The sequence below is a fragment of the Mirounga angustirostris genome, unplaced genomic scaffold, assembly GCF_029215605.1.
Source record: "Mirounga angustirostris isolate CCGP_5_RB_7025 unplaced genomic scaffold, mMirAng1.0.hap1 SCAF_5, whole genome shotgun sequence".
In the NCBI taxonomy this organism is placed as follows: Eukaryota; Metazoa; Chordata; class Mammalia; order Carnivora; family Phocidae; genus Mirounga; species Mirounga angustirostris.
Genome location: NW_026991713.1, coordinates 165,327,634 through 166,318,353, shown reverse-complemented (window position 1 = coordinate 166,318,353; position 990,720 = coordinate 165,327,634). Strand labels below are relative to the sequence as shown.

Sequence of the window (990,720 nt, the reverse complement as noted above, 5' to 3'; positions counted from 1 at the left end):
TCAAACCAAAGTAAGCCGCAAGACCCGCTCAGTTCTCTGATGGCGTGGGAGCCCGCGCCCTCTAGTGCTCCAGCACGCTCACTGCATCTGGGGCTCCTTCGTGCTCCAAGCTGCACCTCTGAAATACGAATAGCAGCAAGTATCCCGGAACGTGCAAGAGAGAAGTACCCTTCTTCGGTGTCCTGCGCAGCAGGACGGGATGTTTGGGTTTGCTTGTTGATGTGTGTTGGCAGGGGGCACAGTGGTGGGGCTGGTTCAGGACCATGGGCGGCTCTCTGTGTTCATAGGGGCACCTGCTGTCAGCACTCACCTGGGCTACCTCCCAGAGGCTCAGCTACCTGGAGAGACAGGCCAGAGCCCGAGGCCAGCATCCCAGGACGGCACCCTCTTCACCCCACAGGGTCCCTGTGGGCCTGAAGGTGGTGGGGGTGGCGGGCCAAGAGGCCAAGGCAGAGAAGAGGAATGAACAAAGTCAAAGGGGGAGGAGAGAAAAGAGAAGCAGGGCCCTGGGGAGCCTTGCATCCCAGTCCTCGGGAGGAATTTGGAAGCTCCAGGGCCCCGTGTCTCCGCACAGTGGCAGCTAGCTCCAAGCGCCGGGCTCCAGGGGCATCTCACACTCCTTCAGCAAACAGTGGTAGTTGGCACCATCTGTAGATGGGGAGATCACTCCCCGCCCTCACGGGGGGGACGCCTCAGAGGGGGCTGAGGTCGGACAGCCACTGCTCCACACCCCCTCTGTCCCCCCAGCCCCTCCCCTGCGCCCCCACTGCCCTATCTGGTGACTATTTCTTTTCTCTCATTTCCCCTCTCCATTTATATGGCAGAAAACCTCACCGATGGTGTTCCTGACACATGTCCAAGCCTCACCGCCGATCTCTCTGATTCTGTATGTGTACTTTCTCAAATGCCTTCTTCATGCTTATTCTGGTGGCCAGAGAAGGAGAGATAGGGAAGACTGGGAAAGCACAATCGGGCCAGAAGCCACCATCTTAACCCACTCCGAGCCCTTTTGCTTGGTTTCCTGAAGCCATTTCTCTCCATCTGATACATCTTCCTACCATTCTTGAGAAGTATCCCAGTTTCCCAAAGGGCCGAAGTCAGGCTTGGGCATAGCAGGCGGCTCTCCCAGGCTGCCCCACGGGTTGTCCCCGATTTGCATGCTGTTTCTCTCCTTCCACTTTGCTTGGGACTGCTACTCTGAGTGATGGCCCCGCCAACCCCCCCCCAACCCCCGTGACAGCCCCCCAGGGAATGGGCTTGGGAGGGACCTGGAGCTGGTGCAGGAAACCAGGAGGCCCAGGCCAGCAGGAAGCTGACAGGTGCCTGGCCGAGGGTTCCCAGTCTCTGCTCACTGTCGCCATCTCCTCTTGTTTTTGCTTGTTTTTTATTAAGTTTTTAGTTTAATTCCCCTGTAGTTAACAAATAGTGTTATATTCATGTCAGGTGTACAATGTAGTGATTTAACACTTCCATACATCACCCTGTGCTCATCATGACAAGTGCGCTCCTTAAACCCCATCACCAGTTTCCCTGTCCCCCCTCCCACCTCCCCTCCGGTAACCATCTGTTTGTTCTCTATAGTTAAGAGTCTGTTGCTTGGTTTGCCTCTCTCTCTCTCTCTTTTCCCCTTTGCTCATTTGTTTCTTAACTTCCACAATGAGTGAAATCATATGGTATTTGTCTTTCTCTGACTTATTTCGCTCAGCATTATATTCTAGTTCCATCCGTGTCATTGCAAATGACAAGATTTCATCTTTTTGATGGCTCAGTAATATTCCACCATATATATCTACCACAGCTTCCTTATCCATGCATCTGTGGATGAACACTTGGCTGCTTCCATAGTTTGGCTATTATAAATGGTGCTGCTACTAAAAGGTAACCTCCCCTCGCTCCAGATCGCCTCCAGGTCATCAGCTCCTAATCCATTGCCTTTCCTCTTGCCCAAATCATGAATCTGAATCTCTTGGCCACTCTGCTTTCTCACTTATCAGGCAAGTTCCTGAAACCTGGGCATAGCGTTCTGCGGTGAGCCCCAAACTCCAGAGGCCCATTTCAGTTCAGTTCAACAATCACCTTTGGACACTTATCCTTTGGTTTGCTTTTTAAGACTCCTTGGAAGGGGAGGGGGGAAGGAGGAAGGAGCTAAACTTCATTGAGCAAGTGTGCGATCAGTATCTTAGTCTTTACCCTTTAAAGCTTATATTGGAAAGAACACACACACAACATATAGGGTCTCCCCACCCCTGGAGCCTGGGCAGTCCTGAAATAGGGTCTACTCCTGTCAGCATAAATGCGGGTCTTGGTGTATTTACAGATTTCAGTGTTCTTGCCCCCAGGAGGCTCCAGCTGAGGAGCAAGTGCGGCTCCCAGCTTGATTTTATCGGCTGCCTGTTGCCGTGGGCTTCCAACACCACCCAGGCACAAAGAGCCAAGTTGAAGAACTAAGCAAGCCAGGCAGGGATCATTGGTGCTGCAGATGGTGGCAGAACATGGAGACTGTCAGCCCTGGCCAGTTATCGTCATCATCCTTAATAAAGAGTCCGAGGCTTTCTAATACCCCAGGGTCAAAATATCATCTCATTCACTCTTTCATTGGATGCCCACCTACCTTAATCACTTGGCATCTGCTTCATATACTCTTCAGCTTGTCTTAGGGCAGAAAACGCTTTCTGCTGGTGAGCCAAGCAGAGGCCAAGTCTCAGTAACCTCTTCCCACCGCCCACCCTCTCAAGCTCTGAAAATAAGATTAACTGCACATTAAAACCCACAGTGTGCCTTAAAGTTGTAACACTGTGGGTTATAAGGGAGAGAAAAACAACCATTGGCAGCCTTTGATCAGGAGACAGAGTGTCCTCCGCCATCTGGAGAAATGGTTAACTTTCTTGGCTAGGGAAGCACGTCCGTTTGCCGCAGGATTGGTCACATATTGTGAAAAAATGTTTATCTCCTGTTTCTTAGAAAAACTAATAGACGGAATCCTTCTGAGGAAAAAAAAAAAAATCCTCACAGCCCCTCAGGGTTGACCTAATTTATCTTTTATTGTCGTGTTTCTCAAATATGTGTAAACATAAAACGGCTTTTGCTCATAGACCCGTTACCGCTATAAAATAAAAACAAATTTACAAGTCAATACAAACAAATCGACAAAGTCAGTAAAACGTAAGTGAACATTCTTCATTCAACCTGGTGACGGCCTCCCTTGCCTCCACCAAGTTCCTGCTGCTTTGAATGTGGCCCTAGCGGAGGTTCTTCTGTGTCCTGTGATAACTCGAATCTTCCTCCTCTTTTCTGTACTCTAGCTGCTTTTGAAATATTTACTCGCCGTGCATTCATTCAACGCAGAACATTCATTCATCCCAGCTCGCCCGGGATGCGGCTAAGGACAGAGCACTGAGCGAAGCAGACAGAGACCCTGCTTGCCAGGAATCTACATTCCCCTGGCTTTCCGGAGGGGCAAACACATTTATATTAAAATCTCCGTTCCTTTTTTTTCTCCTTCCCCTGGGACAATTACTGTAGAACTTTTTAGTGCTGGCGATGTCGCGACACCAACTCAAAGCCCTGCCCCAAATTCACAGTGGGCGTGCACCTGATCATCCAGCTAATCCAGACAGAATGTGCTTATGTTAGTTTTTAGATAATTAACAAAAGGAAGGTACAACGTTTGAAAATCTTATGGACGTCTTGCAACTGTAGGAGTCAGAGAACCTGCAGGTGCCTGTAAAGCGCCAGTTGGAGGGGATTCCTGGGTGGCTCAGTCGGTTAAGCGTCTGCCTTCGGCTCAGGTCATGATCCCGGGGTCCTGGGATCGAGCCCCGCATCGGGCTCCCTGCTCAGCGGGGAGCCTGCTTCTCTCTCTGCCTCTGCCTGCCATTCCCCTGCTTGTTCTGTTCTCTCTCTCTCTTAAATAAATAAAATCTAAAAAAAAAAAGAAAGAAAGAAAGAAAAGAAAAGCACCAGTTGGAAAAGCACAGCTTGTGTCTCTTTGCATTCCGCCAAGTTGGATAAGGACGTGGTACCAACAGACCTATGATGGGTCTCATCCCTTATGGGACTTGTTTTCAACTCCTGCTTTTCTTCCAAATTTTGCTCACCTTTGGGTCACTCCCAAACTTGGTGCAATATGTGGATGAGAGCAAAACCTCATAACTGAAATATCACAGGATTGTTTTTCTTCTGATTTTCAATGTGGAGCAAGAGCTTGTGGGACAGGACTTTGGAAAGCATTGGTCAGAGTGAGGTTTAGAGATTCAGTGAGCTTCATCAGTATGAACTGGACTACTCTTTTCACCAAATACATAGTACCTTGGTAGGTAACATTATAAAACAACCCTCCCCCAGTCCCAGGGGGTCTGGGTTCATACCCAGTATGCAGCTCAGAAAGGCCAGGAAAGCGGAGTTTCCAGTGGACACACTAACGTGGGCACTGGATAAACAGACATCAGCATGAACTTCAGACGTTGAGGTTTCTGCAAAAGCCTTTGGCACCATCAATGGTTAGTTACAAGGCTGGCGTTCATAATGAGCCATGCAGATAACAAAAAAGAATATGCAGGCGGCTCGGTTTTGTTGTGTTTTGAAGATTTTATTTATTAAAGAGAGAAACAGAGAGAGCGTGAGAGAGAGAGCACAAGCGGGGGCGGCGGGTAGAGGGAGAGGCAGGCTCCCCGCCGAGCAGGGGGCCTGATGCGGGGCTTGATCCCAGCACTCCGGGATCACGACGTGAGCCGAGGGCAGACGCTTAACCAACTGAGCCACCCAGGGGCCCCTAGGCTGCTCGGTTTTTAAATTTGCCCCCAGACATTTTGCCCTTGGAATCACACACACAACGGTGAAACCTCCCCATCCTGGCCCAAGGCACCAAGCCACGTTCCAGCGCCCAAGGTCACTTCTCCAAATTTCTCGGTGTCATGACAGGCCGCCTCTCTCGAATTCAGAATTCGTGATACTTGAGTTAACACTGCCTATACATTTGCTCATACGAAGAAGCCTTAGAAAATGAAGAACGTAAACAGAAAGCTATTTAACTGCACGGGTTTTAAGTGCCTCCAAAAACCCCCTTGGCACGCATTCCACCCCTCGGTTATTCATGCCTTCTTACATGTTCTTTGAAGAGCGCCCCCATCTGGTGTCAGCATGAACCAGAGGAATGTTCCAGTTCTGGTGTGCACAGAGACTACATTTCCCGATCACTGTTTCATACTGAGATTCCCTTTGCTCACAGAAGCCCAGCGCTAAGGTACCATGAATTTGCCCGAATTGATGAGGTTCTAAATGTGCCTTGGGGCTGTTTCTAGAATTCTTTGAGAGGGTAGAAGTGCTGCTCTGGCCCATGGAGTAAACCTATGTTTCTTTCTGGATTTTCCGTGAGGTTCTAATGAGTAACCAGCATGGTGCTAAGCTTGAAGCAGGTGACAGGTCAGAGGAAATGGCTTTCTGCTGGAGCCTGGGGAAAGAAAAGCTGGAAACACCCACCAAGACTGTGCTCAGGTCGTCCCCAGCCTGACTCTGACCTAACCCTGACCTTGACCCTGATGGACAGCCCCTGCTGTCTGAGGCTCTCCCAGTGCTTGTGACAATCTCCCCGAAGTGCCCATCAGTCAGGGCCCAGCTCTTGACAGCTGTGACATCAAAATGAGTGAGGACAGCTTAGCGGAGGAAAGCCACCACCTCTGAGGAAGAAAGAGTCTGTGCTCTGGGTTGTTGTGGTGGGAAGTCGGTTGCTGTTGTGTGTTTTCGCTTCGTGTTCTGAGTTTTTTATTTTAAGTTAGGCACTCTTTAAAGATCGTTTTTACCCACAAAGAATTGCCCAGAGGCGGGAGGAGGCTGGGCACGGGTGCCCAGAGGCTGACGAAGGTGAGTGCAAGCCAGTATTTCTCTCAAAGGCGGGGAAGGTTGGGTTTGGGTTTGGGTTCCAGTTTTGGTATTTTTTGTTTTTATTGCTTTCCTTGGATCGCTGTTGGTTTCTTCATCAGGCTGGTGTTAACTGCCGGCACTTGGTGAGATTTTTCTGGTAGGACTGGAGAGTGGGATACCGAAGTGTCATTACCACCATAACTACAACCACCACCGCGATCTGAGCACGTACTGTGTGTGGGCGCGCGCGTGTTCCCAGCGACCTCTTGGCAGCTGCTACCATTTTCCCTTTATGGATGAGACACCGAGGCCCAGAAAGATCAAGAACCGGTCCCGATCTCACGGAGTATGCAACTGGAAGGTGTGGGTTTCAGACCCCACCACGAAGCACGTGTTCATAACCACTAGGCTACACCGTCTATGTGGGTGACTTTGCTCTGCAGCCTCTGTCCTAACATAAAAACCCCAGATATGAGAGGAGGGGGAGGACTAGGCTGTTACCAGGACTGTGTCTAGGTTCCTGCACAGATCCTCAGATGACAGAGGAGCTGAGATTCATTGACTTCGTTTAGCATGTCCCCAAATCCCCAGAGCACCTTCGTCCCAACGAGGCAGCAGCTGGTTTAGAACAGCCAGTGCTGCCCTAGATTCTGGCCTCCTACCTCCAACTTCTCCGTGTTTATCAGCTTAAAGTTCCAACACATGCACACTTGAGGATTCACAGGGGAGGAGCCAATCTGCCTGAAACGGTTCAAAAAATCCTCCGCAGGCTAGGAAAATAATCTGATTCAAACAAGAACAACAACAACAACAAAAATTAATGTAATTTACAAATTAATTGATGGTGGATTAGAGAAATTAGATAATGCAAGTGAGTAATAACAAGAGGAAGATAACATTAATAATCCCACCACCCAGAGAGACCTTGAAACACCGTTCATTGCATTTATGAACATCCTTCCCTACTTCTTCCTTGCATATAGATACCCATAACTTCATATATATAATTCATAATGGGGTTGTAACATGATGAGCTTTAATGAGATAAATAGAAGTTCCTGCACTTTGGTCTGAAAAGCCAACTGCTGTAATAATGCATGCTCGGGGAGATAAGGCTTAGCAAGCATCTAGTATAAAAATGAAATGAGCTTTAGTTATTAGTTGCCTTAATATGGGTCAACAAGCTCCAAAAGAAGCCAGTGGGATCCTGGTGCAGAAAATCCAGTGACTGTCCTGCCACCTTGGAATCCACTCAATGAATGGGTGGTAATGAGCCTGGAACTCACATCTTACAAAGGAAGAAACCAAGTGTGTTGAACTTGGCAGAAATGGTCACTGCCTTGAAGACTCAGTGGACCACCAAGGGTTGGGGTGGGAGAACATCCATGGGAGATAGTTTGGATCTCTTCTTTATGACCCAGAGAGTCAGAAGGGGGCCAAATGGATGGACGCCAGGCTATGGCTTTGAGCTCAGTGTAAGAATATGCTTTCTAAACAGAGCCATCCACCCAAAGCTGGGATGGGGGTCTCAGGAAGGCATGAGTGTCACTTTCCTCTGCTGTCTTTCTCCAAAAAAAAAAAAAAAAACCCCAGAACCACAGGCAAATTATTAGAAAAACATCAGACATATCGCAGTAGAGGGGACATTCTACAAAATAGCTGACCACGTTACTCCTCAAAACCATCAAGGTATTAAAAACAAGAATGGTCTGCAAAAAGGTCACCATCAAGAGGGGCCTAAGGAGACATGAAAACTAAATGCAATGTAGTGTCCTGGATGGAATCCTGGGACAATAAAAAGGACATTGAGTTTAAAAAAAAAAAAAAGGAAATCTGAGTAAATTATCAACTGTAGTTCATAATGATATATCATGGAAACAAAGGCAAAAATAAACTATTGGAACTACATCAAAATAAAAAGCTTCTGCACAGCAAAGGAAACAACAAAACCGAAAGGCAACCTATGGAATGGGAGAAGATATTTGTAAATGACATATCTGATGAAGGGTTAGTACCCAAAATGTATAAGGGACTTATTCAACTCAACACTCAAAACCCAAATAATTCAATTAAAAAATGGACAGAAGACATGAACAGACATTTCTCCAAAGAAGACATCCAGACGGCCAACAGACACATGAAAAGATGTTCATCATCACTCATCATCAGGGAAATGCAAATCAAAACTACAATGAGCTATCACCTCACACCTGTCAGAATGGCTAAAATCAACAACACAAAAAACAACAGGTGTTGGAGAAGATGTAGAGAAAAAGGAACCCACGTGTGGTGTTGGTGGGAATTCAAACTGGTGTAGCCACTGTGGAAAACAGTATGGAGTTTCCTCAAAAATTTAAAAATAGAACTACCCTACAATCCAGCAATCACACAACTGGGTATTTACTCAAAGAATACAAAAACACTAATTCAAAGGGATACATGCACCCTGATGTTTATAGCAGAATTATTTACAATAGCCAAGATATGGAAGCAACCCAAGTGTCCATTGATTGACGAATGGATAAAGAATATGTGGTACACACACACACACACACACACACACACACAATGGAATATTATTTAGCCATAAAAAAGAATGAAATCTTGCCGTTTGAAACAACATGGGTGGAGCTAGAGCGTATAATGCTAAGTGGAAAAAGTCAGAGAAAGACAAATACCATATGTTTTCACTCATATGTGGAATTTAAGAAATAAAACAAGCAAAGGGGAAAAAAACAAGGGAGAAATAAATTAAGAAACAGACTCAACTATAGAGCACAAATTGATGGTTACCAGGGAGGAGGGGGGTGGGGCTTGGGCGAACTAGGTGACGGGGATTAAGGAGTATACTCGTCAGGAGCACTGGGTGTTGTATGGAAGTGCTGAATCACTATATTGTACACCTGAAACTAATATAACACCATATGTTCACTACACTGGAATTAAAACTTAAAATTAGAATTAAAATTAAAAATATCAATATTGATTCATTAATTATAACAAATGCATCATATTAAAGAAAGGTGTTGATAATGGAAACTGTGGGTCGGGGGATGTGTTATGAGAACTCTCTGTAGTATCTTCAACTTTTCTGTAATCTAAAACTGTTATAAAATAAGTCTACTACTACTAAAAAATAAAGTGCTTCATGGGCATTGTCTCTCCAAACATTTCAGGCACTGGATGCCACGGTCTGGCCAGTGGGTGTCCATCTGTCCCGGAAATAGCACTACCATTCTCTTGCACTTGGCCATGATTAGCTATAACAAAGGAGCCATGGCCTGGGGGCATTTTTCATCAGGAGCCATAAGAGGGCAACGATAAAGACAGTTTAGTCAATACCATTAATGGCTATTATGGAAAAGCCAGTTGGGAGTTGGATCAGCAGGAATCCATCTTTCTACTCCCTTAAGGAGTAAGAAGATATATCAGAAGCTGCTGGCTGTCTAGCCAATCTCCCGGAGCCTTTTTGGTAAGAGAACTTTGGTATTGCTGGGTGCAGCAAGGTGCCCAGCATGGAAACCACATTTCCCAGCCTCCCTTGCCACTGAGTGGTAAGTAGAAGTCATTCCTCTGGGGATGCTCTTTAAAGAGGCCCATTCAGGGGCACCCGGGTGGCTCAGTTGGTTAAACGGCAGACACTTGATTTCGGCTCAGGTCATGATCTCAGGGTCATGGGATCAAGCCCTGCATCAGGCTCCATGATCAGCACGGAGTCTGCTTGGGCTTCTCTCTCCCTCTCCCTCTGCCCTCCCCCCTGCTCTCTTATCTCTCTCACTCTCTAAAATAAATAAATCTTAAAAAAAATAGAGGCCCATTCAGCTTGGAGATAAACCCTTTGGCCCTGGACCCCTCCTTTTTTTTTTGTCGCCTGGCATATGGACAGGATGGCTTCAGCTGCAGCACCATATTGTAATTCTAAGGTGACCTTGAGAACAGTATGGCAGCAAATAAAGGCGCTTGTGCCCCTGATGGAGCTACAGTACTCACCCTGGGTTGCTACTTAACGATTTCTTTACATGGGAGAAAAATAAAGCAAAAAATAAACCTTTTGTTTATGCAACACTTATTTGAGATTCTTGCCCTATGGCATTGAACCACATCTTTACCGATTCAGAGACAAAATTTCTGATTCAGAGAACCTGATTCAGGGCGGTCTAAAATGTCAGGAGCAATGGTTCAACATTGAAGGTACAGACGTGGGGCGGTGTGGGAACCTCCTGGAGCTCATCCTTTTGCAGGTGAATTGAGAATCAATGAACCACTGCAGCACACAATGACCTCTCCCTGAAGCAGGCCAAACACTCTGGAGAACCCATCACCTGAACACTGGTGGGCCATTAAAGAGGAGAGACCCCAGGCCTTGGTTAGGCAGCATTAGGACACATGGACCTGGATGAGATGAGAAAGGCAAGAACTTCTCAGGAATACATTCCTGGAAACTTCAGTGTCAGGCAAGGTGACCTGGAGAAGAAGAGCCCAACACCAGGCTCTCTTTAGCCAGCAGATATTGAGGATTTAGGCTACGCCTCTACCTACCACCCACATCTATCTCCTCCAAGAAGATCCAAGAGGATCCAAGATATAGTTCCTAGTCTCGTTTGAAAATAGGTGAGATCACGTGACTACGTTTCCCCCAGAACACTGAGAGTGGATGTGATGGGTGTGTCCTTGGGGCTGAGCTTGAGAAGTGAGATTGCCTCCACCATGCTCCCTTTCCCCTTCTGGGCTAGATGCAGACAACAGTGGGATCTTAGGGGACAGTGGAGCCCTAAGGCAGAAGGGTTCTCAGCCCTTGGATGACTGCATGAAAGAGCTCCCTCTCATTGACCTGAACACCACAGAATGTTTTGTTGAGCCATTACATGTTTGGGTTTATTTGTTACTGCACATTAACCTACCCTAGCTAATACAAGATCTTTCATGCATTGTGTTAGCTATCCATTGATGCCTCACGAATGATCCCAAAGCTTAAAGACTTAAAACAACATTTATGATCTCACGGTTTCTCTGGGTCAGCTTCTGAAGGCAGCTTCCCAGGGTCCTCTACCTCAGGGCCTCTCTCAGTCTCCAACTCAGATGTTGGCTCTGGATGGAGTCATTTCAAAGCTGGTCTAGGGGGAGATCTCCTTCCAAGACCTATGGTTGTTCGGATGATTCAGTCGGACTGAGGATTTCCAGAGGCCAGCTCCTGACATGGCAGCTTCATCAGAACAAGCAAGAACACCCGAGAGAAAAAGAGCCGGCAAAACCGAAATCACAATCCCGTGTAGCCTAACCTCGGAAGTGAAATCCCACCACTGTTGCCATTTTCCACTTTCTAGAAGCAATCACTAGGTCTGGCCCACACTCAGGAAGGGGACACACGAGGGCCTGGATGATAGGCAGCCACTCAAAAGCTGCCTATCACACGTCCTGAGGCCCCACAAGAACCCTGCTAACACCCAGTATTTAACCTGATTTGGTGAGGCCCATCTGCAGGAGGAAACCGAGACCCAGAGAAGTCAGGGAGCTTGGCCACGCTCATTCATCAGTGCTAGATGGAGAACCATCTGTGGCACCAACAGCTGTGCGGATCTCACGGTCCCACCTTGCAGGCTGCAGGTGCACGGTGTCCCCCAGCGAGGCCGCCAGGGGGAGCACTCGATTGCATGGGAGCCGGAAAGAGACGCTCCCCACCCCCTGCGATCCCAGTGTAGGGTCCCTGCTTTCAGGAGCTGCACTCTGGTCCCCAGCCTCAAATAGCTGCCCGCAGCCTCAGGAGGGAGGGGGTGTGTGTGTGTGTGTGTGTGTGTGTGTGTGTGTGTGTGTGTGTGTGTGTGTGTGTGTGTGTGTGTGTGTGTGTGTGTGTGTGTGTGTGTGTGTGTGTGTGTGTGTGTGTGTGTGTGTGTGTGTGTGTGTGTGTGTGTGTGTGTGTGTGTGTGTGTGTGTGTGTGTGTGTGTGTGTGTGTGTGTGTGTGTGTGTGTGTGTGTGTGTGTGTGTGTGTGTGTGAAATAAGCAGAAGGGAGCGGGCTGGTCATCCCGGGTCTTTGCAAACCTTTTCGGGGAGAAATGCACCTGCGTACCCAGCGCCCCCTGCTGGAAATCTGACGCCACTTCCCGGCTCCCTGTTAGGAGGAGAGTGAATGGCGGGGTCTGCCGGCGGGGTCTGGCCGGGGTGTGCGGAGCGGTCGCCGGGGCCGCCGAGCAGGGCGACACGGTGCGCAGCGGGGCGGGACGCGTGAGCAGCCCGGGCTCCGAGCGTGTCCTGCCTCCCCTCCGCCGCTCGGCTCCGCGGTGCAGCCGCACCCCCTGCCGGCGCCCCCGGGGATTTCTCTAAAACAGAGTTGCAAGAAAACCAGGGGGTTGTGGCATTTGAGTGACTTTTCACGGCGTGGAGAGGAGGAGGAGCCCAGAACTCTCTGCTACCTTCCCCATGCGCTCTGGTCTGACAGTTGGTCCCAGCCCGGCGTTGACCTTGCACCTCCTGGCATTTGAAGGCCTGCCAGGCATTTTTAACCTTTTCCATGCTGTGGACCCTTTTGGCAGTCTGTGGAAGCCTGCAGACCCCTTCTTAGAATAACATTTTAGAAATGTGTAAAAGAAAGTAGCTAGGACTACAAGGAAACCCAGTTATATAGAAATACAGAAATTGTATGATATAGAAATATATGTACCTTTTTATATGTCTTTATATTTATATGTTAATTTGTTTTGTTTAAATATTTAATTGTATTGGGGCGTCTGGGTGGCTCAGTTGGTTAAGCGACTGCCTTCGGCTCAGGTCATGATCCTGGAGTCCCGGGATCGAGTCCCTCATCAGGCTCCCTGCTGAGCAGGGAGTCTGCTTCTCCCTCTGACCCTCCCCCTTCTCATGCTCTCTCTCTCTCATTCTCTCTCTCAATAAATAAATAAAAATTTAAAAAATATTTAATTGTATTTATTAATAATAAATTAATAAATATAATAAAATATTAATGTAATATTTCAATATTAAGATATTTATATGTTAAATAAAAGGTGTGATGGGTCTAATCACTATAATTTCAAAGTTGTAAGAGGGGGCGCCTGGGTGGCTCAGTGGGTTAAGCGTCTGACTCTTGATTTCCTCTCAGGTCCTGATCTCAGGGTCGTGAGATCAAGCCCCAAGTCGGACTCTGCGCTGGGCATGGAGCTTGCTTAGGATTCTCTCTCTGCCCCCACTAAAAAGTTAAAATTTAAATTAAAAAAAAAACAAAGCTGTGTGAATATACATTGCGAGATTTCTGCAACAACTAATTTGACACGAAACGATTTCTGTTGGTGACAAAGGTGTGGATACTTTTCACCTGCTGTGATTTGTTGTCGACTTTCATGATTGAAGGAAATGCCAAATTTCCTTTAGAGGCAAAAGAAACTGAAGGCATAATTATTTTCACCTAAAGGTGTAATTATTTTCCCTTCCGAGTTCACAGACTCCCTGAATTCTGCAGTGACGGGGGTCCCTGGCTGGCTCAGCTGGTAGAGCATTCGACCCTTGACCTCAGGGTCATGAGTTCAAGCCCCAAGTTGGGCATGGAGCCTCCTTAATACAAAGAAGAAGAAGGAAACAGCGGAGAGAGAGTTCTCGTGCAGGTGTTACCTTACCAAGGCACTGCCTGATGCCAGACAAGGTTCTTGGAGCCAAATCCCAAGTGAGTTCAAGGCAGGCAGCAATTCAATGGATGATCCCTGGCCACTGATAATAACAATAACAGCAATACACTTCAGTAAAAGAACGGTGGCCAAAATGTCTCATGTGCCAACACCATGCAAAGGGCTGTATTTCATCCGATCTGTCCACCCTGACTCCCGTAACCAGCAGTCTGGTTACGGGATAGCCCCACAATATCCCAGAATAGTGCTGACTTCCGGGGTCATCACAGCCCGCCCCCATACCAGGGTCCCTGGGAAGGGAGTCTGGGAACCTGCCTCTCAGCCCGCCCTCAGGAAGCCACTGCATGAGGCTGTCAGACTACAATATGTTCTGGTAACTAACTCTCCCTGTTACTCTATGCTCCCAGCTTTCTTGGTTCCAAGTTCCATTGGGCCACCCACTGGGCCAAAGATGCTTGCTTGTGCACCTGCTTGGATGACCTATTTTCAACACGTTCCGGGTTGAGCATTTGCCCCATGGTCTCTCTGTAACTACAGAGAGGAAACCCTTTGGTCCTCCTCTGGGCCCCATGGGGCCTGGGAGAGCCTTTCCCATCAGGCCCACTCGCTCACAGAGGAAGATTAGTTAACAGATGCTGCTGCTGGTGGCCTTCAGGCCTTCCACAGGGTTCTCTGGCTGACTTCCAGTGTCTTTTTGCCTGGGGGCCTCCAACAGCCACCAAGCGATGCCTGGCAGGAGTCATATATAATAATATCCAGCTTTCTCATTGCTCAAGTGGGAGAATTCTGAGCCAGCAAAATGTTGGGAAGGCATTCATGCCATTTCCCCGAATCTCCCCCCAGAATTAAGCTCAGCCCATCTGAGGAGTCGCTGGCTTTGTGGGGGGGGGGGGGGGGTGGCCTTCCTGTCCCTTCCCTACTGTTTTTCTGCTCATCCCAAATAAACTGCCCGCACTTGAATCTTTGTCTCAGCATCTGTTTCTGAAGGAAACTGAGCTAAGATAAAGGGCAACCTCCTCACCTGGAAGGCTTGTCTCTGGGGGAAGGAATTGTGGTCTGGGGGTGTAGAGCTGGTCTATAGCCCTTTCATGTGTGAGGAGAATCAGCTAAATGGATCCAGCCTTGGACCCCAGCCCAGGCCCTGAAAGCCCACTTCAGACACTTTGTGAGGGGTAAGGAGCCCTTTGGTGGGGTCTTTCTAAAAATTCCGTGTTTGTGCTCATCAGTCGAAGTTACTGGGGATGTATCTACTGGGTAGGAAGAGGGTTCCCAATACTTCAGCCTTCTCCAAGTCTGGGATAAAGAATCTCCCTCCTTCTCTGTGCTCTCAGAGATACTTCTCTTTCTAGATTCTTCCTGCAGGATAGCTAGTGAAGGCCCTTCCGTGAGCTCAGGATTTTATAAAGGATAAAAGACAGGGGTGGGGGTAGGAACCTGACTTAGATGGATACCACTTAGCAAACACAGATGGCCACATCACAGAGAAAACCACTTGTTAATGACCTGCCATAATTTTCCCCCAAGGCAAAGCTGTCCACTAACCCTCCAGAAAATATGAGGAAGGGGTGGGTTATCCAGCTGTGCAAACAATGTCCACATCTGGGATCCTATCCCTTGAATACAACAAACAGTTCAATATCTGGGCCACAGAGCAAGGACCAACCCTCGTGGCTACAACGACAGACTCAAGGTCACTAGGAATCCAGGGCTGGTTAATTCTGCCCATCGGGGCACCAGGGCAGAAGCCAGTTACTGTGCCCACATCTGACAAATGGGCATGGCCGGGAAAGCCCTGACCCTCATAAAGTTGCCCATAGGACTGGCGAATGTGCTCGAGACAAGCTCTAAGGCTAAATATGGAATTCAAGGCACCATGGACACCTTAGAGAGAACCGTACGGCGTATGCCACTGAGTAGAGAACTCTGGAAACTTCTGGCCCCTGCCGGTGTCTGAGCCTCCTTCACAAAGGTTTCAGGAACAAACACAGTGCCATCTAGTGAGCAAGAGACCAAGTGCCACAACTGAGATGATCCTTCCCCTGAGAGCAGAACCTCTTGCTTCATTGGCTGACCAAGCTCCCCTAAACTGGGAGGTTTCTTCCTGACTCTAGGCCCCCGACCTCCCTTTTCTAAGAGCATCTTCTTTACAAAGTGTGCCAATGAAAATTCTTTCTCTGCCCTTTGGAAATACGTATGCACCCTCTCCAGCCTCTTGCCAGTTTTCCGACACAGGGATGTCTTTCTCACGGACCTGGAAGCCATCCCTTTGAACTGTAGTCATCCAGGGAGACAGCATCCTTATCCCACAGTTTCTGGGGGTGGGGGTAGGAGACTTAGATGGGTGCCGCCTAGCAAACACAGATGGCCGAATCACAGAGAAAACCATTTGCAAACTTGGGAGTAACAGCCCATGCATTGGCCTCCCCCAGAGTGTCCTCCAAGGCTTCTGCACCAGCTCACCCCATTGCTTAAAAACTCTCCTGCCTCTTGCTTCAGCGGAACTGAGTTCAGTAGGGGAATCTCTCGCCCCTACTGCAACAGTCTTGACTGAAGTCTTCCTTGCCTGTTCCTCTTTGTCTGCTGTAATTTTTCTTTGACATTCTTAACGTCCTCTCCTGAGGCCCCTTCCCCAGGGCCTAAAGTCAGCCCCAGGAGGCTTCTCCCACCCCATCCATCAGGGTAGACATTGTCCCCCATAGTTCTCCCAGGGGCCTCTTGCCCATCCCTCTGCCCTGACTCAGGCAGCCCCTCCCCCCTGGGTACAGAAGTCTAGAACGGAGCTGGGAGAAGGTATCACTCATCTGGAATTTCCTCAAATATTCTAGAGCGTGTCTTTACCTTGGTGGTCAGTTTGTGGTACTGTGTCCACTTAGAAGCTAGAACAAGATGGACCATCTCAACCCCCTTTATAAACAAAGCAGGGAGAGATGCAATCCTGGCCAATGGTGGGACCTGAGGGGACTGGCTGGGCCAAGCCTGACTCAGGTGCACACGGGACCTGAGCTTTATTCATTTCAAATTTTAGGAGTGAAATTACAAGTGTGTTTCTGTGTGGGGTGACTTTGGCAGGGAAGAAGTTTGAGTCAGGGAAAATGTTTATCTCTCCACATTTCCCCGAAGTCTTCTTTTCAAGGCAAGGTATTCTGACTTAAAGGCTTCCTGTAGTTTGTATGTGTCTCCTGGGGTCCATAAATGAGCTGCAATTTTATAAAAATGGAGTAGAGTCGAAATTCAGGGTCTCAGAAGTGCAAAGATGCACATTATTTCATCTCTTTGACCTCCTCTCACTCCGGAGCTCCTCTGCCCAACATGATGGATGGGTGGGCTGGTGACAGTAAACTTAACAGCTCACGGTGACATAGTTCCTTTTATTCCAAAGCAATCTTTCTAGTTAAATAGGTAATTCAAAGTTCAAACTTCTTCTCATCTTTTTTTCTTCCAGTTTCACTGAACTATAATTGATATTGTATTAGTCCACCTTGTATAACATTATGATTCGATATCTGTATATATTGCAAAATGATTATCACAGTAAGTCTAGTTAATATCCATCACCACATATAGTTACTGAAGATGGGGGCAGGGGGGTTAAAAATAACATTAAATACAGATTTTAAAACACAGCTAATGAAAATTCTGTAAGGAATCTCTGCTCAAAACAAATCAATTCCTTGGCATTAAAAACTCTGTCTTATACTTGTCAGATAAAGGGCTAATATCCAAAATCTATAAAGAACTTATCAAACTCAACACCCAAAGAACAAATAACCCAATAAAGAAATGGGCAGAAGACATGAACAGACATCCTTCCAAAGAAGACATCCAAATGGCCAACAGACACATGAAAAAGTGCTCAACATCGCTCGGCATCAGGGAAATCCAAATTAAAACCTCAATGAGATACCACCTCACACCAGTCAGAATGGTTAAAATTAACAAGGCAGGAAATGACAGATGTTGGCGGGGATGCGGAGAAAGGGGAAACCTCCTTCACTCTTGGTGGGAATGCAAGCTGGTGCAGCCACTCTGGAAAACAGTATGGAGCTTCCTCAAAAAGTTGAAAATAGAACTACCAGATGACCCAGCAATTGCACTACTGGGTATTTACCCCAAAGATACAAAAGTAGGGATCCAAAGGGGCACGTGTACCCCAATGTTTATAGCAGCAATGTCCACAATAGCCAAACTATGGAAAGAGCCTAGATGTCCATTGACAGATGAATGGATAAAGAAGATGTGGTATATATACAATGGAATATTATGCAGCCATCAAAAGGAATGAAATCTTGCCATTTGCAACAACATGGATGGAACTAGAGGGTATTATGCTAAGCGAAATAAGTCAATCAGAGAAAGACAAGTGTCATATGATCTCACTGATATGAGGAATTTGAGAAACAAGGCAGAGGATCATAGGGGAAGGGAGGGAAAAATGAAACAAGATGAAGCCAGAGAGGGAGACAAACCATAAGAGACTCTTAATCTCAGGAAACAAACTGAGGGTTGCTGGAGTGGAGGGGGGGTGGGAAGGATGGGTGGCTGGGGGATGGACATTGGGGAGAGTATGTGCTATGGTAAGCACTGTGAATTGTGTAAGACTTTGAATCACAGACCCGTACCCATGGAACAAATAATACATTATATGTTAATTTAAAAAAAAAAAACAACTCTGTGTTGTAAATAATCCTTTTCCCAAATCACCATCTTTCATTGTTCAGTAATTGCCAGTAGCACCAGGATCTACTTGGGCAGCTTTTCCTACAAGTTTTGTGGAAGGCATAGCAAACTTCTTTTTTTCTCCTTTAGTGTTTGTGACAGTCCCTACTGGCTTGTTAACTGCCTTCTCTTATTTCTCCCTCCTCCCCCCTCCTTTCCTTTCTCCCTCCCTCCCTTCCCTCCTCCCCCTTTCCTTCCTTCCCACCTCCCTCCCTTCCCCCTTCCTTCTTTGCTCCCTCCCCCTTCCTTCCTTCCTTCCTTCTTTCCTCCCTCCCTTCCCCTTCCTTCTTTCCTCCCTTCCCCTTCTTTCCTCCCCCCTCCCTTCGCTCCTTCCCTCTTTCCTCTCTCTCTCTCCCTTCCCTCCTTCCCTCCTTCCTCTCTCTCTCTCCCTTCCCTTCTTCCCTCCTTTCTTCCTCCCTCCCTCCCTTCCCCCCTCCCTCCCCCTTCCTTTCTTCCTCCCTCCCTCCGTTCCTCCCTTCCTTCTTTCCTCCCTTCCCTCCTTCCTTCCTTCCTTCCTCTCTGTCTCTCCCTTCCCTCCTTCCCTCCTTCCCTCCTTTCTTCCTCCCTCCTTCCCTCCCTTCTCCCCTCCCTCCCCCTTCCTTCTTTCCTCCCTCCCTTCCCCCTTCTTTCCTCCCTCCCTCCCTCCCTTTGCTCCTTCCCTCCTTCCTCTCTCTCTCCCTTCCCTCCTTCCCTCCTTCCTCTCTCTCCCTCCCTTCCCTCCTTCCCTCCTTTCTTCCTCCCTCCCTCCCTTCCCCCTCCCTCCCCCTTCCTTTCTTCCTCCCTCCCTCCGTTCCTCCCTTCCTTCTTCCCTCCCTTCCCTCCTTCCCTCCTTCCTTCCTTCCTTCCTCTCTGTCTCTCCCTTCCCTCCTTCCCTCCTCCCTCCCTCCCTTCTCCCCTCCCTCCCCCTTCCTTCTTTCCTCCCTCCCTTCCCCCTTCCTTCTTTCCTCCCTTCCCCCTTCTTTCCTCCCTCCCTCCCTCCCTTCTCCCCTCCCTCCCCCTTCCTTCTTTCCTCCCTCCCTTCCCCCTTCCTTCTTTCCTCCCTTCCCCCTTCTTTCCTCCCTCCGTCCCTCCCTTCGCTCCTTCCCTCCTTCCTCTCTCTCTCTCCCTTCCCTCCTTCCCTCCTTCCTCTCTCTCCCTCCCTTCCCTCCTTCCCTCCTTCCTCTCTCTCTCTCCCTTCCCTCCTTCCCTCCTTCCTCTCTCTCTCTCCCTTCCCTCCTTCCCTCCTTCTTCTTTGTCTCTCCCTTCCCTCCTTCCCTCCTTTCTTCCTCCTTCCCTCCCTTCCTTCCTACCTTCCTTCCTTCTTTCTTGCCTTCTTCTCCTCTCCTTCTTTTTCTTCTTTGGATTTTTTCCCACTGGCCCCTGCTCAGTGTTGTGAACCCATATGTGACCTTTTCACAAATTCTTGCATCTCTGGGCTTGGCCTTGTCATCAGGATGCAGAGCTTGCCCAGAACACAGCATGCTTGGTGCTGATGCCCAGCGCTTCCAACAAGCACCACACAGTGGCGAGCACACCTGCCCTTGAGTGTTTTTGTTTATGGGGGCTAAACTGAGTTGTCTACAGGTTTTAGAAAAACCAAAGATTTTAAATATTTGGTTTAGGCATAAAGCTGAATTATTTCAAAAATTCGGTTGGAAAGAAGACAAACAGATGGCCAAGAGACCCATGAAAAGATGCTCAACATCATTCACCATCAGAAAAATAACAAATCAAAACCACGGTGAGATATCACCTCACATTGGTCAGAATGACTAAAGTCAAAAAGACAAGAAATAACAGGTGTTGGTGAGGCTGTGGAGAAGAAGGAACCCCCGTGCCCTGTTGGGGGAAATGTAAACTGGCGTGGCCACTCTGGAAAACAGTATGGAGCTTCCTCAAAAAATCAAAAATAGATGGGCGCCTGGGTGGCTCAGTCATTGGGCATCTGCCTTCAGCTCAGGTCATGGTCCCGGGGTCCTGGGATCGAGTCCCACATTGGGCTCCCTGCTCAGCTGGGAGCTTGCTTCTCCCTCTGCTTCTGCCATTCTCTCTCTCTGTGTCAAATAAATAAACAAAATCTTAAAAAAAAAATCAAAAATAGAACTACCACATGATTCAGTAATTCCACTATTGGGTATTTACCCAAACAAAATGAAAACACTAATTCAAAAAGATATATGCACCCGTATATTTATTAAAGTATTATTCACAGTAACCAAGATATGGAAGCAACCCAAGTGTCCATTGATAGACGAGTGGGTAAAGAAGATGTGAGATAGACGAAGATCTTGCCACTCGCAACAGCGTGGAAAGGCCTAGAGGGTATTTTGCTAATTGAAATAAACCAGAGAAAAACAAATACCATATGATTTCACTTATATGTAGACTCTAAAAAGACAAAACAATTGAATAAACAAACAAAAAGAAGGAAAACAAAAAGAAGAACCAGACTATACATACAGAGAACAGACTGATGGTTGTCAGAGGGGATGGGCCTGGCAGGATGGGCAAAATGGGTGTAGGGGGGTGGGAGGTACAGACTCCCGGTTATAGAATGACTAAGTCATGGGGACGGAAGGTACAGCACAGGGAGGACTGTCCAGGGTATTGTAATAGTGCTATATGGTGACAGGTGGGAGCTACACTTGTGGGGTGCATAGAATAATGTATAGAGTTGCCAAATCTCTACATTGTACACCTGAAACTAATGTTACATTGTGTATCATCTATACTTGAATAAACATATATATATATTTTTTAAAAATGGGGGCATTTTAGGGGCGCCTGGGTGGCTCAGTTGGTTAAGCGACTGCCTTCGGCTCAGGTCATGATCCTGGAGTCCTGGGATCGAGTTCCGCATCGGGCTCCCTGCTCGGCAGGGAGTCTGCTTCTCCCTCTCCCACTCCCCGTTTGTGTTCCCTCTCTCGCTGTGTCTTTCTCTGTCAAATAAATAAATAAAATCTTAAAAAAAAAAAACAAAAACGGGGGCATTTTAAACAATTTAAAAAAAAACAACAACCAAACCTTCAAGTGGCAGAAGGCTTGTGCCTCCAGCTCGGTGGTACAAAGTCATCAGTAGCTCCCATGGTTCCATCAGGGGAGGTATTAAAAATTCAGATTCCTGGGCCCCGCCCCAACCCTACTGGTTGAACCCGCTGGAGAGCATCCTGAGAAACTCTGATTCTATCCAATTCTCCAGTGATTCCTATGCAGAGAATCCAGCACTGGCTGGTAGGAGTTAGGGGTTGCCATGGTTCTGGTAGGCTGTGAGTGTGTGTGTATGAGTGTGGGGGTGAGGACACAGTGGGAGGGATGGGGGAATGGGGAGCAGGCATTTCCCTCCAGGCTCCAGCTCGACCCCTCTGGTAAACAAACTCCATTCTATGATTTGAGCATGGTTCTCTAAACTACCACTGGGTCTGACCACTCGGGTGGCCTAAGAGGGTGTGTCCTGGACACTCAGGGTCTTCATCTCTGATCTGTAGGAAGAATGGCGTCCTGACAGCAGGTATGAACTCCTCCACTTGGGGCTTATTGGAGGCCAGCCGTCTTCAGCACTTTCCTCACAACCTGCCCCATACTTACTCGGCGACCTCAAGACAGCTCTTCTCTCTTCAAGGGTTTGTAAAGCGATCAAGCATAATATGGATTAAGCATGATCATCAACATCATTGCCCTGTAAGGCGGTGTGTTGGGGATCCCCCCTATCACCCTTAGGTTCAATGATTCACAAGATAGACACTCAGGATCCAGAAAAACTCTTATACTCAAAATTATGGTTTATTTCAATGGAAAGATACTGCTGAAAATCAGCAACAGAAAAAAGCAAGAGTCCAGGAGAGACCAGGAGAAGCTTCCAGTTGACCACACCCAGCGGAGTCATGTGGACAGCACTGAATCCTCCCAGCAAGGATGTGGGGCAACATGTGTGAAGAACCGCCAGCCAGGGGAACCCACGTGAAATTTGTCCAAGGTTTTTGTTGGGGGTCATGTAGGCATGAAACACCTCACTGACCTTAGATGCTCAGTATCCAGCCCCTCGCCCCCACCCCCAGAGGTCAAAATGATAGATCCCAGGCCAACAAAAGCAAGGGTTCACCAGAAATCCCACTGTTAGCTTAAGCACACAAAGACGCTCTTAGCAGGCAGGATATTCCAAAGGCTCAGAGGTCATCTCTGGGGAGCTGGCAAGAGCCAGTCCTGAAGATCTTTGGAATGTCCAGGGTTTGGGACCACCTTACCAGGCAGGCCAGGCAAGAGTGACTGTCAACATCCAATACACACGGAGACTGAGATCGAAATATGACAATGTCACACAGAGGATAAGACGGGAAGTGGGGTGTCCTGCTGCCAGATCAGTGCTCTTGCATCCCAGAGGGGTACAATTCAGGAAAGGGAAACCGGATGAAAAAGGGACTGAGTGACAAGAGCAGTGCTAAGGCCCTGGGGCCCGGGGTTGCAAGAGGGTCTTGCTGGTGGAAAAACCCAGCAATGGGCAGCGGCTGTTAGAGATGCTGCTGGGTGGTGGGGAGCGAGGCTAGGGTGCTGAGAGTCTCAACCTGTGGCCGGGGAGGGGGTGGGGGGAGAACTGCTTAGATGTTCATTAGACACTGTTCTGCGAGCTCAGGAAACTTACAGCATTATTAGCTTCAGCATTTAAGTAAAAATGAGGGGAACATCGGGTCCTGATTTCTAAACTCAGGACAATCATAACTGTCAGTACCCGGAGGGCCAACCAAGGTAGCTGCTGAGTAAGGTTCAATGGGAGGGTTGAGTTGGGGCGCCTGGGTGGCTCAGTCTGTGAAGCGTCCCACTCTTGATCTCAGCCTCATGGAGAAGGTTGGGAATTATTCTATCTCCGGGGCATGAGCTCAAGGCCCAGCCTGGGGGTGGAGCCAACTTTAAAAAAGGACAAAAATGGGAGGGTGAGCTTTATAAACTAGAGCTGCCCAGAGGGCCAGTAGGATTGTCAGGCACAGAGGTTGGCAAAGATCGTGAATTCGCCTGCACCATTGGCTGAGGTCCCTTGTGCTTCTCTGAAGATGGGCATGGCCCTGGCCTTGAAGGAAGGAACCTCTCGATGGGCAGGGCAGAAGTCATCCGTACTTGAAGGTGCCCACACCTGCCACCTTCATCCATCATGTTCCATCCCTCAGCCTTGCTGTAGCCTCTGGGGCTGTGTCTTGGTGATGGTTTCTGTCCTGCAGCCGGATCCACACCCCTGCCTTAGGGACTAAGACCCAGAGATGCCCGTCAAGCTTCTGCCTTACGCAGTCAGCCTCCTGGGGCCCCTTGCTACTTGCATGCCTACCCCCTTACCTGCTTCGATGCCTTGTCCCATGTCCGTCGGGGATCCCGGTGAGGGTTTCACTAATGCTTTGCTGGAAGCTAAGAGAGGGTTTTGTGGAAAGCTCTAGAGGATGCTCAGTCCTCATAAGGGTTTTTGGAGCCTGGGGCTGGCGATTTCTATTGTTCTCATTTGATTACCTGTGTGTCTGGTTCAGGGGTGTTACGAAGGTTCAAGAAAGCTGTTCTGATGTTTCCCTCAATCAATTAGACAGTGCTTACCGGCGCCCAAAACCCCACAGCTAACTCAACAGTTCTCCAAGGGCGGCCCCAGGAGCAGCAGCCTCAGAAGCTTCTGGAAGCTTGTTAGAAATGTGAATTCTCAGGGTCCCTCCCAGGCCCACAGCTTCAGAGACTCTGGAGTGGGCCAGAGAGCTAGGGTCTAACAAGCCCCCCAGCATCTCCATTTCGAGAACCACTGAGCCAGCCACTCCGCGTCCTTCTTCGCGATGTGCAAATCCCCTTCAGTGGGGGTGGGAGGTGAGTCCTAGTGCTCACTGTGGACCCGTGCGGGGGAGGGCGGTGGGGGGGGCCCATCGAGGACAGTGACACGGGGAGTCCAGGAGCGGGCAACAACACAAGCCATACACGCTCTCTACTGAGGTAAGCCAGGCAGGAACTGTGAGCTCCATGTGACAGATGGGGAAACTAAGGCCAGAGAGCGAGAGAGTGAGAGAGATCCAGGCCAGGGTCTGGGTGCAGGAGGCTGGCTGGAAGCAGAACTAGGTGAGGTAGCATGTGTCGGGTGCTCACAGCAGGCTTGCAGGCCGGGTGGCGGGTCGCAGGGCCCAAGAGTGCACCCAGCCTGGTGCCGGCCCTGGGTGGGAAGGCGGGGGGCGGGGGGGGGGGGGGAAGCGGGGGGGGGGGCGCGGGGGCGGCTCCTGGCCTTGGCAGGCGCAGGTGTGAGGGCCCAGGGTCTCCCTCTGCTATGCTGGCGGCAGAGAGCCTAGCCAAATGTCACCTTTCTTTGTTCTCGGCTGCAAAATTGTCAGAGCAGATCCCTGGTGTCATACCTGCTGCCTCCCTCAGCTGATCTCACTCCACCTGGAATTCCGATCATTTTTAAAAGGAAAAATGCTAAGTGTTATTTAATAAAAGCATAATCTTTCCCAGCACAGGGCCCAAGGGGGTGCAACCCAGCCGCAGCAGCAGGAGCAATGACAACAGCCCTGCAGTGATGGGCTAGGCCTCGGGGTGGGGGGTGAAGACGCTGGGCTCGCTGCCCAGCCCCGACGGCGCGGGCTCCGGGCGGCCCGAGTCCCGCGGGGCGGCGGCCGCAGAGAGCAGTCATCGCCGCTAGAGGGCGCCCGGCGGCCGTCGCCGGAGGATCCAGGCAAGCGGCTGAGATCGCCGAGTCCTGCGCTCTGCCGAGGACCTCACTGCCCACTGCCCTGCCCTGCCCTGTCCCCCCATCCCCGTCGAAGACTTCCCTGCCCACTGCCCTGCCCTGTCCTCCCCCCCCATCGAGGATGTCACTGCCCACTGCCCTGCCCTGCCCTGTCCCCTCCGACCCCGTCGAAGACTTCACTGCCCACTGCCCTGCCCTGCCCTGTCCCCTCCGACCCCGTCGAAGACTTCACTGCCCTGCCCTGCCCTGTCCCCTCCGACCCCGTCGAAGACTTCACTGCCCTGCCCTGCCCTGTCCTCCCCCCGTCGAGGACCTCACTGCCCACTGCCCTGCCCTGCCCTGTCCCCCCATCCCCGTCGAAGACTTCACTGCCCACTGCCCTGCCCTGCCCTGTCCCCTCCGACCCCGTCGAAGACTTCACTGCCCTGCCCTGCCCTGTCCTCCCCCCGTCGAGGACCTCACTGCCCACTGCCCTGCCCTGCCCTGTCCCCTCCGACCCCGTCGAAGACTTCACTGCCCTGCCCTGCCCTGTCCCCTCCGACCCCGTCGAAGACTTCACTGCCCTGCCCTGCCCTGTCCTCCCCCCGTCGAGGACCTCACTGCCCACTGCCCTGCCCTGCCCTGTCCCCCCATCCCCGTCGAAGACTTCACTGCCCACTGCCCTGCCCTGCCCTGTCCCCTCCGACCCCGTCGAAGACTTCACTGCCCACTGCCCTGCCCTGCCCTGTCCCCTCCGACCCCGTCGAAGACTTCACTGCCCTGCCCTGCCCTGTCCCCTCCGACCCCGTCGAAGACTTCACTGCCCACTGCCCTGCCCTGCCCTGTCCCCTCCGACCCCGTCGAAGACTTCACTGCCCTGCCCTGCCCGGTCCCCCCACCCCATAGAAGACTTCACTGCCCTGCCCTGCCCTGTCCTCCCCCCGTCGAGGACCGAACTTCCCACTGCCCTGCCCTGCCCGGTCCCCCCACCCCATAGAAGACTTCACTGCCCTGCCCTGCCCCCCCATCGAGGACCTCACTGCCCACTACCCTGCCCTGCCCTGTCCCCCCACCCCGTCGAAGACTTCACTGCCCACTGCCCTGCCCTGCCCTGTCCCCCCATCCCCGTCGAAGACTTCACTGCCCACTGCCCTGCCCTGCCCTGTCCCCTCCGACCCCGTCGAAGACTTCACTGCCCTGCCCTGCCCTGTCCTCCCCCCGTCGAGGACCTCACTGCCCACTGCCCTGCCCTGCCCTGTCCCCTCCGACCCCGTCGAAGACTTCACTGCCCACTGCCCTGCCCTGCCCTGTCCCCTCCGACCCCGTCGAAGACTTCACTGCCCTGCCCTGCCCGGTCCCCCCACCCCATAGAAGACTTCACTGCCCTGCCCTGCCCTGTCCTCCCCCCGTCGAGGACCGAACTTCCCACTGCCCTGCCCTGCCCGGTCCCCCCACCCCATAGAAGACTTCACTGCCCTGCCCTGCCCCCCCATCGAGGACCTCACTGCCCACTACCCTGCCCTGCCCTGTCCCCCCACCCCGTCGAAGACTTCACTGCCCACTGCCCTGCCCTGCCCTGTCCTCCCCCCCATCGAGGATGTCACTGCCCACTGCCCTGCCCTGCCCTGTCCCCTCCGACCCCGTCGAAGACTTCACTGCCCTGCCCTGCCCTGTCCTCCCCCCGTCGAGGACCTCACTGCCCATTGCCCTGCCCTGCCCTGTCCCGCCCCCACCCCCTCCCCCGTTGGCCCTCGCTCTCTGGGCCACTCCAGCCAACCCAGCTCAGCCCCTTCCATGGTCCCCGGCACCCTCCGCTCAGACGCCTCCTCCATGCCGCCCTCCATGCCACACTCCCGGGCATTTCTTCCAGACTCGGCTTGGTCCCAGAGGCTCCATGCTGGGGTCTGGCCATCTGCCTGATTCTCTGCTCAGGGCGGGTTTCCACCTTTAGGGAGGACCTGGGAACACTGGGGACCCGCGACCGGCAGGGTGGCTCAGAGAAGCGTATTCCCCCGGGGTCCTGATGTGCCCAGGTTGCTGGTGTGGGCAGAAGTCCGTCCTCCAATAGAAGGAGCGCCGCCGCCAGCCTGAGCCTGCCCTCCACCCTGTGGCTAACCGGGAAAGCAAGTGTCACGCCAGGAGGAGCAACCCCTCCAGCCCAATGTCCTCCTTAACTCCTAGGCAGGAAGCCAAAGAGGGGAAGCTGGCAGAGGACCCCCGGGGGCAGGAGCCTGGAACACCACCAGCCCTGAGAAGGGCCTGCTCCGTAACCCCGGGCAGGTCCCTCTGTCCTTCTGCGCTGCACACCTCATCTGCAAAGTCCTCACTTTAGGACATGATTTGCTGGGTGGCTGGGGGAACAAAACTCTATGAAGGCAAGTTTCATTCGATAAAGGCCATCTAGGGAAAAGGGGAAGGTAGAAAAGAGGAAGCAAGGGAGAAAAGAAGCCTTGTGCCCCCAAATCGCAATGCTCGCCAGGACCCTGTGGACAAAACAGTGACGCTGGGGGCTGTTCTCCTTGGTGTCAGTCTGGCGCTTTGCTACCCGTCCCACCCCAGAACCTCACACCTGCCTCTCCCATCCACCCCATTCTTCTCGCTTCCCCTTCCTCAATACCATGTTCTCAGAGCTTCCAGAGACAGCTTTGATGGAGGAGGGAACAGAGTGACCCTGGGCACCCCTCCAGCCTTGGTCTCTGACACAGACTCCCCAAGCCTCAGTTTGCCATCTGCCAAAAAAGGCTCCCATGATTTTTAACATTCCTTTCTGCTGACTTGCAAGTAGTCAAGTAGTCCAGGTTCTCAATCCTCCCTAGTTCTGTCTACAACTGCCTGGGGAGCTTTAAAATATTATGGTCTGGGCACTCTTCCCCCTCCCCATTCTGATGTAATTGGTCTGCGGTAGAGCACTGCATCAGTATTTTTTCAAAGTTCCCCAGATAATTAGAATGTGCAGCAGAGTTGGGAACCTCTGGCATCTAATTCCTGCTAAGAAATATTTGCATTCTCATAGGAGACTTCTGGAAGCTGAAAAGTCCCCACTCAACTTATACCTAATAGTGGAATAACAATTGTGGTCGCAGGCATGGAGTGATACTTGGGGGCAGCCCCCCTCGAAGACTTATGAGCCTGTCGAGCCCCTCTTGGATAATAGGCATGGCAAGCAGAGGGGCTTCTTTCTCTCTCCGTCCCGGCTCTATCCCCCTTTCCCTCTGCTTCTCCTCTCCCCTCTTTGTCCACCGCCCCCCCAATCTGGTGGCAGTTGTTTTGACTGATTGACAGCAGCTTCTGCCACCTGGAATGGCTTTCCCTTCAGCCTCTCTCCCCAGTTTCCATGTTGTTTTGAGAACCTTCCTTCTCCAGGACAATGTCCCTCTTCACCCTCCACAGGAATGAACTCATTCCCTCCACAGGTCCACAGCCGGAGCTGGCTGGCAATCAGAACCCTACTGCTAAGGGTTAGGAGTTTGGGCTGGAGGGCCCAAGGGAGGGGGTGATCTCTAACTGACATTCCCTGAGCTACATTTTGAGCAAACTCATCAACATCCTCATTGCCTGGATTCAGACCATTCTGGGAAGTGAGATTCTGTACCTTTCAGATTGCTGGGAGAAGCAGTGAGGAAAAAGGTAGGGCTGGGACTTGGGGGACTTGGTTCATGTCCCAGTTCTGCCATTAACTACTTGGTACATGACCTTGAGCTTGGTACATGACCTTGAGCCTGTGAAATGGGATACTACTAATCTTTTCGATGATGCCTTTCTATGACTTCTGTGACTCTCTGCGGCACATCCTGGATCCGGAGAGAGCAAAATGGCCTTATGACAAAAAACAGGAGCCAGTTGAAATTTATTCCATAATTGCTTGAGCACCTCCTATGCTCAAGACACCTGTCATAAGTGCCAGGAATACAGCAATAAACTCAATAAATCCCTTCCCTCATGGAAGGAACCTTGGCATTGGGTTTGGGGGCCTCCAGTTGCACCTTTTAAGTCCTGGCAGGGGGAGACATGGTAGGAGCCCCAGCAGTAAGATTCTGTGGAGCCCACAGAAGAGGTAGCGGGGAGTTGCCCTGTCGTAGCTTGTGGTTGGGGCAACTGGACTACTGGCAGGAGCTCCAAGCTGTAGAGACATTGAGGAAAGGGCCTGCAAGCCCAGAAGCCCCACTGAACCAAGAAAACTGCTACCAAAGTTGTGATCCTCCAGTCTTGCTAAAGTCTAGTTGCTTTTTCCGTAGATTTTATTAGATTTTCCACGTAATCATGTCTTTTGCAAATAAAGACATCTTTCTTTTTTCCTTCCTAATCTGGATGTATTTTATTTCTTTTTCTTCCCAAATTGCACTGGCTAAAGCCTCTGATACAAGACTGAACAGAAATGGTGAGAATGAACATCTTTGTCTGGTTCCTGATCTTAGCAAAAAAGCATTCTGTGTGATACCATTATGTCTCAATATTAGCTGTAGGTTTTTGTAATTACTTTTTATCAGGTTGAAAAGGTTTCCATATATTTCTACTTTGCCAAAAGTCTATCAAGAATGGATTTGGGGAGGTGCCTGGGTGGCTCAGTCGTTAAGTGTCTGCCTTCAGCTCAGGTCATGATCCCAGGGTCCTGGGATCGAGCCCCGCATCGGGCACCCTACTCAGTGGGAATCCTGCTTCTCCCTCTCCCACTCCCCCTGCTTGTGTTCCTTCCTCGCTGTGTTTCCCTCTGTCAAATAAATAAATAAAACCTTAAAAAAAAAAAAAAAGAATGGGTTTGGGTTTTTGTCACATGATTTTTCTTTTTTTTCATTATTATGTTATGTTAATCACCATACATTACATCATTAGTTTTTGATGTAGTGTTCCATGACTCATTGTTTGTGTATAACACCCCGTGCTCCATGCAGAACGTGCCCTCTTTAATACCCATCACCAGGCTAACCCATCCCCCCACCCCCTCCCCTCTAGACCCAGTATGGAGGTTCCTCAAAAAGTTGGAATGTCACATGATTGTTCTGCATCTATTGAAATCATTATGTGCTTTTCTTTTTTAGTTTGCAATTATGATGATTTCACATGGATTGATTTTCAAATGATAAATCAAGCTTGCATTTCTGGGATAAACCCCTGCTGGTTATGATGTGTTATTTTTCATATGTTATTGGATTTTATTTCCTAATGTTTCATTAAATTTTTTTGCCTGTAAGTTAATGAGGGATATTGGTTTGTCATTTTGTTTTTTAATATCCTCTTCTGGTTTTAGTGTTGGGGTAATTCTGGCCTCATGGAAAAGGTTGGGAATTATTCTATCCTTTTCCATTTTCTAGAAAAGTTTGTGTAGGTTTGGTATTAACACTTCTTTAAATGTTTGGTAAAATTTACTACTGAAGCCATTTGAGGCTGGAGTTTCCTTGTTGGGAAGATTTTTAACTAAAAACTCACCCTTCTAATAACTATTAAAAATCTGTACTGATAATCACTTTTTCATTCCTGATATTGGCAATCTGTCTCTTCTTTCTTCTTTTCCTTCTTAGTCTGACTAGAAGTTTGTCAGTTTTATTAATCTTCTCCAAAAACCAGCTTTCTGTTTCATTTATTTCCTCTACCATTTTTCTGTTTTCTTTTTCATTCATTTTCCTGCTTGATCTTTATTATTTTCTTCTGCTTTAAGGACCACTTTATATTTCTTATAGAGTATGTCTGCTGGTGACAAATTCATTCAGCTTTTGTATGTCTGAAAACTCTTTATTTTGTCTTTGTCTTTGAAGGATATTTTCACTGCATAAAAAATTCCAGGTGAGCAGATCTTTCTATTCAGCATTTTAAATATATTTCTTCAAGCATTTCTACACTGCTTCCTGCTTCCCGATATCTGCAATTATTCTTATTTTGATTCTTTGTACATAATATCTTTTCCCCCCCTGGATGCTTAAATCTCTTTATCACTAGATTTAAGCAACATAGTATAATACTCTTTGTTTTGTGTGTCTGGAGTTCATTGAACTTCTTGGATCTATGGTTTATAGTTTTTGTCAAATTTGGGAAAGTATTACACATTATTTCTTCAAATACAATTTTCTATTGGATGACCAATATTGTGAATTTTACCTTGTTAGTTTTTGGATATTTTTGTATTACTAACAAAATTTTTGAACTTTGTTCTGGAATACACTTGAGTCAGCCTAAAAGAGTTAACATTTTGATATTGCTTTTAAGTTTTGTTAGGTGGGACAAAATCAGCATTTTAGTCTAGGGTTAACTTTTCCCCATTGGTGAGGCAAAACCCTGCTTAGTACTTTTTTGGGGTTGAATAATGTCCCCCTTCCCAAAATTCATGTCACCTGGAACTTCAGAATATGACGTTATTTGGAAATAGAGCCTTGGCAGATGGAATTCATTAAGATGAGGTCATACTGACTTAGGGTGGGCCCTGACTCCAATGACTGGTTTCTTTGTAAGAAGAGGAAGCAGACAGACACAGGAATGACAGCCATGTGAAGATAGAGGGAGAAACTGGAGTCATGCAACTGCAAGCCAAGGATTGCCAAGGAGTGCTGGTGAGACCAGAAGCTAGAAAGAGACAAAGAGCATTTTCCCCTCAGGCCTTCAGAGGAGCAAGGCCCCATCAACATCGTCACTTAAGACTTCCATCCTCCGGGGCTGTGAGGGAATAAATTTCTGCTGTATTAAGCCACCCAGTTTGTGATCATTTGTTACAGCAGTCCTAAAAAACTAATTCAGTACTTGAATTGATGTTCATAATTGGTGATTTATGAGGTTTCTACCCTGGATGTTGGGAACAGGCATTATTTGAGGATTTGACTCCCAGAATCTGATAGTGTCCTTAAAGACGTTTGATGATCAGCAACTGGATCCTGCAGGAAATGCTCTGCAGGCCCTCAGAGTCCTCTCTGTGTGGCTGTTTTCTCTTTGGTCCTCTGCCTGTGACCTGCAGCCACCCTGCCATCTGCAAGTGCCCTCCCTGCTCCAAATTTTCAAGTCAGGAAGCTCACGAGGCTCTGTCTGATGCCCAGTGTCTTAGGGCCAAGGTGTCCTTTTGTTTGATTTTGTGATGGTTTCATGGAGGATGATCAGTCCTAGTTACTCCATTTTGTCTCGTATATTTTTTGTTGATCTTAATGATGAGCGTTTCCTCTCTCTAGTAGGGAGCTCATTTGTCATGTGGCTTTAAGATTTAAGTATATTTGTTATCTGCTTTTTATTATATAAATTTTAAGTACTGTTGTCCTCTCTCCCATATCTTTAAAGTTTTTAGACATATAGAAATAGTGAAAGAAATAGTGAAATGAACGCACATATACGCTTGATCTAAATTCAATAATTAACATTTTCCCATCTTTGCTTTCTCTTTTCACCTCTCTCCTTCCCCCTCCCCAACTCTCTCTCCCAGTGTGACTACTAACTCATAATTTTTTATTCATGATGTTAAAAGCCATCATAGTCTCTCTTCTCTTTTTGATGTTCAGATTGTTCCAGATTTGGCCAGTGGCATCCCTTCCTGCTGAACTCTGGTGCATCTCCACTATTCTTTGAAATTTGCTTAATAAACCGGCACAACAATATGTCCCGGGTTCACTTTGTATTTTCCCAGCCCAGCCTCTAGAATCAACCTGGTTCCTTTTGGTGGCATTTAGAAACCAAACTCTGGTCACCAGGTGTCCTCATTTCTATAAGAACATCTTTTCTTCTATACCTTTTCATGGAAAAAGTCAGGGGATATGGTTTTTTTAAAAATTGATTTATTTATTAGAGGGGGAGGGAGAGGGAGAGAGAATCTTAAGCAGACTCTGCACTGAGCGTAAGCCCCACACAGGCTCAATCCTATGACCCGGAGATCATGACCTGAGCTGAAACCAAGAGTCAGATGCTTAACGGACTGTGACACCCAACTGCCCCAAAGCCAGGGGATATGTTAAAATGAAAAATCATGGGTTCATATTGACATGTCTGTTTCAAAATAATCATTACAGAGTTTCAGTCTACTATTACATTCTGCAATATTTTTAGATGTTTATATCTTTTTGAAGCAAGTATTACATTTTAAAAACACCTTCTTAAATTTTTATTTCTATAATTCCAAGTTAGGAAAAATCTGCAAGTGTTTTCTCCTTTTATATAAAATGAGGAGAGAAAGTGTCCTTTCTTAACATCTCCCCTTCCCATCTCTTCCTGGGTCTTCATTAATTTAATCTGAGAGTCACAGAGAATTAGATTTAAATCAAGGATCTGCTACTTGCATGATTTGTGTGACCTTGAGAATGATAGTTAAACTCTCTAAACCCCCATTGTTTTGACGACATACCGGGATTAATAATAAAATCTGTTTCATATGGTGATTCTTAGGGTCAAATGAGATTAAAAAATACTTAGCTAAGTGCTTATAGTAATCATTTTTAATGTTATTACATTTTTATTGCTCTCATTTTACTATACAGATCTCTTTCAGTTTGGGGGGTTGGGCCACAGTTATTTAGCACCAGCTCCACTAAGCTCTCCTGGGCTTCATCACTGGTCCTTTTATGTGACAAGGTCTTCATTTTTGAGGCAGATAAGTTTGAGTTCTCTCTCAGGTTGTTGATAAACAACCTGATTGTTTTTAAGTGTACATTATCTCTGGTACAGTAACCACTAGCTACATGTGGCTGTGTAAATTTCAATTTAGAAGAATTAATATTAAGGAAACTAAATCATCAGTTCTTCATTTGCACTAGCCACATTTCGAGTACTTGGTAGGCACGTGATAGCCTTGCGTGACTTGTGGTTTCTGTATTGGACAGCACAGATAGGAACATTCTCATCACAGAAAGGGCTGCCAGACAGCACTGATAGAGACAGCACTATATTGCTTTCTGATATCTAGAGGTTCTTAGAACAGCCCAATTTTATTTCGCTTTGGAGGTAAACCACCTCTTTTTTTATCATTTATTTGTAGACATATAAGACTTTTTACTTTATCCTTGAAATTCAAAAAAGAGAAGTCCTTTCACTAGGTAGACTCTTTAGCACAGCAATTTTTTTTCCCACTGCTTAATTTAATAAAAGTACACCAGTGATATATGAATGTAATCATGGTGTGCTTTTATAAAATCTTCAACAAAAGTCAATATTTTCTAATTGAAATAAAACATGAACTACAGAAGGGTATGGAGTTAAGAATTAAATCTTTTCCATTATCCCAACTCCTCTCCCCAGGGGGAATTACTGTTAATAATTTGGTATACATCCTTAGGCATGCTTTATATCAGTAGATATTCACAAATTAAAAGTGTACAATTGAGGTTTTTCCCATTAACTGGTTGATACAGCATTTACTGTTCTACAGCTTAACAATATTTATTAGAAATCCTTTTGTGTCTGTACATAAGTGATTGTTTCTAAAGCTTGAGAAAATTGCCACAGAATGGGTACACCATCAAGTATTTAATAATTACCCTACTGATGGACATTTGAATTTCAATTTTTTTTTGCTCTTCTGAAAAATGCCATGATGTGCATCTTCAACATGTACCTTTATGCCCACTGAGTAGGACAGATGTCTAAAAGCCAGAAGTGGAGGTGCTGGTTGAATAATACATATTATTTCAATTTTTCATAAGTACTGACAAACTGCCTTCCAAAAAACCTTCTCCAGTTGATAGCTCTACCAACAATATATGAAGCTATCAATCACTGTCATTAACACTGATAGCATGACTTAACATTTATTTTTGGTAAATTATATGGTAAAAATGAACTCCCACATTGTATTAATTGGGTGGGGCCAACTTACAAAGTCATTCTGTAAATAGTCCTTTACATTCTCTGCATATCGACCCAGCATGTACTCTGTACATGGAACTCAGGCTTAGGGTCTCTCCATGTCCATCCAGCAATGTACATTCTCTTCCCTGCAGCTTTCTCTCCAGCCTCTGGTGCTTGGACACCCCACCCCTGCCCTACCGAGTTCATTTACCCACTAATATAACCTCCCTTCCATCTTCTGGACATTTGTCAAAATCACAGGGTCTCTGATGGCCTTTCTCTACCTCTGATGACATTTGACTAGGATTCTGAAAGTGGGAGGGGAGGGAGACATGGGTCCTCCATTTTAGTGATTAGTCATCAAGGTTCCTGTCTATACAGGGAAAAAACATGGATATGAAAATAAAAATATATATATATTATACACACTTTGAACATGGTTTTTATACATTATTTTGTAAATATTTTTTATGCATTAAATATTCTATAACTTTAAGAGCTGCACTATAATCTATTGTATGGATATTTCATAGTTTATTTAATATGCTCACTACTGAGACATATAAACTGCTTTCCAAATTTTTATAGCAGAAATAACACTGTAATGAATATTCTTGTAACAAGAAGTGAAATAGTTGGGTTAAAGTGTATATATAAATTTTTTTAAGACTTTATTTTTAAGTAATCTCCACACCCAATGAGGGGCTCAAATTCATGACCCCAAGATCAAGAGTTATATGCCCTACTGACTGAGCCAGCCAGGCACCCCTAAAGAGTATATATAAATTTGGGCACCTGGGTGGCTCAGTTGGTTGAGCGACTGCCTTCGGCTCAGGTCATGATCCTGGAGTCCCTGGATCGAGTCCCGCATCGGGCTCCCTGCTCGGCGAGGAGCCTGCTTCTCCCTCTAACCCTCCCCCCTCTCATGTACTCTCCCTCTCTCTCATTCTCGCTCTCTCAAATAAATAAATAAATCTTTTAAAAAAAAAAAGAGCACATATAAATTTAAGGCCAAAGACAGCAAGCTTTCTCTGTATATACTCTACCAATTTATGATCTCCTCGATTATTTGTGAGGTCCTAAAGAATTTTGCTGTATTTTCTTACTGAAGATTTATTACTTAATCTTCCACAGAGAAGACTATGTATGATCCATTTCAAATTAATGTTTTTAATGGTGTGAGGTAAGATTTCTTATACTTTTTTCTTTTTAATTTTGTAAATAGTGAAATTGAATAAGCATGGAAATACAGGTTTTATATTACTGTCAAATGAACATTGTGTGGTCTCTCACCTATTTAGAGAAAAAGAATATAAGCAGCACCCTAGGCTTAGCCCAAACCAAGGGTCACAAAGATTTACTCTTATGTTCTCTTCTGAGAATTTTATAGTTTTAGGTCTTATACTAAGGTCTCTGATCCATTTTGAGTTAATTTTTCTGAATGATGTGAGGTAGAGGAGCAAATTTATTATTCTGCATGTGTATATCTAGTTGTCCCAGCACCATTATTGGAAAGACTATTCTTTTTCCCACTGAATCTTATTGGCATCCTTGCTGAAAATCAGTTGACCATAAACATAGTTTATTTATGGACTTTGAATTCTATTTCATTGATATATATGTCCATCATTGTGCCAGTATCAATGTATAGTTTATTACCATTTAATTGTTTTGAAATGTGAATCGGTGAATTCTCCAACGTTTTTCTCAAGATCGTTTTGACTCTCTGGAGGTAACTTGTATTTCCATATGAATTTTGGGATCAGCTGGTCAATTTCTGCATGAAAGCCAGATGGGGATTTTGGTAATTATTGTGTTGAATCTGTAGACAATTTGAGGAATTGTCATCTTTACAATATTAAGTCTTCTGATCATTAAACATGGAACGTCTAGAGATAGTTTTACTTCTTCCTTCCTAGGCTGGATACTTTTAATTTTTTTTCTTCCCTAATTGCCCTGACTAAAATTTCCCGTACAATATTTATAAGAAGTGGTAAGAATGTACATCTTTGTTTCATTCCTGATGTTAGAGGGAAAGTTTTTGGTCTTTCATCATTAAGTACCCTATTAGCTATGGTTTTTTTTGCAGGTTGAGAAAGCTCCCTTCTATTCCTAATTTGTTGGGTGTCTTTAACATAAAATAGGATGTTGAATTTTATCAAATGCCTTTTTTACAATTATTGGCATGATCACGAGGATTCTATATTTTATGCTATTGATATGGTGTTTTACACTGATTTCTTTGATGTTAAATCAACCTTGCATTCTTAAGATAAAACTCACTTGGTCATGGTGTATAATCCTTTTTATATGCTGTTAGGTGTGGTTTACCAATAGTTTGTTGAGTATATTTATAATGAATATTGGTTGGCAGTTCCCTTTTTATTGTGAACTCTGACTAGCTTTGGAGTCAGGTTAATGCTAGTCTCATACAATGAGATGTAAAGGCTGAGTAATATTCCATTAATTCATCCTTTCTGATGGCTGAGTAATATTCCATTAATTTCTGATGGCTGAGTTATTAATATTACTCAGCCATCAGGAAAGGATGAATACCCAACTTTTACATCAACATGGATGGGACTGGAGAAGATTATGCTAAGTGAAATAAGTCAAGCAGAGAAAGTCAATTATCATATGGTTTCACTTATTTGTGGAACATAAGGAATAGCCTGGAGGACATTAGGAGAAGGAAGGGAAAAATGGGGTGGGGGGAGTGACTTGGAGGGAGAGATGAACCATGAGAGACTATGGACTCTGAGAAACAAACAGGGTTTTAGCGGGGAGAGGGGAGGGGGATTGGTTAGCCTGGTGATGGATATTAAGGAGGGCACGTACTGCATGGAGCACTGGGTGTTATACAAAAACAATGGATTGTGGATCACCACATCAAAAACCAATGATGTAGTGTGTGGTGACTAACATAACAATAAAATTAAAAAAAAAAAAAGCAACAATGAAATGTGAAGTGCTTCTCCTCATCTACTGGAATATTTTGAAGATGACTGGTGTTAATACTTCTTTAAATGTATGATAGAACTGACCAGTGGGACCATCTGGTCCTGGATTTTCTTTATGAGAAGTTTTAAATTTTTTAATTCAATCTTTTTTTTTTTTTAAGATTTTATTTATTTATTTGACAGAAAGTGAGAGAGAGCCAGAGCACAAACACAAGCAGGGGGAGTGGGAGAGGGAGAAGCAGGCTTCCCGCTGAGCAGGGAGCCTGATGCGGGGCTCGATCCCAGGACCCTGGGATCATGACCTGAGCCAAAGGCAGATGCCCAATGACTGAGCCACCCAGGCGTCCCTAATTCAATCTTTTTATAAGTTTATTCTATCTTCAATTTCTTCTTGATTCTGTTTTGATACTTTGTGTTTGTCATACAGTTGTTCATAGTATTTCTTTACAATCCTTTTTATTTCTGTAAGGTCGGTAGTGATGTCTCTTTTTTCACTCCTGATTTTAGGACTTTGAGGGTTTTTTTTTCTCCCCCCTCTCTCAATTTAGTTAAAGATTTGTCAATTTTGGTTGATCTTTTCAAAGAACCAAATTTTAATTTTATTGATTCTTTCTACTGTTTGTTTTAATGTGGTTTTTTTGGTAATTTTTTAGGTAAGATAAAATCCACATAACATAAAACTTAGCATTTTAAAGTAATAATTCAGTGGTATTTTTGTATATTCACGATGCTGCATGACCATCACCACTATGTAGTTCCAGAATATTTTCATCACCTCACAAGGAAACCCTGTACCTATAACAAGTTATTCCCATTCCCTACTCCTGCCACTCCTGGCAATCACTAACCTGCTCTCTGTCTCTGTGGATTTGCCCTTTCTGGACATTTCATAAAAATAGAATATGATATGTGATCTTTTGTTACTTCATGACTTGTTTCATTTAGAATAATATTTACAAAGTTTATTCATGTGGGAGCTTGTATCAGTACCTCATTCCTTTTTATAGCTAGATAATATTTAATTGTGTTGATATGCCACATTTTGTTTATTCATTGATCAGTTGATGGACATATGTGTCATTTCTTTTTTTTTTTTTTTTGGTAATTATAAATAATGCTACTCTGAACATTTTTGTGCAAAGTTTTGTTTGAACATATGTTTTCAATTCTCTTGGATATATACCTAGAAGTAGAATTACTGGGTCATATGGTAACTCTATGTTTACTACTTTGCCAAACTGTTTTTCACAGCAGCTGTATCATTTTACATTCCCACCAGAATGTATAAAATTGTTGACAATTGAATTGTTGAAATTGTTCCAAATTTTCCATGTCCTCATCAAATCTTGTCATTTTCATAAAAAAATTATAGCCATTCTAGTGTGTATGAAATGATATCTCACTCAGGTTTCACTGTGCATTTCTCTAATGACTAATGATGTTGAGCATCTTTTCATGTGTTTATTGACCATATCTTCTTTGGAAAGTTAAACATTTAAGTCCTTAGCCTATTTTAAAAGTTTAATTATTCCTCTTTTTCTTGTGAAAGAACTATTACAATGGTGGTAGTTCTTCATATATTCTGAATTCCAAATCCTTATCAGATATATAATTTCTAAATATTTTCTACCATTCCTTGGGTTGTCTTTTCATTTTCTTGATAGTTTTCTTCAATGTATAAAAGTTTTTATTTTTTATGAAGTGCAATTTATCTGTTTTTTCCTTTGGATGCTTGTGCTTTTGGTGTCATATCTAAAACAATGTTGCTTAATCCAAGATCATGAAGATCTAAACCTATTTTTTTCTCCTAATAGTTTCATTGTTTTAGTTTAGATCTTTGATCCACTCAAAATGGATTTTTCTATATGATGTGAAAAGAGACCAACTTCATTCTTCTGCATGTGGCTATCCAGCTGTCCCCAAATCATTTATTGGAAAAACTGTTCTTTTTCCCATAGAATGGTCAACACCTTTGTCAAACTCATTTGGTTATAAATGTATAGATTTATTTATGGGCTCTCAGTTTATTTCATTGGTCTATATATTTATCCCTATGCCAGCATTACACCTTTTTGATTACTGTGATTTTGTGGTAACTTTTGAAATTGGGAAATGTGAGTCTTCTAACGTGATTCTTTTTTTGCAAGATTGTTTTTGTTGTTTATGGTCCCTTGCATTTCTATCTGAATTTCAGGACCAACTTATCAATTTCTGCAAAAAAGGCAGTGGAATTTTGTTAGCAATTTCATTGAAGCTGTATTTGGGAAGTTTTACCACCTTAATAATATTAAATCTTCTAATGCATGAATATAGAATAGTCTTTCCATTTAGATCACTTTTATTTTTTTTAAACAATATTTTGCAATTTTCAGACTATAAGCCTTGCACTTTTGTTTTCTAAATATGCTTTACACCCAACATGGGGCTTAAACTCACAACTCTGAGATCAAGAATCACATGTTCTACTGACTGAGCCAGTTGGGCACTCCCCATGCTTTGCACTTTTCTGGTTAAATTTATTTTGAAGTATTTTCTTCTTTTTGATATTATTGTAAACAGAATTGTTTTCTTGATTTCATATTTGGACTGTTAATTGTTAGTGTATATAAATACAATTTTTATATATTAATACTGTATCTTGCAATTTTGCTGAACTTATTTGTTAGTTCTAATACTTTTTGTGTGTATGGATTGTTTAAAGTTTTCTACATATAAGATTATTGCATCTGGAAACAGAGATAGGTTTACTTCTTCCTTTACAATCTGAGTGACTTTTTCTCCCTTTCCCAATTCTCTTGGCCCAAACCTCCAGTGCAATGTTACATAGAAGTATCAAGAGTGGATATCCTTATCTAGTTCCTGATATTAAAGAGAAAGCTTTCAGTTTTTCACCATTAAGTAAATTTTCAGATGTGCGTTTTCTCTAGATGCCCTTTATCAAGTTGAGAAAGCTCCCTTCTATTCTTAGGTTTTTGAGCTTTTTTTTTTTTTTTTAAATCATGAAAGGGTGTTAGATTTTATGAAGGCTTTTCCTTTTTTTTTTTTTTTTAAATATTTTATTTATTTATTTGACAGAGAGAGAGTACAAGCAGGGGGAGTGGCAGGGAGAGAGAGAAGCAGGCTCCCGCTGAGCAGAGAGTCCAATGTGGGGCTTGATTCCAGCACCCTGGATTCATTACCTGAGCCGAAGGCAGATGCTTAACCAACTGAGCCACCCAGGTGCCCCATCAATGCTTTTCCTGAGAGTATTGACAAGATCATGAGGTTTTTTTCCTTTGTTATGTTGACATGGAGTATTACATTAATTGATGTTTTTGGATCATAAAACAATCTTGCATTCCTAAGATACATTCACTTAATCACAGTGTATAATTTGTATTATATGCTACTGAATTTGATGTGCTAGAATTTTGCTGAGAGTTTGCATGTCATAATCAAAAGGAATACTGATCTGTAATTTTTTCATGTGATGTTTTTGTCTAGCCTTTGGAATCAAGATAATATTGGTCTTATAAAATGAGTTATGAAGTACTCTCTTATCTATTTCACAAAGATTTTGAGAGGGATTATGTTAATTCTTCTTTAAACATGTAGTGGAATTCACCAGTGAAACCATCTGGTCCTGGACTTTACTCTGTTGGGAGGTTTTTTATTACTGATGTGATGTTTTATCATAGAAAAGTTCAATTCAAAATCTCAAGTACAAGGGGACCTGGGTGACTCAGTCAGTTAAGTGTCTGCCTTCAGTTCAGGTCATGATCCTAGGGTCCTGGGATTGAGTTTTTGCATCAAGCTCCCTGCTCAGCAGGGAGTCTGCTTCTCCCTCCCCATGCTTGTCTGTGCGCGCGCGCGCTCTCTCTCTCTCAAATAAGTAGATACAATCTTTAAAACAAAACAAAATGCCAAGTTCAGAAAAGATTTCTGTTTTTTCTTGAGTCAGTTTTGGTAGTTTACGTAGTTCCAGGAATTTGTTCATTTCATCTAGGTCTTCTAAATAGTTAGAAGGCAATTGTTCATAGTGTTCTGCCATAATCCTTTCTGTTTCTTTTTTATCCCTGATTTAGTCATCTGAGACTTCCCTATTTTTCCTTGTGGTAACTCTAACTAACGGTTGTATATTTTGTTGATCTTTGCAAAGAACTAAACTGATTTTTCATGTGTTTTCCCGTTGTCTATTTACTTTATATATGCCCTCCATCTTTATGTTTCCTTCCTTCCTCTGATTTGGGTTTAATTTCCTCTTCTTTTTCTGACTTTTTAAAATGGAAGTGTAGGTAACTGATTAGAGGCCAATATTTTTTAATGTATGCATTCACAGCTATAAATTCCTTCCTAAACACCGCATTCACTGAATCTCATACATTTTGGTATGTTACATTTCCATTTTCATCATCTCAAAATATTTTCTAATGTCCCTTGTGATTTTTTCTTTGACCCATTCGTTATTTAAGAGTATGTTGTTAAATTTCCACAAACTTATAAATGTTCCAAATTTCTTTCCTTCTGACTTCTAATTTCATTCCACCGTGGTCAAAAAACATACATGGTATGATTAAAAATTTTTTTTTACATTTTATTTAAGCTTGTTTTTTAACCTAATAAATGGCTTTCCTGGAAAATGTTCCATATGCACTTGATAAGAAGGTGTAGTGTGATGTTGAGTAGAGTGTTCCATAGATGCCTAATAGGTCTACTTATAGTGTTTTCAAGTTTTCTATTTCCTTGTGATCTTCTATCTAGTTTTTGTTCCATTAATGAAAGTTGGTTATTGAAGTCTCCAAATATCATTGTAAAATTATATATTTTTCCTTCAATTCTGTTAGTTTTGCTTCTTCAAATACTTTGGAGCTCTGTTGTTAGATATGTGTATATTTATTTTTGTATCTTTTTGGGGAGTTGGTCCTTTTTTTCATTATATATCCTTTTTTGTCTGTAGTAACAATTATTGTACTCATACCTATTTTGTTTGGTAGCGGCAGGGTATGAGGGTTCCAATTACTCTACATTCTCAGCGACATATGTTATTTTCTGTTTAATTGATAATGGCCATCATACCGAATGTGAAGTGGTATCTCATTGTTTTGACTTGCATTTCCTTCATAACTAATGATGTTGAGCATCTTCCCATGTGTTTATTGGTTATTTGTATATCTTCTTTGGGGAAGTGTCTATTTATGCCTTTGCCCATTTTTAAATCGGGTTGTTTGGTATCTGGTCTTTAGTTGTGGGGTTTTTAAAATATATATATATATGTTCTGATTATTAATCTTTTATTGGAGATATGATTTACAAACACTGTCTCCCATTCTATGGGTTGTGTTTTTACTCTCTTGATAATATGCAGAAAATTTTTAAATTTTGATGAAATCCTGCTTATCTATTTTTTCTTCTGTTGTTTATGCAATTGGGGTCATATCTGAGAAATCATTGCCAAATCCAATAACATGAATATTTTCCCTATTTTCTCATCCAAGAGTTTTATGTTTGACTCATAATTTTATGTCTTTTATCCATTTTGAGCTAACTTTCATATATGGTGTACAGCAAGGATCCAACTTCGATCTTCTGCATGTGGATATCCACTTTTCTCTACACCATTTGTTGAAAAGACTGCTCTTTCTCCAAGAATGGTGTTGGCATGCTTATCAAAAAGTCAATTGACCATGTATGTAAAGATTTATTTTGAGGGTTAATTATTTTATTTCATTGGTTTATATGTCTGTTTATATGCCAGAACCATACTCTTTTAATTACTGTAGATTTGTAGTAAGTTTTGAAATTATTTGGGCTATTTGAGATTCCATAATTTAAGAATGCTTTTCTCATTTCTGAAGAAAGAAAAAGAAAAAAGAAAAAACACCATTGGTATTTTGATTAGGGATTGCATTAAATTATTTATGTCTTAATTTCTTTCACCAATTTTGTAGCTTTTAATGTACAAATATTTTACTGATTTCATTTCATTTATTCCTAAGTATTTTATTCTTCTTGATGTTATTGCAAATAGAATTGTTTTCTTTCTTTTCTTCTTGAATCATTCATTACTAGGGTATAAAAATACAACTGATGTTGCATGTTGGTTTTGTATCATTCAACTTCGCTGAATTAATTTATTAGCTCCTACAGTTGTGTGTGTGTGTGTGTGTGTGTAATCTTTAGGGTTTTTACATAAAAGATAATATCTTCTGTGAACAAAAATAATTTTACTTCGTTTCCAGTTTGGATTCATTTTGTTGTTGCTGTTGCCTAATTCCTCTGGCTAAAACTTCCAATACTATATTGAAAAGAAGTGATGAAAGCCAATATCCTTGTCATGTTCCTGATTTTAAAGGAAAAGCTTTAGTTTTCCACCATTGAGTGTAATGTTAGCTGTGAGTTTTTCATACAAGGCCTTTATCATGATTGAGGTAGTTCCCTTCTGTTCTTAGTTTTTTGTTCTTGTTGTTGTTTATTTTCTTTTTTTTTATCATGAAATGGTTTTGAATTTTGCCAAAAGCTTTTTCTGCATTGAGATGATCATGTGTTTTCTCCTTCATACTATTAATGTGGTGTATTACATTGATTGATTTTCATATATTGAGCCACCCATGCATTCAAGAATAAATTATACTTAGTCATGGTATATAATCACTTTAATATGCTGCTGAATTTGCTTTACTAGTATTTTCTTGTGGAGATTTTTGCATCAATGGTCATAAAAGATATTGGTCCTTAGTGTTTATGTGTGTGTGTTTTCTTTGTCTGGCTTTGGTATCAGAAAATGCTGGCTTCATAAAATGAGTTAGGAAGTATTTTGTCCTCTTCAATTTTTTAGAACATTATAAAAAGGGTTTAGGTTAATTCTTCTTTAACTGCCTGGTAGAATTCATAAAGCCATCCACTCTAGGCTTTTATTTGTTGGGATATTTTTGATTGCTTATTTAATCTCCTTCCTATAGCTTTAGGTCCATGCATATTTCTATTTCTTTATGAGTCAGTCTCATAAATTATGCATTTCTAGGAATTTTTCTACTTCTTTAAGTTATCAAAATTTGATATTAACAATTGTTCATAGTTTTATAATCTTTTCTCTTTATGTAAAATTGGTAATGATCCCACTTTAGTTTCTGATTTTAGAAATTTAAAACTTCACTCTCTTCTTTTTGTAGTTAATCTAGCTAAAAATTTGTCCATTATAAAAAATATTTTCACAGAACCAGCCTTTGGTTTCATTGTATTTCTATATTGTTTCTCTACTCTCCATTTCATTTGTCTATGTTCTAGTCATAATTATTTCCTTCCTTCTACTTTTGGGTGTATTTTACTTTCTCTTTTTAGTGCTTTGAGATATACAGTTAGGTTATTGATTGAGATTTTTCTTTCTTAATGTGTGTGTGTTTAGAGCTATAAACTTCCCTTTTAGCACTGCTTTTGCAGCATGCCATAAATTTTGGTATATTGTGTCTTCGCTTTCATTTGTCTCAGTATATTTTCTAATTTCCCTTGTGATTCATTTCTTGAAACTGGTTGTTTAGAAGTGTGACATTTAATTTCCACATTGCTGTGAATATTCAAGTTTTCCTTCCGTTATTGATTTAGTTTCATTCACTGTGATTACAAAATATACTTTTTATGATTTCAATTTTTAAAAATTTATGAAGACTTGTTTGTTTTGCATCCTAACATATGTTTAAACCTGAATAATGTTCTATGTGCACTTGGGGGAAAGTGTATTCTGCTGTTGTTGAGTGTAATGTTCTGTATGTGTCTTTAGGTCTACCTAGTGTATAGTATTGTTCAAAACCTCTATTTCCTTGTTGATCTGTGTGATTGTTCTGTGAATTATTGAAAGTGGGGTATTGAATTCTCCAACTAGTATTAAAGGTCTAGATCTTCCGTCAGTTCTTCTTTCTTTCTTTCTTAATATGTTTGGGGGCTCTGTTATTAGGTCTGTATATGTTTATACTTGTTATACCTTCTAGTATCAAACATTTTATCAAAATATAGTGATATTCATTGTCTTCGTAAACTTTAAAAAAAATTAAAGCCTATTTTTTAAATTTAAAGCCTATTTAAATCCTCATATTAGTATAACCAGCCAGCTCCCTTTAGGATACTATTTTCATAGAAGATCTTTTTTCATTCTTTTGCTTTCAATCTGTTTATGTCCTTATATCTAAAATGAGTCTCTTGTAGATAGCATTTGGATGGATCCTATTTTATTATCCATTCTGCTTATCTCTACACTTTAACAAGAGGGTTTAATTCATTTACATGTAATGTGATTACTAATAAAAGAGGATTTACTTCTGTCATTTATCTATTTATTTTACGTGTCACTTATATGTTTTCTGTTCTTCAATTCCTCCATTATTTCCTTTTTAGTTGCTTAGCTTTTTTTTATAGTGTACTATTTTGATTCCCTTGTTTCATTTTCTTTATTTTTTTTTTAGTTCTTTTCTTAAGAATTACTTTGGGATTATAATTAATACCTTAAGCTGATAACATCCTAGATTGAATAATAGAAAATTAGTTTCAATAGTATATACTCTTATTTTTCTACATTTTCTACATTTCCTTCCCTTTCTCTTTATATTTTTATTGTCACAAATTATGTCTTTATGCTCTGCATGTCCAATGACAAAGATTTATAATTTTTATTTTATGCCTATTACTTATTGCTTATTAAATCATATAGAAGAAATAGAAGTTGCAAACCATATCAAAAGTACAATAATACTGGATTTCATATTAACCTATGTAGCTAACATTACTAGTCTTTTTTTTTATAGTTCAAGTTAAGGTTTACTGTTCTTTCAATTCCTCATGAAGGACTCCCTTTAATATTTCATATATGGCAGTCCCACTAGTAATAAGCTTCTTCAGCTTTTGATTATCTGAAAATATCTGGGTTTCTTCATTCTTAACAGGTAGTTTTGCTACATATAGAATTCTTGATTGAAAAATATTTTCTCCTTGGGCTTTAAAGGAGAATCATCTGTTGGTCTCTATCTTCTAGGGTTTCTAAGGAGAAATCAGCTATTAATCTTACTGGAGATTCCTTGCACGTGATGAGTTGTTTCTTGCTGCTTTCAAAATTCTCTTCTTGTCTTTGAATTTTGACAGTTTGAGTATGATGTTTCTTGATGTGGATCTCCTTGATTTTATCCTCCTTGGAGATGGCTGAGGTTCCGAATGTGTATATTCATGTTTTTCCTCAGATTGGGGAAATTTTGGACCATTCTTTGTTCAAATGTTTTTCCTTCCCCTTTATCTCCCTCTCTTCTCCATCCGGGACTCTTGCAGTACATATGTTGGTATGTTTAATGGAGTCCTACAGGTCTCTTTGGCTCCGTTTGTTGTTGTTCCTTCTTTCTGTTCCTCAGACTGGATAATTTTAAAGTTTTTATCTCCAAGTTTGCCAGTTCTTTAATCTTCCAGTTCAGATCTGCTGTTGAACCCCACCGGTGAGGTTTTCATTTCAGTTATTGGACTATTCATCTCCAGAATTTGCTTGATTCCTTTTTATAATTTCTCTTTAATGATACTCTTCTTTGTTCATAACACTGTTTTGTTGATTTCCTTTAGTTTTTTGTCCATGGTTTTCTTTAGCTATTGAACCTAGTTAAGTCAATTGATTTAGCAATCTTGGACTAATATTTCCAATATTGGTGATTCCTCAGGAATTGTTTCTGTCAAATTCTTTTTTTCCCCCTGTGAATGAACTAAACTTTCCTGTTTTTTGGTATGTTTTGTAATTTTTGGTGGGAACTGGACATTTGCAGTATTATGTTGTTGAAACTCTGGAGATTTAATTCTTCCATTCCTCAGAGATCGCCAAGTCTTGCTTGTTTGAGGGTTGTAGACTTCCATTTGTGACTTTTCCAAAATTTATTTCCAAAGTGTGTATTCTTTGTTGTATGTGGTCATTGAAGTTTCTGTTCCATTATCTCTATGGTCAGCCAGTGACCTGATAAGAATGTCTTTCAATGTCTGGTTCCAAAAGGGGGAAATGATCTCACAAGTACTATCTCTTTAAATTCCCTGGGAACCATTTCCATCTGTGAGGTTTGAAACAACAGCCAGCCTCTGTGCTGGCCCCTCAGCAATCAAAAGCAACTATAAGAATTTAAAACACACAAGCCTGGTATTTGGAGGACAAGATTCTTATTGCCCATGTTGGTTCCAAGTAGCCACATCCAGAACGCTCTCCCCACAGCTGCCTACTGTGGGGCTGGGGGCTGGTAACCACTATGCAAAAGGCCATAATTCACTAGAATTTACTGAAGGTTACTACCTTCTTTATCAAGCTCTTCCATGGACACCACAAATGTTCAAGTAGATGTCGGAGTTCTAAACTAGTTATTTCAGACAGTTTCGGCCAGCTCAATAGTTGTTTAGGTGGAAGACAGATTTCTGGATCTCCTTACTCCACCATGTTCTGTGATATCTTACATGAGATAACTTTTTACATCCTTTTACTTATCATTTGTAACTTTGAATCTATAACAAGTTTCTTGCAGACAGCCTATGGTTGGATCATTTTTGTAAATCCATTCTGCCAAACTCTACCTTTTATAGAGTTTAATCCATTTATGTTTAATGTATTTACCAATGAGGAAGAATCTCTGTCATTTTAGTATTTATTCCTATATGTCTTTTTTGTTCCTAAATCCTCCATTACTACCTGCCTTCTTTTGTGTTAGAGATGATTTTCCAGTACACCATTTTAATTCCCTTATCATTTGTTTTACTTTATTTTGGGGGTTATTTTCTGAGAGGTTTCCCTAGGAATTGCAATTAATATCTTAATTTATAATAAACTAGTTCAGATTAATACCAACTTAGTTTCCCAATAGTATACAAAAACTTTGTTCCTATAATATCTTGGTTCCCTCATGCTATCATTTTTGCAAATTATACCTTTACACATTATGTGCCCATCAACATAGATTTACGATTATTTCCTTTATGCAGTTGTCTTTTAAATCAGATAAAAAAAGAGGACTTACAAAAATGCATTTATACTGTCTAGTTTCTGTAGATATAGAATTTGCAACTGAGGTTTTTTTTCTTTCAGCACTTTGAGTATATCATACCATTAGCTTTGGGCCTTCATGGTTTCTATTGAGAGATCAGCTGTTAGGCCTTAGTCTGTGTTCCCCAGATAAGTTCAAGGAGAATATAGCAAATATCCCTATGATGGAGAGTTTCCGGCTCCCCTAAACCACAGCTGTAGGGAGTAATGAAGAGAAGGGACCTTTATTAAATCAGAGAGATGGAGGTGCCTGGGTGGCTCAGTTGGTTAAGTATCTGCCCTCAGCTCAGGTCATGATCCCAGGGTCCTGGGACTGAGCCCTGCATTGCGCTCCCTGCTCAGCGGGGAGTCTCCTTCTCCCTCTGCCTCTCCCTCTGGACGTACTCACTCTCTTTCTCTCTCTCAAATAAATAAAATCTTAAAAAAATAAATCAGAGAGATGAGACATAGCTTGTTCTACTTTAAGCTGACTGTAGACTCCCTACCACTTGTAGTTTGTCAAAGTTATTATGGCTCAGAAGGTGGAATGTGAGTTGATAATCCATTACATTTCTTCATTTAGTCTCATGGGTTCTGCAGTTATTAGAAACTTCCCTCCAAACTCTAATCTTTGGTTTCCAGTATTGTATTTTCCCTTCTATTTTTACATCTTCATGATTATTTTAATGGTAACTCAGGAGAAGGACAATGAAGCATTATCTTTTAGTCATGTATATAACTTCTTGAGTGGCTTTTACACTAAGATTAAACAATGAAGTAAGGAAAAGCATGAGGAAAAAAAATACCATGATAAGACACTAGAAGTCCCTCATGAATAGCTGTCTTTCTTTGCTTTGTGGAATGGCAGACGGGTAACTTGCCAGACAGTTACTAGTAAGTAGTTAAGCTAAGATATATAGTAGTTTCCCCTTATCCATGGTTTCACTTTCTGTTGTTTCAGTTACCTGTATCAACTGTGGTCTGAAAGCAGATGATAGTACCCCAATGCTATGTCATGATGCCTACCTCATTCCCCTCACTTCATCTCATCACGTAGGCATTCTATCATCTCACACCACCACAAGAAGGGTGAGTGCAGAAAAATAAGATATTTTAAGCAAGAGAAAGAGAGACCACATGTATATATTTATTACATATATTGTCATAATTATTCTATTTTATCCTTATTATTGTTAATCTCTTACTGTACTTAATTTATAAATTAAATTTTATCATAGGTATGCATGTATAGAAAAATCCATAGTATATATAGGGTTTGTCACTAAATGTGGTTTCAGGCATTCACTGGGGAGTCTTGGAATGTGTCCTCCACATATAAGGGGGACTACTGTATTTGGAAACTAAGGAACATCCACATAAAGCCAGAAGTCATTCCAGTAATCAAATTGTGTTGTGAGGGTCTCATATTTCACATCAGTTTTCACACTGAAGGTTTCTATCCTGACAAGTGGGTGTAAACTGATTCCCAGGGCTTCAATATGTGACATGTGGTAATATGTGGTTGCAGTGAGGACACTTGAGAAACGGCTCAGTGCTCAAACACCCTCATAAAAATTCTGAAGTCTCCAAACTTGCTGAGAGAAGACAGGGGCAGTGGTCTTGCCAAAATGAGTCAACCAAAGAAATTTCACTTTTTTTTTTTTTTTAACCTCTGGGAAGGGAGTTCAAAGCATATTATTTCAGAAAGTCAAGCAAAGAAAATTCGCTCCAATGATATGGATACTTGATTTTATATTTCTTAGGCAAGATAAACTATTCTTTAGTGTGGGCTGATGCTGAGCCTCTTGCCAACATTCTATTTGGGTTTAATAGGATAGATTACCTCGGAGCTTCCCAGAGTCAAAACAAGCAACCAGTAGAGGTTGCTGAAGTCAGAGCAGCAAGATCTTCCAGAAATCACAGAGGAACCTCAAGTTAAAGAGCAAAACCACTGAGTTCAACTTGATTTCAACCCTCACATTTCCTGGAAATCATTTGTGAAAACCCAGGTTTGGCAAAGAATCTGTTAAATAATTGAGCTAAGGTCAAGATTAGCCATGTGTGTGGTGGGACGGTGGGCTCATGGTTGAGAGTTTGATTGACCGACTGCTTAGGTGTGCACATTGTAAAGGGGCTTATACGGGGCTGTGCTGGGCTGTTCAGAACAAGGCTCTGAGCTGAGCAGAACAATGCTCTTGGGATGGTGTTCTGATCCCACAGCAACCACCGCTGCCTATTTAGACCCTAGGAAGTCCCTACAGAGTTTCTCCCCAAATTTTCTGGTAAGTTGGTGGCTACAAAGGAAACAAGGACAAAGTCCAGCAGTAGCATTTCTTGTAATGTGGAAACTGAGGCACCATGCCCTGTCTCCATGACACCAGCCGGTTTCCTTCTCAGAAATGGCTTTGATTTTATTCTGACCTTCCAGCCTGCCATTGGCACGAAACCTCCTCATTTGCCCAGTTCCTGCAGGGGCAGGCTGGTGCTGGGTCTATATGACACCAAAGAACTGAAAGGGAAGTGAGCAGTTTACCGGAACTCTGGGTAGAGGGACGTCCCAGCGCTTGAATGGTGGTCACTAACCCAGGCAGGCTGCAGTTTTCTCTCTTGCCACAAGGTGGAGAAGGAAGGAAGACATGGATCGGAAAGGTATGAAAACAAACTTGTTTAGGTGACTGCCTTTTTCTCTAGCTTTTCCAGGGCAGACAGACCAAACTGCCACTTGTTTTTCTGCAGCAAAAGCTATTGAGCCCAAATCTCTCTGTCTGCTATCTGATGTCAGTTGGATACCTTAAAAGCTCCTCAAATTAATCATGACTTAAATTCAATGACTCCTGCACCCCTTCTCAAACCAGAAACCTAGGTGTGCTTTAGCCATTCTTCTCCATCAAGCCACATACGAAATCAACCACGGGGCACTGTGGACTCATTTCCCCAAATCTCTCCAGGTCCTGCCTCCTTTCTCCATCTCCACTCTCACCTTCCAGGGCCACCATCATATATCTCCCTTGGATTAATATGAAGTCTTCCAACTAGTCTCTCAGCCAAGTAACGCCATGCCTTGGGTTTTGCATATGCTGATCCCTCTGCCTGCAAGGCACTGCCCCCCTCTGCCTGGCTAACTTCTTTGTCTTGCCCCTCTAAGAATTCCCCTACAAAAAATATAAATAGGGGCGCCTGGGTGGCTCAGTCAGTTAAGCGTCTGCCTTTGGCTCAGGTCGTGATCCCAGGATCTTGGGATTGAGTTCTGCATTGGGCTCCCTGCTCAGTGGGGAGTCTGCTTCTCCCTCTGCCCCTGCCTGTGCTTGCTCTCTCTCTCAAATAGATAAATAAAATCTTTAAAAACATATATATAAATGGGAACAAGCAATTTCAAGTAGGTGGTCATATCAGAAAAGGGAGGGGAACAGTGAATGATAGAATTGAACTGCAGTATCCACAGCATCTTGAGGTTTGATTTCTTAAGAGAGGGAGGGGAGGTAGAAGAAGGGGAGGGAGATAAGGTTTGAGAGTGAGAGAGAGAAATCTCAATCAAAACATTGACGTCTATCAAATGTGGATGATAGGTATACTGTTGTCTGTTTTATGTATGTTTGAAATATTTCATAATTTAAAATAAAAACATGTTTTAACATGAGTGATGCCCCTTCTTTGTATTGCTGTAATCTTCTGTGGTGAATCCTTCCATAGGGCTCTTGACCCTGGGCTGTAATCACAGGCTCATTCATCTGTTCCTTCTACTAGACTATAGGCTCCCGGTGTCTGGTTAACATTTCTATCTGCATCCTATTAGTACCCGGTCAACACTTGCCAGTTACCCAAATGGGTCTCTATGTGGCCACTATGTGGCCAGTGCTACCCAGTGGGATTGGCGGTCAGCAGGTGTTGAGGGAGACCTTGCAGAGGTAAGAGGAGGGAGTCTTGTAGAGCAGGGGGCAGGCCCGCATCCACCCCAGCCCAGGAGGGCTGTGTGTTATGTCTATGAAGACCTTGATCCCAGCTGAGACCAAGCCAAGGGGACAGATGCTGTGGCTTTCAGGGAGGGTGATGGGAGAGCCAGAGGAGAGCCCAGTTCTTTGGCACCAGATGCCAGCTTCGAGAGGCTAAATGGGCTGAACCTAGCTTCTCAAAGAGGATGAAGAATTCCTAGACAGGCTGGAAAAACTAAGAAATCAACAAACATGGAAACCCAGGCTTACCTGATTTCGACAAAGGCATGGGAACCAGGGTGCAGGGATGGGGGATGAAGGAAGGTGTTGGTGGGAAGGGAGAGCACAGGAACCTTGTGCCAGCAACGAATTTGGATATCTGGGCAATTTGAGGCAATCCGGTTTATTCATTTAGCAGATATTTATTGAGGACTTACTATGTGCTGGGCACAATATTAGGTGCTAGAAATAAAATGACGAGCAAAGTAAGTTGTTGTGTGGCTAAGAAGCTTGTTTTAGTCACAGGGCTGAGGTCATCTGTTCATCCACGGTTACAGATGACCTGGAGTCTGCATAACCCGCCCCTGCCCCGCGCACACAACCACCCATTCCTCCCTTACATCATGGCCCTGCAGACACCTCCAGTGCTCCCCCCAACCCAAGTTCTCTTTGCTCGACTTGACACTTCACCCTTGGAAGAGAAGCCTGGTGGAAGGAACAGAGGGCTGGCGCTGGAGAGACACTGATCAAGAAGAAACCAGGCCACATGGTTCCTGGACCACGGAGGCTCAAACACGTGAAGATCAGGTCTGCTCCTCTTCGTGCCGAAAGGCTGGGGAGAGCCGAGCCTGTTCAAGGGGGTGTGCTCATGCCTGGTCTGCCATTGCTTCTGAGGTGCAGGGCTTTCTGCCCCAGGCAACTGGGAGAAGCCAGGTGCCCTGGATCACAACCCGAGGCTCACGCACATGTAAGAGGCTCGGAGCCATCCCCGTGCGACCACCTCTTGCTTCTTTTTCTTGTTCGAGGCTTCTTTTGTGCTCATTTTTCATAACAGCTTTATTGAGATATCATTCACACACTAGACAATTCATTCCCTTTTTCTGCTCAGTTTTACCCCGCTGCCATCCAGATGAATCTCAGGGAAAACAGGGGAAGGGGAAATGTCATCTACTCGGCATACACCACGCCCACCCCTCGGCTTCCTAGGGACAGCCTGGCGGCCATGGCTTTGGCATTGGAAAGGCAGGAGGGAAGCCCATCAAGAGTCTCCAGTTCCTAAGCCGGCGGCATCTCCCTGGGAGTGAGAGCAGAGGTCTCTGCAGCCCCACACACGTCTCTACTGCTGGGCACAGGGCCTCTGGGGCCTGGAGCCTGGAGACCACTGGGGCCCGGAGCCTGGAGACCACTGGGGCCCGGAGCCTGGAGACCACTCCCAGCAAATACCTCCCGAGATCAATTCTCAGGGGCCACTGGAGGAAATGGCTCCTGATCCCTGGCCAGCCACTTCAGGCAATGCACCCCAAAGGGTCTGAGCCAGCATCTTCCCACAGCCCTGAAGCTCTTCGGCACGGAGGCACCTGCCTCTTCCCTCTTCATCCTAGGAAACTTGAAAGTGAGAGCAGGGTTCTGGCTGACCCTGAGCACAGCTGCAGGGCTGATTGCGGAACATCTCCCAAGCCAGAAGAGCCTTCTGGCCACACAGTGGCTGATGCTTGGGGGCTGGAGCATGGCCCCAAGTGCGATGCTCCAGGACCTGGGGGCGCTTAGCAGTGTAGGCTGGAACACGTTGGCTTCCTCCTTCTGCCCATTGCTCAGTGATTGAAGCCTAGGTGCGCTGGGTTGAAATAAAACCAACGTGTGTAAGATACGCCTGGAAACGTGGCAGGTCCACACGTCAGCCCAGGCAGCCCAAGGCTAAGCTACTTACTACAGGTGGACCTTCCAGAATTGGCAGGAGAAGCTATGGGAACAGCTTTTTCATTGGGCACATGGTTGGATCACAGATGAACAAAGAAAAGCCTCTGAAATTCACTTATCACGAAAATTATGGAAAAATCCCAGTGGGATTCAAAGGTATGTTCATAACTTGAGGGAGCACTTTGTTTTACCTTGGATATGACCAGGGTTGGGCCAATGTTCAGGCTTCATTATCTCTGGTCAGGGGTTTGTCAGCCCCCTAGTGGGACTTTTATCCTACAGGACAGTCCCTGCTGGGGTAATTACCCCAGGAGAATAAATATTCATGACTAAATGCTCCTTTATAATAAAAAAAAAATCAGATCAGAGAGGATAAAATCCAAGTCATTATCACTGGGATTTGCCAGAGACCCCCTTCAGCAGAGAGAAAAACGTGTGTTTTATGTCTAGAACACTCTATTTTTAGAATTTTTAAACAATAACAAATGCTTAGTGATTTTACCTTGTAACTTTCCCCTGAGAAGGTATATAAAATGCAACACTTAACAAGAGGGTCTCCTGGGAGATTCTACCCAAATGGAAATTCAGCTTTTTGGCTTAAGTGCAAGACATGTGGGAAAATGTGGTATAACGTTTTTGAAAAGTAAAGAAAATGTAAGATGCCCTCATGGTGTCTGGGGTCAGGAGGCCAAGGTTCTGGTCCAAAATGAAGCAGGATCTCACTTAGTGTTCTTAGTCAAGCCAGTTAGCCTTTGGTGGCCTTTGTTTACTTCTTGATATAAGGGAATGGGTGTCTCTTTTTGTGCCAAATAACACTGCAAATCCCAAAAATTGAAGGAAAAGTGCTGCCATGCCCCAGCGCTAATCTAGGGAAGAATCTGGCAAATGGAATCCCGAGAGGATGATACCATTAGCTCGGGTGTCTGCAAAGTTTTCTTAATTATCATGTCTGCCCCCGGCCAGAAGATGTTTCCTATTTCTCACCACATGGCCCATAGTCAGCTTAGTTGCCCTGATGTCAATCGTTCTCTTCAAAGCCCCACCGTGAGACCGATCTCCTTGCCGGTGGCTTCTTGCAAGCGGGTGATGCCAGACTGGCGTCCAAAGAAATCTGGTTAACCCTTCAGGGTCACAGGAATGAATTTCGTGGCAGGTTTGCAAATCACACCACCGATAATGAACTGAATCTCTCCTCAAAAGAAAAAAAACTTTTATTTTTTTCTATTGCATAAATAATGGTAAATTAGACTCTTTTTTTTTATACAGATTATATATTTACAGACAAGTTTGGTTACAGAAAACATTTGGTAAATATGGCAGTCAGTTTTCCTTTATACACTAAGAGAACATATTAATAATATATATTTCATTGGGTTAGTAAGTTGCATGCCAAGTTAATTTATATTAATATTTACATTTTATATAAAGATTTTCTTTTGACTAGTCTGCTGACTCTCTCATCACTTAATAGCAGAAATCATCACCTAATACTGAATGGAAAAAAAAAAAAGGAACATGAATGAGGTAAATGGGAAGACTGTGACCCAGGATTTCAGTCTTAGTGGCCCATTCTGGATATGAGAGCTGCCAGGCTCCGGGCATACTGGTCCTAACAGTCCTCGGCTGTGCTCTCATCTGCATCCAGCCACTAACTATACTGTGCTTTGAGAAACAAGTCACGTCTCAAGTCTAATGACTCCGAGGCTCACTGAGGACCCCCGCCCCCCGCCCCCAATCCTCAACAGATGACAGTTCGCCAGCCCACTGCCTGACCAGACTTTCTGGATCTGATTTCCATCCAAGGGCATTGTCTTTGGTTAGTCCTTGGAGAAAGAGCTTCTTCCTGGATTCAGAATTGGGGGAAAAAAAAATCAAACTTCACTAAGAAACCTTTCAAGGACCCCTGAAACCAGATTTCCAGGTCAGAAAGGAAGAATATGAGTTGATTTTCCTTGAAGAGATCTGGGAGACACTGGCTTGCCAGGAGCAAATTTCTACCAGGAGCTGAGGACCCTTTCCTGACCAATCTGGGTCTTTCCAGGGAAGAACTGTAGGACTTGTATAAAAACAAGCTTGTATAAAAGCCTCAGTCCACTTTAGGAAGAGGAAAAGGGACAGAGACCTAGGATGTTATGTTGTCATGGGGCAGAAGGACTGGGGACTTTTATGGGTCCAGCAGCCACTCGTCCTGCCCTCCACCCCTCATCAGGGTTGGGGTGCATCCAAACCAGGCATCTGTGCTCAGCATCCCTCAGTCTTCAAAAGACTGCAGTGGCTGGTCTCCCCAGACTGCTAATGTTATTCCTGACAATCATGAGACAGTGACTCTCTTCCTTCTGCAGTGTTACGAATAATTATAAAGCACTATCACATATACAGGAATGGCCAGAAAAAAAGGAAGGAAGGAAGGAAGGAAGGAAGGTCAGTCGGTCTGGGATTTGTGCTCTTTATTCAGTAGCTTCCAGTTAGGCTTTCTCAGATGGAGAAACACACATCTTTTCCTGGGATCTGGCTTTGTTTCACCCTACTTATTCATGAATTCTGATGCACAAGATCTGCGATGAAGTGATCAAAGCCCCTTACTTTTCACACTGGCTAAGATGAGGGCACAAAGCCCATCTTTGATGTTCCCTTGAGTCAGCAAGACCTTAGGGAGTAAACAAAACCTCTTACTTGCAAGACATCACACATTTGACATAAACCAATTTGCATTGTTTCATCTACAGACATGGACACCCAAAGCGATACTTTATTACAACTGCCTCTTGGGAGCTGTCATGTAAAAAGAACCGCCAGTCCCTGACACCATTCATGGGGGAATAGGGACCCTCTCAAGTCTAGGCATCGTTTTGACTCGTTTCAGACAGAGTCACAGTGGGGCGGGGGGGGGGGGGGGGGCTCTTCTGGTTTACCTTTCCTCTCGCTTTAGAGATGAGAAACCCGCGGCCAGGAAGAGAACGTCGCTCAAAGTCATCAGGCTGGTGGGTGGCAGCAGCATGTGGGGTCCTGCACGTGATCGTGCTCCCATATCTCTGGTTCTAAGCTCTGCTCTCCTGGCCTAATTCAACGGGTCTGAGCCCAGACAGAAAACCCCGGGAGACGCATTTTGAGCTTGGCAGATGTCCGCATTCCCCAAGGAGAGGCGAGCTACCCACCAGCCTCCTCTTGACGTTTGCCCCACATGTCAGAGGGATTGGGTTGATGGGCAGCAACCCTGAGGCCCTCAGTCCCTTGTGTGGGCCAGACACACAGGGAAAACGTCCAGAGACCAGCCTCTGCAGCCCTTTACAATTTTTCTTTTGCTCTTACAGGTCCAGCGATGGAGAAACAGCACATTTGAATTTTTCATTCCCTGGAATATTCCTTCCTAATTAGCCTGCTCTTCTACTCCACTGGGAAATTCCAGCCCCTGCAACCCTTTCTCTTGGACAGTAACTTCGAACATTGTGAGAAGCACGGTTCTGACAGCCAACCCACCAAGCTCAAGGAAAAGAGGTGGGTGAGGGCTATGCTCAGCATGGGTGTTCAACCGATAAGCTACCAGAAGTAGGGGCAGGGGGCAGGGGCTGGGCAAGTATTTTCCAGTTTCAGAGGACGGCCTTTCGTGGGACTGGCGACACCTGATTCTTGGTGGCTATTATTTCAAGCCAATGGAATCAAATTAGTTTTGTTATGAAGACTTTCTGAGCTTTGTTATCATGTCCCTTGAGACCATATAAAGAGGGTCCCAAACCAATATAAAGTAGAAACCATAGCCATGTACCACGGTCATGCGTATGAGCAACGGAGCCCAGGCTACTAAGAGAAATGTTTGGCTGGTTTGTGCATTTGACCTTATTCCTCCCCAAACCAAGTCTATGGCAAGGCCACATGACCGAGGACAGTCCCCTGAGTGACTTAGTCGAAGGAAGTATGAAGTGAAGCTGAACAGTTCTGACATTTAAATTGTCGTGGAGACAGGGTCCACAAGGGGCAGCCCGAATCCTCCTCTACTTCGCCATCGCTTTAAATAATTCAAGTTGAAAACCCCAGCTGGTGAATAATGTTACTTTTCTATTTCTGATGGCTTCTTCCCCTGCCCCCCGCTTTGGGACAGTTGGGTAATGAGGTGGTGAGGGAAAATGGCTATGGCAAGGCCTTTAGGTTATGGACCCTTAGCCCTGTGGGGATCACTGAGGAGGCCAACGGGAAAGTTCTGATCTCAGCTCAAAGCAGACAGCTGTTCTCCAGACAGTCACCCTGGGAATACGACCAGTACGTGCCACAGTCTGGAAATCTAGGCTCAGCCCATCTGTATCGTCATGACACTATCAGAAAAGGGGCCCCTCCTCGCAATGGGGTTCCAGATCTCCCTACATCTCCATGGAGCAGGGTGAATAACACCATCGCTATGGGCTTTCGGAGAAATAGTGCAGTAGATTGACCCAGTATGGTTTGGGACCTCCAGCTGGGAGGAGCAGAGCTCAGCAGCTTCTGCAGGGATGGAGGGCAATGACATCACGGAACGGGGTTTCATGACATGCAGCCACACATGGCCAGGCCAGCCAACCCAAGGACCTGTGCTTGGCGGTCGCCCCCTTACTCTTCTGTCATGGTCCCGGGGAGGCTGCCAGCTACGAGTTAAGAGCAAAACTCTCTTTGATTTATAACCTGAGTCTGGGCTAAAGCCTAGAGAAGGCATGTGGAATAAAAGAGAAATTTCTCCCTCCCCTTCTTAGATATATCGCTTTATGATTCTGTAGAGGGGAGGATGGGAGGGGCATCACTGTCAAAAGGAGCTAGCCATCTTTCACTCGGTTCTTTTCGCTAACCACAAGATAGACCATTTGTCATGTGAAACTGGAGACAGGAACGGGTATCGGGAAAGAACACATCTCGTGGCGCACATCTTGTTCTCTGCAAATAAAACACCTAGAAAGTTCTGAAGCCTCTGGGCTTGCCTAAGACCACATGTAAACCTCAGTTCACTCCAGTTCACATTTCTGGCTTGTGGGAGAGCGTCTCAACAGGCAAGCAGACGCTTTTAAAGATTGAAGCTTAAAATACTTTTTTGCCTTCCAAACGACATTTCTGCCTTTTTGCCCAGATGAAGGGGTCTTTGCTCCGGGCCCTGGGAAGGGGGAGAGGAGGTGGGGTGGGGAGAATACCACCCGGCTCTCAGGTGGCTCCTGTTCTCCTGAGCAAATGGAAGAATGGTTTCAAAACACAAGAAAAGGCAGAGAAACCGCCAGATTTTTGGAGTGTAATTTACTCCGCTAGTGGGATGTGGATGCGGGGAGTCAGGTTGCAATCAGGCAGAGCCCAAGTGTTCTTTAAGAAAATGTTCCCTATTTTTGTGTGCCTTGGCAAACTCGGGGTGGAATGCAAGGGTTGCCATAGCAACATAATCCCCCCCCCCTTTCTTTTACAGATTGGTCACGTGGGACCCACGCACATTCTGGAAGCCACTTCTAATAGTTCCCATGCTGGGTCCTGTCTGGGGGCTCTGTCTGCGTCTGGAGTGATAGGAGACAGCTTGCTCTGGGGCCAAGGGGATCAGGGTCTACGTGCCTTGTCCCCCTAGCAAAATGCCTCCCCGATCGTCGCTTGTGTGGTCTGGGGGGGGGGGGGCACCTGTTCTTACAGCAAGAATGAGCCACGCTTTATCCGTGAGCATCATAAGTAACTGTGGCGAGGACCCGAAGTAGCTCTGGTATGGACGGTACCTGCCGAAAGTCAACCTCTTAAGCCTTACAAAGAATCCCAACACCTTTGACAGACGGTCCAGGCAAAGCAGCCAGGGGTCACGGCACAGGGACAAGCTCTTAGCTCCCAAAGTCTCAGGAATGCAACTAGCTTTGGGCTATCTCCCCACACTTCAGCCCCTGGGTGCCACGCGTGTGGAGGGCACCATGGCGGGAGGTCAACTCTAGCCCACCCAAGATAGTTCTAGAGCTTCCATGTTGTCCTCTCTCCTCACAAGGGATGCATGCTTCTCGAATCCCTTCTGGGTAGGATGGGCTTGCTTACTGGTCACTGAGAGGGGAAAAGTGTCCTCTTCAGGGAGAGGATGCTGAGGCCTTGAACAGGTTGTTGCTGCCTCTCTAGAGCTCCTTTTAATCCCTGCCCCTGCCTTGTGGCTAAAATCTCTTCTAAGTCTCACATCCTTCGGGGACCCCGTTCTCCGGTGAGAGGCAGAAGAATTTGCAGAGAGCCAGCCTTTGAAGAAGCATCGCAATCCCTTCTCATGGGGCAGGCTCCTTTAGAAGTCATCCCTTGGGGTCTTTATTCAATCTGCTTTGGCTCCCCAGGAGGACATGGTCTTGTGGTTCATGGGGTCCTTCCCATCCAAGTCCAGTTGGGGGGTCGGGGGACATAAGCTGCTTTGGGCAAAAACTAATGACGAAGTTGTCTTATGTGTTAGTGCTCTGTGTTCGGACCTGTCCTCATTCCGGAAGCCGATCCTGAGGACCATGGTGAGTCGGGCAGGGGGAGAGAGAGAAGAGGCAGATGTGCAGTGTGTTCCGTGGCAGGGCAGGGTGGGCGAGAGGGACAGGCAGGCTGCTGCCTTCCTTGGCCTGGATGTGCGGGACTCCAGGCATTTTCCCAGCGGGACCCTCAGCCCCCGGGCTCTTAGGAGCTTACACCTGCTCCATCCTCTGGACTATGGCTCAAACCCTAGTTTTACTTGTGCTCATCATGAATATTTGCAGTCTCCCACAGTGGGGAAGTTTCTACAGCTGCCCCCTGGCTGTTGCCTGAAGCGCTTGCAGAGGTGAACGGGAAGAAGACCCTAAAAGGACGAGTCAGAGAAGGCAGTAAGGGAGAAAACTGGGGGGGGGGGGGGGGATCTGGGGGAGGGGACTGGGGACACACACCACACCGCAAAACCTAGAGAGGAAAGATTCTGGCACCTCAATACTGGAAGAAAGGGGAAGAGGGAGCGGGAAAAGCATGTAGCCTGAGGATGTGATGGAGAGAAAGAGGAGCGAGACAATTCCATTACAGAACTGAAGACCCGAGCTCGGAAAAGTACAAAGGAAAGCATCACATGGAAAGATGATCGGCCAATCAGACTATGCAAGCTTGAATCAATAGTGGTGGCTGATGGGGCCTCTGGGAGAAGTCGGGGAATTACAGACTTGAAATGGTGTTGAACACGGACCACGGGATCCAGGTCTCTTCCCCAGCAGAAGTATTCTGCAGGCAGGAGCGAATCACCTGTCGTGCTGGCTAAGCTGATACACGTCTTTTTGTTTCCTCATGAAAATGAGTCAGTTGTAGAATCTGAGTGCTGGAAGGTGTTATGTAAAATAGTCGTTTGATCTTTCCATCTTTCCACTGGGGATTGTATTTCTCTTTTTATCTGGGGAAGACTAACAAAGCATATTTTAGGACGAGAAGAAGGAAAGATGCTCAAGGACCTGAACTTACAGGGGTCTTCTGGCATGGATGGGTGGGTTCAGGCTCCAGGACTCCTCTGACGGCTGGGGGTGGGCTGCAACACCACCTCCCCACTGGTCTCGGTCCCTCCCTGCACCCCCCTCGCCCCGAAACTACCTGGCCCACCCAAAGGAGGCAGGGACGTGTGTCGGAGGACAAGCTTATATCAGGAGTAAGCGAGTAGGAGAGAATGACGTCACACGTGAAGAAGCCCAATGCATACGTCTGTCTATGTGTCTAGGTTATAGAGATGCCCACGAGTATGCTTCTTTTTTCACTAATGGCAGCACAGGGGGCAAAGCTGGGAGAAAGGCTCTCTGCAGATTCCAAAATGCTGGTGCGCGATGGGCTCTAGGAACAGAAAGCCAAGTGCCGACGGAAACTGAGAGCTCCCCAACTCTGCCAACAGGAGTCCTGTAGAAAAGGCAGTAAGAACGGAAGCGAGGGGTGCCCCCTGCACACCGACAGGCACTGCACCCCATTCGATGGCTTTCCCCTCACGCCTTGGGAGGGGGGACGGGCTCCACTGGGTGGAGGAAGGAAGCCAGGGTGGGATGGAAGGCCCCCTCTTTGGGAGCGAGCCGGAAGTCAGCCTCTGGGGACTGAGGGTTCCCTCAGCCGGGAGTCTTCAGCTGACCCTGGGGGGTTGAGACAACGGGGCATGGAAATGACTGCACGTCCACGCCTCCCTCTTGCTCTCCTACACCACCAGCCTGGATGGCCACTGGAGAAGTCCGAGATGGGAATGAAGTCTCTCTTCCGAGTTCCTGGGGGTGATTGACGCAGTCATTGGGAACTCCTGGCTATTTTATTGCATTAGGAAACAAAACCATTAAAGCATTTAAGACAGCCCTTTTGTGTCCCTGCCAAGGAGATGAAGTGGATGGGCAACACCCGTTGCACCGCAGCCTTGGGTTCTTCACTCCACTGTGCCCTGTCTGCATGGTCCATGTCTGCTTTCGGGGGACAGCGTCGGCCCGCAGGGCATGCACATGCACGGTGAGCCGGGGACGCAGCGGCGGGGAAGGGCACTACTCCATGCCGCTGCGGAGGATCTGGTTGGCTGCGATCAGCATGACGCTTATGATGAAGGCCATGGCGAAGGCGCAGATGAGGCTCTTGCGGACGCAGGTCTGTCTGTTCTGCTTCTGGGAATGCACTGGGGTTGCAGGGGGAGCAGAGGGTAAGGAGACGGGGAGGGCGGGGAGGGGGAGAGAAGAGAGAAGTGACACAGTGAGACAGGCTGACCTCCTCCTCCGCAAGCCCAGTCCATAGGCTGAAGACTGGTCCCATCAACAAGCGTCTCGGGGACCGTTCTCGGAGCCTAAACATCACCTCTTCTGGCAGATGGTAGGAAACAGTAAAACTTCTATAACAAACACCATGAGAGATGTGATGTTCAGAGGGAGGTATAAACTTCCAGATCCAGTGGAGTTATAGGGACTTTCTGAGTGAGCAAATACGTAACATTTGAGGGTTTCACAAAAGGCATCATCCAGGCATGACAGTGTCCCCCTCTGCAGAGCACCGGGCTCCCGTTTCTGAGTCACCTGCTGCAGGCACAGCCAGGTTCAGATGCTTCCCTACCTGTTGGCACCGGGCTGGAAGCAACTTGCCCCCTCCCCAGAATTGTTCTTGGTGGCCACTGGTCGAAATGACTCTAAATGACTTCTGGTATGATTTCAGGTATGCACACCAGTGGTTCTAGAGAGGGGTTCCTAGGCACGCAGCATCCACGTCACTGGGAGCTTGTTAAAAATGCAGGTGCTCAGGCCAGACCCCATGCCCAATCTACTGAATCAGAAACTCCAGGGACGGGGCCAGCGATCTATGTTTAACTAAGTGATTCTGGTGAAATCTGAGAAGTGGAGACCACGTGCTCTGTGGACGGGACCAGTGTGAAGGAGGGAGGGAGGCACAAAACCCTCTCAGACGTTCCAGAGACACGGCGTCCCTGCCCCCATGTCCTGTTGCACCAGGGAGGTCTGACCTTGGGCCCTAGGGTTGTGTTCTCTTAATCCTTTTTGTTGGGCTTGGTCTTGTGCCCCCATTTTCATAAGGCCCTTGAGAAACCATTAATAGGTCTGAATCAGTGGGAAAGTAATTGGGACTAGACACAGGGAAATGGCAATCACCAGAAAGAAACGCTTTGATAAAGTGTGTTGAGGAAGAACAGGTCTCTTTTCCAAGAATTGCTTTCCCCTGCCGGAACTTCTTTTCCTTCTTTTTCTTCTGTTAGTCTACACCTCCTCCCTTTCCCATCTGTCTGTCCATCCGTGATCTTTGCACACAATTTACCACTTAGCATATGGCCAAAATCTGTGCCCTGGAGGCAGGTGGGAAGCTATGGACACCAGGGCTACTCACTGGACCAGCAGTATGGCACCATCTGGGAGTTTGACGTACATGTGAATTCTTGGGTCCCACTGCAGAATTACTGAATCAAAATCTCTGGGGCTGGAGGCCAGGAATTCATGAATTAATAAGTTCTCCAGGTGATTAGGGAATTGCTGGGCCCCAGCCCCAGGATTTTCGATTCAGCAGGACTAGGTGGTGCCAAAGAATCTGATGGAGTTTGAGTTGCTGGGGGACCTGACAGGTGTCTGTGTGTGTGTGTGTGTGTGTGTGTTAGGGACATAGTGGGTGGGGAGTTTTGGGAAAGATGGTTCTTTAGATTCAGATGTTAAGAAACCCAATGCCAGGACAGAAGAACATTTTTAAATCACCTTCCATTTTGAAAAGGGGTCCTTCAACCTTTGCAAACCTCCAGCGGAGGGAAAGTGGTTGTTCTTTAGGTCAGATTATGGTCCAGAGAAGGTTGGGGGTGGGGGTGGGGGTAGAAATGCAATTTCCTTCATATTACTCGCAGTCTCTCTCTGTAGGAAAGAAGACTGGCAAAAGAGCAAGGTCAAGTTAGGGTCCACATGTCTTTATTTATTTATTTTTTTAAAGATTTTGTTTATTTGACAGAGAGAGACACAGCGAGAGAGGGAACACAAGCAGGGGGAGTGGGAGAGGGAGAAGCAGGCTTCCCGCTGAGCAGGGAGCCCGATGTGGGGCTCGATCCCAGGGCCCTGGGATCATGACCTGAGCCGAAGGCAGACACTTAACGACTGAGCCATCCAGGCGCCCCGGGTCCACATGCCTTTAAGGAACCTAAAAATGGTTCAATTTCAAGTACGTCTTCCCTTTGACATTCAGTGGCTTCTCTGAGATCCCTGGAAATAACAGGGAAGTAGTAGGAAGCCCGTTGATGTTTCCAAGGACAAACAGAGCTTTCCCTGAGGGAAGGGGTCTCGGGGGGCTTGTGAAGGGGTTTCTAAAAATTGTATCAACCAGGAAGGTTTCTCCAGCAAGCCACATTTCACAGAGAGCCAGGGCCCCCTGGTGCAGCCTTGGGCTCCCTCTCCAATACTTGGTTATTTCTGCCACCGTCTCTTAGATGCTGTCTTGTTATCTTTAATCCTGGATCCACTGGGCTTCTGCTTCCCTTGGGTGATTGGGAGTATTTTCGGTTCAGTTCTCAACTTGCTGATCATGTCTGGGTCTTAGAATCTTACAAATTCTTACCTGGAGAAAGAAAATTTCCTTGGTGCAGAGATGTGCCTCCCCCGACCCCCTGCCTCCAGGAGTGGGCTAGATGTCAAAGGGTGCCAGTCCTCAGGAAGGGAAAAAGAGGTGGTGTTTAAGAACGAAAAGGACCAAAGCAGAAACTAAAATGAGGATACGGAAGTAGCGTATCTAACACTTTCTGAGGACTGGCTAATTTATTCTGGGCAGCTCCTCAGCATAAAAATGCTTCCGAAGGCAGTCATCTACCTTTCTGTCCTGAGGGCTGGTGAAGGCCAAGAAAAATTGTGTGATTACGCAGAGGGAGAAATTTTTGGCCGAAGCCCTTCTCTGTGAAGGACACTCGGAAAACAAGGTTACAGGCAACAGGATTACCCCCTGGAGAGCGGCTGCACCTTTGATCTGAAAATCCTTCAAGGCAGTGGGGAGGGGAGAGATAAGGAAGGAGGAAAGGCCTGGAGAACCTAACAGTTTGTACTTGGGGCCATGCAAGTCGGAATCCAGACCGAAGTCCGGTAAACAGAGTGGTGCTTGCAACTCCTTCCATAGCTCTGAAATACATCACCATCTGAGCCCATAATTCAGCCTCTGTGTCTCCACGAGTCCTTTGCTCTCCAGTTCTCACGTTGTCATCAGTGGTGTGGCAGAGTACAAAAGTAATGACCTCGGAGCCAGACCCAAGTCTGAAACATGGTTATCCCACATCTTGGCTGTGTGACCTTGGGCAAGCGAATTTCCTCCAGCCTCAATCAATTCCCTCATCTATAAAATGGGACCAGTAAAACCTACCTCGTTGTGAAGATTAAGGATATATTGTTTGCGCCCAGTGAATGCCAATTCTCGTTTGTGAACCTTTTAAAAACTCCCCTTTGCTTCTCGAATACCGCCTGAGTGGGCTAGGCATGCATTGTGTGCTTTATATACGTCATCGTAAAATTACATAGTGGCCGTCCTGGTGAGCTGGGTGTGTGACCGTCACTTGAGAGGTGAGCGGTCTGAAGCTCGGAGAAGTGGGGTCCAAGTTCATTTGGCAAATGGTGGAGGTGGGGCTGGAGCCGGGTCTCATTCGAAGACCCAGTTTCAAAACCTCTGCACAAACTCTGTCTTCTTGATCTTTTGCTTAGCAACAGAAAGCTCAGCAATAGAAAGATCCAAAGAGAAGGCATTTCAAACACTTGATGTGGCTGACGGAGTACAACCCACCACAAATTAATGTGTTTGTTGATAATCATTTAAGGCCTGTCTTTGGTTAGCATATATTTGCACTGCGCTATAGTTTGGGGGTTTTATTTATTCTCCGTGTCTACGCTTTGCTTCCTCAACAAGGCTTACAGGTCAGCCTAGGATGAACTGTGAGCCCAGGTTAGGGCTTCTCTTAACCACCACTTAGGAGCAGCCCCGGGCAAGGGACCGAACTTCTCTGAGCCTCAGTTTCTCTCTCTGTAGAAGGAGCTAGTGATAACGTTCTGCCGTGTCAAGAATTGTCTCAAAGATGAATGAGCTAATAAAAAAAAAAAGTGGAAGCTACGGCCAACTGTGAATTGCTAAAGAAATGCAAGACTTGCTCCTATCCCCTCAGGGCTGGAGAAAAGTTCTGCTCATTTTTCTCCTGTTCCCAGCAGCCTCCAGCTTGGGAATGCACATCCAAGCAGTGCTCCCAGACCTTTGCTGTGGTCCCTTCCCTCATTAACTCGTCCCGGGCAGCAGCGAGACTCACCCCCCTACAGCAGCACTTAGGATGTACCACCCATGCCTGCAACCTTTCTGCAAAGGCCTTCTTGCTGGGGATATGTGTTCCATCCAGCTCCGAAGCTCAGCAGGGAGATCAACAGACCACCTCCGATCCCTTTCCCACCTCTGCTCCTTGAGCCACTAAGCCTCCCTGTCCAGCAACCTCTGCTTCTGGTCATCTCCACACGAGACTCTGCTTGCTGGCCAAGACTCAAGGTGCCCGTTCTCGCTGCTAGGGGTGCCCGCTGACCTCCCCTCTCATTTCTTCTGGGCCTACCCCAAACTTTACTTTCCTAGGAGGCTTCTCCTGAACATCTTGCTCTCAAAGAGCCTGATCCTTTAACATTTTTGTAATGGTCTAACTCTCAATATTTATTTATTCCTCATTGAGATGGCATTCCCATACCAGCACATTCACCCTTCACGGGTGACCAATTCAGCGGCATTTAGTACATTCGCGAGGCTGTGAAAGCATCACCACTACCTGATTCCAGAATGTTCTCATCACCCTAAAAGGAGACCCCACGCGCATTAGAAGTCATGCTCCATTCCTGCCTGGCAGTCACCAATCTACTTCCTGTCTCTGTGCAAATACCTAGTCTGGGCATTGCAAATACATTATACAACATGTAGCCTTTTGTGTCTTCTTCTTCCACTTAGCCAGGCCCATGCATGCTGTAGGGAGCATTCCTACTTTCTTTCTTTCTGTGCCACATTTTGTTATCCATTCACCTGCTGATGGACGTTGGGGTTGTGTCCATTTTTTGGCTGTTAATGGGTAATGCTGCTAAAACACTTGTATCCACGTTTTGGCTCTCTTGGGGACAGATCTAGGAGTCAAATTTCCGGGTCAGATGGTAACTCTTTTTGAGGAACTTGCAACTGAACGTGAAAATGGCAAGAATGCATCATGCTGCTGGCAATCCTTTTCATGTCGGTCTTCCCGTCAGGCCTTGGGCTCCCTTTCTAGTCTCTCGGGTTGACAGAGTAGGAGCCCTGGAAGTACATGGGGATGAAATGTGAGTTGGGGGAGGCTGACACAGGAGGATATAGAAGTGAGGTCTCTAGTTTTCTTGAAAGCTTGTTAGCAAGTCTTCAGCACCTGCAGACTCCTGGCTGCTACGGCAGGACCTGGGTTTGTGAGCTCTAGCAACAGATTGTGCCTTTTGCTTTCTCATTTTCACAGAGATTCACACTGCTCCACTCGGCAAACAACAGGCAGTGACTCCTGGATTTTCTCCTGGAGGCGGGAGTCCATACGGATTTTGCCACTGACCAGCTGGGTGGACCTTGGATATATGGGGTTCATAATCCCTCTGGCTTCAGTCTCTTAGAAATGGGGCTGCACGTCTGGAGGCACTGGTTCCCAAATGAGGCAAACCAGAATCATAACAATTCTGATTAATTGCCCCAACACAGACCTATGTAAGTGATATTTCTGGCAGGGAGCTTGGGGCTCAGGAATGTTTAAAAACAAAACAATATAAAACCCATCTTAGGTGGTTCTCACAAGGAGCCAGAACTACTAGGTCTGGGAGCTATTATTGCTCTGTGATCCTTCCAGGTCCAACATTTTATGATTTTATGAAACTGAATATTTCCAAAGCCTAAGGCGGAACTAATTAAGAGCCTCTGAAAGAGAATTTTCTATACATCAGTGAAATCAGGAATGCTCACGTACCCCAGGTGAGACCTGAAGACAAGATGGATGAGGCTGGTATGCTTTATGATGCCCTTTAAGGGGAAGAGGGGCCACCTCTCCTTCTGGGGGTGGGAGCTGGTTCCTTCTCTACCACAAAATCATCTCGGGTTTCTAGCCATCAGACAGCTGTGTCTTGCTTGGTTCCACTGTGGACCAGGTGTTGTTTTAGCCTTTCCAATAGACCTTTCCTCTTCTCGGAACAAAATTCATCTTTTGGTTTGGGGATCTGTACCTCTCCACCTAGTGGAACTCTCAATCCAGCACTTCAGCTTTCCCACTGCAGCAAACCAGACCGGCCAAGTAGAGTGTGCCAAGCTCTTGGCTTGGTCCAGGGCAAGGCACATGGGCCAAGCACGATTGACGGGAGCCCCATCTTGGAATGGAAATGAGTCTTCAGGGAGACAATCCTGTCCCTTCGGGGAGAGAGAGACTGCCCAAGAATGAAGCTGACAGAGAGGAAAGAAGGACAGAGAGACTGGGAATAAGACAGTGTGAGACTGGGGGGGTGGGGAGGGGAGGCTGTCGCTTGAGCTCTTTGGATCCAGGTCAGTCAAAGTTCATCCCTTTGACTTCTTGTATTATCTGAGCCAGTGTTTTTTTTTAGTTTAAGGGGTTTCTGCTACTCGAAACCAAGAGTATTGACCAGTACCTTCAGTAAGTTCAATGTTGGCGATGATGACTCTAGGAATGAATGTGTCAAGAAGAATGTTCAAACCCTGCAAATTTGGTCCCTGTCCCATCCTTCAAAGATGTGGCATTCTAGCAGTGGGTGCTCATGACATCTCCAGGAAAAAAACAAAAGAAGAACAGACCTGGGGCTAGGGACCAGCTAATTTTGTTTTTGTTGTTGTTGTTTGTTTGTTTTGAGTGTTTACTACTGTGTTAAGCATTGTACAAAATATTCTCATGTGTTACCTCACTTAGTCCTCCTAACAACCACATGAGGTCATCATAGGATTCCCATTTCACGGATGAAGAACATTAGGCTCTGAATATTTATTTAAGTGTCTCGGGCAAATGACTGAATACATGGTGCAGCAGGATTTTAAGCCAGGCTTGTCCAGACTGCAGAGCTGGAGTTCTTAACCACCAGATGTATTTATCAAAAACAGCTCTCCAGCTCTCTGTCTGGTGTCTCAGATTCTCATCCCTCCTCACCGATGGCTCCAGAAAACTTTCCTCCAGGATTGCTGGGACGGATTCCCGAACAGAAGAAAAATCCCTTTCTTTCTGAAGCCCCAAATCTCTTCGCAAACTCTCTCCTGTCTCACTACCTGCCATGGACCTCAGCTACACCTTAACCTGATACCTTTACCCAAGGAGAACAGGGTTTATTTAAGGAAAGTCATAGCACCGGGAAAAATGGGAGCAGATGGTAGAGATGACATCGTATGCCCTTTTCATTTGGATGGGCCTGAAATACCCAATGTGCACGGCCAGGTGATGGGGCAAGGCTCCCCACCTGGGTGTGAACTTGACATCCTGAGAGGAATACTGCAACTTTCAGCAGGGATGGCTGAGCTGGAGACCTTGAATTTGGCTGCAAATTCTTTCTGACCTTCCAGTGAGTCCAGAAATTGTCGAATCTGGATGTGACTGTCATTGTCCAATCTTTGCATTGGACAAATGAAGAAAAGAAGACCCAGGGAGTTTTTAAATAACTTCCTCAGGGTTGGGGCGCCTGGGTGGCTCAGTTGGTTGAGCATCTGATGCTTGGTTTTGGCTCAGGTCATGATCTCGGGGTCATGAGATCGAGCCCCGCATTGGGCTTCGTACTCAGCAGTGAGTCTGCTTGAAAATTCCGTCCTTCTCCCTCTGCCCCTCCTCTCACTCTCTCTCTCTCTCAATCTATCTATTTTTCTCTCTCTCAAATAAGTAAATAAATCTTAAAAAAATTAATAACTTATCCAGGAGCACATATCTAGTCTACACAGGGCTGGAAACATGACCCGCACATCCATGCGGCGATGCTTTGGGGGCTACCTGGCCAGTGTCACCTCCTTGGACATTTATTTCTCTTGTCCATCATCCCATCACTGAATGGTGCAGGGCTGTTCTGCTGTGCCTTTCATAGAAACTATCCCCCCGTTGATGATTTTGCTTTACTTCCTTCTGTCGTGCGTGTTGTCAGAATGTCTAGAAAAATCTGACAGCTGGTATTCCATTTAGGGACAACATTTGGGGGATGTGTCTTGAAAGGGCTCGCACATAGTCTTCCTGCACTTCTACTCAACTTCCAAATATAATATGATTTCACTGGCGATGAAATGGAAAATGAGTAATGACGGAGTGCCATTCTGTAAGGAGTCTGAAATGCCTACATCTGGCTGAAGGACCCAGAAGAACAAATGAAGAGGCCAGGGCAGGGCTGTGTCAGAGAGCCCCGGGTTCAAATCCCTACCCGTGATTTGACTTTGGGCAAAGGACACCACTCTGCTGAGCCTCACTTTCCTCATCTGGACCAGTGGGGCCGCAGAACTAATCTTGCAGGTCAGTTGCACATGTTAACAAATGACCAGCACCTGGCCGGCATGCTGGGCAGTTTCCTCCTGTCCCTTTACCTCCTGGACTGTATCAATTTGAATTAAGCAGTAAACATATTGGAGGCAGTAAATCAAACTTAATATATAGTAGAATTTGTTACGCGAACCCTTAAATAAGGAGCCGGTGACAGGCAAATAGATGATTCAACCACAAGACCACTCAGTTTCACATATGTCAGCAACTGGAACCAAATAATGAAATACGAATGTGTCTCTCAGTGTCTGTGAGCTTATGTTCCCCAAAAGCTAAATGTCTGGTGATTATAAGGGGTGAAACAGAAGCAAAACGTCTTAAAACTCTTACGTAGTACAGATAGTGAATGCGCATTGTGGGGAGTCACATACTCTTGTATCTAACCCATTTGGGTAGATGCTGATGTATTTATTTTTCCAAATGGTTAGAACACAAATAGTGAAAACTGACACCTCAGGACACTGAGCATAATTTATCTGAATAAGGGAATTCAAAAAGATCAGGGGGGTTGGGAGGGCCTGAAAGTCATACTGAGTATTCTCATGGGATCCGGGCCCTATCGGATTCGGGCTCGTGGGTTATGCCAGAGAGGCCCTGACTTCAGTGCTGTTCAATGACCTCATGCCCAGAGCACCCAGCACGGTAGGTGACAGCTGGTCAGGTGCCTGACTCAATCCGAGTAACTTCTCATCCAGAAGCCAGGTGTGAATAAAGGTAAGGTCTCCTTCAGAGCCCTTGAATTAGATTCTTCTAGTCTCTTCCCTGCCTTAATAAGGGTTTCTGTAAATGACTTCTTTTGGTGCTCCAGGAAAATGGGTTCTACACGTGACATGAACCCCCATCTCAGAGTTTCCTGAAGAAGTCAGGAAACCTTTCCTTCTATGTAGCTTGGAGTCTCATCCTGTTGCCTCTTGTCCTTCACCTGGGAGAAGATGGAAACATTCCTGCTTCTTTATGCTCCAGAGCCCTGTCTTCCGTAAAGATAAGGCAGATTAGAATGTGTCAGGGGCTGGTGTGTGTGTGTGTGTGTGCGCGCACGAGTTCGTGCATATATCTGTGGTCTGTGTTGGCCTAAAACTTAAACGAATAAAGACAACAACATCAAGCCAAAAGGAAAACTAAAAGGAGAGAAAGAAATCCAGAAACCTCTCCCATCACGGGGGCCACAACCCCCTGGGCTCCTGGCCTATTTCTCCTTTACGCTTCCATTCATATGGAAAGAAGGATGTTTGTGTCCTCATTCAGCGGACAGAAACGGAACACCTCTGTACAAGTCTCAGACCCAACATCTATAAAAGTGAAGAGTATAATCACTGACGTAAAACGATGCTGGTGGCATGTGGAAGGTCTCCTGTTAATGTCTAACTGGCTCTGCGTCACACGGATTGTGCAAATCCACATTTCCAAAGCTGTGTCACACTCCAGAATCCCAGTCTTGACCCTAACCTTGCTGTGCTCTGAGCTATTCGATTAAATTCTCCCTCTGCCACACAATATCAGTTTCTTTCTTTTTCTTTTAAGATTTTATTTATTTATTTGACAGGGAGAGAGAGCATAAGCAGGGGGAGCAGCAGAGGGAGAGGGAGATGCAGACCCTCTGCTGAGCAGGGAGCCCGATGCGGGGCTCGATCCCAGCACCCTGGGATCATGACCTGAGCCGAAGGCAGAAGCTTAACCAACTGAGCCACCCAGGCGCCCCAACACAACATCAGTTTCATTGACCACCTCCTCCTTCCTTGCTCAGAGATAGATAGATGTGCCCTTTCATCTTTTAAGGCAAAGACCTACACTTCTAGGTTTTTTTCTTTCTCATTGATGCCTTCCTCTGACATAAGGGAGGCAAGATTCCCAATCCCCATGGATTTCCCGGCTTTGGGTACACACTTGCTGTAGCAGTTTTTTGTTTTGTTTGTTTGTTTCTCGCTGCAGCAAAGTTTTAACAAGAGAAGGAGGGAGGACCTCCCTGGGCGGGAAGGTCAAGGTCAGCCACTGAGTCTCAAACGCATTCTTCTAGGGCACAGGGGCCTCAATGCCTGTGTGGCATCTCTTCCTAGACAACCCTGCCCAAAAATACAATCAGGGAAGCCCCTTCTCGAACAAGGAGAGGGCTGTGGGCATTAAATATATCCACCAGTGACTCTGATCCTATCCGAGATTGGAAAAATCTTAAACCTGAACACAAAGCAATGAGCTTGCATCTGGGGCCAAACAGCGCTGACATAATATTTAAAATACAAAACACACCAAAAAAACCCCAACTCTCTGATGTGAAAACAAGCAAATGGATTATGTAATCAAGGTTGCAGAGGTCATTCAAAAAAGCAATCTACTAATTATAAAGCAATGTTTCTTTTCTTAAATAAGACCACAAAGTTTAAGGCATTTAGTACAGTGACTGGAACTTATCAATTACCTCCGTCCCCCAAATGGTAGCTGTTGCCAATGTTATAAGTCTGAATCAATGAAAGCAGACTCTGTAAGACTTCTATTTGGAAAAATCCCTTTCTCAGTCACTTACTTCATTAATGTATGAGCTCCTGAATAATAAAAAGACATTGCTTAGAGTTCAGATTACTTCCTCGTGCACAGTCTGACCTTTCCCAAATTATTAAGACTTGTGACATTTCTCTGAACAAAACAATGATCCACAGACGAAGGCTCCTGTGGAAAATAAAATGCCCAGAAATACTCTTCCCACCCATCTCAAGAGTGTTTGCTGACAGTGGGGGGCTGGAGCCCCCGGGTGCTTCCATTGTTTGAACAGGGAGGAACGAGAGGGATGGGGGAGACCAAGGAAAACTTATCCAAGATCCAAGTTTTCTCCCATCTCTGCCTCCCTCCCTCTACTGACCCTCTCAGTGTCCCCCCCCCCCGCCCCAACCCCGCCCCCACCCTGCTGCAAATGGCCTTGGCTGTGACCATCCCACTCTGGGTGTGCAACTCCAAATATGGCCACTGATGCTACAGCCCAGGGGTCACACTGAGGCTAAGCAAGGCAGCCTCTGTACAACCACTGGGTTACGTCTGCCATTCCAGCATTTTTGAAAAATTTAAATTTGAATGTGTTTAGAAGGGGCATTGCTCTCAGGTTTACGCCCGTTCCCACCCACTACTCCCTATTTCCCAGGCTTGAGTTAATTTCATTTATCGCCTCGGAGTATGAGCATCTCTTCCTGTTTCCTCTTGCCATGGCCTTTAATCCTGCACACGATGCAGCCCAGACAGGACCCGTGGGCGTGTAGGTCTGAATGAGCCAATGTGGCCACCTGGACTAACCCCGCCCCGAGTAGACTCCCTGCCACAGTGCTCTGTCGGCTTGAAAGAGGCAGCTCTAAGACCAGGCAGCCGAATCTATTCTGGTGGCCACATCACAGCTTACCCACGTGTACATTGATTTCTTTAAGTGTTCATAAAAAAAGAACGGAAAATAATAGTTTGACCTCTTTAAGAAATCTCAGCACTGAACAAGTGAAAAATTGCTGGTAGCCTGATATCCTGTTTTAATGTAATTAAAAAATTTTTTTTCCGATGCATCAGCGTTGTTATAGTAGTTCTGATTTTCAAAGTTGGAAAGAGGGATTCGATTATTTAGCTTACCTGGAACTTTCTACTAATTAGGGGATCAGGTAGGTGGGGTTTTTTTTTCTTAAGTTTTCTTTCATGAGCCCCCCAAAATGGCCTCTCATGGGTCTATATTTTGGCCCCAGGAAAACCTTATTTCTTCTGAAACTCCATGGTTATGTTCACGAGAGTCCTTTCATGAAGGGGGCTCTTTCTGAGCAGCGCCCTCAGGGAACAGAGCACAGAGGTAAACCATTCCTCAGGGTCCTGAGAGGTAGGTGTAATTATCCTAATGTTTCTAGGCAAGGATGCACCCTCAGGGAAGGCACACCTGGTGTCCAAGGTCACACAGTTAACCACTGGACTGGATCCAAGTTTGCCACCAGCCGAAACAGGCCGTGGGTACCACTCCACATGGCCCCCAGTAAGGAAAGGCAAACACCACAAAGCTGCACATCTAATCAGAGACCTCAGAGAATCACTGGAGGAAAGACAGGGTCACTAAAGGTCCTGCAAAAATGCAGAGTTTGGGGAAAAAAACAGAAAGGAAATAAATAACCTGCTGCATCTTTGCAGTGAGGATCTTGTAACCTGGGTCCTGGATTCTTGGCTTCAGTACAAGGCACTCCAGCCCCAACTGTAAACACATTTTCCATCGACAGAGGATGTGGAGGCATGCGCTGAGCCCAGAGCAGGAAAGCAGAAGCAGGGGTACCTACCTCCTTCAAACTCTGTTTGGCAGTTCTCCGACGTCTCCTGCAGGCTCTCCTCCTCGTTGATGATGATGTTCTCAATGTCCTTCATTGTTAAATGGTCCCGGAAGGCATGGTAGAGGATATGCTTCAACTCCTCCAGAGTTATCCTCTGCATGTCGAACTGTAAAGAGAAAGAGGAGTGAGATGGTCTCAGGCACACGGGGCTGAGAAGCCAGCTTGGGGCATGACCCATGGCCCTAACGCCCCAAAGCGCCTCTCTAGGAGCTTCTCCCAGCTTTGCTGGGTAGCAGCTGAGCAGTTTGTCTGTCACATTCAGCTCCAAGCATACTCGGGAACTTGCAGGGGACTTGGTGGGAATACAGCGAGTGCAACATATCCCCCTCAACTGAGAGTCCTGGAGAAAAAGATGCCAGCTGCTAGTTTGGCTTCCTACTCACCCAGCCATCTGCTGTCACCTCCTCACACCCTGCACACCTCACGGACTTTGGAGTTGTGTCGCACTTCAGACAATGCACATGTCTCTAAAGATGATACAGCTCCCAAGGAGCCAGCCATTCCCATCTTGCTTTAAATATGTACCTTGTTTGGGGCGCCTGGGTGGCTCAGTCGGTTGAGCGCGTGACTCTTGGTTTCGGCTCAGCTCATGATTTTGGGGTCGTGAGATCGAGCCCCGCATTGGGCTCAGTGCTCAGTACAGGGTCTGCTTCCCCTCTCCCTCTGCCCCTCCTCCCCCACTCTCTGTAAAATAAATAGATAAATCTTAAAAATAAAGATGTACCTTGTTCTAACAAGATAGAATACAAGTTCAAAGCCATGTTTATGAGGAAGAGAAGCTAAAGGACAAGTGTAGCTTCCCCAGGTATGTTCCTCCTGTCCTAGGGAAAGGATTATACTCTCCCACTCCCTTTCTATCAGGTTTGGTCCTATCACTTCCTTGGCCAATGAAATGTGAGTAGAAGTCACATATGCCACATCCAATGAAAAGCTTTAAGAGCCATTCTGTGGTTCGGTCATGTGCTCTTTCCCCTCCGCCATGAGAACAGCATGTCCCACGTGGGGGCTATTCCTTCTGTCTGGGCCCCAGAACAAGGATAAAGTGGAGAAGACCTGCAGATACCCCATAAAGGAAAAATAATGTGGGTAAGAAATGCCCTCTGTTGTGATCAGCCATAAAGATTCTGGGCTTGTTTGCTAAGTTGGTTTAAGTCAACAACACAAAAATTAATACACGGAAGTAAGAGGCTACCCTAACAAACTTTCTAAAATAGGATGTTCCAGGGCCAAATGGTGGGAAATGAGAAAAATGTTATTGGAGCCTGGAAAGATAAAGACTGATGTATGTTATGCAGAAGCACAACTTTTGGTAAGTCATTGCCTGTGAGGACTTGAAGAACATATATATGACGAATGAGTCTGTGGCTTTAGGTAAGAAGTTTGGGGAACAGCATGGTTGCAACTGGTTGTATCTACAGGGTCCCACAAGAAAGAGGTGACCTCAGAGTGAAAGAAATTATACAGAAAAAGACAAATACTGTATGATTTCACTTATATATGGAATCGAAAACCAACCAATGGAAAAAAAAAATTCCTGAACTCATAGATACAGAGAACAGACTGCTGGTTTCCAGATTAGGGGGTGGCCGGTGGGTGAAATGGGTGAAGGGGGTCAGAAGGTACACACTTTCAGTTATGAAATAAATAAGTCATGGGGATCGAGTATACAGCATGGTGACTATAGTTAATAACACTATTGCATATTTGAAACCAAAAGAGTAGGTTTCTCATTAAAAGTTCTCATTACAAGGAAAACAGTGTGTAATTATGAGTGGGGATGGATGTTAATTCAGTTTATTGTGATGATCATTTTGCAATATATATAAATATTGAATCATTATCTTATACATATGAAGCTAATGTAATGTTATATGTGAATTTTATCTTAATTTTTTTAAAAAGAGGGAAAAAAAGAGATATGTTCAGGAAAGAATTGGTTGGTTTGCAAGCCAGGAATAGAGACAACTCAGAAATTCCTGGTCTTACAGAAGGAAAGAAGCAATTGTTTTTCGTTTTCAACTAGGAAGAGATAAAATCGAGAAATGCTATAAATAACAAAACAAATCTAAGCATTCCTTATTAAAACCTCTGAATATGTTAAGTGACTCTCCGAGGAAGCTGGTTATTAAGTTTAGAGAGAGTTATGTCTGAAAATAACTGTGGATGTGGCTATTAGCAGAAAACAACTGAAATCAAATAGATTAAAAAAAAAATGACTATGGTTTTGAGAGAGCTGTACTGGGCAAGAGCCAACGGCCTGGAATAAAAGACTCTATGACTGCTCAAAACTTAAAATGATCTTTGGGCTCCCAACCTTTTATGGGCACAAGCCATTAGGAGAATAAGCTACAGAGGCCCCAAGCAAGGCATATTCTCTAATGCCCTCATCAGATGAGTACTAGTTGACTAGTGCAAAGGGATGGATCTCCCAGATGGCAAAGCTGGGAACCATGCTTGAAATCATGCAGTGAACTCAAGAGCAGTTTCCAGGAAGCAGAACTAGGGTCTAATCAAGGAATATTCCTCGCTCCAAGGTCTGTTCAAAAAGAGTTTAGAATTGCTCCAAGTACCCTTTGATTGCTATGTGTCTTCCTTTTTTTTTTTTTTTTCTTTCTGGATAGGATTGTTTGGGGTGGTTAGCCTGGGTCTTTTCTGCCTTTATATGTTGAGTGTGGTGGGGGGATGGGGGGATTTTTTTTTTCTTTTTAGTTATATAGTCTCCAATCAGGAGGAGCCATACCCAGATTCAATGTATATCATGAGATTCTAGATCTTGAGTCTTATATGTTATAATTGGATGGGACTTTTGGGTGTTTCCCTTGGGGAGGGAGGAGTATATTTTGTGGCTGAAGGGAAGAAAATGAATATTGTTTTGCAAAGGTATGGGCTGTAATAGGTTTTATTATGTCCAACTATTTCTTTCCCCAACATGTGAGAGGATTCTATTTCCCTGCCCACTGATGTCAGGCTTTGGCCAATTAAATGCCAGTGAAAGTCATATATGAAAGTGATGGATGTCCAAAGAGAAGTCTCAAAGCCATCTTGTGTTCTGCCATTTCTTTTTCCCTTCTATCACAAAAACACCTACACCAAATAGGGGCTGCTCCTTCATTCTGGTTCCTGGAATAAATACAACGTGGGGCTAACTCATAAAGGGCTTTGACTTAAGAGAAATAAACCCTTATGTTGGCCACGAAGACTTTGGGATTTCTGCAGTATAACTCAGCCAAGAACGAATACAGAATAATATTTTATGTTAGTCTGGATCGCAGTGAAAGAAAGTTCTAGACATTTTTCTTTCTCTGCTTTCTTTGTAAGCAAACCTTACCTTGCTTTAAATATGCCCTTATTCTAACAAATGAAACAAGGTCACTGAAATTTGCTGGAAATCTAAATGACTCAAGTTCAAAGCCATTTATATAAGAACAAGTGAAATGGGTGTGTAAAGTGGATTTGTTTTCTGCATCATAGTTTATTGACTAGAGAGTGAATTATGAGACACACTTAGGGTTGACCTGCAGTCTTACTGCCCCTTAGATTTGATAGGGGAACATGTGGTTGTTAGCCTGGGTTCTGGGAAAAGGCTGGCAAAATGCAGGGTGAGGGTGATGGATGTCACAGACGAGAAAATTCGGACACCCTCCCACCCAGTGTGCCACAAGCAGAGACAAAGATTAGCATGTAACCACACACATTAGTACCACAGTTTTAAATTTCTCTCAGTACTTCTGATATCCCATTTTGTATTTATAATCGTACTTGTTTTTCTTTCTTCTAGCTTTGGTTTTTTTGTTTTATTCTGTTTGTAGGGATCATGGTTAAAGAATGCAGCCTGTACATCTGTTAGTTTCTAGAAACAGAAGGAGTTTTCCATTATGATATCTCTGCAGAGTCAACTACACAAACATATTTATCTTCATTAATTATATTATGTAGCCTTACATTTATAATCTGCTGTTTCCTATAACCTTATTTTCTGGGGACTACTTGATTTGTCAAAGACCATGGGTAACATATTAAAATCTATGAAGAGAACTGTATCTTACAGTCCTAATATTTCTTAAATGAGGCTATTCCTTAGTGCAAAGTTTCTTAATTCAATGAAGAGTTACTGGGGCTGACTCCATGCCAGACACTGATGGAGATGCAAAGGTGAGCAAGACATGAATCTTGCTCTCCAAAGACAAGCCAATAAGTGATGTTAATTCAGTGTGTTACGAGCCATGATAGGGGAAGCAAAGGATGGCTTGAGAACCCCTGGGGAAGGCAGCAGGTTCTAGAGGGCTTCCTGGAGGACAGGCATGCAAGCTGAGACCTAGAGGAAAGAGGTTTGCCAGGTAAGTGGGACGGGAGGAGGGTGAGGGGAAGGGAGGGGAGAAGGACATGATGGCCGCAACTCATGGCTATACCAAGATCTAGGGTGTGAAAGCTGACATGTTCCATGAATGGCTATAGGTTGGGTTCTTCTGAGAACTGGGAGCAGTAGAACATGGTGGGGGGTGAGGGGAGGGCCATGGGGAGGGTGCTAATCAGTAAAAGCATACATTCTGTGACAAGAGGTACATTCACATTGTTGTGTAACCGTCACCACCATCCATCTCCAGAACTTTTTTGATCTTCCTAAACTGAAACTCCACACCCATTCAACACTCTTCTCCCCATCCCCCTCTCTGCTCCCCCAGCCCCTGGCAACCACCATTCTACTTCCTGTAGACAGTCTAACATGAATCTGATACACCATATAAGTGACATCATACAGTGTCTGTCCTTTTGTGACTGGCTAATTTCACTTAGGTTCATCTGTGTTGCCTCCACCTTGTGGCTACTGTGAATAATGCTGCTACAAACCTCGGGGTGCAAATACCTGACCGTGTCCCTGCTCTCAGCTTTCTTGGGTATATACCACCCAGAAGTGGAGTTGCTGAGTCATATGGTAATTCTAGATTTAATTTTTTGAGGAATGGAGCTTTGTTTTATCTTTTAGGTAGAATGGGGTGCCCCTAAAGGATTTTCATTGGAGAAATTGCTTCACTGAGTTTGAGCTTGAGAAAAATTATCCTTGGTGTATAAGGGGCAAGATAACCAGATAGGAGGCTATTGAAGCAATAGGTTTAGAAACCTTGGTGGTGTTGACCTACCGTTCTAGGTCCAGGAGGAAGCTACTCCAGCCTGAGATGCCGTATCAGCAAACCAGAACTTAGATAAATTTTGCGTCCTTGTAAATGTTCCTCTTGAGAAGTGCAGTGCATCTAGTCAGTCAGTTCCCCAACACCAAGCCAATGCTGGGCCTTCTCACCCCAAACAGGGCTAACTGTGTGTGTCCCCAGCCAATCAGATATTTCCAATTTTTCTCTTCCTTGTTCGTTATGCATTAACCTATAAAAGCTTCCTGTCTTCCGCCCCATTTTGCATTCTCCGAATGCAAACTGTCTGCTTCACGAAGTGTGAAAATTTGCTTTCATCACCTAAATTGTCTTCTTCAATCATTTTTTAACAGTGGGCTATGGTGACAGAGAGAATGAAGAACCATGTAAGAGAGCCACGTAAGAGCGTGATTGGCAAGACTTAATGATTCATTGTGTGCAGAGCTTGAAGGAGAATGAGCCAATCAGGATGACGCCCGTGCTTTCTGTTCAGCTGGATGGGAACAGAGAAAGAACAGGCCAGAGAGAAAGGTGACCAGGTGAATTCTGGATGTGTGCACTGGAGGTTCCTGAGGGATAGCCCAACAGAAAACCCAGGGGGATGTCTAGATATGGGCTAATGATATGGCTTTGGAAGTCATTTGCATACAGGTGATAATAAAAGTCATCAGAAAGGAAGAGGGTATGGAGTATGAGAAAGCCCAGGAAAGGCATTGGGAGGACATCAAGATAAACAGGTTACAACCTCCATTACAGAATGGGTGTATGTGATACTGTGATTTATAATAAATGCATATTTTGGTCTTCCATTTATTGTTCCTGGCTCACAGCTCCCAAAACTCCTGGAATTGGTAAGAGCAATGGGAGCATCTTTTGTTACGATATTTCGTCTCTTGTCCTCAGTTCCTGCAATCACTTCCGAGCCACAAATGGGTGTCTTGTTATTCACAAGCCCCTTTCAACCCCAACTGAGTTTATGTTACTGAGGCAACTTTTGGAAATCCCTGTAAGATGAAGAGCTGGTTGCCAGGGGAACCAATCATGTATAGAGGGTTGTAAATTTCAGTCCCACCCCCTGATTTCCAGGGAGGAGTGAGGGACTGGAGGTTGACTCAGTCAGCAATGGCCAAAGGACCAACTGTTCCTATGTTATGAAGCCTCCATAAAAACCCAAAGGGAGGGGATTTAGAGAGCTTCTAGGTTAGTGAGCCAGGACACTTCCATGTGCCCCAAACTCCATGAGGACAGAAGCTCCTTTGTTTGCCATCTCACCCTATGTATCTCTTTATCTGGCCATTCATTTGTATCCTTTAATAACCTTTGCAATAAACCAGTTATCTAGTGAGTAAACTGGTTTCCTGAGTTGTGTGAGCCACTGTAGCAAATTAATGGAACCCAAAGGAGGGTGTCCCAGGAACCTCTGACTTATAGGCAGCCAGTCAGAAGTACGGGTAACAATCTGGACTTGTAGTTGGCAAGTGAAGTGGAGGGCAGTCTTGTGGGTTGAGCCCTCAACTTCTGGAATCTGATGTCATTTCCACATAGATAAGGTCAGAATTGAGTTGAACTGTAGGACATCCAGCTGATGTTGGAGAATTGCTTGGTAATGTGGGGGAAAAAACCCACACATGGGAATTGGGTACAGGACTGTAGTATACCTTCTATCAATATACACTATCAGTCATTAAAAAAATATTCAAGTGCCACAGAGAAAGACATGTATCATATGATCTCACTGATATGAGGAATTCTTAACCGCAGGAAACAAACTGAGGGTTGCTGGAGTGGGGGGTGGGGTGGGAGGGATGGGGTGGCTGGGTGATAGACACTGGGGAGGGTATGTCCTCTGGTAAGTGCTGTGAATTGTGCAAGACTGTTGAATCTCAGATCTGTACCTCTGAAACAAATAATGCAATACATGTTAAGAAAAAAAAAAAAAAAGAAGAAGAAAGTAGCAGGAGGGGAAGAATGAAGGGGGGGAGATCGGAGGGGTAGACGAACCATGAGAGACGATGGACCCTGAAAAACAAACTGAGGGTTCTAGAAGGGAGGGGGGTGGGAGGATGGGTTAGCCTGGTGATGGGTATTGAGGAGGGCACATTCTGCATGGAGCACTGGGTGTTATGCACAAACAATGAATCATGGAACACTACATCTAAAACTAATGATGTAATGTAGGGGATTAACATAAGAATAAAAAAAAAAAGAAGGACAAAAAAAAAAATATTCAAGTGCCAAAAAGAGACCAATAAAAAAACCCAACTCTTAAATAGAGTGGTTACCAGAGGGGAGGGGATGGGCGAACTGGGTGAAGGGGATTAAAGGGTACACTTATCATGATGAGCACCAACTAATGTACAGAATTGTTGAATCACTATATTGTATACCTGGAACTATATATAACACCGTGTGTTATAATTACACTGGAATATATATATATAATTATATATATAATTATACTGGAATTAAAAATAAATAAAAATTTAAAAACAAAACAAAAACCTAGGAGCCTAAAGTTTTAAGATATATCAAATTATTTTTCAGATCATCTGTGCTGTCAAATGTACTGAATTTATCAGGCATATATAATCCAAAATAATTTAAAAAAAATTTAAGTGCCTTCTATTTGAAAAAAATCTGTTTTTACATCAACATGGCTCTGCTTGTTTTCTTTTTGAATGGGTTTTCTGCTAAATCTTTGTCTCCCGTTTGGTTCTTAAACTTTCTGGGTTATATTAAATACATGTCTCTTTATTTTTATTTTATTGTTAAATTTTTTTAGAGAGGGAGCGGAAGGGGCAGAGGGAGAGGGCAAGAGAGAATCTTAGGCAGGCTCCATGTCCAGCATGGAGCCCAGTGAGGGGCTTGATCCCAGGACCCTGATATCATGACCTGAGCAGAAATCAAGAGTCGGATACTTTAACCAACTGAGCCACCCAGGTGCCCCAAATACATGTCTCTTTAAAAAGGCATGTGTCGGGGCACCTGGGTGGCTCAGTCTGTTAAGCGTCTGCCTTCGGCTCAGGTCATGGTCCCAGGGTCCTGGGATCGAGCCCCACATCGGACTCCCTGCTTGGCGGGACCGGAAGCCTGCTTCTCCCTCCCCCACTCCCCCTGCTTGTGTTCCCTCTCTCGCTGTGTCTCTGTCAGATAAATAAATAAAATCTTTTAAAAAAAATTAAAAAGGCATGTGTCTTATAAAGAGAATGTCTCTTGTCTCTTATAAAGAGAAGAGAGTTGGATTTAAAAAAAAAAATCTAACTGGAGATTCTTTGCCTTCCAATGGTGGAGGCTAATTAGATTTTTATATTTTATAAACAAACATGTTTGGCTATACTTTTCTTATTTCATCCTCCGCTTTCTAGACTTCAGCTTTCCTTAAGGTTTCCTTGCCTTTTGTCTTTTGCAAAAAATAAAAAATAAAACCACAAACCTACAGTTGTCCTAGTTTTGATTATACTGGTGGATATCTTTCCATTTATCAAGTGCATTACTTAAGCCATAATTTCTTATGTTATTAAATTCAAAAAATTAAATTGCATTTTCTCATCTTTCCTTGCAAATGATAAGAAAGTTTATAATACCTTTATTTCCGACCTCTTATCCAACACTTTACAGTCTTGGTAAGTTTAATTGGAGATTTATTATGACACATTGCCTACCATGTGCATTTTTTCTAGAATAGTATTTGTCTTCTGCATTTAATTTTACAACAAAATTTCTAACAGCTACTGCCACTTCATTGTATTTAATTGATTTCAATGCTCATTTCCATTTTTCTGTGACTGTCCCATCCCTGATTTTCATCCAAATATCTGCTAAGAGAACTTTTAAAAATAGTTTGATAATGAAGCATTTGTGAACATTACATTTTCTGAGTTCTTACAATCTGATAATACTTTGGTCCCACCATCTCCTATGACAGAAGACTTAGCTTGGTATAAAATTCTAGAATCACACAAATCTTCCCCTCAAGCCTCTGTTGAAACTTCTCTGGATCTTCTATTGTTTAATGTGGGGGAGGAGCAAAGAGGTCAGGTGATGGTCTAAATTTGTAGTTGGCTGATCATTCCTTTTTTCTTCCTGGACCCCAGTAGGAATATTGCATTATCCATGAAATTTTAAAAATGTTTTCCATGCTGTGTTAAGTTATATGTTTTTACAGTGATCTCAGCTGGAGTTTTGTGAGGGGGCTTTTAATTGTTACACCAATGTCATCTTCTGTTTCCTGCTGTTTCTGGACAGCCGTTTGATTGTTTCTGAACAACCTGTTCCAGCGAATAGGTCCCTTCCTCTGGAACACACATGATTCTAAAATCTCTACCCATTGTTTCCATATTTCCCACCTTTTCTCTGATCACTTTCATCTCTTTGCTTTGTATTCCACAACACTAATTTTTCTTCCATTGTTAATTCCACTCCTACTCTCTCCAGTGAAGGTTTTAATTCTGCAGTGTTGTTTGATTCCTTCCACGCTCATCCTTTTAGTCCATTTCCTTTGTGCCCAGACTATTATGGTTGCTTTTTTTAAAAAAATTGACCCAAAATGTCTTGCATTGCTTTTAAAGATTAAAATATTAAAGAACATCAGGCAGGCATCTTCTATAATTTTTCCCTGATGCACTTTTCAGAGGCATGCTCCTCCTCTGTATCCTTTTCCTTAGGCATGCTCCATTGTAATTAATCCGATGTTACAGTTGCTGTTGGTTCTGGGTACCTGTAAGTGAATGAGAACATGCAGGACTTGCAGAAGGAGAGACCAGGTGGGATGTCTTGGCCACTCACTGCCTGGTGGGATCCGTGCTAAGCATCAGGAGCTGTGAGTATCCCCAAGCTCCATCTGCAATTCCTGGGGCCATTCTTCAGATGCCACTTTGCGGATGCTGATTCTCTCTTGCTCAGGAAGCATGGTTCTTTTTTTTTTTTTTTTTTTAAGATTTTATTTATTTATTTGAGAGAGAGAAAATGAGAGACAGAGAGCATGAGAGGGAGGAGGGTCAGAGGGAGAAGCAGACTCCCTGCCGAGCAGGGAGCCCGATGCGGGACTCGATCCTGGGACTCCAGGATCATGACCTGAGCCGAAGGCAGTCGCTTAACCAACTGAGCCACCCAGGCGCCCCAGGAAGCATGGTTCTTTCAAGGTGGGAAAATTGTTGCCCATCCTCCTTTAGCCTAACACGGAGGTTCTAAAGTGTGTTTCCTGGGCCAGCAGCACCAGCAGCACCTGGAAACTGGTCAGAAATGCAATTTCCCCAACCCCTCCCCTACCCCACCCCAAGCCTACTGAATCAGAGATTCTGGGGGGTGGGACCTAGCAATCTAGCAACAAGGCTCCAGGGGATTCCCATGCTCAGGCAAGTTTGTACAAAGATACATGAAGTTCTAGTACAGAAGGGAGACCCAGGGCATGCTGCCCCCATGTGGCTGTCTACCATGGTGATGGAACATGCCAGTCCTTCACGCTCGGCTCTCCACATCATTGAACCCTGGGAATCATAGTCTCTAAACAGCTGCGTAAACAGAGGAGTTGGGGGGACCCATCGGTGCCTCAGGCTTCCCAGAACTCCTTATCACTGCTCTTCCCACTGGGAGTTCTTTGTCTGTTCATGGGCGTCTGCCAATAGATGCCGAGCACTCTGAAGGCACTGTGCCTTACATGGTGTCTACAGTCAGTCCCGTCACAGAGCCTGGCTCCAGCCCGATGAAGGACAGATGTTTGTTGAATGAATAAATATGAATCCTCCGTTTGTTCCAAGCAGAGTCTTTCTCACGTGCCTTCCCTCCCCGCTCAAGGTCCCTAAACCCAAAATCCAACAGAAGAGCCCCTGTGCAATGGGACTTCCCATGTTCAGCTTCTCTCTCATTGCAAGGTGCACAAGCAGAGTAATTGAATGTATTTTCCTGCTGTGAGAGGAACCTCAGGGGTACCCGGGTCTTCAGTGAAGTCCTGAATTCTTGATAAGATGAAATACCCGGCTGCTGGAAGGACAGAGCTCTCTGCTCTCTGCTGGGCGCTCCGCTCTGTAGGGAGATGGCAAGGCCGGGGGCCCGGGGTTCCCTGACCAGATTTTACATGGATCCAAACTCACTCATCACAGAAGGTGTGAGATTAACTGGATGACATAGTTCCTTCTCCTCTGGAGAGAAGAATGGGCCAAGTAATCCCTGGAACATTGCCCACTACCATTCTTTTCTCTACCCATCTGCAAAAGGCATCATCTCACCAAGAGAGAGCTGCGCGAATCAGTGGGATAGAGCTGCTCCATTGTCTAAGCGTGGCCCGAGCACCAATGTGGCAAGGCCACACAAGGTCATTAGATCTGCAGAGTTTCCTGCCTGTGCCTTCCCTTTCATTCCCACACCATGGACAACACAGCTTCTCCGGTCTAATAAGCAGACCTCCCCCCAAAAGGGTGCATCTGGCCATCAGCCTGCGGTGTCCTGTAAGTACAGGAGACACCAGTGTAACCAAGGAGACTTCCCAAGTCCTTCTGGGCTCCAAGATTTTCCCACATGGAGAACTGAACAGGGAGACTGGAACGTAAGGCGTTGTGAGACCCCTCCCCACCGTGAGCAAAGGGGCGGACACATCTGGATCCTGGACAAGACGAGCAGGCTGGGCACAGGAATGGGTGGTGGCTGGAGGCCCTGAAGAGCAACAGCGGGGGTCAGGCTGTGATGGATCCATCTGACTCGTGCGGTTTCCCCACTCTTGATGTGGGGGGCATGAGGACAGAGAGAAGGAGTGTACCGTGTTCTGCAGTCCTACAAGCAATCAGTTCAGGTTAGCGTGGGGAATGGGTCGTAACCCATGGCTCAGCCCCTGCAGACACCCCCTGGAACACAGTGGTGATGCAGAAAAACATGAAGACCCGTCATCCCACCAGAACTGAGATGGAGTACCTATTTGCTGCCGCATTGCAGAAGAAAGTTTCTACTAGCTGCCAGACCTATGGGGCAGACATGTGGCTCAGAATCGATGGCTGACATGGAAAAAGCTTTGCCCTGGGGAAAAGACTCACCATTCCGAATGCAAGCAAGGAGTGCCGTGACCTGCCCCGGCTAGCACGATGGCAGGGGTCCCTCCCCCGTCCCTGCTCCTGGAGGAACTCGGACCCGGCTCCAGCTTCTCCCGGCGGGTGCTTCTCCTTCTGCTCCTCCTCAAAGGCCATCTCCTGCAGGGCAGCTTAGAGGGGACACTGAAGTGGCCCATTTCCCACTGCCCACCCAGCACTCAACGAAGCACGATGTGTATTGGTTGTCCCTGCCTTCGCCCTCATTTGTCCCGGGCTCCCATGTGTGGCGGCTCAGCCTGCCAAAGGAGGTAAGGTGCCGGGTCCTTATTGCCTATACAGCATGGCCCTGAACAGAGAACAGCCACAGCAGTGCTGGGAGCAAATGAGCTGGTCTCCCGGCCCTGGAGGAAACGCCGGCCCTGATGCACATCCTGACACGGTGTGGCCAGAGTCCACGGCCACTTTGACTCCATGTGGCTTCTGTCTCGTCACAGAACCCAGGCTCCACAGTAGATGTGTTTCACTGCTGTGTGGGTAAGAAGGGGTTGCATTTTAACTGGCTCTGCCCTTCTAGGTGAAGATCTATAAATAGGACTTGCTTGGGATCTGTGCCCATTGCTAGGTCCGCTGGCTGCAAATCTGAGACAAGACATCCAGTAGGACTGGACTGTTTGGATGTCCAGTGCCTAGTTTCCAGTTTGACTGTCCGGGAGCAGGTAGGAGAGGCTAGGTGGAGGGTAAGCTTCCCCTGTGACAGGTGCATGGCAGACCTGGCCTCACTGGAGCCTCAGGTGGGTTACTGCCCCGAGGAAGGGCAGGCTACCTCATGCCCATTTCACAGATGAAGCTGTTGGAGCTCAGAGGGGTTAAGTAATGTAGCCAAAGATAAGGAGCAAGGGAGTGAGATTTAGGATTTCAGATCTAGCACATGCCTTCTGTTCCCCTCTGCCAGGGCCTCACACTCTGCTCTTTTAATCTGAACTTGGATATGGGGTGTGCACCTCGCTCTCCCCAGTGTGGTTGTTAAAACGGTGCCGGCCAGGTTCCCCTGTGACAGGGGAGAGCCACAGGTCAACCTCAGACTCTGACTATGGCTGGGTTGCTTATTTTCTCTGTATGCTTTTTTTTTCCCACTTATTCAACAAATGTATATTGAGAACCTACTAAGTGGTAGGCATTGTTCTAGACCCTGGGGATACATCAGGGAATGGGACAGAGAAAATTCCCTGTCCTCATGGAGTATAGTTGAGACAGACCAACAGCATGGAAAGAAAGAAGTGACCAGAATGTCAGATGGTGAGATGTGTCATGGGTCCAGTGAAGCCAGAAGGAGGCTGGGGTGTTCTTGGCAGGGGGGAGGGTGGAGGTGGTGGTGGTTGTTCACTTCTAAATGAGGGCATCAGGGAGGTCCCCGTGAGATGGTGCCATTTGGGCAGAGACATAAAGGGGGTGAAGGTGGCTGGTGTGGCTGTTTGTAGGGAGCATACTCCAGGTATAGGGAATGGCCCTGAGGCAGGCACGTGCTTGGGGTTTGGGCTGCAGGGGCTGGAGGGCAGTGGGCGAGGGCACACTGTTCTGTAAGTAACACATCTCACGGTCAGAATCAGGAAAACCTTTCTCCTTTCAAAATGGACATCACTGCAGTGTTGCAGTGCCTTCCCTAGGGTAAGATTAAAGGTATGGTATCCGAGTGCAGCTCAGAGCAGAGGACATTAACAGCTCTCTGCTCCCACTCTCAACTGTCACGGTGATTGGAGCCTTAGACTGAGTAGCAATTCACTCATCTCAGTACCGTTCCACCGGCTTGATCTGTCCCACTGGAGTGAGAAGCTGTGAGGACTCCAGAGCACAGAGTTTCCAGCCCTCCTAGAAGTGGGTTCTGTGGAAGGCTGAATCACGGCCCCAAAGATATCCACATCCTGATCCCAGGACTTGCAGATCAGTTCCCTTATGTGGTCAAAGGGACTTTGCAGATGTGACCAAGTTAAGGAGCCTGAGATGGGGAGATTATCCTGGATTCTCTGGGGGGGCCCGAAATGTAATCACAAGGGTCCTTATAAGATGGAGGCCGAGGGAGGTTGGACACATGAGGACAAGGTAATATGATGAGGTAACAATGCCTTAGAGATATAGGAAGGGCCACATGCCGGGAAGACAGGCAGTCATCAGAAGCTAGAAAAGACAAACAATGTCCCCCCCCAGAGCCGCCAGGAAGAACACAGCCCTGCGGTCACCTTGATTTTAGCCCAGTGAAACTGATTCCAGACTTCTCATCTCCAGAACGCTAAGGGAATACATTTATGTTGCTTTAAGCCATAAAGTTTGTGGTAATTTGTTATCACAGCAGTAAAAAGGTTTATGTTTGGGTTTTGTTGAGAAAATAAAGGTATTTTGCTAAGAGCTCACCTCAGGTGTGGGAAGAACTCATCTTCGGGAGCTTGGACACAGGGGATGCTGTGGTTTGTCAAGCTGGGGTGGCCCAGTTACTGGACCATCCAGTTTGGGGGCTGAGGCTAAATTGTGAACACTTTCCTAAAGAGTGGGTTCCCGTGAGACCCAGGTGGAGGAGGGTCCCCAACTCTACGCAACCCCTGGGAGATGTTTGACATCTGCAGTATCTGTGGATGATGAAGTGGGACAATCAGAAACAAGCAGGAGGCCTAGGAAAAATGTCTGTGTCCTCATAGCAACTCTTAAGAATAAAAAACATACACAATTCCCTTTTGCACATCTAAAGGGATGTGGTGAGGTTCCAAGTGGTTCATGTTATTAATGTGAACTAGAGTGTTAAGGTGAGCATGTATGAAGCATCTGACTGAAGGTTAAGGCATAATGAAAAACCAGTATGTGTGTGTGTGTGTGTGTGAATCCTCAGTAGAAATACATTGAGAAAAGTCCCATGACCTTGGTTTCCCTGCAGACATTGTCATGTAGTGGCTGTGTGACCCAGTCAAAGTTTCTAAACTTCTCTGTTCCTTAGTTTTCCCCTATGAAATATATAGTGTTATTTATATCATAGGGTTTTTCTGTGGATAACACTCCTTTTATTCTAAAATGCACAGCTCCTTGTACTTTATACATTTTGCTTGCCTGTGCCTTGGTTTTGTTGTGACAGGAAAAGTTAAGTGTATCCAGTGTCACCTGGTCATATATCACACAGGTGAGACTCAACTGATTCCAAGTCAAGAGTCTGTTTACCACCCCTTAGTTGGCTACTATGGCAGTTCCGGAAAATGAGATTAATCAGCTGAGTTCTGCAAATAAATGCAGAAAGGGGTTGATAGAAATGTCCTCCATGCGGGGACTAACAGAATTATAATCGAGGATGGAGTCTGCCACTCACTAGCTGAGCGTCCTTAGGCAGGTCACTTAATAGCTTGGAATGTGTTTCTCTATCCATTTAATAGATAACAATAATATTAATAATAAAATGATCAGAATAGTAATAATGATGTAATAATAACAATAATTGTAAGCAGCCACCTCATAGAGATTTGGGGAGTATCAAATAAAATAAGAATGTTCAGTCTTTTTAATGAAAAATGCAAGGTAATACAAATATAAGACATCATTTTGATAGGCCTATTAATGATGTGCTATCCAATTCCATCTCTGTAGTTAGGCTCACAGAATCCATCTCTGATCTAGGCTGGAAGCTGAAGTCGGCCGACACATAATTCTGTCTGAGAGCAGGGAAATTTAAGCTCCTCGTGGCTATAGCATACTTGCTTTTTTTTCTCATTTAAAGACTGTCATTTAGGCTTTTAGGATTCTCTTGACAGCTTCCATCTGGCATTCAGCAAAGCAATAGGATGAGATGTCATTGCATTACTTATCTCATTCTGGAGCGTTCCTTTTACCACACCCATGACCCCAGACAAGTAATTCTTAGTGACCATCTTCAGATAGAGAGGAAAGCCATGTCTGATGGGCTGGGAGTTCGGGGGAGAAGAGTTAGGCAGCAACTACCTGTAAATGTAGATCTGCTCAGCTGGAACAATGGATGAGGTTTGGCTTCACTTTGATCCTGTCTGCAAGGACTGGAACCTTTCTGGATACAGGCACTCGTTGTGAAACAAGGTCCCAGAAGCCAAGGTGACCCGATGTAAACCCTCCGATGACTCCCTTGCTCTTTCATCATTGATCTAAGTTCTTCAACACAGCTTCTTATGTACTTCTGTGATCTGGCTTTGCCATCATATCCTGTCTCATCCCACCCCTACATCAGAATCTTCAACGTACTGACCCTCCTGAGCACCCAGAGGCTGCTGTATCTGGAACACCATGCTCTGGCCCGTGTCCTCCTCTAAACAAATTCCTCCTTCAGGTCTCACCTTCTCTGACATTCTTATGGTAAGCTTTCTTGAGTCCCCTGAGGTTGAATGTGCTTCCCCTCACATGTGATCCATGTTATTTCATACCCAACTTTGTTATCACACCTACGACGGTGTATGAAAATTGCCTGCTGGCATTTCTATTTTGTCCAATAGACCAGAAGATCCTTAAGGATAGAGATGTAGCCTGTTGGTGGTTTTATTTCTACAGCACCTAGCAAAAGTTAGCCCTAGCTTAGTATTGGTGGAATGGAAGAATGAGCACATGTTGTCTTAAGAAATGGGTGAGACAGGGGCGCCTGGGTGGCTCAGTCGTTAAGTGTCTGCCTTTGGCTCAGGTCATGATCTCAGGGTCTTGGGATCGAGCCCCGCATCGGGCTCCCTGCTCGGCAGGAGGCCTGCTTCTCCCTCTCCACTCCCCCTGCTTGTGTTCCCTCTCTCGCTGTATCTCTCTCTGTCAAATAAATAAAAATCTTAAAAAAAAAAAAAAAAAGAAATGGGTGAGACAACCAGTGTGTTGAGGAAAGTCCCCACGCACAAAGAGAAGCATGGCAAATGGAAATACTCAAAAAATGGGCCATAATGGAAGTTAAAGCAAGAGGATGAACTGAATAAAATCCAGGGATAATCATCATAGTTAAAGAACGGAAAATACAGGATGCCCAATGGATGAAGAAAACGTGACCAGATACAGGATAAAGAATCAAAAGACCTCCCTAAAACACACAGAGATCAATGGAACAGAATAGAAAACCCACAAATGGACCCACAACTATATGGTCTAATTAATTTTCAACAAAGCTGGACAGAATATCCAATGGAAAAAAGACAGTCTCTTCAACAAATGGTGTTGGGAAAACTGGACAGCCACATGCAGAAGTATGAACCTGGACCACTTTCTTACACCGTACACAAAAATAAATTCAAAATGGATGAAAGACCTAAATGTGAGACAGGAAACTGTCAAAATCCTAGAGGAGAACACAAGCAGTAACCTCTTTGACATTGGCCATAGTGACTTCTTATTAGATATGTCTCCTGAGGCAAGGGATATGAAAGCAAAAATAAGCTATTGGGACTTCATCAAGATACAAATCTTTTGCACAGCAAAGGAAACAAATAACAATACTAAAAGGTAACCTTCAGAGTGGGAGAGGATATTTGCAAATGACATATCTGAAAAGGGTTAGCATCTAAAATCTATAAAGAATTTATCAAACTCAACACCCAAAAAACAATCCTGTTAAAAAATGGGCAGAAGACATGGATAGACACTTTTCCAAAGAAGACATACCGATGGCCAACAGACACATGAAAAGATGCTCAACATCACACATCATCAGGGAAATACAAATCAAAACTACAATGAGATATCACCTCATACTGGTCAGAATGGGTAAAATTAGTAACTCAGGAAAAACAGGTGCTGGTGAGGATGTGGAGAAAGGGGAACCCTCTTATACTATTGGTGGGAATGCAAACTGGTGCAGCCATTCTGGAAAACAGTATGGAGCGTCCTCAAAAAGTTAAAAAAAAAAAAAGAACTACTCTACGATCCAGCAATTGTGCTACTGGGTATTTACTCAAAGAACACAAAAACATTGATTTGAAGGGGTATATGTACCCTGATGTTTATAGCAGCATTACCAACAATAGCCAAATTATGGAAAGACCCCAAATGTCCACCAACTGATGAATGGATAAGGCAGGTGTGGTATGTGTGTATATGCGTGTGTGTGTGTGTATAATGGAATATTAGCCATCAAAAAGAATGAAATCTTGCCATTTGCAACAACGTGGATGGAGCTAGAGTGTATTATGCTCAGTGAAATAAGTCAGTCAGAGAAGGGCAAATACCATATAATTTCACTCATGTGGAATTTAAGAAACAAAACCAATGAGCATAGGGGGGAAAAAGAGAGAGGCAAACCAGAAAACAGACTCTTAACTACATAGAACAAAACTGAGGGTTGCTGGAGGGGAGGTGCGGGAGGGATGGGCTAGATGGAGGATGGATTAATATCCAGGGCATTTGTTATGATGCGCACTGGGTGTTGCATGTTAAGTGATGAATCACTAAATCCTACACCTGAAACTAATATTACACTGTATGCTAACTAACTGGAATTTAGGTAAAAACTTGAAAAAAGGAACAACAACAACAAAAAGAAACAGAAGACCAAAATTTAATGGGTCCCGGCTGAATGGAGGGCAGAAAAGAAACAAGTATGCTGAAGTGAGAGAAAAGAACAGCAATGTAGGGCTGTGTGTCCCTTCCCGGCTACAGAACTATTAGCATCGGTGGTTGAAAATTAAAAGAACTAAGGTACTTTGTTCTGAGATTGAGAATGGAAATGAAGGTGGTGATTTTTCCCTTAGAATCCAAAATTAGTTAGAATACCGTTGACCCAATTTTAGTTCCCAGAGGAAACCCCATGCAGTTCAGAGACCTTCCTCCTCCAGGAAAACAGCCTGACAGGAGTCCAGAGTGAAGCCCATGGCTTTCTGTTCATGAACCAGATCACAAATGCAGACTGTGTTAAGCCATATGGCCCTTTGTTTTAGTAACCGGAACCCAATCATGGTGTGTGGGAATGTGGTGCAGCACTCTGTTTTAGTAACAGATCACAAATACAACATTCGGTTGGGCTGTATGGTCCCCTGTTTAGTAACCAGATCACTAATATGGCACTTGGGTAAGTTATGCATCCTTCTGTTCGTCTCACCAAGTCACAGCTAAGGCATGCGGTTAGGAATTACAACTCTGTTTTAGTAACCTGAGCACAGAGATGGCACATGGGTAAGTGGTATAACTCTCCAATTTAGGAACCAGATGACAAACTCAGACTGTGGTTAAGCTGTAGCCTCTCCCTTTTAATACCCAGGTCACACACATAGCAGGTGGCATGGCCTCTCAGATCACAAATTGAGCACACAGCTAAGCTGTGCAATGCTACATTTATCGGATTCAATTATACATCTTGACCTCATCTTTTAAAATTTTATTTGTTGCCTATGAAATTTTAATCAGCTAAAGATAAACAAACATTTTATAGAAACAAGATAGCTGAGGCCATAAAATCAGCAGCTCCATTGAAACACTTAAAAAGGCAGGCTGAGATCATGTCAGGACAGTTAGGGAGTCAAGAAGAAGGATTCTGGAGAAGCACACCAACCCTGCCATTGATTTAGGGATGTGAGGGTATCAGAACGGCAATGGGGTGACCAAGGCCATTTCCTTAGAAGCTCCTTGCCATTGTGGACTGTCACACTGGAGAAGAACTAGGTGTTATAATGTGAATAATTGCAAAGCAAATTCTTACTCCCCACACTTCGACTATGCCTGGAGTATATTTCAGTGGTGTAGGACTTGGCCAGGTGATTTGCTTTGGACAATAAGCTGTTAGAGGAGTTGGCATATGCAGAGGCAGTTGGGCACGCCTCCTTGTGCCAATGACATCTCAATGCAAAAACCTGTCCTTGAGTTTCTGCTGACTGGGCCCAGGATGGAAACAAGTGGGACATACCTGAAACCCAACTCGTGCTGGATTCAGAGCCTCCCAGCTGACCCTCAGCGTCGATCAGCTGACTTGGCAGACCCATGAACACCACTGTAAGTGTGTCTTATTATATGCCATTGAGTTTTGGGGTGATTTCTTGTGCAGCATCATTGGGCAGCATTAATTGATACACTTGGAAATTCCAAGAGCAAGAGTAACCACACCATGGGAGCAGGAAGCAGCACAAAGGAAAAGTCCATGCAGCTAGATGTGGTTCCAAGCGAAGGTCAGGTTGAACAGAAAACGAGAGAAGAAAAGCTGACCCAGATTCACTGGTTTACCCTTCATGGAGAAACAGCCCTACAGAGATATCTGAACCTCCCCGAATCCACCTGCCCATGTTCCTGGCTCTCTCCACACTCAAAAATGTTGCCAGCTCACTGAGGCTCACGCTAGTTTATTGCAAATTCTATTCCATTATTTATCTTTTTTTATGCAAAGATTGGGTGTCCTGGAGGAAATTAACACACAAAGTTTGAAATGTGTGAAAAAGAATTCAAGATATAAAAATTGCAGGAGAACCAAGCACTTTAGAAACTGAAGAATACATACTTTTGAAAAATATGGGAAATAAAAGTAAACTTTACACAGCAACTGCTTTGTGTGCCCCATGGTATTCTTATATACATATATGTTGATTAGATGGAAACTAGTTAATATATAAGAAGTAATGTTTTAAAAATCTAATAACACCATAGCAGAAATGACAACAGAAGCAATAAAGAGCAAGAATTAGAGGAGAGAAAATGGATTCAGTGAATCAGATGGCAAAATAAATATCATTAGCTCTGACATACAGACAGAAGGATTCAGGGACGAAAAGCATATGAGAGAAGATGATAAATACAAAGGACATAGAATAGAGATATACAGAAAACCATTATTTCTAAAGAACTAAGAAGATGTAGAATAGAAGCAATAACCAAAAAATATAATAACACAAAAATATTTCCTAAAAGTTTAGTTCTCTAGATCTTTAGGGCTTATCATGAATCAGGTAACATAATTTGAAAGATGCCAACACTTAGACATATCTCGATGACATGTCTGAAATGCAAAAATAAAGAAAAAATTCTGCAAGACATCTAGGCCTAAAGAATAGGTTAACTTCCAAGTAAGAAAACCAGGTCCTCTTGGACATGTCCTGTGCAACTCTAAACTCCAGGAGATACTAGAGAGGTATCACTGAGATTTTAAGATTTTTTTTTTAAATTTATTTATTAGAGAGAGAGAGTGAGAGAGAGAGCGCAAGACGGGAAAGGGTTAGAGGGAGAAGCAGACTCCCCGCCGAGCAGGGAGCCCGATATGGGACTCGATCCCGGGACTCCGGGATCATGACCTGAGCCGAAGGCAGTCGCTTAACCAACCGAGCCACCCAGGCGCCCTCACTGAGATTTTAAGGGAAAGTGCTTTTACTTAAGAATTTGACACCTGGAAGATTCATCCTCAAAGACAGCAGACCTCATAACAGCTCTGCAAGAGCTCAGAAAGCATAAAATCCACCACCCTTTCTAAACAAATGATTTAAAATTCACATCAGCCCACTGAGAGATGAATAAAATGAGGAGTTTGGGAATGGGGAAAGCAGGACATAAAGAAACAGCTTGTGAGAACTGAAATCATCCACTCTAAAATTTAATTTAAAATGTTATGAACATGAGTATAAAGCAAAATGCGAATAAGGTGGCTATTTCTTAAAAAGAAAGACATAATATGAAAAACCAATAATTTAAACATATTAAATTGGATCTAAATCCCATATTATATAAATAAAGATCAAAAGGTAAAAATGGGAGAGGTAAGAAAGGAGGCAAATAGTCTAATTTCTTTTTTTGTTTTCCATGAAATCTGGAATTGTGACGCCTCCAGCTTTATTCCTCTTTCTCAAGATTGCTTTGGCTATTTGGGGTCTTTTGTGCTTCCATACACATATTAGAATTATTTGTTCTAGCTCTGTGAAAAGTGTTGTTGGTATTTTGGTAAGGGCTGCATGAAATCTATAGATTGCTTTGGTAGTATGGACATTATGGACATTTAGAATATAGGCTCTTCCAATATTTAACAATATTAGCTATCCATGAGCATGGGATATCTTTCCATTTGTTTGTGTCTTCAATTTCTTTCACCAGTGCTTTATACTTTTTGGAGTCCAGGTCTCTCATCTCCTTGGGTGGGTTTATTCTAAAAAAAGTACTAATTTCTTTATTTAAATGGAGGCAGAGTTCTTATTTAGTTGCACTGGTTAATGTTAAATCATAGTTGTGTTAATAGGCATATGTATCATGTTTCTGATTTTAATGGAAATGCTGTATCTAATTGTATTTTTTTTTCCAAATTTTGTTCTGTAGAAGATAGTTTCAGGAAGCGAAGTGCTCTTTTAAAATAACTACATAAATAAATAGACTTTCATGGTAAATATGAATGAGAAATACGGCATATGATTCCCCCTACTGGAAATGACAAATATAATTGTATCAATGTTTCTGAGCAGTCTTGTAGATAAAAGTTCAGTTTAATTTTTTATAGTCTAGTGTTTGCCAATAATTAAACAGGGAAACCTTTTCTCGGGTAGTACTGTCATAGATATTGAGGTCCTCTCCATCCCATACTGTCCCAGGTGGGCATGTGGCTCACTTTTGACCAAAGAGACATGCTCTGATGCCTGCCAGGAGGCCTGGGAAGCATTTTGTCCTTGAAAGAGAGAGCACGCCCCAGAAAGAGATAGCCCCTCTTTAAGCTCTGGTCATTGTCAGGTCTAGATGTGATGTCTGGAGCAGCTCCATCATTTTGCTACTGGCATGAAAAGGACATCGTTTTAGTTATCATAATTTGCCTCTGCTCCACAATGTCTGGGGTCTATTTGGAAAGACTCAACTTGACAGCTGGAGCTGAATCATCTGAAGGCTTGTTCACTCACAAGTCTGGCAGATCCTAGGAGGATTCCAAGACTAGGATTGCCAAGGATGGAGCCTACCCATGGCCTCTTTGTGTGGCTTAGCTTCCTCATAGCATGACAGCCACCACATGGTGGATAGTTGAACTTCTTACATGGCAACTCAGGGCTCCAAGTATTAGTGTTCCAGCAAACAAGGTAGATGCTGCATGGCCTTTCTGACCTCAAAGCGGAGGGCACACAACATCACTTCCACTGCATTCTGTTGCTTAAAACAAGTCCCAAGCTCAACAGACTCAAGGAAGTGAGAAGGTGGACCACCTATTTATGGGGGGTCTGCCAAGGACACATTGCAGAACATGTGGTACTAGGGCCATATTTGGAGAACACCATCTGCACAGGTGTCAGCACAAAGGGGGAGGAAGGGGGTCAAAGCTACTGACTTCGACCAACCCCGAAGCTCATTCAATTCCAGATTTCTGTTCACAGAGATATTTCCTTACCCTTTAAGCCAGTTCAAATTGGTGTTTTTGCTACTTGCAACAAATGCATTCTAACAGAAACAAACATATATTAATATCCTGCAGAGCCAAGTGCACGAAGAAAACTGTCCGGAGAATACGTGTGTACTGGCAAGGAACACAGACATTGGAAGGGAGACCCGTGATTGAGCTGCTGGGTCTTCTTGGGCATTTACCGAACCTCTCAGAGCTGAGCTGCAGTGTCCTTTTCTGTAAGTGGGAATAATAATGCCAATAGAGTTGCAGGTAGGATGGAATGAACCTGCATCTCTAAAATGCCTTATCGTTGTGCCCGGTACGGAGGAAACAAAACTGACTGCCTTCACTAGCACTGTTTTGCTGTTAAGTATGTGGCAGTATTTTGGGGGGCGGGGTAGGGGGAGCTACAGTTAGGAGGGATTCTTTCTACATTTTACAGGGTGTATGTGTTTTGGGTATTTATTGAAGGAAACCTCCCCTCCCCCCGAAAGAATGCCCTTGTAAAAGGGAAAAAAAAAATCATGGAAACCTGTGTCACAAAATGACAGCCAAGGGATCTTCATGGTCTTAGCGCAGGAATTCTGCAAAAAGCAGAAATCCATCCAGACTGAGTTAAGCAACAAACAGGGGCTGTTTTAGAAGACACAAGGGTAGGGGATGACATCGAATCCTGGGAGAGGAAGTGAAGGATAGGGCAGTAGTTCTCAGGACCCAAGGGCGAAAAGGACTGCTCCCCTGGGCCACTAAAAGCAGAATATGGGGACCACCCCCCTTCCCCCGGAAGGCAGCTCCTGTGCCCTGCCCCTCCCTGGACTCTAAGACCCTCAATTCTTTGTTTTTCTGTGTACACAGGAAGGGGCCTGAACGACCCCTCAGTTCATGCCAACAAAGACTGAACATAATGGCGGCCAGCCAATTGCAACAAGACCAACATCTCCCAGCCCATCCTGGTCTAATGCTCACCCTGGGTTGTGGGTGTTACATGAGGGAGAGGTGTTTGGCTCACACCTCACGTAGAGAGACTGGGGATAGGCTGTGCATATCAGGCCATGTGTCTGCCTTGGAAGGGCAGGATTCACTGGGTGTGACATTTGGAGAATCACAGCTTGAGCATGGGAACTCGGATGATTCAAGAAAGAAATGCCAAGCTGCCCTGCTGGGCGGCTTGTGTTTCCCCCAAGGGAATACACAGGTGGGGGCTCTGTACTGTCCCACGAGCTGACGCCAATGCGCTGGGTGTCCCTTTCAAATTTCTCCTTGGATGTTGACAGCTCCCATTTTGTGTGGGTTCCCAGAGACACAGAATCCATCCTCGGGGGACTTGACACTTGTTTCAGAAAATCAGGGGGTGAGTCACACTCTTGGTATTTTGCCCCTGTGGCTTAGCTGATTTCTTCCTGGGATGCTTGCAGCATGGCTGGTGACACAAGAGCAAGACGTCCAAATTTGCAGTCAATTCTAAATTAAGAAAACCTCAGTGCATCCTGGAATCCAGCCAGAGAAATGCACGGGTACATTAGCTTCTCTGCTTCCATTTGCAGGTTTTACGAATGCCAGCAAGCTGTGCTTGTTATGGAGAGCTTTGATAACACGCTAATACACTTAGCAAGGTAAAAATAAATAATAGGGCCTCTTGGAGCTTTCCTGGCTTTGAACCCCATAACTATGAGTACTTCTGTAAGTAATGATCCACAACAGCCTACAGGTCCTTCCCTGCACCCCCAGCATTCCCTCACATCGGAGTTATATCTCCGTGGAATTACATTTAGATTATAACCTAACTACATTAGAATGTAACACTGCATTTTAGCCTACCTTAAGTCTATTTAGATTTTATCTGCTTTGCAATGTTTCTTGGAAAATCAGTGAGGGAAAATCCTGGACGCCCAGAATTCTAGGGTGGTGAGAGGGTGTTTAATTTGTTCTCGGCTAGGCACTAACTAATAAAAAGGCAGAGGTGTGTGGATGGGTATGCTCAAAGTAAGAAATGTGAGTAAAAAACATGATTTTATAGTAATCGGATACTTTGTGATCTCTGTATCTTATTCTTATTCTCCCCCACCCCTTGATTAGCAAGGAGACAGTTACCTTCCCCCTCTTTAAATATTTATTTATTTTATTTTTTTAAAAGATTTTATTTATTTATTTGACAGATAGATAGAGAGCACAAGTAGGCAGAGAGGCAGGCAGAGGGGAGGGAGAAGCAGACTCTCCACTGAGCAGGGACCCCGACGCGGGGCTCGATCCCAGGACCCTGGGATCATGACCTGAGCCGAAGGCAGCCGCTTAACCGACTGAGCCACCTGGGCGCCCCTCTTTAAATATTTCTTTTCTGTGGTTCCTGAAGATCTCTTAGAAGTTGGGGCAGCATGTAGGTGCACCAGACCACCAGCCTGACCCACCAATATAGAAAGTGGCAGACAACCACACCCATGCATCAATCCTGAGTAAGAGTAAAAATTTTTTCAATAATCAGTCCTTTCTCCATTTAAAAATAAATGTTTTAGAAATATAGATTGTCTTCATTTTGTTCTTTCAATTTGAATTGCGCTGGGCTCTGCGAGTCCTGGGAGGTTGGTCCAAGCAGCCAGGATGCTGAAGTAGCCCAGGTGCTCAGGGCTTCTCTAGCGGTGGCAGAGACTGGGAGTGCTGAGATGCTGGAAACAAGGACAACCTAGTCCTAAGCCAACAGGACTCTGCAGCAGAGACTGCTTGTTGCCTAACCACCATCTACTCTCCCCTTCATCCTATATTGTTGGGGTGCCTAGGTGCCCAGGCTTTCAGACATATGCAAACGCAGTAAGTAGAGTTTGGCGGGAGCTCTCGAACAGGAAGTTATGTAGTCGGGCATCCTTTTCTGTCCCTCCTTCCGCTTCCTTCCTGCCTAATCCTGATGGCTGGAGCTGAAGCAGCCATCTTGAGACAATGAGGAAAAGAACGAGCGAATTGCAGAGACCTCCAGCCCTGACAACCTTGAACTGCTGAACCAACAGCAAACATTGCCTCCTCTGACCACTTCCTTAGGTGAGAAAAATTGATCCTCATGTGTTTATGTCGTTGTAGTGAGCACTCTTCACAGGCAGTCAAATGCAATTTCCATCTCATGCCCGCTCTGTCTTCCTTCCATAAGAGGCCCAAAACTAGGGTTGGATGAGTCCAGCCCTGGCTGCCATTTACCTGAGCAGGATCAAGTGGGCTTTCTGGTGTCAGAGCCATGGTCTGGGAGCAAAACCTCGCAATCCCTATCTCTGTTTGTTGTTCATGATGTTGCCAGAGAGTGGTGACCACAGGTCTAGCTCCAGAAAAATTTGCAGGGGAAAGGAAACATCAAACTGATTCTGATAAGGCTTTTCTGGGTGGAGTGAGAATTAACTCACTGTTGGACTCACTAGGGGATCTGGCATTTCCAAGTCCTAAATCCAAAGAGTCTTTATTTATTTATTTTTTTAGATTTATTTATTTATTTTGAGAGAGAGAGAGAGAGAGAGAGACCATGGGTGGGAGGGGCAGAGGGAGAGGGAGAGAATCTCCAGCAGACTTACTACTAAGTGCGGAGCCCGATGTGGGGCTCGACCTCACAACCGTGAGATCATGACCTGAGCTGAAGAGTCAGACGCTTAACCAACTGAGCCACCGAGGCGCCCCCTCAAAGAGTCTTTATTAACTGACTCCTGCGAAGTTTTGGAGAGAATTGGGGAGGGGTACAGTCATCATTAACTAAAATCTGATGACAGGTCTGGTAATGGGGTCAGCCAAACCTAGTTACCTGTCTATATAAAGCCCACTTCTCGAGGGACCAGGCCTTCCTGAATTTTGACATTTTCTAGCTCTGAATTATCTGATGCAGTAGGAGGACACAAATTTCCGGCTCCTTCACATACTATTGTGTGAGCATTCATTCCAGGAAACAGTACAGCTTTGTCACTAGAAACCCTCTGGTGTTGTGAAGTGGTTAAGAGTGCAGACTCTTGGGCGCCTGGGTGGCTCAGTTGGTTAAGCGACTGCCTTCGGCTCAGGTCATGATCCTGGAGTCCCTGGATCGAGTCCCGCATCGGGCTCCCTGCTTGGCAGGGAGTCTGCTTCTCCCTCTGACCCTCCTCCCTCTCATGCTCTCTGTCTCTCATTCTCTCTCTCAAATATATAAATAAAATCTTAAAAAAAAAAAAAAAAAGAGTGCAGACTCTTAGCCAGAATTCCTGGATGCAAAGCTTAGCTCTACTTTTCCTAGCCCTATGGACTTAGGGCAAGTTCGTTAAGCTCCCTGCTCCTCAGTCTTGGCGGCTATAAAGTGGGGATCATGATAATGCTATAGGACAGTTATGGGGATTAAGTAAACAGTGCCTGACACCCCTGTGTCCTACATGACGTAAGTACAATATCATTTTCATTTATGAGAGAAAGCTCAGCCACGCTCTTCATGGTGAAGCTAAGCCCCGCTTTGCTCATTTGTAAAATGGGGACACGACGGGGCTAATCCATTCCGCTCGCCTCAGGGGCTGCTGGGACACGAGGTGTGTTTAATACCTGGTGCACTGCCTTGCACAAGCAGGCCCTCGATAAATGTTACCTTCTTCCCCTGCCTCCTCTTTCTTCTCGGGCTGTGACGAAAGCCTGCACGACAGATGGCCTGAGTGAGAGTGCACGGCGTGCTTCAGTTTGTGGACTGGTATTTATGGGGGTTAAATACCAGGAACCAGGGTAAGGGCAGCAGACGAGACCCTAGTACGGAGGTTACTCAGGCATTGGTCTCAGCAGCTATGTAGCTGGTGGCACGCTCGACATTCTGGTGTTGACAGAGATGGACCGTAAAGAGGGAGAGTTCTGTCACTTTTGCACAAGAAGCACATGGTGATATGTCTTTTCTTTCTTTGTCAGGCAGGTTAAAAGAGAGAGGATGCCTGATTTTCTTGGGGTGGAAAAGCTCTATTTCTGAAGCTCCAGGCTTGGGGTGGATTCCTCATAATGGAATCAACCTCCTCCCCTGTCCGATGTCCGTCCATCCCCCCCGCTGACATTTGCTCTTTGCAGGGAAAAGATTTGAAGTCATGCCCAATTTCTTCTCATTTAGTCTCACCCGACTCCTTTATAAAAGACTCAAAGATGTGTTGTTAACGGACACAGCTCAGGTTCCAAGTTTATGTTCTGCTCACCCTGGAAAAGCTGGCTCGTGGAGAGCCGGCTTCTCGAGTGTAAGTTTGGTATCAGGCATTAGAATGTCCACAGGCAGATAAATAACAAATGAAGAAATAATTTAGTCCTTTAAATTGGAACAAATTCCCAAAATATCTTCTTGTTATCATTTTGATGAATCAGACTCCGGAGTTCTTAGGGAATATATCAAAATAGCTAATTAAAGTTTTTAAGATGCTGGGGAGGGATCTCCCCAGATCTCTCTCTTGAGATCCAGGATAGAGCAACAGAGGGAACCACAGCATTCGACAAAGAGGGCAGAAGGCAAGAAAAGAAAGGGGACCTAAACTAAGAAATGGTGGTGAAATGGATTCACTGTCAATAAAGATGAAATAGCTTCGTATAGTAAATTCTGCCTTAACGTAAGGATCTATGACTTATCGGAAACATCACACATTTTGAACAGTAGGCAACACCCTCTCGCCCATCTGAGCTCTGTAATGTGCCTTATTAATTTAGTTTCACAATGCTCCTGTCTCCTGATAAAGCAAGCTAAGTCCAAAAATCTATGTCAATTGAACATTTGATTTTGGACATCCATACTGGCAAACTCTGTCACTCTTCCCACCTGCCAGAAAGAAATGACTGAGGCGGGGGCCTGGGCAGGGTTTCCTTCACACTTGTGTTTTACTCTAGGTATGTTATCTAGCCCACCCCATCTCCACTTTTAGAGGCTGGCGTCCAATGAAAACAAACCCTTGACATCTTGGCGCTGTCCATGCCTAAGTCCTGGTCTTTCTTCGACCTTTCCCTCTGCTTCCTGACCTTTGTGCAAGGCTCCTGATTGTTTCCTTAATGATATTTTGCCTCTAGCCCTTTCTCTCCAGTCCTGAACCGTATGCCGAGGTTCATCAGCACTGCTGGGGAACTGGTTAGGAATGGAGACTCTGGTGGTGGGACCCAGCACTGAGAATTTGGGTGATTCTGACTCATCACTTCTGGTGCTGCCCTGGGTTTTCCTGCTGGGTTTAGATGGCACTATCCTGGATCTCACCTGCTTCTGATCACTGTGAGTAACCACACAGGAGGAGAGCTGATCTCCAGCAATGACTGGGGCATTTAGGATATGCCAACAAAGAAGCACCCTGAGAAGACAAATACCTGTCTCCTTGGGTATCTATTTATGTCAAAGACTAGGGAAGTGGAAACCCCTCAAATGGTGTACTTTTTGCAATTCTGATTCTCTTATCTTACAGAGATTAGAGGACCCTAGGGAGATGCTAGGCTGAGGTTATAGCCAGAACAAGGCCCTGTCCCTGGTTATGAAAGTAACAAGGATGCTCAGTTGTTTGCTGAACAGGAAAGGCACCAGCACTGCTCCTTGGGAAGTTGTGTTAGTGAGGGTTCTCCAGACAAACAGAACCAACAGGAGATACATATATATCTCGTATTTATTATAAGGAATTGGTTATACAATTCAATGCAAGGAACTGGTTCATATAATCCTGGAGGTGGCTGACAAGACTCAAGATCTACAAGGTGATTTGGCAAACTGGAGATCCCGGGACAACTGATGATATAGCTCCAGTCTGAAGGCTCAAGATCTAGGAAGAGCTCGTATTTCAATTCACGTCTGAAGGCAGGCAAAAAATGATGTCCCAGTTAGAAAACAGTTAGGCAGGAGGAATTTTCTCTTACTTAGCTTTTATGTTCTATTCAGGCTTTTAACTGAAGGGGTGAGGTCCACCCACATTAGGGAGGACAGTCTGCTTGACTCAGTCTACTGATTCAAATGTTAATCTCATCCAAAAACACCCTCATAGACACACACAGAATTAATATTAGACCAAATATCTGAACACACTGTGGCTTAGTCAAGTTGACACATAAAATTAACCATCACAGAAGTGAAGTCAGTTTCAAGAATGACAGTAAGAATAGACACCCTAGGAGAGGGATACTTCAGAAATTCCACTTCCTCTATATTGTTTTTGTTAAGAAAGGATTTGAAACTGTGTCAGATTAGTCAGATATGAAGCATACTCCCATAATCAGAGGAAAGGGTGGTGGGTTCTCCTCCTCAGAACTGCACCAAATTTATGCTTTGCTAATCAAATTTGGTGTCGGCAGCCATCTTGAAACTGAGCGGTCTCTTCAGGTCAAGAACTGATTTTGGAATCCTGCTGACACCCAGAAGGCCAAAGAGGAAAAAAAAGAGGAATCCATCCATTCTGTGCCCTGAGATCACCAACCGAGGCTAGATCTTTCCTCTTTGAAGGATAAACAGGAAAAAAATAAAAACACCAAAGAATATTGCAAAGAAAATTCCTACATAGTAGAAAGAGAGGTATCCATAGAGGTAGAGAAAAGGTATAGCCCTGAGAAGGCTCCTTATAGAAAATAAGATGACAAAACATTTATTTTGTGTTCTCAGTGAAATACACACACACACACACACACACACACACCCCAAAATTTTATCTGTGAAGCAAAAGCTATGATTTAAGACTGGGATAAAAAAATTAAGTTAAGAACAAAAGGGAATTCACCAAGAGAAGTAAAAGAAACTCAAGGATTCTAAAAACATAATAGAAAAAACAGCAGGAGAGGTAATAAAGTGCAGGGCCAATGATGTGTAGACTCCAACTCAGGTTATAGAAAATGAACTTGGTGGGCGCCTGGGTGGCTCAGTTGGTTGAGCGACTGCCTTCGGCTCAGGTCATGATCCTGGAGTCCCAGGATTGAGTCCCACATCGGGCTTCTCCCTCTGACCCTCTCCCCTCTCATGTGCTCTCTCTTTCTCTCATTCTCTCTCTCAAATAAATAAATAAAATCTTTAAAAAAAATGGTTAAAAAAAAAAAGAAAGAAAGAAAATGAACTTGGAAAGCTTACCAGAAATGCAGACCTAAAGAACAGAGGTGAAAATTATGATAATCTGGCCCTGGATTGCTTGTCTTCAGCATAGCTGAAGAAGAAATCAGAAGACAAGCCACCATCAGGAGCATAACAGAACCTGTGTCAGCAGATTCATAGAAATTTTAATGAATAAGAAAGTACTCCAAGATGGCCAGATACAGTATCAGCACACAAAACTCAACACTTGCCCATCATCGATGATAACTCATTAGTAAACACAGTGGTAAAGCAGATGCCATTTATTACAGGAACAAATTTCAAGTACCTAGGAATGAATCTAAGGAAAAACTATTAAAATAGCTATAAAGGCCATAAAAATCTTTACTAAAGCGAGAGAAACAGTATATCCATGGATGAAAAGACTTGCTATTTTAAATATATCCATTATGAAATTAGTGAACCATTCAATTCAATCCCAATCAGAATGCGAACCAGATTTGTCAGGGAAATATTAAATTGATCCTAAAATGTAGTTGACAAAGAAAATAAGCAGGGAGCATCCAAGATGAAAAATAAAAGAGCAGGGATGCCTGGGTGGCTCAGTTGGTTAAGCGGCTGCCTTTGGCTCAGGTCATGGTCCCAGGGTCCTGGGATCGAGTCCTGCATCAGGCTCCCTGCTCAGCAGAGAGCCTGCTTCTCCCTCTGCCTACTGTTCTGCCTGCTTGTGCTCTCTCTTGCTGTTTCTCTCTGGCAAATAAGTAAAATATTAAAAAATAAATAAACAGAAGAGCAGAGATTTGCACTACCAGATGTCCAGATATACTACCTACATAGTACAGTACATAAATAGAAGAGAGTCCAGATCAGTGAAACAGATTATGGAGTTCAGAAATACACCAACTACATATAAGAATTCAGCATGAAGGTGGCACTTCAAATCACTTAGGTTAAGGATTCAGTAGAGTTGGGACAACTGCCTATCTCTTTGGGACATAAAAAAGTTACATGCTTATGATATTTATAAAAATAAGTTGCAAGTAGATGAAATACACAAATTCTAAAACAGAAGCAAACATACTATATAAAATTATCATATTAATATATTAACATATTAATATATAATATAATTATAAATATATGTTGAGATAAACACCTTAAACAAGACAAAAACAATAGCCAGAAGGAAAAGATAAAGAGCTTTACCTAAGTGAAAATTTAAAACCTCTGCATGGTGAAAGATGTTTGCAACATAATCAGCAAGGGATTAGCCTCCAGACTATGTGAAGGGAGTATAAATAGAAAAGGATGGGTAAATCAAGAGGAAAATGAATACCTAAGGAGGAAATATGAGTGACCACTGCATACATGAAAAGCTGTTTAACCTTATTAGAAATCAAAGCAATTAAAGTTAAAAGTATAAGACGTTATTTTTAATCCATCAAGTTGGTAAAAATTTTAACATTTGATGGTATTGCAGGTTGGAGAGAATGCGGTGAGCAAAGGTCTTTTATTTTGGGATAGCAACTGTTAAAGGTGATTTGACAATATCTATCAAAACTGAAAATGTGCAAAGCCTATAACATACCAGTTTGACTTCCCTGTATCTCCCCTAGAGAAACCCTCCCAAGTGTGTGCGCATGGAGGCAAGAACAGGCATGTTTCCTGCAGGATTTTTGTAAAAGGAAAATAAACACTGGAACCCAGTGTCCATCAACAGGAAAATGGCCAAGTAAAATACATGATATCCTTAATATGGAATCTGCACAATAGTTTAAAAGGTATGATTGCTCAATATATTGACAAATTGTTGAGTGAACTAAAACCAAGAATGCTATGGGGCACCAGGGTGGCTCAGTCGGTTAAGCATCCAACTCTTGATTTTGGCTCAGGTCATGATCTCAGGGTCCTGGAATCAAGCCCCGCTTTGGGCTCTGTACTGAGCATGAAGCCTGCTTGAGATTCTCTCTCTCGCTCGTTCCCTCTGCTCTTCCCCTCGTTTGTGTGCGTACGCTCTCTCTCTCTCTCATAAATAAATAGATAAATAAATAAATACATAAATAAAACTAAATTTTAGGAAAAAACGCTAAACAAGTATAGTATTTATGGAAAAAAAAAAAAACATTCAACAAAGAGTATTTTTTCCCTGGGATTAAGCACAGAAGAAATTCTAGAAGGATCCATACTGAAGTGATAATAGTGATTAGCTAGCCCCAGAGACTCCCAGGGTTGGCAGGTCTGTCGCAGTAGTGAGCTGGATGCACACACAGCAGCATGGCTAATTCTTCAAAGCACAGATTAAAGGAGGACAGAATGAAATCGATTTTGTCAGTTTTTACTACTGTTGTATCCCTGTGCCTAGAATAGCACCTGGCAAATACTGGGTATGTTCAGTAAGTATTTGATAAATGAATGAAAACACAATACCATTTATGTCCATGAGAAGTACATGCACTCAAAACAAAGATACAAACTTTGCCCTAACAGATGCACAATAAAATGGGATGGAGGCAAAACAGGAAGTGGGAAAAGGAAATAAATTAGAGGGAGGTTTTTCGTAAGGATCTGAGGTGATGTTGTGCCATGCACTGAGAAATATGATTAATTCAACTCTATACTGATGCACAAAAACCAACAAAAGTATATGAACTGGCAGGAAAGTCAGGGTTCTTCAAACTAAGTGCAGGCAAGCATCCAGAGAATTAAGGAAAGCTCTGAGTTGGCTTTCTTCCTAAGAGGTTCTGCCAATCCTCATGGCCATAAGCCATGGCTTTGATGAGCCTGCACAAATCAGGGACAGAAGGCAAAGCCTGTGGACCATATAAGACAAAAGGTCTATTAAGAGGTTCTATGAAATCCTGTAGAATCTTAAGGGGCAGACACAATCGTTGTAAGAGTCATTCATGTTGATAGTTCATGATTCATTCGTTGCATTTAATCACCGAACAGAACTTCATTGTATATATTTGCTACAATTTTATTTATTCAGTCTCCTGTTGATGGACATTAGGTTTTTCTAGTTTGCTGCTATGGTGATTAAGGCTGCTATGAACAATCTTGTACACAACACTTCACAGACCTATATTTTCATTTCTCTTGGGAAATTACCTGGGAGAGAAAAGCTTGGGTCACCGGGTAAGTGTATGTTTAACTCTATAAAAGACAGCAAATGGTTTTCCAAAGTGGTCATACCATTTTTCATTGTTAACAGCAATGTATGAGAATCATGTTTACTCTACATCCTTGCCAATATTTGGTATTGTCAGTCTTTTGAACTTTAGCCTCTTTTGTGGGAAGACGTAGGTAATTCGTGGGTGTTTTAACTTGTGGTTTTTCTGAGACAAACGATTTTGTACATCTTTACATTTATAGTGCTTACTGGCCCTTACACAATATTTTATTTTGTGAAGTGGCCAAATACTGTGCACATTCTTTATTGGGTTGTCTTTTTATTACTCAGTTTGAGCAATTTAAAAAAAATCTATTCTGCATACAAGTCTTTTCTCAGATAGATGAATTGAAAATATTTTTTTCCTAATCTGTGGCTTGCTATTTCATATCCTTAGTGGTTCCTGTTAGAGACCAGAAATTTTAAATTTTGTTAAGTTCAATGTATCAATTTTTTGTGGTTAGTGATTTTGTGTTCTGTCCAGAAATCCTTTGCCTATCTCTAGATTGTAAAGATATTCTCCTATTTTTCCTCTGGACTCTTAATAGTTCTGGCCTTTTGGGTATATAAATCACCCTAAATTGATTGTGTGTGTGTGTGTGTGTGCGTGTAGGGTATGGAGTAGGAGCCAAGCCGATGGTAGAATTTTAACTTTGGGTCCTTGATTTTTGCTTAAAAATGATCTCCAGAAAACACCCCAAACTCATGACAGTGATTCCCTCTGAAAACGTCAGCAGGGGAGAGGTGTTGAAATGGCATACAAAAGGGGTATCAACTAGATCACTACTTTGTTATTTATTTTAAGAGGAAAGAAAAGGTCAGAAGCAAATGCAGGAAGTTGGTGATGTTTGTTAGTTTTGCATAGTGCCTACATTGGTGTTTGTGAGAAAGGTCTTGTTCTTTTTCCTATTTAAAATTTTTTTCATAATTAAAAAAAGTACACAAACGTATAGCAATAAAAAAGTTACTTTGAGCAATAAGATTGGCAGTTTCACACAGACAATACAAATAAGTGCAGCAGACATGGCCACATCCGTCTCAAAAGATCACAGAAATTTTCAAACTTGGAGATACTATGTGGCTGGTTCATTTGTTGTGAATGTCTATCACTCAGGGGGTGATACCTGTCAGGATATCAAAAGAAACTATTCAATGTGCAGCTAAACAGAATTTAATTAAGAAAGAGAAAGAAACCATGGCTTCACTACATATGAATAGCACAAAATCTCAGAATTCTTTGATACATCTCAACATGATGCTGTAATTCAAAACAATGCTAAAGCTGTCATGACAAGGGGTATATATTGTAAAAAGCTGTGTGTTGTTAGGAGATTCTGTATAAAGAACTGCCAATGACTAAAAGTGATTTAGAACACTCTTCATACCAAATGTGAATATGGTTTAAACTCAAACTTCATACTAATGAGAAGAAAGTGATATATAATTGTATGTATCGATTTATGCCATGGGCAGTTAAAAATAAATATGTGCTTTAACATAGTGCTGAAGGGGCACCTGGGTGGCTCAGTCGGTTAAGTGTCTGCCTTCAGCTCAGGTCATGATCCCGGGGTCCTGGGAGCGAGCCCCGTGTCGGGCTCCCTGCTCAGCGGGAAGCCTGTATCCCTCTGCTTGTGCTCTCTCTCTCTGTCAAATAAATAAATAAAAATCTTTAACAAAATTAAAATAGTGCTGAAAGTGTGGCCTGTAAGAGCAGCATCGGCATCATCTGAGCACTTAGGACAAATGCAAGTGTGCAGGTCTCACACTAGAACCTCGCAATCTCAAGAGGTGCAGCTCTATGAAGAACCCATGCTTTATGAAGCTCTTCAGGGGATTCTTTGCTAAAGTTGGAGAATTACTCCTCTAGTAGAAATCTGATGATTTCTTTTAAGATGCACAGTATCTGCAATGATGAATTGTAGGTGTCAACTTGACTGGACTAAGGGATGCCCAGATAGCTGGTCCAACCTGACTTCTGGGTATGTCTGTATGGGTGCTTCTGGAAGACATTAGCTTTTCAAATGGTAGACTGAGTAAAGACAACCACCCTCACTGTTGTGGGTTGGTATCATCCAATTTGCTGAGTGGCAGAATAGAACAAAAAGGTGGAGAAAGAGCAAATTGCTCTCCGCTTGAGCTGGGACATCCATTTTCTCCTGTCCTTAGACATCGGTGGTCTTGGTTCTTGGGCCTTTGGACTCAGACTGAATTATGATTACATCAGTGGCTCTCCTGGGTCCCTAGTTTGCAGATGAAAGACTGTGGGGCTTCGTAGCCTCCATAACTGTATGAACCAATTCCTATAACAAGTCCCCTTTTATATGTGTATATGTGTGTACACAAATATACAAGATTTATTATAATTATTAATAATCATTATAATTATATTAATTTATGTACACACAATATGTATTATAGGAGTGTATATATATATATATATGTTCCGTATATAAAAATGTATATATGTATTATGTGTGTGTGTGTATGTGTATGTAGATACCACTTACTGGTTTTGTTTTTCTGGAAAATCCTAATACAACACCTAAAATTTCTTCCTGTGTTTGGAGAGCCCTCTATCTTATAAGCCTGGGGACCTAACATCCAGCTCACATAAAAAGCCCTAAGAACTACAGATGTCACCAACCTCCCATGCAACTGGGATTTGGGCATGTGACCCAGGCTTGGCCAATCAGACAGACCACCCCAGAGTTTCAGTCTGGAGCCAGGGCTGCAAAGAAGCGACCATGGAGGTTCCATGTGACTTCAGGCAGTAATGTCACAGTACCTGGTGGCACTAGGAATCCAGGCGTGCCAGCAGAAGTCCTTCTGGAGGAGTTCTGTGCTGGGGTTTGGGCTCTGGGGCTGGCTATACAGCCTCACGTACCTCCTATAACTTCCTCAAGCCTGGCTCACCAGCCTTCCCGTCAATTCTGTGAGCTACCCACATCTTAACATAAATTTCTTTTATTTGTAGTAGCTTACATTAGCCAGTGTTGAGTCCTGTGGCAAGCACTAAGCATCCTGACTACATATGCATTTAATGCAGTGCTTATAGGATTTGTTTCATACCCCCGCTCCCCAAAGGCTCTTTATACATGGATGGCATATTTTAGAGTTGAAGGCATTTTAGAATAAAAAAACAGTTACATATATGAACATACATGTATCTGTATGTGGAGGTAAAAAAAATCTAAAATGAAAAAATAGCTGTGCCTAGGTGGCTTAGTCGGTTAAGCGTCTGCCTTCAGCTCAGGTCATGATCCCAGGATCCTGGGATCAAGTCCCACATCGGGCTCCCTGCTCAGCGGGGAGCCTGCTTTGCCCTCTCCCTATGCCCCTCCCCAACTTGTGTGCACATGCTCTCTCTCAAATAAATAAAATCTTAAAAAAATAAAATGAAATGAAAAAGAATGGACCAGACCATTTACTCTGTTTTATTTTCCACTCTTCTGTATTTTTATATCTGTTTTCCCAAGAATATAGATTAATGTTCAAATAAAAAATTATTAACATGTTCTTGCTTTCGGACAGGATCATGGTGTGTGTGTGTGTGCGGTGTGAACTCTAAACTTCTCAAGGCTAAAGTGTAGAAACCTGTTATTTAAATGGAACAGCTTTCTTAAAAAAAAAAAAGTTCAAACAAAGATTTACGTAAAAGATATCTATATAGTTATTTGTAACTAGCACAAAGGAAATGAGTTCAATAATCTCACAAATGGGGCAACAGCTAAAGAAATTTTGGTGTATCCATATTCTGTAATCTTATAAGACAATTAAATATTCAAATTTCCAAGATGTGTTCATTATGTGTCTTCATGTTCCTGGCTCCATCAAAGCAATGCCATATTGCTCAGAGTTCAGAATTCAACATAAAGAACTGGTAAGAAATTTGTGAAGTGGGAATTCAGTCTGTGAATCAAAGAAAGTTAAATGCAAGGGCTGGGAGTGCTGCCTGGGACTGCTGCTCATCCAGGCTGGCGAGAGCATGCTACCTGGGGCATTTCAAAAGATTGATCCCCTTGAACATCATCAGGAGGAGGTTTGCACCCATCCATTCCTTCACTCCCGTCTCCAGCCAACTGGCTGCCTCACCAACCCCTTTTCCCTTGTCTGTCCTACTCTCTTGGCCGATGGGGTTGCCCACGCTCACTTCATCAGGCCAGCAGCTGAGGCTGGAGAGGCCAGTGAATGACCACACACACAGGCAAGGGCTCTGCACTTCCACTAGTTCTAATGGCAAATTGTTTAATTACTTCTCCCATTGGAGAAGGGCCAAGGACCAAGGCATTTGTAACCAAGATGTCTGATGAAAATATAAAACAATAATTAGAAAAGGAAATAATAAGTAATAAGCAGTGGTTGAGTTCCTAAGGGCTCAGAGGCTCCAAAGAGCACACAGTGTTCATAGGAACATTGCTCATTCTGTATTTGTGTTATCAAGAAAGCAGGCCAGAGAGTTGCAGAATCCTGGTGCATAAGAAATAAGGCAATGAATAAAATGTTGCAGAAGATTTAAACTGAATGAGACTCCCTGAGCTCCGAGTGGCAGGGCTCCTCTCTCCTTGGGAACAGTTTTCCTTTGCCTGTTTACTGAATGACACTCCATCAACCCTCAGCCCACTCTCCCTATCACTCAATACCATCTTTGAAAGTAAGGTTGTGGGTTGTTCCAGAGGCTCCTATGACCTTTGATTCCCACTTCAACCTCCGACTCCCAATTTACAACATGACCCTTGCCTATCTGAATTTAAGACTGAGTATTGATTCTTATACCTGGGAGTGCCCTAAATTCATCTAACCTGGTTCCTCCTCCCATTTAAAACTTGAAAGTTTCTGCACCAGGAGAGGTAGTCCAAAGTGAAAGAATATAGGCAGTGAGGAAGTCTTCAGAGCAACGGGTGCACATAAAAGGACGCTTCCAGGAAGCCCTCCGTCTAGGCCACTTAGTGCTTGAGCTGTCTGCAATGCTCTCCTCACTGAATACAGAGGGAGCATTTGCTGAGGGGACATTTACAGCAGGGGAAGACTTCACAGAGAACTCCAAGTGATTGGTATACCGACATGGATAATGGAAAACACCTAATTCAAAGTAGCCAAGATTATTAGATTAATACCTAGTCCTATGAGGATCTTCAGAGAGGAACGTTTGCATCAGATACACAGAGACAGAACAAGGAAATAACAGTCAGACGGAACAGACATTCTCTATCCATATCTCTACAAGGTCGTCTCTAATTCCTAATGCATGGAGACATTTGGTTAACCCTGGATCCCAGAATGTATGAAGCAAATTGGTGTGTGTGTGTATGTGTGTGTGTGATGCATTTGCAAGAATGAGTCAGTCACTCCATAAACATCTCTTGGGTTTCTACTTGCGGTGGGCACCAAATCTTCCCTGACTTCAAGGTGCCCATAATCGCTCTGTCCATGATTTGTTTGAAGCTCTGTTCACTTAATTTTCTTGTCCTTATAAAATCTCCTTTTCAATCCCTTCAGCTATTATTTAACAGAGTCAGGTGACAAATTTGAGCCCCACTCTCAGAAGGATTCTGTAAGCTTTCAAATCTGCATTCCAGGATAATGTCCCAAAATATTGATTGGGTTTCCTGCCTCAGGGATTTCACTTTAACCTGATATGGACCTTTGCAGGTCCCTAATGGCACTGAGGGCAGTTTCGTTAGAGGCTTCTGGGGCTGCTGGTCTACTGGGGGCAAATCCTTGGCCATCCAAGAGATCTGAACAGGCAGGCACTGGGGGAGCTTAACCTGGAAGCTCCTGGTGTGTGAAATATGCCTGGTTTCTCAGAGGGTAGCACTAACTTTTCTAACATGTGGTCATCTGATCTTTCCCTGACTTTTTTAGGCTGGACAGAGATCATTTGTCTAATTTTCTGGAGCAACTAGCCTCTTGTGATCAGCAAAGTTACCTGCTATGAGCAGCTCTAGATGTGAGGCTTATTCCTCCTTGAACAATCAAGGGTAGGGCTAGGTAAAGATTAGCTCATGCTGGAAGACTTTATTTTATGCTGTTAGGCCTGAGCACCTTGAGCTAGAATAGACAGATGAATCTATTCCAGATTCTAGATCTGTAATTGCCAGAAAGGTTCAAGCAATCTTAACAAGCTCACATGTTTGGATATGTTATCTTGACCAGTATCCAAATTCCCAAATTTTGCTCAGTGTCTTTTCTAAGTAAGGCACTCTGGTTACTTATAATTCCATTGGTTCAGCCTATCAAAGAACCCAGCCATGGCAAGCACATTAGAGCTGCCCACGATGAGAAACTATTAAAAACTAGAAATTCAGGTAGAAGGTTTGAGCAAATGGACAGAAAAGAAGCCCCATCCAATGATAAGAACTCAATGTGTACAGAACTTGCCTCAACAGAAGATCTATAAAGAAAAAAAAAACCTGCTAAGTTGATGCCATAGAAGATATACTGCAAAACAATGGGGTTACTTCTGGGAAGACTCCAGGCAGGAATCTGTCAATGTGCCTGATTGTAAGACCAAGAAATGTAATTTAAGAAATTGTGGCATCTGCAGTGATCTGCTGGCCTCTCTCAATCTTCCCTCCTGGTCTCTTGTCAAGTGTCTGGAGCTGACATTCTATTCCAGCTGATAATTTCTCAATCCCATTTCCAGCTCTGATCTCTCCCTCGAGCTCCATGTATGTCCATCAACTGTGAACTCTGTTGGATGCCTAACTAGAGAAGGAATCTAGAATGTAGGCTGTGCCAACTTGAGTGCTACATTTTCACCTCCCCGTCCTTCTTGACCTCAGAAAATGGTACCATTTTTTCCTAATTATTGAAGCCAAAAATCTGATTACACCTCCACATAGCACCCAGTTAGCTTTGTTCCTTATGGACCCTCTATTGATGTTAGTTTTATTTAACATCTAAATCAGATCTCCTAACCCATGATTAGGATCCTTCAAATAGCCCCTCATGGCAAACAAACAAACAAAAAAATTTCTCTTTGTTATGTGATAGGTAGAATTCAAAGATTATCCCCAGTGACCCACAGTCTTCTATGATCCCCTTCCCTTTGGTGTGGGATATCACTCTCATGATTACGTTCAGTTGACTTTGAGTTAATCAAAATGGAAATTACACTAGGAGGACCTGACTGAATCACAAGAAACTTTAAAAGAAGGTGAAACCAAGGGCACGTGGTTTGTGAGTTGTGAGTTCAAGCCCTGCATTGGGCTCCATGCTGGGCGTGGAGCCTACTTAAATAAATAAATAAATAAATAAATAAATAAATAAATAAATAAATAAATAAATAAATAAATAAAAATAAGGTAAAACCAGTGAGATATGCTTTTCTTGCTGGCCTGGGAAAAGCAAATATCCATGCTGTGACATGTGGTCCACATGACAAGGAACTGTGGGCAGCCTCTAGGTGCTGAGAGTGACCCCTGGCCCACAGCTAGTCACTAAACAGGGAGATCAGATCTGTAGCCCACAAGAAACTAAACTTTGACCACAAACCAGAATGAGCCTGGACAAGCCCAAACTCCAAATGAGCACCACAGTGCAGCTGACATCTGGTGAAGCCTGGAGCAGAGGATCCAGCTGAGCCATGCCCAGACTCCTGACCAATGGGAACTGGGAGAGAGCAAGTTTGTATTATTTACAACCACTTAGTTTGTGGCAATCTGTCATGTAGCAATAGAAAACTAATCCACTGTGGTTCTCAGAGCCCTACCTTATCTGACTTTTCCCTGCCTCACTGGCTTCATCTGCTATTACTCTTCCTTCTCACTCACTATGCAGCCATTAAAACATACTTTTGTCACATGGTTAACCTTGGCATTACATGACTAGGAGGGGCACTTCTAAGGCATCTGGAGTGCTGGTAATATTTCATTCTTTGATCTGGGTGCTGTTTGGTCAGGTGTGCAGTTTATGGAAATTCATTGAACTATATGTTAGAATTTGTGCACTTTTATTTTTATATGTTAGATTCAATATAAAGTTAACTTAAAATTGTTCTTGTAGAATAATATTTAATGATATGACACAATGCTCATTTTATTTAAGTGAAAAAAGTCCAAATAAAAATTACCAATTTTGGAAAGAGTAGCAAATAAAACTTAAAAGTATATTAATAGAAGTTTTCTGAGGAAGGCAAAAATTACTTAATATTGGGCAAGTTTTAAAATATTTATTGCATATATATGTCTTATGCAATAGACATGCTAGTTTGTATTATCTTTGTAATATGTACTACTGTATTATATATATTTAATAACATACTACAGATATTTCCCTCTTTTTGCTATTTATTTTAATTTATGTTTATTAATATAAAGTGGTATAGATTAAAAATGTGTTTAATTGATAGATGCTGGAAAGAGATTTGATCAAAAGCAATATTTGTCTCAAACTTTTTAAACCTTTTAGCAAGTTATTAATGGAATGAACAGAATCCTTAACATGATTGAGAATATCTACCTGAAACCACTTGTCAATATCCTACTGGACATCCAGTTAAAAATTAGGGGTAATAATGGATACCTTCCAACTTCAAAATAATTTAACATTACACTGGAATTTCAAACAAATATAGTAAAGGCATAAAATAGAAAAAAATCATTATGTTAAGAAAAGAAAAAATTACATTATTTGCAGATAATTTGTCTACTAGAAAAATCTAAGAGCACTTAGGGTAACACTGTGTGAACTAATAGAGTGTGATGTGAAATGAAAAAAAAACATACAAAATCGATAGTTATCCTATATATCAGAAGAAGTCTATCATAAAATATGAGGGAAAAAATCCCACTTACAACAACACGAAACCACAAAATGTATCAAAATGCCATTAGAAACATAAAAGACTCATTTCCAGAGTAATCAGAATAATCTGAATTATCATTTCAAAGGTCCAGTTTTCAACCACAAAAAAATAACAAGGCAAACAAAGAAACAGGAAAGTATGAAACATTCAAAGGAAAAATTAAAGCAAAAGAAACTGTTCCTGAAATAAGATGTGATGGTAGATATACTAGACAAAGATTTTTAAAAACCACCTTAAAGATGCTCAAAGAACTAAAGGAAGATGTGGAGAAAGTAGAGAGAAAAAAAAGTATGAACAAATAAAAATATCAATAAAGAGACTGAAAACCTAGAAAGAAACAAATAAGAAATTCTGGCTATGAAAAGTATAGTAACTGAGTTGAAAATTCACTAGAGGGATTCGAAGGCAGATTTGAGCAGGCAGAAGAATCAGTGAACTTGTGTAAATAGGGCAACATAAATTATTGAGACTGAGGAATGGAAAGAAAAAAGATTGAAGAAACAATGAGCAGAGCTGATAGGACCTGTAAGACACCACCAAAAAGACCAATATATGCATTGTGGGTGTCCCAGAAGGAAGGCAGAGAAAGGGGTAGAAAGAATATCTGGAGATATAATAGCTGAAAACGTCCCAAATTTGATGAAAGACATGAATATAAACAACCAAGAGCTCAGTAAATTCCAATAAGATGAACTCAAAGAGACCCACACCCAGACATATTATAATCAAACTTTCGAAAGCAAAAGAAAAGAGAGCCTTTAAAGCAGCAAAAGAAAAGTGAATCATTACATGCAAGGAATCCTCATAAGATTATCAGATTTCTCATCTGAAATGTTTGAGGCCAGAGGCAGTGGGCTGATATATTCAAGGTGCTAGAAGAAAAGAACCATCAACCAAAAATCCTATATCTGGTAACACTGTCCTTCAAAAGTAAGGGAGAAATTAAGACATTTTCAGGTGTAGAAAACCTGAGGAATTTGTTACCACTAGACCTGCCCTGGAAGAAATGCTCAGCAAAGTCCTGCAAGATGAGATGAAAAGACACTAGACAGTAATTAACTCAAAGCTGTATGGACAGATAAAGATTGAAATAAAGGTAAACACATGAGAATTTACAAAAGCTGGTGTTATTTTAACAATGGTCTGTAACTGTACTTTTTGTTTTCTACACAATTTAAAAATTTTTGTTAAAAATTATTAGTCTAAAAGCTAGTATTATTGTTTAATTTGTGATTCCAAATCTTGTTTTCTACATAATTTAAGACACTTATGAATTTGAAAGCATTATTAGTTGATGTTTTGAGGCACAAAATGTATAAAGATGTAATTTTTGTGACATCAACACCTAGAAGGAATGGGGATGGAGCTATAAAGGAAAAGAGTTTTTATTTATTATTGAGGTTAAGCTGCTATACATTCAAATTAGATTATTATAAATTTAGGATAGTAAATGTAATCCCCATGGTTACCACAGAGAAAATAGCTATAGAATATACAACCAAAAAAAGTGAAAAAGGAATTTAAACATTTCCCTGTTTAAAAAAGAAACAAACCACTAAACACAATGGAAGGCAGTAATGCAGGAAATGCAATAAAAAAAAAAAAGCTGTAACTCATATAGAAAAAAAACAGCAAAATGACAGAAGCCTCTCCTTATCAGTAATTACTTTAAATATAAATGGATTAAATTCTTCAATCAAAAGACAGAGATTGGCAGAATGGATTAAAACATATTATCAACTATGCACTGTCTCTAAGAGAATCACTTTAGATCCAAGGACACAAATAAATTAAAAGTGAAAAGCTGGAAAAAAATATTCCATGGAAATAATAACCAAAGGATAACAGAGGTGGCTATCCTAATATCAGATGAAATAGACTTTATAATAATATCTCTATAAGACTTTACATGAAATAGCTCTACAATAATAGCTGGAGACTTTAATACTCTACTTACAATAATGGATAAAACAAGAAAACAGAAATAAGTAAGGAAATAGAGGTACAATAGACCAACTAAATCCGATAGATATATAGAGAACATTCTACCTAACAATAGCAAATAAATAAATAAATAAGTGCATGAGACATTCTCTAGGATATACAATATGTTAGGCCACAAATTAAGTGTTTATAGATACTATACAAAGTATCTTTTCTGACCACAACAGGATGAAGTTAGAAATGAATAACAAAAGGAAAATTGGAAAATATAAAAAGCTGTGGCAAACACACTTTTAAACTACCAATGGGTAAAAGAAGAAATCACAAGAAAAGGGGGAAAAAAAAAACCTGGAGGTGAGTGAAAACAAAAACACAACATACCAAAACTTACAGGATACAGCAAAAATGGTGTTAATGGGGTGTTCATAGCTATAAACACTTAACATTAAAGAATAAGAAAGACTCCAAACCAACAGTCTTATCTTATGATAAGGAATTCAAAAAGAACAAGCTAAATCCAAAGTTAGCAGAAGGAAGGACATAATATAGATTAGAACAGAGATAAATGAAATAGAGAATAGAAAAGCAATAGAGAAAATTACTGAAGCCAAAAGTTAGTTCTGTGTAAGGATCAGCAAAATTGCCAAACCATTAGCTAGATAAAGTACAAAAAGAAAGAAGACTCAAGTTACTAAAATCAGAATGAAAGCAGGGACATTACTACCAATTCTATAAAATAAAAAAGTTTATAAGAGAGTATGATCAACAACTATATGCTGACAGATTGGATAACCTAGAAGAGATGGACAAAAATCTAGAAACACAAAATCTACCAAGACTAAATCACAAAGAAGTAGAAAATCTAGTAGATCTGTAACTAGAAAGAAGACTGAATCAGTAATCAAAAATCTGACAAACAGGGCACTTGGATGGCTCAGTTGGTTAAGCGTCTGCTTCTGGCTTAGGTCATGATCCCAGGGTCCTCGGATTGAGTCCCGCATTGGGCTCCCTGCTCACTGGGGAGTCTGCTTCTTCTCCTACCCCTCCCCCCTGCTCACAATCTCTCTCTCAAATAAATAAATAAGTAAATAAAACCTTTTTTAAAAATCTGACAAACAAAAGACCTGGACTTGATGGCTTCATTGGAGAATTCTACCAAACATTTAAAGAAGAACTAATACCAATTCTTGTTCGCATGTTTCAAAAAAACTGAAGAGGGAACACATCCTAACTCATTTTATGGGTCCAGCCTTACTCTGATAACAAACCAGACAAAGACAAAATGAGAAAACTACAGACCAATATCCCTTATGAACACTGATGCAAAGATCATCAAGAAAATACTAGCAAACTGAATTCAGCTGCATATTTAAAAGATTATGCAGCATGATCAAATGGGATGTATTCCCAGAATGCAAGAATAGTTCAATATATGAAAATGGATCAATGTAATACACCATTAAGAGAATGAAGAAAAAAAAATGTTCATCTCAGTAGATGCAGAGAAAAGATGCAGAAAAAGCATTTGACAAAATTCAACACATTTTCATGATAAAAACACTAAAAAAAACAAAACACTAGGAACAGAAGGAAATAATCTCAACATAATAAAACCATATATGAAAAACCCACAGCAAACTCAATGGTGAAAGACTGAAAGCTTTTCCTTTAAGATCAGGAACAAAGCAAGATGTCCACTCTCACCACTTCTATTTAATATAATACTAGAAGTTCCAGACAGAGCAATTAGGAAAAAAGAGCATCCAAGTGGAAAGGAGTAAATAAAATGCTTTGTTTGCAAATGATATGATCTTATACATAGAAAACCCTAGACTTCACACAAAAAATTTGCTAGAATAGGTGAATGAAGCAAAGTAGCAGGATACAAATTTAACATGCAAAAATCAGTTATATTTCTATACACAAACAATGAGCAATCTGAAAAGGAAATTGTAAAAATAATTCCATTTACAATAGCATCAAAAAGAACAAAATACTTAGAAAGTAAGTTAACTGAGGTGAAAGATTTGTATGATAAAAACTACAAAACATTGCCGAAATAAATTAAAGAAGACATGGGTAACTGTAAGTACATCCCATATTCATGGGTTAATATTGTTAAAATGTCAATACTACCCACTGATCTACAGATTCAGTGTAATCCCTATCAAAATCCCAATGACATTTTTTTTTCCAGAAAGAAAAACCCATCATAAAATTCATATGGAATCTCAAGAGACCCAGAATAGCCAAAACAAACTTGAAAATGAATAGAACTGGAAGATTCACACTTCTTGATTGCAAAACTTACTACAAAGCTACAGTAATCAGAACAGTGTGGTACTACAGTAAGACAGGTGTACAGACCAATGCAGTAGAATAGAGAGCCCCAAATAAACCCTATCATATATGGTCAAATGATTTTGACAAGGGTGCCCTGATCACTCCATGGGAAAAGGACAATCTTTTCAACAAATGGTGATGGGAAAACTGGATATCCGCATGCAAAAAAGTAAAGTTGTAACTGTACCTAGCACTATCTACAAAAATTAACCCAAACTGGATCAAAGACTTAGATGAAGACCTAAAACAATATAATTCTTAGAAGAAAACAGGACAAAATTTTCATAATTTTGGATTTGGCAATGATTTCTTGAATATGACACCAAAGGCCCAGGTAACAAAAGGAAAAAGTGGCAAATTGGGTTTCATAAAAGTTTTTAAATTCCATGCACTGAAAGCCACTATCAAGAGTGAAAAGGCAACCCACAGAATGGGTGAAAATGTTAGCAAATTATATATCTGATAAGGGATTAATATCTAGAATTTACAGAGAACTCCTAAGACTCAACAACAACAAAAAAACAAGCAACCAGATTCAAAAATGGGCAAAGGACTTGAATTGACATTTCTCCCAAGATACACAAATGGCCAATAAGCATATAAAAACATGCTTAACATCACTAATCATCAAGTAAATGCAAACCAGAACTACAGTGAGATAACACAGCAAACCTGATCAGATGGGTGTTATCAAAAAATACCACAAGGATGTGAAGAAATTGGAACCCTGGGGTACTGCTGGTGAAACTGTGAAGTGGTACACTTCATCAGTGTGGTGGTTCCTCAAAGAATTAAAAATGTAATTACCATATGGTCTAGCAATTCCACTTCTGAGCATATACCCCAGAGAACTGAAAGCAGATACTTGAAGAGATATGTGTACACCCATGTTCATAGCAGCATTATTCATAATAGCCAGAAATTGGAAGCTACCCAAAGTGTCCACTGAAAGATGACTGGATAAGCCAAAGGTGGTCTATTATACATGCAATGGGATATTATCCATCCTTAGGAAGGAAGGAAATCTGACACCTGCTACAACGTGGATAAACCTTGAGGACATTCTGCTAAGTGAAATAAGCTAGTCAGAAAAAGACAAATATGGTATGATTCCACTTTATGAGGCACTTAGTGTACTCAAAATCATAGAGAAAGGAAGTAGAATGGTGGTTGCCAGGGGCGGGGAGGTAGGGAGAATGGGGTGTTGGTGTTTCTTGAGCATAGGGTTTCAGTTTTACAAGGTGAGAAAGAGTTCTGCGGGGAGATGGTGGTGATGGTTGCAAAACAGTATGAATATATTTAATGGCACTTAACTGTGCACTTAAAAATGGTAAAATGGTAAATTTTATGTTTATGTGTATTTTACCACAATGAAAATATTGTAAAATTTTTTAAAAAATTACATTTACAAAGTCTATCCCCATCCTATAATCAAAATAATTGAGGGTGAGGGGAGAAAGAAGGATTTGCTGTATTAAAAGCAAAAGAAAGGTGGCTCAGTCCTTTAAGTGTCTGCCTTCAGCTTGGGTTATGATCCTGGAGTCCTGGGATCGAGTCCCGCATCGGGCTCCCTGCTCAGTGGGAAGTCTGCTTCTCCCTCTCCTTCTGCCCCTCCCTGCTGCTCATGCTCTCTTGCACGAAAACCTTTAAAAAATAGCAAAAGAAGATATAAAGTGATAATATTCTGAACACTGTGTTTATGGCCCAAGAATAGATTAACCTTTGAAATATAAACTGACTCTAGAAAATAAATGGCCAGAAAATACAAACAGAAAATTAAAGAAGCTATGCCCAGAATTTTTAAGGAAAAAACAAAACACCACATCCAAGCTAATAATGAAATAATAGAAATAACAAGCCACCTTTAAAAACCTCTAGCAAATAGAATTAGCAGTTTCTTTGTTTTAATTTGAGAGTACCTAAGGAATATATGCTTAAATGCACAGAAACAAATCTTTAAATAAAACGGAATTTTTTTTCTGGAAATATGCTACCAACTGTATGTTTTCTTCACTGAGCCCACTTCCTCCTGTTCTGCCAGTGGGGAGGGGGATGGTGGTGGTGTATCTTCTTTTTCTTTTAGAAGGATTGAGGCCCCACCCATAGAGCGAGGGAGTGTTCAATGGGACCAGGAGAAAGCCATTACTATGCCAGGGTCATGGTTAGTAGGAAGGGCAGTGGCTTTCAGAGCTCACTCCTCAGAGGTTCCCATTTTGGAAAATGGGAACTCAGTTCTGTAATGACCAGTTCTGCCATTATCCTGCCACCTTTGGCTTTGGTCATACTGCGTCACACATGAGACTGGTAGAGTGACAGTTTCTGAGGCCACCCTGAACTTCTCTCTCTCCCTTTCATCCAGTTCCATAGATGTTTTTTGTCCTAAAAGTCATAAACATCTTCCTTTTGCTTTTCCACACCTTGTCCCCAAAATCCTTCTATCAGTTAGACACAACAGTCTTGGCTAGTCTTGTGCATCCAGGCAATTGTTTGCTTATTCAATCATTTATTTAGTGTGTTTTTATCTAAAAGTGTCCCTCTGTGCTGTTTTGCCAAGTTTCCAAGAGCAGCCATGACCCCAATCCAGTTAGCACACCTATCTTCCTTCCTTCCTTCCTTCCTTCCTTCCTTCCTTCCTTCCTTCCTTCCTTCCTTCCTTCCTTCCTTCCTTCCTTCCTTTCCTTCTATCCCTCCCTTTTTCCCCTTTCCCATTTTTCTTTGTTTTATTTGTATTTGAGTCCATCTTTTTAAAAAATAGCTTTACTGAGGATAATCAACATATACTAAATAATATATATTTTAAATGCACAATTTGGTAAGTGTTAACATATGTATATACTCATGCAATCATGACTACATTCAATATAGTGAACATATGAGTCACCTCCCCAAAGTCTCTTTGTGTCCCTGATAATCTCTCCATACCTCCCCTCCCTGCCTTTTCTCCATCCCCAGGCAGTCCCTGACCTGCTTTCTATCACTATAAATTAGTTAGCATTTTCTAAAATTGTATATAAATGGAATCGTATATTATGTTTAGCTTCTTATGTCTGGCTTCTTTCACTGAGCATAATTATTTTGAGATTCATCCCTGTTGTTACATTATCAATGGTTCTTTTTGTCTATTGCTGTGTAGGACTCTATTGAATGGCTATGCCTCAATTTGCTTATCTATTCACCTGTCCGTGGACATTTGGGTGGTTTCCAGTCTTTGGCTATCACAAATACAGCTGCAACGAATATTCACATACATACATATATGCTTTCATTTCTCTTGGGAAAACACCTGGGAGCAGAATGGATGGGTGCTATGATAGGTGTATATTTCATATTCTAAGAAACTGTCAAACTATTTTCCAAAGTGGTCATACCATCTTATAATCCCCACCTGCAGTTCTGAGTTCAACCCCTCTACATCCTCACCCACACTTGTCATTATCATTTTATTGCTGCTATTCTAATAGGTGTGTGGTGGTATCTCATTGTGGTGTTAATCTGCATTTACACTGTTCATATATCCTTGATGGTGAAATGTCTGTTCTAATCTTTTGCCATTTTCAAAAAAGTTGTTTTCTTACTATTGAGTTTTGAGAGTTCTTTACACATTTTGCATATAAGTCCTTGTAGAATGTATCATAGGCAAGTATTTTTTTCCCAAGTCTGTAGCTGACATTTTCATTATCTTAACAGTGTCTTTGGCTGAGCAAAAATTACTAATTTTAATGAAATCTGACTTATCAGGTTTCTGTTTTTCTTTTTCGGATCAGGCTTTTGATGTCCTAAGAAATCGTTGCCTAACCCAAAATCACAGCGATTTTCTCCTATAATTTCTTCTAGGAGTTATATAGCTTTTGGTTTCACATTTAGGGGTAATCCATTTTGAGTTGATTTTTTTATACAGCATAAGGTACATATCCAAATTTTGTTCATGTGTGTGCATATCTAATTATTCCAGTACCGTTTATTAAAAAGACTAAACTTGCTCCATAGCATTGTCTTTTCACCTTTGTCAAGATCACCTATTTTGTCCCAGTCCCATCAGGCACAACATCACCACCTACTTCCCCCATGCTGGTAATGACCACGGCAAAGGCAGAGAGAGGGCTGACGGCCAGCCACATGAAGGACACTTCCCAGTTTAGCAGGAACTGCTTTCGGAAGTCCCATGAAAAACTTCCTTGACATTATTAGGTTGGGTTGCCCAGATCAATAAACCACAGGCCAGGCAAGGACCAGCATCTGGTCCCGCTCTTCCTGCATTTGCAGGGGGCTGTTCAGCACTGGAAGGGAAGGAGACAAGGAGAGGCCAGCTCAGCTGATCACATTGTCATTCTGAATCCTTTCCTCTTAGATTGGATGATCTCTTTTTCAAACACATGTGGGTGAGGTATCTCTTTCCATTTTCAGCAACCTCAGTGGGAGTGAGCCCCACAATGGCAGGAGGGGCAGAGTGCTTCTCCCAGGACCTAACCATTACCATTACTGGGGAGCGCTGTATACCAGTGAGTTCATTAGACTTTTTTGAGACCTGGAAAAAATATTCCTTAAATACTGATGTATGGTCAATCTCTGGCCTTCGGTTCTAAAGCTGTTGTATGCATCCTTGCTCTCTCTTCATATACTGGGCATATACTAGTCTTTCTCTGAGTGAGAATCTGAAGTCAAGAGAGCAAATGGGACTACTTTACCATTTGAATCTTGGAATAATTTTATTCTTATAACATGTTGTGTATATTTGAATATTTGTGTGAGGTAGTCCATTTTACACTCCACGCTTTGGGCTATTATACATTGTCAGAAGGAGAAAATGAGATCTTGTAATATAGCTGAAAAATGCCATCGAAAGGTAGGCAGGCAAAGCTCCTGGCTGATCCAATAATGTCTTAGCCGGGGGGCGGGTGGGAAGTGAATGGCCATCTCCATGGGCTGGGCTGAAGCTCTGCCCACCAAACCTCACATTGTCAAAACTGGGACCCCAAACCTAGAAGGCCACTGATTAGTGAGCTGTAGGCAATAGCCAAGGACAGCAGTTACCTCTGGGGAGAAAATGAGGGGTGAGAAACAGACATGGGCTTTACCTGGATCTATATTTTATTTCTTAAAAAACAAAGAGTGCTCTAAAGTGCATATAGCAAAATGTTAACATCTGTTAATCTGGATTGCCTGTTAATTATTTTCTGTGCTTATCTGAATGTTTGAAATGATTCATAATTAATTTTTAAGAAAAACAAGGCTAAAAAGAAAGACAAAATATTATTAGTGGCTGTCTTTGAATAGCAGGCTCTTTTCCCCTCCTTTCTACTTTTGTGTATTTTCTGAAATTTTTATATGGCATCTTTGTTACTTTTATAAATAGGAAAAGATAATCCCATCTTAAAGTCAAAGAACTATTTAAGTGAGATAAATAGGGATGGACTGAGAAAGAAAAATGGACCAAGGATGATGCTGATAAAAAGGCAAATGAAAACAAGCATAAAATGTGGTTAAATCTCATGAATTGGTACTTTACTTATTCTAATTAATTAGTGGACAATTTGGTTGAACCTTGCACAATTGGTCAAGAAAGACTCGCATATTACTACCAGGTAGTCCTCTATTCTTAATTCTTATATCCTGGAGCCCAACCCCGGGTGTTGCGCCGTTGGGGGACATGTTGCCTACATGGCTCTTGTTTTGCCTTCTGGGGAATCTCCATTCCAGGCCTTCAGGGCCCTGGCTGGCTGAAAACCCACCCTGTGGAAGCAATGATTCTGCATGGAGCACTGGGTGTTATGCAAACAATGAATCATGGAACACTACATCAAAAACTAATGATGTAATGTATGGTGATTAACATAACAATAACAAATTTTTTAAAAAGGTAAGCAAAATTGTAGGAAGATTTTCAATCTACTTAAGAGAACAAACTCTTTTAATAGCTGTTAGCTCATTAAGTGTTGAAATGTAAATATTGTAGCTAATTAAATACAGCTTTATTTATTCATTTTAGCAGATCCAGCTGAACATCAATTACAGAATAAATTTTTAATGAATAAAAGAGCTTTTTTAAAAAACACATCTGCTAACACAGACTGACCTCTTCTTTTTTTTTCAATTAATGTGAATTATCATAAAGCCTCATTTCCCTGGTCTCTGTAGCCTGCAGGACTTTCTCAAACAAATATTGGGCACATTGAGCTCTCTACTTCTCCAGGCCTGCACCCACACAGCTAAATGTGGCTGGAGAAAAACACCTGCCAGGTGGCTCTGGTCTCGGTGGAAATTCACCAGCCCCTTCCTCAAGAGGATGCTGCAGCCCGGCCACCACACCACATTTCCCTGTCCATGCTCTCCTGGCCCCCTAGACAAGGGGTCCGCACTTTCTCCCCTGTCCTCACTCTCCTCCCCCCACACCTACACCTCCATTCTTCCTCTCAACAGATGACCTGAGCTTTCTATCTTACTGAAAAGCATTAAATCAGGTATAAGGGAACATTTGCAAGATCCCGAACCACCCCCTCCCATTGCTCTATACCTGAGCCAGTACACCTGTCCTCTTCTGTGCCCCTGTGAGTCCCCCCCTTCTTGTGCACCGTAGCTCAGCCCCATTCATTTCTCTAGATGTCTTCTCTCTATCCTGCGTCATCAATTTTCCTCACTACTGGATCTTCCCCATCAGCATACAAATGAGCTGTTACTTTTCTTACATTATAAGAACAAAAGCTAAAACTAAAACATGTCTTGACCCCATTTCCCTTCCAGCCACCACTCTATTTCTTGTCATGGCAAAACTCCTCCAAAGAGCTGATGATGGGGACTGTCTCCCAAACCTCCTCCCCCTGTTCTCTCATGAACCCATTCCACCATGCCACCCCTATCCTCTTGTCAAGGTCACCATTGACCTTGTGGTTATTCCAATGTGGTTAAATCCAATGTTCATTTCTCACTTGACCGATTAGTAGGGTGACAGCCTATTATAATTTATTGTAATGTGGATGTTGACAATGAAAAGAGAAACCATTAATACTTGTGACAGGATAACAGGTGGGACTCCAGAACTGTATCTAGCAAATCAGGAAGCAGGTGCGATTATCTGACCTGTCAACATTTTTGACACCTTGAAATCCCTTCTTTTGTCTTCTGGGACACCACACCCCGGGATTCCCTCCTTCTTTGCCTCCTGTGTTGATTCCTCCTCATCACGGAGACCTTATAATGTTCAAGTGCATAGATGGTTGCTAGGAACTCTTCTCAACCTACCCTTAACATGCCACGTGGTCTCTTCCAGTCTCATGGCCAAGATACAGGTGATTATCAGAGATATATCTCTGGCCTGGACCTTTCCTCTAAACTCCAGACCATGTGTCCCATTGTCTCTTCCACTTCTCCAGTTTCATAGCCAAAAGGCATTCCAATCTTAACATGCCCTACCTTCAACTTCTGATTGTTGCCACCAAATTTGCTTATTTCACAGTCTTGTACATCTCAGTGAACACAAGTCAGTCATACCAACTGCTCAAGCCCAAATCCTTAACTCTGGCTGGCTCATCCTTGACTCTTCTCCCTTACACCTGATACCCAGAAAATCTTATCTCTACTTTCACAGAATATCCACAATCTGACCATTTCTTCCCACCCCATTGCTACCATGTTGGTCCAAGTCACCACGAATTCTTATTGAGACTACAGTTGACCTGTGGACAACACAGGCTGGAACTTCATGGGGCCACTTCCATGAGAAATTTTTTCAATAAACACTACAGTACTGTAAATGTGTTTTCTCTTATGATTTTCTTAATAATATTTTCTTCCCTCTACCTTACTTTGTTGTTAAGAATACAGTATATAATACATATGACATACAAAATAGATGTTAATCACTTGTTATATTATTGATAAGGCTTCCAGTCAAAAATAGGCTATTGGCAGTTAAACTTTTGGAGGAGTCAAGAGTTATACACGGATTTTTGACTGCGTGGGTGGCCACACCCTCAACCCCCTGCACTGTTCAAGGGTCAGCTCTCGTGTTAAAGTCTCCTAACTGGTACCTGTTTCAGCCCTTGTACTGTCTATGCACCACACAACAGTGGAGTGGCTCTCCAAACAAGAAGGGACATGCTCACTATGGCAGGTAAGGTGGTACTCCCCACCTTATGTCTTTAACTTCATCCCCTCCATCTGCCCCACACCACATGGATCTCTCTACTATTCTTGGCCTGCCCCAGACTTGGCTCCTCCTCAAGGCATTTGTGTCTTCTGTTCCCTCTCCTGGAATGCTTTTCCCTCTGATGTCTCATGGTTTGTTCTCCTCTCTTTTATGCCATTCTTCAAATGTCACCTTCTAAGAGATATTCTCAGATCTATTTAAACAACAACTCCCTTGTTCCTAGCATGATCTGTCATCCTGTCCTGCTTTATTTTCCACCATACTATATTTTGTCTTCTACCATATTCTAGATCAGCACTGTCCACTAGAACTTACTGTGATAATGGAAATATTGACTCTATACTGTCCCAATATGATAACCACTAGCTACATGAGGCTGTTGAATACTCAAATTTGCTGGTGCAACTGAAGAACTGATCTTTTAATAGTATTTAATTTTAATTAATTTAAATTTAAGTTTAGATAGCTACATGGAACTTTTGGTTACTGTCTTATACTTTACCAAGAGTATCTTGGTAAAGATCTTGGTAAAGTCAAGAGTTACTTCTTCTCCCACCTCATTTTTCCAAAGGTTTGTTGACTGTAAATATGATCTTCATGACAATACAATCCATAATATACTTATCCCCTCCACTAGAATATAAGCTCCATGAAGGCAGATTTCTTCTGTGCTCGGCACATAATAGATGTTCAGTAAATATTTGCTGAATGAAGGACCTTTACCTCAAGTTTATCATTTTAAGTGCCAAACTTTGCTTTTACTTTAAATATTTTTAGAAATTCTTCAAAGATCTATATATGTCATTTTCCTAATTTAGTACCAGAATACATTGTTTCCTTGCAATTTCAATGTCACCATTCTGTACATAAATTGTTATGTTACAATAAATTATATCCTCAAAGACCATTAATGTCATCCCTTCATTATCTACACCAAATTGCTAGGTTTTTATAGACTGTCTACTAACTATTTATCATTAAGTTCTTCTTACTGCTGCCTCTAATATGTGCCTTATTTTCTTTTCAACAGAGGTAACTGGATAAGGCTTAATGGCACTTCTATTTTCCCAGAGTTAAATTCATAGGATTTGTGATGACTTTTTTTTTTTTTAAGATTTTATTTATTTATTTGACAGAGAGAGACACAGCAAGAGAGGGAACACAAGCAGGGGGAGTGGGAGAGGGAGAAGCAGGTCTCCCGCGGAGCAGGGAGCCCAATGCGGGGCTTGATCTCAGGACCCTGGGATCATGACCTGAGTCAAAGGCAGACGCTTAACGACTGAGCCACCCAGGCGCCCCGGATTTGTGATGACTCTTATTGTGGATACATTCACAGTCTGTTCGAAGAGGTTAGTTGCCTGTCAATGCAATCTGCATGAAAATAAGATGATAATGAGGGGCCATTACTGCTAGTCCCCTCTTATAGATTGGAAATGAAAATCCAAGATTTGAAACCTAAGGTCATTAAGCTGGAATTAAACTTTTGGAGTCCAAAGTTCTCTCACCTAATCCGGGGCTTCTCAAAGATGTGGTTCAAAACCATTTACTAAAAATCACCTGCTCTGGGCTCCCCACTAAATCTACTGGCTCAGAATCTTGGAGGTTGGGGTTTGAGATTCCCTGTGCTAAGTCTATGGACTTTAAGCACTGATACATTTGTTCAGCTGATCTGACTGCAGTGTGCTCTAAGTAGAGATGTGATCAATAAAAAATGTGTTTCGGTAACAGATTATAGGTCAAGAAACACTTCCAGATTCTTTCACTGCCTCCTGGAGAGCAGAGAGATCCATTTGTCAAGTATGAAGACCTAAGAGGATATCGTTGCCATTAAGATTAATAACAGGAATCTGAAAGGTGATTATTCCTTGAGGTAAACGAGGTCACCCGCAGCAAAGGCAAATGTGTGTGCAGGGCGACTGCGAAGCTCACGTGCTCTGGCTTGCGGTCCAGAGCGTGCAGACCGGGTCGGCAGCCTCAGCTGATACGTGGACTGGGACAGCCTTGCGCTTTGGTCGTGTTTGTATACACCTGCCAGTCATTGTAGCAACCAGGTCTGGAGGAATAGAGAACCACTCTACTCCCCTGGGCCATTTCTAGCAAGAAGAGATCAGGGCAAAGCTTTTGGTTTTTAATGGGATTTCTGAGACTTGGAATGGTAAAAGGTGGGTCTAAAGGAGACCAGGGTCCAGTGGGAAGTGCAAGTAGATAAAGGCTCAGAGCGGCACGCGGGAGCCAAATCAAGAAAGGCGGAGCGCACAGTCAGGAGAGTTACGTGTATTTGGGGGTGGGGTGAGGGGATTGGTAACATGAGGTCCCCAGTGGCTGGCAGCACCAGCTGTGTTAACAGATGCGCAAATGCAAGGAGCAATGCATGAGTCTGGAGTTCTACCGGGGCTGGGACAAACCACCCCAAAGTGTGGGCCACATCAGACTCTGCCAATGGGTCTCCGGGATCAGTTTACAGGGAAGACTGGATTTCCAGGCAGGAACTGCAGTCAATGAAGGCTCTGGGTGCAGAGCAGTAAGTCATTCTACAGACTGGGAAATGCAGTGGACAGACAACTGAGGGAGTAAAACTGAGCTGTGGTCTAATGAAGCCAGTTAGTTAGGGTCTGGGTCGCAGGGGACAGCCCCCAGTTACAAGCCAGTGGTGGGAGGTAGTAGCCAGAAGCCAAACACTGGGACGCTGACACCAGGAAAAGAGGTAGGAAACATGTCCCGAATCCTCTGCTCCAGCCACTGAGTAAGTAGGGGTCATCAGGGACACACGGAGAATGGGTTAGTAAGGAGCCACCAGTCTCACCCGGGAAGGTGAGAAAGGGTTGGGGGAAGTGTTAGGGGAACCCAGGTAGGCTCTTACCCCACACACTGGTCAAGCTCGAATTCCAGGAACCCCAGGAATGTCGGTCCGTGGGAGAGTGCATGAGGAGACTGTGACTTTTGTTATTTCCTGCTTAGTCCACTGTGATGAGGAAAAGGTAGTGCCCACAGACCATGGTCAGTAGGAAAGTTGTGTCTGCTCATCAGTCCAGGCTAAAGGCCAGCAGTCAAAAGGAAACCTCCGGCCCCACTTCCATGGGAATCTATTTATCAAATGAGAGACTTGGGGCGTTTGGCCAAGAACACAAGGGACTTTCTGTGCTTCATGGTAGGTGAATTTTCGGCAGTTAAAAAGGAAAAAGAAAAGTCTTCTTAAAAAAAGAAGACTCTCTTAAGATCTCTTAACAGAGAGTATAGAGCTTTTTGGAATCCCTTACAATGCATATTACAACACTTTGAAGCAGGTACAACGCTCTGTTTGGCAAGGCGGAAGGATGTGATTTAGCCAAGTGAAGAAAGTAACCAAAATGGATCTACATAAAATGCTTAGAAAAACACGGTAAGAATGCAATACATGCTAGTCATTTTTATTACCTGAAGTTCAGTTCGCAAGGGGCAGAACCACGATCTGAACCCAGACCCGTCTGACATGGAAACTCGGGCTCTGACCTCCTACACAATTACTGTCCTGATTATTAATTTTTACTTGTAATTTTGTTTGGCTTCCTGGTCAAAGATGAAGTAGCTCCCAGAGGCAGGTGGCCTGCATTTGTGTTGTAGCTGATCAGTCTCACGTTGTCTCCCCGCCAGCTTCTTTGCTTCGGGTCACTTATCTAACTAAGCAATTAGAATCCTTGTTCTTCCGATGAATTGTTGAGCACTACGTCTGAAACTAATGATGTATGATGTGTTGGCTAATTGAATTTAAATAAAAAAAAAGAATCCTTTTTTTTCTTTTTTAAAATAAAACTAGTCAGACAGAAAAACTGATTGAAATAATAATTAGTGTTTCCTTCATGCGGCAGAAAGACGCTCCAAAAAATAACAATGTATTAAAGGAAACAAACAAGCATATGAACGTATCAATAGGTGCTGAAAAAACATCTGATAAAAATCAACAGCCATTCCTAACAAAAATCCTCATTAAAGAAAACTAGAAGGAAACCCCTTACATGTGTTAAAGATCACCAAAGTCCAAGAGTAAATATTATTCCAAATGTTGAAATAGTAAAGCCATTTCAAACCAAACAGGAACCAGACAGGTGTGTTTGCTTTCACTATGATTTTTTCAGCATTGCTTGTAAGTTCTAGGGAATGCAGCAAAGTGGAGAAGTGTATATATGCAGGAAAAAAATACATAGTTACGTTTGTGCTGGAAATGTCACTGTTGAAAATTACAAACTACTGGAATTAACAAGAGAATTTAGTAAAAGTGACTGCATGCAAGATATTTACTAATCTTATGGTTCTCTCTCAATTCTAGAAATGAGAATCTAGAAATAGAAGAAATGGAAGAACTGTTTAACCCAATATAGTGCTCACAAACTTTAATTAAATTATTTAGGAATAAATCTGACAAGAAAGAGAATTTTTATGAAAAGAAACCAATACACTCTAATTTATGGAAGAACTGTTTAACCCAATACAGTGATCATAAACTATAATTATTTAGGAATAAATGTGACAAGAAAGTCAGAATTTTCATGAAAAGAAACCAATACAATCTAATTTGTGACAAATGAGAAGACATTTTATATTCTAAAATACAAACAATGTCACAAAAATGCCAATTATCTCAACATGAATATATAATTATTGCAATTTCCCATTGGAAACACAAGCTTTTTTTTAAATTGGTTGAAATTATCTTAATGTTCATTTTAAAGAACAAATGCTCAAGAAGAGCCAAGAAAGTCTGGAATAAAGAAGCTAATTAGGGGTAGTTTGCTCAATGACAGAGAGTAACACATAAGCATGTCCTGGAAAACCATCTGAAAGCATCCTCAAACATTAGCATGCATCAGAATCTCCTGGGACTACTTGTTAAAACAGTTCAAACAGATTGCTGGACCCTGCCCGCAGCCCCCCTCCCCCGGCCGAGTTTCTGATCTACTAGGTCTGGGGTGGGGTTCAATAATTTGCATTTCTAACAAGTTCCCAGGTGAGGCTGATGCTGCTGGGTTACAGAATATTCTTTGAGAACTATTACTGTAACAAAGTAACATAATATTGGCCAAAAAAAAAAAGAGACAAACCAGTGGAATAGACAAGAAGCCAGTAACTAGCCTCATGCATATGAGTACTTAATAAATGACAAAGGATATCCATAAGGTGTGACTAAGAAAAATACGATGGGTAAAAGTTTGTATAATGTGGTCTCAAAGAAAATAGTGTGTGTGCGCGCATTGCGTGTGTGTAAATGTATATTTTGTATATATGTACACGATGAATAAGGGTTGAGGGAAATGAAAAATGGGAGATAAGGAATAGGAAGTTCAGTGAGAAGGAAAAGAATAAAGCAGCACTAAAAGATTGCCAATCTATACGATATTATCACAGATGCATTTACATAAAATTACACACGGCCATGATTAATGGTATGCTCAAATGGAGTTTGAGCTATGACTGAAAGATAATAGAAACTACATTCCAAAGTGAGATGCCAGACACTCCCATTTATCTTCTGCTGCACAACTAAATGGCTACTATGTATGAAGCTCCAATCTGGGTGGGGAAGGAAATAAAGCTCTCTGGCTCATGTAACTTACATTCTAGTGGATCTGCACTGTGAAGCCTTTATCAAAAGGAAGGTGAGAGAAGCTTCTTACTGGGCTGTCAATGTTCACCCACATCACGGGGGTTGGCACCATTTTGGGGAGAGGATATTCGGCGAGAGCCACCAGCAGGCTGTGAGCTCTCCTTCCTGCAAAACAGGGGTGGGGGACACCTGCCCCTCCTCTCAAGCTTTGAGAAGGGCCCCCAGCGGGATTTCTGCAGCTCAAGCACAGAGCGGACTGTGGTCTCAGGTCTCCCTGGGGAATCTAAAAGTCTTGCTAAGTGGTAGAAGACAGCATAGGAGAAGGAAGGAAGCTGATGGTCTTGGGTATTCTCCACTTCCAGAAGTTGTGGAAACAGGCAGAGGGACCACATCGCTTTTTCATCCTGAATGGGACACTTCTGAGCACGAAAGCATTATGCTGGGCAAACAGGCATACACAGGATGGTCCTGGGCAAACTGAATGTGTGGCAAACAAGATGAGTTTCTCACGGGTCAGATGGGCCAAAGAGACAGAGCTGGTATGGGGTTGTCAGGGGCCACTGTAAAATGACAGAAAACATTTATGTTGGTTCCTACTCCTGGTTCCTGGCACTGAGCTTCTAATCTTGTAACTAACAACAATAGGAGAGGTTTTTTTTGGTTCCAGTATTTGGTCTTTGAACCCGTTTGCTGACCTAGAGCTTATAAACCCTTGGAAATTTCCTGGGAGATAGGAGTGTCTTTTGTTCTAATGAGGTGACTCCTGGGATCTCCTGGGTGGCTTCAGAATGGGGGTTAGTCACCAGAAAGACCAAGCCATCAAAACCCCAATGAGATAGCACCTCACAGGTTAGGATGTCTATTCTGAAAAAGACAAGAGATAACAAGTCTTGGCTAGGTTGTGGAGAAAAAGGAACACTTGTACATCGCTGGTGGGAATGTAAACTGAAATAGCCTCTAAGGAAAACAGTATGGAGGCTTCTCAAGAAAATAAAAACAGGACTACTGTATGATCCAGCAATCCCATTTCTGGGCGTATATCCGAAGGAAATGAAATCCCTATCTTGAAGAGATACCTGCTTTCTCATGGTCAGTGCTGCATTATTCACAATAGCCAAATAGAGAAACAACCTAAGTGCCCCCAAATGTGGCATATACATATAAAATGGAATATTACTCAGCTTTTTAAAAAGAAGGATAGACTCAAAATTGTTGAAAGACCTAAATGTGAGACAGGAGTCCATCAAAATCCTAAAGGAGAACACAGGCAGCAACCTCTTCGACCTCAGCCGCAGCAACTTCTTCCTAGAAACATCGCCAAAGGCAAGGGAAGCAAGGGCAAAAATCAACTATTGGGACTTAATCAGGATAAAAAGCTTTTGCACAGCAAAAGAAACAGTCCACAAAACCAAAAGACAACCGACAGAGTGGGAGAAGATATTTGCAAATGACATATCAGATAAAGGGCTAGTACCCAAAATCTATAAAGAACTCATCAAACTCAACACCCAAAGAACAAATGATCCAATCAAGAAATGGGCAGAAGACATGAGCAGACATTTTTCCAAAGAAGACATCCAAATGGCCAACAGACACATGAAAAAGTGCTCACCATCGCTCAGCATCAGGGAAATCCAAATCAAAACCTCAATGAGATATCACCTCACACCAGTCAGAATGGCTAAAATTAACAAATCAGGAAACGACAGATGTTGGCGAGGATGCGGAGAAAGGGGAACCCTCCTACACTGTTGGTGGGAATGCAAGCTGGTGCAGCCACTGTGGAAAACAGTATGAGCTTCCTCAAAAAGTTGAAAATAGAGCTACCATATGATCCAGCAATTGCACTACTGGGTATTTACCCCAAAGATACAAATGTAGGGATCCGAAGGGGTACATGCACCCTGATGTTTATAGCAGCAATGTCCATAATAGCCAAACTATGGAAAGAGCCAAGATGTCCATAGACAGATGAATGGATAAAGAAGATGTGATATATATACAATGGAATATTATGCAGCCATCAAAAGGAATGAAATCTTGCCATTTGCAATGACATGGATAGAACTGGAGAGTGTTATGCTGAGCGAAATAAGTCAATCAGAGAAAGACATGTATCATATGATCTCACTGATATGAGGAATTCTTAATCTCAGGAAACAAACTGAGGGTTGCTGGAGTGGTGGGGGGTGGGAGGGATGGGGTGGCTGGGTGATAGACATTGGGGAGGGTATGTGCTCTGGTAAGTGCTGTGAATTGTGCAAGATTGTTGAATCACAGATCTGTACCTCTGAAACAAATAATGCAATATATGTTAAAAAATGAAGAAGAAGATAGCAGGAGGGGAAGAATGAGGGGGGGAAATCGGAGGGGGAGACGAACCATGAGAGACTATGGACTCTGAAAAACAAACTGAGGGTTCTAGAGGGGAGGGGGTGGGGGGGTGGGTTAGCCTGGTGATGGGTATTAAAGAGGGCACATACTGCATGGAGCACTGGGTGTTATACGCAAACAATGAATCATGGAACACTACATCAAAAACTAATGATGTAATGTATGGTGATTAACATAACAATTTTTAAAAAATTAAAAAATAAATAAATACAAAAAAAAATAAAATGAAAAGAAGGAAAGCCTGGGGGCACCTGGGTAGCTCAGTCAGTTGAGCAGCTGACTCTTGGTTTCAGTTCAGGTCCTGGGATCGAGCCCTGTGTCAGGCTCTATGCTCAGCGGGAAGCCTGCTTGAGACTCTCTCTCTCCCTCTACCCTCCTCCCCACTTCTGTGCTCCATCCCCTTCCTAAAAATAAATAAATAAATCTAAAAAAAAAAAAAAAAAAGGGAAGGAAATCCTGCCATTTGTGACAACACAGCTGAACTTGGAGGGCATTAAGCTGAGTGAATTAAGCCAGAGAAAGACAGGTAACTGTAGGATATCACTTATGTATGGAATCTAAAACAACAAAAAAGTCAAATTCATAGAAACAGAGAGCCAGATGGTGGTTGCCAGGGGCTGGGGGTGGGGGGTGGGGGGTGGAGGAAATAGGGAGAATCTGGTAAGAGGGTACAACTTTCAGTTATAAGGGTAAGGTCTGAGGATCAAATATATATCAAAGTGACTATGGTTGACAACACTGTATTGTATAACTGAAATTTTCTAAAGGGTAAACCTTAAGTGTTTACACACACACACAGGTACATATATATATATGAGGCAATGGATGTGTTAATTGACACCTGGTGAGAATCCTTCACCATGTATACATATACATTTATCAAATCATCATGTTAACGCACTTTAAATACATTATAACTTTATTTCTCAAATATATCTCAATAAAGCTGAAAAAAAGAGAAAGCAATGAAGAAAATGTTAATAACAAACAACCAAGCCATGATTAGGAGCTTGGAGCTTTCAGCCCCACATCCTCCAGGAAGGGAAGAGAGGTTGGAAATTGAGATCATGATCCATCATACCTACATGATGAAGCCTCCCTAAAAATCCCCGAAGTATGGGGTTTGGGGAGCTTCCAGGTTGGTGAACACATCTCTGTGCTGGGAAGGTGGCATATCCCAGCTCCATAATAACAGATACTCCTGCATTCGGGATGTTTCTGGACCTCACCCGAGGTATCTCTTCATCTGGCTGTTTATTTGTATCCTTTAAAGTATCCTTCCCAATAAATTGGCAATAGTCAGTAAACTGTTTTCCTGGATCCTGTGAGCCCTGCTAGCAAATTATAGAACCCGAGGAGAAGGTCATGGGAATCCCAACTTAGAGCTGCTCAGAAATACAGGTGACAGACAACCCGAGCTTACAATTGGCATCTGAATGGGGCGGGTGGGGGGAGGCAGTTGTGTGGGGCTGAACCCTTACCCTGTGAGATCTGATGCTATGCCCAGGCAGTCAGTAATAGAAATGCCTGTGTGGAAAACCCACACATCTCGTATCAGAAGTGCTGTGTGAGAGGAAAAGAGAAACAGGGAGATTTTCCTAGACAGCCACCCAGAGGGGACAAGGGACCTCAGTGCAGAGAAGGTAGAGGTACCACCCAAGTCCCCAGGGCTGGGGCAGAAGGAAGTGGCCGCTAGGATGGGGATGGATTTGCCTTGCCAAGGGACCTGGAGGGGAGAGGTCCTGAGCAATGGAGGGCAGTGGTTGTTCTGGAAAATATGAAAATGCCCACATGAGAAAGAGAAGGCTTTAAGCAGATGCCAAGTCTGGAGAGCTGCTAGGAATGACCCCCTCTTCTTCGCTGTACCCCAGCTCCAGTCCTTGCTGGCTTTGAAACCACAGGTATGGAGCTGGAGGAAGAGCAGAGGGAGAACCATGTGGGAGAAGGACACGTCCACAGAGCTCCTTTCCTAACTGCCGACTCCCCACCCCCACCCCCCAGCCCAAACCCGGGGCAGGGCGCTGGGAGAAACGGTGCCTTTAAATCCAATTTACAGTTCTGGTCAGACATGTTAACGACCAAATTGAGACTGTTATTCGACTTAAAGTAACCATAGCACAGAACATTTTTATTAAGAGTGACCAGAAAAATCCCACCATGTTTCCCCCACGATGATGGGAGAATAAAGTCCAGGGACATTGGGAGACAGAAACAGAGTTGCCTTATTTCAAGAGTGCATTTGTTCAGTTTAAGAGTTATATAAAATCATAAAATCTTGAAATGAATGGCTGTAGAAAAAGATAAGATGCATTTTTCTCTCCCCATCAGAAGAACGTTTTCTCTGTGCTCTGAGTCGGGGACACCATATCTTGGGGGCCGTCAATGGCTGTAGAGTTTCGGCACCAAAAATGGGAGTGGTCTGGCATCCAGAAGATAACCCCGCCCACGTTGCCCTGTGAAGACTGTGGGAGAGGAGAAGGCCCTTGTAGGGGAAGGGAGAGAAATTCTTGCTAGCAGTGGAAAGGCAGAAATGGTCTCCCCTGGGTACAAGCTTCTCTTCCAGAGGCTGAGAACAGCAGGACTTGTGGGGTCTCCACAGGTTGTAAAGATGTGGCCCCTCTTGTAGCTACTCTCCCAGATGGGATGATTATAGGATGGCTGTTGGGCTGGCCAGTCTTTTCTCAAGCTTAGAGAGTGACAGCCACATGCAAAGGACATTGGAGTCCAAGAGATGCAGAGAGGAAGCTCCCAAACATCATCCCACAGCCACGGGGAGGAAGGTGATTATGGTGACTTTACAGAAGGGCTCCAGGTACTACTGGGGTTCTCACGCTTCAAGAGATTAGAAGGCACTCCTGAAACATGACTGAGATCGAATTTCTTGCCACTCCCGTGAGAGAGGCTTAGAACCTGATTAGATTTGAAGGTGAAGGGAATTAACAGCCCCTTGGGAAGACACCATATTTGGGCTATACCCATCTCTGCTCTGAATACAGATGGTAAATGAAAGCCACACCAAGCAGAGGTGAGAGATTTTTCACATTTTCCACAATTGCTCAAGGCTGATTAATTTGATCCTTAAATTGAGCTCATCAACCAAAGGTAAGGCTGGGAAAAAAATTCACAGGGCGCTGTGCTAATTCCACATTCTATGGCACTCTGCTAGGGCTGATTTCTATTTCCTCTACCAGCTTCTATTCTGGCTCTGAAGGGATGTAATTGCTTCATCATTACTGATGAGTGCACTTCATTCTCCCTTTCTGTGGCCACATGGTTCCGGCCAGCCTCTAAATTCAGGAGTAGCTCAACGGTCAGCCCCCCTCCAGCACATGCTCCTTTCCACCCCTTTTCTTCCTTCCCTTTCCTGCCCATCTGGCTCTCTGTTAAGGACTCTTGCATATATCTCTCTGGTCCAACCCTGATGAGTTGGAAAGACCCACTCCTGTGTTTCTCCTTTACTCACCCCTACTACTACACTTACAACACTCTGACCCCAGGCGTGTGGGTTTTCTCTCACACCAAGTGATTCTCTACAACACCAGCTGGTTGTCCTATAATCCAATTCAATTCTGACACTAACCAGAGTTAGTGCACACCCCATAGCTTAAGGGCTCAACTCCACAAGACTGTCCCCCACTTCGGATGCCAAGTAGTAGATCCCTAGGTTACCCACAACTTTTATCCAACTTGGCCACAAATTGGAGGTTCCCATGAGCCCCCCATGTTGCACATAATTATTTGCTAGAACAGCTCACAGAACTCAGGGAAACACTTATGTTTACCAGGTTATTATATAATAAAGATATGATAAAGTATATGGAGAACCGCCAGATGAAGAGACATGCAGGGTGAAGTCTGGAAGGGTCCTGAGCATAGACGTCTCCTTGGCATGTGAATGCATTCACCAAACTGGAAGTTCTCTGAACCCTATACTTTTGGGATTTTTATAAAGGCTTCATCAGTCATTAACTGATCGATGACCATGATCAATCATTAACTCAATTTCCAGCCCCACTCCCTTCCCCAGAGGATGGCACTGGGGCTGAAAGTTTCAAGCTTCTATGCATGGGTTGGCCTTTCTAGTGACCAGCCGCCATCCGGAACCCCATCAAGAGTTGCTCAATAGAACAAAAGATGTTCCTACCACCGAGAAAATTCCAAGGGATTTAGGAGCTCCGAGTCAGGAAGCCAGGTCAAAGACTAAATATTAAAACAAAAGATGCTCCAAGTTCTCTCATCACTTAGGAAAATGACATGGGTTTTAGGAGTTCTGTGCCAGGAACCAGGGGCAGATATTATACAGATATTATATAATACAGATATTATATAGATATTCTATTATTTCACATCTGAGTTCTAGACTTGTATGTAAAGCTAATTACTAAACTTCTCATTTGGGCATCTAATGACCGTCTCAGAATTAAATTCCAAACAATTCTTAAGCTCTCACATCCTCTAAAAATAACAAAAAACACTTTTAATTAAATAATCAACAATAAAACACCTCCAAGCTCTTTCCCTCCCAGTCTTCTGCATTTCAGTATTGGTAATTCTATCCCACCAGCTGCTCTAGCCATTTACTAGGAATGATTCTCCCTACTTCTCCTCCTTGCACCCCTCCAATCCAGTTCATCAGCATGTCCTGCTGTCTCTGCCTTTAAAACATCCCCGATCTGGCTCCTTCTCACCCCCTCCCCCATGACCCCAACACCACTTCTCTCTCCCTGGTCCCCAGACTTCAACTTCTCCCTCTTGGAGTCTGTCTTCCACTCATGAGCCACAATGACTCTGTAAACACACAGGTTGGGTCATGGCACTCCTTTGTTTAGAACATTCCGTGGTTTTGATTCACATTCAGATTAAAGGTCAATATCCTTACCTATAAGAATACTAGGTCCTACATAACCTGACCCCTGATTTACTTTCCTGTTGCTGTTGTAACAAATTGCCCACATACGCAGTGCTTGAATAACACATACTTATTCTCTTATGACTTTGGAGGTTAGAAGTCTAAGATCAGGATGTCAGGAGGGCTGTGTTCCTGCTGGAGGACAAAGGGCAGAATCGGTTTTCTTGCCTTTTCCAGCTTTTCCAGGCTTCCCACATTCCTTGGCCCATGGCCCCTTCCTCCAACTTCAAAGACAAGAGCCCAGCATCTTCTTCTGACCTCTACTTCCTTCTCTCTTGTCTCTATCTATCTAACTCTCCTGCTTCCTTCCTATAAAGACCTTTGTCTTGACACTGGGCCCACCTGGAAAATCCAGGATAATCTCCCATCTAAAGGTCTTAACTTAATGACAGCTACAAAGCCCCTTTTATCATGTAAGGTAACACAGCAGCAGGTTCCAGGGATGAGGACACGGACATTTTTGATGGGCCATTATTCAGCCTAATGTCTGCTTAACTCCAACTGTGTCTCCTAATCCCCATCCCAACACTTTGGCCTTAGTCATATTGGCCATCTTGCCAATCTTGATATATTAAACTTGTTCTGGATTGCTACTAATCTCTCAGAGAGGTCTTCTTTTCCCATCCAGTTTGGAATAGGACCCCCTCCATATTTTATTCCCTCATTCGACTCATTCTTTATAGCACTCATCAATGATCTATTATATATTTATTTGATCATTTTTTCTTCCACCACACTAAGTTCTATGAAAATAGTGGTATGTGTATACACACACACACACACACGTACATACACTTTGTTCACTGTTGTATCTAGAAAAGTGTGTGGCACAATGTATGTACTCAGAAGTAATTGATGCTGTAGGAATAAATGAATGAACCCCTGTTTATCCAACATTATACAATGGCAGCAGGAATGAGAAGCTACCTTCCAATGTTTTAGAACTCAGGAGCATCTTAAGTCCCTAAATTGTAAATCTCTCTTTTTCCCTTCCCCCTATTTCTTCTTAGGGGTATGATGAACAGAGGCTATGTAAGTATTTTCTACATCTCTAAAGGTTTGACTCCCTGCTTGCTTTCCCTCCGTCAGGGCACTGGACGAGGCTGAAGCATTACCCTCCCGTGCCTCAGAATGCCACAAAAACCACCAGAATGAAAAAAAAAAAAAATTGGACACAGACATAGACCCCGGGGCTGGAGAAGGTGGGCACTGGGGCCACGAAGTCCACATGCTCCCAACTTGGGCTGGATCAGTCCCTTGGTGTTGGAGTGTACGGTGGGACTTTGAAAAAAATAACATTGTCCTTGTCTTAGAAAGTGAGTTGTCAGAGCAGAGTCAGCTAGTTCAGGAAGTGCTGAGCTTAGCACATAAACCATAAACAAAACAAATAAACAGGACTGAGCTGCACTGACCTGGAGCAAAGAGATTTGCCAAATGTTTTTGACTATTACAAATCCCTGGCTCTCTATCCCTATGATTCTATTTTCATCCTTTTCCTCTCTTTGGGGAGAAATTCACAGGAGCATTGCAAATGTTGCTGTACAGCCTGAAAATCAGAAAGGAGCCACAGAAGTAAAAAATTCATTTCCATAGTAACAGGCTCAGAACCATCCCGGCTGCCAGTAGAATGAGTCGATCTGATTCATTCTAGCAAACACAGCCACAATTTTAGAATGTGAATGGCACAAAGAAGTCAATCCAAGGGTCCAGAGAAATAGCCAGCTCAGACATTCAGGATGGGTTCCGAGTCCTAACAAATAACCCAACACAATTTTAACACATATCTCAAAGACAGTAGCAAGTTTTCTCTGCTTGAAGGCAGTGATTCATTATCTCACGGTGACCTACAAAGTCCTCACCCCCTGAGGCAAGCGTCCCCTTTGAAAGCTTCATTATTAAATCAGCTGGGTCCACATGACAACTCAAAGTCATGGCCGCCAAAGTAGAGTATGCTGGCCTCAGGTGCCCCAGAAGGGATTTGACAGAGTCGGCTTTTCCTTTCAACGTCCAGCATTTCAGCCACTCCTGTTTCCCCTGAGCAAGTCATGTCCTTGTGTTGAAAAGGTTCATTTGCTCATTCATTCATTCATTCATTCACTCATTCATTCATCCATCCATGCAATTAATCAGCAGACCGTTATTGCCTGCATTCTTCTCATCGGTGTAGTATCAGATACTGAGGGTCCCAGAGGACTGAGAAGTAGCCCAGGGGTACTTGTTCTTGAAGAATTCACAATCTGCCGGGGCACGGGACCATGTAACAAGATCACAAAAATGTGGAAATGTGAAAATAGGATTAGGGTACAAGGCGCTGTGGGAACTTAGGGGAGAGTATCTACCTCAACCTACATCTTAGAGGATGAGAGAGATCCTGCTAAGGGGAAATTTTTTTTTTTAAAGATTTTATTTATTTGACAGAGAGAGGCACAGTGAGAGAGGGAACACAAGCAGGGGGAGTGTGAGAGGGAGAAGCAGGCTTCCCGCGGAGCAGGGAGCCCGATGCGGGGCTCGATCCCAGGACCCTGGGACCATGACCTGAGTCGAAGGCAGATGCTTAATGACTGAGCCACCCAGGCACCCCGTAGCAGTTACGTTTTTAAAAAGGAGGAAGGAGTTTCAAAAAAAAAGACAGGGAGTATCTGTGTCAAATATAGCCAGAGGTCAAGAAAGAGAAGGGCTGTAAGGTAATCCTTGAGTTTCCCAGTTAGGATGCTAGTGATAGGATGAAGGCCGAGATGCCTTCAAAGTGGAGGAGATGGAAGCAATATGGTGATTGGTTGGAAGAGAAGGAAGTCATTGTCGAGTTTATGGGCCAAGAGTTGGGAGCCTGGAGACAAGAAGTTGCAGAGGAGTGTCAGAGAGAGAGGTGAACCGATGTGGCAGAGTTCTGGGGGGGAAGGAGGAGAGGGGGGGGATCCAGGGCCCCCCCGGGGTGGAGTGCCTGGGGCAGAAGTGGGTACAGTGATGCCACAGAGTTTGGCAAAATAGACAAAGGGAGTCGCGGATGTTCACCTCTGATGCCTCCCTGTTGTTCTTGAAGTAGGAGGGAGGCCCCTGCTGAGAAGGAGGGAGGAAGTAATATGGTTGGGGGATTGAGAATGGCAGCAGGAGCTTGGAGTCACAACGGCCAGGGCAGGGGAGGTGTAGGCAGGGGACAAAGGCAAAGGATGTGCCACGGAGCCAGGGACCCTGGGAGACTGAACACAGGGACCCCTGCTGCCTTGGAAAGAACCGGATCACTTTAGGGTCTACACTCTGGGAAAGGTACAACAGTGCCTGACTTAGAGGGAATTGGAAGTGACTTCTCCTGCCTTCCCCCTGGACAAGGGGAGGGAGTGAGAATGAGAACAGAACTTTTAGGAACAGAATCCAAGATGCGCACATTTCCTGTGAGCCAGGGCAGTCACTGTGCATTGTGGGTCTTTTCTGCCAGTGACACCTGGGCCCAGTACCTGCTCTGGCTCCCTGACCAGACTCATTTTCCTTTCTTCCTTTCCATGGGGCTTGGGCTGCTGACGCCCTCTGACCCCATGCTGTACTTCTCCTTGAGTCTATCAATATCTTGTTAAAAACTTTGTATTGTGATAGCAACACGTGCTTATTGTATAAAATAGGGAAAACTATCAAGAAGAAAACTAACCACCCATAATATTTTACCCAGACTTACCTACTAATAGCACTTGGCATATTTCTTTCCAACATCTTTCTATGCACCTGCATGTTTTAACATTGTTAACACCAAATGTGCAACTTTGCTTCCAGCCCTTAATGCAAATTTCTATTCTAAATGCCTTCCTCGAGTATTTCAATAAATCTTACTGCGAACATAATTTTAATGGCTGCTTAATACTCCACTGATTGGAGATACCATCACAGAGAAATGTTCTTCTACTCTTCGGTTGCTTCTATTTTTATTTTATTAAAAACGGGGCTAAAGCAAACAACTGTGTACTTTTTTTCTGTGGCTCTGGTCTCCTAGGAGTGCAATTACTGGTCGAGGACACCATGAATATTTTAAATACCCTTACCTGATACGTGCTGCCCAGTTGCTTTCCAGAAGGCTCATCCAACTTACCCTCCCACCCTCAATGTCTGAGACAACACCCTCTTCTGTTCGTTTACATGTTCTCAAACAAAATTCCAGTGAAACTTTTAATGAAATGACAGATGCGTTCTAATTCCATCTGGGAAAAGAAAAACTTGAGAATATGAAGAAGAAGAAAAAATTTGGTTGAGTGATGCTGAAGGAATAATTAAGACTTGTTCACTGGGTATTAAAACATATTTATAAAGCTGCCATATTTAAATCAGCAAAATCTGCAGAGTAACAGGTTTGTCCAGAAATAAACCCCTGTATAAATAAGAATGTAGGCTATGCTATGAAGATGCTTTAAGTCAGTAAGGGGAAATCCACACATAGGACCTGGGAATCTGGTTAGGATATCAGGTACCAGGACCCACTCTCAGTAGGTGTGGGATTTTAAATCCTGGGAAAACTTGACAGAATATACGAGACCAATTTTTCCAAGCTTGATAAATCCTGGGAGATTTTATCGACTTCATAATGTCTAGCTTGGGCAGCACTGGGAGGTAGCGCAAACCTCATTTGCAGGGGAAACATTCACAAATCCTTCAAAGATGACCTCTGGCCCAATAGTATTTCCTGAGCCTTTCCTCAAATCTGCCCTTCCTTTCCCACAAAGGGTCAAATCTGAAATGAGAAGAACAGAAGAGGCTCAGAGGGAACCCTAAGAGCTCCTATCATGGTATTTTCTTTTTGACATTCCAAACATAGCCTCAGATTTCCCAGAAACATCTTATTTTAGCTAGATTGCATTCTTCGGGTTAAAGCAGGGTTTCTCAACCTCGACATTATTGACATTTTGGGTCAGATAATTCTTTGTAGTGGGGGGAGGAGTGTCCTGGACTTTGGAGGATGTTTGGCAGAATCCCTGGCCTCTGCTCACTAAGTGCCAAGAGCACTCCTCCCACCCCTCCTGAGCTATGACCATCACAAATTGTCTCCAGACATTACCAAATGTCCTTTGGGTGGGGGTTGCATGTGTGTGTGTGTGCAAAATATCCCTGGCTGAAAACCACTGGGTTAAAATTGTTTATGGGGGAAAATGGACTGCAAGAGCAGTATTCCAAAGTAATTAACTGGACCAAAAAAAAAAAAAAGGAAATTATTAAATGGAGCGTGTTGGCTTTTTGGAGAGACAGTGTCAGAGTCCTTCAAGTTGAGATTCACCTTGACACATCATACCCCATGATCATTTTAAATTTCCTAAAAGCTAGGTATTTGGGAACAAAAAGGTCATTGTAATCCTCACCTTATATACCAAAAGAAGTACAGATGGATTGGAGAATTAAGTTTTAAAACCCAGACCACATAAAGAATAAAAGGAAATGGAAGTCAGTGTTTTTCAAAGCTCTGCACTTCTAAGTCTCTCCATGTCAACCCTCTGTGGTTAAAGACCAGCCTAGATGAAATTAAATGCCAAACAACAAACCAGGAAAAGTATCTGCAACACTTACGACAGAGTATGTTGGGTCTTTATTTTATGAGATAAACCCTAGGGCCTCAATAGTTAAATGAAGAAAAGGCAAAACCAGGGACCGAAACGAGTGAAAGCAGAAAAACTGGTGGCTAATGATCTTTTGGGGAAAAAAAAAAATCTATCCACTTCACTAATAATCAAAGAAATAGACATCGAAGCAAAATACAGTGTCTTATCAAGTCAGCAAAAATTAAAGAGCAATGAAAGAACCCAATGTAGACCAGTTTCTGTGCCTTTCGGGGAACACTGATTGATTGAGCCTCTCTGTGTCAGGCACCAAGTAGGGATCTCTGGACACCAGGGTCAGAAGGATGTAGTCTCTGCACAGGCCTTTAGTCTGCTTTAGTCAATTAAATTTAACAAACATGTATTATGTGTCAGAAAGGCACTTTACAAATATTGACGCTTTCACTCCTCCTAATAACCTTACATAATAGCTACTATTACTATCTTCCCATTTTCCTGATGGGGAAACTGAGGCACAGAGAGGCTAAGAAGTTTGCCTGGCCACCCGGATGTGGCGGAGGTGGGCATCCAGTGTGAGCGGTTTTGCTAGAGAGTCCCTGCTCTCGAGCACTGTGCTAAGCTGTTTCCAGAGACAGTGTGATGATCAGACTGCATTAATGCATGCATTAACCTGAAAAAGCAAACCCATGTCTTTACCCCATTTATTTTGCTTTCTGAGGGCATGTTAGGCTTCTTCATGCAATCATCTTTCATTTTAGTTCTTAGTAGTTTGGTGTAAGTCTGTATGTTTCTTATTCGGGTTATTCCTGTGGGCTTTATATTACTGTTGTTCTTAGGAATGAAATCTTTCCCCCTATTTCTGACTGGCTTTGCTATGTAAGAAGACTTGGCTTTGTAATATTTACACTGCACTTGGCTACCTTGCTGGTTCTCATTTTAATTCTAGTGTTACTTCTAGTGATTCTCTTGACCATTTTATCTCATTTTAATTGTTCCCCTTGTTTTTATTTCTTGGAATTGACTAGAACTTTCAGAAGAACGTCAAATAATTACGATGATCCTGATTTTTTATTCATTCGACTACTGACTTGTTTTGTTTCTGGGCTTCGCGGGAGCACTTCACATGCATCAAATTTGGCAGGGGGGTTTTCCCCACGCTGCGGTGAAAATCTGATTTTCTCTCACGGGGACTGAATTCTGATATAAATATTACGCTCATGCCATGTGGCCAACAGAACCGCCTCTTAAGAGCTGTGGTCGGGGCACTTGGGTGGCTCAGTCGTTAAGCAGCTGCCTTCGGCTCAGGTCATGATCCCAGAGTCCTGGGATCGAGTCCCACATCAGGAAGCCTGCTTCTCCCTCTCCCACTCCCCCTGCTTGTGTTCCTGCTCTCACTGTCTCGGTCAAATAAATAAATAAAATCTTAAAAAAAAAAAAAAAGAGCTGTGGTCGAACAACACAACTATACGAAGGGGAACAAAATTACCTTAATAGGAGACCTGAAAAGAAGGATTAGGCCTTCCAGAAGCTCACCCACTGAGGCCAGGGTTGGGTCCAGACAGACTACGATTCCACAACCATCCCAGCCAAGGACAAAGCTATGTGGGAATGGTTTCTGCAACATTGTTAATGGAGATTCTAAACTTCTGGATGGATGTTACAAATTTCAATTGTTAATAAGCTTGGAACCACGCTGGCCTGAGAAGTATCTTAAAATGTTTATTTCCTGAAAATAACGATCTCCGTAAGCTATCTGAAATAGGAGAATGCCTATACAATGCCTGCTATGTCTCAGAAGTCAATCTAATTCTACAAAGGGCACCAATTATTGTAAAAATAACACATACCATGTCTTTCCATTTCAATAATATATGCTTAGATTTTTTTTTTAACCATCCATTCACTTGGAATCATTGCCCAGATGCGAGAAAGGACGTGACTTGATTGGTAACGTCCTATTTCCTTGCAGGACACCGAACTTCATAGATAATATGGATATTGGAAAATCTGTGACTCTATAAACTTGGCAATTGAGGGCTGATTTGTCACCAACTATCATCTCTCTTTATTAATTCTGCATGTCCCCAGAGAATTTGTTTCTCTCTTGCAAGCTCAGCACTTCCTAATGTTTAATAAAAGATTAGGTTTCAAAAAAAAATAGCTGAGCTGGTTCAAATGGAATCAGCTTACCAGTCCTGATGCAACAGTTCCCAAATTCTCACTAACATACTTGTGAAAGAACCCAAAAAACAAACAAAAAACAAAAAACCCAATAAACTGAAATTAGACCAGGATCTTGAAGGAATTCACAACTGAAGGCCCATGGTGCTAGATTAACAAACATAACAAGATGCATAGTGTAGGTCCATTAAGCCTCCTCCTTTAAAGCATGAAAGGAAGGAGGCAAAGGCTTTGGAAAACCCTCAGCACGGCCCTCAAACCCTGAGAGCCACAGACTGAACCAACAGAACAGCTGGGCAAACAACTTTGTTTTGGGCTGCAGGTGGGTAGGGGGAGCTGTTAGCTCCTCCCCTCCTTTACTCCCACCTTAGCCTCTTCCTCTGTCCACGCAGAGCCTGCAACCCCCAGATAACACTCTGTTTCCAAGCAGAGGAACACTGGCCAGCTTCCTGAGAAAAGAGTTTTCATTAGCAGAGCACGTGTGCATGAGAGGAGAACAGAATGTGCTGGGGCTGGGTTCCTGTCTCGTACTTTTCCCATGTTTCAGGGAACCAGTAAATAAGGCCGTGAGTAGACCCGGTCCATCTCCGTCCTACAGAATCTTAGTAGATGAAGATTTGCTAAAACAAAACAAAACAAAACATAAATAAAACCCTGGAAATTTGCAAGCAGCTCCGGAATTAAATGCATCCTTCAGACGTGGATATATCAGGATGATGTCCTGGCGCCCAAAGATCCAAGGAGTGGAACCAGGAATTTGCCACATGAGCTGTCCGTTGGTAAACACCTGCTCTGCATACATTTCTTCCTGTACATGGGCAAAAAGCTGGGAAAGAAAAATCTTACAATGAACCTGTGGAAGATGATTCTAACACGAGGTAAAGGGAACATAACTGTGAGTATTCAGACTAAGTTTATACCCTTGAAATTTATTTCCTAAAGAAAACAGAGGGATGGAATTTGAGCATTTGTTCAATATCAACAGGATGCAAGAAGACCCTGCTCTGGAAAGATAATATCATTCCAGGGCTCAACACTGTATGTAGTATTTGAATCCAGTGTCCAGCAAACAATAGAAAATCATGTGGCATGTGGAAAGACAACACTCGGTGAGCCAGAACCAGCAGGAACAATCGAGAACAGAAACAGACCGGCAGGGACTTCAAGACTGAGGTTAGAGACACAGACTGTAAAACAATGGGGTTTGCAATGCTCGTGGTGAAGTAAACCACATGTGACAATTTTGGCAATGAATTGGAAACTATAAAAAATAACACAGATGCCGAAAATTAAAAAAAAAAAAAGGAGTAGAACTGAAAAAACAGAATAACCCAAAATGAAGAACTCAGAGCTCAGAGCAGATTAGACCCAGCTGATGAAAGGATCGATGAACAGAAATACAGTGAGAAGACATACTCTGGAATGAAGCAGGTAGAGGCAGGAGGGTCTATGAAACATACAGTGAGAAGATATGACAGAAGGTTAATTCCAGAGTTCCAGAAGGAGAGGAGAGAACGGGTCACAGGCAACACTTGAGCATTTAAGGGCTGAGATACGCGATCCATGGTTTGAAGAAGTCCAGCAAAGTCCAAGGAAGACACATGAAAAGAAATCCACAACTAGACTTGTCAATAGTAAAACTGCAAAATGCAAAGACAAAGCAAACTCCCCAAAGCAACCAGAGGAAAAAATGAGATTATCCTCAAAGAAGCAACAGACAGACTGACAGCTGACAAATTACCCTCAAAGAAATCATGTCCAGAAAGCAGTTGTCTCAGCAACATCAGAAGCAAGAAGATGATGGAATATGGCGGCACGATGGGGATGGGGAAGGGGCTATCTGCCTAGAATCTTATTCTAGAAATAAGGGGCATAACTATCAGAAATGAGGAGACCAAATTATAATTACTGAACTCTGTCTAATCATATATATCCATAAAATTAAGAGACTCCAATTCAATCAGATCAGTAAAAATCAGCAAAACCCAATGGCTTATCTGTAGCCAATACTAAAACATAAAGGAAAAAAAAAATTTCCACTCACAACACACACACACGCACACACACACCCCCCCCACACACACATTTCCTCTCTCGCTCTTCCTCCCAGGCCACCCCTCCCCCCTCCCCCCACTTTTCATAAAATGTCAAGGAATAATGCTAATAAGAAACGTATGGGACTTTGATGGAAAACAGTGAAAAATCTCTACTGAAATTTGTAAAGGGGGAACAAATATTTAAAGAACCATTCCACGTTTCCTATATCTTAAAGGTGTCAGTTCTTAAAGTAACGTAATAAGCACCCCAATGATATTTATTTTGGAATTAGAAAGAGCACTCAAAAGTTCATGTGCAAAATAAACATGGAAGAATAATGTTGGGAGGACGGTATCTCCATATATTAAAGCGTATAATATGGTCCGGAATAACTGACACAATACGGTAATGGTGAAATAATCAACATATGTATCCATGGCATAGAATCTGTCTAGACGTAGAAAGATGCATTAGGATATTTGGTTCTCCAGAGGAAAAAAATCAAGTGAAATCCTCATCATGTAAATGAAGCTAAGCCCTAGAAGGATTGCAGAATTCCAGGTTTCTTACCAAATCAAAGTATAAACAATAAAAAGGAGAAGGAGAGGTTAACTCTTTAAGCACTAGAGGGGAAAAGGCTTTTTTTAAAAATCAGAAAAGCAATGCAACAAAAGAAAACATTTCTAGACTTGTCAGCTTTAAATCTTTAAAACTTTACCATGTCAGAAACAAGAGAAACAAAACTAAAATACGAAAGGAAACTCACAAAATATTTCCCGTGACTGTGACAGACAAACATTTAACGTCCCGAGTACCGGAGTTTTCAAGATCAATAAGTAAAACAGGTTCTTTTTATAGATCAATAAGTAACACAGTTAAGGTCACAGAAAAGAAAATGCAAAGATCTGTGGTTATCTTTTAAAAATGGCAAACTTAAATGAGACACTTTTAACGATTTTACAGATGGGCAGAGCTTTAAAAAAAAAATCTACCGTATGACGCTGCGAGGGGGACACTCTCTGCCACTGCTGGGGGGTGGGGCAGCGTCCTTGGTGCAAACTCTCTGGCATGTTTTGTGGATTGTTAACATAAACACTTTACGCTGTGGAGTCTAAGCAAAACTTTCTGCTTTCCAGGCTTTGGAAAGTGCCGTTCAGATGTAGACGATGTATTTCCGGGGCCAGGAGCCAGGATGCAGTGAGGGGGAGAGCTCAGACACTGATCCAGAGACTTGGAATGTGTGGGGAGCTGTCTAAGGGATTCAGAATTCAGGGAGGAATCCAGGAGTGTCACTGGAGTTCCCAAGCCCAGGCCAGCGAGCACAGGTGAAGGTTAGGTGAAGCTCATCGGGCAGAAAGACTCAGTCAAGCAAGATGAATAAGCTCTAGAGATCTGCTGCCCAGCGCTGTACCCGATGTCAACAACACTGCTGTACAGTTAAAAACTTGTTAAGGGTGTAGATCTCGAGTTAAGTGTTCTTAGCACGATGAAAAAAGAAAAGAGCAGAAATCTTGGTCCAGAGCCAGGAGGACAGCACATGATGATGCCATGTTAAAGCAGAATGGAAGATTGATTCGTTGACTTGACAAATAACACAGAGCAGGAGTTACATAGATGGGGCACCGTGTAAATGCTGGGAGCACGATGGTGACGAGACAGGTGCATCTATCACCAAGGGGCCAGTAGGGCATCCTTGGCAACAAGATAAACACACACACACACACACGGGCAAACAGACAAAATAATGCAAGTTTTCATGAGCATGCATGACATAGGAAATAAGCAGGTGTCAAGACAGCGTTAGGGTGCAGGGTAAACCAGAAAGCAGGGAGGCGAGACTGGCCCAGCTGACGGCTGGGTCGCTCAGGTGGCAAACAGGTAACAGTGTCCCTTTCTGCAGAAAGCAATGGCTGTGTGTGGGTCGAGCCCTGCAGCTCTGCCCCACGGCTGGCCGTTGTGCATCCGGGATGGGGAGGGGTCCTGGCGTCGTGGGTCCGGGAACGGAGGTGGAGCGCCCGCCCGGTGCTGCCCCGGCTGGTTCGGCCCTGCCTGTCACAGAATGCTTTCACCCCGGGCCAGGCCCGGCTGCCAATTCAGAGGGAGCCGTGGCGTGGGTGTGGTTTGTGTGCAATGCTTTGTCTGGCCTTTTCCGCTTAGGATCATTGAATATTTCCACTTCATAAAGTATGGTCCAGGGAGGCACTGTGCAAATTGCTAAATCAATTTATTTTTAAACAGAAATGAGGTTAAAAACAAACAACGAAGACTCAATGTGTCTCGTAGCAAGGGTCGACAGAACAGGGCATCTCCCTCCCTGTGAAGCCATTATCAGGCATTCCTGTGTGGCAAACCCAAATGACCCATCGGGGGGGCAATGCGAATGGCAGCATTCTGTTTGCTCGCTTGCAAAAGTCAGTGATTCTCCATGCATAAACTAGAAAGAACACCACGCGGGGCCTCCACGGCAACAATGATGTGGTGAATAAGAGCAGGGTTGGGACTCAGGAAAAGACCCCGACTCCAATTTCAGTTCTACGGTGTGACTCTGGGGCAAACTGCCTCACTTCGAGGCCTCAGTTTCCTCGGGGTTAGTGATCATACCTACTTTGCCAGGTCTCTCGCTGAGCGCTAGCTAAATGGCTTTAGAATAACAATACTGGCTAATCTACTGTAGGCACTTACTATGGGCCCGGCGCAACGTTCAGCCCTCGATCTGTGACTTCTCAGACGCAGATCTCCCTAGCAGCTGAAAACAAGTCCATTTCCCTGCTCTTTTGAACCGGAAATGTTTCCTATACTAGATTATTGTGGGTCTTGGGTCTAGGCTTCGAAGTATTGTCCTAATCACTTTGTCTGGGTTCTTGATCCTTCAGACACATGGCTTTTCTTGGCTTCTCATGTCCCACCTGCAGTTAAGTCGGATTAAATCCTGTTTTCTCTCTCCCACCTACCGGCCCTTTTTGCCCGTCCCAACCTCCACCCAAAGCTACCCATTTTGGGCTCCAGTCTCCCACAAATTTGAGCTCCAGTGTTGCAAACCTGTACTCTTCTCCTAGACTCACATCATCTAATTTCTTTAAAAATCACATTGTTTTACTTTGGAGTTATCTCTCTTCCAATTTAGAACCAATCCACACAGCATAGAGTTTGGTCAAGAATAGCTACTTCCAGTGCCAAATGGGAGACAGAACATAAATCAAAAAGTTAACATCAAAAGGTTTCTGAGGATCCTGGAGAAAGACCAAACCTAAAGGTGACCTGGGAAGTTTGGCCCGGAATGGAAAACAAAAATCACTTTGCTGAATTTTCAAAGTTCTCAGTTTTAGGGGAAAAGCAGACATGTTTCAAGAACACTGGAAAACGCACTAAAAAATAAATATAAGGATGCATAAGTTGGCTGCATTTTATTCAAAACCCTCTCCGCTGTGCCTGACTTGCTATCTTTACCACATCCTCAAGAAATGGGGAAAGGCCAGCAGAGAAATGACCTTCTCATTCCACATTCTGAAAGGGAACGAGCCAGGGGCTCATCCCATAGTCAATCCAGCCTGCCTGAGCCGACGAGGCCAAGTCCCATGTGTCTGCCCCCAGCCCACCTCCCAGAGAATGAACTGAGTCTTCCGACTGAAGGTAAATCAGGAGGTTTTAACTAAGTATATAAAGTAAATGTAGTAACTGGGAGAGCCCCTGATGAACCAATTAGTTCTAATTCATTAATTCAATAATTCATTATTCATTGATTCAGTCAATCCAATAGTTCATTGTTCATTAACCCAATTAATTCATTTATATCTATATGTTAAAGCTTTATCTTTCTTCTTTAGGGAATCCAGCCACTTCCAGTTGTGTATTCTTATGCTCCTCCGTGTTTCATTTCTGCATACATAATCTTCTGACTTCTCTAGGATATTTCAGTTTCAGTTTCCCATTGCCTCAAACCAGCTTTTCTGGTCAGACAGAACTTCCTTGAGATAAAATCATGTGTGTAGGAATAGGCAGATGTCTCTTACACAAACCCACCATTGATTCCTCCTTTATACAAACACTCGCTGGTAAAACAAAACAAAACAAAACAACAAAACAAAAAAACAAGCTGGCTGCTAAAGGAGGCATTTTGTGCCTGACGTCCTAGACACATTGGCTTTCTAGCCAAGAATCATCCTGTAAATCTGTGTCAGATTGATGGGGTGGAATTAGGCAGATGCTCATCTGAACAGGATCAGAGTAAACTGAGAGGCTACCCCCAGGTTTTTGTCATAGTTATGGTGCTTTAAGTTGCAAGCCAGATTTCTCACCAAGTTATGCGGTGGGATGTTTCACATCCCTGCATGTCTTTTATATCAACACTCTGGAGGGCATTTTATAAGTGGGTGCACTGGTTTTGAGAGTCTAGGATATGCTGTTGTAACAACCCCTGAAGACTCTGTTGACGACCATCCCTCAGAGACCCAGGTGACAGAGGTTTCATTAGCTTCTGATGCCGCCATGTTGATATGAACCCAAGGCTTGGACATGGTGAGGGGAGAACAGGCAGAGTCACATACCAGCTGTTAAATGTTTCCTTTCTGGAAGCAGGTCAGGTAATCCAAGCTAGGCCAACCAGACCCTCTCTCCAGGATCTCTTTTTTGTTTTGTTTTTTTTTAAAGATTTTATTTATTTATTTGAGAGAGAGAGAACGAGAGACAGAGACCAAGAGAGGGAAGAGGGCAGAGGGAGAAGCAGACCCCCTGCCGAGCAGGGAGTCCGATGCGGGACTCGATCCCGGGGCTCCAGGATCATGACCTGAGCCGAAGGGAGTCGCTTAACCAACTGAGCCACCCAGGCGCCCCTCTCCAGGATCTTTTATCCACTGAATGCTTGAGCTGGACAACCCCGAACAACATTTATTTAGCCTGCAATACCAGTGAACTAGCCGGAGATCAAAGTCTCTCTTGAGTGGAGTTATGAGAGAGCAGAAAAAAGGACCCATTCATTCTAGCAGCCTCCCCCTGCTAATTATTTCCTGAAATCTAGTCCTCCTGATAGTATACTTAGTGTCTGCCCCTTTTTGTTCAGCCTGCTTCTTTAGCATTCCTATGAATGTTGAGGGTTACTGATACTCTCCCAATATACTCTTTTTCTGCTTCATAAGACTTGTTTTTTGTTACTCGCACCCCAAATTTTCCCAAACAAAAAACAAAATGCTGGGCGCCTGGGTGGCTCAGTCGTTAAGCGTCTGCCTTCGGCTCGGGTCATGATCCCAGGGTCCTGGGATCGAGCCCCGCATCAGGCTCCCTGCTCGGCGAGAAGCCTGCTTCTCCCTCTCCCACTCCCCCTGCTTGTGTTCCTGTTCTCGCTCTCTCTCTCTCTGTCAAATAAATAAATAAAATCTTTAAAACAACAACAACAACAACAACAACAAAATGCCCCGCTGATGTGATCTGCCAGGTGTTATAAGATTTATCTCCAGGAATGCACTTGCAGGGGGAGATGGGGAAGAGCCCCTGGCTTGAAGGCATGAAAATCAGGTTCCAGGCTCAGCTCTGTCACTTGTTTTGCTGTGTGAACTTGAGCAAACCCAGAAACTCGTCTGTAAAATGAAGGTCTGGGACAAGTTTATCTTCAAAGTCCTTTCTGGCTCCAGTGGACCATGACTGTGTCATTTTGGGATTGCTGAAACAAGCACAAACCCTGCATTTTGGTCCCTGATTGAAACCCAAACCAGGCCCCACACTTTGATAAATAACTTGTCAACTCTACACATTCACTAGGAATCGCATTAGCCTAGGAAATCACGGATTGCTTATATTTCACATTTCAAATGCACAGAGATCCTGGCATCCATCTGAGGACATGCCATCCACCCCGGGGGCTTCGCCTCAACAGCCAGGGTGGAATTCGGGTCTTGGTGATCAGGCTTGTTACTCATCTGATTGCTATTTATCAAGTACTACCTCCTTTAGTTTTTTGAGATGGGTTGGGTTCCTTCATTTTTGTCAGCTTAGTACCCAAGAGGCAGAAGAACCTGACATTTCCAGAACATTGTGATATATTAATATCAATAAAAGTAATGGCCGCCAACCCCTCAGCTCTCTGTCTCTGATTAGAAGAACCTCAGGAGCTGGGCAGAGAGAAAATCCTAAGCATTTCTCAGCAGGTGGGTGCACGGATGAAAAACGGGATGACTTTGCCTGTGAATAAGATTCACCTCTGATTAAAATTCTGCTTAGGATAAGAGGGTGATGTATTGAGGTATGAATGACTCACTAAATCAGAAGGGCCTCTCTGTATACATTATTCTCCCTGCCATTAGCCAAAGTAGACTCTCTTGCATTCTTACAATAGATAAAAATGGATTTTTCGGGGCGCCTGGGTGGCTCAGTCGGTTAAGCGTCTGCCTTCGGCTCAGGTCATGATCTCAGGGTCCTGGGATCAAGCCCCGCATCGGGCTCCCTGCTCGACAGAGAGTCTGCTTCTCCCTCTCCCTCTGCTCCCCCTGCTTGTGCCCGCTCTCTCTCTCTCTAATGAATAAATAAAATCTTAAAAAAAAAAGAAAGAAAGAAAGAAAAAAATGGATTTTTTAGGATACCCTGCCCTGGCAAAGTGAGGATGATCAGGAGACAATGGTGATATTCTGTCTTTCACACACAGGAAGGGGCTTCCATCGAATCACAAAAGACCATGGTCAAGGGAACCTCAGGGTGCCTTTAGTTCTACAAGCTGTGGTCAGAGGGCAACCTCTGGTTATTGGGATTTTTTTTCTTTTCTTCCCCTCTGCAAGCTACCTGAGTGCAACGGGTTTAATCTAAGATCTTGGCCTCTTTGCTCCAGGACTGAACAAGTAGACATTTTAAAGTAGATTTCAGTGCATGTTCTGGATGAAGTGAGAAGGGGGCGGGGGGGGTGGGGTGGGGAAGAGGGCGGAGAAAAAAAAAGGCTTGAGTAGCTGAGCAGAAGAGAGATTGGTTGCTCAGAGATTCCAGAAGGTCCTGACAAGCCAGGGCCCTTTCCTGTGAAACCCGAGGCTTTGTGGAATGTGCCCAGCAAAGGCTCCTCGGAACTAGTCTCGGCCAAGGACAGCAGACGGCGTGCCCTGTCGAACAAAAGCACCTGGCAATTTGAGGCAAAGCTCGCTCTCACTCCAGGCTCTCAAGTGTTTCCAATGCACTTTGCATTTTTCCTACAGCTGCAACTTTCCCACTTGCAGCAGCTTGAAAGCAGAGAGACCAGCCACACCAAAATAGGTGCCTGCTGGAGACTGACGTCGGAAATGCGGCTTGACACGGTTCCCTCTTGAATTCGAGGTAGGGAGTTATGTGAAATGAGTTACTTCTCCCCAGTTGTGGCTGTTTCTCAGCTAGGACTCACCCAGCAGATTAACTGAGTTCCTGCTGACCTTGGCAGGAGAGCGCGAACCCAAGAATTTGGCAGAACGGAAGCCCTGTCCGTGCAACCCGAGAAGCAGCATGTCCGACTTGGGGGGCGGGGGGGGCGCAGTGGGTTTGGGGTGGGGATTATCCTCTGGATCCGGGAATCCGGTGTCCAACGATTCCATAAGGCCTTAACTATGGATCTGGCAGCTCTGAGTTGGGTTATTCAGTGTTGGGTTTCAGGACATCACCTTGTAAAAACAATCGGCACACGGGATTCTCACAGACTCAGCAGTTTCGGCTCAGACTGGCCCGAGGAGCTGAGCCAAGAAGTCCTTGGGGCCAAGGCTTGGGGTGCTGAGCTGGGGGCGAGCCAGCACCTATAAAGTGGAGGCCGCACAAACACGAGCAGATGAACGAGGGACTACTTCCCATTACAAGCTGACGCAGAGACCAGATGTGCTCTCTCCCCCAGGGCTACCTCATCCCCTGAGCTGCTGCTGACAGCCGTCCACCTGGAAAAGGAAGAGGTGAGGGGTGAGGTGGGAAGTCGGCCAGGCCCCGCCTGGAGGCTGGCTTCTAAGCAAAGCCCTAAGGCAACCCTTCGGATTCTGCGGCCTAGCTTCTGGAAGCTCCTCTAGCAGGGAATTATTCAGAAGACTGGAGGGTCCACAGCCCTCTGGGGACAATGTGTGAGCTGAGGAGTCAACGGGGCCCACTGCCCAGGGGCTAGTTGCAGAAGTCAGGGGCTGGCTTCTCTCTTACAAGAGGGGAGGCTGACGGTGACAGAGTCACTCCTGTCCCTTCCGTACCACACGAGTTGCAAATGGTTTCAACACACACTGTCCATCAAGTCCTCATCACAAGCCTGTGAGGGGGCACGCCAAGAATGGCGGTCTCTGGTTCTGATGACAGCACGGGACAGCTGAGGAGAGGGGCCAAGGTAACAAGGTGGTAAGGGGCAAAACTGGAATTAATTTCCTACACTGTGTCTCTAAGATTAAAGTTTATAAAATGCCTCCAGCTCTTACCGAAGGCTATAGACTCGACCTACAGAGCATGGTGGCAACAGGACGTGGGTACATGATCACCTCTGTGTGTTGTTTAAGACAAAATCATAGAGGGATTAGGGCCTCCGCAGGCAAACTTTCAAGAAAGCCTGTTTCCTCCTCTTTATAGTCTTAAATCTCCATTATAGGCCTAAATCTCACCCTCTGATAGGTTCAAGCTCCTCAGAGCAAGAGATCGAACAAAGATGATCTTTGTTATACCTTATACAAACTTATACCTCCGTCCTTCAAAACGAGACAAGAAATGAGCCACTTCAACAGCCCTGCCTTTTGAAGAGAGGTGAGCCAATTAGGTTCGTGACAGTTTCTATCTCCCTGTTCACTTCTTCCTCTCAAAATAATCACACAAGGCTTTGAAACCAAATGTCTAGGAATAGGGACACAGCCTGGTGGATGTCAAGCAGCTATTTAAAAAAAAGTATAGATAAGAAACACCAATCTGACCAAGAGGAGGAGCAGGGCCCTGAGGCCAAGATATTAGAAGACGATGCTTGAGATTTCCAGGGACGCAGCCATTTCCAGACCCATCCTCCCAACCCCCCTCCCCCAATAGGGGGCATCATTGTCCCTGCACATCTGCACCAACACGTACCTAGTGGCTAAAAAGACACGACCCAAGTTGCACCAATTCTGGGGACGAATTAAAGCAGTAGGGCAACAGCATCTTTCCTCCTGGCCCTGGCCCTCCCTCCCCCCCAGCCACGCCCACCCCAGCCCAGCAGATCTCAAGGTTGTGGCCATAGTGAACTTCCCTGGAAATCAATGCTAAGGAAGGGTTCTTTTCTTAACATGGGGTGGATTTCAGGAGCGCAGAGGCTTGTGCTCATTAAGGTTGCCTAGGATGGCCATCTAAGAGAGAGCATCCTGAGTTGGTACTAGGGATGCAAATATAGCTGGTCAAGCATTCTCAGTCCGGGGAAGGAGAGATCGTGAATCACCTGTAGCCAAGCAGAGGATATGGTTGAAATACATGGATATTTTTTAAGCATCAAAGAGAGGGGTCAAATACAGAGCAGGCAGAGGAGGAAAGAAAGGGTGGGGTGAGGGGGAACAACAGTATGGTTGCTGACAAACCACTGAGGTTCTTTTCCTGGGCCGTGGGCAACATCCTGAAGTGGTAACATCCTGGTGTCTGAGAACAGCTGAGTTCCTTACCCAGGGAGTCGGGGACAAAAGGTCCTCTTTCCCACCTTCCACCCAGCAGAGAAAGCAAAAACCAACACATTCACTCTAAAGAAGATGGACATAACAAGGGCGCCTGGGTGGCTCAGTTGGTTAAGCGACTGCCTTCGGCTCAGGTCATGATCTTGGAGTCCCGGGATCGAGTCCCGCATCGGGCTCCCCGCTCAGCGGGGAGTCTGCTTCTCCCTCTGACCCTCCTCCCTCTCATGCTCTCTGTCTCTCATTCTCTGTCTCAAATAAATAAATAAAATCTCAAAAAAAAAAAAAAAGAAGATGGACATAACAGCCTGCAGGAGAGAACTGAGCTTGCTCAGAAAGTACTTCCCAGAGATTTGGAGGCCTAGAGCCCAGAGCAGCCGAAGCACTGGAGTGGTCTCAGGACCCAACAGTACAGTTGGGACTGGGATGGAGAGCTGGGGAACTTGAAGTACCCCAGGATCTGAAAATCCGTATGCATCTAGGGTTGATGGCACACATTTGCAAAATAATACTCTTTGGTTCCTCATCTTGCTCCAGGTTCCTCACCTATACAATGTGGATGATAATCTCTGACTTACCTAGAAGATAGGGATAGCATAAGGACCAAACCAAACAGTGCATAGACAAATGTTTTGTAACATATAGAAATATAGGCTCTCACCACCGTCCTCACCAATGTGAAAACACTGGAGATGCCCCATGTGCTGCCTGGGTGAATTATTTTTATGAAGACCTGAGAAAAAAGCATCTCTTGCCATCTTTGTCCAACTGAAGGCTCTCAAAGACTGTCCAACTGTAAGACAGGTTACTAATAAATGATGCATCAAAGGACTTGTCAAAATTGAGCTGATCCAAGACTGAAATTGAGCAAATATGTAACATCTCTGAGCCTCAAATTTCTTCATCTGTAAAATGGCAATAATAACTCAGGGCTTGTGGGGTTTCCAATGATTCAAGGAGATGGTAGAGATGGTGAATGTAGACTGCTTTCTCACCAGAACAACTCAGGCATGTCAGGGCTTTTGTTCCTTTGTTTTGCATTTAAGCACGGAAACGGAAAAGCCTGGAGGAATAGATGGTTGGCCCTATACCCGAAATTCTCAAAGAGGGTATGGGGGACAAAGGCCTCCTCACCTCTCCAGGCAGAAAATGCACATCCCCCAAAGGGAAAGGGCCAACCTGATCCAGCTTCAATCAAGGACACTGGCTGAGACTCATCACTCATCATTCTTGGTGTCCACTCGATTCTCAGTCCAGACCCCAGCCCCTTGGAATGCCATCCATCTCCTAAGGCCAAGTCCTCCCTCCTCTGTGAGACAGTCTTAGACCTCCTCAATTGGAATTTCTATGGTTTCTCTAGTTCTCTCACCTTTTTTTGTCCCACTATATAACATACTTAGAGTTTGCCATAGTTTATTTTTTGTGTGTGCAATTTGGATCGATCTTGATCAGTCTATGAGATTTTGGAGAACAAGGAATATGTATTTTCATCTTTGTATCCCTTATACTGCTCCATAATGATATCTGCTTTTTGAATAAAATATACTTCCAGCTCTTACCTCATCACCCATCTAAAGCCAATCCTATAAATAAGCAATGAGACCTGTCTTTGCCATCATCACCTAAGGCTTGGACGCTTCCACACTTAACAGACCTCTCCTCTTCAAACCGGCCTCCCCAGTTCATCTTCTTGAAATGCCATTTTAAAACATCGTATTCAAATTTCCCATTCAAAATCTTTTAAAGGCTTTGCACTGCTTACATGGTAAGGTAAAAACTTGAAAGCCTTGACAGTAAGGTTCTCCACCACCTGGCTCCAATTGAGCTATTTAAACTCATTTAACCCACCATTCCCAAAACAGTGAGGCTGACTCATTCATTCATTCATTCATTTTAAAATTCATTCATTCAAGCATGGGTTGAGTGCCTACTATGTGCTAGCCATCGTGTTAGGTGGTGGGATCTATATACAAAGACATCATCCCTGATCTCAATGCTGTTGCCATCCAGTGAGTTGACAGAAAGGAAAGGGCCTATTAGAATTCTAAGTGATAAGATATTCTAGGGGGAAAAGAGGAGTCAGTGCCCAGATTGGGAATCAGGGGAGCGCTGGCAGAAAAGGGACCAAAGCAGAGTGGTTTTCCAAAAAGACCCCACGCCCTGGGTAAAGAGAGGGCATTTGAGACAGAGAGAAAAGAATATGCAGAAAAATTAAGAACATCATGAGAATATGGTATAAACTCACAAGTGGCTCAGGAAGACCTAGCCAAAGCTAAACTCAAACAAAAAGGGATGTCCAAGGTGTGTGATGGGGTGATTATTACCTAGGTCAGTATTTCTCAACTTGTGTTCTTGAACCTGGTTCTGAGAAACATCAAGCAGATCACTACAGGACAGAAAAATTTTAGGCATTCCGTGGTTGAAAAAGCTTGCAGAGCAAATACACGCTTTCCCCCACCTTGGAAAGTTATCATGTTCATGAGCATATTGAAGGTTCTGCTAAACCTTGCAATGAAACAACCTCTTTAAAGTGTCCCAAATTTATTTATCCAAGGAAAATGACACCACCATGTGTTTCCTGCAGGATGGATTTCAAGGACGAGGAGCAGTTTTGGAAACACTGGTCTATACCTCTACCCCACTCATCAAGCACACCTGTACTGACCCCTAAATTGAAGGCACTGGCTTCAGCTATGGTCACACATGGTTTTGAATCTTGTTCCCATCACTGCCTTCCTGTTTGACCTTGGACAAGTTACTTAACACCTTTGAAGGACCGTTTCCTCATCTGCTTAATGGACATAAAATATACCTTCTCCACTGCGTGGTTTCATTGAGCACATCTGCCTGACACATAATAGGGGCTTAAAGAAATTTCCTTTCATTTACCATCGGCTGACAGTTATAAATCTAATCCATCAGCTGAAATAACTCTAAGAACCTTCTGAGGTATATAGCTTTGTTCTTTCCTCCGCATTCTGGCACAGCTTCTCTATAGAGTCTCTCAAAAGATTCTTTTTTTTTTTAAAGATTTTATTTATTTATTTGAGAGAGAGAGAGATCATGAGCAGGGCAGAGGGGTAGAGGGGGAAGCAGACTCCCCACTGATCAGGGAGCCCGATGCAAGACTCGATCCCAGGACCCTGAGATCATAACCTGAGCCTAAGGCAGACACTTAACCGACTGAGCCACCCAGGAGCCCTCAAAAGATTCTTATTTACTGATACTCAAAGCTCAGCACAAAAGGATTCGCTGAAATATTGCAGTGAGAAAAACTGCCCTAGAAAGAAGAAAAAACAACCAAATACACACATTATTAGGAACGGACTGGTTTTCTTAAGTGACGTACCATAATGTTCAGAGAAACTCAATACCCTGTATTGACTGAAAAATAAGCTATATAAAATACAGTCCTAAAAAAAAAGAAATATTTGCCATGTGAAGATTAAGATGATGGCATATTAGAGTTGGTAGGAATTTTAATACGCAGGCTTTTAAAAGCAGATGAAGAAAAGCTCTTGCATGTGTGGCCGGGGGCAGATGCTCCATCCTTGGCCTTAAAAACTCTACTTTGGCCCCTTGGGAACTCTCACACATCCTTGAAGATTCAACCCAAGCATCGCTTCCTTTGTAAAGTCATCATTCACTCCCCAACTCGGGTTAGGAAAGACTCCCTTGGATCCTAGAGCATCGCGTGAACACTCTCACTAGGCAGCATTTACTGCATTCTTACTGTTCTGACCATGGCGCTGCAGACGTAACTGATGGCCAGACAGAGGTGGTCCTGCCCTCATGGAGCTTCTGGTCTGATAGGACAGCAGACACCAAACAGGTAGATGGACAAGAAAGGGACTGCAAACTGAGCAAGTACTATGAGGCAACAGAAGACATACTAAGACATAACATAATAAACAAAAAATTAAAAAAAAAGAAGACATAATAAGAGCATCAAGGGGTTCTGTTTTAATGATTTACCTTGCTCTCTGCTCTGCTGGCTCTGAAGTGTTCGAGTGTAATATCTGGTTCACATGTGCACAACTTGGCATAGTCCTGTGATAGTACGTAGAACTTAGTGTGCATTACCTACTGAATGAGTGCATGACGAATGAATTCAAGGAGTTAAAACTGAGACACACAGGTTTGCCTAAGGTGACAACTAATTAGTTACAATTTTGAGTATTGCCTTTGTTTAAAGTGGGAGAACACTAGTAAACATATACATATATATGTTTGAGGGCTCCTGGGTGGCTCAGTTGGTTAAGTGTCTGCCTTAGGCTCAGGTTATGATCTCAGGGTCCTGGGATCGAGTCTTGCACCGAGCTCCCTGATCAGTGGGGAGTCTGCTTCCCCCTCTACCCCTCCGCCCTGCTCATATATATGTATTTTTGACAGTACATACTAACAACTTTTGCCGCTTGAATTCCAGGCCTAAGCAACAGGTAATTGTTGGGAGCCCTTTCTTGATTTCTGGCCCAAGCTCTGCCCACTGTTTTCTGTGGATAAATGAGCGAGCAGCTTCACAGTGGGCTTGATGTGCCTCCCAATGCAGAGACGACGTCTCTATGCACATCTGTTCTCGAGGGCGGAAAAAGCCCACAGCCAACCTCAGAACAATGACTTCTGTGTTCTGTCGAGACTTGGTTTTTTGCGGCTCTTTGGTTCTCCCAGGCCCTGTAAAATTGCAAACCTAATCAATAGCTTTAAACTAGAACTAGCTGGAAGGAAGAATGCATTTTATTTGGGAAATGGGGACTCCCCATGCACTTGTGATTAAAACAGGAAGGAAGCATATGCGATTCATCCAATTAACCTCAACAGTGTGTGTCATTCAAGCAAGGTCCGGACAGAAGACTCACTCCATTATTCCAAACCCTTCATTAAACTGATTCCATCTGCAGCCCACACTTGCCTGACTTCCTTATGATTCTGTGGGGCAGACAGTGTGATTACCTAATTTAAATAGAGAGCTAGCTCATTGCCTTTTTTTTTTCCGGGATGCCAAGTAGATTTAGAGCAATGACCTGGCTCAGGGATAATATTCTCATATAATTTTCAATGGAAAATTAGGAAGTGCTCATAAGGATGCTCACATCCCTCCTGGAGAGAGCCCGACAGAGATGCACACATTTTTTAGAGCATCACAAAAGACAACACCACTCCTGCCCCCAAGGGTACTTGATTTTTAAAAGTCACCAATGTTACCACTGCCTTTAATGAGTCTGTAACCAGAAGCTTGCTGCCTAACACGGGGAATTCAGGTTTTTGTGTTTTTTTTTTTTTTTCCCTGTAGCAGCAGATAGAATGCACCCCTCACCTCAGAAACTACTTTTCCAGATATAGGCTACATTTTCCTGGTGGAAGACATGACATTAAATAATTTCAAAACTTTTAATAGAATATTTAATACATGCAAAACAATGTATGCACGTTCCTTGCAAAGCTATGAAGCATAGTAGAACAAACACCTGTGTACCAACCCCTGTGAAGCTCTGATCCATCTCCAGAATCAGAATAAGACCAATATTGGTGAATTTTTCTGTAGGGTCTTTGTGGTCCCACCAATACAGATAAAACCATATATGAAGTTTATGTTTCTAATTCTTTGCTTTTAAATAGCTCTACCTTATTTTATTTCTCTCTATATACTGTTTCCTTTTTTCTCTGTCTGCCTTCATGACTTCTCTTTACCTTGGATTTTCAGCAATTTGCCTACGATGTATTTACCTTCAAATAATACCATGGTACATTACATGTAACAAGCTGAAGAGAGTATTCTCCCAACTGTTCTCTCATATCTTTTGTTCTATTGTTGTCATACATTTAACTTCACATGAGCTACAAACACAATACCTTAGAGCTATATTTGCCCTAAAAGGTCAGTTTTTTAAAAAAGTGATTCAATATTAAATTTATATTGCCATGCCCTTCAACTATTCCAGAGATCTTTGTTTCTTTATGTAAACCCAAATTTCTCTCACCATCTTATTTGTTCTGCTTCAAGACTGTCCTTGGCCATTTTTTATAGTACAGGTCTGCTGGTAATCAAACCTCAAGGCCCTTTTTGTCTGAAAAAGTCATTATTTTGCCTTTAATTTCAAAAACTATTTTCACAAGGCATAGAATTCTGGATTGACAAATTCTTTTCTGTAAGCATTTGAAAGATGTCACTTCTTGTTTTCTGATCTACATAGTTTCTGATAAGAGGTCTGTTGTGATTCTTATCTTTTTAAAAACTACTTTTTAAGTATTTATTTAATTCCAACGTAGGTGTTATATTAATTTCAGGTGTACAATACAGTGATTCAACACTTCCATACTACACCCAGTGCTCATGACAAGTGCACTCCTTCATCCCCATCACCTAGTTCACCCATCCCCCATCCACCTCCCCCCTGGTAGCCATCTGTTTTTCTCTACAGTTAAGAGTATGTTTTTTGGTTTCTCTCTCTCTTTTTTTCCTCTTATTTGTTTTGTTTTGTTGTTTGTTTCTTAAATTCCACATGAGTGAAATCAAATGATATTTGTCTTTCTCTGACTGGCCTATTTCGTTTAGCATTATACTTTCTAGATCCATCCATGTTGTTGCAGATGGCGAGATTTCATTCTTTTTTATGGCTGAGTAATATTCCATTGTATATATGTATACTGCATCTTCTTTATCCATTCATCTACTGATGGACACTTGGGTTGCTTCCATATCTTGACTGTTGTAAGTAATGCTGCAAAAAAAGTAGGGGTGCAGATATCTTTTTCAATTAGTGTTTTTATATTCTAATTTAGGTAAATACCCAGTAGTGATATTACTGGATCATATGGTAATCTATTTTTAATTTTGGGGGGAAATTCCAAACAGTTTGCCAAGTGACTGCACCAGTTTGCACCGCCCCCCAACATTGCATGAGGGTTCCTTTTTCTCTACATCCTTGCCAACACTTGTTGTTTCTTGTATTTTTGATTTTAGCCATTCTTACTGGTGTGAGGTGATCACTCATTGTGGTTTTGATTTGCATTTCCCTAATGATGAGTGATGTTGAGCATCTTTTCATGTGTCTGTTGGCCATCTGTATGTCTGCCATGGAGAAATGTCTGTTCATGTCTTCTGCCCACTTTTTAATTGGATTATTTGTGTTTTTTTGGAGTTGAGTTATGTAAGTTCTTTATATATTTTGGATCCTAGCCCTTTATTGAATGTCATTTGCAAATACTTTCTTCCATTCAGTAGTGTGATTCTTATCTTTAGGTGATATATTTAGGTGTGTGTGTATGTATGGGTGTTACTCTGTGTGTATTTTTCCTGCTTGGGGTTGGCACCCTCCAATGTGTTCTATGATAAACAATGGAACTCCTTTGAGCATTTCTGCTTTCATGTGAGCACAATGGAGGTCCATGGAGAAGGGCCTGGGAGTGCTTGCAAACCTATATTGTCACGCTAGCCCACCCTCAGAACTTAGAAATTCATTAGAAATTTTTGCTGAATTCTTCTTTCTCACTAATATGGCACCAGACCTTTCTTCCTCTGTGACCCTCCAGTGGTGATTCAGTGCTTGTGTCCATCTGTCCGTGGGGGTGCCTCTCTTTCCACACATTTCAGGCTATGTGGTTGCTCTGGAGCTTCAGCTCCCTGACGGGTTCAAGAAAAATTGTGATTTTTGTAGTTTTTCCAGATTTTTCTAGTTATTACAATGGGAGCAAAGCTCTTTCCTATTTCCCACATCCTAGACAGAGGAGGAAGTTCAACTATAATGCAAAATATTTCATTCTCTCCCTTTAATCTACCTCTTAGGTCTTAGGTAAATCCTCTGAATCTTTACTAATTTTTGTAAACTAGTAATCATTTAGAAAAGTGTGTTAAAATGTCCTCCTATAATTGGCCAATTCCTGCCCATATTTTTCAATATTTTGCTTTATATATTTTGAAGCTATGATAATACATGCATAGAATTTTTAAGAATGCTATCCTGCTGGTTAATTAAATACTTTATCATCAAATAATGTCTCTCTTTGTCCCAATAATGTTTTTTGGTTAGTCTTTGAATGTTATTTTTTTTCCAATCCTCTTGTTTTGTTATTCTATGTTCATATATTTTAGATATGTCACTTAAGTAGTATTTAACTGATCTATTTAAAAAAAAATTTGAGGGGCGCCTGGGTGGCTCAGTTGGTTGAGTGACTGCCTTCAGCTCAGGTCATGATCTCAGGGTCCTGGGATCGAGCCCCGCATCGGGCTCCCTGCTCGGTGGGAAGCCTGCTTCTCTCTTTCCTACTCCCCCTGCTTGTGTTCCCTCTCTCGCTGTGTCTCTCTCTGTCAAATAAATAAATAAAATCTTTAAAAAAAAAAAATAAAAAATAAAAAAATAAAAAAAAATTTGATATGTTCTTTTCCCACAACAATTACTGAAGGCTTTAGAACTGAATAGTTGTGAGGTCATTAATCTTTCTGCCACTGAATACAATTCAGAAATTCAAACCTATAAATCCACACTGACCTGTGTTATTACTTATAACTTCTCTGCCTCTGCAACTGTTAATTAAAATAGTTCTCTGACTTTATTTTCTAACAGCTAGAACTCTTATGTGCTACTCCCAATATATTGTCCTTTTGGTAACATCGAGACCTTGAGTCCCTTGTTTCTAGTCTCTTGATTCTAAGTTCCCTCTGGCTTGATCACTCCCAGACGAGATGGCTATGATATCCTCCCTCTTCTCTTTACCTCCACTCACTCCACCTGTAATGCATCCTCTACCCTGTTGCCAGAGTGACTTAAGATTCAAATATGATCAGGTCACTGCCTTGCTTACAGTGCATCAATAAAATTGAGAACACATTGATGAGTATACGGTGCCCTGTGTTATCTGGACACAACCTATGTCTCTATTCTGGCTGTTTTTCTGCTGCATTGTTGTTGTTGTTGTTGTTTTTCCCCATCAGAAAACTCCTAAAGTTCCATGAACTCATTTTATTTTTTAAAATAGCTTTATTGAGATATAATTCACACACTATACAACTCACATATTTAAAATACACAACTCAATGATTTCAGTATATTTACAAGGTTGTGCAATTATATAATTTATTCTACAACTTTAGAATATATTCACCACCACAAGAAGACACACTCCTTTTAGCCATCACCTCTCATTCCCACCTGTACCCTCCCTGCCCTAGGCAACCACTAGTCTCCTTTCTGATTCTATGGATCTGCCTATTCTTGATGTTTCACATTAAAGGGATCATGCAATATGTTACCTTTTTTTGGTCTGGCTTCTTTCACTCGGCATGATGTTGTCAAGGTTCATTCATATCGTAGCATGGATCGTATTTCATTTCTTTTAATTGCTCAATAATATCCATCGTATGGACATCCTACATACTACATTGTTTATCCATTCATCCATTGACGGATATCTGGGTTGCTTCCAATTTTTGGCTGTTATGAATAATGGTGCTATGGCCACCCTTATATATGTTTTTGTCTGGACATGTGTTGCTGTTGTTTTTTTTAAAGATTTTATTTATTTATTTGACAGAGAGAGACACAGCGAGAGAGGGAACACAGCAGGGGGAGTAGGAGAGAGAGAAGCAGGCTTCCCGCAGAGCAGGGAGCCCAATGTGGGACTCAATCCCAGGACCCTGGGATCATGACCTGAGCCGAAGGCAGACACTTAATGACTGAGCCACCCAGGCGCCCCTGGACATGTGTTTTGATTCCTATTGGATATTACCTAGGGGTGGAATTGCTGGATTATATAGTCCAACTATGTTTACCTGTTAGGGGAACTGCCAGACTGTTCTCCGAGCTGGCGGCACGATTTACATTCATGTGGCAGTGTCTGAGAGTTCCAATTTCTCCTGGTCCTTGCCAGTGCTCATTATTATCTATTTGTTTAAAATTGTTATCACAGCCATCCTAGGTAGCATTGAGCGGTCTCATTGCTGTTTTGATGTGCATTTCCCTAATGACACGATGTTGAGCATTTTTTCATGTGATCACTGGCCTTTTATAGGTCTTCTTTGGAAAACTGTCTTTTCAGTTACTTTGCCCCATTTTTTCATTGTGTTGTTTGTCTTCTTATTTTTGAGTTGAAAGAGTTCTTTACATATTCCAGATACACGTCCTTTATAAGCTGTATGACTTATATGATTTCATTGTGAGGGCTGTCTTTTCACTTTCTTGACAATTTCATCTTCTGACATTTTTTTAAATGAAATTTTTAATTTTAATGAAGTCCAATTTATCTATCTTTTGTCACTTGTGCTTTTGGTGGCATACTAAGAAGGCTTCACCTAACCCAAGATTATGAAGATTTCACTCCTTAATTTTCTTCTAAGGATTTTATATTTTCAGCTATTGTATTTAGGTCTATGACCCCTTTTGAAATCACTGCTGTGTTTGATATAATGAAGGAGTCCAACTGCATTTTTGGCATGAGTATAATCCTGTTGTCTCAGCTCCATACACCTCTGTGCTTCTCACATGCTGCTTCTTGTGCCCTAAACTCCTTCCCTTCCCTTCTCCATTTTTAAAATTCTTACTTGCATTCAAGGTTAAGCATAACCTAAGCCAGAGACATCTCTGACTTCCCAGTCTAATTTAGATGTCCCTTTTTGGTGCTTCTATAACATCATGCATTCTTCTTAGATCAGGGGTCTGCACACTTTTTTTGTAAGGGCCAGATAGTAAATATTTTAAGCTTTGTGTGCAAAGAGGCAAAAATCAAGGAAATTATGTAAGTACTTCCACAGCAATGGAGAAAACAAATTACCAAAAATAAAATAAAATAATGAAATTAAAAATGTAATAATAATAGAGTACTTTTTTGGTGATATGGATCTATGGATGAGAAAAATCAAACTCTTTTTTGAGAGGTGGTAACATCTTGCTTACTTGGGTTTCAAATGTAGTATTCCCTATCATTAAATTAATGGCACATGTTCATCTGTGAAAACCATTCTTAGCTTTGGGCCATACAAAAACAGGTGGTATGCTGGATCTGGCCAATAGACCATAATTTCCTGGCTTTGTTAGAGACCAAAAATTCCAGCGCCTTTTCAGATCTGACATATCTGATGGATGGAGTGCGATCCCAGCCATAATTGTGGATGGCTAGACAGGCATCCTCCTTGAGGAGAGTGATGAGGGGAGGTTTGCAGTGGCAGGTGGTATAGACCAGCTCAATCAGTAGTCTTGCCAATGCTCTTCTGTTATGTCCTCCCATATTGTAGATTATAGAGTCTGGAGAGCTAAAACTTATTTCTGAGCCTGTCTTGCAGCCAGGGGTCTACTAACCTAATGTACTTATATGACCTGTTGACTTAGAAGTGAGACAGATGTGTGGGCAGAGGAGCATGCAATCTGCTGGTGTGGATTATGAACCTGGTAGTATGATTCCAGAGTTGGGAGTTGTGGTGGGAGCTTGATTCAGCAAATGGCTTCTTGAATCACCAGCTTCCCTGTCATGCTAAAGGCAGTAGGTTCCTTGGAAGCCCTCATCTGTAGTGTGATACAGGAAGTGCTTCTTGGAAGCTGAACCTTTCTAACAATCCTGTGAGCTCTCTACATTCCCCGATAAGACTTTACAGCTACATAAAGTAGAATCTTTTGTCTACAATCTGACCACAACAGGTCAGAGGCACAGGAAGTTATTCTTACAAGTGTCGCCCCCTGCATAGTCCCTACTTTTCAATAATTCCAGCTAATGCACTTATGATATTATAAAGAAGTGGTTGGTTTTCTTATGTATTTTCTCCATTAGATTGCAAGAATTTTGTGGACAAGCACTTTGTCTTATTCAATTCTGAATCACTGGTGCCTGACAGTCAGTAAAAGCTCAGTGAAACACCTAAAACATAAGCAACAAAATAAAAAATAAACAAGTGGGACTACATCAAACTAAAAAGTTTTTTGCACAGAACAAGAAACAATCAACAAGATGAAAAGACAACTTATGGGAAAAATATTTTCAAACCATGTATTTGATAAGGGTTAATCTCCAAAATATATAAAGAACTCATAGCTTTCAAAGAATTCAATAGTACAAGCCCCACAAATAATCCAATAAAAAAAGAATAGTCAGGAAGACAAATATCATATGATTTCACTCATATGTGGAATTTAGGAAACAAAACAGATGAACATAGGGGAAGGGAAGGAAAAATAAAATAAGATGAAATCAGAGAGGGAGGCAAATCATAAGAGACTCTTAACTGTAGGAAACAAACTGAGGGTTGCTGGAGGGGTGTTGAGATGGATGGGGTAACTGAGTGATGGGCATTAAGGAGGGCACGTGATATGAGCACTGGGTGTTATATGCAACTGATGAATCACTGAACTACTGATAATACACTATACGTTAATTAAATTGAATATACATTTTTAAAAAAATGAACAAAGGATCTAAATAGACATTTTCCCAAAAAAGAAATACGGATGACCAACAGATACATGTAAAGGTGGTCCACATCACTAATCATTGGGGAAATGCAGAAAAACAAAAACAAAACAAAACAAAAGGTGCAGCTACAGTTGAAAATAGTATGGAGTTTCCTACTCTTTGATCCAGTAATTCCATTTCTAGAAATACATTTCCCCCCAAAATAAAACAGTATGTTAAAGAGGTACCTGCATCACCATGTTCACAACCGCATTACTTACAACAGCCAAGCTATGGAAACAACCTAAGTGTCCACCAGTGGATGAATGAGTGAAGAACTTGTGGTATGTCTATGCAATGGAAAATCACTCAGCCATTAAAAAAAGAAGGCAATCCTGCCATTTGTGACAACACTGATAGATCTTGCAGATATTACGCTAAGTGAGATAAGTCAGACAGAGAAAGGCAAATATTGTATGATCTTTTTTTCAAATTTTAAAAATGATTTTATTTATTTGTTTAGAGAGCATGTGAGCAGGGGAGGGGGAAGGGGAGAGGGAAAGAGAGAGCCTCAAGTGGACTCCCCACCGAGTGCAGAGCTCGACACAGGGCTCGATCTCATGACCCCGAGATCATGAGATGGCTCCACCAACTGAGCCACGCAGGCTCCCCGAATAGTGCATGCTCTTAAGTGAGATTTCCCACTTATATGTGGAATAAAACAAAATAAAACCAACCTTATAAAAAAAGAGATCAGATTTGTGGTTACCAGAAATAGGGGATAAGGACAGTGGGTTTTGGTGGAATGTGGTCAAAAGGTACAAAGTTCCAGTTACAAGATGAATAAGTACTAGGGATTTAATGTATAACACAATGGCTATAGTTAATATTGCTTTTGGCGTACTTGAAAGTTAAGAGAGTAAATACTAAGAATTGTCAACGCAAGGAAAAAAATTTTCTTTTTTTTGGTATCTATATAAGATGATGAATGATAAAAAAGAAAACTTATGTGGTCATCATTTCACAATATATGTAAGTGAAATCATTATGTTGTACACCTTAAACAGAGTTGCTGTAGGTCAATTACATCTCAATAAAACTGAAAAAAAAATGTCTTAAATTAATGCACAAGCTGGTTGTATAGGCATTTCCAAGTTTTCAATGTTCTCTAATTAATTCCTCTATCTAATATATTAACTTATTTCCCAGTAAGAATGTCAGCTCCTTTATGTTGAGAGACTTTTTAAAGTAAAATATTCTAAACGGTGCTGGGCTCACAGCAGTATTGATAGTTACTGGCCTTGGAGGAATCAAGGAGTGTCAACACCAGGGCCCGGCAGGTAACGTGCCTAGTGAGATGGGGCGGGTGTGGAGCGCTTGGGCTGGCAGGGACAGAGGAAATGTGTGCCCGCCTAAAGACAACAGCTATGCTCAGCTTCACCAGGGTTACCAGGGGGAAACACAGGCCTGCCCATTTCAGAACAGTTTTTATGAGTTTTTATATAGAATCAACCCCCTTTTAAAATGTTGCCAACCAATTCCAAAAATTTTAACTTGTATTTGCCAGACAAAATAGGGCTGCAGGCTGGATCTGGCTCATTGGGTCAGCAGCTTGTAACCTCTATCTTCAGTGGTTCTCATGACACCCCTCCCCCACAAAAAAACACTTGAATTATCAAAGAAAGATGATATTCAGTGAGAACTCTGCTTGCATCTAATGTCTGAGAAAGTTCTATTGACCAGAATAAATGGACACCTGGGGAGAGCTGCCAGTACTCATGGGATATGTCATGCTGAGGTCCCCAGTGTAGATGTTGCTGTCTCTGGGTGTGTAGATGCAAAGGCTTGTGTGGTCCCAGACAAGGCAATGGTGGGGAATTTTCTGGAGAACAACTGGACAGAGGGCTGCTGACATTTACATCCATCTAGCAAAAGAGTTGTTTTAGCTATTCCTAGATGGGAGAGGGCTGTAATGAAGGACAGAGAGCAGGGAGCCAACAGAAAACACTCATAAAAGTGAAAGAAAGACAAGGTAGTCATGGCCCTAGTGAGGAATGGGGAGGCCTGTCTGCGAGGAGCAAGGCTGCGTGGAGAATGAATCAGCAGCTGTCGAGGAATGAATGAAGATGTACTCCTCCCATCACAGCATAGGCCACCGCTTTCCCCTTCTCCCTCCTTTAGCTATGAGTGAAGTGAAGCTACCCATCTGCCCAGTGGTAATGGACGTTTGGGGACACTCAGCCACAAAATGCAGGCTATGAGTTACATGTGCTTTCTCTAGTTTCTGCTCTTCACGGAACCTGTTCCTATAACCTCAGTCTGACAATGCAGGCAAGTGGGGAGTGTTGACTTTTCAGTGTAGTAGAGACTCCCAGGTGCGCTGGGTAAAGTTGTGCAGAGGACTGGGATGTTCTTAAAATAATACCCTGGAAGTTCTTCTCTGCATGACTAGAAACCATGCCAGGCCTCTAATGGCAGAGCCTGCTGAGTTAGAAAAAGGCTTCCAGAAAGCACGGGTCTAATCTAACAATAAACAGTACCCAGGGCCGCTTAGGCATGGCTGCATAAATCTGACTGCTTAAAAATAGATGTGCATGAAGCTTTGCTTCACTCCCTGGCACTGAACGCCAAGCCAGAAGGGCCAGTGACACTACTTTTGAGTCCCTGGGTCTTTGGAAAGTTCCGGTAGGAGGTCAACATGGACCCTGGCCTCCAGGGCACCAAGACCATCTGTGTCAGATGCAGACTGTGACAAAGGCTCAGTGTGGATGGTCGCATCTTGTTTGCTAAGCTGCTCTTGTTCCCAAGGTATTCTGCCCCTGTCATCCACCTGAAAGCATTTCCCAATTTTGTTCCCCAATCCCAAAATCTACTGGGCTGCTCTTTAAATATTTGAAAGCTGCATCCATGTCTTCTTATCTGGTCTTCTTCAGGAAAAAAAAAATCCAGGTCCCATCAACCACTACTCAAGTGAGAGAGACTATGCTTCCATCAACCTGGTTGTCCTTTTCCAGAATAACACTTATTTTATCCATATCTGTATTTATTCAACATAGACTGATGTAGTCAGAGGAGGTTTGACATTTTAGGCAACATCTGAGTTGAGGCTTGCACAATAAGAAATAGCTAAGCAGACAAAAAATGGATAATGTTCCCAAGAGATAAAATTGGAGTGTATCATAGGGATCGGGGTTGCATTCTCTCCTCGTGCCACAAGCCAAGCAGGCTTCCTCCTTACCCTCCACTGGGAATGCTGGACCTTCATTCTATATCCACAGTTTCCAGAGAGAGAGATAAGTAGTTGTTCCTACCCTGCTGAGAAAGATGCAGAATAAAGACTGGAATATTTGTTGCTTGTTCAGGGCTATATCCTCAGTGCCTAGAGCAAAGAAGGTGCTCAATAAACACTTGGTAAATGAATGAAGTGAGGTCAGGGACAGAAAGAGCAGGAATCAGGGCAAGGTCTCATTTATTGGTGCTCCCAAGAGCTTCCCATTAGGGGGCATGACAGCCATCATGTGTGTGGATCTAGGGCAGGTGGACAGAGGAGAATGTGAGGGGGAGGAACACCATCAGGATGAACTGGCACACAGATCCATCAAGAATTGAGGGAGGATGGGGCGCCTGGGTGGCTCAGTTGGTTAAAGCAACTGCCTTCGGCTCAGGTCATGATCCTGGAGTCCCGGGATTGAGTCCCACATCGGGCTCCCTGCTCTACTCGGCAGGGAATCTGCTTCTCCCTCTGACCCTCCCCCCTCTCGTGTACTCTCTCTCATTCTCGCTCTCTCAAATAAATAAATAAATCTTTAAAAAAAAAAAAAAAGAATTGAGGGAGGCATGGTGGTATCCCATCAGGATGGAACAAGGCTTACAGGGGCAAGAGCCAGCCACATTTTGCAGTTAATCCACGCTTTTGGGATGAAAGAATAATTGAAGGATTAAACCTAAAGTGGAATGCTGGAAAGAAACAAAAAATACAAAAGAAAAAAAAAGATTTTCTGTAAAGTTACTTTTTTTAAATTTTATTTTATTATGTTATGTTAGTCACAATACATCATTAGTTTTTGATGTGGTGATCCACAATTCATTGTTTTCATATAACACCCAGTGCTCCATGCAACACGTGCCCTCCTTAATACCCATCACCAGGATAACCCATCCCCCCCTCCCCTCTAGAACCCTCAGTTTGTTTCTCAGAGTCCATAGTCTCTCATGGTTCATCTCTCCCTCCGATTTCCCCACTTCATTTTTCCCTTCCTTCTCCTAATGTCCTCCATGCTATTCCTATGTTCCACAAATAAGTGAAACCATATGATAATTGACTTTCTCTGCTTGACTTATTTCACTTAGCATAATCTCCTCCAGTCCCATCCAAATGACACTACAGATAAAGGGCTGGTATCCAAGATCTATAAAGAACTTCTCAAATTCAACACCCAAAAAACAAATAATCAAGTCAAAAAATGGGCAGAAGACATGAACGGACACTTCTCTGAAGAAGACATACAAATGGCTAACAGACACATGAAAAAATGGTCATCATCATTAGCCATCAGGGAAATTCAAATCAAAACCACACTGAGATACCACCTTACACAAGTTAGAATGGCAAAAATGGACAGGGAAAGAAACAACAAATGTTGGAGAGACTGTGGAGAAAGGGGAACCCTCTTACACTGTTGGTGGGAATGCAAGTTGGTACAGCCACTTTGGAAAACAGTGTGGAGGTGCCTCAAAAAATTAAATATAGAGCTACCCTATGACCCAGAAATTGCATTCCTGGGTATTTACCCCGAAGACACAGATGTAGTGAAAAGAAGGGCCATATGCACCCCAGCGTTCATAGTAGCAATGTCCACAATAGCCAAACTGTGGAAAGAGCTGAGATGCCCTTCAACAGATGAATGGATAAAGAAGATGTGGTCCATATATACAATGGAATATTACTCAGCCATCAGAAAGGATGAATACCCAACTTTTACATCAACATGGATGGGACTGTAAAGTTATTTTTTTAAGATGTATTTATTTATATGAGAAAGACAGAGAGAAGGGATAGGGAGAGAATCTCAAGCAGATCCCCACTGAGCATGGAGCCCGACACGGGGTTTGATCCCACAACCCTGAGATTATGACCTGAGCCAAAATCAAGAGTCGGACACTTAACCGACCAAGGCACCCAGGCGCCCCAGCAAAGTTCTAATAAAAGAATAAGAGGCTTGAGTAAAGGCAGGTGAAAATGTTAACCTTCTTGCTACATAAATGACAGACAAGGGCAAGTCATGTCAGGGATTACTAATATTAGGTAATATCTTTTGTGATACTAGATATTATTTATTCTGTGCTTGCCATATGCCAGATGTGGTGTGAGGTGCTAGTGATACAGTAATGACCACAGGTTTATAGATGGCAGTTACAACAGTCACGATAATTCCCCATTTCATACATAAGGAAGATGAGGCAGGAGAAGCAAAGAACTTGCCCAGGTCGTAGTGCTTAGAAGTGATGGAGCTGGGATTAGGGTTCACCTCCAGGCGTCTGGATCCCCAGTCCAGGATCTCACCCTGTGTGCTACATACCTCTAGAAAACAACACACTGAGATTGAAAGGTGGGGTTCTGATTGTTGCTAAGGTGGAAATCCAAATGGGCTGCTGGATTCCTTTCTGAACCCTATCCTGGAGATCTTCAAGGAGCAAGGATGGCATTGGCATTATACTACTATTACTACTATTACTATTATTACTACTACTACTACTACTACTTCTTCTTCTTCTTCTTCTTCTATTTCTGCTTCTTCTTTTTTTAAGTATAATTGACACACAATGTTACTTTAGGTTCAGGTGTACAACATAGTGATCCAACAAGTTTATACACTGTGCTGTGTTCATCACAAGTATAGCTACCATCTGTCCTGATACATCGCTTATGACAATATCATGGACACTATTCCTTATGCAGTGTGTTTTATTCCCGTGACTTATTCACTCCATAACTGGAAGCCTGTGTCTCGCACTGCATCATACTTCATGAGGGCAACACTGGATTGATTTATTTATTTTTAAGATTTTATTTATTTATTTGACAGAGACACAGCAAGAGAGGGAACACAAGCAGGGGGAGGGGGAGATGGAGAAGCAGGCTTCCCGCTGAGCAAGGAGCCCAATGTGGGGCTCGATCCCAGGACCCTGGGATCATGACCTGAGCCGAAGGCAGACGCTTAACGACGGAGCCACCCAGGTACCCCTACGTAAGAATTTTTAATAGAAACTTTTGCTATGTACTTAAAAAGACAAAGCCAACTGATATACCAAAAAACTGCAATTTAAATTACATAAAAAACACTAACTTATTGATTATATTAAAAGCTCTTATAAATTCATAAGACCAATGACCAATAGAAAGAGATATTTAATTTCTCTTTCAGCTGTTGTTTTCTAGCTTAATTCCATTGTGATCAAAGACCATACTTCATTATTTCACTTCTGGAATTTTTTGAGACTTGTTTTTAACTCCCCCACATGGTCTGTATTGGTGAATGTTCCATATGCACTTGAAAGCAATATACGACATGCAGATTTTGGGTGAAATTTTTTATTATCAATTAAGACACGTTTGTTATTCATGATGCTCAAAACTCCCACATCCTCACCGATGAACTGCCCGCTTGTTCTAGCAGTTACTAAAAAGTAAATTGAGGTTGAGAAATACAACTATGGATCTGTTTCTCCTTTTAGTTGAGTCAGTTTTTATTTTATAAATTTTGAAACAATGCTATTAGATGCATGAAATTTAGGCTTGCTACATATTCCTGTGGAATTGACCTTTTTATCTCTAGTTATGCTTCTTGTCTTAAAGTCCACTTTGATACTGATATCACTATTCCACTTTTGTTTTGGCTCCTGTTTGCTGGGTACATATTTTTTGCCTTTATATTTACAATGTTTCTGCAGCTTTATATTTATAGTCAGTGTGTGTCTCTTGTAAGCTACAGGGTCTTGGATTTTTCAGTTTGAAAAATCTGCCTTTTATTAGAATATTTAGTCCATTGAAAGCTAATGTCATTACTGATAGATTTGGGCTTAAATATACTGTGTTAATTGTATCCTTGAGCTATAAAGCATGATCTTGAATTAGCATACTCAGCACTTCTGAGAAAATGCAAGGACCCTACAACACTATAACCCAATCTACTTCCTTTCCTTTTTATGCTATTGTGACCATGCTTTTAATTATGCATATTTAAAACTCCACATATATTTTATCAATAGGTTAAAACACTCAACGTTCATTAGGTTTGCCCACATATGTACCACTTTTTTATCTTTTCTAGTTCTCTTTATTCCTTCTTGAATCATCACATTTCCATCTGGGATCATTCTTCTCCTACCTGAAGAATTTTCCTTAGCAGTTCTTTTAGTTCAGATCTGCTGCCAACACATTTTCTGCATTTTTGTGTGTCTGTAAATGTCTTTATTTCAGTTTCATTTCTGAAGGATATTTTTTATGGGTATAGATTTTTGCAATAGTGGTTTTTTTCTTTCAGCACTTCATAGATTCCATTTATTGGCTTCTGTCTTTTATCATTTCTATGGAAAAGTTGGCCGTCAGTGCGGTCACTCTTAGAAGAGAATGTCTTCTTCTCTGCTTTTAAGATTTGTTGTCTTGGGCGCCTGGGTGGCTCAGTTGGTTGAGCGACTGCCTTCGGCTCAGGTCCTGATCCTCGAGTCCCGGGATCGAGTCCCGCATCGGGTTCCCTGCTCAGCTGGGGGTCTGCTTCTCCCTCTGACCCTCCCCCCTCTCATGTGCTCTCTCTCATTCTCTCTGTCTCGAATAAATAACTAAAATCTTCAAAAAAAAAAAAAGATAAATACAAAGACTATCACATTTACATACATTACAGTAAAACTCACGAAAAATAAAGACAACAAATCTTTTTTTTTGTTTAAGATTTTATTTATTTATTCGAGACAGAGAGAATGAGAGAGAGCACATGAGAGGGGGGAGGGTCAGAGGGAGAAGCAGACCCCCAGCTGAGCAGGGAACCCGATGCGGGACTCGATCCCGGGACTCGAGGATCAGGACCTGAGCCGAAGGCAGTCGCTCAACCAACTGAGCCACCCAGGCGCCCGTCTTTGTATTTATCTTGATCAAGGTTCATAGAGCTTCTGAGAAAAAAGGTCTTGAATGGACATGAATTTTACCTCAAGGCATTGGCCAACTCCTAAGCTGTAAAATGCACAAGTGGCTTGATATTTTTTCATCAGTTTTGGAAAAATTTCAGTTGGTAGCTCCTCAGATACTGCTTCTTCCCAGTCCTCTCTCAATTCTCCTTTGGATACTCCAATTACACATACGTTACAGACTTTTTAATTACATCTTTCCATATTTATCATCATTTTTCTTTTGCTTTAATCTGGGTATTTTCTCTTGTTTGCCTTCCAGTTCATTTATCCCATTCTCTGCTGTGTCTCATTTGCTGTTAAATCTACCGAGTTATTAATTTCAGTGATTATGTTTCTCATTTCCAGAATTTTAATTTGGACATTTCTTTAAAACACAAACAAAAACAATGATTCCAGGCCTCTGGTAAGTTTTTGTATCTTTTTGTCTATTTCCTTGAATATATTAATCATAGTTATTTTGAAGCTGTGTCTGATAACTCAGACGTAGTTGACTTTTGGGTCTGTTTCCACTGTCTATATTTTCTACTGATTTTGGCCATATGGCCCCATCTCCTGGCATGTCTAGTTATCCTTGATTCATGGAGGATTCAATTTCATTCTTTCAGGTAGACAGAGCACAGACTGATGTCTTAAGCCAGTCAAGATGAGTTTCATGCTTTTCTCCAATTTTTCCTTACTTCTAGGGAGGTCCCTTTAAGGGTCTATCTGGAAGCCTGGGAAGTTCACTGAGTCTTCTTCTTTGCAGACTCTGAACTCTTATTTTTCTCTCCCCAGCTCTGTGAGACTGACAAAATCTCTGACTAACATTTATCCTCTTAGAACTTAAAAGATATCTTGAGCTGGCATATTTACAACTTGTAAGTTGGCAAATGCCCTGAAGTAAGATTTCATGCAGTTCTTTTTCCTGGGAGAGTGGCCCTTCAAGCTCAGGCTGACTTAGTGGCCCTCAGCTCCAATTTTGTATAATCATCCCTGTGGGAATTCTACAAGCTCAAAGCCATTGTTTTCCATTCTACCTTTATACTGTTATAGAAAATTCCCTAGAGATAAAATGCTATGGCAAATGTCAGTCTCATTTCAGTGTTCCACCCTCTTTTCTGAGTTTCTGGACCCTCAAGTTTTAAGTCGCCTTGGTTACTTTCCAATGTCTTCAAACATCTGATTTTTTGCTCTTTATCCTGCTTGTACAGTTCTTCATGATAGAAGTTTTATCCAAAATGGATGATTTTCTTTGTTTGTTTGTTTGTTTGTTTTGGTGCTGATTAGGTTTTAATAGGATGTTTCCTCTTCATTTGTTTTTCAAAGTATCAGTTATATCAGTATTAGAAGTGTAAACAGGTACAAAATACACTGTACACTGAAATAATTTTATTTCTTTTTTTTTTAAAGATTTTATTTATTTATTTGAGAGAGAGAGAATGAGAGACAGACAGCATGAGAGGGAGGAGGGTCAGAGGGAGAAGCAGACTCCCCGCCGAGCAGGGAGCCCGATGCGGGACTCGATCCTGGGACTCCAGGATCATGACCTGAGCCGAAGGCAGTCGCTTAACCAACTGAGCCACCCAGGCACCCTGAAATAATTTTCTTAACTAGTCTACTGCCTGATAAAAATACGCAAAAGGGGGCTGAATGAATGGAAGCCATGGTCTCTCCCCCCACAGGGGAAACAAGTTACTCATTTTGAATAAGAGATTCTTTTGATAAGGAATTTTATACAAAATCACTACATTATATCCAAAAGTAGATGTCTAGAGGGTTTTTTTTTCCATTTTATTTATTTATTTGTCAGAGAGAGAGAGCACAAGCAGGGGGAGCAGCAGAGGAAGAGGGAGAAGCAGGCTCCCCACTGAGCAAGGAGCCCGATGGGGGACTTGATCCCAGGGCCCTGGGACCATGACCTGAACCGAAGGCAGATGCTTAACTGACCGAACACCCAGGTCACCAGAGGAGATATTTTAAAAACAAAACTCCAAATTTAAATCATAGAAGCAAAAAAGTCAGCGGATATAATTATACCCATATTGGAAATGTATTCAACAAAGGACACCACAAAGCTAACTGAAGGGTGGAAGACAGAGAAGTGATACTTGCACTAAAGTGACCAACAGCTGGTATCTAAGACACAACGAGACAAGAGACCCAGAATAGAAAATGGGCAAAAGTTGTGAATAAGCAATTCACAGAAAGGTAAACCCAACCACAAGTTTAGGAAGAGATGCTCAATTTCATGAAATGAAAATGAAAACAACAATGTTATACTGCTTTATAATAATCCAATTGGTAGAACTTGGAAAGTCAGATAAGTTTATGAGAATTGGGGGAAGAAAGAATCTTTTATACTGTTAGTGGGAGAGTTGGAGTCACCATACCAGAAATTAATCTGCCAGGCTGTAGGTACTTTATAGCTCAGCAATCCTGTTCCAAATGATATATTCTAAGGAAATTCATACAGGTCTATCGAGGGACAAGTATGAGGATGTTTATGTCAACAATATTTGGGGATTAGGAAATGGGAGATTCTGTGTGTCCAACACTAAGAAAATCAGAGTTAACTGGGATGGATGTGTACGATGGAATGCTATATGGCAATCAATGATCTAGGGGTACATTTAGCAATTGTTTAAATCTTAATATAGGATAAAAAAATAAGGTATAGATGGAGATTTATAGTAGCATAAGTTTCAAATACATTTTTAAAACATAAATATACAAAACAACACACTAAATTTTCAGATATATGGTAAATACAGTACATACAGACCAGGTTTTCTACGTAGCTTGCCTGGGTGAGTCCTTTCCCTGCCATCAAATGTGGATCTTGGGAAAGTTATTGAATGTTGTCTGTGCCTCAGTTCCTCACATGTTAAGTGGGAACAACAAAAGAACTTATCTCATAGTATGGTTGGTAGGATTAAAAATGATAAAGTACGTAAAAGTGCTTACAACAACAGGGCCTTGGTAAATCCAGTTAGAGTGGGCAAAAATTTATTATTATTTTCAAAGGCACTGATCAAAACTCCCAGAGTAGGTATACACAGTTAGAATGAAAATGGGGGAGTGAGGATGCAGATGAAAACATAATCAAATAAGTAATGATGGTGTGGGGAACCCCTCATCCCCCAGCACACATACACATTATTTAATTAGGACCTTTTCATGAGCTGGTGGCTATGGTGTACCCTGAGCTGATTAAGAATAATTAACTCAACTTTCTGAGCTTGAGACTCCCAAACCTGAAAGAGTTAAACTCAAAATAAACAGACCAAAGCTCTAGGCATGAAGGTAGTCATTCCTGAGTAGTAAACTTTTACTGCCTTCCTCCTAGGAGGAGGCTCAGTGACCTAAACTAGTATCTTGCTTATACAACATGTCTGTGGTGTTGAACAACCCTGCTGAGTAAATTTGTGTAATAATTTGCCTATTGTGTCTGATTAAGTTATTCCTTTTTTTTTTTTTAAAGATTTTATTTATTTATTTTAGAGAGAGAGAGCATGGAGCATGGGGGGGGAGGGGCAGAGAGAGAATTTCAAGCAGACTCCATGCTGAGCACAAAGCCTGACACAGGGGCCCATCCCAAAACCCTGAGATCCCCTGAGCCGAAACCAAGAATCGGACGCTTAACTGACTGAACCACGCAGGTGCTCCTAAATCATTTTTAAAACAACTAATTTCTGTTTAGTTATTAATTAATTACGAATCAATTACTGAAAACATCCCAGGTTTACAATCTGTTATGTTTACAAATACTTGCTACCCTCCCTCTGATCGCTGACCTGTGTTGATGAAGAAATTGGGCGCCAAGCTTGTACCTGCCTCCCAGCATCTTTGGAAATGAGGGGAGGAAAAAAAAAAAACCCACATTAATGGCTTCTCTTCAAAGTGACCACCCTGAAATCTAGCGAAGTAAACAAGATACACAAATGACACACTTAAGTACCGAGACAAGACTGAATACAGGATGAAAACAAGGGCAGACCAGAGGTGCTCCAAGAGGTCAGACCAGGTAACACAGTGAAGCTTCTGGGGGGCACCTAAAGGCCTTCTCCACTCAGTGGGGTTCTGCTGAGGACAGGCACTGGGTAAAGGCCGCTCTGGGGATTGCCCCTGGCGGAAGCCTGAGTGCCGACTCTGTAGATAGTTAGGCAGTTCGGGTCCCAAGCATTTCTGGAAATAGCAGACCCTCGGGAAATGGCAGGCTCTGGGTTCATTTTCTTTTAAGATTTTATTTTTATTTATTTTTTGAGAGAGAGAGAATGAGAGACAGAGAGCATGAGAGAAAGGAGGAGAGAGCATGAGAGAAAGGAGGGTCAGAGGGAGAAGCAGACTCCCCGCCGAGCAGGGAGCCCGATGCGGGACTCGATCCCGGGACTCCAGGATCATGACCTGAGCCGAAGGCAGTCGCTTAACCAACTGAGCCACCCAGGTGCCCCCCTGGGTTCATTTTCTTTTAATTAGCTGAATAACATCATGCGGGAAAAGTTCCTCCAACGGGAGGGAAATCAGGGTATCTTCACACACTTCTCTTTTTGTCTGCTTCCAAAGACCTTGAGTAACAAGATCCAATTCATATGAAAATAGTGGTGATGAAAGAGGTAGTCTGAATTTACGTATTCTCTTACATCCAGAGCGCTCCAAGAACTTTTTAGATGACACATACTTTTTCCACACTTGTCTTAGCGAGGTGAGCACTGCAAGGCCTTTTTTGTTTTTCCCTGACATGGAAAACAGGCTTTAGGCATAGGGCGGTACCTGACACAGACCAGAACCAGGCCTCCTGCTTTTGATTCCAGGGCAGGTGTGTGATGGCAAGGAAGGAAGTTTGTAACACGAGGGAAGTGGCCGCCATTACAAGTGATAACCACTGAGTATCTCCCAGGTACCAGCTCTTGCTAGGAGTTTTCTGCTTATGATCTCAGGCAATGCGACCACACGGTGAGCTAAGGCAATTTTACAGACTAGACGATGAATCAGAAAGTTCGAGCAACTTGTTTAAGCTACAGTACTTATAATAAAAATTAGAGCAGGAATTTAAGCTCCCCACTCACCACGCAGTTTCCCTGTGCCATAGGCTGTTTTGGAATTTCTGAAAATATTATTGGACTTAAAAATGAAAAAAAAAAATTGTACTGAAGTGGTTTTTTCCCTAAGAAAAAATCCACATAAATCGGGCTGCCTTATAATACTGTTTCCATAATGCAGTTGTGATCAGAAAAATCAACAGGAGTAAATGGCCCTTAACTATTCAAATTCACCTCTTTTCTGGTATTACTAACCTCTTGCTGTTGACATGTGACTTGATCTAAGGACTACTATTTGAACAGATTAAGCCAGCTTTTCTCCATGATTCCTGGCAGTTTCTAAAACCCACTGCTGTAGCTTATGGACCATGTGTCCTCATTATCCCCCCGCCCCCCCACAATACCTTCTGAAACTATCCATCCTCGGGTTTGGGCTCAAGTCTTCCAGGGAAACTTCCAGGCCAGCCATAGGATTCTTGCCTTTCCCTCTAGTTATGACTAATTTAGAACAAAGACAGAAACGGGTAGGTGTGTGGACGAATTCGACATATCTAGTCCCAAAGCAAGACATCTAGACTGATAAGAGGAAGGTCAAAGGAGTCATGAGCAATGAAGACAGAAACTTCACGAAATAGGCATCTCCTAGAGAGGCTGTGGGTGTGCTTTCCTTTTCCCCTTTCCAGGGAGGTAGAGAGATAAGGGTAGATCCGTAATGGTTGGTATATTCACTGGGGGGACTGACTCCCAGATTTTGTTCAGGTGATCACATGTCTTCCAGCCTCGCAAAAGATAGGCCAGTGGAGCATGACAGGAGGGGTACGCCGAATAAGCACCCCTTAGGGAGATGGTAAGCAGTATGGTGACTCAGCAGAGGGTCTGGGCCAAGGTGTGACTGACTGTCTGCAGAGAAGGGGCTGTTCTCCTTCACAGACTTGGCTCTGGGTAGGTGGAAGGGGGGCAGTCTCTTCCCCTGGCCAGGTAGGCTCACTTGACAGGCCTTCGAAATGCTCAGTCTCACTCTCACTCCCGTGATACAAGGGAGGAAGGCTTCACTGATGCTACTCAGGGATCCATTAGGATTGGTTTTCTATGCAGTCTGGACTGAAGGGCTGACCATAAATATAACGGACATGCAGAGGAAAGACGCTGTTCCTTGACCATCTGGAAAAAAGCTCCTTATGGATAACTGCTCACACCGGTTTCATCCCATAGTTCAGGCCTGGGCAAGTGGAAAAGGATCCTGTGTGGGACCTGCTCCAACTCCATCATTTTACAGATGGGAAAGCTGAGGCACAGGGGCTAGTCCAAGGTCACACCTGGAAGGCTAGAAGGGTTGAGAATAGGATCTAGGTTTCTGACTCCCACTACCATGCTTTTTGAGATTCCAGATTATTTCTTGCTGAACGAATCTACTTCCCACTCTCTCTCTCTGTCCCTCACCCGTCTGATACGCACACGCACCGGAGTCAGCTTTTGAAACCATGATTCTAATCAGGACATGCCTGTTCAAACTCACAGTGGCGGGGCGCCTGGGTGGCTCCGTTGGTTGAGTGACTGCCTTCGGCTCGGGTCATGATCCTGGAGTCCCGGGATCGAGTCCCGCATCGGGCTCCCTGCTCGGCAGGGAGTCTGCTTCTCCCTCTGACCCTCCCCCCTCTCATGTGCTCTCTCTCATTCTCTCTCTCAAATAAATAAATAAAGTCTTTAAAAAACAAGAAAAACAACTCACGGTGGCTTCCCCACTCCTTAGGATGGGCTGCATGCTCCCACTAGTCTGCCCCAGCCCACCTTCCTGCCTCACTGTACTCCAGCCAGACCAGCTATCTTGCTGCTCTGGGCATACGCCAAGTTTTCCCACCTTAGGACTTTGAACTTGCTATTCCTTCTGCAAAGAACGCCATTCCCACAATTCTTGATAAAGCCAGCTCCACCTTCTCATTCCTTTCCAAGCCATGTCACCTTCTACAGGAAGCCTGCCCTCACCAGCCATGCCCAATTAGCCCCCAGTCTCTATTCTATCACTCTGCTTTATTTTCACCAGAGCACTTATCAGAAAATGACATCTCTTTGTTTACGGTCTATCTCTCTCTCTGTTCCATTCACTGCAAATGCCTAAAACCTGCATGGCACATAGTAGGCTCTTAACTAAGGGATGACTTCCATGGCTGCCCCTAGGGCACCACACAGCTTTTTTGGATCCATACTGGAATTCGATCAAAGCACTCTGGCACCAGGTAGCCTCAGGAAGATACTTCACTTCCAGTGAAGAAGTAAATATCAGAAACAAGGCTTTCCAGCTTCCATAGGAACTCAGGGAGCAGTTTGGTTTGTTACAGCATCTCAAAATATCCTCTTTGGACTTGCAGGTGTCACATTCCATACTAAGACCACACGGATAATAACGGGAAAAGCCAGAAGCTTTGGCTCGCCCTGAGCCAAGGCACTTGACTTTACAGTGCACTCAAGGACCCAAACAATTGTGGATCTTCTTCCTTCTCCAGCTTTTTCTGTGTTCCAGTTTCTCAAACCACTGCAGCCTCCCCTCCCCCAAAACTCCCCTACTGGGAGGCAGGCTCAACCCATCAATCACTTGCCCCAACTAACAGATGCAGCTGCTGATTGCAGAGGGAGAACCAGGGCAGGACCACCCCAGAACTGAGTCTGCTTTCTGGGGCATCTCGGAGGGAAACAATTGCTCGCTGAGGCATGAACAATGAACTAGCCTACCCATTCCGAGAGCTTCCTTCCTGCATCTCAATTCAAGTCAATGATCTGTTGAATTGGATATGCTGACTGCAATTGCTAAATTGAAGAAATCAGAAGCAACTTGGTGGCACTTTCCCGAGCCATGAAATAAATCCTCACGCTCAGTGCCCTCGCATTCTTGGCTCCATCCCTGGTGCCTCCACATCCTCCCAGGGGCCTCCCACAGAAATCCTTTCCTCCTCTACAATGTCTGTGCTTTTCATGCCTTTCCCTCCGTCTACATGAGACCCTTCAGCCCTTACCTGGATGACTGTAGGAGCATCCTTATTCTGCTCCAGGCTCTGGACTAGTCCACCTTGCCCAGGCAGCTAGTTTATCCTTTCTAAAACCCAGGTCCCACCATGCTTTTGTCAGCTCAGCACTGTGGGTTCTCTGCATCCTCCTCACCTTCACATGCAAAGTCCATCTGAAACTGCCCAACTTCTTCTCACCCCTCAAGTCATCTCCATAAAATCTTCTTTGATTCCTCTAGTGGTAGAAGTGCTTCCCCTTATAAATGCCCAGGTGCTTCTTTGTGTTTCAATCCTCTATACTTTCTTAAAAGATTTTATTTATTTATTTATTTATTTATTTATTTATTTATTTATTTATTTATTTGAGAGGGAGAGCGAGCGTGCGCACACTAGCAGGAGGGGCAGAGTGAGAGGGAGAGAGAATCTGAAGCAGATTCCACACCGAACGCAGAGCCCCCTTGTGGGACTCGATCCCACGACCATGAGATCATGATCGGAGCCAAAACCAAGAGTCAGATGCGAGGAAAGATGCCATTACCTTTTTTGTCTGCAGTATATCACCAAAGTCTTCCTGAAAGGTCGGTCTCATTTTTAACATATATTCTTTTCATAGTGCTTTTAGCTTTTTAAGGTGTTATGGCATTTTATTGGCATACTAAGTCTTCCAAAATGTGTGTAAAAGCACACTGAATAATTGTCAATAAAATTTCCCGAGGAAGAAATATATACTGAGTGCCGTTTATGTGCTAGGCATTCTGCTGGGTACCCAGGGGCCAAATGCTTAGCAGAGCCTGCAAGCTTATGACAGATAGCAATTTCCATTTCATGGGGTAAGTGCTTTGATGGCAGCAGGCATATGTTTCTGTAGGGGCACAGAGAAGGGATCCCTCTCCCAGAGGAAGTAAAAGCTAGGGACAGTCTTAAAATCTTGCAAGTTGGAGATTGAGGTTGGCAATGTAGAAAAAAGACACAGCTTAGGCTCAGAGGTGAGGGAGAATTTAGCTTACTGGAACAACTGCAATGAATTCATTATTGCTAGAGAACCCAGGGTGGGATGGGACTGGAGAGTGACTGCCATTATTTTTAGGGCAGTTATTAATACTCTCAAATTTACAATGTGGAAACTCAGACTCAAAGAAGGGAAGTCACTTAGAAAGATCTAATGCATACCCCAAATCCTTTTGGGAAGAGCCCTGTGGAATCTACAATTCTAATCACAGTCTGGGGGCAAACCAAACTCATGCTGATGCAACTTTCCTATTATCTCTTACTTTACATCAGAGAGTTCTTGAATCTTGCCACTTATTCTTCCCTAAGAGAGTTATCAAAGGACATCAAAAGAATTCTGAAGGACTGAGAGGGGAGTCTTTAAATATATATATTTCGGTTTGACTTTGGTCATTAGTTACACATCTCTTTAAAATGCTTTTAGTGGGTAGCTATGGTTCAACAGATGTGGGTCAATGAGATGCCCCTAATCTTTTCACCACTTCTCATTGGCCCCAGCTAAAAAGAACACATGATAATACAAAAAAATATTTTTGTGTGGTGCTTCATACTCTACAAATATTAACACAATAGTAATAAAGACAGGTAACATTTATTAGAACAGCCAGGAACTGTTCTACGTGCTTTGCAATTAACCACACTACAACCCCAAGAGATGGGTTCTGTTAGCACCCTCTTTTACCCTTGGAGGAAAAAGAGGCACAGAGGAGTAAAATAACGCACCCAAGGTTATAGGGTGTGCATCAGCAATCTGCACCTTGTCACTTCGCTAGGTTTCTCTGTAGACCAAGCATTTGCCTATTTTTTTCCTGATCTTATCAAATCTGAGAGCCTTGCAGAGGAAATATTATGAACACCTCAGTTTTGTTATGTTTTGGAAATTGAGGTTCTGACGCACACTGTGGCTTGCCCACAGCCACTCATCCCATTTCCTGGCCTCTGTGGCCCCTCAGCAGCCTCATCTATCCTGTCTGTTGGTATATGAGGAGACATTCCGGCTTTTTCTCCAGTTGGAAGAAGAGAAGCCTTCCTATAGGCAGGTACCCAAGGAGGGCAGAGGCTGGAACCCCCTGGAATCCTCTTTATTGATAATGGTGATGACAGAACTAATACCTTACATGCAGGTAGCACTTTTAGTGAATTCCAATGCATTTCTCTATGTATTATCATGTCTACTCCTCACAATGTCCTTGGGAGGTGACTAAAAATTGGGACTCTTTCAACCATTTGGTTAGACAAAGAAACTGCAACAGAGAATAAGTTGCTGAATGAGCTTATTTTTTAATGAGGGAAGACAGACAATAAACTGATAAAAAGTAATATCTTATGAAAGAATGTGAAAAGCGCCATGGAGAAAATTAAGGCAAAACAAGAGGGATAAGGAAAGCCAGGAGAGGGTAAGGAGGGAAGGAGTGGTTACTTAACACAGTGTGGCCAACAAAGACTTCTCTAACATGTGGGCAGAGATCTAAAAAGAACAAGGAAATGAGCCCTGAGGTGTCTGGGGGACAGGTTTCCAGCCAGAAGAAATTGCAGTGCAAAGGCCCTGAGGCAGGTACCTGCTTGATGTGTTTGAGGAGCAGCCAAGAAGCCAGTGCAGTCACAGCAGAGTGAGAGTGGAAGCAAAGGTAGCAGAGGCACACCATGGAGGATTTCAACTTTTAAAAAAGACAAAGGGGGAGCAGAAGAATGACATGAGCTATCTTACATTGTAACTTAAGTCTGATTGTGTTAGTAAATGGGGGCAGGAAAGGGCAGAAACAGGAAGATCAGTGAAGAGGCTACTGCAATAATCCAGGCAAAAGACAACAGTGGCTTGGACCAGAAGATGGGGAGATGTAGCCAGATGCTGGATATGTATCAATAGGACTTGCTGATATTCAGTACGTGACAAAGTGACGGTATCTAAGAGAGGATGTGACCAAGTGACGATATCCAAGACAGGATGTCATAGGAGCCTGGAATTCAGAGAAAATGTCTGAATATATGAATTTGGGAACCTTCAGCATATAGAGGTATTTAAATCCACAGACATGGGTGAGGTCTACAATGAAATGAGTCCAAGGACAATCAGGATCCTCTGGGGTTTAGTACCAAGGGATGAGGAGACTCAGTAAAGGAGCTGGAGAAGGAGATGAGAGGGAGAAAAGATGCATGTGCCATCCTGAAAACCAAGTGGAAGGAGTGTTTAAGGAAGGGAGCATAACCAACCATACCAGGGCTGCCGGGAGGCCAAGAAGAGATGGATTGAAAATGGACCATTCGATTTAGCAACATGGAGGTCATCAGTGACCTTGACTAGAGCTTTTTATGGGTAGCAGGGATGGAAATCTGGCCAATCAGAGTGGGTTCAGGAGTCAGTGTGAGGACAGAATCGACGGCAGTGAATGAGTGCAGACTACTCTTTGGAAGGGTTATCCACGGAGGGGAGAAGAGAAATGAGTTATAAGCTAGAGGGGGCAGGGGTGTGAACAGAGTTTCATTTGTTGTTTTTAGGGTGAGAGTTGTCTTAGAAGGTTTGTATCCTAATGATGCTACAGTGGAGAGAGAGAGAGGCTGATGACCTTTTGATATATGTTCTCTCCTTAAGTTCAAAATGGTCAATGAGGTGGCCACAGTTCCTACTTTATAGGTGAGGACCGTAAGTTAGTAAATTTAGAGATTACGTAGTAAATGGTACAGTTGGGGTTCAAACCCAGGTCTGTTGGAACTCAACATGAGTGCTTTTCCCACTGCTCTGTGTGGGATAGGGAACACGGTTTCTTTAGATTCAAAAACCAATTAATATTGGGCCAGTATAGGGGCACCTGGGTGGCTCAGTTGGGCGACTGCCTTCGGCTCAGGTCATGATCCTGGAGTCCCAGGATCGAGTCCCGAGTCGGGCTCCCTGCTCAGTGGGGAGTCTACTTCTCCCTCTGACCCTCCCCCTCTCATGTGCTCTCTCTCTCTCTAATAAATAAATAAAATCTTTAAAAAATTTTTAAAAAATATTGGGCCAGTATATAGGATGGACCTAAGGGCTTCAGGGTGCCCAGGCTCAATGGGCCCAGGACGCTTTGGGACTCCGAAGAGCCACCCAGGCTGGAGGCAGATTCTAGCATAACCTGACTATGATGTACGTAGTAATGGCAAATGGATGGACAGCCACACCTAGGAGGAGGGTTAGAAATATGACATACTTCAGGTGGGCCTGGGGCCTCAAGACTGAAAGCCATTGTGCAGTCTGGCAGCCAGGGGAGCCCAGAGCACATGGTTTCACTGAAAACCCCCAGCCTAGGGAGTGCAGACTGAGCAGTCCCCATCTCTGAATTCTAACAGCAGAAAATAACTCCTTTTGTGATGGATGGGATGACTGGAGCACATACGGATGCTGCAGGGGAGGAACTGCAACCAGAAAGACTGCAGATACGGGTGTCTGAAAATTTTATGCTTCTGTGTTATTCCAACGCAAAGTCTTGATTGAACTTAGCAATGCAGATACAGTGAGCCAGGAGCATCTTTATTTTATTTGTGATAGTTGGTCCCTTCATCTCCCTTCAGAGGGAGCTTTATGAATTGGTCGAGGGTGAGGAAAGCTAAATGAGACACCGGAAGATAATCTGCAATTAATCATCTTGTTTTTATCTTAGCGAAAGTCATGGTTAGGACACTGGAATAATCTAGCAGCCCCTCGGCTCTGATTGACAATCCTCTTTTATTTTCTGTGAAAGAATTTTGATTTACTCTTTTTGGTGAGGTTGATAGGAGGTAGGTGGGACTGTGACTCTTTGATTCATGGTTAAAGCTAAAATTTATCTTCACTGTAAGAAATTTATCATTATTGATCTGGAACGATGAAAACATGAGGCAATCTGATATGAAAGCATAAAAGTGAAAGCAAAAAGGGTTGAAAAAGAAAGCAGAGTCTTTTGCAGTAGGGAACTCAAGAATGAAATATTTCACCCTCCAAAAGCTCAGCCCCCCAAAGACACTACTCCCAGACCTCGACAGTCCCCCTCAGCTTACTGTCACCTGTACCGATCACAGAAAACCCCAGATGCTTTCCTCAGCTTACCAATCACAAGCCCCTGATTAAGTAACTTCAGTTTTCGGACATATGAATGTAGTTTCCAGGGGGTGACTTAGAAATGAGCTGGTTGATTCTTTGGATTTTTGTTGTTGCTACTATTGTTGACTATTTGAATGGGGGAGGAAACATAGAAGTGTTTTCATTTTCAGACTGGGAAATTTTGGGCATGCCTGGATGGCTCAGTCGATTAAGTGTCTGACTCTTGATTTTGGCTCAGGTCATGATCTCAGGGTCGTGAGACTGAGCCCTGCGTCGCGCTCCGTACTTAGCAGGGAGATCTGCTTGAAATTCTTTCCCTCTGCCCCTCCCTTCACTCATGTGCTCTCTCTCTCTCAAATAATAAATAAATAAATCTTAAAAAAAAAAAAAAGCCTGGGACACTTTTCTTTGCTCTCATATGCTACATTCGGTGTTTGGGAAGTTGGCGAGGTTGCTCGGACTGCTGTTCATGTCATGCACCTTCACTGCCTACAGTGTGTCTTCTTTCACTGCTATATAGTACTGCAGAGAATGAGTACCCCACGATTTATTCTTCACTCTTTTTGATGGCTGAGTTGTCGCCGGTTAGAGCTAGGATGGTACTGTTTTGAACATTGGCACTCATGGTCTTGGGGCTCCGTGTGCTCTCCTCCATAAGGTACACAATGAGAGGTATTCTCAGGCACAGGAATGCACAGCATTAGGACCAAGCACCACAGAGTTTTCCAAAAAATGCATACCCCCACTTGCAGGGAATGAGGCTGGCCACTCCTTGTCTTTGCCAACATCTGGTATTGCCATCCTTTTGCACGTTAACCATGCAGATAAGGGCGCAGTGGTATTTCATTATGATTTGTTTGATTTACCAATATTTGTATTCAACTTCTTTAAGGTATATTTGACATGCCACAAAAACCACCAATTTTAAGTGCTCAGTGAGTTTGGATGAATGCATATACCTGTGTGACAACCACCCTATCCTACACAGGCACATACCCATATATGGTTCCAGTGGGGATTTTTCTTGGTGTTATGTACAATTCTATAAACCTGACTGAGTCATGGTCTTTTTTTTAAGATTTTATTTATTTTTTTACCTGAGAGAGAGAGAGAGTATGAGCAGGGGGAAGGGCAGAGGGAGAGGGACAAGCAGGTTCCCCGCTGAGCAGGGAGCCTGATGCAGGGCTCGATCCCAGGACCCTGAGATCATGACCTGAACTGAAGTCAGACGCTAAACCGACTGAGCCACCCAGGCGCCCCAACTCATGGTCTTTTCTTAAGGCCTGATAGACTATTATAACCATCACCATAATCGGGATTCTGAAAAGTTTCCTCCTCCCGCAAATAGTTTTGTGGTCAAATGCATCCCTCACCCCCAAATCCTGACAACCACTCCTCTATCTGCTGTTCCTATAATCCTATCTTTTCCAGAGTGCCCTATAAATGGAATCATATATGTCTTTTTTTACGACAAGCTTTCTTCATTCAGTCTAAAGGCCTTGAGATTCACTTACATTCCTATATATATTAATAGTTTACTCAGTTTTTTTGGTTGCTGGGCAATATTCCATTACAAAAGCACTACAGTCGATCCGTTTACCAGCTGATAGATAATGTAGGTCATTTCCGGTTTGGGGCAATTGTGAAAAGAGCTGCTGTAAATGTTCATGCACAAGTCAATGCATGTGTGTGCATAGGTTTCTAACTCAATTAGGGTAAATACTTAGTGGGGTTGTTGGGTCATATGTTAAGTATATGTTCAACTGTGTAAGAAACTGCCAAATGTTTTTCTAGAGTGGTTGTACCATTTTGCATTCCATGAGCAATGTCTAAGAGTTCCAGTGGCTCCGTATCCTCACCCACATTTAGTGTTATCAGGGTTTTTATTGCTTTGTTTCATTTGTTTGCTTGTTTTAGTTTAGGCAATCTGGACAGGTGTATCTGCCTGTGGTTTTAATTGCATTCCCCTCTAATGACTACTGATGTTGAGTGTCTTTCATGTGCTTATTCTTCTCTGTGCTTTCAAATATCTTCTCTGGTCAAGTGTCTGTTCATATATTTTGCCCATTTCTGCACTGAGCTGTTTGTTTACTCACTGTTGATTTTTGAAAGTTTTTTGTATATTCTGAATATGAGTCCCTTTTTGATGTGTAATTTACAGATATTTTCTCCCACTCTGGTTCTCCTTTCATTCTCTTATTAGTGTTGGGTTTTTTTGGGTTTTTTTTTACAAAGCAAGAACTTTTGATTATTTTCATTATTTTTTTTCCTATTGAAGTATAATTGGCATACAATTTCCTATTAGTTTCAGGTGTCATACTGATTCAATATTTTTATATATTATGAAATGATCCCCACGAAAAGTCTAATTACCATCTGTTCCTTCTATACAAAGTAATTGCAATATTATTGACTATATTCCCCATGCTGTACTTTACATCCTGGAGACTTACTCATTTTATAATGAGAAGTTGGTACCTCTTAATCCCTTTTACCTATTTCATCCATATTCTGCCAACCCCCTCCCCTCTAGTAACCACCACTTTGTCCCCTGTACCTATGAGTCCATTTCTGTTTTGTTTTGTTCGTTCATTTGTTTTGTTTTTGAAATTCCACATATGAGTGAAATCATATGGTACTTGTCTTTCTGTGTCCGACTTATTTCACTTAGCATAATACCCTCTAGGTAGGTCCATGTTGTCGCAAGTGGCAGGATTTCATTCTTTTATGGCTGCATAATATTCCAGTGTGTGTGTGCGTGTGTGTGTACATATGTGTGTGTGTACATGTATGCACATGCACATACCACATCTTTCTCCATTCGCCTATTGATGGACACTTAGGCAGTTTCCATATCTTGGCTATTGTAAATAATATTGCAATGAACATAGGGGTGCATATATTTCTTTGAATTGTTGGTTTTTATTTTTCTCAGGTAAATACCCAGAAGTGGAACTGCTTTTTTTATGGTTCTATTTTTAATTTTTTGAGGAACCTCCATACTGTTTTCCACTTCATTCCCGTCAACAGTGCACATGGGTTCCTTTTCTCCACAGCTGCACCAACACTTGCTATTTTTGTCTTTTTGAAAATAGCCAATCCAACTGGTGTTGAGTTGATATCTCATTGATTTGCATTAAAAGTTTTATTTTTGTTGAGGTCCAATTCATTTTTTTCCCTTCACGGGTTGTGCTTTGGTGTCATATCTAAGAACTTTGCTCAACCCAAGGTCATGAAGGTCTTTGCCCTATACCAAGGCCACAAGTTCTGATTTACTCCCTGCGGTTCCAAAATCAGCTCAGTTTACAAAGCCTTTGCAGTGCTATTCAGATCTGTCCTGGGGGTGTGCAATCTACTGGCCGGTCTGCAACCTGGGAGGTTATCTATACTATGAATCAGTCCTCAAAGCCTTTACTATGCTGTTCAGAATCAGATCTGTGCATGTGCAATCTGGGAGTGAGCCCAGAAGTTCATATGACTTTATGTTGTTTTTTCAAGGCCCTCCTCTGGGTGTGCTCAGGGCCTCCCTCCCTAGCCTTCTGGCTAGAAAAGTGGAGCTTTAACTTCCTTGCTCTACCGTAAACTTTCCACAGCCTTTCTGATAAGTTTTAATATTATATGTGTAAAAGAGATTTGAAGTTTAGGGCATCTTGATATATTCTAGGCTTTTGACTTTTTACATTTCTGATTGTTTGTGGGGGAGGGGTATGTGCAGTGAATACTTACAGCAAAGATAAGAGACAAATGCCACTCCACCCCCATCTCTATCAGCATAAGAGGACCATGGTCAAACTTCATGGCTCATAGGACCAGAATCTATTTCTCATCCTGATTCTTTTCCATTCCTTGGCAAACTGAACATGATGTGTCTTAGTTATAACCCTCCACTTTACCATCAAGGTGCAGGCACCTACATGTCCGTCTGGTCCCAATATTAAGATCATTTGTTTTGTTTTTTTGGTTTTTTTATGATGTTCAATTAGCCAACATATATCATTAGTTTTTGATGTAGTGTTCAATGATTCATTAGTTGCATATAACACCCAGTGCTCATCACCACATGTGCCTTCCTTAATACCCATCACCCTGTAAGATCATTTGTTTTTAAAGAATTTTATATCATTGGCAAAGTCACTATCATATTTTTTTGAACTGGATATGGATCCAATGAATCCATACCTAGACTATTTAAAGTGTATGAAGATCACTTCCCGTTCATTCATTCATTCATTCATTCACAATGCCAGGAGGCACTGTGGGAGATACTGGTATACAATGGCAAAGAAGACAAAGAATTGGAAATGGAGCTTACATTCCCTGGGGACCTCTCTTCTAAAGGCAGATATTTAAATCTTAACAGAAATTTCCCTACCAAATGTATTTATAAATAGAACCTAGTTGTGCTCAATGATAGCATATGAGATATATGTGAGGAAAACATTACCTAAATTCTACCCTGGGAATCAGCCTCATAGACCAGTAATCTGCAATCTCTTTCCTGCCATAAAATACTTAGCAGATTCTGTTCACATTTGTCCCACACTCCCATGGGTACTGTTAAATAAAATCCCCAAACGCCTCTCTTTGTTAAAAAAGAAAAAAAGAAAGATAGAAATGTACGCTGACAACTCTCCATTTTCCATCCCCCCAATCTGTTCTCTGCCCCTCTCTGTTCTGGGCCCTGGGAAGCTGATACCACAGGGTTGCATCTCCTAGACAACCTTGCAACTGGCTTCTGGTTGGGTGAGGCCAATGGGCGACGATGGCAGGAAATCTGAGGGCATTTGAAAGGAGAGGTCAGGGTATTTCTCCCCTGTTCACTTTCTGAAAGGGCTCTGTTGCTCTAGCAGTGGAATTTGCCACTGGGTGTCTCCTCTTCTTGCTCCAATGGGGTTCTAGTAACCCTTTCCCTCCAGCGCTCAGTGAGTAGGAACATCCTCCATCTGTGTGAGTCGCGGGGAGCCTCACAATCTCGTTTGTTCCTTAACCTGCCTACACTATATAAACCGTCTCTTCGTTAACGCCTCCTCATTTGTACCTGGGGGCATTCTGTTTCTTCACGAAGTTCTGATACAAAATGCAAATGACAAAGAGGGAAGTTATTATAGGAATAACCTGAATCCACTCACACAGGCACAAAAAACTAATGTTAGTAGGAACAAGTTACTTGTAACAAACCTCACTACGAACACCACCTCCATGCTGGGGAGCTGTTGACCAAGACCAAGTCATATTTGGTCCCTCTGTGCTTGCGACCAACATTTGGATGGACGTTCTGGACTATATAAAGACTGAACATGTCCCTTCATTTTAACCCTGTACAATGGTGAGATTGGGCTCAAAACAATGAGACTGACTAGAAAGAGTTCAAATTCCACTAGTAACATTTCATTATCCAGTGACTTTCAAAATTCCATCTTGGCTGCCTTGAGGAAAAGACTTTTCTCCCATATCTTCCCTACAAATTGCTGAACACTTAAAACCAGTTGTATCTATAGCATGCAGATGTGGGTCTCTCCCTTCTTGTGCCTGACTGCCAAAGCAAAAATAAAGTGAGTAAAATAAACAAATAAAGCAAATCCTGATGAGACTAACAAAGTGATAAGGAAAAGTGAAATCAGAAGAGATCATCAGCGCTCTCATCAATGCAACACTTACTCAAAATGCTAGTAACCTCGAAAGATTCAGCTACAATCCATTCTTATACAAGGATCTAAGTTTGGCTTTCAAATACTGTAACGAGGACAGGTCTAGACATAGGTATCTAAGACTTGAAAGTGGTTTTGAAGTTTTGGAATCTCAGATACCAGGGAAACCTGGAAAGTTTACTCTCCCCAGTGTCACAAAATAAGGTCCCATGCCCCAACCGTAAGCTCTAAATAACTTTCTTTTCCCTTTTTTTCTCCCCTTCCCCTCTTCACCTCCAAATCCTACTCCTTTTCCTTTACCCCCTTGGTCACCCACTCTAATGTGTTTGATATATGTCTTTAGGCATATTCTTTTGTAATTATAGTTATGATAGAAATGGGGCACTTATTATATGTTCTAAATGCTTCACATACATTAACTCACCTAATCTGGATAACAATGCAATGAGGCGTCACCATTTTACAAATGAGAAAACTGAAGCACAAAGAAACTAAGTAGCTCACCTAAGATAAGCAGTAAGTAGTGGAACTGGGATTTGGACCCGTGAGTTCTGGCTCCAGAATCCACGTTCTTTTTTTTTTTTTTTTTTTTTAAGATTTTGTTTATTTTATTATTCGTTTGACAGAGAGAGACACAGTGAGAGAGGGAACACGAGCAGGGTCAGTGGGAGAAGGAGAAGCAGGCTTCCCGCAGAGCAGGGAGCCCGATGCGGGGCTCGATCCCAGGACCCTGGGATCATGACCTGAGCCAAAGGCAGACGCTTAATGACTGAGCCACCCAGGCGCCTCCAGAATCCATGTTCTTATCCCCTCTGATGCACTGTCTCAAAATATTTGCTGTTTCAAATGTCCATGTGCTTTGATACATAATGTATCAAATACATAAATACATATCATATGTATCAAATAAATACAAATACATAAATGTATCGTGCTATGAATCTCATTGCGTTTCTTACTTTTGTGACTAAAGAATCCATTTTTATGATTTATCCACATTGCTGTCCATGCACATCTGGATTGTTGCAAATTATTTCATATTATTCATACCCTAGGGATGGACACCTAGGCTACCTCCAACTCAGTCCCACAAACAGACCATACTCAGCATCCTCCTACATAGGCTCTTTTATAGTCCTCTGTGTGAATGTCTCTAGGAAGAATACCCAGCCTGGGATTTCTGGGCATATGCCTACTTAATATCATTAAATACTTACAGATTGCCCAAGCGGCTTTTGAACTGAGTCCAGGAAACACTCATTCATTCATTCATTCATTCTTTGCCTATTATGTGACAGGCTCTGAGCTAGAAACTAAGGATACAAGCATGAACAAGAAAGATATGGACCCTATTCACACCAAGCTTAGGGTCTAGCTCCTTGTGAACTTAAAAGTGTTTCCATCAGACAGAGAAAGACAAATACTGTCTGATTTCACTTACATGTGGAATCTCAAAAAAAACCCTGAACTCATAGATACACAGAACAAATTGGTGGTTGTCAGAGGTGGGCAGTGGGTGAGTGAAATGGGTAAGGGTTTAATAACGGGGGTTTCCATCAATTCCATGGGTATGACCCTATCTAGTTTTACCCTGTGACCATTAAATCACTTTCAAAAGGACAACTCTTCATTCCCTTCCAAAGTATAGATATATTTATTTTATGGAACATTTCACTGAAAGTGTATGTGTGTGGGGGGGGGGGTTGGAGGATGGGTTAGCCTGGTGATGGGTATTAAAGAGGGCACGCTCTGCATGGAGCACTGGGTGTTATACGCAAACAATGAATCATGGAACACTGCATCAAAAACTAATGATGTAATGTATGGTGATTAACATAACATAAAAAAAAAAGACATGGTTAGAGATAGGTCAGCCCAAACTACCTCCCCCAAACCTTGCTGTAATAAAAGAGAATCTAGTACCCCCCCCCAAAAAAGTGTATGCATGTTTTCCTCTATATAAATCACAAGTCTGAGCTTCTCAGACAATATTCTAAATGAGGTGGTCTTCAGATATGGCTCTTCCAATATTGGCCAATGCAGTATTCTATTACCTAGGGAGTAATCTGTATGGATAAGATAGTTTTATTGAGTTGGGTTGAACTCAAAATCAGCACCTTAAAAATACCACTGGGGTATAAGTTGGTAGAAATAGTTTTTAAGGATTCAGGGGAAAACAGAAATGTCTACTGACTCACATTTTTTTTTAAAGTGTGCCTTTAATTGCTTAATACTACTTTTGGAAAAGCTCGATCCTTTGTGTGTGCTCTTTCCTCCAACCTTCTATAAAACAATACTAAAAACTTCCTCCCGTTTGCAGACAACATGATTTTACTGTCATGAGTCAGGAGTATATTTACCAGACATCTAATTCATTCAAGAAAGAAGGGCTTCTGAGTTAATATTAAGAAACAATAAACTAACAAAGAAAAAAAAAGCGACAAACGAAAAACGGACTCTTAAATGCAGAGAACAAACTGGTGGTTGCCAGAGGGGAGGTGGGTGACGGGATGGGTGACACAGGTGAGGGGGATTAAGACCACAATTATCATGATAAGCACTGAGTGGTGAGTGGAGTTGCTGAATCGTTATATTGTACACCTGAAACTCGTGTGGCACTGCATGTTAAGTGTACTTGAATTTTAAAAATAAGTAAAAAATTTAAAAAGAAACAATAACAATTAACAAACACTAAATGCATATAATCTGCCACTGGATTATGTCAGAACAATGAGAGATACGTCCTTGGTTCAGCTTCCCTAATGGATGCTGTTTCTGGAATATTCTTTGACACAATGTCATCGACTTTTATTAAGAACTGTTTAAGAACAGGGACGCCTGGGTTGCTCAGTTGGTTGAGTGTCTGACTCTTGGTTTCGGCTCAGGTCATGATCTCAGGATCGAGAAAGCAAGCCCCACGTAGAGCTCTGTGCTCAGCACAGAATCTGCTTAAGATTCTCACCTCCTGAGTTGAGATGCCCTTCAACAGATGAATGGATAAAGAAGATGTGATTCATATATACAACGGAATATTACTCAGCCATCAAAAAGGACGAATACCAAACATTAGCATCAACATGGGTGGAACTGGAGGGGATTATGCTAAGTGAAATAAGCCAAGCAGAGAAAGACAATTATCATATGGTTTCACTCATATGTGGAACATAAGGAATAGTGTGGAGGACCACAGGGGAAGGGAGGGAAAACTGAACGGGAAGAAATCAGAGAGGGAGACAAACCATGAGAGACTCTGGACTCCGGGAATCAAAGTGAGGGTTACAGAAGGGAGGGGGTGGGGGTATGGGGTAACTGGGGGTATGGGGGGGTGATGGGTATTAAGGACGGCACGTGCAGTGATGAGCCCTGGGTGTTACAGGCAACTAATGAATCATTGAACACTACATCAGAAACTAATGATGTACTGTATGTTGGCTAATTGAACATAATAAAAAAAAAAAAGAAAAAAAAGATTCTCTCCTTCTCCCTCTGCCCTTCACCCTGCTTTGTGTGAGCACAGGTGCTCTCTCTCTCTCAAATGAATAAATAATCTTTAAGAAAGGTTTAAGAACAGTATCTTTGAAACTGATTCACATGTTACTCCAATAATGCAATGGACAAACTGTTCAAAACTGACACAACCCAAATATTAAACCTAAAATGATAAAATACATAGAAGAAAACACAGGAGGCCCTGCCTGAGTTAGGCAAAGATCTCTAGGTAGGACACATAAAACATGAATCATAAAAGAAAAATATGACAAACAGGACTTCACAAAAATTGAAGACTTCTGTTTTCAAAAAGTACTGTGAAGACAATGAAAAGCACAAGCCATCATCTGCCATAAATATTTGCAAAACAAATACCTGTTAAGAAAAATTGCGTGTAGAATACCTAAAACCCCTCAAACTCAATAAGGAAAAAGTCAATACAGTAAAAGATGGGCAACAGATATAAACATATATATCACTAAAGAACAGCAAGCAAATGTAAAGAAAGCTAATAAAAGTCATGAGGAGATACCACTATATATGTATTCGTGTCTGAAATTTACAAGGAAAGGGAAGTTGATCGTATCAAGTGCTGGCAAGGATGTAGAGTAACCAGAACGCTCATACATCGCTAGTGGGAATTATAAAGGGTACAGCCACTTTGGAAAACATTTTGGCAGTTTCTCATCAAGTTAAACATATACTTACCATACCATACAGCATTCCAGCTAGGTATCTTCTTAAGAGAAATGAAAACATACATCCACATAAAGACTTGTACATGAATATTAATAGCAACTGCATTCATAATCACTCTTGCACTGGACTGAATGTGTGTGTCCCCCCAAAATCCCTATGTTGAAATCCTATCCCTCAAAGTGGTGGTATTAGGAGGTGGGGCCTTTGGGAGGTGATTAGGTCATGAGGATGGAGTCCTTGTGAATGGGACTAGTGCCCTCATAAAAGAGACCCCAGGGAGCTCCCTTGTCCCTTCTGCCATGTGAGAAAACACTGAAAATATGGCTATGAACCAGGAGGCAGGCCCTACCAGAACCAAATCTGCTGGTGCCTGGTTTTGGACTTCCCAGCCTCCAGAACTGTAAGCAATAAATTCCTGTTGTTGTTAAGCCACCTGGGCTATGGTATTTCTGTTACAGCAGCCCAAATGGGCTATGACACACTCCAAACTGGGAAGAGTGCAAATGTCTGCTAACTGGTGAAAGGATAAACAAACTGGGTGCAAGCTAGAGTAAGGCACTGGGGTACTGCAAAGCAATAAAAAGGAATGGGCTACGGATAGACACAATACAGATGAACCTCAAAAGCATTATGCCAAATAAAAGAAGACGAAAAGGTGACATGCTATTTGACTATTTATATGACAGAAATGGGGAAACCATGGACAGAAAGATCAGATCAGTAGTTGCCAGGTGCTGAGGCTGGCGGAACCGAGTCCAAAGGGGCATGAGGAAATTTGGGGGGTGATGGAAGTATTTTATAGCTTTCTTGTGGTGGGGGTTACATGCATGTATAAGCTTATCAAAATTCATACAACTGTACATCTAAAAGGCATTTTGGAAATCATATCTCTAAATATTCCATCCAGTGTCCTTTCCACGTGCAGCCACAGAAATGTCTCAATACCAAAAATGGTTATATTTCTCTTGAGAACTGAGGTTGCCGTTATCTTTTGGAGACTGCGAATCATATAACTGATTAGAGTTACCTCCTCGCTTCAGCTGTGAAAGTGGGGAGCTGGGCGTCTGACATGCGTTGGCTATTAATCTTACCTTTGACATCATTTTATTTCTCCTACTGTCATTTGCCTTTTGACCCGATTTCTTTCTAACAAATTCTTTCATCTTAATATGATCTATGTACTTTTCTGAGACTAAATATTTTCTTTATCAAGGTACAGCATACACAACCAAATAAATAATTACATCATGGGATATGTAATAAATGATAGAAGTGTTTCCTCCTGACACATGCCGTAAAATCCTCACTCATGAAAGCATACTACTATGTAATACTTGACTTGTTTTATTCATTTTTAGATGCTTTCATTTACAAGGAATGAGGATCAAGCACAGCATTATCGGGACAAAGTCAACAGGATGGTATATAGGAAAGAGAGGACTAGGGAAGTTTATCTTGGAGAAAAGACAGGGCAAATGTAAAAACTGCCTTCAAATATTTTATAGCTTGTCAGGGAGAAGAGAGGTGAATTAATTCTGATTTGTTCTATTGGATTGGGAGTGGGATCAATGGCTGCAGGCTACACCAGGACCAACTGGGGCATAATACGAAGAACAGATTTCTAATGGAGCACAGCAAAGATATGATGTATTATCCAAGGAAAGCGTTTCTGGCAGTAGATAAAACCAAACATGGGTTAGATAGTCACTTGGTTGGGATCTCATACAAAGCTTCATTTAGATAAATGGTCGTTCCCTTCTGATCCCAAGATTGAATAGTTATTTAATTCTATCAGAAAACAGTATCCTTCTAATATGAAACAAATTTATTTTGACCATGCAAACACCATTATTTTTTTACTTGTCAATTTGCTTTATAATATTAAGTCGTATCATAATCCCAATACGTTAGAACAAGTAAAAAGTTTGTAGCAAGAAAACATTCTTACAGCTCTTCTGGCATCAGGCCCTTAAAAAATGAGACACAGAATCGTAACTAGAGTTTTAGGGACACTTATGTGCAAAATACACCCTTTTCTTGCACAGCCAGCTGCCCTTTTGTGCCCTCTGGAAACAGGCAGGCAATATAGCACTCTGAATGGAAATTAAAGTAATTTCCCACTTTGTCCTTGTGCTTTAACACTTAGGCAATAAAGCTCATGACATTTTCAATAAAAAGCAGAGAAGGATAAGTGCTCCTTAGTCACGGAAGAGCTCAAGCCAGCATCACCCGGGTATTCTCCCATTTGACAAAGCCCAGTTTTTGCTAAGCAGCCAGATCTACGATTTAAAACTCACTTCCGTCAGCATGAGGGACCTGAGGGTAATTGGTTCTGCAAAACTGAGAGCTAATTTCAAGCTGGCTTGAACGCCTAAGTTCCAAGGCTGTGTCAGTTCACCCAGAATTCCCAATAGACACAAGTAACTGGTGAGAAACACCCGGAAGGCATTTTAGGTCTCATAAGCAAACGGAACTGAGCAAAGGAAAGTAAAAGCAATACTGTAGCATGACTGGGAATTATAGACATGTAGCTACAGAAGAAGACTGGAAAGTGGGGGAATAATGAGTGTGTTTACTGGAAGGTACAGTATAAGAGAGATCAAAAACCAAGGACCTGAAGAGACATTTTTTTTTCCAAAGAAGACATACGAATGGCCAACGGGTACATACAAAGGTACTCAACATCACTTACCGTTGGGGAATGCAAGTCAAAACCACAATGAGATATCACCGCACACGTGTTGGAATGGCTATTACCAAAAAGACAAGAGATCACAAGAGTTGGAGAGGATGCAGAAAAAAGGGAACCCTGTTGGTGGGTCCAAACTGGTCCCACCACTATGGAAAACAGTATGGAGTTTCCTCAAAAAATTAAAAATAGAAGTACTATTAAAAATCCCACTTCTGAATATCTACCCAAAGGAAAGAAAATCACTATCTCAAAGAGATACCTGCATCCCCATGTTCACTGCAGCATTATCCACAATAGCCAAGACATGGAAACAACGTAAGCATCTCTCAATGGATGTATGGATGGAGAAAACATGACATATATTGGAGTATTTTTCAGTCATAGAAAAGGAAATCTTGCCATTTTCAACATGGATGAAACCGAAGGACATTATGCAAAAAGAAGTCAGACCAAAAAAGACAAATACTGTATGATCTCACTTATATGTGGAATCTAAGAAAGCTGAACTCATAGAGTAGACTGGTGGTTGCCAAGGGCTGGGGGGGACAGAGATGGGTGAAGGTGGTCAAAAGGTACAAACTTCCAGTTAGAAGATGAATAAGTCCTGGGGATCTAATGCACGCTAAGGTTCACAATATTGTATTGTATACTTGAAAGTTGCTAAGACAGTATTCCTTAAATGTTCTCAACAACAATAAAAAAATGTTAACTCTGAGGTGATGGAGTGTTAACTAACCTTACTGTGGCCATCATTTTGCAATATATACATATATCAAATCATCACACTGTACACCTAAAACTTAGACAGTGTTATGTGCCAATTATATCTCAATACCGGGGGAAAAGTCACCAACAAGAGGAGACAGATGATATCAGAATGACTAGCATCTTCCCCAAACCACAAAGACAATTCTCCACAGCAAAGATAGTTCATGCCAGTAATTTCATAGACCTTAAAAGGTTCCAAAGCAGGATTAGTATTTTAGAGCAAGTGGGAAGAAATCAAAACAGCAAATACTTATTGAGCACCTCCTACATGCTAAGTACCAAACTAGGTATTTTATGTACATTTTGCATGATCCCCATGACTGCAAGAAGTGGTGTCATATCATTATCCCCATAGGACAGGTGTAGAAACAGTTTCTGATGTTTAAGCTGTCTGTCCAAGTTCAATCTAATTAAAAAATTGGTGAATGGAGCTTTAATACCCACAAGGGAACCCAACAAATGGACACAGAATGGCCTCTGGACATCTGGACCCTGATATATTGGAATTTTCATCTCTCTCTGAAACCTTCAGCCTTCCATGGATACACAGGTCCAACCCTTAACACCGCATTCAGCTAGTTCTGAACTTCCCATAGGTAGTGGGTATTTGCATTTTGTTGCACGGCTGGATGAAAACCAATTTTGTGAGTATCTGACTTCAAAGTGGTTTGCCCAACAGACTTGGAGTTATGTGGCCTTTTGGGGGAATCATATGGAAGGTTTTTCTTTTTTTTTATTGTTTGAGTTGATATCTGAAAGGAGAACATTTTTACCTTCTCATCTGTTTATGTCTGCTGGGAGAAAGTTCAGGCACTTCTACACATGGAGAGAACAACAGCCAAAGTGTGATAATTTGGTCAAAGGTGTGTCCACTTCTCTGTTGGCATTGTGTCACAAATGACAAATGATGTCCGACAAAGCTGTCAGATGAGATTTAGAAGGTATGCAAGGAGGGAGCCATCAATTTTCAACTTAGGAATATAACAGATTTTAATCAGCTACTCTTCCTTGATTACCGGGCAGCTTTTGAGTTTGAGCACGTGTGCTTGGCAGTGATTGACAAGCATTTTCACTCCCCTAATTTGATTCCGGTAAAGCAATCAAGCATCATTGGCTGTCTCCCCTGCGGGCTGCAGTCAGGAGAGGCTCGTTTGCAGACCTGCAAAGAACATGGTCAGAGTGTGGTCCCTTGTGATCTTGTTTGTTCCCCAGATTTTGTGGCTCAGAACGGTCATCTGATGCTAGCTCACGAAAGGACCAACGATGATGCCGGCACTAAGCCCCAAGAGCTGCCCAGCAGGTCACACCCCAAACTGGGTGGTGGGCCCTTTGAGAGCCAATGCTTGATGGTCCCATAGCACCCAGCTCAATGCATTTTTGAAAAAAATTATCCTGCACTACCTAACAGGTGCATTTCCTAAAAACTGAATTCTGCTTCAAGTGTTTCCTGTTTCTGATGTTTGCACCGAAGGAAAAAAATGGATCAACTAGTAGATACGGGTCTGTGAGCCAGGACCCAGCAAACTCACGGTGTGGTTTGAGCAGAAATGTGTCCTTCCCTTGTCCAAGATGTAGGCTTTTGAAACCAAAGATGCATTTGTAAACTCTAAACCCTCATTAAGAATTTCGGACTTGGCAAGTTTTTAGAATTTATGATGATTTGATGTGAGTACGGCCTAAGTCGTCTCCTTCATTATTATTGAAGAACAGCTGCTGGAGCAAACAAATCGGGTAAATAAAATTACAGAGCTATATTTAAGTAACTTAAGAAGAAAGAAAAGTGCTAGGGACTTTGGCAGTTTAATTGAGGGTATAAAAGGATGCTAATTATCAATGTGTCTCAGAGCTTCCATTTAAAAACCCTTCTTAAAAGTAGCAGTTAATTCCAATTACCTAGATATACAAAAATATGGTGAAATACTGTGATAAAATCCCATTTCTTGAAAATGCCTATGTCATGAGAGCTTGCTAACTAATTCAGGCTGACCTTGCCTATGTAGTCTGAATAGATGCAGCTCAACCAAATATGCAGTAAACACAGTGATCGTCTTTATTGATTGGACCACCCTTGCAGGAAGGGCACAATGAGTGCTATGTTCTTGGCCCCTGGGAAGGAATGAATGGCCAGCTCTCCCAGGCTGGGGGGGCACCTGTTCCACTGATTTCTTAGGGTGTTTTCTTCTGCTACTATTCTAACTGATCATCCCATCCCTTAAGGCTTTAGGACTGGATCTGGTGGACAACAGTGATGTGGGATACCCTGTGACCTGGATGAGTTGGCAAGAATAAGTGGGCACATACCAGCAAGTTCTAAGGAATAAGCCATCAGCAGAGACAGCTGTGACTTGGAAAATGTAGGAGCAGATGTTCTTTCCCTGGCCCTGCTGCCAGTTGGAAGAAACTTGCCCAACACCGTGGGGAGAGGAGCGGGTCACAACCTGGTCCTGGCTCTGTTCGTGGCTCTGCAGCCCCGCAGCTCCTGCCTGGAAGGGGCTAGTTCTGCCTAGATAAGCAGTTAGGTTGGAAGCCAGCACAGTCTCCACTGGGGCAGCAGTTCTGGGAGCTGGGACCAAGGCTCCTGAGATATGCTGTTCTCGCTTCCCATTAACCTTCTGTCTGGGCAGATCTTCCCTCAGCCAGGAACCCACAGTGGGGCTTCATATCAGCTGGGCCTTCCACTGAATCCAATTAGTCTCTAGCTCAATTTCCTCTCATCAGAAAGAAGGATGCTGTGCACATGTACATGTGCATTTCTGGGCAGACCCACCCCAAACAAGCAGGCCCAGAGAGAGCACGACAGCAGAGGTTCACACTTCGTAGGGAATTTGAGCCATGTTTTAGACTCTTGCCACCCATCTCACATTGACTCCTCTGGTCGGTGGCATTCTGTGTTCTAGGTCATTAAAAAGGATGAAGTTTAAATGCTAACTGGAAGAGAAATCTGCATCTCCATGTATACTGTACACCATTATTTACAATAGCCAAGACATGCAAGCAACCTAAGGGTCTGTTGATGGATGAGGGGATAAAGAAAATGTGTGTCTGTGTGTGTGTGTGTGTGTGTATTTATTTATTTATTTATTTATTTATTTATTTATTTATTTATTTATTATTCAGCCACAAAAAAGAATGAAATCTTGCCATTTGCAACAACATGGATGGACCTTGAGGGCATTACACTAAGTGAATTAGAGAAAGACAAATACTGCATGATCTCACTTAAATGTGGAACCTAAAAACAAACAAACAAAAACCCAAACTCATAGATACAGAAAACAGACTGGTGGTTGCCAGAGTTGAGGAGTGGGGTGGGGGAACTAGGAGTCAAAAGGTACAAACTTCCAGTTGTAAGACAAACAAGTCATGGGGATGTAATGTGCAGTGTGGTGACTATAGTTAATGATACTGTATTGTATACTTGAAAGTTGTTAAGAGGATAGATCTTTAAAGTTCTCATTACAAGAAAATAAAATTGTAACTATGTGTGGCGATGGACGTTAACGAGACCTACTGTGGTGATCATTTTGCAATATAGACAAATATTGAATCATTATGTTGTACCCCTGAAACTAATAAAATGTCATATGTCAGTTATATCTCAATTTAAAAAATCAAAAAAAGTATGAAGTTTAAGTCCAATGTCAGAACCAATATTTATATTCTCTCTCCTGTCCATCATCCCTTGTTAATTTTCCTGACATGATCCAACACCCAACATCTACCATGTGCTTCATGAGAAACACCTGTGCTCTTGAAGGTTTTGTGCCTCTGTCCCTCTTCTATGCATGAACTTTCACACCCTCTTGCTCCTTCATCTTCTCTTTATGATAACAACTCCAGTATGAAACACAGGATTATTAGCTACATGAAGGTGTTTCTATTTGAAATCTTGAGTACACCCCAATTATGCCAGACTTAGTGTTCCAAGAGAGACAATTTCCAACTATGAATAACCAACCAATTTAGAGGATTCTCAACATAAACCTTTTTTTGAGGGGATGGTATTTGGGCCTAGGTCAAACCGGCGTCTTTGGACAGTGATTTCAGTCAAGAACAACAACAACAAAAACATCATAGGATAAAGTGCTGTGAAATGTATGAGGGTAAAGAATAAAGCTGCCCACCTGGTCATGGTGAGGACGAAAACGTCATGGACACCACAGTGTCTCTGAGCAGGGCTGACCAAGGAAGCAGAAGAAAAGGCAAATTTGGCAGCTGGACAGGTCATCCTAGGGAGCCCTTACTTCAGAGAGGTAAGTGAAGGGGATGGTCTGGGACCACACTCTCCCAGTGCTGAGCTCTGCTCTTTCTCCTAAAGCCGCTCCCTCCCCAAGTGCGGGAATATCAGAGGATTTTGTCTTTGAGCAATGTTTGCCTCTGCTGATTCCTACATGGAAACTGGCCCAGGTTGACATCAGCTGGGAAAAGAGGGCCAGCCAGGGGAAGGGCTGAGGTGTTCCCAGAAATGGGAGGTGAAGTAGGTCCTGACTTTGACACTTATCCTATTTGAAAATATGTGTGCTTGATGAGGGAGGACTCACAACCAGCTAAACCTGCTTCCTCCCACCAGATTTTATAGTCAGAGGGGCTGGTATATGGCACTCAGCCTGACAGGTCTGTCACATGGGTGACAGACACCTGCAGGGGTTTACTGGATAGATACACGTGACACCGTGCTTACAAAAAGTGATGCAAAGAAAACAAAATCATCTGTCTTCATGCCTATCTGCTCACGAATCACAGCAAAGCCAATGAATACATACATTAGCTGCTACCAAAGATGTGGTTAAAGCAAAGTACAGGCTCAGGATCTGAATTTCCTTCTTGTGTCTCGAAACTTCCCCAGCATAAGTGTCTCAGTGGGAATCTGAGCCCACTTCTCTGTCCAACCAGATGTATTCACCTAGGATCGTGAATCTTGAGCCAATGTTGCAAAAAATCAGGGACTCTAGAGAGTTCTTCATGGAGTTGGCAGAGGAGCAGCCGTGGCCCGAGTACTGAGGGTTGGAGGGAGCACCAGCTATGCCTCCAGGGATGAGCAGCAGAGTTTGTGGGGTCCTCTGGGATCCATTCTTGACAGGCCTTTGCCAACCAGCCTATCCTCCCAATGCACAAAAACGGAGACCCAATTCTCCATTCTCTGCATTTGTTGCTGTTGGCTCCTAAAGCCACAGGCAACACTAAAGACCCGCCCTCATTTCTATGACTGCTCTTCTTTCATCACGTCACCATTATCATAACACATCATGCACATAATGGCGTTGCAGAGAAGACTTTATTGGGCAGCCACCTGCTGGGAGACAATTTTCCCTGGGCCTTTCACATTTCTGCATGTCTTACAACACGGGAACTGACTGCCTTTGCTTGGGACTATCTTGTCAAGGACATTTGTAGAGAGAATAGCCTTTGAAGATATAATGTCTCCCTCCAAAGGGCAAGGTTGATCATGGTCCAGTATGATAAAGATGGCAGGTCTCTCCAGGATCAAGGCAGGTAGGCTTACTGCCTATTATAAAAGATTTGGGTTCCTTAAGCTCAGAGTCCTCTGCTGTAATTGTAAGTGGGTGACACCAGGCCCTCCTAGTGCCACCTTGTGGAAACTGGGGCTTGGAGAACCAGCTAAAGATGATGATACTCTGGCCATTGCTATTGCTGTTAGCAATAGTCCTTGTCTCCGACCAGGAGTCTTGTATCTTCTGCCAACATTCATGGAACTGTGTCAGGCTCACCACTGGCATGCCAGTCATATAAACTCTCAGACCTGTCACATCTACTTTATGAACCCAGCATAGGGTTCCTAATAGGGACATAGACATGAGGGGCACCTGGGTGGCACAGGTGGTCGAGCATACAACTCTTGGTTTCGGCTTAGGTCATGATCTCAGGGTCCTGGGTTGGAGCCCCATGTCAGGCTCTGTGCTCAGCATGGAGTCTGCTTGGGATTCTCTCTCTCCTTCTGCCCCTCCCACTCCTCTCTCTCTCTCTCTCTCTCAAATAAATAAATAAAATCTTAAAAAAAAAAAAAAGGAAATAGTTCTTACCCTCGGGAAGCTAAAAAGCTAAAAATCGGGCAGGAGTGCACCAGAAGGGTAGGCTTTGAGCACCATTCCCAACCCCAATACAACTTAAGTAAGGAAAAGGAAAGGCACAGTCCCGTTAAAGAACAAAGTCATCATTCCTCTTGCCAAAAACTGAACCAAAATTCAAGGCAGAAAACTGCACTGAATGTGAGAGCCTGCTGGCTTCAGATATAATGACAGACAGAGGTAGCAGGGAGCTCCTGCCCTGCTGGGAAAAGAAGACTGAACCTGCCCCACATGAAATGAGAAGCCTGAGTGGGGATCCCTGCTGAGACTGGGCACAGACACCAGCCCCCCTACTCAGAAAAGGCCATCACGTTCCCCCAACCCCTGGGCTCACACAGAGCTAATCGCAGGGAGACCAGAGGAAGCAAACAAAGCTCACACCAGGGCATGGGCCAGGATGCCCTGGGGGTCATACTGCATCTCTGAAAGCCTCAAATTCCAGAGAACAATCATCAAGGACATGGAAGTGGCAGTCACTGTCTTACTTATAAGGATCACAGAGACACTGAATAATTCTGAACTTTGTAAAAGAATGTTAAAACACATTTTATTTTTAGATTTCATTTATTTATTTGAGAGAAAGAGTGAGAGAGCACAAGCAAGGGGAGGGAGAGGGAGAAGCAGACTCCCCACTAAGCAGGGAGCCTGATGCGGAGCTCGATCCCACGACCCTGGGATCATGACCTGAGCCAAAGGCAGACACTTAACTGACTGAGCCACCCAGGCGCCCCAAAACACATATTTTAAAATGTAAAATAATGGAAATTTAGAGCTTCCAACTCGGGAAAGAAAAAAGGGGTGTTTGTGTGTGGGGGGGGGGCGGGTAATCTATTCAACAGGTAAGAGAATGCAATCTATCCAATGGTAAACAGACAACACAAAATAAGGATAGAACAAATGATTCCAAAGGTGTCTCTAATCTCCTCCCCAACCCCTACACATAAAGTGGATTAAATTTATCTATTTGAAGACAGACTACTGGTTGAATTTTTAAAAATCCAAGTCTCTGCTGCTTCTAAAGACAAACCCAAGAAAAAAATACACAGAAGGGGCACCTGGGTGGCTCAGTTGGTTAAGTGACTGCCTTCGGCTCAGGTCATGATCCTGGAGTCCCGGGATCGAGTCCCACATCAGGCTCCCTGCTCGGCGGGGGGGTTTGCTTCTCCCTCTGCCCTCTTCCCTCTCGTGCTCTCTGTCTCTCATTCTCTCTCTCTCAAATAAATAAATAAGATCTTTAAAAAAAAATACACAGAAATGTTGAAAAGAAGTAGAATAGAAGTATGTCAGAGAGCAGACATGAATAAATTATGATCTACAAGGTAGGGAAGATAATAAAACCAAACCAAAAAAATATTAGTTTGAAAAGACTAATGACATAAATGGATCTCTAGCTAATCTCAAAAGTTTTCTATAAATTATTAAGTATAAACAATGAATCAAAGGAACAATCTCTTGCAAGGAGGTCAAGATAAACGACCTGGTTACCTAACCAGCAAAGTTAGTAGATTCAAGTAGAACAGAATAGGTCAGTCAGGCCTTGCACAAAGAGTCGGATCTTACTGCAAAGTGCAGGAGAGAGCAAGAGAGAACAGGCAGAAGTGTGACCATATAAATGAGGAGGCTGAGAAAATAGTAGGAATCCTACCAAGTAGAGTTAAATGCTTGGTCAAGGCTGCAAGGTGCGTAATCCACTCTGGGTTCCCCTACCACTGAGACCCATTCACTCCATGAAATAAATGGTAATATGAAGAGAGAATTTAGTGAGCTCCCCTCAAGAGTCACCATGACCAAAACAGCAAGAATGATGCTATGAAGGGTAATAATTTGAGTTACGTATAGCAGGGTTCACTTGCCCCCAAGAACTCAGAAGAGTATCTGAGTGGTGCTAATGAGCCTCAGCATCCAGTGATACTGCAAATCCTGCAGTCACACAGTCACACTTTATTTTACTCATTCCATCTCGATTCTTCTCCCGGGGAAAGATGGAAGCGCTCTCTCTCCTGGGATTGTGGTGATTTGGCTGGAGTTTGCAGCAATATAGGCTTAAATTATTCTACCTTTGCTATTACCCAGAAGCACTGAGTCACCCAGAGGTAGGAGTAGAACAGTGAGTCAAACAGATCAAGAGAAAAAGATGCACCACCAAATTGAAAAATTGGCAAAGAATATGAACAAAGCAAATCACCAAAGAGAAAAACCAAATGGCCGTGCACATGGTGGGAATGGTCACCACCCCCCTCCAGTATTAAAGGCAGAACAAACTAAAATGACCACAAAATACCATTTTACATTCTGCATCTTGGCAAAGATTTAGTTCCCAAGGATGCAGTAAGTGGGTGCTCACATAAAGTATTGGTGGGGTTATAAATTGAAACTAGTTCTTTAGGAAACATTCTGGCAATTCTTAATGGAGCTGAAGATGTGCATCCCCACACCAGGGCAGTGCCATTTCCAAGCGTCTGCCCTAGAGATACTCATGCACAGGGGCTTAAAGCGACTGCAACAGCAGAACTACTTACAATAATAAAAACCTACAGACAATCTTAAATGACCAATGACATGACATCGAATCTATCAGTGATAGTTCAAATGGACTACTTTTCAGTATTTAAGATGATCTAAATCTACACACAGCAATATGGATAAATCATAAAAAGCTGCAGTATTACTCCATTTAGATGAAATTCTAAGACGAGATCTTGTTGTAGACACACAGTGTGTGAAAATTTGGTAATGTGGAAATGGAAGTCTTGATTTCAAGGCTACATCAGTTTAAGGGGGCTGCAGGTGTCACCTCCTGTTGATACCTTTTTTGGGGGGGTTTGTTGGTTTGTTTTTTGGAAGTCTCTATACCCATTGTGGGACTTGAACTCACGACCCTGAGATCAATAGTCATACGCTCCACCGGCTGAGCCAGCCAGGTGTCACCTCCCATTGGTACCTTTTATGTAAAGCTGTAAAACAAATTATTGCTTACAGAACATACACACATAGCAGAAGTACAAAAATATGAGAAGATAAAAAGCAACTTTAACATAATAAGAGAAGCCAAGTCTATAATATTTAATTTCTTAAATTCTGAAGCAAATATTGTTACTATTTGTTCAATATGGGTGACCTGTTATATAACCCGCCCCCCCCCCGGTATGTTTGCTCTGTACTTCCTGTATGAGTAAAATATTTAATTCTTAAAAGTCTTGTGGACCAAAAAAAAAAAAAAAAAAGGCACAGAACCACCAGGTTTTCATCTAGGAGCAGAATGGCATGCCTGTAACCAGATATGTTTTAAAGGGGCAAAAGGGGACAAAAATAAAGTTGTGCTTTGTTGATGTCATGAGTGATGCTTATTCAGCATGCTGTTACCACAAGAAACCACTGGTTTCAGGCAGGGTGGCCCGTGGGCTGTTACATAAGCTGACACAGGACACTGTAACGACATGGGGACAGAGCACTGGGGGCAGGGCAGACGGTGTGCTTCCTCAGTGAGGAATGACTGATAACAGAGACTGTGCCACAGGATAGGGGGCACAAAGGTTTTGTGGGGTCTAGGGAGGAGGGCGGGAAGGGAGGGGCTGTCCTAGCAAAGGGGTGTACCAGTGGGAAAGTGTGGAGGTGCGGGGAAGTGCGGTATGGTCAGGACCATGGGTAATTTTGGAGGCTTGCTGGGTAGGCTTGTGAGGGGATTGCTGGGGACTGGGCCGAAGAGGAAAGCAGGGCAGATGGAACAGCATTCTGGAATTCGGACTCTGTCCTGAGGGAGAAGTGGAGTCTTTGAAAGATTCTGAACAGAAGCATGACCTTGAAGGATCATCCAGTTCAGTTTCTTGCCTTTAGGCAGATAAACATCTAAATCTTCCTGGATGGTGGGCTTGTCTCTATTCAATGTCTCCAGAGACAGGCACTCTGAAGTCTCCATCCTTCATCTGCCACAGTGCTGGGTGACTGTAGCTGGGCGTGGAGAAGGTGACAGGCATAGGGAGGGACAGATGCGAGAGGGATTAGACCCAACCCCTGGGGTCCAACAGGCACAGGGGTGCAGGTGCAGGCAGTGGGGCAGGAGAGGGGTGGCAGTGGAAGGCTGCATCAGGCCGCAGAACACAGTGTGCCCAGATGTGGCAGTCTACACCACAAGAGTCTAATAACGATGGCTGCCATCATCCTGTCACAATCACCATCACCATCATCCTCACCAACATGATCACCATCACCATCATCCTCACCGTCATGATCACCATCACCATCATCCTCACCATCACGATCACCATCACCATCATCCTCACCAACATGATCACCATCACCATCATCCTCACCGTCATGATCACCATCACCATCATCCTCACTGTCATGATCACCATCACCATCATCCTCACCGTCATGATCACCATCACCATCATCCTCACCGTCATGATCACCATCACCATCATCCTCACCGTCATGATCACCATCACCATCATCCTCACCGTCATGATCACCATCACCATCATCCTCACTGTCAGCACTACCACAGCAAACACTGATACCGTGCTTTCCAGGTGTTGGGAACCATTCTAAGGGGTTTACACAGTTCAGTTAACCCTATGAGGAAGGTAAATCATTATCCCCATTTTAAAGAGGAGGCAAAGGAAGCAGAGAGGAGGAGAGAGAGTCAGACTGTGGTCCCACAGGTCATAAGGAGCAGATCTGGAAATTACAGACAGCCTGGGATCCTAACTTTACACTAGGCTGCCTCTCAAAAAGGAACATCGATTGGGAGTGTCCTGCCAGGCAGAGAAGAGGTGGCAGGAGAGGGGGGGTTACTGAGCATCCCAAGACCACAGTCCCTGTGGAAAGCATCTCTAAATATGAAGTATGCCCTGGCTGCGAGAACAGGGTCCAGGCACGGACAGAATCTGGGTCATGAGAGCAGAGCTGGTTGACCAGAAGTTCAACTCGATGCTTGCTATTTCTATGTAGAGCACTGGGAACAGGAGGAAGGGGGCTGAAACACAGTGTGTCATGCACTGCAGATGCAGTATCCCATTTTATCTTCTCAGAGACCTTGTCACGTGGCTCTTCCTATTAGCCAAGGAAGCCGATGCCCTGAGGGGTCCAGTGATGGGCTGACAGTCACACAGCATGCAGGAGGCAAAGCTGGGAGTAAGACTACTTGCTCGGAAGCCCTGTGCTTTTCCCTATTACTGCACACTGCCTCTCGGGGGATTTCCCAAGTACCCACCAACTGGGTAAGAGTGCTGGCCCAGAGTCAGACTAGATTTCCTTGCTAATTTCCCCAAAGAATACACTCAGAAATAGATAAAAAGGAAAGACGGTCAATAGCAACTGTGAAATGAAGATAAAAGAAGAACACAGGCCAAAATCTGGGAGGAACTTTCACTGAGGACCATGTTCCCGGGGATAGATATAGAAAGAAACCACCAACCATACCCTCTGAGCCACAAGAGGAAAAACACACACCCAGAGAGGTTGGAAAATCACACTAAATTACCTCCGTGCTCTGTGACGAATCCCAGGATGCTGGGGTAATGTGGATTAGGGAAAAAAAATGTTAGCATAGTACTTTCAAAAAGATAACAACGAACAAGGGAAAATAAACATTACCCTGATTAAGAGGGGAAAAATCACTGAAAAAAAAATCACTGTTCACAAAAAAATGATGGTAGAGTCTTTAAAACATCCAAGAGGACTTGGTCACAATGGAACAGAAGTAGGAAGCCACGGGAGGAGAAAAAAGTTGAAATAAAGAAACAGAAAAGGATTTCAATAAGAGAAAAGAGAATGTTAAGGAACTCAAAAGCCAAGAGCAAAATTAAAATTACATTGAAGCTCATACACAGCAGGATATACACTCCATAAATCAGGAGTCATATGAAGCAGAACAGTGTTAAAAGTTCTCAGAACTTGGATGGAAAAGAAATGAAACAGAAAAAGAGAAGTTGGGACGCCTGGGTGGCTCAGTCGGTTAAGCGTCTGCCTTCAGCTCAGATCATGATCCCGGGGTCCTGGGATCGAGTCCCGCATCGGGCTCCCTCTGCCTCTGCCTCTCTCTCTCTCTATCTCTCATGAATAAATAAATAAAGTCTTTAAAAAAAAAAAAAAAAAGAAAAAGAGAAGTTGACAAATAGCAAGGAAGACAAAAAAAAAAAAAAAAGTCCAACTTAAAGATTTTGTCTGTTGCACAGGAGAAAAACAAAACAACAAGAGCAAAAGTAATAATTAAAAAGAGAATGTTAGAGGGGCGCCTGGGTGGCTCAGTCGTTAAGCGTCTGCCTTCAGCTCAGGTCATGATCTCAGGGTCCTGGGATCGAGCCCCGCATCGGGCTCCCTGCTCTGCGGGGAGCCTGCTTCTCCCTCTCCCACTCCCCCTGCTTGCATTCCCTCTCTCGCTGTGTCTCTCTCTGTCAAATAAATAAATAAAATCTTTAAAAAAAAAAAAAAAAAGAGAGAGAGAGAATGGTAGAAAGCTGTGCCGGGTGGAAGGAAGACCTGAGTTGACATATCAGAAAAGCTTCCTGAGATCCAGGCAAAGTAAAAAAAAAAAAAAAAAAAAAAGACCCATTCTGCCCAATATATGATTTTTAAGTAAATAAAAATTATAAATATCAGGCAGAACAAAACAGGTTCTCTACAGGGAATATAGTCAAGCTGTCTTCCAACTTCTCTATAAACTACAAAAATCAATGAACACGCATCTGAAGAATTTCCGATGGTATATTCCACCTGCCATTTTCCTTAGAGGAAGATTGTGGCAATCACGACTTGTGACACACCCAGCAACCACTCCCCTCCCATTTTCCTTTCTTAAAGAAACCTGACTTGATTTGGGAGACCAATGAGTCAAGCCTCAAGGGTGGATCAGAACAGATCTCAGTGAGGCAAGCCATCACATCTCTCCTTGCCAGGTACCCATCTTCTCAAGTCCCCCTGCATCTGTGAGCAAACATGTGATTCTGTTTGAGCCAATGACATTTAAAAGAAACACCAGCCAGGAGCCTTCTGAGAAAGGTTGCCCTTATAAGAAAGAGAACAATTAGCACAAAGAAGGCCTTTTGCTGTGTGTCACCCCACTGCAAACACAGTTCTGGTGCCTAAAGTTATAGCAACCATTCTTCAGCCAGAGGGCAACAAGGATGAAGGGGAGCCTCCAACAGGCTGAAGATGGTGGCACAGAAGACCAAGCTTCAGGATGACATCACCAAACCTCTGTTCCAATGGCCCACTCCAGACACCTCACTAAGTTAGATCTCTGTCCTTTAATCCATGGTTAGGTTTTTTGTTTGTTTTTACTTCTGAGAGTACTGAGGAAATAAATATTAATAGGCAAAGCACAGAAAGAAATTCAATCAACATCACTGCGTCCTTCAAGAAACAATAGACCAAACAAAATTGAACAAGTTTGCCAAAAGAATTCTGTATCAGAGTTTTCATGAAGTTGCTGTATTTTCTGGAACTCCAAGAGATGAACTGCATGAAGTATGAAACATTTCTACAATTTATTTGACCATGGAACTTTAGTTTCCCCTCCAGGAAGCATCTGGAAGAGTAAGGTTCTATGTAAAATACTATGAGAAATGATTATAGGACACTGAGGTTAACATTTCAGGACCCAAGAACTATATATTCAACCATATTCTTATTTCATGAGCAAAGTTACAGAAGGATATTTTCAAATCTGCAAAGGGCTTGAAAAACATGTCTCTTGAGAAATCCCCTTATCCCCACTACGAAAAATTACAGAAACGTTCTTCAGACAATTGAGAGAACTATAATTAACAACTCAAATATAAGAAATTTAGAGTATAGGGGCGTGTGGGTGGCTCACCTGGTTAAGTGACCAACTCCTGGTTTCAGCTCAGGTCATGATCTCATGGTCATGAGAACACCGAGTCGCCCTGTGCTCAGGAAGAATTATGCTTGAGATTCTCTGTCTCTGCTCTTCCCCTTGCTTGCACACACTCTCTCTCTCTCCCCTGACCCTCAAATAAATAAATAAATAAAACCTTAAAGAAATTTAGAGTATGAAGAAATGATAATGTAACTAAAAGCTTTTCAGAGAGAAGTAAAATGAACTGTTGTACATATGGATGCAAACCCACCAAACACAAACACTAAAAATATTCTGGAAAAAGAATATTTAATGATTAAAAGGAACTGTTTAATAATAATAGACTTCTAGCTGGGACAACGTGATATAGACCCATTTGTCCCCGCTTGCCTGCCAATACCACTATAACCCATGGAAACAAGATAGGAGATAACCAAAGGAGAACTCTCAAATGTGCTAAGAGGAAGGTGAGTCACCAGTTTGGGACCCAGCACTGGAGAACAACATAGTGGCAGAACATCTGACGTTCTCCCACCCAATGGAAGGAGACCATCCAGATCTGATGTTTCCTGTCCCTCAAACATAGCAATGGAAGGCAGCATGGGTAGGCTCATTCTTCACCCATATTGCATGGGAGCTCCTCAAACAACACAGGGCAAACCCACAATGGGCAATAGAGATCTACTGGGAACCCCACTAATGATAAACAGCTAAGGGAAGTGCTCTCCTTCCCTGGCAGGCCTGAAATCCCCACAGGAATATAATAGGACAGCCCCAGCAAGAGGGAGCTCCACCCAAACACTGGCTTAGCCCAAGAAGCCTCTGTCCCTGTGGGCCTGAGACTCTCCACCTCTGCCCAGAGACTGAGGTCAACAGTGAAATGGATCTCATTGTGGATCCATTTGATTAAGTGGATCTCAATAAACATCTGACCTGGGAAGCATTCTTTGTCCCCCACAGTTAGGGAAGAACCCCATCACAAGATGCACTTGGCTTAGGAAGCCTCTTGCCTGAGGATCTCTGCCCCCACAGAGAGACACCCATCATCCCAGCCTAAGAAAACCCTTTCCACCCCTCAAGCAGCATGAGGAGGGATGAGTGGGAAGCCCCGCAGCACCAGATAAACCAAGCAGACTAAAATATCACCACAAAGACTGTGAAATGAAGCTGTCATTTGGAACCATGGCCCACAAAAGTAAGCCAGGACCTGCATGCTAATCCTAAACAGGATGGCTGCCCCTAAAAAAAAAAAAAGATTTAAATAGAACCCAGCATCCACTAATATATTAGGCAGAATGTCCAGGATACAATAGGAAACCACCTATCATCCGAAGAACTAAGAAAATCACAACCTGAATGAGAAAAGACACTTAATGGACACCCAATACATATGTGAATCAGACACTGGAATTATCTTACAAGGATTTTAAAGAAGGCATCATAAAAATCCTTCAACAATCGATCCCATGTTCTCTTGAAACAAATGAAAAATGAGAAAATCTTAATGAGGAAATAGAAGTTATTGAAGAGAACCAGATGGAAATTACAGAACTGAAAAATACAATTGCAGAAATAAAGTTGCTGGCTGGGATAGTAGAGATGACAGGTTAGGAAAAGGGAACTTGGGGACACATCATGAGTTCACTCATATGAAGAATACAGAGTTATATGTATTTATATAGACTTATATGTATATATATAACATATATTACATATGTCTATATAAAATATATTACATATGCCTATATATGTCTATATATATATACAAATTTACTCAATATAAATAATAGACTTAATATGTAAAATTTAACACTATGTAAATTTTAGGGGAAAAAAAACACAGAAAATCTTTGTGATCTAGGCCTAGGCCAAGAGTTCTTAGACTTGACACCAAAAGCATGATCCATAATGGGAAAAGTTGCAAGACTGGACTTTATCAAAATTAAAATCTTTTGTTCTGCCAAAGCCCATGCAAAGAGGATGAAAAGATAAGTTGTGTGCTGGGAGAACATACTTGCAAGCAACCTACCTCACAAAGGAGTAGCACCTAGAATATATAAAGAATTGTCAACTCTCAACAGTAAAAGCCAACCAAACAAAAGCAACTATCTAATGAGAATATGGGCAAAAGACATAAATAGACATGAACAGAAGGGGACATATAGATGATATGGAAAAGATTAGCCATCATGGGAATGCAAATTAAACAATGGGATATCACTACATACCTACCAGAATGGCTAAAATGAAAACAGCAACTGCACTAAAGTTGGTGGGGAATATGGAGAAATTGAACCAATCACACACTGCTGGTAAGATATAAAATATGGTGGTCACACTGGGAAGCCATTCATCAGTGTTGAATAAAACCAAACACACAATTACTTTATGACCCAGCAACTGTACTCGAGGGCATTTATTCTAGAGAAATGAGAACTTATGCTTATACTAAAACCTTCACACCAATGTTAATAGCAGTTTTATTCATAATAGCCAAGAACCTGAAACAGCTAGACGTCTCTCACAGGTAAACAGTTAAATAAACTGTGGTACATCCATACCGTGCTATAGTCTTCAGAGTAGAAAGGAGCAACCCACTGATACACACAACTTGAACGAATCTCAAGGATATTATGCTGAGTGAAAAAAAGCCAATCCTAAAAGGTTCCATACTGTATGATTCCATTTACAAAAAATATTTTACAGTGACAAAATGTTAGAAGTGAAAAAGAGATTAGTGGTTGGCAGCAGGTAGGGACAGCGCTGGGGGTATGGGTTGTGATGGAACTGTTCACTATCTTGATTGTGGAGGTAGATACACAAACCTACACATATGACCAAATTGTATAGCAGTAAACATGTACACACACAAACATGAGTACGAGTAAAACTGGGGAAATCTAAAGAATATTGGTGAGTTTTATCAGTACCAAAATCCCATTTATGATATTGTACTATGACTTTGCAAAATGTTACCACTTAAGGGGAAAATTGGGTAAGTGTACTTGCGATCTTTCTAAATTATTTCTGAAAACTGCATGTGAATCTATAAACATTTCAATAAAAATTTTAAACAGACAGAATATATAATGCCAGATTAACATAAGTGGAAAGTGAAAGCAGAGAATAAATATAAGCCAAATTTTGTGTTAGGAAAAGTCAGCAGTTATTTATTCTTTTGACTTTAATATTCAGACAAATATCATTTTAACTACATATTTCATAGAAGTAAAAATCAGTAAAAGGATTATAACATTATTTAATTTAAAAGATAAAGCATACAGAAGACAAAACAAAGGACACAGCTTAAAATCAAAAAGAATAATATAGGACCATTGAACCGTGAACAAACACCAGTTTTAAAAGGATTGCCAAGATTAAAGACAAATTCTATTAAATTTGTCTATTAAAAGACAAATTCTTTCCACTGGCTTATAAAAACCAATCTGACACCATGATTCTTTTAAAGAGAAGGGTACCTAAAAAGTAGAATTTTTAAAAGGAAACGGATGGATAAGGATATAGCCAGTAGCAATAATAAAATGAAAATGAGACGAAGTTAGTATTAATACCCGAAAAAGAGCGTTTAAGACAAAAATGATGGATGGGCCGAGAAGGCTATCTGTAGGTATAAATGGTAATAATGGATACATAATGAAAATGCCACAATTTGATTTAGTGAATAGCTCTACATACAAAACAACAGCTGTGCCTGTCCCCTTCTCATTACCTCAGCTGCTCCCACCCCCAGCATGTCTCTCCCAACTCCTGAAGTAACTTCCCGAGTTCCCATTTCCACTCTAGCTCCCTGCAGCAGAGATATCATTTGCGTGTAAATCAAATCATGCCACTACATTGCTTAAAACACTCCAATGAGTACTATTTCTACATAAAATTATATCCAAACTCCTTGTCTTGCTGGGACCTGAGACAAAGAGTTCTTCCCCAAGCGTCAATTCATGCTTTCTTAATAGCAACAAAGCCCTCCGTTTTAAAATCTGGGAACATAGCTGTCCAGAGGAAAGACTACATTTCCCGACGTCCCTTGCTGCTGGGTGTGGCAACAGGACCACCTCCTGGCCAACCATGTGGCTAACTTCTGGCCAATGGGACAGAAGTAGAAGTGATCGTGCAACTTCTTCAAAGACTTGTGCTTCCCTTTCTTTCTGATGAAGGGAACGCACATGTGGACATGAGCCACATGGATAGGGCGACACCCTGGGGCTCCAGAACAATGAACCAGCTGGAGCCTGAGGGGTACCGCACCAGACCCGAGCCCTTCGTGGAACAGAAGTACCTAGCAACAGAGACTCAGTGGGAGCGTTTGCATCCGCCACTTTCCGCTGCACCTATGTCCCAACCCAAGGTCTATGATGTCCCACAGCGCTGGTCTCCACTGACATCTTCAACTTCATCTCCTACCACGCCTCCCTTGCTTGCCAGCTCTACTCAAGCTTGTCCCATCTCGGGGCCCTAGAACTGGCCGTTGCCTCTCCCTGATGAGCACTGTCCCCAGAGCTTGCACAGCTAGAGCTTTCTCATGGTTTAGGACTGAGTCCAGATGTCACTTCCTCCTCATCTTCTCGTCTCTGTTTAAAGTTGTATAGTACCCACCCCGACTGCCTCTGTTGTAGTATCCTGTTCTATGTACGTCATAGAACTGAATATTATCTGAGATTAGTATCTGTGTATTTAATGTCTCTCTCTCCCCTCCCCCCTCTACACTAGAACATAAATTCCATGAGAGCAAGACACTTAACCTATTATTTACAGCTATATCTGTGCTGGCCCAACAAGAGCCTTTCAATAAGCATTTGCTGAATGAGTCGATCGATCGACCGAAGAATGAATGACAGTATAAACGACACACACGCACGCACCTCGCAGAGACAAAGCAAAGAAACAGAACTGAGACGCTCACCACCATCACCCTGAGAGGAGACATGAAATAAACCAGGACGTTCAAGATTTTAATCTAACGACCCATGAAAGGGGGCATATAGTTCTGCTTCCTACAAACTGAAGGTCCTTTATCCAATTACCAGATCGCATTTGCAGAAAGTGAACACATACTGAGACCCATTAGAGGGAAGCAATAAACTGTATGAAGACGAGATTACGTAAGTGGCATTCTATGACTACACTGTAATAATAAAATGAGAAATGAGAAACAAATGATTAAACAAAGCAGCCAGTAATATTCTCTGAAGCCACTTATGGAGTGAAAAAACATATTAACTATAATGACAGATCATGTAGTAAATGATAACACTACCCATCAAAATCTCAGCATGGTGATAAAGCTACACTAATAGGAAAGTCGTATCTAAATTCTTTCATTCATTAAAAACTAAATAAAAGAGGGGCGCCTGGGTGGCCCAGTTGGTTAAGCGACTGCCTTCGGCTCAGGTCATGATCCTGGAGTCCCGGGATCGAGTCCTGCATCAGGCTCCCTGCTCAGCAGGGAGTCTGCTTCTCCCTCTGACCCTCCCCCCTCTCATGCTCTCTGTCTCTCATTCTCTCTCTCGCAAATAAATAAAAAAAACTTTAAAAAAAAAAATTAAAAAAAATAAATAAAAGAATCCTTTAACACAGAAATTTATAAATAATAACATGAATGAAAGCAGAAAGGAAATGAAGATAGGTAATAGGAAAAACTATTAATCAAATATTTTCTCGGGGCACTGGGGTGGCTCAGTTGCTAAGCATCTGCCTTTGGCTCAGGTCATGATCCCAGGGTCCTGGGATTGAGCCCCACGCTGGGCTCCCTGCTCCGCGGGAAGCCTACTTCTCCCTCTCCCACTCCCTCTGCTTGTGTTTCCCTCTCTTGCTGTGTCTCTCTCTGTCAAATAAATAAAATAAATAAAATCTTTAAAAATTTTTTTCTCAAAAAAATCAATAAAATAAATAACTTTATGGCATATATTAAAAAATAAGAACAACAAAAATTACTATTAAGAGAAGCTGTAACCCTACACTTGGGGTGACCGCAGCATAACATAGAGCTGTGGACTACCTTGTACACCTGAAACTAATATAACATTGCATGTCAAATATACTCAGATGAAGTATTTTTTTTTAATTTTTAAAAATTTTTTTAAAAAGAGGTACATGTTTCCAGTTATAAGATAAATAAGTACAGGGATATAAGGTACAGCCTAATAACTATAGTTAACTGCTGTATGGGTATTTGAAAGTTGTTAAGAGAATAGATTCTGAGCATTCTCAACAGGGAAAAAATATTTTTCTTTTTTCGTATCTATATGAGATGACGGAAGTCAAACTTACTTTAGCAATCAATTCACAATACATGTAAGCCAAATCACTGTGACGTATGCCTTAAATTGATACAGTGCTGTATGTCAATTATTTCTCAATAAAACTGGAAAATAAGAAAAATAAGAGAGAAGATGTAGTAATGGTAAAAAGCTACTTCTAAGGAAATTTTTCAACAAGTCTGTGTACAATTACATGCTCATAAATTAAGTAACTTTGAAGAACTGGAAACTTCCTGAAGATAATATAAATTTTCAAAATAGACTAAAGAAGGGGCTCCTGGGTAGCTCAGTCGGTTAGGCATCTGCCTTCGGCTCAGGTCATGATCCCAGGGTCCTGGGATCGAGTCCCACATCGGGCTCTCCCTACTCAGCGGGAAGCCTGCTTCTCCCTCTCCTTCTGCCTGCCGCTCCCCCTGCTTGTGTACTCTCTCTCTCTGTCAAATAAATTTTAAAAATCTTTTTTTTTAAAGATTTTATTTATTTATTTGACAGAGAGATAGAAGAGCACAAGCAGAGGGAATGGCAGAGGGAGAAGAAGCAGGCTCTGCGCTGAGCAGGGAGTCCGATGCGGAACTCGATCCCAGGACCCCGGGATCATGACCTGAGCCAAAGGCAGATGCTTAACCATCTGAGCCACCCAGGAGCCCTAAAAAATCTTTTTAAAAAAATTTAAAAAAAAAATAGACTAAAGAACAATTAAAAGTTATCAAAGAAATGCCTCCCAAAAAGACCCCCAAAACCAAAACAAAAACTATACCACTAGATCCAGGCAGTTTTATGAACTAGCCCACTCAAATTTAAGGTCATAAATAAATCTATACAGTATAGAACTTATTGTAGATGACAAAAAATGATAGATACTTGACAAGTTAATTTTACCATGGCAGAACAATTATGTTTCAAAACCTAACAATGATACTTACAGTTCTGTATAAACCACAGGCTGCTTTTATTTATAAATATGGATGAAGAAATCAAAATTGGTGTCAAATCAAATTTTAAAATTGTATTGAAATTCATATTACACTAAGAAAATGACCTACCATGACAACTAACGTTAATCTTAGGAATGTAAAAATTGTTTAATATTATGATATTATATCATATCAGTAAGTTAAACATGAATAATCATGTGATCTTATGAGCGATTCAAAGGACATTTGCTAAAAGCTATCATATATTCATATTAAATAAACTGTTGGTAAGTAAGATGTTAATTTCCTAATATCAACACCAAATCTCACCCTTCTCATTTGTAACTAATAAGCAGGTTTCAGTCAATATACGTGGAACTCAGATATATAGTGTCAAAGGGGAGGAAACCAAGTCGCAGCAATTTGTAGCCAAAGTTATACAGAACTGAAGAAAATCAACTGAAAGGCATGTGAACACTAAGGAGAGAATTCAGTAAGGAAGCCAGATAAAAGTCAAAATTCCCAAACCCAATACTGGCAGAAAGTGGTTAGAAACATACAATGACAGAATCAAAATCTTATTCAGAATGGTCAAAATAGAAAAATATACAACCGGAGTCTGGCAGAGAGAGGGTCGGGAGCTCGGTGAGGGGGGCCCACGCACCATTGGGGAGGGTGGCTCTGGTCCCTTCCTTCCACCTCCCCGGCTGAATCTGTGAACATCAGAAACTCTGTCTTGGGGCAACAAGATCACTGGAGCTGTGGCCAGAAGGTGTCCCTAGCACATACTTGCGCGACCTCGCTTACATGAGAAATCTGAGTCAAACTCACAGCCGCAGAGCAGAATGCGGTTCCCAAGGGCCCGGAGCAAGGAAGTGGGTAGGTCATGGTCAAAGCCGTGCGAGATCAAGGAGGTCTGGATATCGACCATACAGTATAGTGCCCATAGCTAACAATATGGTGTACTTAAAATTTGCTAAGAGGGTAGATCTTATGTTATATGTTCTTATCACACACACAGAATAGCAACAGCAACAACAATAAGGAGTGGGGAGGAAATGTTGGAAGAGCATAGATTTGTTTATCTATCTTGATGGTGGTGACGGTTTCACGAAAGTATACTTACCTCCAAACTCTGAGTTCTGTATATTAAATAAGTACAGCTTTACATGTACATGTACATGTAATACAATCATAATTTGATAAAGTGTTTTATTTAAAAAAAAAAACTGTCTCCAGGACACGGCAGCACAGGGACCCCCATCCGCTACAGAAGCCTGCCTTTGGGTGCTGCTTGTTGCGGGTTTTTGAGGATCTGTCTGCCCGGCCCCAGGAGGTCTCCATCACCTTTCACGCCTGCCTTGCTCCTTTCTCTGCTTCCTGTGCACGTCTGTGCAAAAGTCTACCCTTGATAGAACCAGCCTACCATCTTTCCTTTTCTCCTGTCCTCTGCATTTAGGTAAATGTGGATGAGAATTCTATGTTGTCCTGAGAGTCTATAGGGTTCAAATTACATATAGACCCTGTGAGTTAGACCTCTGAGGGTAAGTAGATCAAATAAAAGAAAAGAACTTTGCCTGAATCATGGGAAGATTTGGGGCACCTGGGTGGCTCAGACGGTTAAGCATCTGCCTTCGGCTCAGGTCATGATCTCAGGGTCCTGGGATCAAACCACGTGTCGGGCTCCCTGCTCAGTGGGGAGCCTGCTTGCCCCTCTCCCCTCTGCTTGTGCTCTCTTTCTCATTATCTCTCTCTCAAAAAAATAAATAAAATCTTTAAAAAAAAATAGAACTTGAGAAGATTCAGGGCACCTGGTTGGCTCAGTCAATTGAGCATCTGACTCTTGATCTCAGCTCAGGTCTTGATCTCGGGGTCGTGAGTTCAAGCCCCGTGCTGGGTTCCAAATTACAACTGAGAGGAGCTCTAACGCTACAGTTGTGGTGAACACAGCATAACATACAGAGATGTGGACTCACCATGTTGTACACCTGTTAAACAGGTTTGTTTTAACACCTGTTAAAAACAAACCAACCTTGGGAAGATTCTATTTGGATATAAGAATGAAGCTACTGGAATCAGCACTTTCCTGAGAATGTGACCGTGACCTTCTCCTCTTCCTGGCTTGAGGTCACTTGTCAGCCCACCCCAGCCACGGACTCAAGAACCAGTCATGAATTTATTTAGAAAGGGTTTTAAAAATTATTTTCAATTTTTTTTCCTGATTATAAATTTGATTTAGACATTCTCCTAAAGTGTGAGTTTTCAGCATACTAACTGGATATAAGGTGACTGACGTGCTGGGGGGAGAGGGGGCCCTCAGCTAGCCTTGAGCTTCCAGTGCCTTCCACAGCAGAGGTCCACACAGGAGATATGGGTGGGCGGCCGCCATTCGGAGGCCTCCATGAGTTTTTCCTTCTGGCAGTTTTGATTATATGCTTTTTATACTCTCATACCGACTTTGTGCTTTGTTTACCACGACAATGGGCCTGTGTCTTAGAAACTCCACGTTTTTGTTTTTTACCACTGAAAACAGTTGTTTTATAATAGGATTTTGTTAACTTGAGGTTTTGTTAATTTCATTGACTAATAACAGATCAGTCTAATGTAGAAATTTCAGGAAATAGAAATGAGGATCAAGAAAAAATGACATTCACCTTTATTCCAACCCATAATAATTAACATTGTCAGAATTATTGTGTTTTCTCCAGTATTTGTCTATGAATATAAATGGATATATAACAGATGTAGAACAGCAATGTAATTAGACTGTGCATTCAATCTCTACCGACTGTAGAGTGAAAACATTATTTTAAACAATTATACAGATTCCATCTTTGTAAGTGCCTTTTCTACATCTCTAATTTCATATGACAGAGTCTTAGAATTATCTTTAATTATAGGGTTTAACATTTGAAAAGTTGAAGCCAAGTATCACCAGAGAGTTTTTAGGACAGTTGTACAATTTACATTTCTACCAGTAGTGTATGAGTTTGTCCATTTTATCCCACTCTTGGCAGCACTGAGTATTATCCTAGTTTTATTCTTTTCCAATCTGATAGGTGAAAACCGTTATCCAATTACTATTTTAATTTACATTTCTTAGATTTCTAGTGAGGTTGAATTGTTTTGATATGTTTACTGAAAGTACTAACCAACTGACTGTTTTTCCTTATTCCACGGTCTATTGTCATGTTAACAGGTATTCATATTGCTTTAGCAATGCTCTTCACATATGCTTTATTCCATCAATTGCCATATTTTTCCTGTTCATTTTTGAAATATTCTTTCAATTTAATAGTTTAATACTAGTTTTTTTAAGATTTTACTTGTTTATTTGAGAGAGAGAGAGAGAGAGAGAGAGAGAGAGTGTGTGTGTGTGTGTGTGTGAGCGGGGGAAGGGGCAGAGGGAAAGAGAATCTCAAGCAAACTCTGCGCTGGCCCCGATCTCACCCATGACCCTGTGATCATGACCTGAGCTGAAATCAAGAGCTGGACACTTAACCGACGGAGCCACCCAGGTGCCCCAGTTTAATACTTTTATGTATGATTCTTCCATTGCGTTAATGCTTAGAAAGGTATTTCCTACTTTGAAAACTAGTTACCTATTGACATGTGATTTTCCCACCTTTTAAAAACAGTTAAAACTTACAGACTAACAACCAATTACACCTATGAATATGGATAAATAAGAGAAAACCCCCACCTACCAAGGTCTGGCTCAGACCAGTAAGCGGGACCAGACGCCCTGCCAGGCTCCCGGAAATCTCAGTGGCTCGTGGGCTTTCAACCTGGAAGGAGCCTCAGAGTCACCTGAAGGGCTTACTGCAACCCAGGCTGCTGGACCCCCCACCCCCCCCACCCCAGGTTTCTGAGTCAGTGTTTCTGGGGTGGGGCACAGACATTTGCATTTCTAACAAGTTCCAGGTGATGCTGGTGCTGCCCTTTAAGGAACCACACTTCAAGACCCACAGCTTGGCTAATGTTTTCCAGACTCCATATTTCACAAGTAAAATCACTTTGGGGATTCAAGCACTTGCTGTCAATCTAACAGCCCTTGTGATGGGCACCGCTTCTGAAAGCTATTTAGGTTCTGTTCAATGATGAAGATCTGGGGAGCAGCAGTTTGGGATCCAAAACTCTGATAGAGTGGCACGTTGACAAAATATTGGGGGCGGGGAGAATGATCCTGTTGGTGCCAGATTTGATGTGAGGAGAGACAGCCTCCTGGAATGCGATTTATTCTTAAAATTCAAACAGTAAAGATCTTGGTGTTTTCTAGGTCTTGGCCCCATGTGACAAATGCCTCACAGGAATGACTATGATTCCTTCTGTTTTTTCGTTTGCTTGTCCTGCAAGCTTTACCAACAGTCAACTTCATGGGCCAGGTAATCTTCAGTTTTACAGATGAAAAACTTGTAGATATTTAAGATTCTTGACTAGCTAGGAGCTGCATTTCCTTTCCTTTAATTTTCTTTTTCTGATGATAGAATTAACGTATGCCCACTGTTGAGATTCCAGAAAATACAGAAAGATGGGATCACTTATCACCCTACCACACATGACAAATCACTGTTAGTGTTTTGCTACATTTCTTTCCCCTACTTTGATGCCTAACAAATCTGGATCATAATGTAGCTCTGCGTAGTGCTCTTTTCATATGTCATGAGTAGGGAACATCAAGGGCTCTCAATTGCCCATGAGTCAAGAATTTTAAGCACAGCTCCCTGCTCATCTCAGCCATGGCCCCGGGGCCAGCACATAAATGTCCCAAGCAAAAGCCAGGGACCTGGGCTGGGAAGGACTAGTCTTTGGATCAGAGCACAGGTCAGTGATCAGGAGTCTGGGACCATAACAGAAATGGAAAGCCAGGGAAGGCATGAGACCAGAGCAAGGATCTGGGATGGAGGGACAGAGGCCAAGCCTGGAGAGATTCCTGGGAAACAGCTGCAGGTACTTTACTACATCTGCTGTGTATTCTCCCACCAGATGGGGAGGAGTGGACAGCTGGAAGGGAAGCCGAGCAGGCCTGCGGTTGGAGAAGTCAGTGTGGCAGCCCTTGATCTGGACTACACCTGGGGATAGGTGTCCCACGCACATTTATGTGGGGATAACTTACAGTGTCCTGAACATTGCACACAGCTGTGAGATAAGCGAGCTATGACAATGACTAGCTAGCATACGCATAGGCAAGCAAGGCTCAGGACATTCAGGCAATACTCTGGAGCCTGCTCAGAACCCAGGGAGCCCCATGAGTTTCCCGTTTCTTGACCTCCAGCCATGGATGCGTTCCCATACACCCAGCGGCATCCAGTGAACAGATCCCTTTGCTTAAATATTTATGTGTTTTACTTCTTAAGACAGAAAGTCTAAACTAGTGAAGTCTTGATGCATCGGGTTTGGTTGTGATACATAAAAAACTGATAGTGAAGGAGCCTTAGGTGTTCTGCCTGTACTTCCAGTAAGACAAACAAATCTCAGCTCTCCCAGCCAAGGCGGGACTCCTCTCTCTTTCTTCAGAGGGAGAAGAGTTTAACAGAAGCGTTGGCTGGACCCCGGGGCTGGGAGAGCTGTTCCATAGGCCAGGATCCTTGCCACTATCCTCGCCCTTGCATGCTGTCTGCAAACTCCCTGCAGAACAGCTCTGCACAGTGCTGGAGGTCAAGGAGAAGAAAAGGTAAAGGGTTGCTCTAGAGACTCAGGTAAGCCTGTGATGCAGGAGCAGGGCTCTGTCCCCTGCCACCAGGGGGCATCTCCTGTATTAAGGACTCTCCTTCTTGGGTACAAGAGGAGTCATGGTGTGTAGCATGAATGAATGGCAGAACAACAATAACTTGGAGGACCCCACTTCCCTGCAGTTGCGATCCATCCAAAACACTGAGCGTTCAAACCATCCCGTCCCGAGTCCCAGCCCCTTTCAGCCCTTCCCTGCCCTCCATTCCACTGTTAACACACACCAAGTCCTAAGGCTGACTTCAAACACCATTTCACATTTCCTCCCCAAGTATATCCCTGCAGTAATGGCAAACACACAGAAACTTGATGAACGAAGGGTAAGAATACAATAAAAATTTCCAGCAGTTATTATTTGCTACATAAGAGAGAGGCTCTGCACTGGCTGCCAAGAAATCTGAGAGCCTCATACCCAGAGGGCTGCATACCCAGAGACCCTGGGGTATGGCCCTCAGACCATCCTCCTTGGGGAGGAGGCTACATTAGTAGCCAATTACATCCCACCTTCACTGATAACCAATTTCCTGCACAGAACCAGGGGCTCATAGCTTTTGGGATGAGTACCAACTGATAAGAAGCTGTTGTTGCAGAATCCCAGTTGATTTTATTTTCCTCTTGGCACTGTGGACTAGAATGCCAGTGAGGAGGGAGCACGGGAAAATGGACTTAATTAGCAAGATGAGCCTAGTGCCTGCTAGGATCACTTCTCAGAACACAGAGAACAGCCGTGGTCACAGTTTTCCTCTGAGGTAGGAAGAAACCAAAGGCTGGGGAAAACCAAAGGCTGTGGTGGCAATGTCAGACCAGAAGCTGAAGCCAATTATAGAGTCTTTACCCTTTGCGGCAGCCAGTCTCCAAGATGGCCCCTGATGACTGCTGCCTCCGGGTATTCTCCAGGAGGTGTTCCTCTCCCTCACTGAAGAGGGATGGGCTGTGTACCCAAGAGGATATTCCAGAAATGACGGAGTTTGACTTCCAAGAGGAGGCCACAAACAACACCACAGCTTCTGCCTTGTGCTCTCTTGCATCATTTGTTTTGAGAGAAGCCAGCTGCCATGTCATGAAGATACTCAGGCAGCACTATGGAGGGGTCCGTGTGGCAAGGACCAGAGGCCTCCTGCCAACAGTCCACGTCACTTTGTCAGCCACATGGGGGAGGCACCTTGAAGCACTTCCTCCAGCCCCAGTCGAGCCTTCAAATGATCACAGCCCCAGCCAGCATCTTGACTGGCACCTCATGACACTGAGCCAGAACCACTTGGCTAGCTGCTTTCAGATTCTTGACCCACAGAAACCATGATATTGTACATATTTATTGTTGTTTTATATCACAACCTATGGTGTAATATATTTTGCAGCAAATAGATCACTCATGTGCCCTGCCAAGTATACCATCCTATCTGTCTCTACAAGAAACTGACTTTATCCCTAGTGGGAAACCTTGCCAGAGTGTCTTAAGTAAACAATCTTCTCCTTGCTAGAGTATCCGTACCTCCTGATATCCATATCCCCTGCCTGGATATTCAGAGGCAGAAAGCCGCCATTCTGCTGCTCTTCTTCTCTATCATCTTCAAGCACTGTAGCAAAGTAAACACACACACATACACATGCATATACAAACATTCACACACACACAGAGCTTCCTCTTAAACCTGAAAAATCACTCAAGCACTGGGAAGATGCATTTTTTTTTTCCAGGAAGGACCGGATGCTCTGGATGTTTTAAGTACCATTTATGCATGCTGTCTCTGAATAGACAGATGGAGGGAGGTAGTGTGGGAGGGTACAGCTGACTACTGAGAATTGATAGATGTCTCTGTTCTCCTTTGCTAGTCATAAAATTCTGAGCTGTGTGAGGACCAGCAGGAGAAGAAAGCCACTGCCACAGCATCCAAGCATTCATTTAAATATTTCAGAATGGAATTTTCCCCCTTTATTCACTTTTCCCCCTCCTGTTTGTCTCCCCAGGTGAGGAAGAGGGTCTTTAATAAAGCAAAAACAGAGAATCTGTGAGCATAATAGCACGTCTAAACTATGCTAGAGGCAGTCAAGATAGAGAGAGAAATATTTCCTTGTGTAGGTGTTCAACGCTGAAGAACGTGGAAGATATCAGGTGTAGATTAAATACCTGGAGCTCCTTGTCCTCTAGGGTGGGGGTCAGGAAGAATGCTCTGAGCCTAGAAGGCATGTAGCATTCTTCCAGGCTACAGGGGGCCATGAAGGCAGAGGCAAAGGGTAGAGAGAGCACTCAGAGTGGGGAATAAAACACAGCAGAGAAAAAAGAAATCAGGCAGGGAAGGAATTCTGGAATGTTCATCCAGAGTGGATCTGTATGGGCTGAAACATGACCTGGTGAGAAACAGTGTCTCCCCATCTTCTTAACTATGTGTTCATTTTTTTATTTCTGCTAAGGGCCTCTACCTGTCTGTCCTTCCAAGTGTTGAGTCACACCTGAAGGGTTACATGAGCAGTGAAATATTCTTGTCTCATGACAAGTAGAACCACGGAGGTCCTTCTCTGGGAAGAGTCGAGGCTGATCATAACCACAATTTGGGGAGGCAGTTTGGGGACACATTCTTGTGTCTCACTCTCACCTGCCCCTGGATGCCCTCCAGAACCAGGTCCTGCTTCTCTGCTCATCTTCATTTATGCAACTTCTCTTGATGAGCTTATCCTCACCTATGATTTCACCCACCAGCTCTGATTGATAATAAATCTGGATTTCCAGCCCTGGCCTCTCATCCCTGATCTGCCCCTGCGTGCACCTGGGCAAGGACTTGCCTCCCTCTCTTAGTTGTCTGACCTTCACCTTACACTCAACATGCCCAACTTAGAATTCAACTCCACACAAAGACTTCTTTTCTCCATGACCTTATCCCTGTCATTTAGGGACCTTGGGATCACCTCGGTCTTCTATTTGCTCAAGTCCTAAAACCATTCTGCCAGCGAGGCTTGAGGTCTTTCCCTTCAAACTATACCTTCATCAATCAATGACTACCTTGTGCTCACTGCCTCCACTCTATTCAAACCCATCATGACAAGCCTGGAACACCCTTTTCATTCCTTTGTCACTTCCTGCCATATTTCAAAGTTGGAAGCAAGTGCCCCATTTCCCCAAGCCTTATCTGACCCCTCAAGATCACATTTGTCTCCTTTCTGGAACTGCTATTCGTTCTATTCAAAAAATAGTTATTGAGGATCTATTGTGTACAACGTGCGAGGTACTGAGGACGCTAACAAATAATTAGTCTAGTAACCATCACACCAAGAATCCCTTCTGTGTTTTTTCTCTCTTAAGAGTGTTTCTCCAACCAATTTCTTAAATAGCCAGGACTACGTCTTCAATGTCTTTTGTGAAACCCACAGTGACAGACTATAGGGCACATAACGTTTTCTTACCGAGTGCTTGTTGGTTATATGCAAGATGGGTAGCAGAATAAGACTAGAGATACATGTCAACTGCAATGTTTACCTAGACTGGAGAATTATCTTTGGTTAAGAAAAAAAAAAAAAAAAACACATCAAGAAATTAAAGAAACCTCACTGTTTTGGAGTGGTGTTTTACATGTATAACCAACAATTCAATTTAACTTGGCAAATGATTTCATTCAGATTTTAAATATAGTGGTTAATAACCCATTTCCCAAATTCCATAATCATGAACTGATAGGCACATATTAAGACTAAAGAACTAATATAAAAATGATTCATAGCACCTTAATAATTTGAACATAGATATTTGAAATGTCCTAAGAGATTTTACAAGACAGAAATAGGAGCAAATTGAGAAGCACTGAACACAAATTCTTAGATAAAACCATTCTGTCCTATTAAGGACAAGGATATTGATAGGATCTAAACACATGAGGTAACCCGGCCATCCTCTCAGCAAAAGGATGTCTTGGAACCAGGGATAGAATGGGGCTCAGGCAATACCAATGGTGTACTTTCTAATTGTTCCCAAGAAAGAAACTTTTGTGAATCAGAAGTGGAGGAATATCATTTCTCCCAAATGTAAAAGTTTCTGGTACAAGGAAAAAATAGGGAGATAGTTCGCTCATCCAAACCTCAAATGGTATAGTTTTGATACTTCGTTCAGAAGATCTAGTATGGACCTCTACTTAGACATCCGGTTCAAGGAACGTATGTCACCCTAGCCCAGAAGAGATCTTCACATGCTGAACAGAAGCTCAATTCAGAGTCAAAAGTTAGTCCCAGGCACACATCTACTGTCAAATTTAATCTTTTAAACAATTTTGTACTCACCTGCCAGAATATGCTATCTATTGTGTTTCCAAGAAAACCATCACGACCTTCTGAAGACACCAGTTTGGGGCCAAGAATTGTCATGAATTCATCAAAGTCCACTTGGCCGTCCCCTGGAAGGAGAAAATATAAATGTGAGTTGAAATGTTGTTGATAGAAAAAAAAAGGGGGGCGCCTGAGTGGCTCAGTCGGTTAAGTGTCTGCCTTTGGCTCAGGTCATGATCCCAGGGTCCTGGGATCGAGCCCCACATCGGGCTCCCTGCTCCACGGGAAGCATGCTTCTCCCTCTCGCACTCCCCCTGCTTGTGTTCCCTCTCTCGCTGTGTCTCTCTCTGTCAAATAAATAAATAAAATCTCAAAAAAAAAAAAAGAAAGAAATGTTGTTGAAATTGACCTACTGCGCCCAATGAAATAAACATCACCACGCTTTTCTTCTTGCCGTGACCTCAATCAATGAAGAGCTGGTAGCATCACTGAAAACTGTGCAACATTCTTAAAATACCAAGGGAAACACAAGAAACTGGCAATATTAATCCATCCAATACCATATATTCCTAATTGTTTGCCAGTATTTCCATATCTAAATGCCAAACCAGCACCCCCCACTTAAATGGCCACCCTCACACCTGCTGTACCTTCTGTACCTCAAATTGCCTAGCTGTACACATGATGGAAATTGCAGCTTCATCCCCATCTCTTCCTTCATCCTGTCACCCACACATATATTGAGACATCAAGTCTTTTACCTCTTCCATGTCTGTGCCTGCTCTATCTTCCTTGTCAATTCAATCACTAGTCCCTTTCCGAAGACTGTGGTGGGAAAATGTTTGCAAGAATTAATGTACCTAGTTATAATTACAACATTACTAGCGGAGTGGCTCTCTGCTCTCACACTCTCACCTCCACACTGTCTCCCATACAGTAGCTCACCGCCCCCCACAAAGCATAACTGATGATGCTTTATAAACGTCAGTGACATCTTTGACCAAAAATAAGGAAACCACTCCAGGATGGCATTCAAGTACTACTATCCCTTTCGCTGTCTTTTCCTCCCCACCTCTGCACAAAATGCCATGCTTTTTCTGAACTTCATCACTCGGTACATGCTGTTCCCTCCATCCAGGATGCCTTCCCTGACTTGTCTGCCTGACGAACATCATCTCGTTCTCTGAGATGGAACTTAAATATCATGTTCTCTTTTTGTTTTACTTTCTGACCCTCATCTCACTAGACAGAATTGTTTCCCCATCTACCTTCATATGCATCTGTCGTAGAACTTATCAGCCTGTATCTCAGTCACTGATCTGCATGCCTATTTCCCGCCTGCATTGTGAGCTCTGCAAGGTCAGGGACCCAGTCTGAAACTTCTTTGTATATTCTACACAATGGCAGGCACTCAGTATGTACTTACAGAATGAATGAATGATATCTCTTGCTTGTTTTTTCTTTGCTCAGCTCCACATCTTTCATGCTAGATCTGACCCTCACCAAAAGGTGAACTTGAGCCAACTCAGATAAAAACAGACCTTCCAGGTACTGTCCAAGCCTCAGTGACTCATCAGCGTGGCATTCTGCACCCTTAGAACTGCTCAAGAGGGCGTCTCCACCAAGAGCTCACCACATGTTAGCCCAGTTGGTGCAGACGGCCCAGGTGTCTACACACAAGGTTGCCAAAGTCACACACATCAACCCACTCTCAGAGTGCAACTGCCTTCAAAGAGCCCTCATTCAAAACCTATTTCAAAAAGCTGAGCAGATGTCATCATCAAGATGCCAATAATTCAGAAAAAGAAGTCCAGAAACACACTGCAGTGTAGATTAAAAAAAAAAAAAAAAAAAAACCCAAGGGGGGAGGGAGGAGTGACAAGTCAGTGAGAAAGGAAAGATTTAGCACCAAATGGGTGGGGCAATCACTGGGTTACTGGAAGACACTGGTTTACCCCTCCCCATTCAACAGGATAGAGGATCGAAAATTTCACCCTCAAAATAAATAAATTAATTAAATTCTACCTTCAGAATATTAATTAATCAATTAAATTCCATCCTCACTGGTCATCATGAGAAGGTTAATCAAGCAACAGCGAGGTACCATCTTGCCTCTCAAATTAGCAAATACTTCTAGAAAGAATATTGCTCAATGTTGGTAGAGATACAGAGAAGGGGTAGGCTCTCTTACGCCTTCCTGGTACACTCACCCCAGATTCTGGACTGACGGTATTTAAGATGCTATACCATGCTGATACCTTTTGCCCTAATAACTTCACTTTTTTCAGAAAAATACAAGGCAAGGAAACTATCTTAAATGCAGACTAATACATTTGCCCCAAAAGAGTCATCCAGTATTTGTGAAAGTGGGAAATTGGAAGCTGTAGGAAAAGGAAAAAGGCCCAGGCTTCCTGGCATTCACACTGAGCTAGTTCCCTGTGGCTCCTAGTCTCCTACAGATGTACGCTTGTTAAACACCTGCGCTGACCCTCGGCTCACCCCGAATCACCCCCGCTCATCTGGTGCTAGATGCCCAAAACATCTCAGACTAGAATATGCATTCTCTATAGAAACAGTAACACCCTCAATGAGGTGAAAATGGATTCCTGGGAGACAAACAATCTTAGATATTACAATGGTTTGTGGCTCTCCTTGGGCCACAGAACATAAACAGATGTACAGTATATCTGTGTTATGAAAATTTCATAGGGTAAGGCAACTAGGGAAACCAATGTCTTAAAAAGTTCCTGGTGGTGGGGTGGCTCTGAAAAAGGAGAAGGAGTTGGAGGAGGAGGAAGAGGAAGAGGAGGAGGAGGGAGGTCCAGAAACAGTGGACAAGAAGATGCCCTAAGTACTATGGATCCCCTTCTCCAGCCCTCCCTCTGTAATGTTGTTCTATAAGCAGTGGGCATCATCCCAAATGTCTGTCACCCATGACAACATCTAACAGTTCACAAAGGCTAGGAAGCTCAAGGGCATGGATCACTTTCTACGAAGCCCTAATGAGACCTTAACTAAAATCTATCCACCAAGCTGGGTCACTCAAGCTCCTGGCCACAGTGTAGTGAGTACTGCTTTCTCTCACTTGGGAATCTAAGAGGGGGTGGTCCATAGGATGTAGCAGAACCCCTGATTCTCAGAGCCGGGAGAACAGGGCTGTCTTTGAAGTGTCCACCTTCCAGGTAGCAGGGAAGAGACCACCCACCTCTCTGAACCCCCACCCACCCACCCAGGGAGCTGGGAGCGAATCGGTGTAGAACTGATGTATTTCAAGGGTCCAAACTGAGATGCTGTCAAAGTCATCAGGGAGTGTTCACAGATGGTGCCCTTGGCTGAGAACACCAAACCCAAAGCTGACAAGCAGAAATGATGGCCCCCGTGAGGGGAGCAGCCCGTTCACTGCTCAAATCCTTGGCCAGAGAGAAAGTTCTGGGCAGGAGGTGCTCAGGGCCCTATGGGCAGTGCCAACTGCAGTCAGTCCAAGAGGACAGGAGAGGTCCAGGTCGTGTGAGAATTCGCTTCTTACGATTTCATAGAGGACATCTGGAGCCTCAGATTTTTTGTGAGCAAAATATGATCCCCCTTTCCCCCCCCCTTTTTTTTCTGTTATGGAGCAAAGGGACATAGATTCCTGCAGGCCCACAACTGCAGAAATAGTCCAGGTGGGGCCCCCCCCCTTCTCTTGGGATTTTCTCAGCTTTGGCTCCTGAATATATGTGTACGTAGAACATTTTCTGCAGGCCCCCTGTAAATGAAGACTCATCCTAATTCATAGCTCAACCTCAGTCCAACCGGTAGTAAAAGGTTCTATTCAGATTTAGACTAGAAAACAGATCTCTTCAGGAGATCCTCATTTGACAGAAAAACAGAACTGGGAACACCCCATAAGCTATCTATGCTGCTCCCAGAAGTGTGGCCCCCAAGTCCCCACCCCCTCACTCCATCCATCCCAGGAGAAATGAGACAAATGGAATCTCAGAGGGAGGTTTTTCATCAAGTCCCTTATATGAAAACCATTCCCAGGCAGAAGCTTATGTCTAAAAAGGTCTAAAGAGTCTAATGATGATCAAAATATCTACCTTTGGACACGCACAATGTGGTGTGCATTGCTTACAAACATCCGTACACTAGTTCACTGAAGCCTTCCAGCAGCCCATTTTACAGATGGGGAAACTGAGGCACGGAGAGGTTCTGTAGCTTGCAGAAACTCACACAGGGAGCCGAGCTGGGATTCCACCCTGGGAGTGGATTGCTGTGTGTGCACTTGAACAAACTGTGGGCAGACACCCGGGCCTTCTCTGGGGAAACAGGGTCATAGCTGGGCTCTGTCTGGAACACTCTTTCCCCTGACCGCAGCATTGCCTGGCCTGGAGTGCTACGGCTGCCCGGGATATAGTGGCAAAGTGAAATCTAAATTGCTCCCTCTGGTCTAGCTGTTGGGTCTCAGGTCAACCATTAGAGGTCTTTCTTAATCATTAAGAAGAGTCACAATAAGTAATCAGAAGGATTATATTTAACACGTGCTGTATACCAGATTCTGAGCTCAGGGCTTTGCATTTATCATCTTGTCTGATTCTAAGCCAGCACTATGAACAGATTCTCCTCTTCCACACTTTACCTGTGAGAACACATAGGCGGGAAGGGGTTAAAAGTAACTAGATTGTGGCCACACAGCTAATATGTGCCAGCCAAGAGACTCAGCTTGGGACCTCTGATACTAGCCTCCACGTTGTCCCAGCTCCCCTGTGCATAAGAGATTCCGGCATAAATCCCAGCATAGGCTCGTATCTGTCTACAGACTCTGAGAGTACAATATGTCTTCCTATCTGGCTACTTAGGAAGGAATTTAGCGGGAAATTGGGTGAGATGGCCTTCAGGGGCTTTAATACAAATGACCATCGCCTAAAAGCCATTTCTTCCCCAAATTGCCATTCTGCCTGCAGTTGGGGTCTCGGTGATCCTCCTCGGATGGTCAATTCCCAGAGGACCCAGGCCTCTCACATACAGCCCTCCAGGCATCCAAAACCCCTTCCACTAAAAAGAATTGCTCTAATAAACAAGGCCTGTCCAGGCCAGCACGGTGACATCAGACTGCCCTTCTGGATTCTCATGCCCTCAGGGACAAAGGTGGGCAGCTTCCCAGACCCGCTGCGTTTCTCAGAATGTAGCAGACTCTGAATGCAAAACTCCCTTCGGTTAAGTTGTTTTACGAATCTCGAGCAAGCAAGCCGGTGCAGCATGGGAGGGTGGCATTCACTCCTACCCGGCCTCATCCTCCCTCCTCAAGCTTCCAAATATCATGATCCACCTAGCAAGAAGTGCAGGTAGCTAACCTGCTAAGGACTGTGTCTTGTTGCTTCCCATGGAAGTCAAACGAATGCACTTGAGCGAGGGTAGAAAGCTGTGGGAGGGCCAGGAGTACACAGCATGCATTAGGACCAACCAGCTGAAACACACACAATGAGGTGAAATAATAATAAAAATAATAAATAAAGACCCCTGGCTTTCTTTTTTCTTTTTTCTTTTTTTTTAAAGATTTTATTTATTTATTTATTTGAGACAGAGAGAATGAGAGAGACAGAGAGCACATGAGAGGAGGGAGGGTCAGAGGGAAAAGCAGACTCCCTGCCGAGCAGGGAGCCCGATGCGGGACTCGATCCCGGGACTCCAGGATCATGACCTGAGCCGAAGGCAGTCGCTTAACCAACTGAGCCACCCAGGCCGCCGACCCCTGGCTTTCTGATGGTCTCTCTCTCCACTGGGATGCTATCAGCCCTCATTGGTCCTCAAAGCAACCCCAAACCAACTGCTCCTTAGCCTCTGTGTTAGGCATTCTTGCCAGTGCAGCCCAGCTGTCTCTGCTTGGCTACCCTAATCAGGCAGCAGCTCCAGCTCCAGCCCAGGCCTTGTAGGTGTTTCGTATGTGGCCCAAACACCAGCCCCTATATTCTTTAAACTCAAGCAAACACAGGTCAACCTCTATAAATGGCTCTCTGGAAACATCTTTTGCTCAAACTGAATGAGAAACACCTCTGCCCCACTCCAGGAAGGTTAGTGAAAGCTCGGAGCCCACCACCAACTCTCTCTAGTGAAATTCTTTTGCCTAATACTTCAAACTCAACCTCTTATAAAGTGTTAGGGACTGAACGGTATCCCCTCCAAAACTTGTATGTTGTAGCCCTAACGCCCAATAGGACTGTATTTGGAGATAGGGCCTTTAAGGAGGTAACTAAGGTTAAATGAGGTCAAAAAGGTGGGCCCTGACCCAATGGGACCGGTATCCTTACAAGAAGTGGAAGAGGTACCAGAACAGACTGCACAGGGGAAAGGCCATGTGAAGACACAGCAGGAAGGCAGCCAGCTGTCTACAAGACAAGCACAGGGTTCCCACCAGAAACCCATCCTGCCAAGCACCTTGATCTCGATCACCCTAGAACTAAGAGAAATAAGCTTCTGTTCTTTAAGCCCCCTGGTCTGTGGTATTTTGTCCCAGCAGCCTGAGCTAACACATAAAGAACAGTGGGCTCTTGGGAAACTCGGCACTTACAGTATCGTTCCTGTTTGGGGCTTAAAATGGAAACATAAGAGCACCTTTTTGATGTCTTACCCTCTACATAAGAGGAAGGAGGAGAAGGGAACTGGAAAGGAAGTGACTGAGAGCAGAACCAAGAGAGAGGGGGACCTGGAAATCAAGGGAGACGTTCAATAAGGGGCAGGTAGTTAGTCTCCAGTGATGTGAAATGCCACAGAGGGTCAAGTAGGGTGACTGCTGAGAAAGGGACATTGTATGGCTCATTACTGGACCTGGGGTGGTGGTGGCAAAACCTGACAACAGCATTTGAATTTTTACATAGAAGGGGCTCAGAAGCAGCAACCTGCTTGGAAGGGGGGATATATACTGGAGATCTCAAGACCCACCCCCAAGTTCAATGGCTTGCTAAGAGGACTCCAAGGACAGCATACAGTTTTACTCTTGACTATGATTTATTACTGCAAAAGAATATAAAGCACAATCATCAGGAAGGAAAGATGCATGGGGTGAGGTCTGGAGGAAAGCAGGAAAAAACAAGCTTCCAGAATCCTCTCCCAGTGAAGTCAACAGGACATGCTCATTAACTCCCCTAGCATTTAGTAGTGGCAACACGTATGAAATCCTATCTACTGGGAAAGTTCCTTGGAGTCCCAGTGTTCAAGGATTTTACCAGGGGGCTGATCATGTAGGCACTCTATGCCTGCATGTATGAACATTCAAGACTCCCAGAAGGAAAGCAGGTGTTCAGCATAAACTATACTGTATATATAAACAGTTTGGGCACAGTGAGCCACTCTTGATCTATTCTAGGTATGATGGAATCCCTCCCCAGATCAAATTTCCCGGAGACTACCCAAGGGTTAACCTTGCAAGCAGGCCTTTCTAAGGATAGCCTGCTATGTTAGCCCTTTTCTGCACTCATAAGTTCTTGAGTCATTGAGCCAAAGCCACAGAAATTTATCGAAATCAACTTTTCCACCTTGAGTAGGAAAAGATGCTGGCTTCTCATGATTCAGAGGTCCTAACGTAGATATTGCATCTGCTGGTGACACAGGTAGGACCTTCCTAGATCTGAGATGCTTAACTGTGCTGCACCATGGCTTGGCCATTATTTTGACAGGACTAGCACTGTCTCTTCATTCCCTGCTTCTATTCATGGAATTTTATATCTATCAAGCTCTCCTTGTTCCTTTTTTTTTTTAAGATAGATAGATAGATAGATAGATAGATAGATAGATAGATAGATGATAGATAGATAGATGATAGATTTGTTTGTTTGTTTGTTTATGAGAGAGAAAGAGAGAGCCTGAGCAGGGGGAAGGAGCAGAGGGACAGAAGCAGACTCCCCACTGAGCAGGAAGCCCAATGTGGGGCTGGATCCCAGGACCCCAAGATCATGACCTGAGCCAAAAGCAGATGCTTAACTGATTGGGCCACCCAAGCACACCTCCTAGTTCCTGAACCATTCCATCCTCACCCCATTGGTAAAAGCAGAACTGAGGCCCAGACAACCCAGAGCAGTGTGCCTGCCTCCAGCAACTCAGCATCTGGAAAGCCAGTTTCCCATAGGACCTGAACCCCAAGCACAGGGTTTTTACAGATATTAGATAATATAGGGAAATGAAAATAGAAAAAGATGCTTTCATTTACACTTTACATTAGAATGGGAAATATCAATTGACCACAGCAGAATAAGAAAGTCGAGGGTGTGAACTTAGAGGACATCACCACTGTCCTCCTGGAAATCTGTGTTCAGGTGGCAAGAGAGGCAAGGAATCACAAGTGTGTGTCTGCTATGGAAAAGGAAGTTCTGCAGAAGTAAAAAGAAGAGAAATTTGATATGATCTAGGACAGTGGTCTCCATGGTGAGAGCAAAGCAAAGGATGTTCAAGAACATCTGTGGGGCCAGAAAAAATATCACATGCTCCATCCATATCTATGTGTATTCTTTCTAACTTCTGGTTTTCTGGGGGGCTGTGTTATAAAGTCTAAAATATATTAGTGGAGTAGTGCCTCCATACAGTATGATAAGCAAACAAGAAAGGGCAGGGTACACACACTGGAAAGGGCAGAAAAGAGAGGTCATTGTGTACTGGGAAAGCCAAAACCTGCACATTATAAACTTTCTACTTAATGCACTTCTACTTAGTACACTCCTCTGTGTGTTACTCAAAAGTAGCATATTAGTGTATTCATTTTATGTAGACAAACAGAAATGCTATTTGGAAATGTATTATGTGTGTGGAGGGGAGCAATTGCAGAGACAACTGTATGAATAATTTCTAGCCCTAACTTACTCTAAATAAAGACAGAGGGAAATAAGAGAGAAATGAAATGATGAAAGAGAAAATAATAGAGATGAAAAACAGAAATTGGAGACTTGAATTTCACAAGAAAGAAAAGAATCAACACTCAAAAGAATCATAACAAGACATTTTCCTGAGCTGAGAGAGATAAAACTATCTGATATTCCATCAGTTAAGAGTAGATCAAGTGTTGAAACTTAATAATAGTTGGCATTAATTGTGACCAACTACAGACCAGGTACATTGCTAAGGGATCTGACGTAAGGGGCCTCATTTATTTCTCTCAACAACACTGAAAGGTAAAAATAGGTGTCCCCATTCACGAAGGCATGAAGGAGGTCCAGATAATGCCACCCATACAAGATTGTTCCATTGACTGTAACAAAACCCAGGCTCGAACCCTGGTTGATTTGACTCCACACATTTGCTCTTTGCATTAGGCCATGTTGGCTTCCAAAATGGTAATTTAATCAATACAATTGCAATAACTAAGTCATCAGCTGTATACTGAACGCTGCAGCAAACAAACACTACACCTCTCAAAATATTCATGGAACATTTTAAATACAGGATTATATGAAAGATTACAGAGAGAACATCACATTTTCCTACTCAAACTCAAAGAAACAAGGACTTAATCATATTTAATATTTAAACAGAAATCCCTAAACCTCTCTGCGTTGAAAAACTCTCCTGATCAATAAAGAATACAAATTCAAAGAGAAAAGAATACAAATTCAAGATAAATTTTAAAGAAAATGACAAGAACATCACATATCTCAAATATGTAGGTATTAATCAAAGCTTTCCTCAGAGGTAAATTCAAAGCATTGAAAATAATTTCATTATTTTAAAAGATTGCAGAAAAATAGGAAAGAAAACATTCAAACAAAAATTTAGAAAAGAAGTTAGACATAAAGATAATGGACTAAGATATAGTAAAATTGGAGTGAGGGCAGAATTAATTAGTTGGAAAATACACATATACATACATATGGTAACCAGCGTATAAAAAAGAAAGGAGCAAATTCCTTGGGAAAAACTATAAAACACATAAATTACTGGCATATCAAATCTAGAAAAATTCAAATAAAATTACAACTGAGAAAAGATATGTAGCAACAAATACAGAAGAAATAAAAATTACGAAATACTTTGTATAAAGCTAATACATTTTTAAAAGAAACTTTTTTGTGAAATTAGTGCTTTTGTTGTTTTATTTGAATTCCAGTTAATTAACATACAGTGTAATATTAGCTTCAGATGTACAATGTAGTGATTCAACATTCCATACATCACCTGGTGCTCATCATGACAAGTGCACTCCTTAAGCCCTATTACCTATTTCACCCATCCCTCCACCCACCTCCCCCCTGATAACCATCAGTTTGTGCTCTATACTTAAGAGTCTGTTTCCTGGTTTCTCTCTCTCTCTTTTCTCCTTTGCTCATTTGTTTTGTTTCTTAAATTCCATATGAGTGAAATTATATGGTATTTGTCTTTCTCTGACTGACTTCTTTTGCTTAGCATAATAATCTCTAGCTCCATCCATGTCATTGCAAATGGCAAGATTTCATTCTTTTTTATGGCTGAGTAATATTCCAGTGTGTGTGTGTATTTATGTGTGTGTGTAAATATATAGCTCCCACATCTTCCTTATCTATCTATTAGTTGATGGACACTTGGGCTGTTTCCATAGTTTGGCTATTGTAGATAATGCTGCTATGAATGTTGCAGAGCATGTACCCACCTTTGAATTAGTATTTGTGTTCTTTGGGTAAGTATCTAGCACTGCAATTGCTGGATCACAAGGAAGTTCTATTTTTTTAATTTTTGAGGAACCTCTAAACTGTTTTCCAGAGTGGCTGCACCAGTTTGCATTCCCACTAACAGTGCAAGAGGGTTCTCCTTTCTCTGCATCCTCGCCAACACCTGTTGTTCCCTGTGTTGTTGACTTTAGCCATTCTGACAGGTGTGATGTGATATCTCACTGTAGTTTTGATTTGCATTTCCCTGAGCATCAATGATGTTGAGCATCTTTTCATGTGTCTGTTGGCCATCTGTATGCCTTCTTTAGAAAAATGTCTATTCATGTTTTCTGCCCATTTTTTAATCGGATTATTCATTTTTGGGGAGTGTTGAGTTGTATAGTTCTTTGTATATTTTGTATACCAACCCCTTATCAGATATGTCATTTGCAAATATCTTCTCCCATTCTGTAGGTTGCCTTTTACTTTTGTTGACTGTTTCCTTCACTGTGCAGAAGCTTTTTATTTTGATGTAGTCCCAATAGTTTATTTTTGCTTCTGTTTCCCTTCCCTCAGGAGGTTATCTAGAAAGAAGTTTCTAAGGCTGATGTCAAAGAAGTTACTACCTGTGTTCTCTTCTAGGATTTTGATGGTTTCCTGTCTCACATTTAGGTCTTTATCCATTTTGAATTTATTTTTATGTATGGTTTAAGAAAGTGGTCCAGTTTCATACTTCTGCACGTTGCTGTCCAGTTTTCCCAACAGCATTTTTAAAAAGATTTTATTTATTTGAGAGAGAGAAGCAGGGGGTAGGGAGAGGGAAAGAATCTCCAGCAGACTCTGAGCTGAGCACAGAGTCTGATGAGGGGCTCGATCTCACAACCCTGAGATCATGACCTGACCCAAAACCAAGAGTTGGAGGCTTAAGCAACTGAGCCATCTAGGCGACGCCCCGCCCCTGCCCCGAACACCATTTTTTGAAAAGACTCTTTTTCCCATTGGATATTCTTTCCTGCTTTGTGGAAGATTAATTGCCCATATAGTTGTGGGTTTATTTCTGGGTTTTCTATTCTGTTCTATTGATCTATGTGTCTATTTTTGAGCCAGTACCATCCTGATTTTACTGTTTTGATCACTACAGTTTTATAATATAACGTGGGAGTCTTGAATTGTGAGGCCTCCAGCTTTGCTTTGCTTTTTCAAGGTTCCTTTGGCTATTCGGGGTCTTTTGTGGTTCCATGCAAATTTTAGGATCTATGTTCTAGCTCTGTGAAAAATGCTGTTGGTGTTTTGATAGGGCTGGCATTAAATGTGTAGATTGCTTTGGGTAGCATAGACATTGTAACAATATTTGTTCTTCCACTCCATCAGCATGGGATGTCTTTCCATTTCTTGTGTCCTCTTCAATTTCTTTCATCAGTGCTTTACAGTTTTCAGAGTACAGGTCTTTCATCTCTTTGGTTAGGTTTATTCCTAGGTATCTTATTGTTTTTGGTGCAATTGTAAATGGAAATGATTCTTTAATTTCTCTTTCTGCTGCTTCATTATTGGTGTATAGAAATGCAATAGATTTCAGGTGCCTGGGTGGCTCAGTCGATTAAGTGTCTGATTTCGGATCAGGTCATGATCTCAGTGTCCTGGGATGGAGCCCCAAGTCAGGCTCCTCACTCAGTGGGGAGTCTGCTTGTGTCCCTCTCCCTTTGCCCCTCGTTCATGGGCATCTTCTCTCTCTCTCTTAAAAAAATAAAAAAATCTTAAAAAAAAAAAAAAAGAAATGCAACAGATTTCTGTACATTGATTTCAAATCCTACAACTTTACTGAATTCATTTATCAATTCTAGCAGTTTTTTGGCGGAGTCTTTCAGGTGTGAAGCTAGTGCTTTTATAAAAAAGGGGTAATTTCTCAGTACTGATTTAAGTAAAGATTGAAAAGAAATGGACTGAGATTTAAAGAATTATAAAGTAATCCTAATGAAATACCTGAAAAGCTTCTCAAATAGGAATAACTGCATTCGTTTTTTCATGTTGTTGAGAAATAATATTCCTCATGTCATATAAACTGTTCCAGGATAAAGCAGAAGAGGAAAAGTCAATGTAACTCTGATACCAAAATACACAAAAGGAAAACAACTGACAAACTTCCCTTATGGATACATATAAAAATCCTGAAGCCAGAACTAGAAAATCTAATTTAAAATATACCAAAAGCACAGCTTACCATAGCCAGGTATAGATTATTCCAGGACTTGAGTACAATTTAATATTAGGGAAATCAATTAATATGATAAATCAAATCAATAGATATAACTTTTAAAAGTGCTGATCTCTATGGATCTGAGTAAAATACAATATTCATTTAGGACTTTTTAAGCTGGGCAAAGAATAATTCTTCCTTAAAAAAGTAAAAGTGACCTATCTTAAGACAACAGCAGACAACCTCACACATGGAAAGAATTCCCATTCAGATAAGCAAGGGCCTGGGATGCTCTCTATCATTTTTATTCTAATTGTTCCCAATATGCTGGCCAACAATATGACATGCAATAGAAGTAAAAAATACGACCACGGGAATGGAGAAAACAAGATGATCACCACTCGGAGGGCAGTGTGATTGTCTAGAAAAAACACACAACTGTTATTCTGGGGAGTGTAGTAACAGCAGCGAAGTATAGACAAACACTTAGAAAATCAATAGTTTTCTTGTTGGCAGCAATCACCATTTAGGTCTTTTAACAGAACAGAAGAGCCAAGGGACTTCTGGAGAAGACAGCTTCAGTCATTGTCCCCCCAACCTCCTGGCAAGTCCCCTCTCCTGTGCGCACAGACGTGGGCAGGTGGGGGTGCCCAGAGGGAAGGTAGAAGGCAGGTGGAAGGAGGGTTGAGAGGGTCTGCCTGCTTCACCTGTGAAACCTCTGGGGAAAGGGCCACACCTGTTCATGGCACAGGTTGGTGGGTGGTTCCTGACCCCACTGACTCCCAAACACTTGGGGAAAATCTACTCTGTGGGCTGGGATCTCCCTGCTCTCCAGTGGGGGAGCTCCCCCCAGAGAGGGGCTTCCACTGGAACCTCAGTGGAAGACAGGCACCTGTTCTCTGCTCAGCCACAAGATGGAAATCGAGGGGGCCCCCCTCTACCTGTGCATTTCCCACTGCCCAAGAGGACATTCGTGGAGAAGGAGGGCAGAAACCTATAGGCAGACCAAGAAATTGCAGCTCATTTCAGAGAGGTGTGGTGACAAGAGGGAGGGGACCCAACAGCATCTGGGGCCCTTGGCTCCCCCTGAACTGCCATGGGAGGAGGAAGAATTTAACAGGAGAAAGAAAACAGAAAGGAAGGAAATCTGAGCTCTCAAAGAGTGAAATCAGAAGACACAAGGGCTCTCAGGGACTAAAAAGCTGAATTTCCACAGACACAGATGCACAGACACACTGGATTGTGGGTGGTAAGTGTGGAGTGCTGAGGAGCAGCCTGGGGCTGGAGGCACTTCACCTGAGGAGGACGGGGAATCCAAAGAAAGAACAGAACAGATGAGCGCCTGGGATTACATGAAGGACCTCGCTTAACCGTCAAGGCGCACTTACAAGATGGGTCATATTATTTCACGACTTCAATCAGCAAGCAGAAAGCAAGAAAGGTAGTGATGCCCTGTGTGCATTGGCCAGCCCTGAGCGGGCCAGGGTCTGAAGGCTGGCTGTCTGATTTTAATCACAAAGCCAGCCATGGTTAACCTGCGGTAATGAAGCAAATAATAGAGCAAATGACCGTTATCCAAAGAGGAAAATCTCTCTAATCACACAGAAAGGACAAAATGACCAGGAATAAACTTGGAAGTGATATTTAGGACTCATATGAAGAAACCTATACAACTTTAGAGAGATATTTAAAAAGCTTTTCCGGGTCAACTGGCAGGCTCAGTCGGAAGGGCTTTCGACTCTTGATCTTGGTGTTGTGGGTTCAAGCCCCATGTTGGGGGTAGAGGTAGCTTAAATAAATAAATATGAAAAACAAACTTTTTTAAAAAAGCGTTTACAGAAAAGGGCATAAAATACTATCCTTCTTGATGGAAAGATTACTGTAATGATGTTAAGTCATCCTAAATTAATTTAGAATTTTCATGCAATTTTAATAAAAATCCCTATGGAATTTTGGGGGGAAGTTTCCCAATGACTCATTAGGTCATCTGGAAGAATGAACAGGCCAAGAAAAGCTTTAAAAATAATTAAGAATGGTAATGCCATATCTAATAATAAAATGTATTGCTGAACTATAATAATGAAAAAAAGTACTGATGTAAGAATGGACAGGAGATAAAACAGGACTGTCCAGAATTAAGTTCTGGTACATACAAATAATAAATAGAAACAATTGAGTAGAAAAAAGGTTTCCTCATCAAATGGTGTTGGAAAGAGAAGCATTTGGAAAGAAAAACCAATTTTGCTCCTCATTTCATATTTTACTGTAAAGCACAAAAGACATACATTAGAATACTTAGGTAAATAGGAAAAAACTTTTCTAAGCTGAAAATCAATAAAAGAAAAGCAGAGAAGTAAAGATCCATAGAGTTGCTAACATATCCTGTATGTTAAAGACATCAGAGACTAAATTAAATATTTAGCAATAAACTAGGGAAACTGTACGCAATGAAGATGGGAACGGGCTAATACACTTCAAATACAAAGGAACTCATTAAGGCATAAATGCTAAAGGATGTGAACAGATAATTCACAAAGGAAAAATACAAATGTTAAACATGTGGAAAATGTTTGACTTCAATAGTATGAAAATAAATGCAAATTAAAGCAATAATGAGATAGCATTTCCCACACCCCCAGGATGCAAAGATTGTATTTTTAAGTGAGAAGACTGAGTGCACAGTTTGCTGGGACTTCACGTTCACATTGATGGGAACAGACGTTGGCACAGCCTTTCTGGATACTAATTTGGCAATACCATTGAGATAAAAGGTTCCTTTTTAATATTATTTTCCTTTGATTCAGTAATTCCTTTTCTGGACTCTGTCCTAAGGACTTCATCGGAAATTGGAGAGAAAACCCTGTACCATATTGTTTGCCATGGTTCACCGTTATTTATAATGGTGAAAAATGGAAAAGAACACAGAATATAAATATGCAATTAAAAATCAACCTACCACCCAGAGATAACATTGCAGTATTTTCTTCTAAGCAAATAAATAAAATCATTGAAGTAATATTTTCCTGTCCGTTCTATGGTGAACATTTCCCATGTTATTAAAAATCTTTAAAAAATAATTGGTCACCTAACACTCTACAGAGAGCTATAGTTTTCTCATCAGTCTCCTGTTTTTGGAAGATCTGATTGCTTCTATAACAGCATGTCATATGGTTGTAATAAAACAGTAAGTTATTTCTCTTTTTTAATGGGGTAAGTGTCCATATGAAATAGTTCTTCAGGGTTCATGGCTCTGCTGGACCAAGAGTATCACTGAATCTTGAGGACATCCTCTGTGGAACATGTACTCCAGCTTTCCAAATTGTACAGAAGTAAGAGGCTGCTTGGCACCTACCCATCTTATATAGAATGTTTTACAACCACCACCCATATCATTTCACACGAAATTAGAATTGTATAGAAAACTGCCCTTCTGAGGCCCTAACGCCATAACACATATTAAGAAAAAAATCACAACACATTGAATATCTATATATGCTACACATCTCACCCCAGTGAGTCCCTGGATGATGATAAGTTCAACGGTTCTACCTCCAGTAATTATTAGCTCAGTTGAGCGCAAAGTAGGAGTAAATACGTGTGCTAGCTGCTGGGGCTGATGAAGGCTGCGGCCGCCCGAAATCTTGAGAACACATCCACGGGTGTATCTGTAACACCATGTCCACACACTGGGCAGAAGGCCAAGGGGTTAGGGATTTGAAAGATGACTTCTGCACTGAAATTGTTGAAAATCACCAAATTCCCTAGGGGGAAAAATGCATTGTCCCGTGTAGATGACAGGTGCTGGGCATACTGAGAAACGCTGGAACGCAAGGGCCAGTGAGGTACAAAAGCTCCACCATTCTGCATGAAACCAACAGAAGTTGAAAACAAACCACCGCTGGAACTGTCTGGCTTTAAAACCTGGCTGTCAGGGGCACCTGGGTGGCTCAGTTGGTTAAGTGTCTGCCTTTGGCTCAGGTCATGATCCCAGGGTCCTGGGATCGAGTCCCGCATCGGGCTCCCTGCTCAGTGGGAAGCCTGCTTCTCCCTCTCCCACTCCCCCTGCTTGTGTTCTCTCTCTGGCTATCTCTCTGTCAAATAAATAAGGTCTTTAAAAAAAAAAAAAAAAACACCTGGCTGTCAACAGGGGCAAATATAATCACTTTTACATGTTTTCATTTCATTGAAGATTCAAGGTTTTCAATGTGGACTTAGACCTAAATGCTACGCTTCCTGGATTGTGAATGTCCAATTTCATTTATATTTTTAAATGGAGACTTTAGGAGTGTATGAAACAGCTAAAAAAAAAAGAAAGAAAGAAAGAAAAATTCGAGGATAGACAAGACATGCAGAATTTCTCTCTTTTAAATGGTCTCTTAAAAAAATCTTTATCAAAGAAAATGAAGGAACCACTAAGGAATGCCATCCAATCTATGGACTGCAGGGTCTTTCTCTGTTCCTTTCTTCCCAAGAACTAGACCTCCCACCCTAGGTCAAGAGGGACTACTTCCTTCTGACACTAACCCTGTCTCTTCCTTAGCAATGCTGTTGCAGGGATGATGTATAAGAGCAATGCCAAAGAAATATGTACAGACCGAACCAAAAATCCTGACATGACTAGTACTTAGGGAGCTCCCTAAGGATTCCGGCATTGTCGGAAGCTTCCTGAAAGGAAAAATCCAGTAAAATCAGGATGTTAAGTTAAATTTAAAGGAAACAGATTGGAAATTAGTCTACTTCGAAATCTGATTATAAGAAAACAAATTGAATTGTAATAAATTTCACAGCTTAGCTATCAAGATTGAGAAGGCTGTCAATCACAGACCCAGGTGTTCATAGGGTACAGACCCTGAAAGACTCATAACAGCTGATATCCCTATTTCTGGGGGGGGTCCTGTGGCATTTGCTCAGTATTTTAGAGACACCCGATTTCTCCATAGCTCATGTATAGTGACAGAATTTATGATATGACATTCAATTAACCACTTAGGCTGAAGAAAACTTCTGTGAAAATTTTCCAAGAGTTTCTGGTTATGGGTAGATGGAACAACATTCCACCCTATCTCTTGCACTGAATGTGGCTATGAAACCCAGACAGGAAGTGTGGAGCAGCTCTGTAAAGGTTCTGCGAAAACACATTAGGAGGGGAATTGGGGAAGACGACCTGAATCTGAAGTGCGACCATACCAGCAAAGAGTTTCCTACATTTTTCCTCTGGTGTTCCCAAGCTAGAAGCAATGCAGTGTGCAGCGTGGAAATGGGCATTGGTGTGGACAGCAGGAGCTCCAGGAAACCCTCTAATTCTGACTTCCGGGTGGGAAAGGGGTCTGCCAATGCTGAGAGAGAGTGAGGGAAATATTTAATGTGTTTTTCTTTTTTTTTTTCCTTTTCTTCAGTCCCTCAGGCCCAATACACAGTAAGCTCTGAGGGAGAAGAACCTCCCCTCTGATCAGAGGCGCCTTTGTCTCAGGAATGGGGGGAACCCCTGATGCTTTTTTCTTTCTTTTCTCCTGTCATTTGGACCAAGAATCTGGCATAGCCATGGAAACTGTGTAGCAGAATGGGACAAATAGAGCCCCATATTTCTGGCTGTAGGGATAAAAAAGACAAGAACTGGAAAGGATCAGGAAGATCTGGGAGAGTTAAGAGCTTGGCAAAGCTACCCCATAATATTGTTTATGAAATCCTGGGCTCGCCCACAAGCTGCTCATGCAGCTGACCTTAAAGAGCACCCCATAGACTTTGAACAGGAAGACAGGACTGACCGCCACTCAGGTCCCAGGATGGCCAGTGAGTGGTACACAAGCAGAATAGAGCTGAACTGCAAAGCAAAGGATTTGAAACCCGAACAGACATTGGCACCACAACCCAGAATTCGTGGCTTAAGCCCAACCAAACCAACTGCCTGCTTAAACAAGAATATCAACATTCTCCGCAGGATTTTTAAAAGGCTGGGAGTCTCATAACATAATATTCAAAATGTCCAGAGTATCATACAAAATTGTTCAGCATATGAAGAACCAGGAAAGTCTCAACCTACATTAGAAAACACAATCTACAGATGCCAATGACACATGTGTTAGAATTATCAGGGGGGTTCGGGAAGAGCTTTAACCAAACCACTAAAGAGATAGTGCAATGAGTGAGGGCAAATGCTCTTGAGAGCAATGTAAAGACAGAATGTTTCAACAAAGAAATAGATGACATAAATAAGAATCTAACTGATACAAATGTAGTGATCCGAAGGGGCACGTGCACCCCAATGTTTATAGCAGCAATGTCCACAATAGCCAAACTATGGAAAGAGCCTAGATGTCCATCGACAGATGAATGGATAAAGAAGATGTGGTATATATATACAATGGAATATTAGGCAGCCATCAAAAAAAAAGAATGAAATCTTGCCATTTCCAATGACGTGGATGGAACTAGAGGGTATTATGCTAAGCAAAATAAGTCAATCAGAGAAAGGCAATTATCATATGATCTCACTGATATGTGGAATTTGAGAAACAAGGCAGAGGATCATAGGGGAAGAGAGGAAAAAATGAAACAAGATGAAACCAGAGAGGGAGACAAACCATAAGAGACTCTTAAACTCAGGAAGAAAACAGGGTTCCTGGAGTGGAGGGGGTGGGAGTTTGGGGTGGCTGAGTGATGGACATAGGGGAGGGTATGTGCTATGGTGAGCGCTGTGAATTGTGTAAGACTGATGAATCACAGACCTGTACCCCTGAGAAAAATAATACATTATATGTTAACTAAAAAAAATTCTAGTCATTCATAAAATAAACACTGTATTCATTGAAAAAAATAGATAAAACTGTAAAAAAAAAAAAAGAGCCAATGACAACAAGATCTCGAGATAAGCTCAATTACAAAATGAGAATGAGAGATGAGTTAGTGAACTTGTACACAGATCAATAAAAACCATGACTCCTTCCCCTCTCCTCTACTGTGATTAATGTCCATTCTATCAGAGTCCCAAAAGGAGATGAGAAAAGCTACAGAGAGGGTGCCTGGGTGGCTCAGTCAGTTAAGTGTCCAGTTCTTGGTTTCGACTCAGGTCATGTTTGGAGCCCTGCAGCAGCTCCATGCTCAGTGCGGAGTCTGCTTGAGATTCTTTTCCCGTCCCTCTGCTCCTCCCCTCACCCACACTCTTCTCTCACGTGCTCTCTCTTTCTCTAAAATAAATAAATAGAATCTTTAAAAAAGAGGCTACAGAGAAGAAAAAATATGTAAGGGAATAATGACTGAGAATTTCCCGACTTTGTTGACAGAAACAACCAAGTTCAAGAAATTCAGTGAATCCCAAATAGAACAAATCTAAAAAAAAAAAAAAAAAGCCCAGATACACCATAATCAAATTTCTGATGAGTAAAGACAAAGAAAAAAGTCCAGAAAGCAGCCAAAGGAAAAGGAAGAATTATCAGTATGGAAGCAATGATTCAAAAGACTACAGATTTCTCATCATAAGACAGGGAGGCCGGGTGGAAATGGAAGAACAGACTTAATGTGCTAAGAAAAGAACAGTCAACCCAATTCTAGATCCAGTGAAAATATCCCACAGGAATGGAGGTATAACAAAGAAAATTTCAGATGAAGGAAAGCAGAGAAAGTCATTGTCAGAAGACCTACTCGAACATAATTTTTAAAGGAACTTCCTCAGAGAGAAAAGGATTCCAGGGGGAAACTCAGAACATCGGGAATGAAGGAATGGTAAGTATCTGGGTAAATACTTATCCCATTTTGTTCTTTAAAAATGCTTGATGGCTGAAAACAAAAATTATAACATGTCTGATGGGGTAGTCAATGTAGGTAGAGGTATACCAACTCTGAGCAAGAACGACAAAGGAAATGTACTGGTTCCTCAAACAACACAAAACTCACCAAAGATGAAAGACATAATGATATAAGCTAAATAGTCCTCTTGAAAAAAATTAAACTCATAATTTAAAACTTTCTGAAAAAGAAATCTTGAGGCCCAGATGGCTTCATTGGCAAATTCTACCAAACATTTGAAGAAGAAATAATACCAATTCTACACAATCTCTTCCAGAAAATAAAAGAGGAGGAACACTTCTTAACTTATTTTATGAGGCTGACATTACCCTGATACCAAAAATAGTCAAAGACATTACAAGAAAAAAAAAACAAAAAACAAAAAAACTAGAGCCCAATATCTGTCATGAATTTAGACACAAAGGGAAAACATGAGATATTTTAGCATGATCAAGCTATTCTGTATGTATTAGTAGTTACATGAATCTATACATGTGTTAGTTAAAAATCTGTACTTCATGTTAACAAAAAATCAAAATCAAAATTAAAAATAAAATAATATTAAAAAAATAAATCTAGAGCAATAGCTTTCAGACTGCATGAATTGGCAGGCTTGAACATTTGCAAAACCATGTAATAATCTTTCAAAATGGTGTGACATGAGATGCATTATAAAGGAAGAGAGTTGGGGGTCTCTTGGAAAAAGGTGTCCTTTCTCTTCAAAGGGGACACGCCTTGCTTTGGCTGTTGTGCTGTGAAGGTGGGATATGTGTCAGACGTCTTGCCTCCATGAGGAGAAGCCAAGAGAACTGCAGAGCTGTAACTTAAAATTCTGACATCCTTTCTTTTTAGAGATTTTATTTATTTATTTGAGAGAGAGAGAGACAGAGCCACAAGCAGGATGGAGGGGCAGAGGGAGAGGGAGAAGCAGGCTTCCCACTGAGCAGGGAGCCCAATGTGGGACTCGATCCCAGGACCCCTGGGATCATGACCTGAACCGAAGGCAGACACTCAACCGACTGAGCCACCCAGGCACCCCTAAAATTCTGACATCTTGAGAGGCTGAATTAACCAGCCGGGAATTCATCCTACCTCCAGACTTAACACGAGAGTCAATAAAGCTATGTCATTTTATATAGATACCGCTGAAAAAGTCTACCTTGGATAGTTTACCTGAATGTATATTTGAATTACTGTGCCCAGCTTTTATAGGACAATTGGATACATGCCTTCTTAATAGCAAATAAGAAAAAAAATGTTTTACTCTACAAAGATTCTATGAACCGTCAATGTACAACTGAACTTTTTACTGAGAAAACTATTCAGAACCAATTAGGCTAATATAAAACTAATCACTTTTGGCCGGCACTTTTGTTTGCCAGATGGGCAATTCTAAACAACTCTATTAGACTGGCTAATTCAGCCAGCCAGGTGGGGAAGGGTTTTGTGGCCAGCTCATCCTGACAAGGTATGGTGATGTAATCCCCTTGAAAACTTTGTATTTTGCAATAACTATATTATTTTAACAAGGAAGGGGTGGTTGCGAATCCTGGTATCAAATCTTCTAACACAAGATCATCTCCTTCATGCGCCATGATGCAGGACTCCTAGCTGTCTAGCGAGTACCTGCTTAGGCGTTTAGCTGATCCTAAATTCATTTTTGGAAAAAAAAAAAAAAAATCCTGGCCCTGATTTATGTGGTTCTGGGGCCACTACATTTAGGCACAAACAGACATCAGGCTGTTACATTTTAAAGATCTTTGTAACTCATACATTTGGATTAAAAAAAAAAAAAGCAAAACCATGAACCACCTCTAAATCAACAACACAACATACCCTTAAATCTTGACTATCCATCTCAGCTCTTAACTACTAGTTCTGAGGTGCCCTCCCACACAGTCCGGTCACTTGTGGATTGCTGGAAGCATTAGCAGTTATGGTAGTCCTTACTTCACATCAAACTCTGCCTCCATAGAAGTGGCTACCCCCCATTCGCCCTTGTTCTAGTCATGAGGTCACCCAGAACGTTTGATACTTCTTCAGCATGACAGCCCTTCAAATACTAAGGGACAACCTAAAATGTTGGAAGGCAACCATCATGTCTTCACAGAAGCTTCTCTCTGGAGCAAGGGTTCCCAATCAAATCTGTGATTCATTAGAGAACATGACACGGAGTCTGGCCGGGACCCTGGTTCTCTCCTCCATGTGTGTTCCATGGGATCTTAAGGTCAAGGGTCCAGAACTGATCCCCATACTCCATCCGTGGTCTATGCAGCAAGGATGGAGGGAAGAATGACTTCCCTTGTCATGATACCACATCTGTGGCAGCACAGTCTAGAAGTGAAACTCTGTTGTTGACAGCCCCGTCGTCCCATGGATCCATGTCAAGCCTCGTGCTGAGCAGCACTGGGAACTGTGCTGATGGTCGTCCACCTCCTTGTCATGCTTTTCATCTCCTATTCTTATAGAGTTGGTTGTTTAGATGCCAGGGCAAGACCTTACAATTGTTTCTGATAAATCTCAGCTTGTTGGATTCAGCCTAATTGTTCCGGCCTGTCAAGATCTTTTTGGATCCTAATTCCATCGTGCACTTGCTTCGGGAAATCACTGCTAAAATTGTAAAGTGAAAGAAAGCTGGAGACAAAGCCCTATGGCATATTACTGGGAGCCTGCCCTGGAGCATAGTTATTCACCTGGTTATAAATCTACCTAATTTAGTAGCATTCTGTCTCGACTTTTCCATCTTGTCCTTCAGTACTTTTTACATACTAAAAGTAAATTGGCCAAATGCCTTGGTGAAAACCAGGTAATCCCTCTCTAGGGTAGCCATTTTCCCCACTTTTCAGTACATATACCTTTTTTTTTTCCCCCCCGAGAAAAGCAAAGGTTTCCAGGGACCAACCGTCCTTTTCTGCTTACTGCTGTATAACCAGATATAACTATACATGAGTTGATCTGCCCTTGGTGACAATCACTCTGTGAATTTTAACAGGGGTTCAAATTTTCAACAGAAACCATACAATTATGATGGAATCCTGCAAAGGCCAGGGAGTGCCAGAAGTCAGGAAGGACCAACCTTTGGGAAGCCCCTTTCTAGGACACTGGTTTGTCCTGGGGAGCTGATGACACATAGAAACTTTTTAAGGAATCCTAAGGGTAATGATGGATGCCGTAGTAATGGAAAAGGGTGGGAGGTTTCAGTATCTGAGGAGCTCAGGTTCAGGGAACTCCAGGAGCCTATTTCCAAAGGGCCCCCAGAGGGAAAGAGTTAGACCTCTGTCAGCACTAGAAACACACATTTATTGGTCACTTGGATAACAACAATGATAATACAAGCTTACCCCTTCTGTCCACCTATGTGACAGGCACCTGTTCTAAAACATTTAAACACCCATTTTGCTTAATCCTCACGACAACCCTATGAAGTAGGTACTATGTTTATGCACTCATGTCACAGATAAGAAAATGAGACATAGAGAAGAGCCCCCAAAGAGGGAACTATTTAAATATTTACTCCCCCAAGGAAGACTAGCCTGAAATGGAACGACAGGGGCACCTGGGTGGCTCAGTCAGTTCAGCATCTGCCTGTGGCTCAGGTCATGATTCTGGGGTCCTGGGATCAAGCCCTGAGTCTGATTCCTTTCTCAGCGGGGAGTCTGCTTCTCCCTCTCCCTCTGCCCCTCCGCCTGCTCGTGCCCTCTCTCAAATAAAAAAATAAATAAATCTGAAATGGAAGGACAGGCTACTTCTACATTTTGGTCCAGTGATGGGGACAGGAAAATAGAGGCAGAAATTCAAGCTGAGTCTGACATCTACAGAGACAAATGGGTCCCCTCACTCCCTTTTCCATGGCTCTCCTGAGCCTCCAGAACACTCTGGAGAGCAATATTTTGTAGGGAAAAGTAAAAGCTGTATCGGGTCTCTCTGGCCCCCCCCTAAAAGTATAGGGGAATTGGTTAATGCTTTGCTAAGGTGGAGTCAGCATGGGACGCCCAGTGATATACTGAATGGCCTGCCTCTGCCATGTGTTCATGACAGCATGTTGTCTACACGGGCCCTGATCCAGCAAGGGTGACCTCAGGCCACCTTCTGCTACCTCCCTAATCTGCATAAAGTGGCAAATAAAAACCAGGGGTCAAGGACAAGGAAAAGCAGCTGATTCTATCCCATCTCACAAACTGTGGAATAATCTTAACTTTTCAAAATTCGAAATTTCAAAATTTTTCAAATTTTCCCATCTCTCTCTGTTTCTATGTGCACTGTATAGTAATCACTGTTTACATATCTGGTTCCCCTACTAGACAGTGAGTTAAACCAGACTAATTTAGTCATCTCTTCACCACCAGCCAATTTGTGTCCACATGTTCATGCAAAAATATCATTCTGAATCAAATCTCAAATCATCAGTTTTGGCTAAAAAGGAGAATGGTAAGGAAGAACAGCAATCTCTCTACTTTTTAAAAAGCATACACTTGGGGGCACCTGGCTGGCTCAGATGGTTAGGCGTCTGCCTTTGGCTCAGGTCATGATCCCAGGGTCCTGGGATCGAGCCCCACGTCGGGCTCCTAGCTCAGCAGGGAGCCTGCTTCTCCCTCTCCCCCTGTCTCTCCCCCAGCTCATGCTCTCTCTCTATCTCTATCTCTGTGTCTCAAATGAATAAAATCTTTAAAAAAAAAATAAAAAAATAAAAAGCATACACTTGTTCTGTATGTGTATCAGTAAAAGATTCTAAAATATACATGACATTCACTTATTCATAAATTATATGCCTATACTATTTACTTGCCAAATATTAGCAAAGCTCAGCTTTCTTCTTAATTTTACATTAAAAAAGATATGAGCTGGGCGCCTGGGTGGCTCAGTTGGTTAAGCAACTGCCTTCGGCTCGGGTCATGATCCCAGAGTCCTGGGATCGAGTCCCACATCGGGCTCCCGGCTCAGCGGGGAGCCTGCTTCTCCCTCTGACCCTCTCCCCTCTCATGCTGTTTCTCTGTCTCTCTCTCTTTCTCTCAAATAAATAAATAAAATCTTAAAAAAAAAAAAGATATGAGCAAATTCTAGTATTTTCTTCCCAAGCCTCAATGGATTTTTTTCCATAGCCCCTAGACTGCACCTCTTTGGATTCCTGTGGTATAGACCATGATAAAGTTGAAGGGATATTGAATTATAATCACGGGTTTAACATTAATCACTTACTGATCTGGGCCAAATCATTCTTCCTCTTTGTGTCTCTTTGTCCCTATTTTTCTATTGGACTAATAATACTGAGCTACCTTGCACAGATGGTAATAAAACCTCCAAAAAGGTTAAACCATATGTCGACACAAAACAGTGCTATTTTTATCATCATGGTTATTATATTGATGATTGTGGAGAAGCTGGGGATAGACACCCTGAAAACTCTCAGAAGTAGACCAATTCGAAGTTCTGGTAGCGTTCGGCACCATTTTCGAGTACAGTGAAAATCACATCCCTATCAGGGACAATTCGGCTAGTCAACCAGAGTAGCAGATGTCAAACACATGGGGAGGGCAGGGGACTCCAAGGAGGGGTTGAGGGCATATGTGTTGAATTACAGACTTCATATGAACCAGCCTGACCATCAGAACTCGTGGATCATGGAATGGGCTGCAAGGGAAAGTACTAGGTGCAGGAGGGGGTTGCTCAGGCAGACATTCATCAAGGGCCTCTCTCGAGGAACATTTCCTAGGTGAGTGGCTATGATAAGTGATACTCTGTATTAGCTTCTTGTGGCTGCTATAACAAATTACCACATACCTGGTGGCTTAAAACAATGAAAACTTACTGTCTCACAGTTCTGGAGGCCAGAAGTCTGAAATCAGTATCACTAGGTCAAAATCAAGAGCATTCCCTCCGTATGCTCTAGGGGAGAATTTATTCCTTGCCTCTTTCAGCTTCCGCTGTCTGCTGAGTTCCTTGGTTGGTAGCTACATCACTCCAATCTCTGCTTCCGTCTGCACATGGCCTTCTCTGTGTACACCAAATATCCCTCCACTTCCATGAGATCACATTTGGGGCCAACCCTGATAATACACGGTAATTTCCCCAGCTCAAGATCTTTAACTTAGTCACAGCTACAGAGACTCCTTTTTCCAAATAAGAGAACGTTAAGTTCCAATGGTTAGAACCTGATATCTTTGGGGGGCCCCTTTTCAGCCTACCATACTCCTCTCCGGTTTCCCTGTACCCTGAGACCCTATGAACCTATGGTTAATGCATATGCAGCAGCACAAACAAAGTAAGGTCTTATATAAATGGCATGAGTACAAAAGCAATCAGGGATGGAGGGAGAGCCCAACCATGGCCTCTTGGGGGACATACGGAGGCCCCTGGAGCATCCTTCCAGGCACACAGACCCCGAACCACATGGAGCACAGAGGAGAATCCCAGTGCCTGATGGTCTCCAGGCAACTCCCCTGGCCCTGGCCTGTCCTATTTTCTTCTCTCTTCCACCTGATATTTTCTAATTGCTTTAGGAAAAACTCTTTTGTCACTAAAAGCATGGCCTCTTGGGGGATATAGGGAGGCCCCTGGAGCATCCTTCCAGGCACACAGACCCCGAACCACATGGAGCACAGAGGAGAATCCCAGTGCCTGATGGTCTCCAGGCAACTCCCCTGGCCCTGGCCTGTCCTATTTTCTTCTCTCTTCCACCTGATATTTTCTAATTGCTTTAGGGAAAACTCTTTTGTCACTAAAAGCATGGCCTCTTGGGGGATATAGGGAGGCCCCTGGAGCATCCTTCCAGGCACACAGACCCCGAACCACATGGAGCACAGAGGAGAATCCCAGTGCCTGATGGTCTCCAGGCAACTCCCCTGGCCCTGGCCTGTCCTATTTTCTTCTCTCTTCCACCTGATATTTTCTAATTGCTTTAGGAAAAACTCTTTTGTCACTAAAAGCAAATGGCCTCTCTGTCAAGACCAGTTTGGTCAGCCAAGCACAACAACACATGTGAAGGGAGAGGGCAGAGGAAGGTGACGTGCTGTCAAGAACGCAAAACAGTTACTACAGCCTCATCTTTCCCTTCCCAAAAAGTTAGAAGAAGACTTGCATCATATTTACATGGCCTCCTGGAGAGGCCAGGCCAGAAAAGGGATGGTGTGTGCTGGGACAGAGACTGTCTGACTGCCAGTCCACTCCTGAGGTGTAGACCTCAGGACTCAGCCAGGTTCTCTTCCCCGATGGCACCCTCAAATTCTAAATATATCCCGCCTGCTCTGCACAGCTCTTTGTGATTCATGAGTCCGCCTGCACCCCTTTGGAATCCACTTATATCCCCTGCTTCTGTCTTCTTCAAAGGGGTAAGGGGCTCCCTGACTTTATCATGGGCCTATAAAGTAGGATTTCTTTTTCTGTATCCAAAACTTCTCATTCAAAATTTAAAAAAAAGATCTCAAAGTATTAATTTCAAAATTTCATGTATAATCCTGGGTTAACTATCTGTAATTACAATATTATAGATTTTAATCTTGTCCCCCTTAGTGTTTGCATCTTCATTCCGAGGGGACCAAACTTTGTCCTATGTTCCTGGGAGGCCTTCCCCAGCCACCATGCCTCAGTGCTTTAAGTCCTATTAAGAGTTCGGTTCATAAAGCTTTGCTGTGAAATAAAACAATCACTACCAGCCCCAGCACCTGACGGAGCTCACCCAGAAGGTTAAAACAGAACCAGGTCGAGAGCCTCCAATGAGTTCTGCCTTTTTTATAGTTCCCTGTGGCTTTAAGAACCTACAATTCCAGATGAGAAGTGTGGGTGTTGAACCTTAACCAGGGGAGACAGGGGTATCATAAGAGCGTTTCTCTAGGAACATAAGAGGTGGGATTCAGGTTGCATTTAGTCCCTCTTTCCACAGATATTTGTTGAACACCCACTAGGTGCAAGAAGTCAGTTAAGAACCAAGGGAATCCAATCCTAATACGACAGGTCCCTGCCCTTAAGAAGCTAGCCATTCTGAATGGATAAGCAAAATGTGTGTATATATATGTGGTATATACATACACACACAGAGTGAAATATTATTCAGCCATAAAAAATGAAATTTTGCCATTTGTGACAACATGGAGGGCATTATGCTAACTGAAATAAGTCAGACAGAGAAAGACAAATCCTGTATGATCTCACTTATATGTGGAATCCTATAAGTGAAAAATCTTAAAAAAAAAAAAAAAAAGACACAGGGAACAACTGAAGGCTACCAAAGGTGAGGGACACTGGGGAGTGGGGGAATGGATAAAGGTGGTCGAAAGTTACAAATTTACGTTACAAGATAAATTAAGTCCTGGGGATGTCATGTATAGTATGGTGACTATAGTCAAGAATACTGCATTGTATATTTGAAAGTTGCTAAGAGAATAGAACGTAAAAGTTCTCATTATAAGAAAAAAGAAAAATTAACTATGTGTCATGATGGATGTTAAATAAACTTGTAGTAATCATTTCACAATACATACATATATATTACTATGTTGCATACCTAAAACTAATACAGTGTTACATGTCATTTATATCTCAATTATAGATAGATAGAAAGATAGATGGATAGATAGATAGATAGATATAAAGAAGCTGACCATCCCACAGGGAACATAAAACATGAATACAACTACCAACCACATCAGTCTTTCTGGATGAGACAGTCAAAACCAGCCTTTGGTTGGTTAAGAAGATGAAGCAGAGAGGAGATATCAAAAATCCTATTACAGGCTCAGAAAAGAAAAAGATCACATTTGGAGGCCTAACCAAACCATTTCCAGAGAGAAGATGCAGTCTAAGCTGGATCTCACACAGTGCCCTAGTCATGGGGGCAGGACCCCTCAGGGCCCACATCACTGACTCTGTGTGGCCTGTTCCCCTACCATCCCCCAAAATGGATCAGCACAGCTGCCCATTTTATGGGAAACCTGGCATCAGATTCGGTTCCCTGACACCCTACTTGCCAAGTCCATGGACATTCCTCTGTTCCACTAATCAACAAATATTTACAGAGTATCTACCACCTGGAGGGCACTGTGCTGGGAGCTGGGGGGGCCAAATGTAAATTGGAGTAGATCATACCTGGAAGGTTATAATCTCATGAGATAAAATCTATAAATAAACAGATGCAGAAGAGTTATCAACTAAATACTATGAAAATTGAAGGAAGAAGACATTATTTCCAGCCAAGCAGGGAAGATGGACAGAGGAAGAGAGGCATCTGAAAATCAGAGATACATACTACCAAAAATGTCCTAACCTGCTCCCCAGAAGAAGAGGTAAGCCCTTGAATGGATGTTTACTCTTCTTGATAGCCAATAACTTAAATTTTACCATAGAACATTAACAATACTTAAATACTATGATATAAAATCAATAAACATGTTATATGATGAGGGAATAAGAAAGGAAAGAAAGATATTTTATATATATATATATATTTTATATACACACACACAAATATATTCATAACAAAATAAGGAGGGAATACACATGACAGTTACAGTTCTCATTTCTGTGACTGGTCACATGGTCATAGCTGGTAACCTTCTTCTCCTACCCACTCTGCACCCCCTTTGCCTTCAGCAAGCACCTCCATCAGCTGTGATTCTCTACATAGTGGGGTGACCCAAATCTTCATTCCTGAAGGCTTGGGGTCAGTAGTATTACTGCCTGGATTGTGCTGTTATGGTTTTCCATTGATTTTATTTATTTTTTATTTAAATTCAATTAGCCAACATATAGTAAGTACATCATTAGTTTTTGATGTAATGTTCAATGATTCATTAGCTGCAGGGCATGGTAATTCTGAGCCCTCAAGGATCTCCTGTATTCCAAACATACTCTTCCTTATCTCCACTATGGAATAGCAGTCCAATTATTTTCCCATGGTAGTCAGGATCAAACACCCCTGTTTGTCTGTTGATTAAGAGGCATGAGGAGCCCAGAGTGGCTGGTGGCAGGCTTAACTCCCAGGTCCATGGAATCATTGTCATGCCTCCTGGTAGAAGCACTCCTCCATTTGTAACTAAGGCCTCCAGGCCAGCAGAGCATAAGACAATGGGGATAGGAAGCAAAAATTTTGCCAGAGTCACTAGGAGTAATAGTGGACTGTACTACTTCCATTTTCACCCCTTGATTCCTGCACCCACGGATCCTGGCTATAGGAGAAACAGAGCCACATACTGTTCACCTACTGATTCAAGTATACACTGCCTTCTGGACAACCTTGCCTTAGCCCTGAAAGGTGCTGCCACCTGACCGGCACTGTAACGGACTCTTCAGAAGATTCTTCCACTGTTCCATTAAAGCAGCTGCTTCAGGATGGTGGGAAACATGGTAAGGGCAGTGAGCTCCTTGAGCATACGTCCATTGCCACACCACATTCTCTATGAAGTGAGTTCCCTGATGAGAAGCAATGCTGTGTGGAATACTGGGACAGTAGATAAGGCATCCCGTAAGTCCACAGATGGCAGTTTGGGCAGAAGCACTGCATCTAGGGGAGGGAAATATGTATCCAGTGTCTACGGAACAGTAAGGACAAAACACTGCCCCTTCCATGATGGGAGCAGTCAAGTATAATCAACCCGCCGCCAGGTAGCTGGCTGATCACCCAGGGAATGCGGCCATATCAAGGACTCAGCGCTGGTCTCTGCTACTGGAGATTGGGCACTCAGTAGTGGCTGTAGCCAGGTCAGCCTTGGTGAGTGGAGATTCATGTTGCTGAGCCCATGCACAACCTTCATCGCTGCCACTGTGACTTCTTTCAGGAACTCATGGGACGATGCCAAGGATGGCTGGGGAAAAGGCTGACTGGTATGCACAGAATGGGTCATCCTATCCACTTGATTATTAAAATCCTCCTCTGCCGAGGTCACTCTTTGGTGAGCATTCATATGAGACACAAATATTTTCATGCTTTTTACCATTCACAGAGGTCTGTACACATATCTCTTCCTAAAATTTCCCTGTCACCAATTTTCCAATCATGTTCCTTCCAAGTCCCTGACCATCTAGCCAAACCACTGGCTAAGGCCCGTGAATTGGTGTATATGTCTGGTCCTTTCTCTTTCCGAGCAAAGTCAACAACCAGGCCGCACTGCTTCATGTTCTGCCCACTGGGAGGTTTTCTTTTCACCACTATCCTTCAGGGATGACCCAGAGAGGGGTTACCGAGCTGCAGCTGTCCATTTTCAGGTGGTATGTGCCTAGCATGTGGAGCCATCTGCAAACCATGTCTTCTCTTCCTCTGTCAAGTGATCATAGGGAGCTCCCCATGAGGCCACAGGTGCAAGCAGAAAGAAAGAGGTCAGTGTGCATACATGTATCATATGACCTCACTGATATGAGGAATTCTTAATCTCAGGAAACAAACTGAGGGTTGCTGGAGTGGGGGGTGGGATGGGAGGGAGGGGGTGACTGGGTGATAGACACTGGGGAGGGTATGTGCTCTGGGAAGCGCTGTGAATTGTGCAAGACTGTTGAATCTCAGATCTGTACCTCTGAAACAAATAATGCAATATATCTTAAGAAAAAAAAAAAAAGAAGAAGAAGAAGAAGGTAGCGGGAGGGGAAGAATGAAGCAGGGGAAATCGGAGGGGTAGACGAACCATGAGAGACGATGGACTCTGAAAAACAAACTGAGGGTTCTAGAGGGGAGGGGGGTGGGAGGATGGGTTAGCCTGGTGATGGGTATTAAGGAGGGCACATTCTGCATGGAGCACTGGGTGTTATGCACAAACAACGAATCATGAAACACTACATCTAAAACTAATGATGTAATGTATGGTGATTAACATAACAATAAAAAATTTAAAAAAAAAAAGAAAGAGGTCAGTGTAGCAGAAGTGGGGGCCACTTCTTCATGTAACTTACTCGTGTCTTCAGGAATTGTTTGGGCCCAGACAAATACATACCACTTCCATTTGATGATGGAACGCTGCTGTGCACTCCCAACTTTATGGCTTGGTGGGTCAGATAACACCCAGTTCATGATGGACAGCTCTGGTTTCACGGTAATAAGGTGGCCCAGAGTCAAGGATTCAGTCTCTACTAAGGCCCAGTATCGGGCCAAGTGTTGTTTCTCAAAGGGAGAGTAGTTACCCGCAGAGGATGGCAGGGCTTTGCTCCAAAATCCTAAAGGCTCATGCCATGATTTACCTTTCAGGGCCTGACAAGGGCTCCAAACGGAATCTCTATCTGTCACAGACACTCCAAGAACCATTGGATCCGCTGGATCGTTTGGCCCATGAGCGCAGCCTGCATAGCAGCCTGGACCTTCTGTAGAGCCTTTTCTTGTTCTGGGTTTTACTCAAAACTATCAGCTTTCCAGGTCATTCAGCAAAGAGGCCGGAGTAGTAACACACTGAAATGAGGAAATGTTGCCTCAAAATCCAAAGTAGTGCACTAAACACTGACCAAACCCCTTTTTTGGTCATAGGAGGGGCCAGATGCGACAACATATCCTTCACCTTAGATTGGGTATCTCAGCATGTCCCACACCACCGGACCCCTAGAAATTTCACCGAGGTAGAAGACCCCTGAAATTTTCAGATTTATTTCCCATATTTCTACTCTAACATGCAAATGCCTAACCAATAAGTCTAGGCCAGTTGCTACTTCTTGCTCCCAAGGTCCAATCAGCACAGTGTCATCAATATAATGGACCAATGGGATATCTTGTGGAAGCAAAAGATGAGCAAGATTCCCACAAACTAAATTATGACACGGAGCTGAAGAGTTAGTATAGCCTGAGCTAGGACAGTGAAGGTGTATTGGTGACATTGCCAATTGAAAGCAAGGTGCTTCTGGTGGTCCTTCTGGACAGGGATGGAGAAAAAGGCGTTTTCCAGATCACTAGCTACATACCAGGTACCAGGGGATGTGTTAAGTTGCTCAAATAATGAAACCACATCTGGTACAGTGGCTGAAATTGTTGCCACCACTTGGTTAAGCTTACGAAAATCCACTGTCATGCTCCAAGATCATTTGTCTTCTTCATAAGCCAAATAGGTGAACTGAATGGACATGGGGTGGGTGGGAATCCTCATCCCTCCATTTTTCAAGACCTTGACGGTGGCGCTCTTCTCTGCAATCCTTCCAGGAATGTGGTACTGCTTTTGGTTCACTATTTTCCTAGGTAGAGGCAGTTCTAGAGGCTTCCACTTGTTTGTTGTTTTTTTTTTTTACCATAATAACCCTCACTCCGTAGTAAGGGGGAAAAGTGGGGATTTGGCCACCAGCTAAGTACATCTATTCTAATTATTCATTCCAAAACCAGGGAAATAATCACAGGATAGGTTCAGAGATCCACTGAGCCACTGTGAGACAGACGTGACACCCATCAATCCCTACTCTAACTGGTGGACCCCATGCCATTTTGGTTCTCCTGGAATCAGTGTCAGTTCAGAGCCAGTGCTCACCGTCTCTGAAAGGACTGATGATTTCCTTTTCCCCAGTGTGTGGTTGCCCTGGTAAAAAGCCTCGGGTCCCCTTGGAGAAGGCTGGGAGAAGTATTAACAGTACAAAGTTGGTCAGTGTACTGAGGTCTTTCCTCAAGAGGACCTGGCCTCCCCTTCATTTAAGGGCTCTGGGTCTGTAAACTGGCTCATGTCTGGGAATTGATAGAGGGACCATCACTCTGCCTTTATGATTCAGATTAGACTTACTTGAGCTAGAACTTTTCTGCTTATACAGATCAAGTAAGACTTTAGTAGACTTCCCATCTATTTCACTTTTATGATCGACTAGCTATGTGAGTCAGATTATTCTGTTTGCTTCTTTGACTTTACTGTCCATTACAGCAACCATGCCCACCTTGCCTTGGCAGTTGAATGCCACCACTGGGCCCTGCCATCCTGGGTTTCCCAATTCACTGACTACAGTTCCCACTGTAAGGTTTGGCCCTCAGAGAAGAGTGACCACAGAGATCTTCAGGGATGCCAGGGATCCCCTCACAGTATGGGTGAAAGGTATGTCTTCTGGACCCTCCCAGTGCTGGTGAGTAGGTCTTAAATGACAAGTCCCCCATAGCATTCCGGTCTCCCTAAGCCATGCAGTGCCTTCCTCCACATTAAATCAAGGGAGGTCCAGCGTTTCCATCTCACCCACTGTAGGCCACCTTCTGGTCCATATTCCATCCAAGAAACCAATTTGCTAGAGCCCTTTCTAACTCCCCAAGTGCAACATTAAATGCAGAATCTCTGCTTAGTGAGCCTAATCCAATTTTCTGTTCCTTCCACCATTTTCCATGCCCTTAATTTCCATTCCATTCCATGTTCCCCAGATTTCTGTCTATAAATTAGAAAACTCAAGAAGTTCTTTTGGATTGCAGCACATTTCCTCATGGGTCTAATTTTATACCTCGTCTTTAGGATGCTGTTAGGACTCAAGTCTAATTATAGGTCCAGAAGTAAAGATGGGGGGGGTCCCTGAGGAGACTCAATATCATCTTGCATGACAATTTCTTCAAGGGAAGGCATTACAGTTTCCTCAGACAATTCAGGATTAATCCTCTAGGTGGGAATACTGCTCCCACAGGGGATGGGGAGGCTTTTTCCACTGGCAAAGATGACTCATCAGAATTTTGGGGCTCCATGTCTCCAGCTTCATCAGGATCTTCCCATACATCCCCATTCCAACTTTGAGGATCCCATGCCTTCCCAGTCAATGCCCTTACTTCAATAGTAGGCATTCTATGAGGTTGGAAATGCAACTTGCATTGTAATTCAGCCAATTGCAGGATGAGATTCTGGGTTTCATTTTTCAGCAATCTCAGCCCTTCAGCTGTAAGAGATAAGGTTCTCCTTCAGGGCACACATGGATGCTTTCCGATCATTTATGTGGCACTTGAGCTGAGAATTTGAATCCCTGAGCTCATCCTTCGCTTTCCCTGCTTTGTCCAGCAACATTAGGAACAAACAGCCAATCTCATTATATTCATTAGTTTGCCAAAAAGGTTTGAAAGTTTCATATATACAATCAGCCAGATCCTTGCTTCTTATAAGTGGTTGATTAGGAGGATCCAATGATGATATTTTACATATCTCCATTGCCAGATCATACCAGGACCATCAGTGCTCTGTTATCACTGGAAATCATCATTAGCATCTTTACATCTAATCAGATTAGAGATCCAATTCAAACTCCAGAACTAATTCAGAAAGCTCATCCCTAAAATTCTGTTCCTCTAGGACCACCTTTGGTATCTGCATAGTCAGGGTTCTCCAGAGAAACAGAAGCAATAGGATGGTTATATAGAAAATACATGTATGATATGAGAGAGACTTATTATATTTATAAATCTAGCTATAGATACATCAAAGCTCAAGAATCAGAAAAACCAATGGCATAGTTCCTGACCAAAAGCCAGCAGTCTCAAGACCCAAAAGGAGCTGATATTTCAGTACAAGTCTGAAGGTAGGAACATACTGATGTTCCAGCTCCAGCAGCAAGCTGGAGGAGTTCCCCCTTAATGATGAGAGGATCAGCCTTTTGGTTCTCTTCAGGCCTTCAGCTGATTAGATAAGGCCCACCCACATTGGGAAGGGCAGTTTGCTTTACTCAGTCCACTGATTCAAATGAAAATCTCATCCGAAAACACCCTCACAGACACACCCCCAAATATCTGGTCATCCTATGGCCCAGACAAGTTGACCCATAAAATTAACCATGATAAGTAGGAATAAAGTCAATCAGGCTGGAAGGTAAAGCCATATACTGGAAACATTCCACACTTGAGTCCAGCTGAAGCTGTTTCCTTACCTTCAGAAAATCTTGGAGCTTTACTATTTTATTATAGTTTTTTGTCTACTTGTAGAACCCATGCCATAACCGCCGATAGCCCACCTTGCAGGGGAGTGGCCTCAGAGAAAGTGCTTTGTAAACACGGGGTGGGCAATGAGTGGTCCCTCCCCCTAAACAGCATCACCCCTGCCTCTCCCGGGTGGCCTTGCCCAGGTCCGTCCCCAGCCGCTGACCAGCTTTGTCTCTGCACTGATTCATTCAGACTCCCTGGGACCCTGGCAGAGGGTCACTGGGGAGGATACTCCTTCGTCAGATAGTTTGATCAAATAGTTCTCTTGGGTCTTCCTGCCCCACATCCCTGGCTCCCCTGCCATGTCCCTAAGGGCCCCTGAGCCAGCCCTGATGCTCCAAGCCATCAGAGATGAGAGTTCAACAGAGAAATATAAGAGCAGGAGAGGGGAAGCTAAGCTCAGCAGAGAGAACGAACGCAAGAATGTGGAAGGTAGACGAAGTTCTCAAGGATCAGAGCGCAGAGGTCTCTCCAGAGCACAGGGCAGAAGCACAGGAGATTAGCCTGCCTGGGTGCGGTGTCAGGAGGAAAGGAGAGAAATGCCCACTGTGGATGAGGCCAATTCATTCATTCCATATTTTCTGAGCACGTACGAACAGAGCCAGGCTCAGCGCCAGGCTAATATATAATCAAGCTCAGTGAAAGCCTTCAGGGGTGGAAACTTAAAGTGGCGGACGACCTCACTTCAAAGTGCAAACCTGCAGCAGCCTTGGTGTCCAGCTAAAGCAAAGACATTGGTTCTGAGCTGTCTCTCCAGCTCTCACTTCCTTCTCCAGGATGACTGGGAAGACAGCATCAGGCAGCTGCCCCTTGAAAGCTGTTTGCTATGCCTTGGAAAGTTCTTATTTCCCGAGCCAGAACCATTTCCAGATTGAGTGAAGGAGGCTCTGAGGCCACTGGATTGGGCCAGGACCCAAGGGCGCGGAGAAGTTTAGGACACACTTCCAAGTCTCCAGCCCTGTCCCCTCACTTTCTCCCTACTCCCAACCCTCTTTCCCCCCAAAGAAGTCCCAGATCTCACACAGAAAAACGACACCAGTGAAGTAAGAGTGGACCCGTTGTGTTTGCATTTGGCTATCCCGCACCAACGACAGGCAGGCAAGGAACCAAAGCCATGGTTTTGCACACCATTTTCCAGCAAGATGCCGTCCTTCCTGTGTCCACTTATACACTATTGGTAATTATCACTTACAGACCATTGGAAACCTCTAGGCTCTTGTCCCCTAAAATTCTCTCCACCCGTCAAGTGCTAGGAGAGTAGTAAGAGGCTTCCAGACTGTTTCCCAAAGGAAGTTGTGCAGGGCCCACAGGTCTGTGTCTGGAAGGCACAGTTGCCATGGCAATCCTAGCTAATGAATAGGTATGCAAATGAGGGAAGAATCTATTCATCATTTGCCAGTCGTGCTAAGTGCGTGCCCTTTCTGAGGCTTGGGGGAGTGAGGGCCAGGGTGTTAGAAAAGCATATGATCAGCCAAATTTTGGTGAAATGTTTGTTTTCAGAGCTCACCATAAGCAATGATTCTCTTTGGTGGTAGCCGCCTAAAGTGATTTTTATCTGCAGCCACCGGGAGAAGGGAACCGGGGTTAAACGAAAACTCATGAAAGAGGCCACCTGCGCTCACGTCCAGAAAAAACGGCAGTGAACATTTGTATCACAAGCAGCGAGCCCAGATTTTGGTCCACGTGGGTAGACTGTGTCCTAAGTAAGGCCTCAAAGACACCCAATCTGTCCTGGAGCAGACTAGCAGTGTCTGTCTACTTCACCCTCCGCCCTTGCCTCGTGCAAATGCCCCCAAAATCCATAAACAGACAAATGTTGGCAACAGTGACTTATGTGGAGGAGCCGAGAACACCGGAGCCCAGACCCAAGGACACCGAAGCCACCGCACTGCCTGGAGGTGGATCCTCTGGGTGAGAACCTTCCAGAGGCCACAAGGGCTGGGCAGGAAACAGCCCTTCCTGCAGTGCATTTGGGAGACCTTGGGCAATTTACTGAATTTCTCTGTGCTTCCATTTTCTCATCTGGAAAATGAGAACAATCCAAGAACCTACTTCATAAGGTGGTTGTGAGGATTAGATGAATTGAGGGGGGTCCAATGAGGATTTTCCCACTGGGAGGCAAGCTCGGCGCAGGCTGGGATTTTGTGTCATTCACAGACCCGCACCAAGTGCCCAGAACAGTACTAGGCCCACAGAGGGTGCCCAACAGCTGTCCGTGGAATGAATGAAGTGGCTATTAGCTCTGAAGGTGGAGGGCAGAGGGTGTGGTGAGGGTAATAGGAAGAGTCCCCGGGGCATTTGGCACAGGAGAGGTGTCAGCAGAGGGGTGAGGAAGTACCTGCCGGGGGTGCCCTACAGCAGGCAGGCATCATGCACGTGGTTGGCTCTGATTGGAACAGAAAGCAGGGCAGGGATACCTGGCACGGGAAAGATGCCCCCACTCAAAGCAGCACTGGATGAGTTCTGGTTAGTCTGGGGATGGGAGGAGAGCCTTGCTTAGCAGATCTGAGACACGATTAGTGTGGACTAAGAGCAATCCATGTACCCTCTCATTTGGCAAATGAACCTTCGTTTCTCATTGGAGGGCCAATTTATGGCAGTGGTTCTGTTTGTTATATCTGTAGGATGTAAGAGAGGATTTTTCACTGAAAAAACGATCTGTACGAACAGTATACTCTGGAAACAAATTTTACACTGGAAACCACAAGAAATGTTTAGAATGAATCCACTTCATATTCTCAGAAACTCCCAGAAAATATTGGCTCTGAAAGAGAAGTGAAAAGAAACTAGGAGATTACCCTTAGGGCTGGGATGCAGAAAGTCACAAGAGACCATCTTCCTCACCTAATCATGAGAACAGTGGGATAAGTCACAAACCAACCCTCCTTCCTTCCATCTTTCCTCCCTCCCTCCCTTCCTCTCATCCATCAGAGAGCTAAGGAATCAAACATGTAAATGAACTAAATTCCAGAAAGTGATGAGCCCTTCCTAAGAGAGAAGAGACTCCCAGCTACTTTCATTCATGGTAGATGGGGGATGAAGGAGGAATCAGCCTCACTTTTTTTTTTTTTAAGATTTTATTTATTTGACAGAGAGCGAGAGAGGGAACACAAGCAGGGGGAGTGGGAGAGGGAGAAGCGGGCTTCCTGTGGAGCGGGGAGCCTGACACGGGGCTCGATCCCAGGACCCTGGGATCATGACCTGAGCCGAAGGCAGACGCCCAACGGCTGAGCCACCCAGGCGCCCCAGGAATCAGCCTCACTTATAACACACTTATGACGTCTGCATGTGGGGCTGCTGTGACAGATTCACCTCCAGTTGCCAGGAGCCTGGCTGCAGAGCACTCTGTCCCCACCACAACTCCATCCCATGGACCTTTGCTGAGTGGAGGCTGTGAGCAGGGCAAAGGCTTGGGGTAGGGTGAGAGAGCTGAGAGAAACCCCTCTGAGGCCCGCCAGGCTTCATGGAGCGTCTGCACCTTCTCTCCAAGGACCAGGAAAAGGTGGCAGAATGGAGAGAGAGCTCCCAAAAACAAACAAAAAAAACTAACTCGGGGTGGAACTAGAGCGCAGAGACAACTCCCCTGTGTCCAAAAAGCTGGCAGCCTTCAGAAAGCTTGGCAGCCCAGCTATGAAGCATCAAGAGATCTTGTCAGAGCTCAGATCATAAGCCCTGGTGAACAGAAAGTCCTGACACCTCCCTCGAAATCTTTGAAGTCCCCGTGAACCAAATCTACGTAACGCTGTACCAAAGCCCTGTCCGACTCAACTGCATGTCAGGTTGACTAAGTCCCTGACACTAATGCCTGTCAGAAGGAGTCCTGCCATTCTCCAAGGGTAAATTTTCTTTATTTCAGTCTTACAGGGTTTTTTTTTTTTACACAGAATACCCGGCATTCAATAAAAATTATGAAAAAAGTAAGAAAGTATGACTGACAGTCCAGAGAGGAAAATTCAAGAAGCACACCTAAGAGGTGGCCCAGGTGTTTTCATGACCAGCCTTTATAATAACTATGACAGATCTGTGAAAAGATCTAGTGGCAAAGAGAGAAAATGTGTGAACAAATGGGGAACTTCAGCAGAGATGTGGGAACTACAAAAAGGAAGCAAATGAAATGCTAAAAATAGGGGCACCTGGGTGGCTCAGTCGGTTAAGCAACTGAATCTTGATTTTGGTTCAGGTTGTGATCTCAGGGTTGTAAGATTGAGCCCTGTGTTGGGCTCCATGCCCAGTGTGCTTCTGCCCCTCCCCCCACTGCGTGCATGCCCCCCCCAAAAAAGAAAGAAAATGCTAAAAAAAAGAATAGAATGAAAACCTCATCAGATGGGCTAAAAAAGCAGACTAGACACAGCAAATAAAAAGACTCATTAATAAAAAGTATCTACTGAAACACACATACATAAAAGGGGAGTGGGAAAAAAAAATCAGAACACAGCACTAAAGGTCTGAGGAACAGTATCGAACAGCCTAACAAGTGTATCACTGGGAATGCCAGAAGAAAAGATAGGGAATAAAAAAAGAAGAAATATTCTAAGAGATAATGGCTGTGTATGCACCAGAATTAATGAAAGAAATCAACCCACAGATCCAAGCAGCTTGACAGACATCAAGCATATTGATGCAAAGAAAACCATACTTAGGCGATAGCACAAACCGCTAAAAACTTGCAAAAAATCTTCAAAACAGCCGAAGGAGAAGACACAGCAGATAACAAAAGGTAGCAACAGAAAAAATAATTGTGGATGCTTCATCAGGAACAATGGAGGCCAGAAGCTAATAAAATGAAATGTTCCAGGGGCACCTGGGTGGCTCAGTCATTATGCGTCTGCCTTTGGCTCAGGTCAGGATCCCAGGGTCCTGGGATCGAGCCCCGCATCGGGCTCCCTGCTCAGCGGGAAGCCTGCTTCTCCCTCCCCAACTCCCCCTGCTTGTGTTCCTGCTCTCACTATCTCTCTCTCTGTCAAATAAATAAATAAAATCTTAAAAAAAAAAAAAAGAAATGTTCCAAATACCCAAAGAAACACAAAACTGTTAACCTAGAATGGTCCACCTTTTACCTATCATCTAAATATGAAGATAAAATAAAGACGTTTTCTTCAAACGAATACCGATGTGATGTTCATTCCAGCATATTCATAGGTAGAAATAACCCAAATGTCCATAAACAGATAGATTTTTAAAAATGTGCTACAGACATACAAAAGAATATTACTCAGCCATAATAAGAAATGAAGTTCTGATACCCACTACAACACGGATGGACCTCGAAAACGTTAAGCTAAGTCAATTAGGTCAACCACAAAAGGGCAAATATAGTACGATTCCACATGTATCTAGAATAGGCAAATTCACACAGACAGCAAACTCAAGATTACCAGAGGTTGGGGTAATGTGAAATTATTGCTAACAGTTACAGAGTTTCTGTTTAAGATGATGGAAGAGTTTTGGAAAAAGACAATGGTGATGGTTGTGTAATTCCATAAATGTACTTAATGCTAGTGTGCGTTATACGCTTAAAAGTGCTTAAAATGGTGAATTTCATGTTACATGTGTTTTATCACCATAAAAATATAAAAAATGAAAAGAAAAAGACATTTTGTCAGTGAAATGCTGAGAGCATTCTTCTCTGACAGAAATGCAGCAAAAGAACTGCTAACAGAACACCTTTACATTGAAAGGAAATGAAGCCAAAAGAAAGCTCAAATACGCAAGAAGGAAGAAAGAACACCAGAAAAGGTAAAATGTTGATAGATATACTATAGTATATGGAGAAGCAAAATACATGACAACATACATTTATATGTTACAAGGTTCTTACATTGTTCATGAAGTAGCATAAGATTATTTGAAGAAAAAATGTGGTAAGTTATTGCATGTTGTAATCTCTAGAGTGACCAATAAATACACATATACGAAGGAAAATAATGAAAAATAGAAAGACTTCAACACTCTCCTTTCAAGCAAAAGATGGCAAGAAAGGAGAAAGAGAACACAGAGTACACGTTTCTAATAGGAAACATGCATCAATATGGCAGACTTAAATAAAACCTTACCAATAATTACATAAGTCATAAACAGACACTAATGTAAAAGATTAGCTGACTGGGTAAAAAGGAGACCCAGTTATTTGCAGCTTATAATAAATATAAAGACAGTGACAAGTGGAAAGTAAAACAGCTGAAAAGTAAACCATACACACACTAACAATACAGCTGTAGACTTCAAGACAAACAGTATTATCAAACATTTCATTATGATAAAGGTTTATAAAGAAATGTATAAAGAAAACACCACAATTTCTAATGTGCTTGCGTCTCATAATAGTGCATCAAAAAACACACAAAAGTTGCAGAACTAAAGGGAGAAATAGACAAGCCCAAATGGAAAAATCTTTTTTTAAGATTTATTCATTCATTTGAGAGAGAAAAAAGCGGGGGGGGGGGGGGCGAGGCAGAGGAAGAAAGAGAATCCTGAAGCATACTCCCTGCTGAGCACGGAGCCAGATGCAGGGCTGGATCCTAGGATCCCGAGACCTGACTAAGCCACCCAGGTGCCCCAATAGTTGGAGAATTTAACACCTCCTGACAGTAATTGATGAAAGAAGAAAAAAATTCAATAAAGATATAGAAATCTGAACACTACCAACCAGTTTTATGTAACTGACATTTATAGAATATTGCACCCAATAATACAAAATACACATTCTTTTCAAGTGCACAGGGAACCAAATGCTGGGCCATAAAAAAGGACACAGTAAATTTCAAAGGATCAAATTCACCCAGGGTATGTCTTCTGATGGCAATGATAACCATAATATACCTAGATGATATTTAATGATGACAGTAAGATTTCTATAACATCTCTACTGTTTAGAAACTAAGCATGATATTTCTAACCAGCCCAGGAAGTCAAAAGTAAAGAAAAATGAATGAATGAATGAATGAATGAATGAATGAATGAATGAATGAAAGAAAGAAAGAAAGAGAAAGGAAGGAAAGAAGGAAGGAAGGAAGGAAAACGCACTAGGGCATTAGAAAATACTACACACTGACAATGAAAAAAGCAACACATCGTGATTTATGGAATGAGAAATATCTCGAATGCCAGAAGACAATGAAGCTTTCTTTATATGGCCTGGAAAAGCAGGGCTTGGCCTCCTCTCTCTCTAGTCCCCTTTTCTCCCAAGACCCAACCCAACTATGCAGCCCTGCACCCACCCATACTGGTCATTACAAGAATGCTGGAAAAGCAGATGAGAGGAAAGAGGTGTGAGGACACTTTCCAAACTTCCAAATACTCTGTAGAAGCAAGTAATTGCTAGCATTGTTGTCATTCACGTTATTACAACATTCCAGGATCTGTTTTTTCTGGGTGGCAGCAGAGTGGGAGGCCAGAAAGGCTAGAGGTGAAATCCCGGCCCTGTTATTTACCAGCTCTGTGGCTTCCTGGGCACGACATGAACTAACATGCTCTTGGTTTTCTCATCTGTAAAACGGGTATATGCCTCCTAACCACATGAAGGAAGTTGGCGATCAATGTTAGTCTGTCTCACTTCTTTTGTCTATTCAAATCAGACCCAATTCTCTGAACATGCAATAATGTCTACTATAATGTTTTTTTAAAGAATCTATAGAATGTAGCTGAAGCTTTAAGGCTTTAAATACGTGTATTAGAAAAGAGGTTTAAAATCGAATGATCTGAGCTTCCACTCTAACCAGTTAGGAAGAGCAAATTAAATCCAAGTAACCTGAAAAAAAAGTTTAAAAAGAAAAGCAGAAATCAATAAAATAAAAACAAACAATAGAGAGAATTATCAAAGTCAAAGTTAGCTTTAAAATGTATTAAGAAAATCCTCTTATAAGGCTGATGAAGAGAAAACAGAGTAAAAGCAATTAACAATATTAGGCATGAAAGATCCTGTGGATAGTAAAAGGATAATTCAGAAATGTTAAGAGAAATTTATGTCAGTAAATTTGACAATTTACTAAAATGAACACATTTCTTAAAATACAAAAGTGACAAAAACTAATGCAAAAAGAAACAGAATATCTAAATAGCTCTATGACTTCAAAGAAAGTACTTTACAATAAAAAGCTTCTCATCGAGAAGCTTTTATGGAATCATAAAATTTGCTTTATCATATACCTATTCATCTCAATAGGTATATGATAAAGCAAATTTAGCACTGTAAGATCAGTGAATGAGTTTATAGATGTTCACGTCATTCAATATTTCTGCATGATTGAAAATTTTTATGATATAATACTAGGGGAAAAAATCCTTCTAACAAAGAAAATTGCAGGTCCAGATGGTTCAAATAAACATATAAGGAAGAAAAATGCCGATCTTATACAAATTCTTTCAGAATATTGAAGAGCAGGGCGAAAAGAAACACAAAACACTCCCCAATTCATTTTACGAAGCCAGCATAAACCTACTGCCAAACCCTGACAAGGACATTATAAGAAAATTACAGACCAATATACCTCATGAACACAGATGCAACAATCCTTAACAAAATAATTAGCAAATAAAATCCAGCAGTGTCTGAAAAGGAAAATACAAAATGACAAAGTATGGTGTAATTCTAGGAACATGAGGTTTGTTTAATGTGTGAAAATCTATCAATATAATTCACTACACTGACAGAAGATCAGAAAAAAAACTGATCATTTCAACAGATGTAGAAATAGCACTTGAAAGAATTCAATACCTATTCAAGATGAAAACTTTCAGCAATCTGAAGTAGAGGGAACTTTTCAATCTGATGAAAGGATCAACAAAAAGTCTACAGCTAACTGCATGCTAAGTGGTGAGAGATGTTCCCTAAGATCAACAAAGAAATAAAAGCGTCTCCTCTTACCACTTTAATTAATCCTAGCTGGTGCAAGAAGGCAAGAAAAGAACTATAAAGGCCATAAAACTTAGAAGGGAAGAATTAAAACTGTCAGAGACATCTTTGAGTCTGTAGAAAATCCTGTAGAAGCTATTAAGATAAAAGAAAATAAAATTTGTCGAAAAAGCAACAACTGTTTTTCTACATAATGGTAGCAAACAATCTAAAAGTGATATTAAAAACCGTACAATGTACAATGGCATAAAAAATCATCAAGTACCCAGGAATAAAGTCTAATGAAAGATGTGCACAATGAAACAGACAAAACATTGTTGGGAGCTAAAAAAAAAAATGAAAAGACATACCCTTTGCAGATTGGAAGCCTTACTGTTGTTAGTATGCTCATTCTGTTAACATGTATCCATAGATTTCACACAATTGGAATACAAACCCCAGATCATTTTGTTGATAAAACTGAAAAGAAGATTTTTAAATTTGTGTGGAAATGCAAAGGATCTAGAATAACCATGACAGTTTTGGAAATATACTATATACTCATACTTCCTGATTTCAAGACATCATAAAACTATAGGAATCAGCACACTATGGGGTTAATGTACAGAACAGAGCACACAGATCAGTAGAACAGAACAGAGAATCCAAGAACTGCCACATCGATGCTCAATCAATATCCAGTCAAGGTTCCAGGTCAATTCAAAGAGGAAACAAAGTTTTTTTAACAAACTGTGCTTAGAATAACTGAAAATTTGTGCAAGGCAAACAGAATCTCAACTTGTACCATGCTCCTTCCACAAAAACTAATTTCATGTGGATCACAGACCCAGATGTGAAAAAACCATAAATCTTCTAGAAGAAAATGCAGTCAAATATTTCTATAACATTGAGGCAGAAAAATATTTTTTAGCTGGGAATCAAAAAGCACCAAACTCCAAAGGAAAAAAAGTGATAAATTGGCTTAAATCAAACTTAAAATGTCTGCTAATCAAAAGACACGATTGGGCGCCTGGGTGGCTCAGTCGGTTAAGCAACTGCCTTCGGCTCAGGTCATGATCCCAGGGTCCTGGGATCGAGTCCCACATGGGGCTCCCTGCTCTGTGGGGAGCCTGCTTCTCCCTCTCCCACTCCCCCTGCTTGTGAAATAAATAAATAAATAAATAAATAAATCAAATCTTAAAAAAAAAAAAGACACTATTAAGAAATGAATATCTAAGCCACAGGAGTGGGAAAAAGAATTTGTCAAGGAATTTTTTTGTTTTAATCTTCACTGGGGTATGAGTTACACTGCTATAGATAACTGTCAAAACTCATCAACCTGAACAACAGTATACTGTATAGTGTTTGAATTAGGAGAAAATTAAAAAATAGAACTCTGTTGGTACAGGCTGAGATGAAAAGGAAGCTGGGGGAAATGAGGAAAAAATACAACAAAACTAAAAACTATTAGCACAATTAAAATCCACAGTGTAAACCCCCTGTCCAAATACTGAACTAATCTCACTGCTAATCAAGACCAATGATACAGGGACACTTGGGTGGCTCAGTCAGTTAAGCAATGGACTCTTGATTTCGGTTCAGATCATGGTCTCAGGGTCCTGAGATCAAGCCCCACATCAGCCTTGCACTCAGTGCAGAGTCTTCTTGATATTCTTTCTCTCCCTCTGCCCCTCCACCCTGCTCTCATGCTCTCTCTGTCTCAAAAGGAAAAAAAAAATTATTAAAAAAAAGACAGTGACAAAAAAGACAATTCTTGGAGAAAAAAAATTTTTGCAAGGAAGATCATCTGGAAATCAAAATTAAGAAAAAAGAGAAGCATATATAAAATTAGAAGTCACAAAGATGATATATTTACAGAACTAAAGGACAATAAAATATAAAGAATGACAAGCAGAAATTTATATTAACACATTTGAAATCCAAAAGAAATGGGCAATTTCTGGGAACAAAATCAAATTGACTAAGGAAAAGGATCATTTGAATAGGTTAGTAAATATGATATAAACTACATACTGGTAAAGAACACCCCAAACTCTTTTATGTTTACATGATTTTTACAGGAATGTGTTCAAATATTCAAAAGTGATTTTTTATAATCTCTTCTACTGCATAAAAAGATGGAAAACTCCCAAATACCTTTATAAGTTCAGCAAAACCCTGATATAAAAACCTACCAAATGGAAAGAAAAGGCAATGGATCAATTATTTTTTATAGATGTATAAGCAAAACTTAAAAAATAAAACACAGCTAGACAAACACAACAGGATATTGAGAGAGAAACTCATTTTAAGTAAGGAGGACTCATCCCTGAACTGCAGGAGTTTTAATTTTAGTAAATCCAATCAAATAATATCACCAGCAGGCAAAATAATAAAAACTATATGATTATCTCAGTAGATGCCAAAAAGTTACTTAATAGCCACTACTGATTTAAAGAAAAAAAAGTAAACCAAGAATTGGATATTACCTTACCATTATAACTAATAATTATCCATCTCAAACAGCAATCAAGGCCATATGCAAGTTTAAGTTCAAACTCTGGGGATGTTTCCATTAAAAAAAGACACAAGAAAAAAAATGTCTGAGATTACCAGCATTATTTGATCTAACAGCTATACCCACTGAATGAAATAAGGAAGAAAAAGAAAACAACAACAAAACAAAACAGGGACCCCACATAGTGCAGATCAGGAAATTTCAGGGAGCATTTTTTATAGGGACCCCAAGCATACCGGGACCACAAGAGACAACTACTCAGCTTTCTCTTCATTTCCTAGGTTCCTAAATATAATTCCCTCACATCACCCCATTCTCTGCTTGGTGCTGAAAGGGATCCAACTGCTGTTCTGAGCTCATCTCTGCTGGAACCTAGTCCAGCCTGACCCCGAATCAGCCCTGGACAAGCTGGATCTGCCTCTACTCTGAAAACCAAGAGACCTGTGAGTGAATGTGGTGGTTCAAAAGTCACCAGCAATTGTCTCAAAACTCATCAGCTACCTCACTGTCAAACAGATTTACCAAAGAATGTTTGGGAGGTATCCAGTTTATTTCCTCAACAACACAGAGGATTTCAAATTAGAAAAACAAGAGGAAAAGAATACACAGACATGAGAAAGCATGGTTACAGGGTTAAAATCCAGTGATCACTGGAAAGCCTTGAAGTAGTGAAGAAGAAAAGATAGATATCCTTTGATATAATATATATAAAAGATATATATATATATATATGTCATTATATATATATGAAATACAGAATACTGAAGAAAAGATGGAGAACGGACATCTATGAGGGAAAAATGTGGAGACCACAGCCCAGGATCAAACCTGCACATGAGGCTAGAAAGAGAGATTAACATCTATGGAGCAAAAAAGAAAACAAAAAGGTCAAAAAAAAAAAAAAATGTTTTCTAGGAAAAAAACTCAGTCTAAACATGGAGAGTGTGAATCACATCACAAGGAGCCCTAAGAACAGGGACCACCATCGCTCCAACCACCATGAACAGCAACAACCAAGAGAAGGAAACGGACTGGTGAGAAGTTCATCCTTCACTGATGACGATGATGACGTCGCCCCAAAGTCTGTTGTTCGCAAGAAATAAACGGTAGGATGGCCACGAGCTTCTTGACATTAAAACCCCAAAATAATGGAGTAGAAATCATTGGACTTTAAAAGAGGCCAAAATTCAAGAATTCAGCACCTAAATCAAGTTGTTTGTGTCAAGAGAAATATTCTCAGACTTAACATACTCAGATGTAGGGTTGAGGTAAACTTCCTGGGGACAAAAAAAAAAAAAAAAAAAAGGAGATTTTGGAAAGTTTATGTCAGAACAGATATATATTAATTTTTAAAAAAGAAACAGAAAATGAGGTAAATATGACAGGGGTAAGCACTGAAATCAGATAAATGTACAGGCAAAATAATTGTTTCAAAATGGTCATAAAACTGATAATATTCTTTAAAACTGAAAATAATGAATATTATAAAAATAAAAGGAGGGGAAGTACATTTATAATTACCATATATTGAAATTAACAAAGACTAGAAAAGAGAAAGGGGGTAAACATTTAATTTCTCATCTTCCATAAAAAAAGACTGTTATTAATTTGTAACTGATGTTAGAGATAAATTCACCAAACCTTTTCGGACATTACTAGAAAAAGGGAAAGGAGGATATCTGCCTCCCAAACAACCGCGAGAATATTTAAAGAAAAAAAAAACCTTTGTGCACAGCAAAGGAAACTATCCATAAAAGGAAAAGGCAACCGACCAAATGGGAGAAAATATTTGCAAATTGTATATCTGATAAGCGGTTAATATTCCAAAATATAAAAAGAACTCATGCAACTCAACAGCAAAAACCCAAACAATCCAATTCAAACATGGGCAGAGGATATTAATAGGTGTTTTTTTTTTCAAAGAAGACCTACAGATGGCCAACAAGTACATGAAAAGGTGCTCAACATTACTAATTGTCAGGGGAATGCAAATCAAAAGCACAGTGAAACAGCACCTCACACCTGCTAGCATGGCTATTACCAACAAAATAACAAGTGTTGGGCGCCTGGGTGGCTCAGTTGGTTAAGCGACTGCCTTCGGCTCAGGTCATGATCCAGGAGTCCCTGGATCGAGTCCCACATCGGGCTCCCTGCTCGGCAGGGAGTCTGTTTCTCCCTCTGACCCTAACCCTTCTCATGTGCTCTCTCTCATTCTCTCTCTCTCAAATAAATAAATAAAATCTTAAAAAAAAAATAAAATAACAAGTTTTGGTGAGGATGTGGAGCAAAGGGACCTTCATGCACTGTTAGTTGGCTTGTAAATGGTGCAGCCACTATGGAAAACAGTATGGAGGTTCCTCGAAAAATTTAAAGAAAGATAGATTCATTCATTCATTCATTCATTCATTCATTCATTCATTCATTCATTCATTCATTCATCTGAGAGAGAGAGTGAGAGTGAGAGATCCCAAGCAGGGGGAGCGGCAAGCAGAGAGAGAGGGAGAAGCAGATTCCTCGCTGAGCAGGGAGCCCGATGTGGGGCTCGATCCCAGGACCCTGGGATCATGACCTGGGCTGAAGGCAGACGCTTAATGGACTGAGCCACCCAGGCGCCCCTCCTTGAAAAATTTAAATAGAGCTACCATATGATTCAGCAATCCCACGTCTGGGTATTTATCTGAAGAAAATGAAAACACTAACTTGAAGAGATATATGCACCTCCGTGTTCACTGCAGCATTATGTAGAACAGTCAAGACATGGAAACAACCCAAATGTGCACCCAAATGGGTAAAGAAAATGTGGTATGTATGTGTGGATGGAAGGATGGATGGATGGACGGATAGACAGATAGGTAGGTAGACAGATAGACAGACAGACAGACAGATCAATCTATCCAGATAACAGACTGGTGGTGGTTGCCAAAGGTGGGGGATGGGGAGCTGGGTGAAGTGGGTAAAGGTGGTTAAAGGTACACACTTTCAGTTATAAAATAAATAAGTCATGGGGATACAATGTACAGCATGATAACTATTGTTAATAATACTGTATTACATAATTTAAAGTTTCTATGGGAGTAGATTTAAAAAGTTCTGATCACAAGAAAATAAAATTATAACTCTGTATGGTGATGGATGTTAACTGGATCTATTGCCGTCATCATTTCACAATATATACAAATATCAAATCATTATGTTGCACATGTGAAACTAATATAATGTTGTATGCCAGATATACCTCAATTTAAAAAACCCACTGTATGGGCGCCTGGGTGGCTCAGTTGGTTAAGCGACTGCCTTCGGCTCGGGTCATGATCCTGGAGTCCCGGGATCGAGTCCCGCATCCGGCTCCCTGCTCGGCGGGGAGTCTGCTTCTCCCTCTGACCCTCCTCCCTCTCATGCTCTTTGTCTCTCATTCCCTCTGTCTCAAATAAATAAATAAAATCTTTAAAAAAAAAAAAAACCCACTGTAGTTTAAAAAGACAAATAATACAAATGGAAACCAGCGTAACACAAAATGACAGAATTAAGACCCAACATAAAAGTTCTGAAATAAATGATAGGTTAAGCTTGCCCATAAAAAGTCTCTCAGAATAATTAAAAATTAAAACAGCATGGCATATGTTGTGTAAAAATTGCTCACAGAAAGGGCACCGGACTATGTTCCTGGAAGAAGCTGTATAATGGTGTATGTCCCCCAAGACCGCACTTAACAATAAATGTTACCCAAACATGGGCAAAAAGGTTATGTGGCAAAAATTAACAGAAAGCAAAAGTATAACTCAAAAGCATCTAGAGAACGTTTACATTGATAAAAGATAAAAGCTACTATGAGTGCAGACAGAGCATAAAAAATCGAAATAAAAATTGTTGGAAGTAAACCAAGGAAGCATGGCAACAGCCCTGGGAGAATTCAACACATCAAAGTACTTATCTCAGATAAAATAACCAAAAATACAGATGGAGGAGATACAGGTAATATGAAGATAACTTCTATGCATATATGAAGACACGATACCTTCATAAAAGTGCATATTCTCGGTTACAAAGAAAATCCTCCCAAATAGCAGGTCACGTTTACTTTCCGCAATGTAATAAAAATAGAAAATTTTCATGTAAACTTAAAATTCCAGCGATTTGGAAATTATAAAACACTTTCCTAAAAAATCTGCAGAGAAGCAGAGGGAATGAAAATATACGATAAAATATTGTAAAGCAAACAGTGAAACAAGAAAACAACTAAAAGATGAAAGACGTTACTAATGCTCTTCTCAGTGGCAAATTTCCTTAGTCGCCTTAATTATTAAATAATAAAAAATTAAAATAAAGCAAGTAGTCTACTGAAGTTGCTGGAAATGACAATAAGCAAAACAGAAAAAAAGCATAGGAAAATAAAACAAACCCCCAAATGCAGAATTAAAACTAAAGGAAAGGATGGGCACCTAGTGGCTCAGTCAGTTGAGCATCTGACTTCTGCTCAGGTCATGATCTCAGGGTCCTGGGATCGAGCCCCACATCAGGCTCTCTGCTCAGCAGGGAGTCTGCTTGTTTCCCTCTCCTTCTACCCCTCCCACTGCTTATGCTCTCTCTCTCTCTCTCAAATAAATAAATAAAACCCTAAACAACAACAACAACAACAACAACAACCAAAGGAAAAGAAGAATAAATCGCCATAGCAGTGGAAGATCCCCTCATCATTCCCTGGTCCAAAATTCAGGCAGAGTGCCACACTCCAAAGTCCACAGGGACCAAGCTAGTCCATCAAAAGGGGGCAGGCATGTGTAAGACAGAAAGGAATGGTGGAGACTGTGGGATTTGCCTTGCCTAGAGTAGACAGCTACTCAAGTCCACCAAATTATTATAGTGAAGGAGTTCAGATCTTCACTATAGTTCATCTAATCTTGTTAAATTCTCCAAGATTTTAAGAGAAGAGAGAAGTGCATGTTTTTAATATAAGATTTTCTGCTTTATAAAATGAGGTGTGAGCCCAATAAAACAGGGCTGTAAGCTGCATTTGGCTGGAAAGGCTGCAAGTATGCAACTTCCGATTTAGACTACTTACTTGGGCTTGAATCCATTTCAAAAATGTATTATTTTCCAGAAAAAAATCTCCATTCCGTGTAGATGTTCAAATGTATTTTTATAAAACTGTATTAAGTATTCTTTTTTAAATCTCTCATATTTTTTCATTTCCAGTTTATTTTAGTGGCAGCTCTATTTAATTCTCCATTAAATATGCTATATTTGTCAATTTATTGCATTTTTTCCCAAGAGTCTTGGAATTATTCATTAAATTGAAAGGTTTTTGGTTTTTAATTTTTAGATTCCAAGTGGGAGGGATCCTTATTCAAACTTTTATTAATTTCTGGTTTATTGCATTACAGCCAAAGGATGTGCGTCCTTTGGAATTTAGTTAGGTGGTCTTGTGGTCTAATACCTAGCTAAGTTTTGTTAATGTTCAAGAATTGCTCAAAAAAGAAGGATGTTCTCTTTTTTGGAACACAAAATTTATATTACACAGGCACACTTACACATACTCATATACACACATATTCGATGTCATTCAAATTGTTACTTAGTTTTATCTACTTGATCATTCCAAAAGGATTGTGTAAAATCTCCATGACAATCATTTCTGCCCCTATTTATAGAATTTCTAGAAGTTTTCCCTGAGATAAATATTTTACAATAAATGTAACACTCTGATAAAAAAGAAAAAGAAAAGCCCCAAGTCCTTAGATCATCGTGAGTGTTGCTCAGCAAATAATTTCCAGTTCAATCCCTTCTGGGCATGTCGTTGGATTCTACTTCCCCAAACCCCTTGATATTAGGCACAGCCATGTGACTTGCTTTAGCTAAGAAGAAAGTGAACAGAAGTGACCAAAAACTTCAGGAATCACTATGTGGTCCATTTGGTCTCTTTCCCTTACTACAGCTATCCTGGAAACAGACAGAAGCCTCCCTCGGCCGGGACTCTTGAGTGAGGATGACAAAGAGGAAAACACCCAGCCGACTCACAATGGACATATCCCGTGAGTGATAACTTTTATTTTGTGACATGAAGCCCAAATAAATTTGGGGGATTTATTTATTATGGCCACATAAATTAGCCTCTCCTTACTGAAACAGATTCCACTCCTGCCCCCCAAAAACAGGCAATCCTCAAAAGGAAAAACCCAATCGACCTATGAAAAAATATATCATCTCACGAGATAAAACAAAGAGAGTAAAATGAACCGCCATTTTTCATCAATCATATAAGCAATGACTTGTTAAATAATACTCTATACTGGTCAGGGTGTCCTGAGACAGGCCCTCTCACGTATTCGTTTTGGTGAACCTAGCCTGAGAGAAATGTTATTTATGTATGAAGGATTGTAAGCAGGTTCTTGTGCTCCAGATAATACTCTTGCTTCTAGGAATCCAGCATGGTTTCTGTTTTCATGATACAGTGTGGGGTACCAGGAGCAAACCACAAAAAAGTGGTTTGCTTGTCACTGTTCTTTAAGAAGAGAAGTGTTGACCTTCTTGCCAGTGAAAAATGGGATACTGGTATCCTTGGCATGACTGGCATCATAATTAATTAAATGTCACCTGGGGTTTCTTTTGGATAAAATAATTATCAAAAGCAAGGTTTCTAAAGACCCATGTAGCTCCAATGTTTGACCTTTACTTTAGCAACAATGACTACAAGGACTGGGGGGGTGGATAGTTGCTTCTGGGTGCCCTTGAAAGAAAAAACAAGGGGCGCCTGGATGGCTCAGTCGGTTAAACACCTGCCTTCAGCTCAGGTCATGGTCCCAGGATCCTGGGATCGAGCCCAGTGTTGGGCTCCCTGCTCAGCGGAGAGTCTGCTTCTCCCTTGCCCCTTTCTCCCCACTCCTGCTTGTTCTATCTCCCTCATAAAGAAATAAAATCTTTAAAAAAAGGAAGGGAGGATGGAAAGGAAGTAAAGAAGGAAGGAAGGAAGGAAGGAAGGACAGATGGACAGACAAGCTCAGGCCATGAAACTCTCAGCTCTGGTCACAGAGAACAAGGGTGTTTTCAGGTTGGCCCCAAATTATCACTCACTTCCTGTAACTGCACGGAAGGCCCCAAGTTTAATTGTGTGGTCTGCAGAGTGGTAAATTGAGGTCACAGACTCCCCAGATCTCTGATATAAAATTTAGCACACTGATTGGAAAGGAGTGGGACCGATGACTTGGAAGGGGGACTTCTGGGTGAACTCAGAAAACAGAATGCCCGAGTCTCCCTCACACCCTCTCTGATATCTCCCTGAGCTCAGCCAAGACCAGCTTGAAGACCTGGAAGAAACAGCTGAGGCAGCTTCTTTGAAAGGGCTGCCTATTTTCAAGATCTACTCCCACCACATTTTGCTGCCTTTACACCCATGATTATGATCAGATCAGGACATCCCAGGAGTTTCAAGTCTGCTATGGGAGAACGCAGAGAGGTGAGATGCTGCTAATTTCTATCAGTGTAACCCCAGGGTACAGGTGTAGCCATGGATTCCAGGGTGTTAAAACAAGGGAGAGATGGGCGCCTGGGTGGCTCAGTTGGTTAAGCGACTGCCTTCGGCTCAGGTCATGATCCCGGAGTCCTGGGATCGAGTCCCGCATCGGGCTCCCTGCTCAGCGAGGAGCCTGCTTCTCCCTCTGACCCTCCCCCCTCTCATGTACTCTCTCTCTCTCTCATTCTCGCTCTCTCAAATAAATAAATCTTAAAAAAAAAAAAAAAAAAAAACAAGGGAGAGAGAATATAATATCGGCTGAGGAGGCTCTTACTGAAATGGGTACTCATACCAGAAATTGTTTTTATTATGAATGCTGGCTTGAGTAGCTAGAAGTGACTCAAACAGTTCGGTCTTAGCTGAAACTTGGGATTCAGTGTGGCCAACTGTCAATAAGATTAAGATGGTGGACTTTTCCTGGGTTAACACAGCAGGAATTGTTTCGGGAGATGGGAACGCTGGAGTCGATTTTTCATGAACATCCACCACCACTATATATCCCAAGAGGACCTAAATACGATTCCCCTCATTAAAGCAATGAGAAACCCAAAGACACCATCTTTAATTCACAGACTTTGTTCTAGGGTCAGGCTTGACTCATACAAGTGTAACCTGAGGAGTGGCTGGATTTTATCATCCAGCCAAAGGTGACAGCAGGAGACGATCTGGAGCAGGAATTGGTAACCAATATATTCACATATAGGTTTAAAATACCTAGGTGATGTCATGACTCTCGAGTATGTGCATGTGTATGTGTGCTCTGTTCGGTCACTGCTTCAATGTCCTGTTGTCACTGTAAGTGACCTGTACCTACTAAAATCACAAAAAGAAGAATGTATCTACAAAATATGTAGTTAAGGGGGCAACCGGGGTGGCTCAGTCAGTTAAGCGTCTGCCTTCAGCTCAGGTCATGATCCCAAGGTCCTGGGATCGAGCCCCACATCAGGCTCCCTGCTCATCGGGGAGCCTGCTTCTTCCTCTGCCTATGTGGGCTCTCTCTGTCTATCAAATAAATAAATAAAATCTTTTAAAAATAAAAATAAAGGGGCGCCTGGGTGGCTCAGTTGGTTAAGCGACTGCCTTCGGCTCAGGTCATGATCCTGGAGTCCCTGGATCGAGTCCCGCATCGGGCTCCCTGCTCGGCAGGGAGTCTGCTTCGTCCTCTGACCCTATCCTCTCTCAGGTGTTCTCTCTATCTCATTCTCTCTCTCTCAAATAAATAAATAAAATCTTAAAAAAAAAAAATTAAAAAAAATAAAATAAAATAAAAATAAAAAAAGATATGTGGTTAAGATCTTAGATTCACATGGCTCTTACTAGCAGCGTGAACTGGGCAAGTAACGTGAAACCTCTGTAGTTCATTTTTCTCACCTACGAAATGAGAATCAGACTACTCAGTACTTATGGCTGATATGAGGACAAATAAGTTAATAAATAAAGTGCCTGAACAGAGTGTGGCCCATGGTGAAGACTCTGCACGTATTAGCGAGTATTACCGCTATTCTACTGTTATTGGGGGCATGGTGAGCATGACATAAATGTTGGTCATTATTATCATCACCCAGTTAAGACTTAGCACAGCAAGATCAAAGTAAATTCAGCAATAATTCACTAACACAGAGTGAAATGTATATTAGTTTAATGCTATTTATGCTTATTCACAAATGCAAATATTTGGATACATCCCTGTAACTGACCTCCAACAGGACTTGGGCTTTGTGAATTTCAAATCCCTGCACATTGAGTTTCTGGGAGGAGACTAGGGAGGGGCTGCACTCTGCGAAGAGATCCTCAAATGAGGAAACATGGTTGGGTTGGCTTCCTCCTTTTCAAAGTGTGCCCTAGACTAGCACTCCTCAAATTTCCCCATATCTATGGACCACCTGGGACTTTTATTAAAATGCAGGCTCAGATTTATTTGGTCCTGGGATCAAGTCCCGCATCCGGCTCCCTGCTCAGTGGGGAGTCTGCTTCTCTCTCTCTCCCTCTGCTGCTCCCCCTGCTTGTGCTCTCTCTCTCTCGCTCTCTGACAAATAAATAAAATCTTTAAAAAAAAAAAAAAATGCAGGCTCAGAATCAGCAGGTCTGGGGTGGATTTTAACCAAACTCTGAGGTGATGCGTTTTAAGCAAACTCCGAGGCGATGCCTATTCTGCAGGTCCCAGAGATGGAGGAGGGAGAAAGCTGGGGCATCTATGTAGGTGTGAGCTCTGTCTGGGAGGGCCTCTTTGCTTTCAGGCAGGGCTGAATGACCACCGACTGTCCTCTTGCTTCATCAAATTCCCAAAGGAAAAGCTCCTTCTCTGCCTTACAGGCATTTACTTCTTACTCAGACCTTCTTGCTCATACAAATATCCACAGGCTTGAAGACTTCGCTCAAGCTTTAGATTTTTCTTTCAGCCAAAGGTCCCCCAGTTACATCAATGGACACACTGCTGTCCGTAACTTGATGAGATTGTTACAGGATTCATGCTTCCAGGCCCCACCCTGTGGTTTCTGATTCTACTGCTCTGGTTTTTTTTGTTTTAAGCACACCCCCTGGGTGTGGTCTGACGTGCACCAGGTTTGGGACCCTCTGCTTATGGCCCCAACAGCTTCCACCTCATACCAGGCGTTTCCATTCATGCAGCTTGTGGACAAGCATCTTCCCTCACACTCAGGAAAGAAGCCTGCATCTCAGCTCCCAAAACAGACCGATGGCTGTCCCAGAGCCCCCCAATCAGGACCCAGATGTGGATGAATGTGGGGCAGAAGTGAGCGCTCCTCTGAATTAAGCTGGTACTTTTTGTCTTCTAGGAGGTCATGAATGATAACAGAGAGGTCCCAATCGGGATGCATCAGCAAAGGATATCCCTATAATGAACAGGTGGCTGACAGCAAGGACATTGCTAACTCTCCCTTGTGTCTCTGGCCACAGTTTTGTTCTTTGTGGTTCAGTGGCTTGTCTCAAAACGAGCCAAAAGTGAATCTTGCCGAACATGGAAACGAGCAAGTTCACACACAGCGGCCGCCAGATAAATCCTTTTAAAAATCTAACTAAACCGGAGCCCAACTCACTCTCGACACGGAGGTGGGCCTGAAAACAAACATGAACCTGTTCAGAGGCAGGAAGTCATTTAGAAACCCCACATTTGCTAGGATCTCACGAGATTCTGCACCTTTGAGGGGCAGAAAGGAATTTGAGGAGGAAGGAGGCAGGATCTGCCTTTGTTTCAATGAGGGACGTCTGCTGGGTAAGTGCGGGAGCCCTGAGGGGCGCTTGTAGGGGGAGAGGATAGCATGAGCACCTGCCACTGGGGCCCTCGCAAAAGCCACGAGCTGCTGAGAACGTCTCCTGGTTTGAGTGTTTTGGGAAACTATTTGCAAAGCTAGCTGCATTCATTCCAGATGGCGACAGTGGTGTGGTTGGTGAAACTATTAAAAGCTGGAAAGCAGTCAAAAATAGCTGTTGGGTCTTGAAGTTCCCAAGGTCTTATTCCCCAGCGAAGGAGGCTGGAAGCGCTGGGGGGCCCCGGGGCTGCTGTGGGAAACATAGAGGTGAGGGGAGCGGACGGGACGTGGCAGAGCCCACAGTCCTTTGCAAGTAGCCTTTCTCAACCCACTTCTCTGAAAGATGTCAGCTTCGCAGACACTTTTTTGGGTGGCTATTTTATCCATTCTTCCAAGGATCGTACCTAACTAGGACCGCGATGCCTTGGAGTAAAGTCAATTCCCGACGAGCCTGATGGAGGCGGCTGCGGGCTTCCAGATTCTGGGCTGAAGGTGAGATCCTGGCAAAAAGCACCCAGGAAAGGCGAATCCTGGCTCCCTCCTGGTGCTAGGGCGTAAGTCACCTCAGCTGCAGAGGCTGGAAAGGGGAGAAGAACCGCGAGCACCAGGGGGTGTGCAATTGAGTTAAAAGTTACAAGAAAGAACCTTTGCCGCCAAGGGCCAAAGAGGAAGCAATGGGCCTCGGGCACAAATTCTGGCTTTCTGTTTATTTAACTCGGAGCAGATCTGCCCATCAGCGCACGTGTGTTTGTGCGTGTGCACGCACGAGCACACACATGCACACACGCATACAGAGTCCCAGCACTTAAGGCAAATTGGCCACAGGCCAAGAGAGCAATCCCAGACCCTACAGCCTGCCTCGCACTGTGTCCTCTGGAAAACCAGCTCCACACACAGACTGGAACTGTCTGGCTCCTGCAGGCTCCGTGTCCAGGAAATCCCGCCGAGCTCCCTAATCCAGGCAGGTTACTATTACATGCTTAGGCAGCAAGGCACCCCACTCCCAAGGAACCACCTAATGAAAGCCTCATGTGTCAACTTCAGTTGCACAGACACACTCAGCCTATATCCCTCGTGCCAAAGGGATGACCTCACTGTCGGGCAAACTGGCAGGGACCCCAGAAAGAGAAGGTCGGTGTGTGGGCCAGACCTGCTCCTAATCACAGCCAGCTGCGGTGGACAGAGGCACTGCCCCATCTCCTGCTGTCCCCCGGACACCAGGGTCTGCGAGCCCGGAGGCACCGTCAGCCTATGGCTAGGAATCCCAAGCTCCAGCCCAAACACCCCATTTTTTGAGCAGTGTCCCCATAAAAATGTCTGCCATTCCACAAGTTTCATGCCAAAGAAGAGCTTAATTCAGTAAGGCCAAATCTCTGTGGAGAACCCCCAGTTACAGAAGCTAGAAAGGAAGGATATAATTAGGACCTATTTTTTTTTTTAACAGAAGCTCAAAAGGCCCATTAAGCAAAGGACATGAGACACAGTCCACCCATATCCAGAATGCAGTACCCCAGAAATCCCACTTACCAGCCTCATTCACAGAACTCTTAAATACACACATTTCAGCCTCAGACTGGGCATCCTGCACTTAGTTCTTTAACACTTAGGCAATTAATAAACGGCTGGAGCAATTCCTTCTACGTACATCACTGCTCTGTCTTCATGTTGCTGCATTAAATCTTTTGTAAGCAACAAAACAAAACCTCAAAGAAGCTGCACTTCAAAAGTAAAGAAACGTGTTTTGACATGATTTCATCACCATGAAGCAGCTGATGACCTCAGCTTTTTTTTTTTTTTTTTAAACCCGAGCTTTTGTTAAAGGAACGAATAGAAATTCTCTACAAGAGAACAGCTTAGTCCTTTTAAGTTCTGGTAAGTTCTGCCTTTGGCATTGGTAGCTGAGTATGTAAGTTGTAAATAAATGAGCAAAACTTGGAAGCTCTTAAACTGAATCCCATATGGAGCTCTGCCCAAGTCCCGATGGGTCCCTTGCACACCCGGGACACACAAGATCCCCTGGGCCTCTAAGACCTCATGGACTCAGGGAGGATTTGCGACAATGTAAAAACTCCCTGTGAGCTGAGACCCAAGGAGTGAATACGCAAAGAAGTAGGATGGACTTTGATGAAGACCCTTCCATTTCAGAGGAGTAACTCACCCACAGTAGGGCTGGCTCGTTTTTATTAAATGTTGCTAATTCCATTTGCTTGTAGTCCATTCGACTAGGTTTTGTTACAGGAGTTGTGGGCGAAGAATCAAAAGCACAGAATCTTTGTCCCAAAAATGGAAGTGTAGCTTAAGATTTCTATTATTTTAAGGAGGAAACCTTTTCTGGAAATGTATCTCCGAAATGATGATGGGGGTCAGTGGAAAACAGATTTTGCTATATGATTTGTGCTTTGCTCTAGCTTTTCAGAAATATCTAAAGCAAGCAGCTAAATATAAAGCAAGGTCAAATCGGTCCTGCAAAGACATGGTGAGTCACAATCAATCAGAGTTTTAAGGACAAGGCTGGGACTGCTTATACCACTGATGAAACATCCCTTTCCTGAACCAGAAAATAAATGTCCACAGCTGCACTTGGTGGCTGGTGCTGGAGTTCATTCACCATATGGTCACCCTTATTATCATCCTTCCAGCAATTCCAGTGAGATAACAGGACAGAGCTGGTTCTTCCAATCAGCTGCAGGCCAAGCAAACATCTCCCTACCACAGTCTTTTCCTCCAAGGGACTTCCTGACCCCATGCTCTGCTTCCTGTTTTTTCCTTGTATACTTCATGTTCTACCTGAGAGTCCCAATGCTCACCACTCTGGACCCCCTGAGGCCTGGGACTGAGCTGCTTTTCAGAGGGGGCGAGTGTGTGTTGAAAAAAAAAAAAAGAAGAAGAAGAAGGCTTTTTCTTGGACCTTCAGCCAAGGCAGAATCTAAATGTCAGGAGGGTCACAACTGGTTTGGGATAGCCTCAGGGTTTTGGAACAGGAAAGAACCTTAAAGATGTCATGTGTCACTTTTTAGAACTTTTAAAATACAGTGAAACCCTTTTCCCCGGTGAGGTTGTATATAGAAACCCAGTAAGTGAAAGAGAGAGAAAAGAAACTGTTATTATACCCATACAATGGCATATGATTTGGCCATAAAAAAAAAAAAGAGTACAAATACATGCTATAATGTGGATAAACCTTGCAAACATTATGCTAAGTAAAAGCAGCCAGTCGCAAAGGACCACACATTGTAGGATTCCATCTTATATGAAATGTCCAGAGAGCAAATCCACAGAAACAGAAAGTAGATTAGTGGTTGCCTAGGGCTTGGGGGATAGAGAGATGCGAGGTGGCAGCTGAAAGGTCGCGTTTCTTTTTGGAGTGGTGACAATGCTCTAAAATTGATTACAGCGTGGTTACCCCAATCTGTGAATCCACTAAACGCCATTGAATCACACTGTTGAAATGGGTGAGTTTTATGGCATGTGCACTCTATCTCCGTAAAGCTATTGAACAGAGAGGGAGGAGAGGAGGAAAGATCTGTGGTGGCTGTTCCAGCGGCCAGACCACCTCCCTCACCCTGTTCCCTCCAGTGGCCCCAGAACCACCTTTGCAGGCCCCAGGGACTGCACGGAGTGTTGTTGGAACAACCTTGGTCTAGCCCTCAAATGTAAACCAAGACATGACCCCAAGCCTTTTGACCCCAAGTGCAAGGCCCTTCAAAGCCAAGGTCTCACTGATGAGCCGGGGCTCATCCTGGGGGACACGCTGTGCGCCCGGGGCTCACCGTCCATGTCCAGGCGCTGCATGATGATGGCCAGCTCCACCTCACTCGGCATGTACCCCAAAGAACGCATGGCCATTCCTAGCTCCTGCTTGGAGATGAAGCCATTCCCATCTCGGTCCAGAACCCGAAAGGCCTCTCGGATCTCTACAAGGGGAAAGCAAACAAAGTCCGATGGTCACATGGCTTGGTCTGTTGCATTGAAATTACCAGTGATCCTCTACTGAACACTCCTAACGGCCTTACAAATACTAATATGTCAGAACCCTTTAATCAGATAAAAGAGCGGCCAAAAGAGGGACAAAAGAAAGAAAGAGGAATGAAAAACAAGGAAAGGAAGAGAAGGGGTAAAGGAAAAAAGAAAACCAGCCCCAAGCATCCTTAAAACACCACAGTCACCGCACAATTCGACGGTGGTCCCAGCGGAGACCTGTGTTCGCTGAGGACACTTCCTGGGCAGGAACGAACAGGTTAGGTTTCAGCCTTGAGGACAGGACTGCCTCTTAACCCGGGCACTTCGTTTGCAGAAACAAGAACAAGATTCCCCTCTGCAGGCTCGTGTATCAGCCCCCTGCTGCAGGTGGAGCTGGGCAGAAGGCTTTTTTTAACCCCGTAGGAAGACAGGAGTTACTATCCTGCTGTTTTTATTTCATCCTCTAATTTACAGCTATTTTACGGCTATACACAACCTCAGATCAATAAGACTGTCATAAAAGCCCAAAAAAGGCATCTTTAATCACATTCTCTCCAGGCCAGCAGAGGATCTGATATCAACAAGGCCATCCCACTCAGCAGGTGATCGCCCATCCTCTGACCCCAGCCTGAGTTGTTCCGCATTTGGCCCAGAACCCCTCCCTCCAGAGCCCCCGTGACCTGTCGGTCCTGGGTTGGCTGAGCATTAACACATCACACCGCCACGAGGCATGGCGTGGAGAATTCGAGATCAGAGTCTGAAAATGACAGGTTCATCAATGGTGTCTGAGCACCAGACTTGGCTAGCTTTGACTTTTCATCGACACTGGCCCTAACCCGTTTACCTACTGCTTCTCGAAATAGCTGACTATGCTCCTGGGCAACACCTGGAACCACACCCTTACCCAAACAAGCTCTGGCCCCTTCCCATTTGTATGAATTTCCTGGGGCTGTTGTAACAAATCACTACAAACATTGTGGCTAAAAACAACAGAAATTTCTTTTATTTTTTTAAGATGTTATTTATTTGATGGAGAGAGAGAGAGAGCACAAGCAGGGGGAGCAGCAGAGGGAGAGGGAGAAGCAGAACCCCTGTGGAGCAGGGAGCCCGACATGGGGCTCGATCCCAGATCATGACCTGAGCCCAAGGCAGACACGTAACCGACTGAGCCACCCAGGCGCCCAACAACAGAAATTTCTTCTCTCACAATCTGGAAGCCGAGGTACGAAATCAGGATCACTGGACCAAAATCAAGTTGGGGACAGGGCTGTGCTCTCCTAGGGCAGAATCTGTCCCTTGCCTCTTCCAGCTTTGGGTGGCTGCCGGCATTCCTTGGTTTGTGGCCAGGTCCCTCCAATCCCTGCCTCTGTGGCCACATCACCTTTTCCTCTTTTTTTTTTTAATAAAGATTTTATTTATTTGATAGAGAGAGAGAGCACAAGCAGGGGGAGTGGCAGGCAGAGGGAGAGAGAGAAGCAGGCTTCCCACCGAGCAAGGAGCCTGATGCGGGGCTTGATCCCAGGACCCTGGGATCAGGACCCGAGCTTAAGGCAGACGCCTAACCGACTGAGCCACCCAGGCACCCCACTTTTCCTCTTCTGTCTGTGATCTTCCTCTGCCTTCCACTTCTAAGGACACTTGTGATGGCATTTAGGACCCACCCAGATAACACAGGAGAAGCTCCCCATCTCAAGACCCTCAGCTTAACATCTCCAAAAGCCTTTTTTTTTCCCCCCAAGGAAATATTTACAAGTTCCAAGGTTGAGGACCTGATACCTCTGGGGCCCGATTTTCAGACTGCTGCCCTCTCCCATCCCAGGATTTCCACCTGGAATGCCTTGCCTTCCTCTTTAGCTGCCCAAATCCTGTCGGTCCTTCAAGGCTGAGTCAGGAACTGTGGGTTCCACAAAAATGTCTTTGCCCACCATGGCCAGTGTCTCTCCCTCTCTGCTCCTGTTCAGTGGTTCGTTCGTTCCTTTCTCATGACGTCAGCCCATCCCATCTAAAGACACGATGGTTGGTGCAGAAATCATACATCTCTTGTATGTATCATTGTATGTGTCTTGTATGTATCTTACATGTATCAGAAATCACCTCTTCATACACTTAATTCATCTTTGTATTCCCACTGACACTTTGAAGGAGGCATTACACAGACCGCTGTTCAATGGATGATGGGTCTCAATAGGTAGGGCTCGTGTATTAGTAGCAAATTCACTATCAATACTAATTCTGCATGTTCAGTGCTTTCTGAGAATAAGTGTGGGCTCCAGCAGACAGAAGACCAGCCTGTGAGCTGGGACCCTAGGCTCCTGGCCAGGCGCATTAGCTAATTAGGTCCGCAGCCAAACCCTGAGGCCTCAGATTGTTCATGTGTAAAATGAGCTGGGTTGGCCACGAGGATCCCCAAGGTCCTTCCAGACCTTTTCTGGGGATCTGTGGACATTGTTAAAGTGTTTAAGAGAAGAACAGGAAGCCTGTGTTCTCTTTCATACCCTATTAATCTACTGTTCAAACACCCCTCTTTTTTCCATTGAGGATAAAGAAATAATTTCAGTCTGGTCCAAATTCTGAATCAAGGGGTTTGTCTGCACTTTTAGGCTTTTCTCGCCCATGAAACATGCCCAAGATTCCCTCAGGCAGACATATGTTTTCCTACCAAGTCCCAGGTGGCCCGGAAAGAGCTTAGAGTCACTGCTCAGCATGAGGTCATGGCACACAACACTCAAGGACAGTGGGGCGGAGACCATGGCCTCACATGGCCTGAGCCCAGATGCCGAGGGCAGGCGGATGCAGATGCAGGGTCTCCCGAGGTGGGAGTCAGCCCACAAGGAAGTCAGTCTGGCCCTACCCTACACCCAGGGCAGGCTTCTCCCTCAGCCTCGATGGCCCCCATCTGAAAAACGAGTTGGGTTGGCTCTCCTTCTAGCCTCTCTAATGGGGCTCTACTTCAGAGCTGGCATATACCATGCAATAGTAGGAAATGTCAGATGATGACAGGGGCCTGGCCTGGAGTCAAAGAAGAGGCGCCAGGGTCTTAGGTGGGCCACCTGGATGACCGGCTACACGCTGAGCTCGGCCCCTTGTCCTCCTTTCCCGAGGCACATCTCCACTCGCCGTCCCTCTGACTCAATCCCGAGCTCCCTGGCTGTTTCGATCACTCCGACAGGGCAATTCCCTTCTGTTGACAGGGTGACAGAGTCTGGCCTCATTCCTGTGATCCCCCTGCATATGCCCTAGATCTCACAAATGAACAAGGCTGTATCCTTACACTGGACACCCCGGAGAGGCCTGATCGAGGATGTGTGTGAACTTGGCCTAGAAATAAAGGCCTTGATGGGTGTGCCTCCCGACCCCCACCTCACTGCCCGGGTTACTCCTAGAGCCACCTCACCCTTGGGCTGCAGGAGTCAGACGGAGGCCACCGCAGAGCTGGCCTGCCAGAAAGGGACGTGATCCCTTGAGGCTTCACACCCCCATAGTTTGCCATCTGCAGTAAGTAAGCAGGTCAGCCCTGCTCCAGCCCAAAACAGCACAGCACAGGTAAAAACCAGCTCGGAGTTCTGTTTTCTGCGGCCCCCAGGTAAGTGGGACAAAGCTGCACTTCGCTGTTTGCCCAGAATTTCTGATCCTGGCTCCCAAGTAGAGAGAGAGACAGAGAGAGTGAGAGACAGAGAGAGAGAGAGAGAGAGTGTGTGTGTGTGTGTGTGTGTGTGTGCAGACAAAGCTCACTAACTTCATTTTCTTTCAAAATAACAGAGAGGGAGGAAAAAAAGTACAAAACTAGAAATCCATAATGGAAGCCTCTGGAGATTTAATCTTTCCAGGGGAGGGAACGCCCAGGCAAATGAGAAGCTTATTAGAAGGAAATGGGTCTTGCAGCCGGAGACATGTGATGTGTGCCTCGTTTTATTTTTATTTTTAATAGCAGAACAGGGTGTGAGAAATATGCCCATAAAACCAGCAGAAACACAGAAGCAGGCCGGATCCCCCTGCCTATGGCTACAGGCAGCCTGCAGGCAACATGGAGGGGCCCTGGCCACTCTCCACATCCTTGGGAAGTGAGGACCACAGATCAGGCTTCAGGAACAACCCCGTAATGTGGTGTGCTTTTCGCTGGAATTTATCCCCTCTCTGGGCTAAAGTCCCCGGTGCTTCAGAGTTACATAAGCTGCTGTGCTTTTGGTCTTTAAGTTAGTTTCATGCTCATATCAGAAACTGGCATGGCAATTCGCCCACCCGCCAGAGGCCTTTGCAGATTCCAGAAGGGGCCATGGTGATGGCGATGAGAGCCCAGCCAACCACCACTTTGTGGACCATGAAAGGTAGCATCATATGACACACCTTCTGGCAGAAGGAATCCGCTCTCTGCATATGGGATCTCCCAGAACAAAGTCTGCATTCCCACAGGGATCTGATGGGATCCCTCTCCTCCCTGATATTCTGGAGCCAAGCAAGGTCTGGACTAGAAATCAAGCTGCTCTAGAGCCCAAGACATTTACTTCTCGTTACACCAGCAAGTGTGTCTTCTTAAAACCATCAGAGACACCACTGGTACCACCGGCATCCCAACCCAGTGCCCCCTAAGAACCAGGCTTCAGTTCCATGATGCCCCCCCCCAGGGACATGGCCAATTTGGGCACAAACAACGGCAGAGGCACGGCCATCATACAGAACAGACTCATCAGGCAGGCCGCCCCAATAAAGTGTGCATCAGATGAAAACCAGACACCAGCCAGAGTCAATCTTCGTTGGCTAATGAATTCGTTGGCCTTGAAGAATCGGCTGAAATTCACAGCGCTAATTTGCAAACTCCGAATCGGTAATGAAGAACAATGGTTTTTCCTACCTCAACCCCTGTTAGATGCGAAATCTGTCTAGTCTCCCCAGAAATGTGTCTTTAGGAAGAATGTGGGCTTTAAGCACAAGAAGCGATAGCTCTATTAATGAGCAAGATGCGTTTTGTTGATATACATTATTGAGAAATGGCAAAACTGGAGACATGCGATTCAGCAAGGTAATTATTGAACACCAACATAAGTGCACCAGAAAACACAAGATAGGAACCTCAAGGTCTTTATTCAGAGGAATTAATAGGACAGGGACTGAGTCAATGACAAAAGAGATCTAGAAGAATCTCCATCTGCTCTGTGAAAGACAAATGAATATTTAGAGATGATTAATACAGCCGTTCATTCACTGAAGACTTGCTGTTTACTTACTGCATGCCATATGCCGTGCTAGAATAGTTAGGTAGCAAAAGAAACTTTCCAAGCTATAAGAAGCTTATATTCTAGTTGGAGAGACAGAGAGGAGATGGGATAGTCACAGCAGAGAATGACAAGAGCAATCTACAAGCCTACAGAAAACCCATGGATATCCTTCCATATGAGAGAGCCAACTCTTGTGACAGGGTTATACCAGAATCTTCTGACATTGAGAGATGAGGGGAAGAAGCGCACTAGGGCAAGATCACAAAGGGCCCCGGGGAGCCATCCGAGCGGTACCCTGCAGACCACGCATTGGCAAATGATGGCCCGTGGCCAAATCTGGCCCGCCACCTGCTTTGAAAATAAAGTGTTTCTGGAACGCATCATTTACACGCTGTCTATGTCTGCTGCCTACTGGGTAGTGCTCTGGTACTACACAAATAAAACTGAGAAGTTGTGACAGGGATGGTTTGGCCCCCAAGGCCTGAAACAGTCCACTTTGGCCTTTTATAGTTAGTTTGTAAACTCCTGCTGCAGGCCACGGAGCCCTCAGTGGTTATAAATTAAAAAAAAAAAAAAAAAAAGAAAGGATCAGATTTTTTTTTTTAAGATTTTATGTATTTATTTGAGAGAGAGAGAGGGAACACAAATGGTGGGGAGCACCAGAGGGAGAAGGACAAGGAGACTCCATGTTGAACACAGAGCCCAATGCGGGGCTCAATCCCAAGACCCTGAGATCATGACCTGAGCCCAAATCAAGAGTTGGATGCTTAACCAACTGAGCCACCCAGGAGCCCCAGGATCAGATTGATTTTTGAAACTGAGGGATCTGGCACCCGGGTGGCTGAGAGGTGAGAAGCAGAGCCCTCACCGGGAGGCCTCACCACAGAGTCTACAAGAAGATGAGAAGCCTGAGCTTGGCAACGTGGAGTTGCTAGCAGGGTCCGAGGGACTTTTCTAGGTGGTCAGCCAGGAGGGCTCAGGTGTCCGGGGTTTAAGAGAGGGGGCTTTGAGGATGATGCTGGGGTTTCTAGTTGGCCTGATGGGGTTGAGGGCTGATGGCATTAACTGAGAGAGAATTCAGGAGGAAGCACATGTTTTCAGAGTGGGAAGGGAAGGGGCGTTTCGGCCACACGGAGTACAGGGCGAGGAGAGATACCCGGGCAGCCAGGTTTGGTGAGCATTTGGAAATAAGGGACTAGCTATTGCTGACTAGTAATACTGAGTATACAACCAGAATGGAAAATGGGAACAGAATGACCATAATTGCATATAAAACGCTGATTCAATCCCAGTGCGGGTTTTAGTGTGAACGAGTTCCAATTTAATTCTACTCAATCAGTCCACAAATACAACTAGTTGTTTTCAATAATTAGGGAACACAGGGGCGAGGGTTCCAACAGCCAGGGAGGGGTTCAGGGTCCCCAAGGAGGACCTTTGTGCCGGGAGGAGGCAGGGTGAGAAGTGTTCTGCATTGAATAACACTGACTGGGAACGGGTCAGGTGGATGGGGCAGGGTGGGGCTCAGCACTGCTCTGTATAGCGCGCTTTATTACGCTGGATTTTTTTTCTTGGTACTGTCTTCAAAGGGCTAAAGGAGCCTCACTCCTAGGTTATTTGCTGTTTGAGGTGTGACTGCATCCATTTCAACAAGTGCTCGTTCATTGGGCTTCTTCCACAGATTCAGATGGTTATGAATGCTACAGTGGAACACAACAGAGTCACAGTTAAGAGGGGTCCCAACCCTGGAGGCATTTCTGTATTTCTTTGTTCATTTATCTGTTTAAGTGGAGTTGTGTTTCGCAAAGGAGCCTTAAAGGATGGAAGGTTTACCTGAGAAAAAAAGAGGATGCACAGGAGAGAGGAGAGAGAAGCCAACATAGAAAACACCCGGAAATACACAGGGAGGAGGTGTGTTGCCTGCTGACGTGTTAGGATTTCAAATCCATGTCTTGCAAGCTTGTTTGGGGCAAAGCTGTTTGTGGTTTGAATTTGTTTTGAATGACTTGTTTTGATGAAACTGTTTTGAAGTTGAATATTAGGACCTTCTTATCCAACTCTTGCACCTGAAGCTGAGAGGACCATTGCGCCCTGGACACCATAGTAATGGCAATGGCGTCCATCACATGATGGACCAAGAGGTGCGACCAGTTACTTGAGAGTATTTGGTCTGGGCGAGGCTACTCTTTGCTGATCTATATAGCTTTCCAAAGATCTTGAGACACTTGCTGCTGCCGTGGCCAGGCTACTCGTGGTTAGCGGTGGTGTTTAAACCGTGCCGCAGTCTCAAGAAGAGAAGGGACCTCTGTTCCTGCCTTGGTGGGGTTTCTCCTTGTAGGCAGTGGGGCAAGCCATGTAACAGTCCCTGGAGTAATAACCTTCAGAGCAGCCTACCTTGCCTGCCAACACAGGTACCATCACCTGCTAGCTATGTGCCCCAGCAGTGAATGATACCCAACTTTTAGTTGGAAGGACTGACCCTACTGAGAACCAACTCATAGAAAGGTACACCTCCAACTAAATTTGGGCTTTATTTCTTTCATCTCCCCTTTGCCTGAACAATAGCATAATAAATCTATCACTAGCTTGAAGTATGTTATTTCTTTACTGGGTTATTAGGAGACATATGCTTTGTTGGCTTATGAAATATTATTATTATAAATTATAATTCCCACAGTGAACCTGATTAAATAAATTATTGGCAAAGGCGATCTCAGCCTCTGAGCATAATTTGTCCTGAACAAAGCAAGGTGAGCCTTAGGAGAGCCTGGAAGGAGGCTGAGAATCGTAGTCAATGCGACAAAGAGGGCTTTCCACCAGGGGCATGGCATGAGCAAGGGGGCAGAAGTGATGCACTCTTTGGGTCCAGGTTCCTGGTTGCAGGCAACGACTGCTGTTAGAGGCACCTGCAAAAGGATATGGCTGGCAATGGTCACCATCCCTCCCAGACAGCATCATTGCCTCTGTGATCTAAGGCTAGAATCCGGAGTTGAGCACTGAAGCCCTAGACTCGTCCTGAGTCACTGGTAAACCCTAGGAGCAGACAAGAGGCAGTGTTGAAAAACATCGAAGGCCCAACACTCAAGGCTGGTGGGCCAGTGATGCGCTGCTCATATTGTGTATCTCAGGTTTCCCCATGCTCCTGGCCAATTTCATTACCTCATGACCCAAATGGCACCTTGAATTTAAAAGCAAAGCCAACTCCTTGCCTAGCCAGCATTCAGAAAGAAAAGCATCTCAGTGACTTACTAAGTGGTGAAATTAGACAAAGACTCAGTATCCCAGGTCATGAAAAAATAATCATTTCTTTCCTAAAATTGGGTGGTACAAGGCAGTCAGGAAGTTAGGGGCATTTCAAAGGGTTTAAGAGCTAGGACAGAGTTTATCTGTCCCCAAATTTTATACTTGCACAGATAAAGTTGAATGGATTTCGGCATGCCAGGTTGCTTAAGCTGATGGAAAATTCCCCAACAGTACAAGAACAAAGCAAATTAGACCAGACACTAACAATGAAAGCCCATCCCAGCCAGGGGCACCCCGTGTTGGACAGAATGTTCTAGGCAGAGCTGAAAGGAAAATCATTAAAATTAGATGTGAATATGTATGAGGGTGAGAATGGCTGGAGGGTCTTTAGACAAAAAGACATTCTGAGTGAAGAGAGAGAGGAAGGGCAGTTTTCTGTCTTGAGAGGTTCTGGACCTGACCTCTGGGGTCAAAAGACCAGAGCTGGACCCGCCCAGGAATGGGACATTTCCCAGGTTACACATTGATGTATGCTTCTTATGAAAAATGCCCCCAAAATGTATAAGGAAAAAAAAAATAATCTAATTCACCAGTCAGCAATAACCATGCTTAATATATTAGGGCATTTTATTCCAAACTCTTTACATACAAATATTCTTAATTAAATTTGGATCCTGCACTCTCTATAGCTTTATTTTTTTTTCCATTTAACACACAACCATTTCGATCTTCCATGTTGTTTATTAGTCTTTAAAACATCATTTCTGATGGCTACATAGTATCCCATATTATGCCTACAGCCCAACTGAGTTCCCCAAACTCCTAGTGTGGGACATTCAGATCATTTCTACTTTTAAATAATGCTGCCATGGAAATCTTTGTAGGGAAATTTTCATGAGTTTTGATGATCCTTTCCTTAAGATGATATCCCAGGAATGGAATTCCTGGGTCAAAGGGCAGGAACATTTTAAGGCACTTCATACATATTGCCAAGTTGCCCACTAGGATCCATTTCTACTCACTTCTGACACCAACTGGCAGGGGTTGGGGGGTCCCATGCCAACTAATTCTCCAACTCTCTGGATACCAATCCAGCATCCAACGATTTCATCCACCCGTGACGGTAACTACTCACAGTTAGTGCAGACCCCACAGGTCAGGCCCCACAGACCTCGCCTCACCTCAGACACAAGTCGCAAGTCAGGCCACCCATACTTCTGACTGACCAGCAGCTCTAAAGTCTGGGGTTCCCACAAACCCACCTGGAATTTGATCATTTGCTAGAATGGCTCACAGAACTCAGGAAAGCTCTTTACTAACACTTCCTGGTTTGTTATAAGGGATGCAACTCAGGAACAGCCGAATGGAAGAGATGCCCAAGACAAGGTACGGAAGGGGCCCAAGCGGGCGTGGAGCTTCCATACCCTTTCTGGACACACAACCCTCCCAGCACCTCAATGTGTTCACCAGCCTGGAAGCTCTCTGAACCCTGTTATTCAGGGTTTTCATGGAGATTCCACAATGTGAGCATGGCTGATGCAATCACTGGCCACTGGTAATGGAACTCAATTCTCCAGCCCTCTCCCCTCCCTGGATGTTGGGGCCTGGGGCTAAAAGCTCCGACCCTCTCATCACACCTTGGTCTTTCTGGCAACCAGCCCCCTTCCTGCAACTATCCAAGGACCCGAGCCACTAGTCATCTGGTTAGCCACTCCAGAGGTTCCAAGGACTTTAGGAGCTACCAGAACCAGGGAAGAAGCTCAAATATCTATTTCCTCTTTTATCACAATATCACACTCTCCAGAGGCAGGATCAATTATCCCCATCCTCCATTTCATGCCATTTTTATGCACAGAATCCCAATCTCCTATGAGATATACGTTTCATCCAGCTATCACTTAGAGAGGCTTTTGTTCCTGAAGTTCAAGATCCAGATGATTGTAAGGGGGGGGCAATTCAGATATCGTCTGAAAAGACCTGCAGGGTAGTCACAGACTTTGAGTAAACCCCACACTCAGCACAGGCCTGGCCCAAAGGAGGTGTCCAGGAACACATATGTAAACGTGCGTGCGCACACACACACACACACACACAGGCCACTGACACAACAGAGCTGAGGCTCAGAGGGGAAGAGAGCTCCCCTGACACGAGAAGACTGGGGAGTGTGGGGACAGCTGTGCTCCCGACCCCAGACTGGGACTGCTTCTGGGGCAGGATGCTGGGCAGTTTGTCCCAGGAGGAGACAGACCATCTCCCGCGGCCAAGCAGACCAAACAGCCTCACGGGAACAAGTCTGGTGCCTCCGCACGAAGGGAGCCATTTCTCACACAGCAACAAGCACCTTCTCAGCGAAAAAGAGGCAAACCGCCCAAGACAGAAAGTAGGCACCGGATCACTTGGCACGAAAGCAATATTGCAAGCAGCAAATTGAGTGGAATTTATCTGTGAACAACATGGTAATAATCAATACAATTAATTCTTCATTAAGTCATGCTGTTCCTTGTGCTATAAACCTTAATATCCTGAGATCAGAGAATAATTAACATCTGAGAAAACAAAACCATTCTGTGGATTTAGCGCCCATGTGGAGGCCAAAAGAACATGATCCAAGTTCCAGAAATAAACCAGAAGCAAAGTGGGTGGAGAGAAGGAGGCGACCTCTCAGGAGTGGCTCACACCCCATCCCCTCCCCGGGGTCTTAGGAATTCTCTTGAGAAGGAAAATCTCTCTTCGGATTATTCAGCTCAGCTCAATCCAACAAATATTTCTTGGGCGCCTACTGTGTGTCAGGCACCATTCTAGGTGCTGGGGGCCATGTCCCAGGAAACCAAAGTAGAATAGCAAGTAGGACGTCCGACTGGGAAGAGGTGGGGTCTGCACGGAACCCGCAGTGGGAAGGGAACGTGGAGGACGACTTAGCGGCTGGAAGTCAGATTCTCTCTCCGACCCTTGCAGGCTATCATTCTAGACACCAAGTCTTTCCCCTTGACCTCTGTCATCTCTCCTAGGCTGGAAGCAGAAAATAACTTTATAACTGAAGACCAACATCTAAGCCCAAGAAAACACGAGGGGCTCTGACTGTTTTTCTTTTTTAATGAGGAAAAGATTATTATTGTTAAAGGCGATACAGCTTTGTTTTGATTCTGCGGGTTCATGCGGAGGGAAAAGGCTCTGTACAGCCCAGCACGCAGGGCTCAAGAAGAGCCAGGAGGGAGGCCTGGGGTTGAACCTGGGGTGGGCTCTTCTGTGCGACCCACTACAGTAAGGGGAGTTTACTGAGCTCTAGGTTGCTCAGCACACCCATCCATCCTTAGATGACAAGGAAGGGAAGGGCGACCCAAACAAAGACAGCAAAAGGGCATGTCATGGGCACCTGCAGAGCAAAACCCTACAAAAGTTTCATGCTCCGTTATGAAAACTGATGCCTCATATCCTCTCCCTTGCCAGGGGAAGCCAGCAAGAGACACAGCCTTTTTATTCCAACCCACAGTATGAAATGCACTGCACATCATGACAGATGCATAATGCAGCGATCATACTCTTAGAAGGTGTGTGTGTGTATATCTATTAGGTTGAACCATATAAAATTGCTTTTGTATAGGTAACAAATGGTCAAATATCAGCAATTTCTTCTGGTTCCAACCACCGTGTAATGGCTAACATTGATTATGTGCTCGGTCTATACCAGGCGCTGCTCTAAGCACTCCTGGAATATTAGCTCATTTATTCCTCACAATAGCTCATGAGGAGGGTTCTGTCATTACCCTTCACCCCAGGCCACGTGGTTGTGTCAGGACAGTGATCGGAACCCAGGCCTTCCGGTCCCAGCGTCTGCACTCCTAAACCTCATTTTCTACCTCTTCAAACACACACTTCCCAAAATGGTACACACCCTTTTCTAGGTGGGACACGCTCTGGTATTTCCTATTCTGTGTCTTTCTTCTTTTTGACGCATACCCCAGTTCACTCAACTGATCTCGCTATGCAGGAAGAGTTCAGGACCCACACTTGGGGAAGCCCTGGACTATGCCTGTCTTGGCTTCCCCAGGACAGACTCTGTCTCGTTATTACTCCATGGTACTAACAGCATCACCACATCAGACTCTCCCCCAGCAGCCTCCTGAGCTTGTCCTAGGATCTCTCTGTCGCCCCTGAATCGATGCCCTCCTCTATCACAGCTCCGGTGGTGGGATCGTCTTGTTTCCTACTTCTCCACTGAGCAATTAGCTTCCATTCACTGCTGGTGACACCACACGCACTCCCCACCTCCATACCACCGTCTACTCAACAACCACCTTCCTGGAGCCCCCAAGGGATGTCACCTTGGGGGTGACAAAGAAAAGAACAAAGAAAAGTCTGTGTTTTTGTAAACCCTATGGGCCCACCGATCTTAACACCTGACACCCGTGGAATGATAGCTTTAGTCCTTGCAGGCCTAAACCCCCCAGCTGCCTGCCCCTGCCATCCGCCCCATCTGGAAGAACCTCAGCCACAGACTGGGGAGGACACAGAAGCAGGCAGCCTCCACTGGCCACAGGCATCCACCAGTCTTCCAGGCTGATGCCAGCAGCATAAGAGGTCAGCGACGGTCCCATGTGTTTACCTTGACTTCTCCACTCCTAACTCATTAATTTTGCAGCATCTTCGACCAAGGCAGGTCCCATGCCTAAAACAGGGTCCAGAAGACTCCTAGCTGCCCATGGCGGGGAGCACACTTTGCCTGGGGACCTCAGCCCCCGAAACAAAAATTCTCATAAAGTCATCTTCCAAATCATCCATGGCCCTGGGACTCAGGGCAAAATGACAAAGGGTGGGAGTTAGAGAAATTGGCTCTACTCCAGAAAATGATTCCCCTTTTGTTGTGTAATCTTTCAATTCTAACTCATCGAACCTGTCTTTCCTTTTCCCACATGCAAGGACACACAGAAACATGGCCCAAGTCTCGTTCCCGCCGACCTCACAAACAGACTCACCTCAGAAAAGGCAGCCTGATGAATTGTGAGGCAACATGAGCCCAAGCCTCCCTGGGAAAGGGTGCAAAGGACAAGCCTCCCTCCTTTCTCTCACTGAATTCCCCCAGAGCAGCCTTCCCATCAGCTCCCTGCCACATTCCTTCCTACTCCATTTGGCCGTCCTGATCATTGATAAAGAGCCTGGATATGAAAGAAATTGTTCTCCGCTGCAGGCTGCATAAATATCCCATTATCAACAGGAAGCAATTAATTTGCTTAAAATTGCCAACTCTCTAATTTTCTTTTAACATGCTGCTTCTCTATCAAAATGAGTCTGCACCTTTGAAAAGACTATTTTCAAAGCCTCACAATGGCCCTAGTGTGAGAAATAACACTGAAATCAGTGTTTCTGAGGCAGAAACTGACCCCAGGCCGGCCCTCCACAATGAAAAGGGCAGCTCAGAAAAGGAGGAAAACTGCTTTAGGAATTCTACCCAGAAACTTAATCCTAAGTGAGTCACAAGGGAGTAAGCCAACTAGTCCAGAACACACACGTGCATGCACGCGCACGTGCACGCACACACACACACACACACACACACACACCATTCCTGATTTCTCCTGAAGAGCAGGCGATCTTGCTGGGAGGAAGCTAAGGGGCCACGCACGTCCATGTGGACTTTTGGATCGTGGAAGTAAACAGCAGAATAAAGGCAACATTTCAACCCATGGAGAAAAAGACGGATTACTTAATACATGGGGCTGCAATAATCAGTTGAGAACTTGGAAATTACTAAGTTATGATTGTACATCACACATCTACCCAAATCTACTTCTGAAAAGTTAAAAAAATGAAAGGAATTAAAACAATACATTGGACATCAAAAGAAGGCCAGGGGACCCGCGTGGGATGGAGTGAGTGAGGGGGGAAAGAAGTAGGTGGTGGCATCACAGAGACAAGGGCGGGAAGGAAGATTGCGTAGGACCTCGTAGGCCGTTTCAGCACTCTGCGTTTTACTTTGAGTGAGGTGGGAGCCATAGCAGGTTGCTGAGCAAAGGAGTGATGTGCTCTCATGTGTGTGTTAAAAGGATGCCTCTGCCCAAGGAAGACATACAGATGGCCAATATGTACATAAAAAGGTGCTTAACATCACCAATCATCAGGGAAATGCAAATCGAAGCCACAATGAGGTATCACCCCACACCTGTCAGAATGGCCATTATCGCCAAGACAAGAAATAGCACGTGTTGGCGAGGCTCTGGAGAAAAGGGAGCCCTTGTGTTCTGTGGGTAGGAGAGTCAATTGGTGCAGCCATGGTGGAAAACAGCATGGAGTTTCCCCCCAAAATTAAAAATAGAACAGCCCTGTGATCCAGCAATCCCATATCTGGGTATTTATCCAAAGAGAATGAAAACACTGACTCAAAAAGATATAGGCCCCCTCCTGTTCAATGCAATACTATGTACAGCGACCAAGAGATGGAAACAACCCAAGTGTCCATCTGTGAATGAATGGATAAAGAAGATGGGGTAATGGAGTATTACTCAGCCATCAAAAAGAATGAAATCTTGCCATTTGCAATGACGTGCATGGACCTTGAGGGCCTTACGCTAAGTGAAGTAAGTCACACAGAGAAAGGCAAATACCATATAACCTCACTTTGTTTTGGAATTCAAAAACAAACAAACAAAATGAACTCACAGAGACATAGAACAGATGGGTGGTTACCAGAGATGGGAAGAGTGGTGCTCAGTCAGTTAAGCGGCCGACTTTTGATTTCAGCTTAGGTCATGATCTCAGGGTCCTGGGGCTCGATCCCCTGTGCTCAGTGGCGAGTCTGCTTGAGGATTTTCTCTCTCCCTCTGCCCCTCCCCCTGCTCACACTTTCTCTCTCTTTCTCAAATAAATCTTAAAAAAAAAAAAAAAAAGTTTAAAAAAAGGTACAAACTTCCAGTTATAAAATGAATGTCATGGGGATGCAACATACAGCATGACCATAGTTAATCATATTGTATTGCACATCCGAAAGTAGCTAGCAAGTAGATCTTTAAAGTGTTCAACACAAGGAAACAAATTTTGTAACTACGTGTGGTGACAGGTATTAACTAGGCGACTGTGATCATTTTGCGATATACACAAATATCGAATCACTATGTTGTACACCTGAAACTAATGTAACCTTATATGTCAATTATACCTCAGTTAGAAAAAAAAAAAAAAAAGGATGTCTCCAGCTGCTGTATGAACACACTCTAGAGATAACACAGGCTGTTGCAAAGGTCCAGGTGAGAGAGAAGGACACAACAGACGAGGAAGGAGTGATCGGGTTCTGGATGGATCTAAAGGTAAAGCCAGCAGAATACCCTGAAAAGGAAGGCGTGGGATCTGAGAGAAGGAAGAGAGGCAGGAGGGCTCCCAGGTTTCTGGCCGCAGTACCTGGAAGGTCGGCAAGGCTTATTTGATCATGTGCCCAGAACCGTCGAGGACGTAGGGGAAAGCAACTCCTACGGGTGTGGCGTAAACTGGCGCACTCTGTCGTCAGGCCAGTAGGAGCAAGAATTACAAAAGCCCTAAAAATCTGGACCTTGTGTGAATCCTGATGAGAGCAAATAGGAAATGGGCACTTTTGAGATAATCGTAATAGAGAAGTCTGCTGATTTAAGTTAGAGACATACACTGATGTGATTATGGATGAAATTATATGATGTCTGGGCTTTGCTTTAAAATACTCTAGGATGAAAATGCTTGGGGGCAGAGGTGATAGATGAAATAGGAGACGTAAAATGTTAAAAATCATTGAAGCACAGGGATGGCTACTCAAGGGTTTATATTATCCTCTCTGGGTTTCAGGATGCTGGATGATTTCCATAATAAAGATATTTTAAAGTGTGTATACCTTTAGACACAGTGATACCATTTGTAGGAATTTATCCTAAAGGAGATGTGCACAAAGATTCATCCACAAAGATATGTATCACAGCCTTATATTTAATAATAAAAGTGGGAAACCACAAACAATAGGTAATTAGCTAAATTTATGATAATAAGCCATTCAGTTGAAAAGAGTAGGAAGATCAGAAATTGGTCCGGATTAATACAAAATTCAGCATATGGCAAGAGTGACATTTCAAATAATGATTCAATAAATGCTGTCAGGCCAACTAAGTAGATACCTGAAAAAAACAAGAATAAAACCATCCTCCACACTTTCCACCAAAATAAATTCCAGAAGGATCAAAGGTTAAATATATAAAATGAAGTCATAATTGTAATAGAAAAAAAAAAAAAAGGAAATTTTCGTATCATCTCAGAGCAGATAAAACGCTGTACTAAGTAGGGAATACCAAAAGCTATAAAAGATCGATAATTCTACCTAATTTTTAAAAGCTTTAAAAATATTAAAACCTTTGTCATGTCAAAAAACTATAGCAAGTGACATCAAAGATCAGAAACAAGGTGAAAATATTCACAGTGTATATTACAAATGAGGAGCCCACTTCCCTTATACTGAAAAAACTCTTACGTACATCAGTAAGAAAAAGGCCAACCAACCAAAAGAAAAATCTTCAGAAAATATGAGCAGATAGTTTCTAAGAAAGGAATTACAAATGGCTCTTAAACACATAAAACAATGTTCAACCTAACTCATAATAAGAGAAATGCAAAGTAAAATGACCTTTGTATAATGTCTTTTACCTGGGAGGCAGGTAAAGCTCAAGAACTCTGAGAGCACATTGTGGTAGATAAAGTTGTGGGCAGCAGGCCCTCTAAACACTGGGGGCAAGACTTCAAATTAGTAGAATCTCTTTGAAGTGGAGTAGGGCAATCTCGATTCCATTAAAAATAGAGCACACTTTGGGCGCCTGGGTGGCTCAGTCGGTTAAGCGACTGCCTTCGGCTCAAGTCATGATCCCGGAGTCCCGGGATCGAGTCCCACGTCAGGCTCCCTGCTCGGCAGGGAGTCTGCTTCTCCCTCTGACCCTCCTCCCTCTCATGCTCTCTGTCTCTCATTCTCTCTCTTGCAAATAAATAAAATCTTAAAAAAAAAAAAAAATAGAGCACACTTTAACTAAACGGTTCTACCTGTAGACGCATACCCTACTGGTATTTATGCACACACATACCGAAGGAAGGATGAGCCATGCCTTTGGTTGCAACATTATTTATATATTTGTTTAAAGATCAGATTTTTTTTTTAATTTAATTTAATTTAATTTTATTTTTTTTATTTTTTATTCTTATGTTAATCCCCATACATTACATCATTAGTTTTAGATGTAGTGTTCCATGATTCATTGTTTGTGCATAACACCCAGTGCTCCATGCAGAACATACCCTCCTCAATACCCATCACCAGGCTAACCCATCCTCCCACCCCCCTCCCCTCTAGAACCCTCAGTTTGTTTTTCAGAGTCCATCGTCTCTCATGGTTCGTCTACCCCTCCGATTTCCCCCGCTTCATTCTTCCCCTCCCGCTACCTTCTTCTTCTTCTTCTTTTTTTTTTTTCTTAACATATATTGCATTGTTTGTTTCAGAGGTACAGATCTGAGATTCAACAGTCTTGCACAATTCACAGCGCTTACCAGAGCACATACCCTCCCCAGTGTCTATCACCCAGTCACCCCATCCCTCCCACCCCACCCCCCACTCCAACAACCCTCAGTTTGATTCCTGCGATTAAGAATTCCTCATATCAGTGAGATCATATGATACATGTAAAGATCAGATTTTAATGGTAATAAGGAATTACTGTTAATCACGGTAGGTGTGATATTAGGATTTTTTAAGTCCTTCTTTTTAGAAATCTACACTCAGACAATTACAGATGAAATGATGTAATGTCTGGGATTTGCTGTAAAATCATAGAGGGAAGAGGAAGGTTGGCAGATTGGGTGCAGATGGAACAAGCTTGGTCCCAAGTTAAAGCTGGGTGATGGGTCCCCATGGGTGTACATGACACTTATATTTTCCACCATAAAACACTGAAAATTAAAGAGATCTGAATGAATTCAAATATCCACTAACGGAAAATTGGTTAAATCGGGTACACTCTACCCAAACAATGGAAGACCATGCAGCCATAAAGAGAATAAGAATCTTCTTTATATCCTGATGTGGAATGACCTGCAAGATGTGTTGTTCAATGAAAAAAGCAAGATGCAAAAAGGTGTCCATCAAATACTACCTTTTGTGTAAAAATAATTAAAAAAAAAAAAACCCACAACACAAACTTGCTTGTACACGGGCTATCCCTGGGTGAATATACAGGAATCAGACAACCATGGCTCAGCGCCCCTGCGGATGGGAACTGGGTGGAGGGAGGAAGGACAGGAATCGAGGGACGCTTTCACATATACTTTTCTGCCTTGTGAAATGCGTGCCATGAATGTCTTAGCTAGTCACATAAACAAAATGTATGGCTATAAAAATACACACTAAGCCATCAATAGTGGTTGTCGCTGAAGGTTAAGGGTTAGGAGTGATTATTATGGTTTTCCAAATACTGTACAAGGAACACGTAATCTGAGGAGAGAGAAGGTTATGTGGGGAAGGGCAGAAACCAGGAAATGACCTCATCAAAGAGCTTGTGTCAACCATCAAACGCAAAGTGATCCACAGTCCTCAAGTTGCCCGCTGCTTTTATGGCCCTCTTGCTGCCAGCACCCCCAAGTTGCAACGTGCTGAGCACCCACAGGTCGTCAGGGACCAGGTTGGGTGGGGACCCAATGCAGGGTGAGATCTGCCCTGCAAGCACTCATGATGGGGCAGGTGGGAAGAGAGGCAGAAACCCAGGCCGGCGTGACAGCTCTATGTGATACAATACCGCAACTTAAGAAAGCTGAGGGGCGAGGGGGGCTGGGGGGATGCATGGTGGGAGGGGTGGGGTATGAAGGGGTCACAGGAGGAAACTAATTTTGCAGTAGGAAAATGCATAAGATCTTTACAGATGGATAGTAATTGGATTCAAGATTATACGGTGATGATTCAGTTTAGTGTCAACAATAAAATGGCTGACCCCATTTGTTAATTGGCGTCCCTTGGTGACTCAATGTTGGAACAGTTCCTCATCATTTACATTGGTCCTCCAGTGCAGAGCTGAGCTAAATTTACTAATCATTCCTCTTCATGCCTTTAAACTTCTGCCATGCCTCGGAACAACAATCTTGCTCCATTTCTAGACTCCTGGGCTATTCTAAGTGACCTCCATATCCTTAACCGCTGCTTCCCTCCTATCTTTTACTCCCACTCCCTTCACCCATGGCCACGTTCTGATCCTCATCCTTGCCCAACATAGCTCCAACTCTGAATCTTAAGCTCTAAAATTTCACTCTTGTACCACAACCTGCTATTTTTCCAAGTGTCACTCCCACCCAGCTGCTCTTCAGCCTTCTGAAACCATCAACCCCCAGCGTTTCTCCAGACCATCAGCCCTCCTGAGTCTCCTTTTCCTACTCAACCCAACTAGAAGTTGCATCCCACTTCTGTCACCAGACACAATCCTTTCCCCATGCCTCTATTCAAGTCCTTCATGATTCTCCCCAAACTCCCAACCCCACCTCCCAAATCCACCCCCAAAGCCTCAGTGAATCCTGTAGTCCTCCAAGTGCTCCTCAGAAAAGAAAGAAGTTATTGGCTCCTCACCCCTTCTCCCAGGTAAGCTTACCTACTGCAAAATGCATCTTGTGTCCTCTCGTGTTTTCGAGAAAAGAGGTGTCCCATCCCACTTGCTTTGCATGGGGACTCAAAGCAGGCTCCTTTAGGGTCAGATGGCCCCAAGGCCTGAGGCCACTGCCAGTGTCTCTCACTCCCTCACAGTTCCTAACTCGGATGAAGCACCACACTCGGTACGCAATCTTACCTCCCTCATGGTAGCCAGAAGGGCTAGATGACCCACTCCAGAAGTACATGAGTATTAACTTCTCGAAAAGTCAGTTTTGACAAAACAGAGAAGGAGAGAGCTAGGAAGTGAATTCCCTGTCCACTCCTCTCTCCAGCGGACTGTCCCCAGATAGTGTTTCTGGATAGCCTATGTGGACACATCCTGCATAGCTAAGACCTCATAAAACAGTGGCCAATCTAGCAACACTTTGTTTGGTGTTTGCTTCTCATCCTTCCCTCTATCACTTCTCTTTTCCCTCATTCTGTTGCCTTGGGTCTGTATCTCCACAAAGACATTAGCACTTAAGCCTTACCTCAGGCTCTGCTTTTCAGAGCTAACATGTCATGCATGCTATAAATTCCATTACTTCCTTCCTGTCCAGAGAGTTAGAACCTTATTTTCTCCTTTCTATGGCATGGTTTTTATAAATGCAGAAAAGCCTAGAGAATGCTGTCAGTGAACCCCTGTAAACCCACAACTAAACTAAATCAAATCTTAACATTTTGCAATTTTGATTTAATTTTTTTAGAAAAACAAAAAGAAGTTAGGTTTCACACATACAAGTGGTGTTCCCTGTATCTCTCTCCTTGATCCTATTTCCTTCACCCCACAGATAAAATCACTATCTTGAATTTAGTACTGATCATTCCCATTCATGTTTAAAAAAAAAAAAAAATCTCTACTTCTTATCATAAAAGATTTCACACATAGGAGTCCAGAAAAGAGAATATTAAACATGTGTTTACCTAACCTAGTCCCTTATCAAGTCTATACATTACACCATATTTACTTCCAATGTCTTCATGACTTCATGGAAGTATAATTTACATACACTAGTTTGAAATCCCTTATAGATAATTTTCTATTTCCTCTCTTCCATCCAACTGTAACCACTATCATGACTTCAGTTCGTATTGCTGTCTTGGACTTTCATCTGCATTCTGAAGATACATGCATGTGTGTGGGTGTGTGTGGGGGGGTGCTAGGCATGCATACACAATATAATGAATACAAACACATATACACATGTATACATCTACACATATGACCCATATAACTTGAGATTGCTTAAACTGCTATATAATATTCCATCTCCAGCTGATGGGTACATAGGTTGCTGGAACTTTTTTATATGAAAGGTATCCCCACAGTGAATAATTCTGCATCCTGTGTAGACAGTGCCTGTCTAGAAGCTGCACAATCAGTTACAAGCTGGAGGCCAGGGAATAATTGTACCCAAATACACAGGACTTGCTCCTGCCCTCTGGTAACACTGTGTGTCCCCGTCTAATGAAATGAGTGTCTTCGCCTGTGAAGAGGGGTCTCTCTCAGACCTTCTCACCCACCAGGAAAGCTGAAGCATGAAGTACATTTGATGGACACTGTGCACTGACTAAAAATAACACTGTAAAGTCTTACTAACATGGAAAATGCTCATTATTTATTGTCAAGGAGAAAATAAATTTCTAAACATTATGTGTTGTGTGACCATCATTTTCAATGATGAGATTATACTGGGGTGCCTGGGTGGCTCAGTTGGTTAAGCGACTGCCTTCAGCTCAGGTCATGATCCTGGAGTCCCGGGATCGAGTCCCGCATCGGGCTCCCTGCTCGGCGGGGAGTCTGCTTCTCCCTCTGACCCTCCTCCCTCTCATGCTCTCTGTCTCTCATTCTCTCTCTCTCAAATAAATAAAATCTTAAAAAAAAAAAAAAATTTTTTTTAAATTTTTTAAAAATGATGAGATTATACTGAAAAGATCCAGGAGCCAGCCTGAAGGGGCTGCAGCTAACATGAAAATAAACAATGACCGGAAGAGATGATGATCTATTGAATAAAATGGAAATTTATGAACCAATACAGATATCAATGGAGGGATGGATGGATGGATGAGCAGAGATAATAAAAGGCTCTTGCTTACAGCATTATGCCAATAAATGCACAAGGAATGTTGGGCTTCAAAAAACAATCATTTGGTAATCACCGTCGCAATTACTGATTCAGGCAAGAATCCCTAATGGATACTAAAACTTGAGGGTGAAAGTTTGATGAGGATCAGATATTGATAAATTTCAAAGTATTTCCCCACTAAATACTTATTAATTATGAAGGGGAAAGAGTCACTTCACACTGAGAAGTCTGGCAGACTCTATCTTAATCCAGCGATCAAAGTTAATGTCACGAGTAATGGTGCAGATCATCATTATATGTCCCCTGCTCCAATGTTGTGAGAGTGACACGTCATCATTGCTTCTGTGATATTCCTGCAGAAGCTGCATAAACTTAAATCCAACCATGGGTACTGGACATACCCAAGGAGGGACATGTTACAGAATAAGTGGCCTATAATGTCAAATATGTCCACACGGCGAGAGCCAAAAACAAAAACAAAAACAAAAACACACCCAAAGCAAACACAAAACCTAAGGAATCTTTTGAAATTGGAGGAAAAAGAAAGACATCACAGATAAATGCTAAATATGCTCTTAGGCTGGATGAGTTGGCTAGAAAGAGGGTAACTGGGATCGCTGGGAAATCTGACTGGTGACTGTGGATAACGTGGTGGTCCTGCATGATACTAGTCTCCTGATTCTGCTGATGCTATCATGATTAACCAGAAGACTGTGGAAAATATGCATAGAGTATTCAAGAATAGTGGGACATCATATCTGCTACTTACTCTACAAAGATTTAGAAAAACTAATTATATATATTTGCGAGGGAGAGAGAATGGTAAAGCACATATGGCCAAATGTCAACAATCAGAGAAGCTGGGTGAGAGATATATGGGAGTTCACTGTACTATCCTTGAATCTGTCTCTCTATTTGAAATTATTGAAAATAAAATGGTAAAAAATAAAAGAACTGTGTGATGTCAATTTAATTACATCCGCATGGTCAAATATAACGCACAATCAAAAATCCCATCTACTAAAGGACATGAGAAAATCTATTTTCTTTAAATACTGGGATAAAAATTACATAAGCAATATGATTTGCACTGTAAAAACCCGTGCCTAGGGAAAGACAGACAGGAAGTAAATACAACAAAATGCAGAGATAAATTATCATAGAGTGGTGATATTTCAGATGACTGCAGGCAGTTGGTGATGGTCCTTATATTTTATTTACAAATGCATCTGTGTGTCTGATTTTATTTTATTTTTATTAAGATTTTATTTATTTATTTGAGAGAGAGCACAGGCAAGGGGGGAGGCAGAGGGAGAGGGAGAAGCAGACTCCCCACTGAGCAGGGAGCCCGATGTGGGGCTCAGTCCCAGGACTCCAGGATCATGACCTGAGCAGAAGGCAGACGCTTAAGTGACTGAGCCACCCAGACACCCCTGATTTTATATTTTATAACCAAATATTATTTTAAAAAATAAAACCAAAATGGGGCGCCTGGGTGGCTCAGTCAGTTGCGTGTCCAATTCTTGGTTTCAGCTCAGGTCATGATCTCTGGGTCATGGGATCAAACCCCATGTGCTGAGTGCAGAGTCTCCTTCAGATTCTCTCTCCCTCTGCCCCTCCCCTCCTTCTCTCTCTCTCCCTCCCTCTCTCTCTCAAATAAATAAAATCTTAACAACAACAACAACAAAAAGGCAATGAATGAACTAAAAACTTCACTTAAAATGCCCTCTCCCTTCTGGGGTCCATTTCTCGAAACGAGGCCACCAGAAGTCTCGGAGTGGAAATCTACTTTCACAAAACTTGAGGCCATCTGTTCTTATCCCCGATTCTTTTGGAAACTGTTTTTTCCCAACTCTTATTAATCAATTCCTCTGTGAGGAGCAAACCAGTCACAGGCTCTACCCTTAGAAGGGTTTCCAAGGTACATATTTTAGCACGGGCAAAGAACTGAGTTAGCTAATCTTCAAAGAAGGTGCCTGCCATCCCATTCAACAACATAAAAAGTCATTTGTTTGGAGGGATAAAAGCCATTTCAACATGAAAATTGGTTCATGACAATATGCCTGATAAAAACAGCATGCAGCAGAGCTGTTGGCCAACCCATCTCCCCACTGTGCCCTCCCTCTCACTCATTACCCTTCCTCTCTCGTGTTGCTCGAATGGAAAATGAGATTCTCTCAATGGAAAAATGAGTTGGGACACTTTTTTTTTTTTAACCCTGGAGCAGTGAACCAGGACTGTTCACACATTCTATGAAAAAACAAAACAAAACAAAAACAGGGGCACCTGGGTGGCTCAGTCGGTTAAGCGTCCGATTCTTGATTGGGGCTCTGGTCATGATCTCAGGGTCAAGAGATCAAGCCCCACGTCGGGCTGGGCATGGAGCCTGCTTGAGATTCTCTCTCTCTCCCCCTCTGCCCCTCCCGTCTCTTTAAAATAAAACAAAACAGGGGCGCCTGGGTGGCTCAGTTGGTTAAGCGACTGCCTTCGGCTCAGGTCATGATCCTGGGGTCCCTGGATCGAGTCCCGCATCGGGCTCCCTGCTCGGTGGGGAGTCTGCTTCTCCCTCTGACCCTCTCATGCTCTATCTCATTCTCTCTCTCAAATAAATAAATTAAAAAATAAAATCTTTAAAAAATAAATTAATTAAATAAATAAATAAATAAAATAAAATAAAATAAAACAAAACAAAACCCACAAAACACTTAGTCATTCTGTTCTTTTTACCTGAACACATTCCAGAGTTTTCAATGTTGTCCTATACAGCTCAACCTCAAAAATTCACCTTCGACCCCTTCCCTGCTTGGTGACTGGACCATCCAGAGCTGTGGGTTTAAAACAGCACATCTCACCACAGTTCACTTCAGCATCAGTGTCCCCACTGGCTCCTACCTACTCACTAATTCAGCAAGCATTTATGGGGCTGCTCTTTCAGGCCTGGCCAGAGCCCAGCAAGGTCAGACCCCCTCTCAGGTGTGCTAGCCTCTTCCCAAACTGGGCCACACCCACCATCTTCACGCCTCTTGGCATCCCCGCCCCCACTCCAAGCCTCACACCAGACACCAGCTTTTTGCTGAATTAAGAGCAGACCTCTCCGTCAAGACAACGGACTGTTCTGCTACTCAGAATATATTCTGCGAATGACAAACACCTATTTATTTTTTGTAAGATTTACAGCCGAAGTCAGGTTGCTTACTAAGCTCTCCTTGGGAAGAAAGAGAAGAGGCTCACTCTCTCCTCTGGAGCCCTGGAGGAACAGCCAGGGAAGTGGGCTCAGAAGTGCCCGGGCCAGAGCCCCACCTGCCCTACCTGCCCGAGCTGCCCCAGCTGCCCCAATGCTTTTGGCTCATGCACCAATCCTGGGAGGCCCAGTGGTGCTCAGTAAGTATCTGCTGAGTGGACTGAGGCAGCGCTGGTAATATCTTGAGACATGTGAGCTGGCCCTGCACATGAATAGTGGGGTGGCCTTAGCCAGGCCCCAGAAACTGCACAGAGTGCACCTGGTAGGTGGCAGCCCGTTGGAGCTCATCGACTCACAGAACAAGCTAGAACGTGGCCCTGCCCCTCTCCACACGCAGTCCAGGGTGCTCCAGAGCTGGGCATGGCTGCCCATCCCACGCACGGGGGTCTTGCCCTGCAGCCCTACAGCAACTGGTCTCCAGCTGAGGAGGCAGGTAGCACCCTTCTGAATCTCCCTACAAGGAAGGGTAGAGGATTTCCACCTCCCAGGGCACCTCATGGTGGACTTGGACTATAGCAGCCCCAAGGACGAGCCTGACCTGGAGCTGTGTTGGTTGACGAACCCAAGGCCACGGTCACTGGCCCCAGACTCTCTGCCACCTGGGGAGGGTGGTAACCACCATCCAATGACAAAGCCAACTTCCTTCCTCTGCTTTCCACTTACACGCCCTTAGCGGGTGAGGGACAGCAGAGGGGCACGGGGGAGACCCAGTGTTAAAGCTTCCTCCAGCTCCCAGGCACTGCAGAAGGGTCAGAAGGATGAACAGAGGCTGCCTTCTGTTTAGGAGAAGACCTTCACAAATCCATTGCATGTGCAAGATAGAGCCCAAGCTCCAATTTGGTTGAAAAGGCCCACATTATTTGAATAATTAAGGGAACTGGGTTACTGAACGCTTTCTCTGCTGTAGGAACTGATCTAGTTTCTGGGATAGAGGGTAGAAAAAGCCAGCTAAGGTCCTGGTTCTCATAAAACTGACGTGCTAGTGGGCTATGACAGATGACTCAGAGTGAGCAAGAAGGAAGTTGCAGACAGTGGCAAGGGCTATTGAGCAAAATAATAATAAAACATGCAGTGGGCAGAGATGACTGGGAGGACAAGGGGTTCTCCCTGCAGAAGAAGCATCGAGGTGAGACCCAGAGAGAAGAAGGAGCTGGCCAGGCAGAAACCTAGCGGGAAAGCAACCTAGTGGGGAGCAGCCGACACACAGATGCGGAGAGGGCGAGCTTGACCTTGAAGGAACAGAAAGAATGTACACGAACTGGAGCATCGTGAATAGGGCCGGGAGTGGCCGCATTCAGGCTTTGCCATCTATCAGCCATATGCTCTTGGGCATGTGACTTCCTTCTCTGTGCCTCAGTTTCTTCGTTTGTAAAATGAGAAAAATACCAACATCGACCCTGTAGGTTGTAAAAGCTCAAGGATATAGACAGGTAAAGCATAGGGGCGCCTGGCTGGCTTAGTCGGTTTATTTAGCGTGTGACTCTTGATCTCAGGGTGGTAAATTCGAGCCCCATGTTGGGCATAGGGATTGCCTCAAAAACAAACAAACAAACAAAAAGACATGCAAAGCATATACATGAGGCACCATAGTAGATACTCAAGAAAGATCAGCTGTGATGATGTTGATGATGAAGAGGATGATGATGTCACGGGCCTGCACTGAGAGGCTGCCACTCCCAAGGATGGAAACACTAGGCACCATCCATTGAGCAGACCCTACTATCACCCTTGAGCACAGGCCCTCCAGTCCTTGGCAGCTTCCTAGTTGGCCTCTCACAAGCTCCTCACTACCTGCAAGACCCTGTGTCCTTTCGCTGAAGCTGCTGTGACAGGGCCCCATAGATCACGTGGTTTAAACAACAGCATTTTACTGTCTCACAGTTCCGGAGGCTGGAAGTCTGAGATCAAGGGGTTGGCAGGCTTGGTTCTTTTTTTTTTTAGAGAGAGAGGGCAGGGAGGGGCAGAGGGAGAGGGAGAGACAGAATCTTAAGCAGGCTCCACACCCAGCGCGGAGCCAGATGCGGGACTCGATCTCACAACCCTGAGATCACGACCTGAACCAAAATCAGGAGTCGACACTTAATCGACTGAGCCCCCCCCGAGGTGCCCCCCAGGGTTGGTTCTTTGTGAAGGCAGTGAGGTAGATTCTGTTCCCTCCTTCTCCTCTAACTTCTGGAGTTAATGGAATCTGGTAATCTTTGGTGCTGTTTCGCGTGTAGGCTTGTAGATATCTGCCTCCACCTTCCACATGGTGTCCTTCTGTGCACGTGTCTTTGTCCAAATTTCTCCTTTTCAAAAGGACACCAGTCATATTAGATTAGAGACCATGGTAAACACCTCATTTTACTTGATTACCTCTGTTAAGACCCTATCTTCACATAACGTTGCGTTCTGTGGTACTGGGGGACGGGGGTGAGGACACCAACATATCTTTTGGGGGGACGCAATCTGACCCATAACAGAGCCACACCTCATGTTTGGGATTCTGCCATCAGCACTGCCTCATGTTCACAGGTCCCCTGTCCAGCACTATCCCCACTTCCACATCCTGTCCTCAGACACGTGTCTCAGACCAGCCAGAGAACATTCTGAGTGTGACCGGAGGACCAGCCAAGTACCTGGACCCACGTTCCTGCCCAGTACATACACTTTCCTTCTGAACCCACAGCTGTGAGGGGAATTCATCAGTCTCTCTGCCTCCTCTATGACGAGCCCAGCATTCCCTGTGAAGAAGGACAGAACATTCTGCTTATGCCAGGACGACTGTGACTTCGAGGGGGACACCATCACATTTGCTGCCCATTTCTGTAGATGTCGGATTTCCAAAGGGAGCCCCACTGAGACACTGTCTTCATGAAACTGAACCTTTCATGGTCCAAGGGGGTCGCCAATAGAAGCCAGCCTCCCAAGGGCACTGCAGTCCACCCAATGCCCCATCCACTTCCTGTGGCTAACGACAGGGTTTGGCCCAACCTGTCTCCCTTCTAGGAAACACTCAGGCACCACAGCACACAGAAGTCCAGGAGCCCTGTCATGGGGATAACTCTGAGAAATCTATGTTTATGTTTCCAGAAGCAGAAATCTGAGATGCTTCCAAGGCAAGCACACGATGCCCTCAGGGAAGCAAGAGGTCCTCAGGAGAACCCTGGCCCTCAGAACTCAACGTCCTGCCATCAGCCAATGGAGAGGGGCCCAGACAGGCCTGGAGTCTTTATCAGTTTTCATTAGGGTGATGAAGGGGATGGAAACTCTCCTCAGGCCATGGACAAGCTTCCCCTGGGCTGTGCATAAGCCGATTCAGGTTTTCCAAGCTGGAGCATGTTATCTGAGGTCACTCCATGGAAGAGTATAGAAAGAGGTATAGAAAGAGTCAACAACCCCAAATAAGGCATTGTTTGTCCCCAAATGGTCCCTGGCCACTTGGACAAATAAACTCAAGCGCACAGTTGTTTTCTCAGTGCCTGAAGCCATATCCCTTCCGAGCTGAGTATAAATCAAGACACCCATCCGAGCAGGATAAAAACCCAGCACTTACGCTCAGCTCCCCAGGCTAGCAGAATTGAGCCCCCTTCCTTATAAATCAGTCTAAAATGGTGAATGTTAAGACTAACACTTTCTGCTGGCAGATCCAAATTGTGTTCCAAGCAGTATATTTAAGGATCTGTCTCTAACAGCTCTGGGCCACCATGGTCCCACCTGCCGGTGTGACTTTACTGTGGGTCTATCACACTCAAGTATGGGCTCCTCCACCAGCCTCGTCTGCACTCTGTCCTTTGGGAGCTTCTGCGGTGGGGAGTGGGGTGGCGGGATCTTGGTCAGGAACTGCCTGCCTGCTGTCAGCGCTGATTTCCAGAAAGTTGTCAGAGAAGAGGCTCTCTCGGAGGAGGGAGGCCTTTGCCGTTCCCTGGGCCTGTGGCTTCTATCACGGGACATCAGCTCAGCCCATCAGCTGCTTCAGAGCACGCTGCCTGGTGTCAGCCTGGGAGCTGGTCCTCGCTCACCCAGGCCTGGTGTCCAGAAACCACAGTCACGGTGCGTGGCTCTCCTGAGATGAGGCTCTCATGTTTCCTAGGTCGCCTGAGCCATGAACCACTAACAGTTCATATCCCAGCACGGTAGAATGAAATTTGGCCAGAAGTAACTTTCTCATGAACTGGGCACTAGTGTGGAGTCCGCAGGATGGGGTCCCGTGAGGAAGTGTCCCTGGAATGGTGTTGGAAGCAACCTTTGAACAGTACAGCATGAGGCTGGATCAGAAAAGACTGGGCTTGGGAACATATAAAATGGTGTGAACTCCTAGAAAGATGAAATCATGACTAGGAACCAGATAGACTGTTGCCTTTACTAAGGAGGGCAGTGGGGGGGGGGGGGGGGGAGAGAAAGAAAGAAAGAGAGAGAGAGAGAGAGAGAGAGAGAAAGACATATAACCCGATCAGCATCATGACGAATGCCTTAGCACCAAATGAACCTTCACCCAAGAACTCTGCACCCTAACTCCTGATGGTCTCAGTATACATTTCTGATGACTGGCCCAGAGGGGTTATGCTTGCCATCAGCGAAGGACCACCCAAACAAGTTCAGTAAAAAATCCTCAAATACCCCCAGTTTAGTCTGTGAAGTCCTGAACAACAGAAGCACAAGGTCAGCTCACACAGGGATCAGTTTGAGAACACAGTCATGCTGGCACCCAGACCACACACTGTCCCTCTCTGCAAACAGCACTGAGCCCCTGCGATGAAAATGGCCTGAAGGGGGCGCCTGGGTGGCTCAGTTGGTTAAGCGACTGCCTTCGGCTCAGGTCATGATCCTGGAGTCCCGGCATCGAGTCCCGCATCGGGCTCCCTGCTCGGCGGGGAGCCTGCTTCTCCCTCTGACCCTCCCCTCTCATGTGCTCTCTCTCTCAAATAAATAAAATCTTAAAAAAAAAAAAAATCAATAAGAAGTTTTTTGGGTGATTAAGACATTGTGATTCTTTAGGAAAATGTTCTTAGTGTTAGAAGAGACATGCTAGGACGTCTGGGTGGCTCAGTTGGTTAAGCGACTGCCTTCGGCTCAGGTCATGATCCTGGAGTCCCGGCATCGAGTCCCGCATCGGGCTCCCTGCTCCGCGGGGAGCCTGCTTCTCCCTCTGACCCTCCCCCCTCTCATGTGCTCTCTCTCATTCTCCCCCTCTGTAATTCTCTCTCAAAAATAAATAAAATTTGGGCGCCTGGGTGGCTCAGTTGGTTAAGCGACTGCCTTCGGCTCAGGTCATGATCCTGGAGTCCCGGGATCGAGTCCCGCATCGGGCTCCCTGCTCGGCAGGGAGTCTGCCTCTCTCTTTGACCCTCCCCCCTCTCATGCTCTCTGTCTCATTCTCTCTCTCAAATAAATAAATAAATAAAATCTTTTAAAAAAATAAATTAAATTTAAAAAAAAATGGCCTGAGGAACCTTTGCCCCTTCTGTACAAATATAGCCATGGAGGCCCCATGTTCTAGGCTGAACTGCGGGCCCCCCCGCCCCCCAAATTCATGTTGAAACCCTAACCCCTGGTGTGACTGGGTTTGGAGGCAGCCTTTGTGGAGGGAATTAGGGTTAAACGAGGTCATAAGGTGGGGCCCTAATCTGATGAGACCGGTGTCCTTATAAGAGGAAGAGACACCAGAGAGCTCTCTCTCTCTCTCTCCCCGTGTGCACACAGAGGAAAGGCCATGTGAGAACACAATGAGAAGGTAGCCATCTGCAAGCCAGGAAGAGAGCTCTTGCTGGACATTTGCCCTGCTGGTACCTTGATCTTGGGCTTCCAGCCCCCAGAACTGTGAGAAACTAAGTTTCTGCTGTTTATGCCACCCAGTCTGCGGCCCTCTGTTAATGGCAGGCCACGCTGATGAAAACAACCCCACTTTGAGTTCAAAAACGAATGCTCCCACTTGACCAGCATAAACCTTTTGTGCTCGGGACAGCTGCAACCAAGGTAGGGGCAATGTGTTAGTTTTCCCACTTCTGCTGTAACAACTTACTACACACTTCGCGGCTTAAAAAGTTATTCCCTTAAAGTTTCTGGGGGCCGGGAGTTTGAAATAGGTGGTATGGGGCTAAAATCATGGTGTTGGCAGGGATGGTTCCTTTTGGAGGCTCCAGGGGATAGTCCTTGACTTGACCAGCTTCCAGAGGTTACCCACCCACAGCCCCTTCCTCCACCTTTGAAACCGTTTGTATGGCATCAGGACACGTCACCACCAACAGGTGCCTGACTCTAACAGAGGGTTCTGCGTCGTGACTGCCTCACTTGGAGTGACAGACCACCCGCGGTGGGAGTCCTCTGGATGGTAGAGATTCAAAAACCACCAATTCCTACTAAAATGCCTCCGGATCATAGAACTGGACATGACAACCCCTCTGGCCTACTGGCCCTCTCCCTGACACCCAGGGCGTCAGAGACTCAAGGCCTAGGCTTTAAATCTCCAGCATTTGATGAAGCCCTAAGTCTGCGTAAAGGGGTGTGCAGGGCCTCAACAGGATACCAGGATTACCAAGTCACAGCTTCTGCCACAGAGCAGGGTGATTATCATGGCTGAGATGGATATTTACGGAATGCTGGTGTGAAGCATAAAATCATGTCCTCGTTTGTTAATAAACACTGGCAGCATGAACAAACAAATGACCTGAGTCCACCTGTCCCTGTGGGAGGGCTTGACGGAGGATACGGGAATGAGTGGTCTTAGCTGATTCATTCATTCATTTACCCATTCTGCAAATATTTGTCGAGGGCACTGCGTGCCAAGTACTCAACAGAGATATACAAAGATGAATCAGGCATGGCTCTTGTCCTCAAGAAACTCCTGATCTAGGAAGATAAACAAGTACATAAAAAACATCAGTGCAGGGTGATAAAAACAGCAGTAAATACATGTAAAGAAAAGGGAATGATTGGCTTTGCAAGTGTCTAAATTTTCAATTATTCGATCAACTAATCATTCGACAAATATCTCCTGAGGCCCAACCACATGCCGAGCTCTCTGCTAAGCACTGGAAATCCAGTGGGAACAGACCGAGACAATAACTGACCACAAAGAAGTTAAGTTCCACTCTGTGAAAGGTCCAGAACTAGCACATTCATGGAGACAGAAAGTAGAGTAGTAGTTGCCCAGGGCCAATGGGATTGGAAGGAAATGAGGAGTGGCTGCTAATGGATATTTTGGAGAGGAAGGGAAAGTGATGAAAATACTCTAAAATTGATTTTGGGTAGTAGCTGTACAACTCTGTGAATATATTAGAATCAATTAAATCGTACACTTTAAATAGGTCAATGTATGGAATAGGAATTTTATCTCAATAAAGCTGATTTAAAAAAAAAATCACGGTGGTAGAGAAATACAATTAAGCAGTTACAATAGCATGTGACAACTTTTAAGATGGAGAAGTCCAGGGTGGTCTGGGAGATATGCAGGGGCTTCTAACAACGCCTAGTGAGAGAAACTTCTGGAAGATTTCCCAGAAGAAATGACATTTAAACTGAAATTTGCTTCTAGAGAAGGACTTAGTCAAGCAAAGTGAGAAGCCAAAACAGTTCTAGGCAGTCAGAGGAAAGCATGTAGACGGAAGAAAACACATGGTGTGTATTTGAAAAACTGAAGAAAGTTCCGGAAAGCCGGAGAAAGAGTGGAGGAGTGGGGGAGAAATGGAAATGCAGGCACAGACCTTTTTGTGAAAGACATTACAATGTCCAGAAGATGTGACTTCAGCTGAGAGGCAAAGGGAAAGCATGGGAGGCCTTAAGAGAGGATTGACAGAATCAGATTTGCATTCCATTCATTCAGCCAGCCAACAAATACCTATATATCACATTAATACCTTTGATGTGTGAGGCCACATTCCAGGGGACAAAGCTGCGAACAGAACAGGCAATGTCTCTTCCCTTGTGCAGTTTACATAATTATGAGTGAAACTGACAATAAACAAGTAAGCAGATGAGCTAACCAAATAATGACACGCTTTGGAAAGACCTCTCTGGCAGCAGGAATGTGGAGAGAATGGCTTGAAAGGGAAGACTAGAAAGTCCGGGTGGGAGATGGGTGTGTCTGCAGCAGGTCCTATAAAAGGCCTCCCCAAAATAACCCTCCCTCTACACCCCCGTCCCAACCTTCCTCCTGACCAGCAGAAACGGCCTCCCACTATACAGCTGAACATGCCAGAAACTCGTTTTTCCAGCAGCCTTCAGCTAGAACACGGACAATGACCCAGTCATGACCATTGGGAGTAAGGCTGTAGAGGAACTCCTTAGGAAGATTTTCCTCATTCATAAAAAGTGACACAAGCAAGACATGCCCTCCTCTGCCTGACGCGGCTGTGTCTGCAGGGGATGCCAAGAACTGCCACAGCCATCTTGCAACCCCCGGGGGAAGGCAACATCACGGGCACATTAAGGGTAGTTGGTGTGGGAGGTTTGAAAGTACCTGAGCCTCACTGACGTTTCTAACTCACTAAATCAGCCCTGGACCTGTCCTCGCTCTTACTTCTCACCGTGTGCGATTTTAAAAGAAACAAACCAGGAGCCAATTACGGATTAAGCTGCTTTTCATTGGGTATTCTATTTACCATACCCAAAACCAGCTTCAGCGACTCAATGTGCAAGGCAGTTAAAGAAGGCAGGCACAGAAAATCTTTAGGAGGAAGAAGCAACAGGGCTTGGTGATTAGTTGTCAGGGCAGGTGAGAGAAACAGATGTTTCTGAAGTTTGTGACTTCAACAGCTTGACAGGTAGACTGTCACTCACTGTGCCAGGGAACACAGGAAGAGGAGCAGATGTGGATAATCTGGAGGTTCCTTTGAGATGTCCAAGTGAAGGATGGATACGAATGAACAGAAAGGCACGGGCTGGTCTGGGCAACCAACCCAAACACGTCCAACTGGCATTCCTGCGTCCCATCAGTCTGCATTAGAAATGACACAGTGACAGCCGATCACAAGAATGTGGTCCTCCCACTGAGGCCACCCTAAGGTTATCAGCTCCCCTCTGAATTCTCATGACGGACACAGGGAGGAGGGGGCATCGGTCAAAATCATCAACATCAAAGAATATTTTATTTGTATACAATGCTATAGTTAGTTGCTCAATATGGACATCTTTGAACCATTCCAATCCTGGTAAGTAATAGAATAAACTTGTGGATTCAAAGCACTGTTGTAGTCAGGGGATACATCTCACTTCCCTACAACCTGAGATGCTGAGAGCCAAGAGGGGCATAATGCAGAGAAAGGAAGCCAGGTCACTGCTGGGGCGACGCCCATGCTAGGCTGTTTCCACATCCATGGCCCCATCCTCCTTCCATACCCATTTGCCACAGAGCCAGAAGAAGCAGGACATTCACCTTCCCAGCCTCCTTTCCAAGTAGGGGTAACCAGGCCACCCAGTCACGGTCAATAAAACTCAAGCAGAAACTGGCAAGGGCTTCTGGGCTACCTCCAGCTTTGCCGACTAAAAGGACAGACAGTGGTGGGGTGGGAGGGATGGGGGGACTGGGTGATAGACACTGGGGAGGGTATGTGCTATGGTGAGCGCTGTGAATTGTGCAAGACTGTTGAATCTCAGATCTGTACCCCTGAAACAAATAATACAATATATGTTAAGAGAAAAAAAAAGAAGAAGAAGAAGAAGGTAGCGGGAGGGGAAGAATGAAGCGGGGGAAATCGGAGGGGTAGACGAACCATGAGAGACGATGGACTCTGAAAAACAAACAGGGTTCTAGAGGGGAGGGGGGTGGGAGGATGGGTTAGCCTGGTGATGGGTATTGAGGAGGGCACGTTCTGCATGGAGCACTGGGTGTTATGCACAAACAATGAATCATGGAACACTACATCTAAAACTAATGATGTAATGTATGGGGATTAACATAACAATAAAAAATATATATATTTAAAAAAAAAAAAGGATAGGCCACAAGGCTCCCCTTGGCAAAACGGCATTTTGTGACAACTGACTCTGAGGAGACGAGAAATCTTGATTTAAAGAGTAACCTAGGGGCGCCTGGGTGGCTCAGTAGGTTAAGCGTCTGCGTTGGGCTCAGGTTGTGACCTGGGATCAAGTTCCATATCGGGCTCCCTACTCAGCAGGAAGTCTGCTTTTCCCTCTCCCTCAGCCCCTCCCCCTCCGCCCCCAGTTGTGCTCATGCTCTCTCTCAAATAAATAAATAAAATATTAAAAAAAAAAAGAGTAACCTAAAAAAATAAAAAATAAATAAAAGGACAGACAGTGGCCACCCTGCATCTCCCTCCTCCCTACTCTCGACAGAGTCAGGTCTCCATGCCTGGAGCTTCAACAGCTCATATTGCAACCATGAAGGGACCAGCAAAAAAAAAAAAAAAAAAAAGGCAAAAAGAAAAGATGATGTAAGGGGGGTGGTGGAGAAGGATGGAGAAGCCTGACTGGGGTCGTGGATTCCCGGAACCCAAGTGAGTGACTTCTGCCTCCAGATTTCCCATGGAAGAAAAAAAATGCATCCTATTTGTTTAAGGCACTGGTTTTTGGTTACTTACAGCTAAACATGGCTGAAAGTAGCTAGAATTTGAGACCAGAAATGCCAGCTACAGGTAACAGACCCTAAAACGTGGAAGAGGCAGAATGAAGAGGCAGGCTGCTAGGCAGATAAGATCAACTATTCTGGGTTAAAAAGGTGGTGATTCTTGTAATGCGGTGGAGACAAGTCTAGAAGTTGAAATGGTTTTCAAGCAATGCAGATTCAGCTCCAAAACTGTGTGGATGTGCATACACATAAGTACAGTGTGTGTGTGTGTGTGTATGTATACACACATATATGTTTGTTATATGTATAATATATAGAATATAACATATATTGTATGGTACATAGTAGTACCATGTAGTATTATGTGGTATTATATATACACTACTGGGAAAAAAAATGAAAGAATTTTCAACCCAGAATTCTGTATCCTCTGAAACCATCTTTCAAAAATTAAGGTGAAATGAAGACATTTTCAGACCCAATAAAGCTAGAAGAATTTGTCTCCCGTAGCCCTAAATGGAACTGACACCCAATGGAAACTTCATCTACAGGAATAAATGAAGAGCACTGGAAATGATAAATAATTGGGAAGGGCGCCTGGGTGGCTCAGTTGGTTAAGCGACTGCCTTCGGCTCAGGTCATGATCCTGGAGTCCCTGGATCAAGTCCCGCATCGGGCTCCCTGCTCAGCGGGGAGTCTGCTTCTCCCTCTGACCCTCCCCCCCTCATGCTCTATTTCATTCTCTCTCTCAAATAAATAAATAAAATCTTTAAAAAATAATAATAATAATAATAATTGGGTAAATAAAAGAGCTTATTTTTCTTCCTTCAATTACAAAAATGCTGACTATTTCGTGAAAGTTTGATAAAGTATAATATTGAGGAATTCATAACATATGTAGATGCCAAGTACATGACAGCATTGGCAAACAGGACAGGGAGAATATAATGTTATACGTATATACACATATATGTGTAATATACTATATATATGTAATATACTGTTTATATATATAATTATAGTATTGCAGATTTCTAAGATTCTACATGAAGTGGAATCATATTAAACCATAAAGAATGTATATTGTGATCCCTAGATCATACACACACACACATACACAATCAAAGCAGTATAGCTAAGTATGTAATGGAGGAATTAAAATTAAATACCAAAACATATATTCAATTAACCTAAAAGAAGGCAGGAAAGGAGAAACAGAGAGAAAAGAGCACATATGGATCAGATAGAAGAGAAATAACAAAAAGGTAGAATGAAATCCAATTATACAATAATTACATTTTATGTAAGTCAACTAAACATTCCAATTAAAAAACAGATTTCCTGACAAGATAAAATGTCAAGACTCAACCATATGCCATGTACAAGATATGCACTTTAAATTAAAGACACAGATAGGAGGGCAGTAAAAGAAAGGAGAAAGCTGGTACGGCTATATTAATAGCAGAAAAAGTTGCTTTAAAGCAAAATGTATGAAAAGAGATAGAGACACTTCATAATGCTAAAAGAATCAATTCATCAAGAAGTCACAACAATCCTAAGATAAATGCATATGCACATAATAACAGTTTCAAAATACGTGAAGAAAGAATTAAGAGAATTAAAGGGAGGAAAAGAAAAACCCACAATCACCGTTGGAGATTTTAACATCCCTCTTTCAGGAACTGATAGAGGAGGAGTGGAGTGAAGGAAGAAAGGAAGGGGGATGGAAGGGAAGGAGGGGGAGAAGGAGCTAGAGGGGAAAAAACAAAGAGAGGGAGATGGTGGGAGAGAAAAGCCACCCAAGATCATTAGCCATCACGGTAATGTAAGTTAAAATCACAATGGGATATTAGTATGCATTAAATCACCAAACGTTAAAGAACCGGATTGGCTAAAACTAAAGACAGACAACACCAGACCTGATGAGGATGTGAAACAATAGGATCTCTCTTAACAGTTGGTGAGCATGTAAAATGGCGTTAACACCTTTGCAGAACTGTTTGACAGTGGCTTACAAAGTCGACCATACACCTACCCAGCAATTCTACTCCAGAGTACTTATCCAGAATAAACCAGAATACACACACACACACACACACACGCATGCACACACACACAAATTGTACAAAAATGTTTAAAGCTGCTTTCTTCATAACAGCCCCAAACTGAAAACAACTTGTCCAATATCAGAAGAGTGGATAATCGAATTGAAGTACTCATGCAACAGAATACTACTCATCAATTAAAAAAAGAAAAAAAAAAAGATGCACTCAAGGTCAGATGCACCTAAATATATGAAGCAAGTACTAACAGATCTGAAGAGAGAAACAGACAACAATGCAATGAGTAGGTGACTCCAATACCCACTTTCAACAATGGACAGATCATGCAGACAGAAAATCAATAAGGAAACATTGGACTTGAACTACACGTGAGACCCAATAAACCTAACAGACACACAGAACATTCCATCCAACAGCAGCAGAATACACAATCTCCTCAAGCACACCCGGGACATTCTCTAGAATAGATCGTATGTTGGGCCAAAAAAACAAGTTTTAAGAAATTTAAGAAGATTGAGGGGCGCCTGGGTCGCTCAGTCGTTAAGCGTCTGCCTTTGGCTCAGGTCATGGTCCCAGGGTCCTGGGATCGAGCCCCCATTGGTCTCTCTGCTCCGCGGGAAGCTTGCTTCTCCTTCTCCCACTCCCCCTGCTTGTGTTCCCTCTCTCACTGTGTCTCTCTGTCAAATAAATAAATAAAATCTTTAAAATAAATTAAATAAATAAATACGAAGAAATTTAAGATTGAAATCATATTAAGCATCTTTTCTGACTACAATGGTCACAAATATGTAGAAATTAAACAACATGTTCCTGAAGAACCAATGGGTCAAAGGAGACATTAAGATGGAAAAAAAATCTGGAGACAAACAAAAATGGAAATACGATATACCAAAACTTGTACAATGCAGCAAAAGCAGGTTTATGGCAATAAATACCTATGTTTTTAAAAAAAAAAAAGAAAAGAAACTCAAATAAACAATCTAACTATACACATCAAGAAACTGAAAACAAAAGGTGTAAAAGATGTAAAAGAATAGCAAAGATCAGAACATAAGTAAACAAAGTAGAAATCAGAAAGACAACAGAAAAATTCAATGAAACTAGGGGTTAGTTTTTTTGAAAAGATAAACAATATTGACAAACCTTGAGATACACTAAATAAGAAAGAGAGAAGACTCAAATAAATAAAATCAAAAATCAAAGAAGAGACATTACCACCGAAACCACAGAAATACAAAGGATCATAAGACACTACTATGAACGATTTTATATCCACAGATTAGATAATTCAGAAGAAATGGATAAATTTCCAGAAACACAACCTACTAAGACTGAATCATGAAGAAATATAATTTATGAACAGATCAACAATGTATATGGAAATTGAAAACTTCCCAATAAAGAGAAGTCCAGGTACAAATGGCTTTATGGTGAATTCCACCAAACATTTAAAGAAAAAATAGTGTCAATGCTTCTCAAACTCTTCCAAGAACATCGAAAAGGAAGGAACACTTCCAAACTCATTTTACAAGGTTAACACTACCCTGACACCAAGGCTGGACATATACACTATAAGATTAGAAAATCACAGACCAATATCCCTGATGAACATAGATGTAAAAGTCAGCAAACCTAATTCAACACCACATTAAAAGGATCATACGCCATGACCAAGTGGAATTTATCTCTGAGATGTAAAGCTGGTTCAACATATCAATAGATTTGTTACAGAAACCAATAAATTTGATACACCACATTAACAATTATCAGAAAGGAAGAAATAAAATTGTTTCTGCAGATGATATGACCTTATATATGGACAATCTAAAGACTCTACCAAAACACTTTTAGAACTAATAAATGAATTCAGTAAAGTTGCAGACTATAAAATCAACATTTAAAAATCACTTGCATCTCTATGCACTAGCAACAAACTATTCAGAAAAGAAATTAAAAGCCATTTGCATTATCTTCAAAAAGAATAAAGTACTTAGGAATAAACTTAACCAAGGAGGTGAAAGATCTATACACTTAAAACTATAAAACAAGTGGGACTACAATCAAACTAAAAAGTGCCTGCACAGAAAAAAAAAAAAAAATGATCAACAGAATGAAAAGACAACCTACCAGATGGAAGAAAATATCTGCAAATCATATATCTGATAAGGGATGAATATCCAAAATATATAAAAAGCTCATACAACCCAACAGCAAAAAATCAAACAATCTCATTTAAAAATGGGCAGAGGATTGGAAAAGGCATTTTTCCAAGGAAGACATACAGATGGCCAACAGGTACATGAAAAGGTGCCCAACATCACTGATCATCAAGGAAATGCAAATTGAATCCACAATGAGATATCAAATTATACCTGTTAAAATGACTTTTATCAAAAAAGCAAAAAAGTGTTGGTAGGGATGTGGAGGAAAGGCACCTGTGTGGACTGTTGGTAATAGTGTTAATTGGTGCAGTCACTATGGAAAACGCTGTGCAGCTTTCTCAAAAAATTCAAAATAGATCTACCATATGATCCAGCCATTCTACTTCTGGGTAGTTATTGGAAAAAAAAAAGAAAAAGAAAACATTAATTTGAAAAGAGATATACATATATCCCTATGTTCACTTCAGTATTATTTACAATAGCCAAGATCTGGGGGGAAAAAGTGTCCACTGATGGATGACTAGATAAAGATATGTAGCATATATACACAGTGGAATACTGTTCAGCCACAAGGAAGAAGGAAATCCTGCCATTTGTGACAGTGTGGATGGAACCAGAGGGTATTATGTTAGGTAAAATAAGTCAACAGAGAAAAAGAAAGACCCTATGATCTCATTTATATGTGGAATCTAAAAACAAACAAACAAAAATGAGCTCATAGATACAGAAAACAGATTGGTGGTTGGCAGAGCAGGGGGTAAAATGGGTGAAGGGGTTCAAAAGGTACAAACTTCTAGCTATAAAATAAATAAGTTTTGGGGATGTAATGTACACCATGGTGACTATAGTTCAAAATACTGTATTGAATATTTCTAGTCTAAGGGACTAGATCTTGGGACGCCTGAGTGGCTCAGGTCATGATCCCAGGGTCCTGGGATTGAGTTCCACATCAGGTTCCTTGCTCAGCCTGCTTCTCCCTCTGCCTGCCGCTCCCCCTGCTTGTGCTCTCTCTGTCTTTCTCTCTCTCTCTCTGATAAATAAATAAAATCTTAAAAAAAAATCTAAGGGACTAGATCTTAAAAGTTTTTGTCATCATAAGAAAAAAAAATTCTGGGGGTGCCTGGGTGGCTCAGTCAGTTAAAAGTCTGCCTTTGGCTCAGGTCATGATCCTGGGGTCCTGGGATCGAGTCCCACATCAGGCTCCCTGCTCAGCGGGGAGTCTGCTTCTCCCTCTGCCTCTCTCTCTCTCTCATGAATAAATAAATAAAATTTAAAAAAAAGAATTCTGTAACTATGTATGATGACATGTTAACTAGGCTTATTACAGTGATCACTTCTCAATATATACAAATATTGAGCGACTGAACCATTATGTTGTACACCTTAGACTATTTTTTTCATTATGTTCAGCTAGCTAGCATATAGTACCTCATTAGTTTTTGATGTAGTGTTCAATGATTCATTATTTGCATATAACACCCAATATATACACCAATTTTTAAAAATCCAATGGCATTTTTCAGAGAAACAGAAAAACATTCCTAAAATTCATATGGAACCACGAAAGACCTGAAATAGCTAAAGCAAAAAGCAAAGCTGGAAGCATAAAACTTCCTGATTTCAAACTATATGACAAAGCTTCAGGGATCAAAACAGTGTGGTATTGGCACAAAAAAAAAAAAAAAAAAAAAAAACAACCCACACACATACAGGTCAATGAAACAGAATAGAGAGCCTAGAAATAAACCCACACATACATAGTCAGCTGATTTTTTTTACAAAAGCACCAAAAATACACAATGAGAAAAGGATACGCTCTTCAATAAATGGTGCTGAGAATAGTAGGTATCCACATGCAAAAGAATGAAATGAGACTCATATCATTCACAAAAATCAACTCAAATTTCATTGAAGACTTAAACATAAGACCTGAAATCATAAAACTCTTAGAGGAAAACAGGCCAAAAACTCCTTGACATTGATCTTAGCAATGATTTTTTGGATCTGACACCAAAAACACAGGCAACTACACAGCAAAAATCAACAAGTAGAACCACATTAAACTAAATAAAAAGTGTCTGCACAGAAAACCATCAACAAAGTTTAAAGGCAACCTACCAAATGGGAGAAAATATTTGCAAACCATATATCTGTTAAGAAGTTAGTATCTGGAATATATATGGAACTCTTACTACTGAATAGCAAATGAATGGATGAATGAATGAATGAATGAATGAATGAATGAATGAATGAATAGCAAATAACCCACTAAAAAATGAGCAATGGACTTCAATAGACATTTTTCTGAATAAGATACACAAATGGCCAATAATTATATGAGAAGATGCTCTACACTACTCATCAGGGAGATGCAAATCTAAACCACAATGAGAAATCACCTCACGCCTGTTAGGATGTCTACTATCAAAAAGAAAGGATAACAAGCATTGGCAAGGATGTTGGTGGGAATGTAAATTGGGGTAGCCACTATGGAAAACAGTATGAAGATTCCTCAAAAAATTAAAAATAGAGCTACCATATAATGCATCAATCCCACTTCTGAGTATATATCTATCTGAAGGAAAAGGAATCACTGTCTCAAAGAAATGTCTGCACTCTTCATTCATCGTAGCATTTTATTCACAATAGCCAAAATATGGGAACAACCCAAGTATCCATCAGTGGATAAATGGATACAGAAGATGTGATAAATATGTATATAAAAGAAGGAAATCTTGACATTTTGATAATATGGGTGGACCTTCAGGGCATTGTGCTAAGTGAAATAAACCAGAAAGAGAAACACTAATACTGTATGGTATCACTTACATGTGGAATCTAAAAGAAAAGCCAAACTCAGAGAAACAGAGTGGAAAAGGAGTTGTCAGGGGCTGCAGGCTAGGGGAAATGGCAACAAGTTCGTCAAAGAATACAAACTTTCAGTTATAAGATGAGTAAGTTCCAAGGATCCAACGTACAGCATGGTGCCCTATAGTCAACAATACTGTATTACATACTTGAAATTTGCTGAGAGAGCAGATCTTACGAGATCTTAAGCACAAAATGGTAACTATGTGAGGTGACAGATATGTTAATTACCCTGATTGTTGTAACCCTTTCATAGAGTATATGTATATAAATCATCATGCTGTACACTTTAAATACACTACAATCTTGTTATACCTCAATAAAGCTGGGGGGGGGGGTAACAAAAGAAGACAATCCTGATATACATAACAATATGGCTGATCTCACAGACATTATGAAGACAGACACACAAGAGCACATGTGGTGTGATTCTGTTTATATGAAGTCCAAAGACAGGCAAAATACTAATCTGTATTGACAGAATGCTGCACAAATGTTTGCCTCTGGGAGGTGAGGATGAACAGGAAGGAGGACTGATGGAACTTTCTGGGGTGATGGACATGTTTTAATGCAAATGCTAGCAAAGGACAGTCCCTGGGCCAAATCCCGCCTGCCTTCCATTTTTGTAAATAAAATGTTACTGTAACACAACCACATTTGCTTGCTCACATGTCTGTGGCTACTTTTGCACTACGAAGACAGAGCTGAATAGTTGGAATAGAGAAAATGGCCCACAAATCCTAAAATATTTACTATCAGGTCCTTTACGGAAAAAGTTTATTGACCCCTATCCCCTGTGTAACGTATTATATGGGGTAATATAGTAATATGGATGGATATATTCACATGGAGTTCTGGGGTGAATTCCATGCCCTCAAAAGATGCATCGAAGTCCTCACTGCCAGTACCTCAGAATGTGACCTTATTTGGAAATATGGCCACTATAGATGTAATTAGTTAAGATGAGGTGCCGGGTGCCATTATAAGAAGATGGCCACATGCAGGCAGGGACTCACAGGGAGAAGGCCATGTGATGAGGAAAACAGAGACTGGAATTATGCAGAATTCCAAAGATCGCTGGAGACCACTAGAAACCAAAAGGAGGCAAGGAAGGATTCTCCCTTATACATTTCAGAGGGAGCATGGCCCTGCTGACACTTTGATCTCAGATTTCCAGCCTCCAGAAATGTGAGACAATAAACTTCTGTTGCTTAAACCCCGGTTTGTGGTACTTTGTTATGAATACACATGGTCACATGGGTACATATACTAATGAGATCACATGGGCACACACGTTTACTAAGCCTCATCAAATTGGGCACCGAAAATCTGTGCATTTCACGGTTTCTAAATTGGTGGTTTAAAAAAAAAAAGAAAAAAGCTTTTAAAAAGTATAAGCAAGTAAGCAGAAGCCTTACCAAGATATGAGATTGAAGAGCCTGACAGCAAAAAACAGATTCAGCATGGGTTCAAACCGCACCCACCCCACACACCGCCCAGAACCTGTTATTTCAAACTTCTTCAAGGTGACTGCCCATAAACTCAGGTCTAAGGATGGCAGAACCCAGAAAGTTACAGAAACAGATACAAATCATCAGATTTTTTTTATTCTTATGTTAATCCCCATACATTACATCATTAGTTTGAGATGTAGTGTTCCATGATTCATTGTTTGTGCACAACACCCAGTGCTCCATGCAGAATGTGCCCTCCTCAATACCCACTACCAGGCTAACCCATCCTCCCACCCCCCTCCCCTCTAGAACCCTCAGTTTGTTTTTCAGAGTCCATCGTCTCTCGAATCATCAGATTTTTTAAGTGATGTCTAAACAAGATCTTTCACCATAGTACTCACACTTAAAATTGTCTGGAAATACGCAGAACTCCAGGATTGAGGCTGTCTCATCATAAAAGGCTGAATACATACCAGATAAAATGCAGGGAGGAAGGGCATGAATCCTGCTGTCCGTCACAGAGCTTTTTAGTTGGCTGACCTAGCAGCCATTCCTAACTTCCTTCCTCCCTTTATCATCCTTTACTAAGTGAAAAGCTAAATATTCACTTTTCCAGCTTCATGTGCAGTTAGGGCTGTCCATGTCTTGCAGTTCTAACCAGTAAATACATGAGAAGAAAGCTTCTATTCTCTAACAGAGTCTTGGGAGGTGAAGGTATTGTGCCCTATCTTTTCCTTGGGGCTTCAGATGTTTGCATGATGCTACACCTAGGAAGCCATCTTGAGACCATGAAGCACCAAACGTGAGGACGAAAACCTAACAGCTATTTGCGATAGCGTAGAAAACTGGGAAAGGCCTAAAGACTTAAGGGCATCAGTGTGTCGCTGCATCTGCTATTTTCAGATTTCTTATTAAATGAACAATCGTTATCTTTGTGATTTAAGCCACTGGTCATCAACATTTCTGTTACTTGCTGTCAGATGCATTCCTAACTGATAAAAACTAACAGTTTTATCCCTTCTCACTAAGAGTTCCAGCAAACGAGAGAGAAAGATGGGCCACAGAGAGAGTGGCAAATGAGTTGTAAATATACAAAGTATTCTTCAAAGGCTATGTTTAAGTCTACTTGTTGGCAACCTCTAGCATGAAACTATCAAAATAAAAGTAAAGCAGTTAGAAATAAAACAAGGAGGAAGAGAAGAAAACTAAGAATTGTTAACATTTATTGATGGCTTACTAGGCTCTAAGCAATTTAAAGGTATTGCATTATCAACTCAGATGAGAACTATTGTAGCATAATGATGTCAAGAACAACACCCTTATGTTCATTGCACCTAATTTACAACAGCCAAGGTATGGAAACAGCCCAAGTGTCCAACAGTAGATGGATGGATAAACAAGATGTGAGATATATATCCACACAGGGTCGGGTGCCAGAAACAGAAACACTTGGTCACAGGCTGGGTGAGCACGGAGCACTAAATATATATATATATATATATATATATATATATATATATATATATATAGTCAAATATATATATAATCAAATATATATATAATCAAATATATATAATTAGACATATATATATTATATATATAATGGAATATTACTCAGTTATAAAAAAGAATGAAATCTTGCCATTTGAAAAAACATGGATGGACCTAAAGGGTTTAAATCTAAGTGAAATAAGTCAGACAGAGAAGGACAAATACCATATGATTCTCCTTATATGTGGAATCTAAAAAAGAGAAAAACAAAACAAAACAAATGGAGAAAACAAAACAAATCAGAAACAGCCTCTTAAATACAGGAAATAATCCAAGGTTGCTGGAGGGGTGGTGGGTAGGAGGATGGGAGAAATGGGTGAAGGGGATTAAAAGGTACAGCCTGCAGTTATTAAATAAATAAGTCACCAGGATGTAATGTACAACCCTGGGAATATAGTCAATAATATTGTAACAACTTTGTATGGTGACATAGTAACTAGACTTACTGAGATCGCTTAATAACACATATAAATGTTGAATTGCTATGTTGTACACCTGAAAGTAATATCATATTGTATGTCAATTACACTTGGATGAAAGAAAGTGAGGAAGGGAGGGTACCGCAAGCATATTAGAGTTAACCAAGTATCTAGGGCTGCTACCAAAGTTATTCAATAGAGAAAAGAATACCAGACGAAGAGTAAGTAGACAAGAGTTCTAGTTTTGACAATACTACTTATGTGATCTGTGGATTTGGAGAACTACTTAATATCTCTGAGATGGTTTTTCCTTCCCTTCAAGGCAAATATTGGAGAAAATAATCCACAGGGTCCACTTTAGGTCTAATGGTCTAATTTCCAAACTATTTAGTCTGACTGGAGTCATTTGGCAACATTTTTAAGAGTTCATGAAATCTTTATGAAACATCATGGTCATGTCGAGGGAGCTATAGCAATTGATTACCCCAAGCTCCAAACACTTGGCAAAAATGGTCAGGGCAGGATAAAGAAGATAGGATTGTGCCAATAAGAATAAAGTTCCTAAGTGCTCTTAACATTCTAATTCAGCAGCCATGAACTTCAGGGAAGAATGACTGTCCAGGTAAGAGAGGGTCTGTTGAGGGGGGAGGAGCAAGATGGCGGAGGAGTAGAAGACCTGGATTTCGTCTGGTCCCAGGAATTCAGCTGGATAGGGATCAAACCATTCTGAACACCTACGAACTCAACAGGAGATCGAAGAAAAGAATAGCAACAACTCTCTGAACAGAAAAGCGACCACTTTCTAGAAGGTAGGACATGCGGAGAAGTGAATCCGAGGCAATATTCGGGTGGATAGACAGCGGGGGAGGGGGCCTCGTGGGCCGCTACCGGCAAGTGATAGAGCAGTGGAGCACAAAATCGGAACTTTTAGAAGTCTGCTCCGCTGAGGGACATTGCTCCAGTGGCTAAGCGGGGGGGGGTGGAACCCTCATGGGGACGGTGTGGTCTTAGGACCCTCGGGGTCACAGGAAGACCAGGGGTGCCTGAGTGCGGCAGAGCTCCCAGGGATCAAAGCGGGAAGCCGGCTGCAGAGACGGAGCCGAGGCACGGGCTCTCAGCTCGGGGTTGCCATAAACTGGGATCTGGGGCACAGTCGGGCCACTGCTCCTCCAGCAGGGACCCAACAAGCGGCAGATCGGGGGAGACTCCCCTTCCTCCCCCGGGAGGAGGGGTGTGGGAGCGCACCACAGGGATCTGCTAGGTTTGGAGATTCCGCACTGGGTCGTGTGCCAGAGATAGAAATGCGCGGTCACAGGCCGGGTGAGCATGGAGTGCGGCCGGAGACCGGGGGGGACGGGAGTGACTGACTGCTTTTCTCTGGGGGCTCACTGAGGAGTGGGGCCCCGAGTTCTCGGATCCTCCAGGACGGAGATTGGGAGGCTGCCATTTTCACTCTCATCCTCCAAAGCTACACAGAAAGCTTGCAGGGAACAAAAGCTCCCGAGAGCAAATCCAAGCAGATTACTTAGCCTGGACCCAGCAAGGGCGGGGCAATTCCGCCTCCAGCAAAGACATTTGGGAACCATGGCAATAGGCCCTGACCCCAGATATATATATATATATATATAAGTTGTCCTCTCTTTAAAATTTTGGGATACAGATTCTTCTAACAGACCAAAATATACCCTAAATCACTAGTGCATGGCTTTGTTCTAGTCTCCTGCCTAATCACATTCTCTCCCTTTTTTTTTTAAACCCTCTTCTTTCTTTTTTCAACCAACTTCTTATCAATTCCTTTTATAAGATCTTTTATAATTTTCATCTTTACAGTCATATTCCATCCCTTCATCATATTTACCCTTATTTTGTACATATATAAGTTTTTCTTTCTTTAAAATTTTGGGAGGCACTTTCTTCTAACAGACCAAAATACACCCAAAATCTAGTATGTGGCACCAATCTATGCACGAGCCTGATCATATCTGATCATATTCTGATTTTTTTTGTTGCTGTTGCTGTTGTTTTCTTTATCTTTTTCTTTTTTTTTTCCTTTTTTGTTTCTTTCCCTTTCTTTTCCCCTGGTTTCAGGTCTCTTCTGATTTGTTTAGTATATATTTTTCTGGGGTCGTTGTTACCCTGTTAGCATTTTGTTCTCTCATTCATCTATTCTCCTCTGGACAAAATGACAAGACGGAAAAAATCACCTCAAAAAAAAAGATAAAGAGGCAGTACCGACTGCCAGGGACCTAATCAATATAGACATTAGTAAGATGTTGGAACTAGAGTTCAGAATGATGATTTTAAAGATACTAGCTGGGCTTGAAAAAAGCATGGAAGATATTAGAGAAACCCTTTCTGGAGAAATAAAAGAACTAAAATCTAACCAAGTCGAAATCAAAAAGGCTATTAATGTGGTGCAATCAAAAATGGAGGCTCTAACTGCTACGATAAATGAGGCAGAAGAAAGAATCAGTGATATAGAAGACCAAATGATGGAAAATAAAGAAGCTGAGAAAAAGAGAGATAAACAACTACTGGATCACGAGGGCAGAATTCGAGAGATAAGTGATACCGTAAGACGAAACAATATTAGAATAATTGGGATCCCAGGAGAAGAAGAAAGAGAGAGAGGGGCAGAAGGTATATTGGAGCAAATTATAGCAGAGAACTTCCCTAATTTGGGGAAGGAAACAGGCATCAAAATCCAGGAGGCACAGAGAACCCCTCTCAAAATCAATAAAAATAGGTCAACACCCCAACATCTAATAGTAAAACTTACGAGTCTCAGAGACAAAGAGAAAATCCTGAAAGCAGCTCGGGAGAAGAGATCTGTAACCTACAATGATAGAAACATTAGACTGGCAACAGACCTATCCACAGAGACCTGGCAGGCCAGAAAGGACTGGCATGATATATTCAGAGCACTAAATGAGAAAAACATGCAGCCAAGAATACTATATCCAGCTAGGCTGTCATTGAAAATAGAAGGAGAGATAAAAAGCTTCCAGGACAAACAAAAACTAAAGGAATTTGCAAACATGAAACCAGCCCTACAAGAAATATTGAAAGGGGTCCTCTAAGCAAAGAGAGAGCCTAAAAGTAACATAGACCAGAAAGGAACACAGACAATATACAGTAACGATCACGTTACAGGCAATACAATGGCACTAAATTCGTATCTTTTAATAGTTACCCTGAATGTAAATGGGCTAAATGCCCCAATCAAAAGACACAGGTTTTCAGATTGGATAAAAATACAAGACCCATCGATATGCTGTCTGCAAGAGACCCATTTTAGACACAAAGACACCCCCAGATTGAAAGTGAGGGGGTGGAAAACCATTTACCATGCTAATGGACACCAAAAGAAAGCTGGGGTGGCAATCCTTATATCAGACAAATTAGATTTTAAACCAAAGACTATAATAAGAGATGAGGAAGGACACTATATCCTACTTAAAGGGTCTATCCAACAAACAATTGTAAATATCTATGCCCCTAACATGGGAGCAGCCAATTACATAAGCCAATTAATGACAAAAGCAAAGAAACACATTGACAACAATACAATAATAGTGGGGTACTTTAACACCCCCCTCACTGGAATGGACAGATCATCTAAGCAAAAGATCAACAAGGAAATAAAGACTTTAAATGACACACTGGACCAAATGGACTTCACAGACATATTCAGAACATTCCATCCCAAAGCAACAGAATACACATTCTTCTCCAGTACCCATGGAACAGTCTCCAGAATAGATCACATCCTAAGTCACAAATCAGGTCTCAACCGGTACCAAAACTTGGGATCATTCTCTGCATATTTTCAGACCACAATGCTTTGAAACTAGAACTCAATCACAAAGAGGAAAGTCGGAAAGAACTCAAATACATGGAGGCTAAAGAGCATCCTACTAAAGAATGAATGGGTCAACCAGGAAATTAAAGAAGAATTTTAAAAATTCATGGAAACAAATGAAAATGAAAACACAACTGTTCAAAATCTTTGGGACGCAGCAAAGGCAGTCCTAAGAGGAAAGTATATAGCAATACAAGCCTTTCTCAAGAAACAAGGTCTCAAATACACAACCTAACCCTACACCTAAAGGAGCTGGAGAAAGAACAGCAAATAAAGCCTAAACCCAGCAGGAGAAGAGGAATAACAAAGATCAGAGCAGAAATCAATGAAATAGAAACCAAAAGAACAGTAGAACAGATCAACGAAACTAGGAGCTGGTTCTCTGAAAGAATTAACAAGATTGATAAGCCCCTGGCCAGACTTAATCAAAAAGAAAAGAGAAAGGACCCAAATAAATAAAATCATGAATGAAAGAGGAGAGATCACAAACAACACCAAAGAAATACAAACAATGATAAGAACATATTATGAGCAACTCTGTGCCAGCAAATTAGATAACCTGGAAGAAATGGATGCATTCCTAGAGGTGTATCAACTACCAAAACTGAACCAGGAAGAAATAGAAAACCTGAACAGACCTATAACCACTAAGGAAATTGAAGCAGTCATCAAAAATCTCCCAAAAAACAAAAGCCCAGGGCCAGATGACTTCCCAGGGGAATTCTACCAAACATTTCAAGAAGAATTAATACCTATTCTTCCGAAACTGTTCCAAAACATAGAAATGGAAGGAAAACTTCCAAACTCATTTTATGAGGCCACCATTACCTTGATCCCAAAACCAGACAAAGACCCCATCAAAAAGGAGAATTACAGACCAATATCCTTGATGAACATGGATGCAAAAATTCTCACCAAAATACTAGCCAATAGAATCCAACAGTACATTAAAAGGATTATTCACCACCACCAAGTGGGATTTATCCCTGTGCTGCAAGGTTGCTTCAACATCTGCAAATCAATCAATGTGATACATTAATAAAAGAAAGAACAAGAACCATATGATCCTCTCAATAGATGCAGAAAAAGCATATGACAAAGTACAGCATCCTTTCTTGATCAAAACTCTTCAGAGTATAGGGATCGAGGGTACATACCTCAATATCATAAAAGCCATCTATGAAAAACCCACAGCGAATATCATTCTCAATGGGGAAAAACTGAGAGCTTTCCCCATAAGGTCAGGAACGCAGCAGGGATGTCCACTATCACCACTGCTATTCAACATAGTATTAGAAGTCCTAGCCACAGCAATCAGACAACAAAAAGAAATAAAAAGCATCCAAATCGGCAAAGAAGAAGTCAACTCTCACTCTTTGCAGATGATATGATACTTCATGTGGAAAACCCCAAAGACTCCACCCCAAAACTGCTAGAACTCATACAGGAATTCAGTCAAGTGGCAGGATATAAAATCAATGCACAGAAGTCAGTGGCACTCCTATACACCAACAACAAGATAGAAGAAAGAGAAATTAAGGAGTCGATCCCATTTACAATTGCACCCAAAACCATAAGATACCTAGGAATAAATCTAACCAAAGGGGCAAAGGATCTGTACTCAGAAAACTATAAAATACTCATGAAAGAAATTGAGGAAGACACAAAGAAATGGAAATACGTTCCATGCTCATGGATTGGAAGAACAAATATTGTGAAGATGTTACTGCTACCTAGAGCAATCTACACATTTAATGCAATCCCTATCAAAATACCATCCACTTTTTTCAAAGAAATGGAACAAATAATCCTAAAATTTGTATGGAACCAGAAAAGACCCCGAATAGCCAGAGGAGTGTTGGAAAGGAAAAGCAAAGCTGGTGACATCACAATTCCAGACTTCAAGCTCTATTACAAAGCTGTCATGATCAAGACAGTATGGTACTGGCACAAAAACAGACACATCGATCAACGGAACAGAATTGAGAGCCCAGAAATGGACCCTCAATTCTATGGTCAACTCATCTTTGACAAAGCAGGAAAGAATGTCCAGTGGAAAAAAGACTGTCTCTTCAACAAATGGTGTTGGGAAAATTGGACAGCCACATGCAGAAGAATGAAACTGGACCATTTCCTTACACCACACACAAAAATAGACTCCAAATGGTTGAAAGACCTAAATGTGAGACAGGAATCCATCAAAATCCTAAAGGAGAACACAGGCAGCAACCTCTTCGACCTCAGCCGCAGCAGCTTCTTCCTAGAAACATCGCCAAAGGCAAGGGAAGCAAGGGCAAAAATCAACTATTGGGACTTAATCAGGATAAAAAGCTTTTGCACAGCAAAAGAAACAGTCCACAAAACCAAAAGACAACCGACAGAATGGGAGAAGATATTTGCAAATGACATATCAGATAAAGGGCTAGTATCCAAAATCTATAAAGAACTTACCAAACTCAACACCCAAAGAACAAATGATCCAATCAAGAAATGGGCGGAAGACATGAGCAGACATTTTTCCAAAGAAGACATCCAAATGGCCAACAGACACATGAAAAAGTGCTCAACATCGCTCGGCATCAGGGAAATCCAAATCAAAACCTCAATGAGATACCACCTCACACCAGTCAGAATGGCTAAAATTAACAAGTCGGGAAACGACAGATGTTGGCTGGGATGCAGAGAAAGGGGAACCCTCCTACACTGTTGGTAGGAATGCAAGCTGGTGCAGCCACTCTGGAAATAGTATGGAGCTTCCTCAGAAAGTTGAAAATAGAGCTACCGTATGACCCAGCAATTGCGCTACTGGGTATTTACCCCAAAGATACAAATGTAGGGATCCGAAGGGGTACATGCACCCCGATGTTTATAGCAGCAATGTCCACAATAGCCAAACTATGGAAAGAGCCAAGATGTCCATCAACAGATGAATGGATAAAGAAGATGTGGTATATGTATACAATGGAATATTATGCAGCCATCAAAAGGAATGAAATCTTGCCATTTGCAATGACGTGGATGGAACTGGAGGGTATTATGCTGAGCGAAATAAGTCAATCAGAGAGAGACATGTATCATATGATCTCACTGATACGAGGATTTCTTAATCTCAGGAAACAACCTGAGGGTTGCTGGAGTGGTGGGAGGTGGGAAGGATGGGGTGGCTGGGTGATAGACATTGGGGAGGGTATGTGCTATGGTGAGCACTGTGAATTGTGTGAGACTGTTGAATCGCAGACCTGTACCTCTGAAACAAATAATACATTATATGTTTAAAAAAAAGAAGACAGCAGGAAGGGAAAAATGAAGGGGGGGAATCGGAGGGGGAGACGAACCATGAGAGACTATGGACTCTGAAAAACAAATTGAGGGTTCTAGAGGGGCCGGGGGTGGGGGGATGGGTTAGCCTGGTGATGGGTATTAAAGAGGGCACGTACTGAATGGAGCACTGGGTGTTATACGCAAACAATGAATCATGGAACACTACATCAAAAACATGATTTAATGTATGGTGATTAACATAACATAATAAAATAAAATAAGAAAAAAAAAGAGAGTGTCTGTTGTCACATCTATATAATCCATGTTCATGGCCAGAAACCATTTTTATATGGTTTGGGGATATCATGGTAGCTTTTTTTAGACAGCAAAATTATTTCTCTCCCTTAGTTAACCTTAAAATTAGTTGACATTTTCTCAACACACCCTTCAAAAAAAAGAAAAAATACAAAGAGTGACTTGGATCATGAACTGGGAAGAGGTCCTGGGATGCAATATTCACCCTGACAATCCACAAACTCAATAATCTTCAGGGAGGGGAAGCACAAGTTGATTATTTGTGAAGGAGACTGTGAATACATTGAAAAAAACAAGTTATTCAAGCTGCAGAAAATTACATGGATATGTATTTATGTTTAGCATCAGTAGTAAAATTACATTTTCTAGTGAATCTGCAGCTCAGGGCTTTAAAATACAGACCTTTTAAAATGCACCAAACAAAATTCCAAGGATTACAAGAAATGTTTTATTTATAATGTTTGCAAGAAACTAGACATTGTGCCCATCTGTCTCTTCCAATATATTTTCAAAACCAGACTTATGGATTTTAACTAGCAAAGTAAAGGGATGGTGTTCTGACTCCATGCCAGTTTAATGCAGCCTATTATCATATTTGTCTTCGTTATAAACTGGCTGATACAATTAGCATAGTTCCCTTCACTTGTCGGTTTCATAGTGGTGTATTTTGTGTCCCATTTATGATGAATTCTTCAAGGATGCAGATGGTGATATCTACGTCCTTATCACCCCCTCCTCTACATTTCCACATACTTGATGTGGTGGGAGAGAAATACATAATCACTGAACAAAGGACCAAAACTCTCATCACACTGCACCTCCTTTTTGTAAAAAAGACTTGAAGGAGAAATATGCTCCCCCAAAAAAGTGAAATTTGCCATTCACCCTCTATGGCCCCCACTTGCCTAGTGTTTATACCCTCTCTCTCCCTCTAACTTCTCTTTGGCTGCCATTTAGTTCCACTCTCTTGTCCCTTTATGGCATTAATGACTCTGAACCTAGTTGAGAAAGCATCTCATGGTCTTCTAGCAACCATCACTCTGTCTTTGATCACAAGGTCCACTCTAAGCCAAGGAGATGAACAACAGCAACAACCACTTGCAAAACAATCTTTAAAAGGATTTAAAAAATTCATGATCGTGTTTAAGTAACCCAAAGTTTCAGGAATGCCAGGCTGGATATGAGGCCTGGTGGCATCGTCCCCATCTTTCTCCCAGAGATCAGAAAACATCAGGCATGACGAAGAGCCCCAGAGTCTCAGCTCCAAGATGGGGCCCTTGGGTGATTCTCAGCTGAAATTTAGTCATTTGTGATTGCCATGTCTTTCACAGAGATTCAAAACAACTGAGAAATCTAGATATATCCAGATTCTTTGATCTACTCAGAGGAAAAACAAACAGCTATTTATTAAATTTTACCATAGATTTGAGATAAACTGAATAATTGAGCTAAGAATAAATACTGATCACTTGCACCTGTGGGAACTTTTAGGTAGAACGATCAACACTGAATTGGACTTCACATAGTCAAGATTAGGTAGTGGCTGATTTAAACTTGTCATCCCAACTCCCGAAAGAGCTTCAGAGCCATTAACTAGAGTTGTAGGCCTTCAAATAATTAAAAGTGTCACAAAATAACATTCCTAAAATGCCTGGTGACTGACATAGAGATGATTTGTAATAAATGGCCGGATGAATGGACAAATGAAGGAATAAAAAAACATGAAAACCTCTATTATTTAGCCTGATATGTTCTTAGTACAAATTTATTAACCTGCAGAAAAAAAAAAAAAATGCCCTCAACAAGGCCTCAAAAGTCAAGCGGGGACAGAATGGAAAGAATATTTTGAGGATTTACCACATACCAGGCGCTATATCATTTCATCTTAGCTCCAAAATAACACCGGTTCTCATGTTTACACATTATTACATTTACATAGGAGCAAACTCAGGTTCAGAGAGTTTAAATATTAAAGTAGCAATAAAAGTTACCCTTTATTCACCCACAGACCTACACACACACACAATCTGACCAGGAAGGTACCATTATTCCATTTGAAAGACAAAGAAATTGAGATCCAGGAAGATCAAGACATTTGTCACAGGTCACATAGCTCTGAAGGAGCAGAGCAGAAGCAGAATGAGAGCAGGAGACAGCCCAGCAGTGTCCCTGGCTCCTGGCCCTTGTTTACTGCCACCGCTCTCCAACATCAGCGAAAGGGCAATGTACAGGGAACAGAGCCACAGAGCCCAGGCTGATTGACCAGGCAGAGGGCAGGATACCTGTAGAAAGGCTAAATGCATTTTCAGCCACGGCTCAAAGCCTTGCTGCTTATCACTTAGCTTTCGAAGACTCTCCCGAGTAAAAGTAGGGTCATCCTTGCCCACAAAGGATGCCATAAGGGTATATGAGATGTCTACCAGGAAAGGGTTTCCATATCTTTTCAGCTGCTTTCAGACCATTTGTCCCTTCTTCCTATAGCCACCATTGACAGAGAACACTCGGAGACAGGTGCCCAGCAGCCAGACACGCATAGCCCTGGTACGTTGTGTGCAAGCAAGAACTGGAAAGTGGACAATAGAATTACAGGAAAAGCAAACTACAGTAAAAAAAAGAAAGAAAGAAAGAAAAAGAAAGAAAGAAGGAAGGAAGGAAGGAAAGAAAAAAGAAAAAGAAAGAAAGAAAGAAAGAAAGAAAGAAAGAAAGAAAGAAAGAAAGAAAGAAAAAGGGAAAAAAATCACAAATGAACAAAGATGCAATAATTCTTAACACAGGGGTGCCTGGGTGTCTCAGTCGGGTAAGCATGTGACTCTTGATTTCCACTCAGATCATGATCTCAGGGTGGTGAGATCGAGCCCCGAGTCAGGCTCTGCACTCAGCAGGGAGTCTGCTTGAAGATTCTCTCCCTCTGCTCCTCCTCCCCCATTCCCGTGCTCTTTCTCTCACTCTCTCTCTCAAATAAACAAGTCTTTAAAAAATAAATTAATTAAATAAAAAATGGGCAGAGAACCTGAAAAAATATATACAATAGAATTAGAGTTCACTGGAGTAGAATAAAGAGCCAAGAAATAGAAGTATACATATACCTAGTCATTTGCTATTTTACAAAGGTGCTAAGGTAGTTCAGTGACAAAAGATTGTTTTTTGTTGGTTTGTTTAATTAATAAATGGTGCTACAATATTGTACCATGTACTTACTCAAAGGATAAAAAAAATCTTATTCAAAGGGATACATGTGCCCCAATGTTTATAGCAGTATTATCAACAATAGCCAAATTATGGAAAGAGCCCAAATGTCCACTGATAGATGAAAAGACAAAGAAGAAGTGACTATGTGAAGTCCTATTCAGTGTTGATCGTTCTACCTAAAAGTTCCCACAGGTGCAAGTGATCAGTATTTATTCTTAGCTCAATTACTCAGTTTATCTCAAATCTATGGTAAAATTTAATAAATAGGTGTTTGTTTTTCCTCTGAGTAGATCAAAGAATCTGGATATATCTAGATTTCTCAGTTGTTTTGAATCTCTGCGAAAGACATGGCAATCACAAATGACTAAATTTCAGCTGAGAATCACCCAAGGGCCCCATCTTGGAGCTGAGACTCTGGGGCTCTTCGTCATGCCTGATGTTTTCTGATCTCTGGGAGAAAGATGGGGACGATGCCACACACACACACACACACACAATGGGATATCACTTGGCCATAAAAAAGAATGAAATCTTGCCATTTGCAATGACGTGGATGGAGCTAAAGAGTATAATGCTAAGCGAAGGAAGTCAGAGAAAGAAAAATACCATACGGTTTCACTCATATGTGGAATTTAAGAAACAAAATAGATGAACATAGGGGGGAAAAAAGAGAGAGGGCAAACCAGGAAACAAACTCTTAACTACAGAGAACAAGTGAGGGTTGCTGGAAGGGGGTGAGTGGGGGGATGCGATAAATGGATGATGGGGATTAAGGAGGGTGCATGTTGTGATAAGCACTAGGTGTTGTACGTAAGTGATGGATCACTAAATTCTACACCTGAAACTAATATTACATTGTATGTTAACTAACCGGAATTTAAATAAAAACTTGAAAAAGAAAAACACATAAATAAAGGACAATGGCAAAGATGAAAAAATAAAATGAAATAAAATAAATGGTGCTGTAATACCTGGATATACCCATGGCAAGAAAGATAAATATCGGGCGCCTGGGTGGCTCAGTTGGTTGGGCGACTGCCTTCGGCTCAGGTCATGATCCTGGAGTCCCGGGATCGAGTCCCGCATCGGGCTCCCTGCTCGGCAGGGAGTCTGCTTCTCCCTCTGACCCTCCCCCCTCTCATGCTCTCTCTCTCTGTCTCATTCTCTTGGTCTCAAATAAATAAATAAAAAATCTTTAAAAAAAAAAAAAGAAAAGAAAGATAAATATCGACCATTACTTCATATCATAAATAAAAATGAACTCAGAACTGACCACAGACCTAAATATAAAAGCTAAAAACTGTAAAATACTGGAATAAAATAGAAGAAATCTTTATGACCTTGGGATAGACAAAGATTTATCAGACCCAAAAAGCATAAATCAGACCAGAAAATGATGATACATTTACTTGATAAAAATAAAAGTATTTGCACTTTAAGGCCATTGTTGAGAAAATAAGAAGGCAAGACAGAGACTGGGAGAAAATATTTGCAACATGTACATCAGACAAAGGATATAAATCTAGAATATATAAACAGCTTACAGTTTAATAATGAGAAAACCTAGTAAAAAATTTGAACAGAGCTTCACAAATGAAGAAATACAAATAGCCAAGAGACACATGAAAAGATGCCTGTCATTAGCCATTAGGGAAATGAAAATAGAAAGAACAATTATAGGGGTGCCTGGGTGGCTCAGTCGTTAAGTGTCTGCCTTCGGCTCAGGTCATGATCCCAGGGTCCTGGGATCGAGTCCCACATCGGGCTCCCTGCTCAGTGGGAAGCCCGCTTCTCCCTCTTCCACTCCCCCTGCTTGCGTTCCCTCTCACTGTGTCTCTCTCTGTCAAATAAATAAATAAAATCTTAAAAAAATAAAAAGAAACAACAATTATATACCACTGCACCCCCAGTAGAATGGCTAAAATTAAAAAGACTGATAATATCAGTGTTGACAAGGATGTAGAATAACTGGAAATCTCATACACTGATCATGGGAGTGTAAAACGCCACAACCGCTTTGGAAAACAGTTCGGCAATTTATTTTATTTTATTTTATTATTTTATTTTTTAAGTAATCTCTACACCCAGTGTGGGGCTCAGACTCACAACTCCAAGACCAAGAGTCACACACACTGCTGACTGAACCATCAGGCACCCTGGTAATTTCTTAAAAGCTTAAAGATCTACCTGCCATACAACCACCTGCCTTAGCCCATTTGGGCTGCTATAACAAAAATATAGCCTGGGTGACTTAAACAGCAGAAACGTATTTCTCACAATTCAGAAGGCTTGATCCAACACTGAGGTGCTGACAGATTCAGTGTCTGGTGGGACCCCGCTTTCTGGTTCATCGATGCCCATCTTCTTGCTGTGTTCTCATATGGTAGAAGAGGCAAGGAAGCTCTCTGTGCTCTTTTGCAAGGGCAGTAATCCCATTCCTACAGATTCCATCCTCACCACACAACCTCCCACAGCCCTCATCTACAAATACCTTCACACTGGAGCTTAGGTTTCAACACGTACATTTTGAAGGGACACAAACATTTAGTCTATAGGACCACCTATATTTTTATGTGTTTACTCAAGATAAATGAAAATATATGTATATAAAAAGACTTGTACAAGAATGTTCTATTTGGCATTCTTATGGGGCTAAAAAAAAAAAAAAAGAACATCACCAACAGGTGAATGCATAAATAAGTTGTGGCATATCCATACGAGAGAAAACTACTCAACAATAAAAAGAAATGAACTGTGATGCATAACAACATGGATGAATCCCAGAATGACACAAGAATATATACTGTATGATTCCATTAATATAAAATTCCATAAAATGAAAACTAATCTGTAGTGACAGAATGCAGATCAGCTGGGGACAGGGAACAGGGAGCACGTTGGAAGGTATGGCTTGCAGGGGGTATATGGAAGTTTGGGGGGATGGAAACCTCTGATGTCTTCATTACTGTGGTAGTCTCCTAAGCATAAATAATTTATCAAACCTCAACAAACTGCTTTAAGTCACTTTAAATATGTGCAGTTTTACTGTATAGAAACTATATCTCAATACATTAAAAAAAAAAAAAAAAGAATAAACCAGGGCAATTCAGAATAGGGTGAGGGGGCAAGAAAGCATTCCATCTGAGAAACAAGTGAAGACTCTTGAGGAACATAATCTGATACCTGCCACCAGGTGTCGTCTGATTCTGTACAGTCTCGTCACAAGGACGAGGACAAACTGGTGGATCTGAAGACGGCAAACTTCATCTGGAAATAAAAAACAACTTTGTAGCCAAAAAGAATAATCCAAAGATAAAAACTGGCCACCACACTGAAGAGGGAGTTTCTTGGTCCTAGAGGTATTTATGGAGAGGCAGGGCAGACTAGGACTTTGTAGAAACATTTTTGGGAAGGTAGAGGTAACCCTTAAAACCTCTTCCAACTTGAAGATACTAGAATTCTGCAAGACTAGAAGTTTCCTGTTGTTCAATGTTGGTACAGAAAAGCCCAAGGTTGCACCACCTTGCTTTACACCAGGTGATCATCCTCCAAGAAAATCAAAATGTCAGGATAGAATTGAGGGGGAACTTTCTATCCTATTTGGTTGGTATCTGACTCCCCTCCTTTCTTTTGACCCAGGAACTCTCTCCCTGGAGAGCGATGGTGCTTGGTTCTGCTCCTTTCCAAAAGCTCATATCGTCATGAATAATGTGCCTGAAGTTAGCATAAACCACACTGACTAAGTGGAAACACCTATTGTAATTTGGGGTGGCTGACTGTCAAAGTCATCCTCACATGACATCTAACTCATACCTTCGTCTGCTGCTGTGTTGGAAGGATGCATGAGTGTAATCCTTAGGCATTATGACAAAACTATAAAAACTACAAGAACTCGGGGTACCTGAGTGGCTCAGCCAGTTAAGTGTCTGCCTTTGGCTCAGATCCTGATCTCGGAGTCCTGGGATTGAGCCCCGCGTCGGGCTCCCTGCTCCGCGGAGAGCCTGCTTCTCCCTCTCCCTCTGTCTGCCACTCTGCCTATCTGTACTCTCTCTCTGTCAAATAAATAAAATCTTTAAAAAAAACTACATGAACTCATTCATTCACTCATTCATTCATTCATTCATTCATTCATTCATTGAACATGTGAGCACTGTGATGTACCAGGACGCTGTCCTCCCTGATTAGACCGTGTGGACTCTTCTCATTGTTATTTCCAGGGATTAACCTGACTTAGGGAGGAGGATATTCACAAAAGAAGACACATTTTAGGAAGGTAAATAGAAATAAGACCTCGCAGGCTGCCCCGGCAGGCCTGGCCAGGGGGTCAGCATTAGACAGACTAATAGCTCAGGGTTTCTGTGGGTAATTTCTTACTATACTCGACAGGTTCGGAATTCAAATCCTGTAAGCTAAACTCTATATTAAAACAGGACATTTTCTGGAGACTTGACCCTATTGTAGGAAAGAGAGTCATTCCCCAGGACTCCAGCCACCAAGGCAACCAAGTTGTTTGCTTTTTCTTGCTGTAGCTCTGTGCTTCGTGGACAGGTCAGTATTCATTAGCACCTTCTGCAGGTGCGAAGCAAGAGCAAAAAAGTAATTCACTCCAATCCGACCACCTGTTTTCCAGCCAACCGCTTTGGCTCAGAGAGGGAAGGCACAGCTCATTTGGTCAGTAGCCTGATCTGCGAATTTTTAATTTCATTGATCTCACTGGCCCCAATTTGAAAGCATAATAGGGAGGTGTGTTTGCATTTAGCTCCTCCAAATAACATGCTGAAGGTGCAATGGAAAAATCTGTAGGCCAGTCAGAGGGAGCTAAAGGGCCAATGGGTCCTTGGTGAGGGACAATTCGTGAATCCTTGAAGAATAAGCAAAGGACCGGAAACAAAGGCAGGGTCAGGCACAGGAAGAAAGACTCCTTCCAGCAAATCTTGATCAGGACCCGGGCTGCACTGAGAATTATTTAACTCTATATTAAAGGGAAATCCTGATAAAGAAGAGGCAGTGGGCAGTGTGACCACAGAAAAATCTTCATGGGAGAGATCAAATTGAGTGATGTCCAACATATAATCACTGTAATGACTAATTTGAAAATGGGTTTTCTGACATATTCTCATTTTAATTTTTCACATGGTTAGTACCTTTTAAGCATATCATAGACATCTATTTCAACCAGGGGTTGCAAAACTCAATTTGTCAAATTTAGAGTTCATTAAAAAATAAACAGTGAGCTCTGAAATGCTTTTATCTTGTATTTTATGTCAAATTTGTTTGATAAATCTGAAATCCAAGCTTTCTCATGTTTTAATTTTTGTCTGTAGACATTATGCCTTACTTTAAAAGACTGACTTCAGCACAAAATATAATTTTCTTTGCAACAAACAAGATGCTAAGTGAAGATTGGCAATTTTTTTAGATTAAAATTAACAAAGTTAAGATTTAGACATTTTCTCAAGTGCAAGTAAGATCTTACTTGGACTACTCAGGTTGAAAGTTGATCTGGACTGGAGATCCTTTAAAATAAATTCCTCGGGGCACCTGGGTGGCTCAGTTGGTTAAGCGACTGCCTTCGGCTCAGGTCATGATCCTGGAGTCCCGGGACCGAGTCCCGCATCGGGCTCCCTGCTCAGCGGGGGGTCTGCTTCTCCCTCTGACCCTCCCTCCTCTCATGTACTCTCTCTCTCATTCTTGCGCTCTCAAATAAATAAATAAATCTTTTAAAATAAATAAATAAAATAAAATAAATTCCTCATTATGACTTTCAAGGGCATTCAATAACAAAAGGAAGTAGATAAGAAAAATATTCTATTTATTATCCTATTTATATGTCCAGCCAGAACAGCTCTGAAGACTAAATAAATTTCATGGGTAATTAATATCATTTGCATGAAGACTAATATGCCTGAGATTAAAAGCTCTTTTTCAAGGACATACAATTTTCTTGAACATCCCTACTCTGCCTCAGAGGGATGGCTGGCCCCGCAGAACACATCTGCCCCAGAAAACCAAACAGGTCAAGGTAAGTGCTATTACACAAGGCAGACTCCAGTGTCCATCAACTGCAACTGGCAAGTTTTCTAACAGAGTCTTGTCTCATCGGACACTTGAGGGTAATTGAACTTACCACTGTAGAAATTAAAACTGAAGTGGAAGATAAATATCTACAATTATACATATACACATATACATGTGTATATCCTATACACATATAAGCACATATATATGCTTATATATGCATAAATATCCTATACACATATATGCATATGTGTGTACTGCATCTCTCCTTTTAACCCCTTTTTTGCTGGAACACTGTAAAGCACATGTCATGTATTATGTCATTTCACCCCTACATACTTCAGTGCACATCTATAAAAAACAAACTTTGTCTTACATAACCATACACTGTTATCACACTAACAAAATAATAATTCCTCAGAATCATCTAATTCTTATCCATCATTCCATCTCCCTGACTGTCTCACAGTGTCGTTTTATATGATCACATCGGGATATGAGCAAAACATATTACCCATCTTCATCTAGAACCGAACACCCTCTTCCCTACTCCCCACTCAAGGCATTTTAATTTGTTACAGAAACTAGGTCATCTCTCCTATAGATAGTCCCACTGCAAAATAGTAAGAAATATATATATATTTATCTGACCCCATTCCTGCTAAGATTTGGCCTTTGACCCTGTTCCTGACACAGAGCTCCCAACTCCCAGGGAATTTTCTGAGTGGTAGGAGTATCTTTTGTTCTAATGAGGTGATTCTGGGTGGGCTCCTGGATGGGGGCAGGTCACCAGAAAGACCAAGCCGTGATGAGATGTTCGGAGCATACAGCCCCACCCCCCATTCTCCAGAGAGGGGAGAGGAGCTGGAAATTGATCATGCCTATGTGATGAAGCCTTCATAAAAATCCCCAAACTACACGGCTCACAGGGCTTCCATTAGTGAACATATCCACACACCTGCCAGGAAGGTGGCATACCCCAGCTCCACAGGGACAAAAGCTTCTGTGCTCGAGACCCTTCTGGACCTCACTCTATGTATCTCTTCATCTGGCTGTTCATCTGTTTTCTTACCATATCTTTCACTATTTCATAAACTGGTGAAGGTAAGTGTTTCCTGAGTTCCGTGAGCTGTTTTAACAAATTACTGAACCCAAGTAGCCATAGCCAGTCAGCCAGAAGTACAGGGGACATCCTGGGACTTGCTGGTGGCACCTGAAGGGAGGGCAATCTTGTGGGACCGAGCCCCTAACTTGGCATCTCACACTAACTCCAGAAAGACAGTGTCACAATGGAACTGAACTGCAGGACACCCAGGTGGAGCAGGAGAATTGGTCGATTTAGAAATAAACCCATGTGTCTGGTGTCAGAAGTGTTGTGGGTGTGACACCCAAGAAGACTTTGTGATGTTATTTAGCTTGTCCCTCAGATTTTCTATAAACAGAATTTGGGTCTAGAGACTTGATTAGATTCATATTCAGTGTTTTTTTTGGGGGGGTGGGGAGACAACTTCACACTTGGTGCCATGAGCTTCATGTTGCTTCACATCAGGGCACCACAATATCCAGATCTCCACAATAACGGTGATGATCAGCAGGTCCAGATGGTGAAGACCTGAAATTTCTAGGAAAGTTCCCCTTCGACCTTTCATCTAATGTTTCTTCCAGGGATGCCTGGGTGGCTCAGTCAGTTAAGCGTCTGCCTTCGGCTCAGGTCCAAGATCCAGCCCCGCACTGGGCTCCCTGCTCAGCGGGGAGTCTGCTTCTCCCCCTGCCCCTCACCCCACTCTCGTGCTCTCTCTCACTCTCTCTCTCAAATAAATAAATGAAAGCTTTAAAAAAAAAGTTTCTTCCATGGATGACCACTGCTTGATGCAAGTATTTCATATATATGTGTGTATATATTTTATATGTTTATATACATAAATATATATTACTATTGGTATAAACATAATGAAAAAATATATGTACTATATATATATCATTACTTACATATATAGAGTACTTATATATATATATTTTTTTTTAAAGATTTTATTTATTTATTTGACAGAGAGAGACATAGCGAGAGAGGGAACACAAGCAGGGGGAGTGGGAGAGGGAGAAGTAGGCTCCCCGCAGAGCAGGGAGCCTGATGCGGGACTCGATCCCAGGACCCTGGGATCATGACCTGAGCTGAAGGCAGTCGCTTAACCAACTGAGCCACCCAGGCGCCCTATATATATATTTTTTCCAATGTATTTCTATCAATTGCATTTATTATTCCATTCAATGCTTACATTGCCCCATTTGGGGCAGCAGAGCCCCTTTGTGTGGCCGTCTCCTCCTTATGATGACCCACTAGTCTTTGGACTTAGCATACCACCTGCCTCAAAGTAAGGACTTCTATAACTTTTATCTATGATTATATGAAAGCTAAACTTATTCCCACAGAAAAAAGATCAATAAGAACACAAGGGTTCAGCTCATTCAATATATTTACATCGTGAGGATTTTTCCAGTCCCTACTCTGTAACAGGCACTATATAAGGTGGATGGATTACAAAGACAGATAAAGCACCGTCCCTGTTCTTGACAGAGCATTGTAGAACACAGGTTGGAAGTTCAAGGTAAACCATTTATTGCTTGCCACAGATAAGTGTAGGTATGTTTGCAAATGACTTGCTTTCAAAACAATAAAGAGAACAGGTTCTGTGTTAGCCCTACATCGCTGCCAATCTCTATGCAGCGCAAAATGCGGAGGACCAGGGATTAGACAGGGCTGGAGCACTGGGCCCTGCACACAGCAGTGCGTCCCATACATAGGCATCATTGTTTAAGTGTGTCATGGTATAAAAAACATGCTGGTCTAGTGCGAGAAACGTATCACCAGATAAATATAATAGAATGCGATGTGTTCTTACAATGCTATACGAATATAGATGAGTGTATGATTAAATAAATCTTGATGGGAAGGGCTTTGAACAATGGCTGAAAATCAGTGTTGATGAAAAGAAGGAGAGCGCTTCTTTCTAGACAGGGAGATCAGTTTCTGCAAAGGCATAACAATATGACAACTGTATGGATAATACCCCCAGGTTTTGTGTAGCCAGAAGACAGAATATATTGGCAAAGTAGCAGAGAAAGGCTGGGTGGAGCCAGGCGGTGAAGGCACTGAATGCCAGGACAAGGACTCTAGGGAACGGTCAAGGTTGCTAAGCAAGAGTAATATGATCAGAACTATGTTTTAAAAAAATAACTCAGGGGAAGCAGGAAGGGGAAGAGAGTAGATGAATAAAAAAGGGGCGAAAGAAAAAAGATGAGTTTGGAGCCTACTATCATCCACATGAAAAATTATAAGCCCTAAAGGGATCCCTGAATTTGCCAGTTAGAAAAAAGGAGGCAGAAATTAAATCCAGAAGCATTTCAAAGGTGAAACATACAGGATTTGGTGACAGGAAATGTAAGAAGTCAGGGAGGGAAGAGAGGAGGACTCTGAGTGTGAACAAAAAGTGGTTGACATGCAATTGCATTTACTAACTAGCCAATTCAGAGTACAAATTGATTAAGAATACTGAGTGTATTTGCAAATAGGCAAGTTGCAACAAACATCTCTGTGAAACACACTCATCGGGATTTCTTTTGAAAATGCATGCAGGGCAACTAACATTTACAGCCTCTCCATTTTTAAATTTTAATGTTCCATCCGTAGTAAATTATGAATGTCCAGTCTGCCAGGATGCTATCCCTAGAGTCAAAAAAGATTCCCAAATTTGAAGTATAGGTTGCCTAGCAACCAGAATCCCCTTGAGCAGAGAAAAACTGACATTTTCCCCCCAGTAAAGTCTTTTACAGATCTAAAACAGGAGCAGAGGGAAATGATCATTAAAAACTGACCTTATGACTTGAGTTCAGTTGAAGAAAACTGAATTTGCTCCCCAGCAGGGGGCATCCCACCTTTTCTAAGGAACCTTTCTAAAATCCTCAGTGCCTGTTAGTGCCCATTTCCCAGCCGTGACTAATCCCAACCCCTGATCATCTCTTCTCAATGGTATAACCCCAGAGGAAAAGCAGTCCGCTGTTCTACTGTCTTCCCCAAACAGACTGACCTAATCTGACACATCACATACTCATCGAAGACTCAGGCTCTGGCCCTTACTGTCTGTATGGCCTTGCTCTGAGCAATTCTTTGAAGTCCTGTGCCTCAGTTTCCTGAAATGAAGAAAGTAGCAGTACCTTGCCTCATAGTGTTGAGAACATTTAAGTCAGTGAATATATTTAAAGTGCTTGACACAGTTCCAGCACTTAGTGAGCACTCAATAACCTTCGGCTATGATTAATATTGCTTATTGCATGTGTCCTCCGCCATATCTGGAGAGAGAAACACATAGCATTTGTTATGCAAATACTGGATGATTTTCTGGTTCTCTCCCCACTGCGTCCTACCCCTCTGTTCCACGTTGTAGTAAAATATTCCTTCAGCGCCCCCAAGAAAACGCAAAAGATTGTCTGAGGGTTCTGCAGTTTGTAGGAGGATAAAGCATTCAGGAGGTACGACCCAAGGCATCTGTGAATGGGTGTGAGAAATCGGCAGCCTGTAGGCAAGGGGGCCTCAGTCAGCAAGCTCACCTGAGTCTCAGCATAGAGCTCCCTCTCCGGCAAAATGTCTACCAACACATAAAAGGAAGGAGCATTTGCTGGAAATGCTAAAGACTACCTTAAGAAGAAAGGAAAAGAAGGGGCACCTGGGTGGCTCAGTCGTTAAGCATCTGCCTTCAGCTCAGGTCATGATCCCGGAGTCCTGGGATCGAGCCCCGCATCGGACTCCCTGCTCGGCGGGAAGCCTGCTTCTCCCTCTCTCACTCCCCCTGCTAGTGTTCCCTCTCTCACTGTGTCTCTCTCTATCAAATAAATAAAAATTAAAAAAAAAAAAAAAAGAAGAAGAAGAAGACAGGAAGATGAGCTGTGACAAGTAGACAGGTGGGGAAATACCAGAGACTTTTCAGGATTGTTCCGGAAGCTTTCCCAGAGAGACCCTCAAGAGGGGACTGGGGAGGGGTGGGGTGCAGGGTGTGCAGAACTCACCCTCTCAAGACCCATAAGCCCAGTTCTGGTAGACAGAATGTGGCCCTCCAAGGATGTCCATGTCCTGTGATTATGTCCGTACATGGCAGAGGGACTTTGTGGGTGTGCCTGAGCATCCTGGATTCTCCTGGGTTATCTGGGTGGGCCCTTTGTAATCACAAGGGTCCTGCTAAGAGGAAGGCAGAAGAGTCAGAGAGGGATGCACGACACAGAAGCGCAGGTCAGACTGATGCGGGGCTCATGCCCGGGACCAGGCGGCTTCTAGAAGCCGGGAAAGTCAGACAACGGATTCTCCACCAGCGCCTCCAGGAGCACAGCCCTGTTGACCCACTTTACACTTCTGACGTTTAGAACTACAAGATAATAAAACTGTGGGGTTTTAAACCGCCCTGTTTGTGATCATTGTTACAGCGGCAATAGTTAAGGACCCCACAGTGGAAAGGAGGAGGAGCTTAGCAGTAAAGTCCACACCCACCCTGAATATGCAAATATGCAAGAAGACAGCCAGAGCAGAAGCTCCCAAACCAAAGAAATTCGAGTACCATCTGCTAAAAAGTGATGGGCGGGTAGGGTGTTCAGAAGACGAAAATGGAACCAACTGGAGCCTGATGGAATTTCGCAAAAGAGAGTGATTGTTTCAGCCAATTAGGAATTGCAAGAGGGTATTATTATTATTATTATTTACTGTTCTGCTTTTTGTTGAAGGAAACTGTAAGGCTTTGAAACGATGAAAAGGATTCCTAGGTATCTTGTCTAACACACTTTTCTCCGGGTCTTCAGTCTTTTGTCAACTTTGAGCTATTTACACAATCTGTAAATTGCAGAAAACCAATAATAATGCAAGAGAGTTTCGTCCACACAGATGCACATTAGCAGCATCCTGTGGAATGCGATCCCTGCCCAGTGGATGGATCCATTTCGCATCCATCTGTAAATCCACATCAGTATTCCTCACTTGCCTGTGCATGTGTGGTTCTTGGACTTTTCCTTGGAACAAGTTGTATCCTCTTACTGGCTCCCTCAATGGAGGACCTAAATAAAATCTTAGACACATTTTATATGTGTATGAGATCCATGATTTTCACGTTTTCAAAAATTTATCCTGTAATGTTTTATGAGGGCAGAAGCGTCATGTAGCTCATAAAGCCCAAAGATATGTGTGTCTGTCTCCTTTCCACCTTCCCAGGAGCGGACTTTGTTACACCAAATAGTAATGCCACAGAACCATGCGCCACAAGGGCCAAAACTGTCCTACTTGCCAAAGAACGAGGTCAACACCGGGCTCCCCCTGGGCAGAGGACTTTGTACAGCAGGATAACTGCTGCTTCCCAGACTGTAACTGATCAAAGGCTAGATACAGGAATCAGGTGTGGGGGGGGGGGTAAGAAATGAGGGCCAGCAGCAGGAAGCATCAATCCACAGGTTGCTTCATCTTTGCCCCCCACCACACACAGACAATGCTCCCCCATCCTGGGCTAGGAGGGGCAACTAAGCGTTCTTTCCACCAAGACTCTCCTTGCCTCCAGGACGGCAGGTCCTGAGCTGAGGAAAATTAAAAAAAAAAGAGAGAGAGAGAGAGACTAAGAAAGGAATCGAGAAGAACAAATAAGTGGTCCTTGGATGCTGTTATATATGATCGGGGCTAAAAGTAAGAAAATTTTAACCCCCGTGGGCGCCTGGGTGGCTCAGATGGTTGAGCGTCTGCCTTCGGCTCAGGTCATGATCTCAGGGTCCTGGGATCGAGTCCCGCATTGGGCTCCCTGCTCCTTGGGAGCCTGCTTCTCCCTCTGCCTTTCTCTCTCGCTCTGTCTCTCATGAATAAAAAAAAAAAAGAAAAAAAAAAAAAAAAAAAAGAAAATTTTAACCCCCCAAAATGTTCAGATTAAAAACCTAAATCAGCCTCAAGAGTGGTGTGAACCTAGTCTTGGATGAGAATCATCATGGATTATTAGGAAACTGGCATGCATATTAGTGTCCCAACCTTTGGAGTTGATGTCCAGTGGATGCACAATGGTTATTATCCCTGCCTGTCATGTGGCCAAAGTTCCAAATATTCATAATGTTGTGGGGAAAATGGACATTTTTGCTGTACTCCTACTTTATGGACAATGATTCTGTTCTGTCAGCTAAACATTGGTTCCTGGGTTCAAGTGGGATTTTATTATATTATCCCCCAATTGGGAATAAGTATTGAACTCTAGTAAGTCATTTCACTATGTATTAAGATTCCTTCTCTTCTGTTTCTAAAACTATGAAGTTGATGTACTAGGTCAATGAATTACTTTATTCTGAGTTACTTACTCTTGCATTCCTAAAACAAGCCTCTCCCATCTGGGGATGCAATATTTTGAATGCAGAGAGGCACGTTCTGTCCACTAATAAATTCTTTTGGAATTTTATGCCCCTATCGGCTTTTCAGCAAGATGTTATTAAACGTATAATGATTTTTTTAGAAGGGATTATTCTCCAGCTTGAGAAATGGTGGGTTAAAACGACATTGGCCGGTCTCCACTGCATGCTTGCTCGGTGGAGGAAGCTGGCATGCACCGTGAATCTCAAGGACAGAGAGAGAGTGTGCTGCATTTCCCAAACTTATTTGACTATGGAACCTTTTTCCAGCACATCTGTTTACATTTCCCAGAACAGTGTTCTGCAGATCACCAGTTTTCAAAATGCTGGGTAATTAAAGAGTGAGATGTATTTATTTTGTCTGTTTGTCTCTGAAATAACTTTTATTGAGGCTTGGATTCCGGATCATGATTACCCAATAGAATAAATTTGGTAAATTCTTCCATGTTTCAGAAGGGCTTTTTAAAAACAGGAGTCATCTATACCTTGAAAATTGGAAAGAATTCACTGTGATTCTATCAGCTATTTCACGGAAAGGGGAGAATTTGATAAAGTGTATAAACTCTTCCTCAGCCCTGAGTTACCCTGCCCTCGGCAAGTATCCTACTTTTATAAATTTAATTTTTTTCGCTTAAAAAAACATGTTCCTTTACTTAAAGATTAAAACCTGATTAGCATTCGTTTTATGTTCTCATGTTGAAATATGCTTCATGGCTGTTCTCATATACACATTCGTATTTCTAATTTTGTTCTATCTTTTTCTTTTCTTCACCGAACAAAGAACTTGAAGTGACTATTGCAAAGCAGGAACCAGGCATAAAAAAATGGCTGTTATCGTTTTAGGGAAACTCGTGGTCTAGTGTGAGAGACAGAAGCGTAAACAAATAATTACAATCCCTCATAATAAGGGAGGTAATGAAGGCATACAAACAGGCAGTGGAGACAATAACATGATTAACAGCCTGGAGGAATTGGTACCATCATCCAAGACTTTGGGTCCTAAAAAAACCCAAGAGAGAACCACACAGCAATTTAGGAGGAGGCTACAAATCATACGAGAGAAGAGAGAACAATGGCCAGTGAATAAAGAGAGAAAGGAAGGTGGGGCGCCTGGGTGGCTCAGTCGTTAAGCGTCTGCCTTCGGCTCAGGTCATGATCACAGGGTCCTGGGATCGAGCCCCGCATCGGGCTCCCTGCTCCGCAGGAGGCCTGCTTCTCCCTCTCCCACTCCCCCTGCTTGTGTTCCCTCTCTCGCTGTGTCTCTCTCTGTCAAATAAATAAATAAAATCTTAAAAAAAAAAAAAAGAGAGAGAGAAAGGAAGGAAGTCTGCAGAACCTGGGGCAGAGGTCACAGGAGATGAGGCTGGTAGTGTAACTTTGAGCCCCAAGTGTGAGCCTGTATCAGTTTCCTATTGCTGCTGTAACAAATTAACACAAACTTAGTGGCTTAAAACAACACAAATGTATTGCCTGACAGTTCTGGAGGTCAAAAGACTGGAAGGGGTTTCACTGGGCTGAAATCAAGGTGCCCACGGGGCGGTGCTCCCTCCAGAGGCTCTAGGGCAGAATGTTCCTTACCTTCTCCAGCTTCTAGATACCACCTGCATTCCTTGGCTTGTGGCCCCTTCCTCCATCTTTAAAGCCAGTCCAGCATCTTCATTCCTCTCTGACCCTCTGCTTTTGTGATCACCCTTCCCTCTCTCACTGGGCCCCTCCTGTCTCCCTCTTAAAAGAAGCCTTGGGAATCACACTGCAAGTCACAAATTCACAGCGGGGGAAGGATAATGGAAATCTCTGGGGCCCTCCTGTGACCTGCCTAGAGTCTGGGTCTCATACCACAGGCAACACGGGGCCCAGGGGGGTTTTGAAGCAGGAAAGTCACATTATCACATCATGCTAAAGACCCGTGGTGGCCGTGTGAGGGGCAGTCTGGAGCAGGGGCAGACTGGAGGTGTGAAGACTTGCTCAGCCAGAACATGAAGGCAACACAGAGGGGAGGGAGGTGGGGATGGGCAAAATGGGTGAAGAGGGGTGGGAGATACAAGCTTCCGGTTATGAAGGGAGTACGTCACGGGAACAAAAGGCACAGCATAGGGCATAGAGTCAGCGGTACGGTAATAGCACGATATGGTGACAGGTGGGAGCTACGCTGGTGGTGAGCACAGCATAACGTATAGACTTGTCAAATCACTCTGTTGGGGGGCGCCTGGGCGGCTCAGTCGGTTAAGCAACTGCCTCCAGCTCAGGTCATGATCCCAGGGTTCTGGGATGGAGTCCCACGTCGGGCTCCCTGCTCAGCGGGGAGTCTCCTTCTCCCTCTGACCCTCCCCCATCTCATGCTCTCTCTTTCTCTCTCACTCTCTCTCTCAAATAAATAAAATCTTTGGGAAAAAAATCACAATGTTCTAATGCAACATTGTACGCCAACTATACTTCAACTAAATAAATAAAGTTTAAAAAATAAAATACTAAAAAAAAAATACTAAGGTGAAGCAATAACAGTGGGGATAGTGAGCAGTGTCTAATCACTGAAACTAATAGAACTGTCAGGGCTTGGTGACTGATGGGACGAGGACGGCAAGATCGAAACTCTCGCAAGTGGAGCGGGTTTGGGCAAAGAGGATCTCCTAACCGGCCTCTTCCCTTCCACCGCTTCCCCCCCTTCTACTCCTCATGATTCTCCCTCACTTTTCGGTGGTCCCACACAGTTTAGGTTAAAATCAACTCCTCAGCCTAACACACAGGGTACTTCATGGTCTGGCCCCGACCCGTGCCTCCAGCTGTCTTTCTCGCCACTCACTCCCTCCCAAGCCTCACCCTCAGCGAGGCAAATCACTTTAGAGTCCCTGTCACCCAGTGTGGCGCATTGTTAGGTGTCCTCGTGCATCAGTTCAGACAGCCAGCACTGCCTGGATTGTCTGACCATCTGTTGCAACTGTGATCGTGCACACGTACTCATCTTTCGGGGCTTTGTTCCTCTGTGCGTTCCTTTATGACCCTTCAAGGTAGAATACCCACTGCCTTCTCCATCAGTGAACTAAGCATGGGCTTCAGTTACTTAGACACAGACACATACTTAGATCCATCATTCTCCCACTGCTGGAGAATAAGCATTCTGAAACCAAGAATAATATCTTATTCATCATCCTATCGTTAGTGGCTAAAACAGCCTCTAACGTTTTATGGCCTCTAAAGAAATGTGTTTGGTGAATGAGTAAGCAAATCAAGGAAGAAAGACAAAAAAAATGAAGTCATCCGGAGTGGTAAGATGTCATATTTCATCCATCAACTAATGGATGGATAACCAAAATATGGTATGGCCATATAATGAAATGCTACTTAACTTAGGAAAAAGAATGAAGTCCCCCAACATGGACGAAATCTCAAAACCATTAGGCTAAGTGAAAGATGCCGGTCACAAAGGCCACATATTGAATGATTCCACTCATATGAAATGTCCAAAACAAGCAAATCCATAGAGACAGAAAGTAGACCAGTTATTAGGGCCAGGGGGGCCATGAGGAGTGTGTGGGGTGGTGAAGGTTAATGGGTACAGGATTTCTTTATGGGGTAATAAAAATGTTTTAAAGTTGATCGTGCTGATGGATGTACAACTGTGTAAATAGGCTAAAAGCCACTGTACTGTATACTCTTTTTTTTTTAAGATTTTATTTATTTATTTGACAGAGAGAGACACAGCGAGAGAGGGAACACAAGCGGGGGGGGGGGGGAGCGGGAAAGGGAGAAGCAGGCTTCCCGCCAAGCAGGGAGCCCGATGTGGGGCTCGATCCCAGGACCCTGGGATCATGACCTGAGCCGAAGGCAGATGCTTAACGACTGAGCCACCCAGGCGCCCTGTACTTTGTTTTTTTAAAGATTTTATTTATTTGACACAGAGAGACAGCAAGAGAGGGAACACAAGCAGGGGGAGTGGGAGAGGGAGAAGCAGGCTCCCCACCAAGCAGGGAGCCCGATGTGGGGCTCGATCCCAGGACCCTGGGATCATGACCTGAGCCGAAGGCAGACGCTTAACGACTGAGCCACCCAGGCGCCCCTGCATTGTACGCTTTAGATGGGTGAGTAATATGGTACTTGAATTATATCTCAGTAACACTGTTACCAAAATAAAAGATGTCATATTTAGAACCAAAAGTGATTCACTAATGAGAAGGAAGGAAGGAAGGAAGGAAGGAAGGAAGGAAGGAAGGAAGGAAGGAAGAGGAAGAAAAGGAAGGAAAGAAAGAATCAGAGAGGAACGAGCAGACAGACCCAAACGGGAGTGGATATTCATCAGGCAGGAGCGGGGAAGAGAACAAGAGTTAACATATATTATTAAACTCTTAACTGTGTGAAATTCACTATACTAGGCACCTTACCTGCATTTTCTCCTTTAATTCCCATGACTTAGATATTTTTATTCCTATTTGCAGATGGGGAAACTGGGGCAAAGACAATCCCAGTCACTTGCCCAGTGGCTCACAGTTAGTAGGGGATGAAAGCAAGGATTTGAACTCAAGCAGATTTTCTCCAAAATCCACACCCTTGACCACACTGCCTTGTTAATAGACTTGTGGGTATGTTGGAGTTTTTCCTTCTCGCTTTTTTGCAAGGGAGGTTAATCTTTTAAAATTCCTTAGCTGAATGAGTTATTTATTTTCTTCAATAATGAAACTATTTAAGCTGTGCGTTACCTCTGTGTAAGTTTTCAGGGACCTTTGGTCACATGTCATTTGTAAATGACCTCATTTCTTGTCTAAACAATCCGTTTTTCTCTATTTGATTTCCTTTTGCTGGTTTTTCATTATCAGATGGTAGGCTTGCTTCTTTAGACTTCTGTTACATTATTCCCAGAGAAGGTGGCCTGCACAGTTTCTGCGCTGAGGGATTCAATACATTTTCTTTGTGATCTAGTACAGTATCAGGTTTTGTAAAAACCCCAGAGACTCTAGAAAGGCGGGTTCCTTCACTCTTTACAGAGGAGGCACCTCATGCTCCCTGGTTACAGGAAATATATTTTATTGTTTAAAGACTTTCGAAAAAGAAAATTCCAGTTTCTTCTTAAATTGCTTTAAAAATAGCACTGGCCTTCTCAGTAATCCATTCTTAATGCAAGCAACACACTTAGAAGTTAAAAGAGGAAGAACATGTCTGAGTAATTCAAAAGACCAAGAAGCCAGCCATTTGTAATCAGATATTTCAGTATTTTCAAGGTTTTTTACTTCAGCACGATGAATGGCCACAAAAAGATAGAAACCTTCTTATAAAAGACTTGGCTCTCTCTGCTTTTACATAATCAATTTGACATTTGAATTTTGGCAAAGGATCGCAGGTACCTTGCTTTATTTATTACCTGAGATTAGATAAAAACATCACTGTTATCAAACCATTCCAGGCTTTTTCCTAAAATAAGGTGCAATTTTTCAAGCAAGGATCACTTTGTCCTGACATCAAAGTCTACAGGATAGGATTTCCAAGTATTTTATACATAGAAACCATTCTCCTTCCTCCTCTCTCCTACCCTCTCCTCTCTCTTCCCTGCCTGCTACACACCCCTCCCCTTAAAATAACCCACTCCCACCAATTCTTCCTTCCACCAACTGCTACATTTATAACATGGCACCAACCTAAAAAAGAACAAGGAAGTACAAAAAAAATTCATCAAAGTTGTGCCAGAGAAGAGCAGAAGGGTCCTCAGGCACCAGATTTGTCATTCCACATACTGTACAGTCAACACTGAAAGCAGAGAGATGCTCTATAACCCCATGCTTGCTTTTATTCAGGCTGGGCAGACTTTTTTTTTGTCACCAGGGACAGTCTAAGAGGTGCTGCAGCCAGAGAAGGGTGTCCAGGTCATCAAGCCCTCACCAATCCCTATGGTGACCTTTAGAGTCTCAAAGGCACCCCCATGGAAGGAAGAATCTGTCCAGAACCATCTGAAGAATAAGGAGTAGAGGCTTCAACGGTAGCCTCTAATGCCTACTCTCCCAGATTCCCATGAATGTCCACAAGCCAAAAAGATGGAAGCTCAGCTCACTCTCAAAAGACCAAGCCAATGGTCAAACTACAGCCCAGGTCTAAAGGCAACCCCCCGCCCCATCCCATTGCCAACTGTAAGGCTGGATTGACAAAATCTACCCAGGTCTAGCTTCATGGTCCCCCAGGCTCTGCCCATGAAACAAAGGCAGTGGGGCACTTGGGTGGCTCCGTCCCATTCTTGAGCTCAGCTCAGGTCTTGATCTCAGGGTCGTGAGCTCAAGCCCCACACTGGGCTCCACACTGGACATGGAGCCTACTTTAAAATAAATAAATAAAATAAAATAAAATAATAAAAAATAAATTAAAAAAAAAAACAAAGACAGCCAGCTGAGAAGGCTGGCAGGATGCTTCAGCTAACCTCTACTAACCACCCTTAGCCTTCACAAAACAGAAAACTGGGCTGTCAAGAAATGATATTTCTTTGGGGCGCCTGTGTGGCTCAGTCGGTTAAGCGGCTGCCTTCAGCTCGGGTCATGATCCCAGGGTCCTGGAATCGAGCCCCGCATCGGGCTCCCTGCTTGGCGGAGAGCCTGCTTCTCCTTCTCCCTCTGTCTGCCGCTCTGCCTACTTGTGCTCTCTCTCTATCTGTTAAATAAATAAATAAAAATCTTTAAAAAAAAAAAAGATATTTCTTCAATACACCCCAATGTCCTTGCCCATCCTATCTCATTGTCTTTCTTCCTGCATTCCGATGTTCAGCTAAATCAACTCCAAAAGAGCCAAATGAATATGAAATGTGGGGAGTGAGAGGGAGTGGCAGGGACACGGTGACACATTTTTGAGGCAGTATACATGGGGCCATATGGTTAAGATCCCCGGTTCTGGAGCAGGACTACCTGGGGTGAATCCTGGCATTACCACCTACTAGGTTGTGCAAAGACAAACAAATGCCCTAACCTCTCGGGGCCTCATTCTTGTCCGTGAACTGGAAATATTAGAGTTCCTGGCTCTTTTTCAAAAATATGTGAAGTGCCTATAAGCACTCAGGTGTCAAGCACTTTACAAAGAATATATTATCTCATTTAATCATCACAAAAATGCTTTGAGTCCCATTGTATAGATGAACAAATGGAGGTTCAGAGAAGCTATGGAACTAGCCCCAGGTGATGGAGCTAGTAGGGTAGAGCTGGGACTTGAGATCTGACATCAAAGCAAGGGCTCTTAATCAACACCATGCGACCTCTCTGAGAGATGTGTCTCCATGGGTAAAGGACAAGGAAAACGCCACCCTGGGTAGTAATAAGTGATGATGATTGTTTTTCAAGTGCTCTGTTGGTTTAAAATAGGGGACACAACAAGATGTCCCCATGTCAAAGCAGTAGCAGTATTAGGTGAAAGGTGACTAGAACCTAAGGCATAGATTCAGAGCATCATACATCATAATCACTTACTTACTTATGCGGCTTTAGGAGGAAAGCTGGCCACCCATCACCCAAGGAGACACAAAGTGCAGCCTGGAACAAGCCATATGCCCTGACTGTTGGTGAGAACTATATCTGGATAGACCTTGCTTTGAGATAAAGAGTAAAAACTGACAGGTCTATAAAACTATTTCAGAACCATATCTCAGAGTCCCAGGGGAAGAGCACACCTCAGGAGAATTCGAGGACACGTGGGCTTCATGAAACAGGAGCAAAAATCTATAGCAAGAGAACAACCTGCGAGAAAAAGAAAACAGGAGGAGATGAAGAGGGATATGAGTAAATCAAGAATTTTTAGAAATCAAGGGCGCCTGGGTGGCTCAGTTGGTTAGGCGACTGCCTTCGGCTCAGGTCATGATCCTGGAGTCCTGGGATCGAGTCCCACATCGGGCTCCCTGCTCAGCAGGGAGTCTGCTTCTCCCCCTGACCCTCCCCACTCTCATGCTCTCTCTATCTCATTCTCTCTCTCAAATAAATAAATAAAATAAAAACCCTTTTAAAAAAAAAAAAAAAAAAAATTTTTAGAAATCAAAATGCAGGGAAGCCTAGGTGTCTCAGTGGGTTAAGCATCTGCCTTCGACTCAAGTCATGATCCCAGGGTCCTGAGATCCAGTCCCGCATCAGGCTCCCCGCTCAGCGGGGAGTCTGCTTCACCCTCTCCCTCTGCCCCCCTCTCCGCTCATGTGCATGCTCATGCTCTCTCTCTCTCTCTCTCAAATACATAAAATCTTCTTTAAATTTTTTAAAAAGAAAAATAAAAGAAGTCAAAATGCATTTAAAAATCCACATGGAGGTGAGGCAAGACAGACACTGATAAAAAAAATCAAATCAGGAATGTTAAGAATACACTTGAGAGGTTCTCCAAGAATGTAGAAGTAAAGGATAAAGAAATAAAAATAATGAGACTGATAGAAATCGAAAATCAATTTAAAAACTCCAATATAAAGATAATTGATTTTTTGGAAGAGTAGAGAACAGAACAACAGACAACAAACTAATGAAAAAAGGAATAGAAAACATTTTTTCTTGACCCTTAGAAAAATCATAGTCTATGAACAGAAATCCTCACATGGACATACGCTGGCAAAATATTAAGATACTGGAAAAATTAAAACATTTCAAAGATCAGAGGGGAAAAAAATACTTAGAAAGGAACAAAAATCCAACGGACCCTGGCTTCTCAGCAATAAAATGTTCCTGAAAAGACCGGAACACCATGTACGCAGTTGAGAGAAAGGACTAGAGACTGAAGGCGTGACCCAAGATTTTTAAAACACACTTGTATAGTCTGACATCTATGAAAATAACATCCTTGGTTACTCCTGCTTTGAGAATATATACCACCAATTACCATCCTTTAAAAAAGTCACTTTAAATTTATGCCCAAAACGGAGTAGGTCATGCTAAATGGAATTGTGCGGTTTCCCTTAATTATTTTGTCCCCAGACTCCAGCATCCAGGTAGGTTAAGGATTGTTGGGGTTTCTGGGGGGCCCTGGGCCTGGTATCCTGTGATACTTCCCTAAGTGACTACCCTTTCTCTGCTTACTTTCCAGGACCAGGATCACGTCCTGAACCCTACAGCTCACACCAAGTTTTATGACCACTTCAGATAATAGCAGGTGCATCTCTGTTCCCTTGTAATCAGCAACACTAAATTATTTACACTGCTGCACACCGTTTAAGAATTAACACAAAGAGCTTTATTTCTTCTCCCCTTAAAACAGGGCTACTGAACAATTTAAAAGGTGTTTGCATGTGAAATGTGAAATCTGGGGGGGGGGGGTTTCTTATTAGTTAATAACATTTTTTGTAAATGCAGCAATACATGGGCAATGCCGAAAATACAGAGAAGTACCAAGGGGGAAATAAGCACCCATAATCCCAATACCCAAAAAGAAACACTGGTAAATTTCATATTGTTCATGCAGCATTTCCCAGGCATATCCTTCTTATAAAAGCACTAGTTTTCTGGGTGGGGGGATGGATCAGCCTGGTGATGGGTATTGAAGAGGGCACGTTCTGCATGGAACACTGGGTGTTATATGCAAACAATGAATCATGGAAAAGTACATCAAAAACTAATGATGTAGGGCGCCTGGGTGGCTCAGATGGTTAAGCGTCTGCCTTCGGCTCAGGTCATGATCTCAGGGTCCTGGGATCGAGTCCCATTGGGCTCCCTGCTCCTTGGGAGCCTGCTTCTCCCTCTGCCTCTCTCTCTCTCTCTGTCGCTAATGAATAAATAAATAAAATCTTAAAAAAAAAAAAACTAATGATGTAATGTATGGTAACATAACAATAAAATTTTTAAAAAGTACTAGTTTTCTTATTAATGGTATTTAACTATACAATTTGTAGTTTCTAGTTTCCTTCATTCACAAAATATCATATGATTTTTTTTTAATTCCCATATCAAAGAAATATTATTTGGAATGGCTGTACAGCATGCTATCCTATGAATAACTGATTTATGGTTGACTTAATCCCTGATCATTGGACTTCTATTTTGGACATCATAGGAATTATACTATACATTATATATTATATTATGCTATGAAATAACTAAAAGCTTGGGCTCAGAAGAAAATTTTCCTGAGCTCAAATTCCTATTCCACCATTTATTAGCCATGTGATTTTGGCAATGTCATTACACAGTCTGTGCCTGTTTCCTGCTAAGCATAACGGGGATTATAACATAGTATCAATTAAATGAATTAACACATGTAAAGACTTTAGAACACTGCCCACAACAGGGTGAACAGTGTATGTTTAGGTTGTTCTTTGTCCACTTCTTTGCTACAGTGTGGAATGAGCTTCTATGTGTATTTTTTAAACTTCTACAATTATTTTTTAAGATAAAATTCTTAGAAATGGAATTGCTGGGTCCAGAAGCAATTCACATTTTTTAAACTTGTGTACATATTGTTTAATTTCACACCAAAAAGTTGTACAATTTTATCCCACCAACAAAGAATAAAAACGGAATGAAAATGCCTATTTTCACACAGCCTTGCCAACACTAGATATCTACCCCACCCCCAAGCTTTACTAAGATAATGGATGAAACTGACATTTTGTTGCCTTATTTTGCATTTCTATTACCAATAAAGCTGACCACTTTTTTCTGAAGGCTTACTGGTGATTTTGACTTTTTTTCCTTTTACGCAAAGCCTGTTCACATTCTCTGCCCAGTTTCTGTTAGGAGTATTTTTCTACTGATTGCCAAAAGACTTCATGTATTAGAACAAACATTTCTATTATATGTTGGAAATATTTTACTTCAGTTTGTCATTATCATTAGTTATTACAAACAGATTTGTTCATAATTTTTCACATGAAAATGCTCAATGTCACTTATCAGCAGGGAAATACAAATCAAAACTATAATGAGATACCACCTCACACCAGTCAGAATGGCTAAATCAACAACACAAGAAACAACAGGTGTTGGCGAGGATGAGGAGAAAGGGGAACCCTCTTGCACTGTTAGTAGAAATACAAACTGGTGCAGCCACTCTGGAAAACAGTATGGAGGTTCCTCAAAAAATTAAAAATAGAACTACCTTATGATCCAGCAATTAATTGTACTACTAGTATTTATCCAAAGGATACAAAAATATTGATTTGAAGGGGTACATGCACCCTGATGTTTATAGCAGCATTATCAACAAAGCCAAATTATGGCAACAGCCCAAATGTCCAACGACTGATGAATGGATAAAGAAGATGTGGTATATATATACAATGGAATATGACTCAACCATCAAAAAGAATGAAATCTTGCCAGTTGCAACAACATGGATGGAGCTAGAGAGTATTATGCTCAGTGAAATCAGTCAGAGAAAGACAAATACCATATGATTTCACTCATATGTGGAATTTAAGAAACAAAACAAATGAGCATGGGGGTAAAAAAGAGAGGAAAACCAAGAAACAGACTCTTAACTATAGAGAACAAACTGATGGTTATCAGAGGGGAGGTGGGTGAGGGGATATGTGAAACAGGTGATGGGGATTAAAGAGTGCACTTGTCATGATGAGCACCGGGTGATGTATGGAAGTGTTCAATCACCAAATTCTACACCTGAAACAAATATCACACTGTATGTTAACTAGAATTTAAATAAAAACTTGAAAAGAAAAAAAAACAAGAAAAATATTTTTAAAAAAGATTTGTTCATAATTTTTTTTGCATGCTTTACATTTATAACTCAAACCTACCAAATTTTTCCTGTATAATTTAGGACTTTGGGATTATAATTGGAAAAGCATTCTTAAACCCAAGTTTATACAAATTTCACCTACATTGCCATCTCTGACAGCTCTTCATGATTTCATCTTTTATATTTAACTCTTTAATCCAAACACAAATTATTTTATGCTTCAGTGAAGTAAAGAAACTGACAATTTTCTTCCCAAACAGGAACCCATTTTCCCAATCGTATTTACTGAATATACTTTTAAAGTGAATTCTATGGAAAGTCAGCCATTGACACCAGGGTTTGAAAAAAGATTAAAAAAATAAATTTAAAGGAAGTAATAAAGTAAAAAAAAAAAACTAAAGTGAATTCTAATATATGGATGAGCAAGCACCCACTCACCATTTCAGTTTTGGTTTTTTACTGACTTAATTGGCTCTTCCAGTAATATCCTTCAAATGAACTTTAGAGTAATTCTGTCACGTTCCCCAAAAAGTCCGGTGGGAATGTTCCTGCTGTTGAAACACAGCAGCTCTTATACTGTTTGTTTTGGACTCTCCTTCAACAATTTAAATTATCCACATACTGGGTCTTCCGCTGTCCGCCCCCTGTATTCACAGCCTCGTGAGTTAGCTTCATGCCCTTGTGCTCTATGTTCTAGGGTTTTTCGCAAACCCATCTTCCTTATGAAATAGGTTCCCTGTAATATCCATTCTGCTCCTCACTTCTAAGACTACGTACCAGCTTTGCCTCCAAATGCTTGCTTCCTTATATTCTCTTCTAAATTTTGCCAAATTCATTTTCGTCTTGGTCTGTTGCCTGATCATATAAGCTTATCTTTCTTATATTCTGTCTCTTGTTTTAGGGTCTCTGGTTGTCTTAAGTTTCCTTATGACTAAAACAGATGCCGACTAAAATTTGTTTTTGAACAAAAATCTGTTTTTAAATATGCCCCTTCTTTACTTCTTGCAGGATGTTTCTCTCCATTCATGTTGCAGATTTCTTTCTCCCATATCGAAGGTTCTCTTATACCTGCTTACTCTGTCTTCACAGGGAATAGACTTATCCCCTGATGATATTTTTCTCAAATCTGGCCACTTGGAAGCCAGGAAGCATGGTGACTGACTGAAGTTTCTATATTTTTATAAGAAATAAAGACTAGTAATCTACCCAAATGCAGACATCATCTATCATTGAAAAGTTGTTGAAACTGTTCCTATATCATCATTATCCAACATCTATATATATGATAAAATATCAAATATTAAAAATATGACAAAAAGGAAAAGACTCTAAGGAACCACTCAAAATGTTGGTATGATCTGTTCTTGGTACCATGGCTAGCAAGGACCTACACGATCTGGTCCCTCTCTAATTTCTTCTTCATTCTTACTCACTATGCTCTGCCACCCTGGCCTTCGGTCTCTCAGTCAAATGCAAATGTATTCCCACCTGTGAGTTCTGAGTTAAAGGAATGCTCTGCCCTTGGATATTCCCACGGCAGACAACTGCTCATTTTTCAGGTCCCCCTTCAAATGCCCCTCCTGACCATCATCATTCCTATGTCACAGCTGGTTTCATTTTCTCATTAGCATTTGCCAGTAGCTAAAATCATCATATTTATTTATCTTACACCTCCCCCTGTCAAAAATATAAACCCGTAAGAGCAGGGACTTTGTCTTTTCATCACTGTAAGTCCAGAATCTAGAACAGTTTTGTGTAAAGAGCAGACATACAAGACATGTTTGTTGAGTGAATAATGGTTATATATAATAGGCAGGATTCCAGGTGATTTTTATTTTTCTCTTATCTTTATTTTCCATCTTTTATAATGTATATTACTTTGCTAGTTTAAAAAGTATACTCTGAAACCCAACTGTCTATGCAATTTTATACATAAAGTTAGTTTCCAAAGTTTTAACAACAAATCCTTTTATAGAATCTCTGCAGATTCTTTCAACATATAAAAGAGATAAAAGCAGTATTTGATTATTATCAATGTATTTTGAGGCTCAGGTTATAACACCTACTTCTTTTAAAAACTCAACTAATATAACAATAAGGCTCTTTAATGAAAACTTCAATTTTAAATTGAGGGGTGTGGATGAAAGTTTCTGTTCAATGACAGCTTCAGGTGACATTCACTTATTTTAATTTAGCTATTCGGTATTGACAAAAATCCTGATTCACATAGATAGGTACTTGCAAATGGTAACCATTTTTAGTGAATTACCTGTTCTTAGGATATTCTTAAACAGGGATTATAGGAGAAAAGTTATTCTTAAACTTTATACAATCACAAATCAACCAAGCTACACACATTCTCACACTTGTAGTTTGATAAATTTGATTTATAATGCATTTAATTGTGCATTATTTTCATTATAGCTCTAAATAGATTGGAATATATTTCAAATACTAAATGTGAATAAAACAATCACTGAAGCACATCCATGGAAGATATTGTCAAAACCACAGGGATGTACCTCCTATTGGCAATTTTATAAAAATTAACATGCAGAGCAAAAGGAGTTGGAAAAAAAAATGCATCAATACGTTCACAGTAACCGTGGTTCTATCTCAGCAGTGGAATATTTGGAGACCTTTACCCTTCTTTTTACTTCTCTGCATTTTCTAGAGATTTTTTTTTATGTATGTGTATTAGTTCGTAATGAGGGAAAAAAACTATTCTTAAAAAAGCCAATGTGAATGAATCCCAGAAACAAAATGTTGAGCTAAAGAAGCCAGACATGATATAGACCCTTTGGTTCCTTTTACACAAAATGCAAAAAGAGAAGAAGTAAATACACAGGGTGAGAAGTTAGGCTAGTGGCTGGGGGGTGGGAGGCATCACCACCCAGAGCTCTGAAATTGGTCCTGTTCTCCTCCTCCTCCCCTCCTTCCTTTTTCCTACCTGTCAGTGGTTTTCAGTATATTCACAGATCTGTGTCTATCTGGTTACCATAACAGTCAACTTTAGAACACTTCTATTATCTCAAAAAGAAACCCCATACCCTCTGTTATCACCCTCCATCCCCCAGCCCTAAGCAACCTTCTGTCTTTGTAGATTTCTCTATTCTGGACATTGCACATAAATGGAATCACTTACATCTCGATTCTCTCCTTTAGCATAATATTTTCAAAGCTCATAGTCTCTTTCTTGAACTAAGAAAATGCTGGTCACCGCACTATGCAAAAGCTATCTGAGCTGTAAATTATGCTTTATGCCCTTTCTGTGTGCATGAGATACTTAACAAGAAAAAAAAAATTCCAAACAATAAAATTTAAAAACAGGCCATGTTGAATCTCAGATCTGTACCTCTGAAACAAATAATGCAATATATGTTAAGAAAAAAAAAAAAAGAAGAAGAAGAAGGTAGCAGGAGGGAAAGAATGAAGCGGGGGAAATCAGAGGGGTAGACGAACCATGAGAGACGATGGACTCTGAAAAACAAACAGGGTTCTAGAGGGGAGTGGGGTGGGAGGATGGGTTAGCCTGGTGGTGGGTATTGAGGAGGGCACATTCTGCATGGAGCACTGGGTGTTATGCACAAACAATGAATCATGGAACACTACATCTAAAACTAATGATGTAATGTATGGGGATTAACATAAGAATAAAAAAAATAAAATAAAATAAAAATAAAAACACAGTCCAAAGAAGGTGTTCCAGCAATGTCCTGAGGCTTCCATTGCTGAAGATGCTTTCCCTCCCCTAGGCATCCTATCTACCACGGGGAACCCTTCCCAGCCCGCTCACCATGCTATCCCCCTTTATCCTACTAAAAAGGACAATCAGAGGTATAGAAGTTTGCTCAAACTACCCCACCCCCTCCCTCTCCCTCTTTCAGTCCCACCATCCAAACCTCCTGGCCTGCTGATAAGGGTTCTCTTAGAAGACTCTCAGTATATGTTGTCAGTTCCATTTTTCCTGTTCTCCCCCATCCCCACGCTGGTAAGACTTCTCTTGTATGTATTCTATCCCCTGGGAATCTTGCTACATGTGAAGAATAAATTATTTTGTGTTAAGATATTTTGAGCTGTCAGAGTAATCATTCCAAAATGAAAATTTAATTGTTACACCTCTAATTAAATCTTCCCCAAGGCTCTCCATTGCCAACAAAATTAACTCAGGCTCCCTGTAGCCTAACCCTCAAGGCTGTCCCTGACCTGTCCCTTCTCACCCCTCCAGACCTCAAGTCTTTGCCCCGCTTTTCCTGCCCTATCCATGATACCATCACGGGAAGCCACGTTCCTCAAATCCATGCTCCAGACAGGGGGAGCCTTGTACAGTTTCCCAAATCAGGGCAGTGTTCTGTACCCCCTCACTTTTGCGAAGCTCTTCCTTCTGCGTGAAATGCCCTTCCCTTCCATCCCCTTCCCTGTTTGCCTGGTGAACAAACATCTACTCATCTTGTGGCTCAGCCGAAACACATCCACCTGCCCCTCTCTGGTAGCTTGTCATCTGTACCCTTGCAGAGCTCCATTTCTCCTACATCACCGCCTATGAGAGACCATGTGGAGTAGTAGGTCTCCTGTCTCCTGACTTTGGGCATGTTGTCTTAATCCGCTGAACCTCAGCATGCCCATCAATAAAATGATATGGATGGGGGTGCCTAGGTGGCTCAGTCACTTAAGCGTCTGACTCTTGGGTTTTGGCTCAGGTCATGATCTCAGGGTCGTGAGATCAAGCCCCGTGTCCAGCTCTGTGCTCAGCGTGGAGTCCGCTTGGGATTCTCTCGCCCTCTCCTTCTGCCCCTCCCTCTTGTGCTCACTCTCTTTCTCTCTAAAAATAAATAAATCTTTAAAAAACAAAAACAACAATTAGATGGATAGAAAGGACTCAACAGATCTTCTCAAGAATTAGACGAGATAACACACCCAAGGCACGAAAAAACCGCATCACAAATGTTCAACAAATGGCAGCTATTATTACAAAACTGAATTGGATGTGCTTGCTCATATTTCTGTCCCATGCTTCTAAAACGTGAGCCCCTTGAACACTGTCCTCTTCATCTGAGTTGCTGTCTGAGGACAGCAAAGGGGGTCAGGCCTGAGTTTGAATTAACACTCTGCCCCCCATTAACTGGGCCAGTTTCCACATCTCTAACATGGAAAGACAGGAGTGCTGTGAAGAGGAATACCGAAGAGAATGATAGCAAGCACTTGGCACTTTCCAGTCCGCATTAAAGGCACAATAAATTGCTTTATAGATAATTTAAGACCCGACTCATTATAGATGCTTGACAAATAACCTTTTTTATGGGTTTCAGACACATGACTGTTTAATACCACAGAACCATTTGCTTTGTCTTAAATACCCCCCCGAGGGGCTGAACCTACCCAGTTTGGAAGTGAGGAGGGAAGGCCTCAGGGGCATTGACTGAGGAGCACCCCATCCCCCACCACAGCCACTCCAAAATAGCTTCTAGCCCTTCTTTGCTCATGCTTCAGGGTCAAGATGTTGAAGACCTTACTTAAAATGAACATACTGCTCAAGAGGGGAAACATATTAACCTGTACACGGTTCCAGCACAAAACACCTTCCCACCCACCCACGTGGGGAGAAAATCCTGGAGGGGAGTTTCTGCCTAGGAAGACAAAAAATACAAACAAGACTGCCAAGAGCCCCTGGAGAAAGCCCCACCCTTGGGGCCCTCCCTCACTTCATGGAGCCTGTGATCGGATGAGGAATTTCCACTCCGAAGGCAAATGAGACAAGGGGGCTATTTGGGCAGAAATCTTACTAGCACTAGGACGTGTTCTATCATGCCTCATTATGATAATTTAATGCAGCTCATGTCCTAATTAAAAATAACTAAAATCTGTTAACACATCATCCTTGTTCTCCACTCCTAGCAAGTTGCCCAGGATGGTCACTCTGAGTCAGAAGAGGCCCAGCGGCCATCCTTTAAGACCAAGGAATTTTCCGGATCATTTGTTTTTCTGGGTTCCCCAAACAACAAAGCCAGAGGCCGAAGCTTATGGGCCAGAAAAGGTGAATCGAGAAAAGCACAAAGCAGATTAGTGATTGCCCAGAGCTAAAAGTGCAAGAGGGAATGACTACCAATGGCCCGAGGGGTGTTATGTATGGGGTGATGGAAATATTCTAAAATTGGATTTTGGTGATGGTTGCACAGCGCTGTAAATTTTACGGAATAATTAATTATACTTTAGTAAAACTATTTAAAAAAAAAAAAAGCTTCAGGGCTAACACTTTATTGGGGGGACGGAATCCCAGAAAAGCAAGAGTGACCAGAAAGGGGAACCTAGCAGGGAAGGGGGAACTCCGAGAGACTGCCCGGCCACGCCTCCTCACCTGACACCTGCATGAAGGTGCTCTGCTCCAAAACTCTGCGTGCCAGGCAGGGAGGGAGAGGAGCGCACCCACCAGCCCCAGCCCCCCTGCGCTATTGGGTTGCACGTGAGCCCAGAGAGGGTTCAGCCGCTGCTTGCCCTTAGGGTGACAGAAACTGAGGTGAGGGACCAGGGGTGCAAGGGACATGCGCTGGGCCAGCTGAGGGCCTAGGAGCAGCTGCGGTCTGAGCAGCAGGGAGGCAGAGGCGGCTACATCTGCAAGGTGCATGAGCTGAATCTCGTCCACGCTGTGATGCCTACCCTGCCAGAAACGTCCCGTTTCCACGAGACTGGCTCAGCGGCGGCGGGCTGCTCGGCATCTCCCGCAAAGGTGCGAGGCAGGGCAGGGAAAGGGCAGGGAGGCCCCACTGTGATCCCTGTCATCCCATAATACTTCAAAAGAGCTACAACCAAGACACAACTCCCAACATAGCTACTGCTGGGGGGGGGGGAGGGGAGGCGGGGGGGCGGGGCAGACCGCCGGGACCTCCCTCCAGGACGGAACCTGCGGGTGTGGCTTGCGCCTTCAGGACCCGCCTGGGCTCCGGGGCCATGGCCACCCTCCCCGGGCAGCCCCAGCCGGCGGTGCTTGGGCCTGGCCACTTCTACCCCCCGTGGGCCTCCTTAATTACGGTCCATACTACAGAACCCCCCATTGGTCTGGCCAAGGCTTTATCAGATCATCACATCACGGTGGGGGGCTCCCCTGTGCAGTCCTGCTTCTGGCCCCTTACCTTTCACAGGTGCTATGGCCTCCCCGCTCCCTGATGAGCCTCACATACTCCATCCCAGCCTCTTCTTCCAGGGAGACCCACACCTGGTGCCCTGAACAGCTGCTGCGATGCCCCCTTTCCAGGCACACCCCCAACGTGCACCTGCAGTCGGTTGGACTCTCACTTCCCAGCAAGGGCTCCTGTCCTGGAGTTCATGAACCCCAAGGAGATACGGTCCATGGCGGACACGGTGTAAGGGGCTGGAGTCTGTTAGTGGGAGGCCAAATCTTCTGAGGAGGGCTGTGCATCCATTTCCTACAGCTGCTGAAACAAACTGCTACAAGCTTAGTGCCTTAAAACAACAGGAAAAAGAAAAATTTACTGTCTTACAGGTCTAGAGGTCACAAATCTGAAATGGGTCTCACTGAGCTAAGAGCAAGGTGTGGTCAGAGCGGACGATGTAGAATATATTCACAGGATCCGGGGATTAGACGTGGGCGCCTTCAGAGGCATCAGTATTCTCCCTGTCATAGAGCACATCCCAAGTGGAAGGTGCCTTGACCCTCAGGTGGGAAGGGAACCCTCAGGAGATGAAAAAAGATCGGCATGGACACCCCTAAGAAGCATGGGGCAAGAAGCTTTAACCTTCATGTCACTTTCTTTCCCTCACCTATCTTCTTGCTCCTGAGGTCTGACAAGAACTGGGGCTGGGGTATCCTCTTTCTGGTGGGCACTGGGCACCAAGTTGGGCCAGATGTGCCTCCGATCCCAGAGTAAAGCAAGGGCCAGTGTAGCTGAGTGTTTGCTCCCAAGCTCTTTCTCGGAAAGAGGCACCTTTTCCACATGTTTTAAGCAATGTGTGAATGTGACAAAAAGTTAGAGAAAATAGTGAGAACACCAGAAAGGACTCAGGGAGGTGGCAGTAAATGCCTTTTGGGGGGTTCTGCTTCTCCACTGATAAAGCCTGTCCCACCTCGAGGCTCCCCCTAAGGCTGAGTCCACGCCACTACAGGACGTGGCCAAACGTCGAGGAGACAGAATGTGGTACAGCCAGCTTCTCAGGGTAGGAAAGCGTCCCAGGGAGTGACAGAACCTAGGAGCCTTGGGGTGGCAGCACGTCTGGGACCGGGCATCCTGCTGCTCCTAGTCTAACTAACACCAGCCCCAAACATTATTATAGAAAACAACTCTATAGGGGCGCCTGGGTGGCTCCGTCGTTAAGCATCTGTCTTCGGCTCGGGTCCTGGGATCGAGCCCCGCATCGGGCTCCCTGCTCAGGGGGGAAGCCTTCTTCTCCCACTCCCCCTGCTTGTGTTCCTGCTCTCGCTCTCTCTCTCTGTCACATAAACAAATAAAGTCTTTAAAAAAAAAAAGAGAGAACAACTCTATAAAGCACTTGTCCAGGCCAATAAAGCTCTCTCCTTGGCCCTGACATCACTGTTTCTATGGCAACCAGTGCTCTTCCAAGAGCAAAATATGGGAAACAGGAAAAAAAAAAAAAATTCAAAACTAAAGGTGCTAAGTTCTGCCGAAGAAGTGAATTGGCCGGAAAGCCATAAAAAAGTTCACAGGTCATGGTTAAGGAAGGTCTGGGGGCAGAAAGTGAGAGGTAACAGGTATCTTTGGGTCCAAACCAGCGTGTCTGGAAGCAACGATTTCCGCTCTGTTGTGATTTATTGGTTTCTGTTCCCGGGAGTGGGGGACTGGGTGGGAATCTCTACCCTGGCCGTGGAGAAAACAGCAGGTTCGAGGAAGACGTTTCCACAAACAAACATCATTTTGCTTTAGTACACAGGGTCTAGATAAACATAACTGTCCTTCAAAAAAGCAGAAGGAGACATTTGGAAGAATAGGGGCGGCATGGTAATTAAGTCCTTCTTAGGGACATTAGTGGATTTGACCCTACCACACAACAGCTCCGATGCACCATCTTAGTCTGCCCGAGCTGCTATAACAAAATGCCACGCCTGGGGGGCTCAAACAATGGATATTTATTTCTCACAGTTCTGAACGTTGGAAGTCCAAGACCAAGGTGCCAGAAGATTCGGTTCCCAGTGAGGACCCACTCCCTGGTTGGTGGACTGCTGCCTTCTCGCTGTGTCCTCACATGGCCGAAAGAGGAAGCTCCGGAGTCTCTTCCTCTTCTTTTAAGGGCACTAATCCCATCCATCTAGACCTAATCACGTCCCGACAGTCCCACCTCCTAATACTATCACACTGGGGGGGGGGGGGGGGCGGGGGGGACTGGGGCTTCAACATATGAATTTGTGGGGGTTGCGTGGGACAGAAATATTCAGTCCATAACAGGCATCGTGTCCACCATGTGATTTTGCTCTGTAGGGGGAGTTTGGCTAGATTCACCGACTCTGTTCTAGTCTGCAGGTGAAAAGTGACAGGGGACAGAGATGCGGATGCTGCTGGTCCAGGCGCAGCTGGATGCAGAGGCCTGCGACAGCATACAACTGAGACTGCAAAATGCCCCACCCGGGTTTCCCCATGTGGACTCTGAGTCCAATGACATGCCCTTTTCTCAAATACGCATGCATTAAATAAGCTCTCAGACACTCTATTTCTTAGTTACCTTCATTCACTAAGATCTGACCATCAGCACAGAACATGAAAAATTGGCTCTCTAGCAGTAGCCCCACGGCCATCCATAATTGAGTCTAGTGCCCGTCACTCAAGAGTCAACTGAACTTCTGGGGCCCCCGGGTGGCTCAGTCGGTTAAGCGGCTGCCTTCGGCTCAGGTCATGATCCCAGGGTCCTGGGATCGAGCCCCGCATCAGGCTCCCTGCTCAGCGGGAAGCCTGCTTCTCCCTCTCCCACTCCCCCTACTTGTGTTCCCTCTCTCGCTGTCTCTCTCTGTCAAATAAATAAATAAAATCTTTAAAAAAAAAAAAAAAAGAGTCAACTGAACTTCTGAGTCAACATGGAGAGCAGAGGTGTAACATGTGGTACCCCGACCCACATTTCCATTAAAATTCCTGAAGACACACACATGTGCAAACATACATACAGACACACTCACGATGCATACATACATGTGCACACACGTATGTGCCTGTGAACATGCACGCATATGCATACACACATGCATGCACACACGCAACAGAACAGGAAACTACACACGTACAAGAGAATGTCCTACGTGAATGGGAAAAATCGTCATGGCTGAATGTTCAATAGGGTCAGTTTGAGAAACAAAATCCTGGAACAGGCAAGAGCCACCTTCTCACCAAAACAGTACACGGATCAAAGAATGCCGGAAAACACTTGGATTAACTGCCTAGGAAAAAAAAAATTCAATCTCACTAGTAATCAAAGTAAAGCAAAAATACCCTATTATTTAAAACTACCAAATTACGGGCACCTGGGTGGCTCAGTTGGTTAAGTGACTGCCTTCGGCTCAGGTCATGATCCCAGGGTCCTGGGATCGAGCCCCGCATCGGGCTCCCTGCTCAGCGGGAAGCCTGCTTCTCCCTCTCCCACTCCCCCTACTTGTGTTCCCTCTCTCGCTGTCTCTCTCTGTCAAATAAATAAATAAAATCTTTAAAAAAAAAAAAAAAAGAGTCAACTGAACTTCTGAGTCAACATGGAGAGCAGAGGTGTAACATGTGGTACCCCGACCCACATTTCCATTAAAATTCCTGAAGACACACACATGTGCAAACATACATACAGACACACTCATGATGCATACATACATGTGCACACACGTATGTGCCTGTGAACATGCACGCATATGCATACACACATGCATGCACACACGCAACAGAACAGGAAACTACACACATACAAGAGAATGTCCTACGTGAATGGGAAAAATCGTCATGGCTGAATGTTCAATAGGGTCAGTTTGAGAAACAAAATCCTGGAACAGGCAAGAGCCACCTTCTCACCAAAACAGTACACGGATCAAAGAATGCCGGAAAACACTTGGATTAACTGCCTAGGAAAAAAAAAATTCAATCTCACTAGTAATCAAAGTAAAGCAAAAATACCCTATTATTTAAAACTACCAAATTACGGGCACCTGGGTGGCTCAGTTGGTTAAGTGACTGCCTTCGGCTCAGGTCATGATCCCAGGGTCCTGGGATCGAGTCCCACATCGGGCTCCCGGCTCAGCGGGAAGCCTGCTTCTCCCTCTCCCACTCCCCCTGCTTGTGTTCCTGCTCTCACTGTCTCTGTCAAGTAAATAAATAAAATCTTAAAAAAAAATAAAAAATAAAACTACCAAATTGGCAACAACATTAAAACTGTAAACGCAATGTTTTGAACGTGCAGTAAAATGGGAATTCTCATACATGGTTGGTGGCAGTAGTCATTGGCGACATTCAGGGAAACAATCTGACAAAAGGTATTAAGAGCCCTCAACATTTACACGCACTGACCCAGTGTTTTTGCTGGTACAAGTCTGGATTTTTAAAAAAAAACCATCACAAATACAGGCAAAGATTTCTCCTACAGTAGCTCATCAGAACATTACTTATGATGGTTGGCAAGAAGGGCAGTGACAACTAACTGAGAGCAAAGGCATCTCTCCAGGAGCTGTGTTTTCCGGGGCAACACTGCATTCAGACCCACCATTAACCTGTGCCTGCCCCACCGGGCAGAATCTGACCCGAATCAGCTCCGTGCCTCCTGCTCAGGGCTGCAGTGAGGCTAAGCAAGACGAAGAGTTTATTTTCTGAATGTGAGATGAATTATGTAACCTGGAGCAAAATACCTAAGGGGGAAATGAATAGAGGAAGGAACATGAGGGCGTAGGGTACTGAACTGGGCAGTAAATCTTATTTATTTAGGATTTCTACCCGTACATTCCTCCCAAAGACTTAATATCCCGTAAAACTAAACCCATTAAAAAAAAGGGGGGGGAGAACAATTAAAAATAAAAATGGAAGTGGGGAAAGGGGATGAAAAGGGGCAGAGAAAGAGTTGCCACCAGACGCCAGGGAGTGATTTAATTATTACAGTCAGGGACTGAATTTAGCACTGCGATTCCTGACAGCTTCAGTAGAACAGGAAACACTTTGGGTAATAGAGTTCTTATTGTGTGATTAAAAAAAAAAAAAAAAGAAGGAAGAATAGTTCCATTGGAGAGATTCATTATTATCAAGTACTGAAATAAAACAGCGATTTTTCATGCTTCCATGGTACATGCAATGCAGGAAGCTCCCTCTGGCCTCCTCGGTCATGAGCACTCACACCTTTGCACCTTCTCGGGCGCCCAGTGTCTCCCCTTGCTAGACAGTGCGGCCTCGGGAGCAGGATGGGTTTTAGTTCACCTCCTCTGCCTGTGCCTTCTCATCTATAAACTCTGCCTTTCTCCTAAAAGTGCAGAAGATGCAGGGGTGCCGGGCACATGCTGGCCTCAAAAAAGGAAAGTTGGTCTCGGGTTAAAATGGCATCTGGCTGCCACCTCTGGGAGAGGGTCTCTGTAACTCCCACTGGATGCCCATGGAGAAGCAAGTGAAGACCAAAGTTCTAACAAAGAGGCATTTCTACGACCTTCAAGTCAGAAGGACATACGCTGGAAACACAGCTCACGGCACATTGGTGGCGGCCACGACACATGCAGCCCCAGCGAAGGCCACCCCCATGAACTCTCTCTCTGCCCAGCCCTGCCCAGCCCTGCCCAGCCTGCCACAGGAGGGAGACATTAGTGCCCACCCACCAAAAAGCCAACCAGGTCTCTCTGGACGATAACGCCTCACCACCAAGGCACACGATGGAAGAATCGTGGAAGGATTTTTGTTTGGTTGGCTCCTTGTCTGCGGCCTGGCCCACGTGTTAGGAACTGCTCCCTAGGCCCTAATAATGCTGGGGTGCCTTCCCTTAAGAACCTCAGCTCTACCACGTGGGTGCCTGGTTTGGAGGAGCCAGATCGTAAAGGTCTGCTGCCCAGGGGGAGCTACGGGTCCCAGGATGAACTGCGGGCCCCAGGGGGAGCTACGGGTCCCAGGTAAACTGTGGGGTCCCAGGGTGAACTGCACGGTCCCAGGGTGAACTACGGGTCCCAGGATGAACTACGGGTCCCAGGATGCACTACGAGGTCCCAGGGTGACCTACAGGGTCTGAAGGGAGGCTACGGGGTCCCAGGATGAACTATGGAGTCCCAGGATGAACTACGAGGTCCCAGGATGAACTACGGGGTCCCAGGGTGAACTACGGGCTCCCAGGGTGAACTACGAGTCCCAGGATGAACTAGGGGGTCCCAGGGTGAACTACAAGGTCCCAGGGTGAGCTACGGGGTCCCAGGATGAACTAGGGTGTCTCAGGGGGAGCTACGGGGTCCCAGGATGAACTACGGAGTCCCAGGATGAACTACGGGGTCCCAGGGTGAACTATGAGGTCCCAAGGTGAACTACGAGGTCCCAGGATGAACTACAGGGTCCCAGGGTGAACTACGGGGTCCCAGGGTGAACTACGAGTCCCAGGATGAACTAGGGGGTCCCAGGGTAAACTACAAGTTCCCAGGGTGAACTACGGGGTCCCAGGGTGAACTACGGGTCCCTGGATGAACTACGGGATCCCAGGGTGAACTATGGGTCCCAGGATGAACTATGAGTCCCAGGATGAACTAGGGAGTCCCAGGGGGAGCTATGGGTCCCAGGATGAACTACGCGGTCCCAGGATGGACTACGGGGTCCCAGGGTGAACTACGAGTCCCAGGATGAACTAGGGGGTCCCAGGGTGAACTACAAGGTCCCAAGGTGAACTACGCAGTCCCAGGGTGAACTAGGGGGTCCCAGGGTGAACTACAAGTTCCCAGGGTGAACTACGGGGTCCCAGGGTGAACTACGGGTCCCTGGATGAACTACGGGATCCCAGGGTGAACTATGGGTCCCAGGATGAACTACAAGTCCCAGGATGAACTAGGGAGTCCCAGGGGGAGCTATGGGTCCCAGGATGAACTACGTGGTCCCAGGATGAACTACGGGGTCCCAGGGTGAACTACGAGTCCCAGGATGAACTAGGGGGTCCCAGGGTGAACTACGCGGTCCCAGGGTGAACTACGCGGTCCCAGGGTGAACTATGGGGTCCCAGGGTGAACTACGAGTCCCAGGATGAACTAGGGGGTCCCAGGGTGAACTACGGGGTCCCAGGGTGAACTACGGGTCCCTGGATGAACTACGGGATCCCAGGGTGAACTATGGGTCCCAGGATGAACTACAAGTCCCAGGATGAACTAGGGAGTCCCAGGGGGAGCTATGGGTCCCAGGATGAACTACGGGGTCCCAGGGTGACCTATGGGTCCCAGGATGAACTACAAGTCCCAGGATGAACTAGGGGGTTCCAGGGGGAGCTACGGGTCCCAGGAAAGCAACAGGCAGTGGAACAGTGGCAGCAAAACAGAATGAGAATGGCATGTATTTGCCGCCATGTATCTGCTGGGCTGTCCTCAGGCAGAGGGGAGGAGAGACGATCCCATTCTCAGGGGACAGCAGAGCTGACCTTGGTCTGAAGTTGAAGATGGAGCTGGCACACCCCAAAACCAACAGGAGAGCTAAAACCAGAGGAGTCACTTCCAGAGCCCTGGAGGGGGGAAAACGCAAGGCAAACATCATCCCGACCCCGAAAATGGGAAACAAGCCCACCCAAAGAAGCTGCTCCTTTGGCTCACAAGGAGGACAGAAGGTGATAGGTTTTTTGATAGACATTATAGGGGGTTAAAAGAAACAACTGGTTTCTCCCACTGCTGCACATCATGCTTGGAAATAAAACCAGTGAACAGAAGGCAGACCCAGTTCTGCTGCTGAATCAGAGCCGGCTATTCCCAGCACTTGAACTTGTCCTTCATAGACTCCCTGCAGTGGCCCGCGGAGTCCCCGCTGAAGGAGGTTCCTTCCCAGGCACGGGGGGCGGGGGGTCACTGCCCGTGCCAGCAGGGCCAACCTGCAGCAGAAGCTGTCCCCTAGGCTATCCCTGCTCCCTCCCACCCGCCACCTCCATTTTCTCTCCAGCTGATTTTCTCCTGAGTGCCCCTTTCCAGTCACCGGGATGGAGGTGGGACAGGCCACCCCAAAAAGGCCACTGCAAAAAAAGGAGCAGGGGATTTTAGGTGTGTTTGTCCACCTTCAAAAGGAGCAGAGAGACAACGAAAGAAGTCATTTTCAGTTTTATGTGCCAAGGACCAGCAGCTCAACAGGAAGGTCATACAGGGCTCAGTCTCCGAGGGCAGATAATTCAGTGTGTATTCTATTTTAAAGCCAAGCCCTCGGTGCTACCTTGATGATTTTGTAGAATTTACACTGAAAGGGCATTAAAATGTCACACCATCTTGTGCGTTCCCCACTTCCATGTGCTCTTTGCAAGAAAATCAAACTCAGCTGCTCTAAACTCTTAGCAAGCACCCACAATGTCGAAGGCATGCAATTTAAACTGTGCATATTTGCTTCGAGGCAAAGGGTACAGGGAAAGAAATAGCAGTGGAAAACTGTTCATGAAGCCAGGACTCTTCTCTGAACCACCATTCCCTCTTCTGCAAAATGAAGACCATCCCTCCTATCTCCCAGTGTTGACATAGTGGCATAACGCACCTGGAATGGAGTCTAGCACATTAATTGGTGCTTTCCCTTCGTCTTTGAGCTTGTTTCCTCACCTATAAAACTGCAAGGAAAGGTCCAGAAGAGGGACAGCTACACTAGATGACCCAGCATCAACCCTCAACATAATCAGGATTCCCCCTCAGACATGTCATCGCAGGTCAAACTCCACCATCCAAGTGCTTGCAAGGTTCACAGGGACAGGATGAGAGCAATCATGGCCAACTGCATCTTCCACAGAAGAGAGAGACAGGAAGTCTCTGTACCATTACAAAGATGAGATGCAGAGGCACCAGAAACACCGTGGGTGCAGGGCTGAAGGTCTTCGGTGGGTGGGGCAAGGACTCTGACCCAGGACCCACTCACACCCTCTCTCGGGGGGCATTGCTCTCTGTGACCCCTGGTCTCATTTCTGCTGAAGCCCTCCAATGTCAGATTTCAGGTTCACGGCAAACCAGAACAGCTTGCAACAGGCTTTAGAATATCGAACCCCTGTAGGGAGTGCCTATCAACGCAGCTCTGCCCACCCCTGTCCCAGGCCCTTCGGTCAACACAGCAGCCTGACCAGGGCTGGGCCCGTGTCCGTGAATGTCTGTGGTCCCAATGGCTACTTATCTCATCAAATTAAATTGGCCAAAGAGGCAAAGTAGTGTTTCTAGGGACTAGGAAGTTTTCTCTCCCCTCACATTCTGTGCTCTGATGTTGTACATAAGTAACTACTCCTGAGCTTAGCACATCACGTAGTAATTCATTTAAATATCTGACTTCCCCACTGAACTAGAGCTCCTCTCGGTATCTTTTTGGGGTGACAGATATTTTCCAAAACTGGATTGTGGTAATACATGCAATTTAAACTGTGCATGTTTGCACAGTTTATATATTTTTGAAATATATATATTTTGATATATATATATTTACGAAAAATCACTGAATTGTACACCTAAAACAGGTGAATTTTATAGTATATAAATTATATCAAACTATTTTTTAAAAATTCCACTATCCATTAGTGTGGGGCCCTGAGCAAATGACCTCTCTGAAGCTCAGTTTCCTCATCTGGAAACTAAGACAATAACTGGTATTATACAATAGTTGTGCGGTTTTGTTTGGGGGGTTGTTTTTTTTTATGATTTTTTTAAGTAATCTCTACACTCAACGTGGGGCTCGAACTTGCAACCCCGAGATCAAGAGTCACGGGTTCCACTGACCAAGCCGGCCGGGCGCCCCAATCGCTGTGTGGTTTAAATGAGGTTCTGCATGGAAGTTCCTTGGCATGGTGCGTGCACTCTGCAGGTGCTGGTTGCTATTTTTATGCTCTTATTATTTGTCCAGCCCAAAAGACACAATTGAGGAAAAAGAAAAAACAATGTGGAAGGTAGCCTGGGTGCCATGGATGGTAGAAAAGTAACTCCCCAAGGATGCTCATGCCCTGATCCCCAGAATCTATGGGTATGTATCCTCACAGAGCAGAAGGATGCTGCAGGTGTGATTTTATCAGAAAGCTTGAGATGGGGGATAGTACCCTGCATCATCCCAGTGGGCAAATGTAATCACAGGGGTTCTTAAAAGATAGAAGAGGGAGGGAGGAGAGTCAGAGGGAGAGAAACAGTGGAAGCTACAACATTTCTGGCTTCGAGGATGAAGGCAGGGGCTGATGAGCCCAGGAGGGCACACGGCCTCTAGAAGCTGGGAAAAGCAAGGAAACTGTTCTCACCCAGCATCTCCAGAAAAAACACGGCCCTATCGACACCTTAACTTCAGCCTGGCAAAATTCATTTCAAATTTCTGACTTCTAGAACTGCAAGAAAATAACTTGGTATTATTCTATGCCACGAAGTTTGTAGTAATGGGTTACAGCAGGGATAAGGAACCGATACAGGCACGGTTATGGTGGAAAGCCTTGACTGCCGGGGTCAGCATAGATCTAAGGGGGACAGTGATAAGCTGGAGCTACATTTTTCTGATACCGATATTTGGCATGTATAAGAGGTGCTAGAGGAGAAGCATGGAGGCAGCAGGTGGCCAGGCAAGACGCTATTCCTTCGTTATTGTTTTTTAATATAACATATACAGTGTTATATTTTAATATAACATATACAGTTTAATATAACATGTACAGTGTTATCTGTTTTAATATAACATATACAGGTGTACAATATCATGATCCAACAATTCTTTTTTTTTTTTTAAAGATTTTATTTATTTATTCATGAGAGATAGAGAGAGAGGCAGAGGCAGAGGGAGAGGGACTCGATCCCAGGACCCTGGGATCATGACCTGAGCCGAAGGCAGACGCTTAACCGACTGAGCCACACAGGTGTCCCTTGATCCAACAATTCTATACGTTTCTCAGTGCTCATCAAGCTAAGTGTACTCCTCATCCCCTTTATCTGTTTCACCCTTCCTCTTACCTCTATGGGGCTGATAGCCAAAATATATAAAGAACTTATATGACTCGGGCGCCTGGGTGGCTCAGTTGGTTAGGCGACTGCCTTCGGCTCAGGTCATGATCCTGGAGTCCCGGGATCGAGTCCCGCATCCGGCTCCCTGCTCGGCAGGGAGTCTGCTTCTCCCTCTGACCCTCCCCCCTCTCATGTGCTCTCTCTCCTTCTCTCTCTCTCAGATAAATAAATAAAATCTTTAAAAAAAAAAAAAAAAAAGAACTTATATGACTCTACACTGCAAAACCCAAATAATCTGATTAAAAATGGGCAGAGAACCTCCAGAGATGTTTTTCCAAAGAAGGGCACTATTCTTGTGGAATAGGGCAGTGAACGGGTGAGGAGGCAGGCTAATGGGGAAGGACGTGTGGAGGGGCTGGTGTGTGTTGGGATAATGGGTGGATAAACCATAGGGAACTCAGCAATCGCCTGAAGGTTGGGACCTACGGAGAAGAGCCAAAGAGGACAATAAGGCTAGCCCACAGGTGCACGGTGACACCATCCGTGGGGGTTACGAGAGCTGGTTGCAGCGAGAGGGGCAGGGGTGCCCAAGAGGAGGTGGGGACACAAAGAAGCTCAGTAAAAGCATCAAGCAAGGCGTGGAAAGCTTGGGTCAAAAGCCTAGGAGTGCGGTCGGCAGTCAGGATCCCATCTGGGGACATCTGAGTGCCAAGGTGAAAGCCAGAAGACCAGCACAGTAGGGAAGAGTGTGCAGGAGACAGCTTGAGTAACAGACACATTTAGGGGTTGGAAGAAGGAGAAGCAGCAAGCCAGAAGACAGAGGACAAGCCAAAGGAGAAGAGGGTCTTGAGGAAGCCACCTGTGACCCTCCGGGGGCTAACTCGACACCGTGGTGACAGCAAGAATCAGACTGCAAAGGGTGAACAGGAATAGAAGAGTAGAAAGGAACAGACCCATCTTGAGAACCGTGATGGAGAGGGCAAGGAGAGGGGATAAATGGTGGCTTTGTCAGAGAGCAGAGTGGGATGGGAGAGAAGCATTTCTTAGAGTCAAGGGCTCCTGAACACACCTATGTGCTTGGGGGAGTGCCGGGGGGTAAATGGTAGATTAGGATTAGGGGGGAAGGGCTGGAGAATTAAGGGTTTGAGGGGAGAGGAGGACACCGTTTTTTTGTGTGGTTTTTTTTTTTATTCTTATGTTAATCCCCATACATTACATCATTAGTTTTAGATGTAGTGTTCCATGATTCATTGTTTGTGCACAACACCCAGTGCTCCATGCAGAACGTGCCCTCCTCAATACCCACCACCAGGCTAACCCATCCTCCCACCCGCCTCCCCTCTAGAACCCTCAGTTCGTTTTTCAGAGTCCATCATCTCTCATGGTTCGTCTACCCCTCCGATTTCCCCCGCCTCACTCCTCCCCTCCCGCTACCTTCTTCTTCTTTTTTTTTTTCTTAAGATATATTGCATTATTTGTTTCAGAGGTACAGATCTGAGATTCAACAGTCTTGCACAATTCACAGCACTTACCAGAGCACATACCCTCCCCAGTGTCTATCACCCAGTCACCCCATCCCTCCCACCCCCCCCACTCCAACAACACTCAGTTTGTTTCCTGCGATTAAGAATTCCTCGTATCAGTGAGATCATATGATACATGTCTTTCTCTGTTTGACTTATTTCGCTCAACATAATACCCTCCAGTTCCATCCACGTCATTGCAAATGGCAAGATCTCATTCCTTTTGATGGCTGCATAATATTCCATTGAATATATATACCACATCTTCTTTATCCATTCATCTGTCGATGGACATCTTGGCTCTTTCCACAGTTTGGCTATTGTGAGGACACCGTTTTAACAAAGAAAAGAGTCATTTCCTTTCAAGAGACGGAAGTGCAGAGTGAGAACCTGATAATGAAAAGGGATATGGGGATATTCGCAGGAAAAAGGCACGGTTGACAAGAGCTCACCTTGAGTAGCCTCAAGCTTTTACGGCCAACAGAGCCTCACAGAGAGCAGGGAAAAGCTGAGAGAGCTCTGCTTTGGATGTCAAGAAGGGAAGAAAAGAAACTTCCCCGAGAGCCCAGGCAAGATGAGACCCTTCCTGGATGCCTCCGGCCAGCCATGCATCCTCTGCGAAGTAACACACCTAAGGCCAATCTGCCGGGGTGACCTTGTCATAAATCCTGAACTGTGGTTCCCATTGTTCAAGTCCACCTGTCTGATCCTCCCAAGTTCTCAGGGAGGAGACCATCTCTAATTTAAGTCTGCATGCACCCCAGCTCCTGGATCTCAGTGAGAACCTGATGATGGCGGAGAGGAAGAGCAGAGAAGCGATACTTCAGCACTTCCCAACGTAAGGGTGAAAACTTGCTTTAAAGAAACACAATAAATAAAAACTTATAGAACAGACCAATTAGAGTGTGACCATGATTCACAGAAGTTCTTTAAATACTGAGCTCCCTTAGTGCATTTTAAAAATAATGTGCTCCACAGGAATCTATTGTGGAGGCAACTCCTAAAGAAATGTTTCCAGGGTGTAAAAATTATTTAACACCCGTACAGACAGGCTTGCAAATGAATCCCTTCACGGGCCCACCAGAAGGAGTCCTGCAAACCGTGCTGCAGGGCAGAGAAGGATGCTAAAGCAGCCCTCATTAACTAGACTATAATAGTGCCCGGGGCCCGGGGCGCCTGGGTGGCTCAAAGGGTTAAGCGTCTGCCTTCGGCTAAGGTCATGATCCCAGCTAAGGTCATGATCCCGGGGTCCTGGAATCTAGGCCCAGGTCAGGCTCCCTGCTCAGCAGGGAGTCTGCTTCGCCCTCTGCCCCTCCCCCACCCCACTCATGGGCTCTCTCTCTCTCTCTCTCCAATAAATAAATAAAAATCTTTTTTAAAAAGTGCTCAGGGGCGCCTGGGTGGCTCAGTTGGTTAAGCGACTGCCTTCGGCTCAGGTCATGATCCTCGAGTCCTGGGATCGAGTCCCGCATCTGGCTCCCTGCTCGACAGGGAGTCTGCTTCTCCCTCTGACCCTCCTCCCTCTCGTGCTCTCTCTATCTCATTCTCTCTGTCTCAAATAAATAAATAAAATCTTTAAAAAAAAAAAAGTGCTCAGGGCCCACTCAGGGGACCTGGCACATTTCTAAATGTGTGGGAAAGCTCTCCAGTTCTCCAGAACCCTGCTCCAGAACCCTGGACTTCACCAGGATCTCGCTCATCTTGTTGTCTCGTGTTGTTATGAAATCTGTCAATCAAAGTTATGAAATCTGTCAATCAAAGCTCTTCCTCGTCTCCCCGACTTGGCTGTACAATCCTGCAAGGGCAAGTGAGGACCAACTCTCCCTCTGAGCCTTGCTGACTCCCTACCCCCTACTCACACACCTGTTCCTGTACCACCTGCAGGAGAATAACAAACTCCAGTGTAGGACAGCGTCCCGATTAAGACCAAGCCCTGAAGTCTGAAAGACCTGCTTTTGCATCCTGGCCCCCTCTTACTAGGAGGAAAATTGCAGAAAAATCACCTAATCTTTAAAAAGAGATAGGAGTCATACCAACTTTGAAGGTTTGTTATGCACAGGACACCTATCCCGTAAGGTAAGGGTTCAGTAAGGTTCAGTATTACTATTAAGTGCTTACTGAATATTTGATTGGCTTATAGGGCCAAAAGGGAATATACAAAATACCCAAAGTCAAAATACTCAAACAGTGTTCAGATTTACCCATCTAGCTCATCCACTATCCAAATCGATTAGAGAAGAAACCAACAAAATGGGGTGGTCTCTCCCCAGGGACACACAATACGGAGGTTCCAATATGTTTTTTAATTTTTTATTTGAATTCAGTTTAGTTAATGTATAGTGTATTATTAGTCTCAGGGGTAGAATTTAGTGATTCATCAGTTGCATGTAACACCCAGTGTTCATTACATCAAGTGCCCTCCTTCATGCCCGTCACCCAGTTACCCCATCCCCAGAGGTTCCAATATCTTGAATAAACTAGAAAGCAGTAAGGAAAACCTGCCCCTCAAAATAGTAGCAAAGATGCAATGAGAAACCTAAGTCTTGTCATTCATCTGCTTTCACCGGGAGTTCAGGGCTGCACGTTTTTCTCCATTTGCGTAACAGTGGATAATGCCGGCCCCTCCCCAAAATCAGATCGTCCCCACAAGCAGAACCACATGTCCCAGAGCTAACTGCGCTATGGAGGAGAGGGGGGAAGGGAATCAGGGAGAATGGGGGTGTCACTGGTTTTCAACTTAAATGGTAAATGTAGGTACTAGCGAGTATCTGTCACATGGAAAAGGCTCCGTAAGTGTCAGTTATTAGTAGCATTTCATATGCAATGTTCAAGATCTATATTGAAGGAGCAGGTTTATGTCTTATAACACCTTCCAGCACCTGGGGTCCTACACAATTTAGCTGAAGTGCAGACAAGATGAAGCTTGACCGGTTGGGGAATTCTTACTATGCTGGTAAGAGGAAATTGAATGGACTTGAGACAGCACAAAGTGCAGTCGCACCAACATCAGGCAAACACCTGCCAGCCAGGAGCTGCAGCCGGTGGTCCTTATCCCAGATAAGGGAGACAAGGGGCAGAGCACGGGGCCAGAGAGGCAGTCTGCACCTGCCACTAAGAAAAGGACTAGAGAGAGCAGCAGACCCGGGCAGCAGAGGCAGGAACTGAGGTCACTGGGGAGACCAGCAGGAAAAGCAGAGAGATGAGCCAAAATGGGGCCCGGCATCACCACCGGGAGAAGGGCTGAAGAACCCCCTGTGGGGAGCCAACATTTGAGGCTGGCTTTTATGGGTGCTTGGGGCTGATTCGAGGGTGGCTTGGCTTCACTCAAGAGCCATCAGGCCCTTAACTGGAACCCCCATCTCTCAGAAGTTCCCCAAAATGCCTAACACCAAGGCAAAAAAGAGAAGGACCCTTCTCTAGACTCCCCACAAACCGGAGTTCCTGTGGCCACTCATGTGGAAATCTATAAGAAAGGAGAGATTGCAGATACCACGGGGATGGAAACCATGCACCAAGGAGTGCCCAAGAAATGCCAACAGGACAAATGAGAGAGCTTAGAAGGTCATGGCCCTCCCTGCCTGGCATGGTTGGCAACAAATACAAGAAAGAAGATATTTTTGCCAGGATAATACATGTGCATAATCTAGCATCACGAAGCGCCCCAAAAGCAGAGGCAGCTTCCAGAAGCCTGTGAGGAAAATGACCCACAGGAGAAGGATGCTCTATGAAAGAAAGGTGGGCTCACCAAAGCTCCAGGTGAGGGCTGGCTGTTTGGGGTCTGTGTGGGTCAGCCCTGGAAAACATTAAAATTGTCGCTCAGGAATAATTATGTTGGTTATGAAGGCACACTGAAATTAAACGTCAATATTTCAACTTTTTTTCGTTGCCTTTTTAATTTTAACTAGAGCATGCTCCATGCAGGGAAACACATTTCTACAAGAATGAGTAGCGAGAAGCCTAAGCTGCCAGCACCTATTTCATAGGAATTGATGGTATCGGGGTGAAATAGAAAAAAACAGACTTTAATGAGACAGAACCCATCACAGATACCCCCCTACCAAATTAGACAAGCAACACTGAGGGGCCTCAGACCCCTGACCTACACTGACAATTAAGAGTCATGTGCAAGAGCGCCTGGGTGGCTCAGTCGTTAAGCGGCTGCCTTCGGCTCAGGTCATGACCCCCGAGTCCTGGGATCGAGTCCCGCATCGGGCTCCCTGCTCAGCGGGAAGCCTACTTCTCCCTCTCCCACTCCCCCTGCTTGTGTTCCCTCTCTCACTGTGTCTCTCTGTCAAATAAATAAATAAAATCTTTAAAACAAAACAAAAGAGTCATGTGCAAGTTTATGTCAACCTACGCCTTCACTTCCTATCTTTCAAGTAAGATGGGGCACACCATGATTTCTAAACGCACCTCCTGGTGCTTCCTCTTCAAATATTCTATGGTGCTCTGCTGTCTCAGCTCCTGAGCACACCCCAAGTGCAGGAATAATATTGTTTTATGTCTGTTGTTTCCTGCGAGTAGTAATCCCGCACAGTAGCAAAATTAACATGAAATAAAATTTTAATGTACTACCATATTTTATATGAAGACAGAAAAATCTTTCTAAACTCTCCAAAGTATCACTTTTCTAAGGTGTTAATTTTCTAAATCCCCACGCTAAGCGGGCTTGTAGGTCAGTTGGCTCAGTAGGCCAACATGATTCTGTAGAAAAACCAAAACCGTGGTTTGTCAAATGATTCAGCATGCTCAGCCCCCACCAGCTAACGCTAAATGTGCCCTCAACATCAGTGGGGTTTGGAGCAGACAGCATGTACTGCTTAGAACAACACCATCCCCTTTATTAAACCAACAGAACCACCCTCAAAATGCCTCTCCTACCAAAAGTAGGCTAGCCTTGGAAATCATAGATCAGGACAGGTAGGGAAAATGTAAATTCGGTACAAAGGAGATAGGACTTGGTGTCTATTCCAAATCTAAGCTCTGCCTGAGTGTCACTCTAGCACTGAAATCAAGTTTCAAGTTTAAATATGAGTGACACTCTCTTACAACCAGCTCATTTTGTTGCACAAATAACCAACCAATGTTGCAGAGGACACTCCCCCAAAGTTCTAACTGTAATGACATGAGACTGATGTTTTCAACAGCTCTCCCATGAGCATGGGGGTCTTCACAGGACCTACTACTGCTGTCATTGCTCAAAACACTTGGGAGAACCTTCTTGTACATGTCAAGGAATACACATCAACCTGGTCACCGCATCATGATGCAAGCGGTATGGCCGGCTTGGTCAGTCAACTGGTCCACCCGATTTGACTCCAAACAGCCACTAGCTGATGCTGAAACTATACTTGCCCTCCAAAGAGAGAGACTTGTCACCAGGGAGTATATTCCTGAGGATGTTTCCAGGGCCTCAAGACAGCTTCCAAAAAAGAAAACTGGTCCTTCCTGGAGCAAGGGTAGCTTTCTTAGAGAAAGAATGACTAATTTGCAGGGTCCTTCAATCCCACTGGACTGAACTGTATTTCGGAGTGACCTGTGCACATCAGCTGCATCGTGCCTTGGAGTCTTTGCCCTGCTGTTCCCTCAACCTTGTCTGCTTATCCTGGACAAATACCTGGTCCTTTAAAACCCAGCTCCATCAAGAGATCTTTCCAGGAAACAGTGCTCCCACCAGCCTCCTCAGAAAGAATGAACCCTCCTCCTCTGGCCTTGTACCGACATACTCCTGCTGCATAATCCATTGCCACATACTGTAATCACTGTCCCTTTCCCTCCGCTCCTCCCCCTATTCACTCTCCCTCTCTTTCTCTCTCTCAAGTAAATAAATACATAAATAAATATTAGTTTCAGGGGTACAATCCATGGAATAGAATGGAATTTGACAATTCCATACATCATCCAGTGCTCATCACCCAGGGTTCATCATGGTAAGCGTATTTTTAATCTCCTTCACCTATTTCACACTCAGTTCACTAAACTTAAGAGTCTGTTTTGTTGTTTGTCTCTTTTTCCTTTGTTCATTTGTTTTGTTTCTTAAATTCCACATATGAGTAAAATCATATGGTCTTTCTCTGACTTATTTCACTTAGGATTATACTCTCTAGATCTACTCACATCATGATATCGGGGTTGTAAGATCAAGCCCCATGTCTGGCTCGCACTCAGTGTGGAGTCTGTTTGTCCCTTTCCCTCCGCTCCTCCCCCTGTTCACTCTCCCTCTCTTTCTCTCTCTCAGGTAAATAAATACATAAATAAATATTAGTTTCAGGGGTACAATCCATGTAATAGAATGGAATTTGACAATTCCATACATCATCCAGTGCTCATCACCCAGGCTCATCATGGTAAGCGTATTTTTAATCTCCTTCACCTATTTCACACACACACACACACACACACACACACACACACACACACACCCCTCCCCTCTGGCAACCATCAGTTCACTAAACTTAAGAGTCTGTTTTGTTGTTTGTCTCTTTTTTCGTTGTTCATTTGTTTTGTTTCTTAAATTCCACATATGAGTGAAATCATATGGTCTTTCTCTGACTTATTTCACTTAGGATTATACTCTCTAGATCTACCCACATTGTTGCAAATGGCAAGATTTCATTCTTTTTGATGGCTAATATTCCATTATATACGTGTGTGTGTGTGTGTGTGTGTATGTATCCCATCTCCTTTATCCATTCATTTATCCGATGGACACTTGGGCTGCTCCCATAATTAGGCTACTGTAAATAAGGCGGCAACAAATACAGTGGTGCAAATTATCTTTTTGAACTACTGTTTTCATATTCTTTGGGTGCATATATCTTTTTGAACCAGTGTTTTTGTATTCTTTGGGTAAATACCCAGTAGGGGAATTACTGGATCATACAGTGTTTCTATTTTTAATTTTTTGAGGCACCTCCATACTGTTTTTCCACAGTGGCTGCACCAGCTTCATTCCCACCAAAAGTGCACAATGGTTCCTTTTTCTCCACATTGTTTATTGTTTCTTGTATTTTTGATTTTAGCCATTCTGACAGGTGTCAGGTGATAGCTCATTGTGGATCTGATTTGCATTTCTCTGATGCCATTTTAACCATTAAGTGTCCAGTTCAATTGCAATAAATAAATATACACTGTTGCGCAACCATCACCACCATCTATGTCAAGAATGTTATTATCACAAACTGCAATTCTTTACTCATTAAACAAAATCACCCCATTTCCCTCCCCTTGACCCCAGGCAATGATTCTACTTTCTGTCTCTATGAATCTGACAACTCCAGATGCATCCTCATATAAGTAGAGTCATACTATATTTGTGCTTCTGTGATTGGCTTATTTCATTTGGTATAATGTCTTCAAGGTTTATCCACACTGTAGCATGTGCTAGAATTTCCTTCCTTTTTAAGGCCAAATAATATTCCATTGCATGTTTTGTTTATCCATTTACCTTTTGATAGACATTTGGGTCCTTTCCACATTTTGGTTATTGTGAATAACAGTGCCATGAACATGGCTGTACAAATATCTGTTTGAGTCTCTGCTTTCAGCTCTTTTGGGTATATACCCAGAAGAACAGGCTGCATCACATGGTAATTCTATGTGTGAGGTTTCAGATCTTAAATGTATGTTTAACCTTTGAGAATAAGAGGAACAAATTCATAATTTTTTTTTACACACTGTTGAGAAAATAAAATCCACCCTAGTGGAAACGTCAGGTTTCATCTATTTGGAAATAATTCAAAGAAATTAAATGATCATACATTCAGAGACTTCTAGAAGTCCTGGATAAACGCATTTGAAATCTAAAAATCAATTGGCTCTCAATTATTATCAGAAAAAATGATACCAAGGTTAGTAAAGACATTTGAAATCCATAGATATTCCCCAAACCCAATTTTCCTCAACTGTCTGAACCTTACTAGTAAATCAGATAAAGGGAAGTAAAACTTGATTTTTTTCCTATTCCCAATGGACTAATGTCCATTTGTTTTTGGAATCGCTGTACCTTTAGCACTCAGCACTGACTGAGCCAACCTCGGCTGCGCCCAGAAGGTGCAGGAAAGATGCAGGCCACGGAGACTCAGAGGGCCAGCCGAAGTCACAGAAAGGGAGAAGAATATGACCCCCCCTCCAACTCACTGTCAGCACTCTGGTTCTCCTGGCTAAAACGAGTGACCTTGGACAAGGCCCCTGCTCCCTCTGAGCCCATAGGACTTCCAGATGATATAACGAGATCTGTATGCAGACGACACAGGGGGCCATCGAGCTGTGGTACAAGGAAAAGAACTCATTCCACATAAGAGAATTTTGTACCTGAGGCCCAGAGATGATTTCTATGTAATATGTGTGAATGGACATATTTCTAGAATATAGAACATACTTCTGTTTCTTCTCCCTAATCTTCATTTGCTAGCAAAAGGTTACCATGAGCGTCTGCTATTCCATCTCCAAGTACTATACTATGATCTTCTCGGGAAGATCTGAACCTGGATGGAGCTCCAGAAGAGAACCCAAAGTTACTTTTTTGAAGAAATCTTGTCATCTCAGTCACGGAGGCCTTGACTTTTTCATCGGTGCATTCCCGGTGCTTAGCAGGTAGTAGATATTCAATAAATCTTTACAGGAATCTAATAAAATGAAAGGGTAGAGATCCCTCAAGTCTGATTATTTCAGAATTCTGGGAATTGCTTTTAATTATTTCAATTCAAAGCAATTCAATGCGTCCACAAATATTTGTTAGGTGCCTACAATGTGCAAGACTCTGTTGTAAACACGATGAGGGATTCAAAAATAAATGTGTTCCCGTCTTCCAGGATATACTTGAGTAGAGGAACTAAGACATACAAAAGGGGGGGAAGGGCTCTATAATTTGTTATTATGATATAAATGAGGAACAAGCCAGGTCTGAGTGCAAAGAATGAAATCTGTCTAGCTGGGGGTGGGTTTTAGAGGTTCCACAGAAGAGGTGGCAATTGGGGGACAGGAGGAATAGAATCCCAGCAGATGAAGAATGGACAGAAAGGGCTGCCCGGGCAGAGAAAACATATTTATAAGCAGCTTGGAGGTGGGAAAATGTGGCTTTTCTACACTGTGGATTGACAGAGAGACTGATCACTGCTTTTCTCAACTCCATAGGCAGCCGTAACATATGTAACCTAGGCCTTGCTTTTAAGAGAGAGAAAACTCAACTTCCAATTAATTAAATTATGCTATATCCCCTGACTCCCTGCCTTGCACTCCAGCTCCTGCTACCCATGCCTTTATCCTGGTCCTAGGGTAAGACCACAGAAAAGACACTTCAACCAGCCTCCCGCTTCTCACATGAGGGAAAGAAGCCATGACCCAGACTAGCATCATCCTCACCTTCCTCCCCCACAGAACATCATTGGGATGCGTTCTCTTGGAGGAAGATGCTCCAGTGAGGCGAGGTGGCCAACCCAGTGCCCTCCAGAGGCGCTGTGTGGGCAGGCTGATTCCCCCAGGCCCTCTGGTCTATCCGTGCCCTGCATCAGGCAGCCCCGTCCAGTCGTGGAAGGAACACTCACTCAGCAGAGCCACGGATTACTGGGCGCCAGCTACATGCGTGCCACGCTTCGCCCACAGCCTGCGTGGCGTCCTGGACGTGACCCACTGCAAAGTTCAGCAAACCAAAATCAGAGAGTTGAAGTGACCTGCAGATGTCATAGCCGGCTGGAGGCAAAGCTGGGGTCCTCACAGCGATTCAAATACGTGATTCTGGAGTCCCTGCCTCGACATTTTTTTTTTCTGTCCCACCAGCAACAAAACTGCAAAGGAATGCAGCTGCCCACAGAGTCTCCTAGTCCTTGTAGGAATGCTTATATCATTACGCCTCCTCCACAGTTTTTAATTGAGAAAATGTCACTACAAAACACAACTCAGACATAAGATGTTTCTAGACTCCCCTTATGTCTTTCCTCCCCACAGGGCCGCTCTGCCTTCCCCGATCCCACAGTTTCCTGGTATCCGACAAAAGTAACACCAGATATCTTCTTAGTAAGGGGAGGTCTTCCTGGGTCCACTCCTGCTGGTTCTTGGGATAAAGGGAGCGAGTCCTTATGCAATGGGACCTCTGGACCATGACAGCCCGTCCTCCAAATGCCACCCTCCCTCTCTCTGATGACCTGAAGTTCCCATCTGTGGCAGAGGACAAAAGCTCCCATTTCAAACCTAGAAACTGCCTGAAATTGCTGACACCAGGGAAAGTGGGGAGGTTTCCAGGGAGCCTCTCTGGACAGACTCAAGCATGAAGGCCTGGGCCCTAGGGGTAGTGATGACCTGTGTGGTGGGGTCAGGCCACGTCCCTTAGCGAGCTCGGGGCCCATCCAACAGATGGAGGAGCCGGCCTCCATGTCACTCCCCAGGCTAACATTCAGGGAATCAGCAATTCCATGGCCTTGGAAGTCATGAATCCATGGAAGGTGCACATGACTAGTATCCGATCCTTCTGAGCATGTTTTGATAAGAGAGTAATGACAAAAGGATGTGAAATGCCTGAAAATGACCAAAAGAAAAAAGACAGGAAGTAAGGATGTGGCCCTTTGGTCACCTTATCATTCTTCCCAGGACTGTCTGATTCTTCCTCCTGTCAGGCCAACTGTCCCCATTCCTCATTATATAAATTCTGTATATGGACAGACAGCCCAGGGGCCATCCTCCTCCATCCACTTCTCCACCCCAGTGCTGAGTCTAGATGGTGTTTTATGAACACACAGTGTGCATTATGAGTCCTGGAGCTGGCAGTGGTTCCAACAGGCCATTTTCTTATGAAAGAGAAATTATGATCATTGTGCCCCTTTCTACAGATGTGGCAACCCTGTTCTCCAGTAGATGTCTGTATCAGCTTCCGACGGCTGCTGTAACAAATCACCACAACCACAGCTTTATTCTCATATAGTTCCAGAAGGACAGAAGTCCTTCAGTCAAGGTGTGGAGAAGGATGCCCTCCTCCTGGAGGCCCTAGGGGAGAATCTTTTTCTTTGCCTTTTCCGGCTTCTAGAGGCTGCCTGAGTTCTTCAGTATCTGGCCCCTCCCTTGACTTCCAAGCCAGCAGCATGGCACCTTCCAGTCCTTCTCTCTCTCTTTTCATGTCCCATCGCTTTCTGACCCTCACCCTCCTGCCTCCCTCTTATAAGGACCCTTATGATTACATTGTTCCCATCCGGATAATCCAAGATAATCTCCTCATCTCAAGATACTCAAGACAATCATATCTGCATTGCAACTTCTGTCATGTAAAGTAATACATTCTCAGGTGGCAGAAATAAGCACCTGGATGTATTTGGGCGGGGGGTGGGGGGGTGGGAGGGTGGGGGGGTGGACACTGTTCAGCCGACCACCACGTCTGTTAAATTCCAGTATCAATTTTTTTTTTCAAAAATATAATCTCAGTCACTGTTTGAAAATCAGGATAATCTGTACTGGATTATATTTTTGTTGCTGTGGGAAGCATTTTCAAGAGGATGCTTTAAGTTTTAGAGCATTTTAAAATAGAAGAGAAAGGTAAAAATAAAATATTTTTAATCAAGAACATAAAAGGGAAGCTGAGCAAAATAATGAAAAATCACACAAACAGTGGTAGATCACAGATTCCTTCATTAAAGAAATATTGAAAAACCACATGGCTTAGGCTAAAAAGCAGCTAAAGACCCTACAGTTCCAAATGACCTGGTCAGACATGGACAAACAGATTCATCATTTTGCCCCATGCCTCTTCTTGAGTGGGGACAGGCTCAGGCCACCACTGCATGGCTCAGTTTAATTGCTGCTGGAAATCCAGCCCCATGATGCCAGCTGTGAGCTAGAGGCGCCATCTTCCTGTGCAAAGCACCAGACATTTGCCCTTGCTCATCCTATGCAAGCATCATCCTAACACTGCCGAGAGGCTACCCAAGCCCTCCCACCTCCTTTGTCAGGTCAAGAAGTCAAGAGCCTTACCCAAAGTCACATGCTTATAATTACTAGTAGGGGCAGAACCTACCCGAAGTGAACACTTTCCACCCTATAGCCATCAAATTCATCCACAGGATTTTCAACAATAAAAAAGACCTTCGATAAATCTTGCTGGTCCTGCTAAGATCCTTCCTTAAACTTATGTAGACTCTTCTCCACAATTTTCTACAGTCTTCATTCCAAATCTTTCCAATCACCCTCCTGCTCTATCCCACTCTCTCTCAGACACTGCTTGTTCAAATTTTAACTAAAAAGTTCTATATGGAAAGAGCCCAGATGTCTATTGACAGATGAATGGATAAAGAAGATGTAATTACACACACACACACACACACAATGGAATATTACTCAGCCATCAGAAAGAATGAAATCTTGGGCGCCTCGGTGGCTCAGTTGGTTAAGCAACTGTCTTTGGCTCAGGTCATGATCCTGGGGTCCTGGGATCGAGTCCCACATCGGGCCTCCCTTGCTCTGCGGGGAGCCTACTTCTCTCTTTCCCTCTGCCTGCCACTCCCCCTGCTTGTGCTCTCTCTGTAAAATAAAATCTTTAAAAAAAAAAAAAGAATGAAGGGCACCTGGGTGGCTCAGTCCTTAAGCGGCTGCCTTCCACTCAGGTCAGGATCCCAGGTTCCTGGGATCGAGCCCCGCATCGGGCTCCCTGCTCGGCGGGAAGCCTGCTTCTCCCTCTCCCACTCCCCTTGCTTGTGTTCCCTCTCTCGCTGTCTCTCTTTGTCAAATAAATAAATAAAATATTTTTTAAAAAATAAATAAATAATTTAAAAAAGAATGAAATCTTGCCATTTGCAACAACATGGGTGGAACTACAGTATATTATGCTAAGCAAAATAAGTCAGAGAAAAACAAATATATGATCTCACTCATGTGGAATATAAGAAACAAAACAGATGAACACAGGGGAACGGAAGGAAAAACAAAATAAGATGAAAACAGAGAGGGAGGCAAATCATAAGAGACTCTTAACTATAGCGAACAAACAGGGTTGCTGGAGGGGAGGTGGGAGGAGATGGGGTAATTGGGTGATGAGCATTAAGGATGGCACTTGATGAAATGAGCACTGGGCATTATATGCTGATGAATCACTAAATTCTATCCCTAAAACTAATAACACACTATATGTTAACTAAACTGAATTTAAATTAAAAAAAAATTTTTTAATCCTATCTGAAGACATTCAGTTTTCTTCTTCCCTATCCACCAACTCCTCCCCTTAAAAATGAGCCTGTTGGGGCGCCTGGGTGGCTCAGATGGTTAAGCATCTGCCTTTGGCTCAGGTCATGATTCCAGGGTCCTGGGATCAAGCCCCACGTCGGGCTCCTGGCTCAGCAGGGAGCCTGCTTCTCCCTCTCCCTCTGTCTTCCCCACTGCTCATGCTCTCTCTCTCTCTGTATCTCTGTGTCTCAAACGAATAAATAAAATCTTTAAAAAATGAGCCTGTTGCCTGAAGAAGATGATCACAAGAGGCTGAACCACTCAAGGTTAAATCTGAGGTCTTGGGAGTCAGCCAGCCTGGTCTTTGACCTGGCCTTTCACTACCTCTGCAACCTTGAGGCAGTGACTTAACCTCTCTGTGCCTCAGTGTCCTCATCTGGAAATGAAAGTCAAAACAGCAGGGGACTGGCCAAGCAGTGGTGGGAACTGAATGAGAGGGAGGCAGGACGCACAGTGGGGCTCCTGAGCCTGCACTCCTAATTAAGCACTCAACATGTCAAATGGAGTCGTCCTTGGGGTGTCCCTTTCTTTCCCCTTTGACCACACGGGCCTTGCTTCCCTTTTGTCTTGGTTGTCAGGAAGACTCTCCTCGCTGGCCTCCTGCAAGGTTCCTTCACTCCAGCACACTTAGACGTAGGGACTGGACCAACTTCCCTGGAAACTAAGCTACTGCTTCTCCAAGCTCAGCTCTTTCAACCACCTATTCACCGAAGTCCCAGCCAGGCCTCGCCAGCTTCCAACCCTGTTTCCCAATGTGCCCACCACCACACCCTCCACACTGAGCAAGCCCAACTGCCTCAAAGGCCCAGCACACACCACACTTCCACATCCCAGGACCGACCTTTCTGTCACAGATCCCAATCTTTCCCATCCTTCAAGGCCCAACTCAAGTGCCTCCCTCTGCTGGAAGCCTTCTCTGACCCATCACACCATCCCTACCCCAGGACATTAGTGCTCCTTCCTCTGAACTCCTTTAGTTTATTTTAGGTAGTGTTCTAGGGCATCGAATGGATTAAATTCATATGGATTTACTGTGGTGGTGGAGATTTTCTGGATATTGACTATCAATGTCAATATCCTGGTTGTGATATTACATGATAAGTTGGCAAGATGTTACCACTGGGGGAAACTGGGAAAAGGGCATAGAGGACCTTTCTGTTTTATTTATTACTGTCGCCTATGAATCTATCTCACAAGAAAAAGAAAATTACTAAGAGTTAAAAATGTATTTAACACCCACCTTTGGCCACACACCACCTAAGATATTTTACCTATATAAGTCTCATTCCTTCCCTGAACTCCAGACGTGATTATCCAATGGCCTATTCAACATCTCCACGTGGATGACTAATAAGCATCTGAGAACTACATTCGATACTGAGCTCCTAGGATTTTCTCCCTCTAAATGAATCTCCATTCTTCTGGTTGATCAGGCCAAAAATCTTGAGGTCATCCCAGACTCCTTCCTTCCTTCCATTCCTTCCTTCCTTCCTTCCATTCATCATTCATTCATTCATTCATTCATTCATTCGTTTTTTTTTTTAAGTAGTCTCCACACCCAGCGTGGAGCCCAACATGGGGCTTGAACTCATGACCCTGAGATCAAGACCTGAGCTGAGATCAAGAGTCAGAGGCTTAACCGACTGAGTCACCCAGGCGCCCCTCCTCTCTTTTATACTCCATACCCACCTGTCAGCAAACCTTGGTAAATCCACCTTCAAAACAGATCAGAATCCGACAACCACTTCTCCCCTGCTCCATGGTGACCACCCTGGTCCCTGACTACCGTCATCTCTCATCTAGATTAATACTGTAGCCTCCACCCCACCTCTGACACTTCCTATCCTCTTTCCCTGCTTCTTTTATGTTCTATAATTCATCATCATCTAATATTCAATGTCTTCTGCATTGAGAGCAGAAGCTCCATGAGGGTGGGGAATTCTTTCTGTTTGGCTCACTGCAGTAACCAGGAGCTTAGAACAGTGCCTGAAACGTCAGAAGGCACTCAACAAATATTTGTTGAATGAGTGAATGAATGATGTTATGCCTTTGATATTAAAAGAAAACTCTTGAGGTCAACATTTCTGTCTCATTTTTCCAAGTGGGAACACTAAAGTTCAGAGAAGGTCATGAGCTTTGGCAAGCATGAAGGCCAGAGGTTCCCCGATTCTGAGAGCCACCTTCCACCCCCGCTGCTCTGCCTGGCATTAGTCTCTTGGGCATGCCCTGAAAGGCAGGGTCCGTGTCTGACAGATCACTTAGACATTCAGCATCTGGATATAGTGCTTGGATATTGCAGGGATGCCACGAACACCAGCAGAATGAATGCAACTTTTTGTCTCTGTATGAACATGTAATGAACAACTTCGGTTATTACATGTTACACATATGTATCAGCTCCATGATGGTAGACTGGAGTAACCAATCCTCCCAGCACCCAGGGAGCTTCTATGCCATGCCCTTTCCTCCAAGCACACTGTGCCCTGCAGAACCTCGCAAGGAGGTTTCTATTATTGGGTTTCCTTAGCCCGGCACTAGACAATGTTACAGCTGCCTTCTCTACAAACGCCCTGGGTTTTGGGTGTGTGTGTGTTTCTGATTTTTGGTTTTTGGGTTTTTTGCTTAGAATTTGCTCAGGATGGATCAAATTTGGGAAGAAGGCAAAGAGCAAGACTGTGAGAGTGTACTTGATTTGTCTCTGCCTGGTAATTTGTTAAGGCCACGAAGGTACAGCGTGATGTATGAGTCCCTCTGCCCAGGTCTATTGTCTGCTGTCCCCACTCATCAGCCTCCCAAGTGACTTGTAGCAATCTTGAGCACACACACACTGAGTCATTTTCCCTATAAAGACAAATGTGTTTTGCCATGAGTGGGCAATGCTTTAGAACCGAAAAACATATTATAATCAAAAACTATCATCTGGGGGTGCCTGGATGGCTCAGTCGTTAAGCGTCTGCCTTCAGCTCAGGTCATGATCCCCGGGTCCTGGGATCGAGCCCCACATCGGGCTCCCTGCTCCCCGGGAAGCCTGCTTCTCCCTCTCCCACTCCCCCTGCTTATGTTTCCTCTCTCGCTGTGTCTCTCTCTGTCAAATAAATAAATAAAATCTTTAAAAACAACAACAACAAAAAAAAAAACCAAAAAACTATCATCTGAGGCTCAGAGGAAAACACTTTCCTTTCATAGGGTTTTTTTTTTTTTTTAAAAAAGATGGGACAGAGTCTACTTCTGAGCTCACAGCAATGATACGTGCCCCCAAGTTAACCTGAAGGCATTAGCACCTGCCCGGACATCTTATCTCACTTAAATAAATGTTCTTCAAAGAGAGACCCTGAACAAATGGGTAAATTTCAAGATTTAACAACCTGTGGGGACACTATTATTGTCGCATTGGAAGGCAAGCTTTATCGCCTCTGTATATCAAACAAGACATCCCGTCTTGAAGAATTCTTATCTTAATCATTGGCAAACCTGGCCCTGGTCACACCTACCAGAGAAAATACACCCAGGCCCTGGGAACCTGGATATCACCCTCATTTCCAGTGCCCGCAACCGTAGAACTTCTCTCCTGCGGCAGATCCGCGTGCTTCGGAGGTTCAAAGAAAGGGAAGGAGAGAAGAGTGGGATCAGGGGAGAGCAACTCTACGGGGTAACAATGATGATGATGATGATGATGATGATGATGATGAAGAATGACAGTGACATATCCTAGTCTGTGTACTTGGCACAAGACTGATAATCAATGTAGGTTCATCCCTCTCCCCAGATATCCTGGCATGTCCAGCCCAGTAACATCAGCAAAATGTTGTTGATTCAGTTCATACAACCATGATGGTGTATGCTCTGGTCTGAGGAGTTCCAGAGCTTCTATAGAGAAGGTTCAGGGACAAGCCCAGAACCAGGACAAGCTCTCAGCACCCCTGCCCACCCCCCACACACACAGTCACTCACACACACACACAAACACAGACACACACAATCACACAAACATACAAACACACAATCATATAAACACACACAGACACAACTACACACACATACAAACAGGCACACAACCACACAAACCTACACACAATCACACAAACCTACAAACACACACACAATCACACAAACCTACACACACACAATCACACATACACACACGCACAGTCATATAAATATACACAGATACAACTACACACACACACACACAAACACACACACCGAAAAAGACAGATGACCAGATGCCAGATTCACAGATCTAGTTTTGTTCTTTCTCTTTAAAATATCCATCAATTCCTTCTGAATTGGCCAGGCAGGAGAAAGCGAAAAGAAATTCAGTATTTCCATCTGCTCTCACTCCTCCCCCTAGATTGCCCGGCAGTGAGACCACCATCAGCCCTCACAGAACACTGTGCCAAGTGCCAGGCGTCATGCCACAAGCCCATCCCAGGAGAGGGGTACTGTTATCACCCATTTTATGGATGAGGACACTGAGAGCTGTAAGTGTTTAAAACTTGCCCAAGGGCACAGAGATGATAAGCGACATTTCCAGGCTTTGACCCAAGTTCAGTCTAACTCCAGAGTCCCTGGAATTTACCATTTGAGGCAACAAGTCAAGTTCTCTACCCTTGGCCTGGTGGTTGCCTGGGGCAGTCCTAATTATAGGCAGGTGACCTTGGACGTAACACAGTCTCTTTGCAGGTGTATTTGGCAGAGAAAACTATAGTGTATTTCTATGATACCCTGAAAAAAGAATTTGTTTGGCCAAGAACCAGACTGAACTTGGAACATCTAAGACAGTTAAAAGGTTTAGGCAAGTTTCTGACTCTAAGTTAGAAAGAGAGGGGCACTGTCAACCAATAAAGCAAATTCGTTGAGCACAAACAGGTGACATTTTTTTTTTAACTTCCTTCTGATTGAGGATTTTGGCTTTTGAGAATATGAAGGATAACTAGGGGACTGAACATGGCACATAAATTAGCACAGCTAATGGATATAAAGAGGCTCAGCTGGAGAAGTGGGGCCTCCCAATCCCCTGGCCACCAGCAACCACCTGTGATCAAAGGAATGCCTGGATGCTGGGCCTCTAGGTTTCATCTCTGACCCACTTTCCTTTATCTATAACTTCAATATAATAAAAATTCCAAAATCTCTATCTCCTGGCTAAATATTCTAAGCCCCAGAATTCATTATTCAAGGGCCCACTAGCCGTCTCCAGTGGGCTGATTTTCGGTTCTCATGATCTTCTTCCTACCCCATTCAAACTCCCCTGTCCTTGGCCTCAGTGATTAGCACCTAGCTAATGACCTTGATAGGTAGCTGTGCACCTAACTCTTCTTCCTTCTCGCCCACCCTACCTCCACACATCAAGACCTCGTATGGTGGAGACTGTATAACATGGTAGTTAATGAAGGGTATGGGTTCTGGGGTCAGAGAAAAGGGAGTATGAATCTCAATCCACTGATTATTAGTTGTGTGACCTTGAGCCAACAACATGATCACTCTCACACTAATTTCCCTCATCTGAAACAGGGACAAGAATGCCTCCCAGAGTTACTATAAGCATTACACTGGATCACATAAACATGGCCAAGTGTCTGCACTGTTCAATCCCCAAGCCCACTTCCCTCCAACCTACTGCACTTGCTGAGTTTAGGTCCCCACTCTTTCTCCCCTGACTGAGAATGGGCTCCTGGGGGTACCCCAGCCTCTAGACCCACTCCCCCCCAAGTCCATTCTCCACACCATAACCAATGCCATCTTTGCAATAACAAATAGAACCTCGCTAGCACGCATTGATACACCATGTCCAGTCTTCCTACAGAAAGCAAACCTTGATGTAGTGATGGGTATAAGAAAGGTCTAGTTCATGGGGTGCCTGGGTGGCTCGGTCAGTTAAGTGTCTGCCTTCAGCTCAGGTCATGATCTCAGGGTCCTGGGATCGAGCCCCACACTGGGCACCCTGCTCAGCGGGGAGCCTGCTTCTCCCTCTCCCACTCCCCCTGCTTGTGCTCTCTCATTCTCTCTCTGTCAAATAAATAAATAAAATCCTTAAAAAAAAAAAAAAAGAAGAAGAAAGAAAGGTCCAGTTCACAAGCTAGAGATTAGCGATTGCTCTTACCCTTTTGTTGACTCCCTTTAGGAATATGACGTAAGTAGTACATCTTCTCCCCAGAAAAAAAGCACTACTCACAAACACAAAAAATATTCAGAAGCCCTAGAAGATACACAGACCCCAGGTTCAAAGCTCTGACTAAAATCATTCTTTGGCCTGGCCGTTAGCACCTTCATATCTCTTCGTAAGTCTGTCCTCTAGGCTAACCTCAGTCACTGAGGATTCAAAATGTGAAACAACACATTTCTTAATTTGCACATTCAGGGTCTCCAAAATCTGGCAAGAGAACTCGGCAGTCAGCTCAAGGCACTTTTCCCAGAACTGGATGGCACCTCTGAAGAATTCTTGAAGAGAGTAGCATAAAATCATGATCAATCATGCACTTGAAACTTGCAGAAGTTTTTTCGGCCTCAGTAGGTGCTGGCGAAGAAATTGCACATGGCTCTCTGAGGAGAGGCGCCACAGAGGTGCAGGAAATACTGAGCTCTCAGGTTTGTCCCCAAGACTCCCCTTCCCCTCCTTTCCCTACCGGAGTGCCGGGTGACGGAGAGACTAAGCTCTCTAAAGTCACCTACAAATTGCTTAGGGGCACCAGACCAAGAACTTTAGGACCCATCCTCCCTGCAATGCTTCTATGCAGAAATGCTAAATCGCCACCCAGATGGCTGAAGAGAGCGACACATCCTGCATCCTGCGGCTCATCTCATTGGTACCAGCAGAGTAATAACCAGCAAAGCACAGCCAGTCGGCACCAGCTTAGGAACTAGTCCCACACCTGAGCCTGAAATGGTGGCACACTCCCTAGACCAGCATTACTTTAGGTCCTGCGGCCATTTATTTTAGCAGCTTTATGGGAAAAATAACTATTCTTTTCTATCACCACAAAACTTTAGTGTCACAAACAAACCACTTAATACTGCAGTTGCTGTTTCAAGTTTGGAAGAAACATTAAAACAAAAATGGCCTTGAATTTGAACCAGATAAGGTTAGGGAAACCCTGAGGGAGTACGGAGGAGGTGGCAACGGGAAACAGGGATGCTAATGTTCACAGCAGCTACACCTAGCAAAACTGATGGTTGGGTTCTTCCCTTTCCAGAAACCACCACTAGTCCTATACAACTGCCCACTTCAGAGAGGAAGGAATGAAAATCTGCTTTCCAATATGTTGGACAAGCCCCTCTCCCCAAGGGGAGTGAGTTCTGGTCACTGGGCCATGATTTCAGGCTCCCCATCTCCTATCACCACCTCTGTTCCGACCCACTGAATAAGTATTGTGGGATACATCAGTTTATATTTAAAAGGAAATTTATGTCATGTTCACTCCTGATCCTCGAAGGCATCACAGTGAAGACTTGAAAAGCCTGAACTTTCAGCCATCCACAGATGTTTCTCACATCAAAGCCCAGATCTTACAGGATCCTGGTTCTATCTCTGAGGACCACCCAAGGCTTTGAAGCTATTGTCATTGGGTACATTTTCCTCTCCTTCCTTTGACAATTTAGACTCTTACCTCTATACCAATGAGGACAGGGTCTTTGAAAGATAAAGAGCTGAGGCTGGGGCAGAAGGAAAGGTGTCTCTATTGGTTTAGAGCTAAGACACAGAAAATCATGATGGGATGTCAAGATACTTCCACATTCACATCCTGAATTGAGCCTGTCCCGATAGGACAATTGCACAGGGTTCTGGCTAGCAGTTTGCTTTTTCCTCTAAAGAGCCAACATGCCCCTACATGGGAGTGATAATCCTTTGGGTGTGTCTTGTCATTATCATCACCACCACCACCACCACCACCACCATCATGACAGCATTAGCAACAATTATTACTATCGTTACTATTTATTGGGCACTTACCACATGTCAAATACACAACAGTAACTCGCTCTGCATCTATTACCCCATATCATCATTATAACGTACATACTATTATCCACATTGTACAGGTAATAAAACCAAAACTCAGGGAGCACTGAAGTAAGCCATTGGACCCTAAATGTGATGCATCATCAACCATGCTTCACCGCCATATATTTCATCCCAAATCCACTCCTAGTAGAGAACGAATAATCAGGAACCATTAGCTCACAAACTTCTCTTATCAGAAGATCTGGCTGGCATCCATTGATTCAACAAGCATTTCTGAGCCATGACTGTGTGCCTAGCCTTTTGCTGTTTGCTCATAGGGACGAACATGATGTATAAGTGCACCGCCCTCAACACTGAGACAAACCCACCCGAAATTAATGTCCTCCTAGAGGGTTCTAGGGTCTCTGCCATCCAGCCCGTCCTGCTAGCTCTATCCCCTTTTGCCCTGCTGAACCTCATCTTTTAGAATTTCAAAAGATGAATTTGAAATATAGCCAATATATATATTAGAAAGGGACAAACCTCCAATGCTCTAAAATAGACTCCTCAGACCTAATCCTTACCAACAATACTTCCTCCACAAAAATAGTAAGCAGGAGATTCCTAAAAGTAGTATTGTATGGAAGACACTAATTTAAAAATTGGAAAACGGGTTTAGAGACTGGATTATTCATCTGTGGTCATACGGCTGCTGATTCTATGGGTTTAGGTTCAGCTCTGAGTGACAGAAAAACAAGATAGAAGTTGATTTCTCTCTTTTCCACCACCCTCAGGCAGCCAGGCTCCTTCCAGCTCAGCATTCCATCATCCAAGGGTGAAACTCTGTCTTCCTGGTGTCAGATGATGACATTCCCATTCCAGTAATAATAAGGAAGAAAGGATAAAGAAGAGGCAGTGTGCACCGAAGTTGCCCAATGTCACTTCTGCTTATATCTCATTGGTCAGAATTTACTAAAATGGCCACACCTAGCTCTCAAAGAAGTGTAAGGAATGTAGTCTTTATTCTAGCATCCATGTGTCCAGCTAAAATTTCTGTTATTGGGGAAGAAACGATATTGGAAAAGAGCTAACCATCTGTGTTGCAGCTGCTAAGTGGTACAACTAGGATAAGAACCCAGATCTGAGGAACTTCAGAGACCCTACTCCATCAAGAACAGGTAGGCTTTAATTCCTATTTTTATAGCAATGATCATTGGTCCTCTCTTCTTCACTACCAAAGAAACTGCAAACTGCGATTTCAGAACTTTCTATAATATTTCATTAGCCTTCAATTCAACAGCTAGAAACCATCTCCAAGCTAATTTATATGGTCTTTGGTGGTTTTAAAATACACCTGCTAATTCTTTGGTACTCCTCCCTTCAAAAGATGGAGGCTTACCCTAAGTGTAGACTGTATTTAGTGACTCACTTCTAATGAGATATGTGGCAGAAGTGACAATATGTGACATCTGAGACAAGGTCATAACATGATCGTTTGTTCTAGCAAAAGCCAAATCCCATGCTTTGAAGTCACTCAAGCAGTCCTATGGGGAAGCCTTCATGGAAGGAATGAAGGGAAGCGTCCAGCCAAGAGCCTTGTGAATGAGCTTGAAATTGGATTCCCCAACCCCAATCAAGCCTTCAGATGATTGCATCCTCCCTGCAACCCTTTGAAAGCCATTGGGCCAGACCATGCCTGAGTTTCTGATCCACACAGACTTGGAAATAAATTTTTTTCTGTTTTAAATCAGTTTTTGGAGTAATTTGTTACACAGCAATATAATAATTCAGGTCTCAATGTAAATTTAGTGTTCTTTTGGCTTGAAAATGCGAGAAAGTAGAAATGACCATCTTGGTAGTGAAAATTTATATTTTTTAAATGGCTGTGTCTCAGCTCAGCACCTGAGTTTAAATGATTTGAAGCTGTGCTTAGATGAGATGCCCTGGACGCCACTGTGAAGGGGGAAGACCAGGGAGCCGTCCCTGTTAGAACATATTGCTAATATCACATCCCTGAGTAGTCCCAGGAAGCAGCTGAACCTGCTGTCAGGCAATTACCACCAGGAGAAAGAGCTCGGTATCAATGAAGCCAACATCAAAATGATGAGTTCTGGCAAACTCTCTCCAGCATCCAGATGGATAATGCTGAGCAATTCTACTCGACAGGTTAACGTACTTAGTTATCTGGGGAAGCACTGTGGGGCTTAATTACCTTAGTAGATCTGTTAGGATGTATTTCTACTGAAAGTAGAAGATTCCACAGAAACAGTACCAAGGTTATTTTATGATAGACATGGATGGTTGGTAAATCCTGTTCCTCAAATATCTCAAGTCGAGGTCATGGTTTATGATGCCGGCTCTTGAACTTTTAGACCAAGGTATCACTTCTGCCTACTAGCTCAAGCAGGATTCTTAGGAGTAGGAACCAGAGAAACATGTTCTATAGGGGGTTCACAGAATCAGCTGGTGGGAAGACTTTGTAAACTACAATCTGCCCTCACCTCTCTGCATCTGGAGAGTCTACAATTAGCTCCTCATCCTTCATTGAGAATCACCACCATCCTAAGCCACTATTGCTAGAGGAAATAGGTTAAAAAAAAAAAATCCTCAGAAATACAAGGGTGAGAAAAAGTTCAAAGTGGCAACGTCTCTGAAATAATACAAAATACTTGTATATTGGATATTTTTATTATGGGCCAAAGGGCTCCTAATTAAAATGAGAGGAGAGGACTCTTCTTCCAGTGGGGCACTTTAAGGCTGTCATTGGAATAAGATAACTAGTGTTACCTCTCTGCCCCAACCCATTGAGAGCTTGGAGCTAAATTTCACGCTCATTCACAGTAACTGCATAGTTTAAGGGGCTGTCGTAGGTTTTTTTCCTTCCTCTTTGTATGTGGATTTTTATTTTCTATTTCTGTTCTAACAGCTTTGCAGTTTGTTTCTTCATTTATCATATGATGTCTCGATCACATTTGGAAGCAGGCAGCATATCAATTACAAATGAATAAAATGAAAGCGGCAGGGTCGGTCCTCGGGTTCCTTTCCTGGACACAGCTATCAAACTGCATTTTCAGAACAAGAGGCAGGAAACCCTAAGAAGACTTAAGCAAATGTCCCTTTAAGGAGGGGGCCCTTGAAAGCGGCTGCCATCAGAGAAATCCGTCCTTGGCTCCGCTGACAGAGCTTCGTGGCTCTCCACCAAAGACTTCCCTCTCAAGGCTCAAAGGCAGGTCAAGCCTCCAGGAGGAAGGTACGTAGATAGATAAAAGACCTGGGTTGTAAAGCTAATTCTCAGCTCGGGAGCAGAGCTGTGTATCTGGCACTCCCACTCTTGTTGGATGATGTGGTTCTTTGTGGAGGTTTTATAACCTCCTCTGGAGGAGAGAACTTAGAGCCATCAGCCTTCTCAGATAAGAGTTGTGAGTTTTTCTTATGACAGTAATGTCTCTGCCTCCTTAAAACCCCTCTTGAAAAGCCTGTAGCGGGAAGTGTCTCCAAGAAGGCAAGTTAGGGTGTGCCTCTTGGATTTTTAAATCAACCAGCAAAACTAGAGGAGGAAAGGAAAACAAAGAGAAAGGAAGTGAGGGACAGGGGTCTTCTTTACAGGAAAATGAATGATGGACCAGATGGGTGGAGGTGGGGAGGGGTCCTTCAGAGCTCATGGCACGGGAGCCAGCCCCCTCAAAGGGGCTCAAAGCAAGAGATCACGCCCATCACCAGCCTCTTCTGGGATGCAGTGTACCTCTGCTCTCAGTGAGGAGCACGCTGGGCTCACACAGAGCTTTAAAAATATCTCTCCACCCACTGAAAGTTTGATTAATCAGGCAAGTTCTCACCCATGTGTCACAGTGGTGGCAGTGATATATAGGATAGTGACATGAGGGTGCAGGGAAGGCACAAAGGGTCTCATCTAGGAGGGAGGAGGATTCATAGCATAAAAGTTAAAAAGCATGGGGGCGCCTGGGTGGCTCAGTCATTAAGCATCTGCCTTCGGCTCAGGTCAGGATCCCAGGGTCCTGGGATCGAGCCCCGCATCGGGCTCCCTGCTCAGCGGGAAGCCTGCTTCTCCCTCTCCCACTCCCCCTGCTTGTGTTCCCTCTCTCGCTGTGTCTCTCTCTGTCAAATAAATAAATAAAATCTTTAAAAAAAAAAAAAGTTAAAAAGCATGGGCTCTGAAGCCCGGTGAAAATCAGCATCCCAGTTCTAACACACACTAGTTAGTAACCGTGGACAAGGTTCTTTTACATCCCAATTTTCCACATTTGCAAAACTGGAGTTAATAATAACACCTGCATTCCAGGATGATTGAAAGGATTAAGGGTGTTGATTCATCTAAAGCATTTTGAACAGTTCCCAGCACAGAGTAAGCACTCAATAAACTTCGGCTGTGATGATTAGGATGATGGTGACGATGACAATGTTGAAACTTAAAAGATGGGTCCCAGTAGACAGAAGCAGCTAGAACAAAGGCAGAGAAGCAGGAAAGATCTTGAGGCAGTAGAGAACCATCTGGAAGGAAAGCAGGAAGTCAAGGCAGACAAAAAGGAAGGGCCCAGGCCACACAGGACTTCCTATGCTTTGTTACAGTGTTTCCCTATGGCTCACCCAGCTGTAGGCTGTGGAGAGCATTTAAGAACTAGAAACAAAAACGAACTATTAAAGGGTCAAGTGCTACGTTGGTTGAAAATTACTTTTAACCAGTTTGGGTAAAAAAATAAAATTATTAATAACAGACTTCTGCTACAGCAAAGTAACTGGTATAAGAATAACCCTGCCACCATGTACAACCATACAACTGAACAAAATATCTAAAGCAACTGTTTTCAGGCCGGAGACAACAGGCAGCACGTGACTGCAGGTGCAGGGAGAAGGGAAACTCACCCGGCGAGCCCCACATTGACCCTAGCTCTCTGCCTGGGGACCACTTCCCAACCACAGCTCATACTCTGGGGTAGCTAAAGGAACTAGAACCTTGTAGGGTAAGGCAGCAGAGAGAAGAAAACTGCAGAGAGAAGACCCCAGAAGCCCGCATGTGGGTTTCTCATGAATACTTGGCCGAAGGCTAGACTACCCTCGTGTAAGTTGAGATTAAACCGGACTCACCAGGAAGCAGCTGCTCCAAGGCTGAGAAGAAAAAACAGATACTAGAATTAAAGCAGCCCTAGGTGTCCAAAAAACCTTATTAATACCCCAGGTATCCAGCTGAAACACTAGAAGGACCTCATCATAAGAGTAAAGAATATACTCTACAGGCCTCCTTTAGATCCACATGATCAAAACCTAACACCAAGCCCTGACAAGACCCACAAGGAAGACAGAGTTTGGAGACTGAGTCACTGCCAAGTTAGAGGGGCTTGGGGGACGCCTTGGGATTCCCACAGCTCTACCCTAACGAAGCATAAAACCAAACCTACACAACTTGAAAGCAGTCAGCTAGTAATTGAGCTATCTACAGGAGCAAAAATCAGCACTCTTCAGAGAAAGATAACAGAACACAGAGTCTCCATAGTATAGCATTCTCAACGTTCAGTGGACAGTCAAATATTAACAGGCACACAAAGAAATGGGAAAGTTTTAACATAATCTTTAAAAAAAACAGTAGAAACCAACCCCAAGATGGCCTAAAGCCTAGATGCTGGATTTAAGTACATAAAGACTTTAAGGAGCTATTATAAATATAGGAAAATATGTCCAAATAATTAAAGAAAAATACTGTTTCAATGAGTAAGCAGATGAGTATTCCAACAGAAAAAAATGGAAACTATAAAAAAGAACCTAATTAAAATTCTAGAACAGAAAAAAGTGGATGCATGCCTCTGTGTGTGTGTGTGTTGGAAAAAAAAGGGAGACAGAAAGAAAGCAAATGTTTTAGTATTAACAATTAGGTGAAGATATACACTTATTCACCATACTTTCCAAACCTCTGTGGATTTGAAAATTTTTTAAAGATGAAAGAAATATTAAAAATATATACTTATGTATTTGTAGGCCAAGAAGAAAAAAGTTATAAGCAGTGGGATAACCCAATCAAGCGTGTATTTGAGAAGCATCCCTCCAATGAAATGGAACTGAACTGATACATGAGTGACATTGTAGATGAGGCCCAAAGAGTCACACTCCGAGTGACTGCAGCCAGGGGGTGGGGACCTGGCCCAAGACCATAGCAATGTGGTCAGAAAGGAAGGAACAGTTTTGAGATAAGTTGAGAGAAGTCAAGATCTGCAAGACTTTGCCAATTATATGTGGGGAGTGAGCAGAAAAAGAGGAACCAAAGATGACTCCCAAATTACTGTTGTAGCTGACTGGGTATAACGTGATATAATTTCCTGAGAAAAATTCCAGAGGAGAGGCAGTTTGGGAGAAAAAAGAAAATCCATTCAGCTTTGGATCTTTGGAGCTTAAGGAACTTGTGAGACATCAACATGGGCCTAGAGATAGCAGATCTAAAATTCAGGAGCGAGGCAGGGATTGAAGATATATATCTTGAGGCAATCAGCATGTAGATGTCCATGGGGACAACAACCCCAGGAGACAACAGTGTGTGAGCAGTGGGCAGAAGAGGAGGGACACACAAGGAACAGTGGAAATGACAAAGAGGTAGAAAAGAGGAAAGAGGAGAACCAGCTAGTGACGTAGATGCCAAAGCAGCGACAAACTCCAAAACCAAGCATGTGAGCAACACTGCCAGATGCTGCAGAAAATCCAGAATAAACACTGAGAGTCCACTGGATTATGCAAGCAAGGGGTCACTGAGGAAACTGCGCTGTGTTGACACAATGACTCGAATAATCTAAAGCAAGTCAAGGAACTACCGAAACGGGGCTTCATGATGGCAGTAGGTGGTGGACTGGTACATCTACTCCCAAAGCTCAAATTAAAATATCCCCAAAAATGTACATATGAGCATATCACCAGAAATAGTAATTTTGAGATGCATACACATGTCAAGGGTTGAGGAGAATTTTCATGACTGGTAACACCAATGAAACTGGAGAAACACAATTTCCACCCACCCTGGGAACTACGGTGGTACTTACGGCAGGAAGACATTGACTCACCACCATTGTTGGCCCCTGCCAGGGACCCAGAGGCTAACTGACCAGTAAATCAAGCTGTCACTCCCTATTTCATAGCAAATGTTTTCCATGGTGACCTACTCCCCAACCCAATCCAAACCCAGCCCAGCAGCACCCCTTTTCTAAGCTCATTTATGGAACCCTACTCTCTGGGAGCAACTAGAGCCATGGGTTGCTGTGTCCCATCCTGGATTATATCTGAGCAAGATGAGAACCAGGGTGTACATGGGTCACTGAATGCCGGACACTAGTTTGAGAACAGGAAAAGAGCAAGAGAAGGGAAAAACAAAGGAGTGACAGAATTCTGTAGCATAGGAAGCAACCCAGCAGTAGGGGCAATCAAGATCCCACATCCACCCAGCAGCCATGGACTAGATGAGTGTCTTCTAGAAACCAGACTCTCCAGCTGGGGGTGACAAGGGGAAAATTAGCGCAAGTCTGAGATAAAGCAAAGATAGAACAAAGAAGGCTAAAGATTCTTTACAAACCCTGTTTGCTCACAGATTCTGGGCCCATGAAGAACTTTATTGAGTCACAAAGCAGAGCAGAAAAGAGCAAAAAGGACCATATTGAAACATCTTCTAATGCAAAATAAAGGTAGCATCAGCTGGAAGACTTGGGGGAAAAGGCCTTTTATATATGTATATGCATATCTACATACATTATGACAAGAAACAAAAGAGATTCTCACAAACTGTGTCCAAGTTGTCCTCAATAAGACAAAGAATTGAGAGAGAATAAAAAAAATATGGCCCCAGTAAAGCAGGAAGACAGAGCCATGAGGAAAACACACCCTAAGACTATAGCAGCAACAGAGAGAGGGATGGTGAGATTATATCCTAATAGCTACAAACTGAAAACAACCCAAATACCCATTGAGAACAGAACAGATAAAAATGAATGGTGGCGGGGCGCCTGGGTGGCTCAGTTGGTTAAGCGACTGCCTTCGGCTCAGGTCATGATCCTGGAGTCCCGGGATCGAGTCCCGCATCGGGCTCCCTGCTCGGCGGGGAGCCTGCTTCTCCCTCTGACCCTCCCCCCTCTCATGTGCTCTCTCATTCTCTCTCTCAAATAAATAAATAAAATCTTTAAAAAAAAAATTAATGGTTGCATATTTATATATGAGGGGATACTATTTATTAATGAAAATGAATCAACTTCAGCTACCCTCAAAAACATGGCTGAGTCTCGCAAATATGTTAAGGAAGAAAGGCTAGGAACAAAAGAATAGATAGGGTGTGACACCCCTCCCCCTGCCCCCCCCCCCCCAAGATGAAGGGAAACACAAACACCATGAAACAATGATAGAAAGCCAGGGTGGTGGTCGTCTTTCAGGAAGAGGCATTTGGAAGGGCCTTGGGGTACTTTGGGGTGCCGGTAATATATAGTCCTTAACCTGGGTGGCCGTTGCATGAGTTTTCACGTTCAAGAATATAACTGTAACTGTGCATTAATACTTTTCTTTATTCTACTTCGACCAAAAAGTGTTTTAAAAAGGAAGGAAGACTACTGAAATAAAACCAGGCTTCAAAGGAACTGAAGCTTTTATCCATAATGAAAATATGCTCTAAAGGTAGTAATAAAAAAAAAAGTTAAAATGACTGCAGACCAAGTAAATCAATGATGTGGAAGACAGACCCGAGAATGAATGCAGAGTGCAGAGAACAATGTGAGAAGAGACATATAATGCAGAAAACAAAGAAGGAAGATCTAGGATTAGCATGGAAGGCATGAAATACCCACACTCAGACATTTCACAGTGGCCGTGAGGGTACTGTGAGGACAGTGGACCCTAACATCATAGACATAACAGAAGGGGGATGACTAGATTATATCCTAACAGCCCCAAACTGGAAACCCGAATATCCGTCCTGGATGGAATGAGTGCAGAAATTGAAGTATATTGACATGCAGTGGATATTCACACTGTATATGAATGAACTTCAGATGGATGCAAATTTAAAGATTACAATAACATCCCAAGATTATTCAATAGAGAGCATTAAGAAAACGGCTTTTACAAAGTTATAATTCACGTCTGATAAAATTCCACATGATACACTCTTTTTAAGTACAAGATACTGCTAATAAATGTTGTATATACAGAAATTCGCTGGGTAGATTGCAAATTCCTTGGGGAACAGGCAGTGAATATTATGCTTCTTTGATTTCCTCCTGTACCCAGAAAGCATTTGGGTAAACATTCCTATAATGAATGAATAAACAGGAATGGACAAATGAATAAATATGAATGAATGAATGAATGAATGGACTGTCTCGACCAATTCATCATTGCTGAGTTTGTTTGTTAGGTGATTTCTGACTCTAATTGGACCAACTCGATGTGGCTTTTTGCATAATTTCCTCCTGAGCTTTGTTTAAAGAGAAGAAATAGAAACTTCCCAGAGTAAATGTCAGCCGGAGAAGGCCTGCATGGTGAGTGGCTCTATGCACACCTGTTCTGGGAGGGTAACCATTCATGGACTGGGGCAAGTTTGGCCTTTACATGAAAGGAAAGGGGCATTTATCCCTGAGCGGGGGGAAACCTGTCCCCGTGGCCATCCCTAAGCAGGGGGCTGCAGCCTCAGTGGGGTAGGGAGGGGGGCGTGGTAAGGGAAGATGGTACCCAACTAATGGATCACAAAGGATGCTTTGATGTCCACCAGTGTCCAACACATCCACTCCCTGTACCACACCATGTGTCCCTGAGGATAAGTGAGTGGCCCCAAACGGGAGGACTTTAGGGCTCAGCTTGTCCTAGAGAACAGCAAACAGGCAAATCCTCGGAAACTTGCCGTCCCCGAGAACCAACCTGTGGTTGGTTTTCAGACCCTGCCTGCTTGCTCTAAACTCAGCGCACATCCGCACAGCCCTGCCCAGGGCCCCAAGATGCTCATCATAAAGCATGAGCAGTCATAACTCAGGGTTCACCTTGGCCAAAAGTAAATAAGTAGAAGGAATCTTCCATCAGAAAATAAATGGCCCTTCTCCAAGCTGAGAGCCTGGATTACCCTCCTGAAGGACAAACACAGTGTCTTCAGCAGCCGGCTTCAGGCCTCAGGCCATAAAGTCTGGCTGGACTCCATCAGTGACCCTGCAGGCCCCCCACTGCTAAGCCTGCCCACCTAGGCTTGAGGGCTGTTAGAATCTCTCCCTGCTCTTCTCGCCTGCCGAGAAGACACCTTTCAGCCTGGCTCAGCTGCCTGAGCGAAACATGCTCCTGAGCTCGGCTGCTCGCCCAACTACACGGAAGGTGGTTCTGCCGGGCACCCTGGGGGGACAAAATCCAGCCCGCAGTCCTCTTGAAAAGCTGCGTGCCCTGGCAGTGGCCCAGATTTCACAGAGAAAAAAGCCGACGACCTGAGGAGAAGTCATCTCTTGATTATTCATGGCGAAGTTGAGGAGGAGGGAGGGAAAGGGAAAGCCAGGATCTGTGAAAGCCACAGGTGATCCCCAAACTTCCTTTGGTTAGTAATGTCAGCCTCTCTAAGAGTTATCCCAAACTAGGGACTTCCTGCCCCATCCTCATGGCCTCTGCTCAGGGAGGCCTTCAGTCCCTCCTGCCGATGACGAAGCCCAGGGACCGACCTACTCAACAAAAACACAAGTGCAAACCCACCCCCAAATCAATGCACCACTTCCCTGATGTCTCCAGAGAGTGGACTCCCCAGGGTGCTGGGAGCCTGGGGCCCCGCCAAACACGCCAGCAGAGCTTTGGTCCTTCTTTCTGGTCACCTCGCTTTGGAGGCAGTCAGGGCTCTACGGCCTCCTGCATCCTGCGTCTGAATGTCCTCTGGCCAACAGAAGGCCAGGAGATCCCAGGGTCCTGCTCTCCTCTCCTGCCACCAGCCTCTGTCCAGACTGCAGTGAGCACCTGCTGGCCCTAAGGAGCCAGGCTCCACCACGCGCTCCTGCTTCCTATAACACCCCCGGCCTCCCCTGTGGACCTCACCCAGCACCCTCCACGGCTCTACCCCTGGCTCGTGTAAACAAGCCAGTCTTTCAGATAAGCAAGCAATCAAACCAGAGGAGAGCAGGAAAAGCTATCAGACGACCCCATCCTCCACTTCCCTCAACTCCTGCCAACTCGGAAGCAAGTGTGGCTTCGTTGGCCCAGAGCTGAATTTCCCCACCTTCTTCTTGTGAGTAACGGCCGTGAGGCTCCCATCTGTGCACAGACACAGCATGCTGGTCAGACCATTCCACTTAAAAGCGAATATGTGGGCCGTCTGGGGAAATTCTGACTTCTCTATTGTTGAAAGCAAATTTCGACTTCATGCTTTAAAACGGTGTTACAAGGAGGGGGCGCCTGGGTGGCTCAGTCGTTGGGCGTCTGCCTTTGGCTCAGTTCATGGTCCTGGGGTCCTGGGATCGAGCCCCGCATCGGGCTCCCTGCACCGCGGGAAGCCTGCTTCTCCCTCTCCCACTCCGCCCCGCCCCCGCCCCACCACTTGTGTTCCCTCTCTCGCTGTTTCTCTCTGTCAAATATATAAATAAAATCTTCTTTAAAAAATAAATAAATAAATAAATAAATAAAATAAAATTGTGTTACAAGGAGCATAACATTCCAGAATACTAGGGAAAACGGATTCTGGCTCGGCCTCAGCAGATGGGGCACCTAGGCAAACATCTGGCTGGATCAACCTAATTCTCTGTTCCAGAAGAAATAAATTCCTTCTTCCTCGTTTTAATGTGGTTGGTTGCTTAATCAGGGGCTTAGGTGACCAATGAGGATACAACAGGGCACCGTCCCAGGATGAATACAGCCATGGTGTGCCCAGGTTTGTTCTCATCCCTAACCCTGCCCTGAACACCCAGGGCTACACTGTGTTACAAAGGAACAGAGGCAATTAAAATAATTGCTGTCCGTTCCCACCTAGACGCGGCTTCCAGATGATTCTGATCTGGGCAGGATTCAAAGCACCACAGCCCCAGGTCAAGAGCGGGGCTTTTCAGCCCTCGCCTCCCCTACAGCTGGGCCCCACGGAAATGACAAAGTGGAAACATGACAACACCACGGATGATAAAGATTCCATAAACTGGAAAACACATTTTGGTAGCTGAAGGCCAGCCCCAAGGTCAGCCTACAAAGAAACCAAGACATTCACCAGAGATTTCTCAGGCTACAGGCTCGGTCCCACACCAAGACGTCATTCGCGCGGACCTGTCCCTGAGCTCTCTCCCGTCGCACCACCGTTAGACTTGGGCCACAACGGGCGGGTGGCCAGAGCCTGGTGCGTTCACCTCAGAGGCACAAGAGCCTCAAAGGCCTCCGTGGGGTGGCTAACCTCCCAGACGGGGCGGGCCCCTTACCGTCCAGCTCCTCCACGGAGATGTTCGCAAGCTGCTCGCTGTCGCTGCCGGCCGACAGGGATCGGTTCAGGTAATTCCCCTTGTACAACAAGCCAGCGGTCACGTGGTGGAAAGGCATCTTTTCCCTGTTCACAAGACAAGCGGGAGTGGGGAGAGAAAAGACATCATCATTCATTCCTTCTGTCCTTCCGGAGAGGGCCACCTTGGTTCCCAGATGGCTGGTGTCATTTTTAACGCAACAATCACATTTCTAGAGGGAAAGTCAGAAAATGCCAGGGTCCTCATGGTCTGAACAGTCCCCAGATGCTCTCGAGTTCCATCGCTTTCTTCGCTTTACACCTGACTTCATTTTACTGACTCAATCATGAATCTTGCAGACTGTGGGATACCCATGTCATCAGCAAGTCCTTTCCATGCAAAAAGGAATCCTCTCTGCTCCTTTCCTGCGCCCGACAAACTCTTTTCTCAGTACTCATCAGGAATGCACATCCCAGAAATGCTGGGCTCCCTGGGGGACTACTGGGCGTCTTAGCTGTGACCGAGCGGAGATCCAAGTGTTCCACTTTTCCCGGGTAAAGCAGATGACCCACTCACACAGCACTTAAATCAGGTAGGAAATGGCAGGCCCTAAGTTAATACACGTACAGCCGGGCGCCTGGGTGGCTCAGTTGGTTAAGCGACTGCCTTCGGCTCAGGTCATGATCCTGGAGCCCCGGGATCGAGTCCCACATCGGGCTCCCTGCTCAGCGGGGGGTCTGCTTCTCCCTCTGACCCTCTTCCCTCTCGTGCTCTGTCTCTCTCATTCTCTCTCTCAAATAAATAAATAAAATCTTTAAAAAAAAAAAATACACGTACAGCCTTCTGCGCCTCAGAGAAGCAGCCCCCAGGCCTGACTGGGATGCAGACACCAGCTAACGGGGCCGGCTTACGAGCACACCCTCTGAGACACCACTCACACCACCTGCCCTGCTGTAAAGGTGAGCGGCACCTCACCTGCCCCAGAACAAAGCAGCTCCCAGCAGCCTCACAGGGAATCAAAGCATCCCTGAGACCAGACCAACAAACCCTCCAGGCAAAGCTCCTCCGTCCAGACACCGGCCCACAGTGTGATGCAGGCTAAGGGAAGAGGGAGGAAAGAGAGTTGGTAAGGACATGGAAAGAGCAAGCACAGCAGAGCTAAAGACAAGGCAGTTAGAACGGTGGGCTCCTCCACAGCAGAGAGAACATGACTCTGTGACAGTGAGTGAGCTGCTGAGCATGTCAGGGAGCATGTTCTGCTTCCCTATCTGGAAACAGGGCTAAGAGGACTGATCAACCTTTGAGTGGAATTAGGGAATAGGTAGGAAGTATGGGGAGTCAATTACAGGCTGTGGGTAGAGAAAACCTCTTAACAGAGCTCCAGGAAGGTGAACCGGGCGGCACCAGAAGGGGTAATCTCCCCGCCACTGGGGGCATTCAAGCAGAGGTGAGGGCCTTCCTGCTAGGGTTCTGTGGGAGAGAAACAACCCCTGAGCTCTCTCCCCACACACCCCTCATTCTCCACATAAGTCACTTGTAGAGTGCTGTTTCTTATCAAGTTTGCATCTGTACGGCAGCCCCAATGGCCCCTCCAGGCACTGAGGGGCTGAGTTACAAGCTATAAATTACAGGAAGACAGCCAGTCTCCGAGGATGACCGTTCAGGACACCCAAACCCTGCTGTCCCTCAAACCACATTCATGACAGCAACTGTCCTAATCGCGGGATGTTGGAGCCAGCAGGCACTGGGGGTGGGCATGGCGGGGGGGGGGGGGGGCTCCTGCCTTCTTTTCCCTGGGACACCACTGAGTGACAAGCCCTGCAGGACCCCGCCTGCCCTCTCTCCCTCTAACCTAGAGCACACACCAGCATGTCCCTACTTGGGCTGAGAGCCCCTGACTTACAAACCAACCGAGACTCCTAGAAGTTACAGGGCTTCATCCAGAACACAAAGCTGGTTAGTAGAGGAATCAGGTCTAGAACACAAGCCTCCTGAGTGCTATTTCGACGAAGCAGCCTCAGCTAAGCACCAGACATTTCCACCGGATGTCAAACTCTCATTTCAAACTCAAGATGTCTAAAAATGAATTAATTATCTTCCCCAAAAAATAGGCCACACTTCCTGATTTCTCTATTTCTATCAAAGGTACTTTTCACTCATCATAACAACTGGGACGTCTCTCATGAATGTTCTGGGCCCCAAAAAGTAAAACAGACACATGGCTGAGGCAAGAGCCAGCAACAGGCTCCACACCACCCTTACCCCTCCCCGGAGAACAAAACGGACATCCATGGGCCCATCACAGACGGCGGGATGCTAGTAACGAAGTACGTCTGCGCTGGCCAATTCATATGGGGAATATCTTCAGCTGATTATAAGTCAGACTTACCCTCCCCCAGCTGCATCTATCTTTACACATAAAATAAAATACAAGAATCTTTTTCTGGACAAACACTTCAATTACCATCTCCTCTTTTCACCAACTTCATTTTCAGGCCAAACATGTTTAAAAGTGAGAATCAGATGTATGAATTAGGACCACCCTCCCTTTTCCTGGGGCCGATCCTGATTTGGGGGGTCCTGGGCTGTGTTTATTTCACAACACTGGCGAATGCTTCCTGTGTGGCTTCAGCTTCCCTCCCAGCACTGCCACTGGACCGATCTGCCTCATCAGCTGTTCTTTTAAACAATGTTTCAGTCCTATAAACATGGGAAGACACTAATTTCACCACCTGGGGATAAGGCCCCCTGAGGTCAGCACACGTGCAGAAAGCATCCCCTTTCCTGGCCGTGGCTCATCATTCTAGTTTCTCCTCGAATTTTATAAACATCTTCCCATTATCAACTTTTCACCTGGTTGTCTGATGCTCTCAAGGTGCCACACAAGTTTTTACAGCCGCAGTAACAAGGTTATACTCGATCGAACATATCCAAGCCACAACCTAGTTCAGCCACAGGATAAATGTCGAGTACTTTGCAAAGAAAACTGGCCACACCTGAAACCCTTTGACATACCAACATAATTTGCTTCTGGAAAAGGCAGCTTACAAAATTAGGGACGCATTCAGTGCATTCAGTCTGCACCCGAAACGCTCCACGTCTAGTGGGAAAGGAAACGGGCAAGCGAACCATACGCATGGATAAATGAAGTCATGTTCAAGAAAGGGAAGAACATCATCCCAAGTAAGCTAAAAACAGCCACTGCAATTAAGGGCTGAATTTCACTCCAAGCCACCTGGGGAAACCCAAGCTTTAAGATTCTCTCTTCGGCTACGGAAAGGAAACACACAAGTTCATCAGCAAAGATAAACACGATCCCGAACTGAAACTTAAAGATGGGTCCTTCTAGGGAGGAAAATGAACAAAATACATTTTTTTTCCAAAGGCAATTTTACTCATTGAGAGATATTATTTATGATTGTTTATCATGTGAATTTTTTTTTTTTTTTGTATTTTCTGTAAGGCAGTGCAGTTTTATGGTAAAGAATCGGAACTTTCTGGTCAAAACCGGTGTTAGACTGAAATTCTAGCTCTTACCCTTATTAGCCAATGTGGGTAAGTTACTTAACCTCTGTCAGCAACGATTTTCTCCTCTTCAAAAATTTTGATACACATTGAACAGTATTTTTGTAAATATGAAATAAGATAACTTATAGAAAGCACTAGATTTAGTGCCAGGCATACTCTCAATAATACCGTCAGTAATATTTGCTAAAGATTATATGAAACAGGATGCAGGGCAAAGAGACCATGGATTCACTGGGTTGAAGATAAAACACACTGGGTTACTTTTTATTTTTAAGATCTTATTTATTTAGGGGCACCTGGGTGGCTCAGTCAGTTGGGTGTCTGCCTTCGGCTCGGGTCATGGCCCCGGGGTCCTGGGATCGAGCCCCACATCGGTCTCCCTGCTCAGCGGGAAGCCTGCTTCTCCCTCTCCCTCTGTGATCTCTCACTTTCGCTCTCAAATAAATAAATAAAAGATTTTATTTATGTGAGATTGAGAGAGAGAGCATGAGCAGGGGGAGCAGCTGAGGGAGAGGGAGAAGCAGACTTCTCCCAGTGCCACATGCTGTCAGCAAGCAGCTCGCTCCATCGGGAAGAAGGAGCTCTTTGAATGGAAAGCACCAGAACTGAAGAGGAGTCTGTTTCCTGGGCACCAGGGAGCCCGGCTTCAGGGTCACCTCAAGGACAAGGTATCAGGAGGCTAAAACAAAAAGGGGGGGAATGGGTGAAACAGGTGAAGGGGATTAAAAGTACACTTATTTTTTTTATTTAATTTCTTTTTTGAGAGAGAGAGAATGAGGCAGGTGGGGGGTGGGGGTGGAAGGGGCAGAGGAAGAAGAATCTTAGGCAGGCTCCACACTGAGCCCGACATGGGGCTCAATCCTGAGATCATGACCTGAGCTGAAACCAGGAGCCAGACCCTTAACCGACTGAGCCCCCCAGATGCCCCAAGAGCGCACTTATCTCAATGAGCACTGAGTAATGTGTAGGGTTGTTGAATCACTGTATTGCACACCTGAAACCAAAGGACACTATATGTTAACTATACTAGAAATAACATTTAAAATAATACACAAATGATCAAATAAATAACGAAAGGGGTGGCTCCTGTGTTTTTAGGGTAAAGGAACTGGCATGTTTCCTGGCAGAGTAATAAACAGAAGACCCCCCACTCACATTTACTTGATGCCCTTCCGAGATGGTTAATTTTCCATGTCAGCTTGACTGGGCCACAGGGTGCCCATGTATTTGCTTAAACATTTTTCTGGGTGTGTCCGTGAGAGTGTTTCTGAACAAATGTGAGATTCACATTTGATTCAGTAGCCTCAGGAAAGCACAGTGCCCTCCCCAAGGTGGATGGGCCTCATCCAATCTGCGGGAGGCCTGAAGAGAACAAAGAAGCAGAAGGAGAAATCCTTCTCTCTGCCTAACTGCGAAGCTGAGACACCATCTTCTCCCACCTTGGGACCTGCACTCAGCCTGGAGCTGAGGCCATTGGCTCTCCTGGATCTCCGGCTTGCCAGCTGCAGATCATGGGACCTCTCAGCCTCCCTAACTGTAGATCATGGGACCTCTCAGCCTCCCTAACTGTGCGAGCCAATTCCTTATAATAAATCTCTCTATGTTTCTCTGGAGAACCCAGACTAACACACCTTCCTTTTTTTTTTTTTTTTTTTTTTTTTTGTCTACAAGAGCAAAGATTCAGGCACACTGCTGTAGGCTGATACTATTTTTCTGGACAAACACTGTACCAAAATGTAATTCTGCCGGGCCTCTAAAGCAGTGCTCCTCAAAGTGTGGTCCGTGGACCACGGCCAGCTGAACACTGCTCATTGCTGCTCTGCAATGAGATAAAGACTGGATTTGAAAGAAAGCATAGAAATTTTTACAGCAATGTATAGCCTTGTCCCAACATGTAAGCATGTGACCAGTTGACTTCATGTTTGAACTAATCCTCCCCCACAAATAGTCTGAGAAGCACTACTCTAAAGTAGTGCTTCTAAAGGAGACAACAAGAGCCCATCTTCCCCCAGCAAAGATGCTCCCCACGAATGCCAGCCAGACACCCACCGGGCGTTTGCCTAAGCACTTATAAAACAATTGTGTTCCCTTGTGAAGATCCTGCAGGGGCAAGCCAATTGGCAAACAGAGTTTGGATAGAGCGCAAATCAGACAGGAATGAGTAAGCAGAAAACAAGAAAGCAGGGTATGTATGAAATAAGAATGCAAATTCATTAGGAAATATCACAGTAAGGTGAGGAGAAATCACGTCAAAAAGACAAGACAATCTGCTGAGAGGCAAGCCGATCTGGGAAAGGGGCAGACCTTGCAAAACAAAGAAACCCCAAAAATAATAGAATGGAAATCTACATTAATGGCAATAGGAGTATTTCAAACAAACAGAAAATTCCGCAAATAATATAATGCATGCATGGACCCGCCACTCAGATTGAACATTTTACCTTATTTGGTATAGATTTTTTTTAAACAGAAATAATATATGACATTGATGCCCTGCCCACCTATTCTATTCCTCCACCGCCTTCCCTCCACTGTGAAATGCATCCTTCCCATCATGTTTTAAATGTTCCTACGTTTGGGAGTAACTGTATATATTATAGTATTGCTGTATATATCTTTAAATTTACATAAATAATAACACACCACACATATGCTTTTACAACTTGCACATTTCACTCTATATTAAATTTTAGGGATTTATCCAAATCCATACACACACACCTAATTTATTTTTAACTGCTCCATAGTTTTCCATGGTATAAATATATTGCAATTTATTTATTCATTATCCAACTGACATAAAAGTATGCTGTAATGGGTGTGCCTGGTTGGCTCAGTCAGAGGAGCTGCAACTCTTGATTTCGGGGTCATAAGTTCAAGCCCCACATTGCATTTAAAGATTACTTAAATAAATAAAGCTGAAGAAAAAAAAAAAAAAGCATGCAGGCACCAGGGTGGCGCAGTTGGTTAAGGGTGAGACACTTGGTTTCAGCTCAGGTCCTGATCTCAGGGTCCTCAGATCGAGTCCCAGAGAGGCTCAATCCATGAGATCAGAGCTCATCTCGGAGTCTGCTTGAGATTCTCTCTCTCTCTGTCCCTCCCCGCTCTCTAAATAAATAAATAAAATCTTTTTAAAAAGAGAGAGAGCACAAGCAGAAGGAGCAACAGAAGGAGAAGGAGAAGCAGGCTGAGCAGGGAGCCTGATGCAGGACCTGAGCCGGTCCCAGGACCCCGGGATCATGACCTGAGCTGAAGGCAGATGCTTAACCAACTGAGCCACCCAGGTGCCCCTAAATAAATCTTTTTTTTTTAAGGTATGCTACAGGGCGCCTGGGTGGCTCAGTTGGTTAAGCGACTGCCTTCGGCTCAGGTCATGATCCTGGAGTCCCAGGATCGAGTCCCACATTGGGCTCCCTGCTCAGCGGGGGGTCTGCTTCCCCCTCTGCCCTCTTCCCTCTCGTGCTCTCTGTCTCTCATTCTCTCTCTCTCAAATAAATAAATAAAATCTTTAAAAAGTACGCTACAATGATATCTGCAGGCATTTCTCCAGCCTATATACCTAAATAAAATATTACACAGTTTTGCCAAACTGCTCTCCAAGATGGCTGAGTCAGTTTTCTATTGCTACAAAACAAATTACCCCTGAAATCAGTGGCTTAGAACAACAAATATTTACTATCTCACCCACGATTCCTGTGGGTCAGGAATCAAAAGTTGCTTGGCTGGATGGTTTCGGCTCAGGAGATCTCATGAGTTTGCAGTCAAGACATTGACCAGGGCTACCACCATCAGAAGGCGTGACTGAGTCTGCAGGATCCACTTCCAAGATGGCTTATTCACACAGCTATTCACGAAAGTCTCACTTCCTTGTGGTCCCTGCCATAGGGCTGCTAAAGTGTTCTTATGACATGGGAGCTGGCTTCCCCCGGACAAGTGATCCAAGAGACAGGAGGGAGATTTGATGACCTGGTCTTGGAAATCACACGCCATCACCTTCACCATACTCAATTCATTGGAAGCAAGTGGTTAAGTACAGCCTACACCCACGGAAGGAGGAATCAGCCTCCACCTTTTGAAAGATGGAGTACCAAAGAATTTGTGGATATATTTTAAAACCATCCTCATGGTTGTGGCAATTTAGAGACCCATTGTTCATCAAAAGGCATTTATTTCCCTCATAGCCTTGCCAACATTTGGTATTATCAGACTGTTTCATTTTTCTTAACAGGATTTCCTTGATTGCCAATTTAGGCATCTCTTTATAGGGCTTTTGGCCATTCTGGGTTCCTCTTCTGTAGATTTGCTTCTCATTTTTATCTATTGGGTTGTTTATCATTTTTGGATTGCCTTGTTCTTCCGTGTTATCATTGTCCAGTATTTCAGGTCGACCTTACTTTCAAGCCCCAAGTTATCAGTCATCGTTGTTGCTATTGTTGTAGCGGCTTCCAAAGCTTTTCTAGATTCTTCCACACGTTCGCCAATTACTTTGCACACCATTATACAGTATTTCCACATATTTCCACATACACCATTTCCACAGATGCCACTAAGTTAACCACAAATCACAGATAACAAGAAAATGCAGTCACATAATTAGGAAGTGATGAGTTTTTACTATTTATTACCTTTGTTTTTTTGTCAGTTGATCCTTCATTTAAGAAGGTAAGTTTACGTTTCATTTATCATTCATTTAAGAATGGCTATGTTTAGTGAAATAAGTCAAACAGAGAAAGACATGTATCATATGATCTCACTGATATGAGGAATTCTTAATCGCAGGAAACAAACTGAGTTGTTGGAGTGGGGGGTGGGGTGGGAGAGATGGGGGGACTGGGTGATAGACACTGGGGAGGGTATGTGCTCTGGTAAGCGCTGTGAATTGTGCAAGACTGTTGAATCTCAGATCTGTACCTCTGAAACAAATAATGCAATATATGTTAAGAAAAAAAAAAAAGAAGAAGAAGAAGGTAGCGGGAGGGGAAGAATGAAGCAGGGGAAATCGGAGGGGTAGACGAACCAAGAGAGACGATAGACTCTGAAAAACAAACTGAGGGTTCTAGAGGGGAGGCGGGTGGGAGGATGGGTTAGCCTGGTGGTGGGTATTGAGGAGGGCACGTTCTGCATGGAGCACTGGGTGTTGTGCACAAACAAGGAATCATGGAACACTACATCTAAAACTAATGATGTAATGTATGGGGATTAACATGTAAGAATAAAAAAAAAAAAAGAATGGCTATGTTTAATAACTGGCTTATAAAATTCCTGAAAACTTAACTAATGCCTTTCACAAGCTGGTATGGGCTGCACTGGATGAAAACCTTTTTCCTGACCACTTCCGGTTGTTTCTATAGGAAAGAAAAGGCAATGGAAACATGACATTTTCCTGCAGCCATATTCCACTGTCCACTCTCCAGCTTCCTGGCTCTGAAGAAGTGGTTGTTGTGATGGTAGCTCTTAGATCCTTGGATCACAGCTTCAGGGGTCCACTCTCCAGTTTTCGGGGGGAGGGTCAAGAGAAAGTTTTAGGAACAGGAAGGCTACTCCAATGGCAGTCTCAGTAGTAGTAACTCTCCTAGAAGGCCAGTTCTGAATTATTCTGGGAGTCATTCTGGAGACCCACCTAAAATCCAGGCCTTCAGCCCTTCAACAAGTTGTAAACATCAAATCCCCTTCCTTTTTAAAATACCCAGAGTGCTTACTGGTCCTTGAGCTAAATCTTAACTGTTACATTATTGTATCTTCCACATTTCTTACATTCTTCTTTTTTAAATTTTCATAGTTTTAACTCTGTGTATCTTTATAAACAGTTTCCTCAAAATTAAATTCCCCAATTCTTTTTTCAGTTGTAACTTAACTCATGGTTTTAACCTGTCCGCTGACTTTTTCATCTAAATGACTATGTTTTCCATTTTCAGCAGTTTAATTTGGTCCCTTTCTAAACCCTCCCCTCATTTTTCGCTGAGTATGAATCTTGGATTATAATTTTTATTCTTTTACCGTTCATCCTTCCACTTTTTCACAATTTTCTTTCAGGTGTACAATGTATCATTCTATCACCTCAATTTCTTTTTTTTTTTTAAGATTGTATTTATTTATTCGACAGAGAGAGACACAGCGAGAGAGGGAACACAGCACGGGGGGTGGGGGAGGGAGAAGCAGGCTTCCCGCCGAGCAGAGAGCCCGATGCGGGGCTCGATCCCAGGACCCTGGGACCATGACCTGAGCCGAAGGCAGACGCCTAATGACTGAGCCACCCAGGCACCCCTATCATCTCAATTTCCTAAGGCACCAATCCTCCTCTCTGTACTTCTTGGACTTTTTCTAGCGGTAAACTGTTTCCCGTTGTGGTCCACCACTTTCTGTGGGTAGGAACTCCAGCAGCATCTTCAGCAGGTGCTGCTCATACCTTTGGAACTGCACGTGCTCCGAGAGCCAGACCCACAGCACAGATGCCAAAGGCAGTCCATCAGTTGAGGACCACTTTGCACCTTCATTCTTGGCTTGGAATGCCTGCACCAATGGGTAGTATAAATTCGGGACTGCGCTTCCCTGACCTCCCAGTCTGGAGTTCTGATTTATCACTGGAGGCTTTACAGCAATTGTCTGGGCAGAACTAAACACCTCCAGGGGCGCCTGGGTGGCTCAGTCGTTAGGCGTCTGCCTTTGGCTCAGGTCATGATCTCAGGGTCCTGGGATCGAGCCCCGCATCGGGCTCCCTGCTCCGCGGGAAGCCTGCTTCTCCCTCTCCCACTCCCCCTGCTTGTGTTCCCTCTCTCGCTGTGTCTCTCTCTGTCAAATAAATAAAATATTTAAAAATAAATAAAAATAATAAAAAAAAAATAAAACCGTGGGCTACATAAGTGGTTAGAAGGCTGAAGAACCCAATAAAGCATGGTTAGCAGAGATTCGGAACAACAGAAACAGAAATTGATTCCCACCCCTAGTCTGGAGGGACACATAGAGAAGGCAGAATTACCAGAACTCCAGAGCACTCAAAGGGGAAAGAACTATGGTAGAGGCTGCTCAGCAGGAACTGGGGCCATGGAAGGAGGGGGTCTCCTCTGTCAAGATCCAGGGCAGGAACCACTGAAGAGAGAGAGAGCCCCTGCTGGAGACATCTGTCAAAGGAGCTAGAGGTAGGGAGAAATACCAGAGCCTCTGTGTTTAGCCCCACCTTCTCATCTCCTGCTGGCACCTCCCTTTGGCCAGGAAGTCTAGAAAAGTAGTTTGCAGGGATCAGTCCCTACAACGCAGGGCAGAGCCAGGGAAGGGGCAGGGACAGTTGAAGCAAGCAGGCAAACATATTTACATTTTTTTTTCTATTTTATCCAGCATTCTGTGTTTACACATGAAAACAATCTACATTAGCTTAGTGAGGACACTTACAAAACTAGGTATCCTGGTGGCATTTTGAATTTCAAAGATGAGGAAAAGTACTCTGAGCATCCAGGTAGAGAATACAGGCTACTCACAAAAGAACAAAATAAGACTCAGCTTCCTTCAGAACAAGAAGCAGCCAGAATAATGACACAATTTCCATCACCTGCTGCCTTTAAAGGGCCATTTAAAGTAAAATGAGTGGGTGCACCTGGGTGGTTCAGTCGGTTAAGCATCTGCCTTCGGCTCAGGTCATGATCCCAGGGTCCTGGGATCCAGCTCTGTGCCAGACTCCTTGCCCTCCCTCCCCCTCTGCCCTGCTCTTGTTCTCTTTCTCTCCTCAAATAAATGAATAAAATCTTAAAAAATAATAAAGTAAAATAAGTAGAGAAGTTTACAAATTAAATTATGGGAAGTGGGGGCGTCTGGGTGGCTCAGTCAGTTAAGCATCTGCCTTCGGCTCAGGTCATGATCCCAGAGTCCTGGGATCAGGTCCTGCATAGGGGACCCTGCTCAGTGGGGAGCCTGCTTTTCCCTCTCCCTCTGCCCACTCATGCTCTCTCTCCATCACTCTCTCTCTCTCTCAAATAAATAAGATCGTTTTTAAAAATTATGGGAAATGATATTAAGGCAAATGTAAAAAAAGAAAGTTCCAACTTCAAAACAATTCAAAACAAAAAGCATTGAAAGTATAAAGTCATTTTATGTTTAAAAAGGGTAAAATTCAAAATAATAGTCCCAAACCTCTATGCATCATATATTAGAAAGTAAAGATAACTTAAATATAAAGAAAAATTCATTTTAAAAAATTGGTGAAGACTTTAAGTACACCCTCTAAGCCTTTGACAAATTACCTGGACAAAAAAAAAAAAAAAAAAAAAGAGGATATGAATAATGTAGACATTTTCCTATGAAGGCTGATTTACCATGTGAGCATGCATGTGTGTGCCCACGTGGGCATATCCATTCCCCCAGAGATCACTTTCCAGATTTCTATGAACATTTACAAAAATTTATCAAATATAAGACCAAAAAGCAAACTTTAGTAAAGGTACTCAGAAGCAGGTCTGGCACAGTTGCATATAAATAGAAACAAAAATAAAAGTCAATATTTTAATAGCTAAAAGTGACACTTTGTCCAGCTTTCTTGAGATATGCTTGACATATAATACTGTGTAAGTTTAAGGTGCACAATGTGTCCATTTGATGCACTTATACATCCACAAAACAACACCCTCACACCTCCACTGTGTCACATAATTACCATTTCTTTTTTGTGGTGAGAACAGCTATTCTCTTAGCAAACCTCAAATACACAATGCAGTATTTTTTAAAAGATTAATTTACTTGAGAGAGAGAGAGTTGGGGGAGGGACCAAGGGAGGGAGAGAGAATCCCAAGGAACGCGGAGCCCAAAGCAGGGTTCAGTCTCACAACCCAGAGATCATGACCTGAGCCGAAATCAAGAGTTGGACATTCAACTGACTGAGCCACCCAGGCCCCCAAATGCAATATTATTCACTACAATCGCCACACTCTACATTCAATCCCTAGAACTTATTAAAATTGAATTTGTTAATATATTCTCTTAAATACTTCCCAGATCAAAGTTTTTAAATTAAAATTACAGGTCTAGGGGCGCCTGGGTGGCTCAGTCATTAAGCATCTGCCTTCGGCTCAGGTCATGATCTCAGGGTCCTGGGATCAAGCCCCGCATTGCGCTCCCTGCTTGGCGGGAAGCCTGCTTCTCCCTCTCCCACTCCCCCTGCTTGTGTTCCCTCTCTCGCTGTCTCTCTCTTTCTGTCAAAATAACTAAATAAAATCTTAAATAAAATAAAATAAAACTACAGGTCTATCTTCAAAAAACAAAAATGGGAATAATTCATACAAAAAAGTATATGAGGTATATAGCAAAGTAACATTCAGATAAAATGTGAGGTATTTGCTTTCATGATTCCAAAGAGAAAGAATAAACAAGAAGTAAGTCTTAAAGCTAACTTCTTAGAAAACCCCCAACAACAAAATAAAGTAAACAGAAATAATGAAAGAAATGAATTAGAAAACAGATAAAAGAGCTGGTTATTGAAACAAAAGCAATAAACTAGACAAATCTCTGACAAGTCTATTAAAACAAAGAGAGAAAGCACGAATAGGAAACATTCTGAAATATGAGACTTCTATGTGCAACTAACTCTAGACTAATAAATTTAAAACACTGCTTAAATATATGATTTTTCTCTCAAAACACAGAAATTAGATTTTTTTTATTGAAAGCAATGTGATTTAATACCATTCATGCTTATTGAAATTCTCGACATAACACTTTGTTAGGCAGTGATTTAAATATCTGGTTTTAGGTTGGGTGTATTTCCATACTTGATTTTAACATCTGCCATAACCAAAAATACACCTCAGAAAGAGACACAGATCCAAACTGAAGAAAAATGTCATTGGCAGTATTTACTCAATCACAGTATTCACATCCTACAAGCAATTCCATCCTACAAGCATACCAAGATTTTTGCCGATATTTGGCTGGGGAAGTTTGATCTTCCCTAATGTCAATGGATGATCTTGCAAACTGCAAGCGGTCTCATTTTTGTATTTTTAACAAATGGGTCTAAAAAACACTTGATCTCTTCATTTGGAAGATTCTTAAGTGGTTGACAAAATTCTGTTTCCAGATTTTTTTAACTTTGCAGATCTGAGTTTATAGATAGCACACTCACATCTTTTTTTTTTTTGCAACAAAATCACATCATGGTTGAAACATTTCCAAAACCATGATTTTCAAAATGCTCTTTCCATAGCATGAGTTTCCTTTGAAAAGAAGTCATTTCCTCAAACCTTTGTTAAAGTGTCATCTTTAAGTGTGTGGAGAGGACAACATCCTGCCATCTCAGAAAAGATCAGCAAATGTGGATCATTTGCCTGTTTATGACGGAGAGTCTGTGATGCCCCGTGTTTGACAACTCTTTTAAGAACTTTGCCCTGAAATAAGCCCCACACTTTCCTGGGTACAAAAGTCATCTGTAGTCATTTTCCATTTCGTTTCAAAGATTTAGGTCAGGTTTCATTATTCATGAGAGTGAATACAGATCAACATTTTAAATAGCCTTTCTCATGTTTTTCAGTGGTTTCAGCCAACTTTTGTCCGATCTGATGGGCTTGACGGTGTTTTAATTTATAAAGTGCTGATGAAGGTCTCCTTTGGGGACCGCAGGAAATGCCATCTCAGCCATTGTCTTAAGGTCCACTTGGGCCAGCGTGATCAGCATGATCCAAAATCTGGAGCTTTGGGTACATATCTTGCCCCTTTTGGGTGTTAGTCTAATTAAAACTAATTTAATATAATTTATAAATTCCCCTAACCAGGGACTTGTGTCACAAGTCACTGGAAAGAAGGGTATGAGGAAGTCAGTGGAAACAAGGTCAATGCCCCCATGTATAGGACACCCAACTGCCCTGAACACGTCACCCCCATCACATCAGCCCAGCAGGTAGATGAGCAACTGAGAGTGTCAAGGTCTCTCTACAGTGGACATTAGTGAAGTGTAATTTCTTCCTTCTCTTTTCTTCTTACATCCAAAGGAATACCATACACACCCTCCTTTGAAAACCACTGCAGAGATATTGCCATTAAAATGAGGAAAAACACAACATGCCATCAGCTCTACTATTAAGTAACACTATCCTGGAAATTCTACTTAATGCTGTAAGAATGAATAAAACTAAGAGACTATTTAAGAGAAGACCAAGAAGAAAAATTAAGTGATCAAAACCTAAAATGAAATACATATAAATACGTAATCCATCTTTCATGGTCAAAGGACATTCCAAGTTGGCAGTGTAACTACAGAAATCACAAAGGAAAAGACTGAGAGCTTTGCCAATATAAAAATAGAAACTTCTAAGCATTATCAACAGCATAAATAAAACTAAGAGGCAAGCAGGGAGCACAAAAAGGACATGAAGAGATAAGTCACAAAACTGGAAAGACAAACAACTAATAAAATATATGGAAACCATGGCTGATCTCCTAAGTAACCAAAGAAATACAATTTGTATGCTATCTGTTTTTTCAATTTAGGAGGGTTTTGCTTGTGTGTTTGTTTTGTTTTTAAAGCATTTATTTATTTATTTAGAGAGAGAGAGTGAGTGTGTGTGTGAGCAGGGGGAGAATGGGGCTTGAGCCCAGGACCCTGAGATGATGACCTGAGCAGGAATCAAGAGTTGAACACTTAACCCACTGAGCCACCCAGGTGCCCCTGTTTCTTTTTAACATATTGGTGAGAATATAATGAGCTGGGTACTTTGTAATGATAGCTTGGAGAAAACAACTTGGCAATTATGTATCAAGAGTCCAAAGGATAGTTCTCAGCCTTTGATCCAACAACTCTATTGTTTGAAATCGATCCTGAGATATGGTCAAAGATTTGCACACCAAAAACATTGCATTGCGTTGTATTTAAAATGGACGAACACAGAAAAGAAAGGAAGAAAAAAATAAGAAAAAATCTAAAAGTATAGAAATTGATAAGCAACACAGATTCATATCAGAGTATACTGCATATCAATGATACTTGTTAAAATTTTAATGATATCAGAAATCTTTACAATATGGTGTTTTAACTCTAGAAAGCACTTCAAGTAATAAAACGGAACATACTTCTCTCTCCTAAAATCCTATTAAAACCATGGCATAGGAGAACAAAATGGAATATATTCATAAAAGCACAGAATATGGAGGAAAGGGACCATCATCATTAGTCCAAAAAAAATTGGCTGAATGATTTTGCCCATCTTGATGGACAAGGTTGAGCAGAGCAAATCTGGCTGAAAATATGATAAGGGGAAGGCAGAGGTAGAGAGAGGCTCTGTCGAAAACCAAGAGCACCCCAAGTTGGCAGGTACTAAGAGCTAGAATGGACACAGGGTGGAACCAGGGTGGTGATTCAAGCCCTTTACTTGGAACAGCTCAGTGGGTCTCCCAGCCCAAGGAAAAGGTCCTCTTAAAGGAGTGAACTTCCTGAGGGTTGGGTGGGTGCCCCAGGGTAAGGCCCTCTTCCTCTGGTATTTGCATGGGGACAACTTGTTCACGCTTTTTGTGACTGTTAAACTGAATCCACGCCCCACCCCTGTAAAGGTCTGCAGCCATTCCTCACCTTTGGGGGGAAAGCTGGTATGGACAAGATAGGGAACCTGAAGGGACTCCCATTTTAGAAAGGCTCCATCTCTGCCATTTCTCTGCTAAGCCCCATTTACTCACGTTCTGTATTTCACCTTGCTCCTGAGTAAACCAAAGAAGCTATGTTCCTGCCCCAAGGGGGAAGCAAGAAAGGGAATCATTCTGTGAGTTTCATTCTAGGCCCCCTTACACCTGGTAACATCCAAGAAGAATCAGTCCCGAGCTGGGACATGAGCTTCGAACAAACCTCAGTCATTACTGATGTCAATACACCTGTCTTCGGTGATTTATGGAATGACAACTCTTATTCACCTGACACTCACTTGGATCACCCTACCCTAGATTCCTGAAGGAATACCTACCCTGGGCCCCTTTCCAATATAAACCCCCAACTCCAAGTGATGGGGAGACTCACCTCTCCTTTTCCGAGTCTCCCAGACACTCCATCTGCTACACTCTATCATTTACGCTATTCAGTAAACCCTGCTCTCACTTCCTCCCAGCTTGCATTTGATTTGAAGCCAAGGACCCTCATGGCTGGTCCTGCAGGGCCCCCTCGGGGTCCTTGGACCCCGCCTGCTATGCCATTAAGAGGAAACCTGACTCGTACTGGCACTTCCATTCAGAAATGCCAGCAATGCCAATGGCCAAACAAGGACTGCCCGACCCTTGAAGATGATCAGCATCCGCAAGAGCAGGGCAGCAAAGGTGACCCCAGAAATAAGAAGGATGATTCTGGAAAGAGAAGGCACCTTGGAAGAATTTTAACATAACACTTGAGAGAGACCCGAGAGGCTGCTTCGAAAAATGAGTAGTCTGAGATCAAGAACTCAGGGAAGTTAAAATTTTTACCAGAAAAAAATAAAATTCAGTAGAACTACAGGGGAAAGTTATGGACACCACACAGAATATAGAAAAATAGAAAATTTCATTCATAAACAGTAAGGATTAATGCAAACAGCCACATCCACCTAATAAGCCTTTCAAGATGAGAGACCAGAAAACTGGAAGGAAAGGAAGTAAGAGAAGAAAATTTCTGATGATATGAACCTTCGGACTGAAAAAGCCCATCGAGTAGCTCAAACCTCATAAATAGCCCAAAACCTCATAAAGTTTCAGAACACAAGGATAGAGAAAGCACTCTAAAGCTTCTAGAGCAAAGAAGAGACAACTTCCTGATGAATGACGATCCTATTGGCATGAGACACAGATCAGCATCATCGGATACCAGTTGACAACAGAGCAAGGAGCTTAAGTCTCGTGGGAAAAATGAACGGATACCCAGGCAACATCCAATCAAGACAAGCACTTAGAAAGTGTACGATTCATAGACACTTCCTAACAGAATCACTCAATGAATTATGTCAGCAAAACATACAAGGAATCCAAGAAGTGAGAGAATGGGTTCCAGCCCGGGCGTGAAATCTAACAAGAAGGTGCGCTCTCAGAAGACCACTGTGAGAGCAAATCAGATCCAAGATGCCCAGGGCAGGGCGAAAAGCCACCTGCACAGCGAACACGGGGCTGAAGCTGGATCAGCCCCTTAAGAAGCAGCAGCTAAATGTCGGTATCAAATGTCAAAGACAAGCAGAGTGGGCTCCCCTCTTCACTCCCCTCTCCCTTCGATTCTGAGGCTTTTTAAATATGTTTTTCTACAAATGGCACAAGATTAGTTTCTGCACAGAGTAATATTTATAATCATCATCACCATCATCATATCCTAAATGCTAACTATGTTCTTTTCAAATCTGCAACCGACAGCCGAATCACGGACATTTCAATTCCAGGTAGAGAACAGAGCACACGTGTTGGACACCACGATCATCTCATAGTACAGGTGGCAGAGAAGGGGGAGAAAGAAATGTGAGGTGTGGTGTCCCTCATCTCTCCCAGTGCAAGGGCCAAAGGTACTAGTTAAAGTTAACAAGGAAATAAAGATTTAAGTGTGTGAGTAAAGCAATGAAGCTAATCAACTCAAAGATTTAAAAATAAATGTGTGACCAGCAGATACTGGAAGGTAAGGACAGGGAGGGCTGTAGGGTAATGGGGATCCCCTTGTCCTTCATGAGAGAGGATGGGGAGGTTCTATTTAAAGTGGAGAACCAAAAATGCAGAAGCACTTCCTCTGGAGCGATTTCACCCACCGAGGGCACTAACAATTACAAATGGCTCAAAGAAGTGGCCTCGGACGTGGAGGGTTCGGCTGATGGCGACTCTTACTTTTTGTTTGTACCCACTTACATTGTTTTTTTATTATCCTGTTCCTGCATTGCTTTTATAAGGTCAGACCATAAAATTATATGGAGAGCATAATCACAACTATATAGTTACCTAGTCACATCCATATTCATATGCATATTCATATGTATTCACACGGATGTTCACATATGCATGTTCATATGTACAGCCATAGAAAAGTTATTGGAAAGACATAAAGCAAAATGTAAATACTCGTTATTGCTGAGTGATGCATTCACTGTAATTGTATCATTTGTTTCAACCTTCCCCACTTAGTGCCATGGATCTATTTCATTTTTATAGCTAGGAAGAAACTAACATGATTTTACAAATGGAAGAGCCTGCCTGTCATTTCGTCCACGTGGGGGTAGGACCACAAGGACCCTGAAGGCAGACAAAGTCTGCTTCAAGGCCAGGGGTCCAGTGACCCACAGCCATCGTGCATGAACACACATTGGGTCTGCAACCATAGGTCTCGGAAGACAGAGCCTTGGCTGGCTAACATGAAGGGCTAGTGTCACCCAGCAGTGTGGACCCAGATGTGCGTCTCTTCTACCAATTTTGATTTTGAGCGGAACTGTCTCCCTGAGATTGTCCAAGGATCAAACATGAAGGGCTAGTGTTACCTAGCAGTGTGGATCAGACAGATGTGCGTCTCTTCTACCAATTTTAATTCTGAGCGGAACTGTCTCCCTGAGATTGTCCAAGGATCAAACATGAAGGGCTAGTGTTACCTAGCAGTGTGGATCAGACAGATGTGCGTCTCTTCTACCAATTTTAATTCTGAGCGGAACTGTCTCCCTGAGATTGTCCAAGGATCAAACATGAAGGGCTAGTGTTACCTAGCAGTGTGGATCAGACAGATGTGCGTCTCTTCTACCAATTTTAATTCTGAGCGGAACTGTCTCCCTGAGATTGTCCAAGGATCAAACATGAAGGGCTAGTGTCACCCAGCAGTGTGGACCCAGATGTGCGTCTCTTCTACCAATTTTGATTTTGAGCGGAACTGTCTCCCTGAGATTGTCCAAGGATCAAACATGAAGGGCTAGTGTCACCCAGCAGTGTGGACCCAGATGTGCGTCTCTTCTACCAATTTTGATTTTGAGCAGAACTGTCTCCCTGAGATTGTCCAAGGATCAAACATGAAGGGCTAGTGTCACCCAGCAGTGTGGACCCAGATGTGCGTCTCTTCTACCAATTTTGATTTTGAGCGGAACTGTCTCCCTGAGATTGTCCAAGGATCAAACATGAAGGGCTAGTGTTACCTAGCAGTGTGGATCAGACAGATGTGCGTCTCTTCTACCAATTTTAATTCTGAGCGGAACTGTCTCCCTGAGATTCTCCAATCTCCAATTCATCCAATCAGATGAACACACCTGCTGGAAGGAATTCTACACCAGCGTCATAGGAATGCTGAAGCTTCGCCTGCCAACAGAGGACGCTTTTGGCAGAGGATTTTGAGTTGTTCTTTCTGAAAGCAATTAGACAAAAAGTTCAGCTGCTTTTTTAAGGCTCCTCCTTCAGGCTACTATAACCTTGTTTAATTAATAAGTTGAATATGAAAGGATTTAATTTTAATAAATTTTTATGGATCTTCCTTTGAGATCCTCCTATAAGGTTTCCCTGCTAACTCTTCCAGACGTTTCAGGCTGCTCATGCATCCAGACGCCTTTCTGCAAGGTGGGGGCTCTTGTTGGCGGAGTCGGGAACCCTCTCCCAAAGACAGTAGGAGGCAAGGGACTGTGGGTCTGTGGGAAGTAACCGCACATGCTACCTAACCTTGACTGTGCAGAGTTTTCTGGGATGGCACTTTGAATCCCTCACTAGCTGTCTTAGTCTGCTCAGGCTGCTGTAACAAACTCTCATAGACTGGGTGGCTGAAACAACAACTGAGAGATTTATTTTCTCAGTTATAGAAGCTAGAAGTCCAAGATCAGAGCGCTGCCATGGTTGGTTTCCGGTGGGCACTCTCTTCCTGGTTTGTAGATGGCTGCTTTCTGTATCCTCACATGGTGGGAGGAGAGAGAGAGCAAGCAAGTTCTCTTGTGTCTCTTCTTATAAGGGCATTAATCCCAAGATAAAACCTCCACCCCATGATCTAACTGAACCTGATTATCTTCCAAAGGCCCCACCTCCAGATACCAACACACTGGGGGTGAAGGCTTCAACAAGTGAATTCTGGAAGGGACACAATTCAGCTGAGAGCAAATATGGACGAAGATGGACAAAATCAAGCAGGAGTGTAAAAGCCTGTTGCTTTTTGTTATTTGTTTAAACTTGAACTAGCCCTATATCGGCTGGAAGAGACTATTATAAGAGATTCATAGAGAAAGGTACTGCACCCCTGGAGATTTAGCCTCATTTGGACCAATTTACATAAAATGAAAAGCATGTAAATTAGATTCAGTCAATCCATCATTCAGATGGAAAGTAGTTTGAAATTCACCTATTATTTCAGAGTTGACAGCATAAGAATATTTGGAAATAAGACATAGTGCTGAGGACAATTTTTTTTTCTGAGATTTCTTCTCATTTTTCCATAAATCTAAGGGCACCCAGGGGAAGGCTGAAGGTGATCTAGCCACAGGGGATGTCAATTCAGCCGTTCAGTTGTTTGAGTGGTAGGGACTTAGAACATCTCTCTGCTGGGATCCGGATGGTATTAGAGCAGAAGTCACCACATTTGTCCTCAAAAAAGTTACAAACCTACCAGGATAGGAGTCCCAGAGATTAAGTAACATCTGGTCCATGCACCTGAGAATTATGCACAACTCAGGCAGAGAAGAGTGACTCCCATGAGCAAGCCACCTTGTTGAGCTGAGTCCAGGTGGCATAGGGAGGGTGGCACTGGGCACAGACTTCTCACCTGCAGGCCAGACACTGGTGCTCTGCAGAATGCCACACCCCAGACAGGGGACAGCACTGGAAATATCATAATAGGACACAAGGTCATCCTAACAGCCAGACAGAAGACGGAAAGCAAGATGGCGGTCACCACGGGGACATCTGCTGCCAAGAGGAGGGTCCCAGCTGACAGAAGCAAAAGGCAGAGCCCAAAAATAAGCACAATCAAGATGGTGAGTTCACCAGGAGGACATCCTGTGAGGCCTCTTGGTCAGTCTCTAACCTTCACAAAGACGCTGTGATGCAGAGGAATCTGCTAAAAGAATGCGCAGCTTTTCTATGCTCGAGACACATTTAAAAAAAAAAAAATCAACAAAAGTCTACAAAGTACAACCAGACTATGAGCTCCTTGGACACAAAGTTCTCCCAGCATCAAGCCCTTTGTCGGGCATATAAGAAGGACTCCAAAATGCTTGTTGAATGCACGCATGCATGAATGAATGATAGGAAAGAGTTTGTCCTCCTGAAAACCACCATGACAGAGAGGAAATCAGATCCCCCGGAGCTACCATCCTGCCACAGTAAAACCTGGAGCAAAACACATCTTCAGGGCCAGTGGGAACAGAAAAGTCAAATTTGGGAGCACGACCTGTCATGGAGCCATAATGATAACTAGAAGTTTCTCTAGAGACCATGTCCATCTGGCACAAAAAGACAGAGGGAAGATTCCTCAGAATAGGTCATGCATGAAAACAGTGAACATTTTTCGAGGAGCCGGGAATTCTACAAACAACGTTAAGTAATACCTCAGTTGCACCTTGTGAGGTAGGATTAATATTATCCCCAGCTGACAGACGAGGAATTAAATAACTGGCCCAAAACTGTGGAGTTGTAGGTAGTAGAGTGGGGAGTGAAACCCAAGTGGCTTGGCTCCAGAGACAACCTCTCCGGTGGCTGTCCCTAGGACAGACAGACAGCAACAACTAAAGGCATTCCTTATCCCAGAAATATGTATCGATGCTGGCCCTATTCATCTTTCTGGAGCCATAACATGAGGCAGGACCTCTGCTCTACAAAACATACACATTAGTCTGTCTGTAAATAAATGTCCTGGAAGCCAGGGTGAGGCTCGGAAGGGTCCAAGGAACTGAGGCATGGAACCTTCTCCTGTGACAAAGCAAAAGCTCCAGGGCAAGGTAATGTGGGAGTGTAAAAGGCACGACAGAAAACAATGGAGGTGGGGAGCATTCACAGGGAACTCCAGGAACACAAGAATGGGCGCCATGACTGAGGGAAAGGAAGCCACCTTCAGGAGCCCTTGGCTGCGGGCATCAGAGGGAAGCTGATGGATCAGAAGTGGCAGGCAGGGAAGGACACCAAGAGGAAAACAAACATGAGTGCAAGATCCCCCACTGTTTGCTGTCTTCTTCTGTCCCACAGCCAGCCAGGAAAAGCAACACTGGATCGCTTCCCACACTCCATTCGAAGCCAAAGAGGTACAAAAGCCAACCTAATTTAGTCATCTTCCCTCTGTTCTCCCCTGAAATGACCGTACTCACCAGGTCCAGGGAGCTGTTCTGAGTTGGAATGAGAAGCTTTGTCTGTGCTTTCTGCTTCAAGGCTGCTGGGGATTGGGGGGTTTCAGACCAGAGGGCGAGAAAAGAAGAAGATTCCCATCAAGGTGCTGGCATCTCCAAGGGGGCACCTGCCAGCCCTCTCCCACCTCAATGCTCTCTGCCCTCCCCTGTCTGTCTGTGGGTATCTCCCCATCGTGCCCCACACACCACCCCTTCATGTCATAATTCCCTGATGCTAAGGGTGGCCCTTCTTCAGTGTCCAGCTCACCTCGCTCAAGAAGGAGGTCTTTCCCAATCCTCTAAACATGAAAAAGAAAAGCAGCATAGCAGAGTGGTGTTCAAGCTAAACAGACCCCAAGCCTGGTCCTGGCTCTGCCACATTCTAGCTATAAAACCCTAGACAATGCAACCCTTCCAAATCTTAGTTTTCCCACCAACAAAATGGGAGTCAGAAGGTATCTGCCTCATGGAACGGTCATGAGCATTACCTGGGATTATCCAGAAAATACTTTGCACAAAGCCAGCACACCATAAGCAATGCACCCAACTCCTGGCAGTCAGGATACTGCCGAAGACCCACAGCAAAGGGATCAGTATGGCTGCTCACGAACATCAGTGGGTGAGGAAAGTCAGGCAAGAAAGGGAAGGTAGGACACAGAGTTTGACCTCAGTGGCTCTCTGCTTGACTTCACCCAGGGCCCCTTTAGATAGTCCCTGGGGTAGTCCCAGACCTCAGTCACGAACTGGGATGGCAAGGGGGCACCCTGGTGCATCTGGTGACTTCGGCACAGAAACACAACAGCAAGAGTGTGAAGTTTTAGAAGTGGCCCAGAAGAACAATGGAGATGGTTGTGAAAGGAGTAAAAACGTGGAATATATATATTTTTAAGAGGAGTAGGATGAACTGTAAAGGTCTGGATGCCATAGCAAGGCCCAGACTTTCAAGAAGCATGGGGATGATCCACGGAAATAGGAAAGATCCAAGAGAGTCTGTGCCTAGGAAAGTAGTGAGAAAACAGGAAAGAAGCAAACCAAAGATGATGAAGAAGCCTGCCACGAGGCAGCCATTCCAGCCATGTAAGAGCCACTCACAGGCAGGGAGAACTCTGGCTCCAATGAGTCAGGCCCCTGTGTTGTTTTGATTTTTTGCTTTTTGATCTGGGTTGGACCCACAAACTGGGTTCCCCGTAACACATGGCACCGTGCGGGTTACAGGTGAGCCAAGAGATCCCCATTCCAGAGTTTTCCTTCTTGGCACAATAACCTTTCTGAAACATAACCTCAGAAAAGATGCCTCTGGCTTAGAAAATTCCAGAAGGACAAGAACGTCAAAGAAAAAAAAAATGACAACAGCATCATTAAAAAAAAAGTGGTTTTGACAAGTTGAAAGCTCTGGGACGTCTGGATAAGTAGGGACCATAAAGATCATAATTCTCTTCCCATAAAAAAAAATGGTATTTTAAAAATATAAGAAAGAAGAAGGGAAAATTTGCCCTTTTGTAGATTTTTTTAAGTTATTAATAATTAAGCCAGGTTAGCACTGGAAAAAGAATAAATGCAGTAGTGAAGCTGAACTAACAGATCAGAATTTCAGCCCAAATGAGTATGGTGATTTGGTATGTAACAAAATTGGTGTCTCTAAATCAGTGGATGGATTATTCCATAAGTAGTACTGGAAAAACTGAAAATCATTTGCAAAAAAATATAATAAAGTTAGATCCCTATATCATACCACAGCCAAAATTAATAGTTGACAGACTTAAAAATTTAATGATAAAAATATATATTTTATTAGACTTCTGGTAAGACTGGCAAATCCATCTCCCTCCTGTATCGTCTCTCCTTTCCAAAACACTGCTCAAATAAGAAGAAAGGATGGCAGGCAGGGAGACATTCCTCTGTAAGCCACAAGGACACTTTAAAAGGAGGGAGAGGAGGTTTCAGAGATGCGGGAGTCACAAAGCGGAGGGGGTGGTTACTGCCTTAGCAGAGTGAAGGTTAGGACAAATTCTGTGCTCAGCTTGAGTCTATTCAAGGGAGGAAGCAGCCAGTCAGGGCCAGAACCCTGAGAGGCACCCCCTGGCAGTGCTTGGTACCACTGGAGGCCTGGGGCAGGCCAGACAAAGGGCCAGCTGGTCAACCTTGGCAGACATGAGTAAGAGGGTACATCAGGCCCCCTACAGGGCAGAGGTAAGACACTTACGACACTTACTCCAAACAAGGGATGTAGGGGCCCGACTATGCACAGAACTGCCCCCCGCCCTGACCCCATGTCAAACTTCCTGCACCCAAGCTCCTTGGACCTCCACTCCACAGTACAACTCCCCAGGACGGCAAGGGACTTTGCTAGAAGCCGCTGAATACTATTCAACTTTTTAAGCTATGTGCAATACACTACAGTAATAAAAAGTGGGTTTTTTTAATTTAAAAGATAAATTTAAAATTTTGAAGTAAATATGTAATCTTGAGGATGAGGAAGAGTTTTCTAAGCTTGACCCCAAACTTAAATATTTAAAAGAGGAGGGGGACCTGGGTTACACAGTTGGTTAAGGGTCGGACTCTTGGTTTGGGCTCAGGTCATGATCTCAGGGTCCTGGGATCAAGCCCTTGTCGGGCTCCACGCTTAGCAGGGAGTCTGCTTGAGATTCTCTCTCTCTCCGCCTCTGCCCCTCCCCCACTTGCACACGCTCTCTACCAAATAAATAAGTCCTCAGAAAAGGGGGGGGGGAGGATAAACATTCAATTACATATATTTTAGAGCAAGAAGTTAAAGATAATATAAAACAGCAAATATGGAAAGTTTTACATGTAATAAACAAAAGGTACTATTCTTCCTACCAGAGTGTGCCTACAAGTCATTTTTTTAAAAGAACATCTGGGGGCGCCTGGGTGACTCAGTCGGTTAAGCGACTGCCTTCGGCTCAGGTCATGATCCTGGAGTCCCGGGATCGAGTCCCGCATCGGGCTCCCTGCTCGGCGGGGAGTCTGCTTCTCCCTCTGACCCTCTCATGCTCTATCTCATTCTCTCTCTCAAATAAATAAATTAAAAAATAAAATCTTAAAAAAAAAAAAAGAACATCTGGGTAGAAAAACAGACATAATACATCAATATGCAATCCCCCCCCAAAAAAATCAAATGTCTAATAAGTATATGAAAAAAAAGTGTGCATGCTTGCTTATGATCCCAGAAATCCAGGACAGAACAACAATGTGAAACTATTTTGGCTATCAAATTTCAAAAAGCAACTAATGCCAATAGGAAATGTTGGTGAGAATATGTAAAAATCAGCCCTTTCATACATCCCAGCCTGAAATGTAATGGGAACAACCTTGAGGAAAGCTACTCAAATCCTTGACCTGGTCACCATTCCACTTATAAGAATTTATCCTTAGAAAAATACTTCCCGGGGTGCCTGGGGGGCTGAGTCTGTTGAGCATCCGACTCTTCTTTTCTGCTCATGTCATGATCTCAGGGTCGTGAGACTGAGCCTTGGAGCCTGCTTAGGATTCTTTCTCCCTCTCCCACCCCCACCTGCTCTCTCCCTCTAATAAAAAAAGAAAGAAAGAAAAGAAAAGAAAAGAAAAAGAAAAATGCTTCCGAATGTACAAAATTTTTCAGTAGTAAAGTCAAAGTCAAAAATAACCATTTGTATCCACTTGGGTAATAGCATGCACTCCTTAAAAATGATGAGGTAGGAGCATATGTAACAATGTGGAGAGACATCCACAGTTTATTAAGTTAAGAAACAGCCTACAACAGTACTGACAGCACAACCCTTTTTTTTTTTTTTGAAGATTTTATTTATTTATTTGAGAGAGAGAGAATGAGAGAGCGAGAGCACATGAGAGGGGGGAGGGTCAGAGGGCGAAGCAGACTCCCTGCCGAGCCCAATGCGGGACTCGATCCAGGGACTCGAGGATCATGACCTGAGCCGAAGGCAGTCGCTTAACCAACTGAGCCACCCAGGGAGGTGCCCGACACCACAACCCTTTCTAAAAAGTAGAGGAATGCTTTGTTAAGTACCCACAACCCCCACATGAACGCACACACAAAACAAACTGGGAGATTTTAGCTCCAAACTATGATCCACGGTTATCTCTGGTTTTGTGGGATAAAGAGCACATTTTATGTTCTTCTGTTTGCTTACTTTTTAATGTTTGGCCACAAATCTTTTGCTTTTGTACTTAACATTTACATAGGAGAAAGCAGTGACCAGATGGCAGAGGTTCTCTCCTTCGGAAAGCCCTGTAGGGTTGAAGAATCTTCGTTCCCATCATCCCACAGGGGAGTATATTCCCGAACATCTCTAAAAGAAGGCGGACCGGATTAAACTGGGCAATTGGATGCTCCAACTGCTTTTCACCACTCTGTTAGCTCGGTCTGGCCAGCTCACCAGGGAACTGATGACAGCCAGCATCTGGCAGGATGGGATGGCCAGGGGGGCAAACGCAAGGGACAGAGCTGTGACAAGACATGCCCTTGGGCACCCAGATGGGCCTGAGCTAGGAAGCCCCCACCCACAAGACGCAGCAAGAAGCTCTGGAGGAAAGGAAGGGGTGGGGGGTATGTGGGAGGCACCCCCTTCCAGCCCCTCCAGGGTGAAGGGCTTCAGGTTCCCTCCCGGAGGCACCAGCTGTTTACCAGGCCTGGTAAATGCAGGAGACCAAAGGGCTTCCTCCAGAAGAGTGAAATGTGACCATTGGTGCCTGCCTTAGGAAGGCAGAAAAAAAGAATGGTAACCTGCCACACCTTCGAAGATAAACGGTCTACACCCGCCCAAGGGCTCAAACTCTATTTCCTGGTGATTTGCATTATAATACCTGACCTGCTTGCTGTTATTTCTGACTGAGCTTTCCGCTGCTGTTCGCCCAGGTTTTCTCGGCCCATCACCTCCTTCTGCCAGTTACCTAATGAGCTGGAAACTTCACTCCAATTCATGAGGGGAGTCCCTATTGAAGAGGACCCTACGGTGAATTATTTGATTTTAACGCAAATAATTACTCCCTTTATTCATCTGTTCCGACATACTCAAACAGTCCCTTTATAAACGCCTTCATTTTTATGTTTACTTTGTTGCCTCTCCTGCTTCTCCAAAGAATTCAAGACACAGTTCCTTCAATGGAAAGACGTAGTCCATTTAACTCCTATTCCTCCCCAGAGGGAGAAGTGTGTGAACTATCAACTCCATTTGATGCTAGAACAAATAATCACGCAGCAAGCAAGGGAGACGAAGATTACTGCAGGGAGAACCACCTTGCAAACCAACGCGGGCTGATGTCCGAGTCTTAGGATCACAGAGGCCCAAATGCAGAGCTAGATCCTCCCAGCACCGTCCTCCAATTAAACCTAAGAAACATCTCTAACAAAGCACGGTGCCAAGAGCCGTGGAGAAACCACACACAAATGCACACGCACGTGCATGCACGCACACCACCAAACCCCTTAAAAGAGCCTACAGTGTAGAAGGGGAAGAAGTAAGTTAGCTCATGGAAGGTCTAGTTCCTCAATGGAAGGGTGCCTTTCTTTTGTTTTACCTTCCCAGGATTCTAATTCTAAATATGATACCTAGCACAAGCCAGTAAGCCTAAGAGTAAATGCGTAGGTTCGTGTTACACAAACACCAAGGAAAGAGAAATTAAATTCAACTGTGGGAACCAAGGGGCAGCACTTCATTAGGAAGGTTTGATTCAACTTGGCTGTGTGCTGCAGAAGCAGTGTGGGCAAAGACACAGAAGTCTGTCATCTGGCCGAACTTGACCACAGTGCTCTCGATGCCCAAGGAGGTCAGACGAAAGTCACTACGGAGCCCGGAACGTTCATGTCAGGGAGATGCAGCTGGACCAGAGCGGTATCACTGACCTTGTCTTTTCAATGGATGGACCGGTGGGAGCTGGCTCAAGTCCAGGTCAGAACAACAGCAGTGGCAATGGGGTCAGAAGGTCGGACTGACACACAGATAAATCCCATGCGGATGGGGAGAGGGGGGCCAGAGACGGCATGAGGCTTCTTATTCTGAGTGTCCGCGGGGCCGGGGGCTCCCAGCTGTGTGTTGAGGAGCAAATGGTGCGATCTGTTTGGGCTGTGTTGAGTCTGTGGCACTGTGGGACAATTTACATCTAACATCTGGTAAGACTGGATATTACAAGAGAGAGTGCAAGCATGGAGGAAAGAAGGTTGTTCAAAGAGAGAAGCTAGAGCGTGAAAAGAAAGAGGCCAAGGCACGAACTTTGGGAACACCTACACTTAAGAGTAAAGGGAAACATGGAGACACAGAAGTGTTATGGGCTGAGATGGGTCTCCCCCCAGATTTAGATGTTGAAGCCTCAGAATGGGATCCTAGTGGGTGATAGGCTTTAAAGAGGTTATTGGGTTAAAAGATGGTCATTCAGGTGGGCCCTAATTCAATGTGACTTAGTCTTTATAAGAACAGGAATTGGGACACAGACACACACAAAGGAAGATCGTGCAGAGACAGAAGACCAGCACCCACAAGCCAAGGGAAGAGGACTGGAACAGAGCCCTCCCTCACAATCCTCAGAGGGAACCATCCTGCTGACAGCCGATCTTGGACTTCCAGCCTCCAGAACTGTGAAAAAAATAAATTCCTCTGGTTTAATTCACCTGGTCTGAGGTGCTTTGTTACAGAAGCCCTAGCAAACTCATACAGAAAGGTAAGAGTTGAGAAATTAAGTCAGGAGAGTTCATTCAGGAGAAAGTTCCATGAGGGAAGGGGAGGTCGACAATGTCAAATGTTTCCCGGCATGAGAAATGAGTCCATGTGGTTAGATTTTAAAAATGAGGATGTCAGTGACCTTTTAAAAGCAAGTTCACAATATAGTAAGTATATAAGACTCAACATAGCGGGGGGGCCAACCGTAGGTGTGACCGAACCAAAGGGGGTTCGCTTCTTGGGGAGTCAGAAAGGGCACCGGGTTAGGCTGTCACACAAAGAAAACTTTTATTTGCAGCAAATAAGATCACCGGGAATGGCTTCCAAAGCCCTGACTCCCCGAGAGAGGGTGAATGTGTTCCTTTTGTTTAGGCTTAGGGTGAATATTTAGATAGGGAAGCCTTACCATCTTGTGTAGAAGCTGGTGTAAAGTCGCTCGTGTGCCTTAAGGAAACATGCCTATACATACATCGGATGTTACGTAAATTAGGCTGAGGCTCCTCCCCGGGCAGAGATTTTAGTATTATAATGAGGTAAAGGTGACTGTAGGTCATTCCAGAGGTCACTCCATGACCCATCTGCGCAGGCGTGAGTCAGGTTTAATTCAAAGGGTCTGGGTCGTCTGGGCTGGCTGGAGATTTCATCAGGGCATCACCTGGAGGATGGTTTCAGGTTTCCTTTGAGTTAAGGGAGGAAACCAGAAAGAAGAGCTTAGGGGACAATGTTAGACAAAGCTTAGTGAGTACAAACAGGTGGGCAGTAACAGCCAGGTCTTGGGGTCTAGCTGGTGGCATAGGGTTGGCCAAGAGCAAAGGGTGAATGGGCCTGACAAGAATAAGGTGAAAAAGTGAGAGCGGCGGGGGCAGACCCTCCTTCTCTGAAGCTTTGCAGTACAGAGAGGGAGGGAAATGGGAAGGCAGTGAGGTCAAGCAAAGTCTTGGGTTCATTTGTGTTTATGAGCTAAAGGAAGGAAGATTTGAGTTGAGAAGTGGAAACCATTAGATTAATGGCAAAGCCAAGTCTTCCTTATTAAGGAGTAAGGACATCTGTTCCTCTGAAACAGGAAGGAAGAAATTTGAAGTAGAGGTGGAGAATGCTGATGTTGAGGGAAGAGGTGATGGGGCTCATGCCCATGATCCCCCCCAAGTAGGAGGCAAGGTCATCCATTGAGAATGCATATGGGCAAGCAGAGTGGGAAATTAAGAATACACATACAGTGAATAGGACAAGAAATCAGCCCGGAGCTCAGTAGAAGGATTAGTAAAAAGAATCTGGGACCCAGCTGTTGTTGAACAACATAAATTTTTAATGGAGTCAATTTAGCTGACTGAGAACTTGAAGAAGTGAATGGTTGGTTTTATTCAAGGTCGAGGGTTGCAAAGTGAAGACAGTAATAGGTCAGGAAGATCAACAAGTACAGGGTTCTTGGGAATTCAGAGTAGAAACAGTGGCCCAGGGCTCTAGGCAAGGCATACTAATGACCTCTAAAGACAGTCATCACAGGTTACAAGTCAGAAAGAGGCCGCTGAACAGTTATCCTACAGAAGTCAGCAAACCATAAGCCATGGGCTACGACCTGGGCCACCCTTTGTTTTTGTAAATACAGTTTTATTACAACACAGCCACACTTATTCATTTACATCTTGTCAAGGGTCTCCTTCCTGGTACAACAGCGTGGGAGGGGGGGGTGGGGAGGGTGAAGAACAAAGCCTAAAATATTTACTATCTGCCCCTTTACAGAAAAAGTTTGCCAATCCCTAAAAGGAACAGGCTGTAGTGTGAAAATCAGGAAGAGAGGGAGAGCCAAGACCAGGCCAACCTGAAAACAAATGCAATAGGCAAGGGTTTGAGAAAAAGGAACCATCACGCAGCCCCCGCCCACGACCAAGGGCCAAGCAATTGTGGCACAATTCAAGGCAAGGACTGGACCCTGAAAATCCAGTGCAGAGAGCAGGCCTGAAGTGAGGGAGAATGCAGGGAGTTCCATCTGTCCACGAGGTGCAGAACCCCCACTAGAAGCCCATACTGGAGGAATTGGAGATAAATCAATATGAACAATGCAGCAAGAATGAGGCAGAGACCTCACCACGAGTTCAGTGGGTGGCCACCAAGGATGAAGAGCCAAACTGAGTCCAGGGTGTGGCCAAATGGGAAGATGGTAAAGTCTCTAAGTCAAATGCAATACAGGTTATCTGAGACTTAGCATACACACAACTGCCCCAGCTGACATTCCTACCCTACCAACTGGCTGTGGATTCTCTTGTTCATGAAGTAGGGTTTGCCCACATCTACAGAGAGCTAGAAACGCAAAGATGGCAGGCCATCTCGAGCAGGACCAACTCCAGTGGTACAAGGGAGTGGGCATCCACGTGAAGGTAAAAAGAGTGTTCCAAGAGGCAAATGTCAGAATCAGAAATATGTATGAAAATGTTCTGTAGAAGTTTTCCACAGCCCCTGGCACATCCCGGGCAATGAGAATTACAGAGGTCGGAGAGCTTGGTGGCTGAACAGCATGGCTTCTGGAGTATTCATGGGCTGTGTGACTTTCAGCAAGGTGCTTAACTTCTCTGGGGTTTGGTATTCTCATCCACACAAACAGAAACAATCATGGTATCTACCTCACCAAGTTGTTGAAAGGATTAAATGAGTTAACATATGTGAAGTACTCAGAAAGGAGTACTTATATAACCATTAGCTATAATTATACTGCTCAATCTTTATGCTAATTTCCATGTGCCCCTCCGTCTTCTCCTCTATTTAAAGGCTTGATCTTCTAGGGCAAAACACACACAACGCAGAGAAAGCAATGTCCATTCCAGTTCCAGAGCTTCACGTCCATTGTCTTCATCTGAAGGCAGCTGACAAAGCATAAAGCAATGGGCAGGAAACCGTCCTCATCAACACTGACATGCTGAAAGAGGTGCCTTGAGTTGGAAAAGCAGAAAAAAAGGATCCAACAAAATATAATTTATTAGTCATCTGAACACGTCACGGCTGGGTGATAAATGCCAAGAACATCAATTATGAACTATTCTTACAACAGGTTTAACATATTCACCACGCCATCAAGAAACCTGTATGTCGAGGGTGTTCTTTATTTGTTTCAACGACAGGAGGAAAATATTTGCGGTAAAAATGGTAAATGTAATTATTTTACATGAAGTAGGGCAGCCTGCATCAGTGTCCCACCTGGGAGCAGGCTGCTGAACACCTGTCAAGGTGTCAACTCAAACCACAGACGCATAGAACTTCGTCAAGCTTCTGCATAGCTAACGGAAGTTGGTGGGGTGGGGTGGGGGAGGGAGGGAATGGAAAATCACAGGTATAATTAACAGTACGTCTCTCGGTTCTTAGGTGTCTTTAATGTGACTATATCTGCAGTCTTTCTGGATGTCTCTGTCCTGAGATTCCCCTGCACTGGGAGCGGTGTTGGGGCCAGTGGGTAGGGGAGGGGCAGAGGTCATTCTCCCCAAGCCTCACCCTGCCACTTCCCTCCTTCTGGTCTCAAGTCCACAGCAGCCCTGGCCTGAGACTGTGGGTCTCAGAGTCCTCCCCTCCAAACACCAAGTGGTTTAGACTAGGTAATTCCTAAGGTCTCTCCCAGCTCTCCGAGCTTCTGATTCTGACTATATAAACGCTGGCCAGGGTCAGGAGAATGCACTGGATCCTGAAGGACAAGTAAGTGCAAGTCATTTGTAATCATGATACCAACTTTTAGTCTCCAATACTGGAGTGTACATGTTCAGAGATGGGCCTTTAATGAATATTTAATTGCTCTAGTCTTTTTAAGAATATATAAAGATGGGAGGCAGGGTCCAGGCCCCCTGTGTTCCAACCCTACCCTGAGTGAACCAAAATTACTATAGTATCATGGAAAAGCAATAGTTCCAGAAGCCCTCCATGGGAAGCTAAGTAAGTCAGGAACTTGATTCATCTCACCAGGTCTTGCCCACCCAGTGGGGCCCAGAAGCAGAAACAGCACCTGGGGCTTGATGGTGGTAGCCAGGACGGAGAAGGAGGAGGGGGACAGGCCAAATAGGTGAAGGGGATTAAGAGGTCCAAACTTCCAGTTATAAATAAATCACAGGGATGTAATGTACGGCTTAGGGAATCTAGCCAATAATATTGTCCTAACTTTGTATAGTGACAGACAATAACTAGACCTATCGAGGTGATCGTTTTGTAATGTATAAAAATACTGAATCACCATGTTGTACACCTGAAACTAATCTAATATTCTATGTCAATTATAAATCAATAAAAAGGAAAGAGAAAGGAAGGAAGGAAGGAAGGCTCTCTCGCTTGCTCTAAGCCTGCTCCAGACCCAGGCATCAGAATTCACATTTGAACAAGATCCCCAGGTGATGTGCAGGCACCTGTCTGAGAAAAGCTGTTCTAGACCCTGGTTCTCAAAGTTGACTGTACAGTGGAATCACCTGGGTGGGGGGGGGGCGCGAGGTCCCATCCCCCCAAGATTCCGACATCACTGGTCTGGGATGTGACAGGGCATCAGGACTTTCTTAAGGCTTCCCAGGGGATTCCAATGTGCAGACAATTGAGAAACACTGAACTAAATCCTCCACTTTAGGTTCTAAAACGCAAATCCAGGGCCAGCCAACCTCCCCCTGGAAAGGTCTGTATCACCTTTCCCAAGACCACTGCCGGGTCACCCGCTCACCGGAGTTCTGAAGGTGGGTCACGATTCCAAATCAGTACCTGCCTCTTGCATTTACCTTCGTGTCTGAGATTCTTCCCTGTAGCCCCTAAGCTCCTACAGGGAGTGGTCACTCCCACAAAGTGATACCAGTCAGCAGCGGCTCTCTCTCTCTCTCTCTCTCTCTCTCTCTCTCTCTCATGCCAACTGCAGGGTTCCAAATCAGAGGACAGAACTTTCTTCTCCGGCAACACCTTTCATACAGGGACCTCCAAGCACATGACCTACCCCCCCCCCCCCCCCCAGGGCCAGAGGCTAAAACTGAGGCGGCCAAAAGAGCCCACTGCTTCAGCCCCTTCTGCTATGCAAGATTCTGAGTCCACCTGCAGCATAAGTAATAATTTAAGGCCAACGGAGAGCTCTGAGTGCGGGCCCATTGACAGGATCTGCCAGCATTTATCTTTCCCTCATTTTTAAACAGTTGATTCCTCCCTATTGCCTACCGCCCTTTGAGGGCTCCATGGATTCTATGCTTCTGGGTTTTTGAAAGCAGGCTTTACCTCTGGGTGTAAGAAGCACAGAACATTGGTATTCGTTTGGATAACATAGAAACCACGGCGGGAGGCAGTTGTACTTGGATCTAGCAGAGCTCAGAAGCAGGTGAGTGTCCACAAACCTAACTTGAGGGCTAGGTCAGAGAACCCCCCCGCCTCAGCTGAGGGCAGACAGTCCGTCCTCAACCTGCTACCACCACGTGTCTCATAAAGTGGAGGGACTGAAGCGACCCAGAAGACAGACCTAAAGACACAATCCCCACAGACCCCTCTTTACAGTTCTACATCTATGAGTTTGCCCCCCAAAAGCGATCTAACTAAAGCGATTTCACAAAGTCAGATCCTGATCTTTCTTGCAAAGAGTTCGTCTTTGACAGGCAAGGGAAGGTGGAGATTTTTAGCTGGTTAGTCACGGGCCTCCAGTGGTGGTGACTCCCTTCTACCACATCCTAACCTGGGACCCCGGGCAAGTTGCTGAACCTAGATGCACCTTCATCTGTTCATCTGTAAAATGGGGACAGTGCTAACCACCAGAGAGCTGCCGACACCGAGTAAGCACTCTATTAGCACTTGCACTTGCTGCTGGATCTGGAATGTGTGTTTCCGTGTCTGTGCATCAAATGAATCATCAACCATAGACCAGATTAAATAACAGAGCAACTGGTTTTTAAGAACAAGCAGTAGGAATGCTGGAGGCTGAAATGCTACATCAACGTGCCGTACAGATGTTTGAAGTTTTCTTACCAGACTATAAAAATGTTTACACAGTAATTAGGCCTGTTATCAGTACACAAACAGATTACACTCTACAGAATGAATGAACAGCTCAGAAACCCTCCCATTTTCCATCAGGTTCAGAGTGCTTTCCTAATTCTTGGGTTTGCCAAAATAAATTCATTTTCTGACTGCACAGGGCCACTGCTGAGTGCAGGGAAGTGGCACCGGGATGGGGATATCTCCCTGGTCTTCATTTTCCCCATCTGTAAAATGAGATAACCAAGGCCCCTGCTCCCTCTTCAACTCCATGGCTCTATTACATCATAATCATTCTCTTCTGAGCACACAGTCGCTCTTCTCTTCATCAAGAAAGGACGTGCTCAATTATGGTAATGATGGGGAAGATAGCAGTTCTGCTGAATCGCATAATGAGACTCCAATCCCACTCTGTTCGGCCGCATTAACACTGAGTTTGGGGCTGCTCATTCCTGGCACGTCAGCCCCCAAATCCAGTCTGCACGGTGAGACCATGCAGATATACAGCTCTTCCCAAATGCATCCTGGAAGGCCCTAAGTAACACTACATTGAATGTTCTTCCTTTCCTGTTTTCAAGGGATAATATTCTGCTTTAACAAATATGTCACCAAAATAATTAGCTAAGCTCCCTAATTTGCACTTCTAAGTTTTCATATTGGCCAACTTTTGTTAATGAGAAAAGTGCAAGTGGTTTGCAATCATGATACCAACTCCTGGGCTCCAGTACTAGAACAATAATGTTTCAAGGCTCAGAGATGAACTTTTAATGAATATTTAATTGCTCTATTCTTTATAAAGTGCGCTTTCAGTGAACACTCTGAATACCAAAGAGGCAAGATTCAGTTTCTCTTAGCGGAGTTATGTGTTCAAGTTTTCCTAATGATTTTGTTGCAAGGGGAAAAAAGGTCATCTGCATTTCAAGCTTTACAGGAAGGAATTTTGGAGAGTAATTTGGATAGGGTTATTTGTTTTAGCAATATTCCAAAATCCTTCAGCAAAATGTAGATAGAGGTATCTGAAACACATAGGAAAAAAAAATCTAACAGTACATGTACGGAAATGTTAGTGGTCCTGGGAATCAGAGTGCAGGAAGGTGCATTTCTGTGTTGCTTTAATTTCTTATTAAAAAAAAAAAGGTTTGCTTTCATCACTAAAAATTTTTTTTTAAGATTTTATTTATTTATTTGAGAGAGAGAGAGAGCACGAGCAGGGAGGAGAGGGAGAAGCAGGTTCCCTGCGAGCAGGGAGCCCGATGTGGGACTGGATCCCAGGACCCTGAGATCATGACCTGAGCGGAACACAGATGCTTAACTGACGGAGCCACCCAGGAACCCACTAAAAATGTTTTTTAAGCATAAAACAAAGAGCCACCGACCGGACAGCTGGTACAAAGTAAACATCCTAACTTCTGTCCCAACCAGGACCGTGGGCTTGGGCATTAACATTTCCAGAAATGAAATGAGAGGGGAAAAGTGTGTAGTAGGTGGAGTCTCCCAACACCCCATTCAAGACACTTGTGGCCCTCAGTGTCTACATTTTAAAATAATTTTTTCCTGATTATAAAAGAAATGTATGCTCATTTTCAAGAGTATAACAATCATTTGTAATGACAGTAGTGTTCATATATTTAGTCCACTTCTTTCCATTATTCTATACCATGTTTTTAAATGAAACTGCAATCATACTAGAGATGTGGTTTTGGCTGCACCCAGAATTAATTGGTACACTAGAAACCACTAAATTAAGGTCACCAAAGCATTTTCTCTCCATCTGTTACTCTTATACACGACATTTTGTTTTACCCTCTGATGGATAAAAACTCGCTTTATTGTACCAAGATAGTGCATACAGAAGGCAGAGCTACTAGGGTGATCTTTTGAAGACATAAATTATGTGACTCTCCCACTTAAAACCCTCCAAGGGCTCTCATCAGACTCAGTATAAGACCCACACTCCTCAAAATAACTTCCCAGGCCCCCCACAAACTAGCCCCTGATTCTCCGAACTCGCCTCCTGCCACACTAGCCTCCTTCCTGTTCTTCTAATGCACCTGGCTCGTTCCTACCTCAGGACCTTTGCACTGGAGCTCCCACCGCCTGAAGTTCTTTTCCAGATCGTTCCCAACTTACCCAGCTTAGCTATGGCTCTTCAGTGAGGACTTTGTTGACTACCCAATCTGAAGTGGCCCCTGCATCTGTCTCAAATTATATCATCAACTTTTATTGCCTATTTTTCATTGGGGGTTACACCACTAGAATTGGAGGGTACCATCTCTACTTCAACATGTTCCTCAGTCCCTGAACCAGAGATGCTCAATAAATATCGGTTGAATGAATGAGAATGTTCTCCAAGTATCCAGATTTGTGGGGCAGGAGATAAAGTAACCTACTTAAACAGGCCTTATGCACAGCAGCACTGCCCCTTAATGAGACTTTTTAAAATAGGTTGCCACCTTCTCCTGCAGCCTGGTCATGGACAACTGCCCACAACACCGCCGGTGGGAAAACAAGTGAGTTATTTCGTCTTGGCCAGACCTTTGTTCTGCTTATCCAGACCATCACCTAAACCAGAAACCCAGTGGCCACATTATACCCTTCCCTTTCTCCTACTCCCACCCCTACATCAATTAATCAGTAAGTCCTGCCAACTCACCCTCCTGGGGTGGAGATGTCCAATATCTATGCCACTGATCATTCCAGCTTCCTTTCAGAAAACTCCCTCTCCCATTCCAATGACCTACCCAAAGCTCTGCTCGTTAGACACTTCCTCTAAGCTTTTGGAAGGTAGAATAATGGGATGATGAAGATGATGAGGATGAAGATGATGGATAAGTTTTAGAGATTATTTACTTCCATGGTATCACCTGAGAGGAACCAGAAGGTAATTCCTGCCACCAAGATCCCCCCGACCACCTAATTCCCATCTGCCCCATCTCTGGCTCTTCAGTCCGGTGAGTCCCCATCACCACCGCTAGTACAATCTCTTTGTTTGCTTCAAGTTTAAGCCAGAGTTGGTTTCTGTTGCCTGCAACTTCGCTGGTGTCCACACCTCTGGTCTTCTCCCTGGCAGATCCATTCTCCACAAGGCCCCCAACCAGACTTACCTAAAACTCGAATCTGACCACACTGCCCGCCCCCAGTGGAGAAATGCTGAGCGCCTGGTCCTGACCAAAGGTCTCCATCCATCCTTCCAACCTCTTCTCTTGTCGCTCCCTGCCTCCACCTTTAAGCTCCAGGAACTGCAAACTCCAGGCTGCTTTCTCACCTCCCACCCCTTGCTCACCCTATTTCCTCTGCGTTGGGACCCCCGTTCAAGGTTGACCACTTCATAATCATCCTCTAAGCTCAGCTCAGACATCATTTCCATGCTGGGCTGGAGGCCTCCCGTTTCTGCTCACAAATGTGTATCCCTAACACACGGTCTGCCTTCCCCACTAAACTGTGAATGTTTTGATGACAGGCACTGTGTCATATTCATCTCTATATCCGGAACCACATAAAAGGCACTGAATGCATTTTAACCAAAAAAAAAAAAAAAAATCTAACAAGATGTTAAATGATTAAAATCGTAATTCATTTTGAAAACCCCAGGCTGGATGCAACAATGTATTTTCATTTTCCTCCTTTCTAGCCATATTCAGAACAACCCTCAAACGGAGCCACTGAGGGATCAGTCCATGCTCTGCCCATCTTGAGGGATGCTTTCACTGCTTAAGAGTTAGGATGCACATTGTTCTAAAAAGCGTCAAAGGCTATTGCCGGTAACACTACCTGATGGTTCTCCATCATGAGAAGACATTTCAGACACTGATGATATCAGTTTAAGCCTCGAGTAGAGGGCAAAGATGCCACCTACCCAATACCAACGTGGGCACGGACAGGAAACGTGCAAACAAAGCAGCAGCCTATAATCAAATCAACCTAGCCTGGAACTTCACGCGGCTCCAGTGTGGGCGCACATGGAGAGAAAGCCTCCCCCTCCCCAGCTTCCCCTGTGCCTGAGCTTACTCACTGGGAACGAGGAACGAGATGCTGACCCGGATCCACTCAGCAAACATAGGGCACCCACTCTAGGGCTCACACTAAACAAGGTACGGAAGGTCAGAGGTTACCAAAACACTCTTTGGCTCATAAGCAGTAGTGTGGAAAGATCCCTGAGCTTAGAATCAGGAACCCCAGCCTCTTAGAATCAAACCCTAAACCATGCCTCTTACCCACAAGCTGCCAACAGCCTCAGGACAGTTATTTACCTCCCTTGGCATCAATTTCTAAATATGAAAAACAAGGATAACAGGAACTCAAATGTGGAAAAGTGTCTGGTACCAAGTCGGGTCTCAGAAAGCTGAATTAAGAGGGTCTCCAAAGACCTTAAATGTCCCAAGACCTACCAGAGCCAGAGAATTCCTCTCAATATGAGAACTAGCGCCCCCTTCTGCTACCCTATGAGCACTGCAGGGGCTGCCAGGACCGGAGGGGGCTGGCAAAGGGGGGACTGCAGCCCCAGGACCAGGCTCAAGGACCAGCTCACAGATACCTCTCCCCAGGCTGTTGACCCAGGAGCACGCTACCCCTCGCGAGGCCACTTGCTATGGAAAATACATTTCTAGACTGGAGCCCAACCCTGCCCAATATTTAAGCCCTGATCAGAGGCCTCCCACTTTGAAGATAAATGTTCAACTCAACCAAGCAGTTGCCACACATACGCTCACCCTCACCCCACCCCAGCCCTCCCCAGCACACTTAGCGAGAACAGGGAGTTGTGTCTTTGTCAAGTCTTGCCTATCATTTTCTCCACAGAACCAGCTGAATTAAATTACTTTCTTTCTAAAAAGCCCTTATTCTGCACCCCCACTAAAGGCCTGATTACTGGCAATAGGAGCGTTCAGAGTTCAGAGAAAGGTGATCTTGATGCACAATTCTAAGAAGATTTAGCGCTCCTCCAATAAAATATCCTAGGGATTGTGTTACCAGAGTGTTTTATTTTCATTACTCCACTTGGATACATCCAGTAACCAACTTCAGTGCTGTAGACCCGCTTCTCAGTAAACAGAGCTGTTCTTCAAGCAGTCAGTGCCATGAAAAACGCACATGTCTGCAGTGAACTCAGGAAGAGGGGGCCGCGCTGCTGGGCTCCCACCAGGCAGGCGGCTGGGGAACACAGCCCAGGGCAGCCATGGGGTGTTCCCAGCAGCGGCCACCAACAGCCCAAGAGGCTAGCAAAGTTATGCAGCTCCAGGAATGAATCCTAAACCGGGTGTCACAGCCGAGCTCAAACACAGCAGAGGCCTGAATTGCCACCTTAGACTTCGGTCAAAGCCTCAGATAAACAAGCAGCAGATACAACTGGGACTCCACCAACACTCCCTTCCACCCCACAAAGACGAACTAAAAACCACCAGCAAGCCAAGGAGAGAAGCTGGAGTCCCGCTTCCATTAAGAAAATAAACCAATCAAAAATAATAAAGTCCTACTCTAGCCTCAAGGCAATTTCACACCAAATGGCTTTAAAACCCTTTCCAAAGCTCCCATGCCTGAATTGAAAAAGAGTTTATCTTTTTGACTGAAAGCCAGCAGTTAAAGCAGCAGAACATGGCAATCTTAAGAGTTAAAGGAGTTTTCCCATTTGCACAAATGCTGTGTGTCTGGACATCCATAAGGGCAGAAATCTACCCATTCTTCCTAGAGAAGGTCACCTCAACTCTATCGCCGGGAAGGCTCTCACTCACTCGAGAATGCCATCATTACGAGCACTCATCAGACTTCGGTGGACGCGACCCACCACAGCCACGCACAGTACTTTGTGCTCCTCTCCGGGCCCGGGAAAGTCGCCCTTTTCTGCGGAAAAACAGGCTCAGGGCCTGGGGATGGCGCCCCAGTCTTGGCACCCAAGGAACTGCAGGCACACTTTTACCTGGGCTGAAGGCTTCAAACCGATTCAAACCGATGGAAGGCGCCTTCTTCACACACGCCTCCTCACGGCAAAAAAGAGCAGTGGGAAATGCTGCTGCGGGTGGGGGCAGAGGGCGCACGTGGCTGGCGCCTAGGAGGCCAAACGCAGCCCGGGGTCCCCGCTCGGCACCACTATCCCGTCGGGGTGAGGCGTCCTCCGCTCGCCCTGGCCCCGAGCCCCCCCCCCCCCCCCCCAGAACTACCTGCTGCTGCCTAGGCGCCCTCGGGCCAAGTCTGAGGAAGTTCACTCCCGGTCGCGCCAGTCCGGGGAGGCTGGGGCACCGCGTAAACCCGGACTGCCCGGGACAATCGGAGCCCGCCCCTGCCCAGGCGCCCGCCCCAAGGAGCCGCTAAGGGCCCGGGGGCCAGCCGAGCAGCGGCCAGGTCCCAGGCTGGGCTACCGAGGCCTCCCCGGTGATCCCCCGCGCTCCCCGGGGCCCGCGGACCTTCCCAGCCGTGCGCCCAGGAGGGCGAGCAGCCCGCGCTGGGGGCCGGAGGTGGAGGGAACCCTGCGTCCCGCCTCTCCGGATCGCCATGACTCCGGCTTCCTGGAGACCTGGAAGCCGCCCCGCTCTCCCACCTGGGCTGCCGTGTGGCTCCCTCTCCTCCCGCTTCCTTCCCGCCGCCCGGGCGCCCGCGGCCGGGGGCGCGCAGCCTAGCAGCCCCCGGCGCCCCGCCTGCAGCCCGCGCGGTCCGGGACACCCGAGCGGGACACCCGCGGCCCTTCCCGGCCCCACGCCCCCGGGCGGGCGGCCAGCGGCCACCCCAAGGGAGGGCCAGGTGGCTCGGGCGGCCCCCAGCCCGCCCCGCAGCCTCTGCCCGCGCCAACAGGTATGGGAGGCGTTGTCCGCGGCCGGCCGCCCGCTCCGGGGCAGGGGCTCCCGCGCCGGGGAGAGGGGCGAGGACCGAGGCAAGAGGCGGGGGCGGGCGCGAGCGGGCGGCGGCACTCACCTCTGGCTGGGCCGGGGCCGGCCGCGCGGGCCCGCAGCCCCGAAGCGCGGGTTCCGAGGCGCCTCCGCGCGGCGCGGGGGGCTTCCTCCGAGGCCCGCAGGGAGGGGGCGGCGCGGCTGCAGGCGCCGGCGGGCAGCGCTCCGCCTGGCGCTCACACCCCCAGCCGGCAGCCGCGTCCCCGCGCCGGCATCCTCGCTGCCGCCGGCTCCCACGGCGCCCCGGGCCGCTCCCCAAGCGCGCGCCGGGCCGGCGCGAGCCCCTCGTCGGCTCGGAGCGCGATCCGGGCACGCTCCTCCTGTCCTTGTCCTCTGCTCCCGTCTGGGGACGCGTGCCCCGCACCCCGGCACGGCGCGCTCCTCTACCCCTCCCGCTCCCGCTGGCCGTGCAGAGCCCCGGCGCGCGGGCTCAGCCCATGTGCGCGGCTGCCTCGCTGCGCCCCGGAGCCCAGTGGCCGAGGCCCCGCCGGAGTTGCGCGCCCTAGAAACTCCATGCAGCTCCGGCCTCCTCCCCAGCTCCGCCCCGGCGGGCCCCCCGGGGCCTGGAGGCCGCCCGCGGCGCCGTCCCCGCTCTGCCTTCGCCCGCGTCAAGAGCCGGGGTTCAGGGCTCGCCTCGGCCGCCCGCGCCCCGGCTTCTCCGAGGGACGGGGAGCCCCCACCCCCACCCCTTCGCCTCTCCAATGGCTCCCTCGGTTTCCAGGCAGCGCAACCTGAGGAACGCCTCGGCGCGCGCGCACTCACACTCGCGCACACACACACACACACACACACGCACTGCACACACAGGCACACACGCGGGGGGCGAGCTGGAGCTTGGCAGACGGTCCTCCTTCTTTTCCTCCCCAAAGAAGCTGCCCACGTTAACTCCGGCAAACTGCTGTTTCTCCGTATTGGACAACTCGCCCAAGCGCCCCCCACCTTAACTGCTTCGTCCCCGGTGCCCACACCCTTGGGCCACGGTCACACCTGCGTCCGCGCCCAGGGGGAGGGCCGCACGCCGAGTCCGGGGGCCGGAGGGGGATTCGGCGTGCCCACCCCCGCCACTATCCGGGGAGGCGCGTATGTGGCCATCGCACGACAACCTCTGATCCCGCTCCCCTGGGGTCTGAGAACACCTGGTTTGGCCCCCCGCTTCTCTTTCCAAGGTCATAGAATGGATGCGATGAGGGGGAGACGGCGTTTGGACACAGGTGTGAGCTAGAAATCTCAAAGACTGTGCAACCGCCCGGTGCTGACCTCTGCCAGGTCCATCCTCAGACCCCACGCCTCAAGGGCAACATTTTTAGCTCAGTCTCGCGTCGACTTCCCCGTCCCTGGGCCCAGCTACACATTGCAACGAAGGTTTGTGTTGTCAAATAAAGGAGAAAAATCAAAACATCAAGATGCGTCTCAGACTGTCCGGTAGACAGAGTCGGACGCCTTCCAGTGCCTTCCTGCTCTCCCCAAGGGTGTGCCAAGGGAGAAGGGACAACCCACCTGGTTGGAGCCTTTCCTTACAGCACCCTCCTCTGCAGGCTCCCAAGTTTCGGGCCCCCTCTAGGTGGCACAAAGACTGCTCACCAGCTCAGTGCCTGTAATTCCCAGGATCAAAAAAAAGGTATATATAAAAATTCTCACACCAATCAGGAACAAAGCAGGGGATACTGCCCTAAGCCTCTGGTCCAAACAGCTCAGCAATCACCTCTCTGCTGGCTGGTGCAGCTGCCAAGGGAATGTGGGCCAAATTCTGCCAGCCAGACACACAAGTTAATCAGGCCTTGCAGCCTGGCCATGGTTCCTCTGAGTCTTCATAACAGTCAGTGCGGGCACCATTCCTTTGGCATTTAGCATTTTACCCTGTGTTATGACTATCTTTTCTTGAACCAGTGCTGCTTCCCAGACTATCTTCTTGAGCCACTGGCTGAGTCTTGTCCTTAGTTCAGATGTGCATTGAAGTCATTTGCAGAGGTTTCCACGAGGGGCTGTGGGCAGATGAACTAACAGAGTTGGTAAGGTCTCAGTATGATCTTTTCCTGTGATCTCTCCACTTGGATGCAAACAGCATTTTCTAACAACTGGTTGCATCCGTAAGGGATTGTTTTGTCACTTTCTGCATGGCAACCAGGTCACCAAAGCCCTGTGGCAAGTCTATATATTGTTTAAAAAGGGGGGGGGGCGCCTGGGTGGCTCAGTCATTAAGCGTCTGCCTTCCGCTCAGGTCATGATCCCAGGGTCCTGGGATCGAGCCCCGCATCGGGCTCCCTGCTCCACAGGAAGCCTGCTTCTCCCTCTCCCACTCCCCCTGCTTGTGTTCCCTCTCTTGCTGTGTCTCTCTCTGTCAAATAAATAAATAAAATCTTTAAAAAAAAAAAAAAAAGGAAGAAAACCACAGGCCCAAAATGGTCTCATCTTAACGGAGTTGCCAAACCCGGGCTTCATCCCCAACCTAAGTGCAGTTTCAACCTCCCTCAGAAATGTAATCTTAACAGGTTGGCCAGGAATTTGTCAATCCATGCCGATGAGGGCCCTACCACCTGGGCCCTCTCCAGCTCCCGAAGGAAGAGGAAATCACCTGCGTGCTAACCCCAGCGCCTGACCCAGCACAGTCCCTTTCTTTTACTAGTAACTGTCTTGCCCCACCCTCCATCTATAAAACCCTTCCATCTTGTACAACTCCTGAGTGCCTCTCTACTTGCTAGATGGGGTGCTGCCTGATTCATGAATCATTTAATAAAGCCAACTAGACCTTCAGATTTACTTGGTTGAATTTTAACAACATGCACATGATGGAGTTTCCTGGTAGAATGTAGGGGTCCCCATTTAACCAGAATAGGATACATCTGGCGGAAGTTCTCTGCCCTCGCATACTGCCCGTGTGGACTTGGGCCAGTTGTGTGGTCTCTCTAAATCTCACTGGACTCCTCTGCAAAATGAGGATAATTACAGTATCTATTCGATAAGGTTGTTGTAAAGATTAAAGGTGATCTTGTGAGGGACGCCTGGGTGGCTGAGTCATTAAGCATCTGCCTTAGACTCAGGTCATGATCCCAGGATGGGATCGAGCCCCGCATCGGGCTCCCTGCTCCACGGGAAGCCTGCTTCTCCCTCTCCCACTCCCCCTGCTTGTGTTCCTTCTCTCGCTGTGTCTCTCTCTGTCAAATAAATAAAATCTTAAAAAAAAAAAAAAAGTGATCTTGTGAAAAAGCAGTCCCTCATGGAGAAGTTACACGAATCAGTTCTAGGCATAAAGGAGGCTTTCAGCAAATGTTGGCTGTTGTCATTATCCGAGTAGTTCACACATACCAAAGACATTACCTTGGGGAAAAGATCAAGGATCTTTCTTCCGGAGATACGAATCTCAGCCAACCTCAAAAACAAGAGAAGCCAGGGGGCAGACTTTGGAGAGCATGCCAAATGCAATTTCCTTGTTCTTACCAACAACGACTATTTTAAGACTCCCAGGTTAAGAGATTTGCAGGTTCCAAGGCCCTGATACCCTTGCTCCAACTTTTATATATATTTATTAAGGGTCAAAATGTGTTCAATATATATTTATTAAGGGTCAAAAATGTGTCTGCCCCTTCCTATTAAAATGTCAAAGAAAATTTTATACCAATTATCAGAATGGAAGCTAAAAGCAACATAGAAGGAAATGGGTGGGAGGGAATTCCCTTTCTCCTGCATTTGCAGCTGGATTTAGCATAAGTATTCTCTCCAACCCAGAATAATACAGCCCTCTAGGAGCAAGCTAGGGATAGACATTAACTTCGGTCTACCACCTGCCCCTAGTTTTGGGACTCAGAATGACAAATCAGACACCTGGACAATAGCAACCTTACCACCTGGTCATCATTCCCTGACATGGCCAAAGTCATTCCTGCCTCCACCTTATCCCTTCCCCTATCTTTCCTTCTTTGCTTTTACTTCCAATAAACCCATTTACTTTCAGTGCCCAAGACACCCAGGGGTAGAGGGGAAGGAAGGGCTCTGTTGTATTCTGAACAGAAATAGGCAGAAAAAGATGAATCATGTGGGTGCGTACATGCTGGAGGGTGAAGCTTTTCATGTATTTCATCGAAATACAGGATTTAGAATGCATTGGCTTCTTTACAACACACATGTTCTACCTTGTGGCTCGAGGTTTTAGAGTGGTTTGTTAGGCAGCAACAGATAAGTGGAATAAACTTTGGTACCTGGAAGCAGATTCCTCCTGTGGCAAAAACTGAACATATGGGCTTTGGGATTGAACAATGGACAACAGCAGTGCCCTGAAAGACCGTTTTAGCCAAAGCCACACGGGCCTCCAGAAGACTCTTGGAAAGGACTTGAAGGACACTGAGGAAATTGCTTCTGCAGGCTGTAGGAGAGGGAACCTGAGTCATGCACTCGTAGGACAGTGAGCAAAACTGTTGCCTATCATAATGTGACAAATGGGAAGGTACCTAATGAACTCATGGATCTGACAAAGGGAGATTTCCAAGTAGAACATAGAAAGGGCCAATTGAATTTTTCTAGATGCCTATGATAAAAAGACAAGCAGAGATGAGTTAAAGAAGAAACTATTCTTTTTTTTTTTTTTAGTAGAATTTAGAGGAAATAGAAAGAACCAGGACATGCTGGTTCATTCTAGTATCTCCAGGCAAAAGCGAACAAATCCAGGGCAATAAAATGTGGTCTCTGGATAAAGATTAAGTGAAGGATGGAGCTATAAGATCCTTTGTTAAGACCTCACACAGTTTTAAGGACATGTCTGGAAGACCTTTTTTTATTTTTATTTTTTATTTTTTTATTTGAGAGAGGGAGAGTGCTCACACGTGCACACACACACACACACACACACAGGGAGAAGCAGGCTCCCTGATGAGCAGGGAGCCTGATGCAGGCCTGGAAGAGCTTCTAAGAATCTTGGAGACATGGTCCCTTAGCAGCCTCACCAGGAGCTGAAGATAGAGAAGGGCCTATTCTTAAAGAAATATGTAAGTTTGGCTTTTGTCTACTGGATGAATTATAATTTGAATCAAGGGAACACTCAATGATTTAAAGAAAATATACTAGTTTGGGACCAAAAGGAACAGAGACAGTACAAAAGGAAAGGAGACCACTGGATGCCCAATCCTCTCAAGGTAGTAAACAGCCTGCAACATGCAAACAGGCTGTTCTTTCTTACGGAAGACAGATTATGACTCAGAGAGTGGAACCAAGAATCCAAAAGGTGAACGCAAGAGTCAAGAGTCACTCCCAAGAAGTAGGACCCGGCCCTAATTAAGGAAATGATGCCATATTCCCAGCTGGATTTCAGTATTGCTATGGATCAGTAGCTGCTATAGGAAATAGCTCCCGTGTCCTCCCTTATTGGGTGTGATTGTCTATTACAATTTTTATCTCTGCCTCACTTGTATGTTGCGTTTTCAAGGGAGAGCAGGGAGGAGTTCACAGATCTTCAGGGAGCCTCTCCCACACCTGAACCTATTCTAGATGAAAAAACCCAGGACTTCAAGCCTGAGCCTGAGGCCACAAGGAGATGAAACTTCCTGAAGCCCTTAGATGTTTCCAGGTATTTTTCATGTTGGAAGAATGTAAATAGGGGTGCCTGGGTGGCTCAGTCAGTTAAGTGTTTGCCTTCGGCTCAGGTCATGATCCCAAGGTCCTGGGATCTATCCCTCCCCACCGCTCATGCGCTCTCTCTCTCTCTCTCTCTCTCTCTCTCGATCTGCTCTCCCTCTCTCAAATAAATAAAATCTTAAAAAAAAAAAGGAAGAATGTAACTAATTTTATACTATAATGAATTAAATATGGCCACAAATGCTTTGACATTCCTCTTCAAGAACTGGGATCTACATCTCCCTACCCTTGAATCTGAACAGGATCTATTACTTCTTTAATAGAATATGGAAGTTATTCTGTGCCAGTTTCCAGGCCTAGAACTTAAGAAATAGGAAGCTTCCATTTCCTGTCCCTTGGAACACTCTCTTAGAGCCCAGAGTCACTCTATAAGAAATCCAGTTACCATGGGGTGAGGCAGCCCAAGCTAGCTGTGTGGAGAGGCTATGTGAAAGGAGGAGGAAGGGAGAGAGAGGCAGAGGAAGGAAGGAACAGAGGGAGGCAGGGAGGGAGATTTGGACAATCTCCCACTATTCTAGCCCCTGCTGTAACAGTCTTCTCAGCTGAGGCCCAAGATATTGAGGGCAGGGATAAGCCATCCCCATTGTTCTCTGAATTCCTGACCCACAGACTAGAAGAGGTAGTAATAAATTGGTGTTGTAAGCCACTTAGTTTTTGGGTGATTTGTTATATGGTAACAGATGACCAGAATAATTTGCTACCTTGAAAAGAGTCCAGATTATATTGTGAAGTGGGAAAAGCAAATTGCAAAATAACATACAGGTACAATTTTTGAAAAAGAAAATTTTGTATGTTGTATCCATATATACACAATATATTTGCACAGAATATAATTATAATACCATCTGTTACCTAACTTTAAGGAATCAATATTGGAGAGCCTGCTACTTTTTAGGTATATATTGTATGAATGCTCTACAACAAATATTTTTAATATTGGCTTAATTTTTTTAAATGAGAAAAACATGTCCTGCACTTATTTTATTTCAAAGTAATAAATATGTAGTATATACCTACAAAAAGAATAACACACTCTGCCCTTTAAAAAAACCAAAACACTAGGTTTACTCTATTACAGGATTATTATTGAAAAGAGATTATATTGACACATATGCTGATAATTCTTTTAATATCTAGAATAAAGACAAATTCAAATTATCAACAAAGAAAAAACAAGTTATAAGCAAAGAAAAAAAAATCAAGAGTGGCTTCAGGAGTAACACTAGATCGCAGAAGAAAAATGAACCAACAAACTTAGAAGGTAAAATGTTATCACCTGGGGTTTATTCATTCATTTAGGTTGTTACCATGTATGAAAGTAAGAAGAAAAACATTTTCCTAAGGAAGCGGGTGAGAAAAAAAATACTCGAAGACTTGTATCAAGAAATTTAAGGGCACCTGGGTGGCTCAGTCGGTTAAGTGTCTGCCTTTGCCTCAGGTCATGATCCCAGGGTCCTGGGATCGAGTCCCACATCGGGCTCGCTGCTCATCAGGCTCGCTGCTCATCAGGGATTCTGCTTCTCCCTCTCCCTCTGCCCCTCCCCCGCTGCTCGTGCGCACTCACTCTCTCACTCTCTCTCAAATAAATAAATTAAATCATTAAAAAAAGAATGGATTCAAAGCTAAGAACTCAGTAGTAAGGCAGAGGCATCATTGTGAATCTGAGAGTCTCTGCTGCCTTTCCTTTTGAACCATCAACTAATTTCCAAGTAGCATTGGACCAAAAGGCCAAAAAGAAAGTAATATCTCAAGGACTTTTGAGATTTTTGAGAGTATCACAGGCACAGAGAGAAAATAATCAGGTTTCAGCACTACTGAGACTACTAGGACCTGAGGTACCAAAATGCACAGGAAATGAAACTTCAGAAAAGTGAAAGCATCCTTCGGCTCCACTTTCCCCATAAAGAAATATGCTTCCTTTGAAGCTGCACAGGGGGAAAGGTCAAGCAAAAAAACCCCAGCAACAGCTAAGTGACTTCACAGTGAAGGAGGATATGCAGGAGTCTCACAATATGTGCAAAGCAAAAATTGGAGTTTACAACCTACCAAAGAGGAAGGGCACTGATAAACACCCAGGGTTTCAGGTGAAGCTCTTGAAGACTATACACATGAAGACAAGGGCAAACCAAAAGCCTTCGAAGAATCAAATCCCTCTTCAAATTATCTCAATTACTGGTCAGCAAAAGGTGATCTGCATGTGTTCTAACTGCCTGCCAAATGAAAATTTAAATCTTTCTGAGGGGACAGAACAACATATAGAGACACTATAATATTTCATATATAATATCTGACATTTAATAAAAAATTGCCAAGCATGGCCGGTGAGAGGGCCAAATTAAGAAAAAACAGTGAAAGAACACAAGGAAAACATAGGTGATCCAGATATTGGAGATGTATAAAACAAACACTAAAACAATTGAGATAAATTTTCAAGAGAATAAATGATAGGACAAATTCACCAGGAAAGAACTAGAATGTATTTTAAAAACAGAATTAAATAATAATTCTGGAAATAAACAAAAATACAATAACTCAATAGATGTGCTTAAAGCACATTCAATAAAAAGAGATTAATGAACTGTTAATTAAGTCAGTAGAAAATATTGTACTGAAGAAAAAAAAGAACGAAAAGTAGAGAAAAGAGCTTAAGAGATACATAGAATGTGGTGAATAGTCAAACAGATAATTGAAGTTTGAAAAAGAAAGGAGAGAAAGAATGGGGTAAAGTCAGTATTGGCTGAGAATTTTCCAAAACTAAGAAAGACATTAAGCCACAAGTCTAGGAAATCTTAGAAACTCCAAGCAGGATATATTCAAAGGAAGCCACACAGAGACAATCATAATTAGACTTCCAAAATCAAAGACAAAATATTAAAAGAAACCAGTCCCTCTCAGTCTGACTTACTTCACTTAGCATAATATCCTCTAGGTCCATCCATGTTGTCACAAATGGCAGGATCTCATCCTTTTTTATGGGTGCATTATATTCCATTGAGTGTATGTATGAATGTATGTATGTATGAATGTATGTATGTGTTTGTTACATCTTCCTTATACATTCATCTAATGATGGACACTTAGGTTGCTTCCATATCTTGGCTATTGTAAATAATGCTACAGTAAACATAGGGGTGCATTTATCTTTTGGAATTAGTGTTTTCATTTTTGGGGGGTAAATACCCAGTAGTGGAATTATTGGATCATATAGTATTTCTATTTTTAATTTTTTGAGGAACCTCTCTACTGTTTTCCACAGTGGCTGTACCTAAATGAAATAAGTTGGATTGAGAAAGACAAATACCATATGATTTCATTCATATATGCAATCTAAAAAAAAAAAAAAAAAAATCAGGGCACCTGGGTGGCTCAGTCAGCTCATCATCTGACTCTTGATTTCAGCTTAGGTCATGATCTCAGGGTCATGAGATCGAGCCCCGCATCAGGCTCCATGCTCAGTGGGGAGTCTGCTTCTGCTTCTCTCCTTCTCCCTGTCCCTCTCCCTCTGCCCTACCCCCGATCTCTCTCTCTCTCTAAAATAAATAAATCTTTTTTAAAAATGAATAAATAAACAAAAAGCAGAATCAGAGCTATAAGTACAGAGAACAAATTGATGGTTGCCAGAGGGGAGAGGGGAAGGAGGATGGGAAAAAAGTTCGAAGGGGAGTGGGAGATACAGGTTTACAGTTTTGGAATGAGTAAGTCATGAGAATAAAAGATACAGCATAAGGAAAATAATCAATGATATTGTAATAGTGTTGTATGGTGACAGATGGTAGCTACACTTGTAGTGGGCATAGCATTACCTATAAACTTGTTGAATCACTATGTTACACACCTGAAATTAATGTAACATTGTGTATCAATTATATTCAAATTAAAATAATAAGTCACAGGATGAAAAGTACTGCAAGGGGAATATAGTCAATAATATTGTAATAATGTTGTATGGTGACAGATCATAACTACATTTATGGTGAGCATTGTGTAATATATAAAATCATTGAGTCACTCTGTTATACACTTGAAACAAATATGACATTGTATGTCAACTATATTTCACTTATAAAATTTTATAAAAGGGGAAAAAAAGCTCGTTCCTTTCTCCTTGACACACACATGCATACATGCACAACTTTCAAAAGAATAGCCAATGACACCTCGACAGAAATGATAAAAGTTATTATAACTCACAACCATTGATATAATCTTTGGAGTGCTAAAAGAAAGTAACTGTACACCTAAACTTCTGAATGCAACGAAAATGCTCATTAAAAAGAGAGCTGAGGAATTTTTGCTTCTGAGCTAGTACTAGACTTGTCCCCAACTGTTAATTAGAACACTAGACAAAATATTTGAATTCACTGTTATCAATAACTGAACGACAGCCAATGCAGGACTATGATCCATAAAGAAGAGAAACAGGGGCACCTGGGTGGCTCAGTCAGTTAAGCATCTGCCTTCAGTTCAGGTCATGATCCAGGGTCCTGGGATCAAGCCCCGCATTGGGCTCCCTGCTCAGTGAGGAGTCTGCTTCTCCCTCTCCCTCTGTGTGCATGAGCTCTCTCTCTCCCTCTCTCTCAAATAAATAAATAAATCTTAAAAGAGAGAGAGAAACAAATGAGATGAGCCCTACAATTGTCCAGGTTTTTGCCTGGAAGCATTTTTTCTGTACTATTGTAAAGGGAAAAAAAAAAAAAAAAGCAGAGCACAGTGGCCTCACTGACTTGAGCAGACAGAGATCAGAGTTCATGGAGACTTAGGCAGCTGGAATTTGTCAAGCAGAGAACTGAAGAGAGAAAACTATGCACATAAAGAGCTGAGAAAATCTTTATAAGGATTATTTTGAGTTCTTGGTTAATAACTAAGATTTGCATATATAGGATAAATTCCAAGTAGTCAGGCAAAGATGGAGAGCTGTAAATTGAACAATTCCTAGAGGTAACAAAGAACTGGAAAGCATTCAAATTCTAATGAGCCCAAATGGGGAAAACACCTGGGATTACAGTAGAAACTCCAGGTAGATTGCATCTTAGTAGTTAGACTAAACTAGCATTAGGGCAGAGGCTATTCTATTGCCCATAACAAAGCTTTAAAAAACCATCAAAAAGGTCAAGCTAGGGGCGCCTGGGTGGCTCAGTTGGTTAAGCGACTGCCTTCGGCTCAGGTCATGATCCTGGAGTCCCGGGATCGAGTCCCGCATCGGGCTCCCTGCTCGGCAGGGGTCTGCTTCTCCCTCTGCCCTCTTCCCTCTCGTGCTCTCTGTCTCTCATTCTCTCTCTCTCAAATAAATAAATAAAATCTTTAAAAAAAAAAAAAAAAAAAAGGTCAAGCTAATTCTCAAGTAATTTTTCTACCTAACAAACAAATTTCAAAACTCCTAAAGAACTACTGCAAAATCCAGAAATTCTAATGTAACATTCACAGAAGCAAAAATACTGGGAATGATGGAATTAGCAGATGGGCTTTCATATAGTTATCATAAATATGTTCAAGGATTTAAAGAAAAATATGAACACAATAAAGAAGAGAATAGAAACTATTTTTAACAACCTAATGAAATTCTAGAGCTGAAAAATAAAATGTTTAATAATAAAAAGTTATTGATGGGCTTAACATAAGATTAGATGCTGTAGGAAAAAGAAAAATGAACTTGAAAACACAGCAACAGAAACAAAAACACAGAAAGAAAAATGGCTGAGAAAAATAGAGTTCAGTGACTTGTAGGACAATATCAAGCAATCTAACATATGTTTGATTTTAATACCTGAAGTGTGTGTGCATGAAGAGTTAGTAAGGTAGAAAAAAATTATTTGAGTAAATAATGCCTAAAATTTTCCAAATTTGATAAAAGCTATAAATACCCAGATCCAAGTGGCTCAATGTACCCTAAGCAGGATAAAAGTAGAACCACACCGTGGTACATCATAATCAACTTGCTAAAAACTAGTAAGAAAGAGAAAGTCTTAAAGTATCCAGAGGAAAAAGACATATCAAGAGAACAAAGATAAGAATTGACTAACTTCTTGGGGTGCCTGGGTGGCTCAGTCATTAAGCGTCTGCCTTCGGCTCAGGTCATGATCCCAGGGTCCTGGGATCAAGTCCTGCATCGGGCTCCCTGCTCAACAGGAAGCCTGCTTCTCCCTCTCCCACTCCCACTGCTTGTGTTCCCTCTCTCGCTGTGTCTCTCTCTGCCAAAAAAATAAAATCTTTAAAAAAAAAAAAAAAAGAATCGACTAACTTATTTTCAGAAATAATGCAAGCCAGAGGACAATGAAACAGTACCTTGAATATGCTATAAAAAACAACAACAAAATTGTTCTTCAACTGTGAAGGTGAAGTAAAAAGTTTTTTAGGTAAATAAAAAGTGAAAGAATTTATAGCTGTCAGGCTGAAGTGAAATGATAGCAGATCAAAACTTAGGAGTGAATAAAGCTACAAATGGCTAAATATGTGAGTGAATACAAGCAATTTTTTTCTCAACTTTCTTTAAAAGATAGTTCCCTGATTAAATAATAATACCAATGTATTATGGAACTTATATGTATAAAGTAAAATGTGTATGACCAAAAAAAAAAAGCACAGAAGATGGGAGGGAGGAAATAAAAGTAAACCATTTTAAGGTACTTACATTATCCATGAAATAGTATAATATCATTTGACATTACATTGCTATATGTTGAAGGTGCATATTATAAATCCTAGAGCACAAAGAGAGCAAATGATCTCAAATATAAGAGATAAAATGATATTTGAAAAATAACACTGAAGAAGGCATGAAAGAGAAAAAAATGAACAAAGATCAGGACAAATAGAAAAGAAACAGCAAGATGGTAGATTTAAACCTAAATATATTGTGAATTCTATTTAATCTAAAGACTCTAAAGCTACAATTAAAAGGCAGAGACCAGGGGCGCCTGGGTGGCTCAGTCTTTAAGCGTCTGCTTTTGGCTTGGGTCATGATCCCAGGGTTCTGGGATCAAGCCCCGTATCAGGCTCCCTGCTCAGCGGGAAGCCTGCTTCTCCCTCTCCCCCTCCCCCTGCTTGTGTTCCTTTTCTCACTTTGTCTCTCTCTGTCAAATAAATAAATAAAATCTTAAAAAAAAAAAAAAAAGGCAGAGCCCATCAGGCTGAATAAAATACAGTAAGACCCAAATATACACTATTTACCAAAAACAAAAACAAAAACAAAAAACACTCTTTAAATAAACAAATACATATACGGATAGGCTAAAAGTTCAAGGATGGAAAAATATATATCATGAAAATATTAATCATAAGAAAGCTGGAACAGCTATATTAATATCAGACAAGAAATACTGCCAGAGATAAATAGGGTTAATTCAAAATAGTAAAGGATCAATTCATTAAGAAAATACAACAATCCAGGGCACCTGGGTGGCTTAGTCAGTTAAGCGGCTGCCCTTGGCTCAGGTCATGATCCCAGGGTCCTGGGATCCAATCCCACATAGGGCTCCTTGCTCAGTGGGGAGCCTGCTTCTCCCTCTGCCTGCCACTCCCCTTGCTTGTGCGCGCTCTCTCTCTCTCTCTCAAATAAATAAAAGCTTTTAAAAAAAAGAAAAGAAAATACAACAATCCAAATGTAACTATAACAAATCTTTAAAATACATGATGTACAATATATGAAGAAAACAACAAATCCACAAACAGTAGGAGATTTTAACACCCTCAGTAATGAAGAAAACATGTAAAGATATAGAAGAATTGTCAAACACTAGCAAATAACTTGACCAAATTAAATTTATAGAGCACTGCATTAACCACTGCAGGATATAGTCTTTTCAAGCATGCATGGAATGTTCATAAAACATAGACTATATGTTGGGCCACAGGACAATTCTCAATAAATTTAAAAGTACTGAGATCATACAGAAAACATTCTCTGACTACAACAGAAAGAAATTGGAAATCAATAATGATAAGACACCTGGAAAATTCTCAAATATTTCATGAGTAAAATACAGTTTCACATATTGCATAAGTCAAAGAATAAATCACAAAGGGAAGTTTAAAATATTTTGAACCAAATCTAATGAAAACACAGTGTGTTCAAATTTGTGGGATGCAGTTAGAACAGTGCTTAGAGGGAAAATTTTAGCTTAAAATGCTTTTTTAGAAAAAGAGAAAGGATTTAAAACCAACTTTCTAAAGTTCCACTTTAAGAAGCTGTAAAAAGAACATCAAATCAAATCCAAATAAAATAGAAGGAAGGAAATAATAAAGAGAAGAGCAGAAATTAATGAAATAGAAAATGGACAAACACTAGAGAAAAAACTCAATGAAAATGTCAATAAATTGATGAATCTCTAAGCTGATTTAAAAGTATGGAGAAAACACAAATTACCAAATTAGACATGATGGAAGGGGCTTTACTATAGATCCTAAAGACATTAAAAATAACAAAGGAATATTATAAACAAGTTTATTCCAAAAAAGTCAACAACTAAATAAAATAGAAGAATTCCTTGAAAAACACAAATTAACAAAACAGATCCAAGAAGAGATAGAAAATCTGAATAGTCTTATATCTTTAAAAGAAATTTAATTCATAATTAATAACCTAATTCCAAAAACAAAACCAAATTCTTTTATACCCAGAAGACTTCTCTGGTGAATCCTAACATTTAATGAAGAGTGACCAATAATCTTATAAAAATCTTTCATAAAATAAAGGGTGATACATCTCAAGTTATGCTCTTAACAAAATCAGATAAAGATGTTACAAGAAAATAAAATGGATATAAATGCAAAAGCCTTAGCAGTATATTACCAAACTAAACTCAGCAATGAATAAAAAGAATAATACATCTTGACAAAGTGGAGTTTTTCCCAGGCATACAAAGTTGGTCTAAATTTTTAAAAATTAATCAGCATAATTTATCATATTCAGAGAAGAAAAAATTTATGATCATCCTAATGTGTACACAAAAATTACTTGACAAAATTCAACACCCATTTCATGATGAAAACCCTCACATAAATAGGAACAGAAGGGAACTTCCTCAACTTGATAAAGGGCATCTATTAAAAAAAAAAATGTAGGGGCACCTGGGTGGCTCAGTCGTTAAGCGTCTGCCTTCGGCACAGGTCATGATCCCAGAGTCCTGGGATCGAGCCCCTCATCAGGCTCCCTGCTCCGCGGGAAGCCTGCTTCTCCCTCTCCCACTCCCCCTGCTTGTGTTCCCTCTCTCGCTGTGTCTCTCTCTGTCAAATAAATAAATAAAACCTTAAAAAAAAAAAAATGTATAGCTACAACCCCCCCAATGGTCAAAGATTGAATGCTGTCCTTGTGAAATCAGGAACGAGGCATCTATTGAACATTTGTTAGAGGCTCCAGCCAGTGAAATAAGTTAATTAAAAGAAATAAAATACACACAGATTGATAAGAAAAGGGCAAAACCTTTTATTCAAAGTCAATATGATCATACACATAAAAAATCTTAAGGAACCTATAAGAAAAGCTATTGGAACTAATAAGTGACTTTAGCAAGATCACAGAATACAAGAACAAAACCTCAAAGAAGCAACTGGAAAATGAAATTTGAAAAATAGTAGCATTCACAATAGTATTAAAAACATGAAATATGAGGGATAAGTTTAACAAAATAAGTGGAAGATCTGTATACTAAAAACTACAAAACACTGATGAGAGAAATTAAAGAAGATCAAAAATAAATGGAACACTATAACATGTACCTGAATTGGAGTTTTGATATTTTTAAGATGTTAACTGTCCTGAATTGATCTATAAGTTTAACATAACCCAAATAAAAGTGCTAGAAATATTTTTCTGCAGAATTTGATACGTTGGTTCTAAAATTTATATAAAAATGCGAAGGACAGATAATAGCCAAAACAATTTCTAAAAAGAAGAAAATGGAAGAGGACTACCTGATTTCAAGACTTACTATAAAACTAAACAAGAGAGTGTGGTTTTGGCAAAAGAATAAACATACAGATCCAAGGAACATAATAGATCAGGAATAGATCTACACATATGTAATCAACTGATGTTTGACAAAATGCCAAGTTAATTCAATAGCAGAAAAGATGGCCTTTTCATCAGATCATGCTAGGCAACTGGTTTTTCATGTGGAAATGAATGAAATTTGGTACTTACTTTATCCCATACACAGAAATTAACTCAAAGTAGATCATACACCTAAATGTAAAAGCTAAAGCCACAAAACTTTCATAAGAAAACATAGGGAAAAAAAACTTTGCAACATTGAGTAAGTAGAAATTTCTTAAATAGGACACAAAAAGCACAAATAATAAAATAAAAATATTAATAATTTTACCTCATCAAAATTAAAATCTTATATTCAATAGAAGACACCTTTGAAAAAAGTGAAAAGATAAGCCACAGACAGGGAAAAATTACATATATATATTATATATACAGATATATATTATATACATAATGCCACATATATCTGGCAAATAATTTGTATCAAGAATATGTCAAGAAATCTTGCAACTCAATAAAATGAAAATATACAACTAATTCTTTAAATGGACAAATGATTAGAATAACAAGATATACCAAAGGTCACTAGCACATGAAAAAATATTTAACTTCATTAGTTATTGGGAAATGCAAATTAAAACCACAATGGAATACTACCACACAATCAGTAGAATGGATAAAATTAAAACACCTGACAATACCAAGTGTTGACAAAAATGTACAGCAACTAGAACTCTCATCCAATGCTACTGGGAATGTAAACAATTCAATAATTTTGAAAAATTATTTTCTGCTTAGCAGTTTCTTATAAAGTGAAACACACAATGACCCTATGATTCAGCAATTTCAGTTCTAGGTATTTTTCTTAGAGAAATAAAGCCCACAATATGACTTTTACATGCTCATAGCTTCTTTCTTCACAACAGCTAAAAACTAGGGCGCCTGGGTGGCTCAGTTGGTTAAGCGACTGCCTTCGGCTCAGGTCATGATCCTGGAGTCCTGGGATCGAGTCCCGCATCGGGCTCCCTGCTCAGCGGGGGGTCTGCTTCTCCCTCTGACCCTCCTCCCTCTCATGCTCTCTGTCTCTCTCTCTGTCTCAAATAAATAAATAAATAAAATCTTTAAAAAAAAAAAAAAAAAACAACAGCTAAAAACTAGACACAATCCAAATATTAATCGATAGGTAACTGGATAAACAAATTATAGAATATCCATACAATGATATTACTCAGCAATTAGAGAAACAAACTAGATACCCATAATAGCATGGTTGAATCTCAAAAACATTATTCTGGGTGAAAGAAGCCATACACAGAAGAGTATGTACAATATTATTTCATTCTTATGAAATTCTAGAACAGGTAAAACAAATCTATAGTGACAGAAAATGAATTAATGGAAATGGAATAATAAAAACACAATGAATTCCATCAAAAAGAAAGAAGTTAAAGGGGAACATAGAATAGATGAGATGAATAGAAGTAAATAGTAAGATTATAGATTGAAATCCAAATAAATCAGTTGTCACAATCCATATTACCAGGCTGAATGTATTCTAATCTCAAGACAAAGACTGTTAGATATAAATATGAAAATGTCCAAGGAGATTTTATTTATAATAAACACACAATAAATATGAAGACACAGGATTTTTGAACATGAAAGGATGGTATATGCAAAAAATAACTGAAAGAAAACTGGAACAAGTATACTAATACCAAACAAAGCAAAATTTAAGGCAAAGAGCTTTTACTAAAGATAAAAAGAATGACATTTCATAATGATAAAAGTGCCATCTCCCAGGAAGAGAAAACATTTCCAAAACTGGATACACCTAATAACATATGCTCAAAATATATAAGGCAAAATTGATAGAATTAGAAACATAGCCTAGCCCAATCTGACTGAAAGAGTAAGTAATCAAAGATCTAAAATTGGAACATAAATCAAAATATAAGAAAAAAGAATCAAAAATATACTATCTAAAATCTATAAATAAAGAAAAAAATCTGAGCATATTATTTAGTCTGTGCATGTTGAAACAGATCTGTTTACACATAGTTGCCTTAGGGCAGGTGGGAAAACCTGGAGCAAGAAATTACCACTTCAACCTAAACACTTCTGAGCCTTTTTTTTTTTTTAATTCAGGGAAGGAAGGAAGTACTTCCAGGAAATATGGCTATGTAAGTAGACATTTTTAGAGCCTCCTCCCTGAAACCTACAAAAATCAAGGAAGGAACTAAAATTAAAAATGAAAACCAAGCCAAAACTCGGACAACCTTAACTTTCCCTACAAGTGCTGAAGAATAGTTGCCAGAATATAGGAAATATTGAAATGAAATAGGATCCTGGGGGTTGACCACATTTCCTGAGCTTGGGAACCAGCACAGTGCTATAGGACCAAGGAACCTCCCGAATACAACAAGCACCACAAGCTAGAGCAGAGATCTGGAGGTGTGGGTGGGGCTGAGGAGTAGCTACAGCCCAGAGGCTGGGGAGAGAGAGCTTCATGTGACCCCATACTGTCAATTTCAATGTATCCCAGCTTCTTGATTGGGAAAGGGAGGGATGAGATTAGAAATAAAGCAAATGATGATGAAAGCAGAAAATCAGAGGTAGAGAAAAGCATTCGCTGATACCCCCCTTACCACCCCAATAAAATATCAAGGCTTTCTCAATCTTAGCTGAATAACATGATTATCAGGAATAAGATTTATGAATTTTTAAAAGATTTTTTCTTTTTTTCTTTTTAAAAAGATTTTATTTATTTGACAGAGAGACACAGCAAGAGAGGAAACACAAGCAGGGGGAGTGGGAGAGGGAGAAGCAGGCTTCCCACTGAGCAGGGAGCCCAACGTGGGGCTCTATGTCAGGACCCTGGGATCATGACCTGAGCCGAAGGCAGATGCTTAACGACTGAGCCACCCAGGAGCCCCTTAAAAAAATTTTTAAAGTAATCTCTACCCCCAATGTGGGGCTCAAACTCACAACCCTGAGATCAAGAGTTGCTCATTCTACCAACTAAGCCAGCCAGGCACCCTAAGATTTGTGAATGTTTTTAAATGCACAAATGAGAATCATGCCAAACCAACTGAATCCAAATTTACAAAAGTGAGGCCCAGGCAAGTGTAGTTAAAAAATATTCCCATAATGAGATAACATCTTTAGCCCAATCAATAGTCAAAAATTAAAAATATCTGTGACACCTGATGTTGGCAGAAGTGTAGAGAAATACACATGTTTATAGGCATACTGAGGGAAAAGTTAGTGGCAGAAAAGCTCCTTTTCTTGGATTTCATGTTTCCACATGGAGCCAAACCAATTAGTGTAACCAAGTCTCTGCTTCCTCACCCACTTCTCTAGTTGGTAAAGTTGGAAGAAAGCAAAGGACCAGTAGCTCAGCCTCCCGTGCTCTCTCCTGTACTATTTGGCCTTGAGCTTACACGTGTACATCACCTCCTGTGACTGGCCAGGTGGTAAATTATCTAATTCTGGTGCAGTGTAACGAAGTTGACATTTTGATCCTCATCTGCACGACCTCAGCTTTTTAAAAAATTTTAACTGGAGAAAGAAAAAAGTGCGATTTATTGATTTCTCTCCATTTGTCATCAGTAGTAAAGTCGATAAAGATACACATAAAAATAATGTTTATGGCTACCCACTTTACAAACCTGCCACCTTCACGGCATGCACCCTGCATTCCATCTTCCTTCTTCCCCCACTGAAAGGCCCCGGGTCTCTTCCTGCCTCTGTCCAGTCCCTCTGCTATGCTTTGGATCACATTCCTCCCTGTGTCCCAGCAAATCTGCACTAGATCTGATGACTTCTATTTGTAGCTTTTAGTTCAGTAATTGTCATAACCCTCTATCTTGGAAGCCAGACCACATTGGAGTCATTTTTGGCACCTTCCTCTTCCTCGACCCCATTCCCGCTCCGTCTCAAAGTCCCCTCCCATGGTTCAAAATTCCAAAGTAAAGCACAATATTCAGTAAAACATCTCCCCCCACCAACCTCTATCTTCCAGATACTCTGCGTTCCTCCCATCCACAAGCACGATCACTACTTTCTTATGTATCTTCCCAGAGATACTGCACAGATGCATGCTACTTCTTCATATAAATAGTACCACACTGTATATTATTTTGCAAGAGGAATACCAACTAATAAATATAGAAGGAATAATGGAAATTTACAAGTCACCATTTTACAACCAACAAAGTAAGAACTGATATAAGCAAGAATTATCAATCTACCTGTTTATGTAAGGCTCTCCAGCTAAGAATGGTTTTTATATTTCTAAGTGGTTGGGGGGAAAGAAAGAATATGTGACAGAGACCTTATTCTGTCTGCAAAACCTAAAATATGTACTACAGAAAAAGTTTGCCTACCTCTGCATTAGGTGAAAGACAGTTGAAGAACAGGATGTGGAGAAACCTGGCAGATGTCACTCTAACCAATGATTACACTTTGCACAATGAATAGTGGGGCATACTGGCCTTGTGTACCTCCTTCTGGGATACACTAGGAAGATGACATCACGGATGTAGCATTCACGCCAAAAATGCATAACCTGATTCCAAACACAAGGAAACATCTGACGTAGACTCTGCAAAAATGTCAATGTCATAAAATACATAGAAAAGGTTGGAAAACTGCTCTGAATTAAAGACCTGGCAACTAAGTGTAATGTTCAGTTATGACTGGGTCTTGGTTTAACACAAACAAACAACTATAAAGGACATGGCAATTATGGCAATAATCAAGGAAATCTTTTGGGGAACTCTGTACTTCAGGATATCAATGTTAAATTTCCCGGGTATGATCATTATATTGTGGTCATGTAGGAGAATGTAATTATTCTTAGGAAATACACACTAAATGTCTAGGAATGAAGTCTGTCATGATGTCTTCAATTTATTCTCATCTAATTTTCAAATGGTTCAGTGAGGAGAGAGAGAGAGAGAAGGAAGAAGGCATATAGGTGTTTTTTAATACTATTTTTGCAATTTTTCTCTAGGTTTGAAAATTTTTAAATAAAAAATTGAGAAAGAGTAAAAACATCCCACATGTTTCTATAAGCATAGGAAAAAACGGGTTTAATAAGAACCAAACTGGCAACGTTGGTTGCCAGTCACCTCTGAGGGGTAGAATGAGACAGGATTAGATAGAGGAGTAAATACTGGCACATTCCTCAGTCAATTTAGTTCAGCCTTATTGGTATTTGCTATAAGAATGCAGTATTTTGGAGGTGCCTGGGTGGCTCAGTCAGTTAAGCGTCTGCCTTCCACTCAGGTCATGATCCTGGAGTCCAGAAATTAAGCCCCCGCATTGGGCTCTCTGCTCAGCAGAGATCCTGTTTCTCCCTCTGCCCCTCACCCCACTCATGCTCTCTCAAATAAATAAATAAAATCTTTGGAAAAAAAAAAGAATGCAGTATTTTTATCTTTTGTATTTTAAAAAAGCTTAGTTTTGTAATTTAAAAAAGTCTCCATAGGTTATTCACGTATAAATCAGAATTAACCATCAAGTCTCTCCGTATACCCCCATTACCCCTCACCCCACCCTGAGGCCCTGGATTTCCTGGATTGAACAACCAAGGCTCTGCAGGAAGCTTCTAGAACACTGATCCCTAGGACTGGATGCTAAATCTTTGGAATATCATTTCCCATAAAATCCATTAATATGTAAAATTGATGTTACATTAAAATGATTTCACCCAAATTCAGAGGTTAAACTGTACATGTAAATGTTCTTAAAAAGTTTACCATGACATCATACCCTAGAACAAATGACATCACACTTACATGACAGCATAGTTTACCAAAAGCTTACCAGGTTACCATGTATCAGACTCAGGAAGGATCACCTGAGAATAAGGAGGATGATGAGGAGAAAGAAGTGGAAGAGTTTTGAGAAAGTAATATTTCCTTACCTTCCAGAGGAAAGCTTCAAATAGAAACTGTTCAAGTGGCTTAACTGAAAAATATTTTTAAGCATGTAAATTAAATCAGTGGAACTAAATATCCACATAATATACATTCTAAATCACCAAAGAGAAAAAAGATTTTTAAATTGTGTGACACAGGGGCGCCTGGGTGGCTCAGTGGTTAAGCGTCTGCCTTCGGCTCAGGTCATGACCCTGGGGTCCTGGGATCGAGCCCCGCATCGGGCTTCCTGCTTGGCGGGAAGCCTGCTTCTCCCTCTCCCACTCCCCCCGCTTGTGTTCCCTCTCTCGCTGTGTCATTCTCTGTCAAATAAATAAATAAATAATCTTTAAAAAATAAAAAATAAAAAAAATAAATTGTGTGACACATTATCTTTCAAAGGACAAATGCCCACAAAACTCACCTTTTAAAAGAAGAAAAGTGTCAGGTTAGGTTCTATATTTAATAGACACAAAAAGTTGAAAGTAAAAGAATTGATAGCAGGCATTCATTGGTGGGAATGTACATGAGTTAAATGTATTTAAAGGGCTCTTTGTAATATATGGTAAAAATTAAAATGCATGCGTCTTTTCATCCATATTTTTCTTTTATAAGAACTCATCTTACATGTGTATTTGAACGAGGGTACAAAGATTTTCATAGAAACATTGTGGTAATTTCCAAAAGAAGGAGAAAGAACCTAGGGATGACCCTAATTCCCACAAAGGGTTTTTGTGTGTTTGTGTGTTTGCTTTTAGTAAGTAAGCAATGGTGTATTGAGTACAACACTTTAAAGTAACGAGGTCAAGTTTGGTTTATATGTAATGATATGGAGACAGGCCCAAAATAACTGACCATAGCAAATTGCAAAACAGTATGTTAAATGTAGTGCCATTTGCATAAAAGCAATTTTATTTACATACTGATATGTGCACAGAAAACAACTCTGGAAGAACATTCACTCCACGTCAGCAGTGACTATTTCGAGGTTGGGGGATTATGAGTAACTTTTGTTTTCTATATAAACATTTTCTGCATTGTTAAATTTTTACATGTGTGTTGTTAAGGAATTGTCTCATCTTTGCCCTTGGTTTTCAGCACAGAGCTTCGAAAACTCTTGGAATCTCCCAAGTGATAGACATTTCTTTGCTATTCATGAGCCCCTGGATCACACCCAGGTCTATGCTAATGAGGAGACTGATGGTAAGCCCTTAGAGAGCTTCAGGATGGGGCTTAATCACCAGAAAGACCAAACTTGTGATTAGAGGGTTGAAGCTTTGAGCCAGCCTGACCTCCAGGGAAAAAAGAAAGCTGAAGATTGAGTTCAGTTATGTCTCATGTCACCAATGGTTTAATCAATTGTGCTTATGGATAGAAACCCCAGTAAAAATTCTGTGCACTGAGGCTTGGTGGAGCTGCCGGTTGGTAAACACACCGATGTGTTCTGCGTGAGTGATGTGCCCTGATTTCCTGGGGAGAGGGCACAGAAGCTCTGCATTCAGAACCATTCCAGACCTCACCCTACAGGTCTCTTCACTTGGCTGTTCCTGAGTTGTATCATTTATAATTATAAGTATAGCACTTTCTTGATTTCTTTGAATCATTCTAATTATTGAATCTGAAGGAATATTGGGTACCCCCAAATTTGTAGTTAGTTGGTTAGAAGTGTGTGTGGTCTGGGAACCCCATAAACTTGAGGCTGGTGTCTGAAGCGGGGCCACTCTTATGGAGGACTAAGCCTTTAACTTATGGAGTTGGCACTGACTCCAGGTGTCAGAACCAGGTAGGATTGGAACAGGATAATCAGTGTTTGAATATCAAGCCTTATTTCTTTTGTAATAGAAACAAAAAAGTTTTAAGTGAAAATGTGGGTAATGTAGGTCAATTCAAATAATAAAATGAAGTCCGGGATTGGCAGTTCAACATGGTGGCATAGTTAGTTCCTGAAGTCACCTCCTCCCAAGGACACAAAAGAACTACAGCTACATATGCGAAATTTCCTTCTGAAAAAGACATGAAAACTAGCTGAACAGCTTCTCTAAAACAAAGGCCACACTGAGAGTAAGAGAGAAAGAGATCTGGTCTTACCACAATCCCCACCCTTGGTGTGGCAACCCACAATCTCACAAACATGGAGCTTCTCCCTGAGGAGTGAGGAATTTGTGTCCCACATCAGGCACCCAAACCCTGGGACCTTCATGGAAGAGATGAGTCCCCAATATGTCTGGCTTAAAAAATCAATGGGGCTTATGTCCAGAAGAACCATAGGGCTGTAGGGAATGGAGATGTAGATTCACTTGCCCTGGGACCCAGCATAAAACCAGCACATGAAAAGCACCTAGATCATATGAGGAGATTTGTTTGCTAATCTTAAAGCATCTGCCAGAGGGGCAAGAGCATGTTATAACTCTCTCTGGGGACTGAGGCACTGGCAGGCACCATTTTTTTGAGCCAGCCTGACCTCCAGGGAGAAAAGACCGAAACCAAATGGGCTCCCTAACCTGCTGGTGTTGGAGGGTGCATCCTGCCTCCACACTGCCCCTACAGTCCCACCAAAGCCAGAGGGGGAGTGCCCTGCCCCTGCACCACTCCCTTGGCCCTGCCAAATCTGTGCACACAGCCCAGACAGCAGATGTCCATTGAGCACATAACTCTAGTGGATTGTGTTCAGGGCCCCATGAGTCTGAAATAATTGGAGAAAAAATTCTTGGCAGGCTATCAAGCCTGCACAGACAGCAGACTGAAACACCCCTAGTCTTCCTGTGAAAAAGGACTATTTACCTGTCCTGGAGCTTCAGTCTGAGGGATAGGCTTCAGGCCTACCACATATCCAAAAGTTACAGAAATTTTCTCAGAGAACATAGGCAAGGTATACCAATTTTGTGCTCTCCCTTGGTCTCACCACAGCTTGCCAGTTGGTCCCAGAAAGGAGCTCATACACTTATCTGGACCCTTGATTTTTGCAACTCTCATTAAGAGGACACCTACAAGTCACCTGGTCTGAAGGACAGCAGGTTTACAATTGTGATCCCACAGGATTGTGTATATTTGCATACCTTAAAAGCTGCTGGCTGAGGGTCTAGTTTTCAATCTGTCTGAAACTAGGTGCTGAAATCCCTCCCTCTGGAACATTCACAGGTCTTGGCATATCCTCAACTGGATCCTATCAAAAATGAGTTAGTTTGTTTAGAAAATCACAAAGGTCTGAGAGACAACCAAGAGCTAGGGCAAGGTTAAGTGCTAAGTTTTAGCTCCCACATAAGGCCATTCCTTTGAGACTGGGAGAGATAGCTGTTTTGCTCAATACATAAAAACAAACACAGAGAGTCAAGCAAAATGAGGAAACAGGACTATAATCCAAATGAAAGAACAAGATAAACCCCCAGATAAAAACCTTAATGAAGGGCGCCTGGGTGGCTCAGTTGGTTAAGCAACTGCCTTCGGCTCAGGTCATGATCCTGGAGTCCCGGGATCGAGTCCCACATCGGGCTCCCTGCTTGGCAGGGAGTCTGCTTCTCCCTCTGACCCTCTTCCCTCTCGTGCTCTCTGTCTCTCATTCTCTCTCTCTCAAATAAATAAATAAAATCTTTAAAAAATAAAAATAAAAAAAACCTTAATGAAAAAAAAAACTTGATGAAATGAAGATAAGTAATTTACCTGATAAAGAGTTCAAAGTAATGGTCATACTTGAAAGAAGAATGGATCCCCAGAGTAGAGACTTCAACAAAGAGATAGAAAATGTAAAAAAGTATAGGGGAGCCTGAGTGGCTCAGTCGTTAAGCATCTGCCTTCGGCTCAGGTCATGATCCTGGAGTCCCGGGATTGAGTCCCACATCGGGCTCCCTGCTCGGCGAGGAGCCTGCTTCTCCCTCTGACCCTCCCCCCTCTCATGTACTCTCTCTCATTCTCGCTCTCTCAAATGAATGGATAAATCTTTAAAAAAAAGAAAGGAATCTAAACATAACACTATAGAAAGTCATCAAGCCACGAGGGAAGAAAGCAAGGGAAAAAAAAAAAACAGAGAATAACTACAAAAAAATAGAAGTCAATGAACAAAATAAGCACATATCTATCAATAATTATTTTAAATGTAAATGGACTAAATCCTCTAATAAAAAAAACATAGAGTGGCTGTATGGGTAAAAGAAAGAAGACCCATCTATATGCTACCTACAAGAGACTCACTTCAGATGTAAGGACACACACAACTGAAAGTGAAGGGATGGGAAAAGATGTTTCATGGAAATGGAAACCAAAAGGAAGCTGGGTGGCTATACTTATATGAAACCAAACAGACTTTATTTTTTTTAAAGATTTTATTTTTAAGTAATCTCTACACCAAACATGGGGCTCAAACTTACAACCCTGAGATCAAGAGTCTCATGATCTACTGACTGAACCAGACAGGCACCCCAAAACAAATGGACTTTAAAACAAAGACTGTACTAAAAGACAAAGAAGGGCATTACATAATGATAAAGGAATCAATTCAACAAGAAGATATAACATTTGTAAATATTTATGCACCCAACACAGGCACACCTAAATATATAAAGCAAATATTAATAGGCCTAAAGGGAAAAATTGACAGCAATACAATAATAGTAGGGAACTTTAATACCCCACTCACACCAATGAATAGATCATCTGGACAGGCATTCAATAAGGAAACATCAGCCTTAAATAACACATGAGACCAGATGGACTTAATAGATATATACAGAACATTTCATCTAAAAGCAGCAGAATACATATTCTTCTTAAGTGTACATGAAACATTCTTTAGGATTGATCATATTTTGGGCCACAAAATAAGTCTCAATAAATTTAAGAAGATTGAAATCATAAAGCAACTTTTCTGACCACAGTGGTATGACACTAGAAATCAATCACAAGAAAAAACCAGAAAAATCACACATATGGACAGATTAAACAACATGCTACTGAACAACCAATGACTCAATGAAGAAATCAAAGGAGAAATTAAAAAAAAAAAACAAGACGGGCGCCTGTGTGGCTCAGTCATTAAGTGCCTGCCTTTGGCTCAGGTCATGATCCCAAGGTCCTGGGATTGAGCCCCGCATTGGGCTCCCTGCTCAGCGGGAAGCCTGCTTTTCCCTCTCCCACTCCCCCTGCTTGTGTTCCTGCCCTCACTGTCTCTCTTTCTGTCAAATAAATAAATAAAATATTAAAAAAAAAAAAAAACAAGAAAGATGAAATGAAAATACCATATCCCAAAATCTATGGGATGCAGCAAAAGCAGTTCTAAGATGAAAATTTATAGAGGTACAGGCCTACTTCAAGAAACAAGAAAAATTTTAAATAAATAATTTAAATTTATACCTAAAGGAACTAGGAAAAGAAGAACATACAAAACCCAAAGTTAGTAGAAGGGAAAAAATAATTAGAGCATAAATAAAATAAAATGGAGATTAAAATGACAATAAAGGGGCGCCTGGGTGGCTCAGTCATTAAGCATCTGCCTTCACCTCAGGTCATGATCCCAGGGTCCTGAGATCGAGCCCCGCATCGGGCTCCCTGCTCCGTGGGAAGCCTGCTTCTCCCTCTCCCACTCCCCTGGTTTGTGTTCCCTCTCTCACTGTATCTCTCTCTGTCAAATATATAAATAAAATCATAAATAAATAAATAAATAAAATGACAATAAGAAAGAATAATGAAACTAAGAGCTGGTTCTTTGAAAGTTAAACAAAATCTTTAGCTAGACGCACTAAGAAAAGGAGATGGAAGACTCAAATAAATTCAGAAATGAAAGAGAAGAAGTAATAAATGACACCACAGAAATACGAAGGATTATAAGAGACTACTCTGAAAAATTATATGCCAGTAAATTGAATGACCTAGAAGAAATGGATAAGTTCCTGGAAACCTATAATCTTCTAAGAAGGAATCATGAAGAAATAATAAGTCTTAATAGACTGATTATCAGTAAAGAGATTGAATCAGTAATCAAAAAACTCCCAACAACGGGACGCCTGGGTGGCTCAGTCGGTTAAGGGTCTGCCTTCGGCTCAGGTCATGATCCCGGGGTCCTGGGATCAAGTCCCGCATTGGGCGCCCTGCTCCGCGGGGAGCCTGCTTCTCCCTCTGCCTCTGTCTCTCTCTCTGTCTCTCATGAATAAATAAAAAAAATAAAATCTTAAAAAAAACAAAAACAAAAACTCCCAACGAACAAAAGTCCAGGGTCAGATGGCTTCACTGGGTGAATTCTACCAAATATTTAAAGATCCTCCTCAAACTCTTCCAAAAAATTAAAGAGGAGGGAACTCTTCCAAACTCATTTTACAGGAGTATCATTACCCTGATACCAAAACCAGACAGAGACACTGCACACACAAAAATACAGGCCAATATCCCTGATGGGCGTAGATGCAAAAATCCTCAACAAAATATTGGCAAACTGAATTCAACAATACGTTAAAGGGATCATTCACCATGATCAAATGGGATTTATTCCAGTGATACAAAGATGATTTAACATCTACAAATCAATCAACATGACAACACCACATTAACAAAATGAAGGATAAAAACCATATGATCATCTGAATAGATAAAGAAAAAGCATTTGACAAAATTCAACATCCACTTATGGTAAAACTCCCAACAATGTGGGTATAGATGAAATGTAACTCAACATAATAAAAGCCATATATGAAAAGCCCGCAGTTAACATACTCAACAGCAAAAAGTTGAAAACCCTTCCTTTACGATCAGAAACAAGACAAGGATGCCCACTCTCACCACTTTTATTCAACATAGTATTGGAAATCCTAACCAGATCAATTACGCAGGAAAAATAAATAAAAGTGATCTAAATCAGAAAGGAAGAAGTAAAATGGTTAGTATTTGCAGAAAACTTGATTTTATATATAGAAAACCCCAAAGACTCCACCTAAAAAATCTATTAGAACTTTTAAACAAATTCAATACATTTGCAGGGTACAAAATCAATATACAAAATTTGTTGCATTTCTATTCACAATCAGAAAGAGAAATTAAGGAAACAATCCCATTTATGACTGCATCAAAAAGAACAAAATACCTAGGAATAAATTTAACTGAGGAGATTGAAGACCTGTACACTAAAAACTATAAGACATTGATGAAAGAAATTGAAAAAAACACAAATAAGTGGAAAAATATTTAATGCTCATGGATTAAAATAATTAATATTGTTAAAAATGCCCATATTTCCCAAGGCAATTTACAGATTCAATGCAATTCCTATCAAAATTCCAATGACATTTTCCACAGAAATAGAACAAACACTCCTAAAATTTGTATGGAACCACAAAAGATGCTAAACAGTTATGTTGATCTTGAGAAAAAAGAACAAATATGGAGGTATACTTTCTGATTTCACACTGTATTACAAAGCTATAGTAATCAAAACAGTATTGGTATTAGCATAAAAACAGACACATAGATTAGTGGAACAGAATAGAGAGCCCAGAAATAAACCCATGCATATATGGTCAATTAATTTAGGACAAAGAAGGCAAAAATATGTGAAAAGGACAGTCTCTTCAATAAATTGTGTTGGGAAAACTATTTAGCTACATGCAAAAGAATGAAACTGAATCATTATCTTACACCATACACAAAAATTGTCTCAAAATGGATTAAAGACTTGAATATAAGACCTGAAACTGTAAAACTCTTAGAAGAAAACATACAGGGTAAGCTCTTTGTTGACAGCAGTACTGGAAGTGATTTTTTTATCTGACTCCAAAGGCAAGGGTAACAAAAGCTAAAATAAACAAATGGGATTATATCTAACTAAAAATCATCTGAACAGTGAAGGAAAACATCAACAAAATGAAAAAGCAACCTACTAAACAGGAGAAGATCATATATCTGGTATCTGAAATCATATATTTGATGAGGGGTTAGTATCTAAAATATATAAAGAACTCCTACAACTCGGTAACAACAAACCCCAAACAATTTGACTGAAAAAGGGGCAGAAGATATGAATAGACATTTTTCCAAAGAAGATATATGGATGACTGACAGGAACATGAAAAATCCTCAAGCACTAATCATCAGGGAAATGCAAATCAAAACCACAATGACATCTCACCTCATACCTGTCAGAATGGCTATTATCAAAAAGACAAGAAATAACAAGCATTAGCAAGAATGTGGAGAAAAGGGAACACTTGTGCACTGTTGGTGGGAATGTAAATTGGTGAAGCCACTGTGGGAAACAGTATGGAGGTTCCTCAAAAAATTAAAAATAAAACTACCATATTATCCAGCAATTCCACTTCTGGTATTTATCTGAAGAAAATAAATAGACTAATTTGAAAAGATATATGCACCCCTATGTTCATTGCAAACTCATTTACAATAGCTAAGATTTAGAAGTAATCTAAGGGTCTACTGAGAGATGAATGGATACAGATGTGATATATTATTCAATGGAATCCTAGTCAGCCACAAAAAAGGATGAAATGTTGCCATTTGCAACAATGTGGCTGGCCCTTGATGGTATGCTAAGTGAAATAAGTCAGACAGAGAAAGACACATGCTGTATGATTTCACTTATATGTGGAACCCAAAACAAAAACCCAAATGAACAAACAAAACAAACAAACCTCCTAAATACAGAGAACAGATTAGTGGTTGCCAGAGTGGAGAGGGATTTAGGGATAGGTGAAATGGGGACCAAGAGGTACAAACTTCCAGTTATAAAATAAGTAAGACATGGGATGTAATGTGTCACAGCATGGTGGCTATAGTCAATAATATTGTATTGCATATGAAAGCTTTAAGACAGTAAATCTTTGTATCTTTGGATGGTGACGGATGGTAACTAGACTTACGGTGATCATTTCACTATGTATACAAATATCAAATCACTATGTTGTACAACTGAAATTAATATAATGTTCTATGTCAACTATACTTCAATTAAAAAAAAGAAAGCTCACAATTTAAATATCAGACAAAATTGAATTCAAGATGAAAATGTTTAAATAGGACAAGGAGAGTCATCTAATAATGACAGAGCATAATCCATGGTGAAAATATTTGTGATGTATCATCATGCAACAAATAACCTAATACCAAATCAATTGAAAAACTATTAGGAGGGCACCTGGATGGCTCAGTTGGTTAAGCATCCAACTCTTGATTTCAGCTCAGGTTATGATCTCAACATGGTGAGATCAAGCCCTATGTTGGGCTCCATGATGCGCATGGAGCCTGCTTAAGATTCTCTCTCTCCCTCTTTCTCTCCCCCTCATGCACGTGCTCTCTCACTCTCCCTCAAAAAGAGAGAGAGAGAAAGAAATATAACTTAATGCAAAGATGTGAGGTTATTCCATCAGACTGACAAGAGTTTAAAAATATACATAAAATCCAGTGTGAGTGAGGACATAGAAGAATGTTCCCTCTTAGTCAATGTTGGTGAGGTTGTAAATTGTACCTCATTTCAAAAAGGCAGTTGGACAATGTGTATCAAAATTTATAAGCACATGGACATACCCTTAGATGCAGCAATTCCAGTTTTAAGCCTTTATCCTAAAATGATAACCAGTCAATTGAACAGAGATATGTTTATAAGGACATGGAGTATTTTATTGCTCATATTAATGAAAAATTGGAAGCAAAGCAAATGTCTATCAATAAACAACTAAATGATTAAAGCATGGTACATTCACATAGTTAATACTATTAATTGACATGGAAATATGCCTATGACTTATTGTTCAGTGCTTAAATCAAGTTACAAAATAGTCTGTCTAGTATGATAGCACTTAAAGTTAGATGCATCTTAATTGCATGTACATGACCCAGCAATTTCTCTCTTAAGTATATAAACAATAAAACAGTATTCATATGCTCACAAAAGACATGCACTAGAATATTTATAGCAGCACTACTCATAATAGCCTCAAACTGGAAACCACCCAAATGCCTATCAACAATAAAATTGACAAATAAATTATGATATATTCACATAGCAGAGAGATAATGTAGCTCCACAATAGTGAATGAACTACAACCCCCTAAAACCATACGGAAGAGCCTCATAAATATAATGCTGAGTGAAAGAAGACAGATAAAGCAGAATGTATGCTTCATGATTACATTTATTTTTTTTTTTAAGATTTTATTTATTTATTTGACAGAGAGAGACACAGCGAGAGAGGGAACACAAGCAGGGGGAGTGGGAGAGGGAGAAGCAGGCTTCCCGCCGAGCTGGGAGCCTGATGCGGGGCTCGATCTCAGGACCCTGAGATCATGACCTGAGCCAGACGCTTAACAACTGAGCCACCCAGGTGCCCCTCATGATTACATTTAAATAAAATTTAAAATCTGGCAAAAGTAATCTATGTCATTAAAAGTCAAGACAGTAGAGGAGCACCTGGAGGGCTGTTGGTTAAGCATCCAACTCTTGATTTCAGTTCAGGTCATGATCTCGGGGTTGTGAGATCAAGCACTGAGCACCTTGGGCTCCATGCTCAGTGGGGAGTCTGCCTGAGATACTCTGTCTTCCTCTCCCTCTGCCCCTCCCCCTCTCTAAAATAAATAAATATTTAAAAAAAAAAGAAGTCAAGACAGTAGTTACCCTTGGGTTGATGGGGAGAGGACTGTGATTGGCAGCGGGTATGAAAATGTCTTCTGAGACGCTGGCAATGGTCTGTTAACTGAGTGCTGGTTACATGGGTACATTTAGTTCATGGTAATCTGTACACTTATGAGTTGTGTACTTTTCTGCATACACAAACATATACAAACATACACACAAAATGTATACATGGACAGGAAGATGTCAGGAAGGATGTTGGCAAAAATGTCAGTAGTGTTCTTATCTGGAGAGGGGGGTCAAGCATGACTTTGGCTTCCTTCTCTTTACTTGTTTGTATCAATAGAAACAATTATATACAGGAAAACACAATTTAACTGAAAGAATAGAAGTAAATTTACTGAACATTCAACTCAAAAAGAACAATAAACAAAATGAGAAAGTGGGATAAATGAAGTGACAAAGATAAGAGGTAGAAAACAGTCAAATATGATGGAAGGAGATGTAAAGTGATTAATATGCTTCTTCCCAAATGACCATTAATGAACTCGTGAATTTACACAAATAGACAATGTGCAAAATAGCATTTTAACCATAAACCAAAGAACTAGGGGAATTTCTGCCGATTTCACAATCACAGAGAATGATGTAAAAACCCATTTTAAAAATAAGCTTTTAAGTGTAATCGACATATATTAAACTGCATATAAAGTGTATAATTTAGTAAGTTTTAATACATGTGAAGCCATCACCACAATCAAGATGATAAATATATCCATTGCCTCCAAAAGTTTCCTCATATCTCTTCCCTCCACTTCTTTCATCCTCTCCCCTCTCCCATAGGGATCATTATAACTTCTTTTTCTAGAATTTTATAGAAATAGAATTTTAGTGTATGCATTTTTGTTGTCTGGCTTCTTTATTTCAGCATAATATTTTGAAATGCACCCATAATTTTGTATGTAACAATAGTTTGCTGAATAGTATTTCATTGTATGAATATACCATAATTTGTTAATCTACTAACCTGTTGATGGACATTTAGGTTACTTCCAGTTTTTGACTATTATAAATAAAGTTGCAATGAGCAGTCATGTTTGAATCTTTGCATGAACACATGCTTTCATTTATATTGATTAAATACCTAGAGGTGGGGGGGCGCCTGGGTGGCTCAGTTGGTTGAGTGACTGCCTTCGGCTCAGGGCATGATCCTGGAGTCCCGGGATCGAGTCCCGCATCAGGCTCCCTGCTCAGCGGGGAGTCTGCTTCTCCCTCTGACCCTCCTCCCTCATGCTCTCTCTCTATCTCATTCTCGCTCTCAAATAAATAAATAAAATCTTTAAAAATAAATAAATAAATAAATAAATACCTAGAGGTGGAATGGCAGGTCATATAATGGTTGTATTTAGAATGTATTAGTATGTATGTTTAACTGTTTAAAAAACTGCCAATTATGCAAAGTGGTTGTACCATTTTACACTCCCACTAGCAGTGTATGAGCATTCCAATGGCTCTACTTTCTCACCATCTCTTGGTATAGGTAGTCATTTTAATTTTAGACATTTTAATAGGTACATGATAGCATCTCATTGTATTTTTGATTTGCATTTCCTTAATGGTTAATGACATTAGCTATCTTCTCAGGGGCTTATTTGTGTATATCTTCTTTGGTAAATTATCTGTTCATATCTTTCACCCATTTTTATGTTGAGTTTTTAGTTGAATTTAGAGAGCTCTTTATATGTTTTGAATACAAGTCCTTTATAAGATATGTGACTTACAAATATTTCCACTCTGTCTGTGGCTCATTTTTGCATTCTCTTAAAGGTATCTTTCAAAGAGAAAATTCTTTTTTTCTTTTTTTTTTTTTTTAGATTTTATTTATTTGCGAGACAGAGAATGAGGGACAGAGAGCATGAGAGGGAGGAGGGTCAGAAGGAGAAGCAGACTCCCTGCCGAGCAGGGAGCCCGATGCGGGACTCGATCCCAGGACTCCAGGATCATGACCTGAGCCGAAGGCAGTCGCTTAACCAACTGAGCCACCCAGGCACCCTCAAAGAGAAAATTCTTAATTTTGATGAAGTCTACTTTATGAAGTTGTTCTTTTAGGAATCATACTTTTGGGATCATAGTTTTTAAATATTTGCCTAACCCAAGGTCACAAAAGTTTTCTCTTAGAAGTTTTATAATTTTATGCTTTACATTTAGGTCCAAGATTCATTATGAGTTAAGTTTTGAATATGGTGAAATGTATGATTGAAGTGTGGATGTATGTACGTATGTACCTATGTATGTATGTGGATATATACATGTAGCTATCCAGGCATTTCAACAAGTTTTATTGACAAACTATGCTTTCACTATTAAATTGTTTTTGCACTTTTGCCAAAAAGTCAACTGACAAGGCTTCCACTTCTGGGTAAGATGAAATAAGCATACTGAACCTAATATATATCCCACTGAATGTAGTATAAAATCAAGGCAGAATGCATGGAGCAGCTAATTGAGGACTCTAAAAACAACTACTAACAGGCAGATTGGGGAAGAACATGAGAATTCAAAGGACCACCCACTAGTGATGAGTTTATCATTACTTTCTTCCGGTATTTCCAGGCCTGAACTTAGGGAAGCCTGAAACTTGTGAGAATTAGCACAACATAGAAGACTCCAGGAGATGCCTCAAGTTCTGACTTGATGTATGGGGAGGTGATTTCCTAAAAGAAAGAAGATGAAATTCACCATCATTATTTCTTTTTTAATTTTTTCTCTATTCTCTTGTATCTCAGCCCTCAAACAATCCATAAAAGCAAAAGCAGTAGGGGTAATGAGAACCAGTAGGAGCCTACAACTCAGAGGAAGGAAAACCTTCCTCTCTGATCAGATAATATGTGGTCCCAAAAGGGTTATAAGGACCTCCATTGCTTCTTGTCTTCCTCTGTCCTCCTTTTGCTTGTCTGACACAAGTGCAATTGTAGAAAGGGTACAGTAGATTGAGGTAATAAAATTTGTAGCTTTCTAGTTGGAGGACCAAAACAGAGAGTACCTGGAAAATGAAAAGTGCTTATAAGATCATGAATGAGGAAAACTTTGCTAAGGTGACTACTGTAAATTGTTTATAAACTTCTGGTCTCAACCCCATATGAGTAGATTGATCTGACCCTAACAAGCATATATAGACTTTGAGAATGGAACAATGGGTTAGATAAGAGCCCATGTGTCAAACTAGCCACTGGTGTCACTCACATGGGACAGATCCAAATAGGAATGCAAAGGCTTTGAAAACTTAACTGAAATTGGAATTCCAACCAATATAAATGGGAGGCATAAACCCAACCAGGCTGATTGCCTGCTAGCATGTGCGTGTGTGTGCACATACACACACAGATCTGAATAGAAATAGATCTGTCCTATTCAGGACAGATCTGAATAGGAATGCAAAGTCTTTGAAAATTTAACTGAAATTGGAATTCCAACCAATCAGAATGGGAGGCATAACCCCAACTAGGCTGATTGCCTGCTAGCATGTGCATGTGTGGGTGCACGCACACACACACAGTCAACATTGTCCATAATATAAATAAGACTCTGAGTCACATAGCAAAATATTCTAAATGTCCAGGATATAATCACAAATTCTCAAAATACAACAAAACAGGAAAAGCTATACTTGCTTGGAAAAAGATAACCAAACACATGTCAATGCCAGGAGGACATGGATATTGGAATTATCTTTATACTTTACACATACTTTAAAGCAGCTATCATACAATACTCCAAATAAGGGCAAACACTTTTGGAAAGAATGGAAAGTCTCAACAAAGAAAAAGAAGATATAAAGAATAGCCAAAGGAAATTTCAAAACTTAAAAGTACAAAATGAAAACACACAGGATGAGCTCCACATGAGATAGAAAAGGAAAGAGCCAGAAAACCTGAAGGAAGAACTTTAGAAATCTGAACAACACAGAAAAAAAAGTTTGAGAAAAAGTGAACAGAGCCTAAAAGGCTCATGGGACAATACCAAAAGGCATGTTACCAGAGTCCTAAGGGAGAGGAAAAAGAGTGTGGTACAGAAAAAGTATTTAAAGACATAATGGCTGAAAACTTCCCAAATTTGGCAAAAGATACAAACCTATATAGGTCCAAGAATTTCAGAGAACTGCGATAAATCCAAAGAAATCCATGCCAAACATATCATACATTGATGAGAACTAAGGCAAAGAAAAAAGAAACTTTTCAAAAAGGATTTTATTTATTTATTTGACAGAAAGGGGGGGACAAACAGGGGGATCAGCAGAGGGTGAGGGAGAAGCAGATTCCCCACTGAGCAGGGAGCCCCACTCGGGGCTTGATCCCAGGACCCTGGGATCATGACCTGAGCCAAAGGCAGATGCTTAATGGCTGAGCCACCCAGGTGTGCTAAGAAAAAAGAATCTTGAAATCTGACAGAAGAATATGGTGCATTGCTTGTAGGAAAACAGTTTGAATCACATAACTGGAGTTCTCATGAGAAATCATGAGGCCGAAGAAAACAGAACAATACTTTTGAAGTGCTGAGAAAAAAGAATTATTGACAAAGATTTCTATATACAGTAAAAATATCCTTCAGGAATGAAGGTGAAATAAAATTCTTAAATGCAGGAAAGCAATGAGAATTTCTTGCCAGCAAAACTTCTCTAAAAGAATTGCTAAAAGAAGTTCTTCAGATAGAACGTAAATGATACAAAAAAGAAACTTAGAACACTGAGAATGAAGAAAAACAATAGAAAGGTAAATATTAGGGTTAGTGTAACAGACTATTCTTCTGTTGAAATATGCTTAATGGATGAAATTAAAAACTGTAACATTATTTGATGGGGTCCCAATGTATGTAGAAGTAATGTATAAGACAACTATAACATAAAAGAGGAATATAAAGGGACCTATGTGGTGGTAAGATTTCTACATTCTACTTGAAGTGATAAAATAGCAAGTGACATCAGTGAAAATGACAGAATAGGGAACTCTAAAATTCTGTTACTCCAAAAAAGTAATTTTTTTAAACTGGCAAAAAAAAGTCAGAATGAACTTTTTTGGATATCTGGAAATTAGCCAAAAGCTTGTGGAAACCCCAAGAACCCACTTACTCAAGAAAAAAATAGTTGAATCTTGGCAAGAATAATGAGTTTTGGAGTATGTTAACTTATGCTAGTCTTTGTCCCCCAGATAATTAGTAGCCTTGAAGATGACAGTCCACATTCCCAACACTGGCATCAGAGATAGCAGAATGGACCTCATTCACAAATACTTGCAATTATTTTGTTTTGACCTGTCTGATGGCTCAAAACACTTGATTTTATCTCACCTAACTTGGTTGTGCCTTGTGCTAACGCCACTCCTCAGGGGCCATTAGTTGAAAACATTGACAGGCAAATACTTTAGTCACTGCTGCCTGAGCCAAGGGAAAACAATTGGGCTAAACAATAGACTACCAAAAAAATTGGGGAAGAAAGCCTGGGAAATTAGATACTTTGGGAGAAAAGGACTTTTGAAAAACTCTAACATATTCCTAAGAATTTAGAGGACAATATGCATTCCCAGGGCTGTGGGCATGCTCAGGAAAGCCCTGGGAAGGCCCTAAGTACTCAATTCTGGCTGACCTTTAGGCTTTATACAAGCAGAAAGTGAAGACTATGATAGTCATCAATTTTTTGACTGAGTATTAAAGACATGCCCTAACTGAGCTGCTTTACAAAGACTGGAAGATTTTTTTTGGTTTCAAGAGTTTAAGGAAATTTCTACCCAATTATTAGCTATTAACAGAACAGAGACTTCAGTGACTACACATGACAAAGTATATAGACTTTACAAGATTAATTCAGATAAGTCACAAAACAAATAAAAGCAACAACTAAAGCAAGCAGCAACACAAATCCTGGGGTTAGGAAAAGGATCTAGTTTCCAAAATTATCCCTTTATAATAGTAGTAGTAAAAATATCCAGTATTTAAGAAAAATTACAAGACATTCAAGGAAAGAAGAAAGTATTGCCCATATAGTCCACAGAGAAAAAGACAATCAATAGAAACTCTCTTTGAGGGAGTCCAGATGTTGGACTTAATACACAAAGACTTTAAATTAGCTATTTATAAAATGTTCAAAGAGTTAAGGGAAACTATATGTAAAGAACTAAAGGATGATAATCCCCAAGTTGACCTACCTATTCCATGAAATCTATATCAAAATTTCAGCTCCCTTTTTGCAAAAATGGACAAGCTTATCTCAAAATTCATATGGATTTTCAAGGGACCCCGAATAGCCAAACAATCTTTTTTCTAAGATTTAATTTATTGATTTGAGAGAAAGAGAGCACACAAGAGGGGTAGGGGCAGAGGGAGAGGGAGAAACAGACTCCCTGCTGAGCAGGGAGACCAATGTGAGGCTCAATCCCAGCACCCCAAGATCATGACCTGTGCTGAAGACAGACGCTTAACCAACTGAGCCACCCAGGCACTCTTGTCAAACAATCTTGAAAAAGAGAACAGGTTGAAAGACTCACTCTATTTGATTGCAAAGTTTACTACAAAAGTACAATTATCAGAACAGGGTAGGAATAGGAACAAGGATAGAAATACACAGCAATGGAATAGAATTGAGAGTTCAGAAATAAAACCCATATATTTATGGTCAATAGATTTTTGGCAAGGGTCCCAAGACCATTCAATGGGGAAAGAAGAGTCTTTTCAGCCAAAGTTAGGACAACTGGATACTCATAATGCAAAAGGATAAATTTGAATACCTATTTCACACCATATACAAAAATTAATTCAAAATGTATTAAAAATCTAAATGTAAGGGCTAGAACTACAAAACTCCTAGAGGGAAATATAGGTGTAAATCTTCATGACCTTGGATTAGGCAATAGCTCCTGAAGTATGACACAGAGAGTACAAGCAACAAAATAAACAGATCAATTGGACTTCATCAAAATTAGCAACTATTGTAAATCAAAGGACACTATCAAGAAAGTGAAAAGACAACCAACAGAATGGGAGAAAATATTTGCAAACCATATATCTGATAATGGTCTAATACCTGGAATATAAATAAGTCTTTAAACTCAATAACAAAAGATAACCCATTTTAAAATGGGCAAAGAATTTAAATAGCTATTTTTCCAAAGAAGATATACAAGTGGTCAATAAGCATATGAAAAGATGGTCAACATCCTTAATCATTAGAAATAGGCAAATCAAAACCACAATGAGATCAAAACCCACTAGGATGGCAATAATAATAAAAATTTTTAAAAATAACAATGAAATTAATAAGTGTTGGCAAGGATGTACATTGCTGGTGGGAATGTAAAATGATATAATCACTTTGGAAAAGTTGGAAGTTCCTCAAAAGTTAAACATAGAATTACCACTCAGCCTAGCAATTTCACTCCTAAGCTATACAAAAAGAACTGAAGTATATGCTCGCACAAAAACTTATACATAAATATTTGTAGTAGCATTATTCATAATAGCTAAAAATTGGAAACAACACAAATGTCCATAAACTGATGAATGGATAAACAAAATATAGTATATTGATAAAATGGAATATTATTTAGCCAAAAAAAGGAATGAAGTACTGATACATCCTACAACATGACGGAACATGAACACATTATGTTAAGTGAAAGAAATCAGACACAGAAGGCCACATATGGTATGATCCAACTTATAAAAAGTGTCCAGAATAGACAAATCCATATGGACAAAATGTAGATTAGTATTAGCCATGGGATGGGGAGAAGAGAAAAATGGGAAGTATAGGATTTCTTTTTTTTTTTAAAGATTTTATTTACTTATTTAAGACAGAGAATGAGAGGGAGCACATGAGAGGGGGGAGGGTCAGAGGGAGAAGCAGACTCCCTGCCGAGCAGCGAGCCCCATGCGGGCGGGACTCGATCCCGGGACTCCAGGATCATGACCTGAGCCGAAGGCAGTCACTTAACCGACTGAGCCACCCAGGCGCCTCGGAAGTATAGGATTTCTGTTTGGGGTTATGGAAACGTTCTGGAATTAGATAGTTGTGATGGTTGCACAACACTGTGAATATACGATCAACCACTGAGTTATATACTTTAAAATTGTGAACTTTATGCTATGCAACATTGATGTCAATAAATCAACTTTTAATATACAAAATTTAAAAATATGAATTCTAATTAGATTGTAAAAAGTTAGATATGTGTATTGTAATTCCTAGAGCAAAAGCAGAAATATTATATCAAGAGATATAGTAAAAAATAATAGATAAGTTAGAGTGAAATACTAAAAAAAGCATTTAAATAACCCAAAAGAAGGAAGAAGGGATAACAGAGGAATGAAAAGCAGAAGATATAAACACACAACAAACAATAAAATTATAGACATGGTGCAAATATATTAATAATTGTATTAATTAAATTAATTGTATAATTAATTTAGGCGCCCCTAAGCTAAACAAAATTTAAAATGCATTTGTAGAAGAAGAAGAAGGTAGCGGGAGGGGAAGAATGAAGGGGGGGAAATCGGAGGGGTAGACGAACCATGAGAGACGATGGACTCTGAAAAACAAACTGAGGGTTCTAGAGGGGAGGGGGGTGGGAGGATGGGTTAGCCTGGTGGTGGGTACTGAGGAGGGCACATTCTGCATGGAGCACTGGGTGTTGTGCACAAACAATGAATCATGGAACACTACATCAAAAACTAATGATGTAATGTATGGGGATTAACATAAGAATAAAAAATTTTTTTTTTCTCAAAAAAAAATAAAAATAAAAAAAATAAAATGCATTTGTAGGATGAACTGTGGTTACAGGAAAAGTCATAATATGAAATGCTTACATTAGAATAGAAAAACAGGGGCGCCTGGGTGGTTCAGTCATTAAGCATCTGCCTTCGGTGCAGGTCATGATCCTGTGGTCCTCAGATCAAGCCCCACGTCGGACTCTCTGCTCAGTGGGAAGCCTGCCTCTCCCTCTCCCACTCCCCCTGCTTGTGTTTCCTCTCTTGCTGTCTCTCTCTCTGTCAAATAAGTAAATAAAATCTTAAAAAAAAAAGAAAAGAATAGAAAAACAGTCTCAAACCAATAATATGAGCTTCTCCTTTAACATTCCTGAGAAAAGAAAAGCAGAATAAATAAAGAGCAAGGGGGAATCAGTGAAATTGAAAACAAAAACAATAGGAAAAATCAATGAAACCAGAAACTTGTCGATTGAAGATAATGAAATTGGCAATCCCCTAGTAAGACTGAAAAAGAAAAAGAGAGAGAGGTCACAAATTACTTGTTTCAGGAATGAAAGAAGTATGTCACTCTAGATCTACTAAACATTAAAAAAGATAAGAAATAGTAGAGGCAACTCTATGTACATGGATGTGAGAGCTTACATTAAAAGGACCAAAAAATTCTCAAGATCACCCAAGATAAAACCTGATACAGATATGGATAACCTGAGTAGTCCCCTGACTAGGATACAGACATAGATATATAGATACAGATAACACGAATAGTCCTATAACTATTAGAGAGATTGAACTTGTGATTAACAACCCCAGCTGGTTCCACTATCCCATTCTACCAAACCTTTAAAGAAACAAATACAACAGTTCCACAAAATTTCTGCCAGAAAATAGAAGAGAAGGAAAGACTATCCAACTCATTTTTGGAGGCAACATTATCCTGATAACAAAACTAGACAAAGAAAATACAATGAAAGAAAACTACAGACAATATCTCTCATGAATGTAGATGCAAAATTCCTTTTAAAAAAATCAGCAAATCAAATCCAGCAAAACAGAGAGGACAATGCAACATAACCAAGTGCTGTTTATTTCAGGAAGGCAAGTCTGCCTTTAATATTCAACAACCAATCAATGTAATCCAGCATAATAATAGCCCAAAGGAAAAAAAAAAACCCAAATGGTCTCATAAATAGATGCAGAAAAAAAATGCAACAAGATTCAACCTCCACCCATATTAACAAAATTCTTAACAAACTAGGAATATAAGAGAACTTCCTCAACCTGATAAGGGGCATCTACAAAAAAGCTAAAACCAACATACTTGATGGTGAAAGACTCAAGTCTTTCCCACTAAGATCAGGAACCAGGCAAGAATATCCACTTTCACCACTATGCCTCATTATATTGTCCTGATTTTCCCCAAATGCTGTCTCTGACCTTAAAACTGAAGCTTTCTTCATGTCAGGGTGAACTTGTAGCTTCCTAGCCAATCATCTAGAAAGAAGTAAGCTTACGTAGTGCTATTCCTCTGAAAAGAAGTTTCTAGTAACCTACAAAGTAATGTACTTCCTCATGTTTTATAAACTGGGCTGCAACTGCAGAGAGTGTCTTATCTCTCGATTTTGAAGTCTCCCCATTTGCAGTTTATTTCTTGCTCAACAAAATATTCACATCAAGTAAAACTCTGAATTTTCTTTTGACAATGCCATTTGATTTTCTTCATAGGTGAATATGGTAGGCAAAATTCTAAGATGGCTCTCCTGACTTTCCTCTTCCCAGTATCCATGCTTTTGTGTAATCCTTTTCCCTATAGCAAAGGCAGAACTGTGACTCACTTAAAACGAATAGAATATGGCAAAGGTGAAGGGATAAATTTAAATTTCAAAGTTGCAAAAGTAATGAAAATATTGAATAAGCTGACTTTCAGGTTAACCAAAAGGGAGATTATCCTGGATGGGCCTGAACTAATTAAGTGATCCCTTCAAAAGATCTATAGGTCAGAGACTCAAGTTGTAACATCTCTCTCTCTCCCTCTCTGTCCTCCCACTCCTCTCTCCCTCTCTTTGTCCTCCCACTGCCCTCTCTCTCTGCCATGAATTCTATAGCTTCAAGGAAATTAATTTTGCCAACAGCTTAAAGGAGCTTGGAGGCAGATCCTTCCCTAGCCAAACTTGCATATGAGAATGTAGTCCACTGAACATTTTGATTTTAGCTTTTTCAGACCCTAAAAAGAGAACCCAGCTAGACCTAACCAGACTCTCAGCCTACAGATACTGTGAGACAATAAATTGGTATTTTAAGCCACTAAATTTATAGTAATTTGTTATGCAGCAGTAACAAATTAATACAACAACCATGTTAACTGTAAATAAAGACAGTTTTACTTTTTCCTTTTCAATCTGGATGCCTTTTATTTATTTTTCTAATTACACAGGCTAGGCCCTTAGTACAATGTTACATAGAAGTGGAGAAAATGGGTATAGTTTTCTTGTTCCTGATCTTAGGGGTAAAGCATGCAGTCTTTTACCAGTATGATGATGGTAGCTATAGGTTTTTTTGGAGATGCTCTTTATCAGGTTGAGGAAGTTCCCTTCCATTCCTAGTTTGCTGGAAGTCTTTTTTTTTTTTTTTTTTTTTAAATCAGGAATAGATGATGGGTTTTGTTGAATGCTTTCTCTGCATCTATTGAGATGATTATATGATTTTTTTTCTTTTAGTCTGTTATAGTGAATTATGTTATTTGATTTTAAAATTTTTTTAAGATTTTATTTATTTATTTGACAGAGAGAGACACAGAGAGAGAGGGAACACAAGCAGGGGGCATGGGAGAGGGAGAAGCAGGCTTCCTTGCAAGCAGGGAGCCCAATGCAAGGCTCGATCCCAGGACCCTGGGATCATGACCTGAGCCAAAGGCAGACGCTTAATGACTGAGCTACCCAGGCGCCCCTGTTATTTGATTTTAGAATGTCAAACCAAGTGCTCACTTCAGCAGCACATACAGAATGTCAAACCAACTTTATATTTTTGACATAAGCTGCCCTGCTTGATTATGGTGTATTATTTTTTATGTAATGTTGGATTTGATTTGTCAAAATTTTGTAAGGAATTTTTGCATCTACGTTCATAAAGCGTATTGCTTTGTAGTTTTCTTGTAATGTTTTTGTCTGCTTTTAAAAAATCAGGATAATGCTGGTTGAGTTGAGAATTATTCTCTGCTTTGCAGAGTTTTTTTGTAGGAGTTTATGTAGAAATGGTATTATTTCTTTACTAAATTTGTTCAGTAGAATTCACCAAAGAAGTCATCTGGCTCTGGAGTTATTTTGTGTGTGTGTGTGTGAAGATTTTTAGCTATAAACTTATAATTTTTTTGACTGAGATAGCTCTATTCAGGCTGTATATTTATTTTTGGGTGGGCTTGGTGGTGTGTGTCTTTTAAGAAATAAGTCGATTTCATCTACACTGTCAAATTTACTGGCATAAAGTTATTCACAATATTCTATTCTTATTCTTTTATTTTTTTTTAAGATTTTATTTATTTGACAGAGAGAGAGAGACAGCAAGAGAGGGAACACAAGCAGCGGGAGTGGGAGGGGGAAGCAGGCTTCCCGCTGAGCAGGGAGCCCAGTGTGGGACTCCATCCCAGGACCCTGGGATCAGGACCTGAGCCGAAGACAGATGCTCAACCAACTGAGCCACCCAGGCACCCCTACTTTTATTCTTTTAATCTGTAGACCCTGTAGTGATGTTACATCTCTCATTCTTGATATTGCTAATTTGTGACCTCACCTTTTTTTTCTTGATCTAGCTAGAGGTTTTTTTGATTTTATTGATCTTCTCAAAGAACCAGCTTTTGGTTTCATTGATTTTATCTATTGTTTTTCTATTTTATTGATTTTTTCTGATCTTTATTCTTTCCTTCCTTGCTTTAGATTTACTTTCTCTTCTTTTTCTAATTTCTTAAGGTGGATGGTTAGATTACTGGTTTGAGACCTTCCTTCATTTCCAATATGGATATTTAGTGGTATAAATTTTCCTTTAAGTACTACTTTATCTACATTCCACACATTTTGCTATGATGCATTTATATTTTCATTCAGTTCAACATAATTTCCAAATTCTCTTTCAAGTTCTTTGACTCATAGGTTACATATGTGGAAGTACATTGTTTATTTCCCAAATATTTGGGGTTTTTTTTCCAACTATCTGCCTGCCTGATTTCTAATTTAATCTCACTGTGATTCATGAACATAACTTGTAAGACTTGAACTCTTTTAGGTTATTTATTTATAGCTCATAATATGGTCTATTTTGGTAGATGTTCCATAGTCACATAAAAAAGAATGAGCATTCTGCTGTTATTGGAAGGAATATTCTACAAATTCTAATTACGTCAAGTTGAACGGTAGTGTTATTCAAGTCAAGTTTGTGTAAAATCTCCAACTGTAATTTTGGATATGTCTGTTTCTCCTTGAAGTCCTATCAATTTTCACTGCCTGCACTTTGAAGTTCCTTCTTGAGTGGAGGCCTAGAAACTCCTCAGGCAGTATGTTGGGGCAATCAGAGGGCTCACTTTTTTTCTGTTTCTTAGGTTTTCCCGTTCATTTTTTATTGTACTGCTGTGAAAACCATTGTTTCATGTACTTTCCAGTTTCTATTGTTATTATGGTTTCAGGTGGGAGGATAAATCCAATTCATGTTCTTGTTTCTTGACCAGAAGCAGGAGTCTCTTGGAACCCCATTTTTAAATTAAATATGTTCACCTCTTGTATTTGAACAACACAAGCAATTTCGGAGAATGTCAGACAGCTTTTGATTCAGACCTACCATCTACTTCTCACTCCAGGGAAAGCCAGTTCTAGACTGAAGAGAAGCTGAAAAAGCTAATAATCTGGTTCCTCTTCAAAATGATTTTCTTCCAATATTGACCAATGTTTAGTGGGAATTCGGGGACTTACATTTCTTTTAGAAATACCTCTCTATTTTCAAAATAAGGAATTTCTTATATGTACTAAATGGGACAAAACATTATAACATTTTTCCTTTTGTTTTTTTTTTTTTTAAAGATTTTATTTATTTATTTGAGAGAGAGAATGAGAGAAAGAGAGAGAGCACATGAGAGGGGAGAAGGTCAGAGGGAGAAGCAGACTCCCCTGCTGAGCAGGGAGCATGATGCGGGACTCGATCCTGGGACTCCAGGATCATGACCTAAGCCGAAGGCAGTCGCTTAACCAACTGAGCCACCCAAGCGCCCACATTTTTCCTTTTGAATTAGTACTAATTTGTGAGTTTTGCCATCCCACAGAGTTGGCTGGAATTAATACCTCTCTAAAAAACATGAACATAATTTACATGAAATTGTTATTGAAATTTTGTTGAAAACACATTTAAAAACTAGAATTTTCTACTTCCTGGTCTGTGGTAGAATCTATTAGGACTTATTTTCTCTTACAGTTGGGTTGGTGCCAGATGACTAGTTCTAGGCAATGAAATATGTGCTAAAGTGATATATACCACTTCGAGATAAAAGCAACTAAAAGCTGGTGTGTCTCCTCTTTTTCTCCTCCCTTGCTATGTGACCCTGGAGGCCCTGTGCTCCCCATGGCATAGCTCCCAGATGGGGGAGCACGTCTCCATCTGTATTAGCCTTCATGGGAGTGACACATACACTTTAATTAAGCCACTAAGATTTTAGGTTACTATGACAAAGTCTACCCTAATGAATACAGCTTATTCTTATTTTGTCTGATAATAAGGTAGATTTTAAAGGATACAGTGAAGAGTTTAAACTTAGATAAGGTACATTCAATTAATGACCATGGTGCTAGCTAACAGTTATGAGGTGCATACCATGTGCCAGACACAGGGCTAAATGCTCTCTATGAATTATCTCATTTAATATAATAGTTACACCGGTGAAATTACTCCACTTTGTAAATAGCACTACTCCATTCATTATGTTGTGACAGAATTCTGACTCCCAACTCTAGGTAACTATCAGGTTTTTCCCTGGTCATGGTATTAATGACATAGAGCAAGTTTCACCTTGCAACTGGTGCAAACACATTCATAAAACTATCCAACAGAAATAGGACAGTGCCAGTGAAAAGTGTTCTTTACACTATTTGAAGGTACTCTTATTATCATGATCACAGGACCAATCAATATTTTACCAGTTACATAAGGTGTGCATAGAAATCTTAATTAACTACCATATTTCTCATTTATTTCAGTAATGTTTTTAGCATGCCATAGAGAAATGGCTATCATTACAGTTTTTATCTATATATCTACAAGGATTTTCATGCATTACATTTCAATACATTTCAATAACAAATATCCTATTTACAATACTTTTCCTTCTATACCATGTACCTGGAGGCATACCTAGTTTCTTGCATAGTAAGACTTGTAGAGAATTGAAGCAGAAAGAGGAGCTAAATAAATGAGCGAGAGAGTAGCACACTATGCTGGCAACCTCAGAAAATATTTTCATGCACTTGAGAGGTGGTTACCATGTCCTAGCATCAAGGTACTATTAAGGGAGACCCCAGCTGACAGCTCCTCAAAGTTTACATGGGTAGATAGGTGATAGATATAGATACATAAGTATAATGATATCTATCTCTCCATATCTATTTCAATATTTAAAAGTTTATAAATAGGATATTTGTTATTGAAACATAATATATGAAAAGCACTATAGATGGAGAGTTGGAAGCAGTGCACATTTTTGTTAATTTTGTGAATTCTTTAAGAGTCCGGAAATCCAACAATCAGAAAAATAGAACATCGCACACAGGTCCCAGAGCCCAGACGAAATGGGTACTAGTTAAATTCCACAAACTGGTAAGGGCCAAGCTTCAGTAAGAACGAACAAGCCAAACGTGGAGCCTATCAGACAACATCATAACATGTGGGAAGGAATATATTGCCCAAGAGGCTCAAGAAAATAGCCTATTCTTGAAGGTGACATCTTAGGAAACAGAAGTAAATTCTAGAAACCATGTCCTTGGGGTCATGATAAAGGATAAGGAAGACACGAGCTTTGTGACCTTGGGACGGGGAGAGAACAAACGAAGGCAAAGGCAGAGATGCAAATGGGGAAAGGAAGGAAACGTCTGGCAGCAGAATAAAAAGCTCATTAGAGGCAATGAAGAGTAGATGTTTCACAAAAATAAATCAAAGCTTTGCTATGCGAGAAAAATTAGAAGATCCCAAATGCAGAAGGAAAGGATGAGGTTACACATGTTAAAAAGGAAATGAATTAAGCATGTAGGGCAAAGAAATAGAGATGCAGCCCAAGAATTACATGTGTTCCCTAGGAATAAACCCAAGCTATAGAAAAGAGGGAATAATAAAAATAAAAAATTTTTTTCTAAATTGATTAAAGAATAAGTATGAAGATCAAAATGGATCACATTGTCCTGACAAAATTAATAAGAGACTCACACGTAAAATATGTGCTGGAAAATATTTTGAAATTCAAGGATGGTGAGGAGGGTAGGAATCACTGGAAAGTAAAAGCAAAACACAGCATGAAACAAAACAAAAAGACCCCAAGCCTCTTGGACTCTAAGATGAATCAAAACTGTACGTGTTGCTGATCAGCCCTTCAGCTGATTGGCATCCAAGGGAATTGTCCAGCTGTGTCCCAGCAGTGGCCACCTCCATGAGGATCAGCAACAGAAACTTTCATGTCAGGCAGCAGAGGTTCAGGGAGAGGAGGTGGTACCTTGATGGTAAAAGATGATGGATGAAAGGAGGAAAATGACAACTGTCAGTCAAAAGTCAAGAGAGCCTGCACACACAGCCATGTGAGAAATGCCTCGAAGACTTTGGGAAGCTTACATTCCCAAAGAGTGAGTGGCAGGCAGTCAGGAAAATGCTGCTTGGTGACTGTTATAACTGCATTTGTAACTCAAGTCTATTTTGGGTTAGAATGTGAGCTCTGGAGAGCAGGACCAGTGGGATATGTCCTCAGCAGCTGACATGAAAGGTCCGTGTGTAACTGCAAGCACATGGCTTTATTCTCACCTCCCAGGGGTTTTTGAAAGGTTGGGGGTGAGTCTGTATACTGAAGAAGAGAAAAGCCCTTTCCAAAAATTGGCTCCTGTCCAGTCAAGGGAAAAAAGTGACGATTTCACAGCTTATTTCCAACCCATAGTGAAAGTAAGCAGTTGGCTCTGTTGTCGTATTATTGTCAAAACCATACCCATTTCTTGTACACAAATGCATCCCTGAGTATGACTTAGCAAAAGAAGGAGGAAAAATGCTTTCTCCATGATGAGCAGGGAATGTTTTGCAGGTTATATTGCCTTTAATACAATAGTTTTCTTCTTTTATATGGACTTATGCTGAACTATATCTGGGAATTATTGCTTGTCACTGGGAGGTGAGTGAGTGCTTGCAAATGTGTGCATGCATCCATATTCTCTCCAAGATCCTCTCCTAGGAGACCAGGCAACCACCAGGAGAATGAAAGCATATGTTGACTTTAACACATGGTGCTGGCACAACTAGACATCTGCATGCAAAAAAATGACCCTAAACACAGGTTCATAAAATTAATTCAAAATAGATTATAGACCTAAGTATAAAACACAAAACTACAGAATTTCTACAATAAAATATAGGAGAAATCTAGGTGACCTTGTGTTTGGTAATGAACTTTTAGATAAAACACCTAGAGCATGATCCATGAGAGAAAAAAGTGGTAAGTTGGACTTTATTAAGATTAAAATATTATGCCTGCAAAAGGTCCCGTCAAGAGAATGAAACAACAAACCCACACTGGGAGAAAATATTTGAAAAAATACTTATCTGACAAAGGACTTATAGCCAAAATATACAAAGAAATCTTAAAATTCAACAAAAAAGAAACAAGCAACTCAATGAAAAAAATGGAGAAAAGATTTGAACAGACACCTCACCAAAGAAAATATACAGATGGCAAATAAGCATATGGAAAGATACTTCACATCATATGTCATCAAGAAATGCAAATTACGGGGCGCCTGGGTAGCTCAGTCGTTAAGTGTCTGCCTTCAGCTCAGATCATGATCCCAGGGTCCTGGGATTGAGTCCCACATCAGGCTCCCTGCTCAGCAGGAAGCCTGCTTCTCCCTCTTCCACTCCCCCTGCTTGTGTTCCCTCTCTCACTGTGTCTCTCTCTGTCGGATGAATAAATAAAATCTAAAAAAAAAAAAAAAAAAAGAAATGCAAATTACTACAACAATGAGACACCACTATACACCTATTAGAATGGCTGAAATCTGAAACCAAAAATGAGAATATCAAATGCTAGCAAAGATGTGAAGCAACAAGAACTTTCTTCCTTCTGGTGGGACTGCAAAAATGGCACAACCACTTGGGAAGACAGTTTGGGAGTTTCCTACAAAGCTTAACATATTCTTACTATGATCTCCAGCAACCGTGCTCCTTGGTATTTACCCAACCAATCGAAACTTATGTCCATACAAAAATCTGCATGCAAATGTCCACAATAGCCAAACTGTGGAAAGAGCCAAGATGTCCATCAACAGATGAATGGATAAAGAAGATGTGGTATATATATTCAATGGAATATTATGCAGCCATCAAAAGGAATGAGATCTTGCCATTTGCAATGACATGGATGGAACTGGAGGGTGTTATGCTGAGCGAAATAAGTCAATCAGAGAAAGACATGTATCATATGACCTCACTGATATGAGGAATTCTTAATTTCAGGAAACAAACTGAGGGTTGCTGGAGTGGGGGGTGGGGTGGGAGGGATGGGCTGACTGGGTGATAGACACTGGGGAGGGTATGTGCTCTGGTAAGCGCTGTGAATTGTGCAAGACTGTTGAATCTCAGATCTGTACCTCTGAAACAAATAATGCAATATATGTTAAGAAAAAAAACAAAAGAAGAAGATAGCAGGAGGGGAAGAATGAAGGGGGGGAAATCGGAGGGGGAGATGAACCATGAGAGACAATGGACTCTGAGAAACAAACTGAGGGTTCTAAAGGGGAGGGGGGTGGGAGGAAGGGTTAGCCTGGTGATGGGTATTAAGGAGGGCACGTTCTGCATGGAGCACTGGGTGTTATGCACAAACAATGAATCATAGAACACTACATCTAAAACTAATGATGTAATGTATGGGGATTAACATAACAATAAAAAAGAAAAAAAAGAACCCTAAAAAAAAATCTGCATGCAGTTTTATGGCATTACATTTATTTATAAATCTATATATAAATCTATAGATTTATAGCAACTGTATTCATAGTCACCAAAAACTGAATGCAACCAAGATGTTCTTCAATGGGTGAATAGATAAGCAGACTGTGGTGCATCTATAAAGTGGAATATTATTCAGCAATGAAAAGAAATGAGGTATGAAGCCATAAAAAGACAGAGACAGATCTTACATGGCTATACATAAATGAAAGGAGCCAGTCTGAAAAAGGCTGCATACTGTAGGGTTCCAATTAAATGGCATTCTGGGAAAGGTAAAACTATGGAGACATAAAAAGATTGGTGGTTGCCAGGTGTTTAGGGATAAAGGAGGAAGGTTGAATAGGCAGAGCACAGGGTGTTTTTTAGGGCAACAACACTATTCCACACGATACTATAATTGTGGATATACGGCAGTATGCATTTGTCAAAATCCATTGAACTTCAGCCCAAAGAGTGAACCTTAATGTATGCAAATTTTAAAAAATCATTTAGGAGGTCAGCAGAATCTCAGGATGGAATGCAGAATGTGGCAAATCAATCTGTATTTAAATGTATAAAACAACCTCACTGAAGGGATAGGGGGCATGTTGACATAAGTAACTTTGGAAATGAGTGGATCTGTAAAATTAAAGGAAAGGGAATTGCACGTAAAAGCATTGTCTTTGATAACGTTTCCCACAGGTGGAGTGTTAGCACATCTGACTATGAATGTGTTGCAATTAAACAAGTAAATGGATGGTGGATGGTAGGAGATGGTTTTCTCACTGTTGAAGTAGGAATTTACAGGTAAGTAAGGGCAGGCAGCTAGAATGATCCATGTGATAATGGATTAGAGTTGAAGACATCAGAATAACCCCTGTTTAGCTTAATATGGACACAGATGGTTACATACAGAAACACGTATAGATACATGTGCCTATATGTAGGTTAACACACACCCATATATTCATTGCCCTGTCCACTGAGAGGGACCAGAACCAACAATACTTCAGTAGCAAAAAAGTACACGGAAGGCTCAGATGCTGGTTTCTAGTATCATTTTCTAATAGAAGAAACCAGGCCAGTGTGCTGGAGCTGGAAATACACAAGATAAGCCTGGAGCATCTTACAGTGTCAGAAAGTTAGGAAGTGCTCAAAACACAGGAGCCAAGAGCTCCCAATGGCCAAGGCTGGAACCATTTGAGCAACAAAACAAAGTTGTATTGAATTATTACCCAAAATATGAAATAAATATCCATGAGTCCATATGTATGTAAACACATAGTTGAATAAAGACAAAATCTCCTATACAGAATTCCAGATAATTTATGTATATACTCTGCCCTTACAGAGATGGAGATGGAGCATAACTTCTCATTTCCTATGTGTAGCCTGAGCATAGTACTTTCTTCCAAAAAATATAGTATGCAATCCAGTAATTTCATTACTGGGTATTTATGCAAAAAAAATGAAAACATGAATTCAAAGAGAATGTTTATTGTTTATTGCAATATGATTATTGCAGCATTATTTATAAGAGCCAAGACATGGATGCAACCTAGGTGTCTGTCAGTAGATGAATGGATAAAGATGTGGTACACACACACATATTTATATATACAGTGGAATATTACTCAGCCATAAAAAAGAATGAGAGCTTGCCAATTGTGACAACATGCATGGACCTAAAGGGTATTATACTAAGTGAAATAAGTCAGACAGAGAAAGACAAATACCACATAATTTCATTTATATGAGGAATCTAAAACACAAACCAGAAGAACAAACAAACAAAAACCAGAAACAGACTCAAGTACAGAGAAGAAAGTGGTGGTTGCCAGAGGGGAGATGGGCAAAATAAGTGAAGAGGATTAAGAGGCACAAACTTCCAGTTGTAAAATAAATAAGCCGTGGGAATGAAAAGTACAGCATGGAGAATATAGTTAATAATACTGTGGTAACGTTATATGGTGACAGATGGTAACTCTAATTAATTGTGGTGAGCATTGTGTAATGTATAGAACTGTCAAGCCACTATGTTGTATACCTTAAACTAATATTAACATTATGCCAACTGTACTTTAATAAAAAAAATTGAAAAGAGTACAGTGCGGAAAGAGAGAAAATTAGTAACTTTACAGTGGAGAATCCTGACAAACACCTCAGCTAGGTGATCAAGGTCAACATGGACAGTGATAAATCATGTTTATAGTATGTACCTTTGATAGGATGTGATAAAAATGGCACTTTACCTCCGAGGTCTTCCTCCCCAAAACCCATGACCCCAGTCTAATCATAGGAAAAACATTAGAAAAATCCCAGTGGAGGGACATTCAAAATATCTGATCAAGGGGCACCTGGGTGACTCAGTCGTTAAGCGTCTGCCTTTGGCTCAGGTCATGATCCCAGGGTCCTGGAATTGAGTCCCGGATCGGGCTCCCTGCTTGGCGGGAAGCCTGCTTCTCCCTCTCCCGCTCCCCCTGCTTGTGTTCCCTCTCTCACTGTGTCTCTCTGTCAAATAAATAAAAATTTTAAAATCTTTAAAAAAAAATACCTGATCAATACCCCTCAAAACTGTTAAGGTCATCAAAAGTTAGAAGAGTCTGAGAAAGTGTAACAACCAACAGGAGCCTGAGGAGACATGACAACTAAATGTAACATCACATTCTGGGTGAGGTCCTGGAACAGAAAAAGGACATTAGATAAAACCTAAGGACATTTGAATACAGTCTGGACCTCGGTTAATCATAGTGTGTCATTAAATGTAAAATACCATCCTCATGGTGAAAAATGATAGTAGAAAAACCTGAGTGTTGGATATATGGGAACTCTGTATTATCTTCTTGATTTTTCTGTAAATCTAAAAATGTTCCAAAAAATAAAGTTGTTTTTTTTTTTGTTTTTTTTTTTTGACAGAGAGAAACACAGAGAAAGAGGGAACACAAGCAGGGGGAGTGGCAGAGGGAGAAGCAGGCTTCCCGCCGAGCAGAGAGCCTGATGCGGGGCTCGATCCCAGGACGCTGGGATCATGACCTGAGCTGAAGGCAGACGCTTAACGACTGAGCCACCCAGGCGCCCCCCAAAAATAAAGTTTATTTTAAAAAATGTTTAATCCCTCTTATTGTCTCCCCAGGTGACGTGTCTTGTCACATAGCCACAGGCATCCTCCTGGCACATCCAAACCTGAAGCTTAGAACTGGCAAAGTGGGGCTCCTTCTAGTTTATGCAGCTCTTTCAGGAGTCCTGGGATCTGCCTTACTGTCTGACCACCTTTCAGCTCTATGTGGCTGCACGTCCCTGAGTCTATGCTTTACCCTCCAACCAGGTGTGGCCCAGGGGTCTGCACACATCCTCTGTTCTGGGGACATCTTGGTGTTCCCCTGTGGCAAACAGGTTAGCTCTTCATTTAGTGTCTCTGCCCCACAATGATTGAGTGAGGCTCAGGGGAATGACCTGGTTGCCTTCTCCACACATTTAACTAGACGAAAGGCAGCATCTTAGGGCAAGTGCCCTGTCTGGTGGGCTCCCAGAGTCCCCATGAAGGGGTAAGGGAGGAGCCTCTGTCCCCTGGTGCTGAGAGAGAGAGACAAGCAGAATAGACTTCTTAGTTCTCCTTCCTCCTTATCATTTGTCCTTCTTGTCCCTCCAACCCATGACCAGAAAAGGGAGAGAAGTGCCCTTTACTTCTCCTGTGTCATATGCTCCTTCTTCCTTGCTGCAGCCTCACCGTTAAGCCTGAAAGGTGGTCAGAGGTATCTTCTTTACACTGGGAGAAGAATTCAAATGTCTGAGTCTCTCCTGTAGCCTTTGACTGTACAAGTTTTCTCTGCCCATGAAGCTTGGCTTTGAAGCCTACTGCCTTCCTAAAAAGTCAATATCTGTCATCCAGCCCTGGGGTAAGAAGTCTCTTGAAGAAGTCTCTCTGGGTTCAGCCTTAACATCGACATGCAGCAGTGTAATATTTGCCAAAATATTAGTCCTATTACCTACTGCCAGGGTGTATTGAGTGCTATGGATTGTCCCTGTGGGGGGAGGGGAACTCAGAGGGACACGGGTCCTGTAATAGAGGTTGGGTTGTTTTGGGGGGATTTTTTTAGTTTTGTTTTGAGAGGGAGAGAAAGAGAGAGGCAGGGGAGGGGGAGAGGGGGAGGGAGAGAGAGAATCTTTAAGCAGGTTCCACACCCAGAGGGAAGCCCTATGTGGGAACTGATCTCACAACCCTGAGATCATGACTTGAACCAAAATCAAAGGGCAGATGCTTAACCAACTGAGTTACCCAGGTGCCCCGAGGTTGGGTTTTCTAAAGAGAGATTTGCCCTGGGAAGGGCTGAAGAAAGAAGTATTAGCTCTGAGAAATGAGAGGGCAGGGCTGCCCCTGAGGCCGGGCCACATGGCTAAGAAACGCACCAGACAGGGGTCTGGGGGGACACTCACCTTGGGGAGCCTGAGGATAGAATTCAAGGGGTCCATGAATTTGGATGGGAAAGAATATCTCTTTATTTTCATTAACCTCCAAATGGAATCCAGGATTTTCTCCGACTATAAACACAAGCCGCAAGGTGCAGTGGAATGAACGATACTGTGACTTTGCCACTCGTTTTCCTACGAGGTTATTGTTGTGACTCATCCATAATATTGCTTACACTTAGGACTGCGATACTTCAGAATTATGATAGTTATTACTCACACTGCCAGATCTTATTATTTAATGCATCAACAAGGAAGCCCATGTGTTATTATATCACACATTTGTTTAATATTTTGATAGTATACTTAAATATCATTGATTTCCTTTGTTGTTGCATCAATTATTCTATTTCATGCATTTAAAAACATAACTCACAGGCTTCACCAGACTGCCAAAGGGATCCACACATAAAAAGACCCCTTTAAAATATTTTTATTTTGGGGGGACTCTAAGAAGATTTATTTGTACACTGCAGTTTTCCCCCCTAAATTGAAATTCTCTGGTTACTCCCAAGCCTTCAGTAAAACCTATGATTGATATCCATCTGCTGTGTGTTGGTCGCGTTGCCGGGATTTGAGAGCGGGTACGGTGAAATAAATCACCCTCTTGCCTCAACACCCTTGCCGAAGAGTCTGGTGGTGACTCCTCTGTTTGTCCCAAGAATCCCGGGTGTGAACACCAAGAGAAACTGCACGGGGCTGAAATGGTGCTCAGCCTGCGGATGGGAGCAGGTAACAAGACTCAGGTGCAGGGTGGCTTGGCTCAGAACAGACCTGAAGCCCACATGTTTCCCCCAAGGACAATATGAGAAAACTACCCTGGAAAGGGAGGGAGGCAGATATTTGACTAACAACACAGTGGAACCCGTTATTGCTTTCTCTTAGGTCCATCTCATCAAAGGTCCGTGGGAACAGGGGCCAGTGAGTCATACTCTCCAAGCGCCCCCTAGAGTTGTGGAGGGCACCACTCGCATGATGATATGTAGGGAACCCCCGCCACTTTCTCTCCTGGAATGCACTTGTTACCACTTTTCCTGAAAACCTGTCTCAGTTACTGTCTCTGACCATATGGCACACACCAGGTTGGGATAACGTAAAGAGACATACACTTTTCTAACATAATGTTCGAAATCACGCACGGGATTCTCCGATCACTGGGAGATCTTGACTCTGCCCGGCATCCAGTTCTTCCATGTCCCCTAGAAGCAGAGGTACATCCCTGATATCAGGCAGCAGAAGGATCCAGGATCCAGGAAGGGAAACTGTGGTAGCTTTACAATGGGATACCCAAATTCTTTGAACTTCCTCCCATGGATACGAGCTGTCTGTGCCTCCATGTCCTGAATCTAGGAAGGTATATTCTGCTTTGAGCTCTAAAATATGCCAGCAGTGATTTTTACAAGGCAAAGTCATAAAAGGCCAACCAGGTCCTAGCTGGTCCTCCTAGAAGGCTTGTCCCTAGATGCTTGTCTTCATACCCAGATGCCATGCTATGAGAAGCACAAGTCACATGGAGAGGTCATATGCTCCCAGATGAGCCAGTCCTTTAGCCTTCTCAGCCCAGGCACCAAACACATGAAGAGCAACCAAGTGATTCCAGGCCCCAGCCAGCTGAGTCTTTCCGATGGGAACACCAGACGTCACAGAGCAGGGATGAGCCATTCCACTGAAATCCTGACCCACAGACTCCATGAGCATAAGATGTTTTTAGTTTATGACCCCACTGAGCTTGGTGGGGGGGGGGTGTTATTACAAAGCCGATAGTAGCCAGACTAAGGAGGGATAAGAGGTCCAGGAGGAAGAGGCTCCAACTGTGGCCACATGTGGACTACAGGTAGAGAGCAAGATTTGGCTCCAGTGGGAGAGTGTGGAGGAGCGGTAACTGATGGGACAGGCCCGAGGGGTGTGTCTCTCAGTTCCCTTTGCACTCTGTGATGGGCAAGACTGACTTGATCCTGAGGCAAAGGGCTGTTTTTATACAGTCTTCTGCAAGCAGCAAGACTATTAAGGCATGCACTCCCCTGTCCCTCCCCTTCTCTGCCCCACTTTCTCTATAGGAGCCAAATGCTCAAATAAAAATTTGATACAAACACCAGGCATGTGCTGGATGAATTTGGTCTGTCCCAACAGTTCTAAATTTTTCCTAAAAGGGCTTCTGATGACAAAGCATAATGGGGTCATAGTCCAAAACAGCCCCCTGCAAGCAAGAAACCTCTTTGAATATTTTTGTCTTAAAAACTAGTGTTCCACACCATAACATAACCACTTTGGATTTACAACTAAACTATCTTAGATTACCGGCCAAGAGATGAAATGGACATTGCATGAATGTGCGCTGTGTTTATCCTAGATTCCAGATATGCCCTGGGCTATTGCTGCATCCTCATGCAAGGGCCAGAAGGACAGGTATACAGACTCCTAATGCCCAAAGCCCTTCCAAAGAAATCAAACTCCTAGGGTCTAATTGGCTTATTGAGCATGGAGTGACTTTAGAGGATGCTTATTAATGTCAATGTTGGGTTTTTTTTTGAAGATTTTGTTTATTTATTTGAGAGAAAGAGAGCACGAGCAGCAGGAGGGGAGAGGGACAAGCAGACTCCCCACTAAGTGAGGAGCCCAACGCAGGGCTCAATCCCAGGACCCTGAGACCATGACCTGAGCCAATGTCAGACACTTAACCGACTGAGCCACCCAGGTGCCCCTTATTAACATCAATGTTAATCATAGGGGGAGCCTGGGTGGCTCAGGTCATGATCCCAGGGTCCTGGGATCGAGCCCCGCATCGGGCTCCCTGCTCAGCGGGAAGCCTGCTTCTCCCTCTCCCCCTCCCCCTGCTTGTGTTCCCCTCTCGCTGTGTCTCTGTCAAATAAATAAATAAAATCTTTTTTAAAAAAAGTTAATCATAGATTTGTGGCATGTTTTATTAGAAGAAGCACACAGAAAATGAATGGATCCTTAGTGAAAGGAGGATTTCAGAGAAAATCTCCAGGCAGGTGAGAGAGTGATCAAAACTTCTTAGCTAAGATCATTTGTACTATTTTCTGTGCAGTCCCAAATGGACACTTTGTGCATATAGAAATTTTTTCTTCATGAAGACTGTGCTTTTGACCCTATGCCCTCTCACTTCCTAAGGGACGCTACTCCATTAATTATCACCTTCAAGCCCTTCTCTGTTACCGCCATCCCCTCCACTCCAGTGCCCCCTGTCCTCAGAGGCCCTTCCATTAGGCAAATTGATATAATAATTCTGGAGAGCAATTTGGCAAATCCAGCAAAAGAAACTTCTAGAAAATTTATATTTAGATATACTTGCAGTAGTTCACAAGGATAATATACAAAGATGCTCATTGCAGCACTGTTGGTGGGAACAAAAACAGAGCAGCCTAAACAGCCATCAATAGGGCACTGGTTAAATAAATCACAGTACAATAGAAAAGGATGTTGGCAATAAATTGTTAAGTAAAAAAAATACTTGAGGAGCAACGTGACTACTAATAACAACAAACGGCATATCTGGATGGATATATATTCATTTATCCTATGCATATTGTACAACTGCAGGGGGTGCCACTCACACTGTATTCTTGTTTTGGAAGTGAATGTTGTACCCTGGAGTTGGACCACTACCTCCTTGTGTGCACGTGTGTGTGCATGTGACATGCTCCAAGGCATGCCCCATGCATGAATTTATCCTAACACGTAAACTCTATGGTGAATATTAATCCATCATTTCCACGAGCCTATAAACTACATGAGGAAAAATCTTATCCCCATCTTATCCCCAACACCCGGCACAGAGCCTGGCACACCAATTTATGGTGTCTGAATGAATATCGGTGTGAACATTCACTAGGCCTAGGGTATACCAGTTACTTATCATTTGCATTGATCTGAGAACCAGGCATGTCCTAGGAAGAGGAAATAAACACGTAGTATGTGATTTCTAGGCTTTTACACGCACACATTTACTCACACCCAGAGTTCCAGGCTCAAACTGCATTTGGAAAAGCTGAGTTAAACAAAGATAAACCATTTTCTTTGCTGTAGGGCATCTCTAAGATTTTACTATGCATTGATATTCTCTAAGAGGTAGATAAACCACGGAGCATCATCTGAATTTTACTTACCATGAAGCACTCTTAGAGAAATATTTATTTACACTGATGTTCAGAGGATCATCAGTTTGTTACATGTTGCGTTAGAAGAATTATCAGAAGTAAATAGATCCTGGGCGCCTGGGTGGCTCAGTTGGTTAAGCGACTGCCTTTGGCTCAGGTTATGATCCTGGAGTCCTGGGATTGAGTCCCGCATCGGGCTCCCGGCTCGGCGGGGAGCCTGCTTCTCCCTCTGACCCTATCCCCTCTCATGCTGTTTCTCTCTCTCTTTCTCTCAAATAAATAAATAAATAAAATCTTAAAAAAAAAAAAAAGAAGTAAATAGATCCTGGGTGAGAGAGGATTCCCAAGATAGGGTCGGACAATCTCCTGGAGAATGAATGATTGTAAGATTCTCAGCTAAGATCATCTGATATCCCAACTGGATAGCTGGGACTGGAGGGTAGAGAGGAGAAAAGATGTGGCCAGTGTAACAAGGGAGAGCAAAGCACGCTTATTGATGTGGCAACATGGCAGCAGAGACCCCCCCAACTGGGGCATCTGGGGACCTGGCAGGGCTGTCAGTGAACATCCTAGAGAAAAGGGGATTGGCGGGCAACAGGTTTCTGGGTTCTATATGAAAAGGCAGAGGCCACAAACACAGAGTTTGTAAACTCACCCGATAAATTTTGATGAGCTAAATTTTGAACTGGCCCACATCTTGGCATTACTCCTTCTTCTCTAACACTATCCTTTCTTCCAGCCAGAACATGATCAGTGGACTGACAGGGACAGAGGCCAGATCACAGTGAGTGAGGGGTAAGAAGTAAAAGAAAGGTGGAGGATTAGGATAAGTGTAGGCAATTTTTTCAAGAAGTTTGAGGAAAATTATAACATAGCAGCTTTTTAAAAAGATAAGTAATAAGAGAACAGATGTTTATGATTAGTGGAAGAAGAAAGACATTGAAGAATAATAGAGGAGGTAAAATTGATGGAATAAGGTTCATGAGAGAGGATGGAATGGGATAGACATCCATGCACATGTGGCAGGTGGTCCTTAGACTGGTAGAGGGACCCCTCTTCCACTATGATGGGCAGGGAGGGGGAAAATGAACATGAATGCAGAAAAGGTGACAGAAGAGTGGGCAGGAGGTTGAAGAAGTTTCTTCCTGGGAGCTTTGTTTTATTTGTGAAGGAGGAAGTGACATTATTTTTAGAAGAGTGGATAGGGGTTGAAACAGTCATGGTGGAGAATGGGGAGGGGACCTGACCACTAAAAGAACCCCTGAGCCACACAAGGACCCACTGGGTTTGAAGGTTGTGAGTGTGTAAGGTCACCCACCCAGGCCCCATATCCATGGAGGATTTTCTCTCAGAGTGCTCCACATCCTGAAGTAGGAACAGCAGTAGCAAACGGCTATAAAGCAGGTTGTCGAAGAGAGGAGCACTCCATGTGAGCTCTCAGAGGTGAGGTGTTCCTGAAGGTGACAAGATGATGGCTGAGGCCATGGGAGTGAAGGCTGAGAGGAGGAAAGTCACTGGAGTTGAAGTTGAGGCAACACGAGGTGAAAATGTTGACTGGTAATCCAAGGGTCATCTTAGTTTCCTCATATGACATCAGGACTCAGGACAGATATGAGACTCAACAAGCTGCTAACAAGCTGCTAAGGTATTCAAGAAGCATGGTGACGATCAGAAGTAAAGCAGGTGATGGCAACTAGGAGTGATTGGAGGTGAGATTTTTACGTAACTCTTAAGGGTTTGTGATATGGAGGTCTCCCAACAGCCTCTTCAGGGGTAACACATCCCTGTTCATCTCAGGGGTCCTGGAGGACCTCCCCATTCTCCCAAGTGTGTGCTTGCACACACACACACACACACACACACACCTTGCTGCAATGAGAATGGGTCCTCTTCTCTGTTTTAAGTACCGAGATTCCCCATAAGACTTATTTTAGAAAGGTTTTTGTGAGCAAAAAAACTGAACACAACTGATGAGGCTCAACCCTTCCCAACCCCACAATGAGCCCAAGACCATCCAGTGAGTTGATAGAGGTACCACAGCTGCATCCCATTAGGGTACCATATGCTATGCACTCTCCCCTAAGACACCCCTAGAGCTATTGCTGGTGATGAGGCATTCTTGTTAGGGCTGAGGAGTTGAGTGCCGTTGAGATCCAGCAGAGTCTGGAACCCAGGAGAGGGAGAAGCAGTGGCCATAGAAGGGCTATGGAATTCCCTGGACACCTGTTACAGGGCAGAGAGGATGAGGAGGAAAATGAGGATGGGCAGGCTGGGGGAGTGGGGGGCCTCTGGTCAATTCCAGCCCAGCTAGGGAGGCCAGCTTAGTAACCAGGCAACAGAGGTTGAGTTCCTTCTGCCTCTCACTGTGCAGGACCTTAAATCATTGAGGAGTTTATGGGTCCTGTTTATGTAGAGACTCTTTTTATAAGCTATTCAAAGCAAGGGTGGGAGGGAGAAATAGGGAAAGAAAAATTCCCTTTGAATTTCCATTGCTTTCAGAGTCAGCAATTTAATGAGTCATGCATTCTGAATCCTTGCTTTGTCTACACGTTTTCATTTCAAAATACTAAAACCACTTTGTTTGGAACATGGCTATTTTTGGTTCATATATCAAGAGTGCACATCCATTTCTCCCTGTATTAGAAAAGCTTCCTTCGGATTGGATGGGGACAGCACCACAGCGGTAGGGCTGTTTACTTAGCTGTCACTGTTGAAGTCACCTGGGCATCCCTCTGTTCCTGGGGACTCTCTTCCAGCTGGCCTTCTGAGCCTACTGACTATCCACGAGTCAGCTCTAGACCTGGCCCAAAGACCCAGATCCCATAGTCTGGACGAAAGGGGAAGAACATCTCCTCAGACTTCCAGACTGAGGAGAGACAAGCCAGGTCTTCATGACTTGTACCCTTGCAAGACTCAAAGAAATGAAGTAGAAGAGAAGGACGTCCGCATCTATGGGTCATCTCCTTCAGGTGTGTCAAGAGAAGGTCTACCCACACCTTGACAAAGACAGGAATAGATAGTCTGTGGAATTCTTTTGTAAATTTCAGGAGGCGATCTGGGAGAAAGACTGGGGGAGTAAAGAGGGGGTACCCTACTTCCCCAGTCCCTGCCATCTACATAGGATGTCTTTCCACACTGCACTTAGTGCCCCAAGCCAGCTTTATCTACCTCATTGCTTTTGTTCCATCAGTGAGAGTTCTCTCCTCTGGGGACCACCTTCTTTTAAATGCTCTAGCTTAGAGCATTAATAGCAAGCACCTTACCAGCATTTAATGGATAGCCAGCCAACTTCGAGAATGGGATACAAAAACCAATATCTCAAGGCACTGGGTTGACAAGGTATATACTTCTCTGGTCATTGCCTTGTTCTTCCATCCATGTATTTATAGTGGAAGCAGCCGTGTTCATACCCTCTGCCTCTCCTCCCCTGGACTGTTGATTTGATCAGGAGTGGACAGCAATGAGCCTATGTCCAGTGAGATTAGAATTGAGACCATACTGACTCTCAACTGAGGCTGGCTGCCAAATTGGCAGCTATCTGGCAAGGATAGTTTTCATATGGACAGAGAAACTGGAGATGTAGACAGGCAGAGAGAAGCAGCTTTCTCGGGTTTTCTGTATCACATTAGGCCCTCATTCCAGCCACCTCTGAGGCCTTGGATTCTATGAGGCAACCCCTCCACCCCCAACCCCTGCCTGAAGTCTTCCATACATGTGCCTCTTTTCATTTAGGAGAGCGCTACCTGATTTCTGTTACTTGCAACCAAAATGGTACCAGGAGGTGTGAGAATGACCTGGGGTAGGTAGATGGGACACATCAAGGAGATGCCTCCCTACTTTATAATTTTGCCCTACTCTGCCTGTATCAGATATAATCATAGGCCACCACCCAGCATGCTTCAGGGTCTGAGAAGGCCCCTGATACTCTGTAAGCTAGCCCCAATACTGTACTCTCTGGAGGATGTTCCTATCTGAGGAAAAAAGGACAATGTGCTCTGCAAGTATTCACTGCTGAGGACTGATGTGAGAACATGTTCCAGTGGGCCATGTTCCCTTCCCCTCCATGCCCAACCTTTGTGCTGAGACCTTGACAATGGAACCCACTCCCATAGCCCCATCTCATCCTTCTTCTTTTTAACTATCTTGCTCTGCCCATTGCACAAGGAAATCTTTGAGAAATGTGTAGGTGTGCCCCCAAGGAAAGAGTAAGCAAATGTGTGTTTGTGGTGGGCCTGGGTGTGAATGCGTGATGGGAACAATCCTGGAGCCATAGAGACCCTCAGCCTGGGGTCCAAAAAGAATTAATGCCAACCCCCAAGGAGATGGCATGGGAGAAGCAGGTTCGTTCCACTTGGGCTACCACTACCCCTGGAGACAAATGAAACTAAACTGTCTAATTCATGCCCATCAAAATTCTGGCCAAAAAATTCTAAATCCTAAAGCCACAGGAACAAATGAGGAAATATTTTTTATGTGGGAATATGTTGAGCGAAAATGGTCTGACTCCATCAGACTTCTTTGCTGTTTCCTGTATGATATCTTCATATCTAGTAGGGTAGACAACTGTCCTTTTCCTCTGTAGTATCAGCCACATTTGCCATTTGCCACAGCCCACACAGGACATGCAGAAATGGTTCTCTGTTCCAGTCCTGACCTCCTTCCCTCAACATGCCCCTGCCCCCACTTTCTCAGGGCAAGCACCCAGGATCTTATCACTTATCCCAGTCTGAGCAAAGGCCAACCAGAAAATTCACCCTTGGACTGGACCATTCCTCCTCTTGTGGCTCCTCTCCTGGAAGGGGTGAGCTGGGATGGGGAGGCCCAGCCCAGGTCATCCTCCCACCTCTGGCCAACCCTCCTTAGCCAACCCTCCAAGCCTGCCCTTCAGCATACCATGCCCTTGGCCAAGGGTCTTGTCAACTCCCAGCTTTGATTTCCCAAACAATGAGTTGTGTTGGAGAAGGTTCTAGATAGAGTTTTATAGCATTCTGTGCTGGGCCCTGCAGTCTAGCCCCCAGCGCCTGGGAGAAATTACTGAAAATCAGGAGCTGTAGTCACCCAAAATATTCCCACTTCCTTTTTATCCCCTGCAGCCCAACCATAAACTCAGCCATAGACCCTTTTGGCCACTCCTGGCAGCTGGTGGCAGAGACGGCTGGAGAGCCCATTCCAAACAGCCTTAGGGAGACCATTTCAGAACACATCCAATTATATGACTCACCACAGACCAACTCATCAACACCAGCATCACATAGATCAAAATTCCCCTCCCTACAAAACCACCTAGAGTTGAAATTCCTCTTGAGTTTTTACATCCTTGAATGTCTCCGAGGAAAAGAAAGAGAACAGAATGGAACCCAGGAAGCCTGTGGCTTGGAGCGCACAAAGTCCCTCCCCTTGAGCTGACCCCCTCACCTGTAAGTGGGGAGAGGCAGGTAGGCCAGTGGTTACAAATGTAAGTTTTGGATTCAGAGACATTTGGGTGGGAGTCCTGGGTTTACCTTTGCCTGTGCCATCTGGAGCAAGTTGTTGAATGCCTGTCTTACTTTTCTCCTGTAAAAACGGGGTTAATAACCCTCCCCTGGAGTTATCATGAAGATTCATTGAGATTATCTTTGCCAAGCTTCTCCTCCCATGCTGCCACATGGTACGCAATCTATAAATGATATCGGTTGCTGTTTTTCCTAACAAGCACCCCCTAACCTAATCAGACCCTGATAAGGTCAGTGTTCATCCCCTTGCCCCATCCACACATCCCAGATACAGTCAATGGAAACCTGTCAGGTTCAAGAGGTACAGTATAATCTCTGTACCCAGCTGGGACACCCATCCTCCCAGGACCCCTCCCAGGTGTCCTGTCCAGAGGGCCTCCTCTCTCCCTGCCCCCCACACTCGGACACTCAGCAGCAAAGGCTCCCAGCCCCCGCACCACCCCCTACCTGAGGGCTGAAAACAATCAAGTCCTGAGCAAACACTTGAGAAAGCGCTTTCTCCCGGGGGTTTGGGGGGAGAAGACTTGCCAAGTGGGGAAGTCGGGGGCCTGGCTCCTCGGTGGCTCCTCTCCCCCTCCGGGGGCTCCTCTGCCCCCCTTTTCCTCATTCTCAGGCTTCCTCTCTCCAGGTTGCTCGGGCAGCCACATCGGAGGTCCAGAGTGATGTTTTCAGAGAGATTTGTGAGCACATCAAGGGAACTTCAACGGAGACACACACTCTGCAAGGAGTTGACAGAAACTTACTGCCTGCACAGTGCTGGTTGGTGATTTACTCAAAGTCAGTTGCCTAAATAATTCACACCCTCCCTTCTGTGTTTAAACAGGACGATGGTAGAAGCACAATCCTGGCACAAGAAAAATAATTACAGTTGTGGCAGATGTTTAGTTATTAATAAGGCCTCGATGTCCCCAGAGGGTATTATGCAAAAAAAACCAATAATGTATCTTTGGAACCAGCCTTAATATTGACAGGTACTTTTCCATTCACACTCCCATGGGCTTTGCTGGAGTGTAAGCTATGTGGACAGAGCTATAGAACATCCAACAGGACTGCAGCTTGCAAGAAAGCCCAGCACCTTGCCAGCGTAATTTGTTGCCTTGCTGTTGACATCAGCCGAGCCACAGAAACAAAGTGGGGCCAGAGTTAGAAATAGCCATCCTAGGGAGAGGACTCCTGCCAAGCCTCCTAAGCTTCTGACACTGCTCACGATCCCAGGGCAAAATCATCCTATCTTCCTTGGACGAAACAAAGAGCATCCAAGATTAGTATCCCTTTACCAGCTTCCGTCAGGCTCGCTTTCCACGTGTACGGAGCCTCTGGGTTCCCTTAATGTCCTCATCTCTCTTCTTTCTCCAACACCTGGTTAACCCCTACTTGGCCTTTACAACTAGGCTCAGGTGAGGGCACCTGGCTGGGTTAAGGCACCCCTCAGCTGTGCCTACTTCTGCTGTTGTCCACAATCTCTGCCCCCTCTTTCCTGGCAACCCTGCATTGAGAAAAGCTCCAGGCAGGGAGGAATTCAGACACACATTGTGTCCTGTGGGCCCATGCAGGGACAACCTTAAAATAAGTGGTGTGCAATAAACACTTACTGAACTAACATTTAATCGATATTGGCTCTCTTTGGTTCCACATTGAAGTTAAAAGGAAAATAAAACAAAGAGTCTCAAGAGATGTGAAGTACAGAGTTTCACTGGAAGAATCTTGGTGATGACGCGAACAAGATCTGGTTCCCCTGCATCGAGTCCTTGTCTGAGAGAGGCACTGGTCTAAGCTCCGTCCTTTTCCTCTGGCAATGGACAGATGAGTCTCCATTCCTCACTCTTGGCCCCTGCACATCGCCTGCCCTACAAGCAGCCTCCTGATTCTGATGAGAGGTATATTTCCATGTCTGGGAAGCATTCCCCTGCAGGAGCCAGCCCACAGGGGATAAGGCTCAGAAAATGCCTTTAGGAAACACAAAGCCTTGAAGAGGTGTGTGCGAATGTTATCACTGTTGTAAACTACGGTTGTAAATCTGTTGCATGGTAGGCACTGAATGTCAGCCCCATCCCAGCTCAATGAGACAGGCTCCGCCCTATGCATAAGGTATGTCAGTTCCTAGCATGATGAATGACATACGTATAAATTGACTGTGTGTTTGTAACTTCCACCTTGACCAGGAACCCGCATAATCTAGATCAGTGCTGGGCCAGATGGTCTCTGATGATCCTGACTATAAGATCTTTGGTTCTCTGGGGGTTGTGGCATGTGATTTGGATTCTCCGCCAAAACTGGGGCTCTATTTCATGCAATTGGGCTGGAAACTCCTGAAGGTTGGGGCCACAGAGGCACCCTATAAAGGGACACCCTATAGAGCACCTGCTTACCCACACATGCTGCACATACGTCTACACTCTTTTAGTCATTCCCAGTTATCATGTTAAGTTAAAAAGGAAAAACAAGTTTCCTGTGTCATTACAGTAGAAATGCAAAAGGAAAGTGACATTTTATTTCCAAATAGGCTTTCAGTTGCCATGAAAGGCTTAGCACCGTGAAAGTTGTGATTGGTAGCAAACACCGATTTCAAAAGAGAGTAATCAGCTCCCCATATACAAGAACTTCTGAACGTGTTGAGTCGCCTCCCTCATCAGTCCCCTCCAGGCAGAGTGGACACCAGGGCAGGGGCACCCTCCAGTGCTAGTCTGCCTGCTAAGACAGTGATAGGACCTGCCAGGAGCTCTCAGCAGAAGGTGTCCAAACTGATGGTCACAAGGGCATTAGAACCCAATCGACTTAAATACTTGGAACTTGCTCGTAGCTCAACAGGAGCATGGGGCACTGGAGGTGGCAGCTCCCCATAAGGAACGATTGTTCCTGCTGCTCAGCTCGCCTCTGGTGCCCTTCACTGCGGCACTCACGATGTGCCAGAGAAACACAAAGCCAGGGGCTGGTCCCTCAGCCAGAAGGGGATTTGGCTCGTCCAGCCAGAAACCATCTCACCAGAATGCTCCTCTCCAGATCATAGCTGGCCCAACACACAATGGGGGACACCAAGCGGCCCTCCACGGGCTGGGACTGATGGCCCATGGCCAACCAATGAGGCACTCTAAGTTGGCATCTGCATAGAAGATCGCCCTGCATCTTCCCATTTCACTAGGAGCTTCTCAAAGCCAAGAGCCATGGTGCATGGACCTCCCAAGTCCCCAGTGGCCTTAGGCACCTTGGGACCCACAGTAAATACCTACTGAAAATAACTCTTTGTTCCCAAATTAACTGCTTACCTCATTTCCTCATGAGAATCCTAAGGGCAATTAATTTCTAGAATGTCTCCTTCATGCCCATTTGCCAGTTGTCTTTATTATCTGAAAGGTCAACCAGAAGCTGGTTTTTGAGCCCAAGTTTTGAAGTTAGAGCTTTGGGCTCATTCCTGGACCCACATTAGTGTCCTCTTCAGCTTTTCATTTTGACAAATGACCCAACCACTTCCTTTAACACCTAAAATGTTCCTTGAGCACTGGTCACTCACTATGAGGCACTCTGGGCCACTCAAGGGCTCCATCTGCTCCATCTCTTTTACCAAACCATAATATGCAGAGATTAGGGGTAGTGATGTGTTTAAGAATATGGCTCATTGAATCAGACTGTGCAGTTCAAATCCTGGCTTTGCCACTTATGGGCTGTGTGACTGCAGACAAGTTTCTTGACCTCTCTGTGCTTCACTTCCCTCATCTGCAAAATGGACCTCATAATAATAGCACCTACTTTTTAGGATTATTGTAAAGTGCTTGGCATGGAGCATACTACATATGCTAGCTATCATGATTAATTCCTTCCTTTTGCACCTAACAGGCAGTGGCTGAACACCCACTCTGTTCAGATGGGTGCTGGGCTGAACCCACAGTGGGATAGGAGAGGGGGTGGCACAGAAGTGAATGCACCGCAGATTCAGCCCCACAGAACCCAGAATCAAGATGGGGATACAGAAACAAAACACAGGCCAAAGAAGGAGGTTGCTCTTGCTCTTTCAGTTCAAAGAGTCAATTTGTCCTAAAGAGTATCTGGGAGGGGAGGTTTTGATTCTTCCCTTCAGTCCCACCATTTAAGAACATAATAGATCCCTGTGCCTGCCTCTGAGGAAGGGAGATTTGGGATGCAGTCTGCATGAATTGGTCAACTTTGTCATTCCAGCATCCATGTCTCCTAGTATCTATTTGGGTACATGGGTCACAGACAAACTCGGTCCTTCATAGATTTTGGTCCCTTTGGGGTATCTAAAATTACAATACCTGTAGGAGTAAGGTATGGCTGAAAATCTAATGTTTATGATTAGAGTGTACAAGCCTGCATTTTTTGGCATAAATAATTCATAAGTATGGGGTGAATGGTTCTATTTCATTTCTAGGAAGCCCAAATACTTCCCAGACTGATTATTTAGACTAAGACCCACTTCAAATGTCCACCAAGAATACTCCCACCATTCTGACCACATCAGGCATCAAGTTAGAGTCTTTTGTGCCTTGTAGCCCCTGCTATATTTTACAGTTGTTGACAGACACATTATAATCGTAACTGTGCTCTATAACATTTGAAAAGAGTTTTGCATGTGGGTCTTTTCTCTCAAAACCCTCCACACATGTGTCGTCAAATTGATCCACAAATAAAATGTATTTTTATTAGAATGGAATACAATTCTGGCTCTTTGTTCATCATGTCTTTCACTTATTATTTTTTAGCATATTTCAAGTATATAATACATTATTATTAACGATAGTCATCTTGCTGTACACTAGGTCTCCAGAATGTATCTTATAACTAAAATATTGTATCCTCTGACCACCTCTGACCAACATTTCCCCTTTTCCTCCACTCCCAGCCCCTGGTAACCACCATTCTGTTATCTGTTACTATGATAGTAACTTTTTTTAGATTCCACATATATAAGTGAGGTCATGCATTATTTGTCATTCTGTGTCTGGCTTATTTCTTTTTATTCCTTTTTTAAAAAAAGATTTATTTATTTATTTTAGAGACAGAGAAAGAGAGTTCACATGTGTGCAGGGGCAGGGAGGGGCAGAGGGAGAGGGTGAGGGAGAGAGAAACTCAAGCGGACTCCATGCTGAGCAGGGAGCCTGACATGGAGCTCCATCCCACAACCCTGAGATCATGACCTGAGCTGAAACCAAGAGTTGGATGCTTAACTGACTGTGCTACCCAGGGGCCCCTGGTTTATTTCACTTAGCATAATACCCTCCAGTTTCATCCACGTTGTAGCAAATGGCAGGAGTTCCTTCTTTTTTGGCTGATTAATATTCCAATGAGTGTGTGTGTGTGTGTGTGTGCATGTGTGTATGAGATTAGATAGATAGATAGATAGATAGATAGATAGATAGATAGATAGATAGATACAGATATATGTGACTGATATATATATCACATTTTCTTTATTGATTCACCTATTGATGGACACTTAGGTTGTTTCCATATTTTGGCTACTGTGAATAATGCTGCAATGAACAGGAAAGTACAAAAGATAGTGACTTTATTTCCTCTGAATATATACCCAGAAGTGGAATTGCTGGATCTTATGGAAATTCTATTTTTAACTGTTTGGGGAACCTCCACAATGTTTTCTATTGTGGTTGTACCAATTTACAATCTCACCAACAGTGCACAAGTGTTCCCTTTAATATAATTCTGTTTGGAAGGTACCTTTGGACAAAATGTTGACTGGAGTAGGTCATGCCATGTGGTATTTAGTGGGGTACAACTTGCTGAGAGCAAGAAGTCCAAGGCATAGTTTGAGGTCCAGCCAGCCCCAAAGCTAAGTGTTGCATTTACTGGAACATGTGAGCACTGGAGCTCCTTCTATAGGAGAGATGTTGTCAAAGAAGAAAACGCTGCTCAAAGTGCAGATGAGCAACAAATTCTGACTATTGTGCTTGTGTTTATTGACTCTGAGACTGTCCTGCAGAAGTGACTGTTCACCATCATTTAAAATACTTTAATACCAAGGAGTAGTCAAAAGCACAAATAAAAGAACAAAAATAACCTGCTGGTTTGCATATAGGAAATGTCCATTGAGTTCCTGAAAAATACAAAAGCACATGCTAAATGCTCCCTTAAATGGACTGTAAAAGTGAAAATTTGTTTTCTCCGTATTTCTATCCAAAATCATTTGGATATATGAAAATAATACGTATACCCAGGCAAAGCCAAGATTCTAACCCACGTCTGAAAACTGGAACTAGTTCCTCAAAAGCCCCTGCTGTATAATTCTGCAAGTGCTGCTCCTCAAGAGCCCTGATATCCCTTCATATCCTGGCTCAGAGTCACATAAACAAAATATCCTAAACCCTAGTTCCTCAAAATGAAAACCAAGAACTATAAATGGCTCTGAGCAATTAAATTGAAAGTTGAAAACCATAGTAAAATAGGAAACTGGATATTTCCTTAACATAAATACATATATATCCATATCAGTTCAAACATCAGCATCCAGCCTCTTACTTTTGAGGACACATCAGAGACGAAATGGCTAAAATCAGGGTACAGTCTCTATCACCACTACTATGCACTGTATTGTTCCTGTCTCTGCTACTATTAATACTATATTGTAGGCATTAACCAACATGAATAGACAAGCAATTAGAGGCATAAGATTGGAAAGGAAGAAACAAAATAAAACCATCTCTCTCTCCTTAGAGATGATATAATTATATATCTGGAAACCCAAAAGAACCCAAGAAAAACCTATTACAAATAATAAGAGAATTTAGTAAACTTGTAGGATGTAAGACTAACATATAGAACTTATTAGACTTCATCTATAGAAACAATACTGAGTTAGAAGAAATAGATAATAGCCAGAGGCTATTTACAATGGGAAAAATAAATAAATTAGAAGTTTTACATATTTAAAAATTATATCAAAAGGAAAAGTAAAGCAATTCCTAAAAATAAAAAATAAACTAAAACACGCAGACACAACTATATTTCAGGTCAATGGCTTAACTTTGAAGAGAAGAATTTTTTTTCAAATTACTTAAAACAGGGGCACCTGTTTTAGTTGGTTAGGCGTCTGATTCTTGATCTCAGCTTGGATCTTGATCTTAGGGTCGTGAGTTCAAGCCCTGTGTTGGGCTCCACACTGGGCGTGGAGCCTACTTAAAAACAAACAAACAAACAAACAAATGAACATAAACAAATTACTTAAAACATAATATTTTGATTCCACATTCCAAGTAAGAGACAGATGCTAAGGATGAAAAAAACCACCAAGAAGTCATAAATAAGCTAATGTCATTAGGAATCAAGATTTTCTGCATTGGAGTAAAGAGATATAAAACTTTAAAGTGGAATTAAAACCCTGAAATTTAATTTGCCTAAGAATATTAGTATGAATTCAAGATTTATTTTTCTTTCAAGAATATGCATGTCCCGGTTCTGTCACTGAAAATGTTTCACAGTAATAAAACTCCGCAGCAATGAGCACCACTAGCACTCATACTGTGGTCTCTAAATACCACATCCAGCTATAAGTAGTCAGCTCCATGGGAGGAAATGTAAAAGTCAGCCTGGGACTTCTCGTCGGGCCTGAATACACGTAAGCTCCCAATGATATCATGTGATAGAGGAGCCAACTTGAAGACACATCCAATGGCCAGATATGGGACAATCCATTATTCTGAAAACTGATATGAATGTAACTGCTAAGGCACCCACTACTTATTACTTTTTAAAAATGATAAATGAAAGGAAATTATCAAGCAATTTACCCTGCTTTTTCTATATAGACTATTGATGAGACAAAATTCTTTAGAGAGGAATCACGAGTAATAAATTAAGAAGGAATGATAGAATTAGAATGTCACCATTTCACCACCTATAATGAAATAATAGATCTAGGTAATGATCATCAATGTCTACTAAAATCATTAGGTGTGATATTGATAGAGAACTTGGTCATGGATGAGTCAGGCTGATAGAACCTCAATCTTAACATCAACAAAGTGGGACAACCAGATATCAAGTGCCTTCTGATGTGAGGCAATAGGAAGCATGCAGCATGACCTAAAAGTGTTCTTCATATAAAGAACAGAATATAAATCTAATCAAGCCCTCAGATATAAATATAGGGTCATAAGAGCATAACGAAATAACATATGAGGATAGAGTAAGACAAAACCAGAATGTGGCAAGTCCTACAGGACAAATGATATGGTATATAAATGGCATAACATAACAAATAAATGGTATGGAAAGAAAGGGAGGACAACTATTATGGATTAAAAGATATACTTAAAAGAACTATAAACCCAATTGTGATATATGGACCTTATTTGGATCTTGATTTGAATAAACTACATAATTGAGGCAACAGGGAAAATAGAACATGGGGATGATATTGAAGAATTACTGTTAATTCTGTTGACAGTGATGACATTATTTGAGTTACATTAAACAAAAAGCATCTTTATCTGCTAGAAATAGATGATGAATTATTTACATGTGGAATTATACATCATATAAGGAAAAATAAAATAAGATTGAAAGATATCAATCATTATCAAAGTTTGTGTTTTAATTCATCTAGTTCTGTTACATTAGTCTCTATTTTTGTGTCTATTTGAAATTTTCCACAATAAGAAGTTTTTTAAATGGTTGGAAACAGGATGTGCTAAGTATGGATCTTGACACCATATCTTGTGTGTAATTAAAGGGAAAAATATGGTCTAGACACATATGGTCAGTTTTGCATTTAAGTGGGGCTGACACTCACAAGCGTTTGCTGAGATAAGTAGATATGGAGATGGGGAAGCCAGGTTAAAAATGAGGGGACAGGACAGGGGCCTTTTATTAGCTTTCCTTGGCTGAGTAAGATGGCATAAGAGAGTTTCTCCCACCCTTGCTATGATCATTGACATGGTAGTTGGCCCTGTCCCTGCAGATATGCTCAGGGCTTGGCATTAGTAGGCACCCAGTAAATGTTTATTGAAAGAATGTTGGATGCTGTTAAGTCGACTATCTAACAGGCTGTTCTGTGAGGCATTCCAAATAATCCATCTTCGCTCAGAATGATCTCTCTTACATACGCCTATCACAATGGCTAGAACTTCCACAGTTACAGATACTCCTTTGGTCCATGACCTTGTTACAGGAATTGGTCTTAAATGTAGTGTCTATATGCAGGGGTGTGTCATGATTTTGTAAGGTAAGCGGTGACTAAGTTGTTACTAATAATAGTAAGCAAATTTAAAAGACGTGTATCATTAGTCTTACTTCATAGCACAAGGATATTAACATAACCAGGGAGTCCTGCATGGAACATAGCAAGAAAGGAGGGGACATCTGCTACCTCAGTTTGGTCTTCAAAAGTCCCAGTGGATTCAGCCCAGCAGGACTTGGTGTTCAGTAATTCTGCCAGTCCCAGCTTGCAGGGCCCTGTTAGCTCTGCTGGGACCCCTTACTGCCCTCCACCATTAATCTCACCCAGTCCCTGCCATCTAGGACCCACATCTAGCCTCCGACCCAAGGACATGGTATGTGAAGATCCTCTAAGTCAGATCATGTCCTAGTAGCGTGCTGGCACCGGGGGCAGGATCTGGCTTCCCTTTGTCCTGATCCCCTCACAATCAACACTAAATAATACCCTATTTAATCAGTTCCAAGACTCTGTTTTTAACATCTCTGAAATCAGGGTGACTTTTACAATCATTGACATCTTAAATTGGATGAAATACCTAGTAATAGTTGACACAAATTAAGTACTCCATACCGAGCCTACTTCTAGGCACTTTACATGAGCTTACTTGTTTGATCCTGATAATGACTCTATGATGCAGGTATTAATATTAATATTATCCCTATTTCAGAGATGAAGAAACTGAGGCACAAGGCACAGAGCTGGTGGGTGGCAGAAGTAGGAACGTACGCACTGTGTTCCCAAACACCGCTCCTCTCCTGAGCTCCCCACTGGGGCACTAACTTTCTGCAGAGATGCTACAGGTCTGCCTGGCTAGTGCCCCTCCTGTCCAGCCCTTGGAGGTCCACCAGGGTCCCTCTGGCCACCCGCAGCCTCTCTCTGTACCTAGTATGCCACACAAATGTCACTCGCACACATGCCATGGCCCAAGCATGGTTGGCAAACATGGCACCCTACCACGTGTCCCAAACAGGTCAGGACCTCTGGGGGCCGGGAGCGCTATCTTTGTTTTCTGGGGCCCAGGATTCAGTTGTGGACCCTGGTGTGGGCTCTGGCTCCCTGCCTCCTCACCATGTTCCCCTCACTGGGGTGAAGCACCGCCCCTGGGACACCCAGTCTCCTGGCTGAGACTCTTCCCCAGACAATGAAAGGTGCTCAGACGTGGGTGGACCCAGAATGCTGACGGCCACTGGGACCCCACACTGGCCGACCGGGGCCCCAGCTGTCATCTGCAGCACAAATGAACCTGCATGCCCTTGGGTTTCTATGCCTATCCAAGGACAGCCATTGGGTGAACTGACCGCCAACCCCTGTCCCGCCATCCTCCCCATGGAACCTGTTGTGGGAAAAACAAACTGGGACATCAAGTCAGTCAGAGAAAGACAAATACCATATGACCTCACTCATATGTGGAATTTAAGAAACAAAACAAACAAAGGAAAGGAGAAAGAGAGAGAGAAACCAAGAAACAGACTCTTAGCTATAGAGAACAAACTGATGGTTAGTGGGGGCGGGGGGGTTCTGGGGTTGGGTGGAGGGATGGGTGAAATAAGTGATGGGAATTAAGAGTACACTTATCATGGGGGCACCTGGGTGGTTCAGTCGGTTAGGCATCCGACTCTTGATTTTAGCTCAAGTCATGATCTCAGGGTCATGAGACTGAGCCCCATGTCAGGCTCCACGCTCAGTGGGAAGTCTGCTTAAGACTCTCTCTCTTCTCTGAAAAACAAACTGAGGGTTCTAGAGGGGAGGGGGGTGGGAGGATGGGTTAGCCTGGTGATGGGTATTAAAGAGGGCACGTTCTGCGTGGAGCACTGGGCGTTATGCACAAACAATGAATCATGGAACACTACATCTAAAACTAATGATGTAATGTATGGTGATTAACATAACAATAAAAAAATTTTTTAAAAAAGCAAGTTGAAAAAAAAAAAAAGACTCTCTCTCCTTCCCCTGCCCCTCCCCACTGCATGTGCTCTTTCTCTCAAATAAAAAAAAAGTACACATCATTACAAGCACTGAGTAATGCAGAGAATTGTTGAATCACTACATTGTATGCCTGAAACTAATATTACACTGTATGTTAACTGGAATTTAAATAAAAACTTAAAAAAAAAAATACCTCACATTCCAAATCAAGCCCCAGGCCTTGGTCAAAGTCCTTTGTCCCCAGCCTCAGAAAAATTTCCAGAACCAGTCAACTGTAGGACAGAGAAATCCCCAGTGCTCCCAGCTCTCCCTGGATGATCCCTCTCCCCACCCCTAAAAAGAAGCTCCCAGATCGTGGAGGCCACAGCCCCAGGCCTGGCTTTCCTGGTAGGATGACATTCAACCATCTGCCTCCTGGCCATGGTTGGTCCTGCTGCACCAGCTCCCTGAGAACACTCCCAGAAGGCCATGCAGGCTGGTGGCCCAATGAGCCCCACCTTCAGGCCTGGGGACCGCCTCATGCAGCGGCAAACGTAAATACCTGCTTTCTCACTGCTGGCCATCCTGGCAGAGGTTGCTGAGGCAAGCTCTGCTACACACAAGTGCACGCATGCACACGCACGTGTGTTCCCTTTCCTTCTGCTTCCATGATGTCCCTGCTGTCTCTGAGGCTTTCTGCTTTTAAGAGTCCCCTATTAAAATGAAAATACTCCTGAGGGCAATTAGGCTTTGGCAGCTAATAACTGAATTATAAAGCTAATGCCCTATCTTCTCATTGCCCTCCCCAGGTGGGGAGCACTGGAGTAGGAGGCTGGTTCACATGCTGGGGTCAGACTGGACGGACCCAGGATCAGGAAGTTCAGCGGGAGCTGCTGAGAGCCTGTGATGGAACCAAGGCGGGATCATTCATGTTGTATGCCCACACAGGGCTGGGTCCTTCATCAGGCCTTAAAATTATGTGCCCAAATCAAAACAGCAACCTGCAAAAGAGACTAAACCAGTCACTCCCCAATTTACAATCAGGGAGACTGAAACAGAGAGGCTGAGTAACTTCCAAAGATCACACAGCTTCTCTCGAGGGCCAGAGGCCCTCCTGAGGCAAGGCCAGGAGCTCTTGTGATGGGGTGTGGAAGGACCTCACACCACCCCTCCCCACCCCACCGGCCACTCTCACCCTCACTCCAGTACCCGAGCACAGAACTTCCTAGAGATATGGCAGAAGAGAGGAGTTTGGAAGTGGCCAGCGTAAACTGCCAATGTGGCTAAGCCAAGCAAATGTTCGTGAAAGGATGTTCTGAGTTTTCCTTAAAGTCTCTCTCCCAGCACTGCTGAGAGGCCGGAGCTGTGGGCCAGGGACCATGCACCCTGTGTCCCCATGTGTCCTCAACCTTCACCGTTGCCAAGTCTATCCCTTTCTCAAGTACTTGTTTCCATTTTTGTGACATGCCTGGATGGCCTGAGACCCCCCACTCCGCCCCCATCCCACTGGTCACTTAATTGCTCTTCCTGATGGCTGTCCTCTTGCCTCCACATGCACATCCTGAAATCCAGGTATGCTGTGGACCGAACTGTGTCCCCTCCAAATTCATAGGCTGCAGCTCTAACCCCCAACAGGAGTGTATTTGGAGACAAGATCTTTAAAGAAGCAATTAAGGTTAATTGAGGTCATAAGTGTTGAGCCCTAATCCTATAGGACTGTAGCTTTATAAGAAGAAAAAACAATCACTCTCCCTCTCCCTCCCCCTCTTCTTCTCTCTCTCTCTCTCCCTCTCTCTCTCTCTCTCTCTCCTCCATGTGAGGGCACAGCAAGAAGGTGGCTGTCTATGAGCCAGGAAGAGAGCTCTCACCAGAACCTGACCATGCTGGCACCTTGATTTTAGACTTCTAGCCTCCAGAGCTGTGAGAAAATAAATGTGTGCCGTCGAAGCCCCCCAGTCTGTGGTATTTCAGCCAGAGCTGACAAGGTTTGCGTCCCTCTCTTGGCTGGGCACTAGTCTAATTCATACTAGTATGGGATCCACTGCTGGTACATTGGTCCTGGCTCCTTATTACACAGCAGGGCCTGGTGACCCCAGTGCCTACAGGGACCGGGCAGTCATGTAAAGAGGCAAAAAAGCCAAATGTCTAGCAGGGAGGTGGTAGGAGCCTCTGATGGAATGATCCCCCTCGTCCAAACGAGTAGCCACAGCTTGTCACCAACTGACTTGCCGTGAGGGGTGACGTCCCAGCATGGCCAGATGTAGTGTTTAAAGAAGAACTGGAAATCCAAATTGTGAAAATAATAAATCAGCTGATTTTTTTTTTAAGATTTTATTTATTTATTTGAGAGAGAGAATGAGATAGAGAGAGCATGAGAGGGAGGAGGGTCAGAGGGAGAAGCAGACTCCCTGCCGAGCAGGGAGCCGGATGAGGGACTCCATCCAGGGACTCCAGGATCATGACCTGAGCCCAAGGCAGTCGCTTAACCACCTGAGCCACCCAGGCGCCCGATCAGCTGATTTTTAAATGCTGGCAACGACATCGAAGTTTTATTTTATTTTATTTTATTTTTTATTTTTTATTTTTTTTAAGATTTTATTTATTTATTTGACAGAGAGAGACACAGCGAGAGAGGGAACACAAGCAGGGGGAGTGGGAGAGGGAGAAGCAGGCCTCCCGCTGAGCAGGGAACCCGATGTGGGGCTCGCATGACCTGAGCTTCTGAAGGCAGTCGCTTAACGACTGAGCCACCCAGGCGCCCCGACATCGAAGTTTTAAAACAACAACAAAATAAAAAACACAACAACACACGAACAGCAGTGGCAAAACTCTTTGTGGGCAATAGCTCTGGCCTGAGAACCACTGTTTCACGGTCTCATCTGAGAGGAAGCTCCTGGGACAATTCTGGAAGCCCGCGCCGTGGCCGAGATGGTGGGAGCCCAGGCAGTAGGGAGCGGCCTGCGTGCGGCCCAGTCAGGCCCTCACCCCCTGGGCTTCCGATGTACTTACTCCCCGGGGCCAGGACCCCCCATCTAGAGGCGGCACAGACACAAAGAGCCTCGGCCCCAGACTCCATTTGCCTTTGCGCTATGGTGACGCCCTTCCAGGAGCTGATGGCCTTGCCTGCAAGCGCCCCTTCACTCCACCCTCGACACCTGGCAGTCCCCACCTGGGATGCCGCACCCAGCTGAGGGCACCGGGCAGGGAAGCGCGGGACAGCAGCATGAAGCTGCGGGGAGCTGAGGGCAGAGCCTTGATCCGGGGCGTGGTTGGCCCGAACATGCTGCAGGAGCCCAGCGGGCAGCCAGAGGAGGCTCAGCTCCTCGGGGGCTCCCAGGAGAGGCCTGGGGCCTCGTCCGAGCTGGAGACCCGGAGATGTGCTCCGTAAGTCCGGCAGAGGAAGGTCCAGATGGGGATCTAGAGGCCGGGGTTTGGGAAACAGCAGCGCTGTGTGGTGCCCTCCGCCCTGCCTCCGAGGGAGGCCGTGCGCGAGGCCTCCCACCCCGTGGGATCGGCAAGGCCCCCTGATCGGTGACCGTGGCCACCAGCATGCCCACGGACGCATCCTGCAACTCCTACATCATCTCTGCCACCCGGACGGGACAAAGATTAAACACCGGACAACAAAATCAGGGTATAGAACCACCAAGGGTTTGTGTGGGCAAGCCTGCAGGGGGTGGGGGAGCGGGGCGGGGGGCGGGGGGGGGGGGCGGAGGCAGCAGATTTAGTGACAAGGAAATCAATTACAGGCCCGAGGGGGCCCCGCCCCCACCAGGCCCTTGCAGCCCCTCTGGGTCAGCCTCCCGGCGCCCTTGCCCACACTAGTTCCTAAGTGACTATTCCATCAGGCGTTGTGTATTCGAATGTGTTCATTATATTTTAATATGATTATGTTCAATCCAGTAGACTGAAACAGATTTGTCCAGATGTATAATTAGTTTCTAAATGCTTATTATTCTTGGTGGCAGTGTTGGCAGAGGCTCTGAGAATGGAGAGGAGTCCATTAGCTCTTTATGTTCATTAGTCATGGTTGTGGGGACTCATCAATAGGTCTGGGGTAACCCTGGCTGCTCTGGGACCCAGGGCCCTCGGACTCCGTCACAGTGACCTTGGGCTCTGAGCCCCACCCAGGGATACTGCTGGGTCTCCAATTCACCTGGAGCTCCCCATGCTGTCTGCCTGTTCTTCCCCATTCCTCGTCTTTGGGAGGAGCTCTGCACCCCCACTCCAGGGCCCTGGAGGACAGCAGTCCCCACATTCACCAGAGTGTCCCCAGCACCTGGCACAGGACCTGCCCATGGCTCTAGATCCAGCACTCCTGGCACGTCTGGGCAATGGTCCTCCACAGCCTCTCTCCCAGCTCACCTAGGGCTCCTGGAGCTCGAGAGAGCTTTCCAAGGGGACACTCTTTTGGCCAACCCAATCTTGATGGGCCTCCAGTGGTTTGAGCTCCTTACATCCTAAATAGTAATTTTGTTTCCTAGTGGGGCAGACTCTGGTCCACTGAGAAGCACGGAAGAAAGAAGAGCCCTAGGAACACTTGGTCTTCCCTCACTGATGCCCAATGGTATCTGTGGGGAGGGCATTTGCTGCTCAGGGCTCATGTCTGGGTCTTCTTGGGTAATCCTCAGATGCTGGGTTTGGGTGGTGCTCTTAGTCCTGACTGCAGGAATACTGGTGTCCCAGATATCTCTTTCCCTGGCTGGCCTTGGAGACATCACAGCGATCTGCCCCATCTTCTGCGCATTCCCAGGGTGTGTATGCAGATCAGGTGCTCACTATAACCCTAACCCTAACCCTAACCCTAGCCCTAAGCCTAAGCCTAAGCCTAACGTTGTATGAAGACATAACCAGAAAGAAGCTTGGGAAAATAAGGTAAGATGTAGCCAGACACCTAAGCTGCAGATGTGACTTACCTCTCCACTTGGGCTTTGCTCCAGCCCAGGATGAAATAACTACCTGATCTCACCCTACACCCCACATGCTGCATGGCCTCTTGCAACCTCAGATAGGTGCTGCTTTTTACTTGGTAGATGCTGCCTGAGAGGCTTCGTTCACTGCAGATGGACAACTGAATTTCAGAGCTCCTTTCCCCCCTGGATGCCATGGGGCAGGGACAGGGAGAAACAGGCACTCACCTGAGCACCTGGTCCTTACCTCTTAAACAACACCCGGCAGAGACAATAGTGCTTCCAAAGGAGACAGGCTGAGCTATTTCCCCAGACTGCCAGGCACAGAGGCCCTGGTGGGTCCTCACTGCCTCATTTCCTTCTTGCCCACGGCCTTGGCGGAGCAGGTGCTAGTTCTGGGAGCTGTCCTGAACCCAGACTCGTGAGCATGAGAGACCACAACCGCCCGGCTGTCTAAGAGCCTGAAGGGAAGGAGCCCAGACCACCTTTGGACTCCACCCTTTCAAGAGGGACCCTAGCTGGTTACAGACCCTCTTCTCCCATCCTTTGCCCCTAACAAGTCCCCTCTCTTCAGGGCACCCATCAGCCCCAAGGAGCCCTCGCTTCTGGTGCCAAGCACCGCCTGGTATTGTGCTTTCCGCTGACTTCTGACTTCTTGAAACATTCCTTTCCAGTGAGATTCCATTTCAATACACATTTGTCATTTACATTTTTAATGCTTGTTCTTAATCCTTCATGTAAATTTCTACCATCTTCTTCCTCTTTTCTTCCCCTTTCTATTTTCCACTTCTTGCTCTGTTGGCTTGGCTCTCTCTTAGACACTCATCTCATCAATTTAATCTGATTTGTATCGCCTTGTCTTGATTTTAACAAGTATTTATTCAGAATTTGTGTGTCTATTTTATTGCCTTTCCTCTTCATTCTCTCTTCGTTCTCGTTCAATCTCAAACTTCAATTTTCTGAGGAGCCACAGGGAAAAGCTAGCCCCAGGGCAGAAAGTGCCAGGCCACCCACACATGTCAAGGGAGGAGACGCCTTCCTTCCCTCTGTCCTTGGAGGGTTGGCTCCCCAGATAACATTGCCCCAGGAGACCCCTGAGATCTTGTCCCTGGGACAGGGTGGCAATTATTACCTCCCTAGGGGACACACACGAACCCTCTGGAAAGGGCCCACACCACCCCGGCGTTCTAGAAGGAGGCCTCACATTTTACAACCCAGGTGCTCTGAAATACATGTGTCTAATTTTGTGCCCTCCTGCCAGTTGGCAGGAGGGACCCAGCTTCCTGCCCCTGAGCAGGAGCCCCCAGGACGGGCCAACACCCAGGAAACGCAGCAGAGTGAGACCAGCCCTGATCTCGGCCATATGTGTCCAATTTCAGACCGAGACACCTTATTTTGTGGGATTTTAAGAAGACACTTGTTGGGCAGGTCCTCCAGGCCTGACTCCACAGAGAGACAGGTGGGGCTAGATGGGGCTGTTCTGCTATGACCACTGGGCGAAGCAATAGTCTCAGGAGACATTCTGTCAACCTCATCTAGGTCTTTGTTTTGGGGACAGTGACCAGCTATGGCCAGCACTGACCCCCACTGTTAAGCGCTCATCTGCCTCCAGCCTGCTAGGGCCCATCACGCATGGCAGGGCCTTTTGGGGGCTGCCACTCTTGCCCTAACCTTTGCCCTCCCCTACCTAGACGACCCAAGCAGCCTGCTTCCACTCCTGCCTGTTCTCTGCAGAGCCAGGGTGATCTTTAGAAAGCATAAACTGGGTCACATCATGCCTTGCTTCAAATTCTTCAGTGATTTCTCATCAGATATAAAATAAAATGCCATCGCCTTACTGTGGTCCATGAGGCCCTGTGTGATTCACCTCTCCGCCTGCCCACTCGTCCCTGCTGTCGAATCCCTGCCTCTGCAACGCACCAAGCCTCTTCTTATGTCAGCATTTTTATACCTGATGCTCCCTCTGGAGGGCTCACGCCTAGATCCATGAATGCCTGGCTTCCCCTTATCATTCAGGCCTCAGCTCAATGTCACCTCCTAAGTGGCTCTCCCCAATCACTCAGGTGAAGTACCCCCTCCAAATACACACTCCAGACACTATTTTTTTGCCATCATAGATAGCATGTATCACCATCTGACATGATCTTATCTATCCATCTACCTCCCTACCTATCTATTTATTTACTAAGTTTGGGAGTTCTGCTCCTAATAATCACAGAGTAGCTCATATTAAACCAACTTTCCATCATAAATAACAGTCATAACAAGTAACAGTCGTAAAGTCTGGGCAATACATAAAAGACAATGTTCCAAGGGCACTGAGAGTGACTCAAAGCAGGAGGAAACTGAAAGGGGATTGATGCTTGAAAGATTGAAAGGCACTGAGCAACTTCCCATTTGTATGGCTTTCACCCAAGGGCAGCCCCCCATCAGTGTCCTGTGAGGCTAGACACTGAAGTATTTCTGCTGAGGAATCAGAAGACAGGGTTCAGGACATCACCAGCAGCTAGAAAGGATGAGAGACACATCAGAAAGGAGAGAATCACAGAGGGAGAGACCCAAATCTCGTGAGTAATGCTGCCAAACCTCTGGTCAACCCCAAACTCTACACGGCCAGGGCACACTCAAGCAGCCCAGCTAAGCCTCAGAGAATTGAAAGAACACTTCAGCTACCATCCAGTTAAAACAAACACACTGATAAACAAATAAATACTCTTCGGATGAACATAACAGAACCCAGAGTCTCTACCACATACTGTTTACAAAGTCCAGGGCACAATTCAAAATTCCCAGATGTACAAACAAACAGGAAAATGTGATCTGTACCCAAGAGAAAAGGCAACTGATGGACACCAACTGGATGCAGATTTTGCAATTAGCTCAAAGTCATAATAGAAAGTATTTGCTAGATTTGTATTATCTGTATGTCACCACTAGAATGTAAGCTCTATAAGAGCAGGAACCTAATCAGTTCTGTTTCTTGCTCTGTCCCCAGCTTTTAGAATAACAAATGGTATATAGAAAAAAAAGCCCAAAACTATGAACATAGGCATAAAGCAGAATTGTATTTTTCCTCCTTATTTTCTATCTTTATTACTTGAGGCCCCTCCTAGATGAACCGAACACCAACAGAGAACAATCATTATTCTCTTTCAAAAAGAGAACACAGATGTATGATCATGAATTAGTAGTGGCTAATATCTCTGTGGACAAGTGGCTTTAATCTCTAATTACTGCCAAAAAGAAAGCATGTAGATCAGCTATTCTGAAACCCAATGTCACCATTATTCAGAAAACATTCTTCATCACTTAACTGCCTTAGAGTCAAAAATATATGTGCAAAATTAGCTTATTCTAGGACCTGGGTGTTCAATTTGTGGCTAGTTTATATCAGAGGAAATTATGATGTCCAAGGTTAAACATAATCGGTGTTTATTGGGGAGGTTAATCACTGAGGTAGATGTTTTTTTTTCTGGATCAAACTTTTTTCTGCCATACTCAGAGTTAGACCCTCGGTCTGGACTCTAGATGGGACCCCAAATTCTCCTTGAGTTTCCCAGCCCTACCCACAGGCAGGGTGATATTCAAAATTTGTAACAACCCTTAGGGTGCGGACACTGACCAATCAAAATGGATGCCAGTCAAACACCAACCAATCAGAAGAGATGCCAGTTCTAAGGCCCTGGTCTGGCAGGAGCTGCAACCTACATAGCGTTCTGCTCAGGAAGGTGCCCTGGTCACCTCCTCAGTCTTCATAAGAGGATTTCAGTGCCACCTCCAGCTCTACCAACTGTTAAAGCATATGGGGTTGTACCCAACCAGCATCCCAGGGCAGCTGCCCTCCAAGTACGTGTCAAGGAGAATTACCTCAAAATCACTGCTCAGTGCTCACACTGTTGGGAGAACAACCACTCTTTAAGTCCATCTTATTTTTCTAAACTATAATTTTTGAGCTAGTATTAGCAGTGGGGACCCCTTTCTTCAAGTAAATCTTATGAGTAACTGCAATATGAAAAATGAAAAGAACAAAGCTGATAGTTTGGGGTATACAAACCCCAGTGCACCCCTGTCCTTTACCATCTCCTTCACACACACACACACACACACACACACACACACCTTAAACCCTGCAGCAGCCTCTGACATTACACCATGGAATCACTCATCATGGAGAACGGCTTGAAGGAAAAGCAGCCTATCATAGATAATTGAAACTCTGATTGACTCAGACCTTCAGAGAGTGTTTGGGGCAGCTCTATCTCCCTAACCATCCCCCCTTCCTAGAGGAATATTACAGGGGGCAGTCCTGTTAAATTCCTTGCCATATGGAGTGTAATGCAGTTTAGGACACTGCTCATTGCATTACACCACGGCCTGTTTGGGGGGACCCGCGGGGAATATTTCTCTCTGCCTCCGGTAACAAGAATAGCTGTGCCTCTCCTGAGCAGTTGGTTTGCTTCTATCACACGGATGCTGGGTCTGCAATAAGAGACTGCTTCCCTCTCTGTGTTGGCTGAGGGAAAGCTCAGGGCTGCCCCAGAGTACCACCTCCAGCAAATGCATAGGGTCTGATGTCATGAATTTTGTGTCCTAACCTCACTCCTGGCTCCATCCTTGCTTTCCCAGTCTTGTTTTTCCTTTGTCTTATTTTCTTTGTCCACTTATTTGTTATTTAATTATGTTTTGCAATTGGATATGCATCTTTGCAAACTGCCTTGTATTGTTTCTGGAACGAGATGGAGAATATATAAATGGATCCTAAATGTGGGATTTCTGCAGTGCGCCATGGCTCTCTTAAATTGGCCACTTTATGATCTACTTTAGCAGGCACCAGCTCTCATATCGGCAATCTCACTGTCTTTTAAAACTAGGAAATCACTGCCTGGCCAAAGAGACGATGCTGATGAACTAACTAGATTTCACTTTATTACAGATTCTTGTAATCTCGCTATCTTCTGGGTGCACGGCGGCACAACTGTGCGAAGTGGAGAGGGGGTGGAAAAGGAGTAAACCCATCACTCACCCAAACCCAAATATTTGAGCCCAAACATTTATGACTCTCCTTATCTATGCCCCCCCATGGACCATCCTAAGGCTTTGATGTGGCAGAGGGAAGAAAAGGGGGGACTCGGGGTACGGGACAGTCTCGTTGAAGCGTGAGTGTTTTCAGTTTCTGCTGGTACCATTTCATTCTCCTCCAACTCTGCGATTAGAAGGGAGAAAGCCATCTGAACCATCGAGTTGTCTTTAAGACACAGATTACCCTCCCCACAACTCCGCACCTGGATGGCAGCCTCGGTGTCCCAGGGGCAGAGAATTGGGTTAACAGGTGTCTCGACAAAAGCAGTACATCCACGAGAAAGCAGGAGCTCAACCACTGAGCGAACGCCACAGTTCCCAGTGTGATGCTGAACCGTGAGGCTTAGGGAGCAGCTACGCTATATACACAGGGAAGAAATAGCGACAATCCAGAGGAAAATCTCTCCCAGGGGGAAGTAAAACCCAAGAGCTCTCCCACACTGGCCCTAGGCTTCTTACTTCACCGTGGACCACACAGATGCAAGGCTGGGAGCTACCCCCCCAACCCAAGATCAGGGCCCAGCCCCCCAGTACCCCGGGATGGTGCCTGTGGTTCCTGCATGCTCTGGAAGGAAATCCACGGTGCACAGGTAGATGGATGAGCCCCCAGAGGGCAACACCAGGGTACAGTGGCACAGATGCAAGAAAACCCTCTCAGCCTTGGCATTTGGTTTTCATTCTCGCTTTCTCTCAGGCAGAGGTGTTTTCAGCTTCAGAATTTGCAGTCTAGCTGGGCTTGGGGTGGCAATAGGGGCCCTGAGGCTAGAAACCAATGAGGACAAAGCTGTCAGCTCAAAGGCAGGTCATAGGGGGCTAGATAGTACCCTGCGACCTGATTCAAAATGCGCACTGGGAGTCAGGGGCCAACTCCATCCTGAGGAGTGCAGGGAGCCTATCTCTCCACAACAGAGGGAACTTCATCCTCCAACCCACAGAGGTGAGCACAGGGAACATGCTGCCCTCATCTAGAGAATGCTTGGGACACTCCGACAGCCCAGTGGGTGGCTCCCTGGTGCTGGACCAAGCAGGGAACAGCCTGAGCTGAGCTGAGGACTATTTGGCACCTACACTGGGTTCTCAAAAGGCAGAGAAAGAAGCATGCCTGTGGGGATGGCAGGAGAGAACGTGGTGGAAGCCCATCTGCAACAGCTTTCCTCACCAGAACACTCGGTCCCGGGATTAGGGACGGTGAGCAACAGGGCATTCGGAGTGTAAACACTGGTGAAACGCAAGGCCCACTTATCCACACCTCCCTCGGCCTGCCCGGGGCCTCCTACAAGTGGACAGACAGCCTTCCTTCCCAGGGGACCGTGACTTGCAGCCTGGGGAGACTCGGGCAGTGCCGAGAGAGGCAGAGACCGCAGGGAGAGGCCAGCCCTGGTCTCCGTGAATCTGTGAATTTGCTGCCCCACTGGGACTCTCTGGAGAATTTCAGGAGCCAACTCTCGGCCTCCCTTTGACAGAGTTACTTTTCATCTCTTTGGCTTCAGGCACAGGCAAATGCACACAGGCGAAAATCAGTTAATAACTATGCACATTTTATAATAAATTTTAACAATTTAAGAGTCTGCTACAGCTTTATTATAGTTTTTATTTCACCACACTAATTCAGTGTGTAATAACCTGCCAGAAACACAGAATTCACTTGACATATGCTCTGGGCGCCAAGATAATGGAGTATGCTAAAGAAAAACCTTGGGTCATCACACCCAGGGAGGCTCTCCTCCCTTCCTCCTCGCCTTCGCCTTCTTCCCCCTGCCCCTCCAGCCTCCCCTGCCCTCAGTCCTCTGTCTGTACACCCCCCACCCCCGCATTATTCCCAAAGCAGGGCCCACAGATCAGCAGCCTCTGCAGCATCCGGGAAGCTGTTAGAGATGCAAATTCTTGGCCCCACCTCAGTCCTACTGACTCTGAAATTCTGGGTGGGCCCCAGGGCATCTGTGTCCTGACAAACCCTCCAGGTGATGTTGACACTTGTGCTGAAATTTGAGAAACAGTCAGGTTTGAGAGATGGAGAGGGCGAGGATCTGTTGATGCTCTGATCGAGCGAGATTTGGGCTTAAGCTCTGGCACCTGTCTCTACCTTGCCAGGAAGACTCAGGCCTCAGTGTCCCCATGTGAGAAATAAGGACACAGGTTGGACACTCACTAAGGCCTCCTGCAGCCCTGACAAATGGCTGAAATAAAGTCCAGGGGAGATCCCACAGTGACCTTCTCTTTAGGGAGAGACCAAGTGGACCACATCTTAGAACCCCCCTACTCCCCTGTGGGGGGGGGGGGCGGTGTGGTTGCTAAGGGCCATCTTAGCTTCAACACAAAGAAGAACGTCAAGGAGGGGAGGGGTCCATGACCAGAAAAAGTCAAAGACAGGGAGAAACCAAGCTAAGTTGAGTGTGTGTGAGCGCACATGCACAGTATGAGAATTTGTCTAGATCCTGGCTTTTTATTTTTTTAATTTTTAAAATTTATTTATTTGACAGGGAGAGAGAGAGAGAGCACAAGCAGGGGGAGTGGCAGGCAGAGGGAGAAGCAGGTTCCCCATTGAGCAGGGAGCCTGATGAGGGGCTCAATCCCAGGACCCTGAGATCATGACCTGAGCCAAAGGCAGACGCTTAACCAACTGAGCCACCCAGGCGCCCCAGGTCCCTCCTTCTTTAATTTTCTTTTCTCTCCCCTTTATCTCCCTCTCTCTTTTATAAGATTTTATTTATTCATTTGAGACAGATACAGAGAGAGAGAACATGAGCAGGGGGAGAGGCAGAGGGAGAGGGAGAAGCAGGCTCCCCGCTGAGCTAGGAGCCTGACGTGAGGTTCGATCCCAGGACCCTGAGATCATGACCTAAGCAGAAGGCAGATGCCCAACCATCTGAGCCACCCAGGTGCCCCTCCCCTCTATCTCTTGACTACCTGTTTCTCCAAGAACATGATTAGGTCTCTCCTGCTCTACTGAGGAATAAACAAAACCTTTCCTTAGAAGTTTCCTTAGAAGTCTCCTAAGCCTGCCACCATCTCTCTCCATGCCATGAGGATGAACCTTGGAATAGCTGTCTCCGCTCAAACCATCACTTTGAAGGTCCAATTCCATCCTTGACCTCCGTCCATCTGTCTGTTGCCTCCATCATTCCAGGAAACTCTGCTAGCCGCCTCCTACTTCCAAAATCCAAGGGTCATTCCCCAGGCCCTATGTTGCTTGATCTCTCTGGCATTTAACACCGCACCCTCTCCAGATTTTACCTTCTGACTGTCCCTTGTCAGGCTTCAAATGATGCTAAAGAACTGCCAAGTTTTGCTCTTCTGTAGCCTGAGCTTATAATTTGATATTTCACTAAATATGCACAGTTTTGTATATGCTATCCAAAATAGGTTATGGAAATAGACAAGGGGTAGCCTACCGAATTTTTTCAGTGTGCCTTAAATGAAACTCCAGACGAAAATAGTCTTTTAGAATTAAGGACCAGAAAACTTCCATTTTCCTTGAGGAACTAGCATATGATCTCATAAATGATGAAACTCAAAAAGCAATTCTCAAAATGTTTGAAATAGGCAAATCAATGTTGTCAGTCCTGACAGAGTACTGGCTAGACGTGATGACAATGAGTGGGGTGGGTTTCGGGTGTGAATAATGTCCTATTTCTTGATCTGGGTGTCGGTTAGGTAAGGTATTCAGGGTGTAAAAATGTATGGAACCATATAATTATGACATGAGAACTTCTTGGATATATATTATACTTCAGTGAATTTTTTTAAGGAATTCTAATTCCCCTTTCCTCACCAGGAAGTTCCTTGATCAGGTTGGTGGCTCAATTACATTCTTATACAACATTTTGACCTTTATGTGTGCATTCTATTTTTTTTTCCGATCTTGCTCTTCTACTCTAAATTATATTTTCCTTGGTACAAAAATTGTATCCGTATTTTATGATTATATCCTTTAGATTTCACTATATGTACACATCCACAAGGCTTTATGGATGTAGGTGAAGTAGAAGTAGTCTTTCAGGTAGGATAAAGTCTATTTTTTGTCTCTACATCCTTCATGCCCAGCATATAGTAGTTGTTTGATTAATGTTGAAAGAGAGAAAGAAAAGAGAGAGAGAAATCGGGTAAAAGTGAGTGGAGGACTTAGGGGTCAAGAAGGGTTCTTTTTAAAAGGAGAGAGATCTGAGCAGATCTCCAGGGGGTTGGGAAGAAGCCAGGAGAAAAGGATATGTTGACAATGAGGAGGGTGATCTATGAATCTTGCTCCCAGGAGAGGAGAGGAGAGGAGAAGAATGTAGGAAGGGGGTGAATTGTCTTGAACAGAAGAGAAACCTCTTCTTCAATATCCTTGATTGGTTTCTCCTCCTCTCTGAAACCTGCAAATAGTTGTAATGCCTCAAAATTCCGTCCTCTGCATCATAATCTGTCTCCTGATGATTTCATCTGAGATAGTTTTAAATACCATCTGTCCTTTGATGGCTCCCAAGGCTGTATCCAGCCTGGATCTCTGCTGTGAACTCAGGACTGCCCACTCAACATCTCTCCTGGGATGCTCAACAGACGCCTTGAAGTTAACAGGAGAAACACCGAACCCCTGATCTTCTCCCAAACCTCCTCCACCCACAGTCATCCCCATGGGAGGCCAACGAAGCTTGAGTCATCCTTGACTCATCTTTCTCTCACACAACTACCCAATCCATCCACAAATCCCACTGCCTCCATCCTAAAAAAGAGAGAGAGAAAAAGTCCAGAACCCTAGTACTCTTCACACTCCACTGTGACCACTTGTCCAGCCACCATCCTCTCTCACCGGGATTTTGTGTTCTCCTCGATGGTCTTCCAGCTTCCACCTAAGCCCACCTACAACCTTTTCGCAGCACGGTAGTTAGAAGGAGCATTTTTAGGGTTCTCGCCTCTGCTCAGAGCCTGGTGCTAACTTCCATCTCATCAAAAGCTGAAGTTCTTATGACACCTCCAAGCATCTATATTCCAGTGTTACCTTCTCCCTCCCTCCTTGTAGGACTGCACACACCCAGGCCCCATCACTGTCCCTGCACCCTACCCTCCTTCTCTGCTTTCTATCTCCCCCTAACGTGCTATTTACAATTTACAATTCACCTTTCTTTCCTCACTTTCTGTCTTCTCCACTGGATGAAAGTTCTACAAGGACAAAGTTTCTGTCTGGTTTGTTCACTGCTGTAGCCTCGAGCCCAGAATACAGCTTGGTATATGACCACTGTCCATTAACATTTGTTGAATTTAATTTTCCCAAGTGATTCTCTTGCTTAAAACCCCTCGGTGACTCTTTATGTCCCTCAGAATAAAGTCCCGTTCTTTGTGGGCACGGGAGGCCCTTTGGGATCTGGCCCCCTGCCCAGCTCTCCAGCCTCCTTTCTCACATGGCCCTCCAGAACACAGCCCAGTGGAATTACCCACCACCATATTTGGTGGCTCATCCACCACTGGCCTCCTCTTCCAAGAACACTCTTCCAAAACTACCTCTTTGGGGACTCATTTTGGGGGTCAATCAAGTTAGGGTAGACCCGCCCCTGTGCCCCCACAATGCACCGGGCTCTTGCCTCTCCTAGCCTGTACCAGTCTCCCTGACACCCTTTGTCTACTGGTCTGTCCTCGTGCTTGAGAGCAGAGCTGCATGTCACTCTCAGGTGGGTATCTCCAGCCCCTGGCCAAGGAGACCTTCTGTTCGGTAGCGGTGGTGGGATAATTATTATTATTACTGCTATCCTTGATAAACATTTATTCAATCAATGACTCTCCTCAGTTATGTAGTAAGTGTCCATACACAGCTCAACTTACTAATTAATTGATTGATACAGTGACTGACTGGCTCCACACACCGGAGTGACAGGGTGAGTGCCTCTTCCCACCTAGAGCTCTTTTCCCTCTTCAGACCCTCTTCTTCAAAGCCTGAAGAAGAGGGAGTCTAGCACATCATGAGGGAGGGCAGAAGTCACCTTGACTTCTCCTTAGCAATCAGAATGGCTTCAAGGACAATTAGGAGTCCACAGGCACCTGATGCAGGTCCTAGTGCACGAGATATTTTTTATTACAACTCAAATTTCCCCACAAAAGGATATATTTTAGTCCAAATTTATTACAGTCATGTGGCTCTTTGATCTGTCTGGCTTAGCTGCATTTCTTAAGTAGACTAAGAGAGAAGTGATTTCGCTTAGTCATTAAAAATCAGCTATGGTGAAGGTTAAGCGTCCGCACACCATCATGTATTCATTCAATGAACCTTTATGTAGTTTCAGTGGCACTGGGAGGAGGGTAATGACATGGAAGAGGTGGTCCCTGCCCTTGGAGGAGGCACGGCCCCACAGTCAGTGAAGGTGCCACTGGAGTTATTTAAGTGGTTTTATCCTTCATGTTAAGCTTTGCTTAATTAGAGGCAGATGTCTTCATCAAAAAACAAGAGGAAAGATTTCTTTTGTACCGGCTGCGCACACAGACTTTGGTTAAGTTATTCCATTTAATCCTGACAACTCTACGGTATCACAGACTGAAGAAACTGAGACCTACTGAAATTAAATAGCTGGCCAGGACCTCACGTCAGTACGTCATGGTGCTAGGATACCAGTGAAGATCTGCCATTCCTCCAAGGCCATGACCTCTCCACTCCACCTCCCTGGTAATGGGAATACTCTCTAAGGCCATTCCAAGAATATCCATGGACCCCAAAACCGTACAAAGTTGCCATGTCTACACAAACTCCATGGGGACCCATTTACAGCTTTTTGAAAGCCAGCAGCCAACCAGTAAATTAAAACACTACACACACAAACACACACACACACACACACATCATTAAGTTGAAAAGAAAAATTGACACAAAGGAACAGTCTACTTATTTACTTATTGTTAATAGGCCCCAGCCGGTCCAAAGACAAGCCTCTCCCTACCCTGAAGGGGGCATTTTGTGAAGCCCGGGTTCCTTTGGCTTCCTCTAGAAAGTGGCCGAGGAAGAGTGTTGACTCAAGCAAGAGTGCCCAGAGAGGCAGAGGGCCTGTAGTGTTCAGGCCCCAAGGGGGCAGAAAGAGGAGAGCAAGAAGAGATACCCATCGCCATGGGAGGAGCTCCCAGGTTGGACACTCTGTGAGCTCAGGGAAGTGGCCACGGTCCTACTTACATCCCAGCTCCAGGTGACAGCCCAAGCCTCAGTGAAGCCATCCACACCCCAGCCGAAAGCAAAGCCTGAAGTGGGCACCGCACCTGCGACACCACCTCCCATGGGCCCCCTTTCTTCACCTGCATGGTGCTCCCAACATCCTGCCTCCATGGTGGGTTTCTGGGCGCCTCCCTCAGAATCCTCAAATTATTACACAGATCCACTGCCAGGCACAGTGATTAGGAATTCCATCAAGGGCTTCATTTGTAGGCTTCGAATAGTCTCTCCAAACCAGAATGTTTCTGCCACAGCTGAGAGTTTTATTATTCTGAGAATAGGAATCACTTTGCACCCACAGTGTCTGGGAGGCAGACATCCTGACTTCCCCGACATTCACTCAGAGAAAGTTCCCATCCTTTGCTGGAGGGTTGGAGAGGGTTTAGCTACACCCATCAGAACTACTGTTCACGTGAACGGTTTAGGACTCTGCAGGCAAGAACTTTGGGGGAAAATCCCCAGTCCCATGAACTGTGCTTTGGCTCAGATCCCTCTCAAGACTTGAGAAGTGATGTTAATCATCCGGTGTGTTTTAAAGCCCCTGGGAAAAAATCAATGAAAGTCCTTTTTCCCTCCTAAGCTACTTTCCCAGGTGGGGGTGGGTGTTAGCCCCTGGAAGCCCCCCACTCTGCCAGCACACATGGACCCAGGCTCTGGGCTCCTAGGGACTCTAACTCAGGACAGTGAAAATGGCCCCCTCTGCTATGGCCTGGCTTTCAGGGACGGCTGTAGAGTCGTGTCAAGCTGACTGAAAGGAAACCTCTCCTTCGGGTATGACTCAAGAAGAGCATTTCACCCAGAAGGAAGATGTGGGGGCGAAAACAAATCAATGGAGGATTTGCAGATAGATGTTCTTTGGGCCCGAGTACAATTTACAAAATGCAATGTAAAAGAAGATAAATCTCCTCCCCCTCTCTGCCAGACTAGAGCAGATTCCGGAATAAAAACAACTCTTTGCAACAGAACCTGAGGCTCAGCTAGAAGTGAGTTTCCTCAAAAGGCACAGGGACGGGGTTACAAAGTCCTGAAATCCTACAACAAGCATTTTTCGCCTAGCAGCATTAAGGTAGGGAAGAGGAGGCTGGAGGACAGGTACCAGTGAGGGGTTCCTGCCGGGACAATCTATGGAAAAGAAAGTTGGATGGAATGAGTTTTCCAATAACACAGGGGAGCAGCCACACATCCATCTTCAGGCCAACCGAGTGGCAGGTCATTGATTTAAGGAACGAGGCAACTCAGGGTTATGCCCTTTTCATGATTCCCCAAGGGAAGGGACCCAGCAAGGAGGAGAGGGTTCTGCATGAGCCCCCGGGGCTTGAAGAAACATGTTCCCCAGCTCCTCCGAATCACTTTGGCAGCTAGGTGAAGCCAGGACTAAGACACACTCCCTGGGAGCTACCCCCAGAGCCCCCTCCCCACCCCTTCCTCCGAACCCCCAGGAAAACTTGATATGTCTCCACTAAACACAAGCTGGGAAACTGGAGAGGAGGCAGAGGGAAAGAGGGAAAGACAGGGGGCCAGGCAGTTTCCATGCAGCCGGTGGTATTATTGATGTAGCCACACAAGCCCCAGAGTGCCATCGACAAGGATCATACCTCCTGCTGATCTCGGGGGAAATGCTCCAAGATCCATGGCTGGGAGTTTAGGAGAATCTCTAAGCCATCAGGAAGGAGCAGAGCCCTGCAGCTCCTCAGAATGATGGACCAGGGCGAGCTTTAATTAACAGGGTCTGATGCCTCTTCTTTTTTGGTAACTGAGCAGATTTAAAGGGCTAGAGTCCCAATTTGGAGGGTGCCAGTGCTGTTCTTCCTGCTGCCGTTGCTACCGCTCCAGCCACCGCTCGGGCTGCCAGAACAGCTTCCTGCAGACCTCTCACTCCGGCGAGGAACCGCCGCGATGAAGGTGCGAAACGGCAGCCGGCGACGTGGGGGGCTCGGGCTGTGCCGGTTGAACTCGAAGGTGCAGGGCTGTGCACCTCGGCCCTGCCCACCTGATGCAGTGCCAATGTCTCCCAGACCAGGGAGGGAGGCTGGATTCCCGGGGTGCGGGTGGCATCACGGGCACCCTCTCCAGACGTGGAGCTGGATGGACAGTGTCTGGGGAAGTGGGAAGTGTGGTCTCTGCTTTGTGCTGTCTCCTGAGAGCCATCCTGTAAACTGCACACACACGCCAGCCCATGCACATACACGCCTGCTCATGCACACACACACCTGCCCATGCACACACATGTCCCCACACACACATGCCTGCCCATGCACACACACCTGCCCATGCACACACATGTCCCCCACACACATGCCTGCCCATGCACACACATGTCCCCCCACACACACACCTGCCCATGCACACACATGTCCCCACACACACATGCCTGCCCATATACACACGCCAGCCCATGCACACACACGCCTGCCCATGCACAGATGTCTTCCCATGCACACACATGTCCCCCCACACACATGCCTGCCCATATACACACGCCTGCCCATGTACACACACGCCAGCCCATGCACACACATGTCCCCCCACACACACGCCTGCCCATGCACACACATGCCTGCCCGTGCACACACACGTCTTCCCATGCACACACATGTCCCCCCCACATGTCCGCCCATGCACACACATGTCCACCCATGCACACATATGTCCCCCCCCACACCTGCCCATGAACACACACGCCGCCCCATGCACACACACGCCTGCCCATGCACACACACACCTGCCCATGCACACACATGTCCCCCCAACACACATGCCTGCCCATATACACACGTCTGCCCATGCACACACATGGCCCCCCACACACACACCTGCCCATGCACACACATATCCCCCCACACACATGCCTGCCCACATACACACGTCTGCCCATGCACACACACGCCAGCCCATGCACACACATGTCCCCACACACACACGCCAGCCCATGCACACACACGCCTGCCCATGCACACACATGTCCCCACACACACGCCAGCCCATGCACACACATGCCTGTCCATGCACACACACGTCTGCCCATGCACACATATGCCTGCCCATGCACACGTCTGTCACTATTCACACACATGCCTGCCCATGCACACACATGCCCGCCCATGCACACACATGTCCATCCATGCACACACATGTCCCCACACACATTCCCGCCCATGCATACACATGGCCACCCATGCACAGACACGTCTGCCCATGCATACACATGCCCACCCATGCACCCACATGTCCCCCACACACATGTCCACCCATGCACACACATGTCCCCACACACATGCCCGCCTGTGCACACACATGCCTGCCCGTGCACATACATGTCGACCCGCACACATGTCTGCCACTATTCACACACACACCTGCCCATGCACACACATGCCTGCCCATGCACACACATGTCCACCCATGCACACACATGTCTGCCCACACATGCCTGCCCATGCACACACATGTCCGCCCATGCACACACATGTCCCCACACACATGCCCTCCCATGCACACACATGCCCGCCCATGCACACACACATCTGCCCATGCACACACATGCCCGCCTGTGCACACATATGTCCACCCATGCACACACATGTCCGCCCACACATATGCCTGCCCATGCACACACATGCCCGCCCATGCACACACACATCTGCCCATGCACACACATGCCCGCCTGTGCACACACATGTCCACCCATGCACACACATGTCTGCCCACACACATGCCTGCCCATGCACACACATGTCCGCCCACACACATGCCTGCCCATGCACACACATGTCCGCCCATGCACACACATGCCTGCCCATGCACACGCATGCCTGTCCATGTACATGCATACCTGCCCATGCACACACACACACCTCCTTTCCGGATATCCAAATGCAAAGGCAATGGCCTGCAGCCAGCCAGATGTCTTACCCATACACCTGCATTTTACAGGTAGATCACCAAGAGAAATAGTTGTGACTACTTCTCCAGAACGCGTCCAGGAGGGGAGATTGGAGAAAGGTGGTGGAGGAAGGAGGGGAAAAGAAAACCCATATGGAGAGTTGCCTGCCTCTCTGGCTGCCTTTCCCAGAGTAGGGCTTGAGTCAGGGATAGTTTCAGTTCAAGACGTCACCCCTGGGGAGCCTCTGTCCCCACAACCTCTTTCTCCTTGCTCCTGCCAGTCTATTTGAGGAGATTTGCCTTGGGTGAGACCTCAGTGTCTCATCCTCATACTGGTCTATCAGATGTTTGGCATCCATACGACTGACTCTCCTGTGATGCTTCTTTAGCCAATACAGTAATTCTTTATGTGCTATTTAATACCACTTTCTCCTAGTAGGCATGCAAAGTACATCCAGCCATCTGGGGCTCACCAGACTCAGTGTTCTGCCTCGGAGTGAGTGCCAAGGGGCATCCCAGATGGAACGGGGCTTGGGGATGGGAGTGAACCTCAGATCCCTTCCGGCTCTGCTATGAGCACCTGTGTGACCCCCTCCCCTCCTGAGCCTGTGTTTTCTCGTTTGTAAAATGTCAGCATCAAACAAAGCCAGGAATGCTCTTCACAGAGAGGGGAAGCAAGGAGGGGGACACAGGCCCTTTTAGAAAACATGTTCCATTATCCAAACCCCAAGCTTGACCAAATCTTGGCTGATGGGGACAGCACACTGCAGAGGGCGTGCACTGAAAAATCTTGAGAAACACTGTGCAGAATCATCTCCAAGGGCCTCGTGTCAATGAGGGATGGAGTGGGTTGGATACAGTCTCCCTGATCACAGACTCTGCTCTGAGAGACAGAGGCTGCACGCAGCCAGCTCAGACTGGCAAAGGTCAGAGAGAGGTGCCACTTTTTATTCCAGCTGAGCCGTAGGCAAAATCACTGAACAGTACAGTCTCTGTCCACAAAAATCTCTCTCTGTGCCCACTTTACCCCTGCCCTGCATGCTCCTTCCATGCCAAGGTGCCCAGAGTCCTCATGCCCACTGGCAATAAAAACTGTTGGCAGGGAGTCCACCATCACCCATTTAGACATCAGTTCAATGTGATTTCTTGTCCTCCGTCTTCCTGCGAGCCTTGCAGATGGCATCTTCTCTCGCCTTTTAAAGACAGCAGGCAAGGGGACCGGTCAGATCAGGGCTGGGGGTGGGGGTGGGAGATGTGGGCCTGGCACCAAGAGTGTTCCCACTGTCCCCTGGCACCTCATGGGCATCTCCACGGCGGTGGTCTCTGGGGCCAAAAGAGGCTGGCACAGCAGACAGATGCCGAAGAAGAACCCCTTGACAAGGAAATGTCTGAAGGGGAATGGGGAATTCCAAGTTCTATTCCTTCCAACCAGCCCCTCAGATCCTTGGGATCTCTTGCCTGGTTTTCAGTAAAAAAATCAAGCCCCCAGTTTTTAGGCTGACAACAAAGAGAATGCTCACATGGGGGAGGAACAGTGGCCTCGACACCCCTTTTCTTGGAGCTAGCCTGGAGTACTCCCCCCACATTACTACCGTGATGGCCTCACGGGACTCCATGCCCCGAACGCCACAGTTCGAAACTCACCTCAACTTTCTCCATGGCTCCTCAGAAAACAAAGAGCTATAAACCTGGAGATTTAACAGGAAGCTAGGTCCCCTGGCAGAAGCAATGGCTTACTCAGCTCTGTGGGGAGGCCCCCAGCTGAGGAGAAGAGGGCAGGTCGCCTGCAGCATCTACCCCCAGAAAGTGCCCTCAAGATGACCCTGACCTCTAAGTCCAAACTGAAGACACTACGACCCAGAGAGAAGTGGGGTCTCCCTCCCCTCCTATCTAAGCTCTGCCATTAGCACCCCTTTGGCCCAAATGACTGGCCCAGTGATTGACAGATGGGAATGTCCACACCCTTCATGCCTATCGGCGGGAGCTTAACTTTATCAGACTTCTGCAAGATAAGCTTATCAGAATACAACCCAGGAGGCCCAATCTCTGTATAAGGTAGGAGAGATTTTGTGGAGCCTCGAAATTGGCCTGTCGACAAATCTGCCTTTGTGAATCTGGCTAGTCCCTGCGGCCACTCAGCTTTGGCCACCCACGGACACCCTATGATGCTGGGGCTGAGTTCCAGACCACTCTTCCCAGGCAACCCCTGCCCACTGGCTTTCTTGTTGGTTCAGCCAAAGAAGGACTCCAGGAAGATGGGGAGGCCAGGAAGGAGCAAACCACAGAGGGATGATTCCTATCCCCACTTCCCTCTGGTATGGCTAGGACCAGCCTCACTGGTTCTTCAAGGACCTTCTACTGGTACTTCGAGGTATAATACCAGCTTTGCTTTACAGTACCACCTCATAGAGGTGCCACTAGCAGCTAGACCATGACCTTCAGTGGTCAGACCACAAGCTGTACCACACTCCACCCCCACCCTAGGTCCCCTCAACCATGGCAGTCCTGCCGGGTTGACGCCTCGCTCAGGGGTGTGAGCACCAGCTCCCTCGGGCCCCTCCTCGCCCAGGTGAACTCACCTCTTCTCTCTCATTCCCCCAGCCCCAGGGATGGTAGCTGCGCTTGCAATTACTAATTCTTGGGGTTATTTCAACTTTCCAGTTCCTGTGTAACTGGTCCTGTGTATTGAGTGCCATCTGTTTGAAACATCTAGTGTGGTTTTGTTTTCCTCGCTGGACAAGAATTTTCCTTGGAGATCCCAAATTTGAGTGTTCTGATAGTCATGATCAAGTCATAATCTGAACAACCTAGCACTTATTACACATTTGAGAATATAAATGTTAACATTTACAAACTGAAAGAAATTACAAGAAAGTATGAAGATCACTCTGTAGGTCGGAGCCCATTGGCACATCCTTACATTACATATTTGTCATTTATTATACCAGATTTTTACATATCAGAAAGAAAAAAAAATTCCTGGTCTAATTTTATATCTACTGAATTCAAAACAAAAGAATCTTAAGGCCAACTTAGGAAGTCAACAGCGAGAAAATGGAATTGAACACCAGCCCAGCAGGGAAGGACTCTGGGTAACTTACACATTCTATTCTGCTTATTATTTAGCTGTATTAGGTGTGATGGGTAAATGGTAGTATGTTTCCCTAATATTTTGGAACTTGGACAGTGTAGGCTATTAGGGAACTGGAGGATCTTAATTCATCTTTCATTTCATCCAATGGAGGGTCTGTGGTCTGAGAACAGCCCACTGAGAACAAAAGACCCCTGGGCAGAGCTTGGACAAGTGCCCCTAGTTTAGGAGTTCCAAGGGAGGATCTGGTGTCTTGTCCTCCACACTGAAAACATGATGATGAGGACTGAGAGCAAATCTTGGCCCGACATCCACCCAGACTCAGATAGAGAGGGGTGGCAGAAAGAAGTAGCCCCCAAGGGGTTGGCAAGGCCTGCTCTAAGCAACGACCCTATCCAGGTGGGCTGTCTGCAGAAAGACGAGAAGAGCAACAGAGTGACAATGTGTGGCATGAACTTTTTGAGCACAGGGACCAGAACTGCTCACTAATGCAGTTCCCAGGCTCAGACCAGTGATTACGAAGTCTTCCTCCTTTGGGAAGTCTGTGGTAGAGAGGGAAAGACAAAAAGGCAAAATCACAGAGAGCAAAATGAGCCTCTCTTCTACAGGGGACAGGGGTAAGAATGTGAGATGAGGGAGCAAATGCCTTTTGCATTCCCTCACATCATCTTTACCTCTTTCCACTCTTCCAGGACCCACATCAAGTCCAATCCAGTATGTGCTACCCTAGAGATCTGGCCCTTCACAGACACCCTCCCCCACCTCCAGTCCCACTGTCACTGGCTTCACGGAAGCCATTTGCAATCTCCTCTGGTCTCTTAAAAGAAATTTCGAAGTGAAACCCCCCACCTCCATCTATCCATAAATAGGGTCCAGTGTCCTGCTAGGCATCAGATATAAAGCCCAGCCCTAGGGGAGCTCAGGAGGTTGCAGAAAGACCAGTATCAAACAATTGCAAAGGAGGATGAGGGCAAATAAGAAGAAATGCACAGTGCTACACCAGTTCTCATCATAGGACTAACTTACTCTGGGGAATTGGAGAAGGCTCCTGAGGTTGGTGGTGAAGCTAGGACCTGGAAACTAAGTAGGTGATGATGTGATGGGGGAGAGATTGTTCCCAACAGAACAGGCTCTAGGCACCAGGAAAGGCCAGGGAATGGAAGAAATCCAGCTCAACATTGCTCACGAGGAGAGACTGGTTCATGGTCAGATGGAGAGGTAAGCAGGGGGCACTCACAAGGCCTGGGACTTCATGGCCAGGGAGAAAGGAGGCTCCTACAGGGCTAGGCTGGATTGTGACATAGTGAGGGAGGCACCTTTATAAAAGATCCTTCGTCAATATGGAATATCTAAGGAATCTGTTGTATAATCCAAGTAAGCAATGAAGGAAGATTGAACAAGGGTTTACAATGGGAGCACAATGGAATCAAGCTTTCTAGGAAACATTGGTTTCCCCCTGGTGCTTGGGGATAAAATCAAACTCCTTAATCTGCCTAAAAGGTGCTTTGTAGGGGAGCCTAGGTGGTTCAGTTGAGTGAGCATCTGACTCTTGTTTTTGGCTCCGGTCATGATCTCAGGGTCATGAGATCAAGCCCCATGTCAGGCTTCATGCTCAACAGGGAGTCTGCTTGAGATTCTCTCTCCCCCTCCCTCTGTCCCTCCACCTGCTCTCTCTCTCTCTAAAAAAATAAATAAAATCTTTAAAAAAATAAAAATAAAATAAAAGGTCGTTTGTAAGCTGCTGGCATCAATGTTCCTTTTGTCACCTCTCATCTCTTTCCAGGTCTCCTCCTAATTCCTGTGAGCTACAGCCACATGAAAGCACTCACAACTCCCATAAGAGGCCATCCTTACACATCTCTGGGCTTTAGCATATGCTGTTCCTCTAGCCTTGAATGTCCTTCCTTGCTGCCTTAGTGAACTCCTATGTATCTGTCAAGGCCCTACTCAGATGTCACATTTTCTGGGAAACCTTCTACAAGAACCACTTCCTCCCCCTGTACCTACCTTCCCCCAGGCAGCAAAGGTACCTGCTTTCCCTGTAGCAATCACCATACTGTACAGCCATTTTCCTCCTACATGATTGTCTCCTACTCTATAAGGGTAGCAACAGGTGTTCTTTGCCATCCTATCCTTAGTGCTTGGTACAGGGTGATCCCACAACAAATCTTGATTCCAATGAATGGGAGCATATACTTCCACATTAACAAGCTTCCTTAACTCCTTGGCGGAAAATGCAGAATTTGTAGAACTCACAACTGCGAAGTTCTAATAAAATGTCAACAGTCTGGGGACACCTGGGTGGCTCAGTTGGTTAAGCGGCTGCCTTCGGCCCAGGTCATGATCCCAGGGTCCTGGGATCGAGTCCCACATCGGGCTCCTTGCTCAGCGGGGAACCTGCTTCTCCCTCTCTCTCCCTCTGCTTGTGCTCTCTCTGTCAAATAAATAAAATCTTAAAAAAAAAAAAATGTCAACAGTCTGTAGCCGCTCATGGCCTATCATCAAGGGGAAGTCTGTTCGGTAAGTAAATAGTGGTCTTATTCATTAGAATAATACACAAGTAATGATTTCTTAATTTTCTTATTTTTCTCACATTAGTCAAATTGTCTAGAGTTGTCTCACTGTGACCCCTCCCACAGAATCAGACTACACAACCCAAATGCAGGAACAAGAGGCCTCCCTGAGGCAACTGCTTCCCTAGTCTTGCCCATGATTTGCTAAATCATAGGAAAGGCAAAGGGTCCCAGTTTGAAGAAAAGGTATTTGTTTCCATGAATATGGAATATGGGTGCACGAGATTCGGGGGCACCAGCTTACAAAAGCACCAAAGGCTCAGCGCAGACTTACAGGTAAAAAGATGTCCGCTCCATTCTGATTGTGGTAAGGTAGAGATGAAAATCCCCACACCTCCTACCCCATGAGATTTTTGTGAACACATGGGATCAACTGCACAAATGTAAGGTCCCCTGGGTGCCAGATGAAACTTCGTGATCAGCTTTTATGCCCTGTCCTCTGTCAGCTTCCACAGTCACATTTACCTGTCAGATGTGGATTTGGTACAGGTGTTACTCCATGCCCCTCTCCTCCCTGATGTCTGGGCACAGAGCTTTGCCTTCCTGAATCCCCCGTGAATCTTGGTTTTGCTCCATGGCCCTGAAGTTCAAGGGTTCACAGGATTTGCAAATAGCAGAAATAGCTAGAACAAACAGGTGCCCCCTGATTCATTCTCTCCAGCCATCCCAGATTCCTCTCTCCCCAGTTTTCTTGCCTTCCTCCTTCCTTCTCTATATCCCACTTCCTAAGCTGAGAGCCTAGCACTTTTGTGCCACAGAATGCCTTATGAGAGAGCATGACAGACTCAAAGCAAGAACTGGACTGAAAGATAAAAGAGGCATTACTGAAATCTGTTCCCAGGGCCTGGGAAACTCTGGGTCATAGGAGCCCCCTCTAAGTTCTGACCCAGAGGTGCAGCTTCAGCAGAAGGGTCCCCAAGCTGCTCACTGGCTAATGCAGCAGCCTGGGGATGCGGGCGGGCGGGCGGGGGGCGGGGCATCCCTGGGTGAATTTCCTGGAGGTAATGAGTGGCTCACAAGCAGCTTGATGGATAGCCTTGCTCCGTCCACTTGACCTTGGGTACCAGTACAGCTGGCCATGCCATCTGAGCCTCTCGGAGTACATCAGTCCCAGCAGGGTGCTCTGGATAATGCATCTTGTGAGTGGCAGTGTCATTTCCTTAAATCACACTGCTGTCACTTGGCAAGGCCATCTACTGACGCTCAAAGGCCCAACTTCCTCTCTTTATCTCATAGCTGGGGGAGACGCCAAACTCAACAATAAAACCATTGGCTTCTAAGAAAACAAATCAGTCAGACAAGCCTGTATATACAGACATAAGCTGAGGCCAGAAGAAGCAAAGCAGAGTGATGTCCACAGTCCCAAACACAGAAAATCTATTGTGGACAGGGGCCTACAGTCAAACAGTGGGGTTTGGGCAAAGGGCAGCCCTGTCAGGGGTGTGCGAATGGCCACCAGCCAGCCCTGCAACCAGGGTCCTTTTTGGCCAAGAGATGAGAGTCTTGCAAGGAGGCTTGAGTGGGAAATGAAATGGGAGCTGCCAGGATGCCCAAAGCATCCACTCCCTTCCCCCAACCAAAAGACCCCCACGTGGTTCACTCCATCCAGGCCAATTATAGTCCACAATGACGTTGGACTGGATTTATGTTTTCCTGGCTAGAGTCCTTGTTAATTTCCATGCAACTTCTACACAATTAATACATACTCATCATTGAAAGAAAAGCACAGAGGTAGTTTCCCCAAATGGCGTCATCCAGGGGTCACTGCCATTTTATTTCCATTCATTGCCAACAAGAGCCTGGCAAAAGCTTGCCTCCCCACCACCTGCTGCTTCTTCTTCTTCTTCTTCTTTTTTTTTTTTTAATTTTATTTATTTATTTGACAGAGAGAGACACAGCAAGAGAGGAAAACACAAGCAGGGGGAGTGGGTGAGGGAGAAGCAGGGTTCCCGTCGAGCAGGGAGCCTGATGTGGGGCTCAATCCCAGGACCCTGGGATTGTGACCTGAGCCAAAAGGCAGACGCTTAACAACTGAGCCACCCAGGCGCCCCCCCACCACCTGCTTCTTAATACACGAAGGTGACTGGGCTCTGAGCCTCTCCTGGAGGACCCATGGGGCAGAGGCTGGGCCACAGGGGCTCAACTTGGACAGGCTGTCCTTGGAGGCTGACACCAGACCCCCTCATTTCCCTCCCAGGTTAGAGAACTTGCACATTTTAAAAAGGTAAAGACCATCATGAAGCTAACCACCATCTCTTCCAGGGACTCGGAAAACTCCAAGAATCCAAGGACAGCTCAGAGGGGGAAGGAGGAAGATCACCACAAGCCTAAAAGAAAAACATGGAGGGATCTGTGATGGCAGAATCGGTATTGGTTGGGAGTGAGAGAGACCTTACTGAAGTCTCTTACTGAGTCCCTACCTAGCTGTCAGTTACAGCAAACTGTCCCCCAGCTCCCACCACCCCTGTGTAGCTTGTGCAGAAGGGGTAAATGTTCATATGATCTCCCTTCCACCCTGAAGGGCAGGGAGGTGGGACACTGTAAGTGTGAACAACCCAAAGTACAGAAAACCAGTGATGTGAAGTTCTGCTGGGGTTTTGTATAGCCCATAAATAGATAGGTATCTCTTTATTGGGTCCTGTATGCAGTTGGACTCAGGGACACAGCTAAAAGCCAGGGCAAAGTAGGACTGATATTACTTTGCAAAAAAAAAAAAAACCTTTTCCTCTTTGTATAATATCATCCCCCTGCCCACCTGGATCACAGGCCCCTCAACAGTAATAATAATATGAAAAGGAGGAGGGGGCAAAGGGAAAGAATGAAGAGGGAGAGGAGAAGGAGGTGGGTAGAATTCCTTCCTTGAATTCATATTGCAGTGGTGGCCAAGCAACAATATTAGGCATATCCACCCCAAGGGCATCCCATTGCTAGCCCACTCATTCATGCTAATCCTGCATATTCCTGGCTTTTTCCTCTTGCCCTCTGTTCCATGTGGCCAACCTCCACAGCTAAACCTTTCTTAGCATTTCTTTCTTTTTTTTTTTTTTTAATTCTATTTACTTATTTGAGAGATAGAACAAGCAGGGGAGGGGCAGAGGGAGAAGCAGACTCCCTGCTGAGCAGGAAGCCCAACATGGGGCTAGATCCCAGAACCCCGGGATCATGACCTGAGCCTAAGGTGGACGCTTAACCGACTGAACCACCCAGGCGCCCCCTTTCTTAGCATTTCTAAGCCCATCTGAGATTGTTCATTGAACAAGCCCACTCAAAACTCTGATTAAAGCTGCCCCAGGTAATAGTGTAGCCTGAACAACTCCAGCTTTGGGAAGTATACCACTCAAGTAAACTTAGAGCAATATCCCCAGCTCCCTTCTTCAGCCACAGGAAGAATAGGCACTGCTAGGTTGGCTTATGAATCCCCTTGGATTCCTAAATTTTAGTCCTTGAAATTGATGCCATCACATAGCAAAGGCTAAAGACAGAAACCACCAATGTCCTACATCCCAAACTGGAACCCATCCTTGAGAATCTCCCGGACAGAAATCAGGGGTGGTACCACATATGTCAGCCTCTAAGGTTTTCTGAGAACCCCCAGTCCTTCTTGATGTCTCCACATCTGCCCAGGGACTCGGGAATATCCACAGATACTCTCAGTCCAGCTAATGCTTCAGAGTCCAAATATCCTGGACAAAGCCCAGAGGGACATCTCAGATGCCTCTCTCTGGTCTTCCTAGAGCTTGAGAAAGAGGAGAGAATTCAGAGATTCAGGGTGCTGATGACATGCTCTTGGGTAACTTTTATTTGTTCTTTATGGCTGAAATCAGACATCACCTCATCCAGGAAGTCTTCTGTCATGCACAAGGTTAAGCTCCCATTCTCTGTGCCCTCAAAGCATCAAGCACTTCCCACCTAGACTTATTACACTATATTGTAAGTTCCCAAAGACCTCACTGATCCCCCAAAACACACTAGACTGTGCTTTTGAGCCTAGGGGCTGTGTCTTACCGGTCCCTCTGGAGAGCTATAGCAGTGACCTCCTGCATTTGCTAGTGGCTTGGACACCCCTAATCCCAAATTTGAGTTTTAAGACCTGGCTTGTGCCTATTTACACCAAGATTAACATATTTCCGCTCACCTTCACCCCTAATTGCTGCAGCTAGGGGAAAGAAGAAGTGTGAATTGAAAACAGATCTCTCCAAGGCCAAACCAATAGAAGAGGGTTTTGTAACGTCACAGTCAAGGTCAGGAAAGAGACAGACACTCTTCCAGCATAATAAAGTCCAAAAATTATGCTAGCAGTAAGACATGAATCTTGTATGTACATCATTGAAGTCTGTGGGCAAGAGATTAACACTTGCAGTATAAGTGAATTGTTGTTTAAAGTAGTTTGGGATGATCATAGAGGAAAAGAAAAAAAAAAAAAAGCAAGCAAGCTTCCTACCCAGAGAAGAGTCCCCTCCCTTCTCTCCTCTGGCTTCTAGGCTCTAAGTCTCCCCCTCATTCTGAGCACCAGTAAAATGAAAGGAGACTTTAATATAATGAGAAGCTGGGACACCCCAACCAAGGGAATAGTCCTAGCCTGGGAAAGGAAGAAAACAAACGAAGCAGAATGAACATAGGAAACAGGACCAAGTGAGAGATCTGGTCAACCAAGAGGACCTCCGTGTGGGGGCCAATACCCTAAAGGTCTGGACAGGGAGGGCCTGCTCTTGGTATGATGCAGGATTTTAATTAGTTTGAAGACACAGTGCCCACCCCTCAACCCATTACCATTTCAGTTCTGTATAGTTTAGATTCTATCACCAAGGACCTGGATTGAAGAACACACTGAACTTTCCTTGAGGTTGTGTGTGTTGTGCACATGTGTGCACATGTCAACAGGCACTTGCCTGGCAAAGGAAGAGAAAAGATTAGCCCTCCTTCTCCGGGTCAATAGCTGGCACCTAAGATACCTCTAGGGTCACTGACAGGGAGGTAAGGGGACATCTCAGGAGGGTACCCAGCCACAGGGGAGTGCACAGTCTAGTGTGTGGGGTAACTGAGAGGTCATTAGGCATCTACAATATAGGATAGAAAGCACTACATGGAAGTGCCAGGATGCTTTGAGGACACAGAGAAAGGGCACCTTAGGGCTTAGGAAGGCTTTCTGGAGAAGGGGATATCTATGTTGAGCTCTGAAGATCAAGTAGAAGTTAACCAGAAACATGTCCCTAAAATACCATACCCCACCCCCACACTTGGAGAACAGCTGCAAGCCTTCCTGTGGGTCTAAAATAAGGAGCCCAGTGTGGACACACATCTCAGATGTGTCAGAGCCTGTTTATTCCCCCTCCTGGGTCCCCACAGCTCACAGACCCTCTCTCTTACCTATGTTCCTGGAGGTGGTCCCAAATCCTTTCCCTGGAGCTGTCAAAGTGGTCCCTATGTCGTTAGCCGGGATGAGAAGATGGATTTGCAGCGTCCACACAGCCGGGGAGCCGCACCGCAGAGCTGGCCCGGCCTGGCCCCTTGGAGTCCACTGAAGTCGTGCCAGGCACAGGCGAGCTGCCTGCTCAGACTGCAAGGGGGAGAGTGTGCTGTGAGTGTCCTGGAGCCCAGCCAGGCCTCTCTGGCGAGGCAGGCAGGTGGAGGAGGAGCTCCTCCGTGTAAAACTCCGGAGGATCAAATTAACTCCCAAGGAGCCGTGAAACCAGCGGGCTGACCGCCACCTCTAGGTCCACTGCAGAGCCCCACCCAGGCTGCTGAGGGTACATGTTCCTCACTATAGTCCTCAGGACATGCCCCTACTTAACTTCACCTTGCTGCTTAAATTTGAGCCGGACCCCTACCCAGCAACACACCTTGGGTAGAGTCCTCCACTAAGGAACTGACTGTTATCTTGCTTTAGGCTTTTTTAAAAATATAATTTTTATTGAGGTGAAATTCACACAGCATAAAACTAATCATTTTAAAGTGAACAATTCAGTGACATTTAACACATCCACAATGTTGTGCAATCACCACCTCTATCTGGTTGCGAAATACTTTCATCACCACAAAAGGAAACCCTATATCTATTCAACAGTTACATTCCATTCCCCTCTACCCCCAGCACCTGAAAAACACAATTTGTGTTCTATCTCTATAGATTTGTCTATTCTGGATATTTCATTTAAATGTTATCATACAATATGTGACATTTTGTGTCTGGTTTCTTTCACTTACCATAATGTTTTCTAGGTTCATCCACACTGTTGCAAGTATTAGGACTTCATTCCTTTTTGTGACCAAATAATACTCCATTGTGTATATATATACCACAATTTGTTTATCCTTTGTTGATGGACATTTGGGGTGTATCTACCTTTTGGCTTTTGTGAATAGTGCTGCTGTAAATATTTGTTTGAGTACTTGTTTTCAATTCTTTGGGATATAGATCTAAGAGTGGAATTGCTGGGTCATGGGTAATTATATGTTTAACCTAACTTAAATATATGTTTGCTATGTTTTTCACAGTGGTTGAACCATTTTACATTCCTACGAGCAATATGTAGAGTTCCAATTTCTGCACATTCTCTCCAAAACATCTTTTTTTTCCTTAATAGCCATTTTTGCGGCTGTGAAGTGCTATCTCATTAGGCTTTTGACTTGCATTTCTTTAATGACTAATGATGTTGAGCATCTTTTCATGTGTTTGTTGGCCATTTATATTTCTTCTTTGGAGAAATGTCTATTCAGATATTTTGCCCATTTTTAAATTAAGTTGTCTACTTGTTGTTGAGTTGTAAGAGTTCTTTGTACACTCTACATACAAGACCCTGATCAGACATATGATTTGCAAATATTTTCTCCCATTCTGTAGGTTGTCTTTTCATTTATTTAATAATGTTCTTTTTTTTTTTAAGATCTGGAGCACACTTTTTAATTAAGTTTTTTATCTTTATTCCAGCATAGTTAACATACAATATTATACCAGTTTCAGGGGTACAATTCTATACATCACCCAGTGCTCATCATGAAAATTTTGTTCAAGTATAATTTATGTTTTTCTTTTGTTGCTTCTACTTTTTGTGTCATATCTAAAACTTCATTGCCAAATCTGAGGTCATGAATATTTGCCCCTTATGTTTTCTTCTAAGTCTTATGGTTTTAGTTTTTTTTTTTTTTTAGGATTTATTTATTTATTTGAGAGAGAGCGCACACGCACAGTGGGGAAGAGCAGAGGGAGAGGGAGTCTTAGGCAGACTCCACGCTAAGTGAGGAGCCCAACACGGGGCTCGATCTCACGACCCTCAGATCATGACCTGAGACAAAACCAAGAGTCAGACACTTAACTGACTGCACCACCCAGGCACCCCTGGTTTTAGTTCTTACACTTAAGTCTTTGATCCATTTTGAGTTAATTTATGTATGGTGTGAGGTAGGGGTCCAACTTCATTCTTTTTCAAGTAAATTTCCAGTTGTTCCAGCACCATTTGTGGAAAAGACTATTCTTTTCCCATCGAATGATCTTGACATCCTTTTCAAAATACATTGGCCGTAGATGCATGTGTTTATTTCTGGATCCTCAATTCTATTCCATCAATATAGCTATCTATCCTGTGCCAATACCACACTGTTTTGGTTACTGTCACTTTATAATAAGCTATAAAATCTCTTTCCTTAATCTTGTCTGAACTCAGTCAAGAAGAGGTGACCTGAGTCAGTATTCCTTTTCCTAACTGGATAACTCATAAGCAACCCTTTGTTCTCAAATGTCCTTTGAAACTGTGGAGTATGGGTCTAATTCTGAAGTCAGGGTAAAAGTAGAGAGAGGGAAGGGAGAGAGTCACGAGAAACAGTGTAAAAATTTTCCCCTTCAATGGGAGGATGGGCAAGATGGGTGAAGGGGAGTGGGAGATACAGGCTTTCAGATATGGAATGAATAAATCACAGGGATAAAAGGTATAGCATAGAAAATATACTCAATGATATTGTAATGGCATTGTATGGTCACAGATGGTAGGTACACTTGTGGTGAACATAGCATATTGTATAGACTTGTCAAATCACTGTTTGCACACTTGAAATTAATGTAACATTGTGTGTCAACTATAGTTCAATAAATAAATAGACAAACAAATAAAATCTCCCCCTATAGTTCCTCATAAAAAGGAGGAACATAGTGTAGTGAAAAGAATATGGGCATGAGTGGGTTTCAAGCCCAACTCTGAAGTTATTAGTTATGTAGTGCTGGGTAACTTATCCTCTCTGGCCCTTGGTTTTCTCAGGTGGAAAACAGGCTGTTATGGGAACTGCATATGTGCCATAATGCACATAAAGCATTTGGCCCAGAGATCCTGCTCAATAAATAGCACAACATGTAATTGGGAAATGACCATGGAAACATGGCATATCCTGACTACTGCAAGATCTGATCTTATATACCTACTCTGGAAGAGCATGCAATGAGGATAGATTTCTTGACTGCTTTTAATCAGTCACAGGCTCACCCTAAGTCAGGCCAGGCATAGAAGAGACATTAGTTTTTTATATATCCCTACTTCGTTTTCTGTAAATGAGCTCCTTGATTAATTAATCTGTAAAAAGTGTTATGTGGGATACCATAATAGTGAGTAAACTTTCTGTAAGTCCACAAATAATGTTGCCAAAAACTTAGTGAGCAAGGAAAGTGAATTCATATCCAGAAGGAGGGTCTATTTCAGTGATAACCAATCACTGTTCTCTCCCTGTTGAAAGGGATCCAATATCATTAAGCATCCTACACTTTGATTAAAGAAATAAGCAAGACAGAGCTTATAGGGTTTTCTAACTGCTCCCCAGAATTTCTTTTGTGTGAAACATCTCTAGATGTTCAGGTAAATCCCTAAGTGGAGACAGATGTGTCTAATTGGATTCTCCTTTGGAGAGGGAGCCCATTAAGAGCTTGGAGACCTTCAGGGCTGCAGGGTGACTGCCCTGAGCCAAGTGCTGCAGAGGGGCTGCGAGCAATCAGCAGGTGCTTATCCCCCAGCCTCCATGAGGAAACATGCCCAACTCATCACTGGGCATAGGCTGGGCCTGCACTCTTCCTGAAGGCTGAGTGGCTCTGCATCACCTTTGCCAAAGTGGAGCCCATACGGTCCCCTGCCTCTGTGGGTCACTTGCTTCCAAAGTACAGTTTGTCCAGGGAGCATGTGACTGGCAAAGCCTCAGTCACCTGCCTGCTCCAGCTGGCAAGGGTGTCTGGGGAAGCTTGTTCCCAAGCTTTATGTTGGGGAAGCACTGACACATCATGTGGGGAATTCTCCTAACACAGGTGGGGTGGTCAAAAGAGCTGAGTGTTAACAAGAATGACAGTTGTCTACTACTTGGGGTGTCATAACTAGGTCCCATTTAATCTTGGTAAACAGAATACCGTTATTCTTCCAATCCCACCACAGGGAAGGCAAGAGAAATGAGCCAATAGAAAGACAAAACATGGCATGACAGTGCTGCCTTCCCCAGCCCTATCAACCATAGTCACAGAAACCTTCCCACCTGCCGCCTGAGCCTGGCATTTACTAGGCATTACATCCTGGTTGAATGGATAAATGGACAAATGAGACAGTGCAGGCAGATCTTATTCATTTCAGGCACAATATCTGGAATATTTGGGGTTAAGCCCCAGGATCCCACATGTTCCTGAACTGCAGTCTTCCTACTCTTACCTGCCCACAACCCATTGGCCAGATCTGAAAGATGGACCTTTTGCCTTGTTTCCAGTTTTTCATTGGAATGTAGGCCCCTGCAGCCTGAACATCCTTGCTAACCCTCCCACAAGGGGCAGGACCTGCTGCCTATATCCTGGATGTTGGTCAGCTGTTGGCTCAAGTCCTGCCTTCAACAGATTTACATATGGCAACATATGGGGAGAGACACTGCTTCTAGTCTGACTTTGATCTTAATTGCTGCAGGGAATCCTCCCGTCTGTCCCATCTGCTGGGCCAGGGTCCATGCTGGTCCCAAGAAAACTCATGCTCCCATGCTTAGCTGAATCAGTTCCCCTGCCCATTGACCAAAGCTGCCATGTTCCCAAGATGCCCACCTGACTTGCAATAGTCCCTACTAATCTTCAAAGTAATTTTTCCCACTATTTAAGGTACTCCCTAGTCCCCTTTCAGCCAAGTATCCCAAGGCTAAAACTGAAAAAATGATTCCAGGCTTTCCAGTTTTATCACTCACTCCTTCATGGGGATTTTTGGCTGAAACGTTGGGGTCAAATGTTAATAACATGGTTTTCATGCAAATATAGAATGAATACACATCAAAGATTTATTCAACTTATTAATGAGAGAATCAGAGGGTTGGGTAAAGCTGATTCAAAAAGCATTTGAGGAACTGGGTATTTATAGGTTTTTGAAAAAAGCATGTTAGAATAAAGTTGTTAGGTTAGATACAAAACTGGTTTATGTCCTGATAGTGCAGTAAAACATTTGGAGTTATCTTTTCTGCCAGACAGAAATCAATTGCATCTCCACCAAAAAAAAAAAATCATCGAGTTAACATGTAACTCCACAATGTCTGGGCTTTTAATCAATGACGAATAGTGAGTCAAACAAAAGTACATTCCCCTATAATTAAATAATGCCTTTGGGCCTGCTCAACAATGCCCCTGTGTGACCTTGAGAGAAGATGTTGTTCTTTCTTTGCCTTATTTCCAAGATTTAGATGTTTTTCCTTAACTCTGTGTATGGGTTGTAAAGATCTCCCTAGAACCTGGGAAAGGGAGGCTCTCAGGGAAATATCTTCAAACACAGACCTGCAGTGTTCAAAATCCCACGATGACACCCATGTACTCTGGTCCATACAGACCTCTGAACACACTGGCCTCTTCCATCCTTGACTTTGCCTGAGCTTCATCATTCCCTCAACCTGAAACACTCTTCCCCTACTTGTTCATCTGGATTACTCCTGTGCTCCAAGTACCCTTTCTGGATTCTCCCAAACCTGGGGAATCAAATCCTCCCAATACAGTATCTAAGGTGGTAATTCTGACAACATTACCAATTGCTGGGTTCTTCACATATGCCTGTGTTCATTCTAAATCAGTTATTGATTTTTTGACCTTATATAATTTAAACCTCTTCATAAAAAGGTTGAACAAAGACAACTTTATCCCATTTTCCAAATAAATATCACACAGCTGGAAAGTGGTTGAGGCAACACTCAAACACAGATCTTTTAGATACATAACTATATTCCTCTTCTCTAGAATGTTTTACTTTCCACACTGCTCAAGCAGATCTTCATGAATTCCCTGAGGAAATGAGTTTTGTGGCACACGTCCCCTGTGCAGAATGCCCAAGATTATTTGAAAATTGAACAAGCCTGGCTCCTACAAAGAAATATGAAGGACATGGAAGAAGAGCATCTACTGTGGATATGGTTGAGAGCTCCTGGGAATTCTGGAGTGACTTTGGCTGGCAAAGCCCAGCCCTCAGACAAAGTGTAGTGCTGTGAGTCACCTCTTGATTGAGATCTCTCAGGTCCCTTGAGATAGTGGAATTCTCCTGAACATGCTCACAGCACATCTCAGCCTGAGCCTTCCAGCACTCTGGAGACTTGCACAACCAACTCCTTCAGCCTTCAAATGCTATGAACCTATATCATTCAGAGCTGTTTTTCCAGCTTCTCTTCAAACTATTCACTCATTCATTCCCACCCAAAGGTGCTGAACACTTACCATGTGCCAGATGTCATTTCGGTGCTGGAGGTGGAGAAAGTTAGCAAGTCAGGCAGAGGCAGTCTTCTGCTCGAGATTATGTTCCACTGTAGGGAGAAAGCAACCAAATTAGTGTATGCAGAAGTGTGAAATTGCAGTTAGAATAAGTGCTACAAAGAAAAGGCGAGTCCTGAGAACATGGAAGAGAAAAGATCCATTGAGCTGAGACCTGAAAGGCAGAATTATATCAAAAGAAGGATAGAACAAGTTGGGGATGGGGGTTAGGGAAGAGACATGTGTAGCAACCAGTTCACAGGAGAGTAAGAAAAGACCTAACTGATGTTCCTAGAGCTCATCACCTGCTCCTCTTTTTATCACCTTGCCAAGTATCATCTCTGTGTCTACTGGTTCCTCCCAAGACAACATGACCTTCTTCCCAAATTCTCCTCTATGCAATCTCCCTATTACAGTTGAATTCACATAGCATTTTTCTCACATCCTTACCCATTAATTTCTAAGCTCTGTTAAGGCAGGGATCATGTAGTATTCATCTTTATATCCTCAGGATCTAACACATTGCCTGGAAGACAATAGGCAAGTGATGAATGAATCAATGAATGGTTGAATGAATGAGAGCATAACTCTGGGACCCAACCATTCTGGGCAGATTTATTTCATTGAGGGTATGAACCACAGAGGATGCCCCTGACACCTCAAAGCCTAGTAAGGGTATCAGTCTGCCTGTCTTTAAAACTGCCCCACCATTGACTCCCCTGATCAGTATAGTGTTCTGGCACCTGGATGCAGGAATGAATTTTGAGTGTATCAAAAATATTTGAGAAGCAAAAATAAAATCAACATTTACAAATAACCTGATTAAAATAAAAAATTACAGCGTGTATATAATAGTTTGTTTGCTTGTCCCTAAAGACGAATGTATGATCTCTTATTCATGAGCTTATTTGCCATCCAAATGAGTTCTTTGTGAAGTATATGTTCATATATTTTACCCGTTTTAATCCATTGTTTGTTTCCTTTCTATTGAGTTTTGAAGGTTCTTTATATATCCTGGATACAAAACTTGTATAACACACATACTTTGAAGATTTTCTCCCACATATACATTTCTGTGCCTTGTCTTTTCATTCTCTTAAAGACAAATGAATTTTTAAAATTTTGATGAACTAAAAATAAATAAAATTTTGATGAACTCTATCAATCTGTACTTGTATGGATCATGCTTTTGGTATTTAATAAATTTTTGCCTCTATGAAAAATCATTTTCACTTAGCATAATGTCTTATTTTAGTTAGCATAATGTCTTCCAGGTCCATCCATGTTGTTGCAAATGGTAGGATTTCCTTCTTTTTTTAAGGCTGAATAATATTCCATTATATGTGTATATCACATTTTCTTTATCCATTTTTCTATCAATGAACATTTGATTCCACTTATATGAGGTATCTGAAATAGTCAAACTTATAGAAGCAGAAAATACATTGGTGGCTTCTGGGGAATGGAGGGAGGGAGAAATGGGGACTTGCTGTTCAATGGGTATAAAGTTACAGTTATACAAGATGAATAAGTTCTAGAGATCTTCTTTGCAACATAGTACCTATAGTTAAGACAGTGTTGTGACTTAGAGTATAGATCTCATGTTAAATGTTCTTATCACACATACCCCAAAAACAAGCAAAGGGACACAAGGAAATTTTTGGAGGTAATGAATATGTTTATTACTTTAATGGTGGTAATGGTGCCATGGGTGTTCATATGTTACATATGGTACCTATGTTCAAACTCATCAAACTGTATATATTAAATATGTACAGTTTTTTTGTATATAAATTATACCTCAATAAGCTATTAAAAAAAAGAAACTTTTGCTTAACATAGGTCACAAAATTTTCTTCTAGAAGTGTTATAATTTTAGGTTCTATATTTAGGTCTTCGATTCATTTTGAGTTAATTTTCTATATAATATAGGATACGAATTTAAGTCCCTTTTTTGCATATGGATATTCAATTGTTACAGCACTATTTATTGAATAGACTAGACTAGCCTTTCTTCACTGAATTAACTTTGCACATTTGTTGAAAATTAACTGTCCATATAAGTGCAGGTGTATTTCTGGGCTTTCCATTTCTATTCCATTGACTTTTTGTCTACTTTTATGACAATAACACACTATGTTAATTACTGTTGCTTAATAATCAGTGTAGTGTTAGTTTTCCAACATTTTTTTCCAATATGGATGCCTTTGTTTCATTTTATTACCTTATTGTGCCCAGAATCTCCAGTACAATGTTGAAGAGAATGGTGAGAGTGGATATTCTAATCTTGTTCCTAAATTAGGGGAAAACATAGAATACCCTTTATCAGATGGAAAATGCCACCTTCCATTCCCAGTTTTCTGAAATTATCTTTCAGGGATGGATGTTGTATTTTGTGAAACGTTTTACTGTATCCATTAAGATTGAATTACATTGGTTGATTTTCAATTTTTAAACCAACACTTCATTCTTGGGATAATCTCCTTTTGTTTATCTTTTTTATATATTGTTAGATTTGATTTGCCAAAAATTTGCTTAGAATTTTTGCATCTATATTCATGAGGAATATTGGCCTGCAGTTTGTTGTTGTTGTTGTTTTAACAATGTCTTTGTCTTGTTTTAATATCAGGGTGATGTGTTAGGACATATTCCCTTCCTTTCAACTGTCTGGAAGAATTTGTTTGGTACTGGTATTACTTCTTCATTAAATGTTTAGTAGAATTCACCAATAAAGATGTTTAGGTCCAGAAATTTATATGTGTGAATGTTGGAATCTACAAATTCAATTTCTCCACTAGACATAGGGTATTTCAGGTTATCTACTTCTTAAGTAAGCTTAGAAAGCTTGTATCTTTCAAACAAGTGTATGTTTCATTTATATTGTCAAATTTGTTGGGGAAAAAGCTATTAATAGTATTTCCTAACACCAATTTACTATATGTAGAATCTCTGTCAATTTTATTGATCTTATTAAAGAATCAAATTTTTATTTCATTAATATTCGCTATTGTTTTCTGTTTTTTATTTTACTGATTTTTTTATTCCAATCTTTTCTTTTCTTTTAACTTGCTTTGGGTTAATTTTGCTCTTTATTTTCTAGAGTATTAAAGGTAGAAGCAGGGGTTATTTGTTTAAGACCTTTCTTCTTCTCTAATTTAAGTGTTAGAAATGTTCCTGTAAGTACTGCTTGAGTGGCATCCCACAAATTTTGATATGTTGTATTTTTATTGTCATTCCACTCAAAATGCTCTCTAATTTCATTTTTGGTTTCTTCTTTGACCCATAGTTCATTTAAAAGTGTGTTATTTGATTCTAAGCGAAATAAGTCAGTCAGAGAAAGACAAATACCATATGATTTCACTCATACATGAAATTTAAGAAATAAAACAAAGGGCAAAAAATAAGAGAGAGAAAGAAACAGAGAGACAGAAAGAGAGATAGAGACAAAGCAAGAAACTGACTCTTAACTGTAGAGAACAATTTGACAGTTACTAGAGGGAAACAGGGGTGGGAGGATGGGCTAAATAGGTGATGGGGATTAAGAAGTGCATTTGTGCTGAGCACCAGGTGTTATATGGAAATGTTCAATCATTATATTGTACACCTGAAACTAATATTACACTGTATGTTAATTAACTGGAATTAAAATAAAAACTTAGGGGAGCCTGGGTGGCTCAGTTGGTTGAGTGTCCAACTCTTTTTTTTTTTTTTAAAGATTTTATTTATTTATTTGACAGAGAGAGAGACAACAAGAGAGGGAACACAAGCAGGGGGAGTGGGAGAGGGAGAAGCAGGCTTCCTGCTGAGCAGGGAGCCCGATACGGGGCTCAATCCCAGGACCCTGGAATCATGACCTGAGCCGAAGGCAGACGCTTAACGACTGAGCCACCCAGGTGTCCTGAGTGTCCAACTCTTGATTTCCACTCAGGTTGTGATCTTGGGGTTGTGGGATTGTGCCCCACATGGGGTTCATGCTCAGTGGGGAATCTGTTTCTTCTTCTCCCTCTTCCTCTGCCCCTTCGCCCTCAAATAAACAAATAAATCTTAAAAATAAATAAAATAAAAACTTAAAAAAATTAAAATGTGCTATTTGGTCTCCAAATATTTGGAGATTTTTAAGAGCTCTTTCTGTTATTGACTTAGAATTTAATTTGATTTCTAAGTTAATTCCATTGCAGTTATAGAACATATTTCTATTGAGAAATTGTTTGAAATTTATTGAGACTTTATATGTTCTATAAATGCCATATAGATCAACCTGGTTGACAGTGTTGTTTAAATCTTCTATATCTTTACTGACTTTCTAATTTTTTTTTTCAAATATTGATTTAGGGGTATTGAAAACTTCCATTCTAATTTGGATTTTTCTATTTGCAGTCCTATCAGTTTTTGCTCCAGATATTTTGAAGCTTTGTTATTGGGAGCATAAATACTTAAAATCATTATGTCCTCTTGATAAATCAATCTACTTATTATTATGAAATCAACATTTTTTAAATCACTGGGAATATTCTTTGCTCTGAAATCTATTTTGTCTGATATCACTATAGCCAATCCAGTTTCTCCGCCTTTTTATTGGGATGTTTAGACCATTTATATTTACTATGATTACCATTATGTTTATATTTAAGTCTACCTTCTTGGTATTTGTTTTTTATTTGTTTTATTTGTTCTTTAGTCACTTTCCCCCCTTTTTCCTATCTTCTTATGTGTTAAGTGAATATTTCTTGTATAATTCCATTTTATCCCCTTTTTGGCTTTGTTTTATTATTTTAGTAGTTGGTTTAAGGTTTACAGAATACATTTTTAACTTATGACAGTCTATCTTCAAGTGATATTATATCACTTCACATGCAATGTAAGAATTTATACAAATATTCTTCCATTTCTCCACTCCCAACCTTTGTGCTATCATACACTTTACTTTCCCATATTATAAATCCAATACTCCATTATTATTTTTGTTTAAACAGTCAATATATATTTTTTTTAAGATTTTATTTATTTATTTGACAGAGAGAGACAGCGAGAGAGGGAACACAAGCAGGGAGAGTGGGAGAGGGAGAAGCAGGCTTCCCGCCGAGCAGGGAGCCCGATGCGAGGCTCGATCCCAGGACCCTGGGATCATTACCCCAGCCGAAGGCAGACGCCCAACGACTGAGCCACCCAGGCGCCCCAAACAGTCAATATATTTTAAATAAATTTAAATAGCAAAGAAAAACATTGCATATATGCTTTAGTAGTTGCCATTTCCAATGTTCTTCATTTCTTTGTGTAGGTTTATATTTCCATCCAGTATTATTTTCCATCTGCCTGAAAGAATTACTTAAACATTTCATATATTGGGAGTCTGCTGGGCATTAATTCCTTCAACGTTTTATATCCAAAGAACTCTTTCTATTGCTTTCATTTTTGAAAGATACTTTGCTTCTAGGGTGAAATGTATTTTTTGTTTGTTTTTCACTCTTTTAGAAGTTTAGAGATGTTGTACCACTGTCCTCTCACCTACTTTGCTCCTATCAAGAAATCCATTGTCATCCTTATCTTGTTCCTTTACATATAACATGTCTTTTCACTCTGACTGCTTTTATGATTTTCTCTTTATCACTGGTTTTGAGCAGCTTGAATATGATATGCCTTGGTGTGTGTGTGTGTGTGTGTGTGTATTGCTAAGTTTCTTGTGCTTCTTGCATCTATGAGTTTATAGTTTTTATCAAATTGAGAAAATTTCAGCCATTATTTCTTCAAATATTTTTCTGCTTGTGAAGAAGTCTGGACTCCTTTGTCATGGACTCAAGTTACACATTTATTGGTAACACATTTATAGGTTTCTTAAAGTTGTCCCAACAGCTCACTGAGGCTCTGCTCTTTCTTTTCTTTCTTTTTTCTCTGTGGTTTATTTTGGATAATTTCTATTGCTATGACTTCAAGTCACTAAAAAGTCACTTTTATTCTGAAATGCCTAATTTGCCATTAATTTCATCCAGTGTATTCTTCACTCAAGATATTGTGGGTTTTATTTCTAGAGTTTGATTTAGGGCCTATATATATATATCTCCCATGTCTCCACTTAACTTTGTGAACATATGGAATATCATTCACAATAATTGCTTCATTATCCTATCTGCTAATTCTAACATCTTTGTAAACTGTGTTGGTTTTGATTATTGATTTTTCTTTTTATTATGGGCCATATTTTCCTGCTTCTTTGCATACCTAGTAATTTTTTATTGGATACCAGACATTGGTATCCAATAAATATCCATTGAATTTTACCTTGTTGGGTGATGGCTATTTTTTAATTATTATAAATATTCTTAAGATTTTTTTCTACAAAACAGCTATCTGGTAACAGTTTTATATAGTTGGGTCTTTAAGATTTGTTAGGTGGGTCCAGAGCAGTGATTAGAATTAGTTATCCTACTGAGAAAAAAACCCTTTGTGTACTCCACCCAATGTCCCATGAATTACGAGTTTTTCTATTCTGGCTGGTAGGAGTAAACTCTATTCCCTGCCTGTGTGAGTGCCAGTGTTACCTCTCATCCCTCCAGGTGGTTCTCTTATTAGTCTTGAGTAGTTTGCTCACATGCAAGCACTAAACAGTATTCAGCTCAATACTTAGGGGTTGCCCTCTGCAGATTACAGGCTTCCTCTGTGTGGCGTCTCTTCCCTAATGTTCAGTCCTTTGAATTCTAGCCTCCTTCATCCCCCCAGACTGTCAGCTATCTCTTCTCAACTGAGGAAATTTATCAGGCTCTGCCTGGCTTTCCCGTCCCTGCAACACTATCTGGGTATTCTTTCAAGGGAGTAAGCTGGGCAATTATAAGGCTCACCTCATTTTTTTTTTTCATCTCTTAGAGATAACTGTCATTTTTTGGTCTGATGTCCAGTGTTTTGAAATATTTTTTATGTAGTCTGTTTTTAGTTTGTTTAAGGCTGGGTAGTAAATCTGGTCCCTGTTACTCCACCTTGACCAGAAGTGAAAGTCCTATAGTTTCTTGAGCAAGAGAGAAAAGGGTGGTCTCTTATACCTGGCCTGAAAGACAGGCATATAACCCACAGCCTCTCTTACCCATGTCACTATTTTTGATGTACCATTAATAACTGTGATCATGAATCATCATATAATTTATTTTGAAATTTTTCACTATTTTAATTAAAACATTTTTTCAAATCTATACATAAATCTCATTTAAAAATAAGGATTTAAAGAAAATTTAAGTGGTGATGTCTATGTACCCATTGTGCATAAGCTAAGTTGATCCATGGTCATTTTGCTTAATTTAAAAGTTAACTGTTATTGGGTCAAATGTAGATATAATAACAATGCAAGTGGAATTCTCAACAGATACTATACTAATAACATGTAAATCTGTAAATCATCTGTATTATACCCTTTTTATACTATGATAATATTTATTTATGCTGTTTATTATATATAGGTCTCTAAAAAGTGATTTAAAAAATACAATTTAATGTTTTTAAATTTTTATTACTGCCATTTATTTTTCCTTCATGTCCTTCTTTCATTCATCCATTCGTAACAAATATTTGTTGATTGCCTACTATGTACTATGCTAGTAGATTTTCTTATAAAACACCAAATTTAATTATTTTAATAGCTACTTTAATTACAAAGTTATAAAATACATCTGGAGCAAAATTTATTTTGCTTCTATAAAAAATATTAAAGGGCTCAAAATCCAGGGATTTTCATGGGAGTGTGGTACACAGCTACACATTATGCAACATGTGTGTATCACACTCAAGGATAATCATCATAGATGTGGATGATGTGTCTCTATTTGCTCTTTGATGTGGGTCAGGGATGGACAAATATCTGCAGGGGTAGACAAGCTGAAAAGAATAGTATGAAAAAGAAAAGATGAGTAGGTGCTATGTGAAGATCAAAATAGGAAGTTTTAAAGGTTTGACACATATGACAAAGATGGGGGAAAAGCTTCTTCTGGACCTTGAGACCAGGAAAAAAATTTCCCCCTTGGGGGATGAGAAAGTAGCAATCAGTGTTTAGGGCACTTGGAGCCTGAGTTCAAGAACAAGTACCTTGGAAACTGCTAGTGGTTAAAGGGCTTAAGGATCACTCCCTCTTTTCTCCAGGATTCCAGCTGATAAGAGAATGCACACAATGGGTGGCCAAATGGATACCAGAGAATTATTCTTATTAAAGGTCCAGATAGTACCTAATGATCTCAAAGAATAGAGCTTTCTGCTAAACTCTGTTGTACATATGCCTTGGACCAGATTCCTGGTGGGTCTCCTCTTACACTGCCCATTTCATGGAGGACCACAGGCCTGACTCATATACCCAATTACTTCTCAAAACTAGCCACCGTCCTGACCCAGGTGCGTTTACTCATGGGAGCCGGAAGCTGAGGCAGATGGTCTAGATAGCTGTGGTAGAATACTTTTTTTGCTTCTGAAGCACAGTGACTCAGCTCCCGATGATGTGGATCAAGGACTCTTGGGTTCTGAGGGTACATCAACCACTACCTGCCCAAGTAAGAAGTAAGTGCTGGGAATGGGTGTGGAGGTTTCCACCCCAATATTCCTTCTCCAGGACACAGACCAGAGGGTGTCCCTTTTTTGGAAACATGCAGAAAAAAAAGAAAAATCATTCTCCTTCACCAAAAAGAATCATCATAGCTTCTCTCACTTCAACTCAAGACACACTTGCTGAGTGTCTGTGGCCCCAGCCCTCCTGGGCTCTGATTTCTGACATAATCTGATCTGTAAATAATCTTAGCAGATGTAAGAAAGCAGAGTTTGGAGCTTTTTATTTTTGCTCACATTTTCCTTATAAGATTTTTCTCACAGCTTAAGCTTGATGTCCTATGAAGTGTGAGGGATCAGGCCAAGGACAGTGAATCTCGAGGAAGAGTCTCTCTCTATTAAAGTGGCTGAATCCCATCAAGCTGGCTCACCTGCTGAACTGCAGAACTAAATGTTGCTTCTTGGCTGTTTGCCTCAAGGGAGCCTCTTGAAAGAGCCTTTATTTGATGTTCCTGAAAACTGGACGGAACAAAAAGATAGCGGGGAGGGGATGAGGTGATAGAGTATGCTCTAGGAGTCAATGAGGATGGGAGGAAAGGTCTAGTGGGGAGGCGCCCTGTCCAGGGGAAGATCCATGCTGTGGCCCCAGCCTGCAGCCCCCTGCCTCACTCCCTCATAGTACAATCTGGCTGCATTCCCTGCAGAGTCCCCACACAGACCCTTCCTCAGCACCCCCATCGCAGGGCCACTGGGATATCTACTCCTATGTCTTTGGCGTTCACCTCAGGTATGAGGGCACCCACACACATCTGGGAACTCACATGCAGCCAGGCCTCCTGGCTCCCAGCCAGGGCTGTCTGGACAGCCCAGCGGAGATCATCCCAGATACAGATAACTCTCTTCTGAGTCTTTGCTTTTTTAGGCAAAGGATTGCAAGTAAAGCTTCAAGAGATTAGGAACTGAAGAAAGATTGAAAAAGAGATCATGACTTCTCCCTGCCAAATAGAAAAAGACCTTCCATGCTGGTAGAGTGCACTGGAGTCCTCCAGAAATGATTTTGGTCTACAATGTGATTTTTTGCATAGATCTAATACCCAAGAGGACCTGAAGGCTTGGGAGTTTGGCAGGTAGGAGGCCTCTAGAAAACACAGTATGGCTGCAATTATGCAAAGATAGAACAAAACAAAAACCACAAAGACAAAAACAAAAAAAAACTGACAGAAAATAGTACAAAATGTTAGGAGGGAAGGTTACATAGTAAAATGACTCTGGAGTCAATTAGACTTGGATTTTAATCTCAGCTCTGCCACTTACTGGCTGTGCCGCCTTGGGCATGTTCCCTAACTTCTCTGAAAGAGTTTCCTTCTCTACACTAGGAAATAATAGCACATATCTCAAAGAATGTTTGTGAAAATTACATTACATAATGTATGCTATTACACAGCAGAATGCTTCATGCTTAAAATAATGCTCAAAAATTGGAAACTATTGACTAATGTGGCTTTCTAAGTGGTAAGACTATGGGTAACTTTTTCTCTCTATTTTTTGTATCATCCACATTTTGTACAATGAATATATATTACATATGCTGAATCACAGCCTGGCAGCCTGACAACCGTTCTTTCTCTCCAGGCTCATTTAGCGAGGCTCCTCACAAGGGTCTTCAGGTCTGCTGAGTACAAACAATGCCTCCTTCTGCTAGGAGAGCCTCTGCTCTCTGCAGAGTTGGCTGGAATGGGGAGGGACTGGGATCATGGGAACTAGGAGGAGAAGAAAGGAAGGCCACCACAGACGGCTGCATTGTTTTGTTCTTGCTAAGTGACCAGAGGCCCTAAAGGAACAAGAAGCATCATTTTTGTGCAGGTAGAACACATCGAGATGTTCTTTCAGGCAGTATGCCATTTAAGATGCTATGAGTTACATTTCCTTCCTGCAAATATCATATAATGGGTAGAATTTTTGCCTTGACTAAGATATGGGGCAAACCCTAGAGGCCAAACAATAGGCTCAAGTTGTCGAAGGCAGCTTCTCCAGCACCCCATCATGCTCCCAGCCTCACCCCTCTTGGCAGGTGCAAATGGTCAGGCACCTAGGCTGGGCAGTAATCACAGTAACCACTGATTTTCAAATTATGACTATTGCAAACAGCAGAGATAGCAGACAGGAAAGAGACAATAGAGATTTACCACCTTTTCTGTTAGCCTTCAACAGTTGAACTGCACATGTTCCCAAGAGTGTAAAGCAATAACTCATGGAATTTGGAACTGAGGATGACCTGACAGTTCTAAGCCTTGATTCCCATATGAAGTTCGATGTACTGACATACCCAAGGTCAGAGAGGACTTAGGGAGTGATCTTGGTCAACTCAACTACACAGCCAGAACTAAAAGCCAGACCTCTAATTCTCAGCTGGTGATGCTTCTTCTAAAGATGGATTTTGCTTTTCCCCCAATTGCTGAGATCACTGGGTCCAGAGAGTACCACCTTCTTTGAGGTGCTTACTATAGGAGCTGCCACACAAATTGGGAGAAGGCCCCCCTTAGATGTGCATAAGCTAAGTTGAGTGAGAATTGGAAGCAGAGCCTTGCCACCTGTGTTGTCCTGGGGTTGCTGTTTCTCGTGGCCACAAACTCCTTTAGACCCCTAGTTGGAGCCAGCAGGGCAAGGGCACCATGCCGGCCTCCAGGGCAGCCCCCATGGCCCCAGCAGTGGGACTGGTGATTAGAATGAGATCACTGACTCTCATCCCGATGGGTCATTATCTGTGAAGAGACGCACCCCTCAGGACACCATGGCAATGATCAGAAAACAGACTAGCTGCCAACCATCAGAAGAGTCATGTTTCTACATGGATCCCTGCTGGCACATGCCATCCAGGATGTATGGGCGATGGCATGTTCCATCCTTGGAAAGTCATCATCTCTATCACAGATGGAAACTAAACCTGGAGGCTAATAGGATGAATGTAAAATTCTAGTTGAACATTATTCATTCTCTTTTACAGCTTTGAGATATAATTCATATGCCATACAATTCACCCATGTAAAGCATGCAATTCAATGGTTTTTAGTGTATTCATAGAGTTTTGCAAGCATCACCTCAACCTAATTTTAGAGTATTTTTATCACACCCCCCAAACAGACTCCCCATCTCTTAGATGTAATCCCTCATTGCCACTATCTCCCCCAGCCCCAGGCAACCACTAATCTATTTTCTGTCTCTATAGATTTGCCTACTTTGGACACTTCATAGAAATGGAATCCTATAATATGTGGTCCTTTGTGATTGGCTTTTACTTAGTAATCATATTTTCAAGGTTCATCCGTGCTGTAGATTAATTCTTCTTTTATAGTTCTTGCATTATCTTTTCCAGATATTATAGTGCTTTGTGGGCTATCCTCAAACATTTTGGTTACTATTGAAATTAGAATGAAAATAAATTCTATTTATCCAAGCTTTTAGTGAGCAAATGTAGGTAGCATTGTATTATTACCAAGATGAGGTAAATTAATTTGTATATCACTGTCAACAGCCACTGAATACATCAGCTTCAGAAATGTCGAGCTGTGTTTTGTGGTTGTAGTTTTCTGGTCATATATAAATCTAGGGTTTATTGTAAGAAGCAATTATCCCCAAAATAACAGTACCATAAAACTTGGGGAAATTACCTATTTCAACAGATGAATTTTCATGCATCTCAGGGATGCACTACACTGCCCTCTGCTGAGGAGTATGCCAGGAAGACTAAAAATCAGAAGAATGTGAAGAGACACCAGAGGTCCAGAGAATCTGTTTCTGACAAACTCACCTTTATTTGTTCCTTATTCAAAGAACATTTAAAGGTCACGCACATTGTGGCAGGCACTGTGCTGGTAGGAATACAAACACAGGGTAATGATTCTTGTCTTTCAGGAACTCCTTGTTAGAGGAGTTCTTTCACTCACATGCTGAGACTCCTGCTCAACACAACCTTCCCAACGTCAGATTTGCTGGACCTAGACACTGAGACAAGAATACTTGTCTCTGGTGTGTAAAGACAGGTGCTAAAATGTAAAAATAGCATAGATTGTCCTCTGTATTTAAGAGTCTGTTTTTCTGTTTGTTTCTTGTTTTTCTTTGTTTTGTTTTTTAAATTCCACACATGAGTGAAATCATGTGGTATTTGTCCTTTTCTATGTGACTTATTTTACTTAGCATTTTACCCTCTGGGTCCATCCATGTTGTTGCAAATGGCAAGATCTCATTCTTTTTTATGGCTGAGTAATATTCCATTGTGTATATACCACATCTTCTTTACCCATTCACCTGTGGATGGATACTTGGGTTTATTCTGTATCCTGACTATGGTAAATAATGCTGCAATAAACATAGGGGTACATATATCTTTTTAATTAGTGTTTTGGTTTTCTTTGGGTAAACACCCAGTAGTGGAATTACTAGATCATATGATAATTTTTTTTTTTTTTTGAGGAAATTCCATACTGTTTTCCACAGTGGCTATCTTAAATACAGAGACCAAACTGGTGGTTGCCAGAGGGAAGGTGGGTGGAGGGATGAGTAAAATAGATAAAAGAGATGAAGAGCACACTTACCGGGATGAGCACTGAGTAATGTATACAATTGCTGAATCATTATATTGTACACCTGAAATGAATATAACACTATATGTTAATCATACTTCAATTAAAAATAAGTAAATAAATGATAAAAAATAAAATAAAAAATAAAAATGACATAGATTGTTATAGCTAAAGAGAACCGGAATGAAATTCCATAGTCCCAAATCTCACAGATTATGTGTAACAAACCACCCTAAAACCAACTGGCTGAAAACAATGATAGTAATTTTTTATCTCTCATAATTTCCATGAGTCAGGGATTCAGGAGTGGCTCAGCTGAATGTTTCTGGATCAGGGTCTCTTGTGGGATTGTAGTCAGATGTCTATTGGGCCTGGAATCATCTGAAGGTTTGACTGGGGCCAGACAATCTGCTCCCCCAGGTGACCCACTCACATAGTTAGCAAGCTCATACTGGCCAGATTGTTCCTCTTCACATGGGTCTCTCACAGGACTGTTTGAGAGTCCTTAGCACCTGAGGGCTGGCTTCTCCCAGAGTGAATAATGCAATACACCCAGCTATAAGCTGCAATGCCTTCTATGACCTAGTCTTAGCAGTCACCTACCATGACTTACACCTTAATATATCGGTCACACAGCCAGTCCCAATTCAATGTGGGAGGGGCCTACACAATGACATGAATACCAGAAGGCAGGAATCATTAAGGGCCATCTTGGAGGCTAGCTACCATGTTACTCTTCCATTTTTCTTCCATTTACCATCCTGAAAGTCAAAGTCCAAATTTCTAGCTGTTGTTTGAATCACCTCTTTCAAACTGTGCCAGGTGTTCATCCAACCTCTGCCTGACTCCTTGGGTGCAGGAGTTCAAGATCCTCCAACTGTGACTGCTCTCTCCTCAGATGATTCTGACCCTCTGGGAGCTCCTTTGCAGATTGAATCACTTCCTCCTCCAAGCCTGACCAGCAAATATTTAAAAATAACAACCATGTTCCTCCAGTAAACATAGATTGAGACCTATTCTGCACCAGACCCATTGTGCAAGCTGCTGGGAATACTGCAGTGAACAAGATACAGTCTTTGTCTCCAAAGAGCTCATTGTGGTTTAGCTTCCTTGGTCTATTCCAGAAGGCACATGTCACACCCCACAAGCAAGGGGTCCCTTGTCTTCTCCATACCTGGTCTCAGAGAAATCTCTTCTCTTTTAGCCAAAGTTCTTCTGGTAGAGATAATAAATAAGAGAGAACAAAACTCAAATTGCTTCAAGATACCACATAAATCTGAATAAGAATTAGGATGGTAAATTTGTTCTGAATCCAAGACAAATCTTTATTGTTCTTAAAATATAATTTAAAAGACCTGAAGCTAATATGTAGAAAGCAACAGACTTCTGGCATCCTTCCTTAACTCTTATTATTTCAATAGATTATTTTCAATTTCCATATCATCTGCAACTAATTCAAGTTTTGTTTCTTCCTTTCCATTCAAGTACCTTTTCTTTTTTCTTGTTTTGTTGCATTTGTTAGGACCTCCAGTATGTGGAATACAAGTAATGATAGTAGACATCACTACTTTATTTCTTAATTCTTTTTTCTTCCAGCTCTAAATAATGGCAGGATACCTTGTATCAGACAAAACCCACCTGCTTGTAAAAATTATAAATTATGAACAAAATATTAAAACAATTGTATAACATCCTTAGAGAGTAACCAAAAGCATGCAGAAATTAGGGGGATACAAGCCTTGGAAGATGGAAGTAAACTTTGCGAGAGTCACATTTAACTAGCTTTTCTCCTGAATGCACTCTCCAATCTGCCTGAAGCATGGGAACTGGAATTCAAGCAAAAAGCAACAGTCTTACTAGGCTGAAGAGCAAAATTGAGAGTTGGAAGCTGCCAGAGAAGTTTGCAATTGAGAGGTGGGGGAAATATGGGAAAGGAGGGAGCCATAAAATCTCTATATAAATACCCCCTCAAGTTCTTGCTGACTTTGAAAATGCATATGCAACAGGGAAAAACTCCATTGAGACCAGAAGAAAAGAATAGCTAGAAGGTGGAAAATGCTGAGCAGGAATTTCAGTAGAAAGACAGACTTTAGGGTTCAAATCTTCCCAACTTAAAAGAGTGTGGTAAACACTTTAGGCTTTTCAATAAAACTCTAAAAGGGTCATGCCCTAGGATTAAGAAGCACATCCCAGGACTAAGGGCAAAATTAAAATGAACCTACCCTAACAAAGCCTAAAGCCTAGACTCCACAAAATCCAGGTGATCTGCCAGCAGATCTGCTAGACTTCCAAGGACAAAACTCAACATTCTTCAGAAAAAGATAACAGAATCCAGATTCTCTAAAATGTTTCACTATACAGGCATACCTCACAGATATTGTAGGCTTGGTTCCAGACCATTTAAAGCTAATATCATGAGAAAGCCAATATCACAATAAAGTGAGTCAAATGAATTTTTTTATTTCCCATTGCATATAAAAGTTATGTTTATATTAACTGGAGTCTATTAAGTGTGCAAAGGCATTATGTCTAAAAGAACATAACTTAAGAATACTTTATTGTTAAAAATGCTAATCAGCTAAGCTTTCAGCAAGTCAAAATCACTGATCACAGATCACCATAACAAATATGATAATAATGAAAACGTTTGAAATATTGTGCAATAACCAAAATGTGATGCAGAGACATGAAGTGAAAAAATACTGTTGGAAAAATGGTGTCAATAGACTTGCTTCATGCAGGATTACCACAATCCCTCATTTTGTAAAAAAAAAAAAGCCACATCTACAAAGTACAATAAACCAAAGCTCAGTAAAACAAAGTATGCCTGTACAATAAAAAAATATTATACATGTGAAGAAATAAGAAAATAAGATGACAAGTCAAGAGAAAAAAAAAGCAGTCAATAAAAAGATCCACATTTAGGATTCAAGAGGAAAAGACTTTAAAATATGATAAATATGTTAAAGGATTTTACCAGAAAAGTAGATATAATAAGTGAAGAGATGAAGAATCTCAGAGAAGATATGGAAACTCTAAAAAAGGACCAAGTAGAGGGACACCTGGGTGGCTCAGTTGGTTAAGTGTCTGCCTTCGGCTCAAGTCATGATCTCAGGGTCCTGGGATCGAGTCCTGCGACTGGCTCCTTGCTCAGGGGGAGTCTGCTTCTCCCTCTCCCTCTGCCGCTTCCCCTGCTTGTGCTCTCTCTCTCTCTGACAAATAAATAAAATCTTTTTTAAAATGCCACCATCTTTGGTTTTCCTTTTCAACATTCCTCTGGCCATTCAGGGTCTTTTTTGGTTTCATACAAATTTTAGGATTATTTGTGCCATTTCTGTAAAAAAAAAAAAAGTTGGTATTTTGATAGGGATTGCATTAAATGTGTAGATTGTTCTAGGTATCATAGACATTTTCACAATATTTGTTCTTCTGATCCATGAGCTTGGAACGTTTTTCCATTTCTTTGTATCTTCTTCAATTTCTTTCATAAGTGTTCTATAGTTTTCTGAGTACAGATCCTTTGCCACTTTGGTTAGATTTATTCCTAGGTATCTTATGGTTTTGGGTGCAATTGTAAATGGGCTCAACTCCTTAATTTCTCTTTCTTCTGTACTGTTGTTGGTGTACAGAAATGCAACTGATTTCTGTGCACTGATTTTATATTCTGCCACTTTACTGAATTCCTGTATGAGTTCTAGCAGTTTTGGCGTGGAGTCTTTGGGGTTTTCCATATAAAGTATCATATCTAATCTGCAAAGAGTGAGAGTTTGACTTTTTCTTTGCCGATTTGGATACCTTTTATTTCTTTTTGTTGTCTGATTGCTATGGCTAGGACTTCTAGTACTATGTTGAATAGAGTGGTGATAGTGGACATCCCTGCCGTGTTCCTGACCATAGGGGGAAAGTTCTCAGTTTTTCCCCATCGAGAATGATATTCACTGTGGGTTTTTCATAGATGGCTTTTATGATATTGAGGTATTTACCCTCTATCCCTACAACTGTGAAGAGTTTTAATCAAGAAACGATGCTGTATTTTGTCAAATGCTTTTTCTGCATCTATTGAGAGGATCATGTGGTTCTTGTTCTTTCTTTTATTAATGTATTGTATCACATTGATTGATTTGCGGATGTTGAACCAACCTTGCAGCCCAGGAATAAATCCCACTTGGTCATGGTGAATAATCCTTTTAATGTACTGTTGGATCCTATTGGCTAGTATTTTGGTATGAATTTTTACATCCATGTTCATCAGGGATATTGGTCTGTAATTCTCCTTTTTGACGGGGTCTTTGTCTGGTTTTGGGATCAAGGTAATGCTGGCCTCATAAAATGAGTTTGGAAGTTTTCCTTCCATTTCTATTTTTTTGGAACAGTTTCAGAAGAATAGGTATTAATTCTTTAAATGTTTAGTAGAATTCCCCTGGGAAGCCATCTGGCCCTGGGCTCTTGTTTGTTGGGAGATTTTTGATTACTGCTTCAATTTCCTTGCTGGTTATGGGTCTGTGCAGGTTTTCTATTTCTTCCTGGTTCAGTTTTGGTAGTTTATATGTCTCTAGGAATGCATCCATTTCTTCCAGATTGTCTAATTTGCTGGCATATAGTTGCTCATAATATGTTCTTATCATTGTTTGTATTTCTTTGGTGTTGGTTGTGATCTCTCCTCTTTCATTCATGATTTTATTTATTTGGGTCCTTTCTCTTTTCTTTTTGATAAGTCTGGCCAGGGGTTTATCAATCTTATTAATTCTTTCAAAGAACCAGCTCCTAGTTTCATCGAACTGTTCTACTGTTTGGTGATCACAAATTCTTTTAGTTTTTGTTTGTCCTGGAAGCTTTTTATCTCTTCTTCTATTTTCAATGACAGCCCAGCTGCATAAAGTATTCTTGGCTGCATATTTTTCTCATTTAGTGCCCTGAATATATCATGCCAGTCCTTTCAGGTCTGCCAGGTCTCTGTGGATAGGTCTGTTGCCAACCTAATGTTTCTACCATTGTAGGTTACAGACCTCTTGTCCCAACCAGCTTTCAGGATTTTCTCTTTGTCTCTGAGACTTGTAAGTTTTACTATTAGATGTCGGGATGTTGACCTATTTTTATTGATTTTGAGGGGGGGGTTCTCTGTGCTTCCTGGATTTTGATGCCTGTTTCCTTCCCCTAATTAGGGAAGTTCTCCACTATTATTTGCTCCGATATACCTTCTGCCCCTCTCTCTCTTTCTTCTTCTCCTGGGATCCCAATTATTCTAATATTGTTTTGTCTTATGGTATCACTTATCTTTCGAGTTCTTCCCTCATGATCCAGTAGTTGTTTATCTCTCTTTTTCTCAGCTTCTTTATTCTCCATCATTTGGTCTTCTATATCACTAATTCTCTCTTCTGCCTTATTTATCCTAGCAGTTAGAGCCTCCATTTTTGATTGCACCTCATTAATAGCCTTTTTGATTTTGACTTGGTTAGATTTTATTTCCCCAGAAAAGTATTCTCTAGTGTCTTCTATGCTTTTTCAAGCCCAGCTAGTATCTTTATAATCATCATTCTGAACTCTAGTTCTGACATCTTACTAATGTTCATGTTGATTAGGTCCCTGGAAGTCAGTACTGGCTCTTGTTCTTTTTTTTGAGGTGAGTTTTTCCATTTTGTCATTTTGTCCAGAGAAGACTAGATGAATGAGAGAACAAAATGCTAACAGGGTAACAATGACCCCAGAAAAATATACACTAAACAAATCAGAAGAGACCCAAAACCAGGGGGAAAAGAAAAAAAAAAATAGACTATGAAGAATATGATCAGACAGGTGAATAGAATAGAGCCACACACTAGATTTTGGGTGTATTTTGGTCTTTTAGAAGAAACTGCCTCCCAAAATTTTAAAGAAAAAAAAACCTTATATATACACAAAAATAAGGGTAAATACAATGAAGGGATGGAATATGGCTGTAAAAATGAAACTTAAAAAAGATTTTAAAAAGGAACTGATAAGAAGTTGGTTGAAAAAAGAAAGAAGAAACAATTTTTAAAAAGGGGGGGAGAGAATGTGATCAGGCAGGAGACTAGAACAAAGTCATACACTAGATTTAGGGTATATTTTGTTCTGTTAGAAGAAACTACATCCCATATATATACAATGGAATATTATGCAGCCATCAAAAGGAATGAGATCTTGCCATTTGCAACGACGTGGATGGAACTGGAGGGTATTATGTTGAGCGAAATAAGTCAAACAGAGAAAGACATGTATCATATGATCTCACTGATATGAGGAATTCTTAATTGCAGGAAACAAACTGAGGGTTGCTGGAGTGGGGGGTGGGGTGGGAGGGATGGAGTGACTGGGTGATAGACGCTGGGGAGGGTATGTGCTCTGGTAAGCGCTGTGAATTGTGCAAGACTGTTGAATCTCAGATCTGTACCTCTGAAACAAATAATGCAATATATGTTAAGAAAAAAAAAAAGAAGAAGAAGGTAGCAGGAGGGGAAGAATGAAGTGGGGGAAATCGGAGGGGTAGACGAACCATGAGAGACGATGGACTCTGAAAAACAAACTGAGGGTTCTAGAGGGGAGGGGGGTGGGAGGATGGGTTAGCCTGGTGGTGGGTATTGAGGAGGGCACATTCTGCATGGAGCACTGGGTGTTATGCACAAACAATGAATCATGGAACACTACATCTAAAACTAATGATGTAATGTATGGGGATTAACATAAAAATTAAAAAAAAAAAGAAGAAGAAACTACATCCCAAAATTTTAAAGAAAGAAAAACTTATATATATATATATATATATATATATATATATATATATATATATACAAAAAATAAGGTAAATACAATGAAGGGATAGAATATGACTGTAAAAATGAAAATTAAAAAAGATTTAAAAAAAGGAATTGGTAAGATGTTGGTTGAAAAAAGAAAGAAGAAAAATTTAAAAAAGAAAAGAAAAAAATAAAGGAAATTTCAAAAATTAACTTTGAAAGACTAAAGAATCATGGTAAAAAAGCCATGAATTCTATGTGCAGTATTCCTCTAGCGCTGGAGTTCTGCCGTTCTCATTGATCAGTAAACTTGGTCTTGGCTGGCTGTTCTTGCTGATCTTCTGGGGGAGAGGCCTGTTGCCGTGGTTCCCAAATGTCTTTGCCAGAGGCAGAATTGCCCCGCCCTTGCCCGGTCCAGGCTAAGTAATCTGCTCGGGTTTGCTCTCCGGAGCTTTTGTTCCCTGCAAGCTTTCTGTACAGCTTTGGAGGCCGAGAGTGAAAATGGCAGCCTCCCAGTCTCTGCCCGGAGGAGGCGAGAACTCGGGGGCCCGCTCCTCAGTGTGCCCCCAGAGAAAAGCATGCAGTCACTCCCGTCTCCCCGGTCTCTGGCCGCACTCTCTGCTCATCCAGCTTATGACCAAGCGTTTCTATCTCTGGCACCCGACCCCGTGTGGAGTCTCCAAACCCAGCAGATCCCTGCAGTGCATTCACGCACCACTCCTCCCGGGGAAGGAAGGTGAGTCTCCCCAGATCTGCTGCTTGTTGGGTCCCTGCTGGAGGAGCAGTGGCCCGACTGTGCCACGGATCACGGTTAATGGCAACCCCAAGCTGAGAGCCCACGCCTCGGCTCCATCTCTGCAGCCAGCTTCCCTGCTCTGATACCTGGGAGCTCTGCTGCACTCAGGCACCCCCGGTCTTTCTGTGACCCCAAGGGTTCTGAGACCACACTGTCCCGTGAGGGTCCCACCCCCTGCTTAGCCACTGGAGCGAAGTCCCTCAGCGGAGCCGGCTTCTAAAAGTTCTGATTTTGTGCTCTGCGGCTCTATCACTTGCCAGAAGCAGCAGATGGAGGCCCCTCCCCCGCCGTCTATCCTCCTGAATATCACCTCGGATTCACTTCTCCACACGTCCTACCTTCCAGAAAGTGGTCGCTTTTCTGTTCAGAGAGTTGTTGCTCTTCTTTTCTTCGATCTCCTGTTGAGTTCATAGGTGTTCAGAGTGGTTTGATCCCTATCCAACTGAATTCCTGGGACCAGACGAAATCCAGGTCTCCTACACTCCGCCATCTTGCTCAACTCTATAAGGAAGGATTTTTTAACAGTCCACCATTAATTATAATTTTTGCTGTAAGTTCCCAGCTATAACTTTTTGTGCTTCTCTTTTATAGATTTCATGGAGCCACTCTCAGAACACTTCTGCCCTTCCCTACCAACCCCCACCTGCCCTTGTTAGATAATCTCTCCAAATCCTATGCCTACTGGTCCTTATTTATTTAATTTAATTTGTAACATCTTGTTTAATTTAACATGTAACATCTTGTTTCTTAAAATTAAAAAAAAAATGCCTAAAGCAAACGTGGAAACCTATTAGGATCTATTAATTCCAGGTGGTGAGGCACTGGTATTATTATTTATTCTTTGTGCATTTCTATATTTAAAAACTTTCTGTTAAAAATTTCTAGTTATTTCCATTTCAGAGTCAGTATGTATGAGTTAATTTGTCTTAAACCATGTTTTTAAAATAACAATTTATATGAATATAAGAATGTTAATATGAAAACATTTCAAAAGAACACCTAAATTATCATTTCATTTATTTATTATAAAGAGGAATTAGTTTAAAATAATTTTTTGCATTGGTGATGGGAACAAAATTCATTAATAAATATTCTCAGGATTTCTCTCTTCTTTTTTACCTGCTGAAGACAATTTTGTCTTTCCTCTCTGCTTACACCTTACAAGAAGAGCTTTGGTGATATAAAACCAGGAGAATGGGTAGAAAGACACGAGAACTGGAGAGGTAAAATTCTTGGAGACTAGTCCAGGTAAGGAGTGATGAATTAAGGGTTTCAAGAATGGGTGACTTTGGACTAGTCAGAGGTGTCAGCGAACTGCAACAGAAAGAAAAGGACATTCTAGAAACTGTGGCTGTGGGTTATGAGTGGATCCGTTATAATATTTTTTAAGTGATGTTAGTAAACATCGAAATTACTTTTTAATTGCTGACTATTGCTTCTTTGTCAGTACTTAGGGCCTCAATATTTATTTGAGTTACATGCTCATAAATTACTGAAATTTATTTCCCCACTGTTTCCTGAAGAAGTCTTGGGAAAGGGGAGGTCAAAATATTACATTCTCATTGCTGTGTTGCTTGGGGTGGGGGTGGGGGGTTATTTCCTTTAAATACAGTGATGGTAGAAGTGATGGGCTTTAGAATCTTCAGAACATTTTATAATCAAAGTCTAAAAATATAAGGTATCATTTCTCAAACATGCAAGCACTTTGACATATCTTTCAAACTGTGACATCCTCTCTACCTACTACATATAATATTTATGTATATATATAATATATACATATACCTACTACATGATAATATATATAATTATATAATACATATATATAATATATATGCATACATATACACATGTATTATGTTTAATATATATTATATATAATTATAATGCAAACACTTTATCATATCTCTGTTAACTACTATTATATATATTCAAAAAAATTTTTATGGTGAAAAAATTTATACTTAGATTTACCCAGCTGGACTCAGTGTACATGATCCCAGTTTTGTTGGCAACACCCAAAGCATCACAGTCAGGAGCCTGTCGAACATATGCCTTCTTTTCTTCATCAGGCCTGATCAGGGTGTTGACCTTGGCCATATCAATGTCATAGGGCTTCTTCACAGCCTGTTTGATCTAGTGCTTGTTGGCCTTGATATCTACAGTGAACACAAGTGTGTTGTTGTCTTCTACTTTCTTCATGGTTGACTTGGTAGTTAGGGAGAACTTGATGATGGCACAGTGGTCAAGCTTGTTTCTCTTAGGGACACTCTTTTGAAGATATTTGGGCTGCCTTTGAAGACGTGGTGTCTTGGGCCATCGGAAGTTAGGTGATATGCAGATCTTTTTTTGTGTGTGACTGTGGAAGCCTTTCAGCACTGCTTTCTTGGCCTTCAAAGACTTTGCTTTGGCTTCAGCTTTGGAGGTGGTGGCAAGGGCTTCCTTCTTCACCTTTGGCACCATCTTCGTGAAAAGGTATACATTCAAAAATTTAAAATAAATCTCCCATCCCCGATTCTTGCTCTACACAGTAAATGCTTTCACCATTTTGTAGCTGTGTGAGTATACGTGTTTACCTTCACATTATAGAAAGACATATTGGCCTACTATTTCTTGATTTTTCAGTTTTAGGTACTAACCGTAGACGTCCTAATATGGGAGATGAGGATTTAACATTCTTACAAATCTTCCCTCATCCTCCTCATATAATTATAATTTTTGGTTAAATCAATACTCAGTGCTTATATAAATATTATTCATGGCTGAGTGGTGTACGACGAAAACAATTTCTTATATAACATTTCCTCTACCTCAGAGTTAATAATGATTGTCTTATTAGTTCATTTGCTTATTTTCTATACCTGTCAATCACTGTATATAATTATATAACTACAACTATGAGTTATTCTAGGTGACAAATGGGGGCCAGGGACTGAGACACCAGCACCATTCAATATATTCATTTGTACTTAACCTCCTGTTTTCATTGCAGCACCTTTGCAGCAGTCCAGTGTCCCTGAGCCCAGATTCCATTTACATCATCCTCTCCAAGGAGCAACACCGCAGTGTTCTGCAAAGGTAAACAGTCACCAAAGCTGGCGGGTTCCAGAGGCAATATGGAGATCCAAATTCTTCTTGTAGACTTTCCACCAATCTTCCTATTTTGAACCCAAGCTGAATCCCACCCTCAGAGACACCTGTGGCCTTCTGGAGTTCAGGCAACTCCAGGTTGCATTTAGCCTTTCCCCTCTGCAAGCTTGAGTTTCATTTTTTTCCTCCAATTTGCCAAATTCCTTTCCATTCATTCTTCTTCTTTCCAGATTCCCAAATTTTGTTTCTATCATGCCTTTTCCTGAAAACTGACTAATCTCATACCAGTAACCTTCTATGACTCTGTTTCCCAATCTATTAAATGAAAGAGTCATGCTCTCCTCTACAGCACACAGATGCAAATCCTGCCACATCCTTGCTTCACACATTCATCTCAGCCACCATTTGCTATAAGAATCTCTGAGGGCTATGGCCAGAGCTGGGGATGGGCTGGAAATGCTAGTGCTTGACCTGGACTGTTAGTCAAGGCAGAAATGCATTGGTTTATTAATGACCCACAGAGAATTTCACAGAAAAAAAGTGTTTCATTTTTTTTTATTACTGCTCCTTTTTCCAAGAGTTCTAGAAACAAATCCAGTCACCCATAGAGGGGATGAAGGAGGAAGAAGAGAAGAGAAAGATAAACAAAAGGGAGAAAGGGGAAATGGGGGAGGGAACCACAAGACAAGCTGCCAATTGTCCAGGTACATCCTTGTTCTCCATTAGGGTGCTTTCTCCCTCATACACATGCCCACGTCCCAGGTGGGTAGGCCCACATCAAGGTGAACTCCCTGGGTGTTACTTTCATGCTCAGGCTGAAACTCCACAACACAAAGGTAAAGATTATGATAGCAAACTAATCACTCTCCTTGACTTGGTGGGACATAAACCTCATTTGTCTTTGATTCTTCTTACTCTCTCCCGGATGAGTCTATTTTCATGATGAAGTATCATTCCACATGCTCAGTTGGCTGATGGATTATGAAACTTACAAGACTAACCCCAGTGAGTTCTTTGAAGTGGATCAAAACAGAGCCTTTGTAAAAATTGATGTCATCTAGGTTCCTTGTTTCAAGGTTGGCAGCATAATTTACCTCCATAATATAGGTCTTCACTTGGTAGTTCAAATTGCTTTGTGTCTGTCTACAAATCAATTTCCTGCTCCCTTCCAGAACAGCTCACAGCTCTCCCCTGTCCCAATACCTCTTTCCACACACACGTGGAGTGTGTAGGGGCTGGCCACATGGCTCTCAGGTTATGGAAGGAAAGTTGGGAGGTGAGGCCAGTCACTCCAGGTTACCCCAATATGGAGATTCATGTAAAAAGACCTTGGAGAGGAAAATGGGTTACAAAGGGATAGCAACTGGGAGCTGAGAATAGGGAAGAGGGCCATATTTTTGTCTTCTGGGACATTAAGAAAAGTCAGTCTTGTTTATCAACAGTTGCCAGGGATTTTAGAGGGTTTGAGGATTGGGATGAATCCACTCAAATAGCCATGTTGGAGCTCATTCCCCTCCTAGCATGCCTTCTAGAGGTCTCCCTGGGAGCCAGTTATGCTAAGGCAAATCTGGAGAAACAGAAAGGGGCTGGTATGAAGTTAATCTCACTTCTATCAAGCTCCTCCAGAATTTGTCCAACACTTTACAGGCTACCATTATACCCAAAGCCTCAGAGATACACCCCGCCCCCTCTCCCCTGCACTGTCCTCCCATGACCATACCCAGAATCCTCAGCACAACACTGTCCTAGACAGTGTCTCAGTACCACATCCCAAGATATTCCATCTCTCCCAGATCCAGGGGATCTGATACCAGGAAATTATAAAAATGGTTTTAAACCATTACTCAGGATCATCATGATTTTTTTCCAGAAAAATAAGCTTATGAGAGTGTGGGAGGAAAGAGAAGCCAACCATCATACTGTTAATCTAAGAAAATTTGCAAGGACAGCAAGTAGCTGCATGAACAGTATATATAGGTGAAGTTCCACAAAACACAGCATGAACCATCAAAATCTTTCACTAATGGAACAAAAGACAAAACCCCAAAGTCATCAGGATTGAAGTCTCACCTCAGTGGTATTGGATAAGTGGACAAAAATAAGTAAGGATATAAAAAAAATTAACATTGTAATAAAAAAAATATACCTTATGGGTGTGTATTAAACTTTAACCCTGATAATAGGAAATCCATTTTCTCAAGCACACAAGGAATATTCACAAGAACAGATCATATTGTGTAACAAAGAAAATATCAGTAAATAATAATAAACTTCAAATGGAAAAATAAGCATTCAATAATATACAGGAAACTACCACAAAATAAAACTATGAGAGGCAACTAAACCTACCAAGTATTAAAATATACCACAAAGTTTTGGTAATGAAAATAGCATAGTGTTGGTACATGAATAGAAAAACAGACCAGTGAGCTAGAATAGAATATCCAGAAATAGGTACAAGTACATATGGAATTTCAGTGTAAAATAAAAGTGACCTCTCAAATCACTGAGGCAAAAATGGACTTTTTCTTGAGTGTTTTTATCAGGAGAGGCTGTTTAATTTGTTGAAAGTCTTTTCAGCGTATATGGAGATAATTAGGTGATACTTTTCATTCACATTTCTTAATGTGGTATATTATACCATGAATTTTTAAATATTGAACCAACCTTGCATTCCTGAAATAAATCCCACTCGGCCATGGTATATCCTTTTCTTAATGTGTTGTTGGATCCTTTTTGCTAATATTTTATAGAGAGCATTCGAATAAGTATTCACAAGTGATTTAGGCCTATAATTTTTTAATTTGTATTGTCTTTACCAAGTTTAGTATCAAGGTTATACTTCATATAAATAATTAGGAAAAAAATTTTAAAGGCAAATTTACTCCCTAGATTTCTCTTTTATCTTTGTGAAATACTTAATATTCTTTTGAAATATATTGGACATTCCTGGATTGCCTCTTTATATCTGAAATATATCTTATTTATTCTCTCATTCCTTGTCTGGCTATTCTAGCTTTAAGTTCTTATTCAGCATATCTGGTCTCTCTTATGATATTAATTAGAATTATAGAATTTCTCTTTTTTTAATACTTTTTTTTTAAGATTTTATTTATTCATTTGAGAGAGAATGAGACAGAGAGAGCATGAGAGGGGGGAGGGTCAGAGGGAGAAGCAGATTCCCTGCCGAGCAGGGAGCCCTATGCGGGACTTGATCCCGGGACTCCAGGATCATGACCTGAGCCGAAGGCAGTCGCTTAACCAACTGAGCCACCCAGGTGCCCTAGAATTTCTCTTTTTACCAAATTACCTATTTCTTCTGGGTTTTCTTGTTCCATTTATTCATCTTGATCTTTGTCTTATATTTGGAGATCCTTAATAGTCATTCACATTTATGAAAAAGGGACTATGTTGCTTGATAAGGAAAAATTATCTTATTTCTTCTGATGCTGGTTGGTTTATATCTCTGGCCTACCTTTCCCCCATGACTCTGGAAATGTGGACAAAGGAATAACCCACACCCTTCAACTTTAAGTGCTTGGATGTTGCTCAGACAGGCTTGCTGGGCCTTCTGAGAGAGCTTCACACCAGGATTGTGACTCCAGGCTAGTTTGATTATACAGCTTTATCAGTAAAAACTTAAAAATTTGCACACAACTTCAACATATGCATATTTATTCAATTTTAAATTACATGTACAACTGTACTAGGTTATTATGCACACGAAATTACATAAACAGAAATTGTAAAAGGATCTGCCAAAGATTCAGTAAATATGATTAAATAATTTTAAAAATGTATTTGTAATGCTACAAAGCATTTTTCTTTGCTACCTGTAATAAATAATCACAGCAAAGAAGCTTCAATGTGTAAATCTAATGTGATTATTATTATTCTCTCCTGGTGATAAGTGCTGGCTTTGCTATCTTCTTGTGGTGGATATTCTTTGTATGATTAGTGTTAGCTTTGATCTGTGGCTTCTTTGAAGAAAATATTTGAAGACACTTGTCCATTTTGTGAGGGTTATGTGAGATTTAACTAGATAATATAATCCATATATCCATTTGACAAGTCAATAGCAAATAGCAATATGCCACAATGTTCTGAAAGTGAATAACTGAGTGAGGGCACTAAAGACCTTTGCTGTCTTTATTCCCAAATTTTCTTCAGGAGTCCTTGTGTGGCACCCATGACCATGACTGTCAGACACAGGCAGAAATTGAGGGTCCTGGGTTCAGTACACATGGCAAATATTAGCAGAGCTTAATTTTTTTTATTTTCATAAAAGTGAATATAAATTAAGGCCCTAATATTTCCCTCTCACAGACTGATGGATTGCTTTGAACTTCACCTGGGACACATGTTTTCCTCCTTGGAGACCAGAGCTCTAGGATGCTGACACCCTCATGAAAAGCCCTACTATTCTCAAGCAAGTTATTAAATTTCCTTTCACCTTTGATCAAAGTCTGTTTTTTGTCCCTCTACATGCCCCCCTTCCCATTCACACACTAAGCCAGATTCAACCACAAACATGCTTTAGGAAATGATTAACAACAGGGACCCCTGACATGGGGCCTGCACTCTCCAATTTTTCACAGACTTCACTGCTCTCTACTGTCCAAGGCTTATTCACATGTTTGCATTTCTTACCCATGCTTCCAAGTTCAATTCATCCAGTTTTAACCAGGCGGCAAACATCATTGTTTCCATGTGCTTGCACATCCATTCATTTATTCAGCAAACACTGATTGAGCACCTGCTATATGTTGGTCATTCTAAGCACAGGGTAATGAAACCAAAGTCTCTGCTTTCCCAGAGCTTACATTCTAGATGAGGAAGAAGGTAATGGAGGTGGGGGTGGTAAAATGAAAAATTAAGAGAGAAAGGAGACAGAGTGACAGTGGAGCTTTTCTAGATCAGTTAGGCAAAAAGGCCTTTCTGAGAGGTGACATTTGAGCAGAGACTGAGAGAAGTAAGGGATTGAGTTATTTGGGTATCTTAGGAAAAATGTTCCAGGCAGGGTGAGCAGCAAATGCAAAATCCTGAAATGGGAATATGCCTGGTGTGTCTGAGGAGTGTCAAGGAGGCCAGTATGACTGGAACAGAGCAGTCAGAGTGAGAGCTGTAGGAAATGCCATCCAAGAGGCTGATTGTTTAAGAGATCCCATAAAGTCTTGAACACAATGGTAGAAAGTTTGTATTTTATGGTGACTGACATGGAAAGTCATTCAGAAGGTCTTCAGCCAAAAAGTTGATATGGTTCAACTTACTTTCTAGAAAGTTCACTCTGCTCTGCAGGAAATTACACTTTGGGGCAAGGATGGAAAAAGGATGCAGGCACCATATTTCTTCAATTCGAAGACACACATTCTTTTCACATTTTAACTTCTCTAAAATCAGTGTATGTCTTCAGTTGAAGACTCATAATCTGTCTTGGCCAATGGTACAGATTGCAGAGTTGCTCTGTCCCAAACACACCCAGATATTGAAGGTGTCTGCATCAATACCTCCAAAACAAGTGTCAACAGCTTATAAGAAAAACCTGACAGCACAAGCCATAGAAAGCAAAGGGTTGAGGAAAAGGGCAGCGGATGGGATGAATCAGAGATGCTTAACATTCTCAAGCGAGAATACAAAGTGGGCTGGCTCAACTAGATTTTTGCAGAAATTGACAAGCTGATCTTAAAATTCATATGAAAATTCCAAAAGACCCAGAATAGGCAAAACAATCTTTAAAAAGAACAGTTGGAAGAACTATATCTCCTGATTTTAAAAAAACTTATTACAATGTTAGCATCATAAGTTTTGCCCGTAAGTGGCACTGGTATAAGAGTAGACAGATCAATAGAAGAGAATTGAGATACACCCCACCCCCACAAAATCTCTACATTTACAGTCAATTGATTTTCAACAAAGATGTCAAGAAAATTCAATGAAAAAGAATAGTTTTTTCAACAAATGGTGCTGAGAAAGTTTTGTATCACATTAAAAAAAGATAAATTTGGAGCCCTTCCTAAAACTACACACAAAAATTAACTGAATCAAAGATCTGAATGTAAGAGCTAAAACTCTAAAATTCTTAGAAGATATAGGAGAAAATCTTCATGATCTTGGGTTATGCAATGTTTTTTGTAGGTATGACAGACACCAAAAGTACAAGCAACTAAATAAAAAGTAGATAAACTGCATGGAACACTACATCAAAAACTAATGATGTAATGTATGGTGATTAACATAACATAATAAAAAAAGTAGATAAATTGGCTTTCATCAAAATTAAAAACTTTTGTGCTACAAATGGTACCATTAGTAAAGTAAAGAAACAGCCCATGGAATGCAGAAAATGTTTTCAAATCATATAGTTAAGAACTTGTGTCCAGAATATTTATTATTAATTTTTATTTTTCATTTCAGTATAGTTAACATACAGTGTTATATTAGTTTCAGGTGTACAATATAGTGATTCAACAATTCTACACATTACTCAATGCTCATCATCATTAAGTGCGCTCTTTAATCCCCATCACCTATTTGACCCCTCCCCCCATCCACCTCCCCTCTGGTAACCATCAGTGTGTTCTCTATGGTCTGTCAAGTGTCTGTTTCTTGATTTGTCTTTCTCTTTTTTTTTTTCCTTTGCTCATGTGTTTCTGAGTGGGGGCACCTGGGTGGCTCAGTTGGTTAAGCACCTGCCTTCAGCTCAGGTCATGATCCCAGGGTCCTGGGATAGGCTCCATGTCAGGCTCTCTGCTCAGTGGGGAGTCTGCTTCTCCCTTTCCCTCTGCCCTTCCCCGCAACTAAAGCTCTCTCTCTCTCTCAAATAAATAAATAAAATCTCTTTTTAAAATTCCACATATGAGTGAAATCATATGGTATTTGTCTTTCTCTGACTAACTTATTTCGTTTAGCATTATACCCTCTAGCTCTATCCATGTCATTGCAAATGGCAAGATTTCATTCTTTTGTATGGCTGAATAATATTCCATTGTATATATACCACATCTTCTTATCCATTCATCAATCAATCAATAGACACTTAGGCGGCTTCCATAATTTGGCTATTGTAAATAGTGCTGCAATAAACACAGGGGTGCATGTATCCCTTTGAATTAGTGTTTTTGTATTCTTTGAGTAAATACCCAGTAATATCGTTACTGGATCATAAAGTAGTTCTATTTTTAACTTTTTGAGGAATCTCCATACTGTTTTCCAGAGTGGCTGTATCAGTTTACATTCCCATGAACTGTACAAGAGTATTCCTTTTTCTCCACATCCTCACCAATAAATGTTGTTTCTTGTGTTGTTGTTAGCTATTCTGACAGGTGTGAAGTGTGAGGTGATATCTCATTGTAGTTTTGATTTGCATTTCCCTGATAGTGATGATGAACATCTTTTCATGTGTCCATTGGCCATCTGTATGTCTTCTTTGGAGAAATGTCTGTTCATGTCTTCTGCCCACTTTTTAATTGCATTATTTGTTTTTTGGGTGTTGAGTTTTATAAGTTCTTTACATATTTTGGATACTCAACCTTAATCAGATATGTCATTGGTAAATATTTTGTTGATTGTTTCCTTCACTGTGCAAAAGCTTTTTATTTTGATACAGTCCCAATACTTTATTTTTGCTTTTGTTTCCCTTGCCTCAGGAGACATATCTAGAAAGAAGTTGTTATGACCTATGTCAAAGAAGTGTCTGCCTGTGTTCTCTTTTAGGATTTTTTACGGTTTCAGGTCTCTCATTTAGGTGTTTAATTAATTTTGAATTTATTTTTGTGTATTGTGTAAAAAAGTGATCCATTTTCTTTCTTTTGCATGTTGCTATCCAGTTTTCCCAACATCATTTGTTGAAGAGACTTTTTCCCACTGGATATTATTTCCTACTTTGTCAGAGATTAATTGACCATGTAGTTGTGGGTTTATTTTGGGGTTTTCTATTTGGTTCCATTGATCTATGTGTCTATTTTTTGTGCTAGTACCATAGTGTTTGGACTACCACAACTTAGTAATATAACTTGAAGTCCAGAATTGTGGTGCCTCCAGCTTTGGGTTTCTTTTTCAAAGCTGCTTTGGCTATTCAGGGTCTTTTGCAGTTTCATACAAATTTTAGGATTGTTCTAGCTCTGTGAAAAATGCTGGTGGTATTTTGATAGGGATTGCATTAAATGTGTAGACTGCTTTGGGTAGTTTAGACATTTTAACAATACTTGTTCTTCCAATCCATGAGCAGGGAGTGTTTTTCCATTTCTTTGTGTCTTCCTCAATTTCTTTCATCAGTTGTAGTTTTCAGAGTACATGTCTTTCACCTCCTTGGTTAGGTTAATTCCTAGGTATCTTATTGTTTTGGGTGCAATTGTAAATGGGATTGTTTTCTTAATTTCTTTTTCCGCTGCTTCATTATTGCTGTATAAAAACGCAACAGATTTCTGTACGTTGATTTTGTATGCTGAGACTTTACTGAATTCGAGTATCAGTTCTAGCAGATTTTCAGTGGGGTCTTTCAGGTTTTCCATATAGAGGATCATGTCATCTGCAAATAGTGAAAGTTTGACTTCTTCCTTACTGATTTGGATGCCTTTTATTTCTTTTTGTTGTCTCATTGCTGTGGCTAGGACTTCCAGTTTTATGTTGAGTAAAAGTGGTAAGAGTTTTGTTCCTGACCTTAGGGGAAAGGCTCTCAGTTTTTCTCCATTAAGGATGATGTTAGCTGTGGGTTTTTCACAGATGGCCTTTATTATGTTGAAGTATGTTCCCTGTAAACATACTTGTTGAGGGTTTTTATCATGAATGGATGTTCTACTTTGTCAAATGCTTTTTCTACATCTATTGAAATGATCGTATGGTTCTTATCCTTTCTCTTATTGATGTGATTATCACATTGATTCATTTGTGAGTATTGAAGCACCTTTGCAACACAGAAATAAATCCCACTTGATCGTGGTGAATGATTTTTTAAAATGTATTGTTGGATTCAGTTTGTTAGTATTTTCTTGAGGATTTTTGCATCCACGTTCATCAGAGATATTGGTGTGTAGTTCTCTTTTTTAGTGGTGTCTTTATCTGCTTTCGGTATCAGAGGAATGATGGACTCAGAATGAATTTGGAAGTATTTGTTGTTTTTTTTTATTTTTTGGAAAAGTTTGAGAAGAATAGGTATAAACTCTTCCTTAAATGTAAGAATTCCCCTGGGAAATCACCTGGTCCTGAACTTTTGTTTGTTTAGAGTTTTTTGATTACTGATTCAATTTCATTGCAGTAATCAGTCTATTCAATTTTCTATTTCTTCCTGTTTCAGCTTTGGTAGTTTATATTTTTCTAGGAATTTGTCCATTTCTTCTAGGTTGTCCAATTTGTTGGCATGTAGTTTTTCATAATCTCTCATAACTGTTTGTGTTTCTGTGGTGCGGGATGTTGTTTCTCCTGTCTCATTTGTGATTTTATTTGAGTCCTTTCTCCTTTTTTCTTGATAAATCTGGCTGGAGGTATATCAATTTTATTGATTTTTTTCAAAGTCCTGATTTCACTGATCTGTTCTATTGTTATTTTAGTTTCTATATAATGTATTTCTGCTCTAATCTTTATTATTTCCTTCTTTCTGTTGGTTTTAGGTTTTGTTTGTTCTTTTTCTAGCTCCTTTAAGGTGTAAAATTAGGTTGTTTGAGATTTTTCTTGCTTCTTGAGATAGGTCTGTATTGCTATAAACTTCCTTCTTAGAACCACTTTTATTGCATCCCAGAGGTTTTGGACTATTGTGTTCTCATTTTCATTTGTTTCCATGTATTTTTTTATTTCTCCTTTTATTTCCTGATTGACCTATTAATTGTTTAGTAGCATGTTATTTAACTTTCATGTATTGGCCGTCTTTCCAGATTTTTTCTTGTGGTTCACTCCATGTTTCATAGTGTTGTGATCAGAAAAGAGGCATGGTATGATTGTGATCTTCTTGAATCTGGTGAGGCTTGTTTTGTGGGCTAATATGTGATCTGTTCTGGAGACTGTCCCATGTGCACTTGAAAGGAATGTGTATTCTGCTGTTTTAGGATGGAATGTTCTGAATTTATCTGTTAAATCCATCTGTTCCAGTGTGTCATTTTATGTTATTTGGTTACTCCTATGTTAGGTGCATAACTATTTACAATTGTTATATCTTCTTCTTGTTGTTATATATCTTGTTCTTCTTTATTATTAATTATATAGTGTTCTTCTTTGTCTCTTGTTAGTCTTTGTGTTAAAGTCTATTTTGTCCAATATAAGTACTGCTGGATTTCTTTTGACATCTGTATGATACATGTTTCTCCATCCCCTCACTTTAAATCTGCAGGTGTCTTTAGGTCTAAAGTGAGTCCCTTGTAGGCAGCATAGGTCTTGTCTTTTTATCCATCTGTCTTTTGATTGGCATGTTTAGTCCATTTGCATTCAGAGTAATTATTGATAGATATGTATTTATTGCCATTTTATTATTTGTTCTGCAGTTGTTTCTGAAGATTTTCTCTGATCCTTTCTTGTCTTTCTTTCATGGTTTGCTGGTTTTATTTAGTGATATATTTGGATTTCTTTCTCTTTGTTCTTTGCATATTCATTAGTGGTTTTTGATTTGTGATTACCATTAGGTTTGATATATAACATCTTCTGCATATAGCAGTCTATATTTTTTAAAGATTTATTTTATTTATTTGAGAGAGAGAGAGAAAGAGAGCGAGAGGAGAGAGAACTGGGGGAGGGGCAGAGGAAGAGGATCTCAAGCAGACTCCGCAGTGAGCCCAACTCGGGGCTTGATCTCATGACCCCAAGATCATGACCTGAGCTGAAATCAAGACTTGGACACTTAACTGACTGAGCCATCCAGGCACCCCTATAGCAGTCTATATTAAGTTGATGGTCATTTGAGCTTGAATCCATTCTTTACTCCTCTCCATGTTTTAGGTATATGGTGTCATGTTTTACATCCCTTTACTTTGTGAGTTCCTTGACTGATTTTTTACAGAAATATTCATTTTTACTGCTTTTGTGTTTTCTGCCTTCATACTGTCAGTTTTGGTCCACTCAAAAATCCCATTTAATATTTCATGCAGGGCTGGTTTAGTAGTCATGAATCCCTTTAACTTTTGTTTGTCTGGAAAACTCTAGGTCTCCTTCTATTCTGAATGATAGCCTTGCTGGATAGAGTATTCTTGGCTGCAGATTTTTCCCATTCAGCACTTTGAATATATCATGTCACTGCTTTCTGGGTTGGAAAGTTTCTGCTGAAAAATCTGGTGATAGCCTTATGGGATTCCCTTTGTATGTAACTGTCTTCTTTTGTCTTACTGATTAAAAAAAAATTTTAGAGAGAGAGAGAAGTGGGGAGGGTCAGAGGCAGAGGGAGAGAGAGACAAATAGACTTTGTGCTGAGTGCAGAGCCTAACATGGCCCTGAGATCATGACCTGAGCTGAAATCAAGAGTCAGATGCTTAACTGACTGAGCCACACAGGTGCCCCTTGTCTTACTGCTTTTAATACTTTTCCTTATCACTATATTTTGCCATTTTAATTATAATATGTCTTGGTGTGGGTCTGCTTTTGTTGATTTTGTTAGGGATTCTCTTTGCCTCCTGGATCTGGATGTCTGTTTCCTTCCCCATATTAGGAAAGTGTTCAGCTATTATTTCTTCAAATAAATTATCTGCCCCCTTTGCTCTCTTCTTCTCCTGGGACTCCTATAATATGAACATTATTACATTTGATGGAGTCAATGATTTCCCTAAGTCTGTTCTCATTTCGCATAATTTTTTCTCTCCTTTGTTCAGCTTGATTACTTCCATTACTATGGCTTCCAGGTCATTAATCTGTTCCTCTGCTTCTTCCAGCCTGCTATTCATTCCATCCAGCATACGTCTCATTTCATTTATTGAGGCCTTGATCTCTGCTATTTTATTCCTTATCTCTGCATTAACGGTCTCACTGATGTGCTCTACTCTTTTCTCAAGTCCAGTGAGTATCTTTATGATCATTACTTTCAATTCTCTATCTGGCATATTACTTATATCCATTTCATGTAGATCTCTTGCTGTGGTTTGGTCCTGTCCTTTCATTTGGGACATATTCCTCTGTCTCCTTATTTTGTCTAACAGTCTGTGTCTGTTTCTGTGTGTTAGGAACATCAGCTATGTCTCCTGCTCTGGAAGGTAATGGCTTTATGAAGAAAGGTCCTGTAATGCCCTGCAGTGCAGTGTTCCCTGTTCCCTAGGACCTGGTGCTTCAGGGATTGTCTCCTATGTGTGTTGTGCATGCCCTGCTGTTGAGTCCTGGGCATTATTTCCTTCAGTCCTCTGCAGAGGTTCTCTTTGCCTGTTGTGGGCAGTGTTTGGTCCCCAGTTGAGTGGGTCACATTTTAACAAGGTGTGCACTGGTCTGCTTGCAAAATGAGACCCACCACTACTGCCATTGGAACTGAGATTCCACAAAAGGTGCAGGTCAAGAGACAAGGTATTGGTGGGGTTTGTGCTGGTCTGGTGGAGGGGGCCCACAGCATCAGGCCTGAGACTAGAATGACAGAAAAGGGTGGATCTGCGGAAGCACAGGGAGGTGGGGCTTACATAGTGAGTGTTGGCACCATGGTCATTCCTGCAAGTGGCCAGATGTTTATGCTGGGGGGAGGAGTAAGAGGGGGGAAATGGTGCCTGACAGCTCCTTTACTCCTAGAGGGGTCTCCCTGTGATCCTTCCCTCTCCAAGACATGCTCCAAGATGAGTAAATCACTTCCCCTACTGTCTTTTACTGGTGTTTTTCAAACTGGTGCTTCCATGCTGTATCTCCACTGGCTTTTTGTCCTGCTGTCTCTTTAAGGAGGGGGACTCAGTTTCTTCTTGCCCTCTTGACTCTCCCAGAGCCAATCCTGCTGATTTTTAAAATTTCAGGCTTTAAATTTAATTTTTAAATTTCCTGCTAGTTGTGGGGTCCCTGGGTGGTTCATATGGTTGAGCGTCTGCCTTCAGCTCAGGTCATGATCTCAGGGTCCTGGGATCGAGTCCCGCATCGGGCTCCTTGCTTAGTGCGGAGCCTGCTTCTCCCTCTGCCTGCCACTCCCCCTTCTTGTACTCTCCCTCTCTCTTTCTCTCTGGCAAATTAAAAAAAAAAAAATCAAATAAATAAATAAATAAATAGATAAATAAATAAATAAATAGATAAATAAATAAATAAATAAATTTCCTGCTGGTTGTAAGAACTCATGAGATTTGGCCCCTCTTGCTTTCAAAGCCAAATGTTATGGGGGATTCCCCTTCCCCATGTAGGGTCCCTGGTGTGATAACTCTGTTTTTTGCCCTTCTCCACACACCAGCTCTCTCCCCACCATGGATGGCCACAGTCTATTTTGCTCCCAAACTGTGTCCTTCCCTTCCTACCCTCTTCAGTGGGGCCTCTTCTCTACCTTTAGTTGTGGAGTTTGTTCTGCCAGTTTTCAGGTCATTTTCTGGGTTATTTACACTGATGTGAGTGCTATCTAGTTCTGTCTCTGGGATGAGGTGAGCTTAGGGTCCTCCTACTCTGCCATCTTCCCAGCCTCTGTGTCTAGATTATTTTTTAAATAGGTTCCACACCCAGTGAGGAGCCCAGTGCAAGGCTTGAATTCACGATCAAAACCTGAGCTGAGATCAAGAGTCAGCTACTTGACCAACTGAGCCACCCAGGCACCCCTGTTTCCAGAATATTTTAAGAACTCTTACAACTCAATAATAAAAAGATAACTCAATTAAAAATAGGCAAGGAATCTCTTCTTTCCCCAAAGAAATGGGAAAATGGCCAATAAGCACACAAAAAGATGCTCAATATCCTTCGTTATCAGGGAAATGCAAATCACAACCACAATGAGATATTACTTCATACCCATTGGGATGACTATAATCAAAAGGACTGATAACAACGATTGACTTAGATGTGGAGAAATCAGAACCCTCATGAACTGCTAGTGAGAATATAAAATGGTACAGCCACTTTAGCAAACAGTCTGGCAGTTCCTCAAAATGCTAAGCATAGAGTTACCATTTGACCCAGCAATTCCACCCCTAAATGTATGTCAAAGAGAAATCAGAAAGTCTACACAGATTTGTACTTGAATGTTCATAGCAGTATTATTCTTAATTATTCTGTCATTATCCTGTCAAAAAGTGGGGGAAAACCCAAATGTCTCTCAACTGGTGAATGAATAAACAAAATATGTCGTGTTCATATAATGAAATACCGTTCAATAATAAGAGGCAACAAAGTATTGATAAATGCTACAATGTGAATGAACCTCAAAAGCATTATGCTCAGGGGTGCCTGGGTGGCTCAGTTGGTTAAGTGTCTGACTCTTGATTTCGGCTCAGGTCATGATCTCAGTGTCATGAGATCCAACCCCACGTTGGGCTCCATGCTGGGTGTGGAGCCTGCTTGAGATTCTCCTCTCTCTCCCTTTTCCTCTCTCTTCCCACTCGAGCTCTCTCTCTCTTTATAAAACAAAAACAAAAACAAAAAAACCCACATTATGCTCAGTGAAAAAAAATCCAGACATATAAAGAATATATATTGTCTAACTCTATTTATACTGAATGTCCAGAAAAAAACAAATCTATAGAGACAGAAAATAAATCAGTGGGTGCCTACAACTGAGAGCAAGAGTGGGGAGTGGATGTAAATAAGCATGAGATTTATTTTGGAGTGATGGGAATGTTCTAAAATTAGATTGTAGCAACGGTTACACAATTCTGTAAATATACTAAACATCATTTAATTATACATTTGAAATAGACGGGTTTTATATTATGTAAATTACATTTCAATAAAGCTATTTTTTTAACTAGACAGAATCTATATAATTGCAAAACCAGTCAAAGAGCCCAGCACCAATGGCCCTTATACTTTTATGGATACTTGTTAAAAATGCTACATCACTTACACTGTTAATGTTTCCCAAAATTGTGGGAAAATCATGCACATTAATGACTTCTAGTTAAAAAGTGATTCAGAAGAGTGGACTCTGAATATGATGAAGTATTAGTCATATTTAATCCAGTGGTTCTCAAAGTGCGGCTCCTGAGCCAGGAGCATCAGCTTTGCCTGGGAACTTTACCTTATAACAATGCAAATTTTTGAGCCCCACTGAATCAGATGTCCTAAATCAGAAACTCTGGGGGTGGGGCCCAGGAATCTGTATTTTAACAAACCCTCCAACTGATACTGATGCAAGCTCAAGTTTGAGAATCAATGTCTTATTGAATTATTTCATTTATATTTTTCTTTTCATGTATGTGTAAGAGATAGGATTTAAAAATCTATTTCTAAAAATTCTTTAAAAATCTTTGTGTATGTATAAAAATAAGAATTCTAAGTCTTAGTAAAGCATTGCATCATCATTTCATTAATGTTACCTGAAGAGATGGTGGATCTGACAGTGAGTGAAGTCTTGGGCAGATAAAATCTGTAGACAGGCTATTGCAGTTGACATACAGGAGGAATGAGGCAGGGCAGGGGACTGGTCAGCTGTGGTGCAGCTACTCCACAGACTGACCTTGAGGTTCTGCCTCTCCCCCTTTTCTTACCATCCTTCACTCTGGGTTTGAGACTTCTCTGAGACCCCAATGAGGAGAAAGCCTCCCATTTTAGCATCTCTTGGACCAAGGCTGCATAATCCTCCAGCAGTTTCTCAACATCTCTAGTCAGGTTTCTCTCCACCCCTAAATCTCCACCCAACATACACATCTCCTTGTACTTCTTTATGCTTGTTTCAAAGGGAATTAGGGGACAGGAAAGGCAAATGGGGCTTAGTCTGATGTCTTGAACAAGAACACCCTACACTCTCCAAGGAATAAATGGTTTTGATGCTATATCAAAAACAACAACAACAACAACAACAAGAAAACAAAATAACAAAACAGAACCCTGATACCAAATCTGGAAAAAAGGAGGGGGGAGCAGAAAGAAGGAAAATGCTGCCCCAAACTCACTTACAAATATAGAATTTAAAAAGTGGCAAACTAAATTTAGCAACACAGTAAGAGTCGTGGCCACCTAGAGTTTATCCCAGTAATGCAAGACAGTTGAATTATGATGTCTAATAGTATGAAATGTCACAAAAACTAGGTCCAATAAGAAAAATCATACCACATTTTCAAAAGAAGCCTCAAGGGGCACCTGGCTGGTTCAGTTGGAAGAGCATGTGACCTGATCTGAGGGTTGTGTGTTTGAGCCCCATATTGGGTGTAGAGATTACTAAAAAAAATAAATAAACCTTAAAAAAAAGAAGCCTCAAAAGACCTATGCTATTTAATACTTGACAAAATACAATAACTAGAATTAAAAGCATTCTCCTTTAGTATGATAAAGATTTTATGTCCTAATTAAACACCCAACTTACAGCATAGAACACTTTTGATTGGGGTATTTCCATAAAATCAAGAATAATACAAAGATGTGGCAAGCATGATTACTATTTTACAGTGTTGTGGAAGTTCTGCCTGATGCAAAGGTATTTGACACAGACACAAATGCATAATAATAGTAAATATTATCACATACTGTCAATAGGAGTATTAGCACATATTATCAAATACCTAAAAAAACCAAATGTGTCAAAAAGAACCTGAAAGTTAATAAGAGATTTCACTAAAGGAGGAAGAACTTTTAAAATGAATAATTTTTTATTTAGAAAAAAGTAGAGGGTAGGGAGGGAATCTATTCAAAATTATAACAAAAAACCATCTAAAATAAACCTAACAAAAATTTTTTTGGAGATATTTAACAGTCGAATGTATTTTTTTAAAGATCTTATTTATTTATTTGAGAAAAAGAGAGAGAGAACAGAGGGAGAGGGAGAGGGAGAAGCAGACTCCCTGCTGAACAAGGAGCCCGATGCAGGGCTCAATCCCAGGACCCTGAGATCATGACCTGAGCTGAAGGTAGATGCTTAAAAAGACTGAGCCACCCAGGTGCCCTGAGGTTGAATGTATTTTTTTATGTTGAATTGTATTTAAAAGTTTGGTTTTTACTAAAAAGTGTTATATATACTCTTTAAAAAGTCACATAGTTCTACAAGGCTCACCCCAACCCCAATTGCCTGGCACATGGCTACTTCTTGGCTTCTCAGTTTCCAGTATTTATATGGACTTTCCATTATGGGAGACTAGGATTTGCTCTCCGTCATGCCCCACCCCCACCACTCCACACAGCCCTCCCATCCCCCAAGATCCCAATGTGTTTCTATCAGAGTTGAGGGTTACACCATTCTGTTTACACAGTCATATATTATATATCCTTTTACTCTTAGAAAGAACTTCTGTTTCCCCTGGAGCTAATACATTTCTTGATTTTTTTCATTTCACTTTTTTTATTAATAGACTTTATTTATTGGAGAAGTTTTAGGTTTCTAGGGAAAAAAATGAATGGAAAGTATAAAGTTTCCATCTACCCCTATTCCCTACACACACAGTTTCCCCTATTATTAACATCTTGCATTACTATGGTACATTTGCTACAATTGATGAGTCAATATTGATACATTAGTATTAACTAAATTCCATGGTTTACATTGGAGTTCATTCTTTGTATTGTATAATCTACGGATTTGACAAATGCATAATGATAAGTATTCCACCATTGCAATACCATACAGAATAGTTTCACTGCCCTAAGAATCTCCTGTGTGCTACCTGTTCATCCTTTCTCCCTCTGAACCCCTGGCAAACACTAATCTTTCTACTGTCTCATTGTACTTTGTTATATACTCAGCATTAATTCAAAACTAAACACTTCTCCAGTTGTCTACAATTCCATATACTCCAATGTGACAGATATTTGTCAATTTCATATTCTTGGAAAACTCTCTCTGGGTGTCTCCTGACCTCCACTGGGGACCTGCTACCTTATGGTCATGGTGATAGGTATCAGTGTGGGATCCCCAGCATCATCATTCTAGGGAGCCCCTTCACCTCCGTCCTGTGTTGGATGCCCTGTTTTCTGGGTTCCAGCACATTCTCTGGTAGAACTATAAGAAAGTACATGGGCAGGGGGCATTGTATTCTCAGAACCTTACCTGTCCAAAAATATCTTTATTCTCCCTTTACTTTAACTGGTTGCTTGTGAAATTGCTTGAAAAGCATGATTACTATTTTCCAGTGTTGTGGAAGTTCTGCCTGAAGCAAAAGGACTTGACACAGAATCAAAATGTCTAACAATAAAAGTAGATAAAGTAATAGTTACACACATTATTATATATCTTAAAAGTCCAAGTGTGTCAAAAATAAATTTTGCTAGGAAATTCAATGCTGGGCATTGTTCTGGACTGAACTGCATTTCCCCAAAACTCATATGTTAAAGTCCTAACCCCCCTAGGGTGACTATATTTCAAGAATGGGCCTTTAAGGGGCTAGCAAAGGCTAAATGAGGCAATATAAGGCTTAATCTGATAGGCCCAGTGTCCTTATAAGAAGAGAAAGAGATGCCTCATTTCTTTTTCTATGCATACTCAGAGGAAAGGTCATGTGAGAACAGTAAGAAGGAAGCCAAGGAGAGAGACCTCACCAGAAACTAATCCTGCAGGCACCATGATCTTGGACTTCCAGCCACCAGAGCAGTGAGAAAATAAATGTCTGTCATATAAGCCACCTAGTCTGTGGTATCTTATTATGGCAACTCAAACAATAATACAGAAGTCATTTTCCCTTTACAAAGGCATTTTTCCATCATCTTCCAGTGACCAGTTTTACATGGAGAAACTCATAGCCACTTTTTTCCTCTGAAAACCTCTAGAATCTTATTTTCACCTTCAATGTTCTGAAATTTCACAGTGCAATGTTTTCCCTCAGCCATCTCACCTAAAATTTCAGTCCTCTCCTTGCCATTTTAGAGCTCCCTTTCCTGCTTAATTTTACTTGTTGATCTTGTTGGGTTTTGTCTGCTTGACAAAACAGTCTGTGCCTCATGAGGGCAAGGACTTTGATCTGTGTCTTCACTGTTGTGTTCCCAAAGATAGACCAATGCCTGCCATGGAGCAGGCACTCAGTAAGCATTGCTGATAGACGAATGAATGAAAGACCATGGTATGGGCCTATTTGCATTTGTCTCTTCAGTTCTGGGAAATTTTCTGGGACTGTTTCTTTCATTATATCCACCCTTCTTTTTCTGTTTTCTACCTCTAGAACTTCCATTATTGGGATGTTGGACTTCTTTGGGTAATCCTCGAATTTTCTTATCTTTTCTCTCCTATTTTCAAACTCCTTTTGCTCTACTTTATGGCAGGTTTCTTAATTTTATCTTCCAAACATTCTATTGAGTTTGTCATGACTTCTATTTTGCTCTTAATTTCCAAGCATTCCTTTTAGTTCTGAGTGTTGTTTTTTTTTTTTAAATACCATCCTGTTCTATTCCTGTTTAATGAATGTATTATGCTGTCTTACTTCTCTGAGATTATTAATGGTTGTTCTATAAGTTTTCTTTTTCCTGAATTGTTTCTGTTTCCTCTGAAGTGCTTGCTGGCTGTTTGTTTGCATTATAATTTTTCATGTGAGAGCATTTCCTTAGCCATTAGGTGGGTCTTGGTGTTCTACTCATGTTTAGAAGTTGGGGGCTAAGAAGCTGGCTAGAACCTGGGAACCCTGAGGCCATGGGCCAAGCATGGAAGGTGGTCTGATTGCGCCAGTTCATTGGAGATACCCTGATGTCAAGATCTTAAGTCTTTTCCCTGGGATGGTCAGGATTCTTAGCAGGAGGTTGCCTATAATATTGGGGCATTATTAGTAACATTAGTAAGAGAAGAAGGCTGGGGATGGGTCCCTGCATTCAGAATATAAATGTTCATTTTATTTCAGTACAGTTCACCTTCCTTAGTTGGACTAGTGTCCTCCATCCACTACAACACACTTCTCAGATAGCAAACCTCTGGTTGTTTGAGGGGCTGGGTGGGGGTGAGGTACAAGTTGTGGGCTGCACATCAGGATAGGGGTGGGGAGCTGAGGATGCAATTGCTTTCCCTTTTTTTTTTTTTTTTTTTTTTTACTTTTTACGTTGAAATAATTTTAGATTTACATCAAAGTTGCTAAAATAGAGTAGACTGTTCTTGTGTAGGTTCACTCAGCTTCCCCTGATGTTAACATCTTACATAACCTTATTACAATGATCAAAGCCAGGATTTTGGCATTGATACAATACTATCAACTAAACTATAGGCCTTGTTTGGATTTTAACAGTTTTCTATGCACTCAGGTGTTTATTTTTCTTTTTCCATGTTTAGTTATATTAATTTTATGATTGCGTTACCACCACCACAATCAGGATACAAAACAACTATCACTCCAAATGATTCCTTCATGCTATTTCTTTAAAACTAGCCCTCTTCCCCCACCCACTCTCTGGATATTGGGCTGATAACACATGTTCCAAGGAGTCTACCATGAATAACCTCATTGGCATAAATATCAAGTGTGGTCTGAGGAACCCACCATAAATAACAAGGACACTTGGGAAATGCCAAAGGTTTAGAAGTGAGCCAGTGACTATGGCCAGACTTCTCTTTGGGTGATTCCTTATAACTCACACTATAGAATAATGTGGGGACAATTGACATCTTTACTATGTTGAATCTTCTAAGTCATGAACATGATATGTCACTACATTTATTTAGGTACTCTTTGATTTTTTTCATCACTGCTTTGTACTTTTCAGCATACAAATGTAATGTTTTTTTAGAATTTTATTTGGGGGGAACTATTGTGTATGGTGTTATTTTAAATTTTGGTTTTCAATTGTTTATTGCTAATATATAGACATACAATTATTTTTTATTTATATGTTTGCCTTGTATTCTGTGACCTTGATAAGCTCAATTATAAGTTCTAGCCATTTTGTTGTTGATTTCTTAGGATTTCCTGCATAAACAAGTTTGTGGATAGTTTTATTTCTTCCTTTCTGATGTTTTCTTTTTTTGTTTTTTACCCTTTTTTCATGCCTTATTGCACTGGCTAAGATTTTCAGTACTATACTGAATAGGAGTGGTAAGAGCAGATATTCCTGCCTTCTACTCAATTTTAGAGGAAAAGCATTCAATCTTTCAATATGAAGTATGATGGGGCACCTGGGTGGCTCAGTCGGTTAAGCATCTAACTCTTGATTTTGGCTCAGGTCATGATCTCAGGGTTGTGAGATCAAGTCTTGTGTTGGGCTCATGCACTGGTTATGGAGGCTGCTTAAGATTCTCTGTCTCGGGGCGCCTGGGTGGCTCAGTCGGTTAAGCGACTGCCTTCGGCTCAGGTCATGATCCTGGAGTCCCGGGATCGAGTCCCACATCAGGCTCCCTGCTCGGCAGGGAGCCTGCTTCTCCCTCTGATCCTCCCCCTCTCATGTGCTCTCTGTCTCTCTCATTCTCTCTGTCTCAAATAAATAAATAAAATCTTTAAAAAAAAAAAAAAAAAAGATTCTCTGTCTCTGGGACGCCTGGCTGGCTCAGTCGGTTAAGCATCTGCCTTCAGCTCAGGTCATGATCCTAGGGGCCTGGGATCACATCCTGCATTGGGCACCTTGCTCAGCAGGGAGCCTGCTTCTCCCTCTGCCTACCTCTCCCCCACTCCCCCTGCTTGTTCTCTCTCTCTGATAAATAAATAAATAAAATTTTAAAAAACGAGTCTCTCTCTCCTCCCTCTGCCCCTCCCCACCCCCAACCACACTCTCTCTCTCTCTCTCAAAAAAAAAAATGAAGTATGATATTACCTGTGGGTATTTTATAGATGCCCTTTATCAAGCTGAGAAAGACAGTTGCCTTCTATTTCTAGTTTGCTGAGATTTTTCATGAACAGGTATTGAATTTAGTTAAATTCTTTTTCTACACCAATTGATATGATCATGTGGTTTTTCTTCCATGAGCTGTTAATATGGTGGACTAGCTTGATTGGTTTTTGAATGCTTAACCAGGTTGTCATTTCTAGAATAAAGCCCACATGGTAATGTTGTACAGTTCTTATATATGGCTGAAATGATTTACTAATATTTGGTTTGTATTTTTATGTCTATGTTTATGAGGGATATTGTTTTGTGTTTTTTTTTCTTTGTACTGTCTTATCTGGTTTTGATACTAAGATAATGCTGGCCTTATAAAATTAGTTGAAGAATTTTCTTTCTATTTTCTAGGAAAAAGTATGTAGAATTGGTGTTTTTTCTTTAAATGTTTGGTATAATTCACAACTGAAATCATCTGGACTGGTGCTATGGGCTGTGTCCCCTAGAGGTTTATATGTTGAAGTCCTAACCCCTAGTACCTCATAATGCAATTTTATTTTGAGATAGGATCTTTAAAGAGGTAATTAAGTTAAAATGAACTCATTAGAGTGGGCCTAATCCAATATGATAAAATTAATAGAGGGAAGACTGTATTAAGACAGAGGGAGGAGACAGCCACCAGCAAGCCAAAGTAATAGACCCCAGAAGAAACCAACCCTGCTGACATCTTGATCTCAGACTTCTAGCATCCAGAATTTTATAAAAATAAATTTCTGTGTTTCAGCCACCAGGTCTATGATTCTTTTTATGGTGGCCCTAGCAAACTAATATAGCTGAGGATTTATTTTTTGGAAGGTTTTAAACTACAAATTCAATGTCTTTAATAGCTATAGGACTATTCAGAATATCTATTTCATCTTGAATAAGTTTTAGTAGTTTGTAGTTTTTTAAAGAATTGGTCTATTTATCAATAAAGTTTATAGATGTAAGGATTCTTGTGGTATTTCCTTTTTAATTTTTTTAAGTTTGGGGTATGTAGTGATGTCCCCACTTCCATTTATAATATTAGTCATTTGTCTCTTTTTTTATCTCTTTCAGCCTTGCTAGAAGGTTATTCATTTTATTTATCTTTTCAGAAAACATGCTATTAGTTTCATTGATTTTTTTCTGTTTCTTTATAATTTTATTTATCTCTACTCTTTATTATTTTCTCCCTTCTGCTTTATTTGGGGTTATTTGGATTTTCTTTTTCCAGATTCTTGATGTGGAATTTTATGCAATTGGTTTGAGATATTTCTTCCTTTCTGATATAAGTATTTATTATTATAAATATCATTCTAAGCTCTGCTTAGAATGTCAAATGTTGATATGTTTTATTTTCATTTTAATTCAGTTCAAAAATACTTTCTATCTTCTGATTTCTTCTTTGACCCATGGATTATTCAAAAGTATGATATTTAGTTTCCAAATATTTGGGGTTTTCTAGATATTTTTCTATAATTCATTTCTAATTTAATTCCATTGTAATCAGATACTATACTTTGCCTGACTTGTATCTTTCTAAATTTATCAAAACTTCTGGTCCAGAATATGGTTTATCCTGAAAATAATGTGTATTTTGTTATTGCAGGGGTTCAGAACATGCCATCTCCAAATATGCCACTCTGGTATATTGATTAATTTGAGCTGAAGGCACTTGAGAAACTGCAGATGACAAGAGCTCTCTGACATTCCCCTTTTTACATAAAAACAGATCATAAAATTTCCCACAAGAAAGGGACCTTCTCTGCACCATGAAGAGAAGAGCATTCTTATCACCAGAGATCTGTACAAACACACTTACTAAAATAACCCTTATCTTCTGTCAGTTTTCCATCTATTTCCTGGTCACTTGTCCACAATTTATTGCCCATGCCCAAGCCCCTTTGCCTTGTTACATCCTCTCAATTTATTGTTCTTTGTGTAGAAAAGTATATAAACTTTGGGGCCTAACAGCTTCTTCAAGTCTTTATTTTCCATCTGAAGACTCCTGTCTACATGTAAAAATAGTAATTAAATCTGTGTACTTTTTTTCCTGTTAATCTTTCTTATGTCAGGTTAATTATTAGGCCAGCCACAGAACCTAAGAGGGTAGAAGAACGTTTTTTCTTCTCTACACTGTTGTTGGGTAGAGTATTCTATAAATATCAGTTAAGTCAAGTTGATTGATAATGTTTTTTAAGTTCTTGTACATTCTTACTGATTTTCTGTCTACTCATTTATCAGTTATTGAGACGATTGTTGAAATACCTAAACTATAGGGTCCTGGGATCGAGCCCCTCATCGGGCTCCCTGCTCCGCGGGAGGCCTGCTTCTCCCTCCCCCGCCCCCCGCTTGTGTTCCCTCTCTTGCTATCTCTCTCTGTCAAATAAATAAATAGAATCTTTAAAAAAAAAAAAAGAAAAAGAAAAACATGGAGAATGAATTGGAACAAGGAACATTAAAAAAAAAAAAAACCCTAACTATAATTGTGGTTATAGCTATTTCTGCCTGCATTGCTATTAGTTTTTGCTTCACAAATTTCAAAGCTCTCTTTTCTAATGCGTGGTGTTTAGGATTGTTGTGTCCTAATTCATTGAACTCTTAATCATTATGAAATGACATTTTTATCTTTGGTAATGTTCTTCACTCTGGAATCTACTTTGTTTGATATCAATATAATTATTCTGTTTTTTTAAATTGGAGTTGGCATGAACTATTTCTTTCCTTCTTTTTACTTGTAACTGATTTGTGTCTTTATATTTAAAGTTGGTCTCTTGAAGTCGCCACTATTATAGGTAGGTCATGATTTTTTGTGCAATCTGACCATCATGCCTTTTAACTTAAAGGGTGTTTATATATGACTTTATTTAAATGGATGTCTATAGTATTTATATTTACTGTTATTAATGATATGGTAGAATTTAGTTCATTTTGCTACTTGTTTTCTATTTATCTCACATGTTCCTTCTTCTGTTTTCCTCACCCCCGAGGCAAAACCTTTCTTAACACTCTATCCAATGCTTTTGTAACTGGTGGGAACAGAAACTCTTCCTGGTCCTGTCTGAACTGAGGTTTGTTCTTGCTAAATTTTCAGAAGATTCTTTCCCAATGTTAGGTAGTTCCTTACATGCACACATTGATCAGAACTCAGCTGAAGACTGAGTACCCTCTGCCAATCTCTAGCAATTCTCTACCCATGCAGCTCTCTTCTCTCCACTACTCTGCCCTGAAAACTCTGCACAACGTGGTCTCCCTGGATTCCCAGCCCTCTATCAAGTCAGGAAGACTGTTGGGCTCCCTATGGCTTCCCCCTCCATGCACCATGGCCTGGAAACTGCAAGCAGGGGTAAGCATAGGGTTTAGCTCATTGTTTCCTGTCCTTCAAGGATCACCATTCTTCATTGTCTTATGTCTACTGTCTTGAGAGTCATTATTTTATATATTTTGCCTGATATTTTGCCAAATTTTTGGTTGTTTCAAGTGAGTGGCTAAATCCAATTCCTGCTACTCCTTGCTGACCAATAGCAAAAGTCTGGAAGTCAGACAAATTTTATATGTAATAAAGGAACTATTTCAAATCAATAGTAAGGGATTAATTATGACATGAATGTTTTGAGAGAAAGCAGTTAAATATATGAGAAAATATCAAATTAGATCTCGATTTATTACATAACACTAAAATAAACTATAGTTAGACAAAAGAGTGAAATAAAATTCTCTTTTAAAAAAGATTTTTAGGGGGCACCTGGGTGGCTCAGTCATTAAGCATCTGCCTTCGGCTCAGGTCATGGTCCCAGGTTCCTGGGATTGAGCCCTGCATCCGGTTCTCTGCTCAGTGGGAAGCCTGCTTCTCCCTCTCCCACTCCCCCTGCTTGTGTTCCCTCTCTCGCTGTGTCTCTCTCTGTCAAATAAATAAAATCTTTAAAAAAAAAAGATTTTTAAATTTATTTATTTTAGAGAGAGAGCATGCATGAGTGAGAGGAGGGGTAGATGGGGAAGGACAGGGAGAGAGAATCTCCAGCAGACTGTGTGCTGAGTGTGGAGCACAATGGAGGAGGGCCCAATCCCCACCCTGCAATCATGACCTGAGCTGAAACCAAGAGTGGACGCTTAACCAACTGAGCCACCCAGTTACCCAAGGGTGAAATAAAATTCTAAACCTCAGAACATGAAATCATTAAAGGAAAATATGGATGAATATACTCATGATCTCCATGTAAGCAAAAACTTCCTAAGTCTAAAATAATGAAAAGAAGTAGAAGTTAAAAAAAAGTTGAAATATTGATTTTTTTGTTTTTAATAAACTTTTACTTTGGAACAATTTTAGATTTGCAGAAAAGTTGCAAAAATAATCCAAAGAGTTTCCATATACCCCTTATCCATTTTCCCCCAATGTCATCATCATACACTATCATGGTACCTTGGTCAAGAGCAAGAAACTGGGGCATCTGGGTGTCTCAGTCAGTGAAGAGTCTGCCTTCAGCTCAGGTCATGATCTCGGGGTCCTGGGACTGAGCACCGAGTCAGCTCCCTGCTCAGCGGGAAGCCTGCTTCTCCTTCTCCCTCTGCCCCACCCCCACCCCCACTCTTGTGCACCTGCTCTCTCTCGCTTGCTCGCTCTCAAATAAATAAATAAAATCTTTTTTTAAAAAAGTGAGAAACTGACATTGGTACATTTCTATTAACTAAACTCTAGATTTTATTTCAACTTCAGTTTTTTTACTAATGTCTTTTTTTTTTTTTTTTCTATTCAGGACCCAATATATCCAAGTGAAAGCATGTTGCTTTTATAAGAGTCACATTTTGACTATGTAAAAATCATTAAATTCCTTGTCTTAAAATGCATAAACAAAATAGGAAATTGATAAATTGAAAAAAGATTTCTAAGGAAACAAACTGTCAATAGCCTTCAAAATGAACTGGTTCTTAAAGTCAATATGTAAAATACTAACCCACCAATAAAAAAATGGGCAAAGAACACACACAGACAATTCAAAAAGGAAGAACTGCTATTTATATATTATATACAATATAAACATATAACTATACATAAATATATATCTTATATATAATGCAGTTATTAAAATTAGGTTTTTGAAGAATATTTGATTGCATGCAAAAAGTGCTCATAATAAATTTAAGTGGAAAACATAGACCAAAATTATCATTCCAATTTTTTAAGAGTTAAAAAGTATATGTTTGGGAGTGCCTGGGTGGCTCAGTTGGTTGAGTATCTGACTCTTGATTTTAGCTCAGGTCATGATCTCAGAATCGTAAGATCGAGCCCCTGAGCATGGAGCCTGCTTAAGATCCTCTCTTTCCCTCTCCCTCTGCCCTTCCCCCCTGCTCATGTGTGCGTGCTCTCTCTCTCTAAGAAAAAAAAAAAAGTGTGCATTTGTATAAGCATAGAAACTCTAACCATAGTTATATCTGGGTTATTGAATTATAAATAATAACATTTACTGCCTTTTTGTGTTTTTCCACTTTATCTAAATATTCTACAATAAATACGATTTTTAAAAACCTGAATATTTCCTTTTAAAAAGTCCTAATTTCTGCATAACTTCCATATGGCTTATGGGACTGAAAATATGTTTTTCTTGTTCCAATATCATTTTTGGTCCCAGTGTTCTTGTCTGTTGGGAGCCTTCCTGCTGTGCAAATGATTAAGTGCATAGATTTTCTTTTGAACCAAAAGGAAATGTTTTCAAAAGTTCTTAGGAAATCAATCCAGAAGAACAGAATTAATTCTCTCAGGAAAAAGACTTAAGGGGCCATCTGTGTTTGATGATTTCTCTCTCTCTCTGGCATTTCTCTCTTTACCTATCTCCACCCCACCTCTCTCTCTCTGTCTCTCTCTCTCTCTCTCGTGTCCAGACTTGGAGCAAAGATTTAAGCCAAGCCTAGCAAACTAACCTGTTTGGTAGGGAAGAGAATATGTAGTGTTAAGGAGAACTAGGGAATGCCAGGGAGAAATTTCGGAGCCATGAAAAAGAGCAAGACTTCAAAGGGCCATCTGAGGACAGCTGCTGTCCCAGGAATAGGACTGGACTGAGCAGGTCCAAATCTTTACAATATCCTGGACTGTTTATTTTAGCAGTCCTTGGTTCTCTCTATCAACGTTTCTCAAAGTATCCTGCAGATCATCAACATTAGAATATTCTAGGATGCTGGTTCAAAACACTCCAGAGCCCCACCCTAGATCTACCAAAGGTGAATCTCTGGGCAGTAAAATCTGAGAATCTGGGCTTTAATACACACAAAAAAGTCTAATACACATTAGACTTCTGAGAATCATTTCTTCATATTCTCCTATTATCCATAAATGGAGGAAAATGGGCAGAGCTGGTCATATGTGTAAAGAGTTTCATTTTTCATGCATCATTCAACATATATTTATATTCTGTACTATGTGTCAGGCAAAGAGTCTAGTCCTATGAGGTCACAGCCTAGGAAAAAAGACATATCTGCCCACAGTGGGGAGAAATTAATTTTCCTTGGGGAGGTTGCATTAGTGAAGATGTATTCTGCTGCAAGCTATAGAATATCCAGACAAAAGCAGCTTTAAATTACAGACATTTAATTATCTATTAAATCAAAAAGTGTAAAGGAAAAAGATTCTGGATTTGGTGAGCAGATCAACAATATCATCAAGGCTCTTGCCCACTTAGCAGGAAGCCAGAGTAGAGCAAATGTCACCTCCTTTGTCCTAGACATTATATTCCTTTTAACTCAACCTGAGGTCACATTAGCCTTTTTTTTTTTTTTTTTTTTTGGCAGGCATATCAACTCTGACTCCAAAAGGATCAGAGTGAGCAGTGTCTGGTGCTTACACAGGCACAGGAATAATGCCTGTTCCTGCTAGTCAGGCTGGAAAAAATTCATCATTTAGGGAGCATTGGGCAGGGAGTTCAAGAAGGTCTTGCCTCATTACCCTGGACTGAACACTGCTCTGGTTCCACTTAACAAATCTTAAAAGCAAGACCCTAAAGGATCAAACTGTTTCCAAGTTACTTAACTGCATAGAACAAAAGTAAAAAAATATAGGAATATAAAGGTATCCAGCACTCAATAAGGTGAAATTTACAATATCTTGCATCCAATCAAGGATTACAAAACAAAGATTACAAAAAGCAGTAGGAAAATAGGACCCGTAAGGATGAGAAAAGGTAATCAATTAAAAATGATGTAAACTACGACGTGGATGGAACTGGAGGGTATTATGTTGAGCGAAATAAGTCAAACAGAGAAAGACATGTATCATATGATCTCACTGATATGAGGAATTCTTAATCTCAGGAAACTAACTGAGGGTTGCTGGAGTGGGGGGTGGGGTGGGAGGGATGGGGTGACTGGGTGATAGACACTGGGGAGGGTATGTGCTCTGGTAAGCGCTGTGAATTGTGCAAGACTGTTGAATCTCAGATCTGTACCTCTGAAACAAATAATGCAATATATGTTAAGGAAAAAAAAAAAGAAGAAGAAGAAGGTAGCAGGAGGGGAAGAATGAAGGGGGGGAAATCGGAGGGGTAGACGAACCATGAGAGACGATGGACTCTGAAAAACAAACTGAGGGTTCTAGAGGGGAGGGGGGTGGGAGGATGGGTTAGCCTGGTGGTGGGTATTGAGGAGGGCACATTGTGCAGGGAGCACAGGGTGTTATGCACAAACAATGAATCATGGAACACTACATCAAAAACTAATGATGTAATGTATGGGGATTAACATAAGAATTAAAAAAATGATGTAAACTAATATAACATTGTGTGTTAATTATATTTCAATTTAAAAAAAGCAGACTTTTAACAAAGAAAAAGAAAATGGCCCAGAACTGACAAAGATGTTAGATTTATCAGACAGGGACATTAAAACAGTCATTATAATTGTATTCTGTATGTTCAAAAAGTCAAGTAGAGTTATGGGATACATTTTTTTAAAATCCTAGGTATGAAAAACTATAATGTCTAAGATGAAATATGCAGTGGATGCATTAATGGCAGATTAGACATAGTAGAAGGACAGAATACACCTTGAAGACTTAGCAAGAGAAATTATCCAAAATGAAACACACAGAGAAAAGAAAGAATTTTAAAAAATGAATAGAGCCTCAGTAAGTTGTGGAACAAATTCAATAATATATATAATACATGTAATTGTAGTCCCCAAAGTGGAGGAGGGGACAGAAAAAATGTTAAATGCTTGAAGAAATAATAGCTGAAAATTTTCCAATGATGATTAAAAAAAACTATTAACAAGAAACATGAAGAAAATGGGCAGAGAATCAGAAACGACATTTTTCCAAGGAAGACATACAGATGGCAAACAGGTGCACGAAGAAGGTGTTCAACATTACTAATCATTTGGGAAATGCAATTCAAAATCATAATGAGATATCACCTCACAGGTAGGTTAGAATGTCTGTCATCAAAGACAAGTAGTAACAAGTGCTGGTAAGGTTGTGGAGAAAAGAAAACTCTTGTGCACTGTTGGTGGGAATGTACATGGTACAGTCACTACAGAAAACAGTTATGGAAGTTCTTCAAAAAATGAAAAATAGAACTACATATGATCCAGCAATCCCATTTCTGGGTATATATCTGGAGGAAATGAAATCACAGTCTTGAGGAGATATCTGCACCCATATGTTCATTACAGAATTATTTACAATAACTAAGACATGGAAACAATCTAAGTACCTGTAGACAGATGAATGAATATAAAAAATGGAAATAGGTGAATGGATATATATAATGGATTATTATTCATCCATGAGAAAAAAGAAACTCTTGCCATTTTTGACAACATGGATTAACCTTGAGGGCATTGTGCTAAGTGAAATAAGTCAGATAGAGAAAGACAAATACCATACAATCTCACTTATATGTGGAAAACTAAAACACATACACACACACGCACACACAGCAAAAACACAAACAAAAAACAATGCTCATATACAGAGAACAGATTGGTGGTTGCCAGAGACAGAGGGTAGGAAGTGGGTAAAATGAGTGAAGGGGATCAAAGGGTATGAACTTCTAGTCATAAAACAAATGAGTCATGAAGATGTATATAGCATGGGGAGGTGTAGCATGAGAAGATAATAGCATGGTGACTATAAATAATACTGTATTATATTTGAAAATTGCCAAAAGAGTAGACCTTAAAAGTTCAAGTCACACCCAAAAAATTGTCACTATGTATGGTGAAGATATTTGCTAAAATTATTGTAGTGATCATTTCACGACATATACAAATATCGAATTATTATGTTTACACTGGAAACTAATGTTATGCCAGTTATATCTCAACTTAAAAATAAATAAATAAATATGAACTAAGGGGAAAATCTGAAAAAATGTGTGAAAGATCTGTCCACTGAAAACCACAAAACATTGCCGAAAGAAATTATAGAAGATATAAGAGATATATCTTGTTTGTGGATCAAAAGACTCAATGCCATGAATAGGTCAACTCTCCCGAAATTGATCTACAGATTCAATGCAATCCCTATTGAAATTCCAACAGCCTTTTTTACAGAAATGGAAGGGCCAATTCTCAAATTCATTGTGGAATTGCAAAGGGCTGTGAATTGCCAAAACAATATTGAGAAAGAACAAGTTGGAGGACTGACACATCTCAATTTCAAAACTTATTATAAAGATGCAGTGACCAAAATATTGTGATATTGGAGTAAAGATAGACACAAGTAGATCAATGGAACTGAAATGAGTCCAGAAATAGACCCGCATATATTTGGACAACTAATTTTTTATAAGGATGCAAAACCAATTCAGGGAAGAAAATGTAGTCTTTTCAACAAATGGTGCTGAAACAATTGGATATCTATATGTGAAAGGACAGAAGAAGAGAAAGAGAGGAAAGAGAGAGTAAGAGAACAACTTTGATCCATATGTTACCCCATATGCAAAAATTAATTCAAAATGGATTGGAGACCTAAACATAAAATCTACATCTATGAAACTTCTTGGAGAAAACAAGAGAAAAGGACACCTGGGTGGCTCAGTAAGTTAAGACATCTGTCCTCAGCTCAGGTCATGATCCCAAGGTCCTGGGATTGAGCCCCGCGTGGGGCTCCCTGCTTAGCAGGGAGGTCTGCTTCTCCTCTTCCCCCTGCTCATGCTCTCTTACTCATTCCCTTTCAAATAAATAAATAAAAATCTTAAAATATATATATAAATAAAAATAATAAAATCTTAAAAAAAAAAAAAGCGAAAAATCTTGGTGACCTAATATTAGGCAGAGATTTCTTAAGTATACTCCAAATGCATGAGCCATAAGAGAATAAAATGATAAATTACACTATCAAAATTAAAAACTTCTGCTCTTAATGTCCACAATAGCCAAACTGTGGAAAGAGCCAGGATGTCCATCGACAGACGAATGGATAAAGAAGATGTGGTATGTGTGCATATATATATATACATACACACACACACACACACACGAATATTATGCAGCCATGAAAAAGAATGAAATCTTGCCATTTGCAACAACATGGATGGAACTGGAGGGTATTATGCTGAGCAAAATAAGTCAATCAGAGAAAGACATGTATCATATGACCTCACTGATATGAGGAATTCTTAATCTCAGGAAACACACTGAGGGTTGCTGGAGTGGGGGTGGGGTGGGAGGGATGGGCTGACTGGGTGATAGACATTGGGGAGGGTATGTGCTCTGGTGAGCGCTGTGAAGTGTGCAAGACTGTTGAATCACAGATCTGTACCTCTGAAACAAATAATACATTATATGTTAAAAAAAAGAAGAAGAAGATAGCAGGAGGGGAAGAATGAAGGGGGGGAAATCGGAGGGGGAGACGAACCATGACAGACTATGGACTCTGAAAAACAAACAGGGTTCTAGAGGGGAGGGGGGTGGGAGGATGGGTTAGCCTGGTGGTGGGTATTGAGGAGGGCACGTTCTGCAAGGAGCACTGGGTGTTATAGGCAAACAATGAATCATGGAACACTACATCAAAAACTAATGATGTAATGTATGGGGATTAACATAAAAAAAAAAAAACTTCTACTCTTCAGAAGACACTTAACAAAAGAAAAGAAAAAATATTCCACAGACTAAATGAAAATATTCATAGAGCATATATTTACAAAGTACTTGTATCCAGGGCAGAGCAAGATGGCGGAGGAGTAGGAGACCTGGATTTCGTCTCCTCTCAGGAATTCAGCTGGAGAGGGATCAAACCATTCTGAACACCTACAAACTCAACAGGAGATCGAAGAAAAGAATAGCAGCAACTCTCTGAACAGAAAAGCGACCACTTTCTGGAAGGTAGGATGTGTGGAGAAGTGAATCCGAGGCGATATTTGGGAGGATAGACGGCGGGGGAGGGGCTTCCGTCGGCCGCTTCTGGCAAGTGATAGAACCACGGAGCACAAAATCGGAACTTTTAAAAGTCTGCTCCGCTGAGGGACGTCACTCTGGTGGCTAAGCGGGGGGTGGAACCCTCCGGGACAGTGTGGTCTCAGGACCCTCGGGGTCACAGAAAGACCGGGGGTGCCTGAGGGCGGCAGAGCTCCCAGGTAACAGAGCCGGGAAGCCGGCTGCAGAGGCGGAGCCCAGGCGCGGGCTCTCAGCTCGGGGTCGCCATGAACCGTGATCCGCGGCACAGCCGGGCCACTGCTCCTCCAGCAGGGACCCCGCAAGCGGCAGATCCGGGGAGACTCACCTTCCTCCACCGGGAGGAGCCGCGCGGAGTGCACCACAGGGATCTGCTGGGTCTGGAGACTCCACCCGGGGTCAGTGCCAGAGATGGAAACGCGCAGTCACAGGCCGGGTAAGCACGGAGTGCGGCCGGAGACCGGGGAGCCGGGAGTGACTGACGGCTTTTCTCTGGGGGCGCACTGAGAAGCGGGGCCGAGTTCTCGGCTCCTCTGGGGCGGAGATTGGGAGGCCGCCATTTTCACTCTCCGCCTCCAAAGCTGTACGGAAAGCTCGCAGGGAACAAAAGCCCCGGAGAGCAAACCGGAACAGATTACTTAGCCCGGACCCGGCAAGGGCGGGGCAATTCCGCCTCCAGCAAAGACATTTGGGAACCACGGCAACAGGCCCCTCCCCAGAAGATCAGCGAGAACAGCCAGCCAAGGGGCGCCTGGGTGGCTCAGTCATTAAGCGTCTGCCTCTGGCTCAGGTCATGGTCCCAGGGTCCTGGGATCGAGCCCCACATCGAGCTCCCTGCTCTGTGGGAAGCCTGCTTCTTCCTCTCCCACTCCCCCTGCTATGTTCCCTCTCTTGCTGTGTCTCTCTCTGTCAAATAAAAAAAATCTTTTAAAAAAAAAAAAGAACAGCCAGCCAAGACCAAGTTTACCGATCAATGAGAACGGCAGAACTCCAGCGCTAGGGGAATAGTGCACATAGAATCCATGGCTTTTTTACCATGATTCTTTAGTCTTTCAAAGTTAATTTGTTTTTTAACTTTTTTTTTTGAATTTTTCTTTTTCCCTTTTTCAACCAACATCTTATCAATCCCTTTTTTAAAAAAACATTTTTATTTTTCATTTTTAGAATCATATTCTATCCCTTCATAGTAGTTACCAGTATTTTTGGCATATATATAAGTTGTTCTCTCTTTAAAATTTTGAGATAGTTTCTTCTAACAGATCAAAATATACCCTAAATCTCTAGTATATGGTTTTTTTCTACTCCCCTGACTGATCACATTCTCTCCTTTTTTTTTTTAAATCCTCTTCTTTTTTCAAACAACTTCTTAGCAATTCCTTTTATAAATTTTTTTATAATTTCCATCTTTACAGTCATATTCCATCCCTTCATCATATCAACCCTTATTTTTGTACATATATAAGTTTTTCTTTCTTTAAAATTTTGGGAGGCACTTTCTTCTAACAGACCAAAATACACCCAAAATCTAGTGTGTGGCACTGATCTATATACCAGCCTGATCATATTTGATCATATTCTGTTTTTTGTTTTGTTTTGTTCTCTTTTTGTTTGTTTTTATCTTTATCTTTTTCTTTTCTTTTTTTTTCTTTTTCCTTTTTTCTCTCTTTCCCTTTCTTTTCCCACTGCTTCAGGTCTTTTCTGATTTGTTTAGAGTATATTTTCTGGGGACCTTGTTACCCTGTTAGCATTTTGTTCTCTCATTAATCTATTCTCCTCTGGACAAAATGACAAGACAGAAAAAATCACCTCAACAAAAAGAACAATAGGTAGTACCGACTGCCAGGGACCTACTCAATACGGACATTAGTACGATGTCAGATCTAGAGTTCAGAATCATCACTTTAAAGATACTAGCTGGGCTTGAAAAAAATATGGAAGTTATTAGAGAAACCCTTTCTAGAGAAGTAAAAGAACTAAAATCCAACCAAGTAGAAATCAAAAAGGCTATTAATGAGGTGCAATCAAAAATGGGGGCGCTAACTGCTAGGATAAATGAGGCAGAAGAGAGAATCAGTAATATAGAAGACCAAATGATGGAAAATAAAGAAGCTGAGAAAAAGAGAGATAAACAACTACTGGATCACGAGGGCAGAATTCAAGAGATAAGCGATACCATAAGATGAAACAACATTAGAATAATTGGGATTCCAGAAAAAGAAGAAAGAGAGAGAGGGGCAGAAGGTATAACGGAGCAAATTATAGCAGAGAACTTCCCTAATTTGGAGAAAGAAACAGGCATCAAAATCTAGGAAGCACAGAGAACCCCTCTCAAAATTAATAAAAATAGGTCAACACCCCGACATCTAATAGTAAAACTTACGAGTCTCAGAGATAAAGAGAAAATCCTGAAAGCAGCTCGGGAGAAGAGATCTGTAACCTACAATGGTAGAAACATTAGATTGGCAACAGACCTATCCACAGAGACCTGCCAGGCCAGAAAGGACTGGCATGATATATTCAGAGCACTAAATGAGAAAAATATGCAGCCAAGAATACTATATCCAGCTAGGCTGTCACTGAAAATAGAAGGAGAGATAAAAAGCTTCCAGGACAAACAAAAACTAAAGGAATTTGCAAACACAAAACCAGCCCTACAAGAAATCTTGAAAGGGGTCCTCTAAGCAAAGAGAGACCCTAAAAGCAACATAGACCAGAAAGGAACACAGACAATATACAGTAACAGTCACCTTACAGGCAATACAGTGGCACTAAATTCCTATCTTTCAATAGTTACCCTGAATGTAAATGGGCTAAATGCCCCAATCAAAAGACACAGGCTAGGGCGCCTGGGTGGCTCAGTCGTTAAGCGTCTGCCTTCGGCTCAGGTCATGATCCCAGGGTCCTGGGATCGAGCCCCGCATCGGGCTCCCTGCTCCGCGGGAAGCCTGCTTCTCCCTCTCCCACTCCCCCTGTTTGTGTTCCCTCTCTCGCTGTATCTCTCTCTGTCAAATAAATAAAATCTTAAAAAAAAAAAACACAGGCTATCAGATTGGATTAAAAAACAAGACCCTTCGATATGCTGTCTGCAAGAGACTCATTTTAGACCAAAAGACACCCCCAGATTGAAAGTGAGGGGGTGGAAAACCATTTACCATGCTAATGGACACCAAAAGAAAGCTGGGGTGGCAATCCTTATATCAGACAAATTAGATTTTAAACCAAAGACTGTAATAAGAGATGAGGAAGGACACTATATCCTATTTAAAGGGCCTATCCAACAAACAATTGTAAATATCTATGCCCCTAACATGGGAGCAGCCAATTATATAAGGCAATTAATAACAAAAGCAAAGAAATACATTGACAACAATACAAAAATAGTGGGGTACTTTAACACCCCCCTCACTAAAATGGACAGATCGTCTAAGCAAAAGATCAACAAGGAAATAAAGGCTTTAAATGACACACTGGACCAAATGGACTTCACAGACATATTCAGAACATTCCATCCCAAAGCAATGGAATACACATTCTTCTCTAGTGCCCATGGAACATTCTCCAGAATAGATCACATCCTAGGTCATAAATCAGGTCTCAACCGGTACCAAAAGATTGGGATCATTCCCTGCCTATTTTCAGACCACAATGCTTTGGAACTAGAACTCAATCACAAGAGGAAAGTCGGAAAGAACTCAAATACATGGAGGCTAAAGAGCATCATACTAAAGAACGAATGGGTCAACCAGAAAATTAAAGAAGAATTTAAAAAATTCATGGAAACCAATGAAAATGAAAACACAACTGTTCAAAATCTTTGGGATGCAGCAAAGGCAGTCCTAAGAGGAAAGTATATAGCAATACAAGCCTTTCTCAAGAAACAAGAAAGGTCTCAAGTACAAAACCTAACCCTACACCTAAAGGAGCTGGAGAAAGAACAGCAAATAAAGCCTAAACCCAGCAGGAGAAGAGAAATAATAAAGATCAGAGCAGAAATCAATGAAATAGAAACTAAAAGAACAGTAGAACAGATCAACGAAACTAGGAGCTGGTTCTTTGAAAGAATTAACAAGATTGATAAGCCCCTAGCCAGACTTATCAAAAAGAAAAGAGAAATGACCCAAATCAACAAAATCATGAATGAAAGAGGAGAGATCACAACCAACACCAAAGAAATACAAACAATGATAAGAACATATTATGAGCAACTCTATGCCAGCAAATTAGATAACCTGGAAGAAATGGATGCATTCCTAGAGGTGTATCAACTACCAAAACTGAACCAGGAAGAAATAGAAAACCTGAACAGACCTATAACCACTAAGGAAATTGAAGCAGTCATCAAAAATCTCCCAAAAAACAAAAGCCCAGGGCCAGATGGCTTCCCAGGGGAATTCTACCAAACATTTAAAGAAGAATTAATACCTATTCTTCTGAAACTGTTCCAAAAAATAGAAATGGAAAGAAAACTTCCAAACTCATTTTATGAGGCCACCATTACCTTGATCCCAAAACCAGACAAAGACCCCATCAAAAAGGAGAATTACAGACCAATATCCCTGATGAACATGGATGCAAAAATTCTCACCAAAATACTAGCCAATAGGATCCAACAGTACATTAAAAGGATTATTCACCACGACCAAGTGGGATTTATCCCTGGGCTGCAAGGTTGGTTCAACATCCGCAAATCAATCAACGTGATACAATACATTAACAAAAGAAAGAACAAGAACCATATGATCCTCTCAATAGATGCAGAAAAAGCAAGTACAGCATCCTTTCTTGATCAAAACTCTTCAGAGTATAGGCGTAGAGGGTACATACCTCAATATCATAAAAGCCATCTATGAAAAACCTACAGCAAATATCATTCTCAATGGGGGAAAACTGAGAGCTTTCCCCATAAGGTCAGGAACGCGGCAGGGATGTCCACTATCACCACTGCTATTCAACATAGTACTAGAAGTCCCAGCCTCAGCAATCAGACAACAAAAAGAAATCAAAGGCATCCAAATTGGCAAAGAAGAAGTCAAACTCTCACTCTTTGCAGATATGATACTTTATGTGGAAAACCCCAAAGACTCCACCCCAAAACTGCTAGAACTCATACAGGAATTCAGTCAAGTGGCAGGATATAAAATCAATGCACAGAAGTCAGTGGCATTCCTATACACCACCGACAAGACAGAAGAAAGAGAAATTAAGGAGTCGATCCCATTTACAATTGCACCCAAAACCATAAGATACCTAGGAATAAATCTAACCAAAGGGGCAAAGGATCTGTACTCAGAAAACTATAAAATACTCATGAAAGAAATTGAGGAAGACACAAAGGAATGGGAAAACACTCCATGCTCATGGATTGGAAGAACAAATATTGTAAAGATGTCAATGCTACCTAGAGTGATCTACACATTCAATGCAATCCCCACCAAAATACCATCCACTTTTTTCAAAGAAATGGAACAAATAATCCTAAAATTTGTATGGAACCAGAAAAGACCCCGAATAGCCAGAGGAATGTTGAAAAAGAAAAGCAAAGCTGGCGGCATCACAATTCCAGACTTCCAGCTCTATTACAAAGCTGTCATGATCAAGACAGTATGGTACTGGCACAAAAACAGACACATAGATCAATGGAACAGAATAGAGAGCCCAGAAATGGACCCTCAACTCAATGGTCAACTAATCTTTGACAAAGCAGGAAAGAATGTCCAATGGAAAAAAGACAGTCTCTTCAACAAATGGTGTTGGGAAAATTGGATAGCCACATGCATAAGAATGAAACTGGACCATTTCCTTACACCACACACAAAAACAGACTCCAAATGGTTGAAAGACCTAAATGTGAGACAGGAGTCCATCAAAATCCTAAAGGAGAACACAGACAGCAACCTCTTCGACCTCAGCCACAGCAACTTCTTCCTAGAAACATTGCCAAAAGCAAGGGAAGCAAGGGCAAAAATGAACTATTGGGACTTCATCAAGATAAAAAGCTTTTGCAAAGCAAAGGAAACAGTCAACAAAACCAAAAGACAACTGACAGAATGGGAGAAGATATTTGCAAATGACATATCAAATAAAGGGCTAGTATCCAAAATCTATAAAGAACTTATCAAACTCAACACCCAAAGAACAAAGAATCCAATCAAGAAATGGGCAGAAGACATGAACAGACATTTTTCCAAAGACATCCAAATGGCCAACAGACACATGAAAAAGTGCTCAACATCGCTCGGCATCAGGGAAATCCAAATCAAAACCTCAATGAGATACCACCTCACACCAGTCAGAACGGCTAAAATTAACAAGTCAGGAAATGACAGATGTTGGCGGGGATGCGGAGAAAGGGGAACCCTCCTACACTGTTGGTGGGAATGCAAGCTGGTGCAGCCACTCTGGAAAACAGTATGGAGGTTCCTCAAAAAGTTGAAAATAGAGCTACCATATGACCTAGCAATTGCACTACTGGGTATTTACCCCAAAGATACAAAAGTAAGGATCCGAAGGGGTATGTGCACCCCAATGTTTATAGCAGCAATGTCCACAATAGCCAAACTGTGGAAAGAGCCAAGATGTCCATCAACAGATGAATGGATAAAGAAGATGTGGTATATATATACAATGGAATATTATGCAGCCATCAAAAGGAATGAGATCTTGCCATTTGCAATGACGTGGATGGAACTGGAGGGTATTATGCTGAGCGAAATAAGTCAATCAGAGAAAGACATGTATCATATGACCTCACTGATATGAGGAATTCTTAATCTCAGGAAACAAACTGAGGGTTGCTGGAGTGGGCGGTGGGGTGGGAGGGATGGGCTGACTGGGTGATAGACACTGGGGAGGGTATGCGCTCTGGTAAGCGCTGTGAATTGTGCAAGACTGTTGAATCTCAGATCTGTACCTCTGAAACAAATGATGCAATATACGTTAAGAAAAAAAAAAAAAAGAAGAAGATAGCAGGAGGGGAAGAATGAAGGGGGGAAATCGGAGGGGTAGACAAACCATGAGAGACGATGGACTCTGAAAAACAAACTGAGGGTTCTAGAGGGGAGGGGGGGGGAGGATGGGTTAGCCTGGTGATGGGTATTAAACAGGGCACATTCTGCATGGAGCACTAGGTGTTATGCACAAACAATGAATCATGGAACACTACATCTAAAACTAATGATGTAATGTATGGGGATTAACAAAATAAAAAAATTTTTTAAAAAAAGTACTTGTATCCAGAATGTATAGAGAACTCTCAAAATTCAATAATGAGCAAACAACCCACTTTTTAAAAATGGGTAAAAGACTTGGACTTCAGGTACCTGGGTGGCTCAGTCAGTTAAGCATCTGCCTTCAGCTCAGGTCATGATCTCAGGGTCCTGGGATTGAGCCCCGCATTGGTCTCTCTGCTCAGCAGGGAGTCTGCTTCTCCCTCTCCCTCTGCCTGACGCTCCCCCTGCTTGGGCTCTCTCTCTCTGTCAAATAAATAAATAAAATCTTAAAAAAAAAAAAAAAAGACTTGAACTTCATCAAAGAAGACTTTGTGTGAGGTACCCGGCTGGCTCAGTCAGTAGAACATGCAACTCAATCTCAGGGTCATGAGTTCGAGCCCCATGGTGGGTGTAGAGATTATTTAAATTAAAAAAAAAAAAAAACTTAAAAAAAAAAAGACATGTGGATGGCAAACAAGCATATAAAAAGATGCTCAAGGGCGCCTGGGTGGCTCAGTTGGTTAAGCGACTGCCTTCGGCTCAGGTCATGATCCTGGAGTCTCAGGATCGAGTCCCGCATCGGGCTCCCTGCTGAGCGGGGGGTCTGCTTCTCCCTCTGCCCTCTTCCTTCTCGTGCTCTCTGTCTCTCATTCTCTCTCTCTCAAATAAATAAATAAAATCTTAAAAAAAAAAAAAAATCACCTGCTCTGCTGACTGAACCAGCCAGGTGCTTTAAAAAAAAAAAAAAAAAAAAAGATGCTCAACATCATTAATCACTACTGAAATGCAGATTAAAACTATGGTGAAATACCACTACATACCTATTAAATGGCTAAAACAACCACATACTGGTATAGATGTGGAGGAACTAGAACTCTTGTATGCCAGTGGTAGAAATTTAAGATGGAAAAGAGGTTGGCATTTTCCTTGAAAGTTAATAAATACCTTCTTTATGATCCAGCCATTCAATTTCTATATATTTTCCCAAGAGAAAAGATAGCATATGTCTATACAAAGATTTGTATACGAATGTTCATAATATCTTTGTTTGTAATAGCCCCAAACTGGAAACAACCCAAACAAGTGAAAGGAAAAACAAACTGGGATATATCCATACCATGGAATACTACCAGCAATCAAAAGGAATAATGATGTATTCAACAACATGGATGGATCTCAAAATAAATATACCAAGTAAAATAAGCCAGCAAAAAAAAGGGGGGGGGGCACATCTCATCCCATAAGATTCCATTTATATAACAGTATAAAATGCAAATTAATCTTTAGTGACAGAAGCAGAATAGTGATTACCTGGGAGGGAGAAGGACACTTTACAAAGGGATAAATAAAATTTTGGTGGGTGACAGACATGTCCACTATCCTGATTGAGGTGATGGTTTCGTGGATGTATACATAGGTCTTACTTATCCAATTGTACACTTTAAATATGTGCAATTTATTGTAGGTCAATTATATCTCAATAAATTCATGAACAACAGTTTTCAAGGCCCTCAGTTCAAGGACCAGGGTCCCCCTCCTGGAGTCTGAAGTCCTCAGCAGACCCAGTGTGTGCCCCTTGGCCACTAACCCTTATTTGCACATGTCTGTGGTCGAGAAATCAAGGGGAGCTGTTGCCCGACAGAATGCGGGGTCCTGTGGTTTCCAAACAGGCTCCTCCTCAAGTTCTCAAAACGGAGAGACTGGCTGCCCTGCTTAGAGACTGATGAGACAATGTGCCAGAAGTCCGAAGGGATGTGAGCTCTCATCATATGGGCAATGCTGGAAGTGCCTGGTGTGTTGGTCTGGAGAAGACAGGAGAAGGGAACCTCAATGAACGCTTCTAGTGGCTCTACACTTCCCAGGGGTGAGAACCAGGACCAGTTCGCCCAGATGACCACTGGAAGAGGTGTACTCCAACTCAACCCAAAGCATCTCTGGTTAGTGGTTTTATCCCTGAAGGTGTGTGCCTCTGAGTGGTGGTGGTGAGGTCTCCATCACTAGAAGATTTCCATTCTGGACGGGACACGCCGAGGTTAGGGTTCTGTAGAAATAACCAAAACACTGGCTCCAGCCAGGGTTCCAGCACCTCAAGGGTCCCTTCCAATGCTTGAAATCTTCCATTTTCTACCTACCATCCCCATGTGTTTTGTGTGCTATGGCTACTAGACAAGTTAATATTGCATTTATATTGGGAAGATTCCATAGACTTAAGAGAATCTCTCCCTCTCCTTCCCCCCTTCTCTCTCTCTCTCTCTCTCTCTCTCACACACACACACACACACACACACACACACACACACGCCTCAACTTCAAATATTCAATTCACTGAATATCTCATTTGCAAACAACTTCCAGAATATTGGGACATTATTAACTCTCATCGCCCTGCTTTCCATTTTAAGGCTGTTAGGTTACTCTGGCAGAGATGTACCTGCCCCTCAACCAGACTCAGGAGCTTGAGGAGCAGATGATAGGAGTTGCTACCCCTAAGGCAGACAGAACTATAGCAGGGGCTCTTCCCAAAGCTCTAAGAGAGCCAAGCAAACCAGCATTCCTCCGATGTCCACACCAAACCCCTGTTCCACGTGGAAAGGAGACAAGAACATTCACTTGGACTCCTAACCTGGAACGCATTTGCCCACCTCAGGATGGTCAAAGCTCCATGATTGCCATGATGCTTGAATGCTACCTTCCTGCAGATATCTCCCCGCAAGGAAAAGACTAGACGAAACTGATAGAAATTGATCATGAACAGGAACAAAAAATCCCTTAGTATTCCTTCAGAAATAACTCGATGGCTTTCAATGAATTTATGGAATCCATCTATCTGTGAGAAAATAAGAAAGATTCTCTCTTGAAGGGGCACTTTGGTTTTGGCCTAAGAAGAGGACAGAGACCAAATCCTCCATCAATGTTTTCACATTTTGTTCCGTGGCAATGAGGAGATCATCAGAGGCCTGCTGGGAGTCGAATGAGAAAAACATCAAATAATTCTAGGGCATTCTATTCCATCTAATCTCCATTTGTACCTGGAAGGAAATGAACATCATAACAGCCCGGGAGAGTGTTGGATGGAGCTGCCAGAGTGGGAGAAACCGGTGGGCTCTCTGAGTCGAGGGGTGCTGTGAAGCTGCAGCCTCCCTCGTGTCCCTGGTGGCTGGGCAAGGGCCACCCCACACAATCCACGAAGACCTGTGACAGCCAGGGAAGCCAGCAGGGGAGGCTGGAAAGGACTGCTCTACCAGAGCTTCTGCCTCCCAACATTCTGGGGACAGCTGTGGGGGCCCCAGAGCTCACAAGTCTCAGGGCCCTCCCCCTGCCCTCCCCAGCACTTTTGTCCAGTGCAAAGATGCCCTCAGGAAGTCTGCCTTGGTTTCTCTCCTAGCACTCCAGGCAGGTCCGGCTGACAATGGAGGACCCTGCGACCACACTGTTAAGGCCTCGTGCCCCTTCCCTGGGGCCGTGTGCTTCCAGCTGCAAAGGGACTCCACAGGTGGGAACCCAGCGTCCCCATGTCCTCCCAGGCTCCTGGCATTACCTCACCTGCCCACCTGCATCTGCTTCGGGCTTCCCTGCAGTGATGGTTAATTTTATGTGTCAACCTGACTGGTGTCCAGATTAATTATTCCTGGGTGTGTCGGTAAGGGTGTTTCTGGATAAGGTTAGCATCTGAATCCGTGGACTGAGCAAAGCAGATGGCCCTCCCCCATGTGGGTGGCACCATCCAATCCCTGAGGGTCTGAATAAAACAAAAGGTGGAGGAAGGAAGAATTCGCCCTCCCCCGCTTTCCTTTGGCCTCACTGTTAAGCTAGGATTTCTCATCTTCTGCCCACAGACTGGGACTCCCCCCAATCAAGGCCCCCTTGATTCTCAGGCCTTCAGACTCGGACTGAAGGATGCCACCAGCTGTCCTGGGTCTCTGGCTTGCGTGCAGCAGATCACAGGCCATCCCAATCCCCACAATTGTATGAGCTTGTTCCTCTCCATCAATAGATTTAATCTCCTGTTGGCTCTCTTTCTCTTGAGAACCCTGACTGGTACAACTACCCTGCTGGCCTACGTTGCTTCACGCCTCCGGGGCCGCCTCAAAGCCAAGGTCTCCAGCCCAGGATGCATTCACGCAGCACAAGTCATCGCTCCCATCTGCCCTGGTTTTGTTCTGAGTCAGGTGTGAGCATAGAAAGTTAGCAGGGCATTTCTTTCCAAAGCCCAGTGTTGAAACTTCTCCTTTAAAAAGTCCAGGTATATCTCTTGGGTGATGCAAATCGACAACAAAAACCAATTCTCCTGCGCAAGAAGGAAAGGATGCACTTGCCAGATCCTTCTTGACAGAGATACAAGTGGTTTGTCCTGATTTAGATTCAACAACCTCAAAACACACATGATCCATCAGAGCATCTGGGGCTGCTGGTTCCAAGATGTGAGTGACCCTAGTGACACTCAGGGCGGACCCCCTATCAAGTCACACGTCCAACAAGTACCACCCGGAAGCTGCTGCTATGTGTGGATTTGGGGGAGCGCTCTGGAGCCCCACATGTATGCAAGCTCCTTGCAACCGAACCTTCTCTGGGTAACCTTTTCTCCCCTTTGCTTCTGGCGAACAGTAGGTCCGGCAACGTTTCCTCATAAATAAGCAGACCCCCAGGTCTCCACTCCCTTATGTCTTAGAACATGTTACCTTCACTGTCACCATAGATAATAAAGCCACAGAAGATAAGGTGAGGTGGCCGAGGCCAGAGGAGGAAGGGAAAATTCTTACCCGATGCCGTTCGAGGGTGGTCCAGCTCCTGTCCCAGGATGTGTGTTGATATGGTAATACCCAAGCTGCAGATGGAGACATGATCCCACAGAAATGGCGTTTTGGAGGTTTCATGAGTCTTCTTCAAGGTGGACCTCTTTTAGAAAGCGAGCAGGTGTCCCATGATCCCAAGGGCTGGGAAGAACACCTCCGCAGAGTTCTCAAACACGTGAATCTCCTTCTACTCTGCATGACGCTAAGCATGTGTATCAGTCAGCTTTTGCCACATTGTGCTGCAGCAATGAGCAACTCCAAAACCGCGGGCGCCTCGAAGCACACACTTCTGTGTCTTATTCATGTTCCGGGTTGACTTGGCCGTGGCTCTGGTCCAAGTGCCTTCATCATTCTAAGGAGACAAGCCAAAGGGGCAGCTCTAGTCTGAATGGGACCCTTTCTTGGCAAAGCAGGGGAAGGAAAAGAGCTGGTAGAAACACTCATCAGTTCTCAAAGCTTCTGCTGGGATATGCTGCATGTGCTGTCGGCTCACATGCCATTGGCCAAAGTAAGTCCAATAGCCAAGCTTGAAGCCTGTGGGATGGGGCAGAAGAAGTCTGCTCCTCGCATATGGGTGGCGGCACCAGGGAGGGAGCTGAAGTGAGGGGCCCAGCAGGGGGCAGTGAATGCCGACAACAAGACAATCTGAAGTCTTCTAGACCCCCGGGAGCCATCGTCACTTAACAGGGGACCCTGGACTGCCGACACCACACATCAGGACAAAAATATCACAGATACTAAAATATTTCGAAGAAAACTGCAATATAGATATTATGACTCATTTAGAATGTTCTCGTTGCAGATTGGTATAACTCAAAAGGATGAATTGGTTCTGTTCAAACTCAGAAAAACCATTTAGGGCCTTTCAAAATCAAAAGAGGTGCCAAGAAGGCATTTTGAAAGAGGCCATTAATAATGGACGTGGCAAGTTACCCCTGACTTATTAAAAAAAGAGAATGATTTTATAAATGAGTCCATTAAAAAGTATTCATGAGATATTAGGGCTCCGAGAACTGGTTGAATAGGAGGGAAGGGAAGATAATTAGGGCAGTTAGAAATCTGTTATTTTGTGAGCTTGCCAAAAGGAAGAATTCCTACAGTCATTCTGCCGCAGAGAGCTCTACGGCTTTGCAAGAGGTACTGCTGAGAGGAAGGCGGGGAGGGCACAGCCCCTGCTCGGGGGCTCGCGTCTGGTTTAAGCCAATAAAGCGCAAGCCCGTGTGCAACGGACAACACTAGAAGTAGGCACACAGAAAGGGGCAGTCCCCTCAGGTGGCAGCGCGGAGGGCCTCTGAGGGGCCATATGTCTTGGCCGGGTATTGAAAGGTGAATAGGCAATCGAGAAAGGGGAAGGGTGAGAGAGCGCTCAAAGTGAAGGGTACAGCAAGTGCAAAGGCAGGGATAAAATTGCTCTGCGTTTGAGGGCAGGGCTGCCACCAGCTGTGCAACCCATATGTACAAAGTAGGAAAGACACCGCCATTGTATAATTTAAAAGTCAGTTAGGGATTTTATTGTGAGCTCCCCTGAGTGTGTACCTGTGAAGGTTTACATGAGAGGGAAGTTTTGGAAAGCCTCTGTTTTTCTGTATAAATTAGTGTATGTCCATGATGTGAACCTTCTTACACACAGCTGCTTATTCAGTGCGCAACCTGAACACCTGTACATGCAGGGCCTTGTTGGGAGGACTCCAAGCATGTATTGCTAGAACATAAAGTATAATCATGGGTGGCTGGGCCCTGTATGTTAGGGGGTGGAGAAGGAAGGAGGAAGTAGTGGTGGGAGATGTGGTTTAAAAGGTGCCTAGAGCCAGACTGTGAAAGGCCTTGCATGCCTGCTGATTGCTGGCAGTGGAGGGCCAGAGAAAATGGGGTGTGGCGGCAGCATGTTTAGAAGCTGCAGGGGGGTGTAAGAGGTCCTTATGGACCCGGAAATATCCGCGTCCTAATCCTTGGAGCCTGTGAATGTTTCCTTACATGGCCAAAGGGGCTTTGCAGTTGTGATTAGGTTAAGGATCTTGAGATGGGGAGATGGTCCTGGGTCGTCTGGGTAGGGCCCCATCATCACGAGCGAGAGGCGGAGAGGGAGTACACCACAGAAGGTGGTGTGAGGATGGGGGTAGAGAGGCTCGAAGCTGCCACACTGCTTGCTGGCTTTGAAGGTGGAGGAAGGGGCCATGAGCTCAGGTAGCAGCTCTAGAAACTGGAAAAGACAAAGAAATGGGTTGTTCCTTAGCCTCCAGAAGGAGCTGGGTTCTGGCCCCGGGGAGCCGTTTCAAGACTTCTGACCTTTCAGAAGTGTAGGAGAATCCACGTGTGCTGCTTTAACCCGGTTTGTGGTCATTCCAGCCCCAGAGCACGTCGCAGAGGGCGGGTCTTGGAGTGCCCAGAGCCTGGACCAGAGGACTCCAAGTAGGGCGAGAATTCCCAGGTTGCCAGAGAAAATACTAGAACTTGCATTTTTATCTATTTTGTATTGCATCCTTTAAAATGTGTGTTTTGGTGAATGTTTTTTTATTTTGTTCATTTGACAGAGGGAGGGAGAGAGAGAGAGCACAAGCAGGGGGAGGGGCAGAGGGAGAGGGAGAAGCAGGCTCCCCGTGAGCAGGGAGCCCGATGTGGGACTCCATCCCAGGACCCCAGGATCATGACCCCAGCCGAAGGCAGCCGCTTAACCGACTGAGCCACCCAGGCGCCCCTGCTTTGGTGAAAGTTTTATAGTTTGTTAGCAGATGGTTTATGCACACAGTGTGTAAATTCACATGCATGTCCCGGCAGTGCCTGCTAGAATTTTTTCTGATAGGGATGCATGATCACTACTAGTGTGGGGACCCCTGGCCCAGAAGCAGTGAGCGCAGTGGGGAGACTTGCAAAGCCCAGGCCAGGAAGAGAAGGGCCTGACCACAGGCGGCGGCAGCGGCCATGAGGGACAGCAGAGCAAGCGAGGATGTGGCCAGGGTCCAGAGTCGTAGGCTAGACGGGGACCCTTCAGGAACCTTCAAGAGCAGACTGGCCAAGGGTGAGGAGCCGGTGGGCATCTCCAGCAGCTGCATAAACAGGCTTGTGGTTCAGAGGAGAAAGCAGGGTGAGCAAGACCTGAGTGGGCCAGGGGGGCGGGCCACTGAAGCCACGGTGGTTGGGGACGGAGAGGGAGGGAGAAGGCTGGGGAAGCAGGCAGGCGGGGCCAGGACACCAGGCAGGGGAAGGTAGGGGGAACGGGGGCCAAACTCCAGTATCGGGAGGGATGAGGGCGGTGCGTGGATTCGGTTGGGGTGGTCCCTGGGGAGTGTGCGGGGCCCGATGAGGTGGCACGGCTGGGAGCGAAGCCAGGCTGGAGTAGACGCAGTGGGGGGGGGGGGCACTGGAGGTGACAAAGGGGGGTTCTTCACCTCGCCCTTTTATTCATCAGAATGGGGATGACAAAACTCACTTTTAGAGAACAACTTCCTGCTGTTATTTGGGGGAAACCTGAAACAGGGAGGGGTGGGATCAGGGCTCCCGAAATGGAGAAGTTTCTTTGACAGCTTTCATCAATAGAGGGAGGGTGGTGGGGAGCACAGCACCCCAGGCAGAGGGGGCTTGCCCACCCCTGGGTGCTCTGGGAAACGTGCCGGGATCCCATCGGGCCGGGAAATGGTCCTTGATGAGGAAACGTTGACAAGCATTATACACACTCACGTGATTTTCTTTTTAGGTGTGTTTGTGTGGGGCAATGCTGTTTTGGTCTTTTCTAATTTTCCAGTAAAACTAAATAGACATGAGCTTTAGTAAACAGAACACAGTCAAGTGAGTGGGCGGGGATGAGGGTTGATGTGAGTTCTCCTGGTTTTGAATGAAATATGTTTTAGTCCTCCCCCCACCGACTCTGCCCTGCTGCAAACACCATTAATATTCCTTCCCCTGCAGCAAGGTTTGCAATCTGATGCTTTACATCAGCATCCCCTCCTCTGGCTGACTCTTTTTGGAGGGGATGCTGGGAAGAGTGGCCAAAGAAATAACCAAATTGAGAGTCTGAGTCATGAATTGTCATAATTAGAAGGCAGACAGAGTGCGTTGCCGTTGCTCTGTTTGCTGCCCATTCCCTGTAAAAGCTTTGGGAATTAAAATAATAGGCTTTTAAAACAAGAGCCCGGTGGGGCTCTACTTAATGGCTTGCACCCAGCGCATTAGTTGCAGTCAGACCCAGACAGACTTGTGGCCAACTGGTCCCGGAGAAGCCAGATTGCAACGTCACCTCCAGCGGTCCCCTCTGGGCCAAGGAGCTAAAGGAACTCCAGAAGAGGGGCCCCTCATTACTCACTGGAACAGGCCAAGAAAGGAGCTCCAGGCACAAATGCCCTTACTGTAAACAGTTTGTCCTGTAAAGTGTATGAGTAGACGTTATCCCGTTGAATAATTATACCCACCCCCGCCCCCAGGAGCGGTGGGGAGGCTGTTAAGTTAGTGTTTTAGTGAAATCCCTCCCAGCTGATATATCATTCAAGCTAATCTTCCTTCAAATAATTTATGAGAGAAAAGTCCTCCTGGTTAAACCATTTTAGACTTTGAGAAACTTAAACCATTCGTTGGACATCGTGTTTGATTTTTCATAAGAAAAGCACTATTTAAGAAGCCAGAAAAGAACGCCAAGAGTCCCCGGAGTGGCCAGCCATGAGTAGAGAATCAGGAGGACCATGGAAGAGGTTTACCTTGGCAAGTACCAAGGAAATCGCACAAGGGCAGACAGCCGACTCCTGACCACCGCCCTGCGTCCTGCGTCCTGCAAGGTAAGGGCCTCAAGAGGAGGTGTTGGGGGGGGGGGGGGACAGGGGAGCCTGGGGGCAGGGGAGACTGGGTGGGGGAAGGAAAACGCCTGCTCGGGAAACCAGACGGCCTGGCATGGCGACAGCCTTGTGGGTGAGCAACACCAGCAATCTCCAGCAGCCAGACGCTGGTAGGGCCTCCCCCATCAGAAGCTCAGCATTTCGTACTTGGGTAACCCGCGATGGGGAAGGGAAGGCCGGGGGACAGGGAGGTACCAAACCTTCCTGACTTTCAGGACTGCGGACAAGTCAGCACCCAAAAATCTGAGTGTTCTATAGGCCCTGTTGGGTGATCTCGCCATCCTGGCCTTCGAAGGAGTTACGTCGGGTTCCCAGCTTTCTGGGCCACCCTGTCCTGGCCACACAGTGGACTCCCCTCTTCCCTGCAGGATTTTGAGACGTGCAGCAAGCCTCATACCTAGCTGCATCCCTGCTCCTCCCCACTCTGTGCGTTCTTGCTTCTCCAGTGCACCTTCTATAAGGCGTGACTTGGCCAGGAAAGAGTGGAAGGGGCTCTCCTCTCGCTGGTCCAAAAAGTTCTCAGGTATCCCTTCTCCTATGTCCATCCAAGGAGGTGGCCACTGAGGCAGCACCTCCCCATCTTCTGCTAACGCAAGGCTGATTTTGGCGGAGCCCCGGCGTTTGCAGCTTGCCATGGTGGCCACGAAGACACCTTGGCTCAAGGTCCCAGTTAGTTTCCTGAATCCTCACAGCAAGGTACACACGACAGCTGGCCCAGGAGAGGGGAGGATGGGGGCTTTCCTTCATGGCGCCAGACAGGGACCCCGAAGGCCGGTGCCGAGGAACACGGTAGAAGAACAGTAGCCCATGGCTGGCCTGGAGTCGGCCTCTGTGTCTGAAGCACATACTGACATATGCTGTCCTTTGAAGGGCGTCAGAAGCCCAGGCGACCCGTAAGAAGTCCCCTAGTCCCCTCGGACCTCCGAAATGTCAGCACGAAGAGGGATTTCTTTGGTATTGAGCCGTCAGAGAGGAAGCAAGCCTCTCTTATGTCCCTTGTAAACTCCAAGTCCCCACGTACCAGCAGCACGACTGTTCCTTTCTCTGGGAATTCGAGTGGAACAGAAGTCACCAGAAAGCCAAAGGGACAGGACAGAGCAGGGTCTGCCAACTCTTTCTGGAAATGGTAAATAATCTAGGGCCATATGGCCTCTGTCACAACTGCTCATCCTGTGAAAAGCAGCCACCGACAATGCGCAAGGGGTCAGGCATCGCAAGGTCCAATACATCTTCATTTACGGACACAGAAATTGGAATTTCATATAATTTTCACATGTCATGAAATATTCTTCTGGGTTTTATTTTTTCCAACCATTAAAAACATAAAAACCATTCTTAGCTTGCAGCTGTACAAAAATAGGTGGCAGGCTAGATTGGGCTCATGGGCTGGTCCCAGGGGTAGAACTCAGGAGGGCATTTCATTCAGGAGAAGAGAATGTGGAGCAGAGCAGAGAGCTCCCTGGTTATAGGAGACTCTGGCTGATGAAGGCTTGGAGGAACCGCGGCTGGGGGGTGCCTGGGGAGGGGAGCTCTGGACACCAGACGTGGTACAATTGCTGAGTTTGCCCGCACCTCCGTGCCCCAGCCCATGTACCGTGCACCCCAAGCACGGGGAAGGTGTGAGGCTGTTAAGTTAGTGTCCTCCTTGGATGGACATAGGAGAAGGGATACCTGAGAACTTTTTGGCAGCCTGTCTGGTGGCTGGATAGAAGGAGGGGGATGGAGTTTGAGGTGAGGCACAGAGTTCTGGTTCTGACCAGTGCCCGTCATTTAAAGCCCGAGCCTGGAGGGCGTAGGTCATGCACAGTGCCTGGTATACAGGCGGGGCTCAGTTAGTGACCACTGTTATAATTTCTATGATTATGTTCCACCAGCACCGTCTGCAAACTGATGGCTAAATAGAGTGCATCACCCAGAGGACCATCGCTGGGCTTCCATCAGCCACGCTGAATGACAACGTGCTACCGTGGCCTATCCACGGATGTGGCCATGCCTTCCCCTCCGGGCTTATCTTCCCAGCTCTCACCTCCAGGTTCTACCCGACTCAGAGGGCCTTGCTTCTCTTACTGAACCGCAGCTCCCCGCCGGGCCCTAGGGAGCAGAAGTGAATTGTGTTACAGCAGGAGCGCTGATTTCTAGTCACCGGGGAAGGGTCCGGGTCAGAGACAAGTCAGAGCAAGCCAATCCCAATGTCCCAGGGGCCTTGGGGCCTTTCCCCAAGAACTCCTATTCTGTGAGCACTCAGTAAGTGGCAAGACTTCCAAGGCCACATCCCATGGTGCTGCAGACATCACCACCTGACTCCCGCTAAGTCCAGATGTGCCCAAACGCCCTCAACATGGGCCTCAGGTGACCTTTTAGCAGCCCAGATGTATCCCCTCCCGTCACGTGTACCCCACGGCTCAGAGTGAACCGGACTGGGGGGGATGCCACCGGCCCTCACTTACCCCTTTGCTGGTGAGACTGGCATTTCCTAACCCCCTTCTGAGCAGGGGTCCCCCTGTCCAGGGCCAGCCCAGGCAGATCGGGGGACACAGGCTCTTCCTTGTAGAGGGGAGGTGGGGGCCCAGTTGTTGAAAAGAACATTTCGACTTTTCAACAGACCAGGTTATTTTATCCCACTTCTCCTGAGCCAATAATCAGAGTATAAATTTAACTAGCTTCCCCAATTAGGAGGAAGGTGAAGGCATTATCTGGGGCTTCACCGCATCCTGATAAGAATTTGCAAAACCTAGAGAAGGGCTTGCAGAATGACTGCTTGTTCAGATTGTCTTTTCTCACCCAGAAGTGAGTCCTTTCGCTCACAGCCAGTTGTAAACATCTTGCCTTCTATTGAGGTCTGAGGCCCCTAGGGGTTTTTCTTCTTCTCTAACATCAAGACCAGGATTCCTGAAATCCATGAGAAGAAACCTAATGCACAGGGTTCCTTCCACACGAGAGGATTTTCTTAATCCAGAAAATGCAACAGATTTACAGCATTGTACCAAACATCTTCAAAACTGAGGCATGAAGATAACATGCTTCATTACATTAAATGAAAAGAAATGGGGGCACCTGGGTGGCTCAGTCGTTGAGCGTCTGCCTTCGGCTCAGGTCATGATCCCAGGGTTCTGGGATCGAGCCCTACATCGGGCTCCCTGCTCCACGGGAAGCCTGCTTCTCCCTCTCCCACTCCCCCTGCTGGTGTTCCCTCTCTCGCTGTCTCTCTCTGTCGAATAAATAAATAAATAAATTTAAAAAATAAAAAAAAGGGGGGAAAAAAAAAAGAAATGGTAAGAGACAAAAGCACTAAGCGGGACAATAGCCAGCAAGATTAGTCACTGCCACCATGTAGTAAATCAATCGTACCCCAGGAAGAGCTCATCAATTTGTATTTCAATAAAAAGTGAGAGAAACAACCCAGCACACTGAAAGAACAACAGAAAAAGATTAATCTTTCTGCTAACAAAATACACTGTTTTGAATATATATTTAACTCCAACTATAGGAGGGTTTCGATTTCAAGATTTAAGGAAAAGACTTAGCAATTTATTTCAAAAAGAAGTAGAAAACATTGTTTTCTCATACCTCTGTGTTATTCTCTTAAAATAATACATATTCGGTCGTGTGTGGCTTCATATGATCTTTACATAATTAAGATGACCGGGATTTTGTATTTTGTGTTTCAGACTTAGCATTATATCATAAACTTCTTGTCGTTAAAAGTCCTTCGGAACCTTCCACTCGGGGCCAGCACTCCACTCAGAGTGTTGATCAGGACGAGGATGACCCCCGTCCAAAGGGCGTTTTTTGTCATGCTCTTGGTCACGGCTCACTGGCCTCGTCACGGTTGACCAGTCTAGTCTTGATTCGCCCTCCTCCCTGAGTGTCTGTGCCTCCACCGGCTGGTTTGTCCCCTGACCCTCCCCAGTCAACTGATCCTTCCTTCTCCGCCCCGCCACTCCCCGCTGGGCCTTCACGAGCAGGCCTTCTCCTCTTCCCGTTATGTTGTCTCCTCAGGTGACCTCAGGTCCCCTTGAGGCTTTGAGTAGAACTTAAGACAACGATCTGCACATTTCGCCTCCCCCCTCCCGCCCCCACTAAGACCCATATGCCTGACCGTTCCCTCCACCTTCCCCTGGGAAGTGTTAAGAAACAAAATTCAACTGGGTAAATTTGAAGATCTAATTGGCGTTGTTAGAAGCTCCATGAATTGGGCAGCATCCCATCTAGCAAACAGACGGAGCTCCTCGGAGTTGTACAAAATGGAAGGTTTTTACAGGAAGGAGGGTGGAGCAAGAAAGTTAGAAGCAAAAGAAAAGAAAGGATTATTTCAGGCAAGATCACCTTCCCTCAGGGGGAAGTGCAGGGAAGCTTATTATATGCAGGTTACCTCATCTTCCTTTGGGGGATGGAGAAGGCCCTGTGAGGGAGGGCCTCGTTGGTGCCGACCAGAAAGTTCCCAGGTGGAGAGGAGAACACTTCACATTTCTGGGGTTGGTTGAAACTGCAATTAGGTTGAGGATTAAGCCCTGGTTTGGTGACTTGGCCTAGTCCAAGTAACACCATTTTGGGCCTGTGATTTTCTTTTTAACATTAGTCAAGCCCACGTGTCCACAAATGACCCAGGATGTCCCCTCAGCCCTCTGCCAGGGTTAAGCAGCCTGGAGAATGACCCCATCGTCCATCCTGTCCGCACACCAGAAAATCAGGAGTCATCCTGGACATTTCTTCCCTCCTCCCTACCCCCTCACCCCAAACTAACCAATTTGTGGCCAAATCTGTTACCCTCCAAGGTCTTTTTCCAATCTATCCACTGCTCTCCATCCCCACCACCAGGGTCAGCATGGAGGGGTGCGCACTGCCCAAATGCCACCACCCAGGGATCACCTACCAACTCATCTCCCTGTAGGTCTTTCCAAGCCATTTTGCAATCCCACAGCTAGAGTGCTTATTAAAAAGCAAATTTAATCATGGTGTTCCTTTGCATTATTGCTCTTAGGGCCTGGCCTGGCCTACATCTCCCTGAGTCATCACCCATTATGTTTCCCTGAGTGTCCTGGCCCTTTCCCACCCCTTCTGCAGCACCCTCCAGGTACTGTGGCCTTCCTATAGCTACTCAGATGTGCCGTGACCCTCTGCGACCCAAAGCCTTTGATCGTGTTCAGTCCTCTACCTGCAGTGCTCTTCCCTGAGCCCACCTCTGGAGTCCAGACTCCTGTAGGTTCCAGCACACTCAGGGCACATCTCCCCTGACTAGGAAATCTCTCCACTGACACACTCACATCGAGACCGTCCCTCTCCGTAGCACTTACCACAGTGTGTTTGATGACTAACATTTATTGTGTGAATCTTTGTCTTTGGTGAATGTCAGCATCATAATGGCAAGAATTATGTTCCCCTCTTTTTCCTTAACTTACCAACGAATCCTCGGCCATTAGAACACAATCAGTGTTTAATAAACATTTGTTGAAAGGATGAATTACCTACACAATGTGGTGTAATACAACTTCGCCATTCTTTCAAGAAATATTAAATGCCTAGGATATTTTACATTTAGGTTTCCTGAGTTTTGCTATTATAAAATGCTATAATAAATACTTTTAAGCATAAAACTCTTTTTCTCATTAAATTAGTTTTTCAAAAATAAAGGCTCTTGGGATATACTGCCAAACTCCTTTGCAATAACTGTATTCTACCTTAATATGATATAGACATTTCGCTAATTTGATAAAAAAAATTAGCATTTCTTTGCTGAAAGTGAACAGCTGTTCATATTTTGCAGCTAGCTCTATTTCCTCATCAATGAAACTTTACGTTCTCTAGCCCTTGCTTATTTAACCAGGCAAGTCTTACTAACATTTTTAAAATGAAACGATGAGATTTTAGAGTCAATCCTATTTCATGCAAACTATTTTTCCCATTTTGTCTTTTTAGTTTATGTGATGTTTGATATTATTAGATACTTGAACATATTCTGTAAAGTTTTTGACCTTTCGAAACTGTATGAGTTCTCACATTGTTTTATATCTACAAGTTGTTCTCAAAGTGTGTGCTCTCTCTTAGCGTTTGTATAACCACGAATGTGTCAGAAAACATACTGCTCTCCACTGCACACCTACAGTACCAGAAACTGTGGGGTGGGACCCAGAATCTGTGTTTTAACAAGTCCTCCAGGTGACTCTCCTGCATGAGAAAGTTTGGGAACCCTGATCAAGAAAGGCCTTTTTCACCTAAGGTTTCTTTGGAGCTTTTTTTTTCATTTGACTCTTCCTAGTATTTAGTGGAAAGAACAGAACTAAATTATTTTTTCTTCCAAATTCCCATTGATTTATGATGCTTCTCTTATGCTATATTGGTTTTAATAAACATTCAGCATTTGCGCTTTGCTTTTTTTACAGCTTTATCGAGATATATTTCATATATCAAAAAATTCACCCATGTAAAATGTATATTTCCCTCCATACCCCTTTGTGCTATTACTGTCCTACAAATTACATCTTTACACATTGTAAGTCCATCAACAAAGTGCCATAATTACTGCTTTACAATAGGAGTTACCATTATACGGTCTTTCATAAAACCTATGTCGTTACTTTTACCAGTGCTCTTTACTTCTTCATGTGGCTCTGAGTTAGTGCTTAGGGTACTTTTCATCAGAGCCCGAAGGACTCCCTTCAGTATTCCTTGTGGGGCAGGTTTGCAGGTGAATGCTCTCACTTTTTTTTTACCTGGAGATGTCTTCATTTCTCCTTTATTTTTGAAGGAGGATTGAGACAAAGGATTGTTGGTTGAAAGCCTTTTCTTTCCGCCCTCCGAAGACGCCACCCCACTGTCTCCTGGCCTCCATGGTTTCTGATGAGAAGTCAACAGTTAATTTTACTGATTTGTCTCTTAACAGATGATTTTCAATTCATTGTGAAGATTTGGTTAAATGTCAAAACTCTAGAATTCATTGATTTTAGTCACTTTGCCCATATTTCCTTTGTTTTAGAGGGCAAGTGGGTTCACAGAAGTCCTTACTGTGGTTGAAAAAGAGGTTGAGGATGGTCCAAAGCCCTGCATGTTCTGTCTCCGGCGCCCCCTCAGCACGAGCACTTGCTTTTTAACACTTCATCCCACTTTAGGGTGTTTTTGCATTTCTGTTCAATGAACACTAACCCATCTGGGTTTCAATGAGATCATGCCTCACTGGCCTGCACCACTCCTGTCTCTTGTCTGTCTCAGTCACCAGAACAGGAGGAGACCAAACATAAGCCTGAAGATGAGGTGGGTTCAAGAACAAAGGATTTCAATGATGCTTTGCCATCCCATCCCATGTCACTTAGATATAACTACAGAGCCTAGTTTTCAACTGAGTGAGTAGGCAGGCTATATTATCTAGGAATTTCACTTCAGCAGAAAAGAGAGGTTTACAAAATAGCTGATATATAAAGAAGAGGTCGATTCTGATAGGGCTTCGAACCACGGGACTAGAAGCATCTTTAAAATAAACACTCAGGGGCGCCTGGGTGGCTCAGTCGTTAAGCGTCTGCCTTCGGCTCAGGTCATGGTCCCAGGGTCCTGGGATCGAGCCCTGCATCGGGCTCCCCACACAACGGGAAGCCTGTCTCTCCCCCCTCCACTCCCCCTGCCTGTGCTCCTCTCTCAATGTGTCTCTCTCTGTCAAATAAATAAATAAAATCTTTAAAAAAAAAAAAAAAGATTTAAAAAAAAAATTAAAAAAATAAAAATAAAATAAAATAAACACTCAAAAGAAAATTCTAGCCTATACAAGAGATTTTATTAATTAAATTTTTAGGATAAAGGAATTTTTTAAAAAATAACTATGATATTTTTAAAAACTATTAAGTATTTAATGATGTTTTCAATGAGAAAAAACTTGAGCCCTAAAAACAGATTGTGTAAAGTAGCTCAGGCTACAAGAGGGAAAAGAAGATGGGGACCTGCTCTGTGAGGAAGGTGTACAGGGGTTCGAAGTCTGTCTGCAAGACTAATTACTCCTTGGCATCCCAGGGCATTCCTCCTACGGAAGAGGGCTCCGACGCGAACACCGCCCCCCAGGCCTTCCATGGCAATTTGTAGGAGAATGGAATGAGATCTAGTACATGTAGATCCAATTCAATTTCATAAAGGGCTGGTACGAAGCAAAAATTTAATGTAATCTATGCAGTATTTAAAAATAATCAAGAATTACGACAACTTGAATGAGTCCCGGGAGGTGTTATCTTAAGATATAAAGAAGGGATGGAGGTCCTGGAGGGAGTAGATACACTTATCTTGGGGAGGAACAATCCACAAAGGCCAAGAACCCAGTTCATTCCTCACAACACCCCAGGAACAACATTCTAGTGAGTTTCACAAGTTATAATTCAAAGCCCTCGGTTCCATTCTAAGGACCATGTCCTTCCCCTGGAACGGTGGTCCTCTAAGAAGTCAAATCAGGAGAGGGCCTAAGCTCTGGAAAGCAACCCCGGGACGTGACTTGCGTCCCCTCTACATGAAATAGAACTCGTGTAATGTGTCCTTGGAAAAATCACAGCAGGGGGTGAGAACCTTCAGGGCCATCAGTTCTTGTCCTTCAGTACCCTATGGTCAGATGAATCTCAACATCCAGAAATATCCTTTGATTTGTTCTTTCTCTGATATCTTGTGTCCTTGGGATCAAAGCCTCTTTCACAGGCACCAAATAATGCCCAGTGAGGAGTTTTCGCCACATAATCCTTTGAGCTGAAAGTTGCTGATCCGCCACTGTCTTCATATTCCTGCATGAGCTCCTGGAAGCGGTTATAATCGATCCATGTCCACCACTCGCTATCAATCTTAAACTGGAAAGAAAAAGTGTAGTCAGGTCAGAAGTAAAAACATCCATTTAAAAAAAAGGAAAACAAATATTTTAAAAATTCAAAGATAAGCCTGATTTCTTTTCTCCCTATCAAGTTAAAGAAAATTCCTGCATGCTCCAGATATGGTTCCATATCAAAGCTGAATGAACGACAGTCAGAGGGGAGGTTTCTTTTCCCCCAGGACTGCTAGGATTGCTGCTACGCTGGATGAGGAAGAGCCAAGTGCTGAATAAAGAACTCATCCTGGAATTGCAAGTCAAGTTTATCTTTAGCAGTATCACTGAAAGAAGGTTAATTAAATTTTTTTGGCATTATCATGTGTTAATGGACGAGTTAATTCTAATTCCTGTTGTTGCCACTTTCTATTTGGTATGAGTTTTCCTGGTTGTGTTAGCAGCACCGAGTGGGATCCGTTTTATTATTAAACTGTGCTTGAGTTATTAGTGAAGCTTTAATCAATGACTTCTAATTCTGAAATGCTAACTAAATGGCTCAAACTAGCCTGTTTAACCTAACATGGATACAACACCTCATTAGTGGAAAGCCTTGTTAAGAATTTCAATTCACTAAAGGGGAATAATTCAATTTGTACTCTTTTAAGAAAACTGCTTCTCAAAAGTCATTGTAGAATAATGACCAGGAACGAAGAAACCAGAAAATAAGTTGATGAAGCTCTCAAGGAATTACTAATTGAACTGTGAAGGCTTTTGACTCAAAGCATCTATTTGGAACTCATTTGTGTAAATATATAATACGTAGATACCTGATTTATTAACAGAAAAATCATTCCATTAAGCTGCTGTCTTCTAAAAAACGCTGATTATGAACCAAGTGAAATAACAATTTCATGTTCTAGCTGAGAAAAATATTGAAAATGTATAGCTTCTTGGATTCAGAATATTAAAATATGCTGAATTTCAATGACATCTGATTTTTTACCCAACAGCTAAGAGGTTTCTAGTGTGAAAAAAGTACCAAATAAATGGAAAAGTTTAGTCTATCTATGAATCATGAGAAATTATCTTCTAATAAGACCATTCTTTGAAATGGTGCCCCAAGGGCCTCTATGAAAACTCTAACCTAAGATACAAAATCCACATCTCCCCATCATTTCCTCCCAAGACAGACTGCTCTCAAATGTTCTCTACTACCATGAAAACAATCCGTCATCCCTGGGTACTGAGCCTCAGAACTCCAGAGTCAAAGGTGCCCCCACCCCTCCCTGGCCCCTCACATCCAAAAAACGTCAGGCCCCATGCATTCCTCGTTAGCAGCATTTCTATCGTCCCGACACGATCCTAACACAGGCCCTCATTTCTGGTACTCAGCGACCATCATCCTGCTGATGGGTCTTCTGATGCCAGGTTTGGCTGCTTCCACCTTCTGCAGACTGAGATTCTGAGCTACAGAATCTACTCTCCAACACAGTAGAGCCCCATTCCTGAGAATCTGCAGTGCAAATATCAAACCTCCATCTGGAGGCTCTTCATGAGCTAACTGCCCTCTCACGTGATTCCTATCCTACTCCCTCTGTCTGACCAACACCTACTCATGCCTCAGGTTCCCTCATAAACGCCTTTCGCTCTGGGAAGTCTTCCCGAATCCCTTGAGGTGATGAGAGTTCACCTGCCACAGGACCTCACTCCCCTGAACCTGGCCCATGACATAGGAGAACTGCTTCTGGAGTGACCTCCCCAGCCCAGTCTACCCGGCATCAATACTGCTGGCTTTGTGAATATATCTGACGTACCATTTATGCCGGCGCTTAGGACATACAGGGGCCTGGCCTCCTTCTCCTTACCTCTTAACAAAGCTAGAAGACCACACAATGAAGGAAATTTCCACCTGTTCTACTGACATCTTGAGAGGGAGCATGTGATTCCGCTGCTACTGGCTCTATAAACGAGACTGTGCTGTTTTCAGAGCGGACTCACGGAGGGGCGCACTACTCACCCCTTACTGGAATCGGGTAACACTCCAGCTGGTGGAGGAGTAAACATGTCGTTACCATGGATGACAGTAACATGAGGCCAATAACGATGGCTACCTTTTATTCCTCCCTCTTCTAACAGTTATGGAGTGCTAACTATGGACTTGGCCCAGTCACAGATATTTTTTTTTTTTAAAGATTTTATTTATTCATTTGACAGAGAGAGACACAGCGGGAGAGGGAACACAGGCAGGGAGAGTGGGAGAGGGAGAAGCAGGCTTCCCGCGGAGCAGGGAGCCCAACGTGGGGCTCGATCCCAGGACCCTGGGATCATGACCCAAGCCGAAGGCAGACGCTTAATGACTGAGCCACCCAGGTGCCCCCAGTCACAGATATTTTAAAAATAATTATAATATAACGTGGCGTGTGCAGTGAGTGAGGTTATGCATAAGGCACTCCCAGAGTGCAGAGGAAGATGTGATAAATCGCTCCCAGCCCCTCCCGGAGCTTGGTGCTATGCGAAAAGTCCTCCTAGGGGCTCTCTGCTTCGCTTGCTGGGTGAAACAGATAACCGAATTCTCCTCTTCCCTATGCCTCTCCCTTTGGACTTTAGATCTCTAGGTCCCTTTTTGGATTCCAAAGTCTGACCCCACAGGGTCCACAGTCCTGGTCTACCTTTTCCCTCAAACTCCACCAATCATCACTTGCCATGGGTATTCTAACAGGGACTAAAAAATTAGCTTAAACTAGAGCAACAGACTTAAAATCTTTTTCACCACAACTTACAATAAGAAGTATATTTTGTATCTCAATCTAGTGTACACACACATACACACAGAGGCTCTGGAAACACAACTTTCACAAAACTATGGCAATGATTTCATTAAAAAAAAAAAAAGTCACTTGCTATAGGCTGGTAGGTTCCCTAACCCCTAATGCAATTAAGATCTGGTTTCCTCTGACTACAGAATTCTAACTGTGGCTTAAAATGGAGGAAGTCAGTTGCACAAATATGACAACTATAAGCTAACATCTGACAACTGACAACTCTGATTGCTAAAGTCTAAGAAGAGCAGGTATATTAGCTTTTTGGTATCTACCATAACAAAATACCACAGACTGGGTGGCTTAAACAGCAGATATTAGTTTTCCTACAGTTCTGGAGGCTAGAAGTTTAAGATGAAGCTTCCGGTAGATGGCCACATTCTCACTGTGGCTTCACAGTGGGGGGGCAGTGGGGAGTCTCTTCTTATGAGGACACCAATCCCATCAGATCAGGGCCCCACCTTTATGACCTTCATTTAACCTTAATTATCTCCTTAGAGGCCTTGTCTTAAATACATACCCCCTGGGGGGCTTAGGTCATCAACATGTGAATTCTGAAGGGACATTAATATTCAGTCTAGAATAGCAGTTAACTCTTAAATTTGTTAACACTAAGCCATCAGACTCCTAAGACAAAAATGAATCCATTTATGCCCCCTCTCAAGACAATCTGAGAATAATACTAAATAATAACTCAGAAAAAGTCAAATTGTTTCAGGCAAAAGGCAGAAGCTAAAAGGGCAAAATCTGGTATGACTGGCAGAAAAATATGGCTGGAAGACGGAGATGCATAAACAGGAGAATAAAACCCCAAATCATAAAATTTGAGGTTAAGTATGCTGAGACAGGACGTCACCCTGCTTCAAGAATTCCTCAAATCCAACAGTAAGGGAAGTGGCAAATCTATGCAGAATTATAAATAAACTCAAAAGGTCACAGATGATCTCAAAAACACACCACAAGTGCAATAAAGTATGGCCCTAGCTGAGAAAGCCAGACTGCTAAGGATCTGTGGCCTTGTGGGGCAGATGGGCCAGTGCCATGGGCTCCCATCGTCCAGAACAAACAGCAGTACCAAGGGTTGTGTTCTCATTATTTTCTCTCTTTCACAGAGGGAAAATTTCATTGAACAGAATAATGACAAATAGATTCTTTATTATTTTAATGTTTAAAAAGAGTCTGTTAAAGATGACAGATTAAACACATGCATGTACTTCACTTCTTGAAATCCCACTCGAGTGACACTAAAGGTATATCTAAAAGATATATAAACCTGTAAAAGCAAAGAGATCAGGAGAGGAGAAAAGAGTATCAAACTTGTAGCAATAACTGGCTCAGCAGACCCAAGAGAACTGCATCTGAAGCTAGCAAGTAGAAAAATCCAAGATTCGACCTGATTGATACCTCAGAATTCCCCAAAGGCCTGGAAACTGGTGGTACCAGACACCTCTAGAAGTAGGGACAGAAGAAGCACCAACTCCCTGCACCCCCAAAAAAGCCCCAAAGATAGATTTATATACTGTGTAAGAAACTGTTAGAATCCCAAGTTCCTCCACACCCTGCATATACACACAGCTGAGCAGCTGCCCAACCTACCCACCACCCTCCCCAACAGAAGACAGATTTATTCTCATAAGACAGTAGGAGAGAAAATCCATGGACTAGGGGGTAGCAGGTAGAGCTGAAAACAGAAATGAGAGTTCAGAACAGCCCTAATCCCCTGCCCGCTTCCCTACCTCTGATGGTCATGCAGCCTGGGGAAAGCAGGAGACCCTTCTGGCCAGCCCAAGAGGACTGACTGAAAAGTACTATTTGGGTTTTCCTAAGGAAATGACTCAGCTAGATTTCTCTAAGATAAAGTCAAGCCCAGTCCACAGACTTAGGACTTCAATACGTTTTTTAGTTTCCCACTTAAATATGAGCAGACAACTAGTGAACATGTGAAGAAAACTTCTAACAAGAGAACTAAAAGTAAACCAAAGGAAAAGAGTAACAGAGTAAACAGAGTGTAGGCAAGAAAACAGCAAACAAAATGAAACCCCAAACAACTAAACTAAAACAACTATCCTCAGAGAAATGAGACAATACTGTATCCATAAAAAAAGTTACCCTATAAAAAGAAACACTCAAGGAATGAAAAGAACCTTAGACTTTAAAACTACAGGAGCAAAGATGAAAGATTCACAGGAAAGTTAAGAAAAAAATTTTAAGAGAATTTCCTAAACAGGAGAGAAGGTACTAAAAAAATAAATAAAAAACTAAAGGACTAGCCCAAGAGACCCAATTTAAAATAACACCAGTTTTTGAAAGAAAGGAGAAAAAATAGGAAGGAGGAAATCCTCAGTGAAATAATTCTGGAAAAAGAATTTATGAAGTGAGGGGCAGGAGTTTCCAGATTAAAGGGGTGCACAAAGGATAAGAATAGACACACTGCCTGAGGCACATCTCAGTGAAATTTCAAACAGTGGAGACAAAAGGAAATCCTAACAAGGGAAAAACGGTCATCCACAAAGGATTAAGGATCAGAATGCCTTCAGAGTTCTCAACCACCACAGTGAGAGCTCAGACAGTGGTTCCGACTGCACAGGGGCGAGTATGCAGCTTAGAATTCCATACCCAGCAAAACTATCAATCAAGTGTGTAGGGAGAATAAAAACATTTTTAGACATTTAAGTTCTCAATAAATTGGACCTCCCACATAACCCTTCTCAGGACTCTACTGGAGGATGTTTCATCTGAATGATTCAGGGATCCCCAAAACAAGACATCCCAGGGCGCCTGGGTGGCTCAGTCGTTAAGCGTCTGCCTTCGGCTCAGGTCATGATCCCAGGGTCCTGGGATCGAGTCCCACATCGGGCTCCCTGCTCGGCAGGAAGCCTGCTTCTCGCTCTCCCACTCCCCCTGCTTGTGTTCCTGCTCTCGCTCTCTCTCTGTCAAATAAATAAATAAAATCTTTAAAAAAAAACAAAACAAAAAAAAAAACAAAAAAAAAAAAACAAGACATCCCACACAAGAGAGAGCTCAAGGAAGTCCCAGTATGACAGTTGTGTGTCCAAAGCAGGTGGGTCAGAAAGTGCCTCTGGGGAGATTCCTTTAAAAAGATGAAAATGGGGGCGCCTGGGTGGCTCAGTCATTAAGCGTCTGCCTTCAGCTCAGGTCATGATCCCAGGGTCCTGGGATCGAGCCCCGCATCGGGCTCCCTGCTCAGCAGGGGGCCTGCTTCTCCCTTTCCCACTCCCCCAGCTTGTGATCCCTCTCTTGCTGACATAGTGATCCCTCTCTTTCTGTCAAATAAATAAATAAAATCTTTAAAAAAAAAAAAAAAGATGAACATGACATCACTCAGCATCAGGGAAATAGAAATCAAAACCACAATGCAATACCACCTCACACCAGTCAGAATGACTAAAATTAACAAGTCAGGAAACGACAGATGTTGGCGAGGATGCAGAGAAAGGGGAACCCTCCTACACTCCTGGTGGGAATGCAAATTGGTGCAGCCACTCTGGAAAACAGTGTGAAGATTCCTCAGAAAGTTGAAAATAGAGCTACCGAATGACCCAGCAATTGTACTACTGGGTATTTGCCCCAAAGATACAAATGTAGGGACCCAAAGGGGCACCTGCACCCCAATGTTTATAGCAGCAATTTCCACAATAGCCAAACTATGGAAAAGAGCCCAGATGTCCATCGACAGATGAATGGATAAAGAAGATGTGGTATATATATATACAAGGGAATATTACACAGCCATCAAAAAAATGAAATCTTGCCATTTGCAATGACATGGATAGAACTAGAGGGTATTATGCTAAGTGAAATAAGTCAATCAGAGAAAGACAATTATATTATCTCAATGGTGTGGAATTTAAGAAACAAAACAGAGGATCATCGGGGAAGAGAAGAAAAAATAAAACAAGATGAAACCAGAGAGGAGACAAACAATAAGAGACTCAATCATAGGAAACAAACTGAGGATTGTTGGAGGGGAGAGGGGGTGGAGGGATGGGATAACTGGGTGGTGGGCATTAGGGAGGGCGTGTGATGTAAAGAGCACTGGGTATTATATAAGACTGATGAATCACAGACCTGTACCTCTGAAACCAATAATATATTATATGTTAATTAATTGAATTAAAATAGTTAAAAAAATTTTTTTAGGGCGCCTGGGTGGCTCAGTTGGTTAAGCGACTGCCTTCTGCTCAGGTCATGATCCTGGAGTCCCTGGATCAAGTCCCGCATCGGGCTCCCTGCTCGGCAGGGAGTCTGCTTCTCCCTCTGACCGTCCCCCCTCTCATGTGCTCTCTCTCACTCTCTCTCTCTCAAATAAATAAATAAAATCTTTAAAAAAAAATTTTTTTTAAATAAATAGATGAACATGATAGAGAACCCAACACATCTGAAAGTCTGAGAGGAGATATAGGTGGCAGAGAATTTGAGAGTTCGTTTAGCTAAAGAATATAGAAATCTAGACAAAGAAAAAATAAGATAAATATTAACTCCAAAGAAACCAAAAGGTATGCTGGAAACAAACAGCAATCATAGCAGACTGCACTGCTTAACAGTGAACACTGTTCATTTGGTCATATAATGCATAAAACTATGCTATGCATGAATTGCAAAGGTGGGAGAATAGGAAAGGGTGTGATGAGCAAAGGTAGGGGAGAGCCTCATTTCATTTCCATAGTATAAAGAGACAATGAAAAAAAAACAATGAAGAGCAGCAATATTAAGTATGTTATTTAGAGATATAAAGACAAATACCAAAATAATCACCCCAAAGTTGAAAGTGGTTGTTGCTTGAGAGGAGGAAAAGAAGCTATGTTTGAGGAAAACACAAGGGACTGCTGATTTTTGTAATAAACTTTGGCTTTTTAAATTGTCTATGTAGAATTTTTATAAAACTAAAAAACAAAATGTAAAATAGTAATGACCAATCTCTCAAAGCAAGGGAAGAGTATCCTATCAACAACCCAAACCAACAAACATGGGGGGAGGAAAGGGGAAGACCTGCACGACAGTGGTGGTGACCAACATTTATGAAGCATCCTACTGTGCACTGGGCACCATGTTTGGTTCTCTAGCTTGTATAACCCACTCATGTACAAACCCACTTGTGTAACAAAACTCATGTGGTTGGATTCTCCTCTTTAAAACAAGGGCAAAAGTCCAAAACAGCTAAGTAGTAACAAATATGCCAAAGGTCCTATCCTCTGCAAGTGGAAGAGCCAAGATTCAAATTCATGGGTGTTCAAGAGCCTATGGTCATTACATTATCACACACTGTAAGCTGTCAAACCAGAAAAATGACAGAACTAATAATAACCATGGTGTCTTTCAAGCATTTTGGGGTGCAAAGAGATTTTTTTCACCCCTGGATTTATTTAAGTATCATATTTCTAAGTTAACTCCCTTTGTTTAACTGATCTAAAAGCCAAAGAAAATAATCTGTAGGCTCCAAATTCTTAGCGTCCTTCAACCTTCCTCAACATGAAGTATAAACAATGAGCACACTGAGGAGAAGCATGCTGTCTATTATTTCTCTACCCAAGTACAGCACAACAGAGACTGTCTGTTCCAAGGCAAATGCAGGGGAAACAAAAGATTTATATGCAGACCTCTAAAATTAGCTTGCTCTGCCTTTGATTGGTTCTGTTTTATTTACACAGCTTTTGTCCCTTCTGGCAAAATAATAATTAAAGAAGTAAAACTGCCACAGTGAGAGATATTCCTCCCATTATCTTAACTGGTTCCTAATAGCATACGCAGTCTAGGTGAGCACATTTCTTCTTTTTTTTGTAGATGAAGAACTGACTTCCCATTAGTTTCAATAGTATCTTCCATACAGAGAAGTGTATATGGAATATCCACAGCTACTTAAACTCAAAATGCCACAAACAAAAATTCTTACCATTTGGCCTGTCAATCTCATGCCTCAACCATGCTGTGCTGAAGTTATTCCAGGTCTTAAATTATAAATACTGTGTAACTACAGGGAAAGTTCTAATCATTCAAAGGCATCATATTTCTACACATCCAAGAGTTAAAAATAAGGAGGAAATCCTGCATATGAGCTAAAAAGAGCAAATCAAGAGCTGTTGATTAGTATCACCACTGGAGAGAGTTTGTGCAAATCTTCCTCCACATGATACTGCAGTATTCTTTACGGAAAAGTCAAATTATCAGCACCTTTAGGGCAGACTCTTTATTAAAGGCCTATTACAGGCAAGGCACTATTCCAGTTGCCTCACATTTGTCACTTAATTTAGCCAACACAATAACCCTGTAAACAAAGTTACTGCTATTTTTCAGATAAGAAAAATGAGAAACGGTGAGTGTGGGATTTGAAAATAGATACAACTCTTCAAAGTTCAGGAGTCCCCAAGACCACCCTCACTTCTGTCACCAATTGTAAATTCAGGGGTTCCCAAGACCATCTTCAGTTTGACAATTCACTAGAAGGACCCACAGAATTCACTGAAAGCTGTTAGACTCAGTATGGCTTATTACAGCATAAGGACACAGATTAAAATCAGCCAAGGGAAGAGCCATATGGGACAGACTCTAGGAGAGATCCATGCATGGAGTTTCCAGTTGTCCTCCTTCACTGGAATAGTGATCAGAGCTAATCTCAGCCATCAGTGATGTGCAAGAATAGGCACAGAGTGCTGCCAACCTAGGAAGCTCACCAGAACCTCGATGTCCAGAGTTTGTTGTTGTTGTTTAAAGGGGAGGAGGGTGGAGGGGCAGAGGGTGAGGGAGAGAGAATCTTAAGCAGGCTCCAAGCCCAGCATGGACCCCTAAGTAGGGCTTGATCTCACAACCCTGAGATCATGACCTGAGCCAAGATCAAGAATGGGATGCTTAAGCGAATGAGCCACCCAGGCACCCCAATTAATGTCCAGAGTTTTAATTGGGATTGGTCACCTAGACATAGTTGATTGCGGCGTGGCTGACTTTAGTTTCCAGCTCCTCTGAAGGTCAAACAAATATTGTGTAGTCTAAAGCCCCTGCCCTAAATCACATGCTTAGACTATCAGGTGTGGTCTAAGTCCCCCAGATAAACAAGGACACTCTTCACAGGCAGGACATTCCAAGAGCTTGGAAATCACCTCCTAGAAGCTGAGGGCCAAGATCAGCCCTTTCTTTGGGTAAAATTACAACCAAAACTCAAAGTCCACACACAATGGACAAAGTAGAATAATACAAAAATAAAAAAGAACACTAACCAAAAAAAGACTCATACATTTCATTTGAATTTTCACACTCTCAAGAAATTATGATCTTAGTGTTGGTTATTTCTTAAGTTTGGTCCTCCAGACATACAGTAATACTTACCAAACCCCTGGGAAAGTACCGGTTAGAGGATGGAAGAGGGGCTGCCGGGCCTCCTCATAACTCAGAAGTACATGTGAACTGGGAAGGAGCAGAGGAAATCCCAGGGTAGTGTGAGGGAGAAGTGATTTTGGAACACAAAAAAAGAGCGCTATGGTAGTACTTAACTTCCCAGATTTATGAATTTCGTTCTTGAGTACCCTAGCTACAGCTGTGTTGTTTGTTCTTTGGGTAAGAGGCAGCAAAGATCACAAAGACTTCCCAAGTGTACCTGACTGCCTGCAACAGTGGAGAGCCGAGCAGAGTTGCCTCCTTTTTTCTGAGGAACCACTTTGAGAAGCAAAACTACAACAATGCATTTGAATTATAGATATATCCAAGTGCAATTAAAAAGTTTTTAAATCTGGAAACTCAATTTCTGGAATTTCAATCTTCATCTACAATTTTGTTGGAGTAGAGCTAAGTCCTCTCGTCAATGTCACCAAAATGCCAATTTTCTCTGACATTTTTTCTGAAAGTAATTATTAGAAGCAACCAGGCCTCTGATAAGCATGAGTTCCACACGTATCACAGAAGGCAAAATTATCCTGTCAGTAGCTTTTGTTAGGAGATCACTGCATAAGACCTAAATGGAGACACACAATTCCCTTCCTACTCCAAGAAAGAAGGGCTTAGGGAAGTGACAGCTCTTCCTTCCCTCCCTTTACAGACTGCAAATTTATATGTCCAAGAGAGAGGAGTCTGTGATCAACACTGAGTTACGTACAAGGCCTCAAATGTGGCAAAAACTTTCTCAGAGTTGACCTTGAAGGAGATCCATGAACTTGCTTCTTGGTGAGCGGGGTGGGGATCTGCGCTGTTCTCATCAGACACTTACCTCCATCTCCCTATCTTGTCTGACTGCTCTGTAGCACTTGAGAGACAGTATGATGTCATGGTCACCATGTCATTTGTATTTTGAAATATCTGGGATTGAATTCTAATTGTGCTTGTGCTCTCTTGGCCTGAGATAGCTCCCTTAGAATGTGAAGAAAAGTAATATTTATGACTCATAGGATTTTTCTAAGAATTAAATGAATTAATGCATGCACAGCATTATCAAAGTGAACTTAATAAAAGTTATTGATTGTTGAGTTTATCAGCAGACACCAAACTAAGGAATAATAACACCAGAGAGCTCATCAATGATGAAAGATTCTAGAACATTATGCTGGAAGACAACAGAATAATATCTGCAAAATGTTAAGAGGGGTTGACAAAGAAGCTTATATAAGGCATAAGAAAAACAAACAGCAAAATGACAGAAGTCCTCCCCCCCCTTTTTTTTATCAGTATCACTTTAAATGTAAATGAATTAAACTCTCCACTCAAAAAAAATCAGAGATTGCCAGAATGGATTAAACACACACACACACACACACGCTCTCTCTCTCTCTGTCTCTCCAACAATATGTTATCTATAAGAGCCTTACCTTATATCCAAAAACACACGCAGGTTGAAAACGAAAGGAGGGAAAAAGATATTCCATGCAAACAGTAGCCAAAAGAGAGCAGGAGTGGTATAGTAATATCACACAAAATAGGCTTCAAATTAAAAAGATTATAAGACAGAAAGAAGGACAATTTATATTAATTAAAGGTTCAATACAGCAAGATACAATAATTATAAACATTTACATATTTAGTACCAGATCATCAAAATATATGAAGCAGATATTGGCTGAATTGAATGGAAGAATAGACAGCTCTACAATAATAACTGGAGAGTTCAGTATCCCATTCCCAATAATGGATAAAACAACCAGACAGCAGTATGGAAACAAAGGACTTGAACAACACAATAAATAACAGTCTGCCCAATAATACAAAATATACATTCTTCTCAAGTTTTAATGGGACATTTTCCAGGACAGACCATCTTAGTTAGGCCACAAATTAAATCTAAACAGATTTTAAGAGATAAACATCATATAAAGTATCCCTCTAACCATAATGAGATAAAGTTAAATATCAGTAACAGAAGGAAAACTGGAAAATGCACAAATTTGTGGTGATTAAACAACACATTCCTAAACAACCAGTGGATCAAAAAGAAATTGTAAGGGAAATTAGCAAATACTTAAGAGACTAAGTGAAAAGGAAAACACAACATACCAAAACTTATGGGACATAGCAAAAGCAGTACTAAGAAAGAAATTTATCGCTATAAAGGTTTACTTTAAAAAGTAAGATCTCAAAAAAAAAAAAAGTAAGATCTTAAATCAACAACCTAATCTTACAATTTAAGGAATGAGAGGAAAAAAAAAACTAAACCAAAAGCTAGCAGAAGAATGGAAATAATTATGGTTAGTGCAGAGATGAAATAGAGAGTAGAAAAAGAGGGAAAAAAAGCACTGAAATCAAAAGCTGGTTCTTCAAAGAGATCAACAAAATTGACAAACCTCTGGCCTGACTGAGAAAAAAAGAGAAAAGACTCAAATAACTAAAATCAGAAATGAAAGTTGGGACATTATTACTGATTCTACAGATATAAAAAGGATTATAAGAGATTATTATAAATGTACACCAACAAATTGGACAATCTAGATGAAAAGGACAAATTCCTAGAAACACAAAACCTACCAAGACTAACTGACAAAGATACAGAAAATACGAATAGACCAATAATTAGTAAGGAGATTGAATCAGTAACTAAAAATCTCCCAATAAAAAAAAAAAACTCTGGCCTTGATAGCTTCACTGCTGTAGTCTATTAAACTTTAAAAGAAGAACTAATACCAGTCTTTCTCAAATTTTTCCAAAAACTGAAGAGGAGGGAATACTTCCTAACTCAGCCTTATGAGGCTTGCCTACTAAAGCCAGACAAAGATACTACAAAAAAAAAAAAAAAAAGACATGCCAATATCCCTTATGAACACCGACGCAAAAATCCTCAACAATATAATATCAAAGCAAATTCAGAAGCATACTAAAAAGATTATATACCAAACCATGTGAGATTTACTACTGGAATGCAAAGATGGATCAACATAGGAAAATCAATGTATTACATCACATTAACAGAAGAGAAAAAAGAAACCACATGACTATCTCAACTGATGCAGAAAAAGCATTCAACAAATTTTAACATCCTTTCATGATAAAAATACTCAACAAACTAGGGATAGAAGGAAAATACCTTGACATAATAAAAACCATATATAAAAACCCACTGTAAACATTATACTCAATGGTGAAAGACTGAAAGCTTTCCTCTTAGATCAGTTAACAAGAGAAGGACGCCTGCTTTTATCACTTCTATTTAAGTTAAGTTGGGACTACAGCAGCCGTACCAGGTGATATGAGAAATGAAGAACCAAAAGTAGCCAAGAGAAAAAGAGGGAGAAAAAGAAAATGGGAAGGAGCTGGTGAGAAAGGCTGAGAGACAGGTGGGTGCGAGAAGCAGCTTGACAACATCCTGTTCCAGACAGGTTCACTGGTGAATTCTACCAAATATTTAAGAAAAATAATACAATTCTCACTATTCCAGAAAACAGAAGCAGAGAAAACACTTCTTAACTCAGTCTATGAAAGCAGCATTGCTCTAATACCAAAACAAGATAAAGACATTACAAGAAAGGAAAACGACAAAACAGTAACTATCCTGAACATATATGTAAAAAGCAACAAAATATTAGCAAGTCAAATCCAACAACGTACTAAAAAAATTAAACACCATGACCAAGTGGGATTTATTCCAGGTATGGCAAGGCTGGTTCAACATCTGAAAGTCAGTTAGTGTAACACATCATATCAACAGGCTAAAGAAGAAAAATATGATCATATCAACAACTGCAGAAAAAGTATATAACAAAAATCCGAACTGATTTATGATTAAAAACTCTCAGCAAACTAGAAATAGAGGGAAATGTCCTTAACCTGATACACATCTACCAAAACCCTACAGTGAACATCCTACTTAATGGTGACAAATCAGTTGCTTTCCCACAAAATCAGAATCAAAGCAAGAGTGTCCCCTTTTACCATTTCTAATCAACATCATACTTGAAGTCCTAGCTAACACAATAAGACAGGAAATGGAAATAAAAGATACACAGATTGGGAAGAGAGGCATAGATAACATGATTAATTGATGTAGAAAAATCCAAAGAATCAACAATAACAAAATACCCTCTGGAACTAATAAGTGATTACAGCATGAGTGCAAAATATGAGGCAATATTTTGAGAAATATTAGCTAACTGCTTTCTCATATACCAGCAATGAACAACTGGAATTTGAAATTAAAAACACAGTACCATTTACATTAACCTCAAAAAAATGAAACACTTATGTGTAAATCTAACAAAACATGTATAGGATCTCTATGCAGGAAAAAAAGTGAAAAAAGTTTGGAAGATCTAAATAAGAGGTTATTTCATGTTCATGGATTAGAAGACTGAACATTGTTAAGATGTCAATTTTTCCTAGCTTGATCTGTAGATTCAACTCGATCCCAAACAAAATCCTAGCAAGCTAGTTTATAGGTATTAAAAAACTGATTCTAAAGTTTAGATGAAAAGGCAAACAACCTAGAATAGCCAACCCAACAGCCAAGAAGATGAACAAGTTGGAGAACTGATACCACCCAATTTCAAGACTTGCAATAAAATTAACAAAAGTCAAGATTGCATAGTATTGGTGAAAGAACAGACACATAGATCAATGGAACAATACAAAGGCCAGAAAGAGACCCACACAAATACAGTCTACTGATCTTTGAAAATGGAGCACAGGCAATGTAATGGAGGAAGAACAGTCTTTCCAACAAATGGTACTTCAACAACTTGACATCCACAAGCAAAAACAAAACAAAACAAAGAAAACCCCCAAAAATCTCAATATAAATCTTACAGCTTTCAAGACAGATCTTAGACCTAAACATATAAAACTATAAAACTTCTAGAAGGTAACATAGGATAAAACCTAGGTGACCTTGAGTTTAGAAACCTGGCATCATCCATGAAAAAAAAAGTTGATAAGCCAGATTTTATTAAAAATGCTTGCTCTGAGAAAGGTAGTTAAGAGAATGAAGAGTCAAATCACAGACTGGAAGAAAATATTTGCAAAACACATCTGATAAAGGGCATGTATCCAAAATATATAAAGAAGACTTAAAACTCAACAATGAGAAAATAACAAACCCATTTAAAAAGTAAGCAAAAGATCTGAACAGACACCTCACCGCAGAAAATGTACAGGCGGCAAATAAGCATATGAAAAGATGTTCATTCATCTTTTCATGACATTATGTACTTTCCAAAGCCTATTCAACTTTATAGTACAAATACTGAACTTTAAAATATGAAAATTTAAAAAAAATCATTTAGGAGGTCAGGGGATCCCAGGAAGAGGTGCAGACTGTGTGTGAGAATCTAACTATGTTATGAATGTATGAAATAACTTTACTGAAGGGAAGGAAGAGGAAAAGGTGCTGAGCTAAGTAATTCTGGAAATGAGTGAGCTTCTAAGACTACTAAAGGCAAAAGGACCTACACGTAAGCAAAAGAGGTTAAACTTTTAACTAGGGTTAAAAGTTCTGATACTGCTATACTTGTATATTGGAACTGAACGATTAAGTAAATAGACGGCTGATATAAAGGAGCTAGGTTTCTCACTGTTAGAGGGGGTATTTACAAATAAGCAGGAAGAGGAGCCTAGAGTGAGTCATGTTGGCAATGGATTAGAGTTTGAGACATTAATATGTTTAGCTTAATATAGATACAAATGGATACATGTAGAAATATTTACAGCCATGTGTATATACAAAGGCTAGAATATACACACAATTTCTTTGCTTTGTCATATACCTTTTAGAGGGCGTAAAAGAAGAAACAACACCCTAGCAGCAACAAGCACACCTTCACCCAAATCTTGATTTCTAACACCATTCTTCAATAAAGGAACCAGGGCTCCTGACAGAAATAACTGATTCTAGGACTGGAGCAGAAAATATATAAGATGAGCCTGGAGCATCTTGTAGAGCCAGAAAGTAAAGAAGTGTTCAAAAACAAAAACAAATAAAGCCCTGAACATTGATGTCAAAGGAGCACAAGAGCCAACCAGAAGAGATCCTAGTGGCTAGAGCTAGAATAATTTGAGCAACAAAAGTAGACAAAAGTAGAAACATTATAACATGGGTTATAACCCAAAGTATAAAATAAATACCGTAAGTCCATACTGTTATAAAAAATGACTGAATAAATTAAAAACTGGGGAAAAGACATAAACCTATTGATGTATATATCTCACCCTCAAGGATGTGGAACATAACTCTCACTCCTTACAAATGCGCTGCAGACAGTGACGTCTTTCCAAAGAATAAATGTACAGAAAGGGGAGGGGAAGAGTAATTTTACAGTGGAGACACCTGAGAAACACCACCTCAATTGGCTGACCAAGGTCAACATCACTAGTTGTAAATCATGTTGGCAGTATGCATCCCTGATACAGTATGATGAAAATGGCACTTTACCCCTGTGGTCTTCCTCCTAAAAACCCACAACCCAAGTCTTAGGAGAAAAACACTGGACACATTTCAGTAGTGGTGTAGGCTATAAAATACTTCATGAGTACTCGTCAAAGCTGTCAAAGTTATCAAAAACAAAGAAAGTCTGAGAAACTGCCGTAGCCAAGAGGAGCCTAAAGGGACGTGACAATTAAATATAACGTGTCCTCCTGGATGGAACAGAACAGAAAAAGGACATTAGGTAAAACCTAAGAAAATCTAAACTATGGGCTTTGGCTAAAAATGCAGCAATATTGGTTCATTAGCTGTAACACAGGTACTATACCAATGTAAGATGTTAATAACAAGGCAAATCTAGAGTATAGAGAAATTCTTTGCACTGTTCTTCTTGACTTTTCCATAAATCCCAAACTGTATGTACTAAGACATAAAATTTATTTTTTTAAGTAAGCAATTAAGTTTGAAAACAATGCTTTGTGGATTTGCAAGCCGTATGTATCACCTACTACTTGGTTTCCACTGGCAGTGATCCACTTGAATAGGATGTTACCAATATGCAGAGAGGAAGGACTTCACTGTTTCTAATCTAAAATTCTCAAAGTGTATTGTATTCATCATGGTCTTATTAGCTTGCAGACTGACAGGTCCAAGGTTACATTTGAGCTGCTAATGGAAAACACAGCAGAAGCGTGACTGTGTCTTCTTATGCCGGCCTCCCTTCCAGAGCACACAGACCGGCCCACCCTCCCCCTGTAGACAGTCTCCTGTGGGCATCTGTACTTACCTCTTTGTCCCTCTAGCTCAAACTTAGAACTAAAATATGCTGACTTACTTGAGTCTGCTTCGTCTTTCCTTTGTTCAAAGTCAAAGAAACTCATTGAACGTTCTACTCCCACCCACTAAAGAAACTCCCTCTTATCAAGAGCAGAAACTCCTTTTCTAGAGTCTAAACATCACTTCTAAATGACAAAACTGTTGTAAAAAAAATAATCATCCATTAAAAAAATATTCCACTAACAATTAAGAAATGCTTTGCATGTGATATAACATATGGCAATAACAAGATCACTATAAATGATGCAAAAAATGACCATGGAGTATCCTGGGGATGGACAGGGTAATACAGATTATAATGGATTCTCCAGAGGCTGTTCCATGTTGTGAAAATCTTACTAATTTAATGCAGAATCTTTAAAGGTCATCTAAATGTAAATATTTAACCAACGCTTGAAATCTCTAGAATTTTTTTTTCTTTTTTTAAAGATTTTATTTATTTATTTGAGAGGGAGAATGAGAGAGAGAGAGCATGAGAGGGGGGAAGGTCAGAGGGAGAAGCAGACTCCCTGCCGAGCAAGGAGCCTGATGTGGGACTCGATCCCGGGACTCCAGGATCATGACCTGAGCCAAAGCGAAGGCAGTTGCTTAACCAACTGAGCCACCCAGGCGCCCAAGAATTTTTTTTTTTTTCTTTTAAAGAATTCACCTTACACTTTGGGCTACATGGTATCCTAGATCAGAGAATTTAAAATTTTTCAAGTGGATAAAGAAAGAAATGCCACAATGGAAGGATATTCAGTGCTGCACTTTATGGCAATGTTATTATTTCTGCTAGCCAACTTTACTAGAATCAGAAAAGTACAGTATAGTAGACAGGAGAGACTTTCAAAAAGCATGGATCAGCATCAGATTCCTGCTGCAGGAAAACAGAGAGGAAATGGTGAATAGGAAAACAACTGTATTTAACAACTAGCAGGTCACTGATGACCTATAAAATAGCAAACTCAGTAGAATAAATATTTATTGAATAAATGAATGAATGAATGAACGAACAAATAAGGAAGAAGGGAAATACATATCCAAATTAGCAAGTACAATGGAACAATGTCTCTGCTTTCTGAAGGCAAGACAGTGAAGAAGGAAAGGAGAGGACCGTGAAGAGGCTGTCAGTTCACTAAACAAACTCTAAGAATCTACTGTGTCCCCAGGACTCTAGCAAGGGCTGGGGATGACATCCTTGTGTTCCAGGAACCCACAGCTCCTTAAAGAAGGCAGCCTTATCTATGCACATATAGATCTGAGAAAAGTAGCCCCCAAGAAGATTTGTTTTACAGTTTTAAGGAGCAGAAATTCAGCAGATGAACTGAGGTGGGGCAGGGTGGTGAGTACATTTCTGGCAGAAGAGGTTATCTTGGGCAAAGGAGGAGGAAAAAAGCAACATGGCGGTACCTTGTAAAGGCCCAGAGAGGGGGCCTGTAACAAGGCCGAAAAGGCCCCGATTGTGAAAGCCATTAAGAATCAAATAAAATATCTAGGTTTTTCTTTTACGTTCATTGTGAAATGTCCTGTTTCAAAAATATAGCAGAGAAACAATAAGCTTGGAATTGGCAGTATAAACAATGAGGTTGTTAAACAGTCAATACCTACTCTGATATTTATGAACTAAATGATTTGTTTTATGGATTCTTCTAGTCTTTAGGTTTTGTTTTGTGTTTTTCTATTTCTTTCCTTTGTTTGGTTTTTGGTTATAGCTCTGTTTTTTTGTAACCTTAAAAAGGCATCCATGGGAAAAAACAAAACAAAACAAAACAAAAGGCATCCATCGGTAAACTGCTGGCCTACTTATTAAATGGGATCTGATAGGCTCTGATAAGGATCAGGCAAGGATGTTTTCATGTAAGTTTCAGGAAAATCTTTCCAGTAACATTGCAGGGGCAGCCTTGTAACCATACTGGGTGACACTTCTAACATAAATACAGAAAATCAATTTACATGGAAATAATCTGCTAAATAATCTACTAATAAACGGTGTACCAAGTTGACTGGCATTAATGTTCACTGAGGAGATACCAAACCAAAAACTATAAATGTCAAAACCGTGGTCATAGACTTCTGTTTCTGGACAAGATGGAGTGTATGCACTTCTTCCTCTTTCTCCCACTATACAGCTAAAATCCCTGGATATGACATATAAAACAAACATAAAACTTTAAAGGTAGATATAAGAAGGCACACTGGCTAGGGACCTCGAGACCTGAGGAACAACAGTGGTGCATTCCCTGGGTTTTATTTTTGGCTCTTATATCCTGCACTGGGTGCTGGAGCCCAGAAGCTTGGCTGAAGCCTGCAATCCAGAAATACCAAAGGGCACCAACAGTAAAAAAACATCTTAGAGCCCCATGAAAAACCTGCTTTTCCTAGCCAAAGGACCAGGAAAAGGGCAGCCTAGCTAGCAGGACAGAAAACCTTTTGGCAATAACCAACCTAGGCCATGAGAAAAATGCCCGATTCTCATCCCAGGTCAGTCAGCACCTAGGCGGGATCCTAGACTTTCACATTTGCCCAGCCATACTGAGCTGTACCCTCCCTCCTCGCTGCTGGGGAGCTCTCAAGAAGGTGGGGCGGAGGATCGGGCCATCCCAACCCCCCTCTGTCGTCTCAGGAGCATTGACCTCCACCTGGCCCTAGCAAGGTGCCTCTCCCCACCCACGCTAGAGTGGGGACAGAGGAAGCTTAGCAGAGAGCCAAGACTTCCACCACTGCCTAAGGGCAACGAGGTCCCCACGTCCATCCCATACTGTCACTGGGGAGCAGCAGGAAGGTGATCCTCCCTCCCTAGTCAGAGTGGTATCAGAGGTTGCTGAGAGGAGAGCCTGAACTGCCACCCCCAAATGAGCCATACCGAGGCACTCCTCCCCGCACAGGTCAATGGCGGCTGAGTGGGGAGCCTGAACTTCGACATCTACTTGGCAGTACTGACGTGACACCAGCCCACGCCTCACCTAGGATGAAAGAGAGTGGCCTACGTTGCGTATCTGACCAAGTCTACCACTCTCCTCTCTCTCCCTTCGCACCCTTTGTTTCAGACCCTCATCACTTCACCCTCGGACTGTTGGATTCTTACAACAGTTTTTAACTGGTTTCTCTGTCTTTTAGTCTTGCAGTTCATCCCCTGTAATGTTGCTAGAGGAATTTTTCTGAACCTCAAATCTGATTGGGTCACTCCCCTACTTAAAACCCTTCAGTGCCTGCCCATGCTGTATAGGAAAAGGCACAACTAGGACGCCATTTAATACCATCAGTGCTCTTGCCACTGACCAATCACCCCCCTTCCTTTCCCTTCAACCATTCTTTTGACCTCCAGCCATACTGAACTACTTGTCGTTCTCCTAACAGGCTAGACCTCTGCCCTTCTCCAAGGACCTTTCCTTGTATGGTTTTCTGCTTTAATGTCCTTCCTAGCTGGGCTGTCACTGGACATCCTGTCAAACAGCAACTCCTCTGTGAAGCCTCTCCTGATGGTACCACATCATCCTAAGTACACCCCTCTGGGCTCTATTCTAATCTTCCATCATTGCTCTGATAAAACTTTGGGGGCATTTGTTTTGATAGTTGCCCTTTTTTTCTGTTAGACCATTCTTGAAGGCAGGGACCATTTGCTTAACTCATCTTTGTATTCTTAGTACCCAGCAGAGTGCCTGATGCATCTTGGGTGCTCAACAAACATTAGATAATGAGGTTCATCTCAGACTCTCTCCTCATGCTGGCTTGTACCTGGTAGCTATAACTGTTATTACATTTATCACATCAAATTTCACTTATTTGTTTGGCCCTTTCTGAGAACTCCCTGTGGATATGGGCAGAACCAAAAAAGAAGCCAGAAGGATGAAAACGGCAGATTATCTGAAAAGGAGCAACAAACCAGTAGCTGACTTTTTATCAATGGAATGTAAAAGACAAGAGAATATCTTTATTGTGTTGAAAGGCAACAAATGTCAACCTAGAATTTTATCCCCAGCCAAAATATACATTTCCAGACAAACAAGAACAGAATTTTCTATCAGCAGACTCCCACTAAAGTATATTGTAAACAGTGTTTTCTGGGCAGAAGGAAAACAATTCCCATATAGGGGATCAAAAAATGCAGAAAGGAACAGAGTGCACAACAGTGTTAAAAAAAAAAAAAAAAGATTTACATGCATCTTTAAGATTTTATTTATTTATTTGACAGTGAGAAACACATAGCGAGAGAGGGAACACAAGCAGGGGGAGTGGGAGAGGGAGAAGCAGGCTCCCCACTGAGCAGGGAGCCCGATGCAGGGCTCGATCCCAGGAGCCGGGGATCATGACCAGAGCCAAAGGCAGATGCTTAATGACTGAGCCACCCAGGCGCCCCAAGATGCATGTAAATCTAAAGGAATCCTGACTATATAAGGCAGTTAACAATATTTTCCTTATACACATTTATCATTAATGGACACAACAGTAACAGCAGGTGAGTTGGGAAGGGAAAAATGGAGGTTGATAAGGTGTTCTCAGGTCCTTGCACTGTAGTTAGAGCATAAAAGTATTCATTACCATTAGACTTTGATTAGTTGAGGATGCATAGAGTCATTCCTACTGCAACCACTAAAAGAACAGAAAAGAGTATATAATTTCCATCCTAATTAAAGGAAAAGACCTATTGTGGCTGAGAAAATAAAGAAAGTGCAGAGAGAGAGGAGAGAAGAGCAGTTTAAGAGCTGGAGAGGTAGATAGCCTTCTCATGCTGGGTCCTAGAGTCACATTAAGGATTTTGATTTTTATGTTAAAAGCAAAGGGAGGTCACTGAAGCATCTGAGCAGCAGAGATCAATATTCTATACAGATTTCTTTGGCTATGATGTGAAGAACAGTCTCAATGGAAGAGGAGAGAACTTTACCACCATGGTCAGGATTATTTTCAGAGCACTGCCTCTTCAATCAAATAATGTTTTTTTAAAGGCACTACCTTACCTAAGATAACAGTGAATGAAAAACTAGAAAATAAAATTCAGGTTTTTTGGCTTTAATTTTTAAGATTTGCTTCGTAAGTTAATTAGCTTTGTAGCTACTTTAATTAACATTTCAAATACCAGGTGGTCTTTGTTTCTCTGTTCCTTGATGTCCCTTGATGTCCCAGAACATATTCTTCTGTCTAAATATTTAAGTCTGACAGACCACAGGTCATCTACACACAATCTCACTGCAACTAAAGCACAAGAGCCTTTTAACCAGGTGTTTGTTGAGACCAGAGGATGTGAAATTTTAACTGAGCAAATCTTGTATTATTAAATGTCGCTAACCTGAGAAGCTGTTCAGGAAGCCATTTAAGGTTTTTGGGGAGGATAAAATGTTCTTTCATGTTCAAATTAAGCCTGACTTTACTTGCATAAAAAGCACTTCTATAAGAAGAGGTACTCCAATCTTGACCTTTATTATCTTTTTGGTATTAATTTATCTTTATTGTGATATAATTCACATGCCATAAAATTCAGCCTTTTAAAGTGTACAATTCAGTGATTTTTGGTATAGTCACAGAGATGGACAACCGGCACCACTCGATATTTCTAGAATATTTCCATCACCCCCAAAGAAAACCTGTGCCTGTTAGTGGTCACTTCCCAGACTGCTCTTCTCCAGTCTCTGGCAACCACCAATCTACCTTCTGTCTCTACGGATTTAACTGGTCTGGACATCTCATGTAAACGGAATCATACAATATGTGCCCTTTTCTGTCTGGTTTTTTTTTTCACCTAGAATAATGTTTTCAGGGTTCATCCATGTTTACTTTTTTAAAAAAAAGTATTTGTTAATGGAGAACTTGAACAGAAAATCAGGCAGAGTAGTCTAACAAACCTCACTGTGCTTTCATCTAGTCTCAACAACAGTCATCCTATCTGATGTGAAATGCTGGGGTCCAGGAGCCAAGAGCAAGAAACGATTCTCAAGGTATCTTCGGTGCAAAAAGGGTGGTTTTATTAAAGCACAGGGACAGAACCTGTGGGCAGAAAGAGCTACACTGGGGTTGTGAGGAGTGACTGACTATATATTTTCAAGTTGGGAGGAGGTTAGGGACAGCATAAGTCTCTAAGGAACTTGGAAGCAAGGTTTCCAGGACCTTGAGGAGCTAGCTGTTGTTAGGATAATGTCATTTACTACTGTCTAGTAAGACCCCAGTCATGAGACCCTTCAGCTGTATATCAGGGAGCCATATGTTTGGAGGATGATCACTAACTTATATCTTGGGGTGGAGGGGTAGAGAAAAAGGAAGTTTCCAAAGGGATTTTTGATGTTTTTTGTTTTTTAAAAAAGATTTTATTTACTTGACAGTGAGAGAGGGAACACAAGCAGGGGGAGTGGGAAAGGGAGAGGCAGGCTTCCCACTGAGCAGGGAGCCCGACGTGGGGCTCAATCCCAGGACCCTGGGATCACGACCTGAGCCAAAGGCAGACACCTAACGACTGAGCCACCCAGGCGCCCCAGGATTTTCGACGTTAAAGAAGACTTACAGGATCCTGGTGGTCGGGCTAATGTCAAACTAAGGCTGCCTTTTGCCTTTAGCAAAGTATTAACATTGAGGCAGCTGAGTTTCTGGAGGAAGGTCACCCTGTCTGTCCCAAGTACTTGTCAATGGGCTGTAAGTTGTAAGGAAGTTTAATTTTTTTTCTATATTTCTTTGGCCTTTGTTCTGCACATCATTACCCACACACCCACTGAGGGCTTCCTTAAGTCTGTTTCAGGAAAGGTAGCAAACAAGCAGATACCTACTCATAATAAAGGGAGGAGAAACTAAAGAGGAGAAGGAGCAGATAGAAGAATGCATAGTTGAGCTCTTCTTACCCTTTTGTGAGCTATCAGGAGGCAGTTGGAATGTTCATGTTCACAAGCAATTTCATAGTCGGGGATCAGATCCACCAAGTCACGGACAAAGTGTATCACCTCCTCGTGCCAAGGCACATTGGCCATGGTGAGACTGCTTGCTGAACTCTCCCCACAGTAGGTGACACCCTGGGGAAGCATTACAACAGTTACAGATAATTACAGACCTATTTAAATGTCATCGAACAAGAGTGTCAAAGCCAGAAAGGCTTCTAGAGATAATCTACCCAACCCCAACCCACCCAATCCAATCCAATCCAATCCAGTCCAATCCAATGCAAAGGTGAAGAAAGTAATAGTGCATTAGAGATGATAAAATCTGCTTAGGAGCTCACACAAGTAGGCAGGAGCTCCCAGGCCAGTGCCCTCCCCACCCTGTGACTGCAGTGCTCAGGTACCCTTGCTTCATGCTCATGCGGTCACAATCTATGCTAGGGCAGAGCACTGTATTTGAACCAATAACGTATCTTTTCATTCAGATTCCTTTGTGCACTATAATAGATTAATTTTCAAGGAATTATAATCTCCTGGACCACTAATGGAGGCATGGTTGACACCCACAAAAATTCAGTGAACAACTTACTCACTGGGAAAATAAATGAGCTCCCATTTTCCAGTGCAGCTGAAGTTTCATAAGATTGGTAAGGTTTTCCTGTAAAGGGCCAGCTAGGGATCCCTTTGAAATTATTCTTTAAGGAGATCACTTGGTAATGCATTTTGTAAATGGATATGTATAAACACAGATTCACGCCAAACAGGAAATACATTTGTGGCTATAAATACATCCCTTTCACACACTTACATGTATAAGCATGTGTCTCACCTCTCCAGAAATTTCTGAAGCTTCTAAGTCTTTTGAACTCTCCCTGACGGCCCAGGCATATAGGACCCCAAAGTTTCATAATTAAGTTCTCTCTTTGGTAAGTTACATAATGATGCATTTACCAATAATAAGGAATATCTTAACTTTGTAGGCTCTTTAAATACTCCAGGATCAAACTTTCTTGACAAGTGTTTTGAATATTCTAGATATGCTACTACTAAGGAGGGAATAACTGAAATAAAAAGACATCCACTCACACTCTCTTTCACACACACATGGATGTGGACACATATGCGCACGCGTGCACACGCGCGCGCACACACACACACACACAGATTGGAGGGGGTATGGTGCCACTTTATGAAAAAACCCACAGATGAGCACTGTAGAGTGACCGTGACCCTGCAGATGGTGAAGCTAGGAGTTGGCTGAAGACTCAGATGAGCTCTGCAAAATGCTTGACTCCAGATGGCTGTTCAAAAAGATTACTGGTATGCTAAACCAAGATGACCTTTGCTGAACATAAACTAGAAGCGACCCAGCTTAGTTGTAATAAACAAGAGCATCTTCCCTATCAGCCCGATGATTTACAGAATTCATTAAACTGAGCTTGAGATTTAGGTGAATTTAAAAAAGCAAATAATATAACAGTTTTAAAAATCTTTAGGTATGGCTGCAAAATTGTGCTACGTTTCCCCAAATGTATACAAAACACAAAAATGATTTACTGGTAGGTCAAATTAGTCATAAAAATGAACTTTATTTCAATTTAAATGCTGTTTATGATATGTGAATTATATGAACAAGCATGTACACAATAGCTAATACAAAGGAATTTACTGTTCATATTTAAGAAGTTCCTTGAAACAGAGGCTTGAGATGAGAACTTATATTTACAACAAGGGCTTTGGAAAACATTTTAATATTTCCTACTTAGCAATAATAAATCATGAGACATTAAGCACAGACTTGCTTTGGAAAGGCAATGAGAGAATGAATGCCACAGCTGTATTATTATGCCTTCATGTGACACTTTCCCATTCGTTCACATAGTGCTTCATACTTAGCCAAATTCTTTTACATAAAAGTTCTCATTTCGGCCAGACCAAATCCTCTGGGGTAGGCAGTGCGAGCAACTTTCTGGGCCAACCACAGAGCCCCAGTGTTCTCTGTGACAGAAGTGCTCTGGGCAGAAATCGGTGTCAGTGAATTAGTCTATGGAGAGCCACCTTTGGGAAGCCCGAGCCCTCCCTCAGTCAGGCTCCTAATGCCCCCTCCTCTGGTGCTCCCTTCTCTTCTCTGGCTACTTCACTCCATCCTACACTCCTACACATCCTAACCGATGACTTGCCCTGATTTTATTCCTGATCTCGCTACCTAAATTGTCTAAAAAGGCTTCATTTTCTGTATCACAGCGGTCTGCTACCTTCTCATCCTACCACCACCCTGCCCCCACCCCCTCTATCACCAGCACCAACTTTTCCCCTCACGATTTTGAAAAAAGAATGAACTCAAGAAAACAGATGGGAGGGGCGCCTGGGTGGCTCAGTTGGTTAAGCGACTGCCTTCGGCTCAGGTCATGATCCTGGAGTCCCCGGATCGAGTCCTGCATCGGGCTCCCTGCCCGGCAGGGAGTCTGCTTCTCCCTCTGACCCTCCTCCCTCTCATGCTCTCTGTCTCTCATTCTCTCTGTCTCAAATAAATAAATAAAATCTTTAAAAAAAAAAAAAAGAAAACAGATGGGTACAATGTGGCAATTGAAAAGCACTCACTTCAGAATCTATAGATTAAGGAGTGACAAGCAGACCCAAAGAAAGTTCCTGAAGAACAGGACAACTTATGCATCTCTGGGTTTGCAGTGAAAAGCATAACCCACACCATGACATTGGTGCTTTTCAGATGGATCGCTCTGTTCTAGGACATGAAGGCCATAAGGTCTTTCACTGGCTGCTTGGACAGTTTGCCTGGGGATTGAAGGTCTGTAGGAAGAGCAGTATTTTGTCAGTCTGACTATTTGATATTTTAATTAAACTGACTGGGTGTCAAAAGACCCCTGATATTGTTTTTGTCTCCTATAGTCTGATGAGAAATGTTGTCTTCATGACTTTTTGCACAATATACCCAAAACATGACACTCTATCCTAAAAATGTTTGAATAGCTCTTCCCACAAAAAAAAAACAGCCTAAGCTTCTCAGCACAGCACGAGGCTTTCCTACGGAACTGCCCCATTAGTTTTTACCTGGCTAAATTTTCCACCATGTCTTTGATCTCTGTTCAGGAACTCCTCCTCCATCTGATCCCATCTCATCATATCCTGTACATAGCTTTTACCAGATAACTGGTATAATTCTGTCTAAATTCTGAGCTTATAGAGGGAAGGGCTGCCCGTGTTTTTCTCTGTATCCCCAACCAATCTATGCTGAATGACCTAAAGATCAAGTCATATATTCTTCTATATGTCATTAAACTCCAGAACCCTCTTGTGATCTAACATAAAATTTCATTCACATTATTCAGGATTTTTCTGCTCTTTAATGATCAGTTATGAAGCAAGCTGGGGACCGCTATGTGAATAACTGGTAATATTCTTTACCTTTGTGCAAAGAAAGGGAGCGAGGTCAGGCTAAGACATTTGTTTTACAAAATGCACTCTGCAAGGAATGAGCTCTGTAGACAGTTACGGTGCCAAAATCGTAAAGGAGGTTTAAATCATCTGACAACAAATTATTACCGAGCACTTACTATCCTCAAGGTGCAATGCAAGGGAGAGAATATAAAGACAGTATTTCATTTACAAATGGATTGTGTTATGAAAGTTTCTCAATACGGCAGATGTTTATAACATGAAACACATTTTCACAAACAAGCAAGCAAATAATGATCACTAAGTTTCTTGGGCTAGCAAATAAAGGCCTCTTTAAGTCTAATGAAGCTAAAATGTATGTTCATTCACAGGGAATAAAACAGAAAAATGTTTTATAAGACTAGCAGTGAAAGAAAAGAGGGAACCAATATAATAAAGAAAAAGCTTCTATTGATTTAGTTTAAATAAATGTGCTTAATGAAAAGTGATCTAAATATTTACTGAATCCAGGCATATATTATCCTACTGCATTCTCAAAACAAACCTATTAAAGTGATACTATTATTCTAATTTTAATATTGAGGAAATTTAGGCTCAAAGAGGATCAGTAACCTGGCCCAGGCTACATCAGTACTTTTTAGGAATGTATCAAAGCTGTGCTCCTCCCCATTCCCCGCAAGACTCCAGTGTGTGCAGACTAGGAGAGACCCTTGTGCGTGCACGCACACTCACACACACCTGGAAAAGACAAGAGACATGAACAAGTAATGTGTTTGCTTCTGCAGGGAGCCCCAGGCCTATCACTAGCCTAGTGTCAATTTGTATTATCAATCTCACATCTTCAGGGCATTTACGTGACCCTGAGGTACTATTAAAATTTTAATGCCATGCCCTAGTGAGGGTCAGACCCTGGGAGACTTCTTTTTTTAATCAAGAGCACAGGTGAAGGACAAGCTTCCAAGTACCATTCTATGTCAGTGGGTAAATTTTACCCTAATTTGTGCTTTCACTGGAAGTGAAAGGGCCTAGTGTTTGGTGCTTTAAACCCAAGCCCTATCTCTACCAGAGCTACGAAGTACCACCAGGGTGGTCTCTCTTTTTCAAGCCCCGAAGGAACTCCCTTACGGACCTGACAGATGGCTATGCTTTCAAAAGTATGTTTATTTTAACACAGTTACTTCTAAATGTTTGTTTTTGGAGGAATCTGAGGTTACTTAGCCTACCATATTGCTAGCTCTCATCAAATGTTTTTCAGGGAGGGCTTGTTATTACTATTTTTAAAACTCCTCCATTTCAGAAAATTTTTCACTTTAATTAATAAGACAACAACAATAATGAAAATGCTTTTTCAGACCTTAAGCAGTTTAACTCTATTCAACAGGAAAGCCTGCCTTCTCCTTGACTGATTTCATTTCAAACACTGGGATTACAAAAGTAATGGACGCTCACTGTAATAATTCGCAGAGCACGGAAATGTGAAAAATAAAATTCCTAAGCCTCTCCCTGTCCTTCTTCTACATACAACACTGTGAACAGTCTTATATCCTTCCATACTTTCCTTATATCAATATATCCAAATGTATATGGTTAAAAATATAATCCATAAATATTCTAGAACTTGTTCTGCTTCCTAAGTATACTATATTCGGCAAACATCCCTTTTGCTACTTCAGCTTAAAAGGAAGATACTTCGGGGCGCCTGGGTGGCTCAGTCGTTAAGCGTCTGCCTTCGGCTCAGGTCATGATCCCAGGGTCCTGGGATCGAGCCCCACATCGGGCTCCCTGCTCTGCGGGAGGCCTGCTTCTCCCTCTCCCACTCCCCCTGCTTGCGTTCCCTCTCTCGCTGTGTCTCTCTCTGTCAAATAAATAAAATAAAATAAATAAAAAATAAAAAATAAAAAAGGAAGATACTTCATTAACCTGCAGGACAAATCAGGGCTGAATTTAACAAAGCATGTGATCCAGTCCTCAACGGCTCAGGTATGGATAAGGCAGGCCGTTTCTCCCTCAGGCCTTCTACAAGAGACGAGCTGATCGTCACCACGCTTTCCCCTGATACAACTGTTATGTGTTAGGTTATATTTTACCATTCACGTAAGAAATTAAAATTGAGATTAGATTACGTATTTCTCTAAAATTTTTTAAACAAGATCTCTCCAAGTGACTCACTTTACTTCTGTAGACTTTGCCTTGTTTAGTAAGACCATCCATTTCCCAAACAACATATCCCTATCAAACGTTGTATCTCTGGTGCTTTGATGAGGCCTGGCACATGGAGAGAGCTGAACAATATCTGTTGGATGCAAGGGTAAAATAGTAAAATGGAACTCTAGTTTGAAAGACGCTATGTTATTACAACACCTCAGCTGTAGACAGAAGTTACGTTACTAGTCTGTCAAACTAAAAAATACTCATCAGAGAATTACACTGTTTACAAAGTAGTCATCTTTCTTTTAAAAATAATACTGGGTGATTCTTTTCTGTAAACAAGGAAGGAAGGAAAGGAGGGAGGGAGAAAAAAGGTGACCGTGTGATCCAGCCAATTTGCTTTATAATAGAAGTTTTACTGCAACATTGTTGGAGGCAGCATTCTTTAACAGCTAAATCACACATCAAAACACCATTAATCCCTGACGCTGGCAAGGTTTTCTTAAGCTGACACACACACTGCAGATGCAGTTTGCATCTTTGCATCATTAGAGCTCTCGCCAAGAGTAGCCTTTTTAAAATTAAGAGCAGTTTCAAAAGAAAAGAGTATCTTTGACCTGACTAGAGATGGAATGCTGCACACTCAGACAGCAACATTTCATCTCTTCCCACCTCCCTGGCCCTCCAGAGTACAGTACCACAGAAAGCGGGACTTACTAAAAGACAGCTGTGAAACTGAATCGCCCCTGAAATGACATGGAGTACAACCGCTTCATACGCATACACTGAAGGGTGGAGCTTTCAGAGACCGGGCGAATTTTCCAGTCACTTTCTCTCATTGTGTGGATTCTTAGTTGTCCAAAAAAACCATCTGCCTCGTAACACTCCACAGCTTTAACCACCATGGCATGCTGATGGCTTCCAAATTATTACGGCCAGCCCTGTCTTATCCCCAGAACTCCAGGCTTATATAAACTATGGCCTATTTGGACCTGGACCTGTACACTGAAAAGATCTCTCAAATGATTGAGGCCAACACAGAACTCGTGAAATGACCCGCAGACTTGCCGCCCTCCTCCACTGGTCTTTACCGCCTCAGTAAATTGTTCCACATCCACACGATCACTTCAGCCAAAAACCCAGGTGCTGTTCTTTTTTTTTTTTTTTAAAGATTTTATTTATTTATTTGACAGAGAGAGAAATAGTGAGAGCAGGAACACAAGCAGGGGGAATGGGAGAGGGAGAAGCAGGCTTCTTGCCGAGCAGGGAGCCCGATGTGGGACTCGATCCCAGGACCCTGGGATCATGACCTGAGCCGAAGGCAGACGCTTAACGACGGAGCCACCCAGGCGCCCCCAGGTGCTATTCTTGATTCTGTTTGTTCTTTCACTCCCTGCATCTCAACTGGCAACAAGGTCTGTCGGTTCCACTTCCAAAATTTATCCCCAGTGCACCCACTCCTCTCCAACTATATCGCCAATGACCTTCCCCAAGCCACCACATCTCTTGCTTTATAACTGGTCTACCTGCTCCTACTCTGAATCTCTGTAACCCGCTCATGACAGCAGCAAGGTGATCTTCTAAAATCACAAATCAGATCACATCACACGCCAGCTTAAAACCTTTGCCCAGCACACCTACTATTCAAAAAGTTTACCATTAAACTTAGTATAAAACCCAGTTCTTTTCTTGCTTGAAAGTTCTAACAGAATTTGGCCCCATTCCACCTCTGTGATTCACCTTGTGTCTCTGCCAACTCCAGCTGTCCCACTGAGATCACATGAGACCTCTCAATGCTACCTGTGCCAACAGCGCAGAGTGCTCTGACCCCAAGCCTCTGTGGACCGCATTGCTTCCTACTATTTAGGAATCAGTTGTAAAAAAGTCAGCTCCTCAGGAAAGTCCTCCTTATGAAATCTGAAACAGCCCATCACAATATCTACCAAAACAATATCTGCCCTTTGGCACATCAATCCATTTACAGGAATCCATCCCAAAGAAACACTGGCAAAAACAGGCCAGAGACAACCAGACATGACTGCCTCCTGCTGTAAGTATACAATACCACCGACCAATCTTGAAATGCAAACACACACACACAACACACACACCCCTGATCAATCTTCTCTTGATCTTACTTCCAATCTATAGGAAATACAGGGGGCACAGGAACGTGCAATCAGCAAAATCTACAATAAAGACACAGGGAACTAGCCAGGATAAATGATCCATTTTCTTCAACAAAAATTATTGGTGTGGGAGGTGGGACCGAGGAGAGAGAACACACTGAAGAGGAACTAACAAACTAAAAGAAATTGAAGAGAGAAATAATCCAATTTCAGTCAATGACCCTTATTTGGACCCAGATTCACGAAGACTGTTTAAATAAGAAGAAATAATTGGTCAAGTTTAAAACCTTCTATTTTCGATACTTGAATGACTATTGTTAATACCGTACAGTTGTTAGAACAGTATTCTGAATAAGTGTTTAAAGTGAGGATATATCTTTTAGAGACATAGACTGAAACAGTTACGGATGAGTCATATAATGTGGGACTTTGCTTCAAAATAACAGGGTAAGGCAGAGAAAATGGGTAGGGGTAGAGTAGAAACAAGACTGGTCAGAGTTGGTAACTTTTGAAGTCAGGCGATGATTGGATGGAGGGTCATTAGACCAATCTCTACTTCTGTTTATGTTTGAAATTTTCCACAATAAAAGTTTATTTTAAAGCCAACCAATTCCTCACTATAACACTATTTTATTTCTCAAAATATTAATGTTACAATGTAGTTTTTGATTATTCATTTTGTGTTGACTGTCTACCTCTCTATAAATATAAGCTTTATAAGAGCAAAAGCTTAGTCTTTACTGTTTTTATCCCCAATGCCTAGAACAGTGCCAGGTTCTTGATCAATACTTCTGAATGAATAAATAAAACATCTGGGATCCCCCTGTAGAGTTTTAAAAGATGCTAACTTCACCGTGGCCAACAAAGCACCATGGGAAATATGATGACACTAGCCAGAAGGAGCTTACCTTCACTTCGATGAAGTCGGGATTCCCCAGGGACACCAGCTCAGCATAGGCCTGGAGTTCATCCACATTCCATGCTTTCACTAGAGTCAGTCTGTACACAGTACGCTGTTGCTAAAACAGAGGAAAAGCCAACTTTGTTTTTATCTTGGTGGAAGTCACACCTAGGAAGATTCTCAAATTTCTTCAATGAGAACCCAGCTTAGGTGAAATTCAGTATGAACTTTTGTAAGTCGAAGTTATATTTTGTAGAAAGATGAAAAAAATGTACACAATATAGTAAGATTCCCCTAAGCCTTTTAGGGGCACAGATGCTAGCATTTATCTTTTCTCACTCATAATCTCTAACACTAGACTAGGCACCCAAATGTTTCTTGACAACCACACAATGAATTAGATTTAGTAAGGAACAGCAAACTGACCAAATAGTTTAAGACTGTTGAAAATTAATTCACATAACCTTCAGGCTTTCAGGTACCAATCACTCAAGTGTTTATGATAAGAATTTCTAATGACTCTTGTCTTCTTTCCTGCTCTCTCGTCACTTAATGATCTTGTTGGCAGAAAAGGCACATTTATGAACTGTCAGTGTTGTCACCTGTTTACCCTTTAACCAAAAGAGGTACTGGTTTTCTGAAAAGCAATTAGACACCAGACATCAAAGGCTTTAAAAAGTTTATGCTCTTTGACTTACTGTAACTCCCTTCCAGGACCCAAGACAAATTTTTAAATGTTCAAAGGCTTATTTCACCATCTCAGAACATTACTAATAATAGTTGAAAACCTAAAGCAAGAGCGGGCGCAGGATCTATGACTTGCCTCTAACCAACAGTGTATGGTAAAGGTGATGTGATGTATGTGCTTATGTGTGAATGATTACATCCATCTGCAGCAAGTTCTCAGGCAATATCCATGGTTTAAGTAGCAAGGTTCAAAATACTTGAGAGAAAAACAAAGTGAGGTGAGAAATGAACAAAATGACATCAACCTCTCTACTTTTATCTATGTTTGAAGATTTCTGTAATTAGTGAAAAAGAAGAAACACTTGAGATCTTTAGTGAAAAAAACTAATGAACAGTATTAGGCAGCCATACCATAAAATTTTCTCAAAAATTATTTTAAAATACAGTATATAATGCATGAAAAGACAGAAATCTTCCAAATTCCTCTTACATAACTAGAATTCATCTAACAAAAATGGCAGAGAACTGCAGACCCCTCTCATTTGTACTTATATACACAAAAATCTTACAGAAATTTTAGCAGATAAGATTCGGCACTATGTTAAAAATTCTAGGAATGTGGGGCACGCCTGTGTGGCTTAGTCAGTTGAGCGTCCGACTCTTGATTTCGGCTTAGGTCATGATCTTGGGGTCGTGGGATGGAGCCCCGCATCGGGCTCTGCGCTCAGCGAGGAGTCTGCTTGAGATTCTCTCTCCCTCTCTCCCTCTGCCCCTCCCCGGGCTCATGGTCTCTCTCTAAAATAAATAAATAAAATCTTAAAAAAAATTCTAGGAATGCAAAGATGATTCATTACATGGTTCAACACAGAAAAATCCATGTGGTCATCTTCAGAGATACACAAAGATACTTGATATAACTTAACAGCCATCCCTAATTTTAAAACAAAGTAGAATAAACAATCAAAGACCATCTGGTAACTAAACAATTAAAACACGTTCTTAACATAAAGGAAACACTTTCCAGTCAATAGTCAAATTCATTCTCAGTCATTTAAAAAATACAGGCATTCCCATTTAGTCAGACTAACAGAAGAATGTCCATTCTGTTGTTTTTATCAACACTTCCCCTGAAAGCTAAAATCAAAGCAATAAGGCAAGGGAACAAGAATTACTGGATACTATACAAAAAATAATTACTTGCAAATGATATAACTGACTTCTTGGAAACCTAAGAAAGTCAACTAAAAAATTATGCTACGGAAAAGTGGCCAGTTACTAAATAAAAGTATAAAAACGAACAACTTTCCTGGCATAGATTAGTGGAGTAAATATGGGTGCTGGGGCCAGACTGAATCCCAGACCACATACTTAGCTACCTTTATCCCTCTGTTCTCAGTTTCTTCTTCTTTTTTTTTTTTAAGATTTTTATTTAATTACTTGAGAGAGAGCACAGAGAGAGAGGGAGAAGCAGACTTCCTGCTGAGCAGAGAGCCTGACGTGGGGGCTCAATCCCAGGATCCCCGGGATCATGACCTGAGCCGAAGGCAGATGCTTAACAACTGAACCACCAGGCGCCCGTGTTCTCAGTTTCCACCCTGTGTAAAATGGGGGTCCTACACAGGATAAAAAGCATGAATCCATGTAGAACTTAGAACCCAGACTGACACCAGTAGGTCCTAAACAGTATTAGCTACTAGATCCCAGCAATGACCACTATGAAATGCAAGGCAAAGCAAATTCTACTTAAATTGTAAAATACATTTATAAAATACCTAGTAATTAGTTTGTGAAATAACATGGACAGTCAAGAAAATAAACTTTTCTTTCTTAGAGAGTCAAAAGTTATATGTGCGTTTTTTACTGGGGGGCGTCAATACCCCTAATATCCACATTGTTCAAGGGCCAACTGTATAAATGATACACATATCTTATATATTACAGTATATTATATGTATTATAGTATACTATTATATATAACATATAATGGATATATATCATACCCAAAAGAATGAACAAACTTCATAATACAAACTAACCTATCCAGTGGCCTTGATAAATTCACTTAATTTTAATTGTTTATTTTACTGGACTTTGTATACAAAGTGTCATCTGCAATAAAGTTTTTTTACTTCAAAAAAAAAAAAAAGAAAAGAAAAGAAACTTTTCTGAGACCTGAACAAAACCTCACCTACATGGAGAGCCATGATATATTTATAAGCAGAATGTTAACTCCAGTGGGAGTTTAAAATTCCTTTGAACAAACAAACTGGCCATGATACCAACGGTAACAATAGCAGGAGTTAGCAATCACTTAGCACTTACCACACGCTGTGGTTTTAAGTGGTTAATATCATAGCAAAGATTCCAATATTTGTCCAATCTTTACAACAAATCTTACAAAATAGGTCTGATTATTATCTTCACATTACAGTTATGAAATTGAGGCCTAGAGCGGTTGAATGAATTTCCCAAAGTTACACAGCTGGAAAGCAGCAAGGCTGGGATGTGAACCCAAAGAGTACGGCTCTCTCTAACCGTAACCCTAACCTTTTAAAATTGTGAAATGAAACATACAAAGAGAAATGTATATAAAACATGTATGTGTAGCTAAAGGGGTTAATATAAAGAAAACACCCATCGCTCAGCCGCCATCTGTTCCCTTTGTCCCAAAGAAACCTAATATCCTGATGTTCACATTACTGTTTTAGATTTTTGCCTGTTTGAAAGCTACATAAATGGAACCATTGTTCTTTTGTGTCTTGCTTCTGTCATTCAACGTATTTATATAAAATGCATCCATGTCACTGGATGTTGACATTTTCTCATTTTCTTTGTCATCCAGTATTCCATTATTGGAATATACAACAATTTATTCAACCATTCCCCCACTGATAGACATTTGGATCACTTCCACTTTTTAGCTGTTACATAAAAAATGCTGTTACATTTTTATGACACTGGAGTTTAATTCTGCCTGTTCTAGGAAACTGTATGAAATGCTATTATGACATATATTCTTTTAGGTCTGGCTTCTTTCATGGAATTTGACGTTTGTGAGATTATCCATACTGTTGGACCTAGCTGTACAGACATGTTCATTCCCATTCAGTGCTCCATTATACGAATATACTACTCGTGAAAGTTGCCTGTTTTTTCCCAGTTTGGATCTCTTACAAAATAACGTTGCCATCAGCATTATTATACTTAACTTTTGGGATGCACGAGAGCACATATTTTTTCTTGGATGCACCTCAGTGCAGAAATGCCAGGTCACTGGATGTGTATTCACGCAATGCTAGCAGATACTGCCAGCCCAGCTCCCGAGGTCACTCCACCGTACTTTCACCCGCCGTGTCTCGGAGCTCCAGTTTTTCTTCACAACACTTGGTGGTGTTAGTCTTCAAATTCTGCCACCCTTGCATTGTTTTATTTTGTATTTGCCTGATTACTAAAGAAGTTGATTATGTTTCTGGCCATTTGGATGTTGGCTTTTGTGAAGTACTTGTTCTCGTGTTTTTAAATATTTCTCTAACGGGCTGTCTTTTTCCTACTGATTTTTTTTTTTCAAATTCTTTTTATATTCTGGCTATAAGAGGGCTATTATAAATGTCTTAGAAATATTTCTACACACTTTATGGCTTTCCTTTTCACGTTCTTCGTATCTTTTGATCAGCAGAAATAACTAATTTTCATACCTTTTTATCTATAGCATATTTATAATCAAATCACTGTAGACAAAGAGAAGCATTATGGGGTTACTGGAAAAGGAATATTATTGGACTTGATTAGATTAGTTTATTTCAAATTATCAACTTCACATTCTGGGTTTTGCTGTGTCTGTGGGGAGCTTGCTCAATGGAATCATTTCAGAGACTTTATTTAAAGTCTGTTTAAAATTAGTTAAAGCAGTTCCTAAGGCTCTAGGAGAACAAAAGGGTGTTAGACTAGTTAGATTAGATTAAAACAAAAACTGGGTGCAGATGTTGCTTGAAAGGTGAAAGCTGGAATTTCCTTTGCAAAGGAAATACTTAACACTGTTATTTTATCCTTCTTTTTGTTAAAAAAAGAAAAAAGTGTAAACTGGATGGTATTCATTTAATTTGAATTAAACTTGTTTTTTTTTTCCAGTTTGGGGATTTAGTACTTTTAATTTGCATAGGCTCTGGATTGGTTATTACTGCAGAATTTTCTGAATGTGGCATATTATCTGTAGGGACAGGTACAGTGTGATACCACAGAATACAAAAATGAGCATGAAGGTATTTAATTCAGGCAAACAGTTTAGCTACTTGCTGTTTAGTGTTCAGTGTTATTTGTAAAATGTCACAATGTAATTTGTCAAAAATGTCAAGAAGTTGGCATGTTATAATTTCATGTATTTTCTGTTAAATTTGAGAGTCTAAGATCCCCCCGACCTGCCCAGTGGTGCACACAAACACAGTAATATAGGGGGCTCGGGGGAGATATCTGAAAGTAATATCACATCAAATGTGGCTGGTCTCTAGCAAGAGACCTAGATATCTGTTCACCGCTAAAATTTAAACCAGATCTTTGTGACAGATTTTAAATTTGTGTTTTAACTTACGCTGTTCTTAGAGGGAAGCAATACATGAACTGAAAATACCTGGACTAAAAACTGAGGTCAAAATACCAAAGGTAAATGTTAAATGCTTATCAAAGGGAACTGAGGGAGAAAAGGATTAAGTACAAAGTAGAAAAGGCCTGAGTAGTCAGGAAGGACTGGAGAAAGGAGGAAAAAATATCAGATGATAAAAGAACCACGGAGTAACAATTAAGCTATGGTTCTGGAATCAACTGTGTGAGTTCAGGCATGCCCCCCCCCCCCCATGCCTCTGCAAATGGGAGAGTAATAGTGTCAGCATCCTGCGGTGTTATTGTAAACTTAAAAGCACTAAAACAAAGGACTTAGACCATGGTCTGGCACAAAGAAAGGTATGAATAAATTTCAGCTACTATCACCACCACCACCAGCTGCTCCACAGATACGTTTGTTTACACAGGCATCAACCACTAGTCCCTGGGTCCCTCTCTATGCCAGGCATAATTCTAGGTGCTGGAGATACAACAGTGAACAAAGCAAACAAAGTGCTGTCTGTTGTGTGTAACTGAACAAAACCAGAGTCAGAAAAAATTAGCAACAGTAGTAATACCAAAAGAGCAGAGGAGCTGGGAAACCAGCAGAGGTAAGATTCCACCACTGCTGCCTTTTGTACTAACTCCTCAATTTACAAAACCAAAGTGAATGTTGACCAAATTGCATGCTTGTCAAAAAGTTAATTCTGAACTGAATGACTTAAAGCAAAAACAAACAAAACTCGTCAAAACAATTCCTCACTGATGACTATTGTTTCTAAAAACAAAGGAACATTCAATACCTCTACTAGAAACTGGGCAATCTATCAAACTCCTTAGAAACCGTACCTATTATTGAAATGGCTTTGTTCGTTTGTTTTTTTAAGATTTTATTCATTTATTTAATTGACAGAGAGAGAGAGAGACAGCGAGAGAGGGAACACAAGCAGGGTGAGGGGCAGAGGGAGAAGCAGGCTTCCCTCCGAGCAGGGAGCCCGATGCAGGGCTCGATCCCAGGACCCTGGGATCATGACCTGGGCTGAAGGCAGTCGCTTAACCAACTGAGCCACCCAGGTGCCCCTGAAATGGCTTTAAACTAAGTTTTATACTATTTGTGAGAGACAAAACAAAATGTGTCAATCTGGTAAGTCAAATAAACAAAGAACAAGAAAATAAATTCAAAGATACAACTCATGATGCAACCAAATGAAACATTCTTCACATTCAAAGATAAGCAGGAAAACTGTTATAGAATTACTCTCAAAATAAATTAAGTAACCAACCAATTTCAACCTTAATGAACAACTGAAAATGCAGATCAAGGAAAGAGGGTAAAGACAAGGTTATAAGACTCAGTGAAGAAAATCTGACCCAACAGGAAATCATTAAAGGAAACACATCAAGCTACTAATAATGTTTACTTCCCCAAAAGGAAGAGAAGGGTTGTAAGTTTATTATTTACATTTCTTCTTAAAGATCCATAAAACACCATGAAGTGTACTAATACACACATTACAAAAGTCTCAGGAGAGAAAAGAAAAAATGGCAAAAAAAATATTTGAAAAAAGAATGGCCAAAAACTTCAAAAATTTGATGAAAAACATAAATCTACACATCCAAGAAGCTCAACAAACTCCAAAAAGGATAAACTCAGAGACCCATACTAAGATACATTATAATCAAACTGTCAAAAGACAAAGAGAATCTTGAAAGCAGCAAAACAGAAGTGATTTATCACCTATGAGAGATCCTTGATAAGATTTAGAACTAATTTCTCATATTTCTCATCACCAACCACAGTAGTCAGGAGGCAATGGGATGACATTTAAACAGATGAGAGGAAAAAAAACTGTCAGGCAGGAATATTATACCTGGCAAAACTGTTCTTTAAAAAATAAAGGAGAAACTAAGCCACTCCCAGATGAAAAAAAGCTGAGGGAGTTCACTGTGAGCAGACTGCCCTAGGAGAAATGGTAAAGGGAGTCCTTCAGAACAACAGGAAAGGACACCAGAGAGTAACTTGAAACCAAATGAAGAAATAAAGAACTCCAATAAAGGTAACTACATTAGGATAAATATAAAAGCCAGTATTACTCTATTTTTGGTCTGTAACTCCTCTTTTTGTTTCCTATGTGATTTGAAAGACATCTACATAAAAGAATAATTACAAATCTGTGTTAAATGGGCATGCAGTATATAAAAATGTAATCTGTGAAATTAACAACATAAAGGAGGAAGCCAGAGCTGCACAGGATCAGTTTTTGTATGTACTTAAAGTTAATTTAGCAGGAATTCAAAATAGACTGTTATAAATTAAATGTCTTTTCTACTATTAAGAAAATAACTAAAAAAAACATAGAAAAAGGAAAATGAAGAGGAAATCAAAAGGTACACAGGAAAAAAAAATCAAACTAAAAAGGGCAGTACTGGAAGAAATGAAAACAAAAAGATGCAAGACATATAGAAAACAAAAATCATACAAGTCTTTATCATAAACACTTTAAATGTAAGTTGATTGGGCGCCTGGGTGGTTCAGCTGGTTAAGCGACTGCCTTCGGCTCAGGTCATGATCCCAGAGTCCTGGGATCGAGTCCCACATCGGGCTCCCTGCTCAGCAGGGAGTCTGCTTCTCCCTCTGACCCTACCCACTCTTGAGCTCTATCTCACACTCTCCCTCTCTCAAATAAATAAATATCTTTTTAAAAAATAAATAAATAAATGTAAGTTGATTAAATTCACCCATTAAAAGACAGAATGGATTTTTCTTAAAAAAATTGAAGACTTCTATGCTGTCTACAAAATAGGTTCACTTTAGATCCAAAGATACAAACAGGTTGAAAGTGAAAGGATGGAAAAATTACATTCCATGCAAACAGTAACCAAAAGAGAGCTGGGGTGGCTATACTCATAACAGACCAAATAGATTTTAAGTAAAAGATCGTTACAAGAGACAAGAAAGGTCCTTATATATTGATAAAATGGCTAACTCATCAAGCTATAACAATTATAAACATATATGCACCAAACAACAGGCACACAGGGGATCATCAACAAAATTAACAGCCAATTTCTCATCAGAGTATTGCCAAACCAGGAAATCCCACATGAGCCTTTGGTGTCCAGAGCTTTTATTGGAGCTCCATCACATACTGACCACATGGCTAAAGTTGGGTTTCCAGACCCTCCTGGAGGTTCAAGGTCATACTTTTAGTTATCAGTTCCTCTGGAGATTCGAACTAATAATGAAATTAATTATGAAACCAATAAGGCTCCAAAGCCTCCACCATAAATCATATTTCTAGACTGTCCAGTGACCAAAGCCCCCATGCAAACAAAGATAATCCTATCATGTAGGACATTCCAAGAATCAAGAGATCATCTCCCAGCAGCTGAGGGCAAAAGCCATACATCTTAGGTAAAGTTAATTTTTCACTACACACCAATGGGTCAGAGGAAAAATGAAAAGAGAAAATACGGGCGCCTGGGTGGCTCAGTTGGTTAAGCGACTTGCCTTCGGCTCAGGTCATGATCCTGGAGTCCCTGGATCAAGTCCCGCATCGGGCTCCCTGCTCGGCAGGGAGTCTGCTTCTCCCTCTGACCCTCCTCCTTCTCATGTGCTCTCACTCTTTCTCTCTCAAATAAATAAATAAAATCTTTAAAAAAAAAAGAAAAGAGAAAATACTTTGAGATAAATAAAAACAAAACCACAACATACCAAAACTTATGAAAAACTGAAAAAGCAGTGCTTGGAGAAAAATTAATAGCTGTAAACACCTACAAAAAAAAAAAAAAATCTCAAACATTAACCTAAGTTCATACCTCAAGTATCTAAAAGAGTAAATTAAAACAAAAGCAAGGGGGGCCTGGGTGGCTCAGTCGTTAAGCATCTGCCTTCAGCTCAGGTCATGATCCCAGACCCAGGGATCGAGCCCCACATCGAGCCCCACATCGGGCTCCCTGCTCAGCAGGAAGCCTGCTTCTCCCTCTCCTGCTCCCCCGCTTGTGTTCCCTCTCTCGCTGTGTCTCTCTCTGTCAAATAAATAAATAAAATCTTAAAAAAAAAAAAAGCAAAAAGTAAGAAAGAAATAATAAAGATGAGAACAGAAGTAAAAGAGAATGGAGAAACACTAGAGAAGAAAGAAACCCCAAGTTGGTCCTATGAAAATATCAACACAATTGACAAACCTGTAACTAGACTAGAAAAGAGAGAAGACACAACTAAAATCAGAAATGAAAATGGAGACAATACTGCCAAGCTTGCAGAAATAAAAAGGGGTATAAGAGAATACTGTGAACAACTGTATGCCAACAAATTAGATATAACCTAAATTAAATGGGCAAATTCCTAGAAACACACAAATTGCCAAAAATGACTCACAAAGAAGTAGAAAATCTCAACAGATCTGTAACAAGTAAAGAGATTAAGTCAGTAATCAAAAAACTCCCAACCAAAAAAAGTCCAGAAGCAGATGGCTTCACTGGTGAATTCTGCCAAACATTTCAAGAATAATTCTCAAACTCTTCCCATTAACAGGAGAAAAGGGAATACTTTTGAACTCCTCTGAGGCCACATTACCTTTCAGCCAAAGATAGCCCAAGAAAAATATCCAGTATCGCTTATGAACATAAATGCAGAAATCCTCAATGAAATGCTATCACACCAAATCCAATAGCATATTAAAATATTATGCAGCATGAATAAGTGGGATTTAGCAACTGGGTAAGGAGGATGGAGAGTAACTACTTACTGGATACAAGACTTTATTTTGGAATGATGAAAATGTTTAGGAACTCGGTAGAGGTAGTAATTGAATAACATCATGAATGTGTCAGTGAATTCTTTACTATAAAATGTTTAACTTTATGTTATTTGAATTTCATCTCAATAAAAAATTTAAAATTCCTGTCAAAATTCCAGCTGCTCATTTTTCGGGGGGGGGGGGCGATCTGATTTTCAAGATGCATAGAGAAATGCATATGGACCCGAACAGCCAAAATAACTTTGAAAAAGAACAAATCTGAGAGACTCACACTTCCTGATTTCAAGACTTACTCAAAGCTATAATAATCAAGATTGTGTGAGATACCGGCATAAGAACAGACATATGGATCAATGGGACAGAATTGAGTCCAGAAGTGAAACCACACAAAGACAACTGATCTGACAAGCACGTCAAGTCCATTCGGTGGAGGAAAAATAGTCTCTCGACAAACAGTCCTGAGACAGCTGGATATTCACATGCAATGTATGAAGTGGAAACCCTACCTCATACTGCACATGAAAATTAAGTCAAAATTGATCAAAGATCTATATGTAAGAGCTAAGAAATGAAACTCTTTCAAAAGCACAAGCAACAAATGAAAAAAAATAAGTTGAACTTCATCAAAATGAAAAACTTTTGTGCTTCAGTCCAGCGGTTCCTCAAAAAGTTAAACATACAATTACCATAAGACCTAATAATTCCATTCTTAGGCAGATACACCTGAAAGAATTAGAAACATGGGTTCACACTAAAACTTGAACATGAATATTCACAGCCTGTTATTTGTAAGAGCCAAAAAGCAGGAACAACCTCATGTCCATCAGCTGAAGAATGGATAAACAAAATGTAGTGTATCCATACAATGGAGTATTATTCAGCTAGAAAAACAAAGGATGAGGTTCTGATTCAAGCAATTACATGAATGAATCTTGAAAACAATTATGCTAACCGAAAGAAGCCAGATACTATTAAAATGGTCTGGAATTAAATAATGCTAACAGTTGCACAATTCTGTGAATAACCTAAAGACCAGTGAATTTATACATTTAAAAAAGGTAAATTGGGACACCTGGGTGGCTCAGTCATTAAGCATCTGCCTTTAGCTCAGGTCATGATCCCAGGGTCGTGGGATGAGTCCCACATTGGGTTCCTTGCTCAGCGGGGAGCCTGCTTCTCCCTCTGCCTGTGCTCTCTCTCTCTCTCGCTGACAAATAAATAAATAAAATCTTAAAAAATAAATAAATAAAAATAAAAAAATAAAAAGGTAAATTTATGCTCTGTGAATTATATCTCAATTTTTTTTAAAGATTTTATTTATTTATTTGAGAGAGAGAGCATGAGAGGGGGGAGGGTCAGGGGGAGAAACAGACTCCCTGCTGAGCAGGGAGCCTGATGCGGGACTCGATCCTGGGACTCCAGGATCATGACATGCGCCGAAGGCAGTCGCTTAACTGACTGAGCCACCCAGGAGCCCTCAATTTTAAAAATAAGAAAAAGATTGAATATCTATAAGCATCTCAGGAGGTCAGAAAGTGAATGGTAATCTAAAAATAGGAAATAAAAGCAGAAATTAATGTAAGATGAAATACCTATAATATACGGTGAACTATCAGAAGAATTAATATTGTTAAAATGTCTGTAATACCCATAGATAGCTACCTATAGATTCAATGCAATCCCTATCAAAATTCCAATGGGATTTCACCAAATCAGAAAAAACAATCTGAAAATTTGTATGGAACCACAAAAGACCCTCAATAACCAAAGCAATCTTAAGAAAAAAGAACAGGGGCGCCTGGGTGGCTCAGTCGTTAAGCGGCTGCCTTCAGCTCAGGTCATGATCCCAGGGTCCTGGGATCGAGTCCCGCATTGGGCTCCCTGCTCGGTGGAGAGTCTGCTTCTCCCTCTCCCTCTGCCTCTGCTTGTGTGCGCTCTCTCTCCTTCTCTGTCAGATAAATAAATAAAATATTTAAAAAAAAGAACAATGCTGGAGGCCTCACATTTCCGGCTTTCAAAGTTTACTACAAAGCTATTGTAATCAAACCAGTATGGCACTGACATAAAGACAGACACATAAACCGATGGAACAAAGAGCCCAAAATAAACCCCTGCATGTACAGTCAACTAATATTTGACTAGGGAACCGAGAATACTAAATGGGGAAAGGATAGTTTCTTCAATAAACGGTGATAGGAAAACTGGATAATCACATACAGAGCAACGAAAAAGGACCCCTATCTTACAACACACACAAAAATTAACTTGAAATGGATTAAAGACTTAAACATACGACCTGAAACCATAAAATTCCTAGAAGAAAACACAAAGAAAAAGTTCTCTGACACTAACCTTAGCAATGACTTTTTGGATATGACAACAAAAGCATAAGCAGCAAAAGCAAAAACAGACAAATGGGACTACATCAAACTAAAAAGCTGCACAGCAAAGAAAACCATCAACAAAATGAAAAGACAACCTATGGAATGGGAGAAAATATTTACAAACAATTTTCTGAGAAAGGGTTAATATCTAAAGAACTCCAACTCAGTAACAAAAAACACAAACAATTTGATTTTAAAATGGGCAGAGGAACTGAACAGACATTTTTCCAAAGAAGACATCTAAATGGCCAACAGGTACATGAAAAGATGCTCAATATCAGGGAAATGTAAATCAAAACCACAATGAGGTATCTGCTCACACACACACATGTTAGAATAGCAATCCTTGAGAAAACAAGTGTTGACAAGGATGTGGAAAAAAGAGAACCCTTTTTAGATTTCGGGTTCAGGGAACTGTTAGTGGTAATGTAAATTGGTATAGTCACTGTGGAGAGCAGTATGAAGGAGTCTCAAAAAATAAAAAAAAAATATAACTGGCATATGATCCAGCAATTTCTTTGGGTATATATCCAAAGGAAATGAAAACAGGATATTCAAAATAGTCAATATATGGAAACAACCTAAGTGTCTATAAACAGATGAACAGTTAAAGAACCTGTGATGTGGTGTATACACACACACAAACACACACACGCTGGAATATTACTCAGCCATGAGAAAGAAGAAAATATTCCCATTTATGACAAAATGGATAAACATGGGCATCAAAGACCTTATAATAAGAGAGGTAAATCAAACAGAAAAAGACAAATACAACTTGTCGACCCTTGGACAACATAGTTTTGAACTGTGTGGGTCTACTTACACATAGATTTTCAGTAAATATATACATACAGTACTGTAAATGTATTTTCTCTTCCTTGATGTTCTAACATTTTCTTTTCTCTAGCTTACTTGTAAGAATATAGTATAATATATAGAACATTCAAAATATGTGTTGGAGGAGTCAAAAGTTAATATGCAGATTTTCCACTGCACAGTGGATTGGTGCCCTGAACCCCTATGATGTTTAACAGTCAACTGTATGATATCACTTACATGTGGAATTTACAAAAGCTGAACTAATGGAAACAGAGCAGGATGGTGGTTACTAGGGGCTGGGGAGTGGGGGAATTGGAGAAATTTTAGTCAAAGGATACAAACTTGCAGTTACAAGATGAATAAAGTTCTGGAGATCTAAAGCACAGCACTGTGATTAGTAGTTAACAATATTCTACATCACATACTTCAAAGTTGCTAAGAGACTAATCTTAAATGTTCTCACCATAAAGAAAAAGATAATTATTGGATGTGATGGAAGTGTTAGCTTACACTACCATGGTTATCATATTGCATTATATAAATGTATCAAATGAACACACCTTAAACTTACAAAATGTCACATCAATTATCCATTATAACTCAACAAAAAAATAGAAATGAGCAACAAGTATGGATACTTGATCTATTACAAAACTGACACTATAGAACAAGGTAGAAATGGATGGTATTTTAAATAAAGAGTCCTGGGTGAAATGGATGTTCATGTAAGGAGTTAAAAGCACCCACACTTAAAAAAATTCTTTAATGGCTTATAGACTTAAATGTGAAAGAAAAACAACAAAATATTTAGAAAATAAGAATCTCTTCTTAACTTTCTTAAACAGTTTAAAACACACTCAACAGAAAAGCAAGCCTGATTAAGCTGGACTGTATTAAAATTAGCAACTTCTCCTTATCAAAAGATATGATACAAGAAAGAGACAAGCCATAGAGTGAAAAAAGAGATTTCCTCATATCTACCAAACCAATAAGAAAAAAGACATGTGCAAAAGAAATATTGGCAAAAGCCACAAATGTTCCTGTATGGCCTTGAATAAGAATGGTTTTTATAGGGTGCCTGGGTGGCTCAGTTGGTTAAGCGACTGCCTTCGGCTCAGGTCATGATCCTGGAGTCCCGGGATCAAGTCCCGCATCGGGCTCCCTGCTCAGCAGGGAGTCTGCTTCTCCCTCTGGCCCTCCCCCCTCTCATGTGCTCTCTCTCATTCTCTCTGTCTCAAAAAAAAAAAAAAAAAAAAATCTCAAAGTAAAGGGACTAGATTAACACTCCCCTAGTTCTAAAATGTCCCATTTCCCGGGCGCCTGGGTGGCTCAGTTGGTTGGGCGACTGCCTTCAGCTCAGGTCATGATCCTGGAGTCCCAGGATCGAGTCCCGCATCGGGCTCCCTGCTCAGCAGGGAGTCTGCTTCTCCCTCTGACCCTCCTCCCTCTCATGCTCTCTGTCTCTCATTCTCTCTCTCTCAAATAAATAAAATCTTTAAAAAAAAAAAAAAAGAATGGTTTTTATAATTTACTGACAGTGAACACTAACTTTGAAGCAAGTATCCTTCTCAGAAGAGGGCATCCAAATGACCAATGAATAGAAATGCAGATTAAATCCACAAGAAAATATTGCTTCACAACCACCTTACAAAGACTGACAAAACCAGTTGGTGGCAAGGATGCAAAACAACTGTACGGTACACTGTGCTGTACACACCACTGTTAGGGGTGTAAATTCATACATTACTTTAGAAATTGTTTGGCATTTCTACTAAAGCTGAATGCACGCACAGCAAATGATCCAGCAATTCCACTCCTAGATATATAGCCAACACTAATGAGCAAATACATACACCAAAAGACATGTATAGGAATATTACTAATAGGATGATTCATGATAGCCAAAAACTGGAATGATGTGACTATTCTTCAACAGTAAAATAGATTAACTGTAGCATATTCATATAATGAAATAAGACAGTGGAAATGAACGGACTACAACTGTACACGGCATCATGGATCAATCTAACAAACATGTAAAGCAAACCTCGAACGACATGGGTTTGAACTGCACAGATCCACTTATATGTGAACTGTTTATGGTACAGTACTATAAATGTATTTTCTCTTCCTTATGACTTTCTTAATAACGTGTGCCTTTCTCTAGCTTACTTTATTGTAAGAATACAGTACATAATACATAAAACATACAAAATATGTGCTAATCGACTATGTTATCGGTAAGGCTTCTGGTCAACAGCAGGCTTTCAGTAGCTGGTTTTGGGGGGCAAAAGTTATACATGGATTTTCAACTCACAAGGGGTCGGTACTCCAACCCCAGCATTGTTCAAGGGTCAGTTCTGTACTGTATAATTCCATTTCAGTAAAGTTCAAAAACAGGGAAAACTACCTTACAGTGTTAGAAGTCAAAACAGTGATTATTTTTAGACAGAAGAGGGGCTAATGACCAGGAGGAAACATGAGTGGTGCAAAAGGGTGACTCTGAAGGTGCTCTTTTTTTTTTAAAGATTTTATTAATTTATTTGATAGAGAAAGCGAGAGAGCACAAGCAGGGGGAATAGTAGAGGGAGAGGGAGAAGCAGACTTCCTGCCAAGCAGGGAGCCCGATGCGGGGCTCGATCCCAGCACCCCAAGATCATGACCTGAGCCGAAGGCAGACGCTTAACCATCTGAGCCACCCAGGCGCCCCTGAAGGTGCTCTTAATACTACTGCTGAATACAGAGGTGTGTTTGTTTTGTAATAATTCACCACACTGTCCACTTAAGCTCTGTGCACTTTTCTGTTAAGTATGATATACTCTAACAATAAATCCTGTGAGAGAGAAAATATAAGCAAAATGCTGGGAAAAGGCATTCATTTTTTTAAAGCCCTTATATGTTATATACAGAAGGATTCATGGGTAAAGTGATATATTTATTTGACTTGAAATATTCCAATGCCTCCTCCACCCCAAAAACACAGGGGAGACAGATGAAACAAGAAATGAAGAGTGCCGATAGTTGTCAAAGGGAAGATCAGAGTTACACAGGAATTCATTCTATTACTCTCTTTTCTCGTGTGTTTTAAAAATCTATAATAAAAAGTTTAAAAATACATTAACTGTGAGTTAGACAGAATTCTGTCGTTTCTAATTAGGCAGCTTTCAGTGCTACATATTCTGGATGACGTTATTATATCCCAGGACTACAGCTCTTAATTGCAACGATTTATCTTGACAGTTGCAACTCAAGACGGACTCGAGTTGAAGCTGTGTCAAAACAAGATAAAACGGTCTCCTAAAATATGGTACTGAGTTACTAGTAATCAAAGAGATGCAAATTGAAACAGTAATGGGTTACCATTTTGGGTTGTCAAATTGGCAAAGATTTTTTAAAATAGCAATATCCAACGCTGCCTAGAGTTTAGCAAGACAGGCATACTCACTCACTGATGGTAAAAGCAGAATTCAGTAAAAACATTTTGGAAAGTAACACAGCAACATGATTAAAGAACCTGAAAAATACTCAAATCTGTCTTGACCCAATAATTGTACTTCTAAAATTTTCACCTTTGGAAATGATAAAAATTGTGGACAAATACTGATAAATAAGAATGTTCATTCCAGCTTTATTTATAATAATGAGGTATTATAAACTCTCAAGAGCTTCAATCCCAAGAAAGAGCAAGATGATTTATGACACAGCTATTTAACAGTAAAGATGATATTTCAGAGCAGTGGTTATGAATCCTAACATAGCAGGAAGCATACTCCTAACAAAAGGAGAGAGCTCAATGGAGATGTAATTTTCAGAAAGGGGTAAGAAATGGGGACGGGGACTTGTGTTTTTGTACTTGTTCTTATTGAGAATAACTGGTTTTAGAAGAATGTTTAATGATAAGGGATAATTTTTATGTAACAGTGTTGAATTTGTAGAAGGCTAAAAACAAAACTGTACATAGATGGTATTATTAATGACAGAAATAAGGCGTGGAAGGAAATAAATGAAAGTTGTGGGATCAGAAACATGTACACACACACATATTTTTTAATAGTACTGACTCTTGAGATGAGACTAAATCAGCTTAACAGTCTCTTAATATTCCTGATCTCAACTATCCATTATAGCAGATGGCTTAAACTAAATTCTCCTGCCCAAAGACCAGAGATTTAGTAAAGGATATAGAAAAAGATCTGCCGTAGATTCAGCAGAGCCTCAGAAGACCATGCATATCTACTTGAATATGAGACAGAGTGTGCCCGGAGTTTGAAGTCAAGTTACTTACAATAGCAAAAAAGAAAGAAGGGCTTGACATTCTCCTGGCAACATGGTTAATATGCAGGAAGATGTTGCCTGTGTGAAGGAGTAGGAGGAGGGTGAAACCGTGTAAGTGATCTATGTATAGGTACAGAATAGACCACAAACGCAGCCACATACTATAAATGCATAAACAGACATACAGGCAAAGGGCTTCATCTCTTGAGGAACCACAAAAGGAGAAAGCTCAGAAGTGCAAAAGGCAAAAGACAAAGGAGGCTAAGAGCACCAGCAGCTGAATGAGACAAGGAGATTGTAAATAAATACCCAATAGCAGGAAAATAAAATTCCCACTAGAGGATTTAAAAAAAAAGGCAGCAATATTTACACTTCAGAAAAGCCTAAGAGTAATATGGAGCAGTGTTTCTCCATCCTTTGGAGGTTGGGAGAAAGGGGAAACTGGGCTCCACTGGCATTTTAACAGGACAGTTTTCACTGTGTGAAAATGACCTGTGCCCTGAGAACCACTAATACAGAAATTTACAACATGGGAATGTAAGGAAAAGGAATGAGAATAAAAAAAAAGATAAATAAGGGAGTGAGAATGTAAGGAATAAAGACAAAACAAAAATAAATGAAAGAGAATAAATAAATGGTAAGATTTCTAGAGGAAGAAAGAGCTGAGCACAAAAATCATAGGGCCACTCTCTCTACTTTCCACGTGAGAGAACATCTGAAGTCTAAAGCCTCTGCCACAAGGGGAATGAAGGACGTAGCCTATCTACAGAAGAGTAAATACAAGTCAGATAAACAATGTCATAAAACTCAAGAAGTAGAAGATCATGTTACCGCCTACACCAGGGTGCATACACCGACTCCATCACCGAAGCAACAACATCGACTTGGATGACTGCGGATATTGACAAAAAAGTAAAATCTCTGGCAACGTTCCCACAGGCAAGGTCTATCCATCATCCTGCCACAGACACAAACAGAAACACCTGAACCCAAAGTGTACAGACGACGGTATGAGGAGGCTATCTCAGTATAGCCAAAACAATGAGAGAAAGTAAATTGGAAAGGAATATGGAATAGTCAGAAACCATACATCCCTAAAGTTAATAAATCCTACAGATCTATTTCTCCAGAAATACTACTTGTAACAATTCATGAGTCCCAATGTTATATACTAAATGCAAACATTTTATAGTTAAGAAATGTTCAGGCTGTTTTAACTCACCAGTTAACCTCCCTGTGCCTAAACTTGGCTGGGGCGGGGGGGTGGGGGGAGATGACTCATTAGAAGGTGACTAAGTCCGTGAAGAGCCTATAAAATTTCCTCCCTGGAAAGCTTAACAGTGACAAGATGTGCCTGTGTATACAGAACTCTAGCTCATGTCTGACTCATAAGAAAGTGAATCTGGAATGACAGCAAGATGAGCCTGGAAGAAGGGTAGATGGCACCTGCTATACAAATACTAAAATGCCAAAAATTAAGCCTTTCAGCCAAAATCCTTACTTATCTAATTCACATTATTTACCAAATAGTACGTATAATGGACATACAGTCAAAAAGGATACTTCAAGTTCATCTCTTGAGCCATCCCCACTGCAACATAGATGAAATTAAAAATGAAAAGCACACAGATAAAGCTAGCTGAAAAAATATAATGAAACAGCCTTGTGACCAGGAATTGGACCTAGCAGCCTGTTAGAGCACCCATGTGAGCAAAAAATAACCTCCTACTCAAGAAGAGCCTGCAAACAATTTCAAAAGATGTGTGGAAATCTGACATTCCCCAAAGACAGCCAACAGAGTCCACAATTAGAAAATAAATTCCAGTAAAAGAAAATTAAAGTGATAGAGCAGGCAACTTTAAAATAAGCGATAAACAGAAGATATGACTTCACAAAGATGGCAACTTTCCCAAATTAAACTACAAATTCAATGCGATTCCAATCAATATCCCAAAGTTGTGTGCTGTATGTGCTTGTGTGTATGAAAACTGACAAATTAGTTCTAAAATAAATATGAAAATGTATTATAAAGGTGCTAAGAATCAGCAAGACAATTTTGAAGAAAAACAATTTTGATGAAGGAAGAGGGGTCTTGGGTGCTAAATATCAAGTCTTATAAAGCTATAGTAACCATGTGGCAATGAGACAAGAGAGAAAAATCAATATAACACAGTAGAAAGTTTAGAAAAATCCATGAATATACGAAAACTTGATTACAGCAGGCAGCCATCACAGATCATGGGGCAGAGGATGAATTATTCAAATAACGGATGCTGTTTCAATCAATTATCAACACAGGAGAAAAAGAATCCCTGTTTCATACGATACTTAAAAAATTAAACAGCTAGATATGCACACATATACATGCGTATGTGTGTATATGCATACACACACAAAGAGATCTTCAGTCCTTAATAAAAAGCATCTGCAAGTTAATGAAAATCACAAACATTTCAGAAGAATGGTTAAGAAACAAAACACGATCTCGCAAAAAATACATACAAATGGTCAAGAAAAATATAGCAGATTATCTTAATACAACAAATAATTAGGGGCGCCTGGGTGGCTCAGATGGTTAAGCGTCTGCCTTCGGCTCAGGTCATGATCCCAGGGTCCTGGGATCGAGTCCCACACTGGGCTCCCGGCTCAGCGGGGAGCTTGCTTCTCCCTCTGACCCTCTCCCCTCTCATGCTGTTTCTCGCTCGCTCGCTCTCTAAAAAATAAATAAAAAATCTTTAAAAAAAAATACAACAAATAATTAAATACACATTAACACAATGGGCACTGGTTAAAAAAAAAAAGGTCAAAGCAGCAATGTTCATAATAGACACAAATTGGAAACGACCTTGATGTTCATCAAAGTTGAATAAATTTAAAAAGTTTTGTGACCTATTTACAATGGAATTCTACAGGTCAATAAAAAAATTTACTTACTGCTACATACAATAACATGGATGAATTTGATGGGTATAATGCTACTAAGGAAGTTAGACCAAATAAAAGAGGACATATTAAATGATTCAGAATAGTGGTTACTAGTAGGGAAGGGACATGAAAGAAACATTTAGGGTATTAATTATACAGGTGGATTGACTTTATTTAAAGATTCATCAAGCTGTACACTTAATTAGGACTTGTATCCTTTAGTGATATATGTTACACTTCAACAAAAAGAAAATTAACATTAAAAATAAGACTTAACCGGGGCATGTGGGTGGCTCAGTTGGTTAAGTGTCTGCCTTCGGCTTGGGTCATGATCCGAGGGTCCTGGGATCAAGCCCAGCATCAGGTTCCCTGCTCAGTGGGGAGTCTGTGCTTCTCCCTCTGCCTTTCCCCCTGGCTTGTGCTCTCTCTCTCAAATAAATAAATAAAATCTTTTTTAAAAAAATAAGACTTAACAGAATGCACGTAAAATAAGAACTTTATTGTTTTATAAAGCTGAGTAATGATGGAATATTAATGTCTGAAGTTAGTAAAAATGTGCAGAATTGACAAGACCATCTGATACAAACTTACCATTGGGCAAATTTGGCAGTATCTATTTAAAACCTTTATAACTGTAATTTCTTACCCCAGGAATTTCTCTTCTAGAATTTACTGTAAGTAATGAGAAATGTAAGCAAAGATGTACACAGGTTTTCACAGTGGTATTTAATAGTAGATGGGTTAAAGAAAATAACGGCAAACCCACTTGATGAACAACTATGCAGCAAATAAACTCAGTGTAATAGAATATTTATACAAAGGGTCATGACATAGTTCTAAATGAAAAAAACCAATAACCTAAGCCTTCACTTTAGTAGAGACTGATGAGCAATTTAAGCCTAAATCAAGTAGAAGAAATAATAAAAATTAGAGCAAAAATCAATGACAGTGAAAAAAGAAAACCAATAAAGAAAAATCAACAAAACTGAAACACAGTTCTCCGAAGGAAAAAAAAAATCAATTAAACTAGCTAAGCCTCTACTTAGGCTAACCAAGAAAAAAAGATAGAAAACATAATTTACCGAGATCAAAAATAAAAAGAGGGATCATCACTATTGATCCCATCGACAATAAAATAATAATAAAGGAATACTCAAACAACACTATGCCCACAAATTTGATAACATGGATGAAATGGACAAACTCCTTGAAGACCAAATGCACATAAGAAATCATTTGATTAGGGCTACACATATTAAAGAAATTGAATGAATAATTAATAAGCTTCCAGAAAGCAGCAAGCCCAGTTGGGTTCTACCAAACATTTAAGGCAGAAATTATATCAATTTACTACAATCTCTTCTAGAAAACAGAAGCAGAGGCACCATTTCTCATAGAATTCTGAGGCCAGCATTACCCTAAAATCAAAACCAGATAAAGGCATTTAAAGAAAGGAAAATTGAGGTCATTATCTCTCCTGAGATTTCTTTAAAAAGAAAACATGTATCCAACAATGTATAAAAATAATTATACAGGGGCGACTGGGTGGCTCAGTCCATTAAGTGGCTGCCTTCGGCTCAGGTCATAATAGCAGGGTCCTGGGATTGAGCCCCCACATCAGGCTCCCTGCTCAGTGGAGAGCCTGCTTCTCCCTCTCCCTCTGTCTGCCTCTCTGCCTACTTGTGCTCTCTCTCTGTCAAGTAAATAAATAAAATCTTTTAAAAAATAAATAAATAAAAGGGTGCCTGGGTGGCTCAGTTGGTTAAGCGACTGCCTTCAGCTCAGGTCATGATCCTGGAGTCCCTGGATCGAGTCCCGCATCGGGCTCCCTGCTCGGCAGGGAGTCTGCTTCTCCCTCTCCCACTCCCCGTTTGTGTTCCCTCTCTTGCTGTGTCTTTCTCTGTCAAATAAATAAATAAAATCTTTAAAATAAATAAATAAATAAATAAATAAATAAATAAATAAATAAATAAATAAAAACAAAAATAATTATACACATGCTGACCAGTTGGGATTTATTTCAGGTATCCAAGGCTGGTTCAACATTCAAAAAACTCAACATCACACATCAACAGGCTAGTGTAGGAAAAATTATAGTGTAGAAAATCAATTAGTGCAGTAAAGTATCTGACAAAAGCCAACATTTATTCATGATATAATTCTCAGCAAACTAGGAATAAAGGGGAATTTCCTCAAAACAATAAAGAATATCTACAAAGAGGGGCGCCTGGGTGGCTCAGTTGGTTAAAGCAACTGCCTTCGGCTCAGGTCATGATCCCAGGGTCCTGGGATCGAGTCCCACATCGGGCTCCCTGCTCTGCGGGAAGCCTGCTTCTCCCTCTCCCTCTCCCCCTACTTGTGTTCCCTCTCACGCTGTCTCTCTCTCTCTCTCTGTCAATTAAATAAACAAAATCTTAAAAAAAAAAAAAAAGAATTTCTACAAAGAACCCACAGCTAATACAACACTTAATTGTGAGAAACAGGACACTTTCCCTCGTAAGAATGGGAATAAAGCAAGGATGCCCCCTCTTGCCACTCCTACTCAACAAGGTACCAAAAGACTCAACTAGTACAATAAGAGAAGAAAAAGAAAGAAAAGGTATATAAATTGGAAAGGAAGAAATAAAACTGTTTTTATTTGCAGATGACATGATTGTCTATACAGAAAATCTTAAAAAAAAAAAAAAAAGAGACAAAAACCCTCCTAGAACTATTAAGTAAGAACAGCAAGATCACAGGGTACAAGATTAATATACAAGTCAACTGCTCTCCTATATAGCAGCAATGAACAACTGGATTCTGAAATTTAAAAAAAATTTTACACCAAAAAAATGAAATACTTATACATAAATCTAACAAAACTGAAGATTATACACAAACAATGAATCATGGAACACTACATCAAAAACTAATAATGTACTTGTATGGTGACTGACATAACATAATAATAAAAAAAACTATATACAAGATCTATGTGCAAAAAAATATAAGTCTGATTAAAGAAATCAAAGAAAATCTAAATAAAAGGAGAAATATTCTGTGTTCATGAACTGGAGGACTCAATATTGTTAAGATGTCACTTCTTCCCAACTTGATCTAAAGATTCAACACAATCTCAACCAAAATCTCAGCAAGCTATTACACAGATACTGACAAACTGACTGTAGGGTTTATATGGAACAGTAAAAGACTTAAAACAACCTACACAATTCTAAAGAAGAACAAAGTTGGAAAACTCACATGATCCATTTTCAAGATTTACTATAAAGCTATAGTAAATAAGACAGTATAATATTGGTGCAAGAAGACACATAGATCATCAGAATAGCTAAGAAATGGACCCAAACAAATAGAGTCAACTGATCTTTAGCAAAGGAACAAAGGCAATTCAATTGAGAAAAAACAGTCTTTTCAACAAAATGGTGCTAGGATATTTGGACGTCCATACTGAATGAACGAATGAATGGATTTAGACACAACCTTACACCTTTCTCACACACACACACACACACACACACACACCTCAGTGTAGGGGAACCTGGGTGGCTCAGTCAGTTAAGCATCTGCCTTCAGCTCAGGTCACGATCCCAGGAGTCCTGGGATTGAGTCCCGCATCAGGCTCCCTGCTCAGCACGGAACCTGCTTCTCCCTCTCCCACTGCTGCTTCCCCACTTGTGCGCATCCACTCTCTCTCTGTGTCAAGTAAAGAAATAAAATATTAAAAAAAAAAAAAACCTAAATGTAGAATGCAAATCTATAAAACTTCTAGAAGAAAACACCAAAGAAAATCAATGTGACCTTGGGTTTGGTAATCAGTTTATAGATTGAATGCCAAAAGCATAATCTATGAAAGAAAAAACTTGGTAAGTTTGACTTTATTAATTTCTGTTCTGAGAAAGATGCTGTTAAGTGAATGAGAGACAAATCAGACTGAAAGAAAGAATTTGCAAAGCACATATAAATATTTCATATCCAAAATATACAAGGAACTCTTGAAACCCAACAATTAAAAAAAAACAATTAAGAAATGGGCAAAAGATCTGAACAAATGACTCAAGAAAAAAGATATACAAATGGCAAAAAGGCATACTGAAAGATGCTCAACACAATACCCTTAGAGAACCGCAAATTAAAACAACCAGATATAACTATGTGGCTACTAGAAGTTCCAAAACCAAACAACTAACAAGACCAAATGCTGATGAGAATGAGCTGCAATAGGAACTCTCCACTGCTAGGGAAATACAAAATGTTACAGCCACTTTGGAAGCAGCTCAAGCAGTTCATCAGAGCATTAAACATAGACTTATCATCAAGCCAGCAATGGAGCTCCTAGATATTTATTTACTCAACTAACTGAAACCTGCATGCAAATGTTTATAGCATCTTTATTCATATCACCAAAAACTGGAAACAACCAAGATGTCCTTCAATAGAGGAGCAGATAATCTGTGGTATATCCATATAATGAAGTATTGATGATAAAAAGAAATGAGTTATCAAGCCATGGAAAGACATGGAGGAACCTTAAATGTATAAACAAACATAAGTGAAAAAAGCCAGTATGAAAGGGCTCCATACCATATGATTCCAATTATATGACATACTGGAAGACACAAAACTATAGAGTTCAAAGATCGGTGGTTGCCAGGGATTTGGGGGGAGGTGGGGAATTTTGAATAGGTGAAGCACAGTGGATTTTTCGGAGCAGTGAAATTGTTTTATATGATACTCTCACGGTGGATCCATGACACTGTGCATTAATCAAAACCACAGAACTTTACAGCCCAAAGAGAGAATCTTTTTTTTTTTTTTAAGTAGGCTCCACACCCAGTGTGGAGCCCAACATGGGGCTTGAACTCATGACCTTAGATTAAGACCTGAATGCTTAACCAACCGAGCCACCCAAGAACCCCCAGAAAGAATCTTAATGTATATAAATTTTGGCTCTGTGATCTTCTTCCCAAAAACATGTAACTGCAGTCAAATCACAAGAAAAACGTGAGACATATCCCAATCAAGGGACATTCTACAAAACAGTGGCCAGTGTCCTAAAAACTGTCAAGGCAACTAAAACAAGGAAAGTCTGAGAAAAGACCAGCCAAGAGAAGCCTATGGGGACAAGACTACTAAATGTAATGTGGGACCCTGGAACAGAAAAGGGAAACTGGAATAAAATATGAATTTGATGCATCAGTATTAGTTCATGAATTATGACAAATGTACCATATAAATGTAACATGTTAAAAATAGAGAAATAATAATAGGGGTGCATGGGAACTCTCCATATCGTCTTTGTAATTTTTCTATAGCTCTGAAACTGTTCTAAAGTACAAGTTCATTAAAAAATAAAAACATACTCAACTGGTTAAAATAACAAACAAATAGAAATAACCATCAATCAGGAAATGGTTAAATAACATAGCCATATGGGTGCAGCTGTATTTGTATTCAAATACAGAGGTACAAAATATATTGATAAAAAAAGCAACCTATAGGCAATATGTAAAGCAATGTCCAATCTGTATTTTTAAAATTCAAGTATAGTTCACATGCACTAAATACGTGAATGAAAAAAAAAATTTTTTTAAGTAGGCTCCACACCCAATATGGGGCTCAAACTCATGACCCTGAGATCAAGAGTCGCAGGCTCTACCAAATGAGCCAGCTGGGCGCTTCTAAAGTAAACAGAAATTCCCTCTGAGAAATGAGATTTAAGGCGTGAAGGGAATGGGGCTAAAACAGGGAGGTTTTATTTTAGTTTTTATACTTTTGTATCTTTTATGAGAGTAAATTTGACAAAGTAATTCTTTGTCTTAAAAACACAAACTATAAAACAATACACACAGTATGATACCTAAAAAAATGTGGTACATATGTGTATAATAAACATAAAACTAAAAGGACATATACTCTGCATGTATTGCTTTGGTAGTTATGGGGAAAGTCCAAGAAATATAAGACGCTAATCTCAAGTATGGTTAAGTGTGAATTAAGAGTAAAAATGACTTCTTCCTGGTGAAGAGTGATTGCAGAACAGCCATACTAATAGGAAGAGGGTAGACAAGGAGGAAAGCAGGCTTGAGAACACAGACGAGGTGGGTTTCAGGCATTCAGATTCCCAGGAACCAGCAGAGAGCAACAGGTGACTATGTCTGGGAGGCACATTTAGTTAGAGAACAGGAAACAGAACTCAGGAGTGGGAATGGGGTTGGGGCTGGGGTGCAGGGAGCAAAGAAAGATGTGCTCGAGCAAGATCACAAGAGACAAAGCAAGCCTGAGGATTGAAGCTTGGGAAACACCTCCAATGACAGGGGGTGAAGAGAGGCCTAAAGGGGGGAGAAGGTAGCAAGGAACAGAAAGAAAATGAGAAGAGTGAAATGTTCTAAGACACCAAGGGAGGAGAGAGTTTCAGGAAGCAAATGGTGGTCAAGTGAACAAAGCCAAGTTCAGGAGGACCAAGGGCAGCAACTGTGGTCGTGGCAGCCAGCCAGCAAGGCCCCAGCACCCGACTGGACCTGAGTCCAATTCAGGGGTCACAAACTCGTTCTGTTTTGGGCTTTGGGAACTAAATGGTCTCTGTGGCAACTACTCTGTTCTGCCATTATAACCTACCAAAGTAGGTAAACAAGCAGCCTAGCTGTGTTCCAGTAAAACTTTATTACAAAAGCAGGGGCAAGTCAGATTTGGGCCAAGGGCTGTAGTTTCCCACCCTCCATACCAGTCTCTACTCTGTCTGCTGGAGAATAACTGCTTTCAGATGCTGCCTCTAGACACAGTAATCCCTCCTCGATCACCAGTTCCTTGTTCATAAAATTCTACCACCTCTAGATTTATATTTTCCTTAACTGTGAACACTTCAGTGAGAATGTACAGGAATTTTTGAATCACCACTAAGGGAGAGGTCAGAAAAAAGAGAGACCTAGGCATTAGTAAGAGAAAAAAGGACAGAAAATAAAAGGTAGAGCAGTGGAGGGTTTTGGATTATAGTCAGGAATAAGAGTTAAAAGGACAAAATAAATCCAGGCCTTAAAATACACTTTGGAACCTATTAGGAAACAGGAAATTTTTACTTCGATAAATTCTGGTGATATCTGGGATAAAGTTAAGCATAGGTAGCTAACTGTGTTAAGGAGAACATTTTAAAATACGATAAACTAAATGAATTAAATAAAATTTATCCCTAGGCTTTTAATTTCAAGCACCCTATTCTCTGGGTTTCTTGAACCACAGTGAAACCTGAAAGTCAACAATTTAGCCATGGGTCAAAGAGGAAGAAAAAAGCAAAGGAGTTATTTACTATGCATAAACACAGAACAAAACAAATTTGCAAATTTGCAATTATCATGTGGTTACTGTAGGGGAGTCTGAAAACATTACTGTAAGCAAGAACAGAGAAGCATAAATTAACAGTACCCATTACTAATTAAAGATTTATAAAATGGTATTAATGGTATTAATATTAATATTCCCTATGACCATAGTATTTATCAGGGCTTTCACTGATTCACTACAATCTCCTACTTCAATCTAAATTTTGCTGTTAGTGCTAAATTCTTCAAATGTGACTTTTCTTACTACATGGACTTTTTAGAATATAATCTTTACTTTCAGTAAAGAACCCAATGTAGTCAAAATGCAACTCTACTAAGTGGAACCATCTATTTTTAGATGGGCAGGAGGTGGTCCATGTACTCTTCTACTCCATCCTGTCCTCAGCCCCTACATGCCAACATCCCCAGACACTAGCAAGCAGGAAATCTCGAAATCATCACTGCCTTTCCCCTGGGAAAGACAGAGAGGCACTTTCACTGTGATGGGTTACACATACAAAAATGCACCTACAACTGAGGGATTCTCCAGTGTCTTCAGTGTCTACCAGATATTTTCAAAGTACATAAAGTCAAGAGAGGATAATTTTCCATCCTGAGCCAGGAACATGAAAAAACAGAAGTGCTCTTTATGCTAATGTAAAATAGAGGTTTTGTGAAGGCACTGCACCAGGTCGGTCAATATACCTTGAGATGTGACGCCAGGCTCCAAAGCTAGAAGCTATCTCGTCAGAAAGACTCTTAAAACTGGTGGAGATAGGGCGCCTGGGTGGCTCAGTTGGTTAAGCGACTGCCTTCGGCTCAGGTCATGATCCTGGAGTCCCGGGATCGAGTCCCGCATCGGGCTCCCTGCTCGGTGAGGAGCCTGCTTCTCCCTCTGACCCTCCCCCCTCTCATGTGCTCTCTGTCTCTCTCATTCTCTCTGTCTCAGATAAATAAATAAAATCTTTAAAAAAAAAAAAAAACTGGTGGAGATAAAGCTAATAAACTTTAAGGGTTGCTCAAATTCTATTTACGTGGTTTTTAACATTTCTAACTTGTTACAGGCAAAACACCTTTTTTCCCCCACTGTGAGGCTGGATGAAGTGAAGGTGCAAATGACTGAATATAAATGGTATTTATTTCAATCCAGTATCTCAAACTAGGAAGGAACTAATGGCATCATTTTTGTTACTCCTATGAAGATGGCAGATGAGTTTCTGCCACATCTACTGGCTTCACGGGCCACATCAGAGGAGCAGGTTATCTTCCCACTGCCATAAATCAAACCGAACTCAGAGTCTCCACTATCTTCATTTCCCAAATGCACTAATAATAAGGTCTTCAAATGTCAATTTGAGAAAGTACTTCTTTCTTTCTGGTTTCAATAAGCAGAAGAAATTAGCTTCTGACCATTCTTTTAATTTCCCTTTCCTCCTAACTCTTTTCATAAATCAAACACAACGATTCTCATAAAAAGATTCAACTCTAATCTCCAAAATGGCAATACCTAAGCTAAATTTTTTAAAAACGAGCCCTGAGATTAACAGCTTTGAATTATTCCACTTGAAAGAAATTAGAGAGGATGAAATCTACACTTAATGATGGAGGGCTCATGACTTCCGTGATACCCATTTGTGGCAGTGGATCTCAACCATTTCTAACCCCAAACCACAAGCAAATGTTCCCTTAATACTGTCTGAAAATTCAAAGTAAATACCAGTAAAAACAAATCGAAAGTGATGGTCATTTTTTCTTATGTCTGGGTGCCCTTGCTGTGTCTCCCCTGAACCATTTGGCCAGTGAAAATCCATGATTTACGCACAGTAGGACAAATAATTGTACCTCTCAAATAAGCATCATTAAGTGACCTTAGTTCCAACCTGGTGTCCAGGACTATCACTAATTAAAAAAAAAAAAAATACTAAATACACTGTGCTGAATGACTATAAAGAATATTATTTGTCTTAACACATACATCACAATAATGCAAGAATCCTAAGGCACCGATGAAACCATTAGTCTAGAAATTAGAAATAAAACATACCTCTATTTGAGATACATAAAGATCAAGTATGTCTACATCTTCCCCTCTACCTCCATGTTCATGTTCAGGCCTCCTCCACTTCAAACTAAGCAACAAATAACACACCCCACCCCAAACAAATCCCAAAGCTTTGTCTCCCTTCTCCCAAGATGCCATTTGTTCTCTGTCCTTCTTATAAATATTATACAATCTGCCTTCCACCTCCACCAAACCACTGCGATTACTTTGGTAATGGGCATCAATAATTTTCCATATGTAAATATTTGGGGACTTTTCCTCCAAATTAATGGACTTCTTTAATCTTGAATATTTTTTTCTTCTTAATAAGTTTACTTTGCTCTCACTTGCCTAACATTTGTATTTCATACTTCAGTGATGTAGATTGCTAGTCACCTGCTAATACCCATTCTCCCCTTCTTCCTTATCAAGCAGAATGCCTAAACTATTTAAGGACAACAGTACACTCACCTAAAAGATGATATTTGCCAACCGCCTTCAGCAGGATGTGCTAAGGGACCAAGTTTTGGCCAACAAGATGTAAATGGAGGAGTTACACAAATCATCTTGAAAAGAAGATGTGCCCTTCTTGTATCCATCCTCATACTGCCTGCTCAAAATGAGGGTTGGAATGCCAATATGATGACTGGCGCTCTAGCAAGCATTTTTTTTAAAAGATTTTATTTATTTATTTGTCTGAGAGAGAGAGAGCATGAGCAGGGAGAGCGGCAGGCAGAGGGAGAAGCATGTTCCCCGCTGAGCAAGGAGCCCGATGTGGGACTTGATCCCAGGACACTGGGATCATGACCTGAGCTGAAGTCAGATGCTTAACTGAGCCACCCAGGCATTCCTAATAAATAAAATCTTTAAAAAAAAAAAAAAAAAAGGAATGAAATCTTGCCATTTACAAGGACGTGGATGGAACTAGAGTATTATGCTAAGTGAAATAGAGAAGACAAGTAACATATGATCTCACTTTTATGTGGAATTTAAGAAACAAAACAAACGAACAAAGGGACAAAAAGAGAGAAGAAAACCAAGTAACAGACTCTTAACTAAAGAGAACAAACTAATGGTTACCAGAGGGAAGATGGGTGGGCGGATGAGTTATATAGGTGATGGGGATTAAGGAGGGCACTTGTCCTGATGAGCACTGGGTGTCATATGCAAGTGTTGAATCACTAAATTACTGTACACCTGAAACTAATATTACACTGTATGTTAACTAAAATTTAAGTAAAACCTTAAAAAAAAAAAAGTGGCCATAGGAAACACATACCCAATACACTTCAAGAACCATCATATCATGGGGCCACCTGGGTGGCTCAGTAGTTAAGCGTCTGCCTTCAGCTCAGGTCATGATTCCAGGGTCCTGGAATCGAGCCCTGTATGCAACTCCATTCTCGGTGGGGAGTCTGCTTGTCCCTCTTCCTCTCCTGCTACCTCTCCCCATCTCTCTCAAATAAATAACTGAAATCTTTAAAAAAAATTTTTTTTAATCATATCACTGGTTAATTAAAAATCATGAAACAATAGTAACACAGGCATCTTCCAGCTAACAGCAGTAATCTGTTCCTGGAGCCTAACATCATACATAAAAAATGCTAAACAAAGTATATTTCCCATTGTTTTCAGTAAGAAAAATTAAAATGTTACACATCAACTTAAAACCTCCAAAGACTTTCTTAAAATGAAACTAAAACAAGGTAAAATGCCCATAAATATAATAACTATCGTATCAGTCTATAATATGTTAAGCACTACTTCCCGACTTAACTGAAAACAAACAAGGTTAACAGCAACCGTCTGCAGTAAAGTGGCCTCCCGCAGTGTTGGCAGCTTGGAGGAGCCAAGCGCCCTCAGCAGCCACTTACTGAGCTTTTCGGATCATCTACACCTGACTCTGATGACCTACCAACTGTATCTGGAATGTCATTCAGGACTTTCCTTGCATTATCATTTTGTTTCAAATGCTGTACTATGTTTTGAAAAAAATATGTAAGTTCTGCCCTTCTAAATATCAATTAAAAACATTATAGTGAAAGGCTCCTGTGCTCTATGAAGTCTGGATATTAAAAACAAAAAGGTGTTGTAGTGCAAAACCCACACCCTATAAGGGAGACGGTCTGTAGGGTGTTCCTATATTTGGAAGAGATGTCTCCTCCTATAGCCTTCAGATAATCTGATGATATATGAGTCGGAGGTCAAAGGGTAGATAAAATTCTATTAACTTGTGGATAGCTAGATCTTTAAAACCATTTATCATTTTTTGAGCTGCAGTGTGTCACTACTATTCACCATCATTCAAGCCATAATCTACTCAGGGCTGACTGTAATATACATCAGGCTTCATGTAAAAGACACTTTCTCAAATGGAAAACAGCTTTGGCCCTGAGAATCCTCTGCCCAAAATGGGTATTACTCTGTGTATTTGGTTATTTAGACCATCAAGTTCTAGAAATTTCTACTGAATAAATTATCCACTGCCACAGTAATGATCTATATAAAATTACAGCAAACTTTAAAGATAAAATATAAATTATTCTTCTCTAATGTTGTCATAGATTTTATTTTTAATGAAAACTGGAAAACTTGTTAAAATATCACCCACAACCCCACAGTTACACAACTATTATGAATGTTTTTGTTCAACATAATTTTTAAGTCAAAAAGGTATCTAATTGGAGTATACATTAAAAAATGCTTTTTCACCTTCAAATGACCGGGAGTGTTTTTAGAACCACAGATTTTAACAAATTTTTTAAAACTGTGGGTGTGCTAGGCACTGTAACGTGTGGAGGGTGAGATCTCTAAGACCATTTTGCATTCTTTGAGTTAGCATAGATCTGTTTTTCATTGGTTTTTTGTGTGTATGTGTGTTTTTTTGTGTGTGTTTTTTTTTTTACCACAGCTGAAGAACCTCCTAATACTACTTTTATCTCTTGTCATTCCACTCCTCACCCCACCCACCCCATTGCTCTTGGATACCTGCAGAACTGAACCTGCTAACAAGCCACACAAGCTTTTTCTATCTCTGAGCTCTGCTCTTCTTTCCCACTGGGAATGCACCTTAGGAATCGGTGGGGGCTCTCAAGGAGCACTGGGCAGCCGGGAGACCAGGGTTGAAGGGAAGCCTACTTTTAACTCCGTATCAACCTGTGGCCTTTACAGATTATGCCTTAAGTAACAACTGATGGTTAAGTCTCAGGCTCAGTTCCTGTCACCTCCTTCAGGAAGCTTCTGATCCCAGGGACTCCTTATGCTCTTGTAGTCCCTGTGCATCCTCCCAGCACTCGTCACCTCCTGGTGAAATTGTCTGTTTGTCCCCAGAAGACTGCAATTCCTCTAGGGCACCCGACCATAGCCAGTTATATCCCCGGGCCTAGCACAAGACTGGAAACAAAATAAACTCAAAGTCAGAGTTGGCTGAAATGAGTACAGTAAAAACAAAGCCTCTAAAATGCTGACAATCATTTGTAACCTAAAATTATTCTAGGAGGCAGATGATCACTATTTAAGTCTGAACTAATTTCATCAAGAATAGCATTAACGTTATGAAGCCCACACACCAACCACTGTACTAAGCGTTTTACATGTGTTATGTCACTTAATCCCTAAATGCAGCCCGGCACGTAAGGAACTCCTCTTAACCCCACTTAACTGGTGTGGAAGCCAAGGTTCAGTCATTCAGCCAAGGTAACAGAGCTGGTATGTGCCATGGTGGGATCAAGTACCTCCCCTACGCTCACTTTCTGAAGACTGGAAAGACCCCCATGGGGTTCCATCAAATACTCTGACTAAACACTAACTGCGGAAACAATCACTGCCCAAAAGCCTCAAAAGGGTAAAAACCCAAAAAGCAACAACAAAAACTGGAGATGGAATCTGAAAGAAAAGTCTGTCTCTCAGTAAACGCTGTACCAAATGGTAATCAAATAAAATGTTTAAGATGACCAGTCACGAGTGTAAGTCTTGGGAATTATTTTATGTGTTGGGTAGAATATTTAAGAAAAACAAATATATGTAATGTTGAAAAAGTGCTTAAGATGAAAATATTTGTACGTGAGACAATTAACATGTCCTAATTTCTATAACCCACTATTATCTGGTTTACAATCTGCTAGGAGCGTTTTAGCTTCTACAACACCTTCTCTGCTTTAGTCAAGCTTCAGTAATGACTGTTAACACTAAAAAGAAAAGGCATACAAAACAGTATTTATGATTCTTTTCCCTAGAAAAATTACTTTCTTGGGGCAGCTTCTGATGGTTATCCTTTTTAAAAGTAAGAACACTCTGAAAAGGTACAAAGAGGAAAACAGCCAGAGACCTCCCTCCACCTTCAGACACTCAGGTCAAAGAGAAGTCACACTTTCTGTACACAGAAGGCTGTACAATATTTTATTTAACTGGTTCTCTGCTGATGGATATTTAGTTTGCTTCCAATCTTTTGCTGTTATAAATAATGTCACAATGAATAATCTTACATATATTTTACTTCATGCGGATGTAACTATGTCTCAGGGTAAATTACCAGATATGAACCACTCACTCAAAGGGCACATGCATTTTTTATTTTAATAGATAGCATAAAAATGTCCTTCAAAGATGAGGTTGTACCAATTTATATTCTCACCAGAGATGTATAAGAGCCCTTGTTTCCTCACTGACATTTTTATCTATATTTATGGGCCATTTGTATTTCATTTTCCATTAAGGGTTTGTATCTTTGGCTTATTTCTCTATTGGGTTTATTACTCTTTTACTTAATGATTGGTAGTAGCATTTTCATTAAGTTTAAAATAGTTTGGTCTTTTAAACTTTCCTAACTTTATTCGCTTTATTAACTTTAAACTTTGATTTAGAAATCTTTTTTTCAAAACTATCCCCATCCCAAAACACACCATCATATAACTGAGAAAAATTCAAGGAAAGAAATGAGAGGCTTGACTAGTATTTTCTAAGTTCTAAAGGCAAAAGACAAGGGATTTTTTCCTTCTTACATTAACAGGTCATGAAGGAATATAATGATAATCCTTAATAGAAAAACAGAACATACTCTTCATATGGTGATCTTTACAGTTTCTCATGTTTGAGACTTAAATTTTTTATTTGGAGATACTGCAAAATACATATATACGTACACATACGTGTGTGTGTGTGTGTATACACATAACATCTTATATATATAAATAAACATGGAGAGGGCGCCTGGGTGGCTCAGTCGTTAAGCGTCTGCCTTCGGCTCAGGTCATGATCCCAGGATCCTGGGATCGAGTCCCACATCGGGGTCCCTGTTCGGCGGGAAGCCTGCTTCTCCCTCCCCTACTCCCCCTGCTTATGTTCCCTCTCTCGCTGTGTCTCTCTCTGTCAAATAAATAAATAAAATCTTTTAAAAATAAATAAATAAATGAACATGGAGATACCACAAAAAACACATGCACATACATGTTTATAAATATATATGTGTATACATGTGTCTAAATATACTTGCTTCAAGTGTTAGATATTTATTGCATTTTAAAACTCAAGACAAAAAGGATCCACAGATAACATACATAAAGTAAAGCAAGAGAGAAGATTATGTGCTGAAGATGTTTGTATCAAAACTCTTTTCAGAATTTCCCTCCTGTACTGAATTTCTCCTGCCTCTAAAGTTACAGTTTTTTCTTTATTTTAAAAAAAAAAAGGGTGCCTGGGTGGCTCAGTTGGTTAAGCGACTGCCTTCGGCTCAGGTCATGATCCTGGAGTCCCGGGATCGAGCCCCGCATTGGGCTCCCTGCTCGGCAGGAAGCCTGCTTCTGCCTCTGACCCTCCCCCCTCTCATGTGCTCTCTCTCTCTCATTCTCTCAAATAAATAAATAAAATCTTTAAAAAAAAAAAAAAAAGGTTATTTCTGGTCTAAACATTCAAAGCAGAGAGACCAGGTAAACTTGGAATGCTTTAAAATGTGCATATCCAAAATAGATATAAATTTAAGTCTGTGTTTTCACAGAGTAATTTTTATTTATTTATTTTTTTTTTTTTAAGATTTTATTTATTTGAGAGAGAGAGAGAGAGAGAAACAGCATGAGAGGGGAGAGGGTCAGAGGGAGAAGCAGACTCCCTGCTGAGCAGGGAGCCCGATGCGGGACTCGATCCAGGGACTCCAGGATCATGACCTGAGCTGAAGGCAGTCGCTTAACCGACTGAGCCACCCAGGCGCCCGTGAGTAATTTTTATTTAAAAGAATACATATTTTTAAAATCTGGGGCATATAAAATCCTCAAAATGAAATATAGATTATAAATTTCCATTAAGCCTTTTTGGAAGAGTTATAAGTATGTTACCGTTTACTTATCAAGTCTTAACTCCGTTTCACAGGCCTTTCCAGTAATACTTTCCAAAATAACTCATCTACTCCTCACAATAACGTGATGAGGTGGGGTGCCCTGTTATCCCCATCTTGCAGAAAAGGAACTGAAGCACATGGATGCTGCCTGATATCACAAAGTTCTCAGCGGTGGAGCCAGTCTTTAAAAGCACAGGGAGTGTGGCTCCGGAGCACAAGCTCTGTCAAAAGCCTGAGGCCATGCAGGCATCTAGCCCATCGTCTCGCTAGGATACGAGTGCTGAGAATCAGGGTTCAATCTTTTTTTTTTTTTTAATTTATTCATTCACGTGAGACAGAGAGAGAGAGGGGCAGAGGGAGAAGCAGGCTCCCAAGGAGCAGGGAGCCCGACGCGGGACTCGATCCCAGGACCCTGGGATCATGACCTGAGCCGAAGGCAGACGCTCAACCATCTGAGCCACCCAGGTGCCCGAGAATCAGGGTTGAATCTTAACAGCAACGAAGTTCACTGTAACCAAAGCAACCAAGGATCCAACTTGTAGCATCCTCCGCCCTTCTCCACCTTGAGCGCGTGCTGTGGACCACCTGAAGAGCACTCTGCCAGCACAAGAGGACTAGGGTCCCCATGCACCTGCTCTCGTGGCTTTTGATTCTGGCCAGGGACAACTGTCTACAAGCAGCTGCCCCTATCCTTGTCAAATTTTCTTGATCACTTTCAACTGTTATTTAGTGGCTAGAGACTAGACCTTTCTTTAGACGGGCTACCAAAGCGTTCAGTGTGGATGAATACAGGATGATCCTCCAGTAGTCCCCACAGATTTTCAGAAATCACTGCATGTTCTTGATTGGCCAGGAGGGCCAGCAATTCAGTACCCCACACTTCCTGCTTGACACCATACAGATAGGCCTTGGCTAAACACTACATTTCCTAGGGTTCATACAAAGCCGGGAGCCACAGCTGGTCTAAGGCAGCCCAAAGTAGACGCCCACAGAATAAATACAGAAGGGTAGTGACAAGTAAATGGCGATGTCCTGGCCTAGAAGGTCACACAGGACTTTATCACCCTCTTGTGTTTAGTAGAAGTGGCTACACACGTTCTAGGAATCAAGCCCCGTGAAAGCCAAGGCTCCCCAGAAGAGGGTGTCAGTACAGAGGCCAGCGCGACTGGGATGGAAGCCCCTGCTCTTGCCTGTGAGGTGTACTGTCGGCAAAGCAAGTCCAGAGCCTCAGTGAGGTAGCTGCCTAGAGGCTTTCTCAAAAGCCACTTCAAATATTTAGCAAGAACACGTGGCTGGTTCTGGATGAGCAGCCATCTCCCAGGTTTCTCGGTCTAAACGTATTTCTCAGTGCCCTGAGATCAAGAAGAGGGACCTGGGGTGGGAGCGTGGGACTCTCCCTGCTGCTAAGATCAGGTCGTTTTGTGGCTGTAACACCTCTTTAGGGAAGCACTTACTAAGCACCACGGTGATGAAGGTGCAGGCCCTCCTGGCAGGAGGCCTCATGCTTCACGAATTCCTCCCACAGGCCACCTCAGAGGATTTCTCTTTTTAAGCCTGGGTCTCAGTGCCCACCTCTACACATACAAATCTATCCAATGCGGAGCTGCAATGTTCAGCTCTGCAGACCAAGTCACCGAGCAATGAGCAATGCCTCCCAGAGGCTTTGTTTAAACTGGTGACGTGATGTTGCATTATTCCACCCCTACCAAGCTGAGTTCCTTTAATGCCGGTTTAGGAGCATTTCACCCAAGAGAAACAGCAAAGAGCATTTTACCATTTTCTGTGAGGTATGGCTATCAAATATATGCTTAAAAAAGTACAGTTCAGAATATTCTGTAATTCTGCACTTAGCAAGGGATGAAGAAAAAGTCTCAGTCTTAGAATCAAATAACAATAAAGGGGTGAATTGCAAGGCAGGAGGAATTCTGAGGATTTGATTAGTGTCTCTTTAGTTTCAGCACATTTCTTTCTAAGAGCGGTGGAGGAAAGGGGGTCACTTGAACCAACCAATTCTCAACCAAAAACACCTCTAAGAAAACAGGAAAACTTGGGCGCCTGGGTGGCTCAGTCGGTTAAGCAACTGCCTTCGGCTCAGGTCATGATCCCAGGGTCCTGGGATCGAGCCCCGCATCGGGCTCCCTGCTCAGCGGGAAGCCTGCTTCTCCCTCTCCCACTCCCCCTGCTTGTGTTCCCTCTCTCGCTATGTCTCTCTCTGTCAAATAAATAAATAAAATCTTTAAAAAAAAAAGAAAACAGGAAAACTTGTAATTTTTCCACTCCCTAAAATATGTTAGTCTCAACAGTCAATTGTGTCTATCTTTTCATGCTGAGCTCATAATGTACTGATGCATAGTACATGGACCTACATTTCCTCAAAGTATAGACTACTGTCACAGTCTTCCTAGCCCATCAGCTAGCACTCTGAATTAGACATGATGATGATGATTAAATCCAAAAATATTTCCTTCCCATGTGAAACAACAGGCAATTTATAATTTAATTCATTATTCAGATCAGAGGAAATCTTCCCCCAGAACTAATATCTTGGCAAGAGATCATTACAGAATTCCATAATTACAATGTTTTCATAAACTTTTGCTAACCCATGAAAATTTCCACCTCATTACATTATATAATATAGAAATGCATCTTATTGTCCTGGCTCATAGAATAAACAAGAGAGGGGAAAATGGTAACTTTAGGTAGCAGAACTAACTTCTATCTTCTGGATATAGAGTAACAGCTGACAAAATGAAGCCCTCTGCAACCAAACTGGAGTCCAAATACCAGTCTGACGGCCTCCGTAGCTGGTATTCAGTTTCTCAGCAATGACGACCTCCACAAACACATGCTAAAAGATAATGAAAGAACACCAGGAAGCCAAACAACTTCGGAAGCCTCTGTTTTCTCAATATCTACCTCATAAGAAATGTGCAAAGATAAAGCAAAATGATGCGCATAAAGGATTAGCAGTTCTAGAATTTAGTAAGTCATCATTTAATAAATGTTAGCTACTGGAACTTTATTATTAAACATAAAAGCTTGTAGTAATAATGCTCTCTGCAAGATCCAATGTCTGCCTTATATGTAGTTCAATTCTGAACCTAGCCTCCAGTCTCGCCAGCGAGGCTGGGGTGATGCAGACCTGGAGGACGGGGGCAAACACCGCAGTAACTGCTGGGCGAGTGCCAGACGGAGCGTGTGTGGGTTTGCTGGGCAGACCCCTAGGAACAGCAGCCCTGGAAGGCAGCACGCACTCTACAGAGAGACACAGGGATTCGAAGACCTAAGCACAAACCATAAAGGCTTTCAAAAAAAAAAAAAGAAAGTTTTAACATTATAAATAAAAGGCTGGGGTGATGAAAATGTTCAGAAATGACATAGTAGTGATGGTTGCCCAGCATGGTGAATGTAGTAAAAATCACTGACTTGCACACTTTGGAAGGGAGAATTTCAGGGTATGTAAGTATATCTCAAGTGAAAAAGAAACATGGACACAGAACATTTGTGTCTCCACTCCACTGGTTCAGAGGAGTTGTTACCCAGTTGTTGTAGGCGCTGAGTGGGGACGGGCAGAATTAAGCATGGTACCTGTATCTTTGTCAACTTGAGTTTTTCTGGACCAGCAGAAATCTGTCCTTTTCCCTAGGTTCTCTGACAAACTAGATGCACTCACCCTGCTCGGGCTCACAAAGTCGGATAAATAGGGTCTTTTTATTATCCTTTAGCATTTGTTTACAAGCCCAAGGTGGGGGGGGGGGGTCATCATTTCTGGGAACCTGAATACCAGCATACATGTGTTCTTATATTCATTCTACAAATATTTATTAAATGCATACTACAGGCAAAGTACAACTGGAGCCACTGAGGATCCAGCAGGGAACGAGACAATGTCCCTGCTCCCGCAAGCTCATGTTCGAATTGCGGAAGAGATGGATGATAAACACACAAGTCAGGCAGTGACCTGTGCTATGTGAAAAATCGGCAGGGAAGTGGGACCAGAATGCTGCCGAGGAGGGGAACTCCATTCCGTAGGATGGTCAGCAAAGAACTCTCTGATAGGGCGCCTCGGTGGCTCAGTTGGTTAAGCGACTGCCTTCGGCTCAGGTCATGATCCTGGAGTCCCGGGATCGAGTCCCGCATCGGGCTCCCTGCTCGGCAGGGAGTCTGCTTCTCCCTCTGACCCTCCTCCCTCTCATGCTCTCTGTCTCTCATTCTGTCTCAGATAAATAAATAAAATCTTTAAAAAAAAAAAAAAAGAACTCTCTGATAAGGTGCTATCTGAATGGAGTCTGGAAGGAAGTGAGAAAACAAACCCTACCAATGTTAGGGAAAGACCCATTACTGAAAGAAATAATATAAACAACCAGTGGAAAAATAAGCAAGGTATATAAAGGGGATTAAGGAAATGGACCAAAACATGAGAAGATGCTCACCTCCCTCATGAGAGGAATGCAAAATAAAACCACAAACGGTGGGCGCCTGGGTGGCTCAGATGGTTAAGCGTCTGCCTTCGGGTCAGGTCATGATCCCAGGGTCCTGGGATCGAGTCCCGCATCGGGCTTCCCGCTCCTTGGGAGCCTGCTTCTCCCTCTGTTTCTCTCTGTCTCTCATGAATAAATAAATAAAATCTTTAAAAAAAAAAAAAAACCCACAAACGGACACCAAGTCACATCCATCAGCTTGGAAAAATTTAAAAAGCCGACAGTATCACCTGCTTGTGAGGACAGAAAATGGAAAGTCTCCTACACTAGCCTCTGAAGTACAGCCAGTGTCCTGAGTACTTTGAAAAAAAAAAAGAAATCTAGCTGAAGATGTGTATATCCCTATAGTCCAGCAACCTTCACTGCTAGCTACGAGCCGTAAAGAAATTACTGCCCAGGTACACAAGAGACACTTTCATCAATGTTCACTGAGAGTTGAAAACTTCAGAAAAACCGAAATGCCCACCCCCAGGAGAACGACTGATACACTATGGGATACTGATAGGATGGATGGCTACGTAGCAGTTATAGTATCTCAAAAGCAAAAAGTAGCAACTTAAGTAAACCTCACAAATATAGTATTAAACCAACCAACAAAAATTGCAGGGAAGGGGGGAATGGGAGTTCCTGTTTAATGGGTATATAGTTTGTTTGGGAAGACAGTTCTGGAGATGGATGGTGGTGATGGTTACACAACAATGTGAATGGATTTAATGCTACTGAACTGTCCATGTAAAAATAGTTAAAATAGTCAATTTTATTTTTTTTTAAATGGTCAAAAAAAAAGGACAAGTTGCAAAATGATATTTATAGGATGATACTATTATATACAGTTTTATTATATGGAAAACAGCTATTTATGGAGTTGTAAATATAGAAATATAAAAATAGCATGGAATGATAAACACAAAATAGATACTGATTACCTCTGAAAGAGAGGAAAGGAAATATAATAGAAAAGAGGTTCACAGGGACTACAACTGAATTTATAATATTTTATTTCTTAAACTAGATGATGGTTATGTTGGTATTTACCATCTTACTGTATCTTTTAAAATGTCCAAAATCAATCCCATGTACAAGATCGGTGATAGAGGGCATTATATTTTAAAATTTAAACACAAGCACTCCATGATGTTTTTAGATGTTTCTAACTAGACCTTATGAGGTAGGCACTGTTATTAATCCCATTTTACAGATGAGAAAACTGAGCCCCATGTCCGATACTACATAGCCAAGAAGTGGTAGGAGATACGATTCAAACTTAGTCTTGTTTCGGAATCCCAAGCTCGTAACGATCACACCAAGACAAATCATTGGGGAACTACTAAATACACATCAAGAGGGGAGTGGATCAGTCCATTCTGATCATGTGGCAATTGTATGTCACACCGTGATGGAAGCTGGGAATACCATGGTGGGCAAAAAGACATGGACCTTTCAGGTTCTGGATATAGGCACTGTGGGATATAAACAAGGGAAGAGTAAGGAGGGAGTCAGGGAAGGCTGCCAAAGGCAAAATTAAATTGTTATATTATAAAATAGGCAAAATTAATCTATGGTGACAGAAGTTGATATTTTCAATAAATATTTTAATTGTGGTATTATAAATAAAAAGTACAGTTGTAAAAATATGTATGGTATGGTTTCATTTTGTAAGTAAAATACACATACATATACATACACACATGAGTTAAAACTCTAGAAGATACACAATATTTTCTGGATATATAGATCTGGAAGATGGAGCAATAGTGTTTTTTATCTTTGAATTCTGGTGGCATATGAGTCTTCTTATTTTCTTCATTACAGTAATATTTATTTTCAAATTGGTTTTTAGCAGATATGCTTAGACAATTATCTGATAAAAGGGAATACCTTTAATTCCTTCATTAAATAATACTGTTGCTCTTGGTTCAAAAGGTTAATATACATTACATTAGTATCTATTGTTCACTCTCTCCATTTGATTCTTCCCATTCAACCCACTACACAGCGGCTTCTACACAAAACACTGTAGAGTCTACTTCCTTTTGACATAGTCGTTAGAGACCAACTGATAAACCAAGTTTCTTTTTCCTCATACCTTAACCTTCCCCTTTTATCTTTCTGGAACCTAACTGTTTCTTTGAATTGTATATAACATACCACACTTGCATGGAATTGCACCAACACCTTTATCAAATTTTTCCCAGACTCACTCTCTCTATGCTCCTCATTTCGAAAGCTTCAAAATTTGTTTTCCCTAAGGCTCCTTCTTTGGCCCTCCCTAGACCTCTACTTCTTGGACAATTCCATCCCCTTTGTTGCCTTCAACAGCGACCTGCTGCTACAGAGATGACAGTCACATCTACGTGTTCATACTCTAACACTGCTGAGTCCCCAAGCCGCCTAAGCCATTACCTGCCTGACCTGATTACCTGATGCCTCAACATGAACCTAAGATGCAACACGTTCATCTTTCCCTAAAACAAGTGTAGGTAAAAGTCAGATCTGGAGAAAACCTGACTTCCTGGCATTGGAGGGAACTAGTCAGTTTGTAGACACTGGCTTTGGATAACACTACTGGAGAGATCAAGCACAGCAGTCTTGGTCTGATTTCAAAAGTGGCTAAAACTAGGACATCCTTTTAGTCAAGTGGAGGAGGGTAAAGTGGCATTAAACCCAGGCTGGATGGAATCAACACCCCGGGAGGCCCGTGCCCATGAAGAGGGCTCACAGGTTAGAAGAAGGTATCTTGCTCTTGCAAGATAAAGCCTAAGAAAAGATGGTAATAAAAACAGATCCAGGGGCACCTGGGTGGCTCAGTCGTTAAGCGTCTGTCTTCGGCTCAGGTCATGATCCCAGGGTCCTGGGGTCAAGCCCCACATCGGGCTCCCTGCTCCACGGGAAGCCTGCTTCTCCCTCTCCCACTCCCCCTGCTTATGTTCCTGCTCTCGCTGTGTCTCTCTCTGTCAAATAAATAAATAAAATCTTAAAAAAAAAAAACAGATCCAGACCACAATCAGATGGACTAAGGCTCAAGAGTAAACTTTGGCATCAGTGATGGTAGGTGGAAGTCAAACAGGTCAATAAGCAGGGGAACGAGTCAGAACGATGGAGGGGAGACTCGCTCATCCTAAAAAGGAGGGAAGGAAGAAGATATGCTATTTCATTGCATCTAAGATACTCTAGATTGTAAGACACAATTATTTTCTCTCGCTCCTTTATGAAAATAACAATGCTACCAATTAAATATGACATGCCATCTCTGGCTGTCCCTGACATTAGAAATGTTTAAAAATGACAAAACGTGTGTGTGGCAACTCGAGCAGCAGAGGCACCAAGGCCCCCTCTCAAGTGTGATAAAGGCAGGAACCCGGGGGTGCCTGGGGGGCTCCATCGGTCAAGCAGCCGACTCTTGATTTCAGCTCAGGTCATGATTTCAGGGTCGTGAGACTGAGCCCTGCACGGGGCTCCAGGAAGTCTGCTTGAGATTCTCTCTCCCTCTCCTTCTCCCCCTGCCCCTCCCCCCACTCGGGTGTTCTTGCTCTAAAAAATAAATAAATCTTTATTTAAAAAAAAAGACAGGAACCTGACTTACTGTCAGGCCCCCACAATTAAACAAGTGTGCCAGAACACGACACACTCTTGCTGGATCCCCCTCCTGGCCAAGGATCAGGATGCTGAGTGACCAGGGGAAAACCCAGTGTCCTCTCCTGTGGGTCTCCCTTACTGATAATGCACACAGAACACTTCTGGTCACCAAACGTGTGAGGGGTTTTCCCCACCAAGCAATTCTCTGCGATACCAGCTGGGTGTTCTACAATTTAACTCTTTTCTGTCACTACAGCACACTTTACATGCCAATGACAAATCTAGCTTGTCACCTAGGCTTCTGACCAATGGGCCATATAAATCAGAGGGTCCCATGACCTTCCCCTTCAGATTTGGTTAATTTGCTAGAGCAGCTTACAGACCTCAGGGAAACACTCACAATTACCAGTTTATTAATGGATACAGATAAACAACCAGGTGAAGAGATATATAGGGTAAGATCTGGGAGCCAGCCCAGGGACTTCTGTCCCCATGGAGCTGGGGTGTGTTACACTCCTGGTATAAACTGTTCACCAACCAGGAAGCTCCCCAAACCTCCTATTGGGATTTTTATGGAGGCTTCCTCACATAGGTATGATCAATTATTTACTCCATTTCCAGCCCCTCTCTCCTCTCTAGAGAGTGGGGGGAATTTGCAGAAAATTCCAAACTTCTAATCAGCTTGGTCTTTCTGGTGACCAGCCCCAATCTAGGAGCCACCTAGGAGTCCACCCAGAGTCCCCTCATTAGAACAACAATGGTTCTCGTGGTCTTATCACTCAGGAATCTACAAGGGTTTTAGGAGCCCTATGTTAAGTATGGGGTCACAAACAAAATACTAAAACAAGAGATGCTCCTTGTGTTCTTACCACTTAGAAAATTACAAATGTCCTAGGAGTTCTGTGCCAGGAACTAGGTGCAGAAACCAATATATAAATACTTTCTATTATCTCACACTGAGATGAAAGACTAAGTTGTCCTTAACATGAAGTTCACACAGAAATATCAGTAGCATGGAAACAGGCTATGACCTGAGTTTAACAACAAAAAGCAACACATAAAATTGAATGATATATGTAAAAAAGCACTCTCCCCAAAGGATTAAATAGAAGTACTTTAAATGTTAGCAGTAGTTGTCTCAAGGTCCTGGATTTATAGGAAACTTCTTTCCTTGCTTCTTTATATTTCTCTTTATTTCCCCCAAGTAATTTCCACAATGAACACGTAATGTTTTTACGATCATAGATAAGGAAGTCAAATATTAAATGTTTGCTTTTTTAATCTGCAAATTGTGGGCCACATGGATATATCGCTTTATCTAAATATTAGAGATAAAGCTATCTCAACATACAATAAGCCCTTCTTAACAATGAAACAATAATAACTCCAATAACATCAGGTCAGAGCACACTCACATCTGCAGAAAGAGTGCTAATGTTCACTTTTGTTATCCAAGAAAGTGTAATGCAGAAAACTTTTTTTTTTTCTTTTCAAATATGAGGTTTCAAGCATATCGTTATTATTGCTTATCCTATTGGATCTTCAAGCTGGCAGCAGAAACACATCTGGTCACACTGCTGATAAAAGTCTACTGCCAAAGGTAGACACAAAGGTAGGCAGTGTTGTCTTGTACAAGATGGATCTCTCTTTTTTCAAAAAAGGACTGTTTGACAAGTAGCTATCGTGGATGGAAACTGAAGCTAACACATTTTTTGCTGTGTTATCTTGATGGAATTGCTTTTTAGCTCCACATACTCAAGTACTAATATATTTCTCTCCTCATATTTGAAACGGACCATTCTGACAAAGGATAAAGATCTGGAAGTATAAACACTATGCTTGCCAAGGGTAAAAAAAAACAACAAAAAAAACAAAAAACAAAATATCCTCCTACCTTCTACTACTTTGGGTTGCATTAGCTCATAAACAGGCTGAAAATCTTGGGACAAATCAAATTTCTCTGTTTATAAAGTTCAAGAAATTCTTTCTCTTCTAATGCCTTTCCTTGCTAAGCCTAAAACAAGTAACAAAAAGTACTCAAGTACTAAGAGCCTAAGCAAGTACAAAAGAGAATAGTATAGATGTATAGATGTTCTAATGAAAATATCTTAAAAGTCACTCTTATTTAAAAGTTTTTATTTAAAAACTCAATGACACCAGATTACAGTTTGACGCTAGCTAGTAAGTACAGTTAGAACATAAGTGTTTTAGTTTTGGGTGTTAAACAGCAGTAAGAGAGACCTTTCTTGATAGTATCTACTATACAAATAATATTAGATACTCAGAAGGAAATAACATAGCTACAATTAATTTAAGAAAACTTTTAAGAGCAGCTTCCTGCCAAAGATCTTCCTTCTTAAATGGCAATGTAAACAATACAATAAGAAACACGAACTCTAATTGCTACAAAGTGGTTAGAATGTGGTTGGGTTGATCCAGCAGATAGTTTAACATTTTTTTTAAAGGAGGCTCCACATCCAGCACAGAGCCCAACATGGGGCTGGAACTCACGACCCATGAGATCATGACCTGAGCCAAGATCAAGAGTCATGGAGGCTTAACCACAACTGAGCCACCCAGGCGCCCCATCTGCCAGCAGATAGTTTAAATAGCCCAAGGAAACTTTTCCAACCAGAGTTACATGGACACAATAATGATGTTATAGGTAAAAAGCTCAGAGGTTAGAAAATACTGCAGAACTTTAAGTTACTAATTACTCTCAATGAGTCAACCCAAAGTACTTAGAATTGAAGCGGACATGTAAAGGCTAGTAACTTCAAGACAAGAATGCATTTTGTGGAAAATTTTGGCCAAAAGAAAAATAAAAGAAGCTATTAAGCCATTCTACTAATGCCACTTCTCATCTTGCACAGCTGACTCGGAATACAGCCTAGGTAACAATCTCAGATGTGTCTGACGATACCAGTTCCTGCTGTCTGCTTTCTATCTAAGCGCATTCTGACTCGTAGGCCACGTACCTCCTATCTCAGCAACAGGGAAAAGTGATAGAGCTAAGGGTGAAGTCCAGAGACAAAGAGATTTTAGGAACCACAAAGCACCCAGCTTGCCAGCTTTATAAATAATCCACCTAGCTTTATTATTTATAAATAATCCAAGGCAGATCAGAAACCAAATGCCGACTTCGCATTGCCTAAATAATGTCAGTGTTAATTGCCAAATCACCAAAAAAAGTACTGATTTAACTTCTCCAGCATAAAATGGGGGAAGAGGGAGTTTTAAACATCTGAGCAGTCAAGAAAATGTGTATGTACATCTTACCATTGAGTTTCCACCCATTCATTCTTTTAAGAAACACGTTCAAATACCATTAAATGTGCTGTGCTAGAGTCTGTGTGGAATTCAGACAGGAATAAGGAATCCAGTTGAGGAGAAGAGAAGCTAAGATAAAAGAGATCATGTGTGTTTATAGATATAAAACTTAAGAAGGGAGACAGGGACAGCTGTTTGCCACTGGAAAAGGCTTCAAAATTAAAGTAACAATGACGCTGAGCCTTGAAGGTCACATAGAATTTCTACAAGTCAAAGAAATGGAAAGAAAGGACAATCTAGGCTCTGAGGAGGTAACCAAAGACTCAAAAAAAGTGGTGGGCGCATCTGCAAAAATGCCAACAGAAGCAGGGCAGTGAGTATCGATCGCCTTCCTGAGGCCAGACAGGGATGGATTAGGAATGGTAAAGTAAGCGCTGGGCAAAGGAGAGAGAGGGCGGTTTTCTGGGATGATGAGTCCCAAATGGGGCCTGCACATCAAGTCACTTGGGATGCTTAAAATGCAGATTTTCAAATCCCACTAGGAATAAGAAACTGTAATTTTTCAAGGTCCTGTAGTAATTCTCATTATCTGTCATGTTTGGGTAAAGCGTGAAGAACTGCAGGCCAAAGTAGAGGACAGAAAAGGAGAATTGCTACAAGAGAAGAAGAGGCAGAACTAAGAGAAAATACCAACTATTAAGATACGGGGTTAATGGAAAAGAAGAATCAGAAGGTTACGTGAGGTCTAAAAGAACAGGAAAATAAGGGCGCCTGGGTGGCTCAGTCGACCTGCCTTCGGCTCAGGTCATGATCCCAGGATCCTGGGATGGAGCCCCGCATCCGGCTCTCTGCTCCGCAGGAAGCCTGCTTCTCCCTCCCCCACTCCCCCTGCTTGTGTTCCCTCTCTTCGCTGTCTCTCTCTCTGTCAAATAAATAAATAAATAATCTTTAAAAAAAAAAAAAGAATAGGAAAATAAGTATGATGTAAGAGAAGACATAAGAAAGGGCAAATGTTGGCAGAGAAAGACGAAATCTGGACATTCTGAGGTTGAGTTCCTTACTGGGTAGGAAATTTGGTCTTAGAAAGTCAAGAAAATCAACCTCATATTTGAACATATACTATTTGCTGGCACCTCTTCTAGGGCTGCTATGAGCTGCTACTTTGCCATGTTTTATTAATTAACTTCGGGAGCGTGTCTCTCTTTCCCTAAATACACGAAGGGCAAATTATACATATAAGGCAGAGTGCTACAAACTTAAGAAGAGCTCAGTAAATATTTATTGAATAATGAAAGTGGAAGTCTAAAAAAAGGTTGAAGGTTTTCTTTTTTTTATTATGACTTTAAAAAGAAAAGGGAAAAAACCTCTCTCCACTTTTTCTCTCTCTCTCTCTCTCTTTTAAAGATGTCATAATTCTTACCTTTGCTGCCAAGGCTTTTAAGCTGTCGAGGAATCTCTGCCAGAAATCCTTGAAGAGTGGGCGGTCGATTTTCTTCAGGCTATCTTTGGTGCTAGCATCCACACTGACATACAGCTGTGTAACTGGTTTGAGGTTCCTTTGTAATTTAAAAAAACAAAAAATAGGGGGAAAATTATGCCCGGGTCAGGTTTTTCGTGATGTAAAACTTACAGTCTATAATAGATGTGGTAATTAAGTATTTCACAGGGTCTACAGGCTTCTACCTCTCCCAAAGGACTGAAGTACTGATTTTCGTAATGGGACAGAATGGGCTGTCAGTTGATTATTTCTAACAGTGACTGGGCACCGTTCTTAATAAACTGAAAGCATTCAATTACTTAAAATTGGTCCCTCTTCAAACACTGGCTTTTAGTGAAAACAAACAAAATGAGATCTAGCTTCAGGTCAGGCACCATCAGCCCAGGGCAATTAGAAGGGGTCTCAGACTTGAGTTTCCCCATGAACTCTGCCATTCAAGCTTTATACAGCTGAAATGCTGCGACCACGTGGGGTCTGTGCTGACAGGCCACCTCCCGTCCTCAATTCACCGAGGAAAGTTTTCTAAGGAACAAGAAACAACCCAAAAAGCGCACACCTTCTCTGAAAGGCACAAAGCCACACCAGCGCTTCACCTATGCCTTGGAGAGCCAGAGTGGGTTTAAAGTCCAGCCTTGCAGGGGCGAACAATGACCTGGTCAGGAAGCTTTAAGCAATGTGGAGCTAAAACAGCAACCAAGCCTTTATAAAGGAGGACAACCCTCAAGAAAAATGTATGTTGCAAATTATTTTTCTTTGCCTTGTTGATGAAACAAGGCAAAGTCGTGAAAGTCATTCATTCTTATCTACTCTACCACTTGCCAGTTATAGTTTAAGTCCAGACTGTATTCTTTCCAAAACCTCCCTGTTCTCCCTTCAAATGGGTCTCATAGGGGCGCCTGGGTGGCTCAGTCAGTTAGGCGTCTGCCTTCGCTCAGGTCATGATCCCAGAGTCCCAGGATCAAGCCCCACATTGGACTCCCCACTCAGTAAGGAGTCTGCTTCTCCCTCTGACCATCCCCCGCTCATGCTCTCTCTCTCAAATAAATAAAATTAAAAACAAAACAAAACAAATGGGTCTCATAATTCATCTTCTTCAATAAATTTGCAACTAGAAAGAAATTTCCCTTTAATAATGCTTTGACCAAATTCTCCCACTATTTACTTTCTATAACTATTCCAGAATTTTATTTACCCCAAGGATTTATTTATGCATTTTTTTGCTTCAAAGTCTATGCACTTTTAAAAACTGAAATATAATTCACATGCCATAAAATATACCATAAAAGTGCTTTATGTTTTTGCATCTATCAATATCAGCCTTATCAATCTTTGAATGTAAGACCTTGAAGGGGAAGAACCGTATTTTTTTTATCCAGACATATAGGCAGGTACTTAAAGCTACTTTTTACTTGATATTGTTGACTTGAGCTAACCTAACTTTTAAGGACATGCAGGCCAAACAAATGCTTATAATGATCTGGCTTAGTGACATATGGAAAAATCAGAAGGGTCTAAACCCAAAGTTATTAAAAGTGGAGAAGCTCTGACCAAAGTTAAGAAGTGATTAAAATACTGGCAGAGTCATTGCTTTAATCCCTCTCCAACGCTGGCATACAAAGGGAATCCTTAAAAGTCCAATCCTGTGTCACTACTGAGCAAAGGGACATGAATTACTGAAAATGAAAAACAGGAGCACACTGTTAATGGCAGCATTCTGTCTCATCATCCCTTTTGCTGGGAGCCTCTTTAATAACAGACAAGCTATGCTACCTTAACTGGACTTTATGTTTTACAAAAAATAAAAACAGAAGAGACTGTTTTAATGGATACTGCTGGCTATCATTATCTGATAGTTACAGGACTTCGTCATAAAGCTGCCTAATGCAAAATGGGAACTGGCTTGACCTTTTCACTATGCCTTCATAACTACTTAAGATTATGAACAGTAAATTCCAAAGGCCATAGTTATTTTACAAACCTCCGTCATCTGCAAAAAAGGAAGCCCTGGACACTAAGAGTACCAATAAGAAATTTTAGTCGACACTAAATGTCTGAGATGCTATGATCAAGGAAGTTTATACATCTCTTACCAAAGAGCAGAGGAAGCATGAAGAGGAGGAAAAGTCCCTAGAAATTACAGAGCTTATTCCTAAGGGACTCAAAACATTAAAAGTACCTTGGAGAAATCTTCTGAGCCTCAAGGATCTTATGTCTGCCTAGTATTGGCCTCTATTCCCCAGGACAAGCAATGAGGTTCTCAGCATGGTCATTTATCTGTCACCATTGTATATAGAGATAGCATCATTTTAGTTCCCAAAAAGCAAGAGAATGTTATAAACTTAAAATAATGATAATAATTTGTGTCTGAGAATCTCACATTGCTGCTGAGAACAATTAAAAAGGACAATAAGATAAAAGGGAAATGCAATCCTAAAGCTAATCCCCAGTGAAAATGCCCAATGAATCTTGATAAGATTATTGGGATGATCCTTCCTCCTGCTCATTTTAAATCTCTGAGTTAAGAACAATCATATATACTGGGCTCCTGGGTGGCTCAGTTGGTTAAGCGACTGCCTTCAGCTCAGGTCATGATCCTGGAGTCCCGGGATCGAGTCCCGCATCGGGCTCCCTGCTCGGCAGGGAGTCTGCTTCTCCCTCTCCCACTCCCCGTTTGTGTTCCCTCTCTCGCTGTGTCTTTCTCTGTCAAAAAAAAAAAAAAAAAAAAAGAACAATCATATATACAAATGCACTGACAACTGAACGTAAAAATCCCTCTTCCTTTCTGCCTTTCTGTGGAGATTAGCAGGCCATTGGCTTGGAAGGTAGAATGAGGCCTACCAATCTCTAAAGCAAGGAAAAAAGGAAGAGAGATTTTGTATTTGCAAGAAATCAAATGGCTGAGAGAGTAAGTTTGATGCTCCTATCGAACAACAACAACAAAATAACCGAAGTAGTCCAAACATCAATACCATTAAAACCAGAATCTGGGGCTGTTAGGTCTGGCCAAATAATTTAGGAGGAAAAGAGGAGGATGAAGGGGAAAGACTGACTGAGTATTCATCACGTGCTGGGTGCTCTGTGCTCTGTGCTTCAGCCTTCTCTTTCAGTTCATGAAATCTTCAGAGCAAAACAACAAGGTAGTTAACCACTTCTGCCAATTTTAGACATGATGAAACTGAGATTCAAAAGGTTAAGTAGCTTGTTCAACAATCCACAAGTGTCAATAATGACATTCAAGCCACGATGTTACTCCAGAGCCTGTTCCCCCAGCCCTGCACCACAATGCCTCCATCAGAATGGTCAGTTCACAAACAGTGCTGGCTAGTCCTTTGTCAAAGAAAGCCAAGAGCAGTATTTCAAGCCTCACAGCAGTATTTCTCCAAGTGTGGTCAGGACTACCTGCATCAGAAGCACTTGCAAACTCAGGTTCTTGGGCCTCTCTCAAGACTGAATCACTTTCTAGGAATGGAGACTTAGAAAGTATATTGTTATATTAGTTTCAAGAACTTCTCAACATTGATCAAAGAAGTTGAAGATACAAATAAATGGGAAGACATCCCATGTTCATGGATCAGAAGAATTAATACGGTGAAAATGAAAATGTCTGTAATACCCAAAGCAATCTTTAGATTCAATGCAATCCCTACCAAAATTCCAATGCACTTTTTACAGAAATAGAAAAAAGAATCCTAAACTTCTACAGAACCAAATAGCCAAAGCAATCCTGAGGAAAAAAAGAACAAAGTGGGAAGCATCATACTTCCTGATTTCAAACTATAATACAAAGCTATAGTAATAAAAACAGTATGGTATTAACACTAATACTGAAACAACATTAAAACATTAACAACACTAGGGGCGCCTGGGTTGCTCAGTCATTAAGCATCTGCCTTCAGCTCAGGTCATGATCCCAGGGTCCTGGCATCGAGCCCCGCATCGGGCTCCCTGCTTGGCAGGAAGCCTGCTTCTCCCTCTTCCACTCCCCCTGCTTGTGTTCCCTCTCTCGCTGTGTCTCTCTCTGTCAAAGAAATAAATAAAATCTTAAAACAAACAAACAAACAAAAAAAACATTAACAACGCTAAAACAAACAGACAAATGAAAACAGAATAGGAATCCAGAAATATACCTATGTATATATGGTCAACTAATATTTGACAAGGGAGCCAAGATTACCCAATATGGAAAGGACAGTCTCTTCACTAAATGGTGCTGGGAAAACTGGATATTCACATACAAAAAATGAAATTGGACCCCTATATTATATCACTCACAAAAATTAAGTCAAAATGGATTAAAGACTTAAATGTAAGACCCAAAACTATAAAACTCCTAGAAGAAAATATAGGGAAAAGGTCCTTCGCATAGGTCTTGGCAACAGTTTTTTGAATATGACACCAAAAGTGCAAGCAACAAAAACAAAAATAAACAAGTGGAACTACATCAAATTAAAAAGCTTCTGTAAAACAGAAGAAATGATCAACAAAATAAAAAAGGCAACCTACAGAATGGAAGAAAATATTTGCAAATCATATATGATTCAGGTTTAATATCTAAAATACATAAGGAACTCCTACAACTGAAGAGCAAAACAACCTAATCTGATTTTTAAAAATGGGCAATGGACTAGAATAGACATTTTTCCAAAGAAGACATGCAAATGGCCAACAGGTACTTGAAAAGGAGCTCAACATCACTCATCGGCAAGGAAATGTAAATCAAAATATCATAAAACTTCACCTCTGTTAGAATGGCTATTATCAAGAAGACAAGAGATAACAAGTGCTGGAGAGGATGTACAGAGAAAAGGGAACCCTTGTGCACTGCTGGTGGGAATGTAAATTGGTATAGTCACTATGGAGGCTCCTCAAAAAATTAAAAATAGAACTACCATATGATGCAGCAATCCCACTTCTGGGTATTTATCCAAAGGAAATGAAATCAGTATTTTGAAAAGATGTCTGCATCCCCACGTTTAATGCAGCATTATTTACAATAGCCAAGACATGAAAACGTGTCTATCAACAGATGAATGGATAAAGAAAATGCCATATTATTCAGCCATGAGAAAAAAGGAAATTCTGTCATTTGCAACATGACCGATGAACCTGGAGGACATTATGCTAAGTGAGATAAGCCAAACACAGAAAGACAAATACTGCATGAACTCACTTAAATGAGGAATCTTAAAAAAAAAAAAGTTTCCATTAGCTGTTTTCTTCCCTGTGTATGGGCCATATTCTCACTTCTTTGTCTATTTCATTTTAAATAATATTATGTGCAACTCTGCGTATCAGATACCTCCCAACCCAGGGTTGCTGTTTTATTTGTTTGTTGCTGTTTTTGTTGTTACTGAAGTCCTTTGGCAAATTCTGTATTCTTTCTTGTGTTCAGCCTGTTTGGTTAGCTTAGTAGTATGCTAATGATTGGCCAGAAATATTCTTAAATGCCTTCAACCAGTAAGGCTCCCAGACTTTGCTGAGGGTTCTGTGTATGTTGGGGCATGCCTTCAATGCCTAGGCAGACAGTTGACAACTCTGCCTCAGTTCTCACTGTCTGCTTGCTCAAGACATCAACATCAGGCAGGAGTGAGAGCATAAAGCCTTGTCAAGTCTTCTCTGGCATGCCCACCCTGCCCACGGGCTAGCTTCTAGCTTCCCAAGAATACACTGGAGCTTTTCAAAGTTCCCTATGAACATCTCATTCCCAGCTTTTCCTTTTAATTTCTTTAGTCAGCTTCTTGTTTGCCCCAACCATTACTGCTGCCTCAGGACGCTGTGAAGTTAAACGATTGCCAATAACTGCCGATACCGAGAAACACCCCAGAGAACAGCTTTTTCCCTGGACAGAATGTGAGTCACTTCAAATAAAGACCACCCCTGTGCGTAAGGGGTTCCAGGGAACTGCCACATAACCCACATAATGACAGTTCTCTGGAAATGGGACTCTGAAGTAGTTCCCACTCTGTTTTGCCCCCTCCCCGCTGCCAGGCTGCTGGTTTTTACTATGACTATAAGCTATTAGGTCTAAGGCTACTGCAGAGCTGGGGGAGTTGGGATGGAATAGCACATATTAAGACACCATGAAGCTTAGGACATGAAACAGCACATATTAACATATCACAAAGCTTACTGTTCCTATTGGGATTCAACCATTTTTCTAGAATAAATGCTCCTCAGAGTGTTGTGTACCTTTGGTTAAGCAAAAGTTGATTCTGACAATTTTTGCTACTGTTCTCATTGTTTTTATAGAGGACCAGGTTTTGAAAGTCTGTATGTACTCTGTTATTCCTGCTGACATCTATCACATAAGTTTTGCTTTTATTCCCATCATTATCCATCACAATATTTTCAACATCCATTATGATTTCTTCTTGAACCCATAAGTGAATTAGAAGTACACTGCTTTAATTACAAACATACTGGAATATTCTATTAATCTTTTTGTGTTGATTTATAGTTTAATTCCAGCATGTTCAGATATCATGCTCTATATGATTTCAATACTTTGTTGAAACTTGCTTAATGGCCATTAGGTAATTAGTCTGCAAGCAAGTTCATGCTCTTGAAGAAAATTATATTCCAAAGTTTCTGGATACTCTATTTCTGTAATATAGGCTAAATTTGTTGATTTAGTTGTTCAAATCTTCACTACTGCTATTGATTTTAATTTGCTTAACAGTTTGAGAGAAGCATATTTAAAAACCTACTATTTCTCCTCATAGTTCTTTCAATGTTGAGATTATGTTACTGTGTTTACAAGTTTTAAATTGTTATATTGTTTTATGTTGCCAGTGGGTTTAAAATTTTATTAAGAGGGCGCCTGGGTGGCTCAGTTGGTTGGGCGACTGCCTTCGGCTCAGGTCATGATCCTGGAGTCCCGGGATCGAGTTCCCGCATCGGGCTCCCTGCTCGGCAGGGAGTCTGCTTCTCCCTCTGACCCTCCCCCTCTCATGCTCTCTCTCTCTCTCTCTCATTCTCTCTCTCAAATAAATAAATAAAAAAAATCTTTAAAAAAAAATTTTTATTAAGAAATGTCTATCTTACCTCAAGTAATGGTGCTTGTCTTAACCAACTGAGCCACCCAGGCGCCCAGTAATGGTGCTTGTCTTAAAGTATACTTTGACCAAATTTTTAGCCTACCTTTCCAAAAGTGAAAATTCTAAGTGTTTTCATGTATTATCTCATATACTCACAATGCCATTATAAGACAGTCATGATTATAAAATCAGTTCACGGGTTAGGAAACTAGGCCCTGAGAAGTTATCTTCCCCGTGTCACTAAGATAGCAAGAGATTCAGTTAAGATTCAAACCAGATCTCTTCTAGACCAGAGCCCAGCTCTTAACACTTGACTGTATTTCCTCTCTCTTCTTTTAGTCTATCTAGACCTGCATATTTCTTTTTTTCAAAGATTTTATTTATTTATTTATTTTCTAGAAAGAGAGAACATGAGCAGGGAGAAGGGGCAGAGGGAGAGGGAGAAGCAGGCTCCCCGCTGAGCAGGGAGCCCAACGCGGGGCTCGATCCCAGGACCCTGGGATCATGACCCGAGCCAAAGGCAGATGCCACCCAGGCACCCCTAGACTTGCATATTTCTGAAAAGCATTCTATCAATTCATAGACGTAAGAGAAGACTATATTTTAAACTTAACATGTTTACTACAAACAAAACAGGCTGGGAGGGGGAAAAAAGCTTCTATTCAAAGGATCAGGTGATATTTATAATCTTCATTTCATTGGAAGCTGTTTTCTAACCACTTTGAGCTAAAAAAATACAAGAAAACTATTTTTATTAAAACTCATGCATTTCTTCAAACATTCACTAAGCATCTAATATATGAAGAGCTATCCAATTTATAGAGGTTCTCTAATACATATGGTAAATGTCTTAGCAAAAACTAAAGAAAACAAAACACAGCAAACAAAGTAACAGAAATACTGATGGAAGAAGCAAAACAAAGAGAGTGAAGTTCACACATAGCTTCAGAAGAAGGTGCTCAAAATAAAGGGACAAACGTGGTGGAGGTGGGGAGGTCTGGGAAGTTAAGTGCTAATGTGTCACAGTTAAATATGGAACATAGTTCTGTCTTCTTATGACCAACTGCTAGCACACAGAAAGCTGTACATCAATAATATTTACCAAAAAAGAAAAAATTAGATTTTAAATGTAAACTTAAAAATAACATAAAACAAACAGATATGAAAATAATGATAAAAGGGGGACTCAAGATGAAGCTAAGAGTATATGTCAGCCTACAAAGAGCTACGCAAAGTCTACGAAGAGCCTCTAAACTCTAAAACACTCATAAAAAGGGAGACATCGTCATAGGTTTCAAATGTCCACAAAGAAGAAGAAACCAGTTGGTTCTCTGCGAGTCCTCAGAGAGAAGAAACTACTCAGTGTTGTAGAACATCACTCTCAACAACTTCATGACCTTACAACATGATGACTTTCAGCGGTCTGCTTTTAACAAGGTGTCTCCTGTAGGGCACTGGCCTCACAGCCCAGAACAATTTATAAGAAGGAATAACATGGCATGCGCTAGTAGAATAATGGTGTGATGGACCTCTCTGATGGCAGGGCTGAATGCAAACACAGACCGTACAGAATTAGAACAAGGATTAGGGGCCAAGGATAGAGTGTGAGTCAAGCAAGCCACTTTTAAAGGAGAAAGTTCTTTAGACACCAAAACACAGACTGTATATGAAACACGCAAGAATATTCTTTCCTTACTCAAAGCGATATGCTTCCATTTTCCTTGACCATGTGGTACCTTTCATGGTTTCGTATTTGTTAGAAATGGTGACAGAAACTTCTCTGCTATAAGAGAATGAACAGTGCAACTCCTCTGACAAGTGGCAGGTGACACTCAGCCTTATGGTGGAGGAGACAACAAAATGGGGAACAGTCTGGCAAGCTGAAAACCACAGGCTTCACCGAAAAGATAACCATTACTTGGCGTGATATTGTATAGTAAGATATATTTACTTATGCCTAGTTCCTGGCATAGAGTTCCTAAAACCCTTGGCATTTCCTGAGTGACAGAGGTGAGAGAAGCATCTTTTGTGATCCATAATAGCCCCCTTCAACCAAAAATATTTACTTTATTAATGAGGTGACTCCCGATGGGCCCCTAGACAGCTTCAGATAGGGGCTGGTTGCCAGAGGAACCAACCATGTGATCAGAGAGTTGGAACTTTCAGAACCACCCCCCAACCTCCAGGGAGGGAGACAGACCGGAGGTTGAGCTAATCACCAACTGACAAAGATTAAATCAATCCTGCCTCATGTAATGGACCCTCCAAAAGCCCTCTACGTTATGGGGTTCTGAAAGCTTCCAGGCTGGTGAACACACTGAGGTACGGGGCCGGGGGGGGGGCGGGGTGTAGTGTGCCTGGAGACAGGATGGAAGTATAGCGCCCCTCCCCCATACTGTGTCCCATGCATCTCTTCCATTTGGCTATTCCTGAGTTGTATCCTTTATAAGTAAATGGTTTTCCCTGATTTCTGCGAGCTGTTCTAGCACATTACTGAACTGGAGGAGGGAGTCAGGGAAAGTCCCAATCTATAGCTGGTGGGTCAGAAATACAGGTGCAATCTGGGACTGTGCCTGGTATCTGAAGTGGGGGCAGTCTTGTGAGACTGGGCCCCGAAGCTAACAGTCTGCACTAACTCCAGATAGCGTCATAACTGAACTGAATTGTAGGACACCCAGCTGGTGTCCGAAGAGAACTGGAGAATTGCTTGGTGTGGAAAAACCCACACATCTGGTGTCAGAGTACAATGAATAAGAAAACCAGGTAAGAGTGAAGTGTTCTGGTATTGTAAAAACAGCACTTTATACTTGGCTTTTAACAAGTTTTGCCAGGTTGTCTTTTCCAAAAGTCAGAAATTCAGATTCTATGCAAAAGCTCTGGATGTTAACTGTTGGCTCAAAAAACAAACAAGATTTAAACATGGTGTGGGCAAATAAAAACCTACTTGTGATCAACTACCAATTTGAAACCTTTGGTCTAACAACCCTCCAGCCATCCCATAAAATTATCTTTTTTTTTTTCAACTGAGTTCCTAAAAAATAAGGAGTCCCAGTGGTTTGAGGTTATCCTCCTGGACCACTACAGCCTCTTGCCTCTTGTGCTATATAGTGGACTATCAAACATGGCCATAAATTCCTCCCCTCCCTATATCCATGTCCCCTTGCCCTGCAGCTGGCGGTGCCCTCTTAGCTGGGACTTGCTTTGGCCAATGGGAGTGAGCAAGTATGACACAAGCAGATGCTCAAATGATGCTTATGCATTGAAGCTCACCCTCTCGTGCTGCTCTCTGAAATCCTGCCGCTGTGATGAAGTTCAGACTAGCTTACTGGAAAATAAGACGCTACATGAATAGAGGCCCCAGTTGTCCCAGCCATGGCCAGATAAACCAACCAGCCCAGCAGATCTGCCAACTGACACATGAACAACACTGAGACCAGCAAAGCCAGGCAAGATCAAAAGGTCTCCCCGCTGACCCAGAATTATGAGCTAAATAAACAGTTGTTAGTTTGAGTGACTCGGTTTTAAGATGAGTGATTACAAGAAAAGATAACTGATAAGATGCTACAACATCGCAGAGATATATGCCTGCCAAAAATATCACTATAAAACCACTTGTTTTTATGGAATTAAGAGGGCCTTTCCTCAAGAGAAAAGGCTTTTATGGTCCAATCACTACCAGTCCTATTATTAATACTAAGTGTCTTACATATTCTGGTAGCTTTTATTAGCTTTCTCATTTGCCCAAGGTGTTAGCTTCTATCCTCCATAATCCTTGAGGACCACTCACTGTAAAAACTCCCCTTGGTGGGAGAACTGTCAGCAAAAAGCCACATACTTTGCAGCTAGAGGGGAGACTGAAATTCTCTTAAGGAAAAGTTAAGTATCATGAAAAGGCAAGTAGTCTGAATATACACTTGCGTGTGGGTCAAGGGAAGGCCAACTGGCAAAGTCAAGAATCTCCTTAGAACGTATCAAAGTATGGGCAGTACTACAGTAATTTAGGAAAAAAAAATTTTAATTAAAAAAAAAAAAAACTTAGTAAACCACCAACTACCCAGAGTGCATTATTACTTCCAGAGCATGCTCAATGAAAAATGGTTGCAAGATGTTCACTTGATAGCTCAACTGAATGAGCTGATCTGCTGTACAGAATTAGCAATATAAACATTAGGGGTAACTCCCAAAATTCATGGTCTCTGTGCTATATTCATAAATCTATTGCCTTGTTTTTCTGAAAGAAACTAAGACACCAGAGACAATTGGTATCTGGATTCCTCCGAATTCATGGAAATAAAACAGTATGATCTGTACTTAGAGAAGTATTTCTCTTTCCATTTTCTCTTGGGCCAATGGGTTAAAGTGAGAGAGCACTTAGCTCAACTCAAAGAGGTCTCAGGTCAGGAAAATATTAGCTTAAAAGTAGGGGCACCTCAGGACTATTTTGTTTCACTACTGTACAGTCCAGAGTATTTGAAACTCATAGTTTTATAACACATCTTAGTATCTGCTATGTCAAATCTCAGTGCTCTTCTTTTAACTTTTTTATGAACTATTCACATCATTCTTTGGGGAAATGTTGGGGTAGGAAAGTTACCTTATATTTAGGACTCCTAACAACTGGGCTTATATATTATTGCCACACCAGTAGGACCCCTCTGCATTAAAGAAAGGTACACCTAAACATTATGTTCTTCAATCCACTTCTCTTAGGGTATCAATTATCAGAAATTCTTCTCAGATCCTAGCAATAGTATGTTGATCTTAGCAATAACCGTCAATCTCAGCTTTTGGGTTATTTCAATAAATAACCAAGATATGCCAACTCTTTGAGGTCCAAACCTAAAATGGCTACTTCCCACATATTCTCTCCTTTGCCCAGTTAAACATAACTAAAGAAGGGATGCACTCCCCTGAACCATGGCACCCTTGATACAGGAGCTTAAAGAATGATTTAAAAAGCGAAAAAAGGAACTTCCCTTTTCTGAGCACTCTTTCTTTCTTGAGTACTCCTCACAGGGTGTATCCTTCCATTTTTTTAAACTCTTGTGTTCAACATCAGAGAAATCTGCTCATTTCCTATTCCCGGGTTCTTGCCACTTCACTTCTTCCTCTTTGCCTCCCTTCCAATTTACCAGTGTCAATACTAAAAGACTGGTTTAATCAATGCCTTTGTATCCCATTTTTCACTGACGGCAGTCAAGACCAGTATGGACATTGTGTTATATCATGATCCCCCCACTGACAAGAGGAGGTTCACCAGACAGAGTGGGGAGACAGACCCAAGAACAATTCCTGAATGTTCACTATGTGCCAGGCATTTTGCTGGACACAGCTTATTTACCCCTCTGTAATTTTCTTCAGTCCGTGAGCATTCGCAGGAGCAAACAATGATCATCATCATTTCACAGAGAATTACCTACATCCCACTTCTGGCAGATTTCATTCTTTTTACACATATACACCTCAAATTTGGGATAGACTCCCTTTTTGTATATGTTGTACGTATATAAATCCCAACACCTCTCTATCGCAACTTCTCCCTCATGCGCCATCTGAAAACCCAGGGGTTTTAAACCTAACAAAAGTGTTTAAAAAGGAATGGTAACCCATACAGAATTTATACACTGGCATTTTAAAAACGTTTCCCTTTTAACTTTATCTTTTTATATACAACTTTAAAAAGTAGTATTTTAGCTATCCTTGTGACAATGTCATTGGTTCTATTATTGCCCAGTAGCCAATTTTAACCAATTCTCTGATTTCCTATGATGCTAAATTTTAAACTGACTTTGTGTGTGCCTGGATGTGTATGATCATTCTTTTTACAAACAGTAGTGTCTTTTTTACTGAATAAATTGGACATGTGACACTGTGTAAGTTTAAGGTGTACAGCATGTTACATTTATATACTGTGATATGACTGTCAATGTAACATTTATCTACTACATAATTTAGTACAGTACTATTTTTTTTTTAAGATTTTATTTCTTTATTTAACAGAGAGAGACACAGCGAGAGAGGGAACACAAGCAGGGGGAGTGGGAGAGGGAGAAGCAGGCTTCCCGCTGAGCAGGGAGCCCGATGCGGGGCTCGATCCCAGGACCCTGGGATCATGACCTGAGCCAAAGGCAGACGCTCAACCATCTGAGCCACCCAGGCGCCCCTAGTACAATACTATTATCTATATTCATTATACTGTGCATTAGGTCTCTAACAGGTTATTTACTACTTGTAACAAGTTTGTACCCTTAAACTCCACCCTCCGTCATTCCCTGGTAACCACCATTTTACTTTTTTTTTTTTTTAACAAATTAACTTTTTGAGATTCCACATACAAGTGATATCATTTGGTACTTGTCTTCCTCTGACTTGCATACCATAATGTGGTCCATCTAAGTTGTTGCAAATGGCAGGATATCCTCCTTTCTCATCGATGAATAATATTTCATTGTGTATATGTACCACACTTCTTTTATCTCTTCATCTGTTGATGGGCATTTGGGTTGTCTCCATATCTTGGTTAATGTGAATAATGCTGCAATAAACATGAAGTACATATAACTCATCAAAATCCTGTTTTCATTTTCTTTGGGTATATATCCAGAAGTGGAGTTGCTGGGTCATATGGTAGGTCTATTTCTAATTTTTTGAGAAACCTCCATATTCCTCTATATTCTTCTCCATGGTGGTTGCATCAACTTACATTCCCACCAACAAAGTATAAAGGTTCCCTTTTCACCACATCCTCGCCAGCACCTGTTGTCTTGTCTTCTCAATAACAGCCGTTTGAACAGGTATGAGGTGGTATCTCACTGTGGTTTTGATTTGCATCTCCCTGATGATGAGTGATGCTGAGCATCTTTTCATGCACCTGTTGGCCATTTTGATATCTTCTTTGCAAAAATGTCTATTTAGGGCGCCTGGGTGGCTCAGCTGGTTAAGCGACTGCCTTCAGCTCAGGTCATGATCCTGGAGTCCCGGGATCGAGTCCCGCATCGGGCTCTCTGCTCGGCAGGGAGTCTGCTTCTCCCTCTGCCCCTCCCCCTCTCATGCTCTCTCTCTCTCATTCTCTCTCTCAAATAAATAAATAAAATCTTAAAAAAAAAATGCCTATTTAGTTCTTCTGCCCATTTTCCAATCAGATTGTTTTTTGTTGCTAAATTGAGTTATTTATTTTGGAATGTTCTATATATGTCTGTTAAGTCCATTTGTTCTAAAGTGTGGTTCAATTCTAATGTTTACTTATTGATTTCCTGTCTGAATGATTTCCTGATCCGTCCATTGCTGATAGTGGGGTATTTGGGTCCTTTACTATTATTGTATTATTGATTTATAGCTCAAGCTCTCTTAGTATTTGCTTAATATATTTCAGTGCTTGGGTATTAGAACTGTATATATTTACAAGTGTTCTATCATCTTGATGTACGGATTCACTTATCATTATATAATGACCTTCTTTGTCTCTTGTTATCCTTTTTGGCTTGGAGTCTATTTTGTCTGAAACAGGTACTGCCCCATCTACCTCCTTTTGATTTCCATCTGCTTGGACTGTCATCTTCCATCCTTTCACTATGTGCCTGTAGGTGTCTTTAGAGCTGAAAAAAGTCTTCTATAGGCAGCATATAGTTGAGTCTTGTGGGGGTTTTTGTTTTAATCCATTCAGCCACTCTGTGCCCTGTGACTGGTGGGTTCTATCCATTTACATTTTGGGTGATTACTGATATGTAATGATTTACTACTGCCATTTTATCTTTTGCTTTCCCATTGTTTCTTTTTCCTTCTGTTTCTACCTTTGTAAGTTGGTGGTTTTCCATGGTGATTTGCTCAGTCTCCCCTCTTCTTTATGTTTCATGTCTATGCTCTACATTTTTGCTTAGTGATTACCATGAGGATTACAAAAACAGCTCCTAGATAAAATAGTCATTTTTTCTGCTGATAGCAAATCAAGATTTGCCTATAAAAATTCCATCCTTTTAATTCTTCAATATTTTTTAATTTTTATTATGTTCAATTAGCCAACATACAGTACATCACTAGTTTTTGATGTAGTGTTCATTAGTTGCGTATAACAGCCAGTGCTCATCACAGCATGTGCCCTCCTTAATGCCCATCCCCAGGCTACCCCATCCCCCCACCCCCTCCCTTCTGTAACCCTCAGTTTGGTTCCCGGATTCCAGAGTCTCTCATGGTTTGTCTCCCACTCTGATTTCTTCCCATTCAGTTTTCCCTCCCATCCCCTATGGCCCTCTGTGCTATTCCTTATATTCCACATGTGAATGAAACCATATGATAATTGTTATTCGTCAATATTTTTGATGTCACAAATCACCTTTTCATGCTGTGATTTTGTTACCAAGTTGTAGTAGCCACAACTTCTTAATGCTTTTCCTTTAACCTTTATACTATAATTAAGAGTTTAATATACTATTCTAAAAAAGGGTTACAGTCTTCTAATTGTCCATTTACCACCTTAATCAGAGTTTTGTGTACTTTCATCTTCCCAATTCGGCTTGAAGAGCTCCTTGCAACATATCTTGTAAGGCAGGTCTAGTGGTAGTGAACTCCCCTTAGTTTTGGCTTGTCTGGGAAAGCCTTTATCTTTCCTTCATATCTGAAGGATAACTTTGCCAGATATTCTTGGGAGGCAGTTTTTATCTTTCAATATTTTGAAAAAATCATCCCACCACTCTTCCCAAGGTTGTAGAGTTTCTGCTGAGAAATCTGCTGATAGCCTAATGCAGGTTCCTTTGTAAGTTATTGTCTTTTTCCCCCAGCTGCCTTTAAAATTCTTTACCATTGACTTTTGCAGTTTTAATATAATGTGTCTTAAAGAAGGTCTTTTCACATTGAGATAAGTGTTTTATTAGCTTTGTGGACTTGTATGTCCAGTTCTTTCCTCAGGTTTGGGAAGTTCTCAGCTATTATTTCTTTAAATATGCTCTCTGCTCCCTTCTCTCTCTCTTATTCCTCCGGTATATACCCATTCATCTAATGTGGACTCCCCTAATGGAGAAACTCACAGGGTTTCTTTATTTTCTTAAAATCTTAGTTCTCTCTCCTCTTCCACCTGAGTCATTTCTAGATTCCTATCTTCCAGCTCGTGAATTCTCTCTTCCATCTGATCTGCTCTGTTTCTAATGCTTTCTAAATGCATTCTTCACTTCATTTATTGAGTTTTTCAGCTCCAGAGTTCTGTTTGGTTCTTCTTTAGAATTTCAATCTCTTTGGTAAAGTATTCCTTCTATTCATTAATTTTATTCCTGAGATCACTGTATTGCCTTTCTAAGTTTTCTTGTAGCTTGTTGAATTTCATCATAATAGCTAGTTTTTAATTATGTATCAGATTGCAACAGTCTGTGTTTTGGGGTTTGGTTACTAGAAAATTGTCATTTTCCTTTTGTGATACCATGTAACCATGATTTTTCATAGTGTTTCATGAAAAGTGCCTCTGCCGCTGCATCCAAAGCAGCAAACACCTTTCTTATTTAGGTAAAAGCCTTGTTTACTTTGATTCTAATAGTTTTAACAGGTTGGTAATTGGAAGCCTTCCTTTTATCTTCCAGAAGGTGGCGCTGCAGCACAAGTTTTTGGTTTCTCTTACCAGCGCTGACTCCCCACTAAGGCTGGGAGAGCTGTGCATTTAAAAAAAAAAAAAGCGGGGGGGCGGGGGGGGGTGCCTGGGTGGCTCAGTCGGTTAAACGACTGCCTTCGGCTCAGGTCGTGATCCTGGAGTCCCGGGATCGAGTCCCCCATCGGGCTCCCTGCTCAGCGGGGAGTCTGCTTCTCCCTCTGACCCTCCCCCCTCTCATGTGCTCTCTCTCTCTCTCATTCTCTCTCTCAAATAAAATCTTTCAAAAAAATAAAAAATTAAAAAACTAAAAAATTTTAAAAAGCAGGGGGAGAGGTGGCAGCACAGTGGAAGGAGGGGTGTGCTTAGCACCTAGGGCTTTGGGTGTGCCCCATGACCAGGTAGCAGGATCCTCAAGTGGGGGGTTCCCAGAGCTCCATGGGCAGTTATTTTGCCTAAATCCCCGGGGGCAGACAGCAGGAAACATACTTTCCTTCAGTTCTGTGTCTGCCTTCTTCCCTTCCCTTTTCCTCCCCACCCCAGTCACTGGTCTCTCAGAGAGAGCAACAGGTTCTCTGGCTCTGTAGCAACCACCTTCAGCCTCCACCTCCCCTGCCAGAAGGGTGGTGCTGGCTCCCTACCAGACCTGTCCCTGCAGCCTCTGCTGCCACTCCCCTCACTCCACGGCCCCCTCCAATGCCCAATCCACCCACTTCTGGGTGCACAGACAAATGCATCTCTTGGGTGTCTTGGTGTGCTGTACAGAGGTACTTTTTTTTTGTTTGGTTATGGGAGTCTGATTAGTTGTAAATGGAAGGCAAGAGAAAAAAGGAACAAGGCAGTCCTCCATGACTCTGACGTCACTCTAATACTGTCTTTTTATATTTGAAAATTATTTTCTCCTTTTTTTCATGTTACTCTTTATTGGTCAGTATTTACAAAACAACTTTGAATTTTAAAAGATCATTGTCTTTTATTCCTATGTGGGAATTTCCCCAATATTTCACTAGCCATCTCCTGAGAACTTATAGACACTATACTAGGGACACGAAGATAAATAAGCAGGGGTCACCAGTCTCAAGCAACTCAGTCTTATGGGGAAAACACAAGTAAATAAGTAAAATTTAATGTTTTTGGTGTTATAACATGTGCATAGTTCAAGTATAATGCAAAAACAGGTCATTTCCAGGCCTCAGAAGATGGTCATCTCCATCTGTAAAGCTTTCCCTCTAAGTCACCCAAACCAACTCAACATCTTACATGCTAAACCTATTCCTTATGCGATCCTCTACTGCTCCAGGGCCCCATAATCCTAGCAATCAACATGGCTGGAACCCCTCCAGCCATTACCTGGTCCTCTTCTATGCTGGGCTCTCAGAGCCATGCAGTTTGCCAAGCTGATCTATTACGTCTCAATAATGTCTGTCTTAGGGCTCCTCATTCTCACTGTCTTACTTTCATCTTTATGACTCTTACCTAAACACTCTCCTATCTTGTTGCCTGCTTTCTGGCTCTCCCGTTTTACACCATGCTAGCAGACGGCTCTGCAGGAAGCAAGATCTTTCCAAAGAACAGCACTTGAAGTCCTCTACAATCTACCCCCTACCTTTTCAACTTGGTTTCCAGCTGCCAGTCTCTTCACACACTCTGTGGTCCAGATGAACTATATTTACATAATGGTATCACAAATACCCTAACTTCCTACCTTTCTCAGGAGGTTCTTACTAAAAACTACAGCTTCCTACCTTTAAGATTCCAATTAAACAGTGGCTTCTCTGAGAAGTTTTACCCTGTTTCTCCCCTTGTAGAAAAAAAAAACTGCATTCTCTTTTGAATTCCCCCAGCAACTGATTTGTTCCTCTATTCTTTCTACTAATGTTATCTTCCCTAATAGAACGAATTTTTAAGAGTAGGCCCATCTCTCAGCCCCAAAAAGCCAACATGTGTATGTAATTTGCAATCAATAACCCCTTTTTGAATACATTAATGCCTTCAGTCAAACACAGATCCAAGCAGAGTATCTTAATAAGCTGGATGTCTCACCTGATTTCCACAGGGAATTGTGCATTTGTGACCAGGAAACTGGAGATTTTACACTCGTGGAGTAGTTTCAAAAACCTATTGATTTCTGGGTACATGATGGGTTCTCCCACAAGGGACAATGCACAGTGCTTTACCATCATCCCCTCTTCAAAACGTTCTTCTTTGACACCTGGTACTCCTGGAGAACACAGTGAAAAGGAACAAGCTCTATAAGGCATGGGGAAAGAATATCACTTTTATTTTTCTTAATTAAAGAATTTTAATTTTTCTTAATGGTTCTTTGGTTATAGAAGGCAAATTCATTTTTGATACCATTCAAATAATATAAAACAAGGGCCAGGGGGGTGCTAGAATTAGTAAATCAGAAAAATCAGCAGTCTCATCTTCGGTTTTAGTACTAATTAAACCACATGAATATAAGCAGACAAAACGAACTTTGTTAGCTAATTATCTGGAATGCAGGACATATTACTTCCCATAATTTGCTTAGCTCTGTATTCTTTCGCATTGGTTTAAGAAAATGAACTCAAATGTTTATCAACAGATAAGTGGATAAACAAAATTTAGTATAAATGTGCAATGAAATATTATTCAGCCTTGCAAAAGGAATGCGATGCTGACAGGTAACAACATGGATGAATCCAGGCTAAGTGAAAAGAGCCCAACACAGAGGGACAAATGTATGATTCCATTTATCTGAGGTACCTAGAATAGGCTAATTCAGACAGAAAGTGGAAGGTTACCAGAGGCTGGGAAGAGGGAAAAACAAGGAGTTATTTTTTCTTGGGTACAGAACTTCTGTTAGGGATGATGACAAAGTTCTGAAAAGGGATAGTGGTGACAGCTGCACAATGTTAGGAATGTACCTAATGACACTGAATCGTATACCTTAAAAATGGCTGCACTGGTCAATATTGTGTTATGTATATATTCTACCACAATAAAATTATGGGGGGAGGAAGCTGAGCGCAGTATAAGGAAAAGCCTCTTCGAGACCAATCATTTCTCCCTTCATTCCACAAGTATTCTGAGTTGTGAAACTAAATGGACTTGGTCCAAAAGTATATAGAAGAGAAAATGAAGAACCCTGAACTTCTCCCCTTTGGCTGCATGCCAGAATCACCTGGAGTGTCAAAAACTAGGTCCACTGCCAAAGATTCTATTTAATTGGGGTGGGCATAAACCAGGATAATGGGAGTTTTTAAAATTCTTCAAGTGATACTAATGGGCAGCCAAGGTCCAAAACCACTGCATAAACCAGAAGTCCCCAAATCTGTTTGCACACTGGAATCACCTGGGAAATCTTAACACTTCCAAACTCCAGACCCCAGCACAGACCAATTCAATCACAATCCTGTGGAAGAAGCCCAGGCATCAGTGGTTTCTGAAGCCCCCCAGGTGACTCCAATGTGCAAACAAGTTTGGGGTCCACTGGCACACACCATGGGTTCTCAACCCTCACCGGACATTGTAACTACCCAAAGCACTTTTAAAAATCCCAACGTCCAGGTGGTATCCCAAATCAATTAAATCAAAACCTCTGGGGATGGGACTCAGGCATGTTTTTTAAACACCCCCCATTTGATTCCAGTGTACAGAGTGAGTTGAGAAGAACAGTTCTCAATTCAAATGTAGAAGGCACTCATGACAGTCCCTCAATCTAAGACAGAAATTTGGAAGACTTGGGAAGAGTATAAAAAGGGAAATAAAAATATATCTCCTTTACTTCAGGTATTTCTATCAATTAACTCTAGGTTTTTTTCAAAGCATACAGTCTCTGAAGAATACAGACTCCTTGTGGAGATTGGGAGTGGGAGGAAGCATGTTCATATTCCCTCTCTGTCACTTATCAGCCACCTTGGACACACAATAATTTCGTGAACTGTAAAAAGCCCCTACCCCCAAGAACTTTTGTTGGCATTAAATGAGATAATGCACGTAAAAGGCTTTAGCAGAGTGCCTGGCACACAAGAAACATTGGTTAAAAATTTATTACCACCACTATCCTGGTTTCTTAAAATGACTGAATCCCAGTCAGTATCACCTTAACAACAACAACAAACCTGGAGAAAATAAAGTCAGATTTCACTGCTCATTTGTACCTTAGTTTCCAGGAAGTGATTTTATTTTATACACATGCAAATACAAACACACACACACACAGTCTATATGGAAATAAGCAACTGCAACTAAATACCAAGAGATCAAACTAACACAATACAGGCTAAAATCAGAACAATCTAAATGTGGCAGGTGATATCTGCTGTGATCACTATCTAACTGCAGTTCTGAAAATACATTTTACATCAGTATTTTTAAATGAGTAATTTCTTAGGTTACTGAAATCTGAGATCTTAAGTATCAACTTTTTTTAAAAAAACCTGATCCTTAACTCACTGTATGTTGCCAAAACAACTCAGCAGTAAGCATAACATTTCCTTTTTATATAAAATATCATTAACTTTAATTCCCCCAATGAGCAGATGAGTAGAAGGACAGATTTAACCTGAACTGCAAAATTAACCTGAAACTCATGAAGTAGATAACTGAGCATTGGCTAGGCCCTAAGCACTGAAAGTCACGTGTAGCAGGTCTAAATTCTGGCTGTCCCACTAAGCTGGTTTGTGCTCCTTGGTCAAGCCACTCAACCTCTCTGTGCCCATTCCCTGATCTATAGATGGGAATCTTATACACACACACCTTTTTTTTTCATTAAAGATTTTATTTATTTATTTAGAGAGAGGGAGAGTGCACAAGCAAGGAGAGGAGCAGAGGGAGAGGGAGAGAATCTCAAGCAGACTCCATGCTGAACGGAGAGCCCAACACAGGGCTCGATCTCATGACACTGAGCCAAAATCAAGAGCTGGACACTCAACCAACTGAACCACCCAGGTGCCCCCATACACAGCTTTTAAAGAATTCAGTGAAATAAATACCTAAGGCAGTGCCAGGGCCAGCACATAAGCATTCCAAAAACGTTAGTTACAAATATTTTTATTTTAATAATAATTACTTTGTGAATGAAACAGAAATTCACTCTTTTAATTATTTCAAATAAAATGGTAATTCCACTCAATTCAACATGTATTTATTGATCACCTACTATGTGCCAACTAGTGTTCTAGGGTAACTTTTCTACAGTAAATAATTTTATAAATAATTTCTCTATTTAGAGAAAAACCTCTGCCTTTATGAAGTTTATATTCTTGTGAGAGACAGAGAATAAACATCAAACACAATAAATCTGTAAATTCTGTACCAGTGTAGTCCAATAATACGTTCTGAGATGATGCAAATGTTCTCTGTACAAATACAGTAGCCACCAGCCACATTGACTCTTGAGCACTTAACATGTGGTCAGCGTGACTGATGACGAACCAAATTTTTTACTTTATTTAATTTTCATTAATTAAAATATAAAGGGCCACATGTGGCTATTGGCTACCACAAAGGATATGCATACCTTTAGTATATTAGAAAGTGATAAGCATATGGAACAGGAAAGGTAGAGCAGGGTAAAGAAGATCAGGGATCCAAAGAAGAGGCAGCTGACTCAAAGAAAGGGCAGTCCGGAGAAGCTCACTGGAAAAGTGAGATCTGACCTGAAGGAGACGAGGGACGAGGCCCAGAGAATAAAGAGGGAAAGAGCACTCCGGGCAGTGGACAGCAGAGCAAAGGCCCTAAGGTGGGAGCAGGCTGACATGTCCAAGGAATCTGAGAGACAGGGGTAGCCACTGCAAGGTTTTGAGAAAGGTGGCATAATCTAAATTTCCTCCTAAATGTTTGGATCAGATTGGCTTCTAAACTGAGAACAAAGGGGCAAAGAGGCTAATCTGGCAAGAGGCTATTGTATAATCTAAGCAAGAAAGGATGGTGGCTTCCACTGAGGTGGTGACAGCAGAAGCTGGAGGAAGAGATCGATCAATAGGATTTTCTAATGGACTGGATTAATGACTTCTACAGGCTTTTGGCAAGAGCCACAGAGCTGCCATCAACTCAGACAAAGTCTTTGAGGGTAACAGGTTTTGCAAGTAAGGAATAACCTGTGTTCAATTTTAGAATGGTAAAGTTCAATATGTCTGTTATATACGTATGAATGAGTGCCCAACATTCAAGTTTGGATTCTGGAAGATGGACTGGCGGGAAATAAACATTTTGGCAAATGGATGGTACTTCTATTCCAGGTCTGAATAAGATTGCCAGGACAGTGAGTGTAGACAGAGAAGTGAACTGAGTGCTAGAACACTTGCCTGTCTAGGGAAGGGAAGAGGGGTCATCAGAGGACACAACCAAGGAGCAGCCAGGGAAGGAGGAAAACGTAAAAGCAAAGGATCAGCTGTCATCCTCTTTGAGAGCCTGAACGGAAAAACATCAGCCTGCCCATTTAGACAATGACAAAAACAAAAACCAAGACAAAAAAAGTCCCATGGGTAAATCTCCTGAAAGAGTAATGATTCTCTGGGATTTAAAAATTATCCTAATTTTCTCAAAAGTAAGGTGTTGAGAAGAATATGTAAAATCGTGGTTCTCTCCTTCATAAAAGCATGTTTCTATTTCGTGCTCACTGCCAGAGGCTATTATAGTGATCTTTCCCAAAACAAGGCCCTTAGGGACCCAATCTCCTGCCTTACTTCACTGTCCTCAAGGAAATAGGTCAGAAAATAAGACATCCTCTAAATTTCTAATAGAAAGACGCCCCAGAGCAGGAAGGCAGTCCAGGGAACAGCAAATGCTACCTTTTAGTAACAGATCTACAGAGATATTTTCCACAGGGGGAGTGTCTGTCTGTCTGTCTGTCTCTCTCTCTCTCTCTCACACACACATCTTTCTCTCTCTCTCTCTCTCTATGCTCATGTTCCTCTAAACCTTACCCCCTTCACTATTAAACTCTGCTTTGTTATTCTGATTTTTTTTTTTCCTTAAGCAAGTTTCTGACATTTCTCTTATCCTGAACATCTTCTAATCCTGGACAATCACTACTGTCATCAGATTAACTAGGAAGCATACTTTATCTCACTCAAAGATGCCAAAGCAGAAATTTAAGATGCCAGCAGTGTTATCCTTCTGTCATAGCAATAAAACCAAGTAATACAAAAATAAACATAATATATTGCTCAGCATAGGGTATTCATGCCTATTTCTAAAGTGTGGGTCAATCAGACATAAAATAGTCTCCTCTTTCTTTTCATAACAATATAGTCCCCAGCCAAAGATCTTCCTAAGAACCCTCCTGGTTAAACGTCACACAATTCTTTGATACAGTCACTTCCACGGTGAGGTTTCTCATAAATAACCCTCAGAAAACAATTAGCAGGTGGTGCTCTCTTCCTCACCACCCCATGTTTCCTTTGGATGTGTACTTTAGCATACCTTGTTTGTGAAAACCATCTGTCGGAGACCCTTATTTTTTTGCATTACCTCACGTCTAACTTAAACTATAGATAAAAAACATCTAGCACAAATCTCTTTTTCATCTTTGCACCTTCAGCACTGAGAATATTCCTGACAAAGAGTGTTCACTCACTTGACTGCTGAACCAATGGGAAACTGACCTAAGGAAACCTCCACCCCACTCTCTGGAACTATTTCTCCCTGGCATGGGGGTACTTAGAGGGGGACAGGCAGCGTTTTGAACAGATGCTGAGCTGCACTGAAATTCTGACCCACTTGTAATCAATATAAAGTTAATTCTGCATGTGTATAAAGGGAAAGCTAATAAAGGTCATGAGAAGAAAGATATTTTGATGATTCAATGAAATAACTGAAGAGACAATAATTGCCCTCAGAACTGAGAACAGAAGCACAAAAGGGAAGCATTTAAAAATATCAGAATATCTTCAAAATCTGTTCAAGGGTGGCCACTTAGCTAAAGCTTGAAACTCAGAGGGAATAAGCAATAATACCCACAGCAAGTCTCCCCCTCCACAAAAATAAAATCATAAAATGACCCAACCAGACCCATGGAAAAAAAAGGTATTCATCATAGGGTAGAAAAGCACACTAAAAAACAAAGGATTCCAAGCCAGAATAAGGGAAATTACTAATGAGTTAAAATTGAACCTCTAAAGAGAAGATGAAGTTAGGATATCCAGAATATAACCAAAAGAAGGAAATGGCTTTGCTTCTTTGAAAACTGCCTATAATATTCCTAAAACATTTCTGTTTAAACCTGAAATTTGTATTCCCACAGATACAGTATTGTTAAAATGAAGATTAAGTTACCATTCAAACCCCCAACACCAAATTAATCTGTAAAAGACCTAAACTACAGTATTAATAAATCTATTTCAATGTTAACTAATCAAATTCATTTTTTTTCCTACAGGCAACTGTAACCCAAATTCTAACTAAGGAAATCAGTAATACCCCATTCCTTTGGTTTTTAATTTTGTTTTGCTTTCCTCAAGCCACCAGGGGGCACAAGGTAATAGTCTCGGTGCTCTAATAGGCAAACTCTAACATGGGTGTGGAAGAAAGGGGAACCTTCCTGCAGGGCCTCCGTGAGTAACTACATCACATGAGTTAAGCCACCTCTCCAGACCAAGAGAGTTCAGATTTGGGGAAGAGAGAAAATAGAGTCCACGAGGGGCTGAAATGAAATCTAGAGTTCTGTATCTGCATCTTTAGAGTCCACATGTAGGATCCGTGTCAGGACTATACCCAGGTGAGAGTACAGGGTTCAGAAGAGGTAGCATGACTTGTATTAGTCTCACCATCTTTACTCTGAGGCTCACCATTCAGAAAGGAAGGGGACCTGTTTTATTTATACCCAATCCCCTAGGGATGAATAAAAGATAGAACATAGAGACTTCACTGATTGCAGGAGGCATTCAGGTTCATAAAAAAAGAAAACTTTAGACTATAACCATTGATAAAGACTGAGTGAAGTTACAAAATCTCATTGCCTGATGAATTTCTACAATAAAATAAACAACCATGCATTTGAATGGTTTAGATTACTTTCTGCTGACAGCCAAGAAGACAGAAACATAACCAATATTCTGAAATACTAAAATTTCATAATTTTTCCCATTACGATATTTTTAAAAAGAAAGCAATTCACATGCTTGTTGAGGGCTGCAGACTACTACCAGTTTTCTAGAAGAGCTCTGGATTTTTACAAATTATGTATTTCATCCTTTAATAATTAGGGGTTTTTTCTCTTTTAATACTACAGTATCACAGCCAGGTTTACTATAATTATTACAGCAATAAGACAGATTTTCAAAAAAGTAGTGTCTTATTTAAGCTTGGAATGAAATTTAAAAAGCATTAATAAATAGTTACCACGATCCAAACACTGAAGACTCTGTAAAAACATAAAATACAATGAATGAAAGCTCCTTTATGCCCATGTGCCAGCCTGTCTACACCCACCACACCTTCCAATAGAAACCCGTTTTCTACAACTACTACTACTTTAAAGAAGAATTGTTCTGGCACTCTGAAGAATGTCAGTGTATAAAAGTCAACCAGTTCCAGCTTGAAAACCTTTGTAGAAAATTTATTGTTGATTAAATGAATAGCTGTTGTACCGACATGGTAACACTGTGTCAAGTAATTAAGATGTAAAAAAAGAATCCTTTGGGGGGAATTACTAGGGCAAAGTAGATACTCTATAAAAGCTTTTTTAAGAATGAAGTTGGTAGTCATTGTTGAATTTGGGGGGATCATTCCCTCCCCCTTAGGCATTTTAACCCTGATTCAGGATTCACTTGTCCACAGATACGCTCTATTCTTTCTCTCTGCAATCCTTTAATCTATCTTCCCCCTATAAGACAACATATATTTTTAAAAACTCTTCTGTTTCTTACCGCATGGGAACCTAAATTCAAACCATTTGAGATGCCTACTGATTAAAGTAAGTACAACGTAACCAATCAGATACACCTTCTGCACAGGACAAGCCCTTCAAACAAGCTAGGCAGACAACAAAGAACATGGGCTCACTGAGTTCACCTAATACATGTAATTAACATGAATAAAGTCAGCCCTATGATTTATTCATTACTTATTTCCATTTAAAGTGAATTTGCAAAAATGCTCCTGTCAGAAAAATTACTATCAAAACTCAAATTGTCATCGTGTATCAAGGACATCTCAGAATGGAAGAATGAATGCCTACTCCTCAGGGTTGCTTCCTCCCCACACAAACTGCCTGGGGCACAAATCACTCAGGGAGACTACCAGCTGTTGGGGAAACACACATCCTCCGTCACCGTCCCATTACTTAAGGGTACAATGGGCTCTTTAAGCACTAAAACAAAACAAACTTACTAGAATATAAAGATAAATTACTGGCATTTGCCTGCTTCTGATGTTATGATCCGTGATAATTAGTTTTATGTGTCAATTTGGCTGAACCACAGCGCCCAGATATTTGGTCTAATATTATTCTGGATATTTCTGTGAAGGTGTCTTTTGGATGAGATTAACATTTAAATCACTGAACCTTGAATAAAAGCAGATTGCCCTCTATAAGGCAGATGATCCTCATCCAATCAGTGGAAGGCTTTAATAGAACAGAGGCGACCTGGCCCAAGCAAGAAAGGATTCTGTCAGCAGACTGCCTCTGGATTTGAACTGCAACTCTTCCCTACGTCTCCAGCAACTAGTCTACCCCAAACCTACACAATCATGTGAGCCAGTTCCCCAAATCAATCTCTCTCTCAACACACACACACACACACACACACAAACACATGCACACACTCCATCCTGTTGACTATTTCTCTGGAGAACTCTGACCAATACATTATCCAAAAGAAAAACAAGACTTCGCCTTGAAGTTTTTTTAAGAAGGCATATGATTTGTTTGAAGATCAATAATCAATATTAACTAAATCAACAATGAGTGTTGCTAGTCAGATACCAGATGTGGAAACTTAGTTCTTCACCAGTTTCTATAATTTTCCCAAACACTGGTAAGAGACATTGCTTTATCCACAGAAGAGAAAGTTAAATTTGTTAAAAAAAAAAAAGTGCTTGAGACTAAAGGTCAAGATACAAATTTAAATATTTATCAGCATCTTTGCAGATGTACAAAAATAAGTCAGCACATACAGAGACACACACAAATATGCACAGCTCCACATTCCTTAGAAAATTAATAAATAATAAAATAAAGGTGCAATGACTGATTATCCTTAATAAATTATTACTGATTAATCATTATTTGCATTACCTTTCTCAATTTCTCATAAGAAAGAAGAACAGTAACAAGAAGGACTGAGGTACAATAAGCAATATATTTGGTCTTTGGCCCTGGTTCCTGGCACAACGTTCCTAAAACCCTTGGGATTTCCTGAGTGAAAGCAGTGTCTTCATTCAGAAGGAGCCCCTTTTGAGCACACCAGAGCTAATGAGGTGACTTAGGGCCCCTAAATAGCCTCAGGACAGGTCTGGTCACTAGAGAGACAAGTGATTAGAGGGTTGGAATTTTCAACCACACCCACAGATCTCTTGGAAGGGCAAGAGGGGCTACATATTAGGCTCTATAAAAACTCCTGAAACAGGGCGCCTGGGTGGCTCAGTTGGTTGGGCGACTGCCTTCGGCTCAGGTCATGATCCTGGAGTCCCGGGATCGAGTCCCGCATCGGGCTCCCTGCTCGGCAGGGAGTCTGCTTCTCCCTCTCCCACTCCCCGTTTGTGTTCCCTCTCTCGCTGTGTCTTTCTCTGTCAAATAAATAAATAAAATCTTTAAAAAAAAAAAAAAAAAGAAAACTTATTAAAAAAAAAACTCCTGAAACAGTAAGAGTTGATGAGCTTCCAGGCTGGTGAGAGCCTCCATGTGCCAGGAGGGTGATGCACTCCAGGTCCATTGGGACAGAAGCTCCGTGCTTGCAGACTTTGCCCCATGTTACCTCTTCATCTGGCCATCCATCTGAATCCTCGGTAAAACCCTCTATAATAAACTGGTAAGTGTAAATAAATGTTTCTCTGAGTTCTGTGAGCCACTCCAGTAAATATGAACAGGAGATAGTGGGAACCTCCAGTTTACAGCCAGTCAGTCAGAAGCACAGGTAACAACCCGGACTTGAGATCGGGGTCTGACGTGGGGCAGTCTCACAGGACTGAACCCTTACCCTGTGAGGTCTGGTGCTACCTCCAGATAGTGTTACAACTGAATTAAATTTATAGACCACCCAGCCAGTGTCTACTGAGAACTGAAGATCTACTTGGTGTGTTTAAACACACAAACACACACGTGCGCACGCATGTACACACATGCACACTTATCAGAAGCACTTTAATCTCAAGAAGCAGTGACCTGACAATTTCTTCACATAAAAGAATCACCTGATTTTCAAAATGATAATTACTGGGGTTTATAAAGACTCCCACATATGAAGTTAGCACCACAAGAGTGTCTATATCAACACAACCTTGGTTAAAATTCATGTTTTATTGTTGCATAGCAAAGAAAAGGAAAATAAAGGAGAGAAGGACTTCCAAGTGGTAGGTGGAGACAGACACACAGATCTCACAGGGAACCTAACAAATACCAGTTCAGGATATGCAGCTATCATGTTACAAAGCCAACACTTTTAATTCTACCATATCTATCTATGGCAATGGGCCTCAAAGCATGGTCTCCAGTTCAACAACATCACCACCACCTGCAAAGCTGTAGAAATACACATCCTTGGGCCCCACCTCCAGACCTACTGAACCAATCTCTGGAAAAGGAAGCCAGGAATCTGTTTTAACAAGCCTTCCAGATGATTCTGACACACACTAAAGCCCGAGAACCAGTAACCTCCAGTAAAGTCAAATACCTTTAAGTATGAAACAGAACTGAATCAGGAAATTCTAGAAACTGAATGGCAGAATTTTCACATCACTATGGATCACGTGATACTAATAGAATCCCTCCTTTTTGTAAGTCATTTATTCAAAAATGCTTTCCCACTACATAACGGATAATATTTAAGATTTTTCCAATGATCTAAACTTTTCTGCCCATTAAGCTGCTTTGTGCTTACCAAGACAGAACAATATCAAAAGTTTTTAGGAAGGATGATGATACACTCCCAGGCAAATTTATAGGCTGAGTGTACCAAATTCTAAATTGCTAAGCTTTGAATTAAACTTTTTTAGTTCTTCCATCATATGGGATATGAAAGTTGTCAGTAGAAAGAAAAAGGGCCAAAATATATATAATATTTCTATGAAGTTTTCACTTCCCTATATGAAAATTTGCCAGTGGGGACAAAAATCCTGTCAAAGAGGCAATTCCTCAGCCAATTTAATTCACGCTAATTAGCATTCCTTTGTAGAGGGTAGATAAATACCTTTAAACTGCTTAATCATGTTCTGATGGTTTTCAATGGCTTCCTTTAAGATCATTTCAGGCTGGTCCATCTTCCACCTCCATTCGGTGCCCACTGGATTTGTGTGGTGCCTGAGAACAAGAGGCAAAAGTTCTAAAGGACTCTGTAATAACATCTCAGCTAGTCATCTACTGTGCAGTAGTGGTAAAATCATAAAATCAAAGTAGTAAAACCATAAAGTCATAAAATCAGAGTTGGTTTCCCCCGAAGAGTTTAGCTATTTATAGCAGTGTTTTCTGGCTTAAGTCATGATATCTAGCAGAGAAGGTTAGATGGAGAAGTGCCTGGCTAAGGTTGGGGTTTAATTAGAACAATAAGAAACGTGCAAACTTTTCTTCCAGTCACCCACTTCCAGGCTAACAAGCATCCATTAATGACTAAGAGAATATTTCTGGAAGAGTTGCAAAATCACAGTAATTGGCCCTCCCTGAGAGACAGCACAGTGGGAACACCTGAAGTTTAGGATGGATGAGGCACTGAGAAAAAAAATTCTGTCAAACCAGCCCCCATGCCACACTTAAGGTATCCTCTAATGGAATTTTAAGCCAGTGGTATAATGAGAGTAAGCACAGAAACAACAAATCTCAACTCAAGCCCAGCTCCTGACTCATTAACCTAAACTCCAAAAAGAAAAGTCCAAGCAGAAAGGAAAGGTATACTGATTTCCAAACACAAAAAAACACTCACCTCAGTCTCTAATATAATAAGAAGTCTGACTTTAAACAACAAAAAAATATGAGGCATAGAAAAACAACACATTTCCAACAGACAAAGCAGTCAGCAGAAGCAAACTCTTAACACAAGTGTTGAAAGTATTTGACAGGGAATTTTGAAAACAATGATTAATACGTTAAAAGCCCTAATAGAAAAGGTGGGTAATATGCAAGATCAGATGGGTAAATTCAGCAGAGAGATGGAAATTATAACACACAATCAAAGAGAAATGCTAAATATGAAAGAACAGGCTTTTGACAGGTTCAGCAATAACTAGTAAAGCTGAGGAAAGAGTAAAAAAAAATTTGGGAGATCAGTGTAAATAAGCGACCTAAAACACAAAGTTTTCTTTTTTAAGTGGAAAAAAAGGGACACCGCATCCAAGAGCTGTGGGACAACACAAATAGGCCCAAAATATACATACTTGGAATCCCAGAAAGAAAGCAGAGATAACAAAGCAGAAGAAATAGTAAAAAATGATAGCTAACAATTTTTCACAGGTAATGAAAAACCACCAGAGATCCAAGAAGCTCACAGAACCACCAGGACATTTGAAAAATTAAAAACAGCCTAAAAATATCATATCCAAATGATGAAAACAGAAGGTACTGATAAAATCTTTAAGAGAAAAAACACATTACATAAGAACAAAGATTAAAAATTACATCTGACAACTCATCAGAAAACAAGCCAGCTGAAACTATGACACCTGAGAAGCATGCTTAAAAGAAACAAAACTCATCAACCAGAATTCTATACCCCATATTTTCCAGAAATGGAAAATAAAGGCTTTTGCACACAAAATCTAAGAGATTTCCTCCTCAGCAAACCTACATTACAAGATATGTTAAAGGGAATTGCTCAGACTAAAGAAACATACATATGGTAGATAGACACCTGAATCTGTACAAAGAAATAATGAGCACTGGAAAAGGGGGGGAAAGGAGAAAAATCATATTTACCTTTTTTACCTTTAATTGCTCTAAAAATGGTAGAGGGGAATAAGAAATATACTGTTGTGAAATCCTTATACTACACATGAAGTGGTATATTATTTGAAGTGGTGTACTATTTGACTCTGGTTATGTATACTGTAAACCCTAGGAGAATCTCTAAAATATTTTAAAGGTATATAAAGAATAAGCCAAGACTGAGCATAAAATAAAATCATTTAAAATACTCAATTAACATGAGAGCAGGCAGAAAAATAAAAAACAACACAGAGAATAGAAAACAGCAAGATGTAGAATTTAATCAAACCATACCAATAATCACTTTCAGTATAAATGGTTTAAACACACCAGTTAAAAGATATGATTGGGTTAAAACACAAGACCTGAAAAAAAAAATGGGGTGCCAGGGTGCTCTGTGAGTTAAGCATCTGACTCTTGGTTTTGGCTCAGGTCATGATCTCAGCATCCTGGGATCGAGCCCTGCATCGGGCTCCATGCTCAGCTTGGAGTCTGCTTGGGGATTCTCTCCTTATGCTCCTCCCCCCCACTCCCTCTTTCTCTCTCTCTCCAATAAATAAATAAATCTTAAAACACACACACACACACACACAAGACCTACCTATATGGGGCCGGCATTACTCTAATACAAAAACCATATTAAGATGTTACAAAGAAAGAAAACTACAGACCCATACCTTCCATGAACACAGAGACAGAAACCTAAAACAAACAAACAAACAAACAAAAACCCTATAAGCAAACTGAATGCAGGAACACATGAAAAGGAAAATGTGTCACAACCAAGTAGTTTATCTCAGAAATACAAGGCTGGGTCAGTATGCAAAAATCAATCACTCTATCTTACCATTTTAACAGAATGAAGAACAAATGATCATCTGAATAGAAGTATCTAATAAAATTCAACATCCAAAAAAAAAAAGAAAAATTCAACATCCATTCATGACAAAAACTCTCAGTAAATTAAAAATAAAAGGGAATTTCTTTGATTTTATGAAGGGATCCAAAAAAAAAAAAAAACCTCCTCACAGCTACCATCAGACTTAATGGTGAAAGAATGAATGTTTTCCTCTTAATGTCTGAAACATTGTAAAAATGTCCTTTCTAACTACTCCTATATAGCATATAAGTCCTAGTCAGTGAAATGAAGCCAGAAAAGGGAATAAAACTCTCTCTTCACAAACGACATGTTCGTCTACATAAAAATTCAAAAGAATCTACAAAAAATAGACTGGAACTAATGAGAACTAGTAAGGGAACCTAACAAGTACATGAGATACATGATCAATATACAAAAATCAACTGTCTTTGTTATATGCAAGAATGTGTGGTATTGGCCAAAGAGAGACACACAGATCAACAAAACAAATGAAACCAGAAATATACCCAACATATATTATCAATTGAGTTTTGACAAAAGGTGCAAAGGCAATTCAAGGGAGAAAGGATAATCATTTCAATAAATGGTGCTAGAACTGGATATCCAAAAGCCAAACAAAACAAAAGATCTTCTGTCCCTACCTTGAACATCATCTGATAGCATGTACCAACACTTTAAAAAGAACAGTAATGGAAAATCTGGCAAAATCTCAACAGTCTCCAGTTTAATTAATAGTATTTTATCTATTGCAATTAATAAGAAATGTTAATTTCTTGGTTGTCATAACTGTCCCATCATAAAGTAAGATATTAACATTAAGGAGGTGAATGAAGGGTATACCAGAACTCTCTATACGACCTTTACAACCTGTCACATAAGGAAAGGTTTCCTTTTCTTAAAACACTAAACCTTGTTGGAAACATAGGAAAGAAGTATTCATATTCACATACTGAAGTATAAATTGATATAATCTGTGTCCAAAATATATAATAAAAATGCAAAAACATTTGTACAGTGGAGTACTAATTACACAGCCAGCTATAATAACAAACAAACAAAAAAACACCTATCTTGATGAGCACTGAGTAATGTACAAAATGAATCACTTGGGGCACCTGGATGACTGTCCATACTTCCAACCCTTGATTTCCACTCAGGTCATGATCTCAGGGTTGTGAGATCAAGCCCCGCTACAGGCTCCATGCTGCGTGTAATGCCTGCTTAAATTCTCTCTCTCCTTCTCCCCCCACACTCACACTCACTCTAACAACAACAAAAAAAAATTGTACACATGAAACTAATATAACACTATACGTTCATTATACTTCAATTTTAAAAAAGAAAAAATTATATTTACAAAAATTAAACCCATCCTTTTTTTTTAAGATTTTATTTATTTATTTGACAGAGAGAGAGACAGCGAGAGAGGGAACACAAGCAGGGGGAGTGGGAGAGGGAGAAGCAGGCTTCCCGCTGAGCAGGGAGCCCGATGCGGGGCTCAATCCGAGGACCCTGAAATCATGACCTGAGGTGAAGGCAGACGCTTAACGACTAAGCCACCCAGGCGCCCCAAAATTAAACCCATCTTGACCATGATCTTTTGTTGTTGTTTTTTGATGCCCAGAGGGGGGCCATGTAGCATAGGGAGAGGGAGAGACAGAATCTTAAGCAGGCTCCACCTCAGCATGGAGCCCCATGGGCTCGATCTCACCACCTTGACATCATGATCTTGGCTGAAATCAAGAGTCTGATGCTTAAATGACTGAGCCACTCAGGTGCCCCTGGACTCTGTATTTTAATGTATTGTTTAGGATTTTACACCCATTGCTAATGAGTGAAAATGCACTGCAATTTTTGTTTTTCATGCTGTTCTCTGGGCTGGTATCAAGGTTACACTAGTTTCTTAAAATTAGTTTACAAGTGTTCCCTTTTTCTTTGCTTTCTGGAGAATTCCTTTTCCTTGAATGTTTGCTAGAACTTACTTATAAAACCATGTAGGTCTGGTTTCTTTTTGATAATGGTTTGTAACTACTGATTCCATTACTACAATGATTACAAAAGTACTCACGATGACATCCTTCTTGAATTACTTTTGAAAAATCTAAATTTACAAGGAATTTAGAAACTGGGAACAGGCTAATGATTTCCAGGGATTAGGAACGGGAGGGCAAAGGAGTAGGTGTGGCTATCAAGGGGTAACAAAAAGGAGCCTTTTGGTGATGGAAAAAGTCTGTATTTTGATTGTGGTTTTAGATATGCAATTCTAAACATATGATAAAATTGTACAGAACTGTATACATACACCCACCACACAAATGAGTGCATTTAAAACTGATGAAATCTGAATAAACTCCGTAGATTTTTTAAAATAAATAAACAAGGAATTTAATTTTTCCAAATTTTCAAATATTCATTAAATAAACAAATACTAATTAAAAGATTAAATCTTTGAGGCAGCTATAATTATATATCCTCTTTCATTAGTTAATATTGTTTATTCCCTCTCCTTTTTTTGATCTTACACATATAATTTTAGATAAAACTTCTACCAATTTCAATTGTATTTGATTGATAATATTGCCATACACCATACCACATAATCACCAGTTCTTTAAGATTTTGGTCTTTAGTCCATTTATTTGCTATTTATCTTCTACCAGTGCAAAAAGAGCACATCAAAAAATTAAGGGGAACAGTTTAAGTTCATTTGCCTTAAAATAACTACAAAGCATATTCAGGTCAAAAAGTAAAAAACCAACAGAGTGAAAAGGTAACCTATGAAATGGGCAAAGATATTTACAAACTAGATGTTAGATAAGGGGTTAATATCCAAAATATATATAGAATCCCATTAACTCAACAGCAAATAATAACTCAATTTTAAAATGGGCAATGGACTTGACATTTCTCCAAAGAAGACCTACAAATGACCAACAGGTATATCAAAAGATGCTCAACATCATTAATCATCAGGGAAATGCAAAGCAAAATCACAGTAAGATACCACCTCATACCCATTGCTATGGCCATAATCAGAAAAAATAATAAAAATAAATAAAATAACATGTTGGCAAGCATATGGAGAAATGAGAACCCTTATGTACTGTTAGAAATGCAAAATGGTATAGCCACTATAGAAAGCAGTCTAGAAGTTTCTAAAAATAATTAAAAAGAGAATACCATATGATACAGCAATCCCACTTCTGTGTCTTTTTCTAAAAGATTTAAAAACAGAATCTCAAAAGAGATACATCCACTCCCAGGTTTATTGCAGTATTATTAACCAAGATGTGTGAATAAAGAAAACGTGGTACATATATACAATGGAATATTATTCAGCCTTAAAAAGGAAGGAAATACTGCCATATGTGACAACGTGGATTAACCTGAGGGACATTATGCTAAAATGAAATAAGCCATAGGAGGACAAATACTGCATGATACCACTTATATGGAGCTTATAAAATAGTCAAACACACAGAGGCAAAGAGCATAATGGTGGTTGCCAGGGGCTAGAGGAGTGGGAAATGGGGAATTGCTATTTAACAAATATAAAGTTTCAGTTATGTAAGATTCAAGTTCTGGAGAGCTGCTAGACAACATTATGATGAACAATACCGTACTGTACACTTAAAATTTTGTTAAGAGAGCAGATCTCATGTTAGGTGTTCTTACCACAGCAATAAAAATAGTAAAATATTACCTTGGGGCAAAATTATATTACAATCCTACTACACACAGAGAATGAGGAAATTTTTGTGGAAGGTAAACACCTTAGTAATTACTTTAAAGACAAAGGCCCTTTAAGCGTATTTCTTTCCTGCTTCCCAAACAATGATTTAATTTAGCACATTAAGATCTGGTTCTACATCTATATGCACTTTGATATGAAAAGATCTCTACAAAGTAGGAGCAAAAAAAGCAAGGCATAGAATACTATAAAGCAGTCTGCCACTTGTGGGTGTGCATATACAAAGCACATACACACCCACAAATCTATTCACACATGTGTAGCATCTCTCTGAAAACCTAAGTGACTGGAAGACAAGAATGAAAAAAGGACAATTTTCACAGTATTATATATTTTGAACTTTCATTTACGCAAGAGTGACCTTTCAAACTACATTTAAAATATATCTGAAAAGCTTCTGTTCACTACTCAAGCAAAGCTTTTTTAACAGCTTTATTGAAATATAATTCACATACCATAAAATTCCATTTAAAGTGCACAATCCAATAGCTTTTAGTATATTCACAGAGTTGTGCATCCATCGCTACAAATCAATGTTAGATTATTTTTGTCATTCCCAAAAAGAAATCCTGCTCCCCTTAGCTATCACTCTTCAATCCACACATACACCCAGGCCCTAAGCAACCAATGATCTACTTCCTGTCTCTATAGGTTTCTCTATTCGAGACATTTTATAGAAATATGATCATACTATTTATGGTTTTTTGTGACTGGCTTCTTTCACTTAGCAGCATGTTTTCAAGGTTCATCATATTGTACTATGTATCACTACTTCATTCCTTTTTATTTCCAAATAATATTCCATTGGGTGGACATTTTGTTTATCCATTCATCAGTTGATGAACATTTCATTTATTTCCAAATTGGGAATATTATTACCTTTTCATGTGTTTATTGGACTTTTGTATATCTTCTCTGGAGAACTCTGCTCAGATCCTTTGCCCATTTTTGTAATCACGTTATTTGTTCAAGAAAGATAAAACTCTTAATTTGAAATTTCAAAGTACAAAATTTTCACTTACATAAACAAAAAACAGGAGACAAACTGGTAAATTTGGGCTATCTATACATATAGCACTCAACAAATCGTTCTGAAAATTAACAGAACACAATAATATTTTATCTATCTATAACCATCTGCTACCCATATTATCCAAATAAAGTTAAAGAAATTCGTTTGGGGAAACTCACACTTGCACATCATACTCAGTTTAAAGCACTTTCACATGCACCATCTCCCTCAAGCAATTAAGCCTCATAGCAACCTTGTAAGGACGGTATTACTGTTTTATTTTAGTTAGGAAACTGAGGCTCAGAGGCTATTTTTAAGAACCTGTAAAATGAAACAAAGATAAATAAAACATTCACATAAGCATTTAAGTCAATTTTTCTCGGCCTTTTCTAACATGTGTATTAGATTATTTATAATCGAAACGGATGGTGAATTCTAATCTTAAAGTTAGTGTATTAGTACTTCTTCATCAGAAGCTACAGTAAGTGAAATCTCTCCATTTACTTTTATCTAAAATCTCATTAATGAATTTATTAAGTACATCATTGGCTTTTTTAAAACCTGGGTAGGGGTACCAGGATGGTTAGTCAGCTAAGCGTCCGACTCTTGGTTTTGGCTCAGGTCACACGGAGTCTGCTTGAGATTCTCTCTCCCTCTCCTTTTGCCCTTCCTGCTCATTCTCTCTCTCAAATAAATAAATAAATTTTCAAAAAAAATTAAAATTAAAAACGGGGTAAATTTACTGCCTCAGAATCTAAAGGACCGCATTATTGGCTATAAACAGGTAACACAGGTAAGGGGTATTACCCACTAAATCCTGTTACTTCCTTTGAATCTTGACTTCCCAAAAACAAACAAACAAACAAACAACAACAAATACACATACAACTACTTATGTCAAGAATCTTAGGGAGAGGGCGCCTGGGTGGCTCAGTTGGTTGGGCGACTGCCTTCGGCTCAGGTCATGATCCTGGAGTCCCGGGATCGAGTCCCGCATCGGGCTCCCTGCTCGGCAGGGAGCCTGCTTCTCCCTCTGACCTTCCCCCCTCTCATGCTCTCTCTGTCTCATTCTCTCTCTCAAATAAATAAATAAAATCTTTAAAAAAAAAAAAAAGAATCTTAGAGAGAGATTAGAAGAGACTGTAAAATGTGATACAATGAGAACTAGGACACAAAGCACTTGATTCTTTCTCCTACAAGCTAAGTATAATGTGATCCAATATTTCAGTCCACATACTCACACGGCTTTTCTTTGGCAAATATTCATCCTATAATATTTTAAGTTTCATAAGCACAGATTCTATCACTAAAAAGGAGATGTGCTGTATCATTTTATTTCAACGCCATCACATTCCAGCAGTACCCTTGACTGAAAAAGCACCTGTGGACCACTGCACACAGGACTTGTCAACCTCAGCACAACGGACATTTTGGACTGGATAATTCCTTGTTGTGCAGGTTTGTTCTGTGCATTATAAGATGTTTAAGAGCATCACTGACCTCTCTGCCCACTAGATGCCAGAAACATCTCCTTCAGCTTTAACAATCAAAAATGCTTCCAGACATTGTCAAATGGCCAAGGTTTCCCCACAGAGGGAAAAAATAGCAATTTGCTCCAGTTGAAAACCACTGATTTAAGCGGATGTCCAAAGAGATACTTTTCAGGTTTGCTTGTTTGTTTTCTACTCTATCCCTGGATAACTAGAAAAGGAAATACATGTATTCCCTTTAATAGAAGACAATGAAAATTTAATATGAGATGATGGTATTATGGCTATATTCTTTCTTAAAAGGTCTTATTTTTTATATTATCTGTCACCTTAAGTATGTACTGACAGAACAATATCATGGCTGGGATCTGCATCAAAATAGTGAGGACTGGGGTAGACAAATGGAACATGACTGGCTTTGTGTTAATAAAATGTACACAAAGGTTCATTATACTATTTATTCTATCTATATTCAAAAAACTCTGTAGTCGAAGTTTTAAAAAAAGGAACTCCACACAGATCTCAGTGCACCAAAGGATTACAGTTCAAGAAAACAACAGTTAACTGAATGCCTGTAAAGAAACGCTGGGAGACAGAGTTCTGGGCAAGTCAAAGCACTGAAAAGCACTCACATACACCAGGGAATAAAGAAAGCCTAACACATGCCCAGACAGAATTCATGCTAAGAAAAGCCCTGAGAAGACACTAAACTTTCACCTACAACTGATTTTCAGGCTCAGCACAAATAGGAAGTGAAGGCAAAGGCAAGGTTGTCAATAGCCTGGCCAAGCTTTGAAGGAATGCCCCAAAACACAGTCAATCAGCAAAGACTGGGGAAGGGCTTTTATTCCTCCATTTTTCTTTGGCTCCACGTGCTCAAGGAAATCTTGGGCAACACATTCTCTGGCCACTAAAACACAGGCTTCACAGATAATACACAACACAGAATAGAGTCTGTACAAAAATGGTCTGGAAAACTGAGCAAACAAACAACTAAAACCCAGAGCAAGCAAAAAAACAAACCTGAAGAATGGGAAGAATCTGATTCCCAGAGTTAGCACATCACAAACATCCAAAATGTGAAATTCTCAATAAAACATTACAAAGCATATGAAGAAACAAGAAAAGTATGACCCATTCACAGAAGAAAATAATGAAAACTGTCCCTGAAGCACAAACATCACACTTACTAGAAGAACACTAAATCAATTGTCTCAAACATGCTCAAAGAGCTGAAGGAAACCAAGAAAAATGTCTCAACAAATACAGAATTATCAATTAAGAGACACAAATGATAAAAAGAAACCAAGTTTTAGAACTAAAAAGTATAATAACTGAAATGAAAAATTCATTAGAGGGTTGTGATAGCAGACTGAGCAGGCTTAGAGAAGAAAAAATCAGTAAACTTGAAGATATGTCAATCACCCAGTGTAAGGAGCAGGAAAAGAAAAAGTATGAAGAAAAGTGCACACAGCCTTATGGACCTGTGTGACACCATCAAGAATACCAACACTGGTTTAAAGGAAATCCCAAAATGAAAGGGAGAAAGGGGAAGAAAGAATACGTGAAGAAATAATGGTTAAAAACTTCCCAAATTAGATAAAAGACATGAATTTACAAATCCAACAAGCTCAAGGAACTCAAACAGAATAAATTCAAAGAGATCCACACCAAGATACATTATAATCAAACTGCTGAAAGACAAAGGATTCAAGAATCTTCAAGGAAGCAAGAGAAGATATTCATCACATACAAGGGATCCTCAGGAGGATTAACAGGCAATTTCTCAGCAGAAACCATGGAGGTCAAGAGGCAGTGGGATAACATATTTAAAATGCTAAAAGGAAAAACAATGTCAATCAAGAATTCCGTATCTCGCAAAACTACTCTTCAAAACTGAAGGACAAGGCATTTCCAGATGAAGCAAAACTGAGGGAGTTCATCACTAGTAGATCTGCACTACAAGAAATGCTAAAGGCAGTCCTTAAAGCAGAAATAAAGGGACACTAGATAGATATGCACCACACAAAGAAATACAGAATATAAAGTTTATTACATAGGCAAATACAAAAAAGTCTGCATTACTGAACTTTTTGGACTCTAGCTCTTTTTTTCTATACAATTTAAAAGACAAATGTATAAAACAATAATCATAAATCTATGTTAATGAGTACACAATGCATAAAGTTGTGGCAACACAAAAAAGAAGGAATGAAGCTTTGTATGAGCAAAGTTTTTGAATACTGTTGAACCAAAGGTGGTATTTGTTCAAAATAAAGTCAATCCTCATTATCTGCTGATTCCTTATTTGCAAAATTACCTACTTGCTAAAATTTATCTGTAACCCCAAAATCAATACTTGAGGTCAATATTTGTGGTTATTCATGGTCACTCACAGAGCAGCAAAAAATTGAGTTTTTAGTACACACATTCCCAAATGAGGTCAAACAAGACAACGTTCTCTTTGCCTTCTTGTTTAAGTTTTCATACTGCAGTCAACTTAATGTCCCATTTTTTTGCATTTTGTTAGTGATGTTGCTATTTAAAATAGTTCCCAAGCACAGGGCTAAAGTGCTGTGTAGTGTTCTTAAGCACAAGAAGACTATGATGTGCCTTGCAGGGAAAATATGTATGTTAGATAAGCTTCATCAGGAATGAATTACAATGCTGTTGGCCATAAGTTCAATGTTAATGAATCAAAAGTATATATAAAATACTTTACACAGGGGCACCTGGGTGGCTCAGATGGTTAAGCATCTGCCTTCAGCTCAGGTCATGATCCCAGAGTCCTGGGATCGAGTCCCACATCAGGCTCCCTGCTAGGCGGGTAGCCTGCTTCTACCTCTGCCTCTGCCTCTCTCTCCCTCTCTCTCTCTGACTCTCATGAATAAATAAATAAAACATTTAAAAATAAATAAATAAAATACTTTACACAGAAGCATATAACAAAGTTATGTACTGGTAAGATGGCAAATATGTTGTGACAAGAGGACTGTAAGAACCTAATCCTTTATTTCCCCTAAAAGTCACAGTTTAGTATTCGCTACTGCAGCAATTTTTGCAACTTCACAGAACTACCACAAATAAAGAAAATTAAATGTAGAGTGTTGTAAGTTTTAGAGGTTAGTTTTAATCCCCAGAGAAATAACCACCAAGAAAATAACTGAAAAATGTACAGAAAGGGAAACAATAATGAAGTCAAATTGTACATAACAAAGAGTCAAACACAAAAGAAGGCAGTAATAAAGTGTGCAACATAAAAGATATAAAACTTATAAAAACAAAGAGCAAAATGTCAATGGATTAAATTATCTAAAATTAAAAGCCAGAGATTGACAGAATGGATTAAAAAAAAAAAAATCCAACAATATGCTGCCTAAGAGATTCACTTTAGATCCAAAGACACAAACAGACAGAAGTGAAAGGAAGAAAAACAACATTTAATGCAAATAGTAACCAAAAGAGAGCTGAGGTAGCTACACTCCTATAACACAAAACAGACTCTAAGTCAAAAACCGTTAGAAAAGACAAGGAAGAACATTATATATTGATAAACATGTTAATCCATCAAGAAGATGTTAACAATTATAAGCATATACATACTTAATAAAAGAGCACCAAAATATATGTAACAAATATTTATAAGCTAAGAAAAACACAGTTCTACATTAATAATTATAAAATTCAAAAACCACATTTTAAATAATGGACAGAACAATTAGGCAGAAGATCAATAAAGAAATAGTGCATTTGTGGAGCACTAGGTGTTACGCACAAACAATGAATCATGGAACACTACATCAAAAACTAATGATGTAATGTATGGTGATTAACGTAACAATAAAAAATTTTAAAAAGAAATAGTGCATTTGAACAATATGATACGCCAATAATGCCTATGACATATACAAAACAATACACCCAAAAAACGTCAATATACACATTTTCAATTGTATATAGCACATTTTCTAGGATGTACCCTTTGTTAGGCCATAAAACAAGTATCAATAAATTTTAAAAGACTGAAATCATACAAAATATTTTCTTCAACCACAATGGAATAAAACCAGAAATGAAGAACAGAAAGAAAACTGAAAAATCAACAAATAACAACACTTTTAAACAACCAGTGGATCAAACAAGAAAACAGGGAAATTACAAAATACTAGAGATGAATAGAATGTAGCTAAAACAGTGGTCAGAAAGAAATTTATAGCTGTAAACACTCACATTTAAAAAAAAAAAAATCAGGGGTGCCTGGGTGGCTCAGTTGTTAAGTGTCTGCCTTAGGCTCAGATCATGATCCCAGGGTCCTGGGATCGAGCCCCGTATCAGGCTCCCCACTCCACAGGAAGCCTGCCTCTCCCCCTCCCACTCTCCCTGCTTGTGTTCCCTCTCTCACTGTGTCTTTCTCTGTCAAATAAATAAACAAAATCTTTAAATAAATAAGTAAATAATCAATAACCTACCTATACACCATTTAATACTAGAAAATGAGAAGCAAACTAAGCTCAAGGGAGCAAAAGGAAGGATTTAATAAAGATCAGAATAAAAACAAATGAAACTTGAGAATAGAAAAACATCAGAGAAAAATCAATGAACCCAAAAGTTGGTTCTTGCAAAGATCAACAACACTGACAAACCTTTACCTAGATTAAGAAAAAAAAAAGAAAACTCAAATTAGTAAACTCGGAAATGAAACTTAATACATCACTACCAATCTTACAGAAATAAAGGATTATGAAAATACTATAAACAACTGTATGCCAACAAATTAGATAAACTAGATGAACAAATTCCTAGAAACACAGAAATTCCCAAAACTGACTCAAGTAGAAATGGAAAATCTAAACCAACTTACGACAAGTAATTGAATCAGTATTCAAAAACCTCGCTACAGGGCGCCTGGGTGGCTCAGATGGTTAAGCGTCTGCCTTCGGCTCAGGTCATGATCTCAGGGTCCTGGGATCGAGTCCCGCATCAGGCTCCCTACTGCTTGGGAGCCTGCTTCTCCCTCTGCCTTTCTCTCTCGCTCTGTCTCTCATGAATTAAAAAAAAAAATCTTTGGGCGCCTGGGTGGCTCAGATGGTTAAGCGTCTGCCTTCGGCTCAGGTCATGATCCCAGGGTCCTGGGATCGAGTCCCGCATCGGGCTCCCTGCTCCTTGGGAGCCTGCTTCTCCCTCTGCTTCTCTCTCTCTCTGTCTCTCATGAATAAATAGATAAAATCTTTAAAAAAAAAAAAAAATCTTAAAAAAAAAACAAACCTCGCTACTACAAAGAAAAGCCCAAAAACAGGTTTCACTGGTGAATTCCTCTAATCATTTAAAGAATCAACACCAATTCTTCCCAAACTTTCAAAAATGTAAAAGAGAAGGGAACACTTCCTAACTCATTCTATGAGATTAGCATTATCCTGATGCCAAAGCCAGACAAATCCATCCTAAGATAAATTTATTTCTCACAAAGGCATCAGTTTGCAATTCTAAAGTCCTTCACATGCATATAACTAAGGTTGAGGTTAATATGTTGTAGATGGTGAGGGCCAGGCCGGGTTTCTTACCGTCAAAGAAAAAAGTTACAAGTAAGCACAAAAGGAATACTAGAATGAGCTCTATGATGCTGATAGGAACTGAAGATATCCGTAAAAACTCACGGTTGTGTATTTTAATATACAGCAACAGATACACATATATTTTCTACTTCTATCTGCTGAGAGGGCCTAGAAGCACTAACACCCCAATAGAAATGAGCATATCAAGCATCCAAATTTTGGAGTCTAAGTATCATTCTTCGATAAGAGGAACTAGAGTTCCTTAGAAAAGTAGTTGACTCCAAGGCTGGGCAGGAAAAACACAAGATGAACCTGGAACCTCTTCTGGAGTCAGATAATACATAAGTGTTTTAAATGAAAGAAAAGACACAGAAGCCAACCCAACAGAGCTATTAATGGCCAAAGCTAGAAAAATATGAGCAATAATGTAAACAATAATAGTATTGGATATTCTTGAGTCCAAATTAATAATAATAAATTTTAAAATGAGGGAGAAATGATTCTTCCTTACAGAAGAATTCCAATTATTAAATGTAAAAAAAAATAATCAGTGGAACACCAAAGTAATAATTTGATGCAAGCAAAATCCACTAATGAATGAAAAATTTAGTGGACAAATGCTTAAAGAGAAACAGCATATTTGCATAGACTCAAAGAATCTTCCCAAAATATTTATTAACTACACAAAGGGGAAAAAATGTTAAGGTGCAGTTTACACCTTGAAAACCTAGCAGACACTATCTTAATCAAATGATAAAGGTTAACTCCACCAGTAACAGGACATAATGATATCATGTATCCCTTAATAGGACCTGCTGAAAAGGTCACATCACTTCTATGGTAGCCCAAAATCCATAACTTCAATCTAACCATGAGAAAACATCAGACAAAATATCTGACCAGTACTCTTCAAAGGTGTTGAGGTTATGAAAAGCAAGGACAGACTGAAGAACTGTGGCAGACAACAAAAAACTGAAGAGATATAACAACTAAATGTGATGTGGGACCCAAAACTGCATTCTGAAAGAAAAAGGATATTAGTGGGAAAACTGATGAAACTCAAATAGTTTCCAGTTTAATTAATAGCACTGCATCTATGTTAATTTCTTTTTGATTATTTTTGACAATTGTTTTGATAATTGTTCTATAGCTAAGTAAGGTCTTACTTAACATTAGGGAAAGTTAGGTGAAAAATATACAGAAATTCTACTATCTTTGTAACTCTTCTGTATATCCAGAATTATTTCAAAACAAAAAGTTTATGCCTATAAGACTTTAATGACAGAGCAAGAGTCTTATATTTTAAAAAATAAAAACAGGATAAAAAAACAGAAAGTAGAGAATGATTTCAACCATGTTTTTGAAAAAATAAGATGACTTAGGGGAAAAAAAAAGAGAGAAAGCAAGCAAATACTCCAAAGCATTAACGATGATTTGTCTGGATTCTGGAATTATAGATAGTTGTTTCTCTTCATATTTTTGGTATTTTCTAAAAGTTTCTATAATAAGCATGGATTACTTTTATGATCAATGATATAAAACCACTTTAAAAAAAAGAATTATAGCTCTTGTACCAATATGATAGATAAATTAAGAAATGGCTTAGGCTGGCAAGTATTAAATCATTTTGGTTGCTAAAGGGTGAAATATTGATAATCTAAATGGAATCAGACATACAAATGGATACAGTGAGTTAGAGAAAGAAGAGTTTTTCAGCCTAAGCCATTGGATAGCTAACGGTTAGAGGTTAACAGAGAGCATAATAAATTCCACTGTGAACAAATCGAGCTTAAAGTACCTGTGGATCATCTAAGAGAATATATCCAACAGACAATTGCATACAGAGGATGTAAACTCAGAATGGAGACTAGGGCTAGAGACAAAGAATATAAAAAGGTGTTTGAGGCACCTGGGTGGCTCAGTCGGTTAAACGTCCAACTCTTGATTTTGGCTCAATTCAAGATCTCAGGGTTGTGAGACAGAGCCCTGCATCCAGCCCTGTGCTGGGTGTGAAGCCTGCTCACGATTCTCTCTCTTCCTCTCCGTCTGCCCCTCCCCCCCAGCTCACAAGTTCTCTCTCTAAACAAAACAAAACAAAAAAACAAGAATATAAAGATGTCAAACTACAGGTATTTAATGAAACCACAGAGATGGTTTACTTCTCCTACCATTATAACACAAAGCAATAAAAGAAAGCCAAGGACAAAATCAGAGAGAATTCATCAGGCAAAGAATGAGCCAAACAACTAAAGAGGAAATTAAAAACTGTCAAAGGACTGGGAGAAAACACTAGAAGAGACTGGTGTATCTGGTAAGGGGTTAATATCCAAAATATATAAATAACTTATACAATTAAACACCAGAAAGCAAATAATCTGATTTAAAATGGGCAAAGGATCCGAACAGACATTTTTCAAAAGAAGACATACTGATAGCCAACAGACACATGAAAAGATGTTCAACATCAATCATCAAGGAAATGCAAATCAAAACCACAATGATATCACCTAACACCTGTCAGAATAGCTAGAACAAAAAAGACAAGAAATAACAAGTGTTGGCAAGGATATGGAGAAAGAACCCCTTGTGCACAGCTGATGGGAATATAAATTGGTACAGCCACAGTGGAAAACAGTATGGAGGTTACCCAAAAAATTATAAATAGAATTACCATATGATCCAAAATTCCACTACTGGGTATTTACCCAAAGAAAACAAAAAGATATATGTACCACTGTTTATTGCAGCATTATTTATAATAACCATGATATGAAAGCAGCCCAAGTGTCCACTAATAGATGAACGGATAAAGAAGATGTAGTACATATGTACAATGGAATATTACTCAGCCATAAAAACGAATGAAACATTGCCACGTGTGACAACTCAGATGGACCTAGAGAGTATCATGCTACATGAAATAAGGCAGACAGAGACAAAGATTACCATATGATTTCACTTATATGTGTAATCAAAAAACAAAACTAATGAGTAAACAAACAAACAAAGAGAATCAGAACTATATATACAGAGAACTGATGGTTACCAGAAGGGAGAGGGATGGGAAATGGGCAAAATGGGTGAAAGGGAGTGAGAGACATAGGCTTCCAGTTACCGAATGAATGTCATAAGAATAAAAGGTAAAATATAGGGAATAGAGTCAAGTGTACTATAATAGTGTTGTATGGTAATAGATGAGAGCTACACTTGTTGAATCACTATGTTGCACACCTGAAACTACCATGTATGTCAACTATATTCAAAAAAATAATAATTTAAAAAATAACTAATCAAAATCTATGGAATGTAGCTGAAGAAGTACTTAGATGAAAATTTCTGATTAAAGACTTACAGAAGACCGAATATTGATGAGTTAACAGTCTAAGTTAGAAAAAGAACGGGGGTAAAAAAAAAAACAGTAGTAGTAGATTATTGAACAAGAAAACAAATATATAATACAGAGGATTCATGAAGCTAAAACCTTTGTCTTCAAAAAGACAAAAAATTGGCAAACCCCTGATGAAACTGATCAAGGAAAAACAATCAAATGCATAAATATATTAGGAATGAAAAGGGGGATTAATTATAGAAACAGCAGAGCTTTAGGTAAATTTTAGCGCAATGCTGAACAGAAATGGATTATTATAGACGGTTACATATTTGGTCACCACAGCCATTCATTTTTACTTACCGCCAACAGAAGACACATTTATTTGCACAAGCCAAGCTTGGGGTAGTTTCCATGCAACGATGGCTTTCAATGCCATAGAATGTATGTTTATAGCAACCTCCTCTCCCTCGGAGCATCGACTGTGAAAGTAAAAAAACAAATGATAATCTGAATAAAATCCTCAAGGCAAGGAAACAAAATACCAAGACATCATTTTTAAGAAAAAAATGTGCATTTCAAACCATAAATACCCCTACTGATATCTGCATGATACAGAAAATTAACACTATACTGTTTTGATGGTGCTTTGGGTTTTAATGGTGCTTTAAGTTTTCTAAAACCCAATGAAATAAACCTATGATTCATTAACTCTGAAAGCTCTATAGAGAAGACCACTGATGCTTTCATTTTCAAATCCATTCAACTGCCTCAAATAATACTAGTACAATAATATATAATACCAAGGGATAGGTAAGATAAGCTCCAAGAAGAGGGGAGCAGCACTCATATGAAAGGGTATCTCTGTTTTGAATAAGGGAGGGTGGGTAAGGGAATGCATCCTGGAGCATATTCTATGTCAACTGAAGGGCAGAACTTGAACACACTGAGAATGTTAAGGGGACAAGCAGCATGAATGTAAGAAACAGATTTTTCCCAAAAAGGACACTATTTAATATGTGAGTGGTAAAACCACGGTGAGTGAGGTAAGAATGAATAATATGAAGAGACAGTGCAGATCAACTTAGGGTTGGAATCACAAGATATTATCAAGCTTTTTGAGGTCTCATCAGAAAGATCCATCTAGAAACTCTGCAAGACAGGCTTGATTTCAGTAAGAGTGAAATCTGGGGGGAAGTTATGCAAATAAGGTCATGGTGACTTGGCTCATATTAATGGAGAAAAGGGGAAGGGTACTAAGGAAGTACACTCAAAGGCATTCCCACTGGAGGGACAAAAGAGAGTCATCCAAGATAACTGAGATGTTGACTCATCTCTGCTGCGACTGAAATATGATGGAATTAACAGGAACAAACAAGGAGACACAAGGAGCCCGTGTGTGTGTGTGTGTAATTGTGTGTAATATATATCAGTGTGCTAACATTATAAAGCACAATGAACAGGGCGCCTGGGTGGCTCAGTTGGTTAAGCAACTGCCTTCGGCTCAGGTCATGATCCTGGAGTCCCTGGATCGGGTCCCGCATCGGGCTCCCTGCTCGGCAGGGAGTCTGCTTCTCCCTCTGACCCTCCCCCCTCTCATGTGCTTGCTCTCTCTCATTCTCTCTCTCTCAAATAAATAAATAAAATCTTTTAAAATAAATAAATAAATAAATAGATAAATAGATAGATAGATAAATAAAATGGAGCACAATGAACGAAAATTACAAAAAAATCTATCAGCTGATTACTCTGTCGGTTGATCACAAAGTCTTATTTTTTGCCCTGATAAAAAAGGTTCCCTTGTCCATCTCACCTGGTACTTGCATTAAGAAAAATAAGGAGGGAAGAAAAAATATTGTTCAAGGTAACTACAAATTCTCTTTCAAGTTCCCAATAAAATATCCAAAAGGCAAACAAAATATTCAAATCTTGCAAACAGCACTGAAAACTAAAAATAAAAGCCCTCTAAATGCCAAAGTCACAGGGAACCTGCCACTAAATATCATGCCAATGGAGAAATAAAGTTGAAGACCTGAACATTTCATTATTTACTGAAAAGGTAATATACCTCAAGCACGCTGTATGTTGAATGTCCAAGAATGAGTAAGACAGAGCTTCCAACCATGATCTAGTATGAGGAAATGGCAAGTAAACAGGCAAAATATGCAATACTATTATGATAGAGTATTTGAATCAATCAAGATTCTTTTGTAAGCAACAGAAACTGACTCTGGTTAAAAAGAAAAGGGATTTATTGAAAGGACCCCACAGCTCAGAGAATCTTTAGAAAGGCAGGAATGAAGGCCGACTGGCAGCAGGACCAGCCCTCAACCCTTCAGAAGCCTTCTACTGTAGATGCCACCACTCTCTGGACACCAGCACCAGCACCACCCCTGAGAAGCAGATGCTGCTGCCATGAGCCCAACAATGAGGTCTCCGTGTCCCAGGTCCTTTCCATCACTCACTCCATACTCAAAGTCTCAGGGAAAGGCAATGACCATCCTAAATGACTGTTATACCCACACTGCCAACAGGTGATACCAGGAAACAGTATCTCTCCTCCTTGGCTTCTGTTGCAGGCAGTGGGCCCTTGTGCTAAACAAAGCTAATTTAACATGTATTTCCCCAATTTAACAGGGAATTCCCCAAAAGCTAATTTAACAGGTATTTCCCCATAATTTAACAGGGAATTCCCCAAACATGAAAAGGCCCAGATGCTGGGCAGGCAGAGAAAAGCCAAATGTCCATCATGGTGTTACTGGAGCCCGTGAGATAGATGACTGAGCCAGCCGGCCTTGCAGGAGCAGTGACAACTTCCCAGAGGGGTGCTGTCCAAACTGAATACTGAAGGGCTGGCTACAAGGATAAAGCGACAGAGGCATGTGAGAAGAGGGATGACACATTTCTCTTTTTAAAACTATTTTTTTCTAAACGTTTTATAGTTTTATTTTAGTTTAGCTCACGATGATCCATTTCCAGTTAATTTTTGTGTAAGATGTGAAGTTTAAAAAAAACTTTTGAGTGTGGTTGTGCGTGTGAATGTACTTTTGGTGTGTGTGATGTGGTGATTTCTGGATGTCTAATTGCCCCAGCACCATTTGTTGGAAAGGTTATCCTTCCTCCAAGGAATTGCTTTTGCACCTTTGTAAAAGATCAGTTAGGCATGTTTGTGGGTTATATTTCTGGGATCTCTATTCTGTTCTATCGGTCTATGGGTCTGATCCATCTCTCCACCGGTACCACACTGTCTTGATTACTATAGCATTAGAGTAAGCTCTTTTATCAGGGTATGTAATTTATTCGTCTTCCTCAACACTGTTTAAGCTATTTTAGGGCTAGGACCATTCCTTATAAATTTTAGAATAAGTTTGTCTATTTCTACAGAAACCTTACTGGGATTTTAGTAGGAATTGCATTAAACGTACAGATCAATTAGGGGAAAACTGACAATTTACCATATTGTGTCTTCTATTCCATTAACATTTACCTAGATTTACAATTAGATTTTCACTTACATTTACACTCATTTAGCTTTTCATTGATTTCTGATTTGCTATCTTTCCTCATTTCTTTTCTTTTTTTTTTTTTAAAGATTTTATTTATTTATTTGAGAGAGAGCACATGAGAGGGGGGAGGGTCAGAGGGAGAAGCAGACTCCCTGCCGAGCAGGGAGCCCGATGTGGGACTCGATCCAGGGACTCCAGGATCATGACCTGAGCCGAAGGCAGTTGCTTAACCAACTGAGCCACCCAGGTGCCCCATCTTTCCTCATTTCTAATGTAAGCATTTATTGCTGTAAATTTCCCTCTGAGCACTGCTTGAGCTACATCCCACGTATAGTTTATTTTTATTGTCATTCAGTGGAATGTATTTTTTCATTTCCTTTGGGACTTCTTCTGTGACCCAGGGCTTATTCAGAAATGCGTTAATTTTCAAATAGTTAAGAGATTTTCCTTTTGTTTCTATTATTTATTTCTAGCTTGATTCCATTATGGTCAGAGAACAACATTATGATTTCAATTCCTGTAAACCCACTGAGATTTGTTCAGTGGCCGAGGACATGGTCTGTCTTGGTCAATGTTCCACAGGCACTCGAAAACATATGTATTCTGCTGTTGCTGGGTAATATGTTCTATATCTGTCAATCAGATCCTATTAGTTAATTGTGTTGCTCAGATTTTCTATATCCTTGTGATTTTCCGTCAAATAGTTCTAACAGACGCTGAAAGGGGTTTCAAAGTCCCCAACTATAGGGGTGCCTGGGTGCCTCAGTCGGGTAAGCGTCTGACTCTTGGTTCCGGCTCAGGTCATGATCTCAGGGTCATGAGATCGAGCCCCATGTCAGGCTCTGCACTCAGCAGGGACTCTGCTTGAGATTCTCTTCTCTCCCTCTGCCACTCCCCCACTCACACCTGAGCTCTTTAAAAAAAAAAAAAAAAGTCCCCAACTGTAACTGTGACTTTTTATTTTTTAAGATTTTTCCATTCAACTATGTCAGTTTTGAGCCTCCAATGTTTGATGTATACACATTTAGTGTGGATTATCCTTTTATTATTATGAAATGTCATTCTCTGTCTCTAGTATGTTTCCTCGCTCTGAGGTCTACTTAATCTGATATTGATATAGGCAATCCTGCTCTTTGGGTTATTGTCATGGTATGTATCTTTCTATCATTTTACTCAACCTACCCATGTCACTCTCAAATAAATAAATAAAATCTTTAGAATATTTACATTTGAAGCAATCACTAATACATTAGTCCTCAGGTCTGCTATTTTCTTATTTGTTTCCTCTCATTCTCATACCCATTACTCTTTTCTTGATTTCCTGCAGGTTACTTAAACATTTTTAGTATTCCATCTTAATTTATCTTATGGTGCTTTTTTTTTCCTTTTAGGGTATCCCTTTGTAAACATCTGTCGTAGTTTTTGGTAGCTCTTTGTATAGTTTTTGTAGTAGTTACTCTAAGTCTTACATATATACAGGACTTATGTATATACTGTATATATATGTACACTTACATATATACATGACTCTCAGAGTCTGCTCTATTAACATTTTATACCTCAAGTGAAGCATGGAAACATCACTTCCATTCCCTTTAACTTTTCCTCTTTTAAATTAAATATCATTGCTCTGAGTATTACATGGTATTTTAATTTTTGTTTCAATCATCAAATACGATTTCTAAGAATCATGAGGAAAATGATCATCTCCTTGCACATACCCATGTTTCTGATCTTTCCATCATTCTTCCTGACTTTGTGTTCCAATAATCTTTCTTTTATCATTTCATTAGAAGAACTTCCTTTAGCCAATTTTTAAGGGCAGATCAACGAACAACAAATTCTTTGCTCTCTTTCATGTATGTCTTTATTTAATCTTCATTCAGGAAGGACAGTTTTGCCAGATACCGAAGTAATGGTCATCAGGTATTTTCTTTCAACATTTGAAAAATGTGTACCACTTCTCTCTGGCCTCCAGGATTTCAGATGAGAAATCTGATGTCAAATTAATGTTAATACATCATTTTTCTCTAGCATCTTTCAAGATACTTTCTCTTTTACTTTTCAGATCGTTATTTCTAAGGTATCATGATGTGGATTTCTTTGGTTTTATTTTTTCTTTGGTTTGGGGTTTGCTCTGTTGTTCAGACCCAGTAAATTCTATCCAGCTATCCTATCTACAGATCATACTACTGATGTGGTAGGCCCCTGATTCTATCCTCTGTCATTTCCACTCTACTACTGAGCCCATTCGGTTGAGTTTTTTTATTTCCGTTACTGTATTCTTCAATTTTATAATTCCCTCTTGGTTCTTTTTATAACTTCCATTTCTTTGCTGAGATTTTTTAGTTCTTCATTTGTTTCGAGAGAAACTGTAACTGATTGCTGAAGCATTTTTATGACAGTTGCTTTATTTTTTTTTTTTTCCAAAGATTTTACTTATTCATTTGACAGAGAGAGACACAGCAAGAGAGGGAACATAAGCAGGGGGAATGGGAGAGGGAGAAGCAGGCTTCCCACCGAGCAGGGAGCCCGATGCGGGGCTGGATCCCAGGACCCTGGGATCATGACCTGAGCCGAAGGCAGACACCCAACAACTGAGCCACCCAGGCACCCCTATGACAGTTGCTTTAAAATCCTTGTCAGATTATTCCATCATCTGATTCACCGGTGTTGGTATCAGTTCATTATCTTTTCCTGTTCAAGTTGTGATTTTCTTGGTTCTTGGCATGACAGGTGATTTTTATTGCATCCTAGACATTCCACCTACTATGTGAGGGGACTCTAGATCCTATTTAATTCTCCTATTCTAGCAGGCAGTCACTTTGTTTAGGTTGAGCATGCAGGTCCGGGACCACTTTCGTGTGCTGTGGTTCCAACGGCAGTTTAGTTTTCAGAACTTTGCAGTATAATTTTGCTTGGGATCCCACTGGTCTCTGCTGTTACCCTCTGAGAAAGTCAAGGGGTTTCTCTAGGATGACTCCCCGGGGGTCTCTCAACGGAGGAGGAGAATGTCATGCCAGCTGGCTTCCCAGGGTAGGCTGCTTGTGTAGCAAAGTGCCTCTGGCCGACTGCCCCTGACAGCCCCAGTAACTGAGTGGGACAGGGGAGTCTCGGGCCACATGGGCAAAGAGGCTTCCCCAGCTGGACCGCTTCCCCACTGATCCCTCTTGCCAGTGCCACTCAGCCACCGTGGTGTCTCTCAGCTGGGAAGGGAAGCCTCAGGCCCAGCAGGGATGGAGAGCATTTCACAGGTCAGGTCACCTCCTGGAAAAGGAGGTGATGGGAAGGGATCTCCCTCTTTCCACTTTCATCGGGCCACCCTGGTATCTCCTGACAGGAGAGGGGAATTTCAGGTGCAGAGACCACTTGTCCTAGCTGATTACTGTCAGTGGGGCTCCCAACCGGTCCTCTTGGCAGTGGTACTGGGCTTGCCTGATCCTGTTGAAGGGACTCTTCACTCCATACTGGGAATGAATGAGCCTCCTTAGGTGGTTTTCTGTTGCTACATTAAGGATTAGGAAACATGTCACCCAGATGTTACCTTCTTCTTTAGGCGGGGAGATGTAAAACATCCTATTGCCCTATCTTTCCTCCACTCCTAGCATCCCAAACCAGTTAGCCTTCCTCTTACTACCTTTCAAAGTTCTCATTTGGTGCTTCTCGTGTTTTCCAGGGTTCAGAGTTGTGCATAGTAGAAAGGAACAGGGAAAAAGGGGTTTATGCCCCCCTTGTCCAGACCGCAAATCCTCAGACAACACATTGGGAAAGGAAGTGCTCTCACATTTGAAAATTAGTAAATAATCAGGGTGAAAAAGGAAAAGACCTGAGAGTAATACACACTTAGAATTAAATCTATGTTATAAATCTGGGGGGAAAAAATTACAGATAGCCTCAGACTCATGAATCTATGAATTCTTGGCCTCAAGGCAAATGAGAGTCCAAGAAAATACAACTGCAGCCCATCAGAGCCACGCTGAATGAATGCAAGACACCATCACCAGGCAGGCTCTATGCACATCAATTTGTGGGTGGGGGTGCAGGGGGGAGGAATGGAGATGGATTGTTGGGAGACACATCTCCATGGGTCTCTCTCTCTCTCTCTCTCTCTCTCTCTAAATGTCATGCAAGCAACACTGACTGCCTTTATTCTAGACTATCTTTTCAAAAAGGTTTGTATAGTGAATAGCCTTAGAAGATATAGTGTCTCTCTCTCTGGAGCAAATGATACGTATGTTTACTGTCCAGTATAATAAGGAGATGTCCCTCTAGGACAAAGGTCAGGCAGGATTACTATCAACTATAACAGCTTCATTTCCCTAAACTTGGGGCTCCCCTCCTACAACATATATGCAGATGTTACCTGGCCCCTATAGAGCTGCTCCATGGGCGCTGGGGGCTCAGGAACCACAGTAAATAATGATATTCTGGCTACACCTATTATTATAATAAACTGTCCGTGCCTTCTGCCAGCATCCATGACACTGTGGCCAGCTAACCTGCTATATGCACGTGGGTAAAATTTCAGACTCCAATTTTTGACAGAGGATGGAGAATTCAATGCAGAGGTCAATGAACTACACCCTATGGGACAAAATCAGTCTGCTGCCTGTTTCTGCAAGTAAAGTTAGCTGGAATACTGTCACCCACATTTGTTTACTTATTGTCCATGGCTGCCTTTGTGCTACGGCAGAGCTGAGAAGCTGCAACATAGCTCATATGACCCACAAATGTTAAAAAGTCGCTATCTGGCCCTTTAAGAAAAAGTCTACTGACCCCTGACTTAGATATTTCTTTCCTACTCTAGAGCAAAATAAATTCCAACTGATTAAACTGTTTAAAAAGTACAAATAGGAGATGAATTCGGGGAAGATGGAGGAGGAGGACCCAACAGGAATCAGCCTCCCCACCTGGACAGGTGCACCGGCAGAATCTAACCTAACTATTCTGAAACTCAAGTTGGCTGAAGGGTTGCAACTTCCAGGAAAAGGCTGGAACGGTCAATTTCAGCTCTTAGCACAGGAGGAGCTACCCACCCCCAGCCATGTGGCAGACAGCTATGTATGCATGTGTTCCTGGGACAGCTTGCACACCGTTTGTGGTAGCTAGGGTGGGCAAAAAGGATCCTGTCCTGCAAAATACTGGGGACCTATGCTCTGACTGCTAATTGCGGCTTCTGATCAGAGAGGTACAAAGAGGCATACAGCCAATGCTGCTGAACCACGACCACCACCCGCCCCTGCACACACACGCACACACACACGGTGTCTGCAAGGCCTTACCCCTCCAGCTGAAGTGACTTCCAGGAGATTGAAAGGGCCTCTACTTATTTGTATCCCCCTTCACTTTACACTGTCACCCTTTCAGGAACCAGACATTAAAGACTAGGATATTCAAATGCAATGGAAGATTCGGGGAAAAACAGAAAGTTACTACGCGTGCCCAGGGAAAGGCTCAGAAAAGACATGACATTAAGTTTACCCCTCAGCCTGATCCTTACAGAGAGAGCCTACAAAACTCAATAAAACAAAAACAGTAACAAAAAAACAGCAAACCCTGTGGAAGGGGAAGAATCTAATTTCCAGAGCTACCACATAACTAGATTCAAATACCACAACGCATACAAAGACACAGGAAAGTATGTCCCATTCAAAGGGAAAAAAATATTTCCACAGAACCTATTCCTGAAAAATACTTTATGGCAGATATATTTGACAGACCTTAAAAACATGGTCCTAAAGGTGCTCAAAGAACTAAAGGGAGATGTGGAGAAAATCAACAAAACAACATGTAAACAACATGGAAATATCAATAAAGAGCTAAGAAGCCTATAAAGAAACCGAAAAGAAATTCTAGAGCTGAAAAGTATAATAATGGAAATGAAAAATTCACTAGAGGGATTCAAGGGCAGATTTGAGCAGGCAGAAGAATCAGTGAACCTGAAGATAAGACGGTGGAACTTAACAAGGCTGAGGAGCAGAAAGAAAAATGAAGAAAAGCAAAGAGAGCTCAAGGGACCTGTGGGACACATCAAGCAGAAAAACATGCACATTGTGAATGTCCCACAAGAAAGGACAGAGAAAATATATGAAGGTAAACAATACCTGGAAATCTCCCAAAATTAATGAAAGACATGAATGTAAACATTGAAGAAGTTCAACAAACTCCAAGTAAGATGAACTCAAAGAGACCCGCACCAAGACACATTATACTCAAACTTTCAAAAGACAAAGAATAAACCTTGAAAGTGGCAAGAAAAAAGTGAATCATCACATACAAGGGATCATTCATAAAATTATGGGCAGATTTCTCATCTGAAACTTTGGAGGTCAGAAGGCAGTGAGCCAAGATATTCAAAGTGCTAAGAGAAAAAAACTGCTAACCAAGAATCCCATATCTGGCAAAACTATCCTTCAGAACTGAGGGAAAAGTCAAGACATTCCCAGATAAACAAAAGCTGAGGCAATTCATGACCACTAGACCTGGTCTGCAAGAGATGCTCGAGGGATTCCTGCAGGGTGAAATGAAAGGACACTATGTAGTACCTGCAAGCCATATGGAGAAGATCTCAATAAAGGTAAATATGGGGGCAATTATGAAACTAGTGTTATTGTGACAATGGTTTGTAACCTTTGTTTTCTACATGATTTAAGAGACTAATACATTTTTTTTAAAGATTTTATTTATTTATTTGACAGAGAGAGAGAGAGAGAGAACAAGTAGGCAGAGAAGCAGGCTCCCCGCTGAGCAGGGAGCCCGATGCGGGGCTCGATCCCAGGACCCTGGGACCATGACCTGAGCCAAAGGCAGCCGCTTAACCGACTGAGCCACCCAGGCGCCCCTAAGAGACTAATACATTTAAAGAAAAAAATTATTAGTGTAAAACTAGTATTATTGCAACTTTGGTTTGTAATTCCAAATCCTGTTCCCTACATAATTTAGGAGATAACTGCATTTAAAAGAATTACTAGATTATGTTTCTGTGCTCACAATGTATTAAGATGTAGTTCTGTGCCATCAATTAACTGAAAGGGGTAGGGACAAAGCTGTAAAGGTGGAGTTTTTGCATGTTATTGAAGTTAAGCTGCAATAACTTTAAATTAAACTGTTACATCTTTACGATGCTAAATGTAATCCCCACGGTAACCACAAAAAAAAAAAACAGCTATACAATACACGCAAAAGGAAATTAAGAAGGAATTTAAACATTTTACTATAAAAATCAACTAAAAACGACAAAAACGTAGGAAATGAGGGACAAAAAAAGCAATAGGACATATTGGAAAAAAAAGTACAATGACAGAAATAAGCCCCTCCTTACCAGTAATTACTTTAAATTGAAATGGATTAAACTTTTTAATCAAAAGACCGACCTTGTTAGATGGATAAAAAAGACATGATCCAACTCTACGCTGTCTACAAGAAACTCACTTTATATCCAAAGACACACACAGGTTGAAAGTTAAAGGATGGAAAGATATTCCATGCAAATAGTAATCAAAAGAGAGCAGGAATGGCTATACTATCAGCAGACAAAATAGATTTTAAATCAAAAAAGGTTATACGGGACAAAGACATTATACATTAATAAAAGGTTCAAAATAGCAAGAATATACAACAGTTAAACATTTACACACCAGATGACATATCTTCAAAATACATGAAGCAGATATGGACAGAACTGAAGGCAGAAATAGCCCTACAATACAGTTGGAGACTTTAATACCCCACTCACAATGGAAAGAACAACCAGGGAGAAGACAAGGAAGGAAAGAGAGGACTTTACACAACAGACCAACTGGATCTAAAGGACATATGTAGGACACTCCACCCAACAGCAAGAGCACACACAATCTTCTCAAATGCACACAGGACATTTCTAGGATAGACCACAAATTAGGCCAAAAATTAAGTCTAATGGATTTTAAGAGCTAGAGATCATACAAAGTATGTTCTCTGACCACAATGGGATGAAGTTAGAAATCAGAACATAAAGAAAATTGGAAAGTTCCCAAAATTGTGGAAATTAAATCACACACCTTTAAACTATCAATGCATCAAAAAAGAAATTGCAAGAGAAATTAGAAAATACTCAGATATGGATGAAAATGAAAAACACAAACATACCAAAATTTATGGGATGCATCAAAAGCAGTGCTAAGGAGGAGATTTATAGCTACAAATGCTTATGTAAGGAAGGAAGGAAGGAAGGAAGGAAGGACTCAAATCAACAACCTAACTCTACAACTTAAGCAATTAGAAAAAGAATGAACAAATCCAAAGCTAGCAGAAGGAAATGAAATAATGAAGATCAGATCAATAAAACAGACAACAGAAAAACAAGAGAAAAATCAATGAAACAAAAAGTTGATTCTTCAAAAAGATCAACAAAAATCAACAAACCTTTAATTAGATGGGACTAAAAAAAAAAAGAGAAGACTCAAATTACTAAAATCAGAAATTAAAGTGGGGACATTACTACCAATTCTACAGAAATAAAAAAGATATGAGTACTACAAACAAATGTATGTCAAGAAACTAGATACACTAGTTGAAATGGACAAATTTCTAGAAACACAAAATCTACCAAGAAGTCACAAAGAAATAGAAAACCTGAATAGACCCATCACTAGTAACGAGATTGAATCAGTAACCACCAATCTCCCAGCAACAACAAAAAAGCCTCGTATCTGATCGCTTTACTAGGTGAATTCTACCAAATACTTAAAGAAGAACTAATACCAATCAAAAATGGGCAAAGGACCTGAATGGACATTTCTCCAAAGAAAGTATACAAATGGCCAATAAGCATATGAAAAGATGCCCAACAACACTAACAAGCAGGGAAACACAAATCAGAACCACAATGAGATACTCACACCCATTAGGATGGCTACTATCAAAAAAACAAAAACAAAACAATGTTGGTGAGGACACAGCAAAACCGGAACCCTGTGTACTGTTGGTGGGAATGTAAGATGGTACAGCTCCAGTGTAAAATGGTATGGAGGCTCCTTAAAAAATTGAAAGTAGAATTACCATATAACCCAGCAATTCCACTTTGGGTCTATACCCAAAAGAATTGAAAACAGGGTCTCAAAGGGCTATTTGTACACCCATGTTCATAGCAGCGTTATTCACAACAGCTAAAACATGGAAGCAACCCAAGAGTCCATCAACAGATAAATGGATAAAGAAAAATGTGGTATATATGTACAGTGGAATATTATTCAGCCTTAAAAAGGAAGGAAATTCTGACACATGCTACAACATGAATGAACCTTGAGGGGCATTATGCTAAGTGAAATAAGCCATCACAAAAAGACCAACACTGTATGATTTCACTTATATGAGATACTCAGAGTAGTTGAAATCATAGAGTCACAAAGTATAAGGGTAGTTGCTAGGAGCTGTGAGGAGGAAAGAATGGGAAGTTATTGTTTAATAGGTATAGTTTCAGTTTTGCAAGATCAAGAGTTATGGGGATGGATGGTGGTGACAGATGCATAAGATAAAAGCATTTAATACCACTGAACTATATACTTTAAAATGATGAGGATGGTAAACTTTGCTTAACAGAATAAAAAAAATTAGTCTTAAAAAGTAGCATAAAGGGGCGCCTGGGTGGCTCAGTCGTTAAGCATATGCCCCTGGCTCAGGTCATGATCCCAGGATCCTGGGATGGAGCCCCGCATCGGGCTCCCTGCTCCGCGGGAAGCCTGCTTCTCCCTCTCCCACTCCCCCTGCTTGTGTTCCCTCTCTCACTGTGTCTCTCTGTCAAATAAATAAATAAAATCTTTAAAAAAAAAAAAAAGTAGCATAAAGACAGAAGTGACTATTTTCTAACTCTCTGGGTGAGAAAAAATTCCATAAGCTTAAAAATAATAGATAAAAATGTAAAATTTAAGCACATCAACAATAACAACAACTGAAGGAGCAAAAAACAGACTAGGAAAAATATTTCCAATAAATGACAGATCCAGACTTTGTTAGTAGTTTTACAAACAGTTCATAGGAAATTACAAGAAAAGATAGCAAACCTTTTCAATTGGTAATGTCATTTCTAGGACTCTAAGGAAATAATCTAAATGCAAACAAAGCTTCTTACAAAAACACATCCTTCACATAATTAGTTATATTAGTGGAATAAAAAACCCACATCATCACCAGATAAATGGCAAATTAAATTATGGCACTTTCATTTATAATTATGTAGTCACTATGCTTAGAAAAGATTTTTCAACAGGAAAATGCTTGTTATAATGCTCGGTGAGAAAAACTGATACAAAATTTCATACACAACATGATTTCAAACATGTACAAATATACATAAAGGTGAATAGTAAAAAAGGCTGAAAGAAAATACACTTTAAGATTTCTGTAAGGTGGAATGTAAGTTTTATTTTATTTTCTATATTTTTCTTATTTTTTACAAAGAGCATGTGTTATTTTAAAGTAGTTTTGTTAAGGAAAAGTGATTTGAATGATAAACCTGAAATAGCATTATCCACAAAGTCTGTGAACCTTTTCACTAAATATAAGATCACAAGTTCAAGCACTATCTGATTATATTTTTTCACCAGAATGTGATAGCTTTTCCAACTGCTATCTGCATAGTTCATCACCATGCATCCTACTTCACACTATTCTCAATGCTGACAATGTGCTTTTTCACCACTTACGTGGGGCTGAGCATTTCAGTAAGACTTACAGACACTCCCCTCCCACAGCTTACTGTGTTCTGGCAGAACTCATTTCAGGGACCAATTATATGAATTACTGGGAAGTTCTCATCAGAAACCATGAAGGCCAGAAGACAATGGAGCAATAGCTTTGAAGTACTGACAGAAAGGCTGTCAATCCACATTTCTACATGCAGCAAAAACAGAATGAAAGCAAAATACAGACATCCTCAGGTAAAGAAAAACTAAGAGAATTCATTAACGGCACACCTGCTCTGAGGCAAATACTGAAGGAAGTTAAAGCAGAAGGATGTGGAGAGGATAGTATGCAACCACTGATCAAAAGAAAGCTGGGATGGCTAAATTAACACCAGACAACTGAACTTCTAGACAAGAACCCTTACTACAGATAACGAGGGACATTACATAACGACAAAAGGGCAGATTCACTAAGACATAACTATCCTAAATGTATATGCACCTAACATCACAGCTTCAGTAAAACTGATAGAACTGAAATGAGAAAGGCGAATCCACAATTAGAGTTGGAGTTTTCAACGCTCCTCTCTAAGAAATAGATAGAAAAATTACACCAAAAATCAGCAAGGATATAAAGACTATTACCCAGTCAACTTCCAATCTGGGCTTGGGTTTATTGGAGTTTTACTTGGGGCTGGGGAGAGGGAAACCGGAAAGACGTACGAAAGAAAGACAGGAGAAGGGCCCTTCCGCCAAGCTGAATTACAAAATCAGTGAGAGCAGGCCTCTCTCACACCCCTATTACCTTCCACTTCTCTCTAAGCCAGAGCATACGTGCTGAGTGACTGACCGTGGATAGCAGGGTCACACTGGCGTTTCTCCTATTCCCTGGGACATGTAACTTGTCATTTTCCTGTAATACCACTGTTACTTAACAGTAATAAAGCCACATTCACAATGAAAAGTAAAAGTGCTATATCATACAGGACCTAGGCTATACATAAATGCTATAAATGGCATATATACTGTATATATTTATGTATACATTTATGATAAATGTATGTATCTTTTCCAGACTGCAGTGGTAAAGGCAGGAAAATATACTCTCAATTAAAGTGACCATCGAACAGGCAAGTCCTCCTCCATCAGTAGCCTTACAAAGTCATGTTTTCCTGGCTGAAAGAATCTCCTACTCCCCAGGACTCCGTTCAGATGACGGAGGTTTAGAAAATGAAGATGGCGGGGCACCTGGGTGGCTCAGTTGGTTAAGCGACTGCCTTCGGCTCAGGTCATGATCCTGGAGTCCCTGGATCGAGTCCCGCATCGGGCTTCCTGCTCGGCAGGGAGTCTGTTTCTCCCTCTGACCCTCCCCTCTCTCATGTGCTCTCTCATTCTCTCTCTCTCAAATAAATAAATAAAATCTTTAAAAAAAAAAAAAAGAAAAAAAGAAAATGAAGATGGCGAGACCTTTGGAGACCGCTCCCCTCTGAGCCCACTGGTGTTAAATAAACCTCCTATCCTCCAAGAAAAAAAAGAAAAGAAAAGAAAATGAAGATGGCAAAGCCACAGAGCATTTGACAGAATGCTTGCCAGGCCCTTAAGCTTTCAAGCAAATACTCCCTGACACAGAACTGAGAAAAGAAAAACAGAATAAATCACACTTCCTGTGCTTTTCTCAGCATTCCCATCTAAACTCCTATCTACAGGATGAGAGTTGCCACAAAAGTATTTAACACCCACCAAATCAGCAGCAAACCATGACCACTTCCTGAGAAGTAGCCAATATCATCTGGTCCAGGTACCTCTTGTTGCATAACACACTGCCCCAAAACTCAGTGGCTTCATACAACACGGATCTCTTACTTGCTCTATTAATTCTGTGGGCCGGTTGGGTGCTTCTCCCAGTCCCTGCGGTATGCGCTGAGGTCACCCATGCAGCTGGCACAAGAGGGAGCCGGGCTGGGGCCGCACACCCCAGAAGACTTCACTCAGATGTCTGACAGCGGATCCTGGCTGAGGGGCCCTGCTCATTCACTCCATCAGTCTAGACTGGCTTCTTGACAGCACAACAGCTGGGTGCTCAGAGGAAACCTTTCGAAAGGACAAGCCTCGAGGTCCAAGCACTTATCGAGCCTCTGCTTGCACTGTGCTTGCTAAGAGCCCATTAGCCCAAGCGGGCCACATGGCCACGCCCAGAGTCCTGTGAGAGACGACTGCAAGAGTGTGAACGCTGGGAGTCACGGTTCATTAAGGGCCACCCAGTTAATAGACTCCTACATCATTTATACTAATTATGTTCACTCCAAGCCTGAAGGCAAAAATTCCTCACGTCATAATTTATTAGTTTTCAAAGAGCTTTCACACTCAATATAACGGCTAAGAGCTCTAGATCAATTTTTGGCCTATTTTAACAAAATCCGTTTAATATATGGTGATTAATCTGCAGCTCTCTGGGTAGACAGGCAAATATACTGATTTTAGATACTTAATATATGTTTACTTAATATACAATTACCATATTCTGTGCTAAGTGATCCAGAGGAAAACTGAATGATTCTGACTTCATTGTATGTATCTTTTTTAAAAAAAAAATTTGAGAGAGAGTGCTCATGCACAGGGGGAGGAGCAGAGGGAGATGGAGAAAGAGAATCTCAAGCAGACTCCCTGCTGAGCACAGAGGCTGACATGGGCTCAATGCCAGAACCCTGAGATCATGAACTGAGCCAAAATCAAGAGTCAGACGCTTAACCGACTGAGCCATCCAGGCACCCCTGAATATATCTTTTTTATATAACCCTAAAGTTTTTACCTTGAAAAACATAAAAGCTTATTAACCTATTAAAAAAAAAAGTTTTTAAAATTCTTTACACTGAAATCTAATTGAAATATATTAACAAATATATCACTACCATAGTCACACAGACATACAATTTATTGCAAAGAACTTTAGAACACAAATTTGAATGTACGCTCTTAATGAGATGAATTCTACTGAAAGAGCTACAATGAATCTTTTTTTCCTCTTCAAAATTATGGAGGATCCTAAAGAAGTTTCATATATGTGGTTTACACCAATCAATCTTAACATAATAGAAATTAGAACCAAGAAATGTTTAAATTATTTTTACATTATTTCCTTCAATAAAATAACAAGCCTATTAACATGGTTTTATGAAAAAAATATATTTTTCAAGACAAAAAAAGGTATAAAACAGCTGGATTCTTATACCTTTCTACATTTCAACTATTGTGATATGTTATTTTGGTTACGGTATATGAACAAAATCCAGACTCACAGAGATATGCAGCTGGAAAAGAAGGAGTACTTTATAGCCTTTTCAGAAAATTGTGATGGTTCTACTTTGATACTATACCAAAAGTCCACAAGTTTCATTAAAAATTAAATGCCTTATGGAATCTGGAAACTATTAGTGAATTTTTCATATTTTGTTACATTAAAATCTATTTGCCTATCTTGCACTTTGAATTTGATTTTATAGCATCATGCATTGGAAAACAAAGGTTAACAAAGTTATGCAGATCTTCCAAATATTGACACATTTCATTATATAGCATTTTAAAAATCACATCTTTTAACATCACAACTGATCTCATCATTGAACTCTTTAAGTATTGGGAAATTGCCTAACTATGACAATTAATACAAGTTTTCCAAATTTCTGCTTTCATTTTAAGGCTCAAATTTATTACTGACAATAAATACTTTCAATGGCTTTCCTTGAAATGTCAGGATCACTTTATTTAAAAAAATTTAAAAAAACCGTTGGCCAAATACCTAAGCCTGAATAACCATTCTTCACTGTTTTTATATGTTAAAATGGCACTCCATGGGGCACCTGGGTGGCTCAGTCCTTAAGCGGCTGCCTTCCACTCAGGTCAGGATCCCAGGTTCCTGGGATCAAGCCCCGCATCGGGCTCCCTGCTCGGCGGGAAGCCTGCTTCTCCCTCTCCTGCTCCCCCTGCTTGTGTTCCCTCTCTCGCTGTGTCTCTCTCTGTCAAATAAATAAAAAATCTTTTAAAAATTTATAAAATTAAAAAAATAAATGCTTAAGCAATTCCATTCCAAGGTGTACACACAAGAAAAATGAGTGTTATGTCCAAAGACTGTACATGAGGTTCACAGCACTGACTTCATAGGAGCAAAAACAATAGCAAAAAACTAGAAACACTCCATATGTCTACTGACAAGTGAATGAATAAATAGTGGCCTATTTATACAATGGAATAGATTCAGCAAGAAATAAAGTATTGGTTCACACAAAAACATGGAAAAACCTCAATAATTATGCCAAATGAATGAAGCCAGATCAAAAGGAGAATATAATGCATAACTATATTAAATTCTAGAAAATATAAATTTATATACACAGACAGAAAGCAAATCAGGGGTTTCCTGGAGATAGGAATAAAAAGACAGATGGATTACAAAGAAGCAAAAGGAAATTTTGGGTGTTCATTATCTTGATTTTGATGATGGTTTCACTAGTATATACAAACGTCAAAACTCATCAAAATGTATGCTCCACATACAATTTCTTATATGTTGATTATACTTCAAATAATGTTGGAAATATTTTAACTAAAAAAAAGGAGACGGGCGAGGGAAGGGAGGGGCGACCCAGGAGTCACCTAGAAAAGTTCCCACCAGCCAAACTGTGAAAATTTAGGATCAATAAAGAAAATGACTGTGATGGGCTGAACTGATGAAAATATCATAATCATATTCCAATACAGAGAAGAAAATTTGTTACCATTCGAGGCAGCTAGTAAAATAACATCGACTTTGAGAACTGGTACCTAAAGTGAATTAAGCATTTATCCTAACTTGCCAATAGGAACTATATTTCAGAGTAACCAAATATCCACAGTTAATAATAAAAAAAAAAAAATTCCTCTTTACAGACTAATGATAGCTAATAAACACAGAAGAAATAACAGAATTGAAAATATTATTTTACAAAGCCTAAATATGTATTCTCTCAGACAAGCACTATCAAATGGTGTTCCAAAAAAAAATGCAAACAGTAGCTTAATGAAGTTGAGAGAAGGCTGGGTTTTTTTCTTACTTACTTATTTATCCACTAAAATTAACATACTATGCTATATTAGTTTCAGGTATACACTACTGCGATTCGTCAGTGATTACTCAGTGCTCATCACATTAAGTACTTTTAATCCCCTTCTCCTATGTCACCCACCTCCCCTCTAGCAACCAATCCATTCTCTGTATTTAAGTGTCTGTTTTTTTGTTTGCCTCTTTCCCTGTTTTGCTTCTTAAATTCTCTATGAGTGAAATCATATGGTATTTCTCTTTCTCAGACTCACTTATTTGACTTAGCATAATACCCTCTAGACCCATCCATTTTGTTGCAAATGGCAAGATTTCATTTTTTATGGCTAATATTCCGTTGTAGATATATATCACAATCTTCTTTATCTATTCATCTGTGGATGGACACTTGGGCTACTTCCATAATTTGCCTATTCTAAATAATGCTGTAATAAAAACAACGTGCATACATCTTTTCAAATTAGTGTTTTTGTATTCTTTGGGTAAATACCCAGTAGTGCAATTACTGGATCGTACAGTAATTCTATTTTTAATTTTTTGAAGAACCTCCATACTGTCTTCCACAGTGGCTGCACCACTTTGCATTCCCACCAACACTGCACAAAGGTTCCCTTTTTCTCTACATCCTTGCCAACACTTGCTGTTTCTTGTGTTTTTGATTTTAACCATTTTGACAAGTGTGGAGTGATATCTCACTGTGGTTTTGACTGTATTTCCCTGATGATGAGTAATGTTGAGCATCTTTTCATGTATCTGTTGCCCATCTGGACGTTTTCTTTGCAGAAATGTCTGTTCATGTCTTCTGCCTAATTTTTAATTGGATTATTTGGGGATTTGTTTAAGTTCTTTATATATTTGGGATACCAACCCTTTATCAATCAGATATATCATTTGCAAATTTCTACCATTCAGTAAGCTGCCTTCTAATTTTGTGAATTGCTTCCTTTGCTGTACAGAAACTTTTTTTTTTTTTTTTAAGATTTTATGTATTTGAGAGAGAGTGGGGGGGGGGAGCACATGAACAGGGGTGAGGGGCAGAGGGAGAGGGACAAGCAGACTCCCTGCTGAACAGGGAGCCCGATGCAGGGCTCGATCCCACAACCCTAAGATCATGACCTGAGCCGAAGGCAGATGCTTAATCAACTGAGCCCACCCAGGCGCCCCAGAAACTTTTTATTTTGATGTCATCTCAATAGTTTATTTTTGCTTTTGTTTCCCTTGCTCAGGAGACCTATCTAGAAAGATGTTGCTATGGCCAATGTCTGAGAAACTACTGCCTATGCTCTCCTCTGGGATTTTTATGGTTTTAGGACTCACATTTAGGTCTTTCATCCATTTTGAGTTTACTTTTATGTGTGGTAAAAGAAAAGTAGTAGTCCAGTTTCATTCTTTGGCATGTAGCTGTCCAGTTTTCCCCACACCATTTTTGACGAGACTTTTTCCCACTGCATATTCTTCCATCCTTTGTTGTAGATTAATTGACCACAATATCATGGGTTTATTTCTGGGCTTTCTATTCTGTTCCATTGATCTGTATGGCTATCTTTGTGCCAGTACCATGCTGTTTTGATGTAGTATGTCTTGAAATCTGGGACTGTGATACTTCCAGTTCTGTTTTTCTTTTTCAAGATTACTTTGGCTATTCAGGGTCTTCTGTGGTTCCATACAAATCTTAAGATTATTTGTCCTAGTTCTGTAAAAAATGCTATTGGAATTCGCTAGGGAATAAATCTGTACATTGCATTAAATCTACAGATCACTTTGGGTGGTATGGACATTTTAACAATATTCGTTTTCCCAACACATGAACACAGAATATCTTTCCATTTGTTTATGTTATCTTCAATTTATTTCATCAATATTTTATAGTTTTCAGAATACAGGTCTTTTACCTCTTCAGTTAAGTTTATTCCTAGGTATTTTATTGTTTTAGGTACAATTGTAAATGGGATTATTTTCCTAATTTCTCTACTTCATTATTAGTATGGAACTGGATGTTTTAATAATTCCAAAGTAAAGTTCTAGCAGCAAAGAGAAAAACAACTAGACAAAAAAGAGAACAGACTGTCATTATCCTGTTTCAATGGTGAATATTAGCATCATTAATGGTGGGTCAACGAGATTATCAAGTCTAATGATATAACACAACATACATTAATGAATGCAATCAATTTGACCTATACTGTATAATACAAAAATGTTTCAATGTAACTTTCAATGTGACTTCTCCTTTACAAGAAAATATCAGGAATAAAGAAATAGGCTCATCAGACAAACTAATTTTTATTCTATTTTTTTAAAGATTTTATTTATTTATTTGACAGAGAGAGAGAACAAGCAGTGGGAGCAAAAGAGGGAGAGGGAGAAGCAGGCTCTCTGCTGAGCAGGGAGTCCAATGCGGGGCTGGATCCCAGGACCCTGGGATCATGACCTGAGCCGAAGGCAGATGCTTAACCAACTGAGCCACCCAGGCGCCTCCAGACAAACTAATTTTTAAACGAAAGACTGTAATAAGAGATGAAGAAGGACACTATATTATGATAAAAGGGTTTATCCAACAAGAAGATCTAACAATTGTAAATATTTATGCCCCTAACTTGGAAGCAGCCAAATATATAAACCAATTAATAACAAAATTAAAGAAACTCATTGATAATAATACAGTAAGAGTAGGGGACTTTAACAGATCACATAAGCAGAAGATCAATAAGGAAATAAGGGCTTTGAATGACACACTGGATCAAATGGAGTTAACAGTCATGTTCAGAGCATTTCATCCTAAAGCAGCAGAATATATATTCTTCTCAAGTGCTCATGGAACATTCTCCAGAACAGATCACATACTGGGTCACAAATCAGGTCTCAACTGGTACAAAAAGACTGAGATCATATTAATTTTCAGACTAAAATGCTATATTTTCAGACTACAAAAATGCTATAAAATCTGAAGTCAACGACAAGAAAAAATTTGGAAGGACCACAAACACATCGAGGTTAAAGAACATCCTACTGAAGAATGAATGGGTCAACAGGAAATTAAAGAAGAATTTAAAAAATACATGGAAGCAAATGAAAATGAAAACACGACAGGTCAAAATCAAAGGTCAACAAAGGCAATCCTAAGAGGGAAGGATATAGCAATACAAGCCTTCCTCAAGAAACAAGAAAAGTCTTAAATATACAACCTACCTTACACCTAAAAGAGCTAGAAAAAGAACAGCAAATAAAGACTAAATCCACCAGAAGAGAAATAATAAAGATTAAAGCAAAAGTTAATGATACAGAAATTAAAAAAAAAAAAAAAAAAAAAACAGAACAGATCAATAAAACTAGGAACTGGTTCACTAAAAGAATTAATAAGGGGCACCTGGGTGGCTCAGTCATTAAGCATCTGCCTTCAGCTCAGGTCATGATCCCAGGGTCCTGGGATCAAGCCCCACATCAGGCTCCTTGCTCGGTGGGAGGCCTGCTTCTCCCTCTCCCACTCCCCCGCTTGTGTTCCCTCTCTCGTTGTCTCTCTCTCTGTCAAATAAATAAAATCTTTAAAAAAAAAATTAGTAAGATTGATAAACCCCTAACCAGCCTTATCAAAAGTAAAGAGAAAGGACCCAAATAAATAAAATCATAAATGAAAAAGGACAGAACACAACTAATGCCAAAAAAATACAAACAATTCTAAGAGAGTATCATGAGCAATTATATGCCAACAAACTGGGCAATCTGGAAGAAATGGATAAATTCCTAGAAACATATAAACTACCAAAACTGGAAGAGGAAGAAACAGAAAATTTGAAAAGACCCATAACCAGCAAAGAAGTTGAATCAGTAATTAAAAATCTCCCTACAAACAAGAGTCCAGGGCCAGATGGCTTCCCAGGGGAATTCTGCCAAACATTTAAAAAAGAATTAATACCTATTCTTCTGAAGCTGTTCCAAAAAATAGAAATGGAAGCAAAACTTCCAAACTCATTCTATGAGGCCAGTATTACTTGATTCTAAAACCAGACACAGACCCCACTAAAAAGGAGAATTAGAGACCAATATCCCTGATGAACACGGATGCAAAAATTCTCAACAAGATACTAGCTAATAGGATCCAACAGTACATTAAAAGGATTATTCACAACCAAGTGGGATTTATTCCTGGGCTGCAGGGGTGGTTCAACATCCGCAAATCAATCAATGTCATACACTACATAAATAAAAGAAAGAACAAGAACCATATGATCCTCAATGGATGCAGAAAAAGCATTTAACAAAATACAGCATCCTTTTTTTTTTTTTTTAAAGATTTTATTTATTTATTAGAGAGGGAGGGAGAGAGAAACAGCATGAGAAGGGAGAGGGTCAGAGGGAGAAGCAGGCTCCCCGCTGAGCCAGGAGCCCGATGTGGGACTCGATCCCAGGACTCCGGGATCATGACCTGAGCTGAAGACAGTTGCTTAACCAACTAAGCCACCCAGGCGCCCACAGCGTCCTTTCTTAAATAAAAACTCTCCACCAGTTAGGGATAGAGGGAACATACCTACCTCAGTATCACAAAAGCCATACATGAAAGACCCACAGAGAATATCATCCTCAGTGGGGAAAAAAATCCTAGAGCAGAACACAGAGCAACCTCTTTGACCTCGGCCACAGCAACTTCTTGCCAGACATGTCTCCAAAGGCAAGGGAAACAAAAGCAAAAATGAACTACTGGGACTTCATCAGGACAAAAAGCTTTTGCACAACAAAAGAAACAGTCAACAAAATTAAAAGGCAACCTATGGAATGGAAGAACATATTTGCAAATGTCTTATCAGATAAAGGGCTGGTATCCAAAATCTATAAAGAATTTATTAAACTCAACACCCAAAAAACAAATAATCCAATCAAGAAATGGGCAGAAGACATGAACAGACATTTGTCCAAAGAAGACATCCAAATGGCCAACAGACACATGAAAAAGTATTCAACATCACTCAGCATCAGGGAAATACAAATCAAAACCACAATGAGATGCCACCTCACACCGGTCAGAATGGCTAAAATTAACTCAGGAAACAACAGATGTTGGCGAGGATGTGGAGAAAGGGGAACCCTCTTACACTGCTGGTGGGAATGCAAGCTGGTGCAGCCACTCTGGAAAACAATATGGAGAGGTTCCTCAAAAAGTTAAAAATAGAGCTACCCTACAATCCAGCAACTGCACTACTAGGTATTTATCCAAAGGATACAAAAATGCTGATTTAAAGGGGCACATGCACCCCAATGTTTATAGCAGCAATGTCCACAATAGTCAAACTATGGGAAGAGCCCAGATGTTCATCAACAGATGAATGGATAAAGAAGACGTGGTATATATGTGCATGTGGGGGGAAGGGGTTATGTGTGTGTGTGTGTATATATATGTATGTACATAGATACACATACAATAGAATATTACACAGCCATCAGAAAGAATGAAATCTTGCCATTTGCAATGACGTGGATGGAACTAGAGGGTATTATGTTAAGTGAAATAAATCAGTCAGAGAAAGACAAATACCATATGATTTCACTCATACGTGGAATTTAAGAAACAAAACAGATGAACATAGGGGAAGGAAAGGAAAAATAAAATAAGATGGAAACAGAGAGGGAGGCAAAGCATAAGAGACTTAACTCTAGGAAACAAACTGTGGGTTGCTGGAGGGGAGAAGAGTAGGGGGATGGGGTAACTAAGTGACGGACATTAAAGGAGGGCACCTGGATGTAATGAGCACTGGGTGTTATATGCAGCTGATGAATCACTACATTCTACCCCTGAAACTTATAGTATATGTTACCTAAATTGAGTTTAAATTAAAAAAAAATTTTTTAATATACCCAAAAAACAAAGAAACAACCAGATAAATCTGGAAGATTGGATATTGTGCAAAACTAGCCTAATTAAACAAGTCAGTGTCATTAAAAAAAAAAAATTCTAGCCATTTAAAAAAGAGACTTAACAGACATAACCAGATGAAATGTGAGGATTAACCAGTTATAATGGTCATTTGGGGCCTAATTCAGGAAATATGAATATATTCTGGGTATTAGATGAGATGAAGATTTCCTGTAAACTAGAGATTCTCTGCCAGGAAAAAACAGGTTATAAAACTGTATGATCTCATTGTATATACAGTATGAGCTCATTCAGGTTAAAATGAACATACACACACAGAAAGGTTATGTATTAAGGTGTTAGTGCTGAGCCTACGGTGGAAATATGTTTTACTTTATTTTCTCCCAATTTTCTCATTTTCTACAATGCATGGACAGTGTTTCTACAATAACAAATATATTTTTTTAAATCAATCTGAACATACACTTGAGTGGGGTGATAAGGCCTAGGCATGACATTTGTGTTATGAATTAGAAACTGGTAACTCCTTTCAGAGAGACGCAGAAAAACAGCTTTGGAATCAAGAGTAGTCAAAGTTACTTCCCCTTTATTAGAGAAACAAGGAAAGCTTCTTTAGGGAGTTAGGAAGGATGATCAAAAGGTCTAGAACTGCACTATCCAATACAGTAGCTACTAGCCATGTGTGGCTATTTAAGTTTAAATGAATTAAAATTAAATAAAATGTAAGACTCAATTCTTTAGTCACACCAGCCACATTTCAAGTGTTGGAAAGCCACAAGTGGTTAGTAGCTGTATTAGTTACATGGTCACGCGGGTATTCGGTTAGGTATCGAGAATCAGGTTAGGTGTTAGGTATATGGTGAGTACACTGTACTGTATAGTGCAGATACAGAACACTCCCATCACCACATAAAAGTCCTACTGGAGACAGCTAAGGAGGGCGATGTAGGTGTGTCTCCTCTCACAGTCCCAGGAGACTACTCACTCCATTACTGCCTTCCATCCCTTCAACACTGACTCCAGTATACAGGCTCCCAAGGGAAGAATGCTTCCACCAGACTCCAGAGGAATTGTGTTAATGGACAATACTCCATAATGGTTCTGCACCTCTTACATCAGCCTTAGTGGCAGGCTATGTTTTCAGGGATGTCTGTAGAGCAAACAGCCTTGGAAGACAGAGTATCTCCCTCCAGGGTAGAAGGCAGATTTGTTTCCTGTCCAGCATAATAAAGACCATGTCTATCCCCCAGCTAACAGTTGGGCAGGTTTGCAAACAACCCTCTGGTAAGGCTGGGGATTTCCTAACCTGGGGTTCCTCAGCTATAACATAAACCCACCGTGCGTCCAGCATTCCCTTGGGCCCACTTCCACATCACCCGTGTAGCATTTGGGGAACAAGGGAACCCACATGAACATAACGTTCAAGCTGCCCGCTGTGCTTTGCCTTTGGCCCAGGAGCTCAGGGTCCTCTGCCAACATCTATGAAACTCTGCCAGGCTAACTTGTGAGCTTATAAGTAAGACAGAGTAGCATACTCGCCACAGTTTTTAAAAGTTAACACAATCACCTGGCTCCTTTGAGCTCCTCATGCCATAAAAACAAGATTTTTGTCAGGAACCAAGGGGATCTCTGGGGCATCTCTTGGGACTCACAGACAATAGGTAAAAGTTAAGAGAAGAATGCAGGAGGGCCCACTGCTGGCTCAAACTCTTCACTGGCATACTGGATCACCCAACCATCCTATCAGGCATTCATTGAGCACAAAGGAAATGTGACCTGCCTAGTGGAAGAAGAAAATTATAAATACCAACCATGATGGGTGACCAGGTTGTTATCTAGGCATATTATCTTTCACCTCTCCTCCAACTACTTATGGAAGATGGGTCAGTGATAGGTAAACTTATAATTTCATCCTTAGGTACAGGATCTCAAAAGAGTGTTCTCCCTTCTAAAGGAATAGAATGAATGAATAGATCCTCCCTTGCATGAGTAGCAGCTGCAACAGATTAGGCAGAAGTAAATGTTTTGTTCCTATTATTGTTTGAAAAAGTAACTATAGGGAGAAGGGTGTATACTGATGCTGAATATGCAGAGAGGTAGACTGTGCTGTGAATACTTGGTCCCGTGCCTGCTCGTCTAAGCAGGGGCTAGACCACACTAGACCAGCACCACACTTCTCAGACTCCCTTGTCTGCAGGAACTCCACCAAGGAGAGGCACTTATGCAAGATTTAAAGACAAAAAAGGAGAGACTATGACTCCTCTCTGGCAGCAGCCGGCAGACACAGGGCATACCATAAACATCGAGTCGGCAGCGGCTTCCAAGCAGGCTCCTGGGGAACATCCGCTTTAATGCTGCGGCAGCTCAGGTCACTCGAAGCCGTGTCCTGTCCTCAGAGCCAGAAGCAGTTCTCTCTGACCCTCACTACCACAGGCCTTTCAATGGCTTTGTAAGCGTTGAGTTAATTTACTTTATTAAATCTGTTCTTGCTAAAATACCCAGGGTGGTTTCTGTTTTCCTGACCAACAGACCGACACAGAGGGTAGGATTTGGTCAGGTGGAGATTACAGTGGGGAAGAGAAGCAGCCCACAATGCATGAAGGTTGCAAGAGAAGAAAAAAGTTGAACAAATGGGTCAAAACCATACTAAGTAGGTTCTTTCTTGGGTTCAGATTTATTCTATTAATTCTTTGATCCAATAAATGTTTACCAAGCAATTATTACACACCAGGCTCTACTCTTGGTATTGGAAAGAAAAACAAAGACTCTTAGGTTGGGGAGGGACTGCAAGGAAAAGAGGGGAGAAGGATCATAAAAAAAGGGATAATCCAGTAAATGGCAGTAAGTGCTCCTGGGAAATTGCAAGCAGCGCAAGCCACTCTGACAGAAGCTCTCTGAGCAGAGATCTAAGAGAGCAGAGAGAGACCAGAAAGCTAGGGAGGAGCTTGAGCTCAGTGCATTCAGGGGATAGCAGAAAGGCTAGCATGGCTGGACTGAAGCATTGAAGACCAGATCACACAGGGCTTTGGAGGCCACAGGAAAGACTTAAACTCTTATTCTGGTGAGATGGGAACCCCTGGAAATTCTGAGTAAAAAGTGACAGGATCTGATCTATCTGGCTGCTGTGTAGGGAACATACAAGAGTGGAACCAGGAAAAGCACTTAGATCACTGAAATAATATAAGGAACATAGGACAGTGACTTGGACCAAGGTGTAACAGTATAAGCGGTGACAAGTAGTCACATTCTGGATATATCTGAAAAGAAAATTTGCTTGTGGACAAGATGTGGGAGTAGGAAAAAGAAAAAACAGGAGAATAAACATGACTCCCAGGTTTTTGACCTGAGCAAATGACAGAATTGCCATTAACTGACAGTAAAGACTGAAGGGAACAGATTCAGGGGTGAAAATCAGGAACTGAGTTTCTGATATGTTAAATTCAAGATGCCTATTACACTCAAATAGATATGTTAAGTAAGAAGTAATGAAGAGCCACCATAAGCTTCTGAGAAGGGAGTAGCTAGAAGAGAAGTATACTTCAGAGACTAACCTAGTTAATGTCCAATAAATTGGGTAGGCGAGGCAGAGTAGGGGGGTTCACCGGAAGCTGGTACTAGAGGGGAAAAAAAGTAGCTGCAATGTTCAAGAGAACAACCTGAACTTGGGAGGGTAGCAATGAAAATGGACTGGGGCAGAGGTTCTCAATGGAGCCAACTCCACTCAATGGGGGTATGGAAATCTGTGGAAATATTTTTGTTATTGAGATGGTTGGGAGGCACTTCTAACAACAAGCAAGTGGGGCCAAGGGTTTCACATCTCCTGTACTGCTCAGGATAAATCCCATGAAAAATAAAAGGCGGGGGGAGGGGGAGTCTCTACTTCCTTTCAAATGACTCACCAGACCTCCATACTTGTAAAAAATCTGATTATAATTATCTGAACCTATATTCCAACTTCATTTTGCTAATAAAGTATTTTCTGTACAATTTTACCACACACTGAATTTTCCAGGAATGCAGCTACCACGTAAATTAAGAAAAGAGAACACTCTCTTTTATGCAAAACTCTCTCCAAGAAATTTCACCATTTTGAAAAACCATGGCACAGAAAATAATGCTGTTTTCTAATATTTAAGTCACCAGCAAAATGCCTGCATCTGTGTTATATTTGTAGGTATCACCTACAAATACATTACAGGAGAGATTCAAACAAAAGTTAAGAGAAGAATGCAGGAGGGCCCACTGCTGGCTCAAACTCTTCACTGGCATACTAGATCACCCAACCATCCTATCAGCCATTCACTGAGCACAAAGGAAATGTGACCTGCCTAGTGGAAGAAGAAAATTATAAATACCAACCATGATGGGTGACCAGGTGCAAATGAGGATGGCTGTTATCTAGGCATATTATCTTTCACCTCTCCTCCAACTACTTATGGAAGATGGGTCGGTGATAGGTAACCTTATAATTTTGGTAGGTATTTAGGTATACCTAAACAGACATACGAAATGCAGGATTCTCATAAATCAAAGCTGTTTTAAAATTGTGACAGTCATTCTATACATTGTTAGTTTTTATAGCATAAGGACAAGATATCTATCTTGCAATAATTATCTGAAATTGAACTCGTTTTGGGGGGGTTGCCTGCCATTTTAAAATCTTCCTCTGAGCCTGTCACCAGAGGTTCAGCACACTTCTCTTGGCCACTCTTACTACCATTTCTGCTTCTAACTCATCCTCTGTTCCTACTGTCACTTAAAGGATTTTGTTACAAATGAGACACAGAATGTGGCTCTCAACAGATGTGGAATTTCAAGGCAGGAATTTTTTATGACAATTCGTCTCCACTCCTCCCAAATTACAACAAAGAAAATTTTTCTTTCTCAACACTTATAAATGAGATGCCACTCATTTACAAGTATATCTTGATTTTTCATTGTTCCAATTTAATAGTCTATAATTGTTTAGTACGTTAGCCCTATTTCAATAGGGTCATTTCCCTCGTTCTGTTATTATAGCTAAATAAGTCTGGCTTGCTATTACCTCTTGTACAGAATAACTTCTAATCTGTTTCTCTCTTAACTATAAACTTGTCCATTACAAGCAGGTGGAAGTAGCTCCTATTTCACTATGCCTTCTAATGCAGTAGTGCCTAAGCATCTTGTACAGAAATGCAAGCTATTTTAATATAAAGTACTTCCTTTTTTCTCTCCTTACATTACAGCTAGAGCAGAACACTGACTTTCTTAATTACATATGTGAAATTATATTTGTAAATCTGTGAATTTAATCTAGAACAGTAAAACGGAGGTTAAAAAACACTGGTTATAAGCAGCAGGCATTGAGTCTGACATTACCGAAAATCACTGGATTGGAAGAGACAAATACTGGATGTTAAAAGGGTTTATTAAAAAAAAAAGACAGTTGAGCACAAAAACAGGCTGAATGACAGAAGGTGCCAGAAGTGTCATCAGAATGTTCACGCCCCTAAGGGTGAAGGCAGAAAAACAGCAAAGAAAAGAAGGAAAAAGAGTTTCTCAAATATTCACAAACAACAGCAACAGGACTAGGGAGCAGACAGCACTAAAAGAATGCGCAGGGGAATGCTGAGAAGCTGGGATATTCTGAGAACAACAGGGGCTGGAGCAGTGGGCTCCCTGTTAAGGAGGGTCACCAACGGCACTGAAGCACCAAGCAATGGTCAACTATGGGTTCCGGCACTGAGGGCAGGGCCGTTCCAGGAGGGAAAGGAAGACAAAAGGTGGTTTCTTTGCCCCATACAAGAAGAGGCAGCAGTCATGATAGACAGGACACACAGAAATGCAACGTAAAAGACAGACATTAGGAGGTAGTAGTGTGAACTGAGGGTAGAAATTTTTAAGAACAGGAATAAAGAATGTAAAAAAGTCAAGCCTGCCTGGAGAAGAAAGTTTGGTTTATTTAGAACGGCCAGGTTTGAGCTAACCAAAACCACAAGAATAGATCTTTGTGGAGAATATTCTTTATGGGGACAGGACAGGTTGAGAAAAGGCCTAGAAGACAGCAGTGGAGGTCCTATGACACCAGAAGCCAAGATACCAGAGGCCTACAGCAACTCAGCTCCTGGCAGCTTGGCCGCCAACAGCAGCGGGAAAGTTAAACCATACATGTGATAAAGAACTAGTATCCAGAGGCAACTGGGTGGCTCAGGCAGTTAAGCTTCTGCCTTCGGATCAGGTCATGATCCCAGGGTCCTGGGATCGAGCCCCTCATGCATCGGGCTCCCTGCACAGTGGGGAGTCGGCTTCCCCCTCTGTCCTTCCCCCTCCTTGCTCATGCTCTCACACTCTCTCTCTCAAATAAATAAAACAAAATCTTTAAAAAAAAAAAAAAAAAGAACTAGTATCCAGAAAACATAAACAACTCTTACAACTCAACAGTATAAAGGCAAAGAACCCAATGTTAAAACGGCCAAGGATCTGAATAGACATTTCTCCAAAGATGATTCACAAATGGCCAATAAGTACACATAAACAGAGTCAACACTTGTCATTAAGGGAAATGCAAATGCAAATCAAAATCACTGTAAGATAACCATTTCACATACACTAGGATGGCTATAATCAAAAAGATGGAAAACATCAAATGTTAGCAGGTTGTGGAGAAACTGGGACCCTCATACGATGCAGGTGGGAATATAAAATATAATAGTACAGCCACTTTGGAAAACAGTTTGGCAGTCCCTCAAATGATTTAAACATAGTTACCATGGGGGAGGGGGGTGGAGGGATGGGTTAGCCTGGTGACGGGTATTAAGGAGGGCACATTCTGCATGGAGCACTGGGTGTTATGCGCAAACAATGAATCATGGAACACTACATCAAAAACTAATGATGTAATGTATGGTGATTAACATAACATTATAATAAAAAAATAAAATAAAATAAAAATAATTATAGTTACCATGACCCACAAATTCCACTTGTAGGTATATAACCAAAGCACATAAAAACATGTCACACAAAAACTTGTACATATAATGATGTTCATAGAAGCATCATTCATAATATCCAAAACGTGGAAGCGAAACAAATGTCCACCAACTGATGGACAACAACAAAATGGGATATATCTATACATAGAATATTACTGGCCATAAAAAAGAAAGGAATACTGATATATATTATCACATGGATGCACCTTGAAAACATTATGCTAAGTGAGAGAAGCCACACACAAAAGGCCACATAATGTGCGAACGTCCAGGTGAGGCAAATTTATAGAGATAGTAAGTAGATTAATGGTGCTTTAAGGCTGGGAGGAGAAGGGAGAATGAAAATGGACTGTTACTGGGTGCATGATTTCTTTCAGAGGGGACAAAAATGTTCTAAAGTTAGATTGTGATAATGTTTGCACAGCCCTGTGAATATACTAAAACCCATTCAACTGTGCACTTTAAATGCGGGAGATGTATGATAGGTAAATTATATTTCAATAAAGCTGTTTAAAAATGCCATCTTAGGGCGCCTGGGTGGCTCAGTTGGTTAAGCGACTGCCTTCAGCTCAGGTCATGATCCTGGAGTCCCTGGATCGAGTCCCGCATCGGGCTCCCTGCTCGGCAGGGAGTCTGCTTCTCCCTCTGACCCTTCCCCCTCTCATGTACTCGCTCTCTCTCATTCTCTCTCTCTCAAATAAATAAATAAAATCTTTAAAAAAAAAAAAATGCCATCTTATTTGGACCCATGGGATTTGAATTTATGGAAGTGACTGAGCACCAGCCAACCTGGAGAGGCCAATGCCAATGAAAGAAGACACTACTTACATTTCCCAAGACAAGGGGCACCCACACCACACAGGGTGACAGAGGAGCAGCAGGTTTGTTCAGGAGGCAGAGGGAGGAGCGAGGGGAAAGCCTAGACCTTTTATTGGGGTTTCCGCAGGAAAGGCAAGCCAGGACAGGGTAAACAATGCAGGATTGGCTTGTTTGAATAATTCAGGCTATAGCACTGTCTCTGGTCGTCTGGTACCTGGCCCTGGGATAATGTAGAGCAGGGAAAATATTGGTATGGTGTGTGAGTTAGATAAGGAGGTAACTGAAGGCTAAAGATTCAGGATTGGTTGATTTGCATATGAAAGGTATACTCCAGGCAGGCTGTTGTTATCTTTAGGAATTAGCTAGCCCTGGGAGAGACAGTTTTCCCCAGGTCTGTAAGGCCCCCAAAAGCCAGAGCATCAAGAATACAGAAAATAAGAAAATATAGTTAATCTAACTGGCCCTGTGATGAATGGATGCCAAATAGACAAATACAGAATCTGAGGAAATAGAACAAATATATACAATAGAAATTCACAGGCTGATTCTAAAATTTATATGGAAATGCAAAAGACCCAGATGAGTGGAAACTATCTTGGAAATAAAAAAAAAAAAAAACAAGACAGAGAACTTACACTGCATAATTTCAGACCGATTACAAAGCCACAGTTATCAAGACAATGTGGTATTGGCATAAGGATAGACAAACAGACCAATGGAACAGAATGAGTCCAGAAATGGGCCTACCCATTGACAGATGACCGATATTTTACAAAGGCCTAAAGTAATTCAATGGTAAAAGGAAATTCTTTTCAACAAATGGTGCTAACACACCTGACTATCCACATGGGAGCCAGGTAAAGGAATGAATCTTGACCTTTATCTCACACCATTCATAAAAATCAATTCGAGATGAAATCAAAGACCTAAACATAATAGTTAAAACTAAAGCTTCCAGGAAAAAAAAAAAAACACAGAATATCTTTGTGACTCTGAGGTTGGCAAAGATTTCTTAATATATAAAAAGCACTAAACAAACAAAAAACTAAAAAAAAAACAAAATGCACTAACCATAAAAAGACAAACTGGCCTTTATTCAAATTCAAGACTGCAAAAGATACCATTAGGGAAATGAAAAGAGGAAGCCACAGATTAGGAGAAAATATTCACAATGCATACTGGGCAAAAGACTCATTTCCACAATATATGAAGGACTCCTACAAATCAACAATATAACGTCAAACAACCTAATTTGGGCAATAGACACTACACAAATAGAACAGCCAATGTGCACATGAAAAGGCGTGCCTCATCATCAGTAGTCATCTGCAAAATGCAAATTAAAACCACAATCATACCACTTTACACTCACTAGAATGGCTAAAATTAAAAAGATTTTCAATACCACAGGATGGCGAGAAAATGTTCCAACTGGAACTTTCAGAAATTGCCAATCCAAGTATAAAATAGTACAGCCACACTAAAAACAGACTGGGAGTTTCTTACAAAGGTAAAATATATACCTACCCTATGACTTAGCAATTCCCACTTTGGGATGTACCCAAAGGAAACTGAAACATACGCTCATAACAAAGTGTCGTATAAGAAGGTTCATGGGAGGGCGCCTGGGTGGCTCAGTTGGTTAAGCGACTGCCTTCGGCTCAGGTCATGATCCTGGAGTCCCTGGATCGAGTCCCGCATCGGGCTCCCTGCTCAGCAGGGAGTCTGCTTCTCCCTCTGACCCTCCCCCCTCTCATGTGCTCTCTCTGATTCTCTCTCTCTCAAATAAATAAATAAAATCTTTAAAAAAAAAAAAAGAAGAAGAAGAAGGTTCATGGGAGTTTTATTCATTAATAGCCCAAAACTGAAAGCAACCCCACTGCCTTCCAACAGATTAAAAACTGTGGTACGTTCACACTGTTGAATAGTACTCAGCAATAAAAATGAATAAAGTGCTGATATGTACTAATATGGATGAATCTCAGAAACATTATGTTGAGTTTAAGAATCCACTTGCAAAAAAAATACACGTTATGATTCCATTCATATGAAATTCTAGAACAGGCAAAACTAAACTAGTGACAGCAACTAGAACAACTGTTTCCTGGCTGTGAGGGAGGGACTACTGGCTAGAAATGGACACAAGTGAACTCATCAGGGTGAGGAAAACGGCCAATACATATCTTAATTTGGGTGGTGGAGAAGGGTTTTTTTGTTTTTTTAATAGTTTCTGATTTTTTTTTTTTTTAAGATTTTATTTATTTATTTGAGAGAGAGAATGAGAGGGGGAAGGGTCAGAGGGAGAAGCAGACTCCCTGCTGAGCAGGGAGCCCGATGCGGGACTCGATCCCGGGACTCCAGGATCATGACCTGAACCGAAGGCAGTCGCTTAACCAACTGAGCCACCCAGGCGCCCGGGTTTTTTGTTTTTTGTTTTTTTTTACATCCATCAATATATGAACTCATTTAACAAATTCATTCAAAATCATTACACTAAATGTAAATTATTCTTTAAAATGGTAAAATTCATTGGCTGCATATCAGAGCCACACAAAAGTTGCATAAAACAGAAATGACATTTAAATAAAAATAAATACCTTTGTCCATCTGCAAAGCTTCACTCCAGAGTGGCTCCCAATCAACTGATACCCTGAACAGAAAAACAAGGAACACAAAACTGAATTGATTCAAAGCCTCATATTAAACGGTGATTAAAAAACTGTAACAAAATCCTTTTTTGGGGGGTGCCTGGGTGGCTCAGTCGTTAAGCATCTGCCTTCGGCTCAGGTCATGATCCCAGGGTCCTGGGATCAAGCCCCACATCAGGCTCCCTGCTCGGAAGGAAGCCTGCTGCTTCTTCTCCTACCCCTCTACTTGTGCTCCTGCTCTCACTATCTCTCTTCTCTGTCAAATAAATAAATAAAATCTTTAAAAAAAAAAAAATCCTTTTTCTTTCCTTAAATAATGGCAGGCAACAACCCAGTGGCAGAATACACTAAAAGTTTAATTCACCAGAATGATAAAACACGTTAAAATGTATATGCATCTAATAACACAGACTAAAAATACAGAAGGAAACAATATGTTAATCCAAAATCATAGAAAAAAATTTTTAACATTTTTCAGTATCTAACAGATCCCACAAAAACTTAGTAGATCTAAACAGCACAGTAAAGGTGACGAAGAATACATAGTACTACGCTCAACAACTACAGAATGCACATGCTTCTGGAGGACCCAAGGAAACTTTGTGGAAAAAAAAAAACAAATGCTGGGCCATAAAGCAAAAGCAAGTAACAATATACTTCAAACAAACAACTAGGGAACTCTCACCAGTAACCTCTGAAAAAAGATGAAGAATCAGATGAGCAAAAGAAATACTGCCCCAAGAAGTGAAAAATAAAATTCTAGGAACAGTAACCAAACATGAATTCTCAGCACCACTCCATAACCTAGCATTTAAAATTCGTGAGCCACAGAAGACATGAAAAGCATGGAAAAGCCATGCCAAAGTAATCACATCCTTTTTTAATAAATTAGAAGAGCAAACAAGTAGAACGTTCTGATTTCAGAAAGCATTTAATAAAGTTTTTCACGAGGCTTCAAGTAATAAGCCACAATTATGAGTCTCTTATACAAAAAGACTCTTGACTTGCAGACAAATGAGGCAAAAGGAGAAATATAGTCTGGATGATGGCATAAGTGGATCTGTGGCTGGTTAAATATCCATACTCACAGGGTGATGATTAATGGAACAATGTCAATTTGGATTACAGGTCTCTAGTGGCCATATTACAGGGCTTTGTCTTTTATTCTCTTCCATATTTATGTAAATATCTTGCACATAAATAAGCAAAGCACTACTTATCTATTTGAAGGGGGAACTAGTCCAACTGAGTAACTAATCTCAGATGCAGAAAAAGCATTTAAAAGATTCCCAGAGAAAAATTCTAGTTCTTCTTTTGGATTCCTACATAATATGTTCTTCAAACCATCATCACAGAAATCACATTCTTATTAAATTAGCTCTTTATATCCTTCTCTTCCAAGATACATAGGGTTTTACAAAATTTTGCACTTAGGTAGGTATGAAGAAAACTGCAAAGTACAGAATGGAGAGACCTGTGGCTGACCACAATGCAAAGATAAGCCAAAAGTATGCAGCTGCTAAAAATCATAGTGTACAGTTCTGTTCTAACCAAGATTAAGTAACAGAGGATTTACTCTCCCACCTGAAATGCCAAAAATGGGACAAAATATATGAACCAACAGTTTCCAAGACATGAAACATCAGGCAACAAGGGACCGTAAGCTCAGGGAGATGGGAAACGAGCCCTACCATTACCAGAGCTTACTGCCTTGAAAGTTTCTGGGCCATGCAGCAAGGAGAGGCAATCCAAGAACAGCTCAGTATCCTCTCTAAGTTGAGGACATGGAAGCAAGAGTCCGGGGAGCCCACATGGCTAGACTTTGCAGAACTGAGTACCAGAAAGTAAAGAGCTACGCAGAGATTAAACTCAAGAACCTGCAGAGGATTTCCAGAAATATCTAGCTGAGTACTGCTTAGTGCACATGTGAGAGAAAAACTCACCAAGACTGAGAAAGAACCATCTGAAAGGCCTAGAGGTATGCCTGGTGCTCAGCTGGCTGGGAACTGTGCCTGTTCGTACCGGTCAGAGGCTTAAGATTCACAAGGCATTGAACAGAATACACAGAAGTGTTTTGCCCCAATAACCAGAAGTAATTAGCCATATAGTGAGTAAGCTCTGGTCTCACTTAACAAGTCATAAAAGCCAGATTAAAAGGCTCAAACTGTTTCCAAGTAACTGCTCTTCATCCTAGAACAAAGCTTAAGAATGTTTATAGGAATACAAAAATATCTAGCACCCAATAAGGTAAAATTAGATCTGGCATCCAATCAAAGATTACCAAGCATGCAACATGACCAATGAGGAAATAATCTAGCAACCAAACTGATCCAGAAATGACACAGATGTTGGAAGTACATTAAAACAGTTGTAACTGTAATTCGTAGGCTCAAAAAGTTAAGTAGAGACATGGAGACTATAAAAAGACCCAAACTCAACTTCTACAGATGAAAACTATAAATGCCCGGATAGAATTAATGGAAGATTAGACATTAGAGAAAAAAAAAATTACTAAATCATACCTGAAGACACAGCAACAGAAGCTACGCAAAAACGAATGGTAGAACAGAAAAAAGAATTTTAAATAATGAAAAGAACATCAGTGAACTGTAGGTCAGATTCATGTAACTGAAGTCCCCAAGGAAGAGAAGCAGTGACAGAAAAATATTTGAAGAAATAATGGCCAAAATTTGTCCAAATTTGATTAAAACTATAAATCCACAGAACCAGGAAGCTCAACAAGTCCCAAGTAAAAGCAACGTGAAGAAAACTACATTGAAACACATTATAACTAAATTGCTCAAAATCAGTAATTAAGAGAAGATCTTAAAGGTAGCCAGGGGGTAAAAACATTACATTCAAAGGAACAAATGAAAGATGAGAACACAAGCCTCATCAGAGGCAATGGGAGCAAGTAGACAGTGGAACACCTAGAAAAGAAAAAGAAAAAAAGGTGTCAATCGACAATTCCACATCCATCAAATAATATCCTTCAAAAATGAAGGCAAATTAAAGCCTCTTTCAGATACACAAAAGCTGAAATAATTCATCACCAAAAAACCCACGCAACACAAAATGCCAAACGAAGCCCTTCGGGCAGAATGAAAGGGCTGCCAGAGAGAACACAGATCTACGCAAAGGAATGAAAAGCACCGAAGTGGTACCTACCTGAGTCAATATGTAAGATTGTTACTAATTATTGACATCTTTGATAATTGGCTATTCAAGCCAAAATAATAACAGCATAGTGTAGGTTTATAACACTTGGAAAAGTAAAAGGCATAACAATTGCTTAGAGGGAGGCAAGGGGAAAACAGGCATACTGCTACTGAAGCTGCTTCTCAGTTTATCACCTGAAAGATATACTGTGCTATGATACAGAGATATAGTGTAAAACCGCCAACAACCACTGAAGAACAAGACAGTGCTGTAAGTAATAAGCCAACAAGGATGTAACACTGAATCATAAAAAAAATAATCTAAAGAAGGCAGAAAACAGGAACAAAGGAAATCAAAGAACACATGAGACAAGTAGAAAACAAATAGCTAGATGAAAGATCTGAACCTATCATAAAATCACTCTAAATAATCAATAGTCTGAATATCCTTATTAAAAAAAAGATTACATATATATTATATATTATACACACAAATATATACACATAACCTGAATATTCCTGTCTGTCCCCTCTAATAGGCTGGTTCCTTGAAGGAGATACTGTATCTTGTGTTTCTCTGCATTGCCAGACGTATCACATAAAAGGTTCTCAATAAATACAGAAAGACGGGAGTGAGGGAAGGAAGTCAGTCTACTGACTCCCAACTGACCACTCTTTCTTCTACAGGAAATCAATACTATTATTTGATCTCAACTTATAGCCTCCTTAGTAAGTGATGACCACAGAACCCCAGATAAACTTCTACATAAAACACTTCTAATTGATCTAGCCTCCTATCAACATGAGCTTTTTTTCTGCATTTAGTAATTTCCCCTTAATAAACAATGACTCGTAAAGAAGCCCGCGATGCCATTTCCCATCTGCATACCTGAGCCACACTGATGCTAACATCCCAATAAACCAAGCAGACGGGAAATGCACTGGCCCAGCAGCCAACACACACGTGATCCACGGGAACAAGAGGGGGGCCCCCTGGACAGCGACACAGTGACAAAGAGACACAGCTGCTGGGCTAACCCCAGAAGGACCTCCTAAACCCTCTTTCCTCTCGGCAGTCCCTATCTTAGGCTTCCTCATTTAGGTATAAATTAGAAGGCTTAAGAGGGTAGTTAGAGCGCCCATTTTTAATTACACCTCATTAATAGCCTTTTTGATTTCGACTTGGTTAGATTTTAGTTCTTTTATTTCTCCTGAGCACTGTGAAGTGTGCAAGACTGTTGAATCACAGATCTGTACCTCTGAAGCAAGTAATACATTATATGTTAAAATAAAAAGAAGAAGGAAAAGAAGATAGCAGGAGGGGAAGAATGAAGGGGGGGAAATCGGAGGGAGAGATGAACCATGATAGACGATGGACTCTGAAAAACAAACTGAGGGTTCTAGAGGGGAGGGGGTTGGGAGGATGGGTTAGTCTGGTGGTGGGTATTGAGGAGGGCACGTTCTGCATGGAGCACTGGGTGTTATGCACAAACAATGAATCATGGAACACTTCATCTAAAACTAATGACATAATGTATGGTGATTAACATAACATAATAAAAATTTTTTAAAAATAAACAAAAAAATAAAAAAATAAAAAGAGGGTAGTACTGTGACCGCACTTCCTGAGGACAGCACCTTGTTTGGTGAGGGCTTCTCGGAGAGCAGGGGTTATCATAGCTCTTCTTTCACTGGCTTCATTCTTCACGGTGTTCCTGACCAGACTACTTTTCTCCTCCTGTTGCTCCTTTTCTCTCTGTATGACAATTGAAAGAACAAAAGTCAGACCTGGCAACGTGCGCTGAGAGTAACAGTACACCGCTCACGAACACAGAGTGTGGATGACAGGGCTCATCGCGAACCCTGGCCCATAACCCAGGCTCCTCCAAAGTGATTATGTTCCCAGTCAGACAATGATCGAAGAACTGCCAGTCTCATTTTTCTTTTTTCTTTCCAAAAAAGTAACTACATACTCAAACACATACACCCACAAAATGTAAATCAACAATCCACTTATCTGGATGTCAATTATTTTTAGCAATCCGAGTACAGACAGCTGCCGAAATTCATCAAGTTATTTCTCTGAATTTCAATCTCCTCACCTGAAAAAGGAAGAAAGTAGCATCTGGGGAGCAGGGATGTGTTAAGATTAAAAGAAATAAATCACCAGGCACTATGCCTGATATATAACAGAGTTCAATAAAATGTAAGACTGCTGGTAATTATATCTGCAAACCCCCAAAACAAATCAAAATAGTGCTCTGAGCTGCTCAGCCATTTGCTCGGAGACCAAATTACTCCTCCACCTGCCGCCCTGATGGCTCCTTCTAGAAGATCCTGTGGGGAAAATGTGTCTTCAGTGAAAAAAAGAAATCTGAAGGATAATATAAGACTGATTGTATTTCCTTTTGACTCTGGCCCCTAGAAGATTCAGCAGCACGCTGATGACTGTGTAAAGCCTCGTATCATGCTTGTCTTGGATTCCCTGTAAGTGACTTCATATTGCATGATGATCTTCACCCTTTACACTCATTTCTTCCTCTTTTTAAATCTTACCACATATATATATTTTTTAAGTTATCTCAACGTCTTTTTGCAAGGTGATAGAATGCTAATCAATTAATTCCAAGGCAACACACAATGTCTGTGTTACACTTTAGAGGAAACACTCGTCAGATCTGACTAAGAGCTGCAGAAATTCAACATAATTCACCTTGGCAGCAGCCCCACCACCAAGCCCATTTTCAGTGCCCAGTCCCTAGTGAATCAGTAAGCAAACTTATAGTAATATCCTTTCTACCTAAAAGTGAAAACATCTCACAGATCACAGGATGACTGAAATCTGCAGCCAACTAATACAGAAGGGAGGATGGTCTGTGTTTGAAGCTGGACAGCAGGTGACAGAGATTCACCGTATCATTCGGTCTACTTTTGGGAACATTCAAAGTCCTCTATACAAAAAATGTAAAACAGATTATAAATTTTTTAGAAAGAAACAGAAAGATAAGCCAAAGAAACCTGGAGGTAACTTCTCTACCTTCTCTGTTTCTTCAACGACTTGCTCCAAAATTGGAAATCAGTGAAAAAGTATTTTAGAGACTCAAAGGTATCAAATGAGAAACAATAAACCCACAGTTAGTTGTATCTGTCTTAAAGTCAGCATTCCTAATTACTAAATATAATCCAAATGCAAAGCTAATGAACAATTTTGCTTCTGTTAATACAGTTCTCAACTACACATTTTCAGATAGAGGTGAAAAAATTTATAAACAAACATCAATGATGTGTTCTCATCCATTATAAAAGTAATCAGTTTAATGCTGGGTATTTTATTTAAAAAATTTAAAAGTTTCAGTTACTCTTTTAAAATATTTAAAAACAGAGGCACCTGGCTGGCTCACTCATTAGGCGTCTGCCTTCAGCTCAGGTCATGATCCCAGGGTCCTGGGATTGAGCCTCACATCGGGCTCCCTGCTCAGCGGGAAGCCTGCTTCTCCCTCTCCCAATCCCCCTGCTTGTGTTCCCTTTCTCACTGTGTCTCTCTCTGTCAAATAAATAAATAAAACCTTTAAAAATAATAATAATAAAATAAAATATTTAAAAATAGGGGCACCTGGATGGCTCATTCGGTTCAGCGTCTGACTCCTGATTTCAGCTCAGGTCATGATCTCAGGGTTGCAGGATCAAGTCCTGCACTGGGCTCAGCACTGATGGAGGAGCCTGCTTGGGATTCTCTCTCCCTCTCCTTCTGCCCCTCCCCGCTCTGCTCTCGTGCTCTCTCTTGCTCTCTCTCTTTCTAAAAATAAAAATATAATCTTTAAAAATAAAAGACTCCTTTGGCTTTTTTTAAGTCTATTTCAAATCTAAAAGCAAAGATGTGAGCTTAAATAGGAAGTCTGTGGTGGAGCAAGATGAATTGACCTTGACCTCGACAGCGTTAAAATGTCTCTGGGGTGGGTCGCCTGGGTGGCTCAGTCGTTAAGCGTCTGCCTTTGGCTCAGGTCATGATCCCAGGGTCCTGGGATCGAGCCCCGCATCGGTCTCCCTGCTCCGTGGGAAGCCTGCTTCTCTCTCTACCAGTCCCTCTGCTTGTGTTCCCTCTCTCGCTATGTCTCTCTCTGTCAAATAAATAAATCTTTAAAAAAGTAAAATAAATGTTTCTGGGATAATTCCACAACAAGTTCCTAGAACTCCCTACTATTCATGCAAAAATGGCCAGGAGGTAGCAATATCTGTTCTCAAAAACCTCTGTCACCACAAAACATCACCAGCTTATCTGCTTACCCCAAAGGCCACATAAATCCAAAATTGGATTCAGAGCTCCAGAGACACCCTCTTGTGGTTAAAAAACAAACTCTGAGCCCTATGAAATGAATACTCCTAAAAAGGATGGTCATGGAACATCATCCATGTCCCATTACTAGAGAAGTTATCTATGATAAAATAGGAGTGTAGCTACTCCATTTCAACCATGTAGATACAAAATTTATATGGGAAAGCGATCAGAGGCCATGATGAAAGGTCTTGAGCATTCAGGACAAACATTTATCCTTCCTTGTCTCTATGGCAGTTTAGTCCCCCACTTTCCATATGCAGCAGTTACTTTATTTCTGAAAAGAAAGGCAAGGAAGTGCAAAGCACCACTCCCCAAGGAAGTGCAAAGCACCACTCAAACTCTAATTCTAATCTCCTGGGTGCACACATTGTTCACAGTTTGCCCAGAATACAATAATATAACAAACATACATGTATAGCTGTTACACAACCTAACCGAAATATGTGAAAATTCCACAACTGGTCAACCTCGATTCCTCCCTCCCCCGTATGCCCCATTAGACAATGAGTGACCAAGTTCTAAAGCTTTAATTCCCACAGATTGGCTCACTCCATCCACAATGCCCTGGTTTCTCTGAAGGACAGGACAACTGCAAAAGCTAGCCCAACTATCTCCTGGTCTCCAACCTGTAACTCCATCGCTTCCCAACTCCCAAACCCATCACACCTGCCCTGAAAGAAAATGCACGTCCTCTCCAAGCTGCTGCTTCCCGACTTGCAAAAAGGAAAGCTGATTATAAGCTAACTTCCTAGGCATTTAGGAGAATGACTATAAATAAGTGAAAAGTCCTTTAAAAATAGACGATATCAATCTCACATAATCATGGGAGCAAAAGTGGTGCTAATTTTCTTTTAAAAAGAAGATATTAAACAATATCACCTAATTCATTTTCATACCATCATCCCAGAAACCACAGTACCATCCCAATTATCACCTAGGAAATAAACAAGGCCAAAAAGAAGTCATCCGTTAACGATTTGAAGGTAAAATTCCACCTAGCCAGGTGCCAAACAGGTGTTTTGCCACGAACAAGCTTTTCATTACCAAAGCATACAGACATTTCTTCTGGGAAAAAGAATCCTTCTGATTGTTTAAATCTGTTTATTTTGTTGATCCTTAGTTTATCACCCAGTGATTCCCTTCCTTATCAAGTCATGCAGAAAACAGTCGCCAGGTTCTCTAGAGAGGTTATTTTTCTATACCTTGCTTGCCTAAGCCCAGAGCCTTGCTGGCACATGGTGGGCATTCAGTAAATGCCTGGCCGAATAAATAAATGCCTCAAAACTTCCAGACAGCTATCCTAGCTCTAGAAAAGCAGATTTCACTTCTCTCGGTAACTGATTCTACATCTGGCAACTTTCAATATTAAAAACTCTCCTTCAGGTACTGAAACTAAATCTCCTTCTGCTATAATTTAACTCCCTTTCTGCAGGTTCCTATTTCTCTAAGAAAGGAACCCACCTATATACCACTTACTTGTCCCAGCTCCGTTTTTAAATGACAAGGTTTCAATGGGACTCAGAGTTTTTCTGTTCACTAGGTTTTAAGGATGCTTTCTGGACTTTCTGAAAAGCACTCTGACCAGATGTGTCAAATGGTTTTCCTCTGACCCAGTGATTCTATTTTGGATAACCTGACTTAAGAAAATAATTCCAGGGACGCTTGGGTGGCTCAGTCGATTAAGTGCCTGCCTTCGGCTCTGGGCATGATCCCAGGGTCTGGGATCAAGTCCTGCATCCAGCTCCTTGCTCAGCAGGGAGCTTGCTTCTCCCTCTCCCTCTGCTGCTCCCCCTGCTTGTGCTATCTTTCTCTCCCTGACAAAACAAATAAAATCTTTAAAAAAAAAAAAAGGGGGGGCGCCTGGGTGGCTCAGTCGGTTGAGCGACTGCCTTCGGCTCAGGTCATGATCCCAGGGTCCTGGGATCGAGTCCCACATCGGGCTCCCTGCTCTGCGGGGAGCCTGCTTCTTCCTCTCCCACTCCCCCTGCTTGTGTTCCCTCTCTCACTGTATATCTCTCTCTCAAAATAAATAAATAAAATCTTTAAAAAAATAAAATAAAATAAAATAAAGAATTCCAGAACTCACTGTAATAGCGCTCCTGGCTACACAGGCCAGGGGTAAGACAGGCTGGTTTAAAGGCAGTGTCTTGGGGTTGAAGGGATGTGTCACCTGTTTCTGGGTGAATTAAATACCTAAAGCCTTAAAAATAATAATGAAAGAACAGCTTCATGTTATTCCACTGCAGTACTATGCAACTTTATAATCAGAACTGGACACACTGAGATCCCTTCATAAACTGAAATGCTTCTCTGGTGAGTAATTACCAAGCATTCACCATTTATTTCCAAAACTAATGATACTGATATCACTGTCTGCTAAACTGGAACATGCTGTGGGGAGTATTTAACAACATTTATTTACTGCAGAAGAAAAAAAAAAAGGAACATTCTGCTCTACATTTATAAATCACAACCATGAGAAAAACAAAAAATAAACAACCTAAGGACTGTCAGGCTCTGGCTGACTCCTTGTGGCCTACCCAAACTCTTCAGATTCTCTTCTAAAAACCATTTCTCCCCTGGAGGGTGAAACAAAGAGATGAGTCTAGGCTTGACCCCACCACCTACCAGCCTGCCAGACATCTGACTTTGGACAAATTGCTTTACTTCTCTAAACCTGCTTCCTACCCTGTAAAATGGTAAAACGGAGACAATAATAGTATGGATATCAGGGTCAATGTGAGGACTGAATGAGATAATCCAATGTGTACTTTGATTTCTCCTAATATCCGGTATCTGTACTGGAATTACCCTTTCCCCATACCCCTAACCCATCCATCCTATTCGATCAAATCACATTGCTTCCCAATGCCTGTAGGTTAAAGGTCACACCCCCATGACAGAGAATGAAAAGGCCTCCAGTATCTTGCCCCTACCTTCCTTCTCTACTTCACTCCACACCTCCCCACCCCCACTTGAAACTCCAGATATACCAAACTGTTTAAGAGTTCCCCAAACATGCCATGTTCCCAGACACGCCACCCCTCTGCTTCTGCATCTGTCTTCTTAACCTTCCAACATTTCACATGTTGGCTCACCTGTTCGAATTCTCTTCAGCCCTAGAATCACTATCTTGGATCTTGCTACAGAAGAAGGGAGACAGAACACCATGGTGGTATACCAGTCGGACCAAACTCATCCTGTTTGAAGACACCTTCTTTTTTTTTTAAAGATTTTATTTATTTATTTGAGAGAGAGAGAATGAGAGACAGAGAGCGTGAGAGGGAAGAGGGTCAGAGGGAGAAGCAGGCTCCCCGCTGAGCAGGGAGCCCGATGCGGGACTCGATCCCGGGACTCCAGGATCATGACCTGAGCCGAAGGCAGTCGCTTAACCAACTGAGCCACCCAGGCGCCCCGAAGACATCTTCTTATACGATAATAGTTCATAGTTACCAAGTACACACTACATGGCAGGCAACAAAATAATGTGCGTACGTGAATGAACTTCATCTTCACAACAACTTTATAAGCAGTTGTTTTTATTATCTCTCACTTTAGAGATGACAAAACAAAAGGACAGAGATAAAATAACTTGCCAACAGATGCACAGACTGAGACAGTATGACTCCATGAAAATCGGGGAGCATTACTCAAAAGGAGGTCATATACAACAGGAGTACTCTGGCCCAACACTCTCAAGTACTAGCGCCTCCTCTGCTGTAACAACTCAGGCAACTTAGTGCAGCGCCTGACAAGAATCAGGCAGAACTAGTACTTCGGGAGTATGTATGAACGGACGCCAAAGAAAATGCAAAAAAAAATACATGAAAAAGAAAAGCCAGGCAGTAGTACCATCCATCGCTGAGTTTAGTATGTTACGTCCAATATAAAGTGAAAATACAAGACATACTTGGAAACAGTGCCATAAGCTAAAATAAAGAAAAAAAACTGGTGGCTTATTTTCATGTCATTCTGAATTGGAAAAATATTTATTTTTGCCCCAAATCTAATGATTTCATGAGAAACTTCTCATGAGAAATCTAAAATATCATAAATCAACTGCTTAAAGTTTGTAAAATCCAAAATCATTTCAAAAAATAATTTACAGAGCTGTCCAAAATTTTCATTTGTTCTCTCCGGTGCCCTCTAATGGACAGAAGATGAAACGCAAAGAAAAAACGAACCCACAAATTATTCCAACCATACACTCGGAATTTGCTGAAATTAGATCTTAAGTGTTCTCAATACATACACACACACACACACACATGAGGTAACTATGTGAGGTGATGGATTTGTTAACTTGACTGTGATCATCATTTCACAATGTATACATATCATCATATAACATACCTTAAAAAAATCAGTGTACAATGTAAACATATACAATTTTTATTTATCAATCATACCTCAATAAAGCTGGAGAAAAAATTATTCCAAACTCTTCACTCACTACAAATAAAGTTTAAATATTTCCTCTTAACCTTATGGAAAAATCCAGAAATCTATCTAAATCAGGTATCTACCCGTGCACTGAAATCTATCCTGTTTTAAGCCAGTTTCGCCACTGACAAATTACTCAGATTCTTCATTAAGAGTCATAAAGTTAGGGCGCCTGGGTGGCTCAGTTGTTAAGCGTCTGCCTTCAGCTCAGGTCATGATCCCAGGGTCCTGGGATCGAGCCCCGCATCGGGCTCCCTGCTCAGCGGGAGGCCTGCTTCTCCCTCTCCCGCTCCCCCTGCTTGTGTTCCTGTTCTCACTATGTCTCTCTCTGTCAAAAAAATAAATAAAATCTTTAAAAAAAAAAAAAAAAAGAGTCATAAAATTATACATTTGCTTCGACTCAGTGTACCAATGTGGGGAAAATATAACCTAAGATAATATTAATACATTCTTTAAAGTAAAAAAGGTCTCAGACCAGAGCTAATTGTAACAGCAGAAAACCTGAAACAGACTGGCCGGCCAGCTGTAGAAAAATGTATAAAGTTTAAAATGTCTGAGCAAACTTACTTCCCATTTTGACAAGTGTCAGGTTGAGATTATGAGGCATCGTCAGGTACGTGTTCTCATCTGACTCACACCTGTGAGGAAGGCAGAGGGCGCGGCCCCTGTTCCTCAGACAAGGGGATTAAGGCTGGGGAGGGTTAAACTGTGCCTTCAGATCACTGAGTTACACACTGGCTGGGCCAAACCCTGAACCCACATTCCACACACTTGTCATTCTTAACAGCTCCTCTGCCAGGGCTTCTGAAATACAAAGCTACTAAAAATGACAGAAACAACAGCAACACATGCACGTATTTAAAAATAAGTAACAAAAATGCTGCAACAACAGGAAAGATGGACAGCAATTTTAAATCGAGAAAATAATTTTAGATATTATAGCTTAGAGTTCTACACTCAACCAAGAATTTTTTTGGTTATAAGCTTTACAAAAGAAGCCAAATGACCCAATATAAAAATGGATACAGGACAGCATGTAGTAAAAAATTTGGCCTTGCCTGAAGGGAAGTCTGGCCTTTGCCCCCAGTTCCTGGAAAGTAACGTCTAAACTCTTGGAATGTCTTGAGTGAAAGCAGTGTCTGTTATTCATGGTGGGCCCCTCAGACCGCACTAGACTGGAAGGGGTGGGGTGCAGGAGACAAGAGTTCAATCACATGGGCAGTCCATCAGTCATGGCTACATATTGAAGCCCCAATATAAACTGGACAAAGAAGCTCAGATAAGCCTCCCGGGTTGGCAATACCCACGTTTACCATCACATATCAATGCTGAGAGGGCAACACATCCTGAGGAGAATGAATGAATGCCTCCTAGACTCTGTTCTACGCATCTCTTCCTTTGGCCAATTTTCTGTACCCTTTCCCAGCAACAAACCACAACCATGAGGATAACAGCTTTCAGGGAGTTCTGTGAGTCTTTCCAGCAAATTATCAAACATGAGGATGGTTTTCAGGAGCCCCCTCCCCCAAAACTTGCAATTGGTGTCAGAATCGAAAGTAGTCATGGGGACTATGCCCTCAGACCTTGTAGTTTATCTAATACCAGGTGGACAGAAAGAGATGGTTCACAGGAAAAGAAAACATGTTCAATCTGACTCAAAATGAAAGAAATACAAATTAAAATCAGGTTATTATTTTTCACCTGTCAGGCTGGCAAGACTTAAGAGACTGATAATACAAGAGGGTTGGCAAAGATATAGAGAAATCTCATCTCTCTCCTATAATAAATAAAAATGACTTCAATTTTTTATAGGGCAATTTGGAAATATCTATCAAAACTACAAAATCCCCTTTGATCCAGAAATTTCAATTTTATGAACTTATTCTTGAGATAAATTTATACCAGCTGCAAAAAATATAAGAGCAAGAGTATTCAAACACATAAACGTTAATCAACAGGAGCCAACTACATTATGGGACACAGTCCCGGACCACTACACAAACATTAAAATGAAGTGGGGAGAGCTCTCTGACAGCACTGGAAAGCTGTCATGTTAGAGGAAAAAGAACAGTCTGTAGACCTGGGAGTACAAAAAGATCCCATCTGTGTAGCCAGAGACACAAAGTCAGACCAAAATGCAGGTGTGTTTGTAAAGGCAGTAAAACACTTGGAAGAATATTGCCCAACTGTAAACTGTGGCTTCCTATGAAAAGGAGATTTGGGAAGAATAGGGACAGGGAGCCGTATTCTTTGGATTTTTTAAACACATGTAAACAGGGTATTAAATGCAACTCCAGAAGAAGGGGCAGACCAAGTTACATATTTTCAAAGGGACTATCTGAGAACCAGCCAACTCTGATGGGCACTTGATGTAATGAGCACTGGGTGTTATATGTGACTGATAATCACTAAGTTCTACCCCTGAAAATAACAATACACTATATGTTAACTAAATAGAATTTAAATTAAAAAAAAAATTTTTTAGGGGCGCGTGGGTGGCTCAGTCGTTGGGTGTCTGCCTTCGGCTCAGGTCATGATCCCAGGATCCTGGGATCGAGCCCCGCATTGGGCTCCCTGCTCAGCGGGAAGCCTGCTTCTCCCTCTACCACTCCCCCTGCTTGTGTTCCCTCTCTCACTGTCTCTCTCTGTCAAATAAATAAATAAAATCTTAAAAAAAAAAAAAATTTTTTTAAATGCCTCCCTCACATCCAGGATGTGAAAGGGTAGAGCACATGGAGGTAAGGACAGAGGATTTTTGAAAACTTCTTTGGAGAATGTTGGTAAGATATTTTGAGATCCACACCCCTTGCCTCAAATGGAGAGAAGCTGGGGGGTAGGTGCCTACCTCTCACCTCCAGTCCCAGGAGAGAGGCTCCAACGGGGCCCCTCAAAGAAGCTGCTGTGTATCCCCTGCACTCAGAGGGCATCACTAATCAGTGCAGGACTCCTGCCCAGGAAATCCAGACACCGAAGGACTGACTAGTTTCCTCAGCAAGTGAGCACTGCCGCTGGGTAGGAATCAGCCTGTCCTCCCAGAATAAAGAACTCAGGGGTGTTCCCGTGGGAGCGGAGAGGGGTGCAGGTGAGGGGAGGTCTTAGATGCAGACCAACTGGGAACTAGAGAGAACAGATGGCAGAACTCAAAGAGACAAAGGCAGAGCCACGGGGCTCAGAGGAAGGAGTATGCCACCATCAGAGTACACCTGGTCAGTGCAAGGAACCAGGTCAGGAGACGCCATGGACAATGTCTCCAAAGAAGCAATGACAGGGCTGCCTGGAAGAAGAGTCAACTTTAAACCCAACGAGGGGAGAGAGCACCGAGGCATGTTATGCCAGTGCCACGTGAGAACTTTCTACGTCTCTCTCTCCTGCCTCTCCATCCATTCCCCAGGCCCTAAGCAGATCCAAAACAGCAGCTAGCAGAACAGACCAGAAAGTAGACAAGAGGGGAGGAATTTCACCTCTGAATTAAATTAGAAACTCTGACTGAGTTTCTTTAGTATGACTTAGCACTTACCACATAGGATTGGGCATTCTACCACCAAATTAGGACTTTGTGTCTTAAAGTGCCTGTAACCAAAAATGACCAGAAAAGTCATGGAATCTGCCAGTTCTCCCCTTCTGTGCAGGCTGAAAGGGACAGTAAAACTCAAAATAGGACAGCCTTTATGATAACTTCCCAAAAGTTAAGCTATACCAGTTTATACTTTTAAAAGACTTTTCTGGGAGAGAAAAAAAAAAAAAGACTTTTCTGTAAGTTGTTTTTTTTTTTCCTTAAGAGAGGGAGAGAAGAGGGGGGAGAGGGAGAGATAAAATCTTAAGCAGGCTCCATGCTGGGCTCGAGGCTCAATCTCACAACCCTGAGATCATGACCTAAGCCAAAATCAAGAGGCAGATACTTAACCTCCTGAGCCACCCAGGCACCCCTTTCTGTAAGGTTTTTAAATGAGGTTGCAAAGACTACCTGAGAATATGATAAAGATTTTTTAGGGGCGCCTGGGTGGCTCAGTCAGTTAAGTGTCTACCTTCAGCTCAGGTCATGATCCCAGGGTCCTGGGATTGAGCCTCCCTGCTCAGTGAGGTGTCTGCTTCTCCCTCTCACTCTGACCCTCCCCCACTCGAGCTCTCTCTCCTTCTCTCTGCCTCTCAAATAAATTAATAAAATCTTTAAAAATATATATTTTTATAATAGAGGTTTAGGTGCATATGAAACAAAATTAAAATAAACATTCCAAAGACTAATGATTTTTCTGGGGAGACAGAATTATTGGTAGATTTTTGCCCTTTCTCTATTTCCTAAATATATTATTATAGGTACGTTAATTTGTAGTGAAAAAAGTTTAGGCAAAATTAATCGTTAAATTTGTTTCCTTCAATTACCATTTGTTATAGTATGGGACCACCCTGCATAAAATCATAAAACCACCCTCCTCATGTTTTATGGATGAAATAAGCTCTTAAGACCTTATATAATTCAAAACTGGTCCTATCAGAAAATGGGAGATATCCTCATATGGCAATATCATAAATAGTTTATTATTCAGTTGATACTAGGTTTTTCTTGTTTTGTTTTGGGAGCATGGGGAGAAAGCAGTTCCTCCCATATTTTCTATTTCAAATCCTCAGAAAAGCTGAAAGGTACAATGAAGACTCACAGTCTCTCTACCTAGATGCACCACTCTTGCTTGATCATTACCTATCTATCAATCCGTGTACGCACACACACCCCCACACACACACCTATAAAATACACGTGTGTGTGTGAAGGAACCACTTGCATGTGGTAGACACAGTGACACTTCACCCTTAAACTGCAGAATTCATCTCCTAAAAAGGCAAGACAGAACTGTAGAACTACAATACCATTATTACAGCAAAGGAAATTAACGAAGATCCAATATTATCTACTAAAAAATCCATTTCAAATACCCTCAAGTGTCCAGACAACGGCCTTTTCTCTTCAAGATCAAAAATTATACAATGCACTTGATTATGTTTCATTAGTCTTTTTAAACCTTAGAACTGTCCCCCTCCATGTCTTGTTATTGTTTATGATGCTGACTCTTTTTATTTATTTTTGGGGGCACCTGGGTGGCTCAGTCTGTTAAGCGCCTGCCTTCGGCTCAGGTCATGATCTCAGGGTCCTGAGATCAAGCCCTGCGTCAGGCTCCCTGCTCAGCGGGGAGCCTGCTTCTCCCTCTCCCTCTGCCACTCCCCCTGCTTGTTCTCCTTCTGTCAAATAAATAAATAAAATCTCTTAAAATATATATTTATTTATTTTCATTAATTTTTTTTTTTTTTTTTTAATTTTAAGTAGGCTCCACACCCAACATGGGGCTTCAACTCATGAGCCTGGGATTAAGAGTCGCATGCTCTACAAACTGAGCCAGCCGGCTGCCCCAGACGTTGACTCTTTTTATTTTTTTTTTTTAAGATTTTTATTTATTTGAGAGAGAGAGAGAGAGAGCATATGAGAGGGGGCAGGGTCAGAGGGAGAAGCAGACCCCCTGCCGAGCAGGGAGCCCGATGCGGGACTCGATCCCGGGACTCCAGGATCATGACCTGAGCCGAAGGCAGTCGCTTAACCAACTGAGCCACCCAGGCACCCCCCAGACATTGACTCTTTTTAGAGCCTAGCCAGTTGTCTCCAAGACTGTCCCACATTCTGGATTTGTCTGATTGTTTCCCCATGATTAGATTCAGGCTAAACATTTTTGACACAGAACTATATAGATGATGTTGTATACATCTTACTATACCCATCATATCAGGAGGGACACAAGGCCGTTTTAATACATATGATGAAGCTGAATTCAGCTCAAAATATCATCCCAGATGATATTGTAAATAGCAAAACATCTTAAAGGGTATGTTCCCCCCACTGATTTATTTATTTTTGGCACGTCTACGTGGGTTAGTTTCTGGGATGATATTTTGAGACTATGTGACTATGTGTTCCCCAAAGGCATTTCACCCAATGCTTGCTTAAATCAATTATTACACTGGGGATTGAAAAAAAGTGATTTTCTAATTTGATCACGCCTTCTATATTTATTATCTGAAAACCTTCTATAAAGACTTTCTCTTGTGCCTCCTCTTTGTTGAGTAGCACAAGGATTGATTTTTTTTTTAATTTGATATAACAGAATCCATTACGTTCATTATATAATCACTATGTTCTTTTTTCATGCTCAAATTGTCCCAAATTTGGCCTGTGGGAAATTCTTCAAGCTGGTTCCTATGTCCTTTTGACATATCTCCATCAGTCACTGAGTATCTACTTGCCCAACAAGATGTCCCATCTGTTACTCTCCCTTCCTCAAACCTGGAAGCAGTCATTTCTCTAAGAAGCCCTGGTTCCTTTAAGTGAAGAATGATATTCACAAAACAAGATCTGAGTGCTCACTACCTTTGTTTCTAGGCCGGTGGCATCACAAAGCATACATCTGTTCTTTGTCCCCAGTTCCTGGCAGGGAACTTCAAAAAACCTTGGCATTTTCTAAGTGCCAGAAGGGTCATTGTTATGCAAATGAGGTGACTCAGGTGGGGCCCCTAAATAGCTTCAGGATGGGGGCTGGTCATCAGAAAGACCAACCATTCATTGCAACTTTGGGCCAGCTGGATCTCCAGGGAAAGAAACAGGGAGGGAGGTCAGCTGGAGAATGAGTTCAGTCACATAGCCAATGATCTAATCAGCCATTCCTATGCAATGAAATCCCAATAGAAGTTCTGGATGTTCAAGCTCAACAGAGCTTCCTCGTTAGTCAACAGTCGGTGTGGTGGGAGGGGATGATGAGCGTCAATTTACATAAACTCTTGAGTCTCCTCCCCACCCTTCTGCTCTCAGACCTTGCCCTATGTGTCTTTTCCACTGGTTGTTTCTAATTTGTATCCTTTAAAACTGTCTACTGTGAGTAGAGTGCTTTCAGTGAGTTCTGGGTCATTCTAGCAAGTTATCAAAACAGAGGGGATCATGAGACCCCCAAATTTATGACCAGTTGCTCAGAAGTGCAGGTGGCCCCCAACTTAGAGCTGCCATCTGAAGTGGAGGCAGTCTTGTGCAAGACTATAACCTAAACGTGCAGAGTCTGAGGCTAACTCCAGGTAGTATCGAAACTGAACTGAACGGCAGGTCATTTGAACTGAACTGGGTGTTAGCTGGCGTCAGAACATGAAAGGTTCTGGGGCACCTGGGTGGCATGGTCGGTTAAGCGTCCAACTCTTGGTTTCGGCCTAGGTCGTGATCCCACCATCATGAAATCAAGCGAACCCCGTGTCAGCCCCATGTCAGGCTCCACACCCAGCATAGAGTCTACTTGAGATTCTCTCCCCCCTCCCTCTGCCCCTCCTGCTCATGCTCTCTCTCTCTCAAATAAATAAATACATCTTAAAAAAAAAAAAAAGAACATGAAAGGTTCTTTCTGTAAACACAGCTACAAAATACTATTTATACACACATACACACTCAAATTATAAATTTGCAAATGTGCCATGACAATAAACACATTTTTTTATTTATTTTTTTTTTTTAAGATTTTTTTTATTTATTTATTTGAGACAGAGAGAATGAGAGACAGAGAGCACGAGAGGGAGGAGGGTCAGAGGGAGAAGCAGACTCCCTGCCAAGCAGGGAGCCCGATGCGGGACTCGATCCCGGGACTCCAGGATCATGACCTGAGCCGAAGGCAGTCGCTTAACCAACTGAGCCACCCAGGCACCCTAAACACATTTTTTTAAAAAAATCTTATGTTCAGGTCAATTCCCAAATGAAATCCAACACCACATGAAAATCACATTAACACACATGGATCCATTTTTTTTTTTTTTTTTTTTTAAGTAGGCTCCATGCCCAGTATGGAGCCCAAGGCAGGGTTCAAACTTACAACCGAGATCAAGACCTGAGCTGAGATCAAGACTCAGATGCTTAACTGACTGAGCCGCCCAAGCACCCCTACACGTGTACCTTATTATTTTTCACAGCTGCACAGCAATATGTATATAGTGTGGATATATCATGCTTTTTTCAACCAATATCTGGCAGTTGTTTGCTACGTATGCTTTTAGCATAACCTCGTGTGTTTGCTGTTTTGTATTTGTAAAGATGTACCTTCGAGGCAAATTCACACAACTGGGCCTGCTGGATCATGGGTAAATGCACAAGAATTTGGTAGACTGCCAAAAGCCCCTCCACACAGGTTACACCATTCTGGACTCCCATCAGCAAGGTGTGAGTACCTGTTTTCCCAGAGCTTCACCAGCTATGCATGCTGTCCAGTTTTTGAACTTTTGCTATTTTGGTAGGTGAGAAATGTCAGTGTAGTTTTAATGTGCATGTCCTTCATTATGAGTAAATTTGAGCATTTTTTCATATGCTTAAAGTCTATTTGTAGAGTTTTTTTAGAGACTTGCCTACTTAGGTATTTTGGACAATTTTTTCCATTAGGTCTTAGGTCTTTTTTCTTTCAACTTATAAGAGCAATTTGTAGAGTGGAAAAATTAACTCCTTCTTTATATAAGGGGCAAATATTTCCCCCTCTTCATCATTTGTCTTTTGATATGCTTATAACCACACAAATCTTTTTTAAAAACGATTGGTAAATTCAATCTTTTACTGCTTCTAGATTTTGAATCATACAGAACACCTTTCTCCAAGATATAAAATAATGCATCTAACTCTGTTATTTATAAATTTTTTTCAACATTGAGATCTCTGAGCCAGTGGAGTTTATTCTGACAAATTGGCAAAGCCAATTTTAAATTTTCACAGATAGCTATCTAGTTGCCAACATCACCTATCTTAAAAGTATATTTCCCCCCCCCCAGGGAAAAGAGATACCACATTTATTATATACAAAATTCCCATATGTTTTTGGGTCTATTCCTGAAATTTTACTCTGTTGCATCAATCTGTCTCAAAAGGAGCCAAAACACTTTTAATTACAGATGCCTTATAGTAAGTTTTAATATCTAGTAGGACTAGTCTTTCTTATTACTGTATCAAGGCTTTCCTAACCATTCTCGCATGTTTATTTTTCCATATGAATCAATGAGTGTGGCTCCAGGGGGAAAAAAAAAAGTTATTGAAACTTTTAATGGGATTTTATCAGATTTATGTATTAAAGAGAATCGGCATCTTTAGAACACTGAGTCACCATATCTAAAAACAAGAGGTATGTCTGTTCAAGACATTTTTAGATCTTTCAGGAATGTTTTCAGTTTTCATCACAGAGATTTCAGGATATTTCTTTTTAAATTTATTTCTACATACTTATTTATCTTTTATATAGCTGCTGTAGAGGGGGGTCTTCTCTTCCACTATGGCCTCTAACTGGTTATTGTTTGGAAATATATTACTATATCCTGCTACCTTACTGATTTCATTTGAGTTTGTGTTAATTTTATCATTGATTTTCTTGGATTCTTCCATAGTTTTACTTCTTTTGTTTCTAAAACTTATGCACTTGGTACATTTTTAGTAGGATATTCTCATTTCCCAAAACTCATACATAAATTGAGTCTATATACTTTTATGCTATTGTGTATATTAGACTATTTTAATTTCAGATCACTGGAATCTGTGTAAAATCCTACCACACTATACATTCTCACACCCATCTTGCAGTGACAATGACAACCCAAACTAACATCTCCTAGATTCCTAGAGCCTCCTATGCTGATCTCAGCACCTACAAACCAAGGAGCTGTCCCTAAGCCCAACACCATTCAGTCTATATGACAGGAAGCAACTTTAAGAGAGCTCCACTTGGAATCTCAACACACTCAGTCTCTTCATCCCACCTCTTCAGCCACAATACTGAATGAAGCCCCTCTAACCATCTACCCTTTCCTCAGTTCTTGCCCTAAAATCTGCCTATCATATCCTATCGAAGCTCACGTAAAAATGGCAAAGAAGTGGGGCAGCAGCTAGTTAAGCATCCAACTCTTGATTTAGGCTCAGGTCATGATCTCAGGGTCCTGAGATTCTGCCCTGGGTGTGGAGCCTGCTTGAGATCCTCTCTCTCTCTGCCCATCCTCTCCCGCCTCCCCTGCTCGCACTCTCTCTCTCTAAAAGAATTTAAACTAAAATTTTTAACAAATTGTTAAAAAATGGCAAAGAAATATAACACTCTCAAGATGGAGGCAAAGAAATAAGACTGCCTAATGAGCTCAGGTGGACCACACACCAATACAGAATGCAAGAGATGTTAGCTAACTGCAGGATCCAAGTCCACTCCTTCCCAGTTACAGTACCTTTTCTTTCTTCACATAATTCATAATTTTGCCAAGGTCCTCAACATCAACAACAGAATTTAGATTCTGATGGTCTTCAGTACCAGACTCTTCCTCACTGGTGCTCTCAAAGGACTCTTCCTCCTGGAACATCAATGTTTCAGAAACACATTGTTCAAAGTAGAAACCTCCCAAATTGTGAGTTCACTGGATAGACTTGAGATATTTCAGGCTAGAGGTCAGCAAACTATGGCCCACAAGCCAAGTGCAGCCAGCCTCAGGCCAAATCTAAAGGCAACCATCACTGGCAGATCATCTGTAGCTACTTTCGTGATACAGTGGCAGAATTAATAGTTGCAACAGAAACCATATGACCCACAAAGATGGAATATGTACCAACTGACCCAACAGAAAAAGTTTCCTGACCTCTGTTTGAGACACAGAGCCAACCAGGTTTAGTGAGGAACTAAATGCAGCAATAAGGAAAAGGAAGGAATTAAGCATGGCTCTCAAGTTTCTTCTTTTTTTTAATAATTTTTTTTTTAAGGTTTTATTTATTCATTTGACAGCGACAGATACAGCGAGAGAGGGAACACAAGCAGGGGGAGTGGGAGAGGGAGAACCAGGCTTCCCGCTGAGCAGGGAGCCCAACGCGGGGCTCGATCCCAGGACCCTGGGATCATGACCTGAGCCGAAGGCAGACGCTTAACAACTGAGCCACCCAGGCGCCCCTCAAGTTTCTTTTTTAAGTAACTGAGATGGTGGTGCTGTTTACTGAGATGAGAAAGATTTGGGGAGAAACAGACCAAGAGAGTGGAAATGAAAAGCTCCATTTTGAATTTGTAAAGCATGAGATGCCTGAGACATCCACGCAGAGATTTTAAAGAGGATGCACAGAAGAGAACAAAATTCAGGATAAACTTCAGAGCTGGAAATATAAACCTGGGAAAGACTAGCATATAGACAGAACTTAAGGCCATGAAACTAGATAAGCCCATCCAGGAAAAAAGTATCAACAAAGAAAAGAACCTCTCACCAAGCCCTGAATCTTTCCACCATGTAGAGGTTAGTTAAGGATGGATGATCCCAAGTGAAAAAGGAAGAAAACCATGAGAATAGTGTCGTGAAAGTCAAGAGAAGAGAGTGATTCAAAGAAGGAGCGGTATCGAGTACTATTGAGAGGGCAAGTAAAATGAAGACAGAGAAATGTCCATGGGGCTTGACAACACGATGTCCTGGGACCTAGGAAAGAGCAGCACTGTGGGGCAGAGAGCCAAACCAGAGTGGGTGAGCATGTCCTGGGATTTCTGCTCCCAGCTGCAGGGCAGAGGATACTGAATACCCCTCCTATGGAAAATATCACTGAATAACAGAATATTTTAGTAGCATAATTTTAAATGTATCACTGAGTTGGCAAACATATTACTAATTCAAAGAGGACAAATATGAACTAAAAAGGGAATCCTAAGAGATAAGCGAGAGATGGAGCTGAGAGTACCTGCTGAACTCTGGAGAACCTAACTAACAGCTACATAGGACCAGGGAAGAGCAGGCTAAGTCAAGGAGACAATACTGGGAGGAGAGACTAAAGTCTCAGAAGTCTCAGAAGACCGAAGTCAAAGCTGGGACCCCATGAGGCTGCATTTCTCATGTACAGATAAATTAGAAATAAATGTTCTGTGTGAGAGGAGAAAGCAGAAAGATAGGCAGAAAATTTGGGGGAAAAAACAGAGCAAAGAATAGATAGAGGGATTTTATTCAAAGTTTCTAAAGTTTCTGGGAGGGGCAGAAGAGGATCTTATAATACAAATTCAGTATCGAGTTAAACTGAAGTTCCCAAAAGCAATACTCTAACTAGAAGACAGGGGATCAATGTGGTCAATTTTCTGGGGAAAAAAAAATAAAAATTGCTCCAAGCTAGAACTTTACTCAGGGAAGCATCAATCAACTATGAAGGCAGGATAAAGACATGCAGATACAAAAATTCTGGAAGTTTACTTCCAAAACACCCCTTCTCAGAGACCTACTGGAGAATGCGCTCCAAAAAGAAGAGCCAACCAAGAAATAAGAAGACCGAAGATGCCAGAATCAGGGAATCCAACCCGGGAAGCCAGTCAAAGGCAGGACTTCAGCCACACCAAGTCTTGGAGAGCAGCCACGCCTCCAAGGACGTGGAGGAGAAAGGACTCCTGAGAAGCCTCCAGGAAATCGATAAAAACTACAGAACACTGAAAAATAATTTTCAGTTCCACTAGCATTTTGGAATCAATTAGTGATAGTTACAGAGGAATCAAAGCAGATGTAGCCGTTACCTAAGGGAAATACATGTGTAGGAATGAACACGGGATACCACAGAACACAGGACACATGGGAGCACGTACACGGTCACAATTATGACACAACAAGCCGGGGTCTGCCAGAAGGTGTGATACAACTGTACCAAGAAAATGGGAGAAGAAGTGATACTGTGTGTGTGTGTCCATGTGAGACAGAGACAGAGATTCTGAAGTGTTTTAAAAATCAAGAAATAGCAAGAAGGGCCTATGAGTTAGGAATATAGAGGTAAATCTCTGATGAAAAAGCTAGAATTGAGAATGACTGCCCTGGCCAAATAAGAATTAGAATAAGGCAAGAAAGTACAGTTTTTAATTATAAGCCTAGAAGCACTATTTGAGGGTTTAAATGTACAAGTGTTACTTTTGATTTAAAAAAAAATTTTTTTTTTACTTAAGTTTGTTTAAACGTTAAGACCCGAGGCTGATATCAGCAAAAATGGCAGAGTAGGTAACTCAAAGGGCCCGTTCTCCCATAGAAACAACCAAAACTTAAGTAAAAACCAACAGATTGAACTCTAATTCCCAGAGTTCTGACAAAGGTTTACAAGAACCAAGTAAACACTGAATCAAGAAAAAGGAAACTTGGGGCACCTGGATGACTCAGTCGGTTGAGCATCTGCCTTAGGCTCAGGTCATGATAGGCCTATCATTGGATAGCGAAAACTGCTTACTTCACTTCTGGCCTATTTCAGTTGTGAGAAATCAACTGAGGGGGCGCCTGGGTGGCTCAGTCGGTTAAGCGGCTGCCTTCGGCTCAGGTCATCATCCCAGAGTCCTGGGATCAAGTCCCGCATCGGGCTCCCTGCTCAGTAGGGAGCCTGCTTCTCCCTCTCCCTCTGCCTGCCTCTCTGCCTACTTGTACTCTCTCTCTCTATCAAATAAATAAATAAAAATATTTTTAAAAAATAAAAATAAAAAAGAAATCAACTGAAACCATCCCTGAGGAAACACAGACCTACTAGATAAAGACTTCAAGTCAATGGTCTTAAATATGCTCCAAGAGCTGAAGGAAACCAGGAGAACAATGTCCCAACAAACTGAGAACATCAACACACAGAGACAGAAATTAGAGAAAGGAAACAAAGAAATTCTTGATCTGAAAAGTCTAATAACCGAACTAAAAATTTCACTAGAGGGTTTCAGTAGATTTGAGCAGGCAGAAAAACCAGCAAACATGAACACAGATCAGCTGGAAAGTGACCAGTCCGAAAAATGAACAAGTGTACCAACACATATAAAAGGGGCACTCTGAAATAAGCAGTGCTTGCACAGAACTGTGAGTGTACTGAACACCACTGGGTTGTATCCTTTACAACCGTTAATCAGACGTACATGAATTTTACCTCAATTTTTTTAAACAGTGTAAAAAAATTAAGGGCCAATGGGAGGGGAGATAAGCACAGCAAAAAGACTACCTAGAAAAGAGAACAGAAAAATGAAGCAGCAGCTGAAACATACAGAATAAAAGAAACATTTGTTTCTTACTTGCTTTTCCTGTTCCTTTGAACAGGATGATGTCAAGGCATGTTTATAAGTTTAGAGAACAATCTAGTGGAGGTGAAGAGACTAACAAGGCCGAGAGAGAGACACAGAAAACAGAGACAAAGCCCCTGATTCCAGAGCATGCAGAGTGGCTTTGACAGGACTCAGACCCGAGGTCTCCTGCGGCATAAAAGATGGAGAGGATGTGTAGATTGGGTGGAGGACACTATACAAGATCTCTGGCAGCTTCCTAAGATAGCTGGAGGAAGGAGCAGGGAGAAAGAGTATTCAATAGTGATCTTGGAGAGCGAGAAAGGGAACTTACACAAGAACGCTGGACACTGCTGGGCACGCCTGAGTGCACACCTGAGCCTGTGGTGAGGAATCCAGGGTCAAAGAGCAAGCAGCAGGCAAATGGGAAGGCAAATGGTAGGTTTCAACCTGGCTTGGGGTTTGACCATTTGGGTTAGAAAAGGGACTGGAAGGCAAGGCAATTGAAGATTGTTTATAAAAGAATGAGTATAAAAATTAAACTGGGTAAGGACAGAAGTGAAGTAATCAGTTTTCACTATCCAATGAAAAAGGTATGGGACCAAAAGAATTTTAAAGCAGGACACCTGAGAGAGATCAGTCAAGGTCACGGAAACATAAAATTTCAGAAGTGACCGTGGAAGTGAGAGGCCAAGGTCAGCGAAGACAATGGCTGTTGGCGGTATGAAGGCCAGGCACCTGGCAGACCAGGACACTGGATTAATCACCTGCACGGATGGCTTTGCCCCAAAAAGTAACAACAGAAACAAGGGTGAAGAGAAAGTGAGTCAGCAATTACAGTGGTTCCTGAATGACACAAGTGAGCAGGTGACCAAAGGATGACGGACAGCCGTGAAGACAAGCAGTGATGAAACGGTCGGGTGACATGAGCTTCCAAGGAACGAGGGTCCCTGAACAAGGACCAAAGAGACATGTTTAGAATGTGAGGGACAGGGGCACCTGGGTGGCTCAGATGGTTGGGCATCTGCCTCTAGCTCAGGTCATGATTTCAGAGCCCTGGGATTGAGCCCCGCATCAGGCTCCCTGCTCAGCGGGGAGCCTGCTTCCTCTCCCTCTGCCTCTCCCCCTGCTTGCTTGCTCTCTCTGTCTCTCTCTCTCAAATAAATAAATAAAATGCTTAAAAATAAAAATTTAAGAATTAAAAAAAAAAAAAAAGACTGTGAGGGACAAAAAGAGAGGAATCTAAGATGACGGGCAGCCTTCCAGTCTAATTAATAAGGAGTCGTTCAGTAAGAGAGGTCGGGAGAAAGACATGGTTAGGGGATATGGAGACAGGACATACGTAACCTCAGGCCTCTGCCTCCAACCCTCCAACTACGGGAGAAGTCTGCTACCCTGGCAACGCAACCATTAAAGCAGGGAAACAGGAAAGTATGCTGCCCACGCTGGCTTCACTCGGAAGGCCGCACGCAATCTAAAACGCCCCCACGGGAGCCACAGATCTTCCTTCTAACCAGAAGCCAGGGAAGGCGTTTCTCGGGGCAGAGGTTAAGGTCCAGCATCCCCACACACAGGAGGAAAGCAGCGAGACCCGAACACAGGGGCTCCATACCGCAGACGACTCGCACTGGCCTCTCTTGCAGTTGCCATCACAGGGCTTTTTCTCTCCTTTCTGAAGTGTCTGCAGCCGGGCAAGGAACTTGGTCTTCCAGGCTCTGAAGTCTGCTTCGATGCTGCCATGTTTGCTCTTAGCCACGTCACAGTCCCCCTCCCCTCTAGTCGCCACACGATGAGCACCAAGCATCCAGAGCCACTTATCGACATTCTTGCCAACCTGCAAGACGAAGACAGAGGCGCTAAGACACAATCCTCTAAATCACAGGCTGGGAGGTTGCTCTGCAAAAGGCCCAAGTTCCTCTGGGACCCCATCACTGGCTGCTGCTGGGAAGAGGGAACTTGGCCTAAACGGGCCCTCCAGGCCCAGCTGCAACCTGCAAACACTACATTGGTTACATCGGATAAGATCCTGCAAAAGACTCTTTAAACAAGGGGACAAACCCTTTTACTAAGGTAAGGATTACTACCTAAAAAAGACTTTGAAAACTACTATTCTAAGTTGTGGTCAGAATAACATAACTCATTAGCAAAATAAATTTGTTCCAAAACGTAGCAAAGCCCATTTTAATAACAAAGGGCAAATGCAGCCCATTCGGCAAGACTCAGACTTCATCAATTCCGAACTTTAATGTACTGCAAGAAGCAGTTAAGCTGAGGCACAGGGATTACCAAGAAGCACAATGAAGAGTTCAAAAACTTAATAGGCTTTCTGAGTGGCAAGGCATTAAACAAAACATTTACATATCTGAATTGTACCATTTTTTGGGTCTACTTCCTTTGAAAATATGGGCAGAAATACACATCTTGATGTAACTACTGAGTGAAAATCTTATGGAAAGATCTCCACTTTCACCTTTATACACATTCTACCAAAGACAGCTGAGCCAGGCTGGGCCCATTTTGGGAAGAGGTACATATACAAAAGTTCTAGTAAATGTTTAAAACCACAAGAAACAGAGAGGCTCTGTATTTTTATTATTTAAAGTACAGAGAACAGAATGCAAAAGGAGCCAAGTTAACTTCATTTAGAAAAAAGATCTAGGAAAACAAAACAATGTTTTATTACACAAAAGGCAGTGAATGTTTTTCTTCTATTTCCCTTTAAAAATTAATGATTAAAAGACAAGGAGCTCAACTGTTAGTTTGAGCCATAAAGGCTGTTCAACAACAGAACAGGCGGCTGAGAAAGTCCAGAATCAGTGATCTTTCATCCACAAGGTCCTGCCTGGGGACAGCAGACTGGACGCGATGGCCATGAATCCAGATCACTATGACACTAGACAATAGGAGGTATAAGGATTTTATTCAATAAAAATTTACTTGAGAACCTGCTATACCCCAAGCTTGGAAACATGTGTGCAGCAATTCCCCACTATAAAGAGTAACACAGGGGCGCCTGGGTGGCTCAGTCGTTGGGCGTCTGCCTTCGGCTCAGGTCACGATCCCAGGGTCCGGGGATCCAGCCCCGCATCGGGCTCCCTGCTCCGCGGGAAGCCTGCTTCTCCCTCTCCCACTCCCCCTGCTTGTGTTCCCTCTCTTGCTATGTCTCTCTCTCTCAAATAAATAAATAAATAACACAAGAAGTTTATTATTAAACACCAAAGTTCGGGGACTACTTCACATACACATGTGAATGGGTGTGTGTGTGAATTTTTTTTAATTTTAATAGAGAATTTATCCCTATAATTCAACACATACCTACCTTGTTGAAGTGGCTCGCATAGGCAGAATTTCCCAGGCCAAATACAGCGTACCTCATACCCTTCAGGTAAGTTTTGCCAAATCGAAAATCACTGGATGCTTCCTCCAGCCATTTGCAGAACCACTCTGCACTTTCAGGGGGTCGACCTTCAGTGTATGTAGCAACCACGAAGGCACAAACGTTCTTACTGGTAACCTAACCGAGAAAGTAATTATTTCAGAATATTCAAGAACAACTTATCAGTAAAGAAAATCCCTTTTTAAAATGCTGACATCGGGTGCCTGGGTGGCTCAGTCGTTAAGCGTCTGCCTTCGGCTCAGGTCATGATCCCAGGGTCCTGGGATGGAGCCCCGCATAGGGCTCCCTGCTCCACGGGGAGTCTGCTTCTCCCTCTCCCACTCCCCCTGCTTGTGTTCCCTCTCTCGCTGTTTCTATCTGTCAAATAAATTTAAAAAATCTTAAAAAAAAATAAAATAAAATGCTGACATCCACATCAGTACTAACCTCAGACAACAAAGGTGCTTTCAAAACGTTATTCATTTTCAAAAGTAAAAGAAAACAGAGCAAGGACACCTTGAATGGGGAGAAAACCCAGTCTCTGGCTCCTGCCAATATACCCCCAGGTGCCCCTAACTATGTACTCCATTCCAATTCTCAAGCAGTAAGTTCCTATCATTTCCAACTGTCATATTGGAAACAAAATCCAAATCAGTCAGGAAGAAACACAGAAAGAGAGCTTTAAAATTACCTAAAAAACTAAAACAACAAAACTTTTTAAATGTAAAGTAACAATTTATTAACACTTGGTACCACTGTCTACAAGAGGAAAGAAAATACCCCCCGGACCTGCTAACCATGGTATTCCATCTGCTTGAATGCACCTTAAAAATTCTAAGTCATAGGGGCTCCTGGGTGGCTCAGTCGTTGAACGTCTACCTTCGGCTCAGGTCATGATCCCAGAGTCCTGGGATCAAGCCCCACATCGGGCTCCCTGCTCAGTGGGAAGCCTGCTTCTCCCTCTCTCACTCCCCCTACTTGTATTCCCTCTCTTGCTGTGTCTCTATCAAATAAATAAATAAAATCTTAAAAAAAAAATTCGGGGCGCCTGGGTGACTCGGTTGGTTAAGCGACTACCTTCGGCTCAGGTCATGATCCTGGAGTCCCGGGATCGAGTCCCGCATCGGGCTCCCTGCTCGGCAGGGAGTCTGCTTCGTCCTCTGACCCTATCCCCTCTCATGTGTTCTCTCTCTCTCATTCTCTCTCTCTCAAATAAATAAATAAAATCTTTAAAAATAAATAAATAAAATAAAAATTAAAAAAATAAAAAATAAAAAAAATTCTAAGTCATGAGATAAGTTATAAGCAATCCATTATTAATAATAAAGACTCAAAGGTTGCTAATAATTTTTCACAAGTAATTCTGAGCAGATTCAAGTACACTCATTTGCACTCCACTATTCTCTTTTGGGAGAAAGAAATGGACAGTTACAGCTGGGTTATCCACTAAGAAGGGGCTGGCAAACTATGTTCCACAGGCCCAGTCCAGCTCACTGCCTGTTTTGTTTTGTTTTTTTAAACAAGGTGTTATTGAAACACAGCCACACTCGTTCATTTACATGTTGCCTATGACCACACAAAGCTAATATTCACTATCTGGCCCTTTACAAAAGAAATTCGTCAACCCCTGCTCTATGTGCTTCAGAATCATCTGGAGCACCTTTCTAACAAGTTCCTAGGAGATGCTGATATTGTAAGTTCAAGGACCACACCCTGAGAACCCCACTATAAGGCAAACTCCCCTGAGTATAGCTAGAAGGAGAGGGATTTCTCTGAAGAAATTAAACCCATGTAGATCTTAAGTAATGCACAGAGGTCACACAGGCAGTGAGAGATTTCTCTAACTCCAAAACCCATATTCTCTCTGCTACCCAAGTGGCTCCTGACCTCTCAGTCAGCTCATACATGGTTCACAGGCTCAGCACACTGCCATCCATCACCCTTCCTTGATTATGAGATCCGTAGCAGGAGGGAGGAGGGAACTTCAAACCACCCAACCTTTCCCACCCTTACCCCCGCCGCAGGAAAGACTACACACCGGAGGGGCAGGTCCCACACCACATATTCAACACCTCTGACTGACACTGAAAACGCAACCAACTGAAAACTCCTTAGCATGAAAATCAAATTTATTCTGAAGATTCTATTTATCCCAGAATGCAGGAGGTCAATTACATTTGAGAGTTTGGACTGAAGAAAAAAATAACATAGTTACCAACCTCCTCTACTAGATGATCATCTGGATCATATTCTTTCAGATTAATAACAGCCACAGGGAGATCTAGGGAGGTAACTGCTTCAGCAAGACTTGTTGCAAATCCCTAATAGGAAAAAAAAAAAAAAATCACAAAGTCTTCAATAAGCTAAATAAGCAAAACACAGTCTTCATTTACTCTTGTTGGCAAAGGAATAAAGCATTTATCATGGAAAACTTTTTCACTGACTGACACTTATCATCATAAACACAAATACCTATTCCCACTTCTTCCATTTTCTCAAGCATCTTTATAGAGATCAATCATTCAACTGTGCCGTTCTCACTCTGTAAGTACGTATGCGGGACCACATTTAAATTGGCTTTTTGACATTCCAGCTGCCTTGCCCCACTAGAATAAACATATAGGTGATAAGAAATACTGAAGAGGGAAGAGAATGTGATATATGAGAAATGCGACACATTTCTGGAAGACAGAAAGCAAACAGAAGCAGGTTGACGGGGAGGAAAAGCCCTAGGGGAGAGTCCATATGCCTGACAAAACCCTAGAGAGGTTCTGGGCGCAGAAGCAGCCACTACAGTGAAGCTGTGAGGGAAACCTGGGGCAGAGAAGAACCAATCAGCAGACAATCTGTATACAGGACAAGTGCACACCAAGTCTGGGCAGCATCTGCCCTTTACCCCCAGACAAAACACCCACTAGGCTCTTCTCCAGACAAAATGAACCAAATGTTTGGGGAAAGCTAACACTTCTAGCCCCATGGCTAACTTCTAGGCACTCTGAAAAACATCCTCCTACTTTTCGCTTAGTAGTCTTACACTTGGTTCCCCATCTCCCAGGATGAAAGCTAAGCCTACCAAGCATCTATTATTTTACTGGGCATCTACTAGGCCAGTCTCAGTTCTGGGCAATATTACACAACAGTGAACAAGACACACACAGTCTCTGCTTCAGGAGCTTATGTTCTAATGGGCAGAGACAGAGCAAACGTGGAAATGAGAAGACATAGTTAATCAGATGATGTGCTATGGAAGAAAATAAATCAGGATAAGGGGTAAGAACACAGGTAGGGATAGGTCTGGGGACAGTTTTATCTTAAACAGGGAGGGTCAGGACAGGTGCATAAGATTAAAAAATAAATAAATATTTAGTCTTTCTCCCTAGTTCCTGGCACAAAGCTTCTAAAACCCTTGGAACTTACCGACTTTGGTAAGCTAATGAAATAACTCATGGGGAGGTGGGCCCCAGGTAGCTTCAAGATGGGGGACGGTCACCACAAAACCAATTATGTGATTAAAGGTTTAGAACTTTCAGCACCATTGCTCCCAGTGAGTTCAATCATCCATGGCCAATGATTTAAAATGTCCACTAAAACCCCTAAATGACAGGACTCAGCGTTTCTGGTTTGGTGAACACACTGATGTGCTGAGGAAGTGGTGGGTAGAGAGAGGGCACGGAAGCTCCGAGCCACCCCTCCACCCCTCACCACCAGACCTTGCCCTATGCGTGTCTGCCATTTGTCTATTTCTGCCTTGTATCCTTTCTTTTTTTTTTTTTTAAAGATTTTATCTATTTGACAGAGAGAAACACAGCGAGAGAGGGAACACAGGCAGGGGGAGTGGGAGAGGGAGAAGCAGGCTCCCCGCTGAGCAGGGAGCCCGACGCAGGGCTCGATCCCAGAACCCCGGGATCATGACCTGAGCCGAAGGCAGACGCTCAACGACTAAGCCACCCAGGCGCTCCTGCCTTGTATCCTTTCTAATAAACTAGGAAGCATAGTTAGTTGGGCAATTTCCTGATTCTGCGAATCCTTCTAGGAAATGATCGAACCTAAGGAGAGGACTGTGGTATCGAGTTTATAGCTGGTCTGGTCACAAGCACAAGTGGCCCCTGGGACTAGTGACAGGCGTCTGAAGCAGAGACAGTCGTGCAGACTGGGTCCTTATACCTGAGGAGTCTGACAAAAACTCTGGGTAGTTCATGTCACAACTGGAGAACCGGTGTGGAAAAATGACAAGTATTTGGTATAAGAGGCCTCAAAGATAGACTTGAGCCAAACCTGAAGGACATGCGAGACAAGCCATGAGGCTACCCCAAGCAGAACAACATGTAAGTGAAAAGGCCCAAAGGAGGGAGCAGGCTTGGCAAGGTTAGTAAGACTGGAGACGTGGGGGGGGCGCCTGGGTGGCTCAGTCGGTTAAGCGTCTGCCTTCGGCTCAGGTCATGATCCCGGGGTCCTGGGATTGAGCCCCACATCAGGGGTCCCTGCTCAGTGGGGAGCCTGCTTCTCCCTCTGCCTCTGCCTGCAGCTCTCTCTGCTTGTTCTCTCTCTCTGACAAATAAATAAAAAAATTTAAAAATTTAAAAAGACTGGAGACGTGGGGACCAAGGACGAGAGGTAAAAGAGATAGTGGAGAACCAGACGTGAAGGCCTCCTGGCCACTGTGAGGTCACTGTGATTTACTCTAAGTGAATGAGGAGGTCATTGCTGGGTTTTTAAGCTGAAGGGAACGTGATTTCACTTAAGTTTTCCAAGTCCCTGTGGCTCCTGAGCTGAGAGGACACTGAAGCCAGAGGACGGGCCGAGCAGCACTGAATGAAGGGGACTGACCGGCAGTGAGGTGACTGCTGTGATCCAGACAAAAGCAGAGGGTGCCGTGAGCCAGGGTGCAGAGAAGTGACTGGCACCTGGATCCATTTTGAAAGTAGAACAAACAGCATTTGCTAACAATGGCATGGGGGTAGTAGGAAAAAGAGAGAATTCAAAGGGTTTCTTTTTTTTTTTAACTAGGCAACTGGAAAGATAAAGTTGCCATTTACTGAAATGGTAAAGATTCTAAGTGGAAAAGGTCTAGGCAAAAAAAACGGGAGTTCAGTTGGAGCGTACTAATTTTGAGATGCCTACCAGACATCACATGAAGATCTACGACAGGCCACTGGATATGAGAGTCTGGAGTTGAGGGGAACAGTTCAGATTAAAAACATATTGGGAGGCCACCACTGAACACAAACCAAGGCCCGTGGGTCAAATCCAGCCCTCCATTTGTTTCGGTACATAAAAGTTCCTGGGACCCAGTCATGCCACTTATTTACCCATGGTCTGTGGCTACTTCCACACCACAGCCGCAGAGCTAAGTAGCTGCGACAAGACTGTATGGTTCACAAAAACTACAAACCTAAAAACACAGTATATAAAATAAAATACCTTGCCCTTTATAGATAAAGTTTGCCAAATTGCTCTAGATAACAAGATCCCTTAGAGTGAGTGCAAATAAAGACAAGGACTGTGCCTTGGGACATTCAATCTTTCGAGGCCAAGAAGATGAGGAGAAATCTGCAAATGACAGTGAGGAAGACTAGCCTTGGCCGAGTAGGAGCATGACCTAGAGAACAGTGTCAAGGAAGATGAAGAGTGAGAATTAATTAGCAACATGGAAGTCACTGGGAACACTCGGGGCATGCAAGCCACACAAGAGTGGCCCAAGGAAAACAGAAGTAGGGAAACTGGAGATTTGGAGAGTGGCACAGACACATTCAAGCTTTATTCTAAAAAAAGAAAGAAAGAAAGAATGAAAGAAGAAAAAGAAAGAAAAAAAGGAAAGGAAAGGAAAGGAAAAAAATTGAGGTGGTAGTTAGAGGGAGATATGGGGTCAATAGGTAACATGGCATGCCCTGACCCACCATGCACAGAACATCTGGTAATATGGCATGCCCTGACCCATCGAGCACAGAAAATTTATAATTAGAGAACACAAATCTGTGCACACAGTAACAGAGAAAATCCACAATAACTACCCCATCATTCGGTCCTAAATATTAATAGAAAACCATGGATCACTAAGAATATAAGAACAATCAGCAGGAAGGAGAAATAGTAGCAAAAGAAAAAGTGAGAAAGCAGATAAATCAGGGAACAGAAAAACAAATTCAGTGAGATATATTCTTTTTTTTTTTTTAAGATGTTATTTATTTGAGAGAGAGAGAGAGAGCACAAGCCGGGGGAGAGGCAGAGAGAGAGAGAGAAGCAGGCTCCCTGCTAAGCAAGGGAGCCCAATGCAGGACTCGATCCCAGGACCCTGCGATCATGACCTGAGCCAAAGGCAGACGCTTAACTGACTGAGCCACCTAGGTGCCCCTACTAAGATATATTCTTAAATAACTAACAAAATAATATAAAAACTGAAAAAAGTGATGTTTTTGCAACTAAAAACATAATAGCCAAAATAAAACATTCAAAAAAGAAGGTTTAGAATTGAAATCCCACAATCCAGAATAGAAAGACAAAGTTACAAAAAGAGAGGATGGATTTAAGACAAAGAAGCCATCCAAAAGCTCTAACATCCAACTAACAAGAGTCCCAGGAAGAAAAAAAGAGAAAATGGAAAGGGAAAAAAATTGCCCAAGAAATCGGCAGAAATGCTCACAAATGTTCAAAAGAGCCCAAGTGTCCAGCACAACAGCTAAAAAAAGAGCCAATCCAGACATCATCTCAAAAAAGTTCCCAACATAAGGGCACCTAGGTGGCTCAGTTGGTTAAGCATCTGCCTTCGGCTCAGGTCATGATCTCAGGGTCCTGGGATCGAGCCCCACATCAGGCTCCTTGCTCAGCAGAGAGCCTGCTTCTCCCTCTCCCCCTGCTTGTGCTGTCAAGTAACTGAATAAAACCTTAAAAAAAAAAAAGTTCCAAACATCAAGGACAAAGAAATGATTCTAAAAGCTTCCAGAAACAAAAAAATCAAGTCATCTACAAAGGAATGAGGAGACTAGCTCTGACAGTGAAGTGACACCTTCAAAGTTGTAAGGAAAAACTAATCTCCCTTACCCAGCCAAATATGAATCCATTCAGTGTGAAAGCAAAATAAGGAAATTCAAATGGCACAGCTTTAAGGAGAGTCATCTAACCCATATTAACAAAGAGGTGGCCAACAATAAAGCCACTGAGATTTGAGTAATGTGTCAATTAATACAAGGAGTCAGTAACTTATAATTAACGTTAATAATCTAGAAATACAGCACACATGGGTTAAAATTATAGCCATCAGAGGAACCAAAAATAAGAAATAGTTAAAAAGAGGTTCACTAGAGAGTACTTTTCATTATGAACCCTCCTCATGCCTGGATTTGTTACAATCTGCAAGTGTTGATTTGATCTTTTAGAAAAAATTAAAAACACACATGAGAGAGGCTATGAATGAGATCTTTTATAAATAACATAAAAGGACTTTGTTTTGGCTGCTCAGATGCCTTTTTTACATTTCTTCCGGTTTCCCACCTCTGTTGCTTACAGTTGAACTTAGTATCAAGTGACCTTCAACTATGAAGTGGAGCAAAGCACCACGGATCTGAAAAACTATGAAATATTATTCTACAAAATATCCACAAGAGGGCAGTACAACCCTGTTTAGTACTATATAAAAATAACGACCTTGATTTTTTTTAAACTTCATTTCCATGTTCACCTTAGAATCTTTTCCTAGAAAGCACTAAATAGCTGTGACCTTCATAACAAAGTAGCCAGCAGCATATACATCTGCAGCATATGTCTACTTTAAACAGTATTCAATGTCTATTGTTAACACTTTTAACACTACTAAATCAAAACACGTTTTATAAAGTAGATGTGTGAAGTTGTGAAAGTCAGGACCCACAATGGACACTATTGCTGACATTCTCTTTTCACTCACCCCTACTTCTACAACCACCATCAATAACGGGCTTAGAACTCTCCATTCCGCTGAGGCAGAAGCAAGCTCCAGAACAAAGATCCTTCATGACAGTGACCATCAGATACCACCAATTAGCTGGAATTGGGCACAAGGAATAAAAACCCACCCACCACCCCAGAGAGGAAAAATGTAAGCTGGGAAAGGGAAAAAAGAAGATGAAAAAAAAATCAGAAGACCAATTCCATTCACTGTGAGTGGACACTTTTAAGGGATCTTCTAAAAGATCAGGAAACCCAAGGAAAAGTATCACATAAAGTTCTTACCTTTGCTGTTCCAGTCTGGGAACCATAGAAAATTTTCACTCCAGACACAAAGACTTCCTTCTTTTGAAGAGGGATATAACCATTTGTCATCAAATCCCCAGTTGCTTTTGGAACAGATTTCTGTGAGTTCTTGTCCTTGAAGATAAACAACTGCACAAAATCCATCAAGTTTGAATCTTTTCCCATCTTCAACTGGGACGAAAACCAGCACAGATACTGACCTATTTTACTATTCTCTTAATTCTTCCGGTGTACTCTTCAAATATTAACCCCCTTGGTATAATTAGGTACGTTAAAGGCTGGACCCAGATTTTTTTTTTTTTTAAGATTTTATTTATTTATTTGACAGAGAGAGACACAGTGAGAGAGGGAACACAAGCAGGGGGAGTGGGAGAGGGAGAAGCAGGCTTCCCGCCGAGCAGGGAGCCCGATGCGGGGCTGGATCCCAGGACCCTGGGACCATGACCTGAGCCGAAGGCAGACGCTTAACGACTGAGCCACCCAGGCGCCCCTGGACCCAGATTTCTTAAGACTATAAAGATCCCTACTTCCTCCAGGACAAAACTATACATACATTCATCCACAATGTGCTTTAGTGGAATAACAGTAGGAACTCATTTACTGATCTTTAGTGGTAAGAAAAGAGAAGATAACTGCCCTTTGAAGATGCTAATACGATTGTTTTTTACAAGTTTAATTTTTCATTACAAAATCTTCCTGTATCTTAAGAGGGAGACATCCACAGCCCATCAAAGAAAACATAAATAACGTAGTCCATAATAACTTAGTCTCTAAAAACCGAGAATAAATTCTTTAGGCATTTAAAAAAAATGTCTAGAGACCAAACATAAAAGTGACTGAAAGTTCCTTTTAGCTTTTCTGAAAACCTTAGAAAATCTGCACTCTAACCTCTCTATAAATCTAGTATCTTAACACTCTCCTATAAAAAATAATTCCACTTACCTGCTTCCTGATGACAATCTGGAAACAAATCCAAAGGCTAATGCCAAAGGCAAAGCCCAAATAGACGTAAAACCTGTTCATCCATAATGACATTAAAGGTGATGAGAAGTCCCATGTATCCAAAGAAGGATCTAAATTTAAAATGATACATACATGTAATTTCACTTAAAGCTACATATATAAAGCTGCTCATCCTGATTTTAAGCATAAAAAATAAGAGAAAACCAATCTTCATTTTCAAGAACCCAGCTAAGAAATCTATAAAAAATCAACTCTAATAAAAATAACACACCGCTGCATGTGGTAATGATAAAATTATCGGGAAGATAATGCTAACGCAGGAAAATATACAAAATCGTACCTTCCTTTGGATATAGCATTTGGAAGCAAGAGAAGTTGAAATACTTCATGTGGAATTATGAATTTTGCTTTGTTTTGTGTGCTCCATAAGAAAAGCTTTAAAAAGTACTAAACTATTCCCTTTCTTCTAGTTTTAAAGACCCACTGCTGCTTGTAAAGGGTTCTCAACGGACCGCACACCCCATTTTTTTGGAGTGAGATATGAATAGATCTGGCCTCAAATGTCGAACCTGGAGGCAATTTCAAAAGGCGAAGCCTAAAAAGTGGGGTGTGCAGGTGCTGCTCCACTGTGGAAAAGACAAAAGTGGGCTTTGCAGTTGCTGCTCCGCCACGGAAAAAACCAAAAGCCATCAGCACACGCGGGTAAAGAGAGTGGGCAGTTTTCTCTGCGTTTTACTTGAGGTTAGGAGCATAGTTCCTGCTGAACTCATCCCTAGCCTCACGAGGCAAAAGCCAGGTCAAAAGCAGGGTTCAGTCCTCCCTTGCTGTCAGCGGCTCCCGTCCCGGGCCGACAAGCACAACAATCTGAAGGACCGGGCCCGAGGACGCCACTCCGCTGGGAGAGGGTCTGAGAAAAACGGGTTCCTCTCTCCGCCCGCGTCGCGAATTCTGCCCGCCGGGGGGCCCTTACCCATTCTCCTCAGAGCCCAGGCCCTGCGGCCCGACAGACCCTAGGACTGCAGACCTGAAAAACCTGGCGGCCGGCGCGGATACCAGGAGACCGCCAAACTAGCTTGAAGCACTATCAGTAGAGCCCGAGCACGCAGCGCTGGCGGCAGCCATGCCACTCGCTACCCCGTCGGATTGGCTCAGAGGGGGAAGGGGCGGGTCCAGAGGGAAGCCCCGCCTACGGCTCCGCGCGAGGAAACCGAAGCCCTCCCAGTCCCGCTCGGATTGGCTCAGAGGGGAAGGGGCGGGCCCCGAGGGAAGCACCGCCCACGGCTAAGGGTTAGGAAGCCGGAGCGCGTCCGAACGTTCCCGAATTGGTGCAGAGGTTCAAGGGGCGGGTCCAGTGGGGAGCAAGGCCAAGACAGGCGTGGCATAGGGGAAAGAAACGCGGAAATGGCGGGCGAGTTAAGCGGGTATTTTCCACCAAATGCCATCCGTGGTCCTGTTTGGTCCTCAACTGAAACACACCGAGTATAAAAAGGCATTATTTCGGGAAATTTGGTTGTGGACTATTAGATGATATTAAGGACCTTGGGTGATGTTGGGTGCATCCGGAAGGAGTATAGACTGACGTATTTAAAGCTAAAATCTTATAATTTGCTTTAATCTACTCCAATAAAAAAATAGGGAGAATGAAACAAGAATGGCAAAATGCTGATAATTGTTGAAGCAGGGAGATGGGCTCATGGGGGTTCATCATATTTTTTTCTCAAATTTTTTAATCTCACAATTTTTCCACAATAAGGAGTTAAGGTAGGTGTGGCCCCGAACTCTGCGGAACTAAGAGGGGCCGACGCCACGTTTCCACCCGGTCACTAAAACATCAACTTCACCAGCCAATCAGAGCTCCTTAGCTCATTGGCGGAAGTATATTACAGTAAGGAAGTGCGCCTCTCCTGTCGGGCGCGGAACGATGTCGTAAAAGCCACAATGCGCAGGCGTTGTTGCTCTCTTTTTCTTTCCTGGTTTCTGCGACATCTGACGCCTGCGCAATAAGATAACTGGGTGTATTGTGGCGGCCGTCGGAGCAGATAGTGGTCGATCCGCGCGCCGCTGGGTCATTACAGCGAGGCGCGGGTGGTCCTCAGGCCGGCGGCGCGGGTTAGCCTTGGTTCCTTGGACCCAGCGTCTGTGAGCAGCTACTATGTCGATCTTCACCCCCACCAACCAGATCCGCCTAACCAATGTGGCCGTGGTACGGATGAAGCGCGCCGGCAAGCGCTTCGAAATCGCCTGCTACAAAAACAAAGTCGTCGGCTGGCGGAGCGGCGTGTGAGTGACCCCTCTCCCTCCGGGCTCTGGCCGGACTTTTGCCTCCGCGGCGGCCTACCCCCCGGTCTTCGAATGAACTGGGGTCTTGGCAGGGAAGGAAACGGAAAATTTATCCCGGCTCTGAGCGTGAGAATCACTGTCCTTCCCGAGCTTAGCGCCTAAATCAAGGGTTCCATTTTTATTTGGTTCGTGTGGTTTAGGTTGTTGGTTTGGGGTTTTGTTTTAATCGGTGGGTGTCGTAAAAGCTGCAGCCAGGAAACCCCCAAAATATGGTCGTTTTGCCAAAATAACGTTAAAGCGTTGGGACCTAGCCTTCCAAAAATAGCTCCCCTGGCCGTAGAACAGCCTGATCACAGGTCTTTGCCCAGTAGTTTCACCGAGGTGCGCAGTGTCCGCTGCTGCCATCTAGGGATCGGATTCCCTGGCAGCCGCCCGCCCTCCGCTCGCGTTCAGGGTCTCGTGCGTACTCCCGTGACGTTTGTCTCAGGGAGTCAGTGGGAGCACAAATGCGGTTCTGAGTTTTGAAAATGTTCCCTCGCACTGAGGGTCGGTTAGGAGCATTTGTTGTTTATCTCGCTGCCATCTTGTGTTTAAAATGTGAATGAATTTCAGAGTTTCAAGTGTGCTCACTTAGGGTTTTCTCTCCTGCTGTCACAAGGGAAAAAGACCTTGATGAAGTTCTACAGACCCATTCAGTGTTTGTAAATGTTTCTAAAGGTCAGGTTGCAAAGAAGGAAGATCTGATCAGTGCATTTGGAACAGACGACCAGACGGAAATCTGTAAGCAGGTGAGTTCTAACATCTGCAGCATAATTGACTCTAATGTTCTTTGTAGTAGAAGTACTTATAGGTATGTTAAACTTTAAAACGTTATTTTTTGGGAGTGAATAGTTATCCTACAGTAGTTCAACCTGAATAACATCACTTTTTTTTTTTTTTAAAGATTTTATTTATTTATTTGAGAGAGAGAGAAAGCATGAGGTGGGGAGGGTCAGAGGGAGCTGAGCAGGGAGCCCGATGCGGGACTCGATCCCGGGACTCCAGGATCATGACCTGAGCCGAAGGCAGTCGCTTATCCAACTGAGCCACCCAGGCGCCCTTTTTTTTTTTTTTAAGTGAGAGACGGGGAGAGAGATTGGGGAGAGGCAAAGGGAGAGGGAAAGAGAAAATCTTAAGCAGGCTCCACTGCCTGGAGGGCTCAATCTCACAACCCTGAGAGCATGACCCTAGCCAAAATCAGAGAGTCAGATACTTAATGGACTGAGCCACCCAAGCACCCCTGTAACATCACTTTTTTTAATTGAAGTATAATAAACATACAGTGTTACATTAGTTTCAGGTGTACAACATGGTAAGCGTCGTCACCACCTGTCAGAAAAGCGTTATTACAGTCTTATTGATTATAAACCATATGCCGTTCTTTTTATCTCTGTGACTTATTTTATAACTGGCAGTTCATGCCTTTTAATCTCCTATATCTATTTCACCCATTCCCTACCCACCTTCCCTCTGGCAACCACCAGTTTAGTCTCATAATTAAGAGTCTGGGGTTTTTTGTTTGTCTCTTTTCGTTTGTTGTTCATTTGTTTTCTTTCTTAAATTATGCATGAGTGAAATCATGTGGTGTTTGTCTTTCTCTGACTTATTTCACTTAGCATTATACCCTTTAGGTCCGTCCATGTCATTGCAAATGGGAAGACTCGTTCTTTTTTATGGTTGAGTAATATTATTCCATTGTATTTATACACACACACACCATTTATTCATCTATCAGTGGACACTTAGGTTGCTTCAGTATCGTGGCTATTAAAAATAATGCTGCAGTAAACATAAGGGTGCCTGTATCTTTTCAAATGAGTGTTTCTGTTTTCTCTGGGTAAATAGTAGGGCGATTACTGGATCATATGGTAGCTCTACTTTCAGTTTTTTGAGGAACCTCCATACTGTCTCCCACAGTGGCTGCACCAGTTTGCATTCCCACCAGCAGTGCATGAGGGTTCCTCATCTTCACCAACACTTACTATTTCTTGGTTGTTGTTTTTTGTTCTAGTCATTCTGACAAGTATAAGGTGGTAACTCATTGTGGTTTTGATTTGCATTCCCTTGATGACGAGTGGTGTGAGCATCTTTTCATGTGTCTCTTGGCCATCTGTATGTCTTCTTTGGGAAAATGTCTGTTGAGGTTCTCTGCTCATTTTAATCAGATTACTTGGGTTTTTTTGTTGTACAGCATCATTTGTAATAATTCAGGACATAACAATTTTGCCAAGCCTCCAAAATTTAAGTCTTCTAAGTTGCTTTATTTTGTCCATTTATATATTTTTAGTGTAATATACTTGAAAATAGAATTTCTTTTCAAGGATTTCACCATTTACAACCTTTGTAAGATTGCCTTTTCTCCTTTCCCCACCTAAATAAGTAAGATCTTAGAGCACAAGATAATCCAGCGTATCCCTTAGGTGAAGCTCAAATCGTTACTTATATATCAATAGCTGAGAAGGATGGAATTTAATTTTCTCCCCAAGTTACTAATTCTTGTGGTTAACAAATACTGTGCAATAAAGACATTGCTTTTTTAAATCTGTTGGGGTTTTTTTAGATTTTGACTAAAGGAGAGGTTCAAGTATCAGATAAAGAACGGCATACACAGCTGGAGCAGATGTTCAGGGACATTGCAACTATTGTCGCTGACAAGTGTGTGAACCCTGAAACAAAGAGACCATACACTGTTATCCTTATTGAGAGAGCTATGAAGGACATCCACTATTCGGTCAAAACCAATAAGAGTACCAAACAGCAGGTGAGTGGTTTTTAATGTCAAAAAGTACCCAAATGAAAATCAGTTTTCTCTGAAGAAAACATTAAAATACTCAGTCTGTAATAATAACAAGATACTACTTAGAAGCAGTTGGGTAGAGGTTTTGGGGAAGGGGAAGGAAATGATGGGGGTTATAGGGAGGAGTAATGGAATTTTTTATAACAAAGCACAAATGTACTACAGTTCTCATTTTCCTTTCCAAATCAAACCTTTAAAGATAAAACTTAACTTTTTTTTTTTAAAGATTTATTTATTTATATAAGAGAGTGTGTGTGCACGCATGAGCTGGGGGAGGGGCCAAGGGAGAGAGTCTCAAGAAGACTCCACACTGAGCATGGAGCCCAACACAGGGCTGGATCATGACCTGAGCCAAAACCAAGAGTCAGATACTTACTGACTAAGCCACCCAGGCACCCCAAAACTTGGATTTTTGAAGAGTCATTTCAACTCTGCATTTTACATTTTTTTTTAATTTATATATTTCATATGCCATATAAGTCATCTTTTTAAAAGGTACAATTCAGTGGTATATTCACAAAGTTTTTGCAGCCTTCCCTATTACTTAATTTGAGAACATTTCTATCACCCCCCAGAAGAAACCCTGTCACCATTAGCAGTCACTCCTTGTTTCCTCCCTCTCACATGTGTTTGGCAAATTTGTTTTCTGTTTCTATGGACTTTTCTATTCTGGACATTTCATATAAATGGAATCATACAATAATGTGGCCCTTTGAAGGTTCATACCTATTATAGTACATGTTAGTACTTCATTCCTTTTTAGGGCTCAATAATAACCCAATGTATAGAAATACCATATTTTGTTGATGGATATTTGGGTTGTTTCTGCTTTTTAGCTATTATGAATAATGCTGCTGTGAAATTCATTACAAGTTTTTGTGTGTACGTGTTTCCAATTCTCTGTACCCAGAAATGGAATTGCTGGGTCATGTGGTAACTATATTTAACCTTTTGAGGAACTGCCAAACTATTTTCCAAAACAGCTGAGGCATTTTACATTCCCACAGTCAGTGTTCAAGGGTTCCAATTTCTCCACATTTTTTACGATATTTGTAATTAATCCACCTTTTTCATTATAGCCATCCTGGGTGTATCATTCTGGTTTTGATGTGCATTTCCCTAATAACTATGATTTCAGCATATTTTCATGTGCTTATTGACCCTGGGTCATCTTTGGAGAAAACACTATCTAGATCCTTTGACCATTTTTTTAATTATTTGTGTCTTTATTATCAAGTTGTAAAAGTTCTGTTTATATTCCAGATACTGGTACCTCATCAAATGTGTGATTTGCTAATATTTTCTATTTAATGGGTTGTCTTTTCACTTTCTTGATGGTTTTTGAAACACAAAAGTTGGTAATCTTCAAGTCCAATTTATCTATATTTTTTTACGGTTGCTTACATTCTCTGTCCATCCAAGAACCATCGCCTTTTCAACCAGATGGAAACTGCTTTGTTTTGAATCCCTTAAAGTAATGCAGCAGATGAAGCAAAGAAATGGCCATTGTTCTCAATTTTGTCTTGCTAGGCTTTGGAGGTGATAAAGCAGTTAAAGGAGAAAATGCAGATTGAACGTGCTCACATGAGACTCCGGTTCCTTCTTCCAGTGAATGAAGGGAAGAAGCTGAAAGAAAAGCTCAAGCCACTGATCAAAGTCATAGAGAGTGAAGACTACGGTCAGCAGTTAGAAATTGTGAGATGAAAACACTCTTATTCTTTTGTGTTCATGTTACCAAAGTAGTCTATTCTTTAGTCATAAATGTGTAACCAACATTTAGAGGGTATGAACAATAAAACATTTCCAAAACCTCTTACATAGAACTAAGTAAAAATGTCAAGGTCTAGGTAAAACTAAATTGTAGTTAAGCACACTTAGGATTTTTGTTGTTGTTAGTTCATGCTCATTTTGGATAAGAATATATTTTACAGTGAGTCTTCTGTTATGAGGAAATTGGAAATAAGACTAAAAGTCGGACAGCCTTATTTACCACAGAACATTTTTTTTCTTTTTAAAGATGTATTTATTTGAGAGGGGGTGGGGGGCAGAGGGAGAGGGAGAGAGCATCTCAAGCAGCCTCCCTGTTGAGCGTGGAGCCCAACCCCAGGGCTCAATCCCACGACCCTGAGTTCACGACCCAACACGAAACCAAGGGTTGGATGTTCCAACCGACTGAGCCACCCAGGTGCCCCCTACCACAGGACATTTTGTAGAAGCAACAGAGGCCTTGTGTCTTATTCCTCACCCCCCAGTGTCAGACACAGTATAGATTCCATTGTCTGCAAATTCATGCCTTGAGACTTTGCAACAGCTTCCGTTTAGATGAGCTCTAGACTGGGATTGTTGAGCATTCCACTCAGTGTGAAGCAACACATCAGACATTCTGAAGTTCTCAAATTTTTTCAAAACTTCACAGGTGATTCCTAAATGGGCCTTCAAGCTTCTTTTTCTCCTTCAGATGTCAATAAAAAGCGGTGCTTTCACTGAACTATAAATGTTCATGCTAAATTTTAGTACAAAAAGAACCATAGTTTCCTAGTCCCATTCACTTTACAGCCAAGGAATCCAGAGAGGTCCTCAGGGAGGTGAATGCCTGTCACAGGGCTTACATGCATACTTAAAGACAGAGGCTGACTTGGAAAACAGTATGGAGACTACTCAAAAAGTTGAAAATAAGGGGGCGCCTGGGTGGCTCAGTCGTCAAGTGTCTGCCTTCGGCTCAGGTCATGATCCCAGGGTTCTGGGATCGAGCCCCGCATCGGGCTCCCTGCTCAGCGGGAAGCCTGCTTCTCCCTCTCCCACTCCCCCTGCTTGTGTTCCCTCTCTTGTTGTGTCTCTGTCAAATAAATAAAATCTTGGGGGGGAAAAAAAAGTTGAAAACAGAACTACCCTACAGTCCAATTGCCCTATTAGGTATTTACCCAGAGGATACAAAAATACTGATTTGAAGGAGTACATGCACCCTGATGTTTATAGCAGCATCATCAACAATAGCCAAACTATGGAGAGAGCCCAAGTGTCCATCACCTGAGGAATGGATAAAGAAGTTGTGATATATATATGCAGTAGAATATTATTCAGACATCAAAAAGAAAGAAATCTTGCCATTTGCAACAAAATGAGTGGAGCTAGAGAGTATAATGCTAAGTGAAATAAGTCAGCCAGAGAAAGACAAATACCTATGATTTCACTCATATGTGGAATTTAGGAAACAAAATAGATGAACATAAGGAAGGGGGAAAAGACAAAGATAGAGGGAAGCAAACCGTAAGAGACTCCTAATGATAGAAAACAAACTCAGGGTTGATGGAGAGAGGTGGGTGGGGGATGGGCTGGATGGGGGGTGGGTATTGAGGGCACTTGTTACGATGAGCAGTGGGTGTTAATATGTAAGCGATCAATCACTAAATTCTCTCCTGAAACCAATATTGCACTGTGTTAACTGACTAGAATTTAAATAAAAATTCGGGGGAGAAAAAGACAAAGGCTGGACTGGAACCCAGTCTGCTGCCCTGTGCGTTGTCTTCGCTCTTGCACTGTAGGACTCGAGCAGTAGGGACCTCCGGAAAGTGGTGTGTGTTTGTCCTAGAGGAAGTTAACGCTGTGTTCCTTTGCCTTGCGCGTCTTCATGAGGTGAGCAGCTGTGTTCCATGTTTCAGGTGTGTCTGATAGACCCGGGCTGCTTCCGAGAAATCGATGAGCTAATGAAAAAGGAGACAAAAGGCAAAGGTTCGTTGGAAGTACTCAACTTGAAAGATGTGGAAGAAGGAGATGAGAAATTTGAATGACGTCCATCAAGCCCCTCAGCTCTAAAACACTAAAGCATTTTCTTTTCCCACGCTCCTCTCTTCTTTCTGTGGTCTGCCAAATACTTGCTCAAACTATTTGACATTTTCCATCTTTGTGGGAATGTGTACACAAAAAGACTTTTCCTAATACGTATTCCACTGTGGGAGGATTCATTCAGTTTTAATCATAAAGTGGGGTTTTAGGCAAAAATGAAAAATCCAAGATACAGAGGGCAGAGTAGCTTTTTGCTGCCATGTCATGCCTTGTACTTGGCAGCGTGCAGGTTATCTGAGGCAGGTCTTGGGGGTAAAAAGTTAAACTTTGTACATTATAGTAAGATAAATGTAGGAGGATATGATAAAAAGAGTGTTTGCTGAAGAAAACATAATGTCTTAATGGAATGTGTGGCCTAATACATAGCTTGGATGATGACTTCCTGATTATCTGAAAGCTAGCTCTGTGACCACTGCAGGACTGAAGTAATACTCACTGAACATGCTGCCATAACCTAGATTATTCTCGCTAAAGAATGAAGGCATCTGTTTCTAATCCTTAAAGTTTATAACCTATATTAATATAGCAGAATTATTATATATAATCAATAAAACCACTCTTTATTTTTATTCAACTGTGGCTTGTGTTTCTAGACCGCTTCCAAGCCCCCCTTCCTTTGCTCTGCCTTCTGTCTGGTAGGGTTGGAGAGTTCTCAGCAAGATGAAATAAATCCTATGGGGAGTGGTTAGAGCCGGGCCTGTTCTGATGGACACCTGGTAAATCTTAGTTATTTGGGAAGTAATTGAATATAATTATTTTAGTACTTAAACACTTAAATGGACAACATGCAAGTTTTTTTGAATCTACTTCAAAAGAGATGTTCTAGAATACAAATTAGGGATTCACTCAAAGTTAACATATGGTTGTATTCTGTGGACAGAAGTTTTTGACTTGAGCAGGTCCAGATGGGTTTTATAAGCACACAGAATTCACTGCTAATACAAGTTCTCAGAAATGGCCCATTTTAAAATAATTAATTGAAATTGCGAAGTCAAAATTGTTTTCTCATGGCATTAGAAGAAATACTGCTGGATATCTTTGGGACACACACTTCATGTAATGCTGAAACTGAATTACTGTTTCGATAGCAATCCTTAAGACAGCTTTCTGACCGATTACATTTTACTGGTACAGGTTATTGTTTCATGAAACTGATCTAAACTCGAGGGCCCAGAAAATAATTTTTAACCAGTGAAGTTTACACTTTATCTCCAGCTTAAGACAGTGTTTCAGGTTGGAAGTCGTAGTCACTAGAAATGTTTATTAGCTGCATCTTGAGTTGGACAGTTCAACAGTTAGACATCACTTTCTCATTCTCATTATTCATCTCCTAAAAAGCTGGAACCTTAAGAAATGTCAAATGTAGATCACATTATAATGAGTCACACTTCTGAACCTATAAAAAAAATTTCTACCATATGTTAATCTCATTACTCAAAAGTGGTTAAAAATTCTGGTTCTCAATCATGCTCCCAGGAATGGTGCTATAATGGGTTGTTTGAAGGAGTGAGCTGTTTCTGTTGCTTTTTTTAATGCAAGCTATATTGTGTACATTTGGTCAGAGTGACATTTTAGAATTAACCCTTTCCTGTTAGCACCGCTCTTTTCTGTGAATCATTGCTTGTACCCGAACACAATCACTCCAGCCCGTGGGACCTCACACCATTTTGAAATCCGCCGCCTAGGCCTGGATTTCACCCTGCCTTGTGTTCTAGAGAGCTGCTTAAATTCCCATTTGGCATGCTGGATGGTGAGCTACTCAAGGGCAGGAGATGAGCCATTGGTGTTTGGACCTAGTAGATGTGGAATAAATGTCTGTGGAGTGATACATGCTACCTCAGTGAGGGCTGTCAGAAGTGAGCATGGGAGATGACTAGTTTGTCCAGCTAATGACTGTCAAATCCATCTTCCAAGCTAGAATAGGTGTCACGCTTTGAGCTAAGGCTTCCCACCCTTCATACGAATGCATGCTGATGTGCCACTTGGCCGTTTCTGGTCTGCACAGATATCCCCCCCACACACACACAAACACACACGCAAAATTAAGAATAGAATTACCATATACCATCCAGTAATTGCACTATTGGGTATGTACCCCAAAATATAAAAACGCTATTTGAAAAGATCTATGCATCCCTATGTTTATTACAGTATTATTTCCAATAGCCAAATTATGGAAGCAAATTTCCATCAACTGATGAATGGATAAAGAATGTGTGATACACACACACGGTGGAATATTATTCAGCCCTAAAAAAGAATAAAATCTATTTACAATGATGTGGATGGACCTAGAGAGTATTATGTCAAGCGAAGTAAGTCAGAGAAAGACAAATACCATATGATTTCACTCATGTGGACTTTAAAAAACAAAACGGGGCGCCTGGGTGGCTCAGTTGGTTAAGCGACTGCCTTCGGCTCAGGTCATGATCCTGGAGTCCCTGGATCAAGTCCTGCATCGGGCTCCCTGCTCGGCAGGTTGCCTGCTTCTCCTTCTGACCCTCCCCCCTCTCATGTACTCGCTCTCATTCTCTCTCTCTCAAATAAATAAATAAAATCTTAAAAAAAAAAAAACAAAAACGAATGAAAAAAGAGACAAAGTTAAAAAACAGACTCTTAACTATAGAGAATAAACTATGGTTACCAGAGGGGAGGTGGATGGGGGGATGGGTGAAACAGGTGATGGGGATTAAGAGTATATTTACCGTGATGAGCACTGAGTAATATGTGGAATTGTTGAGTCACTTTATTTATTGTACACCTGAAACTAATGTCAACTACACTGGAATTAAAATAAAAAACTTAGTTTAAAAATAATATGTATTTGGCTGTTATAACTTCAATCAGGAAAGCGGAGTAAGCCTGTGGCATTAACTGGCCACAGATGGAGAAGACAAACTGCTTGCAAATACAAACCCCTGATCCAAAGACACAGGGCAGTCAATCACAGGTATTGATTTATCACAAAGCTGCTTCTCACAGGAGCAACTCTACATAGTGTGTTTTTGTGTCAAAAGAACCATTCATTTATATGGTTCTTTCTCCCAAGCAATCTGAGGAAGGCAGCTAGTCCTTAATAAAATGTTTATCACAGAACTTCAAAATCTGTATTCTCAACAGTAATCCCAAAGTTTATGAGACCAATAGCATAAGAATTTTTTACAAAATGTTTAGCATAAGAATTTATATAAAATGTTTAGAAGTTTTTAATAAAATTATTGCTTCCCCAACTCCCTGCTAGGGCAACTCCAAAATTACTAACGAAATCACTGTGGCTGGGATTAGGAGTCTGGAACAAAGGCTGGATAGTACTGCCCAGACAATTTTGAAAAGAAAGATCAATCAAGAGGAAGTTGTCTTACCAAATAATAAAACTGTCCATATAGCCGCTATGATCAAGGCAATGTAGAATTGGCACAGAATAGACAAACAGAACAGAGCCCAGAGATGTGGGGCCCAAACCCAAAATAGATGAAAACTTAATATATGATAAAAGAAGTTCTGGGGCGCCTGGGTGGCTCAGTTGTTAAGCATCTGCCTTCGGCTCAGGTCAGGATCCCAGGGTCCTGGGATCGAGCCCCACTTCAGGCTCCCTGCTCCACGGGAAGCCTGCTTCTCCCTCTCCCACTCCCCCTGCTTGTGTTCCCTCTCTCGCTGTGTCTCTCTCTGTCAAAAAAAAAAAAAAAAAAAGGTAGTTCTGGTAGGCAGAATAATGCCCCTTTCCACTTACCCACCCAACCAAGATGCCCATGCCCTAATCCCTGGAGCCTGTGAACATACTTCTCTACATGCAAAAGAAATTTTGCAGATGGAATTAAAGTTACTTTAAAATAGGGAGATTATCTTGGATTATCCAGGTGATCCCAGTGTAATCCTATGAGCCCTTAAAAATGGAAGAGGAAAGCAGACTGACTGGTTGAAAGATGAAGTTCAGGGGAAGAAGAGGCAGGAGAGGGTTGCAGCATGAGAGGTACTCTACCTGCCCTTGTTGACATTGAAGACAGAGGAATGGGACCATGAGCCAAAGAACTCAGAGGGCAGCCTCCAGAAGCTGGGAAGGACCCTCAGCTGACAGCCATCAAGGAAACGGACAGCTGAAAGGTACAAAATTCTAAGAAATAACCTGGAAGAGTAAGGAAATAATTTGCCCCTGGAGCCCCCGGGGTGGAACACAGCCTTGCTGACCCTTTGATTTTAGCCCAGTGAGACCCATACTGGGCTTCTGACATAAACTGTATGAGCATCTGGGCACCTGGGTGGTTCAGTCGGTTAAGCATCTGCCTTCAGCTCAGGCCATGATCCCAGAGTGCTGGGATCGAGTCCCCCAGTAGGCTCCCTGCTCAGCGGGGAGTCTCCTTCTCCCTCTCCCCTCTCCACCCCGCCCCCCGCTCATGCTCTCCCTCTCTCACTCTCTCTCTATCAAATAAATAAAATCTTTAAAAAAAAAAACTGAGGGGCTCCTGGGTGGCTCAGTCGTTAAGCGTCTGCCTTCGGCTCAGGTCATGATCCCAGGGTCCTAGGATCGAGCCCCGCATCGGGCTCCCTGCTCCGTGGGAAGCCTGCTTCTCCCTCTCCCACTCCCCCTGCTTGTGTTCCCTCTCTCTCTGTGTCTCTCTCTGTCAAATAAATAAATAAAATCTAAAAAAAAAAGAAGAAAAAACTGAATGAGCTTCTGACATACAAAACTTCAAGGCGACAAATGTATTTAAACTGCAAAGTTTGTGGTAATGTGTTAAGATAGAAGTAGAAACTATAGATTACAAATGTTTCATTATGGTGAACAAAAAATGGTTGATTGCTAAATAACATTTGCATAATGTCTTATATCTAACACAGACTCCTACATCATAACATAGAGAAAAATGAATTTTACATGCACTATAGAACTAAGTGTAGAAATAAAGCCATGAAAAGTGTCAGAAAATATAGGAAAATATTTAACCTAACAGTAGAACAGGCTTTCTTAAGGAAAACAGAAACCTAGAAACTATAAAGGAAAATAGTAAGAGATTTAACTACATGAAGGTGAAATTCTTGGATGACAAAAGACACTTCAAGAAAGCTTAAAGAAGGGGCGCCTGGGTGGCTCAGTTGGTTAAGCAACTTCTTTGGCTCAGGTCATGATCCCGGGGTCCTGGAATCGAGTCCTACATCGGGCTCCCAGCTCAGCGGGGAGCTTGCTTCTCCCTCTGACCCTCTCCCCTCTCATGCTGTTTCTCTCTCTCTCTCTCTCTCACATAAATAAATAAATAAAATATTTTTAAAAAAAAGAAAGCTTAAAGAAAATATGGTTGGAAGAGTAAGACAGGTGGAATGCCAACAAGTTAGGACAAACCAGTATAAAGGTCCTATCCTCATCCCAAGCACTGGAAATAGGGACACTAATTTGAAATAAATGCAGAATAAGATAGTCAACTTCTCTCAGAGAAATACAAAGTAATGAGAAATCATTTTCTATCCATCATATTGGAGAAAAGGTAAAAGACTAATTCTGATATTGTCAAGAATGTAGAGAAACAGGTATTTTCATGCATTGCCTGATGGAAGTGTAAATTGCTACAACCTTTAAGGAAAACAATCTGTTGGTATCTCTCTCTCTTTTTTAATTCCAGTATAGTTAACATACAATGTTATAATAGTTTCGGTTGTACAATGTTATGATTCCACAATTCCATATATTACTCAGTGCTCATCATGATTAAGTGTACTTTTAATCCCCATCACTTATTCCACCCTCCCCAACCTATGTCCCCTCTGGTAACCATCAGTTTGTTCTCTATAGTTAAGAGTCTCTTTCTTGGGGCACCTGGCTGGCTCAGTTGGTTAAGTGAGTGCCTTCGACTCAGGTTATGATCCCAGAGTCCTGGGATCGAGTCCCACATCGGGCTCCCTGCTCAGCAGGGAGTCAGCTTCTCCTTCTGACCCTACCCCCTCTTGTGCTCTCTCTCTCAAATAAATAAATAAAATCTTTTTTAAAAAAAGTCTGTTTCTTGGTATCTCTCTCTCTTACTGTCTCTTTCCTTTGCTTGTTTTGTTTCTTAGATTCCACATATGAGTGAAATCATATGGTATTTGTCTTTCTCTGACTGACTTATTTCACTTAGCATTATACCCTCAACACCCAACCATGTCATTACAAATGGCAAGATTTCATTCTTTTTTATGACTCAGTAATATTCCATTGTATATATATATATACCACATCTTCCTTATCTATTCATCTATCAATGCACACTTGGGCTGTTCCATTATTTGGCTATTGTAAATAATGCTGCAATAAAAAAGGGGTGTGTATATCCTTTCAAAATTAGTGTTTTTGTATTTTGGGGTACATACCCAATAGCACAATTACTGAATGGTATGGTAATTCTATTCTTAATTTTTTGAGGAACCTCCACACTGTTTTCCACAGTGGCTACACCAGTTTGCATTCCCACCAACAGTGCACGAGGGTTTCTTTTTCTCCACATCCTTCCCAACACTTGCTGTTTCTTATGTTGTTGATTTTAGCCATTCTGAAAGGTGTGAGGTGATATCTCATTGTATTCAGGGGATCTGCATTCCCCAAATGATGAGAGATGTTGAGCATCTTTTCATGTGTCTGTTGGCCATTTGTATGTCTTCCTTGGAGAAATGTCTGTTCATGTCTTCTGCCTCACTTTTAATAGGGTTATTTGGCGGGGGGGGGGTTGGAGTTGAGTTGTGTAAGTTCTTTATATATGTTAAATACTAACCCTTTATCAAATTTGTCATTTGCAAATATCTTCTCTCATTCAGTAGGTTGTCTTTTAGTTTTGATGATTGTTTCCTTCGCTGTGCAGAAGCTTTTTATTTTGATGTAGTCCCAATAGTTTATTTTCTTTTGTTTCCTTTTCCTCAGGAGACATATCTAGAAAGATGTTGCTACTGCCAATGTCAGAGAAATTACTGCCTGTGTTTTCTTCTAGGATTTTTATGGTTTCAGGTGTACATCTATGTCTTTAATCCATTTTTAGTTACTTTTTGTGTATGGTATGAGAAAGTGGTTCACTTTCAGTCTTTTGCATGTAGCTTACCAGGTTTCCCAGCACTATTTGTTGAAGAGATTTTTTTCTTATTGCCTATTCTTACCTCCTTTGTCAAAGATTAATTGACCATATAATTGTGGGTTTATTTCTGGGCTCTCTATTCTGTTCCGTTGATCTATAAGTCTATTTTTGTGTCAGTACAATACTGTATTAATGACTACAGTTTTCTAATAAAATGGGAAATTTGGAATTGTGACATCTCCAGCTTTGTTTTTCTTTTTCAAGATGCTTTGGCTATTCAGGGTCTTTGGTAGTTTTACACAAATTTTAGGATCCTTGTTCTAGTTCTATGAAAAATGCTGTTGCTATTTTGGTAAGGATTGCATTAAATCTGTAGATTGCTTTGGGTAGTATGAACATTTTAACAGTATTTGTTCTTCTAATCCATAAGCATGGAATGTCTTTCCATTTCTTTGTGTGGTCTTCAGTTTCTTTCATCAGTGTTTATAGTTTTCAGAGTACAGGTCTTTCACTTCCTTGGTTAAATTTATTCCTAGGTATTTTATTATTTTTGGTGCAGTTGTAAATGGGATAGTTTTCTTAATTTCTCTTTCTGCTACTTCATCATTACTGTATAGAAATGCAATGGATTTCTGTACATTGATTTTGTATCCTGGAACTTTGCTAAATTCATTCATCAGTTCGAGTAGTTTTTTGGTGGGTTCTTTTCAGGTTTTCTATATATTCTGTCATGTGCAAATAGTGAAAGTTTGACTTCTTCCTTACATATTTGGATTCCTTTTATTTCTTTTTTTGTGTCTGATTGCTGTGGTTAGGACTTCCAGTACTATATTGAATAAAAGTGGTGAGAGTGGATATCATTGCCTTGTTCCTGACCTTAGGGGAAAAGCTCTCAGTTTTTCACTATTTAGTATGATGTTAGCAGTGGGTTTTTCATATAAGGCCTTAATTATGTTGAGTATGTTCCCTCTAAACCTACTTTGTTGAGGGTTTTTATCATGAATCGGTGTTGCACTTTGCCAAAAGCTTTTTCTGCATCTATTGAAATGATCATATGGTTTTTATCCTTTCTCTTATTGATGTGATATATCACATTGATTGATTCATGAATATTGAACCACCCTTGCATCCTGGGAATAAATCCCACTTGATCGTGGTGAATGATTCTCTTTAATGTATTGTTGGATTTGGTTTGCTAGTATTTTGTTGAGGATTTTTGCATCCATGTTCACCACGGATATTGGCATGTGTTTTGCTTTTCTCCAAGCCGTCCAGCCTATAAGAGACCACAGAAGGGCACATGAGGGGGGCACCATACCCAAACATTTCTAGAGCAACCCACTACCAATCATTTTCCCTTTTCCATCCTGACCAGCGTATGTGTACATATATCATTGAGATACATGTCTTTTTGAGGAAAAATGCCCTTACTACATGCACTGTGCTCTAATGTTTTCTGTTTTTACTACTTTCCTTTTTCCTTCTTTATTGTTTTCCATGCCAGCCATGACCCGCAGCTTGAAAACCACTGCTCCACATGACAACATCCCAGATCACAAGCAGAGGCTTTTGGGAAGGATTGTGTTCCTTTTCCCACTGTCCTTTTGCTTCTGAAGTGATATTTTAACAACAGTCTCCCCTCCCCTCTCCTCCCTACCCTACCCTCTCCTCATCTGACATTGACCCAGATGGAGACGTAGAATCCTCAGCCATGCACTTGTACACTCACTCTAGCTGTGCATCTATTTGCACTCAAATCTTGGCATTTTTACACCAGACCTACCCAACAGGTACACCATATGGTTAGTGTTCATGCCCCTTCCTGCCCTGAGCCTGGAGGCTTAAGAGGGCAATTCCTAACAGGTTCGTTGCATCATGAATGGCTTTTGCAAGGCTCTACCTCTCTCTTTTGGTCTCCAATGAGAGAGTCTCTTTTTAGGTCCCTATCTCCCAAATCCAATTTCCTTTTTCAAATGCAAAGTCAACTCATTTGGAGTCGAAGCCTGTTGAGGATTATTGCACTAGGGCTGAAAAAGATAAAAAGGATAAAAAGATAATGTTGGGGGAGGAACTTCTGTTCAGCAAACGGTGGAACTTTGCCTATATTCATTCCTATTTCTTTCCCTCTGCATTCGGGGGCTTTATAACTTCAGTTATTCTATAAACTATAGAAGAAAGGGTGTGGACTCTAGAGTCAGAAAACCCAGCTTTGCTGGTTAATAGCTGCTTGACCTTGGGCAAATCACTTATTCTCTCTAAGCCTTTATTTCCCCATCAGTAAAATTGAGCTGATAATGCATGTAAAGCCTTAACCCATCCCAGAACACATGCACAATACATTGTTAATATTAATTCAGAGGAGTTTAATGATTCATGTCCACAGCCACAGAACAAGCTGTTGGCTGAGGAAGAGAACATCATTTTCCCCAGGGGCAGAACCTGGCACGGGAGACCAGGCTCCAACATGGACTTGCTATGGAACTCGGGACAAGGTTATTATTGTCTCTGGCATTTGGTTTTCTTGCCTTAAAGTGGAGAAAATACCCTATCCATCTCACATGGTGTTTAAGTGACATCATTCCCTAACAGGACGTCAAAATCAGACTCGACTTGTCTCCTAAATTGCTCTTGAAAACAATAGGTGACAAGAACTCACAAGAGAAATGCTGGCCGTCTATGCAGGACATGCTAACACTGACCAAAACAAGGCAGCAGTTGAAGAGCTTTGTGTTGTATCCCTTGGAACTTTAAGGACACAGACTCTGATTCCTACCTCCTGTCTGGAAAAGTCTAAAGGCAAAAAGCTGACAGCAGAGAGAACCTCATCAGAGCAAGGCACTCTCCCACTTGGGTCAGGGCAAGGGTGGACATCCCCTTGAGGAAGGTAGTTGACCCAAACCATCTGCAAAGGACCCCACCTAAGAGTTAGGTACCCCAACTGCCACAATCAGGAACTGAGAAGGCAGCTGTACTCCACCATTGAGGGGGGACCGTGATAAGGGAACCATACATTAGGAGCCCCCATAGGGTAGAGGGCCAAAAAACCCACAAAAGCACCCCACAAGGCCATGAGCCAACATTTGGGCATCTGCCACAAGCAGAAAATGCCAAGGTCATATGACAACTGCGTCAGTCACGTAAAACCTCTTCAGCCCTCCTTACGTTTCCTCCCTCCATTCCTCCCCAGCAGCAGAGCCAGTGGGAGAGGAGGCAGCCTGAGGAGAACCAGAGGTCGTGCCTCCCACGTGGCAGGGTTCAGGGTCCAGATCAGTCGGGGGAGCCATGGGAGAGGGGAGGAGTTTTACAGGGCCTTTGTTTCCTCGTTTTTGGAATGGATGGGGATCGAATATCCCCGACCGCCCAGAGATGGGGACCAACTGAGGTAATACCCATGATGTGCTTGAAACAGTGCCCAAAGTAAGCCCCGGGCCCCAATCAGAATAACAAACCCACAGGCACACAAGTCTGGGTCACAGCCCAGAGCTTCCATTGGCTCTTCCTTCAGCTTCTCAGCTTTTTGTAGGTCTTGTCTTGGAAGATCAGCCTCTTTGGTTCTGTTCAAAGACAACATCCCTGAACTAAGCAGTGACAGAGCCCAGACTGGCCCCTGTGCCCCCGAAAAGGGCAGCCTCCTCATCCTGGCCTCGAAGCGGCCAGAGCACAGGCCACATGAACACTATGGACAGCTGGCAGGGCCTCCCCTGGTTTGGCCCACCTTCTCCGCAACTCTTCCACTGCGCTCTTCCCCACGGATGGGACCTCACAGGCCTGGGAGCCTGCTGGACCCAGATAACTCCCCACTCCCATCCTCTGGAGACTGGTGGATGTGGGTCGAGATGGCAAACCCACATTAACGTTCATCGGCTGATAAACTGAAGGATTCCAAAGGCATGGCCTTTTTTAAAATGTTTTTTTAACAATTTTATTTATTTATTTGACAGAGAGAGAGTACAAGCAGGTGGAATAGCAGGCAGAGCGAGAAGGAGAAGCAGGCTCCCTGCAGAGCAAGAAGCCGGATGCGGGACTCGATCCCAGGACCCTGAGATCATGACCTGAGCCGAAGAAGGCAGTCACTTAACTGACTGAGCCACCCAGGCGCCCTGTATTTTTCAGTTCTGCTGCTTGGAGGGTGACACCCAAGATTGGGTCTCCATCTCTATCAACTACTCTGATAAGTGTCAAAGTAAAGGGAAATTTCAGACTCAGGAAACCCCACCAACATCATGAAAGCAACAACAGCAACAGCAACTCACATCCCCAGGCTAAGGGGTGAACCCTGAGTATCCAGTTCCAGTCCGTTCATTTACAGGTATGTCACACAAAGTCAAGAATAGCAAAGGCTTAAGGATTGTTTAGACAAGGACAGCCGGATGCATGTGTCATTGTGGATTGGGCCCTGGGGGAATAAAGCTGTTGAGTGACATTATTGGGTCTCATCTCACAAAACTGAATGTGGGTCAGAGATTAGATTATAGTATTGGATCAATGTTAAATTTCCTGGTTGTAAGAACTGTACTGTGGTTATAGGAGCACCTGGGAGGCTCAGTCATTGAATGTCTGCCTTCCGCTCAGGTCATGATCCCAGGGTCCTGGGATCGAGCCCCACATCGGGCTCCCTGCTCGGCGGGAAGCCTGCTTCTCCCTCTCCTGCTCCCCCTGCTTGTGTTCCCTCTCTCGCTGTCTCTCTCTCTGTCAAATAAATAAATAAAATCTTAAAAAAAAATGTACTGTTATTATATAAGATGATGCCCTCGTTCCTAGGAAATACAGAAATATTTATGAGCAACAGGGGAGGGATGATATTGCCAATTACTCAAATGGCCCAGAAAAAATTATGTAATACAGAGAGAGGCAAAGAGACAGAAAGCAAATGGGACAAAGATAAACAATGGTAACTCTGGGCCAGAGATGTCGGAGAGTTCTTTCTGCTATTCTTGCAATTTTTCTAGAAGTTTGAATGTATATCAAAACAGAAAGTCACAGAAAAGCAAGCCACAGCGTCTGGATAAATGTTCTAAGGTCTTGCCTCACAGATGTTTCCGTTGCTCCCAGATGAGATAGGCTATGGAATATTCCCACCTCAGAGAACTTTTTTTAAAAAATTTTTATTCTTGAGGTATAGTTGACATCCAACGTTATATTAGTTTCAGGTGCACAACATACTGATTCCACAACTCTATACATTCCTCAGTGCTCATCACTGTAAGCACACTTATCCATCTGTCACCATACAACATTGTTACAATGTTACTGATGTTTTCCCTATGCTGTACTTTTCATCCCAGTGACTTAACTTATTTTGTAACTGGAAGTTTGTACTTCTTAATCCCCTTCACCTAGTTTCTCATCTCCCCCATTCCCCTCTGGCCACCACCAGTTTGTTTCTCTGCATTGATGAGTCTGTTTTTGTTTGTTTGTTCATTTATATTTTTTTTTACAGTTTCTTAAATTTTTTTATATTTTTATTTAAATCCAATTAATTAACATATAGTGTATTATTAGTTTCAGGGGTAGAATTCAGTGATTCATCAGTTGCGTAAAACACCCAGTGCTGGGTGCCTGGGTGGCTCAGTTGGCTAAGCGACTGCCTTCGGCTCAGGTCATGATCCTGGAGTCCCGGAATCGAGTCCCGCTTTGGGCTCCCCGCTCAGCGCGAGGCCTGCTTCTCCCTCTCCCGCTCCCCCCTCTTGTGTGCGCGCTCTCTCTCTCTCATTCTCTCTCTCAAATAAATAAATAAAATCTTAAAAAAAAAAAAAAAAAACCCAGTGCTCATTACATCAGGTGCCCTCCTTAATGTCCATCCTCCAGTTACCCCATCCCCCACCCCCTCCCCTCCAGCAACCCTCAGTTTATGTCCTATGATTAAGAGGCTCTTATGCTTTGTCTTGTTCATGTATTTTTTATTTTATTTATTTATTTATCTGACAGAGAGAGAGACAGCGAGAGAAGGAACACAAGCAGGGGGAGCAGGAGAGGGAGAAGCAGGCTTCCCGCTGAGCAGGGAGTCCCATGCGGGGCTCGATCCCAGGACCCCCGGATCATGACCTGAGCAGAAGGCAGACGCTTAACCGACTGAGCCACCCAGGCGCCCCTTATTCATGTATTTTTGCTTTTTAGTTTCTGCATATGAATGAAATCATATGGTATTTGTTTTTCTCTGTCTGACTTATTTGACTTAGCATACTACCCTCTAGATCCATCTGTGTTGCGGCTGGTATGAAAAAGACAAGAAAAAACAAGTGTTGGCGAGGATGTGGAGAAAAGGGGAGCCTCGTGCACTGTGGGTGTGGGCGTAAGCCGGGGCAGTCACTGTAGACAACGGGATGGAGGTTCCTCACGGGACTTCTCGAGCCTCCCCCTCCTGCAGCTCCAGCCCCAAGTGGCGACAAGCAGACCCCACCCCTCAGCCTGCTCCGCCCACAGCTCCGCCCCCTCCTGGGAGCAGAGCCGGGGCGGGGGGCCGGTGCGCGTGCGCAGCATCCCAGGCGCGGGTGCACAGAATGCCAAGAGGCCCATCCCTAGAGGAGGTAAGGACCGTTTCCTACCTCAGTGGTTCTAGGAACGCAGTCCCCAGCAGCAGCACCTGGACATGTATTAGACATGCACGTTCGCAGGCCCCAGCCCAGAACACCTGAGTCCGAAATTCTAGAGCTGGGACCAGGAATCCGTGTGTTAACCAGCCGCCGGGGGATTCTTTGACAGCCACAGCTCTACTAAATGAAGGCTCTGTTAAAGGCATCAAAATTGGGGCTTCTTTCCTGTCCAGTTTCTTTATCTTTTTTAAGGTTTTATTTATTTATTTATTTAAGAGCGTGCACGCGCAAGTTGGGGGAGGGGCAGAAGGAGAAGCAGGTTCCCTGCTGAGTGCGGAGCCTGATGCAGGGCTGGATCCCGGAACCCTAAGATCATGACCTGAGCTGAAGGCAGACGTTTAACTGACTGAGTCACCCAGGCGCCCCTCTGTGCAGTTTCTTTAGAAAGAAGGCCAGAAATACTCAAACTTCTCTAGAGCATTCCCTGTGAAAAGTGACTGAGAAGAGCACAGATGGGGTTAAAAGGAACAGGAAGTGTGGGGAGAGGAGCACTTATTTCTCTCCCTCCTCTGCTTCCACAGAGGTAAGGGACTTTCATGCCCTCCACAGAGAAAAGGAACATTCCATTCCTCATTCCTCCCCCGTGGGATGAGGGAACACATGGCTGGTGACTTTAGGAAGAGGGTTGACCCCTTTCTGGGTACCCTGCCATTGAGATCTGCCTGCCCATTGACAGGTGCATCCCTCCAGGATCATGTGTGTCCCCCGAGGCTTAGCTGGCCGAGGCTGACCAAGCCTGTGATGCAGGAACTTTTGAGCCCAGTTCAGCTGGGTCCTCAACTACACCCTCCCTCAGGTACCAGCTGATCTCTGATCTCTGGGTCTAGCTCTTAGTCAGTCCTCAACTTAGGAGTCCAAAGAGAAAACATTTTATCGGACACATGAAACCCAACCAGGAGGGAGAAGAGGATGATGGAGAGTGGTTTCAGCAAGTCCTCTCCGGAGGATATGAAAGAAGCAGAGGGCTTTGCATATGCAGCCTTAGGACAGGAGGGAAGGGAGCGAGGCACCAGCAGTGGGGGGACGCTAAGGTCACCAGGCCACATGTCCAGCCATAATCTTCCATGGTCCTCTTTGCATGTGTGGTAGAATACACATAACATAAAATTTACCATTTTAATCATTTTAGAAGTGTACAATTCAGTGATAATTACATTCATTCACAGTGTTGTACCAATATCACCACCTAGTTCCAGAAATTTTCCTCACCCCGAATAGAAACTCCACACCCATTAGCAGTGACCCCTTATTCCCCCTCCACACCCCCCAGCTCCTGGAAACCACTAATCTACTTTCTGTCTCTGTGCATTGGCCTATTGTAGATATTTCATATAAATGGAATCCTACAATCTGTGGCCTTTTGCATCTGGCTCCTTTCACATAGCATAACCTTTTCAATGTCTGTCATTATTGTAGCTTATATCAGTATTTTATTCCTTTTTATGGCTGAATAATCCACTGTATGGATAAAATACATTTTTGTTTATCCATTCATTCACCAGTTGATGGACAGTTGGGTCATTTCTATCTTTTTGCTACTGGGAATAGTGCTGCCATGGACATTCATATACAAGTGTTTGTTTGACCATCTGTTTGCAATTCTTTGGGGTATATATCTAGGAGTGGAATTGCTGAGCAGTAGGGGCTGAAATGTGTCCCCCCAAAATGCATGTTGTAAAGCCCCAGTACCTCAAAATGTGACTACATTCAGAGATAGGGTTCTTAAGTAATTAAGTTAAAATGAGGTCATTGGGGTGGGCCCTAATGCAATATGACTAGTGACCTCATAAGAGGGGAAATTTGGACACAGACAGGTGCAGAAGGAACACCATGTGAAGACACGCGCCTAGGAGAGAGGCCTCCAAAGAAACCAACTCTCCAACACCTTGATCTTGGACTTCCAGCCTCCAGACTGTAAGTAATAAATTTCTCTTGTTTAAGCCACTCAATCTGTGGCACTTTGTTACGGCAACACTAACAAACTAACCTGAATCCTGTGATAATTCTATGCTTAACTCCCTGAGAAACTGCCAGACCATTTTCCTCAGTGGCTGCATCTCTCCCATGGCTTTTTGACGGCGGTTCTATGTGAGATGCTTCTGAAATACACTGTATTGCAGGGGAGGTTGGAGAAATGTCCCTGTATGGAATGGGGGACTCCCCTTCAGTCATAAGTAGACTCATAGAGATTACAGGCTCCCAATCAGTAGCGTCCAAGGTATTTTGTATCTTGGAGGATGCTACTCACCTGGTCGGCAGGGTTCAGACTCCACCTGGAAGAGCTCTCTCTCTCCAAATTGTTTCAAGGGCTCATCACCTCTTCCCAGAGCTGCTTCTGGTGGACAGACCTCTGCTACTCCAGCTACCAAAGCAATGAGGAAGAGAGCACTGCAAAGCCCGTACCCATCCATACCACGGAGCATCAGCCCACTTGAATCCACATCAAACTCAGCCAGGCTGCACTTCCAGAGTTTGCCATGCTGCTTTCCGTGAAGCCAAGGCACCTGCCGGTGAGCCTCATGTCCTGAATTCAGAGGATGTCCAAGTTTTGTGCTGTTTTGGAAACAGAGGGCAAAGAAGTCCCCCCCCCCCCCCCATTTGGACAGATGTGGATGGATATCAGCCAGAGGTCACCTTAGCTTGAGCCTCTGTCCTCACTGATAAAATGTGCTGGACAGACATGAAGATCAGACATGAGGAGGGGATCTGCCTAGATTATGTTGGGAAGCCAGGCCTTGGTTCTAGTAATCACCACCTTGCCCCTGCAGAGTGAGGCTCCCAAGAGGACAGTTGCTTAGTATGGTAAGCATTTGATAAGTCAATGGATGATTCCGTGAATGTCTCCTCAAATCAGGCATCCATCTCCTATTTCCCCATAGATTATGAAATCTTTTTTTTTTTTAAAGATTTTATTTATTTATTTGACAGAGAGAGAGAGAATGAGCACAAGCAGGGGGAGTGGCAGGCAGAGGCAGAGAGAGAAGCAGGCTCCCCACAGAGAAGGGGGAGCCCGATGTGGGGCTCGATCCCAGGACTCCAGGATCATGACCTGAGCCGAAGGCAGTTGCTTAACCAACTGAGCCACCCAGGCGCCCTAATTCAGTCCTTTCTATTAGTACAGATGACCTTTCAACAGCTCAGGGGTTAGAAGTGCCGAGCCCCACCCTCCCCACCAGGGGAAGCGAGTAGTTGAAAATCCCCATATAACTTTGGACTCCCCAAACACTTAACTACTAACAGCATACTGTTAACCAGAGGCCCAATAACATAGTCGATTAACACATATTTTGTGTGTTGCGTGTATCATATACCGTACTATACTGTATTTACCAGAAAAACCCACATATAAGTGGACCCACACAGTTCAACCCGAGTTGCTCAAGGGTCAACTATATAAAGCACAGGGCAATTGAGTGTCTTAGGGGATTTATTCGTGACTTTGGCTTTTCCAGTTCAGCAGTTCTCAAAGTGTAATCCCCTGGACAGCAGCATTAGAATCTCTTGGGAACTTGTTAAAAATGCACATTCTTGGGCGCCTGGGTGGTTCAGTTGGTTAAGTGACTGCCTTTGGCTCAGGTCATGATCCTGGAGTCTCAGGATCGAGTCCCACATCGGGCTTCCTGCTCAGCGGGGGGGGGGTCCGCTTCTCCCTCTGACCCTCTTCCCTCTCGTGCTGTCTCTCATTCTCTCTCTCTAATAAATAAATAAAATCTTTAAAAAAAAAAAAAAAGAAAGAAAAAGAAAAAAAGAAGAAAAAATGCACATTCTTGAACTTCACTCCAGACCTAATGAATCAGAGACTTGGGGGGGGGGGCAACAATCCATTTCAATAAACTCTCCAAGTGATTCAGATGCACACTGGAGTTTGTAAATCAATATTTTAAGCTAAGAACAAGCATTTAGATAGCTCGGAGCCCGGAGGGGGACACAGGAATGCCAAGAAACCAAGTGTATATGAAGGAAAGACTTTTTTTTTTTTTTAAGATTTCACTTTATTTATTTGATAGATAGAGAGCACAAGTAGGCAGAGCGTCAGGGAGAGGGAGAAGGAGAAGCAGACTCCCCGCCAAGCAGGGAGCCAGATGCGGGGCTTGATCCCAGGACCCTGGGATCATGACCCGAGCCGAAGGCAGACGCCTAACCAACTGAGCCACCCAGGTGCAGGTGCCCCAAAGGAAAGACTTTCACTCCAGCAAACTTTCTGCAACAAATTTTCTAGAGACTTGATAACCATCTGGGGAGGCTAAAGGAACTAAAAAGAAAGCATCAAACATTTGTTTTAAAGCATTATAGGAATAGAAAAAGCCCAGAGTCTGAAATAAATTCAGATTAACAGGAATTTAAATCTTACTAGTTGTGTGAACTTGATATGCAGCAGGTGCATTTTTAGTGTTTGTCAACCCCACGACTCTTCCATTGCTTGCCTAGAATCCATCGCTCCGTCTTTCTGGAGCTGGGGCACAGGGGTACAAGTGCATCCGGTTATGGGGGTCCCAAATGGACCAGGTCTAGTCACTTGCAGAGAGACAAGTGACAGTGAAATAAGAAAGGAATTTATTTTGGTGAGGCGGATACCGGGAAGACAGTGGACTAGCATCTGAAGACTGTCTCCAAAATGCTGAAAATACCTCCAGGTTTATATAAGGAAAAGTGGGGCAAAGGTCAGTGGGTACCTGAGGTGGGCAGTAAAGGTCAGGTCATCAGTGTCTTGGGGTCAGTCACAGGTGGGGTCTTGCTGGCTCAGGGCCGTCATTGCTTGAGCAGGTAGTTTTGGTTTCCATCAGGGGATACTTTGCCTGCAGGCTCTTTGCCCGAGCTCAGAGATAACCTGGAAAGACCTTAATCAATTAGAAAGTTTGAAGTCAAAATGGAGGTGGTTGAAATCGTCCTTCATTTCCACACACAGAGAAACTCTTGCAACCATATGTGTGTGCCTGGGTGCAAACCCTACTAAGAAGATGCAATTGTCCGCGTAAAGGGTTTAGAATCGGGAGCAAGCAACAATCAGGTTTTTAGCAGGGGCTGGCCTTGTAATACATGATTTCAGGAGCTCTGGGGCAGCCATCATTCTCTACAAGAATGAAGAAACCAAGAGAAAGAAGCCATTCTGCAGCTGGACAGACGAATGAATCAGGGGTGTGTTTGCCAGGCTCCCAGCTCTTTCCTGATCCAAGCTCAAGGCCTTCCTGGGTCTAGTGGCAAATCTGACTGTGGGTTCAGCAGAACATCCCTGGATCCTCCCTGCCCCTCCCTTTTTTTCCTTTGCCAAACTGAGCTCGTTTGTTTCCGTGACTCATGACCAGGAAGACTTTGCTAAGACATGTGAACAATTTATCCAGTTTCACCCAACCTCAGTGTCTGTGTTTGTGCAAGAAGGCTCACAATAACTACCTCGTCGACTGGTGATGATCTAAGTGAGATAACACGCGTAAAATGCTCAGAACAATGTCTAGAACACAGTGGACTCAGTGGAGCTTCCCCTTCAAGTCATAAGAGTGAGCTCCGTACTCCCCTCTGTGGTCCAGGACAGACCCAAAGCCGGGGTATCCACAGATAACTTGTTCTGACTGGCTAGGACCCGAAGACAAGGAGCCTGCCAGTGATTTCAACATCTGAAAACGCTGTGTTTTCAAAAAGCTTCTTTACTTTTCTGTGATGCATTTGCCTGGGTCTTTCAGAACAGACCTTTAAGATGGCAAAGACAGAGCTTTTTCTTCTTCAATTCAAAACAATCAATAGACAATGCCAGGAGCTGGGGACACAGTGGCAGTCGAGATACACCCTTTGCCCTCAAGGAACTCACAGGTAATAAGGAGAAACATCTGGGAAGGTGGAGCTTTTGCCTTACTGTGCTCACGTCTGTTCTACTGACTCAAAAAACACTGAGAAATCAGATAGGCCTACTTCTTTCTCCCTGTGGGACACATTATAGATGCTGCTCCATTCAAAAGATTTATTTGGAGGGGAAAAAAAAAAAAAAAACCTGATGCTGTAAATGTGAATTCCATTTGTGTCCACACCAAGTAAAAGATCTGTGTGGTTTGTATTTTCCTGTGAAATAATAAATTGTGGCAGATGTTAAAATACAGTTTCTACTGAAATGTGAAGGCAGAGAAGAAAAATACTAGGGAGACCTCTGATTTTACTTCCAGGCAAAGAACAGAGATGGATTTTCTTTACATTTTATTTATGTGTATATTTCCCCAATAAAGTACTGGAATGAGAGAGTGGGAGGTGTTCTTGGAGCAGATGCTGGGGTTTCCAGAATCATCCTGCCCAGATCTGCCCCAACCTCCCTCGGAAGCTGCGTAACCAGAACAAAACAGGGTTTGAGGCCCAGAGCCTGCCAGTTGGCCCCCCCATGCTGGGGCTGCTGGCCCGCCTAATAGGGGGGAGGGGTGCTGGGGCCTCTAGCAGGTATGCTTAAGCCAGGGACTCTGACCAGACTGGTCCTGACGGAGTCCAAACATCCAAACTCTGAATAGCTTCATAAATTTCCCAAAGGGAACTACTCCAAAAGTTCAACTTGAATGAAAGGTGCATTTATAAGTAACAAAAGCTTTTGGGTTTTCTTGAGAAACCCAGGCTCAGACTCTCTCCATTCCACACCGGGCCCAGCTGGACGAGCGGTGAAAACCATCCCGATGAACAAGAACTGTCTCCACCACAGGAGAGTAGCTCCGGCCCATCAGCAGCCTCCTTGGGGTCACTGCCGTGGGAGGGAGGCGGGCGTACCCTCCCTCCCACGGGAGGGTCTGGGTCAGAAGTCAGGTGCCACCACTGCTTCCGCCCACCACCAGCCTTGACTTTTCATTCCCCATGGCGGGTGCTCAGTTGCCCCCCTGCTGGATGGAGCTCAGAATCTCCAGACGACCTCACAGAGTTTTGATGGGCACAAGAAGCACGGTCTCCTGAAAGCCCTTGGACTTGGTAGAGGATATACCGGTGATGATGGATGAGCCCCGCTGGCCTCTTTGTCACTGTTCCCCCAGAGCACAAACACGATCACCACCACTCAGCACAACCCGAGAGGGAGTGACACGGCACTGAGACGGACCTTCCATCCCCAGACCGGCAGCGACTCCACTGGACTAGTAGACACTAAGTGTCCCCTGGAAGCCCCCTGGGGTCCTCGGGCCACCTATAAATCCACGCGTAAGGGTTAACACACACTCTTTTCATGATCAGTCCTCATCCTAATCCCCAGCCTCAGAAAGTCTTGCGATGACCAGGGACAGGACACTGAATCTCACAGAGGGACACAGATATCTCAGGCGTACATGAGAGAAAAAGGAAAAGGGTTCCCAAAGAAGAAAAGGTGCAGGGGCGCCTGGGTGGCTCAGTCGGTTAAGCGTCTGCCTTTGGCTCAGGTCATGATCCCAGGGTCCTGGGATCGAGCCCCGCATCGGGCTCCCTGCTCATTGGGAAGCCTGCTTCTCCCTCTCCCACTCCCCCTGCTTGTGTTCCCTCTCTCTCTGTGTCTCTCTCTGTCAAATAAATAAAATCTTTAAAAAGAAAGAAAGAAAAGGTGCTGCCCTATGGGAACCATGTCTTCCCAGAAGACACTGGAAGGCAGAAAGCCCCACTTAGGCAGGCACTCAGGAAAGAAAAGGACCACGTTTTGATTTTGCAAGTAAACTGCCTCCCCCTTGACCAAAGCTCACCAAATATTCCCAGAAAACAGACCCTTAGACCTGGAAGCTGGATGGAAATGGTACTCTCTTTCTCCCAGGAAATAATCCATAAATGCATTTTCTAAGCAGCCCCTGGAGCCCGGGTGCCCATGGAAACTTCATGGCCCCTCAACTCAGGCTTGAGACTGAATTAAGATAAAACACACTTCCACTGAAGGGGGACTGAGAGACCCCAGACATTTCTGCGTCCTGTGCAACTTTCAGATGATTCATCTTGGCCTCATCCCTGTGGTACAAGTCCGTGATGAAACTCGCAGTGACAAAATGTCTGGGGTCCGTTCTCCATAGCTTTGTTTTAAAGCCATTGCTTTGCCCTTCATAATATTCCTGAAATGATGTGAGTTTTGATGGTGTCTGTTTGTATTTTGTATTCGTTTCATTAGGTATAGTGTGTTTTATTTTTTGGGGGTTTTTTAAGATTTTATTTATTTAGGGGCGCCTGGGTGGCTCAGTCAGTTACGTGGCTGCCTTCGGCTCGGGTCATGATCCCGGGGTCCTGGGATCGAGCCCCGCATCGGGCTCCCTGCTCGGCGGGGAGCCTGCTTCTCCCTCTCCTCTGCCTGCCTCTCTGCGTACTTGTTCTCTCTCTGTCAAATAAATAAATAAAATCTTAAAAAAAAAAAAAGAGTTTATTTATTTATTTGACAGAGACATAGTGAGAGAGGGAACAGAAGCAGGGGGAGTGGGAGAGGGAGAAGCAGGCTTCCCACAGAGCAGGGAGCCCGACGTGGGGCTCAATCCCGGGACCCTGGGATCATGACCTGAGCCGAAGGCAGACGCTTAACGACTGAGCCACCCAGGCGCCCCTGGTTTCCTCCTTTGTAAAATGACAATGATGGTCATAATGTGTAGCACAGCAGGGCTGGTATGAGGATCACAAAGTAAATGATGCATGTTAACACTTGGCACGGTCTTGGCATAGAGGAAGCAGTCCACGAGCAGTGATTATTATGATTCTTCTTCATTCATGCAATTCTCCCTCAGCCTGAGCTTGAGAAAGAAGCACTCATCCTCATAATACACATAGGCGTGATCCTTCTTTATCTGGCAAGTCTGAGCCGGTATTTCGATTTAGTCCAGCTCACGTTTACTACACATCTACTAAGTGCCTAGCACAGCAAGGAAAGTTTAAAAGGCATGTAAGCCTTTCTCGCAGATTCTGCTACCTGAGGAAAGACAAGATCTATACCACATGTCTAACAAAGAGACAGTACCCTACAATATATTCAAAAAACACTAAACCCGGCCAAAGCCCTAACCCAAAACTTAGGGCGGAAAATAATAATGAGAGAAAACAAAGGCTTTTAGGAGGAGATGGGAGTTAGGAAGCCAGGACCCAAGGACTGGTAGAACGTGGATGGAGGTGAGGAGTGAGGAGGGATGATCAGCTGTAGCACTGGATCCCTTTCTCGCCATCAGGAACCATCCACCGGGCCCCGAGCACCCACTCAGCACATGGCAGTCTCGAACATGCTCACTCTTTGAGACAACGGCTCCACTGGGACGAGACAGCTGGTGCGGGAAGGGTGGTGTGGTAGTCGCCATACTGTAGAGGAAGCAGGGCAGCCGTGAGATGCTCTTGTCGTGCAGGGCTCCTGCCGACAGGCGCGGCCCAGGGAGGCATCCTTCCTCCAGGAGGTGGGCTGGCTTGGGGGGCCGGAAATCAAAGTCCCAGGTAGACCCAGACAGAGATCCAGCGCAGGCTGGTCTCTCAGGGCTCTTCTCCGCCTCCTACAGCTGCTATTTCAAAGCCTCGTCCCCAGGCAGCTACCAGAGCAAAGCACCTTCAAACCTTTTGACCACAACCCCAGGAAGAAGTACATTTTACAGAAGGACCTCACACACACACACACGTACATGACAATAAAATACGGGTCTCATGAACTGATATTTAGCCCTCCTACAGAGATACACTCTCATCTTTTCTGTCCTATGTAATGTTTATTTTTTTAAAGATTTTATTTTTTATTTATTTGACAGAGAGAGAGACAGCGAGAGAGGGAACACAAGCAGGGGGAATGGGAGAGGGAGAAGCAGGCTTCCCGGGGAGCAGGGAGCCCGATGCGGGGCTCGATCCCAGGACCCTGGGATCATGACCCGAGCCGAAGGCAGACGCTTAACGACTGAGCCACCCAGGCGCCCCATGTAATGTTTTTTATTTTAAGCACACCCCTTTAAATAGATCTTATAACCCACTCATAGCTCCCCTCCCCAGTTTGACAAGCTCTGTCTCAGAGGAGAGTTTCTCACATATTTACTGCACACAGGAACCAGCCTTCACTGAGTGTTCGCTTAATACACAGATTTCCGGGCCCTGTCCACAGACATTCAAACTCCACAGGTCTGGGGAGGGCTGAGAATTGACTTTTTAATGAACACCCCGGGTGATTGTGATGCAGGTACCCCACTTGGAGAAACGCTGTGATGGAGCACTCAAGGACGCCCTTGTCTCCGGGAAACTCGGATATTCACAACTCCTCGGTGTCTACGGTCTGGCCCACCTCCCTGGACAAGACTCACATAGTGACTTCACTTCCCTGTGACATTCACTGGTGTCTTCTCCACCAGACAGGAACTTGACTCACTTCTTTCTCCTGAACATGAAAACTCTCTCCAAACAATCGACAGTTCTATGGTCTCACCTTTGTTTGGAAGGGAGAAGAGGCCAGTAAAATCCGGGCTTCAGGAGAGGAATAGATAACTTCACTGAGGATCTGTTTCTCATCCTGAGACACAAAATTATTCTCAGTCGGATGCGTCCCAGCATTTGACAAAAGCACCAGTAACCAAATAATTTAAACCTCAGGGCCCAGTACAGAAGCACAAACGAGTCTCTTTCCCATTCCAGTTTTTAAGTAAGACTTACACCCCGCATGGGGCTTGAACTCATGACCCTGAGATCGAGGGTTGCATACTCTACTGACTGAGCCAGCCAGGTGCCCCTCTATTCCAATTTTTAAAATTCCATTTTGAAACATGTTAATTGTTTCAGTGTTATATAAAGATAGAGCCAGGAAGAGAGGTAGCAGGAAAACGTAATAAATGACTCAGAAAAAGAATAGTTAGAAAAATAGTACATTAGCCAAAAGCTGACAGATGCATAGAGATGGAAACAGATAGATATCTAAGTATAATTTTATTTATTTTTAAGATTTTTAAAAAAGATTTTTTATTTATTTTTTGACAGAGAGAGAAACAGCAAGAGAGGGAACACAGGCAGGGGGGTGGGAGAGGGAGAAGCAGGCTTCCTGCAGAGCAGAGAGCCCGACGCGGGGCTCGATCTCAGGACCCTGGGATCGTGACCTGAGCTGAAGGCAGCCGCTTACCGACTCAGCCACCCAGGTGTCCTAAGTATAATTTTAAATGTGTTGACACTGCTTGCCTAAATTGCTCTTCTTTTACTAAATTAAATAGCATAACAGCCCCAAATCCCAGAAGCACATCCCATTTTGAAACAGTTCACCTGTTTTAAGCCTTTATTTACTGCAGGCAACATCCTGATATTGTAAGAAAGGGAAAGACACCATTTTCCCAACAAACATGCCCATCAAGGTACAACATTACTGTTATGTACGTCAGGCATTAAATCCACAAAGATTTATTGAAATGTGATGCACCACCAACAGATACTGGATGTGTACATTCATTTGCTCCTCCAAGAGCCCCTTTAGGCCATCAGGCTTGGTGCTGGGCCACTGGATATAAAGAGATAATTGAGATGTGGTCCCTGTCCCAGTAGAACTTACAGTCTGTAATGGGGGATTTTAAAGTTAAGTGATCTGGGGCGCTTGGGTGGCTCAGTTGTTAAGCGTCTGGCTTCAGCTCAGGTCATGATCCCAGGGTCCTGGGATCCAGCCCCACATAGGGCTCCAGCCCCGCATAGGGCTCCCTGCTCAGTGGGAAGCCTGCTTCTCCCTCTCCCACTCCCCCTGCTTGTGTTCCCTCTCTCGCTGTCTCTCTTCCTGTCAAATAAATAAATCAAATCTTTAAAAATAAATAAATAAGTGATCTGACAGTTATAACGCTAGAAGCATGGAATGCTACAAGAACCCAGGAAGGAGAGGAAGAAGGTCAGGGAATACACACTTAAAACTAAAGGGGTTGGGCGCCTGGGTGGCTCAGATGGTTAAGCGACTGCCTTCGGCTCAGGTCATGATCCCAGGGTCCTGGGATCGAGTCCCACATCGGGCTCCCGGCTCAGCGGGGAGCCTGCTTCTCCCTCTGACCCTCTCCCCTCTCATGCTGTTTCTCTCTCGCTCGCTCTCTAAAAATAAATAAAAATCTTAAAAAAAAAAAAAAACTAAAGGGGTTAGCAAATGTGCAAGAAGAGAGGTGTGAGAGGCAAGGGGGTGGCAAGGACAGCAAATAGCTCGTGTGACCGGAACCCTGGTTCAGAGGAGTGGTGGGAGAGGGGTCCAGGGAAGGGGGCTGACCACACACACACACACAAACACACACACACACACTTTAGGGGCCACTCCAAGGAGTGTAGCCTTGGTCCTAGACAAGATGGGCAGTCACTGAGAATGTACAAGCAGGGCAGTGATATATTGGACATCACACTGATAGACAAATTGGGGACTGAAACTGAATTCAGAAAAGAACTTTTGCTTTGGATGCAGCCCAGTCTTGAAGAGAGGATCACACAGGATACACCTTCTTCATCAGTAAAGCTTTGATACTTTCCTGTTCAGTGGTGACACATTGATCCAGTGAATTCTTGACCCCCCCCCCCTCTCTTCCAAGAGCCCTTCACTAGGCTGGGGAAAATAGCCCCACATCAAAGCGTGTGTTTACCAGGCACCTGGGGAAGGGAATTGCCAGGATGACAAAACACAGCATTTTCTAGGATTCAGGGTCTCAGGTCTCCCCTTGAAGGAACCAGTCTGCCCAATCTTCCTGTGGTATTCGTTTTTAAAATCTAGCTTTGACTATTTACATTGATCTCTACTAATTTTCACCTTGTTGGTTTCAATCTATCAACTCTCATTATTCATTCATTCTATAAATATTGGCTGAGCACCTACTATGTGCCAGTCACTGTTCTAGGTACTGAGGACACAGCAGTGAACAAAAAAACAGATTTTCCTGCCCATTCCAAGGGAGGAAGATGAACGAAAAGAACAGAAAAAAGAAAAGAAAAGAAACCGGTATAAATATGGTATGTTAGCTACTGATAAGTGCTAATAGTGCTCACTCAAATTCCAGAGTTTATATTCATGCTTAACCTGGTGGTGAAAATCCAGGACATGCCTAGGAGTGTGTTGCCCTTACTTACTGTTGGTCCAGCATATGTTATGAAAACAAGACCAGGGCACCTGGATGGCTCAGGTCATGATCCTGGAGTCCCGGGATCGAGTCCCACATCGGGCTCCCTGCTCGGCGGGGAGTCTGCTTCTCCCTCTGCCCCTCCTCCCTCTCATGCTCTCTCTCTATCATTCTCTCTCTCTCAACAATAAATAAATAAAAATCTTAAAAAAAAAAAAAAGAAAACAAGGCCATTGCCTGGTTTTACATTGCTAGATGCTCCAAACTTTCTCTTGGTTTGAAAGGGATGCATTTTACAGATGAATCAGAGAAGGCAGTTGTGAGAATCCACTGCATCCCAAATAGGCCCACTCAGGCAAACATGTGCACAGGCTAAATCACATTTTCCTGTGCCACGGGGTTCATCTTTTTAAATAGAAATTTTAAAGTTATTTTTAAACATTAACAGAAATAATAGACTAGGAAGATCAGACAAATCTTAAGAAATGAAAAGAACTAGAAAAGCTAGATGAAATAGAATACTTCTGGGGGCACCTGGGTGGCTCAGTCAGTTAAGCCTCTGCCTTCGGCTCAGGTCATGATCTCAGGGTCCTGGGATCGAGTCCCACGTTGGCCACCCTGCTCAGCAGGGAGCCTGCTTCTCCCTCTGCTTGAGTTCTCTCTCTCTCTCTCTGTCAAATGAATAAATAAAATCTTAAAAAAAAATAGAATACTTCTGTTTGAAGGCTTTAAGGAATCACCAAGGAGTGAATAATTACAGTATCCAGATATGGAGAGAAGAGGAAATGTGGAGAGCTGAGCCCAGAATCTGTGGCTACTTTTGCCTAAGAGATGCCTGGCTTTTCCATAAAAGACACCAGAAAATCTGAGAACTTTGATAGATCTGGGGACTAGCAGGGGAAATTGTTCAGGGTCTGCCAAAGAGGAAAGCACCTGACAGATGGCTCAGACTTTTGGAAGGGATCCTCAGGCTGCAGTCTAGAAAAGAATGTGAAGTCAGAACTGGAAATTGAGTGGCCCCCACAGGGATTGCAATCAGCTCAATTCCTGATTACATTAAGATGGTCTGGAATTGCTAGTAGCCCTAGTCTAGCTGCCTCTCAGAAGCAGAAGAAAACCTCCTGCGTAGTGCAATACAAACTAACATACATTATAAAAGACAGTGTGTACTGGAATGGCTAATATAAAGAGGCAGATGACATCAAGCATTGGTGAAGATGTGGAGCAACTGGAACTCCCTTACACTGCTGGTGGAAGCGTGAGTTGGTACGACCACCTAGGAAAAAGATCTATTTTGCCAATATCTAACTGAAATCAACGCTATGGTACCCAGCAACTCCACTTTTAGATATGCTCTAGAATGACCACCTAGGATCCCCAAAAGACATATCCAAGTAGGTTCCTAGCAACATTTAATTAGCATCCCCAATTGAAAACAAACCGAATGTCCATCGGTTGAAGAATGGAGAAATTGTGGCATGTTTACATAACAGAATGCTATACAGACCTGAGAATAAGTGAAGTATGACTACACACAACAACATGGGTAAAAGAAGCCATTTATAGTCCATTACATTCTTATTTAAATTAATTCACTCACATAGTACCAAATCAGTCAATTCTATTATATTGAAAGACAGGATATTTATTATCCTTGGAAGGATAGTGATTGTAAGGGGATATAAGAGGGTTTCTGGAGTTCTGGAAATGTTCTGGGTCCTTATCAGCTAGATATATAGGTATGTTCACTCGGTGAAAATTGATCAAGCAGTTCCCTTATGATTTGTGTACTCTGTATGTTACTCTTTTTTTTTTTTTTTTAAGATTTTATTTATTTGTGAGAGAGAGAGAGCACAAGCAGGGGGAGCGGCAGGCAGAGGGAGAGGGTTAGGCAGGCTCCCCGCTGAGCAGGGAGCCCGACGCAGGGCTCAATCCCAGGACCCTGGGATCATGACCTGAGCTGAAGACAGACACCTAACTGACTGAGAAACCCAGGCACCCTCTGTATGTTACTCTTTAATAAAAAGTTAACATTAGTGCTTGCTTTGGCACCATATATACTAAAATTGGAACGAGGGGCACATGGGTGGCTCAGTCGGTTAAGTATCTGACTTTTGGTTTCAGCTCAGATTATGATCTCAGGGTTGTGAGATCAAGCCCTGCCTTGGGCTCTGTGCTCAGATTCTTCCCTCTTGCCCACCTCCCCCCACCCCCAGGAGATTTTTTAAAGGGAAGGCATGAAAGGCTATCTTCCCTGTCTTGTCGAAGCAGGAGATTTTTATTTTTTTTTAATATTTTATTTATTTATTTGAGAGAGAGAATGAGATAGAGCATGAGAGGGGGGAGGGTCAGAGGGAGAAGCAGACTCCCCGCTGAGCAGGGAGCCCGATGTGGGACTCGATCCCAGGACTCCAGGATCATGACCTGAGCTGAAGGCAGTCTCTTAACCAACTGAGCCACCGAAGCAGGAGATTTTTAAAGGAGAAGGTGTGGGAAATGGTGAGGAGTCTACATTCAGGAGAAGCTGGTGCTCAGCACTTAATCATTTGTCCTTGCAAGGCTTCCAGCTTCTTCCGTTCTGCCAGTAATCAAAGCTCCCAGGTGTCTCTTATTGAGGATACCATGGTCGGTGGTGGCTGTTTTCGAGAGTGTCGGCCTTACCTCCCAGAAAGTCTGGTCCTTTCTTCCTCAAGGCCAGCAGTCTGTGGGATCTCAAGGGAAGTAGATCAGTTCTGCTACAAACTACCGGGTTTAGGTCAGCACAGAAGCTTGAAGCAAGTTAACCCTTAAGAACAGTTAGAGTCCTACTGCAATGTGATCCAGCAATTCCACTTCCTGGAATATATCCAAAGTGGGGGGAAAACCCACTAGCTTGGAAATATATCTGCATCCCCATGTTTGTAGCAGCATTATTTACAATAGCTAAGATATGGAAGCATAACTAGGTGTCCATCAATGGATGAATGGACAAAGAAGCCATTAAGATACGGAAGCATAACTAGGTGTCCATCAACGGATGAATGGACAAAGAAGTCGTGGTATATCTGTACAAGTGAATATTACTCAGCCATTAAAAATGAGGAAATCCTACTAAAGTGGAAGAAATCTGGAGTGAGGAATAAAAGCTAAAGACTTAAAAAAAAAAAACACTGTTGGGCGCCTGGGTGGCTCAGATGGTTAAGCGACTGCCTTCGGCTCAGGTCATGATCCTGGAGTCCCGGGATCGAGTCCCGCATCAGGCTCCCTGCTCGGCAGGGAGCCTGCTTCTCCCTCTGCCTCTCTCTCTCTGTCTCTCATGAATAAATAAATAAAATCTTAAAAAAAAAAAAAAAAGCAATGTCTAAAAATCAAAACCAAGATGAAATAAATGTACTAAATATCTGGATAATGATATAACCACACAAAAAAGAGCTATTCCAGGTGACTTAAAACACAATATATGGAGGTGATTGCACATTCCTGATGAGGTATGCCCTCAGGACAAAATGAACTGGAAGATAGCTTTTTTGTTTTGGGTTTTTTGTGGGTTTTTTTACGATTTTATTTATTTGTTTGAGTGAGAGAGAACAAGCAGTGGGGAGGGGCAGAGGGAGAGAGAGAGAAGCAGACTCCCCGCTGAGCACTAAGCCCAATGCTGGGCTCCATCCCAGGACCTGGAGATCATGACCTGAGCCAAAGGCAGCTGCTTAAGCAACTGAGCCACCCAGGTGCCCCGGGTTGTTTTTGGGTTTTGTTTTTTGTTTTTTCAGTAATCATATTGTTAGTGGTAATGTGAGAGTATTACTATCCAGAGATTGTTGAGTTTGTATTGTGGGACAGAGCAAATTTGCCAATACACTAATGTCAGTGAGAACTGGGATTTTCAGATTAGGAGAAAGGAGATACAAATATAAAATCAATGAGGGTAAATGTAACCAAAGAAAAAAATTGGGGGCTCCTGGGTGGCTCAGTCAAGTGGTTAAGCGTCTGCCTTTGGCTCAGGTCATGATCCCAGGGTCCTGGGATCGAGCCCCACATCGGGCTCCCTGCTCAGCGGGAGGCCTGCTTCTCCTTCTCCCACTCCCCCTGCTTGTGTTCCCTCTCTCGCTGTGTCTCTCTCTGTCAAATAAATAAATAAATAAATAAATAAATAAATAAATAAATAAATAAATAAATAAAATCTTAAAAAAAAAAGAAAGAAACTAGAAAAAGAAGAGCAAACTAAACCCAAAGCAAATAGAAGAAAAGGGGGGCACCTGGGTGGCTCAGTCGGTTGAGTGTCTGACTCTTGATTTCAGCTCAGGTCATGATTTCAGGGTTGTGAGATGGAGCCCCAGGTCAGGCTCGCACTGGGCGTGGAGCCTGCTTGGGATTCTCTCTCTCCCTCTGCCTCTGTCCCTACCCCCCTCCCAACCCTACTCGCACACACGCGCTCTCTATCTCAAAAAAATAATAATAAATAGAAAAAAGAAGATAATAACATGAAAATGGACATAAGTGAAATAGAGAATAGAAAAACAATAGAGAAGAACAAGGAAATCAAGAATTCTTTGAAAAGATCTACAAAATTGATAAGCTACACTGACCATGGGAAAAAAGGGCAATGACTCAAGTTCCTAAAATCAGGATTGAAACTGGGGACATTACTACTGACTTTATATTAATAAAAAAAAAAATACTGTAAGAGAATACTATAAAGAACTGCAAGTTAGATAACCTGGATGAAATGGACAAATTCCAGAAACGCACCAACTACCAAAACTGACCCAAGAATAAAGTCCAAATAGACATATAACAAGTAAAGAAATATAATTAGTAGCCCAAAAAGTTCCAACAAAGAAACACTCAGGAGAGGAAGATGGTTTCACTGATGAATGCTGCCAATCATTAATTAATACCAATCCTTCTCAAACACTGTCTTTTATTTTTGTAAAGATTCTATTTATTTATTTGACACAGAGAGAGAGCATAAGCAGGGGGAGTAGCAAGCAGAGGGAGAGGCAGGCTCCCCACTGAGCAGAGAGCCCAATGCAGGGCTCAATCCCAGGACCCTGGGATCATGACCTGAGCCAAAGGCAGGCGCTTAACCGACTGAGCCACCCAGGCACCCCCTCAAACACTTTAAAAAAATAGAAGAGTAAGGAATACTACCTAACTCATTCTGTGAGGCTATTATTGCCCTCATACCAAAGCCAAACAAAGATAATCAGAAGGAAAGAAAACTATAGACTCTCAGGAGTATAGATGCAAAAATTCTCAACAAAATACTGGCTAGCTGAATCTAGCAGTATATAAAAATGGTTATTAAAACATGACCAAATGGGATTTATCCCAAGAATGCAAGATTAGGGGGACGGCTGGGTGGCTCAGTCGGTTAAGCATCTGCCTTCTGCTCAGGTCATGGTCTCAGGGTCCTGGGATCGAGCCCCGCATCAGCCTCCCTACTCAGTGGGGAGCCTGCTTCTCCCTTTCCCTCTGCTTCTCCCCACCTCTCGTGTGCTGTCTCTCTCAAATAAATAAAAGAATGCAAGATTAGTTTGACATACAAAAATCAATCTATGTAATACACCATATTAATTTTTTTTTAATGGGGATGGAGCATGTGGTGGAAAGGACACAAGATCATCTCAGTAGACACAGAAAAGGCATGTGACAAAATCCAACACCCTTTCATGATAAAAACATTCAACAAACTAATGGAAGAGAACTTTCCCAGTCTGATAAAAGGCATCTATAAAAGCCCATGGCGGGCGCCTGGGTGGCTCAGTTGGTTAAGCGACTGCCTTCGGCTCAGGTCATGATCCTGGAGTCCCTGGATCGAGTCCCACATTGGGCTCCCTGCTCGGCGGGGAGTCTGCTTCTCCCTCTCCCACTCCCCGTTTGTGTTCCCTCTCTCGCTGTGTCTCTCTCTGTCAAATAAATAAATAAAATCTTAAAAAAAAAAACATTAAAAAATAATAATAATAAAATTTAAAAAATAAATAAAAGCCCATGGCTAACATCATACGTAATAGTGAAAGACTGAAAGCTTTCTCCTTAAGGTCAGGAATAAAATAAGGATGCCTGCTTTCACCTTCTATTCAACTATATTATTCACTTCTCTTCTACTGTACTGGAGGTTCCAGCGAGGGCAATTAGGTAAGAAGAAATAAATTAAATAAACCAGTAAAGTCATCCAGATTAGAAAGGAAGTGAAACTATTTGCATGACATGATCTTACATAACAGAAAACCCTAACGAATCTACAAAAACCTATCAGAGCTAATAAATGAGTTTAGCAAAATTGTAGGCTATAAGATAAATATAAAAAATTCAGTTGCATTTCTATACATTAGCAATGAACAATCTTAAAACAAAATTAAGAAAGCAATCCCATTTACAATAGCCTCAAAAATAATACAATTCTTTGGTTAAATTTGTATCTAAGTATTTTAAGACTTCTAAACTGAAAACTATAAAACGTTGTTGAAAGTAATTAAAGATCTAAAGAACTGTTTATGGATTGCAGGACTTAACATTGTTAAGGTGGCAATCAATACTCCGTAAGAAGACCTAAAGATTCAATAAAATCCTAATCAAAATTCTAAATGCCTTTTTTTCCTGCAGAAAAGGACGAGCTGATCTAAAATTCATACAGAACTTCAAGTGACATAGAAAAATCAACACAGGGACGCCTGGGTGGCTCAGTCGTTAAGCGTCTGCCTTCGGCTCAGGTCATGATCCCAGGGTCCTGGGATCGAGTCCCACATCGGGCTCCTTGCTCAGTGAGGAGCCTGCTTCTCCCTCTCCCTCTGCTGCTCCGCCTGCTTGTGCTCTCCCTCTCTGACAAATAAATAAAAATCTTAAAAAAAAAGAAAAGAAAAGAAAAAGCAACACGATCTTGAAAAAGAAAAGTCAGAAGGGTCACACCTCCCAATTTCAAAACTTACTACATAGCTACAGTAGTCGATAGTCTATAGACAAAAAGAAATCGAGCTAAGAATCTAGAAATAAATCCATATACTGATGTTCAATTGATTTCGACAGGATCGCCAAGGCATTCAATGGGGAAGGAGAGGCCTTTCAACAAATACAAATGGTATTGGGACAACTGGATATCCATGTAACAAAAGAATGAATCTGGACCTCTTCCTTCCACACAAAACTCAAAATGTGTCATGGACATGTGAAAAGCTAAAAATATACAAGTAAGTAACTCAAGTGTCCATTGTCAGTTTAATGGATAAAGAAGCTGTGGCATATACATAAAATGGGATATTTTTCTCCTTTAAAAAGAAGGAAATCCTGTCACAGGCTACAACATAGATGAGCCTCGAGGACATTATGCTCAGTGAATTAAGCCAATCACAAAAAGACCAACACTGTATGATTGCACTTATATGAGGTGTGTAAAGACATCAAACTCATAGGAACAGAAACTAGGATGGCAGTTGCCAAGGGCTGGGAGGGACAGAAGCAGGGAGTTAGTTGTTCAACGGGTACAGAATGTCAGTTATGCAAGATACAAAAAATTCTAGATATCTGTTGCACAACAAAATCTATACTTTACTACACACTTAAAAATTGTTAAGAGGGTAAACTTATGTGCTTTTGTTGTTATTGTTGTTGTTATGTGCTTTTTCCCACATATAAATACAAAGAAGAGGGCAAGGCAGGGTCTTGAGCAGATACATTTAAAACATTAGAAGGAGGAAGAAAACAAAAAGAAGGAAGAAGGGAAGGAGGAGCAGTTCTTGTCCCTGCCTATACACAGACCTGTGTTTAAAATCTAAAAACACGGTGTCTTAACTCCTAGACATCTCTGAACACTTAAATGCTGCTATGCATTGAGACTCTGGGACAGGGAAATTTGTGGAAGCAACCCAAAGTGTCCAAGTGAATGAATAAACAGAATGTGGCAAACACATACAATGGAATGTTAATCATCTGAAAAGGAAGGAAATTCTGACATAGACTACAAACATTATGCTAAGTGAAATAAGCCAGTCACAAGAACACTAATACTGTATGGGTCTACTTATAGGAGATATTTATAATAACTGAAACCATAGAGACAGAGTAGAATGATGGCTGGCAAGGGCTGGGGGTGTGGAGAACGGGGAGTTATTGGTTCACAGGTACAGAGTTTCAGTTTGAGAGGAGGAAAGAGTTCTGGAAAAGATGGGTGGTGGTGATGGTGGCCCAACAATATGAAGGTACTTAATACCGCCGAACTGTACCCTCAGAAACGGTTAAGATGAGGGCACCTGGGTGGTGCAGTCCAGTGAGGGTGAGACTCTTGTTTTCGGCTCAGGTCGTGGTCTCAGGGTCTTGGGACTGAGCCCCATCTCCGGCTAAGCGCTCAGCACCGAGTCTGCTTGAGATTCTCTCCCTCTCCCTCTGCCCCTCCGACTTGTGCTCTCTCTCTCTAAAATAAATAAATAAATCTTCTTTAAAAAATGGTTAAGATGGTAAGTTTTATGTTATGTGTATTTTACCACAATAAAAAAAATTGGGGGTAAAATTCGTGTGATATGAACACAAGGATAGAGATCAGTGGAACAGAATGGAATTTATGACAAATTTCAGTGAGGAAGGTTGGTCTAGTTACAAATGGTTTTGCGTCAACATTTGATTCCTATCTCATACATAAAATCAATTCCAGATAGATTGCATGTCTGAATGTGAAAAAGTAAAAGTTTCTAGAAGGAAACCTAAAAGGATATCTTCTTGATATGGGTTTTGGAAGAGATTTCTTAAACAGCGCACAAAAACTGCAATCATAGAAGAAACAATTGAATCTATTAAACTGCATGAATATTAAAAATTTCTGCTTATCAGGCGCCTGGGTGGCTCAGTCGTTAGGCGTCTGCCTTCGGCTCAGGTCATGATCCCAGGGTCCTGGGATCGAGTCCCACATGGGGCTCCCTGCTCGGCAAGAAGCCTGCTTCTCCCTCTCCCATTCCCCCTGCTTGTGTTCCTGCTCTCGCTATTTCTCTCTCTGTCAAATAAATAAATAAAATCTTAAAAAAAAAAAAAAATTCTGCTTATCAAACCACACCACTAAGAGACTGAAAAGACAAGTCACAAAGTGGGAGGAGATATTTGCCATATATTACCTGGCAAATGACTTGTATCTTAAATATATAAAGGAATCAATGAGATAAATATTGGCAACACAATTTTAAAATAGGCAAAATATTAAAATAAGCTCTTCAAAACAAAGAATATTCAAATGGTGAATAAACACAATCACCAGAGTGGCTAAAATATAAAAAGACAAAATTTTAACCTTTTTTTTTTTTAAGATTTTATTTATTTATTTGACAGAGAGAGACACAGCGAGAGAGGAAACACAAGCAGGGGGAGTGGGAGAGGGAGAAGCAGGCTCCCCGCCGAGCAGGGAGCCCGATGCGGGGCTCGATCCCAGGACCCTGGGATCATGACCTGAGCCGAAGGCAGACGCTTAACGACTGAGCCACCCAGGCGCCCCATTTTTTTTTTTTTAAAGATTTTTATTTATTTGACAGAGAGAGATACAGCGAGAGAGGGAACACAAGCAGGGGGAGCGGGAGAGGGAGAAGCAGGCCTCCTGCCGAGCAGGGAGCCCGATGCGGGGCTCGATCCCAGGACCCCGAGATCACGACCTGAGCCGAAGGCAGACGCCTAACGACTGAGCCACCCAGGCGCCCCCCCATTTTTTTTTTTAAAGTAAACTCTGTGCCCAATGTGGGGCTCAACCTCAGTCAGTAGAACATGCAACTCTTGATCTTGGGTTCGTGACAGGCATGTTTACATATGTTCAACAAAATAGGTGTACTGTAATATTTTTTAAGGAGACATTTTAATGTCTTAAAGATTTTTATTTATTTATTTGAAAGAGAGAGCATGAGTGGGGGGAGGGGCAGAGGGGAAAGGAGAGGGAGAGGGAGAGAATCTCTCAAGGAGACTCTGTGCTGAGCAGGGAGCCAGACGTGGGGCTCGATCTCACAACCCTGAGATCATGACCGGAGCTGAAACTAAGAGTCGGATGTTCAACGAACTGAGCCACGAAGGTACCCTGCGTGTACTGTAATAGTCGTAGCATCATTATTTCTAACAGGCCCCCAATAGAAAACTCCTGAATGCCCCACAACAGTAGAACAAGTAAGTGTGGCCGATTCACCCAAAGGAATACTATGCAGCAATGAAAAAGACTGCTTTCTAGTATTGACGCAGAAGGCCACAGCCACATTCCTGGTTCATAACCCCCTTAGTAAGCCAGAGGCTGGGACCAACCCTAGGGCGATAGCGAAGCTACAGCCCGGTCTCTGATGATTCTGGCCATAGCACCTCGGTCAGCTTTCTTCGGTGAGAACAACCAGACTGAGCCCAGTCCAAGCAACAGGAATGTTGTGAGAGGGGGTGGGGGAAGCCACAGGCTTACAGAGAGGAGGAAGAGACAGGGCCTCGATACTAGGAGCTATTCACCAGTCCTGTCTGGGAGTTGCTTCCAGAAAGGCTTTAGACACTTTTCCACCCTATGTCACTGCCCTTGAGATGTATGGTCCCACCACAGACATACTGAGCAGCTCCACAAGTCACAAGTCTGGCCCCTGGAAGCTGGGGGAGGCGAGAGAGTGTCCAGTGGAGGGACCATCATGGGTGGCCCTAGTCGCTGTAGCAGGAGGGCAAGCGACTTGGCTTTGCCACCCCAAGAAGACAGCGCACAATGGCGGAGAGGCATTGCCAGAGTGGAGTGATGTGTGATCATCCGGGAAGGCCTGCGTGTCCTCAACGTGACAAATTCTCGTTCTGCTTCGGGAAGCACCAGCATGTGTGGAGAAGCTCAGGGTCTTGGCCAAAAGGACCGGGATTCAGTGAGGGTCGAGGTGAGTCCTCCTACGAGGGGACATGCTCAGCTCCGAAGATCTCTGAGCTCCTTCAACTTGTGGGGTCCCAGGAACTCGTGCTCCAGGGTTGGGCATGGACGGCCGGCGGGGTCGGGAAGAGCCAGGGGCACTGCAAACCCAGGGGGGGCCCTCATTTGCTGGACACCGCAATGCGAGGGGACCTCAAACAGCTTGTAGGTGCCGGCAGGACACGGTGCTAGGAAGCTCCAGGGGCTGTGAATTCAGACGAAGTGAGGAGGGTGGGCCCTCTGGTTGTCTCCAGACATTTGAGAAGATGCTCTTGCCGTTTGAGAAGTTTTCTGAATAGAAACTTTTACAACTGAGGGGCGCCTGGGTGGCTCAGTTGTTAAGCGTCTGCCTTCGGCTCAGGTCATGATCCTGGGGGCCTGGGATCGAGCCCCGTGTTGGGCTCCCTGCTCCGCGGGAAGCCTGCTTCTCCCGCTCCCACTCCCCCTACTTGTGTTCCCTCTCTCACTGTGTCTCTCTCTCTGTCAAATAAATAAATAAAAATCTTTAAAATAAAAAAAAAAGAAACTTACAACTGGGAATAAAGGGACACTTTCTTAACATGATCACCATACAGCATCCAGCCAACGTCTCTTGGTGTGACTTTGAGGGCTGCAGCCGAAAACAGAACTGAGAAAGTCCCCGTCCTCACAGAAAGGAAGCAGAAAATAAGCAAGTGTGGTGGTTTTAAAACCGGGCGACATTCCTTGGTGCTCCTCCCAAGGGAGAGGCCGACGCCCCTTCCCCTTGAACCTCAGCCAGTAGAGAGTGGGGGTTCACACCTCTCTAGGACACACGTGTAAATGCTCTAAGAGGCTCAAACCAGCTGGAAAGGCTCTATGGGGGCATTCCACTCACAGTCCCCAGTGGCATCTTCTTCCAACCATCCCGATTCTGGAGGCAGACACGTGATTCTAGCCCCCGGTCATTGGCATCGCCCCTGACGGAGACCCCAGGCCTCATGGAGCAGAGACAATTCATCCTCGCTGTGCCTTGTCCAAATTCCCGACCCACAGGATCCACGAGCCTCATGAAATGGTTGTTACCTCGTGAGTTTGGGATGGTTTGTTATGCAGCAGAATCTACCCAGAGCAAGTCATTATATAAGGCAGTATGTGCCTTAGGGAATGTATGTTACGTAGAAAAAAGCAAAGCAGGGTAGGGGCAGTAAGGGAATGCAAGCAAACCTGATAAGGAGGAAAACAGCCAGCAAGAATGAGGGGCAGAGAAACGGAACAGAGGATTGTGGTGTCTATCCTTGAGGCATAAACCTGCTCCCTACCAGCCTCAGGCCCACAGCTTCTCAGGGTGGCCCTGCTCACAAGCTTTAGCGCGGAGAGCAATTTATCCTGGCTCCTACAGTCAAGTCAGCTGCTCCTTCTGGGAGCTCAAATTTTTTTCAATGGCTTTTTTTTTTTTTCCTAATCCTGGATAATTTAAGGAATTCATATATGTACCTTTGACCAAAGGCAATTTTATGTACATTTTTTAATTTACTTTTTTTGCAGATGGTCCAAAATTGGGAAAGTAGGAAAGTTCCAGAGCAAAAAGTCTCCCTCCCAGTCCTGGCCCCAACCCACTCAATTACCCTCCCTTGATGCAACTCTCTTACCAGTGTTGGAGAATTTTCCAGAAACGGGTCTCAGCATTTACAACCAAACGAGAGCAAACTACACCTAAAATTCTGCACTTTGATATGTTCACTTTACGTCTTGGAGCTTTCTCCATATCATTACATAGACATGTTTCTCATTCTTTAAACAAAACAAAAAAAAAAAAAGGTTTTTTTTGCTTTGCAGTAATTTTAGTTTTACAGAAAAATTGCAAAGACAGTGGAGTTCCCATAGATCCTGCACTCAGCTTTTTCTAATATTAACATCTAACATAGCTATGTTGTCAAAACTAAGAGGTCGTATGCTCTTAACTAGACTACAGAGTTTCTTCCAGTTTCACCAGTTTGTCCATTAATATCCTTTTCCTGTTTCAGGACACAACCCAGGGCACCCATAACATTTAATCTTCATGTCCCCTTAGTCTCTACCGATCTGTGACAGTTTCTCAATCTTTCCATAATTCTTACGACCTGGACACATTTGAAGAATACTGGCCAAGTATTCTGTAGCATGTCTGTCAATTTGGGTTTTTCTAATGTTTTCTCATGATTATTATTTTTTTTTTTTTAAAGATTTTATTTATTTGACAGAGACACAGCGAGAGAGGAAACACAAGCAGGGGGAGTGGGAGAGGGAGAAGCAGGCTTCCCGCAGAGCAGGGAGCCCGATGCGGGGCTCGATCCCAGGACCCTGGGATCATGACCCGAGCCGAAGGCAGACGCTTAACAACTGAGCCACCCAGGCGCCCCAATGCTTTCTCATGATTAGAATAGGTTATAGGTTTGGGGGAAGAATACCACAGGGTGAAGTATCCTTCTCAAGGCATGTTTTAGGGGCGCACAATGTCAGCAGGACATTGATGGTGATAGTAACCTTCATCACTCGGTTAAGATTGCATCTGCCAGATTTCTCCAGTGTATGTACTGTTATTATTTTCCCTTTTCTCTATTCTTTGGAAGTGGATCACTCAGCCCAGACCATATTCAAGCTCCACCTCCCAGAAGGGGGCAGGGGGCATCTACACATATTGTTTGGAATTCTTCTGCATGAAGATTTGCCCCTTCTTCTCCCTTTCTTCATTTCAATGATTTATTTTTTTAATTTAACTTTTTTTCATTTCAACCATTTCTTTACATCAGTATGGACTCATGGGTCACAACTCAACATGGTCATTATTTCTGTTGCTCTGCTTTGGCTCCCCCTTCCCCCCTCCTCCCCCTCCTCCCCTCCCCCTCCTCCTTCTCTTACTTTTCCTCCTCCTCCTCCCCCCTTCCCCCTCTCCCCCCTCCTTCATTTTAAACACTTTCTTACTTTCTGACACAAGATGCTGCAAACTTATCTTATATTCCCTGCCCCAGTCCTAGAATCAGCCACTTTCCCAAGGAGCCTTGGTTTCTTTTATTGGAGAATGGTATTTAGAACCTGAGATCTGGGTAGTAGGCGTGCTTCTTGCTACCGGAGTGTTTCTGCTTCAGGGCCCTCTCTGCGGACAGCATCTGGAAATGTATGTATGTATTCTAACCCGTATGTATATGCACATCTGTAATTCTTTCTGCACCCATCTGCATATGTCAAAGGAAACATGAGTTCATACTAACAGCTCTGACTCCAACCCTTGCTTATTTGTAACCTGGTCCCCATCATCTACCATCTATTATGCATTTGCTCAGTCCTAGTGCACATACAAAGTAGTTTCAGAATTGCCCACCTACACTCCATGAGGAACCATTTACCAACTAGAGGATAGTATTTACATACAGTCCTTCTTTGTCTTTAGTCTTAGAGTATCTCGTCAAAACATGGTTTTCCAAAGTTACTTAGATCAGTTCCTTTTCTCTCCACCGCCTTCATTGAGGTTATGTCATATGTAAGACAGATTAATTTGTCATAGTCCCAGCATTCCATTCTGGGTCTCATGACATCTTGGTCGATTTTTTAAAAATTTGCACGCAGCAAAGCTGTGTATGGGTTTTGACAAATGCGGGGACTCATGCATAAACTACCTCAGTGCCCACACTAGAAATTTCCCTGTGCCTATGGTAACCACCTTTCTGGTTCCCCTGAGACTGCAGAGGGGTCTCAGGATGCAGGACTTTTCAGGTTTGGAACCAGAAAAGTCCCTAGGAAACCAGGACAAGCTGGTCATCCTACCTGAGTGGCTTTTTGCAATCAACCACTCTCCCCTCCTCCAATACTCAATAAACAGCTTTATCTGGGTATCGTTTACACACATAAAATTCATGCACTGCAAGTGTGCAATTCAATGATATTTTTAGCAAATTTATAAGGATGTGCAACCATCACTACAATCCAGTTTTAGAACTTTTTTATTTATTTATTTATTATTTTTTAATTAATTTATTTTTTAAAGGATTTTCTTTTTTTTTTTTTAATTTTATTTATTTATTTGAGAGGGAAAGAATGAGAGACAGAGAGCATGAGAGGGAGGAGGGTCAGAGGGAGAAGCAGACTCCCTGCCGAGCAGGGAGCCCGATGCGGGACTCGATCCAGGGACTCCAGGATCATGACCTGAGCTGAAGGCAGTCGCTTAACCAACTGAGCCACCCAGGCACCCGAACTTTTTTTTTTTAAGTAGGCTCCACACTCAGCGTGGAGCCCAGCACGGGGCTTAAAATCACGACCCTGAAATCAACACCTGAGCTGAGCTAAGAGTCAGACACTTAACTGAATGAGCCAACCAGGCGCCCCTAGAACATTCTATCAGCTGTACTAAAGCTGTTCCTTTACTTGGGGATTTGCTGAATTTATTTCCATATTTAATTCCATTCCGTCATCAAACACACCTTGAATGATTTCGGTCTTCTCGCCTAACATCTTGACAACGTTCCAAGTGCACTTGAAAAGGATGTGTAATCTGCTGGGATTGGTTGGAGGTAACTTGGTTGATAGTGTTATTCAGTTATTCTACGTTCTGTTGATTTCGTGTCTAATTATTCTATCAATTTTTGAGAGTGTGGTATGGAAATCTCCAGTTATAATTGTTGAATTGTTTCTCCTTACAATTCTGTCAGGTTTTGTTTCATGTCTTTTAGTGCTCTGTTGTTACTTGTGTATACATTTAAATATATATATTACATTCCTAATGTACTCATCTTCTAATTATTTTGAAATGTCCTTCTTTGTCTCTAGGAATATTTTTTGTTTTAAGGTCTATTCTGTGGGCGCCTGGGTGGCTCAGTCGTTAAGCGTCTGCCTTCGGCTCAGGTCATGATCCCAGGGTCCTGGGATGGAGCCCCGCATCGGGCTCCCTGCTCCACGGGAAGCCTGCTTCTCCCTCTCCCACCCCCCCTGCTTGTGTTCCCTCTCTCGCTGTCTCTCTCTCTCTGTCAAATAAATAACTAAAATCTTTTAAAAAATTTAAAACACTGTTCTGTCTGATACTAAGCTAACCATTCCAGCTCTCTTTTGGTTGCTGTTTGTTTGATATATCTTTTTCCCGGGCGCCTGGGTGGCTCAGATGGTTAAGCGTCTGCCTTCGGCTCAGGTCATGATCCCAGGGTCCTGGGATCGAGTCCCACATCGGGCTCCCTGCTCCTTGGGAGCCTGCTTCTCCCTCTGCCTCTCTCTCTCTCTGTCTCTCATGAATAAATAAATAAAAATCTTCAAAAAAAAAAAAAAAAGATATATCTTTTTCCCTTTTTTAAAGAATAATTTATTTTTATTTAAATTCAATTAACATATAACGTAGTATTGGTTTCAGAGGTAGAGGTCAGTGATTCATCAGTTGCATATAATACCCAGTGCTCATTACATCACATGCCCTCCTTAATGCCCATCTCCCAGTTATCCCATCCCCCACTAACCTCCCCTCCAGCAACCCCCCATTTGTTTCCTACAGTTAACAGTCTCTTATGGTTTGTCTCCCTCTTTGATTTTGTCTTGTTTTATTTTTTCCTCTTTCCCTATGACCCTCTGATTTGTTTCTTAAATTCCACACATCAGCAAGATCGTATGATAATTGTCTTTCTCTGATTGACTTATTTCGCTTAGCATAATACCCTCTAGTTCCATCCATGTCATTGCAAATGGCAAGATCTCAATTTTTTTTTAAAGATTTTATTTATTTATTTATTAGAGAGCGAGCAAGAGAGAAACAGCATGAGAGAGGAGAGGGTCAGAGGGAGAAGCAGGCTCCCCGCTGAGCCGGGAGCCCAATGTGGGACTCGATCCCAGGACCCTGGGATCATGACCTGAACCAAAGGCAGTCGCTTAACCAACTGAGCCACCCAGGCGCCCAAGATTTCAATTTTTTTGATAGCTGAGTAGTCCATCTTTTTCTCACTCTTTTATTTTGTGGCTTTGAATCTGAAACGTATCTCTTCTTGACAGCCTATGGTTGGATCTTGCTTTTTGTATGCAGTCTGACAATCTTTGCCTTCCAGTTACAGTGTCCGATTCATTCACATCTAATGGGTTTACACATGCCATTCTGCTGTGCGTGTGAACCTCTGTTCCTTCTTTACTGCCTCCTTTTATGTTAAAAAATATTTTTGATGTACCATTTTAACTCCTCTCTTGAAGTTTCAGTGATGTTTTTGGAGTTATTTTCTTAATGGTTGTTCTAGGGATTGCCATATATATCTTAACTCATCACACTCTACTTTGGGTTAAAGCTGACTTCATTCTGGGGGCGCCTGGGTGGCTCGGTCATTGGGCGTCTGCCTTCAGCTCGGGTCGTGATCCCGGGGTCCTGGGATCGAGCCCCGCATCGGGCTCCCTGCTCCACGGGAAGCCTGCTTCTCCCTCTCCCACTCCCCCTGCTTGTGTTCCTGCTCTCACTCTCTCTCTCTGTCAAATAAATAAATAAAATCTTAAAAAAAAAAAAAAGCTGACTTCATTCTGGTAAAACATGGCAGCTTTTTAAGGATAGTTCCATTCTTCCCTCCTTTGATCTATTATTGTCCTATGTATCACATCCATATATGTTATAAACCTTGGGACGGCTCTGGCTCAGTCAGTAGTGCATGTGACTCATTTTTTCTTTTTTTAAAGATTTTATTTATTTATTTGAGAGCGAGTGAGCATAAGCAGGGGGTAACGGCAGGCTAGAGGGAGAGGCAGGCTCCCCGCCAAGCAGGGAGCCCGATGTGGGGCTCAAGCCCAGAACCCTGGGATCATGACCCGAGTAGAAGGCAGATGCTTAACCAACTGAGCCACTCAGGGGTCTCGGGCATGCGACTCTTGATGTTGGGGTTGTAAGTTCAAGCCCCACATTTTTATTTTTTTAACGTTTCTTTTTATTATTATTTTTTAAAGATTTTATTTATTTGAGAGAGAGAGGGAGAGCACGAGTTGGGGGGACAGAGAGAAGCGGACTCCCACTGAGCAGGAAGCCCCACTTGGGGCTCGATCCCAGGACCCTGGGATCATGACCTGAGCCCAAGGCAGGTGCTTAACAGACTGAGCCACCCAGGCACCCCTTGAGCCCCACGTTTTTAAACCTCAAAATACAGTGTTATAATTAGTGTTTTAAATAATCATATGTCATTCAAAGGAATTAAGAAAAATATATACTTCTTTACAAACTTTTTATCTTTACCCACTTATTTGCCATTTCTGGTGCTCTTCGTTTCTTCCATGTTGATTTAAATTATTGTGTGTTGTCATTTTCTTTCAGCCTGAAGAACTTCCTTTTATATTTCTTATAAAGCAAATCTGTTAGCAATGAATTCTCTCAGGCTTTGTTTACCTGGGAATGCCTTTCAGCTTCATATCTGAGGGGTAATCTTTCTGCTTATAGAAATCTTGGCTGGCAGTTTTTCTTCTAACACTTTGATTATGCCACACCCACTGTCTTCCTCCACAGCGTTGAGAGATGGGTTGTTAATTGCATTATTTCTTCAAATATTTTTCCTGTCCTTTTCTTTCTCTTTTCTTCTTCTGTGACTATCATTTCTCTATGTTGGTATGGTTATTACGCTGTCCCCAGGTCTTGAGTCTCTCTTCAATTTTCTTCAATCCAATCGTTTTTTGCTTTTTTTCCCCTCCCTCTCTAGTGCTCAGGATTGGGTAGTTTTTATGATCTATGTTCAAGTCCCTGAATCTTCTACCATCTCAAATCTACTGTTAAGACCATGTATAGTAAATATTTCATCGAAGTTATGGCAGTTTTCAACTCTAGAATTTTCACTTGGTTCTTTGTTATATTTTTCATTGCTTTTGTTGAGACTCCCTGTTTTTTAGTTGTAATTATATTTTGCTTCAAATCTTCAATTATATTTTCCTTTAATTATCTGAGTGTTTAGAATAGCTGCTTTGAAGCCTTTGTCTGTTAAATCCAACATCTACTTAGAGACAGCTTCTGCTGACTGGTTTTCCACCAAATATGGATTTTATTGTGTTTGCATACACACCTTATACTTTTTTGTTGAGAATGGGACATTTTGGATAATATACTGTAGCAACTTGGGATTCTGAATTTCCCCTGAGAGTTGCTATTGTTTTGTTTTTAGTAACTTGCTGAAGTTCATCTGTGAAATGTATCTCCCTCCATAGTGTGAAGGAGACTGAGGTCTTTGCTCAGATTTTTTTTAATCAGTATTTTTACTTTCAGATAATTGTAGATTCACATGCAGTTTTAAGAAATGATACAGAGAGGGCGCCTGGGTGGCTCAGTTGGTTAAGCGACTGCCTTTGGCTCAGGTCATGATCCTGGAGTCCTGGGATCGAGTCCCACATCCGGCTTCCTGCTTGGCAGGAAGAACATCTGAGGTCATTTCTAGTTTGGGGTTATTATGAATAAAGCTGCCGTGAACATTCATGTACAGGTTTTTGTGTAAACATATATTTTTCATTTCTCTGGGATAAATGCCCAAAAGTACAATTTCTGGGTTGTATGGTAGTCACATGCTTAGCTTCATAAAAATTTCTGGTTTTCCAGAGTGGGTGTAAAATTGTACATTCCCACCTGCAATATATGAGTAATTCAGTTTCTCTTTGCTCTTTATTCATTCATTCACAATTCAGATAGGTGTGTAATGATATCTTGTTGTGGTTTTAATTTGCATTTCCCTAATGGCTAAAGATGTTAACCATCTTTCTATTTGCTTATTTGAAATCTCTTCAGTGAAATGTCTGTTCATATCTTCTGCTCATTTTCTAACTGAATTGCTGTTGAGTTTTTTTACTGTTGAGTTTTGAGAGTTCTTATATATTCTCAGTCATAGTTCTTTGTTGGGTATGTGGTTTGCAAATATTTTCTCCAAGTCTGTAGCTTGTCTTTTCATCCTTTTAACAGTGTCTTTCATGCATTGAGAGTTTTATTATGATGAGGTTCAATTTGTCAATTTTCCCTTTTACGGATTATGTTTGCGGGGTCATGTCTAAGGATTTTGAGTTAATTTTTGCATGACATGTGGGACTTAGGCCAAGGTTCATTTTTTTTTCTATGAAAGTCCAGTTGTTCCAGCACCGTTTGTTGAAAGGACTATCCTTCCTTCACTGAATTGTTTCTTGCACCTTTGTAAAAAAAAAAAAAAATCCAATGGGCAGACCTGTGTGGGTCTATTTCTGGGCTCTCTCTTCTTCTGATCCCTGCTTCTGTCCTCTCACCAGGACTTATGCTGTTTCCGTAGCTATCTAGTAAGCCTTAATGTTGGGCACAGTGATTCTATGCCTTTTATTCTACCTTTTTTCACGGGTGCCTCCGTGGCACTTGGTTGAGCATCTGACTCTTGGTTTCAGCTCCGGTCAAGATCTCAGGGTCTTGATCAAGTCCCACCTCTGGCTCCACACTCAGGGGGGAGTCTGCTTGAGATTCTCCCTCTCCCCTTGCCTCCGCCCCTCCCCTCACTCACACATGCACACCCGCTCTCTCTCTAAAATAAATAAATAAATCTTTTTTAAAAAAGAATATTTTAGATATTCTAGAGCCTATGCCTTTTCTAATAAATTTATAATAAGCCTATCTATATCTACCAAACAAGTCCTTGTTGGCATTTTGATAGGGATTGCATTAGATCTTTAAATCAATTTGGCAACCATTGACATCTTTACTATGAGTCTTTCGGTCACGAGCACGGTATGCGTCTCCATCTATTTGGCTTTGATTTCTTTCATCAGCTCTATATACGCTTTTTTAGATTCATACCTAAGTATATTTAAGTGGTTGTAAATGCTACTGTATTTTTCATTTTGGTTTCCAATTTTTGTTGAACACCATTTTTTTAAAGCTTTTACTTATTTATTTGAGAGAGAGAACGAGCAGGGGAAGGGGCAGAGGGAGAAGCAGGCTCCCCACTGACCAGGACCTTCAGATCATGACCTGAGCCAAAGGCAGTTGCTTAACCGACTGAGCCACCCAGGCGCCCCGAACACCAGACATTTTACATAACATATTATAGCAACTGTGGATTCTGATTTTTTCCTCTAAAGTTTGTTGTTACTGTTTTATTTTTAGTAAGTTGCCTAGACTCAATCTTTGGAATCCGCCTCTCCAGTGGTACACACTCATAATTATCTCTACTCAGCTTTGTAATTTATATTTTCATTTTTTGTAAAATAAAATCTGCCTAGAAATTGTCCCGGAGTCTGCCTAGTAGAGTGGTCAGGAATGACTGGTTAGAGATTCTGCTCAAGCACCTGAGCCATGAGGCTCTCACCCTTTGCCAAGTGGGGTAGCCTATTCAAAATGTGGTCTATTTTCAGGGCCCCTGGGTGGCTCAGTTGGTTAAGCGTCTGCCTTCGGCTCAGGTCATGATCCCAGGGCCCTGGGATCGAGCCCCGCATCCGGCTCCCTGCTCAGCGGGAAGCCTGCTTCTCCCTCTCCCGCTCCCCCTGCTTGTGCTGTCTCTCTGTGTCAAATAAATAAGTAAAATCTCTAAAAAAAAAAAAAAGGTGGTCTATTTTCAAGTCTCTCCCAGCTTTTACTTTCCACCACAGAGCTTGAAACTTCTTGGGTCTCCCCTGTGCATTCACACAACCTCCCATTCAACCTGGGATGTGTGGAAAGCTTGATCAGCTCTCTCTGGTTCTCTGTTTTCTGGGATTTCCCTGGTAAATTTCTGCATAGCCCACTGGTCTGCCACCTGCCCCAAGTGCATCTGCAACCTCAGGCTACCAAAGCTATGGGCTTTCAACTATCGTTTCCTACTGAGTTTGCTACTTTTACCGACAATGCCATTGAGCATGGGTTTTTCTCCCTCCCCTCCAAAGCAAGTCCAACAATGAAACTGCTAGTTTTCAAAGACACCTTCAGCCTGGTAGCATTATAAGTTGGGGATGGAGGAGGAAATGGAAACAGCTCCAGGCAAGACTCCCACTGCTCTTTCCAAAAGTTCAGTTTTTCCATAAAGAGATGCTCCTCAACTTTTCGTCTACTTGCTATTTTGGTCAACTTCCAGAGCCCTGAAATGGTTGGTTTTGCCAATTTTGTCCTGTTTTGTAGTTGCCTAATACTTTGCCAGAAATACCCATGCCGGAACCTTCCAGCCCTGGACAGACCTTGGGATCCAGCTGGGGTCCAGACTCCACCCTCCCAGCTCCGGCGGGTGAATCAGCCTTCTTTAAGGGGAGCGCTCCATTCAAATGCACATCTCCCTCTGCTGGTGAGGTAAGGCTCAGGATTTTTCAGGTTTGCTACTGAGAGGTCCCAACACAGTCTAGGGCAGTACTCTCCAGAGTGGGGTACACACAACTCAGACAAAGGGATGGCACCGGTCGATTCATAAGGGTACAAAAACTTCAGTATAAAAATTAGACTGAAATGAGGCTCCACCCAGATTAAGTATACAAGTTGACATCATCACCCTCCCTGGGGCTGTCCGTTGGATGTGTCACGTGTGGGGCGCCCAGTCCTGCAGGCTGCCTTGAGGGAAGGGCCCTCACGTGACCCACTTTCAGCTGATCCAGAAGCACTGCAAGGTATATGGACACCATTAAGGGGAGTCATGACTTTCGTTAACTGGTTTAAAAGTAACACCCACAACATGGACAAATGGGTTCAAAAACCCTCCTTCAAATAAATCACTGATTGAAAATAATACTTAAGTACAAGCAACTCCTTCTCCTACTCCTGGGAGGGCTTCTGAGGTTCCTTTAGGAGCTCAAATGATGCCTTCATTAGATCTGACAAGAAGGCATCCAGAAAATAATGCCCAATTAATAAGCACAATTTGAAAGAGAGATTGACAAATTCTGAGCGATGAATCTCACCCTAAACCACTTATGTGGCTTGAGATACTAGCTAATGGACACCATGATGTCATCACACTGTCAAAGCATTTTAAACTGCTGGAGTCCGTGTTTCTATTTTTATGTGTATTAGGTACGTGAGTCGTGCATGTACATAATATTCTAAGCAAATTCATATCCAGTGTGTGCATAAAATTCACTACCACTAGAGGTGAGAGATAAAGTCCCACCGGTCTCTGGGATACTCTTGCACTGGGATCCCACGTTAGTACGCATGCTACTGTACCAGCTGGGGACTCTGCCACGGGGGGGGGGCGGGGGGCAAGTCCCCAATGCTCTTGGCTCCTGTCAGGTGTCATGTGCTTTGGGGCAGAACTTGCAGGACGAGAACTCAATACATAACCAGCAGACGGCGCCCTGCAGCCCGCTATCACTCCTCTACCCCAATCCAGAGAACCTGCTTTATCAGTAGGGACTCAGGACTCCAGGTGGTCGACCTCCTAGCCCTCCACATCTCCATCCAATCAGAGAAGTCACGAGAAATGTCATCTGTCACAGACTGTCATCTGGACAAGGAGCAGATCTCTGTGGAACTGGACTGGTAACCTTTAACATTTCCAGGGATCAAAGTAGTAAGGCTGTGACAAGGACAATAGGCAGGGCTTATGGGCTCAGCTCTGGTCCTGTCTCCACCAACTGACTATCCCCCACCCCGCACCCCCCAAGAGCTGTCGGGCACAACCACCATATTCCCTGCAGGGACAGGGTATAAGGTAAGCAGGCTGACTCCAGGTCTCCACAATTACAGCTAACATTTATCATCTTCAGGCTCCACATATTTCAATTCACTGAATCCTCTCTGGAACCCTAGAAAATAAATACTATTGTTAATCATTATTTTTACAGATGAGGAAATGGAGGCAGAGTACAAATGAGATTTGCCCGAGGCCACCCAAGAGTGAGGTGGCAATGCCAGAATTGGAACCCAGACAATCCTAATTAGGCAACAAATCCTAAACCCAACCTCCCACCTGTTATGTTCTCCTGCCTCCTTAGGGGCTACTCTCTGTCCATGAGCTGGTCGCTAGAACAGCTACCCAGAGGGATATGCACAATCATTTGCTCTAAATAAAGTATGCGTGTTGCAGGCTTAGCGTTGGGGCTTAAGATACACAAAGATGTACTCTGGAGGGTCCCCGTCTAAAAACCACACACACACCCCCACACGCATCTTGGTTCATCCATTGGTTGCCAATACGTTCAAATTCTGGGCAGGCCACCTCAAAGATTTTCTTTGCTTTGCCTGCCCTGCTTAGATTTTTGACATCTCATTTTTTCAGAGTCCAACCCAGGCCAAAATTTCTAACATCATTACCACTAAGAGTTGCATATCCCATATTCTCCAGGTACTGTGCAGTTCTAGCCAAATTCTTGGTTTTCCACTGTGTATTTCTGACATGTTTCCTGTTCATACTACTTCTCCCCGACGAATCATCCAACCCCCTGCCCCACAGTCCAATATACAGCATGTTTCTGTTGCATCAGCAACTTTATGGGCTAATTTCTTTTTGTTGCTGTTTTTAAAGATTTTATTTGTGAGAGAGAGAAAGAGCACAAGCAGGGGTGGTGAGGAGGGGCAGAGGGAGAGGGAGATAAGCAGACTCCTTGCTGAGCAGGGAGCCCAACTCGGGACTCAATCCCAGGACCCCGAGATCATGACCTTGAGCCCAAGGCAACTGCTTAACCAACTGAGCTACCCAAATGCCCCTATGGGCACATTTCTTACACCTTAGAACTACAGGCTCGTTTTTCTATCTGGGTATAGCAAAAATGTACATACATCAATGTGGGTTAAGATCAGCTACTCCCGGGGCGCCTGGGTGGCTCAGTCATTAAGCGTCTGCCTTCGGCTCAGGTCATGATCCCGGGGTCCTGGGATCGAGCCCCGCATCAGGCACCCTGCTCAGCGGGAAGCCTGCTTTTCCCTCTGCCTGACACTCCCCCTGCTTGTGTTCCCTCTCGCTGTCTCTGTCAAATAAATAAATTTTAAAAAATCTTTAAAGATCAGTTTCTCCCTTTTCTTGCTCTCCTGGTATTCTGTGCCCTGGGGGGGGGGGATGTATGTGGGGGGGGCGCGCACAGGAGGAGGGATGGGGACAGGAAGTACACCTCTTGGTCCCCCCTCCCAATGCCCTGCCTGAGTGGAATCTTGGCTTTCATGAGTGGCCAGATGGACATCTTCGAGGCAGGAGGCAAATCATAGGACCGCCCTCCTGGACCAACCTCTTCCTCCCGGAGGACCAGGAACAAGGCAGTACCTCTCCAGTCCTGGCATCACCTTGAAGTGTGGGCCACAGTCAGGCAAACCAGGAAGAAGCACAGATCATAGTCTGGTGGACCTGGACTGTCGGGGCCAGGGAATGACAGCAGTTCCAAGGGCCCAGGGTTGGTTGGAAGCCAAAAGCTGAGGCATCGGGGAGATTTCAGTCTGGGGCAGAATGCACGGGGTCAATATGCCAGGGCCCTGGTTGTCAACAGGGTGACACCACCCCTAGGGGACACTTTGTTTAGGGGATGTTTCTGGTTACCGCAGTAACAGGGGGCCTCTCCTCGGATGCGGAGGCCAGCCACAGGCCAGGGCAAAGACCTGTCCCATTTCACAAGCCTTCTGCTGTCTGGTCCATCCTTCATGTGGGGATGAGACGTGCTTAGAATCCTTTGAGCTTGGGACCTAACTCTATTTTGCACAAATTTTTTTAGACACACACTGTTCTAGGAATGCAACTAAACTGAGGGAAGAGAGTACTTTGTTTTGTTGGGAAATCGAGCAAAAATCCCACCTCCGGCAGCCCTGCTGCGGGAGTCGGGGCGTCCCATCTGAAGCTCGCCTGTCACTCTCCGAGCACAGACATCCACTCGCAGGCACAAGACCTAATCCCACTGTCGTCACTTCCAGGGTAGTCGTGCCCAGACCTTTACTTAATATGCACCCAAGTTCATGACATGTTGCTTTCCTTTTATTTATATTCAGTTAGTCCTCTGCTTTTAAGTTACATGTTGATAAATGGTATGACCTCTCTTTTCAGGATAGTAAAATTTGTAAAAAGAAAACGTTAGGACTGATCAGGTTGAGCTCAAGGTGCTAGAGAAAGCCATGGGGTCCCTGCTGCCCTAAGCGTGACCTTGATTCCGCTCGTCAGTTGCCCCAGCACGGGGGGCCCCTGGGCAGAGCTACGGGGCAGGAAGGCGGCCAGGCCGAGCCTGGAACGGGTGCCTGGGCGGGAGGGAAAGGAAGGGGTCCCATGCCAGGTGGCAGGCCGCTGCAGTGTTCACGTGTCGGCGCGGGGACCCCCATGCCGAGGGGGTGGATTACCCTGCCTGTACACGGATGAGGCACGTGGACCATCACACGGTCGTGAACGTGGTGCAGGGCAGACAGCCGGATTCGGCTGAAGGACAGGGACAGAGGACGGGGAGAGTCAGGTGTCTTTGGGAAGGAAGTCGTCCAGATTCAGGAGGTACTAGAAGAGCTGGGCTGGAGATGAAGGAGCAGGAGAATGACGCCTGACAGAGAACCTCAGGGCACAAAGGTTTTCACTGGATATATCCTCCCAAGCCCCTTCTGCGTGCCTCTGTATTTTTTTTTTAAGATTTTATTAATTTATTAGAGAGAGAGAGAGAGCACAAGCAAGGGAGAGGCAGAGGGAGAGAGAGAGGCAGGCTTCCCGCGGAGCAGGGAGCCCGATGCGGGACTCGATCCCAGGACCCCGAGATTATGACCTGAGCTGAAGGCAGATGCTTAACGACCAAGCCACCCAGGCGCTCCTGCCTTTGCATTCTTTTAAATTATTTTTTTCAGATTAATAGCTACTTCATCTTTAAAATGAAGGTGTGGTCAATGTGATTTCAAGATGTCAGGCTCCCAAGTTTGGGGACCCAGAGAGATTGGCGCTTTCTCAAAACAGCAAAACGGATTCTTGCTCGCTAGAATCGTGCAGTTCAGACTCTGAAATCTCTCTGCCGTAAGGGCTCTCATAAATTATCCAGGTCGGTGGTTTTGAAACTGCAGGCTGCCTTCCATTAGTTGGCTGTGTAATCAATTTAGTGGTCAAGCTCAGTTTTTAAATTAAATAGAAGGAACTAAAATTTAAAAATATCGCCGTGGGTCATGATGCTCGTTTCCATTATGTAACTTGCTTTCGGGCATCCAGGGAGCAGCAGCCCCGGCGCCAGCAGCCCTGCGGCCCCAGAGCTGACCCCCCAGCCTCACTCTTGCACACCCCCCCCCCGCACACCTCCCCCCTCTGCACTTGGTGATAATCAGCATTTACAGAGCGCCAGGCACTGGTCGAAGCCCTTGGTATTAACCTGCCGTATCCCCACCGCACCTGTTAGTGCCGTTATCCTTATTCACAGATGAGAAAGCTGGCCACAGAGCCAGAGCTGCCCGGCATGTGGGGGTTGGAGCCGGGCCTCATCCCTGCCACGCTGGACTTCCGGTCTGAGAACCCTCTTCCCGGACTGGACGGGGGTGCAGCACTCCCCGCGTGGCCTCTGGCAGGCCAGCCCTGCGGGGCCTCTCTAGCAACAGCCCAGAGGAATCCTGTCCTCGGGAGGGGACAGAAGTCCCCACAGGCCGCCCCTCTCCACCCAGCAAGGAGCACCAGGGCCTCTTCCAAGGTGCCATCCGCGTGCGACCCCCCCGAAGTCTCACGGTCATCAGCCTCTGTGTCTCATCACTATCTGCCATTAGATTATAAATACTTGTTTAAGAACGGTCTCGCCAACTAGAAGGAAGCGCCAAAAGGACAAGTATTGGGGCGCCTGGGTGGCTCAGTGGTTAAGCGTCTGCCTTCGGCTCAGGTCATGGTCCCAGGGTCCTGGGATCGAGCCCCGCATCGGGCTCCCTCCTCGGTGGGAAGCCTGCTTCTCCCTCTCCCACTCCCCCTGCTTGTGTTCCTGCTCTCGCTGTCTCTCTGTCAAATAATAAATAAAATCTTAAAAAAAAAGAAAGGGGGCGCCTGGGTGGCTCAGTGGTTAAGCGTCTGCCTTCGGCTCAGGTCATGATCCCGGGGTCCTGGGATCAAGCCCCGCATCGGGCTCCTGCTCGGTGGGAAGCCTGCTTCTCCCTCTCCCGCTGCTTGTGCTCCCTCTCTTGCTGTGTCTCTATCAAATAAATAAATAAAATCTTTAAAAAAAAAAAAAAAGGACAAGGATTTTATCCGGGCGCTGCTGTACCTCCAGCTCCTGGAACAGGGAGGTATTTGTAATCTGAAATATCTGTTACTGAGTGAGCAAGAGTTTGGAGGGAAGAGCCTGCATAAAACCAAAAGCACAACTCGCCCCCCTCTGCCCCCTGCACATAGCACTGCACTTGCCAGCAGTTCTTACAATGGTTCAACCACTCTGGTTCACCCATAATCAACCGCCAGCACGGGAGGAGGAGTTTGGGGTTTTCAGAGGTGAGCAGGAAGGAAAAAAGGCGCTCTCGAGGGACAGAAAGTTTCTTTGAGCAAGTTCGCAAAGACCCTGACCAGACTCCCCCCTGCTCCCCAGGTCTGTGGGTTCATTCTGCTTTTTCTGTGCTCTGTGCTTGTCTGGGCTTCTGAGCAACTTGAGGCTCCGTGTGCCCCCCGGGACATGAAATGGTTTCAAAGCACTATCTCTAACCTGACTTGAGGACTTGGCACATGTCAAATTTCACAGAGAGTGGACAGAAGGAGGATGTGAGCTTTCCTCGTCCAAGGACTCTCGTTCATCTGAGCTGTGCCAAAGAAGCAGAACACATGAATCTCCGAGAACAGGGAGGGAGCGGGGAGTGGTACAGTGTTGTGAGTAGAGTGTTCGGCCCCTGAGAGAGAGAGGCCAGAAAGGTGAAGGAGGTAGAAACTAATGGGCCTGTGGCGGTGTCCTGTCCCACAGAGTGACTAGAAGCTGACCTCTACCACCCTGGCACCTGCTGGGGAGGGACGAGAGACCCACAGAGCCCCCGCCCATTGCGAGAGGGAAGAATTCACACCAGTGAACACGATCCGCCTTTATGAAGAACTGCAGAGGACGCAGCGTCCTGGCAAAGGAAGCCCAGCACATGTGGGAGCTCTGTAGCAGGAGAAGGCCGAGCGGGCTGAAGTCTGCTTCTTGTAACTCGGGCCAAGTGCATGCGAAGGGCTTATGTAACTGAGAAGGGGGTCTTCAAAAGCCCATAGCTACTTAAATGCTCCCTAGTGGCCTGTATTCCTTACTTTATCTACTTCTGGGCAGGATTAGGGCCACGCCGGTGAGGACCTTGTTGATCCAGTGCATTAAAAGAGGTTTTGTACTCTCGGGGAGACGACCCGGGTGCTTGCTGAGGCCAGCTGAGTAGAAAACGCGGCCCACCGCACATCCTGAGGACTGGGGACACTTGGAGAGAACAGCTTGCAAAACACCCTCAATTACTTATCGCAGATGTTCTTCCCTTAGAAAACACCCCTCAGATGGCAGGAAACAGGAGACACGGCAAATAAATTCAGAGGTTTTATTCTGTAAAGCACATATGCACATATTTCAAACACGGAAAATTAATCTGGGAGTGAATGCCATAACAGATCAGCTACTGACCATCATGCAAGGTAAGTGAGATGGGTCCTCTGGCCCTCGTAACCCCACAGTGCCTGCAGGAGGGTTGAAAACCAGGATGCTGAATCCTACAGACTGCCAAAGAAATTGCAACCAAAACGCAGGCTCCTAGTGACGAGAAAAACTTACAAATAGAATCAAAACTGATTCAAGTCATACAGTGAAAGGACAAAAGGAAAAAGGAAAGAGATCAATATGATCTGAAACAACCATTTAATAGTAAGTTGCTAACCTTTGATTGGACCTCCAGTCCAAGATGCCTGAGAACGCGCCAGGGCTCCCGTGTGGGGTCACTTGGAATGGCACCTGGGCCCTGTGTGGGATGCTCTCCTAATCCTGAGGTCCCACAGCAAGATGTGGCGGAGGACTGGGCCTTGTCTGCAAGTGCCTGGGTATGAACAGGACTCTGCGCTTTCTGAGATTCCACGGGAGTCTCTTCGGTTCCTAGACCTCTTCACCCAGGTCCACGGCCTCTCCTCTTTCCCGCCTTCCTTTAGACACCTGACTCTGGGTTTCCATAAGATCTTTGAGAAATTACCTGCTAGAGTGAATGCTGGATTTTAAAGTGTGTGTCCTGGCCTCAGGACAAGTCATACTGTCCAGGCATTTTTGGCACTTCCTTCCCTCATGTCTAACAGAGTCCTTCCTCCCCTGGCTACAGAGTCCAGCCATTCCCTGTAATTAAAACAAGGGTAATTGATATTAGCAACAAGCTGGATTGAACAAACCAGTGAAATTGACTTTCTTCACCTGTCTCCTTTTAGGGTACTCTGCCAGTTCTAAATCTCTCCAACTCCACTTCACTGGGATATTATTAATTCAGTAGCAGCTTAACCTAAAATCTGGTGGTCTTATGATATTGGTGTTTCTAAAGGCCAAGCCAAATGGCTCTTTCTCCATCTTGTCTCGTAAAAGTCTCAAAGTCTCTAAAGAGAAAACTAAATGAACAGGTTAGCCATGCATCATGTAAGCAACTCATAAAACTGGATAGACAAGTATGATTACTGTGCTTGAAATGTACCAAAAGGGAAAAAAAAAAGGGATGTTAACATACTAAATTACTACAGTGATTACTTTAACAATCTTCAGTAAGAGCCCACAATTGTTTTCCGTTCAAGAATGCCTGGGATCACATGTTCTAGGCCAATTATTTCAGACTCCAGGACCGATTCTAATTTGGAACAGACTACAGACCCGGAGTTGAGGGAAAGAAGTGCTGACGTCCAAGGTCTTAACTGCCCTTCTGCTCTACAACATTGCTTGGGAGAACACAGAAGTCAGTAATGACAGTGAGTTATTAAGGCAAAGAGCTATTATGAAAAACAGTAAGAATACAGGTAACAAGAAAGGACTAGAAAAGACAACGCAATTTTTTTTTTTTTACAAGAAGATGGAGAAGAAGGAAAAAGGGATAAAGGGCCTAGATCATCAAAATGCCACAGGAAAGAAAAATGCTTTTGGTTTTCCTCATACATGGCAGATCAGAGCTGCTTTCCTTCCAATTCCACAGGCATCATTTCATGTCACTGATCTACCAGTTGCCATTTTCCTTTTGAAGATATGTTCACTGCACACAAATATATGCAAAAAGTAAAAGGAAGAAAGAAAATCCACTCCCTCTTCAAAGAAGACAAGAAACTCTTGCACAACTATTAGACTGAATCATCTTTCTTTTTCCATACTGCCATCTGCATTCCAGAAAACAGAACAGCTAATTTCTACTCTACTCTAGAGCCATTTACTTAATTTTTAAGCTCTTTTGAGTGAGGACGCTGTTTCAACTTTTATAACGGAGGGAAGGGACAAGAGAGGAGGAGACGACAGTGGAACATTCTGTGCCCACTCAACTCACACAAGACCAGGTTCCTCACCATCCATATGGAAAATGAAACTTAGATCTTTACCATGTAGGTGATTTTTCAATAGTTAACTTTTTACTCAAGATAAAAGCACAAGTCTGTCCTAACTAGAGTAGTATTAAAATGTGACTATTTTACTTTTCTTTTCAAAGAAAAAAACAAACAAAACAAGAAACTAAGAAAGATAGGCATGTTTCCTTGCAAGCAAAACGGAGAAAAAGGGATTATTGTTGTTACCATGATTATTAAGCCACAGACACATAAAATCCACAAAATGGACTGGTGGCTTTGGAAATGCAATATCACATCAAAGGTGCAGACTGTTTCGAACATTCTGTACATATCGGGCTGAAACAAGAACCAAAGCAAACCTCAACCCCGCCAGCAATGAAATGCCCCCGTGACCTTGGTGAAGACAGCATGGTCTGCCCTGCGGCACTGAGATCACGATCCTCTCCGGCGCTGCACAGGGTCGTCCCACCAAGTCCACAGGGGAGGCTGAGGGTTCCGGCTGCACCCAGTGCGAAGCACGTGCATCATTGGACCAATTTCTGAATAGATCTTTATAAATATATACAAATCAGTTACAGGCACTTGAAATGTCTTTGGCTGGAATAACCCAACATTGCAAGATAATATATTCACAGAGTGTCCAGGCCCAGGCTGGGTTCAGCAGGCAATGATTATGGTTCTCTCAGTCTCTCTTAGAAAACGGGCAGTTGTGGGATTAGGCATCAGCCAAAGCCACCTAGAAGAGAACAAGATGAGCAAACCCATCATACAGCAAAGCCCAGGTAACTCAGCCCCACCAGCACCCTTACTGGGTTCCGGTCTCCAACCAAACACCAGGGAGCTACGTGGCATGCATCTATCGAGCAGAGGAATTACGAAATCCCTAAGAAAAAAAATCTCACTTAGCAGGGAATGAAGAGAAATCTAAAAGTCTCCTGCAGGAAGCGGCCGATCCAGCGGAACCCCCATGCGGAGACAGAGTTAACGGATTTGAAACCATGATCAGGATTCTGAGATGATTTCTCAAGCTGATAGAAACCGAAGGAAGCAGCCCTTCAGGATCCACTGCTCTCCCACGGGACTTTGAGAACAATTCCCACTCCGGACCTTTCACCAGCTAAGAAGTGGGTGTATGGCTGAAAATCCAATACCATGATTTAGGCTGAGGGCAGACTACTTCTGATAAAAAGACAAGACCTAATTTCTCTGGAGGAAAGGAGCCACCAGCAATAAAGGGAATAAGGACTAAGCTGGACTTCCTGTCTACAGAGATCTCCAGCAAAATACTGGGCCACACCCATCCACTGCTCACCTTCTCAGGACAAAAGTCAGGATTGCTCTGACGCAATTTGCTGGGTCTGCCTTTGATAACCGCATAGCAAAACATTGTTATCACCATCACGAAGAGGAAGTAACTGGTGTGCATGAGATGCAAATTTATTAATGAACGGTCATCCTGAATAAAGAGAATAAACCAGAAACATCTGCACTGAGTTACTGGAAGATTTTAATGCTAGGTTTCTGGAAACAGGGTTCATAACCTCCAGACTTGCCTCAACTTTAATTCTTAAACTGGAAGGAGAGTGGTTTCTCTTTTTCTCTTCTAAACTTTTAAAACTAGATCTAAGTAAAGACGGTGTTCCTGGGGCCACCCACTCCTTCCTAAGGGAGCCCCCTGCCCTGGCTTCTTCACTCCCACACTGCCCAAGAGCACCCCGCCCCCAGGTCTCCCCTTCCCCAGAAAGCCCCAGAGACCCAGAGGCTTCAACCCCTACCCTTCTCTTCCGTCCTCTTCCTCTGACAGCCCAAGCCTCTGTTCCCAATTCCTCGTTACTCCCCCACCAAGAAGGCCTCTCCCCATGGGCAGCTAATCCTTCTTTGTCTTTCCCTCACTTTCCAAGCCCTTGATTCACTCCTCTCTGACCTCCCACATGCGGTCAGTCACCAGGCCTGCCAGGTGCTGCATCCCAGCCATGCTTCCATTCCTTTTCCTAAACACACACACACCTGCAGGCCTCGAAACATCAGCCTTGGGCTCCATCCCATAAATGCATCATCAGGTGGGCAGACCAGTCTTCCGCACACACTGCTTTACAAAAACCCTACAGCCCAAACGCAGGAAGTCTAAGTGCCTCACACACGGCCTTCTGGACCCTGGCCTCTGCCCAGCATCCAGCCTGATCTCTGTTGCTCACTCCCGCAGGCCCCCAGTCCACCAACTGCTACAACTTGATACTAGAAAGAGAAAACAATCAGGCAAGAAGAAATCTACCTACCATATACTAACAGGAAGAAAAGTACAGACATTTACAAAAATCAGTGCAGTCTGTTAAAAATGCGTTCAAGTCTAAGCAGGAAGCCAAATGAGCCAATCATCCACTGGTCCAGATTATGGGGTCTTCCTCCTTATTAAGTAAAACCTATCCAGCTCTCAATATCTAGCCAAAGACTGATCTCCTCCGACCTACTTCTACCTTTCTAGAATTCCAAACTATTTACTGCTCATACTGACACTGACCAGCTATTCCCTGCGTGGCCGTGTGAATGAGCAGACGGTAAGAGCATCCCTTGTGACCCGTAAGAGTCAGGCACAGGGCGGCTGCTCGACAAATGTAACCACTGGTGACCAAAGCAGAAAAGGAAGAACAGATGCAGAGTTTCCTTAACTCACAGGGTGGCACATTTTTCCGAGCCTCCACTACTCCACCCAGTCTCCCGGCCCAGCTGGAAATCTACAACGGCATGGGCTAAGCTAACGCGAGGAGGTAAAGAGGGCCTACATAACAGTGCCCAGATACTGGGAGACAGACAGACACACACACACACACACACACCATTTTTCTCACTTACGTCCGGAACAATAACTGTAAGCTTAGGATTTAAAGCGTGGTAGACTTTTCCAATGGCCCCCTTGTAACACCAGAAAGGATTGTAATCTTGAGCATATTTTGTGTTGGCGTCTCTGGCGGTTGTGAAGATCTTGTACCAGAGCGTGGCGTTGCTGTACGTGTCGGGAACACAGTGTGGCGGCTGTCTGCAGGGGAACAGAGGAAAAGACACGGGCTCAGTGGCCTGAGACTTTTACCCAGGTCTCACCCACGGCCTGGGCACAACACTGAGCATAGCCATCTGTGTGGAAGAGAGAAATAAGAGACATACATTTCTTTGAGATGAAGACCATCGTGTTTTTAGTTCACAGATTTATTTATTTTATTTATTTATTTGACCGAGAGAGACACGGCGAGAGCAGAACACAAGCAGGGGGACGGGGAGAGGGAGAAGCAGGCTTCCCGCGGAGCAGGGAGCCCGACGCGGGGCTCGATCCCAGGACCCTGGGATCATGACCTGAGCCGAAGGCAGTCGCTTAACAACTGAGCCACCCAGACGCCCCAGATCCACCAATTCTTTTCTTTTTTTTTTTTTAAGATTTCTTTCTTTGACAGAGAGAGACACAGAGAGAGAGGGAACACAAGCAGGGGGAGTGGGAGAGGGAGAAGCAGGCTCCCTGCTGAGTAGGGAGCCCGATGTGGGGCTCGATCCCAGGACCCTGGGACCATGACCTGAGCCAAAGGCAGACGCTTAATGACTGAGCCACCCAAACACCCCGTTCACAGATTTTTTTTTAATTTAACAAACACATAACGGAATAAGAAATAGGCATCCAACATTTGGAAGTCTGGTTGTTAAGATCTTTGCCTTCCCAAGTCAACTAACCCATGGTTCTCTTGCCTATGATGTACCCAAAGAGAGGCCTGCTCCTTTTAAGCCCATTTTCGCAAATTATCTAAATTCTTAGTCACAACTGAAAGTTTTATACACAAACTTCTTCTTCAGATATTATAACCAACAGCAAATAATACTTAACTTATCTGCTCTTGTCCTACAAACCTCCAAATATCTAAAACAGAAATCCCAGAGTATCCTTTTTTTTTTTAAAAAAAAAAAAAGAGAAAGAGAGTGCGTGTACGCATGCACAGCGTGGGGCAGAGGGAGAATCTCAAGGAGACTCGATGCCCAGCACAGAGCCCGACGTGGGGCTTGATCTCACGACCCTGAGATCATGACCTGAGCTGAAATCAAGAGTAGGACACTCAACCGAGTCCCCATGCGCCCCCCCCAGGGTAATTATTCTTATTTAAGAAGAATTCATCATAGAATTCTTTTAAATAGGCTACATCTTGTGTATTTCATATATTTATAGATCATTATCTCCATTACAGAGAAAAGAGGCAAAAAAACCCAACCAAAAACAAAAACAACCCTTAAAAAGCCAAGTGGTAACATGGATAGCTGCTCAAAAAATATGAGGCGTAAGTTTCAGCAACAGAAACTGTTTTGTGGAGGGCGCCTGAGTGGCTCAGTCGTTACGCGTCTGCCTTCGGCTCAGGTCATGATCCCAGGGTCCTGGGATCGAGCCCCGCATCGGGCTCCCTGCTCAGCGGGAAGCCTGCTTCTCCCTCTTTCTCTCCTTCTGCTTGTGTTCCCTCTCTCGCTGTCTCTCTGTCAAATAAATAAAATCTTAAAAATAAATAAATAATAAATAAATAAATACAAATGGGAACAATGAGATGGCATTTAAAAAAAAAACTTTCGTGGAAAGAAAGATTCATTTATGCTCTCGATTTACAAAATAACTGTCTGAATAATGGAGATGAATAAAACTTCATCTTTCAGGAGGCTTCATTATAAATCATTCTGGTCATAGGATCAGCTCTTATTTATCTTCTCTGTGACAGGCTTCTACCAACAGGACAGGCGGCCTAAGAACATACAACGAAACCAGATGCTTTTACTACCTGAAGCACTCACTCACTCTCTGATACTTATATACAAAGGTTCTACCTTTACCATTCCGAATTCAACTTAAATAATCCTTTAGACAGGTCCAGCTGTGACAATTCTACACAGTAATTTACTGCAAGCATCCTGAGACTCTGCTGAAGCACCCCACTCACACTCATGGTAAATGGAGCTTCTGACACACATCCACCGGGGTCAGGAAAACACTTACACGGTGACGGGGAACACACCAGGGTTGGCTGTGAGGGTCATGCAGGTGGTGAACACCACCTGCTCACAGTGACCGTGAAGGGCACAGTCGTCTGAACTCCAAGCTGTAGGCAGGGTAAAGGTAATATTGATCTCCTCGTGGGCTTCCCTGCCTATGAAAGAGAAATGGGGGGGGTAGGGCAGGGGGAGGGAGAGGCGTTGGTAAATAAAGGTTAAGAACTCATATATTTATTATGCTCTGGGATATCAATGAATCCTGGACTCAAACCCACCCAGGAATCCCCTATCAGCCCACAGAAGCAAGACATCTGCCTCTGTGGGATTTGAGGAACAAGAGTTCTGAGCCAGACGCTGAGGCCTGCTCACCTGGGAGAGCCACAGTGTGGCAAATGGCAAGGGGCCACTGTTAGCCAGGGCCTGGAGATGGCAGGCATCGAGGGCCCCCAGTGCCCAGGCAGAAAGCGGGGGGCTGGGTGAGTCATTATCACCACTGTTTTAGCACCTGTGTGACACTCGTGCCATTTCCAAATTGCTTTTATATGTATCCTTTCACATAAAACATACCGCTATCCCACAAACACGACCAAAGAAGCGATACTGTTCCCCTTTCACATATGAGCAGACTGAAGATCAAGGGGTCTAACAGACTTCAGGAAGGTCAGGGAACTGGTAAGGGATAAAAAAGCTTAAACGAAAACCAAGGTGTTCTAGTAACAGCAGGAGAAGGTCCACCTACTGCCCAGAAGTCACCCTTGCCTCATTCCCGTGGGAACAGCTCTCACCCATAAAAGCCAGCAGGAGGCTGCCAGGCACTCCGAAGTTCCTCTAAGGAGTGAGAGGCTCTTGGTAACAAAGAACCAAAGACTATTCTTCTAAGGTTTAGGCCTCTGTAGGAAGCCTTTCCTAATTATTCTAGCTTCTGCTACTTTCTCAGCATTCTCCTGAATCACTTAGTCTGTCCTGGTCAGAGGGTACTACAGGTCAAAAGGCAGTGCTCAATGTTCTATAGATGTTATTTCTTTTTTTAAAGACTTATTTATTTGAGGGAGGGGGAGAGAGCACAAGTGGGGGGGGTGGCAGCAGAGGGAGAGGGAGAAGCAGGCTCCCCGCTGAGAGGGGGGCTGGCACTTAATATAGCATTCCCTTTGTGCCGGGAACTATTGTTAAGTGTTTGATAAATATTAATTCATGTTATCCTTCTCTCTGCCATAATCCTAAAATTCCAATTGACAAGACCAGATCTTAGGCTTTTTCTAGTTCTTCCCAGCAGCTAGCACAGTGCTGAGCTAACATGGGCATTCGAAAATCTGTAGACTAGTAACAATATCTGTAGTATGTACTGAAAACTCTAAGATGAAAAACTTGAATAAAAATCTTGCGCTTGTAAATATTAAAACCAGAGTAGGCCTCAAAGTTTCTTCTCAGTCACTTTTATTGAGAGCCTACTATTTACCCAGCACTTTAAGTGAAGATGTAGCAGAAACAGTTCCTTCTTGGCTTCACTTAGTTCAAACTCAAGAGAAGGGGAGACACATAAATATAAAAATAATCTGATGAGTAAAAACCACATACTACTAATACTCTGTCTTGGAAGAGTTGCTGCCTAAGAAAATCTGAACGGAAAATGCTACACTCACATACCTGAAAGTCCAATCTGATGCCCTAAAATGGTGGAGTACAGATGGGTGACATTGCGAGAGTACCCTCCAAAGGGTTTCAGCGGGTCCAAGGTTAGGGTGATCGCGATGGAGATGTTCACTGGGCCCGCGTCCTCCAGGGCCTGCGGGGACTGGGTGGACACTCTGGCCTGCCCGCTGGTCACCGTGCTCTCCGGAGTTGTGGTGTCATTTGTGAGATGCTTCAGTGTTTCGTTCTCTGACACACACAAGTCCAAATCGTTAAACCGCAGCAGAAACGTATTCCAATCCTGCGGTGACAGAGAACAGAGGGAAGGAAGTATGAGCGGTCTGGAAGTGCGGTCTGTCACTGCACTCCATGGCCATGACCACCCGGTGGGGTCGCGGGGCCACAGAGCTCAGCACTGAAAATAACAGTGACGATCCAGCCAGCGGCCTCTTGCATTGGCATCCTAGTGTTGGTTTTCCAAACAATCTAAAATGTGAACTCTTCATTGGCATGAGATATTAAACTAGGTGATTAAACCAACTTATTCAAGAAAATGTGTAAAAAAAAAAAATAGCATATTATACTTGCAGAAAATGATCTAGCTTCAGAAGCAAACTTGAAAAGAAAGCTTGAATGAAAGTAATAAAACATTAAAAGCATTAATCCAAACTCACTTAGCAGTTATGATTAGTTATTATTTTTTAAGACTTTATTTTTAAGTAATCTCTACACCCAACGTAGGGTTCAAACTCACGATCCCGAGATCAAGTCACCCGCTCCACCGACTGAACCAGCCAGGTGCCCCATGATTAGTTCTTTATTTGTTTGTTTTCTTAATTGAGTTTTTATTGGTTGTTTTGAGGATCAGTACAGACATTTCAATTTGTACACAATTCTTAACATATATACCGAAAATCTAAAAAAACCATGTAGTTGTGATTCTTTTCTAAAAGTTATTCCAGTGACCTTCCAGCTTAAAATTTGGAGGCAAATTTTCCTTAACAGTATATCAAGTACCAAGATCTTCAAATGCTGATACACTGTTACATTGTTAAGTCCCATTAATTCACAACTTAATATCATATACACTACATACTCAAATTCTCAATCTTGCACAGTACATTAACAGGGTTACTAGGAAAACTGGACTACCACAACCAAGATGTTACAGAGTGCACAAGAATTCTGACCAGGAGAGCCAAGATCTAGGAGTGGTTTCCTTTAGGAAACAATTCTACCAAAAACAACATGGGAATAGAAGTAATTTAAAATATTCAAGACATAGTAAATGCACGACTGACTCCAAATTGCCATTTAGTATGCTTGGTATTAGAGGATATAAAATTACCCCATCTATGGAATGTTGAGCTGACACCCAAGACAATCAAAGCCTCCCACATTCAATATCCCACTATTTCCTGGTTGTACCAAAAAATAAACAAACCAGCAAATGATTTCACCTCTTTAAAAAAAGCATTTACACTTTAAAAATGGGATGAGGTGGGATTCCCTCCTTCTTAAAAATGTTTCTAGAGCTACTAAAAAACTTGCATTTACAAAATAGTTGATAAAAATATTCCTCTGGATTGTACAAGGGCGACAGGGACCACTGATAAGACATGGTTTATGGTATTAATCAGACTAGGCTTCTTTCTCTCCTGCTTCATCGGAGGCTGGACTCTCCTCATTTTTAGTTTCTCTGTTTTCTGCAGGTAAGTCTTCTTTTGTTTCTTGGTTAGCCACTTCAGCCTGTTTTGCCTTTGCTCCCCCTTTCCCCTTTGTTTGCACTTTTTTGTCTGAAGATTTATCCTTTCCTGCCGCCTTGTTTGGCTTTGTTTCCACTTTTGCAGGAGGTTTAGCTGACAACCTCGCCGACCTCCTCTTGGGCTCCTCCTTCGCCGCCCCCTTGGCGGAGCTGACCTTCCTCTTGGGCACTGAGGCAGCGGGGCGGGCATGGGCTGGGTGCCTGCGGGCCCCTGCAGGCCGCGGCGCACCGAGAGCCTTCGCGAAGCTGGGCTGGGCGCTGCCGCTCCTCCCGCCGCCCGAGCTGCTGGGACCCGCCCTGTTTGTTTGGTTTTTTTAAGTAAGGCTGCCTTGGGGCTCCTGGCTGGCTCAGTCAGGAAAGCATGCGACTCGTGATCTCAGTTGGGGTTGTGAGTTCGAGCCCCACCTCGGGTGCAGAGATTATGTAAATAAATAAAACTAAAAAAATAAATACATAAGGCTGCCTTAAAATAATTCCTCAAAAGGTCAGTTCTATACACCTTGCTTTCTCTCTGTAGAATGCAAAACCACAGTCAATACCAATATTCATGCGGTCCATTTTCCCCCTTGTCAAGGACTTTGAAACATGACCACCTTAAAACAGGAACAATTTCAAAAAGGAGGAGAAAAGATGTCTTCGGGCATCTCTTAATATGTTTGATGGTTTAAATCGTAAGTAATTTTAAAAATACATACAGCTGGTTATGTCATGATTAAACTGAAACCAACATAGTGAAGTACCCACCTGGTTCTATTTTAATTTAATTTTCACAGAAAAGCAAAGATGAATTCAGGCTGAAATGGCAACAACAAACTAGCCTAGGCTGTCACATATAACTTCTTCCTCCAAGCAACGTGAGTCTACAAAAAGTTGCCAAATGTCAAGACAAACCAGGTTACACTTCCAGTTACTCTAACACTAGCCTTGACTAAAAATGCCACTTGATATCCCTGACCCTCCTTCAGGGAGGTAGAGCTGAGACTTACTCTCTTGTCCCCTCATCAGGCTACCTCTTGAAAAAACCCTTTCCTTGCTGCATTAAAAAAAAAAAAGGAAGGAAGGAAGAAGAAAGAAAAGAAAAAAAAGCCATCTGAGCAATCCTCAAGCAGTCAAGCGGGTCTGCCTTTAGAGCATCAGTCTATCAGTACATGGCATTTATTAAGACTGCAACTGGATGTATCAAATTACATTCTCCCCACACCTACAAACTCAGCAGACCAAAAACATAAGGGCTGAAAATGAACATTCTAGTCTCATCCCTTCATATTCCAGACATGAGGGAACTGAAGCCCAGAGCAACTTTATGGACTCTCTACATTCCACAGTTGAAGGCAGAAGCAGGATTAGGTTTTTTGATTCACAGCCCCGAACTTTTCCCATATTCCTAAGGTCCTCATTTGAAAATAAAATCACTAAGTTAATCATAACCAAAGTTCTGCAGCAGCTTGGCACTGCTTTCCTGCAGACCTCGAGTCCATTCTGAACAGTCAGCCAAAGCCAATGTCAGGCCCCATTTCAATTATTAAGGACTAATTATCCAGGCTGCCTCTTAATCACTTGTGTTGGCCAAGTGTTCAACATGGCCTTGGGCTCCGAGGGAAAGCAATGCCAGCATGCTGCAGAGGCCTAATTGTGACTAGAATATTCATTTTCAGCCCTAATGTGGGTGCAGCCTATTTGCACAACCTTTAAGGATTCAGGCAGAGTCAGAACAGAGGGAGAACTGAGCCAGCCAGTCTGTTTCTTGGTTAGAAACTCTTTGAAAGGGTTTCATGGCAGAAAACAGCTAAAACTTGATACCTAAACTGCATGAGAGTTCACTTGTGAAGGTGGCCCTTCCGGCCAAGGTATTCGAGGATCAGAGAGCACAGAGCACAGAGCAAGCCATGATCCCCATTACCCCAGTAGAACCCTCCTCTCCATCACAAGGCAGGAACAGTGTGATCTCAAACCCCGCCCCATTCCCACTCCCACCAAGGCACACACTCAAGAAGAAAAAGGATAAGAGAAGGCACTCCAGGAATCAACTAAGGCAGGAACTCATTTATCCTAAAAGAAACCATATCCACAAGTAAATTTACCATATCATTAATTCAGCATAATTTCTAACACGTAAAATACATTTATTAATAGGTACATTATCATTCAGCTCTATTAAATAAGAATTGTTAACTTTGTGTTGTTTTCTTTGTATATGCAAAAATACACCTTTTAAAATCTGTATTATGAATGTTCGACTATTATTTGCCTAGATTAAGGTTTAAAGAGCAATACCCTAATAATTTAAATTGACCAGTGTAAAATCTAGAAGGCAAATTTGTAGATAACTGAAGTTCTGCTTAATAAAAAAAGACAAATATATTTGGAAATAAGATCCAGCTTTCTATTTCTTTAGTGTCCCTTCTCAGGCAACGAAAAAGCTATCAGTACAGCTAAATAGAACCCCATATGACATATGGCTTTAAAATAACAAATGTTTAGTTTTTAAAAATAGCAATGAGCCAATTTAAGACTTTAATAATAAATTTAAATTATTTATGATTAACTTAATAATAGCAAATATGGTAGTTCTCTACGTTCTTGACACACTTTCCAAATATACTTTCCAAAACACGTTTCATTGCTGAAACAGTGTAACTGAAACTGGTAACATTATTTAAATCAATAGTTGTCTGACTAGATACTTTCAAACAAAGTGAATCACAGGAAGATGGAAGACTGGATTGTGAAAAAAAGGCTGCTTTCTCACTAGGTTAGAAAGAAAGGTGTGTGGAGAGCCCAAAGGTGTTCTACTATGTAAAGTCTGGCCAGACTGAGAGAACTTAGAATATACCATACCTCTGCCATTTCCGGTGACTTAATCTCCTTGATTTTGAAGAAATAGCCCAAGGTCAGGAAAGCTATAGCCATGGCGCTCACACTGATCATAAAGACCACAAGGGGAGGCCGGCTGCTGATGTACAGCTTCAGGTTCTCCAGGGGGTTGATGCTGAACATTATTCTGATCAGCTCCACCTGAAAGGGATTAATCATTAGACTCATGGACTGACTCGCCCAAAGAAGCCCTATGATCCCTCCACTGTTGTTTCATTTCCTGGTGTTGGGGAGTGAGGAGGTCACTCACTATTGAGCTTGAGAAACGTTTAATCATAAATCTACTCCAAAGACTAGAAGAAACACTAAATGTGAACTGTCACTACATCAAAGTGCTAAGATCTTAAAAGCTATGCATTTCTCTTTCTGTTTGAATCTTCTAATTATTCTATAATGAACACTTGCTGTTTCCATAAGGACTACTAATAATAGCACTTGCTATTTCTACTTAATGCTGAAGTAGGTCCATAATAGGACATAAATACATGCCAACACGTACAAAAAGAAATTGAGGATGTTCTCATTTCCTACCACTGAAAGGTTCAACATTCTGTCCTGTTCCCTGCCATCCTCATGCCCATCCTAGCAACTGGCAGAGAGACACATAATACATGTTTAACTGTACCACTCCCCTGCTTAAAGCCCTCCTAAGGCTTCCCACGAGACCGAGGAGAAGATCAGGAACAGCTCTCCCATGGCCCACAGGGTTTCATGTTGCAGAAGCCCTACCAACCTCAATGACCATATGTCCAGGAACTTCCTCTCCTCCCTCACGGGGCTCTGGCAACGCTGGCCTTGCGATTTTCTAGGATCAGCTTGTCACTTTCTGCAAGGAAGTCAGCCGGGACTTGCATGGGGACTGCACTGACCCTGTAGGTCAGTTTGGGGAATACTCCTGCCTTCTTAACAATACTGGCTTCCAGGCCATGAACCTTCCCATTTACTTGCGTTTTCTTCAATTTATTCCAACAAGTTTTGTGGTTTTCAATGTATACGTCTACACTTCTTTTGCCAAATGCATTCCTAAGTATTTCATTCTTCTTAGAATTTTGGAACATTTCCTATATGAAGGCATTTCTCCCAAATTTCCAGGTGCTTGCTCTTCTTAAAATGCAGGTTTCCACTCAACAGTCAACTCCTCAGAGAGGCCTTCCCTGACCACCATCCGCCCCCGCCTCTCAGCGCCCTGCTTTAATTCTTTCACACTGTTTAGTCAAGAGTACAGTTAATTTTCTACTTGTTTGCTGTCTCTCACCCCTGGGTTCTGAGCTCCATGACAACAGAAATTTTGCCAATCTTATTCACTGCTCTAGCCCTGGTTCCTGGCCCCTAGAACAGGAGCTGACACATAATGAGCAATTATATACATGAACACTAAAAAAAGCAACTAAAAAAAAAAACTGTAACAGCTTTTAAATTTGAGAGAAAAAGCTGCATCAACACCCCCTAAGAACAGCAACCACTTGCAATAAGCCAGGCTGTGTGCTCCTTCGTCCTCACCAGAGTCCTTTGAGATGGAAAATAATATCCTTTATGCTCTTCCCAGAGCAGCATCCATGCATGTTTTGTGTATTTTTCCTATAAAATCAGATACAATTACTGGTATTGCATAGGGAAACGTGGAAATGATATATTGAGTATATTCTTATACTATTTTCATTCACATTGTTTCTGAGATTTATCTGTTGATCTACGTAGATCTAGTCTACTGAATTTACCAGCTGTATAGTATGCAACTGTAGCTGAGTTTTCCTGGACTGAGGAGCCCAGCGAGGGTCTTCCCAGTTTCCCTCACCTAGGCCCTGCAGCAGCATGCACAAGAAGGGCTCTAGGTCACAGGGTAGGCGCATCAGCAACCTGATTTGGTCATGTCGGACGGCTCTCCAAGAAGTCCTACCAGCGACTAAAGGGCTCGCTCCATTTCCCAACATTCGCACCAACACTTGAACACTTGATATTCTAAAGCAATGTTATTGACTTGGACCAACAAGACTGATGTGAAGTGTTATTTCATCATTATTTTAAATTGCATCTCCCTCACACTGAGCATCTTTTCACTTCTTTATCAGCCATTTAGATTCTTCCTAGGTAAACTGCCTGAATCTTTTGACTACTTACCAGTTGTTTGTCTATTTCTCGTTAATGTTCAGGAGTTCTTTTTATGTTCGTTAATGTTCAGGAGTTCTTTTTATATTCTGGATCCTAAGCCTTTTCCAGTTTTTTATGTTATATGTAACTACTTCAAGTCTGTGGATTTTCTTTAATATAGTTTATGGTATCTTTTACCATACGGAAGGTTCTTTTTTTTTTTTTTAACAACTTTATTGATATATAATTCACATAACAATTCACCCATTTAACATGTACAAATCAATTCACAGAACTGGGCAACCTTCACTATAATCAGTTTCAAACATTTTCATCATCTCATAAAGAAACCCCATACTCTCTAGCAGTAACCCCCTAGTCCCTCTGGCCCTAAGGCAACCACTAATACACCTTGTCTCTATAGATTTGCCTATTTCAGACATTTCAAATGAATGGAATCATAATACGTGCCCTTTGGTGACTGACTGCTTTCACTCAGCATGATGTTTTCAAGGCTGATCCATGATGTAGCATGTATCAGTACTTCATCCGTTTTTGTTGCCAAAAATATTCCACTGTACGAAATATTTTATTCATACATTTTGCATATCCATTCATCAGTTGGTAGACACGTTTCTACTATCTATTATGAAACATGCTGCTATGAACACGCATGTGTAACATCTTGTGTGGACACAGGTGTCCATTTCTCTCGGCTGTATCTGTCCCATATACCCTAAGAATGGCATTGCTGGGTCATACGGTAACCACATGCTTAACCTTTTGAGGACCTGCCAGGCTATTTTCCAAAGCAACTGCCCCACTCTGCATTCTCACCAGCTGTATAGTGAGTGTTTCGATTTCTCTACCACCTCACCCACACTTGTTATTGCCTTTTTCATTATTGTCATCCTAATGGGTGTGAGGTGGTAACTCACTGTGGCTTGATTTGCATTTCCTCGATAGCTATAAAGTTATTGATTTTAATGTATTTATCACCCCTTTCCTTTTATGATTATGTGTATGTATGTATTATCTGAGAATCCCTTTGGTATCTTTATATGTCAAAAACATTTTTTTCATTATTTTCCTCTACAAGTCTTATAGTTTGATTTTTAGTCTCTTATCTACTTGGAATTGATTTGGGATTCCAGAATCTAATAGGCTTCTGGTTTAATCTTTTTCTATATAGGTGGCCAATTGTCCAATACCATTCATTGAACATGGTTTTATATTGAACATGGATTTCCCATGGATTTGTAATGCTAGCTCTCATATATACCAAGCTCCCAAATTAATGTAGGTTTGTTTCTAGGCTTTTTCTCGTGTCCCATCATGATATCTGCATTTCCCCACCTCAGTACCATGCTGTCTGAAATTTTGCCATCTAATACAAGAAGTCTACCATTTTACTTTTATTCAAAACTGTCCTAGCTCTTCTTGGCCCTTTACCCTGCCATATGAATTTTAGGTCCCAAATGTAAAGTTCCCAGAAAAATCTTGTTGAGATTTAAACTGGAATTGTCCCAAACAGACTATTAATTTGGGGGAAGAAGTGACATCTGTATAACACTGAGTTCCCTAATCCATGAACAGGGTATCTCTCTCCATTTATTTGGGTCCACTTTTCTTTTTCAGTAATTTTTTAACTGTATCTTATGCATCTTATTAGACTGATTCAAAGATATACTGATTTATGCAGCTATCACTGAGAGCATCTCCTAAAAATTGCATTTTCTATTGTTAATGTATACAAAAGCAACAGACTTTGGTATATTGATCTTGACTCCAGACACACTGCTGAAATCTTTTAAATTCTAACTAGGTTATTTGTAGCTTCTCTTGGATTTTGTGTAGACAGTCACACTGCAAGCTAATAAGTATTTCTTCCTTTCCAGCCCCTATTTCTTTTTCTTACGACTTTGACTAGAATCTTCAGTGAAATGATGAATAGAAGTGGCAATAGTAGATTCCTGCCTTTAAAGGAATTGCCTCTAAATGTTTCACTATTAAATACAGTAGATGTTAAAGTTTCTGAAAGAAAACCCTCAAGTTAAGAAGTACACTTCCATTTCAAGTTTGCAAAGAGACTTTCATTATAAACAAGTGTTGCGGGCGCCTGGGTGGCTCAGATGGTTAAGCGTCTGCCTTCGGCTCAGGTCATGATCCCAGGGTCCTGGGATCGAGTCCCGCATCGGGCTCCCTGCTCCTTGGGAGCCTGCTTCTCCCTCTGCCTCTCTCTCTCTCTGTCTCTCATTAATAAATAAATAAAATCTTTAAAAAAAAAAAAGTGTTGCATTTTAACGAATGCTTTATCTGCAACTTTTTTTTTTTTTAAGATTTTATTCATTTCTTTGACAGAGAGAGACACAGAGAGAGAGGGAACACAAGCAGGGGGAGTGGGAGAGGGAGAAGCAGGCTTCCCGTTGAGCAGGGGGCCCGATGCAGGGCTCGATCCCAGGACCCTGGGATCATGACCTGAGCCGAAGGCAGACGCCTAACGACTGAGCCACTCAGGCGCCCCTTATCTGCAACTTCTTATCAATTTTTTCTCTCTAATCTGTTGACATGAACTATGTTGATTTTCTCATGCTGACTCATACTTGCATTCCTTGGATAATTTAACATGATCACGATTTTTTAAAACTACATGACTGGTTTATGTTTGCCACATTTTATCTGGACCTTTTAATATCTATTCATAAGAGATAAGAAAATGATCAGCCATGATCACACTCTCCTTGACTAGTAGGACTAAGTCATCCTAGTATCACAAAATTAACTGAATTGTCCCGACACGCATTTTCTAAAACGTGTATAAGATATTAGCTTTTATTTCTTTGAAGCTTAGCAGACCTTGACCAAAAAAAACCCTGGATTCACCAAGTTTTTCTTTGGTTTTATATCTGGGTGAGTTATCTTAACTGCTTCATCATGGTTTTAATGATGGTCGGTCTATCTTTTCTATTTCTACTGAGTCGGTTTTGGTAAGATGTGTTACTCTAGGAAACTACCCATTTGATATCGGTTTTTAATACTTCTAGACACAGTGTAATTTTGTGATTTGTTCACTGTTTTATTTACTTGTAGTTATGGTTTTTTTCACTACAAATGTTTTCGTGTGTTTGCCTTCTCCTCTTTTTAACCAATCTTTCCACAGCTGTATTGCACTGATATTTTCAAGAACCAGTATTTGGTTTTGTAGACTGGGTCCAAATAATTTGTTTTCTATTTCAGTCATTTCTACATGTATTTTTTATTATGTTTCTCCCTCTGCTTTCTCTGGGTTTACTCAGAGAAACCCTTCAATTTCTCCAACTTCTTCAGCTGGAATCTTATCTCAGAATTTTTGTTCTTCTTTTCTAATGTAAGCATTTCAGAATAAAAATTTCCCTCAACATACTCCTTTTCTTTACCTAAATTATGTTCATGCCCTCAGCACTACCACCAATCTAATCCATTCGCTAATCTTGTTTTCTTTCCAAAATATATCTCAGGTTCACCCACTTTCCCCCATCTTCGTGTGAAGATGTATCAGCTCTCCACAGCCCTAAGACCTCTATATCCAAGAGCTCAGTGAGTATCTCTATACCTACACATTCCACAACATGTCCGAAACTGAACTCATCTGCTTTCCTGCCAATATGACTCTTCTCCCTCTATTCCCCATCTCAATACATAACTCTGGAAAACATCCTAGACTACTTGTGCCTTCCCCACTATATCCAAGCAATTATTAAGTGCTAAAGATTCTCTTTATTATCTCTTACTTCCTCTTCCTCTCCATACTCCTCGGCTACTGCCCTTAGTTCAGGCCCTCATCATCTTTTTCTTGTAACTATCACTAAGAGTCTCAACTGGATCTGCCTATACCAGTTAAATAATCTATCCTCCACATGCTGTGAGAGTTACTTTTTCCAAATGTAAATCTAGGCACGTTACTGCTTAAATCTCTCAGAGCTCCAACAACCAAGGAATGAAGTCCAAGCTCCTTAGAATGGCAAGTCACCATGAGCTAGGTCTTGTCTACTTCTCAACAGTCTAACTGCTTACAATTCCTGAATATATTAGACAATATTATAGCTTCAAGCCTTTCAGTCTACTGGTCCTCCTGACCTTCATGAACCACATCCCGCTACTTCACCCTCCTCTTTCAAGACTCAAGGGACACCTTCTCTATGGAACCCTTCCTGGCCCTTCCCCACACCCAGCCCCTCAGGGAGAAGTGACCACTTTCATTTATATGCCCCCACTCTACTCTGCAAATTTCTCACAGAGACACTGAAACACCTCACTGCAGTTGTGTATGTATACATCTATCTTCCCAACCAAGCTGTAAGCCTCTCAACGACAGATACAATGTTTTACTTGTCTCTGCATAATCAATACCCAGACACAAAATAGGCAGTTTTTAAATGTGCAAGTTCATTAATGCATCAAATAAATCCAGACTTAAAACATAAACTAAAAAATAATTTAGAAAATGATTATAGCAAGATTGCAGGGTACAAGGCTAATATAAAGAAGTCAACTGCATTCCTATATATGCCAGCAGGAACAAGCTGAATTTGACACTATAAACACGATACCATTTATATTAGCACCCCCCAAAATTAAATACTCAGGTATCAATATAACAAATATGACAAGATCTATGTGAGGAAAACTACAAAACTCTCATGAACAGAATCAAAGCACCAAATAAACAGAGCGATTCCATGTCCGTGGATGGAAAAACTTGGTATGTCAAAGTGTCAGTTCTTCCCAACTTGACTTATATACATTCAACACAATCCCAGTCAAAAGTCCCATCAAGTTATTTTGTAGATATCAACAAACTTTTCTAACATTTCTATGGAAAGGCAAAAGAACCAGAATAAAAGAAATACTGAAGGAAATTTGGAGGACTGACTCTACTCAACTTTAAGACTTATTATAAAGCTACAGTAATCAAGACAGCGTGGTATTGGCCAAAGAACAAACAAATAGACCAATGGAACAAAACAGAGCATCCAGAAACAGACCCACATAAATGTAGTCAACTGATCTTGCTTTGACAAAGGAGCACAGGCAATACAACGAAGCAATAACGCATCGTTTTCAACAAATGGTGCTGGAACAACTGAACATCCACATATTAAAAAAATGAATCTAGGGGCGCCTGGGTGGCTCAGTCGTTAAGCGTCTGCCTTCAGCTCAGGTCATGATCCCAGGGTCCTGGGATCGAGCCCCACATCGGGCTCCCTGCTCGGCAGGAAGCCTGCTTCTCCCTCTCCCACTCCCCCTGCTTCTGTTCCTGCTCTCGCTCTCTCTCTCAAATAAATAAATAAAATCTTTAAAAAAAAAAAAAAGAAGAAGAATCTAGACACAAACTTATACTCTCCACAAAATGAATTCAAAAGGGACCAGACCTGAATGTAAAATGCAAAACAATAAAACTCCTAGAAGATAACACAGAAGCAAACCTAGATGACCCTGAGTTTGGTGATGACTTTTTAGATAGAACACCAAAGGCACCATGCATGAAAGAAAGAACTGATAAACTGGACCTCATTAATGCTCAACATCACTGATCATCAGGGAAATACAAATCAAAATTACAATGAGTGATCACATCATACCTGTCAGCATGGCTAAAATCAACAACACAAGAAACAACAGGTGTTGGGGAGGATGCAGAGAAAGGGAATCCTCTTGCACTGCTGGTGGGAATGCAAACTGGTGCAGCCACTCTGGAAAACAGTATGGAGTTTCCTCAAAAAGTTAAAAACAGAACTACCTGATGATCCAGCAATTGCATTATTAGGTATTTACCCAAAGAATACAAAAATACTGATTCAAAGGGATACATGCACCCTAATGTTTACAACAGCTTTATCAACAATAGCCAAATTACGGCAACCTCCCAAGTGTCCACTGACTGATGAATGGATAAGGAAGATGCAGTATATATACACAATGGAATATTACTCAGCCACCAAAAAGAATGAAGTCTTGCCATTTGTAACCACATGGATGGAACTAGAGAGTATTATGCTAAGCGAAATAAGTCAGTCCGACAAAGACAAATACCATATGATTTCACTCCTATGTGGAATTTAAGAAACAAAACAGAAGAGAACACACTGACAGTTACCAGAGGGGAGGAAGGTGGGGATGGGGGATGGATGAAACAGGTGATGGATGAAACAGATGATAGGAATTAAGGAGCGCACTTGTTGTGATGAGCACCAGGTACTGTATGGAAGTGTTGAATCACTATATTGTACACCTGAAACTAATATAACACTGTATGTTAACTAACCAGAACTTTTTTTAACTACCTAGAATTTAAATAAAAACTTTTTAAAAATTGGGCTCATTACAATTAAGAATTTCTGCTCTATGAAACACACTGTTAAAAGAATGAGAAGACAAGCACAGACGAGAAAATATTGCAAAAGACATATTTGATATAGGATTGTTATCCAAAATATACAAAGAATTCTTTTTTTTTTTTTTTAAAGATTTATTTGACAGAGAGAGACAGCGAGAGAGGGAACAGAAGCAGGGGGAGTGGGAGAGGGAGAAGCAGGCTTCCCGCGGAGCAGGGAGCCCGATGCGGGGCTCGATCCCAGGACCCTGGGATCATGACCTGAGCCGAAGGCAGACGCTTAATGACTGAGCCACCCAGGCGCCCCTATACAAAGAATTCTTAAAACAGTAAGAAAACAACACAATTTAAAAATTAGCCAAAGACCTTCACACCTCAATAAAGAAGATCTACAGATGGCAAATAAGTATACAAAGAGATGCCCCACATCATAGATCATCAGGAAATACAAATTAAAACAACAATGAAATATCACTATACTTGCTAGAATGGCCAAAACCCAGAACACTGACAATACCAAATACTGACAAGGATGTGGAGCAACAGGAACTCTCATTCAATGCTGATAGGAATGCAAAATGGTACAGCCATTCTGGAAGACAGTTTGGTAGTTTCTTTTTTTTTCTTTTTTTCTTTTTTTTTAAAGATTTTATTTATTTATTTGACAGAGAGAGACACAGCGAGAGAGGGAACACCAGCAGGGGGAGGGGGAGAAGGAGAAGCAGGCTCCCCGCAGAGCAGGGAGCCCGATGTGGGACTTGATCCCAGGACCCTGGGATCATGACCTGAGCCGAAGGCAGTCGCTTAACCGACTGAGCCACCCAGGCGCCCAGTTTGGTAGTTTCTTACAAAACTAAAACATACTCTTTTTTTTTTCCAATATTTTATTTATTTGTCAGAGAGAGAGCACAAGCAGGGGGAGCGGCAGGCAAAGGGAGAAGCAGGTTCCCTGCTAAGCAAGGAGCCCAATTCGGGGCTTGATCCCAAGGCCCAGGGATCAGGACCTGAGCCGAAGGCAGACACGCTTCACCGACTGAGCCACCCAGGCATCCCAACTAAAACATACTCTTAACCATAAGATCCAGCAACCGCACTGTTCGGTATGTGCCCAAAGGAGTTTAAAACTTATGTTCACACAGGTAGGCTAAGGTGGTTCAGTCAGTTAAGGGCCCGACTCTTGATTTCGGCTAAGGTCATGATCTCAGGGTTGTGAGACTGAGCCCTGCTTCAGGCTCCATGCTGGGCATAGAGCCTACTTTGGATTCTCTCTCTCTCCCTCTCCCGCCCCTTAAAAACAAACAGAAATAAACTTATGTCCACACAAAAATCTGCACATGGATTTTTATAGAAGCATTATTCATAACTGCCACAATTTGGAAGCAACCCAGATACCTCTCAGTAGGTGAATGGATAAACTGTGGTATATCCAGACAATGGAATGTATTATTTGGCACTAAAAAGAAATGAGCTATCCAGCCATGAAAGGCAAGGGGGGAATTTAAATGCAGATTACTACATGAAAGAACCAATCTGAAAGGCCACATACTATATGATTCCAACTATATGACCTTCTAGAAAAGGTAAAACAATGGAGCCAGTAAAAAGATCAGAGGTTGCAGGGGGGAGGGAAGGAGTGATAAATAGGTGAAGCACAGAGGATCTGTAGGGCAATGAAAACACTCTGTATGATACTATCATGGTAGATACATGTCATCATAAATTTGTCCAAACCCCTAGAATATACACCACCAAAAATGAGCGCTAATGTAAACTATGGACTCTAAATACTAGCGATGTGTCAACCTAGGTTCGCCAATTATAATACATGTATCACTCTGGTGGGGGATGCTGACAATGGGGGAGGCTGGGCACGTGTGGGGACAGAGTGTTTTACAGGAAATCTCTGTACCTTCCTCTCATTTTTGCTATGACCCTAAAATTGCTTTTATAAACTTGAGTATTTTATTTTTTAAGATTTTATTTATTTATTTGACAGAGAGAGACACAGTGAGAGAGGGAACACAAGCAGGGGGAGCGGGAGAGGGAGAAGCAGGCTCTCTGCGGAGCAGGGAGCCCGATGTGGGACTCGACCCCAGGACCCTGGGACCATGACCTGAGCCGAAGGCAGACACTTAATGACTGAGCCACCCAGGTGCCCTAAACTTGAGTAGTTTAAAAAAATAAAAATCTAGAAATGACACTACTTAGGTTAAGAGTCGTAAGATTCAGAAACAAAAACATCAACAGTAAATTAGAGTTCTATAAGTTTAAAGTTATAAGCCTCTTCTATGTGTTTATAAAGAGTTTATTAAGAAAGAACAAAATCTGAATCATATATAAAAATAAACATCTGGAACTACAATTATGAAACATCTGGAAAAATAGAAAAATCTAGTAAGTTCACTTCTAGAGAAAACTGTCTATTAAAACCATGTCACACCAGAATGTAAACACTTATATAAGTATCAACATAAATACCTACAAATTAGCAAACAACATCAACATAGCTAATTTAATTAGACAAAGTTCCAGAGGAGGCCAACTGTATTCACTTAAAAGTGAAAGCTTTTTTCTTTTTTATTTTGTTTTCTTTAGAGAGAGAGCCCAAGAGCGAGAGCGGGAAAGGAGCAGAAAGGGAGAGAATCCCAAGCAGGTTCCATGCCCAGCATGGAGCCCTACATGCAGGGCTCGATCTCACAACCCTGAGATCATGATCTGAGCTGAAATCAAGAGTCAGACAGTTATCTGACTGAACCACTCAGGCGCCTGAAGCTTTTTTTATTTTTTAATAAAACAATTAAAAGTCCAAATACGGGGCGCCTGGGTGGCTCAGTCGTTAAGCATCTGCCTTCGGCTCAGGTCATGATCCCAGGGTCCTGGGATCGAGCCCCACATCAGGCTCCCTCTTCTGCGGGAAGCCTGCTTCTCCAAATACTTCACAAACTTTTTTTTTTTTTAAAGATTTTATTTATTTATTTGACAGAGAGAGAGATAGCGAGAGCACGAACACAAGCAGGGGGAGTGGGAGAGGGAGAAGCAGGCTTCCCACCAAGCAGGGAGCCCGATGTGGGACTCGATCCCAGGACCCTGGTATCATGACCTGAGCCGAAGGCAGACGCTTAACGACTGAGCCACCCAGGCGCCCCAAATACTTCACAAACTTAAAGTTCCTTTCCTACAAGTGTTTTCAAATACAAAGTTAACAAAAGCTAAACAAATTTATTTCCTCTGCAAAAAATGACAACATTTCTGTAACCTTCACCACAGTAAATGTCACCTCTAATTAAAGAATAAGTTAAGCTCTGTACAGGGATACGAAAAGTAGATGAGAGAGAAAGCACACTCTCTGACCCCCTCCCCTAAATTCATCCCAACTTCAATGAGCGACTTGCACAAAGATAAAGCGAGAAACCACCAGGGTTGTGACGCTGCCTCCCGGCAAAGTCTAGGGATCTAAGGCACTCAGAACACAGGCAAAACGCAATTTTCACAAGCATGTGATTAAGGTCTTTTGACAAAGTACCTACAGCTCTGAAACGAGTTCAATGACCACACTAAACATCAGGTGGCAATTTAAGTAGGCAAAAGGCTGAGATTATCGCTGAGTTACCTCAAGCATCCCGCAAGTTAGGAGAAACACCAGTCACTTTAAAAGGGGAGGAAAAGGGCTGTTAAACTTGCTAGAGACCAACCTGGCCACACACATCAACAGCATTAAAACCCAGCACACTCTTATCTCTACAAACTTCACCTGAGAAAATACTCATTGCTGAAAACAAAGATTTAACTAACATAGTTATCTTAGGAGTGTTTAAAATGGTAAAAAATGAAAAACCAGATATCCAACAATAGTAGGGAAATGGTTATGGGATGATATATCCCCAGCAGAAACACTATAGTCATTAGACACACAGGATCTATAATAATATACACAGAACAAGGCTATTCAGGTTTTTTTAAGTATGAGAGTATATGTGCACATAAGCACCCATATGGGAAAAAAAAGACAAATAACAAATCCTCAAAATGGTTCTCTCTAGCTGCTGAGATTACATATATCTTCTTCTTTTTAAAATATTTCCAAATGAGGGGCACCTGGGTGGCTCAGTCGGTTAAGTGACCGACTCTTGGTTTCAGCTCAGGTCGTGATCTCTGGATCATGAAATCGAGCCCCATGTCGGGCTCCCCGCTCAGCGGGGAATCTGCTGGATATTCTCTCTCCCTCTCCTCTTCCCGCCCACGCTCACGCATGCATGCACTCTCTCTCTTACATAAATAAATAAATCTTTTAAAAATTTTTCCATCATGAATATGTATTTCCTTTGTAATAATTTCTAATAATAAAATTTATAAATATAAATAATCCTCAATAGATCCTGCTGCTCTCGTGACCAAAATAGAACTTCATTAAATCTTTTTTTTTTTAAGATTTTTTTTTAAGATTTGACAGAGAGAGACACAGCAAGAGGGAACACAAGCAGGGGGAGCGGGAGAGGGAGAAGCAGGCTTCCCGCTGAGCAGGGAGCCCGATGTGGGGCTCCATCCCAGGACCCTGGGATCATGATCTGAGCCGAAGGTGGATGCTTAACGACTGAGCCACCCAGGTGCCCCGAAACTTCACTGAATCTTAATTCTGTTCACTTTCTTCATGAATAAAGGTAGGGGTGCCTAGATGGCGCAGTCGGTTGAGAGTCCAACTCTTGGTCTCAGCTCAGGTCATGATCTCAGGGTCGTGGGATTGAGCCCCGTGTCAGGCTCCGTATTAGGTGTGGAGTCTGCTTGAGCGTCTCTCTCCCTTTCCCGCTACCCCTCCCGCTCATGCTTTCTCTTTCTCTAAACTAAATTCTTTAAAAAATGATGAAGGTGATAAATAAGATAAATAACAGAACTGTTTAAGACTAAACTAGAAAAAAAATAAATAGAAAACAGGATGGTCCTCCAATACATCCCAGTGCTAAAGAAAGGCAAAGCTTAACTTGCAGTGATTTGTGCTCAGAGGGATCTGTAAGAAACCAAAAATAAATGAAGAAAGAATATTTAGGTGAGGTTCCTCCAGACAACCCAGTACTGTGGGCTCCTGGGGCAGGTGGTGCATAGAGGTTCTCCAGACAAGTGTGGGCTCCTCCATTGGGGCAGAGATTGAGAGGCCAGTGGAGGGCACAGAGGGGAGGAGGTGACCATGAGCCAAAGAGGTACCCAGGATGGTAAGGTGTCTTGAAAGGCAGGAGAGAAGAGCTTCAAGAAGGAACAGGTATTGAGAGGTGAATAAGTATAAGGAGTAAGAAAAGAAAGGATCTGAGTCTCTCTGTGCTTTAAAAAGTACCTAGTTGATGGGGCGCCTGGGTGGCTCAGTCGTTAAGCGTCTGCCTTCAGCTCAGGTCATGGTCCCAGGGTCCTGGGATCGAGCCCCACATCGGGCTCCCTGCTCGGCGGGAAGCCTGCTTCTCCCTCTCCCTCTCCTCCTGCTGTGTTCCCTCTCTCACTGTGTCTCTCTCTCTGTCAAATAAATAAAATCTTAAAAAAATAAATAAATAAATAAATAAAAAGTACCTAGTTGAAACTGGGCTTGCATAATCCTCCACCTGGCAAGATCACTGGTGACCTTTAAAACCACACTCTGGCAGAGGGAAATCAAATGGGAAGGAGAGAAGAACAAGGATGAGGAGACATGCTTCAAATGAAGGGGACCTGTGACAGGGTCAGAAGTGAGGAAATTGACAAGAGAAAGGAGCTACTCAAAGAAGGTGGCTGCCCAAGGGACCAGTGCCACTGAAATATGTAATTTTGTATCTTGATTTAGCATTTTATTAGAAAGAAAGGAAATTAACATTGATTATGCCAGATAACGAGCCCTTTCACAGGGTCTCCCTCTCTCCCAAGTATACCACAGAGCTATGTGCTCAAGTTTAAAACTATAATCTAAAACTAGAACTTAAGTTCTGCTAAACGACAACCTGTGACCCGACCAAAAAGTTCACTCTACGTGAACAACAAAACCACCGTTCATCTTAAACCAGATTTTTGGCCTAAAGCTAAATGGGAAATTCCTTAAACCTCTTCTATAAAGTCGCGTCCTTTTCAAAGTTTGGAAGAGACTAGGAGTTGGCGGGGGCGGGGGGGGGGGATGCCACAGGGAAGATGAGAGGGGAGGCTTGGAGAGCCTGTTCTGTATGCCTACCCCAGGAAATACCTTGCTCCTGTGCTAAGAGAACAGCAGGAACTCACCTGGATGTGGGAGAGGGGCCCGCTTTGAATGTAAAAATTAAAGTAGCATTCCTCCAATATCCTGAGCCTAATAAAGAGCATTCATGGATGTGATACCAGATCATCCAACACTTAGCAGAGAGGAGGGCACTTGCTGGCATCACAGAAACCCTGGGCGATCTCAAGCACCCAGCTACCACCCTTCCTCCCCTACCAAGAAGCAGCGAGTGTAGACAGAACAGACCCTCAGAGAGGCAAGTAAGTAGTGATGAAGACAAAGGAACACTTCCAGGCGTCCAATGAGGTCTCAGATGCTAAAGCCAAAGTCGGAATTGCAGTCCGCACGCACCTCCCTGCAGAATGTGACACACTGGGGCACAACGTCTTACACGGCCAGGGAGTTCCTTCTGCTCAGATCTGGCCACCCTGTCCTCCTCACGGCGGACACACCATTCACAGCTTCCCATCAATTTTCCACACCTATCTCCCACCCCAGATCCAAACATCCACCTACGGGAGCTCTCTACTTAGCTGGCCCACAGGTTACCTTGAGCCAACCAGGCCAAAACTTCTACAAATCAGCTCCTCCTCATAATGACAGACGCAGCCATCCACCCAGTGACCACTGTCAGCCGTTCCGGGGTCTCTCCCCCGCTTACAGTCACTAGTCTAGCAGCTCGCGCCTTGTAAATGTCGCTCACAAGCCGCCGTTGCTCTGCCTCCTTCGGCCAAACTGAAAGCTGAATGTATCCTGCCCGTGTTGCCCCGCTTCCGATGCTTCCACAGCCCCTACGGCAGGCCCGGCCTCACACAGAGCAGACGCTGAACAAGAACATCCGACACGACCGCCCACTGTTTACGTGAGAGGCACACTGTTCTAGGAGTTTTGCACATATTGTACATGATCCTCACCACATCTGTATTTACAGATGAGGGAATTAAGGCCTGAGTAAGTTAGCTACCTTAGCCAAGGCCATACAGTAGTAAATGAACCAGGATTCAAATCCAGTCAGCCTCCAGAGCCAGCGCATTAACCATTAGGCACATTACTGCCTCCCAGTAAATGTTATGGATTTGGATAGAGTCAACCCTAGTCAACCCCCAACAAATGAGATAAAAACCGAAGAGTATCCATACAACTCTGTGGTTAAGACATCAGCAGTGATACAAGCGAAAGCCCTTTCACTATGGTGATGTGAGGAAGGAAGAAACAACCAGACTACAAAGTGCTAAGGAGAGAGTATCATTTTTAACAGCGACTACTTAAAACATGCCCTGTGCCAGGCACCATGCCAAGTGCTTTACCTACATGGTACTTTTTAATGCTCACAACAATGCTAGGTGGATACTACTATCCTGATTTTACAGAAGAGGAAACTAAGTCAAAAGAGGTTAAGTAATTTGTGCAAGGTAGTAAGTGGCAGAGATCGACTCTGACTTAATTCATCTGACCTCAAAAGCTGTGTCATCAATCACAATACCAGGCTGATAAGTAGGTGTCAAGTCCAATGCCAAGTTGAAAAGAAACAAACAAAATTTTCCTATGCCACGGATACATAAAGTGTTTTTAGTCATGGACTTCAATCAAAGCACAAGATCGATTTTTCTGAAGTTTAAAATGGTTAACTTATTTTCCATCTCTATAAGCAAGGCAATTCGTATCTCAAAACTCTCATCAATTAGAGTATAAAGCAAAGATGAGTAGAATCTTCTGTCAATGGCTTCTTGTTTCTCAAGCTAATATAATTCATAGTGTAGAAAAAACTTTCACATTAACTCACAAGTTTAAATGATCAAGACAAATTACAATAGAAAGCATAAGTTTTAGTTACTAAGCGTGCATTTTAGGCAACACCAGTACTCAAAGACAAAAAGGAAAGGAACAACATGAGCTGACATAATTACATGTTTGTAACCAGACTTATTTTCAAAATTCGGACTCAGGCTGTACTTCCACTCACTTATAATTAATGAGTGGTTGGCTCCATTTTCAAAGTCATAATATAAAAATCATGGTAAACTCCAACATGCCCCTCTCCCTTTTTAAAAAAATTAATTCACCATAGTTCCAAAGTGGAAAATAATTTATCTTTTTTCTTTAATTTTTTTAAACTGCTGACCATCTTAAAAACCAAATTAAAAGTATCCCCATATTAAAGTTTAATGACTTGGGAGTTTAATTAACAGATATTAAAAAAATAAATCATGAGTGATGACAAGATTAAATCAACACTAAACATGCAATATGAAATTATAACATCCAAATTCAGTATAATGACTGGAAGATGTTGTGAAAACAGCACTTTTAACCAAACAGCATAAAAGTCCAACTGGCAAATGACCCTACTTTGCAGACTCTCATCGCCAAAGGTTGCTATATAGTCCCCAGGACTACACTTAGGTCTGTAATTATACACAAACTACAGACCTCTTGTCAAATTTATTCAATTTGTACCAGGGAAAGGTAATTTAAAGATCTCCATATTTATCAAAATAAATCCAACATGGAAAATCAATTTGTTAAAAACTCTCTTTCCTCCATTTCGTTTTTTTATCACTATGATACTGTGCTCATTTTATTTTTTTAAGTTTTTTATTTAAATTCCAGTTAGTTAACATATAATATTAGTTTCAGGTGTACAATTTAGTGATTCAACACTTACATCCCCCGGTGCTCATCACAAACAGTGCCCTCCTTAATCCCCATCACCTATTCCACCCATCCTCTCACCCACCTCCCCTCTGGTAACCATCAGTTTGTTCACCATAATTAAGAGTCTGTTGCTTGGTTTGCCTCTCTTTTTTCCCTATGATCATCTGTTTTGTTTCTTAAGTTCCACATATCCTTTTTTTTTTTTTTCATTTTAATTGGAATGTCATAGTAAGTTACTTTTTAAAAAACCCTCTTACATGACAACAGAATTCTGCAGCATGTTATTGACAAAAAACATCATGCAGATTGTCCATCCCTGGACTAATGTCATGCTGTGGCCCCCGTTAAAACCACTCTTTTTCAGGGCGCCTGGGTGGCTCAGATGGTTGGGCGTCTGCCTTCAGCTCAGGTCGTGATCTCAGGGTCCTGGGATCCAGTCCCGCATCGGGCTCCCTGCTCCTTGGGAGCCTGCTTCTCGCTCTGCCTCTCTCTCTCTGTCTCTCATGAATAAATAAATAAAATCTTTAAAAAAAAAAACAAAACACCACTCTTTTTCAGATGCTTATCTATAACGAGGAGACAGAGCAGTGGGTAGAGATGGAAGAAGAATCTAAAAGAAGCATTAAAAAGTTAAGAGGGTGCAGTCCTGAGCATGTTTAAAGACAAGGATAAGCCAGTGAGGTCCTGAGACTAGTCATAATGTTGCGAAGCAATTACATGGCATCCTACTTGAATGGCTTCAAAGGTTCCTGACAATACTGGGTAAGAGGAATAAACCACATGTCTGTGAAGTGAACTAGATGTCAGTAAACACACTCAGGAACTGGCTAAAGAGCTTGCCATCCATCACTTGGCTGTTGCCAGAGTGGCAGAGACCATACTAGAGCTGTGTTCTTGCAAACTAAACACAGGCACGGAAACAACTTGCAGACACCAAATTTAATTTCCTGATTGTTAATACCAGACATAAATCACAATCAGCATCTTTTTCATTGTCCTTAAAATAAGTTAAGCACTGCTTTGTGTCACTGGCTGCATAACAGAACAAAAGAAACCCACCAAATGAAAACAATTCTTTAGAACCCAGAAATCTACCAGAAGCCAGACTGGGTAGTCTGTGTTGTTTTTTTTTTTGTCTTACCTTAGAAAAGCATTTAACCGGAGCACTTGGGTGGCTCAGTCAGTTAAGCGGCCGACTTTCTTTTTTTTTTTTTAAGATTTATTTATTTGACAGTGAGACACACAGCGAGAGAGGGAACACAAGCAGGGGGAGTGGCAGGCAGAGGGAGAAGCAGGCTTTCCACCAAGCAGGGAGTCCGATGCGGGGCTCGATCCCAGGACTCTGGGATCATGACCTGAGCCGAAAGCAGACGCTTAACAACTGAGCCACCCAGGCGCCCCAAGCATCTGACTCTTGATTTAAGCTCGGGTCATGATCTCAGGGTCCTGGGATGGAGCCCTGAGTTGAGCTCCATGCTCAGCCGGGAGTATGCGTGAGGATTCTCTCCCTCTCCCCCTCTCCTCACTCTCTCTCCCTCCCTCCCAAATAAATAAATCCTAAAAAAAAAAAACAATAAGAATAAGAATAAGAAAAGCATGGGGCGCCTGGGTGGCTCAGTCGTTAAGCGTCTGCCTTGGCTCAGGTCATGATCCCAGGGTCCTGGGATCGAGCCCCGCATCGGGCTCCCTGCTCGGCGGGAAGCCTGCTTCTCCCTCCCCCAGTCCCCCTGCTTGTGTTCCCTCTCTTGCTGTGTCTCTCTCTGTCAAATAAATAAATAAAATCTTTAAAAAAAAAAAAAAAAGAATAAGAAAAGCATTTAACCCTTAACCGACTTCCCCTGCCAATGATTCTAGGCTCCCACTGTCCAGCCACCTTCCTTTATGAAGCTTAACGGTAACAAAACCCCTGATAGTTGTTATCTCCATAGGGCAATTGCGTCCTGCCACTTTTTTTTTTAAAGATTTTATTTATTTATTTGAGAGAGAGAGAGAGAAAGCACGAGTAGGGGGAGGGGCAGGGGGAGAAGCAGGCTCCCGGCCAAGCAGGGAGCCCGATGTGGGACTCGACCCCAGAACCCCGGGATCATGACCCGAGCGGAAGGCAGACGCCCAACCGACTGAGCCACCCAGGCACCCCGCGTCCTGCCACTTTTTAGAGCCTATTGCTTTCTCTAAGTATGTTCCCTGAGGGCAGAAACAATTTGCACCAAGGTCTTGCCTCTCTTCCCTGCAGCAGCTGCAGCTACAGCCCAGATAGAGGTGAGCTCAATCAGCATTTGGGGATCTCAGTACCCAGACGTGGGTGGCAGCCCCGCTTCCAGTCCACCTCAATTAGGCCACAGAAATTCTTCCCACACCTTTACTAGGAAGTCAACACAATGCCTCCTTATCCTAGGAAAAAAACATGCTTGGAGTCATGAAGTACATCTCAGCTGCACAACAGGTCAATTTCCTTTTCTTAAATGGGGAAGCTGGAAAGTGTTCTTACCCTTCAAGCAATTTCATATACAGACAGCACACAAATGCTCAGACCCCAAGCTGACCAGAGAGCTTCAGGGACAAAACAATTTATTAAACATTCGTCATCAAATTAATCAAATTCCAGCACTGGAATTTTTCCTCCCACTACCTCCCACAGCGGCTCACCTTGGAGGCAGGAAAGCAGTTCAGGAGGAGCCGCAATCTTTCCTGCGTTAAAGCAGGCTGCAAAGAAGCTCCCCATTCATCACCGAGGGCTGTAATCCGCTAGTTGACAACTAAACTACAGGCAACGGATTCTTCAACGAAGGCCCCCTCACCAGCTGTCCCCCGGTTACGCTGTTCACACAATTCAAAACAGCACAACAGGCTTGGTTTTATTCCTAACGGTGCTTATCAAGAGAAACAAAACTATGTGCCTCTAAATTACCCCGAAGCCACTCCTTAATTTACGAAAATATGAGTGAAGATAATAATCCGCCCCATCTCTCCGTATTTACCAAGCTTGAAACATAAAATGCCACTATTCAAAGTTTTTGCACATACGCGAATCTCTCCCTCCTATCTTCTTTCTGAAATGTGTATACTTCGCAAATGGAGAAGTAAGGCAAACACGACCCAAAGTCAAAAAATGGCAAACTACCAAAATGTTCCCCGTGCCAAATCCAAATTATCCAACCTCAGGTCCATACGTGGGAAGTCCTGCCATGTCGGGGGCGGCAGGGCACCCGTGCTCCGGGTATGCAGGTGGACCAACCCCGGTGGCGGGTGACCAGGCCCAGGCCGGCGGAGCAGGCCAGACCTGGGCTAATGCGAAGCGACCCCCACCGGCAACTGGGGCGGGGGCTGCAGCCCCGAGAGGCGGCGAAGATACCCGGCCAGCAGGACCGCTCCCAACCAGCGCGTCCCCCTCCCGGCCCCGCGCTCAGCCCCGACCCCAGCCCGCCGGCCCCGGCTCACCCCGCCCCGGTGGGCAGCGGCGCGCCCCGGGCCCAGCCGGGCCAGCTGGTCGGCAGACGCCCGCGGCCGCTCAGAGCTCACTCGCGGCGGCGCGCGGCGGGCCCGGGGCCGCTCGGCACCATCTCCCCGCCGCGCCGGGGCCGGCGTCGGGCTCCGCGGGGCCCAGGCGAGGACCAAAGGCCAGTCCGGCTCACGCCGTGGCGACACAGACTCGTCTCCGGGTCCGGCAGCCGTGGTTTCCGGGTAGAAAAAACGCCACCGCCAACGCTGCCGTGACCTCCGACACCTGGCGCCCGACGGCGGCGCGGCCGGGACAAGATTCCTTAGTCGCGGGCGGCAGAGACCACGCCCCCTGGTTGGGTCCCGTGAGGAGGGGCTTGCGTGTGAGTACGAGGGCTGTGTGCGTCCAGACGTGGCGTGCGTGCCGTGCTTGCCGGTGTCTGTGTGAACGTAGCGTCGTAAGAGTGGCGTTGTGGAAAGCGTGCGTGCGGGGTGCGCGTGTGCGGACCTGTGTGTCGCTGTGCGTTCTGAGAAGGCCGCGTGTTGTGCGCGTCGGTGGATCCGTGCGCGTGTTTGGTATGGTGTGTGATGGTTCTAAGTATAGGGTGTGTGCATACATAGGTGTGTATGCTGTGTGTCTGCGCTCGGGGATTAATCACTGCCCATGAAAGTATAATTTAATGCGGTGACTTTGTAAAGTAATTTGGCATTATCCAGTAAACTGGAAGATGTACCTCCTTTCGGGAGAATCTGTTACCCTGGAGAAACAATGGCACATCTGCACACGACATAATAAAGAATGTTTATGGGCGCCTGGGTGGCTCAGTCGGTTAAGCGACTGCCTTCGGCTCAGGTCATGATCCTGGAGTCCCGGGATCGAGTCCCGCATCAGGCTCCCTGCTCGGCGGGGAGTCTGCTTCTCCCTCTGACCCTCCCCCCTCTCACGGTCTCTGTCTCTCATTCTCTCTCTCGCAAATAAATAAAATCTTAAAAAAAAAAAAAAAAAGAATGTTTATAGCACCACTGTTTGTAGTCACTAAGAACTGAGGGGAAAAAAACCAAATGCCCATACGGTCAAATGTAAAAAAAGACTTCAGTATACTCATACATAATCAATTTCAACAATGAAAATTGTTGAAAAGAGCTGACAACAGCCAGGTTCACCCTAAGGCTACAATATGCTGGGGGAGCAAGCTACAAAATGATACATTGCAGCATAATTCCATTATGTAAAACCCCCCAAACATAATCTAATCAGCATATTGTTTAGAGATGCATGCATAACTGGTAGCACTCAAAAAAAAAAAAAAAAGGGCGCCTGGGTGGCTCAGATGGTTAAGCGTCTGCCTTCGGCTCAGGTCATGATCCCAGAGTCCTGGGATCGAGTCCCACATCAGGCTCCCTGCTCCGCGGGGCGCCTGCTTCTCCCTCTGCCTCTCTCTCTCTGTCTCTCATGAATAAATAAATAAAAATCTTAAAAAAAAAAAAAAAAACATGAGAAAAAGATGCGCAAACCTCATGTTCCGTGTTAAGAGACTAGAATGGGGAAGGAGCTCCACAGGGTACTTCAAAGGTACTTTGAGCAAGTCACAAGCACTCTGAACCTCATGCTCTTCATTTCTGAAATGGGGATGATAATACCAGCTTAGTCAAGTTGGTAAAAATCCTCCGCTCTGTAAACTGTAAAGCACTGCACTATCCAGAGAGAAGTTAGGTGCTGTGAGAGCTAACTGTGGTAGGACCTGAGCTGTTTGTCAAAGTTCCTGCAGGGTACTGATCCCTGGTCAAGGTATGATGCACACTGATTTAACAGTATTGTTTTGTAACCCATGGGTTCAAGGAGCTTCAGAATAGTTTATGTCAGCTTCTCAGCATTATTCGTTGATAAAAGCCAAAGGGTTCTGCAGTTGGGGCTAGTTACATAGCAGGAATATGCCTGTGTGACTAGCAAAATATTAAAAAAAAGAAACTAGCAGAGACTCTCTTTTGGGCTCTAAAGTGTTCTGTGCACATGTCGCTGGTTCCTGCCCCAGGAGTGAAAGTGAGTTCTGTCTTGGCTCAGACAGAAGTAGGGTAACGGACCTCTGTGCTTGGCATTTCCAGCAGGCCTCTTGCTATGAGACAGCCTTTGGCTGTGACGCATTATCTGTTACTTAAAGATTACTGCTATATTTAAAATGAATGTTATTAAATTTGTAGACTGAGGAAAAAGAATAAAAAAGATATTACTTCTATATTGTATTTTTTTTCCTGTAATAAACTAGACTTGTTAGTATTTGTCACTTAGCATCCTGGGAATCTTCTTTAGCAACTAAAGCCTGTTAAACCATCTCAGAAGCTGGTGTCAGATATAGGATTTACTGAAAACAACAACAACAACAACAAACCCTAACTCACTCTTAACTCAAAATATGGCTAGGGCATTACTAGAAAGAAAAAGGGTGATTCTGATAAAGAGGATCAACATGAACAAGTTACTGTTGGTTTGAAGTAGCTCAGGCTTTGAAATTAGACACTAGCAGTAAAACATTTCAGTGAAATCTGGAAATGAAAGAATCTGAACCTCAGGAGCCAGAAAAATGGACCAGAAGGGAACTGCAAACTGCTGTCAGGTCAGCTAAAAATTCAGTTCTGTGGTTGCTGCTTTGAGCATCAGCAAAATGAAAGTAAGTTTGGAATCTCCTTGGGGTGAGCTCTGCCCCTTGGAGCTGACACTGTAATATCTGATGAATCAGCTAATTCTGTGAGATGTATGACAACAAAGAAGGTAATTCTTTTTTTTTTTTTTTTTTTTTTTATTTTTTTTTATTTTTTTTTTTAAAGATTTTATTTATTTATTTGAGAGAGAGAGCACATGAGAGGGGGGAGGGTCAGAGGGAGAAGCAGACTCCCCGCCGAGCAGGGAGCCCGATGCGGGACTCGATCCCGGGACTCCAGGATCATGACCTGAGCCGAAGGCAGTCGCTTAACCGACTGAGCCACCCAGGCGCCCCAAAGAAGGTAATTCAAGTGAGGTAAGATGACGCGGGCAAGAAACCATAGAAATAAGGGATTAGGGCACCTGGGTGGCTCAGTTGGTTAAGCGACTGCCTTGGGCTCAGGTCATGATCCTGGAGTCCCTGGATCGAGTCCCGCATCAGGCTCCCTGCTCGGCAGGGAGTCTGCTTCTCCCTCTGACCCTCCTCCCTCTCATGCTCTCTGTCTCTCATTCTCTCTCTCGCAAATAAATAAAATCTTAAAAAAAAAAAAATTAGAAATAAGGGATTATTCAGTGAAGGAGCTGAAGCATTTTCTTCTAGATCATTACAGACATCATTCTAATAAACCTTTGTTAAAAGGACTCCTGAGAATTTTAGGACGAGGGCTTTGAACACTTCTGACTAAAGGGGAATATTTGGGCCCACCAAATATCGGCTAATACCTTTGTGGGGATGGTTCAAGGGGAAGCCCCTAGACTTCTAGAATGGATTAAGAGAAGGGCAATATCAGTGCCCCTCCCTTGTCAACACCTGCTGAAGCCTCAAAAACACTGCAGGTGTAGGCAGTACTGAGCTCCCCGCATAACAACAGAATCAAGCTTCCCAATGGGATGTCCCTCACCCAGGCTACGACCGACGCTGTGGTCCAAGGAGTCCCACCAGTGCTGGCACCATATATGACTTTGCTATTGAGACCACAGGAGGGTGTAAAAGAGGCAAAATCCTTTACCCCAACTACCACACAGAGGATTTCAAAATTTTTTAAAAAATCAGTAGCACAGCCACTTTGGAAAACAGCCTAGCAGTTCCTCACTGACATTTATCAACATCATTATAATAGCCAAAAAAAAAAAAAGTGGAAACAGCCCACATGTTCATCAACTGAGGAATGGGCAAGCAAAATGTGGGACATCCATACAATGGAACATTATTCACCCATGAAGGGGAATGAGCTACCGATACTTGCTCCAACATGGATAAAACTTGAAAGCATTATGATAAATGAAGGAAGTCAGTCACAAAAGGCCATATATTATATGATTCCATTGGTATGAAATGTCCAGAATAGGCAAATCCATAGAGACAGAAAGTGCATTAGTGGTTGGCGAAGGTGGGAGGTGGTAACTAAAGGGGGACAGGGTTTTGGGGGGGCCAATAAAAATATTTGAAAATTGACTGTGCTGATGGTTGCACAACTCTGTGAATACACTAAAAACCATTGAATTGTACCCTTTAATTGGGTGATTTATGTATATGAAATATATCTCAATAAAGCTGTTTTCAAAAAGGTTATAACCTGGGCGCCTGGGTGGCTCAGTTGGTTAAGCGACTGCCTTCGGCTCAGGTCATGATCCTGGAGCCCCGGGATCGAGTCCCGCATCGGGCTCCCTGCTGAGCAGGGAGTCTGCTTCTCCCTCCGACCCTCCCCCCTCTCATGCTCTCTGTCTCATTCTCTCTCTCAAATAAATAAATAAAATCTTAAAAAAAAAAAAGGTTAAAACTTTACAAAAGAAAGAAGATCAAACCAAGAAAGGGATCAACAATTCAGGCTCTAATCATGTAGAAATCTTTAGACAGTTAATTTTAAAAGTCATGAAAAAGGAGGAAATTGACAGAGTGCCACCAAAACCTTGATGGAATTTTATGGAAATCTGGGGATCCCACAACTAAGTCTCCTCAATGTCCCTAGGATGGAAAATCCCAAGGCTTAGGGAAAGACTAAGGTTCCAGTGAGCCTATAACATTAGATTCCAAAATACCCACTTTTTTTTTAAGTTTTATTTATTTATTTGACAGAGAGAGATACAGCGAGAGAGGGAACACAAGCAGGGGGAGTGGGAGAGGGAGAAGCAGGCTACCCGCTGAGCAGGGAGCCCAATGCGGGGCTTGATCCCAGGACCCGGGGATCATGATCTGAGCTGAAGGCAGACACTTACCGACTGAGCCACCAAGGCGCCCCAAAATACCCACTTTTAATATAAAGGTGGTAGTCCTTTTTCCCATACTTGCAAATTTTCTTTAAGATTGATATTATTTCAATTTTAAATTTAAATTCAAATTTTAAATTTAAGGACATTCCTTATTAAAAAAAAAAAATATCAAGGCCATAATGGAGGAAGAAGACTGACACAAAGGCTGGGGTCTCTTGACCCAACTCCCAGGGTGGTTCTTAAGGCCAACATGCGGTGGAATGGCCAAGGGTGGAGAGGTAACTCTTGTAGGTCTCCTGGGTACGGGAGCACATTTGCAGTATTGCCTAGGCCTGCTAACAAGCCCTTAGGGGCAACAGAATTAACTCAGGGGGCCATGGGGATGCTGCTGTGAAAGGGACCAAAATTAAAATCTGGTCAACAGTTGGAATATGTTGGGGCGCCTGGGTGGCTCAGTTGGTTAAGCGTCTGCCTTTGGCTCAGGGCACGATCTCAGGGTCCTGGGACCGGTCCCCACATTGGGCTCCCTGCTGTGGGGAGTCTGCTTCTCCTTCTCCCTCTGCCCTCCCTCTCTGCCTCTGCTCCTCCCACTCTGCTTCTGCCCCTCCCCTTCCCCCTGCTCGTGCTCGCTCGCTCTCTCACTGAAATAAATAAAATTTATTTTTAGGGGCGCCTGGGTGACTCAGTCATTAAGCATCTGCCTTTGGCTCAGGTCATGATCCCAGGGTTCTAGGATCGAGCCCCGCATCGGGCTCCCTGCTCGGCGGGAAGCCTGCTTCTCCCTCTCCCACTCCCCCTGCTTGTGTTCCCTCTCTCGCTGTGTCTCTCTCTATCAAATTAAAAAAAAAAAAAATCTTAAAAAAAAAAAGAAAGAAAAAATCTATTTTTAAAAAAATTGGAATATGTGATTTGTGTTTTGTTTTGTTTGGAATATGTGATTTGTAAATGTATGCCGTGGTGGTGTCTCCCTTACCTGCCATGTTTTTGTGGTGGAGTCAGGGCAGAAGGGAGGGGCCAGAGCAGAGGACCTACCCAGGGGTCTTACTTACTGTACCCTTTCCTCCCTCAATACTGGACCTGGTCGTGTCTGCACTGGAACTTCAGTGAAGGGCTCCAGAGGCTGGAAATATTCCACAACAAGATATCATGTCCATAGATTTGGACCTAATTGCAGGATTTCAAAGAGATTGACAGGACTGACTGTCCCTTCCCCACACCCCGCCGCGGTGGAGCTGACTGCTGAGATGTTTTGCAGCCTGGTGGATGAGATAGTTGCACTTCCCTGCACTGATCCAATCAGACCCTCAAGATGAACTGAAGCGGAGGCTCTTCCCCATCGCCTGTTGCTACCAGCAGGACTACATGCATAGTGGGGAACCACAGGACCTTCCTTCAGAAAGGACTGGATTCAGATTAATGATATATGGAAGATGAGATTGCTCCCTGAGGGGAAAGGGAGTGAATAGCTTGTTAAAAGGGAAAATCTCACCAAATTTCCATGCCTTGTGAGAAACTTAGAGGAAGAGAATAAATATGGTCTCTTAGCTTTGACTCAGATGGTCCTTGGAGCAAAGAACTCTGTTTGCCAAAAATTCCTCTTCTTTGAAGAGCCAACAAGTGATCTGAGCACTATGAAGAACAGCTTGGCAGATCCTCAGAAAGTTAAACGTAGAATCACCATGTGACCCATCAATTCTAATCCTAGGTATACATACCACAAAGAATTAAAAGCAGGAACTAAAACATACTTACATATCGACGTTCATCATACCATTGTTTGCAGTAGTCAGAATGTGGAAACAACCCAAAAGTCCAGAAACAGATGAATAGGCCAACAAATTGGCATATACATACAAAGGAATATCATCTTTAAAAGGAATGGAATTCTGATACATGCTACAACATGGATGAACCTTGAAAACATGATAAATGAAATAAGCCAGATACAAGGAACAAATATTGTGATTTAACTTTCATGAAGCAGCTAGAATAAGCAAATTCATTAAAACAGAAAGTAGAATAGAAGTTAGCGGGGATGCAGGGAAGAGGGAATGGGGAGTTGTTTAATGCTACAGAATTTCTATTTGGGATGATGAGCAACTTCCGGAAATGGATAGTTTTGTTTGATTGTTGCATGAACTGTGAATGTACTTAATACCACCGAACTGTACACATAAAAATGGTCAATTTAAGTTGTAAATATTTCATCACATTAAAAAAAAAATAAGTGAGCTGACAATATCCAACCTAATGACCTTCTGGGCATGGTCTATGTCCTCACAACCGGTGAACAGTTGTGAGGTCTGTGTGACCACAAGGAAGAATATGTGGCTGTCTTTCCCTTGGCATTTCACATTTGGTCATGAAATAATAGAGACAAGGCCTCTGACCTATACTCCTATGAGAAATAAGATATGGTACATGAGAAAAGGTAGATTTTCTTGGAAGGGACAAAATAATAAAAAATAGATTAATTACGGGTTAGTCAACAGAAGTATGCCATAAAGTACAGATAGTCATTGAGCAGGGAGGAAAAGAATTATCAAGTACAAAATGTTTGTGCTGGTAGTATTATTAGATGGATCAGCTCTCTAAATGAGTAACAACCCCCCCCCCAAATTACTGCAAACATTTGGAATCTGTGTGCACACTCGAATTCTCTGTATGAACAGAGTGCCTGTTCCAGAGTGTTCTGTGCACATGTAGGTTGTTCCTGAACCGAGAGAGGGGTAATAGGACCTTGCACCTGGCTTTTCCAGATCCTCGGAATAAGATGGCCTTTCGTTGTGATACATTTCCTTATTCTAATGCTGTCGCCACCTTTGTGCCCTTTCCATGAATAAACTGTAGATTTGTGACCATCGCCAGGTTGAGTCCTGTCACTTTGGGTCTTGAGCAAGTCAAACCCACTTGACTACCGCCATCCGGGCGGTTTGGCTTCATTAACAATCATTGGGCTCCTGATGGGACAAGGACACATCCATTGCCTCTTTGGCATTCCTGCCAAAATGCTAAAACCCTAATCTAATCCTCAGGAAATGAGCAAACAAATCCAGGATGAGGGACATTCTGTAAAATATCTAGTCCATGCTCTTCAAATGCATCCATCTCATGAAAACAGGAAACAATCCTTCCATGATGTATATCAAGTCATCATGATGTACACTCTAAATATCTTACAGTTTTGGGTGCCTGGGTGGCTCAGTTGGTTAAGCGACTGCCTTCAGCTCAGGTCATGATCCTGGAGTCCCTGGATCGGGTCCCGCATCGGGCTCCCTGCTCGGCAGGGAGTCTGCTTCTCCCTCTGACCCTCCCCCCTCTCATGCTCTCTCTCGGTCTCATTCTTTCTCTCTCAAATAAATAAATAAAATCTTTAAAAAAAAATAAATAAATATCTTACAGTTTTATTTGTCAATTATATCTTAATAAGCTGAGGGAAAAAAAGAAATAAGGCTGGGCAACTGTTCTAGATTAAAGACCACTAAAGACACATGACCACTAAAAGCAAGGATTAATCCTGCACAGGAACCATGCACATGTGAAGCGCATAAATTTTATGTTGTGTTGTTACCACAATAAAAAGTAAAAGACATAAAAAGAGTGGGGGCCCTGGGTTGGAAAATTTGGATATGGTCTGCTTATTGCATCAATGTTAAATTCCTGTGGTTACATGAAAGACTGTCCTTGGGGCGCCTGGGTGGCTCAGTCGTTAAGCATCTGCCTTCGCTCAGGTCATGATCCCAGGGTCCTGGAATCGAGCCCCACATCGGGCTCCCTGCTCAGTGAGAAGCCTGCTTCTCCCTCTCCCACTCCCCCTGCTTGTGTTTCCTCTCTCGCTGTGTCTCTCTCTGTCAAATAAATAAATAAAAAATAAAATCTTTAAAAAAAAAAAAAAGAAAGAAAGACTGTCCTTATTCTTAGGAGATACATACTAATGTAATATATATATATTTAGATCTATACAAAATAGAAGGATGGAGTTATCTGCACCTAAGAGAGAGAAAGGAAGCGAATGTGACAAAATGTTAAGTGTTGAATCAAGGAGAAGGGCATATAAATATTCATTATAGTATCCTTGTGATATTTCTGTAGATTTGACATTTCTCAAAATAAAAATTTAGAAGAAAAAAATAATAATCACTGTAATACATTAGGCCAGAAGTCAGCAAACTTTTCTGCAAAAAAAAAAAAAAATATTTTAAGCTTTACAGACCATATGGTCTCTGTTGCAACTATTCATCTCTGCCATGTACTGTGAAAGCCACAGAATGAATGGGAGTGGCTGTATTCTAATAAAACCTTATTTACAAAAGCAGGTGGTGGGTCCGATTTGGCTGCAGGCCATATTTTCTGAGTTTCTGCTTTAGGCTGTGGCCACCTCAGGGCAATTCTGTTGCATCTTACGGTCCACTAGAAATTCATGGCTGTGGGCGCCTGGGTGGCTCAGTCGGTTAAGCGACTGCCTTCGGCTCAGGTCATGATCCTGGAGTCCCAGGATCGAGTCCCGCATCGGGCTCCCTGCTCAGTGGGGGGTCTGCTTCTCCCTCTGACTCTCTTCCCTCTTGTGTTCTCTGTCTCTCATTCTCTCTCTCAAATAAATAAAATCTTTAAAGAAAGAAAGAAAAGAAATTCATGGCTGCTCAGGAATTGACACATTGTTAAAGCGTGAATACAACATTGTAGCTTGAAAGGCTGTTGCCCTAATCTCCCAGTAACTG

General features: G+C 42.5%; 4 protein-coding genes, 3 long non-coding RNA genes and 2 pseudogenes across 15 annotated transcripts; 2 read left to right on the top strand and 7 right to left on the bottom strand.

The window, feature by feature from the left end:
* Window positions 1–61,916: 61,916 nt before the first annotated feature.
* On the bottom strand, window positions 61,917–553,884 carry CALN1 (calneuron 1). The gene is made up of 7 exons (XM_054507623.2): window positions 553,848–553,884; window positions 547,337–547,526; window positions 439,410–439,534; window positions 303,979–304,122; window positions 241,727–241,839; window positions 75,611–75,767; window positions 61,917–62,969 (listed from the first exon to the last, which is right to left on the bottom strand). Exons 2-7 carry the CDS (start codon window positions 547,453–547,455, stop codon window positions 62,842–62,844), a joined length of 786 nt encoding a protein of 261 aa, XP_054363598.1. The 5' UTR covers window positions 547,456–547,526; window positions 553,848–553,884; the 3' UTR covers window positions 61,917–62,841.
* Window positions 553,885–586,311: 32,427 nt separating this feature from the next.
* LOC123844711 (uncharacterized) lies at window positions 586,312–596,370 on the bottom strand. The gene is made up of 3 exons (XR_006790826.2): window positions 596,284–596,370; window positions 589,968–590,157; window positions 586,312–586,927 (listed from the first exon to the last, which is right to left on the bottom strand). It is a non-coding gene; the product is annotated as an uncharacterized LOC123844711 (long non-coding RNA).
* Window positions 596,371–618,866: 22,496 nt separating this feature from the next.
* On the bottom strand, window positions 618,867–619,418 carry LOC123841178 (large ribosomal subunit protein uL23-like; annotated as a pseudogene).
* Window positions 619,419–671,676: 52,258 nt separating this feature from the next.
* LOC135364363 (uncharacterized) lies at window positions 671,677–673,358 on the bottom strand. Its single transcript, XR_010411243.1, has 2 exons — window positions 673,038–673,358; window positions 671,677–672,872 (listed from the first exon to the last, which is right to left on the bottom strand). It is a non-coding gene; the product is annotated as an uncharacterized LOC135364363 (long non-coding RNA).
* A 4,742-nt stretch (window positions 673,359–678,100) lies between these two features.
* Window positions 678,101–883,574, bottom strand: LOC123844709 (S-adenosyl-L-methionine-dependent tRNA 4-demethylwyosine synthase TYW1). Of its 4 annotated transcripts, none has more exons than XM_045875472.3 (16): window positions 883,381–883,573; window positions 882,390–882,520; window positions 881,427–881,576; window positions 875,441–875,542; window positions 873,165–873,359; window positions 871,458–871,679; window positions 866,058–866,180; window positions 848,666–848,783; window positions 843,819–843,871; window positions 808,667–808,785; window positions 790,567–790,676; window positions 779,273–779,450; window positions 760,547–760,682; window positions 711,676–711,786; window positions 703,044–703,211; window positions 678,101–678,790 (listed from the first exon to the last, which is right to left on the bottom strand). In XM_045875472.3, the coding sequence occupies exons 1-16, from the start codon at window positions 883,382–883,384 to the stop codon at window positions 678,569–678,571; spliced, it is 2,142 nt and encodes a 713-aa protein (XP_045731428.1). In that variant the 5' UTR covers window positions 883,385–883,573; the 3' UTR covers window positions 678,101–678,568. The 4 variants fall into 4 exon arrangements, with proteins under 4 accessions (XP_045731428.1, XP_054363596.1, XP_045731430.1 ...); XM_054507621.2 differs by having other exon boundaries at window positions 883,435–883,561; XM_045875474.3 differs by lacking the exon at window positions 703,044–703,211 and having other exon boundaries at window positions 883,381–883,574.
* Window positions 883,575–884,339: 765 nt separating this feature from the next.
* Window positions 884,340–891,943, top strand: SBDS (SBDS ribosome maturation factor). Its single transcript, XM_045875471.3, has 5 exons — window positions 884,340–884,690; window positions 885,349–885,478; window positions 887,290–887,490; window positions 889,057–889,221; window positions 891,186–891,943. The coding sequence occupies exons 1-5, from the start codon at window positions 884,563–884,565 to the stop codon at window positions 891,312–891,314; spliced, it is 753 nt and encodes a 250-aa protein (XP_045731427.1). The 5' UTR covers window positions 884,340–884,562; the 3' UTR covers window positions 891,315–891,943.
* A 10,399-nt stretch (window positions 891,944–902,342) lies between these two features.
* On the top strand, window positions 902,343–916,549 carry LOC135364362 (uncharacterized). Of its 4 annotated transcripts, XR_010411240.1 has the most exons (6): window positions 902,343–902,706; window positions 904,326–904,497; window positions 904,592–904,924; window positions 906,801–906,904; window positions 907,318–907,500; window positions 915,084–916,549. It is a non-coding gene; the product is annotated as an uncharacterized LOC135364362 (long non-coding RNA). The 4 variants fall into 4 exon arrangements; XR_010411239.1 differs by lacking the exon at window positions 915,084–916,549 and having other exon boundaries at window positions 907,318–907,951; XR_010411241.1 differs by lacking the exon at window positions 915,084–916,549 and having other exon boundaries at window positions 907,298–907,951.
* Window positions 916,550–947,076: 30,527 nt separating this feature from the next.
* Window positions 947,077–981,350, bottom strand: TMEM248 (transmembrane protein 248). Of its 3 annotated transcripts, XM_064593072.1 has the most exons (7): window positions 981,094–981,350; window positions 960,302–960,478; window positions 955,714–955,999; window positions 954,074–954,224; window positions 951,913–952,096; window positions 950,375–950,518; window positions 947,077–949,798 (listed from the first exon to the last, which is right to left on the bottom strand). In XM_064593072.1, the coding sequence occupies exons 2-7, from the start codon at window positions 960,458–960,460 to the stop codon at window positions 949,778–949,780; spliced, it is 945 nt and encodes a 314-aa protein (XP_064449142.1). In that variant the 5' UTR covers window positions 960,461–960,478; window positions 981,094–981,350; the 3' UTR covers window positions 947,077–949,777. The 3 variants fall into 3 exon arrangements, with proteins under 3 accessions (XP_064449142.1, XP_045731426.2, XP_064449143.1); XM_045875470.3 differs by lacking the exons at window positions 950,375–950,518; window positions 981,094–981,350; XM_064593073.1 differs by lacking the exons at window positions 947,077–949,798; window positions 950,375–950,518; window positions 981,094–981,350 and adding an exon at window positions 950,976–951,297.
* On the bottom strand, window positions 957,331–958,021 carry LOC123844983 (non-histone chromosomal protein HMG-14-like; annotated as a pseudogene).
* Window positions 981,351–990,720: the final 9,370 nt, after the last annotated feature.

Coding starts and splice junctions, on each gene's coding strand:
- CALN1 (XM_054507623.2), bottom strand. CDS start 547,455: ATGTGGCTGCCCGAGCAACCTGGAGAGAGGAAGCCTGAGAATGAGGAA. Junction 241,840..303,978: donor GCAGCGCCTGGACATGGACG/GTGAGCCCCGGG, acceptor TTCTCCTTCCAG/GGGACGGCCAAGTGGACTTT. Junction 62,970..75,610: donor CCAAACAGAGTTTGAAGGAG/GTAGGTACCCCT, acceptor CTGCAACCCCAG/TGCATTCCCAGAAGCAGAAC.
- LOC123844709 (XM_045875472.3), bottom strand. Junction 873,360..875,440: donor ATGATCATCTAGTAGAGGAG/GTTGGTAACTAT, acceptor TTTCTCGGTTAG/GTTACCAGTAAGAACGTTTG. Junction 779,451..790,566: donor CATGATTAAGCAGTTTAAAG/GTATTTATCTAC, acceptor TGTGTTCTCCAG/GAGTACCAGGTGTCAAAGAA.
- SBDS (XM_045875471.3), top strand. CDS start 884,563: ATGTCGATCTTCACCCCCACCAACCAGATCCGCCTAACCAATGTGGCC. Junction 885,479..887,289: donor AGACGGAAATCTGTAAGCAG/GTGAGTTCTAAC, acceptor GGGTTTTTTTAG/ATTTTGACTAAAGGAGAGGT. Junction 887,491..889,056: donor ATAAGAGTACCAAACAGCAG/GTGAGTGGTTTT, acceptor TTGTCTTGCTAG/GCTTTGGAGGTGATAAAGCA.
- TMEM248 (XM_064593072.1), bottom strand. CDS start 960,460: ATGTTCAGCATCAACCCCCTGGAGAACCTGAAGCTGTACATCAGCAGC. Junction 956,000..960,301: donor AGTCACCGGAAATGGCAGAG/GTATGGTATATT, acceptor CTGTCACCGCAG/GATTGGAATACGTTTCTGCT. Junction 952,097..954,073: donor GGTGTGTTCCCCGTCACCGT/GTAAGTGTTTTC, acceptor GTTCCCCTGCAG/ACAGCCGCCACACTGTGTTC.